Source organism: Homo sapiens, chromosome 9, assembly GCF_000001405.40.
Source record: "Homo sapiens chromosome 9, GRCh38.p14 Primary Assembly".
Classification (NCBI taxonomy): Eukaryota; Metazoa; Chordata; class Mammalia; order Primates; family Hominidae; genus Homo; species Homo sapiens.
The window spans coordinates 109373830-110364086 of NC_000009.12; the positions used below are offsets into that span (position 1 = coordinate 109373830).

A 990257-nucleotide genomic window follows, 5' to 3' on the forward strand; every position below is an offset into this window, starting at 1 on the left:
TCATAAAGGTAAATCCCTCATGAATAATGTCCTCCCTGAGGATGGGGTGAGTTCTCACTCTCTTCATTTCGGTAAGAGCAGGTTGTTAAAAAAAGCCTGGTCCTTCTCCCCGCTCTCTCTTGCTTCCTGTCTCATCATGTGATCTGCACACACTCACTCCCCTTTGCCTTTCACCATGAGTGGAAGAGGCCTGAGGCCCTCACCAGAAGCAGATGTGGGTGCCATGCTTTTTGTACAGTCTGCAGAACTGAGGCAAATAAACCTCTTTTCTTTATAAATTGCCCAGCCTCAGGTATTCCTGCATAGCAACAGTAAGCAGGCTAAGACAGGAGGGACTCTTGCTTTGCTCAGAGAGGTGCTGTCAATAGCTGCACTCAAAGTTGATTAAAGTCTTGAAGCACTGAAAATGACAACTGCTTTTGTCCTTCAAACTGCAGCTATTAAGCGCAGTGGCCTTGAAGTGGCAGTCTTAGTGCAGATAAGGCTTCTCTGCCAGAAAATGCAAACCAGGTTGCTTCAAAGACCAGACTAAGGGTGTTGCTCCCACCCATGCTTCTCTTTTAGGCAGCCTCAAGGCAACCACGTTTATGTCGAAGAGGCAGAAGCAGAGCAGATCTTCCGCTGTGAGTAGCTGATGGATTCTATTGTCTAAGAAATGCATGCCTGGTCTTCCTGAACCATGAAAGTAACCCTGGGGACTCCCCCAAAACTGCCCAAGGAGTAAGCAGCCTATAGAAGCTGTGGTGGACCAGGTGCGGTGCCTCATGCCTGTAATCCCAGCACTTTGGGAATGCCAACATGGGAGGATCACTTGAGCCCAGGATTTTGGGACCAACCTGGTCAACTCAGCAAGATCCTACACTCCAGCCTGGGCAACAGAGCAGATTCTATGTCACAGAAGAAGGGCAGCCAAAGGGTTGAGCGATGGCAGAGAGCACTAATTGTCCCTCAAACCTATTATTTTGTTTCTCAGATAGAAGCCCTGAATTTGTTAGGCACATGGTTTCCTGGAATAAAAATGACCTTCCCTCTACTCTCTTCCTTGCAGTAGGTATGGCCCTGTGACAAAGTTCTGATCAACAGGATGTACAATACCCAGGTGGCACCTCCTCCAGGGAGGGATCATGCTTTTCTCCTCCCCTTGCCTCCCTCCTACTAGCTGGAATGTGATGGAGCTGTAGACTGAGGATGGCCGAGCAACAAGTGGGGAGGAATGTGGGACCCTGGTGACCATGAAGCCACCCTGGCAGCCCTGCAGGACAAAAGGTGAACTTGTACTATGTGAAAGCTACTCGTCAGGATGGTGGAACCTAATTTGGGTATAGAATTTGCCACACCAGGTGATATAATTTTGCTGTGTCCCCCACCCAAATCTCACCTTGGATTGTAATAATCCCCACGTCAAGAGTGGAGCCAGGGGGAGACAACTGAATCATGGGGGAGGTTTCCCCCATACTGTTCTCGTGGTGGTGAAAAAGTCTCATGAGATCGGATGGCTTTATAAATGGGAGTTCCCCTGCACAAGCTCTCCTGCCCGCCACCATGTAAGACGTGACTTTGCTTCTCATTCGCCTTCCACCATGATTGTGAGGCCTCCCCCAGCCCCGTGGAATTGAGTCCATTGAACCTCTTTCTTTCATAAATTACCCAGTCTCAGGTATGTCTTTATTAGCAGCATGAGAATGGACTAATACCCCAGGACAAGGCCAAGATGGGAGTTCATGCTCCTGACCAGAGGGAAGGTGGAGATGAGCAGAGAGCACTCTCCTCCAAAAGAGTTGATTTCTAAATGAAAGGAAAAAGCAAACACAAATAAGAAAAGATTTGCAGAAATCAATTAGAATAAAAATGTCAACAGACAATAACAGTGTTGCATAGCTTGAACATTTTTATATTGATTAAATTGTTTTTCAGTAGAATCACTGACAGAACAGGTCAGAATGAAAAACATTCCAAATATACAGAAAAAAGATTACTGCTCAGTTAAGGTCCTTTTCCAAATAACTTCACACAAATCCTTTGGTTGCTCCAAACAGAATGAGAGCTATGAGAATGGTGGCCCAGCCCGGCCATCAGACTCCCAAGCATTTGGTCCCCGGTCTGAGGTCACAGAATCTTTGCCACCTTTACCGAGACTGCTCTCAGCTGAGGACAACAGGCAAGAACCAGAAGGTGGCCATCCTTGTCTTTGCATTCAACAGCGCCAAAGTCTGAGGGACAAACTCTTGGTGACAAGTCTCAGAAATGTGACATGTCTCTGTAGCAGCCATAAAGCTTTGGTTTAGGATTAATTTTGATTCTCTGGAATATCAGCCTCCCAGAATGGCAAATCTTGACCTCATCTAGTCCAGCCCAACCTTCCCTTTTTACATATAAGAAAACTCAGGGTTGAGGGCAACATATCTTGCCTAAGTCCAGGTCTAGACCCAAGCCCTGCCTCTCACAATCTTTCCCCATTTCTGCTGCCTCTTTGTTGCCTCTGGAGGATGAAGAGGGCTTTTTCGCTTGCCCTCAAATGCTCATTTCTGAGGTACCCCCCCCAGAAAAAGGTCAGGTAGCAACACAGCAGCAATAGTATCCACACTAATCTAAAAGCATATTTAAATATGAATTACTGTGGTAGGAAACGAAAGACAACTGTGTGATCCAACCACTGCCCCCTAACCAAAGTTGCATTTTTTTCTTCTGGAAAGTCAAAACACCAAGTGCAGGTTCTAGAGGGTGACACCAGCAGGGATCTCTCATCTTGATTAAATTGGCACATCAACATGTTTAATTAGATCTTTCAGAAAGTGCCAGAACATAGGATGTAAATGTCTTCTCCATTCATATGCAGCCAAATTTCCCAGGCAAAATACTTATCCTGATTCTGATGTAGTTCTTCACTTAGGACTAAAAAAAGGCTTAAGTATAATTGCTTAAGTGTATAAGGTGGTGAAACAGGAATCTTGAGCTACGGATTTTAAGTGGTAATAGCTACAGGATTTACTTGAATTGTTTGCTCTTTTAGGTAATTCTCTTGTCTTGTTCTTCCCAGTATTTCCTGGATTTGTTCCTGGCAACCTCGCTGGGTCTGAACTGCTGGCCTGCCCAGTGGCAGAAGACTGCTTGCAACCTTTGGTAGGCTTTTTAGAAATTTATGTGACCGTAATGGCTGCATTTCTGCAACCATAATAAACAATTTGTTTTTGGAAAAAAGCAGTAAAACACCCATCTCCAAAGACATTTAGACTACTTTGCAAGCATTTTGCACACAGGGTGATGATGCATTTTTACCAAACAGTAATAACTTGCTAAATATCCTAATGGCATTTAAATTTTTGCCAGCGTTCCCTCCATCCCCCTTTCTTGGAGCTTGCTGAATTTTTGTGAGTCCAGATTATTTTGTGCTCTTGTTCTCTCTCTTCTAGAAGAGCATTTTCTATTTTCCTCTCATAAAAACCCAGTTAGGCTGGGCACAGTGGCTCACGCCTATAATCCCAACAGTTTTGGAGGCTGAGGTGGGAAGATCACTTGAGGCCAGGAGTTTGAGACCAGCCTAGGCAACACATCAAGATCCTGTCTCTACACACACACACACACACACACACACACACACACACACACACACACACACACACACACACACAAGCCAGGTGAGGTGGCATGTGCCTATAGTCCCGGCTACTCAGGAGGCTGAGGTGCGAGGATTGCTTGAGCCCAGGAATTTGAGGCTGCAGTGAACAATGATCATGCCACTGTACTCCAGCCTGGGCGACAGTGAGACCCTGTCTCTAAAAAGAGAGACAAAAATCCAGTGGATTCTATTTTTGACTGATGTGTTTTTGGGCTAATCACTGATAACTAAACTTTTCTAAGTAACTCACCCACAGCAGTGTCTGTTGCTGTTCTAGCCGATAAAAAGTCACATGAATAGCGTGATCTTATTCAATCCTCATGTTCCAACTAAAGTCCTAAGTATTGTTTCTATTTTACAGATAATGAAAGAGAGGTAGAGCTTCTAAGCAACCAGGCCCGCAAGTAGTTAGTGCTGAGTGGGCGTAGGAACTGAATCCCCTGCCCCTTAGCTGCAAACTTTCTGGTGGTTTCTTGTTTTCAATATGGGGTTATGGTACTGTGTGACATCTCCCTCCCACCTCTGCCATTTAGCAGTAAAATATCCATGTGGAAAAGAAACAAAGTATGCAAGTAAATATGCTAGCTCTAGAGATAAAGAATCTCCCATATAGGTCTTCATCCGTCTTGCTACCAGCAAACTATTCAATTGGCACCGAATTTGCTGAATATCAAAATGGCTTCATTTATGTGCATTATAATATGAAAACATCTTTTCTATAAATACCATTAAGAACCTGGCTTTACTTCCTCTTCTGAGTACATAAAAACCGCTGTTCAAAAATACCACATTAAATGTTTACACAATTTATTTTCCTTAAATAATAATTTGCTACAATCCTGTCACAAATTTAAAAAAATTTAACACGGTATTCACAAAGGCAGAATTCTTTAGGACAATCAAAATGATGGTGTTCTTAGAATAAATTAACATCAGATTGTGTTTATATTCAGATAGTCTGATCCTCTCCTTTGAAATGCAATGGAGACCATTGTGACTGGGGGTGAATGCACACATTTGTTCTTCCATACAGAGACTCATTCTTTATATATACTCAACGGTAATTTGAATCGTTAGGAATCCTGAGAAACACTCACCCCTGGGCACACACATGTACACAGCCCCACGGCCAACCCTCCAGAAGCTGGGTTTCCCATGGTTCAATTACTAGAAGCTCTTTTCTCAGAAGGCCAAACATTCGGAATATTTAGATGACACTGTCCCATCTCCCCTTGGGAAAATCATAAGGTTTCAAGTGGAGGAGCTTGAAGTAGCAGCAATACATGTAGGAGATTCAGTAGTCGGTGATTCCAGTCCTGGGTGCTGAGTGTGCAGTAGGAGGCAAGCAGAGGCAAGAGACACACCTGCTTCTACAACTAAGCCACAAGATGACCAGAACACACTGAGAGTACCAGTTCTCAGAGCCTCAGCTGAAAATTCACCTGAATGCACATTACTAATCCAGGTTAGGCACCAAGAGGGAACCTGAAGAGGGACACAATTCTCAGAAACATGAATATTGGAAGTCGCTGGGAGATGGGACAAAGGGAGGGAGGGCAGAGAGGTGTTGCTCAGCCTTCAGCCTGACCCCCAGTGCCCTGCCATCTAGTACATACGTCAGGGTTTCCTTAGCATCAGGGCGGGTGAATCTGAATTGTTCCAGCTCCACCTAGAAGCACAGAAAGCTCAGCCCTTACAGTCTGACACACAGAAACAAACAAAACATCCAAATGACCCAAGATAACCACACCATCTTGTTGCTGGGAGGACAACAGCTCTGTGGGTGTCCGGTCTCAATTGCTCCAGGATGCCGACAGGGGTGTGTGTGGTGATGTTAGGGAAGAAGGCATTAGGACAGGCCCCAAACTGAGATCCTTTTTGTATCTTTCCATAGAAATACAGGCCTAAATGATGCCATAATTGCATGCTTATCTACACCAGTTCCTATGTACACGATATCTTTTCTATAGAAGTTTAAAGTGCCTGGGTTCAGAGGTGCCCATTCCTTTCCCACAGCTACTGGTTCCTCTTGCTGCTTCCAGAGAGGTCTGTCCTCCTCTTTCAAGGAGGATGCCCTTGGGAAAGAGGAATGAACTTTTTCACAGTTGTCTTAACTAGGATCCAGCATTTGGACTAAACCTTCTTCATACACACGAAGAATCGCTTCACACACAAACTTGTACTGGCTCTGGAAAAGAAAAAAATGCTGTCAAGTCCTGTAGCTCCAGGAAATGCTGCCTACCACACCCTGTACCGGTGGGTCTTTTGCAGCATTTGTAAATATTCCCTGAGCGCCAACTCTGGGCCACAGGCCAGGTACACCTGTGAAGCCCTAGTTCCTATATGATGCGGGGAGGGGGCACTCCCAGAGAGGGGTGGGCAAAGTGTCATGGAGACATGACAGAGGGAGAAACTGGCGGTCTGGGGGAGGTGGGAAGGAGCAAAAGTCCCTGCGGGACAGCCCTTCTTGTAAGTGGAAGTGTGGAAGCCTCAGTAAGAGCCCATTTTGAGAAACGGGGTCAGGGAGCCTGCTCCTGGACTCAACACCTAGGCATGTGGAGGAGGAGGGGCTGCACAGGTGGGCTGGGACCTGGTTGTGGGCACCTTGTGTTGGGGTAAGGAGTCTGGATTGTGTTTTACAAAGCAGAGCCACTGAAAGATGCTCTGCAGGATACAGTTATTTATCTTAGCAAATACCTAAGAAACATATTGTAGCAAAGTATACAGGGGGGATAAAAGCATTTAGACTGAGCTTCTCCAGCTAGGAAAATCTATCTATCTATCTATCTATCTATCTATCTATCTATCTATCTATCTATCTAGTTTTCAAGACAGAGTCCTGTTCTGTCACTCAGGCTGGAGTGCAGTGGCGTAATCTTGGCTCACTGCAACCTCCACCTCCTGGGTTCAAGCGATTCTCCTGCCTCAGCCTCCCAAGTAGCTGGGACTATAGGCACATGCCACCATGCCTGGCTAATTTTTGTATTTTCATTAGAGACGGGGTTTCACTATGTTAGCCAGGCTGGTCTTGAACTACTGATCTCAAGTGATCCACCTTCCTTAGCCTGCTGAAGTGCTGGGATTATAGGCGTGAGCCACCGTGCCCAGCTTCCAGCTGGGAAAATCTACCAGGATGATGGACTTTTTTCTTTTTAACCAGCCACGAGGTCTTCCATACCAAAAAACAGGGCAGAGAATGGCCCTAATAACATAAGCTGATTTTTTTTCTCTTAACAAGATTTTCTGGGTACAAACTAATATAAAACTACCAAAGCTTAAAAATTTATTAGGGAAATCTTATAAACTTTGTCCACAGCCTGTGAAGAGACAGAGCTGGTTGGAACATATAGTTCCTGCTCCTTTCTTTGCTAACTCCTCATGTACCCTGGGGGTTTTTACCAGAGAAGACACTTCTCCAGGAAGCCTTCCTAGACTTTCCAAATCCTGCTTTAGATACTCTTCCACCATGTTCTCAGACAGCCCTGAACTTCCCTCACCGCTGCTGACACTTAGCATAGACTAATCCAGTTCTCCTACTAGATACAAGCCTGTCTCTGCACCCTTCTTTGTCAAATGAATGAATGAATGAATGTGGGATGGTCCCCATTTTGCACAGGGAAGCTGAAGCTTGGAGAGAGGTTCAGGACTTATGCAAAGGTTGTTCCATTTGTGGTGGGACCTTAATCATGCTCTTTCCACACCGCTTCACTGCCCCGCTTGCAGTTCCAGGGGAAATCCCCAAGAGTTATCCCCTAGAGTTCCTCTTGAGGACAAGAGGATGTTGCACATGACCCTACTTTGAGCTCTGGCCTGCCCGTGGAGGACACAGCAGGTACTCAGGCACCACACGGGTGGAACAGAGCTCAAAGTAGGGTCATATGCAACATCCACTGAGCCAAAAGGAGTACCCAGGTCTAGGTGGGTCGGTGCGGGGGAGGATAATGGACAAATGATTGTTCAACGATACAGAATGCAACCAGGGCTGCTCCCTGACAGACGGGCTGGCAGGAAATAAACCACAGAGGCAGCAGAGCTCAGAGGTGAGATGGGTGTGGGCTGTAGCCACTGACAAGCTCTGTGACCTTGGGCAAGTGATTCAGTCCCCCTGAGCTGCAGTCTGTTGACTCACAAAGCCCTTCTCTCAGGCCTGCCTGGTGTAAGTGCTCAGAAAGTGCCAGCCACCGTAATTACTGGATTTCTACTCACTGATGTCTGCACCATCATGGCGCGCTGGTCTCGCATTTTTCGGACAATATCCAGTGGGTAAATGGGCAGGTTCCTCTCAGTTAGGCACATGGCTGTTTCCATAGTGACCAACACACCGGTTCGACCTATTCCAGCACTGGAGAGGGGAGAGAAGACAGACTTGGGATTTGTCTGAGTAGCCTTTCTGCATGGCCCAGCGAGCAGTTCCCCGCTGACTCCAAAGGGGCTTTCCTCCCTTGGCCTTCGAGAAGACAAAACGCACACTCACGGCGTGCTCTCAAACAGGCTGAGACAGCCTGTCCTCACACATCTGAGACTGGGGGCTAGCAGGCAGTGGAAAGAGGGCCACTGTGAAGTGCCAAACCTATTCCCTTTCTCACTCACACCTATGACGAAGGTCAGCTGACAGAAGGACAGGAGAAAGGGTGTGTGAGGGGATTTTCTTCTTCAGTTCTGTGCTACATTCACAAAGTTAGGATTTCATAAAATTCCAAAAAACTTTTGAAATGGTGAAGAACCACAGTCAACAGAGGTTTGTAAGGGCACACGACTTTGTGGGATGTAGGGTGGGTCTGGCGCCTGCCAATTGTCTCCAGGCCTTTTCCGACAGGGAAAGGATTCCAAACCTAACAAAACAGCAAGCGCCATACCTGCAGTGAACTAGGACGGGCTCGCTGTCCACTCTCAGAGACCTCACATAGTTTACAAATTCCAGAAAGTCGGAGGAGTCATCGGGCACACCGTGGTCAGGCCATGCGACGTACTGGAGATGTGTCACTGTGTGTTCTTCCCCGGTCTGTGGGAGATGCAGTGGCCTTGGTGAGCCCATCCAGGTGGTGAGCATGAGGACCCAGCCCCAACCCAGACACAGGGTGGCCCTGTCTCCTGATGCTTTCTCCCTCTGCGCACAGCCCTGCTGTGGCCCCTAGCAATTCCTCCCCTCCTTCCCCAAAGATCCCCATCCCCTCTCAGGCTCAGCTGTGGGCCTGTCCTGCAGGGCTGCCTTCCTTGATCACTTCTGCCCAGTGATCTCCTCTGCCCAGTGATCTCCTCCATTTGCTGCTATGGTACTTGCCATTAGAGGCCACACATGCTGACTGTTTTTTTTTTTTTTTTTCAACTGTGGCAAAATATACTAACATGAGGCTTACCACTGTAACCACATTTAAATGTACAGTTCAGCGGCATTGAGAATACTCGCAATGTTGTAGAGCCATCAGCACTACCTATTTCCAGAACTTTAAAATATCCCGCAAACATAAACCCTGCACCCATTATGCCATATGGCAAAATGTCCATAGATGTCCTTTCTCCTCCTTCCCCAAGCCCTTGGCAACCACCGTTCTACTTTCTGTCTCTATGAATTGGACGACTCTAGGCACTTCACAGAAGTTGAATCCTACAGTATGTGTCTTTCTATGTCTGGCTTATTTCACTTAGGATAATATGCTCAAGGTTCCCCAGTGTTGTAGCAGGGGTCAGAATCTCCTTCCTTTTAAAGGCTGAATCATATTCCATTGTATGGACAGACCACGTGCTGTTTATCCATTCCTCCATCGATGGACACTGGGCTGTTTGCACCTCGTGCCTGTTGTGACTAGGGCCACTGTGAACTCTGGGCCCTGGCTCTTTGATGGGCAGTCTTGCGCACTTACTGACACGCTTGCCAGGTGCAAACAGAGTGCACACCTAGAAGCGTGACCACCTGGGATGACAGTGGCCGCTGATTCAGCACCTGCCCCTCCACCGTGCCCCTCAGGCTGCGGCTCACCTGGGTGTTTGTGACCAGCATTTCTCGGGACACATAGGCGATGGTGCAGTCCTCTGACTGACACTGGATGTGAAAGCCGCCGTGGTTCATGACGTCGGGGGGATCTGGCCAGTACTGGTGACATTTGGTCTGTAAGAAACCACCGAGAGTGAGTGAGCCCCGTCTGTGGGGTGTTCCTGCAAGCAGTTAACCCTGGACAGGTGGACGGGTTAGGCATCCTCTCATGCACACCCGAGAGCACTGATGGGAGAAAACAAACTCAGCCAAGTCCATCAGCTGTTTCTCAGGGCGGGGTGGGGGCAGCCTGCCAGGGACTAGGCCACAGGTCTCCGCTCAGCCCCAGGCTGCAGCCTGGAGGAGGAGGACGCAGCGTCTTCATCACCAGGGGCCACTCGCTGGAAGAGCACCAGTGGCCTCAGATGCAGGACCTTAGCCTGTGAGCAACCTCTCTACCCTCCCAGACCCCAGCCCCTCAGGCCCCTCCCCACCTCCAACGGCCCCTCCTCCTGCACCCCTCCTCCACCATTCTCCCCACCCTTTTGAGGGGGAGGCCTCCAGGCACAGCAGTTAAGGGCACACATCTGGTGTCATACACAACTCCGCTGGGATCCTTTCCTCCTCCATTTGTCAGCCAGATGATGTCGAAACAGTTGCTTAACCTCTCTGATTTTCATGTTTTCCACCGGGAAGATGGAGGTGGCTCCTGCCTCAACGCTGGTGAGGCGGCCGGCGTGGGTGTGCAGTACTTAGCCACTGTAGGGGGCAGGCGGGGGTGGCCATGACTTCTGTTGCTGTCATGGGTTACATACCAGCTTGAGTAACAGTGATGAGTTTCCACAAAAACCCAGATTAAGGGACTCACAAATCGAGATGAATACCTTTCTCACTGGAGCAGCGTCTCTGAAGCCCTTGAAGGCTTTCTTAGGTGACGCCCTAAAGAGGTGATATCCCACACAGCAGACAAGGAATCCAGGGCTACTCGGGATTAAGTGACTTGCCCAAGGCCATGAGGTCACAGTGATGCAGTCCAGCACTCTTCCTATGGCACCCCAGTGTCTCTCAATATGGCTGTGCTGTCCGCACAGACGGGCTGATCCCACCACCCTCCCCAGTTTCTATCCCTGCTTCTAAAACCTGCAACTTGTCCTGTAAGCCATCTTAGCACCTGCCTCTGGCTTCTAAGCAAACTTCAGGGCTAGGCTGTCCATCCCATCATAGATCCTTCTGTCAGTTAAATCCTAAGTCATTAAACAAGCATTTTCCCCTGAGCCTATATGTGGTTATAGCAACTTAAGTAAAAAATACATTTGTTCATGGTGGAAAAGTGGTATAACCATAAGACATATGTAATTTGTTGGGAAACAGCCTCTCTATTCTTACTTTCAAATGTCACAGTGAATACTTGAAACTAAACTATGCCGCTGGAAAGCTGGAGTTAAGAATTTACTTGGAAACCTTAAACATGGGTAATTTTGGTTAGTAGCCATTCTGTGACTTTGCTTAGACATGACAGGTTAAGGGCTGTAGGGCCCAAGGCAGAGTTGACAGACACAAGCCCTCTCTCACCTCCTCATCTGCATAGGAAGGATAAATCCCTGTCCTGTAGGCTCCCAATGGTCCTGCCCACAGGGTAATTGCAGAGAAGATATTCTCTGATGAGATCAACCCATGCAAGGCAGAACTACCAATATCTGTACTGCCAGAGAGACTCCCCTTATTCCACAGTGAATCTGAGCAGTACTAGACTCTCTCTTTACCTCTGACCAAATACAGATTGCAGTTCAATTTGGATCTGGAAAAACTGGTGGTGTAGTGGAAAGAACAAGTCTGTGGAGATCCTGAGTTTCAACCCTGGTTAATAAATTCTACTAAACATATTTGGTTAGTGATCTCGGGCAAATTACTTAACTTCTTTGGGTCTCAGTCTCCACATTAATGCTGCTGCAGCGAGGGGCGATGATTCTGAAGCTTCATATCTTCAGAACGGTAGATGCTAAGCACTGAATGGTGCCTTTCATGAACATGGCTTTACCTTGGCTTCAAAACAACCCTATGAGGTAGGTACTATGATTGTCTCTGTTTTGCATATGAGTAAACTGAGGCTCAGAGAATGAATCAGTGTGTGTCAGATCACAGAGAGAGGAACTGGGGCAGAGCTGGAATGTCTCAACAGGCCTGTGAACCCTTAGCCAGGCTGGTAATACTCTGGAATGACAAGAAAATGCACCTTCTTAGGGCTGTGGTTAAATTAAACAGTAACATATGCAAAGCTGAGCATATAAGAGAAGAAGCACTTCTGGAGAAGTTGTCAATGGACAACGAAGATCACTGAAGCTAGGAGGCTGGCAACATGCTGCTGGGGACGAGACCCTGGGCAGATGCTGCCAGAACTCAGAATGCTCTGTCCTCAGAGATTCACAAGCCTGAGTGGGGCCTGTTTCTCATTTCCAGTCCCCAGGTGTGGTTTCGAGAAGAGGCTTCAGGAAGGGAAAGCTGACCAGGGAGATGGTTTCTGAAAGGATGTGTCTTTCTGGACCAGAGGAAACAAGCCACAAGCTGGGTGGAAGACAAGCCATACGCCTGCTGTGAGTCCTGCTCTACTAAATGCATGATATGGGTGAACACAAATGGGACATACTGAAAATTTCAGCTCTCAGAGAAAGGGATAAATCTGCTCACTTGGAGTGACCGACTCCTAATCCAGAAGAACTGGTGGGCAGTGATGAAGATGAGATAGGAACTTAGGGATAAAGGGCTCGGGTCATCTGGTCATCCAAGGGTTTGTAACAGGAGAGGGAGGAAAAGGGAGGAAATATGCACCCTGGATTTCAGAAGAACAGGATTCTAACGATGGATAACATGCCAAAGAAGGAGAGAGAGCACTATCTCAGGAAGATGGACCAGATAGGGTTTAGTGGGAGTCATGGGCCAAATTTAGAAGGCTTCATGGTGAAAAGCTTGCTTTCTTGTTCACTTAGTTAATAAACATCCCTGAGGATGCAGAGATGAATGAGACACGATGTGGCACTGTCCTCAAGGTGCTCTCGAATCGGTGTTGGGGGAATGTGGTGAAAAGAAAAGAAAGAGGGAAGTCAGAGACACAGGCGGCTCACACAGGAGGAGGAGGTAATGTCCTGGAGAGAGGGGATGGAGATCTCAGTATTGAAGGACGAGGGTCTTCATCAGGTTGGCAAGGCAAGGATGGATCATTCAGGCAGAGGGAATGGGACACACATGGTCAAGAGGTAAAGAGGCACATGATGTACCCAGGGAACGACAGACAGTACAATACACCTGCACAGAAGGTACCAGTCTCAAGGTGAGACTTTACGTGGTGCACCTGAGAAGCCACCAGAGGGTTTGAGCAGGGAAATGACAGGACCAGGCAACCCTCTGGAAAGGTATCGCTGAAAGCTGTGCCAAGGGATGGACAAGACGGGGGCTGGGGGAGCCTCTAGGCCAGGAAGCCACTAAGGAGGCTGCTGCTGCTGCTCCTGGAAGAGAAATGCAAAAGCTCTGAGAGAAGGTGAGGGTTTGGGGGACAGAGAGGGGAGACTGGCAGCGGCAGACCGTGGTGAGTGGATGTGGGAAGTGAAGAGAAGGGAGGGGTAAGACCGATTCCAGGTTCCTGGCTCGGGTGACTGGGCAGATGGGTGCCACTGGCCAGACTGGTGAGCTCAGGGCGTGTACCACCTGGGTGCAGGTGCATGGCTGACAGCTTCAGCTTCAGGCACCTTGTATGTGAGGACACTCAGGTAGATGTGTCCTATCAACAAATGAGCAGATGGGTCTGGGTTCAGGAGGTGGAAGGAATCAGTGCCTAGATCCATTTGCTGAACCAACCAGAGGGCCTGATGAAGCCTGACTCAGAGATCAGTTCTCTGCCGAAGAGCCTCGTTGCCTAAGTGTGCATTTCACCAAACAGTGTGTTTAACAGATAACAAGAGCAAGGGGGATTATAGAGCTTTGTGCTGCCTCAAACCTCTTCCTGTCACCTCACATGATCCTCATGGCAACCCAGGGGCCCCTAATGTTGCCCAGAGCAGCAAACCTATCTGCCTCTGGCCCTGTGAGACAAGGAGGCCAGGATCCTGACTCACTATGCCACGTGGAGCACCCACTACTGGATGAGGCAGCCAGTCCAGGGTAGCTCATTCTTAATTCTCAAAACAATCCCAAAAGACAGGCATTACCACCTCCTTTCTAGTGATGAGGCAACTGAGGCTTAGAGCCCTGTGCAAGGTTAAACAGTGGAAAGCGGTGGTGCCAGAACTCAAACGCCTCCTCTGACCCCAAAGCCCCTGCCTCTGACCGCCAGTGGGCCAGGAAGAGTACCTGCATTATTCACGTGTAGTAGCAAAAAATGATATTTCTCTCCAAAAGAAACATCTCTGATGGAAAGTGAGGGAGAATAACTTATTCAATTGCAATGTTTCTAAGAAGAAACCCATGAGCCTCAAGGGAGAGCACAAAGAAAAACATTTTGGGTGGGAATTTAAAAAGGGAGAAATCAAGTATCTCGTGGGGAAGTGTCCTACTGACCGCTGGGGATATGAGGCTTCAAAGAAGGCTCTCTCTGCACTTGCAGACCTGAGAGTAGCACAGCGAGGCTGGGGAGCGGGGGTGGACTCCAGCCAGCTGCACACCTGCTGGGAGTCCCACTCTACTAAATGCATGGTATAGGAGAAAACAAATGGGAGATGCTGAAAATTTCATCTCTCAGAGAAAGGCGCAAAGCTGCTGCCTGGAGTGATGGACTCCTAATCTGGAAGAACTGGTGGGTGGTGATGTGGACGGGTTAGGGCCTTCAGGATAAAGGGCTGAGGTCATCCTGTCATCCAAGAGTTTGCAACAGAAGAGGGAGGAAACATGCACCCTGGATTTCAGAAGAACAGGTTTCTACCAATGGATAAACAGGGGAGGTTAAGTTCCAGGGCCAGAGATAGTGAAGGGAATGCTAGACCTCAGAGGAGATGGGAATCTCTAATGCAGGAAACTGACAAAGCAGCTGGAATAGCTTCAGTGAGAAAGAAAGGGCTGGGAAACAAACCCTCCAGGTCACAATGGAGACCTCAAATGAGCTCAGGTGCAGAGTGGACATCAACAAAAAAGAGGGGCTGTCAGCAGCACGGAGCTGGCGGACAGCAGCCATAGGAGTGGCTGGAGGAAGCTGAGGTCTCCTGGATCACAGAAAGGGCCTTTTCTCCCAAGCTGGAAAAAGCAGAATGAGGGAAAGAAGGGGGCTGCTATCCAGGGCAACCAACCCTTAGGGTTATCAGCCCTAAGACAAGAGACCATTGCTGGGCGGTGGGGGCTCCCTTTTCTCTGAGGAGAAGAATGACCTTCCTGCTGAAAAGGCAGAGTCAACTTTACAGGGAAGAGAAGGGCAGACAGACAAGACAGGGACAGCGCTGAGCTGCCCAAATGGATTCTATGGAAAATGGCACAGTGATGTAATTTCTCCTTTTTACAAAGGCCACTGTTAACCTGGCACACACACTGCTCTTTCAGGACCAGCACTTGTCCTGAATGGGCAAGGCCACGTCACTGCAGGGGTGTTGGGGCACATGAAGTAAGGCTAGGGGAAGTGCCTTCTGGCTTGTTGTAATGGATCCAAGCTGGGACTGGGGAGGAGGAGGGCTGAGCCTCCCGTCACTAGGGGTGTCTATTGGTTGCTCTGTAGAGGAGACTTAGGGTCACATACGGGCTGGACCAGGAGACGCTGAAGACCCTTCTCAGCGCTGAGATTCATGTTACACAGAGTAGGGTGTGACACTGCACACATCTGAATTAGAAATCAAGCTACTTACCCGCCCTCGTTCTGTGAGAGTCGTCAACATGACAATGAGTGACAACTTCTGATCCCAGACAACCTGCCAAAACTGTGCACAGGTATGCGGCAGGGGCCCCTGAGTGGCGATGTACTTGTTCACAAGGTTAGCAGCAGGAATTTCCATCTGGTAAGAAATTGGTAAAGTATTAGAATCTGTTGCTGCCCCAGGGTGCACAGGGAACTGGATTTTAAACTATTCTACTTGCTAATTGATATTGCACCAGAAAAATTATCTCTTTATCAATTCACAGCCAATAAGGAAAATCAAACAAGTTATTTCTAAAACTTCTTGAAAAATATCTGACAACCACCAGTATTAGATCTTTAAGATAAAAGTGTGTGGTACTCAGTAGGCAAAAATCAGAAATCTATCTGTGAGATGGCAGAAGAGTTTAAATGACTTTCATTGCTCTATCCTAAATATAATCAATATTGGCTATCTGCATTTTCAGCCGTATGTACCAATCCTACCCCTAAGTCTTTCCCTATGCAGGGTTTTCTATCAAAATCTATTTACGTTTATTTAAAGCATAAACCTTACAGGTTTACACCACCAATTCTTGTTGCACTTTGCCTTCTGCATGGCTTCCAATGCTTGTATCATGAAGTTGGTCAATCTTGACATTAAATGTTGAAATGTTTTGAAATGAATGTTTCAGGTAGAAATATTCCTGCTCCATGTTTCCTTTTTGCCCTCTGGACTGAGTCCTTTTGACGAAAGAACACTCAGAACCTGCTGAGCTTTGGGCTGGCACTGGGATTCACTCACTCTCAGGTGAGCAAGGTAAAGGAAGGCTTCTAATTCATGGTTCGGCTGGTGCTTGGATAAATGGCTTCCTCAGTCCTGGGATTATATGAAAAGACTGGTCTTTATGGTATTGCTGCCCCTAATGTTTCTGATGCTCTGCTTTTAAGACACCGGGAATGTTGAAGTGAGGGTCAATGAATCCCATAGATGCTTTGGAACAGGTGGAATCACTGATGAGACCAGTTTTTATTAGGGCATTTCTTGACACTTTGCTATAACTTGAGAACTTAATCTGAGAAATCATCTGTCTATTTAGGAGTTGGCAGACCACGTATCGCCTGAAGGCCAAATCTGTGTGCCACCTTGCAAACTAAGAGCGGCTTTTAATCTTTTTAAGTGGTTACATTTCAAATGCAAAGATCACATATTACTATCTGGTTGGCTACAGAAAGTCTGACCCCAGGTTCAGATAGCATTAGGAGATATACCTAATGCTAAATGACGAGTTAATGGGTGCAGCATACCAGCATGGCACATGTATACATATGTAACTAACCTGCACATTGTGCACATGTACCCTAAAACTTAAAGTATAATAATAATAAAATAAAATAAAAAAGAAGGAATGGAAGTCTAGAGAGGCCAAGTAAGTTGCCCAAGATGCGTTTTTAGAGAGAAAATAAGTGCTTTTCCCATAACATGTGAAACATTCCACTTTTTCTTTTTGGCTTATATGTACAGAGGAGGTTTTATTTTTCTCATTTTTTTTTTAAGGCAGGATGACACTCATTACATGGAGAGAAATAGACAGTTTCATCACTGGCAAAAACAAACACCTGAATGGAAGCCACTCAGTACAGGGGCATGTGGACGATTGAATTAGAAACACAGAACAAGTCTGGTCCCATCTTCTGTTAGCTTTGTGACTTTTCAAATTATTTTAACTCTCCGAACCTTAGTTTTCTCCTCTGTAAAATGAGACTATTCTGCCTGCCCTCCCATGGCTGTTGTGGTGCTGAAATGCGGTGGTGAACGGGAAAGCACTGTGTCAACTGCAAAGCCCCACACAGGCCCTCATCATCGTTGCGACAGTGGTGAATGTGCTCTTAAGCATCATCCAGATTCCTAACTTACGTTCACGTAACTTGCATTAATATAATCTTCATTTCCCTGCAATAATACCCGGGTGGTGTCATCTGCGGGGAAGAGAAAAATTTACCGATTATTCCGAGCATTATTTTTATCATACCAAGTAAACCAGAGTTCAGTTCCCAGCCCCATCTGCAGCTCTGCCTCATTAGCATAAACACTATTCCCCAACTGTTCCGAGTCTGAAATGGCTGCAATAAAGACGGTGGTGTTTACAGACACACTGAAAATCGTTCCAGAATACCAGACAATCTGTTTTAAAAAGGGAAACATTATCTCAGTGTAGGGGGGAAGGAGGCATTCATGCCGGATACTCACAAGGCAGCACATCTTTATATCGGTTTTTGTCCAAATTTTGAGGCAGCTTTGCAAACGTGATGGCCAAACCTGGCTTTTTTCTGTAGAGTTGCTATGTGAGAAATAGAGAAAAAAGCAAGCATTGCAAAAATCAGATGAAGAAAGTGTGAAAACATACTTTATCATTCACAGTACCAAAATCTTAACATTTTAAAGTGATTATGTGTTATATACTAAAAGAAAATCTTCCCAATAAGAAATTCTACAGTTCCATGAGAAACTGACTAAACTCTTTAATAATTTTTTTTTTTAATTTGAAAAAATGCCATAGGAAGGGTCTGGGTCTCAGGTAATGGAGCATGGTAAGTGAAACCTTGTCTTTATGACAACTATTTGACAAGAGCTAAAAGCAACTAGATGTGGGGGGGGGGGGGAAGAATTCTGGCTCAAAATTAAATGGAAATCATCTAAATTAGTCTAGAATCATTTCCCTTCAGTTCAATGTAGTGAACCACACCCTTCCTTTAAGAACGAGAGCATTTCATTCATCATTTCAGGAGTCTATTTCCACAGGAAAAACATTTATCCCAATATATAGTACATTTCATTTACAGAGGTACTTCCCTACACATGTAATCACTACGAAAAATCTCAAACAACACAATCTTTGCATATCTAAAGTCATGTATTAGACATATTTGTATGGTATCTGATGTGATTTTCACAACAGCCCTGTAAGAGATATTAATTGTATTCTTATTTTGCAAGTTCAATGCTTTGTTCGAGATCACAAACAAGAACTCAGATCTGACTCCAAGGCTTATGTTTTCTTTTCTATATGACTGCTTTTTCCCTTTAATCCTTTCTCACCAGTGGTTTTTATTAACTCTATGGGAATTTAAAAACACAGTTTTTTCAGTGTTGGAAGTGATTTTTTTTTTTTGCGGAAAATTTGGGAAATTCAGACTAATATAAAGAAAAAAATTATCAGCAATTTCACAACTCTGAGATGTGCTTTTTGTATATTTTCTCCAGCTTATTTTTTCTGTGCCTACATGAACACAAATGAACAGAAGCACATATATGTAAACGCATAATACATTTATATACTATGTTTTTAAAAGCAAAAAATGAGATTGAACAACATACTGGCACTTTTTTTTTCTCTTCCTGAGACAGGGTCTCTCTTTGTTGCCCAGGCTGGAGTGCAGTGACGTGATCTCGGCTCACTGTAACGTCCACCTCCCAGGTTCAAGCGATTCTCGTGCCTCAGCCTTCCGAGTAGCTGGGACTACAGGTGTGCATCACCATGCCTGGCTAATTTTTGTATTTTTAGTAGAGACAGGGTTTTCTCATGCTGGCCAGGCTGGTCTCAAACTCCTGACCTCAACTGATCTGCCCGCCTGGACCTCCCAAAGTGCTGGGATTACAGGCGTGAGTCACTGCACCCGGCTATATTGGCACTTCTTATGCTATGTTCTACTCAACCTAAGTGTCCTAAAAGAAGATAGTAAGTATTCCTTAGAAAAAGTTTCAAAGTCAAGACATTTGGAAAACATTTATTTTATGTTCTATGAATCTCTAACAGGACAAGTCCTGCAATGCATAATGCATACATTTGTTAAATTCTGATCAGCTAAACATATCTCAAGCTAATTTGGCCGTGGAAAATCTCAGCATCTAATGGAGTATTCTGGGAAATAACTACCCTAATTTTCAAGCTGCTTTCTCCTACTTATTATATAGTATCTATTTCCCCATGTCATTAACTATTATTTACACATATGATCTTTAATGGTTCAATAATCTAGTTTACTATAATTTGTATTAACTTTTATCTTACTTTTTCATTAGGCTGTTTTGAAATTTTTTTTACTCAAACTTCTAAGAAGAGAATTACTATACCAAATAATATTTTTAATGGTTTTTTTTGTCTTTTTTTTTTTTTTTTTTTGAGATGGAGCTTCACTCTTTCACCCAGGCTGGAGTGAAGTGGTGCGATCTCGGCTCACTGTAACCTCCATCCCCTGGGGTTCAAGCGATTCTCCTGCCTCAGCCTCCTGAGTAGCTGGGATTATAGGTATCCATCACCACACCTGCTTAATTTTTGTATTTTTAGTAGAGACAGGGTTTCATCATGTTGGCCAGGCTGGTCTTGAACTCCTGACCTCAGGTGATCCACACACCTCGGCCTCTGAAAGTGCTAGGATTTTTGAGTTTCGATACATATAACCAAGTTGCCCTACAGGGATGTATGATAAATTCACCAAATTGTGGCCAACATCCTTAATAAAGATGTGTTTGCAGTTTGAATAGGGAGGGTAAAAAGGATTTTTCCCTCTATGTTTTTGCAAATTGTATTGTTTTGTAAACTGGCTTCTGTTAGTCTGTTTTTTCTCTTACTAAATAAATAAATTACACAGAACTCCCCAGAAGATAATTAACATAGAGAGTTTGGGTCATAATAATGGTGCTGTATCTTATACATTTGCCAAATGTCTAGAATTTCCAAACACTCCAAGAGCTCAGCTACTCACCACCTTTACAGTTTCAGTTCATAACCATCAGGCAGCTGAACAACTTCTTAAATAACTGCAGTCTCTAATAAACTCTGTGAGTTCATTTTAGGAATAAACTAATGATTTATTAGAGGTTTTGGGTTGACTCTGGCAGAAGGCGGGCACCTAAGTTAAATTTACCTAAACGGCATTTTAGTTCTAACTGATTAAGTGAATATAATCAACAATTAAGTGAATATACAATTAAGTGAACATAGTAAAGCTAACCTGGTGGGAAAAAGAGATTTTTTTTCAAACAATGAAAGTGTAAATAAAATCAACTTGAGGTGGTCTAGCAGAAAAGCACAGCTACAGAAAAAGGCTTTAATTACCATAAGACTTTAAATGTATCTCAGCAGTAATGATCTGTTGATAAATTTGTAAAGTACTAAGATTAATCCTACTAAGATAAATCATATATTAAAAAGTGTTATGGCAGTGTTTACATTTTTTTTTTTTTTTTTGAGACACGTTGCCCAGGCTGGGCTGCAGTGGTGCGATCTCAGCTCACTGCAACCTCTGCCTCCAAGGCTCAAGTGGTTCTCATGCCTCAGCCTCCTGAGTAGTTGGGACTACAGGCATGTGCCACCACATCCGGCTAATTTTTGTATTTTTATTTATACAATTTTATACAAATTTATAACTTGTAAATTTATACAAATTATACAATGAATAATTTATACAATGATGATCATATAGTAGCAACACACACAGTGTATATAATGTGTAAAGACACAATCTTGTGTGTGTATACATGTGTATATGATATATCTGCAATGAGCACTGGAACAAGTATGGAAGGATACATAAAAAATTGTTGTTTGTAAATTATAACAAAGAGGAAGAAACTGGCCGGGTGTGGCAGCTCACGCCTGTAATCCCAGCACTTTGGGAGGCTGAGGCGGGCAGATCACGAGGTCAGGAGATTGAGACCATCCAGGCTAACATGGTGAAACCCCGTCTCTACTAAAAATACAAAAAAATTAGCTGGGCGTGGCAGCAGGCGCCTGTAGTCCCAGCTACTCGGGAGGCTGAGGCAGGAGAATGGCGTGAACCAGGGAGGCAGAGCTTGCAGTGAGCCGAGATCGCGCCACTGCACTCCAGGCTGGGCAACAGAGCGAGACTCCATCTCAATTTAAAAAAAAAAAAAAAAGTGGAGGGAAGAAACTGAAGGGGATAGGAGTCAGGAGACTATTTTACTTTGGTTATTTCTGAATTATCTGAATTATGTCAATGAGAATTGTTATTTTTAAATTCAAATGACTAAAGTGAGAAAAAGAAATACAACAAAAGAAATCTATTTATAAAATTAAAAAGCACAAAATTTTTACAAAAAGCTAGGTGGACAAATCAAAGTTAAGGTTGTTTTGGCCTTTGGAAAGTTTGACAACACACTCATATTTATGTCTGCAAAGGCTAACACTGAATAGGACTGAAGCAACTTAGTAGAAACAGAATTTAAACATTTAGTTTCCTAAGTGTTGAGAGTTGGTTTTCGGCTGGGCACAGTGGCTCATGCCTGTAATCCCAGCACTTTGGGAGGCTGAGGTGGGCGGATAGCTTAAGCTCAGGAGTTTGAGACCAGGCTGTGTAACATGGTGAAACCCCATCTCTACTAAAAATATAAAAATTAGCCAAGTGTGGTGGCACATGTCTGTAGTCACAGCTACTTGGGAGGCTGAGGTGGGAGGATTGCTTGAGCCTGGGAGGTGGAGGTTGCAGTGAGCCAATATTGTGCCACTGCACTCCATCCTGGGAGACAGAGGAAGACCCTGTCTGTGTGTGTCTGTCTGTGTGTGTGTCTCTCTCTCTCTATATATATGTATATATTTTTTTTCAAGTTCCTATTTTTTTTTTTTTTTTTTTTGAGACAGAATCTTACTCTGTTACCTAGGCTGGAATGCAATGGTGTGATCTCGGCTCACTGCAACCTCCACCTCCTGGGTTAAAGTGATTCTCCTGCCTCAGCCTCCCGTGTAGCTGGAATCTGTATACAGGCGTGCGCCACCATGCCCAGCTAATTTTAGTATTTTTAGTACAGACTGGTTTTCACCATGTTGCCTAAGCTGGTCTTGAACTTCTGCACTCAAGCAAGCCACCCGTCTTGGCCTCCCAAGGTGCTGGGATTACAGCCGTGAGCCACTGCGCCTGGCCTCAAGTTCCTAAAATTTATCGACTCTTCTCCAGGCCCTGTGGGCTGCTTGGCAGTCTGGTTATGAAACACTGCTCTGAGAAGGCGGAGGGACAGAGTGGAAAGTGAGTGTAGGAATCACAGGTATGTCTTTCTGGAAGGGTCAGGGATGGAACGGAATGAGTTAAGGCTTTGTGATATTGGCCAGAGTATGAGACATGGCTTTTAAGAGAACCTTCACTTTTTTTTCATTTTCCAATTCATCGGAAAAACAACAATTTGCTTTGGTTATTCCTGGGCTGAAGGAGTGTGAGGGAGACAACAGCTCCTGGCTGCAGGTCCCTTAGATTCTGTCCTAGAATGGGAGTCACCAGGAGGCTGAGAGGCAGGGTCACAGGGATACAAAATGACAAAACCACTGAATTTTATGAAAAATTATTAATTTTTATGTCCTAAAATGCTTTGTTCTCATTCTATCAGAGTATAGTTATAAGAAGCTCTGAAGCTAACGGTAAATTATAAAAAGTTCGGCTAAGAGGGGTTGCTAAGGAACAACTGTATTGAAATTACAGTATCAGTATCACCAGCTCTGGCCTCCAAAGACAAAAAATTTGAATGGTGGGAGCAGATGCTCTCCAATGTGGTAGGGGTGCAATGGATGGTTTTTTGGCTTAAATATTTCTTCTTAGAACAAGTCACCTACTATAATATTAGAGAAGGCATCAGGTGACTCTAATCTCCTCACTCAACCAAAGGTGTGCAGCCTACTCACATCCCTCAGGTGAGAGCTTCACACCCCCAACTGGCTCTAACCAGCGGATGCTGGCAAGGCCCAGCAAGTGGAAGCAAGCACTCCGTCAACTCTATGAACAGAAAAAGGGGAATTCCTGAAGGCTGAGAACCCAAGAAGGGGGAAGAAAAAGGGAAAAGGACAGGAAAAAAAAGGGGGACCGGGAATCAAGGAAACCATGGGTAAGGAGACAGCAAAGGCCAGAAGCAGATTGCCTTTCATGCCCTCCACAAAAACCCAGAGTCGACTCCAAGGAACCAAGTTTCAAAATGGCTGTTTGCTGTATCAGCCACTACGGCATTATCTTTATGGGGACAGGAATCTCATTTGTTCACTACCACAAACCCCAGACCAGCATTGTGCCTGGCACATAGTAGGTGCTCAATAAAAATTTGTAGAGTCAAGGAATAATGGGATCTGCTGCTTTCAAAAATGAGTGCCAACCATGTGAATAAAGCATGCCCAAGAGAATTTCAAAGCAATTTCAGCTTTCTTAGACATAGTGCCCTATAACTAAGCTGAGGGTAACCCATTTTTCCCAAAGAGCCCACCCCAAGAGGTTGTTTTAGTACCACTTGGTAGACAAATTAACAGTTCACTACTCACGGGTAGCTCACCCACACTAGGACATCGCTTTTCCTTTGTATCTGACCCAGCCAGAGGGCAAGAGAAACCATCTAGCGGGGTCTTGGAGCCTCTACCTACCTTCCCAGAAAGGTTTGCTGAATTGAAATCGTTGCTAGTAATTTTGGGACCTTCCATAGTGCCCCTTTCCAGGCACAGTCCCAGATGCAGATTCTACTGCTGGCAAACCTAACAAGTATTCTTGCAGGGGCCCTTTCAGACAGACACACAACAATAAGTTATGGCAGCACTTCCTTTAGGTGGGTCGCTGGCACTTGAAATGTAAAGGCTGCACACACGGTCATTCCAAAGCCCCCAGTTTGCTCCGTGTATCCCAGATACACATTATACTGATGATGTTTTCTTTCCTTAAAAAACAAACAAACAAACAAAAACAACAAACTATTTGGAAAACCGTTTTTAAAAATGCAATCTTTTGGGCCGGGCATGGTGGCTGATGCCTGTAATCCCAGCACTTTGTGGGGCCAAGGTGGGCAGATCCCTTGAGGCCAGGACTTCTAGACTAACTTGGCCAACATGGTGAAACCCCATCTCTACTTAAAATACAAAAATTAGCTGGGCATGGTGGCGCATGCCTGTAATCCTAGCTACTGAGGAAGCCAAGGCACGAGAATCACTTGAATCACTTGAACGTGGGAGGCAGAGGCTGCAGTGAGCCAAGATCACACACTGCTGCACTCCTGCCTGGGCCACAGAATGAGACTCGGTCTAAAGGGTTCTAATCTTGAAGATACAATTGCTCTCATTAATTTCTACAGGTGTCAATTTAAACCTCTTATAAAGTTTTCAGCTACCTCTGCCCTTCCAAATGCACCTTTTATAATTATCACAGGAGCCAGTGAGTCACTTGTTTTGACATTAATGGCTATCTTCTATAATGGGCAATGTAGGAGTAAGTAAAGTAAAAACAGGGGCCAGAAGAACAAAGATGGTTTCTGGTTTTGGTGAAGATGGTGGATGCTGAAGTGGAGGGGCCGGGTATCTGAGTTTGACATGACCTTTGGTGGTCTTTTGTAGCCACTGCTGTAATCCATCAACTGGGGGATGCAGGCATTCTCTTGTGGTGTTCCTCATTTTCGAGCTCTTAACTAACAGTGGGCAAGGAGGTAGGGAAGCTGTGAGTCACCTGGTCACTGGATGAAAATGGACACTGGGATCCTTTGTTGCTGGGAAGCTGGTTCTCAAATAAAGGACAGGTTAGCATCATCACTTAGCTTTTATCCAGGAAAGTCTATACCAAATGCAGATCCTGTCCTTTGCTTAAATGGACACTTCAACTCAGGGAACATGTAGATTAATCTCCAAGTTTTTCTTAGGAACAAACAAAAACAAGAGCTTCCTGGAAGTGGTAATTTTGGGGTCAGTGTGAACCCCAATTCTGCTCCTTTACATAAGAGAAAGAGGAACACCCTACCTTGGCTACACAAAGAGTATTTAGGCAGTTTGGGGCCAATCAAAAATACCACCAAACTGCTCCCATTGATGTAGGTCATACAGTGTGGCTACCAAAGGGAATGGCTAATGTTGGAGGATAGAGTGAGGGCTGGGTACACTCAGCAATGGCGAGTTGCCGACAATAAGTTAAAATTTTATTTATTTTTTTGAGACAAGGTCTTGCTCTGTTGCAGCCCAGGCTGGAGTACGGTGGTATGACCATGGCTCACTGAAGCCTCAACCTCCGAGGCTAGAGCAATCGTCCCGCCTCAGCCTCCCAAAGTGTTGGTATTACAAGCATGAGCAACTATGCCTAGCCTAGATATTTAACATATATTCTAATTGTGGCTCTATCTCTGACTAGTTGTGTGCCACTGGGCAAGTCCCTCAGCCTCTCTGATTTTCGTTTTCTCCATCTGTAAAAGGGTGATCCTCATCATGCTGGCCATATCGATTTCACAGTACTGTTGTGAGAGTTAACAGAGACAACATATGTGCACCACACTTGCTAGGTTCCAAAGTGCTCTAGAAATGCTAATTATTAAGTGTGATTTTATGACAGCTGGGACCAAATGCTTTCTGGAACACACTTGTGATTGTTTACTGAAAGCCACAGGAGGGACTTTTTTTTCATAAAGGGAATTCCCTTTATGAAAAAAAAAAAAATGCTCCAAAGCAAGCACTGATAGAAACCAGCTCTCGCAGAAGGGAATTAAGGCTACCCCAGGGCAGGTCTTTCGTGCCATGGAGTGGGTGGTGTGGACACCTGCAGTGGGCCCTGCTGGGGAATAGCCCCTTCCTCTTCCTACTCCTGTCCAGTGTACACCCCCATCAGCCAGGACGCCCACCTGCCAACCACACTGGAGAAGGTAGAGAACTGGAACACCAGGACTAGACGACCCAGAGCTCCAAACCCAGCACAACACAGTTACCTTTTTTTTTTTTTTTTTTTAGCTGTTATCCTGGCTGGAATGCATTGGAGCCAACACGGCTCACTGCAGCCTCAACTTCCCAGGCTCAAGTGATCCTCTCACCTCAATCTCCCGAGTAGCTGGGACCACAGGTGTGTGCCACCATGGCTGGCTAATTTTTTTATGTTTAGTAGAGATGAGGTCTTGTTATGTTGCCCAGGTTGGTCTCAAACTCCTGGCCTCAAGTGATCCCCCTGTTTTGGCCTCCCAAAGTACTGGGATTAGAGGCATGAGCCCTCATGTCCGGCCTGTGACCACCTCTTAGGCAGACATTGGGCATGTTCTACAGACTCTTGGAGCCTCCCTTTATTTATAAATAATAACAGCTATTACTTTTTATGGCACTTTGACCACATACCAGACAACACATTAAGTATTTATCTCATCTAACTCTTAAATGAACTCACAAGATACCCAATTTATATATGGGCAAACAGAGGCCACAGAGGTTAGGGGACGTGCCTAAGGCCACACAGGAAGTGAGGGTAGAGCCAGGATTTAAAATCTGTCTGGCTCCGTGTAGGGAGACAGCCTCTCAGATATTTTCTAGCTCAGATGTTCTATTATTCTAATAACAACTCTCATACATCAACAGCATTTTGTAGTTTTCAAAGGTTATTTCAGAGTGGCTAAGAACCACCCCTTGAGTTGGCCAGCCTGGGTTCCAATCAGCCTTTGACATTTACTGTGAGACCTGGAAGAGGTCACTTAACCTGTCCAAGACTGTGTTCCCTCATGCCTACAACTGGGATAATGACAGCATCTATATAGGGCTCTTGTGAGAATTACCTAAGGTGATATCCTTTAAAGCCTGTGGCACATAGTAAGTGCTCATGAAAGCTTTCCTTTCCTACTAGTTTCTCATTTTATCTGGTTTCCTTTTCTATGCCTCTCCTCTGGCTGCTCTGTAAAACACCATTCTCGCACCTGTAACAGTGGTTTTCACATGATGGTCTGTTTAGCCTAGGGCTCCCTGGGGGCCAGTGAAGGAAGACTGAAGAGGCTGGGCTTTGAGGACCCTACTGGTTCCATCACAGGTCACAGAGCAGACCTGCTTTCATCTGTTCTGTATTTTGGAATTCTGCAAATGATTTTATTAAAAAGAAGGGTTTCCTACTTAAATATCCTACTTGAGGAACTGTATAGACAAAAATGAAGGAAACGTGTACATGCTAAAACGCAACCCTAAAATGTATACGTTCTCCTTTTCTTATGCTATCATCCCACCATACCCTCCAAAGACAAAGCCTCGGATGCACAGCAGTGGTTCCGGTTGGGTCTTCACCTCCTCTCCTCTGGAACAGCGTGTGCATCAAAACAGGTGCTGATCTTGTTAAAAGTATCAGTATCTAGGTCCCATCCTGGTGCTGCCAATCCAGTAGCTGTGGGCGGGGCCTTGATTTAATAAACTCCCCAGGTGATCTCCATACAAGTGGTCGGAGGGTCACCCTCTGAGAAACACAGGTAGGGGACAGGGTGGGTATTTATCTCTAATGTCTTTGAAAACTTTTTAAAAAGTTGAACACTTTTCAAGGGAAATCACCTGTGGGATTCCCATATGTAAAACACACCTCAAATTGGAGCCACCTGCGTGAAGGAGGTTTCATGAACACCGAAAACACCAGCCTTTGGCTTTTCCTCAGTGAGAGCCCACAGCGCCTCCTTGTGGACTATCTGATAAACTGGAACCAGTTCTCGCAGGGCTGAAGGACGGTGGTCACCTAGAGGCATTGCCCAGGATCTGCACTGCGCTGTCCACCCAGGTAGGCCTGTCTCTTTATGCTACGTGATACCCCATGAGCTTTGTCTGCATTTGGGCTGAGATTTTCCTGGAATATGCTCCCCCCACACACTTAATCCTAATCACCCCTTTATTAATCCCACACATCTCACTCCAGGGATCTCCTGGAGTCCCCTCACCTCCAGTTGCTGCAGAACATATATTCTGTATAATAACATCTTACCCTGTCTTGGTCTTCAGCTGTTTCTGGGACACATGATGTACCTCCTAAAATACACTAAAATTAGACTGTAAACTCCTTGGGGCCAGAAACTCCCCTCTCCTTCCCTCATCAGGTTCCTGATCCAGGGGAAATACCCAAGACACACTCGCTAAATCAACAAACAAACGACTTCTCACTGCCTTTCCTGTCCTCTCTAATACCAAAAAACCGGTATGCACTGTGACTGGCTCTTAAGTTCTTCCTTGTTTCGATTTTGGAGTGTGTGAAAATATGAATGAGTTTTACTGCTCAAAATGTGAACTTTTTTGAAAGGCAAGGCCAGAGAAGATAACCTCTACATTTCCTTTTTTTTTTATTTTTATTTTTTGTGAGATGGAGTCTTGCTCTGTCACCTAGGCTGATCTTGTCTCACCGCAACCTCCGCCTCCTGGGTTCAAGTGATTCCCCTGCCTCAGCCTCCCAAGTAGCTAGGATTACAGGTGCCTGCCACCCCGCCTGGCTGATTTTTGTATTTTTAATAGAGACAGGGTTTCACCATGTTGGCCAGGCTGGTCTTGAACTCCTGACCTCAGGTGATCCACTCGCCTCAGCCTCCTTAAGTGCTGGGATTATAGGTGTGAGCCACTGCACCCAGCCTACATTTTCTTCTTTTTAACCAAAAGTGTGAACAGCCTCCTGTAGGCCACTGAAAAAAAGGGCTATTTCCCTTTGTAGAATACTCAGTAATATATCTATTAGTTCTATTCAAGTAATTATAGTTACTACCCTTTTATCCAGACTTCATTTGCATAAGTACATAATTTTTGTTTTATATTGTGTCAAGATGATTAATTAAAAATTTTAAATGGCTGGGTGCAGTGGCTCATGCCTGTAATCCTAGCACTTTGGGGGGCTGAGGCAGGTGGCTTGCTTCAGCCCAGGAGTTTGAGACCAGCCTGGGCAACATGGCAAAACTGCATCTCTACAAAAGAATAATAAAAAACAAATTAGCCAGGAGTGGTGGTGCATGCCTGTAGTCCCAGCTACTCAGGAGGCTGAGGTGGGAGGATCACTTGAGCTTGAGAGGTAGAGGCTGAAGTGAGCCAAGATGGCACCACTGCACTCCAACCTGGGTGACAGACGCCCTGTCTCTAAATAAATAAATATATTAATTAATTAATTCCCTGTTGATTGTTTTGGCGGGGAAGTCAGTCACCTTTACTTTTTGGCTTGTGGATTTTTGCTTTCTACTGCTGTTCAATGCACATTGCTTTAATGTGTTTTCACATGCATCATAAAATCAATCTTTCACTCAAAGCTCTCTGCTTTGCATTCCTTCATTTTAAACATTCCTATTACTCATGCCTTCCTCAATTACTCTGCAGTCACACACATTTCACAAATGTCCGAGTTTTGCTTCTTTTTCCTTTATGTGGTTTTCTAATAAATAATGCATTGTTGATTTCTGTTCTTGAGTCCCATGTGACTCTCTTCCTGAATTTATGAACCCAGACTGTTGTTATTTCTAATGATGATCTATTTTCTTTTGTTGACCTATTTTATGCTTTTTGGTGTTATTTCTTTTATTACAGGAATTACTCTGTTTTCTTCTACTTTTAAATAAATTTGGGAGATGGGCTGGGTGTGGTGGCTCACACCTGTAATTTCAGCGTTTTGGAAGACCGAGGCGGGAGGACGGCGTGGGACCAGGAGTTCATGACTGGCCTGGGCAACACAGTGAGACCCTGTCTCTATTTTAAACAACGACAACAACATATTTAAAAAATAAAAATAAGAAAATAAATTTGGAAGATGAACACATTCTATTTTAATTCTGTTAGTGATCAGTAAAACTGGCTTAAAAGCTGAGTTTCCTTTGGTTCCCTTTTGTTTTATAAAAAATGTCTGTGTGTACCTTTGTCAACAGCCTGAATCCTATGAATCACAGGTTCCCCTGGGGAAGATGGGGGTTTGAGTTTGGTTTCTTACTTGTGTTTATAGGGTTCTGGGCAACTTGGGAGGGCGAGACACTATGCCCTCATGGGATAACACTAATTGCTCCAAATTCCAGCACATGGCTGGGGGTGGTCAGAGAGCTGGTTCCTTCACCCACAGCCACCTCTCCACTGCCTTCCACTGCTGGGAGTTTTGAGCTTTTGTGTTGGCAGTTAAATACACTCAGAGTCCCTCCTCCTCAGTTTCTGGCATGTTTCTCCATGACTACCAAATGTTACTAGAATAAGAGGGTGAGACAGAGTTCAGCGAGGGTGGCCACCCTGATCCCTGCTTGCTGCTCCGAGCCTGAGAAGGGGGCTGCCTGCTGTGCCCTGTTATCCACGACAAGCACAGGCCTCGCCCTGTCAGTCCTCAGAGACTCAGTTGACTGCTTTTGGTTTGTGAAACACACAATCATCTCGACCAAGGAAACAAGGGCTTGTGTCTCTGCCTCATTTCCTCCACTGCTCAGAGGCAGGGGCAGCCCAATAGGCGACATGGCAGTGGGATTCAGCCTCCAGAGGGTCTTACCTCAAACTGGATCAGCACCGTCCCGCTTTCGAGGCCCTTCTTTAGCTGTGCCATGGATCCCTCCAAAGTGTCCCCACCCTCCGGACACATGGGGAAAATGGCTTCGGGGAAAAGCTGGTTCAGTTCATCTTCAGACTTGAAGTCAGCAAATGAGCGGACAGCTGTAACGTACAAGACAGTGCATCTGACTTGTGTAGCAATACTCAGGTTTATCCGTCTCCCTCAAACAAATCACACCTATGACACCTGAATGCAGATGGTTCAAAACATCTTATTAAATGATTAAGCTACATGGTAATCATTTTCACCAAAGATACTACTTCTAGGTGAATGATTCAATATGTGTTAATTACATAAAATGACATACTAATCTTCCTGGTTAGTTTTAAATAATGGTGTTTAACACTCAGAGGCTTTTGTCAAAGGTAAAGAAAAGAGAAAGAATGTTATTTAAAAAAGCATATTGTTTCTGCTTGCTCTTTCTGACCGGGTTATTCTTCTACCCATCCCGACTCCCCTTTCTTTCTCAGGTTTTTTCATTTACTTCCCTAAAATGGGCATTTCCTCAGGCATGAGGGTGAGGTCCCAAGCTTTTCCTGTGACACCATCATTCCTGAGAGCTCAATCCCTAACTCAGGGCCGTTTCTATGTGGGAGGCTCCCACGTAAATATCGTAGTCCTAGCATCTCTTCTGTGCTTCAGCCTTACCTCTTTAGTGCACGTTTTCCCTTCATGTTAAATTCAATACAGGTGAAAGCAAAGCTAGGACCACCCCCCCACAACTCCCAACCTTGCACAGGTGGGGAACCGGAGAGATCTGGTAAGGCCTCACGGAGGAGGTGGGGTCAGAGCTGGTCCTGGTGGCTCTGGACTGAGAGTTGCAGTGGGAGCAGAGCCGAGGCAGGAGCACAGCAGTATGGAGTGTCAGCCAAACGTGTGAGGCAGGCAGAGACGCAGGGCTTTGCAGACACAACCTTCATTTACTTTCAGTATTTTACAGCTGTGCACGGTGTTCAAGGAACTTGACGTATTATTTTATAACAACAACTATAAAGACAACAGTGTGATGCTCAGTAGAGGCTGTCCTTCAAACCTCTGCTCCCATCAGGCAGCAATGCAGGTACTTTCCAGTCTAAGTGCCATTGATTGATTGAATGATTGAGATGGAGTCTCACTCTGTCACCCAGGCTGGAGTGTAGTGGCACAGTCTTAGCTCACTGCAACATCCACTTCCTGGGTTCAAGCGATTCTCCTGCCTCAGCCTCCTGAGTAGCTGGGACTATACCCACATGGCACCATGCCTGGCTATTGTATTTTTAGCAGAGATGAGGTTTTACCATGTTGGTCAAGCTGGTCTTGAACTCCTGACCTCAAGTGATACACCCACCTTGGCCTTCCAAAGTGCTGGGATTACAGGTGTGAGCCACTGTGCCTGGCCCCAAGTGCCATTTAATCTTCACAGCAACCCTGTGAAGTCGGGACCACTGCTGTCCTCCTCCACACCTGAGCCAGCTGAACCACAGACTGGTTATGTAACCCCTGCAAGGTCCCCCAGCCCGCAGAGGCAGAGTGAGGAATCACCCGAGACAGTCAGACCCTGCTCTCCTCACTGCCTCCCCGACAAAATCAAACACGCACGAATAAAATATCACCAGATCCTTTAAGAAGGGGCTGAAAATGCAAATGTCTGCAGAGTCATGCCACTTAGAGAGTGCGTGATGTGGGCTGCGCTGGGCCTGGGAGGAACTGGGAGCTGGGGGCTCATGTCCTGTATAAAGGGGCTGCAGGGGCGCTGTCTCCCCCCAGAAGACTGGCCACATGGGGACAGGCCTCCTGGGGGCAGATCTTCACATTTTTCAAGTGAGAAGCCAAACATTCGGTTATTACCTGAAGATTCTTGATTTTCAAATGTTGGCTACAAACTCAACATTTTCAAGAGCAGATAAAGGGCTGGAGCAGGCGCAGCTTGGCTAGGACAGCTTCCCTATGGCTCCTCCCCCCAGGTGGCCATTACCTCTCCTCCTGATCACCAGGGCCAGCTCCCGTGAGTGGGACTCCCGGCTGGCTTTGATGAACATCACCACTTGGTCATGCGTGTGTTCTGAGATGTCCCGGCCATTGATTAACACGATTTGATCCCCTTCGTTCAGCTTAGGAATGCAGGTGTCCGCCTGGGTGGTGGGGAAAAGCGAGTTTCTCCTGTTACCATAACACAGTCCTTGGGGGAAGAACGCTGACTCGCTCTGCTCCCAGACACCTGGGACCATGATCAAGTTTGCCTTCTCTCCCTCGGGTAGTACTGTCATTATTTGTATAATGCATCCACTGCTATGTGGACATGGTAGATGGTTGTAAGATATAAAGAAGTACTGCTCAGAATATAAGTTATGAAACATTTCAGAATAAGGATATAAAAATTGCTGAAGCCATTTCTCCGTGGTAGTCAACCTTCACTTATTATAATATAACTATACCATTTCCAGCCTTTTGTTTCCTAGATGTACTGTTAGGAAATGATTTGCCAGCTAGAGGTGAGTATTTATCTGTCTTGCAAAGGTGAAAGCTTTTGTAAGCTTCACAACAGAGGCAAAAACCATTATGGAGAGAAGCAATGAATTGAACAGCACAGGAAAGAAAGCCTTCTGAATTTACAGAAACTGTAAACAGTAACAAAAGTTAAATGACAAGAGCTTAAGGACTACCTCAGAGTAAAATCCCAACGTGGTTCACTGTAAGGAGGCACAGTGACTCCTACTGCTTTAAAAAAGCAGATGATTAAAAGGTAACTATGGAGCCAGGTGAGGTGGGACACACCTGTGGTCTCAGCGACTTGGGAGGCAGAGGCAGGAGGATCGCTTGAGCCTAGTTTGAGGCTGCAGTGATCATACCACTGCATTCCAGCCTGGGTGACAGAGCAAGAGCGAGACCCTGTCTCTTAAAAAAGAAAAATAGGTTAACTATGGAAAGTGATGAACATGTTAATTTGTTTGACTGCAGTACTATATGTATAACAAGACATCATGTTGTACACCTTGAGTATGCACAATAAAAAAATTAAACGAAAAAATTACTTGATATTATTTTAAAAACAATAAAATAAATTTATTTTATTTTTGAGACAGAGTCTCACTCTGTCGCTCAGGCTGGAGTACAGCGGCGTGATCTCAGCTCACTGCAACCTCTGCCTCCTGGGTTCAAGGAATTCTCCTGCCTCAGCCTCCTGAGTAGCTGGGATCACACCTGTGTGCCACCACACCCAGATAATTTTTGTATTTTTTGTAGAGATGGGTTTCACCCTGTTGGCCAGGCAGGTTGGTCTCAAACTCCTGGCCTCAAGTGATTCACCCTCCTCGGCCTCCCAAAGTGCTGGGATTACAGGTGTGAGCCACTATGCCTGGCCTAAAAACAATAAAATAAATTTGAAAGAAAAACAAAGCAAATGCTCTTCTTAGGAGGCCTACACAGATGACAAAAGGGGCACTGGTGGAAAGATGGTGAGAAGAGGCACAGGGCCCACGTGCCCACTTAGAGTGAGCAGAACAGCAGACTGCCTAAGTTTCCTTCTCTTGAAAAGGACTTCTCAAAATTGAATGCACACTAACCACTCAAGGCTCTTGTTAAAAATGCAGATTCCGGTTCAGCAGGCCTAAGCTGAGGCCAGAGATGCTGCATTTCTAATGAGGTCCCAGGTAACATGGGTGCTATGGCTTCAAAGACCACACTGAGCCGCAAGGTTATAGAAAACATGGTGATGTATATCTAAGCACATTCTTTGCTCTGGCAAAAAAAGAAACAGGACTCAGAAACAGAAACCTGTTAGAATTAGGGGGAAACAAACAAACACGAGGAATAACATGGAATGTATTTACTTACAGGTGACTCTGGGTTTATCCTTGATACCACAAGAGGCATCTTTTGATCCACTCCTCCCTGTAAACATTTTAAAATAAAAACAAAACAAAGTTTTTTAAGTTAAACAAACAAACAAACAAAAAAACGAGTAGCTCACAGCATCAACAACATGGAGGTACCAATAAATGTGAGTCTTTGGTACAGGGAGGCTTCAAACTTCACTATGACTGATTCGAATCACACGTCATTTCAGAAATATGGAACAAATTCCTGACCCCTCTGGATCCAGCGGGCTGACCAGGACTCTGTTCAGAAGCCTCCCTCTGCCATCCCCACAGTCCATGAACTAACAGATACACTCAGAGAGAAGCTCCTCCTTAAAAACGCAGATGCCCCCAGAGAGGGACTCCACAGCATGTCTTCGAGTGCTGCTAGAACAAACCTGCACGTTGTGCACATGTACCCTAGAACTTATAATAATTAAAAAAAAAAAAAAAATATATATATATATATATATATGGGCTTTATATATATATATGGGCTTTAATATATATATATATGGGCTTTATATATATATATATAGGGGCTTTCAGCAGAGGCGAGCGAGGCCTGGGAAGGGGGCACACCCTGTGAGCGCATCTGGCCTGTGAGCGCTGGTCCTCAACACAGCTGCTGGGGCAGATGAGGCTGTGCATGATGGCAGCTGGGGGGTAGGCGACCACCTGCCCTCACTTTGTCCTAGAGTAGGGATGAGTAAACGTTTTCTGTAAAGGGCCAGAGAGGCTTTGTGGGAGTGAGGGCTCTGATTCAACTGCTCAACTCTGCAGTCATTAACCCACCAGTAAACAAATGGCTGTGGCTGTTACCAAAAAAACTAGTTACAGAAACAGATGGGATTTGGCCTGTGGGTTTAGTTTGCAGATCCTGCTTAAAGGTGCCTGGAGGAGAGTGGTGGCCCTGCAGGTTGAACTTGAATTGTTTTTCTCTTATCAGCTTTAGCAATGCTGAGGGGTTCTCTTAATAGCATTCCTGAAGTGGGTAGATCTGTTTGCCAACTGTGTGCCCTCATTTCTGGGAACCTCAGTATTCATTTGCAAAATGGGTTTAAAAATACTGACCTTACCACTTGTTATCAGAACTTAAGAAGGTGCTATGAATCTAGTGGATAGCCAATGCCAGGCACAGAGCAGGCACTTGGCCTTCGGCAGCTGTTAAGGCCACATTAAAAAAAACCTCTCAATTCTAGGCTGGGTGCGGTGGTTCACGCCTGTAATCCCGGCACTTTGGGAGGCCAAAGTGAGTAGATTGCCAGGTGTTTGAGACCAGCTTGGACAACATGGTGAAACCCCATCTCTACAAAAAATATGAAAAAAATTAGCTGGGTATGGTGGTGCATCCCTATAGTCCCAGCTGAGGTGGGAGGATCACCTGAGCCTGGGGAGGTCAGCGCTGCAGTGAGCTGCGATCGTGCCACTGCACTCTAGGTTTGGGCGATAAAGTGAGTTTTTAAAAAAAAACAAAAAAAACCCCAAATATCTCAAACCAAACAAAAACAAAAAAAACCCCCAACTCTCAATTCTGAGGGTTGAACCAACTTCCTTATGTAGCTCAGGAATGCAGCACATTTGTAATGCAAATTAAAAACTCATTGAAAGATTGCTTCCCAGCACAAAACTTCCTTTATAAATACACAACATACCTTAAGATTAAATCCAAATTTTCCATCTTCATCTGGTGTGATACGGATCAAGACTAAGTAGCTGTCACCATTATCATTCTGGAAAACGGTTTGAAAGTGGTCATTTGCATCACATCTCTCTCCAGCAGTTGGTGATAAGATATTTTCATTTAGTTAGAGCTACTCAGCTGCCCACAAGAGGCCGGGAAGCCCTGGGTGTGTGGATCACCCGGCTGCCTGCGCTCGCTCACCTTGTCACAGTAGTACTGGCTGGCGTCCTCGGTGGAGCCCCCTTTGGTCACCCTGTGGAAGTCATCTAAGAGCTGCTGATCAACGCCGTCAGGTGAGCAGGAGCCTGGAGCATTTGAAGATGGAGACACAGAACTGGATGACTTCTGGGTCAGGTAGCTTTGTGCCGGATTGTTCTCGGATAAACTCCTTCATCATGGGGAAGGAGGAGATATTAATAACTGGGTTAATATTTTATTAGAGCAAACACTACTGACTGTAGGGGCCTGGCAGCTGGGGGCTGTATGTTTCCCTGGAACCTCAGCTGCATAGGTTGTCAGCGGGATTTGAGTACACCCAGGGCCCACTGACCACCCCTGACCGCATCTGGCCTAGACACTGTCACATGGTTTTGGGGAAAAGGGATAGGAGGCAGGGTGGATCTGGAAACTGCTGAAAACTTTGCTCCCTTCCCCGCTGCTTTAGAAGGGTGACAGGGAAATGTGTCCAGCTCCTCTGGTGGTTTCATTACTGAACCAGGCTCTGCCAGGCAAGCTCATGCAGATGCACAGCCCATCCCTTCTGAAAGCTTTTTTCCTTCTGTCTCACTTCTGCGGATGGTTCTGCTTCATAGGACTCTTGCCTCCTCAAAGGAAACAGGACTGTTGTTGTTGTGCGTTCAGGAGAATTTATATTATTCCTAGTTGGCATGATTTGCCTGTGACATCCATGAACTGCCACGCTGAGATCTTGTTACATTTTCCTCTATCGAATATAGTTTCTTCTGTATCGTGGAGCTGCACTGTCTAGTATGGTAGCCACTAGTTATATGTGGCTACTTAAATTTAAATAAATTAAGACAAGAAACCAGCCATACTTCACATGCTCACTAGCCATATGCGGCCAGTGGCTCCCGTATGAGACAGTGCAGTCAGAGAACATTTCACCACGGCAGGAAGTCCTGCTGGACAGCGCTGTCTTAGAGAGTTACAGATGATGAAAACGGAACAGAACTTTGTGGTCATTTGTTCTAACTCCCAGTTCACAGATGAAGAAGCTGAGGTCAGGAGAGGCTGAGTAACTTGCCCAGGGTCACATGGCTTTCCCCCGGCTTAGCAGACAGAAACCTGACCGATGTGCGTCCTAAGCCTTTCTTCCCTCTCCAGACCATGCAGAGCCCACTTCCAAGACCCCTATTTCTAACCCCTCAGAGTCACAGGGATTAACCATCCCTGCTGTCACTGTACAGGACAGGACCCTTGAGTCTCTGCATCACCCACACCAGCCCCTTCCGGAGCCACAGGCCCAGCACAGACACCTTACAGAGCTGATGACTATGGGGCTCTCCTACATTCTAAGACTCTGCCCCACCCTAACCTCATCCAAAGTGAAGTGAGGGGAGAAGCGCAGAGACCAAGTCATTCAGTGAAACCCAGACAAAAGACAGCTGCTACTGCCTCTTTCTTGACCTTCATTTCAAGCCCTTATCCATGGATTTTTTATGAAATTGGTGCTTCTCTTTCTCCTAGTGAGTTTAAATGAGCCTAATTTAAATATAAAATCTGTATCATAGTCACACAGAATGATTCATAATCACAATCTATTTGAATAAAATATTCAGTGACAGACCAATGGAGAAACACAGCGATACAGTAGGACAAGAGTCTGGCCTTATGGTGTCCAAGTGGCTGGTTGGGGGTAGGGTGTTATGGATGGGAAGGCATTTCAGAGACAGAGTATTTTGGAATTGAAGTTGTATACAAGTTTTCAGATTGAAAAAGCATGACTTTCACTTACGTAAAAGGAAGCTTTACAAAATTCCCCCCAAATACGGCATCTTTGCTGGGTTTCACTGTTTACAAGAGCATCACCCAGTGGCAGAAAGGGCAACTGCTTGGCAGTTACAAAACAAGTTAAAATGGTATTTCCAGTTCTCGTTCTGTCTGTCTCTGTCTCTGTCTCTACCTCTGTCTCCCTCTCTCTCCCTCCCTGCACCCCCCCAATCCATTTTTTTTTCTTTTGAGGTAGGGTAAAGCTCTGTTGCCCAGGCTGGAGTGCCATTACATGACCACAGCTCACTGCAGCCTCGATTTCCTGACTCAAGAGATCTTCCTATCTTGGTCTCTTGAGTAGCTGGGACCACAGGCATTCGCCATGTCCAACTAATTTTAATTTTTTTTTTTTTTTGAGTCAAAGTCTCGCTCTGTTGCTAGGCTGGAATGCAGTGGTGCAATCTCGGCTCACTGCAACCTCCGCCTCCCGGGTTCAAATGATTCTCCAACCTCAGCCTCCTGAGTAACTGGGACTACAGGTGCCCGCCACCACACCCGGCTAATTTTTTATATTTTTAGTAGAGACAGGGTTTCACCATGTTGGCCAAGATAGTCTCGATCTCTTGACCTCGTGATCCACCTGCCTCGGCCTCCCAAAGTGCTGGGATTACAGGTGTGAGCCACCATGCCCAGCCTTTTAAAAATTTTTTGTAGACACAGGGTCTCACTATGCTGCCTAGGCTGGTCTAGAACTCATGGTCTCAAGCAATCCTCCTGCACTGGCCTCCCTAAGCGCTGGGATTACAGGTGTGAGCCACCATCCCCAGCCCTATTTTTCTTTTTTGATTTAAAACTCAATGGTCTGTCTAAACTAGCCCATGGTACTAAATGACAACAGTACTACTACTATTACTATTGCTGCTAGTACTAATACTATATTCCAAGTCATTTTATGCCCTAACCTATTTTTTTTTTTTTTTGAGACAGAGTCTTGCCCTGTCGCCCAGGCTGGAGTGCAGTGGCACAGTCTCAGCTCATTGCAAGCTCAAGCTCCACCTGCCAGGTTCACACCATTCTCCTGCCTCAGTCTCCCATGTAGCTGGGACTACAAGCACCTGCCACCAATGCCTGGCTAATTTTTTTTTTTTTTGTATTTTTAGTAGAGATGGGGTTTCACCATGTTAGTCAGGATGGTCTCGATCTCTTGACCTTGTGATCTGCCCGCCTCGGCCTCCCAAAGTGCTGGGATTACAGGCATGAGCCACCGTGCCCGGCCTGCCCTAACCTATTTTCTAAGCAGGGTTGGAGGGGTTACTCTTAGTCATTTATTTCAACAAATGGCTGATTTTTGGCCTGCTCAACTGTGTACACAGGTGCTCTGTAGGGCGCGGTGATATTCTGTTCAGTGTGCAAGATGGACAGACAGACGAGGAAGAGGACATCAAATGAGGAGATGCAATGAGTAAGTGGCAGCTGGCCACAGCACAGGGTGGCCAGGGGTGAAGGCACCAAAGCCCTAGTGCCTCCTCTGTCGCTGGGCAGAATGCAGTGCGGCTGAGGAGCGCAGGGGAGTTGCCCCATGAATTCCACAAGTGGAGTGAAGAAAGGGGCAGGATGAGGGATGCAAGAAGATGGTGAGGATGGGATGGAGCCAATGACAAGGGGGAGGAAGGAGCAGAAGAGGTTTGTCCCTGAGGCAGGACGGGGAAGACACCATGGAAGAGCCAGTGTGGGACTGACCACATCCTGGTTCTTAGGGAGAAAGGGGCAGAGACAGAGAAATGTGAGACACAGACTGACCATCAGGCAGACAAACAAGTATTCACCCTCCAGAAAACACATGCTTCTGAACTGTAAAGGCAGCAGGCATCAGAAAGAAACACTCCCATGAAAGAGACACTCCCGCACGAAGCTCTCCCTAAACCCTAGAAAATTAAAGACCTCCCCGCCCCGCCGCCTGTGAAAGGAGGCAAAGTCCTGCTCTCAAATTGTGGTGTGATGGAACAGGGGCCCTGTTTTGGGAGCTTCTCAAGGTCAGGAGACCCTAGTGCTCTTTCTGTTCCTCTCCTAGTACTCGGAACACAGGACCAGGCACACAGGGAGTACTCAACTGAAATGCTGAGTGAATGAAGAATAAAGCCTCTTGGCAAGGTACCAAGAGGATCACCCGAGGTGATTGGGTGAGTTACTCTAAAAGAGCAAGGAATTTACTCAGGAATCTGGAAGCTCAGGTGCAAAGTGAAGGCGAGTTAAATGGTTCTCATCTGCAAGATCAGAGCTTCTGAGAATGTGCTGTGCACAGGAACCAGCTGGGGTCCTGCTGAATGCAGAGTATGATTCGGCAGGCCTGTGTGGGTCTGAGATTCTGCATTCCGACCAGCTCTCAGGTGCTGCAGCTGCTGGCCTGTGGCCACAGCTGGAATAGCACGGCGCTAGAGGAACTCATACCAGTTCACCCAGAGGGCACAGTTTCTTCTGAATAAAATTCCTGGAGAAATTTCCCACATGGCTCCTCACATAAGGGTCCTTGAGTAACAGAAAGAAGACTGTCTTCCAATACACATTTTTATGATGTGGAGACAGTCACCACAGGAAACAGCTCATCTGGGGCTGTAATAAATGCCAAGGGCACAAGATCAAAGTGGCAGAGGGGATATGGTTCAGGTATGGTGCTTTATGAGCTCACAGTCTTTCCTGCTGGAACAACAGATCATGAATCTGTCTAGGCTTCCCCTATAGATATCAGACACCTCACTGGCAAGAAAGCACTTGCTAAACCTCGGTCAATTCATCCCTGAATTCTCTGAGGAGAATTTCTCATTGACAGATGCCCTGCAGGGGCACCTACCACATAGTCCTGCTCACAGGTGACAGTTACCAAACTTGTCAAAGTAAATATGTTTGAGTTCTTGGGGTACAGATAAATATGGTGTGATGTTGCTCATGTGATATGGACACATGATGTGGAAGTGGCAGAGGGGGCATCCCATTGTGAAAACTTAGGAGTTTGTATCTCGGGGCCCCATCTAGTTTCATCTAACCATTTGTCCGTCTGTCCGTCCGTCCGTCCGTCCATCCGTCCATCCGTCCGTCCATCCAACCATCCATCCATCCATCCATCCATCCATCCATCCATCCATCCATCCATCCAAATAGTCACTGAATGTCTATTAAATGCCAAATAACCATGTCAGGTTTTAAGGAAGGAGAGGTGAATAGGGCACTATCCCTGCCCTCAAAGAATTCACTGTCCAAAGGAGAAGAAATACAATTAACCAAGTAATAATATTATCATGTTACAGTGGAGATGCTCAGATGTCTAGGGTACTGTGTAAGGCCAGGAGAGGCTTCCTGGAGCAGGTGCACTTGAGCTTGAGTTTGAAAGATGAATTAATAGGAGTTTGAACAGGTAGTCAAGTGGGAAAAAAGGCATTCTGGCAAAACACTGATAATAACAAACACACAAACAAAAGCAGTAGCACAGGTAAAGGCAGGAAATGCTGAAAAAGCAGAGAAAAGGTATTTAAGCAGGAAGTGACATTCTTGGATGTGTATTTCAGAATGATAAATTTGCTATTCTTGTGAAGCATGGTGTGGAAGGAGGTGACACCAAAGACAGGGGAACGATTTGGATATGACTGAGCTAGACTGTGCAAGAGACGATGGTGGCTGCATGGGGGCAGTGCAGTGGGGATGGTGGAGGAGTCAAATGTAAGAGATGTCTGGGAGGTAGAATCAACACGATGAGAAATGGCATAGGGACAGTGAAAGAAAAGGAGGAGTGAGGGACGACTGATGTTTCAAATAGGTGCAAACTGGGAAGTACTGAAACAATGGCCCCCCTTACCAAGACACAGGAACAGCCATGGGCTGGACACCAACATGAGGAGCTGAGATTGGATCATATTGGGTTTCAGGTATCTGAGAGACATCTACACGCAAGTGGACTCAAACAAGAAGGCAAGGTTCAAGGAAAAGGGACACAAACACTCTGAACAAAACCCTGTCCCTGCCTGGTGTCCTCCGAGGGGGACATGTAGAATGGTATGCAGATCCTTCCTCCACATTCAGATCTAGTGCCACCCTCTAGAAGGCTCATTTGCACTTGGAGAATGGTGGTTACGAGGGTGATGGGTGGAAAGTGACTACATTGGAATTGTCTATCTTAAGGAACAGTAACCAAGGCTGGCAGGTGGAACTGGGAACAGACACCATCTGTGTTGTCCTGAGAGTTCAAGGCAGGAACCTTGATGCTGGGTCAGCGTCAAGGAGGCTTCCAGCACAGCTTGGGAAGAACAGTGGGCACCTGGGCTGTCTAACGACAGAGCACACAGCTGCACTGTAGGGGACTCTCCATTGCTCGCAGGGCTCTCAGGGCTGGGGGAATTCCTACACTGCCGCCAAAGCTGAAGAAGGGGATCCCCCAGGTTCCTTCCAATGAACAGAAGTTTTTTGTTTTTTGTTTTTTTGTTTCTTTTTTTTTTTTTTGACAGGGTCTCACTCCAATGCCCAGCCTGGAGTGCAGGGGTGCGACCACAGCTCACTGCAGCCTCGACCTCCTGGGCTCAAGTGATTCTCTCATCTCAACCTCCCGAGCAGCCAGGACAACACGCAGACAACATCGTGCCCGCCTAATTTTTGCATTTTTTTGTAGAAATGGGGTTTTGCCATGTTGCCCAGGCTGGTTTTGAACTCCTGGGATCAAGCAATCTGACCAGCATGGCCTCCCAAAGTACTGGGATTATAGGTATGAGCCACTATGGCTGGCCAGCACAGAATTTTTGAAATAAAAAACAATGGCTGCCCCAAATCCCATGGAAGAAGGCAGGCTCTAAGGAAAGAGGCAAACAGCGAAGAAGTTATGCAGGCATGAAGCCCCATCCACTCGGAGGGTGTCATGCTGGTGACCCATCAAGACAACTGTGATAAAATAGCAACCAGAAAGTTTTTCTAATACAACTCTAAACTGCTCTACAATGTGTTTCCCCCAGTTTCTGTTCTGCATGTCTCTTTCTTTAGGGAACATTCTCTCCCTTTTATCTGGGTGGAGAGTGGTAGCTTTTTCATTTCTGCCATGAAAGAAACTTACTTCTCTGCAGAATTTGGTCTTCATTCGGAAGCAGGGAAAGGAACACACAATGGCTGATAGAACCTTGGGAGCAACAAAAGAGTGCAGCCTACTTGGGCACAAAGCAAACTGCCAAGGATTCATAACTATAATCATAAACTTTGCTGTGCTGCTATAAATACGGAACAAACCAGCAAGTGACTCATCCGCTAAGATGGCACTCAGGCAGCCTGAGCTGCGCCACTCTGGGTTTACAGCCAAATCTAACCGCTCTTTTTCTTTCTCTCTTTCTTCTTTTTTAAACGAGTACAGAACATCGCACTTAATTCTTCTTCTTAAAAGGAACCCTCCTCACTGTCTGTGATATTATTCATCCGATTTCTCTGACAGAATGCTTCTTTTTGCCTCTTAACACAAATCTGCTGTATAAAACATGTCAAATATTTTGTAAACATTTTGCAAATACTCACAGAAACTAACCAACAGGTTTTTTTTTTTTTCTTTTTTTCTCTCACCAGGTACAGACCAGTCTGTACTTCTTACCTGGAGCAATGGGGGTTCCCAGACCCTCAGGAGGGCCAGCCTCCTCTGAAGACCCAGCACAAAGTGGCTTCCCACCGGCAGGAAGAGGTCTCCCACCTAACAGAGGTGGTGGGGGCTGCTTTTCTGGCTGTTCATCCCACTTGCAGAGCACAGTCACTAACTTGACCCCCTGACATGTCTATTGTCAGTGCACCTGGTAAAACCCCACAAGGAAGCCTGCCTTTGAACCACTGTTATTTGCTATTCTTAACATTTAGCTGCAAGATAAAAAGAGCCCCAAGATGACACACTTTACAAGGTCTCAAGGAGGGGTTTCAAGAAGACTCATTGTGCAATGTATAGGAACAAGCAGGGCCAGAAATCACTTACATCAAACAGTGCTTGAAGGAGTGAATTTTAAATCTTATTTAATTTTAATGAACTGGAATGTAAATAGTCCTATGGAGCTGGTGGCTGCTGTATTGGACTATGAAGGTCTAGATGCTCTGTGATGGGACTGCAGACCACAGGAGGAAAATCTGATGTAGGGCACGTACTGTTCCCTAAGCCCCCCTTTTCCTTTCACCAAAGTGACAGAGCCCTGGAGTGTGGCAGCGTAGGCTGATAATGTGCTATTTGCCCAGCTGGCCTGGAGGCTCCTGAAACAACTTCTCTGATTTGCTCCGGTGTTCCCCTCAATGACCAGCCAAGGATGTATAAAGTGTGCCGCTGGACTTGGGAATGAATGCAAGCCCTCTAAAGTGCCTGCATGTCATTGGACAGAATGCATCCCTCCCCACCTGGCACTGATTGCATAAAGAGACAGAGGGTGCTGGGCTGTGAGGGCACTCAGAGGCTATCCACCTGCCCCATGCCACAGATGAGCAGCTGGGTGAGTGGTGTGGAGCGCCCAGACTGCAAGCAAGGTGATGATTCCAAACCTACTCCCACATGAATTCTGTGTGAAAAATGCACTTTTCGCTTGTAGATATTCTAGGGGTTCACCCTTTAAATGAACGATGGAATAAACGTGTTAGTCTAGATGAGTGCTGCTGACAACACTTTCTGCAGTGATGGGAATGGGCTGTATCTGTGCTGTCCAAGATGGAGGCCAACACTCCTGTGTGGCTGTCAAGCAATTCAAATGAGGCTCATGTGACTGAGGAACTGAATGCCTACATTTTTATTATTTTAATTAATTTAAATCTGAATAGACAACTGGGGCTGGTGGCTGCTGTACTGGACAGGGAAGGTTTAGATGCTGTACAATTCTGTGATGGGACTGCAAACCACCACAGGAAGCTCTGACGCAGCAGGTGTGAGTGGGCTTCCCAGAGCCCTCCAACGCTTCCCTAAACCGTTTTCTCCTTTTGCCAAAGCCGCAGAGCCCCCACTGCAGACTCAAAACGGCTCTAGTCACGCATGCCTGCACTCCTGCTTTGTATTTCTAGATGTGCTTGTGGTTTGAAAAGCTACAAAGTCACACAAAGGAACTCACAATCATCCACTGTAGCCCTGACAAAGGGGCAGCAGGCTGCAAGTTGGAACAAGAGATAGCAATCATTTAGCAAAAGCATCATCCAAGCTCAGGTCACAAGGAAAGAATGACCACAGGGATTATTTAACCAGAGGTGTTAAGAACACAGATAAACTGGAAACCATGTTTGCTGTGGGCAAGGACAGAGGAGAGGTAGCAGCCTCACATACAAATGGGAAGGAGATTTGCAATTCACCTGCAAATGCCTGGAGTCCAATCAGGGTGCATTTGATGCTTTCAGCCTAATAGCTACAGTGGTAAAAAATTTACAGATTAACTAACGTGCCTGCTTGCTAATCCTCAGCTGTTAGGGGGGCCATTATCTTACTATATTTTAGAAATAGTATGGGGCTTAACAGAATAGATACCCAATGACTATGGTTGATTTCCTAACAGTTGATCCTTTACTATCATGCTTTAACCTAATTTATAATCTATGTCTTACCTACTTAAAAAAATGATTTGCGAGTTTACCCCAAAACGTACAGATATGTAACTATGAATCCATTAAAATAAGAAAAAAAAGACCCATATAACAAAGGCAAATGAGGAAGAGAAGGTCCTATACAAGAAATCTGGGCTGAGGGAAGTGAATACAATTGAGCCTAATGTGCAGTTCTGAACTCCCTGGTAACCAAGGCAAAAAGGGAAACAAATGGGTTAAATATATCCTATTGAATAACAAAAGCACTCAACCATCTTTCAGGACAGACATTTTTTCTGTCCTTGAGCTATGAGGGAACTCTGTCACGTTAAAAAAGCGGGGTGGGGGAGGTAGGACATAAAAATTTAACAAAAAATTTCTCAAAGAAAATTAGAGATGTTCTAACGTTTGTTTCTTTATACTAACTATTAATTGAAAACAAAACCCCTCAGAACCCTGTTGTTCGGAGAAGGCTTTTAGAAGCAAGCATATTTCCAATGATTTGAAATCATGTGATGGTAAAACTTTAATAATCTAGAGAAATCAGAGTTAGCATGGCCCTAGAGTCTGTACCTCCAGAACAGGGAATGATTAAACTGGGCTTTGCTTGTGAGCTGGAGAGGAGACTAATTCAAGAGACTAACAAGTACTTAGTGACTAGGAAGTCTTTGTCGTGGACAAAAAGAAGTACAAGCTCTAGACCCCAGGCACATAGACCGTCTTCCGGGTGAAAAGGTAGAGTCTGATTTATGTTCTTATCCTGGCAGAAGGCACCTGTGGGAGCTGGCTGCAGGCACCAGCTCTTGGTTCCTCTCAAATGGCAACCTGGACCTGAGCAAATTCCGCAACAGCCAAAAAGCAAATACCCAGAAATAAAACAACACGAGTTTCTTACTCTTGGTGCGGGCTTCGGTTCTGAGAAACTTCAGAATCGCTGTCTTGAGGGGCCAGAGAGCCCTTGTACGTGTAAAATACATCTTCCGTTTCCGTGATGTAGGTCATTTCATTTGCAAGGTTATCTGCAGAAGAGTGGCGTGGCTTTCGGATTTCGTGCCGGAGCCGAGGACTTCGCCTGGGTGGGAAAAACGTTGAGTGCAAAGTGTTCAAAGCAAATTCCACTTAAAAATTTTATTAGACACCAGTGAACCTCGTGTCCTGACCTTTCTAAGGATGCCTTCCTTGGCGGAGGCTGACATTCAGAGCCGGTTAACTCATTACTACCCCAGCAGAAGGCACCAAGGGTGACACAAATCCCTAACACTCTCAGTCAAGTGGTGGCTCCCAAAACAGTAGCCTCAGCTGTATAAACAGGCAGAATTAGATGGGTTTATGCCCTTTGGGAAGTGACGGGTATTGACTTAAGGGTAAGTTATTCTTCCAGGAGGACTCAAGCTCTCAAAACATAAATAGGCCATATGGACTGCTATTCAGATAATTTTTCTGATTAATTTGAACAATGCAAACAAAAGGGTTAGAAGCCAAACTACATTTCTCAGCAAAACTCCAACCTTATTTCAACGACATCCCTTCATGTGAATTTCACTTGATCCAAGAGAAAATGTTTGCTTTTTAAGATATATCCCTTATTAAACACGTTTATATGCATTAGATGGGCATATAAACACTGGACTGTCCTCCAACAGTGGCAGTAGGCATGTGACCTTGGGCAAGGCACGTCACCTCTCTGGGCCTCGGCTGTACTTACCTGCTCCTGAGAATGAATCCAATGAGGCCGTGTTCTCAGGGCATCCAGTGTGGCACCTGGGCGTCAGCTCCTGCAGCGGGGGATCCCAAGCTGCCAAGCTTTCTAAGTTCTATTTTCCCTCACAGTTTTTCCATCTTCCCTTTCTTTGTTAGCCATTTCTCCTCAGGACTGTCAGGGCCTCCATGATTTGCAATCCCCCTGGGCCTGGATAATCAATAATGCTGTGTCCAAAGCAGAAGTAAAAAGGCTCTTGTGACTCCTCAGGAGAGGACCTATAAATAGCCACAGGAGCTCCGGGCCACGAGTGTGGCAACATCCAACCCCGCTGTTCCCCTGGATCCAGTCCTGGGCTCTCTGGGCCCCTGGCATTGCTGCCGATGAGATTTTCAGATAAATTAAGCTGCTGTGTTATAGCATAAATTTACCTCTTTAGAATGAGGTATCTAAATGTTGGAAACCAAGAAGCAAATCTATTCAGTTACGTCATGATTTCTAACACTAAATACTATCACTGTCCCTTCCCAGAGCATTAGGCCCCCAGTGAAGGGGTCCTTCCCTAGCAGGCCCAGCACAGCATCTCCTCTGTCTGCCTGTCTCCCAGTTTCTCTTAGGCTTAGCAGATCCTGGATCAGGTATTTACAGCCACGCACTCTTACTCCAGTGTGGAGCTGGGGGCAATGATTCCCTGCTAGGTTTCCCCTCTGGCCCCTAGCCTTTTTGGAGGTATTCACAAAAATGGTGTGATGTCTTTGAGGACCATTATAATAAGATAATGATAATTCCACCTGACTCTTTTAAAAGCTTACTACGTACTTGTACATTATTATTTCATTTGCGGTAGTTTTTATCATCTTTTTAGATATGGGGAAACTGAGGCTACAGAGGTAAAGAAACTTGTTAATTAACAGAAGGGCCAAAACCTGAGTTTAGGTCTTTCTGCTACAAACCCAGTGCCCTTCTCACTTTACCAAACGACCACCTATTTCTTTTTAAGCTGAGTCCATCCTCTTAAGTTGGCCTGCTACTTACTGATGTGCATTTGCTTCTGCTGCTGAAGGTCATACATCCTTACATCATTTACATCACGTACCTGCGTTAGTTTTCCCTAAAGTTTATTTTGTGGGATATTAATGGAAAACATGAATTAAGTAAAGCTAACCGTACTTTTTTATTATTGGACGTCTCAGAGTGTTTAATATGCTAATGTGTGCTGTGATTCCAAAGGAGGCCTTTCAGCAGGCTCGAGTTTCCCAAACTATTTAGATTGAATAAGTTTTTTTAAAAAGAGCATCTCAGCATTATACACGATGGAAAACATTTAGCTAGACTTGTGTACTTCATGAAAACAGTTACTTCTGCCAAGAGCCTAAAATGCAAATTGTAGGTCATCTATCTTTAGGAGTTTATAAGTTGAGTTTTTATTTTTAAAAGAGATAAAGTGTCTACTGTTGGGTAGTACAAAAAAAAAAAAAAGGAGGACATACCAGTTGGGAGTAATGGGAGGGGAACGAGAAGGCAGACTCTTGGTTTCTAAGTGCTCCACTGATAAGGATCTCCGCATGGCTGGGTTCCACACCATCCCGCCAATCACCTTTTTGCAATATTGGTTATTTACCGACCTGAAAAACCAGATGCAGGTTCACTTTCTACACTGACGTTCAACAGGAAAGAAATTACTGCATGTGTGAAACAGTCTACACATGCTTCTTGTCTGAAGGACGGCAGGTTAATGCCAAGGTTATGGGGAGTAGAGGGAGACAGCTCAAAAGCGATTCCTGTCTGTCCTGGAATTTCCTTATGTGATTTCTTCTCTTCGGGTGAAAATCCTTTCTTGTCCTCACTACTCAAGCAACAAAGCTGTTTCCAGAATATAACCAAACCTAACCAGATTAGAAGGAATTCCAGGATCACACAGAAATACAGCTCCAGTGATTTCAAGGAATTCTTATTTTATTCACACTGGCCTAAGTAAAAATATTAACCATTTTTTCAGGTGCTCTTCATCATCCTAGCTGGCAGGAGCTGTCACTATAAATCACTGGTAAATCTTTGAGAGAGAATCTGAAAATGCGCTTAGAAAGTAGTTTCAAACTGGGCACAGTGGCTCATGCCTGCAATCCCAGCATTTTGGGAGGCTGAGGCGGGTGGATCACTTGAGGTCAGGAGTTCAAGACCAGCCTGGCCAACATGGCAAAACCCTACCTCTACTAAAAATACAAAAAATTAGCCAGGTATAGTGGCGCATGCCTATAATTCCAGCTACTTGGGAGGCTGAGGCATGAGAACCCCCTGAATCCCCGAGACAGAGGTTGCAGCGAGCCAAGATCGCACCACTGCACTCCAGTCTGGGGAACACAGTAAGACTCTGTCTCCAAAAACAAAAAATTATACAGAGTTTCAGGCTACGTTCTTTGAAATGTGCTACCCTGAAGGTTACTTTTGAATTTTATTTATACCTAGAGAATTTAAATCTTAGCTATCTAGACCCCTCAGAGAATGAATTATTTGAGAGAATAGAGCATGAAGCCTGTCACCCTGTTAAAGGGTGACAACTTTGGTTCTGGCATCTCTAAATTTTAAACTAGGATTTAATGTCTTATGAAAACATTCTACACATTTCCTTGTGACATGACATCAACCAACCAACAAAAACAAAACAGAACAAAGAACAAACAAAAGAACATAAACAATATGAATCGCCCTGTAGCACATCATGTACTAATTCACATTAAGAAATGCTGTTGTCACCCTGATCAAAATGCTCACAACAGCATCACTGGGAGACTCTTTCCTCTGAGGCAGGCCTACATCAGAAACCACACTGCCAGTGATGAAGAGCACAGGATCAAAACAAGGGGAGCAAACTGCCCAACTCCAAGGTTTAATGTGTCATGGGTTATTAATAGGGACTCTCTGAAAAAAAAGTGTTCCATTGTCCCATAAGCTTGGAAAATAACCCAACAAATTTCTTTTTATGTGGAACCTTTCAGAAGGCCCAATAAGCAGATGTGTATCTGTATCTCTAGGGGCTGGGCAAGTCATGTGACCCTTCTAAGCCTCAGTGTCCTCATCTGTAAAATGGAGGTAATGAGACTTGAAATTCACCAGTATGCTGAAGCTGGCACAGGTAGTAAAAGAACTGCTGACTTGTCCTCCCAAGCCATCCTCCCAACCCAAATGATCCCCTGTGGCAGATTAAAGATGACTGCAAGTTCTTTGAGTCTTGCATCTGGGTTGGCTTGTGACTGCTTTCAGCAACAGAGTCGCTGTGCCAGTGCCAGGTCTCACCCTTAAGAAGGCTGAACGGTTCTGCCTTTCGCTCCTGGAACCCTGAGTGTCCATGTAAGAAATTCAACCACCCTCCTGGAGTATCCAGATGGGGATGCTAAGGAGTCCAGGTGAGTCCAGCCTTCCAACCATTCCATCAAGACACCAGGTATGCAAGAGAAGTTATCTTGGATCCTCTGGCCACATTCACTGAGAAATCCCTATCTACACCACACAGAGCAGAAGAGGCCTCTGGCCAAGCCCTTCTAGGATTCCTGACTCACAAAGTCATGAGATATAACAGAATGGGTGTTGCTTTCAGTCACCAAAATAGGGGTATTTTCTTGTGCCACAATACAAGACCAGAACCCAGCCCTGCTGGCATTGGATGCATGCAGATGACAAAGCTTTGCAGATGAAGAAATAGAAGCAACAAATTAAAGCTCAAGTGACAGAGGCAGGATTTGAACCCAGGCAGCTCAGCAACAGAGGGCATGGTTTCAGTTGCCTCCCCATTCCTTCTCTCATCTGGCCTGAGGATCAGGCCCAACCTAAGTCAATGATATAATCCAGTAAGTTATTTTCATGGCTTGCTCAACAGTAGATCTACTGAATGTATACAAATACTAAACAGTATTATAAGAGCTAAAAACTTAATATATTCACTCTTGGTTCATCAGAAGCTGAGAGATAGCATTTAGCACCACAAATAGTATCACTGATACTAACAGAAATTAGCTACTTATTCAGTTTACAAGTTCCCTAATGATTATCAATGTATTAGGAAAGTAACTGGAACAGTCTGATGCAGTTCCACCTATCAGAAAGATAATGGCTCAGACACGGGTCTCATTTAGTTAGTAATAGCCACATCAACAACAAATCACGAAAACAATTTTGAAAAACCAACAAATGATTTAGAAAATATGGCCTGGCACGGTGGCTCATGCCTGTAACCCCAACACTTTGGGAGGCCGAGGCAGGCAGATCACCTGAGGTCAGGAGTTCGAGAGCAGCCTGCCCAATGTGGTGAAACCCTGTCTCTACTAAAAATGCAAAAATCAGCTGGGCGTGGTGGTGGGCACCTGTAATCCCAGCTACTTGGGAGGCTGAGGTAGGAGAATTACTTGAACCCAGGAGACAGAGGTTGCAGTGAGCCGAGATCACTCTAGCCTGGGCGACAGAGTGAGACTTCGTCTCAAAACAAAACAAAACAAAAAAGAGAGAATAGGCTGGGCACGGTGGCTCATGCCTGTAATCCCAGAACTTTGGGAGGCCAAGGTGGGTGGATCACCTGAGGTCAGGAATTCGAGACCAGGCTGGCCAACCATGGTGAAACCCTGTCTCTACTAAAAATACAAAAATTAGCCAGGCGTGGTGGTGTGCTCCTGTAATCCTAGCTACTCGGGAGGCTGAGGCAAGAGAATCGATTGAACCTGGGAGGCGGAGGTTGCAGTGAGCCAAGATGGCACCACTACACTCCAGGCTGGGTGACAGAGTAAGACTCCATCTCAAAAAAAAAAAAAAAAGAAAAGAAAGAAAGAAAAAAGAAATTATAAGAATAAATTGACAATTTATGCTACCTCTTATACTTAGAGGGTAGTCTTAGAACAAAGAAAACAAAAATACAAACTGCATGGTTATTTCATTTAGAGAATAAATTTATCTTAATTAGAATTTTAAAATGTATATACGAATTATATATATCAATGTACATCCATTTCTTTTACTGTACATCATTTTATTTAGAGAATAAATTTTAATCTAAATTAGAATTTAAAAATTTATATATTATATATATTTATACATAAATATATATAAATTTACATCCATTTCTTTTCCTGTACTAGTCATTAAATATTTTGAATATCATTCCTGTGGCTAATAGTACCTATCTCATAGGAGAGTTGTAAGAGTCAAATATAATTATGTGCCCAGCACAAAGTAAATGCTCAGTAATTATCAACTGTGATTACTACTGTTATTTTGTAATTATTATAGGCAATATATCCCAAAGTCACTTGACTCTGGAAATGTTTTTCTATTCCTTCATTCATTTTTATAGAGCATCTTATGGAATTAAAGTTCTGTGGGAGAGGCTGGCATAGTGGCATCAGACTGGGATAGCCCAGTATGCTGGCACCAGGAGACACACAGAACCATGGCTCCATTTCCTTTATTATGTCATGGTGCAGGGTACAGCTGCCATTCTGACTGCTTGGAAGTGCTGAGTTCAGCAGAGTTGAGGGGAGAGAAATGCTGGGAACATGAGATATCCCTTAGACACTGCTGACCCCGGGAGACTTTTAGTTATGGTTCAGAGATCCAATGCCTGGAGCCCCTGGGCTATGGGTTTCCTCCTCTGCCTAACAATGTCCTCTATTCACTGATGACCAGGATGCATTTACATCTCAGCCTAGTGTGGACACAGTCTTTACAGCACACTCACTTTTTGGTGTTCCGAGAGCCCATAGTCCAGTACTGAGACAGAACATTCTTTTCCTGAGGTAGTAGCTTCTTTGCCTGAAAGAACGTATGGTGCTCAACACAGGATTTCCACAAGTTTTTGCAAGATCGGTAATTCAGCATGTTGAAGGCCACAATATGTTCCCTGGATTCAGCCTGGGAGGAAAAACAGTCAAGATTTCACCCACACAGACATAGGAGCAGGGACTTGTAAGCATTTAACCCACATTGGTGAAATGAGGTAAGATGCAACAGACAGCAGAAAACTGGTTTCAAAATGCCGTGGCCACAAACCAGTGTACCGGAATATTCAAGAGCACGATTTGTTAACCGTCTTTATGAACATGGTAATAGAGATGACCAGAATCTATTCTTTATCATCATCTGCGCTTCTTCATGAATGCTTTTATTTCAAATCTATTTACATTTCTAGGCTGGATACATTTGGAGCAATCAGATAAAAACCGTCTGATACACTCCTTTTAAATTTTAACTCTGGGAACATCTCTCTCCTGAAGGAATACTCTTTCATCTATCAGACAACAGCAAGTTTATAACCCTTTGGGTTTTTCTCTATTTGCTTTCCACAAAGCACAGAGTTGAATCCAGTGCTCATATGTAATAATCATTTTAATCATTTGCTTTGCCTGCATTCTGCATGAGTTTAGGTTTTCTGTTTTCATGTTAAATTGCCGTCTTATACATTTTTGTGCCACCCTGAATCTTGCACTGAGGGGTCAGGAGATCCAGATTCCAGTCCTAGCTGCTCTGAGCTTTTGTGTCCTCATTCCTAAGAGTTCACGGCTCTGTGAGGCCATTTTAAGCATATATTACCTTTGAAAAATTGGGAAATTGACACAGTGACAGTAAGTGAAAATCATGCAGCATAAAAAGATAAGGGTGTAGTGCTGTGGAAAGAGCAGGTGTCTCGGATTCGTAATGATCTGGTTAAAATTCCAGCTCCCCTGACTCACTAGCTGTGGGAGCCTCAGTTTCCTCTCCTCTAAGTTCTACATCTCTGTATGGATGAGCAAATGGAGTTATCACAGTGCTATGGACTTTGCTTATGAGATATATACACCTACCAAGCCATCGTGCAGTTTCAACACATCATGGGAGGGAACTGACCTTGCTGACATTCACTGTTACTTTGTGGTGGGCTCTCTGCCAAGTGCTTTGACCAATCCTCTTTTATTTAATCTTCACAATTCCCTAAGAAGTGGGCATTATAGAATTTCTGGAAACAAGGTAACTTGGGCTAGGGAACGTTAAGTAACCTGGCTAGCTGGTAAGTGGAAGAGCCAGGATCTGAAACCACTGTCTCTGACTCCAAAGCAAGTTAATCCTCCAACCAGCTAAGCAGAATTATACAGACAATCACTGGATCCTCCAGACTCTGGCTCCACAATGGCATGCTCTTTCTTCCCTGATACATACATAGCAAACAGCCTTCAACCCTTAAAGAACTAAAAGCTGAAGTAACTTAAAAACACAAGAAATGGGGCAAAGTGGTGCATGTTTCTAGTCCCAGCTACTTGGGAGGCTGAGGCAGGAGGATCCCCTGAGCTCAGTTTGGGCAACATAGCGAGACCCTGTCTCTAACCACACACATACATATGCACGAAACAAAGCAAGCAAAGACATAACTACTCACCTGTTTCTGTCGCTGATGTATGAAGAACTTTTTCCTTTTGAAAGAAATTTTGAGAATGTTCACCCTTCAAAAAATAAAACAAAACACAAACAAAGCACATCAGGGATCGGCCAGGTTGAAGCTGATGCCTCTCAATGCATGTCCTTTACTCCATGATCCTGATGAGTGGGGGCTCTTGGCTGCCTAGAGTTTACTTCTCTGTAGAAATGATGGCAGCCCCACTGCCGCAGGCTAATACCAAGTAGCTGACTGAAGCTGAGCACTGCGTAAGGGCCACTGGATTATGATGTAGCTTTTAAATAACAAGAAACATAGGCCATGCGCTCTCTTTGCTATAAGCTGCTTTTGTGGCACTGCAGCTCTGCGTGAGCTGGTATATACATGGGGAAGACAGCTGAGAGCAGCATGGAGCAGCTGAAAGAGGACAGACCTGGTCCGAACCCCAGCTCCATTACTTAACAGCCACGTGTCAAGTAGCCTACTTAACATTTGCAAGATAACAGAATTTAGTCACCATTAACTGAACATTTTTTAGATACTAGGCTGCTACTAAGAGCTTTATAAACATCCCCTCAACGAAGCCCTGCAACAATCCTGAAAAGTACATATTGTTATACCCAGTTTTCAGATGAGGAAACTGAGGCTCAGAGACATCACCAAAGTGCTCAAGATCATTCAACTAGAAATTCCTGGAGCCAGGACCTGCACCCCGGTCTCAGCTGACTCTGAAGCCTGTGCTCCTAAGCTCTCCACTATGAAGTCTTCCCAACAGTGGTGAAAACACTGCCCTTCTCAGAGAGCGGCCTTGTGAGGATTCAAGCAGAGTAGGAATGTCAAGTCCCTACCTTGTCACACAGTAGGCCTGCAATGCTTGTTCCTTTAATTAAAAACATAACTTTTAAAATAAATTTACAGTTGACCCTTGATTAACAAAGGTTTGAACTATGTGGGGTCCACTATCTGGGGGATTCTTTTTAACCAAACATGGATGGAAAACAGTATTTGCAGGATGCGAAACCCACATATACAAAGGGCTGGCTTTTCAAATACACGAGTTTTGCGGAGCCAACTGTGTGACAAGTCTGTGTAGATTTCGGTAACTACAAGTGGTCTTGGAACCAATCCCCCAAGTACACCAAGGGCTGACTATCATTCATTTATGCAAAACTTCTGTAATCCATACAAAGGGTGCATATTTCTCTGCTGGAATCTTTACTTCTGAAATACTTTGGGGAAATGAAGGAATTTTACTATTCTCTAGGATCATACAAAGACCTTGGTAGAACATTCTAGAATGGAGAGGCTGTGTAGGTAAAACGAAACTTGAACTATTCATGGGACATCCCCCAGATGGATCAGCAATATACCTCTATTACATATTAGATATTACCTAATACACATCTATTTTCAACGATCTGTTGGTAGATGTAACTGTGAAGTAAATTTTTTGGGGTGACTACAGGTTAATAGTCTAAGGATGAGAAGAGTGTCTGGGCTCACCCCTTCTGGAGATACTCTTCCTAGTGTGTGTTACTGCTCTGCCATCTCCCTGAAGTCGGGGGAGTCTCCTCACGATTCTCCTGTGCCAACTGGCAGATGCAAAAATTCCTGTTCTGCAGAACGAGTCAGGAGAATCAACTCCCCTTTTGAGTTCTTACCTTGCCTTGTTTGGCCCATGGGTATCTGTGGACCTCTTACTCCCCCCACCCCTGGCTTCATATACAGGGGTAGGAGGGCCTGGCAGGCCTCCTGTGGTTCCTAGGGCTCCAGCTCAGCATCGCCTTCCCAGGCTGACCCCAATTTCCCCACCTGACAGCTCTCTCCCTGAGCTGTCAAATCTGATTATGCACAGACATGAACTCTTGTCGTTTCCAGGCTTGGGGCCTCAGCGGGGCTCCCTACTGCCCTTCACTCATTTATAAGAAAAAAAAAATGCACTGAGAGCCTAGGATGTACAAAGTTCTATGCCAGGCCCTGGGGACAGAGGGAAGAGGACATGGAGCCACTGCCATCCAGAGGCTTATAATCCAGTGAGGGAGACAGGAACCACATAAAGAATGATGCATGGAAGTAAATCACTGTAACTGTGAGCACTGCATGCAGGAATGCCTAGAGTCTCACAAGAGCACTAAGAACTGAGCCTATAGGCTCCTATGGCCCGTGAAGCCCTCCATGACCTGGCCCCTCTCCTGCTGCTCCTCATGCCCATGGCCAGCTCCAGCCTGGCCTGTCCCACTCCTCCTGACTCACTAGCTGGGTTCTCTCTTGTCTCTGGACCTATACACCCTGCCACTTCTCTAGAATTTTCCTTGGGCCAAAGCTCAGCTGGTGTTCAGATCCTGGTGAGTGCCTTACCCTGCATGCTTAGGGCCCTTCTTATGTCCTGCCCCTCCTGGGCACTTGCCCATGCACCTCCCTTGTCACCCTGGGGTCACCATCTGGTGCTGGTCTCCCCGCTGGTCTCTGAGGTTTACACTGGAGGCAGGGGCCAGGCCTCGACAGGAGCCATCTTGATGTTGAAGGGTGAGGGAGGCTTCAGCAGGACTGTGGGTGAGCCTGGGGGTTGGAGAGTCCCTGCAGGCTCTGCCAAAAAGGCTTCTGTTCACAAACCTGCTTCTCCTGACCAAGTCTCCCACTTCTCTCTCCTGCAGTGACCTTGTGGGACCCACATCTTCTCCACAATGTGAGGGTCCAGCCCTTGTCTGTGGGCCCTTAGGAGGTTTGGTCACAGTTAGGCTGGACCCAAGGGGCTTTAGGCCTGTGGCACCTGGAGGAAGCCCCCGGCATCTGGAGGGGCTGGGTGCAGAAAAATGAGCCGTATGCCCATTGTGCCCTCTGCTTAGCCTGATCTTAGTCCTGAGTGGGCCAGAGAGCTGCCTGGGCACGCCCCAGCCCACCAAGCAGGCTGGAGTTTCTTGCTTCCTCTGAGGGGCTTCTAAAAGAGATGAGGTGAATGAAAGATGGAGAGAAGATCCTGCTATCTGTTACACTGATTTCAGTGTCAAATTGAACAGGGCTGTCGTCACATTTTTTGGTTTTGGAAAATAGATATATTGAAACTTAACTGAACAGCGTCTATTAAGTATGTATGCTACTTAAGCGTTTTCCTACAAATACCACTTTTAGTGTTGAAACAAAAGTCCAGGCTCTGGAGCTAGACTCTGATGTGAGTTTCAACTACTCTGATTATTAGCTGTGTCACTCTGGACAGGTTCTTACTTAACTTCTTTGTACCTCTGTTTCCTCCTCCGTGAAACTGGGGATAATAACCTATATAGTGCCTATTTGGAGTTTAAAGGAGATAAATCAAAGAAAATACACAGTAATAGGACTTGGACACAGTAAGCATGCAATAAGAATTACTGCTATTAATAACGATAATTTTGTTATATATAATTATATATTTATGTGTAATATATATTATTCTATTATATAATATAGGGTATATTATATAACAATAGAGTATTATATTACTAACTCATTAATATTATATATATTATTATATAATACTCCATAGTTTTACTTAAGTTACTTGCAGGTTTTTTCCTGTTATAAATAATGCTGTGATGAACATCTTTGTGTTTCAGGTAATGAAATTCTATGCTCCCAAGTTGGGGAGCAGATTTAGATGTCAAAGGTCAAACTCTGTGTGGCACATACCTGGCACCAAATCTTCTCTTATCCCCATTCCCTAACTTCCTTCCTTGCTGCCACTGTTTTGCCAAAACTCCGTGTTTTTTCCCCGTTTGTCCTTTTCCATCTGCATCTCCTGCCGTCTATGGCACTCACTCTCCTGTACCTTCCTGGCAATGCGTGCTACCCCCATTCCTTGCACCATCACGTTACCATTATGTAGATGGTATTATTTTGGTGGTGTTTCCCCTAAGAAAGCTCCCTGTTGCCTGGCACATTAAACTCAAACTTCTCTCCAAAATTCAGTTCCACTCACGAGTAATGCGGGACAGGCTGGCCTACAGGTCTCTTCCCACCAGGCCTGTGAGCTCAGAGGGCAAGCACTCAGTTGTACACGTCTTTGGGTCCCTTTAGAGTTTAGAACAGAGCTGGACACTTGGTAAAGGTTCAGTTAATAACCGAGGAACAGAAATGAAACGATGGTTCCTGCCCAGAGAAAGCTCTTCTCTGAATTCTGACCAATGTACTGCCCAGGAAAAATTCCTTAATGCCAAGGCCTGCCTGTGCCATTTTATCCACCAGGTTTCCAGAGTATCCCAAACCACAGGGTGAGTTGGGGGAAGGGAATGCTAATGAAAACTAAACTCAAATTTTCCTAAGTACCAAATCTGGACCAAATTTAGAGGTCAGAGTAAAACTCGGGAGGCACTCTCTATCTTTTCTTTAGAAATAAACATTTAGAATGGGAGGTAACATTACTTTTGTTAGGCATATTTTTAAAGCATGATTCAGAAAATAATGAGAACTGTTTGCACTTACCAAGGATAGAAACTTGTGCAAATGTATTTTCGGTACACAGCAACACCCGCGGAAGCAATTCCAATCATTAGGTCTAAATTGTGCAGATCCTGTAAAAAGGAAGATCTCAGATCCACAGCATGTTACAGTCATGCTTATGCCCTCTGGTGACTTTAAAGCACCCACGCTGTTATAAATAGTCATATGTATAGGCTCCAAATGGGAAAATGCTACTGAAAACAGGCAAAAAGCCCCACTTAACGGATACTTAAGATCGAAGTACTGAGTACCAAATTCTTCTAAAGTGAACACAGCCTGTCAAGCAACATGTGGGTGCCACTGGTCTAGAAAGTTACCAAATAAGCCCACTCATTCCACGGAATCATTTACATGAACACTCAAGCTTTAAATTTTCAACAATCAGCACTAAATCAGAAAGGCCTCACCCCTTTGCAAAGCTTTTTGCAAATCTCAATTTCCATTACTGTAAAGGCTTTAGCTATTTTGAAATGATGATGAAAATGTATACATGTAGAACTGCTGACTCTAAATCTACTTAAGAAATAAATGTTGGCTGGGTGAGGTGGCTCACGCCTATAATCCCAGCACTTTACGAGGCCAAGGAGGGTGGATCCCTTGAGCCCAGGAGTTTGAGGCCAACCTGGGCAACATGGCGAAACTCTGTCTCTACAAAACAATACAAAAAATTAGGTGGGTGTGGTAGCATACGCCTGTAGTCCCAGCCACTCAGGAGGCTGAGGTGGGAGGACTGCTTAAGCCTGGGAAGTTGAGGCTGTTTGAGGCTGCAGTGAGCCGTGATTGTGCCACCATGCTCCAGCCTAGGCAGCAGAGGGAGACTCTGTTTAAAAAAAAAAAAAAAAAAAAAAAAAAAGCGTTGCTTCTAAATCCAGTGTATCCAACATTTATGCATGCCTAAGTGCTGGGCATTGCTGTGGACAGTGAGGATACAGAAGACACAGCCGCTACAAGTTTGAGAACAAGGTGAGTACAAATAAAATTTAAAAATAAAATAGTTCCTCCTCTTGAGTCATTTACCTTCTTGTTTTCCCAATCAGATACTTGGTTTTTGTGTGTTTGGTTTTTCTCTGAGAGACAGGGTCTTGCTTTGATGCCCAGGCTGGAGTGCAGTGGTGCACACGTGGCTCACTGCAGCCTCAACCTCCTGGGCTCAAGTGATCCTACAGCCTCAGTTCCCAAGTAGCTGGGACTACAGGCATGTGCCACCACGCCCAGCTAATTTTTCATATTTTTGTAGAGATGGGGTCACACTATGTTGCCTAGGCTGGAGTGCAGTGGTGCACACGTGGCTCACTGCAGCCTCAACCTCCTGGGCTCAAGTGATCCTACAGCCTCAGTTCCCAAGTAGCTGGGACTACAGGCATGTGCCACCACGCCCAGCTAATTTTTCATATTTTTGTAGAGATGGGGTCACACTATGTTGCCTAGGCTGGTCTTGAACTCCTGGGCTTAAGGGATCCTCCTGCCTCGGCCTCCCAAAGTGCTGGGGTTAAAGGCGTGAGCCACTATGCTTGACCCAGATACTAGTAATTATAAAGAGGGGGCATGGTTTGAGTCAGTCACAACTGAGTGTGAACCTTCAGTCTGGCACCTACTAGCTATATAATGTTGGGCTCCTGAGGCTCAATTTTTCTTCTTGTACAATAAAGATGACAGAACCCACCTCGAAGCGTTTTTATCTGGCTGAAATGAGAGATGAAAACCTAGAAGGGGGCTTGGCATATGGAGCTTCTAGAAGAGAGTTTGGCACGTGGAAGACATAAGAAACGTCCATTCCCCTTTGCCGTGGGACAAACCCTTTGTGAACCACAATGTGAACATGGAGTTAGAGAAACGGGACAAACAAAACAGTGCTGATACTGTGGAAAGTCCAGGCAGTATTCACTATCAGTACCCAACAGAAATCACATGCTTATAACAAAACCAAATTTGCTTGATGAAGGGTAGAATTGCATTTAAATATGATACTTGAGATCACAACAGAGGGAGTATGAAGCAGGTGTGACAGAGCAAATTAGCAAAGGAAATCAAAATTGAGTGAACAAGGAAACAAATGAATGGTTTGGGTGGGCCAAAGACCAGGTCTCAAATCTCCTAATCCTGTGGTCTTTCAGTATGCACCTCAACCCCTGCAGCATAGGAAGTTACTGTCTATTCAATTCCCAGGCCCAACCCCACATTTCCCAGCTCCCCTTGCAGAGGGCAGAACTCGGTGACTAGTTCTGGCCACTGTGCTCTGAGCAGGAGGAATGTATGTCTCTTTTGGGCTGAAGCATTTAAGAGCTGGTGTGTAACCCTGCAGCTTCCTGTTCCCTTGTGACAAACATGGAGGTCACATGGAAAGATGGCCATGACATGGAAGCAGCCTCGACTGCTGAGTTATTGCGATGGATGGGGTGGAGGGCTGCCCTGGAAGACTCCTAGACTCAATGCAAGCTTTGAATTACTGAAAGATAAACCTTATGATATGAAGCTATGGAGATTTAGGGGTTTTTAGTTCACGTAGAACAGCCTAGTATGACCAACCCCCTCTGATACTGTGGGGGTCTTTGCCACGCAGATATCATCTGGCCTCACAGCCCTTGAGGGTCATTTCACTGACAGTTCTTGGGGTGGGACAGCACAGCTCAACTCAGGCAGATATAAAGCCCTACTTCACCGACAATTAAAGTTCTCTGAAACATTCTATCTAAGATAAAATATTATTTGCAAATGGAATAAAAATGAATGGTCAAGTCCCAAAGCTGATATTTTGTAAGATCTAACACCATTTTCCTTCCTTATTTCCTATATCACAACTTGCCTACCTCACAGGACTGTCAAGGGACCGAAGTGAAACAAAAATAAATGAAAGTGTTTCTATAAACTATGAAAATACATAGATTTAAAATCTGATCATTTACTCAATCTCTATGAGCCTCGGTTTTCTCATCTATAAAACGGGAATAACTAGAATGTCGATTTCACAAGGTTTCTATGATCACAAGGTGAGACCTTATGGTCTCATATGAAAGCATCTGGATAAAGGCTAGTATATAGTAGGTGCTCAATTAATTTTTGCTTCCTTTTGGATATGATGTGGACCAATCACAGGTAGAAAACGTATGCCACTGATCAAAGGTCAGATGCTAATTAGACAGTGAGGGGTCATGTGCTGAAGCTACAACTTGTGTGCTGTGTGACCTCGGTTATGTCCCTGAGTATCAGTTTCTCCATCTGTAAAATGGGGTTAATGATAACATATGGAACTCATGGTATTACCGCAGGAAATAATCCACTGGTGCATAGAAATTGCTTGACAGATGACAGATGTTAGTAAATCCTACTAAAGTAGCCACAACTAATTTCAAATATTTATTGATTTTAACAATTATATCACCATAATCTTTTTAAAAAAACTATCATATATGAGTAACTATCTCCAATTTGAGCAACACTTGAGATTAAGTAGTAGAAATCTTGGCTCCTTAAACCGTCACCTGAAAAATGAATTTATACCTATTTTTTGCCTTTTAAAACCATAATATAAAATGGTCTTACAAAAATTACTAGTTTCTAGTCCCCTAACCCTTCAAAAGGGAAAAGTCTTCAAGTACAAAAGCAAACATTAAAAAAAAGCAATTGGACAAATGACCAACAAAAAATTCAGCATTACTTAATAAACCTTCCAAATATCTTTTAAAAAGTCCTGTTATAATGAAAAAGAAATAGTTTCATCAAAGAATTTTTCAAACTCTCAGAGATTAAAATAAAAACATAATGTTTGAGCCAAGACATAACAAGAATACATACCCTACCACTGTGCAGTTCTACTCCATAGAAGTCGAGGGTCCGCGCTATGTTGATATAGCAGGATTCTGCTTCTGATTGTTTTAGCCCACTACGGAAGAAAAGACAAAAAGCAGAGTTCATCCAATAAAGAGAGGGCATTAACTCCAATTTTAAAAAATCTAGAACATTTGATACCATTTCTGTAAGGTTATTAAATGCCTTATGTTATCAATCTTCAGCAATCTAATGCTAAATTCTACTAAAGCAAGTTTTTATTCTTATCCATTGAATGTGACTCCCTCTAGACCCTCTTGTTTTTAAATTAAATAATACTTCCCCTTTAGTGGGCTCACAATATTCAGACGGAGAAGACTGTTACCTTTCAGAATCCCTGCCCTAATTATTCCAAGTTGCTAATTAGTAGGGAATCTTTAGGTCTCTCTGCCTTTATCTCTTCTTTTGGCAGTGGCCTCAAACTTTCAAACGCCACTGGCCCCGTACTATTTTAGGAGATTGACTTCTGCCCTGGGAGTAATTCTGGGAGAGAGGTTTGGCAATGCCTTCTTAGAAAGGACACTTGGTTGCCTGGCCTTTGTTTTTATGGCTTTCCCAAGAAGAGAGCAGCCCCTTGAGAGCTGGCCTTCTTGGTCAGGGTGGCCTTTATTTGACCTGGACTGCACAGCTGCTGCTGTAGCTTTAAGTAAAACAAGGAAGGGGAAGAGCAGCCAGAATTGGGCATATGTGTTGGAGCTGAGGCTCGCAACAAATACGCAGGGGCAACTGCAGAAGACTCATGCTCCCCACTTGGACATAGGGCACTTTTCATGAACTGAACACAGGAGACTGGTCAGCACTGTACGTCCATCTGTCTGTCTGTTTAACAAGACCTGAAGGAACAGCTTGTTTTATTAAATGTGGTAAACTGCTAAGAGGTTTACCTTGGTACAGTCCATTGGTGGGGCAATCAGATTTCAAAATGGGCATTTCCTTCAGGAATTTACTGATTTCAATGACATCCTGAAAAGGACGCAGCAGCTATCACCCTAAACTCTTACTGGATTTTACACTTTACAGAAATGCTAGTTATGCCAAATATATCTGCCACCATACCAGCTCAAAGGTTCAAAAACCCCCGACATCTTGAAAGAGGATTCATGCACAAAAGAAAGAGGCTGCATCAAACACAAAGGGATATGATGTCTGAAAATACCCAACCCAAGTCCCCAAAGTAGGCCACCCCAGCCCCCCTCACCTGTGCTGCTCATGCAGAGATTCGACTTTTGTTAAAAAGTCCTCATTTTGATCGGGTATAAAGTGACTATCGGAAAGATAGCCTGGATGATGTATGGAAGAATTATAGTCTCCAAAATGAGCTATCAAGACAGAAGAAGGGGAAAATCATAATTAGTTTTGCCTTTTTAATATGGTTTGCATTTATAAGCATCTACAGCATCATCAGAATAACATTAATTAGAAATACTCTTCTGGTAAGTTCTACACCACATGAACTGAAGCTTCTCACTAGCTCCAGATTCCACACTTATCTGAGCCTTCACTATAGGCTAAGATACTATCACACATGATCCAATCAAATTCTCATTCTCCCCAAGGACACAGAGGGAGAAAATTAGGAGACGGTGTTTGAACCTAGGCCCTGTTCTAATCCCACACCTCTTCCATACACTGTGGTCAGCACAGCAGTTTGCACTCATGCCACTGGATAAAGAGAACCCACTGGGGGAAATGCCACAATCCATATGCCACACACGGTGCAGGCTTTCTCTGCCATACCCCAAGGTTACCATAACACTGGACCAATCTGCTCTAAAAACTGGGTGTAGGCAGAAGGGAGGCCATGCCGACCTGACCACTCTCCACATCCTGACCCATCCCCTGGGATTCAGGGAGGTGTGGAAGAAAGGGGACCAGGATGTGCTCAGAGGCCACAGGGACAAAAGGTGGGTGGGAGTGGGGCTGAATGGTCAGGGCTCAGGCAACAGCAAAGTTCCTAGGGAGAAAGACACATTCTAAGGGGAGTCAGAAGATATGAAGAGAGATTCTGGGGCTATCAGGGGAATCACATTAGGGACCTGCAGGTGCAGAGGGAAAAGGAAGGGTGACTTCCAGACTAGCCCCTGGGCAAAATGGTACTGCTCCCTTGAGACCCTTGACTGTTGTCTGCCAATGTGAATTGAATTGTTGATGCCTATGATGTGATGGGCATTCTTGAGAGTTGTGCAGTGCTCAACCTGTACAAGTGTCCATGGCTGCCTCAAGGACTCAAACCATTTGGGTGTCTGGACCATTGAGGAAACTGGGAAAAAGGATGGCACCAGGTGAAGAGCAAAGGACCAGGCTTATGGGACCTGAGGACATCCATTTCCCTTCTCCACAAGTTTTCCCATTTGTCTAAAAACAGAATTGAGGAGATAATCTCTACCTCTAATGGGGCAACCGATCTCGTATTCCATTTTCTTGACAAACAAAACAAAAAAAAGCTTCTACTTCATCTTTAAAAAAAAAATTAGTCCTGATCTTTCCAAATATTTTAATGAATTTCTTCCTGTAGCTCGCTGCAATGCCAGGAGCCTCCTGAGGACTCTCAATTCAACACCAAAGATTTCCAAATCAAATAACTCCTTCTCTGTTACAAGGGCAGAGTATGGGAAAGATATGGTGATACTTTGTGGCCAATCTCAGAAGGGAAGTGGGTGAGACAGGTAGCTGCTTGGGTGAATTTCACCATGAAGTTGAAAGGGCAATGCAGCCGGGCATGGTAGCTCACGCCTGTAATCCCAGCACTTTGGGAGGCCAAGGCGGGTGGATCACCTGCGGTCAGAGGTTTGAGACCAGCCTAGCCAACATGGTGAAACCCCATCTCTAGTATAAATACAAAAATTAGCCAGGTATGATGGTGCATGCCTGTAATCCCAGCTACTTGGGAGGCTGAGGCATGAGAATCGCTTGAACCTGGAAGGCAGAGGTTGCAGTGAACCGAGACTGAGCCACTGTACTCCAGCCTGGGTGACACAGCCAGACTCTGTCTCAAAAAAGAAAAAAAAAAAAAGGGAAGATGCAAAGGTTATGTTTCATTCAGCCTTGTTCACCTAACTGCCCTCACAACACAGGGCTGCTCTTTTGAGATCCACACCATAACGAAGGGATCTGTTTCCTTCCTACACTGTGCCTCAAGTGCTGGGAGTGGGTCAGACTCACCTTTAGGGCCCCCAGCACCAGGCATGACACACAGTAGGTGCTCAGAAATTTGGGTGCTCAGAACTGATCTGTACAGAGGCTGATGCAAATTTCAGTTCTGGAAGGGGAAAAGGGCAGAGAGCCAAGTGACCAATGCATGCAGACTTGGTCAAGGTTAGACCAGAGGCTGTTAAGGCCAGCCAAATGTGGCCAAGCTGTGGAAAGAAATGTCAAGGCTATGTGGCTGGTGAGTTTGTGCAGGGTTAAGCGCACATGGTGCGTTCACAGGAAATCATTTAAATGCCCTGACACAGCATGCCCAATGAGGAAATTGCTAGAAAGCATTAGAATCACTTCCTTCAAAGCTCTCATGTTAAGAGTGAAGAAATTGCGGTCTGGAAAGGAAAAGACACCTTTGGGACAGGGTCAAGATCAGAACCCAGGTGATCTGAACCCCAGTTAGTGCTCCTACCACCCCACCAGCCTGCCTGCCAGGCCTGTGAGCCGCTGCTGGCCATTTGATGGCAGCAATCATGTCCCCAAAGGCCAACCAAATGCTGTAAATGACTTTTCCTGATCCTCAAGGTGGAGTCCTATGAACCTTTACTCTGTTGGTTTCATTAGCTCATGGAGATCCTCCTGGATCCCAATAAGGTTATCCATCATACCAGTTAACAGTCCCATCCCTGGTATCATTCTGCAAACATGAACAGCAAGGTTCTCTCTTTAGGCAAGTTGCTGACAAATGTTCTGAGCTTCGAACACAACCAATGAGCCTCCCTGTGGGGTGGTTTTCCCTTTAAATCCTAAGCGGCCACTCTGTGCAAAGCTCTGTGCTAACCACTAGGGGGAAACAAAGTTAAACAGTGATAAACATTTGCAAAACACTGGGCGGTTTCACATCGATTTCAATGATGTCATCCCACTTGTTACTCATGGTAACCCTGTGATATAGGCAATGCTTTTTATCCCCACTAAACACATAAGGAAACAGACCCAAAGGGGTCTGCCACTGTTGCTCAGCTGCTAATTTGGAGGCTAGACTCTGACCATAGTCCCTGCTCTTACCTACTTACTATACTATATGCTCCAAACTCCTAAGTAATCCATTTTCCTATCTGTGAGAAAGCAACACATGCAAAAGCTAATTATAGCAAACAAAAAAGGAAGTGCTTATGTGGGAAATACCTTGTCATTTTAAGTTCCATGCTTTCTTCTGGTTGATAATATTTTATGTTTTGCAGCAAAGAGAGGGTATATCCCAGGTTCCAAAGTACAGCATTTCAAGCTGCCCGGCTGTTGTACTTGGAAAGACTTTTACCTGCTATTCATTCAACTCCAACCTGATCTTAGAGGCGGTTCTCAGGGGTCATTCCTAGGACGTTTTCCCAGATGCTCTCCCCTCTCCCTAAGCAGGATGAAGTGCACCCCTGGTGGCCATCTCCACTGCTAGTATCATCCACATCTGCCTCCCTACAGGCTGTAGACTCCTTGGGGAGAGCAGTGTGTTTTATCCATCTGTGCACCCTGAGGCTGGTACAGACCTCTATGTGGCACAGGTGCAGGGAACATTCTGGAATAAACATATATTCCAAAAAATATACTTTATTCTTTGAGCCTCATAAAGCCTTGGCAGGCCATTAACAATTTTCCATCATTGTATATTTTTGGGTACTTTACCTGAAGATCACTTTTTTTTTTTTAAGAGATGGGGTTGCTCTGTTGCTCAGGCTGGTGTGCAGTGGCATGATCATGGCTCACTGCAGTCTCTAATTCCTGGGGTCAAGCAATCCTTCCACCTCAGCATCTCAAGTAGCTGGGATTACAGGTGCAAACCACTATGCCGGACTTTATTTTTTATGTAATAAGAAAATGTGCTTTTGGTTAGCTGGTCACAGTGAGGACTTATATCAGATGCCCCTCTTGGAAGAATTTAGCAAAATATATCATAAAATGTAGGTGTACCTTTTGATCCAGTAATTTCATATACAATAATTAATTTTTTTTTTGAGACAGAGTCTCACTCTGTTGCCCAGGCTGGAGCACAGTGGTGCAATTATGGCTCACTGCAGCCTTGACCTCCAGGGCTCAAATAATCCTCTCACCTCAGCCTCCCCAGTAACTTGAACTACAGGGGTGTACCACCACACCTGGCTAATTTTTGTATATTTTGTAGAGACAGGGTTTCACCATGTTGCCCAGGCTGGTCTCAAACTCCTGGGCTCACGCAATCCGCCTGCCTCAGCCTCCCAAAGCGCTGAGAATACAGGCGTGAACCACCGTGCCTGGCACAAGTATTAATCTTAAAGAAATGTATGCTCTGCAATATATATATTTATTGAGGGTGGAGGGATAAAAGCTTATACTTAAAACTGCTTGCCTGATAAGCCATGATTCTATTAGCATGACAGTAATGTGACTATTTCTACTGAAGCCAGTTTGTACTTTTTAGGTGCCCACAACTTCTTTAGCCCCCATTCTATCAGTTCTTTGCAGAAGGGAACCTGACTACTGAAGCCTGCGATAGAATTCTTTATTTGCTTTTTAAATTTTACTCTAAATAGAATTTACTGTTTACAACAGGCAATTCCCTGACAGCTTTCTTCTGGGCAGACATGAAAATACAGTAAGAGCTAACACTTGACACGTGCCATGCACTATTCTAATAGTTTTACATACAGTCACTCATTTCATCTTCACTACAACCCTTGAAGGAGACACTTATTATCCTCATGGGTCAGGTAATGAAACTGAGGTCTGGAGAAGCTCAAAGTCGGGCAGGTACAAGTGGAAAAGGCAAGACCTAGGTATATGGCTCCAGTCCAGTTCTCAATGACTCAGCCAGGGATGGTCCAACAATAAAGAATTTTTAGTTACAGATCACCTTCACATTATTGCTTAATTTGAACCAAGGTAGCCATATTGAGAGCTGTCTTAAATCACTCACCTCAGTTTTACAGGTGAGAAAACCAAGATTAGGAGAGGCAATCCCACATAACTGGCCACCGGAGACATCAGATTTTTTTTTTTTTTTTTTGAGACAGGGTATCACTCTGTCACAAAGGCTGGAGTGCAATGGCATGATTATGGCTCACTGCAGCCTCAACCTCTGGGGCTCAACAGATACTACCCCCTCAGTCTCCCTAGTAGCTGGGACTACAGGCACCGCACCACCACACCCAGCTAATTTTTCTATTTTTTGTAGAGATGGGGCTTCATAGTGTTGCCCATGCCAGTCTCGACCTCCTGGGATCAAGTGATCCTCCTGCCTCAGCCTTAGAAAGTACTAGGACTACAGATGCACACCACCATGCCCAGATAATTCTTCAGTTTTTGTAGAGACAGGGTCCTACTATAATACCCAGGCTGGTCTCAGACTCTGGGGTTCAAGGGATCCTCCCGTCTCAGCCTCCCAAAATACTGGGATTACATGCGTGAGCCACCACACCTGGCCAGGGATGCCAGGATTTAAATTGAATATGCCTATATTCTAGTTAGTGTTCCTGCCTCATAAACCTGAAGCTCAGGCTGTGAACACCAAACTTGCTCTGAGACATGGGGAGGCTCAGTCTCCTCAGCTGATTGGCCTGGCAGACACAGAGTTCACAAGGTCTACAGATCATAAGAATACAAACTGGTGACCATGCCACTTCCCATATGGATGTGAAATGGCCGGGCCTGTCCCAGGTATATTGTAGGGAGAAGGGAAGGTTCAAATCCACCCAGGCCCATTCGCCTGTTTTGAGTTTCCCACTAAGGAGGAGGCGATGCAGGTATCGATGGAGAGACTAACTCTGGTACTCGTCTTACTCGTGAATAGGGTCATCTTTGATGTCCCCTGCCCTCCACCTCCTGGTTCCATGCAGGTGGGTGGGTAAGCTGCAGGCCCAGCCACCTTGCTCTTCACCTCCTTCATTTCTGTTCTTTCCTGGTAGGGAAATAGGCAGACCTAGGGCCACCTCAGGAGTCCGTCAGCCTTCTCTTGCTATTTTGCCTGTTCTGAGACCAGAGCAGGGTGTGTAGTTCAGCCAGTGCCTGCTCTCAGACCTGATCATCTTGCTGCCTTATCTATCTATCACACAGTAGGTCAACAGGGTAATAGGCCAAGATGGTTTGGGCTTCTGGTAGAGGAGATTTCTTAGGTCTGGAGCTGCAAATGGCTCTACCTGAGTACTATGCTGATGAACTGTACTGCCACCACAAAGCTAGCTACTATAAAGTGACATTTTGCTCTCATCTGGCTATACGTTCTTTTCATTGTGCCTACCCAGCATCTACCCACAGGACTTGGAAGGGAATATACCCTCGATAAAGTTTTGCTGATTGAATGAGCGGATTCCTACTCCAGTTTAAACCAGCCTTCAAGAAAATTCCATCTGGACTTTCTATCCAATATGGTAGCCACTAGCGACGTGCGGTTAGTCCAAATTGAGATGTACCGTCAGTGTAAAATCCAGACTGATTTTCAAAGACTTAGTATAAAAAAAATGTAAAATATCTTGCTAATAACTTTGTACATTAAGTTAAAATGCTAATATTTTCAATATATTGCATTAAATAAAACATAAAAAACCTCCTGTTTCGTTTTACCTTTTTTAATGAGTGTACTAGAAAACTTAAGTTACATATATGATTCACATTATATTTCTATTGAATAGCACTGGTATAGATCAATATACAATCCATTAGCTATACTGCAACTCTGAAAAGAAATTCCTAAGATCCCAGTAGTGTTTTAGAGTAGCACCAACCAAGCAGCAGGGGTGACTCCTAGCAAATTTCTTAACCTAGCTGGGTCTAGGTTTCCATGTGTATAAGGGATGACTGATACAAATATTTGTCCCACTGGGATTTGTATGAAGATCAGATCAAATGCCTGAGCAAAGTTTCTGGAAAATGCAATGTGCAACAGCTGTCTGCTGTCTGATGGGCTCCCTTGGAGAAAATTTCACACCACAGTTCATTCATTCCTTTCCCCTTAACCACCTTCCTTAATCTAACATCCCCATGCTACAGGAGAGTGCCAGTCTGAGTAGAAACACATATCTGGACAGCCAGAGATATGCTGCCCAGCAGGATTCCTGGGGAAGAGGGACTTGGTCAAGCAGGAGGAACCAGTGACTTTCTCCACACACTGATCAGAACAACCTGTCCATCCGTGAAATGCTCCCTTTGTGACTTACATTGTACGGCATAGGACGCTAGAACCACTGCTGAGTTAAGAGGGCAGGTTAACCTGTCAGGAGAAAAACATATTAGCAAAGTCACAAGAACCAACAACAGCCTTAAACATTGACAGATCATGCGTAGTAACACATGTCTTTCTTTGCTTTGATCAACCATTACAAAACAACATGAATTGTAACAAAAGCAACTTTATGCTGCACATAAACAGTAAAGGCAAATGTAATACACTAAAATTTTTTAAAAATAAAACCTTTTCATGTTTAAAATAATATCCATCACAAATACCATGAAACTAAAGGACTAATGCTGGCCAGTGTTTTGGCTGCTCAAGAAGGGTCAGGCTCTTATCTCTAAGAGGGGAAAAAAAAGTAAAAAAATTGTACTCTGAGATCAATGGGCAGCCTTTAAATCTTTCTAGTAAAGACCTGAGACTCATCATAGGGCTCTCTAACTAAATTCCTGAGTTCTAATGACCCTTTGGTTCTAGATTACCCTCTTTCTAAAATAGTAACATCCTCTTAGGAGGGACAAGTAGAAAGGTATTTTCAATTTTAAAACCTGCAATTCCTTAATTAAATTAACTAATTACGATGACTTAGGATTCCTTTATCTATTTGCCCTCCTGAAGATCTACAGAGTTCAGTGATCTGTCTCTCAGTCTTCGTGCCATTCACTAGTAATCATGGACTTGGGTTGGCCTTGTTCTCCTTTCCTCTTAAACTCACTGCTTTCCCAGGTGCCCTGTTTCTGCCAATGACTCCACCTCTGTCTTAGGCACATTTTGAATCCTCTGATTGCTCCCTTTTCTTTTCTGCATTCAACTGCAGACTCCACGGCCTGCCCAGGAGCTCACCAGCAGACCTGGAGCAGGGGTCACTGCTGGGCAGAACAGGTTAGGGGAGGGCAGGAAGAAGGGCTTGAAGGGTGGGGAGGTCTCTGATAAACGGAGGAATCCTTAACAGCAACACTGGGAGCCACTGGGACTTTAAAAATTCTTCCCAGCACCCCAGTGGGAAGTGGGGAACACAGTTTCTATGGCAGCCCGTGAAGTACCCAAGATGTGAACCACTCCGCCTTTCTGACAATGCGGCCCTCCAGGGGTTCCGCTTCCTGTCCACTGCACTGTGTGCTGGTTCTGCAGCTGCATATGAAGTCGACTTTCCCTATCTGAGGGGCCCCCATTGTTCCTCAAGTGATGCTGTGTTCCTGCTGGGACTTGCAAATAATCTCCCCAAGGTTACAGATGAGGTCCAGGGATCTCACCTCTGTTTGTTCATCTGGAAATCTAGAGAGCTCGTGGGGAGGATAGGCAGAAACAGGATGAGTATCAGCTATTTGCTCTCCTAACAAGATGGGGTTTGATTAAATCTACGCCAGTGTCCTTGCTGGAGAAAGAGGAGGTGAATGGGATTTGGGGAACAACTTAGAAAAGAGGCTGAGGAGGTTCCCTCTAGATGGAAGAAACAATCCTATGAAGAAACCAGAAAGAAAAACATTCCAAAAACTGTTCCAAATACATACTAGGGAACACCAGAAGCCTCTGTTCTGCTCTCAACTTGGCCGCATGTTCCTAAACACATCCCTTTCTTTCACCTTGGGCTTCAGGGTCTTCACCTGCTGAGTGAAGGGCTTGGATGAGATCAACCATCTTGGAAAGAAGGAGATGACACCTTGAGTGCCGGCTACCATGGACGGCTCAAACAAGTCGGGACAATTTGACACCTAGGAAAAGTGCTCCATATGTTCCACTGGGCCTGTCAAAAGACCCACAGTTACAAATACACAAATCCACATCTGAGAAGCGTTTGGTAGCAGAGACCCTCTCCTCAGAGAGGTGGTGAGGACTTGACAAGGGCCACAGATCTAAGCCAGGATGTGGCCTTAACAGATTTGCCCTGATTCACATGGAAATAACAAGGGGCATTTTGTTTGGAGAAGAAAAACTGAAGACAACCCATTATTTGGAGAATTAGACTAGAAGTTCCTGAGGAGGCAAGGCCCTGGCCTTATTTGACCAGCGTAGTTCGGTGCCTGTCTCATAAAAAGGTGACTGCAAACTATCTGTGGAAAAGACTAAGTGTGCAGAAGAGAAGGAAAGAATGGGTTTCTGCAGCTGCTAAGGACAGCCTGGACCCAGGAGAGGGGTCGGTAATTTCAACCTTGAGTTACCCTAAAATGTAAAAATGCTGCCTCATGAAAGGGTGAGCTCCCCCTCACTGGGGGTGATCAAGCAGAAGCCTGAAGACCTGTAGATTGTGCTGGGGAAGTGACTCATTCCTACCTTGAATGGCAGGATGAGCTAAGTGATGAGAATTCTATAATTCTATGAGTGCTCAATAGTCAACAGCTCTGGAAATCCTTTCCTCAAGGTGTCTCTTGCTTCTAACTATCCACCTCCTCTCTCCACAAACTTCACTGCCATGCCCCCAGGTCTCTGGCCTGGATGCTACAATAGCTTCCTTGAAGGCTGTCCATTCCCTTCCATCCAGACTGAACCGCCCCTGGCCTCTGCCAGTCTTCCCTTGTGCACAATGATACTATCTTTGTGGATATGGCTCTTGCCACATCCTTCCTGCTTAAAAACCTTCAACAGTTCTCTTCTGCCTGCTAGATGTAAGATGCCCGCCTACGTAGGACACGAACAGCCCTCTCTATTCTCCTGTAAGCTCTCAGCATGTGGTTTCCAAGTGGGACTGTCGGGGGTGGGGTGTCTTCTCACTGCCCAGGGAAATCCACCTCCTCACTTCTCTACCCAACCCAATTCTGGCTCATCCTAGCAATCTATAAAGACTTTTCTAGCTCACACCAGCAGGAGCTCCTCAAGTCTTATGACAACTGTTGTCTCTACTGCCCATATTGGTTCTAATTGTTTCCTAATTGCTTCATGGGATACTGTCTCATTTCCCCAGTGAGACTCCAGCTCCCTCATGGTACAGCACGCTGGTAACCTCTGAAGACCCTCCTCTCCAGGGCTAAACTCACAGGGGTTGGGGGTGCGGTGAAGAGACTGGGAATAAGCTGTGCTCTTCCCACCAGTTTACCTGCTGCAGTTTCTTCCCTAAGTCAAGAAAAGGAGGTAGCTCAGGGACCATCGGCTTGGAATTTCCTCTCCCTTCTAGCTACTGAGATGGTCTTGGTAACACAAGAAGCACTGAATCACAGGCAAATGAGCAAAAAGCCTCCCAGAGAGAAAATGAGTCATCCGTGGGTACTAAGGGGCTCAAAAGTGGACCCAAATTAGGCCTGATCTGCCTTCCTGAATGAAGCCCATTGTACATTCTGGGTCCCCTCCTCCCTTTAAAATTTCTCAGGTCTTTACCAGAAAGATAGCTGCATCCTTTGTAATAAAACTGAAATAACATGAAACAAAGTTATCAATCCTTAGCCTCTCTCAGCCAAGACTGAGGTATAATAAAAACAGATGTCCAAAGCCTAATGCTGTACAGGATGCTTTGCACATCCACTCTGTTTAGATTTGATATTGTTACCAGAAATAAACACTCATTAGATTAAAACCAGGAATTTTGCTAGTCTAACAGGAAAAGAAAAATGTAAAATTCTCATTACCTTCCTTCGCAAATATCCATCTTCAGTTGTAAGAAATACAAGTGCCTATGAAACAATTGTTTTCATTAATTCATACTCAAACTGAAATAAGCAAAAAAAAAAAAAAAAGAAAGTTTGATGAGTCAAAGACAAGAGCTGTACATGTGAAAGATACATAAAAATACGGTTTTGGTCCAAGGTATCAGGTGCTACCTTACGCTCTGCAAAGCTGCCCTGTCATTACTGATGGCTCATGTTGATGCCCTACGTCTTGACTGGTGGGGGCAATTTTCTGCCAGCACAGGCTGTCCTATGAAGAGCTGAGCAGGGATGAATGGGGTGGAAACAGCCCACCAAAGATGGGCTGGTACTATGGGTTCCGCTGTCAGTGAGCGCCCCTGCCCTTGAGGACCAGAACCCACAGGGGCTCTGCACAAGCGGCGCCCACACACTGGCAGGGCCACTGTTCTGAACACTGTGCCAGGATCCATCCACCCAAGCTCCATCTGCATGAAGTTGCTAAAAGGAGGGGAGTCTGTGAAGACACCTTCTTGGCTGGGGTACAAACCCCCAGGTGAGCATTCTGTGTCCCAGGAACTGTGGGTGCATGAGCAAAAGCATAAACATCAGTAAACTAGAAGTTTCCAGGACCTCCAAGCTGAATTCTGCACTCATCTCTGGGCAACCAGCAAATGTAACTTCCAAACTCCAGACCTGTTTTGTGGGCAAGTCGTGGCAGGCCCCTCAGCCTGTGACTTTGCTCCTCTGCCTGGGGAGCGGGGAAAGGAGGCCTTCGGCAGCATTGCGCAGGTCAGGAAGCGCCCTGGGGAGACTTCTATTTAGGGATGCGGCATACATGTGACACTTGGCCACTAGCTCCCATGCTTTTTTAAACCCAGATTCAAACGGGATAGACATTCCATTGTCTGGCCAAGATGACAAAAGGGAAACCTCTTGAAATCTAATATAGACAGGGCAGAAGTGCACAGGGGCAGGAGAGAAATAATTTTCACAATTGAAACAAATCAGTTTCATTATTCCTTCAAATTTATAAAGGCCAAGGAACTGGCTTTTTGAGATGGGAATGCTTCAAACAGTATTACAACCTCCTATTTGCACAGTTCCGGGCTTTGTACATGGTACTACTTTGTAACTTTCCCTCTTATCTCAGCCTCATAACTCTGTAAGGTAGGTACCACTATCTCCATTTTTACAGATGACAAAATCGGAGCTCAGATAGGATATGTGAGGTCAATTGTGTCTTATTTTAACCTGGATGATCATGTTATAAAAAAACTCACTATGCTACAAATTTCTTATATGTTTAATGGCTAAAAAGCTTAGGATCCATGTCGTAACTCTAATATTATTACTTTGATTATAATTAACTACCCACAATGTATTGAACACCTGGCCTTGAGAGACAGTATAACATACATTTGCTGATTCACACCTATTTGGTATTGGAATCTCCATCTTTTCCACCTAGGAGAACATCATCAGTTCTTTCTAGTTTGTTTCTATGTTTATCCAAGCTGACATTCAACCAGAATTAAGTGTTCTCTCCTCCTACAATGCTACTGAGAGAAAAAAAGAGAAAGGAGAGTTATAGATAATCCAATGGTGAACCCGGGCTTTCATTGACAAGCTCAGCTAATCAGTATGTCTTCCTAGGGATATAAATGAGAAGATAAACGTGGAGATCACCACTCACCAAATGCTGCCTTGTCATATATTGAGCAAAGTTTCTGAGTCAACCCCATGGCATCATACACAAAGAAACTAGAATAGTGGAACCCAACCCGAGCTTGGGAGACTTCCTAGGAATCTTGAAGGAGCCTAGTTTTGAGATTGCCAGTATATAAAATTCTGCAAAGAATGATCTAAATTTATCAGAAACAGCAGTTGTGGAGGCTCACAATGAAGAAGATATTTATTTAACAATTAGAATACAGGATAGTTCTTTAGAAGAGATGCCTGGGATGCCTAACTTCAGAAATGTAATGACCTCTCTTGTGGGTACCCCACCTGTGACCTCAACTTCAGAAAAATGTAATGACCTCTCTGCCTAGATCCTTAACAAACAAACAAAAACTAACAGATACCACCTCTATACATCTTCTTTGACTCTTGAGAGCTAAAATTTCCTTCAGAGGGAATTTCCTTAAACAGGAACTACAAAGCTGGGGTAAGATAACTATGTTCCAGGAATATAGGTAAAATCTTTTAAGTTTTTTTATTTTTCATTTTTTTAATTTTTAATTTTTTTAAAGCATGTGAATTAATGGTAGAAGCCTGGTCCAAGATAAGATGATCTGGCAGCTAGTCGTGGTGGTATGTGCCTATAATCCCAGCTACTCAGGAGGCTGAGGGAGGATCCTTTGAGTCCAGGAGTTTGAGGCCAGTCTGGGCAACATAGCAAGACCCTGTTTCAAAAAATATATATATATATCTGGCAGTCCTGGTGGCCCACCAGCTCTATAAGAGTTATGGGGGTGGCTCCCACCATGGCTCCTGTTGCAGTAAGATAAATCTGGTGCCCAAATCCCAGAAGGTCATAGTTACATTCTACTCCACAACGGGATACCACCCTTCTTAAGATGGAAGGTGGGGGTGGGGTGTCAGTTGTCAACCAGTGAATTTTAGAAGAGACAGACACACACTGTTTATTACTCATTCTGTGCTAAAATCTGCCTCCCTGTAGCCTCCACCCACTGGCCACAATTCTACGACCCTGCACATCTAGTTCCCCTTTTCCCATGACTACTCTTCGGACACCTGAAGGCAGCCTTCATTTGTGCCCGAGGCTTCTCTCCATCATGAATGCCCTACATTTCCACAGATGTCCCTCAAATGACAGGAAGGCTCAGCAGGAAGATTTTGTCAGCTCCCAGAGAAGTGGGCTTCTCTTCCACAGCGTATGGAAGTGGATGGCCAATGGCCAGGATGGGCCCTGGAGACAAACTCCTAGGTTGCACTGGCCGTAGGAAACCTCTCCCTCAAGTTTGGCCACTGGAGGGCTCTAATGTGCCCAGTGGATGCCACAAACCTGGGGCTCTAGTGTTATGGGAAGGCAGGAGGCAGGTGACAATCACTAGTTTAGGCAGTGCCGTCCAGACTTGGGGTTGGAACCTCCCAGTTGGTTGTACAATCAATTTAATGCGTCACAGTTGGCAAGTTTTTAAAAAAAGGAAGTAAGGCCGGGCACAGAGGCTCATGCCTGTAATCCCAGCACTTTGGGAGGCCGAGGCGGGCAGATCACAAGGTCAAGAGATCGAGACCATCCTGGCCAACATGGTGAAACCCCACCTCTCCTAAAGATACAAAAATTAGCTGGGCTTGATGGCACACGCCTGTAGTCCTAGCTACTCAGGAGGCTGAGGCAGGAGAATCGCTTGAACCCGGGAGGCCGAGGTTACAGTGAGCTGAGAGCGCGCCACTGCACTCCAGCCTGGGTGACAGAGCGAGCTCCGTCTCAAAAAAAAAAAAAAAAAAAAAGGAAATAAAACAGAATAGAAAACTTCAGAGTACCTGGTACTTACTATAGTTTTATAAAACGTTTGCTTCAGTAATTTATATATGTGTACTGTATTCTGAAACAAAATATATTTTTACTTTGGAGTTGTGATTTTTAAAAAACCCACTGGTTAGAACCACACACACGTACACATGTACATACATACATAATCACACACATTATATATAATATATATAAAAGACACATATACATGTAAACACACACATATTATGTTGTTTTTAAGACATCCCTTCAACAGAGCCTTTTTTTTTTTTCTGCAACAGGGTCTCAGTCGATCACTTAGGCTGGAGTACATGGCTTGATCATGGCTCACTGCAGCCTTGAACTTCTGGGCTCAAGTGATCCTCCTAGTTAGCCTCCTGAGATGCTGACACATGCACCACCACACCTGACTACTTTTTTATTTTTATTTTTGTAGAGGCAGGGTCTTGCTATGTGGCCCAGGCTGGTTTCAAACTCCTGGCCTCAAGTGACCCTCCCGCCTTGGGTTCCTGAAGTGCTGGGAAGCTCACAAGTATGAGCCACCATGCCTGGCCCAGAGTGTGTTATTTAGTACTGGCCTGAGGAAACCTTGGTAGGGTCATTTCAAACACATTCTTATAGATTTCATCACCAGCTCTGTGTCCGTCAGCTTATGAAGTAACCTGCTGGGCTGAGTGTTTCTATCCTATCCCCAGTTTACCAGCATAAAGAGCTGGTATGGGGAAAACTCAGAGGACAGGGCATGCTTCTGTGTGGTCACCGGATGTGTCATACCAGACACCTTGGACATTGGCTTAAAAAGTAATAAAAAATACAGTCAAATTCCCAGTGTCTGCTATAGTAGAGGGAGGAGGTGCACAAAGAAGGCAAAATACAGTAACAGATTAATATTTGGCCTTTCAACATATTACAAGTTAAAATGTGATGTAATTACTGCTAAAAAAAATTAACAAGGCAACACTCTGTGTCTGAGTTAATGCTGCCTCCTTGATTATGTCTTTTGGCCACGATGAATGTAAAACAGGATTCAATACTAAGCATCTATTGCTTTTTTTCTATAGCTTCCCTCCCTAAGAAAAATAAATGGATCAATAATAAAAGGGCTTAACGTTGCCACAGGGGAGGGAAAGTTTGTTTGTGCAGTCTGTGTTAAAACAGCAACAACTTTCTTGTGCTACACTCTCCTACTCCATTCCAATTACTCTGTCCCTCACACCTAGAAAAACCCCAGTACCAGCCCAGGGTTGGGAGAGACTCCAAGCCCTGAGGGGTAAACAACTCCTATCACAGCCCTCTTTCCCTTATCTGGTTCACATATTTCCTGTACTTGCTGATTCACTGAGAAGACAAGCTGAATCCAGCCTGCTCTCCTTTCTAACTCTTGCAAACTGGGGATCTGATAGAAAATTCTTATAACAAAGCTGGCCTGGTGACTCATGCCTATAATCCCAGCACCTTGGGAGGCTGAGGCAGGCAGATCACTTGAGGTCAGGAGTTTGAGACCAGCCTGGACGACATGGAAACCCCATCTCCGTTAAAAAAAAAAAAAAAAAAAATTAGCCAGGCATGGTGGTACCTGCCTGTAATCCTAGCTACTCGGGAGGCTGAGGTGGGAGGATCGCTTGAACCTGGGAGGCGGAGGTTGCAGTGAGCCAAGCTCGCACCTCTGCGCTCCAGCCAGGGTGAAGAGAGAGACTCCGTCTCAAAACAAAAAAAAAGAAAGAAAATTCTTATAACAAGAGATGTCTTGTTATCTTCAAGAGCCTTGATTTTAGCTCTTCAGAGACATCATGCTATTTGACCTGTGGATGACTATTTTACAAATTTGTCTTCTACATCCTGCCTACATTGGTAGAAAATGACTTTTTGTCCTTTGAGCACAGTGTGTTCAGCAGGCAGGAGAGGCCAGGGAGGTGGAAGGAGGTGGGAGAGGTAGGAGGTGGCAGATGGGAGTATGCTGGGAATGGCAGCAAATCAGGAGATAAGAGAAGCAGGCCCAAGACTGAAAACTCATTAGGTGATTAAAATGTCAGTATGTGCACCCCAGATTTTTACTTGGATCATCATTGTTGGTGTAGTTACACCCAAATGAAGTTATTTGGCCATAGTAATAAAATGAAGAGTACATTTTTAGTGGTTACTCATTTTTATACACTAAACAGAAAACTTTAAAAAAATGTTGTTACCTGGTTTGTTCTTGCTGCAGTGTGTTGGGATCAGGTATAAAAAATCTTACTCGAAAATGCAGGGTACAGGGGAAACCTCCTACAACATTTTTCAAAAACAAATTAAATTTTCCCTTTGACAAAGTCAATGTATGTAAGTTGCTTCTCTTCCATAAGTGATGCATTTTTTCACTCAACCATAGCTTTTTCCATTATAAAAGGGCTAATTTCAAACATGGAGTACATAAGTTAGTTGTTTCAGAAATCTCCAAGTCTTCAAAAAGTAAAACATTTATGCAACATCAGCACAGACTGAGTTATCATCTACTTCCTAGCACACGTTTATCTTAGGGCTGTGTTTAAACATTGCACTCCGTCATCTGTATTAGGAATTTAAAAAATCCTTAAATCGGCATTATTATGCAAAATATACAAAGAAATAATAGCCTGCGTTTGTGTAGCCATTTATAAGTTTCAAGCATTTTCATGTACATTCCTGCATTTCAACACCACCATGACTATGAGTGGGCTACGCTGCTACTGGTAGCCCCATTTTACAGATAAGCCAATTAGAGGTGACTTGCCTTAGGTCACACAGCTGGTGACAAAACCAGAATTAGAGTAATGAGATCTTTGATTCTGCTATACCACATTTCAAAATCATTTTTAAACTAGAAAATATCTCATGCTTTTAATGTAAAGTATATTAAGTTAGTATACTAGTAAATCACACAATGAACATATTCAAATACGGCTTTATGCATCAACATCTAGAGTCAATTTGCTTGTGTGGATAAAATTAGTCCATTTCTTCTCACAGAGACGGCAACAGGAGAAGATCAGATTGTGCTGCTAAGATCCCAAGATCTTCATGTCAATTTCACCATCATCCCTCAGTAAATATTCGCCAGCCCTATCTAGGCACTGAGCACTTTCTTGCTCTCTGCAACTCAAGTCCTTCTCACTAGCCTGCTAGATCTCCTCCTCTACCTGAGATCATCCTGAGCTCTACCCTCCCTGCTCTTTAGTGCTTTCTTTCTTCATCTGCAGCGTGTGTTCAAAGAATCCCTAACGGGGGTGTGCCCCTGAGTACACCTGTCCACATGTCTAGGTACCAGCGGATGGCGCTATGACAATCTGCACATCAGGGGAGAACAATGTCCTCCTGCTGCCTTGGGATGCTTGTTCACCTCCCCTCCCCCTCTTCTAAAACTTTTCATCTCTGCGCTGCAGGCATAGCCTCTTTTTCTTTCTGGCTGTCCCCTATCGTGTGCTTACTATTATCATAGAATGTCGAACCCTCTGGGCTGTCTGCACACTTGGCTGTGGGCTCCTTGAGGGGAGAGTCCAAATTTGATCTGGACTGGATTCCCAGGGCTTAGCCCAGCACCTTGCCACAGTCTGAGCTCAGGATACGTTCACCGAAAGCAGGAGTTAATGAGAGAATGAATGACAACACCTATTCATGCCTTGTGTGGACTCATTCCTGGGGACTTGGATGAGGCAGGTATTTGTCTGCAAGTGGCCCTGAGGCTCCCACAGGTACTTCTGAACGCAGAGGATGCAGCTCATGGGAGGGAAGAACTTTGAGAATCGGGCTCCCTGTGGGGGCAGCAGTGAGACGGGAGCGAAGGCCACTGTGTCTACTTCTTCCTGCCTGGGTGCTGAGGCAGGTGTGCGTGTGTGTGTTGGGGGGCATCCTGTGTATGCGCACCTGCGTGCGCAAATCCACTTGCCCTTCTCCACTCCGCCATGCACTGGCCACTTTTTGTGTGTGTTGGGCACCTTGGGGATGCAGAGAGAAATATAACAAGGGTCCTAACCTCAAGGAACTTGCAGTTCTGAGAGGGAACTAAAGGCAACTAACACAGATGAGGACAAGAGCATTCAGAACCCCAACACGGGTGATGGTAAATCTAAGAGAATGTCGAGGGAGCCACCCACAGTTTCTAGGAGAGGAAATGAGATCTGAGCAGCCTTGAAAAAAGGCAGGATTTCGACAGAGGGAAGTGGGAGGGAAAAGCATTCCCAGCAGATGGAACAGACTGAGGGGAGGCACTGGGAGGCCCTGCAGATCAGCCAGGTTGGTCTGGGGCATGAGTGGCATAAAGGGGAACAATGCTGGCAATGTTGGAACATCAGGCCGAGAGCAGATCAGGGCAGAGGGTGGACTATGGTGTGGCCTGACTGGCCACCGAACTGGGAGTTAGCTGCAGCACTGGGATTCACTCCTGAGAGATAAGCGGTAGTTTGGAAGACTTAATCTTTTATATTGGTGACATTACCTACTTATGGTTCGGTTTTCCGTGAACGCGACTATGCTGTTGGAAAGTATGAGGTGTTTGTGTTTGTCTATCTCCCTGTCTCTCTTGTCCACCCTGGCTCTCACATCGGGCTAAGTAAGGCCATCCTCCTTCCTTTTCCTTCCTTGAATACAGAAATGTGGGTTCCCTCGCTCTGAGCTGCCTACTCTCACCCTTCCCCTTCTTTCCCACAGCTGGGGCGGATCCTAGAGGGCTGATCTGGAAGCATCTCTGCTGACTCAGAAGTCAGACAGGGAGAAGTCGGCTCACTCATGACTCCTGGACACCCGGAACTACAGGTACCAGATGTCACAGGCACTGACGATTGGAGGGGAGAAACAGGCTGTGATACACTAACACCTAATGTTCGACTGAAATGAAAAGATCACACCAACCTTTTAACTGCTTCCTGATGGCTTTGCTTGCTTCCAGCCATCTCTGTTGGACAAGAAAACATAAAATATAAAAGCAAACCGTGAAGGAGTTCAGCACATTTTTTAAAAATGGCACTTACAGGAGAGTCCACGGAGTCGTCATCATGCTGTAAACCAAAATATTCCTTTTCAGTCACACCCAGGTGGTTGTGCACCATATCCAGAAGAACCTGGCCAGTGTCTTGTTTCTAGAACAAAGGAAATTATCAAGTGGGAAAAGTCTTAAATTAATTGGTGGTAAAAACATCTTTACTGTAGGCAAAAAAGAGTTAAAATATTCAGAAATGCTATGCACACACACTTCCCACCACAAGAAAAGCTTTAATAAATTTTAAGAAGCCACACAGCACATATGGGAAGTAGGGCTAAGAAAAATGACATCAACACAAGACAATACGAGTTTAATTTAATTGTCTAAGATTTCTTCCTTCCCCCTTAGCTGCAATTCCCAAGTGATAATGTCTAAATCGGAAAACTCAGCTCTCATAATCACAGTGAACTCCCTGTGGCCTCCAGTGGATTATCCACAATGAAATGCTAACCCCAGGGTGGTTTCTGTTGGCTCCTCAGGACACACCTGTGGCTCCTACTCCTGGAGAAGCCACCGAAGTGCATGTCCAGGAAAGGAAAGCTCTCACCTAACAGCCTAAAGGAAGACAGCTAAAAATACTCAACTGCCATTCAAAATACCCTCAGAGTGATGTGGCCTGTGCCACCCTGTGGGATTATCTGCCTCCCTGCTTCCCCTTCCCATCATCTGAAGTGAGAAGCTGAGGGGCACGTTCAACCACACGCCTCTTCAGATCAGGACTCCATTGCCTTCCCCGCTCCATGTTTATGGGGCAGGCACGGTGTGGGAATGGGGACACGGCCATAAGAAGCTCCCTTTTCCTGCCCCAGCCATGGAGGCAGTGGCTGTAACAGAGTGTCAAAGGCCGTCGAGGGCTGTGAAACAGTCGAGGCACAGTGGACACCCAACGGGACCACACAAATGGTCATCTCGACTGGGGCCGTAGAGGAAGCAACCCCCTGATCTGGGTTTGGGAGGAGGACAGGGCCAAGCATCACCCCTCCCCTCCAGGCACACGAGCTAAAAACAGGCCTTTGGATCAGATGGCCCGGCACAAAGGCCCAGGGATGGCAAACAGCATGGAGTGTTTGGAAAACTGCAAATTCTACTTTAACAGGCAGACTTTGCAGGAATCCTTTGAACCAAACCATTTAACTAAAGGACAATATGAGTCAGAAATAGACCGTGTATAGAACAGGCAAAGGTAGCTCCTTTTTTTGAGTGCCTGAGAGCAAATAATGTACTTGAAAATAGGTCACAGTGACCAGCATTGGGAGAATTAGATAACTGTCAGGCCCCACCTGCAGAGACTTCTTTGGGGCAGCCTCAGATTATTCGGTCTGAAGTGTGGGAACATGAAACACGCCCATTTCCTGAACATGCCCCCTTTCCTGCCCAACAGCGCTTGTACCTCCTGCTCCTTCTACCCAGGGCACCATCCATCAGAAAAGAATCACAATAGGTGGGGAAAGAATGACCCAGACCACACATTGCACATTACCAGATGTCAAAAAGCTAGCTGCTCCCCTTGTCGGAATTATTTATGTATGATTTTATATTACATTTAATATATATTATTAACTACAATTTACTGAACATCTACAAGGAGCCAGACATTATGCCAATGTGCTTTTTATATATGATCTCTAATCTTTGCAGCAACTTTGCAAAGTGTAGTAGTCATCACCATCTCCCTTGCCAACGAGCAGAGGCACCGAGAGGCTCCGTGCCTTGCACCATCAGCAGAAGGACAGTCTGACTGCCTGACTCAGGTCTGTTTGTTCCTACTACATCTCCTCCTCTGAAGTGCATAATTCACATATACAGGTATCTATTCTGCATAATTCATCCAGTTCTCAAGAGAAATTAAAATGTAATAACAAAAAACACATTTATAATAAGAAAAGGCCTCCTGGCCTGGCCCCTGCCCTCAAGAGGTCATCTTCACGGCACCAGGTCACCACCAGGGCTCGCTCCCTGGGCTGAGAGAAGAACGACTGATATCCAAGTCAGCTTCCCTGACATCTGCTCCTGGTCACAAGGTGGGCTGGGCTAAAGAGTCTGAATGAGACTGTGCAAACAATTCCTACACATAGAAAGACACAAAGTGAGGGATACTCCAAGTTGCAACCAGGCCCTCCAACTTCTCAAGTTCCATGGGACTCAGCTTTGAACCAGGCTGCTGGAAGCTTGGGGTGGCAGCCACGTGATAAGAACAATGACGTTCATAACTAAGAATTTCTGGGTGCTCACTGTTTGCCAGGCTCTAAGACTTTTTTATTTTTTTAGAGACAGGGTCTTGCTCCACTGCCCCTGCTGGAGTGCAGTGGTACAATTAGCTCACTGTAACCTCAAACTCCTGGGCTCAAGGGATCCTCCTGCTTTGGCCTCTCAAAGTGCTGAGAATACAGGCATTAACCACTGCACCCAGCCTGTTGTAAGGCTTGATATGATGCTCACTCGGGGTAGGTGCTTGCTTTCTCCCCTTTTCACAGAGCTGATCACTCTTCCTCCTGCTGGGATTCTCAGACATTCGCTCTTGGCCTCCTCCCGCCTCCCTGGCTGGTCCTTCTCAGACTCCTTTAGTGCCTGCTCCTCACCTCTCCTACCCTTAAGCACCGTTCGCAGCTTCCATCCACTTGCTTCTCAGGGGATCTCCTCCAGTTTCAAGCTTGAAATCCCATCTCTATCCTGGTGACATCCACATCTGTATCCCCAGCCTGGACCCATCCCCTAACCTCCTGACTCTTCTATCTCGTACCATTCCTATACTGCTACACAGATGAATAACAGGCCTCTCCCCCACAATATGCCCACAGCAGAACTGATTACTTCTACCCTGAGACCTGTTCTTCCCACAGTCTTCCCCATCTCAATAAACTGCAACTCTATTTTGCTGCATTGCTCAGGCCAAAAATCTGGGATTCACCTTGAGGCCTCCTGTTCTTTCGCATTCCAAATCCCATCTATCAGCAAACCCTATTGACTCCACCTTCAAAGTACTTCTGGGCTCAGTTTCCTCTTAGCCAGCCCCACACAGCCACCATGTCCAATGGTCATCATCTCCGCCCTGGACTGCCACACCAGTCTTTCAGCCCCTTCCCTCCTATTGTCAACTGTGGACAGAGCCCCAGTGCTTTCCACCTCATGTAGGAAAAAAAGCCAGTGCCCTCAGAATGATCTACAAGGCTCCATGCGATCCCCCACCCCTTACCCCTGTTATCTCTCTGAGCTTATCTTCTGCTACCCTCCCCCCTTGCTCATTCCACTCCAGACTCCACTGTGTTCTGCAACCAAAGGAAGTGGGCTCCAGCCTCAGGGCCTTTGCACTGCTGTTCCTTCTCCCTGGGATGTGCTCCCTCCAGATGAACGCCTGGTTCTTTCATCTCATCAGTGGGGACGTCTCTGGTTACGTCTATACAATGGTAACCTCACCTTGCCCTGGCACTCTCTCCCTCTTGCTCTACTTTATTTTTCTGCAAAGCCCGACTCAGCACATATTTTTTTATGGCCCATCTCCCCTGCTGGGATGTTAGCTTCAAAAACGCAGGGATTTTGTTCTGTTTTGTGCACTGTTGCCATTTTTTGTACCCAGAACAAAGCTTAGCCCATAGTAAGTGCTCAGTAAACATATGCTGAATGAATACATGAGTTATATACTAACAAACATTCATGTTTTCGTCAGGAAGAGGATAAACGGTTAAAGAACAGCTCCAAGACAGACAAACACACATTTTAACAAAGAAGCCAGACACATACTAAACTATTAGTGTACAGCATCTGGAAGAGACATCTGTGACCTTCATGGAGCTTGTGTAATCACAAAATTCTATGAAAGATTATGTTAAAAGGAAATCAGATACAAGACAAGGTTCTGTAGAACCAAACTAGTTGCCTTTTAAGGGAAATATTTACAACCTTGCCAACAGACCCCTAAATCAGTGGTTCTCTAACTGCACGGCACATTGAGACAACTCGGGGAGCCATTACAATACAGATTCTCAGGCCCCACCCCACAGAGAGCAAGTTTCAAAACACCCAGGCAGGACAAGGGATTGACATCTTTAACACACATCGTAGGAGCTTCTGACACACTTTAAGAAATGTTTACCAAAGCTGAGCAATCTAAAGTGGGGACTATGAACTACTAAAGACTGCTTCCATTTTAATTAAGATAAAATACAAAATTTAAGCCAGGCATGGTAGCTCATGCTTTACAATTCCAGCACTTCAGGAAGCTAAAGTGGGAGGGTCGCCTGAGCTCAGGAATTTGAGACCAGCCTGGACAAGTTAGTGAGACCTCGTTTCTACAAAAAAATAAAAAAATTAGATGGGTGTAGTGGTGTGTGCCTGTAGTCCCAGCTGCTTGGGAGGCTGAAGTGGGAGGATTGCTTAAGCCCAGGAGGTTGAGGCTGCAGTGAGCTGGGATTACACCACTGCACTCCAGCCTGGGTGACAGAGAAAGACCTTGTTTCAGGAAAAAAAAAAAAAAATTAGTTATTCAGGTATATTTCAAATGTCCAATTGCCACATGCGGCTGGGGGGCTCCCCTATGGGTTAGTGCAGACACAGAATATTTCCAGAATTGCAGAATATTCTTTTGGACAGTCCTCCTGAGAGGATGTTTTCCTCCAAAGTGGCTTCTGAAGAAACAGGTCACAGGTATACGTTGTAGCCCCTCTAATTAGACTTTGGAGACACCTAACTAGACAACTGAATTTCCTTGCTGGAGTTTTCACTTGTTACAACAATGTTTCCCACCTACAAAAAAATGATGCCCTGACACTGGGGAATAGCTGGAGGCCTGGGTGCTCGTGGAAGAGTGGGGCAGAAGGCTGGGAAACATCCATCTCTACTGCCCATTCCCACTCTCTGCCAGGCGAAGGGCCCAAACTTCCATGACTTTGGTTGTCCACCTGAGTCTTCTGCACTGACAGGGAGACGTCTGCAGCCAAGGCACTGGGCCACCGCCCCATGCCTGCTGAAAAGGAGATACAGCACCCACCGTGCTAAAACTCCACGCAAACTGCCTTCTCCTCCTGCCTACATCAAGGTCCATGATCACCTGGGATTGGCAGTGGGCAAACTTGTATGGGGTGTGCGGAAGACCCAGGGATCAGTTTTTGTCACCCTTTGCATTCTTGTGGCCTTTTATTGTTCCCTCAATTGTTCTCTCATCCCATCTTCTCTTCTGATGTCTTTCCTTGCACACTGAACTTTACAGGTTGGGGCAGATCCTAGCAGCCAGTTCAGGGTTGGGACTGATCCTGTTAGGACTGGCCAGAGGATGGAAGAGGTCATGGGCAAAGGTCACGGGCTCGGTGGTGACTGGGGTGGGTGGGCACCATAGGCAGCCATGGTCCCAGTATCTTCCTGCAGCTGGCCTGGGAGACTGGAGACCTCGTTTCTAGTGCTGGCTCTGCCACGGGCTTTAAGTGGGATGAGCCAGAACCTCCCCAAGCCCTGCCATCTGTGAGGCTGATTGTTTCACAACCCACTCACTCACACATTTAACGAGCACATGCTGTGTGCCCAGCTTTGTGCCAGGCACGGGGGAAACAACACCCTTTCTATTCTTTCCTGTTTTCAAGGAGCTCAGTTTCATGGGCAACATATACCCTAATCACTACTTGAAAAAATGCAACCTGACGTGGGCTCTAATGAAGCATATATAGGGTGCCATGATGCCTCCAGATGTTGGTGCTTCCGTGGAGTCCTCATCCACTTCCCAAACCAGTCTCCTTCAGAAAGTGGATGAGGACTTCCCAGAAGCACCAACATCTGAGCGTCAAACAGTTCACACCACACAGAAGGGCGGGGGGAAGACCCTCAGGGCAGAGGTGAAATTGGGGCAACATTTTTAAGTATTTCCAGTGCAATCTCAACATACAAGATCTGAGATCTCAAGCTTTCATTTTAAAATATTTTTTTCTTCATTTTGTGAGCCAAGAGATGAAAACTATTTGTTAGGAGCATTAATTCAGGAAAAGTAAAAAAAAAAAGTAGAGAACTTACAGTAACTTTAAAGGTCTGTACCACGCCATCTAAAAAGTGGATGCTGCAAATGACTTCTGATCGAGTTTTCTCTTTGGGTAACTCCGAGGTGCGTATATTATTAATTCTTCCACCCAACGCACGTAACCGGGAGGTCATAACTATCGCTGAATAACCTGTAACATAAAATATACCTGTTAGTGCTTTAATATGCGAATTGTCAGTTACTTGTGAGTGCAGATACCTGTCAGATCCCATCCTCTCGATACTGTCTGACGGACTCACAGATAATGAGAACTACATAGCAGATCATGTTTCCAATTGAGTTTTGACTTCTAAGATGCTCTAAGCAATATGTATTGCTAAATTGTACGTTCACAGAATTACGTGGCTTATTTGCATGTCTTATTAACTCCCTGGTCTGAGTCTTCTAATTTATATTTCCCAGGCTTTTAAATTTTTATTTATGTTTCACAATTTTATGTATTTGTGTTCTACCTCTAAGGTTTTACAGAACTAAACATGGTATAAATATGATTTCAAATGTGAAAAGACTCATTGATAAACTGATATTAAAATTAAGGACCTCTATTCATTGAGAGACACCATTTAGGGCAGCAAAAAGGCAACCGATAGAGTGGGAGGAGATAGTCGCAATATATACATCTGCCAAGAATATATGGAGTGCTCCTGCTAACCTAGTGAGAGGAAGTAACAGAAAACTCCTTAGAAAACAGGAAGAAAACAAAAACAGGTACTCAACCATATTAGCTGTCAAAGAAATGCAAATTAAACCCACAAAGCAATAGTACCACACACCCACCAGAGAACCCCTATGATTCAAGACTGGCAAAACCACGGAGGGTGTGGAGCAACCAGAACTCTCACATGCTGCTGGTGAAAGCATAACTCAGTGCAACCACTGTACGATGGAAAACTGCTGAATAGTATCTACTAAAGCTCAACATATGCATTTATTGTGATAGAACAATTTCAGTCATGGGCACATTCCCAGCAGAAAAATGTATATTCACTCACTAAAAGACATGTACCAGCATCTTGTGGGAGCTAAACTTTGAGAACATATGGACACAAAGAAGGGAGCAATAGCTACCAGGGCCTACGTGAGGGTGAAGTGTGGGAGGAGGGTGAGGATTGCAAAACTACCTTTCGGGTACTATGCTTATGACGCATTTGACAAAATAATCTGTACACCAAATCTCCAAGACACTCAATTTACCTATATAACAAACCTGCACATGTACTCAGAACTTGTAAGCTAAAAAAAATTTTTTTTAAAGTCACGACAATTCAAAGATTTGGACCAAAATATGTATCTAATAAAATCATAATTTATAACAACAACAAAAAAGAATATTCATAATAATCCTAAGCTGGAAAAGACCCCATTTATCAAATGTGGAACGGATAAACTGTGGTACAGTCATACCATATACTACTATACAGCAAAAGAAAGAAATGAACTACCATTACATGCAAAACGTGAATCAATTGCTTTAACATTGAGCAAAAGATATGAGACACAACAGATTATCTGCTGCATGATTCCATTTATGTAAAGTTTACAAACAGGCAAAACTAATCAATGCTGATAGAAGAAAGGATAATGGTTACCTTTGTGTGTAGTGAGGGGAAGGGGGAGATGCATTTTCTGAGATGCTTTTAACATTCTATTTCGTGATGTGGGTGCTAATGACACTGGTGTACTCACTTTGTGACAATTTACCAAGCTCTACATTTATGATTTGTGTACTTTTCCATATGTATGTTTTAATAACAAGTTTACTTTTTTGAAAAAGAGAGTATAATATTTATGAAGAGAGAATTAGAGGGCATTCAAAATCTGACCATGATATTAGGGAACAGTAAGGAAACTGGTTTAACCGGTGATTTCAATGGTGGAGAGGTAGGCAAAAAGACTGGAAAGGTGTGCAACTGAGGACATGACTATATCACGTAGGTGGGAGGATCTAGGCTTCTACAAAGAATACATGAAGCAGCCGGGCACGGTGGTTCACGCCTGTAATCCCAGCACTTTGGGAGGCCGAAGCGGGCGGGTCACCTGAGGTCAGGAGTTCGAGATCAGCTGGCCAACATGATGAAACCTCATCTGTACCAAACATACAAAACTAGCCAGGCATGGTGGCATGCACCTCTAATCCCAGCACTTTGGGAGGCTGAAGCAGACGGATCACCTGAGATCAGGAGTTCGAGACCAGCCTGGCCAACATGGTGAAATTTCATCTCTACTAAACATACAAAATTAGCTGGGCACGGTGGCATGCGCCAGTAATCCCAGCTACTCCAGAGGCTGAGGCAGGAGAATCACTTGAACCCAGGAGGCGGAGGCTGCAGTGAGCTGAGATCTCGCCATTGCACTCCCTGGGCAAAAAGAACAAAACTCTGTCTCAAAAAAAAAAAAAAAAAAAAAAAGAATATGTGAAGTAATTCTACAAATCAAATTGGCTCAGGGAACGGTGAAGATATAACTCTGACAGTGTTGGGTGGAAGAGCAAATAAAGATGAAGGGCCTGAGAGTAAGTTAACTTTTTTTTATTAATTCTCCACAAACTTTCTCTGATGAGCTGGGCCTCTGCATAGGCTATTCCTTCTGCTTGCAAAGCTCTTTCTGCTCCTCTTCATCTGATTAACTCCAGTTCATCGTCAGTGCTCAGCACAAGCATCACTTCCTCTGGGAAGCCTTCCCTGGTCTCCCTAACCAGTCACAGATTTGTGTGACAGAGTTCACTCACTAGTGCTTACCCTCATTTCACACTTAGAACTCATGATGTGTATTTAATATCTGCTTCTCCCACTAGATGCGAAGCCCCACAAGGCTAGGTCTGCTTTTGCTCATTGTACCTCCAAACCTAGGTCTGGTAGAGTTAGTAAATGTCCGAATGAATGGAAGGAAGAATGAAATAGAAAATGAAGCTAAATTTTATAGTCTATATAACATAGACTATATAGCAGTACTGCAGTACAACAATACCGTATAGCAATACAACAGGATAGACAAATTTGACAGAGAAAAATGGGGGAGGGTCTAAGTAGAATGTAGCTAGCTACGGTAGTGTGCACCTGTAGTCCCAGCTACTCTGGAGGCCAAGGTGGGAGGACTGTTTGAGCCCAGGCATTAGAGCCCAGCCTGGGCAACACAGCAAGACTCTATCTCTTAAAAAATGAAAGCAAGCAAGAAAAGAAAGAAGGAATGCAGAGGGGAGGGGAGACAGATGTCCCATAGACCAGTGCTTCTCACACTGCAGTGTGCATACAGAGTGCTTGGGGATCTTGTTAAAATGCAGACTCTGATTCAAGTAGGTCTTGATAGGACCCAAGAGTCTGCATCTTGTCTCCCAGGTGATGACCAAGCTGCTGCTGCCAGGGTCCATTCTGGCAGACGCAAGTCACGGGTAATTGGAAAAGTAGCGCCTAATGTCAGGGCATGGCTAGAGAAAAGATTTGGGAGTCAGTACCAAGGAGTAGTAGGTGACTCAGCTCTTAGACGGATGTGGCCAAAGCAGATTGGAGGACTAAGAAACAAGCTTCAGGGAATGACAGGGGGCACCGGTTAGGTGTAGAAAGAGAAACCGCAATGATGAAAGCTGTGCAGAAAGTACATCCAGGAAGAGAAGCACTTGGTCTCATATCATTATATTTAAGGAGCTCCAAGCAAACCTCCCTTCTTCCTTAGATAAGGATAGAGAGTCTGAAATACTAATAAAAAAAAAACTTCCTGGGACCAGCAGTGCAAAGGAACTTATTCAGTCGCTTATAAAATTCCACCCACCCCACCACCTCCGCCTTGCCCTTTCCAATGAAAATGTCATCAGAAGCAGGGATGCATTTTCTGAGTAATACAAAAAGTTATCAAAAGACAACAAATGTGTTCCATAATGCTTTAACCACATTGACTTTAAAATGTCAATTTTATTTTTTAGTTCTTGTCTAAGAATCTCAGGTGGGTTACATTTTTTTTTTTCAAAAGACACAATAGAACCATTTCAAGTTGGTTTTAGTGGGAGGTGCACATCAGAATCACCTGAGGAGCTTTTAAAACCTGCCTGTCCCCGCACCCCCAGTGGTGATTCAGCATCCTCAGGTGTGGCGCAGGATCACATTCCCTTTGGGAGCCCTCAAAGTAACAGCCAGGAAGACGAGGACTAAAGGAGTGGGTTTCCAGGGAACCTCAGGGTGTGTTTTGGATGGATGGCCTTAGAATACAGGCTCTGCGGAATCTAAGCCATGCACTATGTGGATGAATTCACTGTGTGTGATAAGAGGTGGGCAGTTGTTCTGTGGAACAGCTAAAGCAGAGATAGTCACACAATGACCCCAGGCAGAAAAAAACTAAGATTTGAAACAGGTGCCTCCAAATGAAAGTCACATGGGCTGATGCTCCAATGGTGGACACTGATTTCCAGACTTCACCTGAGCAGCTCCTGCTCGTGCTGGCGTGGGTGCCGCTGGGACTTATTCATTTCACCGTGGTTAGCAATGATGCTGTCCAGCACAGTCACACAGCTAGCTGACAAAATAAAGCCCACCAGCAACCCAGGAGAGACAGACTTCCCTTTCTCACACCCATCTCTGATTGTTACATAAAGGGCTTGAAACCTAATGACAATGTCATAAATAGGTATTTTATGAAAGCTGCAGAAATCTTCCTACAATGGTTCCTAAAGCAAACCTTGGTAAGAATGAGCCTGATGTTGAATAACCCAATAATTGAGCCATGTGGTATTTTCAGATTGTCTTGAAATTACATCTTAAACAATCTGGTCGGGACAATGGATGCTGACTAACTGCCCTGTTTCCTGTACTACAGCAATTGGGGAACTCAGGGTTTCTATGGCTTCCTTTATAAGCCTCTTAATTCTAAACAAAGCCACAACCCAACCAGGAACATGCTGGCCTCTCTGACACAAATGATTACAGCTGCTGCTGATGCATTTTATAATATGGAAGCCAAGCTTGTTCTTTGCATGAGTTTAAAAATCCATTATAGCTTTAGAATGTTTTAAACAATAGCAAACGAAGCTCTATTGTGGATACAGTTTTTTTTTTTGTTTGTTTGTTTGTTTTTTTGAGACAGAGTCTTGCTCTGTCCCCCAGGCTGGAGTACAGTGGCGTGATCTCGGCTCACTGCAAGCTCCTCCTCCCGGGTTCACGCCATTCTCCTGCCTCAGCCTCCTGAGCAGGTGGGACTACAGGCGCCCGCCACCACGCCCGGCTAATTTTTTGTATTTTTAGTAGAGACAGGGTTTCACCATGTTAGCCAGGATGGTCTCGATCTCCTGACCTCGTGATCCGCCCACCTCGGCCTCCCAAAGTGCTGGGATTACAGGCGTGAGCCACCGCGCCCGGCTGTGAATACAGTTTTTAATCAAAGATTATACTTGGAAAATACAGCAAGAGGCAACACCTCACTTTGTAAACAGTAGGGGCACAATAAAGACCATGAGAGTTAGAGTTGCACATGGAAAGTGCCTAGCACATGTGGGACACATACCAGGCACTCAATGAAAGGCATTTTATTAACGTTAAACTTCTAATGCCATTGGGTGCTGTCTACAGATTCCAGATTTTGTAGGGCAATCCTGATTTCAAACGACTTACAGATATATGAATGTTCCATTTCTTAAAGTTTTATGTATCCACTTTAATAAAGACAGCTTGCTAGAGTTAAAAGATAGTTGTGATAGATATGTGATACATCTTTGAGCTGCTCTACAAACTCAGGGGAACCAGAAGCAGTAGCATGCTGGCACAAATTGCCACACCCTGGGCCCATGAGACACCAGAGCCCTGGGAGTCAGGGTTGGGTAACAGGGCTGCTACTAGGGCTCCTCCCTGGCTGCCCTGAAGCCTGAGACAACGAAAGGGTAATGCCGCCGCTTTATTTCCAAAGGGTCTGTCTACATTCGGATCTGGGAAACTGTTCTTTCGCAAGCCAATGAACCATAGACACAAAGAAGGGAGAGGAACACATGCAAATGACAGAGCAAACCCAACTCCACTATTATAATTTTAAATAAAGAGGCCGGCGCAGTGGCTCACGCCTGTATTCCCAGCACTTTGGGAGGCCCAGGTGGGCAGATCACCTGAGGTCAGGAGTGTGATACCAGCCTGGCCAACATGGTGAAACCCCGTCTCTACTAAAAATACAAAAATTAGCTGGGTGTGGTGGGGCACGCCTGTTATCTCAGCTACTTGGGAGGCTGAGTCAGGAAAATCGCTCGAACCCGGGAAGCAGAGATTGCAATGAGCCAAGATCGCGCCATTGCACTCCAGCCTGAGCGACAGAGTGAGACTCTTATCTCAAATAAATAAATGGCAAAGTATTCCATATTCTTATTTTTTAAAGTAAGGGACTTAGGCCTCTAATTGAAGAATATGAGTTCCGTTGAAAAAAAGGAGGAGAATAAGAAAACAGTCTTGATTTATAAATACCCAATTTGTAAGTAACCTGTATAAATGAATCATGGGTGGCTCACTACAGTAATCAACCTACATCAAGCTGGCCTAGCCCAATGCCACCACCTAGTGGCGATCAGAGGAAGACATGCCACCTCCTACGCTGGCATTCAAGGGAAACAGGGACAGCTCTGCTCTTTCTTGCTTATCACTTCCAGTTCAGCTTATTTCAAAAATCCTTTTTGCAGTATAGAAGCCCTTCTCCGTGGCGCAGTCCCCTTTTCCCAATTCTTCCCTATGAACTCAGGAAAGCGCCTTCTTCCCTCTACTTTTTTTTTTTCCTTTTAGCTATTTCTGAGCTCCAACAGATGACCGATCTAGAGAAGGGCATTTCTAGCATGGAAAAGTACATGTACTATCAGCCACCCTAGACAATGATTCATCAAATTAAGTGCACTTCTCGTCAAATGCCAATATTTAACGTATTGCAGACACATGCTTCATTCATTTAGCAGCTAATATAGTACCAGCGTTGTTCTCTCTCGTCACTGTAGACACACAGATGCTGGGTTGCATTATGTGGTATCGAGTTCTTTGTGGGGCCAACCATGGCCCCAACAAGCAACAATCACTCGCATTGCTCACGCCTTTAGGAAGACAGAAACCATGCTTTCCTACTGCTGTTGGTACCTCAAAGAGGACAGCTTCTCATTCCAGTCTGTTTTAAAGCCAGGCCTAACTGTTCCTTAAACTCCTCTGAAGTAAGTGGGGTATTCCCTTCTAAAGATAAAATTTACTAGTGAGACCATCATATCTACAAAAAAAAAAAAAAATTAGCTGCATGTGGTGGCACCTGTCTGTAGTCCTAGGTATTTGGGAGGCTGAGGTGGGAGAATCGCTTGAGCCCAGGAGGTCAAGGCTGCAGGGAGCTATGACCGCACCACTGCTCTGCAGCCTGGGCAACAGAGCGAGACCTCATCCAAAAAAAAAAAAAAATTTACAAACACTTGGGTGGGGATTTATTTATCATTTATTAAGCACTAAGATGAGCTCAAACTAAGAATGTCTGCTCACTGATCAAGATATTAAAAAAATAGTGACTGAAATGAGACTTTCTTTTTAACCAGTGACTTAAAACTAGCGTACACAAGAATCATCTGGGGACTTGTTAAAAATGCAGATTCTTGGTTACCATCCACAGAGATTTTGGTTCAGTAAGGGCCCAGGAAACTGCATTGTAAAACAAAAAATAATTTTCTGGACTTATAGAAAAGTTGCAAGAAAAACAAACTCCTGTGTAACCCTTTTGCCCTGGATTCAATTGTTAACATTTTGGTACATACGCATCTTTTTTTTTTTTTTTGAGATGGAGTCTCACTCTTGCCCAGGCTGGAGTGCAGTGGCGCAATCTCAGCTCACTGCAACCTCCGTCTCCTGGGCTGAAGCAATTCTTGTGCCTCAGCCTCCCGAGTAGCTGGGGCTACAGGCCTGTGCCACCACGCCCAACTAATTTTTGTATTTTTAGTAGAGACAGTGTTTCACCATGTTGGCCTAGGCTGGTCTTGAACTCCTGACCTCAGGTGATTTGCCTGCCTTGGCCTCCCAAAGTGCTGGGATTACAGGCGTGAGCCATCGTGCCCGGCCCACATACACTTTATTTCCCATGTCTCTCATCTGTATACACACACAGACACACCAGGCTTTTCTCTGAACCACTTGCTGCAGAGATCATGCCCCTTTATCTCGAAATATTTTAGCATGTATCTCCCCCTAATAAGGGCATTTCATAACCACAGTACAATTATCACACTGAAGAAATTTAACTGATAAGCACTTATCTAATATCCAGTCCATACTAAAATTTTGCAAATTGTTCCAAAGATGTCCTTTATTTATCTTCCCCGATCCACAATCCAAATCAGGATCATGCCTGGTTTTACTTGTCATATGGAAGGCACTTTTTTTTTTTTTAAAGAGACAGGGTACTCATTATGTTGCCCAGGCTGGCCTCAAACTCCTGGGCTCAAGCAATCCTCCTGCCTCAGGCATCCTAAGAAGCTGGGACTACAAATGTATACCAACGCACCCAGCTTGAAGTTGCATTTTAAATAAATACCCCCTGACCCTCATGGCAATGGTGCAGCTGGTCTGAGAGCCACACGGTGGAAAATCTTCCACCAGACAATCTTCAGAGTTCCTTTTGGTTCTGCCTGTCTATGCTTACAGCCAGGGTCTTTGTTAGGTGGGCATCCTTATGTCAGTTTTACTGTCTACATTACAAGTCACCTCCCAGAGCTAAATAGAGTTTCTGTAGCTTGGCAGCTGTCCCATCACTCGGTCTGGGAGAAGTGCTTCCTAAATCATTGTTGATGAAGTAACAGATTTTCCAGTCTATATGTCAGTGCTGGGATTAGTACTGTTGTCTAAATAGAGAAGAAAGCAACAGGAAAACTGCCATCATTCAAAAAGGACTGTATCACTTGATATTGCATAACCAGATGTCTTGGCTTGTTCACTCAAATGAGTTCACATCATTCACCAACACCAATGCTTAACAATTTGTCCAAATTATAAAAGGCCACACAATGCACACACCCTTCCTCAGAAACCCGTTGAGTCAACCAGCACTTTCTTAAAGCAGCAGCAATGAAACAAGATGCATACATTTTGTGCTATTTATCAGGCTTTGAAAATGTTCTTTTTAAAAATGTTATTTAATATTTTCTGTTTTCACCATCATTTTTATTTTTTTGCGAACGTTCTTAATGAAATTCAGCCCAACTAATTAAAAATTAGTCATTTCAGTTTTCATTTGTGAAATGCCCAAATATCTTAGAAAACACTTTCCTATACATTTCCCTTTATTAGTTTTAAAATAAGTACAGTTGATAACAAAATTACTGTACAACTGGTACCTGGAATTTAATCTTTTTCCTCATAACTCTATAATTTCATAAATTGATCAACACTACCTTCTGCCATTTTTAGCCTGCTTTCTTGGCTTTTAAATTTTCCAAAGTACAATACTACATAACAATACAAAGATAAATACACTAAATACACTAACTTATTTTTAAAATTAGGTTTTAATGTAAACATAATCGTGACTGAATACTTGCTAAACTAGAAAAACAAACGTCCTTATTCAGGGAGGAATACCTCATATGGCTAATTCAACGTTAAAGCCAAGAAACAAATTTATCCTGAACCTATATACTAAAACATTAATTTTTAAATAACATTTTTAAAGCATAAAGTCTGCTAATGAATAACACAGTTGACAATGCCAGTGCTGGTGAACAAAACTTTTTAAAAATTTGGGTATTTATGAATGTGTTAATACCTTTTATGAAAAAATGATTTATGAACATATTTAATACTCGAGTCTTCAGATTTTTCTCTAGCACAAGGGAGACACACTCACACAGGTCACTTTAATAATACAGCACAATACTCCGTCGAATCATCTTGCAGTTGTCAATCCTGATACTCCAAAAGTACAATTTTGGGATCAAATCATTTGTTCTACAGACCCTGTAATTTGTTCGGGGAGTGGCTCTCTGACTGAAGCCCCTGGGAAGCCCGGGTGGAGTCATTTGTAGGACCCGTTGTATTCAAACTGAGATCTGTAATTACTGGCCTTCTTTTCATACGACTTCAAAATGTCAAATAGTTTTCTTATTATGGAGTTGGGGTTTATTTATAGGTTTTATTTATAGGTTCGACACCATGACACTTGCAAAACTAACAAAATAAAAGTTATACTTGATCCTGGCAGGGTAAGAAGTAGTAGTTTTAAGCTCCCTGAAGGGCAAGATAAAGAATGCTGCGGGAGCCGCGGGCAGTTTCGGGAAAGAGGTAATGTTGCTATAAAGAGAAACCAATCTCTTAAGTGCCATGAGCTGGGTTTTCAGTGTTGTGATGAGAAGCTAGTAACTAAAACACAAAGTTTGCCTTGAAGCCGGCAGAAAACTCATGCTAAGTATATTAAATGAAGCCATTCAATTTAAAGAAAAACCTTTTTCTTGAAGTATCACAGAGAGAAAAAGTACAAATGCTAAATATAGTGCTCCCCAGGAGCCCAGCAGGAGCCCCTCATGTCCTCTTCCAGACACTCCCTTCCACAGGTGACCACTCTCTCCTGACTTACAACGCCATCCTCCTGAGTTTTTTAAAAATTAGATTGTGTTAGAAGTTCTTTTTTTTTTTTTTAAAGAGTTTTAGGAAATCTGATTATGATGCAGTGTCAAACAGCACACCCCCAAATTCCACAGGTCTCAACTTTCCCTGGGTTGCTTCTCGGTACCCATGTGGATGTCTTGGGTGGGTTGCAAAGAAATAAGATTTGGTTTTGCCCAGGTAGTCACTGAACAGTGACTGGTAACCTTTCCCCACTGCGCGCCACCTTGGTGAACCCAGACACTTAAGAGCCAGCAAACCTGCCTCCTGGGAGAAAAATAGGGCAAATGCCAGCCCATGGGGGGGTTTTAACCAAGTCATACTGAGGAAAATGACATCAGGACTTACCCCAGACAAGCTGTCCCCACGACAGCCTCCAAGCAACCTGCATCTGACTACGATTTCATGGGCTTGTCAATCTTGTTTACAATTACTTTTAGCCTCCTTGGTTGCTACTTTGGCAAAGGAGTTCCGCATCATTTACTCTCTCGATGTTCATTTACTCTGTGCCGTCTCTGCGCCAGGCCAGGGAGTGGGCAGTATCAAGTTCTAGGGGAGAGGAAGCCCCAGGGTGCTGGAGGAACACAAGGAGGGCTCTGGATCCACCAGGGTGGGGTGGGTGTCAGGACCGGTTCACAGAAATTTCATGGGGAGTCTTGCAGGATAAGGGGTATTGGCCAGGGAGAAGCTGCAGCATTCCAGACACTGCAAAACCCATGTGCAAAGGTTGGGGGGGAAAATGCACGCATGGTATGGGAACTCCACAGAAACTGATTTAGCAGGCGTTCCTGAGGAATAACTGAAATCTTAGCGAAATCTCAGGGCGGATAAGATTAGGTACTTCAAAAATCCAAGGGGCTGTCACACAGAAGAGGAATTAGGATACAATGTAAGGCTGTGGGAAAGTTACCAGCATCAGAATCAGACAGCTGTGGGGGGACCTCAGCTTCATCACTTACTGAGATTAACTTCGGAGAGACTGCTTACCCTCTCTGAGACTCAGTTTCCCTACCTATAAAAGAGGAAGGATTTCCCTAAGGTTGTTTTAATCACTGGAGATAATGTGTATGCAAATTAACTTGCACCTAGCTACTATAATTAGACTGATTTTTTTAGGTCCCAAAGGTTCAATGGGTAGAAGATGAAAGAAACACATTTCTCTTCAACAGACGAAGGAGCTTTTAAACAGTTAAACCTGCACAAATATGGAAGGAAGTGCCCTGTAAGAGAGTGAGCTCCTCATCACTAGAGGTAATCAAGCAGAGAAGCTGGATGAGACCCTTGGTGAGAAGGCCTCAGAGGGCAGACTGACAGTGAAGAGTGGGATAGATGAACTCTGGGCTTTCAGGACTTCTGTTTCAACAATTCCAAGGTTAAGTTTCTGTACATGTAAGCCTCAATGTGGTATTGTTCAAAACTGAATTTCCTTTCATGTATACTTTCTCATCGGAAATAATTCTAAATGAATACCTCATTCTTGGAAAAAACTGAAATGGCCCATCAAACCGTGAAATAGGAGATGAGGGACTATAACAAGCAAAAATATGTAAAGCTCACAAAATAGACAATGGAATATGTTTTACATTTAGCTGTTTCTACCTAAAATTAAGCTACTGATCTCATTTCATTTTCCCTCCGAGTAGTTCCACTAGGCCCCAGACAGACTGGAAATCAGGATGGAATACATTTACTCCACAGGGACATGAATCAAGTTGCATAAACCTTACAAAAATACTCTGCTAATATTTGCTCTCAGGCACAGACACGCCCATTTGGGTGTCAGTCCACGATATTTCTATCTTAGGCTCTGGCCCCCACCCCTTTACAGCCAAAAGCAGCAGAAGCCTTCAGAAAAGAAAACAGCTAAAGTCACTTTGAAAGGTTTGAGATGTGCTAATCACAGTGCATACCAGCCAAGAAGCTGGAATCTCACAACCGGACCATCCTGCCAGCCTCTGTTCCCGCCAAGGAGTCTGAAGCCAGTGGTAGTCCGGCCAGAGAAACCCAATCCTCACCACCAGTGTCCCTCGCCATAATTTTATCTCAAGGAAACAGAGAAAAATACTCTCCACTTACCCCCACGAAGCATCATCTTATTTGTCTCTGATCAGCCAGGTGACTCGCGAAGTCACTAACTCACTTTTCTCTGGCTCGGTTTCCCAGGTTAGAGCCCTCTAAAGCTTTTTCCAGCTTTAAAATCCTCTGCCTGTAAGGTTTTAATCCAGGGGGCCATCTCAGGTTATATTAGGTTCGGTAACCCTGCTGGTTGCCAGTGTGCCCCTAGAAACCATAAAATATTTTTATGCAGCCTATTCAGATTTCCAGGGCTTTGTACCCTGATAAAATGGGGTCAGCAAATTAATGAAACTCTTTAAAAAGACTTCTAAAAGGCATGCCAAAATGCAAATCAGGAGAACAACATTTAGGAACAAATGAATGAAATGTATATGTTTATCAAAATAACAAGTTGTAAACCTTAAAAAAAAAAACAGTAAAAAGTAAACAAAAGGAATGTATAATTGCTACTAAAAAATAAAAGGTAAAGAAAAAAAGGAAATAATATATGTCATTGCTGCTGTTGATGCATTTATCTGTACTGAGGCCTTCCACATGCTGGGAGCTGAGAATACAGAGATAAAGACAACCCTCTCACTGATTTCAAGAGTGGTCCGTGACTGGACCAAGAAGATCTTTGCTTGGGAGTACTCTGGGACAGGAGGGGTCTTGCCAGGCCAGAGTCCACTGGAGGTTTGAAGGAATAGCCAGACCTGGGTTCTAGTCTCTGCTCTGCCACTCCCAAGTGGACATGAACCTGAACAAATTAATGTTTTGTCTTAGTTTCCTCCCCTGTGAATAACTATAGGGAGCAGAGATTTCATTCTTAACGCAGCACAGGGCCTGGCCCGCCACAGCCACTCAACACCAGCTCTGTGAATGCTGCCTATGCATTCTTGCCCTTCCCACCTGCCTTCTTTCTCAGTCCCTGGGCCATTCCCTTTCCTGTTTCTGGGCTTCCTGTGCTACAGGGCTTCAGCGATTTCCAAGTATTTTTACACCCCTCACTCCTGACTGATTGATTTTGACTGGGCCTGGAAGGTAGCACTGCTGTTAACCATTTTACAAGATTGGGAGACTCGACTCAGAACCACGCACAGGTCACACAGGCAGACTTCAAACAAGGTGATGATCCCAAGCTCAGGTGGGGGCATCACACACCACCCACTCTGAGTCCACTGATCCACGTGACTGGGAGGCAGACGAATTACAGGTGATTCACTGGAGGTGGTAAACGGAGCCCCACACTTAGTCACTATTGTCTCTGTAACTTACTAAATAAGGTATGTTCTTACCCTTTTGAGATAATCTTTTATAAACACTCCCCGAGGCTCTCATGTTGGTAAATTTCCTCTTACAAGGGAAATGGCCCAGAAAACCTTCTTGCCCCCTAATTAACTCTGCAACATTAGAAACTTGAGTAATGATCTGGGTATTTATCACCATATTACCTCTGCTCTAAGATGACACACCTGATGTAACAGGTGTTTCAGCAAAGTTATTTTAAAGAAACAGTACATCCAAGGTACCCTGTGACTGTGAAGGTCACGGTGATTTCAGAAGCATTAAAGTGTGGCCAACGCACCTTTCAGAATTGAGGAAATGTAGTAAATGACTTCCTCCCACTTTTGCAAAAGGCCTGGACTGGAGTGTGTCACATGATGTCTAAAGGCCCTTCCAGCCTCACAGGCAGCCGTCCCTGGGTTAATTATTAGCAGCAGCGGGAGGGCAGAAACAGGCCATCTCATTTCCTGAGGCCAGGCTCTGGGTTTGGCCTGGGGCCGCTCCTACCTGATGACCAGCTCTCCTTCCGGACCTCAGTGAGGTGGCCAGCCCTGGCCCCAGTCAGTCTCTCCTCCCACTGCACCTGCCTCCAGGGATCTCGGAACTGCCAGGACTCCTTCCGGCCCATGGGAAGCTGAGCTTCTCAGCAAACTAGAGCTCCATAAGACTCTTGCTCACTCACCTTTCGGGGCACATGCACTGGCTCTGAGCCAAGGATCTCATGAGGACAGTCATGGGGCAGGAGTAACTGATAAACAAGGGGGCGGCAACCTGGGTGTAGCAGGGGCCTGGATCTCTGGAGGATCCAGGACAGCCTCACGGTGTCTGAACCCTGAGCTTCTTTCAACCTGCCAGGAGAGAGGCTCAGGTAGCAAGAAATAACCCTGGGTGGCTGTGAAAAAGGGGGATCTGACCACAGATGGTAGTGAACCTTGGAGGGGAAGGAGAGGGCGGCTCAGACCAGTGGCTACAAAGGGCGTGGACTCTGATGTGCTCAGGTTGAACAAAACAAGCCAACCAACAATTTTGTTTGTGTTTTTTAAAAAGTTGAACTTGTAATGTCTATGCAATCATATATTCCACTCTTTCTCATGATCACTATCCAACATTCGTCCAGGTATTTCAAACACTTCCCTGACCCCTTCTGTTATGACTCTACGATATTCCACCACGTGGGTGTACATAACTGTGGCTGGGTGTTCAGATGACTTCTCACTAGCAGAGCTCAGATGTCAGAAAGAATCCACAGTAAACCCAGAAAAGGAAGAGGAAGCATGTGACCAAGGACAGGCACCAATGCCAAGGAAGTGGGGGTCCCGAAGAGCCCTGAGTTAGGGCAAAAACACCAAAGAAAGGAGGAACGAGATGACAGACAGGGGCTGGGCCACCACCTAGAGGAGGATGGCTAAACATGAGCAAGGTAACTGATGATGATTTGCGCAAAATCGCCAAGTTAACTGTGTTCTGTCTTTTCTACCAGGTAGAACAATCTTTTACAATGGAAAAGATGAAATTAAAGGGGATGGGAAGCCATTCCCTGAGCAACTCCCATGACCCAGGAGAGAGCCCACACTCACCATCTTACTGGACTCTCACATCAAAAGAGGGGACCAGGCTTCGCCCATGAGGTTACCACATGTGTTTCTGAGGTGACCCAGCGGCAGGGCAGAATCCAAACCGGTGGCTCCTGCCAAAGACGTGCTCCTCCCACTACCTCTTCTGGTCTTTTCTTTTTCTTTTCTTTTTTTCTGTTCTTTTAAATCTCCGGTAAACAAGCGTTTTTTTTTTTTTTAATTGTAAAATATATAGGACCTAACGCTTGCCATTTTAGCCATTTTTAAGTGTACAATTCAGTGGCTTTAATTATATTCACAATGTTGTGCAAACATTACCACTATTTCCAGAAATTTTTCATCATCCCAAACAGAAACTCTGTACCCATTAGGCAATAACTCCCCATTCACCCCTCCTCCAACTCCTGGCCACCTCTAATCTACTTTCTGCCTCTACGAATTTGCCTAGTCTAGATACATCAGTGGAACCACATAGTATTTGTCTATTTGAGTCTGGCTTATTTCACTTAGCATGTTTTTAAGGTTCCTCCATATTTTAGCATGTATCAGAACTTTATTTCTTTTTATGACTGAATGATATTCCATTTTGTTTATCAATTCATCTGTCATTGGACATTTGGGTTGTTTCTGCCTTCTGGCTATTGTGAATGGTGTTGCAATGCTTAAATTTTATCATTTCAGCATACAAGTATCTGTCCGAGTCCACTTTCAATTCTTTCAGGTATATACGTAGGAGTAGGATTGCTGGGTCACATGGTAGTTCTATCTATAGCTTTTTAAAATTTTTTTGAGACACAGTCTTCCTCTGTTGCCCAGGCTGGAGTGCAAAGGCACCATCTCAGCTTACTGCAGCCTCCTCCGCCTCCCAGGCTCAATGGATCTTCCCATCTCAGCTTCCCTAGTAGCTGGGACTACAAGTGTGTGCCACCACGCCCAGCTAAGCTTTTGTACTTTTGGTAGACTGGGTTTCGCCCTGTTGCCCAGGCTGGTCTCAAACTCCTGAGCTCAAGCGATACACCCTCCCAAAGTGCTGGGATTACAGGCCTGAGCCTCTGTGCCTGGCCCTATTATGTACAGCTTTTTGGGGAATAATCAGATTGTTTTCTACAGAGGCTGCACCATTTTACATTCCCACCACAATATAAGAGGGTTACTATTCCTCCACATCCTTGCTAATACTTGTTAGTTTCCTGTTTTTGATCATAACCATTCTAGTAGGTGTGCAGTGGTGTCTCATTGTGGCTTTACTTTACATTTTCCGTAATGACTAATGATGCTGAGCATCTTTTCATGTGTTTACTGGCAATTTGTGCATCTTTAGAGAAATGTCTATTCAAGTCTTCTGCCCATTTTTAAAATTTGTTTTGTGTTAGTGTGAGCTGTTGACTTTCAGGGTCTCGCTCTGTCACCCAGGCTGGAGGGCAGTAGCACCATCTTGGCTCAGTGTAACCTGTGTCTCCCAAGTGATCCTCCAGCCTCAGTCTCCTTAGTAGCTGGGACTACAGGCACACACCACACCTGGCTAATTTTTGTATTTTTTGTAGAGACGGGGTTTCACCATGTTGCCCAGGCTCATCTTGAACTCCTAGACTCAATGATCTGCCTGCCTCAGTCTCCCAAGGTGCTGGGATCACAAGTGGGAGCCACTGCGCCTGGCCTATTCTCTCATTCCATAGGTTGCCTTTTCACTTTCTTGATGATGTCTTTGGATGCAAAAAAGCTTTAATTTTCATGAAGTCCCAATTTATTTTTCTTTTGTTACTTGCATTTTTAGTGTCATATCCAAGAATTCATTGCCAAATTCAAGGTTGTGAAGGTTTACCCCTATGTTTTCTTCTAGGAGTTTTATGGCTTTAGGGTCTTTTATTAAGGTCATTGATCCATTTTGAGTGAATTTTTGTATATGGTATGATGTGTTAGCTGCTCTGGTCTTGCTGAGTGGAGTCCTTCACCAGCACGATCTTCTGGCAGAGCTAACATCCCTACACAAAAAGGCTGGGTCTGAGTCTTTAAAATCTCACCACTGCCGCACAGGCAGCCTGCCCAGTGGCTGGTACCCAACAGGTGCTCAATAATTCACTGTGGGATGAATGGATGGATGGATGGATGGATGGATGGATGCATGGATGCATGGTTGGATGGTTGATGGATAAACCACTAGGTTTATCCCTCCACTCACTTCTTATGACTGCTGCCCACAGCTGGCTGGGAGACTCTTTCATAACAAAGGAAATCTAATAGGCTAAACATATTAAGAATTAAATATCAACAACGGCATTTACACACTCCTAATATTAACCTAAAAATTACCCAAGATCTAACTCACAGACCTAACTGGACAAGACAGAGGAAAGCCCAATGTACCCTTGCCAGTCTCCTGGTTCAAGTCCCTCAGTGCACAGATAAGGAAACCCAAGGGCAGGGCAGGGCATGGCAGGGACTTCCAAAGCCAGAGCCCACCGAACACAGGTCTCAGTGATGGCCAACTATAGATAAGCAAGAGAAATACATGAGGTTAGTTTGAACTGCTTCACAGAGGAGGGGTGGCCCTCTGGTTCTAAAATCTCCAAAGGGGATGGGGAAATGAACCCTGAGTCCTAGATCTCATTCTGCTCCACCAGGGTCTCATGCTTCTCTGGCTGTTCCCAGGTGGTGCCAAGCTTGTTCCAACCTTGGGTGTTTGCACGTGCTGTTCCCTCTCCTTGAACACCCTTCCCTTAGATATGCACCTGGCTCTCTCACTCAGTTTCTTCATGTGCCTGCTTAAATTTTACCTCATCAGTGAGGCCTTCCCTGATCACTCCTTCTCCCTCTCACCCTACTTTAGATTTCTCCTTAAATGTAAGTTCCTTAAAGGCAGGGATTTTAGTAGTGAACTGCCATCTCCATGGCATCTAGAACAGTGTCCAGTGCACATGAGGCACTAAGTATCTATGGAATGCATGAATAAATTGATAAAATTGGGAACCCCATACTCAGTGTGTAGCATGTCACTAAGTGTCACAAGAGGGGAAGGCAGATGGGTGGGCACTGCCTGGACCCTGTAGCCACAGAGGCACCCAAGTTTACTTCTGGACCCATAGGCTGTCCAGCGCTCCTGGGCCTGTGACAAAGACAGGGAGGGCTGGGACATTGTGTACAGTCAGAAACTCCCCCGCCTTTCGGTCAGGTCCAAGATGCTGGCAGCTGCTCCCCTGCTGATCAGGCCATAGAAAATGGAGCCTCTGCCCATAGGCGCTTAAGAAATGTGTGTGAAATGCACAAATGAATGAATGAACAACTAATGCGCGCAGGGATTACACCTGCACTTTTAGAAGGCTTGTGTCAGCGCTAACACAGCATACCATTCCAATGGGGCTGGAAGGCAGTCTGACTAAGTAATTCCATTTCTAGGAACCTGCTGTCAGGATATATTCAGACATGAAAAAAAGTTTTAGTTGCAGAGATTTTCCTCCCAGCAACATTTATAACACTGAAAATTACAAACAAAAAAGCTACTTGCCAATTTCGGACGGCCAGTTAAGTAAGCCACAAAACAGCCACAGGATGTCTGTGTGATTAGAATATTAAGAGGCTTGTTATAAAGTTGTATCTACGGGATAACCGCAACTAATTAAAACAAAGGAATCTGAAAGACAAAAAAACCCCACATGTGTTAGTTTTTCTATTCTTTCAACTTTTCTGTTATTTTCTATGATGAGCAATCATGAGTCAGAAGAAAGTCAAACTGATCTAATTTTTTTTGTTTTAAATGCTGTCACCTAATGCTTTATTGGTGCTAGGGTGTTAAACTGCTTAAATCTCCGTCCTCTGACTCTCTGCTGCCTCCTGTCCCATTTCTGCATCCCCAACCCTGCTTCCTCTTCCTGGGTTCCCTCCCACTATCCACTGTCTGCCCTGCCCTACCACCTCTGCAATGCTCTGGCCTTTTAATCCATACCTGGACCCACTCCTCCCCCAGAAACCAGCTCCAGTGCTGGGCTGCCTCCTCCACTTCCCAGATCTGTGGCTTTGGACAAGTTACTGAACCTCACTGAGATTCCATTTCCTCCTCAGGAAAATGAAACTGACATTAACCCACAGGGTCCTCGTCAGCACTCGCAGGTGCTAAGGCTGTGGGCTGCTCTAGACACTGCCCGGTGTTGGAGCCCTATCTGCTGCTTCTACTCAGCCTCAGGAAGAGCTGCTATCCATGCCCTGATGCACAGGGAGAAAAGTCTTGATCCCCAGTCTGCATAAATCTGGGCACCTGTCCTTTCCTGAAGGCAGCAGAAGAAAAGTAGGTTTGCTCTTGGCTCCCAGATCAACATGATAGCTTCTTGGCTGAAACTGCCATTCCCCCATGGAGCCCTCCACACCTTCAGAGAACTCACAGCCCAGCCCTCGCTCCTCAGAGCTGACGCCCAATATGCGAGTACCCTTTAGACCATGTTCCTGGCAATTTCACCAAAGGCCTGGCTAATGCCATAGCTGGGCCTCCTGTCCACAGCGACAGGCTCCAGTGCCCCAGCTCGGTGCTGGGCTCTCCTACTCCCTTTTGATCACAGGCTTTACTCATTCTTCCTTCAAAACCTGTATCCACCCCTCTCACTAACACCAGCTGTGAGGCAGGTGCTGGGGTACAAGGTTAAGAGGCTGTCTCAGTTCCTAGCTCTCCGGGAACTCACAAATCAATCAGAGAGAGAGGGATGCAGAAATCACAGCTTTCCATGTGGGGAGTGCTAAGACAGAGGACCTTCCAGGGTGTGACCATGGCTCAGCCTCCGGCAGAAAGCGATGCCTTCTAAGGAGGATATAACTGTGAAGCCAGACTGTGAGGGATGAGATATCAAGCAACAAAATCAAATCACTCCATACGTCTCCCAAAGCTCTCACCGGGCTCTTACGATCAGTCTCCATCATCACCCACAATCTGATTCCAACAGAACCCGACAGACCCCAGACGCCTGGAAACACCTGCCCCTTTGAGGTGTCTCCAAGCAGCCAGGCAGAAAGCTGGGTATACGTTAAGCTGTGCGTGTTTTTTCCCTACCTTCTCCTCCACAAGGCTCCCCATCATTAATCATGTTCTGGATGAATGCCGCTCAAAGTGCAGTCTCTGGACCAGTGACTTCAGCATCACTGAGTGCCTGTTAGAAATGCAGTCTCAGGCCTCACCCCTGACCTACAGAATCTGAATCATTTTGTATAAAGTGTGACAGGCTGCGTTCTCCACTCCAATTCCAACTTCCTCCTCTTCACTCTGTCGCGAGCTGCCATCTTTTGGTGCCTTTGACATCTACGCAGTGAACTAAAGCCAACCTCTGCAGTGTCCACCTCAGGCAGAATTGCCTGAGCCCCACCCTGCCCTGGGTGGCGCACACCAACCACAGCTCTCTCCACCTCAAGCTGTGGACACATGTCCCACAGCAGTCCCTCTGTCCAGACAGCTGAGCCAGTACTGCCTGAGTACTCAGCATGCTGCTGTGTCACCACGGGATCATCACACGACCTTGTGAGGTGGAGACACCACTGGCATTCCAGTGTGGAGAGGTGGAGACCGAAACTCAGGAGGCTCGAGCAGGGCCCTGGAGTGAGGGAGTGGGGGCCCGGTGATGGTCCCAGGCTCACCACCTGTGCTGAGAGCTAACACTGAGCACAGCAGCCTGGCCGAGCCACCTCTGTGGAAACTTGGAGCTGAGGATGGACATCTGAATCTGAAGTGAGGAACAGCCACTTGGCTAGGAGCTAGAATTGAGGGGCAAAAGTTGTGGAGAACAAACACATGGGAGAGGAGGCAGAGGCCAGATCCTGAAAAACTCTTCAGTGGTGGACTGAGGTGCCTGGACTTCAGAGGCGACAGGAGGGTAGTGAGGTTTCTGGAGCAGGCTGGTCAAAGTCAGCAGCACCCTTGTTTGATATCCATCCCATTCCCTCACCCCACATCTACCTGGGACTTGCTTCTCTGACCCTCCTGCTGTGGCAAGATCCTGATTGTCCCAGGTGCACATGGCTCTACTTCCTGACTGCTCATCCTCACGCAGTCCTCAGCCCTCTATGACCCCCCATCCTGCGCTAGGACAAAGCCTGGCTCCCAGGCATGCCTACCAGTGGTTTCCCCAGCTGGCTCCTCAAGAGCAAAGCCTTATCAAGAGTCATATAAGGCCAGGTGCAGTGGCTCACACCTGTAATCCCAGCACCTTGGAGGCCAAGGTGGGTGGATTACTTGAGTCCAGGAGTGCAAGACTAGTCTGGGCAACATGGTGAGACCCCATCTCTACTAAAAATACAAAAAGTAGCCAGACGTGGTGGTGTGCATCTGTAATCCCAGCTACTTGGGAGGCTGAGGTGGGCAGATCGCTTGAACCTGGGAGATGGAGGTTGCAGTGAGCTAGCTTGGGTGATAGAGTGAGACTCTGTCTTAAAAAAAAATAAAAAGTCGGCCGGGCGCGGTGGCTCACGCCTGTAATCCCAGCACTTTGGGAGGCCGAGGCGGGTGGATCACGAGGTCAGGAGATCGAGACCATCCTGGCTAACAGGTGAAACCCCGTCTCTACTAAAAATACAAAAAAAATTAGCTGGGCGTGGTGGTGGGCGCCTGCAGTCCCAGCTACGCGGGAGGCTGAGGCAGGAGAACGGCGTGAACCTGGGAGGCGGAGCTTGCAGTGAGCCGAGATTGCGCCACTGCACTCCAGCCTGGGCAACAGAGAGAGACTACGTCTCAAGAAAAAAATAAATAAATAAATAAAAATAAAAAGTAAAAATAAAAAGAGTCATATATGATCCAGCCCCCAGATCCTCGCCCTCTTCTCCTGTGACTGGCAGCACCTTCCCCAGGAGAGCTCCCCTTCCCCGCCCAGTCTTTCCTGACGGAATCATCAGTTTCCACACTCATCTCCTCCTACGGAAACCAGACTCTTCTCCTTCCCCTTCCACCACCATCCTGAGAAGACTGAGTACGGGAGAGCCTCTGTCCTGGAGCAGCTCACGAGAGGGAACCCCTTTGCAGTGTGTACCTCTTTAAAGGAAAAACATTCTCAAGATCCACCCCCGACTCCCATACACCTATTCACCTGGACCTATTTAGTAACTCTGAAGAAAACTGAAGCCTTTCCTGGTCTTTGAAAATTCTTTCAATAGCAAATAACCACTGCAACAGCAAATCTAAGTTTACGATTGAAAACATTTAAGGTTAACTTTACATACAACAGAAAACATTACAATGACAACACAGAACTTGGAAATTCTTGCAGTATGAACAGACTGAAGACAGGTCTGCAGGACTCTGTGAAACACAGATCTCCCCTAGAGTCCAGCCACTCAACATGTGGTGGCTTACGGACCCCATCCTGGCATCACCTGGGACGGTGCTGGAAAGGCAGAGTACAGGACCCAGCCCAAACCTGCTGAGTATGTATTTGCATTTTAACATGAAAACTTGGGAAGCCCTGGCTTATAGCATACATTTTGCAGGGTTGGAGAAAAGATGGGGAAAAGCAAGGCCAGATGGAGCCTGCACAGAATGAGGTGATCTTCTGTGCTTTTTAAGGGAACGTTTTTCTGGTAGCTATGTGAAGGAGGTACAGGCGCAAGGGGCCTATTTGTGACAGTAAGCAAAAGAGGCAAATGGGAGAAGCGAGAGAACTCAGTTTGGGTGGAGTGGAAAAGGGGAGTGGGCTGGAGAAGGGATTTCTGAGGTGTGGTGGACAGGCTTGTCCAGGGCAGGTTATGGGGGACAAGTGAAGAGTGACCTTGGGTTTCTAAGCAGGAAGACTATGTGGAGAGGACTAGTGGAGAGGGCATTTTTAAGAAAGAAGGTGATGAGCTCTGTTTCAGAAATGCAGAGGAGGGGCCTGGGGGCACTCATGAGGAGTTGTGCAGATGTGATATACACAGGATTGGAAATGCCCAGTGATATGGTTTGGTTGTGTCCCCACACAAATCTCACTGAGTTGTAGTTCCCATAATCCTCACATGTCATGGGAGGGAACAGGTGGGAGGTAACTGAATCATGGGGGCAGTTACCCCCATGCTGCTGTTCTTGTGATAGTGAGTTCTCACGAGATCTGATGGTTTTATAAGGGGCTTTTCCCCCTTTTGCTCTGCACTTCTCCTTGCTGCTGCTGTGTGAAGGAGGTTGTGTTTGCTTCCCCTTCCGCCATGATTGTAAGTTTCCCAAGGCCTCCCCAGCCTTGCGGAACTGTGAGTCAATTAAACTCCTTTTCTTTATAAATAACGCAGTCTTGGGTATGTCTTTATTAGCAGCGTGAGAATGGACTAATATACCCAGAGATGATCAGGCCGGAGACACAGACCTGTGAGCCCCTGCTGATAGAACCAGCTGAGTTTACCTGAAAAGGCCTGCAGGACAGTAAGATCAGAGGATAAAGGGCAGCAGAGGAAGAGCCAAGGTGTGGAAGGTAGGAGGGGAGAGGAGCATCACAGAAGCCCTGGAACAGAGAGGAATTTCTCTGACCAAATGGGCTGAGATATGAGAACCTGCCTCTGGTCTTAACAAGTGAGCAGTCCCTGGCCACTGTGGCAAGAGCAGGGAGGGCCCCCCTGGCCGCAAAGCGCAGAGCATATTATCTAAAAGTGTCATGAAACCCTGGGCAGCGGACCTCAAAGGACAGTCCCTGGCGTCCGAATGAGTGGCATCACCAGAGAGCTTGTTAGAAATGCAAACCTTCCGGCCTCACCAGAGGCTCTGATTCAGACCAAGAGAATCACACGCTCTGGGGGTGGGGCCTAACAGCCTCTTTTAAACAGCCTTCCAGCCTTCCAGGTGATTCTGATGTGCTATAGTTTGAGAAACACTGCTACAGGATATGGAAATTCAATGGAAGGTATATATCATCTTTTCTACATGAAAACGAAAAGAAGAAAAAGACAGCCTAGCAACTTCTACATAGAGAAACTCAGCAAGAAATGCCTAACTGCTTCAATGCCAATACAACTTATTTCTATAGTCAGAGAAATGCCAAAAGGTATTAACAAAATAATAAAAATACATGGCCCATCTGATAAACTTCCTTGGATGAGATGTAGAAAACACACCCAAGATCTGGGGGCTGGAAATTCTGAGACATGGGTACCAGTTCCTACTCTGCCATTGACTATGTGCCCTTGAGTATGTTACATCCCTTGCAGAGCCTCGGTTTCTCCATCCAGAAAAGAGGGAGCCGGAAAAGGTTTTTCTGAGGTCACTTTCAGTTCTGACACTGTGTGACATGCTCTGTCCTGTAAAAAGTGACCCCAAACGAAATGCTTTTAAGCAGCTGTGTGGGGTCGGGGGGAGGAGGGAAGTACTTTTTTTTTTTTTTTTTTTTTGAGATGGAATCTCGCTCTTTTGCCCAGGCTGGAGTGAAGTGGCATGATCTGGCTCACTGCAACCTCTGCCCCCACACCCCAGGTTCAAGTGATTCTCCTGCCTCAGCCTCCGGAGTAGCTGCGACTACAGGCACCCACCAGCACTGTGTAATTTTTTGTATTTTTAGTAGAGGCGGGGTTTTGCCACGTTGGCCAGTCTGGTCTCGAACTCCTGACCTCAGGTGATCCACCCGCCTCTGCCTCCCAAAGTGCTAGGATTACAGGCATGAGCCACCGCACCAGGCTGAAAGTACATTTTTAAGCAGTAAAATCTAATAACACAGTTAACCAGAAAATCTTTCCAACATTCAGCAGTACTAGTATCTTGCATTCTAGGAACCGGAACATTCCTTTACTAACTGGCTTTTCCATTAAAGCTGCTGATGCCTAGAGTAATAAAAACACGACTGCACTGGACAGTGTTCTTAAAGTTCACATGACTGGGATGCTTCCCAGAAAATAGCTCCATTATCTTCACATTTTCATCCTATAATAATTTGTAATCCAGGAAGGCAAGGTTTGTATTTTCTTCTAGGCAGAAAATAAGTTAAAGAACCAGACTGTATGGATCCCAGAGCCTGACCCCTTGACCGAGTGTCTGGTCACTTGATATTACAAATCTAGACTTCCTGATAAATGGCCCTGTAGTGACCTTGTTACTGGGATCCCTAGATGCTGGTTTCCTGCCTGGTTTCTCTGCATCCAAGTCCCTGTCTGCATCTACTGTCCATCCAATGCCCATCCTCTTCTGCCTGGGTCCCCAATGCCACCTGCTTCCCTGCCTTTGCCAAAGGTCAGTGACTTAGTCATCATCTCAGAACTAGGGCTGGAACAGGGATGTGGGCGTTGGTGCAGGAAGAAGAGGTGGAAGTGTGAGCACTAGAGGAAAGAAGATAAGGTCTAGGGTGACTCCCGCCTCCTGCCCTTCTTTGCTTACACACCCTGGCTCTTAAATTCTATTAGAAATTGGTCAGTGGGAAGCACAGCTGGCTTGTTCATCTCCCTGTCCATCTATCATAAACTCTGTCCCTGCTCCTCCATCCAGCCAGGGTATGTGAGTGACGTTCCAGACTCTGCCAGTCCTTGTGGCAGACAGGTACCATAGTGAGGTGAGAGCTGACAAAAGGCCGGTGTGGCAGGCACAAAGCTGGGAGTGGCATCCTACTGGAGGTGGGACCACAGAGGTGTGGGGACCAAAGCCACAAACATCAGGCCTGCAGGCCATGCAGAGGTTAGTTTTGTCTTTATCCAGGTAGAAGATTCCTAGTGCTAGAGGGTTTTCCATGCTGGCTCACCCTGCACTGATCTCAACCTCGAAGTCACTCTTAAATCCGGACGTGACCACACGTCCGGATTTACCTAGGGCAGTCCCGGCTTAGACCCGTCAGTCATGTGCAATTATTAATAGGACCCCTTTTTATTCTCAAATTGTTCTGGTTGGGATGATAAATTCTAGTTGCACTGTTCTTGGGGGCCTAGGCCTGTGAAGTCAGTGCTGCAGTTAGAGAAGTCTACCCATGATTAGCAGGGACGCCCAGCCTGATGAGTCTCACCCCTCATCAAACATTCCATTTGCCTCTCCAGTATCCCTGCCAAACCATCATCTGGCTTCTGCTTGTATATCTGCAAGGACAGCAGGCTCACTATCTTCTCAGGAAGCCTCTCTTTTTTGGGGAAAGCTTTGTTATAAAAATAGCAGGATTCAAACCTGTATACAGTATGACTGCAACTAAATAACAACATCCAGGCCGGGTGGGGTGGCTCATGCCTATAATCCCAGCACTTTGGGAGGCCGAGGTAGGTGGATCACTTGAGGTCAGGAGTTCTAGACCAGCCTGGCCAACATGGCAAAACCTCATCTCTATTAAAAATACAAAAAATTAGCTGGGCGTGGTCGTGGACACCTGTAATCTCAGTTACTTGGGAGGTTGAGGCAGGAGAATCACTTGAACCCAGGAGGCAGAGGTTGCAGTGAGCCGAGATCGCGCCACTGCACTCTAGCCTGGGTGACAGAGCAAGACTCCATCTCAAAAAAAACAAAACAAAAACAAAACAAAAAAAACCCCACATCACTCAGCAGGGAAAGGCGTGGGGCTGGAAGAAAGCAGAAAACCTGCTGACTTTTCCCCTTGCACCTCCTTCCATCTCTCCCTCTCCTCATTCAACAAATATTTACTGAGTGCATTTGATGGTCCAGGGACTGTGCTTGGCACTGGGGACAAAATGGTGAGTTAAAACAGACTCAATGTGAGGGGCATTCTACAAAATAATTGGCTTGTACTTTCCAAAAACGTCAAGGTCTGGCTGGGCATGGTGGCTCACGCCTGTAATCCCAGCACTTTGGGAGGCCGAGGTGGGCGGATCACCTGAGGTCGGGAGTTGGAGACCAGCCTGACCAACACGGAGAAATCCCGTCTCTACTAAAAATACAAAAAATTAGCCGGGCGTGGTGGCACATGCCTGTAATCCCAGCTACTCAGGAGGCTGAGGCAGGAGAATTGCTTGAACCCAGGAGTCGGATGCTGCAGTGAGCTGAGACTGAGCCACTGCACTCCAGCCTGGGCGACAGAGCGAGACTCCATCTTGGAACAACAACAACAAAAAAAGTCAAGGTCCTGAAGGACCAAGAACAATTGGGGAACTGTCTTAGTTTAAAGGAAACTAACGAGACATGACAACCGTACGCAACCCATTTATAAGAGTTTTTTTTTTTTTGCTATAAAAAAGGACATCACTAAGACAACTGGCAAAACCTAACATCTAGGCCGGGCGCAGTGGCTCGGGCCTGTATCCCAGTACTTTGGGAGGCTGAGACAGGCAGATCACTTGAGGTCAGGAGTTCGAGACCAGCATCCAACATGGTGAAACCCTGTCACCACAAAAAATACAAACATTAGCCGGGCATGGTGGCACACGCCTGGAATCCCAGCTACTTGGGAGGCTGAGACAGGATAATTGCTTGAATCCAGGAGGCGGAGGTTGCAGTGAACTGAGATCACACCACTGCACTCCAGCCTGGGTGGCAGAGTGAGGGACACTCTCTCTCAAAAAAAAAAAAAAAAGTATATAAAACTTGAGGTTTATAGATTAAACAATGTTGTATCACTATTAATTTATTGATTCTAAAATTTGTATTGTAGTTACGGAATATCATCGCTTTTAGGAAATATATGTAGGGGGAAAGGAGGCATTGATAAATAATCCTCAAATGGTTCAGGATAGATATATATGTACACAGGGATAAAATAAAAAGAATAAAATGGTAATGTTTGGGGAATCTGGGTGAAGAATTTATGGGACTTCTTTGATTTATTCTTACAACCTTCCTATGGGTCTGAATTGTATCAAAATAAAACATTAAAAGAAAAAAAAATAAAACTTAGAAAAAGTTTTTTTAAAAAAGAGACCCTGCCTTCACACAGCTTACAGTGTAGCCGGGAGACAGGTACTAATACAAATAATTACATTAATTAACTGCAAAATTGCCACTAGGAAAAGTGCTATAATGGAGAGAGATCTGGTGGCATGAACATTTATAGCAACAATTTAACTCAAGTCAGGAAGGTGAGCAAAGGCTCTGCAATCATGGAGCTGAGACCCACAGGATGAAGTAATCAGTGGGGAGGGGGAGAAGGTCCCAGGCTCTTGCAGTCCCTGCAGCAGGAAGGAGCACGGTGAGGTGAGGGCTCAAAGAGCATGAACATAGGGCCTGCAGGAGATGCTGAGAGATCAGCTTTGTCTTCATTTTGAGAAAAATAGGAGTGTATGGAAGACTCCCCCGTCTGTGGAGTAGAGAATCCACTGGAAGCAGGAGAGGGCATGTGCAGATCATGGCAGTGCTGACAGTGGACCAGCTGCTTTCAGAGAAGCATCATGCATAATTTTTCTTGTGTTCCCTGACACTTTATTTTCTACAAGAACCATGAATGCATTTGATAACCAGAGCAGGGGAGGGGACTCGGGGGAGCCAGTGGGGAAGACTGAGCTCAGAGGCCAACCTCCCCTCCCCAGGCCCAATGGTGGCTGGCGGTCAAAAAACAGCTGATGGAGCTGGTTGCTGCCTCCCTCACCGAGAACCTCTGGGCTAGCCCTTGAGCTGATGTGGCTGAGGGAGGTGACATGCATGGGCCAGGTCTCCAACCCCACTCCTACGCCAGGGGACCCTCATCAGCACAGCATTCAGGCAGCCATGGCCCCTGCACAGTCCTGGATGCTCCCTCTTGGAATATCCCTTCAGTCCTGAGAACCGGGACCTGTGGTCCTGGCTGAGGAGGGACCTTCACTCACCCACAGCGACTCTCAGCACTGAACACAGATCAAAGCACTTGTCTGGAGGGTCAGGGGTCTGACCACAAAGTGAGGGACCCCTTTTCTATGCCAAGTTTTGCCTTAGTTTTCCACATTAGCTCATTGACAACAGTCAACTTAAAGGGAATAGGTGCAATTATGATCCTCATTTTACAGGGTGGAAGTTGATTATACAATTTGGGTCATTATTGTAATGCCCAACTAAATCAGAGTTGAGAGGCCAGGGGAAAAATACTCAGGGCACATAACATTGCTCCAAAAATGTAATTCTCTGCAAGCGTGGCTGCTAAAACTGCCTGTTATAACCTAAAACCAGTTTTATTTAATAACTACTGAAACAAATTGCTGTGACCCTAAGACTAGTTTTATCTGCTACCATCATGCAACAATCAGAGCTTGCCAGCTCCCGAAGAGCTTCTCTAGTGCCGATGGACTTTTTTCAAAACAATACATAATATTTCTCATTCTAATAAAACTCCCAACATTCTCTTTGTTTTCCAAACCAAAGACCACCTAGTCTGTATAGATTTCCCAAATTATTATTCTTACTTCCCAAGCAAAATGTTTTAAATTTAGAGAAACATCTGTTTTTATATTTTATTTGACTTTGACAACAGATGATTTGTCTAGGCACAGACTTGGGTTCAAATGTTGGCTGCAGCCAGGCACAGTGGTTCACGCCTGTGATTCCAGCACTTTGAGAGGCTGAGGCAGGAAGATCAGTTGAGCCGAGGAATTCAAGACCAGCCTGGCAACATGGCGAGACCCTTTCTCTATATTTAAAAAACAAACAAACAAACAAAAACCAAAAAGACAAATCTCGGCTGCACTGCTTACAAACACTGTGCTCTTTGGTGGTTACTTCATCTCTCTGAGCCTCAGTTTTCTCACCCCCTCTGTAAAATGGGGCTGGAAGGAATCAGTCAGATTTTGAGGCTAAAATGCACTGTTTGTTCCCTATGGGGGCTCAGTAAAAAAAATTCACTTCACTCTACACTGCTTAAACATTTACTAAAAGCTTGTGTATCCTAACAGTAAATCATGGGACCTCAATTTTCCAGGACTATTCCAATTTCAAATCCTCTGTCCTAACTTTCCATATAAACCATCAAAATGTTTCAAAAATTCCACTCTCTCAGTATCCAAACACTTCTCAGGCCTCCTCTTGCACAAAGCAGTGGCACACACATTCTTTTTTCACACTACAGATCCCGTTCTTTGGTTCAGAAAACGCAGTCAGCACAGTCCTGCCGGTCCCCTAAAGGAAATGGGGTCAGTGCTCCACTGCAATTCAGACTGGGCTGTTTCCCGGCACATCTATGTAAAGGCAGCCAGGGGGAGGCCGGGCCACAATCAGAGCATCACCCACAGAGGGACATACACTGGGCAGAGGAGTTCAGCCCCCACCTACTTGTACCTGGGAGGCAGCCTGGCGACAGGGTTGCTGTGAAGATTAAATGAATTAAGTTACTATTTGGAGAGCACTCACAACAGTGTGTGGCAACCAATAAGTACAGATTAGTGCTGATAACTAAAACCAGAGGCATCCCTGCAGAAGTTACTCCTGCCTCAAAGACAACACAGTGGCATTGCTCCCATCCAGGTGAAAACAAGGAGAATAGGCACTTAGCCCTGGGCTAGGTGAGGCCTGGCCCATGTACAGAGATAAAGCAGACCCGAACCAGAGCAGGTGGGTTCTGCATTAGTGAACACCAAGAGGCTGGATTTGGCTGGGTGCGGTGGCTCACGCCTATATCTCCACACTTTGGGAGGCCAAGGCAGGAGGACTGTTTGAGCCCAGGAGTTCGAGACCAGCTTGGGCAACATAGTAAGACTTTGTCTCCACAAAAAATAAAAAATTAGCTGGGTGTGGTGGCACATGCCTGTAGTCCCAGGTGCGAGGTACAAGGAGGACTGCTTGAGCCATGATCGGGCCACTGCACTCCAGCCTGATGACAGAGTGAGACCTTGTCTCAAAAAACAAAAAAGACCAGGTTGGACTTGGAGAAGAATCACCACGCCTATGATCCACAAAGTCTCTTCATGCCTTTGCCCCTGCTGTTTTGCCTGCCCTAAATGCCATCTTGTTCCTAAGTTTGAGGCTTAATTCAAATTATGCCTTGAAGTTAGAACTAACTTCTCCCCATGGTTAGAACTACGCTCCACAGTGTCTCCTGATGCCCATCGGAATGAATGGCTGCATCCTCTGGTGTCTCTTGCACCTAGCTTATCCTTTTAAAGTACTTACAGGACCATGGACAGATGGATGGGGACGCACATACACATATACAAACTGTCTTTCCAAATCCACCATGAATCCTTCCAAGGCAGGGGTTCAGCGTTCACCTCTGTAGCCCTATGGCCTAATACATGGTAGAGACTCAATAAATGTCTCAATTTGCTGTTAAATCTGTGCTCACACCTGGTCTTGGAATAACAAGTTAACCTGGGGGCAGTGGGAAGCTTCAGGTGCACACACAAGCAGAAGCTCTGGAGATGCAACATTTCTGGGTCTTAGAACCCATTACCAAATCAGTTTTCAGCCAGGGGCTTACCAAGCACTTCTCAGGTCCTTCTCGGCCAGAGGAAAGAAGACATCTATAAGATCAGGCTCTGAGGTCACCTGGACCCAGCCAAGAGCAGTGTGGACACTGACCTGGTCTCCTCCTGTCTCTATTAGAGTTGGAATGAAGAGCTGATGCTGGGTAGGCTACTGCACCCCCACCAGCCCTTCCAGACCAGGGTATGTGCTGGGTGCCTTCAGCATTCCAGCTTCTACAACAGATCTTGGGAAAAGATAAAGAGGCATTGTCCCTGCTTTCCAGGACCGCAATGCTGGAAGGTGAGCTCTCCTGGGAAAAGATGTAGGGACCACAAATTGCTGGTCTTTTCTCAACCACCACAAACCCGGAGGGTTGGGGAAAGGCAGGGTGCCATGTCTTCTCACTCCCTCCCATCCCCAAAGCTGAGCCCTTCTGGTAGGTTATGCCTGTCCTAGAAAATGTCTCTTGTGTGCCTGGACCTGTAGTTCAGAAGGTCAAAATTGGTCCCTCTTGCTCCTGGCCCCACTCTACCTTTGCCAGCTCAGTTTCCTTATCTGCAAGGTGGGGAATGGGGTGGGGTTTGGCAGCAACAAACCCCACTGTGTGTGAAACCTTCCAGTTCACAGCCAACAAAGCGTTGCTCTCAATTCTCTGAAGCCAATTACCACCTCGGAACCCCAGCTTTTTCCAGGGATAAGATTTGTCTCTGACCTTGCCTCCCTAACCAGGTCTCTGAGACTTGAATGAGAATGCTTAAAACTACCAGAGTATCTTCTGTATGATAAAAGATGAATCGAGGGGTCAGAGACATGACTGATGATATGGTAAGGGATCCTGAATCTGCTTCCATGGTAACTTGGGCTTTTTCTCCTGCTCCAAGCTGTCTGAGGGCCCACCACCTGTCTGGCCTGACCAGGGCCTGCCCTTTCCTGCACGGAAGTGGATGCAGGCAACCTGGATTCTCTGGGGTGCACCCCACATCCCCACTCAGCACTACATCTGCCATACAGAAGTTCAATAAATGCCTCAGCTACTCTGAAATGCCTTCAGTAACTTGACCTTTTATATTCCCCAGCTAATGTCTAATTTGCATATATGAGTCCTTTTTAGGAGATGGCAAATCACCAGAGAAAACGCAGGATCAATACAGAGTATTAGGCACGTTCTATTCTACTCTAATTCTCTGCAAATTGGTATTCCATTAACTGCATGTGGGATTTATGGGAGCTCGCTATAAACTAGAATATTTAACTAGAATGGCCTACTCTGTCAGATAATAGCTTACTGTTGTTAATTTTCAACTAGTCAATCTCAGAAAAGTTTCCAACTTCCAATATACTTCACATCTTGATTTAATCATCCGGAAAGTCATCCATATCAAAGCCTCCATACAACAAAGGGACAGGCAGCTTGATGCAGAAGAAAAAGACCTGCCCTTGGAACCAGGAGACTTGGGTTACACCCCAGCTCTACCACATACTGTGTAATTGGCTGCTCAGAGCCTCCATGTCCTCATCTGTAAAATGGGAGTGACACCAGTCTCACAAGGGAGTTGTAAAGATTAAATAAGACGATACAGGTGAATGTACTCTGTAAGTTCTATAAGGCTATGCAAAGGTTAGTTATTACAAAAGCACAAGATGAAATTCTCAAACAACTCGGGCTAATGACAGAAAGCAAGAATTAAATTGGTGGTTCTAAAGGGGTGCTGGGGTGGCATTTTGCTCCCTAGGGGACATCTGACAATACTGGAGGCATTTTTGATTGGAACAACTGGGGAACAGGAATTGCTACTGGAATCTACAGACCAGGGATGCTTCTAAACCCTACAATGCCCAGGACACAAAGAATTATCAAACCCTAAATGTCAATAGTGCAAGGCTGAGAAACCCTGATCTAAATAATCGCTTAAAGTTGGATTTGGGAGCTTTTTAAAACAGAAATCTTCCTAAGCAGGCTTTACTTTCTCCCATCATCTGCTTAAACATTTGCAAGATGGATCATCTTGCAAAACAGCTCTTTTGTAAGTGAAGCCAACTGCCAACTTCTGGAGTTTCTGAATGTATAAAACTGCTTTTAAAGGAGATGCTCTCTGATTACAATTCGGCTAAATTGTTTTTCCGAAGGCCTTGACTTCGGCAGAAGTTCTCCTGGGCACAGAGACAGGGTCTGTCACTCCACCACTAGGCCCTGAAGATGGTTTCCTAATTCTAATTTCCTCCTGAAATGAGAGCCACGAGGGTCTCTAAACGAATTAAATTCACATCACGCCAACTGCTTGCTAGCTTTGTGCCGGGCACGGTGCCAAACACCTCCACATAATTTATCCCACTTAATCCACTCAACAACCCAGCGAGGTGGGCATTATTACCAGCTGATTGCAAGGGAGGAAACTGAGGACCAGAGAGGTTAAACAACTTGCCAAGGTCACCAGCTGGCCAAGGGGGAGCCCAACTTGAACGGAGGTCTCCAGTTTCCAAGTCACAAGCTCTTTCCACCAGCTTGGAAAACCCAGGTGTCAAGTTGTCTCAACTTCCCATGAATTTTTAAGGCAACCGCAACTTCTCAGTAAGTTTAGGTAGCTGAAAATGGGAATTTCGGGGGGGCTGGGCACTCTCACATACACTCCCCCATCTGCAGCTGTCTCACCGCAGGTACCTGATAAATCATTCCATATCGTCCGCGGAACGGGGAGGATTTATTGGCTCTGGAGTTTCGTGCCAGGCCCAGGAAATGCCATCTTTGAAAGCCGAGAGGCGGATTCGCCCTGGGAGCCGAGCGCTGGCAGCCGCTCTCGGCTAGCTCCCCGCGGGCTGTGTGCCCCCTCGGAGCCCCGAGCCGGGGTCGCGGCGGCACGGGGTCCTCCGGAGGTGCCGGACGCACGGGCTCCGCGGGTTGCGCCCGCCCCTGCCCGGCTGGAGCGCACGCCCACGCTCCGGCGCCGCGTCCCGGCCGCCAGCCCGCCCCGGCCGAGCCCCACCCGGCGCCCCGCCCGCGCCCTCCCGCCCCGGCCCCGCCAGGTGAGCGCAGCGGGGCGCCCCCTCCCCGCCCCGACGTGGTGCGGGGATCCCGGTGCAGCCGCACCCGCCAGCCCGCCCGCGCGTCCGCCGCGCGCCCCAGGGACGGGTGGGGGCGGGGTGGCGCCGAGCGCGACCCCGGCCCCCGGCAGCCCCGCACCCTGCCCCCGGCCCGCTGGGGTCGCACGGGCCCGTACCTGCAGCATCCGGGGGCGCGGAGCGCCCAGGTAGGTCGCGCGTGCGGGCGGCGCGGAAGCTCGCTCGCGGCGCGACCTGGCCGCCGTCTGAGCATGCCCAGTGCCGCCCGCGGGCGGTTCCCGCCGGCCGGGCTGGCCGCGACGGGCCCGCGCGCCGGGCGGGGGGCGGGCGTCCGGGCTGGCCTGCGGTGTTCTCCCGCCCCCGCCCCGGGCTGGCGCGCCCCGACGCATCTCCTAGGGGCACCGGGGCTCTCCGCCGAGCTCCGGGCAGGTCCTGAGTTCCCTCGCGCATGCATGCAGCCATTCGTTCCACAGCCATGACTGGGCACCTACTGTGTGCCAGGCCCTCAGTGATTTCATGCCTAGGGAAGGCAAGAAGTCGGCGCCCAAAGAAACTTTGAAATGAGGAGTCTTGCACGACGGGTGCGCGGTTGAGCTGAGGTCCCGCTGACTTCCAGTCCAGTGCTCGTCCCTTGGCACTAGTAAGCTTCCCTGGTTAAACCTCCCCAAGGCTCGTGGGACCCCTACCTGATCTGTGCTCCTGCTTCCCACCTCCGTCTCATCTCACACCTGCCTTCCTGCGGATCCTAGAGCGCCTTTCTGTCCATCAAACACTCGAACTTCACTAACCTCAGGACATTGGCGCCCGCCTTTCCCTCTGTGGGACGTTCTTGCCCAGCTTTTCACGTGGCCGGCGCCTTCTCATTGTACATAGGTCCCCTCCTCAGAGAGGCCTTTCCTGACCACCTTCCTCGATTAGCCCTCTGCTCCTGACCACTCCGTGTACTCTGTTTTCTTCATAGCATTTAACAGTGATTTATCCATTTTCAGCAAATATTTATTGAGCACCTATTCTGGTTTTTCTCGCGTGGGGAACAAATAGACAAAAATTCTGTCCCCCAGTGGAGTTTGGGGAAAGAGGGACAGGTAACAGATAAACAGCAAATTAGCAAACTATGCATTATATTAGAAAGTGATAAGTTCTAAGAGGAAAAAGAGCAGGGTCAGGAGATTTGGGGCTGGAGGTAAGCAGTGAATTTTCAGTGAAGCGGTCGGATAGGGCCCTTGAGCTGATGGACGGTCTGATTGGGTGACACTGAGAAGGTGATAGTGGTATTTCAGCCACGCAGATAAGCAGGGAAGAGCATTCCTGGCCGAGGGAACAGCCAGTGCCAAGACCCAAAAGAGCGCCGGACCGCTTAGGGAACGGCAAGGAGGCAGAGGAGCAGATGAGGTTGGTCACTTTGGCTTTTCCTCCGATTTGTTTAATTCTCATGTTGTATTTCCCTCCTAAATGTCAGCTTTGGGGCTGTAGCTCTGCTTGTCTTTACTGCAGTGACCCCCCTGCAACACTGTCTGGCACACACTAGGCGCTCAAACATTATTTGTTGAATATGTGAACGAAGGGATGCAGAGATGGTTGGAACCCTCCAGTCGGGCCTGGGTGCCAGGTCCTGGGGGCAGTCGTTCCAGGGATAGACTGAGGCCTCGGCAGCCCCTGGAACCTCATTTCGGTCCTTGTCCCGGAGTCGCACGTCCCGGGATAGCGCCGCTGCAGCGGGTGCCGCCCGTGCATCGCGTCGGGGGGATTTCCGACGGAGCCCGGAGTCCAGGGGCAGGACCGCCCGCGCCCCGCCCGGCCCGGCCCGGCCTCGAGTCGCCAGCAAAACCTGGAGCCGCGGCGCCCGCTCAGCACCACTCGGACGGGCGGGGAGCGCACTGGGCATGCTCGGAGCCGGGCGGGGCCGGAGCCCCCGGAAGGAGGAGCCCCCTGGAGGGGCAGGCGACGCCCCCCGCAGAGCTCCACCCAGCGCCCCCGGGCTCAGCAGGAGGCATTCTCTGTCCTTTCCCCACTGCCTTATCCTCTCTGTGCTTCAACCATTGTGAATACCTACGCTTCGATCTGGGCACCCGAGTGGAAGTTGAGTGAAATAAGGAACGTGAACGTGTTTAGACCACCTTAAAGATCCATTTCTTGAGTGCCTACCAAAATCAGCCGTCATCCTCATGCCAGTTTGCCAACTGCTGAGATGAGGAAACCGAGGTCAACGGAGGATGTGTGAATTTTCGAAGTTGTCTTAATCTGCTGACCCCTAGACTGAAATTACCTTTTCTTTTCCCACAGCTAACAGCTGTTAGCTTAAACGATGCCCTCAACTTTGAGCTAGGAACATGCTTACACCTAAAGGAAAGACCTAAATATTTTAAAAATCATGCGTTTTAAATCACCATAACAGAAGCAGGAACAAAATGAAAGAATACTCCCCAAATTGGAAACAAACTAAGTACTCAATAACAGAGGGATGATTAATTAGGTTATGGTATATTAGTTGAAATAATAACTATCTTACACTAAGTTAAAAAGACCATGTTGCAACAGGGAAAACACGGTACAATGTTAAATGAAAAAAAAAAAAACCGCAGAAAACAGGTCGGGTGAGGTGGCTCATGCCTGTAATCCCAGCACTTTGGGAGATCCAGGTGAGAAGGTAGCTTAAGCCCAAGAGTTCAGGACCAGCCTGGGCAACATAGCAAGACCCCATCTTTACAAAAAAAAACTTATCCAGGTGTGGTGGCATGCACCTGTGGCCTCAGCTACATGGGAGGCTGAGGTGGGAGGATCTCTTGAGCCAGGAAGGTCAAGGCTGCAGTGAGTTGTGATGGCACCATTTGTACTTCAGCCTGTATGACAGAGCGAGATTCTGTCTCAAATAAAAAAAAAAAAAAAAGCTAAAAACACAAATAGATTGTATAAACATGGTGTTGACACATTCACCAAGACTGGAAGGAAATATGGGAAAATTAACTAGTCATTTTTTTGGAGTAGTAAGTTTGGGTGTTTTTTAAAAGTTTATTAATGTCACAATGACATGTTTGCAATAATAAGCATTTAAAAGATCAAATTAAAAATTCTTGTTTTGTGTATATCCAGTTACAGTAACTGCTATTATCAAGCTCAAGTACGATGAATATTTTATATATATTCTCTCTTTAATCCTTACCATCACTCTACAGAGTGGGTGTTTTAGCTCAGTTTTACAGAAGAGAAAACAATCTAGGGGCTGTTCACAGCTGTTAAGGGGGTGAGGATTTGAACACAAGTCAATCTGATCTCAAAGTCAGGGTGTTAGGTTTTAGGACACACTGCCTCTCTGTGTAGTAGATTACCATGTATTGATGATAAGAGAAGCTATATGTCATCTAATTTTGTAGGGTTTTTTGCCTTATTTTCTCTACCCTTTGATGTGTTTGTAGGCTACAGATTACCTTTAAATGTTCTAGTCTCCTGTTACTGTTTTATTCTTGGGGCCAAAATGTTAAAGTCTATCCTTTTAAGCTGTTGCATCTGGAGTGACATAAGGTTATTATTACCAATGACAGTTGATCTTATATCATAAGCTCCCAAACCTTACGTAAATGGGGCTTTTGAATGGGCACATAATCTTCTTAGGCTATTGTTGAACTCAGCCAAGTGTAGAGCAAATTAAAGCCCAATTGGGAATAGAGCTGTACTCAGTCCCAGATCGACTGGTCCAGAGAGGACCCACATAGATTATCGTCTCTGGGCATTCACTTTGGAGGCAGGATCACAACATGATGGAACCACCTGGTCCATGGACTCCTCAGGGACTTTTCTGTGATGAAATGACAGAGAGCTGATAGTCCTGATGATGTTTGCTGAGAGAAAGCCAGGACCGTAAGAGCAGCCCTCCTCCTGCGAAGCTCAAAAATATAGTCACCTCTCTCTCTTAGTGCCAGTAGACTGTACCTGGCTGAAAGATCCAGAAACCGTGAAAAACAATAACAACAAAGAAAACAAAAGAGCATCATTTTATTGGAGAGTAAGATACGCTACAAACTGAATATACATCACAGGTAATGGACCAGATTCGTAAAAGAGGAACAAGAGATGAACATCTAAACATAGTTATTAGCAGCATTCCCAGAAGCTGCCATTGGGGCAGAAAATCAGGTGCCAGGCACTGTATGCAGGCAATTGGTTAAGGGAATTTATAGGAAGAGTTTCCTGGAAGAATCACTGAGGATTGTCATTCGCATCAAGACTTGGGAAGTCTGCCCTACTTGTACTGCTCCAGTGATTTACAAAGCAGTGCTCTGAGCTGAGATGCTAATGCTCATCAATTATTTGTGCTGTTAATGCAAGCTTATGAAGAGCCCGAGAATCCATAAATACATGGGCAAGTGGTGCTGTTAGAATGACATGAAAAGAATATGATGTAAAATACACATGGTATGGTATGTGGGAATTCAGTAGGTTGAACTATAAATTGCCAGGCAGGGTGCAGTGGCTCCCACCTGTAATCCCTGCACTGTGCGAGGCTGAGGTGGGAGGATTGCTTGAGGACAGGAGTTTGAGACCAGTCTGGGCAATGTAGTGAGACCCTGTCTCTACAAATAAGAAAAAAATTAGCTGGATGTGGTGGCACCCATGTGTGGTCCCAGCTACTTGGGAGACTGAGGTGGGAGGATCACTTGAGTCAGGGCGGTTGAGGCTGCAGTGAGTCCTAGTTGTGCCACTGCACTCCAACCTGGACAACAGCAAGACTCTGTCTCAAATAAATAAATATGAAATTGCCATTTTATGGGTCAAAATGGTTGAACATCGGTAACTTCCTGTATTTCAATTTAATGCATACACATAGAACAAAAACTAGAAAAACTGCACCAAAATATTATTGGTGGTGTGTCTGACTATTGCATTTATGTGCAGAGAGGCAGGCTACAGAAGTTATCTTTTACAAATTAGGAGAATTTCAAGTCTTTGGGTGTCTATTTTTTGTATGTCTTTATAGTTCTCTAAATCTTATGTATGTTTCTTTCATAATCTGGAAAAATGAAACAAATTCAAAAGTTGGCAAGCTAAAGAAAATGATGTAAAGAGAGGGAAAATGACTACTCCAGAATTGCTCAAAAAAAAGTGAGAGGCTCCTTTCATGGAGGGTGAAGCCCACCCTGCCTACCGACAAAGAGTCACCAGGCATGGTGAATGACAGCAAGATGTTTATTTCTGGCTCAGGAGCGAGAAGGTGGTCAGCCAGGAGCATGCTAGAGAAGCGTTAGTCAAATTCAGGACACTTCATCCCCTGAGCCTGTGTTCTAAGGCTCCTGGACTCGATGAATCTCACTTTGAGAAACACAAACATTTCAGCCTAATGTTTTATCCATTGAAAAATGTCTTTCTCGGCTGGGCAAGGTGGCTCATGCTTGTAATCCCAGCACTTTGGGAGTCCGAAGCAGGCAGATCACCTGAGGTCAGGAGTTTGAGAACAGCCTGGACAGCATAGTGAAACCCTGTCTCTACTTAAAAAAAATACAAAAATTAGCCAGGTGTGGTGGCACATGCCTGTAATCCCAGCCACTTGGGAGGCTGAGGCAGGAGAATCGCTGGAACCCTGGAGGCAGAGGTTGCAGTGAGCCAAGATTGCACCACTAACTGCGCTCCAGCCTGGGCAACAGAGTGAGACTCCATCTCAAAAAAAAAAAAAAGTCTTTCCTCTGCAAATTATCACTGTAAAAGAGGGATTTTGTCTGTAAAACTGATAAATTTGAGTACAAGAGCAGTGATGAAGGGATTGTTGTCAATTAGACATTGGTAGATTCATTCATTAAATATTTATTATATACCCTACTATGTATCAGGCACTACTCTAAGTGCTTGGGAGACATCTGTGAACAAAACAAAAATATCCCTGCTCTCATGGAGCATACGGTCTAATAGAGCAAGGTACAAGGAACAATAAACATCATAAATAAATGAATTGTAAAAAGAGCAGGGTAAGTATAGTAGGGAGAGGGATGGGGGCAGAGAGTTGTAATTTTAAATAGGATTGAGAAACGTAATCTCTTAAGCAAACACTTAAGCAAAGACCTGAAGGAGATGAGAGTGTTATTCTTGCGGGTATCTGGGGGAAGAATCTTCTGGTCAGAGAGAATAGGATGGGTGATACCAAGGCCCTTGAGGGAGCCTCTCTAGATTAAAGAAGCTGGTGAGCAAGGGAGAAAGCTGCAGGAGATGGAGTCAGAGAGGTATCAGGCACCAGACCCGTAGGGCCCTCCCTTCATCCTCTAGTCCCAAGAAGGACAGCCTTTCAGTCTCAGCTGGACAGGGAGCCAAGCCAACCTCATGGCTGCCAGATGTGCTTGTCAGCTCATCAAAAAGTAAATTCTTTCCCTTGGGGTGGTCAGTTGATGCCAGTTTGGTGGTAAACACAGATTCAAATAAGGGAACCAAAATTATATAGCAGCCCTCCGCTATAAGGGGGTCAGCCAGACAGTCCAGATTATGCATATATTTTTAATATTATCATAGAGATGGAAAGATGACATTAAACAATAAACTCAGATGATTCCCAGACCTTCAAGGACACTTGTGGGAACCCTCAAGGATGGAGGGAGTTTGAAAAACACTCTTTGGGTGTCCACACTGTAAAACTGACAGAGGACCATACTGTAATGGACCTGTGAACCACCATGTGGATTTGCTACCACATGGGAAAACAGAAACGTAAGTGTAGGGACTTTAAGATCCTTCTCTGGAAACTCAGATCATTGAGGATGCTTCCATCAACAGAAGCTGAGACGATGAGACATGCAGAGAGTGGAAGATGGCGTCCTGAACTGCAGCTGACCGAAACAATCGCCTTCCCTGAAAGGGGTGGTGTCATCTTACAAAACCCAGGGAAAATGGGTTTGTCAGAAGTCTCTCAACCACAGCCTCAAAGTTCATATACTGAAAACAAAGAGAGAGGAAAACACCTAGGTAATGTAGAATAGTCATACAGTGGTCATGGCTTTGAAAAACCAGCAGTGATGAAGGAAATACTCAGTAATCCCTAATAGAGGATTCTAGGGAGGAGAGTCAGTAATAATAGTGAAGGCAGTGTTTCTGGAAGTGTGATCCAGGAGCCATGTAGATCACAGCCACCAGGTCACCATGGGGGAAGAAGTCTGTGTGGAAAACCAGACTCCTGACCTGAGCCATGAACCTTCTGAATCTCTGGGTGTGGCACCCAAGAACCTGCATTTTATAATTTACTATAGTAATTATTTTGGTATAGAGTCTTGCTCTGTCACCCAGACTGGAGTATAGTGATGTGTCCATGGTTCACTGCAGCTTCCACTTCCTGGGCTCAAGTGATCTTCCTGCCTCAGCCTCTGGAGTAGCTGGGACTAGAGGCGCATGCCACCACACCTGGCTAATTTTTTTTGTTTGTGTCTTTGTTTAGATGAGGTCTTGCTATTTTGGCCAGGCTGGTCTCAAACTCCTGGGCTCAAACAATCCTACTGCCTTGGCCTCCCAAAGTGTTGGGATTACAGGCGTGAGCCACTGCACCCAGCCTATAAGAATCTTTTGTACACCAAAGTTTTATTAACTTCTGTCCTATGACCTCCAATATACGTACACCAAGAACATAGTCTGAGTAATAAACTAAAGGATGGGAAATTTTACTAATGGTCTTCTAGGTATTACTGATGCTTGGATGGATGGAACTGAGGATCAGAACATCAACTTCTTTTTTTTTTTTTTGAGACAGAATCTCGCTCTGTGGCCCAGGCTTGAGTGCAGTGGCGTGATCTCGGCTCACTGCAAGCTCTGCCTCCCGGGTTCATGCCATTCTTCTGCCTCAGCCTCCCGAGTAGCTGGGACTACAGGAGCCTGCCGCTATGCCCGGCTAATTTTTTGTATTTTTTTAGTAGAGACAGGGTTTCACCGTGTTAGCCAGGATGGTCTCGATCTCCTGACCTCGTGATCCGCCTGCCTCAGCCTCCCAAAGTGCTGGGATTACAGGCATGAGCCACTGCGCCCGGCCCAGAACATCAGCTTCTTAAAGGAGGTGCCCATAGAAAGGGGTAGAAGGAGAGGGGAAGAAGAGATGAAGAAAGGGCATGCCCCAACCACATATACGGACCCTCAGCTCTCAGGCTCTCTGCTCTTGACCTTGGGTCTCTGATGTCATCCACCATGCTCTCCTGGGACCAGAAGCAAGCTAACCATGTGACTGGAAAGGCAGCAGTAATAGGGATAGTAGTGGTGATGTTTGCTAAGAGCAGTGGACCTTAAAATAAACACATCAAAGTATGCAGGATACACACAAAACTGAAACTGGAAAGGTCATCCCCTCCCGAAGAGGAACTGTATGAGTGGGGCAGAGGAGGGATGGAAGTTTACATAAACCTTTTTGTACCTTCTGAATTTTCTTCCTTTATTTTTCTTTCTTTCATTTCTCTCCCCTTCCTTCCTTCTTTCCTACCTACCTTCTTTCCTTCCTTCCTTCTTTCCTTCCTTCCTCCCTCCCTCCTTTCCTCCCTTCCTCCCTCCTTTCCTTCCTTCCTTCCTCTCTCTCTCTTTCTTTTCTTTCTTTCTTTCTTTTTTTTTTTTTGCGACAGGGTCTATCTCTGTCACCCAGGCAGGAGTGCAGAGGTACATTCTCAGCTCACTGTGGCTTCAACCTCCCAGGCTTAAGCAATCCTCCCACCCCAGCCTTCCAAGTAGCTGGGACTACAGGTGCATGCCACAAGACTTGGCTGATTTTTGTATTTTTGGTAGAGATGGGGTTTTGCCTTTTTGCCCAGGCTGGTGTCAAACTCCTGAGCTCAGGCATTCCTCCCGTCTTGGCTTCCCAAAGTGCTGGGATTATAGGCATGAGCCACAGTGCCCAGTCTGAATTTTCTACCATGTGATGTATAACCTATTTTAAATAAAAACATTCTCATTTGGAAAAAAGTAATGAAGCATGCCTAATATTTTTTCAGAATTGTTTTGTTTTCCATCTTGGCTGCCTCCAAATTTTGCTGACCAAGTGCAAAGCCCAGGTTTCTTAACAAGCCAAGGCTCTACGACCAGGGCACAACAATCCATACCTTGCTTGAAGGAAACAGCTGGAGGTCAAGAACTCTCACTACTACTGGAAATTCATGTGGCTGAGGGATGGAACAGAAGAGAGCTTTTGGATAAGGATAAAAGAAAAGGAAAAATGGTTTTGGTGACCCAGGGATCAGGAATGATGCCTCCCTGATACAGGTGGTAACAGAATGGCCAGAGAAGTGAGATGGAGAATTCCAACTGGTCAGCCCTCTGCTGGAAGTCACATCCATGAAAAGACAGTTATCTGAAAACCTATTCTTGCTTGGCTTACCATTTCATTGCCGAGAAACTGGAAACCTGTCCTGGGCCCAGGAGAACACTGTGCTCCGAATTCCTGGTGACATTTTAAGAACGGGGGATGCTATTCAGCCTGCCCAGTGATCTGGTGCTTCTAGTGTTGCACGGATGACACACCACAGGATTTCCTCAACTGCGCCCTGGCGTCCTGCTAGGATGTCTTTCTCATTTTTTCCATGGTACACACAGTCATTGCATCACAGTCCAAACGGACTGTCCAGCGATGCCTTTGTAAACATGAGTCACATGTGAAGTTAAAGGAATCTGTGTTCAGCCAGGGACAGCAGAGTTCCTAAGGCACATCGTCTTCACATAAGGGGTGCAGATTGATAAGGGTCATAGGACTTCCTGCTGAGATGCCCAAGCAGTGCTCCGGGACTCACTTTATGCAGCAGCCACTGAGGCCTCCATCCATAACACTCTTCTTCATCCCTATGAAGTTCTCCAGCTATCATATCAGAAAACATTACTATTTCCCCATTTTTCACCTTCTTGGGTGTCTCTCAGTTGGGTCCTGAATGTCACCCCCTGTCCAGCCTTGGTCATCCCAGCCCAAGCACAGGCACAAACCTCTTTCTTGCTTCCCCTTGAAAAATGAAGGTCACCTATATCAACCTCCCGAAACAACACATTCGACTGTCTCTGCCTGTTGAAATCCTGGTTAAGGTCCATCTCAGAAACTGCCTCTTCCCCGATTATCTCCACTGGCTATGAGCTCTCTAATCCCTGCACCAGAGAGTATTTGATCTGTTTCTCTCTCTCTTTTTTTTTTTTTTGAGATGGCGTTTCGCTCTGTCACCCAGGCTGGAGTGCAGCGGCGCGATCTTGGCTCACTGCAAGCTCTGCCTCCCGGGTTCATGCCATTCTCCTGCCTCAGCGTCCCAAGTAGCTGGGACTACAGGCGCCTGCCACTATGCCTGGCTAATTTTTTGTATTTTTAGTAGAGATGGGGTTTCACCGTGTTAGCCAGGATGGTCTCAATCTCCTGACCTTGTGATCTGCCTGCCTCGGCCTCCCAAAGTGCTGGGATTACAGGCTTGAGCCACCGCGCCTGGCCTGTTCTGTTTTCTTTTATGCTTCTCATCACATTTTGACTTGCATTGAGTTATCAATGTGTGTGCCCCTTTCAGAAAGATCTTCCTGAAGCCATTTAGGCTGTGACTATTATGTCTAAGCAAGATATGTGAAGGGCTATGTGCCCCTTACAAAAAAATTGCTTGCTTTTCTGCAGTGAGCAAGAAGGGTGATGTTGTATCTAAAGGTTCTTTGTCAAAGTCCTTCCAGAATTTTTCTTGCTAGCTTAATAATCAATCAGTAGATAGAAAAGAGATATAGATAGATGTAGAAAGATGTGTCCAGCAGTGTCCCAAATAAGGTATAACTAATCTGTGATTGGATATCACTGTGCACTCTAAATTTCTTGCCTATGTGTAACAAGTAAGTCAGGATGTCCCCCCCCCACCCACCAACCTCCACACCCAAGAGTCATCTAGTTGTGTTAGAAGGTCTGCAGGTGGGCAGTGGCTCATGCCTGTAATCCCAGTGCTTTGGGAGGTCGAGGTGGGAGGATTGCTTGAGGCCAGGAGTTTGAGACTAGCCTGGGTAACATAGTGAGACCCCATCTCTATTTATTTTTAAAGGAAGATCTACAGGTGAAGGGCACATTCTTTTGTTGTCCACCTGTATTGCTGAGTGAGCTAATTCCAAACCAGCTCTGGGGCCTATGACCTCCATATTTGAGCAGAAGAATTAAAAAGTCTGTAAAATCCCTCATTGAAATTATCAGGAAATAAAGGGAAGCTAAAACCCTCTTAGTGTCTCATGGTTTTGATTTCATTGCAATCTAGAATTGTATATAGTGCAGTATCAATCATGGGAAGCTGCCCCAGTGTTGTCAGCCTCTGTGACAGTATTTTATTCTCACACTGTAGGGTAAATGCATTGAGGCAACCTTCATATTTCTCTCAATCCTGCGCAATCTGCAGTAACCAGCTTTCTTTGATTACCTAGATAGGCTCAGGGGCCTCTCCCTCTGCATTATCTACTAGATTCTCACTTTAACACATTATATACAGTTGTTTAAGTCTGCTACTCCAACTGTTAACTGTCTAACATCTTTTCTTATGCTGGGCTCCTGGATAGAATCTAGCACTTACTGAGAGTGTGATGAGTGAGTGAATTAGTTGACATTGGGTTGCCTTATTGATATGCCCGTCAGGCCAAGTTCCTTGACTTACTAAGGCCAGTGTATTATTTTCCATTACATTTAGTTCAGTGATATTTTAAAAATGTGCATAATACTAGCACATATTCAAATGCCAATTCACATGAGGGAATAATTTCCCAACAGTGTTATCTAGCTTCTTCTCAAGTTCCCTGGGTGGAGGTCAGTCTTTGTAGTTGATGTTGGGTTCCTGACCCAAACACAGCTTGTGCCAGTTATGGAAAGGAAAAAAAAAAAGGGCAGTTTTCCATGGTTTGGATAAAGAGGTGACCGTGGGAACATGTACAGCTCTGTCTGTAGTTCTGGTAAAGTCACTGAAAACGTAACCCAGCCCGGCTCTCTTTTGTACCCACAAGGAAATGGGGATAGACAAGGCCTGTCAAACAAGAGGAAATGGAGCAAAAGGAAATAGACCCATTCTGCAAAGCCATATGGCATATGCAGCAGAGGGAAGTGTTGGTCCCATTCAGGAGGGAAAATATCTCTTTAGCTATTTATTAGGAAACATTGAAGTAATCTTAAAAACTGTGCTATATAAAGAAAAGATATGAACCCCATCTATTCAATGGAAAAATCCAAATGCAGATAAAGGCTTATGAACAGAAATGAGTCATTATAGCACTGCTGATAATTGCCAAAAAATATGTAACAGCTGGGCGTGGTGGCTCACACTTGTAATCCTAGCACTTTGGGAGGCCAAGGCGGGCAGATCACCTGAGGTCGGGAATTCGAGACCAGCCTGACCAACATGGAGAAACCCTGTCTCTACTAAAACTACAAAATTAGCCAGGTGTGGTGGTGCATGCCTGTAATTCCAGCTACTCAGGAGGCTGAGGCAGGAGAATCCCTTGAACCCCGGAGGCAGAGGTTGCATTGAGCCGAGATTGCGCCATTGCACTCCAGCCTGGGCAACAAGAGCGAAACTTTGTCTTAAAAAAAAAAAAAAAAAAATATATATATATATATATATATATATATATATGAAACAAGCAACTGTATGATTATGAAATAGTATGTCTCACTGATTGTTATATAACTCAAAATTATTTTACGAGGAGATTGTAATCACGTGGGAAAATGCTAGCACTAGTGATAATGCTAGTGATTCAACTCCTGTTGAATCACTGCATTATTTTAAGATAGTGGTTCTCAAACTCCAGCATTCAAAGAGTGTAAGACAGAAAGCTGTATTGCTGGCCTAATTCTGTAAAGAAGAACACATTTATGAGCAAAAATGTGAAAGCAAATGTGCTAAAAGGTTTTTCTAGATAATGCTATGACTAGTGATTTTAATTTTCGTTTTTGTATTTTTAAAACTTCTACAACATATATGTGTTATTCCAAAAATCAAAAAGAAACATTAAAAAAATCCATGTAATCAATATCAAACACAAAACTTTAACTTTGCTCCCAGCAACAAATACATAAAATATTTAGGGGCATATTTTTATATCAAGGTGATTAAAGCACTGACCATGGGAATTTTATGACTATCCTATGGGAGGTTCAGCCATGGTGCTTAAGATACCCCTAGTGTCCTTCTCATCTCCTTTACACCAGCTCTGCTTGCAATCCTGCTGAGTCCTAAAATCCCCATGAGTAGGGGTGACTGTGAGCCATGGACGTGCTTAGCAAGACCAATTGGATTCCTTCACCTAGGAGTTTAAACTAGAGAACAGTGGGGAAGTGAGAAGATACACAAAGAGATGCCAGGTTCAAGGGGCAGCCACAGTAACTTTGACAGAATGCAGTGATCCCCAAAGAAGTGACTCTCTGGTGTCTACACTCCTGTGAATTCCCCTTTCATGCTGAGGCTGAGCATGGCCATAGGACTTCGTTTTGCCAGTGTGCCAATGCCTATCAAATATCTACCTGCCATGTTTGTCATAGGACAGGCAGATATGTGATAGGCATTGGCATATTGGGGTTGGCCCTCTTGGAAACCTGAAACCACCATGCCCTAAGAAGCCTGAGATGAACAACTTCATGGAGAGGGGCCCAGCCAGGCCAGGTTTATCTCAGTCGAACCCAGAGCAGACCTGTAGGAGAATCAACCAGCCAACACATTGCATCATGAGGACGGGAAAAATCATTGTCATTTTCAGCCACTAAGTTTTAGCAGTGTTTTGTTACCAGCAATGGATAACTGAGGCAGTCCCAATAGGAACTTTGGTTGAATCCCTGTATTATTTTAAGATAGTGGTTCTCAAACTCCAGCATTCAAAGAGCTGGGTCAAAATTCAAGTGTCTTTAGGGGAGAGACATTGTTGGCCTCATTTGCCTTTATATCCCAGTTCCTGGAATGGTGTTTATCACATACCTAGACCTGAAGAAATATTTGTAAATAAATGAACAAATGGATCTTGGGAGTTTGTTTAAAATATGCCCACCTCTGGAGATTTCTAATTTGGTAGGTCTAATTTGGTAGGGCGAGGTCCAGGAAACTGCATCTGAGTGATGCTGAGACAGGTGGCTTGCAGACCACATTTTTATCATCAGGGCCTCAAATTATCCTTGCAACCAAAAGAGGCAATTGACCAATCTTCCACCTGGCCGTGCATCAGAATTACCTGAGGAGCTTTTTAACGATATTCCTTCCAGATTCTCACCCCTGACCTACCAAATCTGAAAACCTCTGGAGGGGGAGACTCACACTCTACATTATTAAGAAGCTCCTGGGTGCAGCTGGTGCAGCTGGTCCACAGATTGGAGGGCATTTTTGCTGGCCTAACCAACACAAGTCTCCAAAAGCCATCTGGCAGCCAAACACACTTTTCTCACTCCTGAGAAGAACACACACCTACTCAGTTAAACATTATCACACTAATCTTTAAAGCTTTTTAAAAGACAGCTTTCATTTTTACGTCAAGAAATGTTTGTTAGGGACTCCTAAATCTCAGTGTCTCATCTGTCAAACAAAATTTGGTAACACCTGCTTCCTGAATGCCATGAAGACTACATGAGGTAAGGTGTGTGACCACACATTGAAACCGGAAACACCAAGCACAGGATTTTTAAGACTTTAATCATAAGTATGACATAAAGGAGATTAAAATTGTTTATCTATTTTTAGGTAATTATTCAGGGTTCTTTAGGAGGTACCTTGTTCCTCCTTAATCAGGGAGAGACAGGCCTTTGGGACCTCCTACACAAAATGTTTCAGAGAAGGGAAACCGTGGACACATTTCTTATTCCTGCACATGGTGTTTAAAGCACTGTGTGCTCTGAACCCTGCATTACCTTGTTCTTTCCTTCCCCTGGTCCTTTTCCCTCCCTCCTCCTGCCCCTAAGTGTCAGCCCTTCCAAAACACTAATGCAGTAGGCTGGTTCACATCTTTGACTAGCCCTGGCTCAAGCTGTGTATTATATCTGAAATGTTCTTAATTCATTAATTATTATTGAAACAGGGTCTCACTCTGTTGCCCAGACTGGGGTGCAGTGGCACAAACACGGCTCACTGCAGCCTCAACCTCCTGGGTCTAAGCAATTCTCCCACCTCAGACTCCTGAGTAGCTGGGACTACAGGTATGTGTACCACATCTGGCTAATTTATCTTAAATTTCTTTTTTTTTTAGTAGAGACAAAGTCCTGCTGTGTTTCCCAGGCTGGTCTCAAACTCCTGGCCTCAAATGATCCTCCTGCCTTGGCCTCCCAAAGTGCTGGGATTACTGGCATGAGCCACCACATCCGGCGTGGAATGTTCTTTCTTGTCCATCCCATCCACTTAGAACTCTCCAGAGTCTTTGATGTCTGTTGCTATCTCCCACCCTCTGGTCAGATGAAATTGACTAGCCCCTGTTACGAGCTCCCCTAGACATTTATCCTGTTCCCCCCCAGAACACCTGGTTGCACTTACCTAAGTACATAACCTTTCCTTCCTCACTGAGTCCAAGCTCTTTGAGGGCAGGGGCTTTTCCTTACTCATCCCCAGGTCTCTAATCCTTAGTGTGCCTAACCCAGAGAATGGACTAGTAAATACTTGTTAACTGAGTGTATGAAAGTTAGGGGTTGTCTTTGGTGGGTTTAAACTTCTGAAAAAAGAAAGCTGTTTACTCCTGGACATAGTCATGTGTTTGTCTCTGATCCTGATTTCCTGATGTTGGCCTTTGTCTTTTTCTGCTTTCTGTGCAGAGACTTATGAAAATCAAACAACATGCAACAAGCTGCTTACTTGATCTTTAGCTAGTGGGGGTGTCTAGCAGGTTTGGAAGAGTTTGAATATTATATGTAAATATAATATTTGATGTAAATGGCTAATTAAGATATTAATGAGAAATCTCTTTTGAGGGCCAGTTCTGAATTTTTGTTGCTCCAGCTGGGTGTTCCACATGTACTTCAAGCTTAACAAGCCCCAAGCTAACAGATCAACTCCATCCTACAAGCCTGCTCCTTATCCATGACTATCCACCCAGTTGTCTGGACTCCAAGCCGCATGTCCCAAGATCTCCCTCTCTCTTGCCAAACAAAGAAATGACGTGTTCTCTCCATTCGGCACCCCCCAGTATTTCTCACATCCTTCCCAAGCCCCACTTTCTATTTCAGGACCTTCTTGTCTCTCACTGGGGCTCTTGCAAATAGCCTCCCAATTGATCTGCAGACTCCTCTCATTTTTCCCCCCAAATACTGATAACATTTTAATGTTATTAAGGCATGGATTTGAATAAGCTATTCCTCTGCTTGAAAACTTGCAATGTAGGCTCTCCCCATGGCCTACATACTGGTTGAAGTCCAAACTCCTTAGTCTGTGCCATATTTGAGGGTAACAAATGTATCTAATCAGAGGCCTTCTCTTGGGAAGTGAGAATGTGAAGAAGAAGTGGCGAGGGGGTTTTCATTCATTCAGGAAATATTGATTAACACTAACTCTATGCCATGTACTACTGTTCTAGGTTCTGGGAATACAGTGAAGACCTTGACTTTGTGGAGCTTATTGTATGGAGGAGAAGCAAAATAGCGTCATTGATATCTGCTTCTAAGATGACCAGGTAACTAGAGCTCCATCCTGAAAAATGAGGAGTGTGGTAGGTGCGTAGACTGTTTTAATGGCTCAAGTTCTTTGCTCCTCTCTGTAGCCATGTTCTTTGCTATGTGACTTTGCAGTTCCTTCCACTGGAGGTAGATGGACTTCCCCCTGCTTGACTTTGGGCTTGGCCTTGTGACTTGCTTTGGCCAATGGGATGTTAGATGTGAGGCAATTAGAGGCTTGAAATATGCTTGTGGGGTTAAGCTTATATTTCTGCTTCTGACATAAAAGACTGCCCAGTAAACCATTGGTCCCAGAAGAATGAGAAAAAATGTGAAGTAGAACCAAACTGCAAATAACGTTGTTGTTTTAAGACACTAAATTTTTCGGGTGGTTTGTAATGCAGCATTATTGGGGCCAGAGCTGGCAGATACAAGAGGTTTTTTTTTTTGACAGAGTCTCACTCTATATTGTCTGGGCTGAAGTGCAATGGTGCCGTCACTGCTCACTGCAGCCTCAACCTTCCGGGGCCAAGCTGTCTTCCTACTTCAGCCTACTGAGTAGCTGGGACTACAGGCACATGCCACTATGCCTAGCTAATTTTTGAAATTTTTTTGTAGAGATGGGGTTTCACCATGTTGCCCAGGCTGGTCTTGAACTCCCAGGCTCAAGCAATCTGCCCACCTCAGCCTCACAAAGTGCTGGGATTATAGATATGAGCCACCATGCCTAGCACAAGAAACTTTAATTCCATCCTCCATGAGATCTACCTGCTGTGCCTGCATTGGAGTTGCTGCTCCAGAGGTACTGGGCTACTGCTGAGCGCAGGGGGGGTCTTATACTTCTCCATACAAGAAACACTATCTTAATATAGCCATTTACATCATCACCTGAGAAGCCTGAGTTTGTCTTTTCCTTGCAGCCCGAAAGAGCCCAACTGTGTTAATCCATTTTGTGTTGCTATAAAGGAATACCTGAGACTGGGTAATTTATAAAGAAAAAAGGTTTTTTGGCTCATGGTTCTGCAGGCTGTACAAGAAACATGATGCCAGCATCTGTTCAGCTTCTGGTGAGGGTCTCAGGAAGGCTTCACTTATGGCAGAAGGGAAGAGGAGACCATGTGTCACACGGCAAGAGAGGGAGTAAGCAAGAGAAGAGGGGTACCATGCCCTTTTTAGCAACCAGCTCTTAGGTGAACCAATAGAGTGAAAACCCACTCGTTACCTTGGAGAAGGCACCAAGCCATTCATGAGGTATCCACTCCCATGACCCAGACATCTCCCACTGGGCCCAACCTCCAACAATCAGGATCAAATTTCAACATGAGATTTCAGGGGACACGTATCCAAACTGTATCACTAATGAAGACAATGTCTGCCCTGTCTATCACAAAGTCCTAGAGGGATGGGTTTGCTCTTGATTACTATACCGGCACAGAACCTGCTGGGGTGTCCAGTGCACTCCACTAGCTGTGAAACCAGATGTCACTCCTGTCAAAATTAGTAAATTTAATGAAGCCATCTGTCCTAGGTCCACTCTTGGAAGATCCCTTTCCATGCAAGAGGCTATTACTAATTCAACTGATAAACCAACCCACTCATTCACTCGTGATGATAGGAAGATGGTCTGCCAGACACCGGGATACAAAGGCCAATTAGACATGGCTGATCCATTCCTTATAAAGATCATAGGCTAATAGAAGGGACAGATAAACTATTATAAGGTGGTGAGATAAAAATTAAAGAAGTACGAGTACGATACTGAGGGAGTGGAGACTAATCCTGTCTGGTGGGTTAGAGAAGCTTTCAAGGACAAGATGATACTTGAAATGGGTTTGACAGGCAGGGAGGAGTTGACCAGCTACAGAAAGGGGAGAACATTCTTGGAAGAAGGTGAACAAGCATATACATTTAAGATCCATGGTGAGGGTGTAAGGGTGTGTGTAGGGGGATGGTGGGAAGTGGTAGAAAATGAGGTGGAAACTCAGGCATAGCCAGGTGTACACAGCTTGTATACTACAACCAGGAGTCTGGACTTGGTTCCAAGGGCACTGGGGAGCATTGAAGATTGTAAGAAGGGGAGTAACACATTTGTATTTTGCTTATTTAAAAGACCATCGGGCAACAATGATTGTGGAGAAGGCAAAGACTCTTGCTAGGTCATTGCACTAATAAAAGGGAACAATGAAGACCACCTGGCAGGCTGGTGGAAAACAAGAGAAGTGAAGGGATGGGAGAGGTAGACCTGGTTACTGAAGAATGGGAGAGCTCCCAGGTTTCTACTTAAACTACTGGGCAGATGGTGACACCATTCATTTAGGTTAGGGGACTTGCGAGGTGAGCAGGGATGGAATAGGGGTCCTCTTAGGCACATGTGGATAGGAGGGAACTGTGGGGCCTCCAAGCATATATTCCGTAGGCAGCTGAATACTCAGAACTCAGGAGACATAGGTATTCGGGTGTCATAGTGTGTAGATAGTGGTTGAAGCCATGGGTTTGATTTGTTACTTTGCCTGGCCATAGCTGGTGCTTGCAGAGGCACTGAAAAGTCATCCTCACATGTTGAGGATGATCTTTGGAGCCCCAGAAGAATCCCTAGATGGACCTAAGAGTTATCCTAGGAAATCCCAAGCAAGGACCATTTTTATTCACCTTTGTGTGGCCAGAACTCTCCACAGGGCTTGGAAGTTAATACATGCTCAGTTACATTGGATGAATGTGTTGAGGTTCTCTGATCCTTTGAGGTCCCCCAGGCCTGGGGAACCAACATCATCAGGTCCCAATACCTGGAGGTGATGCTATAAGTTCAAATTATGAATTAACCAAGTTAAGAATTATTGTAATTCTATACTTCCAGAGATCCTCTAACGGTACCCACTGCTATACCGTCCAAAGCGCCTGTTCAAGGTAGTGGTTATCAAAAATGAATGTGAATTAAAATCAGCTGGGGAAATGTCCTACAACTATGGATTCCCAAGCCTCATAGGTATTTGATTTAGGTCTAGTTTGGAGATAGGTATTTTGATTTAGTAGGTCTGGGTTGGAGCCCAGGAAGTCTGCTTTTGAAACAAGCTCCTGAAATAGTTCTGATGACCATGTGATGGAAACCATAATTTGGGGAAAGCCTCTGGTGCTGGCTGTTCTCCCTTGCCCATCCAGATGTGCTCTCTACTTCTAGTCACTCTGGCCTGTGCCTGCACAGCTGCCTTCTGTGGCCTGGACCATCTGGGCTTCTTTGGCCTCTGGCTGCCATTGGGTTCCATCAGTGGGAGACCCTAGCAGAAGCTGGGTAGGATGAGAGAGAGGGTGGACATTGAGTCTCCTGGCCACTCCCTGCAGGCTGTGGTTTGGCAATGACTGCATCCATGATGCCTGTCAAGCAGGTCCTCTCTCCTGGCTGCAGCTCTTGCCAAATCCTTCACCAGCTCCCTTTCTTTTCCCCTGCAGGCCTAGGGGTGGTTACGGCTTCCTGCAGTGGCTGGTCTCTGGGTGCTTCACTATGGTTTCCTTTAACCCTGCTCAGGTCTCTCTAAGTAATCCCTTCATTACATACTCTCCAGTTACCTCTTTGTTCCCTCTGCTCCTGCCAAGACAGGAAAACAAAAACATTGACTGGAAAGAGTCAAGAATTCTGGGCTCAGTTCAATTCAATTCAGCAAACATTTACTGAGTGAGGTCCTCTCAGCCAGGCTCTATGCCAGGAGCTGAGGTTACAGAAAAGAACTCAGACATGGCACCCACCTCCTGCAGAGTTCACAGCTTCATGGGATGCTAGAGGGCCCCTGGTGTGGCTGCACTGGAGGTGGAGTAGAGGCTGAGATTGTCATGCCTAGTCCAATTGGAGGCAGAGAGATGCAGAGAACCTTTGGCCATAGGATGCTCCCATTGGACAGGTGCTGATCAGGGTGACCCAGCCTCTAGGTGATCTGTGTGGTCTGGGTGCCTCCTGCCATCTCCCAATCACCGTAATTAAGGCTTCCTTCCTTCTAAAGCAGGTTTAATTCACCAGCCTGCCAAGACTCCCCTGCCTCCATCCAGAGGGGTGTTTGGGAGAAAAGAGGAACACTTGTTGGAGTAATGGGCTTGAGGGCCCTGAGGTTACAACTGAAGTAAAGCTCTGGCTGGTATGTGTCACAAACCTCCCATTCAGGGCTCATAATTCCACAAACCATCTCCATTGACTTTAAAGAAGGACATGATCTTGAGCAAGTTCCTTCTCTGCCCTGGGCCACAGTTTCCTCATTCCTCAAACAGGGCTGATAAGGTCAGTGCAGGGAGGCTGACCAGTGCTGTTCATCCAGAAGACTGAGAATAAGAAAAAGCATACTTTAAAGGAGTCTGGCAAACTCCTATTCATCCTTCAAAAGCCAACTGAACATTTTACTTCCTCCAGGAAGACTTCCTGGAGCCCCCTAACTTCTCCTTCTCTTGTATTCATCATAGTCTCCGGTAACATGACCACCAGCCTGCCTAGTCCACTTGACCTCTAGATTCCTCAAACATCTGTCTCTTTCTCTCCAGAACCCAGCACTGGGCCTAAGGCATATCAGGGCATCAGAAAATGTGTTATGAACTGAGTCAAAAGGAATTCTTCCTGCAACAGAAGAAGTAGTGCAGAGGGTTCACGTTACAACTTTCGACTTTACAGTGGTGTGAAAGCAATACACATTCAGCTGAACATCAATAAGAGATACCAATACTTCATTATAAAACAAGCTTTGTGTTAGATGATTTTGCCCAACCGTAGGCTAATGTAAGTGTTTCAAGCATGTTTAAGGGAGACAGGGCTAAGCTATGATGTTCAGTAGGTTAGGTGTATTAAATGTATTTTTGACTTAGTACGTTTTCAACTTATGATGGGTTCGCTGGGATGTAACTGCATCATAGGTCGAGGAGCATCAGTAGTAATACCAGTGACCTTATCAGCCTTGTTTGAAGAATGAGGAAACTGTGGCCCAGGGCAGAGAAGGAACTTCCTCAAGGTCACATAGCCTGTAAATGACATGGTAGCGTTGGGACTTGAAGCCAAACAAACTTGCTGACTGCAAGGGCTGGACTCCTCATGGTGCAGGGAGGCTGACCCGTGCAGGGAGGCTGACCAGTGCTGTTCAGCCAGGAGATTGAGAATAAGAGGACACTTTGATGGAGCAAGTGCTCCTTGCCAGGAACTGTTAAGAGCACATTTGCATCAACGCACTTAACCCTGACAGCCTTGTGAGGTATATGTGTGAACAATGCCCAGTTTGACAGATTAAGATCCAGAGCCTTGAGATGATTAAGAAATGCATCCAAGGGCACGCTGGCTCACGCCTGTAATCCCAGCACTTTGGGAGGCCGAGTTGGTAAGGTTCATGAGGTCAGGAGATCGAGACCATCCTGGCTAACACAGTGAAACCCTGTCTCTACTAAAAATACAAAAAATTAGCCAGGCGTGGTGGTGGGTGCCTGTAGTCGCAGCTACTCAGGAGGCTGAGGCAGGAGAAAGGCATGAACCCAGGAGGTGGAGCTTGCAGTGAGCCGAGATGGCGCCACTGCACTCCAGCCTGGGTGATACAGCGAGAGTCTGTCTCAAAAAAAAAAAAAAAGAAATGCCTCCAAGATCATACCAAGAAGAGGCAAAACTTACCTAGATTTATCTAGAGCCCATGCTCTGCGCCATTGCATTTTCCCCAGGGAACTTGACTCCAATTTCAGATTAGGAAGAAAGACAGCACACAGCTCAGTGTTGTACTGTACTGTATTTGTAAGAGATTTATAAACAGAAATGTGCCTCTACATCATGGCTCCCCTACCTCCCCAAATAAAAATAAAGAAAGAAAGAAATGGAAAGGAAAAAAGAATAGTGCTTCTAGGAGCATCCCGAAGTATATGAATTGAGAGTTTGGAAAATTGACAGCATGACAGAGTAAACTGCAGGCGCCTAGCGGAACATGCTTGCTGTGCTGGGGATCAGCTGTGTGATCCTTTCCTTCTCTGGGCTTCAACTGTTCCCTCATCTTTCTTTCAGAGCCTTCTTGACAGTGTTTCCTTTTGGATTGGCAAGTATGTGGGACAGTTTGTGTCAAGCACACAGTCTCTTTGCGCCCTCTACTGTTCAGTTATAGCACTGTCCGTGGCCTGGTTTGTTAAATTCACGTACGTTAAGGTAAGGGGATGGTGAGCCACAAAGTGCGTCCACAGAAGGCCACAATGTCACTAAGCAAAAGCCAGTCCTCTTCCATCCTAGCAAAGACTCGAAAGTCCTGTTGATCCTGCCCACACAATTTCAATTATTTTCTTAAGTGCTTTTTCCTGAGTGCACTTGCACACACGCCCTCTACACCCACACCCAGTACCACCTGTTATTAGAGTTATCACATTGTATGGGAATTGCCGGCTGACATGTCTTTTTAAGCACGAGGCCTGGCATTACTCACCTTGATAGTCTCTCTCTGCCCTGTAGGAGAGTGTGTGACATGTATACCCTCCACTCAAGTGTATGGAATGTAGAGAACAATGAATCAACAAAAAAAGAGATGGCAATCTGGAGAAAGGTTGGGGTAAAGAGTTGCAGCCAGAGGGGGATGTTCTGAATTCAAAACTTTTTTTAAGGCAGGGTTTCCCTCTGTCGCCCAGGCTGGAGTGCAGTGGTGGAATCATGGCTCACTGCAACCTCCACCTCCCAGGCTCAAGCAATCCTCCCACCTCAGCCTCCCAAGTAACTGGGACCACAGGTGCGCACCCCCACACCCAGCTAAGGTTTTGTATTTTTTGTAGAGATGAGGTATCACCATGTTGCCCAGGCTGGTTTCGAACTCCCGAACTTAGGTGATCCGCCCGCCTCAGCCTCCCAAAGTGCTAGGATTACAGGCATGAGCCACCACGCCTGGCCTTGAGTTTGGAACTATTGCATCCCAGTTTCAGTAAGGTTCCCTCTGCCTGCAACATGTCCCACTTCCTTTGCCCAACTTCACCTGCATCACACCTCTCATCCTTGGGGTGTCAGCTTAGGAATGATCCCTTTGGGAAGCCTTCTCTGATTCCCACTTGTCTGAGTGAGATCTGTTTTCTATTTGCTTCCTCACATCCTGAGGTTTTTCTACCAAAATACTTATCAAACTATATTCCAACTCTGATTTAGTTGTCTTTCCCACTAGACTTGAATTTCCACAAAAGCAAAGACGAGGTCTAGCTTGCTCATCCTGGTACTCCCAGTGCTTTCAAGGGTGCTTGTGTTCATCCTTTTATTTGTAGAATGACTATTATGTTAGAACTAATATGAATGGGCTAACAAATTCCAAGATGGAAATGAAAATCATAGAAGGGACTCAGGGAGCATCTAGTCTTATCCCTTCATTTTACAGATGAGGAAACTGAGGCTTAGAGAGGGTACCTCTCCTTAGAGAGGAAACCGAGGCTTAGAGAGGCTAGAGCCTGTCAGTGGCAGAGCTGGAATTAGCGAGTTATAATGGGGACTTTCTGGGCTTTATTTGCTGTCTGATTTGTCTAAGGAATAAAGGTGTCTTAGGTTCTTGTGACTCAAAGTGTGGACGGCAGACCATCAGCATTAACCGCACCTGGGAATATGTTAAACTCTCAGGACTTACCCTAGACCAGGAGGGCAGCTATCTAGGCTTCTAAATCATTACAGTTCCTTGCAGGAAAGCCATCTGGTCAAGTGGAAAAGAAATCCTAGCCAATGTCTTGTGGCATTAAGTGCAGGCTATAGACCAAAGGCCAAAAGTGTGGGCCCCTCACCTCTCAAAGTTCAGACAGTTTCGAAGTCCAGGGCCTGGCCTGATGGAGGATGATGGCCAAGATTCAGGTGAGCTGACTCAGTGAATAAAGAGGCCTCGAATAAAGAGGACCTCCTGGAAGCACGGCAAAAGCTGACTAGCACGCCTGATGCTGCACATTGTAGCATCCAACCTTGCAGCTATTACACTAAACAAATATTTTTATAAATGTATATTTATTTATACAAAGAATTCCACCCACACTGCTCAAGGTGGTGGTGAAAGTAATATACGCGTACCTGCTAGTGGCATTGTAAACTGCAGCCTGTTTGGAAAACACTACAACATGTAATAACAACTATAAAGTGATTTATCTCCTCAGACCAAGGAATGCCACTCATAGGAAACCATCCTAAGGAGATAATTCAACACAAGTGAAAAGCCACATGCATGAGATGTTTATTAAAGTTAAAAGTGGAAAATACTAAATCAAAAGGGAATGGTTGAGCAAATTATGACATGGTATCTTCATGAAGACCATTCAACTTTAATTATAATATAATTAATATGTCCCACTTCACCTGCTTGGGGTACAATAGTGATGAAGAACATGATCTGTGGGTTTTCAGTTCTGACTCTACCATTTACTGTGTTACCTTGGACAAGTTTACTTAGCTGTTCTATGCCTCAGTTTCCTTATCTGTAAAATGGGGATAATAGCAATACCTATTTTATAGGATTGTTGTGAGGATTAAATTATTTAATTACGTTCATTAAAGTGCCTGGAATAGTGCTTCTCTATAAATTTATATCTTTTTTTTTTTTTTTAATGAGATGGAGTCTCGCTTTGTCGCCCAGGCTGGTGTGCAGTGGTGCGATCTTGGCTCACAGCAACCTCCGCCTCAGGTTCAAGCGATTCTCCTGCCTCAGCCTCCCGAGTAGCTGGGACTACAGGCACGTGCCACCATGCCCGGCTTATTTTTTGTATTTTTAGCAGAGATGGGGTTTCACCATGTTAGCCAGGATGGTCTCCATCTCTTGACCTTGTGGTCCGCCTGCCTTGGCCTCCCAAAGTGCTGGGATTACAGGCATGAGCCACTGTGCCCAGCCTATATCATTTTTTTAAACAGTCAGATTAAATGGCTTGATAGTCGCATACCACCTGGTACAAGAATGCTTTTCTTTCGTCTTCAGAGTCTGACCTCCTAATAAGTTTCAGCCCTCCAGGCATATTTCCCAAGGACTCCTTTGAAGACTCAAGGAGAGAAAACAAGAGAATGTCTTCAACTGGGCTCTGCATTTCATTCTTTATGGCTCTTGTTGCTATGTTGTGTGGCCATTGAAACAGGTGACCTGGGGACCCTCTGGAATTCTCCTTTTCCAGAATTATGCTCAAATGTGGTAACTTCACCCCATACATGCCTAGACTCCCGGATCTTTAGAGCTTATATAAATGTGTACACACATGCACAGACAAACACACACATAGTGTATGCGGCCTTCTGCAAGTCTCTTCCTGAGGGTCCCTGAGTCCCAGTTGCTGAGCATGAATGAGATTCTTTCCTTCCTCTTTCAACCCCTTGGTCTGTTTGCAATGACCTCCCTGGGATGTCATTCCTTTCAGTGGATAACTACTTGGTCCAATGACAATAACAACTGCTGCTGGTCATGGTGGCTCACACCTGTAATCTCAGCACTTTGGGAGGCTGAGGTGGGAGGATTGCTAGAGCCCAGGAGTTCAAGACCAGCTTGGGTAACATAAAGAAACTCTTGTTTCTACAAAAAATAAAAATGTTAGCTGGGCCTGATGTGCACCTGTGGTCCCAGCTACTCAGGAGATGGAAATGGGAGGATCACTTGAGCCCAGGAGGTCAAGGCTACAGTGAGCTATGATCGTATCACTGCACACCAGCCTGGGAAACAGAGTGGGACCTTGTCTCAAAAAAAAACCAGCAGACAAACAAACCAACCCAGCTGCCATTCATTGAAAGCCTGAAGAGTGCCAGTTGTTTTGCTGCTGTGCCTTTACAAACATCCATCCTCAGAATGAACCTATGAAGGAGGTACTATTATTCCCATCTCACAGCTGGAGCCTCTGAAGTTCAGATACATTAAGGAGCTGGCTCAAGACTCACTACTCATGTGAAATGCCTGAGATTTTAACCCAGGTTTGTCTAACTCCAAAGCCCACACTCAGAATCATGAGCCTAAACTGCCTCCCTGTGTAGGGATATAAACAAGAAGTTTATAATAAATGGTAACTGCAAAAGTAAAAGCTAAGTCACATTGCCACAATGAATATAATTGTGTAAAAATATGTCTGCATGTGGACAAAGCCTTGAGAATATTTGCTGTGCAAGACTGATAGGATCGTTATGGATTCTTTTCCTTTTAAGTAATTTCCTTTTGTGATAGCTATATAGTTTTTTGATTTGGATTTTGTTTTGTTTTTGAGATGGAGTCTCGCTCTGTCGCCCAGTCTGGAGTGGAGTGGCATGATCTTGGCTCACTGCAACCTTTGCCTCCCTGATTCAAGTGATCCTCCTACCTCTGCCTCCCGAGTAGCTGGAACTACAGGCATGCACTACCACAGCTGGCTAATTTTTGTATTTTTAGTAGAGACGGGGTTTTGCCGTGTTGTCCAGGCTGGTTTCAAACTCCTGGCCTCGTGGCCTTAAGTGATCCGCCCACCTTGGCCTCCCAAAGTGCTGGGATTACAGGTGTGAGCCACCTTGCCTGGCCAGTTTATTTTTATTATTTTTTACAGGGTATTACTTTGTCACCTGGGCTGAGGTGCAGTGGCATGATCATGATCATGGCTCACTGCAACCTTGACCCCTCTGGCTCAAGTGATCCTTCTGCTTCAGCCTCCTGAGTAGCTGGGACTACAGGCATGTGTACCACCACACCCAGATAATTAAAAAAAAATGTTTTTGTAGAAATGGGGTTTCACAATGTTGCCCAGGCTGGTCTTGAATCCCTGAGCTCAAGCGATCCTCCCACCTCAGTCTCCCAAAGTGCTAGGATTACAGGCGTGAGCCACTGCACCTAGCTGTTATAGACTTTTTGCCATTTTAAAAAGCTAACTCCACCTGCAAAAATTAACTTCCTCTAAAGTCCAATAGTTCTCAGCCTTGGGTGCACATGAGGATCATCTTGAGGAGCTTTTAAAAGATACCCAATGCCAGGGCTCCATCACAGATGAAGTAAATCAGATTCTCTAAGAGCTGGGCCCAGGGAGTGGTATTTTAAAAGAGTCCTCCCATTGGTTTTATGTGCAACCAGGATTGGGAAACAACTTCATGGAGAATCTTGGCCTGCCACTCTCCCTCTTCAGGAGAACCTAGCTGACCTATATTCTGCAGCCTCCTGCTAATTAACTCAAGCGTTTCCCTCTGTGTTCAGGAAGGGTCTAGCAAGATGACTTTTTCTCTAGTCGTTTTTGCAGAAGGGCACTAGGAGAACTTTTTGGGAGATAGAAATTTTCTATAGCTTGATTGTGGTAGTTACATGACTGTATACCTTTGACAAAACTCCTTAAGCTGTATACTTAAAATTGGTGAATTTTGTTATTTGTTCATTATACTTCATTGGGCTTTAAAAAGTTATGACTCTTGAAAATGAAGAAATAAAACTTATTTACAGATTATATGTTTTAATATGAAGAAAATGTGAAGTTTATAAAGTATTTGATAAGTAAATTTAGCAAAGGAACTGAATGCAAGGTCAATATACAAAATTCATTTGTATGTGTATTATATATACTAGCAATAAACAACTAGAAAATAAAATATTTTAAATACCATTTACAATAACAACAAAAGCCACAAAATATTTAGGAATAAATCTAATGAAAGATTTCAAAGACCAGTACACTGACAACCATAAAGCATTGCTGAGAGAAAGTAAAGAAGACTAAAATAAATTGAGGGATAAATCATGTTCATGGATTAGAAGACACAATATTGATAAGATATTAATTTACTTTAAATTCATCTGCAGTTTTAATGCAAACTCAATAAAAATTTCAGCAAGTTTTTTTTTTTTTTAAAGTGGAAATGATTAGTTTATTTTAAAATATATGTGAAGCTGGGTGCAGTGGCTCATTCCTATAATCCCAACACTTTGTGGGGCTGAGGTGGGAGGATTGCTTGAGCCCCGGAGTTTGAGATCAGCCTGGGCAACAAAGTAGGACCTGATTTCTACAAAAAAAGTCAAAAAATTAGCCGACCATAGTGGCACACACCTGTGGTCCCAGCTATGTGGGAGGCTGAGGCAGGAGGATCCCTTGAGCCCAGTAGGTTGAGGCTGCAGTGGGCTGCGTTCATGCCACTGCACTCCAGCGTAGGTGACAGAGTGAGCCCTTGTCTAAATAAATAAATAAACAAAATTTATGTGAGAGCAAAGGACCTAGAAGAGCCAAGGCAATAGAAGAAGATGAACAGAGGACTTCTAATATCTGATAACAACTTATAAAGCTATAGCAATTAAGATAGTTTGGTACATGGATAAATAAGTAGACAAAGGAAATAGAATAGAGATTCCAGCAACAATCCCAGCCATAAATGGTCATTGGATTTATGACAAATATTCTACAGCAAGTCAGTGGAGAAAGTATCAACTTTTCAGTAAGTGGTGCTGGGTCAATTGGATATCCATAAAAAAAAAGAAAGCTAGATCTTTCATACCATACACAAAAAGTCATAATGAATCATAGACGTAAAAGGGCTAAAATAATGAAGATTCTAAAGGGCAACATAACAGGATATCCTCATGGTCTTGAGATAAGCAAAGATTTAAAAATAGGATACAAAAAAGTATAAGTCATGAGAGAAAAACTTGATAAGTTGGACTTCATTAAAATGAATAACTTCTGGCTGGGTGTGGTGGCTCACACCTATAATCCTAGCACTTTGGGAGGCCAAGGTGGGCGGATAATTTGAGGCCAGGAGTTCAAGACCAGCCTGGCCAACATGGCAAAACCCTGTCTCTACTAAAAACACAAAAATGAGCCGGGCATAGTGGTGCACGCCTGTAATCCCGGCTACTTGGGAGGCTGAAGAATGAGAATTGCTTGAGCCAGGGGCGGGGAGGTTGCAGGGAGCAGAGATTGTGCCACTGCACTCCAGCTTGGATAACGGAGCGAGACACTGTCTAAATAAATAAGTAAATAAATAAAAATTTAAAAATAAAATAAAATGAATAACTTCTTATAGTTAAATAGAAGGAATAAGTTCTAGCATTTTGATAGTAAGTAGGGAAGTTATAGTTAACAGTAGTTTATTGTGTATTTTTCAGAATAGCTAGAAGAATTGTAATGTTCCCAACTGGAATAAAAGATAAATGTTTGAGGTGATGGATATTCTGATTACACTGGTTTGATCATAACACATTGTGTGCAGGTATGAAAGTATCATATGTACCCTTAAAACATGTACAACTATTGCATATCAATAAAAATAGATAAGTAAAATGAATAACTTCCATTCATCAAAAGGCACAATTAACAGAGTGAAAAGCCAAGCCACAGACTGATAAGGGATATTAGCAATACACATATATCCGACAGAGGACTCATAATCAGAATATATAAAGAACTCTTACAAATCATTAGGAATACCATCTAATTCAAAAAAATAGGCAAAAAACTGTAAAGATTACTTCACAGAGGAGGACATCCAAATAATTAATAAGCAAATGAAAAAGTGTTCAACATCATTATGCATTAGGCTAATGCAATTTAAAAGCACATGATATCTCCCCCATCACTTGTCATTAAAAGCATTATAATATCTAGTGTTGGCAATGATATAGAACAAACTGGGATCCTCATACTTTAATGGTGGATACAGTCATTTTGGTCAATTATTGGACAGTATTTACTCAAGTTTAGCAAAAGAAATCTTATGTCCAAACAATGTCACGTGGCAAATACCCAAGACAAATGAGTTCTAATGTTCAGCAAAAGACATGTATTTGAACATTCTTAGCTGCATCATTTATAAGAGCCAAACTGGAAACAATGCAAATGTCCATTAACAGTAGAGAGAAAATATAAACTGTGTTATGTTCATCAATGGAATACTACATATCAATGAAAAAGGTCAAACTACTGCTATGCGCAATGAAGAGTACCGATCTCATAGATGAGCCAAAGAAGCTAGACATGAAAGTGTACACGATCTCTGATTTCACTTATATGAGGTTCAAAAACAGGCAAAACAGATCAATGGTGAGGAAAGGCAAAATAGTGTTTATCTTTGGCAGTTTTTAATTGGGAAAGAAGCCTTTGGGAGGGCTGGATATATTCTTTATCTTGATCAGGATGGTCATGTCAAGGGTATATATAGTGTAAACAAACATTCACTGAGCTGCGCTGTTCATGTTGGTGCACTTTTCTATATATATGTATATATATATGTTATGTCTAAAAAAATTCAAATCTCTGTGTGTGTGTAACAGCCTTTCCTTTTCCTTCTCCTCCTCCTCCTTCTTCCTTGTGTGTGTGTGTATGTGCACCTCTAGAGTCTGAAAGTATTAGTTGTACATATCTAATCATCTTAATTCTACTTCCTTGTGTGTTAATTTTCTTTCTTGATACTGGTGCTCTTCTCTGATGTTGGCTTTCCTTAAATATTTGGCTACTCTTGGCTGCCTACTCTTCTTTGACTTTAGAAATCTCTGTTAAGCTTATCATTGTTGTAGATATGGTCCAAGTAAGTGCCTCCCATCATCGTGGGGGAAGGACAGGCTGTATGTTGGTAGTTGTTCTCTGGTGTGAGGATTCCTTGTCTTCCACCCCTTGAATTTGCTAGGAACCTGGGACTTCAGTATCTATACTCAGCACTTCCACCTGGGAGAGATGCTGCTCTCTGTCTCTCATGACACATGAAGGAGGGAGAAGGGCTGCAGGTCCAGCAGCTTCTCAAAGTGGTTCTGAAATCTTGGTCTCTCAATCAGCTGCATCAGCACCATCAGGGAACTTATTAGAAATGCAAATTCTCAGGCTCCACCACAGACCAGCTAGATCAGAAACTCTGGGCTGGGGCACAGCAATCTGTGCTTTAACCATCCCTTCAGGTGATACTGATGCCCACTCAAGTCTGAGAACCACTGTCCGAGAGAGTGCCCCAGTTAATTTCCTGGAAAATCACTCCTCCTCCTTAATCCTTTTTCACAGCAGGAATTCTTGTGAGTATTTCCAGCAAAGGCTCCTTTATTCCTGTTTCTCCTTCAGTCCATTCCTATCTGTTCTCTATCACTCAGAAACTCCTCATCATTTCTGGTGGGTTGCTAGCAATTGCTCTTGCTTTCTAGGCTTCTAATGAATTAAAACTTTTTTTAATTGGCAAAATACACGTAATATAAAGTTTACCACCTTAAGCATTTATGTGTACAGTTTAATAGTGTCAAGCGCATTCACATTGTTGTGCAACCATCACCAATAACCATCCACAGAACCTTCATCTTGCAAAACTGAAACTGTATACCTATTAAACAACAACACATCATCTAACAGATTTTTAAAAAACATATGAAATGGAATGCGTTGGGGGTGGGGATTTAAAGTTACTAGATGCATATGCTCTGCATACCATCTTTTCTTATTTATTTATTTATTTATTGTAGAGACGGGCATCTCACTATGTTGCTCAGGCTGGTCTTGAACTCCTGGCCTCAAGCATTCCTCCTGCCTCAGCCTCCCAAAGCACTGGGATTACAGGTGCGAGCCACCATGTCTAGCACATCTTTCCTTATTTTATTGTGGCAAAATATTAATAACATAACATTACTAGTATAACTATTTGTAAGTTATAGTCCAATGGCATTGAGTTCATTCATTTTGTGGTGCCACCATCACCACTAACCACTACCCATCTCCAGAACTTTATCATCCCAAACTAAAATTCTGTACCCATTAAACAACATTTCCTCATTCCCCCACTTCCATCAACCCTTGGCAACCACCATTCTATCTTCTGTCTCCCTGAACTTGACCACTCACATAAGTGGAATCATATTTGTCCTTTTGTGATTGCCTTATTTAACTTAGCATGTTTTCAAGGTTCATCCATGTTGAAGCATGTGTCAGAATTTCCTTCCTTTTTAAGGCTGAATACTATTCCATTTATGAATATACCATATTGTGTTATTTATTCATCTGTTGGTAGGCACTCGGGTTGCTTCTATTTTTGGGGTATTGTGAATGGTGCTGCTATGAACATGTTGTATCCATATATCTTTCTGCTTTCAATTCTTTTGGGAGTATAACCAAAAGTGGAATTGTTGGATCATATGGCAATTCTGTTTTTAATTCCTTGAGGGAGTGCTATACTATGTTCCATTGCAGCTGCATCATTTTACATTCCCACCAGCAGTGCACAGGGGTTCTCATTTCTCCACATCCTTTTCCTAACATATGTCATTTTCTGGGTTTAAAACAAATAATATCCATTCTAATGGGTGTGAAGTGATATCTCATTGTGGTTTTGATTTGCATTTTCCCAGTAATTAGTAATGTTTAGCAACTTTTCATGTCCTTATTGGCTATTGATATATCTTCTTTAGAGAAGTGTCTATTCTAGTACTTTGCCTATTTTTGAATTGGGTTGTTTTGTTGTTGTTGTTGAGTTTTATGGGTTCTCTATAAATTCTGGATATTAATGCCTTATCAGATATGTGATTTGCAGATATTTTATCCCATTCTCTGAGTTGCCTTTTTACTCTGTTGAAAGTGTCTTTTAATGCACCAAAGTTTTTCATTTTGACAAAGCCCAATTTGTCTATTTTGGCTTTTGTTGCCTGTGCCTTTTATGTCTTATCCAAGAAACCATTGCCAAATCCAATGTCATGAAGCTTTTCTCCAAAGTTTTCTTCTGTAGATGTCATCTCGATCTAACCCCTAACAGCAGTTTTCAATTGTCCACTAGTTATATCTCAATAATATCTAGCTTTTCCCACCCCCATTCTGCCCCTACCATAACATGAATGTTGAAAACCTGGCAATTTTGCTGTCAGCTCAGAGTATAGATAGGGTGCTCTCTGATGAAGGGCTAAGACAAGCTGGACTAAGGTCAGAAATCTGGATGGCCTTGATCTTATTAACCCTGATCATGCCAAAAGCGTCCTGGGAATAGCAGAATAGGCAAAACTGTTGGAATCAGTTGGTTCTTGCTCAAAATCTTGGTTTACACCCACTCGCTGCCACTATTAGCTGGGGGGTCTTGGGCAAGTTCTGTAACCTCTTTGGGCTTCAGTTTTGGTTTTATTTTTAATCTTTAAAATGAGAATAATAACACCTACCTTCAGGTGTAGTTTTGAGAATGAGATAATGTATGGTCAGGCTCCTAGAAGCTGGGAGCTCTACTTATATTAATTACATCATGTGAGATATGGTTGTTACCCAGTACATCCCCTCTGCTTGGCCTCTAGCCTGTGAGCATCTCCCCAGGCTAGGCTGGTACATCTTCATCTCTGGATCCCAACACTTGATTCTCAGTCTGGCACATGGTAGGACCTCACTAGACATTTGCCAAGTGATTGACTTGGAGGTTAAAAAAAAAAATCCCTTGCATTCTGCCTGAAAGCCACATCACTGTAATGGGACACAGGTTTGGAGTTGTGAGTATGAGAACTCAATTGAAATGTGTTCTACCTCTTTGAATGTATTTCGTTCCACATTATGGATACCAAAGAATGCCTGAGTTTTCCTCTTTCCTCTTCATTTCTGCTGTTAATTTTCACTTTCCAAATGAATGAGTCTTATGTGTAAGAATTTTAGAAGGGATTTTGGTGGGAGTGAAACTGGGTGACCAAATGTTCCGATCTTAGCACTGAAAGTCCAGAAAACCCCTCAGTCCTGGGCTTTCTGTCAGTACAGCTGGCCACTCTCAAAAGACAAATGGAAGCTGGCTGGCAGATACACTAACTACAAGATGGAGATATTTTGAATCCCCTTTAAAGTTTGATTTGATAGATTCTTAATGGTTCTGGTCAGTTCCATTGAATTTGCTACTTCAGGAAGTATGGAACAGATTAGATTTTCATTCTGGTTTCATTCAGATTTTTATTCTCTGTACAAAGTAATCCCATTGGCTCTTTTTATTACTATTATTATTTAAGACCTTATTAACAGGTGCTTGCAGTTTGTTGACTTTTTGAAAAAATCAAGTTGTAAACTTTCATTACAAATTAAAAATGAAGTTCTTACACATCTCCACTTGACCAGATAGGAAACAATTTAAAAATCTTTAAAGGCGTATTGTGAAAAAAACAGGCTTTAAAAAAAAAAAGAACTAAACTAAACTCATTTGTTATTACCAAAAAGAGGCGTCTTTAGGTGAAAATAATAAAAACCCCATGCTGCTTAGATAATACAGATAGTTCTATTTATCTGGTCAATGGGCAAAAAGCAAGCACTTAAGGTCTTCAGCTCCAATCTTTTGTTCATTTCTTATTGCTGGAATTTCATATTTCTTCTTGTTGGATGACTACACCGGTTGATGATAGAGATGATAAGTCGGAATTTACTCAGCCCCGCCCTGCTTAGCCTCGGGAGCGGACTAATTCTCAATTATCAGCTGGTGGATCGGCTGCTTTTGTCTCTTTGCCACCTTGTGGTTTAGGGTTTTCTTTTCTGGGTTTTTTTTTTTTTTTTTTTTTTTTTTTTGAGACGGGGCCTCGCTCTTGTCCCCCAGGCTGGAGTGCAATGGCGCGATCTCGGCTCACTGCAACCTCCGCTTCCCGGGTTCAGGCAATTCTCCTGCCTCAGCCTTCTGAGTAGCTGGAACTACATACAGGCGCCCACCACCATACCTGGCTAATTTTTTTTTTTTTTTTTTTTTTTTTTTTTGAGACGGAGTCTCGCTCTGTCGCCCAGGCCGGACTGCGGACTGCAGTGGCGCAATCTCGGCTCACTGCAAGCTCCGCTTCCCGGGTTCACGCCATTCTCCTGCCTCAGCCTCCCGAGTAGCTGGGACTACAGGCGCCCGCCACCGCGCCCGGCTAATTTTTTGTATTTTTAGTAGAGACGGGGTTTCACCTTGTTAGCCAGGATGGTCTCGAATTCCTGACCCCAGGTGATCCGCCCGCCTCGGCCTCTCAAAGTGCTGGGATTACAGGCATGAGCCACCGCACCTGGCCGGTTTAGGGTTTTCTGTGTGTCTGCGTCGGTAAGTTGCGGCGGTACCGACGTTGAGGTGGCTGCTGACCTTGGGTCTCACCTCGTTGATTTTCTTTATCCTCTTCATTGCCGTCCTCTCTAGGCTGTCTTTGGCGAGGAGGGCCCCTGCGGAATCGTGGTCTATATCCCTGATATATACTCTGCCACACTGATCTACCTTGTTTTCCTGCACCCTGGTTGTCAGCACCCTCCATCACTTCTCCCTGCACAGGAGGGTTGGAATACTGTGGTCCACGCCCATAGGGTCTCCGCATGTAGGAAGGTGGGAACCTTCACCTGCTGTAGGGCCGGCGTGGTTGAGCCTGGCCTTGGGGAGCACGCTCCCATCCCTCGTTCTTTCCCCCACTCTCGCTATTCTGGTAGTTTTGCTGGTAATTGGGTGGAGGACCCCTACGACGTGGATAGCATCTATAAGGGTTACGGTCTGCTGCATGTTTACTGCCTTGAACTGGAACACCACCAGGACCTATAACATGTGCTGCCTCTGCACCCTTTTCTCCTTCAACCACATCAAACTCCACAGTCTCTCCATTTCTACACTGCGAAGGTACCTCCTGGGGTTATTCTTCGTTTTGGCAGTCTGGGGTACAAATGTATCTTCCTTGATGTCATTCCTGTTGATGAAAGCATATCCGTTCCTTAAGTTGAACCATTTTACTGTTCCCAAAACCTTCGTTGCGATGACCTTCTTGTCCCCGCCGGCAGGTGCTGCTGATGTGAAGCCTCCCGGGCCACCGTTTCCTGTGCCGCTGCCCGTAGTGCCGGGCGTGGTGTCACCGGCGCTGAGGGCGGGGGGCGGCGAGCGGCAAGCGGCGGGCGGCTGCTGGGTCTCGGCCTCGCTGCTCAAGGTTGTGGTGATGGTGACTGGGGCCGGCTGCGGCAGCTGCGGCTCCTCCCGGGGTGTGATGGTAGCTAGGCCAGCGGTGGTGGTGGGGCTGCTCAGGGCTCTCTGGGGTCCGCTCTCCGCTCCCGCTACCGATCGAACTCTTGGCTCTTAAAAAGTTAGTGTGGCCGGGCGTGGTGGCTCACGCCTGTAATCCTAGCACTTTGGGAGGCCGAGGCGGGCGAATCGCCTGAGGTCAGGAGTTCGAGACCAGCCTGACTAACATGGTGAAACCCCGTCTCTACTAAAAATACAAAAAAATACAAAAAAAAAAAAAAAAAAAAATACCTGGGCGTGGTAGCTTGCGCCTGTAATCCCAGCTACTCGGGAGGCTGAGGCAGGAGAATCGCTTGAACCCGGGAGGCCGAGGTTGCAGTGAGCCAAGATGACGCCATTGCACTCCAGCCCGGAAGACAAGAGCGAGACTCCGTCTCAAAACAAACAAACAAACAAACAAACAAACAAACAAAGTTAGTGTGCAGTAGTTTTGGACATGCTAAAGTGACTAAAATTGAGACTAAGAAAAATAATTGTATTAATCGTGGGTCATAGCTCTTTTTCTAAACCTATTTCTGGATTGCATTTTGCTCTAATAAAAAGCAGGCTTACTTCCTTGGTAAAGTATTTGTTCAAAGACAGGTCTTTATGAGCAATCTTTGGAGGAAGATGAAGTGGGTTAATTTTACTTTAAAAGCTCTGTGGGATGCCAGAGCTGGTAGGATGTGCGAAAAGATGGGCTTATGGTATTTAAAAAATCAGTTTGAAAAGAATTGTGGTTCGTATTTCTCATCTCAGTTAATATTCCTGAGTTTGAATTTTGTGAAAGATCATTACAACGACTTAACTGAAACATGATCAGGCAGGTATTTCATATTCTGGTACGTTCTTTATGATCATTCACTGGCCGGCAGACTCCACATATCGTTTCCATGGGTCCAGGAACCTCCCTGCTGTTGTCAGCCTCCACTCAAAAATTTCAGTGTAAAATATAGACCTGATCCAGTTATGTTCCTGCTTAAAAATCCTTACTAGCTCTCCCACTTCTCCCAGGATAAGTAAAGTCCAAAGACATTCCAGGCTTGCAAGAGCTGATCTTCAGTTGATCTGATAAGCTTATTTTCTGGCTTTTACACATCCTCTTTTTTTTTTCTTTTTTTGAGACAGAGTTTCTCTCTGTCGCCCAGGCTGGAGTGTAATCACGTGATCTCAGCTCATTGCAGTCTCCGCCTCCAGGTTCAAGTGATTCTGGTGCCTTAGCCTTCTGAGTAGCTGGGACTATAGGTGCGTGCCACCATGCCCAGCTAATTTTTGGATTTTTACTAGAGATAGGGTTTCACCACGTTGGCCAGGCTGGTCTTGAACTCCTGGCCTCAAGTGATCTGCTTGCTTCGGCCTCTCAGAGTGCTGAGACTACAGGTGTGAGCCACTGCACCTGGACATACATTCTCTTTAGAGCCTTCTGCTTCCTCTTTTTCTTTCTTTCTCTTTTTAAAATTAAGGTGAAATTCAATAACATAGAATTAACCACTTAAACAGAACAATTTGTGACATTTAGTACATTTACAATGTTGTGCAACCGTCACTACTGTCTAGTTGCAGAGCATTTTCACCACCCCAAAAGGAAGCCCTGTACCATGAAGCAGTCACTCCCCATTCTCTACTCCCTTAGCCCCTGGCAACCACCAATCTGCTTTCTGTCTCTATGGATTTGCCTATTCTGGATATTTCATATAAATGGAATAATAATAATATTTGACCTTTTGTCTGGCTTCTTTCACTTAACATAATATTTTCAAGGTTCATCCACATGGTCACATTTATCAGAACTTCATTCCTTTTTATGGCTGAGTAATAGTCTGCTGTATTGATATATCACACAACTTGTTTATCCATTCATCCATTCATGGACATTGGGTTGTTTCTACCTTTTAGCCGTTGTGAATGGTGTATGCATATCCATGTATACCGATCTTCAATCCTTTTGGGTATATACCTACAAATGGAGTTGCTGGGTCACACAGTAATTCCGTTTCACATTTTGAAGAACCATCAAACCATTTCCCCTCCTTTCTCTTGTGTTACAATAATAGAGTACATTCAAGACAATTTTTGTCAAAGCGCAATGATACGATGCCTTTAATTATAACAGGCTGTATATGTATCCAAGGGCAAGGACTGTGCCATCTGTGAATCTCCAGTACGTGGCACAGGGCTGCAAAAAGGTGCTCAATAAATGTTTGTGGGATTGGATGGGTTACACACAGCTTTATCCTTAGGGAAGATATGGTGTATGTAAGGCTTTGAATATGAGAAGAGCTAAGTGGGGGTAGGGGTAGGTAAGGCAGAAGAGACCCTGCCAACTCCTTTGAACAAAGGGAAAGGAAGAAGATATGGTAGAACTAGTTCCCCTTAGACCTGGCTTCTCTTGCTGCCTTGCCTTTGATGAACTTATTGTAAGTCTCTGGGAAGTTAAATTCCCCTCTGTCAATGAGAAGATTGAATATTTTAGTGATATTCAATTTTTTTGTTTGCTTTAAGTTGTGGAAATATTCCCTGCCCCTCCCTTCCCCCCACCCCCCAATATGAAGTCGCAAATGAAAGCCCAGTGTGGTTGGAGTGTGCGTTTGAGGGAAGGGAAGGGTGCAGGGCAGGGCATGGACCTGGCTCCCTCTCCGTAGCCCCAAGGACCTTGGCAGGACTCCAAGACTCCAAGGTCCTGGCATTTTCTGAGCCTCCATCAATAGCCTACAAAGCCTCTGTTCTAAAAAGATTAAGAAAGCATTAACAAACACAAGTACACATTATTGTGCAAAAAGTATTTTTCCAAGTAATAGAGGGGTCCTTAAGGATTTACATAGCAACTTAAACAAGAAAAAAACCAAAGTCTTTCTAAAAAATTATAGTGACTAGTACCCTTGGCTAAAAAGGGAGTTTCCAACCCCCTCCTCAACTTCTTACGCTTAAAAAGAAAAGATGTAGGGCATATTACTTGAATAGAATTGTCAAACATTTTTATTTTCCTAGCTGAACGGATTCCTGCACCATCAGAGCATTTCCTCTGAAAATGTCCTGCTCTAAACCAAAGCTGAACATGTGAGTGGGCAGGTCGAGTCTTGTCCATCCATTCCGGGTTTCCTTTTCTTTCTCTCTGTCTGCCTGACTCTCTCCTGGTGAAATGGCTTGAAATTATGACATCTACACTCTACTGTCACGTTGTCTTTTCTTTCTAGTTCTTTACTTCTGAATTAATCTGAAAGATTGGGGCTTAGCTGAGTCCTCCAGATCACTTCCTGACACGCCAATTGTGTTGGCAAGCCTTACTGGTCCCTCAACAATGATCATTGCTGACACTTGACTTCCTTTGGTCCAGTTCAATTCCTTATGTCCACTGAAGCTCATTTGTAGGCAGCACTTCTGAAAATATACTGCCCAAACTTCAAAATCTTCTATTTGTTCAGGTTGAGAGAAGTTATTCAGGCAATGAGACTGAGAGATGGTTTACACAGATATCTGAATGAGCCAAAACCATGTTGTTCTTATCATTAACGTTCCCACTTGCTGTCATAGAAGTGTAGTTTAAGCCATGATAACCACAAACTTTATTCATATTCTACCATTAGCCCTCTCATTCACTTTTTGTGAGACTTCCTAAAATTCCGGAATTTCTCCTAAAAGGGAGTTCCTATGCAATGGCTGCCTCTTTTTGTATTAGAGCCCTGTTATAACATAGAAAGGAATTACAGTTTTAGTATGCTTCTGATTTTCCTCCCTTAATGTTGGCTTTCACTTCAAAATGGGCATAAATGTAAGCACTGCAATATTTTCATCATTTCTTTAAATGCAGTTTTTGAAAGGAACTTACAGTTTTCCGGAGGATGCCCACAGGATAATCCCTCTTGCTCCACCATGATGCTGTTGGACTACTGGAGAATTGAATGCTGTAATCCTTTACATAGCACTTAAAAAATGATTTAGAAAAGCTAAAGTCTGTCTTGGAAACCTCAGAACTTGTCTCAGAAATCTTGCCTCAATCGGCTTCCAAAGTATAATGTAACATGATTATTTTCCTTTCTGGAAACCTGTGAAACAGGTCTTGGAGCTCCATTTAATGTGTCAGAGTTTTAATTGATTCTTTGCTGTGTCTGTTCACCCCATAATAGCAGCGCTAAGCACAGGACGTGTCTTACAGGAATAGTCACCCAGAGCTTAGCTTGTTGTCACATAGCAGGCAGACAATTTCACAATGAAAATAAATCTCTTTCATGCCCCGAGAATTTCTTCCTGATGAAATGTTCTTTGCTGATGTTGAGAATGCGATCATTGATATCCACCAGTTAGCACTGATGTGGTTCCAGGGAAAACTTAGTTGCTATTCCTTGCCAGTTCTAGAAAAACAGTTTGATTGACAAGAGGGGTACCATGGAACTCTGATCCTTGAGTTCATTCACTTTTCTCTTGCTTCTTGGACCACAAGATAGGAGTGATTCCCATGCCCTTATTATAATCTCATATAAAGTATCTTCATATATGTTATCTCACTTGATCCTCATGATAACATTGTAAGGAGGGCAGGACAGGTATCATTATCCCCACTTTACAAGCCAGAAAACTGAAGTTCAAAGAAATTTGTAACCTACTCAAGGAACCACAGATAATAAGTGGCCAAGAAAGGACTAAAAAGCAGATGCTCTTTTTGGTAATTACCACTTTCCTTGGAGAGCAGCCAAGACTGCTCCACCAAGATCTTGCTGCTGCAGAACCTCCCTACCCCCCACATTCATTCATTCATTCATTCAATAAACACTTGTAGTGAGTATGAATTTTGGGGCTCAAAATTCAGATCTGTAAAACAAAATTAGTTTTTTTTCTTTCTTTCTTCCTTTCTTTCTTTCTTTCTTTCTTTCTTTCTTTCTTTCTTTCTTTCTTTCTTTCTTTCTCTCTTTCTCTCTCTCTCTCTGTCTCTCTCTCTCTTTCTAGATGGAGTCTCGCTCTGTCACCTAGGCTGGAGTGCAGCGGCACTGTCTCAGCTCACTGCAATCTCTGCCTTCCGGGTTCAAGCGATTCTCCTGCCTCATCCTCCCGAGTAGCTGGGACTACAGGCGCATGCCACCACGCCTGGCTAATTTTTGTATTTTTAATAGAGATGGGGTTTCACCATATTGGCCAGGCTGGTCTCGAACTCCTAACCTTGTGATCCACCTGCCTTAGCCTCCCAAAGTGCTGGGATTACAGGCGTGAGCCACTGCACCTGGCCATCTTTTTCTATAACTTTAATTAAACCCTTTCTTGGGCACTTAATCCTCCTGATGGCAGAAACTTAATCAACTCCAGGTTTTCTCATGCAGCTTAGGGAGCTGCCCGTCTTCCCTTTCCCCCCAGGTTTGTATATAAGTTCAAGCCATTGGGTATATGTGTGTTTGTGTGAGAGAGAGAGTAAGAGTGAGACAGAGACAGAGACAGAGACAGACACAGAGAACATCTGTTAATGACTCATAATATCCCAAATTTATTTGCCTAACATGTTTTAGATTCCTGCTAGGTGGGGGTGCACAGAGATGAGCAGCAGCATCCTTTTCTTAAAATGTTCAGTCTAGTGGGAGAGGAAGAGAAAGGGCAGAGAAAGGGCAGTGGGACGCAGGCTGAGAGAGATCCCATGATCAAAACCAACGCATTAGGGCTTGGCTGATTGAAAGATGTGTAAAGTGACACTTGTACCTTCCTCAAAGACCTAAGCAAAGACTATGATTCTACAGTTTCCCTGTTACCCAAGCTATTTGGTGTTCACAACATTGGGTAACTGATCTGAGCTCAGATTCAACTGGAAAGCCAAAAGAAACTTAATAATAAAACAATTATAATTTTGTATCTGTGATCTCATTGGACCTTCTCTATCTCTGTGAGAGCTAAAAGGATTATTCCTCTGTGGCCTATACAAAACTAGCATTACTCAGTGGCCTCTTCTAGGCACCATTGTGTGCTGATAAATGGCAATCTGGCACTGCAAAATAATTTGAACTTTTACTTCTGTCTCTTAAAAAAGGACTGAAAGACAGTATATCATTACATAAACTCCTCTTTCTTATTTTATCTTCTCTTTCCTTTCTCCTCCTCTTCTCTTCCTATTTGTTCTATCTGTCTCTCATCTATCTATCAACCATCCATTCATCCAGTCACCTGTCTCACATGCAGCTTCTCTTTCCCCAGTCCAAACTCATAGCCCAAATCTGTCAAGCTAGCTTGGTTTTAAAAAATGCACATTCCTCTTTCAGTTTCCTCTAACTTTTTTTTTTTTTTTTTTGAGATGGAATCTCGCTCTGTCACCCAGCCTGGAGTGCAGTGGCACTATCTCGGCTTACTGCAACCTCTGCCTCTCAGGTTCAAGTCATTCTCCTGCCTCAGCCTCCCGAGTAGCTGAGATTACAGGTGACTGCCATCACGCCCAGCTAATTTTTGTATTTTTAGTAAAGATGGGATTTCACCATGTTGGCCAGGTTGGTCTCAAACTCCTGACCTCAGGTGATCTGCCTGCCTCAGCCTCCCAAAGTGCTGGGATTACAGGCATAAGCCACTGCTCCCAGCTCTTCTTTTTCTTCTTCTTCTCCTTTTCCTTGTCCTTCCTCTTCCCCTTCCCCTTCCTCTTCCTCTTCCCCTTCTCCTTCCTCCTCCTCCTCCTTCTCCTTCTCCTCCTTCTTCATTCTTTCTTCTTTTCCCTGCAACCTAGTAGCTCTATGTCTTTCCCATATAAGTTGAAATATTAAAAAAATTACTTTGAGTTACGTAACAGACCTGGGGGAAAAATCTAGTGAAGACAGAACCATCCTTTACATGCTGGGATGAGGGGTGGGGTGGTGGGGTAGAAGAAGGAGAGCCCAAGGAAAACAAGACAGAACTTTCCTTGGTGGATGGAGAAGGAGAAGAGGTATGATTACAGTGGACTACAGTGTCTGCACGTGCATCGTTTTAGTCTCTCTCCAATTATTTTATAGATGGGAAAACTGAGGCCCAGAGAATAAAATAAGCTGCCCAAAGTCACACAGCTGGTAAGTGACAGGACTGTGATTTAAATCTGGATCTCTGACACAAAGTACTGTGTTCTTTCTACTCACAAGTGGAGTAAATTCCTGGTTTCTACATAATTCAAACAAGAGGAAAATTCACATAACTGATTTCTCCCCACCCCAAAGCAGTAAAGGAGAAGTCGCTTAATGAAAAAAACACATAAAGCCTAACATGAGAACCATGATTTTGGTTCTTGATTTGGAGAAGGTGATGGCCACCTGCTGCCAGAAATGAGGCATGAACCAAGAGAGGCAGTGAGGTGAAGGGAGCTGAGGGCATTGGGTTTCTTTTTTGTTTTGTGTTTTTTTCTTCTTATTTTACTTTTTGAGACAGGGTCTCGCTCTGTTGCCCAGGCTGGAGTGCAGTGGTGCGATCTCAGCTCACCGCAACCTCTGCCTCCCAGTTTCAAGCGATTCTCGTGCCTTGGCCTCCCAAGTAGCTGGGATTACAGGCATATGCTACCACACCTGGTTAATTTTTATATTTTTAGTACACCATGTTGGCCAGGCTGGTCTTGAACTCCTGACCTCAGGTGATCTTCTCGCTTTGGCCTCCCAAAGTGCTGGGATTACAGGTGTGAACTACTGCACCCAGCTTGTTTTTTTTCTTTTAGATTCAGGGGGTACATGTGTAGGTTTGTTACCTGGGTATATTGTGTGATGCTGAGGTTTGGACTTCTAATGATCCACTTAGTGAACATAGTACCCAATAGGTAGGTTTTCAACCCTTCCTCCCCTCCCCTTCCCTTTTATGGAATCCCCATGTTTATCGTTTCCATCTTTGTGCTTGCGTGTACCCAAAGGGCATTGGGTTTTAACGTTACTGGAATCATATGGGTTCCAATAGTCTAGAGAGTTAAGTGTTTCAAGCCATGCGGAAACTTGAGAGATCTGGGTTACTGATGAGGAAAAACATCTCTATACCTGACAAGCAGTGAGAATAGAAAGCCCCCAGGACTATTTTCTGATTACAAAATAATACATAGACCTTATTAACTATTGAAATACAAAAGTGTACAGCAGAAAGTAAACAGCTCCTGTAATACCCCAACCCACATACCAATGAAAGTCATAAGAAATCTTCCATATTTTTTTCCTGTACAAATACAGATGCTTCTGGATTTACAATGGGGTTATGTCCCAATAAGCCCATAGTAAGTTGAAAATGCAGTTAAGTTGAAAATGTGTTTAATATACCTAATCTGCTGAGCATCATAGCTTAGCCTAGCCTACCTTAAACATGCTCAGGACACTTACCTAGCCTATAGTTGGGCAAAATCATCTATGATATGGTTTGAATCTGCTTCCCTGCCCAAATTTCATGTCGCATTGTAATCCTGAATGTTGGAATTGGGGCCTGATAGGAAGTGATTGGATCACGGAGCGAAGTTCTCATGAACGGTTTAGCACCATCCCCCCTTGGCGTTGTATATTGAGAGAGTTCTTGTGAGATCTGGTTGTTTGAAAGTGAGTGGCACTTCCCCTTCTCTCTCTTCCTGCTGCTCTGGCCACGTGACATGCAGGCTCCACCTTTGCCTTCCACCATGATTGTAAGTTTCCTGATGCTTCCCCTGAAACAGCAGATGCCAGCATCATGCTTCCTGTACAGCCTGTGGAACCATGAGCCAATTAAAACTCTTTTCTTTATATATTACCCAATCTCAGTTATTTCTTCATTGCAATGCAAGAATGGCCTAATACAGGCTGGTAGCACAGTTCGTGGTTGAGAATCTGTTGTTTACCCTGGTGATTGCATGGCTGACTGGGAGCTGTGGCTTGCTACCGCTGCCTAGCCTTGTGAGAAAATATTATACTGCATATTGCTAGCCTGAAAAAAAATCAAAATTGAAAATTTAAAGGACCGTTTCCCCTAAATGCATATTGCTTTCATACTATTGTAAAGTTGAAAATCTTAAGTCAATCATTGGAGGTCAGTAAACATCTGTACTAATATGGTGGTAGAATAGTAGAGTATTATTCACAATTTGTCTGATTTCAACTCTTTTAAATTTGTTAAAGTTTATTCCATGGCCTAGAATATCAACTATCTTGTTGAATATTCCATGTGAACTGAAAAACAATGTATATTCTTCTGTTGTTGGGTGGCATGTTCTTGGCATGTTCTAAAAATGTCATTCAGATTAAGTTGGTTGAGGCCAGGCTTGATGGCTCACGCTTGTAATCCCAGCATTTTGGGAGGCTGAGGTGGGTGGATCACTTGAGCCCAGGAGTTTGAGACCAGCCCCGCCAACATGGTGAAACCCCGTCTCTACAAAAAATACAAAAATTAGCTGGACATGGTGGTGGGCACCTGTAATCCCAGCTACTCAGGAGGCTGAGGCAGGAGAATTGCTCGAACCTGGGAGACAGAGGTTGCAGTGGGCCGAGATCTCACCACTGTACTCCAGCCTGGGTGACAGAGTGAGGCTGTCTCAAAAAAAAAAAAAAAAAAATTAAGTTGTTTGAGAGTGTTCAGGCTTACTACATCCTTACCAATTTTCTGTGCTTGTCCTATCAATTTCTGAGAGGGAAATGTTGAACCCTCCAAGTGGGATTGTAGATTTATCTATTTCTCCTTTCCATTCTATTATTTTTTTTTGCTTCATGTATTTTCAGGATCTGTTTTAAGTGCATTTGCTTTTAGGATTGTGATGTCTTCCTCTTCCTGGTTAAAGTGACCAATTGACCTTTTATTATGATGTAATTTCCCTCCTTTATACCTGGTAATATTCTTTGTTCTGATGTCTACTCTATCTGATGTTAGCATAGACATATTAGCTGTTTTTTTTTTTTCTTTTTGAGACAGGGTCTTGTTCTCTTGCTCAGGCTAGAGTGCAGTGGTGCGATCACAGCTCACTATAGCTTTGGCCTCCTGGGCTCAAGTGATTTGTGTAACAGACCTGGGGAAAAATCTAGTGAAGACAGAACCATCCTTTGCATGCTGGGGATGAGGGGTAGGGTGATAGGGAGGAAGAGGTGTGCGCCACTATGCCTGGCTCATTTTTAAATCTTTTGTAGAGACAGGGTCTCACTACATTGCCCAGGCTGGTCTCAAACTCCTGGCCTCAAGAGATTCTCCCACCTCAGCCTCCCAAAGTGCTAGGATTACAGGTGTGAGCCACTGTGCCCAGCCAGCTTTGTTTTGATTACTGTACTGGTATATGTTTTCCTATTTTTTTACTTTTAACCTATGTCTCTATGTTTAATTTTTTTTTTTCTTTTCTGGGTGCTGTGGTGTGTGCCTGTAGTCCCACCTACTTGGAAGGCAGAGGCAGGAGGATCCTTTGAGCCCTGGAGCTCAAGGCTAGCCTGAGCAACATAGCAAGATTTGGTCTCTAAAAAATAAATAATTTAAGTTGGTTTCTTGTAGACAGTAGATAGTTGGTTCTTTTTTAAAAATCCAGTCAGATGACTTTTTTTTTTTTTTTTTTTTTTTAGAGGGAGTCTTGCTCTTGTCGCCCAGGCTGGAGTGCAATGGTACAATCTCGGTTCACTGCAAGCTCCTGAGTTCAAGTGATTCTCCTGCTTCAGCCTCCCTAGTAGCTGGGATTACAGGCTTATGCCACCATGCCTGGCTAATTTTTGTATTTTTAGTAGAGACAGGCTTTCACCATGTTGGCCAGGCTGATCTTGAACTCCTGACCTCAGGTGATCTGCCTGCCTCAGCCTCCCAAAGTGCTGGGATTACAGCTGTAAGCCACCATGCCCTGTAGTCTCTATTTTTTAATTGCTGTGTTTAGACCATTTACATTTAGTATAATTATTGATATATTTGGATTTAGGTCTGCTGTTTTATTACTTATTTTCTGTTCGCTCTTCTAGTTTTTTGCTCTGGGGTTCCCCCTTTCCTGCCCTTTTTTTTTTTTTGGATTATTTAAGTATACTTAGTATTTTATTCAATTTATCAATTGGCTTTCTGGCTATATATATTTTTTGTATCTTATTTGTTTATTTACTTACTTATTTTTTAGCATTTGCTCTAGGGAGCATAGTGTACATACCTAAACTTTTACAGTATATTTAGAATTAGTATTTTACTACTTTAGGTAAAATGTAGAAATCTTACAGTCATATAGTTCTCTTTACCCTTTTATTTTATAGGTATCATATTTGTTACATCTACATATGTCAAAAACCCCAACAGACAATCCTATAATTTTTGCTTTCAATAGTCATGCATACTTTAAAAGATTAAGAGGAAAAAATAGTATTTTACATATCTATATTTTTACCTCGTTTGTTGCTTTTCTTTAATTCCTGAAGTTCCAAGTTTCCCTCTAGTATTATTTCCCTTTAGCCTGAAGAATTTCCTATAGCAAATATTTTAGAGCCTACATACTGATGACAACTTCTTTTAGATTTCTCTCATCTGAGAATGTCTTCATTTCACTTAAATTCCTTTGAGATATTTTCACTGGAGGCCAGGCACATTGGCTCATACCTGTAATCTCAGCACTTTGGGAGGCCAAGGTAGGAGGATCTCCTGAGCTCAGGAATTCAAGACAAGCCTGGGCAACACAGTGAGACCCCAATTCCACACAAAAGTAAAAAAAATTAGCCAGGTGTGGTAGTGCACACATGTAATTCAAGCTACTTGGGAGACTGAGGCAGGAGGATAGGTTGAGCCCAGGAGTTTGAGGCTACCGTGAGCTATGATTGCCGCTGCACTCCAGCCTGGGTGACAGAGTGAGACTCTATCTCAAAAAAAAAGAAAAAAAGAGATTTTTCACTGGATATGCAATTTTTGGTTGAAAGTTATTTTCTTTTAGCACTTTAAAGTGTTAATGTAGCCACTGTGGTTTATAATGAGAAATCAATAGTCATTTGAATCATTGTTCTTCTAGAAGTAATTTATTCTTTTCTCTAGATTCTTAAGACTTTACAATATATGTATTTTTGTTGGTACAGTAAATTTTCACAATGTTTTCTTGGAAGTAGTTACTTATAGTGACTTTAAGCAAAATGACATATGACAACATTAATTTGACCATAGGCTAATTGAAATAAATGAGTTAAGTTCCTATGGTATATTTCTGGTCACAAAAACATCATCCAACTTCCAAATAAAGGTCAAAACATTTCTAACATTAAACACTGAAGTAAGTGTGAGCTATACAGACATTTAAGAAAGATTAAGTAAAGGGACTGGGCATGGTGACTCATGCCTGTAACCCCAGCACTTTGGGAGGCCAAAGTGAGAGGATTGCTTGAGTCCAGAAGTTCGATACCAGCCTGGGCAATATAGTGAGACATCTCTATAAAAAACTAAAAAAAAAAAAAAAAAAAAAATTGCTGAGTGTGGTGTCACACGCCTGTAGTCCCAGGTACTCAGGAGGCTGAGGTGAGAGGATTGCTTGAACCCAGGAGGTCGAGGCTGCAGTGAGCTGTGATTGTGCCACTGCACTCCAGCCTGGGTGACAGACCAAGACCCTGCCTCAAAACAAACAAAACAAACAAGCAAACACACACAAGTAAGATACTTATTTACCCAATTATTTCAGCTCAGGGTTGCATGTGGTTGGAACTTAACCTGGCAGCTCAGAGTGCAAGATGGGAGCTGACCCCAGATGGGGTGCCATTCCACTGGAGGGTACACTCGTACACACCCACACTCACTCATACTGAGACTATTTAGATATGCCATTTAATCTAATATGGTCAGCTTTGGGATGTGGGAGGAAACTGGAGTACTGGACCAAAAAACCCTGCAGATATGGTGAAAATGTATAGATTCCACACAGACAGTGGTCCCACCTGGAAATTCATTTTTTTTCTTTTCAACTTTATGACAAAATGACATTAAATGAAACATTATTTGAGGATGAGCTGTATTTAGAAGTTTTATTATGATGTGTCTGGGCATGGTTTTCTTTGAATTTCTTTTGTTTGGAATTTACTGAGTTTCTTAAATCTGTAAATTTAAGTTTTTCAAGAAATTTGGGAAATTCTGGACATTATTTCTTTAAATTTTTTTTTCCAATCTCTTTTCTTCTTTTGGGAGTCCAATGACATGAACATTAAATCTTCTGATACTGGCTTTTTTGTTTGTTTGTTTTTTTGAGACAGGGTCTTGCTCTATTGCCCAGGCTAGTGTGCAGTGATGTCATCATGGCTTACTGTAGCCTTGAACTCCTGGGCTCAGGTGATCCTCCCATCTCAGTCTCCTGGGTAGCTGGGACTACAGGTGCATGCCACTAAGCCCAGCTAATTTTTTGTAATTTTTTTGTAGAGATTGGGATCTGCCATGTTGCCCAAGCTGGTCTTGAACTCATGGGCTCAAGGGACCCACCTGTCTTGGCTTCCTAAAGTGCTGGGATTACAAGGCGTGAGGCACTGTCTGGCCACCTTTCGATATTGTTTCACAAGTCTCTATGGCTCTGTCCATTATTTTTCAATCTTTATTTCCTCTGTTATTCAGATTAGATAATTTCTATGCATCCATCTTCACGTTCACTGACTTATTTCTGTCATCTCCATTCTGCTGTTGAATCCATCTAGTGAATCATCTATTTCAGATTACATATTTTTAAATTTCAGCATTTCCATTTGGTTCTTTTTATAGGATTTATTTCCCTGCTGATAATTTTTACCTTGCTATTAATTTCAAGAGTGTTCATCTTTATCTCATGGACTATGGTTATGATAGTTGCTTTAACATCTTTGTTTGATAATGCAACATCTGGGTCATCTAAGGGTTGGCATCTTTTGTCTTTCCATTGAGAATTAGACATGTTTTTCTTCTTTTTTCTATATTGAGTAATTTTGGATTGTATTCTGGGACATTTAAAAATATTATTTTATGACTCTGGGTCTCATTAAAATCTATAGAAAATGTTGATTTTTATGTTCCAGCAGATCCCATTAGATCCAAATTGCAAGTTCTTCATCCCCTTCCGTGGGTGGTTGTTCCAATGTAAATTTATTTTTCAAACCTTTGCTATGGTGTTTTGGGTCTGTCTAATTAATCACCCAAGCCTCATATTAACCCCTAATTGTTTGTGCCACTTAGGGGTTAATATTAAACTGGGGCGATTAAATAATAATTCAGTTCCCAAAACCTTTTCTGTGTTGCTCTGGGTCTTTCCTGTGTATGCACAGCTCAAGATTAAGCCTGAGACTTGTGCAGTCTCATACACAGAATTAGGGAATTCCTTTCCCCTTTGACCCAGCTCACAGAGGACCTTTTTTTTTCTGATGCTCTGGCCAGGAAAATAGGGTTTTACTTAGAGTTTTAAATCTGTTATACCATTGCTGCTGTAACACGGTTCCATGACTGGACCCACAGTTTAAAGGCAAAGAAGCAAAAGGAGAAAGAGAGAAAAACAACAACAGGGTTTCTTCTCACATGTTTCGACTACAGGGGCCTCTTTCCCCAATTATCCTGGCCAGAGAAACAGTTTGGGCTGCCTGCACTGCCACCACAACAGTTCTATGACTGGGCATAAGAGAAAAGAGAAAAGGGAGGAAAACTTGGGAAATGTATTTTTGTTTGGTTTGCTGCTCCAAATTTGACCCCCATTCCCTATCTGTATGCTTTTGTTTAGTTTTTAGGTAACTGCTTTTCATATTTTGTTCATAGTTTTCAGTTGTAACTAGAGATTAGGGAGAGATAGGGTGTAGTGGGCTTTCTTCATTTTGCCTGGTACCTGAAGTCCTTCTAATACTTTTCATGTTTCATCTTTTTACCTTTAAAACTTTGATCCTTCTGGAATTTATTTTGGTGCAAGTAGTAATGTAGTGTTACTATTATTAATGTGGTAGTTATTATTGTTATAGGAAATATTTGGCAGAATAGTAAATTAGGAGCCTTAGTGGAAGGGCAGTTAGAGCTGCCTGGGTTCAAGTGGCTCTACCACTTGTAAGTTTATGACCTTGACCATAACCTCTCCTAATCTGTTTTTTCATTGGGATAGTGGGGCTAATGATAATATCTGCCTTATGGAATTGCTGTATTAAGTGAGTATTAAGTGAGACAATGCTAGTAAAATATTTTTTACTGAATCTGGCACCCAGTAGGGGCTTAATAAGTGGCAGTTGTTGTGGTCATAACATGGTGATAATTATTGTTATGATGTGTAATAAGACCAAGTCACCACACTGTGAGTCAGGCCACCACACTGAAGCCTTGGGAAGATGTTTCTTAGCCGCAGTACATACTTGAAACAAGCCAGAAGCTGCTCTGTATCTCAAAATGTATGTGAAGTCTGAATCAATGAGATAAGTTTGAGTTTGTAGGATCAGGAAATATCACTGGGAAATGGAGGATGTTGTAGATAACACCATTCACACCTCACTCAGTTGATGTTAGTAGATAAGGAAAATGAAGACTTCTACATTTTCTAAGATAGTGTTTTGCAAAGTGGGATCAGAATCAACTGGTATACTTGTTAAGATGCAGATTCTTGGGCCCTACTCCTGACCTAAGAAAATGTAACTGTGGTTAGAGCCTGGAGATCTGCATTTAATAGGCTTCCCAGGTAATTCTTTCATGAATCAAAATGCGAGAAATACTTTTCTAGAAAGAAAAGGGAAAAAGGTGGATGTAGGGTAGGAAGAGGAAAAAGAAAGGAAAGAAGGAGACAAAGCAGGAGGAGAAAAAGAGGAGAGGAGGGCTACTACTGAATTGGAGTAGATTAGCAACCTACCTTTCTAAATCTTCATGGGCCCACTGTTAACTATCATAATCAAATATAACCTGGATCCCAGTTCTCCTGATTCACAGATCACTCACAGATCCATTTAGTTAACCAAAAGTTTTTGAGTCTGGCTGTGTATCAGAACACTGGAGAGAGACAGAGGAAAAAGGCACGTCATCTACTATTGGAGAAGGACTCACACTCACACTCCACAGCCAACCAGAATTCAATATGTTGGTGCTGTGATAGAGTTATGCACTGGGCACAAATGGAAGTCTGAACTAGTGGCACCAAACTCAGACTGGGGGAGATCAAGAAATGGCTTCTAGGAGGAGAGGTGCCTGGGCTGAGTCTTGTGGAGAGTAATCATTCCTTAGGAAGAAGGGAAAATATTAGCAGCAAAAGAGGGGAGTGGGAGGTACTCACAAGGAGAAACAGCAGGATATGTCTAGGGAGATGTTGGCTCCTTGTGAAGGGGGAGGCTATATAGTGAGAATAGTGGTCAGTAGCCAACATTCCCATATTAGGAGCCACATCACAAATACCCTGTGGACTGTGTCAAGAAACTTGATCAATGAGGAACCATGGAAGAGTGGAAGCAAAGGGTGACTTGGTAAACTTTTCATTGGGATTAAAAATTATTTTTTCAAAATGGAAAAATAGCTTTATTGATTTTTTTTTCTGAAAATAGGGGTAACACACTCCAATTGTGGAAATAAAAGGATAATACAGAAAGATATAAAGAAGAAAGTAAAAGGCACCTGGAATTCCAACAGCCAGAGAAAATCTGCAAACCTAAATAAATTTGTTTATCCTTCCAGATATTTCTCTAGGTATGTGTATATCCAACCACTTGCACATACACATAACACATTAATTTTTTTTTTTTTGAGACAGGCTAACTCTGCTGCCCATGCTGGGTTGCAGTGGCACAATCTCAGCTCACTGCAACCTCTGTCTCCTGGGTTCAAGTGATTCTCTGCCTCAGCATCCCAAGTAGCTGGGACTACAGGTACATGCCACCACACCTGGCTAATTTTTGTATTTTTTGTAGAGACGGGGTTTCACTGTGTTGGCCAGGCTGGTCTTGAACTCCTAGCCTCAAGTGATCCACCTGCCTTGGCCTCTCAAAGCGCTGGGATTACAGGCATGAGCCACTGTGCCTGGCCATATAACACATTTTTAAATGAAGTCGTTTCACACGTGTTGTGAAATACTGCCTTTCAATCCTTTTTCACTTGACAATATTTAGTGGACATCTTTCTCTGTCAATAAATGTAGATTTAAACCTTAATCATAATTTCTACTATCTCTTTTGCTCACTTTTGACTTGCTTCTCATTCCTTCTCCAGGTGTGGCCTTTCCATTTGACCTCACTCCAAGCGTTAGCCTCCTACTTTGTTCCTTTGTGTCTTCTTGCCCACCACCTCTTCGGTGCCCAAGTCCCTTGCTTTGTCTCCACAGTCATAGCAATTTGGTTCTGAGTAATGCACTTCCTGTCCTATCACTCATCTGCTTAATGCTTCCTTGTCTTCCTATGTGTTCAGGATGAAGTCCCAGCTTTCCTAGGCTGGCTCTGGTAGCTCTCTTGTCAACCCCTCTAGCCTCCTCTCCCATCACCTGCAACCACCTCTCCCTGACCATTGTCCCTGATTTATGGCACAGCAATATTGAACTGCTTCTTTTTCCTACTTCTTGCCTCCCTGCCATTCCTCATGCTATTCCTGCTGCCTGCCATTCCTTCATTCCCCAAAGTGTCTGGTTGTCCTGGCTAACTCTGATTCATCCTCTAAGACTCTACCAGAGGTATCCCTGACACAATGTAGCCTGGATGAGCTGCACCTCCTGTGTCCTCCAAAGATACTCTGTTTCTCTTTGTTGTTAGCAGGTTGTATTAGAATTATCTCATGTGTGTCTATCTTCCTTATTGGCTTGTAAGCTCCTTGACTCATTCAACTTTGTCTTCCTAGAGTCTCAAATGCAATTGGTACGTGTTTGTTGAATGAACAAACTTGAGTCTTTGCAGAAGGAGTTCTTTGGTACCAGCAGTCAAACTCTTCTCATACTACCGGCCCTGGTGGTTCAGATCTCTGCCCTGTGGTTTCTACTTAGACTTCTGCTGCTTGCCTCTGTCTCCTGCCTACATGGGCACCTGGATCTTGTACTTAGTTTGGACATTGGCTTGTGATGCTCAGTTCCTGCCTCTTCCTTCGTTCTTGTACTAATCTAGTAATTTAGGTTCATATGTCTAACCCCTCCCTGTAAACCGATGATCCCCTGTCATCTGGATCTGCCTGAATTCCAAAGCCCAGGCATCTCCATCCAGTCTATCTTGTCACCTCAAAAAAAAACCCTGTCACCTCCAAATTCCCTGGTTCTAATCTATAGACATTAAACATTATTGTAAATTTTATATGATTATGATAACATCTTGACAAAAATGTCCTTCAAAACAAAACAACAAATCTGTGCATTTGTGTGGTTATGTGATATTTACAAGATGCTTTCACGTAATTTATTTAATTTATTTCATCAATTCTCATAAGACCTTTGATAATAACTTTGTGATTTATTATCCCCATTTTAGAGATGAGGAAACTGAGGCTCACTGCAGTTAAATGACTTGCTTGAGGCCTCCTGGTCAGCGAATGACAGAGCATGGACCTTAGTAGAGATCTTTGACTCTAGGGCTTTGAACTCTTTGGAGTTCACCATGACAGTAAAGCATTAGGCATATTTGATGAAAAACAGATATATCTGATTGTGAAGCTTAAAACATGCCCTCTTTAAATTGATTCTCTGTATTACTGTGAGCACAGCTTTTGTTTGTTTGTTTTGTTTTGTTTTGAGATGGAGTCTCGCATTGTTGCCTGGGCTGGAGTGCAATGACGTGATCTCGGCTCACTGAAACCTCTGCTTCCTGGGTTCAAGAGATTCTCCTGCCTCAGCCTCCCAAGTAGCTGGGATTACAGGTGCCTGCCACCACACCCAGATAATTTTTGTATTTTTAGTAGAGATGGGGTTTCACTATGTTGGCCAGGCTGGTCTTGAACTCCTGACCTACTGATCCACCTGCCTCGGCCTCCCAAAGTGCTGGGATTACAGGCGTGAGCCACCGCACCTGGCTGAGCACAGCTTTTTAAAAGCTTAAATTCAGGTCAGATTTCTTCCCTGATTACAACCTTTCAGTGGACCCTAGTCTCTCATCCAGTTACATGAGGTTCTGTTGAACCCAAGACCTGTTTTACCACAAATTTTAGCAATGACTACCACTTACCTTTCTTTAAAGGCCAAAAATGATTCGTGCCTTTGTGCCCCTTTGACCTTATCCCCCGCCCCCCAGCCACCAACCTGAGTTTTGCCTGACCAGTGTTTCTTTTCTATCTCGCTCAGGTATCATCTCTATTCTGGAGCCATTTTTAACACACCTTTATCCTCACTCTTCCTAGTAGCTCTTTCATGGTGTAATTGAGTGAGTTGTACACTTTTGTCCCAGCACCTCTAACCCTTTGTGGTATTGTTTTGATGATCTGTCTGCCTCCTTCTGAAGATCTCTGTATCTCTTAAGGTTAAAAATGAGGCCCAAGCCTTCTGTGTTTATAGACACAGTATTTAGCACAAGTCCAGCATAGAGTGAGAGATAGTAGATATTTATTGGATGGACAGACAGGTGGATCATTGGATGGCTAGATAGATAGATGAACGGATGGATGGCTTGGTGAATGGATGATGGGTGGATGGATGAATAGATGGATGTGATAGTGAACTTCAAGTTGTCATTTCAAATCTAGGTATTTGTTCAGTTAGAATGCATTTCCTCTTCTTCCTCTATTTTCTCCAATGACAAAATAATAAAATTTCTTCAAAAGAATGTAGGAAATGGGGTTACCTTCTTCTCCGCATAGAATAATACACTCATTGAGCTGTAGAGGAAACATAATTTCACCTGTTTCAGTCCCCAGCCTCTGACCTGTCAATCTTATTCCTAGCTCATATTAATAATATTCCAGTTGCTAGAAGGAACTCCTTATACTGAACCCAAGCCTATTGCCCTGACGTTTCTGCCTTTGAGTCCAGTTTTTGGCTTTTTGAACCAATACTGATGACTAATCCCTGTTTCACAGAGTAGATTTTAACATATGGGATCATGGCTTGCATTGCTCAAGGCTCTACTGCAAGTGACAGAAAACCCAGTTCAAACCAGGTAAATAAAAACAGACACTTATTACCTCCTGTAAGCCAATGGCTGAATGGTGACAGTGCCATCTCCACAGTTGACTGGACCCAAGCACTCCATCTCAGCTTGCCTTCTGGATGGATGTTTGCTCCATTAGTTCTAGCTCTTCTGAATGGCTGGGATTATGAGTACCCATTTTCTCTGCAAACAGCTTTTTTTTTTTTGATGTGGAGTCTCAACTCTGTCGCCTAGATTGGAGTGCAGTGGCACAATCTCAGCTCACTGCAATCTCTGCCTACTGGGTTCAAGTGATTCTCCTGCCTCAGCCTCTCAAGTAGCTGGAATTACAGGTGTGCACCATCATGCCCAGCTCATTTTTTTTTTCTTAAATTTTTACTAGAGATGGGGTTTCACTCTATTGGCCAGGCTGGTCTCGAACTCCTGGCCTCAAGTGATCCACCCACCTCAGCCTCCCAAAATGCTGGGATTATAGGCATGAGCCACCATGGCCTGCCTTGCAAACATATCTTTTAACTCACAATCCGAAAGGATATAGACAAAAATATCAGGGAAGGGCTTTGATTGGTCTCATTCAGGTCATGTGTCTGTGCCTGTAGCTGGAGGTCAGAGTACTGCAGTTGAGAGCCCCATCAGAATCCCAAGGAATGGGAAGGTGCATGTCCTCTACAAAGCAGGAGAGTCAGTTACCAAAATAAGGACACAAAAGATTCTGGTTAGACCCAAATAGGACATCTTCCATAGCCAGAATTTCCCTTATCTTCATGCTTCAAGTTTATTAAAACATGGGATTAGAGTGGGGCACAGACATTTACTATCCTAGTTTCTCCTTGGATGTGCTCAAATTTGTCAATATCCCTCTCCAAATGTGACCCTCTACTCTGAACATAATCTGCTGTTCCTCAAGTGGTCTGATATGTGCAGCGCATAACAGACCCATTGCTGTCCTTGTTCTCAACGTGGCTGTCACAGTGTTAGGCCCAGAGTAGGTGTCCAATAAATAGTGAATGAATAAAAGGATAAACGTGATTCTCAGGCCAATCCTGCCTAAACACTTCTCCCAAAGGCAGATAAGGAGGCCCTTGTGAGATCAATAATATACAGCAGAGGAGATGCGACCAGCTGCACTGAGAATGTGGGAGTACTGTGGGAGGCTGCAGCTGGCATATCTCACCGGGTGTGCCTGGTATGACTGCTTCCAGGGAGTACTCTGCCCTCCTTAAACTTTTGGTTCATTGGAATAAACTGTTCCTCCCTAAAGGCAGCAACATTGGAAGATGAAGATATTTGTGAAACAAAATTAAAAAAATACATATCCTTTTCTTGTCTAGGACTTTGGTTGCAAGTGACAGAAAACCCCAAATGACACTAAACTAAATATGATAGATTATTTATCATTTAAACAAAGTTCAGAGGTAAGAAATCAAGGCTGGAATGGCAGCTCCACAATCACTGGGGAGCCAGGTTTGCTCTTTCTTGTTTCTCCCATCTTGTTGGCCCATCCAAGGTGATGGCATAAGTTCTGACCATCATGCTAACATCCTTTTTAATAGAAAACTCAGTTCACACCAGATAAATAAAAGGGATAAAAGAAGGAAGGGGGTGAAGACATGTTCCAGTGGTCTTTTAATATTTCCAGACAGCTTCACAATGCTCTCATTTACATTTCACAGCTGAAACTTAGCTTTAGGTAAGAGGGAGGCTGAGGAGTGTGGTTGTTATTCCAAGCAGTTTAGTGCTCTGCTAAAGCTGGAATCTCTATTACTATGCAAGAGACAGGAAATGGATATTGGCCTAGGCAACTAAGATCTCTGTCAATGATGCCAGAAAGAAAAAGGCAATTTAAAAGTGTAAAGGCAAAGGTGGGAAAACAGACATATCCTGTTGTGGTCTGTGTTACATTCCTGGTAGGGGTTTTGTGAAAGAAGGCTTCAGTTCATCAGTCACGCTCCTGCCCAAGGCATCGTCTACAAAGTTAACCTGATCAGATCCAGGATATGATCTTGGTTTCCTATAAGCGAGACTCCCCAGCATGGTATGCAAGGCATTCTGTGCCTGTCCCAGTTCTACCTCCCTAGCTTTAGCAATCGCCACTCTCCTGTACTACAGCCACACCCAGCTCCTTGTCATTTCAAAACATGCTCAGGCCAGTTGTTTCTCTGTATATATACAGGCAGTTCCTGGTGCCTGGAATGCACTTTCCTCCCCTATTTGAACCCAAATTCCCCAGCATCGAGTTTGCAAATTGAAATTTTTCTTATCAACTTGTAGGGGTTCTTTTTATAGTTAATAGAATAGTTATGATTATAGGCTATCAATATGTGGCTCTTCAGCAAACGTTTACAAATACCTTTTCTTTCAGTCTGCCTTTCTTCCAAAATATTTTCCTCATCCTGCTGCTCTTTCTACAGACTCTTGGTCTGCTTTTCAGGCAGGAAAAGGGTCCCTAATGCCTACTCCTTTTGGTTCCAATGGCTTAAAGCATGTGCCAACTTCCTAGTTAGTGAGAAAAGGACTAGAGTCACATGGAAAGAAATCCTTCCTTCAGAGGATGTGTCCACTGAAAACCTGTCTGAGTCTGATACGGAAGAGGCAAACCTAGAGGAAAGGAAAAGAGAAGATAACTATCAGGATCCCTTGACTGGCTGGTCATTGCAGCCTGCAGCCTGGAATTGCCTGCTCAACGCTGGGTTAGGAAGAACTTTGGCATCTTGACTTCCACTTTATCATGGGCCATCTGGCTAGAAAGCAGCCAAAAGCAGAGACAGCATCCTTTCTCCATACCTGGACAGCATTGGGGATTGTGGCTGTGAAGGCAGAGGCGACCCAGCCTAAATGCCTTCTACATGGAAGACCAGCAGGCCATGTGCTGGGCAAATCCTTTCAGCAGTTTATTTGTAGAAAGGAACCACATGATAGCTGATCAGAGAATGAGGGTGCTTTTCCAGACATAAGATTTGAGTGTAGAGAGGCCAAAAGGAATGCAAGGCCTTAGGAAAACTTGACCTTTGTCAGCCTCTGCAACCCCAGAAGCTAGTAGAGGTCTTGTTTCCAGGGACAATTAGCCACAGCACAGCATGGGGCCCAAGAGGGCACTGATTCCTGAGAAACATCAGCCATGTCCAGGCTGAGACTGAGAAGACCTGCCCCTCGTCTGGGGACCTCACTCATGGCAGTTCTCCTGCTGGATAGCCAGTATGTGCGCAGGGAGGCCCAAGCCCACACAATCACGTTCTTAGCATGCAAATCTCATTCTTTACTTGTGTGTAGTGGCGAGGGTTGCAGTCACACTCTTGGAAACTGGAGAGAGCTGGAAGCAAGGAAAGAAAGACAAGTCAGAGTAAGCAGCCCTGAAATGCATGTGGCGCTATTTTAGTGAATGGATTGGGTAAGGAGAGGGCAGTGAGTCGAGGCAGTGGCCCAGTTCCTTGCCCAAGTGTATGAACAACAAGCTTCAGACTACAAGGCTGTTCCAGAAAATTTGCCCTAAGGGTGGAAATGTTTTAAGTCTGCATGTTCTGACGTGGTGGCCACTAGCTACTTATGGCTCTTGAGCACCTGGAACGTGATTATGACAATAAGGAAGTGTATTTTAAATTTTACTTAATGTTAATTAATTTAGACTTAAATATAAATAGCTACTGTAGTGGCTAGGGGCTGCCATACTGGACAGCAAAGTACCAGAGAACAGGGGGCAGGAATTTGGGCTTTAGAGTAAGACAGAGAGTCTTGCCTTCCTCCCTGGCTACCCCTGTGAGCTCAGATAAGCCATTAGACCTCTTTGTGCTTTAGTTTTCTCTTATTTAAAACAGGGCTGATGGTACCAGCCTCCTTGCCCTAGTGCCTGCAGGTAGAAATGCCCAACAGAAGATTGGCTTCTATTTGCAGACACCTATTCAAATTCCTATGCACTCAACAACCATCATTTAGACAACTCTGTTCCAGTCCTGAGAATCCCCAGCTGTAAGTCAAGGTATAGCTGCCGGGAACTTTCCAGGTTCTATAGGAAGCCCTTGGAGCTGGAGGCAGGAATAAGGAAATGGTTTCTGAGAAACCAGTCTCCTGTGTTTGGAAGGATCCAGGTTCATGGGCTCCTGTATCTCTGATGATGGAAAAGAGGGTCCCAAGGAGCTTTCCCAGGAAGCAACCATCCTAGGATGCTCAGTTCTGGGCAGACTCCTTTCATGAGATTTGTCTCCAAGACCAAGTTGAGTGCTGCGCCAGAGACTTTGAGAAACTCTAATGAGACCTCAGGGGGCAATTGCCCTGGGGGAGGTTGCAGAGGGAGGTGTTGGGATCCATGTCCCATGAGTCTTACTTGAAGGAAAGGGGCCATGATACCATAGGTTGGAGACAGGTTCCTGCTTCCCAGGCCCATGGCCTTGTCCATGAGGCAGGAAGGAAATACTGGCCACAGGCACCCAAGACTTCAGTGATAGTACTAGTCCCTGGCTTGTAAAGTGAGTTTCCAGGGCAAAAGGCCTGTGCCCACTGGCTGCCAGGGAGGGGGTGGGTACAGAGGAGCCAAAAGCCTGGGAAGACTGCAAGATTGAGTCCAATTTCCTGCCTCTTACTGTGAACTGGAAAGCAAACGCCTAGCCTGGCTTATTAAGGAAAGATACAGAGAGAGGACAAGATTTCACAACTCAGTGTTTTCTCAAATTTCTGAATTCCAGCCTCATTGCCCGTAGGTGACCTTCAGTGTGTCCCCAGGGTCTGGGAGCTGGGTCCCATGTTAGGCCCCCATGACTGTGGGAGGCAGTGATGTCACTGGCCTCCTGTTTCCATGTCTTCTGTATTCAGCACGCCCTGTGAGTTTGGTGTTCCTGGGAAGCCACTCCTCTCATGGCACTGCCTGGCAGCCCGCCGTCTCCTCTTGCTCTCATTCCAGGGCCACTGATGCTTATATTCCCATGGGGTCCCCAGCCACATATCATACCTCTCATCTCTCTCCTTTGGTCCTCATTCAGGATAATCTTTCATCTGCCTATGTTCTCTGCTAAGAATGTCCTTCTTACCTGAATGCTGTCCCTTTGCTTAAATACATCTCTCTGCTTTTCTGAAAACTTTTCCTACGCTGTGGCCTGAATTCCTCTTCCCTTCCTTGGACTTCTTCAACACTGTGTTTTGACCGTATGTCACTCAGTAGGACATTTGATTCTACACAAGGAAGCACCTCATTAGTCCTGCTGTCATAAAATCCTCCCCGTCCCACTGCTTGTCCACATCCCCCACCAAATCCAGCCTCACTGAGGGGTGCTGGGAGCCTGCAGATTAGGTGCAGTCTCTTCTCAGGAAAGAGCTTAAAATGTTTCTTCTATACGCTCATGCAGTGAAGCCTCCAGGGTTGATACCAGGGAGCAAGAAAATCAGAGCACCCTCAGGGGGTTGAGGCAGGAGACTGAGAACCCCCTGTGTCCTACTAGATCCTCAATGTGGCCCTCCAGGGCATTGAATCCAGCCGATGCCATCAGGATAAAAGCCCAGACAATGGCAACACCTGGCAAAATCGGAGTCATTGCCTGCGTTAGTATACCAAAGACATGCATCAAAAATGGCAATTTCAGCTGCAACCAAATGACCAGTTTCTTCTTTTCTCTGGCAGCAGTGTACTACCAGGTTCAGCTGTTTCTTGATCCCAATCCTGGGCCTGAAGGGTAAAGCTACATTGTCAACACAGAGAAGGGTATCTCTCTGTTTTCATTAATAGGAGAGCATGTGTCTCATTCATTAAAAAGTTGTTCACATATAAGACGTAGTATAGCTTAGATCAGAGAAAAGTTCCCCTCAGCTTTATAATTGATTATGATGGGGTGAGGGTGGGAATAATAATTAGAATAACATTCAGCCTTGGGTTCAAATTTCTCCCCTATTATTTCCTAGTTGGGCGAGTGATTCCGTGTCTCTGAGCCTCAGTGTCCTCATCTGTAAAATGGGAATAATAATGGTAACTACCTCACAGAGTGTTGTGAGGGTTAAGTGAAATCGTGCATTTCAGACATTGAGTACAGTTCTTGGGACAGGGTTAAATGCTCAGTAAGTATTAGCTATTATTGATATTATCAGGAGAGCAGTATCAATCATCAGATAAATCTATAGTATTAGAATATAGACACTTACTAGGTTTCAGCAGTAGGTACATGAAATGTACTTGGTTACAAGACTGTGCAGTTTTGGCTTTCTTGTGACCACAGAAGTGAAATGAACCAAGGACACCAGTGGAATCTGACCCAAGGGTCTTGGCTAAGGACAGATGGCCTGAGTGCCCCTTCTGGTTGCCCATTTTTGAGTTGCTTCCTTGTGCTAATGACATCATGCAGAGCAAAGCCATGCACAGAGAAGTGAACAACGGTCCGAGCACCAGGCGGCTCACAGGCCCCACCTGGAGGAAGGGATTGGGTAGAGTTGGAAGTGGATGGAAGGGGCCAGTGACTGAGATCGCCTGGGGAAGAATGTGAGTTCCAGATAAAGGGAAGCCTTGGGCCTGGAGTTTGAAAGCCTCTTGAACACCTACATGTCTGTACTTTCTCCTCCAGGCATGGCTGGGACCTGGGAAAATCAGCCTCATTCCCCAGTCCCTCCTGCTTGCCTGTGCTCTGGCGGAAAGAACACTCTGGGTTGGGAGAACGTAGCAATTACTGCTCTAGTGGCTCCTGTGAGAGGGCTTAGGTTGCCAGTGACCAGGGCAGTCTGCTGCCTTGTCATGTTCCCTGCCCTTTGCCAGTTCTAAAGAGGGAGGGATAGGAAGCCAACAGGATTATTAATGTGGCCGTTGTTGTTACTGGCACCGTCACCACTCTCAGTTGTAAAGCCGGACAAGGGAATTGGCTAGATCAGAAAACTACCTTCAAGTATTCAGATTCCTCTAATTAGATCAAAGAAGAAAAGAGAAGAAAAAAGACACTAATGAGCAATGAGAGACCAGAATGAACACTGAAGTCCATTTATTCAGAAGCAAAAGTCAGAGAAGGCAATGAGATGTGGTCAAGACAGGAAACTGCCCGGCAGGATACAACACTCCTTATCTTCCCTATCTCCTGCCTCCTGGCCTAAGACCATTGTCGATAGGCTACTGTGTGGTAGAATTGTCTTATGTAATCCTAGGGACAACCTTATGACCTAGGGGTCATTGTACCTATTTTACAGGTAAGGCAAAGGAGGTTCAAAGAGCGTAGGGGATTTGTCCACATTTATTTAGCGAGTAAGTGAGAGAGTGGAAGTTGAACTCAGGTCTGTTTGCATCTGAAGTTCTCTAATTGGTAATTTGGATTTCACCTCCCATGGCTCCACTTTCCTTCTCGGTAAAATGGGAGAGTGAAACTGATTTTAACATCATGCTTCTAACCCCCAATGACTACAAGTGGCCATCAAGTGCTGGAAAATGGGAAAGTGTGTGAAAGAACCATTGTCATGAAGCAGCAGCTCTGTGACTGGGTAGAGTTATCCATGCGAGAGGTCTGTGCCAGAGGCTGGCACTTGGCACCAGCAGCATTAGGAGGGAGGAGGGAAGTTCTTAGGATGTAGGGATTGGGACATGTAAGACCATCTGGGTCCTGAAGGAAGGACAAGTCTCTGTGCCTGTCTACCTGTTTCTCCAGCCATGAATCTTGGGTTCTCACTCCTACTTCCTCCCTAGGAGAGACTCAGTCCTGTCTAGCTAGCTCTGTGCTACCATACCAGACCCTCAGTTGTTAAAGCTATGTCCTCCTTACCCAGGTATTTCTCTTTCCATCCCTCTTTATCACAGCATCAGCACCAGCACCAGGAGGTTCCTGGAAAAGTGGCTGGAGACATGGTCCCCTTGTCCATGTAGCCAGGCAGGTCTGGCTTCTCTGAGAATTGTTGGAAATGACCCAAGTACAAAAGTGTAAATCAAAGCTCCTCACATGCTTTGAGACCTTCACATTTTCACTGAACTGGCAATATCAGCAGCACTGCTCCATGCCCACTACACTGGTATGACTGTTAGGATTTCAAACAACCATCAAAGCCCCAGCAGGAAGTCTTCTCTGACTTCACTGGTGATGCCAGAATATTCTGTAGTCCAGCTCACACTCTATCCAGCTACTATAAGACCCTCCAAGGACAATTTTTCTTCTTCTTCTTCTTCTTCTTCTTCTTCTTCTTCTTTTTCTTCTTCCTCTTCCTCTTCTTCTTCTTTTTCTTCTTCTTCTTCTTCTTCCTTCTTTTTTAATAAAAACCCCCATGGTGCACTTTTGGAAAAAAAATTTTTATTGAGGTATAATTTGCATATTAAAATGCACCCATTTTATGTGCACATTTGATGACTTTTGACATATTTATATACCTTAAATTTTCATGCAATATAATTGTGAAATAATCAGTATATGGAACATTTCTATCATCCTAAAAAGTTTCTTGTGCCCTTATTTAATTTTCCATGCACTTTTGGTCCTAAGCATCCACTGATGTGCTTTCTTGTCATAATAGATTTTTCTTTTTTATACTTTCATATCAATGAAGTCATACATTATGTACTTTTTTTGTGTCTGGTTCCTTTCAGAGCAGCATAAGAATGTTGAGATTCATTCACGTTGTTGCATGTAACATAGGTTGTTTTTATTATTGTCGCATACCTTATCTTATGGATAAGCTACAATTTGTTTGGCCATTCGCTATTAATGGTCATTTGGATTATTTCCAGTATTGGTTTAGGATGAATAAAGCCACAATACTATGAATATTTGCATACAAGTCTTTGTGTAGATAAGTTAGCATTTTCTTGGTAAATACTTAGGAGTGGAAATTGCTGTCTTGCTGTACATTTATGTTTAACTTTATAAGACATTTGGGTTGTGTCAAATGATTCTTCTCCATCTGTTGAAAAAGGCATATGAGTTATCTTGTTAAGTCTGTTAATATGGTGAAATACAGTAGTTGAATGTCAAATGTTAAATATTCAACCACTTGGTCTGTGATGTATTATCCTTTTTATACATTGCTGGATTTGATTTGTCGAGATTTTACAGATTTTTGCATTTATATCATGAAGGATATTGATCTCTGCTTTTTATTTCTTGTCATGTATTTTGGTTAGGTATCAGGGTAATGTTGGTCTCATAAAATGATTCGAAAGTGTTTCCTCCTCCTCTATATTCTATAAGACTTTGGGTAGAATAGGTATTATTTCTTCTTTAAATGTTTTATAGAATTTGTCAGTAAAGGTAACTGGGCATGGAGATTTCTTTGTCAGAAGGTTTTAAATTATAAACTTACATTTTTAAAGAGATATTGGGATACTCAGATTTGCTATCTTCTTCCTGAGTCATTTTTGGTAATTTGTTTCTTTTAAGGCATTTGTCTATTTCATCTAAGTTATTACATTTATAGGCTAAAAATTGTTAATAATATTCTCTTATTATCTTTTTAATCGCTGTAAGCTCGATAGTAGCATCCCTCTTTCATTTCTAATATTGGAAATTTGTGTTTCCTCTTTTGTTTCTGATATTGGTTGTATTTTCTCCTTTTAACTTAATCAGTCTAGCGGTGTATCAATTTTATTGATTTTTTTGTGTGGGAAATTAGTTTTTGGTTTAATAGATTTTTTTGTTTAACTATATTCCATTTTATTAATTTCTGCTTTTGTTTTTATTTTCTTCATTCTACTTACATTGCATTTAATTTGTTTTTTTTCCCCTAGGTTAAGATGAAAGTGTAGATAATTAATTTAGACCTTTCTTATTTTATAATATAAGGAGATAATGCTTTAAATTTCCCTGTAATCATGGCTTTATTTGTATGTACAAATTTTTATATGTTGTGTTTTAATTTTCATTCAGTTCAAAATATTTTACAATTTTCCAAGTAATTTATCCTTTGACCCATGATTTCATTAGAAATGTATTATTTAATTTCCAACTATTTGAAGTTTTTTCAGATTTTTTTGTTATTGATTTCTAATTTACTTCCATTGTAATCAGAGAAGGGGCTCTGTAGTATTTAAATCTTCTGACATCTATTGAGACTTGCTTTATGATTGAACATGATATATTTTGGTGAATGTACCATGTACACTTGAAAAGAATGTATGTTCTGTTGTTGGGTTGAGTATTCTATAAATATAGTAAGTCCAATTGATTGATAGTATTATTTAGTCTCCTATGTTCTACCTAATTTTGTGGCTGCTTGTTTTAACAATTACTGAGAGAGGAATTTTGACATCTCCAGTTATAGTTGCCAATTTAGCTTTTCTTTTTTGTCAGTTTTTGCTTCATGCAACTTAAAGTGCTGTTATTGGGTGTAGGCACAATTAGTATTGTTATGTCTTTGTTATAATAAAATGTCCCTCTGTATCTCTTTATCCTGAATGTCACCCTTTCTTATGCTCAATCTTAACATGATATTTTCTTTCTTATGCTCAATGTTAACATGGCATTTTCTCCATAATTTAAATTTTAACCTACCTGTATCTTTATATTTAAAGTTGCTATTGTCTAGACAATATATAGTTAGGTCTAACATTTTTATCTCATCTGACAATCTCTGTTTTTTTAGACCAAGAATCTTTTAACAGGAATTTTTTCTTTCTTCCTTTCATCCTTTTCACTACTGGCATTATACATTTTACTTCTACACATGTAATAAATCCCACAATATATTATATTTGCTTTAAATAGTCAATCGTTTTAATTAAAAATGGAGAAAAATCTAATTTTACTCATATCATTACTATTTCAAGTGTACTTAATTTTATTATGTAGATCTAAGTTTTCATCTGATATTATTTTCCTTCCCCTGGAAGATGTTCCTTTAAAAATATGTCTTGGGCCGGGCACGGTGGCTCACGCCTGTAATCCCAGCACTTTGGGAGGCTTAGGCGGGCAGATCACCTGATGTCAGGGGTTCAAGATCAGCCTGGCCAATGTGGCGAAACCCCATCCCTACTAAAAATGCAAAAATTAGCCAGGTGTGGTAGTGTGTGCCTGTAGTCCCAGCTACTTGGGAGGCTGAGGCAGGAGAATCGCTTGAACCCAGGAGGCAGAGGTTGCAGTGAACCGAGATGGCACCACTGCACTCCAGCCTAGGCAACAGAGTGAGATTCTGTCTCAAACAAACAAACAAACAAAAAGACATGTCTTGTAGAACAATTTAGCTGGTGATGAATTTCTTATGTTCTGGTTTTTTTTCTAAGGAGGTTTTAATTTGGCCACACTTTTGAAAGGTATTTTTACTGGACATAGAATTCTAGGATTATAGTTGACTTTTGTTTCAGCATTTTAAAGATGGATTCCATTGTTTTCTGGCTGCTTTTATTTCTCATAAAAAGTTAGTGTCATATCTTTGTTCCTGTCTGTGAAGTGTGCTTTTTTCTCCTCTGGCTGGTTTAAAGAGGGTTTTGTTGTTGTTGTTGTCGTTTCTTCTTTATTGCTAGTTTTCAACAATTTGATTATCTGTGCCTTGATGTGATTTTCTTTAAGTTTTCTCGGTTTGGTGTTTGTTGAGCTTCTTGGGTCTGTGTGTTTACAGTTTTTATCAAATCTAGAAGCTATTTGACCATTATTTTCTCAAATATTTTTTCTGCTTATCTCTTGCCCTCCTGCCCCCTCCCCCCCACCCCATGTGTGCTGTTTTCCACCTTTGTAGTTATAACTGGGTAATGCTACGCTTAGTACTCTTAATTTGTTTCTCTTTTTATTGACAAGGGAAGCTGGTCAATTACAAAAGGACCGAAAGCTGGTCCTTCTAGTGACAAAGGAAACTTCCTAGGTTTTGGACCTAGGAAGGGTAATATTAAAAATACTTAACAATCATTACAGTATGGCAAGGAGCAAAAAGAATGGTCACTAGCCTAAAATAATAGGCAAGACATGGGGCATCATTGCAAAAAACAGTCCTGGACCAGGTTCTAGGAGGAGAGAGGGGTGGGATACAACACCTGTGATCATTCCTCCTTCAACAGCCAGCCAAGAGCTGTCTTCATTTCCATCCTCAGGAGTGGAAGTGGTGGGTGATAGGGCAACAAGTTCACTTGGTAAAGAAGAGCTGGCTGTCATTCTTGATTGGCTGGTGAGCTGGGATTTTTTTTCTTTGGTATGAGATATTGGAGTATGACTTCTATGGTTGCACAGTTATACTTTTTAATATCATTATCAGTTAATAAATTCCAACACATGTATGCTGCATGGATATCCAGAGTTGCTCAGGGGTGTCACAGCTCAGTCACCCATTAATTACTCCCTGCCACCTGCCTATAGTCACTTTTCCTTCTCCTGCCTTCCTCCCCTTCACCTCCATGTCATCCCCACTCCCAGATTTGATGACAATGTATCCAGTGATTTTGTGGGATATGGCAGCATACAGACAGAAATCTTATTTTAATTTATATAAATTAACTTTTAAAATAATTTTAAAAATTAGAAGTAACTCTTATTATTTGCAGCTATGTATAATTTGTGAATATCCTTCCTTCCAGAAACAACTTCATTAAAAATTTGTCTTCTGTGTCCTTTAGTTCGAAAAAAAATGTTATCTACATAACTCCAGATTGTTGTAAAAGAAAACATTAAACTTTACAAGAATATATAACTCAAAACTGCAAATTCCTCTAATCATCAGAGATAATTATTCTTACAGTTAGCTTATAATCTTTAATTTTTAAATGCTAATCTTTTTTCTATTGGTTTTTATGAGAAGTAATATATGGTTAGTATAACAAAATTTATTTATAGTTTTCAGGGTGAAAGTCTTCCAAATTTTCCAGAGCTTTCAATGCCTTCTTTAGAAAAGCCTTTTAATTAACATTTTGCTTTTTTTTTTTTCAGAAATAAAACATCATTGTTAACCTTTCAAACTTACAGAAATGTATACCTTAGGAAGTGAGAATTTCTCACAATCACATTCCCCAAAGCAACTGCCTTTTAACCTATACCTTACCCACCAAAGACACACTAAAGAGCTTGACATTCTTCTAACACATCACATGCCTTTGAACCGGGCGTTATGCTCATGGCATTCCTCCAGTCTGGAATACTCTGCTCAGTGTTGCTCACCTGGTAATTTCCTGCTCATTAAGTTGCTCCTGCTCCTGCTCAATCTCAAATGCTATCTCCCCCTTAAACCCTCCTTCAGTTCTTCCAATCACAGTTGGTTGTTTTATTCTTGGTGTACCATTGAACTGTGTACATAACTCTCCTCTGGAGTTCATTGACTCGAAAGGGTAGAATTTGAATATGATCCTTCTGTCCCAAAGTGTACACTTTTTTGTGTGTACTCTGCTGCTTCCATGGAGCTTTTCTATTAGGATTTAGAATGGTTGTCTGTGATTCTTGATTTGCCATACTCTTCTTTTTAAAAATTGGGAGATAATTTACTTGCCATAAAATTATCCTTTTAAAAAGTACACAGTTAATTCTAATTATTATAGGTTTTAAATCCCAATTATCTTTATGGAAAGAATTATATTTATCTTCTTTATTTAAAAGAAGTGCTTCTAAAGCACTCAATAAATGTTTCCTGAATAAAAGTCTAAGTGTTTTACTATACACTATTAGCTAGTACTTTGCAAACTTAAAGTGCATAGAAATCACCTGGAGAGTGTGATAAAAATGCAGATTCTGACTAGAAGATGGGAACTGAGATCTAAATTTCTCACAGAGAGGAACTAAAGTGGCTGACTAGATAGAGCCAGGAAAAGCATCTCTCACTGAGAGACCGAACCATTAATAAAACTGGCATACTCCAAGCAGATCTTCAGAAGGAAGGCAGTAAGAGTGGACAGAGGGAGGAGGCAGATTTTGGGCTGGATGGGGAGGAAGCTTGGAACCCTGCACAGGGCTGCCGAGCAGCAGGACTCGTGCGTGGCCCTTAGCAGCTCCTGGGAAGGGGTGAGTTATATAGGTGAGGAGTGGCTCACTCTTGCCATAAAATCCTAGAATCCAGAATCCTAGAATCTTAGCTGCAGGAGACCCCACGGCCCTCATGGACATTTGGGCTGACAGGGAGAGCTACTTGGAGAGGTGGCAGGGACAGGACTCTAGCCTGTGCAGAGCCCAGTGGGGTGGTGTGGGTATAGCTGCAGCAAAGCACAGCCAGGGATGCCTATTCCCCAAGGCTTACCATGCTCCTTTAGGTGGTGTTGGCCTTTGTTGACTATCTGCTGGAAGTGCAGCCTTGGATGCCCAACCAGGGCACTTCCTGTGGGCTGCTGCCATAGCTCCTTCACCAGCAGACCCTGCCTAACCACTGGAGAACTTCGACAGACAGGCCCACTGATGTGCATCCACCTGCAGCCTCCCCCCAACTGCTTTGCCAGTGCACACACTTGCCTGCAGCCTCCCACCTAGTGCATTGCCCATGTGCATCTGTGCACTCATGGACCTTACTACCCTTTTGCCACTGGTGCATGTGCATGAAACCTGCTTCTGCCACCCTACCCCCACCGGTGTGCACACATCCTGCTGTGCCACTGTTGCCAGGCAGCATGTGTGTGTTTTCCACCAGCCCAGTGAAGTGCTTTTGCCAGCACCTCCTGCATTGGAGGGCTGTTGCCAGTGGACTGGGAACACCTCTGCGTGAGGAGCCAGAGGACAAAGTCATAGGCCTGGTACCAGACCTCCAGGTTTAGAACATGCAACCCTGGAGTGCTGAGCTGAGACTTGCCCTGCTGATATTATACAGAAACAAAGCCAGCAACTGAACCCAAAATCTAGCACAGTCAAACTTTCAAGGGCATCAAGGAATGTAAAAGCAAAAAACCCCATCCAAAGGACAGCAGCTGCAAAGGTTAAAGAAACATTAGCCCACACAGATGAGAAAGAACAACTGCAAAAACTCTGGCAAGTCAAAAAGCCAAGTGTCTCCACTCCAAACAATTATACTAGCTCCCCAGCAATGGTTCTTAACCAGGGTGACATGGCTGAAATGACAGATATATCAATAGAATTCAGGGCCTGGATAGCAATGAAGATCATCAAGATTCAGAAGAAAGTCAAAATCCAATCCAAGGACTCTAATGAATCCAAGAAAACAATACAAGAGCTGAAAGATAAAATAGACATTTTAAGAAAGACCCAAACTGATCTGACAGAGCTGAAAAACTCACTACAAGAATTTCATAATGCAATCAGAAGTATTAATAGCAGAATAGACCAATTTGAGAAAAGAATCTCAGAGCCTGAAGACCAGTTCTTTGAATCAACTCAGTCAGATAAAAATAAAGAAAAAAGAATAAAAAAGAATGAGCAAAACCTCTGAGAAATGTGAGATTATATAAAGAGACCAAATCTATGACTCAATGACATAACTGGAAGAGAGGGAGAGAGAGAGAGCAAGCAACTTGGAAAACATATTTTAGGATATTGTCCACAAAAATATCCACAATTTCACTAGACAGGTCAACATTCAAATTCAGAAAATTCAGAGAACTCCTGTGAGATACTATATAAGACGTCCGTCCCCAAGACACATAGTCATCAGATTCGCCAAAGTCAACACGAAAGAAAAAATATAAAAGCAGCTAGAGACGAGGGAAGGTCATCTACAAAGAGAACTCCATCAGGCAAACACCAGACCTTGCAACAGAAACCCTACAAGCCAGAAGAGATTGGGGGCCTATATTCAGCATTCTTAAAGAAAAGAAATTCCAACTGAGAATTTCATATTCAGCCAAACTCAGCTTCATAAGTGAAGGAGAAATAAAATCCTTTTCAGACAAGCAAATGCTAAGGGCTTCTGTTACCACCAGGCCTACCTTACAAGAGGTCCTTAAGGGAGCACTAAACATGCAAACAAAAGATTACCAACCACCACAAAAACACATGTAAGTTCATAGACCACTGACACTGTAAAGCAACTACACAATCAAGTCTGCAGAACAACTGGCTAACAACATGATGACAGGACCATATCTACAAATACCAATATTAACCTTGAACATAAGTGGGCTAAACATCCCACTTAAAAGGCACAGAATGGCAAGTTGGATAAAGAAGGAAGACCCAACTGCATGCTGTCTAAAAGAGACCCATCTCACATGCCATGACACCCACATACTCAAAGTAAGGGGAATGAGAAAAATCTACCAAGCAAATGGAAAACGAAAGAGCAGGGGTTGCTATTCTAATTTCAGACAAAACGTACTTTAAACCAGTAATGATCAAAAAAGATAATGAAGGGTATTACATAATAATAAATAGTCCAATTCAACAAGAAGGCTTAACTATCCTAAATATGTATACACTCAACACTGGAGCACCCAGATACATAAAACAAGTTTGTAGAGACCTATGAAGAGATTTGGATAACCACACAATAATGGAGGAAAACTTCAACTCCCCAGTGACAGTATTAGACAGATCATCCGAGCAGAAAACTAACAAAGATATTTAGAACCCTAACTCAACATTTGACTAAATGGACCTAACGGACATCTACAGAACACTCCACCCAAAGACAACAAAATATACATTCTTCTCATCTGCATATGGCTTATACTCTAAAATTGACCACATGTTAGTTTGGCCATAAAATAAATCTCAACAAATTAAAAAACACCAAAATCATACCAACTACACTCTCAGACCACAGCACAATAAAAATAGAAAATACTAAGCAGATCTCTCAAAACCATAGAATTACATGGAAATTAAACAACATACTCCTGAATGACTTTTGGGTAAACAATGAAGTTAAGGCAGAAATCAAGAAGTTATTTCAAATGAATGAAAACAAAGATACAACATATCAGAATCCCTGGGACACAGCTAAAGCAGTGTTAAGAGAAAAGGTTATAGTGCTAAACACCCACATCAAAAAGTTAGAAAGATTCAAATTAACAACTTAACATCACACCTAGAGCAACTAGAAAAACAAAAGCAAACCAACCCCAAAGCTAACAGAACAAAAGAAATAATCACAATCAGAGCTGAACTAAAAAAATTGAGACATGAAAAACCACACAAAAGATTAATGAAACTAAAAAGTTGGTCCTTTGAAAGGATAAATAAGATTGATAGACCATTAGCTAGACAAATAAAGAAAAAAACGAAGAAGATTCTAATAAACACAATAGGAATAACAAGGAGGACATTACCACTGACCCCACAGAAATACAAAAAAGCCTCAGAGACTATATCATCATCTCTATGCACACAAACTAGAAAACAGAAGAAATGGATAAATTCCTTGAAACATAAAGCTCCCAAGATGGAAGCAGGTAGGAATGGAAACCCTCAACAGATTGATAATGATTTTCAAAATTCAATCAGTAATAGAAAGCTTACCTACCAGAGAAGGCCCTGGACCAGATGGTTTCACAGTCGAATTCTACCAGATGTATAAAGAAGGGCTGGTACCAATCCTACTGAAACTATTCCAAAAACGTGAGGAGAAGGGACTCTTCCCTACCTCATTCTATGAAGTCAGCGTCATTCCAGTATGAAAACCTGGCAGAAACGCAACAAAAAAAGAATTCAGGCTAGTATCTCTGATAAATGTAGATGCAAAATATCCTCAGCAAAATAACAGCAAACCAAATCCAGCAGCACATCAAAAAGCTAATCCACCATGATCAAGTAGGCTTTATTCCTGGGATGCAAGGTTGGTTCATCATATGCAAATCAATAAACGTGATTCATTACATAAACAGAACTATAAACAGAAACTGCATAATCATCTCAATAGATGCCGAAAAGGCTTTTGATAGAATTCAGCATCCCTTCATGTTAAAAACCCTCAACAAACTAGTCATTGAAGGGACATACCTCAAAATAGTGAGCCATCTATGAGAAACCCACAGCCAACATCATACTGAACAGGCAAAAGCTGGGAGCATTCCTCTTGAGAGCCAGAGAAAGACAAGGATGCCCATTCTAACCACTCCTATTTAATATGGTACTGAAAGTCCTAGCCAGAGCAATCAGATCTAAGAGACAGAAATAAAGGGCATCTTAGGCCAGGAACGGTGGCTCATGTCTGTAATCCCAGCACTTTGGAAGGCTGAGGTGCAAGGGTGGCTTGAGCCCTGGATGCAGAGGTTGCAGTGAGGTAAGATCATGCCACTGCACTCCAGCCTGGGTGACAGAGTCAGACCCTGTCCCAAAAACAGACAAACAAAAACAAAAAGAAGGCATCCAAATAGGAAGAGAGGAAGTAAAACTATCTTTGTTTGAAGACTATATGATTTTATACCTAGAAAACCCCATAGTCTCTTCTCAAAAGCTCCTAGAGCTGATAAACAACCTCAACAAAGTTTCAGGATACAAAATCAATGTATAAAAATCAGTAGCATTTCTATATGCCTACAATGTCCAAACTGAGAGCCAAATCAAGAATGCAATTCATGACTATTGCATTCACAATAGTCATACACAAAAACAAAGTACCTAGGAATATACCTAATGAGGGAGGTGAAAGGTCTCTACAATGAGAATTACAAAATGCTGCTGAAAGAAATCAGAGATGACACAAATAGAAAAACATTCCATGCTCATGGATAGGAAGAATCAATATTGTTAAAATAGCCATACTGCCCAAAGCAAGTTATAGATTCAATGCTATTCCTATTAAACTACCATTGAGATTCTTCCCAAAACTAGAAAAAACTATTTTGAAATTCATAGGGAACCAAAAAAGAGCCCAAATAGCCAAGGCAATAATAAGCAAAAAGAACAAAGCTGGAGGCATCACACTACCCAACTTTGAACTCTACTACAGGGTTACAGTAACCAAAACAGCATGGTATTGGTACAAAAACAGACACATAGACCAATGGAACAGAATACAGAACCCAGAAATAAGACTGTACACCTACAACTATCTGATATTCAACAAACTTGACAAAACAAGCAACAAGGAAAGGAATCCTTATTCATAAATGGTGCTGGGATAACTGGCCAACCATATGCAGAAGGTTGAAACTTGACCTCTTCCTTACAACATATACAAAAATTAATTCAAGATGGATTAAAGACAAATGTAAAACCCAAAACCATAAAAACCCTAGAAGAAAACCTAAGAAATATCATTTTGGACGTAGGCCCTGGCAAAGATTTCATGACGGAGATGCCAAAAGCAATCGCAACAAAACCAGAAATTGACAAATGGGATCTAACTGAACTAAAGAGCTCCTGCACCACAAACACAAACAAAAGTCTATCAACAGGGTAAACAGACAACCTACAGAATGGGAGAAAATATTTGCAAATTATGCATCCAACAAAGGTCTAATGTCCAAAATCTGTGAGGAACTTAAACAAATTAACAAGCAAAAGCAAACAACTCTATTAAAAAATGGGCAAAGGATGTGAACAGACACTTCTCAAAAGAAGACATACACATGGCCAACAAGCATATGATAAAATGCTCAACATCACTAACCATCAGAGAAATGCAAGTCAAAACCACCATGAGATACCATCTCACAGCAGTCAGAATGGCTATTTATTAAAAAGTCAAAAAGTAACAGATGCTGGAGAGGTTGTGGAGAAAAGGGAATGCTTACACACTGCTGGTGGGAGTGTAAATTAGTTCAGTCACTGTGGAAAGCAGTTTGGATATTTCTGAAAGTACTTAAAACAGAACTACTATTTGACCCAGCAATCTCATTACTGGGTATATACCCAAAGGAATAAAAATCATTCTATCATAAAGACACATACATGCGTATGTATGTGCATTGCAGCAATATTCACAATAGCAAAGACATGGAATCAACCTAAACGCCCATCAATGGTGAACTGAATAAAGAAAATGTTGTACATATACACCATGGAATATGATGCAGCCATAAAAGAGAATGAGATCATGTCCTTTGCAGCAACATGGATGGAGCTGGAGGCCATTACCCTAAGTGAATTAACACAGGAACAGAAAACCAAATGCCACATGTTCTCATTATAAATGGGAGCTAACCATTGAGTACACGTAGACACAAGGAAGGGAACAATAGACACTGGGACCTATTTGAGAATGGAAGGTGGGAGGGGGGTAAGGAATGAAAAACTGCCTATCAGATACCATGCTTATTAGCTGGGTGATGCAATAATCTGTACACCAAATCCCTGCAACACACAATTTGCCAATGTAACAAACCTGCACATGTACCCCCTGACCCTAAAATAACCTAAAATTAAAGAGAGAAAAATAAGTAAATAAGTTTCTAACAATCATTTATGTGATGCCCATACTGCTGAACTAAGGACCAAACTTTGAATTGCAAGGCTCAAAACCACCTACTCTCTTGAATAAAGGTAGTTACCTTGAGCTCTCACAAGGGGGTGCAATGGGCAAACAATTCTATTGCTATTCATAATGCATTGAATAAATTCATGGGATGTGCTTTTTTCCCCGCAGCTGCTTTGTTAATTATTATTTATTCCATGGAGGGGGCACAGTAGATGTCTCAGTGTGCTAAAAATAGATTTTCCTTTAAGCCATATTTTCTAAGAATTCATCAAGATTATGTTCACAGAAAAGAAAATTTGATACCTCTGTGATTAGAAGTGTCAAATAAAAATATTACTAAAGTTATTAGATATGAAAGATCAGAAATATGTGAAAATAATTATAGTAATAATAAAAGCATAATGATAAGAGCAGTCATTTATTCATACCTATTAAATGTGTGGTAGAGGACTAGCTGTTTTACTTAGATGGTTTCATTTAATCCTCACAACAACTTTATAAGATAGGTAATCTTGCCTTCATTTTACAGGTAAGAAAGCTGATGCTTAGAGAAGTTAAATAAAATGCTCAGGTTCTGGAGGTCATAGTGGAAGGGAAGAATTTAAAAATGCTCCATCTTTTCCCAAAGTCTACACTCTTTTGTGTTGCTTCCAGGGAATTTTCTGTTGGGATATAGAGGAGTGATACAGAATTATTGATTTGCCATACCATTAAAAAATTGAGATATGATTCACAAACAATAATGTGCAATTTCGACATTTTCAGAATAACTACGAGGCTGTGCAACCACCACCGCTATCTAATTGCGGAATATTTTATCATCCCTCTTTTTGAGCTGGGATATCCATCTTCTGGTCTTAGATGTTTGAGTTCCTGGTTCTCAGGCCTTCAGAATTAGGATAATTACACCACTGGCTTTCTCAGTTCTCCAGCTTGCAGACAGCATATTATGGGATTTCTCAGCCTCCATAATTGCATGAGCCAGTTCACATAATAAATTGCTCTATCTATCTATCTACCTATCTATCTCTATCAATCAATCAATCATCTGTCTTCTGTTAGTTCTGTTTCTCTAGATAGACCTGACTAATACAGTCCCCAGAAGAAATCCCATACTCATTAGCAGCAACTCTCCATTCTCCCTCCTGAAGCCTTTAACAATTATTGATCTACTTTCTATTTTTAAAGATTTCCGCATTCCAGACATTTCATATAAATGCAATAATACAATATGTGACCTTTTTGTGTTTGGCTTCTTTCACTGAGTTCAGTGTTTTCAAAGTTTATCCATGTTGTAGCATGTATCAGTGCTGCACCCCTTTTTGTGTCTGAATAATATTCCATTGTATAGATATACCACATTTTGTTTGTCTCTCCGTCAGTTGATGGACACTTGGGTTGTTTCCATTTTTAGCTGCTACGAATGTTCATATGCAAGTTATTGTAAGCATATGTTTTTAGTTCTCTTCAGTATATATTTAATAGTGGAATTGCTGGGTCCTATGTTTAGCTTTTTGAGGAACTGCCAGACTGTCTTCCACAAAGGCTGCACCATTCTACATTCCTACCAGTGATGTCTGAGGGTTCCAATTACTCCATATCCTTGCCAACACTTGTTATTGATTAACCATACTCTTTTTGTTTGTTTGAGACAGGGTCTTCCTCTGTCACCCAGACTGGTATTCAGTGGCATGATCATAGCTCACTGCAGCCTGAAACTCCTAGGCTCAAGTATCCTCCTGCCTCAGCTTCCCGAGTACCTGGGACTACAGGCGTGTGCCACTATGCCCAGTTAATTTTTTTATTTGTGTAGAGATGGGGTCTTGCTGTGTTGTCCAGGGTGGTCTCAAACTCTTGGGCTCAAGCAATCCTCCTGCCTCAACCTTCCAAAGGGCTGGGATTACAGATGTGAGCCACTGTGCCCAGCCTGTCATACCCCGTTGATAATAAATTAAAGAGAAAATCACCAAATTCTTAAAGTAAGATGCCCTTTAATTTTTTTTTTTTGAGACAGAGTTTTACTCTGCAGCCCAGGCTGGAGTGCAGTGGTGCAATCTCGGGTCACTGCAACCTTCATCTTCTGGGTTCAAGCGAGTCTCTGGCCTCAGCCTCCCTAGTAGCTGGGATTACAGGCATGCACAACCACGCCCAGCTATTTTTTTGTATTTTTAGTAGAGATAGGGTTTCACCATGTTGGCCAGGCTGATCTTGAACTCCTGACCTCAACTGATCCACCCTCCTCGGCCTCCCAAAGTGCTGAAATTAGAGGCATGAGCCACCATGCCCAGCCTAATTTTTTAAGAACAGTGAAGGGACTTCTGCTTGCTTCTCTGTCATTGACTGTGTGACCCTGTAGCATGATGTGGCCCTTTAGATTTTCAACTGTGTATTTGGGATAATAAAATACGATTTGCCTCCCTGGTAGTCCTGCCATGAAGCTAACACAAAACAGCTAAGGCATGAGAAAGCACTTTCACAAATGAAAGAACTGTGAGTGCCCCTCGTTGCATGGGCCCTTTCCAAGGCCCTGGCCTGGATCTGCTCTGTAACCTTTCTCCCTTTGCAGAGTGGCATGGGCGTGGCCAAGGGCATGTTGAATCAAAGCTAAGCTGAGTTGGCTTCTAAATGACTTGTTTCTAATAAGGTGAGTCCTAGATATCAAATACATCAGGGCAGTATTTCCATTTATTCAATAACAAACTGTAATGCACTTAGTACCTGTACTAAGTGCTGGGAATACAATATTGAATAAGATAATTGGAAATTTTAACAGTTTTCTTGGATACCAATGGACAGAGCAGACATAAAATAAGCAAAGAAAGACACAGAAGAATTAAATAACATTACTAATAAGCCTGAGAGAATAGATATATGTCATACTTTATATTCAACAAATTGAATATATACATTTTGGGCACACATTGTATGTTTATTAAAATTGGCCATGTTCTAGGTCACAGAAAAGGCACCAATTTATTCCAAAGATTCAGTATCATCAGGCAAACTATATTCCATGGTCATAATGCAATAAAATTAAAAATCAATAACAATAAAAACTGGTGACAGGGAATATTCCAAAAGAGCTAAAATGTTTTCCATTTTCTGGAAAACCAACCAACTAACCAACAAGAACCAAATCAAAACCAAAATTTGTAAAAAGTCCCTTAACTCCTTGGGTTAAAGAGGTTATCACATGTCAAAATGCATGAGGCACAACCAAAGCAGTTTTTACAGGGGAAACTAGAGTTTTTAATACACTGATCAGAAGACAGGAAACTTTGAAGGAAAATAAGCAACATATTCAACTACAATAGTTGGAAGAAGGCAACAAAAGAAACCTTATCAGAAGAGGATATAGAATAATACAGCATAATTAATGCTCTGAATTATACACACACAAGATGCTGAAGGAGCCCACTGCAGGGGCAGTTAACCTGGGAGTGGTGACCCATGAGCTGAGTTTGATGAGTTTGATGAATTAGATTAGGATATGGTGGGAAATTTCTGGGAGAAACAAAAACCAAGTGCATGGAGGAGAGAAGCAGCTAGTTGTGCCCAGCTTCAGGGAAGGGTCCCTGTAGATGAGTGGTCAGGGAGAAGGCTGTGGCCATGTCAGAAAGCTTTGTTGTGAAATGGATGGTGAGGAATAACACATTTTTTAAAAGAATTAAGAAGGTCAGCATAAGAAGTAGTTAAGGTGATGAACTCTAGAATTAGATGGTGGTAGTTTCAAATCCCATTCTTCCACATATTAGTTGTATGCCCATGGGCAAGCCATTTAATCTCTCTAAGCTTCAGTTTCCTCATCTGCAGTTAGATAATAATAATAGCTACTGGATAAGTTTATTGGGTATGTAAAGCACTTAGCACAGTGCCTGGTATAAAGTGAGGGTTTGTCTGTTGTTCCAGTGTAATTACTCATAGCGCACACCCTTTCACTATCAGAGGTGTCTCAGTTTGGCTGATAAATGATATGACCACATCTGGTTCGCACTGTATGTGATTTTTTTTTTTTTTTTTAGAAAAGTCATTCTGAATGCATGTTGGAGAAAGGAGTTAATAAAGGGACACTAGACTGGAGACAGAGAGGTCAGTAGGAAGGGCCTGAACCTGGCTAGTGGAAACTGACTGGAGAGTTTCTGAACAGAATTTTTGTAAAAAAGGCCGGGTGCAGTGGCTCATGCCTGTAAACCCAGCACTTTGGGTGGCCGAGGTGGGTGGATGACCTGAAGTCAAGAGTTCGAGACCAGCCTTGCCAACATGACAAAACCCTGTCTCTACTAAAAATACAAAAATTAGCCAGGAATGGTGGTGCATGCCTGTAATCCCAGCTACTTGGGAGGCTGAAGCAGGAGAATTGCCTGAACCTGGGAGGTGGAGGTTGCAGTGAGCTGAGACCATTGCACTCTAGCCTGGGCAATAAGAGCAAAACTCTGTCTCAAAAAAAAATTTTTTTTTTTTAAAGAAGCAGCATTAATGCAAGTGGTATCAGCACAATGCTTCTAAATGTATCCCAGTGCTTCCAACTTAGGTGACTGAAGGGGTGGTGACCGGGAATTTGCCGAAGTGAAGCCCACAGCACAGATTTGGGATGAAGTTATGTGGGATGGTGAATTTTGGACATGTTGACTCTGATGTCCATGTTTTGCAATGTGAGGAGTTCACTTGAGAATTGGAAAACAGATTCTGACGTTCAGGGAGAGGCTGGGCCTGGAGATGGAGATATGGATCTTCCTATGTGTGGGAGTGAATGAGATCACTCAGGGAGAGAATTGAAAAGTGAGAAGAGATAAGGACTCAAGACCAAGCCCTGAGGAAACTTGGGGCCAGGTAAGAATCCATGAAGGATGTTGGTACCTGGGAGCTTGTGTAAACCAGGGGAAATGAGGGTCACAGAAGCCAAGGAGGGAAGTGTCTTAAGAGGCAGTACATTGTTAATGGTGTCATCGCTACCAAGAGGGCATGATGTTGGACTCGGCCATGTGCATGTCATGGCCTCTTCAGAAAGCAAGCTTGTGTGACTTGGCAGGGCTGGAAGCAGATGGCAGAGTTTAGTTTGAAGGGCAGCTAAGGAGAAATGAAGAGTTGTATAAAGTTTCTCAGAATAGCGTAGGTTCAAGGCAAATCTGTAAGTCTGATAATTAAAATAATCCATTAAAAAGTTTTGATATGATTCACCTGGCTGACATATAAGCATCCCTAAGGTGTTATTTATTGTGCCCTGATATTGTGCCTGGCACTTTGCACATATTGTCTTATATGATGCTCACAGCGACTGCCTGAGGAATGTGTTCCCTTGACAAACACAGAAACTGATAAAGACTGTAAGTGATCTGCTTAATATCATACCACTGCTGAGGGTTAGAGCTGCAAGTTGCATTTATCGCTGACTCACTGCAAAGTCCATGTTCATTCCTCTGAACCTCAACTCCAACTTGAAAATGCCCCTCCTTTTTCAAGTATCTAAAAAAAAATTCAAAAGCACATGCTACATGGTGATGATTTAAAAAATAAAAAAATGCTGAAACTTCACGTAAGTATCAAAGAAGGCAATCACTTGTTTGTCACAGCACAACTTGGGGACCTCAGAAATATGAAAGGCATTTAAAAAAAAGTCATTGTGCTTTCTTGTGCTGAGAGTGGACAGTGGAAAAAGACCTGCCATTTCCACCTGAGCCCCACTTTAGGGAAACAAGGAAACTTTGTGTATCTTTCAGTTCCAGAAAAGGGGAGCCTTGTTCCTGAGTTAAAGAGCAAGTTTCATCTTAGCCTTCAAGAATGATGCCTTTTCATGTCTTCATGGGGTACTGGAAGCCCTGCCAAAACTCATGAGTGGAAAACCAGACCCAAATTACCCTGGGCAGTCTGCACTACTAGTCTCTGCCAAATATGAGGCTCCCTCAGGGGTGTTAGTACACCTTTGTCCTTGGGCCTTCATACCTGTGTTATTCTTCACGTTACGTGCATGTTATATAGAGCCTTTTAGGTGTATGGAACATTTCATAATACATTTCAAAATGCATACTTAAAAATATAAACAAGAAAGTAGGACCAATATTTTCAAAAGAAAAAGAGATAAATTCCCGTGGTACAAGAACCGTTAAAAAAAAATGGAGTTAATACATTTCATGCAATACTGCAGAGTTAAAAGAATGGACAAGATCTGTTTGAACCTAATGGAGTAGATTTTTTTTTTTTTTTTTTTTTTTTTGAGACGGAGTCTCGCTCTGTCACCCAGGCTGGAGTGCAGTGGTGCGATATCGGCTCACTGCAAGCTCCGCCTCCCGGGTTCACGCCGTTCTCCTGCCTCAGCCTCCCGAGTAGCTGGGACTACAGGGGCCCGCCACCTCGCCTGGCTAATTTTTTGTATATTTAGTACAGATGGTTTTTCACGGTGTTAGCCAGAATGATCTCGATCTCCTGACCTTGTGATCCACCTGCCTCAGCCTCCCAAAGTGCTGGGATTACAGGCGTGAGCCACTGCGCTCGGAACTAATTGAGTAGATCTTAAAAAATACATTGTTATGTGAAAATGGCACATTGCAAAATAACATGTACACTGTGATATTTACCTAAATGGAGAAAAAAAAAAACCTATGTATTTTCTATGGATATAGTCGTATGTATTAAGTCATATGTATTAAGTCGTATTTATGAAGGCTCTATGCCAATCTTGCATTTGTGGTTACTTGACGGCTGTGAGGAAGTATTGGTGCTGGAAGAACTGGGGTTACTGGAGACTTAAGAGAAATTCAGCTTGATCTATGACAGCATTTTTTTTTTTTTTGAGGTGGAGTTTTCCTCTTGTTGCTCAGGCTGGAGTGCACTAGTGCGATCTCGGCCCGCTGCAACCTCCGCCTCATGGGTTCAAGCAATTCTGCCTCAGCCTCCCGAGTAGCTGGGATTACAGGCACCCGCCACCAAGCCCGGCTAGTTTTTTGTATTTTTAGTAGAGACGGGGTTTCGCCATGTTGGGCAGGCTGGTTTCGAACTCCTAACCTCAGGTGATCTGCCCACCTCGGCCTCCCAAAGTGCTGGGATTACAGGCGTGAGCCACCATGCCCGGCCAACAGCTATTTTTAAAGTGTGGTCCCTGGACTTTTAGGAGTTCCTATGACTCTTTCAGGGGATCTTCAAAGTAAAAACTGTCTTAGTCCAGTTGGGCTGCTATAATAAAAGACCATTGATTGAGTAGCTTTGAAACAACAGAAATTTATGTCTCATAGTTCTAGAGGTTGGGAGTCCAAGATCAAGATGCTGGCACATTCAGTATGTGGTGAGGGCTCAGTTTCTGTCCCATAGACGGCATCTCACTGTGTCTTCCCATGGTGGAAGTAGGAAGGCAACTCTTTGGGACTTCTTTATTAAGGGCACTTATCTCATTCAGGAGGGCTCCACACTCATGATATAATCACCCCTCAAAGCCCCACCTCCTAATATCATTACATGGCCTATTAGATTTTCGATGTTTGAATTTGGGGGGAACACAACATTCAGTCTATAGCAAACACTAAGATGCCATTTGCCTTGTTCACTGGGTTGACATTTGCACTGAGGGTGTGAAACCAGTGGTATGTAGCACTGCTGGCGGCCTTAGCAGAAATCAGGCAATGGGGTCCGACTGTGCTGGTCATCACTGCCACAGCACTGCCACACAGTTGAAGTGAAAAAATAAGCCTGCCAATTTCACTTAAAAAGTGGTAAAAAATTGCCGGGCATGGTGGCTCACACCTGTAATCCCAGCACTTTGGGAGGCTGAGGTGGGCAGATCACTCAATGTCAGGAGTTCGAAACTAGCCTGGCTAACATGGCAAACCCCTGTCTCTACTAAAAATATAAAAATTACTTGGGAGTGGTGGTGGGTGCCTGTAGTCCCAGCTACTTGGGAGGCTGAGGCGGGAGAAGCGTTTGAACTCTGGAGGCGGAGGTTGCAGTGAGTTGAGATTGCATCATTGCACTCCAGCCTGGGCAACAGAGTGAGACCCCGTCTCAAAAAAAAAAAAAAAAAAAAGACAGTAAGAAAATTATTACTTTTATTAAATTTGGCCCTTGTGTATACATTTTAAAAGGATATTCTGGGTGATGAAGTATGCACAAAGTACTTTTGCTGCATTCCAAAGTACAATAATTGCCTTAAGAAAAAAGCACTTGTGTGTTGGAGTTGAGAGCTTTTTTCCATGAAACACCATTTTTATCTAAAAGAATGACTGTCAGGCAAACTGTGGTTACTCAGACTAGGGTATTTGGCAGATATTTTCCTGAAAATGAACAAAAGGAGCCTGTCATTTCAAGAAAAACAACTGACAGTATTTGTTACCAATGATAAAATACAAGTTTTTAAGCAAAAACTAGAATTTTGGAAAACTTGTTTCTGCCATCATGATCTTGACAACTCAAATACTTAAAGACTTTTCTGGTAAGATCAGTGGTAATATTGACAAATGGGATTCTTTTAATATTGTCTAATCAAATGAGCCAACATTTGGAAGATTTGAATGGCTGGTGAACCATTATTTTCCAAATGATCTATATGTTTTGTTACAAAACCATTTTTTTCTTTGTTTTACTGCATTTTCAACTTGAAGAAATTTTTTGCTGCAAGCTTGCTGTTATGGACTGAATTATATTCCCCCCCAGTTCATATGTTGAAGCCCTAACCCCTGGAACCTCAAAATATGACTGCAGTGTTTGGAGACAGGGCCTTTAAAGAAGTGATTCAGTTAAAATAAAGCCATTAGAGTGGGCCCTAACCAGGTATTGCTGGTGTCCCTATAATAAGAGGAAGAGACACCATAGGCATTGCACACAGAGAAAAGGCCGTGTGGGGACACAGTGAGAAAGCAGCCATCTGTAAGCCAAGGAGAGAGGCCTCAAAGGAAACCAACCCTGCTGGCACCTTCGTCTTTGACTTCCAGCTTCTGGCACTGTGAGAAATTAAACTTCTGTTGCTAGAGTAATCCAGTGTGTGATATTTTGTTAGGGCAGCCCTAGCAAACTAACACAGTAGCTTATCTTATAAGGAACCTAGATTAATAGAACTAAGGTTATTGAGGAGTGGGGCAACAATTTGCAGCACATAAAGATCCAAAGAAGTTTCTCTAACATTTCCCCCCAATTATTTTATACTTCATGTTCTTTTCTGTCATTTCCCTCTTTTCCTATTTCCCCCCTTTTTTTATGCCCCAAAGCCAAAACGTCAAATCTAGCCAAGGGTTGCTGCTGTTGCTGGTGTGTATGTGTGTTGTGTGCACATGCACATGTGTGCAGGGAATGTAGAATTGGAGGGTGACAAATAATTGCTGTTTTTGTTTTCTTTTTCATGTCTTGGCATTAATACAAACCTTTTTCTCTGACCTACTATTAAGAGAGCAACTTGGAGATGAGAGAGAAGAAATTTGATCATAAAGCTTTTGCCCCAAATGTCTTAGGCAGAGGTATTTGGGATTAACATAGAGACCCTTCAAAAAAAACAAAGTAAAGAGAAAAATATGCCTCTAGAAAAATAAGGCCAGGGCTATTATTTCTCAAGGAGTGAGGCCAACATCAAATTAGTGAGAAGAACATATATCCTTCTTGTAGCCTGATTGGGTATCTTTGGAAGGATAATTAATTTTTCTGTTTGCAAGTCTTGTTAGCCTTCCAGTATTTTCAGAAGAATAATTGCCACAGCATGGTAGGTGGAGATATATTTTTTTTTTTTGAGACAGAGTCTCACTCTGTCACTCTGTCACCCAGGCTGGAGTGCAGAGGCGTGGTCTTGGCTCACTGCAACCTCCACCTCCTGGCTTCAAGCAATTCTCCAGCCTCAGCTTCCCGAATAGCAGGGACTACAGGCATGTGCCACCATGCCTGGCTCATTTTTCTATTTATAGTAGAGATGAGGTTTCACCATGTTGGCCAGGCTGGTCTGGAACTCTTGGCCTCAAGCGATCCATCCACCTAGGCCTCCCAAAGTGTTGGGATTACATACATGGGCCGCCATGCCTGGCTGGTGGAAAGAATTTGAACTGCAGTCAAAGCACTTACTATTTCCCTGCCTCTTCCTAACTTGGAACTGAAACCACTCCCTCCTTGCCCAAGGGGAGTCAGCAGGCGTGTGAGATTGAGTTGGCCACCCAGAATCTTTTATGAGTGTTGTGTGGGTCCAAGTAAGACAGAGCTGCCCTCCCAAGCTTGAGACCCATGTCTGTTCTGGGACCCATATTCGCTCATGGCATCCCCAGCCAGTTCCCAGGGTCCTGTTGAGTTGCCCTTGTAATAATATCAGCAGCAATTAGTATCTATTAAATATTCGCTGTACACTTGAACTACTTATTGCCTTTGTTAAGTCAACAACAATCCTATAAGGTTATCATCCCTTGGAAGGGACTGGGTAGCTTCTCCCAAACCTGTTTCCCATTGTGGGCTCACAGCTAAACTCTATTTCCCAGACTCTTTCACCACTAAGCATGGCAACACGATTAAGTTTTAGCTATAGGTGTGTGCATGAAAGTATTGTGTGTTACTTCCAGGCCTGGGCTAAACAGTGCTCCCATATCTGACTCTCTACGTTCTTTTCTTCTCCTCCATCTTGTGCAGACAGGCGCCAGAATATTGGAAGCTGCAAGCTGCTTTTATAATCACATGTTGGAAGACAGCTGCCACCCATTTCGTACCCTATGAGAGAGACAAATAAACTCCTATTGTGTTAAGCCACTGAGATTTTTAGGGTTTATTCTAATAGGTTATTAGAGCAGCTCATAGTAATACTTAGTAAAATACATAGTAATACTTAGCAATACATAGTAAAACTTACACTGTAGTACATTCCCATTTTACAGGTTACAAAGCTGAGCCAGGCCAGGCATGACTCATGCCTATAATTCCAGCACTTTGGGAGGCTGAGGCAGGAGGATTATTTGAGGACAGGAGTTCGAGACCCCCGTCTCAAAAAAACATTAAAAAAATTAGCTGATGTGATGGTGTGTACCTGTAGTCCCAGCTGCTTGGGAGGCTTAGGCGGGAGGATTTTGTTTGAGCCTAGGAGTTCGAGGTTGCAGTGAACTATGATCATACCATTGCACTCTTGCTTGGGGCACAGGGCGTGACCCTGTCTCAAAAAGGTAAAAAAAAAAAAAACAAGAATAAGCTGAGCCTTGGAACATTTGTGTTATCCAGATTCTTACAACTAATCAGCAGCTGTATGTAACCTTAAATTTTTTGTATTTCCTTGAGTGTGTGAGTGTGAGAGTGTGTGTGTGTGTGTGTGTGTGTGTGTGTGTATAGCACTGATCTATTAGTGTTTATGGGCACTGTAAGTTTCCTGAAGTCCCTCTTAATCTTAAACAGGGAATGAGAAATGTCAGTTTTGGGTACCATACTGTACCTTTGTTAGGGGATGGAGAACCATGTGCTTCTGCTTCTGGGCACTGCTGAGCAAGAAGCAGTGACCCCAAAGCAACTAAAACTCCCTCCCCAGTGTGTCTGCAGCCGTGGTGCTGATCGACAAGATCCCAATTCTTATCTGCAATGTGGAGGGCCTGGCTAAGGATGACGCTGGCTTATGGGAGAATGTAACTCTATAAGATGCCAGCCTTTCCCAGGGATATCAGTTTCAGGAGCCTGGCAGCATGTGGAAGGAAAACAATCTCAGGTTTTCTTACCGTGCTCAGGGAAGGTCCCCCTCCCACCTTGCCATGTGGAATCTCTATTGGAGCATAGCAGAAAACAAACCACCCCCACGCCCTACCATTCCACTTTTTTCTGAGAACTGTATCAGCATAGAATCACGTATTGCGGAAGCCTGGGCAGTGATGTGGCTGGTGTCTGTCTTCCAAGCCTATGCCCAGCTCTCTACTATGTAGATTTAGAAACTGTTAGAATGTTGGTGCTCAAAAGGATATTAGTGACTATTTTGGGCTGATAACCTCACTATAGAGTTCAGAAAACTGAGGCCAGAGAGAAGTGACTCAATGAAGTTCACAGAACTTGTTAGTGGCATATTTGAGCCCTTATTACATGCTTACCTCTTTGTTTCAGGATCATGTTTCCAAGAAAAGAGACTCAGACTCTAAGGCTTGTGTGTAAGAAATGCATTTATTGGATAGAGCCCTTGGGAACACACCTGAGAAGGAGTGAAAGAGGCAGGACTGGACAGAAGGAGAAGTTGAACTGTGTGTAGTAGCAACAGACACCTCAGCTGATGCCATGGGGACCTCTGAAGCTGGAGTGGCCATTCAGAGATGTCCCAAGTTGAGGCAAGAGGGCTGGACTTTCTACACTACCTGGACCAGTCACTGCATGTGTGCTGCTCCCAGAGAGGGGTGGTAACCTTGGATGAGTAGCCCCCTTTGGCAGAGGGCAGTTTCCAGGGCTAGTGGAGTGAGTGCCCCAGTCCTAGGTCCTCAGTCCTAGGTCCTGGAAAGGATCTGGATGGAAGACTGCAGCATTGGCTGTGCTCACATTTACACTCAGAGCTTAGGATGATAGAAACTGAAGCTTTGGTCACACAGCCACTAAGAGAAAAATTCAGGTCTCTGGGTCTCAGCTTTCAGCTTGAAGGCTAAAAGTCGTAAGGAGGCACAACAGAGAGGACAAAAAAAAAAAAAAGAAAAGAAAAGAAAGGTTGCTCTTGAGGCTGATGGACTTCCAGTTAGGGAGGTGGCCTCAGGGGGATGCCTGTTCAGGACTGGACTGATCGCTGAAGTGTATACTGGAGGAGAGAAGGTGTGTAAGGGAAGGAGCTTGGCAGCAGGGGCAAAGGGTGGGAGAGAAAAGATTGGTGCTGAATTCCAGAAATCCTGGTCTCCCAGGAGGAGCCGAGGAATCCGTGTAACCACAGAGGAATTTCTGTTTCCCTGATGTTAGGGTCTTGGGAGCAACATAGGTTGGGTGGGGTAGAGGTGTCATCCTAATAGTTCTTGAAACTTGAAAGAGGTTGACCCTTCCCCAGCCAGCAGACCACCACATACCCTAGGGACATAAAGGCCTTAAGTAGTTGATGGTATCTGCGGTAGTCTTAGCACCTGGGAGGCATATATTCTGCTAGGAAAAATTGTGAAAGACTTTGAAGTGGGCAAAAAAGACTACTGGGTGTCTTATCTAGGGCACCCTTCCTGGTTATCTGCATTACCTTGGAGTTTTATTTTGTAACTCTGCAATTTGTAGAACACTGAGAGTAATACACATGATTCTTACTCATAGAAATGCAAATGAATTTTGTCCAGTGGAGATGCAGTTGGTTGTTGCACTGTGGATATTGACTAGTTTTACACTTATTTGTAGACTCATTTCAGCATTCCAGGTTACTTAGATAGGTGTGTTCTTGGAATGATCCTTTGACCTGGTTATAACCTCTTACTGGCTCTCTTAATGAGTTAAATAAATCTTTGACCCATGCTTATTTAAAAAAAGGAGGATAAATAAATCCAGGTTCTCTGTCTCTGTTTAGTTGCTCTAAAACCAGGGAAAGTTGAACCACACTCTGCAGAGACCTCAGAGACTGCAGGAGGAAGGTGGTACCTAAAGGATGGACGGGGAGAGGCTTGAGAACATCCACTCCATACCCTCATGTCAACCAGAGAAGCTCTACCCTTGTCTATACTGTTCTCTTTTTTCCAGCAGGGAGCATCTATGTAACATTTCATTAGAACCAAGGTGTCATGGGTTGAATTATGTCCCCACAAAAGATGTTGAAGCCCTACTTCTCAGTACCTGTGAATGTGGACCATATTTGGAAGTAAGGTCTTTGCAGATGGTCAAGTTAAAATGAAATCATTAGGGTGAGCCTTAATCCAACATAACTGTGTCCTTATAAAAAGGGGATATTTGGACATAGAGATAGGCATGCCCACAGGGAGAGCCATGTGAAGATAAAGGCAGAGTTTGCAATGATACATCTGCAAACCAAGGAACGCCACATTGCCGGAAAGAAACCAGGAGCTAGGAGATAGGCACAGAACAGATTCTCCCTCACGGCCTTCAGAAGGAATCAACCACACTGACACCTTGATCTCAGACTTCTAGCCTCTATTACTGTAAGACAATAAGTTTCTGTGTTTTACTCACCGTGTTTGTGACAGTTTTCTACAGCAGCCCTAGAAAGCTAATACACAAGGTTTCTGCATACACATACAGTATAAACCGCCAGGTTTTGGCTTCTATCCTCTCTTTACCATGAGAAGTGGAGTTAGGCCTGTAGAGTGTTACAGTGCTTCAAGTACCTTAAATATAGCCTCCATTCAAGTGGGGAGGCACTTTATCTTTTTGGTTGTAAAACTTGCCAGGAAAATATGAGATCCAAAATAGCACACCCAGCTGCAGTTTGACATGGCATAATTACAGCTCTCCTGTTTGTTGTAGGCAAAAGAAGAGACCCTTGCTGTGTCTTAACAAAAGGAACAGATCGTTGCCTAAAAGGCACCCAGTTACTGTGTCCTCAATTTCCCAATCAGAACTGTCAGAGATTACACTTAATTAAGCCATCTTCTCCCAGGCTTGTGGGATCCGGTGGGTTCCAGTGGTAATTACTAAGGCTTCCCAGTAGGACTGATTTTCCTGTGCCTCTATGCACACTCTCATGGCAGGCAGGGGTAGTTTGGGCTGAGACGAGATCTTGGCTTTTTTTCTCAGCATATTCTGGACCAAGCACTGACTGTTTTTAAACACTATTTTAGTTGAATCTAGGTTGACCTGGCTCTTCTACAAGCATGTAAATGCTGAAGAGAACACACCAGGGCTTGAGGGGGGGAGTGATCTATGGGTAGGGCAGGGCCACTTTCTTTTTGCCTTGCAAGGAGTTCTCTCACTGTTCTTTAAGGTGCTTTGGGCAATGAACCTGGAGAATCAGCTTCATGCTTATCTTGGACTGAAGAGTTGCCAGCTGTTCATTTATCCTCTCTGCTTATTGATCCATTTGATGCCTGTCAGGTGCCTATGCATTGCTTGCATTCCCTGGGTTGATTATGCGTTTGACTCTGATGGAGATCCCATTATTTGTTTTTCTGCAGGAGATTAAGTAAATGTCTAGAGCTGGAATAATGGAGAGGGCAAAGAAGGTGAGGCAGGAATAGAGAGTTGAGATTCTGTTTTGCATCTTCCTTGCTTGCTACAGTGCACTTGGCATAAGGGGATTTATTTCTGTCTTCTGTATTCTGTCCCATTGGTTTATGTGTCTTTTTATGCCACTACCGTTCTGTTTTGATTATTATAGCTTTGTAGTATATTTTGAAGTCAGATAGCATGATACCTCTAGCTTTATTTTTGTTCAGGATTGCTTTGGCTTTTTGGGGTCTTTTGTAGTTTCATACAAATTTTAGGACAGTTTTTCCTATATCTGTGAAGAATGTCATTGGTATTTTAATAGGGATCACATTGAATCTGTAGATCGCTTTGGGTAATGTGGTCATTTTGACAACATTAATTCTTCTGATCCATCAATATGGAATGTCTTTCCATTTTTTGTGTGTGTCTTCAATTTTTTCATCAGCGTTTTACAGTTAAGTAGAGATCTTTCACCTGCTTGGTTAAGTTTATTCTTAGATATTTGTTTTGTAGCTATTGTAAATGGGATTGCTTTCTTGATTTCTTTTTTAGCTAGTTTGTTACTGGTATACAGAATTGCTACTGATTTATGCATGCTGATTTTGTATCCTGCAACTTTACTGAATTCATTTATCAGTTCTTTTTTTTTTTTTTTTTTTGAAACAGAGTCTTGCTCTATTACCTAGGCTGGAGTTGGAGTGCAGTGGCTCAATCTTGGCTCACTGCAACCTCCACCTTCCAGGTTCAAGTGATTCTCGTGCCTCAGCCTTCTGAGTAGCTGGGACTACAGGCTCACGCCACCATGCCTGGCTAATTTTTTGTATTTTTAGTAGAGACAGGGTTTTGCCATGTTGGCCAGGCTGGTCTCCAACTCCTGACCTCAAGTGATCTACCCACTTCAGCCTCCCAAAGTGTTGGATTACAGGCGTGAGCCACCACTCCCGGCCTCAGTTATCAGTTCTAAGAGTTCTGGAGTCTTTAGGTTTTTCTATATAAATGTTGTCTGCACACTGGGACAATTTGACTTTCTCTTTTCCAGTTTGGATGCTCTTTATTCTTTCTCTTGTTTAATTGCTCTGGTTAGGACTTCTAGTACTATATTGATTAAGAGTGGTGAACTACAGTCTTCTCTTTAAGCTTAGAGTTCCCACTCCATCTTTGGGATTTAGCACATGTTCACCAAAGAAAAAAAACCCAGTCACGTTTTGTGTCCTGTAAAATCTGACACCTTGGCCTTCAGCTAGTGTTTAATTGAACCTCTCCTGAGTCCACTAGCCTCCAGGGCACATCTCATGTGAGTTCCTCCATTGAACTGTCAGCACTTTTGGCCACCTCTAATCCTCTGCTGTGAGTTTCTCTCCTGCCTTCAGAGGAGTCTCTTGATCCCTTTGCCTATGAGACTTCATAAAGTAGTGCCTCAACTCTGCCGCTGCTGTGAGCACTCATGGTGGGATGCTGATGTTCATGGCAAGGGGTCTGTCTCCTAGGGCTGCTGAAGCTGCCAACTCTTGAAGTGCTCCTGTGTTGTCCCTGCACTGCCTGGCAGTGTTCTGGCCAGGAGTGGGGAAGAGGTTTCCTTCCCACTCTGGGCCATACTTTGCCTGTGGTCTGATTTTTAGTTCAGGTTTAATCTACAAAGAAAATATGTGCTGGGCTGGCTCAGGCCCAAGCCAACACCAAAGTCTCGAGCCAATGCCAGCGCACAGTCACCAGGCTAGTGGCATGTTCATGTAGGGGCCTGGATCCCTGGCGGTGGAGTCCTATGACCACACGGATAAAATGGGCTGAGATGACAGTGAGTGATGGCTCCACTAAGAGCTGTCTCCATCAGGATGTCTGCTCTTCTCATCACAAAAGAGATAATACACAAGGTATTTGCTTTTCCTGGCGCAAAGCAGAAACTATTACTTGAAAGTTTCTGACATGCAGACTTAATGGTGCCAGTCACTTTGTGGCTGCTTAGTAAATATTTATCCAAAAAATTGCAAGGCCAAAAAATATGTCTAGTAGCCTGTGTTCTCATAGCAGAAACTTCTATTGCATTTCTGCTTTTGACTGGGAAGAAGGTTCCAGAACAGACAGTCCCATCTCTAAGTAAATCTAGCAGGAGAAGCAGTAACTTAGACAGGGAAAGCTGAAATCACAATAAAAGAATCCATCCAACAGCAACTCATGAATTTTTGAGAGGAGCTAGAGGAGCTACTCTGAGGGAGATTTTCTCTTGTGTTTCAAACCATTTCTGACCCCTGACTTAGCGAATCATTATGTTTCAGTTACAAAAAAAAAAAAAAGGTTATCCAAGACTGTGGAGGTTGTCCAGATCTGTTACTTCTCGGTCTAAGAGGAAATCCATCCTGCACGAAACATGGGACAGCCTTCATTCACCTTACTTGGCCCTTTGAACTGCCAATAGAATTTCACCCAAAAAGGAAGTTTACAGCTCCTTATTATGGTAAGTGCCAACATATATCAATCAGGGTCCAGTCAGAGACAGAAACCACACCTGGTATTTAAACAGAAGGAATTATGCTAACAATTCATATTTGCATAGCACTTACAGTTTAGAGAGCACTTTTCTTATATTCTGCCCCATTTAAAATCATCACAAAATTGGAGTGACATAGACAAAACATTTTTTTCTTTATGTAACTAAGTAGATATCTAATTATTCTAAAACTTTTTTGCATGTGTGTGAAAAGCTATACATATGCATGAAAAATATCAAATGGCACAAAGGGGTAAACAATAAAAAGAAACTCTCCCTGTTACCTGTGATCCCTAGTTCTATTCTCCAAAATTTTGTTTTCTTCCAGCAATTTTCTTTGCATGTATGAGTTTGCACACACAAACACATCCACACATAAACATATATAATATATACATAGTTATATATATCTCCACTAAATAGTTAAAATTAATATAATTCCTTATAATATACACACATATAATTTTGTGTAAATACATCAAAGATTATGTCACATTAGTCTTTTTTCCTTTTTATTTTCTTATATGGCTTTCTCCATTCCTCGTTCATTCATTTATTTGGAAACTATTTACTGATAAGCTACTATGTTCCAGGCATTGTATTAGGATGTGGAGATACACCAGAGAGCAAAACAACTCAACACCACGGTGCTTATGTCTCCTTTCCTTTTTCCAGGTCAGCATGTGGCATTTTCATGCCCCAATGGGGTATCTCAGGCAACACTTCACAGCTCATGGCATGGTGTGGGGGCTCCATTCTATCTTCCTTTTTTGCAAGAATGTGAGGCTTTGCCATGTGTCCCTGAGCCTCCCAACCACTAGGGTCCAGGTCTAGTTACTATTCTTCTATGAGCCATTTGGCTTTCATTTTTGCCCCTCCAGTTGAGCTGGGCATCCTTCTTTCATTGTTGGTATCTGTGAATTTCTTTTCTTGCTTTCTAGTTCATCTGTGTATTTAAAAACTTTATTTTGATGAGTTTGTGCATTTTTATTTAGGATTTCTGCATGCTGATGGCTGAGGTGGGAGTGAGGAGGTCCTTCCATGACAGGTCACTTTGTCATGGTGACCCAAAGTGCCCAGGAGTGTTTTGACAGATGCTGGGAGAGACTGATAGTGAGAGAGTTATGCAAAGGGAATGGAAAGGTGTTTTGCTGGGCACTAAAAATGTGATCCTCTACCTTCCACAAAGAATGGTTTAAATTGCTTTGTAATTTATTTTATTTTTATCAAGCTATATTTTAATATAGTTCCATGCACAAAATGGAGTCACACAGTGCTCCAGTTATATTTGAAATCTGCCTTTAGGTTTCCGGTGATGGAGATGGTGAGCTTATTCATCTCAGAGTTTGCCATAGAGTAGATCCTCAATACATATTGTGTAACAAATGTATGAATTCATGGATGAGTGAATAAGAGTTAATTTGTTAGGATAAAAATCCTGCTGTTGAGGTCTTCCATCCTTAATAATTTGGCAACTCTAATGGTTGGAGGAGGTGCTATAACATTGACCATCAGCCCCAAATTAAGTTAGTGATAAACAATGACATTCCTGATAGAGGGAGCACAAGGGAAATATGAACGGCAAAACTAGAAAGAGGGAGCTTGAAGAGAAAACATTTCTCCAAGTGTCTTAGTCCTTTTGTTTTCCTACAAAAGGATACCTGGGGCTGGATAATTTATAAAGGAAAAAGAGGTTTATTTGGCCCATGGTTCTACAGGTTCTACAAGAAGCATGGCACCGGCATCTACATCTGGTGTGGGCCTCAAGCTGCTTCCACTCATGGAGGAAGGCGAAGGGAAGTCTGCCACATGGTGAGACCAGGAAGCCGAACGAAAGGAGAGAGGTGCCAGGCCCTTTTTAACAATCAGTTCCTCCAGGAACAAATAGAGCAGGAGTTCACTCATTACCACAAGGACAGCAATAAGCCATTTATGAGGGATCTGTCCCCATGACAGAAACACCTCCCGCCAGGCCCCACCTCCAACAATGGGGATCACATTTCAGTGTGAGATTGGGCAAGTCAAACAAACTTTGGAAGTGACAAGCTGTAACATCAAGGAAGTGACAAATGGAAGGCAAGTTAAAAAAAGAGAAAGAAATGACATTGATCACCTTATAGCAGAAATGCTTTATTGTCTCTGTGGAGAAAAATCAAGTAGAATTTTAAAACTGTGAAGAAAGGAACTGTGGGTTTCTCATCCCACATTGCCTACCAGGTGTAGTGACAGATTTGCCTCAGGGATGTTTTCATGATGACAGGGAAAGGCATCATTACCAGGGAAGTTGCAGGCCAGCTGGGCAGCAGTTCTCATATAGACTGAATGGCAGGTTCTTCAGAACATGAAACCAACTCAGAAGAAATTTAAACTTAGGTGTTGTGGGGAAATTAAAATAGAGGCTTTTGATTCCAAAGAGGAGAGAGAGCTTGATAATCACATGAAGTTGGTGAGGATGAATGTCAATGAAGCAGGTGTGAGATTAGAAGCTAAATCAGTGGCAGTTTTCACTGCACTGGGATCAGAGAGGAAGCCCTGGACAATGGGCAGAAATTAGTGGACCACACTTACGAGGAGGGTGGGTGATATGGTTTGGCTGTGTCCCCACCGAAATCTCATCTTGAATTGTAGCTCCAATTATTTCCACGTGTCATGGGAGGGACCCGGAGGGAGGTAACTGAATCTTGGGGGTGGGTCTTTCCCGTGCTGTTCTCGTGATAGTGAATAAGTCTCACGCGATCTGATGGTTTCATAAATGAGAGTTCTGCACTCTTGTCTGCTGCCATGTAAGATGTGTCCCGCTTCCCCTTCACCTTCTGCCATGATTGTGAGGCCTCCCCAGCCATGTGGAACTGTGAGTCCGTTAAAACTCTTTTGTTTATAAATTACCCAGTCTCGAGTATGCCATTATTAGCACTGTGAGAACAGACTAAAACAGTGGGAAGAGGAAAGTTGGGAAGAAGGTACCCCAAAGTGTGTAAAAGAAGAAGAGAATGATAAGTCCACAGCTGGACCCAGAGGCTACTGACAAAGGAGACAGAATGATTCCAATCTGTTCTCCTGTCCTCTCTCTCAAGGATATGGTCTTCAAACTGAAAAGCACAGAACAAAGAGTATGTGAAAAGGAAACTGCAGCCAAATAAAGTTCAGAAAATAGTGAGAACCAGGCCCAGATGAATTATCTTCCAGAGATTACAGGAGCTAGAACTATATGAAGCTGTTGTCAATAATCTATGAGAAATTGTAGAAAATTGGTGCTGGCCAGCAGATTGGAGCTGAGTCAACATGATTTTCAGCAGAGTGAAGTCTTCATGTGAATTAGAAAAAGGCACCCCTTCATCAAGATGCTTTTCTTCCATCTGTTGGGAAATTACCATAATATACAGATTTTAAAGAATAGGATACTTCATGGCCACCTGCCGGAAGAGTCTTATAATATTCAATCCTCCAGTCTATGATATCTGCTATGCATGTGGTCCCTCCTAATATGTGGGCACTCTTAAGTATATAGCATCTGCACACCCTGCCTCTAAGTTTCAGGACAGGAAAAGGGTGGGTTACAGAAATTATAGAATAAGGCCAGGCGTGGTGGAGGCCGAGGCAGGTGGATCTCCTGAAGTCAGGAGTTCGAGACCAGCCTGGCCAACATCATGGTGAAAACCTGTCTCTACTAAAAATACAAAAGTTAGCCAGGCATAGTGGTGTGTGCCTGTAATCCCAGCTACTCAGCAGGCTGAGGCAGGAGAATTACTTGAACCTGGGAGGCAGAGGTTGCAGTGAGCCGAGATTGCGCCATTGAATTCCAGCCTGGGCAACAGAGCAAGACTCCGTCTCAAAAAAAAAAAAAAAATTTATGGAATAAGAACATGATGTTGATCCTTAGAAAAATTGAACACTCCACGATCCTACTTGGGAACATTTAGAAAGTAATGTGCCGACGTGAGAATTCATCAAGAATGTTGATTAACGGAGAAGAGTTAACTTGGAGAGAGATTTCTAGGGCAGATTATAGTGCTCTTTGCTTAGTTCTGCCATCTTTAGCAATTTCTAGACAGCATGGGCCTTAAATTTTCAGATGCGATGCTAGGAGTGGGTAGAGGCTGGGTAATAGAACTGGGTACATAGAACGTTGACAGACTGAAATGATGGATTAATTTGTTAAAATTATATTTAATAGAGAAAACTTGTAGATCTCAGCCATTATACAATGTCATAAGTATAGAACGGGGGAAGATATGAGTTAGAAACATGAATAAGAGAATTCTGTTGCCAGGAGCCTCAATATAAATAACTAGTGAAAAGTGATCCCTATAAAAGTTTTTGGGGTCCTAGACCACAACAATGAAAATAAAATTATTAGAATGATAGAGGTGAGGGCCCTATTCTGCTTTTTTCAGTTCAGACCATGATTTTACATTTGATTCTGGGCCCCACACCTGAAGATAAATATAACTACCGGGAGTAAATTGAAATATTTGTCTAAGAAAGTAAGAGAAATGGAAATTATGTTTATATAGCAGTCTAAGGAATTGGAGATACTAGCTTTTGTGACAGAGAAAATTATAAAAGAAAAAGTTACTTGTAATTGGTAACTTTCCCATTGAGTCATCATGGTTGAACACTCTTTTGTTTATGGAAAGCAAAGTCATTCTTGGAATAATGGTCTCTGGCTTTCTGGGATTTGGGGAGAAGTCTAGACACCAAATAGAGAACAGCCAAAGGGAAAGATGTGGAGGAGAAGGGATGGACTGGGTGGGGATTCGTGGGCTGTGAATCTTCCTTCCACCACATCAGTAAAATCTTTGGCCAATTTACATCCTTTCTTTTGCTTGGTGGAAGGTATTTGTTGCTGAAGGCCGGGATGAAGTGTTGAGTTCTGCTTCAAGATGGATGAGCTTGGCCAGGTGTGGTGGTTCATGCCTATAATCCCAGCACTCTGGGAGGTGAGGGTGGGAGAACTGCTTGAGCACAGGAGCTTGGGACCAGCTTAAGCAACACGGCAAGAACTATCTCTACAAGAATTTTTAAAAATTAGCTAGGTGTGGTGGCGTGCACCTGTAGTCCCAGCTACATGGGAGGCTGAGGAAGGAGGATTGTTTGAGTCTAGGAGGTTGAGGCTGCAGTGGAGCCTGACGGTGCCACTGCCCTCCAGCCTGTGTGACAGAACAAGACCCTCTCTCAATGAAAAAAAAAAAAGATGGTGACCTCGGAAAGGAGAATTTTCATATGGCAATAGCTTCAAAATGCTTTAAGTTGAAAGATTAGTAAACAATCAATGTAAGCCAGTAGAGCCGAATTAAGACCAGTGAGCAAAAGTTCTAGAGAGGCAGGGTTGTTCTGTGGTGAAAAGGGTGCTTTCTGAGAGGTAATGAGCTCCCCCTCCCTGAGGGGTACAAACAGGCTGGATGATTTTTTTAGGAGATAATTTTTGGGAAGTATTAAGCCTGAGAAAGGAATTAAATTCTCATTTAAACCCTTAATATCTCTTCCCAACTTAAAATCATTGGAGTTAGTGGTTCTAATTTGCAGCAGAGATAGCCTGTGGTTCTAATTTGCCACACTCTACAGCCATTCTTTTTTCCTTCTTCCATTTAGGCAGGCCAAACAAACTCCACCCATTATGTTTGACTGATATATCTTCTCCTTTATATTGAGATGAAATTCATATAACATAATACCAATCAGTTGAAAGTGAGCGATTCAGTGGCATTTGATATATTCACAATGTTGTGCACCTCCCACCTCTATCTAGTTCCAAAACCCTTGCATCACCCCAAAAGGAAACCCCACACCCGCTAAGCAGTTCCTCTTGTAAGTCAGTGAATCTACAAGTTTTCCTTTCATCTCCCTTGTCATGCCATTTATTTGTGAAAGAAATGTGGTCATTTCTACTGCAGAATTTTCTACGTTCTGAATATGGCTACTTGCTTCCTATGGTGTTTAACTTGTTTTTCTATTCCTCTCTCTCCTATATTTTCTATAGACTGGTAGTTGTGTCTGGAGGCCTGGTTGGATCCAGAGTCAGCAGTTACTTTGGCAAGGATAATTCACAGATTTTGCTGCATAGCTCCTAGGCCTCACATCAACATACACAGTGTCCTGATTTTCCAATTCTTCTTTTTTTTTTTTTTTTTTTTTGAGATGGAGTCTCGCTGTGTCACCCAGGCTGGAGTGTAGTGACGCAGTCTCGGCTCACTGCAACCTCTGCCTCCCGGGTTCAAGCAATTATCCTGCCTCAGCCTCCTCAGTAGCTAGGATTACAGGCATGCGCCATCATGCCCGGCTAATTTTTGTATTTTTAGTAGAGACAGGGTTTCACCATGTTGGTCAGGCTGGTCTCGAACTCCTGACCTCATGATCCACCCGCCTTGGCCTCCCAAAGTGCTGGGATTACAGGCATGAGCCACCGTGCCCGGCCCCAATTTTTGCGTCATACCGAGATGAGCAGTGGGTTCAATAGCTGTCAGCCTGATTCATTCTACATAAGTTTAACCACCTGCCACCCGTTATTCAATGATTTTAGTGTTCACCAATGATTGCTTAATGTTCTAGAGGGGAAGAAGGGGCCCCAAAATGTGTAAAAGAAGAAGAGGATTAGTCCTAATGATTATTCCATTAGGGATTGCTAAGTGTCATTTCTATCATTTCTTCTGCCCATATTATCTGGAATTCTATAAAAAAGTATACCTTTGGCGGGGCGCGGTGGCTCATGCCTGTAGTCCCAGCACTTTGGGAGGCCGAGGTGGGCGGATCACGAGGTCAGGAGATCGAGACCATCCCGGCTAACAGGGTGAACCCCCGTCTCTACTAAAAATACAAAAAATTAGCCGGGCGTGGTGGCGGGCGCCTGTAGTCCCAGCTACTCGGGAGGCTGAGGCAGGAGAATGGCGTGAACCCGGGAGGCGGAGCTTGCAGTGAGCCGAGATCGCACCACTGTACTCCAGCCTGGGCGACAGAGTGAGACTCTGTCCCCAAAACAAAAACAAAAACAACTACAACAAAAGTATACTTTTATTGGCCCGGCACGGTGGCTCATTCCTGTAATCCTAGCACTTTGGGAGGCTGAGGCAGGTGGGTTGCCTGAGCTCAGGAGTTTGAGACCAGCCTGGGCAACATGGCGAAACCCCATCTCTACTAAAAATACAAAAAATTAGCTGGGCTCGGTGGTGCGCGTCTGTAATCCCAGCTACTTGGGAGGCTAAGGTACGAGAATTGCTTGAACCTGGAAGGCGGAGGTTGCAGTGAGCTGAGATCGCTCCACTGCACTTCAGCCAGGGTGACAGAGCAAGACTTTGTCTCAAAACAAACAAACAACCAAACAGTATACCTTTATCAACTGTTTGGTTTCCCTGAAATACAATTCATACAGGAAAAGCAGGATAAATGCTTGATCCTAGCATGTCATCAGTTTTCTGAATAGTGAGTCAATGGCCTAGAAGGCTCCAAGAAATGACCAGTGCATGCTACTATTGTTATTACTAATTTAAAAAATACTGTAGTGTAACCTGGGTAGCACTCTCAGGGAGTTTTACTATTTCTTTAATTATTGACCACACACCCTGTAGTGGTTTAATCTGAATTCACCAGGCTTCCACTGTTTATTCCTTCATAAAGCAGTTTGGAGTGGGACAGCTGATGGTGGAAGCATCTATTGGGGGTGGTTAAGTGGCCTGGCTTTGAGTTCTGGTCTATCTACATCCAAATTCTGGCTCCAGCACTTAGCAGGTGTGTGGTCTTGACTACATTGCCAAACTTCTCCAAGCTTTAGTTTCTCCCCTGTGAAAAATAGGATAATAGTATTCATATTGAGTGTTTTGGTGTTAAATAAGATAGTGGTGTATGGTGCTTAACACCCAGAGCCTGGCAGGTAGCAAGGTTAGAAAAACGGGAACTATTATCATGAGAAGCCTCTTGAAACAGTCTTGCACCCCATAGATCCATCCAGAAACACAAGAATTCCCGCCAAATGTTAATACTTCCTCACCACCAGTCACACGGGGACTTGGCTTGCTCCGTCTTGGATCTGAATTCAGCTGTAGCTTTATTCACCAGATCAGGCAGCTGAGCCCTCTAAACATGTCCCGAAAAGAACTCACTTTCCACCACCCACTGTGCTCACCAATATTATTGAAGTTATTTACCATCTACTTATCTTTCTTTAAACGTAAGTTTTGATGAACTCTGTGCATAAAGATGAGAAATATATCTGATGGTTGTGGCATATTTCCCCCTCCTGCCTCGCTCTCCATCCTTTACCCTGCTCCATGCTGGAAGGCTGACCATATGGGCCACATCAGTGGGCTTCCGTGTTCTCAGGCTTCTGGCTGGGTTTGGCTGATGGGAGGCACAGGCAGGGGGCCTGGAGTAAGGCTGTGGTTTGATTCCTGCAGCTCCTTCCCTGCCAGGTCATTGTGGCTTGGCTGCATTCCCCTACTGCAGGCTGCAGCTCCTGTCTGGCAGCCCTCTCTCATGCTCTCTGTAGTTTCCAGACATTTTGGCCTGTGGGAGGTAACAGCTCCCCAGCATTTCCAGCCACAGGATGGTGCATCATCTGAGGTTGCTTTTCCTAACTCCTCCCCTTGACTTTGTAAACAGTACTTTCACTAAACTCTGCTTAGAAGTCCCAATGTAAGTGTGCCACTGTGTCCTCCTGAGTGTTACAAAGTGTTTGTGATAGTAGAAGATCAAAACAACCTAAAATAATAAAAAATCATGGGGCACTAGTTTACCAAATTATAGGGAACTAGTTTACCAAATTATGATGTAGTTATCAGATACAATAATACATAGATATCTGAATTCAAGTTTTGTTTGTTTGTTTTTTAGTGACAAGATCTTGCTTTGTTGCCCAGGCTGGAGTGCAGTGGTGAGATCATAGTTTACTGTAGCCTTGTACATTCAAATTTTTGAAAAAATATTTAATGACAAATGCGTATAGCATAATATTCAGGGTTCTCCAATTTTGTAAAATGTAGTGTGTGTCTATGTGTATGAGCACATAGAAAAAGGTTAGAAGTTGACATTAGTTCTATATAGGATGTAGTTGAATTTAACTTAATTTGTGCTTTTTTGTTTCTTGAATTAAAAAATGAAAAGGTAGTTGAGTTTTGTAAGAATAAAATCAATACATTTTATGATTTTTACAGTATTTAAATCAGTTTTCTCGTTAATGTTGTGAATGTCAATTATAGCAACACAGAATAGTTACTTCGGGCAGATGTTTGTTCCTATCTGTATATTGTTGTGATATTATTATGATGTCTGTAATTTACTTTAAATTACTTTAGTGTAGAGATGTGTGTGTGTGTGTGTGTGTGTGTGTGTGAATGTGAAGGTATGTGTGTGTGAATGTGTATGTGTGTGTGTGTGAATGTGTCTGTGTGTGTGTGTGTGTGTGAGCGTGTGTGGTTTAGTCTGAGCTATTCTCTAGAGGCTGTCAGTTTGCCTTAATCAACAGTTCACACTCCATGGGTGATCAGCATGGCCATACTCCAAAGGCATCTGCTACCTCATTTCAGTTGTCTACATCTCAATCACCATCAGAAACTTCATTAATTAACATATCAACTGTCAGAAAAGCATTTTCATGGATAAAATTTATGTCTTGTTAATCTGGATAACAGATGTTAGATATAGGCTCATTTTATTGAAATTAAAGATTTTCCAGAGGTGTGGATTGGCCAGAATATTTTAGAGACAGTCACCACCCCAGCAAGTCCTATAGCCTGTCCTTTTAGGGGTAGCACTTGAGGCTTAGTCCCTAAGTGGTTTTGAGTTGAGCCACGGCGTGGGATGATTCTGGTGCTTTCTTTGGACAATAAGGGTGACAGAATCCTGCCTCTGGAATATTGTGGTATTTGCTTCAGGCATGAAAGGTGGGGTCAGAGCACCTAAAAAACAAAAGAGGTTGTATGATTGGTTTTATGCCTACTCACTAATAAAAATTTGTTTTATTGATATCTGTGGCAGATAGATACATGTGGCATGAGACTTACTTTATTTTTTAATTAGAAAAATTTTTTTTGAGATAGGGTCTCGTGCTGTTGCCCAGGCTGGAGTGCAGTGGAGCAATCAGCTCACTGCAGCCTCTACCTCCTGGGCTCAATTTATCCTCCCACCTCAGCCTCCTGAGTAGCTGAGACTACAGGCACGTGCCACCACACCTGGCTAATTTTTGCTTTTTTTTTTTTGTAGCAGTGAGGTTTTGCCATGTTGCCTAGGCTGGTCTTGAACTCCTGGGCTTAAGTGACTCGCCTGCCTTGGCCTCTCAAAGTGCCGGGATTACAGGCATGAGCCACCGAGCCCTGGCTGAGACTTGCTTTCATAACAACCAGATAGCAAGGTTATGGGGGTAGCTTACCATCTCCTGGACACCTAAACTTTTTGGCCAAGACAATGATCCTGAAAGTCTTAGATGAACAAAAAAGCTTAAGTCCATTTGCAACATAGAATATTTGGACTCCAAAACACAGACACTTTCTAGAGAGGTGTTTGGAAGACTGTGAGTTGCAAAAGAGCTATTTGAGGATCAAAATAGGATGGAAAGCCTGTCAAAAATGAAATAATTAAAGAGTATGGAGCAGAAATGAGATGTTCATCATAAGTAAAAAAGTTAACTTATTGTCCATTGTGTCCTGTGACTTTGTAGAGTTCTTGGTACTTACCTGCTCCTAAGACCAGTATGTTGCAGGTAGAGAGCAAAACAGAACAGAGCTTCAATAGGGTAGGATCTGAAGCTTGAAAATGACTGGAAGAAGATGGCAGACCCTTCCAGGTCAGAGGAGGAGCAGAATGCTTAGGAAAATAATTTCTGGGTGGAAAGGAAAAATGTGGCTTCTGAGGATCCTTGAGTATCTTCAGGAGACAGCAGATAGAAGTTAAGTCCTCTAAGACATCAGTGCCTCCTGAAATTAAGAAATAAAACATCAGTAATGATGGGCTTGTCAAGTCTGTTTACAGGCTGAACTTGCTTAGGATTTCTCAGCATTGTCTAAAGTCTCTCAATCCTTGTAATAACAATGGAATATGAAGTCACATATAAGCAATATTTTTATTTGCTCAAACTCTGCCTTTGTTCTAAGATATTGAGGCAGCTGAATAATATTGCCTATATTTGAGGATACGTTTTGTGGGCTATCCTGATACACCTTTCGGATGCATTTCTATTCCAAAGGGTGTCATATGATCAGCTTATTAAACAAGCTCAACTTTTTCTCACTATTGTCCCTTTGAACTTCTCTGTTGACTCATCCTTTCCTGACCCTGGATGAAACTTTGGAAAGCTCCCTGAGCTTTTTCTGTCATGCTCAGGTTAATACATTGTCTAAATTTCCAGGCATTAAGCCCAGACTGGTTGAATAGCAAACTTCAATCTTTCATCCCCTCCTGCAGCTTGGACCCATATCAGGCGGGAGACTAGCAGTGGGGAAGGGGGTCGGGGTTGGATCACTCACTATTTTCTCAGTCTTCCACTCTTTCTCTTCTGCTTTGTTGCGCTGGCTTCTCCAGTATTAGGGCTCGAAAGGCAAAGAGGGTGAGGGGCAGAAAATGGCTCCTTTGACTGCTATAGTTGTTATTTACATTGGTGCCCTCTGGGGATGGGGCAGTGGACCAAAGCCAGTCCCTCCTCTCCAGGGCTTGTTCTTGGGTTCCTCTGAGGTGTCTTTCCTGGGGTCCTCCTACTGTAGTTCCCTAATGTAGCATGTTCCTAGGACATCCTCTGGCCCTCAGTGACACCCTGTCATCCCCTCTGGTGGCATCACTTTATCCCTCCAGGTAACCTGAGACCTCCTCCCTTCTGATGGATCCATATCTAACACATGGGAAGAAGATATGCATTTTTGCCCTTCCACACTTTTCAAGTGGAAGCCTTTCAAGGCAGCCTTCTTCAATCTGCCACCAATTGCTCCTCTGGCCAGCCAGCCAGCATCTCACATTTTGACAGTATCAGGTTTGGGGCAGTTCTAGATTCTGTTTTTCAAACTCCAAAGTATACCTATGAAGCTCTCTGAGACCTGAAACCCATGCTCATGTGGCTTAATATGAGAGTGACTTCCTACATTGGCAGCTGAAATAGCTCAGTTGGGGGAGCATTACACTGGAGAATGACTTCCTACTTCTTTCCCACTTCCCAGTGGGAAGGGAGGGAGAAATGCCACAGCACATCAAGTCTTTTTCTAAAAAGCTCCCACTTCCCAATCTCTAACAAATCCTCAGGCTTGTCCCACTGTGATGAGTAAAGGACTGCAGCACCTGTCTCACGATGCTTAGCCCATCCTACGTAGGTGGTCTCGTCCTATTGTTCTCAGCTGAAACTCTGTAATGAAAAGAAAGATCACATTTAATATCCTGTAACTCTAACCACACACACCCATTTGGAGGCAGTTGTGTTCCAACTGAAACATTGCAGAGGAGTCATGATGATTAAGAGTCTACTACAATGGAAGTGGTGGGTAATGCCTGTCAAGATCTACCCAGCTAACATCATTGCACTCATTGTAATTCACTGTAAAGAATTTGGAGACGTAAATCAAGCACATTAAAGACTCAGGGTTACTCGTCTTTGGGAGCTCCCTAGTGACTTCCATTTTGCATCGACTGCCAAGTAGTTTCTGTCAATATCCCTAACAAAGTTAGAGCTGTGCCAACCATCTCTCTGTTTGAGACTCGAAGCAGGCCAGAACAGGCAGCTCACTGCATGGTCTTTATAGAATATGACCTAACTCCATGGCTTTCCTGGAGGGCAGTATGATGAACAACCATAAACAATTTCCTTATAGCTATATGTAAAATGTCAGAAGTAAAAAGCGGGCTAATGGAGAAATAGCCAGCTACCTTTAGTCTTCCTATAGACATCAAAGTTGTGAGACAAAACTGGCAATTCCAGAGACCAAAAGTAAAATCCATTGCCTTACAACAATAACTGTGGCAAGAAGAGAACATGTAACAAAGAGACCCAAAACTGAAAATTGGCACATTGCCAGTGATTGTTCTGCCTCATTTTAAGACAAATCCTATTACAAGTAGATAGTCAGATTTTTTTTTCTGGAATTTGTGATAATTGTATCTGAGCCAGAATGGAAGAAGAAACAATCAGAAATCTTTATTTTAAATGCCAAGAACAAGAACAGCAATTTAACAGCAGTAGAAAGTAGCCTTTGACTAAATTAGTCTTCCGGTCCCCCAGGCTTCCTCAAATTCTTCACAGCCTAGAGCAGGATTTCTCAACCTTTTATCTATTATAGCTGAATAAAGAGCTTGTTTAGACATTTTTTTCTAATCTCTTCCTGCCTATGAAATCTTAGTAACATGGATATAGCTATATATAGATGTATGAGATTGATGTTTATGTACTGTAGGTATATTTGTTCTTTAGACATAAAAAGAGTAAGATTTTTTTCACCCCCTAGTAAAATTTCCTAGGGCTGTCATAAGAATGTACAGGCACACCTTATTTTATTGCATTTTATTACACTTTGTATATAGTGTGTTTTTTACAAATTAAAGGTTTCTGTCAACCCTCCATTGAGCAAGACGATCAGTGCCATTTTCCCAACAGTGTGTGCATACTTTGTGTCTCTGTCTCACATTTTGGTAGTTCTTGCAATATTTCAAACTTTATTATTATTATATCTGGTATAGTTATCTGCGATCAATGATCTTTGATGTTACTATTATAATTGTTTTGGGGTGCCACAAGCCACATGCATATAAGACAATGAACTTAATAGACAAATGTTGGTGTGTTCTGACTGCTCCACCAATTGGTCATTCTTCTGTCTTTCTTCCTTTTGTTAGTCCTCCCTATCCCTGAGACACAATATTGAAATCAAGCCAATTAATAACACTGCAATGTTCAAGTGTAAAAAAGTGTTTCACATCTCTCACTTTCAATCAAAAGCTAGAAATGATTAAGCTTAGTAAGCAAGACATGTCAAAAGCTGAGATAGGCCAAGAGCTAGGCCTCTTGCACCAAAAAGTTAGCCAAGTTCTGAGTGCAAAGAAAAGTTCTCAAAGGAAATTAAAAGTGCTACTCCATTGAACACACAAATGATAAGAAGGCGAAACAGCCTTATTGCAGATATGGAGAAAGCTTTAGTGGACTGGACAGAAGATCAAAGCAGCCACAACATTCCCTTAAGCCAAAGCCTAATCCTTAGCAAGGCATTAACTCTCCTCAATTCTATGAAGGCTGAGAGAGGTGAAGAAGCTGCGGAAGAAAAATTTGAAGCTAACAGAGGTTGATTAATGAGGTTTAAGGAAAGCAGCTGTCTCTATAACAGAAAAGTATAAGGGGAAGCAGCAAGTGCTGATGTAGAAACTGCAACATTGTCCAGAAGATCTATCTAAGATCACTGATGGAACTGGCTACACTAAACTACAGATTTTCAGTGGAGACAAAACAGCCTTCTGTTGGAAGAAGATGCCATGTAAGACTTTCATAGCTATAGAAGAGAAGTCAATGTCTGGCTTCAAATCTTCAAAGGACATGCTGACTCTTGTTAGGGGCTAATGCAACTGGCGTCTTTAAGTAGAAGCCAATGATTATTTACCATTCCGAAAATCTCAGAGCCCTTAAGAATTATGCTAAATCTGCTCCGCCTGGGCTCTCTATAAATGGAACAATAAAACATGATAATAGCACATCTGTTTACGTCATGGTTTACTGAATATTTTAAGCCCACCGTTGAAACTTACTGTTCAAAAAAAGATTCATTTCAAAATATTACTGCCCACTGACAATGTACTTAGTCACCTAAGAGCTCTGATGGAGATGTATGAGATTGATGTTGTTTTCATGCCTGATAACACAACATACATTCTGCAGCCCATAGATCCAAGAGTAAGTTTTACTTTCAAGTCTTCTTATTTAAGAAATACACTTTATAAGGCTAGAGCTCCCACAGACAGTGATTCCTCTGATGGATCTGGGCAAAGTAAATTGAGAACCTTCTGGAAAGAACTCACCATCCTAGATGCCATTAAGAGCATTCGTAATCCAGCCAGGCGTGGTGGCTCATGCCTGTAATCCCAGCACTTTGGGAGGCCAAGGTGGGCAGATCACAAGGTCAAGAGATAGAGACCATCCTGGCCAACATGGTGAAACCCCGTCTCTACTAAAAATACAAAAATTAGCTGGGCATGGTGGCATGTGCCTGTAATCCCAGCTACTTGGGGGGCTGAGGCAGGAGAATCGCTTGAACCTGGGAGGTGGAGGTTGCAGTGAGCTGAGATCGCACCACTGCATTCCAGCCTGGCCACAGAGCGAGGCTCCGTCTAAAAACAAAAAAAAAAAAACAAAACAAAACAACAACAAAAAAAGAACATTTGTAATCCATGGGGGGTCAAAATATCAACATCAACAGGAGTTTGGAAGAAGTTGATTATTCAACTCTCATGGATGACTTTGAGCAGTTCAAGACTTCAGGGGAGGAAGTCACTGTAGATGTGGTGGAAATGATGAGAACTAAGAATTAGGAGTGGAGCCTAAAGGTGTGACTGAATTGCTGCAATCTCATGATTAAAACCTGAATGGACAAGAAGTTGCTTCTTATGGCTGAGCAAAGAAAGTGGTTTCTTGAGATAAAATATACTCCTGATGAAGATGCTGTGAACATTGTTGCAATGACAACAAAGGATTTAGAATATTACATAAACTTAGTTGATAAAGCAGCATCCGGATTTGAGCGGATTGACTCCAATTTTGAAAAAATTTCTACTGTGGGTAAAATGCTATCAAGGAGCATTGCATGCTACAGAGAAATCTTTCATGAAGGAAGAATCAATCAGTGTGGCAAACTTTATTGTTGTCTCATTTTAAGAAATTGCCACAATCACTTTAACCTTCAGCAGCCACGACCTGATCAGTCAGAAGCCATTAACAAGACCCTCCACCAGCGAAGATACTGTGAAGATATTGTATGACTTGTTGAAGGCTCACATGATGACTAGCTTTTTTTTTCTTTTTTTCTTTTTTTAGCAATAAGGCATTTTAAAATTAAGCTCTGTACTTTTAGCAAAGACAATTATATTGCAAACTTAATAGACTACAGTATAGTATAAACATAACTTTTATATACACTGGAAAACCAAAAAATTAGTGTGACTTGCTTATTATGATAATCATTTTATTGTGGTGGTCTAGAACTGAACCCACAATATCTGCAAGGTTTGCCTGTACCACAAACTTCATGACTTAAAGCAACACAGATGAATTCTCTTATGAATCTAGAGATTAGAAGTCTGAAATCAAGATGTCAGCAGGGCCATGCTCCCTTCCTTTCTTCCTTCTTTCCTTCCTTCTTTCCTTCCTTCCTTCCTTCCTTCCTTCCTTCCTTCCTTCCTTCCTTCCCTCCTTCTTTCCTTCCTTCCTTCCCTCCTCCCTTTTTTCCTATTATTCAACAAATATTTGTCATATGCCAACTATGTGGCAGAGACTGAATTCGGAGAATTAGGGAGATATAGGAGGCAGCTTTTAGCTGATTAAGAAAGGACTTTATAATGCTCAGACCTTCCCAGAGACAACAATTACCATTTGTACCAAAACTTTGCAATTTACAAATTGCCTGTTTGCACATATGACCTTATTTTCCCTTCACAGCAATGCGCAATGGTAGGCACTATTATTATCTTCATCAATCAAGAACCTGAGCTTTAACAAGAATTTTAGCCAGGGTAACTTAGTCAATTTTGTGCTGCTGTAACAGAATACCTGAGACTGGGTAATTTATAAACAACAGAAATTTATTCTCTCATAATTCTAGGGGCTAAGAAATCCAAGATTAAGGCACCAGAAAGTTAGAGCCCGGTTTCTCTGTTTCCAAGATGGTACCTTGAATGCTGTGTCCTCCAGAGGGGAGGAATGCCATGGCCTTAAATGGCAGAAAAGCAAAGAGAAAGAGAGGATGTCTACTCCCATGAGCTGTTTTTATAGCAGCATTAAACCATTAATGAGAGCTCTGCCTAAACACTGCCCATTAGGCCATACCTCCCAATACTGTTGTTCTGGGGATTAAGTTTTCAACACATAACTTTTTGGGGACATATTTAAATCATAGCAATAATTCAGCTGCTAAATGAGGATAGGTGTTGTCTCATGTTTTTCTGGTATTAAACCTTTTGTATGACCTTTCCATTACCTAATATGCCACATCACCTATCCCTTCCCTGCTCCCTGTGTGATGGGCATACCCTATCAATCTGTGTGTGTTTCCATTTCACTCAGACAAACTTTTTATTCAGAATGTGAATAACATTTCACATAGTGTCATTTCTATTTTTATTCTCTGTGACTTCAAAGCCAACAGCAATATGCCAAATATATTCTTGCTTTCATGCTTCAAAGGTTTGTTTCAGGAGACAGCATCTTCCACACAGGGACCATATGAATACTGGTTGGAAAACAGGTGGCTCAGTATGGCGGTCCCTCAACACTGCATTAGCTGCAACAGAAAGTTTTTCAGTCACCACACACCACCACCTCTACCTGGGAGGTGAAGTCTAGTTTGCTTTTCATATATGAGCATATTGTGTGTTGTCTTAGGGAAGGTAAAGCCACGTGTTCTGGAACAAAGCTAGTGCTTGTTACAGTGTGCCCAAGTAGCAACTATTAAGGCACTTCTTTCTCCAAAGCCAATATAAACTGGGAGAGCATTAATATTTATTTATTTATTTATTTTTTGATACAAAGTTCCAGTCTTGTTGCCCAGGCTGGAGTGCAATGGCATGATCTCGGCTCACCGCAACCTCCACTTCTTGGGTTCAAGTGATTCTCCTGCCTCAGCCTCCTGAGTAGCTGGGATTATAGGCAGGTGCCACCATGCCTGGCTAATTTTGTATTTTTAGTAGAGACGGGGTTTCTCCATGTTGGTCAGGCTGGTCTCAAACTCCCAACCTCAGGTGATCCACCCGCAGCCTCCCAAAGTGCTGGGATTACAGGTGTGAGCCACCGTGCCTGGCCATTATTATTTTTTGATAGTGGGGTTGGGGAGCTTCCTCACTATGTTCATATTTAGCATGGAGAAATAAAAACGTCTAGGCATTATTTATTTGAAGGTAACTTAAATCATCCCTTTTTTCCTTTCCTTAATCTCATCTTATCTTACTGAAATTCCTCAAAACTATGACTTGTGGATGACATTCTTCCTTAGCTTTCAGAGAGATGCAATTTCCCTCTATTTTAATGGTCCTTTTGTCATTACAAAATGTAAGACCCTGCATGTGGTGTATCAGTCATGGAAAATTAGGTTATACTTGTGGTAATAATCTACCTCAATAAACAAAAGTTTACTTCTTGCCTGTGTCCACTGTGGGTCAACTGGGGGATTTGGTCCTCACTGTCTTTGCCATGGAACCCAAATGGATAGAGTAACCATCTAATAGGTGCAGGTTGCTGTGGCAGAGTGAAAAGGAGTGTCACAACCCATGCATTGACTCTTAAAACTTAAATTCACTGAAGCAAATCACATTACCACATCTAACTTCAGAGAGCAGGAAAGTGTAAGTCCACTGTATGCCCATGTGGAAAACTTGTGCTGTCTGCTGAAGTGAATTAGATACCTGTGCTACACTCGAATCGTATCTGGAAATTTCAGCATATATAATTTTGGCAAAAATCATGGAAAGTTCTACTAGGATTTTGTAATCTGGAGACTTACAACACAGGGAGATCCCATCTCTACAAAAATAAAAAAAATTAGCCAGTCGTGGTGGCATGCACCTCTGGTCTCAGCTACTTGGGAGACTGAGGTGGGAAGATCACTTGGGTCAATATCTCCAAGTGGGTAGCATATTTGCCTCTCAAAAGCTAGCCCTTTGTTATTATCATCTTTCATTCACTAAACACTAATTAAAAGCATCAAGCACTGTGCTAGTGACCAAGCTAGTATGGATGCAAGATTAATAAGACCAACTTGCCCATGAGCAGTTAACATCAAATGGAGGAGACTGTGATGCAAGTAACGATTCCATGCACATGTTAGAGATGTCTGAGAAGTGTGTCTGAGTGTCCTGGCACTGTAGACAAGGGGAGCCTACCAGTCTTTGGAGGTCAGGAAGAGCTTCTAGTGTGAAATAAAATGCACATTGAATCTTGAGAATGACCAAATGGCTGTCAATACAGAGAAAGAGAATTAGGGGCAAAGAAGTAGAACATATAAAGACCTAGAGCCTGGGAAGACTTTATGTTATGAAATTTGTATAACTGGGGTCATGATGCCCTGCAGAGCTAGAAGGGCAGGCAGGATTAGCTGTCTGCCAGGGAGGCCCGAGTCTCACTCAGAACCAATTATCACAATCCTGACAGGGAAGGTTAAACAAAAATGTAGTATATATGCATGACAGCTTGCGTTGCGGCACAGAGAACGTTTCCAAAGTTTCCCTCCCTTTTTTCTCTTCTGCTCTTCTGCCTCCTGCCCAGCCTCTAATTCCACTCCCTGGGCTCTGGTTCCATTGAGCTGCTACTCCTTACAGTGAAGCTCAGGACCTCTCCATTCCTTTGGTCTGAGGTTGGAGAATCTTGGGAAGATTAACAGTGGCTCCTTGCATCCTTCAGAACAGGGCACCAACCAGAAAAATTCATCTCTCTCTTGCTAATGCTCATTACCTTGAAAATTTAATTTTGATTCATTATTATGCTAAAGGAATTTCTTCCCATAAGGGAAGAAGACAGGAAGAGACAAACATGCGAACAATACAGAGAAGCACATCTGTTTACTTTCTGAGGAGGAGATGACGATCTCAGACATCTTTGCAGCTACATCTTTGCATTTGCTCTGCTCACAGCTGTCTCTGCCAACTTCATCTTATCATGGTAAGACAGATGAGCCCTGCTCTTGGGACAGGGATGATACAAGTTCAAGAGCTTACTTAGCCAGCTCATTCCCAAGGACAAGATTTCTGTTAGACTCTTCCATGTTGTATAAGCCAATGGTGTGGAACTCTGACTTGGGGTAGGCAGAATAAACAAAAGAAAAAGTTAGTTTTAATGTCTTGGCAAGGCATTTGGTCTTAGACCATTGGCAGTTGTTCTTTGGAATGTTGAGAAAGGCTGCAGGTCTAGTTATCCCCTGGGCAAAGGTTCTGTTCTTTTGCTTAGCTCCTGTCCTAACTAACAAGTGTTAAAGGCTGAAATGATCCTAAATGATTCTCTGTATTTTCAGCCAGGTCCCAGCTGGTCATTTTTTGTCAGTTGTGCCTGCTGAAAATGAAAAAAAAAAAAAAAAAATAGTGCAGCTGACCCATATTACAAAGGCTGCTGTATTCTTAGAGATTTGTTGATCTGATTTTAAAGTCCCGGAAGCTAGCACTGCATTTTGAAACGGCACATTGCTTGACATTAGATTTAAATTCATTCTGGAGTGAACTCTTCACTTCCTGCCCAGGTTCTTACCGACATGTCCTTGAAGCAGCTATCAGAGCGAGTGCCACTCACCTCTTTCCCCCATGATATGGTTTGGCTTTGTGTCCCCACCCAAATCTCATCTTGAAAATTGTGATCCCATAATCCCCACATGTTGTGGGAGGGACCTAGTGGGAGGTAATTGAATTATGAAGGCAGTTTCCCCTCATGCTGCTCTTGTGATAGTGAGTGAATTCTCATGAGATCTGATGCTTTTATAAGGGAGCTTCCCCCTTTGCTTGGCATTCACTGATTCTCTCTTCTGCTGCCCTGTGAAGAGGTACCTTCTGCCATGTTTGTAAGTTTCCTGAGGCCTTCCAAGCCATGTGGAACTGTGAGTCAATTAAACCTCTTTCCTTTATAAGTTACCCAGTCTTGGGTATTTCTTCATAGCAGTGCAAGGATGGACTAATACCCCCCACATACCATTACATTGTCTTTCAGCTTGCCACTTTGCACTGTGATCAAATTATGCAGTGATTATAACTCAGTAATATCTGTTTTCAAATTTCTCCCCTCTGTGCCAGCATTTAGAGCAGCAACTATGACTCCTTTGCTTACCAGTAGGTTTCTAATTCCACCACCATGCCTGGTACATAGTAGGTGCTCAGTAAACATTTGTTCAATAAATTTTATAACGTCTCTGCTTACAAATTTTCAATGGCTTCCCGTAGACTTCCTGCTGACTTAGGCATAATTAAGAATCATGTTGTGTAGGGTGGGGCAGAGGGATTCAAAGGATTTCCTTGGGTCTATGACCCAAGGCTTCTTTTATTACTCCTAAATACTTATAGAATCTAATAAAACTAGGAAGGCTACTCCACCTCAGATCCTCCCTAGTTCTCACCTGAATTATTATTAAGCCTCCTTGCCTCCTGACTCTCCCTCATTTTACTCACTCAGCCTCCATCTCCTGAGTTAAGGAGCAGTCACATAATTTGCAGGGCCCAGTGCAAAATGAAGGGCCCCTTATTCAAAAGTATTGAAACTTTCAACACAATAGCAGTGCATTAACCAAGTGCAAGGCCCTTCTGTGCATGGGGCTCTTTGTGTCTATGTGACTGCACTGGTTGTATATCCATGAAGCCAGTCCTTTCAGAGTTCAATTCTTTTAAAGCACAGTTTTGGTCATGGTAAGCCCTTGCTCAAAAACTTTCAATAGCTCTACATTGTCTAGGGTGCTAATTTTAGGGTCCTGTGAATTCTGATCCCAGTCAACCTTCCCTGCTTCCTCTCCTAGAAGTCCCTTTATATGCCTTAGGTGCCTTCCAAACAGAACTACTCAACCTTCCCCAGAGGTATCCTTTCCTGTATCTGTGCCTTTATTTGTACTATTCCATTGCTTAGAATGTAGAACCTCCCACTTCCCATCAACACAAATCCTTTACGAAGTCTTCCCTGATCCTTTCATTTTTCAGAAATCTTTTCTCCATTTGAATTTCGAATAGAATTTTAGCAGAGTTCTTTTTGTGTTCATTCATTCCCTAGTGAGCTCTCAAGATTGTGCTAGACACTGTGGAAGGTACTGAAACGAGTGCTGCCTATTCTGTTCTGTGACTTTGCTGCTAGACTCCTTTAAGCTCCCGAGGGCAGGTTTTGCCTAGATTCGCCTATGTCTGGCCTTCCAGTCAGTGGGTACGTACTCACTAAATATTTGTCAATTCAATAAAAGAATGAATAAACCAATGGCTGCCAGACAACTTTCAAGAAAGGAGCATACCAAATCAAACCTACAGTGAGATGTCACCTCACACCTGTTAGAATGGCTATTATCAAAAAGTCAAGAGATAACAAGTATTGATGAGGGTGTTGAAAAAAGGGAGCCCTAGTACACTGTTGGTGGGAATGTAAATTAGTACAGCCATTATGGAAAAGAGTATGGAGGTTCCTCAAACAATTAAAAATAGAACTACCACATGAACCAGCAATCCCTTCACTGAGTATATGCCTAAAAGAAATGATATCAGTATCTCAAAGAGATATCTGCACCCTCATGAACATTGTAGCATTATTCACAATAATTAAGATATGGAAACAACCAAAACATTCATTGATGGATAATGAGAGAAGAAAATGTGATACATGTATATATCATAGTACATATACAATGGAATACTGTTCAGCCTTAAAAAAGGAAAATGCTGCAATTTGTGACAACGTGCGTGAACCTGAAGAACATTGTGCTAAGTGAAATAAGCCAGACATAGAAAGACAAATACTGCATGACCTCACTTATATGTGGAATCTTAAAAAGAAGGACACATAGAAACAGAGTAGAACGGTGCTTTCCAGGGATGGGGAGGGGAAGGAAATGGGAAGCTATAGGTCAAAGGGTACAAACTTGCAGTTATGTAGGGTAAGTCTAGAGATCTAATGTACAATACGAGGACTACAGTTAATAATATTGTATTATATATTGAAAGCTTGCTAAGAGAGATTTTATGTGCTTTTACCACACAAACACACGCACAACCATACACACACATACGCACACACAGTTAATTATGGAAGATGACGGATATGTTAAATTGCTTAGTTGTAGTAGTCATTTAAGTATGGACACATATCAAGACATCATATTGTACATCTTAAATTTATACAATAAAAATAAATTTAAAAAGAAAAGGGCATACATTCATTTGTTAAGTAAATATTTTTTGAGCATCTACTATGTGTTAGACTCTAAGTGTTGGGAATATAGAAATGCAAAAGGCAGATTGGTCCATGTTTGCATGAAGCTTACAGTTTTTATGGGGGAGGCATAGAATAAACGACAAACAATCAAAGAAACAAACCAGAAAAATAATAACTGCTCCTAAGTGTGTTGGATGTCATTATGAATGGATGGTGTGTTTGAGGGTGTCTGAGAGATTCTTTTGGATTGAATTATCAGGGAGGTTGATACCACCAGGTGACATTTAAGCTGAGCTCTGAGTGTCAAGAAGGAGAAGCTTTGGGAAAGTAAAGAGCAGAGGGTTTAATGCAGAGAATCTGGGCAGTGAAAAGTCCTCAAGGTGAAGATTAGCTTAGGGTATCAAGGAAGAGAAAGGTCAGAGTGGCCAGAGCAAAGTGGACATAGCGAGAGAACTGAGATGAGCTGAGAGGCAGTCAGAGTGGGCACTTAGGACTCTATAAGCCGGAAAAAGAGTTTTGATTTTTATTCTAAGTGTGAAGGAATGCCTTTGTGGACTGAGAAGGTTGGGCCTAAGCACAGGAAGAATGATTTGAATTCCATACTGTGGCTTGTGAAGTGGCAAGAATGGAAAGAAGGAGAGTTTAGGCTGAAATAGTCCAGGTGAGAATCACTAGTGGCTTGGACTAGGGTAGTAGCGACTTAATTACCCAGGTGTTTGTGCTGTTCTGGGAGATAGAGGAGATTAGGAGGGATACTACAGAGAAGTTCCACCAAGCAGATAAGGAAAGTCTGGATGGGTGTGGCATGCAATAAAGGATTAACCTTGCCCAAAAGCAGGTCTGGCATGTGTCCTTGGCCACTGGGAGGTAACCTCTAATGCCTTGGAATGTCCCGCCTGATTTGTTTACCTGGGAGCCTTGGGCCATGCTAGATAGTCCATGCTAACCATATGATTTATAATGGGGGGCCTTGGGCCATGAAGTATCAGCTCATCATCTGGAAGGGCTGGAGACTAAGGTCAGTTAAGGGGACAGCCAAACATGTCCATGTTACTGAGTCCCAGTAGAAACTTTTGGACACCAAGATTCAGATGAGATTGCCTGATTGGCAATACTCTGTGTGCATTGTTATACATCACAGCTGTGAAAGTAAGCACTAGCTGCACAACTCCCCTGGGAGAGGACAACTGGAAGCTCCATGCTTGGAACTCTCCTGAACCCTGCCCTATGTTCCTCTCCTCACGGCTGCTTTTAATCTGTAGCCCTCTGCTGTGATTAACTGTAATCTTGAGTGTAATGGCTTTCAGTGGGTTTTGTGCATCTTTCTAGCAAATTATCAAATCTGAGGATGGTCTTGGAGCCCCCTGAACTTGCAGTTGGTATCATAAGTGAGGGTGGTCATGGGGATCCCCAAACTTTGCGATGGGGGTAAAAAAACCTGACAAAGGGAAGCCCTGAGTGACCAATATCAGCTTATATGCCATTGGTCAGCTGAGTCTTAGGAGGATTGAGGAGTGAGAAGAGAGTAACGAACCCTGCTGTCCCTTGGCAATTGTCTCAGGGAATTTTTTTCTCCTCTACACCCATGTTACATTGAGAATAATCTAAACTCTTCTGGCCAGAGAGCTATCTATAATGTAACCTGGAGAGACAGCAATGAAGGATAATGTCTTTAGTCATTGCATGTGTGGATATCTGTGGGCAGAAATAGCATTTTTGATAAGCCAGTCACCAATATGGTCTTCATCTAATTGAATTCATTCACTGCTACATTAAAAAAGAAGCTGACACAATTGAAGAATGAGTTCAATAAACCTATCTTGCCACAGAGACAGTTGTGTGTGTGTGTGTGTGTGTGTGTGTGTGTGCTGACATGGATCTCATCCTAAAGAAAAAATAAATCTTGGCTTCAATCAAATGAAGACTCATTTCACATGGCAGCCTCCTCGCATACAGCTGATGGTTGAAGCATGTGGAATTATTTAAAATTGAAGCCTTTGAAAATGAGGACATGACACTCAATATATCATCCTCTTCTCTGAGGTTTAAAGGGTTCTTCAAAACATAAGCCAGACCAGTTGCTATTTTAATAAAGCTGTAAGTATCATTTCATGGGCTTAATGAGGGCTTCCCCATTTGGCATCTCTCAGCATCCCCACAAACTTGGCTGTAGATGTTGCCATAGATGTGTTGGATAGAGGCTGCTTGGGAAAGTGTGTCTTGTTTCACAGGCTCTACCATGGACAAGGGCAGCCATAACAATTGTTCAGAACTTCAAAAACCAGATATTCCCTCCTGGATACCTCAGCTTGGATCAGGATTGTATTAGTTTTCTACTGCTCCATAGTAAATCACCACAAGATTAGTGGCTTAAAGCTTCTCTGGGTCAGGAGTCTGGGCTCGGTGAGCTGAGTCCTCTGCTTTAGGGTTTCTCACAAGGCTGCAATCAAGTTGTCAGCCAGGGCTGTGGTCTCATCTGAAAGTTCAACTGCAGAAGAATCCATGCTCTGCTTCTCAGCCCATTCAGGTTGGCAGAATTCAGTTCCTGGAGGACTGTTTGATTGAGAGCCTTAGGTCATTGCTGGCTATTTGCTATAAGCCACCCTCAGATCTTTTCCATGTGGGCCTCTCCAACATGGCCATCTCCTTTATCAAAATACGCAAGTGAGGAAGCAAGAAAGAAAGTTTGCTAGCCAATGTGGAGATTATAACCTCATCACATCCCATCACCTCTGCTGTATCCTATTGGCCAACTCACACTCAAGGGGAGAGGATTGCACAAGGGAGTGATACCAGGACATGGAGATCACTGGGGACTATTTTAGCATCAGCCTGCCATGAGGAGGCTATCCCTGATTGGAGAAGTCACAGCAGTATCCTTTTATAAAAAATATGCTGCATATTCCTGAGTTTCAAAAATATTCATGCAGCAGGCAAATTATATCTTTGAAGAAACTGTGATGTCCTGGTGGCAAACTTATGTCTCTATATTTTCATTTATCTTCTCATCTTTCTCATGAAATGCTATTTTCTATTCTCTCCAGAATCTATTTCCTTTTATTCCTCCCCTTATCACTAACCTAGTTGGGGAAATAGCTGGTCAAATTATAATCTGGGAAGAGCTCTGATTCCTAGAGGTTGGACAGAGTAGACTAGAACTTAGCTGGTGGGTGGTATTGTGTCTGCTTAGGGAAGCTTCCTGACCTTGGATTTCACAGTTTCACCATTTCTCTTTTATGCTTATGAGGCTCTGAATCAGACACCCACACAGTTCCAGAGCTGTTTCCTAGAGCTGTCTTCATGACAAAGGATTTCCAGGGAATTCCATGCTCTATCTTCTGTAGTTTTAAAACATATTGAATCTGTTCCTGCCAGTTTTCCTGAGATGTGAGTTAAAGTTACAGATGGCATTCAAATAGAAAAACCTACACGTCTTTTTCAAATGGTCAGTTATATCAGGGATTAGAAAATTGTTGTTATTGTTTTGTTTGCCGTAACAATCAAACACTAGACTAATTCATTCAATCTCTCATTCACACAGTCACCTTCTACTCATTCAAGAATAGTCATTGGCTGCCCACTGCAGCTGCTGAGAGTGACAAGATATCAAAGGCAAAGTTACTGCTCTTACTGGTCCTTGCTCTCCCCATCCTCATGGTATTTCTTCTTAGTGCGAACAAAGGTACCTGCACACTGCTCTGCCCTTTCCTAGAAATAGTATTTTATCTCTAGTGCCTGGTATGGAATTAACATTTCCTTTGTCTGAACAGAGGGAGTCAAGGGCAATTCTTAGGCCCAATCAAATCAGCAGCCCCTTCTGCAGGTTCTTCTGGGGACCCAGGTGCTATCAGGAGCCCGCCTGCACTGGGTTTGGGTCTGACCCAAGAGTTTGCAAGGTTCCTCCTTTCATAACCTGGTTGGGGGTAGAGGATGGAGAAGAGAGGGAAATGGGAGGGATGTTAGGATCTTGCAGGCTAGAGAGGGTATTAGAGCCTTTAAAAGACAAGACAAGATGGTGGATCCCTGAGCCTGTAGGGGTCTAGAGGTAGTTCTCAAACACATTAGTGCACATTAGAATCCTTTGGGGGAAGGTTTTTTGAAATGAAAATTATCTGTCTCCATTCACAGGTATTTTGACTCAGGGGCCCAAATATGGCCTAGGAGTCTGCATTTGCATTTTGCATTTCTCATAATTCGGATGCTGGAGGTCCACGTTTAGAAACAGTGGGACTTTAGCAAAATAGATAGATTACATGTAAACCGTAAGAAGAAAGAATCCAAGGAATACATTTACTGCTTGTTTTTCCCTTCATTGATTTCAGATATATAATCCCAAACTCAATACAGTCTACTTGTTTTTGACCAGAGGTAGAGTGACTGCAGGGCTTATTAGATGAGTGAGATCTGAAAGCTGAAATGAAACCAACTGGCTACTTAATTCAGTTATTCATCTACTCCAGGCAAGGAGCATTCATTCACTTCCTTTCTTTTCTTTCATTCAAGAACGTAGTCACCTATACTTTATGAATGAAAGCCAGCAGCCTTTCACAGCTAGACAAATAATGCCAGCTTTGGACAACCAGACAATGTCTCCTCTGTATTGATGTCTCTAAATCACGCCCTGAGTACCCACTGCTGTTATTCTCTCTGAAAGAAACCAAACCAAAGTTTTGGAATTGCAAAGACTGAGAGTGGGAATTCTATGGGCTACTAAAGAGAAAAAGAACAAGTCTAAGATGACGAATATAATACAATGTAATACAACACAATATAATAAAATATCCATCCATATATGTGTATACATGTTTTAATATTTCATGATGTAAACTTGTGACTTTTAAGAAATATTATGGTATAATATTTTTATGAGAGAAACAGGTGGAAGAAAAACTCCATGCTATTAATATTGTTTTTTTTAATCCTAATTGGGGGATTGGGGATGTAGGAAATTATTACTGCTTTTCCTATCTTTGTAACATTTTTCCTAAGGTAGAATTCATATTTTTGTATTAAAATTTTTAATAATAGAATATTATATAATAATTACAAGGAAGAGGTCTCAGGCATGTCAAAGTTAAAGGAAGAGCCCAAGTTCAAAGTAGATACACTTCCTAGAGAAGATGTGTTTTTGTTTTGTTTTGTTTGCAATTTCACTTGAAATCTGGGTTGCCTTGGCTTCCTTTAATTTAAGATTTTATTACCAATGATTGTGTAGGACCTGGATTTTATTAAAGAAAAGATTTTACTATGAATGAATAATTCAAATAAGGAAATGGTGCAGACCAGGCTTAAGGACATAATGCAGAGGCTGACTGTTTTGAATGTGTCAGAGCTAACCCCTGAAGTCTTCTGGAGAATACATAGACAACTGAAATTGCTTCCTTTGACAACCCATTCGGCTGCCCTAGGGTAGAGGCCCCAGACTGGCCTTTTTGCTAGCTTCCAGCTAAGTAATGTTTTACCCAGAGCATGAAAATCTAAGTTTGTGTTCCAAAGTGACTTAGTTTTTCTGTTTTCCTTCTTCCTTTTCTTATATGTAAATCCTGTGAGGTTTTGTTTTTTGCCTTGATTAGAGGAAATCAACCTATTATTATTTTTCACTATATACAAATAAACAGTATGCTAATAATTTTACTGTATGTTCTTGAATTATTTTTTGTTATCCTGGAGATTCTGCTGTGATATAGCCCTTCAGAAAAATGTGCAGATTCAAGGGCACCTGGTCTGAATCTGGTCTGTACCTGGTCCTCTTGGATCCTTGGCTCATCTCTTGGCTCCTGTGGTAAGTCTTGGGTGGCAACTGAGCTCTTTGGCTCTCACACGCTAAATCTGATTCTTGGTTACATCTGTTTCTGATTCTGATTCTTGGTCTGCTTGAACAGAGCTGATTTAATCCATCATGGTGGGAACTATGGTGGAACCTGGGTTTTCATCTTATGGCCAGACCGTTGAATGACTTCTGTTAATTGGCAGCTGACAGGAAATATGAAATCTAGTGTCTGTTAACTTTTTGTTATTTGGCTGAGAATTCTGATGGTTCTTGGTCCTTGATAATATAGAGTCATAAAGTTTTTGGAGTTTTTCTTACTATTGGTAGAATTCTCTGTGTTTACATGTTTTGGTTTGTATGAATTTGATGTCCTCTATCTGATTCTAAAGCTCAGAGACTTTTTCCTTATTCCAAAATTAAGTTTTCATGTACATTTATTCTAAACCCAATAGTGCCAATATCTGTAAAGCTAAAATTCTTGCACCAAAATTGAAAGGAAGTAGAACCCCTAGTATTCAATGATTTACTTTTATTTCTCTACACAACTGAATAATTCCAAAATTCCTCTCTTCAGGACTTATAAAATAAGGTTAATGAAAGGATATTATCACTATTGCAAAAATATAGGCACTGGAAAAACAGAAAAAAATACTATTTTGGTAAATTTAGAGGGAAATTGCAAAAGCATATAGATTTATCAGCAATGATGCTTCCCCAAAGGAAATAGTGTTGATTAATTGCATATCTTATAGTATTTGAAATTGAGAATATTGTTTACTTGACCAATATCCTTAATACTGGTGCTCTATATTTCTGCCTTAAATTCTGCTGCTTCTAATGTATAGATTCAATGCTATTTCCAAATTAAATTAAACTACCATTGGGATACTTCAGAGAACTAGAAAAAACCATCTTAAAATTCACATGGAACCAAAAAAGAGCTTGAATAGCCAAGGCAGTCCTAGATAAAAAAAACAAGACAGAAACTCGACCCCTTTCTTATGCCATATATAAAAATCAACTCAAGATGGATTAAAGACTTAAATGTAAAACCCAAAACTATAAAAACCCTGGAAGACAATCCAGACAATACCATTCTGGACATAGGAACAGGCAAAGATTTCATGATGAAGATGTCAAAAGCAATTGCAACAAAAGCAAAAATTGACAAATGAGATCTGGTTAAACCTAAAGAGCTTCTGCGTGGCAAAGGAAACTATCAACAGAATAAGCAGACAACCTACAAAATGGGAGAAAATTTTTGCAAACTATGCATCCAACAAAGATCTAATATGCAGCATCTATAAGGAACTTAAACAAATATGCCAGTAAAAAACAAACAACCCCATTAAGAAGTGGGCAAAGGACATGAACAGATACTTTTCAAAAGAAGACATACATGCAGCCAACAATCATAAAAAAAAAAGCTCAACATCACCAATTATTCAAGAAATGCAAATCAAAACCACAATAAGGCACCATCTCACATCAGTCAGAATGGCTATTATTAAAAAGTCAAAAAATAACATGCTGGCAATGTTGTGGAGAAAAAAGAATGCTTATACACTGTTGGTGGGAGTGTAAATTAGTTCAACCATTGTGGAAGACAGTGTAGCGATTCCTCAAAGACCTAAAAACAGAAATACCACTAGACCCAGCAATCCCATTACTGGGTATATACCCAGAGGAATGTAAATTTTTCTAAAGATACATGGACACATGTGTTTATTGCAGCACTATTCACAATAGCAAAGGCATAGAATCAACCTATATGCCCGTCAATGATAGACTGGGTAAAGAAAATGTGGTACATATACACCATGGAATACTATGCAGCCATAAAAAAGAATGAGATCATGTCCTTAGCAGGAACATGGATGGAGCTGGAGGCCATTATCCTCAGTAAACTAAAGCAGGAACAGAAAACCAAATACCACATGTTCTCACTTACGAGTGGGAGCTAAACAATGAGAACACATGGACACATAGAGGGGAACAACACACAGTGGGGCCTATCAGAAGGCGGAGGATGGGAGGAAAAAGATGATCAGGAAAAATAACTAATGGGTGTTGGGCTTAATACCTGAGTGATGAAATAATCCATACAACAAACCCCTGTGACATGAGTTTATATAACAAACCTGCACATGTACCCCTAAACTTAATATAAACGTTTAAAAAAATTCTGCTGCTTCTCATAATTAGCTTCTCTGACTCGTATAAGAGTTGATAAAAATTCCCTGTTTATAAATATAAAATAGTTTTTGAGCAAATAAACAGATATACTTTCTGCCTCTAGAGACAGTTATTAGTAACAGATTGTAAGAGCTTCTAATATCTAATGGAGCAAGTACCTTTTCCAGTTAGTTTTTATTAAAAATATCAAAATATTAAGTGGTTATAAAAATGTAAGGTAAGATAAATTTAAAATTCTAAATAGATTTACGTATGTTGACTATAAAATCTTTTTCTTGCTAAAACTGTAACTCTGGGGGGAAAAAGTTACACTGTAAGTTTCATTAATGACCTGGTTACTAAGTTAGAATATAAAATACAAATATTTCTTTTTAAACATGTCAGGTGATTTAATATATGACAATTTAAAGGTATAGAAAAGAGCTTTTAAAATATTCATAATCAAGATGACTGTGATAATTGGACTGATTTAATTAATTTGTTTAAGGACAACTTTACCTCTTCCCTCCATGACAGCCTTGAATATATTTTTTCATGAAAAGCCTAATAAATTTTATTTTCCTAAGTTCTTTCTATTCATAGATAAACTAGCATCACTCTGTTAGATGCCAGGTAAACTAACATCACTTTGTTTAAAATCATAAAATTACAAAATTATGTGTTCAACTAAATTCAATTATAAAAGGTAATTGCTTTATAAAAAGAAATAATGTTACTGTGAACAAAAATAGCTATATAGTCCTTGGTTTTCTGCTTTCAGGCTTTCTGTGGAGAAAATGTTGGTTTCTTTGGTTAAAAATAGCAATTAATAAAAATGCTGAGATTATACAGTGTAACAATTTAAAAAATAAATATATGTATACAAAGATAATATGTTTTGTCTTTATCAAGGAAATTGTTACAGTTTATTAATATGACAAATATACACGGTCTGATATATTATACAGATTAGACAATTACAAACTTATAGAAAAGTTGGAAATACTACAAAGACCTTTACCTTTTATTTTATGAGCCATTTGAGAATAATGGCTATCCCATTACCCAATACCCTATCACTCTGATTATTATGTACACTATTTTCTACAAACAAAGCTATTCTTGCATAAAACCACAATACAACTGTTAAAATTGGGAAATTAAACTTGATATATTATTACCATAAAACTATTACCATACAATCACTGAATGGCATTCAAATTTCCTAATAATATCCTTGATAGCAAAAGGATCCAGTTCAGAATTACAAGTCACATTTAGTTGTCATTTCTCTCTTATCTCCTTCAGTCTGGAACAGTTCTTCACTCTTTGCTTGATTTTCATGACCTTGACAATTATAGGTCAGTTATTTTATAGAATGTCCTTCAGTTTGACTTCGTCCAATGTTCCCTAGTGACTAACACAGGTTCTGAGCCTTTGGCAGGAATATCATAGAAGTGATGATGTGTTCTTCTCACTGCACTCCCTCGGATGGTACATAATGTCAATTTGTCCTATCACTGGTGATGTTCACTTTGGTCACGAGGTAAAGGTGGCATCTGCCTGCCTTCTCCACTGGAAAGGTACCTGTATTAGTCTATTCCTAGGCTGCTAATAAAGACATACCTGAGACTGGGTAATTTATAAAGAAAAAGAGGTTAATGGACTCACAGTTCCACATGGCAAGGGAGGCCTCACCAGTCATGGTGGAAAGCAAAGGAGGAGCAAAGGCACATCTTACATGGTGACATGCAAGAGGGCATGTGCAGGGGAACTGCCCTTTATAAAACCATCAGATCTCATGAGACTTATTCACTATCAAGAGAACAGTATGGGGAAAAACCTGCCCCCATGATTCAGTTACCTCCCACTGGGTCCCTCCCATGACATGAGAGGATTATTACAATTCAAGGTGAGATTTGGGTGGGGACACAGAGCCAAATCATATCAGTACCCTTCTCCATAACCCATTTGTCATACAACTAAGCCTTTTTCCCTCCCTCCTTCCCTTCCCTTCCTTCCCTCCCTCCCTCCTTCCATTCTATTGACTCATGGATTTGTATTTTATTCAATGGTTCATAATCTGCTTCTGTCATTTTTTTTCTATTGCCCCTAATTTGACCCTTGAGAGAAGATCAATTCAAGTGGGTCCCTATGTTCTTTTGAAATGTTCCATCATCCTTTGAGTACTTCTTTGCTTTCTGGCACAAGCCGTTTTAGGCTCATCTTGCACTTTTCCAGTCCTAGCTCTGGAATGAGTCATTTCTCCAAGGAGCTTTGGTTCCTTTTTGTGGAGAATCATATCTGGAAACCCAGATTTGTGGGCCAAGTATCCTCATTTTTATTGGGATATTACTGCTCCCAGACCCTCTCTTAGTGGACAGAACTAGGGAATATATGTTTGTATGTACATATTACATGTACATACAGATATGCATACATTTGTTTCTATCTATCTATCTGTCTATCTATCTATCTGTCATCTATCTATCACCGTGTATTAACACCAATACCACTAATTCCAATCCAACCCCACAGGTTTCATTCTAGTTTTTCCCTTTCTGTCTATATAACTCCCTTCTCTGACACTGAGAAACCCAGCTCCCTTATCCATAATGTATTCACTTATTTGCTCAATCTTCCTGCCAGTAACAAATCTCCCATCTGTGCCACTATCTTCATTTTGACTAGATGGATGTTCAACCTTGATGATAATCCTAATATGATATTGTTGGATAATGCTTAACATATGAAAAATAAGGTATACTTTGTTCTGAGATACTATAAATTTAAAATACTTTATTATACATACATATATACATAAACATATTTTACTTACAGCTTATTCCATTCAGATAGCCACATTACTAGAGGTTCAAGAGTTAACATTTATACCAATAGTGAATATGTCTTCAGGATTGGTTGTGACTTTGACATGGTGTAAAATTTTTTTTAAAAAGGGTAATAACCTATTAAAGATACTTCAACATCTAAAGAAAATCTCAGTTATTAAGATAAAAGCTTCAATGAGAGAAAATGCTCCAAATGAGTGATACATGAACATCTAATCATGGTTCATATGGACTCCAGGATTCTGTCAAGGCAGAATGAGCTACAGGTATGTTAAAATCAAAACTATCTGGATTTCTAGAAAAGCTTATTCATTACATTTAGCTGTAATTATAACAATACAACTGATCCATGAAAACTCCTGTGTTCTCACCCTATAAATGCTTACAGGAGGACCTATTGGACTTCCTTGACTCTTCCCTTCACAAACTCTACCTCATTGGACTTCAATTATGCAACTAGTGAGATTCATCATATTTTTTGGGTTTCTTGGGATTCTCACCTTGTACCGGCTCAAGTTTGCTGGCTGTGACCTCAGGCTCTTGCTAATTCTTGTGTCCTCCCTCACCTCTGCTTAGACGTGGCAGACTGCTTTTGTTTCAGTCCCTGACTTGGCTCTGGAAGTGCTGACTGGGGCAGGGACCACTCTCTTTTTCACAAGGGAATGAAAGGCACAGAGCAGAACATATTCTAGAATGTTTTTGCCTTGTAGCACAGAGAGTCAAAGCCCAGAACTATTCTAAAAAGGCTAGCTAGCATTTAATTTAGATGGGAGAGTCCTGTGATTTGTACAGTGTTAAATTTGATCTGGTCAACCTTGCTCCTTTATACTGTAATTTAATATTCATTTTAAAAAGTGATATTATTTGAGAGCCTTTCCTGGACCAAATTATTTTTCTTGAGACCAGTCACAGTGTTTGACATCAGAACATCAGAGATTCATCTGATGAAAAAGGAGAGCTTTAAAATATTCTTGGTCCTTAATTGCCCTCCATGGAAATATTAATTTCCAAGGAAGTACTGTGAGGCTGAGAAAGGTTCTGGAGTTCTTGAGATAAATTTCATGTTTCAGAGCCAGACTGTCTCCTGCCCACTATTTTTGTTTTAACTTCTCAAATACTTTTTAATGTTTTGGTTTAGGAGTGCAGTGGAAATGATGCTTATGAATATGAAAAATTAAAAGGGAAGCAGGACAAACACATTTAGTTCAAGTTCATCTTTTTAAGTTGTTGGCAGAGAAGGGTTTTATCTTAAGTTAAGGAATGCCTAGGAAAAAAAAATCTGTAATGTTAAATAGAACCACATGTCAAGGCAGGGGGCCCAGAGAATAGGGGAATAGTTTGGAGAGGCCTCAAGGATGGCTCAGGAAGCAGAATTGCCACACTGGGCAGAGGGTCTAACCATTGGGACAAAGGGGCTTCTGAGCACCATCTCACACATCACGCCTACAATCGACAGAGCAGCCTTCAGGGCAGTCATCTCATGGCCAAGGACTGCTGCCACCCTGAGTCTGTGAGAGGCACCTCATTCCCCTCCTCTCCACTGATCGGCTCAGAGCCCAGAAAGTGGCATGTCCTGAAACCCTTGACTCCGACAAGCAACCTTGTGTGTGCCCTGAATGCTTTTACTTCCTAACAACTGACACCTTTTAAAGAAGCCCAGCACCTACCTCTTCTAATCCATCACTAAGTAGCCATGGAGTGTATGTAAACTGTGTGATTCTGCAGGAAAGCTATGAAAATTGATGTGGTCTGTGAAATTCAAACCCATCGCAGCTGATCCCTTAAACCAGAGCTGACCCCTTAAACCAAAATGGCCACAGGATCCACCAGATTACTTTAAAACTTTTACTTGTCATTTTCTAGGGGGAGATTTTGTACAAAGATAAAGATTTTTCTTGTTTTCCTAGAGAAAATTCAGGAGATCTGGACACAGCAGATCTGTCTATACTCCTGCATGGTGATGGTTGACTGGCCTGAGTAGAGGTTAACCCTGTATATGGTGTATAGTCTCCTTGTCACCACCCCCATCATTTCCTATGGTCCCTCTACCTGGCCCACTTTACTTTTTAAAATGCCTGACTTCTGTTTGCTGAACTCTCAAAACTCACCCCAAATTATCCTGGCCGGGTTGGGGTAAGGTAAGAGAAAATAACTCAGAGGATGAAAAAGGGATGGGGAAGACTCCAGAACAAAATTACCCTATTTCAAAATGTTTAAGCAGGACATTCCCCTGCCTGCAGGCTACAGAACCTTAGCCTGATCCTGACTTGGACGTTCTCACTGACTCAGGTTCACTGCCCAGATCTGTGTCAGTGTCATTGGGCAAATATTGGAGGTGGGGGGTGTCAGCATCCTCTCTCACTCATTGGAAAGAGGCCAGGGTGTAGTTCCATTTTCACAAAACAGTCTTACAGTTCAGGGACCAAGAATATGGGGTCAGGGAAGCAAGGAGAGAAGCTGCCCTTGTTCCATACCTTCCATCCACTTCTGCTCCACAAACCTGTGTCCCCAGGGATAGCTAACACATCAGGCGTGGCTGTGAGGGAGACAGCAAGTAGAGTGTGGGAGTGGTACTGCACTGTCCCTTTCCCAGGATTTGATCCTCAACCCAGGAGTACCCCTGCTATTTTCATGTTGCAGTAAGTTTGTAGGTCATGTTTGCATTTGGCATGCGAACATGAAACCTGTTGGGAGTAGTTGGCTGGAGTAAAATGGAGGTAAAGTTTTTGACGTTGAAGAGGTCAAGGAACTTTGAAGGAAGGTTTGCATAAGGCATTCACACCGCCATTTAAGTCAGTGATATGAGGATGATATAGGCAGAAAGAAGAGTTCTTGGGGTGTTAATGAAGGTGGGCAACTGGAAAAGGAAGTGGGAGGGAAAAGTTGGTATAATTCACTTGGTTAAAAGGAAGACATTTAAAAGTTTTATCTGAGAATGGAGGTATAACAGGAAGAAGTGGCAACCAGTAGCTAAAAAATGCCTAGCCCAATTTGCTGATCTTTCTAATGATAGAAAGTTTACTACCTGAAAGCCAAGTTATTTCTTATTGGGAGTGACTTACTTAGTTCTCTAGATTAACATATAACAGAAAATGCTACTTGTGAATAACCAGTTGCATTACTTATTTTCCCCCAAGCCCTCTGATACTATAATTTCACAGCTCTCCAGGAGAGTGTATTGCAGAAAATCAAGTTCAATCAATACCTCAAACATTCCAGACTTCTTTGCACAGCTCTAATGCAAAAAGCGTGAGATATGTCATAGGTCACACACAGAATACAAGGTGGTCCTAGTCCAGAGGAAAGTGATGATAAGCTGCTGTTCATTTGCTGAGGTCAGGATCCTCTAATGGCACCTGTGGGCCTCTCTTGATGCTCTGCGGAGCTCAGTTGGTGCTATCGACTTTCAAACTGAGTCATTCAAGCCGTGAGAATCAGGCTCAATGCCTTTCTCTTACCCACACATTCTGAGTCCTGGCATATTTCTTGATTCTCTTTCCTTTCCATGCCAACTTTCACTGCCCTAATTTAGGATCTCATCATTGCTTGTCTAAACTATTGCAGCAGCCTTCTCACTAGCTTTCCTGCCTCCAGTCTTGTGTAAACTAAAATCCACCATCTACACTGCATGCCAGTACCTTGTGGACATGACACAGAAGCCATAGCATAAGACTGAGTGGGAGATACGAGGTGCAACCTCCAGATGATACTTTCCTCCACGTCACAATATACTGTCCCAGTTTCCCAGTGGGGAGAAAATCTAAACTACTTGAAATGAGATAGAATATAAATTATGATTATAGATAAAACCAGCTATGTCAATCATGAAACATGGTTCTATTTGTTCTGAATGTGTCTCAAAAATTTCAAGGAAATAAAAATTATAAACTAAGGAAGACTATGACTGTCTCCAGTTATGATGGTCTGCTTGTCATTTGGAGGTGAGCTCAGTTAAGCTTCTGCATTCAAATCCACTTAGTCTCATTTCCAGCCTTAGCTTCAGCCTCATCTTTAACCACTTCCTTCAGGACCACTGCATTGCACAACCCCAGGGGGCACCATCACCCTGTATTTTAAGTTAATGGTACCACTGGAATTGAGCAATAGTGTGGTCCTTCTCTGTGCCTCACATTCAAGCAATTGCCAGAAATATGTAGACTTCATCCTACTGATTCTTGTTCCTTGGTCTTTGATTTTGCTGGTCTCTCTACCTGGAAAACGTTCTCATGACATTTTTCTAAATTCTTGGACACACAGGCACACAGATGCACACACACACACACACACACACACACTCTCTCTCTCTCTCTCTCTGTCTTTCCTGATCAAGTATTAAAGACATAGTCTAAGTATCAGCCACTCCAGTAAGTTTTACCTATTTATCTACTCATCGTCATCTCTGTCATCACTAACAACCTTGAACTGCAATTTTAATCATATATGTAATCAGATGATTTTGATTAGATTTATTTAAAATATACATTTATATTTATAGATATATAAAAATATACTTATATTTATAGATATATAAATATATGTATTTCCCCCACTCAACCCTGAGTTCCTTAGGGGCATGTCTTATGCACCATTGCAGTCCCATATTCTACTATAGGACCTGACACCATTTTTCCTTTAACTCGGTGCTAAAAACCCTCTTGGCAGTTTTCCTATCCTGAAACTGACCCTTTCCCAGAATGAGAGCGATACTATCTATTCCCTTCACTGGAAACCCTGCCCTATCTATAGGGATATGATCTGATCCTATGGATTATACATTATACATAATACTTGTTCCCAAACATATTCCCAAAGTCTAGGTTAATTGAGTCTTAATACTATGGGTGGAACATTAACAATCTAGACCATGTTGTACTGCCTCAAATGTAGTTAAGTTCCTTTTCATAATTTTCTCCAACATCAAATGAAGAGAAGACAGATTTGCATGTTTTCCTGCATATCGTGCATGTGTGTGTGTGTGTGAGTGTGTGTGTGTTCACATGGGTCATGTTCTTGATCCCTTAGCTAGCAACATACACACACAAAACAGATAACACTATACAGGCATAAGGCAGTCAGTGCATGCTTAGAGAAAAAAACATTTCTATGGGAGCCATCAACTGTAATGACTTCGATTTGATTAAAGGTGCATCTAAGAAAGTACAACTTCTTGGGGTCTTGCTCAGGAGGAATTTTTTCATTATTTTATTCAACAAATATTTATTGAGATCCTACTATGTGATAGGTACTATTGCAGGGAACATATGAATAAATAAAATTGAAAAATAAATCCTCAACCCCTCAGGGCTTACATTCAAATGAGTCCTTGACTATATTTGTAGAAGATGTTCCACTCACATTTTTCCAAGGGCTAGATAACATTCTGCCTCAGGAATAAACCCCAATTTTCCACTCTCAGAAGGGAGAAATGAGTTTTAAGTTTCATATGATCCTCCTCAAAAGAGTTTCCAAAAAAAATTTGAGGTCCATCTCTGTTGTGGGAAGTCAGGGACCCCGAATGGAGGGACCAGCTGAAGCCATGGCAGAAGAACGTGGATTGTGAAGATTTCATGGATATTTATTAGTTCCCCAAATTAATATTTTTATAATTTCTGATGCCTGTCTTTACTGCAATCTCTAAACATAAGTTGTGAAGATTTCAGGGACACTTATCACTTCCCCAGTCAATACCCTTGTGATTTCCTATGCCTGTCTTTACTTTAATCTCTTAATCCTGTCATCTTGTAAGCTGAGGAGGATGTATGTCACCTCAGGACCCTGTGATGATTGCGTTAACTGCACAAATTGTAGAGCATGTGTGTTTGAACAATATGAAATCTGGGCACCTTGAAAAAAGAACAGGATAACAGCAATGTTCAGGGAACAAAAGAGATAACCTTAAATTCTGACCGCCAGTGAGCTGGGCGGAACAGAGCCATATTTCTCTTCTTTCAAAAGCAAATGGGAGAAATATCGCTGAATTCTTTTTCTCTGCAAGGAACATCCCTGAGAAAGAGAATGCACCTCTAAGGGTGGGCCTCTAAAATGGCCCCCTTGGGTGTGACCATCTTCTACGGTTGAGACTGTAGGGATGAAATAAGCCCCAGCCTCCCATAGTGCTCCCAGGCTTATTAGGATGAGGAAATTCCCACCTAATAAATTTTGGTCAGACCAGTTGCTCTCAAACCCTGTCTCCTGATAAGATGTTATCAATGACAATGGTGCCCGAAACTTCATTAGCAATTTTAATTTCACCCTGGTCCTGTGGTCCTGTGATCTCGCCCTGCCTCCATTTGCCTTGTGAAGGCACGTGAAGTACATGATCTCTGTGACCCACACCCTATTCGTACACTCCCTCCCCTTTTGAAAATCCCTAATAAAAACTTGCTGGTTTTGCGGCTCATGGGGCATCATGGAACCTACTGACATATGATGTCTCCCCGGGATGCCCAGCTTTAAAATTTCTCTCTTTTGTACTCTGTCCCTTTATTCCTCAAACTGGCTGATGCTTAGGGAAAATAGAAAAGAACCTACGTGAAATATCGGGGGTAAATTTTCCCCAATATCTGGCTGAATTTCCCCCGATAATCTCTGCCACAGTTGCTTTTAATATTGACATTTATCCTGTGCACAGTGGCTCATGCCTGTAATCCCAGCACTTTGGGAGGCGGAGGTGGGCGGATCACAAGGTCTGGAGTTCAAGACCAGCCTGACCAACATGGCAAAACCCTGTCTCTACTAAAAATACAAAAATCAGCCAGGCGTGGTGGCAGCGCCTGTAATCCCAGCTACTCAGGAGGCTGAGGCAGGAGAATCACTTGTACCCAGGAGGTGGAGGTTGCAGTGAGCCGAGATCGTGTCACTGCAATTCAGCCTGGGCAACAGAGCAAGACTACATCTCAAAAAAAATTGACATTTAATATTGTATTAGATGAAAGTATTTAATGATGATATACATAAGCCTCCCTTCAAAGATACCACAAAGTAACCAAATAGCTTCTCCATCTTCATGCAGGATGGTGGAGCTGATAGGATTATACTGAGTTAAGTATTAATGGCCTTATATCAATTAAACATCACTGATGTCTTCTGGCTCTCAGCTTAACCAATGTGCAGCATATCCAGATGACATTGCCCTTGCCTCTCTCTAATGTGTGGTTAAGGGGCAGCTATTTTCCTCGGCAAAGTCCCCTTGATGAGTCCATGGTGTCACTGGGTTATCTCTGAGAGGTCATTGTTCTTCTTCCATCATAGGTCAGACTTGGCAGTGGTGAAATAAATGTTCTTGCTACATCTGTACACACATAATCATGAGCTGTTCTGAACACATACGTCATTTTGTGGATATGTGAGTGGATTCTCAAAACAAAAAACAAATAGGTCTTTTCAGCTTTCTGAGCTAGAAAAAACAATAAGTATGCTGCAACAAAGAGGATGATCCCAGGTCAAGTGCAGAAGTTTGTGTTGGCTGTGGGACTAAGTCACCCCCAGGATCCCTCCATCCTCAATAGACTATGATTCCAAGAATTATCCAGAGTCAGAAGCCAATGCTTTCAGTGTCTGAAGTGAGCATACCCATAAATATATATAGAAATCAATAGAAAGACTGTGAAGGGGAGAGATCAATTTTGCCCATGTTTAACCAAAGAAAAGACTGATTTGCATTTTCCCAACATCCTGTCACAATCTATAGCCCACTTTTACCCAACGTATGCAGAATTGCAAGAGACCATTTGAGTGATGTATTTCAGAGAGAACTTATTAGTGGTAGAAGACTAAGACATGAAGGCTAACAGTGACTCCATGATATTAACTCCAGCCCTATAACCAAGTGGGAAGTCTACAGATGAACGAAACTCCATCCATTATTTATTTACTTATTGAGACAGGGTCTTGCTCTGTTGTCCAGGCTGGACCACAGTCATGTCAAGTACTCTAGTAATGTCAGGTAGATGAGAAGACTGCCTGTTTTTATATTTTAATTATCAATCTGATGGTTTGCTTTTGGTATGTTAATATGTTTATATTATAAAGTATTATAAATTTGTTTATTTATTGTAACAGGGTCTTGCTCTGTCGTCCAGGCTGGAGTGTAATGGCTCTATCATAGCTCATTTCAGTCTCAAACTCCTGGACTCAAACAGTCCTCCTGATTCAGCCTCCCAAAGTACTGGGATTATAGGCATGAGCCACTGTGCCCAGAACCATAAATTATTGAATTACACCCTCTGACCCCCCCTCCACCATACAGCGCTAGATGAACAAATACCTAACTTCAGTTAGAGATGTTTCTTTTCTACACGTCTCTAACAGTAGCATTATGTACATGGTAATATAAAAAGGCAAAACAGTGCATGGTATAAAAAGTAAAAAAGTACAGGAAGCTCCATAGGATATAATACTTCCTACTGTAGGAATACAACTGAAATCCACTAATACCAAGTAGATGAGAAGACTACTTGTTTTTACATTTTGATTATCAATCTAGTGGTTTGCTTTTGGTTTGTTAATACATTGGAAAGCTGCATTGAGCTTGACAGTGATTGTGCTCGTTCTTATTCCCATCATACTCAGATAGACATTTTAAATTATGGTGATATGTCCATCCATCCAACACTGACAAGGAACAACAATGCCACCTGAATATGGAAATGAATACATTTTCCAAACAACTAAATTTTAGCCTAGCCAAATTGGAAACATGAAGAGCCTACTCTGAATGGAAAATTGTGACAGCCTGTTTAGTTAAACACGGGTGCTGAACATTGTTACTGCTTAATGTTCTCGGGAACTACTGAGATATGTAAGCCTGTGTATTCCCCTTTTAAACAACCTTCACACATGTTGAAGTGTGGTCCCGAACTGATGTTTTGGTGGCTGTTGTTGCCTTGTGTGCATTTTCACAGTTTTCTTCCTTGTAGTGGTTACTGCCTAAAGTACCACTTTTCCTGTTTTTCTCCAACCCCTTCTCATGTGTGTTTCTATTTTTAGTAAACCAGAAAACCATTTAACCAAACATACTAAGTGTTATATCTAGTCATATATAGAGTTGTGTTTGTTTGTTTTGAATCAGGGAACACTGAGATCCTGGTGAGAAGTGTGGACCCCTCTTCTCTATCCCCTACCTCCTCCCAAGCCATAATTCTATCTATAGTCTCAGCCAAATCCCTGACACCCATACATGGCCCCCAGTTTAGGAATTTCTGTTCTAGTATGGATGTTCTTTAAAGAACTAAAAATAGAACTTCCATTCCATCCAGCAATGCCACTACTTGATAATTATTTGAAGGAAAATAAATCATTATATGAAAAAGACACATGCACACACATGTTTATAGCAGCACAATTCACAATTGCAAAGATAAAGAACTAACCTAAGTGCCCATCAACCAAAGAAAATACGGTGTATATATACACCATGAAATACTACTCAACCACAAAAACTGACAAAATAATGTCTTTTGCAGCAACTTGGATGGAGCTGGAGGCCATTATTCTAAGTGAAGTAACTCAGGAATGGAAAACCAAATATTGTATGTTCTTGCTTGTAAGTGGAAGCTCAGCTATCAGGATGCAAAGGCATAAGAATGATATAATGGACTCTGGGAACTTGAGGGGGAAGGTTGGGAGGGAGGTGAGGGATAGAAGACTACATATTGGGTGTAGTGTACACTGCTTGGGTGACAGGTGCACTAAAATCTCAGAAATCACCACTAAAGAATTGATCCACGTAACCAAAAACCACCTGTACCCTCAAAACTATTAAAAAAATTTTAAGAAAGTATTTCTGTTGTAAAGCTCATGCATTTTGCCTATGTGAAATCCCATTAGGTTTTGCTGTCCAAGGTGAATCATTCTTTGATAGATCAGGAGGTTGAAGACTTCGGTTCTGTTGATAAATTTGACTCTTACTGCTATGACTTGGATAAGTTTTTAACTACTCTAAACTTAAGTTTTTTCATCTATAAAATGATGATAATAAATAACTGTCCTATAGGATAATTGCAGGATGAATATAAAACAACATATAAGCAAGGAAATTGCAAATTTCAGACTAGAAGAACTTAGCCCAAGGTCCATGGACAAGGGATGAGCTTCAGAGCATCAGCAAATGCCCTGATATTTTCAGCAAAATGTGGGTTTGTGCCACCTGTGTGTTTTTCATCAGAAGTTTATGACCTCAAGAAAGTAAGAATAAGTGCTTCTAGCATGGACTTTATGATATCATTGTTTTGCTTATTTCCCAATTCTAAACTACATTTCAGATAGGAAGAGCTGTTAATTTACTGACTTCCAGGTTAGAGAGGCATTAATATGTACTTGGTGTGCAAAGGATCCTCAGTGAACTCAGCTTAATGAATTAACTATGATTTCACTAATTAACTAGCTAATGAATTAACTATTAGAGAATGTGTACCCATGTATCTGCATAGTCATACTCTGCTACTTTGTAGCTGATATGGTCTGAGTGTGTGTCTCCTCCAAATCTCATGTTAACATGTGATCCCTAGTGTTGGAGGTGGGGCCTAGTGGGAGGTATTGGATCATGGAGGTGGATCCCTCACGAATGGCTTAGAGCCATTTCCTTGGTGATGAGTGAGTTCTTGCTCTGTTAGTTCATGCGATATCTGGTGGTTTAAGAGTCTGGGACCGCTACTCTCTCTTGTTCCCTCTCTCTTGCTCCCACTCTTGCCATGTGATATACTGGCTCCCCGTTTGCTTTCTACCACAAGTGTAAGCTTCCTAAGACCTCACTAGGAGCAGAGGCCAGCATCATGCTTCCTGTACAGTCTGTAGAACTGTGACCCAAAATAAGCCTCTTTTATTGATAAATTACCCAGTCTCAGGTATTCCTTTATAGCAATGTAAATGGACTAACACCGTTAGTGATAACATATAGTTCACAAATAGACTAATGGATGTAGATAGCTATGCTATATTTACCAGTAGAATCTATATTATTTTAAGTAAATAAATAGATTACCTGGGCTAACATTCTTACTTCATTAACGAAAATAAACAAATTGGTCTTCTCAGTGTCTGTTATCTGTACTGGTTTCCTTTCTTCAAAGGGATATCATGAAGATAAATAAAGATATAGCTATTAAAATGTTTGAAATTTCAGGGAAAATTGCAATGTAATGAGGATGATGATGAGGATTAGCTAATTAGATTATTGTTTATTGAGTATCTACTAAGTACCAGACTCTGTTCTAGGCATTTAATACACTTTGTGTTTAATTTTCAAAACAACATTTAAAGATAGGTATTATTGCCCTCATTTTATAGGTAAAGAAACCTGAGACTTAGGTTAAGTAATAGATCCAAGTTCACAAAGCTAGTAAATGTAAAGCTGGAATTTTAATAAAAGTCTGTTTGACTCTACAGTCTGTTATTTTTTTTCTACAGTTAATATAGCAGAAAATATATTTGTGACTCTTAATAAGGCATAACCCAGCCCTATAAAATGAATTTTTCTTATTTTCCTATTGCATTTGAAAATTGTAATAGTCAGTCTACTAACTTTAAAAAACTTAGGATGTACCTAAAACTCAATTTAACCTTTATATTAAAGTTAAGAAATGCCCTTGAAAGGTTTCAGGCAGGGGGATGATATGATCAGATTAGTGTCTTTGGAAGTTTGCTCTGGCTGTAGGGTTGAGTGGGTTGCTTTGGATGTGACTGGGGGCAAGGAGGCCGAGAGAGGCTTTTTTAACAATAGCAATGGGGTTGGAGAGAAGTGAATGGCCTTGATGACTATTTAGAGGATAGCCTGGATAAATCTTGTTCATTGACTGGATATGGGAGGTCAGGATGGTTAGAAATCAAGACAGACACCCAGATTTTTGGGTGAGGCCTTACATCCTTTCTGGTATTAGGATAGGGGGCAGGTTATTAGGGAGAGATTTATAGGTGAAAATGACAAGTGCTTCTGGGACATACTGGGTTTGAGGTGTTTGTGAAGATGTTACAATGACCTTTGGGAATCGGTTTTGAAGTTTAAGAGCATGATCTGGACGACAAACTTAGTTTTGGAAGTCAGCATCATATTGGTGGTTAAGTTAAGCCATAAAAGTAGATGAAATTGCTCGAGGAGGGTATGTAGAGTGAGAAGTGAAGAGAATTTAGGCAAGAATCCTCCAGAACACCAAGATTTAAGAGACAAATAGAAGGGGTAGCTAGAGAGGTGTGGTACTGTGTTGTCACAGAAGACTGTTTCAAGATGGAAGGGATGACTCTAAATATTTACCCCAAAAAGAATACATTTATTCACATAAAGACCTGTACATGAATGTTTATAGCAGTTTTATTTCATAATTGCCATAAACTGAAAACAACAAATATTCCTCAAGTGGTGAATGGATAGACACATTGTGGTGCATCTGTACAATTGAAAGCTGTACTTATCAATGAAAAGGACCTACCTACCTATATACACAACATGGATGGATCTCAAAAGCATTTGCAATGTGAAAGAAATTGAACATGAAAGGCTACATACTGTCTGATTCCATTTATATGATATTCTAGAAGAAGCAAAATCATGAGAACAGAGATGAGACCAGTGGTTGCCAGAGGCTGGAGTTAGGAGGAGTGGATTGACTATGAAGGGACTTAAAAGAACTGTTTGGGGGTGATGGTCATGTAATATATTGACTATGGTGGTAGTTACATGATTGCATAATGTATCTAAACTCATAGGCCTGTACACCTACAAAGGGTGAATTCCACTGCCTATAAATTATACCTGAATAAACCTGACTTCAAGTAAAAAAATCAAAAACAAAAGGGAGCTGTTAAAATGTTCAACACAGCTTTAAAATGACATAAGAAGAGGACTGAGACATATCCATTTGGCATTGGGGACTTTACAGGGAGCAGTGGCAGCGGCATGGGGGAGGCAGAAGCCAGAACGCTAAGCATTGAGGAGAATGGCAAAGATTACTGGTTGTCTGTCCCCCATACCAATTTTCCCCTTCTTACATGGGAATGGAGGTCTCAACTTTTGGATAGGCTCATGACTATGCAGAGTAAAGACTTCTTTGTCTACTCTCCCTGGAAACTGAATGTAGCCATGTGACTGAATTCTGGCCAAGGAGATCTAAGTGTCCTGAGGCAGCTTCTGGGAGCCTTTCTTAAGAGGCATCAGGCGTGCTTCCTTTACCTACTTTTCTTTCCTCTTTCCACATTTATGTTGGCTGGAATGCAGACATAAGGGCTAGAGCCAGAGCAGCCAACTTGGACCATGAAACAATTTTAGGAAGGGAGACCACATATGATAGAGCAATGTTTTGTAGGAGCCTGGATCTCTTTGCTCTTTCAGGAGTTGAGCTGATAAACTGGCCCAGGACAGCTTATCTCTGAACTTTTAAGACACAAAAGCACATCTTTTTCCTGTTTAAGCCTCTTAATTATTCACACATGAACTTAATCCTATATGCAACTGGAAAGGGACATGGACTGGGGGAGGGTTTTATGATCTCCGAATTCACATAGAATTTCTCTGTGAAGGGAAACCTGGAGTTGATACAGAATTTCCTTCCACAAAACAGCTCTTTGAATCTTCACTGGGTTTGACTTTGCATCTCACTCTCCTGAGGAAAACGAGGAGCAGTGAATCCACTGAGAACATTTTGCACGGTTCTCTTCCCAGCCCCTTGACATATGGAGCAGTCTCCCATCTAGAGCCACCATACAGAGTTGACTGGCAGGAAAGCCCTAGCCCTGTGGCTTGCATATCTGAGCCCTCTCCCCTTTCAACCCCAGTCCCTCAGGAAGGCTTTCCCTGAACACCTACCTAGGCACATCCACTTCCCTTTTATTCTCCATCAAAGCATTTTTTTAAAAAAACACGTCTTTATTAAGACATAATTCATAGACCACAAAATTCACCCAGAGTGTATAATTCAATAGCTTTCAGTATGTTCAGTTGCACAATCATCACCAAAAATTAATTCTAGAACATTCATCACAGCATCTAATTACTTAATTTTTATAGCAATATTTTCAGCCTGTGACGATATGTTTATTTTTGTCTTTATCTGTGCTTTGCCTTTCTACTTTAACCCGTGAGCTCCTGCAGGGCAGGGACTGTGATGGCTATGCTTATGCTTGGTGCTGCGTTTTCAGCACCTGGCAGACACCGACTCACAGAGGGACCCGGCTGCAAGATAGAAGAAAAGCCTGAAGCTGTCCCATCTACTCTGTATTGTAGCAGGTGCAGGACACCTGGATGACAACCAGGTCCCTGCTCTGGAAACCGTTAGGAGTAGAGGATTCTCAGAGGGGGTGGAGGCAGGGTGTGCGTACTCCAGGTGGCTTATTACCGCGGGGCCGGGGCCGTGGTAATTTGGGAAACCATAGTCAATATAGCTATTGTTTTCAAATAGCAGACTAGGGAAACTGACCCTGGACAATGTCTTCCTGGCAGGCGGGAACACGCAGAATTTGGAGTGAAACGGAAAGGGGCATGGGGTCGCCAAGGTGGTGAAACGCCGCATTAAGGCGCTTCAAGATAGCTGGAGTTTTGCTTGGGAAACTCAGAGGGATCTCGCCCGGCCGGCACAATGGCGTTTCTGAACCCATGCCCAGCCCACTGGGGGCAGTCCTTGCTGCTTGCAGAGGCCAGACGCTTCTTGCAACTTCTAAGCGGCGAGAGCTGCCACCTTGCCAATGACTCAACCGTTTGCCTATGCCCTCTGGGCTGTGCCACCAGCCGCAGCCGCCCTGCTCCCCCACCCACCCTTCTCCCCAGGCTCCGCGCCGCGCCGCCAGTCCCAGGGGAGCCGCCGGCGCACCTGGCGCCTAGGGCGCACGGCACTGCGCGCTGGTGGGCACCTCACCCGACGCCAGCTGCCAGCGCGCTCCCTCCCCGAAACCCTGAAGTGGGGTGTCTTGTCTAGCGCCCAGCGAACAACATTATCCAATTGCTTCCCGTTTTATTCGCAGGCTGGGAGCTGAGAGAGCCTGAGCATTCACTTTCAACCCTCCAGGGGAGGAGGGGGTGCGGGTGGGGAGGGGAGACGGCTCCCAGCTCCACCTCGCGCGCGGCGCGGCCAGTGCACTCGGCTCCGGGAGAGGCGAGCAGCGCCGGTGAGCCCCGCAGCAGCGCACCCGGCCGCGGAGCCCCGCGATGGAGTGAGTATCCCCGAGCCGCGCCGCCAGCTGCTCTCCTCTCGGCATGTTGCCATGGTGACCGCGGCGGCAGGCAGATCCCGCTCGGGTCCGCGTCCAGGATGGGTGTTTAATTTCAGCCCCGTGTGTACGCCTGGTGTTTCTATAGCAGCCGCCGCGGCGGCAGGAGGCAAGGGGTGGGAGCCCCGGGTGGCGTGGTTTTTGCGGCTGCCCCTTGGCTAGCAGGGCCTGGGGGGCGAGTGAGGGGAGTAGATGATGTTGCTAAGGACGGAGGCATATTCTAGGCTTTCCTATCTCTGCCCCAAGCTTCCGCTTATCGGGGAGTTGGCCGCAATAGCCATGACTTCCGATTCCTAACCATGTCAGCATTATTGGACTGCAGTTAAAAAAAGAGGGAGGGGGTCACTGCGGATCGGAAGCAAACGCGGTTCAGTGTGAAGCGTGTAATGGAAGGATGAGTTAGTGGGTAATATGAGCCAGGGCTGCAATGTCCTGGCTACTAGAAACCATCAGAAGACCCAAAAGAATTGATTTGTTCCTGGGGTATTGGAGAAATAAGACAAACATATTGGCGGCAGCCCGGAGTGGAATTACAACGTTTGGCACCGTGAATACGGCATGGATGGGTGGGGAAGACAAGAGAGGCATTAACCAGAAAAGACATTAAATAAAGGGCTCCGGTTGTGGGTCTGGTCTAGGATTCCTCTCTTCTCTGTGTTTGCATCCCTACATTGCTTTTTGGACACTCTCTCGAGCTGCTGCCACAGCAGGACCACTCTGACAGGCGACAGCCAGCCACTCCAAGGAAGGGTCATTTTTGGAGCCAGCTATTAGATCCCGCTCACTTGGTCAGCTTCTCCTCTTCCGTTCTCTTCCCACACTACTCCTTGACATTGAGGCCGTCTGAAATCATATTTCAAGTTAGAGATAAAGTCATGTTTTCAGACATCAGGACCTTCGTACCAAACCCAAGAAACCTTAGATGCAGCCTTTATCCCTCTGCGTATCTGATTGTGTAGATGCAATTTAATCCTCAGAAAGGCTGCTAAAGCAGAAGTGAGAGATGGTGTAGCATTGTAGGAGTCACAGTCATGGATTTCAGGCCCCACCTAGCCTGATACTGCTGTTATTGATTTCCTACTCCAGCAATTGAATGTCTCTGAGCCTCAGTTTCCCTATCTCTGCAATGGAAACAAAGATGTTCCTTACTCACTTTGAAGCATTATTGAGAGGATCATGTAATATCTGTATCTCTTCCAAAGGGCTTTGTAAATTGTAAGATATGTACAAATTTAAGGAACTAGTGTCATGTTTAAGAGCTGGGCTCTAGAGTCAGATTGGCTGGTTTGAGGCTTCTGACACTTTGCTGAATGATGTTAATCTCCCTGGGCCTCATTTTCCCCATCTGGAAAATGGGAATAATAATAGTAACTATTTCATGTACTTTTTGTGAACATTAAGGAAGTTAATGATGTAAATTGATACATACACATATAAGGTTCTTAGAACAGAGCCTGGCATAAAATAAGCTCAATAAATATCATCTATTATCTATGAATATTATCTATTATTATTAGGTTGGTGCAACAGTAATTGCAGTTTTTGCCATTACTTTCAACGGCAAAAACCGCAAATTACTGTTGCACCAACCTAATACTACAGTCTACAGCATTTATTGGGGTTTCGGATTGGCACCAAGCTATTCTTCATTTTAGACAGGGTCTCACTCTGTCACCCAGGCTGGAGTGCAATGGCGCTATCATGGCTCACTGCAGTATTGACCTCCTGGGCTCAAACAATCCTCCCACCTCAGCCTTCTGATGGGACTACAGGCATGCACAACCATGCCCAGCTAATTTTTAATTTTTCATACAGACGGGATTGTCCTATGTTGCTCAGGCTAGTCTTGAACTCCTGGGCTCAAGCAATCCTCCTGCCCCGGTCTTGCTGGGATTATAGGTGTGAGCCACCATGCCCAGTCTTTTTTTTTTTTTTTTAATTTATAAAGAAATACATGGTGTGGTGGTTCATGACTGCAATCTCAGTGCTTTGAGGACAGAGGTGGTAGGAAGTCTTGATGAGCCCAGGAGTTTGAGAATGCGCTGAGCTATAATTGCACCACTGCACTGGGTGACAGAGCAAAACCTCATCTCAAAAAAAGAAAGAAAGGAAGGAAGGAAGGAAGAAGAAAAAGAGAAAGAAAGAAAGAGAAAGAAAGAAAGAAAGAGGGGGAGGGAGGGAGTGAGGGAGGGAAGGAAGGAAAGAAAGGGAAAGACAATGCCTGAAGGGCAATTGAGAGTAACATAATTCCCAAGATACCACTGTTGATGTGAGAACTAGCAAGAAGCCACAGCAGGCTTGGATATACGGAACAGACTCGGCCTGATGCACACTTCATTCTTGTTCCTCACTGTCATTTTCTTAGACATGGAGACTGTCCTTTACAAGAGACTGAACATAGATCTAGTCCTCTCACTGGGTAGCGCTAAAGGAGAGCCTGGTCATTTGCCAGGGCAGCAACTTTCATCTTTATGCTCTCACATGGATAATCTAATATTTGATATGTTTCTCCCAGACTTAGCACTTGGGTGCTCAATAACTGGAACAGCACACAGGATTGGTAAGTTTACAAAGGTCCTCAGCTTTTTCCCACATTCCCTCTGAGTCTCCTGGCTAAGGTTTCCTCCAGGTGTGCTAAGCTCACACCTGGAACTCCTTGTGAACAAAGACCTTCCTCATCACATTCTTCTTGCTCCACAGGATCCAAATTACTGCCTCAATTAGCCTCCTTCTCCCTAATCAACTTGGCCTCAGCTTTCCCATTCCCAAGCAACATTCCAAAGTTCTCACTTCCTGGTTAACCTTCCCAATTTCCAACTCTGTTTTCTGCCCTACTTCGTTTGCTTCCTTAATGTATTAGGCTGTTCCTGCATTGTTATAAAGAAATACCTGAGACAGGGTAATTTATGAAGAAAAGAGCTTTAATTGGCTGATGATTCTGCAGGCTGTATAGAAGTGTGGTACAGGAGTCAGCTCAGCTTCCGGTGAGGCCTCAGGAAGCTTTCAGTCATGGAGAAAGGTGAAGCAGAAGGCTGGCAAGTTGTATGGTGGGAGCAGGAGCAAGAGCAAGGGGTGGCGGGGGTGTCACAGACTTTAAACAACCAGATCTCAGGGGAACTCACTCACTATTGCGAGTGAACACCAAGGCCCCATCCCCAGGATTCACCCCCAGGACCAAAACACTTCCCACCAGGCCCCATGTACAACACTGGGGATTACATCTCAACATGATACCTGGAGGGGGACATCCAATCTACATCACTTAATATAGTGAGCTTTTTCTTTCTTTTTTCCCTTTTAGAATATCATCTTTTCCTGTCCCTCCTTGGGTCTCACAACATTTCCCTTGTGCCAAATACTGCCCCTACCCTTCAATCTAAACACTCCCCAGATTTCATCTCCGGTAGAAAAGCCCACTTTGAATATGAGTGAAATAGGGACTCCATTCCCCTTACTTACTGTAACCAACTTATATTTATAAACATTTATTAAAAGAGGGAATTAAATTCACTTCTTTTATGTTTTAATTTAACCAACAAACGTTTGTTGAGATTAGCACTGGTCAACAAAACAGTCATGATTCTCTTTGTCTGATGAGAGATAGATGTTAAATCAGTAAATATGTGTGTATACTGATTGAATTTCTCCTCAGAAAAGGGGTTTTTCTTTTCTATCACATTGTCAGGCTGCAAATTTTCTCAACTTTTATGCTCTGCTTCCCTTATAAAACCGAATGCCTTTAACAGCACCCAAGTCACCTCTTGAATGCTTTGCTGCTTAGGAATTTCTTCCACCAGATGCCCTAAATCATCTCTCTCAAGTTCAAAGTTCCACAAATCTCTAGGGCAAGGGAAAAATGCTGCCAGTTTCTTTGCTAAAACATAACAAGAGTCACCTTTGCTCCAGTTCCCAACAAAATTTTCATTTCCATCTGAGACCTCCTCAGCCTGGATTTCATTGTCCATATCGTTATCAGCATTTTGGTCAAGGCCATTCAGCAAGTCTCTAGGGAGTTCCGAACTTTCCCACATTTTCCTGTCTTCTTCTGAGCCCTCCAAACTGTTTCAACCTCTGCCTGTTACCCAATTCCAAAGTTGGCTTCACAGTTTTGACTATTTTTTCAGCAACACCCAACTCTACTGGTACCAATGTACTGTATTAGTCTGTTTTCATGCTGCTGATTAAGACATACCTGAGACTGGGCAATTTACAAAGGAAAGAGGTTTAATGGTGAACTCACAGTTCCATGTGGCTGGGGAAGCCTCACAATCATGGCAGAAGGCAAGGAGGAGCAAGTCACATCTTATGTGGAGGGCAGCAGGCAAAAAGAAAGCTTGTGCAGAGAAACTTCAATTTTAAAAACCACCAGATCTCATGAGACCCATTCACTATCATGAGACCAGCAAGGGAAAGGCCTGCCCCCATGATTCAATCATCTCCCACCAGGTGCTTTCCAACACATGGGAATTGTGGGAGCTACAAGACGAGATTTGGGTGGGGACACAGAGAGAAACCATATCACCAAGGTTTCCAATTTAAAATGAAACCTAGTGAAAATGAGGATACATAGTCATTTTTTTCACAAGTATTGTTGGTTTTAGTAAAATAAGAGCTTCTTAGTTTAAGAAAAAAAAAAAAACCCCAGCCATAAAAGAGAATAAAATCATGTCCTTTACAGCAATGTGGATGGAGCTGGATGCCATTATCCTAAATGAGCTAACTCAGAAACAGAAAACCAAATATTGCATGTTCTCATTTATAAGTGAGAGCTAAATGATGTGTACACATGGACATAAAGATGAAAATAATAGATACTGGGAACCTCAAAACAGGGAAGGGTGGGAAGGCACAAGGGTTGAAAAATTACCTATTGAGTACAGTGTTCACTATTTGGGTAATGGGTACATTAGAAGCCCAGTCCCCACCAGTATACAATATACCCATGTAACAAACTTGCGCATGTACTCACCTGAATCTAAAATAAAATAAAATTTACAAAAGGTCTATCTTGGAAAAGAAGAAAAGTCTAATTTCCACCTTAAGAGGCTAGAAGAGCAAACTAAATCCAAAGCAAGCAGAAAAAGAAATAAAAGAAAGAAAGAAAAATCTAGGTAATAAACAAGAAAAGAGGGTACTAACTGATTGAAGTTAAAATTTTTCTTAGTGACATGCTCTGTACTGGATGTGTAGAACAGAGAAGACCTACTGGAAAACCAGAAGGTAGGGTTGGTGTCATGTTCTGTACCATGTCAGTGTTCTTGTGTGGTACATGAAACATCAGGCAATGGCAGGTACTTGCTGCCCTCCTGGGTGGGTTGGGTATGAGATCCATGTGTTTGTAGGAATGCACTTTAACACCTGCAGTTATTAATTTGATGCCACACCTATAGATTTTGCCTCACACTTCTCTGGAATGGTCTTCAAAACAGTATGGGATCCAAAAGGCACAAAGAACATAACACGAGAACTCTAAGTTGTTGCGATCCCTGTAAGCCCTGGGGCTCTGACAATGTGGGTGGCAGCCTTGGACCAGAAGTGGCATTCCCCATCACCAGTCAGATGCCTGTTATCACATGGACTTAGGCTTATAGCATCCAGTGGTGATCATGAAACATCTGAAGTTTGATTCTGCAAATGAATAAATCTAGGTTCATGAAAGAATAAGTGCAGTAGGGACATTAAGTTACAGATAACTTAAGGTTCTTAACATATGCCTTCATTCATTCATCCAGTAACTCATTTAGTTAGCAAATATTTATTGAATACTTTCTATGTATGAAGCACTGTGATAGGTACTTGCGATAAATGGTGATTAAAAACATCCCTTACCCTGTCTTCAAGGAGCTTACGGCTTAGTCTATGTGTGACTATGGATACTTTGTGAGTTTGAACTATTTTTCTTGCTGAATCAGTCTTCTGATGACACAAAATGTGGCATTTCGTGTGCTCAGCATATGGTGGGCATTAAACAAATGTGTTTAGAAATGTGTAAGACTTTTAGAAGTTAATTTCTATGATGAAAGTAATGTATGCTTTTTAAAACAATTCAAATATTACGGAAGTTTATGAAGTAAATATCCCCATTTTCCATTCTCTCACTCATATCTCAGTTCCTAGAGGTGATTACCATGAACGCTTGGGAAACCTCTTTCCAGATATTTTCCATGCAAACATCATAGAGTTGGAAACACTTATATATATATATAGGTTTAAATATTTCTTTTACATAAATGAAATCATACCACATATGTTGTTCTGCAGCTTGCTTTTTCCACTTCATATTATATTCTACATACTTTTTCTTATCAATGTATGTCAGCCTGTGTAGCTCAGTGGTAAAGCACATGCTTTGAATATCAATATATACACATCTACTTCATTCACTTTTATAAAACTGCTTAGTATTTACTTTTGGAATATCATTAACCAGTTCTTCATGATGAAGAGTTAGACTTGTTTCCACTTTTTGCTACTATTTTCAATGCTACAATGAACATCCTTGTCCACACTGCAAATAAGTCTGCATACAATTTTCTAGAAATGAAATTGCTGGGTGAGTGAATATGCACATTGTGAATTTTGTTAGATATTGCCCAGGTGCCTCCGGAAGTATTGTATCCCTTTACATTGCCATTCATCATGTTTGAGAGCCCCTGTTTCCCCAAATCCTTGACAACCCTAGCCACATTATATATTCATATTTGAATATTTATGTTTGACTAGTCTAACTTGATGTACATCATCACTGTCAGTGGTCGTGGTCTGTGCTCTTGCTCTGTCTACTTGTCACTTTCTCAGAGAGCCCTAGTAAGCCACAAGGTGCAAATGTTCAGAAGACAGTGAAAATCACTTACAAAGACAAAGCTTAAAATATCTCATTGACTTTTAAAAGTGATCAAGTGATTGTTTTACAGTTCATCAAATTTAGACTTTATTGATAGATTTCTTACCTTAAAGTTGAGGAAATGAGCACATGTCACTTAGCCCCCCTTTTACCATTTGTTGCAGTTATAGTGTGATATAGTTTGGCTCTGTGTCCCCACCCAAATATCATCTCAAACTGTAGTCCCCATGTGTTCAGGAAGGGACCTGGTAGGAGGTGACTGGATTATGGGGATGGTTTCCCCCATGCTGTTCTCATGATAGTGAGTGAATTCTCACAAGATCTGATAGTTTAAAAGTGGCAGTTTCCCCTGCTCTTTCTCTCTGTCCTGCTGCCATGTAAGACGTGCCTGCTTCCCCTTCCACCATGATTGTAAGTTTCCTGAGGCCTCTCCAGCCATGCAGAACTGTGAGTCAATAAAACCTCTTTGTTTACAAATTATCTAGTCTCAGGTAGTATCTTTATAATAGTGTGAAAATGGACTAATACTTAGTGTTAGTTTTATGTTTTCAAAGTTTTTAGCATTTGCAAATTTGAACATAATTCTCTTAATTCATTCAATCGACGGATTCTTTTTGAGTGCCCTTTTCATCCTAGGCACTGCTCCAAGCACTGAGAATACAGCAGTAAATTGTCAAAGAGGCAAAGGAGCTTATATTGTGTTAGAGGAGACAGACAATACATATATTACATATATACTTTGTCAGGAAGCAATAAATGTTAAAAAAATTAAGCACATTAGGAGACTGGAGAGTGATGGGAGGGTTATTTTTGATAGTGTCATCAGGGAACAGGTTTCTGACTTGGTAAGTTTGGATAGAGACTTGAACAAGGTGAGGGGATGAGACATACAGAAGAAGGAAGAGCAGTTGCAAAGGTCCTGAGGCAGGGCCATGCTTTGTGGGCTCAGTGTTAGTCTTGGATCTAAATGCAGTCAGAACACCACCAGCCCTTTCATCAATGACATCCTCTTTTTTGAGCATCTTATAGGTTGATTTAGTGTTTAGTTAAAAGGGTTTGTTTTCAAACAGGGCCAAAGTGTATTAAATTCTAAATGCCTGTTGGTTGTTTCTATGAACAAACAAGTTGAATGTGTATAAAATTATAGAATCATGTTTTTAGCCCCTCATAATTCTCCAAGATGTCATTCCATTGTGTTCTGGCATTGACCCTTGCTCTGGGAAGGTCTGAGGCTAGACTATTTCTTCTTTGTAGATGGCTTGCCTACTCCCATCCCTCCCACTCCTGCAATTTTTTTTTTTGGCTTTGATGCTGATCAAGTTATTTTTAAACACTGAAAGTTTGGTAACTTCTCTTTGATATTTCTTACTGTAAGTCATTGTGTTGTTGTTTTTTTTTTCTGGAAAATGGTAGTTCCTTTGTTCTGAAGAGTCATATTTTCCTTTATTTTTTTGTAAAGATATTTTCCCTGTGGCTTTCAATTGAAGAATCTATTTGTTCTGTTATCTACCACAGGGACATCTATTACCCATTGCTCTCCATAACTATTAATTCTGAATTTTTCTCATTTTTTTCCTGATGTTCCTATGAGTTTCCTTACATTTAAAAGTCTGTCATGTAGATAGTTGACTCTCTTTTTAAGCAGCAGTTTCTAAGTAGGGCTCACTTCTGAAATGGTTTTATGGTTATCTTCAATTTATTTTCTGGCTTGGCTAGCACATTTTGCACTTTTTAAAATAAAGAGTTCATGTATCCAATTTTTTTGAATGTATGGAGAGTAGTTTATCAGAAAATTATCTGTATTTTTTGGGCTATTTTTCTGAAATGTATTTATCTGCCATTTGCTGGTAACTCATTTTTATAAAAATAATAACTCTGCATATAGAATCTATGCATGTTAATGGCTTTGCATTTATTATCCATTTCCAAATAGAGGTAATTCTATCCAAACCTACTATTTGCCCAAGAATAGGTAGAGGGGATGGAGACAGTGATTTGGGGGAGACATTAGCTTTGGATTGGATATTTTGTCTCATAAAAAATTCTTACAACTCTGCAATATCTTCTGTTCAAAAAAGTTGTGTAGAGAGTGAGCAGATCATTCAGACAGATCACATATCCCAGCTTACTGAGTGTGTGTGAGTTGCGGGAGGGTAGACAGATTTTTGGTGCTTTACCACTACTTGATGACTTGGTTTAGCATTTATGAAGAGAGTGGCAGGGCAAATCGACTACAAAGGTAATTGCTCTTTTCCTTCTATTTTCCTACATCTCTTGCCTTGAGATGATTCCTCCATGTTAAGGTTTTCAGTTTTCGGGTTTTGCAGATAATAAACATTAAGGATTCACACAGTAGTGCCATCGGTGTCACTTTCTCCATCAGTTCACTCTGGTAGGGAACCAGCCCCTTCACACAGATGTCCCCCACGTTTTGCCAGTTCTCACCACCAAACATTGGGCCTTTGTGTACTCTCTCCTTACTTAGAGAGAAATTTGAAAGCCAGTTAAGATCTGTAGAGGACTATATCACCTTTTAGGGTTGTCCACTGATTTAATAAAAATTATACTCTGTTTGGCAGATAATTCTTATAGCTTGTGATTTGAGAATTGTAGCTCTTTGCTAGTTTCATAGTAGATCAATTTATTCATTTATTTATTTGTTTTTTAGAGATGAAGACTTGCTCTGTCACCTAGGCTGGAGCATAGTAGCACAATCAGAGCTCACTGCAGCCTTGAATTCCTGGGCTCAAGAGATCTTCTTGCCGCAGGGCCCAAAGTAGATGGGACTATAGGCATACACCATCATGCCTGGCTAATTTTTAAATTATTTTCATTTTTATTAGAGATAGGCTCTCACTAAGTTGTCCAAGTTGGTCTCAAATTCCTGGCCTTAAGCAATCCTCCCACTTCAGCATCCCAAAGTGCTGGGATTATAGAGGTGAGCCACCATACCTAGCCTCACAGTAGACACAATTTTCCTTCCAATTTTTCCTTCTTTTAGTTCATTTCAGCGGCTTTGAGGGAAGCACAGAGAAGACTTTACCATATCTTTGAGTTAATGAATCAATGAATCTTGTGTTTCTACGAAAATAATATTAGTAACTACCAAATGTCATTGTTATTAACAAATCTGTTGTTATTATATATCTTTATTCTCTCTCAATTCTTAGGAATGTGTATGGCAAAAAAAGAGTTCATGAATGAGATTATAAATACTTTGCAGTAGAAGTATTTTGGAAAGGGTGTATCTGGTGATGTTCTCCATCTCATCCTTCAAATCCATTTTCTACCCTTCCCTGCCTATGTGCCTCATGAGGCTGTGCTTTGTGCCCTGTGAGGCTGACCTCTATGGACTCCCTCAGCTTGCCTCTCTTACTCTTTGACTTCCTGTTGAGTTGGCTCAATGGAAGGCACCAGCAGGAGAACCATGGATGAGAGAAAATTGAGGTCAGTGTACGGTTTAATCTATGGTTTCTCTTCCTACAGGGCAGTGGGTTGGCCAGGGCATCTTTCCTCTTCTGAAGGCCACAGCAGCCCTTCCTACTGCTACAGCTACAGCTCTCTCCCACTGCTGGTAGCCACTTCCTTCCTTTGCTCCTCTGGGACTTGATGTGGCGATGGCTCCCTTATCACTTTGTTAGCCCCTGGGTGCTTCACCATTGCTGTGGGTTACTGTCAGCTCTGCCTTTGCCTTTGTAAAGCAGTCTCTTTATTAAGATTATTTCAATTATCCAGTTGGAGTATGCCATCTGCTTCCAGCTGGGATCCTAGCTCACACAGCATGTGAGGATAGAAGCACTGAAAGTCTTATGAGAACCCTTCTTATTGCCGGGATGGAATCTGGTGATTTCTGTTTGTTCATACATTCTGGTCATTGGACCTCAAGGTTCCAATATAGGGAAGAGATATTGAGTGTTGTTATGTGCACACTCAAATATTTAAGAAGGAGACACTCCTATTCCACAGATATCAAAGTGCTCATTTACTTCCCACTGAAAGATGTCATTTTCTTATATATAACTTATAATAAAAATTCCCCAAATTTGATGCCTTAGAGGGAAGACCAATCTCAGTTATGAGTAGGCTTAATCAAAATTTTATTTTATTTAAAGAAATGAAATCTCATTTCTCTTCATTATAGGAAGGAACATTCCTGGTCGAAATTCTGTTTTTGTAAATAGGTCTTTATAGTATTTGATGTGCTATTTAAAAATGTGATAATTTAACCTATTAATAGTACATAAATGGATGCTACCTAAATTACTGCCAAGTCAATTAAGTCTATACCATCATGTGTAATCTTTTTCACAGATAGTACAAAAGCATAAAATATAGTGTAATGAAAATGTGTGTTTCACAAGTTCTGAATAAATGGGTTATAAATTAAATATATCACAATCCACTGACTTTTATATAGTATTTTGATATAGTTTGGATATTTGTCCTCCCACCCAGATCTCATGTTGAAATGTGATCCCCAGTGTTGGCAGTGGGGCCTAGTGAGAAGTGTTTGAGTCATGAGGGTGGATCCCTCATGAATGGCTTGGTACCTTCCCTGAAGTAATAAATTAGCTCATGCAAGAGCTGACTGTTTAACAGAGCCTGGCACCTCCTCCCCTCTCTCTTGCCATGTGACACTCCTGCTCCCCTTCACCTTCTGCCGTGAGTGGAAGCTTCCTGAGGCCTCACCAGAAGCAGATGCTGGTGTTATGCTTCTTGAACAGTCTGCAGAACTGTGAGCCAAATAAATCTGTTTTCCTTATAAATTACCTAGTCTCCAGTATTTCTTTATAGCAATGCAAAAACAGACTAATACATATCTCATACTTGAAAAGTCAGTTGTTGTTTAGACTGCTTGCCCTACTTTTAATACTTCAATTTCTCTGTCAATCATGTTTATTTATTAATTCATTCAACTCATAATTATTAAGTACCTGGTATGTGCCAGACACTTTTATGGGTATCTGTGGTACAAATAGGAGTAAGACATTGTCTTTGCCTTCATAGGGGTCACAATCTAATGAGAAACATAGTTGGTCAGGTAATTATAATAAAACATGGCAAGTGTTTATTCAAAGGAAAGGTTTGATGGAATACTATCTGTCAGAGGCACATAGCCTTGGGGCAGGAGCCTAAATGAATTTTAGGAGTCCAGGGATTCTAAGATGAGGTCAAAATCCAAGCCTATTTCATAGCCCTTGAAATTAATTTAGCATAAAAAAATCTTTAATGTTTGGACTAGTCATCTTACAACTGGTTAAGTCATTTACTTAAAAAATTAGCAACCCAAATCCTGTATTAAAACTAGTTTGAATAACCGACTTAACCTTCAACTCTTTTAGTTTGCACTATGACTAATGCTGCCTCCGTGATCATGGGTGAGGCAGCATTGTGGAGAATGCCTGCCCCCTTGAGGAATCAGAAACTCAGCTTTCAGATGATGGTGCAAAGTGGGATCACAAACAAAATGAAACAAAAAACAAAGAACAAAAAGGAAACAACACAAAAACCAAAACAGAACAAACAAAACGATATGAAGATTTGGTGGGCACTGCTAAACCCTTTGTAGATACTTGGTTTTAGTCACGTTTGCTGAGATCACATCGAAAGCCTCTGAACCTCTGAAAGGCATTAAAAGTTGTCCCACTGCACCTATGAGCCATCCAGAGAAACGTTAAATAAGTTGGTCCAGAAACACTTTTGAAGTCCTCCATCCTTTCAATACTTTTCTTACTTCTTTGCTTCTGAGCGGGAGGTGCAGCATTTAAAATCAAAGACATTAATAATAAGGTCTCATTTCCTAAGACAGCATCTTTCCCACTGCAATGTGCATATGAATCATTTGGGGTCATGTTGAAAAGCAGATCCTGATTCTGTAGATAGGGGGTGTAGTTGGGGGGTTCCTGTGTTCCCAACAAGCTTCCCAGGAGGTGATGCTGATGCTGCTGGTCTGCAGACCACACTCTGAGTAGCAACATTCTCAGTGCAAATATAGAGCACAGGGCTTTATATAACACAAGATGTGGGTGTGGGGTTCCTCATCCTTTTACATTTCCCATCCTAAGACAATCTCATAGTAGGCGAGTCTGATGATGAATTGGAGTTCAACAATCTGTGTGTGGAACAAGTAAACACACAGAGCAAAACCTGGCTCTTCATTTTAATTGGCACAACTTAGCAGTTACATGTGGATAGGCAAAGTCTCTATTTTTTGGGAAATCAGAATGGGGTAGGGGTTAGCCAATAAGTGTATATGAGATAGATAAATGCAATCTTATCTTTTAAAATATGATTTGAAAATTTTGTGGTCATAAATAATTTATATCCTAAAAATATTCTTCTTTGGTCAGTCCTTTAATATTTTAAAAGTAGTGAATCTAATTGTTTATGGCCTCATGTGGCTGTAAGCCATAATATCTTGGTATAAATCTCTAGTTATGATTATATGGATATAATATGAATATGATGTGTTAGGCCCAAGAAGCTCGTGGTATTCCATTTTCTGAACAAGATCAATAAACTCTGGGATCCTTACTATTAAAAGCAAGGGAAAAGCAACTTGTTTTGTAAAAGATAATTCAAACATGTTAGTAAGTTGTGTTTTCATTTATGTGAGATGAGAATTATCTCCAAAACTCTTTCATTGTAATGGGAGCTAAGCTTTATAAAGACAATGCATATTTGTTAATTAGACTGCACAGAACAAGGTTCAGTTATGGATTCTTGATTGCTTGGTAAAATGATGGCTCTTCAAACCTAATTACATTTGGGTGAGCTAAAGCACAGTTCTGAAGGACTCAATATGTTCACTCCCAGCCTTCATCAGCTGTACAATTTGCTTTCCTGTTAGTTTTACTTTAGATCTTGAAATTAAAAGCATTTTGTTATATCAGGATGGTGTGTCTATGACTTCAGTGCAAGTAGAGGAGGAGTGTTCTACCCTGGAATAACACAAATTAGAGGTGCCTGTATGTATGTGTATGGTGTGTGTGTGTGTGTGTGTGTGTGTGTATATGTATTAAACTTCATGCTTTTTAAAGCCTCCTTCTAAAATGCCATCTTTCAGATGTGCCTATCTGTGTCTTATTTTGGTAGTTTTTCTTTTCTTTCCCCATTCAACCGTCTCTTGGGAATTAGAAAAGGATTCCTAAGATCAAAATCCCCAATTTTCTGGAAAAGCTTTGGCACTTGTTACTCTCTCCCCACATTTTCCTGCTTCCTAAGATTGGTCAAGGGCAGGGGCCGGGCGCGGTGGCTCACGCCTGTAATCCCAGCACTTTGGGAGGCCGAGGCAGGTGGATCACGAGGTCAGGAGATTGAGACCATCCTGGCTGATGGTCTCAGGGTTTCACCATGTCTCTACTAAAAGTACAAAAAAATTAGCCGGGTGTGGTGGCGGGCGCCTGTAGTCCCAGCTACTCGGGAGGCTGAGGCAGGAGAATGGCATGAACCTGGGAGGTGGAGCTTGCACCGCGTGAGCCGAGATCGGCCACTGCACTCCAGGCTGGGCGACAGAGCGAGACTCGGTCTCAAAAAAAAAAAAAAAAAAAAGATTGCTCAAGGGCAGCCATAGGCCCTCTGGGTGACAAGGAACAGAGATTTATATAGTCCATCTTACAAAATATGGATAAAGGGTCTCTTTCTCTCTATATATATGTATTTTGTGTGTGTGGTAAAATATACATAGCATAAAATTTACCATTGTAACCATTTATAAGTGCATAATTCAGTGGCATTAAGTACATTAACCATGTTGTGCAATCATCACCATTTCCAGAACTTTTTCATCATCCCAGACTGAAACTCTCTACCCATAAAACATCATCTCCCTATTCTCCCCACCCCCTACCCCCCATTCTACTTTTGGTTTCTGTGAAACTGCCTACTCTAGGTGCCCCATATATGTAGAATCAAACACTATTTATTCTTTTGTGTCTGGATAATTTCACTTTGTGTAATGCTTTGAAGGTTTATCCCTGTTGTAGCCTGTGTCAAAATTTTATTCCTTTTTAAGGCTGAATAATATTCCATTGTATGGCTATACCACGTTTTATTATTCATTCATCTATTGATGGACATTTGGGTTGTTTCCCCCTTTTGGGTATCATGAATAGTGCTGCCATGAACACTGGTGTACAAGTATGTGTTTGAGCTTTATATTCTTTTGGGCATAAGGGTTAATAGATATTTATTGAAAGCCTATTATGAGCCAGTACAGTATTTTCTAGAAGTTGAGGCTATTGAGGAAATGGACAGCATCCCAGCCCTTGTATAAACACAAGAATGATAAATAAGCAATTCTAGATACCAATAAAATCCTACCAGAAAAAGAAAATTTAAAAATGGGTTAGAGTATCTGACGTTGGGGCAAAAAGTGGGTATGGGCAACCTCATGTAACATAGGAGGAAGGAGAGCTCCAGGCAAAAGGAATGGCCAGTGCGAAGCCTGAGCTAGAAAGGGCGCCATGGTGGTGGAAGGGGCTCGAGGGTGGTGACTGGGGGAGATGCTGGGGGAGAAGAGGTCAGAGGCTAGGTCAGCCAGACCTTCTAGGCCACTTAGGTCCAGGTGTCACAAGGCTCAAAGTTTATGCAACTTTGAAGGCCCTTGCAGAGGAAGAATAAAAACATATCTTCCTTTTGCAAACTTTACAAAAACATGCCCATCCCTTGAAAACACATTACTAGGTCCCTTCCAGAGTTTTCAGGGGCTCCAAGTGAGGGGCCGTGGCTCTTAAGCTTCAGTGGGTCCACAGTGATCTGTCTCTGAGTGCTGTAGCAAGAGTCTGGCTTTTGTTTAGATGATGAAAGGAAACTATTGGGGGATTTTAAGCAGAGGAGTTACACAATCTGATATGTAGTTTAACAAGATGGTTATGGTTGTTGTGTGAAGAACGGGCTGTAGAGGGCAAAGAGGAATTAGGGGATGAGAGGAGGCTGGAGACCTGTTGCAGGTGAGAACTGAAGGGTGTGATTGATGGCTGTGCCAGTCCGGATGGTGAGAAGTGGTCGGATTTCACAACAGTCTCTGAGGAGAGAATTCAAAATTGGTACTGCTAATGATGGCATAATAGACAAACACACTGTGATATTGATGAGGAGGATTCTTCCTTTCCTTTCATCTTAGCCTCCTCAAGCCTCTGGTCTCACCATTATATTGTAGCAATATTGTCAATCATTTGAGTTTAGGAGCTAAGAGGTCCCTCCCAACTATATTGAAGCTGTATGATGTTCACCTTGGCTACAGTCAACACTTATTTCTCAAATGAAGTTACATTGCCTTGTGGCTAAAAGCTTTGACACTGAAAAATGTATTCTCTGTAAAAGAGATGTCAGTGTATCATATTAAAGGTCAGAGATGCCCCAGGGTCAGAATCTCTGTGGTCCTAGCCAAACATTTTGTAAGAAAAAAATTCTCAACCACTGTGAGATTGTTTCAGATTCAGGAGCAAAGCAACCATTTGTCATTTGCAATTTATGATATTTTGCTTCTTCAGGCACCAGCCTGATGGCCTTTCATCTGGACCATGAAATATCATGACTGATTGGTTTTTTGAGGAGGGAGAATGTTCACACTTTTCAAACCAGCACATCTGGGGGCTAAGAAGGAAGCTTTGCTTGGGAGGAATCAGCCAGTTGTTTAGTGTGGTGGCTTTATGTTTTCTGAGAACAAAAGCAATATGGTATTTGTGTGTGTGTGTGTGTGTGTGTGTGTAAAATCAATGGAGGGTCTTGGGAGCAGGGGAGACAGAGGGAGAGAAATACAGCGGAAGAGAGGATGACAGAGAGAGAGAGACAGACAGACAGAGACAGAAAGAACATACCCATACTGTGTAAACACATTTCTAGGAAACAGAAACGGAAAGACAGGTTGATTGCCTTGAGGGAGCGAGTTGGTATAGTTAAATGATAGGGTTTGGGGGTTTGAATCCTCAGAGAAGCTCAGGTAGAGGCAATGATAGTTGGGTGTTTGCTGATGAGCAGAAGGCTAGGTAACTGAGTGCTAGAACCTAAGCTCTCCCTGCTCATAGCAGTTTTTCTTTGGGTCTCAGGATGTCAGGCAAGAAGTGAGGATGGCTGGGAGCTAGGGAGTGGCATGTCATCCCTGGGGAGATGAGAAAGGGTCAGACTTGGTGTAAGTTTTGGAGATTGAGCTCACAGATTTGTGTGTGTTTGTGTGTGTGTGTGTGTGTGTGTGTGTGTGTGTGTGTCAGGTTGTATGTATATTGTGGCAAAAAGAGAGGACTCACAGAGGAGGCCAAAGTATTTTGGCTTGAGCAGTAGGTAAATGATGTGCAATTTGCTCAAATAGGGAACCCTTGTTTGGGGGTGGGAAAGTAAGATTTGGTTTGGGAGCGTGTTAAGTTTGAAATGCTTATTAGACATTCAGATGGAAATGCTGAGAGGGTGGTTGGCTGTATGAGTCTTGTGTTCAGGGAGGTTCAGGAGTTCAACTGGGGAATCGTTAGTCCATGGATGGTGTTTAAGGCCATGGGATGAATGATATCACTTTGGTATTGAGTGTAGGTAGTATAGACAGAGACAAGATTCAAGTTGATAGGCAGAAGTTTCTAGTATTCTGTAATCAGGTTTTCATTCCCTGTATCAATATAGCCAATTTTATAAATATCCCTTCTGACCTCTCCAAAAATCTTATAAAGATATAAAGATAAATAAATAATATGTTCATGTCTCAAGGGAATTTAGGAATAATGAGTTTAGCACATGAGTGTCCGTACATAATAAAAAACTCTTAGCAAACTAGAAATAGAAGAAAGTTATTTTATTAGTTCACTTACATACTGCTGATAAAGACATACCTGAGACTGGGTAATTTATAAAGTAAAAGAGGTTTAATGGACTCACAATTGCACACGGCTGAGGAGGCCTCACAATCATGGTGGAGGGCAAAAGGCACATCTTACATGGCAGCAAGCAAGAGGGAGAATTAGAGCCAAGTGAAAGGGATTTCCCCTTGAAAAACCATCAGTTCGTGTGAGACTTTAATATGGTTGCTAGATACATGATGAATATAAAAAATCAATTTCATTTCAACAGTCCCATAATAAGTAGAAAATCTAATTTTTAAGAAAAAATACAATTTCAGTAATAACAAAATCCGAAAAGTACTTATAAATAAATATAGCACAAACTTGCAGGACCTTTATGTGAAAAAATAAAGTTTAGTACATTTACAGATTGTTTAACTCCATGTATCTCTACAGAAGGTTGCCTTTGAGAGTAAATAAAGCAAATATCTTCCAAGCAAACATGAACTATGAATGGAAAAGATATTAATGCTCAATCTTTCATCATTATGTCCACCTCCAAATACATATTTCATATCCTAAAAATGGTAAAAATGCTATGTAATGGGATTTTTTTGTGTGTGAAGGAGGGATTGCTTCAGAGAATAGGTTAAACCAAACTAAGCAGAATTTTTAAACAGCTTTTTTGAGAGATGATTTAAATACCACACAATGAATCCATTTATAAAGTGTACTGTTCAATGGCTTTTAGTGGTGTATCCACAAAGTTGCCCATAAAGTCCATCCACAAAGCCATGTTGCCCAGGCATCCTTCATCAAAATCAATTTTAGAACACTTTTTTAAGCCCAAGAATCCCCCCTACTCCCTTACCCACCCCCTCCCAATACCCTATCTTTCCAGCCTTAGGCAGTCACTAATCTACTTTCTATCTATATAGATTTTTAAATTCTGGACATTTCGTATAAATGGAATAACACAATACGTGGTCCTTTGTGACTGGCTTCTTCCACTTAGCATAATGTTTTCAAGGTCCTTCTACACCATAGTATATTATCAGTATTCCAGGTCTTTTATTGCTGAGTAATATTTCAATGTATAGTAGAATTTTATAAACATTTAACACTTTGCAAAGATGTGAGTCAGCTCTAAGTAAAATGATGTATCCATAATTATAAATTAGATTGTTTTCTAACTAAAATTCATATTGCTCCACTAAAAAACTTTTTATAGAAAATTCAGATAAAATGCTTACACAAAGCATACAACTGTGCATTAATACAAATACAATAAGTGCACTTCGAAAAAACTTTTTATTTATTTTTTTGAGACAGAGTCTTGCTCAGTTGCCCAGGCTGGAGTGCAGTGGTGTGATCATGGTTTACTTCACCCTTTACCTCTCAGGCTCAAGTGATTCCCCTCCCTCAGTATCCCAAGTAGCTGGAACTACAGGCATGCACTACTGCACTCAGCTAATTTTTTGTAGAGATGGTGGTCTCGCCATGTTGCCCAGGCTGGTCTCAAACTCCTGGGCTCAAGGAGTCCTCCCATGTTGGCCTTCCAAAATGCTGGGATTATAGGTATAAGCTACTGCACCTGACCCAAAAACAACTCTTTCAGAAAAATGTGTGGCTTCTTGAGATACAAACCCTAGCAAAGTATCTTTTTTAAAATTATTATTATACTTTAAGTTCTAGGGTACATGTGCACAACGTGCAGGTTTGATACATAGGTATACATGTGCCATGTTGGTTTGCTGCACCCATCAACTCATCATTTACATTAGGTATTTCTCCTAATGCTATCCCTCCCCAACCCCCCCAACTCCCGACAGGCCCTGGTGTGTGATATTCCCCACCCAGTGTCCAAGTAATCTCATTGTTCAGTTCCCACCTGTGAGTGAGAACATGCTGTGTTTGGTTTTCTGTCCTTGTGATAGTTTGCTGAGAATGATGCTTTCCAGCTTCATCCATTTTCCTGCAAAGGACATGAACTCATCCTTTTTTATGGCTGCATAGTATTCCATGGTGTATATGTGCCACATTTTCTTAATCCAGTCTATCATTGATGGACATTTGGGTTGTTTCCAAGTCTTTTCTATTGTGAATAGTGCCGCAATAAATATACGTGTGCATGTGTCTTTATAGTAGCATGATTTATGATCCTTGTCAAATGGTAATTCTAGTTCTAGATCCTTGAGGAAACCCCACACTGTCTTCCACAATGGTTGAAATAATTTACACTGCCATCAACAGTGTAAAAGCATTCCTATTTCTCCATATCCTCTCCAGCATCTGTTGTTTCCTGACTTTTTAATGATTGCCATTCTAACTGGCATGAGATGGTATCTCATTGTGGTTTTGATTTGCATTTCTCTGATGACCAGTGATGATGAGCATTTTTTCATGGGTCTGTTGGCTGCATAGATGTCTTCCTTTGAGAAGTGTCTATTCATATACCTTGCCCACTTTTTGATAGGGTTGTTTTTTTCTTGTAAACTTGTTTGAGTTCTTTGTAGATTCTGGATATTAGCCCTTTGTCAGATGGGTAGATTGCAAAAATTTTCTCCCATTCTGTAGGTTGCCTGTTCATTCTGATGGTTGTTTCTTTTGCCATGCAGAAGCTCTTTAGTTTAATTAGATCCCATTTGTCTGTTTTGGCTTTTGTTGCCATTGTTTTTGGTGCTTTAGACATGAAGTCCTTGCCCATGCCTATGTCCTGAATGGTATTGCCTAGGTTTTCTTCTAGGGTTTTCATGGTTTTAGGTCTACCATTTAAGTCTTTAATCCATCTTGAATTAATTTTTGTGTAAGGTGTAAGGAAGGGATCCAGTTTCAGCTTTATACATTTGACTAGCCAGTTTTCCCAGCACCATTTATTTAATAGGGAATCCTTTCCCCATTGCTTGTTTTTGTCAGGTTTGTCAAAGATCAGATGGTTGTAGATGTGTGGTGTTATTTCTGAGGCCTCTGTTCTTTTACATTGGTCTTTATATCTGTTTTGGTACCAGTACCATGCTGTTTTGGTTACTGCAGCCTTGTAGTATAGTTTGAAGTCAGGTAGCGTGATGCCTCCAGCTTTGTGCTTTTTGCTTAGGATTGTCTTGGCAATGTGGGCTCTTTTTTGGTTCCATATGAACTTTAAAGTAGTTTTTCCCAATTCTGTGAAGAAAGTCATTGGTAGCTTGATGGGGATGGCATTTTGAATCTATAAATTACTTTGGGCAGCAAGGCGATTTTCAAGATATTGATTTTTCCTGTCCATGAGCATGGAATATTCTTCCATTTGTTTGTGTCCTGTTTTATTTTGTTGAGCAGTGGTTTGTAATTCTCCTTGAAGAGGTCCTTCACATCCCTTGTAAGTTGGATTCCTAGGTATTTTATTCTCTTTGAAGCAATTGTGAATGGGAGTTCACTCATGATTTGGCTCTCTGTTTGTCTGTTAATGGTGTATAAGAATGCTTGTGATTTTTGCACATTGATTTTGTATCCTGAGACTTTGCTGAAGTTGCTTATCAGCTTAAGGAGATTTTGGGCTGAGATGATGGGGTTTTCTAAATATACAATCATGTCATCTGCAAACAGGGACAATTTGACTTCCTCTTTTCCTAATTGAATACCCTTTATTTCTTTCTCCTGCCTGATTGCCCTGGCCAGAACTTCCAACACTATGTTGAATAGGAGTGGTGAGAGAGGGCATCCCTGTCTTGTGCCAGTTTTCAAAGGGAATGCTTCCAGTTTTTGCCCATTCAATATGATATTGGCTGTGGATTTGTCACAAATAGCTCTTATTATTTTGAAATATGTTCCATCAGTACCTTGTTTTTTGAGAGTTTTTAGCCTGAAGCGCTGTTGAATTTTGTCAAAGGCCTTTTCTGCATCTATTGAGATAATCATGTGGTTTTTGTCTTTGGTTCTGTTTATGTGATGGATTACGTTTATTGATTTGTGTATATTGAACCAGCTTTGCATCCCAGGGATGAAGCCAACTTGATCATGGTGGATAAGCTTTTTGATGTGCTGCTGGATTTGGTTTGCCAGTATTTTATTGAGGATTTTTGCATCGATGTTCATCAGGGATATTGGTCTAAAATTCTCTTTTTTTTGTTGTGTCTCTGCCAGGTTTTGATATCAGGATGATGTTGGCCTCATAAAATGAGTTAGGGAGGAGTCCCTCTTTTTCTATTGATTGGAATAGTTTCAGAAGGAATGGTACCAGCTCCTCTTTGTATCTCTGGTAGAATTCAGCTGTGAATCTGTCTGGTCCTGGACTTTTTTTGGTTGGTAGGCTATTAATTATTGCCTCAATTTCAGAGCCTGTTATTGGTCTATTCAAAGATTCAGCTTCTTCCTGGTTTAGTCTTGGGAGGGTGTATTGTCCAGGAATTTATCCATTTCTTCTAGATTTTCAAGTTTATTTGCGTAGAGGTGTTTATAGTATTCTCTGATGATAGCTTGTATTTTTGTGGGATTGGTGCTGATATCCCCTTTATCATTTTTTTATTGCATCTATTTGATTCTTCTCTCCTTGTATTTGATTCTTCTCTCCTTTCTTCTTTATTAGTTTGGCTAGCGGTCTACCAATTTTGTTGATCTTTTCAAAAACAAGCTTCCGGATTCATTGATTTTTTGAAAGGTTTTTTGTGTCTCTATCTCTTTCAGTTCTGCTCTGATCTTAGTTATTTCTTGCCTTCTGCTAGCTTTTGAATGTGTTTGCTTGCTTCTCTAGTTCTTTTAATTGTGATGTTAGGGTGTTGATTTTAGATCTTTCCTGCTTTCTCTTGTGGGCATTTAGTGCTATAAATTTCCCTCTACACACTGCTTTAAATGTGTCCCAGAGATTCTGGTACACTGTGTCTTTGTTCTCATTGGTTTCAAAGAACTTCTTTATTTCTGCCTTCACTTTCTTATTTACCCAGTAGTCATTCAGGAGCAAGTTGTTCAGTTTCCATGTAGTTGTGTGGTTTTGAGTGAGTTTCTTAATCCTGAGTTCTAATTTGATTGCACTGTGGTCTGACAGACAGTTTGTTGTGATTTCTGTTCTTTTACATTTGCTGAGGAGGGCTTTACTTCTAATTATGTGGTCAATTTTATAATAAGTGTGATGTGGTGCTAAGAAGAATGTATATTCTGTTGATTTGGGGTGGAGAGTTCTGTAGATGTCTATTAGGTCTGCTTGTTGCAGAGCTGAGTTCAGGTCCTGGATATCCTTGTTAACCTTCCATCTCATTGATCTGTCTGATATTGACAGTGGGGTGTTATAGTCTCCCATTATTATTGTGTGGGAGTCTAAGTCTCTTTGTAGGTCTCTAAGGACTTGCTTTATGACTCTGGGTGCTGCTGTATTGGGTGCATATCTATTTAGGATAGTTAGGTCTTCTTGTTGAATTGATCCCTTTACCATTATGTAATGGCCTTCTTTGTCTCTTTTGATCTTTGTTGGTTTAAAGTCTGTTTTATCAGAGACTAGGATTGCAACCCCTGCCTTTTTTTTGTTTTTCATTTGCTTGGTAGATCTTCCTCCATCCGTTTATTTTGAGCCTGTGTGTGTCTTTGCACGTGAGATGGGTGTCCTGAATACAACACACTGATGGGTCTTGACTCTTTCTCCAATTTGCCAGTCTGTGTCTTTTAATTGGGGCATTTAGCCCATTTACATTTAATGTTAATATTGTTATGTGTGTATTTGATTCTGTCATTATGATATTTGCTGGTTATTTTGCCCATTAATTGATGCAGTTTCTTCATAGCATTGATGGTCTTTACAGTTTTGCCTGTTTTTGCGGTGGCTGGTACCGGTTGTTTCTTTCCATGTTTAGTGCCTCCTTCAGGAGCTCTTGTAAGGCAGGCCTGGTGGTGACAAAATCTCTCAGCATTTGCTTCTCTGTAAAGGATTTTATTTCTCATTCACTTTTGAAGCTTGGTTTGACTGGATATGAAATTCTGGGTTGAAAATTCTTTTCTTTAAGAATGTTGAATATTGGTCCCCACTCTCTTCTGGCTTGTAGAGTTTCTGCTAAGAGATCTGCTGTTAGTCTGATGGGCTTCCCTTTGTGGGTAACTCAACCTTTCTCTCTGGCTGCCCTTAACACTTTTTCCTTCATTTCAACCTTGGTGAATCTGACAATTATGTGTGTTGGGGTTGCTCTTCTTGAGGAGTATCTTTGTGGTGTTCTCTGTATTTCCTGAATTTGAGTGTTGGCCTGCCTTGCTATGTTGGGGAAGTTCTCCTGGATAATACCCTGAAGAGTGTTTTACAACTTGGTTCCATTCTCCCCATCACTTTCTGGTACACCAATCAAATGTAGTTTGGTCTTTTCACATAGTCCCATATTTCTTGGAAGCTTTGTTTGTTCCTTTTTGCTCTTTTTTCTCTAACTTTATCACTTCATTTCATTAATTTGATCTTCAGTCACTGATACCCTTTCTTCCACTTGATTGAATCGGCTATTGAAGCTTGTGCATGTGTCACAAAGTTCTCGTGCCAAGGTTTTCAGCTCCATCAGGTCATTTAAGTTCTTCTCTACAGTGTTTGTTCTAGTTAGTCGTTCATCTAATCTTTTTTCAAAGTTTTTGGCTTCCTTGCGATGGGTTCGAACCTCCTCCTTTAGCTCTGAGAAGTTTGTTATTACCGACCTTCTGAAGCCTCCTTCTGTCAACTCGTCAAAGTCATTCTCCGTCCATCTTTGTTCCATTGCTGGCAAGTACCCGCGCTCCTTTGGAGGAGAAGAGGCGTTCTGATTTTTAGAATTTTCAGCTTTTCTCCTCTGGTTTCTACCCATCTTGTTGGTTTTATCTACCTTTGGTCTTTGATATTGGTGACCTACAGATGGGGTTTTGGTGTAGATGACCTTTTTGTTGATGTTGATGCTATTCCTTTCTGTTTGTTAGTTTTCCTTCTAACAGTCAGGTCCTTTAGATGCAGGTCTGTTGGAGTTTGCTAGAGTTGCACTCCGGACACTGTTTGCCTGGGTATCGCCAGCGGAGGCTGCAGAACAGCAAATATTGCTGCCTGATCCTTCCTCTGGAAGCTTTGTCCCAGAGGGGCAGCCGCCTATATGAGGTGTCTGTTTACCCCTACTGGGAGGTGTCTCCCAGTTAGGCTACGTGGCGGTCAGGGACCCACTTGAGGAGGCAGTCTGTCCGTTGTTGGAGCTCAAATGCTGTGCTGGGAGAACCACTGCTCTCTTCAGAGCTGTCAGACTGGGACGTTTAAATCTGCAGAAGTTGTCTGCTGCCTTTTGTTCAGCTATGCCCTGCCCACAGAGGTGGAGTCTAGAGACAGTAGGCCTTGTTGAGCTGCAGTGGGCTCCACCCAGTTCGAGCTTCCCTGCTGCTTTGTTTACCTACTCAAGCCTCAGCAATGGCGGATGCCCCTCCCCCAGCCAGGCTGCTGTCTCACAGATCATCTCAGACTGCTGCGCTAGCAGTGAGCAAGGCTCCATGGGTGTGGGAGGTGCACAGCCAGGTACGGGAGAGAATCACCTTGTCTGCCGGTTGCTAAGACCTTGGGAACAGCACAGTATTTGGGCGGGAGTGTCCTGTTTTTCCAGGTAGTCTGTCATGGCTTCCCTTGGCTAGGAAAGGGAAATCCCCTGACTCCTTGAGCTTCCCTGGTGAGGTGATGCCCTGCCCTGCTTCGGCTCACCCTCTGTGGGCTGCATCCACTCTCCAACCAGCCCCAGTGAGATGAACCAGGTACCTCAGTTGGAAATGCAGAAATCACCCATCTTCTGCATTGATCATGCTAGGAGCTGCAGATCGGAGCTGTTCCTATTCGGCCATCTTGGAAAGCCCTCACAAAGTATCTTTTTAAATGCAGTTGGAGGTCTTTTGTGCCTCTTTTTGATGAATCTCAATTTGGAAAAACAACTCTTAAATGCTTTCTGTATTTTTCATTAAATGGAAGGGTATAGGAAGGGTATAGGCCCAGGTGAATGAATGAAAATGCTCTTATACTGTTATTTTACACAGAAACCAGAGATGATATCACAACCAGTTAAGCTTATTTCACATTTGTTGATTGTAGAAAATTTCACTTCTCTCCCACTCTCAGTTCTGGTGGGCTGACTCCATGCTTTATGCCGTTGCTCTTGGTTCTAAATGTCCAGGCTCCCACTTGCAATTTGGATTTGCCATTACAGGTGTCTGCTCCTTATGGGTCTGGCACCCTTGTTAGCAGAAGCCTTGGGAGTCAGCAGAAGGCTCCCAATGAATAACCAAGCTGGATTACCAGAGGAAAAAAACATAGCAAAAGCTGGACAAAGGTGGTGACCCAGAGAAGAATCAGGCATAAGAGCCAGCCCACCAAAGAAGCACAACAGGAACAAAGCAGTTAGATGTGTTCTGTGTGTGCAGGCGACAGAAGCAAGCAACAGAAACCAGCTCTGCATAACTTGTGCAGAAAATAAATGTTTAGAAAGGATGTTGGGGACCTAACAGCCCCCTTCCTAACAGAAGGAAGTGGTGAACATCAGTCTTTGGAAAAGACAGAAGCGAAGGCAACTGCAGGCATCTAAGTACCAGGATTCAGTGGACAGTTCTTCAAGGACCCACAGCTGGAATGAACAACCTCCAACCATGCTCGTATTCTGAGCCACTCAATTGAAGATTCATAGGCCCTCCTCTGGAATCAGAGGGAGAGTGGAGGAGAGAGAGAAATAGGAGAACAAGGAAAATGTAAGCTATGTTGCTGGAAGAAAAGAGAATGATGACAGATAGATAAAAAGAACAGCTATCCCCTAAAGGAAGACACAGACACCACCCTACTGACACCCAGAGATGACCTGAACGAGTACCTAGCTGTAGGCTAGGCCAAGATGTTTTTCAAAAATTACTTTTGGATTTTTTTCTAATACAGAAAGACAGGACAGACCTAGGCCCGAAGATCTACACCAGAGGTCATGGTTCAATAATTTTATTCTAAAAGCAAAACGAAGGAAACAAACAAGCAAGACCTTTTAAACGAATGTAACCCAGCTGGGCGTGGTGGCTCACGCCTGTAATCCCAGCACTTTGGGAGGTCAAGGCAGGTGTATCACTTGAGGTCAGGAGTTCGAGACCAGCCTGGCCAACATGGTGAAACCCCATCTCTACTAAAAAAAATACAAAAATAAGCTGGGCATGGTGGCACACACCTGTAATCCCAGTTACTCAGGAGGCTGAGGTGAGAGAATCACTTGACACTGGGAGGCAGAGGTTGCAGTGAGCCAAGATGTTGCCACTGCACTCCAGCCTGGGCATTGGAGTGAGACCCTGTCTCACACAAATAGCAACAACAACAATAAGGTAAATATAACCAGAAGCCTATAGCTCAGGATAGGTTAGTTGTAAAATATAAACAAATGAGGTAATATGCATGGAATTATTGGGAATACCTTTGAAAATGATGGCTTTGGTTTTTTTTTTTTTTTTTTTTTTTTTTGAGACGGAGTCTCGCTCTGTCGCCCAGGCTGGAGTGCAGTGGCGGGATCTCGGCTCACTGCAAGCTCTGCCTCCCGGATTCACGCCATTCTCCTGCCTCAGCCTCCCAAGTAGCTGGGACTACAGGCGCCCGCCACTACGCCCGGCTAATTTTTTGTATTTTTAGTAGAGACGGGGTTTCACCGTTTTAGCCGGGATGGTCTCGATCTCCTGACCTCGTGATCCGCCCGCCTCGGCCTCCCAAAGTGCTGGGATTACAGGCGTGAGCCACCGCGCCCGGCCGGCTTTGGTTTTAAAGTAATTGAGCTACATATCCCTCTGCCAACAACTAGAGAGAAAAGATGGAAACTCACTACTAATCTGTTTATAAAACTGTCATTTGCATATAGAGGAAAACTTAATTTGCTGTTTCTTTCTAGCAGGAGGGCTTACAATTAGCTCATCCCAAAGAGAAAGGAACAAAACACATTCTTGTTTTATCCCACTGGAAAATATCATGCTCTCTGTTAGAAGCCTGTCAAAGCATAACTCAGACTTTTAGTCAGAGCACAGCTGAAGCTTAATCATATGTATTGGGAGATTAATTATGTATAGATTGTGTGTCTGGGCAAAGGCAAAGCAGAGTGCAGGATACATAAAAGGAAAATCCATTGTCTGGGGCACATAGAGTCTGTCTGTCTCTGTCTTTTTTTTATTTGGTCTGTGGGCAAACTGATTAGCCAACCAACACTATCAAGAAGGTATATGATTAGGGAAGGCAGTTTTAGTTATATGAGGGCTTCCAGAGAGTGTTGTGATTTCAGGTTGGAGGGTATACGATGTTATTTGTCTGCTCTCTTTCCATTGGTGCCTCCACCTTGGTTAGACAAGGTCTGCACCATTTTCTGATTGTGTCTTAAGACCTGTCCCTAGACCTTGACTTTCCAGGTAGCACTAAGGTGCAGATTCCATGTGATCATCAACAGCTGGGACCTATCTTGATACTCTCAAAGCTTAGGTCATCACTGATTTTCATTCCTAAAATTCTATGGGGTGGAAAAGTATAAACCAGAGATCATGGGTAATATCATTGCCTCAAGTCTGCTTAGCACTGGAATGGAAGATTTGGCTTGCAATCGATGAAGAAAACTCACCTATACTTTAGGGACGTAGAGGTAAGCTTAAACACAGGTCTACATTTGTGGAGGGTAAAAGAACTGCCCTTTTCACTATTAAGTAGGATTTTAGTTGTAGGTTTTTCATAGGTACTCTGTATCATCTTCAGAATGTTCTCATTTATTCCTAGTTTCCTGAAAGTGTTTTTTTTGTTTTTCCTTTTTTTTTCAATGAATACATGTTACATTTGTCATATACTTTTTTCTAGATCTAATGAGACAATCACATGGATTCCCTTTGCTAATATTCTGTCAGGCTTCTTTATCTATGTTCGTGAACAAATATTGTTGTAATTTTTTTTCTTATAATGCCTCTATCAAATTTTGGTTCAGAGTTATGTTGGCATCATAAAACTAGCTGGAATGGGGTGTCTTCCTCTTTTATTTTCTGAAAGAGTTTAGGTTGAAGTGCTATTGTTTCTTCCTTAAATGTTTGATAGAAATCACTAGTGAAATGATCTGGATTGAATTTTTCTTGGTTGAAAGGTTTCTAATTACAAATTCAATTTATTTAATAGATATAGAACTACTCAGATATTTATATTTCTTTTTGTATTCTTTCAATAAGTCGCATTTTTCAGGAAATTTTTGGTAATATCATCTACTTTTTAAAATTTATTGACATAAAGTTTTTCATAATGTCCTCTTAATCTTTTTAATGTGCATAGGAATCTATACTGATGCCCCCTTTCATTCCTGATATTTGTTTTGTTTCTTTTCTATTAATTTTAAGAGATTTATTAACTATTCCAAAGTACCAACTTTTGTTTTTATTGACTTTTTTATTGTTTATCTTTCATTTTCATTCTTTTTTTTATTTTTCTTCTATGTATTTTGGGTTTAATTTTTTCTTTAGCTAGCATCTTAAAAACTTAGGCCATTCAAACATCTTTTTCCTTTTCTAATATTAATATTTCAAGTTATACATTTCCTTTTAAGTACATTAGATGCATGCCACAAATTTTGATTTGTTTTATTTTAGCTGTCATTTAGCTTGAAATATTTTATTTTTTTAAAAAAACTTTTGATTTCAGGGGTACATATGCCAGTTTGTTACATAGGTAGACTTGTGTCATGGGAGTTTGTTGTACAGATTATTTCATCACCCAGGTATTATGTCTAGTACCCATTAGTTGTTTTTCCTGATCCTCTCCCTCCTCTTACCCTCTACTATCCAATAGGCCCCAGTGCGTGTTGTTCCCCTCTATGTGTCCATGTGTTCTCATCATTTAGCTCCCACTTATAAATGAGAACATGAGGTATTTGGTTGTCTGTTCCTGTGTTAATTTGCTATGGATAATGGCCTTCAGCTCCATCCATGTCCCTGCAAATGACATGATCTTGTTCTTTTGTGTGGCTACATAATATCCCATGGTGTATCTGTAACACATTTTCTTTATCCAGTCTACCATTGATGGATATTTAGGTTGATTCCATTTCTTTGCTATTGTGAATAGTGCTGAAATGAACATATGCATGCTTATGTTTTTATAATAGAATGATTTCTATTCCTTTGGGCATATATTCAGTAATGGGACTGCTGGGTCAAATGGTGTTTCTGTCTTTAGGTCTTTGAGGAATTGCCACACTGTCTTCCACGATGGTTGAACTAATTTACACTTCCACCAACAATGTATAAGGATTCCTTTTTCTCCACAACCTCACCAGCATCTTTTATTTTTTGACTATTTAATAATAGCCATTCTGAATGGTGTGAGATGGTATCTCATTATGTTTTTGATTTGCACTTCTCTAATAATCAGTGATGTTGAGCCTTTTTCATATAATTGTTGGCCACATGTATGTCTTCTTTTGAAAAATGTCTGTTCATGTCCTTTGCCCACTTCTTAATGGGGTTGTTTGGTTTCTTTTCTTGCAAATTTGTTTAAGTTCCTTATTTATGCTGGATATTAGACCTTTGTCAGATGCATAGTATGCAGAAATTTCTCTGATTCTTTAGGTTGTCTGTTTACTTTGTTGATAGTTTCCTTTGCTATGCAGAAGCTCTTTAGGTTTAATTAGATCCCACATGTCATTTTTTTGCTTTTGTTGTCTTCATCATAAAATCTTTGCCTGTGCCTATGTCCTGAACATATTGCCAGGTTGTCTTCTAGAGTTTTTATAGCTTTGGGTTTTACATTTGTCTTTAATCCATCTTGAGTTAATTTCTGTATATAGTATAAGAAAGGGATCAAGTTTTAATCTTCTGCATATGGCTGGCCAGTTATCCTAGCACCATTTATTGAATAGAGATTTCTTTCCTTATTGCTTGTTTTGTCAGGTTTGTTGAAGAACGGATAGTTGTAGGTGTACAGTCTTATTCTTGGGTTCTGTATTCTATTCCATTGGTCTATGTGTCTGTTTTTGTACCAGTACCATGTTGTTTTGGTTACTGTAGCCCTGTAGCATAGTTCGAAGTCAGGTAGTGTGATGCCTACAGCTTTGTTCTTTTTGCTTATGATTGCCTTGGCATTTTTGGTTCCATATGAATTTTAAAATAGTTTTTTTTCTAGTTCTGTGGAGAATATCAATGATAGTTTAATAGGAATAACATTGAATCGGTAAATTGTTTTGGACAGTGTGGCTATTTTAATGATATTGATTCTTCTTATCCATGAGCATGGAATATTTTTCCACATGTTTGCATCATCTCTGATTTCTTTGAGCAGTGTTTTGTAGTTCTCCTTGTAGAGATTTTTCACCTTTAACACAGTTAGCTGTATTCCTAGGAATTTTATTATTTTTGTGGCAATTGTGAATGGGAGTGCATTTCTGATTTGGCTCTCAGCTTGACTGTTGTTGGTGTATAAAACTGCTAGTGATTTTTGCACATTGATTTTGTATCTTGAGATTTTGCTGAAGTTGTTTATCAGCATCAGCTTCAGAAGCTTTTTGGCTGAGACTATGTGGTTTTCTAGCTATAGGATCATGTTGTCTGCAAACAGGGATAGTTCAACTTCCTGTCTTCCTATATGGATGCTCTTTATTTCTTTCTCTTGCCTGATTACCCTGCAGGGACTTCCACTACTACATTAAACAGGAACGGTGAAAGAGGGCATCCTTGTCTTGTGCCGGTTTTCAAGGGGAATGCTTCCAGCTTTTGCCCATTCAGTATGATATTGGCTGTGGGTTTGTCATAGATGGCTCTTATGATTTTGAGTTGTGTTCCTTCAATACCTATTTTACTGAGAGTTTTTAACGTGGATCAATGTTGAATTTTATCAAAAGCCTTTCTGTATCTATTGAGATAATAATGCGGTTTTTGTCTTTAATTCTGTTTCTGTGATGAATCACATTTATTAATTTGCATATGTTGAACCAACCTTGCATCCTAGGGATAAATCCTACTTGATTATGATGGATAAGCTTTTTGATGTGCTGCTGGATTTGGATTGCCAGTATCGTGTTGAGGATTTTTGCATTGATTTTCATCAAGAATATTGGCTTAAAGTTTTCTTTTTTTGTTGTTGTATCTCTGTCAAATTTTGGTATCAGGATGATGCTGGCCTCATAGAAAGAGTTAGGGAGAAGTCTCTCCTGCTCATTTTTTGGGAATAGTTTTAGTAGAAGTGGTACCAGCTATTCTTTGTACATCTGGTAGAATTTGGCTATGAATCCTTCTGGTCCTGGGCTTTTTTGGTTGGTAGGCTGTTTATTACTGCCTCAATTTCAGAGCTCATTATTAGTCTGTTCAGGGATTCCATTTCTTCCCGGATCAGTCTTAGGAGGGTATATGTGTCCAGGAATTTATCCATTTCTTCTACATTTTCTAGTATAGGTGCATAGAGGTGTTCATAATATTCTCTTGGTGGTTTGTATTTCTGTGAGGTCAGTGATGATATCCTCCTTGGTGTTTCTGATTGTGTTTATTAAATCTTTTCTCTCTTCTTTATTAGTCTAGCTAGCAGTCTATCTATTAAGTTTTTCAAAAAACCAACTCCTGGATTTGTTGATCTTTTGAATGCTTTTTGTGTACGTGTGTGTGTGTCTCAATCTCTTTCAGTTCAGCTCTGATTTTTGTTATTTCTTGTCTTCTGCTAGATTTGGGATTCGTTTGCTCTTACTTCTCTAGTTCTTTTAGTTGTGATATTAGGTTGTTAACTTGGGATCTCTCTAAATTTTTGATGTGGGCATTTAATGCTATAAATTTCCTCTTAACAATGACTTAGCTGTGTCCCAGAGATTCTGGCATGTTGTATCTTTGTTCCCGTTAGTTTCAGAGATCTTGACTACTGCCTTAATTTCATTATTTACCCAAAAGTCATTCAGGAGGAGGTGATTCAATTTCCATGTAATTGTATGGTTTTGAGTAAATTTCTTGGTTTTGATTTCAAATTTGATTGCTCTGTAGTCTGAGAGACTGTTACGATTTCAGTTGTATTGCATTTGCTGAGGAGTGTTTTACTTTTTATGTGACTGATTTTAGAGTATGTGCCACGTGGCAATGAGAGGAATATATATTCTGTTGTTTTTGGTTGAAGAGTTCTGTAGATGTCTGTCATTTCCATTTAATCGAGTGCTGAGTTTGGATCCTGAGTATTTTTGTTAATTTTCTGTCTTGATGATCAGTCTAATATTGTCAGTGGGGTGTTAATAGTCTCCTACTATTATTGTGTGGGGACCTAAGTCTCTTTGTAGGGCTCTAAGAACTTGCTTCATAAATCTGAGTGCTCTTGTGTTGGGTGAATATATATTTAAAATAGTTACATTATCTTGTTGAATTGAACCCTTTACCATTATGTAATGCCCTTCTTTGTCTTTTTTGACCTTTGTTGGTTTAAAGTCTGTTTTGTCAGGAACTAGGATTGCAACCCCTGCTTTTTTCTGTTTTTCATTCACTTGGTAGATTTTTCTCCATACCTTTATTTTGAGTCTATGTTTGTCATTTCATGTGAGGTGAGTCTCTTGAAGACAGAATACCAATGGGTCTTTCATTTTGATAATTTCTTTTGACCTGTGTTTGAGTTCAGTGGTGTTTTTCTTCTGTACTGTCCAGTCTGCTGTTAATTTCATTCAATGAATTTTTGGTTCCAGATACTTTAGCTTTCTGTTCTAGGATTTCTTTTTTGTTTTTTTGTTAGATTTCATATCTTTCCTAAGTTTTCTTATCTTTTTATTCATCATATCCATATATGCCTATAGATTCCTTGACATACTTAATATAGGTATTCTAAAGTCCTTATTTGCTAATTTCAATATCTGAGTCATCTGTAAGTCTGTTTCAGTTTACTATTTTTTTCTTTGTGGCTACAGGTCACATTTTCCTTCTTTATATGTTTAGTGATTTTTAATTATATGCCGTACATTAAAAATAATATATTGAGGAGACCTGGGATTTATCTTCCTCTGAAGACTGTTGAACTTTCAGGCAGTTAAGTTACTGGTGGCCTCCCTTAACTTTGTGGAGGGTTGATTTTGGGCTTTGTTAGACTGTCCTAAACTGATGTTGCTCTTAGGCTTAGGGTATACTTTCTTCTAATGTGTGGACCTTTTGGGGGTTTAATGGGAAGTCCAAGGTGTTCAACAAGTCCCTTTATATAGGTAATTGGCAAGAACATATGTAATTATATTATGGGGGAGTCTTGCCACATAGGCTACTTTCTATTCCATTTAGGCCCTAGGCTTGGCTTGTTTATTTGTTTTAATCACATATGTTTTTAAGAAACATTTATAAGAATATGAATAAAATAAATATTACCTGAATAGAGGAGATCCCGCATCTTAAAAATCAAATATAGATAGTCCCTGACTGATGATGGTTTGACTTATAATTTTTTTTACTTTATGATGGTTCAAAAGCAATACTCTTTCAGTAGATATCATACTACAAGTACACATATAACCACTCTGTTTTTCACTTTCAGTATAATACTCAATAAATTACATGAGATACTCAACATTTTGTTATAAAATATTCTTTGTGTTAGATGATTTTGCCCAAATGTAGGCTAATGTAAGTATTCTGAGCATATTTGAAGTAAGCTAGCCTAAGCTATGATGCTTGAGAGGTTAGGTGTATTAAGTGCATTTTTGACTTACAATATTTTCACTTATGATGGGTTTATTGGGATGGAACTCTGATGTAAGTAAAGGAGCGTCTGTATTTTCTGACCCAAATAGAAAACTTATCATGTTCAAATTTGGTGGGTGAATGCAAGCCCACTGCTCTTTCAATTGCTTTATGTTTTATTTGTAATATTTTCAAACATCTTAAGCCCATTATCTATTAAAAGACACTAAGATACTTAAATTTTCTTCTGAAAATATGTGTATATCTTTCTGGCTGTTAATTACCAATTTTGGTGATTATTGATAAGCTATATATTGGTAGGCTAAATGCCAATCTAATATAATAATTGGAAAAGTTCTGAGTAGGCAAAAGTTGCCTCCATACTTGTTTGGCCATGGTTGGCATACGTATTTAGTTTTTTAATCATCTCTTTTTCTTTTTACTACATATTAACAAAATGTCTCCTCATTATGTTAGCAGAATCCTGCCTATTATTTAGGCACAGAGTTATTCAGCTGTAACATTGCAGTCAACTAGGTGTATTTCTACTTTAGCATCCCTATCATCATTGTTTTAATTATAACATTTGTTCTTACAAAGATGTTCATACATTTTTGACAGGAACATTTTCCCATCAGACTTTTCTTAGTCCATACTGTCTCCAATTATGCCTGGACACAAGTGGGCATTTTGCGTACCTCTTCTCCAGTTGTGCTAGTCAACACTTACCTATGCCTTGTCCCCCTTTGATGACTGTTTACCTTTACCACATTTATAGAAATTTTTCAAATGATGATGGAAAACTGCCACATTAAATGGTATCCTAAGAGCTCTTAAAGAATGCTAAATTTCTTAATAAAATATCGAAAGATACCAAAAACAAAAATTTTCAACATCCCAAATTGAGACAAATGACCTATTGTTACCTTCTAGAAGGAATTTTCACTAATTATAGTCAATGGAGTTGGGTAGAGAAAAGTAGTCAGGGTCTTAACCATGCTCTGCTTCAGGAAAAGAGAACAGCTTCACATTCCTTAAAGAGGTAGAGCAAGAGTTCCTCACTTCCTCACGCTCTGCTCCTTCATCTGTATTATTCAAAAAATTGGGCAGCTTTATCTCTATTCATTTCAAGGCATGTATTCTATGATCTTGTATTATACTAGAAGAAAATAGGGAGGAATTATTGTTTGTCCACTGTAATCTTGGAGTGTAGCTAATGAGAAAAGTAGTCCAGGACGAGGAAAAGAGAGTAGCGTAGATGGAGGCACCTTAATGAAGATAGGGAACATGGGATGGAAGAGCAAATTTGGATGAAATATGATTACTTCAGTTTTGTATATACTGTGTTTTACTGCAATCATTGAGACTTGAGGCACTTCACATTTTATCATCGTTGAGACTTTTCATATAGAATCAGGTGAAATTATTGGTAGGAACTTGGCCAGTTGAATAGACTTTAAGGTGGAAGTGATATGGATTTGGAAAACATGTCATAGTTGAAACCATGGATATAGATGAGAAAAGAGAAAAGGGCTTGCATAAATCCCCAAGATGCACCAACTTTAAATTTAGGCAAAGGAAAAGGAGCAGGCTGAGTTAAGGAGGGACAGAAAGAGAGATGGAAACAAGTCAAAGAGAGAGTGATCTCTCAGAATCCAAGGGAGAAAAGTGTTTCAAGAAAGAAGGAATAGATCACAGTGTGAAATGCTTCAGATTAAGTAGGTATGTAAGTTGTGTGTATGCATTAAGCAAGTATTAAATAAGAGTAAGTAAGATGAATGCTGGGAAGTGCTTACTGTAATTGAGTGTTATTTAGTCATTGATTATCTTTGGCAAAAACATTTCAGAGGAATGGTGGAGGTAGGAGAGATTCCCATGAGTTGAGTGCATGAGAGGGCCGAAATAAGGGTCACAAAAGTCTTTCTAGAAATTTCACTTTTAAAGTAAAATAAGGGGCAGTAGCTAGAAGGTTATGCAGGATCAAGGGAGGTTTTTATTGTTTGTGAGAAAGACTTGAATACATTTATATTTTTGAGGGAAGGAAGCAAAGAGATTGACAGGAGAGAGAATAAACAGCATGTTCATTCTCTGAACCTAGAGAGGAACAGGTACATTTATTGACAAAGAGACAACTTACTCTGTGATTCACAGGACCCAACTTAGAGATTTTTGGATCCTTGAGTTCTCAAGTGAAATTAGGTTGGTGCTAGGGCTCATAGAGGGCTTTAACGTAAAGTTTGACTTGGCTATAGAATTTTTGCCATACCAGGTTGGGCGCGGTGGCTCATGCCTGTAATCCCAGCACTTTGGGAGGCCGAGGCTGGTGGATCACCTGAGCTCAGGAGTTGAAGACCAGCCTGGCCAACATGGTGAAACCCCGTCTCTACTAAAAATACAAAACTCAGCTAGGCGCAGTGGCGGGCACCTGTAATCCAAGCTACTCTGGAAGCTGAGGCAGGAGAATCACTTGAACCCAGGAGGCAGAGGTTGCAGTGAGCAGAGATCGTGCCACTGCACTCCAGCCTGGGTAACAGAGTGGGACTCTGTCTCAAAAAAAAAAAAAAAAAGAATTTTTGCCATACCAAGAATGGGGTTGACTTGGTCCTGCATTTTAAGACAGAGGTTTCTTCTGCCTCAAGCCCCTAACTTCAGCCTGAAATCATCAACATCCATCACAGTAGCGGAACAACCTAGAAGGAATTGTTTCATTCTGAAAAGACTTTGAGATGATTAAAATATGCAATACAAATGGGTGAAAAGAAATAGGTGATAAAATCAAGACAAATGGGAAATTAAGTTTGGGAATATTAATTAAAGCTGGGCAAAATTAGTACCCGATAAACTCATAGTACACTGTTCTGTTCAGCTGTTACAGGGAGCCTGCAAATTGCCTCTAAGCTTGTTAGTGGCCTGAGCAAGGAGGGGGGAAAACAATTGGTTACAAGATTCAGAATGTCTAAATGACGAAAACAAACTAGTCATTAAGGAGGCCACACAGCTTTTCTTAGTAGTGAGGCTTGAGAGAAGGGTTCTTTCATGGATGTTCTGCATTTCCACAATAAATACACAAGCAGGTTTTATAGGGATTTTCTTACAATACCCCTCACTGAAAGTGGACGGCAACATGACTGTCCACATCACTTTTTGTAGAATGAAGTGTCAGCAAGGGCCATGTAATAGGTACTAAATACTTAAAAGATTTTGATCATTTTAATGGGTCTTATTACTTACACTGAATTGTTCCTCAAACAACATCTGTCCAGTGTTCCACTCTTAATTTTCATTTTCTTTAAAACTCCTGAGATGAAGATGATTCCCATTTCACTTTAGAATGGATTTAAAAATTGTCTCAATTTCAATTGCCTTTCTCATTGTTTACCATGCTTTATATTCAAGGTGAGCGAAGCAAAGCACTTGTTACTAGGAGATAACAGCGTTGGGTTTCATTTATAATCGTTAAGATTTTCAGATAGATGCTGTTTTGGGGGGTGCATCCTTATCTAGGAGAGGTGATCAATGAGCCTTTGCTAGTGCCCAGCAGAGACAAGGTACAGACAGAGGAAATTAAAATTCTGGGAAGAGGAAATCATTGTTAGTCCCAATGTTATAGTGTTGTTTTCTTTTCTTTTTTTCTGGCCGGAGGTAAGCCAAAATTTAATTACACTCCTGATGGTTTGGGCTTGATAAGTGTAATGGATGATAAGTCATAGGTGGCTGAAAATCAATATGTTTTTTCAGCAGATAATAACATGTTTGCTTTGGAATATTTTATCTAAGTGTGAGATACAACGTGCAAAGGCTTTCATATTCCTTTGAGGTGAGAGCTCTGGAAAATGCAATAGGGCAAAGGCAAACTCACGTTTAGGGCTTAGATATGCCCTGGTAGACCCTTGTCTTTGAATAATTATTTTAGAAATCTTCATGCACCAAAAGCTTTGCCTCTGGTTACTGGGAACAAGGTCTTTATGTGTCTGAAACTACATTAGCTTTCTGCTTATGCTGCTTCTCATGAGTTTTCCAGATTATGTATTGCCAGGCTGTGGCTGTGCTTCCTGCCGAGAACACCAACTTAAATGAAAGTGTTTTTATTTTGGAGCTGTACCAGATTAGAGGGAAGGTATTCTCAGAAATAGCTGTTGCAGAAGTGAGAAGAGCAAAGATTTACAAAGAGACAAGTGGTATGAGAACAAGAGCAGTCAATGTGTAGAGCAAGAAGCCATCAGAAGAACTTGGATCTGGTTCCTTCCCTAGCCAGATGACTTTGTTCTCTTCTGTTCCATGGATATAGACCTTGTCTTTCACCAGGTGGGAGTAAATTGCCACTTCCCTTTTAAGAAGAGAACCCATGTATACCTTAGATCCCAATCACTGAGTTTTGCCATCGAAAACTCTGACTTATAATATGATGTTTAGAAAGTAATTGAACTTCTGGGCTTCAGATGCCTCTTGAGTATGATCTAGACTAATAATATTGGGTTTTTCTTACCCCAATGGGAGATGCAGAGCTACTCAAAGCATGGAATTCTAAAGCTCAAAAGTCATCTGGCTTAGTCTAGCCCCAGGTATGTGAGCTCAGGGGTATGAGCTCTCCATCACAATTGGACCTGCGCTAAAAAACAAAAACAAAAAAACCAAAACTCTCCTCTTCTCCCCTAGGGTAAAGAAACTTCTCTGGTTGATTATTAGACTATCTTATTGGTCTTATGCAAGTATATGCTCTTTGTTATAAGAAATATGGTTACTGGAGCTGGAAGTAAGATAATATAGATAGTATCCTTTAGTTTGACAAGATGCTTCATTTATTAGCTGTGTGACTTGGTAAATTACCTTGATCATTCTGAATTGTTCATCTGTAAAATGGAATAATAATCCTACCTCTCTAGTTTCATGCAAAAGGAGAGAGTTTTTCAACTCATATGTGCTAATGTTACTTTATATTTGGTTCACATTTATTCTGGGAACTAACCACTTTTGATCAATGACTCACATTTGCTTTGTGGTGCACCAAGATATCCAGGTGCCTCTGGCTACATCTGGGGCTGTCCAGTTAATTTCTTCCCACCTAGGATATATATGGTTTGGTTTTGATTCAAATGATGCAGATTATGTTTAAACTCCTTTCTCTGAACGAAGCCCGGGCACACAGGCAGGCAGGCCCAGAGATACGTACAGATGGGTCCATTTTATCTCATGGGTGGTCAGAGCAGAACAGTCACACGAGGTGTATAGATGAGTGATGTCTCACCTGCTCCCAACACATGGCTGTTCCACAGCAGGTAACCCAAAGCTCAGCTCTGTCTTTGGACATTAACTCAAAGAAAGGTCTCAAATGTGTGTTAAGAATTGAGAATACTACCCTCAGGGCATAAGAGGTCATAAACTTTTTCTGTGCCATGGATCTCTTTGGCAGTTTGGTGGAGCCTATGGACTCCTTGAATCCTATAAAATGTCTAGGATTACAATTTTTTTAAAGAAGGAATTATATTGAAAATCATTAAAATATTTTAAAAACAAATCTGTGCTATTGTAAGGCATGTATTTTTTATTCATTAACTAAATACTAAGCCAAACAGCAAATAGAATAACTAATTTAAAAGCTGTGGTGTGCATAATAGTTATTTTAACATATCTACAAAAAGCATAATATAATATGAAAGTGTCTGTGGTTTCCGTTGGTGACAAGGTCACAGGTACTGCTAATCCTCCTGAGGTTTGTTATCTACAATTGCAACTGAGAGAAATGCTAAAATTCCATTCGAGATTAATGAAAGTAAATATATAATTTTTTACTATCCAAGTTCATAGATTCCCCTGGATTCCATCCCAGGTAAAGATCCCAGAGTTAGACAATAAGGAAAACAGAAGAAAAAGTAAGTATAAGGAAAATGGAAAGTCTTATTTTTCAATGTAAAGTTATCTGACAGTTAATTATATTTCAAACAAATAACATTAAATGTGTTCCAGTTTAGTGATTAGCACAGCTTTTTACATAGTTTTCTCTCAATAAATATCTTTTGAAGAAATTAACAAAAACATTGTTTTGCATTGTAATTCTCCATCTACTTGTCTTTTTCTTCCACTGGTCTATGAGCTCATTGAGGACACATTAACTGCCCACACATCATTTGTACAGCTTTTTAACATCCTGTTAGATAGGAAAGAGAGAGCTCTCATGAATTTCTGGTAGAATTCTGTTCAATAGCTGTAATTGGTTATTTATTATAAGTCAGAGATATAATGTCATTTAATACTCACAATAAGCTTAGAGGTATACATTATTCCAACTCAACGATGCAATTCAAATGTTGTTGAGGGTTTATGTGTGGTAAGCCAGGGCAGGCATTGCACTAAGCACAATGTCACAGTGGGGTTGTAGAGATGAAAAGGATTCCTGCCTGCAGATAACATACAATCCAGTAGGGTGGAAAGACATGGATATGCCTAATTATGAGACAAGGTAAACAAGGGCAGGCTGGGGGATCAGCATGACAAAAGACACTAGGGCAGGATGGAGTTTTCATTTTTACAATGGGTTTTTCAGAGAAAGCTGAATGGATAGGCTGAAATTTGAACTGCAGAGCGAAGTATTTTAGACTTATTATATGGGTAGTTCAAAAATATCACTGTTTCCTTCAAACCACATACCAATTGTATATCTCATTCCAAATCACTGTACACTAGATGATAATGATTTTGTAGGAGCCTCTGAGAAGACCATTATGAATTTTGATGTTTTCAGATTAAGTTTAATCAGCACCCCTCTCCCCATCCCTAATGTAAGTGTTGCTCAAGGCATTCAGGTGACTGGGTTTCTCACAAGAACAGAAGCATTTAAATGCCTTCTGTTACCAACCCAATAATGCTAACCTGAAGCCCTGCTTTGCTGTTGGATTCAGTGGTTAAGCATCATAGTAGTGGTTCCTGGTAATTTTTCCAAATCAAAAGTTTAAGAGAATTAATAACATGTAGTAATTTGATCCAACTTTATTCTCTTGGACCAGTCAAGACCAATTAAGGAGCCACCATCCATGCCATGCCTCTGTTTATCCTAATGAGAAGTGCATGGATTGATAATGAAGGCTGGCAGCTTAATGTAGCTCAAAACATAATTTGTAAACTCTAATGACCAGAATGTTAGCCATAAGAATGGTATAAATGGAACTGCTTCTCAGAATATATTCTGTTTTGGTGTTTCTGGATCACTTTGCTTCATTCACTCAAGGAAAAATATTGCCTTGTACATAATGCACTAGGTAATCATACAGTTGCATCTTCTACTGAAAATGTTTCTCTCAGAATCATCTGTTTATGTACATATTTGGGTTTTGCATATGTAAAGTCATGGGATATTTGAGTAGAAAGGGCTTACAGGCTCTCTCATCAAATTGTCTTATTTTACAGTTAAGATTCTGAGGCCCAGAGAGAAAGGACTTAACCAAGGCCATTTGACGACTTACTACTAGACCTGGGATGGGACTCAGGCCCACACATTTGTTCCACACTGAGTAGTTTTTAGGGCACTTGACCTTTTATTTTTTTGGAGTACCTTATGTTGCACAATAACATTTTTCTCTGTCAGGTTTCCAGAATCTTCTGGCCTAGTGCCATTTTGTATTTTGCACCAAGTGGAGAGATAACGTCGTTGGCGAAGCATCCTTTCCTCTCCTTTGACTTCTTGCCTTTATTTCTGAATATCCTTCTTGCAGTGGGTTGAATAGTGGCCCTCCAAAAAACATACTTATGTCCTAATCCCTGAAACCTGTGAACATGACATTATTTGGAAAAAGAGTCTTCGCAGAGGTAATTATTGTAATCCCCAATGTTGGAGGTAGGACCTGGTAGGAGGTGATTGGACCACGAGGGTGGATTTCTCATGAATAGTTTAGCACCATGTCCTTGGTGCTGTTCTTATGTTAGTGAGTGAGTTCTTTCGAGATCTGGTTGTTTAAAAGTGTGGCACCTCCCCTCCCCGCTTGCTCCTGCTTTCACCATGTGAAGTGCCTGCTCTTTCTTTGCCTTCCACCATGATTGTAAGTTTCCTGAGGCCTCCCCAGAAGCCGAGCAGATGCCACTATGCTTTCTGTACAGCCTGCAGAATGGTGAGCCAATTAAACCTCTTTTCTTTATAAATTACCCAATTTCAGGTATTTCTGTATAACATAGCAAGAATGGATTAATACAGATCTTGAGATGAGATCATTCTTGATTTAATCCAATGTCAGATATCCTTATAAGAGAAGTGCAGAGGGAGATTTGAGACACATGAGAGAAGGTCATGTGGAAATGGAGGCAGAGATTGGAGTTCTCCTGCTACAAGCCAAGGGACAGAAAGGATTGCTAACCTCCACCAGAAGCAGGGAGAGAAGGCAGGAATAGATTCTTCCTCATAACCTCCAAAAGGACCAAACCTGCTGACACCCAGATTTCAGACTTCGGCTTTCAGCACTGTAGAGAATACATCTTTGCTGTTTTAAGTCATCCAGTGTGTGGTGATTAGTTACAGCAGCCCTAGGAATCAAATATGCTTCATAAGCCATTTTCCTTGGGCCACACTGAGGACTGGGCACTGTAGAGGCCACGTGTGTGAGCATTGAGGGGAGCTGACTCATGTTCGTGTTCTTGCTCCCACAATGACTAGAGCTATGATGCTGGTAGGTTAGATTACTGCTCTGTGACTCAGGTTTTTCAACTATAAAATGGGGATCATTATTGGTTATGATAATGTGCATTAATTATACATGATAATGTATAATATACATTATATAGTGTATATTGGTTATATTATAACTGATAATGATCCCCATTTTACAGTTGAAAAAAATGAGATAATGAGATAATGTATATCTCATAATAAGACAGTGTATATTAATGCTTAGCATGGGTCCTGGAACACACCAAATGTTTAACAATGTGAGCTGATATTATTATAATGTCGCCAGCCTCTTTTGCTTGCTTCTTTGCTTGTAGAAAGGGGATTCATAAGCATTTCCTAGCCTGATGAATGGCATATGTGCTGTTGCTTGTGGTGTGGCAAACTCTGTGTAGGAAGGTAGTCCTTTCTGATACATGGGCTCTGCCCTCCTTTCTATCAGTGGGTTCTCATGGCCCCAACACACCCTTGGCCCTGATGAACCCTCCTTGAGAAACTCTCTTCCTGCAGCATCTAGGGCAGTGGTGCTCATCTCTGGCTATGCGTTGGAACCACCTGTGGAGTTTCTAATGCGCTAATGCCCGGGCCCCACTCTAGACCCCTCTGAATCAGAGTGTTTTCAATAGAACAGGCTCAGTGACCACAGGGAGAAGGGCTCAGCTATGGTTCAGGTAACACACCTCATTGGAGTTTCTAATCTGAGAAACTGCAGGGGGCAGGCAAGGAAATAGGAGCTGTCACCTAGAGCAGAATTTTTCTATCCAAGGTGAATTACCAACTTCAAGAAAATTTCTAATCCATCACAGCCAATATGTTAGTAAAATACAATAAAAAGTTGACTACACAAATTCTACCAAGTACCCGACAAGTACTCCTCATAAATGAATTACTTAAAAAACAAAATTTAAAACACACACAAAATAAAACCTCTTTTTGATTATTACATTAAACAGATATAAATCATTTTGTCAAATTGCTGAAAAGAGGTTAAACATATACTTACTATATGAACTAGCAATTCCATTCTAGGTATTTACCTAAGAGAAGTGAAAACATATAAGCATACAAAGAGTTGCACATGAATGTCCATGGCAGCTTCATTCTTAAGAATCCTAAACTGGAAATGATCGAAATGTCCATCAGCAGGTGAGTAGATAAGAAAACTGTGGCACATCCGTACAATAAAATGTTACTGAACCATAAAAATAAATAAATTACTGATACACACAAAACATGAATGAATCTTAAAGGATTATACTAAGTAGAGAAACCAGATCTCAAAGATTACAGTCTATATGATCCATTTATGTGCAATTCTAGAAGATACAAAATTATAGTGATAAAAAGCAGATTAGTGATTACCTGAGTCTAAGGGGTGGTCATAGGAATGGAGTGCAAAGGGACAGAAGGGAGTATTTTGTGGTGATAGAAATGTTCTGTATCTTGACCATAGTGGAAATCCCATGACTGTGTATGTTTATACACATACCGTGTATGTCATTGAACTGGACACTTAAAATATATGAATTTCATTTTATGCAAATTATACCTTGAAAAAGCCGATTTTTTACTTGCTGTAAAACTTTCTAAATATACACAGTTATATGTCAGAGATATTGTGAGTTCAGTTCCAGACCACCACGATAAAGTGACTATTGCAATAAAGCAAGTCACACAAGTTTTTTTTGGTTTCCCAGTGCATGTAAAATTTATGTTTACACTATACTATACTAAAGTAGTTATAGTATACTATACTGTAACTACACTATACTCTAAAGACTATAGTCTTTTAAGTGTGCAATAGAATTCTGTCATATATATATTTACACACATATATATACCTTAATTTAAAAAATACTTTATTGCTAAAAAATGTGGACAATTACTTGAACCCTCAGTGAATTATATTTTTTTTTTGGTGGTAGGGTCTTGCCTTGATGCTGATGGCTACTGACTGATCAGGATGGTGGTTGCCAAAGGTTGGGGTGGCTGTAGCAATTTCTTAAAATAAGACAACAATGATGTTTGCTGCATTGATGGACTTTTCCTTTCATGAAAGATTTCTCTGTAGCATGCAATGCTGTTCGATAGTATTTTACACATAGTAATTTTTTTTTCAAAATTGGTGTCCATCTTCTCAAACCCTGCCTTGTAAACTAAGTTTATGTAATATTCTAAATCCTTTCTGTGATTTCAACAATGCTCACAGCATCTTCACCAGGAGTAGATTCCAAGGAACCATTTTCTTTGCTTATTTGTAAGAAGCAACTCTCTGTCCATTCAAGTTTGATAATGAGATTGCAGCAATTTAGTTACATCTTCAGACTTCACTTCTAATTTGAGTTCTCTTGCTATTTCAACCACATCTGCAGTTACTTCCTCCACTAAAGTCTTGAACTTCTCAAAGTCATTTACGAGGGTTGGAATCAACCTCTTCCAAACTCCCATTAACGTTGATATCATGAATGTTCTTAATGGCATCTAGAATGGGTAATCCTTTCCAGAAGGTTTTCAATTTACTTTGACCAGATTAATCAAAGGAATCATTATCTGTGACAGTTATAGCCTTATAAAACGTATTTCTTAAACAATAAGACTTGAAAGTTGAAATTACTCCTTGATCCATGGGCTGCAGAATGCACATTGTGTTAGCAGGCATGAAAACAACATCAATCTCCTTGTACATCTCCATCAAAGTCTTGGGTGACCAGGTGCATTGTCAAGGAACAGTAATATTTTGACAGGTGTCTTCATTCTGAGCAGTAGATCTTAAAAATGGGCTTAAAATATTCAGTAAACCATGCTGTAAACAGCAGATGTGCTGCCATCCAGGCTTTGTTGTTCCATTTATTTATTTATTTATTTATTTTATTTTTTTACTTTTATTTTTTAGAGCATTAACCTTTGCAATTTATTTTTTTTATTATACTTTAAGTTTTAGGGTACATGTACACAACATGCAGGTTTGTTACATATGTATACATGTGCCATGTTGGTGTGCTGCACCCACTAACTCCTCATTTAACATTAGGTATATCTCCTAGTGCTATCCCTCCCCCCTCCCTCCACCCCACAACAGGCCCCGGTGTGTGATGTTCCCCTTCCTGTGTCCATGTGTTCTCATTGTTCAATTCCCACCTATGAGTGAGAATATGCAGTGTTTGGTTTTTTGTCCTTGTGATAGTTTGCTGAGAATGATAGTTTCCAGCTTCATCCATGTCCCTACAAAGGACATGAACTCATCATTTTTTATGGCTGCATAGTATTCCATGGTGTATATGTGCCACATTTTCTTAATCCAGTATATCATTGTTGGTCATTTAGGCTGGTTCCAAGTCTTTGCTATTGTGAATAGTGCCGATAGAACACAGGCAGAGTAGATTCGCATAATTCTTAAGAGCTCTAGGATTTGGGGGATAGTCAATGAGCATTAGCCTCAATTTAAAGTCACCAGCTATATTAGCCCCCAAAAAGAGAGTCAGCCTGTCCTTTGAAATGTTGAAGTCATGCATTGACTTCTCCTCTCTAGCTGTGAAAGTGCTAGATAACCTCTTCTTCTAATAGAAGGCTGTTTTGTCCTTATAGTGAAAATCTGTTGTTTAGTGAAGCCACCTTCATTCCTTATCTTAGTTAGATCTTCTGGATTATTTGCTGAAGCTTCTACAAGAGCACTTGCTACTTTGTCTTGCACTTTTATGTTATGCAGAGAGCTTCTTTCCTCAAACCTCATGAACGAACCTCTGCTGGCTTCCAACCTTTTTCCTGCAGCTTCCTCACCTTTCTCGGCCTTCATAGAATTGAAGACAGTTAGAGCCTTGATCTGGATTAGGCTTTGGCTAAAGGGAATGTTGTGGCTGGTTTGACCACTAAATCTTTCTTGATATCAGCAATAAGACTGCTTCACTTTCTTATTCATGCATTCACTGGAGTAGCACTTTTAATTTCCTTCAAGAGCGTTTCCTTTGCATTCACAACTTGGCTAACTGTTTGGCACAAGAGGCCTAGTTTTCAGCCTGTCTTGGCTTTCAACATGCCTTTCTCACTAAGCTTAGTTATTTCTAGCTTTTGATTCAAAATGAGGGATGTTGTGACTCTTCCTTTCACTTGAACACCTAGAGACCATTGTAGGGTTATTAGTTGGCCTGTTTTCAAAACTGCTGTGTCTCAGGAAATAGAGAGGCTTAAGGAGAGGGAGAGAGACAAAGGAATGGTTGATCAGTGGAGCAATCAGACAACACACAGCATTCATTAAGTTCACCATCTTACATGTGAGTGGTTTGTAGCACCCCGAAACAATTACGATGGTAACATCAAAGATCACGGATCACAGATCACCATAACAGATATGATAATGATGAAAAAGTTGAAATATTGCAAGAATGACCAAAATGCGACATAGAGACACGAAGTGTGCACAAGCTCTTGGAAGAATGGTGCTGATAGATTTATTCATCACAGGGTTGCTGCAAACTTTCAATTTGTAAAAAATGTAATATTTGGGAAGCACAATACAATAAGGTATGCCTGTGTTCTTGATTTCTGTATGTATCTTGTTGCAAATGAACAATAAATCATTTGTAAACCCATACTGGTCTGTGAACCAAACTTTGAGAAGCATTGAACTAGATGATGGAGCGCCCATAGGGTGGCATTCAGAGCCTTGCTCTATCTTGAGTGTCTTAGGAGGTTATTGTCAAGGACTTTAGTGCAAGGGCCAGCACTGCAGCCTGATCCCTCAGAATAGCCCTGCAAAGGGTTTGAAATTGCTGCTCAGGCCCATATTTGGAAACACCAGGTTGGATGTCTGCTTGGCTGCAAATACAATCCAAGAACAGACATTTAAGCCCCACTTGAGTTACGATGAGGCCATCAGACCTCCAGTTTTAAGAAGATATTTAATTTTGACCTCCCTGAAAAGGGGCAGAGAGATTAAGCTTGCAGTATGAGTAGGGATATACTTTATGGAAAGTAGATGCTAACAAATAATTATAGGTTGAATGAAAGGCAAATAAATGCTTGCTTCTAAAAAGTACATAATGGTCCAATTCATCAGCCTGCCAAGAAATTAGGCCCTGTAGAGAAGATAATAGAAGGTTGAAACTCTCAAAGGAGAGGCAAATTCCGTTGTAATCTTTTTGATGCCAAATGTATTTTTCTGCAATAATCGATTATGTGAGTTTGAGACTCCAGTTGTTATCGTCATCTGGGAAAGATCCTGCAGTTCTTCCATACTTCGCCACCATCAGTCAGTAGGAGGATTACTGTTTTTTCTTCAGGGTGGAGGTAGGCTCTGAAGGATCACATTCCCATAAGAGGGCTAGTGGTAATAAGAAGAACTAAGCGAGTTCAGTGGTTGACTCTGGGTCTTTTAATAACTTCTGATCTTCAATTTTTTCATCTGTAAAATGGAACAATACCTTCTTTTTTCTTTTCTTTTTTTTTTTTTTTTTTTTTAGATGGAGTCTGGCTCTGTCACCCAGGCTGGAGTGCAATGGTGCCATCTCAGCTCACTGCAACCTCCGCCTGCTGGGTTCAAGCGATTCTCCTGCCTCAGCCTCCTGAGTAGATGGGATTACAGGCGCCCACCATGCCCAGCTAATTTTTGTATTTCTGGTAGAGACTGGGTTTCACCAAGTTGATCAGGCTGGTCTCAAACTCCTGACCTCAGGTGATCCACCCGCCTCGGCCACCCAAAGTGCTGGGATTACAGGCGTGAGCCACTGCTCCTGGCCAAAAACAATACCTTCTTTAAAGCCTTGTAGAGATCCCAACGTGAGATGGGTGTGATATATATTTTTAGGAGAACACAATAAATAGCACTCCATTACTTGCCTGAGTTCTGAACACATTGAGAAATAGGACAAAAGAATCAATAGATGGAAAATGAAAGTATCATCTTCATGGTTAATAAAGGCTAAGATGAGCTCAGTGTGAGACTCACATGAGGCTGTAAATCCCAGCCTGGGGAGGACCTACCTTTCCAGTCTCAGGCCACATTGGACCCTGCTGTGGGGACAGAGCCTGTCTCTGGAGGAGCTGGGTAAACTTCACGTTCTCTATGATCTGGCCAACTTCCGAGAGGAAGAGGCAGGATTATGCATGTTAAATTTATGTCACCAAGTTCACCACCCAACTGAATGACTCCCAGGGGAGGAGTAAGCTAGAAGTGGAATGAGGCCAGGAATGTCATGGAGATAGAGAGTCTTCCATACAGAAAGAGACATCAAGAATGGGGAAGAGTTTTTTTTTTTTTTCCTCTTAAACAATCAGGACTAACCCCTAAACCTGTGCTTATCCATGGAGTGGTTTTCCCCCTGCCGGAGGGGATCAGTGGGTCAGCAGGGCTGTCCCATTCCCATCCTCAGGAGGCTGTTCCCCATACCAGCCACTGCTCACCAGCACAGCATCTTGCCTTGGTTTATATACAAGATAATGCTTGTAGTTTAGTTCACAATCTAGAAATATGTACTTTTAAAATTTCTAATAGTTGGTATAGATCTTGAAAGAAATCAGCTGTAGGTAAATATATCTTGATAATTATGAAGTTAGAGGAATAAATCTTTTTCTTTTTAGGATATTGGCTAAAAAGGGAGGTTGAGAATTCTCTCTTTTTCTGTCTCTCTCCGTCTCTTTCTTGCCTTCCTCCAAAGGCCCATCTGTTCTCTGCTCCAAATTTATGTCTCTCAATCCCAAAAAATATAGTTGGCTTTAAAACTCTTTATAATTTTGAAATGGTCTTCTATTTTCCTATAGTTGTTATAGCTTAATACTATGCAATCAGGAAGATTGCCTAATGCTCATAATTTGTAATAGATATGCAATTGTAATTGATCTTGGATACACATTTATGATTTTTCCCTCTTCAAACTGAATTCAAAGATAACATTAACCTAGGGTACATGGAGACCTGGGATTAAATGTTTTGAAGAACTAAGTATAGCTGAATTAGTATAGCTTACAAGTATGTAAATTATAAAGACTCTCTCCCTTTATGTGCACCCAGTACCCTTGGGAACTGGTTATTAAGTTCGGATCACATCCTATACCTTTAAAGATGAAACAAGATCTCAATTTTACATGTTTTTTGTTCTGTGACAGCAATTCTGCTTGTCTGTGATATGTCTCCTAACTTCAGCATATGCACACTGGCCACTTCTCAGCATGAGGAATGGATGTATATGTTTCAGAACAAAAGCTGTAAAAATGGATTTTTAGTGCCCTGTAAAGAAGCCTGGAAAATCTTGAAAGAAACAGAAGGGGGGAAGTTGAAGGGGCAGTGGAAGAATTTGCTATTGGCACTAAATCAGAGGAGGCTAAAACATAATCGCAGTATAAGATTTGCAAATGTTCTCTTTCAAAAGTGCTTCGATCTCTGAGAGGTACCAATGTTGCATTACTTTGAATTTTACACACACACACACACACACACACACACACATGCACACACAGCTTCATATATCCTGCAGTGAACTGTAATCTGTCAGCACAATAGCTGGGATGGAGTGAGAATCAGTATCTGATTTAACAGTAAAGTAGAAAATTTCCTTCCTGTCTTTTTCTTTCCTCTTTGAATATTCTACCTATGTTTATTTACAACATAGCCTCTTGGATCTTTGAGAGATAGAGGGGACCTTACTTAGAAAGACAGTCTAATTTCCCAGCAAATTTAAGAATGCTCTTTCTAGCATTTCAAATTGTGATCTTCCTACCTGTATTTGAACAGGTAGGAAAGGGATGCTCCCAAATGCTAAGGACAATGGTGTTCTTTGTAGATGCTGCTAACAATTAGAAAACTCTTATATCAAATTTGACCTTTCTCTCCCCATAATTTCTAGTCTATGGTCTTCATTCAGTCTTTTGGAAGTTAGGAACCAAAAAGACTAAATTTAGTTTCCCCCAACCCCTCCTTCTCACAAGACTCTTCGATGTTGGAAGTAACCTCTCATATTATGGTAAGCCTGCCCCCACACCACCCATGCTTATATTCAAATACTGCCCATAGCGGGAAGTGGCATTTCTAGGGGAGAATTAACATCTTAATATCAATTTTCCAATCCAGAAAGACGATATATATATATATATATATATATATATATATATACACACACACACACATATATATATATATATATATACACACACACATATATATATATACACATATATATATATACACATATATATATATACATATATATCTCCATCTCAGTATTCATTAGTTTGCTTCAGTAATGCTTTTAATCATTTTAATGTGCAGGTTTGATATAATTTAGTTAAATTTATCTCTAAGTATTTAAATTTTTTTAAATTTTTAAAAAATTTTTAAATTGAGATATAATTCACACATGATAAAATTTATCCCTGTAAAGTATGTAAGTCAATGGTTTTTACTATATTCATAAAGTTGTGCAAAAATCACCATTTCATAGTTTTAAAATTTTATTGTAAATTTCAATTTCCAATTATTTACATATAGTATCATAGTTGGTACTACCTAGATATACAATTGAGTTTTGCATTTTGACTTTGTATCTTGAGACCTTGCTAAACTCATTAATTAGTTCTAATAAGGTTTGGGTTTTTTTTACATTCCATAGGATTTTCTATACAATCATGTCATCATTGAAAAATATAGTCTTAATTATTCTTTTCTTATATCTATCTTTTACTTCTTTACTTTGTATTATTATTAAACTTCCATTAAAATGGTGAATGGCAGTGGTGAGAGCAAGCATATTTGCCTCATTCCTGATCTTAGGAGAAAGCATTTAGTTTTTCACCATTAGGTATCATGTAGCTATAGGTTTTTTATACATGCCCTTTATGAAATTGTAGTTTCCTTCAACTCTTAGTTTGCTGAGAGTTATTTTAATAAATGGATATTTAATTTTGTCAAATGGTTTTTCTGCACCTGTTGGTATTACTATATGGTTTTCCTTTTAAAATATGTTAATATGGTGAATTACATTAGTAAATTAATTTGAAAATGTTAAATGAACCTTGCCTTTGGGGATGAACCTCCCTTGGTCATGATGTATTATACTTTTTCTATATTGGTTTATTTGATTTTTAAAAAAATTTAAAAGTTTTGCATCTATGTGCACAAGGAATATTGATCTGTGATTTCTTTCCCTTCCCCCCACCTCCATCTCTCTTTTCTCTCCTTCCTTTCCTTCCTTTCTTTTTCTTCTTTCTTTTGCTAACCATTTAATGGTGGCCTTATAAAATAAACTTGAAAGTGTTCCCTTTCTTTCTGTTTTCTGGAAGATTTGTGTAGAATTGGCATTGCACTCCTGTAAATGCTTAGTAGAAATTACCTAGAGAAACATTTGGGGCTTGATATTTCTTTGTGAGAATGTTTCCAATGCTGAACTCAATTTATTTAATAGATATAGGCCTATAGGTTATTTATTTATTTATTTCTTGAGTGAGTTTTGGTGGTTTATATCTTTAAAAAATTGCCAATTTAATCTTTGTCAAATTTGTTGTCACAAAGTTTTCTTGCAATTCTCTCATTATTCTGTCTGTAGGATCTCTGAGCAGTTTTCTTTCTTTCACTGCTAATATTGGTAATTTGTCTGCTCTTTTCTGATCAGTCTACCTAGTGTTTTATCAATTTTGCTGACTTTTTCAAAGAACTGTAATTGATTTGCTTTATTTTTTCTTGGTTTTTTATTTTTCCAATTTCTGATCTTATCTTTATTACTTCCTTTCTTCCACTTACATTAGATTTAACTTACTTTTTAATTCTGGTCCCGTAAGGTGGAAGATTAGATAATTGATTTTAAACTTATCTTCTCTAATATTGATATTCTACACTATAAATTCTCTCTAGTCGTTAGTTTAGCTGCCTCTCATAATTGTAACACACTGTGTTATCATTTTCATTCAGTTTTAAATATTTTCCAAATTCCTTTGTGATTATTTTTTGATTCATGCATTATTTAGAAATATGTTGTTTAATTTTTAAATATTTGGGACTTTTTCAGATATTCTTCTAACATTGATTTCTAGTTCAATTCCATTGTGGTAAAATTTCAGTCCTTAAACTTATTGATACTTGTTTTATGGTCTAGACTATAGTGTCTTCGTAAATGTTTCATGTATACTTGAAATGAATATACATTCTACATTCTGCCAGTTCTGAGTAGTGTGTTCTTTACCACAACAGGTTTCCTTTATTCATTCCACATCACTTATACCACCATATGATATGATATTATAGATTTATTTCTTTACTTGGCTTGTTTTCTGCTCCCCCAATCTCCCCCTTCCCCACCGTACAATTGGAATGTATACTCTGTGAGGGCAGGAGCTTGACTGTTTTGTTTACTCCAGTATTCTCAGTTCCTGAATGATTAAATAAATGAGTGGATGAATTCATGAACTTTTCTCAAAACATCAAGAAAGTGTATATACTAGAAGTTATGTACAGGCTAGACCATAGGGCTCAGATGAGTACTTTAAAACTTTCCCTCTTTGGTTAGAATAAAAAATGTGAAAACTTACATCATGTACATATTTACCTAAAAAATCAGCCATTAAGAAAAATAATTTGTATGTGTCACACACAATTACTTCTTAAATTCAGAATTCAAGAAAATACTAACCCACTTCATTTGTCAAAATTTATTTATAGAATTAAGAGGGGAAATATAAACAACAACCACTATAAAATGTAATGTAAAATGATCTCATTTACATTAGCAACATTAAAGAAAATCTAGTGATACACTTAACAAAAATGTTTAAGATCTACATGAAGAAATCTTCAAAACACTATTAAGAGATAGAAAAGTTTAAATAAATGCTTATTTCTTGGAAAGGAATACTCAATATTATCAGCTGTCTATTCATATTATATTAATCTACAAAGTTAAAATAATGCCAAAATAAATACTAAAGGTTTCTCTGGTGTATCAGGAAAAAGAAATCTGCCAGAGTAGAAAGGAAGATTCTGAAAAAGAAGACCAAGAGTCAGTGGTAACTGGCCCTCCATGTGTTCAAGTTTATAACTGCTGTAATTCAAACTCTGTAGTACAGAATCAGACTTAGACAATGAAAAAGTCAATGAAAAAGAAAGGGAGTCCAGAAATACACCCAAATACTTATAGGAACTTATGCTATCCCAAAGACACCATTTCATTTTAGTGAAGAAATGATGACTTAATTAATGCATGGTATTAGGACAAGTGAGATGTCACCTGGAAAAAAAAGTATTTTAAAAAGTTGGATTCCTACTTTACTCCTTATACCACAATAAATTCCAGCCAGATCAAATATTTAAATGTAAAAAATAAAGCCATAAATTTCAAGACAAAAATAACTGAATAATTTTTTATAATCTTGGAGACTTTGGAAACATGACACAAAATTGAAATGCTATTAAAAAGAATAACACTTGACTATTAAAATGTTTTAAATTGTCTTATAAAATGCCATAAGCAAAGTCAAAAGCGACTTAGGCTATAGTGAATAGTAGCTGCAAAAAACATGGGAATGAAGATGTCCCTTCTATAACTGATTTCGTTTCTTTTGGATGTATTCCCAGCGGTGGGATTGCTGGGTCATGTGGCAGTTCTATTTTTAGTTTTTTGAGAAACCTCCATACTGTTTTCTATGGTGGCTGTACTACTTTACATTCCCACCACCATATAAGCATGCTCCTTTCTCTGCATCCTCATCAGCATTGTCATTTTTTGTCTTTTTGATAATAGTCATTTTAACTGTGGTGAGAGGGTATCTTACTACGGTTTTGATTTGCGTTTCCCTGATGATTAGTGTTGTTGAACATTTTTCATACACCTGTTGGCCATTTGTATGTCTTCTTTTGAGTAATGTCTATTCAGGTTTTCCCACATGTCCGTCAATGAATGAATGAGTAAAGAAAATGTGTTATATGGACGCAATGGAATGTTATTCCATATAAAAAAGAATGAAATACTGTAATTTTCAACAACATGCATAGAACTGGAGGTCATTATTTAAAGTGAAATAAGCCAGGCACAGAAAGACAAATATTGCAAGTTCTCACTCATATGTGGGAGCTAAAACCGTAGATCTCATGGAGGTAGAGAGTAGAACAGTGGTTACCAGAGGTTGACAAGGGTGGGGGTGATGAAGAGAGGTTGGTTAAGGGGTACAAACATACAGTTAGAAGGAATAAGTTCTAGTGTTTGATAAAACACTAGGGAGACTATAGTTCACCATAATTTATTGTATATTTCCAAATAACTGGAAGAGAAGAATTGGAATGTTTCCAATACAAAGATCGGATAAATATTTGAAGTAGTAGACTCCCAGTTATCCTGATTTGATCATTACACATTGCATAAATGTATCAAAATATCAAATGTACCCCCAAAATATGTACAACTATCACATATACATAGAAAAGTCACTTTGAAAAAAACTGTGAATATTTTTGACAAAGAAAGGCTAACATCATTGATGTCATCAAGAGCACTCATGTTTCAGCAAGAAAAAAAAGCCCAGTAGCCAAATTTTAAAAGTGGGCAAAGGACACAATCAGTTCATTGAAATGGAAATAAAAATAGCTTTAAAACATATTGAAAAATATTCAGAACTTCTCATAGTAAGAGAAATGTGAATTAAAGTTGCAACAAGATGCCATCTTCTGTCTATCAGATTGACAAAGATTAAAAAATTTAGTAGCATATGTTTTCAGCAAGGGTGCGAGGAGACAGAAACTCATATGTTTTGGGTCAGAATGTAAATTGGAGAGCAATTTGGCAATATCTATCAGAATTTTAAAGTTTATAGCTTTTGACCTGGTTATTTCGCTTCTAGTCATTGATCACTCAGTGGTGTTGGTACACATATACAAAGACATGTATCTACAAGGATATCAGCATTGCCTGTCCTTACAAAATTGGAAAGGACCTAATATCCAATGTGGTGTTCCACCTGCATCCCCTTCCCTGGGCCAGTGCATCTGTCTCCCGCCACTGTGAGTGTTGGCTGCTGACGGCTCACAGCTCACCCTTCCCCAGAGAATTACCCTCAACTGACCAGGAACTTCCTCACCTGGAAGTAGCTGGGAGGTTATCCAGACGACCATTTCTTTGTATATTGGCAATATACAAAGCCAATATCTATTGTATATTGTGGTACAAAAACTCAAAATGTTTTCCTGCTGCCATGCATGCTCCAGTGCTCCCCATGGGATCAGGTTTGACTTGACTAAAACCTCATCTTTCCTTAGCTTCTTCCCCAGCCTAACTTTTCTCTCTGGTTTCTATATAAGATTCTCTTGAAAGCACTTCTCGATAAATCGCTGGCATGAGAGTCTCCCCCTTAGGTTGTGCTTCTAGAGAATCTCACCTAAGACATTCATCAACAGGGTACTGGTTAAATAAATGACAGTATTCCATATAATGGAGTACCACCTAGACATTAAGAAGAGAGAAGCAACTATTCTCTATATACTGACATGGAAGTCTCAAAATAGAGTGAAAAAAGCAAGTTATAGATTAATATGAATAATATATTACCATTTATGTTAAAATGGCAATTTACAAATATAGTTGAATATTCATAGAATATCTCTTTGTATAGAATATCTCTGCATAACAGTGTTTGCTTGTTGCAGAGGGGAGGCCAATTGGGGTCTATGAAATTAGAAGGAAGAAGATAGAGTGAATTTTGCACTATATACTTTTTCTACCTTTTAAATATTCTACTATGTAAATAAATTATCTGTTATATTATTTCAACAGTGGTAAAAAAGCATTAGTATTTTCAAATAGCTTCAGTGTTTTGAAACAAAGCATTAGTAGTATCAAATATCTTCAGTTTAGGATAATATCATTTATCAGAAATATTTCTTCTGCCCTTAGGAATAAATTACATTTAAAAAAATTAGCATGTCAGTACTCTAAATGAAAAAGTATGTTTTTGAAGTCCCTAGAGGGTGCAAAAAAACTATCTCATTATCTATATCTTAAGAATTATCTCTGCAATTCTGTTAATTTTCTTAGTAAACACTTCCCTTATAGATAATGGCATTGCAACTTCCAGCTGGCCCTTTTTAAATGATCACAAATTGCCATGTATCTCCATTTAAATGAATTGTGCTTTTTGTTAACCTGAGTTTAATTACCATTCATTTTACCGCATTAATTATGATAGATTTCCTGCCTCCTTCATACCTGTGGCCACATAGACATTGCACCATTATTAGTGCTTTTGGCATCTGGTTACAAATTATACACACACATCTGCTGTGAATTGTGGATTACATTAAGAATCAAACATACTGGATTTAGGGCTTCAACACAGAAAGTGATGTCAATGCACAGTCCTGAAACATGAGACCACACATTGTCTCTGCCTCATAGAACAGAGGTCATGACTATACAAAAAACCTTTTTGCAGCTGAGACATGGTTGAATATATTTCATACATCTCTCACTGTCCATTTCATGAGACCAGGGTATATAACAGCCCCCAGTGGCCTTACCCTTCACCTGCATGTGTGCTACATTTTTTTTTTTTTTTTTTTTTTGAGACGGAGTTTCGCTTTTGTCACCCAGCCTGGAGTGCAATGGCGTGATCTCAGCTTGCAGCAACCTCCGCCTCTCGGGTTCAAGCGATTCTTGTGCCTCAGCCTCCTGAGTAGCTGGGATTATAGGCGCATGCCACCACGCCTGGCTAATATTTTGTATTTTTAGTAGAGACAGAGTTTCGGCATATTGGCCAGGCTGGTCTTGAACCCCTGACCTCAAGTGATCTGCCAGCCTCGGTCTCTCAAAGTATTGGGATTATAGGCGTGAGCCACCACACCCAGCCGGGTTGCTAATCTTTGAGGCAGGCAACACACATCCAAAATGCTTTACCCTACCATCTCCCCTCCCTGCCTCTCACTCCCGCCACATTGGTATATCCATTCAGAGACGGCACAGGAAATGCAGAGTGGGAAGGCTGGTACGAATGCTATTGTGGCAGTGGTGGTCATTTATTTGTTCACGTGTTCTTTCATTCAATAAGCATTTAATGATTCCTGTGATGTGCCGGGCACTGTGCTAAAGGAAAGGACAAGCCATAGTGAATATAGTATCTAGCCTTGAGGGGTAGAGACTTACTTTTGAGAGTCAGAGAGTAAGTAAATGTCTTTTCAATGTACAAAAAGGAGAGGGGGAAAAACTGTGAAATTTAATGCTATATGCATGTATAATTATATAAGTAATTTGACTACATAACATTTCAAAATTCTGTGCACAAGAAATAGAAGAAATAAAGTTGAAAGGCTAAAGATGACAACTTGATTGCAGCACATAGGACATTTTTATGGGCAAGTCGTGCTTAAAAATAACAGAACGACAAATGGGCAAAAAGAAAAATGGGCAAAGACACAAACAGATGATTCACAAAGAATGATCACATTAAATCAAACACAAGATACCATTTTCACCCACTGAACTGGCAAAATGTTGTAACTGTATTACCTTATGAAGCAAGAATGTAGTTGAAAAGATTCAACACAGCTGTTAGTAGAATTGGTACCTCTTTTCTGATGCCTGTCTGGTGGACAATCAGGCAGTATAAATCAAAAGCTTGAAACTAGTTCTTGCCATTGGAGTCATAATTCCACTTTTCAGAATTTTATATTGAGGGAATAATCAGAGATGTAAATAAAGATTTTTGTACAAGGATGTTTATTGTAGCATTATTTATAATTAGGAAAAATTGCAAGCAATCTATTCCAAAATTAGATGATTAAATTTGCTGACAAAATTATAGGCCAGAACATTATTCCACCATTAAAATCCATATTTTCAGAGTAAAAATATGAGAAAGCACTTAAAGTATATTATTAAGTGAAGAAAGCATGACAACACAGTAAGAACCCAAATGGACAGACAGAGAAGAGGAAGCCAAAATATTAAGATTGATTATTCAGAGGTGATTGAATAAGAAGTGATTTTTATTTCCATTTTTTTTCCCCTGTATTTTCCAATATCAACTGTCAGCAGCCATTACCTTTATTTATTTTTTTTTTTTTTGAGATGGAGTCTCACTCTGTCGCCCAGGCTGGAGTGCAGTGGGCATGATCTCGGCTCACTGCAACCTCCGCCTCCCGGGTTCAAGCAATTCTTCTGCCTCAGCCTACTGAGTAGCTGGGACTACAGGCATGTGCCGCCACACCCGGCTAATTTTTGTATTTTTAGTAGAGACAGAGTTTCACCATGTTGGCCAGGATGATCTTGATCTCCTGACCTCGTAATCTGCCCACCTCAGCCTCCCAGATTGCTGAGATTACAGGCTTGAGCCACTGTGCCTGGCCTACTCTTATAATACATTAAAATATTGTACCAAATGGGAAGGAAGAGATATAAATACCACCAAATTCATTCTGCACTTGATGTGGTTTGGCTGTGTCCCCACCCAAATCTCATCTTGAATTGTAGCTCCCATAATCCCCACGTGTCATGGGAGGGACGTGGTGGAAGGTAATTGAATCATGGGGGTGGGTTTTTCCTGTGCTGCTCTCCTGATACTGAACAAGTTTCACAAGATCTGATGGTTTTATAAAGGGTAGTTCCCCTCCACATACTCTCTTGCCTGCTATCATGTAAGACGTGACTTTGCTCCTCCTTCGCCTTCCGCCATGATTTTGAGGCCTCCCCAGTCATGTGGAACTGTGAGTCCGTTAAACATCTTTCCTTTATAAATTACCCAGTCTTGAGTATGTCTTTGTTAGCTGCATGAGAACAGACTAATACAGCACTCAATCCAATATTTTAAATGATTTTTTGCTCAAACTCTTTAATGATTTCTTATGTCCTTCTGAATACAACTGCCCCATGACATCTCAAAATTCCTCTCGGATAGATTGCTTGTTCACAATTACACTTTGTTGTCTCACTGGAAAGCTTGGGCTCTTTCTAAAAACTTACTCTAAAAAGCTCTTGGCATCCTCCCCAAATATTTATTTGAAAATTTTTGCTGGGCTGTGTCTGTCTCACCTGGAGCTCTTTGGATGCTTCATATCCTTTTAATCCAGGAAAGCAGATGTATTATTTCTCTGTTTTCTTTTTCACCACTCTCTTATGTTTTCAAAGTGTTCATTTTAACACCAAATAAAATTAGCCTTTCACTGGAAGGTCAAACATGAGTGTAGCTGGCAAAAATGTACTATGTCAATAATATGACTGGAATCGTAACAATAACAAAGTATGGGATATTGCATATGATAGGCATGGAAATAAAAGCTGAAATGCAACATTTTGTAGTTGGAAAAGGGAATATTTTAAAGAATATTTTGTATTAAGTATTAAATTTTAAGAGATAATGTAAGGTTGGGGTATATATATTATGGATACAGACAACAAAACAATCTACAAGATACCACGGTTAGAAAATAAATCCTTGGGCATGCCAAGGTAATTTATAGATTCAATGCCATCCCCATCAAACTACCAATGACTTTCTTCACAGAATTGGAAAAAACTACTTTAAAGTTCATATGGAACCAAAAAAGAGCCCACATTGCCAAGTCAATCCTAAGCCAAAAGAACAAAGCTGGAGGCATCACACTACCTGACTTCAAACTATACTACAAGGCTATAGTAACCAAAACAGCATGGTACTGATACCAAAACAGAGATATAGACCAATGGAACAGAACAGAGCCCTCAGAAATAATACCACACATCTGCAACCATTTGATCTTTGACAAACCTGACAAAAACAAGAAATGGGGAAAGGATTACCTATTTAATAAATGATGCTGGGAAAACTGGCTAGCCATATGTAGAAAGCTGAAACTGGATCCCTTCCTTACACCTTATACAAAAATTAATTCAAGATGGATTGAAGACTTAAATGGTAGACCTAAAACCATAAAAATCCTAGAAGAAAACCTAGGCAATACCATTCAGCACATAGGCATGGGCAAGGACTTCATGTCTAAAACACCAAAAGCAATGGCAACAAAAGCCAAAATTGACAAATGGGATCTAATTAAACTAAAGAGCTTCTGCACGGCAAAAGAAACTACCATCAGAGTGAACAGTCAACCTACAGAATGGGAGAAAATTTTTGCAATCTACTCATCTGACAAAGGGCTAATATCCAGAATCTACAATGAACTCAAACAAATTTACAAGAAAAAAACAACCCCATCAAAAAGTGGGCAAAGGATATGAACAGACACTTCTCAAAAGAAGACATTTATGCAGCCAAAAGACACACGAAAAAATGCTCATCATCACTGGCCATCAGAGAAATGCAAATCAAAACCACAATGAGCTACCATCTCACACCAGTTAGAATGGCAATCATTAAAAAGTCAGGAAACAACAGGTGCTGGAGAGGATGTGGAGAAATAGGAACATTTTTACAGTGTTGGTGGGACTGTAAACTAGTTCAACCATTGTGAAAGTCAGTGTGGCGATTCCTCAGGGATCTAGAACTAGAAATACCATTTGACCCAGCCATCCCATTACTGGGTATATACCCAAAGGATTATAAATCATGCTGCTATAAAGACATATGCACACGTATGTTTTATTGTGGCACTATTCACAATAGCAAAGACTTGGAACCAACCCAAATGTCCAACAATGATATACTGGATTAAGAAAATGTGGCACATATACACCATGGAATACTATGCTGCCATAAAAAAGGATGAGTTCGTGTCCTTTGTAGGGACATGGATGAAGCTGGAAGCCATCATTCTCAGCAAACTATTGCAAGGACAAAAAACCAAACACCACATGTTCTCACTCATAGGTGGGAATTGAACAATGAGAACACATGGACACAGGAAGGGGAACATCACACACCGGGGCCTGTTGTGGGGGTGGGGGTAGGGGGGAGGGATAGCATTAGGAGATATACCTAATGTTAAATGAGGAGTTAATGGGTGCAGCACACCAACATAGCACATGTATACATATGTAACTAACATGTACCTGCATGTTGTGCACATGTGCCCTAAAACTTAAGGTATAATAATAAAAAAAAAAAAAGAAAATAAATCCTTGGGCATGATGATGTAACTTTTGTTTTTTACTTTTTCTTTTCTTTCTTTTTTTTTTTTGAGACAGAGTCTCACTTGGTCGCCTAGGCTGGAGTGCAGTGCTGTGATCTTGGTTCACGGCAACCTCCGCTTCCCAGGTTCAAGCGATTTTCCTGCCTTAGCCTCCCATGTAGCTGGGAGTACAGGCACATGCCAACAGGCCCAGATAATTTTTGTATTTTTAGTAGAGATGGGGTTTCACCAAGTTGGCCAGGTTGATCTTGAACTCCTGACCTCAAGTGATCTGCCCGCCTCGGCCTCTCAAAGTGCTGGAATTATAGGCGTGAGCCACTGTGCCTGGCCTATTTTTTACCATTTCTAAAAGACATTTCCCATTTGGTTGAATTCAGAAATTCAAATATACATATATATAACTTGGAGTTGTCTTTTGCAATATTGCTGATATTCAGGTCAGTATTCCCAGTAAAATGTATTCAGCATGATATAACTTAACATAAAAATATTTTCCAGGCTTTATCTGAAGTGTGTAGTTTCAGTTTGGTATGTATTTCTGTTGTGACTAAAGAGAAGGATTTTTCTTACTATCTAAGTTTTCTATATATAAGATCCTAGAGTGGTTCTCATTCATTCAAAATATATTTATTGCATACCCAGTATGTTTCTGGCAATATGTTTTTATGATAATTCTATTATGTCCTGAAAATGTCTTACAGTGGTATTTTATAATGGCAAAATTTTTGGCAAGTTTCACAAGTATGTACTTTTTTCAAAATAGCTTCTTTATTCAATGCCAAAAAAATAGAAATTGGACAAATCATCTTGTCAACTTTAATGACTAATTTGGAATCACCGAGAATAACTGCTTATTTATGAAAATCAGAAATAAACCCATTCTCTAAAAGACAGGGGGATGGTGTTAGTGTGAAAGATCCTGCAGTGTGATTGTGTTTCATGAACATATATAAACTTTAGATATATCAGTTTAATATTTGTTAATGATGGGCAGGTACTGAGGTAAAAAAATTAACCTACTTGAGAATATGTTAACTAATCTACAGAGGACATTAGTTTATGCAGTCCTTGGATATAAGAAAATTTGTATTATTTTATTTCCTGAAACTATGTTAGACTGAAGGTCATACAAAAATTAAGAGGTCTTTCATAGTCCAGACCCCTGGAGAAGGATCCACTTGCCTTCAGTCCACACTGGTCACTTTTGAAAGGCTCCTTGGCCAGGTTCTTGTATCTTGGACCTCACTCTGTGAGCCTTGCAGTTTTAGGACAGTGGTGAGGGGACATCTCTGAGAGAATAGATAGATGAGTTCCTGGCACTGGGAGCTTGAGATGGAGTATAGAGCAGAAAAAGCAGGTACTCAGGGGCTGAAAGAAAGAACAGAAGATGCCCTTCTTCAGGCCGGATATTTACCAGCTGGGCAGGTGGGTTGGTGCTCAGAGAAGTTCTCAACTATGACCATGAAGTCAGCAGATTCATACTTCTTCCAAATTTCCCCCCTTTTTAGCCTGTAAAGCCACAGCTAAGCCAGTGCTGGTTCTGAATTACTTCCCTATGCACGATGTGTAAATGATTGAAATCAGATGAGCCATAGACTGTAAATTCACTTGTATAAATGTGTGAATTATTGACATGGATCCAATTAAATGGGGAATGGTAGCAAGAAGTAGTCCTTGGTCCTTCATTGTAGGGAGAAAAAGTTTTAGAGGGAGGATACTGCAGAATGGAGTTTCTGATGGAAAATGTTTCCACCCTCACAGATTTTAAATAACTCTTCTTTAGGGAGGTCAGTGAGGCTACAGGGAGCCAGAGGGTGGCCCCTGCTGACTGTTTCAAGGCTGTCCTTCCCCTCTTCTCAGGCCTTTCACCTGTTGGTGTCATTTCACATGCGTGATAATCTTCAAACCCAGCTCTGCCACCATCTACCTTCCCCATTGCTGCCCTTCTGCCCCAAAGGATTTGAGAACAACATAAAACAATAAATACTCAGCTCCCCATGAGCTGCCATTCACTTCAACTTGGCTCTCACCAGTGCTTGACACATCTTCTCTCCATTTCTCCCTGGCAGGTCTCCAAAAGGGCTGCTTTAAACCATTCCTCTCTCCTTAGCCCCCAGTCCCACATGCTGAGAGTCAAGAGAACATGTGTGAGAACGTAGGTGTGGGCATCAGATGGAACTCAGCACTCACCAGCTGCAGGACCTTGGTTGCATTTCCTAACTACATCTGGAAAAGAAAGATGATCATAACTAGAACTTAACCTTTGAAGGTTTTATGAGCATGAAAAGATGTCTGGAAAGAACTTAGCCCACCAGGACAGGGCTCCGTGAATGTCATCTGTGACTGTGGGTACCCTTCCTTCAAATGAGTGAACAATACCCTCCTCATTGACTTGGAAAACAAGTGCCCCTAGCATGCTCCTTCAACTACTTGATATTAATTTCCACATATAACTCACTCTTTCCACTTAATCGCCTTTTCCAAAATGTACCTCCACCCCTGTGTTACTGGATGCCATTGTTTGTGCCTCAGGCTCCTTGTTGTTGTCATTATCCCACCTTCTCTGGGACTTTCCTTGGCCTTTAGGAAAACTTTATACTTTGAAACAAGTGGGCTGAAATTCTGTCTTCTCTTGGATGACCTGGCACCATCGCTACTATGTGTCACTTGTGTCCCCCACTTCTTCCTGTGTCATCTCCTGTGGTTCAGTTCTTAGTGTTTCAGTCTTTGCTTTTGACCCATTCACTCCAAGGGCTTCCAGAGGATGTTGAATGGGACAAAATATTGCTATGTGACCCACATTTGAGAAGATCCAATGACAGTTGGATCCAGGCACCTCCCTATGACTTACCACTGGGAGGCAGAACTACCCAGTTAAGGAAGGTGGTATTTGTCCTTTTCCAAAGATAGCATAGTGGTTAAGTGCACAGATATTTGGAGTCAGACTACTTGGGTTTGAATCCAGCCTCTGCCACTTACTAACTGTATGCTTTTAGTTGAGTCACTTAACCTAGTTGAATTATTTAACTTCTCTGTGCCTCTGGTTTCTCATTTGTTAAATAGAGATAATAAAAGTTTCTTACTCCATAGGTCAATTGAATTAACTGAATCCACTATTAAGAACAGCAATTATGTCACTATAATTCCCCAATCCTTCTGCCCTGCCCCAAGTCCCACTAAGGGAGGAGAGAAGAAAAGAAGGAATGAACCATGCTTGCCTCTAACTTCAAGTCTCCCCAGCAAGGGATCAAAATCGTGTAGAAGGGAAGGGGAGGGGAAGAGGTGAGATTTCAATCACATTTGAGATAGAAACATTTAACTGGTTTGAAATTTTAATACCTTTTCAAAAAACATGCCTGGAAAGCTATGAGATATGTTCAAGATGTAATTATGAACTAAAAAGGCTGTATTGCAGTTTTTTAGAAAAATAAAAATGATTTCATTTAAATTCACCAACTTGATTCCTCAGTAATACTCATAATAATGATGATGATGGTAGCTAGCTGAATTCAGGATTATTTTTTTGATATTCACTACCATGGCAAACTGTCAAACTTAAAAAATCATTTATAACTCATATCCACTACAATGGATATTATGAAAGATACAAATAATAACAAGTATTGGTAAGGATGTAGAGAAACCCAAATACTCATACATTACTGGTGGGGATATAAAGTGGTGCAGCCACTTTGGAAAAAAGTTTGACTCTTTCACAAAATGCTAAACATAGAGTTACAATATGAGCTGGGAATTCTACTACCTAGATATATTTCCAGGAGAAATGCAAACATACGTTCACACAAAAACTTGTCCACAAATGTTCATAGCAGCATTATCCATAATTGCCAAAAAAGTAGAAACAACACAAATGTCTGTCAATGGAAAAATAGATAAAGAAAATTTGGTATGTCCATAAATAAAATATTGTTTTGCCATGAAAAGAATGACATATTTATACATGCTACAACCTGGATGCACCTTAACAAACACGCTAAATGAAAGAAGCAAGTCACAAAACCTATATACTGTGTGATCCCATTTATTTTAAATGTCCAGAATAAGTAAATCTAGAGAGGCAGAAGTTAGATTAGTGGTTTCCTAGAGCTGAGTGTGGGCTGGGGTGGGAAGTGACTACTAAGGGTATTTTGGGTGATAAAAATATTCTAAATTTAGATTATGGTGGTGGTTGCACAATTATTTTAATATGCTAAAAACCATTGACTAGTACACTAAGTGAGTGAGCTTTATAGAGTATGTAAAATTTATATCTCAGTAAGTTATTAAGAATCAGCTTATTATTCTCCAAGTTTTGAAAACAGAGTCACAGTTTCCCTGACCTTGGGCTTTAATCTTTACAATAAATAACCTTAGCCTCCTCTCTCTGCATGGCCTCTCTTTCCACTTGGTGATGGCAGTGGACATGTGTCATTTTTCTGGCTGCCAGCATTTGAATCCATTTCCAAGTTTAGAGAACTGCCCCCCTACCACCACCATTTATGAGTCTTGGTGGAGTGCATCAGCCGCCTCCCATTATAAAATGGAAAACGCTGGTACCTGCTTGCTAAAGTTTAGAGGCCCCCACCCTGCCCCAGCTTTGAAGTCAGGCACTTCAAATACAAAGATACACTTCAGATACAAAGAAGTGAGGACAGTGGGAAATCCATTCTGATGGCAGGTGAGCAGTGACAACAGCCAACTTGGTTTCCAGGGACAGCGTCCGTGTCCAGTGCCAGGTAGTGCAAGGCATGGCCACACTGTGCTCAGCAGGAGTGATCTCACCACATTGACTTTTGGCTTGATTTTGCCTGTGACTAAATGCTACTTAGTCTTCTGGTCCTGCCTGTTTCCAAGCCTGTTTCTTTAACTTTCCCACTAATTGTGTGAGTTTATTAATAGCCTTCCGATCAGTTCCTTTCCTTCCATGCTCAGTTTCTCTGCTTGCTCCTAAGAATCCTGTTTGATACAGTCAGCAAGGAAGGATAATTTTCACCCCAGTCTCCAGGATCTTTCTTTAGATTCTGTAAGCATTTACTTATTTAGTGACTACTTTGTGCCATCCAATAAATGATCTCATAATCGCATAGTGGCACCGATACCAATAGCTCCCATTTCACAGATGAGGAAACAGGCTCATTGAAATGAATAGCTTGTAGATTCAAACCCAGGCCAAGCCCAGTGCCTTTCCCATAAGATCTTCATGGCCCCTTCTCCATTTTCACTGACACCACATCTCGCTCATTATTTACAGAACAAAAGGTCCCACTCCTCTCCCTCCCTCCACTATCTTTCTTCTTTAAATCGCTGTGGGCATCATTGTCATATTTCATCATAAGAGTATTGTTGATTCCTTTGTACAACAGCTGATGATGACTCCCTACTGTTTAGGTGATCAGACCTCAGGAAGGTATTTCCTGATCACATCCAATGCCTCCTTTGTCTCTGGCCACATCTTTTACTAATTCTAAACAAGCCCATCACATGCTACAAGAGTAAGTCCTGTTTTCTCTTAGTCTGGCTCAACTTACTATAGACAGCAGGACCTCAATCAATACCCTTAATCTGGAGGCTGACTAAAGACAAAATATTGAATTCACTCTTCATATTTTCATCATAAACCCCAAATTCTATGACAATGATGATTTTGGAAACAATAAATTAAGCATCAAGCATCATATGGCAAAATCTATTGGAATGTAATATTTTTGGCAGGAAATCATTTCAGAGTGGAAAATGTTTGCTAAATATAAACACTGCAAAGCCATGTGCACCGCCAAGACTTTATTATTAGATTCTCAGGGATTTTTATTTAGAAGCTGAGGAACTTGCGAGGCTGTACAATTCCTGGAATGGAATTTAGGTTTGCTTTCTGAAATCAATCCAGGCAAGCCTTTTTGCACATGAGCATTCTTAGAAAGTCTTTGAATGTCTATTCTTACTCACTTCTATGGGTGGCACAAAATCCAAAAATAAAATTACCATGAGGTTCTGCTTGCTTCCTGCTTTAGCGACACTGGAAATCCTCCAGGGATAGCTCATGTACTTTGTAAGTTCTCCTTTGCCTCTCTCATTGCCAGCATTGGGTAGTTGAAACCTAGACTCAGGACAAGATCTGGGATGGTGTGAACGTCAGGAAGGCTGTGCAGGAGAATTCAGAGGACTGGGCCACAACTGCTAAGGGTAGACCTGGAATGCAAGGGCAATTCACAGAGGGTTGGTCAGCAGGGATGGGGCCAGCTATAGTGGTACTTGAGCCTGTCAAGGGGCTGAGCAGAGAGGCCTGGCCTGACTCCTACCTTGCACTACTCTTCTCTCAAATGGGAATACTGGGGGAATCCAAACAGATCCTGGCCATTAGCAGGAGAGATTGAAGAGACCACAGCCCACATCCTGGGGCACTGTAGCATGTTCCTTTTATTGCTGGATCTGGCTGTAACTTTGGGACCTGACTGTGACACCCTGTGTAGTTATCTTGTCAAATCCCCTTGTAAGGCCCAGCCTAGTGCTTGGATGCCTGACACTTGCATCTTCTTTCTGTATGCTTCTTCCTGCCTCCCATGTGACTTTGTCAAGATGGCTGTCACTCCATCTTTGTTGCTATGAGCTTTGAGCCCCTTTGGACAACTCCCCTGGATGCTGCTTGCTCACCTGGGCCACTGCCTGTTGTTCAGGCCATGGCTTTCCATCAACACTATCTTTTACCGTCTCTTGCCAAGTCAAGCCTGTGCCCTCAGGGCCAGTCTTCCTTCATACAACTCTGTGAACAGACCTAATTTCAGACCCTGACCATGTGTTGACTTCACCAGGCTCTACTCCTCAGAGGGGTAGCAGGAGCTGAGGAGGCTGTCAGGGGCCCAGGCATGGGTTAAAGGCTTTGGTAGCATGAATAGAAAGAATGGGTCAGAAGCCCAGACTGATGGACACAGGCATCAGGGAATGCACCAAGGAGACCAGGGCTTCATTGGCTCACAGGTCCCTGTGCTAAAGAGGAAAGCACATCCACAGTTAAAAAAAGCTGCTCTTCCTTCAGGTGTATACAACCTGTAGCGATTTGAATGTTGGCCCCAAAAGGATATGTGCAAGTCCTAACCCCTACTACCTGTGAATATGATCTTATTTGGAAAAAGGATCTTTGCAGATGTAATTAAGGATCTTGAGATTGAGATCATCGTGGATTACCCAGATGGGCCCTAAATCCAATGACAGGTGTCCTTATAAGAAGAAAAGAAACAGTGAGAAGAAGGCCATTTGATGATGGAAGCAGAGATTGGAGTGGCGTAACTACAAGCCAAGGAATGCCAAGTATTGCTGGCAGCTGGCAGAAGCTAGGAGAAAGGCAGGGAACAAATGCTTCCTCAGAGCCTATAGAAGGACCCAATCGTGCCAACACCTTAGGACTTCTGGCCTCCAGAACTGTGAGAGGATAAATTTCTGTTGTTTTTGGTCAGTTTGTGGTAATTTGTTAAAGCAGACTTTGGAAAGTAATGCACAGCCCCAGAAGGAGACATGGCTTTTTGGGTAGAGCACAGGCTAACTTTCAGCCCTTCCTGCCCAGCAGTCTGGTTTCTTTGTGCAAGGCACAAACTACACCACAATTTATCAAGGCTCTGATGGAGACTGAGAAACCAGAGCCCAAATCCACAGAAAGAATTAAAGGAGTCAGCATTTGGTAACAGGAAAAGAATGAACTCTATAGGCAGATGGAAGCCTGGGATTCTGACACTGTCGCAAGTTAGTATGATGTTGAGCATCAGTTTTTTTCACCTGCAAGACGGGGTGGGAAGGGAAGTAGCACTTGTTGATCACCTTTTGGGAATGATGATTCCCTTGAATTCACTGGATGGCTCTCAGGATTGGATGACAGAGTACAGTGCTTGGTTTCCCGTCTGTCCTCAACAGATATTTATTTCCTGTCCCCTCCTCTCCTCACCTTGGGTAACTGGTATTAGTGTTGCAGGAGCAATAAGGATACTTGAACTCTGCTACAACTTTGCTTAAGCTCAGAAATGTTTGGAGCCTCTTGAAATTGCAGCCAATGGTGTCTGCCATTGGCTCCATGGGCCTTGCAGGGAGAATGAAGTTGATATACCTTCTGGAAAAGAAAGAGCAGGGAAAAAGCAGGAGCTACAGTTTATAAATTCTGTTTCTCCAACGTGGCCACAATTTGAAATCTACACTGCATGTTTATTCTGTTTGTAGCACTACATGCATGCAAAACTGGTTGAAGACAGTTTCCATGATGAACACAAGCATTATAATTGCCATGTTGATCTCCATAGGAATTCAAGTGGAAAAAAGGTTCTTTATTCCAGGATGCCCATATTTGGACATTGTTGCCCTTGCCAGACAAGAGGGAATGACCTTGTTCTTAATTTAAAAAAAAAATGGAAAGGTGGTGGTAGTAGCCTGGTAGTAGCCTTGGTTAAAAGATTATGGGTTCACACTTTTCTACCAAGTGGAATCTGTCTGGCTATTCTGAAGCATAGAGACATTCTATGTCTTCTGAACATAAACAGGAGAGTTTGTTGAAATACAATATTAATATGCACTACTGAGAAGATTTTGATGGTTCATAAAACCCTCATGAATCATGGATGAGAGAGTTACTGGAGTCTCACAGATCAATTAATTAGATGTACAAAGTGTATACATTTTTCATTTGATTATATTTTGGTGTTGTGTTATAGATATTTGGTAGATAAAGTGAATCCAAGTATTTATTTAAAAAACTACTTCAAGACGACATTGGAGGGTGGTTAGTGAGTCTGAGTTGAAGGATTATGAGGGCCCCAAGGCTGGTCCTGAGTGTGCTGGTTAAAGGGGTGCACAGGCACCTGACATAACAGAGCTGGGAGTCCAGCAACTAACAGGAGAGAGAAAAGGTGGCATCCTTCTCCCTGTGAAAGTCGCCTTAAGAAAGCTTAGGCTCCACTTATGGCACAGAGAGCTAAACATACATCAGCTTTTCCCTCCAGGGAAATCCTTCGGGGTACTCTGAACACATTTCTGTTGGATTAACAGGGCCCTTAGTGAGATGGTGTTAGGCTGTCCAGCGACTGGGATCTTCCATTTCTTTCAGAGCAGGAGACAGCAAAATCATGGCTTTTGTTATCTATCTATATATACTTATTAATGAAGACATTCCAAATGAATGATGACTTCCTGAGCTATCCTTGTGGCATGTGCCTGTCCTTGTGTGAGTGCTTGTGTGTGTGTGTGTGTGTGTGTGTGTGAGCAACTCACCTAAAAAGTAGGCTCTAGAGTAGGCTCTAAAGAGCTTGGCTGTGCCTTTTGAACTGACAGATACATATACTTTATAGAACTGTGAACTTTTTCACCCAATAAAACAGGGGTAATACAAGAGTCTTCTAAATCTTTATGTTTCATGTCAGTATTACCAGGAATTCTGAGGCCGAAGTTCATTGCTTACAGGGTAGTTAAATAAAGATGTTAAAGGATTAGCTAAAACATTATCCATGTATTATCCTAGAGTCAGTGGTAATATCTACTGACAAAAGAGAAGATTAACCTCAGAGCTTTTTGCTAAACAGCAAGCTGATGCTCAAGTCACGTTTCAACATATTTCTTTTGCAAGGAGGCTCTTTTATCTCTATCCAAGGTGATACTAATAGACTTATGGAATACGTTTTCCCGGTCTCCAGAAGTGTGTCAGCTTTCCAATGACGTGTTTTTTCCAATAATTCAACTCATCAGATTCATCTGGAAACAGTTGTTTTGATGCCTTCTGTCTTTCATGTGGTGCCCTAATAAAGGCTGCAGAAGGAATATGGTTTGCAGAAAGATTAAGGTGACCCAAAGATGTATTAATGCCCTGCTGATGTTCAAACAAGCCAATGGCTTTTTCTTTGGAAGTTTAGGTGTTAGTAGAAGGAGGCACAGAGGCTTGGAGTTACAGAATGTTTGGCCCAGAAGAGCTTAGAGATCCCATACCCATCTCACATTTGGGAGCCCTCTGTGGCTCCCCATTTAGGTGGTCTCCAGCCATAGTTTCTGCACATTCAGGGCAGAGAAAGCTCACTACTTCCCCAAGGCAGTCTATTTCCACTGTTAGACCATGATAACACAAGAAAAGTACTTCTGAGCTGAGCTGAAGTGAAATATGCTTATGCAACATTTGGTCCTAGTCCTGCTTTCTAAAGCACAAAGAATAAATCTCTTTCACCCTGATGGGCCACACAGTCCAGATGAATGGATGGAGATATTGGGTTTGACTCTGCTCCATCACTTAAGTAGCAGAGCATGTTAGAATCTCTCAGAATCTTGGCTTTCTGGTCTCTTAGACGAAGATCAGGATCCCCATCACCTGGGCCATTGTGGAGTTTGGGCCAAATAATATATTTTAACCATCTATCATGGTACTTGGCACATGGCAGGCATTTATTGAATGCTCCCTTCTTCCTTCTTCTTGGGAGCTCTTCAAACACTTGGAGGCAGCAAGTCTATTTTCCTTTGGTTTTCTCTTTTCCCAGCCTTCATGCTGCAGATCAAAGGAATGGAACTGAAAGTGGGGGCTGGGAAATATCTAAGTCAGTGTCTCCTAAAGTGTGGGCATCAACAGGTGGTAAGAAAGGTTATTTTTAGATAGCACATGCATGATCATTTTATAATTTAAATATAAATCTATCTATCTATTTAAATGATATATTTCATAGCTGTCCTGTATTATGTCAGGGAATACTATTTTTCTATATATGCTAGTGATATAAAGTCTCCTTTAAAATAAGGTTATTTAAGAATAAAGGCAAATCAAGTACAACAAAAGCTGTTATTATTACCTTGTTGAAAATCAAATGAGTTTCCAAGCAAATCAAAGTCTATTTCAAAAATCTCATTAGCAAGCAGATCTGAAGAAACGACATGGTGTATGACTCCAACTATGTGATATTCTGGAAAAGGCAAAACTAGAAAGACAGTAAAAAGATCAATGGTTGCCAGGAACCTGGAAGGAGGAAGGGATGAATAGGCAGAGCACAGGGGATTTTTAGGGCAGTGAAACTACTCTGTATGATACTGTAATGGTGGATATTTTTACATATTACATTTTTCAAAGCCCATAGAATGTACAACACAAAGAATAGGTCTAGTAAACTATAAGATATTAATATTAGCTCATCAACTGTAGCACATGTATCATACTAATGCAAGATATTAATAATAGGAGAAACTTGAGGGTATATGGACACTCTTTGTACTTTCTGTTCAGTTTTTTTGTAAGCCTAATACTGCAGAAAGAGTCTATTAATTAAAAAAAATTAATTAGCTAGACAACTTTCCAGCCTGATTGTTTATTCACTGCCATTTCTCCATCTGTCTCAGGGACATTTCATGTCAAAAACCAAATTAGTCACCTTTCTCTACAGAAGAGTACTGCTATCTAGTTACTTCCAATTGTTAACCTCTGAGATCCTCCCAACCTTAGAGAATATTGTGCTCCTATTCCTCCTTAATTTACCACCTTAGGTTCATTACGAAATCTCTCTGTCCCTCTACTCCCTCCCTTTACTGTCTCTGGAATCCCAAACCTTCACAATTTCCACAACTATTGCCATGGACTGGGAGCTCTCATCACTCCAAGCCTGGGCTACTCTGATTGCCTCTTGGATGGTCTTCTTATCTTTAATTTCTCCTCCATTCCAAGATCATCCATGAACAGCTGTTAAAATCAGGTTTGAATACCAATTTCACCCCATTCCTTCTTTGCTTGAGAATTTGCAAACCTCTGTTTCCAACCATCCAAGTGGGTGGAATGGTCAAAGACCTGGATATTACCTGTGCCCACCAAGTCAAGACAAGGACTTGGATGAGCAGCTACTAGCTGATCCAACAAAGATAATTAACACCGATAATTATGACCATGTATTGAACACCAGTAGAGGATGCTGTGGTTCGTGCCCAGGATGAGGTTCTCATTCCCTCACCCAGTGGCTGGCACTCTCAGGTGAGCCCCTCTCTAGGAATTGCCCTCACCTGAAGGCAGCCACCTCCCAGGGCCAGCACAGACTTGATGACTGGTGGATGAGGAGGAATAACGGCCCCATCTCCTAGCCATGAAGCAAGATACTTCAGAAGGGTCAGCTGAGCATGAGAGTTCCCATGGGATGGGCTGCCCCTGTTGTGACTGCATCAAAGTTTAGCTTCTCCCCAACTTCCTCACAGCACTTGCATCCTACTGTGCCAGCCAATAATCTCCCTGTGCACAAATCCCATCTGGGCATCTGCTTTGTGGAGAATAAGCCCTGCAACAGCATCCAAAGTCAGTTGGACTCTGAGTTTGTGCTATGTCCACTGATCTACACTATCTTTTGAAAACAGGCATAATAATAGCTGTCTGCTGTCAAATACTTTCTCGGTTCCAGGTGCTCTCCTAGGATATTTTATTTATACAAATTCTAATCTTCACATCAACCCTGTGAGATAGGCCCGCTTTCCAGATGAGAATACCTAAGAATTAGAGAATTTGGAAATGTACAAAAGTGGTCCAGTCAAAAAGGTTTTGGGGACTTAGGGAAGGCCAGTCCGTGGCACCTGGGAGGCATGAAATACAAGTGACTTGACATTGAATTATTCACTTCAGACTCATTTACTTCTCCCTGCCCAGGGACAGATCCTAAGAGGGGTTAGGAGGGCTGGGCAGTCGTTCAACGTTCCCTGCTTATCTCCGTTCTTCTTCCCAGGGATGCATCCTTATTAGCTCTTCTTCTGACTACATGTGAGCATTCCATTCCAATCCAGCCGCTCAGCCTGCTGTCCACTCCCTGCAGTGCAACCCAGCCCAGCCCCTGCCTTATGTGCGTGTCGTGTTTTGTCTTCTGAAATGCTCATTCCTCTGCCCATGCCCATCATGTTCCTTTCAGTTTGGTTAAAAAAGGATCTCCTTCTGAAAGGACTTTCTGGTGCTATTTCCAGAGAGACAATTCACCTCCCCAAGTACTTAAACACTCATTGTAGCCCCAGTTGTTCTAGCCTATTTCATATCCATTAGAGGTCATGCTTAGAATTCAGACCATTTCTTCTTCTTCTTTCTTTTCTTCTTCCTTCTTCCTTCTTTCTTCTTCTTTGTTAAGCAAATATACTCTTCTCTATGTGTTACCACTTCTGTGGTGCCCGTGTGATTTTGAAGTGTTTTTCGTATGCCATTAGACCTGGTCTTTTCTGCCAGATTGACTGGAACTGGTAGAACATTTAGCATCTGCAGCTGGGAAATCATAGAAGAAATGCCTGAATGTTTTCCTATGTGAGTGATTCTTATCTCAGCCAAAGAAGAAGTAAGATTTTAAATGAGCCAAAACTGTTCCAGAAGGCAATTCTAGGAGTGAGCATTGTGTAAAAATCTGGAAAAATAAAAAGTTTAATTGTGACAACTGGGGTTTTATGTGGTAACTCTCTCCTCTTTATGTCGTGTTATACCCAAGAAAATCTTAATATCTCTTCCTATATTTATAATATTATTGAGGGTCAAAATTACATGATGAAGGCGTAACTGTGCATGGTTCCTGTGGCCACTGAATCCAGATAAATAGATAGATAAACTCTATGTCCAGAACCAAGGAGTCTATTTTGGTTGTCTATTGTCTGGATCCACTCATTAGGCTGGAGAAGGGTTACCAGATAAAATACAGGATTCCCAGTTACAAGTGAATTTCCAATAAACAGCAGTATAAATGTCAAGTATCACATGGGCTATACTTATACTGCTGTTTATCTGAATTTCAAACGTAAATGGGCATTCTGTATTTCACTTGCTAAATCTGGCATCTGTAAGCTGGCAGGTACCTGGAAAGACTCCTCCTTCCAAGGAGGAAACCAGGTCATGGGTGAAGGCTTTAGTCAGGGATAGGGGGAAGGAATATTTCTTAGTGGCAGCCAAGTAGGTCAAAGTAATGCATGTTGTCCCATCAAATGCCTTTCTCCCTTTGAAAAACAGAAGCAATTACAGGAAGGTGAGCCTAACCAATGATCTGTGAAAGTCGGAGGTTGAGACAGAGGTCCCACATGTGTACATCTAGAAAACCAGTTGGGTGATGTGGTTAGGTTTGGCTTTTGGTTATGTGGATATCCTAGCAATATTATGAGTAAGTGAAGAAAAATGAGGTTTTGGGGAATCAGAAGGGCAGGGCTGGCTTGCCAGAAGGACTAACTCCTGATGGGATGTCTGGTTTTCTTAACATCTAGTATTGAAAGTTACAGGGCAAATTTGGCCTTGGTATGGGCAAGCTATGCAATTCAATGAGATCCAATGTGGCAGGCTGGTTGTGGGAGAAAGGCTTGGCTCCCACAGACAGCGCTGGCAAGTTAGGGTTAAGTGTCATAACTCTTGACCCAGTAGGGGCCTGGAGAACATAAAAGGTCATGATGAAAGAAGATGAAGGCTGGAGAAGGGAGTTAATGAGGACACCAGCTTAAAGCTCTTGGACTCCTAGGCTTCTCCCAACACTCTAAGGATCCTTCTAGGGAAGCCTGTTTAATTCTGGGTCTAGCCTAGGGGTGGAGTTGAGGCAGTTCATGGCCTATCTGCTTTGGTCAGGCTGGCTCAGAGTTTAGGAGGTGGGAGGCCCATGAGATAGACCAAACAGTCAAGATCTGAGTAGCTCACAGGAAGCTAGAGGAACAGCTCCCAAATCATCTTCATTTGTGCCAGGAAGGTGTGTGGGGTAGAGAGTAGGCAATGTACCAGACACCACATGAAGGAGTAGCAGAAACAGTTGGAGAGGCAAGACTGATTGAAACAGGAAAGTACAGGCCAAAGAGGCAGATGAGTCATCATATAAAGATAGCACTAGACGCCATAGAAGGTCTTCTTCTTTTGAAAAGCAGAAACAATTATGAAAAGGTGCGGATAGGCTTTTGAAGGTTGTGTCTGATCTCTGGCTAGGCTCACAAGCCCAGCAGGAGCCTGTCCTACAAAGCCTTTCCCTGAGGAGAGCTTGCAGGTTGGGCAGCCTAAGCCCTCGACAGAAAAGCACATGTTTCCATGAAGTCTGAAGTCTCAAATGATTGCATTTCATGGAGTTTGCCTTGTGCAAAGTCATAGAAACAAATGCAGGTGCACTGTGGGCACCAGAGCTAATAAAGAAGAGAATCTTGTAGACATGAAAGAGAGAAAGTAAGAGAGATAAAAGGAGATATGTGGAAAGAGAGAGAGAGAAAGGGAGGCCATAAACTTTGGTGGTTTTTGCCTTTAGTTTCACTTATGTAGGCCTTTTTGACTAAAAATTCTGAAGATTAGTGTTTGCTATACCTTCAGTTACCTTATTTTTCGTTTCTTTCTTTCTTTTTTTTAAATTTTGCTGAGACAGGGTCTCATTCTGTCGCCCAGGCTGGAGGGCAGTGGCACGATCTTGGCTCACTGCAGCCTCAACTTCTCAGGCTCAAGTGATCCTCCCACCTCTGCTTCCCGAGTAGCTGAGACTGCAGGTGCATGCCACCATGCCTGCCTAATTTTTTTGTATTTGTAGAGATGGGGTTTTGCCATGTTTTCCAGGCTGGTCTCCAACTCCTGAGCTCAAGAGATCCACCTGCCTCGGTCTCCCAAAGTGCTGGGATTACCATGCCCGGCCCCAGTTACCTTCTTTTTCAATATTTAAGTTAGGTATTACACAAAAATGTTTGCAATGTAATTATCAACTTCTATAAGGCATTCCTTACTTGTTTACTTTGCACTAAGTTGATTTATATTACAGTGTTGAGAAGCTCACTGTCTGGATGTGGACTGTGCTGGGCCCTGAACACTTGCTTGTCTAACTTCTTTTTTTTTAACATTTAAAAAATAAGCTTTATTTTGGAGTAATACTAGATTTGCAGAAGAGTTGCAAAGGTAGTACAGAGAAGTCTCATATGCCCCTTGCCTAGTTTCCCCATTGTTAACATCTTAACAATACCAAGTATATTTGTCACAACTGAGAAACTGGCTTGTCTAACTTCTAAATGTGCTTCTAAATGCCCAGGCTTTCAGGAGTGGAGAAATGCCCTACTCAGGTTGATGTTTTTTCTTGCTCCGGGAGCCTGAACTTTCCACCCTTGGCTTTGGTATCCATGTGTGGTCCCTTTTCCAATGGTGTTTTCCTTTCTTATTTGATTTTTGTATTTATCATATCTCGATTTACATTCCCAAATGTAAAATAAACTATTTCAAAATGATTTTTTCGTACTTCTAGAGTTGAAACAGAGGAAAAAAATGCATTGTTCTGGCAAGGAAAAATATACTAACAGGAGTAAAATAAAAACAGTCACTTCATATTCAAGGCCAAACTCTGGAATTTAATCATCTCTTATAAAAAAATAAACAATTTTTGAAAATTACTTAATTCATCACTGATTGAGCCTGGAAATTAGATATCGAGGAACAAAAACAATAAAACTCTGTTAGTTAGCATGAAAAGGCCAAAGCATGTTTAGTCTAAGTGTTTAGGTTAATAGACAATCACTGTGTGTTCACTCTAAAATAAGAGATCAGTTGTGAAAGAGGGCTCTAGTGAGTGGGTTAGGAAGGTACAATACATGAGAGCACTGGGCTGAGAGTCTACTTCCAGTTTCTCAGGCTAATTCTGCTACAAATGCTTTGTATCCTCCAAGGCAAGCAACTTTATCTCAAGCCCTGATGTCTTCACTTGTAAATAAGAGATAGTTAGAGATAAAGAAGTGGCTCAAGATTTCCCCAAATTCTAGATTCTGATTCCATAACAAAATCCAATTCCCTAAACACTCAGGAGTTTAATTGAGTATTATTGGATGATTCACTTGGCAGTTAGGATCTTGCTGTGGAAGAGGGTCACCAGTATGAATATTCACTATTGTGATGATGAAATGTATAGGTGAGAATTCATGGATAGTTGGAGGATCAAACACAAGATCAATGCTTTCAAATCTGCTTTATGATGTGGCATACATAGAAATCAGGGGTAAACAGATGAGGATGCCTAGACCTGGGGCATACTTAGATTCTCTAAACTATTCCCAGTTCCTCCATGGGCTCATACTTAGATTCCCTAAGCTCTTCCTAGATCCTCCAAGGGCTGAGAGGATTGATTTCTTAGGTAACAACTTATAACCCAGTAATGGCATAGCCTAGCCCAACAGTCAGGAAGCTCTTGACTATGGACCAGAATTTGCTCTAGAATGGAGAGTGACATGTAACACAATAAACATGATAGCTACTAAAGATAACATGCCTTTATATTTTTATTCCTTTTTTTTTTTTGAGATGGAGTCTCACTCTGTCACCCAGGCTAGAGTGCAGTGGCGTGATCTCCGCTCACCACAACCTCTGCCTCCTGGGTTCAAGTGATTCTCCTGCCTCAGCCTCCTGAGTAGCTGAGCTTACGGGCACATGCTACTGCGCCCAGCTAATTTTTGTATTTTTAGTAGAGATGGGGTTTCACCATGTTGGCCAGGCTGGTCTTCAACTCCAGACCTCAGGTCATCTGCCTGCCTTGGCTTCCCAAAGTGCTGGGATTACAGGCATGAGCTGCTGTGCCTGGCCTATATTTTCATTCTTTAGTTCTTGTAAAAAAAAAATTCAGAATAAATGAGAGGGAACAGATGATGTGAAGGGGGTGGATAGTAAATACAGTTGGTGACACACTGATTCTGAGATACCTCTGAAGCATCTGAATGTAGATATTGAGACTATTGGTAGATCCTCAGAGCTGGAAGTCATGAGGGAATTGTGGGCTGCAGAGAGTTTTGGAAGTCATTAGCCTATATAGATGAGAGTTGAAGCCATGGATGAGGTTTCTCTGAAAGAGAGAAAATGAGAAGAAGCCAAGGATAAAGCTCAGGGGAACACTAATATTTAAGGAGCTGGCAAAGAGAAGGAGCTAGCAAAATCTATAGGGTTCATTTACAGCTACTTACACAGTGATTTAAAGTCATTTCATATGTGAAAAACATAAGACCAATGGATATCCACATATAGATTTGATTTGTGTTGTGTAAGGATATACACAAATGCAGGCAAAGGAACCCACATGCTGTGGATTTGTTCACTCATTCACTCATTCACAGTGGATGCATTGATTCTTTCAATGAATGTTTACTGAGCACTTACTGTGTTCCTGGCATTATTCTAACCACTAGGGATAGAGCAGTAAGCCAAACAGGTTACGTCCCTTCCCTAGCGGAGTTTTACTATGGCACATACCACCACACACACCACTAAATACTTTAGAGCTTGCTCTCCAAGAGGGAGAGCAGAATGTAGACAGGCTCTGTATTTTTACCTCTCAAGAATCCTGTGTCTTCCTAAAGGATTGCTTGTCATCACACCAACTCATAGCTTTGGCCCTGGTGCTGTATTTGACTTTTATTCACTTAAAAGGTTAACTGGATGGCTGAATTACAGGATTCTAGCCAAAGTGTGCTCCCTAGAGGATTCCCAGCTAATCAGTCAGCTGAGCTGAGCTGACGACTGTCTTCCATTCCTAAGGAGCTGGGCATTTGCAGGCTGAGCTCACACTGTGAAGGCTCAGCAAGACCTTGATCTCCCTTCCCAAGTCATGGCTGAGTGACAGGGAGCAGCAAAGGTCATGGTTCAAATCTGAGGTGGCAGATTCTGAGGACAAAGCCTGCAGAGATCGCTTTCTATTGGGAACTTTCTCATTTTAATTCCTTGTCAGAATATTCCAACTCCAGGCCTTCCAACTCCAAGGAAACTGAGGCAAAAATCTACCTTCTATCTTGTTATTTCCCCCAGATTAATATTTTTCTTAAAATTTTCTCAGATAATTAGTAGATCAGAGATTTTCTTTATTTTGGGGCTGGTATGTTTTGGGTTTTCATTGGCTAATTAGCCAACTTCATCTCTAGAACTTTCTGTTTCTATCAATATCTATCCAAGGATGTCTCTAATCTCCCTGGTTCTTTAACGTAATTCCCATGCATGAAGCCCCCCACACCCGCTTCTTTCTCCATTGTCTGGTTGAGATCTAGTGGAAAGCCTACATGGCAGTGGAGATTGGAAAGTAGTCTTTGGGTGAAAATATGCTCCATTATGGCTAAAGTGTTGGCTATGCCAGTCCTTTTAATTAATGAACTTAAAGTAACCTTAGACTCCTTCCTCTTCCATCATCTGTCATACCTAAATAATTATATATGAATTAGATTTCTTAAAATGCTATATGTACATGCATGCTTTAGCAAGTAACTTTTAATGCATCCCTATTACAGACTGGAACCCAAATTTATTAGCCTATTCTTTGACCTAGTGATGAGTGCTTTCAGGATTTATCTTACCAATAGAGTCATACATGCAAAATAACCTATTTGAAAAATTATTTATTGTAGCATTATATGTAATAGCAAAATACAGGAAGTGATTTAACTGTCCATTTATTGGGGACTGTTAATAAATTATGATTCATCTCTACAGTGGAGTACTATGCAGCTGTTAAAAAGGAAATTATTTATATACTGATGATAATGACCTCTAAACTATACTGTAAAATGAAAACAGCTAAAATTTGTGAAAAAAGAATACACACGCATACACACATGCATATCCAATTTCTTGTAATATGCACTTAATATCCCTGGAAGCATACATAAGAAACATCAGTTTCCTCAGGAGTGGAGAGTTGGGTAACTGAGGAATAGGAGTGGGAGGGGAACTTTTCACTATAATATGCTATGGGGACTTTTGATTTTTGAGCCATGTAAATTGTTACAGATAAATATACAAATAGGAGCTAGGCGAGATGCCTCACACCTGTAATCTCAACACTTTGGTAGGCTGAGATAGGCGGGTTGCCTGAATCCAGGAGCTCAATACTAGCCTGGGCAACATGGAAAATCCCCATCTCTACAAAAAATATGAAAATTAGCCAGGCGTGGTGGCATGCACCCGTAGACCCAGCTTTTCGTGAGGCTGAGGTGGGGGGATCACTTGAACCCAGGAGGTTGAAGCCGTAGTGAGCCTTGGTTGCATCACTGCACTCCAGCCTGGTAGACAGAGTGAGACCCTGTCTCATAAATAAATAAACAAACAAAAACACTTTAAATTTTAAAATTCTTCACCTGGCATTTGAAAGCCCCTCACAATCTGCCCTTGATTATATTATCAGGCATATTTCTAGAATATCACATTTTCCCTTGCACAAGCCGTCTGCTCTGCCCACCAAGCACCTCCTGCCTCATGTGTGATTCCATTTAGGTCCTTTCAAAGCCAAGTTGCCAGGTTCTAGTTCCAATTCTACCCAACTCGCGTTTTCTGGAAACTCCGCAAAAAGCACTGTGCCTGCAGCTGCAGGCTATACTCTCAACTTAGCCTTTTCTCACTTTGTATTCCCTGGGCATGTAAAATTTGTTAGGGCAACATCCTTGATCTTAGACCCTTTTGTGGAGGGAAGGAAAATAAATGGGGTAGAAAGAGCTGACAAAAGCTTCAAACTTCTTCAGTATCTGCTTAAAGGCCCATCTCCGCTAGGAAACCAGGCCTATCCATTCAGCCATGGAGATCTCCTCCCCTGGCTCCTATAAGTCTAATTATGATGACCCATACCACCGCCCAGCACCGACCTTATGTAGCCATACATTGACATGTGTGATCATGCTGTGTCCCCCCACCAACTCAATCTATGTCTTTACCAAATATTTAATGAACACCACCATGCTACCATGTTACCAGGTAGCAAAAGATGACCGAGACCCCATTCCTGCTGACAATGGAACTCATAGGAGAATCAAATAACAATTGTACTTGAAGAAATTGTCTCTAAGATAGTGCGACATGGAATTGAGACCTCTGTGCTCTGCATGGAAGACCCGAGAGGGCTGCTAAGGGGATACTGTCCTTGACATGAGTCATGAGGATATATATGTATCACTTTTCAAGTGGAAACAAGCGGAAAAAGAAAAAGGCATTTAACAAGAAGGTGTTTCAGGAGAATTCCAACTAATTCAGTATGGCTGAAGTACACAGCACCTGCAAAAAAGCAAAGGTGGTGAGGGTGGATCCATAGGCATGAGCTAAAACAAATTCCTCCTGTGTGTAGGCTCCTTAGCAGCAGAGATTTTTGTGTGTTTATTGATGGATCCTGGGTGCTCCATAGTGCCTGGCACAGAACAGGTACTAAATATATATTTGTTGTATAGGAAAACAAATCAATGTTGGAAATGGATTAATAAATGTATGTCAGGACCAGAAGTTTGGACTTTGACCTAAAGGGTTATTGAAGGACTTTAGTCAGCTCAATGGCTAGGTCATACGTTCATTTCAGATAAGCACGTAATCAACTGGAAAACAAATGAAAGTATATAAAGGGGCTCAATGTGAAGGCTTACAGAGAACACACAGACATCATCTCTTTATACATATATGTAATGTCCAATAATAAAATAAATAGCAATAAAAATTTAAAACACCAAGTAAAATTAAAATGTGCAAGATGTACATCTTTAAAAACAATAAAACTTAATAAAAGAATAAAAAGAAGAAGACTTGACTAAATAAAGGGAAACATCATGTTCTTGGGCAGGAAGTCTCATATTGTAAAGATGTCACGCTTCCCTAAAGTAATATATAAATGTAATACAGTTTCAATTAAAATCCCAGTGAGGTTTTGTGGTACTTGACGAATAGCTTTTAAAATTCATTTATATGTACAGGTGAATGAAAACGGCCAAGAAAAACTTGAAAAACCAATAAAAATGAGAAAGGAGCTTGCTTAACCAGATCAAAAGACACCAAATAAATTTATGGTAACTAAAACAGTAAGGTACTAGAGCAGGAACACAGAAATTGAACAGAGTCAAGTATCTAAAAACAAATCTTGTGTATAGTTAGCAGTGGTGATAGCTCACATTTATTGAGAGCTTACTATGTGCCTGGCATTTTTCTAAGCATTTTGTGTTACTCATTTTATTCTCATAAAACCCTCTGAAGGGTGTCTTGTTATTATCCCCATTTTATATATGACAAAGCACACATAGATTATGCTACATGCCTATGGTTTCAGAGCTGGTGAGTGACATCCAGGCTGTCTGACTCAAAAGCCTTCATTTTCAATCACAATAAAATGGTCTTTCTGCAGGTAAAAAGCAGAGGCATTCAAAACATAAGAGACAAATTTGACTATATAAATATTTAAGGCATTGATCCTGAAAAAAACAGTGTTAAATGAAAAGCGAAAAGCTAGGAAAATATTTGCAAAGTACGGGAATTCTTACACATCAATAAAATATGAACACCTAAATAGACAAAGTAAACAATCATTATGAACAAGACAATTTATACAAGAAGAAATGCAAATGGCCAATAAACATATAAGATGCTCAATCTCAATGGCAATCAAAAAAAAGAAAATTAAAATGAGATGTCATTTTTCTCCCATCAGAATGATAAGAATTAAAGGTAGGAGCCTAGGGTTGGCAAGAACATGGTGGGAACAGTATCAAGCCAACAATATTGGAGCTTGAGGTAAAAGGAAAAATCAATAATATTGATTCTACCTTTATTTCAAATGTTGATATTTTGTTCATCATGGACTTTTCTTGCATGAATTTTGATTTAAAAATATTGTATCAAAATATTTGTTTTGATTACTGAGGTTTGTTTATAGCACGTTAAATTTTGTGTCCAAGGAAAAGTGCCTCACTCGTGTCATATTAGTCCCAACTCTGCATGGACAGTCTGCAAATATAAATCAAAATGTTTAGGTATGCTTAGCCACTACTAGCACAGCAATTCTTTTTCTAGGAATTTAACCTAAAGGAATAACTCATCAAGCACACAGAGATAAAAGTACAGAGATGCTCGTTATGGTATGACTCGTAAGAAAAAGTTGTAAACTATCATTAAGAGATTGGTTAAAGTATGATATATTTGTACGCTAGAATACTATACAGGCATTAAAAATGATGTCATAGAGGTGTGCATATTTAAAGGAAAAGATATCCGTGTTGCATTAAAGAGTACATAAAAAAGCAAGAATATGTACAATGTGTACAATAATTCCAATTATGCAACACACACATGTAACTCCAAAAAAAGTCTTAAAAAGTAATAAGTTTTTATTGGAGTGACATGAAAAAGTAGCAAAATGGAATGTCACACTTCACACAGTCTCTCATCGTGGCAGCTATTTTATTTTCTCTCACAAAACTCCCTTTTGCTAACATACCCTCTTACAATTTTTTGACATATTTCAATTTCCCCATGGTAGCACGTAGTGCCTCATATGCCTGCATTTAATCTGCCCCCATGTTTTCAATTCTATAGCTCTGCCCATCACCCAGGAGGACTAGTACCTTTAACACATTAGCCTTCTTTCCTACAAGGCAGGTGTAACAGACATTTATTTTTCTTAGGGGAACTCCTTGGCTTATGAGTCTGCCTCCCTCTATAGAAGCCAGACTCTTTTTATTCCAGCCTCCCTTTCCACTTGAGCATAGACATATGACCTGGGCTCAGTCAATCAGCTGCCCCTGCCCAAGACTTGCAATCAGAAGCTAGTGACTGAAAGCAGCAGGTGCCATGTAGAATCCAGTCTGGTTGTGGTGGTGGCAGCTGATGCCTTCAGTTTTCAGAAGCAGCAATTGCAGGGCTCCCGGTGGAGGCAACCAGTGCCCAGCATCTGCCGGGTCAGCAGAGCAGGCTCCTGTACTGCGTTCAGTGGTGGGGCTGTTGTGTTTCCTCCAGACCAGCTCTGCAGTATGACTGGGACTTCTCTGGCCATGCAGCCTCCACGCCTGGGTTGCTGACCATTCCAGAGATTCTGTGAGTGACTTCACATTCTTTAACAAATCTCTTTCCTGCTTAAATTAAATGTTTGCTTTCCATTGTTTTCAACTAAGAATCCTCACTAATACATAGTTATTTTTGGTACTGCCATATATATGTGTGTATGTGTGTAGAAATCTGATTTCAACACCCATTATAGCTTACTCTCCCAAAGAAAAACAAGTGTATAGGTTAAATCAAGTTGATATGCTTAGGGAAGCTTCATTCATCTAGAACTGTATAGTCAAATACAATAGCTACTAGGCATGCATGGCTATTCAAATTTAAATTAATTAAAAGTAAATAAAATTTAAATTCAGTTTCTCAGCAACTCTAGCCATATTTCAAGTGTTGAAAACCCACATGTGGCTATGGGTACCAAACCGGACAGTGAGATTTAGAACATTTTCATTATTGCAGAAAGTTCCATTGGACAGGACAATCTAGAGGGATCTTGAGATTTCACCAGCCCACCTCACTGAACCATCACAGAGAGTGAAAAACCACTTTGGGTTACATGCATTGCACTATCTAACCATATCGCAGAAATTTTGTGTCAACAGAGAAGTAACCTTGCTAACTAGATTAGAGTGTGTTTTACTTCTCTATTTAAATTATTCTTGTTTTCTTGCTCTCTGCCTCCCAGCCTCCCATTCTCTTTCTTTCCTTGCCAGGACTTTGAATTTTTTCAGGTTACTTGGCCATATGCTTTAAGTCTTCTTGTGATAGTATCTGCCCCACCAACTTTACAGGATTGCTGTGAGCCAATAATATAATTTGGGAGGGAATTTTATATTCATGATTGGTCTGAAATGAGCCCTGATATTAGATGATTCTATGATTCAAGCCATCTGACTTTGAGCAAATCACTCAACTTTCCTGGATTCCTGTTTCCTCACCAGTCAATTGAAGAAGTTGAATAAGATAATTTCTAAGTTCCATTAACAACATTAAAAAATTATTTTATATAGAGCCCCAAATACTTTATTTATGATCTCTTCAGCAGAGCTGAGGAGTTCTGATGCAGGTGGCCAATGATGAGGCAGGTAGAGATGACAATAATCAAGAATGAGTCTTTTTTCAGGATTTGATGGGCACTAGCCCATTTTACTAGAGGCAAAATGAATATAAAAGGCAGAACAGCAAAGTGAAAGCTTATACTACAACCTCTTTCTCTCAAATCACTCAATGGTCATATTTTTCATGCACCGTAGTTAATGTTTAAATGTTCAGAAGAAATTGCAAATACGTGAAGTTTTTAATCTCTTTCTTTTTGAGATGCCCAGCTTCATGCTTGGCAATGCATTCCTTGCTACGGGAACACAGTCTACCTGAAAATGATTCCATTGTTGTTCTAACTAACTATATGTTCTTCTAAAAAATGTAAACACATATTTCAGAGGTAACCCCTTTAGATCAGTGCCAGGTCCATCCCAGAGAAAACCTCTTGGGCCTCCGCAAAGGGCTTTCTATTCAGGAATTCAAATACACACGAGAGTGTCAACCTGTCTCTCTTGAGTCTCCTCCACTACAGTTTCTATTACCAGATTAAAATGTTAAGCTGAAGCTTCTTGAGAAGCAAGGGTATTCTAGGTGAGAATGTGTTCAAGTCTTGCAGATTGGATAGCTTAGAATATCTTTTTAGAACTTTCTATCAGGAAAATGGACAGTCCTTATTGTTATTAGGGAATTGTGTTATGATAACAACATTCATTAAGCATTTCTACGTGTTAAGCACTTTATATGCATTATAGCATTCCCATTTTACAGATGTAGAAACAGGGATGCAGAGTGGTTTGGCAACTGCCTTGCCTTACATCTCATAGTTAATCAATGGTGTGAAGTTGAGAGGATTTGAAGCTTGGAGCTGCTGCAACCATCTTGCTCCTACTTCCAGGTGGAAAGTGATCACAACACACAGAAGGAAGAAGTAAAAGAAGCGAGCTGAGAAAAATCTCATCCTGATGCAGCAAGTGAGCCCTAAAATCAGTTGTGCCTGAAGCCAGCTCTATCCCTGCACACTGAAGCTTTGACGAATCAGTCCCAACCCTTTTCACTTAAGCTTTGGGTGTTAGTTCTTCTTTAATATGTACTCTCGAGAATTTTACTTGATCTAAACTTGTTTTATTTAATGTTACCAGTGAAAATATACATAACCTTATCCAAGGGATAAGTTTTAATTCAGGAGTGTGCAGAAAAATAGTTCAAATTTTTTTTATTGTGGTTGAATTTAAAACCACACCACCCCCATTGTGGCTCCCATAAGCTGGCTGGACATGGAGGTTTGTATGTCACACTCACCCCCTATTTCCTCATTCAGGAACCTAAGCCCTGAATTGCACTGGAGAAATAATTTACTGTGGCATTTTACTGAAACATCCTGTGGATATTTTAGGTATTTGCACAGAGAACTTTTTGACCTTTGAATAATATATGTGCTGAGAAAGGTCTTGGGATATTTTAACAACATGTTAAACTGAGATAGTCCTGATGAGATTTATTTTGGTCTCTGTTGGCTGCTACGTTTTTTCAAATCCTGTTGGAATTTTTAGTTTCTATGAGGACATTTCCAAGATTTTTTTACTGCAGCATATTTCATGCTATTTAATGGTCCCTTTATCAAAGATGACAGGCAGGCAGTTGATAAGCTCTCCAGAGAGTGACTCCTCATAAAGCCTTTCCTCCGTTAATGTGCTAGGTACATTGCCACCGACTCCCATGGCCACCTGAGCCTCCAGTAGTCCCCTCCAACTTGATGTGTCCTAAAGTGGGTGCTGGGTACTTAAAATGAATACACAATTTTCTAACATTTAAAACCGCTGATTAATTCTCTGAAAACATAAGTGCAGGTGATCACAGGCATAAACTGGCCAGTATAGCCAAAGGCATCATGAGGATTGGATCGCTTCCACAGGCAGTGGACATTAGATGATTCTATGATTCTAGCCATCTGACTTTGAGCAAATCACTCAACTTTCCTCGATTCCTGTTTCCTCACCAGTTGATTGAGGAAGCAAATATTAATTAGATTAATTAATTGAAGAAATAAATATGATCAGACTTTCCCCAACAGCCCCTTGGTAGAGGAGGCCAGAAGTAATTCTGTCAGTGCGGTATGACAGACTGCAGCTTAAACAGAGGATTAATTGAAGGTGCATGCATTTAAACCACAAGGTGCATATTCTCCCAGAATGCAGGATGGTTCCTAGGCTAGGGTTTGGTATCTTTGAAGGACCTGTTTAAATTTCTGTGCAAGTAGGCTGCCAGGAAATACATTCCTGCCCCGGAGGACACTTTGTCTCCTACAGAAAGGAACTAGCATTGTGGAAATTTGTGGGTGAGAATGCAATAGGTTGATTCTAAATTATGTTAACTGGATTTTCTTCCAAATTAATAAAAGAGCATGGACTGGACCTGATTGCTCATTGCTGAGTTCCTAGAAATGATCACTTGTTTGCATACAACAAGCGTGTACTAATTATTTCTTGAGTGAACAAATGTGCTAAAGTGGTGAGCAAATGTCTTGAGGAGACAGAAGTTACCTTGCAAAGGAGACTTTTGGAACTGGGTGTTCAAGAATGAGTAGGGGCTCTCTTGATGAAAGGAAAGAGGAGTAATAGGAGAAAAAGAATTGTAGTCAAGGAAACAGAATGCACAAGGGAATGGAGACATGGATTTCAAGCTTCTAGTAATTCATAGCAGGAATCTATAAGGAAAATCTTGCACAAAGTTATGAATGACAAACCTTCACAATAAAAGTGCAAACAAAATCCCAATTCATAAATGTCTTGCTGTGAATATTGGTCAGAAGCTGGACTTTCGCCAAAACATAAGCATTATACTAGGTCAATTACCTTTGTGAGGTGATGAAACATTTCTAGAAGTTGGCAGGGTCCTCCGTGCTGGTTTTATAGGCTATTGCATAATGTCAACTTATTCTAGAATGTTGCCTGAGGCTGCATCACTGGGATTCAAGGATTGGTCAGGAACATACATTAACCGTCTGTGTTTGATAAAGTGGGAAATTCTTCTACAATTGGTCTTTGGCTGATTGCTGTGTTTTTGCCAGTAGTGTACTTCTGACAGTTTGGATTTGGCTTAAGAAATCTAAGACAATTTTTAGAAATCAATGTGTCTTAGAAACCATTAAACACATTTATCTCCTTTTATAAGTTTAGGATATGAATAAGAAGAGTCCTTAAGGAATGATAATCACCCTTTTCTCAGGCCAATGGGATGTGTTGCAAAAGAGAATGGGGATAATCTCCAAAGATGTTAGGCTGCTGGGCACACCAGAGCATATTCCCTACTCAAGCAAGGGTGGAGATGTCTGCAATCTTTCTAACCAACAACATATCTTGAATAGCGCTCATTTGCCAGTGGAAAAAAAAAAAGGATAACATAACATCCCTTATACTAATTAACAAACCATCTGGTGCATATTTAGATAACTATTCCTGAAGTGCTTTCCTTTGCTTTCCAACCGGGGACTGTCAAATGCTAACCAACCATCCTGAAGCATGAATTGTGTGAATTTCTTATTAGGAAATGCAGATGTTAAACTAATTACACCTGGAGTGTATATTGACGTTAACTTATATACATGTATACATACAGACACCCACTGTCTATGCTGAACTACTCTGAAGTAATTACAGAGGAGATTGTGTCTTAATTCCTGATTTTTTCCTAATGGTTCCATCTCTACCTCTACTGCCAGCAAATAATGGAATCAATAAGGCTGCATGAATTAACCAACTTATACTGGACATGATTTTGCTCTTTTCTGTGTCAAATGATGCAGTTGTCAAACTTCTTATAGTAGTTTAGTTCTCAACAAATTCATTCGTTATCCTGTTGATCTCATCTTCCTACTCTTCTGAAAATGAAGAAAAGTAAACTGAAGAAAAAAACTAGTCATGGCTCCAATACCCTAACACAATCACCTTTTGAATCCAGTAAAAAGAATGGTGAACTAGAATGTTTAAACTGGAGTGAAATTGTAAATTAAAATATGCTTTTCTTTGTATAGTCTGATTGCCTGATTATCTTTTACCTCAGTGGACATTAGGGGTGAGTTATGTTACATCTAATTTATTACCAATGCTATTATTATTAATAGTAGTATTTCTTGACTATAAACAATAATTTATAATTTATAAGTAAATAGTATTATTTATGAAATGCTGAACATTGTGAAAAATTTTGTAATATAAACTGGAATAGAATAAGCATGTTATACTCCTACACATGTTCTCAGGTGAGGAAATGTTGAAGTTAGCCATGGTGCAGGTTAATATTCATATGTGTGGCATGTGCATCAGGGGAGAAGAGAGGGTAAGATCTGTGTCTTGTTTTGGCCTGAGATGCTTATGTATGAGATGACATTGGCTTTGATTCTGCTCCAGCCACAGAGCTGGATGGGGACTGTGGATGGTGCCACAAATAACGTCCTGGCCAGATTTCAGCCAGGTCTGCGATTTGAGAAGCTGGGTACTTTCGTGCCTTCAGCAGGAGCCACTTTGGCAGGAAGGACAATGAGACAGGAAGACCCCAACGAGACCTGTCTTCCTCAAAGCAAATTCAAATTACCTGCGTCATTATGTGCAGGGCTGGAAATTGTGCAAAGACCAATGTACAGATCAATGGAAGTGAAAGACATTGCACGTAAGAATAGCATTCCTTCCACGTGTACCTAGCTCTGTGGTTTCCCCAAAGCTCTCAGGTATATTGCCTCAGAAGGCTGGGAAGGTAGTGTGCTGTGATGGGAATAGCACCAGCTTTGGAGTCAAACAGTCTGAAAGCTCAGCTGTGTCTTCACTGTGTCCCTGCATGTTCATTATTTATAATAACATATCCATGACAAGGTTCCTGTGATGATTAATGAGGTATCTTTGGGGGAAAATAGCTTTTATTTATAATTGATTGCTGTCACCTAAGAATGGGTGGATGACAGTAGTTGGAAGACTTTTTGTTTGTTTATTAGATTGATGGGTGGTGGGCACGCAAGGTTAGACTAGTTAGGAAAGAGCTAAATTGTTTCCACTCATTCATTCAACACATGGATATTTGGGATATAGATGAACAAGGCAGACAAAGACCCTGATGATACGGTGATTACCTTCTAGTTGGGGAAAGACAGATAATAAAGAAATAGTCAAATAGAAAAACCATATAATGCGGGTAATGATGAGTGCTATGGAGAAAAAGAAAGTCAGGGGAGGGGTTAGAGAATGGCTGAAATGGAAAGGGTAGCAGGGAGAAGGTCTCCCTTTCAAGATGCTCAGAGAAGTCCTCTTTCTGAGGTGGTGGAGCAAGTTGTGCAAAATTCAGTGTTGAAGAGTGTTCCTGGCAGAGGTTGCTGAGGTATAAAGACCCTGCAGTGGGCATGGGGTGGGTATGTGTGACAAATTCCCCAGGGAGATCAAGGGATCAGGAGTAGAATGAGGCATGCATGGTAAGAAGTGAGTTCTGAGAGGTAGACAGGACCCAGATAATATTGAGAGGCTCAAGTTAGGGGTTCAGATTATATTCTATAGGGGCTGGGAAGCCATTGAAATGATTTGAAAAGAATGATTCCATTAATGTATATAAGAAAAGGGCAGGGATTTAGAGGCCTAGAAGGAAGAATGAGGAAACTAGAATGGGAAATAGAGTAATTTAGATGCATCCTGGAAAGGGGTTGAGGGAAAAATATATCCCTTACCTTATCTTCCCACTGGCTTGGTCAAAGAGGGTCGTTGGGGAGAAGAGAAGTGACAAAAGAACATTTGTTAGATTGTTCAAAGTATGGTGTATAATGAGAGCTCTTGCCTCTATCTCTGCTACAGAATCTTCAAGAAATCTCACACTGGTTAACAATACTTTAGGGTGAGTAGATCCTGAATGGTGAGTGGGAGGAAGTGTTGTGTCTGGCTTAATGGCTAGGCAGAGTGAGAACAGAGGCTGGAACACACGTGGAAATACCCTGGTGTGGTACAAAGCAGAGACTCAAGAAGTGTGCCTTTCCCCTTCCGTAGTCCTTACTTCGTTTTCAATCTGTGTGTAGGGCCATCTCCTTGTTTATGGAATGACATTCAACCAGCCTGAGTTCCTTTCAAGGCTGTCAGTTTATAACCCTATGGCCTATGGCTTTTATCTCCCAGACAAGGGAACTCTCTCTAAATGTAATTTTTCCCTCAATTTTAATCACAGCATTTAATGTAATCATTTGGGGGAATCAATCTGAAAATCATCAGGGATTCTTTTTTCTTTTTACTGCTACCACGAATAGTGATTGTGCAACAGAGTTGGGGAAAGACTTTTGTTTTTGATGTTGCAATAGCAGGAAATAGAAAGTTGCTGCTGTCAGCCACTTGGTCAGAGTTACATTTCTTTTGCACCACAAAAGAAGACTTGTAGGAGACTGGAATATGGTTCCAGGTAACCCAACTATACATTCAATGATGAATGCACCACTGCAAAGGAGAGGTGTGGCCATTGTTGAGTAATTTGATGAAAGAACAACTAAAACAGATTCTAGATGATTTAACCTTGACTTAAAGTAAGCCCGAGGGGGAGACCATAATTATAACTAACTTCCATTTTTCTTGGCAGAGTCTACAGTCCATTTTGTTTTCATTTCATTTAAAGTATTCCCACTACTGGATTATCTCCATTTTAGATCAATAATCCTCTTCCTCCCTTTGCAGTGGCTTTAAATGTTTTAAGAATTTGTAGTCATTTTTTTTTTAAGCTATCCTGAGGAATCAATCTAGACTATCACTTAGGAACAAGAAATGCATCATAACTGGCATCTTGCAGCTAGTATAAAGAGAGTAAATTACAAATTAAATATTGAAACTAACATTGAACTGTGCTGATAGATAGCCAATAGGCACATTTGTCAATTTAAATTTAAATGAATTACAATTAAATAATATTAAAATTCAGTCCTTTATTTGTCACATTTCAGGTGCTCAAAACAGCCACATGTGTCTAGTGTCTACCACATTGATGTAATAGATATGGAATATTTTCCTCTTTGCAGACAATTCAATTGGACAGCCTGATTTAGGAATTTTAATAGTTGGAGTCAAGAGAAGAGTCCTTTAGAGTGTATAAAGAGGCAGGAGAGTCTCATCAAACAGATTCCATGACATTTTAATTTCATTAAACATGACTTCTTCAGCAACGGATCCATGTGTTAGAACCAATTAGCTATCCCAAAGGAAGAAAAGTGAAGATAACTTTCCCACAATTTCCAATGTGTTAGTATTGCCCAGATTGTAGGTTACTTTGCAAAATGGCCAAAAGCATTTGCAGCACACGGAAAGAGGGTCCCTCTGCCAAATAATCACGAGGACCTTCCCCTCCCTGGAGAAATAGATTGAAACCTCTTCCCCTCCCTGGAGAAATAGATCCAAGCCTCTCCACTGCCATCTTGTCAAACATATTTACATTGCTCAACTGACTTGGGAAGAAAACAAATTTCCAGTATGAGACTCTCTGGTGGGCCAAGCTGTTTCTCAAGGAGCATTGAGAAATAATAGCAACTCCAAATATTACCTTGGGCAAGACAAGGCAAATGATATCCTTAACTTTGTTATCCAAGCATAGTTGAAAGAGTGTCTTCTTCCAGTTCTCTGTGTCTTTGACTCTGGCTAGACCCTCAGGGCCTGGCTACTGCCTTGCATACTAGATTCATGGGTATTTTCCTGAAGCTCCTTTGTAGCTCAAGCTGGGCCTGCTCTCCAGCAACTCAAACTCAAGTAGAGCTTTTGGCCCACCATCTTTTATGATCTCCTAGCACTGTAGGGAAGGACACACTGTGTATATATGCACATTCGCACACTTGGGATACATGCTCTCTGAGGGGCTCTGGGAGGTCATGTTTCAAAGGCTTCCTGCATCTGGGGAGTCTGGGTTAAAGGCAGTTTCATGGGACAAACTCTCAGCTCAAATCTTGTCCTGCAGGGAGCTATGAGCCCTGAGTCCAGTAACTTTAATCTTCAATGCTATGGAATTGGGTAGAAAAAGACTAAATGAAATGCCTGTAATCACACAGCAAGTTAATTATGGAATCAAAAAATGATTTTTTGGCTGAAATGTCTGTTGCATGATTAAGAAGTTTCCTCTTTTCATTTTGCACTGCTCTTTATAAAGGAGCTTTATGTGCCCAGAGGAAAAGGGAAGATGGTGTAGATACTGATTTTCACTTAATAGAGTTCCCTTGGGATGTTTGTTAGTTTTGTCCCAGGCATTAATGGTAGGTCTGCCTTCATGCACCTTTTCATCATGCTGATAGGAGGAAGAGAAACAAAAAAGAATCCTTCTTTCCCTGCTGCTTAAGACTGTAACTTGGGTTTGCCTTCTGTTTGTGTGCAACAGGCTTGGGAAGACAGGCCATCTCTCTCGTTCTCAGATGTTAAGGACTGGGACCAAATGAGAAGAAGAAAGCCAAGTAGGCGTTTCTCCCATGGTAGTTATCTTTAGTCTATGCTGAGGTCATGTCCCAGCATAAGAAAGTTGCCTGCTTATGGGCTTGGGGCCAAATTCACACTGATTCTTGAAGTCTGGAAAATCACCAACCATTCCAGCATCTAGGATCAGACTTCTTCACAGGCACAACGACGGTTAAAATCCCCTGTGTTTTTGTCTTGCGTTTGTATATTTATATGTGGAAAATAGGTCCCGGGGAACTAGTCTTGTACAAAAAAGTGAATTACTATAAATACATATAATTTGTGAATATATGCATGTACGTATAAACACACACTATAAAAGTTTTCTGTAGCGACAATGAACATGAGAGAAATTGATCATTTACATTTAAATTGAATAAATTGATGATTTATTGGAAGACATGTTCCAAGAATGGTCTAGGTGTTATGAAAGGGCTTAATCTTCCAAACCGAAAGTGAATTCAGACCACCACTCAGTCACTATTGGCCAAACAATAGTCTAAGCAAGATTAGTTATTCTTTCTTTAGTTTTAGTAGAAGGCCTTGACGTAGAGCCATTTTTGCTTCATGACTGAAAATATTTGACTGCCATTTTCTTTTTTTACTTTTATTTTTATATATTTTAAAATTTAATTTATTTTTAAGTTTTTATGTATTTAGGGGGTACAAGTGCAGATTTCTTAAATGTATCTATCGCGTAGTGGTGACATCTGGGCTTTTAGTGTACCCATCACGTGAATAGTGAACACTGTACCTAATAACAGGTGATTGTCAACCCTCACCCCAACCTTCCACTCTCCCGCCATCCCACCTTTTGTAGTCTCCAGTGTTTATTATTCTGGTCTGTATTTGACTGCCATTTTCTGAAGCCTGGAGAAAAGCATCTCTTCCCATGATTACAGCTAACATGTGGTGTGAATATGCAACCCAAGAGCAATTGACAGGAAATAGATAGCCTTAAGGAACTGAATCACTACCACTGTCGCCGTCTCTTTTGTATATTAGCCTTGGCCATGCTAATCTTTAACATCATTGGGAACTAGAAAGCATTTGAAAATTGATTATAAGGACAGCATAGTGTAAGATGATTTTATCGCTAGGGAGGCATCATCTAGGAAAGTCTTTGCCAGGAAGCGTTCTTTCTCATTCTAAATCCTAGGAGGCACAGGAGGAAAGCTAGGGATGAGTGCTCTGGATCATAAGGCACCAAAGGGATCCTGGAAACGCTATGATTACAGTGGCTTCCAGAGATGTGGTAGGAAAAATGTGAGCACCAGTGGTCAGCATGACCAACTTACAGGTCCAGCAAACTGGGTGGCCTGAGTGGTCATCACGATGGGAAAGACATGACCCATGGATCTATTTGTTCTGTGACAGCACAGTTAGGACTGTGCAGTCATGGGAGGTGACTAACAAACTCACTGACTCCATGGCCATGTGGCCAAGGGTGAGGTTCAGCTTGATTGTACAAAGTGTCACTCACTCTGCTGAGTGTGTATTTGGAAGAAGAGGCAAGTGAAATGTTAGAGACAGCAGCAGCCACTGTAAATGGAAATGAAGCATGCCAGGAGACCTGCCACAGATGAAAAGAAGCAAGCCAGGCACACAAGAAAGAAAGGTTGAAGGAAAACAGGACAAGGGCTGGAACTAGGGCTTTGCTAATTTTAGCTAGGTGCATCTACTGACCTCATAGTAACAGTAATTGACAGTCCAACAAGAACAATAACTAGTTAGCACACAGTCAATTAGTTATTTTTCATCCTACATTGTTTAGCAAATATGTAAGTAGTTCACTCATAGGGTTCCAAGGCTTGTGCTTTCAAAGAACCAAATTAAAGAACTCTGTTCAAACATTATTACTAATCTTAAAATGGGCAGTTGCCATCCAGTTTGAAGGTTTTATTCCAACTGTGTTTTCTCAAAACCATCATAACATTTGGGTGTTGGAAACAAAAGACATTAGGTGGATGGACACCAACCTGACTAGCATGGCTTTGATGCCTTGGCATGGAAAATCTTTATTGAGTCTTCCAGATGGCAAGAGGCACAGACAATCATTATATATTTGGCCTCTAAACTGAAAGTGTTCCTGGTACCAATATTGGAAAAAAAAGAAGTGGTACTCATTTACTGAGCACCAACTATATATAATCTATTGCACTTGCTATGAATTTCTTTATATACTCTTATGTTTCCCTCACAGTATATCTGGGAGGTAGAATTACTATTCCTCTATTAAAGATAAGGAAACAGTGGTGTAAAGTTTCAAGTGAGATCTTCAACCCACTTTCTCACAGTTGCCCCCAGAGCCTGCCGCTGAGAACTTACAATTTGGAGAAACGACAGCTGCCACCAGGGGCTTACTGATTGGTGTGCTCTTTTTGAAGAATGAACAGAAGTAAAAGTCATACAGTTAGGAAAAGAGAATAAAACTGTCTTTATTCATAGAATAATGATTGTTTAGGTAGGAAATTAAGAAATCTACAAAAAGTTACTAGAACCAATAAGTGAATTTAGCAAGGTCTCAGGATAAAAGATCAATATAAAAACGTCTATTTCTATACACTAGCAATGGATGATTGAAAAATGACATTTAAAAACATTTCACTTACAGAATTCCTGGAAAGCATTAGGATCTGAATCATTTATCATTACGGTAGTCTTCTATCCAGAAGAAAAAGGGAGTCAACAGAGAAGAGTTGCTAGGAAAGTCAAATGTCTACATTTTACTTCCAAAGAGTTGAGAATCCTCAGACTCTTTACACCATGCCCAGAGATACTAAATAATTTGCCCAAATCCACACAACTAGTAAGCCCAAAAACTGGGATTTGAATTTTGGCATCTTTGATTAAAAAAATGTCTAGTTTTTTCCACAGCGCCCCTGCAATTAATTAAAGTGTTTCCCTGTGTACTGCAAATGGTGGAACACCTTATCTGCTCTTTATTCCAAGAGCCCAAAGGTTCAAAAATTGTTTCCGAACTCTCAGAATTTCCATTTGGCTCTTGGTTGGCATTCAAAGTCCAATAGTATAATAATGCTGTCTCATATTTGAACAATATAGTTTATTAAACTTTCCCATGTATTACCTCATTTGGTTCTCACAATAACTTGTGGATAAGAAATGGTTAAAATTATCTCAATTTTATAGCTGATGCATAGCTAGACCCAGATGAAAATCTACTTTGAAAACATCAACTCAGAAAGAGCACCAGACTTTGCTGACATAGACAGGGTTTTGTTAATTCAAGTAGTTCATTGACTTAGACAACATCTAAGCATTGAAATTTATTTAAGAAAGTACAGGTTGTTATATTCATTTACTTAAACCAGTACTCTAAGGAAGATGGGGAAACGGAAGTGTGGCCTCATGTTTTAGAGAATGCCATCAATTGTAAAAAGAAATAGGAAACTCATTTTTAATATGCCTATTTAAAAAAAATAGATGTCATGACTGAAGGCTTTACTCATCCAAAGCTGAACTATTCCTTGGTATATAGGTGTATAGATCACTGATTCAAAACATTCAAGAGTTAGAAAGGGATCTTAGAGGTCTCCTAGTTGAACCTGCTCTTTCCTAGTTGAGGGAACAGAAGCTCCAGGATTTTCAATGATTATTTCTGGTCACACCACTAATTAGTGGCAGAATTGGTCTTGGAATCCAATTAGAGCCAGACTCCAGGCCAGTTCTATGATACACCCCAAGCTCAGGAATTTCTTCCTCCTCTTTTTAATTTCTATGAGACACTTTCAATAATAACTTTGAGGTCTCTAGTTCTGAGTGGCCATGATTTTGTAATGCAAGTGATGCTAGCTCAGAAACTCCATGCCTGGCCCTCTCTAGACACCCAAGGGAAGGGCTGCAGAACGTGGGCAACTCCCAGGGCTTTTGAGGCCCTGGAGCTTCCCACCCGGAACACAAAATACACTGTCATGTGTCATCTTGCTTTGTGACTTCTCATCTTAAGGTCTTGTCAAAGCTGGCCACGTAGGCCTTTGAAAATATCATAGAGTTCTTTGAAGTAGGTTGTTTACTTTTCTTGAAACACATCTGTGATTCATCTTATTTGCATTTTAAAATGTAAGTGTTTTGGCCAGCAATTTGAGGGAGAAGTCCAATAGAAAATCAGTATACCAGTCCAATTTGACAGCTTTCATCTAATCTATCATCACTTTCTATTCATTTGTTCACTCATTCATTCAGCAACTACCTAATGGGTATTTACTACATGCCAGGTACTGTTCTAGCTGCTTGGGAAACAGCAGTGAGCAAAGCAAGGTCAGGAAGGTTTCATTCCAGGGAAAAGGGACAGATAATAAACAAAGGTATAAATTTTTTATGTGTCAGATGTTGATGAGTACTATAGCAAATAAGTAGGGTGAGTGAGGATAGGGAGTGTGGTGTGGATGGTGCTGATTGGGATGGTTAAAAAGGCTTCTTTGCTAAGGTGACATTTTGTGTAGAGACCTGATGGAAGGGAAGAAACAAGCCATGTAGCCATTTGGGGTAACAATTTCCAGACAGAGGCAACAACAAGGACTGGCTCCTGAGGCTAGGAGACTGCTCGGTATGTCCAAGAAACAGCTAAAAAATACCAAGTGGAGTGAGTGAGGTCTGGAATGGTAGAAGACGAGGTCTGGGGAGGTTGCAGGGACCAGGTTTTATAGGGCTTTATAGAATAATATAAGGACTTTTGCCTTTTCTTTTTAGACGGAGTCTCACTGTGTTGTCAGGCTGGAGTGCAGTGGTGCGATCTTGGCTCACTGCAACCTCCGCCTGCCGGGTTCAAGCGATTCTCCTGCCTCAGCCTCCTGAGTAGCTGGGACTACAGGCGTGTGCCACCACACCCAGCTAATTTTGGTATTTTTGGTAGAGACGGGGTTTCACTGTGTTGGCCAGGATGGTCTCAATCTCTTGACCTCGTGATCTGCCCACCTCGGCCTCCCAAAGCGCTGGGATTACAGGTGTGAGCCACTGCACCCGGTCAGACTTTTGCTTTTTTAAAAAACTAGATTTTTTAAATTGAGGTATGATTTACATCCAAGGAAATGCACAGATCTCAAATTTGTTTTGAAGGTATCTGGCAATTTTATACTCTGCAACTATCATGCAAACCTAGACATAGAGGATTTTCATCACCTCAGAAAGTTTATTTGTGATGCTTTCTAGTCAATTCTCCACCTGCTCCCAGCCCAGAGGTAACCAGTGTTCTGATTTCTATCACTATTCTGGAACTTTGTAAAAATGAAATTATGCATGCTTTTGAGTCTGGGTTTCTTTCACTCAATGGAATGTTTTAGAGATTCACCTGTGTTGTTGCAAATATCCATCGTTCATTGCTGGGTAGTACTCCATTGTGTAATTATATCACCACAAGTTTATTCATTTTCCTGTTGATGGGTAATTAGATTGTTTCTTGGTTTTGGCTATTTTCAATAAAGCTGCCGTGAATATTCTTGAACAGGTCTTATTGTGCATATACGTTTGCATTTCTCTTGGGTACATACCTAGGATTGAAACTGCTGGGTCATAGGGCGACAGATGTTTTAACTTTATATGAAACTGCTGAACAGTTTTCCCAAGCGATGGAACAATTTTATGCTCCCACCAGCAAAGTGTAAGAGCTTCCATTGTTCCACATGTTCACTGACATTTGGTTATGTCTGGTGGGTTTGTTTGTTTTTGTTCTAATCATTCTGGACAGTGTTCTGTGTAAGAAATATCTGTCTACTCCAAGATCGTGAAAGGATTTTCTCGTAGAAACATTATAGGTCTTAGCATTTAGGTTTTAGCTCTAAGATCCATCTTAAATTAATTTTTGTGAATGCTGTAAGGTGGAGGAAAGAAGCAGATATCCAATTCCACATTATTTGTGAAAAACACTGTATTTTCCCATTGAATTGTCTCAGCAGAAGGAGTTTGCTTTTATTCCAAGTGAGAAGAAAGTTGCTGGGGTGTCTTAAATTTTCCTCAAGGCAATAATAGTTGTCTTGCATAATAGTGGTCTACTTTGCATATTAGATGTTTATTGCACTTTTAATACACATGTGCATGCACATTGCACACACTTTGAGAACAGGAACTACATCTTGCTTTTATTTTTATCCTCAACTTCAGTACCTAGAGCAGTGCTTGGCAAACCATAATCAATGAAAGAATGAATGAATGAATTCCAGCAAATGACATAACTTTTTATTTTCCTGTGTAGCCTGTGGATGTACTCATTTGTCTGTGATGTACTCACATGTATGTACTCACATGTACAAATGAGTACATGTGATGTATTCACACACACACACACACACACACACACACACACACACACACACACACACACTCTCACAGCCACTTGAGTCGACTGAAGAGATCAGAGAAGAAAAGAAGTGAGGCAGCATTTACTACAACCTAAAAGCCAAGCCTCAGAAGAAGTGAGAGCCTGGAACTATGAGCCTTATGTATGAGCAGCTCTTGTACAAAAGAGAAGTGAGATAAAATGGGTCAGGAGTCTAAAAGATGGCAATCCCAGTTTACCTTTGCTTTTATCCTACTTTGATCAAATAATGAGTACATGTGATGTTCTCTTTGTCAAATGTACTCATTTGTCTGTGTTCTATATGGCTCCCACACATACTATGACCATTTCCACTTGAGGTTGTTAGTCTCAGATTTATGGGTCATTGATAATGTACATGCAGGATTATATATTTCTTATATATACCACATAAACCTATGCTGGCCCCTTACATGGTTAACTTAGCTGCTATTTTTGTTTTCACTTCTACATGCCATATTTGGGGTAGAGAAGATTAAAAAGCATATGTGGACAACACAGAAATGGCATCTGGAAAGCAGCCGTGTTGCAGCACTCTCAACTTCCCTTGAAAATTTCCAGAAAGGCTCAGAAACAAGAAAAAAATCTCACCACAGCCACAAAAAGCATGCTTGTCAGACAGCCTGTTGCCAAGACCCAGGAGCCACCTCCCTGAGGGAAGCAGAGATAGAAGGAGTGGAGAAAGGCTTTTATGCCTCCCCTGGAGTTTTCCATTTACAGAGCCCCTTGGTCTATTCCAGCCAGAAAGCTGAGTCCCCCTCCCATTTTTCAAGGAGCTGATTCCTTTTAAGGCAGGCAAAAAGCTGCTTCCCATTCACCCTTCCTTCTTTCTCTATTCACCCAACCTCCACAACTCCCCAAATCCAGTAGGATAAAAAAAGGGAGGGATCTTTTTCCCTCCCTTGAAGCATGTGTAAAGCTTAACTGCATCCTGGGAAGTGTAGTTCCAGCACTTAGGTGGATCCAAGAAGTAAGATTTATGGCAGAAGTATTCTACATGCTGGGATTGTAGCTTTTCATGCACAGGGTGTTGAGTCAGCGTCTCAAAGAATCAGACAATGACGGTTAGGAGCAATACCCCACCCGTGCAGAGCTGCATTAGAATTTAGAGTTAGGTTAGAAGCTGCGCAAACACCTGTTCTGCAGCTGCAGGTGTGAGATCATCATACAAATGGAGGGCCGGCATTGATGAAGCCAACCCCATACCATGTATGACTGCTGCCTCAAAGTCTCAAGAAAGCTCACCTTATTTAAATATTTATATTGAAGAAGTAAGTTATAGGAAAGACTACTTGGAATCAGTGAAAAAATTGTTGAAGACCCCAGGATGTCTATTTCAGGAACCAGGAGAAAGTTTCAAAAATTTTCAAAATATCTTTTGAAATGTAAGCCTTCCTTAGGCAGGCAACACTTTCTACCTTGCATTATGGTTGTTTGTGTGCAACGTCTTAATACACATAGGCATATACATACATCTGCCTGCACACTTTGATAACAGGAGACATGTCTTTCTTTTATTTACATTCCTAACATCAGAGCCCAGCACACTGCTTGGAATGTCATAGGAACTCAGTGAATGAATAAAGAATGAATTCCAGCAAATGACAAAATTTGCTCTTTTTTTCTTATTGAGTATGTGGATGTTCTCATTTATCTATGTTCTATTTGGCCTTTAAGAAAACAGAAATGGAAAACCACAAGGTCATAGGCATGGGAGTGGGAGTGAGGTGAAAATGAAAATGTGAAATGGATAAAATCTGACTGAAAGTTAACAACTCAAGAGCAGAATTAAAATTCGTATTAGAGTCAACAAATAACTGAACTAAACCAGAGAAGAACTGAATAATGATTGGAGAGGATAAACTGGAAATCTCTCTCAGAATGCAGAGAAAAGGGAAAAAGCTATCCATGTGATAGGAGAGATATTGTTAGATGTGGAGGGCAGAGAATGGAGTTCCAACCTCAAAATTATAGGTATTTTGAGTTAGTAAGAATAACTGAAACAGAAATAATTATAAAGACTTTGAAGAAACAATTTTCTGTACTAAAACAAAGAATATGGTTGTCATACTCCAGGCAAAATGAATAACAATTTTTTTATGACAAAGAGAAAGAAAAATATCTTGCAGATCTCAGCTGATATCATCTAGCTGCATGGCGTGGGCAATTTTCGGAGCCTAATTTTCTTCATCTTTAAATGGGAAAGTTTCCAGAGAGTCACTAGATCCCTGCTAGACGTGACTATTTTATGATTTCATAAATGTTTGGAGGACTAGAGGGTCTAAGACAGCAATTGACTATTTTAACATCTCATTTGAGATAGAACAAGCAAAGAACAATTGCAAGTCCTCCCAAACAAGGCTTTATTGCCCCTTAATATAATTTGCTCCAGTGCATTAACTGGGATTCCAGGAATGTTCTAAGCACCCCAGATGTTCTCATAGTAACATCAGGACCTCACAGCCTCTGGCAACACTACCTGTTTTTGACTTCATGTGGAGCAGAAACCTCCTGATCACAATGATGTCTGTCAAATCCAGCATTAAGATTTTGAACACTAGGACCCTCCAACCTCCCAGCAGATTTTGGCACACTTCTTGCTCTCTCCTCTCTTCCGGAAGACTCTAGGACTAAGGCATCTTCTCCATGAGCTCCCTCTAAGTCCATGCATGCCCTCAGTCCCAATAATTTTTGGCTTCCAGAGCTCCTTCTTCTCAGCCCAGGCACCAAGCAACTTTTCAGCATTTATTCAGCATTTAAATCAACCTCAACAGTGAACACAGCCTTCCTTTTTGCTCATTTTCAGAGCCCAGCGATTTCATAGAATGGCAGGGCATCAGGTCCAGATCATTTAGACCACTGCCATGACCAGCGATAGGTATGGACTCCACTTAAAAATAAGGCTCGTAGCCGGGCATGGTGGCACAAGTCTGTCATCCTAGCTACTCAGGAGGCTGAGGCAGGAGAATTGCTTGAACCTAGGAGGCAGAGGTTGTAGTCAGCTGAGGTCGTGCCACTGCACTCCAGCCTGGGCATCAAAGTGAGACTCTGTCTCAAAAATAAAAAAAAATAAAAATAAGGCTCATAGTTCCAGGCTCTCATTTCTTCTGAGGCTTGGCTTCTAGGTTGGAGTGAATGCTGCCTCACTTCTTTTCTTCTCTGATCTCTTAAGTCGACTCTAGTGGCTGTCAGTGTGTGTGTGTGTGTGTGTGTGTGTGTAGGAATAGGCATGAATTTACCAGCCAGAATATACACACACACCCTTTCCTGTCTTGTCGTGTCCTGTTTTAGGTTATTCAAAATGTTATTCAGTGGCCACATTTACAGCAATAATAAAAATAGGCAGAAGTCATCAACACTATGAATAGTAAACACATTTAGAAAAAGGTGGCAGACAATAACGACGTCTGGGAAGTGTTTCAGTGGAGTCTTTCCTCACATGAGCACGCAGTGGTGTGGCTGCCAGAACTCCCTGGCTTCTGTACTTGATTTACGCAATGGTCTGGGTTGCCCTAGTTGTAACCATGCAGCTTGGCTCTGGGCTTCATAAATTCAGACCCCAGAATACAGTTTATTTATGTTATGACTCCATCCAAAACGTTGCAAAGAAGCCAACTCCCTTCATCCCATTAAAAAGGTATAATATGTATTTTTACTAGCCTGCAGAGCTTGGCATTCAGAGGTAACAATATGTGCTTTGTTACTCTGCAGGTTTGCCGTGAAGTGTGCTGTAATCTTTGCCAGGGGTGTGCTGCTCTCTCCCAGGAGGGTTCACAGCCCGGGAGGAACACTTCAGACTGCTTAACGACTTGCTCGGGCCTTGCCTTATATGGAATTTTTCCTTCTGCACAAGAGAATGACAACCACTTAGAGTGACAGCCAGCAGGGAACAGATGACAGCCAAAAATCCACTGTGCTCTTGGTCCCAGGATGTCCTATCTGACTTGAACTTTTGCTGTTTAGGCTTGCTCTCTGATAATGAATTTGGGAATGCCAACAGGTTTGGAGGAATAGGAGTCACTTAGAAAAGCTAGCCAGATAACTCCATTTTAGAAAGCATGGGGGAATGTCTTTCCCATTAATCCTGGTAAGTTAGTTAACAAGCACAGGGCACAATAGGTCCCCAAATAAATGGAAGAAATGGTGCAAAATGCAAGCTACAAAGTAGGTGTTTGATCATACACATTCATATTTTATTATTTAATTTGATTCAATCTTAGGGTCAGAGCTAACAGAAATAAATATATTTATTATTATTATTGATCAATAATTATTAGAACCATAAAGAAGTGTCCTCACACTCAGAGTCTAGTGTGCTAGCCCAGTAGAGAGACACCAATGATATCCCCAGGAGGTGGAAGGGAGGTTGGTGTGGATCTGGTTCAGGCACTGCTGTAAATGCTTTAGATCTACTGTCTCAGTGAATCATCACCACAACCCTATGAGATAGTCCTATTTTATCTTCATTTTGCAGATGAGGAAACTAAGGCACAGGGAGACTAAGAAACTTGCCCAAAGTCACACAGCTAGGTGTGGCTAGATGTGGCTTCTAGTTGGCAGCAGCCTAGAGTTCAAATACAGGCAGTCTTGCTCTATGAAGATTTTAACAGGCACAGGTGGAAGAGGGCAGTGCGTGTGGCAGAGATGTCAGCAAGAACATGAGAAAGGCATGGAGTAGAGAACAGGGACATGTCCAGTTGGATTGGAGTATGGGTAAGAGGGTTGGAGGAAAATTACACCATAAACACAAGCTACTGCCATATTGTGGAGGGCCATGAATGCTGATGTGAATATACTGTAATAAATATTGCTAATAATAAAAGCCAATATTTCTATGGTTTTATATTGTGTATAATATCTGTAATAGCCTAGCTTTGTTTTTACAGGTGCCCAAAAAGGCCACCAGCAGATGGATTCACTAGGCTCATTTCTCTTTGCCCTTGTCTTTCAAGTGGTTTATGTCAGGCTAGCCCCCAGGCCACCACGCTGATTTTCAGTTAAAAAGTCACTGGTATTGAGGTTTTTTAAAATTATAAATGCCTTCTTAAACAGATGTTTTACTCTAGAAATGTTTGTTAAAATATATTCTATTCAATTTCTAGTAATGGTTAGCAAATTTGCCTTGACGTTCTTGGGGTTCCTGTCTTGGCATTCATGCAGAATTTGATATAAAATTATATATACTCATAAGAAGAACCAAAGAACCAAATAGTTCTTCTTGCCAGTCACTTGGAGATTACAAAACAGCATTTCTGAGTAGAAGGCATAATCAAATATGATTTCATGAACTGATGCATATATGAGTTAGAGGCCAAGAAATATTGAATCATGAAGTAAAGTTCTTCTCATTTCTAAAATACTGTAACTCCATAATTTTTTTCTTTTTTTTTTGAGACAGAGTCTCACTCTGTCACCCAGGTTGGAGTACAGTGGCATGATCTCGGCTCACTGCAACCTCCACATCCCAGACTCAATGGATTCTCCCACCTCAGCCTCCCAAGTAGCTGGGAATACAGGTGCTCACCACCAGGCCTGGCTAATTTTTTGTATTTTTGGTAGAGACAGGGTTTTGGCATGTTGCCCAGGCTGGTCTTGAACTCCTGAGCTGAAGCGATCTGCCTGCCTCAGCCTCCCAAAGTGCTGGGATTACAGGCATGAGCCACTGAGCCCAGCTGGCTATATGTCCATAATTTTAAAGATTACAAATGACTCTATCAAAAGTTATTCTGTTGACAGTTTCAACACAATATTTACCAGTTGAAACTGATTTTTATGCTCTTGGAAGCTGGTGGCCACCTTCTTATATGTATGTTTGGTTTATTCTAGGATACTTAGTTGATTAACCACTTGGAATGAAGTAGAGTTGTGTTTTCTTTTTTTTCTTTTTTTAACTGTAGCAGAGTGACCAAGCATGCAAAGGAGGGAGAGAGAATATGATCCATGGCAAATGCAAATACCCCCTATACTCTTTCCATCTGGACTTGGTGAATTGGGCTGCCCTTCTGCAGTTGAGGGTACATGAACAGCCCAGTTTCTCATTCCCAAAAGGACACTAGGGTTTGCAGGGAATGACGCACTACAGGGGTTCCCAAGACAGCTGGGGCATCGGCCTTAAACATGAGGCGATAGGAGCAGCTCTTGTACAGAAGAGGAGTGAGATAACATGGGTCAGGAGTCTAAAAGATGGCGATCCCAGTTTACCTTTGCTTTTATTCTACTTTGATCAAATAATGTGTGATGCTAACATCATTGTATTGGAAATAGAATCATGATGCTTCCTAAGTTAAATGGCAGATTGCATGTACTGTCATGTGTCCTATCTGTCATGATGCTGACAGTTACACAATTTTGCTCTGGAAACTGGGAATTACACTTTGATTTTGGGGTAGAGGGTGTTATATTGGCTTGCTAGGCTGCCATAACAAAGTACCAGAGACTGGGTGGCTTAAACAACAGAAACTTTTTTGCTCACAATTCTGGAGTCTGGAAGGCCAAAATCAAAGTGTTGGCAGGATTAGTTTCTTCTGAGGCCTCTCTCTTTGGCTTATGGATGGCCATCTTCTCCCTGTGTCTTCACCTGGTCCTCCCTCTGTGCAAGGTTATGTCTTAATTTCCTATTCTTATAAAGACTCCAGCCATATTGGATTAAGGCCCACTCTGATGATCTCATTGTGACTTAATTGCCTCTTTAAAGACCTTATCTCCAAATACAGTCACATTCTGAGATACTGGGGATAAGGACATCAACAGATGAATTTTGGGAGGACACAATTCAGCCCATATCAGATGTGCTCTCCCTTAGGGGGTTCTAAGACAACTGGGGCATCAGCCTTAAACATGAGGCGATAGAAGCGGCTCTTGTATTTCTGTCTTTAGTCCCTTGGTCTGCCCGTTAGTCCTTCTAGAAGGAGTCCACTTGACAGATCATGATGCCCTTCAGAAGTACCCAGGTCTCTCACAGTATCTAGCAGGGCCTCCCCAGGCTACTCCAACAGACTATTGAAATTAGTCACGCGCCCCACCATATTAGAACCACTTTCCTGGGCCTAGGCAAGTCCCTAGTGCTGGGGAATAATCACTGGACTAGTGATCAAGAGATCTCGTTCTTGTCTAGATTGCTGCTGGCTTGCTCTTGGGCAAGTCTTTTTCTCATCTGGGGCTGATTTTCTTACCTAAGAAATGTTGAGCTTTATGATTTCTGAGGTTGGCTATATGTGAATTGCCCTAGTAAGTGCAAATGTGTTTTCATAGGTTAGAAAAAAAAAAAAAGCCCAAAAAGTATTTTCTGGGAATTGAGAGTTGTAAGCACCTACAATTCTAGAATATACTTTATTATAAAAGTTAAAATGTTATGCAATCCTATAGAAAAATTCAGGACCATTTTGCTGTTGTCTAAAATCAGATGTGTGATCTCCATCTTCTTAATTTGACAGACATTTGCCACAAGTCACTTCCACACCAGGCAGAGTGCTGAGCACTGTGAGAAGGATGTGGGAATTCAGAGGCTAATAAGTTCTAGTCCCCTGCTCCCAAGGAGTTCGTTGTCAACCTGTTTTCATCACTGGATGTTTAGAAGCCTTGGATAATATCAAAGGTATCTATGTTGGAGACCATGGGCTTCAATTTCTGGCTGTCTTTTGGCATTTAGAACCTAAACAGCTCTGGGCTGGTAGACATCACTGACATGACTTTATTGTTCCCATGAGTGAACATCTGCATGAGATCAAAAGTAGTGATTTCAGTGTCACCAATATTGAAAAATACAGAAATTGAAATTGTAGGTAAACCCCTGGATGGTTATAGTTAAGGACAGAAAGACAAGGAGTGAAAGAAACTCCGTGAAACAGGAAATGCCAAGAAAAGCCTATAGCTTCCCTGACTTGAGACAAAGGCTGTTGACTAGAATCTCTTGATTCTTAGTCCAGTGATTATTTTCTAGCAATAGGGACTTGCTCAAGCACAGGAAATTAGTTCCAATATGGTGGGGGCACATGGCCAATTTCAATAGCCTGTTGGAATAGCCTGGAGATGCCCTGTTGCATACTGGCATGTTTGATTCCTTATTGAAAACAGATAAAATATATACAATTGCAAAATTCATATAATTCTGCAAAAGTAATATAATGTAAAGGAAAAAGAGGAAAAAAAGTTCTGCTACCATGTTAAAAAAATCATGCAATGCTAAGTATGATACCTGAATTAGAATGGTCAAGGGTGGCCAACCAGTGGAGACAAAACTCATTTCCTTCTCATCCTCAGAGCTCTGCCCTAGGACGTGTGTGTGTGTGTGTGTGTGTGTGTGTGTATGTGTGTGTGTCTGTGTGTATACCAGGATGTTAGCCTGTATGAAATTTCTGGGCTAGATGAAAGAGAGGGGTTGGGATTGAGGCAAGTTCTGGAAAATAATTTGTTTTTTTCTAAAGGTCATGATAGCTACTTGGATCTAGCCAATTGTTACCATGAAGAAATTTTTAAAATGTTGGCAATCAACTTAAGACATTCTTTTGTAAGATATAGTATGGTCCAAACAAAACCATGCCTTGGTCACTAATTTGCAATTTCTGTTCTACAGCATCTTCCAGATCTTTATGGTTACATTAATGATCTGAGGCAAAAAGTGCAATTCAAGACAGGTTTCTTTCCCAATGAAGAAATACAAGATAGGACCCAATACAGGCAGAGACCCTTGCATTCCACCCTCACCCCTGCTTCTGGCTTCCTAAGCAAACTGTACAATCTACTTAAGTGCGATGTCCATGTGAGTCTTTCAAAATATACCTGAATCCAGCCAGGCAACCCTAGATTTTCAGTTCTGTTTTGTTTGCTTTCAAATGATTTTCATTCAGTATTCCACTCAGAAAATGTCTAAACTGAGTGGGGAACTGCGGTTGAGTTGGGCATATACAAGGATATCCTCAGTTTGAATCTTCCCTAAATATCCATAAGGGAAAAAACCCCACTTTAATAATAAATTATTCAAATGTGCATTCGTTCTTGAAACATTTTAAGGATGTTTACATTGAAACCAGATGCCTGCTCCACAGACAGCCCCCGTTTCTGTTGATTTTACAGCTCTCCTGCTCACTTCAGTTTTCTCAGTAGGGTCTTTGTTTTACTCACTAGTAAAAAGAATGTTTCTTTTGTTTGCTTTTCTTTGCCATCCGCGCTGACCAGACTCTAGAGGGAACTCCAGCCATGCTGTGATTTGGCTAGCATCCCCTTCATTTCACTCCTAAAAGTCATATGTACACATAATAGTAAATCGTTTCTGAGACCTCATGCGCTTGGGCTTTTCCTAGCTCGTTCTTCTTCCATGTGGTTGGAGTTTTGCAGCAGTTTGAGTAACAGTTCAATCATGCTCTCAATTAAAGAAGTTGAGTCAGTTCATGATACCCATCTCATAGAGCAAGATGAAGCTAGGATTTCTAGGGAATTTCTGGCCGTTCAAAAATGTCATCTGAACCCAAAGCTTTTATTTCTAAGCTGAGCTGAATCCATCACCGAGTAAAGAGCAGGAGGGAGAACTCATTTGTTCAAATGCCTGCAGGTATTGGCCTGAGGGAATATGGGGAGAATAGCTATTCCCAAGGATACCCTTTTTCTTTCTTAGTGGTTGGCCATTCAAAGTGTAGCAAGAACCAGAAAGGTGAGCTATCTAAGTCTAAGAAAAAGTAAAAGTCATAAAGATAACTAAGCAAAGCTTTTCTACTCACACTCTATTTGGCCTGATTGGTCCTTTCATGTATTCATTTGTTTATTCAAAAAACATTTATTGAGCACCTACTATGTATTGCTAGGTCTGTGCTAGGTGCTGTAGTGCATATCTCTTGGTGGAGGTGGCAGAAGAGTCCAGAAAATTTTAGTGCGGTAACTTATATGGCGAGAAACACATAGGATAATGGGACACTGGAGAAAGGCATTCAATGAAGACCAGTTAGAGTGAAGGTAGAATGCAAGAAGACTTCTGGGAGGACGTGGAGCCTGAAGTGACCATGAGTAGGAATTAGCAAGCCACAGCTTTTCAAACTTTCACATGCACAGGAATCTCCTGGGAATCTTGCTATACTGGTGATTTTGACTCAGGTCTGGGATGGGTCCTGAGAGTCTGCATTTCTAAGGAGCTCCCATGTGAGGCCAATGCTACTTTGGGTAGGAAGGAGATAAATGATGACTTGACATGGGAAAAGAGAAAGAGGGATTGAAGAAAACATTTCAGGTAGAGGGAATGGTGTGTCAAAAAGCCTAGAGGTGTAGGAGCATGTGGAATGTTTGGTAAGTTGCAAATAACTCAGAATGGGAGAAGCCCAAGGGGATGAGGGGGAATGATGACCTTGAATCTGGAAGCAGCCATCATATTATGAAGGACCTTGAAGGTGGTGCTAAGGATTTGGGGCTATTTCCTAAGAACAAGAGGAAAACACTGAAGAGTTTTATATAAAGGAATGATAAGAACCACTTCATTTTGAAAGGATTACTCTGATTGCGATGCAACAGATGGACTGGGGAAAATGCCACCTAGAGGCAAGAGACCAGTAGCCGGGCAATCTTGTTCATCCAGTTGAGAAAAGATGAGGTCCTGAACATAAAGAGTAGCAGTGAGTAGAGAGAAAAAGCAACTGGCTTTGGAATATTACAGAGGTTAAATGATGAGGAGTACTAGCTGGTCAAGAAGAGGAGAGGCAAGTTCAAGAACTGCCTGTTTTCTGGCTTTAGATGAAGTTCACTCCATTTCAATCCTGGTCATAGTGTCCCGCTTCCTCAAGATAATGATTGGTGAACCAAGATGCCACTTGGAGTTTCCAAGAGAAAATACCAGAGCCAGGATTTGTACCCATGACTTCTTGATTCAAAGCCCATGTTCATTTTACCATACTCCATTGCTTCTCAGTGGCTTTCTTAAAGCCAGAGAGGAGAAATTCGGAAGTTCCCACCCAAGTTGAGTCTTAGAGATTTTACTACTGAGCGCTGAAGCACAGGGGAGGGATCAAGGCTTTAGGGAATCAGAGTGGCTGGGGTACTTAGTGGTTGTTTCCAAAACCGTTCCAGTTCTGCTCTAATAATGGGGGACGGGGAAAAAGAGGGTGCCTCCTTCCTCAGTTTGCCATCTTCTTTTTCCAGCTTCCAAAAGCATACTCGAGGAAAGCCATTGGAAACCTGTCAAGCTGTTCCCTAGTACTGAAAGACAGTTTGTGACAAAACAGGCTTTTCTGCGCCCTTGGGCTTTCTGTGACTTTCTCAAGATGTTTGCAGTTGATGATCTGCATGCAAGCAAGCCACGTTGACAGTTTCTGACCTGTTTCCAGCACCTTTGCAAGTGTGTGTGGAAGAACTGTTCAGATTCATTTTGGATGCTTTTCCATATATCATGGGGAATTTGATCTATATATCTCAGAGTCACTTAAAGTTAACTCATCGAGGCAGTTAGAGATTGTGCCTATCGTTTACTAAATTATAAAAAGGATTAACTAAGACTAAAAGCCATCCAAGCATTGGAGTTCTTCACTTCTTTAAAGTAATTGAATTCAGCTCTTAACTTTTTAAAAATCAAGGATACTACATTTTTCGGATTTCAAAAATGATACAAGTTTATTGTAGAAAGTTTGAAAAAAATACAGAAAAGACTAAAGAAGAGAAAAGAGTAATTATAATTTCACTGCCCCGGTATAACTACTGTCAACACCTTGGCATATGACCTTTCCATCTTTTAAATAAATCTGCATATACACAACTTTTCAGTGATTGTTACTGTACTCTGCACATTGCTTCCTCGCTTACTGTACATTAAAAGTTTTCCCTTGATTTTTCCTTTATTAGATTTTATTGGAGTGCCAAATACAAAACATGTGGCATGAAAGATAAAACAGAAAAAGTACCCTCTAAGGTATCCAAGGTAGCTTGGACTCTTATTTGTAAAATCAAGACCAGTTAAGCTACTTCTCTAAGATCACATTAGTTAGGAAATGAGCAGGACTACAAAGTAGAACTTATATTAAGTCCATTGTTTTGGTTACTGTGAATCCTATAACAGAATCCAAAAGCTGAGAACTAGAAGTAATTTTAGAAATTATCAAATTCAACTTCTTCATTCTCTCTTTTTTGTCTTGTTATGGTAAGAACACTTAATGGGAGATCTGCCCTCTTCACAGATTAAGCGTAGTATACAGTGTTGTTAATTATAGTCACAGTGTTCTATGGCAGATCTCTAGAACTTATTTATCTTGCATTTTGTCATTGACTTCCTCCTTCCCATCTGTCTTAGTCAGTTTGGGCTGCTACAACAAATTGCTATAGACTGAGATTTCTGAGACAACAGAAATTCATTTCTCACAGTTGTGGAGGCTGGGAAGTCCTAGATCAGGGTGCCAGCTTGGTGAGGGTTCTCTTCCTAGTTGGCAGATGGCCTTCTGGCTGCATTCTCACATAACTGAGAGGAGAAGCAAGCTCTCTTGTGTCTCTTCTTATATGGGCACTAATCTCATCATGAGGGCTCCACCCTCACAACCCAATTACTCCCCGAAGGCCTCAACTCCAAATACCATTACATTAGGGATTAGGGTTTCCACATACGAATGTTGGGGAACACAACATTCAGGCCATAGCACCATCCTAATAAATGGCACCACTATCCAACCAGTTGCACAGACTCCAAACCTAGTCATCATTGCTGCCTCTAGTTCCTCTTGCCCTATAGCCTGTGTATAAGCAAGTTCTGCTGACTCTCCTGCCAACACCAAGGGCTCCTTAGAACCTCCACCTCTGCCACCCGAGTCTAAGCCACCATCACCTCTTAGCTGCACAAATTCATTGGCCTTCTACCTGGTTTCCCTGCTTCCTCTCTCACTCACCCATCCCCACTCCCACATACGTAGCAGCCACAAGTATTTTTAAAATGTAAACCAGAAAATGCCACTTCCCTGCTCACACTCCTCCAACAGCTTCTCATTCAACTGAAATCCAAATTCCTTATCCTGACCAACAAGGCTCTTTATAACTGGTCCTGCCAGTTCCTCTTTCCTCACCTCCCACCACTCCCCCTCCATTCATGTTGTTCCAGCCACAGTGGCCTTCAGACTCTTTCTGTAATGTGTCCAGCTGGTTACCATCCTAGACTATTGGTCTCATTGTTCCCTCTGCCTGAAACCTCTTCTCCCTCATCTTTGCATGGCGCACACCTTGTCATTTGAGTATAGGAACATATTTCCTGACAACTCTATTGAAAACAGCCCACAGCCAGGTGTGGTCGCTGGTACTTGTAAGGTGGGAAGATCATTTGAACCCAGAAATTTCAGGCTGCAGTGAGCTATGATCATGCCACTGCACTCCAGCCTGAGCAACAGAGTGAAACCTTGTCTCTCAAAACAAAAAATAGAAAAGCAAAATAAAATAGTCCCCAGCCCCCACCTCCACCCCCTTAGTATCCCTTTACACTGCTTAACTTTTCCATAATGCCCTCATGACTATGTAACATTAAATATTTATTTATTTATTTATTATATGTGAGGAGAGCCTTGCTAGAATGTAAACCTGATGAAGACTTCAAAACCCCTGGAACAGTGCTTTTGCACAGAGTAATCATCATCAATACATACTTGGTGAAAAACTGTAAAAATGGCAGCACAATCTTTTATCACAGAGATGTACCATGATAAGCATGCAGATTCATTTTGATTTTTCATCACTGCACATGATGGTTTGATGAGCTTCCTTATACATAAACCCTTGTTCCCATCTCTAGTTATGTTCATTACTGATATTCCAAGGGGCAGAATCACCTAAATCAATGGGTATATATAGTTATAACACTTTTGATTCACATCACCAAATGGTTCACCAGAAGACTTGCACCATTTATATACATACAGATACCAACAGTATGTAAGTCTGTTCCTCAAACCTTCACTAATGCTGAGTGTGATTGCTTTTGAAATCCTGCCCACTTTGATAGTCAAAATAACAGCGTCACATTTTGTGTTTCTTTGGATATCTGTGAAATGAACATTTCTCTCGTGTCTGTTTGCCATAGGTATTTATTTGTATGTGAATGTGTGATTGGACCCATGTTCTACTATTAATCTTCATCTTTTTTCTTATTGATTCATAAGGGCTGAACTGTTGATCTGTTACATACAGATGTTGTGGATATGTTTTCCTATTTTGTTGTTTGCCTTTTGATTTTGATTGTGGTGCTATCTTTTATAGACATGTTCATTGGCTTTTGGCCAATTTTATCAGTTTGTTCTTTTAGGATATGTCCTGTTCCTTTTACACCCAAAAGTCACTTTTCACCCTGAAATTAGGTGTTTACTTTTTATGCTTAGCTCTCTAATCCATGTGGAGTTTATCTGAGTGCCAGTTGTGGGATATGGATTCAAACTGTAGTTAATTTCTCCCCAGAAGTTAACCAGATACTCTATGCACTTTACTGGATATCCCATTATTTCACCACCAGTTGGAATTTCAAGATTTATCATATACTGATTGCTTTGAATCACTTGAGATTGTTTTATGCATGGTTAGCTTTTAGTAATTCTGACCATCTTTAATTTTTTTTGATGAGTACATATTTATAGGGCACATGTGATATTTTGAGTACATGTATAGAAAACCTAATGATCAAATCTGGGTATTTAAGAAGTCTATCACCTCAAGCATTTATAGTTTCTATGTTTTGGGAACATTTCAAGTCCTCTTTCTAGCTATTTTGAAATATACAATACATTGCTGTTAACCATAAGTGACCTATTCTGCTATTGAACATAACGTGTTCTATCTATCTGTATGTTTGCGCCTATTCGCCAACCACTCTTTATCCCCACCTACCCTCATACACACCCTTCCCAGCTTCTAGTAACCATCATTCTAATCTCTACCTCCATGAGATTAACTTTTTTAGCTCCCACGTATGAGTGAGAAAATGCAAGATATGCCTTTCTGTGCCTGGATAATTTTACTTAACATAATAACCTCCAGTTCCATCACATTGCTTCAAGAGAACATTTAGTGGCAAAGAATACTTTGTAAGAATCCCATACTGTATCTCCTTCTTTCATACCAATGCGTGGTTTAATATATAATAACCTTGTTTGAAATAAAAGCCTTTGATGCCTGGTGCCCTTACCACTTATGAAGTAACCATCGGTTTCCACCACTAAAAGTCTCCTATGGTCACAAAGTCCTTTGTGAAAAAATCCAAAGGCAAAGAGAGAGGCAGGTCTGCCCCATACAGAAGTTCAAGCTGTGCATTGCACAACTCCAAGGAGTGTCTATCACATAGCAAGTTATATAAATGGTGCCCCAGAGTTTGATAGTCCGCAATATGTACAGTTGTGTGCATTGATCATGAAGAGAGAATCCATGTTCACTTCCCAATTCAGCCCTCAAGAAAACCAACACGAGGTCTTCGACAGCTTACTAGATCTTAGAGATCAACTTCATCATTTACAGCAAAACATGCCAAGGTTCACCAAAAATGTATAGGCTTGTCTATGGTCATAAGACTTAGTGATAGAAAAGGGATAGATCCCAGATTTCTCTTTTTTTCATTGATTTATCTATGTAACTTTTTATGTATTTCATTGATTTATCTATTTCATTTTTTCTTTACTTTCAAGAAGGTAATATATTCTCATGGCCCAAAATTCAAAATTTATATCCACAAAAACTGCTTTACCCATCCTAACCCCCTCCCAACCCCACTGAGAGTTCCCATAAACAAACCCTAATACCAGTTGGTGGCATATCTTTCCAGGGATAGTCCAAGTATATACAAGCAAATACAGCCATACATTCTCCAATCACTCCCCTTTTTAACCTAAATACTAACATACTGCACACTATTCTGCATTTTGACTTTTTGATTTATAATATATCTTCATGCTTGCTCCCCATCAGTGCATGAAGAGTTTTTCCATCCTGTCTTAAAGAGAAGTTGTGTACTATTGTATGATATACAACAACTCTTTTAACCCTATGGATGGACATTCATTTGCTATTAGAAATAGTACGACAGTGAATAATGTTGTTCTCATATCATTTTGAGCATGGGTCATCTGTAGGATAAAATTTGTGGAAGTGGGATTGCTGGGTCAAAGTACATTTGTAATTTTAATAGACATTGCCAAATGGTTCTCTATAAAGGTTGTTCCGTTATTAGCTGATTTTCTTATATCATCATTAACACTGCTAGCAAACTTGGTACATTTTGCCAGCCCAATGCATACAAGAGAGTGCAGTTTGTGTGTGTGTGTGTGTGTGTGTCAATGTAAAGACAAATATTTCTTTAAATAATAATGTATTTGTATTATTTTTTGCAGTGGAATTGGAAATTTTCTCACAGTCCTATCCAGATGTGCAAAGAAGTGGTAGTTTATTTCTATAAGTGACCTAATCATCCACTGTGTACATTTGCTGTTTAATGAAATCTCAGCTTCTCCCAGCTTTAACATGTATTCTCATTTAAAGATTTAGAAAGATAAAGTAAAAGGGTGGGGATCAGATTCTGCCCTTCCTCTATTCTTTCCTACAATTTGAGTCTCATGTTGGCTCTTTTGTTCATTTGTTTTTAATTGACTCATGATAGTTGTACCTATTTGTGGGGTATAATGTGAGATAGTGCAGCTTTCATTTGCCTTTCTCTTATTATGAGTATGTTTAAGCATCTTTTCTTGTGTTTCAAGCTATTTGTATTTTCTATTCTGTGAGCTATTTCGTTCCTTTGCTCATTTTCTTAAAAAACTGAGCTATTGGTCTTTTTGCTTACTAATTAATAGAAAGAGAAGTAACTTTTTCACTAGTTATATTGAAATAGAACATCTTTTCATAGTTTGAGAGCCAGTGTATTTTCTCTCCTGACCTGTCTGTTGGTATAGTTTTCCCTTCTCTTCTTTTGGGGTGTGAATCTTTTTGTTCTTGATGTATGGAGTCATTTATGCATTATAGAACCCAGATTTTTGGAACCCTATTCCCAGCCTCTTACACTTAGATGTGATGTATCCTCATTTCTTCATTGCACATTTCTTCATTTCATAGAATGGTAGAATGTTTTGTAAGTGTACATGTAAAAATTAATCAATTCCAGAATCACCACAAACTCAGAAAACATGGCATCAAAACGGTGATTCTTTAAGGTGCAAGATAGTGTGAATCATTTAGTCTCCAGCAAATGCATCCATCATAATATAAGACCTTTTAGAATTAGAAAAATAATCAAACCTGTAACAAATTTTGCAAGCAATTTATAAACAGGTGCTAGAATCTAAGATATTGGTGACAGTAGAGAAGCAAACAAACAACAACAACAACAGCAACAACAACAAAAACCAACCAGTGATTAATTGTAATCTTTTAGGCCCATTTTAAATGCGTCCTCCTCCATGAAATATTTCTTGGTTTCTCTGGACGGATGTTGTTTCTCTTGCCTCTGAATTCCCAGAGAACTTTGTACCTCTCTTAGGGAAATTATCAATCTCTGTCTTTTATTATAGTTAGTTATGTACATGAGTATTTCCAGGAGCACTGCCAATTTCCTATACTGATCATAGATTTTTCCTAATGAAAGGCTCAAAGGTCCCAAGGCAAAGTATTCTTTTTTGAAGTAAGGTTATTGTGGTGTAATTTATATATGGCAAAATTCACTCTTTTCAAATGTACAGTTCAACGTGTTTTGACAAATGTATACATGCATATAATTACCTCCAAAATGAAGATACAGAACATTTCCGTCACCACAGTGTTCTCTTGGTACTTCTGTTGTCAAGCCACCCTCTTCACCCTCAGCCCCTATTGATCACTGATTCGATTTTTGCCCCTATAGTTTTGCCTATTCCAGAATGTTGTATGAAAAGAATCATGCATCCTGTAGCATTTTGTGTCTATTTTTACTCTAAACCGCAGTACTTTAAAATTAAACACGGGAAATAATTTACTCATTGCTTTGTGGAATTTAGGTTAAGCAGACTTGCTCACCAAAATCATGCCAGTAGTTAGGCAGTGGTCAAAAGGAAGGAACAAAGAGGAAAAGGGAGGGAGAACAGAAATTGAGAAAAACACAGAAGGAAAGTTTAATGTTTATTATAATATTCTTTATTGTTTAGAAATTATTTTCTATAGAGCACGTCCAACGTCTCCAGCATTTTGTGTCATCTTCACGATAACTTTACAAACTGTTATTATTCCCATTCTGCAGATGAGGACGCTGAGGTTCAAGTTATTTGACTGACTTGTCCCCAAACAGAACCATAGAAAAATGAAAAATCAGCATTGAATAAACTCTGATTTGAAGGACATTGTTTTGTGGACTCCTTCAGGCTTCCTCTTCCCCAAATTCTAGTAAGAGAGAGTTAACGAGAAGAGCTGTCAGCTCTGGAAGGAAGAGCTTCTCGCTTTCACTCACCATTGTAAACCCAGAAACTAGCACTGTGTTAGCCCACTGTATAAGAGGTGTTCATTAAATATTGTTAAATGAACTCACGAAACAAGTATCTGTCCTTCAGATCCTTAGAGTACAAATGCACTCAATTTTCCTCCCCAAGAGCTCCCTGGGAGTTTTTTTCAACTGTTGCATTTTTTTTCTCATTTTTTAAAGTTTCCTTTTTTACTCAAAGTAAAACACAAATGATTTCTCAATTCCTGTAACTTTGTGTCAGGGCACATTATCCCAACACATGCATTGAAGGCGTGTGACTGAGTACCACCTTTTGGATTGTCTGTCATTTGAATAAAGAATATGGTTTATGTTCATTAAGGACCACTCCAGAGGTAACCTTCAGCTAATCATTTCTTATGTTCTTCATCTAGACCAGTGGAGTAATGATCAAACATAAAGTGATCTATTTGAATGAAAAACAGGCTATACATAAAATGGTTTTAAAATGAAAAGAAAATCTAATCTTATGGCATTTTAAGATGCTGACAAACCAACAGGGTATGTGGAAAATTCCATCCAAAATAATATTATTGCTTTCCTAAAACCAACCTGAATGTTTGAAGGCAGATGAATAGGTCAGGAATTATAACAGTATCTATTACTTTGTGGATTGTTGTAATGTCTGAAACAAGGATAGAATTTTTTTTTCAATTTTACTTTAAGTTTCGGGATACATGTGCAGAATGTGCAGGTTTGTTACACAGGTGTACATGTGCCATGGTGGTTTGCTGCACCAATCAACCTATCATCTAGGTTTTAAGCCCTGCATACATTAGGTATTTGTCCTAATACTCTCCCTCCCCTTGTCCCCCACCCCCAACAGGCCCTGGTGTGTGATGTTCACCTCCGTGTGTCCACGTGTTCTCATTGTTCACCTCCCACTTATGAGTGGAACATGCCGTGTTTGGTTTTCTGTTCCTGTATTAGTTTGCTGAGAATGATGGTTTCCAGTTTCATCCATATCCCTGCAAAGGACATGAACTCATTCTTTTTTATGGCTGCATAGTATTCCATGGTGTATATGTGCCACATTTTCTTTATCCAGTCTATCATTGATGGGCATTTTTGTTGGTTCCAAGTCTTTGCTATTGTAAATAGTGCTGCAATAAACATACATGTGCATGTATCTTTATAGGAGAATGATTTATAATCCTTTGGGTATATACCCAGTAATGAGATAGAAGACATTTATGCTGTCAACAAACATATGAAAAAAAGCTCATCATCACTGGTCATTAGAGAAATGCGAGTCAAAACCACAATGAGATACCATCTCATGCCAGTTAGAATGGCAATCATTAAAAAGTCAGGAAACAACAGATGCTGGAGAGGCTGTGGAAAAATAGGAATGCTTTTACACTGTTGGTGGGAGTGTAAATTAATTCAACCATTGTGGAAGACAGTGTGGCGATTCCTCAAGGATCTAGAAGGACAGAATTTTTTTTTTTTTAATGGTATTGTTTCATATAAACCTATGTAGTTCCCAAAGAGGTCTTCAAAGTGTTTTAGGTCCCTGGGAAGTTTTTGATCTTTTGAATTTCTCATTTTCTTTTTACATAATTATGTCTCCAAAATGGCTCCTCTTTTGGCAATAAACTTTGATCAGTGGAAGACTAGTGACACCTGGATTCTAGGTCTAAGTTTCCACTTTTAATTTAAATATTTGTCTATTTAACACCCTGGAACTTTCCAATGAAATTCCATCCTAGAGTATAAGAAAAGTCTTTATTAATCTAGATGTGTAGGGCAGTATAGATATTCACCTTTAAATTAATTGATCGATTATCCTCACTGAATTGCCACCCCAGACCCACAGAAGGGATTATTGGAGCTGGCAATGTCTTGAAATGGCAATGTCCACATGGAAGTGGCATTAATACAGCAGCCTTTGTGCTTTGTCATTGCAACCCAGGCCAATGTAAGTCACTCACTGTGAGGCAGGAAAAAAACCCTAAGTTATTATAAAGGGGCAAAAGCTACTTTTATATACTTTTCAGAAGTCTCTTGCCTTGGAGCTGAGATAATGGGAAATTTTAAAAAGGAAAATAGGAGAATGACATAGACAAGTGACTTTTTGCCTTGGCAGACATGGCTTTCCTACCCTCCTTTTATCTCAATGCCCCTCCTTCCCATTCCCCAGGGGGTGGAGGGGAGGAAAGAGATGGGAATGCTGAGAACAGAAACCAGAGTAAACATTAGGATTTTAGGGTCAGGAAAGAGCTCAAAGATGTTAAGACCATGTGGCCAGAGCTGGCCACATGATCAGAGCCAGGCACATGCCTATGTGGACAGAGAAGCCAAGAGAGACCAGAGGGCAGCACTTTCAGGGAGTCAATAAGGGTAGAGCCTTTTCAAGGATATAAGTGGAGAGAGCAAAGGACTCCTTGAGAAGCAGGTCCCAAAAGCAGGGCTAGAGAGTTGGACAGGTTAACATATCCCGGGGGTCACTGTGGCATGAAAAACAGAAGCTGAGGGAAACTCAGAGGGCGGAGGGACCACAAAAGCCTGAAACCCAGAAGGCTGGCCTCCTCCTGCCCACCATCCATTGCCAGGCCCTATTCATCCTCCCCGCCTCCTCAAATCTGCCCTTTTCTCTCCATCTCCATAGAGCTGAGACCACGGGCTATACTACCAGACTGTCGGTAGGTAAGACCCTGCCCTGCCTCCTACTTGCTTTGCAACCCTAGGTCAAATACCTAACTTCTCTGTGCCTCAGTTTCTTCATCTGAAAGATGGGAATGATACTACCATATCCAGTTTAGGAACTGTTTGGGGTGCCAAATGAATTGACACCTGTGAAGCATTCACAGGGTACTTAATATTAGTTTCTTAGCTATGTTAGTTTCCTAGGGATGCTGTAAGACATGACCACTCACTGGGTGGCTTAAAACAAGAGAAATTCACTCTCTCATAGTTCTGGGAGTGGGAAGTCTGAAATCAAGGTGTCAGCAGGGTTGGTTCCTTCTGGAGGCTCTAAGGAAGAATCTGTCCTTGCTTCTCTCCTAGCTTCTGGCAGCTGCTGGAATTTCAGAGATGCATAGGCCCTCAATGTGGGGTGGGAGGGAAGTAGGTGGAGGTCCTTGGCTCATGGACACATTGCTCCAATCTCTGCCTCTGTCTCCATGTGGCCTTCCCCTCTGGGTGTGTGTGTGTGTCTTAAATCTCTTTCTCTTATGAAGACATTGGTTATTGGGTTTAGGTCCCACCTTAAATTCAGGATGATTTATCTCAATATCCTTAACTAAATTACTTCTGCAAAGACTCTAAGTGAAGTCACATTCACAAGTACAAGGGGTAGGACTTGGACAGATCTTTTGGACAGCCACTATTCACCCAGGTACAGTCATCATAGTTATTACTTTCAATTCAGGCTCCTATTGTCTCTTGACTATACTCTTATAATAGTCTCCTTGCCTGCAGTCTTCACACAGCAACCCATTCTCAGTAAAGTATCCCCAGTGAGCTTTCCAAAACATCTTCCTCTTTTACACCCTCAAGTGGCTCCCTGTCACCTGCAGGGGAACATCTGACATGCTGAACTAGACCCAACCTGGAGCTTATCTCATCTCCCCAGGGCCATCTCCCACCCCCCTCCATCTTGTACATCCTTCTCCAAAACAGGGTGTCTCCCAGAACTCTAAACACACTGCGCTCTTTTACACCTCCTGGCCTTTGCACAGCTTGTTCTCTCTGCCTATATACTACCTCCCCCCTAGCCCCCATTGAGAGCCTATGCATCCTTGAAGTTCAGTTCTTATTTCATCTCCTCTGAGATGCCTTCCTGGACCCTTCTCTGGCAGTTCCCCTAGATCCCAAGAACTGCCTCCTTATCCTTACTGATTCTTGAGCTCACCCCTGTCATCAAACTGTATCAACTGATTCCCAAAGATCTATTAATGTTTCTGTTGCCCCTTGAGAGTTGCACCTTATTCAACTCTGCCTCACCGATGCCAGTGCAGTAGTGGAAGGTGTTGAATGATGAATGACTGGTGGATGGATGGATGAATGGATGGATGGACGGATGGATGGATGGGATGGGATGGATGGATAGATGGATGCATGGGTAGATGAATGAACGGATAAAGGGATGAATATTTTTTAAAAAAAAGAAAAGAAAACTCTGAGTCAGGAATCATTTGGAACTACAAGGTGAAACCTGGACTAAAGCTAGGACCATCTGTGATGAGAAGACCTGAGCAGTTATTAGTGAGGAAGGAATGTGGATACTCAGGATTCATATCTTTGTCATATAAATAATGAACAGCCATGTATCTGAACTGCCCCATAGATGATGCCAAAAGTAACTGCTGAGCAAACTCATTATAGCTCTGATTCTTTTTAATGTCTAAAGCCTTAAAATAAAGAAACCCCTTTGGGAGTGGATAAAACGTGGTTCTCACATCTTACACTTTAGTATGAATTAGATTTACCTGGTCCATAAGTTTAAAATGTGGACACCTAAGCTCCACCCCCAGAGATTCTGATGAAGTCAGTCTGAGGCAGGCTCAGTGATTTGTGAAGAGGTTAAAATTGCAAATTCTGGCTCTGCCACATCTGTGCTATATGACCTTAGGCAGTTCCTTAATTTTTCATGTCTTAAGTGGAGACAATGCTAGTACTTCTTCACAGAATTGTGATGAGTTAAATACTAGTAAGAAGAGTTCAGCACATGTAAGTGCTCAGTAATGTTACCTGCAGTCATTGCCGTCTTCATCACCATCATCATGATCACCATCATCATGATCATGATCATGATCATCATCATCATCATCATCATCATCATCATCATCATCATCAATGACATCTGTGGTTTTTAATAGTGGCTGCATAGTAAAATCACCTGAGAAATTTACAAATAGATCCTGATATAGTTAGTCTGGAGTGGGCATTGGGTAAGGGTATAATTTTAGAGCAACCCGCCTTTAAAAGTCTGATGTGCAGTCACAGTTGAGACCCAGCCTTGATCTGTGCTTCTCAAACTTGAATTGTGCACAGATCACTAGGGCAGTTTGTAAAAAATGCAGATTCTGATTCAGAAGGTCTCAGGGTGTTGATAATCTGCATTTCAAACAAGCTCCAGGTAATGCTGCTGCTGCTGTCACAGACCACAGTATGAGGCATCAGGTTTTAGGGGATGAGTAAAACCTCCTGAGCCTGAGATGCAATGCACAACATGGTCGGGGACTTGGTATCAACCCAGTGACCAATTGTGATGGAGGCCACATGGTTCCTGGTTATACCCAGGCCTGTCATATGCAGAGTGTCACATGCCTGCCTTCTGGAATTCCCCCAGCTCCTCACTAATGTCCCAGGGAGGAGAGGCAGGCAGGCTGTCTTGGGCTTCTCTGATAAGATATGTCAAGTGTACATGCATTACCTTCCCTACTGTCTGGGGAGTCCTTTCGGAAAGCACTTAAGGACATGCTATGCACTGAGCACTTAGCTCTTTATATTGTGGAGCTCAGGGTCAACGTTTTGCCCATAAAAGGGCCACTTGTGTAGGTCAAACTGCCGAGTCAATGACCCTGCCCAGTGGGAATAGTATTGTCACCCCTGTTTTTGGCACAAATGATTTGAGTGTTTTCCAAACATCATTAAATGCCAAGGTCCCTGACCCTAAATGTGGTTCAGGTGTAGGGACTCAGAGGCCCACAGCTAGACTGGGCAAGGGAGGGGTAGAAGATTAAAATGGGAATGACTGACAGGCATAGGCTATTAATTCTCAAAGGTTGGCTCTGCATCTTCTTGCAGACTCATTGCGATTTCCTCAAAGCAAGGCCTTCACTGCCTGGTTGTGCATCATAGAGTTCACAGCATTGTGAAATCACCCTTAAGGCAAAGCTGACAGCATCTTTATTTATTGTGCATGGATTTCATGTTAACCTCATCATCCTTTTGCTGCATGTTGATAAGGCAGAAATAGTGAGTCATTTAAATAGCGGATTACAAAGACTCTGATGTAGTAAATCTACCCTCTAGGTTTTCATTTCATAAAGAATCTGTGCATTATTTATCATCCTCATCAGCAGAATAATAAAAGCCAACACAGACCTTCTCATGAACCCCATAATGTAGATATTATTGTCCTCAGTTTACCCAGGATAAAATTGAGGCACAGAGAGGTTAAGTACCTTGCCCAGGGCTCCCCCATGCCAATAAATATGGAGCTGACGTTGGAACCCAGAGCCTTGCAGTGCCAGTGCTGTTAGCCACTGTCCCCGACTCCATTTGTGAGAATGCTGCTGACTGGCATTTATGAGAGTGCTTAGTACCTGCCAGACACTGTGCCTGGGGATTTACATGGATTATCTACTTTTACCCTCAAAACACCGATATGAGTTAGGCACTATTAATTTCATTTTCTGATTGAGAGAGCTGATGTGAGAGAAATGCAGTGATTTTCTCAAGTTTAAACTCACCTTGTAAGCTTCAAAGCTGTGATTGGAACCCTAGGGGTCCATGTTCCCCTTGCTCATGTGTTCTGGCCCCTCCTCAGCTGACTTTGGATTTTTGTCCCCTCCTACTGCTCCCTCCAACCCCAGAGTGAAGGTCTCCTGGCTTTGTCCAAACATTAGTTCCATCAGGGCCGCCCCACCGGCCTGTGCCCACCCTAATACCACTTCCTTGGAGTCCCTTTTGCCATTGGAGATGATGCATTCACAGGTTCCAGGGATTAGGGCGTGGGCATCTTTGGAGGCTGTTGCCCCATCTACCCCTACCACACCATTTTGCAGGTCTCTCACATGAATCCTGCAGGATCTTGCTGGTTTCCCTGCTTACATCTTCTTCCCTGCCTCATCCCTGGCAGCTGGAGTGACCTTTTAAAATGTAAATACATTACTTTGCAGTTTGCTTAACCCCTCCCAAGGCCGAGATCTGGTGGGGCCACCCTCTGGCCTCCTCTCCCTGAACCCCTCCCCTCGCTCCCTCTGCCCTGACATGACTCCATCGCTGGCTTCATTCGGGGCTGTCTGATTGTCACTTCCTCCTCCCATACCTAAACCATCACCCCCATGCCACTCTCTCCCCTTAGTGTTGGCTTGCTTCAGAGCATTCCTAAGTTACAGTGTGCACTTCTCTACTCTTAATGTCTCTCTCCCTTCCCTGGATTCTAGGTGGAAAAAAGGCAGCTGATCTCTAGCACATGGGACAATGCCTGGTTCAAAGCGTGGGCTAATACATTTAGCAGGATGGAAGGAGGGAAGGTGGGATGGAAGGAAAAGAGGGAGAGAGGGAGAAAAGAAGGAAGGAGAAAGGAAGGAAGGAAGGAGGGAGCAAAGGCAGGTAGGTAGGAAGAAAGGAAGGAAGGAAAGAAAAAGAGGGAAGGAAGGAAAGAAAAACAGTGAAGGAAGGAGGAAGGGAGGGAAGACAGGCAGGAAGAAAGGTAAGAAGAAAGGAAGGAAAGAAAGAAAGAAATGGAAGGAAAGAAGGAAGGAGGAAGGAAAGTAGGAGGGCAGGAGGGAGTAAAGCAGGCAGGCAGGGAGAAAAAAGGAAGGAAGGAAAGAAGGAAGGAAGGATGGGGGAGTCAGCTCAGTTGATTGTCCTTTTAATGTTTGTTATCTGAGGCCTTATTCCTTAGGATGACAGTCCAAGTACTTAAAAAAAAAGTATCCCTTTTGCCTCTTTCAAATGCATATTTTTTATTCTTAAATTTTTTATTGATACATAATGTTTGTACATATGTATGGGATTTATGTGATATTTTGTTACATGCATAAAATATGTAATGATTAAGTTAGGGTATGTGAGGTATCCAGCACCTCAAGCTTTTATGATTTTTATGTGTTGGGAACATTTCAAGTTCTCTCTTTTAGCTATTTTGAAATATGCAATTTTTTAAATAATACTGCTAAATGTTCCTGATACTTAAGTAGTTCCACACAGTCACATACTACAAACAGTAAGCTCATCACCTGATATTATTACATCTGCCACTTAGAAGCTGTGTGACTGGAAGCACTCTGTGCCTCAGTTACCTCATCTGTAAAATTCAGATAATAATAGTGCTACTCTCATAGGCTGATATGAGGTTTACATTAGTTAATATATGTAAAGCACTTTGAATGAATTCAGTAATATAGTCAGCACCATGTAAGTGTGTATTAAATTTAAAAATAGACCAGGCAAGGTGGCTCATGCCTATAATCCTAGCACTTCAGGAGGCCAAGGTGGGAGGATTGCTTGCACCTAAGAGTTTGAGACCAGCCTGGGCAACATAGTGAGACCCTATCTCTATTTATAATAAATAAATATAAAAACAACTTAAGTTCAAGACTATCCTCTCCAGTCTTCTATTCATACTTTTATTTAATTTAAAAAGACTGTTGGAAACTTTCAAGTTTTTACTTGCATTAGTTTGTTTCTGCCTTATCAGAACCCATAAAAATAGTAGTTTTTACTGACATTAGTTTGTTTCTGCCTTATAAGAACCCATAAAAATACTAGTTTTTTACTCCTACGAAAGTGAAATGGCAAAAGTGTACCTATGCACATTATTTTTCCCACCAATGGTCATATTCTTAGCAAATAAACGTTTCCTCTGTGGGCTGGGGGTGTTACAATGTTTTTAAATAGTGGGATTATCAAGTTTAGGGTTTTATTGGCTCAGAGGGCAAGTGTGAAATCTTGAGTCTGTCTGGTGCTGGGGTTTGAAACCTGATGCCCATGTGTCACTTGCTTTATTAAGTCACCACCTTGGAAGGGCTGCTTCCTCCTTATTAATGAAAAGCCTGCTCCATTTGTTTTGGCTTGCACCAACCTAACAGTGTCTTTAAATCAGCGACAGACTGTTTTCCTTGGAAGCCACAGAGTCCAATAGTTTTGGACTAAGCTCAGATTCTGGCTAGAACTTCCAAACTGGAAGTAAAATGACTTCACCCAACAGTGGTTGGGGGGAAAAGCCAGGCAGGCTTTTGGAAAGTGGATTTTTAATATTGGAGGATATTTGTGAAGGTGCCTGATGAGATGGACCTAACAGTGTTTGAGGGTGATGTGGACAAACCGTTTTATTATTCTGTTTCAACATAGTGCTATGTTTTATTTAAATGAATTTGCAACTTGGGGTCCTGAAATCTATTTTTGTTTTTGTTTCCACCTAGAATAGAAAGCACTTTCAAGCTTATCCTGGGAGGCAAGAATAGATTGAAAGGATAACTACTGTATGTAGATGCAAAGGAGGTACCTTCTCGGGGAGATCGGGTGAAGGCTGTTCTCCCTAGAAGAACTAAAGGCTGGGTAGACATGGAGTCAGAGGAAGCTTTGGTTGGGAGAAAGACAGTGGCAGTAACCCAAGCCCAGAGAGGGGATTCCTTGGCATTTGTGCCTTTTCTGTGCCATCAACAGTGAAAAGAACTAGAGAAGGGCAGCTCTCAGAGCTCAGACAGCCAATGGTTGGCTAGGTCAGAGGAGCTCTTGGGCTGGGTCGGAGTTGGCCAGACTTCTTGTGCTCTTCCATTCATACCCAAAAGGAGCTTCTGGGTCTTGAAGATAAACCACTTTCTCTTGTTCCTCTCAGTTGCTCTGATATTCTAAGACCCAGAGCAGATTTTTTTTTTTAACCAGGAGTCCATGAGTCTTCTAAGAATGTCCTTGGAAGAATTCAAGGAATTCCTGATACCCCAGAAACTATACATAAAATGCTGTATGCATGTGCACTGCTCTGAGAAGGAGTCTATAGTTCTTACCAGATTCTTGAAAGGATTCTGTGAACTCTTCTCCCCTAAAGCTTAGAATCACTGTTCTGGATGGTACCAAAAACCACACAGTAGAACACTTTATACTTTTGTCTCCCACCTCTGATAATAAATGCAGAATTTGGCATAGTCAAAATGTTACAAAAGGTTTGTACAGCATCAAAAGACCTTGGATTGCAAATTTTACAGGTAAGAGGCAATGACCAGGTTAGCAACCAGTCAAGAACATTCATGAGCAAATGCTGGTCTAGTCTGAAGGGCCATCTTGGGTACACTTGGGCACAACTGGTGCTGGGCTGAACATGCCACTCAGGAGTTTTTACTGGAACACAGGCATGTAGAAACACATCTAGAAGGATATAGGTGTCAACATCCAGAAGGATACAGGTGTCAACAGATAAGATTATGCTCATAATTAGAAAATAGAATTCATTGAGCATCTGCAATATGCCAGGAGCTTTGTATACATTATCTCATTTGTTTGTCACAATAATCTTATGAAATGAATACTATTGTATTTCCCATTTTACAGACAGCATAGCTTAAACTCAGAGAAGTCAAGTACAATTCTCAAGGTCATTAAGTGGTAAGAACTGGAAGATAAGGTCAGGTTTGTCCAATCTATGCTTCCTCCCAACTTAAGTAGCTTCATCACATGCAAACAATGATCATGGTGGCTTATGGGACACCAATTAATCTGACAAGAGCTCCTTCGAGGCTGTGACTTTATAATTTTTAGAATTAACTGAAAGAGTGGCAAGTTGAGCATTCAATTTGCAAGTCATGCTATGTTTGGAATTAGGAGGGATAACCCCTTTTCCTTCCCAAAGGGACTGACAAGCATACCAAGAGGGGGTGGGATTTCTGGAACTCTGTGAAGTTAACAAGAAGGGACTTGGAAAGTTAGAAGAAGGAGGGGGAGCTGCATTCCAAGCATAGCTCATGGTATGAGAAAGCACCAAATTTGGAATGGGACGAACAGATGAAGAAGGTGTCAAGTTCTCTGGGGAGGAGTGGAGGGTACTAGACACCAAATACAGGGTAAAACTCTGGCAAGATGCTGTGGTGACTTATCTGAGCCTAAAACAAAGGAGAACCATCCCAGAATCCTAGAAATCTCCCTTCCCCCAAATCAATGAAGGGAAGTTTCATAATGATGGACAGAGTCCCAGATGGAAATTGACTACCTGTTCTACAGAAAGGTCTTCAATTCTAACAGAGAACTCTCTGATCGCAGGAAAAGCTATCTCAATTTCAATGACTTGTCCACTGACAGAAAATAGTGTAAGAAGGGCTCACTCTGGGGGAGTGAGAAGTAAGGCATTAGAGGAGGAAAGATGATAACTGAGTGGGAAGAAAGAAAATCATGAAGGACCAACAGGAGGCACCTGGGTCGCAGCCCAGGGAGCATTAATGATCCTACCTCCAGTTTTAGGGGCACAATACTTAATCCGACCCAGAAGGTGGAATGCAACAACCTCCCTCTCCTCCCCTCCCACCCCAGAGGCATTACCGCAGCAGATAAACAACTGGCATGACCCTCCAATAGAAAGCAAGATCACCTTTGCAGCAGAAGTGGCCCTGCCAGCTGCCCTTCTTCTTTCCGTGGGGACAGACACTGTTTTCCCTGGGGAGGCCAGAGAGCTGCTGAGTCTTCATTTCCTGAAGGGTTGGGCCAGATTTGGGAGCTCATGGGAGTTATAGAACTGCTTTTTCTAATTTACAAGTTCTAAAGTCTTGTTCCTGGTCACTTCCTTCTCAAAAGCGAAGGGCGCAGAGGCTCCTGTGGAAACACCTTCCCTTGTGAAGTCTGCACAGAGTCCTCACAGAGCCTCTGGAGTGGCTACCTTCCATGTGCTGGCTACCACCGTCTTCTTCCAGGGAACTCCACAAGGCTCCTGGCTCCCAGTCAAGCAGCCGCCTTTGTGTCTGTTCTTTTTCCACCCCCACCTCCCCAAGTATGCCTTCTCTAGTGGGATAAATTTAGCTCTGAATGAATGCAGAAAGAAGAACACATTAAAGTAAACACAGACCAAACAGCATTCAAATATAGGTTTGGCACACACACACAACTGACAAAAGATCCAAGTTTTTCTGTTTCCTTCTCTTCTGCTTATCTCTGTTTCTCCCATCTCATCCTCTGACTGCTACACTCTTTTCTGCGTGTATTTAAGCTAATTAGATATGTAGATCAGAATGTGGGGCTGTTGGTCTTCAAACCCCATGAAGGGGAAATCACTGGAGTGACTGAGAAACATCAAGGAGTGAATGAGAGCCCCAGGTGGTGCTGGCATTTTCATTTACTGGCTTGATCATCTTAGAAACCCTTCCAAAAACTTGAAAGCATATTTTATCTTATGTGTTAGCACAACCTTTTCTCCCGGTGCACTGAGTCTACAGTGGCTATAGAATGTTGCAAGGTCGGGCCGGGTGTAGTGGTTCATGCCTGTAATCCCAGCACTTTGGGAGGCCGAAGCGGGCGGATCACGAGGTCAGGAGATGGAGACCATCCTGGCTAACACGGTGAAACCCCATCTCTACTAAAAAGACAAAAAATTAGCCGGGTGTGGTGGCGGGCGCCTGTAGTCCTAGCTACTTGGGAGGCTAAGGCCGGAGAATGGCGTGAACCTGGAAGGCAGAGCTTGCAGTGAGCCAAGATCGTGCCACTGCACTCCAGTCTGGGTGACAGAGCAAGACTCCATCTCAAAAAAAAAAGAATGTTGCAAAGTCTTTTTTTTTTGATATGGGGTTCTCATTCTCTCATCCAGGTTGGAGTGCAGTGGCACGATCATGATTCACTGCAGCCTCGACCTCCTGGGTTTAAATGATCCTCCTGCCTCAGCCTCCTGAGTAGGTGGGACTACAACCATATGCTGCCACACCTGGCTAATTTAAATTTTTTTTTGTAGAGGTAGGGTCTCACTATGTTGCCCAGGCTGGTCTTGAACTCCTGGCCTCAAGCTATCCTCCCACTTCAGCCTCCCAAAGTGCTGGGATTGTGGGCATGAGTCACTGCACCTGGCCTGCAACACCTTCTAAACATCTTCCCACCAACCAGTCAGCATGTCCCTAAGCCCTACTTTTGAAGTATTTTATTTCACTGTAGTTCTTCACTCTCACAGCATTTGTAGTTCTCAGAGCACTTTCTCATTCACGAACTTTAAACTTATAAGAATCTAATGGGACTAGTTAGCTATCCCTGTTCCCAGTTTACAGATGGAAAACCTATTCCCATTTTACAAATAGAGAACCTCAGTTCAGAGCAGGCAAGTGACTTGTACAAAGTCACACAGCAAGTGGCAGAGTTAGGATTAGGACCTAGGATTGATACTTTGTCTTATGTTCATTCCACTCTACCATGAGCTGCTTTGGGGAAAGGCAGTTTGTCCGGGAGGCCCTGGCTGGGAGGGTCACACATTAGTAATGAGCAATTTTTGAGACTGGCTAGGATCCATTTAGTCAATATATGGAGGGTGTGCAAGGGGCAGTTGAGACCTCTGTCATTCCCAAAGGTGTCAGGCAGGCACAGCATCCATAGGTGGTAGGAGCTGAAGCTAGGCTTTCCCAATTTCATTATTCATTCCCCAGCCAGCAGGGTGGACAGGATTTAGTAGGCAGGCCACCATCCCTCCACTGCCAACCCCGCAGGAAATTTCTCTCTTGTCAGCAGTGCTGACTTGCAGAATGTACACGGCATTATTGAAACATGGTTAACAATGAAAGTGTTGATGGCCACGCTACCAAAAGGGATTCCAAGCTGACGGAGCACATCGTGGTCATTGTGCTAAGGTAAACCAGACTGGCCCCTAAGCTCTCTGAGAAACCAATGACCTGACTGTGTCTACTGGCATCAGATAACCAGGCTGGAGTAGAACCTGGCCTTCCCAAAGACTTTCTAGTTTGTAGCTAATTCATAGCCAAACCTAGAATTGTTTCTACCACAGAGCACCTTCAATATGTAGGCATGTAGCTCTCTTCCTAATACTCAAAAATTAAGCTGTTCTTCCCATATTTTCCTAGGATTTAATCTATCTCCTCTTAAATTTTTAAATTCCTTCTTATTTATAATTGTTAGATTGACCCACACTAAAAGATAAGACTGTAGATGTCTAAGAATCATTAAAAGCAGAGTCTAGTAAAGGTGTTTCTAGATAATAAATGACATAGGGCAGAATCCTCTTGTTTAAAAGATGGAAAATGAGAAGTACTGACTAATGGGAGGAATGTTAAGAATACCGATAGCTCAACCCTTAAAAAAAAAAAAGCCTACATAAAAGGGTGGATAAAATGAAGTCATTCACTTAAGTTGGTCCATGGCATTTTTCATGAAGCAATGATTGGGTTGAGTGATCAAGATTACCATTTCCAGAGCACCTACCATGGCCAATCACAAGCCTTTTACATCTGTTAACCTTATTTATTACAACATCCCTGTGAGAGGGCTGAGATTCCAACTTGTCTTCAGAGTTCCTGTCTTTTCTGTGTCATATCTACCTCCTACTTCCTAATCCTACTTTTCAAAACTTTTGTCATTAACAGGACTACCACTCTGGACCAACATCTGAATAACACAGTATTTAAACTTATCAGATATGACAACCCAATGAGACTGGACATCACATATTTTCATTTCCATCTTAATGTAAGGAAACTGTCATTCTAATCTATTATGTGATTTGTCCATACTACCACAACAAAATAAATGTAGAATGATCTCTAACCATTTGGCTCTAATTGATTCCCGTACACTCTCCTTATCTACCCAGTTTCCTCTAGGGACTCATGTTGATCAACTGACATTGCCAAAGCTAACCAAGAGAAAAGGAAGTCATCACAGTGAAATATTGATATTCATTTCTAGCCAGATTTCCAATTGCTCATTTTCAATCTGCTATGTAAAGACCTTAGCCACTATATACCTTAAGCAACATTCAGCCTAGTTTATTTTTCACAATGGTGCTGTTTTCTGACTTCTTTCTATCTTCTTGCTCCATGGGGACTCCCTAAATGAATCTATCATTTGGATCCCATGGAGAAAAATAGCATATACTTGAAATCCCATCAACTTTCCCAAAGAGCTAACAACCACAGGAGCCAAGAGGACCACAGGCAATGTTCTCCTTCTTTTGATTCTGTGCAGCTATCACATATGTTTTAAATGACCATTTATTTTCAAAAGATCCCAGGCAAAAAAGAACTAACACAAATATAAACATTTGAGGGGATCCTGGCATTCCTTTCAAAATTACTTTTGTCCAAGGGAAGCTTCAGGTTGCTGGGAAATGTCACACTCATAGCTCTTGCTCAACAAGACTGACTTTTACTCACACAACGGGCCTTGGCAAGTCATTTCCCTTTTGGTATACAGAGCTCTTGTTTTCCCCACAAAGGAATTGGCTATGATCGTTTGTGATTCTCAAAGGACTCATGTTCTAAAATAGATTCTGAAATTTTTATTAACAAAACATCTATTTTGCATATCTAGCATTCTGTATCCTTTTCGTATAATGCTTTGCAATGAAGCATCTATCATAAAAACCACTAAACCGTACAGATGGTGTTTATGCAACACAATTTAATGTCCCAGCAAGAACTAGTGATTTGTTACATACATTATGCATCATTGTGATGTATATATCCAGATTTTAAATGTTTGGAGGGCAAATAGTCACCAATATCATTGTGGCACTAGACTACGATTTTTTTTCTTAATACCAGGCCATGGCCAAACATCTAATATAAAATAATTATACAATATGTTTATTAAATAAATAGCATAGTTTGGGTTTTAAATGCCTGTGTTTGTAATGGGTTCAAAGATTTTAAAATACTAAAATTTAGAAAGTTGAAAGAAGTGCTGGAAGAGGAAAAAAGATTTTCCCTCTGCTCCTTGGCCAACCATCAGGCAGTCATTTCATGTGCCTTCCTGTTTCACCTAGGGTTCTTGGTCCCAAGCAACAGAAATAGATTCTGGCTGATAGGAGCAGAAAAAGAATGAAATGAAATTGTATTAGATAGCTCACAGGAGAGATGGAACGTCCAAAGAAGGAAGCTTGGGCAATGGGTACAACCAAAGGTGAACTAATAGCCTGAAGGAATTCTCTAACATGCTCAGTCTCCAAAATTCTTGGCAGGCACACATGCCTGACTGAGCCGAGATTGCCTGCCATACCATGGCTTCAGGGGGATCTGGGGAACAAGTGTCTGATACCTCCCAGCTTCTACCACAGGATGTGGCTCTGCCTCTCACTATGGCTTTTAATATGGGAAATCCCCAAAGATGGGAAGGAGTTCACAAATTGGCCAGCCAGAGGAAAAAAAAATGTGTATATGAACAAGTCTGTTACACTTCCTACCTGGCCAGAAGCATTTTGAATTTCCTCTCTTCTTTGGCTTTTTGTCTTACCTGCTTTGATAATCCGCAACACTGAATAAACACAAGCTTTTTTTATTGTGGGTCTCAGGGCAGTTAAAAATCACTTAGGAAGTACACACTATTGGTCATGAGTCTTTAGTCTATTCCTAGTAAATTCAATTAGTACAAAGGTTCTAAACCCATCCCTAACTCCCACATCACCCTGTAGAAATTTAATTCTGTACAGGTCTTCAGGAGATTCTGATGCAGATTTCTGATTAGGAACCATGTTTTAGTCTTTCTCATCTTTCACAGTTTCTTTACAAACGATTTCTATTTTTCTGAAGCCCCAACCCTACGCCATCAGTCTTAATCAATGACTCTTTGTTCAATTGGGAAAACCAGTCCATCTGATGCAAATTCACTTAACCTCTCTCCTGAGAGTTGAACTCAAACTTTCTTCTTGTCTTTATCCATTTCTTCCTCCTTCCCTACTTCGTTATTCCTTCTTCCCAAGGCTAACTGGCTAATGTGATGCTCATCTGAATGTCCTCTTGACTAATTAGAGACTTTGACTAATATTCACCTTCCTTTTTGACTGTATCTTTGGCCTAATTTCCCTGTTGTCTAATTTGCTTTGACCCCCAAACATCCAAGTCTTGCCTGACCTAAAAACCCTTTCCACTAGACCCTGCTTCCCATGGGCTATGTTCCTGTTCTCCACCTTCATCTTTCACATCTGAAGAGCTGAAAGAAGCAGTTTGTACTCATGGTTGCTTCTCTGATCTCTCGCTCATCCCCATTTTTGTTTGTTTTATTTTCAACATTCACTTGGTAGCAGTCATTCCTCACCTCTTGTAAGTGCTTCCAAGCTCATCTTCTGGACACAAGTCACTCATGGCTTACTGACAGCCCTCCAATGGTCTCTTCTTCATCTGCATCCCCCATGACCTTTCAGAAGCATATGACCCTGTTGAAAACCTCTTTCCTTCTTTGTGGCTTTTGGTGCAAATCCCTTTGAATTTTTCCTTCTACTTCTCGGATGATACTTTATCAGTCTTCTTTGCTGGGCTCTCTCCTCTTCTTGCTCTGTTTTCTCATCCTGGCTGTTCTCATTTCTTTAGCTGTAACCGCAAAGTAGATGACACTTGGATGTGTGTCCCCAACCCCGATTCTTCTATTCAGAGTTCAGATATTTCCAACTGATCACTTCCAAAGGGTGCCCAGGCCCTTTTCCTTCTCCATCTCCCCATTCCATCACTCCTTTTAAAAATTTATTGCGGTTAAAAATACAAAACTTAAAATTTACCATTTCAACCACTTTTAAGCATATGGTTTGATGACAGTAAGTACATTCACACTGTTGTGCTCAATCATACCTTTTAAATATCTGTATAGCTGGGAGTAGAAGGACCATTTCTGGTTCAATTGTTTATTCCTGGGGCCTGCTTCTATCTCCATATCATTGGCCAAGCCTGGTGCTTAATGGTTAAGAGCATGGGCTCTGGTGAGTGTGATCTGAGTTTAAATCCCAGCTCTATAACTGTAGCTGAGTCTTTCAACCTCTCTGGTCTCATTTTCCTCATCTTAGTATTCTCTACAATCACTCTGCTGAAGCAATAACAGCTTTGTTTATTTGTGAGCAAACCCCTTTAAATAACTTGTCCTGCTGGGGCTTGTGCTGGAAATGAAGAAAAAAGGATGCATTTGAAGAAAAGGATGGGCTTAGCCAGAAAGTAGAAGTTTCTGATATATTGGAGTGGGATGTAGAATCTGGCACTGGCTTGGATTTATTAAACAATCAGCTCCACCTACACTTGTTATGAAAAAGATGGGAAAACAATCCATCAGTAAACGATTTTGGTGAGTGCTTCCATCTTTGGTCAGAGGAGTAATTGTTCATCAGTGACAGGTGAACCTCTGTGAAAATTGAAAGGGCAATTTAGTTGAAATGGAAGCATTTATTCAGGAAACAGGTGATCTGGGAAAATTTGATGTGCATTTTTTTTTTTTTTTTTGAGACAGAGTTTCACTCTTGTTGCCCAGGCTGGAGTGCAATGATGTGATCTCGGCTCACTGCAACCTCTGCCTCCCAGGTTCCAGTGATTCTCCTGCCTCGGCTTCCCAAGTAGCTGGGATTACAGGTGCCTGCCACCACGCCCGGCTAATTTTTTGTATTTTTAGTAGAGAAGGGGTTTCACCATGTTGGCCAGGCTGGTCTCGAACTCCTGACCTTAGGTGATCCACCCGCCTTGGCCTCCCAAAGTGCTGGGATTACAGGTGTGAGCCACCGCATCTGGCCTGATGTGTATATCTTTTAACATGCCTTTAAATCCTATGGCTCTAAAGAGGCCATATTAGTTATTTCAGTGTTTATTTCATTTGATGAAGAAACGTTTGCATATGAATGTTGGGAATTCTAGCAGGTCCTGCCTCAATGTGAAGAGGCATTTTTTTTTGCTTTTGGCATTGATCTCCTTTTGGACTGGGCCTGATCCACTTCTTACATCCAGTCCAGGACCTGTCACAAAAGACTCACATTAGTACCACATGGTATCCTGTTTTAGTAAAGAATAGGTGAAATATTTTAGTGAGTAGATCCTACTTTTCCTTTCAGATGCAATGAACAGAAGACCCTGAAAGGATTTCAATCCAGAATGTCACAGGATAATAAGAGCAGATGTCTGTGATGCCCTTTACAAAGCACCTTTACATACTGTCTCTCATTCGTCTCTAATGACACCTATGTGATCCTCCATTTTTTCAGATGAGGAAACTGAGGTTCAGAGTGATTAAGCGAGTTGCCTGAGATTTCACAGCTAACACATTGTGAAATCTAGTCTAGCACCCAGGACTAAAAACTCTCGGCTTCTTTTAAGGCCACATATCGCCTCACCAGAAGGGTGGCCTCTCTGGAGATATACCCTACCCTCGGCCGACTTGATATTGAGAACTTGGTCATCTTAAGCATGTGGGCCACTTGGGCAAGGCAGCCCTTCCCAAATTGTAAATGTCCCCACGTGGAGCTCAAGCGTCTGGCTTGAGCCAGAAGGTGCCCTGAACACTCGGTGGCCCCAGCCCCCACGTAACAGCACGTGCTCGGGTCCCACATTCGGTCAGACGCCCCTCTCCACTGGCATCTGCCCGGTGGAGGCGCCACTGCGCTCTGCCTCCGCCCCAGCAAGCGCGTGTCCACGCGGGCGCGCCACGCCAGCCGTGCGCCCCAGCGGCTCGCCGTGCGCCCGCGCCCCAGGTGCCCACTGGCTCGCGCGCCCTCCGTCTGCGCCTTGGAGACCCGCGGCGGCGATCGCTCGGAGCCGCCTTGGACCGCGGCCTCGGGTCCATCACACTCCAGGGGCGGAGCGAGGCACCGAGACGTCAGGGCGGAGAACTAGCGCCGGGCTAGCGCGCCCTCCCGGCGGCTGCCGGCGTCCCACGTCCTCGGCTGGCGCGGCCGGCGGCGGCGGCGACCGGGAGATGCAGTGAGCGGCGGCGCTGGGGCGCAGCCAGGCGGCCGGGAGGGCGGGGGCCAGAGGCTGAGCCCGGGCGAGCCCGCCGTGCGCACAGCTCTGCCCGCCGCCCCTGGAGCGGATCCCCAGCCGTCCCTGGGCGTTCTCCCGGGTTCTAGCAAAGCCCCCCGGGGTGCCCATCAGTTTCCTTGGGTGACTACAGCGTGTGTTTTTTCTTTCCTCTTTCCCCTGCCTGTGTGCCCTTCTCCAGGATGGCAGAGGCGGAATTGCACAAGGAAAGGCTGCAAGCCATAGCAGTAAGTCCACTTTCATTTTATTTTCTTGCTCTATTGTCTGGGGTGGAAGGGGGCCCCCGAGGGTTTCGGGGCAAGCGGCATGCCAGCACAGTAGCCGCAGGTCATATGTTCCAGGGGCTAAAACTCTGTCAGGGCTCAGCTAGGCTGCCTTTTCTTTTCTATGTCTATAGATGGAGACCCCCAAGGGCGCGCTTTGGACTGAGGATTTGAATGTGGAAGATTGGCTTAAAAAAAGATGCTTGCTGCTGGGCTTTGGGGAAGGACTAAACAGAGGCTTGGGGTGGGGGGACGACTCCAGGAATATTATGACCGAATGCTCAGGCATACGTTGGCTTCATAGCCTGGAGAACCAAGAGAAGGGTGACCTGAACGGTGGCTGCCATCCTCTCTGCGGAAGCTGTCCTCCTGTTAAGTGGAAAACCAGGAGTCAGCGACTCAGCCAGCCACGCGGTAGAACCTCCTCCCAGAAACCGGGAATGTTAGTTTTCCCTTCTCTGTTTGATATTGACAAGGGCACTGGCACAAGCCACCACCCTGGAGGTCTGGGGACTTCATACAACTGGGTCCTGGTTATAATATTCCATGAGAGCCTCCTTCTTATGGTGTGGAGTATCTGAAAACCTATTTTCAGCCTACAAAGGAGTAGTCAGTTTTGGCAAAGTTCGTAGGCACTTTCAGAAAAGTGTACCCATGTGCATCTTGGGTTTAAAAAAGAACTCTCTGAGACTGCCTAGATTTGAGCAATCTTAACACAGTGTTGCCAATGATCCACAGATGTGGTATTTTTACTGGAGCCACCACAGCTGGATTATATATTTCCTTCGAGGATGAGGGAATGATTACTGCTGCCGTATGAAATAGTAACAATTAAAAAAGAAGGTCCGTTAACATATTGGCATAAAAGAATCTCCAGACATTCTTCCACCTAAATACATTTGTGTTTTTCAGTTCGGAAGTTCTCTGGAAACACATATAAATTTGTTGGAGAAATAGTGTGTAATGTTTTGGAACCAAAGTATATTAAAGCGTTTTCCAAAACCTTTTTGGACAGATTCTTCATTGGGAAAATGCACACAGACCCTTCCTTTTTTAGAAGCATTTGACATGGTCTCCAAGGCTCTGAGACCCTCTTTCTCAAACGCCTCAAATCTGAAATGTCTTGGAGACTTCACCACTGAAGTGAGAGAGATGTTTGCTGGCAATATTGAAATGCCATGGTTTGCCTATTAGGTAATCTTTGAACGTGGTGCTCTGAACTCAGAAAGGTTGTTTTTTTCTTCTTTCTCTTTCCCCCTGTGCATGTGTATTTTGATGGTTTGTGAAGTTATTTGTGGTTTCTAAAGTTGGTGGCAAGGCAGCATGGCCAGTGTGTCATGAACTTGATAAGAATGGTGATATTGAGTTAATGGTGCCATGTAGCTGGTGGGTGTTTTGTGTGAACTGGATAATAGGCTGCTTTAACTGTTGATGCAGTGGCTGTTCCCATTGGCTGCTGCTGAAGGCTTCCAACAGTTGTCACATTTTCTGCCTTTGCACAACCAGCTTTACTGGATGCCTGAGGAACAGCTGAACTCCATGAAAGGACTTGCTTTCCAAACATGGAGCCAGTAGCTGCTAACACTGGGGTACCCTTTTCCAAGTGCGGTTGAGTAATCCCAGCAGAGGCCAAGTCGATTTTCCAAGAAAGATCTAGGCAAATCTTTGGGAATTCTCTTGAGCATATAAGAATACACACAAATACTCACTTGTGCCTCTTCAGTTATTGAAGAATTGAGTTTGTCCTGTGTATCTGGGGAGCTGTTGATTATTCTCATGAATGTGCACCTAATACAGTCTGCCCTCCCTATTCATGGGTTCCATATCCACGCCTTCAGTCAATCTTGGATTGAAACTATTGGAAAAAATAATAGATAGCTGAGTCTGTACTGAACATGTACAGACTTTTTCTTGTCACCATTCCCTAAATAATACAGTATAATCAACTGTTTACGTCGCATTTACAGTGTATTAGGTATTATAAATAATCTGAAAATGATTAATGTATGTGGGAGGATGTGAGTAGGTTATATGCAAATACCATGCTATTTTATAGGGACTTGAGCATCCTTTGATTTTGGTATCCAAGGGGGTCCTGAAACCAATTCTCTGAGGATACTGAGGGATGACTGTATGATGTTGTCAGGACAGATTTGCTAACAGCGTGTGTTTGTTTGTGTGTGTGTGTGTGTGTGTGTGTGTGTGTGTATGTGTGTGTGAGAGAGAGAGCCAATTAAGAGACAGAGGGAGTTGGGTGGGGGGACTTATGGCCACATCGGTAAATGGTTTTATGCTATGCTTTGGTCTAGTGCCTACTCTTCTGAATTCTGCAAACCCTGACTCTCTCATCACTTTCCTGGAGTTCTCAGGGGACCCTGAGGAGATCACAAGCCTGCCCCCAGAACCTAGCACTCCTGAAGTCTCTCTGGAGATGTGAGGGAAGAAGACAATAGGTCCTCACATCTTCACTTACTTGGGCTTCTCTCTCAGAGGCAGAGAATCGACTGGGATTCCAGTCTGCAGGGCCTTGGGCAGTCTTTAGTCTGGGTCTCAGCTCCTTCATCTGTAGAATGGGTTCATGAGTTCTACCTCCTGGGCTGGTTGTAAGGTTTAGTTAGGATGGAGGTGAAGCACCTGGCAGGTAGCTGTCATTGGATGGTGTTGAGCAGAGCCCTTAGCTTTTGTCTGTATTGCTGTCTTGTCCTGTGGGGGGTCAGAAGCAACATCTCTGAAGTGGAATGTGTATTAATGACTTTTTTTTTTTTTTAGACAGAGTCTCACTCTGTCACCCAGGCTGGAGTGCTGCCATGACAGCTCGCTGCATCCTGAAACCATCCTCCCACCTCAGCCTCCCCAGTAGCTGGGATTACAGGCATGTGCCACCATGCCCAGCTAATTTTTAAATTTTTTGTAGAGATGGGGTTTCGCCATGTTGCCCAGGCTGGTCTGGAACTCCTGACCTCATGTGATCCTCCCACCTCTGCCTCCCAAAGCACTGAGTTTAGAGACATGAGCCACTATACTTGGTCTGAACAGCTCTTTTTTAATCCCTTCCTTCAACTGACTGAAAGTCAGGGCCCTGCCCAGCATCACTTTCTCTAACTGCTTTAGACAGAGGCAGAGATATGACTTGAGGATTCATTCATCCATTTGTTCAGTAGGTATTTACAGATTGCCTCCTCTGGGAAGGTATTGGCAACACTGAAAAGTTGGTGTCCCCAGGTTTCAGCTGCCTGAGGCTGAAACCTTTATTTCACCTTTTGCACATAATTTCTTGAAGGACAGATGTCCTGATACCTAAGATGCTTGTCACATGAACATCTGTGGAATATCCGCCCCCACCAACAAAACTGAATTAAATACTTAGAAACTACAGTGCTTTAATGGAATCTTCCATTTGGATCCAGGAACTAATCAATGAGAAAAGATGACTCTTATCCTAATTTCTGCCAAAAGAAGAGCAAGTCCATCTTTGACAATGATCTCTACACTCACATGCTCCTTTCTTCTGTAGGGATACTCCCCAAACTTTACATTTAGAACATGGTAAAAAGCCTCTGAAACAGCATGAGTGAGAATGGTAATCCCAGGGACTAATAACAACAATTGCCATTTATTGAATATTGTTCATTCAGAAAGGCACGGTGTGAAATACTTTTTGTTTTTCACCTAACGTTATTTATAGTCTAATGGAAGAAATAGAAAAGCACATAAGCAGTTACTATCCAGGAGTACTATGAAAATGAGCATCCAGGAGGAACATGTAAACCAATCTCAGAGTTGTGAAACAATTCCCCAAAAAGAAGACATTAGAGTAAGTCCTGAAAATTGGGTAAAATAAAATATAAAATAACATCATAACCTTCCCAATTACCAGGAGGCATTTGTTTATTCGTTATTTGATTATTATTTATTCAGGACATTTAGTGTGAGAAAGGGAAAGGCAAAAGCATGAAGAAGTTAAGTCAGTAGCTAAAGACACAAACTCAGAGTGAACACTGAAATGCTTTTCAGCATGTATTATCTCATTGAATCCTAATAAGAAGCTTATGAGGTAGGCACTACAGTATTACTCATATTTTATAGGTGAGGAGGTTCTAGAACTGGTCTAACATTAAACTGATAGTATCAAAGCCAGGATTTGAATGCTGCCCGCAGCAGGCCATTGGAGCCTTTGCTTTGACTGCTGCCCTGAGCTGCCACCCAAGATGGCGGCAGCGTCTCGCACTTTTCCCATGAGCACACTGTGCAGGTGGTCTCAGCAGCCTGAGTGTGAGCCACAGACTGATTCCATTGCAATGGGAAAGCTTGAGACAAGCCAGGAGGCCTACCTCCTTTTGAGAGTCTTTCAAGCCTGGATTCAGTGCATAGAAATACCCAACATAAAATTTAATGGAACGAGTAACATTCCCATGGGGAAGAAGCTGTTGTGTCTCAGTGGAAACTAACCTTGTGGGAGGGTGCTGTTATGTCTGCACATTGGAGAGGAAGATAGTTTTCTTTGGGCATGAGTGAAAATAAGTAAATGTTATATAAATTGTCTTGGGTGAAACTCCTAAGAGCCACGTGGACAAGGCTCAGGCTACACCAGGGACCAGCATGAGTATGTTTATATATGTGCGGAAATAGGAAATGCTAATCTAACCTATGCTGTTCTTTAGGGAATTTTGTCATTTAATTAGAACCCACTCTGTGAAGTAATAAAAATGATCTTTGCATTTGTGCAGTACTTTATAATTTATGAAAACCTTGTATATGCTACCTTCTTCCTGAGGTGTGTAGAGCAAATCTTATACGCTTTACAGGTGAGTATTCAGAGCTATCCAAGCTTACACAGATAGAGGTGGAAGAGTTGTAGTAAATCCCAGCCTCTCCTGACTCCCAATTCTTGTATTAGTCCGTTTTCACCGTGCTGATAAAGACATACCCGAGACTGGGTAATTTATAAGGAAAAAGAGGTTTAATGGACTTATAGTTCCACGTGGCTGGGGAGGCCTCACAATCATGGCAGAAGGTGAAAGGCACATCTCACATGGCAACAGACTGGAAATGAGAGCTTGTGCAGGGAAACTCCCCTTTATAAAACCATCAGATCTCGTGAGACTGATTCACTATCACAAGAACAGCATGGGAAAGACATGTCCCCGTGATTCAATTACCTCCTACCATGTCCCTCCCACAACACGTGGGAATTCAAGATGAGATTTGGGTGGGGACACAGCAAAACCGTATCACTTGTGTTAGTGGTACATCCAGCCTTGGAAGGGTGCTTTGATACGGGCTGAAACTGCAACTAAGATCCTGCTGGACTAAAATCTTCTGGCTGGGAGGAGAGGAGTGAGCTTGGATGTGTCTCTATGGAATATGCCCTTGTTAGGATTTCACTTTCGGCCTCTTTCATTCTTGAAATTCTCACCAAGGGGTCAGCTAGTGAGTTTATGGCTTTCATCTGATTCTATTCTCAGTCCTGCATAGACCTGGGTATACGCTGTTGGCCTAGGCTGGCTGTGCCGTGGGCTTACAGAGAAGTGCTCATTGGCTTTTCGTTGGATTCGCCTCTCCATGCCTTTTCTTGCCTGGGAGCATTACAGCCTTGAGTACCAGGCTTGGAGTGTGGGGCCAGTGGCCAAGGAGGCCACCACCCTGCTTTTGGTCCAGGCCTTTTAGGCCGACCTGCACAGCATGGGCAAAAAGTCCTTGCAATGATTTACATACTATCCAGTCCAGCTTCCCAAGGATCCCTCAGAGGGGTTAGAGACTCAAACCCAAGCCCTGTAGAAACAGGCACTGTGATTCATGTGGGGACCATCCCCATCCATGTTCCTTGTGGACTTGTGTTATTGGTATGCAGCTGTCAGAGAACTGGAGAATTTAAGATCCTGGTCATTCATCTGTTATCTTATATCTCAGAGATGCAGATGACACCCTGCTTCTAAAATTCCATGTTAAGGCCTAAAAAATCATTTGCGTGGTATATTGGTGCTGAGGAAGGGTTCAACTTGGCTGAGTCTGTGAAGCTGCCCACTGGATAGGTGACACTTTGGGCCCATGCAGGGTCATTGCTGTGTCTGGGAGTGCCAAGGCAGGCCTTACCCAGCATGCATAAGGGTCACACACCTCCCTGCTACTTATTTGTACCTCTGAGTATTTCAGTCTTCAGCTTATTGGGACAAAGAGCAGCTACTCTGACAAACTTTAAAATGCTCTGAGAAATAGAGCAGTTATCATGGAAAAAAAAAGTCATCATAGAAAAAGCTAAGTGAGGGGGGTTGTGGGTTATAGTTTGTCAATATTTAAAGGAAAACCAGGGCCCAGTAGAATTGTTTCTATATTTCTTTGGGGGCTACTCAATGCTTTGGGGTCACTGCTGGCCCCTTTGAACTCTCCACATTTCACCACTGATCCCATTTGGGAATGTTGATGAACTTGCTTGGCAGTAAGAGTTGGTCATTCTGTGGCATGAAATTGACTGAGACAGCAGATGGACATTGATGCACAGAGACGGTGGTCCCAAGGGCTGTCATTGTGGTGGGGTAGTTACCAGCATGGATTTTGGTGTCAGGAAGACCTGGCGCAAGTCCTGGCCTTTCCGTTGGTATCTGTATGATGTCACTGTACCTTGGTTTCCTCACCTGTAAGATGGGGCTAATGATCATACCCACTTCAGTGTCTTGTTGTGATGGTTCTTTTAGAGGTTTCTTGGGAAATGCTCAGAGACAGCATGCATTAAGCACTCACAAACTTTCCTATTTATAATAAGCAAACCAACAAATCATAACTTATGCATCTTTAAACAGAAAGTGAACACAAAGAGTGAAAGGAGAATTTTGTTAGCCACAGCATTTTTGTCAAACTAGGAAATTAGATAAATACTAGGAAATCAGATAAATGTTGTAACTCCTGAGTTTTCAATGCATGAAGATAGTATTAATAATAAAAAATGGATTATTTGTAGTAAGCAGGAGTAGTAAACTCAACAGGTCAGGGGGCCAGCATGCAATGTAAATGAGGGACACAGATTGAGTCGAAAGTATTGGTCCCTAGAGAGCAGATGCCACCTCTCAGTTAAGATGCAGTTAATTTATGCCTTGTGAGAACGTGGGTCTTATGTTGTTACATCAACTCATTTTCAAGAGAAGCCAGAAATCTGATTTTTAACATGTGAGATCTCCCACTTAAAAAAGAACAGTATTAACTAGTTTAAAAACTTTAAAAAGATTGGCAGTCACAACACAATTCCTTTTGATCAAGAGGCCGACATTTTGTGACCTTTAGATATAGACAGAGCTTTGAACTTTACAGGATGCTTTCCTTATGCATTGATTTATTTGGATTTCATAAGGATACTGTGAAGTAAGCCTATCAGCACCCCTGAGATATTTCATAATGTTGTAATATCGGGTTGCATTTTCACCAGAGCTTTGTGAGTTTGGTGTCCAGATGTTTGGATCATTGGATAAATGGTGCTTATTTGCGATATCTTTTGACATTAAATGAGCCCTTGCAAATCACTGACATTATTGAAACTCAGAATACTCACATCTAGATAGGTAATTGCTCTCTAACTCAACCAAAACAAATCTAAACCACATCAAGTCAGCACCTTAATTTGGGAAATTCCTCTTATTAGAAAAGAATCTTTAAGAACCTATACTCAAGGTATGCAAATCTGAAATGCAAACCTGATATGAAGCCCAAGCCTAACTCATGTCAGTCAGGATGTTTGAGTTGATCCTGATTTATTATTAGCCTCAAGTAATGGACATTGTAGGGAGATTCTGCTGGGCTCAGGACTCATAGTAGCAGCAACTGCCATTTGACCGATGTTTTTGTCATATATGGTATAGAACAGTAATTCTCAAACGTTAGTGCATTAGGATCACCTGGAGGGTTCCTTAAAACACAGATTGCAAGAGCACACTCCCAGAGTGTCTAATTCTGTAGGTCTAGGGTGATGTGGCCTGAGAATTTGTATTTCTAAGAAGTTCCCAGCTGCAACTGCTATTCTGGGGAACACACTTTGAAAACGACTGGTGAAGTGTAGGAGATCAATAGTAAAGGAAGATTATGACCTGGGTCCTGATGTGCATCACATGCCCATTGTGATATGCCCAGGAGTTTGTGTGGTGTGTATATTCTGAAGAGGTGAAATAGAATAAAAGGCCAAATTTAGTCTTGATTAATGAGAGCCTTAAACATAGCCCAGTTTGGAAGTCATGCAAGCCGGGTGCGGTGGCGCACTCCCATAGTCCCAGCTACTTGGGAGGCTGAGGTGGGAAGATCGCTTAAGCCCAGGAGTTCAAGGCTGCAGTGAGCTATGATCACTGCCACTGCACTCCAGACTGGGCAAGAGTGACACCCTGTGTAACTGTGTCCTTCTCACATTACACTGGCTAATCAAGAAGAGGTCTTTGCTTATCTCGGGAACTTGCTTTAATCTATTTAAATAAAGTGAGATATCTGTTGGTTACTTGACAACACCGGTTTGGAAGGTTTGCCCAGGATTGGCTGGGCAGGTTGAGAGAGTTTGCCTGGGATTGACTGACTGAAACTATGGGCTACAAAATTCCCTTGGGGAGGCCTTAGAGGACACCTCAGTGAGATAAGAAGTCATGCAGTAGAGAAGATATCCAGCAACACCATGACAGCCCCATTGAGAGAGGCTTGCCATACATATGATGGTGTATAGATGAAGACATCAAATAGCAGATCAGCCCATCAAGCCTGGTGGCCCCTTCTCCAGCCTGCAGGTGCTAATTCGCGATGTGATTGCTTCTCACGTGGGCAACTCCAATAGGATGCCAGGAGAAGCAGCAACTGATGTTCATTTACTTAATGATGGTTAATATTTTATGAAGCCAGTCTGTGTATATGCAAGTATGACTTGTTATTGGCATATCAAGGACAAGTTTATTCTTCCAAGGATGTCATGCAGGCTTCCCTCACTTGTCTTTGTACCATGCATTTTTTGAGCTAACCCTTCATTTTTGGAAGGATTCTGCCTCACCGGATCTCTTGTATATCTTAAAACACAAAGCACAGAGGCTGCACTGTACAGGATGAGGCCTAAGAGAACGTGGAGACTGTAGGGGATGGGCCACACAGCATGGCGGAGTTTGTAGAGGAAAGGTTGCTCATAAGTGCTCTGGGTTTGGGAGAAGACCACACAGCTGAGATCTATTTCTGACAGGAAATGCCGGCAGGAGCAGAGGGTGGTGTGGGGCAGTGCGTGTTGGAGCTACAGTGCCCTTGGTTAATTATTATCTCAGTATTTCTCATTAGTCTCTTGTTGAATTAAAATGCTCAAAAGGAGATTATTAAATACACACAGAAAGGGAGACAGACTGACAGACACAGAGACAAGACTACACCCTATTTACATAATGCTTGAACATATATTAAAAATACTTTGGATTACTCTTTGACCCTAGTATCACTGTTTCTATAGGATCATATAAGTTTAGCTAGAAGAAAAGAATAGAGAATCTGTACCTTTCTTTTGCATAAGATCGAAGGGGAAAGAAAAGCCATGTGAGGCCCAAGATAAAAGCCCCAGCTGTAGATGAAAAAGCTGTGGGCCAGACGTCGGAACACATCTTCCTGTCCATCATTTCCCTTGTGGAAGCCTATTTCATTACCCTGCAGGCTTTTAGGCTCTAGACAGCTTTGCAATACCAAATATCTTGAAGGCATTTGTAAAACCTACTCTTACTTTTTTCCTGGAAAAAAAAAATTATACTGGTTTACTTACTATTCTAGGTGGGTGGGATTTTTCCCCCCTCTGCTAAATTATAACCAGTCATCTAAGTATTCACTTTATTTTTAAATTCAGGGCTGAAACTTAAAACCTTGAGGGTTACCAAAAAATGTTATTCTTAAGAGAAAAACATGCTTGAAAACTTAACCCCTTTGGTGGCAGGCAGGGGATTTTCTTTGTCTGTGTTTGAGTGCTAATGTCGACAACTTTGAGGCCAATAAATACCAAATGGGGCTCTAGGATTTGGGCAACTGTGATAGTGTGTGTGTCCTGCATGTCACATGAGAAAGAGAGAGGCCGGGATTTAAGAAAGGTGCCTCTTGGCTGGGTGGCATGAACTCAGTCAGCTGGCTTTCCCCAGGCACCTGATTGGCCTTAAACACTGAGTTTTTGTGGTGTGACTTGACATACATCTTGGGCTGATATCACGTGCTGTTTCTACTGGGGTGGGAAGTGCTTTGAAAATGTCCTTGCTCCAGTGGAACTGTGAGACATATCTAAAAAGCTTAAGGCTAATATGAGTGATGCTAAAAGGAAGTCCTGCTTATCCAGGTAAGCAAAAGCATACTCTAGGATAGCAGTGCTCCTGTAACCTGCATGGCCTATTTTTCTTTTCCAGGTGGTATGCAGGCAGTCTTGTTCATGAACATTGATGTCTGAGCATGTGTGTTCAAAATTCAGTGTTGTTAATCAAATAAAACTCACCACAAAACCCGAAGGATATTTAACAATAGATGAGATAGGTTTGGCGGAGATGGGTCAGAAGACAGAGGAGGTCCTGGAGGCAGCAGTAGAATGTACTTTCCAATCTTACTGGTGACTAGAGATAAGACACTAGTAGCCTGTTTACTCCCCATCCTTATTTACACTGGAGTGAGAATGATATATGTCAGATCAGTATTGGATGCGATGAGGGAGAATGAAGAGAAAATATTGACTCTGAAAAATACAGACAAGAGGAGGCAAAGTTGAAAGTAATGTAAACTGCTTAATCACCTGCCTTTCTCTCTTTCCACCGTCATCTCTTTCTACTTGACATGTTCCTGCTTTTGCCTCTGGATGGTTCTATCTCTCATCCCCTCTCAGCCTGGGTCCACAGAGAAAAGCAGGAAGCAGCCTGGCATGGCAGTGGAGGGAGCCTTTTCCAGCCTTCCTCCAGCAGAAGTGCGCCCTCTCCCCTATAGGGAGATAGGGCACCCCAGGCTTCAGAAAGCAAGGGAAAGATGGTACTTCATCATGTAGCTTTTCTTAAGGGGTTGGAGGGAAGGGCTCCCAGTTCCGGAGAGGGTCCATGTGCCAGCCACCCTGCTGAATGCCTTATGTTAGGGGGGTGAGATCTCAGATGTGCACAGGTACCAGGTTGACTTGGCTGAGCTTTTGGGACTGTGGTAGCCAAGAGAGGGCAGACTCCTGAGGGGACAGAGAGTGCTCAACTCCAACTGATGGGCACTGTGTGGGAATTTGAGCCCAGGGTCTCCTGCTTTTCCAAGAGAACCTGGAAATCCAATTTTGAAGGAAGTCTGTTGATGTTTAAATGCTCACAACAGTTTAAATACTGTATGGGCCAAACCAAACATAACACAGATTTTAACACAGTGTAGGCTGGATTTGTTCCCTGTCTCAATGACCCTCCCCCTCTACCCCCAGCCTGGGCCACCAGTTTTCCACGTCTGCATGTCACAACCTATTTTATTTAATTACAAAACCAATAGTATGTGGGAATGGGGGCTGGGGGGTTGGTACAGTATAAAGCTATGTGAGTTGTAGATACACTTATGTATGTTGGGCACCTTGGTGGGATCCATACCCTATAAGAAAACCATAGTCTTGGGTCAGAGTCAGGGCTGCTACTTAAATCAGTTCCTTATCCAGCATGCTGGATGAACTCATCAGTTCTCTGTAAGAAGTAAAAACTACAAGCACTCTTTAAAAAAAATGAAAATGAATGAAGAGAAAAATAGACTTATTAAATTCTTTAATTTGGAAGACTGGGTCTCGCTATGTTGCTCAGGTTGGTCCTGAACTCTTGGGCTCAAGCGATCCTTCCACCTCAGCTTCCTAAGTAGCTGGGATTATAGGCATGTGCCATTGCTCCCAGCACTAAAATTGACTTTCTTGATGTACAGCTCTCTCAATTTGAACACATGCGTAGATTTGTGCAATCACTGGTATACTCAGGCAACAGAACAGTTCCATCACCCCCAAAAGTCTCCCAGGAAGGCTGATTTTAAAACTCTAACTGGAATCTAAGTCATTCTGCTTGGGGCTACCTTATACCCTGACTTTGAAGACCCTAAAAATCAGTTGAGGGTGGGAGGGTTGACCAGAACATGAAACTTGGGTTCCCAGCCATTGGTGGGGAACTGTTTCATAATGAGCACCCTACCATACCTATATAACAAGTTTTTGCTTCTTCCTAATACATACCTTCTGCTCCAGCCTGGGTCGTCTTTTCACTATCCCCTACTAGGGTTGTTCCATTTAGCAACTAAATGTATAGGATGCCCAGTGATTCCATGGGGACATATTTATATTAAAATATTATTTGTTGTTGATCTGAAATTCACATTTAACAGGACATTCCATATTTTATCTGGCAAGCCCATCCTCTTCACATTCATGCCACATTCTCATGTAAGTTCAAAACCTACTTTCTCTGTGTTTCACCAAAGGGTGAAAATACTCTTTGAAAATACTCTTTGATTTTATTACACTTAATCTTAGCCAAAGGCCAAGAAGCGATTGTATGCTTTGATTTTAAATAGTAGCATGTTTATAGGGAGATAGGGCAAGTGTTGGAAGGATAAGAGTGCTTTCTATACACATAAATGGATTTTCAAGAAATGTTTTGTGACCAACTGGTTTTATCCTTTCCAGAGAACAAGAAATGATCTAATATGTGCTCAAGGAAGGAGGACAACTGGATTTCAGAAATTGGTTCATGTTACAGCCCCTCCTCTACCCTTTTTCTCTGGCCTGACCTTTGAATAATATAAGTCTGAAAAGACTAAACAAAGAGATTGCTCAAACTGGATGAGTTTAAAAATAACATTGGAATGCTAGCCTTCAGCAAGCCATATATCTTATACTGCACTGAGCAGGACAGTGCCCTGTGGTGGGTAGAAGATGAGTCACACAGTGATCACAACCAGATCCTTCCCAGCCTGGATACTTTGGTGGAGAGTGGTGTGATGGCTGATTTATTTGTCTTGTTTGTTTGTTGTTTCATTTTTCCATTTTACTAGTGTGATTTCAGAATCACAAGGAGGCAAGGAGGAAAATTGATTTTAGATAGCAGCTTCAGAATGAAAAATGAGTGGAAATTCCACTTTTCGGTCTAGACCAGGGACCAGCAAACAATAGCCCGTGGGCCAAATTCAGCCTGCAGCCTCTTTTCATAAGGCCTATGAGCAGTGCCTGGTTTTTATATTTTTACAAATTTGAAAAAATTCAAAAAAGGATCTTTTATGACTCATGAGATTTGTATGAAATTCAAATGTCAGCATCCATAAATAAACTTTTACCAGAGCATAACCATGCCCATTCATGTATGTGTTGTCTATGGCTAAGTTTGTGCTATAATGGCAGAGGTGAATAATTAAAACAGAGACTCTATGGCCTGTAAAGCCAAAAATATTTACTATCTGACCATTTGGAGAAAAACTTTGCCAACCCCTGCTTTCTACATGGCGTATTTCAATGGCTGTATTTGCGATGAAGGCTCCAGGAGCCTTTTATCTAAAGAAATCACTATTGCCTCATTGCTTACAGTCCAGAACAATAAAGCATCTCAGACATCCTTTTCACTGTTTTCTGGGCTTACCATGATGAGAGGTTTTGTTTACCGAAGCTGGCATGTGAGTTTTGCCGCTGTGGAATTTTCTCATTATATCCTTTGCTATCTAAGCCAACTGCATGTTGTTGTTGTTGTTGTTGTTGTTTTTTGAAAACCAGAAAATCTGATCTCTTAGGGTTAACAGTTTGGCCCATCTGAAATAAGTCCATACAATTAAAAACATTTCTTTCTATTGACAGGGACTGAGGGTTGAGGGAAAGCACTGCAGATTTTCCAGGTGTATTTTTTTTTTTTTTTGCTCCCTGGATTTTGCCTGAACCCTCACTTTTCTCTTTCAGGGAACTTTAAGCACACTTAGTGAAAGACTAAAGGTCAGAGAGCACACCAGCCACATTCCCTGAGTCCAAGCAGGGAGCCAGAGAGGAGTGGTTTCTGGCCAGCCTTCCCTGTTCAGTTACCTCATGGAACCCTTGGGACCAGGGCCTTGATTTACAAATAGAGTGGCCACTAGGTAAAAGTTGCCCATGGCCAGTGGTAGCAGGATCGACCCTAGTGTCTCTGAATCATTAAGTACTTCCTTTCTGCCCTCTTCCATTTCTTACTCAAAAACACCAGCTACAATTTTGAGTCTGGTCTGCCTGGAAATTTCCAAAGGGACTTTGGTGCCTTAATAAATATTTTCAAATTGCTCAAGGTTTTGGAAGATAGCAGAGCCATAATTGTGAAATCGGGTTAAAGAATGATTGCTGCAGTACTTGCGTCGGCCCTGTGGCCATGCTGAAGTGGACAGGGTTGTGGACACTCACAATTGCTCACTGCAGATGGACAGCCTTTGCTTTTCTGGTCATACATATGCTTGATCCTGAAATTCTCTAGATGGGCTACTTCTGAGCAGCTGCTTGGAGAATGGGAAGCCAACCCTATAGTGTAAGGTTTCTTAACTGAAGTACCATTAACACTTTGGGATAGATAATTTTCTGCTGTCTGTGGGGCCGATCTTTTGCATTATAGGATGTTAGTGGCATCCTTGGTCTCTATCCATTAAATGCTAGTAGCACACCCCACTCTTCATTGTGACAATCAAGAAGGTCTCCAGACATTGCCAAATATCCTTTGGGGAAAAAAATAACCCCTTTGAAAATCACTGATGTAGTATAACATAAAGGTTACCTGACCAAATGTACTTCCCATTCTTTTACCATTAGGGATTTATCCCTTTAAGTCTTCACTCTCATCATTAGGGATTAATTTCTTTAAATGTCAAAGTCTTTTTTATTTTCTAGAATCCCTCACGACAATATTGATTTAACTAACCTGCACGTTGTGCACGTGTACCCTAAAACTTAAAGTATAATAAAAAATAAAATTAAAAAAATGGTAAATCCTTAAGCTTGGGATGGCAGATGGTTTTCAGCTCCTATGTGAACTCTAACTGATAGAAAGTGTCCATCTATAGTGCCGCCGTGGGAAGATCTTTGAAGCTGCATTTTAGGTGTTGGAGAAAGGACATTAAGACAGATTAGAGCTGTCTTCCATGGGCAAGAGATGAGGGAGTTGGCATACACGTGTAAGGAACCTTCTTACCTAACATTTCTGCGGAGATTCACTATAGTCAGGCCTTAGGCTGGTGCTGTAGTTCAGCCTTACTGCTGAGCCCTGTGCCAGGGCACTGTTCACACAAGGTCCCTGTAGCCTTGTGTATTTGTTAGGGCAATTTTCCAGCAGGTTTTGAGGAAAGGGCACCTTTTCTAGATCACAGAGTGCCATATGGGCGAGCAGAGGTGCTGTACTCTGTTGATGGGAATAGAAGTCAGGGAACAAAAAGAGAGGGGCAAAGAATATAACTTCCTGTCTGTCTCTCCTGCCTGACTGTAAACTTCTTGAGGCCAATGACTATGTCATATTCACCATTATCTACTCTCCGCCTGTCACAACACATTTTGCATAGTGTCAAAGCAAGTTTAGTGACTTTTAGCAGAGTTCTTGTTCTGTATCTTGGACTCCTTAGCAGTCTTGTGGAACCTATGGGTCGCTTTTCAGAATAGTGCTTAAATGCACAAAATAAAATATTTAGGATTAAAAATATAACCAATGAAATTTATATATAGTCAGCAAAATATTAGAAAACTGTGATAGATAATGTGCTTTGATTGATTGATGTACAGTCAGCAAAATATTAGAAAACTGTGATAGATAACATGGGATTTGATTGATGTACAGTCAGCAAAATATTAGAAAAGTTAAAGATAACATGCTTTTTTATTAAGTAAAATCTAGTGGCAGTTCTAATACTTACTCTAATTGCAAATTATTGGTGAATGTAAGTGATATTTTGAGCTGTCTCCAACAACTGTAATGTTATATAAAAAGTCTGTGATTCCTACTCCTAATAAAGTCATGGTATATTAGTCCAATCTCACACTGCTATAAATAACTTCCCCTGAGACTGGGTAATTTGTAAAGGGAAGAGGTTTAATTGATTCACAGTTCTGCATGTCTGGGGAGGCCTCAGGAAACTTACAATCATGGTGGAAGGGGAAGCAGGCACATCTTACGTGGCAACAGGTGAGAGAGATCATGTGTGTAGGAGTAACTGTCAAACACTTATAAAACCATCAGATTTCATGGGAACACACTCACTATCATGAGAACAGCATGGGAGAAACTGCCCCCATGATCCAATCACCTCCCACCAGGTTCTGCCCCTGACACATGGGGATTATGAGGATTACAATTCAAGATGAGATGTGGGTGGGGACACAGAGCCAAACCATATCATATAGGTACTAATGATCTACCTGGGGCTTGTGCTTACATTCATAACTGAAGGCGGTGCTAAATGTTAGCTAGGGGGTGGTAAAAATAACCTTTAGCTGGGTACCCTAAATTCTGTCTTATCCCCAAACGCCCTGAATTCTCACTTCTTTCTTTTGTAACTGGGCCCCTGCTCTGATGGTTTCCTCCTTTCCTTTGCCTGATGCTACCTCTTTTACCTTCTTGGGGTTCTTCCCCAGCAAATTTTTCTAGGTTCTTTCTTCTGCATTCACTTTCCATCTCTCTCAGCTGGGTTGTGTCCTTTGGCCGCTATCTAAGTTCTCACTCCGCTTAGCATGGGAAGGGAAGCTTCTAGGCCCAGCTTGGGGTTACCCTGAGCTTCAGAGGAGAGAGGGAGGTTGGCACATCACAGATACTCACTGAATGCTTTTTGAATGGAAACAGTTGCTTTGCCAACTTCACCTTTTTTATCAGGGGCTCTTCTTGGATTCTTGGACTGTGTTTGAGATCAGTTCACTCTTGATATCTCCCCTCCGCATGGAAAGCATCCACAAATTTCCAGCTAGAGCATGAACTTGCAATTTGGTTTGCCTAGATCCTGGAAGTCTACAGAGTTAGAATCTTTCCTGGTTCTGAACTCAGAAGCAGCAGTGAGCAGTGGGACTGCTGGGACCTTTACCAGCAATCACCCACCACATGCACCAGCTTCAAGCAGCTCTGCAGAAGCCGTCCGTCACCCTCCCCGTTGCACACCTTGGCTGTGAACCGCCAGGGCAGGGGCATGTGTGGGAAGCAGGCGGCCTGCAGATTCATTATTGCTACAAGTGAATTTCATAATAAACAAACAAAAATGAGCCATCTCTAGTTTAGTTCCCTTTGAGCATATAGGCCATCAGGTCCCAAAATGTTCAGAGTTGGGTTAGTATCTGTGGCTTTCACCAGGTAAACACATCAGTGTTCTTCCTAATTTGGACTGTTGTGGCTTCCCTAGTTCTTTTTTCCCCTAGATTGTTATAAAGGTTCTGTATTAGTTTTCCAGGGCTGTTATAATAAAGTGCCACAAATTGGGTGGCTTAAACAACAACAATTTTATCATCTCATAGTTCTGGAGGCTAGAAGTCTGAAATCAAGATGTCCAGCTAGATTGGTTTCTTCTGAGGGTTGTGAGGAAGGATCTGTTCCAGGCCTCTCTCCTGGACTTGGGGATGGCCAGCTTCTCCCTATGTCTCTTCACATCATCTTCTTTCTACATATGTCTGCCGGTGTGTCCAAATTTCCCCTTTTCATAAGGACACCAATCATGTTGGAATAGGGCCTACCCTAATGACATAAGTTGATGACTTCTGAAAGGACCCTGACTCAGAAATATCCTGAGGTACTGGGGGTTAGGACTTCAATATATCTTTCTGGGGACAGGGTCCTTGCATGCTGTCAGATGATACCTGCATCTCGCAGTGATGGTCAAGCGTACCCTACTCTGCTTCTGGCTATGGCAGTAGAAATTGTGTCCCAGGGGAATGGCTAAGGGGCCTGTAAACAATGGGTGCCATATGCCATTAATGGCTCAAACCTCTGCCTTGTCTACACACTCATGTATCCCATAACCCTCTGTCTCCTGTCAAAGCCTTTTATCAGGAAAGGCATAGAACCACATTTCACGCTAAGGCATGAGTGTTAAACATACCCTCACCTAGCCAGTTAAAAACATTGGGCAAAGCTGTAAACTACATCACAGGAGTTCAAAATGTCAACAGAGCTGCCCCCAGTCCTGTCTGTGTTTTTGCTTAGGACCCAGTGTTGTGTCACTACTCCCCATTGATAATAAACAAAACATGCCTCATATGTTCACAGTTATTTAGAGTTTACAGAATTCTCTCCTTCTATCAATTTGTTTGTGCCTGAAGGAGCAGGAAAGGTATTATTTTCTGCATTTTATTTCAGAGAAAACAGAAGCTCAGCTGAGTAATTTGTTCAAGATCATCCAGGCTGTGGCCGGAGCCCACATCATCCATGTCTCTATGTCAGCTGTCTTTCCACTGCTCCAAGCCACCTGCCCTGCTGCCCTCCGTTTCCCCTCCAGGTCACTGTTGTGCGGACCATGCAACCCGAGTCTCAAAGACTCACGGATCCCCTTGCTGTGCTCTAGGACCCAGTCCTAGCACCTCCTAACCTCCCCAAGAGGGCAAAAAGCAGCCTAGGTCTGGTGAGGGTGGCCAAGGCCAGAGGATTCTGTTAGTATGCAGATCAAAGGAGGAGCATGGGCAAAGTGACAAGGTTTGTGATGGAGCAGAACAGTGTCAGGAAGTGATGTGAAGCTCAGCGTGGCTCGTGGATGTTGAGAAGTGAGGTTGATGGGCAGGGGGTGCTGGACCACAGAAGACCAGGTGTTCCAAGTGGGGCAAAGATGTGGTCTGTGAGAGGCTGAGAGCCACTGAAGACCTGTGGTTTATCAGAGACTGCTGTGGTGGCAGAGTGGAGGCAGGATGAGGCAGGGAGCTGCTCCAGGTTCCTGACTGCCGGTCCCTGCCAGTGCTGGTACATTCCTCAAGGCTTCTCAGTGGCTTTCCATTATTTCCATAGAGGGGTCACCTTTAGTTTTGGGGAGTTTATTTTTGAGATGGGGTCTCACTCTGTTGCCCAGGCTGGAGTGCAGTGGCACGACCATTACTCACTGCAGTCTTGACCACCTGCGCTCAAGTGATCCTCTCACTTCATCCTCTCATGTAGCTGAGACTGTAGGCATGCAACACGATGCCTGGTTAATTTTTTTGTATTTTTTGTAGAGATGGGGTTTCACCATGTTCCCAGGCTTGTCTCGAACTCCTGGGCTCAAACAGTCCACCTGCCTCAGATTCCCAAAGTGTTGGGATTACAGGCATGAACCACCGCGTCGGCCACCATTAGGTTTTTAACTGTTTAAGGCATTCTTTTTATACTGAAACCCAGAAGAAGCATCCTCCCCAGCTTCAGTGGAAAGCCTTAGAGCTGATGGAAAACCAGTTTCGAGTTGGAATGTGGAGGCTATTTCTGGCCTTTGTGACATCCTGTTCAACTTTCAGAGGAGCCTGGGAAGAAAGGGGTGACTCAGACTATAAGCTTATTTTTAGGGAAAGCTAAGAATTCAGTCAGAGCCACTCGGATTCCCTATTGCCTGCCATACAGAATGTGCTGTTGGTGGAGAGATTGATGGGCAGAAATCCTATGTTTATCACCTGATTGTTACCCAGCACCTCCCATGTGCCAGTATAAGGTTTACTGATTTGAAAAGAGGATGGAGATCAACACAAACACACTTTTAAATCAGAGGAGCATATTTCAAGGCATTTATATTTAAGAACTAATTTTAGGGCCAAAGAACTAATATTGTAAGAGCTTCTGTGATTAGGTACTTAATATATACTACTGTTATGGTAAGTGTTTAGCAAATACTACCGCATTTAATGGAAACAATAATACTCTGTTAGAGGAATTCTTATCACTGTTTTAACAGAAGAGGAACTGTTAACTTGAGGAGGTTTAACGTTAGCCCAAGACCGGGTAGCTGAGTCCAGATTCAAACTCAGATCTGTCTGGCTCCAAACCCATGCAAATGACCCCTCCGGGTTTGGCAATTAAACGACTCACATGTTGCCACCCTTTGTTCCTATGTATCACTAATTGATCATGGAATTATTTCTTGCTCAGCTCAGATTTGACCTCAGGATCCTTTCAACACAATGCTACAGGTAGCCACTGCTCCCAACTGAGCAATGGTAGTACTTGAAGTAGCGTCTACCTGTCATCTTAGCTTTATCTTTCTCTGTATTTACTCAAAATAGAATCTTTAAATCTACAGGGGTTTGTTGTTGTTTATTTCTACAGATGTATTTGTAACCTTTTATTGATTAAACAATTGTAAGAAATGGAGTATTCAATACAATTTCCTTTTATAGTCACTGGAAACTCTGCGTGCTTTAATAGAGGATCCTAACTGCCTTGGAGGGAAGAATGACGTCTTAGGACTCAAAGCCTTGATACAGGCAACTGGCTTATGTGTCAGTGTGGTAGTGATGAGTGGGAGATGGGGAATCAGCCTGAAGAACTCAAGCTGTATAGCAGTAAAACTTTCAATTAGCCCAGTCTGGTTAATTACAACTGGATGGTGAGTTGGGGTTGGGGGATGTGGTGGGAAGGCTAAAGAAGCAAGATAACAGGGTAGATTTGGGGGTTGCATACATACACACCTTCAGTTGCCGTGAAACATTTCAGCTCAGCAGACAGACCTGTTGTCCTAAAAGTATAGCACCATGTGGGGCTGTGGGTCCCTCCAGGGAGAAAGGAGTTCCTTAAAAGCAAACTCAGACAAGAGAATGGGGAAGATACCCCCAGGGATAGTGGTGAAGGGAGAACCTAGAACCCAGCCTTGCAGGAGGATGAGGTAGAAATTGGTCCAGGAGGAAGTCTATGGACAATATCTAAAACTGGAGCATCAAGAAATAGTAATAGAAATATGTTGCTTAGAAAGGTGGATTCCAGATGATTGAGCTGAAATGGAGTTGGACAGTCACAATGTATGGAAGGTAGTGCAGGTGCATCACCAACACAGATTCATTCGATAAAATTAAAATGTTTTTGTTTTACTTTCAAAAAAATAAATAGCAAAAAAGCAAGCTCAGGCCAGTGGTGGCTGGTGGCCTGTCAGCATGGAGCATGGACCTTAGCCACAGGCCAGGGCTTTAAAGCCAGGACTCCAGGACCTGGGATGGGTCATTCTGAAAGCTGATTATCAGAATGCTCAGGCCAGAGCTGGGCCAGCTGCCCAGGTGTTGATATGTGTGTGTGTGTGTGTGTGTTTGTGTGTGTGTGTGAAGGGCTGAGAACTGCATCTACTAACATACTCCTTGTGTGATGTTAGGGTTAGTGAATTGACCTACAGTGGTACTTGGCCTGCAGGAAGGGGATAAAAATGGGCATCATGGTAAGAAGTTGGGCCAGCAAGCAGCTCTAGTCTCACAAAGCCTTTTCCTGGACTAATGAGAGGGACCATGGGGAGGGGTGATCCCCCCAAAATCAACCAGATCAAGTTCCTGATGAATGGGCAATTTATGACTGACCAGCTGGACACAAAATGCCATTGAACAACCCAAATGAACAACACTTCTCAGTCAAAATGCTGCTTTGGAGAGTCTGTGTATGCAAATATACCTCATATATTCTTCTCACTGTGGGATGGAGCAAGAAGGCCCTGAGCGTGTTTCTCTAAAAATGCATAGCAATAATCCTAGTCTTAATTTTAGCCTCTTCTGGGCATCTGAAATGGGGTTGCTACAGTTAAAATAATGCTGTATAACTAACATGATATTGGGTATTGAGGTCAGAGCAGGGCTGGCTTCATCAGCACGTGATTTCTGTAGTCACATAGGTTCCCCACTTTGTTAAATGCTCCATAGCCATATTGAAATTCTTAATAACTTTTGGACCAGGAGCCCTGCATTTTCATTTTGCCCTGGGCCCTACAAATTATGTAGCCAGCAGTGGGTTGTCATACCCCAGAGTCCCAGACACCAGCCAGACATTTGCTGTGTTGAAATTATATAGGGGAAAAATATAATTTAGAGCATAAATAAACCCCCATACTTTCAGCAATTTAACAGTCTAATGCAGGTATTCCTTGCCAGTGGACAGCTTTCCTCCATGTGGTTTCTACTATTTCTGACTCTGCTATCTCCCAGGGCCTCAGAATCCTTTGCCTCCAGCCTGTCAAATGAGAGAGGATGAAGAGGCACACTCACTTCTTAACTGCCTTTGTCTGGAAGTGACCCACATCATTCTTCTCATAGTCTGGAGAACTAGTCATATGACCACACCTAGGTGCAAAGAAAGCTAGAAAACATGGTACCTGGCTGGGTGGTTACTTTCCAGGGCTGCCTCCATCCTATGGGAGGAAGAGCGTAAATTTAGATGGATCATTAGCCTTCTCTGCCACATAGATTGTTCATGAAGGAATGCTGATGCAAAAGCAGGTATCTCAGTGCAGACTACTGTGATGGATCAGGAAAGGTAGGAATCCGGGTCTTTTTAACACAGATGCCAGTCTCTTAGCCTCATCAGTTCATTATTATTAAGATGCTTGCTAGTTCCAGAATAGGAAGAAACTAGAATCAGAATAGTCTGTGTTTGTTTGCTTGCTTGCTTATTTATTTATTTCCAAGAACAGGTTTTTGGGGAAAAAAAAAGAAACACTAACACATTAAAATGTACACATTAACTGTAAGATGCATTGCTATTTCAGTAACATTATAATGCGAGAGGAAACACAATAGCATATCTTAGAATTGACGAAATCTAGTAATTGTCACTGTGAATTATTGGTTTAGTAATTTTTCACAAATCCTTTTGCTAGCTTCATAAAGTCCTTTAATAGTGCTCATAGGGGATAGCCATGTGTTGGCACTTGGATCTGGTAGGTTCTGCCTGACCATTTTAATCAAAATGCTGTTAACCAGGGTAGGCACCGCCTGTTGAATAGCACACCTTCTTGGTGAATTTGTCTCATGGAGCCTCATTTCTGGATGTGTCTTAGGCAAACTAGGAGCCCTCAAGATCATCTAGACCCACGCTGGAAAGAGGTCTACCTTGGAGATGCATTTATATTCCCCCCTGAGATGCTGGTGATTTTGCAAGTAGTAATAATCAGAGACCTGGAAAACTTCAAGAGTTCTGTAGGAAATATGTCCTGGTCAGTTCTCATCAGCTCAACAAACTGATGTGGCTCTTGAGGGAACCAGCTGCAGGAGGCAGGAAAGCAAGTTAGCATCAACACAAGTGGGCCAGCACCATAGTCCCAATTCTCCTCTTTCATCTGCTTCTCCTCCACCCTAGTAGACACCTTGGGAAGACAAGGTAGAGACAGTGGCTTGAAATTCCTAGTGTCTTCCTTTGATGGGTATGTGCTCCTGCAGAGTTAAGGGAGTAGATGAGGTTAACTGTCATCTAAACAAAGGCAGTGGCTGTAAATATATTCCTTGGAGCTTGGGAGCCCCATGGCTATGTTCCAGGCCAGAGAGTCCAAAGAAAATCAAAGACTGCCACCTAACAGCTTTTTTGGCCATCCTGAAAGTCCCCACCTTCTCCCAGGTAGCTCCAGAGAAAGACAACTCCCAGCCAGGCTCTGACAGCTGAATCGAATGGCCCAGTGGTGGCACATTCCCCAGAGGGCTTCAGGTTCAGGATGCAGCCAAGTTTCCTGCTTTATCCTGAGTTAAGCAGAGATCATCACCTGCCTGGATGTTGTTTTGTCTGTGTCACCTCATCACTGGAGAAAACAGATTACCATCTCCTGCAGTTTTTTTCACAAAACAGAGCATGGCATGGAGGAAATAAGATAGTCAGCATGGCATCTTGGTGGGTCAAAAATAATATCATCTGTATACTTTGATTACATTTTAAATTCAGTTTGCACACAATTGGGGTTCATTTAATTAACTCTAAGCTGTAATCTCAGTCTGGGTTTGAATGGATCTGAATTTTAATAGCTTTTTCCTCCAAAATATTATTTCTATGGCAAATAAGCAGCCCTTCCTTATAATGCTGAAATCATAGAAGTTAGTTGTTTTCCCCTCATTTTTTGACAATCATTCTTTTTGCGGTAGTAACGAAATCAAGCAGTTTTCATTTGGCTTTTTGGTAGTTGAAGTTAATTTGTCAATTTCCTGCTAGTCTTCTATTACGTACACATTTTTCTGGTTAGCTGACAAATCAGAATGCTAATGATGGTGGGGAAAAGAAGACTGGCAAATTTTACTTCTGTGGGTTTTACCAAAATCATAATTGGTTGATTTTTCCTTTAGACCTTCCAGGATAAAGGATTTTTTATTTTTAATAATATTTTCTTCATTCTAAATAAGAAAGTGAAATGTACAAAACAGTGGAAAGAATAAAATAACTTAAATGTGCCTGTCATGGGGCCTTACACTCAATCAGTATGTTAACATTTTTAAAGAAAAATAAATGCCCATAATCTCATCACCAAACACATGTAGGGAATTTTTTTGGCAAAGATTTTATATATTTGTAGTTATGCTCTCTATAAATTTTGCATCAAGCTTTTTTCATTTCACATTTTCATAAATAATTTCTCATGCCGTTATAAACTCTTCATAAACATAATTTTAATTGGCTACGTAATTGTTTTTTAGGAGTACATTTGGCTGCAAGTGCCTGAAAACCTGGGAAGAAACAGCTTAAGGGTTTTTGTTTGTTTTTTTCATGGAAGAAGACATTGAGACAAGGGGATAAGGGGTCATTGAGACCATCAGAGAACCTCCTCCTGCAGCTCTGTTTTTCTTAGTGATGGTGGCTGCAAGCCAAGCACAGGGCTCTCCCAGAGAAAACAGGGAATCACTCCCATCTGCAGACTAAGCCATGTGATCACCCTAGCTCAAAAATATCTGGGAAGGTGGGCTGATAACTTTCCAGCCTTTGTAGTGGAGGAATATGGGTTTCTTAAAATAAAATGACCTGAATTAGAATTACTGTGTCAAAGAGCAGTTGATTTTTTTCCCCGAAATTCCAGTCTGATTGCTTATTTGGTGAAAAGCAGGATTTAAAAACCTGTGCTCCATTTACTACCATCTCATTTGGCACTGGAAACACAAATGTACAACTAGTTATAAAAGTAGGATCAAGTCCAAAACCTGTGGCTATCAGTTTCGGGGAGGCAGCTGTCAATGCAAGATAAGGAAAAAATTCCTCAATATTTAGAGCTGCCCCAGTTTGGAATTAACTACTTCATGGGATGGTGAGCAACCTTTCCCAAGATGCAGCGACTGAATAGATACTTGGTATATAGGCAGAAGAGGTAATTTACGCATTTGGTAAAGTAGACCGGGTGACCTGTACCACCTAGGCATCTCCATGATTTTAAAATTAGGATACATTTGCTAAAATATTTCCCCAAGCACCCAGGATATCCTTTGCATGGTGGAACCTTGTTCTGATGTTGCTTCAGATCAAACATAGTAGCCTGAAATGTGGCTGTAGTAGAGTAGTTGCCTGAGATGGGAAGAATTCACCTCCCAGGCTCCTGACTCCAGGGCCATGGAAAAGCTCTATCTTGGGTTTGAGACCAGCCATTACCTGGGTCAGGCCCACATACCAGCCCCATCCAAGGTTACATATCTGATTTCCTCACTGCCTGTTAACATGACTTTATTATTTTTCCTGATGCCATGGATTTCTTCTTTTGTATCAACAAAATGTGCATGTTCCTTATGTAAAAGGTGGTATAAGTTCTATCTTTGACATTACCCAATTATAAAATGCAGTAAACATAAAAACAATTTTCTTTTTGATTTATTTACAAAAGTGGTCTTTCCAAAACAGTTTTACTAGTTTAACTCATTTTATCTGAACTCCAGCTTAAAGCTATGAAGTCATGTGTGATAAATAAACATGCATCTGAGTTTATGTAATTCAGCCAAGAAATATTTTTTGAACATTTTCTATGTTATAGATATATTTGTGGATGCTGAGAATGTTCATGGTAAATACAAGACAGTCTCTGCCCTCACGGAGCTTGCATTCTGGTGGGAGACTAGGGAAGAATAATTTATGAATAAACTATTGAATATATACTATGTTTGTATAGTTTGTAGTACAGAGACTTGGTTGTGCTGGGGAGGGGGATACCTTCATAGAATGTTCAAGAAAAACCTTACTAATAAGCTAGTGTTGGAGCTGTGATAAAAAACAAAGAGTGAGCCATGTGGATATCTGGGGGAAACACACTTCTGGTGGAAGGAACAGCAAGTGCTGGCCTGAGCTGAGATCATACTTAGTGTGTTCAAAAAGCAAAAGGAAAGCCTAGTGTGGCAGGTGGGGAGTGGGTGAAGGAGAGTGGTAGGTGATGTGACCAAAGAGGTGGTGGCTGGGGCTGGATTATGAAGGCATCTATATACCGTGGTAAGGATGTTGGCCTTTACTTGACATGAGATCAGAATCCAGTGGAAGATTTGGAGCACAAGAATTGCACAATCTGACCTATTTTTTAAAAAGATTACTCTGGCTGATGTGGTGAGCTGAGTTAGTAAGGAAGTGGGCAAGCGTGGAAGCAGGGAGACTAGTTGGGAGGATATTGTGGTAATTCAGAGGGAAAAGAGATACATGTGGGCCAAGCTAGCAGCAGAGGAGATGGGGAATCCTGGATTGATGTTGATAGTATAGTTCAGGGGATTTTTCTCATCCAGTAGATCTAAGTGGAATGTGAGAGAGAGAAAAAAAAGTCCAGAATGTGCCAAAGGTTTTGAGGTAAGCAACTAGAAGGATGGAGTTTCACTGGAATGAAATGGGGATCACCATGGGAAGGCCTGCTGTGAAGGGAAAATAGGAATTCAATTCTGGACATGTTAAGTTCAATTTTTGGAGATGTTGGTCTGATACCTAGGTGGAAGTGTTGAGTGGTCAGTGTCTTAGCCTGTTAGTGCTGCTGTAACAAAATGCCATAGACTGGGTGGCTTATATACAACAGAAACTTATTTCTCATAGTTTTGGAGGCTTGGAAGTCCAAGACCAAGGCATTAGTAGGTTTGGTGTCTGGCAAGGGCCTGTTTCCTGGTTCATAGATGGAACCTTCTATATATATATGTTCACATGGTGGAAGGGGCAAGGCAGCTCTCTGGGACCTTTTTTTTTTTTTTGTCTGAAAGAATTCCAATATTATGAGCATGTAATATAAACAAAGGTAGTGCTTTAATCTATTGGGAAAAGGATGAATTATTTAATCACTAGCAATGACATGGAGGGAGAAAATCAATATGAACCAATGGAGCCTCTTTTATAAAGGCACTAATTCACCCCCTGATATGGTTTAGCTATGTCCCGACCCAAATCTCATCTTGAATTGTAGTTCCCATAATCCCCACATATTGTGGGAAGGACTATGTGGGAGATGACTGAATCATGGGGGTGGTTACCCCTGTGCTGCTGTTCTCATTATAGTGAGTGAGTTCTCACAAGATCTGATGATTTTATAAGGGGCTTTTTCCTGTTTTGCTGGGCACTCCTCCTTCCTGCCACCATATGAAGAAGGACATGTTTGCTTGCCCTTCTGCCATGATTGTGAGGCCTCCGCAGCCATATGGAACTGTGATTCAATTAAATGTCTTTCCTTTATAAATTACCCAGTCTCAGGTACGTCTTTATTAGCAGTGTGTGAACAAACTAATACAGTAAATTGGTACTGGTAGAGTGAGGTGCTACTGTAAAGATACCTGAAAATGTGGAAGCAACTTTGGAACTGGTGAACAGGGAGAGGCTGGAACAGTTTGGAGTGCTCAGAAGAAGTCAGGAAGATGTGGGAAAGTTTGGAACTTCCTAGAGACTTGTTGAATGGCTTTGACCAAAATGCTGATAGTGATATGGACAATAAAGTCCAGGCTGACGTGGTCTCAGAGGGAGATGAGGAGCAAAGGAGACTCTTGTTATGTTTTAGCAAAGAGACTGGTGGCATTTTGCTCCTGCCCTAGAGATTTGTGGAACTTTGAACTTGAGAGAGACGATTTTGGGGCATCTGGCAGAAGAACTTTCTAAGCAGCAAAGTGTTAAAGAGGTGACTTGGGTGCTGTTAAATGCATTCAGTTTTATATATTCACAAATATATGGTTTGGAATTATAACTTATCTTTAAAAGGGAAGCAGAGCATAAAAGTTCAAAAAATTTAAAGCCTGATGTTGCGATAGAAAAGAAAATCTCATTTTCTGAAGAGAAATTCAAGCCAGCTGCAGAAATTTGCATAAGTAACAAGAAAGCCAAATGTTAATCACCAAAACAATGGGGAAAATATCTCCACGGCATGTCAGAGGTCTTCATGGCAGCCCCTCCAATCACAGGCCCAGAGGGCCTATGAGGAAAAGGTGTTTTTTTGGGCTGGGCCCAGGGCCTTGCTGCTTTGTGCAGTCTTGAGACTTGGTGCCCTGTGTCCCAGCCATGGCTAAAAGAGGCCAATGTAGAGTTCAGGCCATTGCTTCAGAGGGTGCAAGCCCCAAGCCTTGGAGGCTTCCACATGGTGTTGAGCCTGCAGGTGCACAGAAGTCAAGAATTGAGGTTTGGGAACCTCCCCCTGGATTTCAGAGTATGTATGGAAATGCCTGGATGTGCAGGTAGAGGTGTGCTGCAGGGGTGGGGCCCTCATGGAGAACCTCTGCTAGGGCAGTGTGGAAAGGAAATGTGGGATTGTAGCCTCCACACAGTGTCCCCACTAGGGCACTGCCTAGTGGAGCTGTGAGAAGAAGGCCATTGCTCTCCAGACTCCAGAATGGTAGATCTACTGACAGCTTTCATCGTGCAACTAGAAATGCCACAGACTTTCAATGCTAGTCCATGAAAGCAACTGGGAGGGGAGCTTTACCCTGCAAAGCCAAAGGAGCAGAGCTGCCCAAGGCCATGGGAACCCACCTCTTGCATCAGCGTGACCTGGATGTGAGACATGGAGATCAAGGAGATAATTTTGGAACTTTAAGGTTTAATGACTGTCCACTAGATTTTGGACTTGCATGGAGCCTGTAGCCCCTTGGTTTTGGCCAATTTCTCCCATTTGGAATGGGTATATTTACCTAATGCCTGTACCCCCATTGTATCTAGGAAATAACTAACTTGCTTTTGATTTTACAGGTTCATAGGTGGAAGGGACTTGCCTTGTCTCAGATGAGACTTTGGACTGTGGACTTTTGAGTTAATGCTGAAATGAGTTAAGACTTTGGGGGACTATTGGGAAGGCATGTTTGTGCTTTGACATGTGAGGACCTGAGATTTGGGAGAGGCCAGGAGTGGACTGATATGGTTTGGCTGTGTCCCCACCTAAATCTCATCTTGAATTGTAGTTCCCATAATCCCTGTGTGGGATCATGTGGGAGATGACTGAATCACAGGGGTGGTTACCCCATGTTGCTGTTCTCATTATAGTGAGTGAGTTGGTTTTATAAGGGGCTTGTCCTCTTTTTGCTGGGCACTTCTTCCTGCCGCCATATGAAGAAGGACATGTTTGCTTCCCCTTCTGCCAGGATTGTGAGGCCTCCCCAGCCATGTGGAACTGTGAGTCAATTAAACCTCTTTCCTTTTTAAATTACCCAGTCAGCTATGTCTTTATCAGCAGTGGGAGAATGAACTAATACACCCCCGAAGGCCCTACCTAATATAATCACATTGATAATTAGGTTTTCAACATATAAATTTGGCTGGTGGTGGTGGGGAGGTCATAAACATTCAGTCCATAGCATGCAGATAAATTTAGGAGTCTAGAATTCAAAAGAGACGTCTGGGCTGGCTGTATAAAGATGGGAATCATCAATGTTTAGATGGTACTTCAAGCTAGGAGGTTGGATGAAATCACCATGGGAGTTAAGGTAGGTAGAGAAGAGGTCTGAGAATAGAGCTCTGGACTGTTACAGGAGATGGTGAGGCACTAGGAAATGAAAATAAGAAGGGCTGGCCAGTGAATTAGGAGAGGACTAAGAGAACTAGGGACCTAGAATTTAAGAAAGTATTTCTAGAAAGGGGCAGTGACCATCCTTATGAAAAGCTGCTGATATGCCACGAAATCTGAGGCCAGAGGATTGTCCACTGGATTTAGTAGCAAGGAGGTTACTGGTGCCCTGAACTGGAGCTGTTTAGATGGAGAGGTGGAGGTGAACACTGGGAGGTCTGGATTTAAGTGAGAATGAGATGAGGCAGCAGGAGTGTTGACTCCTTCAAGGAGTTTTGCTGTAAAGAGGAATAGAAAATGGAGTAGTAGATGAGGGAGATTGTGGGCTTGGAAGGGGATACTTTTAGAGATATGACAGTATGTTTGAGGGCTGCAGAGAATGATCTAGAGCCTGAGAAACATTGATGAGGGAGGAGAGAGATGAGACAACTGCTAGAAGGAAGCACTTGAGTTGGGAAATGAGGAAGGCATCGAGTGCACAAATAGAGAGGCTGTTCTTGTGCAGGAGTGATAGCAGAGCCCACAGAATGAGTGCAGGTGTGCGGGAGCCTGTGGTGGCTTGGTCTGTGGATGAACCTTCTGACTGCTTCCGTTTTCTCAGTGAAATGGGAAGCAAGGTCATCAGCTGGCAGGGAGGAAGGGGGAAGAGGTGTTGGAAATTTGAGGAGAGAAGAGAAGGTGTGAAATAATCCTCTCAGACAGTTCAGGAGTAATTGATCTAAGGCAATGCAGTCAGATTTCTGGATACCTCCAACGGCTCCCCTGTGATTAGGGATCTTGAATTTAAATAAGAGCAGACAGTAGAAATCAGGTCTTGGGTGTGTCTCCAGTGTTTTCAACTCAATAGGTGCAAGTACAGGTAGGCAAAGTATTGGATTTAATCTGAGTTGGGCTTTTGCCAGCTGAGTATGACAGAGAGAGAGGGGTGCAAGGGAATTGAGGGTGTGGACTGTGGGTATGATGATGGTTATTGATCATAGAATCTGAAAGCTGGTCAGAGAGGGACATGAGGTGGGTGCGGGGCAGTGAAGGGGTGGTAGAAAGAGTGCTATGCTTTATTTGACTTAACAAACTGGACTCCTTATTATAAATTCAATCACATTTCTAATGCATGGTGGAAAGTTAGTATGTTAAAAAAAATAGTACATTTTTATATGTTAAATATCCTATATAATAGTAATAATTATCTGCTGTGTTGCTGTTTTTATTATATTCTTTTTCTTTATGTTTTTAGAGATGGAGTCTTGCTCTGTTGTCCAGGCTGGAATGCAGTACCATGATCATAGCTCACTGCAGCCTTGAAGTCCTGGGCTCAAGCAATCCTCCTGCCTCAGCCAACTAAGTAGCTGTGACTACAGGTGTGTGCCACCATGCCTGGCTAATTAAAAAAAATTATTTTAGAGACGGTGGCTTGCTATGTTGCTGAAGCTGGTCTCAAACTCCTGGCCTCAAGCCATCCTCCTACCTCAGCCTCCCAAATAGCTGAGATTATAGGCATGAGCCACTGTACCCAGGTATATTGTATTTTCTTAAAGCAAGTCATGGTATACCTGAAAGAAACCAAATATAAGGCACTGTAGATGAATCCCAGTGCTGTTGGCAGAAGGGACAGGGAGGCCACATGTGAACCAGGGGTCACTGGCCCTGCCCCAAAGGCTGGACTTGAATATGCAGCTGGTGCCACTGGCTAACAGAGCCACAGTCTCGGTCACAATAATAGAACTGTTGACCCATGAGGTTTCTGGTCATAGGGGCAGAAACTGCCAACAGGGAGAGGGCAGCTGGCCATCTGAAGCCAGGATCTGTCCCATCCAGGAAAGGAGAATTGGCAGGAGTTGGGGACATCTTGCCATGGGTGAATACTCCTCTGAGAAGGGAGAAGGGAGGAGGCAGCTTACAGACAGAACCATGAGGGAGGGACAACATGGAGCCCAAAGCCCTGCTCCTGAGTTGCTGGGTCTGGATCTCGGGGTCAGGGTTGTTTGTGAGATTGGAGAGGCAGCAGAAGTAGCCCAGATGAAAGGGAAGAACCTGGGTTGGTCTCTTTGCTGGGCAAACTCTTTGCACCACAGTCTGGGCTGGCTCAGGCATTGGATAGGAGTGAGCCTGAGGGTGGGGGTACTGACCCATCCAGCGGCACAATTTGGGAAAGGAAGGGGCAGAAGAAGCAAGGCGCGGCTGATGAGGAACATCTGCTCTCTTCCCACAGTGCAGATGGAAGGCCTAAATGCCAGCACACCGTTTATTTCACTTTGGCAAAATCCATGTTTATTTCATCCCTCACCTCATTGTCTAGACTTAACATAAATCAGGACAGTGCAAATGGAAACCACAGGTCCTTCTCTTGGCCTTGCCAGCTTTATTCTTCCCTAGGGCAGGTGCGCATGTTGCATTAGTGTCATAAGGTGGCATGAGACTGTACCAGGCCATTAGTCCTGATTCTGATCCAGCAGCATCACTGCCTTGCTCCGTGATCTTCCCATGTTTGAGTCACCTCATCCTTGATATGGAAGGGGCAGTACCTGTTCTCTCAGTAGCATAAGATAAGAGGTAGGGAAGTGCTTGGGAAAATGCAATAAAAGACACTGCTGGAAGCCTTCAGCAGTAGGTTGGGTTACAGAGGTCTTGGCCTTGCAAAATGAAGTGAGGTCAGCACAGATTAAGCAGACCAAATCAAATCTTTGATGGTTGAGTGATTTTTAAAAATGATTGCAGGTCTGCACAATTTAACAAGACTGCCCATAGCAGCTGAAAACATTTCCAGAGCAGATCAGATAAAGCCAAGTTAGAAATTGGTCATTGCTGTAAATCAAGTGGCAGACTATCAATGACCTAGATTACCCCAGTTTTCCCACAGGAAGTGAAAGGAAAACCACTGTGTGGCTGCTGAGGCTTGATTTGTCAAGAGCTGAGAGAGCTACACAACATTAAAAGATTGCCCATTTCTCAGCTTGCCCTAATGAATTGGGACTCATTTAATTCAGAAGCTGATGAGATGTCTAAATCACATCTATAGAATAAGTGGTCAGATTTAAACTCCAGTTGCCAACAATCTGTAACGGCCTCTGGTTGCGTTGTTCATCTCTTAGTTAATAAATGCTTGGCTTTTTGCTGAAGCTGCCGCTTTTTAATGTCTAACACCATGACGTCAGCATTTTTCCCATTTTCTGCCCTCCCTTTAAGGAGGTAGGGATGAGAAATGGTAAGAAGATAGGGCTTGTTATGGGTCTTGACTTGGAAGACCCAGAGCATGGGTCTTGAAGTAGAACCTTGATGGCTCTTTTCTGTCTGTGCTGCAGGTTTAGGGGCCTGCATTTAGACTGGCCCATAACTATGGGAGCTGCTCCCAGCCATCCTAGACTTCTCAAGAAGCCCATAACTCTTAGGAAGAACTAAGAGCCTAACTCGTGTTGTCCTGGACTTTTCAAGAAGCCGATAACTCCTAGGTAGAACCAGGAACCCAACTCTACTCGTCTGTCCTACGTAGGGTCTACAAGGCAGTGTAACACACCACGCCCTGCACCCTAACTGATCATAGTCAGCCGTGGTGACCACAGGATGGTTCATCCTTCTTGCTGGTTCCCAGCATCCTTCTTGCTGGTTCGCATGTGCTCTTTTGGCACTTATCACTCCCACATTCTGGACTCCTGGCCCTGCAGTTGACTTTGACCCTACCTTTGGCCCTTTGAATTTGTGCAAATACCACTGCTGAGCTGACTTGACTCATTCTCCAGCTCCCACTACCGTTTGCAGTGAAGGTTTGTAATGCCCTTGATGAGAATGAAGCTCCCAGTTTCACATTGGGACACAGTGGGTAAGCAAATGCCACACAAAAGAAGGCACATAGTGCACACTTGTACCATCATCTAACGTCTGCATGGTTCTATTGCAGGGCTATACTTTCTTATCGGTAGATACATGGAAATGGAAATGCACCTGCTTTTAAATATATACTTAATGCACAAGTGTCAATGATATAGTTTTCACCTGAAGAAAATCTAGAGCCATCAAAGTACAGGGCGAGACATACTATATGAGCCTGAACGATTGTGGCAGGATTCTAAGAATCTGGATGATGAATCTGAAGAACTCTGTAACAAACAGATGCAAAGATGCCATATTTAGACCTCAGAGGAAGTGAGCCTCCTGTCACTGGGAGAATCCATTCATTCTCCTGATTCACTCATATGCAGAATAAGTGTTGATGGCCTTCTGTGTGCTAGGGATTCAAGGACAGTGCAGTGGAAAAGATGGGCTAGTACGGAGGATTTAGAAGGTGGTGTGGGACAATAAGTACTCTGATAGAGAAGCATGTGGTGCTCTCAGAAGTAACTTGTCCATGATCACAAACCAGTAAGTGGCAATTTAATTTTGAACACATGTATATCTGACACCAAGACTCATCTATCAACCATTAAGCTATATCATTGCATAAGCAGTTCCCTGTAACTGGATTGGAAGGTTTGAGATAATGGTGAGAATGGTGAGAAAGAATGATGGAGAGATGGACTGTCTTGTATGCCATTTTAGGTAGAGTTTGGATTTTATCCTGTGGGTCATGGGAATCTCTCAGGAAGTGATCTAGTTGGATATGCATTTTTGAGAGAGTACTCCACTGTAGTATATGAAGTAATTTGAATTGGGAGGGATGGGGAGTGGGCAGTAAGACCACTCAGAGGTGGCTATCTTGATACTGATCCAAGAATGAAATAGGGATAGACTGACATGAGAGAGTGGCTGTGGAGATGGTGAAGAAGGCATGGATTTGATAGTTATGTGGTTGAATTGCTGGAACTTGGTACTGATTGAGTAAAGGGTGAGAGGTATGGAGAAATAAAGTTGATAGCCATGTTTCCAGCATAGACAAGGGGATGGTTGATGTTGAACATGGAAAGAGGGACATATTTTGGGGAAAAGTGATGAGTTTATTTTGGACATGTTGAGATCATAATACCTTCGGAATATACATGTGAGATGCCTGATAGGAAATAACATGTAGGTATGGAATTCAGGAAGGAGATCTGGTTTTGGGGACTTCAGTAAATCTGCATCAAATAGTAACTTTAGCCATGGATGTGAATGAGGCTATCCAGGGAAAGAATGCAAAATATAAGGTCAACCTGGTGACTCACTGTGCTGAGGGAAGCCAGGGAAGCAGAAGGGGAGTCAGGGTAGACAGAAACAGGGGGGTAGGTGAAGATGAAAGAACTTTCCAGGAAGGAGGGAGTGATGCATGGTGCCAAATGCCACTGACAGGCAATGGTACACATTCTAAAAAGTGTCCATTGAACATACCAACTAGAAGGTAACTGGTGGCCCTCACAAGAATGGAAAAGCAGGTTCAGTGAGGTTGTGGAGTGTGGAGTTCAGCTGAGAGGAAGTTGGGGATTAAATGAAGTCTTTGTCTCCCTAAGTGGTGTGGCTGTGAAGGAAAGAAGAGAAGTAAGTCTTAGCTAGAGAGGGCATAGGATTTGCATGGATTGTTTTAAGAAGAGGAAGTCTAAATTCTTAGGTGAAGGAGTTAGGAGAAAATAGTGAAAGAGGTGAAATGCAGGTGAGTGGAGGATAAATGATGGTATGGGGTCCCTGAGAGGTCAGGGCATGATGGAATTCAAGGTACTGGTTATTAGCCTTTTTATGTACAAACAAAAAAGATATTGATGTTCTATTTATGCTAAGTATGGGCTTGTCCTGGGGAGAAAGTATCTTTAACTGAAGCTAGAGAGTTGACAAGGAACATGTACAAAGATCCCTGGACAGTGTTGAGAGCTCAGATAAGGTTGGAGACCACAGATTTGTAGTGTCGTTCTCCTACACTCCAGGGCACCTTATGTAGGTGTTTGATCTTGGGAAATGAGACTGTGCTTAGCTCTCATTTGGGATTTTTGCCAGATACCTGGATGTAGCCAAAGGACGAGGAGGCAAGATTGTTGAGGATATAGGAAGACAGTGCAGTGATTGGAATGGATTGTTCACATGATCTTAGGCGAAAAGACATAAAAATGAAGACAGGAGGGCTATGATGGACTGGGATAAGATAGAGGAAGCTGGAGATTAGAAGATTTGAAAAGACCCAAGAGCAGAGGTGTGAGGACAAGCCAGTGAGAGACAGGGAAAGAGGCGAGGCTGTGGTTGGAGTCTGGGCCGCTGCACCTAAACAGTTCCACATTTAGTGATGAGGCCAGATTTCAGCCCTGAGTGCAGATCGTTGAGGAGAGTGAAGATCAAGGTCATCAGAGTTGAGGTTTTCAGGAAACTGTGGGAATAGGGTTGAATGAGTCATGAACACAAACACTGAAGTCACCCCGGATGATGGTGGGATTTCATATAGCTCCTGTGAGCCAAGGAATGAAGTCATCAGTGGATGTACGGAAGTGACCAGAAGATCAGCTGGGGACAGAGTTAAGGAGAGAGGGAACAAGGGAACAGATGAGACTTTTTCCATGAGGGCAGAGGAGTCATGGTCTGGAAATGACATGAAGGAGAAAGAAAAGTGCCAAACCCACTTCCTGATCCTAATGCCATCTGGCTTAAGAGCCCATATTCATTGAGTCTGAAATGCAACGGACAACTACCAGTTTGTCTGGAGGCGGTACAAATACTCTTCTAATATTTTTTTAAAAACTATAGGATGTAGTCTATTTTCAACTTTATTCAACCAGATTTATTTACCCCTACCGAGTTTTCTAAATCAGTGAATCAGTATTTTAAGGAATAAATCTTAGGCACATAAAATGATAGGAATAAAATATGTATTATAAAGCTTCTTTAATCAATACAAGCTATTCTTATAAGTCTATTGGTTAATGTCTAGATTGCCGTGCCCACTTAAAATGGGAAAACATTCCAGTTGGCACTTTGTGGATGTTGAGTTGCTACTTGGACACAGTTACTGGCCTTTTGGTCTGATCAGAGGCCAATTTTGAGCTAGGAGTTTCCCATGCATATGCATGATGTCCTACTATCTGTGATACATGCTGGGCATCTGAGCCTGCCTGGTATGCTAATGATCAGACCAGGGAAATGCACATCACTGTGAGTCACAAGGGTAGCACGTCTAATCTAAAAAATTCAAACCCCTATAATTAGAGTTCAGATGTCTTCATAGCTCTATTCCTCAGATTTTTTTGATCTGAAAAACAAAAGCAAACAACAAACAATTGTGTAAAAATAGACAGTCTAGGCTTGTGTAAATTTGCAGTGGAAATCTGCCTCTCTGATGAGCCATACAGTGTCTATGGGTTGAAAAACGAAATTCAGAAAGCAAATAGTTGGTCACCTTAGAGCCCAGAGGGATGCTCAGAATTCCCTAACCTCACAGCGGTGACTACTGAAAGTTTCATTCTGTTTTATGACTTGACTTGCAGCGAGGAAGGTAGCACAGCTGTAAACCAGCTGTATTTTATTTACGCTTGGAAACAGGGCCCCTTTGTTCCAAATGTTCCTGGCCCCCTCCCTCAATTTCATGGATTTAGGTTGTTAGTGGAAAAGTAGTTGTTGAAATATCAGTTCACTCTTGGAACCTGCCACTCACCAGGACTTCTGGCAACCAGTGAGCCTTTTTGTGATATGCAGCAAGGTAAAGAAGTCGTTAAGTGGATCTCCCACATGTTCCTCTGTGACTTCATTCATAGAAATGCGCTGATAACTGAGTTACATTAAGCGCAGTCTTCCCAGCTGTCTGAGGACATAAGGGATGTAGCGCCTCCTAGTGGAGGGAATTTCTTAGCATGTGTTCAACCCCGCACATATTTTTGGAATGAGGCAAGGTATTTAAAAATAGTGTACGCTAATGAATGTATTTATTATATCTGGGTAGCAGCGAAACAGAAAAGGTATAAATAAGCCTTTCGAAAAATGTACTTGCTACACAATCTCTTTTTTTTTGACAAGTCAGCCCTTGAATACAAATAATCTTTTAATGGTGAAAAAAATGACTGAATCATAGCATCTTATAAACATAGGAGCTATGGGTATCAATAACATGGAAACTGAAGCTGTGGTTATTTTTGAGTGGAAGAAGAGGGATTAAAATTGGCGTGGGGCACATGGAGAGGCTTCTGGAAGTGGCTAGCAATTTCTATTTATTTTTAACTGGGTGGTGATTACAAAGGTGTTTGCCTTATAAAAATTCATTTAGCTAAACATTGGTTTTATGATGCTTCTGTATCTGTATTGATAAGAAGGTAAAAAACATAAAAACTTTTCATTAAACATACTACCTGCTAAATTTGCTTTTTAAGGAAAAACCTCAAAAATGCTAAGCCATGTATACTTTTTATTTTTAGAGATGGAGTCTCACTGTGTTGCCCAGGCTGAACTCAAACTCCTGGGATTAAGGGTTTCTCTTGAGTAGTTGGGACTACGGGCGTGCCTGGCATGGTTTTGACACTTTATTTCACTGTACTTTCGAAATAAGACTTAGGTACCAGTGAACACCTACATTGACAGGCCTGGTAATATCATTAAAACTTGAGCTTTTATGTTGTCTGTGGCACAGACTCTCTTCTTTCTAGTTCTTCAGAGAACTCCAAATTCAGTATTTCACTTGGAACATCCAGTTGCCATAGAAATGACCATGTAGGTTACAAGTTCATTTTTGTAACCAGTCAAAAGGAGAAACTAAGAATGACACGAAGGCATCTTTCCATTGGAAAAAAATCCTTTGCAGAGTCCCAATTTGAGAAAAAATACATTTTGCTTTAGAAGTGAGAGGCGAACAGATGAATTAGTAATGCTGAAATATTTGACTCCTTCCCCCACAGGTGAAAACTCCTGCAGAGCATCTTATAAGAAAAATTATTTTAGAGCAATATAGGTGATGGCAAATTGACATTGGGTTGTAATATTCTATCCAACATAGTTTAATTCTGAGTTATTCAATCATAACTAAATTTATTCAAGACATAGAATACATTTAAAAATTCATCTTAAAGGAAATTTCACAAAGGCTTTTACATTCGTGTAATCCAGATGAGAAATGAAGATAGGGGGCGAGCAACAAAGTTGAAAGACCCAAATTGATTCCGGAAGGACTTGCCAAGTTTCTATAATGCCTCATTAGCTGCTTATGTGGCAGGGAGACCTGGGAAGAGCAATAACTCTTTTCTAGGTTCTCAGGTTAGGGAATGAGATTTTGACGTGGCCAATATGATCTTATATGTCCATTTATGTCTTTTACCTTATCATTTTCTTTTACCTTATCATGGACAGAGTGGCCCCCCAGAAGCACAGGATGCAAGACAACACACATTTCAGTGGCTGCTCCTTCTGCATACATCATTGAGCTCTGCCAAGGGTTTGAACACACACACACGTAAATAAAGGCCTAATTATGTGTGTGTGTGTATGTGTGTGTGTGTGTGTGTGTGTGTGTGTATTATATGTATTAAGCTCTTTTTCCTTTCTCCATAGCACTGCATATACAAAGATCAGCCACCCTGAGTTGAAATAAACTGTCATGATCTGTTTGGCATTGTGAGATCACCACTCATCATAAAATAAGCTTTTTAAAATGTTAAAATTGAAGTGAGAGCATGAGCACAAAGAAACAAGGACCAGAAGGTGTTTATAATCATGAAAAATTGGGAACAATTCAATAGGAAAACAGGAAAATGGTTAAATATGATATGTTCGGAGTATGGAATATGATGCAGCAGTTACAAGTAGTAAAATAGATCAGTATGTACTGACATGAAGAAAATAGACTTACACATACCTTATGTAAAGGAGGTGAGGAAAAGGAACAATGGTCTTTTCTGTATTATTAGAATTTGAATATCAAAATTGGATTCATATATTACTTATATAATTAAAAAATTAAGTTAGTCAGACTTAGAACTCTTTGAAATCTAATTTTTGAAAGTTAATTTATGCCATCTGGAGGCAAACATGCCAATGTGATTGAAGTTTCAGTGGTAACCTGAATCCTCAGTCTCGTTGCACATTTACTCTGAAGACATTCTCAAAAGAGAATTGGAGAGGAAATCCACCCAGTGTGTCCCCTCATGTATGTCTGTCTGGGATGCTCCAGTGGTGAGATGCCGTCACCTCAGTCCATTGTGTTAGTTTATTGCAATGTTCTAGGGTTCAGTCTCAGCCCCATTCCTGCCAACTGTTAGCTTAAGGCCCTTGGGCAAAGGAGATAAAATTGTTCAGGGCCAACAGATCTCAGAGTTTCTTGGAACCTTAAAAGGAGATGACCCAAACATTTCTTATTCAAGATGCCACCAGCTCCAGTCACTCACAGTGACTTGCCACAGGGGCTGGTGATGTTAGCTGCTTCCTTGGCGTCTGAGTTCTGGCTTGTGAGCAGATCTTATGCCCAATACATCAGAAACTCCATGTCTCCTTCAGTTGTAGTCGTTGGGAGAATCCATGGGTTGACTGGAGCCTAAGGAAAGCACCAAAAAGTCACTAGAGGCACTGGAGTGGATATGACCTTTTCCTTTGAACAGCAGTTTGCACAACATATACCGGTGGCTTTGTAGATCTGGTTTTCATTACCATTTCTGTCCTGGGGCAGCCATGGAAGCCACCTGGATATTTCAATTAGTGCAGCAAGCTGGAATTCATTTACTTTAGAGTCTACTGCCTGAAGCTTCTCCCAGCTGGGCACCCAACTACGCCCAGGAACTTCTAGATATAACACAGCATCCTGATTTCAGTCTAATAAGTAGATCTATTTTAGTCTTCTCAATTTCCAGTCATTTTGAAAGTGCTCCCCTGTCCCCATACCAGGCATGGGTTCCATTCCCAACTTCTATCACTGTCAGTGGAGGTGGCAGCCTTGTGAGCTGCCAGGTGGGACCAGGTGCAACCCACAGCAAGGCCACTTGATGTCTCAGTCTGTAGAGTAGGTGCTTAATAATTGTCTTTGACGAGTTAATGGGTGCAGCACACCAACATGGCGCATGTATACATATGTAACAAACCTGCACATTGTACACATGTACCCTAGAACTGAAATTATAATGAAACAACAACAACAACAACAACAAAATAATAATAATAATTGTCTTTGAATGGCTGACTGAAAGCACATTCATATTATCTAGTCAAATGAATGTCCACCCTCCACTATAGAGCCTTTGTAACTGAGCTACTGGGGTCTACCTCATTTCAGAATCCCTCAGAGTCCATGGTGTATCCATTCATGCATTCATTGAGCAAATATTATGTACCTGTTCTGTGTTAGAGAATATTTGAAGTGGTGGGAATATAGTGGTGAGAAAGGCATGTTTCTGCCTTCAAGACATCACCATATGAAAGATACTCTGGGATGGATGGAGGGTGTTAATAGAACCCCAGCAAATTGACAAGGTGGCTCCCCCTGTGTCCTCTGGCTAGTAAGGGACTGGTGGCTCCATGAAACAGGGAGCTGCCCTGTGCTGCCCAAGGCTCCAGCCCTGCTTCCTCCTCATCTCCCCCCTGGACGTGACTCTGCCTCATGGGGAGCCCATTCTCTTAGGGATCTTTGTAAACTGATCTTCTTGTGTCAAAAACATCAAATGCCTCAGATTCCATTGCTTATAATAAGCACTTTGGGACCAAAGGAATTTTTTGTAATGAAAAAAACAGTTTTTCATAAGTTAATGTTTTTCCTTTGAGACCTGGATGCCCTTCTCTTATTCATCCACTGCCCATGCAGCTAATCAGATTTGAAGGGTAAAATAATACCAGACTTATCATTGCATGTTACATGAGAAATGTATTAGTTAGGAGTCTGGGGTTCTAAGGCATAGAGACAGCATGAGCTAGCTCAAGGAAAAAGGGGAGGGAATTGTTATAAGGGCACAGGGGTGCCCCACAGAATCGAAAACAGAAATGTGACTAGGCCTAAGGAAAGCGTCAAAAAGTCACTAGATTTTTTTTCTCTCTTTCATCTCTCTTCCCATCTTCCCCATCCATCTATCCATCCATCCATCCATCCATCCATCCATCCATCCATCTATCCATCCATCTCTCTTTCCTTCTCTCCTTCCCAGCTCCTGCCTCTGTATTTCTTCCTCCTTTTTTCTTCCAACTTTCATTTCAGGTTCAAGGGGTATATGTGTGCATTTCTTATATGGGTAAATTGCATGTCACGGGGGGTTGGTGTACAGATTACTTTGTCACCCAGGTAATAAGCATAGTACCTGAAGGTACTTTTTGGACCTCACCCTTTTCCCACCTTCTACCCTCAAGTAAGCCCTGGTGTCTGTTGTTCCCTTCTTTTTGTCCATGGTATACTCAGTGTTTAGCTCCCACTTATAAATGAGAACATGTTGTGTTGGTTTTTGGTTCCTGTGTTAGTTCACTTAGGACAACAGCCTCCAGCTCTATCTATGTTGCTGCAAAGGACATGATCTCATTATTTTTTATGGCTGTGTTGTATTCCACGGTGTATATGTACCACATTGATGTCCACCATTGATGGGCATTTGGGTTGATTCCATGTCTTTGCTGTTGTGAACAGTGCTGTGATGAACATATGTGTGCATGTGTCTTTATGGTAGAATGATGTATATTCCTTTGGGTAGATACCCAGAAATGGGATTGCTGGGTCGAATGGTAGCTCTGTTTTAAGTTCTTTGAGAAATCTCCAAACTGCTTGCCATAGTCCGCCTCTGTATTTCTTCCTCCACCTAGCTTCCTCTGCTTTCTGGTCCATGAGGTCAATCAAATAGGGTTGCCCCATAGTGTCTAAGTTTTCATGTCACCAGCCCAGCCACATCAGAGAGACTCTCGTCAGATCAGCTATGGCCAGAGGTCATATTGTTCCATAGTGGTTCCTGGATGCAGATTAACTTCCAGCGAAAAGGGACACATTTTGAGCAGGACAGACATGGCCAAAGCTATCTAATATGCCCAAGTCTACACACACAGACACATGCCCAAATCCCTCTCATGGCTACACATCCAACCAGAGATGGTCAAATGGACCCTGCCCTGAACCCACATGGGAGGATATGGTTCTGACTTGAGCTGCAGGATCCCAGGGCTTGTGTTGAGGTGGGAACAGCCCTGGACCTGAGCCAGAATACTGGGGCTCCAGTCATGGCTTCACCATTAAACAACTCTAGAGTCTTAAACAAGTTCTTAGCCTGTCTGAGTCTTTATTTTCTGTATAAACTGGGAGTCACAGAGGCAGCTTTCAATTATTTAAAGGACCACTTTATGGGAGGGGGATAGGTGTGTTACCTGTCTAGTGTTGGAAGGTGAAACCACAGTGGAGACCACAGAGTGGCAATTTGTGGCTGGAGATACAGAAGAACCTTCTCCCAATCAGGCTGCCCCACCATGTTCAACCTGCCTGCCTTGCAGAGAGTTGGCTCTCCCTGTTACTGTGGGAAATCCAAGGGGTCTCAGAAAACATCTACAGAATGGAGATACTGGCCCATTTCCTAGCAGGATTATCTGTGTTTGTCTGGGGGTGAGGGGAGTAAATAGAAGTTTGAGTGCTACATACAAATGTGTATTTTTTGCATTGTAATCTTAACAAACAGAAAGAAGTATTTTGCTCCAGTTTGTATATTCTTTCAAAGCCTTTGAACCACACTTTATTTTTTTAGACAGGATCTCACTCTGGCGCCCAGGCTGGGGTGCGGTGTTGTGATCATGGCTCACTACAGCCTCAACCTCCCCCAGCTCAGGTGATCCTCCTGCCTCAGACTCCCAAGTATCTGGGACTACAGGCACATACCACTATGCCTGGCTGATTTTTGTATTTTTGTAGAGACAGGGTCTCACTGTGTTGCCCAGGCTGGTCTCAAACTCCTAGGCTCAAGTGATCCTCCCATCTCTGCCTCCCAAAGCCCTAGGATTACAGGTGTGAGCCACTGTGCCCAGCTGAAGCACACTTTTTAGTGTGTCTGCCACAAGGGTTTCCAAGGCCACTAGCTGGCAGAAGGATAAGGTGGAAATGTAAATGACATGCCCCTCTCTTCATGAAAACAATGTCAGTTGTTCCTCTCAGTCCCCACCATAACAGTTTCTGAAATTCTTTCTCACCTCCTTCACTTATTTATCCTTTCTGCTCCCTGCTAGACTGCTAGGGGTGGGGACAGGAGTGATGTCTGATCACCACTGCCTCTGTGACCATAACCTCTGATACTGTCATTTCTTCTTTCCAAAGTCTTGGCTATCATTTGAGGAGCTGAGACAATAGGATAGTTCTGCTTTCACAGAGCATATTAGCAAATACCCTGTGTGAGGCCCTAATGACATATTTGGCCCTTTCCATCTTTGGGGCTGTAATATTCCCTACAGATGGACCCTTTGGTTAAGTCTCCTTATGTTGCTTTTAGTTTTCATCAATCTCTGGTTGGTTTTTAGAACTACTAAATGGAGCCATTAGGTCATTCAAAAACAGGCAGATGTATGTATGTTTGTGAGCCATGATAGGGATCCAGAAATATTTACATAATTTTCATCTATTAAGAGATTTAACAGCTGTGTCTGCCATGTAGTTACTTTAAAATATAAAATGCAAGGTCAGATCTCTTGGGGATACTGTTTTGTTTTTCTTTTCTTATGATTGCTGTTAACGATGTCATGTTTAAGTAAGGAAAGAAGGTTTTGATATTCCTCTAAGAGTTACCAGCCTGTGGAGGAGTTGTGCTCCAAGAGGATCGAAGGCTTAGAATTCAAATGTAAAAGTGTTTACCTTCTTAGGCCAGTCATCTGATCAACACGTAATGTAGCTGAATTAGTACACATTTCCAAAGAATTTACGAAACAAGACACCTTGCAAAACTAGCAGTCAAATAAAACAGAACTCTAAAATTGAATTTAAAGTACAGTTTTGTCTGGCTAGCCATATGTAGAAAGCTGAAACTGGATCCCCTCCTTACACCTTATACAAAAATTAATTCAAGATGGATTAAAGACTTAAATGTTAGACCTAAAACCATAAAAACCCTAGAAGAAAACCTAGGCAATATCTCATTCAGGACATAGGCATGGGCAAGGACTTCATGTCTAAAACACCAAAAGCAATGGCAACAAAAGCCAAAATTGACAAATGGGATCTAATTAAACTAAAGAGCTTCTGCACAGCAAAAGAAACTACTATCAGAGTGAACAGGCAGCTTACAGAATGGGAGAAAATTTTTGCAGCCTACTCATCTGACGAAGGGCTAATATCCAGAATCTACAAAGAACTCAAACAAATTTACAAGAAAATAACAAACAACCCAATCAACAAGTGGGCGAAGGATATGAACAGACACTTCTCAAAAGAAGACATTTATGCTGCCAAAAGACACATGAAAAAATGCTCATCATCACTGGCCATCAGAGAAATGCAAATCAAAACCACAATGAGATACCATCTCACACCAGTTAGAATGGCAGTCATTAAAAAGTCAGGGAACAACAGGTGCTGGAGAGGATGTGAAGAAATAGGAACACTTTTACACTGTTGGTGGGACTGTAAATTAGTTCAACCATTGTGGAAGACAGTGTGGCGATTCCTCAGGGATCTAGAACTAGAAATACCATTTGACCCAGCCATCCCATTACTGGGTATATACACAAAGGTTTATAAATCATGCTGCTATAAAGACACATGCACACGTATGTTTATTGTGACACTATTCACAATAGGAAAGACTTGGAACCAACCCAAATGTCCAACAATGATAGACTGGATTAAGAAAATGTGGCACATATGCACAATGGAATACTATGCAGCCATAAAAAAGGATGGGTTCATGTCCTTTGTAGGGACATGGATGAAGCTGGAAGCCATCATTCTCAGCAAACTATCGCAAGGACAAAAAACCAAACACCACATGTTCTCACTCATAGGTGGGAATTGAACAATGAGAACACAGGGACACAGGAAGGGGAACATCACACACCGGGGCCTGTTGTGGGGGTGGGGGTAGGGGGGAGGGATAGCATTAGGAGATATACCTAATGTAAATGATGAGTTACTGGGTGCAGCACACCAACATGGCACATGTATACATATGTAACAAACCTGCACGTTGTGCACATGTACCCTAAAACTTAAAGTATAATAAAAATAAATAAATAAATAAATAAAATACAGTTTTGTTTTGTATCATGAATATTGTTGCTACTTGGGAAAAACATGTTTAATCAGGCACTAAAGGGGCAGCTGAAGTGTTTGATGGTGATTCTCAAAGGGATTCTTGGACCCCTCAAGAGTTTTAGAAGATAGTGATGCTAGTATTTTATTATGTATAATTATACTGTAAAATACATTTTTGATACATTATAATTACTTCTGTTTATGACTTAGGTAGTTTTTGCCTTGCAAAAGGGAGATAGGGAAAGAAAGTTTACTTAAATAATTGGAAGCAAAGGGGGAATGAGGAGAAAGCTAATGAAGATGTGAATATTTGTGAGGAAAATTGCCTGTAAGTGTGAATAGGGTGTGAATGGAGAGTGGATGTGTCTGGCAGCACCTCTTCTTATTCTTATCATCTTACTGGGGTGATTGAAGTTGCAAACACATGGCCCTTCACTTCTTTTGTAAACGGACATAATTGATCCAACACAGCATGATTGCTTTCTAGTGCAGCAATTTTCAGAATACTGCCTTCTCAAAGATATGGTTCTCCTGATTGATTATGAAATGAGATAAAAATATAAGTCCTTGGTTTAATAAGTGATGAACAAGCCCATAAAATACTAGGTTTTTACTTTTGCTAGAGTAATCTACTAAGTGAGTTATTAAGGGCCTTTCTGAACTCAAGTTAGTGTGTCACCATAGACTCTAATTAGTCTGAGGACTCTAATTAGTTCTGCTAAAAAGTCTCACTGCTATTCGGTGACAAAGCTCCTATAATGTGGCATGCATGTAGGCAGTTGTAGTTTCCAAAAAAGAAAGAAGTAGGTGGAGCATAGGATGCTCAAAGTAGACAATGATCAAAGACTTTTGAGAGTCATCAGTCTAGGAAAGTTATTCTCAACCCTGGCTGGGTATCAGAATTGTCTGTAGTGCTTCTAAGAATTATGAGTTATGGCCAGACGCGGTGGCTCATGACTGTAATCCCAGCACTTTGGGAGGCCAAGGCGGGTGGATTACAAGGAGTTTGAGAGCAGCCTCCCCAATATGGTGAAACCCCTTCCCTACTCAAAATACAAAAATTAGCCAGGCATGGTGGGGTATGCCTGTAGTCCCAGCTACTCAGGAGGCTGAGGCAGAAAAATCGCTTGAACCTGGGAGGCAGAGGTTGCAGTGAGCCGGGATCGCACCACTGCACTCCAGCCTGGGCGACAGAGTGAGACTCCGTCTAAAAAAAGAAAAAAAATTATGAGTTGCTGGACTGCATGATGATCTACTGAATGAGAATCCATTCTCCCCCCAGTAAACTTTTCCTTTATCTCCTTTATCTCATTGGCAGGCACTCATTCACAGGTCCACTCAAGACAGTCACGGACAAAAGGAAACAGGATTGTGAGGATTTAGCCCCATGGGGCTAGAGCACTGCTACTGAAAAAAAACCACCCTAACTATATTTGCAGCTTTACGGTGTGTAAAACTTCAGTTTAAAAACAAAAGGGAAAAAAGGTCTCTGCCTTCAAAGATTATAAGCTATTCATTCAAAAAGACCAAACATTGTAAGAAATAACTGGATAATTAATCCATAAAGGGCAAGAGAAGTAGAGCCAGCTTTTATTGAGTACCTGCCTACCTGTGTGCTGTGTGCTGTGTGCTGGGTGAGTACTTTATATATGTCACTTCCTTTAATCCTCATTTTAATCTTCAGAGGTCAGTAGTGTCACTGGCATTCTACAGATTAAAATACTGTAGTTGAGGGAATTTAGGGGATTTGAATTGCATTTCCTCTCTAGAATGGGGTGAGACAGAAGTGGTGTCCTTCTTTCAGGCATCTAGGTTTGTTTCTTTGGGGTGTGTATGTGTGTATGTTTCCATGTGTGTGGCAGCTTACCAGGCTATGTCCCAATTAATAAGGAGATGTATCATCCTCATTCCAGTTTTTCAAATGTGACTTGACCAAAATGCATTCTATTCCTATTCTTTGAGTTTATATGCCAGAAATGGAGTGGGCATGTGTGTCTTCTCAGGACTAATCCATGCATGAAGCTCTTTGAATCAGCACAATATTGTACAGCCTAGTTGCGTTCTGTTCATCAAGCATCGGTCGATGATTTATTGACAATGCAAACAAGTGGTCTGTTCATGTGAGTTCATGATGATTTGTGAGTGCTTCCTGCCCATCTGCTCTCTCATTTTAAGTGTGCTCTGTAATATAAAAATGATAGTCATACAATAATTCTATTGGGGTAGATCTGTACCACTACCCAGAGATATTTGTTTGACTTTTACTATTATTTTACAAAATGGGAATTTCTTTCACAAAGAAGATGAGTTCATTGTACTTTGGCTTTTTGTAAGAGAAAGTGAATGTTGTGACACTGACATGAATAAATGAATTCATGTTTTCTGATCCCGTGGAAAGGAAAGAATAGAATAATATCAGCACGTGGATCTCATAATGAAAGGGGAGTAAAGTGAGTCTTCAGAAACAGACTTAAAATAAGCTCAATTCATTGTAATTAGAAAATGGATCTTGAAAGGGCCTTGCCAAAAGGCGATGATGTGATGTTGGGGTGTAGAAGTTTTTTGACAGTGGACTCTTTTATCACAGAATGTGAGGTGAGGCAGAGGAAATATGATTCATGTTATAGTGCTTTAGTTATTGATTACATAGGAGTTTGCTTTCTCCAGCTCTTGTTCATAGCTGCTAACTGGCATACAGAGGAAATATTGTTTACTTATTTAAATAATTTTTAAGATAGTGAAAATTCTGTATGTTTGGTTAAATTATACTTGGTTGTTTGCATAGGCTGTCTCTCCCTGAGACGCTCACCTCACTTCTCTATGGGTCAGCGAAACACATACCCTGTGTAATCACCTCCCCTATAAAACCCCATGGCAACCTCTTCCAACAATTCATCCTTTGCATTCCATCCAAGTATGTCTTGTTATATCCATAGCATTTAGTGCATTTATTATTTCCTCTCCTGCTTTCCTCTACTAGATTTTGAGAGCCTTAAGGACTAGAGAGTGACTGATTCATCCTTGTTTCCCCAGCACCCTGGAGCAAAGAGCCCAGCACATAGTAGTTGCTTGTGGTGAATGTAATTCAGGGTGTCTTAGGACTATCCTGCTCATTATGAATAGAGGATAAAAACAGATTTCTAAGTTCTCCATCTGCCATAAAATTCTGGGAAGAAAAAATATGAAGTATTCCTTTCTGCACACACAGAAGTCTTCCATTTTGCAATTTTCTATCTAGTCTGCTGTCCTTTCTCTCTCTTCTTTATCAGGGCTACACATCCTCTCTCCTGGCCAGAGCGTCATTTGAGGCGTGCTTATGCAGTTCTCATTGTCTTCAATTAAGGTTTGGGACTGAGATTACCAGCTTGGCTTGGTAACCCTGTTCACTTATTAAAAAATCAGTCGATCCTTCATTTTTATGAAAAGATGCAATGCAAAATAACCTTGATTTAGAATTTAATGAGGCTGACATTTAACCTGAGTTCAGTTAGGAAGACAAACAAAAAACACAGACAAAGTTGAGAGAAGGAAAATAATTACCTACTTGAATAGTGTGGGCAATTCTCCATCCATATGCCCCAGGAGAATATGAGGTGGGAGATGCATGAATTACCTGAAATTTCTTTTAGCCTCTGTTTATGATTTTAGTCTTTCAAGATGCAGGTATGTTTTTCAGGCCTTGTGGTCCCCAAACACAAGGAAACTTTCTTTATCTGATGGTCAAAAGAAGTGACGACCTAGTCCTTAGTAGGAGAAAAATGTGCCTGCATGGACTCTTTGTGAGACAGTGTTGTTGGATACTTTATGAACATTTTAAGGGATTCTCATGAGTAATTTTGATTATAGACGATTTTTACTTTATGCATTGACTAGGAACCAAATGCAACTTTCTTAGAGAGACACAAAATTCATTGTCCAAATAGACCATAGGGTCAGCAGGCTTTGTAAACATGTTTTGTATGTGCCTAGGGGTTGAGAGCAGGGGCGGGAGAGGTTCTGGTCCGTTCATCAAACCAGGGGCTGGTGTTAATGTTTGATCAACAAAACACATGTAGGCCTAGGCTCTGATCTAGGTCCAACTGCCAACATAGCCTTTTCATGCCTGCCTTTCCTACTTCAGGTAGAGAGAGGAGAAAAAACCTATTGAGGAAAAAAGAAAGAATAATATTAGCCCAAGCAGTGGTTCTACTCACTTAAGGAGAATGGAGTATGTTTATTTAATTTTAACTGAAAAGTCCTGGCCAATATTTCTAAGCCTGGCTTGGGATAACAGAATGAATGGCCTTGGGGGAGAGGGAGGAGAAAGAAGATGACTGATTTTAGTGTCTGCTTTATGGTGTGTGCTGTTTAATCCTCATGACAATCCTAAGTGGAAGGAAGAACTCCCCATGTTACCAGTGACGCAGCGGAAGCCCAGGTGCTACTGAAGGTCACGCAGTCAGCATTGACGAAGTCTACACTAGAATCCAGGCCTGACACAACCCAAAGTCTGTATTTTTTCCCTCTGCAGTCTCTTAAAATTGGCAAAAGGTAAACCTTCATGCGACCCTAGATTTGATTGGAACAGCAGATTTAGGGGTCATGCAACAGGAGAATGAGTGGATTATAAGTTTTTGAGTCCCCAGATCTTTGGGGAGAAAACCCAATTCTGTTGAAGTAGGAGCTGTTCAATTGGAGGTGAGATTTTTAGTAGGGATTTCTAATGCATTCTTTTTTCCCATTGATGGTTGTTAATACTTCCCCTACACACACACACACACACACACACACACACACACACACACAAGCATAAATAGGGCACACGTATTCTCCCATGTAAGGGCTGCTGTCCCTTCTCCCTCCCACTTATAGCGATGTGTGCCTCTCTGTAGCTGAAGGTTGCCTTGTATTAGGACACTGACTGATGAGTACTCCCCACCAGGGTCCGGAGAGTGTGCTTCATTCACCTTTCAGCCTCTCACAGTTCTGGCACAGGGGAGATAAAGATGTTGATGGTTTGAGGTGCTTTTTGGTAAATAACATAGGCAAACACTTGACACCCCTAGGCTACCACCTGTCCTGTTGTGTGGATACCTATTCAGTGAAGCCAGATAACTTTTACAAATCACAATGAATACATCCTCAGCAGAGCCAGTTGCCTGAGGGAGGTTACTGAATCTTCTGGGAGTCGTTTGCAGGCCTTTAGACACTGGGCTCCTTTCTGGACCATGCCCAAACTAGTGACAGATGCAGTCAGAGTAGCAGAATAAGGAAGTCTAAAGTCACCCAAGCCTCTTAGTTCTTGATAATTGACATGTCCAGCATTTCTTGACCATCAGTAGAAAATACTAAACTTTACAGTACATAAAATAATCAATTCATTCCTCTGATGGGGCAACTATTTAAGTCAGTATGGAACTCTATCTTTCTGATTGCTGCATTAGTCCCTTTTTTTTTGTTTATTTTGCTTCTTAGTAGAAAAGAAAAATCTAAAAGATTCTCATTTTAAGTGACTTGAGCTATCAGTTAAATTTTAAAAGCCAATTATTTTGAAGCAGTAGAGCCTTACGAATTCTAAAGTCACACACTGGAAGCCAAACTATCTAGAGTATAAATATTTCCTTTTGAGGGGGATACTGACAGATTCTTCTATTTTATCCCAATTCCAGTTCCTGACCTCCACTCACAGACAGGGAGGCAAGGGGAAGGCTCACTAATTGGCAAGGCTGGACAAGCATAAAGGATTCAGTGCATAAAGAATCAAGCTTCTGATCCTCTCAAGAGGTCACACGCAGAGTGTCTATGTGCTGGACAGCTTTGGCTGTACACACCAGAAGTGTTCCAGGCGTAAGGTTTTTGGCAAGTCTCGTTGCCTACGTTCAAGTCCTCTCTGAGTCGCTTACTAGTGTGTAAACATAGCTGAGATATATAATGTTTCTAAGCCTCAGTTTCACTGTCTGTAAAATGGCAATGACAATAACTGTACCCACCTCACAAGGATGCTGTGTTGTGAGGTGTGAACGAGCCATTTGTGTCAGAACATAGCACAGTGCTGGGCTCACACTAAGCATTCCATTCATGTCAGCTACTAGCTCTTTGGAACTTTTCAACTTTGGTCCCTAGGGCTACATTAACCCTCTTTCCTGCCAGACAATAATCTGAGGTTGGTTGCTGCTTTCAGAAGAAACAGTGTTTGAAAGCTAAGAAAAATGTACCTAGAAATCTAATTTCTAATTTCATTGTCATGCCTTAACAGAACACCCAGATGCCTTAAAAGACTTTTACAAAATGCAAATTTCTGATCCAGAAAACTTCTCAGCCATAGTGCCAAAGAACATTATCAGACCCAATTCCCTATATCCCAACAAAACCACTCCCCAGTCACAGATTATCCGACACAATTTCATTGGGGTTCTCAAATGGCAAGAGTTTGTTTAAAATGCAAATCTCTGAGCCCCACCCTCAGAGAGGCCAGCGGGGCAGTGGAATATGCACTGAACACTTCGGGCACTAACTCGTGTGCCAATGGTTGCACTTGGACATATACTACTCTAGGCCTTTGGGCTCCTTTCGTCCCTGCAGCACCTTCTGTCCTCAAGACAGGGGCTCTCTTGTTTTCCTCATGCGAGAGCTGTTGCCCAGCTAGTCCATCCCACTGAGGACAAACTCTGACTCACCTTTTAAGATGTAGTTCTCTGGCTAGGCACAGTGGCTCACACCTGTAATCCCAGCACTTTGGGAGGCCGAGGCAGGTGGATCACGAGGTCAGGAGTTTGAGACCAGCCTGACCAACATGGTGAAACCCTGTCTCTACTAAAAATACAAAAATTATCTGGGTGTGGTGGCACACACCTGTAATCTCAGCTACTCAGGAGGCTGAGGCAGGAGAATTGCTTGAACCTGGGAGGCGGAAGTTGCAGTAAGCCGGGATCACGCCACTGCACTCCAGCCTGGGCGACAGAGTGAGCCTCTTTCTCAAAAACAAAAAAGAAAAAATAAAACATGAAGTTCCCAACCATGTGCTGTGTAGTGAGCACCATGGTGGCCCTGCAGTGTACAAAGGTGAATTGGCCATGGTGTGTGTTGGCATGGAGCTCCCAGTCCAGCTAAGAATACCCTTCAGGGCCAAGCTGACTCCACCCTGTTTCCTGAGGCCCAGTCAGCGGTCCCAGCTTCTGGTCTGTGGGCTCACCTAGTTTAAAGACCCCCTTGAGCCTCAAAGGATGTTCGAAGCATGATTCAGTTGGGGAGTTATTGGTCAACATGGTGGGACAATTCTTCACTGTGTGGGACTGCCCTAAACAGTACAGGGTACTTAGCATGTCTGCCCTCCCAATGCTGAGTACCAGTGGTGCTCCACAGTCACTGTGACAATCAAGAAAAGTAATGATTGCCACATGTTTCTGAATACCCCTGACCTCTGGGGAATAATACTGCCCCAAGTTGAGAGCCTCTGTCCGGTTTAGGTCTTTCTCCTCAGTCCATACCTCTGCTACCTCCTTAAGGGACCAGTTCCCTCCAAGGGGCATGCTTTCTTAGAAAAGTCATTTGATGGCCGGGCACAGTGGCTCACGCCTATAAACCCAGGACTTCGGGAGGCCAAGGCGGGCAGATCACCTGAGGTCAGAAGTTCGAGACCAGTCTGACCAACATGGTGAAACCCCGTCTCTACTAAAAAAATAAAAATTAGCAGGACATAGTGGCATGCACCTGTAATCTCAGCTACTTGGCAGGCTGAAACACAGGAATCGCTTGAACCTGGGAGGTGGATGTTGCAGTGAGCCAAGATCACACCACTGCATTCCAGCCTGGGTGACAGAGCGAGACTCCATTTCAAACAAAACAAAACAAAACAGAAAAGAATGTCATTTGACAGTGTACAAAGTTTATATATTTTAACATACAAATGAAGTTGACATGGTATCAACCAAAGGGAAAGAAGGGCCATTTTGTAACAGGCAGAAACCAGTTGGGATTTAAGAAGCATTTTAATTACCCTTACTTTTTTTCTATAAAGGAAAATACTTTTATTTCTTTCACTGATGTGCCGGTGAGAGTCTTAGCAGGCTTGCCTTTGTAGGTAAATATGATGGCACTTCCCAATCATCATGTATTGGGATGTGAAGTTGTGTGGAGTCTGAGGCTGACCCCTGGTAGTGTGAGGACCTTGGGGGATTGCCTTGGAAAATACAGGGTCCAGCCCAAGGCTCTGGCTTTCAGGGTCGGGGGTTGAGATGAATTTGTCACAGCTCCGCCTGAGCTCACCACACTGGGAAGTCAAACAGAGGCAACAGCTTCTGTTTGCTAAGTGTTACCACATGCTAGGCACTGTGTTGAGTATGGTGAAGGACCTCTTAAATCTTCAGAACAACCGACGTTTCAGCATTTTACAGCTGCAAAAACTGAGTCTTAGCAAACATGGTCTTAGAGCCACGAGAATGGACCTGGGACTTAAATCCCAAGTCTAGAGCCTGGACTTGACCACAGCAGCATCCAGCTTCTCACCCATCTTTCGCTCAATTCATCCCTTTAATCATTTATTTTAGGATTCAGTTTGATTCCCCCAATCTCAAAACTTTCAAGGATGAACAATACTTCTCACACAAACACACCTTCTACCGAATGCCAGGAGGGGTCTGCACTTAGATTCCTCAGCTGTCACAGTGCCATTGAGTCTGAGGCTGCCTGACTGCTTGGTTGTGGTTTTTTGACACCTGGCATTTGTGTTTAACAGCCCCAGTGGTTGAGAAGCAGAGGGGACCCACACTGGCAGAGGTGGAGGGAAAGAGGAGAGGGTGTAGGGAAAGAGGAGAGGGTGTAGGGAAAGAGGGGAGGGTGTAGGGAAAGAGGAGAGGGTTTAGGGAAAGAGGAGAGGGTGTAAGGGAAGAGGAGAGGGTGGAGAGGTAGAGGGGAGGGTGGGGGAAAGAGGGGAGGGTGGAGAGATGGAGAGGAGGGTGGAGGGATAGAGGAAAGGGTGGAGGGATAGAGGGGAAGGTGGAGGGAAAGAAGAGAGGGTGGGGGCGGTTCCAAGATGGCCGAATAGGAACAGCTCCAGTCTACAGCTCCCAGCGTGAGCAACACAGAAGATGGGTGATTTCTGCATTTCCAACTGAGGTACTGGGTTCATCTCATTGGGGCTTGTCGGACAGTGGGTGCAGGACAGGGGGTGCAGCACATTGAGCATTAGCCAAAGCAGGGCGAGGCATCGCCTCACCCAGGAAGCGCAAGGGGTCAGGGAATTCCCTTTCCTAGCCAAGGGAATCTGTGACAGACAGCACCTGGAAAATCGGGTCACTCCCACCCTAATACTACGCTTTTCCAATGGTCTTAGCAAAAGGCACACCAGGAGATTATATCCTGCGCCTGGCTCAGAGGGTACCACGCCCATGGAGCCTTGCTCATTGCTAGCACAGCAGTCTGAGATCAAACTGCAAGGCAGCAGCAAGGCTTGGTGAGGGGTGCCTGCCATTGCTGAGGCTTGAGTAGGTAAACAAAGTGGCCGGGAAGCTCGAACTGGGTGGAGCCCACCGCAGCTCAAGGAGGCCTGCCTGCCTCAGTAGACTCCATCTCTGGGGGCAGGGCATAGCTGAACAAAAGGCAGCAGAAACCTCTGCAGACTTAAATGTCCCTGTCTGACAGCTTTGAAGAGAGTAGTGGTTCTCCCAGCATGGAGTTTGAGATCTGAGAACGGTCAGTCTGCCTCCTCAAGTGGGTCCCTGATCCCCGAGTAGCCTAACTGGGAGGCATCCCCCAGTAGGGGCAGACTGACACCTCACATGGCCGGATACCCCTCTGAGATGAAGCTTCCAGAGGAATGATCAGGCAGCAACATTTGCTGTTCAGCAGTATTCACTGTTCTGCAGCCTCGGCTGCTGATACCCAGGCAAACAGGGTCTGGAATGGACCTCCAGCAAACTCCAACAGACCTGCAGCTGAGGGTCCTGACTGTTAAAAGGAAAACTAACAAACAGAAAGGACATCGACACCAAAACCACATCTGTACGTCACCATCATCAAAGACCAGAGGTAGATAAAACCACAAAGATGGGGAAAAAACAGAGCAGAAAACCTGAAAATTCTAAAAATCAGAGTGCCCCTCCTCCACCAAAGGAATGCAGCTCCTTGCCAGCAATGGAACAAAGCTGGACAGAGAATGACTTTGATGAGTTGAGAGAAGAAGGCTTCAGATGATCAAACTTCTCCGAGCTAAAGGAGGAAGTTCAAACCCATCGCAAAGAAGCTAAAACCCTTGAAAAAAGATTAGACAAATGGCTAACTAGAATAACCAGTGTAGAGAAGTCCTTAAATGACCTGATGGAGCTGAAAACCATGGCATGAGAACTACGTGGCGAATGCCCAAGCCTCAGTAGCTGATTCGATCAACTGGAAGAAAGGGTATCAGTGATGGAAGATCGAATGAATGAAATGAAGTGAGAAGAGAAGTTTAGAGAAAAAAGAGTAAAAAGAAATGAACAAAGCCTCCAAGGAATGTGCGACTATGTGAAAAAAACAAATCTACATCTGATTGGTGTACCTGAAAGTGACGGGGAGAATGGAACCAAATTGGAAAACACTCTGCAGGATATTATCCAGGAGAACTTCCCCAACATAGCAATGCAGGCCAACATTCAAATTCAGGAAATACAGAGAACGCCACAAAGATACTCCTCGAGAAGAGCAACTCCAAGACACATAATTGTCAGATTCACCAAAGTTGAAATGAAGGAAAAAATGTTAAGGGCAGCCAGAGAAAAGGTCAGGTTACCCACAAAGGGAAGCCCATCAGACTAACAGTGGATCTCTCTGCAGAAACTCTACAAGCCAGAAGAGAGTGGGGGCCAATATTCAACATTCTTAAAGAAAAGAATTTTCAATGCAGAATTTCATATCCAGCCAAACTAAGCTTCATTAGTGAAGGAGAAATAAAATCCTTTACAGAGAAGCAAATGATGAGAGATTTTGTCACCACCAGGCCTGCCCTAAAAGAGCTCCTGAAGGAAGCACTAAACATGGAAAGGAAGAACCAGTACCAGCCACTGCAAAAACATGCCAAATTGTAAAGACCATCGAGGCTAGAAAGAAACTGCATCAACTAACGAGCAAAATAACCAGCTAACATCATAATGACAGGATCAAATTCACACATCATAATATTAACCTTAAATGTAAATGGGCTAAATGCTCCAAGTAAAAGACACAGACTGGCAAATTAGATAAAGAGTCAAGACCTATCAGTGTGCTGTATTCAGGAGACCCATCTCATATGCAGAGACACACATAGGCTCAAAATAAAGGGATGGGGGAAGATCTACCAAGGAAATGGAAAACAAAAAAAGGCAGGGGTTGCAATCCTAGCCTCTGATAAAACAGACTTTAAACCAACAAAAATCAAAAGAGACAAAGAAGGCCATTACATAATGGTAAAGGGATCAATTCAACAAGAAGAGCTAACTATCCTAAATATATATGCACCCAATACAGGAGCACCCAGATTCATAAAACAAGTCCTTAGAGACCTACGAAGAGACTTAGACTCCCACACAATAATAATGGGAGACTTTAACACCCCACTATCAACATTAGACAGATAACGAGACAGAAAGTTAGCAAGGATATCCAGGACTTGAACTCAGCTCTGCACCAAGCGGACCTAATAGACATCTACAGAACTCTCCACCCCAAATCAACAGAATATAATTATTCTCAGCACCACATCACACTTATTTCAAACTTGACCACTTGGTTGGAAGTAAAGCACTCCTCAGCAAATGTAAAAGAATAGAAATTATAACAAACTGTCTCTCAGACCACAGTGCAATCAAACTAGAACTCAAGATTAAGAAACTCACTCAAAACTGCACAACTACATGGAAACTGAACAACCTGCTCCTGAATGACTACTGGGTACATAATGAAATGAAGGCAGAAGTAAAGATGTTCTTTGAAACCAATGAGAACAAAGACACAACATACCAGAATCTCCGGGACATATTTAAAGCAGTGTGTAGAGGGAAATTTATAGCACTAAATGCCCACAAGAGAAAGCAGGAAAGATCTCAAATTGACACCCTAACATCACAATTAAAAGAACTAGAGAAGCAAGAGCAAACACATTCAAAAGCTAGCAGAAGGCAAGAAATAACTAAGATCAGAGCAGAACTGAAGGAAATGGAGACATAAAAAACCCTTCAAAAAATCAATGAATCCAGGAGCTGGTTTTTTGAAAAGATCAACAAAATTGATAGACCACTAGCAAGACTAATAAAGAAGAAAAGAGAGAAGAATCAAATAGACGCAACAAAATTGATAAAGGGGATGTCACCACCAATCCCACAGAAATACAAACTACCATCAGAGAATACTATAAACACCTCTACACAAATAAACTAGAAAATCTAGAAGAAATGGATAAATTCCTAGGCACATACACCCTTGCAAGACACATACACCCTTCCAGGAAGAAGTTGAATCCCTGAATAGACCAATAACAGGCTCTGAAATTAAGGCAATAATTAATAGCCTACCAACCAAAAAAAGTCCAGGACCAGACGGATTCACAGCCAAATTCTACCAGTGGTACAAGGAGGAGCTGGTACCATTCCTTCTGAAACGATTCCAATGAATAGGAAAAGAGGGAATCCTTCCTAACTCATTTTATGAGGCCAGCATCATCCTGATACCAAAGCTTGGCAGAGACACAACAAAAAAAGAGAATTTTAGACCAATATCCCTGATGAACATCGATGCAAAAATCCTCAATAAAATACCGGCAAACTGAATCCAGCAGCATATCAAAAAGCTTATCCACCATGATCAAGTGGGCTTCATCCCTGGGATTCAAGGCTGGTTCAACATATGTAAATCAATAAACGTAATCCAGCATATAAACAGAACCAAAGACAAAAACCACATGATTATCTCAATAGATGCAGAAAAGGCCTTTGACAAAATTCAACAGCCCTTCATGCGAAAAACACTAAATAAATTAGATATTGATGGGACGTATCTCAAAATAATAAGGGCTATTTATGACAAACCCACAGCCAATATCATACTGAATGGGCAAAAACTGGAAGCATTCCCTTTGAAAACTGGCACAAGACAGGGATGCCCTCTCTCACCACTCCTATTCAACATAGTGTTGGAAGTTCTGGCCAGGGCAGTCAGGCAGGAGAAAGAAATAAAGGGTATTCAATTAGGAAAAGAGGAAGTCAAATTGTCCCTGTTTGCAGATGACATGATTGTACATTTAGAAAACCCCAAATCTCCTTAAGCTGATAAGCAACTTCAGCAAAGTCTCAGGATACAAAATCAGTGTGCAAAATTCACAAGCATTCTTATACACCAATAACAGAGAGCCAAATCATGAGTGAACTCCCATTCACAATTGCTTCAAAGAGAATAAAATACCTAAGAATCCAACTTACAAGGGATGTGAAGGACCTCTTCAAGGAGAGCTACAAACCACTGCTCAACGAAATAGAAGAGGACACAAACAAATGGAAGAATATTCCATGCTCATGGATAGGAAAAATCAATATCGTGAAAATGGTCATACTACCCAAAGTAATTTATAGATTCAATGCCATCCCCATCAAGCTACCAATGACTTTCTTCATAGAATTGGAAAAAACTATTTTAAAGTTCATATGGAACCAAAAAAGAGCCCGCATTGCCAAGTCAATCTTAAGCCAAAAGAACAAAGGTGGAGGCATCACGCTACCTGACTTCAAACTATACTACAAGGCTATAGTAACCAAAACAGCAATGGTACTGGTACCAAAACAGAGATATAGACCAATGGAACAGAACAGAGCCCTCAGAAATAATACCACACATATGCAACCATCTGATCTTTGACAAACCTGACAAAAACAAGAAATGGGGAAAGGATTCCCTATTTAATAAATGATGCTGGGAAAACTGGCTAGCCATATGTAGAAAGCTGAAACTGGATCCCTTCCTTACACCTTATACAAAAATTAATTCAAGATGGATTAAAGACGTAAATGGTAGACCTAAAACCATAAAAAACCCTAGAAGAAAACCTAGGCAGTACCATTCAGCACATAGGCATGGGCAAGGACTTCATGTCTAAAACACCAAAAGCAATGGCAACAGAAGCCAAAATTGACAAATGGGATCTAATTAAACTCAAGAGCTTCTGCACAGCAAAAGAAACTACCATCAGAGTGAACAGGCAACCTACAGAATGGGAGAACATTTTTGCAATCTGCTCATCTGACAAAGGGCTAATATCCAGAATCTACAAAGAACTCAAATAAATTTACAAGAAAAAAACAAACAACCCAATCAACACGTGGGCAAAGGATATGAACAGACACTTCTCAAAAGAAGACATTTATGCAGCCAAAAGACACATGAAAAAATGCTCATCATCACTGGCCATCAGAGAAATGCAGATCAAAACCACAATGAGATACCATCTCATACCAGTTAGAATGGCGATCATTAAAAAGTCAGGAGACAACAGGTGCTGGAGAGGATGTGGAGAAATAGGAACACTTTTACACTGTTGGTGGGATGTAAACTAGTTCAACCATTGTGGAAGACAGTGTGGCGATAGCTCAGGGATCTAGAACTAGAAATACCATTTGACCCAGCCATCCCATTACTGGGTATATACCCAAAGGATTATAAATTATGCTGCTACAAAGACACATGCACAGGTATGTTTGTTGTGACACTATTCACAATAGCAAAGACTTGGAACCAACCCAAAGTCCATCAATGATAGACTGGATTAAGAAAATGTGGCAGATATACACCATGGAATACTATGCTGCCATAAAAAAGGATGAGTTCATGTCCTTTTTAGGGACATGGATGAAGCTGGAAACCATCATTCTCAGCAAACTATCGCAGGGACAAAAAACCAAACACCGCATGTTCTCACTCATAGGTGGGAATTGAACAATGAGAACACTTGGACACAGGAAGGGGAACATCATACACTGGGGCCTGTTGTGGGGTGGGGGTAGGGGGGAGGGATAGCATTAGGAGATATACCTAATGTAAATGATGAGTTAATGGGTGCAGCACACCAACATGGCACATGTATACCTATGTAGCAAACCTGCACGTTGTGCACATGTACCCTAGAACTTAAAGTATAATAAAAAAAAAAAAGAAAAAGGGTGGAGAGATGGAGGGGAGGGTGGGGGGATGGAGAGGAGGGTGGAGGGAAAGAAGAGAGGGTAGGGGGAAAGAGGGTAGGGTGGGGGGGTGGAGGGAAAGAGGAGAGGGTTGGGGGAGAGAGGGGAGGGTGGGGGGATGGAAGGGAGGGTGGAGGGAAGAGGAGAGGATGGAGGGGTAGAGGGGAGGGTGAAGGGAAAGAGGGGAGGGTGGGGGATGGAGGAGAGGGTGGAGAGAAAGGAGAGGGTGGGGGGGTGGAAGGGAGGGTGGAGGGAAAGGGGAGGGTGGAAAGATAGAGGTTAGGGTGGAGGGAAAGAGGGGAGGGTGGGGGGATGGAGGGGAGGGTAGAGAGATAGAGGAGAAGTTGGAAGGATAGAGGGGAGGGTGGAAGGGTAGAGGGGAGGGTGGAAGGAAAGAGGGGAGGGTGAGGGGGATGGAGGGGAAGTTGGAGGGATAGAGGGGAGGTGGGAAAAAAAGAGGCCTGGAGCTGGTGTTAGGAGGCCAGGGTCTAAACCCCACTTGAAAACCTACCTGGTGGATGACATGCACAGACTCTCTGGGCCTCAGTTTCCCATTCACATATAAGATGGGGAGGCCTTTATCCACTTCCCTAAGAGGGTTGTTGTGACAATTCAGAGCAGTGTTAGAGTCCAAAGTCGGGTGAATGCCCCTGGGGAGTGTACAGGACCATCCTTTATAGTGTGAGTAGAAAGTCTTAGCATTTTTATTTTTTACTCAACAAGAAATTAGGCTTTACAAATATTTGATGTATGGATGGACCATGACATCCACAATCAGCTGCGTGTTCTGGGCATGTCCTCAAAGAAAGAAGGGACTTTGCAAACGGGAAGGGGTTGGGAGCTCTATCCTCATTCATTCCCTTGCAGCCTTTGTGATGTTTGATTGCAATTTGCCACTTCTGGTGAGGCGGGTACGCAGAATACATTATCCAGCTTAAACTCAACAAACCCTGTTTCAACAAACTGAAGAAGTGGCTTAAAAAGTTTTCATGAATTAAAAGCTAATTAAAATCTATAATGAACAATATCCACATAAACCAAAAAATGGCAGAGTTAACACTTCACTGGGAAGAAGTTTTTGTTGTCGTCGTTGTTGAATCAGCCCCAGTAAGATGTGAAAAAAAAAACAGACTAATGATATCTGACAAGAAGTCGGCCCAAGAAGTTCAAAATTATCAAGGTCAGGTGCAGTGGCTCATGCTTGTAATCCCAGCTCTTTGGGAGGCCAAGGTGGGAGGATCACTTGAGGCCAGGAATTTGCAACCAGCCTGGGCAATATAGTGAGATTCCATCTCTACTAAAAATCAAACAGTTCGGTGGCTCACGCCTGTAATCCCAGCACTTTGGGAGGCCAATGAGGGCGGATCACCTGAGGTCGGGAGTTCGAGACCAGACCGACCAACGTGGAGAAACCCCATCTCTACTAAAAATACAAAATTTGCCGGGCGTGGTGGCGCATGCTTGTAATCCCAGCTACTCAGGAGGCTGAGGCAGGAGACTCGCTTGAACCCGGGAGGTGGAGGTTGCGGTGAGCCGAGATCGCGCCATTGCACTCCAGCCTGGGCAACAGGAATGAAACTCGGTCTCAAAAAAAAAAAAAAAAAAAATCGAACAATTAGCTGGATGCTTGTAGTCTCAGCTACTCAGGAGGCTAAAGAGGATCACCTGAGCCCAGGACTTTGGTGCTGCAGTGAGCTATGATGGCACTACCGCACTCTAACCTGGGCCACAGAGTGAGCCCCTGTCTCAAAAAAAAAAAAAAAAAAAAAAAGAAGAAGACTTTTTGAATTAAAGAAAGATTTACATCTCCTCTCATTAATAGCACTATTGATTTTTATTTGATTTAACACATTATTTCATTGTTATTACAAATTATGTGTTTTAAATGCCTATTTTGATGTATAATTCTATAATGTACACTTAGTTCAGTAGTACATGTGTATTACTTGTATTTATCATGTGTGAATATATATATATACACACATGGTATGTGCTCAAAATATTTTACAGATTAGAGTATGTGAAAAAAATTTGAAGACCACTCTGCATAATAAATGTGCAGGGGCTGGCCCATGAGACATGTTCAGTAAATGCTTGTTTCCATCCTCTTTCTCCCTGGAAATAAAGTCGATAGTGTGTGTGTGGACCTTGCTTATTAAAGGAAAGTGGCTGATTTGATTTCTGGAACAAGGTGCATCTCAAACTAGCTGGCAGCACTACCTCGGCCTGGCCCCATCCCAGCTGTTCACACCGAGTTCCAGACATTTGTAGGAGCCCGGACGAGGCCAGCTGGCTGCCTATCAGTGGCCTTCTTCTGTCAGCACTACACAGTTGTCACGGCTCACATCCAACCGCCAGACAGCCAAGAAGGAGACGCCAAGATTTAAATCTGCAGTTCCTGACCTCCGCAACCACACCCGATTCTTTGGTTGGTCCTAGACAAAAACAACGGTTTTGCAGATTTGGGTTCTCTTTCTCAAACTGCCTTTTGATGATTTATTTGTGAGATATGATTGCTCCTCTTGCAAATCAGAGCTGGTTGCAGTAGCTAACTAACATTTATTGAGCGAGTAGTATACCCAGGCTTCAGCTAAGTGCTTTCTGGAATTATTTAATTTTCACAGCAACCATGTAGAGTAAGTTCTGCCACTGGCACCACTTTACAGATAAGCGAATGGAGACTTAGAAAGGTTAAGTAATTTTACTAGAGGAACATAAACTAACAGTGAAAGTGAGAAATCTCAGAGTCTCATTGGTCTGACAGCTATGTAAGGAACTGAGGGGATGTACCATTGCAAATCGTCAAAATGGAAATACCCCAAATGCAATGCAGGACTCTGGATGCGATTCTGGAACAAAGAAAGAACACTTGTGGGGGAAAAAAAATAGTGCAACCCAGAGTCTTTATTTAACAGTATTGTATCAATGTTAATTTCTTAGTTTTGACAAATGCATCCTGGTTATGTAAGATGTTAGGATTATGGGAAGCTGGGTAATGAATAGATGGAGAGTTTCTGCACTATGTCTGTACTGTTTTTGTAAATGTACAATGATTCCAAAATAAAAGGTGTATTTAAGAAACAGAAATGCCAAGTGTATATGTGTGAGTACACACGTGCTCTCACATGTGCATGTGTACAGTTGTGCATATGTAAGTCTTTGTGCATATGTAAGTGCCCCTTGCTGCACACCCCCTGCTGTTCTGTGTGTGCTGCTCCACTCAAGCCCCTGGGACTTACATGGATGTCAGCGAGAAGGAAGCCTACACAACTCACATGTGACATGCCCGCCATGCTCTCGTCATACCTCACCTGTGCTGTAGAACCCCTGGGTCACAGGTGGCAGTCTTGTTCCCCCATAACAAATGCCAGAAAATGATGTGTGTGTGTGTGTGTGTGTGTGTGTGCATGTGCACACACGCATGCACGCACACACGCTCTGGTAGGGGGGTTTCAGGAAGTCATTCGTGAAGATGCAGTGTAGCATCCAGAATAAAATAACCAATTTACACCTTAAACACTCTTCTCCAGTAAGGCCACTACAGCTGCCTCTGCTTACTAAGTGCATTTGAAGAGTCCTCTGCTTTATCCGTACTCTATCCTCCTGAAAAGAGGCACTGACCTGAAAGGGAAGCCCAGGAGCTTCTAGGCCCAGACTTTTGCTTTGTTTCTCACCATGTGCTGTGTCAAAACTGAGAGAATATTTTGATCACCTTTTAGCTAAGAGCTATCTCCTGGGCAGCAGCTTAAGGCTAGAGTAAGGACATTTCACAGTTTAAGAGAGAGCAGTCACTCCGCCAAATGGCTCTGAGGTGGCCACAAAGTGCTTGACTTGCAAAAAATTGCTCCATTAACTAGATTCAGGGATTTTCAGGATTTATGGGCTAGGCTGTGCTAATATTACTGTGGTGCTTCTCAGTATAATTGCTAGAGGCCTCCAGTGAGCAGAGGAATTGTGTGTTCAGTCTGTCCTGGGTGACCCTTACTGCGTAGTCCTAGGGAGACAAAGAAAACCCACTCAATCCAGGAGGCTACAGAAATGATGTTTGTGGAGATCTCAGTGGGTATCTAATCTGTAACCTCAGGGGGAGAACTCTAGCTGGTCTCAGTCTTTGCTGGAAACAGAACTTACTGGATGTGTGTGTTTACTCACTCATTCATTTATTTGTTTATTTATTTACTGTGACAGGGTCTTGCTATGTTATCCAGGCTATTCTTGAACTCCTGAGCTCAAGTGATCCTCCCACCTCATCTTCCAAAGTAGCTGAGATTACAGGTGCATGCTACCACACCCAGCCATCATTCATTTACTTATTGAGTGTCTACCATGCACCAGATGCCCAGGTTAAGCATAAAGGATATAGAGCAGGACAATCAAAAAGTCTCAGATTCAGAAGGAGGAGATGGATAAAAACCAGCAAGATCTAAAGTAGATAATTTGATTATGATAAGCACAAATAAGCAGAGAATACATTGATGTGATACAGAGGGCCATGTGGGGGGCAGTGTGATTCCTTTAGATTGGGTGAATCAGGGTGATGGCTTTTCAGTTGACATTGGAAGAATGAGGAGGAAGGAGGAAGAAGTGGCAGCCGGGTAGGACAGCAGGTCTTCTCTGTCCCCCGAGTTCTTCTGATGTCCTGCACAGAAACCTGAGGGGTAGAGTAGCAAAGGAGAAATCCAAGCTCAGGCTGGGAAAGAAGCTCATGGCACCAAGGTTAGGGCTTGTGATAACAGGGACCTGCTTCAAGAGAAAGGGAGGTGGGTGGCAGATTGGTCTCATGGCTGCCACCCACATAATTCTAAAGGTCTCCCAATGGGAGAACAGCCACCCTGGTAAGTGTCCAGCATCATACAAGGAGTCTCTGCCCATTGTGACTCTTGCTTGAGCCCCCACACTTAGCCCTCACCAAGCTGTGTGATTTAGGATTCAGGTGTTAGAACGGAGAAGGCACCAGGCCTACTGCACCATATCAATGAAGCCTTTGCTTTGGGGAAAACAGAGCTGGGTACAAATACCAGTGCCACCCATTCTTCCCTCCATGCTCTGGACATTCAACCCATCTGAGCCTTAATCCCTTCATCTGCAAAGTAAGGACCATGCAGTCTTCCTGGTAGTGTTGTAAGGCTCAGATAGAATAACCAGACAGTTCCAGGTGCATATGGCACTCAGTGAGAATCCACTTGCTTTATCCTCCCTCACTCCCTTCCTTCCTCCAGGAATAAAGAGTACACTAGTTGAAGAATATTTCTTTGCCTTCCTTCTTTAGCAGCTCCAATCCCAGCCTAACAGCACAATGAGCATCAGATGTGCTTTTTTGATGTTTGAAATTTATAGTCTCTGTTGAATGTTGGCCAGGACAGCACTTCGTCATTTGAACAATTTCCATTTTCCACAAGCTCTCTGTGATTGATGACCTAACCAGGCACATGGCATTCCGTTCCACCAGCAATGTGGCCAGTGGGGAGATGGCTATGTCAGTAACACCTGTTTGTGGTAGACCAACAATGGCGCCCTAAAAGATATATCCGCATCAAATCCCTGGGACCTATGTGTGTGACCTTATTTGGAAGAGGGGTTTTTTTTTGCAGATGCAATTAGGAATCTTGAGATGCAGAGAACATCCTGTGCTATCCAGGTGGGCCTTAAATGCAATGACAACTGTCTTCATAAGAGACGTATAGGGAGATCTGACAGATAGAAGGGGAGAAGGCAATGCGATCACCACTAGGTAGAGGTTAGAGGGATGCACCCCTAAGTCAGGGAATGCCAGCAGCTGCCAGAAGCTTAAAGAGGCAAAGGATGAATTGTCCCCTAGAGCCTCCAAAGGGAGTGTGGCACTGCTTATGCCTTGGCTTTGGACTTCTGGCCTCCAGAACTGTGAGAGAATAAATATCTGTTGTTTTCGATGGGCGTGATGGCTCACGCCTGTAATCCCAGCACCTTGGGAGGCCAAGGTGGGCAGATCACAATGTCAGGAGATCGAGACCATCCTGGCGAACACAGTGAAACCCCGTCTCTACTAAAAATACAAAAAAGTAGCTGGCCGTGGTGGCGGGCGCCTGTAGTCCCAGCCACTCGGGAGGCTGAGGCAGGAGAATGGCGTGAACCCAGGAGGCAGAGCTTGCAGTGAGCCGAGATCGCACCACTGCCCTCCAGCCTGGGCAAGAGTGCAAGACTCCATCTCAAAAAAAAAAAAAAATCTATTGTTTTAAGCCAACCAGTTCGTGGTTATTTGTGTAGCAGCCCTAGAAATGAAGACAGCCTGCGAGCACCTTGCCCCACCTGGCTGTAGGTGACTTTTGGTGCCACCATTTTTGACTCTTGTGGATAAAGAGCAGACTATATTCTTTTTATAAGTAAGTCCACCTTTTACAGAAAAATTAATAGCCAGGATCATGGTTTTAGAACTCATAGAATACACTCCTCTCATCCTCTCATTCTTTCCCCCACCCATTGGCTTATAAACTTGTTCCTATGAAATAAGTCAGCTGAGTTGAGTTTGTAAATGCATCTTGAATAAATGTGTTGGGTGGGGTCACAAACATGCAGACACCTGCTGGTGAGTGTTACTGACCTGCACTCTGAAAGGCCCCTATATTGATGATACTTCTTAATCTCCTATGGCTCTTCTTCAGCCCTGGGAGCAGGGGAGTGCAGACTTTTGTTCAACCCCTTTCACAGATGTGCACACTGAAGTCCCAGTGTGTCCAGTGACTTGCTCAAGGTCATCAGCACTGTCTGGTGGAGCTGGGACTCGAACCCAGTCCTCCTGCTCTCAGCTGTGGGAAATGGAGACAGCAGTTGCCCTGGAAGATGTTTCCTGTGCTGCGTGTTTGTGGTTGTCTCAGGATTTGTGAGACTTACTGTTTTCTTGTGTCCCCTGTCCCTGTGACTTATCTTTGTGCCCACTCAGCCATCACCACTTCCAACACACACCCACACCTGTGGAGAGAATGCAGCCTCCTAGAGCTCATGTCATGGCAGGACTGAGGGAAGTAGTCAGTTCTTGGTGCTCTCTAATAGGGCTCTGAATTGCAGCCTGGGCCGTGCCCATTCATTTATGTATTGTCTATAGCTGCTTCTGTGTTACAAGAATTGACAGAGACTGGGTGTGGTCGCTCACACCTGTAATCCCAGCACTTTGGGAGGCTAAGACAGAAGGATCGCTTGAGCCCAGGAGTTTGAGATGAACCTGGGCAACATGATGATACCCCATCTCTACAAAAAAAAAAAAAAAATTAGTTGGGTGTTGTGATGGAGGCTGAGATGGGATGACTGCCTGAGCCCATGGGGTCGAGGCTGCAATGAGCTATGATTGTGCCACTGTCTCAAAAAAAAAAAAAAATGTTGACAGAACAAGTTGATTCAATTATAGACTTGAGTAGTTGTAACGGAGACTATAAAGCCTAAAATATTTATAGTGTTAACTTTGATAGGACAAGTTTGCCAGCTCCTGCACTAGAGGATAAAGATTAACAGGATTGACTCCACATAGAGGAGAGGAGAGGAAGGGGCAAGGATGGAAGCAAGGAGGGAGAAGGGTTAGAGAGAAAGAAAGAGGGAGGGGGGTCACTCAGAGACTTCACAAAGTATGTTATTTCCTAAAAACTGTAATGCCCAGTATCTAGTGATTACCTGTGGCACTGTCAGCCTTCTGCCTGGGAACAGGAATCTTGCAAAGATCAAATGCAGGGCCCAGAGCCCCAGGACTCTGCATTGGCATTCGTCAGTAAGTTTTGAAGGAGGCAGACATCTCAAAACCATCCTAAGCATAAGGCACCCAGCTGGTGATTTGAAGATAGCCATCTTCCCCATTACTAGTTGGCCTCACTTTAAAAAATGTTGTTTCTTGGATAGCATTTTTCTTTCACAAGTTGGTTTGCTTTCACATGTCAAAAAACAAAACCAGGGCTGGGCGCGGTAGCTCACACCTGTAATCCCAGCACTTTGGGAGGCGAAGGTGGGTGGATCATCTGGGGTCAGGGGTTTGACACCAGCCTGGCCAACATGGTGAAACTCCGTCTCTACTAAAAAAAAGAAAATACAAAAATTAGCCAGGCATGGTGGCGTGCACCTGTAATCCCAGCTACTCAGGAGGCTGAGGCAGGAGAATCACTTGAACCCGGGAGGCGAAGGTTGCAGTGAACCAAGATTGTGCCATTGCACTCCAGCCTGGGCAACAAGTGTGAAACTCTGTCTCAAAAAACAAAAAACAAAAAGCAAAAACAAATAAACGGAAAGAGAGAGAGAGGAGAGAGAGAGAGAAACACATACCATTTGCCATATTTGTGGTTTCTCATTCTTGCGCTATTTTTTTAAACCTTTCATTACATTAGGCCTTTATCAGATATTAGCACTGGTTCTTCAGTTTTCCCCCTGATCAGGAACTTCCCTGAAATAAATGCTGGTAAGATCGTGGAAAGTTCCCAGGAGAAGGATAGAACAGGTGTACCCCAGGGAGGCTGAGCCAGTACAGAGAGACCTATGGGTTTCACGGGCCCTCAGTAGAACTGATTTCCTCTCCTTGTCTCAGGTTGTCATCAGCCACTGAGCAAGACCGAATAAGGGATCTCGTGAGGCTTTGGAGATGGATGCAGGATCTGTTGCCTGCGATTCAAAGCTGGTGGAGGACTTGCTTAGGTCATGTTAATTAGTTTTTCTCAGCTCTCACCAGGTGTCATTCATGGAGGTTGCATAAAAGAAACTCATACCCAGGGATGAGCTTTTTCTTAAATATTACCTTTCTGAATTTTGAAATTTAGTGTAGCATTGAGACATTTAAACACATTTTTGAAGCACAAAACTTATTTATCCTAGTTCAAAGCCAGATTTGGTTTGACCTGTCTTGGTGGTGTTTTCTGTGGTTCTGAGATCCAACCCCCAACTTCGTCCCTTTTGACCTAGTTTATCACCCATGTCCTTGGGTTGAAAATAGTAGTGTAATCCTAAGAGAAGGGGCCTGAAAGGAAGGGAAGAGAAATCAGATGTCAGCTGGTGAGGATGAGAAATACTGCAACAAGGGAGCAGCATTGACCCTTGAGAGCTACATGCTAGGTAGAGTCAAGCTCTACTTGCCCTAAGTCAAAAATATCATTGACTTGTGGCTAAAGCCCAGACTTTGAAGAGCAAAGAAAGCAAGGATTTAACTGCAAAAATAGAAAAGTGGCTGACCCAATGCTGAGGCTTTTAACAAAATTTACCAAATAGTTTATTTCAGACTGAGAAAGAAAGAGCTCAAACAAGCTTAAGCAGCAGCAAATGCTATCAGCCTGGACCATGAGATTGCATGTGCCCTGCAGTGATCTTCCACCTTGACTGACATTAAAACTACCTGGTAGTGGCCGGGCGTGGTGGCTCACACCTGTAATCCCAGCACTTTAGGAGGCCGAGGCGGGCGGATCACGAGGTCAGGAGATCAAGACCATCCTGGCTAACACGGTGAAACCCCATCTCTACTGAAAATACAAAAAATTAGCCAGGCATGGTGGCGGGCACCTGTAGTCCCAGCTGCTTGGGAGGATGAGGCAGGAGAATGGCATGAACCCGGGAGGCAGAGCTTGCAGTGAGCCGAGATAGCGCCACTGCACTCCAGCCTGGGCAACAGAGGGAGACTCCGTCTCAACAACAACAACAACAACAACAACAACAACAACAAAAAAAAAAAAACACTACCTGGTAGTGTTTACAGCCTTGAGTGCCCAGACCAATAAGATCAAAATCTCTGAAGGTGAGGCCTGGGCTTGGTGCTTTTTGATGATCCTCAGGTGATCTTAATGGTCTTCCAGGGTTGAGCACTGTGGGGAAAATTGAGGCCAAGATGTGGAGGCATCTAACTGGCTCGTGCATGTTAAGAACTGGATGAGATGGGAAGCCAGACATTAGAAATAATGGGGTCAGGGCACCACTTACATGGTATTAATAGCCAGAGGTCTTGAATCTTCCTCCAGACTACAGTGAAGAGAGATACACATGTTATCTACCTGGTGATAGATACCAAAGGGAAGCAAAGTACCACACTGAAGCAAAGTACCATGGAAGGACTGCTCCCCACTTTTGATGCATGATAAAGACCAACCTGCCTGCATGAAGATGATGGTGCACTTCTCCTGAACTTCACCATCATGATCACAGTCAAAGCCAGTGATGATGGAGTATAATCACACCAGTAAATGAAGTTCCCCTGCTGTCTTCTGACTCACTTCTAAGTGGCCTGGACCCTGGTGGTTAAGAAAAGTAAACCCCCAAAGCAGTCAGTCATTGTCGGTTTGCTAACTTGAGCATCCTGAAATTAAAGGACTAAGTACTTTAACTGGGTCACCTCTATTAGTGGGTAAAAAGCTGTGTGGTCTTTGTTCACTTCCTTAAAATGCTGCTATACGTGATGGCAAGCAACAGAACTAGCCACGAGAAAGCAACATGGAAACCACTGAAGTCAAGACTTAATCCTACCTGGTTCCCCATCAATAGGTAAAACAAAGTGGTTCTGAGCACAAACTCTGAAGCCAGATGATCAGCTTTTAAAAAAAAAATAATTAAAGAATATTTATTTATTTATATTTTATTTTAGATTCAGGTGGTACATGTGCAGATTTGTTACATGAGTATATTGTGTGATGCTGAGGTTTAGGCATCTAATAATCCTGTCACCCAAGCCATGAACATAGTACCTGATAGGTAGTTTTTCAACCCTTGATCCCATCCCTTCCTCCCTCCTTTTGGAATGCCCAGTGTCTGTTGTTCCCACCTTTGTGTCTGTGTGTACCCAATGTTTAGCTCCCACTTACAAGTCCATGTTGCTGCAAAGAACATGATTTCATTCTTTTTTATGGCTGTGTAGTATTCCATGGTGTATATGTACCACATTTTCTTTATCCAATACACTGTTGATGGGCACCCGGTTGATTTCATGTCTTTGTTCCTGTGAATAGTGCTGTGATGAACATACGAGTACATGCCCTTTTGATAGTATGACTTATCCTTTGGGTATATATCAGTAATAGGATTGCAGAGTCCAGTGGCAATTCTGTTTTCAGTTCTTTGAGAAATCTCCAAACTACTTTCCACAGGGCCTGAACTAATTTGCACTCCCAAAAACAGAGTATAAATGTTCCCTTTTCTCTGCAACCTCACCGACATCTGTTGTTTTTTGACGTTTTAATAGTAGCCATTCTGACTGGAGTGAGTTGGTATCTCATTGTGGTTTTGGTTTGCATCTCTCTGATGAATAGTGGTGTAGAGCATTTTTTCATATGTTTGTTGGCTGCTTGTATGTCTTTTGAAAAGTGTCTGTTCATGTCCCTTGCTCACTTTTTAATGGGGTTGTTTTTTACTTGTCAATTTGTTTCAGTTCCTATAGGTTCTGGATATTAGTCTTTTGTCAGATGCATGGTTTGCAGATATTTTCTCCCATTCTGTAGGTTGTCTGTTTACTCTGTTGGTAGTTTCCTTTTGCTGTGCAAAAGCCCTTTGGTTTAATTAGGTCCCAGTTGCCAGACGGACAGCTTTGAATTCTGGTCTTAACACTTCATAACTGGGGGATCTAGGGGCAAGTTACCTAACCTCTCTCAGCCTCAGTGTCCTCATCTGTAATGGAGGGATAATAGAAGCTTCCCCCCAGGGTTATAGTGAGGGTTGATGAGGTAGTTCATTTAAAGCACTCAGAACTGCGCGTGGCACCTGTAAACACTCCCACCCCCAGTACCTTTTCACAAGTACTATTAGGATGATGCTGTTAGCAGCAATTATCAGCACCTCTCATCTCAAGTTATATTGCTAGTGACAAAACCTTTGGCATTTCAGTGTATAGCTTTCCAATCTTTTCCATAACTGTATTTTTTCTTATAAAAGTGAGATTATACTGAGCATACTCTTTGCTTTTTAAACTGACTATATTGAGAATATCTTTCTATTTCATGTAATCTACAGCTTCATTTGCAATGACTGCATAATGGTGCAGATATATCATAGATTATTTAACCAAACACCTGTGGTTTAATACTTAAGTCTCTCTCTTTTTTAAAAGCAATGCTGCAGTAAATATCATTAAGTAAAAGCACTGCTCATTGGCATAATTTCCCCTTTAGAATAAATTCCTAGAAGTGAAATGTGTTGTTCAAATCGCATATAAACTTGAAAGTGTTTGCTATTCTATATGACTGCCAAATTATCCTCTAGAAAGATTCTACCACCACCAGCAGGGAATAAAAAGTCAGTTTCCCCTCACTATACTTGACACTGGGTATTACAGTTTTTAAACTGTAATCTTTTGTATTTGTTCTTGACCTAAAGCTGAGCTCTGCTGTTTGGGGCTTGGCTTCTCTGAACTTGGTGCTGATTCTTGCTTTAACTGGAGCTTCCTACTGGAGCATCCTAGGTGGGCTCTCACTGGCTCAAACAACCCTATGAGGCTCTTCTTAGTCTTCTAGGACTAGAGCAGGGCTCAGCCAAGCACATGGTGCTGGCAGGACACTTGGAGCTGTCCCTATACCAGCAGCAATCTTTTGTCTTGCTTATTTAATTACCTTATCCTAAAGTACGTCTTTACTAGAAATTTGCTGTCCTCAGTGAGAAGCAGTACCTTTCCCTTGTTCCCTGCTGAACCACCAGGGTCACTACCAGCAGATCAGAGCCACTTCCCTGTCCCTGGGGGCATCGTCTTAGACTTTGGTCACCACCAAAGAGGAGACATAAGAAGAAGGGCAGGAAGAGGTAGCATTGAGCAAGAGCTCTGGATTTGCCATCATCAGCTGAGGATTCTGAATTAGGAAACATATCTATTTAGGTTTAAACTACAAAATATGCAAGGGTTCCTATTCCGAGCCTCTCAGAAACATCCCTCTGGCCACAGGCAACTGTCACTGGTGATGGTTATTCTCTCAGAAGATGCTGAGGATCAGGGTGTCTAAGGAGTAGCTTTGCTTTAATCTGAGCTTGGTATATTACATTTTCCATGTTAGCCTACCTAATAGGGTGGGTTCACATAGAAATACTAGAAAACACAGAAGGATATAAAGAGCAAAGATGAAAGCATTCCAAATCCTACCATCTAGATACAACCTATGTTGATATTTAGCATGTATGCAGAGGATAGATGCTATCCTGTAGCATGATCATTTATATGCATGTGCGTACACATGCATTTACTTTTTATAAAAATGATATAATACTGAACATGCTATTCTGTAGTCAGTTTTTAAAAGAATGTATCTTTTTTTTTTTTTTTTTTTTTTTTTTTAGATGGAGTCTTGCTCTATCATCAGGCTGGAGTGCAGTGGCACAATCTCGGCTCACTGCAACTTCTGCCTCCCAGGTTCAAGTGATTCCCCTACCTCAGCCTCCTGAGTAGCTGGGACTACAGGTGTGTGCCACCACGCCTGGCTAATTTTTTGCATTTTAGTAGGGACAGGGTTTCACAGGTTGGTAAGGATGGTCTTCATCTCCAGACCTTGTGATCTGCCCGCCTCGGCCCCCCAAAGTACTGGGATTACAGGCGTGAGCCACCATGCCTGGTGCCCCCCCCTTTTTTTGGGGTGGGGGAAACAGGGTCTCACTGTGTCCCCAGGCTGGAGTGCAGTGGCACAATCTCAGCTCACTGCAACCTCCGCTTCCCAGGCTTAAGCAATCCTTCCATTTCAGCCTCCTGAGTAGTTGGGATTACAGGCATGTGCTACCATGACTGGCTAATTTTTGCATTTTTTGTAGAGATGGGGTTTCACCATGTTGCCCAGGCTGGTCTCGAACTCCTGAGCTCAAGCAATCTGCCCGTCTTGGCCTCCCAAAGTACTGGGATTACAGGCATGAGCCACTGCTCCCAGCCTTAAAAGAATTTATCTTTAATGGCTGTGTTTTATTTATACATTTTCAGTCATTCATTATCAATAAATACTGATTCAGGCCCAGTATGTGTTAGGCATGATTCTAGGCAAGAGAGAGAAACCATGAATGAGAGACATGGTCTCTGCCCTTGGGGAGGGTGTAATGAAGTTCGTCAGTTTTGTGCTTTGTGGTTTCTTTCTATGCGTTATGTTTTTAAAGTCCTCTTCCATCCTAAAGTCAGACAATCACTATATTTTCTCATGTTTTCACTTTTTACATTGCCTGAGTCCATCTAGAAATTGTTTTGGTGGATGAAAAATTTTCTACTTTTAAACCATTGGAGGACAGCAATGACCACAAAAGGATTAAATCCTCTTTCCTTATAGACAAGTGGGCACAACTTGGCTATGCAGTAATTCTAACATCAGCAGTGCAAAGAAGGGAAGTACAGTGTTGATTCTTCATGGGAGACTGATGGAATTATAATAGACTTCTGTTCTTAAGGTAGAAAATTATCATTTTTTTAACCTGAAAAGATAGAGTAATAGTCTATGATAAGGACAAATTACCCCAATATGTTTTTAAAACATTGCAATTATTAACAAAGTGGTAGTTTCTTTCATTTAAAACCCCCTTGGGCCCTAAAGATATAGCTAACAAGAGGAAAAACTGTCAAAACTCTTATTAGGTGGTTGAGTTTATTTTCTGCTCACAATTGTATCATTTAAAACCCTGAGAAACTGTTTTTTGGAGAGCAATTTGTCCCTATTAGAGTTTTATGTGTTCAAATCCTTGACTTAGCAGTTCTGCTGGTAGAAATCCACCCTATGTATGGAATCACAAAAGTACGTCTAAGATGAACATAGAGGAAGATTCATTGCAGTCCCGTCTATAATTGCAAACAAAGCACTGAGAACCACCTAAATTATCTATTAGCAGCAGACTGCTAAAGTAAGTTAAGCTACATCTGTGAATCGCCATGCCGTAGTTGCAAAGAATGTGGTGGGATTCCATGTGCTGAATGAAATAGTAAAATCTCTAAGATACATCACGAAGTGAAGAAAGTAAGCTGAAGGGCAGGTCTTTTGTGTTAAGAATAAAAGACCCCAACTTATGTTGGTGTATCCATTTTTTCCTGTAGGATGCATAAAGGACTAATAGGAATTGTTGCCTGAAGGAACAAAGCTGGTAGGGATGAGGTGAAGAGAAAGTCAAATGTTCATTTTATTCCTGTGTGGATGGTGTGAATTTTTCTACCCTGCATGTTTATTACTTTTATTTATGTTTTGTAATGCTTACTCCATTTATCTAGGCAGGGAGATTATAGACAATTGGTGTTTCCTTCTTTATACTTTTCTATATTAAAAAATGAATATAGATCAGAAATGTTCACCAGATACTGGCATCTAAGAAACAAACAAAAACATGATTTGTCAAAGTCAGAAAAGGAGTGTATGTCTCTGTTTGGAATTATGCTAATTTCTTGGAGTTTGCGTTCCTTTGTTGTCATCAGAATGCTGCACATTGTGTTCTCTTTCTATTTTTGTGCACACTATCTTGTTTTGTATTTCCAACCACGACAGCTATGTTCAGTTGTGCCCCATCCCCTCCCCTGTTCTGTGGCCTGCGGTGCTGAGAACTGCGAGCAGCCAATGGGACTGCTGCTTACTGTGAGGTCCATGCAGTGTCCACCCCCGCTTCCTGCCCTGAGACTGCCTCCAGGCCTGGCACGTCTTCCTAAGACAGGCCTATCAACCCAGTGGATCCTTCTGCCCCTTCCTCCTCCTGTCCTCCAACTTTAGGGAGCCATATTCTGATATCCAGAGATCCTGGATTTAGAGCATCTCCTCCATTCTTGGTAAATTGAGAACCTTCCCAACTGCTGCCTCATCTGCAGTAGTTCCTTTCAGATGAAAAGTTAAAATGGGAGAGAAATATTTTGCATTTGCTCTTTTCATTAGACTATTCGATTTCTATGTAAATGTCTTCTACAGGGATTGAAAGAAATGAATATATTGGTTCACCAGACATTGCTGAAGGTTCCAACACAGCCTTGACCTATTTTTGTTTGAAATTGAGAAATGCTCACAAATGTAAGAGGCCTCCTTTTTTGGAGATTGGAGGGATTTGACATCAAGATGTTTTGCATTTTCAACAGCTCATTTGCCCTGGATGGCTTTTGGCAGATAAATGTGGAGGTGGCAGTGTAATAGGTTTCATGTGTCCAGAGTGGAATTCACCCAGAGCCAAACAAAAGCTAGTAGCTCTGAACATGTCTCTTTTCATGGTAAAGTACTCTGGAGTGAGACTGTTTAAGTTTCAACCCCTGTTTGGCCACTTCTTAGCTCAAGGGCACTTCCCTTACAGTAGCTAAGTTTAGGTTGTTTCATCCATAAAATGGAAGATTTTAAAGTATCTACCTCAAAGTGTGATGAGGATTAAGTGAAAAACTGCGGGGCAATTCTTACTATAATGCCTGACATAGCAAGGCATCAATAAACTCAGTTGCCATTATTATTCTTACCATTATGGTTTATACCACTACCATCATTGGGATTATTAGGTTCAACCACTACACAACTGAATTGTTGTTGCATGAGTAAATTGCAGTTGTTTAGACAAAATCCTAAGCCAAAAACTTCGTGCTAGGTAGAAAGGAAGCACCTTCATTTATTAAGTCCCTGCACTCTACCAGGTGATGTGTTAGTTCCATCTTTGCTGTATCTCATTTCAATCCTGCAGTAGCATTTTGCAGGTAGTTCTATTTCAGTATTTCAGACGGAGTTCCAATTGTTTGATGCTTACTAGCCATGTGACCCTGTCTCTTTATCTTCCTGTGCCTCAGTTTTCTCCTCTGTAAAATGGGGATAATGATAGTACCTAACTCATTAGGTTGTTGTGAAGATTAAACATGTTAAATCACACAAAACAGTGCCTGGCACACAGTGACCACTATGTAAATGTTTGCTAGCATTACTTTATAACTCAGGAAGGGCACATGTGACAGTCTGGAACGTGTGAAGTCGTTGTTCTCCTTAGCACTGTGGAATGTTAGTGATGCTGGAGGAAACTTAGAGCTAAGCTGGCCCAACCTACTCATTTCACAGGCTGGGGATCCAAGGCCCAGAAACAATAAGGGACTTGTCTAAGTCACTCAGGGAGTTCGTGGCAGAGCCCCTACCTGATACGAGATCTCCTGACTCTGCTCACGAGACTTCATGGTGGGAATAAGGCAACACACGGAGAGGGATGAGATGGAGATCACATTCTTCGGGAGAGTTTGATTCTGTTATTCCTGCCATTTGGGACTTTTTCAGAGTCCTCTACCATTCTGCCTACCTGTACAGAAAGTGCTGGATTTTTCCACCACAAGGGGCTTATCAATGTGGTGTCATAAAGCGGGTCTTACTTTCTCATCAGAGCCCATATCAGACCACTTCCCTTCTTGGTCTTTAGAGGAAACCAAAGTGAAGCACTCCTAGCAAAGAATTTGATGTTATGACCATCAAAGCAAAAGTATAGCTCTATGGTTAAATAATTACTTAAAGGGTCACACCGTGGGCAGACCTTAAAAAACAGACTTAAGATATAACCCATATGGGCTATAAAGTATCTATAAAGGACCCTAAATGGAAACTCTGCTGTGTTGTGCATTTGACTTGGCACTAATAGGCCAGATATATTAACTGTTGGGTGAAATTAATGATAATATTGCATCTAAATTCTATGGGATGTTTCTTAAGGTTTTGGGTGTTAAATTACCCCTTCTAAAATCCAGTATTGAGGCTCGAACTAATCAATGTCTTCTTTTTCTTTTAAAAATTCTCTTGACCATATTGTTTCTATTACAAATGAAACATGAAGGTAGAAAGTAGAATAATAAGTTACAAGAAGTGGAGAAGGGAGTGTGTGTAGTGGAGGATGAGAGAGGTTGGTTAATGGGTACAATTATACAGTTAGGTAGAAGGAATAAGATCTAAGGTTGGATAGCACAGTAAGGTGACTTTAGTTAACAACAATATATTTTAGATTTTAACATAGCTGGAAGAGAGGACTAAAAATGTTCCCAACACAAAGAAATGATAAATACACGAGATGGTGGATGTCCTGAACACCCTGGTTATTATACATCCTATGCATGTAACAAAATATTACAGGTACCCAACAAATGTGTACAAATATCATATGTCAATAAAACAATTAAAAGTAAATAACTACAGAAAACAATACAAAGCTGGCAGTTCCTTCTTTTACAGATAGATGGCAAGCTCAAGTCCAAATAATCAGTTGAAGAAAAGAGAAGTTATGTAGATGGAAATGCTGGTCCAAACTAAGGGATGAGGAATAAATAGAGTTGTGGAATTATCCACTTCACCTGGTGATGTTGCGGGTTAAATGGGTACATGGCTAGGCAGAACAATGTAGAAAACCTACCTTACTTGTTCTTCTGACCAAGCCTTTTAAGGCTGTCATTTAAAATGGCTCTGAGTTCTGTTTCTTAGTTTTGTAGGATCAGAAAATCACATGCCAACTTAGCTTTCAGCTACTTATCTACAAACCCAAGTGTCTATTTATTTTTCAGTGGATGGACACTGCAGGGGTCTTAGCAAGTACCATCTCTCCATTTAGCTAACTACATAGGAAGCCTGAATAGAAATCAGGATTATGATTGGTGATCTTGAAGACAGAGCCAGGAGAGTGAGTTTTAATATCTGATGGTGTTGAGATGAGATAACTGATCTCGAACAGGGATGTGTCTGCTGAGCAAACTCAGCATTACTTGTTAGCTGGACAGGCGATTGGACAAAGCTGAGTGAGCACCTCTTCAATTTTTTTTATGCTTGATTACTCAGGTTTTCAGTTTTTAGACAGACTATTTTTCTTTTTTTTCCCCTCAGATGTATAAATAGCATTGAATCTGCAGTAGTGTTAGAAAGGTAATTATAACCCAACCATGTCTGAGATGACATTGTGATTTCTTAATAGAAAAAGCTTGTTGGGTCCCCACTTGCAAGTTGATTTTTCATAATTTAATTCTCAAAATGTCACCTTATTTCTTGGTGTAACCCAGATAAAACCTAGGTATCCTGGCAATCCAGTTTCAGCATGAAGTTATATTCAAAGGAACACAGGCTAGTTGGCCAAAGTAATTTCAGTATCCTTACTGGAATCTTCTGGAGAACATCAGAGGGGATTCATTTTATAAGCCACAGTAAAATATCTCAAGATTCTCTTTTCCTGATTTCCTGGCCTTAATATCTCAGCCTTTTCATTTTAAACTCTTGAACTTTAAACTGTCTCTGACCCCTTTCAGTGCTTTACTTCTTCATCTCTTCTTTCCTTTTCTCGATCATTTTTCCCCCTAAATAGCATCCCCACCCATTCCCTTTCCAAGTGCAACTATATAAAACAGTCTGTTTCTCGCAGTTTTTCAGTACTTTACCTCTTTCTCTGATTCTTCATTTCAAAAGCCTAGGAATCCTCTGGCAAAAAGTCACTTAAAAGGTTTGGGGCAAGGAAACAAGATTCCCTTTAGCTCACATGGAAGGAAGTCAAAGCTGAATTATCTTCATCTAGCAATAGAAAGAATAAAGATTGCAACGTTTACAATTTAATATATTTTCTTTACCCTCCTCTTGTCTAAATTCTGTGATCTCATGATGGCAAGAGGGCCTTGAGTAGGTCTTCTGGTCCCTTCCCACTGCTGTGCCCTGGGGCGCGAGGTATCAGCGCAAGCTAGAATGGGGGTTCAGTGGAGGAAAGGAAACACCCTATTTCTGCTTCTGACTACCTTCCCTGCTTAGCCTCTTTCCCTGTCTCCCTGTTTCTCACACACTCAGTTGGGACACCCACCTTGTCCACAGCCACAGCCTGGCATCTCCTAGTGCTCCAGTTGCAGCACAGTCAGCAGGAGAGAAGAGGGAGTCTCAAGGAGCAAAAAGGTGGAAATAGGCTTTCCTAACAACAGGTGCTTGCCATGTCTGTCTTCTCATCATATTTATTGAACAGAATGTGCTTCATTCTCTACGGGTGCTCTTTAACAATAGTTTACGTGTTATGTTACGAACATGTTATGATTATAACATGTTCTATCATGTTATAATCCTTCCAGAAAATACTTGCCAGGAAAATATATAATTTATAGAAAGTGAATGAAAGTGGCTTGTTAGCCTTCCCAGATAGTGGAGGAATCTGGAAGTCTTTCTAATGGATTGAGATCACGTCATTCCAGATGTCTCTTGAGGCACACTGCCCCGAATGGTTGCTACTGTCAGCTCATTATGCTTTTCCCTGGAATTTCCACTTCCCCCGCCTTTCTCCCCAGAATAAGCTTTCCATGATTCTTTCCCAGAATTAGCCTTTTCAACTCTTTCCTCATATGCATAGCAACAGTAATTTATTTCATGTGGGTTAATGTCTTTAGCATTAGGACACTTCTGGTTTTATGGACTGATGGCCAATGTGTTTTTAATAATGTATTTTGCTTCTATTGAAGTCATGAGTACAAATTCGTAATTCATTTGAATGAGGGATATGGACAAACAGGAACACAAGTGGAAGAGAGAAAAAAGAGGATAGTACACTCAGAGATACTCAGTAAGCATAAATTACATGTATTCATCATACAATATTCTAGGCTTTAGAGATGTGTCAGCCAAGATCCTTGTCCTCAAGGAGCCCATAGTTTGTTAGAGAGAGAAGATGTGTAAATAGTTAAGTGTATAAAGTGCTACAGTGCTTGAGGTCTAATGTAGAAAAATCCACAGCCTGTGGGGAGGGAAGAGAAAGGAGGGAGTGATGCAATCTATTTGGAGGGAACAGAAAAATCTTCTGTATTTGTCAGTACTCTTTGAGTTGTAAGTGGTAGAAACATCACTCAAACTAGCTTAAGAAAATGGGAGATTTATTAGTGTATATAATTTAGGAAGCCTGGGGATGGTTCTGGCTTCATGCATGACTAGATCTGGGACTCAAACAATGTAGTAGGACCCTTTTTTCTCTTTCAACTCTGCCTCCCTCTGCATGTTGACTTTATTTTCTTCAATGTAGATGCATTTCTTTTATGTGACTTGGAAAAATTGCTACTCAGAAGTACATCATCTCAGCTTAATCCTAGTGGTATGTTTTTTCACTTCTCTCCTGGTATCCGTGTGTCTGTCCCTAGAAATGTCTCTAACTGGTGTTTCTCAGTTCACTTAGCTATCCCTTGGATCAATAGCTATTGCAAAGAAACGAGGTAGCATGATTGGCCTAACCTGGCTCACAAACAAGTCCTAGTGGCAGGAATGAGCTAACCATGACTGGCATTTCCACCAGAGCCATTTACAGTGAGGGTAGATGTGTTTCCCCAAAGGAAAGAAGACTAGGCAGATCAAAATTGACAGATGTTCATTAAAGCTTCATGGATATTTAAACTGTGCCATCATAGATGAATTGTTTTTTGTCAAATGAAGCAGCAGTGCACATCGATTATTGTTAGAGGAAGCAATAAGAACAAAACTAAGAGGACATGAACCAGCCGGGAAGATCAGGAGACTGCAAGTAGTCTTTGAGGTTGGATCATGGTAGGGGGCCATGGCTTGAGATGAAGCTGTGAAATAGACAGGAGCCTCACTGGCTATGCTAGGGAACCTGCTCTTTGCACTGTAGGCAATGGGGAGACATCCTTGGTTTTAGGCAAGGGTCGGAGGTGGTCAGATTTCCATTTTAGAATATCACTCTGGCAGCAGTGTGGAGATTGAGTTGGAGAAGCCAAGAATGGATGCAGGGAGACTAATAAGGAAACCACTACAGTAATCCAGCTGGAGATAAGTTCTGTAATGTGCTAAAGATGCTAATATGGAATAGTCTCCATGTCCAGGTAGGAGATGAAGGAAGGAGGGTTAAGGCAATACTCAAGGTTATAGTGGGGAAGCAAAAGATGTGGAAACTGGCCAGCAGAATCAACATGACTTGGTCTTTCAAGAAAGTAAGTGTCTAGGATGACTTAGATTTCTGACTTAAGTAGTGTCATTTGCTGAGATGAAACATAGAAGAAGGAACAGGTGTGAAGGTAGAGGGTGGGGGATTGCTTGAGATGGTGACTGCATGTGTTTGAGTTTGGGGGAGTGACTATGAATAGTTGGCAGTTCAGTATAGGGATCTGCAGCTCAAAGGAGAGGTAGAGTTGTAGAGTGGATGAGAATGAAGGCCCGAAGAGTTACTGGTTTTGTCCTGGTTAAGGGAAGGAGAAATCTGGAAACCAGTGGGCTATCCCGGTGAGGAGCACAGCTCAGACCTCAGCCATCAAACAAGTATCAGAAACTGCAAGTGAGTTCCTTAATGGTGTCCTATGCAAACTTGTTGTCGTTTGACTCATATCTAATTCTGAGCGTAGGCTGGTTGCCTCTTGTCCACCTAGAAGTGACTTTAAGACCATCACTATGGGCTGGGTTCGGAGGCTAACACCTATAATTCCAGCACTTTGGGAGACTGAGGTGGGTGGATCACCTGAGGTCAGGAATTTGAGACCAGCCTGGCCAACATGGCAAAACCCCATCTCTAGTAAAAATACAAATATTAGCCAAGCGTGGTGACACACACCTGTAATCCCAGCTACTCGGGAGGCTGACACAGGGAAATTGCTTGAACTCAGGAAGCAGAGGTTGCAGTGAGCTGAGACTGTGACAACAGACTGAGACTCTGTCTCAAAAAAAAAAAAAATTCACTGTGAAAGGGAGCTCAGCTAGTCAAAGAATCCTGAAATAGCTGTGGATGCACAGTGGGTCCTTGTCATGGGGCCAGGCCCAGGGTCATCAGTTAGAATGCAGTTGTAAACATGCTAATGCTGCTGCCTGGTTGTATGTGCTAACAACTGCTTAGTTCCAAATTCTAACCCAATAAGGAGTTTCCTCAGGGGAAATGTATGACTACAGCACAAATGGGCTCAGCCTTACTGCTTTCCCACTGTTACCCCTTCCTGCACCAGCGCTCTTCTGGTCCGTGTGACTAAAAGCCAAAACACCACTTTGCCTAACCCCCCAGATCCTATTAGTTTTGAGTCTCATCAATTCTGTTTCTTCCATTTGTCCTTCTCTTTCCATTCTGATTGGTACAGCTCTAAGCTAGGAGGCTTGTTAGTTCATCCATCCTTACTGCACAACCAGGTGAATGGAACATCCTCCTAAGGCACTTAAATGATATTTGAATCCACAGGTCAGCAAACTAGGACCCGTGGGCCAAATCTGGCCCACTACCTGTGTTTGCAAATAAAGTTTTATTAGAACACAGCCACACTCATTCATTTAAATATTGTCCAGGACTGTTTTTGAACTACAATGGTAGCATTCAGTAGTTGCGACAGAGACTGTATGTCCCACAAAATCTAAAATATTTACTTTTGTTTTATAGGAAAAGTGTATCAGCCCCTATTAATCCACCTTATGTATGAATGCCAGATTAATGTTCCTAAAATGCCATTTCACCATATCATTCTGTAGCTTAGAACCCTGCAATGACATTGCATTGTCCATGCAATAAAATCTAAACTTCATGGCCCTCCATGGTATAGTCCTAGCCAATCTGTTGAGTCATTGATCTCTGTTCCTAAAGGCAAGCCCTACAACCAGTTAGATTTTCCTCCTCATTGTCCCTGGAATATGCAGTGCATTTCTACCCTTGTTCACCTAGTTCCTTTTGCTTGGAATGTATTGCCCATTTGTATCTACCTAAATCCTACTCATTCCTTTTTTTTTTTTTTTTTTTTGAGACAGAGTCTCACTCTGTCGCCCAGGCTGGAGTGCAGTGGTGTGATCTTGGCTCATGGCAACCTCTACCCACTGGGTTCAAGTGATTCTCCTGCCTTAGCCTCCCAAGTATCTGGGATTACAGGCATGTACCACCACACCTGGCCAATTTTTATATTTTTAGTATAGATGGGGTTTCGCCATGTTGGCTAGGCTAGTCTCAAACTCGTGACCTCGGGTGATCCACCCACCTCAGCCTCCCAAAGTGCTGGGATTACAGGTATGAGCCACTGTGTGCCCGGCCCTAAATCCTACCCATTCTTAAAGGACTAACATGAACTCTACATCCTTCATGACCATGTCAGTTACAGTGATCACCAATGAGCCTGCTGCTTGAGCATGTAAAGGTCCACTGCCCATACTGCCTGGTAAGTTTTCTTCTGCTCAGAGAATGGTTCACCAATATGATGATGGGCAACTCTGGAGTGAGGACTTTCTGATGGAACAAAGTCACAGCTGTGGGAAAGCCTGGGAATGGTTTGGAAATGACAAGACATGTAATGAGAACACATGACACTCAATTAATATTTGTGGAAATCTTGAGTCATCAGCCTCTCATATCTATGACATACATCTTGGTTCTGTATTTAAATGTAGGACAACTACATATCTTGATAGCCAGTGGGAATGACTGACAAAGTCCAGTAAGTCTACTCTTGAGAGATTCTAGAATGTAGAGATAGCAGCTGGACCAGGAAGCCCTAGCTTTATCATGTGCCATCTCTGAGATGGTGGATGTGGGCTGTTCCCACTGTGCCTCACTTTTCCCATCCACTGTCATATATTTTATGGTCTTGCACACACTCTGGGATTAAGTAACATCAATTATGCACCATTGATTGGAGTTCTTTGGTAAATGGTACTACATTCCTAAAATATTCATGTGTCTTACTTTGTCAGGGAGATTATATCCGTGACTTAGATATCATATTCTAGTGGCTTAAGATTATGAGCTAATATTTTGTAAGGTCTGGGCATTGCACAGAAAACCTTGGTTGTAATACACATTATTATTACATTGATTTGAATAGCAATGGTACAATCATAGCCCCGGAAACATAGCGACTACATAAAATAAAAGCTTCCGTTAACACTGAGCACAGCAGCCAGGCTTCCGCATTGTTGTTGTCCCTAGGATTTGGCTGTTGTATTGTCAAATGCCATTATGTCTTATCTAATAAGTTTCTCCCTGCATATGTGAGTAAACGAAAATGCTCCAGTATAGTAAATGTCTCAGCAAACCACTCCTGTACGCTTTGGAAACAGAACATTAACAAGGAAACTATCATGAGAGCAGACCTTTCTGTTCTCATGAATCACATTCATATGATGTTTATTGTCCACATTGGAGAAGTATAGAGAAGAAAAATATGAAGGGTACACTCTAATGGAAAGGTTATAGTGGAAATGCAAGGAAAATATATCCCTTTACAACCAGCTTCTAGGCATTACCTAGAAGTAAAATTATGACAATAAGACTAACAGCAAATAACATTGAGCACTTACTCTGTGCCAGGTATTGTTCTAGGCCTTTTACGTTACATCATCTTATTTAATCCACTCCACAACTAAGTGGTTTGGATGCAGTTATTATCTCCACTTTATGTACGAGAAGACCAAGACCCAGGGAGGTAGAAGAACTTGTCAGAAGTCAGACAGGTAGTGAGTGGTAGGGCTGGGAGTTGGACCCGGACAGACAGATTCCAGATTTCATATTTATCGTAACCTCAGCTGCCCCACCCACATGAAATGCTACCCCAAGGCTAGTGGCAGCAAATATAACCCATTTCATTTGCATTGTTTGGTATGTCCAACTGGGTGATTTGTCCTACAAAATTTGAAACAACGTCTGCTTATTTATGTCTGTGATTTTGATCAAATAAATCTCACCCAGAATTTCCCACTGTCTTATTCTATGGTATTTGCAGTTTGTAAGAACCTCTGTCTTTTGGATTGAGACGTTTTTATTCTTTGTGTCCAAATTAACACTGCACAGAACATGGTTCTCTGTGTGTGTGTGTGTGTGTGTGTGTGTGTGTGTGTGTGTGTCTGTGTGTGTGTGTAGAAACCGTCTTTTCTTTTGGATTAAATTCTTGCAGCCTGGCTGAGTGAGGAGAATTTCTCCCACTCTTCGAGCCTACAGCAGACATGTTAGGAGAATGCTGCTGCTTGCAACACACCCAGAGACGGTGGGGCAGGTGACACTGCGTGTGTGCCCGGTGTCTCTGGAAGTGTCTATACAGATGTGTGCTGCTGCTGCTGCTGCTTTCTGCCTTAAAATTTCTGGAGCCAACACCCACCCACTCTTACAGCCTCTGTCTCTTTATTTTCAAGGAAAAAAGAAAGAGGCAGACTGAAATAGAAGGCAAGCGACAACAGCTTGACGAGCAGATACTTCTGCTGCAGCATTCCAAGGTAAGCAGCTGATCCCAGGAACCTATTCCATTATTAGACATGCAGATCACACTCCGGAGAGCTGGGCAGTGCCTGCCCTGCCGTGAAGGCGCTGCCGCCAACCAAACCAGCCTTTTTCATTCAATCAGGAAACCATCTCTTGGCTTTTCTTGTGAATTTCTCAAATTCAGGGCATTATTACAGCATTCCAATTTCTGCAAGCATAAGATTACAGTGTGCATGTGGACAGGGTGGAGGGTTTGTGCGTGTGAAGTGTGGTGGCTATATATAGAAATTGGATGAGAATACTTCACAGGGTGGGTGAGGCAGCATTTCAGGATTGTTTCTCCCATGCATAGGTGCTGGGTGTGTTTGCTCAGAGACCCCAAAAGATATATTTCACGGAACGTTCTTTTTATTCACTTAAAAATATTAGTATTTCCTTTCTTGATATGGAGAAAAGGGAGATTAAACGATGTGATCTGATAAAAGAACAACACTGTGTATTTCAGATTATTCATTTATTTTATTTGTACTTTAACAATTTTGAAAGTGTTCTGTGAGAGCAAGCAGTTGGTCAAAGATGGCTTTGAAATGATTTGACTCAGACGGGTCTCCATGGTACCATCTAAAAAGAGAGAGAGAGAGAGACAGCACACAAGAGCTGTTTATTTTTTCTTTAAAACATGATGCACTTAAGCATCGTAATTGATTACAGCTCAGGAGAAAGCTCTGTCACTGTCACAAGGACCCCACTGGTTGCAGAATGTTGCTTTTCACATGTTCAGAGAATAATGTGACCACATTCCAATGGCCAGCCGGGAGTTGTTGCTTGCCTTTGACTGCTCCTGGGCTTTTTGGCAGGAAAACCTTCTCCTGCTTACCTCATGTTGCTGTGACATTGCCTGCACAGAGCTGCATTGCTCAGAGGACTGGGTGGGAAGGTGGTGCTGACTTTCGGGGTGATGCTCGGTATGAATTATCTAGATTTTTTTCAACAAGATAAACCTTTATGGCTACTTTTCCTGTCCTTTTCTAGAAAACAGGATTGTGCTAAATGAATACCCAAAATGAGAACCATCAGCAAGCGAGTTACTGATTGAAAATAGCAGCATGACCTATATCTGCTTAGCATGTTTATCAGTTTTTGCCATTTACCTTAACCAGAGAAATGTGCTTAAAAGGAAGAAAAGCAGCATGATACTAAGGATATTGCCTGTTTCTCTCTGTTCATCATATAAATTCATTGACAGATCTTTCTTTGTAGGAGCTTGCTCTGTATCCCCGGTGCTGTTGCTCTTTCCCCACAACATTCCTGAGGGAGGATGGAGGGCTAAAATTAGTATCCTCTTCTCACAGAGAGGGGGCCTTAAAAACACCTAATAGAACTGAGTGAATTGTTCAAGGTCAATCTGCACAGAGCTAGGTCTCTGGCTCAGAGTACAGTCCATTCAGTACGGTGCTTGTAAGAGACCAACATGTACTAAAACCTCAGTGAATTTCTGGTTAAAGGTGAACTTTTAAATAAGAGGACCGAATGAAAAAAGAGAGGCTGCTTTGGGCTAGACAGCCTCACTTTAAGCTCAACGTAGTTCTTTGCTTTTGTATTCCCTGAATCCAGTCAGGGAATAAACATATGTCAAAACATCAAGGGATTTTTTTTCTTTGGTCTCCCTTCTCATGATCCTGGGTGCCAAATAAGATACCAAGGGCTCATTTATTGCTGATGTCCAGTGCAGTATTAGTATATTCTGTTCATATTACATCTATTCATTTTTTTATTTGTTTGTTTGTTTGAGATGGAGTCTCGCTCTGTCGCTCAGGCTGGAGTTCAGTGGCATGATTTCAGCTCACTGCAAGCTCCGCCTCCCAGGTTCACGCCATTCTCCTGCCTCAGCCTCCTGAGTAGCTGGGACTACAAATGCCCGCCACCACGCCCAGCTAATTTTTTTTTTTTTTTGGTATTTTTAGTAGAGATGGGGTTTCACCATGTTAGCCAGGATAGTCTCGATCTCCTGACATTGTGATCCACCCGCCTTGGCCTCCCAAAGTGCTGGGATTGCATATTCATTTTTCGTCTATGCATCCATTCATCCATCTTTCCATCCATCCATCCATCCATCCAATCAACAGAAACAACAGTAGAAATTAACTTGGTCTTGTATGCGGAAGCAGTGAGGTTTTTCTCAAGGACTTGGAAACAAGGGAATCAGCTAGTTCTTTATGGCTATCTTGGTAAAATTCTCACACAGTTGATGAGATTGGCTATCTGAAGGAACACCCAACACTCGCACCATGGCAACCTTGCTATTGCAGGGCAGGAGGTGGGTGAGGTGGGGAGGACTGGAGGTGATGGTAACTTACTAAGTGGAGGTGAGTGCATTGTATGTCTCTGGGAAAGGCTTGTGTGGACAGAATGAGGGTGAGTTATTTGCCTTGAATACTGAAAAAGGAAAGCTCAGAGGTTCCAAAGGTGGCAGTGGTTGTCTAGTACTATCTGCAGAGAGACCCCCAGCTTTGGGAGGTCCTGAATTTCTGTATGCTGGTGAGGTGGGGTCAGTGGTAAGGTGAGGAGGGTCCTCAGGCCACAGTGAGGCCCAAGTGAAACTTCCCTCAGGACCTTGCCTCTCTTTGTTCTGAATTCATCCTCCCTATAATTATTCAGTTATTTTGATATGAGGAAAGGGTTGCCTGATTGAAGGATATGATCACTTTAGGCACTAGGAAGGAATATGTTTCACTTTAAATCAATAAACTGGTGACTGAACTTGAATAGCATGGGACTTTTTCCCTGTAATCATCCAGTTTGCAGCCTAGTGGCCTCGCCCCTGGATGGAAGTACATTCGTGGAGGTTATATTTTCTTCTCTGTGAGCCTCTCCAAGGAGTCAGCCAGTTTTCTCCTGGTAGCCTGTTAGCCACCGTCAGTAACAGTCACCATTTTTTTGAGTGCCTAACACGTGCCTGGTACTTTAAACACATACCCTCAATAATGACCACAAGACAGTTATTACTCTGTCTTACAGCTATGGGAACAAACTCATGAGGTCAAGTGATTTGCCCAAGACCATAGAGACTATAAATGAGGGAGCCTGAGAGAAACTCCTGGGCTGTCTGCTTTCAAAGACCGAGCTCTTTCCAGGCCACCGTTCTCTTTGAAAGAAATGTTTCCTTTGGAATAATTCATTTAGTGAGATGCCAGTTACCATCATTGCTGTCTCTCTTACTCTAAATATATTGTGATGGACTCCAGAAAATTTAGATCATGTGGAGACATGTCACAGTGATTATTGAAGTTCCTTGAAGTAGAGAATATTAGGAAATATGTCAGTAATCAATATTTGTTTCACTAATTTGCAAAATCCTAGATATTCTCTAAGAAAAAAATATTCTCCTTGCATTAGAGTTAGTTGTCATGTTTATAAGATATAATTTTCATATTCTTTATATAATTCTCATATTCTATGTCTTAAGATAAAATTCTCACATGTGGCAATTATCAGATAGCCTGTGGACACTTATTCTCATGCAATGAGATGAATTATTTAGACAGATTCACCTGTCTGTGGTCAAAGCAAATAAATAGAATGCAAGATAGTAGTTTTGGCATTCATATATATTTTTAGAAGACTTACTTATTGCAATATTTAGGAACATATAGTGAGCAACTCTACAAAATGGAATATCATCACTTTGTATATGGACTTCGAGCAAATTCCACAATACAGTAAAAGACTAAAGTATAAAATGGTAAAATACTAACTGCTACATCCCAGTGATTAGGAAACCTCAAGATACTTTGAACTCCAGGCCAAATTAAACTCAGATGTATTTTTAAAGCATCCTTAGCTATACGTAGTGTGGTGTAATAATTTCTAAGCATTACAAGTAGAACTAGTAAGCAATTTTTATAGCTATATTATTTTTGATGATTACAAAAGGAAAGAATGTATAATCATTGCAAAAACTAAATTAAAAAGTACAGCAAAATATAAAGAAAAAACATATGTACTCTATACTTACCATTCAGATAGAACCCATGCAGAGGTAAATCCTTCTATACTTTTTTCCCCGATATATTTCTGTAGATTAAGATATGTAACCATCATTCACAGGGCTCACCAACCTGTGGGTAAAATGAAATTATATTAACATTAGCATTGGAATAACATTAACCTTTACCTCTTTTTTATGTGGGTTCTTTTTAATACCCATACAAAAACTTATAATTTTTATAAAATCCCATGGAGCATTCTTTTACTTTAGGATAACTGACTTTGATGTCTTCCTTGAAAAGAATGTCTCCATCTCAAACTCTTAGCTATTATGTTTCTTATACTTCAATAGCATTAATTCATCTAGAATTTATTTACAGACGAGGTATGCAGTAGGAATATAACTTTACTTTTTACTGATGCTGAGCTGCTTGTCTCAATGTGATTTATTGATTAATTCATCCTTTCCTTCACTGATTTAAATGTCTTCTTTATCACCTACATATTTCTGACTTACATTTGAGTCTACCATTTATGGATTATTTTTATTCCATTAATCTGCCCATTCCTGTGCCAGTATTGTTCTCATTTAATCCCTATAGCTTTTTAATATATTGTAATATTTCATAAGACAAGAACTATCATTATTCTTTTGAAAAATTGTCTTGGCTTTTTATTTCATAGGAACAATTATTTATTTTTATTGTTTTTATAATGAGACTTGTGATGATATGGATTTTTTTAAAATAAATCAGCTACTATATCATACTAGAGCAGAAGGAATTTAATATTTCCTTCTGTCCCTTGGTTGAATTGCCAGAGATTTGTCTATTTTATTGGTCTGTTCAAAGTCCCAGCACAGAGTAGGCACTGAGTACCTACTGCAACATGAATTCCTTGGAGACTGTCATATTTACAAAGGTTTGCCTGACAGAGTTGGCCCTGTCAGAATCAAATTGCTAATACCACGTCTTCAATACATAAACTGCCTTTGAATTACTTATTCATGAGCGGGGAACCCTCACTAGAGTTTTCTTCTAATCCAAGCTATAAAAATTGTCATTATATTTGGAAGACCACAGCCTTTTCTTCCAAGAAAGCTGAATGAAAAAAGATGAAAGGCTGAATTGTGACCCTGTGAAATATTTGTTGTCAACCCACTAAGGTCATTTGCTGAAGAGCCTGAAGGTATCAGAAGACTTGCTACAAAGATATTACAGTGTCTTTCCCGGTTTTGAACATTTAGCACTAATTTTAGACTTTTTCTTGTTACTGGGATGTGTGAAAGACTTATTTCAAATTTTAAAATATTGAACAGATAGGCACAGTACACAGTGTAAAGTAACCTTAGATCTCCTCCCTTGTTTCCATACCCAGAGCTTGAATGGAAGTTAAAACCTGATTTCTTCTATCAGAAGTCTTGGGTCGGCTTCTCCCTGGGTGGACTGAAGCATATAACAAAATCTCAAAACCAAACCAAGATCTTATTTATTGAGAGTCAAGAAAGAGGAAGGAAAGAGTGGGAAGGATAGGGGAAGAGAAAGAGGGACAGGACACAGATAAATGACTGAAAACACAAACACAGCTATTGCCTCATGCTGAGTTTAACCCACTTTCTGTTAGAAAACTGAATTTAGGCCAGGCGCAGTGGCTCATGCCTGTAATCCCAACACTTTGGGAGGCCAAGGCGGGCAGATAACCTGAGGTCAGGAGTTCGAGACCAGCCTAGCCAACATGGCAAAACCCTGTCTCTACTAAAAATACAAAAATTAGCTGGGCTACTTGGGAGGCTGAGGCAGGAGAATCACTTGAACCTGGGAGGTGGAGGTCGCAGTGAGCCAAGATCACACCACTACACTCCAGCCTGAGTGACACAGTGAGACTCCATCTCAAATTAAAAAATAAAATAAAATAAAATAAAATAAAATAAAATAAAATAAAATAAAATAAAATTGAATTTAGCCATATTCCAACCATCATCCACTAGAATAGCCAATATCAGCTTCAGCCAGATTACAAATGAATGAAAGATCCAGAGTAAAAAGTAAAATCATGAAAGTACACAAAGGAATCACAGGTGAATATTTTTATAGTGAGGGTAAGGAAGTCTTATCTATGTATGACATCAAAGCCAGAATGTGCAAGTAAAAAAGATTGCCAGTTATGACTTTATAAAAATAACAAACATCTGACCAGGAAACAACAGGAGACTTATTACAAGTTCTCATTCACCTCCTACTTCCCCAATCTGCCCCACCCAGCCTCTCCAGACATGCCTCACTCTTCACCGGGGTCACCTCAAAAAGTGGTATCTAGGCTGGGCACAGTGGTTCATGCCTGTGATCCCAGTACTTGGGAGGCTGAGGTGGGAGGATCATTTGAACCTAGGAATTCGAGACCAGCCTGGGCAACATAGATTCCATCTCTACAAAAATAAAATAAAAAATAAAGGAAAGTAAGAAAAGTGACTTCATTGCAGTTACCTTAGCTGTAGATGAAAAAGATTGGGTTAGATGATCTCTGTGATCTTTTTTTAGCTTTAGTGATCCAAGATTTTATATTTGCTAAAGTACAGTGTATGTGCATGATTTTCCAAGAATTCCTCACATGTCAGCCTCCGTGGATGAATAAAAGATACAGTCCTGACTGTGAGAACTCAGGGGCAAGTGGGGGAGAGAGAGCATCAATATGGAACCCACCATTAGAGGAGCTGAAAAATAGTTTTCCATGTTATGAAGTGGATCAGTGGCACCTGATGATTTTGTAAATCCTATTTGAGCAAAAAAGAAAAAAGGATTCTTGGGTGATCTTACACAGAGGCAAGATAGTAGAGTGTACCTCTTGGCTTCAAATCCCAGATCTACAGCTCACTCGGTGTGATACCATGGATAAGTCAGTTAATGTTAGCACCTACCTCATGGGATGCTTGTGAAAGTTAAGTGGATTTACATGTAAAGCACATAAAGCAGTAAGAGTTCTATAAGAATTATCATTATTGTCACCATCATCACCCAGTACTATGGCTGCAAATACCATTTATGTATATATGACTGCCAAATTGAGAATCCCAGTCTTCCATGTTCAACTGCTTTTCTGACATGTCCGCTTAGATGGATGTCACTTTCATTTAGAAGCCTCTGAAACTTAACATGCCCAAAATGAAAGATTTTATTTTCTGCTTTTCTATCATTTGTTCTACTCTTCCCTGTCTCCAGTTGATGATACCACTATTCACCCTTTCACTCAAACCAAATATCTATGCATTGCCCTAATCCTTCCCTTTTTCTCAGCCCACATCTAATCTGTTACAAGTCACACTGATTCTACCTCCAGAATGTACCACCATGCCTTTTGATTCTTCTGTCTCTCTTCTGTTTCAAGCTAATATTCTCTGTCACTTGAACCATGCAATAAACTCCCATCACTTGTACTTTGTAATCCTGCCCCTTGCAATGTGTTCTTCCTATTGGGCTTAGAAGACACAGCAAACTCCTTAACAAGGCTACAGAATCCTACCTAATCTGGCCCCTGCCTTCTTCTCCATCTTCAGTTTGTTCTGCCCTCCCACCCCAACCTCACTTATTATGGTCCAGCCACTCGGGCATTTGTTCCGGTCCACAAACACACCAAACTCTGTCCTACCACCAGGCTGGTACATTTGCCAGTCCCTCCACCTGGAACACCCCTCCGGATCTCAGATCTCAGCTTGAATGTTCAAGTCATCAGAGAGACCTTTCCCACTTTAAATGTCCTCCCCTGGTCCCTCTTTGTCACATTGTCCTGTCTACCTCTTCCTAGGCAGCATCATAGTCTGAGATTATCTTGCATCCTTGTTTATTGGGATGAAGGCTTGAGTGAGAGTAGGGACTTGCCTGTCTTCCTGAGCTGTGACTTCAGGGACTGGCAGAGTTCTTGGCACCTAGGAAAGGGATAAGAGAGCCACTGCTCCTGAGTTGGGGACACAGAAGGAGAGGATGGGGAGTTCTTTTAGATTATGGTGTTTGACCAGCCATTGAGAAAGCTTGTGTATTCTTCAAGCATTTGGATAGTCATAGGTCCTCATGCTGTGCTACTCAAATCGTGGTCCTCAGTCTGGCATTGCCAGTGACAGCATCACCTGGGAGGTCGTTAAAATTCAAATTCCCAGGCCTTATGCGAGACTTAGAGAATCTGCATCTCCATGGGTGGGTCCTGGAATCTGTGTCTTAGGAAGTTCTCCTGGTGGTCCTTATGCATACTGAAGTTTGGGAAACTCAGTTCTTGCTTTTTGTTTTCCAAAGCTGGCCAGGCCAGTAGAGCCAGAAACAGATTTACTTTGGGAGTTCCTTCTGTCCTCCTTTCAGAAGCCCCTGTCAAGTTTCCCTTTGTCCAGCTGCCAGCTCCCCACCTGCTCCTTCCTTGTATTGACTTGCCATGATGACATTCGTTTGACAAATGTGAAGTTTGACAGTCCTTAGCACCTTGGGAGGAGTTTGAGACCAGCCTGGCCAACATGGTGAAACCTTATCTCTACTAAAGCTATGATACTATGTTAGCTATGATACTTTTTTTTGATGTATGTTATTTAGACAATAAAGGCCACAAACAGAGAAAAGTTTTTTTTAATTTTAATTTTTTTATTTCTATTGAGCTCTGCTTCCGCTAAATTCTGAAACACTGAGGCAGCCAATACAAGCTAGCACAGTATAGGGGACCCTGTGCTTTGGATGGTGCACTCAGTATACACCATTCCATTTGGAGACATGTTGGAGACAACATAAGGGGGATCTGGAGTCAGTTAAGGAAGCCTTTTGAATTGGTGATTTCCCCTGAAAGCATGACTTTGGAGCCAAGTAGAAAATCAACTATGCTTTTTCGGCTTCTTAAAAATGTCTAAACACCTTTGTGAAACAGGATTCTCTGAGACCAGGCCCACTGCCTTTTCCAGTTTTTTTTCTTTCTTTCTTTTTTTTGAGACAGAGTCATGCTCTGTTGCCCAGGTTGGAGTGCAGTGGCGTGATCTTCGGCTCACTGCAACATCTGCTTCCTGGGTTCAAGCAATTCTCCTGCCTCAGCCTCCTGAGTAGCTGGGATTACAGGTGCTCGCCACCACACCCAGCTAATTTTTGTATTTTTAGTAGAAATGGTGTTTCACCATTTTGGCCAGGCTGGTCTCGAACTCTTGACCTCAGGTGATCCACCTGCCTTGGCCTCCCAAAGTGCTGGGATTACAGGCATGAGCCACCACACCCAGCCCCACTACTGCCTTTGTCTGTTGGAGCCTCTCTTCCTGGCTCCTCCTGTTGGGATGTTCTTAATGATGTCATGCCTATATCAAGAAAAGAGATGGAAGTAGAGGGACATGCACCTCTGGGTGACCAGAGTCACCAGGCTGCTCTGGCCAGAGCTACCTGCTGATGGTGGCAGCTAAGTTGGTGAGAAGTGAGGGGCTAGACCCTTCATGTGATGGCAGGAGGCACTGTGTGAAGAACAGCAGAGAGAACATTCCAAGAGCAGCCATTTACGTTGCAAGAAGTTGTGGCTGCAGAACATCCCTGCTGGTGTGGAGACAGCCAGGACTGTCCATGGCTGCTTTTCCAGAAGGGTCCACACCAACGCCAAGGCTTCCAGGATGTCTATCCCCCAGAATCCTAAGGTTTTTACTATCTGTGGTTTGGACATCTTTAGCACAGGAAGCACCCTGAAAGTGTGGTCCCTACCCCTCCCAAATAATTAGAGAGAAGGAAAGTTGAGAATTTCCCAGTTCATCCATTTACTCATTCATTATAGGGAATTGGGCTACAATTCCATTGACTGAATGAATAAATGGATGAATTGGGAAATTCTAGGTGACACAGTGAATGTGAAGGTGGATAAAGGACAGTCCTAGCCTTCCAGGAACCAGCAGGCTACAGGGGGAACAGATGTAAAAAGAAAGAATTTGAGGATAGTATGAAAGGGCCATAGAGTGTGTCTCAGAGCCAGTAGAGGTGGAAGGCTTCTCTGGTGGTATTTTACTTGTTCTTTCTTAGGTAAATAAAGCAGAGGCCAAGGGAACAGGATGGACAACAACAATAGTAAACATTTCTATAGTACTAAGTATGTGTGTGGCCCTTTTAGCCTATAAACTCCTTTAATCCTCATAACAACCCTCTGAGCTGGGCACTGCTATTTTCTCCATTTTACAGATGAGAAAACTGAGGCTCAGTGAGGCGAAGGAGCCTGTCCAAGCTCACTCAGCTGGTAAATGGCAGACTGGTTCCAGAGCTCAGGCTGTTAGCCACTGTTCAGCATGGCCTCTTGCAGTCTCTACCCTCTTCCTGAGAGTAAATTTCAGAGCCAAGTTATAGTTCAAGAAAAGCAAAGCAATAATCATTCTTCTACTTCAGAATTGCTACCAATGAACAATTTATTTTGTGCCTACAACAGATTAAGTATCTGAATAAAAATATAAAAACATGAATTGATTAAAAAATGGCCTCTCATAATGTGCAAAACAGGGTCTGTCGGGGAAATTTTGAGAGGTTTTTGTGGAGAACAATGGTTCTGAATGTTTTGTAGAAAGAGCAACCGATTTGCCCCACCCTTTCCCACTTTCCAATGGAAAAGAATCTCTGATAAAGCTTTGATAAGCAACCAACGTAAGCAAATTGTACTGCCCTCTTTTACACATGATTTTATACTATCATACGATGCCCTATAATGTAAAAACTGTACATTTTAATACCTACCCTGGTGGTAGATGCACACTATTTATACAGAGCACATTCAACAGGCAGCATGTCACCAGTGATGCATAGCTGTTTACGCATATTGAGGTGTGGGGGTGGATCCTGTCTATAATCACTGTAAGAGTATAGTTAGGAATAATTCTATGTGAACAAACTCAAGTCTTTAAGCCTAATTATTAAAAAATTACAGGTCAAGTACCATAAATTTGCCTATGTGCTGCAAGAGTAATCAAAGAGATCTCTACAAACAATGATTTGTAATGAAAAGGCAAGAATAACATCAATAAAAACCATGGTCACCTGAACCCACACTGATGATGTATTGTCAACACAGAGTCTCTCCTGGAAGTGCAGGAATTCCAGGTTGATTGAACTTGCTCCTGGGCATGGAGCAGGGTGTCTACAGCACCAGATGACCCCTGGACTTCTCAATAGAATGGTGAATCAGGACCATTAGTGAAGTCTAACTTACTAATACTAAGTGTTGGTAATTTTTTTTTGAGACGGAGTTTCGCTCTTGTTGCGCAGGCTGGAGTGCAGTGGCATGATCTCAGCCCACTGCAACCTCTGCCCCCCAGGTTCTAGTGATTCTTCTGTCTCAGCCTCCCAAGTAGCTGGGATTACAGGCGCATGCCATCACACCTGGTTAATTTTGTATTTTTAGTTGACATGGGGTTTCTCTATGTTGGTCAGGCTAGTCGCGAACTCCTGACCTCAGGTGATACGCCTGCCTTGGCCTCCCAAAGTGTTGGGATTACAGGCGCGAGCCACCGTGCCCAGCCCAGTGTTGGTTATTTTTAAAGACTCATCAGTTCATAATAAAATGCCCTTAATGCCGCATACAAATGAGAGTCTATGGAATTGTGCATCCTTCGCTCATAAGAGCTTCAGGGAGTGCTCCAAGCCTCCATTCCCTGGCTCTCAGTCTTTAGAAGAGTTCTTTCCTTTCACCTCGCTCACCCTGCCTGATGAGATCAAACGAAATTCTGGACAGAGGTGATGCCAGTGAGCCAGGGAGCCAAAGAGCCAGGTCTTTATTCTGTGTTAGGTGGCTTAATAGTCATTGCTCCTGCTGTTCCTTTCGTTGCTTACTATTTCTGGGAAGAATTGTTCATGTGCCCTGCATCCTCACTGTGGTCCCCTCTGGTGACCACTGACCTGCCCATGGGCATGGTCACTGGTCCTTAGCCATGATGTACAGGGTCAGTAGCTGCTGCCGTCTGCCATCTAGGGACCATATAAGTGGAACCTGAATCAAAATTATCCTCTCACATCTACCTCTCCTTGCTCTTCCTTTTAGGGAATTTCAACATGCTTTTTTCTGGAACTGTTTTCATTTCCCTTCTCAAAGCAGTAATTGCTGCCTCCGAACCATTGACCTGAAACAAAAGCTTTTTATTCCACTGTACTGTATCGTAGTACACTTGCAAACATGGGATGTATGGTTTTTTTTTTTTTTTTTGACAGGGTCTCGTTCTATCACCCAGGCTGGAGTGCAGTGGCACGGTCACAGCTCGCTGCAGCCTTGACCTACCTGGCTCAAGCGATCCTCCCACCTCAGCCTTCCCAAGTAGCTGGGACTACAGGCGTGCACCACCACACCCAGCTAATTGTTTAATTTTTTGTAGAGACAAGGTCTCACTATGTTGCCCAAGCTGGTCTACAACTCCTGGAATCAAGCAATCCTCCTGCCTCAGCCTCCCAAAGTGTTGGGATTACAGACATCAGCCACGGTGCCCATCTAGGGGCATATGATTTTTATAACATTTGGAGATTATTACTGAAGATGATTGGGAGTCATTAAAGAAGGGAGTCATTGAAGAAGAGTCTTGACAATCTTTTTAAAACACTTTAATATGGACCAGATATTAGGTGGTCTTAGGAAGTTTTTTAATTAAATTACAGTTGCATAGAAAAATGTTCTTAATTTTTAGAGACTCATACTGACATATTGTTGGGTAAAATATGGTTGTTATTTAGTTTAAAATCATTTGATGAGAAACATATGGGAAAATATGGCAAAATGTTCATAATTGTTAAATCTAGATGAGGTTACATGGTCATTCATTATACAGTTCTATTTTTAAATTTTTTTAATAATAGAAAATGATATAGAGATAAATCTCCTTGGGTGTTGATCTAGAGGGAAGTAGGGAGCCATGTTAGTGAGGAGGTGAAGGCAGCGATTCAGGCAGCGCTGGTGAGGGGTGGAGCTAAAACAGCACCACTGCAGAGGGAGAGGACAGTGTGGACTGAAAAGTATCATCTTGTCTGTTGTCTTCCCTCACTTCCACAGTCCAAAGTGCTTCGGGAGAAATGGCTGCTGCAGGGCATACCCGCTGGAACTGCCGAAGAGGAGGAAGCCAGGAGGCGGCAGTCTGAAGAGGATGAGTTCAGAGTCAAGCAACTTGAAGATAACATTCAGAGGTAGGTGGCTTCCAGCCCAGGGAACCCATGCTACAGTTTTTCAGTGCAGTAACCACTGCTCTCCTCTAGGTGGCCTTTCTCAATACTGTTACCTTCTCCTGTACTTGAGAATTTTCTTCCTAAACAAAGCACATTGATGTTGTTTAAACTTTTCCAGATGACCCAGAGTTATGACACAGAGTACTAATAATTTTTTATTTTTATTTTTAACTTTTATTTTAAGTTTAGGGGTACAAATACAGGTTTGTTACATAGGTAAACTTGTATCGTGGGGATTTGTTGAACAGATTATTTCACCACCCAGGTATTAAGCCTAGTACCCGTTAGTTATTTTTCCTGATTCTCTCCCTCCTCCCTCCCTTCACCCTCCAAAAGGCCCCAGTGTGTGTTGTTCCCTTCTACGTGTCCGTGTGTTCCATCATTAGTTCTCACTTATAAATGAGAACATGCAGTATTTGGTTTTCTGTTCCTGTGTTAGTTTGGTAAGGATAATGGCCTCCACCTCTATCCATGTCCCTACAAAGGACATGATCTCATCCTTTTTTGTGGCTGCAAAGAGTACTAATTATTGCACTGGGCTGTAATACAGCACAGTGATGGCTTCATGGGCCCACAAGGTGTTGTGAGCAGCTTGCCCCTTCACTAGGTGCTCCCTTTGAGTTCTTATATTAGCTTTCATCTTTTTCCTCCTTCGGGTCAGGTTGTTAGCTGTTATTGCTGCTGTAGTGAGTCTGTTTTCAAATTTGCTGTATTTGGTCAATTCGAAATGTGAAAACTGTAGTCAACAGTCTTGGGATTGAAATGAAGAGTGTGGAAGTGCTGAGTGAGAGCACCTCTGTAGGTTATGTGCCCGTGCTCTAAAAATTAACTTTGTATTGTCTGCTTTCACTGCTCAGAGAGTGGTTTCTTTATGGTTCTCAACCAGGATCTGATCACTTCAATCTGGGAGATAAGCGACCTGTCTGTGGGCAATAACTGGCCAGGCTCACACAAGAGCAATAATGTAGGTTTTTACTTGGGAGCTATAGCCACTCCAGGTCCCAGGACACCTAGCCAGAGAGATATGAGATAGGGATGGAAGGTGGTAAGCATAGATGCCTTAGAACCAAATCTGTCCCTCCAACCCATCCCACCAAATTCTACCTGAAATCTCACCACCTGGAGCTTCATCTCTGTCTTCTGAGCTTATGAGCTCTTTTTTTTTTTTTTTTTTTTTTTTTTTAGATGGAGTCTCGCTCTGTCACTAGGCTGGAGTACAGTGGCACAATCTTGGCTCACTGCAACCTCCGCCTCCCGGGTTCAAGCGATTCTCCTGCCTCAGCCTCCCGAGTAGCTGGGACTACAGGCGTGCACCAACCACGCCCAGCTAATTTTTGTATTTTTAGTAGAGATGGGGTTTCACCATGTTGGCCAGGATAGTCTTGATCTCTTGACCTTGTGATCCACCCGCCTTGGCCTCCCAAAGTGCTGGAATTACAGACATGAACCACCGCACCTGGCATGAGCTCTTTTAAAATAAAGGGTAATAGCTAAGCTGCTACCAGCCATTTATAACCAACAGCAAATTAAGACTCTGAGGGCACCTGTAATAGTGTCACTAAAGGGAAAAGCAAGCCAAGTAAATCCCAAAGGCATACGTCAGCCTATGTCCCTACTTTGCTTAGGTCCTCACATGTCTTAAAGAGCTTTCAGAGCAGCTTGGCTAAACATTGTGAAGGAAACTGGCCAAGAAAAAGTTTGGAGGGTTTGTGTGTACATATACATATGTATACTCACACACACCCGTGTACATGCACATGCTTTTTCTTAGAATACAAAGGATAAAGGCTAAACTGTTACCAACCATTTATATCATATACATATATATATAGAGAGAGAGTAGGTGTTATTATAGACAGAAGGCAGAAAGGATTTGGAAAATAGGATAAAATTAGTTACATGACCTTTTCTATTTTTCTTTTTGTTTCTTTTTTTTTTAAGAGATGAGATCTCACTCTGCTGTCCAGGCTGGACTGCAGTGGTGCGATCATAGCTCACTGCAGCGTCAAACTTCTGGACTTAAGCTATCCTCCGACCTCAGCCTCTCAAATAGCTGGGAATAAAAGTTCATGCCACTGTGCCTAGCATTATTATTATTTTTTTTTTTTGGTAGAGAAAGAGTCTCACTATGTTGCTTAGGCTGGTCTTGAACTGCTGGCTTCATGTGATTCTTCCCACTCAGTCTCCCAAAGTGTTGGGATTACAGGTGTGAACCACCGTGTCCGTCCTATTCTGTTTTTCTTAAGTGTCACTGGGAAACATGGTCTTCCAATCAAATTGGCAGTTTAACCTTGGCTTGAATGCAAATATGTTGTTATTATGGTCCAATAGGTGGTAACTCGCACTTGTAGAATGAGCCATTGCGTGTGGAGGCTAGAGTCTTAAACTGAGACTCAGTTTCTGGGTAAATTGACCATTGGAAGGAGGTGTTGTGGGTTAGGGGCTGGTTTATTATTCAGGTGGTCATGATTATACTCAAAGAAAAGTTGTTAAAGTTCTTTTTATCCTTTACGTCCTTTACGTCAATGGAATAAAGAGCACACTCAATGTATGCAGGCAGTCTCACCCATTTAGAGCTAGAATCCCAAGCCAGAGGAAGGAAATCACAATAGCCTACAGGGGTGGATGGTGAGGCCTGGATTCAGGGGCCATTTCTTGTGTCTTAGTCATGACTTTGGGCCAAATGGGCACTGGATGTGTGCTGAGATGAGCTGTGCTCCCTGGAGCTGCTTTCTGTAGGAGCAGGACTGTGGTGAGCATCGTTTCCTCTGCAGGGCCTTCTGAGGGAGGAGTTTCTTCTACCCTGGAAGTCAGCTTCTGCTTCTCTTCATCTTGCTGGCATCTTCTCTACCACAATGGTTATTAGTGTCTTTAATCTTCAATCCCATGGGAAGAAAGAGCTGTTATCTCTCTTCCCATAAAGGACACTCAGTCACCTAAGACATTTCTCTGTAGTTGAACATAGCTTAGTTCTCACTCACAGAATGACATTTGAATAGTTCTAAAGGCTCATTGCAAACATGAGCACCCTACGGTGTTACAAAGTCCCTGTGGATTGGCTGGCATGGCTCTGCTGATAGGGCTGAGCTCACCTACGTGACTCTAATCTGCGTGTTGCCTGAGTCCACTCTTGTTTACCCTGCACTAACAGGCTAACCATGATGCTGTCTCTTTCTGGCAATGGGAGAGGTACAAGAGGGCTGAGCAGAAACAAGGCCTAGGCTCAGACTGCCCACAAGCCATCTGCCAAACCAAGTCAATGAGCAAGCCCAAAACCAAGGGAAGAGACAGCCAGCCAACTTTTAGTGGAAGGAACACAGATCAGGGAAGGGTGAAGAATGGGGATGAATAATTCAGTTTTCCAGGAGCATGATTGTTGAATTGAAAACTGCAAGCATTCAGGAAAATGGACCGGCATTAGGGAAACTACAGAAAAGACATTTAAAAAGAAAGAGGACTGGCTGGGCACAGTGGCTCATGCCTGTAATCCCAGCACTTAGGGAGACCGAGGCAGGTGGATCACCCGAGGTCAGGAGTTCAAGACCAGCCTGCTCAACATGGCAAAACCCCATCTCTACTAAAAATACAAAAATTAGATGAGTGTGGTGATGGTCGCCTGCAATCCCAGCTACTTGGGAGGTTGAGGCACGAGAATCGCTTGAACCCGGGAAGCGGAGGTTGCAGTGAGCTGAGATCATGCCACTGCACTCCAGCCTGGCAACAGAGTGAGACTACATTTCAAAGAATAAAAATAAAAATAAAGAGGACTAACTAAAACAATGCAAGAATGCAGAGAGAAAGGAAGAAGAGAGTAAGAGAGAATATGAGTGACTTCAAGATCAAATTTGCGATCTGATCTTTATATAATAGGAATCTTGAAAACTATAAGATCAGATGCAGAACCATTAAATAAAGGCATTTTAAGGGAAATCTTCATTACTCAAGGCAAAACATTAATCTGTAGATCTTTAGATTTGGGCCCCCTAGTCTAAGTCACCCCCAGCAATCAATTAGATTCTCCTAAAGAGATACATAAACTGGTTGCAAACTATAAAGTATATTAGTACAGTTGTGCCCTGAAGGTATTTTCGTCCTTGTTGTTGAACTAAGAATAGCTTGAAGACACTGAAGGAGGAATAGAGAATAGTAACCAAAGAACAAGGAACATTTCTACAAAGAAAGACTAAGGGAAATTGGGCCATTTAGTTTAGATAACAAAAGGATAATGGTATCATAACTCAGAACTTCAAGTGTATGTAGGATCTAGGCCATGTCTTAATTCTTTATGTGCAGGCCATTTTGAATATGGCAAAGACTTCAAATAAAGCATGCAAATTTCTACTTAGATGTCTATTTCCCTAGATACCTCCTAGAAGAAAGAACATAATCACCTTTTAATTCTTATTCTGTGATTCTTTACAGTGCCAGTAACTGTACAAGAAGTTCCAGGTTTACAGACATGTTTTTTTCCAAAATGTTATTTATAAATTGGTGGTGGTTTGGAAGGGCGAATGTTGTTCCTCTGCCAGAATTATTATATGTGGTGCTTAGCTTTTGAGGGCAGCCCACGAAGAAGGAAGGAATGGAGGAAGGAAGGATGGAAAAATGTAACTAGAATATTAAACCCTGGGCATTAGAATCACTTGGGAAGGTTTTTAAAAATAAGAATTACCAGGCCTCATTCTAGGAAATTTGGATTTAGTGATCCAAGTAAGGAGTCCTGTAATCTGTTTTTTAAAAGGGTGTTCCAGATAATTCTGTTGTATGGTCAGGTTCAAGAATGATTGCAGTAAATGGAAAAAAGGATAGACCATAAATGAAATCCCATTTTAATACCTAGAAACCCCCCAAGGAGAGTGGGAAGTAAATCATGTTTATAAGAAAACTGGCTTCACACACAAGGATAAAGGACAACCCAACCCTTGATTCAGACTGTTTCTGAGCCTTCCTACTTTGACCCAAGGATATGTGAAACCTGCTTTGGGGATTCCTGTAGGTGAGAGTAGCTCTGGCTTAGAGCTGAAGTCTCTCCTCCATAGGCCCCACAGTAGAGCTAAGCTTTCATTTGAAGTGGATTAGAAACAGCCTTGGTTTACCAGGCTAAAGATGATCCAGGTCAGGAAAACTGTGTGCTTTACCAAAGGCCAGAAAATTCTACCATTCTTCCAAGATTTCTTGCTAAAATTCAAAGTAATGTGGTCTTGAAGGGGTGACACCAAAGCAGCTGCAAAGGAAGAGGAAAACCCGGCTGCCACAGTGGAGAAATAGATTGTCATTCTTTTGCACAGCTTTTCCCTGGGTAATGTCAGGATTATATTTTTGGCTCCCTGGAAACCAGAATTAAAATAGGCTAAATAAGATTGGAATTGTTGAAAGCAAAATCTGTAGACGTTTCCTTTTTTGAATTTTTTGAATGTCCACATCTTCTGTATGCTTTGCTTCTTTTTGGAGTGACGTATTGAGAAAGCCCAAGAGATTGTTTCTGGCTTGGGCCCATTGCCAGCCATTGTCCGTGCCATTATTGTGTGTGGTGGGTCCCTGGAGGCCACATGTGGACCTCGGGTTGATACTTTCGGAGATTGTAGGTAGTTCGAGCCACACTAGCCCTGTTTACTTCATGTCTGCCCCAAGCATCAAGTCTTGTTGTTTACCTTGTCACTTTCCCACTTAAGATTCTCTTTCATTTCACTGGGTTTTACTAAAGTGTTTGAAATACAGGGTTTTTAACTTCCTTTGATTAGTGAGAAATATGGGGAAAATTTATCTCCCAACCTTATCAGTTGGGGGCAGACCAACCCCAGTGAAGATGAGAAACTTCATGGAGTATTAAATGAAAATGGGATGAGCTGTCACAAAGCCAGGATGTTAATTCTAGCTCTGCTGATCATTTGCTGTGTGACCTTGGGCAAGTCTTTTGCTCTCTTCAGTCTCAGTTTCCTCATATCTTCAGTGAGCCATCTCTCGGGATCTTCCAGCTCTGGTATTCTGAGTTTCTCTAATTTGAGGAGTTGGTTAGAGATCTCTTTTCTCAACAGTGTACCTGTTCCGAGAAATGTTACTGTTATAGAAGGAAGTGGTTTTGGAAACGGGTCAGAGTGGAGGAAAGAGGTTGAGTTCTCAAAAAACTAAAGGCTAGGTATAAGTAACTGATTCATCACAGAGATGACTAATTCATCAGAACAGCTGTCTGTTCTAAAATATGTCACATCAAATATTCATTGAATAAAATATTGAAGTCTCAACTGCTAACCTAGAGAGAGCCAAGCAGCTTTTAAAAAATCAGGATAGAAGTGTACTTTTCATTTCCACATTGGACCTGTGATTCTCTGAGTACCTGTGTGGGTCTCTGGTAAATACCAGAATTCACTTAATTTTCCATATTGTTAGGAGGCTCAAAGCCAAAGGCGTAGAGACATTAGGCATAAGCATATGTATCTTATTAAGCATCTGTATGTTATGTTGTGGGGTTTGGCAACCAAGAAGATGACAGTTACTTACAACTGTTCTAGAAAAGGCAACCACTGAAACATTCATTGAAATCACAAAGGACACTTGCTTGAGATTCATTGTGTTCTTCACATTTGCTATTTTTAACTCCATGATTCACTGTTCTTTTGAGCAGGGAGGGGAACACTCCACAGTGGCATTCCACATCTGTGCACTTCCAGCCGGGGTCCCCACCCCACGTTCAGCCACATTTGCAGCCCAATTATTGTTTCCATTCTTTTGTTTCCTTCCAAAATAAAACTATATATGCTATGTATACAGTAAACTATATAGTAGTGTCTCTATATTGTGTAATATTTCCTGTTTTGTCACTCCCTTCTGGGTAGCGGCCTAGCTTTTCTGCCTCCATTTAATTCATTAATTTTCTAATTTAAGCCTTGTAATACTCCCATGAGGTAGTGATGATGATGATGATGATGAAGAGAGAAGAGAAGCACAGGAGGTGAAGTAACTTGCTGCCCCCCCCTAAAAAAATTCAATGGAAGGACATACAAGATGAATGAAAAATAATTTTAAAAAAGTGAAAGAGCAAGTATTTGAACTCAACTCTGCCTAATTCTAAAGCATGTTCTCAAAAATCCCAACAGAAGTTGTTATTTTAAGCTAAATTTTTTTGAGACCTCTGATATTGAGTGAAATTACACTAACGTGCACCTCGTGATGTAGGAGGAGGGACAGGTAATGTGATTCTCCCTCCTCAACCTCCACACATGCTTCTTCAGAAGGCGGTGCATCAGACGCACCATGACTCTGGAGGTGCCGGTCTTCAGCCTATTGTGGGTGGTCATCATGATGGTGAGACTGCCCCCTTCAGGTTCTTTCATGAAGTGCAGGTTTCATTTTGGGCTTGGCTCCTTTCTGTCTCTTTTGGAAGCCCTTTGTTCCTGATTGCACTTTCTAGCCTGTGTACAGTCTAAACCTCTGCGGGAAACAGTGTGTGCTTCTGAAAAGGGCTCCAGCATAGCAAACTCACTAGAAAGCCGGACCTCAGAGCTTGACCAAACTTGGCTGGAGTCCTAGTTCTGTATTTACAAGTTGTTTGATCTTGGACAAGCCATGTAAACTCTCTGGACTTAAGTGTCCTCGCCTGTACATTGGGGAAAACTATACCCACCTTGCAGTGCTGTTGTAATGTGTAGAGGTCAGGTGTGTTTGTGAAGTGCCAAGAACAGCAGGTTGTCAGTAAGAATAGTGCTGTTGGCTGGGCACTGTGGCTCATGCCTGTAATCCCAGCACTTTGGGAGGCTGAGACAGATGGATCACCTGAGGTCAGGAGTCCGAGACCAGCCTGGCCAACATGGTGAAACCTCTTCTCTACTAAAAATACAAAAAATTAGCCAGGCGTGGTTGCAGGCGCTTGTAATCCCAGCTACTCAGGAGGCTGAGGCAGGAAAATCACTTGAACCCAGGAGGCGGAGGTTGCAGTGAGCCGAGATCGCACCATTGCACTCCAGCCTGGGCATCAAGAGCAAAATTTTGCCTCCAAAAAAAAAAAAAAAAAAAAAGAATAGTGCTGTTCTTATTGTTGTTTCTTCCATCCCCCTACAGCAGAGTTTCTTAACAGCTGTGCTATTGACATTTAGGGCTGGATAGTTATTTGTTGTGAGTGGCTGTCTTGAGTATTGCAAGATGTTTAGTAGCATCCCTGGCCTCTACCTAGTGGCTTCCAGGGGCACCATTGCCCTTTCCCAGTCATGATAATAAAACATGTCTCCAGACATTGCTGAATGTTGCCTTGGGGGACAAAATCTCTCCAAGTTGAGAACTACTGCTCAAAAGCCTGGCATTATGTGTATTGATACTAAGATGAGAATCTCACCACCGAGTAGTTCCAGAATACAGAACCCTAAAAAGATTTATGAAGATAACATTAGTGATTCTCAGTGCAAAATGACAAAGTGTTTCAGTTACTTGAAAATAAAAGGCTTCTCTTATGCACTGAGCCATGAAAGTCTGTTCAGAGTTAAAAAGAAATAGTTGCTTTTTTGGTTTTTGCATTCAGTATTGTGCTGCTTTTGCAAAGGCAATAATTTTATGACAGTTCATAAAACCATGGAATCTTAGAGTATGCATAACTGACATGTTATGCGGATCAACTCCTATCTGATTCTTGAATTTGCAATGAACGTAATGAGTGGGAGTGAAAAAACAGTCTCTCCCCAAAGCCTGAAAGTGACAGGAAACTCATTTACTTGCAAAATAAAACCCAAGTATATACTGGAACAACTCTAATTATTACAGAGGATCCTCCTTTGGGATGAAAGTTTTGTTCCCTGCAGCTCCTACCCTCTCTCTGGTCCCTGCCCTATCCTCCAAGGACCACACAGAAAAAGCCCTCTTCACTGACTGAAAAAATCTAGATGCTTAGGGTTTGTGGTCAGCTTTGCAAGCTGGCACAGGTAAGGGAGGAAACACTCTGAAATTGCAGTGCAGCATTTCAACATTTCATGTGTGTTACTTAGCAACAATAGCAGGAGGCCTGCCAGATGTACCAGAGTCATCGTGCCTCGCTCAGGTTTTGTAGGATCCATTATAATCATCTCATTATTGGTCTGGCAAATTGGGTTTATAGTGCCCAGAACTATGAAAATAGTAGTTGAATTTCTTCCATACACTGAGGCCATGTAAGAGCCATATTTGGGAAATACATGCATTTCCCAGCCCTCAGAACAATTGCTGCAATGGAAGGAATTCTGCAAAGTCAACTTTTTTGGTAGCCAGTTCCAGGCTTTTTGGCCTATGATTGCCACACCCCAAGTTTTCTCTCTACAAAAAGCTTTGATAATAGTCTTTTTCCAATTTTAGGTCACCTTGCATAGCCCCTCTGGCTTGTAACGTGGTCATTTCCAACCGTTCTACATTCTTGATGAAATGAAAACAGCAAGCTTCCTGTTGACATACTCTTCCACAGTTTTCATGAATTATGCATTTTGAAGGCAGCAGACAAGATGGTGTCTCAGTCCTTTCCAGCGATTCTCCAGCATGGAGGTCTTATTTGGTACATCCATCACAAGGGCCCGGAGCCAAGATGATCTCTTGAGCACAATCCCCACTTCGTGTTTCCCCTTTTCACTGTGTAGGCCACAGGGAAGAGTACTGTGGGACCCGAGGCTGCTTGATACTCATCAAGGCCCGCTTCCTCCAGCCTTCCTAGCTTCTCTTTCCCTCAGGTCTAGGCGTGGAGCCCTCCAGGACAGCGAACGGGTGATAAAATATACAAACTGTCTCTGATTATGGGATTTTGGCTCCTTAGCCAATGCATGCAAGGATGGTAGAAAAAACACTCATCTTCCTTCTACTATCCTAAAAGCAACTTCCGACATCAAGAATTTTTTTGGATCTCTCATCCAAAGGTATAAACCTTAACAGTGGGAAATTCAGACCAGGTGAGAGGAAAGGGTTACACACTAAGAGATGACTTAGGTTTGGGTAGTTTCATCAGGAGAGGTCTGCCTGCATCCTGGTTCCTGTCCTTGTTTTGGGAAACTCTTTTTAGCATACTTGGAGTACATATTCAGTTAAACTTGCAAAGTGAAGAATCAGAGAATGGAGGCCTAAATGTGATTCACCTGAGGCCACACGCAGAGTGAGGAGATACCAGTGTGCTTCCTGCAGAAGCATCTCCCACATCTCTGCCAAGCCTTTTTATCTCCTTTGAAACAGAATCTCTAATGGAATAAACCACTCCAGGGATCCTAGAGTCTTGTGTTTGTTCCTCCTATGCAGAAAGGCAAAGGAAAAAATTAAATAATATCTGAATACCGCCCAGTGCACAGAGAGTACCTGTGAAATTACAGGGACATTCAGCCAGCAAAGAATGTCCCCCTGGCCAGGGTGCCTGGAGGAAGGCTTTTAAGCATTACCATGCTGTACAGCATGGGGCTGCCAGCTTGACCAGATTCTAGCTGGAAGGATCAGGCATCTTTAAAGACCGGTAGCATTCAGGGCCATTGCTGGGCCACATGGCTCCTTTGTGCAATTAGAAAATGCAGTTCCACAGGGTAGGCAGCACTTAGAAAGCCACTGGCTGGACTTCACCTCCCTTTGTTCCCTTGGCTAGCATCTTGGGCAACAACATTCTGTACAAGCATGCACCATGGCCCTGCTGGCTTCTTGGTCTCCACGTGCCTCCTTCTTGTTGGTCATTAAGGTTATGCCATTTTCCCCCATTATTAAGTAATGTCAGGTAAGGTCTGAGGAGATGGAGATGAAGACTTTTACAGGTCGCAGGGGAACACTGACATGTCACTCATCATTTTGTGTGTGTGTGTGTGTGAGACAGAGTCTCACTCACTCTGTAGCCAGGCTGGAGTGCATTGGCAGAATCTCAGCTCACTGCAACCTCCCATCTCCTGGATTCAAGCGATTCTCTCCTGTCTCAGCCTCCTGAATAATTGGGATTACAGGCACCCGCCACCATGCCAGGCTGATGTTTGTATTTTTCGTAATGATGGGGTTCCACCATGTTAGCCAGGCTGGCTTTGAACTCCTGACCTCAAGCGATCTGCTCACCTTGGCCTCCCAAAGTGCTGGGATTACAGGTGTGAATCCCCGTGCCTGGCCATCACCCATCAATTTTTAAATGGTGGAGTAGCTCCCATGATGGATGTTATGAAAGGGTCTATGGGTGCATATGAAAGGGAGTGGTCATTACTACTCAGTCCAGGTAAAACTCCCTGGATGGAGGGTGAAGACAATGTGGTTTGAGTTGTTAGGTAAATGTTTCCTTATCATTTTTCATTATATGTTACATTTACATTCTGTTCATCCCTAAGATATAACTCCTTAAGATTACATCTCTCAGATGTAAACTCCACCAGAGTAAGGACTGTCTTGGTTACCTACTGTGTTCATTTCCTGAGACTGATGTAACAAATTTCTACACGTTCGTGGCTTAAAACAGCTCCAGAGGCCAGAAGTCCAAAATCAAGATACTGGCAGGGCTGTGCTTTCCCCAGAGCATCTAGAGGCAAATCCTTCCTTGCCTCTCTCAGCTTAGTGGGTCCAGACATTCCTTGGCTTGTGGCTGTGTCGCTCTAATCTCTGCCTTTGTCTTCACATGGGCTTCTCCTCTTGTCTCTGTGTCTTCTCCTTTGTCTCTCATAAAGACCCCTATCATTGGATTTAGGGCCCTCCTAAATAATTCAGGATAATCTCTTCTCAAGATCCTTAAATTAATTACATCTACACAGACCCTTTTATCCACATAAGGTCATATTCATAGGTTCTGGGGGTTAGGGTGTGGACATATCTTTCTAGGGCCATCATTCAGTGTACTATATCTGAGTGCCTAGATTACTGTTTTACACCTAGGAGGTTGCTCAATAAATAGTTTTCAATTTAATTTATATGTTTCAGCCTTAGTTTATCCATAAGCTTGCCATGAGGTTCAGAAACCATCATTTATATCCAGAGATGGTATAAGGCAGTGGTTAGGGGCATGAACATCCGCGTAATACTTGCTGGGTTCAAGTTCAGAATCTCTGCTTGCTGCCTGTATAATTTGAGGCAAGTTCTTTAGCTTCTCTCTACTTCAGTTTCTTCTTCTATAAAAAGAAATAATAATAATAATAAAGATCAACTTTATTGGGGAGGGGTGACTATTAAGTCAAGATATGCAAAGAGTACCCAGAACTGTCTTGGACTTTGTGCCCAATAGGTTTTGGCTTTTATTATAAAAATAAAAGAATGATATGACAATGTACAATATATAAACAATCTCAAATTGTTTGATTTTATCAGACTCCCTCTCCACTTTCAGAAACAGCTGAGAGGGCTGTCACTGCACTGAGATTAGCATGGCATTCCAGAACTCGGGCCCGGTAAGCATCCAGGTCCAAGGGTGCCTTGGAGGGGTACACCTCACCTTTGCAGTCCAGGGCAGAGGAAGGCAGGGAGGCTAGGAGTGCAGCACTGAGAGAGCAGTGGCCACTGCCTTACAAGGCCAAGAAGCGTCCCATCTCCCCAACAACTGTCAGGTTCCTTCCTGCCCTGGGAACAGCTCTAATCTGTCTGTTTACCACCTACCTGCCAGCCTTCAGCAGGAATTCCAGGACTGCTGGGCCTATCAGCTGAAGTAGAGGATGAAAAAGAACAAATCCAAAGGCAGAAGAAATAGGACAATATGATAGATGGATTTGACAAGAATCCAGACCAATTGTGGGCAGACCAAGTTGAAAAGCGTGAGAGGCTAGAGTTATCTCAGCAGGGGTTTCGTTTTGTTTTGTTTTGTTTTTGAGACAGTCTCACTCTGTCGCCCAGGCTGAAATGCATTGGTGTGATCTTAGCTCACTGCAACCTCTGCCTCCTGGGTTCAAGTGATTCTCTCGTGCCTTAGCCTCCAGAGTAGCTGGGATTACAGTTGTGTGCCACCACACCCAGCTAATTTTTGTATTAACACCGTAGAGATGGGGTTTCACCGTGTTGGCCAGGGTAGTTTTGAACTCCTGAGCTCAAGTGATCCATCTACCTCAGCCTCCCAAAGTGCTGGGATTACAGGCATGAGGACTGTACCCAACCATCTCAGCAGTTATTTTAAAAAATGTTTAGCCTTCTGATGAGAACACGTGGACACGTGGTGCGGACAACAAACACTGGGGCCAGTCGAGGGGGCTGCGGGGAGAGAGATCATCAGGAAGAGTAGCTAACACTTAGGTGGTGGGTTGATCTGTGCAGCAAGCCACCATGGTACATGTTCATCTCTGTAACAAACCTGCACATCCTGCACGTGTACCCCAGACTTTAAAATAAAAGTTGAAGGAAAAAAGTTCACTTTTCTGCTTTCCAGTTGCTTATTTAAAAAAAAAAAAAAAAAAAAAGAAGCATCTGGCTGGGTGTGGTGGCTCATGCCTGTAATCCCAGCACTTCGGGAGGCCGAGGCAGGTGGATCACCTGAGGTCAGGAGTTTGAGCCCAGCCTGGTCAACATGATGAAACCCCGTCTCTACTAAAAATACAAAAAATTAGCTGGGCATGGTGGCGGGCACCTATAATCCCAGCTATTCGGAAGGCTGAGGCAGGGAGAACTGCTTGAACCCAGGAGGCAGAGGTTGCAGTCAGCCAAGATCGCACCATTGCACTCCAGCCTGGGCAACAGAGCGAGACTCCATCTCAAAAAACAAACAAACAAACAAAAATGCATCTAAGTTGTCTGAGTGATGTCCTGCTCAAGTCCATAAGGGACTTGCTTTATTACAGAAAAGTGGCCAAACCCAGTAATATTGAAAGTATGGTCCAGGGACTGCTTCTGGTCAGGCAACTGTTTATTACCAGTCTGTGACAAAGACAGAAATTGCCAGTAAGGTGTTTAGAAACTTTAATAGCAATATGATATCCCAATGGGTGATCAATGGACCCATCTTACTGAATAGGGTAGAGACAAGTTTGAGTGTCGTTGCACTCACGTGGTGAGCTGCATGTGTCGTGGGCTGAGTGCTAGTATTGGTCTGTGATGGATTGGGATCAGACCCTTGTCCATGACCATAAAATCTTGAGCAATATTGCAGCAAGCCAAATGGCAAAGATGACTATGTGCCCCAAGACCACACTTTTTTTTCCTATAGTTTTTTTAAGAGAGACACGGCCTCGCTCTGTTGCCCAGGCTGGTCTTGAACTCCTAGGCTCAAGCAATCCTCCCATCTCGGCTTCCCAGAGTGCTGGGATTACAAGCATAAGCCACTGTGCCAAGCCTCCCTAAATGTTTAAATCTTGTCATTGCCACCATTCTGCAAGATTTACCTTTGAATCTAGAAAAGAACTTGGAGTCTTTCTACTAGGCCTATCCCCACACCACTTCCCATCATAGAGGTGAAGAACCTGAGGCCGGGACACACCACAGGACTCTCAGAATGACACAGCCAGTCAGATTTTCCTGGCACAAAACCCAGTGTTCTTTCAAAGCCACCATTCTTTTCCTGTAACTAATGCAAAAGCAAATCTTAGCCCATGACAGGGAATCACAGATTCCAAATGAGTGCCCTCAGAATGACTGGTTTCCTTGAAAGCAGCTGTTTCATAAACATGACTTTGCGGGGGCAGCTCAGGCCTTCCATGCAGTGGAGTCTGCTGGTCTTGGGGCTGCTCTGTTAAGCAAAGGATGGGAACCAAAGGTACTGACATTTTAATATTAGCCACACAGATGTCTTGGCTTGTAATCTGGAGAAAATCAGTCAGTGTCCCAGCTGAATCTGTAAATAGGAACGACAATAAGATTTGCTCTCTCTCGGGACATCCTAAGAATTTTTGTCAGGCTAGAAGAGGCAGCCTGGAGAGATTTGTTTGATCTGGGAAAGCAGAAGTCAAACTTGGTTTTTCATTCGGTAAGATCCACTGTGGTTAAAATGTGGTCAGAGGGCTCATTCAGCCTCCTACTTCAGGTCGAACTATACTTACCTTCTCTTACTTTTAAAGAAGGAAGGGAGATTCTGTAAATGAGTGGCTTTTCTTTTAGTCAGTGCTGTCATATGCCATGACAATATTGTATTTAAGTCTGTTCTCACAGTGCTAATAAAGACATACCTGAGACTGGGTAATTTATAATGGAAGGAGGTTTAATTGACTCACAGTTTAGCATGGCTGGGGAGGTTTCAGGAAACTTACAATCATGGCAGAAGGGGAAGCAAACACATCCTTCTTTACATGGCAGCAGCAAGGAGAAGCGCTGAGCATAAGGGGGGAAAATCTCCTTGTGATTCATGCCTGTAATCCCAGCACTTTAGGAGGTTGAGTTGGGTGGATCGCTTGAGGTCAGGAGTTTGAGACCAGCTTGGCCAACATGGTGAAACCCCGTCTCTACTAAAAATACAAAAAATTAGCTGGGCATGGTGGCAGGCACCTGTAATCCCAGCTACTTGGGAGGCTGAGGCAGGAGAACTGCTCGAACCTGGGAGGCGGAAGTTGCAGTGAGCCGAGATCACACCATTGCACTCCAGCCTGGGCAACAAGAGTGAAACTCCGTCTCAAAAAGAAAAAGAAAAAGAAAAAGAAACCATTAGATCTCATGAGAACTCACTATCACGAGAACAGTATGAGGGTAACCACTCCCATGATTCAATTACCTCCCCACCAGGTCCCTCCCATGACACATGGGGATTATGGGAACTATAATTCAAGATGAGATTTGGATGGGGACACAACGAAACCATATCAAATATTAATAGAGTCTGGCAGGGAGGAAGCATGACTTCATACTGGTGGTGAGTCAGAAGGGGCATCTTCATATTTTAAGGAAGGTGGCACTTAGATTCCAAGTGCGTCCTGTGTGCAGTGGAGTCATATGCAGCTCTAATAAAGAACATTATTCAGGCCAGGCATAGTGGCTCATGCCTGTAGTCCCAGTTTGTTGGCAGCCTGAGGCGTGAAGATTGCTTGAGCCCAGGAGTTCAAGACCAGCCTGGGCAACATAGTGAGACCTCATCTCTACAAAAAATACAAAAATTAGCCAAGCATGGTGGTACATGCCTGTCGTCCCAGCTACTCGGGAGGCTGAGGCGGGAGGATCACTTAAGTCCAGGAGTTTGAGTCTGCAGTGAGCTATGATCATGCCAGTGCACTCCAGCCTGGACAACAGAGCGAGGCCCTGTCTCCAAAAAATAATTAATTATTTAATTTAAATGTTCGAAAGAACATTATGCAGATGCTTCTCAGGCTTCTCTTCAGATGGCAAAATCTCACTGGTTTTCAAATATCCTAACTGAAATGTTCAGTTCCAGCTATCTTTTGCTTCATCCAGTAATTAGTTTCAAGTTTTTTTTTGCCTCTTTTTAGATATGAATCCCATGCTAGGTAACAAATTATAGTGACAGGAAAATGTGGATTTTTCCATAAAGTTTAAATATTCACCACTCAACCTTTTAGCAGAAAGCTCTGGGACCAACCTAGCATAAGTATAGAGTTGAGGGTTAAGAGTAAGCATTCTTCCCTTCGTCACTTATGTGGCCTTGAACCAATTAGTTAAGATTTTGTGCCTCATTTTCCTCATCTGCAAAATGGAAATAATCATAAGGTATACTTTGGGGATTAGTGTGAGGGGCAAATGAGTTAACATGTATAAATTGCTTAAAATAGTATTTGGCAGCCAGGCTTGGTGGCTCATGCCTGTAATACCAGCACTTTGGGAGGCTGAGGCAGGTGGATCACGAGTTCTGGAGTTCAAGACCAGCCTGGCTAAGATGGTGAAACCCCATCTCTACTAAAAATACAAAAATTAGCCGGGCATGGTGGCGGGTGCCTGTAATCCCAGCTACTCGGGAGGCTGAGACAGAGAATTGCGTGAACCCCGGAGGCAGAGGTTGCAGTGAGCCAAGATTGCATCACTGCACTCCAGCCTGGGCAACAGAGGGAGACTCCATCTCAAAAAGAAAAAAAAAATAGTATTTGACAATGACGATAGCTGCTGTTATTATCATGACCCAAATGCTATATTTGCTTCAAGCAAATGGAATGATTCTCAGACCAAATTTTTTCACCAGGCATTTATTAGAAGGAGGTTTCATGTAATTCTGAATTATGCTCCGAATCATATTCACTTCATTCAATATGAAAAGCAAGTATAGATTTACAGTTTAATTGTTTTGAGACAGGGCAGGATTCCTAATCACATTTTTAGAAATGACTTTTGTGTCTCATATTGTTCATCTCCTCTATCCTCTCACCAAGATTCCACTGTGTTTCATACCAGCTTGTTCAGTTGAACAAGGTGGAGAAGCCCATTTACTGTTTGGATTAAATTTTTTTATCACCAGTGTATGAGGATTTGCATTAAATAAATTATAGGTAATTACATTAACAAACCAAGAAGACTTACAGTTAAAGAGGGCAAAAATATAATTTACTTAACTGCTCTATGAAATCTATTTGTGGATTTCTCTCTTCTCAAAGGAGAATTAATCAGAGAACAACTTTGTTGTTATTGTTGTTGTTGTCGTTTAAGAAAAAAAAGAAAGAATGAATGAAAGATCACATAGTAGCAGTGGTACCCTATTCACCTTGCAACAGTTGTACTCTGCGCACCTGCCCCAGGTTATAGCAACATCAAGGTCAAGCTCCCAATATTTCAAGTACAAATAAGACTTCACCTGTGCACAAACATGTGCTTACACACTTCCATCCTCCTGAATTTTCTTTCCAGACTGTTTTACAGATAAGGAAGCAGCTCTCAAAAGACCTCTCTCAGACATTTGAAAACACATTTTTTTTCAGAGTGCTAAATTCATGCTTCTTATTTTATATATGTTAGAAATAAACACATAAATAATAAACAGTCTTGCCTGGACTGGTTCATGTTCAATTCATAGGCACTGAGTATTCTTTATTAGGACATACTCACTATTGTTTGTTGAATTATTGCACTTTTAAGAAATCAATCTGAAGATTAAACATTAGGAGTCTCGATAAAAAACAAGTCTCTATACTTTATGAAGATCTTAGGAATTTCTAACTGACTTTGGAACAGCCATTTGTTAAAAAACACTTTCCCATCCCAAACTCCACTGACTCCATTTTTCTTCTGCACTAACTCTCCCTTCCTCCTCCCCCATATTTGGAGCAGCGTCTCTATGTCCCATTCACTCTCCTACACCTGCCAAATCACCAGTGACTATTTAGGGGCTAAGTGCAAAGGAGACTTCTAAATCCTCACTTTCATCAACTGTTGAGCAGCAACGGAAGCTGCTGAATGCTCCCTATTTCTTCTTGAAACACACTCTCTCCTTGTTTACTTGAGATGACACTATCCTTCCTCTGTCCATCTGGGAAATATTGGTGCTTTGAGGTTCTTGACTTGGGGCTCCTTTCTTCACTTCTCCCATTCTCTGAGTGACATTGTCTGTTCCCATGGCTTCTGAAATATAGGCATTCTTTGATCTAATTTTTTCTCCAGACCTACCCATATAGCCAACTGCCCCCTAACCATATCCATTTGGATCCCCCCAGACACCTATAACTCAGCATGCTAAAAATTCATTAGTCATTACTTTCTCTGATTGATTCCTTTTCATTGATTCTTAATCTCATTGAAAAACATCACCATGCACCCAGTTGCCCAAGTCTGAAATCAGGACATTGTCCTTGCTTCTTTTCACCCTTTCAAATCCTCTATCTAATCAGTAATTTTATATAATAAAAGGATTCTTGATTCCTTCTACACTTTTTCTTTCCCACTTCCATGACAGTAGTCCAGGCCACCATTATCTTTCATGGGGATTGATGCAAGAGCTTCTCACCTAGTCTCCCTTCCCCTAGTGTTGTGTCCTTCTGACCTAACCTCTGCCACCCAGCAGAAGTATCTTTCAAAGTTCATATTTGATGATGCTACTCTCCAGCTTCAAACCCTTTACCTGTTTTCCTTGGACTATAAGATAAAGTTCAACTTCCTTAATTTAGCTTAGAGAGTCTTTTATGATGTGACCTCCTCTTACTTCTCTGGCCTTGTCTCTCATAATTGTGTCATTCCATTGCTGACCACTCCAGCAACTACCTGCCATTCCTTGGATGTACCAAGCTCTGTCTGTGTCCCGTTCTTTGGATCTACTGTCCCTTCTCCAAGGAACGTTCTTCAGCTGCTCTTTATGTGGTTAACTCCTACTGAACCATCAAGTCTCAGCTGAGATACCACTTTCCCTGAGCCCTAAACCCTGGTTTAATGTTTCCTGTGGGCATATTTACCTTAGAGCTTACTGTGTCATAGTACATTGGAAGCTGATTTTTTTCTCTATCCTCCTCTAGCCTCAGCTGCCTAGGGGTAAACACACTACAGTGTTCACCCTTGTATTCTCAGATCTTAGTACACTGCCAGGCTCAATGGGTTTTCAAACATATTTACATAAAGAAAGAAAACAATGACAAAAGTGCAGATGACATGCCCATGGATACTCTGGACATAAATGCTTGTAATATTTCTCTCTGTAAGCGTTTCCAGTGGGAAGTTCAGCTTTTGTCTCAATTACTCTGATTGGCATGCAATCATGACAAGAAACTAAAGGAAGGAGATTGTTTTCTTGACATTTACTGAGAAGTATAGACAAGTACTGCCATGAACAAACATTCTTGCTAACAATTCTTGCTCTAAATTGGTTGATATAACATCCACTTGAGTCAAAATGATTAAGTAGGTATCCATTGAGTGTCATGCATCGCAATGGCAAAGCATTGGAGTTACAGAAAATAAGTAAAATCATCTCCCTTGCTCTTACAGATCTGACAGTCTAGGCACCCAATAGATGGGTAAACAAGTACTGAGAGATGTCATACTTGTCCTCAAGATAGTAGAAATTCAAGAAAGTAGTGACCATGGAGGACCTTAGGATTTGGGCTTTTACCCCAGTGGTGTTTGGCTGAGTTAATCTTTCTAAAATGTATTCATCATTCAATCAAGTGCTTCTTCTGGAGGCCAAGCATAATTAGAGATACAGAGATGAAAATGACAGTCATTACCCTCACAAGACCTATAATCTACCCAATAATAATGGGAGGCAAGCCTTTAGAGTTTTTTAATTTGGAGTTTTCAGAGATTTCCTGAAGCTTCTGGACTGACGTTTCTATTGTACTTGAGTCCCATCATTTGACATTAGAAGATCTCCTTCCAAGAAATATTTCTTACCACCAAAAGACAGTTAACTTTGACTTCAGACAGAACATTCTGGTCTGCACCCAGAACCTTTAATACCTGAATCTTTTAAATCAGTGATGGTCTCTTCTTCTAAAAAGTAAAAGGTAAATCAAATTCAGTATGTCTCAATTAATTGGAAGGGAGTTTCAAGCTCATAGGAAATGAACTACGAAGCCATGTTGGGATATGAACTGAATGGTTGCTATTGAGATGGAGCAAATGTACCTGGATATCATTAGGTGGAACCAGACTGGAAAATGGGGGTCCTTCCTTGACCTCAGTGAAGATTTGGCCCTTTCAGCCTCAAGTAGTATCCCAGCTCCAGAACTGGACCTGAGTTACTGGATAATGCTGTCATTAGGAAACTGTGACCACCTAGGAGTTGGACTGCTAAATGGGCAATGTCAGCAGGTTGTTACAGATACTCTATGCAGACCAAGCTTATTTGGCTCTTCTCAGCTCAGCCACCTGTTGTAAACAGCTGAGAGGGGCTTAGCTCCACGTGGAGGTTGTCACTATCTCTGGTATGTTGTCTCTCCCTGGGAACGGACATGAGTGTGGAAACAGGGAGGACACAGTTGATTCCTGCTTTCACTGAGTCACTCTGTCCATTAGGAGAAACAGTCCAGGCATGGCCAGCCAAAGGGAGGTTCTTCGCAGGATCTTCTGTCTCTTTGAAGATGGGATAATCTCAGGCCTAACCACAGAAGCAGTTCTGGAGAAGAGTCAGAATAGCAGATTGGAAACAGCTCACAGGGGCCTCTGAATGCTAAGTGGAGGGACTTAGAATTTATCCCAGAGGCCACAGAACACTATTAGAAGTTTCAGAGGTATAATAAAGGCCGTTGTGAGGTTAGGATGCTGGTTCAATGTCACAATTAGAGCAAGGCAGGAGGTAGAGAAGTCAAGGGCAGACTGGGAACCAGCTGGGCAGGCCACTCATTTTGGTTGAATTTGGCAAGACTGAGGAAGACAATCTACCAATAGAGGATGGATGAGAACACCAGAAAGCAAATAAAACAAGTCATTCAAAAATCCCAAGATCATCGTGGCTGGGCCAGAGAAAGAATCAGACAGAAGCAGCGCACGGCTCTGGAGAGTTGCAGGGAGAAGCATTGCTGCATCCGCTGTCTCCTTTTCTTTTTCTTTTTTTAAATATCAGCAATATCTTGGATCTGAATAGAGTTCTATCACAGATTAGGGTTTCTCTTTCCCCAGGGTTCCCAAAGACTGAGCAGGATCTTATTACAGATGCAGCGAAAAGGGTACGTTTTTCAGTATCAGACTGACCTCATCTGAATCTCAGCCTCACATCTCATTAACTACATGGGACCTTGGGCAAGCTACTTCACCCATCTGCAAAGTGGGAATCAATGATATGTATCTCATTTGGCTGTTGTAAATCTTAATCAAGTTAATATATGTAAAGTGTCTCATCAGTGCCTAGCGCATAGTGAGTTCCCAGCTTCTATAGCACCCTTTCATCTTTCTCTCCTTACAGCATCAGAGAGCTTGTCCTCTGTGGCTCCCGTTTCTCTCTGGCCAGAGGCAGAGCCTCCATGGGAGCATGGGAGGGATATAATCAGAACAGCAGCATTCTTTCATTATGACGTCAATTCAGCCATCCCTCAATTTACTGAGCCCCTGAAAGGCCATACAGTGAGCCATCATTGTAATGAAGTAAAAGTAGCTGGATACTCCAGGAAGCCCTTCTAGTGGCACTTTGTTAGGTGAGATGTGTCAGCATTGACTTCTTTTGTAAGTGCTACTTCTGTTGAATTCAATGCGTTGAAAGGTGGAATGCATTGATGAATGTATTCAGTGCCTTGGCCACTTCTCAGTTAGCTTTTAGAGTAGAGGACCTCATGGCCACATGACAGAGTCTAACTGTCAGTTTCCAGACATTTACTGTGCCCTTGGCCCTGCTTGGACTTTGGAAATCCAAAGATACATATGACCGACGCCTGCTCTGGGAGGAATTCCCTGTCCATGTGGAACACATCTATGCCCTTCTGGTCCAAGTGAGAAGAGAACATGAAGGAGCAAGTGTGCATGCCCATAAGTGCCGGTCCCTACTCAGTTCTCACTCAGTCCCACAGATACCCAGGTCTACTTTATGTAGGTCCTTGTGTTGGTTTCTGGCATTGCTGAGATGACAGAGGCCCCAGTCTCTGGAGCCTCAGAGATTTCATGGACACCTTTTTCTGCTTGAGCTCATGAGCCAGATATCACTCCTGGCCCAGGTCACTGGGTTACCAGATGCACGGGTGAAAGAGCTGCTCTTGAGCAAAGGGCCTGGGACACACATGCCGGAGAAGCATGGTGAGCCAGCCGCAGGGAGGAAGAGCACTTTGCAGGAGCATGCTGTGCGGGGTCTTGCTGCTGCTTTTCAGAAGCAGGAGAGCCATGAGCCTTGGGGTTCACATCAGCACCGAGACTGGCCTTTGGTGGCAGGGAGGATATGCGTACCGGGAGGGGTTGGCCATACTGGACCACAGGGCCACTGGTTGGGTTGTTCATAATTGATCTTTGGGGACACTTACTGCAACCCATTTATTAGGTGCCCCCTCTAAAGTGATGATCTCAATGAAGATGGTTCACATAGGCCCACTACTTCTAGAAGGCCCGAATCCCTGGACCTTCCCAACCACTTTTTCTCCCTGTTCCTGGGTTACATGGCTTAGCTGGATATTTTTGCACACAGCATTAAGGGCAAGTGCACTGTTCCTTTGAAAACAACAAGGGAACAAGGAGTTCAGTGTTGTGGACATTTAATGAACTTTCTCCTCCTAAGTACACAATACCAAATCAGCAGAATCACAGCTGTCTCCTCCCAGCTTTACCTAAATTCCCACATGTGCTACCTCAGTTAGGGAACTATGACTTCACCTGCCACTAGATGGCCCTCCATGTGCACATAAGCCGCTCCCACATAGCGAACTTGCATCAGATTTTCTGGATTTTTTTTTTTTTTTTTACATGTAGACACACATGTGCATACACAATCTTAACTTTTACCATCCTTGAAGCCAATAATCAACACTTTAGTTTTCCTTCTGGCATTCAAATGATAGAATGTATTCTCATTCTCTGGAAAATCAGTTTAACATCAGAATCTACAGATATTCCTGAATATTGTGGGCCACAAAGCACATATTAAGATGAATTTGAATTTATTCTATTAAATAGTATGCTTTGGTTTATCTTATAAATGCTGTATTTAACAGACTTGTTTCTAAATTAAATTTTTTTAAAGCACTGGAAGAGAAAGGAAGCACAAACATTTGAATAGTACTTGCTCCATGGAGGCGGGCAGTGTTCTGAGGTATTTTAAACATTAGCTCATTTAAGCTTCATAACTTTGATGTAGGTATTCCATATGCATCATTATAACCATTTTATAGATTGAGGAGAAAATCAGATTGCAGCATGAAAGGTGTTTAGATTCCCTTTTGCCTTCCTGTCAATTTTCTTACCTATAACATGGGAATAAAATAATCCCTAATTGCTGTGAAAGGATGTTGTAAACTCTAAAGCATTACACAAATGTTGTTATTATTATTATGACTTGGGTTTCATGGGAATATAATTTTCTTATGTGCTCAGGAGGCTTGTGATCATTCATTCATTCACATGAAAACATTTATGCAGGTCCCAGGTCATTGCCTCTGCATGAGACGTCTCATACCGAGATGCCTGTACTATTTCTAAAACAAATCTAGTCTGTCTTGAACTCTCTTATAGCTGAGGGTTCCAGGGAAGTTGCTGTGTGCTTTCAGCAGGTAATTCTCCCTTAGTCTCAGGATTTAGAAATGATGGATGTGGTAGGACAACTTCAGGGGTGGGACCTCTGCTGAACACAGAGGTGGCCGGTGCTGATTTCACATAAGCCAAGCCAGCGGGAAGAGGCAGGCTGTTTTTTAAAATTATTATTCTGGAGCACGATGTACTATCTCTGTATCCAAGAGTTCACATTTCAAGTGGACTATCAGATCATCTCTGTGACAGAGGGCTTTAATTAAAAGCATAAGTCTCTGGGTGGATTTTAAGTGGCATTGTTTTTCTTTGGACGTTATGCAAGCCACTTCTGTGCTGTAAAAGGGCTTTTAAAATTTGGCTTAAGGAAATTTGCTTTACCCCTCAGGCTTTGATCCCTGCGTGTGAATCATTTTGTATCTGGAGGTTCCAATTTGCAGTCTCCTGGGTGTAAGGAAAATTCTACCCTCACAGAACATTTTGGATTTGAAAACTGAGAAATCTGCATCATTCTCGACATAATAGCTGTTGTAAAATAGAATTAGGGCTGTTAAGTCTATAGGGATAAAGTTCACCAAAGAATATTTTAAACTTTAGTTTTAGTTCCTAAAGTTTTTGTCTCCAACTCCCATAATAAATGTACTGGGACAGTGACCTACCCACTCAACACCTGAAGCTCAGTGTTCTCTGCACTCAGGCCAGGTGGACTCAGCCATCGAGGCCATTGTCCCTGTCCAGCCTCCCAGGGGGCACGCATGAGCCAGGGCCAGGATACAGATACTTCTGCCTCAACACCATCTGTACCACCAGAAAAGGGCCCCAAAGGCCCTTCTCACTGCCATTTGTAAGGCAAAATGTCTCTATTTTATCTAAGACAGGAAAAAGGCAGAGAGATGCCAGAGAGAATGCAACGACTGTGCCCGTGAGAAACCAACAGTGCAGGGTGGCGATCTACCCGCAGCACATGCAGGATGCAGCGTTAGATGCTGACTCAGTTTCTCAGCCATACAGGAGAAAAGTTTCAGCATTTCTCAAACTCCATGACCATCCTTCAGTCGGCTACCCCAAGCCCCGTTTTGCTGCAGCCGGGTGAGGGCAGTAATGCAGCTCAGTAGGTTAAGGGGCCAGGCTGTCCTTGGACTTCAGATGATATCAGTTCAGTCCCTGGGACATCTTAAATTAGGGCCTCAAGCTTCAAATTCATGCCTTGGCCAACACGTTACCATAAATGATCACAGGGAGAAGAAACAGTCAGGCCAGGGATGGTGGCAGGTTCCTGTAATCCCAGCATTTTGGGAGGCTGAGGTGGGAGGATCACTTGAGGCCAGGAGTTCAAGACCAGCCTGGGAAACATAGCGAAACCCTGTCTCTACTAAAAATAAATAAACAAATAAACTTTTTTACAAAAAAGAGAAGAAATGGTCAGTTTACGTTGCATTTCCTTCTTTTCCTCAAGAAGAGGTGCCCCGTGGTGCCTGGGACAGCTGGGCCATCACATGGAAGTGGCTGAGAGGTGGGCTGGAAAGAAGAGGAAAATCCAGGGCTCCCACCAACCCCAGCCAATCTCTAGTCACTGGGCAACCTCAATCTACTTCTGGTCATAGTTTTACAATTTTGCGGGGGTAGGGGGGATGGAATCTTGCTCTGTCACCCAGGCTGGAGTGCAGTGGTGCAATCTCGGCTCACTGCAACCTCCAACTCCTGGGTTCAAGCAATTCTCCTGCCTCAGCCTCCCCAGTAGCTGGGATTATAGGCCTGTGCCACCATGCCTGGCTAATTTTTGTATTTTCCGTAGAGACGGGGTTTCATCATGTTGGCCAGGCTGGTCTTGAACTCCTGACTTCAAGCGATCCACCTGCCTCAGCCTCCCAAAGTGCTGAGATTACAGGCATGAGCCACTGTGCCCAGCAATAGTTTTACACTTTAATATTGCCAACTTTTTTTCAGCCCAGCCTGTGCAGCCACACAAATGCAAAAAGGTTAGCTTAGGAAGTTGTCAACATCATTATACTATAAAAATCAATAAATGGAACCTTCTTGCTTCCCACAGTAGTCCATGCTAAGCTTGGCTTCACCATCCCTTGCTTGGACAACTCCTAATTGTTCTTTATGGTTTCACTCTGTAACCCTTTCATACATCCAAATCCGTTCTTTTCACATCTGTCCACATGGTCTTTCTAGAACATAGCCAATCCTATCACTGACTTAAAGCAAACACATAAACAGGCAGACAGACAAACAAGAAACTCAAATGGCTTTCTGTTACTTTCCGAATCAGACTCATTAGTGTGGCATTCAAGAGCCATCATATCCTGAGCCTGATCCTCCCTGTCACTTTCTTTCCCTCATGAGTGCACTCAGATAGGCCAGTCCTACAGAGGTCCTCATTCACTCACTTGAGCCTGCCTTGCACATTTCTGCATCAAAGCCCCTTTGTCCATGTTATCATCCTAGCTTGAAATGCTGTCTGAACACCTCTATGCCTTGATCATTTTTCTCTTCAAGATCCTACTGACATGTTCCAACCTCCTGAAATCCTGCCCTGCCTCCCCACAAGCAGAGTTACTCAGACTCTCTTCTTTGCATTCCTGCAGCATTTTGGTCTTGCAATTTGAGCTCTACTGTGCACTGCATTGTAACTATTCATATAGCTTCCTCCCTCATGAGATGATGAATTTCTCAAAAGTAGAGACTGGGCAGCTGTTACTGAATATAGCCCAACACTTGCTTGATAATGCTCGATAAACATGAATGAGTGACCCAGAACATTTCAAACTTCCCTTCCAAGACCTGAAAGACTCATATTTCTGGGTGTTTTAAGCTCTGTGATTTCTGCTCTGGTCACCTGGGCCAGGAACTGCCTGCCTCTATTTTCATTTCAGGCCTTTCTCTCTCTGCCAGATGCCTTGATCTCTGAGCCGAGTATACCTTGACCCAAAGCCATGATGCAGCCCTCAGCTTCTGAGAGGAAGGGGTAGGGTTCAGTAGTTGCGCCTCTGAGAACATGACAGAGAACAATAGCAGGAAGCAGCCAAGCGGGAAACAATCAGCCCGGCACAACCCATGTGGAGGAGCTTCCTGATTGGCTTGATCTGGTGGGAGCAGGAACTCTTACAATAACTCTGGAATTATCCCAGTGGGATGACAAATTTCTCCACTGAGGAGAAGCTGTCACCTGGTAATGTCAAGCACGGAAAACACAGTTAGCAAAAAACAAAACAAAACCCAAGACAAAGTTCTCTTGAGGAAGAGCAGTTTGGATCAGTTGGAAGCCTCCCAGCCACTGCCATAGCACCCCATGCCGACCTCCTTCCTAGTCTCTGTTTCAGGTACAATTAAGTCGTCATCTCTACCTTCCGGATAGATATCATTCTGCCGTCCATGGCTCAAAGGTCAGAGGTGCTGTTTATTCTTTGGTGTCCTTTTGGGTAGTTTAGGGAAATCCATGCTGTAGGTGACCACAAGAGAGAATGTTCCCTTTTAGAACTATATTGATTGAGCACAGGCTGTGTGCAAATACTCTTCTAGGCACTGTGGATGCCATAGCAATACATGCTGTTTCTGCTTTCATAGAGCAGTGATTTCCAAATCCTGTGTATCCTATGGAAAGACCAAGCCAGGCAAGGGGTGGAGTGACAGGAGCTCCCAGTCAGCTTTCTCCTTAAACCACAGCAGCTCCCTTTGATCAAGATGTTGGAAAAGAAAAATCTACCCCAAAAAGAGGAAATGCTGAAAACATTTGGATTGGGAGTGGTTTCATTTGCTCTTAGGCAGGACACACTGCAGGGTAGCAGTTAATATTCTAGGCTCTAGCTACAAGCAGACCTGGGTTTGAATCCCAGCTCTGCCACTTACTGGTGGAAGGTCATAAGTTGCTTGAACTCTCTCAACCTCAAGTTCTTCATCTGTCAAGTGCGAATAACAGTAGTAGATATTTTACCAAGTGCAAAGAATTGAATAATGCTTACAAACCATTTAGCATATCATCTGGCATTGTCTATTACAGTAAATGCTCAGTAAATGTGAACTATTTTACCCCTGTTGTTTGACGTTAATTTTTTTTCAATGAATGACTCATTGAGATACTAACTCATGCGTCTTGAAAACACTACCAGTCTCTCCAGAGTAACCTCCAATATGGACAACAGGCAAAAATATGGTGATTATTCCCAGTTTGGGCATTTGTGAAAGATGTGGCTGAGGCTGTATGGATGCGTGTGCACACACACACACACACACACACACACACAGAGGCCGATGGGAAAATCTAACTCAGCAGGAAAGCTATCACAGAGCGCTGGATTTAGGCACAATGAGTAAACAGGGATTTGGAAGAGAGGAATGCACCACATAAACAATTTTCACAATCTGGTATGAAAGCCCAGATGCTTCCTGCATGAAGGGGTGAACTCAGAGAGCGTCACAGGGCAAAATGAAGTAAATGCTGAGACTGTCCATCATTCTGGCCCAATTCCTACATATCTGTGCATCTTCTACTTATGGTTTTATTTAGGTGAGAATAAATAAGAGTACCTCATAGTAGATAAGAATAGTACATTACACACGCGCGCACGCACACACACACACACACACCTGGGGTTAGATGAAATTGTATATTTGGGGAACTTGGGGTAAAGAGTACAGAGCCACACAGCAGTTACCTTCTGCATCCTCCTGCTTCAGAGAAAGCAAATAAGACCAGTTTCTTTTTAATCTGTTGTTTTTACTAAGTCCAGGATTGATGTTAATTTGAATTTGTTCTTTTAAGATTCATTTTTGACTGAAAGAACTGAGCCGGAAGGTCTGCTTGAGGCTACTTCCAGTTGAGAAACAATTTATGTGTTCATTGAGACAGTCATTTACTCAACCAACACTTACTGAGAACTTTCAATGAGGCAGGTTCCTTGCTAGATACAGGCCAGCTAGATGCTAGAAGCCATCATCAAAGGAAGATGAAAAAGTGATGGTAATTATCCTCTAGAGGTTTGTAAACTGGAGTTAGGGAAGGGAGCCCAAAATCCATGAATGAGTGATTAAAATACAGTGGGATAAAGTTGGTGGTAGAAATATGTCCATGAGATATGGCAGCAAAGAAGAAGAGCACCTTCATGGGAAAAGTCCAAAGAAGACTTCCATAAAGAGATGATACCTGAGCAGATGCTTTAAAAATGAGTAGTAATTACCCATGGGAAGGGGAAGAGAGAGAACAAGGGCAATCCAGGCAGAGGGGTGGTATGAGCAAAGTCATTGAGCCAAACAAGGAAATCTTCATTTCTGCAGGTAAATGAGAGGCTGGGAGTGTGTCATATCCATGAGCTTTAGCAGAGAGCCCATGAGGGGTTTTCAGCAGGGGAGTGCTATTGTGGTGTGTCTAGGCACATTCTGGATTTTAGGGTGATGGGGCTGCATAGAAGCAGAGAGATTGGTTAGAAGGTTGTTGCAGGCATTTAGGAGAGAGCCTATACTAGGGCTGAAGAGAAGCAGCTATGAAAAGAGATTTGTGGGGCAAATTGGCTTGGTGGCTAATAAGACACTTAGTTGACCTGGTGACTAATAAGATACATGTACGTGATGATAGTAAGCGAGGGTCAAGCCAGAGGTGAAGACAACATCTAGGTTTCCCTCCTAAGTAGAATGGATTAACGGTGGTACCAGCATCTGAGCTAGAGAATAGGGAGGAGCAGCTCTATGGAGAAAGATGAGTTTGGTCCTGTATATGTTGTGTATGTGGACCATCCGGGTGGAGACATTCAAAATACAATTGTACATAAAGGCTGGAGTTCAGGAGAGATGCTGAAGATATAGTTTGGATAGATTTAAGCATGTTCGGTAGGAATTAAAGCATGAGGCTGGACATGAGTAGCCAAGAATTAAATGTTAATCAATAAGAACAATAAAACAAATAAACCTTTAGTGGTAGAGTAGGAGAAGAGGTGCCCATATGGAGAACATGGCGTCATGGTCTCTTCATCATGGAGGAAGAGTGATCAAATATGTTTTTAAAAACGAAGAAGTCAAACAGATCCACACCAAAGAGGGTCCGCTGGACGTGGCAGTCATGGACTTGACTAGGAGCAGACGCAGCAGGGCATGAGGGCAGAGGGACTGAGGCTGAGGCATGGACTTGACTAAAAGCAGATGCAGCAGGGCGGTGAGGGCAGAGGGACTGAGGCTGAGGCATGGACTTGACTAGGAGCAGACGCAGCAGGGCGGTGAGTGCAGAGGGACTGAGGCTGAGGAGGGGTCAGGATGTGAGGATGTTGAGGCAGTAAGAGATGACTGGCCTTGGGGAAGTCTGGAAGAGGGATTCAGCAGCAACTAGAACAGGATGCAGGGTCAAGAGAAGTTCACTTATTTTTAGTATGGAAAGAGATAATTCTTGTTTATTGACTAGCAGGAAGGAGGCATCTTGGAGAGAGGTGAAGACACAGGGGAGAGGGGATAGTTAATGGGGTATCCTCCCAGATCAGTCTGCACAAGCTCAGGTGCAGGGGTGGAGGCGCTGGCCTTCAACAGACAGTCTGAGTCAGAGGCTGGAGGTCAGAAGGTGTGGCTGGATGGGACTTTTTCTCTTCCTAGAAAAAAGGGACATTTTTAGGGGGAAAAGGAGGGGGTTTAAGCTATTGAGAAAAGTACTGCTTTGAAATGAAATAATCTCACTTTCCTGTAATCAAAACTCTTTATTTCTGATGAAACAGACTCAAATAAGAATCACAACAAAGAAATCAGTGCTCAGCTCAAGCCTGGAAATGATTTCCTACACGGAAATCCACTTGCACAGATTCTGATAGTGTGAGTCATGTGATTCCAGATGGAGTAAATACACATGAAAAGGAGAGAAAAGCTGGTGTCTCCATGGGCTGAAGCACACTTATGGAGAGAGAAATTTTCATTTATTTGTATTTGGGCTTCAATATGATTACATCACCATCAATAATGAAAAGTGCTGCCATGTCCCAGCTGTATACTTAGATCAAGATATAAATCAGTCCAATATTGTTCTTTTTTCTCACTGAATATCTAAATTTGTATATTTGAGGGGAAAGTAGAAAAACCAAGCCAAGATTTTAAAAATTACATTTACTATCACCATCTCCAAGTTACATTCACTATAGAATCCTTTAGAAGCATGTTCTTGGGTAGCTTTGCTTTTTATGCACTCAACAAATATTTATTGAGCATCTGTATGTACAGGGAAGAATGTGAGGTACAGTAACACAAAATATATAGTCCTATCTCTTAATAAGCCTGCACTTGGGAGAAGGTATAGATAGGGTTGGGAAGGATAAATATATTTTTAACACTCTAATACAAGGCAGAGTGTACCAAAAGTTAGAAATGCTGTGGAGAATCAGAATGAATGAACATACCAGGCTGGGTTGGGGGGCTGGGGGAATTATGGAAAACATTCCTAAAGAGATGTAATTTGATTTGGGCTTTTATTATGATATCTGTTTTCAGACAATGGAGTTGAGAGTGGGGAGTCCTTCCTGGCTTTGTCAGGAGCAGTTTGAGGTCTTGGCTGAAGACAGGAAGGCATAAGGCTGGAAAGGGGTGGGAGCAGAACATGGAGGGTGTGAACTTCCAGCCGAAGAAGTTTGATGGGGTTTGGGAAGGAGGTGAGAGGGAGCCACCAGGAAAGGATGTGAGCTGGACCTTTGGAATTCTTAAAGGGACCCTTGTCTTCTCTGCCATATTTCTGTCTCAGGGATGACGTGAGGAAAAAAAAAAAAGAGGAGGAAATGGGCTTGAGTTTCCACTGACACCTTACAGTCAAGGAAGGCCCTGTTCTTTCATAAGGAAAAGTGGAAATCCTCTGTTTACTTAAGGGCCATTAACATGTTTTCATATTAAAATACCAAATGATCTGCCGTGACTCCAGATAGACTCATCTAAATAAAAGGAAGCTGTTTCCTTACAAATTGAGTCACAAAGGATAAATATTTGTGGAGTGCCATAGAAACAAATGCGCTGTCTTCCTGAAATGTGGAAAATGAATTTTGTAGCATTGATTTGCATGAAAACAATATTCTTCCCAGTGTTCTACCTAGAATATTGAAATGGAGGTATTAAGATAGATGATAGATAGGACAGATAGATTGCTAGAGAGCTAGATTAGATAGATAGATAGATAGACAGACAGACAGACAGATAAGATAGATAGATCGATGAGGTTAAATATTCTTAGGATGGAAGAAGGGGTCAGATAATCACATCTCAGACAGATCTGGAATTCCAGGCAGCAGGAACTAATGAAGTGGTCTCTTCAGAGTTTTACCATGGGACGAATTCACCCCCGATTAGTTTTTATTCTTTGAGTCACTTCTCTCAAGACAAAGATCTTTGGGCAAGAGTTCAGTTGGCCTAGCTTAGATATGTTTCTACTCCTTGGCCAGGGATGTGAGCCTTCTGACCAATAGTTTCACCAAATCTACAAGGAACCCTAGAGAGACTTTTTTCCCAGTGGAGGAGCTGGATGTTGTTCCTAAAAGAAAAGGGCAGAGGGACCCTGGGCAGGCAAAATTTTCAGCTGCCTGCCACCTTAGCCCCTGTCCCCACACTCACTTCTGAACCACATGTGATCAGTCTTCTCTTCCCACCACATAACTGAAACTTCAAGGTCATGGGTGAGCTCTATGTTGTTAAGTCTTATTTATAGGAGCGATCAGCTCGCTGCACTGCAAGGCTGGAAAGGTGTTTAAAATGTATACTTAGGCATGTCTTGGCTCTTTCTGATATAATTCAGCTGGCAAAGGCTCTGGCAGGAAGCCAGACGGACACAAATAGCGCACCAAAGAGATGCTAAGACATGGGTGATTATAATTGTGCAAGGAGTAGAAACTTCTCTGCTGAGACTTTGGATGTGGCAGAGATTTGGGGAGTAGAAGGGGGGCAAAGCACAGTTCCAGCCAACCCCATTTACAGGCGTTGATTAGCAGTAATGAATTCACAACCTTGCAATTGCTCATTTTTTTTTCTTCTGCTGCTGAGTCATGGATAAGACTCTAAGCTCTGATTAGCTGTGATCCCTAATTCTCAGCACAATTCTAAGAGCATTCCTTCAAATTCAACAATATGTGGTAAGTGTCTTGTATTAATTAGGATTCCATGTGGATGCAAGGAACAGAGACCCACAATAACAGTGGCTTAAACAAGATGCTTATTTCTTTTTTTTTTTTTTTTTTTGAGACGGAGTCTGGCTCTGTTGCCCAGGCTGGAGTGCAGTGGCGCAATCTCGGCTCACTGCAAGCTCCGCCTCCTGGGTTCATGCCATTCTCCTGCCTCAGCCTCCCGAGTTGCTGGGACTACAGGCGCCCGCCACTACGCCCAGCTAATTTTTTGTATTTTTAGTAGAGATGGGGTTTCACCATGTTAGCCAGGATGGTCTTGATCTCCTGACCTCGTGATCCACCCACCTCGGCCTCCCAAAATGCTGGGATTACAGGCGTGAACCACCGCGCCCGGCCAAGATGCTTATTTCTCCCTTCAATAAAAATCCACAGGTCTGCAGTTATGTAAACATCCACAGGCATGCAGTTAAGAGCTGTTTGGTGGCTGTGCCCTGTGAATTCCTTAGGGACCCAGACCTGTTCCACTTTAACCCTAAAGACTGATCCTTGTCAACAGTGACCAAGATGGCAGTTTGTGCCTCAGCTGCATACATGTGCATTTCAGGCAAAGGATGAAGAAAGAACTGGAGAAGAAAGGGCTAAAGAAGATTCTAGGAGCTGACATATAGCACTTTCACTTACATGCCTTTGGCCAGAGCATGTGGCTACAAAGGATGCTGAGAGATGTGGCCTTTACTCTGTGTGGCCATATGCCCAGCTCAGCCACAGGAATGACATTGCTTTGAGAGAAGGGGAGGATGGAAATTGAGCAACTTAGCAGTCCCCTTTCCACTTTTACTTGTGCTGAATTCATAAACATGTGGGCAGCTTTCCTCTCCTCTGAGCAGCAAACACTTCTTCTGAGGTTCTTGTTTTGGCAGGTTGGCCAGACAGGCACCCCACTTGACTGCTCAACTATGAAACTGCAGTTCCAGAGAAGAGAACAGGTCTGAATTAAGCACCTTAAGCCAGTTGGTCAGCATCTCCTTTTATTCGGAGAGTAGTTACTGAGATTCAAACCCATGTCAACTGAGTAGCAATGTGTTTGGCTATAGGGTAGGGCGTAACCCTAGTCTATGTCTCTCAATAGTGAGTTATTTCATAAAGGCTCAGCCCATCGTCAGGAATATGCTGGTCTTGCGTAAGCCTTTTTCAGAAGTGTTCATAGGGTCCTGAGAATTTTGTGAGCACTTCTTTACTGCTTCTCTTGCCTCCTCTTTTAGTTGGTGCTGAGTTCACTGCATGAAGGGTCCCAGGAGTCCTCTTTCCCCTTGGTTTTTCTACTCCTTTCCTTTTCTGCTCTTTCTACCACCTCCTACTGCTGGACCTCTTTGTATCTGTACTCCACCATGGAAAATAAGTTTTGTTTGCCCCAGATCTTCCCATTTCCCAGAGTGGAGCCTTTATAATTCATGATGTTTACTAAACTTGATCTCTGCCCTTTCAAGGGATGGAACTCAGATAATGAAAGATATAGGGAGGGATACATTGCTTAAATCTGTGAGTGGGCATTACGATGGGCCTAAGTGTCCCAAGAGGGATTGGCTTGCCATGGGAGGTGGTGAGCTCCCCATGTGTGGAGAAGTTCAAGAAGGTGTGAAATAATCGTTGGGTGGAGGACAGTTCAAGGACTTCATGTTTCTGGAGAGCAATTAAGTTCAATGGCTTCTACTCCCAGTCTGACCTGTGCTTCTGTGAGCTTGAAAAATATATATTGTGTTGCAATGTGCATTCTTTAGGGAATGAAGGTAAAAGGGCAAGTGGTCATGGGAGGATGTCAAGGATAGGGGCAAAGGGTACTGGTTCCCCAGCCAGACCACCAGGGTCCAAATTCTGGCTGCACATCATCTCTGCAACCCTGGACAAGTCAGTGCTCTTTCTGTGTATCCATCCATCTGTGTCATGGGAGTTGCAGATTTTTTTACTTCATGGGATATTGTGAAGATTAAGTATTATAATGTACGTAAAACACTCATAACAGTTCCAAGCACACAGTAAGCACTCAATAATCCTAATCCTTATGATTATTATTGTTACATATATTACTGTATCTAGCAAAAACAATATTAGAATTGTTAGTATTATAATAATTATTATCATCATTGATGGGGAAGGAAAAATGAAGCCCACCTGAGTTCACAGACAAGACCCTCTCCAAACAGTAAAACAATTAAAAACCAAGTTGTATTTGTCTGTGCTCCTTTGGATTCAACTGACCAACACCCAGGCAAAGGGAAAATATATTGGCTTGCTTTTTTTTTTTGAGATGGAATCTTGCACTGTCGCCCAGGCTAGAGTGAAATGGCATGATCTCGGCTCACTGCAACCTCTGCCTCCCAGGTTCAAGCGATTCTCCTGCCTCAGCCTCCCATGTAGCTGGGATTATAGGCACCTGCCACCATGCCCAGCTAATTTTTGTATTTTTAGTAGAGACGGAGTTTCACCACATTGGACAGGCTGGTCTGAAACTCCTGACCTCAAGTGATCCACCCACCTTGGCCTCCCAATGTATTGGCTTTTGTAAGTAAGAAGGGCAAAGGAGTAGCTGAGGATCTGGGAAGCAGGAACTGGAGATTGAATGGCACGGGTCCCCAGCAGCCAGCATGCTCTGTCTTCCCTTCTCTTTGTTTGGGCCTTGCAGGAAGGTAGGCTCTCAGCAGAGCCTTGAAGGCCAGGTATTTGAGAGCCAGGCAAGTGAAGCAGAAGGAGAGCATGAGTGAGCCATTGGGAGTGGGGACGGAAACGGCGAGAACCTATCCAAGGCACCGTGCTGAGCTATGAAGCTGGAGGGCAGCGCAGGCTGTGACCCAAAAAGGCCACACAAGGCCACATGCTCCTGAGTGACAGGAGGGACATGTGATATGCTGGGCCTTGGCCCATGCTGTCTCCTCTGCCTGGCTCATTTTCTCCTCTTTTCTACCTGGTGAATGCATCCTTCAAGGCCCAGTTAATTCATCATCTACTTTGTCGAGTTTTTCTCACCACCTGTATCAGTTGAGAATTGCATTCAGCTATGATCACAACAGAGGCTTAAGCCCATAACAAGCAATCTGGAGCCAGGCATTCCAGAAGTGGTGTACTCTTTCCATCGTGCCCTCTGGGACCCAGGCAATGTCTCTCTTTCTGCACACTCAGACATACTATTGCCCCTGTGGACATAGGATTACTGCTCTGCCTATAGCATCATATCCCTTGCAGTAGGTAGAATAATGGACCCCCAGAGATGTCCACAGGCTAAGCCTCAGAACCTGTGAATATGGTAGGTTCCATGGCAAAGAGGAATTAAAATTACAGATGGAATTAGAGTTTCCAAACAGCTGACTTTAAAATAGGGAGATCAGTATCCTGGATTATCTGGGTACACTTTGTATAACCACAAGATCCTTAAATGTGGAAGAGGGAGGCAGAAATCAGAAGGAGGGGTGGCTGCAGGGAAGGTCAGAGAGATGCAACAGTGCTGGTTTTGAAGATGGAGGAAGGGACCCACAAGGCACGGAACGTGGGTGACCTCAGGGAGCTGAAAAGGGCAAGGAAATGGATTCTCCCCTAGAGCCTGCAGAAGGGAACACAACGCTGCCAGCACCTTGATTCTAGCCTGGCAAACCCCGTGTCAGACTTCTGACATACAGAAATATAAGATAATAAATGTAGATTGTTGTAAGCCACTAAGTTTGTTGTAGTTGTTATAGCAGGAATTGGAAACGAATGCGTCTCTTTAGCACCAGGTCCCTGTACCTGGCAGGAAGGAAGGAAAGGCAAATGTCACTTAAGCCAACGCTCCTTTCCTTTTTTTTTTTTTTTTTTTTTTGAGACAGGGTCTCACTCTGTCACCCAGACTGGAGTACAGTGTTGTGATCATCACTCACTGCAGTCTTGAACTCCTGGGCTCAAGTGATCTTCCCACCTTAGCCTCCAGAGTAGCTAGAACTAAGGGTATATGTCACCATGCCCAGCTAACTTTTTATTATTTGTAGAGGTGGGGGTCTTGTCTTGCCACGTTGCTCAGGCTGGTCTCATCCTCCTGGGCTCAAGCAATCCTCCAGCCTCAGTCTCCCAAAGTGCTGGGATTACAGGCATGAGCCACCGCACCCAGCCCTCCTTTCCCTTTTAGGGAGTTGTGTGGAAGTCCCTTCGGATCATTTTTACTTACATCTCATTGGCCAGAGCTGTCCCATGGCCAGCTTTATCTTCAGTGGAAGCTAGGATACATAATTTTTTTCAGGTGGGCATGTTGCCATCCCCAACCAAATAAGGATTCTGTTAGTTTGGAAGAGGGGGAGAATAGATATTGAGAAGACCACTCAGCGTCCCCACCACACACTCCCAGGCAGAACCAACTATTCTACAGCATGTTGTTCTTTCCTCTATTATTGCTATTTTTGGTTTGTATTGTAATTTATGTGTTCACATGGCTGTTTGCATTACTTGACCAAGAAGTCTCATGAGCAGACACTGTGTCTGATTTATTTCTCCATCCCCAGTGCTCAGCATAGTGCCTGATACAGAGAAGGTGTTTGCATGAAGTTAGATGGATGAATGTCTAAATAAACTTTGAAATAAGAGCATGATCGATGCACTTCCCAGAGCGAGAGTTCCTTTCTGTTTTCTTGTGAGGATGATCTATTGGGGTTAGGTACATTTTATAAGACCATTTGGCCATGATTGCAACCTCATCTCCAGTAAATTAAACCTACACAGCTGCAGTGTGTCACCTTTCCTTATGGCTTATTACAGTTTGCTTTTTGCTCAGAAGGAACTGAGCAAGCAGGTTAGAGGCTGTTATGTGCACCTGCCACAGCCTACGGATCCTCAATTAACCTTGCGTGTAAATTACACTTCCTGCCCATTCTTTATTTTTAGCACAGCAACATCTACTTGGCTCTTCCAGAGAAGACTGCATTAGATTTCAGTCATGAAACTACAAAACAGTGGCGTCTGCAGCCTGGCTGGGATGACTGTTGTTAACCCCATGACACTCTGTTCCTTGCGAAGCTGCTTTGCCCCAGGACTCAGGTTTTCCTGAGAAAGAGAGCAGCCTGGACTGACCACACCCTCAGAGCCTGGCCCAAGGCCACATGTGAACTTATAGAAAAATCTGCTATTGGATCTGACATAAACTCTCCATTTCCTTCATTCATTGCATTTGGGTTGAAACTCAGTTGTTGTTATCACAAAGGTTTCATTTCGTTCCTTTTTTTTCTCTCCCTCTCTCTTCGTTCCTTCTCAGTTACACAGTATCATGACCCAAATCTTTAGCACCTGAACCATATAGCGCAGAGCCTTGAAACCCATAGGGCCAGGGCACCCCGTGGAGACAGGCCAGCCAGTGGGCATCAGGTCGCAGAGAATTCTTAACCACTTAAGGTTGCTTCACTGGAAGAAGTGAGTTACTGAGAGACAGCCATTTTCGGTTTTAGTCAGCCATTTTTATCACGATCTTGTTTGTTTTAGAATCCCCTGTAGTGCCTAGCTCGGAGTCCAACCAAACAAGCTCCATAAATGTTGATTTTGAATTTAAATAGATGTTGGGGTGCTCCCATTTCCCCTTCACTAGACACATGGGAAGCTGAGGCCCTGGCCCCTCTTTCATGCCACAGCCTGGGAGATGCTGCCTTCTCAGCAGAAAGCCTCAGGAGGTATTTTGAAAAGGGAATTTGTTGTTTTCATTCTGGTTAGATAAGTTACAAACTAATTTTTTAAACTGGGAAAATATTGAAAATTGTTTTTTAAAAATGAAATCACCTTTAATTCCATTACTCAGAGACAACTATCACTGACATTTTTCTGTTTTTTCAGTCTTAATTCTCATGAAGGTGTGCCCTGTTTCCCTCCAGATTTCTCAGAGGATTCAGGATTAGGGAAGGGAGGAGAGGGTGCCTTATGTTCTTTCTAATCGTTTAGCTTTGGGTATTATTGGGATATATATAAATACATTAACACACATATAAATATATGTGTATATATATTATATAACTGGCATATACATTATTGGGATATATATTAGTAGGATGTATATATATATATGTGTGTATACATATGTGTGTGTGTGTGTGTGTGTGTGTGTGTGTATATATGTAAAATGTATACACACTTCTATTTGACCTGTACCAGTTCATTATTACCACAATAATGCTAACTAACACGCCCTCAAATTCAGTGGCTTAAACCCAAAGTCATTTATTCTTGCCCACACTTCTGTGAGTAGGCTGGGTATTTGCTGATCTAGGCTGGGCTTAGCTGAGTGGCTCTAATTTCAGGTGCTTCTGAACTATATAGCTGAGAGCCCTGAAACCCATAGGGCCAGGGCACACTGTGCCTATCTATGGGTTTGCCTCAGGTCTATTCCATGTGTGTTCTTTCTGTGGTCCAGGCTGAAGGGGCAGCAGCTGCCCAGATAAGTTATTGTCTTGGCATTGGAAGGGGTGCAAGAGGACAAGCTCAACTGGGCAAGCACTTTTCAAGCCTCTGCTTGTGTCTTATCTGCTCACATCCTATTGGCTAAAGCAGGTCACATGGCTGCGGCCAGTGCCAAGGGACTGGGAAGTGTAACCCATCTACCATAAGCCTAGAGCAAATCACATGGTCAAGATTGACATCAGTGGCTTGGGGAAGCATGTACTCTTCCCATGGAAGTAAGGGAGGAAGGAAGGGAATATTTTTGAGAATAATGTAATCTTTTTTTTTTTTTTTTGAGATGGAGTCACACTCTGTTGCCCAGGCTGAAGTGCAGTGGTGCAATCTGGGCTCGCTGCAGCCTTGCAGCCTCTGTCTCCTGGGTTCAAGCGGTTCTCCTGCCTCAGCCTCTAGAGTAGTTGGGATTACAGGTGTGCACCACCATGCCCAGCTAATTTTTGTATTTTTAGTAGAGACGGGCTTTCACCATGTTGATCAGGCCAGTCCCAAACTCCTAACCTCAGGTATACGCCTGCCTCGGCCTCCCAAAGTGCTGAGATTACAGGCATGAGTCATCGCAACCGGCCCAAGAATAATATAATCTACTGCACACCCTAAATATCTGCTAAAGTACTCTGTACTTTGAGATTTAAATCAAATCTGCTCAGGCCAGGTGTGGTGGCTCATGCCTGTAATCACACCTCAAATAAATAAATAAATAAATAAATAAAACCTGCTCAGAGCCCACCTGGTTGGTAGTATCATCCAGTCTACACAGGGAACCTCTAGTCCAGAGCTCCTCTACTCATTGAATTAATTCAGTTTCTGGATAATGTGACTGTCTCGTGTGTTGTTCCTATTTCACACTCATGTCTCTTTACTTACTCCCCCCAAAATAATTTACACAGATGTGTGTAGAAGATTTTGCTGAACATCTGGACCAGCAAAGAAGTTTTACATCTTTATGTTCGTATCTCTAGATTGGCCAGCCCCCTCTCCATAAATTCTCTTTGCGTCTCGCCCACACACAGCCTCTCAAGTTAAAGCTTGCTGAAGAATTCACTCTTGTCTCCAAAATTCTGAAAGTCTTATCTTGGCTGGGCCACACCTTTGCGCAACTTAGCTCAGCTTTTTAAATTCATTCAATGTAGGTGTATTGAGCATTTGTGCCCTCTGTCTGAGGAATTTATAATCTAGTAGGGGAAATTAATAATGTATGTTACTATTTGGGGCCAGAAAATTCTTTGCTGTAGGGTGCCATCCGGTGCACTGTGGGATGTTTACCAGCATCCCTGGCCTCTACCCACTATGTGCCAGTAACACCAGTCCCACCCCCTTGAGCTTTGGACAACCAAAATATCTCTAGACATTGCTGAATATCCCCTGAGGGACAAGATCACCTCAGTTGAGAGCCACTGCTCTAATATATGGTAGACTTGATAAGACTTCTGATAAAACAAAATAATGTGCTAAGAAATGTTCAGAGGGAAGCGATGTTATTTCCTGGCAGTGAAATCTGTGAACACCTCATGACAGGTGGCATCTGAGCTGAGACTTCAAGAATGGTTGGGAGTTTGAGTTGAGTTTCCTAGAGGAGGAAAAGACATGGGGTACATGTGGGCAAATAAGAGTGGCTCTATTTGACTAATGCATGAAGTGAAATAGGCATGTTGTTAGAGTGGAGCTGATAGGTACTGGGAGGCTAGATACCATGGGGACTTATAAGCTGTAGGACTTCTACTTTTACCCTGAGTGAAATGACAAATATTTCAGAGCTGTGTTCATTTGGAGGAGGTTAATTTGGATATAGGGCTTGCCTTCATAACCCAAAGTAATTGCTGCAAAGATTATCCCTCCAGAGGTCACTTTTCTGACACCCAGGAAGGAAACAGAAAGGCCATCTGAGGGGCACAGTATGTCGCTAAATAAATTCATGCCTGGATCTTGGTGTTCCTTACCTTTCAGAAAACCCCACTCTGAACTCCTTATTTTAGGTCTAAGTCTAATGGCCAGTTCCCGAGAGCAGATTAAAAGATGGAAAAAGAGGGCCAGGCACGGTGGCTCACGCCTGTAGTCTCAGCACTTTGGGAGCCTGAGGCAGGAGGATTGCTTAAGCCCAGGAGTTCAAGACCCACGCAGGCAACATAGTAAGACCTCACCTCTACAAAAAAAAATTAAAAATTAGCTGGGCATGGTGGTGTGTGCCTTTAGTCCCAGCTCCTTGGGAAGCTGAGGTGGGAGGATTGCTTGAGCCCAAGAGGTAGAGGCTGCAGTGAGCTATGATCGTACCACTACACTCCAGCCTGGGTGACAGAGTGAGACTCTATCTCAAAAAAAAAAAAAAAAAAAAAAAAAAAAAAAAAAAAGATGGAAAAGGAGGAAGGCAAGGGAGGGGACTTATATAGGCAGACACAGACTCAGCAGCAAAGCTTCCAGCACAACAGAGGGGAAAGAGACCAAAAGAAAAAATGAATGAATGAGTGATTGAATGAATGAACCAATGAATAAATTCAGATCAAATAATTCAAGAGGCACAGCAATCTAGAGTTTTAGCAAGAGAACATTTATCCCTTCATTCTTCCTGAAGACATTGCTGCATATCAGTGCCATCCTACTCTGCCAATATATGTAATGTTTAACAAGGTGGGGGATGTGGAGAACACTTTAGATCCCATGTGGTAAGAGTTGCTCAATGGTTAGGAACAGGGTCTAGAGTCAGAGCACCTGGCTTGAATCCTTGCTTCAAGGCTCTGTGGCACTAAAGCCTGCTTTACTAGGTTACTTCACCTTGCCAAGCCCTACTGATCTCATCGGTAAAATGGGGATTCCCTACTCACAGGGTCATTGGGAAGTTTGGATAAAATAATCCACATGAATTCTTAGCTCAGTTCCTGGCACAGAATAAGTGCTCAGTAAATACTGGTGGTAATTATTATCATTTCACTGAAAGAATATGGCTGTTGAGACTTTCCCCAAATCATAGCTGCAGCTGCTATTCTGGAATATTTCCAGAGTCTCCTGGCAGTGCTGAAATTTCCCTTTTATAAAATACATAGGATGGCTGTGAAAATTGAGGAAAGTTCCAAAAGGCAGGGGCAGTTGCATCTGTCTTCTTCATTTCCCTTCTTTTTGGCAGTAGAATCCAGACCACAGAGGGAGAGGACACCAGGCTCCCAAGGGTACTGGCCACCAGCTATTTCTTGGCAACATACTTCCTTTGAGCAAGAATGGCCCTTTACTTTTTGACCAACCTGAGAGAGCACTTACTCTGAGCCGGTCAGGAGAATATGAAGCTATTTTCCTTCTGATGTTATGTCCTATGCTATGTAAATATAATCTCCCTCCAAATAAGAAAGGTGCACATGCATGGTGTTGGCAGGGAAACATCGAAACATATTGCATAGTGGTGGCTGTGAACCAGTGGAGGCAGTGCTGTGTTGATTTCCCTTGACCAATGTCTGCCCAGTGGCAGAGCTGGAAACACAAGATGCTGTGTAATGTAAAACCTTGGCCTGGCTCCTCAGCGTAATGTAAAACAAAGGCTGCCAGGAAGGTACAAATCGCCCAACAGGAAGGAGCTGCTCTCTTGCCCGTGGATGGCAGGACAATAAAGTAACTTGTCCTTTGTTTGTGTGTTTTCCAGGCTGGAGCAAGAAATACAAACGCTAGAAAGTGAAGAGTCCCAGATATCTGCCAAAGAGCAAATCATCCTAGAGAAACTGAAGGAAACAGAAAAATCCTTCAAGGACTTTCAGAAGGTGAAGAAAACCAAAACGATTTCTCAAAGTTATTTCCATGGGGAAGTAGGGCCTAGCAAAATGGTGCTAACTGGGAAACAGGCCAGTGGGCATTGATGAGAAATCTGAGCCACGAACTCTATGAAATGAGGGGCAGATGTGTGAGGACCAGGGGCCATCCTGAAGCTAAGCATGACATATCTTTGGGTGTGGGACCATCTGGCCTGCTGCAAGGCATAGGGAAGAGTCATTAGATTACCCCATCTGCCTGCTCTCCGGATCCCTGATATGCCTTGTGCCTGAAAAGCCTTCTCTTATTGGACTCTAGAATTCTAAAACCAATTCTGATGAAGCAGAATAAACATGCTCTTTGTGGCTTTAATTATAGTTTGCTTTTTGAGTCTTTCATTATAAAAAGGCCAGAAGCAACACCTTATGAAGTGGACAAGAATTCCAAATACAAAGAGTGTAAATACATGACATTTTACTGTATATAGAAACAGATGGTGCCTGTAATCCCAGCACTTTGGGAGGCCGGGGCGGGTGGATCACGAGGTCAGGAGATCGAGACCATCCTGGCTAACGTGGTGAAACCCTGTCTGTACTAAAAAATACAAAAAAATTAGCCAGGTGCGGTGGCAGGCGCCTGTAATCCCAGCTACTGAGGAGGCTGAGGCAGAAGAATGGCATAAACCTGGGAGGCGGAGCTTGCAGTGAGCTGAGATTACGCCACTGCACTCCAGCCTGGGCGACACAGCAAGACTGCGTCTCAAAAAAACAAAAACAAAAAACAAAGACAAACAAACAAAAAAACAGGTGGTGCCGTGTATCAAAGAGTAGAGTCCGTAAAACCAGTAGGCTCTGAACAAACATCTCAGGACCTCCCTCCATTTTATAACTGTTTCTGCTGTACCTATGAGTGACAGAAAAGCAATCTAATGAAATCAATTTAGGATGGGATTTTCTGATATCATTCTCCAGCATGACCAAGGATATTTGCTAGATCATTGAAATAAATCTCTATTGGGAGAAATTTAGTATAAATTGGGAATTATAATTTTGGAATTCTAAATAAATTGTCCAGAAGAAAAGAGATCGTTGCGTTTCCCCAGCACAGTCAAATTCTGGGCTGGGGCATGGGAGAAAGATGGGTTAAGTCTTTAAAGATGGGAAAAGATGGGATTGTACCCCCACATGTAGAGTAACGCTCTGCCTTGTTTTTGTTCCTACAGGGTTTCTCCAGTACGGATGGAGGTAAGTGCTCTCTGCCCCGACTGTAGATGAATGTTTTAATCCTGGTCAGCTTAGGGGGTTTCATTAACAGGGGCTTAAGGAAGAGGTACTGTGTTGATTTGTAAAGGCATCAGAAGAAGTAGCAGCGCTGGTTGCAGGCCACTGAGGAGGTCCACATTCCAAGCCTTCCCTGCCTCTCTTCTTCAGGAACTATCTCTTGGCTCACTGTTTCTCCTCTTACAAAATTGGCCTGGCTCTTCTCCTTCCCATTAGTCCCAACACTCACTGCTTGGGCCTCTCTTGAAAGGTACCCAGCAAAGAAGAGTACTAACATCAGGACCTGGTCCCTTGTAGGGATGAGCCCATTTGTCTTGGTGGTTAGGTCCTCAGGTTGAAACATACGTGAGAAGTTTAAGAAATTTGGGGAAAATATTTGGTGTTTGGGAAACCTTTCTACAGCCTCTGGATTTTCTTTGCTTTCTCTCTCTCTCTCTCTGATCAGACAACTGTCGTTTCTTTCATAGAAACAGGGCTGGGCAAAAACTTCCCTCCCTGTGTGGGATAGTTGGTTCAGAGCATAGGAAGGTAGGAGTGGGGTCCTGGCTTCCTGGTGGCAAGAGCAGGTCTTTCACCTTCTCTACCTTCCCTACCTTTCCTCTGTCCTCTCCTCTCCTTACCTGGACTGTGGGGATGAACTTGAGATTGTGTACTTCTCACCCTTCACCTTGCTCCCTATCCTCAGCTGCAAACCCATGATTCCTACTTTCATTTGGCCCTCAGCTAGACCTGCTTTACAATGCAGGGACTTGTTGGAAAGACCAGATATTGTCTGCTCCCCTGGCTCTTAGAAAGTCACATTCTAGGGCTGGGTGTGGTGGCTCAGGTCTGTACTGCCAGCACTTTGGAAGACTGATGTGGGAGGATCCCTTGAGCCCAGAAGTTCAAGGCTGCAGTGAGCTATGGTCACACCAGTGCACTCCAGTCTGGGTGATAGCAAGGTCTTGTATTAAAAACAAACAAAAAAGGTCAACCTCTAGACTAGGAAGATGATCAGGAGCCAGGATAAGAATTGGCATCAGTGTTTTCCCAGCGTCATTTGGAAATATACGGGGAAAGGTTTAAAAATGTGTTTCTCTGGATTAGTCAAAGGTATTTGCATGAAGGATAGTTCTGACTTTGGCAAAACAAACAAACAAACAAACAAACCTGTGATTTTTAATTTTTTTTTCCCCTAGCAAGAGACCTGGATTTTGTCTCCCCAGGTGATCTTTAGGAAGGTACTAAATTAAACTTCATGCTCTGAGTACATGTAGGCAGGGCCAAGTCATGTCCAAGCTAGCAAGGACTCTAGGAAAAGCGGACCTACAATACTTCTAGGAAGTCTCTATGGTGTGACCAAGTCAGGGCACTTGTTCTGTGCTTTGGGGGTGGGGCACGGATTGAGGAAGTGGCCTTGGGGAATTGTGGGTACAGCATGGGGAGGATGGCAGGCTTCCCTGAGTCTGGGAAGACCTGAGGCATGCCACACAATTAGCAATAATACAGTGCATGTCAGGCTGGGATGAAGTGTGGGACACTGACCCATGAACACCTACCCAAAGAGTGCATGTCGGCCTTTTATGCTTTCACTTTTTTTTTCCCTTCCCTTCTCAAATCAGGAATTTCCCTAGACATCTCTCTGATACTTAGGGAAGGGAAAGACCCTGTATGTCATGTTCCTGAGGAGTCTGTGTGGGGCATGGAGACCTGTCATACTCTGTGACTTGTTAACAAGCAAAAATGCAGCCGCATCATAAACTCTCACCACCTCTTTCATTTTTACCTCAAACTTCTTTCATTTTCTTCTGCATTGCTTCCCATTGTTTTCACTTATCCACCTAAGCCATTTGTAGAGGTGGTAAGAAGCCTAGTCATAACTGAAAAGAGCCTGCAGGGAAAGTTGCCCACAGACTCCATCCTCCAGGATGGGGGAGCTCAGGCTTAAGAGGATGCAAAAGTCTTAGGGATCTCATTTCTTGGGAAGTGGCCCAGGGAAGAGTTTCCGTGGTCTTACCTGTCACCCTGCATTATAATTCCTGCCATCTGTGGTTATCACCAAGCCTGGGTGACCTCTTTATCTGTCATACCACATCTATTAGCAAAGAAAGAAGTTTGAAGGCGGGAACACATACATCCCAGAATGTGATTGATGTATATAGAGTCACAATGTGGTGAAGCACATCCCAGTTGAGGGACTTTGGGATGTCTCTTTATCTTCTCATTCTTCAATTTCAAAGGCCCCGAGTTGCCAAGACCCTCTTAGAATCATCCAACTTGCTACAAAAAACTAACCAGATATTATTATAGAACAATGGTGACTTAAGAAACACAGTTAATTTCTGATGCGTGCAGATTACAGAATCCAGGTCCAGTTAGGATTATGTAACTATACAGACACTGCAGATAAGCAGCAAAAGCATCCCAACTCGTGAGGTGCTATGAGATAGCTGCTGGTGTCTGTGTGTGTAATGACCCCATCTCAGGTAACCTAAGTGTGTCCCTCTATGCATGGCAGAGGAAATAGAGGTACCGTACTGCTGGATCACCAGTGGCTTTTGATTGCATGATAGCCTGGGCAATCAAGAACAATTTATTCTATTCTTGAGTAGAATCTCCTGGTCATATACATTCTGACACCCACTCTCCTCCCCCGCCAACACACACTGTTGTTATATAGCAGAACGCTCATCTATTGGGTGGGTTGGTTTTCACTGTCTTAGGCATAATGTCTTGTACACCTATAAATTGCATATAGTATATATCTGGTGCTAATTCTGTTCTTTACCCACTGAGGAGGGAGCTGATGCAAAACTCTTGCCAGAACAGGCAAAGGAAAATGTCTGTCCTGGGCCTATCTCAGTCCTTGGTGTATGATATGGATCTTCTTAGGTTCCCATCCCATACCAGTCTGTGGTGGCTTAGAGCGTTTCCCACATCAAAACCTTCATACCAGTTATTCGCAAACCTCAATCTTCAGTTGCCTGTAAGTTATGTGTTTGTTTGTTTGTTTATTTATTTTGAGATGGAGTTTCACTCTTGTCGCCCAGGCTGGAGTGCAGTGGTGCCATCTTGGCTCACTGCAACCTCCACCTCCCAGGTTCAAGCCATTCTCCTGCCTCAGCCCCCCGAATAGCTGGGATTACAGGTATCAGCCACCGCATCCAGCCTAAGTTATGTTTTAAGAAGAGTTTTCATCAATTTGTTTCTCTGGCTTTAGCTGTTTAGATTCTTCATAGCTACTGTAAATATTTCAGCGGGATTAGAACTAAGAAGCAGCACTCATCTTTAATTTCTACTCTATAAGTTACTGCTTTCCACCTTCTCTGTCAGTGGGGAGAATAGTGTTAGACTATTCTGACTTTGGCAGGAAGAGGGCAGCTTATTAATTGAGGCCACCTGAAGAAGTTTTTCCCATTGAAGTTTTGGCAAGCCTGTTTGTTACTCTTTGTGCTGGCCTATCAGACACTTCCTGTCTATATAACCTTAGGGTTTAGTACTTAATCATATATTGAGGGGGCTGCTCTGTCCTCTTTCTGATGCCCCATTCTCCACTCCCTTATCTTTCTCTCGCTCTCTTTTTTTTTTTTTTGAGTCAGCATCTCACTCTGTCACCCGGGCTGGAGTGCAGTGGCGTGGTCTCAGCTCACTGCAACGTCCGCCTCCAGGGTTCAAGCGATTCTCCTGTCTCAGCCTCCCAAGTGGCTGGGACTACAGACACACACCACCAGTCCAAATTTTTGCATTTTAGTAGAGACAGGGTTTCACCATGTTGGCCATGCTGGTCTCAAACTCCTGACCTCAAGTGATCTGCCTGCCTCAGCCTCCCAAAGTGTTGGGTTTACAGGTGTGAGCTACTGCGCCCAGCCCATTCCCTTATCTCTTAACAGAAGCCATGTAGCCCAACCCTCTAAGTGCTGTAGACTTCAAGCTTGTAGCCAGTAAACATCTGGCAAAGGTAACTCCATCATCCATTCCCATCTGGCAGGGAGCTATCTCCTGGAGGAGGCTGAGACATAAGCCCTGGGAATCACATGTTCTTTCAGATGGAAAATTCCCTGTCTGTAAGTAGTTTTTTTTTTTTTGTTTCTTTTTTAAACTGCTAAAACATTGAGTATGCAGACACACATGTGACCAGTCCATGAGATCTCACATGGGCTCCAGCCTCCATCTTATTTGAATGCAGAAAGTCAAATTCACCAAGATCCCATTCCACAGATTTCTGGAAATTATCAGTGAATCTTGGAAGTTCTACAAATCTGCTCTGGTCATCCCTTCTTTCCTAAACTGACCCTCTAGTCCTAGATTACTGCTTCACTCTTCCCACGGACAATTGTCACCCACCTGCCCCTACCCCCTCAGGACTACTGACCTCAAGGTGCTGCTCTTTCTAGTTCTGCCTTGTGCTGCTTTGGGGCACAGACCCTTCCTACAGCCTTCCACAGTGGGAATTAAAGGAAAGAGAAGTCTGTGACCTAAGTTTAAGAATCATGGAGGTGGCTCACGCCTGTAATCCCAGCACTTTGGGAGGCCGAGGCGGGCGGATCATGAGGTCAGGAGATCGAGACCATCCTGGCTAACACAGTGAAACCCCATCTCTACTAAAAATACAAAAAATTAGCCGGGTGTGGTGGTGGGCGCCTGTAGTCCCAGCTACTCGGGAGGCTGAGGCAGGAGAATGGCGTGAACCTGGGAGGCAGAGCTTGCAGTGAGCTGAGATTGCGCCACTGCACTCCAGCCTGGGTGACAGAGTGAGACTCCATTTCAAAAAAAAAAAAAAAAAAAAAAAAGAGAGAGAATCATGGAGGTGCAGTTCAACATGGAGAATAATGCACAACTTCAGACATGTGGCTTCACTCACAGCCCCTGACTCAAATCCAAAACCATCTTCAGGGGGTCCCTGCAGGCTGCTTTCCAGCCATCTCCCAGCCCACCATCATCTCAAAGGCTCAATTTCCTTCCTTGCAGTGAGGGGTGCCTTCAACCATGTCTGCCTTATCCAGGATCCAAGCTCCAACACATATAAGGCACCTGAGAGGGAAAGCAACTTGAGCCTCACTCCACCCTAAGTCCTGCTGTTCTAATCTTCCTTTCTCATTCCTTCTCCCCAAATGGTTAATATGGAAAAATCTATTTTTTTTTTTTTGAGACAGAGTCTCACTCTGTCACCCAGGCTGGAGTGCAGTGGCACAATCTTGGCTCACTGCAACCTCCGCCTCCTGGGTTCAAGCGATCCTCCTGCCTCAGCCCCTCTAGTAGCTGGGACTACAGGTGCATGCCACCATGCCCAGCTAATTTTTGTATTTTTAGTAGAGACGGGGTTTTGCCATGTTGGCCAGGCTGGTCTCGAGCTCCTGACCTCAGGTGATCCACCCGCCTTGGTCTCCCAAAGTGCTGGGATTACAGGCATGAGCCACCGCGCCCGGCGAAAAATCTGTTTTCTTAGCGATACTCTACCTTTGCCTATGAACATAATGGTCTAATGTCAATACATTCTGGATTGTTCAGACTCATTTGCAAGTCAGAAAAGGGTCTGGTTGGTCTAGAACTGAACTAAGCCTAGTCCAGTGTGTGTTTGCAATCCTCTTCAGCAAGAAATGAAAAAGAAAGCTGCTAGAATGGAAGCAGTACGAGTGGGGATGCAGAGGAGGGGTCAGTGATGAGAAATGCGGAGGATTTTGAACAGAGGCAGAGGCTATTGAACAGATTGGATACCAGCAGGGGGAAGAGTGAAGGGTGCTGCTGAGGATCCCAGGTGAACTGCAGTGCTCGTGAGCCAAGATAGAGGACAGGAGAAGCAGCAGGTGAGCAGAGATACAAGGTCCATTTTGCACATGTTGAGTTTGAGGTGATTGTGGGATATTCAGTATAGACCTACAGTGAGCAGTTAGATGTAACCATTGATGACTGATGGACGTTCCAGGATTTTGTGATATGGTCGTGATGCAAGGAAGGGATCACATCTCATGGTGCCCAGCTTTCCGGAATCTTCCTGCTTTCACTTTCCCACTTCTTTCTGGGGTGTACCCAGATTTGTCTTGTCTTACCTCAGGGGTTTCCTCCTTTCCTCTGATACCTTGGCATGCTTGCTAATGTTCATGCTCCCCATGTCTCACCTCCCTAAAGAGGCTTGTCGAGGTATTTGCCCAAGCAAATCTAATGGGCTCCTTCTTTTACATAGCAACATTCCCTGCAACTGGGCTAATGGTGGGCTCAAGGGGTATTGTCATTTAGAATCTCAGGACTTTCTAGCTGAAACACCAGCCTGCAGTATTGAAAACATGAGATCAATTCTGAAGTCTGTTTATTTGTTGTAATGCATATAAAATTGGTCTTTTGAATGAATCAGGCTCATAAAGCTATATTGCCAGTTCAGGGAATGAACCCCATAATAATCAGACACAGAAAGCTTTATTTCCGGTTCAGAGAATGGATCTGTTTTTCAGTACTGTTTAATGTACATTTCTAGTTCCATGTTTTCTATTTGTCAATCCCACCAAGTTGATAATGGCTCCCACAAGCCCATCTCTGAATCTTCCCCCCGTCCCTGAACTCATTGTCCTCCTAGAATCTAGAGATTTCTGATGACTCTTCTAATACATAGAGCCATCCTGGGGCTTGAGCTCTCTGGCCAGGATCCCTCCTGCCTCAGCTACTCTGCTGAATACCAGTCACTGGGCAAATGCTTGTCTTTGTTTACCCTGATCCTCCTGTTCAGTGGCCGCCTCAGCGGTCCATTATGTAGGGCAGACAAGCTGCTGTCTCGGCAGTGAACCCATTGGGCCTCCCAACACTGTGACTAATTGTATTCCCTGTTCTCTGCTACCAGATGCAGTAAATTACATTTCCTCCCAGCTTCCCGACCTGCCAATCCTCTGTTCACGAACAGCAGAACCATCACCTGGGCAGGACGGGACCAGCAGAGCGGCTGGTAAGTCCTGGGGACCTTTGGACGCTAGGATGGTCCAAGGGGCTTGCATTTCACTGAGCTTTATTAATGAGATGAGTGCCCTGCTATCCTTACATAGGGGGAGCTCACCTTCAGCCCAGCCTCAGATGCAGCCTTCACAGTGGCCACACAAGGCAGGCACCGGCCCCAGATGGGTAACTGAGGACCAAATGGGAAGGAGTTCTGAGGAAATCATACGGCATTTCACCTCCGACTTCGGGGGAGTCTTTCTTTGGTGTTTGTGGTCCTTATATCTGTGTTTATTCTCAAAGTTAATCTGTATTCTGCCTCCAGGGATTTTCATTTTCCTCATTGGAAATATACAAATTGAGAGAGCCATCCATGATGGAAGCTGGATGGGAAATATTTTCAAAGCCTGTGGTATCTTTACAGAATCCTTTGGGAATTGTGCTATTTGTATATTATGAATACATATATTCCTAAGTCTTCCCATTTCTGGAATTATTTCTTAGCCACTGTGGTATATTTGGGAGGAAAAGAAGCAATTTAAAGCACACATGTTACTTGCTAATGTGTCTCACAATTGGAAATTTTACAAATAATATATTTATGAGTGTTGAGTGTAGGGAGAACCATGCTTTGCTCTGCTTAATGCAGACATGCCTCAGAAATCAGAACTGGAAGGATGCAAGCAATAAATCTGTACACGAACCCTTATGATCTACACAGAAATGTGCTGAGGGCTGGGGGTTAAATGGAAAAATGAATTGCCCAAGGTTGCATGGTTAGTTACAACATAGGTGACTTCAAATATGAGTATCAGATTCTGCTTTGCATATTCTAGGTAAGTGTATGTTTAAAATAAATCACATAATGGCAGATTTTTTAAAGTAAAACAATCATGGATGTTTAAGCCAGAGGATATCTTTTATATAGGCCAACCTGAATATTTCATGAAGCAAAGAATCCCTACTTATTTTAATACAAAAGTAAAATAAAAGGCAAGTAAGAATTAACATAGTTGTCACGTCCACTGGCTAATTTAAATATCTGTTGGGCATCTCTGTAAACATCTTAGCAGATTACTTTTATGTACAGACTCACAGAGTCCTAGAGATGGTTGGGACTGTAAGTGGTATCTGGTCAATCCAGAGCCAGTTCCACATCTTCCTGGACAGTGACAGGATGGATAAACAGGAACCTGCAACCTGCAGTTATGCTTCAAAGGACTCACTGGCAGTCACTTTAACATTGGACTCTTTAAGTACTCCAGGGTACACTTCTGAGGTACACTTCTGAGGTCAACTTAGGTAAAATGTGTTTAAGAGTGACACCCCTTCCCTCTGGTTATTAGAGACATGGGTGTTGATGGCTCCTGATAGTTGTGGGTAAACAACTTCTCAGGTCCTCTGCACAAGTTCCTGCACTTCAAAGGACACAGGATATGATCCAACATATGGATCAGCTTATGGGAGGGTAGGGACAATGTATGAGAAATAATTTTAAGAGACAGAAAAAGAATTTGAGCAGTGTGGGTAGTCAAAGAGTTTAAAGTTCAAGAGTAACACATGAATGTGATTGTAGTGCTGTGTAAGCAGCAATACACATTATTACCACAACCCAGCTCCCTTTATCTTTGAAGATCCTGCAAAACATGATTTTAAAAGCCAATGCATTTTCAAAAGTATAATGTGATCAGAATCTTTTTCAAAGTAATTTTACATATGTTTCTGCTGATTAGTTAAGAGTTAATTTGCGTAAATGCATCTACTGTGGGATTACATATAAGCAGAGCTATGGAAGGAATTGTATTTGTTACGATGAACTCCTTTGTCCAGGCTGTTTAGGGAATGGGATGTTCAGATTCATGATCAATTATGGTTAATGGTGACTACACAGAGCATGTGTGGCTTACCAACCAAGGGTACTCACTAGAATTCTCCTAGATACAGTCCATCTTGCTTTAGGAATGTCCTTTTGGAAATTTATATAACCTCAGGGACATTTTGACAAATGTCACTTGTCATTACTGAGTAGTATAACAAATATCCTGGTTGTTTGGCGTTTGGAAGGTTTGGGACTCTGTATAAATGGGAATTTATTTAGAATCATTGCTTTTCAGAATTAGGAGACATCTATTCCAATCCTTTATCCAAACATTGAATCCTTAACATAGCAGCCCTGTGAAGAGGTCCTCAAACCCTGGTCACACACCTCTGTGATTCATGTTTAATCTTCCTCCAAGTTTCCCATTCCATCTCTGGTTGGTTCTGACTATTGGGAAATTCTTCCTCTGATGGAGCCATCATTTGTCTGCCTTCATCATCCACCCACTTATCCTTATCCTGCACCCTGGAGCTACTCAGAGCACATCTAAGTTCTAATTTCCCTTCAAGTGTAGAAAGTCACTGTTATTTCCTGTTTTTCCCAGATCCTCACTCTAAATCCCCTTTGTGCTCACAGTCCCAGTCTCTCCAGCTGGTATTGAGATGATGAGATTGCCTTTAGACACCCTCCGCCATCCCTGTCCCTCCCCTCTGCACGCTCTTCACTTGGTTGCTAGTCTTCTTGATGTATCATGCTCAGAGCTACCCAATGCCTTCAGAGCTAGGCTGCTCACCCCCAAAATAGAGCACGACGCTGCAGACCACATGGCTGACTTTGCTGGCAATGTGGCCTTTCAGCTTCAGTTTTGAAAGGCCTCAAAGTCATTTCATGTGTGCCACTGCTCAGCCTCACTCCGTTTATCCATAGAATTGTTGTTTCTGAGTCATTTCAGTTGAAATGTTCAGTCTGTTTCCCCTAGCTATACATATACTACTTCACCTGTTCATACATAGAAGGACCTACAGAATTCTTTTGTTTTTTAATCTCGAAAGACAAAAATAAGCATGAGCTATGCACTTTTCTGTCCTTTGTAGATTTGCTATGACTATTAAATTTCTTCTTGTTAGATTGTCTCTCAAGAATGTTGCGGGTTTCATGGAGGCACTGAGGAACCACAGCAGGAAGTGGGGGAAGGGAATGATGTCATGGGATTTGACAGGGCTCTGACATTCCCTCCCATTTCAAACACGCGCAGTTCCTCCATCCTCATGTTTACATATTGTGTTTCCACATCAGATTTCACTTGAATCTAGGCCTCAACAAGTTTTGAATGTAGAAAACCCTCTTCTCTATTGTTAGGGTCTTTGTAGCTCATGATTATGGTATCCTCATAGCCTCACTTTGCTTCTCAGTTTAGTACCCCCTCAAATCTGAAAAAGCAATCTTTTATTATTTTTTATCATCTCATTGCTAAAAATGTTGCATGTTGGAACCAAAGTCAGAGCCCTGTGGCACACCATTAGAGATCTCTTGGCCCTCAATAACCCTAAATTGACATCTTTGGGGTATGATCATGCAACCACTAACAAGTTAATTGTCTTAACACCCAAGGCACATGTTTCTGTGTAGTCCACAGGAATATAAGGGATTTTGTGATAATCCAAATACTCTGGATCTTTTCAAATGCAATTTGCCTATTCTTTCCAGAGACCTTGAACAGAAAAGAAAATGAGATTAATCTGCATAGTTTCTGCTTGATTAACCCATGCTGGCTCTTAGTCATCTCTGGTCTTTGAAGATTAACTTTAGAATTTAGCTAGCCATGATGTCAAGCTCCTTCGATGTAGTTTAGAATCCCCTCATTCTCATTTTTGAAAATCAGACCTTTGAGTGTCAGCTTCCAGCACCTTTCCTGATGTTCAAGATTCTTGAGACAAATTCAACAAGGGAACTGGGACCCTGATCCCAAAGCACTGAGAGCCTTTATATCCCTGCAGTGCTATGTTATTTTCCAATCTTCTCTGCTCATCTGGGCTTCACTTCCCTTTCTGCCACTTTCTTTCTGGCACTTTACAGGCTGAAAACTCTCCTTCTTGACCAAAAATAGAAGCAAAATCAGACACAAGAAATTGGCTTGCCTTTATTATCCATCAACATCACACCCTTGCTGACTTATTTTTGTTACTACTGAGGTGTCTTGGAAAAACAATTGATTCACAGAAATTTTTGATCACTGTTTTTTTTGGGGGGAGTTACAATTTTTTATTGATACATAATAATTGTACATATTTATGGGGTACATGTGGTATTTTGATACATTCACACAATGTATAATGATCAAAAAAGGGTAATGAGGATATCCATCATCTCAAACATTTATCATTTCTTTGTGTTGGGAACATTCAAAAATCTTCTAGCTATTTTGAAGTAGACAATAAATTATTGTTGGCTTTAGTCACCCTACTCTGTATTGAACATTAGAACTTATTCCTTCTATCTAACTATATTTTTGAAGTTGGAGATTGTGCTTTCGGATGAGAGGGAGAACCCATTCTGAATTAATTTCCTCATTTTTATTGTCATTGGCATCACAATAGCCATTTTTACATTTCCAGCCCAAAGATAATATGTGAACACATATTTATATGTATAACCATTTGCTCGAAGGGATAAGACTACCCATATGTGTGTTCATTCAATAAGTCAACCATGTGCATTGCTTGTCTATCACATGCCAGGTGCAATGCCAACTCCTGGATGTTTCTGTTACTGAGATGACCCTGACCCCCCATGGATGACACTTATGATCTGCTTCTCTCCTACTGTACTTTACGCATCACTGACTCGTGAACCACGCAGGGTGTTCACAGCACCATAAAATATCAAATCTGGATAACTTTCATTGTACAAATGAGAAAATGAAGCCCCAAAATGGGGTGTGATCTGGATAGGAATTCAGATCCTATCTTTCTCCCTCCTCCCATCTCCCTGACTAATGACAGCGGAACATGTGGTGCTTATATTTTAGATGTGGGCTCTCAGCCTGTTCCTCCTCCCGTAATCACAGTGAGTGAAAGAAAGTGAGCTGGGAAAAGCCTGAATCAATGATTGAACTTTCCATCCTCCTGGAATAGTCTTGTTTTGTATGCTCTTGGACTGATGCTCAAATGTATTCATGTCCATTGCTCTTCCCGCCTTGCTTGTGTCGGTTACTCTTGTTCCCTCTTCTCTAGGCTCCCTACAGCCCTTGCAGTTGCTTTCACTCTGCCAAAGGTGAAGGCAACAGGCAACACAGGCATGTGTAGAGCCAGGGGGATAAGTCTGAATCAGAACCAAACATTCTCTGCTCCTCAGACCCATCTCTCTGGGCCCTGCAGAGCAATCGCTTCTCTGCTCAAAACTACCACCTTGGTTTTTAGGTGGGCACCTTCCCCAGAGGCCTCACACTCCGCTCCACACCTGGGTGTTTTCAGAACCTAGAGACTGGAATTCTCAACCTCAACTTAATGTCTCTACTCCTTCAGGGCGTTTCCCTATTGATGAAAGAATTATTAGGGAGCAAGAACCAAGAAAACCAAATGCGGAGGCCCAAAATCAAAGTATCCATGCAGTCATTCATCTGTATCCCTTTGAATAAGCTAGCAACATTCGTTCTTACTCTCTTTAATAAAAAGAGCATATTAAAATAAAATAAAATAAAATAATTCTTAAAAACAGCATATTACTCAGCTGTCTCGCTGGCTTCTTGGAAGGAGTAGCAAATATGCTTTATATACTCCAATCTCATTGTCATCAGTATATAGGGTTTGGAAATCAATAATTAAATACATAATTTAATAAAAACATACTTCCAGATTTCAGCCAGCCTATCAGTGAAACTTCCATTGAATTGTCTTCTATTTCTTTTCCTTCTTCCCCAGGTCCTTCATCCAGGAAAATTTCCAGAGCTTTCCTTCAAATACTTTTCTGTATGTCCATGTATGTTTCAAGATTTCTTTCAGGGCTCCCCAGAAAGCCCTCACCCCTCAACAGCACTCCCTCCTCATTTTTTAAATAAGATGAACAAAGGCAGCAAGCCCTTTGACCCTCATCATTATACAAATTGTAGTGTACCTCTGACATGGAGAAGCTGGAGAGAAGACAGGGCAGGTTAGAGAGTATGCTCTGTGCTTTGTGGTTAGAGACAAAGGGATGAAAAGTGTGAGAGGCCATTGGTATAAACTTTTGGCAGCAACAGGAAGTAGAAGAGTTTTTAAAATCTTGTGCATCAAAAATAAGACATTGCACTGAAAACGTAAGTCTTATGTTCCTATTGGTTCATATGCACTCTAGTTCATGCTTTTGTATATTATTGGCTGAGAACTGAAGCAAAATATAAATGCTTACTCATAAAGATGACATTTAAACATTCACACCTCTTGCATGGCTTTCTAAAAGGCCTAGATAACATTCTCATATATGTATCCATGAAAACGAAATATTGCCTTTGGGTTAAGTCAGAGCTTCTCAAAGTGTTCGCCTTTGTTCTCTTTACTGGAGGAAAGAGTGAATGCAGAAAGGAATGTAGAATCACACTCTTAAGTGTGATTTGTGGTTCCTCTGAAGCCTTATGTTTTATCTAGGAAAAAAATACATATGCATTTTGTGACATAACATATCTAAGTTTATTTTATTATAAAATTATATTAAAATTCTTAAAATATTCTATGCTCATATTCTAGGAATATTGGAAGAATAGTGTACAACATGTAAATATAAATAGGTAACCCTAGTAAAACCATGTCACATGTGGTTCAGTCCCAGAGCCATATCACATTTAAAGAACTACAGCTTAAAATTGCACACCAAAAAACCATTAAGAAGGTGTTCTGTTCTTTAACTATTTCTCCTGAAGGATATTAAAAGGGACCTTGGCCGGGTGCGGTAGCTCACGCCTGTAATCTCAGCACTTTGGGAGGCTGAGGAGGGTGGATCGCTTGAGGTCAGGAGTTTGAGACTAGCCTGGTAAACATGGTGAAACCCCATCTCTACTGAAAATACAAAAATTAGCCAGGCTTGGTAGCATATGCCTGTAACCCCAGCTACTTGGGAGGCTGAGGCAGGAGAATCGCTTGAACCCGGGAGGCAGAGGTTGCAGTGAGACAAAGTCGCACCGCTGCACTTCGGCCTGGGTGACAGAGTAAGACTCTGTCTCAAAATAATAATAATAATAAAAAATAAATAAAAGGGACCTAATTTATATCTCCACTAAGTAATAATTCTCATATTCACTTTTCTTTCCTCCACATATCACCTGCTCTAAAGCATCATTTACCACCACAAAATACTCCTTCTCTATGCATATTTCATACAGTTTTTACTCTCTTTCCCACTAAACTCCTTCTTTCTCATTTGTGTATTATGTGGATATACTTAACCTTTCCAGCAAAGAACTTTTCATCATCATCTCTCCTTTCTTCCAGGCTCTGATTCTAGAACAGGCAAAGATTAAAATGACAGAAAATTGGACCAACAATGATCAGCATTCTCATTGGTGGGAAGAGGGAGAGGGATATCTGTAAACATCCCCATGTTAATAATTTGTATTTTTATCCTATCACATATGGATATAAAAATAGAAATATTTTGTTCCATATTCTGTATTGATCGCAGGCCAGTGTGTGGATTTGTTCACAGATAACTGAATGTTTGCAGAATAATAAGATATTGTACCTACAAACTAACAATTATTACTTTCCTTATTTATAACTGTGTCCCATGAGTGTGTTAATAGTGATAAGATATATTCTAATCCCAAACTGCTTTTTAAAATAAGTGTTATATTTCAAGAACAGGCTTTTGGAGTCCATGCAAATTTTAAATGCCTATTCTATTCTTCTGATGGCACATTTTGTGAGAAATCAGGAACTAACTGAGATAAATGTTTATTTGGATACACAGTCATTGTGTGTGTCCATGCACCTCTATGACAAATGCTGGTTGGCCTCCCATTGTGTCACTTGAAGAAACTTGAGATCTTTATGCTGAACAAGTGAAACTTTCAAAATGGATCTGATGAAAACCAAACATGGGATTTTGTTTCATAATCTTTTTAGTTAAGTGTTAACCAGGAACAGAGTGTATCTTATTATGCAAGCAGATGGAACAATATCATCACTGTTATTTTTTCAAACAAGTTCAAACATTAATTACTGTGTGTACCATTTCATTGGTGTCATATTATACAAAGTATTTGTTACTAGATTACAACAACCATATTAGACTCTTGAATTATTAGCCTTTGTTTGAGAGATGTGTATATTGGGTACCTGCTATACAAATGGCTCTAAGGTAGGTGCTGACAGGGAGGGGGCATCATGGATAGGTGTTGGGCAAGAAACTAACCCTCAAAAGATCCTAAAAATCTATGAAGCTGATGAAACATTCCCACAGATAATTATACAACTGAGTGGTAATTGTTAAGAGCCTTCAGAGAAGTTTAGAAAAAGTATTGAGAAAATTTTAAGAGAGGGATGACTTAGAGATGGAAGGATCAAAGAAAGCTTATGGAAGAGGAGGCAGTTGACCTTGGCGTTAATCAATGGGCCATATTTGGATATGTAGAAACTCAAAACAAAGACATTTCAGGAGAAGGGAATCTTAACAAAAGCAGAAGATATTTACGTCTGGGATGGTGTTATTTGGTTGTGCTAAATGGAAAAGGAGCACTAGAACATATGGTTGAAAAGATAGTTTGGATCTTCTTAACACAGGGAACTTATTCAGAAAGAGGTAGGGACTCAAGACAATGACAAGCAGATGGGCTAGATCTCTAGAAGTTTGGAGGAGCAACAGAAGGCTATCTAGGCAGAGGGACAGCAGGCACACAGATGAGCAGCCGTGGGAGGAAGTTGAGTGTCCTGGGAATAGTGAGAAGTCGTTATGGCCACAATGTGTAAAGAATGAGAGAGCCCACAAGACAAGGCTAGAAAGGAAGTTTGCAGACACATCCTGAAGGGAACTATATGCCATGCTGGGGAGTTTGGTGTTTATTTTCTAAAGACACAAGGAACCAACAGAGGGTTTATGACTCAAGTAACTGTGGGCAGGATGGAGCACAGGCTGGCAGGGGTCGGCAAAATTTTTGTATAAATGGCCAGATTTTAACTATTTTAGACTTTGTGGACCATATAGTCTTTGTCACACATTAATTGTTTTCTTTCTCTTTTCTCTTTCCTTCCCCCATCTTTTCCTCCCTCTCTTTCTTCTTCTCCTTCCTCTTCTTTTTTCTTCCTTCTCCTTCCCCTTCTCTTCTTCTTCTTCTTCCTCTTCTTTTTTTTTTTTTTTTTTTTTTTTAAAGAAACAACCCTTTACAAGTGTAAAACCACTCTTAGCTCCTCTGGCCATACAGAAACAGGCTCAGGCTGTCTTTGGCCCTCTGGCCACAGTTTGCAGTCTTCTAGACTAGAGCAAGAAGACAGAAGTGTTAGGTAAAATAAAAAGCAAGGCTGTTGTGCAGAGAGCAGAGGAGGGCCTGGACTAAGGCCTTGGTGACAGAAATGGTGGTGAGGAGATGGATGAGATATATCTGAAGTAGAATGATTTACTGTCAGTGAGTGTTTGGCTGTAAGAAAGTAGGAAGAAAAGAACAAGTCAGGTGTGATTCTCAGGCCTGTGGCTTGAGAGACTAGGTAGCAGTGCTGCTGTTATTTGGCATGGAGACTGTGGAATAGTTTTGATAGAAGAAGCTGGAGTCAGTTTGGAAGCTGCTGAGTTTGATGGGTTCGTGGCACATCCAGATAAAGGGCACCTGGAGCCTGGTGGCTCTATGGGCCTGATGCACAGTTTCTTCCCATCCAGGAAGACTGTGAAGAAACCAGTTTGGAAGTATGAGGTGTCACAAGAGTCTATAGGACAGGAAAGAGCTGTCCTTAGCAACCCCAGACTGGCAGCAAGAGTTGGGATGAATTAGAAAGGATACAAGACTGAGAGACAGGGGCAAGGGGAGGGGGAGACCAGGTAGGAAGCTCTTCCAACAATCTAGGGAAGAGGAAGTGAATGTCTTACATTGACCAGTAGCAATGGAACAAAAAGAAGACAACAGATGGGAAAGGTATTAATGGAACAAAAAGAAGACAACAGATGGGAAAGGTATTGTGGGCAGCAGGACTTGGCACTCTGTGCATGGAAGATGAAAGAGGCCTTCTGCGATCATTGTCTTCAAATTCCAGTGTCCTATGTGATGTTACTTCTGTCTTGTTCTTTTCTTAGTTCTTATTTTAGGTACCTAGTTTAGTGACTGAAGTACTCACAGGGCACATAATATGAATGCTCCCATGCTTTTTCAATTGTTGAAAATATTCTGTTGTATAGTACAGTGGAGGATAGCCATGACCCACCTATGAAAACCTTTGTGGAAATGTAGAGAAAACGAAAACACTTGATGAAAGAGGTTTTTTCATTTATTTAAAATTTTGGACCTGGAACACATTTTAACCAAGGGTTTGTAAATTGTCTGTCAGCCTGGGAAGCCCTCAGTCAAGGTAGTTTGCATGTTGCCAGCCTCCATGAAATTCTTCACACTAAGATCTAAAGTCTCTTGTGCCCTTATTTTAGCAGATCTTCCTTAAATGTGTGAGTGCCATTGAGATATAGCAACCGTGCATCTGTCTTCCAAGTGCATTAAACTGCTGTGTTACAATACAGATATAACCATCTTTATTCACAGTGCGCACCTCACTCTAACACTCAAGATGCTTGGCAGTTAGAATAGAAAGGGCACAAAACCTTTTTTTTTGTCTGTTTGGCAATTAACCATTCACTGGCTTTTTTTGTTGTAACATGCACTTCCTTTCTCTTGTTTTCATTCAAGCTGTGTACGCCATGGAAATTAATGTGGAGAAAGACAAACAAACAGGAGAGACCAAGATTCTCTCTACATCTACCATTGGCCCAGAGGGGGTCCATCAGAAAGGAGTCAAAGTCTATGATGATGGTACCAAAGTAGTGTATGAGGTGCGCTCAGGAGGCACCGTAGTAGAAAATGGAGTGCACAAATTAAGCACAAAGGATGTAGAAGAGCTTATTCAGAAGGCTGGACAATCAAGCTTAGGAGGAGGGCACGTGTCTGAAAGGACTGTGATTGCAGATGGGAGCCTCAGCCATCCCAAGGAACACATGCTCTGCAAAGAAGCTAAGTTAGAAATGGTACATAAGTCTAGGAAAGACCATTCTTCCGGGAACCCAGGGCAGCAGGCCCAAGCCCCCAGCGCTGCAGGGCCGGAGGCAAACTTGGATCAGCCCGTCACCATGATTTTTATGGGCTACCAAAATATCGAGGATGAAGAGGAGACGAAAAAGGTGCTAGGCTATGATGAAACCATCAAGGCTGAATTGGTCCTCATTGATGAAGATGATGAGAAGTCATTGAGGGAGAAGACAGTGACGGACGTGTCCACTATTGACGGGAACGCGGCTGAGCTTGTGTCCGGGAGGCCGGTCTCAGACACCACAGAGCCCTCATCCCCAGAAGGGAAGGAAGAGAGCCTAGCTACAGAGCCAGCCCCAGGTACCCAAAAGAAAAAGCGCTGTCAATGCTGTGTTGTCATGTGACCACTTCTTTCTTCTCCTTTCTTCTGGGCAGCCTGTACTCTCCACCACTCACGTAGACCTCACTGTACCACTAACTGCAATACTGTGAACTGGAAGCAAACACCTGCCTTGCCTTGCAGTTGAATTGCTTTGATCTCTCTCATTTTTTTTCCTTTTCCTCACCTGAGAGACAACGTGCATGTGTGTGCTTCATTCTCTCCAAGAACTTGCTTTTCCTCTAAACCTTTCCTTGTGTCTTCAAGAGTGAATCACTTCCTTCCTGCTCGATTGGAATGGACTCTTCGTATCAGCCAGTGATATGGTAGCCTTAACTCACTTGACTGGAATTGAACCCATTGGCACTGGGGGTTTCATTTTGTAGTGTGTTCCTGTAACGTAGTCACACACTGCCATGTCTCTGGTTTCTCACTTGCCTCCTTTGCTGTGGATCTTTGTTTTTATATCTTGTGTGGCAAAATGCTGTTGGCTCTAGCCGGTTGCTAGTGTAGCCAAAAGTGGACCTTACTTAGTCTGTCCGATCTAGGGTGATGCTTTTTGCTGCCTTACATAAGCTTCCAGATTACAGTATTGTGCATTCATGGCTTTCTTTCTGTTAAAACTGAAATGAAGTCAATGTAGAAGAACCCAGAGCTTGTCACAGCTGAAATGTAGGGACTGATTCCATAACCTGCCCATCAGCGGTTGTCTCTCTTTCTATGGTTTAACCGATGAACCCTTTATATAAGAAGCACCATTTTAAAATTTCTAAGGACATGAAACAAACATTGTTTGAAGCATCAGTAGCAATTGATCTCCAAACTTAGGCAAATTCACAAGCCTTGTTTCTATTCTCTTAAAAAAATGTAAATTTTTATATTGTTTCTTTTTTCTGGATATTTTCTGGTCATGTTAATCTATTTTCAATGAGGAGATCATCTTGAGAAGTATCTTTGCAGTGACCATATTTCTAAAACAGTCTGTCCAACCTACAATGGTTGCCATGATGCTCCCACTTCATCATGGATGGTGCTGTAATGCATTAACTGTTCATCTCCTCCCCAGTTGATTACAAAGCCTTGCATCCATACTCTTTTCTTTCTGGCCCCATGAGAAAGAGAATGTTTTAGGTAACTTCAACTTGTAGGTTTATCTGCCCTTCAAAAAAAAAAACTTTAAAAAACTTTTAAAAATTAAGAAAGACCTATCTTCTCAATGTTAAGCACTTAATTTCATAACAAATATTAAGTGGCACATAGCTGAGCTTCTTAGGGCATTGTTTTGTTTTTAGCTTCTGGAGATTCCAGAAGAGCAAAGAATATTTTTTATCTAGAACACAATGAACAGTTTTTGAAATACCTTCTCAGCACTCCCCCAAAGCAAAAAGCCACATATGTAGTAAAACCAAAGGGAAACAATTTAATAAAATAACAATAGTATAGTAATGAAATAAAGATATAACATGATTACTGGTTTTAATAAGAGTTATCTTAACTTTAAGTTATTTGCCCATTTATAGCATTGTTATGAATTATTCATAAAATTATGTCCCACAGTATATAGTTTTGAAAAAACATATGATATACTACATCCAGTCTAACTTCTGTGGAAAGTAGATCAGAAAAAATAAGATAGTCTTGAGAGAATTTTATTATAGAAGCTGTCTAATTTGACCTATTTTGCTTGCTCAGTGCTAAATCTATTGCTTTTTTTTAATCTCCTGGCTTGAAATTATATTTACTTCAATAGGAAAGGTAAAAACATCAGTTTTTACTTTTCAAAGTTAATTTTCTGAAATAATTGCATTTTAATGAGCACAAAATGGGTCATTTTATTTTTATTATACTCATCTTGTTTACACCTATACATAAACAGAAAACGTTAAAGAAGAGAAAAATAAAGGAGCTAAGTTCTGCTGTTGAAGATTATTTCATCCAAGGCTTGGTTTTGAATAACTGAGGGAAATATCTCTAAATCTCAAGTTCATCAAAGCAGCTGCAATGGAATAAAATTGCTATTTTATCGAGAAACCTGGTTTGGATGCTTATAAATTCCACTACTCTCAGCTTCATTTTCCTGAGTACGTGGTCACTGAAGCATCATTTAGACATTACATAAACTGGCATGCAGATAAACCTATTTACATAGAGGGAGAAAACAGTTTCAATGTCTTGGACAATCTGTTATTTTAATGATTTACTTAAGAAAGAAACAATCTGAAAGCTTACCATAGCTTATCTTTTCTACTCACTTGGAGATTCAAGCTATTCAATGTGAGTTTTAAAAAGTTAAGCACAGTTAGTGAGTGAAATGGTAGAATGTAGAACCTTTAAGCTTGCTGGTTGATAAACAGAATCAATCTTCCAGGACAGATAATTCCCTGAAGGGACCTATCCTTGCATAAGTGAACTAGTTACTCATACAGAAAATGATCTGCACATCTTACTACAACACTACACACAAGAACTAAAAGATTAATGATTATCTGTATTCTCTTCACTAATTACTATTATGGGGGAATAATGATTAGCAAATTATATGAATTCGAGTTCTCTCTATACTTTTATTAGTAAAGCTTATCATTTAATGGACTGAAGTAAGATGTGTTACCTTTATTCGAGCTATTTGTAGCCACACTAAATGAAGGTGTGTTTGAATATGGCGCATATATTTGCATATGTCCCATCATTTTCTTGTCATAATGGGGAATTCAGGCTTAGCCAGTACTTCTATGGGATGAGACCTATAATCCCACCTATAGCAGCAAGTAACTACCCTTCATGATGATAGTGTACATGGAGCTGTGATTATGAACATGCTGCCTTTCCTGCTGCCATTGGCATTCTCTCTGTAAATTTTATTATGTGTGGTATCACACTCTCCAAAAATGCAGGGTATTTGGTTACATAACCAAACTAATTAAAGAATCAGTAATGAAATTGCAAAACCATGATCTTTTTTGAGCTAATGATTAGTTGGGCTTTCCTTTAAAATAATATAATCAGGCCGAGTGCAGCGGCTCACACCTGTAATCTCGGCACTTTGGAAGTCCGCGGCGGGTGGTTCACCTGAGGTCGGGAGTTCAAGACCAGCCTGACCAACATGGAGAAACCCCCATCTCTACTAAAAAAAAAATACAAAATTAGCCAGGCGTGATGGCGCATGCCTGTAATCCCAGCTACTCGGGAGACTGAGGCAGGAGAATCGCTTGAACCTGGGAGGCAGGGGTTGCAATGAGCCGAGATGTGCACTCCAGCCTGGGCAACAAAGAGCGAAACTCCATCTCAAAAAAAAAAAAAAAAAAAAAAAAATCATATAATCAGTTCCCTTTTAAATAGAAAGAGGAGGAAAAAAAAAAGGAAAAGGGGGGGTATCTCATTTGTATACAAATAGATTTTCAATGGCATTTAATAAAAGATTCTTTAATGGTTAAAATGATAAAGATTAATTCTACATATCTTGAAAAATCTTAATGACTTCTGTATTCTTGACTTCTTAAAAATATTTTCTTTCTTTTAGTGTGCAATAAGACAAACTAAGGGGAATTTTTTCAGCTTGTATCTCTTTTACCCATATTATTTTCCTTGCATAAGCAAAAAAATAATAATTGCCTCTAAAACTGATTTGACAGTGTTCAGTGACATCATTTAATATTGGTGATGGGGTGGAAGAGAAGGTAGGGAATGCCCTTATGGCCAAACCTAAAACACAGTTTCCTTGAGCCTTCTGAGCAATCTTAGAATTATTCAGAAGCTTTCAGGAAACTCAAATTCTATTAATTTGATTTGGTTCCTTTCCAAAATGTTAATAGACATGTATTTGCTTAAAACGTCTACCTATTCCATTTAATTTCCTGCTGATAAATGTATTTTATCTACAAGCAAGTAGAATATTTTGTTTTGGTTAAAGTCAAGTTTTTATAAAAGGAGGGGAAGTATAAGAGAGAGTTTCCTAGAGATACAATATCATCTCTGGAGCAAAATGTTGAGGCCAAGTGTAAAAACAGACTATTTCTCTTTACTTCCTGCAGAATTTCATTTCAAGGGACCACAGCACACCCTTGAAAATTACCATTTATTTAATGCCAGTTGAACCAATGGGTAGCAAAAGAGGAGGGAGGGAACATGGTCATAGAGACAAAATCTAACTACTATACCAGGTCTTCCTTTGTAAGAAATATTAGCCCTGCCAATATAAAACGCAGATGGACATAGACAGAATAAGCATCGAGGACTTTTTCTTATTTACTTGAAATCTAGAAGCTCAGTCATCTCTGCTCATCCCTGGACCCACTGGAGAGTTTTACTCACTAACAGGTCCTTTCCTGGAAGAAATAACCTCATCTCCTGCCATATTAGTTTACAATAAAAATCATTCCAAAGTGAGCCATTTCACATTGCATTTTTGCCACATGCACATTTGCTATTGAAACCACAGATTCTCAGCATAAGTAAGACATAGGTGTTTCAGAAACTTCATAAATACACGATCTTTCAGGTGCTCCTCAATTTCTTAATCAAGGTATATTGAACTCCAGTGATTAGGATAGAACCTGAAAACATCCTTTGTTCTATTGGATAGTACAACACAGCAAGAGCACACAGTTATTTGTATAATAAAACAACTTAATTAATGAGGAAGATGGGATGTTTGATTCCTGCTACCACCAGTTCACTTCACAAAGGCCTTCTTCTGGTATTACCAGGAAAACTTTCCTGCATTTTCTAGGGAAAAAGAAAAGTCGTTTATTAGGAGCACAATGCAGATATGTATCTGTGTTTTCATAGCTTCAGCAAACTTCTTAGTAAAATTCCCATTTCAACAAAAACCAAAATACTGATTGTTTGAATGTAGAAAGGTATAGAATAAAGACTACAAAGGGGAATTTTACCAGGGCTCCTTAGACCAGCTTCCCCAGCATAATTTTTATATAACTCAAGTAAGCCTCTGCTTCCCCTCTCCTTTCCAGTATAATATAAGAAGGTCGGAACTGTCGCACAAAAGAACTTGATTTCAATATGAAAATATAATATGTAATTTTGGGGACTGCAGACTTTCTGCATCAAAGATCTGGACAGCCTTAACTTTTATAAAAATAATTTTTCAATGTTCTCTTTTACTAACCAGGAAAACAAGATGTTTTCTGAAATTAATGACTTTTTCTATTTTGGGTCTGTTTTCTAAGTTTTTACAGGTTGAGGTATAAAGGGTCGTCTTCTCCTCATATTGCCTCTTCATAATCACCTGGGGCTATTTTTTGCAAGTCACTGCATTTTTACAAAAAATAAAAATAAAAAGTACATCTCACAAATCATAAAATTCTCCCTAGACTTCAGACAGTCCTTCTGGAGTGAAAGAATAGAAATACAGAAAGAAAAGAATTACAGGGTGGCTTTCTTTTTATTTTCCTATGGTTAATGTACTGTATGGTATATATGTTTACAGAATGTATCTGCCTTGTGATGTTAACAAAATGAATGACAAAAAATAGTACTGATGTGCCATTTGACAGTTTGCCTTAGCATCACTGTTTATGTTCTTCTTTTCTGTCCTTTTTGGTAAAAAAAAACGCAGGTTGTATTCCAAAGCTGTATTAACACAACATTCTCTTCCCCACTCCTACCCAGCCTTCTTCAGAGCTGTGAATTTCATTACAGGAGCATTGAGGCAGAACCTTGCAGGTGTGGCCCAAAGGGGCTAAAGTGGGCATAGGTTGGGATTTACTTCTGCCCGTCTACCAACCAAACACGTATCTGTGTTCTCATATAAGCCTGCAAAATTTTACACCCTGCCTTTCAGGGAGACAGGCCACATGGAGCGCATGACCTCTTGTAGTCGTCTCCTCACAGTCCTTCCCACTGTGAGAGAAGGAAACTTGCAGACCCCCAACTGGATCTGGGAGCATATTTTTAAGCACAGTTGGCATTGCTTGAAAAAGCAAGAGAGATGGACTCAAATTCTATGATTGAGCCATGACTGAGGAATGTGCCCATTCGTTATAGTCGAAGATGAGTAGGATGATATGGGTGAGAATAGGAGTGGCTGTAGAAATGGAATATTTTACAGTTATGTATTTTTTTAAGGAATAGTATTTTTATAATGAAATCTATATACATTATGGAGCTTGAGTTGGAAAACACCCTTGACTGAGCTATTTCTTCATTCCATTAAAGGTAACTTTCTGGGGAGTCCTATAGCACTAGGCCAAGCCTTGGGGGCATGAACAAAGGGCCTGTCACTTGGCCTTGCACTGCCATTACATGAGATCCAGTGTTTCCAAATAGGCCTTGGTTGGAAGATTGAGCTTTCTATACCTGCCATTAGGTAGATTAGATAGATGGCTTGATAGCTCTCTGGGCTATACTTTTAATAATATATAATAATCTTTGGGAAGGAGATAGCTATTTTAAATGCAAGCAAAGCCCAGAAACTATCAAAGTCCAAATCTTTCACATATTTAAGGAGTAATTGCCACATTTGAGGTTAAGGGACCACTTACTATGGTGCATTTGAGAAATATATATGAAACGGTGAGTCAGAGCCCTCTGACCATCTTCAGTCTACACATAAGCAGATAAACCACCAATATAAATCTTATAGGGGCCAGACGAGGTGGCTTATGCCTGTAATCCCAGCACTTTGGGGGGCCAAGGCAGGAGGATAGTGTGAGCCCAGAAGTTCAAGACCAGGCTAGGCAACATGTTGAGACCATGTTGTTTAGTCTCTACTAAAAAATATAAAAATTAGCCAGCATGGTGGCACACACCTGTAGTCCCAGCTACTTGGGAGACTGAGGCAGGAGGATCACTTGAGCCCAGGAGGTGGAGGCTGCAGGGGGCTGAGATCTCACCACTCCATTCCAGCCTGGGCAACAGAGCAAGACTCTGTCTCAAAAAAAAAAACAAAAAAACAATTATCAGTTGGCCTTCTACATAACACAGGGCTACACTGTATTTTTAGAGTTAAGTAGATACAGGAAAAGATTGTCTTTATCCATAAAGGAGATTCTGAATTTTTAGAGTTCCTGAATATTTTCCCCCAAGTTTCTGTCAAATTCCTGAAGTCCCTTCCCTATCACACTCAGTTTCCTGAAGCTCTTCCCCTACACCTGCTCCTCTGTCTGGCTAACAGAGTTGTCATGTCTCAGAAACTACTCACCACTCTTGTGAGACTCTCTTCCCAAGCATCATCCTTCCTCAGGATGAGGCCTTTTTCTACTACCCAAGAGATCAAGACCCTTTTTCTAACAAGACAAGGTTATATCTACTCCATTTTCAAGAGAAATAACCCCTCTGGTTCCCATGCAAATCGCTTAAATTCCTTCATCACCAGAATCTCTCCAACAGGCCCAACTCCAGCCCAGCTGTGAACACTGCTGTCATGGAGACAACTCCAAAATGAAAGAACTATGCAATTGCCTGAAGGTGCTAATGGAGAGCCAGTTTACTCTAATCTCTTATTACTAAGGAACCTCTCGGTTTCGAGATTAAGTGGGCAGGGAGACATCCAGTCACTTAGTTTTGCAATGACAGGTCTTGATATACACAGAGGCCACCAGGCAATGCCTGATCCAAACTATTCTGTATGTAGCTCCAACTCCAATTCTGTGATATCCTATTCTGGCAGGTGGGAAGAGTTCTATTCTTTGCAGGGTTCTGGAACATTCTTTCCTGCTCTCAAGCTCCTGACTTAGGAGAGTCAAAATCATACAGGGGTTCCAGAAAATGTTGTGTCTGATGCAGCTTCTCAGTGAATGTAGGTTGTTGGTGAAATTTTCAGCTTTAGCATCTCACTCGGGGTGAGTGATGTCTCTGTAAATACTTTCATTTGTGGTTGGTTGGTGGGGGTGGGGGTGGGAGCCTGTCGTGCTTACTCTGAATTAGCTTACTGGGCTAGCTGCTGTACTTTGTAACCTGAAGTGTACTTTGACTGTTCTGTTTCCTTCAGATGAAAAACAAAATAAAAACCGACTTCAGAAAAGACACTACCAGCGACAGCTGATGCTGTACTTGTAGCTTCTCTCTGTTCCTCTGTACAGTATTAATAGACAATAAACTGCCTTTTCACTGCATCTACCTCTGTGTGTCTGTGCCCTGATTCTTTCCCCTTCTCACCTGCCACTAGCGGACTTCAGGCCAGACCGTGTTGGGAGCACCTTCCGCTGTTCACTAAAACTAAACACTAACCCAGTGCCTCTCAAACTCCAGTGTGCTTCAGAATCACCCGGGGGTACCTGTTAACAGTGTGGAAGCTTAGTCACACCTCTGGAACTCAGATTCCGATTCCCAGGTGGGGCCCAGTAGCATGCATTTGTAATAATGTCTCCAGGTGATTCTGATACATGTGGTACCTGGACCGCCGGTTTGGGTGCCCCTTGGTGGGAATCCTCATGGCCCACCTGTTGTAGTTGGTTTCTACACTAATCCAATCTCCCAACATGTCCTCCCTCTAACCCCCTTTGCATGTCTCTCTCCACAACTGTCATCCTTTTCTTGTTCCTTGCAAGCTCCCAGCAGCAGCCCAGACTGTGATCAAACTTGGGCTGCCCCTTAGGCTAAGTGACAGGGTTCATCTGGTGCAGTCTGCTGTTTAAGAGCATCTGAAGACACGTGGGGACTTTGTTTCTCTTGTTCACCTCTCTTTACCTGGAACAGGGTCAGCATAGTTTTTCAATAAATGGCCAGATAGTTTTGGCTTTGTGGGCCAAATGATCTCTGTTACAACTACTCAGCTCTGCTGCAAAGCAGCCATGTATGACATTTAAATGAATGAGTATGGCCATGTTCTAATAAACTTTATTTACAAAAACAAATGCTGGGTCCGATTTGGCCTATGGGCTTATAATTTGCCAACCCCTGGCCTCAAACAGGGCCTGGTCCATAGTAAGTGCTCCAAAAAAAAAGTTTCAAAAAATTATTGCATGAAAGAATGAATGAAGAGTAGATATGATGCCTACCACCTGCAGAGCAGTCACAGAAAATGGTTTTCTTTGAGGAGATTAAGTAAATGAATCAGTTGGGAGTTCTCATCTGGTTGGGTTCCATGGTAGATTTTTTAAATGTCTTTATGCATGGAAGGTAACTTTAAAGATGGAAATATGAGTGGTGTTTTATAGATTGCTCAAACCGCCAGGTTAAGATTGACAAGAGTTTCAACCAATAGAACGTGGAGGAAATGCAAGAACATCTTGTCCTCATCAAAAGTGCTGGGGATACCAGAACTGGGTGCTCCCTATGTACCTAAGCATTTAGTGCAGTTGTTTGTGGAGCTATGTTTTGTCAGATTCATCTTACACAGTGAATGGCAGGGCTTTCTTTACATTATTCTCTTTGTTAATTGAAATACTTTTTAATGTGTAGTTAGGTAGGCTGGAACCATGATAGCACATTACACATCCCACAGTTCTAGAGCATACCAACGGGTTCAAATGTAGGAGCATATGGAAAGTCGTGTGCTTACATTCATCCCTAGTGTTGTTGTGAAGTTAAAGGAAATTATATTTATTAAAAGCACTGTGTAAGCTGGAAGTAGATGACAAATGTTAGTTTAGTTATAATGAGAAAGTGTCTGTTGCCCAACCAGAGGCCTCATGCTGTCCAAATATAGAGATTATAAGCTGTTCAGGTGTGTTTCAGAACTAGTATAGAAAGGGAAGCTGCTTTGGCCTCCTTTAGATTTGTGACTAGTTTTGTAGTACATTGAACCTTATGAAATTGCCATTTTGTAGATCCATAATATTGACTATTGACAGTTCCATATAGTTCAACCTCATAATTCGATTCTGGGGATTATATCTCATCATGGAGGGCAAATGATTACCAGATGAACTCTAAATATAGCAGGAGGAATTAGATGAGAAAATTAGAACTTTGGAAGGGAATGTAGTTCAGTACTACCAAGTAGACCTAGACATTTCACCTGATAGGGTAGGATTTCCTTTAATCTCACATCAACTTTGTAATGTAGCCATTGAGGTTACTGTCCTTTTATACATGAGGAAACTGAGTTATAGAGATAGTAAGTACTTTGGCTAATGTGGCAGGGCTAAAAATCCGTGTGGGGTGGAGGAGGGCCAAGTTCCAACCTCAGTTGTCTTTACTTCCTCCCACACAGAGAGCTATGTTATGAAAGTGGTGTGGAGGCCGGGCGCTGGAGGCCAGGTGCGGTGGCTCATGCTTGTAATCCCAGCACTTTGGGAGGCTGAGGCAGGTGGATCATGAGGTCGGAAGATAGAGACCATCCTGGCCAACATGGTGAAACCCCATCTCTACTAAAAATAAAAAATTAGCTGGGCTTGGTGGCACGTGCCTGTAATCCCCGCTACTCAGGAGGCTGAGGCCGGAGAATTGCTTGAACCTGGGAGGTGGAGGCTGCAGTGAGCTGAGATCGCACCACTGCACTCTAGCCTGGGTGATATAGCAAGACTCCATCTCAAAAAAAAAAAAAAAAAAAAAGAAAAGAAAGTAGTGTGGAGATGCCCCTGAGACTGGAGACAAAAAGATTTAGATAATGAGGTTATTTATGCAAGAAAGACCCAATGGCACCAGTTCTTATTTTGCACCTTTACCTACTCAAGCAAATGCTCTGTTAATTATACCACCCCCTGGAGGCTGGGAGGCATCTCTGCAGCGCTTCCTTACCAAAGGAGAAGCGGAGGGTAAAATCACTTTGTTTTCTTATCTGTTCATCAGGAGTCCTGTTGTTCTATTTGACAGTTTTTCCTTCACCATTCATAAAAAGGATTAACAAAATTGCCCAAAACAACTCTATAAAGTCTAGGAGTGGCACGTCAGTCTCTGAAAAAGCAAAGGGGGTTTTGTTATTGTTGCTGATGATGGTATTGTTACTATTTCACCACTGTCATAACAGCAAAGAGGAACAGCTGCCCTATGGTGTTATGCAAATGCCTTTTGATCTAGGCTATATCATCCTTGTGCAGCTATTAATAGACCACATCATCTCCCCAGCAGCCCCCAAGCCCTAGCTTCTGTCCTGCTTTTCTCAAACAGTATTAAATCTTGCATTTTATCAACAGCACAAAAAAGCAAAGATTTGCTATTTAGAAGTGGACACAGGAAGGGGAATATCACACTCTGGGGACTGTAGTGGGGTGGGGGGAGGGGGGAGGGATAGCATTGGGAGATATACCTAATGCTAGATGACGCGTTAGTGGGTGCAGCGCACCAGCATGGCACATGTATACATATGTAACTAACCTGCACAATGTGCACATGTACCCTAAAACTTAAAGTATAATAAAAAAAAAAAAAAAAAAAAAAAGAAGTTAAGGTTGCAAGATCTTAAGTGATCATGTAGGGCAGAAGTCAGAAAATGGTTATGCAGATTCTGGGCTGAATCTGGCCTACAGTAAGGTTAGTTTACCTGCACAGCAATTAAAAATCATTTTGAATTCATTGCCAATAATAATAAATTAAGAGAGTTCTTATTTTAAAAGTATATTTCCGACTTCTCTTGAGAATTCAGTCTCTGGCAATAATAGCCTGTTCTCCCCACTGGCAATTGTCTGGAGCTGATGGTGGTTGCTAACTTTAGAGGAGCCATATTCCGTTGTTCATCACCACCAACACCAACACCACCACCATCTCCTATTATTTTTACCACCTTCTATTATTCTTACTCTTGGCCCACTTCCTTTGTCTGTATCACCTGCCTGGCCCCTATTGGCATTTGAGCATGTGACCCCTAATCTACCATCATTCACTCATTTTATGGCTGGGTCAAATAAGTCCTAGGTGGAAATGGGACTTACCTTAGCAAGATAACAGCAGACTCAGAACTAAAGTCCCCTGAACTCTTTGGATGAATGAGGCTTTGTACTGTGTTGGGATTCAAATCTTCTAAGGGCATTTTTAGTTTTGAACAGGCTACAAGCAGAAAGCTAATGCCAGAATCTAGTGCTTTTGCTACAGAGGAACCCATGTGACTTATATAATGATGAATTAACCTTAGGTTAAATGAACAGTGTAAGTTTGTAAGGAACTTTAGGGTATCCTGTGTTTCATGGTAAAAAGTTTCATTCCCAGGAAAATAAATAGATACTTTGTAGTCAACACCTCAATAGTTCTGGAGGCTTCATGTTCCTTCTTAGCAAAAATAACAAGAGGCACAGCCCATACTTATTTAAATTGAAATGTGATCTTCCATGCCTTCCTAATCCTTAGTCTTTGATTGTGTTCCTGAGGTCATGTGGTTGTAGAATACTACTATTCTGTATTGTCCACTTTTTTTATCTTCCTAAGAGCAATAATCCTCACAGAAGCTTGATAATTCAAAGGACTAATGAAACAGAGATCTTTACTCCCAGGGCTTGTCATAAATCCTGGCCAATATGGTGAAATCCCAACTCTACTAAAAATACAACAAAATTAGCTGGGTGTAGTGGTGCGTATCTGTGGTCCCAGCTATTCAGGAGGCTGAGGCAGGAGAATCGCTTGAATCTGGGAGGCGGAGGTTGCAGTGAGCCGAGATCGTGCCACTGCACTCCAACTTGGCAACACAGCAAGACTCCTCTGTCTTAAAAAAAACAAAACAAAACAAAACAAAAAAACTGATATGATTTAGTGTTTGTTTGTTTTAAGGAAAGACTAATTTTTTTTTTTTTTGAGACAGTCTCACTCTGTCACCCAGGCTAGAGTGCAGTGGCATGATCTCAGCCCACTGCAACCTCCGCCTCCCAGGTTCAAGCGATTCTCTTGCCTTGGCCTCTCTAGTAGCTGGGATTACAGGCGCATGCCACCATGCCAGGCTAATTTTTGTATTTTTAGTAGAGATGGGGTTTCGCTATGTTGGCCAGGCTGGTCTCAAACTTCTGACCTCAGGTGATCTGACTGCCTCAGTCTCCCAAAGCGCTGGGATTACAAGTGTGTGCCACCGCATCTGGCCAAGGCTAATTACATTTAAGATGATAATTGTATTTCCCAAATTAAAAAAAATATTTCCAAGTCACTGAATATTAAAAACACGAGCTGTGGGCCTATTCTCTTCAGGCCAGGGTTCTTAGGTCAACCTCAGACAACCTGAAAGTGAGATAAATTCTGCAGTTAGTGTGAATTATTCAGACTATCAGAATCTGCCAAATCAAATTCCATTTCTTCAAGAACTTATTTCCAGTCAGAGTACAAAGATAGAGTCAGCTTTTCTACTTTTCCTGAAAGACTGCCTAAATTCTAACTATAGCTCAGAGACTCAGTGTGAGGTGCTGTCACATACCTTAACTCAGTTTTTCCTCAAACTTCAGACTTTTGGGCATCATATTTGTTATTTTTGTCCTGTGTGTACCAGCTCGCTCCTGTTAAAAGAAGGAAATAGCCAGGTTAGAGAGGTGTCAAAAACATAGCTCCATCTCTTTAATATAATCAGATGGGAGTGAAAGAGAATCAAGATAGCAGTAACTTTCTTGCTATGTGAGTCAGTGTTACATAATGCCATGCCCACTTACCCCCAAAATTTAGGAAACACTGTCTTGCCTCCTTGCATCCTCTTAAAAAAAATAAAAATCCCAATTCCTCGTTTCAAAGAGACTAGGGTTAGAAATAGAAAGTGACTTGCTCAAAGCCACAAGAAGAGCAGAGACACAGAGCTGGGATTCAGACCCAGGCAGGGTGACTTCAAATTCTTTCCATTGCACCAGGTGCCTGTCATGCTGTTCCTTTTATAAGGATTGAATCGAGTACATCAGTAGCAAACTTAAACTCTCCAGTAAGATCACGATCGTTTAAACAAACAAAAGTAACATCTGTTCCAGCTAAAGAGCTGTCTCTGGCATAAGCAATTTTTCACCGATGGAGGCTAGATCTGATTGGGCTCTTGCTGAGTTAATTGAGCAAAGTTACGTGGCCAGATGTGAGTTTTCAGATAGAAGGGGAAGGGAATGCAATATACAAGCACATGGGGAGACTGATGGACCAAATGGCTGGCTCCACTATAAAACACTCCAGCGTTTAGCCTTTGTTCTGCCTCCTGGGCGTTAGCAAGCTGACTCCCGCACAGAAGACTTCTTGGTTGACTCTTGAAGAGTCAGGGATTTAGTCAATGCAAGCTGTAAACTGGCTCAGCACTAGAGAAGCAGCAGACATGAGTAGAAAAAGGTTCTCCCAAAGACAGCTCAGCTTCACTTTTCTCTTCTCTCTTCACTCCTTTCTTCTCTCCTCTTTTCTACTGAATGAACTTAAACATTTTTCAGCTGAGATGCATTCCCACCTGCAGGGTGAACTGAACTTTTAAGAAGCCTATTAATTCTCCCAGGAAGCACCAGGCTGCAGCTCTCTGGTTCTCATTTCTTGCTTGCTATGTATTAGAACCTGGGACATTTTCTCCAAAATATAATGCTATGAGGGCCCCCACTCCAGAGATCATTATTTAATTGGTAGGGTGAAGCCTGGCACATTTATTAAATGGTTCCAGGTGATTCTAATGGAGATTCAGCCAGTGTTGGAAACAGCAGCACACGGGTGCCCAGGGCTGGCCGCAGTGAGTCCGGGCTATGATTCTTGCCTCAATTCTGCAAGCCAAGAAAAACGGGCTTTGGATTCAGGAACAAAGCAAAGCCCAAGTCTGTCATTGGCCAGCTGAGTAATCTTAGGCAATTAATTTCAATTCACCAAGCCTCAGTTTCTTCTTCTGTAGAATGGGAATAATACCTACCTTGCAAGGCTTCTGTTAGGAATGTTTCCCTTCTCCTTTCCTTCCCATTACAAAAGAAATATATTTGAGGCAGTTGATTGAAAAAAAAAAACAGCAGAAAAAGAAACAGATGGAGAAATTAGGCCAAGAGAAAAATAAGATGAAATTAGAAAACTCCATCTAGCTTATATTACTGAACGTTTACTTCTCTCACTTGTTTGAGCAATTCAGTTTGTAAAATGTACCACATAATACTACTTTATCAACCAAACCACTTAATTCTAAGATCTTGGGTCTATTTTGAAAACAACAAAAACATGATGTGACAGAAGCAGCATTCTTGAGTGTAAAGGGACCCATGGACTGAGCTTTGTCTCATTTATGCCTTTATCGTATGACTTAGAGGAAGTCATTTTTCCTCTCTTGGTCCCAACTTGCTCATCTATAAAATGAGACAACGTGATTGTGGGTGACATTCTGAGTGGACGCCAACCTCAGGAGTATTTTTCTATAATTTAAAAAGAAAGGAGAGAAGAAAAAGAGAAGGAGAAAAGGAAGAGGAGCGAGAGAAAAGGAAGGAAGAAAGAAGGAAGGAGGGACAGAGAGAAAGAAAAGGAAGAAAGGAAGGATGAAAGAAGGGAAGGAGAGGAAGGAGAGGAAGGAAGGAAGGAAAAGAAAGAGAAAGACATTAAGAGGAGGGGAGTTGTTCCTTGAAGGTGCTGAAGTCCCTGGCCTTTAGAAGCCATCACATCAGCCATCTGCTGTGCCTGGCCCTGTGAAGTTACTAGTAAGCCACCCGTCACTGCCTTGTTCCAGGGTCTTGAAACCCTGTGGCTATTTTCCTGTGTATGAAATTCAGTGGGGGGAATACCTGCCTGACCAAAATTTGTAGTTCCCCATGGTTGAAAATAAGAGTCTGAATCTTCCTTTTAAATATATGAACAGAATCGTCTTTGCCTGCCATCTTTGTGCCCTCACTTTCTCCTTGGAGACTTGGCAAACCCCCCCACCTTGAGGGAGAATACTGCAGACACGTGCCACTGCTCCCCTATTCTAGATGTTTTCTCCAAAGGAACGTTGAGTTTGTGAGCAACAGGCTGACAGTGCTTCTCTCCACAGACAATGTTTAACTCTGGACAAAATACAGGCTCCTTCTCTTGTTCTCACTTGTGACTCCCTGCTCCATGAATGTCCAGTGTACTGGGTCTGAAAGCAGTAAGCCAGTTCTGCTCTTTAATAGCTCTGTGTCTTTGGGTCAGACACTTAGCCTCTTTGCTCTGTAATACACCATAGAGAGTTGTCTTAAGTATAAAGATCCAGGCCAGGGGTGGTGGCTCAAGCCTGTAATCCCAGCACTTTGGAGGCCGAGGCGGGCAGATCACAAGCTCAGGAGATCGAGACCATCCTAGCCTATACAGTGAAACCCCGTCTCTACTAAAAATACAAAAAAACTAGCCAGGCATGGTGGCGGGCGCCTGTAGTCCCAGCTACTCGGGAGGTTGAGGCTAGAGAATGGCATGAACCCGGGAGGCGGAACTTGCAGTGAGCTGAGATCACGCCACTGCACTCCAGCCTGGGTGACAGAGCAAGACTCCGTCTCAAAAAAAAAAAAAAAAAAATCCTAATATTTCCATTGATCCAAAGAATTTTAGAAGTGGTAGATAGAAAGTTAGGCATAGAAACTCCAAGTTGAATGGGGTTAGTTAGCTGAAGTTTGGCTGAAGAGAGTTTGTTTTCATGTCTTTTCACCTACCAGGAGAAAATTTCCCTCATTGAATGTTGGAAGGAGACGTGGGAATTTTTGGATAATTTCCTGAGGCAGTGGCTGGGTAATGGAAACTCTCATTGTGAGCGTACAAGCATCCATCCTCATCACTAAGGCACTCTCCTACTCAGTAAGAACAGAGAATCACTGCTTTGTTCTCTTTCTCCAGAATTAAGATCAAACCCTTCTCTCTGGAATTCAACATTTGCTAAAATGCAACAACTTCTTCTCCATCACCCCCCTCCGCGAAACCTTAGTTCCCACTGATTCCCAACATAAATTTTTCTTTTTAATTAAGGATCCCACCCTGGCCCTCACTGGCCATTTTCACCCCTTCCCCACACTTGGCCCATGCTGTTCTGTGCACACTTGGAATCATGTCCCTCTTCCCCTGGAGAAGCCTTCATCCTGCTCAGCCCAGCTGCAGTGCTTTCATCTCATACTGCCCCCTGCACCCACCCACCTTTCGCTATCAGCCCTCCTCTGCACACTGCACTCCTGCTGTCTTTACCATACGGCTGACCCTTCAGTGGGGCTCCTCTGTATTCATTGGATAAAATACTAATTTTTTAGTTCCAAAATGGATCAGTAGCAGCACCTTTGATCTCTGAAGTAGTTGACTTTCACCCTGAGACACAGACTTATAGACCATAGATGAAAAATGACAATCAAGATATAATGCATAAGTTGAGCACGGTGGTATGTGCCTGTAAATCCCAGCTACACAGGAGGCTGAGGCAGGAGGATTGCTTGAGCACAGGAATTTAAGTCTAGTCTGCACAACATAGCAGGACCCTATTTCTTTAAAAAGAAAAAAAAGATGTAATGCTATCTTTTGGCTCCCAAGAGTCAGTAGGAAGGATGGGAGAGGAGGGGACAGGAGCCCTTGCCAGAAAAGGAAATTGTAGTTTTATTTTCTCCCGTATGTCAGAAGAGAACAGATTGGTATGGTGTGCAGGTAGCCATGGGTCTTCTCTTACCAGGCCAGAGGAGAGGCTGAACTTCCCTCAGCAGTTCCCAAGCAAGTTTAGCAGCAGAATCATAGACAAATTGTCTTCCTATGCCTTGCAGTGTGGGTGCTTGTTTACTATTTGAGGGAAAAGTGTTTAGGCAAACAGGTATCCTGAGGGTGACCAGCTGTGCAAGGATTAGGCTACTGAAGCACACCAGTTCTGGCTGGTGGGAATGGAACTGGAGCTCCCCAGCAGGGCTGCCAAGTATGATTGTTCAGGTTGCATACTGCACAATCCTGGAAGGCTCCATTCACATCAAGTACAATGTGAATGGTGCTCTTGGAGTTGTTCAGTGCATAACATGCATACTACACCTGCTCAGGCAAAAGCAACCTATCCGTTCTTTGGAACATATAGCTAAAATTCAACCAGAAACTTACTTTATAATCATAGCATTGCACATATATTAAACTTGCTGTAGCCTGTCAAGTTGCAGGAATCAGTTTATACCCTGAAGACTATGGACTTGACTTCTAGGAACCGGTAATGAAGACATACTTCCAGGGACCAGGCATATTCTTCCTTGATTTTCTCCAGTGAAGTTTAGCATGGTATAAACACATGGTATGGGGTAGATATTTCATGATGTTGTAGCTGGGATCATGGAGCAGAATGAAAGGGCAGAACCAGTTGCTCTTTTCTCAGGGGCGGCATTGCCCAAGCATGAATTGTTATTGAGTGGCCACTTAGAAGAAAGATTTCTCTGACTGGGGTGACCATATGTCCCAGTTTGCACATGTTTTACCAGCCTAATTTTCAGTAATGTTCAGTTGGGATGATGAACCATATGGTCGTGTGACCTCTGGCATGGAGATGGGCATCTCTGCTTTGTCAACTACTCCACATCTGCAACCAGCCTTTCCTTTTATTGATGCCTTGGCAATTCTCCATGATACAGACACAATGCTGAGGGCACGGCAAGACTCCTGTACGCAAACTGTTCTGAAGGATCAGAGTGTTGTAGGGTGACAGTCAGCCTCATCCACATCAAAGCATTTCCTTTTTTTCTTCACCATTTTTGATCAGTTTCATATTCCTGTGGGTACTAATGAAAAGGAACAGCAGAACCACTATCAAGTCCAGTACTTACTAGGCAGATAGAGACCCACTGGCTTCTGGCCTGTGCCACTTGCTGCTGCCCACACTCATCAGTGGAGGAGAATTCCCTACTAAGTTTTCAGTAGTTATAATTGCCACCAACATTGCATGGGAGAGAGGAGCATGACTTGAAGTCGTTTGCAAATGTATGTTCATCCAACAACAGCCAAGAAGCATACCCGAGACTGTGCAGGTGCTGCCCAAGTCCTGAACACATTACTGCACAGTTGCTCAGAGTTCTGGTTCGACTGCTACCTCTTGTACCCCAGTTTCTTCATGTGTAGAATGGCAAAGAGGGTTAAATCTCTTACAAAGTGTTTTGGACACTGCCTGGTAAATACTGGCAGAACTAAAATATAGCTATTAGTAAGAATAGTATCAGCAGCTTTGAGAGCCAGGGAACAACCCCTAAGAATGGTATGAAGTAGGGATCAGCAACTATGGCCTTTGGAGCAAATGTGGTCCTCTGCCTGTTTTGTAAATAAAGTTTTATTGGAACAGAATTATGTCCACTTATTTAAGTATTGTTTATGGATGCCTTATTGAGTAGTTGGGAAAAAAATCATATGGCCCATAAACCTAAAATATTTATTGTCTGGTACTTTACCAAAAAAGTTTACTGGCCCCCAATTAAAGCATAAGTAAGATACTCAAAATCTCATTCCTATTCCTATTCCACTAGCAGTTACTGAGCACTGATTAAATGCCCTGAACTGTGCCAATTTTTTTTTTTTTTTTGTAAGACAGAGTCTTACTCTGTCACCCAGGCTGGAGTGCAGTGGCACGATCTCGGCTCACTGCAACCTCCGCCTCCCGGGTTCAAGCGATTCTCCTGCCTCAGCCTCCTGAGTAGTTGGGATTACAGGTGCATGCGACCAAGCCTGGCCAACTTTTGTATTTTTAGTAGAGATGAGATTTTTGCCATGTTGGCCAGGCTGGTCTCAAACTCCTGACCTCAGGTGATGCACCCACCTCGGCCTCCCAACAAATGTTTTAACATAGATTATCTTATTTAACTTTCATGAGAAGTAGCTCTTCAAGGTTAATGGAAATATCCCATTTTATATGTGAGGTTCAGAGCACTTGTGCTTGTGTACAATTGCAGAGCTAGGATTCATACTCTGGTCTGGAACTTTAGGAGTTATGAGGACAGACATCCTGGAGGAGTTCGGTTTGCACTTGTTCTTGAAGAATGAGTATGGTTTTCAGTAAGCAAGGAGAAGACCCAGGGGAGGGTATTGCAGAAAGAAGGAATTGACTGAGCAAAGGGCCTGAAATAGGAAGCTTGGGCTGGTTGTCTGATTTGTTTAGCCTGAAGGGACTGAAGGAGACAAGGTGAAAGAAGTGGCTGTATGCCAGGATGTAGAGAGACAGGTACTTCCTCGAGGAAGCAGCTATAAACTGAAAGTTCAAGGTCAAGCCCATAGACATATTGTGTTTGGCCTTTACTGTATTGATTCACACAAGGATGTTTGCTTTGGTTTTCACTTGAATTTATAACCAGCCCATCCTACATTTCATCTTCTCTTAAAAGACTGCAAGATCTAGCCAGACTCAGCCACATTTCCAGGAGGTGGGAACTAGCTAGAGTTGAGTTTAGCTGCCCTCTTTAGATGCAGCATCTGCTTTCCTATGGGCCTTTACTCATCTTAGACTCAAGCAAGCACAGCCCCCATACTGGGCCCTGGGCTTTATAGGGCCTTGCTCTAGTCACACTCTTTTCTAAGGGGTGAGGAGTCTTTGGGCCAAGGTGACTTGCCTGCTCCCTACCCCTGTCCCCTGACTGTGCTTCACCTCCCAAGACTCTGAATTGTCTCCTGAACGGTCCCAGCTCACATCCAGAACTCACATGGGCCTCTTCTCTGCATCTGTCTTCCCAAGGATGGGCCACTCTGAAGGGTGTACCAAAGGGAAGCAGTTTGCCTTGAAGGTAGCGTATGTGTGGATGGACCTTTGAGGTGCAGGCTAGGGTGTCCACCATGGGTGTGCAAGGCCTCTAGAGGTGCAGGACAGAGCAGAGGGTACAAAGAGTAGGGAAGAAGGTAACAGGCCACAGAATCTCGCTCTGCACCACCAAATCTCAATATGGGACACGCAGGAATCCAAGAACTCACAATTTGAACTTGGCCTTCTCAGTCAGTATGAAGTATATTTGCCAACTTAGTAAGAGAGAACATAAAATATTTAATAATTTTGAATTTGATTTCAGATATTGAGATATACTGTATGTCAGCATCTATTTGTGCACTTGCTCCAAGCCCCAGAAATGTTCGGCATAGGCCTGGCTGCAGCCCTACCAGTTCCCATTGTCTTACACCAGAGCTGTGTCTCTCATGGACATGACCTGTCTGGTGCTTACAGGAATGAGAGGTTTTGGCCCTAGCTAAATTGGTTTAGTGGTGAAGAAGATTGAAGGTTTTTGATCAGGGCAGATTGTGCCAAATGGGCTACTGCAGGCAGAGGCAGAGGCAGGAAGGCCAGTGAGGGAGCTATTGCAGGAGACCAGCTGGGAGGTCAGAGATTTGAACCAGTAGGAGCGAGAGAAGAAGGGACAGATGCAAGATTAATTATGTCTTTTCCTTCCACAATGATCTTTAGGTTAAGGTCGCCAACTTAACCCAATTTAGCCTGTGACTTTCTTGGTTTTTGCTCTGCAAGCTTCTGTCCCAGGAAACCCCACAGTACTGGTCACACTGGGGAGGCTGGCTTGCCTGCCTACCACCTAAATATCAGCCACCATCATATTGAGCTCTTACTATACCTCAGCTGGGAACTTGAGCTCAAGGCTTTGGACTTGAGTATAACTTTGCTCCTGGAAGCAAACTGTCTGGCTATTTCTATTCCTTGACCCTAAATCAAAAAATGGCAAATAACTCTCAGGCCATGGAGCTTCCCTTGGGTGTTACAGTTACAGATTTTCAAGTCAAGGATATGTTCAGGACCTAATTAGCTCATCCAGACACTTAGAATCTAGATTCATGCTGGAAGGGAAGAAAATGTCTCCCTCCTCACCTTTGCTGGACACAAGGATGTGTCATCTTTCATCTGTTTCTTGCCATTGTCATTACCATCAACATTGACAGAGATAACACATAGAACCTTGAATTATGGAATCCTTATTAAGTTAGATACTCATCTCTTCTAGAAAATAAAATGTTTATTAGTAAAAGCAGAATCCTCAGGAAAACAGTATTTATAAGCCCTAGACACATGGCCCTGGAAAAGTCACTTAACTTCTCTGAACCTCTTTTTCCTATGAAGTGGGACTAATAATCCCTACGATAGATTTGTATGGAGAATAAAGTTTAAAATGCCTCATGCACAAAAGAATTGAGAGCAAGGACTCGAACAGATATTTGTATACCAATGCTCACAGCAGCATTATTTCCAATAGCCAAAAGACGGAAAAAACCCCAAGTGTCCATCCACAGATGAATGGATAAACAAAATGTGATATATCCCTACAATGGAATATTATTCAGCCATAAAAGGAATGAAATTTTGATATATGTCACAACATGGATGGACCATGAAACATAGTGCTAAGTTAAACAAGCCAGAGAGAAAAGGACAAATATTGTATTATTCCACTTACATGAGATATCTAGACTAGTCAAATTCGTAGTGACAGAAAGGTTACCAGAGGACCTGGGGGAGAGAAGAAAGGAGAGTTATTGTTTAATGGGTACAGAATTTCAGTTTGGGATGATGAAAAAGTTCTGGAAATGGCTGGCGGTGATGGTTGCACAACAGTGTGAATGTACTTAATGCTATCGAACTGTAAACTTAAAGTGGTAAATGGTATTATGTATGTTTTACCACAATAAAAAAATAAATGCCTCGTGCAGTACCTGGCCATTGAAGATACTCAGGGGGAAAAAAAAGAGCTAAAAAGAGATATTAAGATGTTTCTAAGTGTTACTGAGTTCAGAAGTGGGAGTTCATACTTTAAACTAAAAGTAGTCAACGAAGGATTTGCCAAGGAGGTGGGATTTGAGATGGAGTTTGTAGGACCAGGCAAGGGAAAAGGCAACCCAGCCAGGAGGAAATGTGTAAGCAAACCATGAAGCTCCTGTGTGTGGTGATGGGGACCCGGTGATGATGTTGTGATCTGTTTTGTTTTTTGTTGGAGACTAGATTTGGGATGGGGTTTCAAGGGACTTGGAGTCCAAGTTGACCTGTTTAGGTGCCAGGCAGAGCAGAGGCACTAAAACTATCTGGGCAGGGAGGATGAAAAGATCAGTGTCGGCAGAAAGATCAATCTGGGGCATCGTAGAAAATGGATTGAATGGTGCCATACCAGAGGTTCAAGGCAGCCAGGGCAGTGTTGCACAAGTCCTAGACTAAACTAGGATGGTGGCTGTGCAAAAGAAAAGGGAGAGATGGAGACTAATTTCAGAAGAGCCTTGATAGACTTAAGATATCAAGGAAGAGGTGGCAAAGTGTTAAATGTTTAGCAGAATAGCTCAACCCTGGAGCCAGGTACCCTGCATTTAGTACTGCTAATGTTCTAATACCAGTACTGCTGCTTATGAGCTTGTGTGACCTTGAGTGAATGACTTAATCTTTCTGTCCTGTTTCTTCCTCTATCACATAACAATGAATGACAAAGTAGTGCCTCTCTCACAAGGCTGTCATGAAGGTTAAAGGAGTCAATATTTGTAAAGATCTTACAATAGTATTCAGCACAGAATATATGCTTGCTATTTTTTATCTTTTAAATCTGGATGGTTGGTACGTTGGTGTCTGTTACGTTATTTTTTGGTGTTTGAATATTTTAAAGCATGACCTTAAAATAATGTACTTTCAAAACAGTCTTGCTAAGCAGTGCTTCTTAAAGCTTAACATGCATGTGAAATGTTTGGCAGTCTTGTGAAAATGCAGGTTCTGGTTCAGTAGGTCTCAGGCGGTACTCAATGGTCTGTGTTTGTAGCAAGCTCCCAGGTGGTCTGGTGCCGCGGGTCTGCCGGCCACTCCTTGAGTAGCAAAGTTGTTAAGGAACGGAGTTCCATCACGGTGTTTCTAGGATTGTTCTGGTTGTCTTTTGCCACATAACAAATCATCCAAACCTAGAAGCTAAAACGAAAATGATTTATGTTCTATGCTGTTGTTGTTATTATTATCTCTTGCAGTTCAGCTATGTAGTTCTTGGGATCTGTCACAAGCTGGTGGTTAGATGTAGCTGGGGCAAGAGTCAAGAGTCATCCTGAAGGCTTCCTCCCCCTCGTGTCCGGTGGTAGATGCTGGCTGGCTGTTGGGACCTCAGCTGGGGCTGTCAGCGAGAACATCTCCCCAGGGCATCTCCATGTGGCAAGGGGCTCTTCACAGCTCAGCAGCTGTATCTCAAGACAGAGAACCAGGCAGAAGATGTATTACCTTTTCTTGCCCAGCCTCCAAGTCTCACAGCATCGCTTCTGCCACCTTCTATGTATTAGAAGCAAGGCACTAAGGCCAGCCCATATGCAAGGGTAGCGCAGTGAGACTCCGTGTCTTTTTTTTTTTTTTTTGAGACAGAGTTTCATTCTGTTGCCCAGGCTAGAGTGCAGTGGCACGATCTTGGCTCACTGCAACCTCCACTTGCTGGGTTCAAGTGATTCTTGTGCCTCAGACTCCCGAGTAGCTGTGACTACAGGCAGGCGCCACCACACCCAGCTAATTTTTGTATTTTTAGTGGAGATGGGATTTCACCATATTGGCCACGCTGGTCTCAAACTCCTGAATTCAGGTGATCTGCCCGCCTTGGCCTCCCAAAGTGTTGGGGTTACAGGCGTGAGCCACCGCACTTGGCTGAGACTCCATGTCTTGAAGGGAGAAGTGTCAAAGAATTTTTAGACATGTCTCAAAACCACCACAATGGCCTGCTTAAGGAAGCTCTGGGAGGAACAGAAAGTGGTGGATGAGTCAACCAGGGAAAGTTGACTTTGTTGTGTTTAAATTTGTGGGTTTGGGGTACCATGAAGACCACTTGAAGTTATTCTCCAACAGGCAGGATGGTGTGTGAGTATCTGAGTATCTATCTCTCACACCAGATCATAAGCTTCTTGAAAGCAAGGACTTGGTCTTTTTCTCTGCAATAGTTCTGGTGTCTACCACAGTGCTTGGCACACAAAAGTGACCCAAACAATGTTTGTTTGATGAGGGAATGAATAAATGAATGAATGAATGAATGGTAAAGGATTTAGGACTGAGGCTGTGTGGTCTGAAGAAGAAAGGATACTGGAATTCTGGAAATCTCTCCCAGAACAGTCCTCTCTGGCACTTCTCCCAGGGAGAGGGACTCCTGCATTTGCTCAGAGGCCACCATGGCCCTGGGGGTCTGGCCTGCCTGCTTTGCAACTTGAGGCCCTCGCGTACCCCATAGGCTGTGGAAGGCCTGGATCTGCTGGGAAACCTCCTTCTTCCACTAAATGGAAACTGGAATTCCAGGAGAAAGCAAAAATCAACAAGAGCTATTTTGATTATAATGATATCTCATTTCTAAGCAGCTCTCTCTATTTCCTGTTTATAGCCCAAACTGAGAGCAGAAGCGACTAGATCTCTCAGTGAAAGGTTTTCTCCGAAGACGTCTAGCTATATCATCAACAGGAAACAGTACTCTCCCAAGACAAAAGTCCCTGTCTCTGGCCACTCTGTTGGGTTTCATTGCACCCTACAAAGGGAGGTGGGAAACCTGGGTTTCTGAAAGAGGCCCTGATTTTGTGTTAGCCTTCAGCATCTACCACTTGTACCCAGCTCCCAGTCCCCCAAATTTCTGGGGACTCCATGTGAAATCAATGCACAGGAATTGTGGGGGGAAGCCCTAAGGAGTCCAGCCGCGATTTTCAGCGCGATTTTCAGGGCAGCTACATTTCACTTCAAAACTCCCAGTAAGTCTGCCACTAAGACCCCTGGAAAGGCTGGCTATGTCAGCCCTCTGTCTTCATTAGAAGAATCTCAGGATTTCTTCCAGTGACAGAACATGATCCTCAGATTCCAGGGAGTGACCCCAGACCCAGTTCCTCTCCGGGCTATAAAACTGTGGAGTGTGACACAGACAGAGAGACTGTGGTAATTTAGAGACTAAGAAAAAAACTGACTAGAAAGCAACTGAACAGAACAGCTGCAGGAATGTAAAATGCAAGACCCTCTGATCTGACAGTCTTTTCCTGCACCTCTACAAATGTGCGTGCACACACACACACACACACACACACGACTCCCAGAAAGGACCCTCTGAAGACAGGACATTTCAGCTGACATCTGAAAGATGAGGAAGGCAGCCATGCCAAGAGTATTCCAGAAAGAAGGAACAGGGTTTGCAAAAGCTCAGCAGCTCCACAGCTGCTGGTCTGGGCCAAATAGGACAGACAGCCTGTGGCTCTCCCCACACCTTGTGCTTCCTCACTCAGCCACTGTGAGTCTCCTCTCGCCTGAAACAGTCTCCCGCTCTGTCCTAACCTTCCAGCATCTTTCTCATTCACTCTGTCTCCTGAATATCACCCACAAAGGGTAGCAGTATCAGTCTTGGTCCACACACTTATGCAAGAAGTGCCACTTTGTTTTCTTTAAATCAAGTGATATCAGACTCTGTACCCCAAGGCTGCTGGTCTGGCAGGCAGTTCAAACTCAGTCGTTCACGGGGCTCTCTCCCACCCAAGGTCATGCAAAGGTGACATGCTCATCTTGGGGAAGGCCCATCATCACTGGTTCTCACTGGATTTATCCTTGGGTGTGCATTGTCCTGGTTTTCAGAGCCCCTTCAGGGCTGAAGTCTGTGTGGCTTCTGAGCCAAGCTTGGAGACAGGAGCCTTGGCAGAGGCTGGGAGCCTGGAATCAGCATCCAGCTTCCCTGCTTACACCACAGTGTAGCACTCCCACATCCTCACCCCACCCCACCCCAAGTGCAGCCTACAGCCCCTCCCCTCTACTGCTTCTGGGAGAAAGTGCACCCCTCCCCGAACCCCACCAGGATGCCTAGCTTCATCTCTTTAGTGAACTTTTGGCTTTTGCAAAAGACCTGAAGGCCCATTGACCAAAAGTAGCCTCTGCCCAGGCAAGGGAGCACAAAACCCACTCATCTTCTAGAAATGGACTGGAGAGTGCAACACAGGAAGTGCCCACACAGATGTTTCCTAGACCTTGCCTTTAGGGTCCCTCTGTTCTCAGGGATGCAGTCTATCCAGCCCTGGGAACTTGAACTCCCTGAGAACAATGTCCCTCTCTATCTATGGTAAAGGATTAGGTTTTGTTTTTTTTCTTTTAAGCTTCCAGTTCATCTCAGAACAGTACTTTTGTAAAGTACAATGAAAGTGAATGATGAGAAAAGTAAAATTTTTGAAAGACACACAGAATACAGGTACTGATTTTTTATTATTAGATTCAATAAATTGTTATTAAGGGTTCTAAACATATTCTTTCCATTTCTGCACTCACTTGGTCACCGATCAGTAACCAACTGTGGAGGGACACGGATTGGTGGGCCACTCACTTTGAGGAGCGCTGCCTTAGAGCACTCAGGAGGGAGCAGTGAGTCCTTCTTCACCTCTAGAAATGTGGAGCTTAGTGAACTGTAGAATCTTCAAGGGGTTAGGGTAGAAGCTGGAAACAAGGACAGCCTTTACCTAGTGAGCCAAGAAACTAAAATCCAGCCTCCTCTTACAACTACTTACAATGCAAAAAGAATTACAGTGTAGGACTATGGAGCCTGCCTCTGGGGCAGGCTGCCTGGTGATACATTCAGCACTGCCACTTACTGCCTTGACCCAGGATGAGTTAATAGCTCACAGCCTCAGTTTACTCATCTGTCCAATTAGGATAGTAGTACTATCTCATAGGGTTTTTGTAAAGACTGAAGTTAATAAGTGCATAATCACATAGAGTTGCTCTTGGAAAATAGTAAGTGCCTGTGAATATTAAAAATTTCCTGGCCAGGTGCCGGGGCTCATGCCTGTAATCCCAGCACTTTGGGAGGCCAAGGCAGAAGAATTACTTGAGCCTAGGAGTTTTGAGACCAGCCTGGGCAACATAGGGAGACCCTGTGTCTACAAAAAAAATTTAAAAAATTATCTGGGCATGGTGGCATACACCTGTAGTCCCAGCTACTCAGGTGGATGAGGTGGGAGGATTGCTCAAGCCCAGGAGGCCGATCACACCACTACACTGCAGCCTGGGCAACAGAGCAAGACCCTGTCTCAAATAAAATAAAATAAAAGTTTCCTTAGAAAGAAAGCTTCAGGAGGTTAGGGATCTTTATTTCCTGATGTTTCCCAAATGCCTAGAACCATGCCTGGCACATAGCAGTGCTCAGTAAATATCAGTGAATGAATCCATCTCCTTATCCAATGCTGAACTTCAGGCTTCCATGTTTATCCCACTCTTAGTCCCTTTTTTTTTTTTTTTTTTTTTTTTTTTTTTTACAGAGAAAAGGGGTCTGTTTGCTCTTTGTGTTCTTTGTGTTCATAGTGTTTCCAAGCCCCAGGCCATTCAGAGCTTTTGTCTCCAGTGCCCCACACATTCAAGAAAGACTTGAATTGCCTCTCAGGTCTGAACCTGTTTTGTGCAGGGTGTCCAAGCTGGAGTGCAATGGACCGGTCTTGACTCACTGCAACCTCCCACTCCCGGCTTCAAGCGATTCTCCTGTCTCAGCCTCCCAAGTAGCTGAGATTACAGACGTTCGCCACCAAGCCTGGCTAATTTTTGTATTTTCAGTAGAGATAGGGTTTCACCATGTTGGTCAGGCTGATCTCGAACTCCTTACCTCAGGCAATCCGACTGCCTCAGCCTCCCAGAGTGCTGGGATTACAGGCGTGAGCCACCGCGCCCAGCCAAGATACATTGTTGCAGAGTGTAAAACCAGATCTTGTTGACCTGGCATTTAGACCTTCCAAAATCTGATTTCCACCTGTGTTTCTAGGCATGTGACCCACTGCACACTACACAGCCCCCACAGGGACCATTTCTCCTACCCTGAGCAAGCCATTCCTCCAAGACACACTTCTTTGCAACTCCTGCCCGTTGAAAGATTACTCATTCTACCAAGCCAGGCTTAAATGCTGCCTACTCTCTGAAGCTGTCTCTGATATTCCACCAGAGTTCGTCTCTCATCTGCACATCTACTAATTCTCTGTTCTCAACTCCTGTTCAGAAGACCTTGTAATCAAGTTCATTGTTTGCACATCTGTCCCTTTACTAAGGTGGAACTCCTTAAGGACAAGGGACCATATCTTCAGCAGCTCTGAATAGCATTGGTGCTTCATGCAGGGCCTTGCCTATAAATACAACTTCAACAGGTGGGAGTTGTTGGTGGGTTCCCACCTGCAAGCATAAGTCAGCAGGCTTCACAGTGAGTGGCCTAACATAGGTGTGGATCAGAAGGAAATGAAAGCTTCATTCTAGCTTCCCCAATACTACTTGTCTCTTACCATTCCGTTGTCTTGAGTATTCTTTGGGGAACCTGCTGATATAGGAGGAACAGTGGCTTCAATCTGAAGGACTGTGCCAGCTTAGGGTGAGTATGACTCAGTCTGGAAGCAGAAGCAGAAGGGAATATGGTTTTGTGGATGAACGTGGGAGACAGCATGGCATGAGGTTAGTGCTCTGAGGTCTGGTGCATCTGGCTTCCTGTCTAGGCTCTGCTGCTGACTGGCTGGATGACCTTTAGCGTATTCTTCATGCTTTGATGCCTGTTTCCCCATCAGTATACTATAGACAATGTTGGGACCTCCCCTAACCCCTGCCACTAGGGGCATAATGAAGAGGAAGCCAAGGGGTGTGCATATGACCCCACCACCAGTCTGCAGGGAATGCCACAAAGATGCTAGCCTTTGCAAATTCTGGTGCAGTGTTACGAGGAGACAAAGTTCACAAACATTACCTTGCCCCTGGGTACCACGTGACTTTTGTCTCCCTATATCTCCTGCACAATTGCAAGGATTAAACATGCTAATATGTATAACGGACTTAGCACCCTGCTCTCCAATAATGGCTTAATAATGCTCTGGTTTCTCTTCAGATCATATAAATCTTTCACCTTTTACCAATAATGGCTTAATACACCTTTTACCAATAATGGCTTAATACACATAAGCAAAAAGACTCAGTTAATATAGGCTATAAGTTGGAATCAATAATCCATGAAAGAAACCCTGGATAGGGTTTTTAGGACACAGGCACTGCTATACCCTAATAGAATGGATCAACTTTCATTCAGTTAAAAAAAAATCTACTTCTTTTTTATGCCACAAAGTGCCACCTTAAATTTATCTTAGTGATTGAATGTCATACCCAAAAGAATCAAAAGCACTGGAGCAGTTGATCTGGTAGAAACTTCAGCATGTGTTTGTTCATTCCACAAAGGTTTACTAAACCCTTGCTTTGTGACAGGCACTGTATACCAGTTGGCCTTCTCTCTACATTATGCTGTTGCAACAGGCAACCCCAGTAATGGTTTCTTTCTTGCTACTGGAGCTCTGTTCTAGGTGTCTTCATTCCTGGACCCAGGCTGCAGGATCAGCCCCTATATGGAACATGCCATTCTTATGACAGAGAGAAAGGGGTACTAGGAGAACCATATAGTGGCTCTTAAAGTCATGCTTGGATGTGGCACGTGTAGCTTATATTCCATTGGCCAAGGCAAGTCACATGGCCAAGCCTGGCACCAATGGGGTAGGGGAGTATCCTCCTCCCATAGAGCAGCACTGCAGATCTCTTGACAATGAGTGAGGATATATAATCCTCCCACAGGGAAGGCAGAAAGGATTTGGGGGCAATAATACTGTCTGCCACATGCTGTCATGAATGCTATCTAGTTTTAGTCTCTTGATAACTCTGTGAGGTAGGTATTATTATCCTCATTTTACAGAGTGGAAAATTGAGGTTTGGTGTGGCTAACCAACTTGCCCAAGATGTAGCCAGTAATAAGCACAGCTGCCTGAATCGAAGCCAGTACCAATGGTATATAGCCAGCCTTGGGCTTCTTGAGGACTCATTTTCATATAGATGTTGTCATTCAGTAAACATTGATAAAGCATCTACTATGTGCCTGGCGCTGTGCTGGGCATTGGAAACACAGTGATGTGCAAGACAGACACTCTTCCTACTCTCATGGAGTTTAGAGTCCAAAGGAAGAGAGAGGCAGACAGGACACATGTAAAGTATGACTGGTATGTGCTTCTATGAGGGAGATGCAGACTAAAGCAAGAGTCCATGGAGAGAGCATGCAACCAGACTCAGAGCATAAGAAATGGACATGTCTCTGATGACTGCACAGAATGTAAGAGCTGGAGGACTGGGTCACATGGCTGTTGTCAAGGCCCTGCCTGGCAGGGTGAGTGCCAAGGGCAGTTTCTGATTCAGAATTCTAAAGGGCACTCACAAGAGTTCAATGCCGATGGGCATATGCCCAGCCTGTTGCTAACGGGACTGGACAAACCAGTGGCTGTGTGGCAGGAACCTACCATGTGCTTCCGACTAGTGAGTCTGACCCAAAGCCCTTTTCAGGCTTCTTCTGGGAGTGTTGCCTCTGCCTTACCTACACTCAGAGCCATGCATGCTGAAAAAAAAAACCCAAAGACCCAGAGATGTCAACAACAACCTGAGAGAGAAAGAGAAACCCAGATTTGATCTGATTTTGAATCGGCAGAGTGACACATGTTGCTTAGACTGCCAACGCACGCCACTCTCACTTCCCTGAATGGTTTCCATTTTAGTGGCATTGTAATAAAAAGAAGAAGGAAAAAAATCCCCTGCAATGGTTTACAAAGTGTACCGCAATAGTAAGAAATACCATTTTCTCATCACTGCTGCTGCAGCACCAGAGTATGGGGCCCAGCACTAGGCCTGTCTTTGCAAGCAGGACTAATTACATAGTAAGTGATTGCCCCTCAAACAGAGATGGCATGTGTGCTGGGAAATAGGTCACTTCTTAATGAGGTGAAGCTCCAGCAAGAAGCAAGCACAGATGCAGACTATTCCTCTTGGGATGCAAAAGGCATCTGAAAGGTGAGCACATATGTCCCATAGGGGAGCCTCTGGCCAAATGTCACATCTCCAGGGAAATGTCTTTGAAACAGATGACTCTACTTTCAGCTTGGTTATGGACACACACAACCTTGAAAGTTTCAGAAAATATCACAAAGCCAAATATATATGTATCTGCACGTGCACACACACACACACACACACACGTTTGTGTATATTAGGATTCTTAAGAAAAGCAGAACCAATAAGATGTATGTAGACATATGGAAAAATATTATGAGGGATTGGCTCACTCAATTATGGCGGTTGAGAAGCCCCACGATCTACTATCTACAAGCTGGAGGCCCAGGAAAGCCAATGATGTAATTCCAGTCCAACCCAGAAGGCCAGAAACCAGGGGAGTCAGTGGCACAAGTCCCAATCCAGGTCCAATGGTCCAAGAACCAGGGGCACCAGAAGACGGACATCCCAGGTTAAGCGGAGAGAGAAAGTTCACCCTTCCTCCACTTTTGTGTTCTATTCTGGCCTTCAACAAATTGGATGATTGCCCACCCACACTGGTGAAGGCCATCTTTTTACTCAGTCTACCAATTCAATGCTAATCTCTTTTGGAAACACCTTCACAGACATACCAAGAAATAATGTTTTACCATCTATCTAGCCATTCCTTGGCTCAGTCAAATTGATACATAAAATTAACCATCACAGTAGGTATATGTATCTTCTTACCCTTGATTGTATTTGAAAACTACACATGGACACTACTGGGCTTTGAGTGTCGACTTGCTTTAAAAATAGTCTTGGAGCTTGGAAAGGAGCCCTTCTTGGAGAGACAAGCAAACTGACTCAGCCCGAGGGTTATGGGCAGAGAACCTGCAAAAATTGTGGTTCACAGCCACCATCATACATTCCTTGCTAACTCTGACACAAATGGTAAAATGATGAAGAGCTACACATTGCTGGGGAACCACGGGGCCTGTGCATTCAGGGTCAGCCGGTGGGGAGGAGGAAGAGCAGATTAAGCAAGTATGTCCCATGCCCCATGCCTCAATAATCAGGATAAATCATATTTTAATAATGCAGTATTTTAGAAAATCAAATTAGCAAACTATGGCCATGGGCCATCTGCCTGTGTTTATAAATAAAGATTTATTGGAAGCATTTTTTCTGAAACTATTCCAAGTTTTACTGGAACGGAGTGTAGTGTGCCTGTTTAAATTTTACACCCAAGCCAAGTCCTTACCACCTCATCTTAGTCCTGGCCCTGCCTCATATCCATTTACTCATCATTTCCTTCTCATCCAGCACTACAGAGTGCCAGGCACTAGGAGACAGAGCTAACAGTTACTGAGCACTTAATATATGCCAAGTACTATCATTAGCAGTTTACACATATTACCTCACTTAATCCCCACAACAATTTCATAGGTAAGAACAGTTATTCATGCCATTTTACAAAGGAGGAAACTGAGGCATAGAAAGGTGAAGAAGCTTTCCCAAGATCAAACAAGTAGGAAGAGGTAGAGTCAGGGTTCATATGAAGAAGTTTGAGGGCTTTGATGGAGATGGATGCCTGGAGAAAGGAAGGATTACTCAGCTCTGAGAGGTCATCACAGAGGAGGTGACTTTAAGCAGGGTGTTGAAGGGTGAGTAGAAGATTGCTAGGCAGAAATAATAAATCTAGGTTGCTGTAGTGTTTCAGAAGAGAAAATATATCTGGAGAGGTTTTCTCTGGCTTCCCTAGGCCCATGTGTTGCCCTAAAATCAGAACAGCAGCAAAATAATACAAATAACCAACATTTATTGAGTGCTTACCCTATGTGCTAGGTACTGAACTAAGTACTTTATATGTGTTATCTCATTAAATCCTCAAATAAACCTGAGAAATGGGCACTACTCTTATTTCTGTCTGACATATGAAGAGTCTGAGGCTCAAAGGAGTTAAGTAACTTGCCAAAGCTATACAGATAGTAAGTGGCTGAGCCAGGATGCAAAACCAGGGGATGCCACAGTGTGAACCGCAGTGGGCACTGCTCATCTTGTAGTCTGTGCAAAACCCAAAAACTTGGTGCCAGAGCTTCAGGCTTAGCAAAAGCAATATGCCAGTGGTGCTCAAACTTCACAGTGCATCCAGTTCACCTGAAGGGCTTGTTTAAAAAAAAAAAAGCAAGCAGATTTCTAGGCCACCTTAGAATCAGAGATTCTCATTTAGGAGGTCTGAGGTGAGGCCAAGAATTTTTATTTCTAATGCTGCTGGTCCTGGGACCAGACACGGAGAACCACTGTATCACATTGACTCTCAGCAACAGCAATAGTACTGTCCTCCTAAGCTGCACCAGGGAATACAAGTACAGGAGGTAGTTGAAAGAACATGCTTCTTCCTTCTTAGTATATAGATCAGGATCCACTTAGTGAGAAACATTCAACCTCCCTTCTTTTTATTCCAGTTGTCCTTTTCTCTGACACTTGCATCAATTTTCTGATTGCCTAGGCTCTTAATATTGCTTTCTGTTCATGTGGGCTTTAATGACTTGCTCGACATGCTAGTGCTTTTGCAGAATTAGGCAGCCCATGTCCCACCACTTCTGCTCTGAGCCTGATGTGCCTCTTAAATTGACACAAACTCCAGCTATCAATGTGAGAAGGATCATGTGTTTCCTGATGGTTCTCTAGGCTCCACAGGGGCCAAATTACACCAAAAAGTAATTGGTTTCATGTATTAGTCAGGAGTCTTTGGGTTGCAAGTGACAAAACACAATTTGAACTGATCTGGAAAAACTGACATTTACTGACATACATATCCTGATCACAGGAAGAGCAAGGGTGCCGCTGGTCTGCAAGCGTGACACATCAGGGCTTTAAATGCTACTGGGACTCTGCCCTTCACCCCCTGCCTCTCTCTGGGTATCAGCAACATCCTTTCAGGCAGGCTCCAAACAGCTTCCTTTGACTCCCAAGCTCTGTTTTCAGTCCCACCTTGAAATAGGGATAAACAGACCTGGTTTCTGGATTCTGGGAAAGGGCTCTTGGTGGCCTAGCTTAGATAGTTGTCCATCCCTGGACCAGGACCTTGGCCATTTTGGATGTCTACCCATACCCAATCTGAGATGGAGTGGGACAGGGCTTGTAGAAGATGTTAGCTTTCCCTCAAACCATAATGTCAGAGTGAGTGAAGGAGCATTTCTAGAAAAGAGAGGAAGAGATATTTGGTAGGAAAATAAAGCCCCAGAGGTGAGTGGGTGAGTGGAAGGAGGGATGCATGCCTCCTCAGGACCAGGTGCTGAGGTGGCAGAGGGGAGATGGAGAGAGGGGAGAAGGAAAGTCTCAGCCTTCCTGGAACTCACAGTCTAGAAAGGCCAAGTCATGCCAGAGATGTCAGTGGAGGTTGGCAGACATTTCTGTGGATCACAGCAGGAGGCATAGCAAATATTTCATCTCAAATATTTTGAGAAAACCTGGGTTCTTCTGGATGGGCTCATCTATTCACCCCCACCCCCAACCAACTTTTGAGCATCTACTGTGTGTTAAACAACATGTCTGCACTCAAGAAGCTGAGCATTAATGGAATGCCCTAAGGTGGCATCAGACCTTGTCTCTAGTGGATCAATCACTCCCAAAGATGCATTTAAAGCTCCCTGAAAAGGAGCATCTGCGTCTTCACTGGCTACTGTCCCCATCCTCCTTATGTTGCCTGTAAGGACTCTCTTTCTATATCCACTCAGGCTTTCACAGGCCAAGGCTCTACCTCACTTTTGCAGGGTAATCTCACTGAGAATGAAGAGTCCCCTCACTGTGGCTTTCTATTTTCTCACTCTGGGTCTGTAAGTGGAGACAGTCTTCTATCTCTTTATGTCATTGCCTTTGATTTCCTTGGGATTCTCCCTGAGATTCGTTGGCCATCTTAAGCTGTGGCTTCCAGAGCTTTTTATTAAAAATGGAACAATCATTGCAAAGCCCCCTCAGCCATTCAATAGTGTCACTAGAGACACGCTTGACTCCATTTCTCTGACTGAGCTGGCAGATGTTGACCCTGGGAGAGGACAGGAGGCAGGTACCACTGGGCCCCTGTTTCCCTTTCTGTCTTCTCCACAAGCCTCTCTGCTCCAGGCCTTCTTTTTTTTTTTTCTTTTGAGGCAGAGTGTTGCTCTGTCACCTGGGCTGGAGTGCAGTGGTGCAATCTTGGCTCACTGCAACCTCCTCCGCCTCCCTGTTTCAAGCAATCTTCCCACCTCAACCTCCAGAGTAGCTAGGACTACAGGCACGCACCACCATGCCCAGCTAATTTTTGTATTTTTAGTAGAGATGGGATTTCACCATGTTGGCCAGGCTGGTCTCAAACTCCTGACTTCAAGTGATCCGTCCACCTCGGCCTCCCAAAGTGCTGGGATTACAAGTGTTAGCCATTGCGCCTGGTCTCAGGTCTCCTCTTTCTAAGAGTCTAGCCATGAGGGTGGAGGAAGAACGCAAGCCTTGCTCTCAAGCCCCGCCTGTCTTAAGAGTCTGAGGGGCAGCATAGCCTGAGGAACTTATGTGTGGCAACGTGGGGATATCAGTCACCTGTCTCTTACCCCACTGGGAATGTCAGTAGCCCCTGTCTCTACCTCTGCAGCAATGTAGTAAACCAAGTTTAAAGGTGTCTTGCTTCATCTTTGTACTTTCCATATTGAGGATACCTTTCTCTCTGCCTGTCTGCCTGGGAGCTTCTATTTGGTGGCTGTCTTTACTGTCTTTATTTCCTCAATGCCTAGCATAGTGCTTGGAGCACAATAGGTATTCAACAAATGACTGATCCCATTAATGGAACTAATCAAGGAACCATCTCAACCATTCCCTTAAAAGTAAGGGATGAGTAGGGACAATATTGTGGGGGCTTCTGATGTTATTGTTGGATTTGGTGAATGATAATTAAGAGCACCCTTAAATTCCCTTTAAATTCAAAATAGATTGAAAAATGAGACAACATGAGCTTTTTATTTGTATGGCTGATTAGTGAATATGATTTAGATCTGTGTGCTGAATACATCCTCTGCTGAATTAAACTCTCCCCCAGACGCAGACAGGCCTGGATGACACCGGCATCCTCTGGGAATAGGCTGCTTTTCAAAGGACACAGGAAAGAAGTGTGTCCTCAGGATATTCCCAAAAGGGTAGAAAGGCCACCCCACACATGCCCATCCCTGTCATAGCTGGGCCTGCTCTGAGCTCCCTAAACCCTCACTGTGCCCTGTGCCCATAGTAGGCCACTCCACCATCACTCTTCTTGGTTCTCAAGTTCCAGGAGCTTTGCAAACAACAGATGCTTCCCTAGTATAAAGGAAAGAACAAGTCTTTGGGCCATGGGTCCTCCTCTTCTCAGTGTCCCTGGATAAAGTCATCTAATCACCCTGAGCCTTGCTTTCCTCAGTGAAAGAATGGGGCTGATCTCAACCTTGCCTGCCATCGAGGCTCAGATGACCTCCAAATGCATCCTAAACTGCTCACATTCTTTTGCAAGGAGGGTTTTTCTTCCTCAAAGCAAATGGGAGGGCCAAGTAAGAGAATTTATACAAGGGCTTTGAAAAGAGCTCTGCATGCTCCTTTTGGAAACTGAGGCAAGTGAGCGCTAAGTAACTTTCTGGAGGCCTCATCGTACACCAGCTGGGATTCAGCCTCAAGTTGTGCATGTTGGCCTCCAAAAGCCCTGACTTCTCGCTAGAAGGAGCCTTCTCAAATGAATCCTATGACGACCTAATGCAGGCTCATAGGTCTCACTCCAGAATACTGAATCAGAGCATCTGAGATCAGGGCCTGGAAACCTACAGGTTAACAGGTTCCTTGGGTGCTTCTTACTGCAGTAGCTCAAGCTGTCCCATGGTGATGGGCTGGAGCTGCCACATACAGGCCAATTGTTCTACTCAGTTATTCTCATCTCTGCCATTTCCATAATGACTTAGCATCTATACCCATCTCTAAAATGTTAAGGCACTTTGCCAAACATTATTTTGTTTAATTGACAGACAGAACCATATAGTGGTTAAGAACCTAGTTTCTGGAGCTAAGCTCCTTGGTACCCAGTTGCAGCTGGGGTGCCTCCCAGCTTCGTGGTTTGTGCCTCCATTTCCTTCTCTGTACCATGGGAATGCGCTTTGCATCCTACCTCATAAGAGTTGTTAGCAGTGAAGACTTCAGTGCACTAAAGTACATAGAATAGTGCCTGTTGTGGAGTAGGTGCTTAATAAATCTTCATTTATTATTCCTAATGAGGAAATGGAGGATAGATTTGTGTAGGATACAGTAAAAAGTGGACTGACCACAGCCAACACCCAGGTTTTCTGGTTCTACTTCTACACTTCCATGAACTTAATCTTTGTTTGCCTTTCAAAGTCACTTAGAATTTAAAGCAGTAGTAAAAATACCTCAAATGCAGTCAACCAACAAATATTTATTAGGTTTTACTGATGTGTGCAGGATGCTGTAGGAAGATATGAATGGATGTTATTAGCACACCTAAGCTGCTTAGATGGGCTTGAAGGGTTGAGAGAACAGAGAAGTAGCGGAATGAAAGCAGCTTTGAATGGCAGGAGCTTGTCTAGGGAGCAGAGGCCTAGGTCTAGCTGAGCTGCTCACCTGGTCCCCATCGCCCACAAAGCTTTAATCAAGATATTCTGATCAGGCCAATGCTTCTGAACAGGCTAATAAGGAATTAACACATAAATGTTGCTTAGCAAACTTCTCCCTAGCATGGAACTGAAACAGGGACAGTGCTGAGAGGGAGGTTTTGTTTTGTTGTTGTTGTTTTGTTTTTGTTTTTGAGATAGGGACTCAAATGGCAAACAGGTATTTGACAAGGTGCTCAACATCATTGATGATCCAAAAAATGCAAATCAAACTACAGTGAGAATCATCTCACCCCAGTTAAAATGGCTGTTACCTAAAAAACACGCAATAACAAATGCCGGCAAGGATGTAGAGAAAAGGGAACACTCTTGGTGGGAGTGTAAATTAGTACAACCACTATGGAGAACAGTTTAGAAGTTTCTCAAAAAACTAAAATTAGAGCTACCATACGATCCAGCAATCCCACTGATGGGTATATACCCAAAAGAAAGGAAATCAGGATATTGAAGAGATGCCTGCACTCCCATGTTTGTTGCAGCATTATTCACAATAGCCGAGATTTGGAAGCAACCTAAATGTCCATCAACAGATGAATGGATAAAGAAAATGTGGTACGTGTACACAATGGAGTACTATTCAGCCATAAAAAAGAATGAGATTCTGTCATTTGCAACAATATGGATGGAACTGGAGGTCATTGTGTTAAGTGAAATAAGCTAGTCATAGAAAGACAAACTTTGTTTATTTTCACTTGTTGGTGAGGACTAAAAATTAAAACAATTGAACTCATGGACATAGAGAGTAGAAGGATGGTTACCAGAGGCTCGGAAGGGTAGTGGGGAGGGGGAAGTGGGTATGGTTAATAAGTACAAAAATATGATTAGATATATAACTAGAATGAATAAGATCTAATATTTGATAGCACGAAGGGTAACTACAGTCAATAATAATTTATTGTACGTTTTAAAATAACTAAGAGTATAATTGGATTGTTTGTAACACAAAGAAAGGACAAATGGATAAATGCTTGAGGTGATGGATACCCCATCTACCCTGATGTGATTATTTCGCATCGTATGCCAGTATCAAAATATATAATGTACTTCATATATTATACCTACAGTGTACCCACAAAAATTAAAACAGTAAAATTTTTTTAAAGAGAGAGAGAGACAGGGTCTCATTCTGTCACCCAGGCAGGAGTGCAGTGCATGTTCATAGTCCACTGCAGCCTAGAGCTCCAGGGCTCAAGAGATTCACCAGCTTCAGCCTCCCAAGTAGCTAGGGCTGTTGGTGTGTGCCACCACGTCCAGTTATTTTAAACTTTTTGTAGAGATGGGGTCTCACTATGGTTGCGTAGGTTGGTCTTGAACTCCTGATCTCAAGTGATCCTCTTGCTTTGGCCTCCCAAAGTGTTAAAAATATAGGTGTGAGCCACTGCACCTGGTCTTTAGTCTGGTTTTTGACAAGAAAGAGCCAGCCAGCTGTCTGCCCATGTCTTTGAGCTACATGAAGATTAGATCCCATTAGTCTTGGAGAGGGAGCAACAAGAAATAGAAGAGGGCACAGAACTGCACGTAGCCTCACCTACTTCAAAAGTTTCCCCTAAAACCCCTTAGGCATTCAGGAATGGGTGAGAAAAGGGTTTTCTTTCTATGAGAGTGGGGATTCCTCTATAAAATTTCCGGCTTTCAGGATAGCGGACTCACATTAAAGTGTTAGGGGCTAGCCTGAAAACCTAAATTGTTTTCCTTGACAAAATGTGCCATAGATGCGAATACCTGATTCTGGTTAAAGAGTTGGTTTTTGCTGATTATGTAGTATAAAATGGAATCTGTTTTCCACTTTCCTTCTCTTCTACCATCCCTTTGCTTTTTCTATGCTCTCTCCTCTCTCACCATTTGTTCCATTCATGCTCTCTCTCTTCTTTTTCGTCTCCTTCTTTTTCCTTCTCACCCCACTCCTCCTTTTTTTCCTCTCTCTCTCCCTCTTCTTTTCCTCTCTGTCTATCTGTTCTTGTTTTCTTAACCCCATATTCTACAAAGCATTTAGGGTGGCTTGCAGAAATGGAAACTAATATAGTAAAATGTAAGTAAAACATGTAAGATCTGGCTGGGTGCGGTCTCATGCCTTCAATCCCAGCACTTTGGGAGGCTGAAGTGGATGGATCACTTGAGGCTAGGAGTTCGAGACCAGCCTGACCAACATGGCAAAACCCCATCTCTACTAAAAATACCAAAATTAGCCAGGCATGATGGCACATGCCTGTAATCCGAGCTACTTGGGAGGCTGAGGCATGAGAATCGCTGGAACATGGGAGGCAGAGGTTGCAGTGAGCCGAGATCATGCCACTGCACTGCAGCCTGGGCAATAGAGCCAGACCCTGACTTAAAAAAAAAAAGAAAAGAAAAGAAAAAAAAATTGTGAGTCAGATGCTCAATGGCATCAAGGAGATAATTCATATAGAAAACAAGTATTCAGGAATGAATTTATTGAATAAATCATCATAATTAATGTGTTTTTCAGGATCAAGAGGAGCAAAATAATTTAGGAACAAATAGTTCTGATGAGATGCTAAAAACTTACCTAATGTGTATACGACTTCATCTTTTTTCTTCAGTCTTGACCACTTTTTGGTGCGAACTTCTCCATTGACTTTGAGACCCTTAACCCTATATATTTTTAATAATACTATTGGGGTAGCTAAAATAAATTAGTACAGTGAAGTATATCTCTAGTCTCTTAAATACATCTCTAAATAATGAATATATTCCTGAAGATTTCTTTGTATTTGTAATTATTGCAGATCAAATATTTTATTTCCATAGAAAACTGACCTTCTAAAGATGATACAAGGTGTCTCTCTTTAGTATTAAAGAATTTATGCTTTAAAACTTTAGATACTGGGTATGGTGACTCTTGCCTATAATCCCAGTATTGTGTGAAGCTGAGGTGGGAGGATCACTTGAGGCTGGGAGTTCGAGACCAATTTGAGTAACAAAGCGAGACTAGATTGAGCAACAAAATGAGGCCCTACAAAAGAATTAAAAAAAAAAAGTTAAATTAAAATAGATAAATAAACAAAATTTTAGAAACTTTGGGCCAGGTATGGTAGCTCATGTCTGTAATCCCAGCACTTTGGGAGGCCAAGGCAGGAGGATTGCTTGAGGCTAGGAGTTTGAGACCAGCCTGGGCAGCATAGGAAGAATCTAGCTCTATAACTTTTTTTTTTTTTTTTTTAAAGAAAAATCAGCTGGGTGTGGTGGAGTGCCTTTAATCCCAGCTACTCAGGAGACTGAGGTGGGAGGATCACTTGACCCCAGGAGTTCGAGGTTTACAAAGCACTATGATCGTGCCACTGCCACTCCAGCCAGGGCAACAGAGCCACACCCTGTCTCTTAGAAAAAAATTTTAAAAAGGCCGGGCGTGGTGGCTCACGCCTGTAATCCCAGAACTTTGGGAGGCCAAAGCAGGTGGATCACCTGAGGTCAGGAGGTCAAGGCCAGCCTGGCCAACATGGTGAAACCCCGTCTCTACTAAAAAATACAAAAATTAGCCAGGCATGGTGGTGCACGCCTGCAGTCCCAGCTACTCGGGAGGCTGAGGCAGGAGAATCACTTGAATCAAGGAGGCAGAGGTTGCAGTGAGCCAAGATCACGCCATTGCACTCCAGCCTGGGTGACAGAGCAAGACTCCGTCTCAAAAAAACAAAACAAAACAAAAACAAAAACAAAAAACTAGATATTTTGCACGTTACCTTTTTAAAAGCCTGACATATCTGTATGATATCCCTGCACTAAACATTTGCTATCCATAATGAGGTAAAATGTGCTTGGGCTTTTTCCCCAATGTGAAATATGCTTAATTGTCTTGTAAAACTGTCTTGAGTAATCCCAGCACTTTGGGAGGCCGAGGTGGGCCGATCGCGAGGTCAGGAGATGGAGACCATCCTGGCTAACACAGTGAAACCCCGTCTCTACTAAAAATACAAAAAAATTAGCCAGGCGTGGTGGCGGGCACCTGTAGTCCCAGCTACTCGGGAGGCTGAGGCAGGAGAATGGCGTGAACCTGGGGGGTGGAGCTTGCAATGAGCCGAGATGGCACCACTGCACTCCAGCCTGGGCGACAGAACGAGACTCCGTCTCAAAAAAAAAAAAAACTGTCTTGAGTTTTCTTTCTTTCTTTTTTTTTTTTTTTAACAGTCTTGCTTTCTTGCCCAGGCTGGAGTGCAGTGGTGTGATCTCTGCTCACTGCAACCTTCGCCTCCTAGGTTTAAGCAATTCTCCTGCCTCAGCCACCTAAGTAGCTGGGATTACAGGCATGCACCACCATGCCCGGCTAATTTTTGTATTGTTAGTGAAGATGGGGTTTCACCATGTTGGCCAGGCTGGTCTTGAACTCCTGCCCTCAAATGATCCCCCCACCTTGGCCTCCCAAAGTGCTGGGATTACAAACATGAGCCACTGCACCCGGCCTTTGAGTTTTCTTTTATTCCGGCTGCATACCTCCCAGTTAATCTGACATCTTTCTCACCTCATTAAACTGGCTCCAACTGCTAATACGTCATCAAATTCAAAAGAAATGCGACCCGCTACCAAAATCCAGATCTGAAAACATTTAACCTTAGGCTGTGGTTCAAGGTGCAAAGAAAGCTAATATCTAATAAAGCCTTGGTATAGTGTGTTCCTTGAGTCAACGTTTGAGAAACTGAATGACATAGAGCTGCGTGAAAGTTTAGGGGGTAAAAGTGTATTTGATTGAATGTAATTAATGTGTTTTTCTGAATGATTTTCTTACAGTTCACAATGAACCTTCCAATTTTACAGTAATTTTCTTGGCCTTGATTTTCTGATCTGTCTTAATTTAGCTGTCAATACTATGAGTAACAAAATTCAGTTTCATTGGTGATCCTTGAAAGAGAAATTCCAAAAATAAAGGGCTATAAGCACCTCCTATGAAAAGATTCATGCAGCTGTTTCATCTAATATGGATCTGATAGGTTTCCTTTATGTCCAGTTCTTCCTTTCTCAACATTTTCTCTGATTTTCAGGCAGATGCAAATAGAATTTTCAGTGCTACGGCTTCTCTGACTTAAATTTTCTGTTTCCCTTGTGTTTGTGCCAATTAAAACAAGACTCAGTCTGTGCTTGTGACATATTTTTGGAAATTCATTGTGTAAGAAATATTGACATTCTCTTGTATTATTTTCTCTGAGTCTTTACCCACTTCATCACAATTCTTGCCTTTCTTTTCCTTGAAGTCTGTGTGTTTCATATGTTTTGAAAACTTCTGTCACATATTTTAGTTATTATAATGGATAACTGCATTGAGGAGAAAGCTCTAAATCATAGGCTTGGAATGACTAGTTCTAGAAGCATTTCCTAAAGCACATGCCCCTCCTCAATAGACATTTCTCTGCCATTTATTTTGTGCAGCAGTTCATATTTGTGGCCTGATGCTATCTCTTTTCTCAGAAATTTCAGTAAGTGTTTCAACTTGAGTAATCATTTACAGAAACATAATGTAGTGGACATTCAATAATAAACTATTGCCATGACATTGAATTGTCTTATGATCTTTGGTGGAAGCTGTGTGAATATTTACATTGTCAGGATCATGCACCTACCCGTTATGTTCTGCCTTCCTTTCTCTATTCTTTTCTTTTCTTTTTTTTGAGACAGAGTCTTGCTCTGTTGCCCAGGCTGGAGTACATTGGCATGGTCTCAGCTCACTACAACCTCCACCTCCTGGATTCAAGTGACTCTTCTGCCTCAGCCTCCTGAGTAGCTGGGACTACAGGTGTGCGCCACCACACCTGGCTTATTTTTGTATTTTTAGTAGAGAGGGGGTTTCACCATATTGGCCAGGCTGGTCTCGAAATCCTGACCTTGTGATTCGCCCACCTCAGCCTCCCAAAGTGCTGGGATTACAGGCATGAGCCACCATGACCAGCCTGCTTTCCTTTTTCATAATGTGATTTTCATGTACACGTCTCTGTGTTTTTCAGCTTCAGATAAAAACTTGCTATCTTTTGGGCATTTCTTTGATATATCATCTCCAAAGTGACTTATTAAGTCAAAAATATAAATTATTTTATCATTTCCTGGAATGCTTTTTCTACAAGTAACAGAAAATTATATCTCAGTTGGCTTGAACAACAAGAAAACAATATAATTGCCCATAACAAGAATTCCTGTGGTAGGGCTGCTATGGAGTTGTTTAATTTTACAACACAGTGACATCCTCAAGGGCCCAGTTTGCTTCCATGTTTTTGTTCTGCCATCTTTGGGGGAACATCTCTGTTGTGAAGGATGTCCTCATGGTCACAAAATGGCTGCCACAGCATAAACATCACCGTACCTCACAGATATGACAATGTTCAGTGGAAGAAGAAAAGGAAGTTTCTTCATCTGTGTCTCTTTTAACGAGCAAGAAAATATTAGAGATTCCTCATCAGTCTCTGTTTCATTGTTCATTCAACATTTCTTTGGCCAGTCCCTTTCCTAAACCAGTCCCTGGCAAGGGACATAGGATTTCTACCATGAATTTAGTATGGGTTCTGTTCTACAGAGTAAGGGTGCTTTCTGCTACATGTCCTTTGACATGTGGCCTAGGTTATTATTATCTCAAGAGGCAAAACTGCTTTATAGTACCAATCTGCAGTCTAATAAGTGTGTTTGTTCCCTAACAAAGCTAAGTTTCTATATGTTTTTGCTTATTGTTATAAATTTGAAGGGTCCTTGTATAATGAAAATATTATTGTAATTTATGTTTCTTCAGTGATAACAAAGTCATATGCAGTCTTTTTAGAATGAGTTAGTTTGTTTTCATTTCCTCTAGTGTTTTACCTACACTGAATTTGAAAACTCCATTCTAACCAATTTTATATAGTCATTGTGCCAGAATATTTGCCACCACTCATTATTCTGTAACATTTTTGAGTCACAGACCATATCTACTAAATAAGCCAACATTCCAAAAGTCTTCCTTATAAGATGTTAACATTTAAAAGTAGGGGAAAATAAAAGAAAGAAAAGGAAGGAAGGGAGGGAAGAAGGAAGGCAAGAAGGAAGAAAGGGAGGGAGGGAGGAAGGAGGAAGGAAGGAAAAAAGGAAGAAAGGAAGGAAGGAAGGAACGAAGGAAGGATCGAAGGGAGGGAGGGAAGGAGGAAGGAAGGAAAAGAAGGGAAGGAAGGGAAGGGAAGGGAAAGGAAGGGCGGGAGGAGGAAGGGAGGAAGGAAGGAAGAAAGGAAAAGAAAAAGCAAGCAAACAAAGAAGTGAAGGGATAGTAATGTGGTTTGGTTGTATCCCTACCCAAATCGTATCTTTGAATTGTAGCTCCCATAATTCCCACTTGTTTCGGGAGGGACCTGGTGGGAGATAATTGAACCATGGGGGTGGTTTCCCCCACTGTTCTCGTGTTAGTGAATAAGTCTCACAAGATCTGGTGGTTTTATAAGGGGAAACCCCTTTTGCTTGGCTCTCATTCTCTCTTGTCTGCCTCCATGTAAGATGTGCCTTTGCCTTCTGCCATGATTGTGGGGCCTCCCCAGCCAAGTGGAACTATGAGTCCATTAAACCTCTTTTCCTTTATAAATTACCCAGTCTCAGTTATATCTTTATCAGCAGCATGAAAACAGACTAATACAGATGTGTTGAGAGGTCAAAAATTCTAGATACTTTGGGATTGAAAGACATATTGAATCTGGAGCGAAAAGGACACCCCATTTAACAAACTGCCAAATGCCCCTCTCCCAAGGGCCCCTCCCTTCCCACCTTTATCTGAACATCGAAGTGTGCCATCCTGTTGTCTTGCCCAACAATGAATGGCAAGGCAAGCAGCTGGGACTATCTACTCGTAGCTTGTCACAAATGTGCTCCAACTCCAGAGGATGGTGCAGTAATTTCCTCCCTTTTTCTTTCGGGTTGTGCTTTCTGCTACTCAAAAGTTCTGCTCTCCTGTGATCAAGATGGTAAGTCCTGTTTCATGCTGTTGCCCCTTTGGAATTGTGCCTTCAAATTCCATTTGCCTGGAACAGTCACATTCTTCAGAGTGATGGGCCTCAACCACAAAACAGCAACAGCAAAAAACATTTTTCTCTAATATTTGTTACTCCAAATAGGTTATCTTCAATACGTTATTGTGGTAAGAGATTCTTCTCAGGAGTGTTTGCTGCTGTCAGGGGTAACATGGTGAAGGATAGAGCAAGCCCTGCCATGCTCCAGTCTCAGCTGGCTGTGTGGATTCCACCCAGGAAAACCCTGCCAGCTTCTCCTACTGTGGGTCCATCACAGTCTGTCCATTCTTGTCCCATCTAAGATATAAGTTGTCATAGATGGCTGCCCCCTCCACCATTCGCCACGTGGGCATGTAGGTCACATCTCAATATGTCCCTAAAGATCCCTCTCCTAATCTAAATGCTGAACTTCCACGTCAGTTAAGGATTGTTTCTCTAAACACACACCAAAAGGGGAAAACATAGTTACTTCCTAAATTCTTATATCCAGAATGGAAATAATTTCGGGAATAACAAACTCCTTATGTTTACCACTGTTCCACTGTTTAAGTCACTGTTTTCTTTTTTCTTTCTTTCTTTTTTTTTTTTTTTTTCTTTTGTGGCAGGGTCTCACTCTGTCACCCAGGCTGGAGTGCAGTGGTATGATTTTGGCTCACTGCAACCTCTGCTTCCTGGGTTCAAGTGATTCTCGTGCCTCAGCCTCCCACGTAACTGGGGTTATAGAGCCCAGCTAATTTTTCCATTTTTGGTAGAGACGGGGTTCCAGCCATGTTGGCAAGGCTGGTCTCGAACTTCTGATCTCCAGTGATCCGCCTGTCTCAGCCTCCCAAAGCGCTGGGACTACAGGCGTGAGCCACCGTGCCTTGCCTGAACGCATTGTTTTCTTAGGGGTTGGCTAGATGTCTTCATGAAGATGCAACAGGCTGCACTTCAGTGTGTCAGAACAGGTGTGGCACAGTGAGCCCACATATTTCTGTATAGTGTCGTCAAAGCTCTTTCCATTAGTGACCCTATGTAAGCGTACCCCAAGTTGATCCTAGTCTAAAAAGCAGGGTCTCAGGGCAGAGTTCAGAGCCAGCTCCTCAGATTCTTAGTCCTTGCTTCAAGAGCTACCTTTAAAATGGCTCAAAAATTCAACTCTCTGTCAAAGTAAAAGTGAAGCCATCTGGCTAGGTTGAACAAAGGCAGCTTCGCTTTACTGCAATAGGCATCAGACCAAAGCCACAGATCATTTGGGTGTGGGAATGTAAAGCTGAATCAGTGACATTGCCAGAAAATGGCACATTTGCCAGAATACTTTGCCTTTTGTTCCTTGTGAGATAAACATGAGCCCAGAATCCTGTAAATCTGTGGTAATATTTTTACTCTTGGAGAAAAAAATTAGAAGACAACGTTGAGAGGCTTTTTCCGCATTTTCCAAATTTCCTTTTGGTGCCGAGTAATTTGTTTTCAACTAGTGTAAGAGGGCCATCTTGGGCTAGTAGGGAAGTCCTCTAAGTTAGGGCTCAGGGATATGGGCTTCCTAGGGCAATTACCCCTTACCTCTGTTTCTGACTGTTGGGGGTTCTTGAAGCAGCTCACCCAGGGTGAGACTGGTGCAGAGAGCAACATTTCTGCCTCCCTGGTTGGGAAGGGAGCCAGGTTATTTTTTTAAGTGCTACCTATTGACAGCATTTTCTCTATGTCTCAGTTTTTCTTCTTCCTCTAAGAGCTTTTTATAATAGCCTTAACCATCATCACATTTTTTTTTTTCTTTTTTTTTTAAGACAGAGTCTCCCTCTGTCACTCAGGCTGGAGTGTGGTGGCGTGATCACGGCTCACTGCAGCCTCAACTTCTTGGGCTCAAGGCATCCTCTCACCTCAGCCTCCCGAGTAGCTGGGACTACAGGCAAGCACCACCACACCCAGCTAATTTAAATTTTTTTTTTTCAGAGATGGGGCCTCCCTGTGTTGCCTAGGCTGGTCTAGAACTCCTGGACTCAAGCAATCCTCCTATCTTGGCCTCCCAAGGTGTAAGGATTACAGGCGTGAGCCACCACACTTAGCCACCACACTTGGCCACCACGTCTTTAAGATTATGAATAAAAAGGTGTCACTTTCGAAGATTCTCAAAGGGAGTAACTCCTCCCCCTAATACTGAGCTGCAGTCCATCTTAAGCCTTGCTGGTATACATCTCAAAGAAGAAGATATTGAGGATAGCTTGTGCAACGTAGCTCTGGTGGCCGCTAAGGAAAGAGCAAACAGCTCTATGGCTGCAGACATCAGGCTTTAAATGACACCAGGATGGTGAATGACCTAGGAACATAAACAAAGGGATGTCTCAGCTGGGACATAATCGCATCCTGGAAGCTTGAAGGCTGTTTTGTAGAGGAAGAATAGACGTGTGTTTGACTCCAGAAGACCATGCTAGGACCAGTAGTTACATAAAATTAAATTCTAGCTCAGTGTCGAGAAGAACATTCTGACCTGAAAGTTGCTAAAAATGGAATGGGCTGTGTATTGGTTTCCTAGGACTGCCATAGCAAAGTACCACATATTGGGTGGCTTGAAACAACCTTGTTTTTTTTCTGGGTTGAAATTAATTTCTTCTCTCACAGTTCTGGAGCCTAGAAGTCCAAAATCAAGGTGTTGGTAGGGCTATACTCTCTCTGAAGGTCTAGGGGTGCTTCCGGGCCTCTCTCAGCTTCTGCTCCCCGAAGCATTGCTTGGCTTGTGGTAGCATAACTGTCATCTCTGCCTCTGTCTTCATGTAACCATCTTCTTGGCTGTCAGTCTCTCTTCTTATTAAGGACTCCCAGTTATATTGGATTAAGGCCCACCTTGATGACCTCATCTTAACTTGGCTACATCTGCAAAGATCCTATTTCCACATAAGGTCATATTTTGAGGTACTAGGGGTTAAGATTTCAAAATATCTTTTTAATTTTATTTACTTTGTTTATTTATTTTGAGACAGGGTCTACTTCTGTCGCCCAGGCTGGAGTGCAGTGGTGTGATCATGACTCACTGCAGCCTTCCTGGGCTCAAGTGATTCTCCTATCTCAGCCTCCTGAGTAGTTGGGACTGCAGGCATGCACCAACACAACCAGCTAATTTTTGTATTCAAAGTATCTTTTTGAGGAACACAATTCAATCCATAACAGGCTGCCTTTATGAAAGTGAGTTCCTTATCCCTGGAAGTGTGCAAATGTAATCAGAGTTTTTCAAAATACTTGAAGAGGTGTAAGCGCTAAAGAGAGAATGCAACTAGATGACTTCTAGCATCTCTTCTGACCATAGCATTTCCTAATGCTATGAGTCCTGTAGTAAATGACTCTACTAAATCCTGGGACCACACTTGGGAAGACCACACAGTCTTGGTGAAATGTCACATGCACGGAAGCATAGTCTAGCTTCCAAAAACCATTGAAAGGAGTTTCAATCTTTTCTTTTAAATTCATATATATGTATATATATATATATAGAGAGAGAGAGAGAGAGAGAGAGCAGAGAGAGTTTATTTGGGCCAAGCCTGGGGACTGCAACCCAGGAGCATAGATTCAAGTTGCCCTAAATATACACTCCCTCCTTTTAATTCTTAAAGAACATCAATGAAGATCCCTTTTTCTGTCCCCTGCAGCTGCTCCTCTTGGAGTCTCTCTGTTCAGTACTCTTTTGGTCACACATGACAGAATCCTAATTCAAAGTGCCTTAAAAAAAAAAAAAAAGATAATATCTTCTTGCAAATTTGAAAAGTCCAGGAGTTGTTGTTTTGGGTTGGACTCCATTTCCCAGCTTTGCCTTCCTCTCTGTGGGCTTTCTCTTCTGCATAGTGTTTCCACTAAGAGGTGGCCACCAGGGTTCCCAGGTGTTATTTAGCAATTGAGCAATTTAGCAAACTCATTGAGAAGAGTTTCCTTCTTCCAGCATTCTAAGGGAAGTCCCAGGGCTGGCTCTCATTGGGCCAACTCTGTCACGTGCATTTATCACATGCCCATCCCTAAACTTGTCAGTAGGACACTGACCACCTCCTGAGGAAGAAAACTTAGGAATGGAGGCACCTCTATGTGAGTTGCATAAACTAGGAATAGAAGAGGGTAGCAGCCCAAAGGGAAATTGGAGTGCTATTAACATAATAAGGGGGAGTCCGTGTTGGGAGGGCCAAAGGCCAAAACCATCACTGTCTACTCTGATTCCTCCCCTCACACCACTATTCTCTCTTCCTTCCTCTCCTCATTCTCCCTCCCCTTCCTCTCTCCCTTTCTTCTCTCCCTCTGTTTTTCTCTCTCTCCTTTCCTCTCTCTCTCCCTCTTCTTTTTCACTCTCTTTCTCTCTGTCTCCCTTTCTTCTCCTCCTCTCTCTTTTACTCTCTCCCCCTCTTTTTCTCCCCTCACATCTCTCTTCATCTCTCCCTGTCTCTCACCCTCTTCCTCCTCTCCCTCAAGTCTAGGCAGCTCAGCCTCTCTCTTTTTTCTCCTTTCTTTTTCCTCCTGCCTCTCCAGCTTATCTCTTCCTACTTATTTTCCCAATTCAGTATTATAAATACCTAGCTACTGGGCTGGCAAATACTGAACTCTCCCTTAAGGGTAAGGACGGGAAAGAAATGGAGCCTGCCAGTGCCAGGTTCCTTTAGCAGCTAAGGGGAGGGAGGACGGGAGGAACTCCCATTGGTAACTTTTATTCACATCGTATATCAAATCATCAGAGTGATCCTGTGTCATTTTGAGTTGTGAGTGCTTTAAAAATTTGCATGTGTGTCCAGGACAGAGATAGATGAATTTGCACATGACGGCAGAGGAAGACTTTGGGATGTATCCACTTTGATGCTAAGTTATGGATACATCCCAAAAGACTAGACAAACAGTATCTGTGTTTTAGCTTCCAGACTTCTGTAGTGGGTCCAGCCAAACTCCCGAATGGGTTTTTAAACTTGAGAAACCTCAGGCTTTTTTGTTTCCAATCATACAAGCACTCTTGAATTGAAAGCAACACTGGGTCATAAAGCAATATGAAAACTACATAACTAATATCTTGATCCTTCTGCTTTCAGCACATTTAGCCCCACAGCAGTTTAGACTCAAACCCTCTAAACAAACCAACCCCCTCACCCCACTCACAAACAGCCTGCCAAGAGCATTGAGCGTCCAGTCCCTGGACTCCATCCTGACCACCTCCTACTCCCCCGTCCTGCATCACTGGTCTTGCTTTGGTCATCTCTGTGTTCTCCATTGCTCTGTCTCCCCTCCGCCACCCCACACCCACAGGCTTGGTGAGTTGTCCCCCAACACTCATATTTAGACTCTCCCTTCCTCAAGCCCCCTTGCTCTCTGACTCTGCTGGGAGGCTCTGATCCTGAGCCCTGCCATGGACCTGGTTCTGGGAGTTGACCTTTGCCCCACACCCATCAGCTGCGAGTCAGGGGCTCTCTTGTTCTATGCCTTGACCTGGTGGTACCCAAGTGCATTCATTTGCTAGAATTCATTTGCCATAACAAAATACCACAGCATGTCTACAAGCCACCAGGGCTGCCATGTATAACACTGGGTGGATGATTACCCTAAAACCCTTCTGGAACTTTCCAGATAATTCTTTTAAAAATATTCTCTTTTATAGGCTTCTACATGATTCAAGTGAGTTTCCTAAATGGCTGGGTGAGCTCCCATAGGTGACCTGACACTGCCACAGCCCTCTCCCACCCAGGGACTGGAGAGGAAGCTCTGGCAGGACACCCAGAACTCAGGGTGGAAATGGAACATCCTGGCCACCTACCCAGGAGAGGCCTCATGTAGTAAGAAAAGGGAGAGGAAGGAGCAGTGCTAGAAATCAGATTATACAGACAGAAAACCACCTCCCAGACTGCCTGATGGCAGGGGGTGGGTCTTTCCATCTTAATCTTTCCAGCCCAAGCACCATGCCTGCAACACAACAGAAATGCAAGGAATGCAGTTGAGGTGGTGCATTAGTCTATCCTCACGCTGCTAAAAAAGACATACCCAAGACTGGGTAATTTATAAACAAAAGAGATTTAATTGGCTCACAGTTCCACATGGCTAGGGAGGCCTCACAATCATGACAGAAGGTGAAGGAGGAGCAAAGTCACATCTTACATGGCGGCAGGCAAAGAGAGCATGTGCAGGGGAACTCCTCTTTATAAAACCATCAGATCTCACAAGACTTATTCACTGTCATGCAAACAGCATGAGGAAGACCCGTCTTCATGACTCAGTTACCTCCCACCAGGTCCCTCCCATGGCGTGGGCATTATGGGAGCTACAATTTGAGATTTGGGTGGGGACACTGCCAAACCATATCAGGTGGGGAGTGATGTGAGCACAGCTACATTTCTGAAAAATAATGATGGTCATGGAATGGAAGACAGATCTGAGCTGAGGACCTTGGAGGCCTGAACTGGTGCACTTGCCATGAGGATGGAGAGGAAGGATGAGGCAGGAAAGATACTGCAGGTCCCAGCTTCTCCATGAATCCAAGGGCTTTGCTCTCCACTCTGCCTTCAGCCTAGTGACACAATTTATACAGCAAGAGAAGGAATGTCACAGACCACCAGATGGGTAGCTGACCCTTCCAAGAGCACAAAGACTCTAAATATGTCCCTGTCACCACCTGCTGTTTTAACAACTAGTTGTTTAATACATCTCCTCTGGATGGAAACTAGATCCAAGACAGTGACTCTGGGTTTTGTTTAATTTTATGTCACATTTTTAGGGAGCAAATGTTAAATATGTTTCCAGCCTAGTAAAATAAGGGTGGCAAACTTAATCATTAGAGTATGTGGAGAATATAACAGGATCTTTTATTGGACCTGGAAAGGGGCCCCACTGAATGGTAATATTTGTGAAATAATTGGAGAGGAAACCAAGTTTTAAGCTATTAGTTCTCTAACCTTTGAGTAGGGAAAAGGAACAGTCCCTTGAACTTGCTGCAAGTCTCATGGTTGCTTAAAAAGGCTTTAATTTCTGAGGACTGGCACAGGCTAGCCAAAACAAACCATTTCCAAAATTAGTTTGGGCCTCAAGGGTCCTGTAAAACTCATTTTAAACAATGTACCATGATCCTTTTTTGCTCTCATTTTGTGCAATTGGAGTCTGCTTCCTTCTTCATATACAGAAGGATGTTTAAAACGCACCTTTGAGGGTAGGGTGTTGAAACACCCAGTTTTCTGACCCACTCTCAGATGCTATGACAGAGAAAAGCTCTTTTCTCCTTCAAGAGAGGTCCAAGCTTCTGAGTGTACTGTGGTAGCTGGAAAGCTATTGCAGCTTCATGCCCAGATATGCATCTGTGTGTGCACATGCACATGGGTGTGTGCATGGGCTGTGCACATGTATGTGTGTGGGTTGGCATGCGTACACACAAGCCTGCACATAAATGTCTAAGAGTGCATGTGTGTGTGCATGTGTGTACATAAGAACATATGGGCCAGGTGTGGTAGTTCACGCCTGTAATCCCAGCACTTTGGGAGGCTGAAGCAGGTGGACCACTTGAATCCAGGAGTTCAAGACCAGCCTGGCGAACGTGGTGAGACCCCATCTCTACTAAAAATACAAAATTTAACTGGGCGTGGTGGCATGTACTTATAGTCCCAGCTACCCAGGAGGCTGAGGTGAAAGGATCACTTGAGCCCAGGAGGTTGAGGCTGCAAGTGAGTCATGATCACGCCACTGCATGCCAGCCTGGGTGACAGAGCAAGAGCCTCTCTTGAAAAAATAAATAAATATATAATAAAGTAATAAAAAGTAAATAAATAAATATTGATTCCATCACTTGTTAGCTCAGTCATTTTAACTTTTGCAAGCCTGTTTTCTCATCTGCAGAGCGGGGATAATATTGTGTCTACCTCATCATGTTGTATGAGGATTAAGTAAGGTAATACACATAAAGGCTATATATAGTACATCCTCTGGATAGTCTCGCTGTCATTACTGCTACTATTGCAGCCCCGCTGGCAAACAGAGCAAGGGGGTTGAGAAGACATGGGGCCACACTGGCAAGACATTGAGGGTTTTATATACACATATATATATTTGAGATCCTTTAACATCCACTCAGAGGCACTCAGAGAGGACTCCCCTACTCAAGGAGAAATAGTTGGGGTTGCAGGAGAGGTTTCCAATAACCTATGGTGAGTTCGAGAAAAATAACTTATCCAAAAGATGGACCTTCCTGTTTCTCAATGAGCTCTCCTAAGAGAGAGCAGAAGAGGGAGAGGGAATTGCCCTCTATTTGGAGGCCGCAGGGCCTGGTCCTCATAGCTATCCTAAGGAAGAGAAAGCTCAGGACCAAGGAAGAGCCACCACCTGGAGTGGGGAGGGTGGGACGGGGTTGCATCCTGCCCTCCTCCTTCAAACCCGGGGCAGAGCTTCCCATCCAGAGGAAGCAGGCCCCATCAGCTTATCCTGGGGTGGGGCTTCCTAAAGCCAAGTGTTTAAAGGCAGATCATTGTTCTGAAGTTCCGCTAAGTTCTAATGCCCACCCTGCTGAGAAATCCTCCAAGAACAAAGTGAGATTTTAAAAATCCACAGGGTTACTTGGAGCCAAAGGCAATTAAGAGGAAGAGAAATAACTGGCCAAGTCTCAATGTGATGGCTGTCTGTGCAGAGACTCTAGTGAGGAAGAGAGCTAACCCCATTCTTTTTGTTGTGATCAAGCAAGATGATTCCCCAGTGGGCCAATCTTTTGCCTATAAAATGGGGTTGATATGATTTTGTCCAGGAAGAAGTCTGGTTTAGGAAAAGCAGAGGCATTCTTGTCTCCTTCAGTCCCAGCTTAGTGGCTACTGACTGTGAGACTTTGACAACTTATTTTCCAACTCAGAGCCTTGTATCTCTCCTTGAAACCCAAAAGGCCGGGCTCCAGACTTCCTCAAAGTTCCTTTGCTGTGTCTATGACAGTGGGCTGATGAAGGTAGAAGCAGGGGTGTGATGAGGACGAGAATAATCAGGATGGATAGGAAGGCTGGAAGGCTGAGAAGGGTATACCAAAGTCCCAGCAAACAAAAGCGAACACTCAATAGCCGTGGAGGGCGCCTCACCATGTCCTCTCCATAAGCCAGGCTACATAGGTCATCATCTGGGATCTTATTTTTCTGAATTGTTTGTGGCTCAGCTCTTCTTAATATGGTACTTTCTGACCAGGGCGGGGGAGTGGGGAGCCTGTAGTCTCAGCTACTCAGGAGACTAAGGTGGGAGGATTGCTTGAGCTCAGGCATTCAAGGCTGCAGTAAGCTATGATTGCACCGCTGCCGTCCAGCCTGGGTGACAGCGAGACCCTGTCGCAAAAAAAAAAAAAAAAAAGGGGGGATAGTCCATTCTAGCTGCCCAATGTGCATGACCTTGTGAGGTAGTAAGAACCATGACCAGGAAAAGGCCATGTCATCCATCAGGTGACTTTGTAGAGGAGGCTTCTGCCCTGATGGGAGAGTAGCTTAGGCAGCCTCGAGGCCCCTTCCACTTCAATTTGGGAAATATTTAATGAGCTCCCACTGTGTGCCAGCCCAGACTGTGCTGACTGAGGCCTGGGGTGGGACAGCAGGGAGGACAGTCCCTATCTTCAAAGTGCTCAGGGTCTGGCTGGGCACGGTGGCTCACGCCTGTAATCTCAGCATTTTGGGAGGCTGAGGTGGGTGCATCACCTGAGATCAGGAGTTTGAGACCAGCCTGGCCAACAAGGCGAAATCCCGTCTCTACTAAAAATACAAAAATTGGCTGGGCTTGGTGGCGTGCACTTGTAATCCCAGCTACATGGGAGGCTGGGTCAGCAGGATCACTTCAACCTTGGAGGTGGAGATTACAGTGAGCCAAGATCACACCAAGATCACACCACTGCACCACTCCAGCCTGGGTGACAGAGCAAGACTGCCTCAAAATAAATAAATAAATAAATAAAATAAAAACAAATAAAAATAAAAAAAATGTGCTCAGGGTCTCACCACCCAGACATGGTCTAGTCTAGTCCACCCATGTGGTTCCTGCCTCTCCAGTTTAGGGGGATGGACTGAGGCCTGGGACCATCTGTTCCCAGTGCCCTCTGCCTTCTCTCTTGTAGCATTCTTCTTTTCTCCTTCGGCACTCTCTGAAGCTCCTGTCGCCCAAAACTTCCTGCCCAGAACTAACACTTCTCATTTAACAAACACTTGGATGAGACTAACTGTGTATAAGCCCAGTTCCTGCCCACAGGTGCTTTGCGTGGAGAACGGCCCGCTGAAGCAGCATCGACCAGGAAGCACCATGAGACACATGTCAGGGCTCTCCCTGCCTAGGCCCTAATTTGTGTCCCACTAAATGGGGCCATGATCAGAACTGTGAGTTCCCAGCAGAGGGTGGAGGTGGAGATGCCACACTGGGGCTGAGCTAAGACACCACCAAGGAGGAGCTGGCAGCAGAAGGCTGAGTCCCAGGATCCCCTGTGTACTTAGCTTACACAAATTTGAGTGTAGATTCTTCCTTTTCTTTCCTTTTTTTTTTTTTTAAAGACTGAAATTTTTGTATTTATTGAATGGACCATTCCATTTTTCTCTATTTTTTTTCTTTTTTTAATTATACTTTAAGTTTTAGGGTACATGTGCACAACATGCAGGTTTGTTACATATATATACATGTGCCATGTTGGTGTGCTGCACACATTAACTCGTCATTTAACATCAGGGATATCTCCTAATGCTATCCCTCCCCCCTCCCCCCACCACACAACAGGCCCCCGGTGTGTGATGTTCCCCTTCCTGTGTCCATGTGTTTTCATTGTTCAATTCCCATCTACAAGTGAGAACATGTGGTGTTGGGTTTTTTGTCCTTGCCATAGTTTGCTGAGAATGATGGTTTCCAGCTTCATCCATGTCCATAAAAAGGACATCAACTCATCATTTTTTATGGCTGTATAGTATTCCATGGTGTATGTGTGCCACATTTTCTTAATCCAGTCTATCATTGTTCGACATTTGGGTTGGTTCCAAGTCTTTGCTATTGTGAATACTGCCGCAATAAACATATGTGTGCATGTGTCTTTATAGCAGCATGATTTCTAATCCTTTGGGTACATACCCAATAATGGGATGGCTGGGTCAAATGGTATTTCTAGTTCTAGATCTCTGAGGAATCGCCACACTGACTTCCACAATGGTTGAACTAGTTTACAGTCCCACCAACAGTGTAAAAGTATTCCTATTTCTCTACATCCTCTCCAGCACCTGTTGTTTCCTGACTTTTTAATGATCCCCATTCTAACTGGTGTGAGATGGTATCTCATTGTAGTTTTGATTTGCATTTCTCTGATAACCAGTGATGATGAGCATTTTTTCATGTGTCTTTTGGCTGCATAAATGTCTCCTTTTGAGAAGTGTCTGTTCATATCCTTCGCCCACTTGTTGATGGGGTTGTTTGTTTCTTTCTTGAAAATTTGTTTGAGTTCATTGTAGATTCTGGATATTAGCCCTTCATCAGATGAGTAGATTGCAAAAATTTTCTCCCATTCTATAGGCTGCCTGTTCACTCTGATGGTAGTTTCTTTTGCTGTGCAGAAGCTCTTTAGTTTAATTAGATCCCATTTGTCAATTTTGGCTTCTGTTGCCATTGCTTTTTGTGTTTTAGACATGAAATCCTTACCCATGCCTATGTCCTGAATGGTATTGCCTAGGTTTTCTTCTAGAGTTTTTATGGTTTTAGGTCTAACATTTAAGTCTTTAATCCATCTTGAATAAATTTTTGTATAAGGTGTAAGGAAGGGATCCAGTTTCAGCTTTCTACATATGGCTAGCCAGTTTTCCCAGCACCATTTATTAAATAGGGAATTGTTTCCCCATTTCTTGTTTTTGTCAGGTTTGTCAAAGATCAGTTAGTTGTAGAAATGTGGCATTATTTCTGAGGGCTCTGTTCTGTTCCATTGGTCTATATCTCTGTTTTGGTACCAGTACCATGCTGTTTTGGTTACTGTAACCTTGTAGTATAGTTTGAAGTCAGGTAGCGTGACGCCTCCAGCTTTGTTCTTTTGGCTTAGGATTGACTTGGCAATGCAGGCTCTTTTTTGGTTCCATATGAACTTTAAAGTAGTTTTCTCCAATTCCGTGAATAAAGTCATTGGTAGCTTGAGGGGGATGGCATTGAATCTATAAATTACCTTGGACAGTATGGCCATTTTCATGATATTGATTCTTCCTACCCATGAGCATGGAATGTTCATGCTTTTGTTTGTATCCTCTTTGATTTCATTGAGCAGTGGTTTGTAGTTCTCCTTGAAGAGGTCCTTCATGTCCCTTGTAAATTGGATTCCTAAGCATTTTATTCTCTTCGAAGCAATTGTGAATAGGAGTTCACTCATGATTTGGCTCTCTGTTTGTCTGTTATTGGTGTATAAGAATGCTTGTGAATTTTGCACATTGATTTTGTATCCTGAGACTTTGCTGAAATTGCTTATCAGCTTAAGGAGATTTTGGGCTGAGATGATGGGGTTTTCTAGATATACAATCATGTCATCTGCAAACAGGGACAATTTGACTTCCTCTTTTCCTAATTGAATACCCTTTATTTCCTTCTCCTTCCTGATTGCCCTGGCCAGAACTTCCAACACTATGTTGAATGGGAGTGATGAGAGAGGGCATCCCTGTCTTGTGCCAGTTTTCAAAGAGAATGCTTCCAGTTTTTGCCCATTCAGTATGATATTGGCTGTGGGTTTGTCATAGATAGCTCTTATTATTTTGAGATACGTCCCATCAATACCCAATTTATTGAGAGTTTTTAGCATGAAGGTTGTTGAATTTTGTCAAAGGCCTTTTCTGCATCTATTGAGATAATCATGTGGTTTTTGTCATTGGTTCTGTTTATATGCTGGATTATGTTTATTGACTTGCATATGTTGAACCAGCCTTGCATCCCAGGGATGAAGCCCACTTGATCATGGTGGATAAGCTTTTTGATATGCTGCTAGATTCACATCAAATAAAATACTGATGTGCCAGTATTCTATTGAGGATTTTTGCATCGATGTTCATCAGGGATATTGGTCTAAAATTCTCTTTTTTTGTTGTGTCTCTGCCAGGCTTTGGTATCAGGATGATGCTGGCCTCATAAAATGAGTTAGGGATGATTCCCTTTTTTTCTATTGATTGGAATAGTTTCAGAAGGAATGGTACTAGCTCCTCTTTGTACCTCTGGTAGAATTCAGCTGTGAATCTATCTGGTCCTGGACTTTTTTTGGTTGGTGAGCTATTAATTATTGCCTCAATTTCAGAGCCTGTTATTGGTCTATTCAGAGATTCAACTTCTTCCTGGTTTAGTCTTGGGAGGGTGTATGTGTCGAGGAATTTATCCATTTCTTCTAGATTTTCTAGTTTATTTGTGTAGAGGTGTTTATAGTATTCTCTGATGGTAGTTTGTATTTCTGTAGGATTGGTGGTGATATCCCCTTTATAATTTTTTATTGCGTCTATTTGATTCTTCTCTCTTTTCTTCTTTATTAGTCTTGCTAGCGGTCTATCAATTTTGTTGATCTTTTCAAAAAACCACCTCCCGGATTCATTGATTTTTTGAAGGGTTTTTTGTGTCTCTATATCCTTCAGTTCTGCTCTGATCTTAGTTATTTCTTGCCTTCGGCTAGCTTTTGAACGTGTTTGCTCTTACTTCTCTAGTTCTTTTAATTGTGATGTTAGGGTGTCAATTTTAGATCTTTCCTGCTTTCTCTTGTGGGCATTTAGTGCTATAAATTTCCCTCTACACACTGCTTTGAATGTGTCCCAGAGATTCTGGTATGTTGTGTCTTTGTTCTCGTTGGTTTCAAAGAACATCTTTATTTCTGCCTTCATTTTGTTATGTACCCAGTAGTCATTCAGGAGCAGGTTGTTCAGTTTCCATGTTGTTATGCGGTTTTGAGTGAGTTTCTTCATCCTGAGTTCTAGTTTGATTGCACTGTGGTCTGAGAGAGTTTGTTATAATTTCTATTCTTTTACATTTGCTGAGGAGGGCTTCACTTCCAACTATGTGGTCAATTTTGGAATAGGTGTGGTGTGGTGCTGAAAAGAATGTACATTCTCTTGATTTAGGGTGGAGAGTTCTGTAGATGTCTATTAGGTCCACTTGGTGCAGAGCTGAGTTCAATTCCTGGATATCCTTGTTAACTTTCTGTCTCGTTGATCTGTCTAATGTTGACAGTGGGGTGTTAAATCTCCCATTATTATTGTGTGGGAGTCTAAGTCTCTTTATAGGTCTCTAAGGACTTGCTTTATGAATCTGGGTGCTCCTGTATTGGATGCATATATATTTAGGATAGTTAGCTCTTCTTGCTGAATTGATCCCTTTACCATTATATAATGGCCTTCTTTGTCTCTTTTGATCTTTGTTGGTTTAAAGTCTGTTTTATCAGAGACTAGGATTGCAACCCCTGCCTTTTTTTGTTTTCCATTTCCTTGGTAGATCTTCCCCCATCCCTTTATTTTGAGCCTATGTGTGTCTCTGCACATGAGGTAGGTTTCCTGAATATAGCACACTGATGGGTCTTGACTCTTTGTCTAATTTGCCAGTCTGTGTCTTTTAATTGGAGCATTTAGCCCATTTACATTTAAGGTTAATATTGTTATGTATGAATTTGATCCTGTCATTATGATGTTAGCTGGTGATTTTGCCCGTTAGTTGATGCAATTTCTTTCTAGCATCGATGGTCTTTACAATTTGACATGTTTTCGCAGTGGCTGGTACCAGTTTTTCCTTTCCACGTTTAGTGCTTCCTTCAGGAGCTCTTTTAGGGCAGGCCTGGTGGTGACAAAATCTCTCAGCATTTGCTTGTCTGTGAAGTATTTTATTTCTCCTTCACTTATGAAGCTTAGTTTGGCTGGATATGAAATTCTGGGTTGAAAATTCTTTCCTTTAAGAATGTTGAATATTGGCCCCCACTCTCTCCTGGCTTGTAGAGTTTCTGCTGAGAGATCAACTGTTAGTCTGCTGGGCTTCCCTTTGTGGGTAACCTGACCTTTCTCTCTGGCTGCCCTTAACATTTTTTCCTTCATTTCAACTTTGGTGAATCTGACAATTATGTGTCTTGGAGTTGCTCTTCTCGAGGAGTATCTTTTTGGCATTCTCTGTATTTCCTGAACCTGAATGTTGGCCTGCCTTGCTAGATTGGGGAAGTTCTCCAGGATAATATCCTGCAGAGTGTTTTCAAACTTGGTTCCATTCTCCCTGTCACTTTCAGGTACACCAATCAGATGTAGATTTGGTCTTTTCACAAGTCCCATTTTTCTTGGAGGCTTTGTTTGTTACTTTTTATTCTTTTTTCTCTAAACTTCTCTTGTCACTTCATTTCATTCATTTGCTCTTCCATCACTGATACCCTTTCTTCCAGTTGATCGAATTGGCTACTGGGGCTTGTGCATTCATCACGTAGTTCTCGTGCCGTGGTTTTCAGCTCCATCAGGTCCTTTAAGGACTTCTTTGCATTGGTTATTCTAGTTAGCCATTCATCTAATATTTTTTCAAGGTTTTTAACTTCTTTGCCATGGGTTCGAATTTCCTCCTTTAGCTCGGAGTAGTTTGATCGTCTGAAGCCTTCTTCTCTCAACTCGTCAAAGTCATTCTCTGTCCAGCTTTGTTCCATTGCTGGTGAGCTGCATTCCTTTGGGGGAGGAGAGGTGCTCTGATTTTTAGAGTTTCCAGTTCTTCTGCTCTGTTTTTTCCCCATCTTTGTGGTTTTATCTACCTTTGGTCTTTGATGATGGTGATGTACAGATGGGGTTTTGGTGTGGATGTCCTTGCTGTTTGTTAGTTTTCCTTCTAACAGTCAGGACCCTCAGCTGCAGGTCTGTTGGAGTTTGGTGAAAGTCCACTCCAGATCCTGTTTGCCTGGGTATCTGCAGCGGAGGCTGCAGAACAGCAGATATTGGTGAACAGCAAATATTGCTCCCTGATCATTCCTCTGGAAGTTTTGTCTCAGAGCAGTACCCGGCTATGTGAGATGTCAGTCTGCCCCTCCTGGGGGGTGCCTCCCAGTTAGGCTACTCGGGGGTCAGGGACCCACTTGAGGAGGCAGTCTGTCCATTCTCAGATCTCCAGCTGTGTGCTGGGAGAACCACTACTCTCTTCAAAGCTGTCAGACAGGGACATTTAAGTCTGCAGAGGTTTCTGCTGCCTTTTGTTTGGCTGTGCCCTGCCCCCAGAGGTGGAGTTTACAGAGGCAGGCAGGCCTCCTTGAGGTGCGGTGGGCTCCACCCAGTTCAAGCTTCCTGGCTGCTTTGTTTACCTACTCAAGCTTCAGCAATGGCAGGCACCCCTCCCCCAGCCTCGCTGCCGCCTTGCAGTTTGATCTCAGACTGCTGTGCTAGCAATGAGCGAGGCTCTGTGGGTGTGGGACCCTCTGAGCCAGGCGTGGGATACAATCTCCTGGTGTGCCGTTTGCTAAGACCATTGGAAAAGTGCAGTATTAGGGTGGGAGTGACCCGATTTTCCAGGTACCGTCTGTCACCCCTTTCCTTGGCTAGGAAAGGGAATTCCCTGACCCCTTGCACTTCCCAGGTGAGGCAATGCCTCACCCTGCTTCGGCTCATGCTTGGTGTGCTGCATCCACTGTCCTGCACCCACTGTCCAACAATCCCCAGTGAGATTAACCCAGTACCTCAGTTGGAAATGCAGAAATCGTTTGTCTTCTGCGTCACTCATGCTGGGAGCTATAGACTGGAGCTGTTCCTATTCGGCCATCTTGGCTCCACCTCTTTTCTTTTTTTTTCTTTCATTCTTTCTCTCTATATCTCTTCTCTTTCCTCTTTCTCTCTTTTCCTCTCGCCTGCCTGCCTTCCTTCCTTCCATTTTCTCTCTCTCTCTTCCTTTCTTTCTTTCCTTTCCCTCCCTTTCCTTCCTTCCTTCTCTTTCTTTCTTTCTTTCTTTCTTTCTTTCTTTCTTTCTTTCTTTCTTCTCTCTTTCTTTACAAGATCTTACTCTGTCATGCAGTGTTGCAAACACAGCTCACTGCAGCTTCTACCTCCTGGGCTCAAGTGATGATCCACCTGCCTCAGCCTCCCAAGTAGCTGGGAATACAGGCTTAGACCTATGCCACCATGCTCAGCTAATTTTGTTTGTTTGTTTTTAGAGATGGGGTCTCGCCATGTTGCCCAGGCTGGTCTTGAATTCCTGGGCTCAAGTAATCCTCCCACCTCAGCCTCCCAAAGTGCTGGGATTACAGGCATGAGCTACCATTCCTGGCCCTGAGTGTGTATTTCTAACTAAATTAATGAGAACGAGAGAGAAAAAAATATAAATTTATATAACATAAGTGATTCTGCCTGCCATTCCAATCTACATGTGCATCCTCTTGTGACAGACTGACTCTACTAAGTGCTTAGCTGATGGCCCCCTACCTATTCCTGTCGTTGCTAGTCAAGATCCTGTTTCATTCCTTTTTTCATCCTCCAGGTGGCCACATCCTCAGGGAAGGCTGAGACCTTCCTCAACCCAGGGTTTATTCTTGGTTCATTAACTCCAAGCCAGTTTTGATGATTCTATTCCCTTTCCCTTATTGGTTTAGGAGTAGGTTTATGCTGTATTTTTGATCAGTGAGACTTTGGGGGTTCAGCTTTGGTGAGGGGTAGGGGGTGCTTTGGGGAAAGCTTCTTTTTTCTTAAAAAGGGAGGAGAGGAGAATCCTCCCTTTTCCTGTCTCTGAACATTTTAATGACACATGGAACTTCTGTGTCCATCTTGGGACATCAGAGAAAAGCCAGGAGAATTGCAGAGAGGTCAAACTGAGGCCATCAGGGCATTGAGCCACTGAATTAGCCACCTCTGGTGCCATACTACCTTGGGACTTGTTATATGAGCCAATCAATCCTCTGTTGTTTAATGCCCCATTAAATAATCTTTCTACCACCTGCAGGTAAAAGCATTCTAAATGATACAGTATGAGGATGACTGTTCCCACAGTTGGTCTCAGCATCTTGTATCTCTCAAAATCTGAGCATCAACAAATCCCAAGAAATTCTAGAGTTTCAAGATACATATTTTTGTACAACATGATTCTTAGTACAAGCCAGCAACATCATCTGGTATTTAACATGAGAAAAGGAGGTCTGTTCCTAAGCTGGAACTTTTGGGTTTTAGTGAGGTATGACACTATATTGTACTTATTGGGAGATTTAAGGAATTTTCAAGGGGAGTTTTGACTATGCAAACTTCTGCCTTTTCTCTTTAGAACCTAATCCTTTTCTGAGATGCCACTGTAGGGAACTGAAAGGAACTTTCCCTTTCACCCTGTGAAGGTTCACTGAAAAATCAACTCACGAAAGGCTAATAATTGGTGGAAAGACGTATAAATTTATTTAACATGTGCATGGGAGCCTTCAGAAGGAATACCCAAAGATAGAGGTGAAATTGCCCATTTTTGTACTTAGTTTCAACAAAGTTTGGACAGCCATGTAGATCTAAAAAGGATATAATCTAATGTTAATAGACAGTGAGGAAACCCAGCAAGGCCTGTCTGTCTAGATTCTTCTTCAGCATGCATCCTCTAAGCATGCATTCCTTCCTTCTGAGTGTGAGGCAGGACCCCTTCTGGAATGGGGGCCTTATGACTATAGTCAAATTAGGTAGGTCAGATAATTTTTCATGGCCAGTTGTTACACAGAAAGGTGGTGGGAAAGTTTGAGTTATACCTGTAGGTTTTGTGGCTGGCTCTGGGGGAATAAAGTGTTCTGGTTTCTGTGACTACCCTTTGGGGAACAGGGGTTCTAGTTTCTACGGCTAGCCCTGGGGAAGAATGAGAATGAGAGACAGGAGGACAGAAGAATGTCAGAGAAAAACTGTTGTTTCTGAGGTTTTCATTTTAGGGTATGTTTTCTGAGTCCCAACACAACTAAACCGTGCAACTGGGCACAGTGGAAACAGAGAGTGGCCCAAAAGAAGTATAAAGTATGAGCCATTCAAGACCAGCCTGGGCAACATGGTGAAACCTCATCTCTACAAAATTAATAATAATTATTATAATAATAATTAAATTTATTTAATAAAAAAGAAAGTATGGGCCATTATAACCTGGTTGAGGAGAAAAAACTTAAATGGCAGGATTGATTTTGAGGCTAGAACACAGCAAATTTATCCAAAGGAGTCTCTATCATGGGACTTGGAGGTTGATGGGGAAGGCGAGTCTAGAAGGACTCCTTCTTCCCATGAGGCTGGGCTAGGCTATGCTGGTGTAATAAACAATCCCCAATCCTGTGGCTTCAAACAATAGCAGTTTAGTTCTCACTCATATTACATGGCCAAGGTGGGTTGCTTGTGTCTCTGTGCTGCATTGCCCTTACACTGGGGCTTAGGCTAACAGAATTGCCACTATCTAGGATTGCCAGTTGCTGTGGTAGAGGGGCAGGGTCATGTGACCAGTTCTGGCCAATGGGTGTGGGCAGCAGAGACATCTATTACTTCTGGGCTGGAGCATTTAACTGCTGATGTAGGACACCTTGCTGCCCACATCCAATGGCCAGAACTGGTCACATGACCTCAGCAACTCTAAGGAGGCCAGGAAGTGAAATCCTGTTACATGTCTGCAAGGAGAAAGAACTGGGAATATTTGCATGAGCGGCATTAATGGCCACCAGTCACCCTCTTTGTCCAGTGATCCATCTAAAATCTGTGTAGACAATGAGCGAGAGCAAATTTCCACTCTCTTGCACATTCGGGTCCATTCAGACTTGTCTTTCTCTCTTACTCTGTTTTCACGTGGTGGTGCCTGGTGATTACAGGGAGTGTGGGTACAGTCAGTGTCCTTCCATGCGTGCCACTCTCTCCCTCTGAGGCTTTGACCCTTTAATTTTACTTTTACTTTTATTTTATTTTTAGTACTAACCAAGGTCAGAGCTAAGGAAGTCACCCAGTGATTTTTTCTGGAATGCCATCCATTGCTGCTTCACCAGGTCTCTTTAGCCGCCTGACGCCTTCATTGTTTACTGTTACATTGTCTCCCTTTGTTCAAAGATGCAAAGTTGGCCGGGCGCGGTGGCTCACACCTGTAATCCCAGCACTTTGGGAGGCCGAGGCGGGTGGATCACGAGGTCAGGAGACCGAGACCATCCTGGTTAACATGGTGAAACCCTGTCTCAACTAAAAATACAAAAAATTAGCTGGGCGTGGTAGCGGGCGCCTGTAGTCCCAACTACCCCAGAGGCTGAGGCAGGAGAATGGTGTGAACCCGGGAGGTGGAGCTTGCAGTGAGCTGAGATCACGCCACTGCACTCCAGCCTGGGCAACAAAGTGAGACTCTGTCTCAAAAAAAAAAAAAAAAAAAGATGCAAAGTTATTTTGTCTACAGGGTACTCTACTCAAACCCTCATGGCTTCCTGCTACCAGCCCAAATCCCTCTCCCTGCAGATCCTCATGTGTGTCCCTGGCTTCTCCAGCTGGGGCCTGAACTCAGCTCCTTTGTTCTGGTGGCACACCTCTGTCTGCCCTCACATGCACTCTTCCCAACAGAAGTTAGTAGCAGAGAGGGCAGCCATGTAAGTCAACAGAGCACGCCCTGTGAATGGAGACACAGATGTTGGCGCTAAGGAATTGGAGCCTGGGCTAATGGACTTATTCCTCTGACTGTGCAGCTAGGTGAGAGGGTGTATAAAAAGCAATACAAAAAATGTTATGGTGGTTGATTTCATTTATTTCTGAGAGGTCTTTATAAAACTGTCCCTGATGGATATTTATAAACATAACCTCAGCTACAAGTAGACAGGTCTCAATTTCTCCTATCGCAGGGAAATGCAAACTTATTCTCTTCTTTCCTCAAGGTTTGGTCTTGTATTTTAAAAATGGAATAAAGATTGTAGTAATGTTGCTAGGGATTATAGGAATAATATAAATGTAATTTCTCTTCTCAAAGACATTATAAGTAAGAATTTCAGCAAAGGGAGAAGAGGAATGTAAGAGGAAAATGGTTGTTTGAAAGTGCAGTATATAGAAGTATAATATCTATTTCTATATATAGAGATAGAATATACAATTAATATACATACTATATATATAATATGTATTATACATACTATATATGTATAGAATAGTTAATATAGCAATATATAATATAATTATATAAATTCTCTACATATATAAATTCTATATATAGAATATATAAATTCTCTATATTTCTATATGTTCTATACATTCTATTCCATATATTCTATTCTATTTATATATTCTATAAATATATAGAATACTTAAATTTATAGAATACTTAAATATATTTTAAAATACTAAAGTATATTTATAGAATGTATATACTTTTGGGCTGGGTACGGTGGCTCACGCTTGTAATCCCAGCACTTTGGGAGGCCGAGGCAGGTGGATCACCTGAGGTCAAGAGTTCGAGACCAGCCTCAACATGGAGAAATCCTGTCTCTACTAAAAATACAAAATTAGCCGGGCATGGTGGTACATGCCTGTAATCTCAGCTACTCAGGAGGCTGAGGCAGGAGAATTGCTTGAACCTGGGAGGCGGAGGTTGCCATGAGCCAAGATGGTGCCATTGCACTCCAGCCTGGGCAACAAGAGCGAAACTCTGTCTCAAAAAAAAAAAAAAAAAAATATATATATATATATATATATACTTTTGTATATAAGTATACAAAAGTATATTTATAGAATATATAAATTATATATTTCTCTATATATTCCATATATATTCTCTGTCTAGAATATATAAATGTATATATGTGGAGAATATGTGTAATTTTTTATATGTATGGAATATATATATTAATTTATATATGGAGATAATATATATAGGATTTATGTATATTTCTATTATATATATATATACTTTTTTCCCCAAGTTCTTAGGTCAGATTCTTTATATAGGTTCTTCCCCTACAACCAGAGGAAACTGTGTTTTTATAACTAATAATAGAAATACATCAGCCTAGAATATGTGTCTTTTACAATTGAACATCTAAGCTTTGCAAATGTTGGTGCTATAGTTATAAACCATGGATGTTAGTCGAGGGGAAACTCTTCTCCGGAACTCAAACATGAAAGCTGATGTTAAAAGTCATTGCTAAAATTCTAGAGCTGAGGGGATTACAAATCAGCATTCTAAGCTATCCTCCTACCCACTGGTCCAATGCATTACATGTTGGCAGAATGGAAATCATTTTGGAAAAGGGAAGTGGCATTTTCAGATGTATAAACATCTTCCTATAAAGAAGTGTCTGTCATTTTCTATCTCCAAGTTCTCAAGAAGACAGGGTCTCCTGCCCCTTGGTATCCAAATAAAATTGGCCTGTAGTCTACTGTGCGCAGTGTGTGGGTTAAGTGCTTTCTCCAAGATTCTTAGCATTGTGTCCTCCTTCGACTCCACATTCTCCGGGAGCTCCCATGGGCACACAGCTGCTCTCTTGTTTCCATCCCCAAGTCCAAGTGGGATGTCATTCAGCTTCCAACAGACAACTCTAGCACAAGATACTGGTGTAGAACAGATCTCCACCATAGGTACGAGAGTGAGGGAAGAATTACATCATGACACAGCATAATAAATACTTTAAAATGAATTTGTAAACATTGCTGTTCTGAAAAGCCCTTTTTAGGCTGGGCACGGTGGCTTATGCCTGTAATCCCAACACTTTGGGAGACTGAGGTGGTTGGATCACTTGAGGTCAGGAGTTAGACCGGTCTGACCAACGTGGCAAAACCCTGTTTCTACTAAAATTACAAAAAGTATCCGGGCATGGTGGCGGGTGCCTGTAATCCCAGCTACTTGGGAGGCTGAGACATGAGAATTGCTTGTGCCTGAGAGGCGGAGGTTTCAGTGAGCCGAGATAGTGCCACTGCACTCCAGCCTGAGTGACAGAGCGAGACTCTGTCTCAAAAAAAAGAAAAAGAAAAAGAAAAAGAAAAGTATTTTTTTATTACCCCCTGGTAATTTCTTACTGCCAATTTTTGCCCTAATTTCTTTCAATTTCTTTCCCTCTTCTGACTGCACCTCTTCCTTCTTATCTTCCTTCTGTGATGTGGGACCCACATTTTCACACCCAAATGGTCCATAGAGTTGCTTTGTTCTCCAAAATACAGTTTTCTCCTTGGAAGGAATTTTACCTCTAGCTTTTAAAATAACATTTCTGTTCTTACAAACTTATCATCAGGATTAATCACATTTTTAAATTAAAATGTTATTACTAAAACACTTAAAACTAAAATAGCATTTTTAAACTAAAATGCTATGTCTGTTTTCTCTCACTCTTGTTATGAAATGTTTCCTAATGTGAAGTGTTTTCTTGATGGAAGACTAAAATATTGAGACAACATATATATTTATGTCTCACATCTCCTTCTTATGGCCATATAGCCTTTAATAAAGGTAGTGTTGCTTACAAAAGGAATGATTGTATAATAGCAGAGAAAAAATTCTTTCCAAAGTGAAATAATAGAGATGATAGAGATGAAAACCAACACTTGTGAATGAAACTTTTATATGCAGAATTATATTAGCATAGTTAAAGGTAAAAATACTTGATCCATAATGATTTTCATTTATAATTTTGGTTATAGATTGTATCTATTAGCTATTGTTACAATAATGCTGCTTGACAAACCATCCCAAAACTCATTGGCTTTCGTTGTCATGCATATGCAGTTGGCTGGGGCTTGGCTGATCTAGACCTGGCTTGGCTTCCAGGTGCAGATTGGATCCAGATCTGCTCCCCAGGACTCTCATCCACTTGCAGGCTGACTGGGGCTTGTCCTTCTCATGCTGTAGCAGAGTGCAAGCCTCACCTCTTAAGCCCATTTCAAACCTTTGCTTGCATTATGCCCTCTAACATCCCTTTGGCCAAAGCAAACATCAGTGAGACAGGGAAGATCATTTCTCCCACAGCAGGAGAGGAGGAGAATGAATATTTGCTGAACAGTAATTCAGACTCTTACATAAGTGAAGTATCATCTGATTGTCCATCATGCCCAACATCTGTGTCTCTCTGCCAGCCAAATCCAACAGGTATCAAAAGTGGCTTAAAGCAGGAGGGGTTATTAGTCGGTTAAAAGCAAAGCATGTCAAGGAAATAATCTATTCATGTAGGAGCAAAGATTTTTCTTCTATAAACTTGCATTTAAGATAAAGCTGACAATCTCCTTGCAGCAATTCCTTGAGAAGAAAGTGTAGAACAAGGCACAACACTCCTCTGACCCAATTCCTGCAACCTAGTCAGAGAGGACAACTATTTGCACCATGAATTGAATTATAGCCAAACAGGTCTTGAGTAATTCATTGTGCATATATCCTATGAAATGAAGCTCTCAAGGACCCAGAATGTAAACTTTAAAAAGTAACCAGTGTTAATACATTAAAATTTCATTAATTTCGTATTAATTTACTTAAAGCATCATGTAATTTCAAGTAATTATTAGTCATTCATCACCTTTTGTTCAGTTGATTCTTACTAGAAATGCTGGAGTATGGCAATCTTACACATCTCTGGGTTCTTGATTTAGCACAGAGGCTGGTAGAGTACATCTCATGGGACAAACTAGCTGTTTTTGTAAATAAAGTTTTATTGGAACATACTCATGCTCATTTGTTTCTATGTTGTCTGTAGCTGCTTTCACTCTACAAGGGCAGATTGAGAAGTTGCAACAGAAATGCTATGAACTCAAAGCCTAAAATATTTACTATGTGACGAGCAGAAGAAAGATGGCCAATCCTGATTTAACATAATGCTAGACAGTTGAAATTTTGGAATTTGGGTTATTCACACAGTTCTGGGATGAATATTGTTCTTGAGCTATCCTTAGATAACTATCTAAATACTTAGAGAAAAGTATTTTTTTAGGAAAATCAATAATGTAAACAAATATTACACAGATAATTTTAACCTCCTTAAGAAAATAATCTTTTTAATACATTAGGTTATGAGCACTTATTTCTAAACAGTTATTATACCAATCATAAAATTTGTATTTGCTTGTTAAAGGAGACTCTGAAAAACTCTATCAAATATTGCTTTATTAACCTTTAAGGAGATGATTATTCTTGCAATAAACCTACGGTTTTTAAAAATATACACTTGCCAGTTGGGCACAGTGGCTCACTCCTGTAATCCCAGCACTTTGGGAGGCTGAAGTGGGCACATCACGTGAGGTCAGGAGTTCGAGACCAGCCTGGACAACATGGTGAAACCCTGTCTCTACTAAAAATACAAAAATTAGCTGGGTGTGGTGGCACATACCTGTAATCTGAGCTACTTGGGAGGCTGAGGCCAGAGAATCACTTGAACCTGGGAGGTGGAGGTTGCACTGAGCCAAGATTGCACCACTGCATTCCAGCCTGGGCGACAGAGCGAGACTCTGTCCTCTGTCTCAAAAAAAAAAAAAAAAAAAAAAAAATGTATATATATATATATATATATATATATATATATATATATATATATACACACACACACATATATCTTGCCATTTCTTCAAACTTTTCACCAATGTAGATCATTTTAACTCTATTCACGTACATAACTGCATCTGAATTAGTACAATTTTACTATATTGTGTTTAAAGATATTTCAAAACACCACACTGGCCCCTGATCTTTTCTTTGATATTAGAAAAAACAAAATCTTGTGTCTTGCCGGATGTCCACTCTTGGAGACAATCGGGTAGCTTTAGAAGAAAGAAACATTAGCATTTCTAAAGACTTGGAGAGAGAACATGGGCAGATTTTAAAAGTGACGACACATTCTTAGTTATTTCCAGTAGATATATTGAGAACACAGAAAAATCTGGAGTCATATCTATTGGGTATTGAATTAGATGTGTGTATTTCTGTGTTCTGGGATTCACTTTAAAGCCCCAAATGAGTCTCAATATGAGGCCTGAACTGGAGAAGAAGAAGAGTTCGTGGAGAAGAACAGAAGGGTGGCTTACACCTGTAATCCCAACACTGGGAGGCCAAGGTGGGTGGATCACCGGAGGTCAGGAGTTCGAGACCAGCCTGGGCAACATGGTGAAATCCCCATCTCTACTAAAAATACAAAAATTAGTCAGGTGTGGTGGCGGGTGCCTGTAATCCCATAATCCCAGTTACTTGGGAGGCTGAGGCAGGAGAATTGCTGAGGCAGGAGGCGGAGGTTGCAGTGAGCCGAGATCATGCCATTGCACCCCAGCCTAGGCAACAAGAGTGCAACTTGGTCTCAATAAATAAATAAATAAACAAACAAATAAATAAAAATGAAAAGAAGAAGACGAAGAGTTCATCCCAGCCTCTTCTCCACCCTGGGCTAGGAATAGCTCTCTATAAGATATAGGATTTAGACAATGGATCCTAAATTGGAGATTAGGTAAAAACAAAAGAAGTGCTCCAGGACTACACTTCTGAAAGGAAGTTTTCCTAGCCCAGTAACTGCAAGATAGGTATAGAGCTATAGGTCATCATCAGCTCCCTTTACAAGTCACATGGGATTGTAATCTGAGCAATAACAACTGTGTATCCATGTCAGCTGAATGACTTGGCTCAAATGGCACTTCTTTTTTTTCTTTCAGGAGTCGGGTGGGAGAATGTGCTGCTAAAGGAAGGTGAGTCAGCCTCGAACGCCACAGAAACATCCGGCCCAGACATGACTATCAAGGTAAGGGATTCTCTTCAGGTTGATTCTCAAAGTGTATCTCTAGAGTAAAGGCAGCCGATGGCAGGTTTTTCTGGGGGCAAAATGAACACTACCAATCCACCTTGCTAGAGTTCTCTCTCTACTCACTGAGGTCTTAGGGAGGCAACCGTACATAAGATTTTCTGAAATTTGGGATCTGGTCTACAGCCGTACCACCCTGAATATGCCCGACCTCGTCTGAAACTTGGGATCTGGATTAGGAAACTGCTTGAAAACCAGAATCTAAGATGTGATTTCCAATGGGCCTGTCGTAGGGTCTTCAGTGAATATCTACACGTAAGCTATTTGTAAATGGTAACCCCAGTGGGCACAGTGGAGCAAATCTGAAAATTCTGATCTGAGAATTCAGGCCCCACTGTGCATTGTGAGGAAAGGTCAGAGAGGCATAAAGTAGCTTTGATCTTGGCTCAAGATTTCCACTGATGTCAGCAGGAAGGCAGCACATGGCCCACTCCAGCTGAAACACTAATGGCCAAAGGTTTACAAAATGAGTCATCTAGAAATCCACTTAACTATCACTGTTCAAATTAAATGCATCAATTTGTAAGCACTGGCCAGAATAAAGAATCTGTAGCAAAAGTTATCAGAGGTGCCACCATTTCCCCTCTGTTACGGGATTAAACACAAAGGAATGATCTTCCTCTCTTAGAACTCTGCTAACATATTAGTTAACAAAGGATGGGGGTGGGAGGGCTTTCTAACATTCTTGCTTGAATGATTATAATTTGAATATATGCTACTTATGAATTTTTCTTTGAAAAATAAGAAGTAATGTCTTATTTTATATAGAGCTGTAACTGGAGATATTTCTTTTTTTTTGAGACGGAGTCTCTCTCTTTTGCCCAGGCCGGAGTGCAGTGGTGCGATCTCGGCTCACTGCAAGCTCCGCCTCCCGGGTTCATGCCATTCTCCTGCCTCAGCCTCCTGAGTAGCTGGGACTACAGGCGCCAGCCACCGTGCCTGGCTAATTTTTTGTATTTTTAGTAGAGACGGGGTTTCACCGTGTTAGCCAGGATGGTCTCGATCTCCTGACCTCGAGATCCGCCTGCCTTGGCCTCCCAAAGTGCTGGGATTACAGGCATGAGCCAAACTGGAGATATTTCTCTCCTGGATCTATTAGTAGAAGTTGTACAAAAGAATATACAGCATGGATTTATTCAAGTTTTCTTTTGTAATGTGAAGGCTAAACTTGTGTTGTCTATGTTACAAATGGTAGAGAAAGCAAGCAAATGTTACCATAGTAAAGCTAAATGAAAGATAGGATAGTAGCCTGATTAGTCAAAAAGTCAACTAATCTAAGTGGTAACTATCCAGTGCTGAAAGAACTATCACTACGTTTAGCAGAATTTGTAAGACAATAATATAAATTGCAATGACATGTTGGTGTTTTATTGGCTATTATTGCAATGATTGACAAGTTTCAGTCTATGACCACATTGGACGAAGGGGAATGGGTGCCAATAGTAAAACCTGTTGGATTTAGATTTGTTATCTCAAAATCTGTTATCATCTGGAGAATTAGTTTTTGAGAAGAGTTGCTAGTGGGAGAGAAGACAGCATGTTGCCAGTGTAGCTGCAGATGTGGTACAGACAGACATTCAAGTAGTCAGAAAGACTGGAGTTTGCTTTTATAAAGCAAACGGCATATTCCTTTTTTTTTTTTTTTTTAAGACGGAGTCTTGCTGTGTCGCCAGGCTGGAGTGCAGTAGCGCAGACTTGGCTCACTGCAACATCCGCCTCCTGGGTTCAAGCAATTATCCTGCCTCAGCCTCCCGAGTAGCTGGGACTACAGGTGCTGGACACAATGCCCGGCTAGTTTTTGTATTTTCAGTAGAGACGGGGTTTCACCATGTTGGCCAGGTTGGTCTCCATCTCTTGACCTCATGGTCCGCCTGCCTCAGCCTCCCAAAGTGCTGGGATTACAGGCGTGAGTCACCGCTCCAGGCCACAAATGGCATATTCTAATAGAAGCAAGTCTTGTCCAAATCCCATTTGATAAGATTGCTACTTAACCAGGCTACTCATCCATGGTACCAGGATCTTGACTGAAGTTGTATTTGGGTCCCTCTAGTTTAGACATCATTCTCGATCTCCGTTTCTTTTTCTTTTAATGAATACCTGAAAATTTCTCACAAGAAAAGATTTCTTTTACCCCTGCCCTACCCCAGGAAGATTTTTCATCCATAAGAACTGAACTCATTCTGAGGAATAAATACCATACACTTTAAATAGTTGAGCAAAATAGAAATTTATTTCTTTATTCATTTTGAGGCAGAGTCTTGCTCTGTCACCCAGGCTGGAGTGCAGTGTGGCATGATCGTGGCTCACTGCAACCTCCACCTCCCAGGTTGAAGGGATTCTCCCACCTCAGCCTCCCAAGTAGCTGGAATTATAGGCATGTGCCACCATGCCTGGCTAATTTTCGTATTTTTAGTAAAGATGGGGTTTCACCATGTTGGCCAGTCTGGTCTGAAACTCCTGGCCTCAGGTGATCTGCCCGCCTCAGCCTCCCAAAGTGCTGGGATTACAGGTGTAAGCCTCTCCACCCAGCCAGCAAAATAGAAATATATTTAAACACATCAATAAACCCCTACAAATATTCTAGAGTTCTTCTCTTAATGCCAGTTCCTTCTCACTAAGGAATTTGTGAATTTTCTAGGTGGATATAACTACAGAAAATGCTTGTTTCTATCTTCTCCTTTAGGATTCCCAATTACGGAGCAGTCATTGACTTTTTTCCTTTGGGTATAAGTTGTTTCCCACCCCACATTGCCTTACATAACCATGATGTCTTTGTATCTAAATGAAAGTATTATTTTTTCTGCTCCACTTCGTTAATCAGAGAAATGCAAATTAAAACCGCGATGAGATACCATCTCACGACTGGGCATGGTGGCTCACACCTGTAATCCTAGCACTTTGGGAGGCCAAGGTGGGTGGATCACAAGGTCAGGAGATCGAGACCATCCTGGCCAACATGTGAAATGCCGACTCTACTAAAAATACAAAAATTAGCCGGGTGTGATGGCGCGTGCCTGTAATCCAAAGCTACTAGGGAGGCTGAGGCAGGAGAATCACTTGAACCAGGGAGGCAGAGATTGCCGTGAGCCGAGTCTGCGCCACTGCACTCCAGCCTGGCAAAACAGCAAGACTCTGTCTCAAAAAAAAAAAAAAAAAAAAAAGAGAGATACCATCTCACACCAGTCAGAATGGCCATTATTAAAAAGGCAAAATAACAGATGTTGGTGAGGATGCAGAGAAAAGGGAACAGTTATACACTGTTGGTAGCAATGTAAATTAGTTCAACCCCTATGGAAAACAGTAAGGAGATTTCTCAAAGAACAAAACTACTGTTTGACCCAGCAATGGATATCTACCCAAAGGAAAATAAATCGTCTTATCAAAAAGACACTCACACTCATGTTTTCTGTAGCACTATTCACAGTAGGAAAATCATGAAATTAACCTAAGTGTTCATCAGCGGTAGACTGGATAAAGAAAATGTGGCATATATACACCATGGAATACTACATAGTCATATAAATAATGAAATCATGTCCTTTGTAGCAACATGGATGCAGAAGGAGGCCATTATCCTGCAAGAATTAATGCAGAAACAGAAAATCAAATACTGCATGTTCTCCCTTATAGGTGGGAACTACTACACATGGGCATAAAGATGGAAACAGTAGAGACTGGGGACTCTAAAAGAAGGGGCAATAGAGAAAGGAGAAAGGGTTGTAAAACTACCTATTGGATACTATGTTCACTGTTTGGGTGATGGGTTCAGTAGAAGTCCAAATCCCAGCATTACGTAATATACCTTGTATCAAGCCTGTTCATGAACCCCCTGAATCTATAATAAAAAAATTAAAATTAAATAAAAAGAATTATTTTTTTTCTCTCTGTATATAACTGCCTGGAGCTCATTAAGCACAGACTCCCCCTCTTACATTTAGCTATAGCTATTCCTACTTCTAATAGCTACTTTATATATCCTTGCAATATCAGCTATTCCTGCCTTTTGCCTGAGAAAACAAAATATTCTGTTAATAAAACCTGATACACTGACACTTTTCAAGGGAAATATCAGCAGAAATTACAAAGATAGTTGGGTTTCTTCCATATTGCTCTTCTTGTGATAAAGGTGTCTATTTTAGTATTTATAAATTTTCTTTCTGAAAAAGGAATACAATGTTTTGAAGGTGCTTGCTTTCTCTTTGCCTTCCATTTCCCTTGCCATGATTGTAAGTTTCCCGAGGCCTCCCAGTCATGCTTCCTGTTAAGCTTGTGGAACTGTGAGTCAATTAAACCTCTCTTCTGGCTGAGCATGGTGGCTAATGCCTGTAATCCTAGCACTGTGGGAGGCCGAGGTGGGTGGATCACCTGAGGTCAGGAGTTCAAGACCAGCCTGGCCAACATGATGAAACCCCATCTCTACTAAAAATATAAAAATTACCCGGGCGTGGTGATGCATGCCTGTAATCCCAGTTACTTGGGAGGCTGAGGAAAGAGAATTGCTTAAACCCAGGAGGTGGAGGTTGCAGTAAGCTGAGATCACGCCACTGCACTCCAGCCTGCATGACCAGAGTGAGACTCCATCTCAAAACAAAAAACAAAAAAACCCTCTCTTCTTCATAAATTACCCAGTCTCAGGTAACTCTTTACAGCAGTGTGAAAATGGACTAATAAACCTGTGAATGTGACTTATTTGGAAAAAAAGTCTTTGCAGATACAATTAACAATCTTGGCTGGGCACGTTGGCTCATGCCTGTAATCCAAGCACTGGGAGGCTGAGGTGGGTAGATCACTTGAGGCCTGGAGTTCAAGACCAACCTGGCCAACATGGTGAAACCCTGTCTCTACTAAAAATACAAAAAAATTAGGCATGGTGGCACACGCCTGTAATCCCAGCTACTCCGGAGGCTGAAGCACGAGAATCATTTGAATTCAGGAGGCAGATGTTGCAGTGAGCTGAGATCACACCACTGCACTCCAGCCTGGGTGACAGAGTGAGACTCTGTCTCAGAAAATAATACTAATAATCTTGAGATGAGAGCATCCTGGATTTACCAGATGGGCCCTAAATCCAATGACACATGTCCTTATAAGAGACAAAAGAGGATACTCATATACACAGAAGGCCATGTAAGGGGACTGAGGCAGAGGTTGAAGTTATGCAGCCCAAGTCAAGAAACACGTGGATCCACCAGTAGCTAGAAGAGGCAAGGAAGGAGTCTTCTCTAGAGCCTTTGGAGGGAGAGGAGTGCAGCCCTCCTGACACCTTGAATTGGAACTTTTGGCCTCCAGAATTGTGAGAAAATAAATTTCCGTTGTTTTAAGCCACCAAGTGTGTGGTAGTTTGTTATGGCAACCCTGGGAAATGAATGCACTCAGATTCTGCCAAGAATCACACCTATGCTTCTTGAGTGCAAATGCCATAGAGGCTGATAAACCAATATTACGAAGATCCACATAATTTTCTTATTTTACTCTACTTACCCTTATAAATTGTTTTTTACCTGTTCTTGTTTTGGGAGAACCACTAACTTTTTTCAGCCTATATTTATCATCCTTCACTGGAAGAAAAGGGTAGCTGTATCTCAGAATAGCTTCTATTTTATATCCTATTCTGTTTTGTTGCTTGTCCAGACATTGAATTTAAAAAAAAAAAAAAACAGGTATGGATCAGTATTTCTTGAAATGCCTGACCCTGAGAATCACCTGCAGCAATGTAGAAAACAACAATAACACAGCTTGCCAGACATCTTTCAGAATTCAGATTCAGAAGACCTGGGCTTGAGAATTAGCATTTTTAATAAGTGCTCCAAGTAACTTTCATGATTAGTTTCAGAAAATCTTGTCTTAGCACACCACTAATGCAGTCTGGGGGTGGCAATGTGAGCCCTACTATTGCTCTTGGCTCTCCAGTTGTCCAACCAATCTGAGGCAGGATTTGGATACTTCCCTATTCAGTGCCCTTTGATTACTTCCCATTTCAACACTGAATAAGCCTCAGGCTTCCCCTGCCTTCTAGACTTTCTTACTCTTAACTTCAGTTTCATTTTTAGCATTGTCTTTCACTGTGTCTCTCTCTGTACCCATTCTTGCCCTCTTTATCCGGTCTACTTGTAGCCTGGATACTGTAGCTTTCTTTTTAAAAAGCTGAGTTGAGCTTTGCACGGTGGTGGGAAGATTGCTTGAGCCCAGGATTTCAACCCTAGCCTGGGCAACATACTGAGACTCCATCTCTAAAAAAATAAATGAAAAGATCAAGCTGATAATATCCCTCTGCTAAGGCCCTGCTGGCCTTCCCATGGCTCCTGGAACAAAGACCAACTCTTGCAGGCACTGTGTTTTTTAAAAGCCCCTGGCTTTCATTCACTTCTCCCTTGATCTTCCTGCTCTCCCTCTCTCTTTATATTCACATCTTTGGCTCAAATATTCCCTCCTCCAGTGGCACATTCTTTTCTTTTTTTTTCTTTATTTTTATTTTATTTTATTTTATTATTATTATACTTTAAGTTTTAGGGTACATGTGCACAATGTGCAGGTTTGTTACTTATGTATACATGTGCCATGTTTGTGTGCTGCACACATTAACTTGTCATTTAGCATTAGGTGTATCTCCTAATGCTATCCCTCCCCTCTCCCCCCACCCCACAACAGTCCCCGGAGTGTGATGTTCCCCTTCCTGTGTCCATGTGTTCTCATTGTTCAGTTCCCACCTATGAGTGAGAACATGTGGTGTTTGGTTTTTTGTCCTTGCAATAGTTTGCTGAGAATGATGGTTTCCAGTTTCATCCATGTCCCTACAAAGGACATGAACTCTTCATTTTTTATGGCTGCATAGTATTCCATGGTGTATATGTGCCACATTTTCTTAATCCAGCCTATCGTTGTTGGACATTTGGGTTGGTTCCAAGTCTTTGCTATTGTGAATAGTGCCACAATAAACATACGTGTGCATGTGTCTTTATAGCAGCATGATTTATAATCCTTTGGGTATATACCCAGTAATGGGATGGCTGGGTCAAATGGTATTTCTAGTTCTAGATCCCTGAGGAATCGCCACACTGACTTCCACAATGGTTGAACTAGTTTACAGTCCCACCAACAGTGTAAAAGTGTTCCTATTTCTCCACATCCTCTCCAGCACCTGTTTTTTCCTGACTTTTTAATGATCCCCATTCTAACTGGTGTGAGATGGTATCTCATTGTGGTTTCTTTTTTTTTTTTTTTTTTTTTTTTTTGAGATGGAGTTTCGCTCTTGTCACCCAGGCTGGAGTGCAATGACGCCATCTCAGCTCACCACAACCTCTACCTCCTGGGTTCAAGCAATTCTCCTGCTAAGCCTCCTGAGTAGATGGGATTAACAGGCCTGTGCCACCACGCCCGGATAATTTTGTATTTTTAGTAGAGACGGGGTTTCTCCATGTTGGTCAGGCTTGTCTTGAACTCACCACCTCAAATGATCCACCCGCCTCGGCCTCACAAAGTGCTGGGATTACAGGCGTGAGCCACAGCACCCAGCTCCAGTGGCACTTTCTAACAAGCATTGCTTGTTTCACATTCTCATAGGACCTAACAGCTCTCCTTCATAGCCACTCACATCAATAACCATAGATGTCGGGCAGGTGTGGTGGCTCACACCTGTAATCCCAGCACTTTGGGAGGCCAAGGTGGGTGGATCGCTTGAGACCAGGAGTTCGAGACCAGCCTGAGCAACATGACAAAACCCAGTCTCTACGAAATACAAAAAAATTAGCTGAGTGTGGTAGCATGTGCCTGTAGTTCTGGCTACTTGGGAGGCAAGAGATGGGAAGATCGCTTGAGCCCAGGGAGATTGAGGCTGCAGTGAGCTGTGATAAAACAAAAAATAAAATAAAAATAAAAATAACCATAATTTTCATTGCATAATATCCAGTTGCCCTTGCTACAATATCATTTCCGTAAGGGTCATTTTTCTGTTTCATTTTTTACTTGTTAGAGGCTCTAAATTGTAGTTCTTTTTTTAAATAACACAACTTTATTAAGGATAAAATTTGCATGCCATATGGTTCCCCCAGGTAGGTATATGATTCAATAATGTTTCATAAATTTACTAACCATCACACAATCCAGTTTTAGAACACACACAGTTTTAAATAATTTCCATCATTCCAATAAGATCCCTCATGCCCTCCTATAGTTAATCTCCATTCTACCCCATCCCCAAACAACCACTCATTCCTTTCTGTTTCTATAAATTTGCCTGTTCTGGACATTTCATATAAATGGAGTCATACAACATGCAGTGTTTTGTATCTGGCTTAGGATGATGATGATTTTTTTTTTTTGAGGTTTATCCACATTGTAGCCTCAATCACTATCCCTTTCACTCTTTTTAATGCTGAATAATATTTCATTTAATTGATATGCCAGGCTGGGCATGGTGGCTTACGCCTGTGATCCCAGCACTTTGGAAGGCCAAAGTGGGTAGATCACTAGAGCCCAGGAGTTGGAGACCAGCCTGGACAACATGGTGAAACTGTGTATCTACAAAAAATACAAAAATTAGCTGGATGTGGTGGCATGCATCTGTAGTCCCAGCTACATGGGAGGCTGAGGTGGGAGGCTCACCTGAGTCTAGGAGGTAGAGAGTGCAGTGAGCTGTGATTGTGTCACTGCACTCTATCCTGGGTGATGACAGAGTATGACCCTGTCTTAAAAAAAAAAAAAGATATGCCAGTGTCTTGGGTTTTTTGTTTTTTTTTTTTAACAGCCCAGAGGTCTTTTATTTATTTATTTTTTAAACACCTATTATGCCATGAATTCATAGGGAATAGGTTCCAGCAGTTCAGGCTCCTTCCCATTGGTTCTCACAAAGTGTGCTTCTCTGGGTGGAGCAGGCTGGCACTTCAGTTGAACCCAGGTACCTTTCTCTTTGGCTTCTTTCTTTTTCTGATCATTTTCCTTCACACATTTCAGGAAGCTATCTCGGCTCAGAGTGCTTAATGTGCTCAATATGCACATTAATTCTCTTGGCAAGAATCTTGCCCTTAACTTGTTTGTTTACAATACCAACAGCATGCTGGGTAACATTGTAGACTCTTCCAGTTTTGCCATGGTAACACTTGTGGGGCATTCCTTTTTGAACAGTACCCATTCCCTTGATGTCTACAATATCACCTTTCTTATAGATTCGCATATACGTGGCCAAAGGAACAACTCCATGTTTTCTAAAAGGCCTAGAGAACATATGTCGGGAGCCTCTCCTCTTTCCCTTTGTGTTCGTCATTTTGGCGAATTACTGGAAGATGGAGGTTCCGCCCGAAAGGCTTTTTTTTTTTTTGTTCCTTCACAAGTTGATGGATTTTGAGGTTGTTTCTACCTTCTGGCAGTAAGTATTCTTGCTATGAATAGTTGCTGCTTTGGATAGTCACATGTAAGCCTTTGTGTGGACGTAGGTCTTCCTTTGTCTTGGGATTGTACCTAGGAGTAGAATTGCTGGGTCATATGGTAAATCTGGGTTTAACTTTTTAAAAAGCTGTCAGACTCTTTTCCAAAGCATCTACACCACTTTACACCTCACCAACAATGAATGAGGCTTCCAAGTTTTCTACATCCTAGCCAACACTTACTACTGTCCATCTTTTGATTATAACCATCCTAGTGGGTGTGGAGTCGTATGTCATTGTGGTTTTGGTTTGCATTCTCCTGGTGGCTAACGACACTGAGTTATTTTCATGTGCTTATTGGCTATTTGTATGCAGTTAATTTTTAATGGCTTGATTTCCTTTTTTGCCATAGTTTGTTCAATTATTAAATTGAAGCACTCTCTCATTGCAGCTGCCCAGTCAGTGTTTTCTGAGTGAGGGACCCTCTTCTTGACTGTGGCAGGAGGGTGCACTCAACTCACACTTCCCCTTTAAGATCACTGCCCTCTCCACCACTACGTCCCTCTGCAGGGGTTGCATCAATCTCTCTTCTTTCTATTTCTTTTCTTTCTCTCACTCTTTTATTTATTTCTTTCTTTCTTTTAGACAGGGTCTCGCTATGTCACCCAGGCTGGAGCACAGTGTGATCATGGCTTACTGCAGCCTCAACCTCCCAGGCCCAAGCAATCCTCCTACCTTAGCCTCCTGTGTAGCTGGGACTATAGGCGTGCAGCACCACACTTGGCTAAATTTTTATTTTTTGTAGAGAAGGAGGACTCCCTATGTTGCCCAGGCCAATCTTAAACTCCTGTGCTCAAGTGATCCTCGTTCCTCAGCCTCCCAAAGTGTGAGATTACAGGTGTAAGCCATCACACCCAGCGATTATCTCTCTTTTCTATTTTCCCTTCACATCTTAGCCTTTTTTCTTTAATTTTTTTATTAGCCTAATCAATGCTATTTTTTATTGTGGTAAAACAGATATAACATTTACCATTTTAAGCACTTTTAAAGGGTACCCGTCTGTGGCGTTAGGTACATTCAAAGTGTTCTGTAACCATCATCGTCATCCATCCTTCTCCAGAACTTTTTCAACATCTTCTTCAACCAAAACTCTCTACCCATTAAATACCAGCCCCCCATTCTCTCCTACTCCAGCTCCTGTCAACCACCTAAATGTTGCATTTTACACCTAAAATGTATTACTATTTAATTGCCTTCTCAAAGGGATTTTTAATACATTATGTTAATAGTAAAAAGCCAGTAAGGCCAGGCGTGGTGGCTCACTACTGTAATCCCAGCACTTTGGGAGGCCAAGGCAGGTGGATCACTTGAGGTCAGGAATTCAAGACCAGCCTTGCCAAATGGTGAAACCCCGTCTCTACTAAAAATACAAAAATTAGCTGGGTGTGGTGGCACACACCTGTAATCTCAGCCACTCTGGAGGCTGAGGCACGAGAATCGCTTGAACCCAGGAGGTAGAGGTTGCAGTGAGCCGAGATCGCGCCACTGCACTCCAGCCTGGGTAATAGAGCGAGATGCAGTCTCAAAAACAAAAACAAAAACAGAAAAGCCAGTAAGATGGCTACCCCTCAGAAATAAAGTAGGAAGCTGCTACAAGCTAGATTTTTAAAGATATTGCTGGTTACAAAAGTTCCTTTCTTCTGTGGCGTGAACTGTCCAGGACCCTCATACTGGAAATGTCTTGGCCTTATCCAGCTGGTGCCTTGCTGCAAGTCCCAAATCACACCTGCTTGGCTGTGCATCATTTTCTTGAATTTTGTTTATCCAACGACTGGATAAAATGACATCAAGTAATCCATGTTAAAGAAGTATCTCTAGGATAAAAATTTTGTGATTTGGCTGTCATTTCCATCAAATACACCAACTAAATCGTAGATGCTCTCTTTATCTTGCCCTCTTGTCCATATATACTAAGACTAAAAACTAAGTGTTTGCAAAAAAGAATACAAAAAATTTTAGCACAGCAGAATTTTCCTCAGAATGAAGTCTGGTATTCTTATTTACATGTTCAATATTTCTCATTTATGCTTGAACAAGAAACAAGGTTGGTAGCCCTTAGGCAAACTAGAGATTCTGGCTGTAAAACCGTTTGAAAAGGGTACATTTCTATTCAAGGACATGGGAAAGCCACATTTAAAAAAGGATGTTGCTTCTCTACACGTAAAACTTGTTGGAAGACAGATTATCCTCCTAGAAGAGCAGATGTTCTCTATTACAAAAGAGGAAAAGCATTTAGACTCTTCCGGTGGTGAATAGAGGCCACAGGTTACAGCTTTCTTTGGCCTTTGCTTTTAAAAAAACATTCTGCTGAAGGCCTTTTGTTGCCAGTGGTGTCCAGCCGGTTGCCCTTTGTATTTGATGATGACGACATTGAAAGGATTGTTTTGTGCAGGGACTCTGGACAAAAAAGAGACATTTGGGACAGAAAACCTTTCTACATTGTGTATATACATAAAGATCGCTCTAAATTTGGTTCCTTGCCAAAGGAAATATTTTCGAAGATTTTTTAAAAATCCTTGAAACTATTCAGGGTAGTGGATCTCAGAGGGGGTTTGGCATTGGTGAGTAGGAGGCATATCGGTACTATATGGGTCAGTTTTTATAATACATGTCTTTGAGAATCATTGTCTTGAATTTTCTTTAAAATGAATATGAAGAGCTCTGTTGTAAACTGTAATAAACTATATTATTAATGGTTATTTATTGTTCCTGTGTGCTACTCCCTATTTGTCAAATAAAATAAATGTGAAAGAAATGAAGTCACAACCATTGACAGCTTTCAATAATCTATGTGTAGATAAGGAATATTCGTGGCAAGTGAATAATCTCAGGTACCTTCTTCTTTGCCGTTTTATTTCTTCGCTGTGTTCTCTTGCCAACAATAATAGCTAACATGGGTTGAACGTTTGCTTTGAGCTGAGTACTGTGCTACACATACACCATCTCGTGTAATCCTCCAGATGACTCTGCTAAGGAGAAACTGTTATTAATCCCATTCTACAGATGTGGTGGCTGTGGCACAGTAAAGTAACTTACCCAAGATCTCAAAGTGAGTGTGTGGTGGAGCCAAGCTTTGAACCCAGATGGAAGGACACTTTGTAGCCTCTCTGTTTGGGTTTTAATAAGTGCAGGTTTATTTTTTTTTAATTAGCTAAAGCAGGGGAGCTCCAATGACAGGGCAAGGGTAGCTTAGCCAGATAAAATATTAGATGTCCAGTTCGATTTGAATTAAATTGCATGGGACATACTTATATTAAAAAATTATTTGTTGTTTACCTAAAATTCAGATTTTACTGGGTGTTCTGTATTTTTATTTGCCAAGTCCAGTGGCCCTAGGCAAGAGGAGTGTTGCAAAGGAAATGAAGGGAACCGCGTAATGTGTTTTGATTATTGTCCTTTGGGATTATTTGTGGTTTTGGGTTCTTTTTGAAAAAAAAAAAAAAAGACTTTTTTCATTTTAAACATGACAATGTATTTTATTAAGCTTTAAACCAGACAGATGTATATTTTAAGGACTTGTAATATGCTGATAACCTATCAAGGGACATCCCTTGATATGCTTCTTTGCTAGGAATCCAAATCTGATCCATGCCAAGATTTGTACCTCATTGGTTTCTCTATGAAGTGAAACTATGAGAAACACTACCCTCTATTTGTTTGTTTGATTGTTTTTTCTTTTGAACAACAGCAACAACAAAAACCCTTTACCTCAATCTGGGTATATCATGACTTTTTGGAAGCCTTATTCTAGGATCTTCTTTTTAGTTGGGATATCAGTGTTAGCCTAATTTCATTTTCTGCAGATAGCTTCATCATCCCAATTTTTAAAATGTTGATGAAATACTCTTGTGCTTTTATCAACTCCTACTTGGTAAAATCCCCTATCTCTGAGTGGTCACCCTAAAATACATGACATGGGCATGGATATTCCCAGCAAAAGTTCTGACACATTCACAAATGCTTCCTGAGGACATCTGTCTGTTTCCTTCTATGCACATTTTGAACATTCCAGCAGTGAGAATGACTAATGATGCTAAAGCTCTAGAAACTGTCACGTGTTGCTGTTCAGTATGTCAGAGCCTGTCTGCAGATAAGCCTCATTTCTTAAGAATAATCTGTCCCAATCAAGCTAGTTTTGCAACAAGGCTCATTTGCAAGTACCAAAGTCTATGACTTGTGAAAGAACCAAGCCACGCAAACCAAACACAGAACCCAGTGACAGAAACTATTGGTCTTTAGTGCGACTGGAAGGTAGCCAACCTGGTTCCCATTTAGGCAGGGAACCAGTTTGTCTCTCCAGTTAATGTCTGAATAAATTACCATTCATGTCCCTGAGGGTTTGGAATGATTGCAAATTATTTCTGAAATCCTGGGTAGAACTCATGTGGCCACTTACGATAAGCCTTGTCCTTCTGCAACTGGTCAGGTATCAGAGAGGTCTCATAAATCAAGATTGTAGTTATCAGGAAAAGTTGTTGGATTCATAGAGTAGGGGCCAAGGGAAAACTTTCCCTTTGCCCTCTGAAATTTCGTTGAAAAATCAATTGACACTAGACAGATTAACGGGAGAAATGGCATAGAAGTTTACTAATGTGCAAAGAGAGAAAATTACACACAATGGGGTACAGATGGTTATATACCCTTCTTCTTAGAGGAAACGGAGATAGGAAGTGTGGAGATAGGAAGTGGGGGGAAGGGCAGTAAATGATTTTTACTTGAAGAACCAACAGTGACCTGGGACAAAGTCTGTTGGGCCCACAGAACAGACAACAATTTGTGACAGAAGTCTGTTCAGATGTGTTGACAGACTTCATTCAGTCTTTCTTCCTGCTATATGAGTTGCTAATGGCAACTCAAGGAAGAGACCAGAAGTAATTGTTTTCTTCTCTGGAGGGTAAGATTTTAGGTAGATAAGGGAACTTCACAGAACCATTTCATCCTGTGCGTAGGGGAGAGACAGAAGATTGAGAGACAGGAGTGAGGGGAGGTCAGAGAGACCTTGAGCCTTCTTCAGGTTCAGAATATCAAAGCATCATATTTGGGGATATAGGTTTCTGAGCCCTAACAATGGGAAGAATGATCTTTCTGTATCATATGAATACTGAAGATTGTTGAAGTGAGCATCTAGTGCTCCTATCTCGATAAATTATCCAATGCCTTTCCCATCTCTTTCTCCTACCCATTCTCTAGTGGCCTGCCCCCTTGCCCTTTTTATTGTAGTGAAAACTTAGTAGTAAAAAATACACTTGGTAAAAATCATGACATCATGTAAATTGTATGTAAAAAGATGACATGCTCATACAAGATGCTTGATTCATTGCCTAGCAGAGCAGGCCACTGGTAGGTCTGCATACCACGAGCTGGTCTGTTTCGAGGTCACTTATGCTTACTATCATTGCAACAACTACTTCTTCCTCAGAAATTAGTCAGTGGAGATGTGACATTTATTTTATCTCAGAATTTTTATGTCTGTTTCTGAAAAGAAAAAGGTACCAGCAGCTGCAGTTCCCACTCCGTCTCCCAAAGGGATCTGGGCTAGAGGGTAGGGTATTGGATTTGTCATCATATTTTCCATCTGCTCACAGATTGTGAGGTTTATTATTGTTTCTGTTATTGTTTTTTGAGACAGGGTCTCACCTTGTTGCCCAGGCTGGAGTGCAGTGGCGCCATCTTGGCTCACTGCAACCTCCACCTCCCAGGTTCAAGTATTTCTTGTGCCTTAGCCTCTAGCCTCCCTGGTAGCTGGGATTACAGGTGTGCGCCACCAGGCCTGGCTAATTTTTGTATTTTTAGTAGAGACAGGGTTTCACCATGTTGGCCAGGCTGGTCTCGAACTCCTGACCTCAACTGATCCGCCCACCTCAGCTTCCCAATGTGCTGGGATTACAGGTGTGAGCCACTGCACCCCACCAGAGTGTGAGTTTTGATCTCCAACAGTATGCATTTTCTAGTGAAATTCGGTTTAATAAAATGAATAATGAGATAATAGCTAACATATATTGAGAACTTCCCATGTGTCAGGTAGTGCTCTGGGTGTTTAGGGTATTCTATTATTTAATTCTTACCACAACCCTATGAGGTGGGTACTAGGATATCTCCAGTTTACAGAGAAAACAAGGTGCAGAGAGATTAAGTAACTTGTCTAAGGTCACACAGACAAGGAGTGCTGGAGCCTAGGTCTAAGCCAGACAGCACTAGATCTTCATGACTTTGTCACAGTGCTTCACCTTGGAGAATAATGAGATGATGCTGGTATGTAGACATGCTAAGGAGGTCTTCCTTGCCTCACAGTCCTGATCAATATGGAGGCTTTTATGTAGTTCTGTTTGCGTTCATTCTTCCAATGCAAAGCTGGAGTTTACCTAGTGGGATAAGATTTGATTTTCATCCTTGAGAATGAGTTGTTCTTCAGGCTGGCCCATGAGTCTTCATCCTGTCAGCATTCTGATTACATTTCTCATTATCATTCTCCTGCAGTGATTCATGAGTATGATAAAACCGAACAGCCTTCTCAGTAAATAAGCAAAGCTTAGCTTACGGGGAAAAAAAAAAAAAAAAAAAAGTAGAGCTTTCCTTGAATCTGGAGAAATTAAGCACACAGGTGTCCTGCAATATTAGTTAAGAGACTACTGCACCCATCATACTGTAGCTTAAGACAGTTTCTTCTTTTAGTTTTTTCTAAAATGTCTCCATGTCTGTGTTATGCCACAAATAACACAGCCTTGGTTAACTTTTGGACTAAAAAAAATCAACTTATTGGCCAAGCATGGTGGCTTACACCTATGATTGTAGCACTTTGGGAGGCTGAGGCAGGAGGATTGCTTGAACTCAGGAGTTTGAGACCAGCCTGGGCAACTTGGCCAGACATCATCTCTACTTAAAGAAAAAAAACCGCCGGGTGCGGTGGCTTACGCCTGTAATCCCAGCACTTTGGGAGGCTGAGGCGGGCAGATCACGAGGTCAGGAGTTTGAGACTATCCTGGCCAATATGGTGAAACCCCATCTCTACTAAAAATACAAAAATTAGCTGGGCATGGTGGCGCGTGCCTGTAGTCCCAGCCACTCGGGAGGCTGAGGCAGAAGAATCGCTTGACCCCAGGAGGAGGCGGCTGCAGTGAGCTGAGATTGTGCCACTGCACTCCAGCCTGGGTGACAGAGTGAGATTCTGTCTCAAAATAAATAAATAAATAAATAAATAAATAAATAAATAAATAAATAAATAAAATAAAAAATAAAAAAACAAAAAAAATAAAAAAATAAAAAAACAAACAAACTAGCCAGGTGTGGTGTGCGCATGTCGTCTCAGCTACTCAGGAGACAGGTGGGAGAATCACTTGAGCCTGGGAGGATGAGGCTGCAGTAAGCCACAATCCTACCACTGCACTGTAGCCTGGGTGACAGAAGGAGACCCTATTTCTATTATAAATAAATAAATTTATTGAATGTCGTATTATATGTAGCATACCATATTTAAGCAGGGTCAAATTTTTGGTCTGACTTTTCAAATTAATGTGAATAAGTCACTTTGAAATTTTGGAGACAAAACCTTATTTAAGTTGAGAAATAGACAAACATTCATCCACTAAGAATTATTCTTTTTATTATTTTTAGTGTGTTTGAGTTGGTTCTTGCAAAGAAAATATAAACAAATCCCAAATATGAAAAAGTTTCTAAGTTTATATTAAGTGTATCCCATGAGTGACACAGGAAAATCCCTTTTAAGAGAAATGGTATTGCAAAAGACACAGCAAATCTTTTTCTCTTTTAAATAAAAATATGCATTCTGTGTCTAAGCATTTTCCAAACCTTTCTCCTTTGTGTGGCTTTTACTAAACCTTCAATCCTATAACAGTCATTGACTTCTTCCTACTTTCTTTTCCTCTCTTTCCTTCTCTCCCTTCACTCCCTTTCTTTTTCCCAGTGTTTACTGTGGGCTAGGCACTGTGTTAAACACTTTACCTGCATTTCTCTCTTTAACACTCAAAATGACACCATGAGATAGGTACCATTTTTTGTCCCATTGTGCAGATGAAGAAATCAACACTTTGAGAAGGTAAAGACTTTATAAGGTCACAAATTCTGGAAGAGCAGAGTCAGAATTCAATTCCAGGTTTGTCATATTTCAGAGCCCACAGTTTATTGCTTTCTGTGTAATGAGTAAATATTTCTTTTAGAATCAAAAAATATTTTAATTAAAATGTAATGACAGGAAAATAGTTTTGATCCTGGGAGCAAGAATTAGTCAAGAATGGACCTGATCTAAGACCACTGTAGTTTTTTGGACAGGCTATGAGCCAGTGGACTGGCACAGATGAATACAAATAACACATAGCTAATACTAATTGAGAATCTAAAAGGTGTATTCTGTGGCCTTTATAAGCATGAACTTATCCAATGAGTTCCATGAACTCATGATATAGATACTATACACTTGTTCTTATTTTAAAGACTAGGAATCTGAGGCACAGGGAGATAAAGTAACCTATGGAAGGTCCTGCTCAGAATCAGTGGAAGAATGAGGATTCTGCCTTCATTCCTAGCATTCTTCATGTGGTTAGCATAGTCCCCTAACCACAGTGCCAGGGCACCTCTTGCCTGTGATCCCTAAGTGCTCTTCTGCAGGTTTCTTTCTTTCCTTTTTTTCTATTGTTTTTTTGAGATGGAGTTTCACTCCTGTTGCCCAGGCTGGAGTGCAACGGCGTGATCTTGGCTCACCACAACCTCTGCCTCCTGGGCTCAAGCAATTCTCCTGCCTCAGTCTCCTAAGTAGCTGGGATTTACAGGCATGTGCCACCACGCCCGGCTAATTTTGTATTTTTAGTAGAGACAGGGTTTCTCCATGTTGTTCAGGCTGGCCTCAAACTCCCGACCTCAGGTGACCTGCTCGCCTCGGCCTCCCAAAGTTCTGGGATTACAGGCGTGAACCACCACACCCAGCCTCTTTTGCATGTTTCTTGGGGAATGCAGAGCCAGTTAACTTTACAACTAGCCATTCACTTGGAATTCACATCCACAGCATAGAAAAGACCATAGCGTATGCTTTCCCTATGGAGAGAATCCAATAACTATCAAGCCATATATTCCCCTTTTTTTTTTTTTTTTTTTTTTTGAGACACAGTTTCGTTGCCCAGGCTGGAGTGCAGTGGTGCAATCTCAGCTCACTGCAACCTCTGCTTCCCAGGCTCAAGCGATTCTCCTGCCTCAGCCTCCTGAATAGCTGGGATTACAGGTGCCCACCACCATGCCTGGCTAATTTTTGTATTTTTAGTAGAGACGGGGTTTCACCATGTTGGCCAGTCTGGTCTCAAACTCCTGACCTCGTGAACTGCCCTCCTCCGCCTCCCAAAGTGCTGGGATTACAGGTGTGAGCCACCACGCCCGGCTGCCATATATTCTTTGTATAAGTGACAGGTCTGAAAATAGCTGTGTTTATGATTACGGAGTTAAAGGGAAAAGAATGCCATAGCTAATGGGAGAGAAAAATGAAAGGTCAATTGAATTCGCCCATGGTAAATGTTAGAAATTTAAGGGTCAATGTGATCCTTTCATATGAAATACTAAGTTCTTGGAATCAACTTACGGGAAAATCTAGTATGTTTAGTGTTTTACAAGTGCTTTTTTTTCTGCCTAAAATTTAAGAAATACTTTACCCAATGTACTAAATATATATGTGTGCATGTGTGTGTGTGTGTATATATATAAAAAATATATATAATATAATATATAATTATATTATATACACACATATATAATATATAATATACATATTGTACATATGTATAATACATATTACATACATATGTATTATATGTATAATACATATTATATATATTATATGTATAATACATATTATATACATATATTATATGTATAATACATATACGTATATAATATGTATAATACATATTATATACGTATATTATGCGTATAATACAGATATATGTATATATATGATATGTTGTGTGTTATATATAACATATATATGATATGTTGTGTGTTATATATAACATATATAGGATATGTTGTGTGTTATATATAACATATATAGGATATGTTGTGTTATATATAACATATATAGGATATGTTGTGTGTTATATATAACATATATAGGATATGTTGTGTGTTATATATAACATATATAGGATATGTTGTGTGTTATATATAACATATATAGGATATGTTGTGTGTTATATATAACATATATAGGATATGTTGTGTGTTATATATAACATATATAGGATATGTTGTATGTTATATGTAACATATATAGGATATGTTGTGTGTTATATGTAACATATATATGATATGTTGTGTGTTATATATAATATATATGATATGTTGTGTGTTATATATAACATATATGATATGTTGTGTGTTATATATAACATATATATGATATATATATTGTTTTGGTGAGTTGGTACTTTTTTTTGTTATTGTTGAGATGGAGTCTTGCTCTGTCGCCCAGGCTCAAGTGCAGTGGCGTGATCTCAGCTCACTGCAAGCTCCACCTCCCGGGTTCATGCCATTCTCCTGCCTGAGCCTCCCGAGAGTACAGGCACCCACCACCACGCCCGGCTAGTTTTTTTGGTATTTTTAGTAGATACTGGGTTTCACCGTGTTAGCTAGGATGGTCTCAATCTCCTGACCTCGTGATCCACCCGCCTTGGCCTCCCAAAGTGCTGGGATTACAGGCGTGAGCCACTGCACCAGGCCCTGTGCTTTGTTTTTTTAAAAGAAACTTCCTAGAAACCCTGATCAAGTGGGAGTTTTTTTGAACCCGTTAATAAGAACACTTTATTGTAATGAAAATAAGAAGTATTTGGGCATGCATCTGATAATTATGTGTTGAATGCCTTCTGAGGGCAATGCTTTGTGCCATGTGTCATGTGCCTGGTGCAGCTTCCACTTCCAATTATGTCTGGAATCTGATTTCACCATTGATGTCACCACTCCACCATTACCATTCTGCTTTCAGCCATTATCATCTCTTGCCCAGATTATTACAATAGCTTCTAAGTGCTCTCCCGGCCACTCCTTTCCCTTTCTGTAACACAGACTCCACCCAGAAACAGCCACAGTGATGTTATAAAAATCTAAACCAAATCAAGTCATTTTTCTGCTTGAAATAATGCAGTGGCTTCTCATCTTATTCAGGAAAATAGGTAATCCAAAGTGCTTATCAAGGTTTGCAAGGACCTTAGGATCTGGCTCACTGCCAGTCTTCTCTCACCCCTCCTTTCTCAGCTCTGAAGTCCTCCTGGCTGCTCCAAACATGATTGCTCAGTGTCCCCACACCTGCTGTTCCCTATGCTCGAATGCTTTTCCCCTTGATGTCTCCCTGGCTCACTTCCTTCCATTCTCCAGGTCTCTGCTCAAATATCACCTCAGTAAAGAGTCTGTTCTTGACCATTACATAAAATAGTACTCACCTCCTACTGCCATCAATATCTATCCCTTTACCCTGTTTTATTTTTCTTTATAACAATTACCGCCTCCTGACACAAAATACATTTCATGTATCTGCATGAGTGAATTCAATTGGCCTTTTATTTTCTTTCCTGTTATCTATGACATTCTTCTCTTGCTTATTGTTTTTCTTACCTCATTGTCCATGCCATATTAGGTTGTAAGCTACATGAACATGGGGACTTTCCTTTTTTTTTTTCCAACAAATATTTTTTGTTGTTTGTTTTTTTGAAACAGAGTTTCACTCTTGTTGCCCAGGCTGGAGTGCAATGGCACGATCTCAGCTCACCGCAACCACAACCTCTGCCTCCTGGGTTCAAGCAATTCTCCTGCCTCAGCCTCCCGAGTAGCTGGGATTACAGACATGCGCCACCACGCCCAGCTAATTTTGTATTTTTAGTAGGGACGGGGTTACTCCACGTTGGTTAGGCTGGTCTCGAACTCCCGACCTCAGGTAATCCACCCACCTTGGCCTACCAAAGTGCTGGGATTACAGGCGTGAGCCACCGCACCCGGCTTCAACAACAAATATTTAATGAGCACCTACTCTATGCCAAGCTCTAGGCATCTAGAAATTAACAAAAGAGACCAGGTCTTGTACTTATGTAGATTACACTTCAGTAGGGTGAGATAGACAAGAAACAAGCAAGTAAATACTATCATATGAAAGATGGTGATTAATGCTCTGGAGAAAAATCAGAATGCTGTAGAATATGGGATGATTTGGTTAGGGCTAAAAGGATGACCTGTCTTTAACAAGGTAGGCAAGACTATAGGAGGAGCAGGTTTTGAGAGGAAATTAAGAATTTGCAATATACTTGTTAATTTAAAAATGCCTTCTAGGCATCCCGTGGAGAGGTTAAGTATGAGTCTGGAGTTCCATGGAGAAAATAAGCTGACATATAAATTTGGGATTCACCTGTGCACAGCCATTGACTGGATGAGATCACAGAGAGAATGGCCTGAGGGATAGAAGGGATCAAGCCCAAGTCATTGCTCATCCCAAATTAAAGATTTGTAAAATGAGAACGAACCTTAAAAGAGGACTAAGAAAGAATGGTCAGTGAGACTGGGCACAGTCGCTCATGCCTATAATCCTAGCACTTTGGAAGGCCCTCAAGGTGGCAGGATCGCTTGAGCCCAGGTGTTTGAGACTGGCCTGGGCAGCATAGCAAGACCTCCCTCTCTACAAAGAACAAAAAAATTAGCCAGGTGAGGCAGCACACACCTGTCATCCAAGGCTGAGGTGGGAGGATTGCTTGAGCCCGGCAGGTCAAGGCTGCAGTAAGCTGTCATTATACCATTGCACTCCAGCCTGGGTGACAGAGTGACCCTGTCTCAAAAACAAACAAACAAACAAACAAACAAACAAAAAACAAAAAGGTCAGAGAGCACTGAGGAGAATCAAGAAACAGTTGTGAAAGCCAAATGAAGAAAGCAGTTTAAATGTGACTGACTGACTGATGGCCTGTGTTAAATCCTGGTGAAAGATCAGGTCGGGTGAGTTTGGAGAAATGACCACTGGGTTTGGCAACCTCAAGGTCACTGATGACTTTGACAAGTGCTGTCTTGGTGAAAAAAACATCTCTTTTAAGAACTTTTGCTTTGAGGGGAAACAGGGAATTGAGGTGGTAGGATCAAGAGAATTTCTCTTAAAAAAATTATTGTAGGCTGGGCATGGCGGCTCATACCTGTAATCCTAGGACTTTGGGAGGCTGAGGTGGGCAGATCACCTGAGGTCAGGAGTTCGAGACTGGCCTGTCCAACATGGTGAAACCCCGTCTCTACTAAAAATACAAAAAAATTACCTGGGCCTGGTGGAGGGCGCTTGTAATCCCAGCTACTTGGGAGGCTGAGGCAGGAGAATTGCTTGAACGTGGGAGGCAGAGGTTGCAGTGAGCCGCGATTGTGCCACTCCAGCCTGGCAACAAGAGCAAAACTCGGTCTCAAAAAAAAAAAAAAAAATTATTGTCCTAGAAAACACTAATAACGTTGGCCTGGTGTGGTAAACCAGCAATTTGAGAAGCCAAGGCGGGGAATTGCTTGAGCCCAGGAGTTCAAGACCAGCCTGTGCAACATGGGGAAAGCTTGTCTCTACAAAAGATACAAAAATTAGCCAGGCATGCTGGCACATGCCTATAGACCCAGCTACGCAGGAGGCTGAGGTGGGAGGATCACTCGAGCCCAGGAAGTTGAGGCTGCAGTGAGCCATGATCATGCTACTGCACTCCAGCCATAGTGACAGAGTGAGACCCTCTCTCAATAAATAAATAATTTTAAAAAGAAAATTCATAATATACAATCTATCCTCTTAAAGTGTTCATTTAGTACAGTATTATTAACTGTGAGCACAAGAAAAATTTTTTTTGATAGAAGAAATCACAGCATATTTGATAAAGTGAAAGAAAATTCATGTTTTGGGAAGGATAAAATTGCTGGAACAATGTCCTAGAGGAGATAAGAAGGGAGGGATGGCGAGGCTGAGCGATTTTCCTAAGGTCACATAGCCAGTAAGTGACAGGTCAGGATTCCAATCCAGGTCTTCTGGCTCTCTGTTTTTTACTGACATTTTGCTATACCGTAAAATGAGAAAAATGGCTTGGGCAACATGTAACTTTCCTCCTAGTTCTAACTTTCATGTCTCTAACATTTTGATATGCCTTCACCCATCCCAAGCATGTAAAGAAAATTCCGAAGTCAAACATAGTAGCAGCAGCAGCAGCAGCAGCACCTATCTGAACCCACAGTTCTCGTCTAGGTGCTCACCTATCTCATCTCAACCACTCTATGAATTGCTTAGCAGTCAGCACTTGGACTCATCAACGCCTGAGCCCTCTGTGGGAATCACAAACTGTTTCTGATACCTGGCAGCTTTACTCATTTATGTTATCTGTCTGGCTTCCTAAGGTATTTGAGTTTGCAATGCTTGCTCCTAAAATTAACTAGGCAGTGGTCTAACAAGAAAAGGAAGGAAGGGAGGGAGGGAAGGAAGGAATGAAGGAAGGAGAGAAGGAAGGAAGACAGGAGAATACAAAGAAAGGAAGTACAAATGAAGGAAGGAAGGAGAGGAGAAGAGAGGAGAGGGAGAGGGAGCTATAAAGAAGGTATTTACTTAATGAGTTGGAAAATCTTCAAAAACAATATGGGTATAGGTACTTTAGTTGATTGTATTATAAGCTATTGTGGTTTCTAAAGTGATTTTATGTTGGCCATGGTCCCAATCCAACAGAGGCTTTTAATATGCTATAGAAGCTATTATTATTCTCCGTATTTAAATGATCTTAACACCTTATAATCGTAATAGTTACTTAGAGAAGTAATTAATTTATTCTGTGTATATAAACATAATATGCCTTCATAATATTGTCCCATCATCTTCAGTGAAGTTTACGTTAATGCTAGGAAAGCCATTTAATATGTTCAGTATACTAGAAGGAAAAAGCCCATTTCTCAGTGGATAGTTCTCAATACTAAAACATTTGACAAGCAAATCAAGACTACCGCAAAGACTATCTCTGAGAGAATCAGAATTCTTAAAACTTAAAATCTCAAGATTTGGTCTTTTTCCCCCTAATATGACTGGAAAATCTTATGGTTCTTCCCTTAAATTAACAGCCTGTGCTTAAAAGTTCTGAGGGAAACACTTGCAAATTACTAGGAAAATGTTACAGTCGTATTTTTTTTAACAAAAACTAAGAAATAATTTCCTGTTTTATCCAAAATTGAAAAGAAGTTAAGCACCACTGGAAAAGAAAAATACATTTGCATCTAAAACACAGGTCCCTAATGAGAAGAAATTCGCTTGGTTGACTCAGTAAGAGCTGTCTTCTGGGACTCCACACTATTGGCACTGTTTTCCAGCATTCTATCTGTGAACAAGCTGTGTACATTCCAAGTATATTAGGCATATTTTATGTTTTCAGTGCCATGCTTAAAGAGTACCTTGTTGTATGCTGTCTCTCTATTACAGCATGAACTCTGGAGTGTTTACTAGATTTTTTAAATGCTTCAGTTGCTAAATGAGATAAAAGTCTCAGCCAAGAACCAAAGAACTTGGACCTCATAGGACTTTGCTCCTGTTTATTATCAAAGTGATACATGGCTACATTCATGTCATTATTCCACAAGATTTGAGGCCTCTGGAATCAAGGTGCCATCTTGCTTTCTTCACCAGGGGACTCTGTCCTCTGGGCTCTTTCTCATTTCCCAACTCTGTGTTTCTCCTACATAGATACCCACTTTTCACTCTTTCCAACACAGGTCTTCCCATGCTGCTTTTTTGTTGTTGAAGATTTTAGTTTTGAATAGTGTTTTTTTTTTTTATTAGTATACTGGTGCCATTTACATGTATATTACAATGGGCAATTTGGGTGGTACAATGTTATGTCAATGTCGAGAAGGCACAGCCCAGCTACAGTCTGGAACACAGTGTAAACAATTCCATGGGGAAATGTTGCTTGGGTTTTGGAATGTTTCTTATGGGTGTTTTAAAATGTCTTTTAAAGAGGCTCAAGCAGCTGCGGTGAATATAATCAGGTCACCATTTCCTTATGTTTAAGGGTTTGGCGGAGGAGAGGCCAAGTGCGAGGATGCAGGGAAAGGAAATAAATGTGGAACAGGCAGGAAAGAAACTTACTTGGGCACAGGAAGCCAGAGACCCTGGAGAGGAAATAAAGGAAAAGCAGGAACCACAAACTAGGCTAAGAACCACAGTAAACACAGTCTGAGAGCCAAGTGTTCTCTTATGACACCATCCCTGTTTCTGTGTTTGGTTCTCTGTCCTTTCTTCAAGTAAGGGCGACTGTGTCCACCTCCGGTGGTTCCCAAATCAGGCTGTCACAGAATCAGATGGAAAGCTTAAGCAAACACAGATTCCTGTGCTCTGGATCACCTAGAGAAAGGAACCTGGAAATTTTCTTTTCTTGTTTTCCAGCTACTCCCAATGTAAGCCAACTTGGAAACAACTAATTTATAACATCTTAAAAGCTGACCACCTTATCTTAGGGAGAGGTCAACCCCTTGGAGAAGAGATGGTTTAGAAGGGTGTTTTTAATTGTATAAAACACAACTATAAGTCAATGCAAACAAGACCATAGACTAACATATGCCAGTCTTGGATGTGCATTCCGAAAGTTGATGGTTAAAATAGTCTATGGGGGCCGGATGCGGTGGCTCAGGCCTGTAATCTCAGCACTTTGGGAGGCCGAAGCTTGCAGATCACCTGAGGTTGGGAGTTTGAGACCAGCCTGATCAACATGGAGAAACCCGGTCTCTACTAAGAATGCAAAATTAGCTGGGCATGGTGGTGTGTGCCTATAATCCCAGCTACTTGGGAGGCTGAGGGAGGAGAATTGCTTGAATCCAGGAGGTGGAGGTTTTGGTGAGCCGAGATTGTGCCATTGCACTCCAGCCTGGCAGTAAGTCTATGGATGGATCATGCCTGCTACAGAAAAGCCAATGATGCTTAATCCAGAGATGACCTTTTTGCCATTAAGTAAGAACCAGAGATCAGTGAGAAATGTCTTACTTTGGAAATCCGTAAACATACAAATCATCCATATGGATGGTGTAAAACCACTAGTTGAGCTAGAGTAAGCAAATGATCTTTGTGGATTCTAGGAATTAATTGACTAAATATCCCATGTCCTCCTGCTTACACTCCTACCAACATAGTATTGGAGGTTGTCTGATGCTCACCCCACTATTTTTATGGATTTTTATCTTGAGGCACAATGGGTTGGGGTTAGTTCTCCTAGACTCTTGTTGTTCTGATTTCCTATTTCTTCTGAATTATTTTTTTAAAATTCTTTTTTAATTTTTGTGGGTACATAGTAGGTGGCATGTAATGTATAAATAATTACATCAGAGTAAATTGGGCATCCATCACCTCCCCAGTATTTTTCTTTTGTGTTACAAACAACCCAATTATAGATTTAGTTATTTTTAAATGTACAATTAAATTATTTTTGACTGTGGTCACCCTGTTGTCCTAGCAAATACTAGGTCTTATTCATTCTTTCTATTTTTTGGTATCCATTAATCATCCCTACTCCTCTGCCTCCCTGCTACCTTTCCCAGCCTCTGATAACCACCCTTCTACCCTCTATCTTCGTGAGTTCATCCTCTGAATTCTTACTTGTTACATCCATTTTGCCTCCTATGCCTGGTCTTCACCCCACACCAACTCACACATAAACCCCTTCCTTCCCTTTGGTGTCCCAGTTTTCAAATGCTGTTATCAGAAGTATAGGGGGTTACAAGAAGTGTTTACATCACAACATAACACTCAAACAACTTTAAAAGTGTATATTAAATATTTTCTTTTGGCCCTCTCTGTGATCTGGAATTTCTTGTTTACTGACTCCTCCCCACCACTCTGGTCTTTCATCCAATTTGAGAGATTTTGTAAACTTCTGAATTCCAAAAATGAATTGCAGGTGCAAGTGTATAAACATTTTCTATCTCTAGAGTTATCACCAAATTATCTTTCAGATTTACCAATTTATTATCAATCTGTATGCCCATCAATAAAGTATAATCACTTGATTTTCATCATTCCCTTGCCAAAAATACATATTTGTATTTTATATATTTACTCATATTGTAGGCAAAAAAAAATTAGTCCAATATTTTACTTGCACTTTTTTAATTATGAAGAGTTTGAGTATCTCTTCACAAGTTCAAGGGTCATTTTTACTTATTTATCTGTAAACTACGTTTTTTTTGGTGTTTTTTTTTTTTTTTTTTTTTTGGAGACAGTCTCTCACTCTGTCACCCTGCTGGAGTGCAGTGGCACGATCATGGCTAACTGTAGCCTTGACCTCCTGGGTCCAAGCAATCCTCCCATCTCAGCCTCCCAAGCAGCTGGGATCACAAGCATGTCACCACACCCCGCTCATTTTTTAATTTTTTGTAGAGATGGGGTCTCACCATGTTGCCCAGGCTGGTCTCAAATTTCTGGGCTCAAGTCATCCTCCCACCTTGGCTTCCCAAAGTGTTGGGATTACAGGTGTGAGCCACCACATCCAGCCCAGGTTTGTTTTTTCTATTAAGGAGTTGGTAGTTTTCTTCAATTTTCTTATTGATTTGCAAAAACTCTTCACATATGAGGAGTAGTAACTCATTGTCATATATGTTGCAAATATTTCCCCCAGTTTGTTTCTTCTCTGAAATTTTCAGTGGTGCATCTGATCCCATGAGGATCCCCCTGGGCTTGGGATTACTGCTAGCTTTTCAGTGAGGTCACCCACTGTTTGGTGGGAAAGCCCCAGGGACATAGAGCTATTTGTTTAGTGTGAGCGAGTCTTTTTGTTTCTGTTGTTGTTTGCTTTTCCTGCTTTTTCTTTTTCTTTCTTTCTTTTTTTTTTTTTTTTTTTTTTTTTGAGATGAAGTCTCCCTCTGTCGCCCAGGCTGAAGTGTAGTGGCCTGATCTCAGCTCACTACAACTTCTGCCTCCAGGGTTCAAGTGATTCTCCTGCCTCAGCCTCCCAAGTAGCTGGGATTACAGGCACCTGTCACCACACCCAGCTAATTTTTGTATTTTTAGTAGAGACGGGGTTGCACCATGTTGGCCAGGCTGGTCTCAAACTACTGACCTCAGGTGATCCACCCGCTTCGGCCTCCCAAAGTGTTGGGATTACAGGCGTGCCACCACACCCGGCCTTCCCTCTTTTTCTTACTTTTTTTTTTTTTTAAATTTTCAGCCAACTTTTATTTTCTGTAGGACATATTTAGCACTTGTGAATTACTCCCAGCTGATACTTTTTGGTCTTTCGCCTTGCTAGGAGGAGGAAATAGTAAATTCCCTTTTATGATGCACTGTCTTGCCCCCACCTTCTGGTTTTCAGATCAGTTCTCTGAGACACTTCTAAGTCTATTTTTCAGCTTCTACTGTTCTCTAAGTTTGGGGGCATGTGTCTACTGCTAGACCATTATTATTTGCTGGATTTAGTTCATTTTGCTCAGTTTGGGGAGAGAGGGAGAAGAGCTTCTCTCAACCTGTATCTAGGCTAACTTCCTCCCCAGAAAGCTGTTCTTTACTTTGTGTGTTTTTCTAGAAAGAACATTCTACTTCTTGGGTCCCCTGGCTCAGGGGTGTAGTTTAAAGTGGGCCAGCAGCATGGGAGAGGCAAAGTGAGTAAAAATGTACACTTAGGCCACAGTGAAAGAAATCTTCATCTCCTCTCCCCCTAAAAAAATTTCCATGGAAGATTTTGTGCCCTTGATGGTATAGGGCCTGTGGGAACATGTAACATTTACACGTTCGAGTTATATTTCTCTCACATAATTAATAGCCATTTATTTTATTCAAATATGCTCCTAAAATACATCTAGGAGAGTAAATATGCTTCTTTTATTATAAAATATTCTCAGCTCTAATAATCATTATTATGTTAACACACGTATGATGTGATGAACCACAAGCAGGCAGTGGGTGATAAAGCTAACCTTGCCCATTGCCAGTGTTTCCCAAACTTTCATGTTTTTAAGAATCATCTGGGAGCTGTTAACGCAGTTTCCTTGGCCCTGCCCCACACATTCTGATTCAATAAAGGTGGAGCCCAGGAATCTGCCTTTCTTTTTTCTTTCTCTTTTTTTTTGATGCAGTCTCTCTCTGTCGCCCAGGCTGGAGTGCAGTGGTGCAATCTCGGCTCACTGCAATCTCTGCCGCCCGTGTTCAAGCGATTCTCCTGCCTCAGCCTCCTGAGTAGCTGGGATTACAGGCTTCTGCCACCACGTCTGGCTAATTTTTGTAGGTTTTTAGTTGAGATGGGGTTTCACCATCTTGGCCAGGCTGGTCTTGAACTCCTGACCTCGTGATCCACCCACCTCGGACTCCCAAAGTGCTGGGATTACAGGCATGAGCTACCACACCCTGCCGGAATCTGCCTTTTTAACAAGCACTATCTGTGGTCTTTAGTACTGGCTTCGAAAAATTCTGGGGCAAGATATCTCAACCTCAGCATTACTGACATTTAGGGCTCAATAATTCTTTGTTGGTGGGGCGCTGTCCTGTAGATGCCAGTAGCAACCCCCCTAATCGTGACAATAAGAAATGTCTCTAGACATTGCCAAAATGTCCCCTGGGGAGTTCAATCACCCTCAATTGGGAACCACTGGCCTAGGAGAAAATAAATGAGAAAATGTTAATTAAAAACAGTGTTTACTTTTGCATGCAGCCATTCATACTCTTGCATGGATTTCATTGAACAAATTAAACAACTATTTCTGAGCATCTGGTATGTACCAAGCCTTTTATATTAAAAATGTTTAATCATGGCTACCTCTTTAATAATTTGGAAGGTGGAAGAAAATGTTCTTATAAATTAATATCTATTAAGCATATATTTTTCCTAAATTAATATTCCTAATAGTTTTCTGAAGAATATTCTAGAACTTTAAAATTAATATTAACAAAGCATTGACGTTGTTTTAGTAAAGAAGCAATTCAGAATAAAGTTGGTATGATTGCTTTACTTTTTTTTTTTTTTTTTTTTTGAGACGGAGTTTCGCTCTTGTTGCCCAGGCTGGAGTGCAATGGCACGATCTCGGCTCACTGCAACCTCTGCCTCCCACGTTCAAACAATTCTCCTGTCTCACCCTCCTGAGTAGCTGGGATTGAAGGCATGCGCCACCACGCTTGGCTAATTTTGTATTTTTAGTAGAGACGAGGTTTCTCTATGTTGGTCAGGCTGGTCTCAAACTCCCGACCTCAGATGATCCGCCCACCTCGGCCTCCCAAAGTGCTGGGATTACAGGCGTGAGCCACTTCACCCGGCCTTGCTTTACTGTTTCTAATAATGAAACTAATTTTGTTTGTAAATTTTACACTTATTCTAATTTAGGAAAATATGAGAAGGGAGTGATGAAGTACCTGCCATGATATTGTTTATAACATCTCACATCTGATGTAATTCTAAAATTCTTCCTTAGAGAGTCTATGGTCCATATAAATAAATAAGTGATATCCAAGCACACTCATTTTAATGTGAGTTTTTCACATGATATTAAAATGTTAAAAATAGATCAGTATGTAGGGCATCCAAGCATTTAATTCCTTAAATCGGAGACATGAGGAGAAAAAAATGAAAAGGAAGAAAGAAAAGAAGGAAAAGGAAGGAAGGAAGAAAAAGTTGAGTCAAGGCTGAAGCTCTGGCATCTCTAACCACTGGTCAGTAAATTCTATTGAAATTCAATAGTATAAGAGACAAACAGGCAAAAAGGATCGTGAAACCATTTCCAAATACCAAGATAAAGGAGGCTATTGACATTCAGGAACCCTGAGAACAGCTGATGTCCCATTGTAGACTTCATCCTCTTCCTTGGGTGAAAGTGTGAATAGCGCTCAAGGCAGGGAAGAAGTCTTTTCTCTGAAGGTGCTATTTATGGTGCCCTTGGCCTGGATGGGCTTTCTGGGTAGTTCCCAAGGGTATCATTTCTTTGTATTGGAAATCAGGGACCTTTGTGGGTTAGGAAAGTAGAATCAGGCCATGGCTATTGTCTTTCCCTGCTGTGTTTCACATGTAAAATTGACTCCCAGAAGAGCATCCCAGGGCCTTGTCAAGGAGTGGGGAAAATAGCAGACTGCCCTAGGGTGGAAACCTAACTGAGAGTGCAAGGGCGACTTGCAAAGCTGGGGAGAGAGAATTACTGGGAAAATCGTGCCTAGGGCAAAGCTGAATTCAAGAAATCTGACTTTTGTGATCTTCCTCTGCTGAGAATGAATGCGGCCACCTACAGCAGAGTAAGACCACAGCTTGCTTTTGAAAGTGTTGCTCTCTAGGTGGGGTGTTTGTTTGTGTGTGCCTGTCCTCTCTCAGGATTTCTAGACGGTTCATTTTCAAAGGGTCATTAACATTATTTAAATATTCATGGTGGAGGAGGGGATGAGAGACTGAAATTTCAGACATCTCAAGAGTGAGGGATGGCTGGCCACCCGCCTAATACAGCCCCAGTCTGCGGATCAGCTGCCTCCTTCCCCTCCGCTGGCTTTGTTAGCACACGCGCTCTGACACCGGGCCACCGGCTGCCACTACACGGAGGGCAGCAGGAAGGCTCTGGCGAGCCAGTGAGCTGGAAGCATCTCTGTCCACACCTCAGCCTCTGAACCCCATCGGGGGAGTCCTCAAACACGCGGAGACACCATTACTGCCACAAAGACGCACTTCGCAACCAGTTCCGGGAGTCGCTCTGACCCTGAGGACAGTCGTGGTGCTAGGTAAGGGACGAGGGGCTGTTTCCCCGCCTGAGTGGGAACTCAGCGGCTCCTGGCATTTGAGCGCACACAGGCACTCACACACTTCCACATACGCTCATGCGCACATATGTGTACACCAACACACACGTCCACATGCACACACAGCGACACGCCACCCCGCTCCAAAGCCCCGTGCGCTAACAAGTATCCATATACCCAGACACAGCGCTCCCCTGAGTTAGGAAACACTCAGCTTTGCCCGCCCCATCCATCCCTCCGTCTTTCCCTCTCTCCAGTCTCTGCATTCATTCATTTCTTCGTTTGTGCATCGATTCCGCCGAAGCCACTGAGAGGAGAAGGTGTGGGTAGATGGGGAGGGGAGGGGAGGGAGGGGCGGTCCGTGGGCGCTGGGCTACTGGAGGGGAAGCGAGGAGGCGGGGAAGGGGCGGGCCCCAGGAGCAGGCGGGCGGGGCTCCCCGCCCTCCAGCGCGCCCGGAGGCTACCACTCCCTGCAGATGCGCTGGCCCCAGCCCGGGGCTGCCGCTCGCCTTCCCCCGGAGTCTCCTGGACCCCCGGAGTCTCCTGGACCCCCGGAGCGGGAGGCAGCGGCCGCGCGGCGCTGGACTGGAGCAGAACCCCAGGACTGCGCCCCCGGGAGCGGGCGCCCAGAGGTGGGTGTCCAAGCTGGGGAGGGGAGGGGCTGGAGTGTCCTCGAGTGTGAGGAAGGGGTGGCCGAGGAAGGGGTTGCCGAGGAAGGGCTGGAAATCTGGGAGTCCTCGGAAGCACCGCGGGCTTTTAAAGGGCTTTTTGTGGTCCTTGTCGAGCGGAGCGTGTGCTGGGAGAGGGCCCGGGTGGAGGGGCTGTGGCCATGTGGATTTGAATTCCTAGGTTTGTGGGAGGGCCAAGCCTTTGGCTGCTTTGTTCAATGCTTATCATTTATATATGCTTTAAAAACTAAACGCAGGACTCCGCTTCTCCCTGTATACACACAGAGCTGGGCTGTGTGTCCTTTTCAGGAAAAGCAGTGAAATCAAATGTGGTCGTGGCCGCATCTCCTGCCCCGGGAGCACCGGGAGGTGCAGCCGTTCCTTCTAGCTCGCGAGGAAGGCGCGGGTCCTGCCTTTTGGGTGGCAGAGCCGGGGGCATTTTCGCAAGTCCTGAACTTTTCAGAGAGACTGAAGTCAGGGAGGGCCGGGCCCCGGCCCCGGTCCCGGCCCCAGCCAGAGTCTTTCGGGATAGGGTCCAGGGAGCTGAACTCAGGAGATGATGCAGGAGGAGCCAGCAGCCTCTTCTGCCCTGGGAGGGAGAACGCGGTCCGGGTCCGAGCTGAGCCAGAAGTTTGGCCTGAGGCTGGGACCTCAGCAGTTAGAATGTGGTATCTTATCCGAGATAAAGCCGGAGTTTGCGTCTCTGTGGGCCCTTCTTGGGGACACTCTGGGGTATGGGAAGAGCAGACCGTGGGGGAGAGCACTGGGCAAGCCGTACCTGTAATGTCCGTGGAGGCGACGCGCCTGCAAGAACCAGAGCAAGGAGACACTGGTGGCCCCAAGAAATCCCAGAGAAACGGAGTGGATAGGAGGGGAGTAAAACGGAGCCCGGGAGAGCCGGAAGCCCGCAGCAGGGAGCTGTGGCGCTGGTGGCCGGGTGAGGACTGAAGGCAAAGGGCGAGGCGGCGTGCAGCCGGGCTGCCGAGCTCTCCAACGCGGATGCCAGGCGCTCGCCAGCCTGAGGGATCCCTCCTGACCCACAAAGAGGGCGTCTGGGAGGTGACTCGTTTAGAGAGATGGTGGATTCCCTTTCCAGACCCAGGAAAGCCCGTTTCCCGTGTGGGGTAGCATGGGTTTGGCTCTGATAGGCTGCGTGGTCAGATCAGACTTTGACATATCACTACCCTTCCCCGTAGCAGTTTTAAATGCAGCACAGGTGATTTGGGAAGACTTCCTAAATGTATAATATTTCTTTTTGAAAAGAAACTTCACCTACTCATACGTCTATACACCTCTCTCTGTATTGCATCTTGGAATCTGTGAACAAGCCCATGTCTCCCGGGAAGCGCTCTTCTATCCCAACTCCCGTTTCACAGGCTCCTGGAGACTGCATGAATACAAACTCCTCTCACCATTGGGATCCCAGGGAATTTGCTTCCTTGTCTTTTGTTCTGATTAGAGTTCATTTAAGCATCACACTTTTCTTTCTGGAAATGTTCTTAATTTAAATTTAACTAAGCTTCCCTTTCTTCCAGTCTGGCAGCTTCCCCAACATTCATGAATACAATTTCATAATAATATGTCTAGAAATGAGGAGTATCCAGCAAGGAGTTTTACTCTGTTTCTTTAAACATAAAGACTTGGCCTAAAGAGTGTTTTAAGCAATGCTCCGCTGCCGGTTGTCTCCTCCCCAGTTTTGACCCTTGGCCCTTTCTCTGTTTTTCTTTTCTTTTCTTTTTTTTTCTTTTCTTTTCTTTCGAAGTTTTGCTCTTGTTGCCCAGGCTGGAGTGCAATGGCATGATCTTGGCTCACTACAACCTCTACCTCATGGGTTCAAGCAATTCTCCTGCATCAGCCTCCCGAATACCTGGGATTACAGGCACCCACCACCACACCCGGCTAATTTTTATATTTTTAGTAGAGATGGGGTTTTGCCATGTTGGCCAGGCTGGTCTTGAACTCCTGACCTTAGGTGATTCACCTGCCTCGGCCTCCCAAAGTGCTGGGATTACAGGCATGAGCCACCACACCCGGCCTGGCCCTTTCCTTAAAGGGCATCTTCTCCTTTGAGTGGAGGCACACCAAGTTTCCTGCAATTATCTTGGACAGCACCAACAAAATTAGTCCTGAGCCAGGGACAACAAAAGTAAGGCTGCCTGTCTCCCAGTCTTTACTTAACCAACTCTGCTGGAGAGTTCATTTCACTTTCTTTCTGGGATGCTGAGATGCTAGGATGAGAGGAATAGCTGGGCTTTGAGATGGGACAAACATTTTGAAATACTCATTATCTCATAGTTCTGGCATGACAGTTGGCACCACTTCCTGCCTGCAGAGTCTGAAGTTATTTCACTTTCATAAGTGGCTTATTCTGACTCAGTAGCCTCAGGACCTCTGGCTAATAAAGTGAAGTAGGTTGTCTTAACTTCGTTGTCAAATGAAGGGAGAATGAATCCACTGGCTTTATTTCTGAAAGTTTGAATATTTTCTTATAGAACTAACATTAAATATTACTTCCAAAAATGCAAACACTTTGGTCTTTCTAGTCATTGTAATTATTGTCTAGATAATTACAATAATCCAAACAATAACCATTACGGATTTGGTGAGCTCTTAAAATACCCATGTCCCAGATTTCTGTCACGGTTATTACCAGTCTCTGCTTATTAAGGTAATGAGAAATGTTTCAAATGAAGATGAAATTGAATTTGGATGGAGGTTGTGTTGAGGGATTTTAACAGTTGAAACAGGAGCATGCTAAAAAGTTACTTCTGAAGACCAAGGATAGACTGTTTAGTTCCAGTCTTTAGCTTTATACATGACTCAACGCCAGTAGAATTGATGCTGTATCTTGAATCAGCTTTTGGAATGATTGTTTTTTGATCTTAAGAAACATAGTACTCACTGCTTAGATTGTTGATCAGGGATTCTGTGTCAGCTATTGGAAGTTTGAAGTAATTGATTAGTATCTTGATGAGCTTCAACAATTTCAGTAAGTTTGGGTAGCAAATTGCACCCTTTTTTTTTTTTTTGAAATGGAGTCTTTCTCTGTTGCTTGGGCTGGAATGCAGTGGCGCGATCTCGGCTCACTGCAAGCTCCGCTTCCCCGGTTCACATCATTCTCCTGCCTCAGCCTCCCAAATAGCTGAGACTACAGGTGCCCACCACCACGCCCAGCTAATTTTTTGTATTTTTAGTAGAGACAGGGTTTCACCATGTTAGCTAGGATGATCTCGATCTCCTGACCTCGTGATCTGCCCGCCTCGGCCTCCCAAAATGCTGGGATTACAGGCATGAGCCATCATGCCCGGCCCACCATTTTCTTTATACTGTGCAAACTCAACACCCAGAGGCAGAATTTCTGTAAAGCTAAAAATAAAGGAACAACTTCAACTTCAGTTTCTCTCATTGGCATGAGCCTCACCCAGCAGCACTTCGGGTAGCTTGGGCCTCAGGGAAGAATGTTACCATGGACCATGATGGGAGTTAAGGTAATCCATATACATGTATATCTTACTTTGTAAAATAATCCCCTCTATGAACATGTAAGACTACTGTTCACAATTTGGACATTTTCCTTTCAAACACATTTTTCATGAATATATTATAGGAAAGTTAAAACCATCTCTATTCTAAAAGGAAAATCTACCATTTGGCTCAGAGAGAAAGTTACTGAGTTTGTCTATGTGATTTTAAGTAGTATTTGATTAGAGTATTAAAGAAATGGGGTACTTCAAGTAACATAACACCTGATATTTAAATCTAAGTTTTAAAAATGTATTTCACCCATTGTTAATGAAAGTGTTTCTAAGATGTAACCCCTGGTTAGCTATTCCGTCTTCTTGCCTTGATGGGTTGACTGGTGGTGAATGTGCTGTTGTCATTCCATTGACAGTTCGGGATTTTGTGGTGGTCTCAGCATATTAGCATAGATGTGAGTTGTAATTTTATAGGATTATGGAACTGTAATTGTGGAACTCCTGCAGGGCAGACTCTGGAGGCTAGCTTTTTAGAAAACTGAAACCTCCAGTATAAACTTAATTTCTGTCATTTGCCCCATTTTCTTGAAAGTTAAGTGCCAGAAAAGAAAAGGATCGAGTCTCTCTTTTCTTTCTACAATAAAACAGAATATACTTTCTCCAGGGTTTGGTGGTGGGTTCCTTTTTCCTGTTGAGGTGGATTCTGAGATTGAGGAGGGGCTGGAGAAGACAGAGCATGAGGGAAAGAGACTGAGAACATACTCAGGCTGCCCTCGCCTCCTTTTCCCTTTCGTGCTCCTGTCTCCCATCTAGGAGGACCAGGGCTACCAGTCCTTGTGGGGACAAGTTTGAGTAGGATCAAGAGACATGTAACTGCGCCAGGCGCGGTGGCTTACACCTGTAATCCTGGCACTTTGGGAGGCTGAGGCAGGTGAATCACTTGAGGTCAGGATTTGGAGACCAGCCTGGCCAACATGGTGAAACCCTGCCTCTACTAAAAGAATACAAAAATTAGCCAGGTGTGGTGGCAGGTGCCTGTAATCCCAGCTACTCGAGAGGCTGAGGTAGGAGAATTGATTGAGCCTGGGAGGCAGAGGTTGCAGTGAGCCGAGATGGAGCCACTGCACTCCAGCCTGGTGACAGAGCAAGAACTCTGTCTCAAAAAAAAAAAAAAAAAAAAAGAAAAAAAGAAAGAAAGAAAGAAAAAGAAAAAAAGAGACATGTAACGGGAATTTGTTCCCATCTTGGTGACAGTTTCAGAGTGCCCCGCATAGGCCGTGCAACTGGAGAAGGTGCCCTGTGGAGGCAGAATGCTGCTGCTGGGGTCCTTAACCAGGCAGAGGTTGGATATGAAGATGAGATGATGTAGCTTCTTTTGAGTAGGTTTGAGGGGTTGGGTTTTTTGTTTGTTTTTTCTTCTAAGCCTTGGAAGGATGCATGAACTCGTTGAAGGGGGTGTGACATGAATGCCAGGGAAGGAGAGAGACCTGTGGAACTTACTGGGGAAGGCCACTATGCTTTGAACCCTTCTTTTTTCTTAGATATGGGCAGGGGCTTTGTGGTTGTTTTTGATGCCTGATTGGAGCAGATGGGGTGGCAAGGCCAAATACGCAGATATTGTGGTGCGCCCTTTATCCAGAACCAGGGCATGGCCAAAGCACCCTAGTGCCTCAGCCAAGTTCTCTGTGAGATCTTGGTCTGTCACATAAACAAAATCTTAGTTCATTCATCTATAAAAATGGAGATACCAGGCTGGGCATGGTGGCTCACGCCTATAATCCCAGCACTTTGGGAGGCCGAGGTGGGTGAATCACCTGAGGTCGGGAGTTCGAGACCAACCTGACCAACATGGAGAAACCCGGTCTCTACTAAAAATATAAAATTAGCCGGGTGTGGTGGCGCATGCCTGTAATCTCAGCTACTCAGGAGGCTGAGGCAGGAGGATCGCTTGAACCCAGGAGGCAGAGGTTGCGGTGGGCCGACATGGTGCCATTGCACTCCAGCCTGGGCAACAAGAGTGAAACTCTGTTTCAAAAAAAAAAAATACCAAAACCTACCTGTTCAAAACTTGTGTAAAATCAGATGGTTATGGAAGCACCTTGTACATGTATTCCTCCTAAAGTTGGTTGTTCTTAAATTAACCAAAGCCTTCTTTCATCTTCATTACAGATGCAAATGATAAGTAAATAGTTTTTAAATTAATTATTTTTATTATTATTTTTTGAAACAGGGTCTCACTCTGTCACCCAGGCTGGAGTGCAGTTGTGTGATCATAGCTCACTGCAGTCTCGAACTTCTGGGCTCAAGTGATCCTCTTGTCTCAGCCTCTTGAGTAGCTGGGACTACAGGTGCATGCCACCATGCCTGGCTGTTTTTCTATTGTTTGTAGAGACAGGGTCTCACTACATCGACCAAGCTGGTCTTGAACTTCGGGGCTCAAGCAGTCCTCCCACCTCGGCCTCCCAAGCAGTTCCACAATTACATTCCCAAAGTGCTGGGATAACAGGCATGAGCCGCCATGTGCTGGCCTAAAGTTAACACTTAAAATGCTAGCAATTGTGCAGCAGATCAATTGTTCATCCTTCACACTGATTAAGTAGCTTTGAACATGGAAATTCTCTAAGCCTGACTGCCCCCCGCCCCTACCCGCCAGCTGCCATTCTCACCCCTGAAGCACTTGCACTATTGAGAATTCTTCTATTTTTCATTAGTTGATCCTTCTTTAAGCTTTGAGTAATTCAGGAATTGGTCTTCATTGGGACAATGGACCGCAATTTTCAGAACCATAATCCTAGTTTTTTAGTTTTTTTTTTTAAATTTTTATTTATTTATTTATTTATTTTTTGAGACAGAGTTTTGCTCTTGTTGCCCAGGCTGGAGTGCAGTGGCGCAATCTCAGCTCACAGCAACCTCCACCTCCTGGGTTTAAGCCATTCTCCTGCCTCAGCCTCCTGAGTAGCTGGGATTACAGGCGTGTGCCACTGTGCCCGGCTAATTTTTGTATTTTTAGTAGAGGTGAGGTTTCACATGTTGTCCAGGCTGGTCTCAAATTCCTGACCTCAGGTGATCTGCCCACCTTGGGCAATCCCAAAATGTTGGGATTACAGGCATGAGCCACCACGCCTGGGGAAGGGGCCTCTTTTGGTGAAAAGGCAAGGGCACTACTCCTATTCATTAGTGTTCTACGCTTACGACCTAATCACCTCCCAGAGGACCCACCTCCTCATTCCATTGTATTGGGAATTAGTCTTCAAAATATGAATTTTAGGGAGACACAAACATTCAGACCCTAGCAGGGACCCTGGAAAGGATTCTCATTGTGCAGAGTATGGATAAACAGTGATGCTAGGGCAGTTTTTCCAGGGTTGTCAGAAAGGGCTGAACTAGAAGTTTCCCCACTGTGCCTGGAGTGCCCTGGGTTGGTTGAGTGTAGGGTTTCGAAGATAATTTTGTCAGGACTCTTTAGTTTTTAGTCTTTTATGAGTTAGAAGAGTGTGCATATGTAACTGCCACCATACCACAGCAAGTTCCAGCAAGAGAGAGGATTCCTCAGGTGGCCATCCTATCCAAACTCCATGGCTCTTTCCAGGGCGTTTGTGGGAAACCTGTGGGGCTAGGACTGAGCTAGACTTTTTCAGTAGCTGAGACTGGTCCTGCAGACCCATGAAAGGTGCCATGCCGTCACCCAGTAGGGGGCAGGGAGGGACCCTCATTTGCCCCTCTTCCCGCCCAACAGTTGCCTGACTTCAGCCTTAATGCATAGCTCATCCAGAGTCCTCCTGAGCTCCCACCTGGTGAGGTGTGTGTAGAAGGTGTGAGGAAGGCCAAACCACATTTTCCTGGCAGTGGTTAACTGACCGTTTTCAGCCCGCCTCCCAGTGCAGCTGACTGCGTCAGCTTACATTACCGTGATGTCATTCCCATGGTGGGATAATATAGCATCTTACTTTGTCTGGAGTGGTGCCTCCCATAAGTTTTTTGATACCGCCTACAAATGGAGAAAGACATCATTGTTTAGCCATTTTTATTTGGGTGGGTTGGAGGAATGACTTTCCCAAAGGAATAAATCTTAGTTAATATTCCAGAAAATTCAAGTACTTTTCAACCCTAATTGAAAGGCACTCTGTGTGCGTGAATTAAAATCAAGGTGGAGTCCATGTGCCATGTGCTGTGTGATTCTAAAGCCATATTTTAGCTTGGCCTATTAGTATTTTGCATCAGAACATTTTATACTTGCAAAGGTTAGCAAGAATTTTCCTCAGACACATTACAGATGAGCAGAATTTATTCATTTTGGGGGAAAAAATGAACAGACTGTATTTGGAAACTTAGATCATATCCAAAGCACTTGATGATTCCTGTTTGGAATCATTTTTCCTTCAAAGAATAGTTCAGATCAGTGTTAAATGCAGGGCAGAGATGGACTCAAGAGTGGGAGGCATTGCTTTTGAATGGAATCACAATGTGTATATCATTTTAAGTATTATTTTTATGGTATGTTTCATTATCAAAACCATCTATAGCCTCCAAAGGATGACAGGTGTTATAGTGTGAGTGGCGTAGAGGGTGTTGAGATAGAGGAATGAAAAGAGAAGAGATCGTTCCCTTTCCACTCACCATTCATAGAGGAACTAAGTTTTACCTTCTAGGGAATTCCCTGTAATTCCCAGGGACGCCTTGTCCTTGCGGTTCCCAGGCAGGATGGTAGGAGGAGCTAAGTGGGAGGGAATTAATATTTCTTGAGTGTCGGCTGGTAAGTTGGTTGCTTTACCTCCACTTTTTTAGAGACAGGGTCTCTCCGTGTCACCCAGATGGAGTGCAGTGGTGTGATCATAGCTTACTGCAACCTTGAACTCCTACCTACACTATTTTACTTAATCTTTATAGTCACCAGCATTTTTCAAATGGAGATACTGAGACATTTGGAAGTCACATAACCATCCAGGGGTCCCACAGCTACATAATGTCAGGTCAGTTTTCCTACCCAGCTCCTTCTCTGTTTTTTTTTTTTTTGTTTTTTTGTTTTTTTTTTTGCAACAGAGACTCGCTCTGCCATGCTGGAGTGCAGTGGCGCCATCTCAGCTCACTGCAACCTCTGCCTCCCCGGTTCAAGCGATTTTCCTGCCTCAACTTCCTGAGTAGCTGTGTCTACAGGCGCGTGCCACCACGCCCGGCTAATTTCTTGTATTTTTAGTAGAGACGGGGTTTCACTGTGTTAGCCAGGGTGGTCTCCATCTCCTGACCTCATGATCCGCCTGCCTCGGCCTCCCAAAGTGCTGGGATTACAGGTGTGAGCCACCACGCCCAGCCCTCTCCTTTTCTTACTAAACCAGTGCTGTAGGGGCTTGCTACTCCAAGTGTGGTCTGGGGACCTGCAGCATTCCTGTCATCCAGGAGCGTGTTAAAACTAGAGTATCCTGAGCCCCATCCCAGACCTACTTAATCAGAATCTGCATTTTAGCAAAATCCCTAATGAGTCCTGAGCATGTTACTGTGTGAGGAAGCTCTGCTTAGAGGAGGAAAGTCTGACAATTACAACTATGCATCCTGGCCAAGACTCAGGACTTGAATCCATGGACTGGACCCGAAACATTGGTCTATCTCAGTGAGGGAGGAAGGGTGCTACTAGAATCTGATGGGTAGAGACCAGGGATGCAGCTAAACGCTCTATAACACACAGGACACCCCCTTCCACCAACAAAGAATTATCCTGCACAAAATATCAATGGTGCCAATGTTGAAAAACCCTGGTCTAATTGTCTAGATGTAGAATTCACATCCTGTAGATATGTTTCGTAGCCTCAGATGTATGCAAATCTCTAGGAAGTAGATCTTAAAGGAGTTGATACAAATTGCAGTGTGCTATGCAAATGGGAATATTTTTATTGGGACTTGAAAAGAGAAAAAGAGCTTAAACTGAAGCATGAAAGATTTCCATTAGAGTTTTGAGAGTGTCAGACTCTCAAACAATAATATCAGGGATGCAGTGGAAAAGTTTCTAAGCATGTACTGAGTACCCACCATTGAGGGTGCTACAAGGCAACATTCCCTCCCATTCCCAATCCTGCCTGGCAACAGTGCCTTCTGTTTCTTCATTTTATTCCTAAGACTTGCCCTGGCCTTTGTCCTACCTTTCCGTTCTCAAGCAGGATATGCTGGGTCAGTTGTGCCACCTGGAGGCTGGGGGAGGAACGCAAATAATGAATAATTGGTAAAGGGAACCAAAGCGCTGTTTCTACCATCTTTTCCTCCCTGCCTGCGTGGATCCACACCTCACTGTTTCTTACTCAACTCCTTCAATGCCACGACACTGTAGCCACTTCCACTGGTGGACACATATCCTCTCTCCCTCCTTCCTTCCCATTCTCTTTAGATCCTGGCCCAGAACATCTGAAAAGATCTGTCCTCCCTCCCCTGTCTCTCTCCCTTTTTTTCTTCTCTTTCTTCCTTTTCTGAGCTGAACAGCAACCTGTATCAATACTGGGAAGTAAAATGAGTATGCTTATTGTATACTGATGGAAAGTTTTTTGGTTTTTTTTTTTTTTTTTTTTGAGATGGAGTCTTACTCTGTTGCCCTGCTGGAGTGCAGTGGTGCAATCTCGGCTCACTGCAACCTCCGCCCCCTGGGTTCAAGCGATTCTGCTGCCTCAGCCTCCCTAGTAGCAGGGATTACAGGCATGTGCCACCACGCCCACGTAATTTTTGTATTTTGGGTAGAGACAGGGTTTCACCATGTTTGCCAGGCTGGTCTCAAACTCCTGACCTCAAGTGATCCGTCTGCCTCGGCCTCCCAAAGTGCTGGGATTACAGGTGTGAGCCACCGCGCCCAGCCGATGGAAAATGTTTTGAAGTGAAATTATATCCAATAAAGAGCTCCTGTCATTCATCCAGTTGTGAGAGTCCCTTTGAGAGTTGCCAGAAATGTCTGCTGTCTTGTTTTTACTCTTAAATTAACTTGCTCTTTCTCGAAGTACAGAATTCTAAAACAGAGTTGGTGTTTTTGTTGTTGTTCTATTATGTCCTCCTGCTTTCTTTAGTTGTTGGTACTAGAATAGTCATTTTCTACTACTTTTTCATGGACATTATCCTTGAAATAGGTTATTCTAGACAAGTTTTGGAACCCAAACTGGATTTAAGACCAAGGCATTCCAAGAAAAATAAAATCTTTTTGCAATTTCTATGCATCATCTTTTTATAACTTTCATTCTCCTTTGCAAAGGAAATGTGGGGCTGTGGATGTGAAAGGAGGTGGGGGCAGTGACCGGCCAGCTGCAGAACATTCAAGCCTGGCCTTTGGACTCAGAGACTAGGGCAGAAGAAGCCAGAGTGCTAGGCTTCTGGCCAGAGTGGAATGTGTCTTCCCAGGAGTGGGAAGCCTGTGTTTTTCCACCTTACCATCTGATCTGCTCCAGAGGGCTCTGCATTAGAAAAATAGGGAGCTATGGGGAATGACTAGGGGGTGGAGATCATGAGAGCAGTGTCTATGGAGGATTATCAGTTATGCTCAGAAAGGGAAGATTTGGCACCTGGTCATCGATTTTTAGTACAGTAATTGTCTTGAGAAAAGTATTTGAGAATCAATATTAGAAACAATTTTTAAAATATATCAGTCTTAAAGGTACATAAATGAGAGGAAGAAAATCAGAGATCAGGGTGTCTGCAAGATGGTCTACTAGGCTTTTTATTATTGTAATTTGTGATTGAATGCCCTCTGTGGGGCCAGGTATTTTGTTTTTGTTTTTGTTTTTGTTTTTGTTTTTGTTTTAGATGAGTCTTGCTGTGTTGCCCAGGCTGGAATGCAATGGTGCGATTTCGGCTCACTGCAACCTCCGCCTCCTGTGTTTAAGCGATTCTGTTGGCTTGGCCTCCCAAGTAGCTGAGACAACAGGTGCGCACCACAACATCCGGCAAATTTTTGTATTTCTAATATTCACCATGTTGGCCAGGCTGGTCTCGAACTCCTGACCTCAAGTGATCTGCCCACCTTGGCCTCCCAAAGTGCTGGGATGGGCCAGGTAATTTTATTTTAGCCTGACAACTACTCTTTGGGGTCCTTGGATAGTTTTTAATTCCATTTTGAAGATGGAAAAGTGAGATGAATTGGTCAAGGTCAGGCCCACAGGCCCTATTTTTTTCCCCTTGCATTGTTACTGTGCTGGGTGACAACTGGTGCTGAGACAGCTGCTGTCTCCATCACTCTCATGAGGAAAGAGGGTCAACAGGTCCAGGAGTTTTTGTTTGTTTGTTTGTTTTAGATGGAATCTCACTCTGTTGCCCAGGCTGGAGTGCAGTGGCGCGATCTCGGCTCACTGCAACCTCCGCCTCCTGGGTTCAAGCCATTCTCCTGCCTCAGCCTCCCGAGTAGCTGAGACTACAGGTACATGCCACCAGGGCTAGCTAATTTTTGTATTTTTGGTAGAGACGGGATTTCGCCATGTTGGCCAGGATGGTCTCCATCTACTGACCTTGTGATCCACCCGCCTCAGCCTCCCAAAGTGCTGGGATTACAGCAGGAGTTTTTACTCTAAATATTAAGTTAAGCTTACAAGTTAAGCTACTTGTAAGCTGTCTGAAGGTCTATTTCCCTGACTTTGCAGTTCCTTAATTTTGAAGGCAATCTCTGCCTGTATGTCTTCTTCCTTAGAGACCTTTGTCCCGTTAAGGTAACCTCCTCTCCCAGCCCACACCTTCTAAAGTACCTTGTCACGTCTCATGAACTCCACAAGGGTCCTCTTGGGCATGATAATGTGTGTCACCTCTTGCAAGATCCACTAAACCCTCTTTGCCACAAGTTATGCTTTTCAAAGTCCGCCTGAAAATATGCTAACAAGAATCATTGTACAACTGACTTGCAAATACTTGAACAAATACAAATTAACAATTACTGCAGCTTTATGAAGAATGCATCCAAACCAAGGACAGAGTGGAGGAAGACATAATACAATGTATGGGTACAATTTAATAAAACCTTGAACCTTTAACATGGGCCCATTTTCATGCATGCATTGTGATCAAGTTTTGTTCAGAAGGGTGTAACTTAACTTTGAAAAAAACTATACATTTTTATGTGTTTTCAGTGAGTTTAACCTTCCATAAGCACAGATACTCTGTTATAAAAGTGAGTTTAAGCTGCTTCTTGATAATGAATGTTGACTGAAAGTCAGGCCCTATTTCCAGTGTCATATGTGGATTGTCATATTTAACCCCCGTAACAACCTTTGATAGAGATACCATTATTTTATATATATATATAAAATATATATATTTATTTATATATATATGTGTGTGTGTACATATATATATGTGTACAACAGGTACACACCACCACGCCTGGCTAATTTTTGTATTTTTAGTATAGATGGGGTTTCACCATGTTGGCCAGGCTGGTCTCGAACTCTTGAGCTCCAGTAATCTGCCTGCCTCGGCCTCCCAAAGTGCTGGGATTATAGGCATAAGCCAACATGCCAGACAAATATTATTATAATTTTTTGTTACAGATGAAGAAACAGACACAAGGGTTTAGGGCAAGGGTACACAGCTAGTGGCAAAGCCAAGCTTGGAATCCCTATAGGCTAGTGGTTAGAGACAGTCTCTTAATCATTCCTGTTTTTACTATGCTGCCTTCTTAGTGCTTAATACAAACTAAGCTTGTTGTCTCCTTTTACTATGGTTGGGGGTATAAATCTCAGTCCATAAACAAAGGCTTACAAAAAAATAGCATTAAAAAAATTTTATTTTAAGTTCCAGGATACATGTGCAGGACCTACAGGTTTGTTACATAGGTAAACGTGTGCCATGGTGCTTTGCTGCACCTATCAACCCATCACCTACATATTAAGCCCTACATGCATTAGCTAGTTATCCTGATGCTCTCCCTCCCCACCCCCTCCAAGAGGCCCCAGTGTGTGTTGTTCCCTTCCCTGTGTCCATGTATACTCATTGTTCAGCTCTCACTTGTAAGTGAGAACATGTGGTGTTTGGTTTTCTGTTGCTGCATTAGTTTGCTGAGGATAATGGCTTTGAGCTCCATTCATGTCTCTGCAAAGTACATGATCTCATTCCTTTTTATGGCTGCATAGTATTCCATGGTGTATATGTACCACATAAAAAATAGCATTTTAAAACTTATGTAAATTAATTTTATCTCCAAGCCTTCAATCTGTCCAACTATAAGAAAATGTACCCCATTATTTTTAGACACACCCACCCTAGGATTACCTGCAGGACCTAAGGTTTTAGAATGTGCTAGGTTGTGGGAAGTGGTCCATCCAACACCTATCTACAATGGTTTCAACAGTGATTTCTAGCACATGTGTTATATTAGTTTGCTAAGGCTGCCATAGCAAAGTACCACAGCCTGGGTAGTTTAAACAACAGAAATCTATTTTCTCATATAGTTGTAAAAGGAAGTTAAATTTTGGGACCCCAAACTCATTTAGCCAAAGGGAAAAGTCAAGCTGAGAACTGGGTCACGCAAACCTGCCTCCCCTCTTTGGTTCCTAAATAAGATGGCTACAAGATGAAAAAATACCTGCCTTCCCTATATTTTGCCCACAGGGAAATTCCTGGTGAGCTGTTAAAACTTCACCATGGCAATGCAAATTGATAGTTTATCTTATACAGGCGCAGTCACCCAGGCCCTGCCAGACTCAAAAGCATATCTGATTGTTCCCCTACCCCATTTTGTCTGTGCTATCTTATGTAAAATGCAGATTCTCCACATTTTTTCCTCTGCCCCTTTTGTTTATGTGAAAACTGTGTGCTTCTCAATATCCCACCTTTTCTCCTTTAAATTTGGAATCCTCAAAATCATCTCTGGAGAAAGGCATACATCTGTCTCCCAGGCATGTTCTTAACTTTGGCAAATAAATCTAAAATGATTGAGATTTGTCTTGTCATTTTCTTCCATTGACAGAGGCTAGAAGACCAAGATCCAGGTGTTTGCAGGGTTGGTTGCTTCTGAGGGCTGTGAGGAGAGGTTCTGTTCTAGGTCTTGGCTTGTAGATGGGTGTCTTCTCCCAGTGTCTTCACATGGTCTCTCCTCTGTGTATGTATCTGTGTCCAAATTTCTATTTTTTTTTTTTTTTTTGAGACAGAGTTTCACTCTTGTCACCCAGGCTGGAGTGCAATGGCACGATCTCAGCTCACTGCAAACTCTGCCTCCCAGGTTCAAGTGATTCTCCTGCCTCAGCCTCCCAAGTAGCTGGGATTACAGGTGCCCACCACCACGCCCAGCTAATTTTTTTTTGTATTTTTAGTAGAGACAAAATTTCACCACGTTGGCCAGGCTGGTCTTAAACTCCTGACCTCAAGTGATCCACCCACGTTAGCCTCCCAAACTGCTGGGATTACAGGCGTGAGCCACCACGCTTGGCTCAAATTTCCTCTTCTGTAAGAACACCAGTCATATTAGACTCATCCACTCTAAAGACTTCATTTTAATTTAATTACCTCTTTAAAGACCCTGTATCCAAATACCATCACACTCAGAAGTATTGGGGGTTAGGGCTTCAACATAGGAAGTGGAGCAAGGGTTGGGGTAGGGGTGCACACAGTTCATCCCATTTGAGGCTCTTTACCAGTTCATGCAGGCATGGGACAGGTCAGGGAAATCCTTGGTAAGTCTGGGAACCTGGAGCCCCTCTTCTCTGAAGCCTTGCCAGTTCCCTTAGGAGCTTCCACGGACCAAAGTGAAACACCCAGGGGTGGAGGGGGTAAGGAGCTTTTCTAGAACACCTTGCAAATCTTGTTGATGGCTTAGATGTTTACAAAACTCTAGAAAAATCTTATCTCCTTGATATGAGATCCTGGAAGCAAGGAGTTAAAAGCCTGGCTGCCTACCTAAGGAGGAGGAGGAAGGAGTGGAAGTAAACGAAGACATTGATTATGATAGAAAAAATGTTAATAGAAGGCGATTTTTGGAAGCCAAAGAGAAAATTCAGCTTGAATCCCCTAGTAGTGTGTATGCTCATCTTCCCAAGACGGAAGTGCCTCTCCTGTCCGACCTCCTAGCCCAGCCTCGGTCTGGAACACATTGGGTCCTAGGCACCCAGCAGTGAATTGGCTCAGAAAGTGTTTGAGGGCTCAAGTGAGTCCAGGAACGATGGCTCACGCCTGTAATCCCAGAACATTGGAAGGCTGAGATGCGAAGATTGCTTGAAGCCAGGAGTTCAAGCCTGTGTAGTTAGTGGTATGTCCTCAGCAGAAGCCACAGGACTGTGATTTGAAGAGAAGGATATGGGGTTGAACTGCTTCTTACTGCCACGGCAGCTCTCTGGCCCCGGAACTGGGGCAGTTCCTTCATTGTCCCACCTCTGTCATCGCAGGAATCCCAAGCTGTCACACTTCTCAGTATTGTTTCCTTTGCAATTTGATGTGGACTTGGCACATTTCCAAGGTGGAAACGACCCCTCATTCATTATTTTTGGGACCTCGGTGGCCCCGTGATAAGGGAAATGATGGATGCCTGGACTTGTCTTCTGGCATTGCGCACCAGATATCAGGGCCCTCCACAGGACCAGCCTATGAGACAGGAAGAGGCTGAGGTCTTAAAGACATACTTTCTTGGGAGTTTGATGTTTCCTCTTGCTTCCACAGCTGTCAGAAAGGGCTTGTTCTGAGGGTGACCTGCAGGTTGCAAGGCTGTGGAAACATAGCAGTGACAGCGTTGAATGGCTTGTCCCCATCAGTAAGCTTTGGTGTCACACCAGCCGGATGACTTTCTGGTGGAGGGCCAGCTTCCTGCACTTCCGTGACAGCAGCCTGACAGCCCCATGGAGGCATGGCTGTAGACATTAAGACATTTCTGTAGACATTTGTTCTAGTTGTTGTCCTTTTTTGTCTGTTATTTATTATTTATTTATTTATCATTATTTATTTAGAGACAAGGTCTCACTCTGTCACCAGGCTAGAGTGCAGTGGTGCAATCATGGCTTATTACAACCTTGATCTCCTGGGCCCAAGCGATACTCCCACCTCAGCCTCCTGAGAGGCTGGGACCACAGGTGTGCACCACAATGCCTGGCTAATTTTTAAATTTTCTGTAGACAGGGTCACACCATGTTGTCCAGGCTGGTCTCAAACTCCTGAGCTCCAGCGATCCTCCCACCTTGGTGTCCCAGAGTGTGGGGTCTTAGGTGTGAGCCATCGTGCCTGCCCTGTTTTTCATTTTAATTGTGTGACATAAAATGTAAAATGTACCCTCTAAACCATTTTTTAGTGTCCAGTTTTGTGGTATTAAGTACATTCACATTATTGTGCAACCGTCCCCACCATCCATTCACAGAACTCTTTCAACTTGCAAAACTGAAACTGTATGCATTAAGCAATAACTATCCCTTCCTTCTTTCCTCTTCCCCAGCTCTTGGCAACCACCATTCTACTTTCTGTCTCTATGAAGTTGTCTACTCTAGTAACCTCATATAAGTGAAATCACGTATTTGTCTTTCTGTGACTGGCTTATTTCACTTAGCATAATGTCCTCAATGTTTATCCATGTTATAGCATGTGTCACAATTTCCTTCCTTTAAAAAAATTGAATAATGTCCCATTGTGTTTATATGCCACATTTTGTATATCCATTCATTCATTCGATACTTGGGTTGCTTCCACCTTTTGTCTTGCCCTTGTTTTTGAGAGGTTAATCCATCTATGAGGTCCTCCAGGCATCAAAAGAGTTCCCCAGTTCCCTACTTTGGAGAAGTTCACTATCCCTAGCAAAGATGCAAAGAACAGATACATGAAAAAGTAAATCATGGTGCAAAAGTTGTATGAGACAACACTTTAAGATGTATCCTATGAGCGTAGGTGTAGATTTGCAAAATGGCTGGTGTGGAGTTTCTGGAAGAGGATGGCTTAGAGAGAGTATGGACTTAAAGCAGAGTTAAGGAGCCCAAGCTGAAATCCTGGCTTTGTGACTTCCTGTCCTTGTCACTTTGGGTGAATTATTGAACCTTTGTAAGCTTTAGTTTCCTCATCTGTAAAACGCAGATAATAGTACTTACCTCATAGAGTTGTTGAGAGGATTAAGTGAGTAAATGTAAGTAAAAGATGGGCGTGGTGATTCATGCCTGTAATCCCAGCACTTTGGGAGGCTAAGGCAGGAGGATTACTTGAACCCAGAAGTTCTAGACCAGCCTGGGCAGCATAGTGAGACCTTGTCTCTAAAAACAATTTAAAAACTTAGCTGGTCATGGTGGTGCACACCTGTAGTCCTGGCTGCTTGGGAGGCTGAAGTGGGAAGATCCCTTGAGCCCAGGAGTTCTAAGGTGGCAGTGAGCTATGATCACAACACTGCACTCTAGCCTGGGGAACAGACCAAGACATTGTCTCTTAAAAAAAAAAAAAAGTAGGTAAAGATTGAAACAGGCTGGCACACGGTTAGAACTCAGTACTAAAATATAAAGGAGATAACATATTGCCCACTAACATTTTGGCTATTTTTAATATATTGTTCTTGTCTTTTTAATGACCACAGATACTCTTTAGTATCTGTTTGCTGCAGTTTTTGCAGGTATTCATGATGCCTGTTATGCCTTTCCTATTTTACCTCCTTTTCAGATTATGATAGTTTTAGCAAAGAAGTATTCAGTTCTAGAGACTCATTATCAAGGAAAGAGAGAGCTCTTCATTTGGTTTTATCAGATAATAGATAATAATAAATATGGCCTGGCTTTCTTTGCACTGGGAAGATAGAGAATGAGGAAGGAGAATGACTATTAGTCATTCTAACGTTAGTCTGTTTTATCGAACTGAGGAGGGAGTTAGCTTTCTCCAACTCTGGGCAGATTACCGAGAGTAGGATGCCAGGTTACATTCTCTTGGGAGAACAGTGCTATCATGGCTGATCTCTCAATTAAGGACTTCATATTTAGATTATTTAAATCTCAAATATTGAAATACTCTCATTTTTCTAACAATGATAATTAAGAAAACTTTGTAAAGTTACAAATAAAGTGAAATTGAAAAGGTTTGCTGAATGAAGTATTTTACTATTGAAAGGTCTTCTAGAATGTAAGTTTCAAACACATCGTCTGGTTGGTGCATTACTTAATCTATTCCTGTTTGGCTGCTGCTTGGTATTTCCCACGCAGGAGTTCATTGACTTCAAGGCAATTGAATGCATTATTAGCCAGAAGAAGAAAACATGTGAGTCTCCTTCACCCAACAATAGATTTTTTAAAATACATTGTGCACAGTCCTCTTAAAAAAGGCATCAATGGCAGGTGGGTGTGAACAGAGGAATTTCCTCCTCCACCCTGGCTGTTGCTGAGCTGTAAGCTGTAAACATTGTGAGAGACAAAAAGTATCAAGGTCTCAACTTTCTTTCGGATATTGCTTTGTATTTCTGTTTACTAGTATGAATGAAAATTTTCCTGAAAATGCTGGCTAAAACTGAATTTTGGTGTTGTCTTTCTAATGGAATTTCTGATCAACAATTTCCTTTATGTTGGCAATTGCTTAATCTGCTGAAGTAGGTAAGGTAGTTGTGCTGCCTTAAAATTTATTTTTATATTTGTCATTAAAAACAAACATGAAACTTGGAGGTTAATTTTGTCTGTTTAAATTTTGATGCTTTCATTTTGACAAAATCTTTTAAGAATAATGACGAGGCTGCAGTGATTGAAATACAATTTGTGTGGCTTTTAGGCAAGTGAGCATTTAGCAAGTAAGAATTTCCCAGATTGGGTTTAGAGTTGTATTTGCTTATGTTCCAAACTCTTTTTTTTTTTTTTTTTGGTAAGATAATTTTGAATATCAGTAGAACTTGGGGCAGATAGAATGACAGAACATGGAATGTGTAATCCTTTTGGGATTTGTATCTTAGTTAAGTAAACTTTCATGATGGATTAAGGAGGACAAAGTCTCCAGCAGATTTCACTTGGCTGATTTTGTTTTTCTGTTCTTTTTCTGTTTTCCTGATGAGGCTTCTGTACTTCTCCCTTTAAGGAGGCAACTGAATAGCATGAAAATAAGGGGTATGGGTGGTGGTAGTTGCTGAGGGGAATGACAATGGATTTGGTAACACAGCATGCTAATATCATGCAAATAATGAGATGATATAGGAATCTCTGCTCTAGTGGTGGGTCTGAGGTTTGCTCTAGTGGTGGGTCTGAGGTTTTCTCTACTGAGGGCAAAATTGGAGCTTTTTTAAAAAAAAAAAAAAATTTAATTTTTTTTTGAGACAGGGTCTCCTTCTGTTGCCCAGGCTGGAGTGTAGTGGTGCCATCACAGCTCACTGCAGCCTCCATCTCCCCCAGGCTCAAGCGATCCTCCCACCTCAGCCTCCCGAGTAGCTGAGACCACAGGTGTGCGCCACCATGCCTGGCTAATTTTTAAATTATTTTGTAGAGAGAGAGTCTTGCCTTGTTGCCCAGACTGGTCTCGAACTCCTGGCCTCAAGTGATCCTCCTGCCTTGGCCTCCCAAAGTGTTGGGATTATAGGCATGAGCTGCCACACCCAGCCTGGAACTTTCTTAAAAGAGAACTTCTTTCTTGGTTTGCCACACCTCTGGGTTAACAAGGTGCCAGAGATAATTAGCCCTTGATTGGGAGAATGTGGGACTGTTCACTATGGAAGGATCTTACAGTATAGAAATGAAACCCTAGTGTAGGAAGGGAGCTGACATTTTTCAGTGTTACCTTGACTTAATTTGCAAAATGTTTTATTTTCTGAAGCCACAGTGTAATTCACAGATGCACCAAGATCAAAGGTCTCTAAGAAGAAGAGGTTGTGGGGAAAGAGCCCAGTAGAGGTAGGGAGGCCACAATGAACCCATTGAGTTATTCCACCTGTCAAAACCTTGGTTTTGTAAACTGCAAAATAGGACCAGTAATACCTATGATTAGCTGCTGCTGTTACGAATTAAGTTCAGTAACAAGTCCGACATGGCTGGCGCATGCTGTTTTCAATAAATATAAATTCTGCTCCCAACCATTCAACATCAAATGAGTTGATCTGCAAAAAGTGTTTTGAAAACTACAGATACTAATTTTCATTTGTGTATGCCTGTTAGTTGACTTCAAAACATTTGTTTGTCCCAGGAACAGAAGAGAAATATCCTTTGATCATGAGACAGGTTCATTTTTAGTATGTTAAGGCCACTCCATGTCATTCTTGTGGCTTGTTAATGTGGTTAATTGAAACCCTTCCATATTCTTGATGGGGCAGAACCTTCAGCTGTTTTCATGTTCATGTTCAGGGGTGTAAATTTCTAGACGATCTTGTGGGCCTCTGTCAGCTCTGAGATTAAATGACGTGTGCATTTGCTTATCGGATTCTTAACTCTAAAACCCTGGGATGAGGACTAGGAAGGAGAACCAGGAGGCGCTGAGGGAACAACAGCTTCCACATGGCCCATCTGCTTTGCAGAACCTGTGTCTTTGGGGTACAAGTGAGCTGGAGGTGGAGCTGCAACAGAGTGAGTCCCCGTGGTCAGTCACATGCACCGGCTTCCGCCTGGTATGATTTATCAGCAGTGATGCAAACATGATTCAGAGATAGTTTTATAAGAATTTTTACTTCGGTTAAATCATAATCAGGCGGCTATTTCCGTTTTTCTAATGTCACTTGATTAGCTCAAGATGCCCAACCCTTATTGTCCTGACTCATGGAGGGAGGCTGCTTGCTAAGTAATCGTGAGACCCAGGAGAGGAAGAGGGTTGGCGGCCATCCCCACTGGAGGGGCATCCTGGAAAACTCCAGAGAGGGAAGCTTGTGACCATGACTCCTAGCAGAGCGGTACTGACAACCTAGTACAAAACCCATAGTGGAAACACTTTCACCTACTCTCATACATTCATCTTCCCCTGAGAGGAAGCAGAGCTGACATTGTCCAGTCCCATTCTGCACTCAAAGAAATGCAGTCTCAGAGAAGCTACGGGAATGGTTCAAGGTCACATGCTTGCATATGGCAAAATTCCAAATGCAGACAGACCACTGAAATTAGGGGAGAGGGGAGATCTTCTCTTTCTACTTTAAACTATTTTATATTGTTTGGGTAGTTTCCAAAGAACAATGACTATTTTAAAAAGAATTTTAAAAAGTAAATTTAAAAACTAAAAAGTTTTAGAAACTAAATTTTAAAATCTCTGTTTATTTGTGATTATTCAAATTTTAGAAAATGAAAAAAGAGCCTCACCAATTCTTTCAGTCGATCCTCTCATTTTTACAGACCAGAGGACTGAGAAAAGTATAAGTTGGTCAATTGTGATAAGCTGGGTATTGGCAGAAAATCTGTTTTAAAACTTAGTAGGCTCACTGGGATGATTGAAGCTCTGTGTTCTGCTTAATACATGTTTAGCTGCCTGAACTAACTCAGATGACTCCATGCTGTACCATAGAGAGAGGAGCCTGACCTTTGGCTTTGGGATCTATGCGACCCCAGTCAGAACATGGCACTTTTGATGTCTTCATGACCTTTGGCGTGCTACTCTTCCTCTTTGCATTTCTGTTTTTTTCGTCTGTAACTGGGAATAATACCCATCCGGCAAGTTTCGAATTAGAAATTAGAGGCCAGGTGTGGTAGCTCATGCCTGTAATCCCAGCACTTTGGGAGGCTGACGTGGGTGGATCACTTGAAGTCAGGAGTTCAAGACCAGCCTGGCCAACGTGGTGAAACCCCGCCTCTACTAAAAACATACAAAAATTAGCCAGACATGGTGGTACGTGCCTGTAGTCTCAGCTATGTGGGAGGCTGAGGCAGGAGAATTGCTTGAACTCGAGAGGCGGAGGCTGCAGGGAGCCCAGATCATGCCACTGCACTCCAGCCTGGGCAACAGAGCGAGACTCTGTTTCAAAAAAAAAAAAAAGAATTGGTAGAACCCATCTGAAATTGCCACTTTTATAGGTCAAATGGTCGAATATTAGAAATTTCATGTAGTTGAACTCAACATTTAGAGAGTCTGATAGGTACTCAGTAAATAGTTACTATTAGAGATGTAATAGAGGATACAAATAAAATTCTTATGGTTGCTTTAGCGAGGTCCCAAATGTTATTTTCTTCTCCCAAGGAAATGACTAACAGGAATATAGCTTTTCACTTTTTTACATTGGTAAAGATCTTCTCTGACTTTGGAAAGCCTGCCACTTACTGAGGGCCACCTCTACTCATGGCTCCCAGGATGTAGTCTATCTTATTGACGTCTTTGACAGTTCATAACTCAGTTCACTTTCTCCCTGTCTATGCTTGGTCACTTGGATGGATACATGTCCTCTGTAACTCCTCCTTCTTTCAGTTCTCTTTCAATGAAGATCAATTATTTTTCATTTAAGAATCTTCCTGTGCAATGATTGCTCTATGCCCTGATACATAGAAAATGGGCATATTTTCCAATTAGCACTACCATTGTTTCTTGTGGGTAAATTTCGGCTAAAATTATGTCTATAAAATTCCCTTAGACTTAAGTAGTATTATTGAGTGATAGGAGCCTGAGGGTGATTTGGGAGATACTTGTGTTCTGCCCATCACTGTGTTATTAACTAACCTTATATAGTCTTCGTAGGACTTGTTCATATATGTACAAGGTCAGTAAGATCATTCTAAGTCAAACACTTGGCTATCTGTGATTTTCTCACCATTTTGTGTTTATAGATAGTTCAGACAGTGAGTGTTAGGGAAACAGTGAAAGGTGAGTTAGTAGTAGTTCATATTATTAACTCATTTTATTGGAATTTCCAATTTTTCCTTCCCAAAATTTTTCTCTGAACCAGTATAACCCTAAACCTATTGGTAAAATATAGAATCTTAAGCCTATTGGTAAAATATAGAATCTTAACTACATTCCAATATAAAGCAAACTGTTGATGTGGGCAAAAATGAGGGGGAGGAGAGGGAGAAAGAAGTGGAAGAGAAAATGAGAAATTCTAAGTCTTCATCACTTTCCACAGGACTCGGCCATAACCCAAACTCAAGCTGCCCACTGTTGCTTGGGATGGCGGGCTCTCTCTGGACCAGCTCTGTGGCTAAGGGTGGCAAGGGGCCCATCAGAATGGAGCAGTCCCTGATCTATCAGAGGTCTCAAAAAACTGCCTGCTACTAAGCTTGGATCTTTCCAGAATCATGTGGATGATAGAATTTGCCTATAGTGTCATGCATGGAAAAGGAAGAGAAACTAAAGGCAGACTTTAAAGGAATTACTTATCTGTGCCCTCTAGCATCTCTGAGAATTGTGCTAAGGATTTGTTGCAAGGATGGCGGTAGATGAAGAAGCCATTGGTTTGAGTGAGATTTGGAGTTAGGCGTAGTAATCCTTGGGTGCTGGAGTAGTGTCTTGTTTGAGGGAGCAGTGTTCATAGGGCATAAATGCTATAGAGGTGTCTGAACCACCTGGAGCCACAATCTGTCCTCATGATCTTGCCCTTCAAATGCAGCCGCATGCCCACATAACCCACCTTGGGGAGTAGCCAATACTCAGGCTACTCTGTGGGCTGGCATTCTTGGTCTCCTGACTTCTGCCCCAGCTCTACCTTGGTTGATACCCCAAATGCCCCTTTTCCTCTGGCCTACCTAGCCTGCTTTCTCCCCTTCTTCCTTGGTTAACTTTGCACGTGACCATTTTGATTCTCTAAAGAGAATCATTCAATTAGGAAATGGAAATCTGAGGCAATGAGAGAGAGGAGACATGCATCACTATTTATTTTTAGAAACTTCACACAACACCAAGCCCAAACTGTTAAGCATTGCCTTAGGAGAGGTTTCTACCATTGTGCTTGCCAGGTATAAGAAAAGAAAATTACAATTGATTCTGTAATTTCTTTTGTAATAATCATCATAGATTCCAAAACACAGAATGAGTCTTTAGTGCGAAGCCCTGAAGCCTCTGTCTGCAAGTCCATTTTAATGACAGTTTTTGTTCTGAGCAAGAATGCGTCATTGCTGGTCTTGTGTTTTCAGACAAACACAAAGCTTTTAGGAAATAAGAAGCTTAAGTAAAAAGACTACAGGTTGTTCTCTCCTGGGAGTTCCTGGACACCCTCTCAACTGGGACACTTGAAGTGAGCCTCATGACCTGAGCTGAGAATTGCCATGGCTGAAACAGCTTTTATAGGGTGTTTTACATGGACACTTGACACTCTTTGGATCACATTGTGTGTGATCCAGACTCAAGCCAGGGTTAGCCTAGCTTGTTGTTTTATCTCAGTTAAAAGCCTTTTGTTAAGAGAACAAACAAGAAAGTTCAGATAGGTCAAGAAAGCCAGCTCTGAGGATATATCTAGAGGGCAAGTCATATTTATTTTTCAAAGTTTCCCCAGGAATTAAAGGTTGCACATCTAAATGTCACCACTTCTGTGACTTTTGCAGATAAACATTAGATTTACCTTTGGCAAACTGCAGTGTCTACATTATGGGATTTCCCTCCCCAGAGTCTTTTCTCTGGGGAAGTTCTGAAAAATTGTTTCAGGGATACTATAGTTCTTAAATATAACTAACAAACATATTATGAAATGCTGTTAGTTTTTTTCTGGAGGCTGAATATTGATTGCTACTTAGTATACCTTTTTTAATGATTATATTGTCCCACCAGGATATTTACACAGCTTCATGTGTCTTCCCACAAAATACACATGAATTGCAAAGGGAATATAGTAACTTGGCAGTAGAGAAACTTGGCAGATACCACCCTAATCAAATAATCAAATCTAACACCATTAGTAATTGGACAAATTGGCAGTGTGCACCATTTGATGAGATGCACAGAGGAAAACACAGCATCGCTTCTGTGATATTCCTGCACAAATGCATGAGTTAGATCTAATCATGAGGAAATATCAGGTAACCTCAAATTGCGGGATGTTCAACAAAATAACTTGTCTATAATCTTTAGAAGTCCCAAATTAGCTGGGCATGATAGCTCACACCTATAATCCTAGCTACTTGGGAAGCTGAAGCGGGAGGATCCCTTGAGGCCAGGAGTTTGAGGCCAGTCTAGGCAATATGGTGAGAGCCCATCTCAAATAAATAAGTAAGTAAAAGTCATGAAAGACAAGGAAAGACTAAGAAAGTACCCCAAATTGAAGGAGACTAGAGACATGAGACATGGGAGCCTAGATTGGATCATTTTATTAGTAAGAACATCATTGGGACCAAGATTGAAATTTGCATGAGGTCTATGGTTTACATGTAGAATTCCATCAATGTTAATTACAAGATTTTGAGGCTGGACTGTGGTTAGGTGGAAAAAGTCCTTGTTTTTCAAAAATGTACCTTGAAGTATTAGGAATAACGAGGCATTATGTCTGCAAAAAGACTCCAATAGTTCACAAAAAAATTATAAACACACACACGCACATACACATACCATGTAGCATTCTAATTTTTAGAACCAGAAATGAGCTTTTAAAAAGTCACCATAGGCTGGGTGTGGTGGTTCACGCCCGTAATCCCAGCACATTGGGAGGCTGAGGCAGGTGGATCACCTGAGGTCAAGAGTTCGAGACCAGCCTGGCCAACATGGTGAAACCCCGTCTCTACTAGAAATACAAAAACTAGCTGGGTGTGGTGGCGTGTGCCTGTAATCCCAGCTACTTGGGAGGCTGAGACAGGAGAATCTCTTGAACCCAGGAGGCAGATGTTGCAGTGAGCCAAGATTGTGCCACTGCACTCCAGCCTGAGCGACAGAGTGAGACTCCATCTCAAGAAAAAAAAGAAAAAGAAAAAGAAAAAAAAAAGTCACTGTAAGAGATGAATTAGAAGAATGTGTCTTGAATGCGGGCACAATTTATTTTTGTTGTCAATTGACAATCTTGAAAAAATTCTGGCCGAATGTCGGTGTGCCAGCTGTTTCATGCACCAGACCTGTAGTTCACCCCTACTCTTTTACCTGTAGTTCATCCCTACTCTTCTAAGGCTTGAATGGAAAATAATTTCTAATTTGTTGTAAAATTTACCAATTTGGTATTGCTGCTGTAAACAGGATTTTATCTAGGGTTTAGATGCCTTATCTTCAAATTCCACTATCAAGCTAGTACATAAAATTGTTTGAAAACTGAATCAGATGTTTATGTAATTCATAAAAACATATAATTTCCCTCTAATATTTCATTTTTCCTAATTATAAAAATAATGCATGCTTATTATAGAAATGTAGACATAAAAAACTATAAAAAGAAGAAAAGAAAACTCAATCCAAATCTTACCACTCAGAAATGACGTGCCACTGGTAACATTTAGACTTATTTCCTCCTAATATGTATATTTTAAACTGCCCTCATTCTCTTTTTTTCTTTCTTTCTTTTTTTTTAACCTCTATAGTCGCTCCTGTAAAAGCTGCCCCTATGCTTGTAACATTATTCTACAATGGACTTTTGGATCCTAATGTTTTTACTCACTTTAGCATAAGCATTTTCCCATGTAGCAAAATTTCAGATATTTTACCTTTTTATTTTAAAATAATTTTAAACTTAGAAAAGAGTTGCAAGAGTAGTACAAAGAATTTTTGTTTTCTCTTCACTAATTGTTAACATTTCTCATATTTGACATGTTATATAATTTATATATGTCTATATTATATACAGATGCATAATTTTTAATATTTTTTTCTGAACCTTCTAAAAATAAGTTGCAGATATCATGCCCCTTTATATTACTTTATATAGTCTCAAAAGTGTTAAAAAAATTCAGGAAATTTGACATTGATACAATACTATTACCTAATATAAACTTGGTTTTTCAAAATTTGCCAGTTTTTGCAAAGTGACCTCTAGCATTTTTTTACCCCAACACCAGGATCCAATCCTGGATCACACTTTGTATTTTGATATTGTCTCTTTATCACCCTCTAATCTGATAAAGCTCATCAGTCCTTTTTCTTTGTCTTTCATGACATTGACATTTGTAAAGAATATTTTTCCTTCCATGTGAATTAGTCTGGTTTCTACACGTGGTCCTTAATAGCTATAAAATATTCCACCGAATTTTACCTAGATAAATGCTTTATGTTGGTGATTTGATGGTTTCTAGTGTTTATCTTCATAAATAAGGCTGCAGTGAACATCCTTGTATTTATGTTTTATAAACATCCCTGGTTATTTTCTCTCTGATAGAATCCTGGAAATAAAATACTGGGTAAACTAGCATAGGTATATAGGCTCCTGAGGATATATAGGTATATCATATATATTCTACATATATATATATATATATAGGTATATATACCTCCAAAAGGATGCTTTTCAAAAGGATGAAACTGGCAAGAATAAAATCTCACTAGTTGCCAAATGAAACTTCATTTTTGAAACACAGGAGTATAAAATAAAAACTTACAGAATATATCCTATGTTATTATTTTTCAGTTATCTGTAATATTTTGGTCAGATGTGCTTTATTAAGTAAAAATATAGGGTCCCAAATCATGCACACATGATGTTTAGATGCATATGGAAGACCAGCTAGACAAGGCCACCTCCGAGTTTTGTGTGTTGAGCCACTTTTTATGGGTTACTTATTCATTTGAAATTGATCCTGGCATCTGTCAAGGTAACATTACAGTATCACTGCTTGGGGCTCCCTTTCACTTGCCTGTATGGATAGAGCTTTAATGTTTATTTCGTGGGCAATTCATAACCTGTAGCACATGAAGGAGGCTGTCACGCAATGTATACCACCCCTGTGGTAGGCCCAGGACCGGCGTTTGTCTCAAACAATTCCAGTAGGCCTTTTATTCAGTGAAGTGGATAGATTTGGTGGATACCACTCAGTGAGTCAGAGTTTTGGAATCAATGTTCTCCATAGCTCATAGCATAAGCTCTGGAGCCTGACAATCCTGGGTGTGATTCTCAGCTTAACTACTTGCTGTGTGACAACAAGCAAATCCCTTAACCTCTCTGAGCCTTGGTTCCTTTATCTGTAAAAGGAAGACTGTAGTCGTACTCCTCTAATAGGGCGATACCCTATTAGATGTGGATGAAATACAATAACAAATAGGAAGCCTTTAGCATGTTACTTGGCACATTGCAAGTACACATTCAGTGATAGCTTTCATAATTACTATAATAGTACATTCATTTCGAGGTTGTACATTGACAGTGAGCAAAACACTTTAACATCTTGTGACGTGGGCAAGTTCTCCCATTTGACAGATGAGAAACCTTAGACAGAAAGCGGGTTATATGAACTAACAAAGCCATGTGTCAGGTAAACGGTGAGGCTGGGCATTAATCTCACGTCTCTGACTCATGGGTCAGCGGGTCAGGGCTCTCTCTTCAGGATATCCAGTGACTGTTCCATAACTCGTTACCTGGAAGTCCAATGCTGTTTGGGCAAATTTTGAATAAACCCAGTGGTTCTCCTACAGATACATCTTGATTTAGAATAGGCATTAGCAAATGTTTTCTGCAAAGGGCCAGACAGAAAATATTGTAGGTCTTAGCCGAGTGCAGTGGCTCACGCCTGTAATCCCAGCACTTTGGGAGGCCGAGGTGGTCGGATCACGAGGTCAGGAGTTCGAGACCAGCCTGACCAACATGGTGAAACGCTGTCTCTACTAAAAATACAAAAATTAGCTGGGCGTGGTGGTGTACGCCTGTAATCCTAGCTACTCAGGAGGCTGAGACAGGAGAATCGCTTGAACCCAGGAGGCAGAGGTTTCAGTGAGCCGAGATCGCGCTACTGCACTCCAGCCTGGGTGACAGAGTGAGACTCAGTCTCAAAAAAAAAAAAAAAGAAAGAAAGAAAATACTGTAGGCCTTGCAGGCCATATGGTCTCTGTTATAACTACATTTCTCAACTTTGCTGCTCAAACTTGAAAACAGCCTTAGACAATATGTAAATGAATAGGCGTGGCTGTGTTATAATAAAACTATTTACTAGAACCAGCGGCGACCAGATTTGGCACATGGGCTGTCTTTATCAACCCCTGATTTAGACAGGGTGTATTCTGGCAGGGGGCACATGCATTTCATTATATTAGTTACATGACAACCTTCTTTTGAGTTCTTAGACATAGTGAAGAACACTCCAGAACCTTGAGTCTGGCATGTAGTAGGTATTTGGTCACTGTTTGCTGAATACAGGAAAGCTTCTCTGTCTATATTTTCCTATGGTGAATTTTTCTGAATTTATGTATTCTTATCTATTTTTAAATAACTGTTTTATTTTAGCACTTATGAATTTTTAAGTTTTGTTTTTGTTTCACATTGTTCTGAAAGGACATTAAAAGCAGATCGGGAAAAGAGCATTTAGCCCCAAATGTAGGTTTAAACATATTTTCAGATATTCTTAGTGTTTGTCGTGTATCAGTTTGTTATTTTATTTTCATTCTCTTGCACTGAGGGTAATTTCCAATAAAAACTCTGGAGAATTTAGACAGCTTTTGTTTTAATTAGGAAGCTATTTCACTTGCACTCTTGTACTACTGTTGACTCAAATAATTAACAGTAATGGCTGAATAATTTGTTCTTTAAAAGTAAACAACCTCCCTTTGTAATCTAGAAAAGAATCAGCTGGTGATACACATGGAGTGTTTGCTCCAAGAACATTTCTCATGGTGTGGAAAATGGCAGTGGTGGCCTCCTGGCTTTCAGGCTGAAATACATTTAGCTGATCTTTGTCGGCAAAGGTGTCCAACAATAGCAACTGCTTATGACAACTAATTTTAGGAAACGTGTGTAGTTAATTTGAAATATCGCCCTGGGCCGTTCAACCTTGGCTGAATAAGGATGTTTTCTTTTAAAATCAGTACTTTGCTTCCCTCAGTGATTATTCCCTATTAGCCTGCCAAGAAATATTATTTCCCTTTTGTATGATTTGATGAAGTACCTCAAAAATCTCCTGGTTATGGTCAACATTTCATCTGATAGGAAGCGAGTGTATCTTTCTGGTATACAGTGAGGCATGAGGACACACAGCTTATTTTAATCTTCAAGCTCGCCTGTAATCCTAGCACTTTGGGAGGCCGAGGTGGGTAGATCACCTGAGGTCAGGGGATTGAGACCAGCCTGGCCAACGTGGCGAAACCTCCACTCTACTAAAAATAAAAAAATTAGCCAAGCATGGCGGTGCATGCCTGTAATCCCAGCTACTCGGGAGGCTGAGGCAGGAGAATCGCTTGAACTCAGGAGGCGGATGTTGCAGTGAGCCGAGATCGTGCCACTGGACTCCAGCCTGGGCGACAGAGTGAGACTCCATCTCCAAAAAGAAAAAAAAATCTTCAAGTTGAGATGTTAGGTTAATCTTCAGTCTCCCTGTGTTTTCCCACAAGGAATAGTGTGGAAAAGACTTGGGGAAAAAAAAATCATCATGATTCAGCCAATGACCAGGGCAGAGGTATAAATGGAGCATGATTCTATGTATCTGTCTAGAAGGCATATATGGAGCATGATTCTATGTATCTGTCTAGAAGGTATATATGGAGCATGATTCTATGTATCTGTCTTTCTGTACTTGTTGCCTACTGAGAAAATACAGATTTTTATTAGAAGGTTGCTGGGCACGGTGGCTCACGCCTGTAATCTCACCACTTTGGGAGGCCAAGGCGTGCAGAAAACCTGAGGTCAGGAGTTCGAGACCAGCCTGGCCAAGCTGGTGAAACCTCGTCTCTACTGAAAATACAAAAATTTGCTGGGCGTGGTGGCAGGATCCTGTAATCCAAGCTACTTGGGAGACTGAGGCAGGAGAATCACTTGAACCGGGGAGGTGGAGGTTGCAGTGAGCTGAGATTGCGCCATTGCACTTCAGCTTGGGTGACAGAGCGAGACTCTGTCTCAAAAAAAAAAAAAAAAAAAAAAAAAATAGAAGATTAAGGATCCCTATCTGAAAAATCAACTTTGTTCTTTCTCTTCATCAGTTTTGTCAGTGTACATTCAGCAGCTACTACACGCTAGGCATAGTGCCAGGCAGCCCTGGGGATATAAACATGTAATCTATCACCGCTGTTAACCTACTGGTGATTTGAAGACTGCATCCCAGGAGACCAATGATAGTGATGGAAATTGGTAGGGAAGGTTGCTTTAAGGTCTTTAGTATCTTCTATTTGCCTAAGAGAAAGAGAACTTTTGGGAGAAGAAACCATACATTTTATCTCTTTTCATCTTTATGCCTTATGTTATCAGGAAAATATTTAATAGGAGTTGCCAATAAGGTTGATAATTCTAGACCATCAAAACCATAGAGGTGTGATGTCAGGTGTAGGAAGAGATGGGAAACACGATGTAAAATGTCTGCGTGGCTCACATAGGAAATCTGTGCTTAGAGTGCTGTGGCAGAAGTAGAAATTGCTGTCAGCCAACTGATTTTCTGATTCTTCTGTCTATAAAAGCTGTGCCCATTGTTAACTTAGGTGATAAGTTGAATTTTTAGTTTTTTTAGGTTTTTTGTTTGTTTGTTTGTTTTTGAGGTGGAGTCTCACTCCGTTGCCCACGCTGGAGTGCAGTGGTGCGATCTTGGCTCACCACAACCTCCGCCTCCCGGGTTCAAGCGATTCTCCTGCCTCAGCCTCCCAAGTAGCTGGGATTACAGGCACCCGCCACCATGACCAGCTAATATTTTGTATTTTTAGTAGAGATGAGGTTTCATCATGTTGGCAAGGCTGGTCTCAAACTCCCAACCTCAGGTGATCCACCCGCCTTGGGCCTCCCAAAGTGCTGGGATTACAGACGTGAGGCACTGCGCCCAGCCAAATGTTAAAAGTATTTTTGAGCTTCTCAGAGGAAACCAATGAACTGAAGTTCAATAATCTGTGGTTTGTGTTACAATATTTTGAATCCTTCCGGAGACTGAATGAAAGATACATATTTAAAGTGAATGCAGTAAGTAGGAAGAGGCACTGCTTCAGCCTGGTAACATGCAGTTATTGCTTTGAGGGTCTTGCAGAAAGAATATGCACATTGAGTAAGTAGGAGAAGGTGTGTATTTTGGAAAAATCAATCAACTTAGTTCAACTTGAAGGTTTTCCTATCTGAAAAGGGATGTATCAAAAGATATTTTTTCTTAGGAGGAAAAAATCCACAACTCGCACCAGAGCATTTCATTGAGAATTACTGTTATTTACGTTTTGGAATTTACATTGTTAAAAAGAGAGATTTTGGAAAGGCAGGGGTGGGACTAGAATTGTGGCTTGCATGTTGCCTATAAACATAGATTCCTTTTTTTAGATGTCTGTGTTTCTTAGTGGATTATGTTCTTAAAATAGAACATACCACATTACTCTCTGGTTTGGCAGGGTGTGGTGTTTTGTTTACTGCTTGGGTCAATGTTCTATGAACATGAATCTTTTCACAGAGAATCCCAGGGCTAAAAGAATTCTTAGAGGTGAGCCAGTCGAGGCCCCAGCACCCGCTTCCCAAAGGCTCTTCCTGCCAGCCACCAGGCCTCATGCTCCAGTGGCAGTCCAGCCCAAGCGACAGGAAACTCTCCCTTCTTTTAACTGGAATCTCACATCCAGTGGCTTCTCTGCTTGTGCTGGGTCCCTGCTGGGGCTTCCCAGAATTCTGTGCAACTCCTCTTTCCTGTGAGAGCCCTCACGATGTTAGAGATTTGGGGTGGGGTTCTCATGCTCACTCCAAAGCCCCTACCTCTCCAAACCTTCCTCACCATGCTAAATAGCCCCAGTTCCCCCATATGTGTTCTTATTTGATAGTTAAAGCCCTTTGCCACTGATTTCAACCTTTTAATGTGTGCAGTCAAGAGAGAAACCTGTGTTCTGGTCTAGAACATCACCTATCTGGTTCTTTGGTTCATACTTTTCTGAATATATCCCAAGGTAGTGCAAGCAGTGGCTTTTTGTTTTGTTTTGTTTTTTTGAGACAGAGTCTCGCTCTTGTTGCCCAGGCTGGAGTGCAGTGGTGTGATCTTGGCTCACTGCAACCTCTGCCTCCTGGATTTAAGCAGATTACAGTAGTGTGCCACCACACCCGACTAATTTTGTATTTTTAGTAGACACAGGGTTTCACCATGTTGGCCAGGCTGGTCTCAAACTCCTGACCTCAGGTGATCCACCCACCTCAGCCTCCCAAAGTGCTGGGATTTACAGGCTTGAGCCACTGCACCCAGCCAAGCAGTGGCGTCTTAACATAAGAGGGTCAGGCTCTAAAACACCGTAGGAAGTGAAATCTGATATGGTATAAAAATCACCCTTGAGATCACCTATAAAATAAAGTATATAAAAACAACCAGTAGTTTTGTGTCAGAACCCTTTGTAATAATTCTTACGTACAATAAAGTTTAGAACTGCTGATCTGGCCTAAAGAGTAGAAATAAGGGGAAAAATCTCATCTACAAAAGACTTCTGCATAAAGATAGTGGATTGAACACAGGCATCTACTTGCGCCCACCACCAAACAAAACATCATTTAAATGATACAAAGAGAATTTTTGGTTTTGGTTTTGTGGTAAAATGTATGCAACATAAAACTTTACCATTTTAACCATGTTAAGGTATACAGTTCAGTAGTGTTAAGTACTGAACATATTGTGCAACTGTTGCCAACATTTTTGTCCAGAACTTTTTCATTTTCCCAAACTGAAACTCTGTACCCATTAAACAATGACTCTGTAGGGCTGGGCGTGGTGACTCACGCCTGTAATCCCAGCACGTTGGGAGGCTGAGGTGGGCGGATCACCTGAGGTCGGGAGTTCGAGATCACCCTGACCAACATGGAGAAACCCCGTCTCTACTAAAAATACAAAATTAGCCAGGTGTGGTGGCGCGTGCCTGTAATCCCAGCTACTTGGGAGGCTGAGGCAGGAGAATCACTTGAACCTGGGAGGCGGAGGTTGTGGTGAGTCAAGATCACGCCATTGCACTCCAGCCTGGGCAACAAGAGTGAAACTTGGTCTCAAAAAAAGCAAAAAAACAAAAAACAAAAACAATGACTTTATATTCCTCACTTCCCCCAGCCCCTAGCAGCCACCCTTCTACTTTCTGTCTCTACGGTTTGGCTACTCTAGGTACCTTGTATCAGTGGAATCATATAGTATTTGTCCTTCTGTACTAACTTATTTCACTTAGGGGAGTTTTTTTTAAAAAGGCATAAGTCTATAAACACAAGCATAACAGAAAACGAGGCAACAACAGCGTGGTTTTTGGCATTAGGATACAGGGGTGTGTGTGGCTAAAATAAGGAGGCCTAGTCTGTTTTAATAATGTTGAAACATTTCTGAGCCTTTGCACTTCTTTAGATGAATCAGTTGGTTCTCAGCCTTCCCCATTGACAGCCTAGGATACTGTTTTGTTTTTGTTTTTAAGTCTGCAAAGTTTTTTGTTTTTTGGTTTGGTTTGTTTTTTTTCCTACTTATCTGTCTGCTTTCTATCTTGCCAAGTTTTGTTGAAAAATTCCATTGGTAGCAAAGAGAAGATCCTACCTATAAGCTTCCAGGGGGATAAAATAGATCACATACAAAGAGTCAAGAATAAAAATGGGCTTGACTTCTTAACACCAACACTGGCAGCTAGAAGACAATGGGAACAAGGCCTTTGATAGCATGGAAGAGCATGATTTTAAAACTAGAATTGTATATTCCATCACACTCTTGTGAGGGTAGAATAATGCATTTCACACATAACAAGTTTTCAGAAAGTAACTGGAGAAGATGGTCCACTGAGATGAGGGAGTAAACCAGGAAAGAAAACTACCAGCGGTAGAGCAAATGGGATATCCAACCTGAGAGAGGCAGAGGAAATTTCTAGATGCCTAGGGCGGGAACTCCCAGCTGACCGCTGTGCTCCTGAAGCATGCCAGAGGCTCAGGAAGTGACTTCCTTTGTAAGGTGGAGTTGATAGAATATGTGAGGCATCTTGGTGTCATGAGAAGAGATTTAGAGATATGATGGAAAAGTTTAGGCTTGAATTAGCAAGAGCTATATAAAACACTAAGCAAAGGTGGGGAAATACTGTTACTAATGCTGAAAACAGTAAGATGTTCAGGAAAGGAAAACTGACCATCATTCACCATGTGGCTTAGCTGAAAGTAATGTTATGTTATTATAATACTGATCTTCAAAAGTTTCCATATAATTATATTGGGAAGAGTACCCTCATATGGTGAGGGCATAGATAGGAAAAACCATTAAATTATCATTCTCCATATTGAGAAGTTAATAAATAATGCCAACAATGGAAAAATCACAAAGAAGCAATGTAAATTGTTACCAAAAATTACCTAAAAGAGGTTAAAGTACCAAGGATATCCTTGGTAACTATGGGGGGGTTGGTTCCAGGAGCTTCCTCAGATACCCAAATCTACAGATGGTCCTTAATATAGAATGGTGTAGTATTTGTGTATAACCTCTGAAGATCTCTAGATTACTTATGATAGCTAATGCCATGTAAATGCTGTGTAAATAGTTTTTATACTGTATTATTTAGGGAATCATGATAAAAAAAAGTCTGTGGGTGTTCACTACACGTGCTACCATACTTTGTTTGTTTGTTTGTTTTTCTTTTTTTTTTTGAGACGGAGTCTCGCTCTGTTGCCCAGGCTGGAGTACAGTGGCACGATCTCGGCTCACTGCAACCTCCACCTCCCGGGTTCAAGCGATTCTCCTGCCTCAACCTCCCGAGTAGCTGGGACTACAGGCATGTGCCACCACGCCCAGCTGATTTTTTTTTTTGTATTTTTAGTAGAGATGGGATTTCACTGTGTTAGTCAGGATGGTCTTGATCTCCTGACCTTATGATCTGCCTGCCTCGGCCTCTCAAAGTGCTGGGATTACAGGCGTGAGCCACCGCGCCCGGCCTAGATGCAACCATACTTTAAAAAATATATTTTCCATCGTGGTTGGTTGAGTCTACAGTGTGTAACCACAGACGCAGAGGGCCAATTGTACTTACTCTTGGGAGGAAAAATCGGAGGGAAGCAGGCCGAAGTGGTGACCCGTAGGAATTGTTGTTTTCTGTACTATTAGGCGCTTTAAACTATGTAACTGTATGTCTTTAATAAAAAATAGTAATTAAAGTTAAAGAGAATGTGTACAAAGGAAAGGGAAAGGTACTGGAGGATATGGTCCAGCAAGGTGAAGGGGTAAGTTGAAAAAGTATAAGAGGTGGGATACAGGAAACCAGGGATATAGAAACTCAAGAAAATATAAAGTCTAGCAGTCAACTAAGCAAGACTGGAGCAGGAAGACCCATGGCTGTGGGACACAATGGAACAGGTGGATTTCTTGATGTATGGATGTAGAAAATACTACTGTGATGTTTCACCGATCTGGAACTTTGGGCCGAGTTAGCAATATGTAAGTAGAAAACTAAGTAATTGAGGAATATAGTTAACTTCAGAGGAAAAAACCTCAGAAAATTAGACAAGAAAACATAGTATACTCTGTAAGTCTTCAGTGCACAAAATTTATATGAACCTAATAATAAACACTGAATAATAAATTTGTGAAGTAAATAAAAATATTGGGAGGACAAGTTGAGGGGGATGCCAATGGATAATGCCTAAAACTGATAAATAGAAAGCAAGATAGCCTAAACATCATATTTAGAAAAGTGTGGCAAGTACCAAAAAGAAATAACTACAGCCCATGCGAAGTGGCTCACACCTGTAATCCTAGCACTTTGGGAGGCCGAGGCGGGCGGATCACCTGAGGTCAGGAGTTTGAGGCCAGACTGGCCAAAATGTTGAAACCCCATCTCTACTAAAAATACAAAAATTACCTGGGCATGGTGGTGTGTGCCTGTAATCCTGGCTACTCGGGAGGTTGAGGCAGGAGAATCGCTTGAACCCGGGAGGCAGTGGTTGCAGTGAGCTGAGATTGCACTACTGCACTCCACCTGGGCAATAAGAGTGAGACTCCATCTCAAAAAAAAAAAAAAAAAGAAATAACTACAAAGAGTTGCAAGTGGTATAAGACTGAGAAGTGGGAGGGTGTGGGGCACTTGTTTGACAATTTAACTCTTAAACTCTGTTTGATTTTTAAAAACTATGTGCTTGCTATTTGCATTTTAATCTAATGAAGGTAAAAATGGATTAAAATATAAAAAAGAAAAGCCATCTATATGCAGATGTCTGGGCAGTATAAAAGGTCTGAGAGATGTGCTTAATACTATGATTATTAAAGAAGTTAATGTCTATGAGAGCACCCAGCACATAGTAGGCACTAAATAAATGTTTGCTGGATTTGAATCTAAAGCATGCTTGATCAGACCTACATAGAGGCAATTCCTTGAAAAGCTGCAGAGAATGACTTGTACCATTTGCTGACTTTCCAAGATGGCATTTCTTGCTGGGGCTCCACTGATTATTACTGTTGTACCTGTGGGCATTGGGCTCATGACCCCATAGGTGCGTGTGTGTACATGCACATGCATTAAGTTGCAAAGTCAGTCTAAATGACTTGACTATCAACCTGTCTTTGGCAGCCATATCACTTTTGGCCCAGTTGGCACCATCAGGTTTCTGGACACAGAGGCAGTATTTTCCATCCCTGTCCTACAGAGTGTATTTGTCTCAAGTGTTATGTACTTTTCCAGTTTCTTTGCCCCCAGTAAATCTCTAGGGTCATGAAGATCATTACAAAACAGATAGTCATTTCATCTCTCTTCTTAAAGCCTCTCACCCATTGCCCTAGGAAGAAGACCCCAAATCCTTGGCATTCAAAGCCTAGGTGGTCAATGATTTGACCCCCTACCCATTGCTCTGGCTTTATTTCTTGCCACTCCAGACTTCACTGTTTACACTCAAGTAAAACCAAAGTAATTGCAATTCTCTGTAAACACTACGCCATTCCATACCTCAGGTGACTTTGCTCTTGCTATCCTTCCTGCCTGGACTAACTATCTCACATCTCCCTGTCACACCCAACTCCCAATTCTCTCCACCATGCTGGTCCTTCTCTCTAACATGGCTAACTCTACCCCACTTTAAGACTCAGCTTTATCAGCCCTTGCTATGAGAAGCCTTTGTTGATCACCCCAGGAGGAGAAAGGTGTCCCCTTTTGTGCTCTCCATCAAGAGCATCACAGAACTAATGCATCATCTTAATACTATTAATGTGTCTGATGTGTCGGAGAGGCCCCAAAGGTTTGAGGACCATGTTTGTCTTGATCACTGCACAGTACCTGACCCAGCTCATTCCCAGTAGGGCTGGGACTAATCTTGCAGGTCTTCACAGTTGCAATCATTTGTTCAGAGGTGGCTCTTCCCCAGTCTATTACAGAAGCCTCATGTCTATTCTTGGAGAGTCCCAAGACCATGGCCTCTAAGGTTCCAGCCTTATCGTGGTTTGGAGGCTCCTTCAGTTCCTTGTCATTTGAATGCAGAACTGGATGCTGTGAATGAGTTCTAGAACATGGTTCCATGGGGCAGAGTTCTGACTTTAAAAAAGCCATTTACTAACCAAGCTGCATGGATTTCTCTTTTCCCATTTCATCAAGGAAGCACCCCGGCTAGGTGAGCTGGTTCATTTCATTCATTGACTCAACAAATATTTACTAAGTGTCTGCCATAGGCCAGTTACTGTTCTAGGCATGTAGGAGACAGTAGTGAGGAAGATGGATGAGGTTTCTGTCCTCAGGGACCTGAGATCGTAGAGGAGGGAAGCAAACACAGAGCCATTTGGAGTGGTAATAAGTGCTGAGAAGGGAAGAAAGGGAATGTGGGATGAGGGGGCTGCTTAGATGTGCTGATCAAGGGAGGAGGTCTCTGAGACAACAGCATTTGTATTGTATGGTTCTGAATTGCAAAAAAGAGCTGTTCAAATTGTTATCAGTGGAGGGTGTCCAGGTTCTTGGCATCTTGAACAAAGAATTGGACAAAATGCACAAACAAAGGAAGGAAAGAATGAAGCAACAAAAGCAGAGATTTATTGAAAATGAAAGCACACACCACAAGGTGTGCCTTCACAAGCAGCAAGCAGCTCAAGGGACTGGTTACAGAATTGTCTGGGGTTTAAATACCCTTTAGAGATTTCCCATTGGTTACTTGGTGTATGCCCTATGTAATGAAGTAGTGGCTCATGATTAGTCTGATTGGTTGCAGGAGGGGACCAATCAGAGGCTGAAGTTACAAAGCTACACCCTATGCAAACATCTGATTGTGGAAAGCAACCAATCAGAGGCTGCAGTGAAGTTACAAAGTTATACTTCTATGCAAATGAAGATTTGGCCCAAGGCCAACCTGATTGGTTGTGGGAAGGGAGCAATCAGACATAATTTCAATTTTTCATCTGCCACACAAGAAAAGGGTGGGGGATTTGCAAAGGGAGTAGTTCTGGTCCTTTTGTTACTTTGGTGTGGAAAGTTGAGGTTTTCCTTTTGATTCAGTTCTAGGTAGTCAGCGTGAATTGGCTTTAGGTTCCCTGCCTCTAGACCCTATTCTCCTGCCTCAAAATAAAGAGCTATATAGCTGCACTCTCCAGCCACTGGCCACAAGTAGCTATTAAAGTTTGCATTTACGTGTTTTTTTTTTTTTTTTTTTTTTTTTTTTTTTTCTGAGACAGAGTGTCACTCTGTCGCCCAGGCTGGAGTGCAGTGATGCGATCTCAGTTCACTGCAACCTCCGCCTCCCGGGTTCAAGAAATTCTCCTGTCTCAGCCTCCCAAGTAGCTGGGAATACAGCTTCAAGCCACCACGCCCAGCTAATTTTTGTATTTTTAGTAGAGCTAGGGTTTCACCTTATTGATCAGGCTGGTCTGGAACTCCTGACCTCAGGTGATCCACCTGCGTTGGCCTCCCAAAGTGCTGGCATTTCAGGCATGAGCCACCGCGCCGGCCTACAGTTTGCATTTAAGTTAACTAAATACAATTTAAAAAATCAGATCCTCAGTCACACTGGCCACATTTCAAGTAGTCAGTAACCAGCCTATGGCTAGGAGCACCATAATGGGCAGTGCAGAGCAATAGGGAGAAAGGGCACTGGGGAGGCGGATGGGAGAAGCAGTAAGAAAGGGAAACTAGATCACTTGTTGGAGAGCACATGTATGCATTTCAAAGAACTGCCTCCTTTAATTTCACTTGTTGAAAATGGGGCTGAAGCCAAGACTAGTTATGTCTGATAGAATGTTTTAAAGTGGAATTAAAATGATCTCTAGAGATAATATAAAGCAGGTAAAAACCAGCCATGAAAAGATCTTTATTAAGGAATATGGCATGGCTACAGCAAGTCCTGAGATGGAGATAAGTACTAGTTGATTCCAGGGGCCAGTGGATGAGGTCACAGTTACCCCTTGGCCTTAGAAGGAGGAAGCCAGACATCCTAACTCTGACACCAGGAGCATACTTTACCTAAAATCTTAAAGACAGGACAATGTTTAAAAAAATCCCTTCTTAACACAATTCTTAACAAAAATAGGATTTTGACTTTTGTGTCTTAGGAGGCTAGAATTGTATTCTCATGCCATTACCAGGAACGGCTGTGCCTTGACTTCATTTTGTATCGTGTTTCACAAGATGCTCATCCCTTTTTGCACCTGCCTCTTTGCTAAACAGGTTTTCTTCCTCTCTGTAAAGGTGCCTTTGTTTGAACCAATAGTGTTACTTCTCTTTACTGTAAACAGTGTCCAGTGACTCTTCCTTATCGTGGAGAGCCAGCAGCCTTTTACAGGAGGAGAAAAGTCTTGAAGGTCACTTTCTGATGTTTACATTATAAGTCATCATGACTTTAAAAGATGAAAACTAAAACAACAACAACAAAAAACCACAACTGCCTACTGCTTACCCAGGGCATGTTATCCTATTACATTTGAATTCAAGTAACAGCTAGTATTTGTCAAATCATAATTGATCTGATAAAATGTAATCTGATCATTAGTAGCTGTGTAAACGTAAATACACTCGACTCCTGTTTCATTTGCCCTTGAAGGCTGTAACATGGTTCCAAAGTGTACCTTTGAACCGGAGAAGTCGGGCCGGTTCACATTGCAGCCTGTGTGCTTCCTGGGGCAGCGTCCACCAGGTGTGTGCGGGCAGGTACAGGATGCGAGCTCAGTCCTGCTTCCCCTGAAATCCTGTGACCTGGCAGAGGGCTGTGTTCCTGTGTCCTTACATCGGATGTCCTACTGAAGAAAGGGAAACTGGGACGAAGCTGTAGGCACAGTGGGTTCTGAAGATCAGATATAACTGAGGGAAAGTTAGGTCATGATTGCCACCTGGATGCTGTTCTCTCTCTTCACGGTAGGTCTCAGTTACTTTTACTGTGGACTTTTGCTTGCTGCAGAGGGAACTTACACCTTTCATGCCTCAAGCTCATTAAGGCACATTTCTCTTTTATTCTTCAGGGACATTGCATTTATGAACTCAAGGCATTGAGTCACCCAGAGAGAAAAAGCATATCCCAAACATTTCAGTTTCTGGGAGTTCTAAAAAGCTAATGTTGTGTTCCCATGGCCAACATTTCTTTAAGAGAGGTAAAGCAGAATAACTCTAGGTCTATAAAAATGCTGATCTGCTTCAAGTTCTAAATTTATTGTGAATTATTTATTTTTCCCTAGTAATTACTGTAATACCTTAGTACCTTCAACTTATATAGCATTTTTCAAGGAGGCAAAGCATCAGTAGAAATGTTCTCTGGGATTTTTTTACCTGATGTTTTAATGCTGTGATGATTTCTCAGCCCCTTAGTAATAATGTTAGATGCACTGTGGAAAAACTAGGCACGTAGCTGTTAAGCTGGGAATGTATGAACGGTATACATGCTATGCTTTAAAATCTAGCTCAATTTTTTTTTTTTTGCATTGACCTTGAACATGCTGACAACATAGGTCGGCATGGGTAAAGCTAAAGAATGGCCTTAGGGTTTGAAAACAACTACATGAGCTCTGTTTCAGACCTGCTGCTAGTCGGGCACTTGGCACTTTGCAGGGATTTGGGGCAGGTTTTATGTTTGTGTGCTTCTCTTAGAAGTCAAAGAGTTGGTGAGGTAACTGCAATCCTGTCTATATCAGTGTAGTGATAATGCAGTAGTGTAATGAAGAATGGAGCTGCACGTGTGAGGTTTTTCAAGTCCACAAAGATCAGGTATTGTCTACGGTCAATAAAGATTTTTTTAAAAAACCCTCTTAACTAAAGAGAGGTAACTTCCTTTTCAAAACTCTGAAATTTACATGTGCTGACTTATAATGTGTGTGATCCTCGTTGCTTTTCTGATCCTTGGTGGTTGGGGTGTGTGTGTGTGTGTGTGTCTGTGTGATGGGCTTTTTAATCTTTGAGATTTATTCTTTTTTTTTTTTTTTTTTTTTGAGACAGAGTCTTGCTCTGTCGCCCAGGCTGGGGTGCAGTAGCACGATCTCCGCTCACTGCAATCTCTACCTCCCGGGTTCATGCCATTCTCCTGCCTCAGCCTCCCGAGTAGCTGGGACTATAGGCGCCTGCCTCCACACCCGGCTAATTTTTTGTATTTTTAGTAGAGATGGGGTTTCACCGTGTTAGCCAGGATGGTCTTGATCTCCTGACCTCATGATCTGCCCGCCTTGGCCTCCCAAAGTGCCGGGATTACAGGTGTGAGCCACCGCGCCCAGCCAAGATTTATTTATTTTTTACTTACACATAGTGAAATTCATTCTTTTTGCTGTACATCTCTATGAGTTTAGATAAATGCTTACAGTTGAGGAAACATCACCACAATCAAGATAAAGAACAGTTCCATGATCCCCTAAATATATTTTGCTTCAAATTTCTATTGGCATGTTTGAGTATCAAGTTTACTACCACTTCTGAAGATGGAGCCAAGCCCTTTTGTAACAAATAGCACAGCTGTGTCTGACACTTTTCATGTGAAAGGTTGCCTGAGATGTCAGAAGTAAGATCTGGCCAGTTGCAGTGGCTCATACCTGTAATCTCAGCACTTTGTGAAGCCGAGGCGGGAGGACCACCTGAGGTCAGGAGTTCAAGATCAGCCTGGCCAACATAGTGAAACTCCGTATCTACTAAAAATACAAAAATTAGCCAGGTGTGGTGGTGCATTCCTGTAGTCCCAGCTACTTGGGAGGCTGAGGCAGGAGAATTACATGAACCCGGGAGGTGGAGGCTGTAGTGAGCTGAGATTGTGCCACCGCATTCCAGTCTGAGTGACAGAGTGAGACTCCGCCTCAAAAAAAAAGAAGTAAGATCTGATTGACTTATCCTTTTCTCAAAGTTATAAATGGGAAAATTGTACAATCTGAATATTGTTTCCTTGTATTTTAATTAATGAATGTAGAACTGTGTAATGTATTATATGCTTTTTTAAACCCAAAGAAATTTGTAATAAATACTTTAGTTAGTAAAAAGAATATACTGAAAGTGAAAAAAGTCAATTTTTTGCACTTTAGATTTTTTTTTAAGTGAGCTTAGTTCTGTGTGGTTTTAAGGGCAGTGAAATGCTGTAGAAGGACTGTAATCTGCATAACTCAAACTGGCTTAATAAGTGGAATTTATTGGCTAATATCACTGAAAGGTAAAGGTACAGGGATAGACTTGAGGCATTGTGGGATCTAGAAATTCAAACGATGTTATCCGCCTCTCTTTCCCCACTCAGCTGTGTTTCCCTCTGTGTTGGTTCTATTCTCTAGTAGACTCTTGCTTGCTGTATCAAGGTGACTGACAGCAGCTTCCGGCTTTTATTCTACTTTCTCAATTCCGTACAGTTCCAACAAGTCTCAGAATGGGGTCTCATGGGCTCTGATTGCTTCTCCTGCTCCTTATGACCCCCAGGGATGGGGTGGGGGTGAGCGGCAGTGCTCTGATTGGTCAGACTTAGGTCACCTGCTCACTCCTAGAGCTGAAGGAGTGAGAGCTCCCCCTAGACCACGGTGCAGAATGAAGGTAGAGAGTGGCAGAAGAGGTGGTTCTTTAAGGGAAATTGAGGGACATGTATGTCAGATCAAGAAAACACATGTCCTCTGCAGGGACGTTCAGGCCATGTAGCCAGTTGTTGTCTTTGTTTTTAAATAATTTTTATAAACACCTACCCTAGGCTAACCTTCCAAATAAGCAAAAGTTTCAGAATTGATAGTTGATTGATTGATTGTTTTATGGCTTATGAGATGACAACTGTTTACTGGATGTGAGATGTAATATTTTGGGAGGAAAATAGTGGAAATTGAGTGACTGCGGGACTCGGCTAAGATGGGTAGATGGGGCATGAGGAGAACTGGTCCTGTGTCTGTCAAGGGATCAATGAGTAAGGAAAAATGGGCTTCAAGGACAAAAAGCCAGGAGAAAAGAAAAAGAAGATACCAGAGATTGGCAATTGACCAAAAATTTAGCAAGATTACCATTGCTGAAATAGCAGAAATATTGTCTTGGATAGAAATGCTATCAGGGACATTTAATGAGAATTTATGAAGATTCAAGGCTGGCATAGCTACTCTAATCATGTGAAGAGTGATTGCATCTAGAATAAAGCCCAGATTCCCAAACCTGACATTTGTGATCTGGGGCCCATCTCCCTCTCCAGGCTCATCTCCCCTGCTGCTGCCTTGCACCTTACAACGAGCTGTTTGTAGTCTGGAAGGCATCACACTACCCTGTTTCCTTCACTATTCATGCTCTCTCCTCTGCCTGGAATCCCTCTCCCGTTGACCAGACTCATCTTTTAAGACTCAGTTCAGATGACAGTTTCTCTGAGAAGCATTCTTTGATTATGCCTCTCTGGCTTAAGAATTCCTCTTCTATACTCTCGTGATACCTTGTGCGTCTTTCCCAGTGGTCTCAACTGAGGGCTGTTTTGTCTCCAAGGGGACATTTGGCAATGTTGGGATACATTTTTGATTGTCATGACAGGTGAGCGCTACTAGTTGGTGGAAGCCAGGGATGCTGCTTAATATCCTTCATACAGCACACAGGACAGCCCCAACAAAGAGGCACCTGGCCCCAAATGTCAATAGCACCGCTGTTGAGAACCCTGCTTACCATTGCACTGGCAACATTGTTGGATACATCTGTTTTTAGTCTTATCTTCACCACTAGGCTGAGGCCCATGTGTGTGATCTGCATCTTTGTATGTCTAATACCACAATGCACCACTGTAGGGTAGTTCCTCAGGAGAGAATAGTTTAAAGATGATTGTATACATTTTCTTAGGATAGTGACCAATGAACAAGGCAACTGGAGGCCGTACTCGTCTTTGCGCTAGGTAGCCTTAAACTTGAGGCTCTCTGTATTAGTTAGTTCTCACATTGCTATGAAGAAATACCTGAAACTGGGTAATTTATAAAGACAAGAGGTTTAACTGGCTCATGATTCCACAGGCTGTATAGGAGGCATGGTTCTGGTATCCGCTCAGCTTCTGGGGAGGTCTCAGGAAACTTACAAACATGATGGAAGGCAAAGGGGGAGTGAGCACTTCATATAGCCAGGGCAGGAAGAAAGGGAGTGGGGAGGTGCTACATACTTTTAAACAACAAGATCTTGTGAGAACTCTATTATCGGAATAGCACCACGGGGCGGGGGGGCGGGTAATCTGCCCCCATGATCCAATCACTTCTCACCAGGCCCCACCTCCAACATTGGGGATTACAATTCGACATGAGATTTGGGTGGAGACACAGATCCAAACCATATCACTCCTTTATCTTGCCATGCCTTTGTCTTCTCACTCTTCTGCAAAAAGAGCTTTGGGGTTTACTGTAGCAAATAATGGAAAACATTAAAGAAGTATTGTTAGCATAGTTCTTTTGCTTTCAATTTTTACCTAAGTTATTGTCCAATTTTACATTCTGAATGGTGAACTGGGTGGCCTGGCCACACTATTTGGCTGCCTCTGGCAAAAACTTCTGCCCTCACTTCTGACCATTACATTTTCCCCCTACCGTATGTGTAGTACTCTGGATTGGTAACGTTTGATGGGAAAGAAAACAAAATCAGAAAGCAACGATTCTGAGAGCAGGAATAAGGAATGTTAAGTCCCCTTTTTGACGGCTGGGCTTTTTTTCTTATGCCAAGTTTAAGTGCAAAGCAGCAGTTCCCTTGTGCCCTGGGACTTTTGCCTAGGAACAAGGGACTGCCAGAAAACCTCAGAAAATCCCCATGGAGATGTCTCTGAAAACCATGTAAACAGGGACATTGTCTAAGTGGGTCATCCTGAATATATGATGCAGGATGGAAACCTATTTAGTTATTGAATATTTCAGATTAAGAGGACACCGCAGCCTTGCTTTGCACAATCTTGCTAGCTTTGTGAGTTTCACTGGGGATTGGAGGGGAGGCCCGCCTTCAACTTGAGCTGCTTGTGTTTTGGTTGGTGGTAATGCCTTAGAAACAGAAAGGAGCCAGCTCCCCTTCAGCCACTCAGGCTTCTGCCTGGGTTTCCTTTTAACCCTGGAATTTCATGTGGACCCTCAGCTATGAAAACAGATCACATATGGCCTGCTGTCAAGCATAAGAATTGCCTTTTTGTTCTTGGGGAATTGCACAAAGCAAGTAGGAGACGGGGAAGAAGACCGTTCTAAGCAGGAAAATATATTGCATTAATTCTTCCCTTCCATTGCCTCCTCCCCATCTTGTGCTATATTCTGGTACTAGGACTTTTGCTTTTTTCTAGGCTGAATCACATTTGGCCATAGCAGAGGAAAAGTGATAGCTGTTAGGGGTCTTGGAAGGAGTATTGAGTTCCTAGAGTGGGACCATCTTGGCCAGGCCGCTTCTTGTCCTCTTTTGGGGCTGGGACTGGTATGATGTTGAAGTAGCCCATCTCTAAGTCTTCCCCTCCTCCCTGCCAGCTTAATTGTGCAACATTGTTCAATCAAGTCACTGAATCATCAGCCCTGTGATATCTACAAGCGCATGCATGTGTCTGAGTGAAGTGAGCTGGGCAGTTCCATGATACCCTTTTCTATGTATGGAGGGTGAGGTGTTTCTCCTTGGTTTACCCTGACCAATTTATTATTACTGTTCCAAAAAGGAAACTGCATGATTAATGTCAGAATCAGGTCCAAAGGCCTCTGGCTCTGGTGATGGCTAATGTGATTTGGATCTAGATTCTGTTTAATAACCTGCCAAAGGCACCTAGCTCTTTCTCTTTTTTTGCTGTTTTTTGTTTGTTTTGATTTTTGTCTTTATAAGACAGGGTCTTGCTCTGTTGCCCAGGTTGGAGTACAGTAGCAGGTTCATATGTCACTGTAGCTTCAACCTCCTGGGCTCAAGCGATCCTTCCATCTCAGCCTCCCAAGTAGCTGGGACTACAGGAATGCACCATTATGCCTGAATTTATTTATTTATTTATTTATTAAGATGGGGGTCTTCCCATGTTTCCCAGGCTGGTCTTAAACTCCTAGGCTCAAGTGATCTTCCCACCTCAGCCTCCCAAAATGTTGGGATGACAGGCATGAGCCATCACGCCTGGCCTTGGCTCTTTCTTCTGTCCCCTTGGTGGGGACGTTGGGGTGACCCATATGTGGTACATGGCAGGTAATGTTCTTTTCATACTAGCCAGTCTTCTGTTGTGATTCCACTGTGTGTAAGATGTGTCCAAAATGAGGAGATGCATCCCCGCACCTAGAGGTGTACAGTCTAGTGGTCTTTCTGCTCTTCCTGCTTTTTTCTGGGAAAGAGACTTTTTGTGGGGGGTTGGGGGGGGGTGAGTCCAGGACAGCAAGTTCATCATAAATGCAAATGGGAAGGCTATTGATATTTTTATTCATAGCATGAATGATGTAATAAATGAGTCACGATGTCAGCCTCTTTTAACAGAATCACAGAATTTTCTTTTTATTTATTTATTTATTTATTTATTTATTTATTATTTTTTTTATTGATCATTCTTGGGTGTTTCTCGCAGAGGGGGATTTGGCAGGGTCACAGGACAATAGTGGAGGGAAGGTCAGCAGATAAACAAGTGAACAAAGGTCTCTGGTTTTCCTAGGCAGAGGACCCTGCGGCCTTCCGCAGTGTTTGTGTCCCTGGGTACTTGAGATTAGGGAGTGGTGATGACTCTTAACCAGCATGCTGCCTTCAAGCGTCTGTTTAACAAAGCACATCTTGCACCGCCCTTAATCCATTTAACCCTGAGTGGACACAGCACATGTTTCAGAGAGCACAGGGTTGGGGGTAAGGTCACAGATCAACAGGATCCCAAGGCAGAAGAATTTTTCTTAGTACAGAACAAAATGAAAAGTCTCCCATGTCTACCTCTTTCTACACAGACATGGCAACCATCCGATTTCTCAATCTTTTCCCCACCTTTCCCCCCTTTCTATTCCACAAAACTGCCATTGTCATCATGGCCCGTTCTCAATGAGCTGTTGGGTACACCTCCCAGACGGGGTGGTGGCCGGGCAGAGACGCTCCTCACATCCCGGACGGGGCGACAGGGCAGAGGCGCTCCCCACATCTCAGGCGATGGGTGGCCGGGCAGAGACGCTCCTCACTTCCTAGATGGGATGGCGGCCGGGAAGAGGCGCTCCTCACTTCCTAGATGGGATGGCGGCTGGGCAGAGATGCTCCTCACTTTCCAGACTGGGCAGCCAGGCAGAGGGGCTCCTCACATCCCAGACGATGGGCGGCCAGGCAGAGACGCTCCTCACTTCCCAGACGGGGTGGCGGCCGGGCAGAGGCTGCAATCTCGGCACTTTGGGAGGCCAAGGCAGGCTGCTGGGAGGTGGATGTTGTAGCGAGCTGAGATCATGCCACTGCACTCCAGCCTGGGCACCATTGAGCACTGAGTGAAGGAGACTCCGTCTGCAATCCCGGCACCTCGGGAGGCCAAGGCTGGCGGATCACTCGTGGTAAGGAGCTGGAGACCAGCCCGGCCAACACAGCGAAACCCCGTCTCCACCCAAAAAATACGAAAACCAGTCAGGCGTGGCGGCGCGTGCCTGCAATCGCAGGCACTCGGCAGGCTGAGGCAGGAGAATCAGGCAGGGAGGTTGCAGTGAGCCGAGATGGCAGCAGTACAGTCCAGCTTCGGCTCGGCATCAGAGGGAGACAGTGGAAAGAGGGGAGAGGGGAGAGGGGAGAGGGAATCACAGAATTTTCAAACTGGTTTAGCATGCTGGCTCTGCAGCCAGACTGCCTGAGCTCAAATGTCAGTTGACTTTTCTGTAAAATGGGATAATAATAGTACCAGTTTCATAGATTTGCAGGAGATGTGAGATTACATGAATTCACTTATAAAAAGTGCGTGATACTTAAAGCCATGTTACCTTTAAACTTCCAATCCATTCATTCATTTATTCAACAAAAACTACATACTGTGATGGTTGCACAAGCCTGTGAAAATACTGAAAACTAATGTATTGTATACTTTAAAAGGGTGAATTCAATGGTATGTAAATTAAGTATATCTCAATGAAGCTGTTTTAAAAAAATTAATTGATTACCTATTATGTGCTGGACACAGCTCTTTTAAACTGAGGCCTAGAGCAGGTGACTTGCTCAAGGTGAGTGAATGGCAGAGATAGTTCTAGAACTCAAGTCCTCTGACACATCAGCCAAGCTCTTTGCAAACTGTCAGGGATCCAAATGAAGATCGCAATCCAGATTGGAAACTAAAGTCACTTTCTGTCCTGGTATAGAACCAAAGTTTAACTTAAGAAAGAATCGTGACGTGACCTAAGGACCTTGGCATTCTACTTCACCACCTCTCTCTGCAGGTATTCTCATTTCCACGCACCTCCACATTTTCGAAGACTTCAGACAAATATATCACAAATAACCTATATAAATTCACTATATGAAAAGCAGGCCAACATTTCCACCCCATCCTTCCTCTTTCCCCCAGCTCTGGATATAAAACACATATTTTTCAGTTAGATTTTTTCAGTTAAGTGATTACTTTCAATTCCCCTGTTTTTGGCATTTAAAAATGTTCACTTCTTATTGCAAGACAGGGACAGTCTTTAAAGATTTTTCTGCTCACCACCACTACCAAAAACTAATAACAAATTTTGTCTTCATGGGGAAGAAAATCTTACTCATTCTTGAGATTTCACAGCCATGTCTAAAGATCTAGGCTATATAAGAAGAGAGGAATGCCTTAGAAATGTAATGCTGTTTTTCCTACGGAATCAATTTCTGTAGAAATAGAAACCATGGTGCATCCAGAGTTACCCTGCAGCCTTCTGCTCCTGGCAGCTTGCTGTGTGTTCTCTGCCACATGCTTTCTTCTGGGATTTCTTCCTTCTACTGACATCTGGTACTTAGGATAAGGGAAAAGGCTTTCCCTGAACCAGTGAAATTGCTATCAGGAAAAAATGACTCAAGTTTCCAGGCAGCTATGAATGAGGTGTTTTTCTGGGCGGTCTGAGCAACTATCTTTTGGAAGGATACATAAGAAGGTACAAGCTGCCAGCCCATCCATTTCCCTAAGATGAACTTGAAGCACGTTTTCTTTCAGCAGCCCAGACAGCACAGGCTTTTCCTAGCAGATGGGTGGCATTACCTCACTGACATTTAATGAATAGGTTGCCCCCAGGGGGTGGAATTGTAGCAAAGTCTATTATGAAATCTCATTTGCTTTGCATGAATCAGTTTAGGAGTCCCGAGAAAACAAAATTTGAAAAATGAAAAGTGGCCACATAGCTTGCCCTGTAACTGCTTGGACATGGCAGGTAATAATCATAGTCAGTTTGCGCTTTTATGATGGAGAGGGCTTTCAATTGATTTGTATTTCTTGTGAGTAGGAACAAAGCCAGTTGTAAGTACCTTTTAGCTTTGTTCCCTCCTTTCTCATTTTCTAGGACTGTAGCATCTGGGGCATATAATTGAGCTCTGAGAGCCGAGAGCTGGAGGGGGAGGGGGTGGTCAGAGGAAAATTATTCAATTCACACATATAACATGCATATATATATGTGTGTGTGTGTCTTAAACATATATGCATATGTATGTGTGTCTATATATATATATATATATATATATATATAGAAACATAAATATTTTATCAAGTTGAGAATGGGAGAATAGATTTCTTTCAGCAAACAACCTCAAGCCTATTATACATCTGATTTATGAAGGGTAAGAAATTCAACCTTAACCCAAGCAAAGGTTTAAAAAGGCAGCATGGGTATTATTGGGCTTAGGAAAAGGTGAAGGCTGCCTTGCTGCCGTCCTGGAAGATTGAGACAGTGGTAACAACACGTGCAGCAACCCCCTGCACTTCTAGAAGGAAGCTGATATCTGTCTACATGTTTCAGCGTTTGTCTCTGAACCTAGTCTTTTCTTGGTCACATAGGGGAAGCAACAGAGGTGGCTTATCATAGCAATGCAAAAGCCTTTAATGAAAAATGGGCTCAGGTTTTGGTTCCTATAAGATGGTGATTCCCTTCCCCCACAAAGGCCTTTGTGTACATGGGGTGAGGTAGGGGTCTGAGAAAGGCCACTGGAAATGGAAGGCTTAACGGCCAGTCCTCTGCTATGTCCCAGATGGAAAGCTCCTTGTATCTAAGAAAGGCAGGAAACCATGTCACCTGGCTTCTGATATGTAACAACCCCAAATTATTCTCCGACCCCTTGAAGGCCAGCTGGGCTCTTTTGCATCAGGGGGATTGTGTTTAGAATTTGTGTCAACTGTCTTTGTAGAGATCCTTCTGGATAACTACTACAATTCCTGGGATATTCTTACAGTGGGCACATGACAAAGACATGTGACATTGGCCCAAACCCCCCTCAACTTGGAAAAGGGGTGGATTCCCCCAGCTGACTTGAAGATTCTGGTCTGTGGATTCAGCAAGAGTCTGAGGCCTCTGCTGAGTGAGCCAAGGGTGGCTTCCGGGGAGGTGAGTGCCTGGAGGAGAATGTTCCCAGAGCCAAGATGGGATGCCTCCTGGTATCAAAGTGATGTTCAGATTTTTTCTGGAAATCTAGAATAGGATAAATGTGAATAGAGATTAGAGTGAACATCTTCTAGGATTTGAAGCCCTTGAGAGCTTCTAGGATTTGAAGCTCTTGGTCTTGAGACCAAGCCTCTGCAATGCATCTGGGGTCCGTTGCACAAGTGTGTGTCTTTTTACCAGGTCTTATCCCCGCTTCAGCCTTTTCTCTCCTGTTAGGGATCAAAACTTGCCAAAACAGAAATTTTAAAAAGACACGCAGGATGTGGGGCTGCTCCTGGGAGGTTTGCTGTGTGTGTTTGGGGTCCTGCACCCTCCACTCCACTCCTGAGTGTCCAAGGGTGGATGTCCAGAAATTTAGCCACCTACTCCCATCAGTGTAGCCAGAACCTTTGCTGGGAGTTAATCTCTCTCCCTCATTACTTTCTGATCTGCTTGAAAGACAAATAGAGGTTAGGGAAATATATTAATATCAGTAAGTCTCCATGGATGGCCCAGGTCAAGGCAGACAAAGGTAGTCACACGCTTTCAGGGGCTGAAAGACAAGTAGAGGTTAGGGAAATGTATCAGCGCATCTCCATGGATAACCCAGGCCAAGGCAGACAAAGAAAGCCACGTGCTTTCAGGTGCAAACAGCGGCCGCCTTTTTTCACTGGACATCATTGGGCAGCTGTTGCTGTCATTTCCCACGGCCTCTCTGGAGGGGAAACACAGCTGGCTTCTGTGGGCCAGCCTGAAACCATCTGCAGCTGCTTGCATGCTTTCAAATGTAAGTAAGGGAATTTCAGCTGAGGTTAATCTGGGAAATCCTCTGTATGAAACATTTTCCTTTTCACTGTTCCCTTTCCTTTTGGATATAACATATGACCCACTTACGAGGCAGCCTGTTGGATCACTGGTCCCCAAGGAGCTGTGGATGTCTTCCCAGATTACTCCTGCCACCACCAATGCGTCTACCACCATGAGAGCTGCTGCTGATGGGCACTGCACTGTGCATGTTGCATATGTGATCTCATTTAGCACTGTGACACTCCAAGGACCACACTCTTGTCTCATTTTCGGATAAGGAAGCTGAGGCTCCAAGAGGTCCAGCAGCTTGTCTTAACAGTGAACAGGTGCAAAACCAAGATTTGAAACCAGTTTTTGATCTTGGTTTGATCTTGATGCCACATCCCAGCCTCTTTCTACCTCTGTAGGACGGCTTTGTGTCTCCTCTGCATTTTCAGCCTCCATTGCTAATCTGACACCATCTAAAGCAGGAATATCCTTATTAATGGAATAGTGCTTAATGGGATTAGGCTTACTTCTGTATTCTAGACAATATTTACTGAGCTGTTAGATGTAATGTGTTCAGAAATAATACAGGGATTTATGAATATGTATTAAATATTAGAGTATAAACTTTATCAAGCAGAGAATATATTTGTCCTCCAGTGTTGTTGACCTTGTATGTTTTTTGTTTGTGTTACCTCCAGAGCTGGATTTTGAAAGATTAAGCCAAGAAAAAAAGATGAGACATTCAAAAGTAAATAAATTAGTTTAGGCCTGGCTTTTCTGGGGCCATGGAGTTGTTATCCCAAAGTCCTTGCTTGGACCTCTCCTCCTCTCCACTCCTCCCCTCCCCTCCCCTCCCCATTGGGCACTGCCAGGGCCCAGTACAAGTGAAACAGATGCTCAACTCCTAGACTTGTGGAGGCTTAGGTAGACCAGCAAGTCACTATTAGGACAGAAAAACAAGACCACGTCATTCCCCAGCCCAATCCCTTATGCTTTCTTTCAATGACACTTAAAATTTAAGACCCAAACCTACATGATCTGGCCCCATCTGCCTTTTCAGACTCTTCTTCCTCCTCGAGCCCCTTACCCCATCCTAGCCACCGAAGCCAGTGATGCCACATCCCAGCCTCTTTCTGCCTCTGCAGGACAGTTTTGTGTGTGCTCTGCATTTTCAGCTTCAATTGCTAATTGTCCTCTCTTGTCCTCACTTCTTTCACTCCCATCTCAGGGTTTCTGCATGCTGGTTCTCCTGCCTGGAACAGCCTTCTACCCACCCTTTGTGACTTAGTTCACTTCCCAGATTTCAGAGGGCAGCTCAGCTTTCCCTTCCTCATGGAAACCTCCCCTGACCTCCCTGAGTAGCCCAAACTCTCCTATTGTAGGCACTCTCAGAGCGCTTCTCATAGATGCAATTTTACGTTTGTTCGTAATTCTGTTTTGTTTTTTCACAACAATAAATTTTGAGAGGGCAGCTCTATGCCTAGTCTCCACCCTGTGTCCCCGATGCCCAGCACAGTGCCTGAAGCACAGTAGGTATTCAGTTGCCTTGGTGAATGAATGAATAAAGCCAAGCCAAGCACAGTACTCAGATCTCAAGCTCATAGTCACTGCATAGCTTGTGCTAACCTTGCAGCAAGTGAGACACTAAGCAAGTGAACAGCTTACATTTCTTAGTGGTGGTGTTAAATTTACAAGGAGAGCATGTCACCTCTCACTTCAAGTTTCCACACTTTTAGGCCATTCTTAGTGTTAATAGCCTGTGGAGGACTCTTTGAGGAGAGAAGAGGGGAATTCCAAAGATTCAGCTTGATAAATCCTTCATCTTTGACCTCATGTGTATTCTACTTAGGAATTAAAACGTAGAGTATGGCTGCTGCTACAAATCTTCTTTGCAGTTTTTCCTCTGGCTGATTTTTCTACTTTACCTGGAATTTTTATCCTGAATTTTTGTCCTTTTTTGAATCCATGTGGCACACATACATTGCCCTACCAGGTTTATTTGTGTTTGAGATTTGAGATGCTATCTGAGGCCAAGACCTCCAGAATTAGATGGGCCTTTGTTCCCAGAGCCTCTTTGAACAGAGAGAAATTCTTTGCTATGTTGGCAAAAGATCCTTCATATCTATCTGTCTTTCTTTCTTGTTCAGACTTCTCTTTTGGCCACGTGAACGTGGATCCACCTGCCCCGTCTTCTGGCCTATGCTGTGATCCCTGGAACATTTCAGGTTTGAGTGTCAGCCACATCTTCTTTAGGACCAGTCAAGGGTTTGCCTCCAGGAACAGTGGAATCTATTGAGTGCCCCCCAGGGAGTTCCCCATATGCTGGTTTGTTTGTCACTTGGCCACACAGTTCTACTTTTTCCTCTTTGTCTGCAACTGAACAGCCTAGGAAACTTACAAGATTTCTGCTTTTTTTTGGGGGGGCGGGGGGGTAAGGTATCGTATTTTGAGTTCAATCTGGTCGCAAACTGGATTCTGTCCAGATTTTTGTTGGGATTTCAGATGTTTAGCCCCAAACAAATTGAAAGTTAAATTGAAACTGGTCCAGATGAGGTCATGCTTAAGATTTCTCCCACAGCACAAATCGTACCTTACTGGAAGCTACTGTAAGGGCAGTTCTTGAATCTCTGCATTCCCAATACATACTCATGGTAAAAACAGTTAACAGTTAATTCGCTTGTGTTCCAGTGACTTGAAAAATAAGCATTAGCACCCTGGAGACCTCGTCTTATCAAGTTCTGAAGGATGGTTTTTATAGCTAGTATAAACCCTTAGTTTATCAGCTTCACTGGCCTAGAAACCCCTCAGACCTGAATATTTGGGATCAGCAGAATGGGCCAAGCTTAGGAATTCCAAGAAGGCAGACTCAAGATAGAGGGCTGCCAAAGCTCACAGATGTGGAATGAAACCAGTTTCAAAACCTGATTCTTCGCTCAGTTGGAATGTGTTTTAAAACCTGGACTCACTTGAGATGTTTGCACCTGGTAAGAATGTTTCAAACCTTGAATTCTACTTTGTGTAATTATCTGTGAAACGTAATGATGATAGCTCCAAGCTATCTCATAAAGCTGCTGAAGTCTTCAAAGCATTCATTCTATCTTCCTGGAGTTACAGAAACACAAAATGGTAACAGGTGTGTCATATGCATCCAGAGACTACCTCGAACTTTTCTCTCTAGAACTCAAGCTCCAGACTTGAGATATTAGTTAATAGATTGATAAATTGACTCAGGTTAAGTGGTATTATTTCTTAGATTATATAGTGTCATCCTACAGAGTAACCCCATTTTACAGGAGAAACAAAGTTGGCCAGAGGACGAGGCTAGAACCCCTTTCTAGACTGTTAATTCAGGCAGAGCTCTGTATATGTTTTAATGGTTAGTTTTCTAAAGAGTTTTACCTAGAGGCCAAATAAATCAGAAGCTCAAACGCATATGTTCTCTGTCTTCTTTTTAGACTGGCTTGCAAGAAAGCCCTTGGGTTACTTTTTGCCAGAAAAGAGCATGCAGAGTGAACTTGTGACATAATACATTCCTTGAAGCTCCCACGTTATAGTTTCCTGGTAACATAGAGTTGTTTATATTATTGCTACTTAAAACTTGGTTGCTTTGTAGATCCTACTTGGGAATTGAATTAACTTCAGTGAACTTGATAGAAGCTGCATCTTTCTGTAAAGTTTTGGGCAGGTTTTGTCACTGACATTAGGTGGTGATGATTTTAAAGGACTCCCATTACTTATCCAACATGTGCACGCATACTGTATATATGTCATTAGAAATAATTAGGAGTTAATTTTCAATAAGGTCCATTTGGTGGCTACAAATTAATCCATTTAAAACCCCTGATATTTGACCCTATTAATTATATCCTGCTGTTCATTGGTGCTTAACCCACAGAGCTAATGAGATGCCTAAGTACCACTATTTTTCATTGCTCTTTACTGTAGGGAAGTAGGTCTCTCTTTTTCTTTTTAATGTGAGTGGACATAAAATTTATCAGCAGGCATATCCACAGAAAACTGACTTTATTACAAGTATCCTTTTAGACTTGCAAGCTCCCTCAGCTAGTTAATTTTGCGTTTAAGTCTATGTGATTTTCATTCTAATGTCTTTTGGAATTAAATGTAATGTTGTAAGAAAAGAAGCGTCTGACCAATAAAGCAAGGCAGTCTAGGCTGTTTTATATATATATACGCACTTTATCCTGTCTAATGTAGTGCTCCTATTTTCTTTTTCATATTCTTTCTGTTAGAGCCAAATTCACTACTCTGACTTTGCATAATATAAATACAGATATCCTTACTCATTAAGAGGCTGTGTTGTTTTAGAAATTAGTAAGTGGCTACATCTGCATAATTTTGCATTGGTAAGAGTTGGCTTCTTTAGCGAACATGATTTTGTATTTTTGGAGAGGAAAACCTTGGGCCCATCAGGTTAGCCTTTTCTGAGATGGAGACTCAAGTGGGACCACCCAGGATGGTCACAGCTTCAACTCCCACACAATGAGAACTTGTGACTATAGCCTGGGAGAGCTGACTATGCAGGAGACAAGAAATCAGAGAGTTGGGTCCAGAGGTAGCTGGCAGAAAGAAGATTCTATTAATATTTTAACCTCAGAAGAGCAGCGTCTAAATATGTGAAATGAGTGCTGGCCTAGAGGGGAAGGGCCATACTCTTAACCACCTCAAGCTGGTCTTATCATTGTTGCTGGGGGGGATGTGTAAGGCTACAACCTTCCCTTTTAGGTAGAGGGAAGAGAGGACTCCCTTGTGGGTGTGCACAAAGGAGTATGATGAGAAGAGGGTGGTGATGGGTGCTTAGCTTGATGCTTACATTGTCCCAGTGCAGCTCCATGATTGCAGGTACCTTGAGAGGACCCATGTGCAGTAAGGTGGGAGGTTAGGAAAAGCAGAGAATGCCAGCCAGCCATGAGTGGATTTGAGAGGTCTGAAGGACAAAGGCAATGTTGCTTTGTATGGGTGCACAAGGGGATATGTGCATTTAAATCCGTCAACAGTCCAGAAATTGGATTGCCATTTCAGTTCCCAAACAAATGGCTTGTTTATTAAACTAAAAGCCCCTATCTCCATTAGGAAATATTCAATTCCAGCAATTAGCCCCAGGGTGAAAGAGGTCTCCCTCTCTCCAGTCTGTTTTTGCTCTGTTCCCAAACAATGCTTTGATGTGCAAGGCACTCCTAATGGAAGATAAGTCATCAATTAGCCCGATGGAAGGTTAAGCTGAAAACAGACTTTTCAGGGAAGGGATTATCACTGAGCTGTTAATCACTGATTGACATTATCTATTGGGGATATATTCTTATGGGAGACTTACTCTCCACCCAGGCAGAAGGTAACAAAGATGCAAAAATATTCTAGTTGTTTGGTTTTTTTAAAAAATGAGTTTTAGTGTCCTATAGCACCATAGAATAACTGTAGTTAACAATAATATACAGTTTCAAATAGCTGGAAGATGGGCACTGAATGTTCCCCACACAAAGAAATGGCAAATGTTCAAGATGATGAATATGTTAATTGCCCTGATCTGATCAGTATGCATTGTATGTACGGAAACATCACTATGTACCCCATAAATATGTACAAGTAATATATAATAAGTAAATTTTAGAAATAAGAGAAAAGAAAAAATGTGAGTTTAGAAATAGGATCTTAGATCAATTGAGTCGGGGTGGAGATGATAATAGTTTTCTTTCTAAACAAGTATCTTTTACTTTCTTTAAGAATTGTTGGTCATAATATGATTACATTGCTAATTTATGAAATAAAAAGTAAGGAGAACCTCTAATTTTTTTTTAGAGTGGGGAGACAGTGTCTCACTCTGTTGCCCAGGCAGGAGTGCAGTTGTGCCATCTCAGCTCACTGCAACTTCCTCCTCCCGGGTTCAAGCGATTCTCCTGCCTCAGCCTCCCGAGTAGCTGGGACTGCAGGTGTCTGCCACCATGCCCAGCTAATTTTTGTATTTTTAGTAGAGACGAGGTTTCACCATGTTAGCCAGGCTGGTCTTGAACTCCTGGCCTCAGGCAATCTGCTTGCCTCGGCCTCCCAAAGTGCTAAGGATTACAAGCATGAGCCACCATGCCCTACCAGAACCTCTATTTTTATAAGAGTAAGTTGATATGAACAATATTGTGAATGTAAGCACAGTGCACATGAGGCAAATTTGTAATTCTGTGCTTGAGTTTTACAAGTGAAATAAGTTTATTTTTTAAACTCCAAGTAGTGGCAGATGAGTGTTAATTTACCTACAACTTTTCAGGAAAATATCAATTGCATACATTAAGCTATTTTGCTGTTATTTTTTTTTTTTGCTTTGTGCCTTTTGTTTTTCTTTTTTTCTTTTTTTTTTTTTTGAGATGGAGTTTTGCTCTTGTCTCCCAGGCTGGAGTGCAATGGCGCAATCTTGGCTCACTGCAACCTCTGCCTCCCGGGTTCAAGTGATTCTGTCTCATCCTCCTGAGTAGCTGGGATTAAGGTGCCTGCCACCACGCCCAGCTAATTTTTGTATTTTTTAGTAGAGACAGGTTTTCACCATGTTGGCCAGGCTGGTCCTGAACTCCTGACCTCAGGTGATCCACCTGCCTCGGTCTCCCAAAGTGCTGGGATTACAGGCGTGAGCCACCCCGCCTGGCTGCCTTTTGTTTTTCTAGTACGCTGATGAGACCAAAAAGAAGATATAATAAAATTAATTGCCAAAAATTTAGAAAATGGAATAGGGTAGTTATTCTACTACCCTAATATAATCAATAACTATTGTACTGCCTACCACTCTTTTTTCTCCTGTTTGCTACAGGGGTGCAATCCATTTACCTAGATTCTGTTTCCTAATTAGCCTCATAGAATGTTTCAAAAATCGTGACCCATATAGCTTAATGAGTACAGAGTTTCTGTCTAAGGGGTGATGAAAAAATCTTCAAAATAGTGGTAATGGTTACACAACATTGTGAATATAATTAATGCCACTGCATTGTACACTTAAAATGGTTAAAATGGCAAAATTTAAGTTATATATTGCACGACAATAAAAGAAAGTGTATCAAAATTATGCCCCTGCATTTAAAAAAAAATTTTTTTTTGGTAGGGGGAAGTAAAGGATTGACAGATTTCAGAGTCTGTGGTGCTAGGAGAAAATTTTAGGGTGGAGTTATTCTCCATGGGGCTCAAAACCCAAAACTTTTCAATACTATTGAATATTAGCAATAATAAGCTTGTAATTCAAAGCAGCAGGGTGGTACGTTGTTAAAACTTCAGAAACCGGTCCGGCGCGGTGGCTCATGCCTGTAATCCCAGCACTTTGGGAGGCCGAGGCAGGTGGATCACCTGAGGTCAGGAGTTCGAGACCAACCTTACCGACATGGAGAAACCCTGTCTCTACTGAAAATAGAAAATTAGCTGGGCATGGTGGCACATACCTGTAATCCCAGCTAGTCAGAAGGCTGAGGCAGGAGAATTGCTTGAACCCGGGAAGTGGAGGTTGCGGTGAGCCGAGATCTCGCCATTGTACTCCAGCCTGGGCAACAAGAGGGAATCTTTGTCTCCAAAAAAAAAAAAAAAAAACCAGAAAGAAAGAAACATTTAAAAAAAAAAAAAAGAAAAACTTCAGAAGCCTTCTGAGGTTCAGAGGTCATGTTTCGGAGGTCATGTTTCAGGGTGCGGTATTTGGAGCCCTCCCGGAAACACAAAAGCCTCCCTGGTGACATTCTTAGCCCCTAGGAAGGGCAGTAATGACAGCCCACAACTGACAAGTACTGATGAATAGTTCTTGAAGGCAAACCCTGCCCTCAGGGAGCTCTGCCATAGCTTGACATGTCTTCTAGAACTACGTGCAAGGGGTCGCAGAGCAGCTAATTCTGCCGCGGTATGGGCAGTCACCAGGAAACTTCAAGGGGGAGCAGGTTTAACCTGAATCCTTGCTGAAAATAGATGAATTTGCCTGGGAGTGAGAGAGGAAAGGGCATGCCTATGTGGAGGTACCAGCAAGGGGACAGATACAGGAAAAGGGTGCCAGGCCCCTTAATTCCAGGTTTAGGAGTTTCTTTTAAAAAAAAAGTTCAGTCTCAAAAAACTAAAAATAGAAGTACCATATGACCTAGCAATCCCACTTCTGGGTATAGATCCAAAGGAAATGAGATCAGTATGTTGGAGAGAGGGACTGGCTGGAGGGGAGGGGGATTGGGGAGATATTGGTCAATGGATATAAAATTTCAATTATGCAGCAGGACTAAATTCAAGAGCTCTATTGTACAACATGGTGACTATAGTTAATAATGATGTATTATATATTGTACTTGAAAGTTGCTAAGAGGGTAGATTTTAAGTGTTCTCCTCACACATATGTGAGGTAACATATAGTAATTAGCTTGATTTAGTCATTCCACAAAGCATATGTATTTCAAAATATCAAGTTGCATACCATAAATGTATACACTTCTTTTTTCTTAATCAGAATAAATAAATAGTCCGAGGGACATTTATTGAGGGCCTAGTTGTTGGGCAGCATCTTAGGCTTCTTTTGGTTTCTAAATGGTGCCCTAGTCAGGGCTTGGTGAGTTTCAGATCCCCAGAAAAAGTCTGTTCTTAGCTTTGATGGGGGAAGGAAGACCCAGAGCAAACCACAGTGGCACTGCTGATCTAGAGCACCCTTTAGGGTGGCTGGGGGTCAGATTACAGACTGGACCACACTCCTAACTTTCTTTACCCCTGAGACCTCTGGAGTCCTAGATGTGGACGTGGTGTTTATGGTGCATTCATGTTTCTGAACTCTTTTTTTTTTTTTTTTTTTTTTTTGAGATGGAGTCTCACTATCATCCAACCTGGAGTGCAGTGGTACGATCTTGGCTCACTGCAACCTCTGCCTCCCGGGTTCAAGCGATTCTCCTGCCTCAGCCTCCTGAGTAGCTGGGATTACAGGCACCTGCCACCATCCCTGGCTAATTTTTGTATTTTTAGTAGAGTCAGGGTTTCACAATGTTGGCAAGGCTAGTCTCAAACTCCCGCCCTCAAATGATCCACCTGCCCCAGCCTCCCAAAGTGCTGGGATTACAGGCGTGAGCCACCATGCCTGGCCTATGCTCCTGAATTCTTAAATACTCCAAATGATGCGATCCAGGCTTACAAGAGAGGAAGGAGAGTTAGATCTATGAATCTAATTAGGCTAAATGTTTTAAACAGCTCTTCTCTCAGGATATTGTTTTTGTTCATATCCCAATTCTGAAATTCATTAGCCTTATAGAAATTTATTAAGCCTGAATTACAGAGTGAAATCAAGAAGCATTTTTTTTTCCTTTTTTCTTTTCTTTCTTTCTTCTTTTTTTTTTTTTTTTTTTTTTTGAGACGGAGTCTTGCTCTGTCACCCAGGCTGGAGTACAGTGGCAAGATTACGGCTCACTGCAGTCTCAATGGCTCAGGCTCCAGTGATCCTCTGACCTCAGCCTCGTGAATAGCTGGGGTCACAGGCATGCACCACCAAACCCGGGTATTTCTTTTAATTATTTGTAGAGATGGGGTCTCATTACGTTGCCTAGGCTGGTCTTGAGCTCCTGGCCTCAAGTAATCCTCCTGCTTTGGCCTCCCAAAGTGCTGGAAATATAGGCATAAGCCACTACACCTGGCCTCAAGAAGTAATTTTTAAATAATATTTTTCATAAGAAGTTGAGCCATGTTACTGAAATGATGACATGCTGAATGGTGCATTGCAGCATTGCATAGTGAAATTGAGGGGACTTGACTAAGTTGGGAGCTGGCAAACCCCTTGCCACCACCACAGCCTTTGCAGATAAAGTCTTTGCCTTGCTTTCCCATCCCCTAACGGCAAAATGAATTGCTAAGATGAGAAAAAGGAATTTTGCACCATCTGCACCAATTCTGAGGTTTTGCAAGTGATCACCAATGTGGAGAGTATGGTTCAGGGCTACATGTTTATTTTTATTTTTATTTTTATTTTTATTTTGCATCCAGCGTGCTCAGAAAAACTAAAGGAAAAAAAATGGAAGGATGAACATTTTAAAATACAACAAAGCTGCATCATCCTCCAGTCAACGTTTTGGTTCCAGCTGCCTTCTAGCATTGCACAGCTTGAGATGTTTGTTGCTTGTGTTCCTGCAGCATTGAAGCCCCCACTCCCACACCCAGCCCCTGTCATTTCCTGTTTTCAGATCCCCACCTTCTGCCCTGCATGTTGGGGAGGGGTCCATGGCCAGAACGGAATGGCAGCTCTCTGCTATTGTAGGATCCCTGCTGTTGTGCTCGAACCTGTATATAAGACAAACAGTCATTCTTGGGAGTGGCCAGACATTATCTAGAGAATTCCAACCACTCAGCTGAAGAGAAAGTCACTCACCTGGAGTATTTAGAGAACTCCAGGCATCTTTAAGCAGGTACAGGTGGGAGACACAGCCCTTGAAGATTACCATCCGAGATACAGCTAAGAGCTCAAAGTGAATTCTTAGATTCAGTGAGCCATGACACATCATGTGTTTTGGAAGAGCAAAAAGGATGTCAAGATGTGCTTCTTTATAGTGGGCTTTGGAGAGCTGGACAGGCCAGGGCTTGGCTCTCAACTGTGCCCCTCCTTGTTTTGTGTCTTTGGGCAAATTACTTAAGCTCTGAGCTTCAATGTGTTCATCCACAAAATACGGATTAGCCCTATTTCACAGAGTTGCCATGAGGATTTATTGAGATAATGTATGTAAATGTCTACACATTGTAGGTATTCAATTAATAATTGTTACCATCATCATCCATATCATCTATATTTCCTGTCAAGGAAACTGGCATACCAGCTAAGCCAGCAAGCACATGCAAATAGTTCTAGGACCCATTTAGAGTATATGATAAAGTAGAAAAAGAATCTTGAAGCCGGTCTTCCTTGTTAAGTTTCTAGTCGAGATTGTCCCAGTTTCCACCTTTGTATCTACAAGAGGCAAGATAGTGGTTAAAGGCCCTGAGACAGATTTTCCTCCAGTTCAATCCCAGCTTTAGCACTTATGGCTGGAGCCCTTGGGCAAGTCACTTAAAACTCTCTGAACCTTGGTTTCCTGATATGTAAACTACAGCTATCAAGAGTACTGACCTCCTACGCTTGTTTTGAGGAATAAATGTAATTATGCATAAAAATCGCATGGTCTAATGCCCAGCATATCATAAATGCTCAACAAAGGTTATGAGCACCTCATCATCAACTAAAGTTGCTAATGCCTTTGAGGACTCTCGGGCTCTTTGTTCCTTCTCCAGTTTGACAGGGTACATTACCATTGCCAGCTCTGTGACAGGCTTTGTAACCTGGCTTCTGTGTACAACAGCATACATGTATGCTTCTGCTCCAGCTGGGCAGTCGATAAGCCTGCAGCCTTTGCTGGTTGATATGCCCTTATTCCACAGGTATTCTTTGCTGTTTCTGTTTTATCTACAGGTTTTTATTTTTGTTGTTGTTGTTTGTCTTTTTGTTTTTGTTTTTGTTTTTTTCTTTTTTTTTTTTTTGAGATGGAATCTCACTCTGTCACCAGGCTGGAGTGCAGTGGTGCGATCTCAGCTCACTGCAACCTCCACCTCCCAGGTTCAAGAGATTCTCCTGATTCAGCCTCCCGGGTAGCTGGAACTACAGGCGTGCACCACCATGCCCAGCTAATTTTTGTAATTTTAGTAGAGATGGGGTTTCACCATGTTGACCAGGATGGTCTCGATTTCTTGACCTTGTGGACCTTGTGATCTGCCCAACTTGGCCTCCCAAAGTGAGCCACTGCACCTGGACTTTTTTTTTTTTTAGACAGAGTTTTGCTCTTGTTGCCCAGGCTGGAGTGTAGTGGCACAATCTCGGCTCACTGCAACTTCTGCCTCCCGGATTCAAGCAATTCTCCTGCCTCAGCCTCCCAAGTAGCTGGGAGTATGGGATTACAGGCGCCTGCCACCACAACAGGCTAATTTTTTGTATTTTTAGTAGAGATGGGTTTTCATCATGTTGGCCAGGCTGGTCTCGAACTTCTGACCTCAGGTGATCCACCTGCCTCGGCCTCCCAAAGTGCTGGGATTACAGACGTGAGCCACCATACCCGGCCCTGTCTACAAGTTTTAAAAAGCATGAATATGTTGGGGCAACCCACCTCTGAGAAGGCTCGAAAAATGCTATAATTAGCCTGTGGCCAGAGTAGAGGGCAACAGTGAACTACCTGGCATTGAAGTCCTACCATGTTCCCATTGTGGGGCCAGCTGCCTTCACATTCTGTCCTCTTGGAAATCCTCATAACAGCCTCAGAAGGTAGGTGTATTGATTTCCTAGGGCAGCTATAACAAATTCTCACAAATTACGTGGTTGAAAACAATAGCAATTTGTTCTCTCACAGTTCAGGAGTCCTGAAGTCTGAAATTACAGATGGCAGGGTTGGTTCCTTCTGGAGGCTTTGAGGGAGAATCCGTTCCATGCCTTTCTCCTAGCTTCTCGTGGTTGCTAGCAATGTGTAACATTTCTTGACTTGTAAATGAATCATTCCAAATTCTGCCTCCAGATTCACATGGAGTTTCCTCTGTGTGTATATCTGCATGCCCTCTCTTTCCCTTATAAAGACACCAGTCACTGGATTTGGGGCCCACTCTCACCCAGTATGATCTCATCTTAACAAATTATATCCGCAAAGATCCTATTTCCAAGTGTTACATTCTGAGGTTCCGGGTGGACATGAATTTTGGGGCGGGGCACTATTTGACTCACTTCAGTACTTATTATACCCATTTAACAGATGATGACCCAGAGTCTCAGGGAGGAGAAAATCCCTTGCATAAGCATCACACAATCAGTTTATGATACCCAAGGATTCACAAACCCTGACCTGCTTTTCTCTAGATTTGTGTACTTCCCACCGTATCACTTTACCACATATAAACAAACGTAGAACAAAGAGTCTAAAACCTATGGCAGCAAAACGGTCAACAGCAGGCAGCCCTGGGATCAAAGAGGGTCTCTGGAGGGTAAACAGGATGAAGCAGAGGCTTTGCAAGCAAATGGCGATCCCTTCCTTGTTTCTGGTTCTCAGACTTCATCCTGTTTCCATAATCAGTATTACTTATTGGCTCTCAACCATCCGGCTGTGCTCCTGGGATTCCACAGTCGGGCAGAGAGATTCTTCATAAATGAGAGAAGGTAGTAGTCGGTTTCGTTTGCATTAAGAGAAGGAGCACATTTCTTTGCACAAAGTAAAATACCCTCCCACGACTCCCCACTGCTCCCCGTATCCCTGCTGGCTTATGCTTATCATGCATCCCAGTGGTGAATGGAGAAATTCCATGCTTTCCTTCTCCTGCAGAGGTTCCTTCCTGGCATTCAGAGCCGTAAAAGCAGTGGACGGAAACAGCTGACCAGCCCTCAGCTGCTCCCAGAGTCTGGCTGCCTAAACTTTTCCCAGAGGATGGTCCAGCAGTGCTGGTCCAGGGTGGGCTTGGGAGAGCAGAGCTATAGGCAAGAGAGGTGTGAATCCATGTGGTCCCCCTGGTTCTGGGTAAAGGCCAGGGCTGGGGCAGAATCACAGTCAGAACCAGGGTCAGGTCGTCAGTGTCAAGGGCAAATATCTTTTTCTTTAAACCACAAGTGCACCTCTGGTACCATGCTCAGAATCCCTTGTAGAGAGTGGCATCCGTTTGCTGCATGAGATGGGAGAAAAATTAGCGGCCCTGGCTCGAGTCTTCATTGCCCCTTGGCTGCCTGCCGTGTCCTATTTCTCATCAGGCCAGTGTCCCCAGTGCCTGTCCTGATCCAGAATTACCACTTAACCCTAGTGGAGCAGGACTCTCAGACTGACCATCTGGACTTTCCTCGAGTTCTCTTTTCCTGCCAGAGTGTGTCAGAGTGAATTGGATTAGAGTTCTGTTTGCTGCACAGCCTGGCTTCACATGAGGCTTTGTGCTTTTGAAGAAACTTGAGACAAGACTATTCATGAGTTCCCAGAGTGGGTGGCAATTCACAGTGATGCTGATATCCACGATCGTGGGGGTGGTTCTGTGCAGGGATCTCTAAACCTTTTAGAACCTTCCACCAGTTTCCCTGCAATCAATAGGTAGCTGATTCCATCAGATCAAACCATTTTCCTGTTGGAAAGTGGTAGGTCCTTTTGTTAAGTGTTCTTAGAACTCACCAATGATTTCATCGAAAAAGCATCTCTGATGGTTTTTCTTTCTCCTCTGGCATTGTGAACATTGTCTTGGAGAAGTGAAGGTTTGCCATGTAACACCTGCCTTTGAGCAGGGAAGAACATGGTGGGTAAATCTACGAGAGAGACCTGTTCTGTTCCCTGGACTCAGCTCCCATAGAGTCCACCACTGACCTTAGACCCTCAGGCTCCACCGGATGGATAGGAATTGAGTAACAGAAGGGTAGGAATCCCATACATAATCAGTATGGAATTTGGGATTGCCTAAGTGCAGAGTTACATTCTGTTCCAAGCCCCAGCATTCACTTTAAACATTAATAAGAGATATGGTGCTTTTTGCCTATGGAAGACTAGATTGAACAAACCCAAAATATTATTTTTAAAACTACTCAAAATTTTAAAATACTAAAAGAAAAAATGGGACTCAAATTTAATGAGCCCGTGTGTGCGTGTGTGTGTGCGTGTGTGTGTGTGCGCATGTGTGTGCGTGTGCGTGTGCGCGTGCACGCGCACCTTGTAGGTAGGTGAGGAGATTACTAGATTGACTCTCCTGTACATTTAAGTTAAATGGAACAAAAAAAAATGACTATTGCTTAGAATAATGGATAAGCCGGCCTCCTATTTTTTGTTCTCTACTTGACTGATCAGTCCTTGGGAAATTCTTCAATGGGATTTTCCTATGACATATTCTGTCTGTGACATAGTTCATGAAATTCTACGACATTTGATTCCCAAGGGGGAATCTGGTTACTCACAGCGTGTTTCACAACTTTTCTGGGAACAGGCAGCTCTTGGAAGGAAAATGTCTATGTATAGCAGTGAGCCAATAACTCATCTTCAGTGAAAACGGAAGGTGATATTGTCATACAGCTGTGTAGAGTGAGAGTACTCCTAAACAGATAATAAATTACAGCCAGAAAGCAAAACCTCCTCAAGAGATGGCCAAGTTTTGGTACACATTTGTTCACTGTGGCTCTATGAAAGACCTCACTTTTTAATATGTGGATGGAAAATGGAGATCAGAGGTGCTGTAAAACCTAACAAGTAGATGAGCCCTGGCCGTTTAAAAGTCTAAATGTATTTAAAGCTTGAATTTGTAACTTTTTAATTTATGTATGATACTCTCAATCCTTGCTTTTCCAATTACAATACTAATACATGCTCAGTCATATGCATCTTTGTTTGTTTTTGTTTTGTTTTTGTTTCTTGTTTGTTTGCCTTTTGAGACAGGGTCTCATTCTGTTGCCCAGACTGGAGTGCAGTGATGTGATCACAGCTCACTGCAGCCTCAACCTCCCAGGCTCATGTGTTCCTCCGGCCTCAGCCTCCCAAGTAGCTGGGACTATAGGTTCATGCCACCATGCCCGGTTCATTTTTTAAAATTATTTTTTGTAGAGATGGGGTCCCACTATGTTGCCCAGGCTGGTCTCGAACTCCTGGGCTCAAGTTATCTTCCCACCTCAGCCTCCCCAAGTGCTGGGATTACAGACACGAGCCACTGTACCCTGCCAATAATCCACATCTCTATGAAATAAAAACCATGGACTCCACTTCAGCTTTTCATCACCCCTTTAGCACTGAGTTTCCCCATTCCTATTCTCCAGGGTTAACCACTGTCTTTGTCTAATTTCTGCTGCTGAAAGAGTATACCTGAGTCTGAGTAATTTATAAAGAATAGAGATTTGGTTCTTACATTTCTGGAGGCTGTCTCATCCCATAGAAGAAGGTCAGAGGGCAAAAGAGCATACAGCCTGTGAGAGACAAGAGAGAGCCAGTCTTACTTTGATAATGAATCCATTCCTGGGTTGACCATTCGTGAGGTCAGAGCCCTCATGACCTTATCGCCTCTTCAAGGTCCCATCTCTCAACACTGTTGTATTTGGGATTAAGTTTCCAACACATGAATTTTTGGGAGACACATTGAAACCACAGCAGCCACAGATAAGCTATATATATATAGAGAGAGAGAGAGAGAGAACTATAGAGAGAGGGCAAACTATGTATATAGAATAAAGTGTATATATATAGTGTAAGATACATATATATATATATGTCGTTTTGTGTGTGTGTGTGTGTGTGTGTGTGTGTGTGTGTGTATGTAGTTCTACTTCCAAGAATTTCTACTACAGCCATGGAGGCACATGTAGAAAATGATCTATATTCAAGGATCTCCAATGCCACAATGTTTGCAACAATAAAAGACTAGAAATAACCTAAATTAATAGGGAACTGATCTTTTTATAAAATGGAATATATATTATATATATATATTCCATGTATATATACAGAAATATACACACACACACACAAATTATATCCTTATTTTATTATTTAATTTAATTTTGGTTTTTGAGATGGAGTCTTGCCTATCACCCAGGCTGGAGTGCAGTAGCACAATCTCGGCTCACTGCAACCTCTACCTCCCAGGTTCAAGTGATTCTCCTGCCTCTGCCTCCTAAGTAGCTGGGACTACAGGAGCCCACCACCACGCCCGGCTAATTTTTTGTATTTTTAGTAGAGACAGGATTTCGCAACGTTGGCCAGGCTGGTCTCAAGCTCCTGTCCTTAAGTGATCTGCTCGCCTCGGCCTCCCAAAGTGCTGGGATTACAGGTATCAGCCACTGCTCCCAGCCTTCTTGACTTGTAGAGAGTGAATTTATCTCCTCCAGGTGCCTAATCACCCATCAGGAGTGCCATATTTCCTTTTAGTGCTTTCCCACCTGTCTCTCTGTATTTTTTAAATGCTTACTTCCTTTTTTCAGAAGTTAATATATGCACATATTCTAACATTGGAAAGGTGTAGAAAAGAACACAGTGAATAGAAGCTTACCTACACCTGATGTCCAGTGACTCCCTTCCCCATTCCAGAGAAAATCTCTGTGATCGGTTTCTTATGTGTCCTTCCAGGGATAGCTTATGAATATGCAAATATAGATACACACATACCTACATATATACAAATAAAAATATGTACATATAAGATTATTCATATTCATGTTTGTTAACATCAAAGGTAACGTGCTCTTTATAAAATGTTCCATAGCATTTATTAGTAGATTTTGAAGATTGCTACATATAAATTATCATAGAGCTGGGAGTTCTTCTGTTCTTTTAAAGTTGTATGATATTCCATTTAATGAAAACATCAGGCCAGGCACAGTGGTTCACGCCTGTAATCCCAGCACTTTGGGAGGCCGAAGTGGGCAAATCATGAGGTCAAGAGATCGAGACCATCCTGGCCAACATGGTAAAAATCCGTCTCTACTAAAAATACAAAAATTAGCTGGGTGTGGTGGTGGGCGCCTGTAGGCCCAGCTGCTCGGGAGGCTGAAGCAGGAGATTTGCTTGAACCCGGGAGGCAGAGGTTGCAGTGAGTCAAGATCATGCCACTGCACTCCAGCCTGGTGACAGAGCGAGACTCCATCTCAAAAAAAAAAAAAAAAAAAGAAAAGAAAAAGAAGATAACAGTTCCCTATTAATTTAGGTTATTTCTAGTCTTTTATTATTGCAAAGATTGCGGCATTGGAGATCCTTGTGTATAGATCATTTTCTACGTGTGCTTCTATGGTTGTAGTATAAATTCTTGGAAGTATAACCACTGGGTCAAAAGCATTGTGTATTTTAAAGTGGGGTCCACGTTGCCAAATTGCCATCCAACTTTATGGAGTTGGATGAGGGTACCTCTCTCATTACATGCTGATAACTAATATATAGGTGGAAAACTTGTAGTTTTTGTGTTTCTTTTTTATAAATGGGATTGAGAGTCATTCTGTATGTCTAAGAATAGTTTATATTTCTTTTTGTGAACCGTCTATCCATATCTTTTGTCTAGTTTTATGTTTGGGTTGTTGACCTTTTTTATCGATTGCAAGGGTCCTTTATATTTTAACACCATCAAGCCATTATAATAACGTGAGTTGTGAATATTTTCCTAGTTTATTTCTATTTGAGCCACCATTGGTTGAATCATTTTACCGTATGGCAAGCCCTGTGGTGAGCATGTCATGTTTTACAACTGCTCCCTAAGTTAGCAGTGGTATTATGCCATTTTACAGAGAAGGGCCCCAGGTCTGTCGGATGCCAAAGTTGATTCTTAACTTGAACTCTACACCCCTTTTGCACATACCTATTTATATAGCATCATTTCAGGTTGTCATGCAATTATGATAAATATCCTTTTCACAGGTTGCATAGCATTCTATTAGTTATACAAATCAAAATTTTCAGATGCTGATACTTAGACTACACATTTTCATCACCTATAGGTTTTCACTGTTATAAATAAGATTGTGATACATTTCTTCTAAAACTCTGTCCTCCCCAATGCAACAAGATGGTGCCATTGCTCCTGCAGGAGATGAGATACCATGCCTGAGGCAGACAGCAGAGTCATCTTTTGAGTCTAAGATCCTTGACAAGGGAACTCAACAGATTCGGGGTAGAAATGGGGTGCATGTCAGGGGATGGGGACATTTTATTGGCCTGCTAGACTTCTCAGTGCCTTTCCCTTAAATGTCACCAGTAGCTTCACCTGGTTCTGGAATGAAATACAACACACATTAGGGCTTCAGACCCTCTTCTCTCTGAAAGCCTGCCCTTTGTTTTTGAGACAGAGTCTTGCTCTGTTGCCCAGGCTGGAGTGCAGTGGTGCGATCTCGGCTCACTGCAACCTCTGCCTCCTGGATTCAAGTGATTCTCCTGCCCTCAGCCTCCCGAGTAGCTGGGATTACAGGCATGTGCCACTACACCCGGCTAATTTTTGTATTTTTGAGTAGAGACAAGGTTTCACCATGTTGGCCAGGCTGGTCTTGAACTCCTGACCTCAGGTGATTTGCCTGGCTTGGCCTCCCAAAGTGCCGGGATTACAGGCATAAGCCACTGCGCCCGGGCCAAAAGCCTGCTTTTTGATCAGCAATATTGGAGACAGTTGTAGGAAACACTGAAAGACTGCAGGATGCAGTGGGGAGGGCGAAGGCCGGGAGTTGACAACTATTTTTTTTTTTATAAAATAGTATTTCAAATAATATTTCTAACAGGAATAAATGAGATCATAGTGCATGACATAGCTGAGGGGTCCATATGTTTGTATGTTCTTGTGGATTCTTCTCAACCCTCTGCTCTGTAGCTTTCTATGCCCTGAGCACCAGAGAAGCATTACCAGGTCTGGGTGTTCTTTAAGCCTTTCTAAAGAGAGTTGCTGTTTCTGTTTGCCTTTTCTCATCATTTTCCCCTTAATAAATTAAGGGCTAAGTGTGTCTTAGTTTCCCACACTTTACTCCAATCAGGGATTCCTTTGGGTAAACAAACTCCTGTCTTAAATTGTAAGTATTCCCATCTGATTCACATGTAAGGGCAAATTGTTTTAAAGACCTGGCTCCATGCTGAGATGTAGGGTCTTTTGGTGACGGGGCTTGGAGGAGGAACCTACCTGAAAGGTAAGGAGGGAGAGGACAAGACTGGGCATGTGAGGAGGAAGGGCGGTTGTGAGGCCCAGGCTTCCTTCTCTGTGTGCCTTGAATTGGGCCTTGGAGCAGCTTGAAAAGCTGCCCCAGCTTCGCTAAGCACCAGGAAGCAGGGAGGGGAACCTTCCTAGTGCCACCCTTTCCCCTGCACCTGCTACTTTGCAATTCCAGGCAATGGGCTGGCTCTTAACTGTGTTTGAAGCCAGCCTCTCTACCCTGAGGACCTCATTCCTTCCTGACCCCTTCAAACCTGTTTTTGGAACTTTCTGTCACACTAAGGTGACTGGTGACTGTCACAAATGGGAAAGTTACATTTAGCAGAATAAAATCCTTCCGTTAAAGAGATAAAGTTCTGACAAGGGGATTGTCTACAAGCTGCGCCTCCTTCTAGGAACTCTTAAAATCCCTCTCAGCAAAAGTATCACCTGGTTTCCAAGGCAGCTGCTGCTCCTATCCTCTCACAGGCTTTCTTGAGACTCTGCCCACTCAAAATGAGTTCACCTTTGCCCAAAGTTCATGCTAAAAGCACAGAACTTACAGAGATTAGGAGAAGTGAATTGTGAGGGTTTATGTACCTGGGATCTCATTTTACCGACCAGAAAACTAAGACCTAGAAGAGAAATGAGGCCTTCCCAAAGCTCCTAGCAGCTGGCCTACGCTTTCAAAGTCGTCTCTTGCTGCCTTACATTACAGACACTTCTTAAGGTTTTTTCTTTTTTGATCATGGCTCACTGTAGCCTTGACCTCCCAGGCTCAAGTTCCTCCTGCCTCAGCCTCCCAAGTAGCTGTACTATAGGTGCATGCCACCGAACCTGGCTACTTTTCAAATTTTGTAGAGACAAGGTCTCACTACGTTGCCCAGGCTGGTCTCAAACTCCTGGACCCAAGTGATCGATTCTCCCGCTTCAGCCTCCCAGCACTGGGATTTTACAGGTGTGAGCCACTGGTCCTGGCCTTCAGATTTTTTTCTTTTATTTGCATTAGCCCAAACGCTTCTTGGGTCTGCTCCTTCCTGAGCTGCCTGGTGCGGCTTCTATGAGCACTGCTGCATTTTGGGGATTCATGGCTTCTAGCCAGAGCTCTGTTCCTAACCAGCGGGATGACCCTAGGGGGTAGGTGGCTGCCATTGGCTGGGGTCTGCCCCTCTGCAGAGTGCATGATAATCCCCACTTTGCCATTAATGGGAGGATTAAATAGAAGGTATAGAAGGGTATGTGGCACAGACAAGGCACACAGTAGGAGCACCATAGATATTGGCTGCGTGATGATCATAATGGTATCAATTGTCTTTAAACCCCAGTGGCTAGACTTTCATAAATTGAAGTTTACTTCCCAGTCAACCAGGACCAAGTTTCAAAATGGCTTCTTTTCCCCCAGGGCAAGGCACCCTCAGAAACTAACGAAATCAGGTTACGGCAAAACAGTGCAAATTTATTTTCAGAAAACCCACCCCAAGCTCAGAGTCTACACTTAAAGGGTGTAGAGGTGTGAGCTGCAGCTAGACGTTACCTGCTGGATTCTACTCTGGTCATTTCTCTCCAGAGACTCCACTGTCATCAAGTGTGGGATGGCTCTGTTTATGCTTTTGCAGCCTCAGCCTAGCTTGCTGGTTTTTCATGTCTCCCTCTGCCTCTGAGTATAATCCACTTTTCTGGAGTACCTAACTGTGACTTTGCCATAGAGTATTTATCTAACCTCAACCCTATTTTTGCAGCTTGGGTTGAGGGGAGACTCAGGCAACTGTGTGAATGTGTGTGTTTTTGTGTGCATGCACAAATACAAATGCATGGGTGTGTATGTGTGAGTATATAGATTAGTTTGTTAGGGTTGCCATGACAAGGTATCACACATTGGTGGGGGGAGGCTTAAACAACAGAAATTTATAGTCTTACAGTTGGGAGGCTAGAAGCACAAAATCCTCAGCAGAGTTGGTTCCTTTGGAGGGCTGTGAGGGAAGGATCTGTTCCAGGCCCCTCTCCTTGGCTTATAAGTAGTTGTGTTCCCTCTATGCACATCTCTGTGTCTACATTTCCTCTTATTCTAAAGACCCTAGTCATACTGGATTAGGGCCCACCCTGGTGACCTCACTTAAATGTGATTACCTCTGTAAAGACTGATCTCCAAATAAGGTCACATTCTGAGGTCCTTGGTGTTAGGAGTTCAACATAAGAACTTGTGGAGATGACTCAAGTCAACACACAACAGTGTGCCTGTGTGTGGGTGGAGCATATGTGTGTTTGTGTGTGTAGTGGACTCTGGCGTCTCTGAGACACCAGGTCATTTGCAAACCTACTCCTTGGAAAATAGTACTTTAAGAGCACATACAGTTGTCTCTTGTGAATAGGGCAGATTTAAAACCTTTTTCTAAAACAAATCTTCCCATGGGTGTGGAGGGGCAGGTGTGGTAATGGAGTGGGTCCCGGGTGCCCCTCTTGCATCGCTGGTCGAGGGCACTTCATAATGGAAAGTCCTTCCCTGGTTCTTCATTCTCAAGCAGAGCAATGCCATTGGCATGTGATTTCTGCCTCATTTTACTTCAGATGACTAAGTAGCATCTTGAAGTGCCTTTGGCTACACAACAGAACATTCCAATTATTCCACAGGGCAGCATAAATTCGGAGTTCCCTTGGAGCTCCCTGGTGACTTGATACCACCAAGTCAGTCATTGAGGAACTCCCCAATATTTCTAAATAAATTTGGAAAATGTTTTTAGCATATGGAAAATGTTGTTTAGATGCTGTAAATAGTTGTAAAGTCTACTTTTAGCCTCCTTTTCAAAAGAGCCTTCCTGGGCTCCATCTACTCTGATTATCCCTTCCTTGACTCGTGTGCTTGGGAGGGTCCCAGGAGGACTGCTATGCTGGCTGGTGTGCAGACCACAGGTGAACCCTGTTGCATCTTTCAGCTGCTCACCAGGACAAACTGCTCTAAAACTGACCCCAAATGAGCTGGCCCCACAGAACCATGTGTAGCGTTTGTCATCTTTCCCCCAGTTTACTGTAAATCTCAGTTCTCTTTGACCTCTAAAATCTTACTGAAAAAGTGAGTACTTCATGGTACTGAACTGACCTGGAATTCTGACTGACTTTCTAGTTCTGCCCGTAAGTTATGCCCTAAATTTTCCAGGTCAATGTAGAGTTCCAGGGAACGAGGTGGACGGAATCTGGAGGCAGAGTTGAGCCAGTGGGTGTTATCAGGCAGGGGGCACTGATAAACACGCCAACTCCCTGTTAGACTTAGTGTAGTGCTGGGGGCCCTATTCTGAGGTGACACTGATGTCTCTACTCAAGGCAAATGCACATCTGTTTTCTTGATGGCAGAGGACTGTTGTTAGCCATGGGATGGTGCAGCCACTTCCTCCAGATATTCCTTGAAATTAGAGCACTCATCTCAGACTTCAGATGCATCTGTCCACTTTGGCATGGACTATAATGTAGCCACTTAAAACATATCTTACAAGGGCCATTAAATAACATAAAAAGTGCTTGTGAAATGATATGAGTAAAAAAAAAGTTGGCACAGAATTGCATTTACTGTCTGGTCTCAATGATATTAAATATGTATTTCTGAGAAGATGACAATGGAATGAAATAAAATATTAACTTTTTTTCTGATTGGAGGGGTAATGAATATTTTTTATTTTCTAAATGTTCTGTGGTGAGCATTTGTTATCACACACAGACACACGCACACATGCACATACCACATGCATGTACACACGCACAAGCACACACCACAGGCTGTCCTGAAAAGTCTGTCTAACTGGAGATTTCTCCAGGGTCTTTCAGATTTTTTGCTGCCTCAATACCCCTGGGATATCAATTCCCTGCTTGTCCCAGGGCCCACCTCTGAATTGCCGAGAAGACAGTGGTAGCTGATTCACATCAATGCTAACTGATTCACCTCAACGCCGCCAGCTCCTGCCTCCCTGCTCAGCCTTGAGCGTGACAGGAGCAGGCCGGGCCTGCTCTGGCTGGGAATGCCGCTGCCCTCCAGCTCCGGCCAGCCAGGGAGGGGCCAGGCCTCTCCGAAGGAGGTTAAAGTCCTTCTTTGTGTGAATGGCCTTTTAGGGAGCAGAGGGAGGGCCCACGGTGACATCACAGTCTTCCGTCAGGAGGCTCAGGAGGAATTTGTCCAGCTTGAGCCAGGGTGCACGCAGGAATCTGTCTGGAAAAAGGCAGTTCTCACTGAGGAGGTTTGAGGCGCGCGCTCTGGGCAGGGTAAGCCAAGTCTGCTGACTTATCTTCGTGTCCTTTTCTTTCTAATTTGAAAGGACAGGGGTCTTTTTTTGAGGCCAGTGTCTTTATGGAGGAGGTTTTCTGAGTGTGTCATGTGCTGTGGAGTCCTTTCTTGCTGGAGAGTAGGCAGCCGAGCTCAGACTGGTGTCTTGCTTCTCTCTCTCTTTTTTTTTTTTTTGCAAATCTTGTAAAACTCTCAGCTTTTGTGCTAAGAGGCAAAGAGGACGCTCAGTCCTGCACATATAGTGCAAAGCTATATGAGTCGTCTGTGGCAGATCACGCTTTGAAGATGGTGCAAGTGTGTCTGTGAGAATCTGTGTGCCCTTTTCCAGAACAAAACCAAGTGACTCGGTGATTCTGTCGCCTCGTTTCTTAGCCATCTAGCATTTGTTCAAGAGACTCAGTCTTGTGGTCTACAGCTAGCCTTCTGTTTCCATGCTGTGGAACTCACCACATTCACAGGGTGGCCTGGGGGAATATGGTTTTGGGGGGAATGTGTGGTGCTTGTCTCTTGGAGGTCCCATGGGTATGGAAGGAGACCCTCGCCAGCTTTGTTCATAGGCACAGAATCATCTGTAGACAGAGGGTTAACCACAAATGCATCTGGCACTGTTTTCTCTTTTCTTGGGGCTCTGCCTCAATATAGTGGATTCTGCTGGTCCACAGTGGTGTTTGGCTTTTGATCTCTGCCATGACCTGCTCACCAGGCGTGAACCCAAGATCTGGAACTATTTTTAAACCAAGAGGGACACAGCAAATTTATAAAGAACTGAAAAACTAGGCTTGCTTTTGTCTTTAGCAGAATCGGTTACCCTAGAAATCTCACCTTGCAGGAGCCAGAGTTCCCTCTGTGGCCTTGAGCTTGGTTTATTCTGGGGTAGGGACTACCTTGCAAAATAATCTCCAGTGAAAAGGGCCTTTGGTGAGAAGAGCCTCCGAGGGCTCCTTGATAGGGCGCTCAGTATCCCTCATTGAGGAAAACATGAAACTCACATCTCTCCTTATTCACGGGAAACCCGGAAGCCTCTCAGTCACTCCTGTAAGAAGTGGGTCTCCAAGTAACGGAAAGAAACAACCCTTTCATCAGCTGCTGCAGAAAAGGCAACAGCAGCTTCCTTCCTTTCCTCCCCTCCCCGCTGCTGACCCCCACCACACACACTGTCTTCAGTTTCTTTCACAGAAAGCCCAAGCTGTAAATATATTCATCAAATAACACCTTAACATTTTCCAGATGTGATTGGAGCCACTGACTTTTCAGCAGGGCTAAGAGGAGGATTGTTCATAGGCTAAGCTATGGTGCTGGGGGAGACTCCGTTCTATGAGAAATTGACCAGTCTCCTTCACTAGGAATGTGGGTCAAGACACAGGGAAGCCTTGTTTCCAGTGAAGGGGTGGGGAGTTCCAGAAGTATTTTCATCCCGTCTTCAGACCTGTACCTGAGGCATAAGACAGAGAGAATAGCAGAACAGTGATTACTCTTTTGACCAATACCGTAGAAGCTCTCAGAAAAAAAGGCTGGACCTGCAGGAGCAGGAACAGGACTCCTGGCCTCCAAAGGGTTGAGTTTTCTTTTTAGAACTGCCCTAGTCACATTGAGCTGTAATGGCTTCATGGCAGGAGATCCATGGAGGCAAACCAAGAAGTGTTTTTAGTATCTGCCCCTTTTAAGGCCCACAGCATTGACCCGAGCCTGCCGGGTCCAAATTTAGCCTGCGTTTGCCCCAGGAGTGCTTGAGGTCTGGAGTCTGGCCGGCTGTCTTCCATCAGCCAGGAGGGGAGGCTCTAGCCTCTTTAGGGAGTGGCTTAGTTCCCAGTTTCCCACAATCAACACGGGCCCCTAGTTCCACAGGCCGGAAGAAGCTCTGCTCGGGGGATGGAAGAGGAAAGCCTGCACAGGACTGGAATGTGGCCCAGGTTATCACCCGGGGCCTCTCCTCTCCTCCACTTCCCGCTTATAGGCTCGGCTTAGAGGCCCAAGTCTAACCCTCGCAGCAAGCAGTTCCCAGACTTTCCTGCTGTCAGTGCCTTCAGGGGAGGGTGGAACGGCCCACTCGGAGTCCCAGCTCCTTCTCCTTCCTGTCGTCGTTAGCAGGGAGGGCCAGAGGAGGTGCAGCCAGCCTGCTTAGAAACTTTGGTGCACCGCGCTTTCTTCAATTCTTTTTGCCCGGCACAGTTTGCGCCGTTGAAGAGGGCTGGAAGTTTATTTCCAGCTATTGCTGCAGCACTTCCTTCTCCTAGTGCTGTTCGTTCTTCTTATGGGAACTGGTACTCACTCCCTCCAAGTCTGTGAGCGTCTTGCTGGGGATGGCGGATCACCTTGGAGCTCTGAGGACCTCGCACGGCCCAGGCTGAGAGCATATAGCTCTGCAGGGTCCCAGGATATGCTTATGGATCCAAGGTAGTGTTGACCTGTTCAACTTCTGTTCCCTTCCTTATGCTTCGGGTTCCCTCGGTTTGGGGAGTTAGCCTCCCCCAGACCTCCTGACTGCAGCTTTGCCTGGTTTGTCCAAAGCTGATGAGGTTCAGCTGATGTGGGCATCTTTTAGGTTTCTGGGCATCATCCACCAGCCAGGTGCACTTCCTTCCATCCCACCCTCACCCCTTCTGCATTTGCCTTCATGCTGGAGACATCCTGACTTAGCCAGAAAGTTAAAAATTTAGGAAGAACCTCTCTAAAGATAGCCACACATAGCTCGTGGAACCAGTTCTTCATCATGATTGTCATTGCGTCCTGCGCACTGAAAACGTGACTTACAAAAGAGAGGCAGGATGAGAAGGGAAAACGGAGATACTCTCTGATTTCACAGCTATGAGGAAGTTTTGTTTTATAGCCATGCCTCTGTTCCTAGGCCAAGAGTGAGTTTATATTTTTGGTGGAACTTATAAATAACTGGATTAAAGGATCGGGTCACCTATTATCTGGAGAAAAGCATTTCTAATTTAAATGTCATGGCTTTAGTAGGAAGTAATCTGGGTTATTCAAAGCAGAGAAACCTGGTTGTACAGCCTGATGTTTGAGTAATTTGGTTCACACTGTGCATTTAGGCTAGGAGCCTAGGAGGTCGAGATGGGTTAGGCACACTGTCGAGCTTTAACAGCCTGAGGATGGTGGGGCAGAGGGGAGGCTGTGAACACAGTGAACATTGTCCTTGTGGTGAAGGACACCTTTCTGCTCTCCGCCTGGGCTCAGGCAGACCTGCTAAGGAAAATGCACTTCCTTAAAGTTATTTCTGTCCATGACATGCCTAGCTGTAGGCCTAGGTACCCTGGGCAGAAAGAACACATGGGTGTCTATGCCCAGTGGGGCAGGGATCAGGGCCCTGCTGTTGTGTTTTCTGTGCAAATGTAAACAGGCTTCTAGAATCTCACTTGTGGTGTTGGTGAAGAGTTGCAGCCTTTTCCCACAGTGTCCATCATAATGACATGGACATGGGATCTTAATATTTTACCTCTGGCAAGTGGCCAGAGGAAACAGAACCCCTTCAGAGACCAGCCCAGAGGGTGAAATCCCCAGACCGTGCAAGAAGTCACATTTCTAGCTGACACGTAGAGCAACAGATACGTCTCCAGAGAGTTAACTCTCCAGGGAGTTCATCTATTTCTGACCAAGACTGAATAAAGAAGGTAAAGGGATCATCGACTTTTAAAGCTAAATTGTGAGTCTCACATCATCTGTAGAGATTCAAGCAAGCAAAAGATCAACCAAAAAGCCAAGCTAACTCTGTTTTGATCCATCCACTCTTCTTACCATTTCCCATGTCATTTTAAAAGCCTCCTAATATTGAGACTCCATTTTGATGTATCAGGATAGAATGAGAAGAACCCACCTTCAAATCCTGGCTAGGGCACTTACTAGGCAGGTGATCTTGGGAAACGTCCCTCTATTTCTCTATACCTCTTATTCTGAAGTTTTAAGACTGAAATAAAATTCATGCCTTTCCCACTTAACAGAGGGCCATTTTTCAAGCATCAGCTGACATATGTATGTGCATGTACTGTGAAATGATAAGCTATTAGACATGTGTCAACCAGAAAATGGGGATGCCACACTTACAGCATGCCCACAGGACAGGCTTGTCAGGGCTGTCTCATTCACTTGTACATTTACTTGGCTAGTTGAGTTGTGGAGATGGACCAGGTTCTGTTTTAACCAATGTGTGACCCCTCCTCTGCTTCCCATGTGACTGGAGCCCCAGGTCTGGGTGGTTCTTGACTGCTCATTCTACTTACTGCATTTCAGGACTTAACTTTTAAGGACATTTTGTGAAATTACTCCCTCTGTTGCAGCACAACTGTATCTTCCTAGTCGTGTTCAGCTTCAACTAAAATTCACATGTAAGGATCTGGGGTTGGGGAAAGATTAGGGAGATTAGAGCTGCCATAGATTCTGACTTTGAGTCTTTCCCGGGCCTTTTTTCTTTCATCTTTTCTTCTTGATTTCTTTTCTTCTAAAAATCTCCTGCTCTTTTCCCAAAAGAAAATCAGTCTGCTGCCAGAAAGAATATAATACCTGTCATTTAAACCTCAGTGTAAAATGGCTTAATAATAGTGAACATTTGCATTAACCGTTTTACAGTTTACATAGTACTTTTAAGTACATTTTCTAACTTAATTCTCAAAACAGATTTGGGAGATATTATTAGTCCTGCTTATGAAGGAGTTCTGTTCTCAGCAGAATTCCATAATTACAAAAAGTCTGGTAGGACTTTTATAGGTAGAGCCAAGAAATGACCCCAGACTCTGGTCTTTGGACGCTAAACTCTGAATTACCACATTTCCTGCATTCTTTAGGTGGAGACATAGGCACCTGTGTTGTAAATTAAGCCACGCTAATTTGCTTTGCAAAACTATTAAACACTTTTTGGTAAATAAAGGCGACTTTAGTTGCAGCCTGGCTACCAGGTTATGTTAAACACAGGTCTCTGGGACCAAATTCTGGCACTCATACAGACTTGAGTTGAATAAACATTTATAAAAAATGCTATGAGGAAATCTCAGCTCCCTAAATTTCTAGATGCTCCAACCCCACCTTGCCTGAAGACAGATGTGGCAACTTTATGAAGACAGGATTCTGTTACCATTTTAGTGGGTGGTAAGCAACCGAAGTCCCCTGAGCCAAAGGCTAGAAACAAGATCGTTTAGTTTTCAAACCTCAAACACCATCCCTAAGGGTGTATAAACCAAAGGGTTCGCTCTATTGGCATATCCCCTTTATGAAAGGGTGAGGAAGATCTCTAATCCACAAATTTGAACACCACCAATTTCACGGATTTCTAACATTCATTATGCTAATTGACAGGCCACTAATTTCACTAATGAAAACCTATTTCTCACCTTAATTATGCCAATTAGCAAAGCTTCAGGGGTTCTTGGGAGTTAAAGGGAGCTAAGTACTGGAGGAAGCCACCTGTGGGGCGTGGGATCTCTCATTGGATCCTAGATGACCATCCCTTGAGTTTATATTCCCATTTAGGATGGTTGTCAGACCCTGGAATGTAATTTAAACTAATTCCAGAAGCACACAGCTGTATTAAATTGCCCCGATCAAGTATGTGAAAGTAAATGGTAGGCATCCTAACCAGCTGTTAACTATTCTAGAATTTAGTGGGAAGGGCAGGTTTCTGTGTCGTGGTATTAGGGCTCTACCTGGAGGGTGAACTGGGCCGATCTAAAAAGCTCCCACAGCCCCTTTGCACCTTAGTTTTTCTCTGACCTTAGAAAACCCAGTTTGATGATTCTTTCATATCCTCCTGTTTTTGCATTGGGGCATAGTTCATTTCAAAAAGGACTTTCCTGGTGATTGAATGAATGTGCATCTTATCTGAATCTGGAATCACGTTCGCCTAATTTGAAGCATGGAGAAAATTCTGGACCTTCTTATCTTCAAAGAGAGCAATAAGCATTTGTTGGTTTAAACAAGACATCATCTGATGATACCAAGCCCAGATTCCTGCCTAATCCGGATAGGTTAGATTTCCAGCCCATTTCCATTTACCTGGTGTAGTTGCCAGTGGCTTTGATTCTATCAGGCCATCATGCATGAAGGCAAATTCTTACTGCTGACAGTGGAACTCAGGAATTCGCTCTTTTGTTATCATTGTTGTCTAACTTTACAAAACCTCAGGACCTCTGGTGCATGATTGTGAATCAGTAATTCAGAGTTGTTTATCTCTTTAAATACTTCCATGCCAATTAGAGGTTAAACCTGCTGCTTCCTGAGTAGATGGAATTGAGTGTCATGAAGAATTTTCTGAATTTATGGGGAAAGGGGGACTGGATGCCATATAGCTCACAAGAAGGAGGGCCTCTTTCCTGTTTACACCCTCCAGTGTCTAGAGGTTTAAAAAAATGTATCGGAAAGGAATCATCCCAAATTACACTGGAACCCCCAAACTTTGACTTTTAACAAGTAACTAGCGTGTGTGTGTGTGTGTGTGTGTGTGTGTGTGTGTGTGTGATGGAGTTTCACTCTTATTGACCAGGCTGGAGTGCCGTGGCATGATCTCGGCTCACTGCAACTTCCTCCTCCCAGGTTCAAGCAATTCTCCTGCCTCGGCCTCTCAAGCAGCTGGGATTACAGAGGCACCTGCCACCACGCCTGGCTAATTTTTTGTATTTTCAGTAGAGATGGGGTTTCACCATGTTGGCCAGGCTGGTGTCGAACTCCTGACCTCACCTCAGGTGATCTGCCTGCCTTAGCCTCCCAAAGTGCTGGGATTACAGGGGTGAGCCACCGTGCGGGCTTCTTTTTTTTTTTTCTTTTTGATACCAAGCCTCACTTCCTCACCCAGGCTGGAATGCTCCAACTTCTGCTCTCCGGGTTCAAGAGATTCTCTTGCCAAATAGCTAGGATTACAGGTGTACACCACCATGCCTGGCCAACTTTTGTATTTTTAGTGGAGACAGGGTTTCACCATGTTGGTCAGGCTGGTCTCAAACTCCTGACCTCAAGTGATCCACCCACATTGGCCTCCCAAAATGTTGGGATTACAGGCGTGAGCCACCACACCCAGCCTTTTTTGAGACAGTCTCACTTCCTCACCCAGACTGGAATGCAGTGGCACTATCTTGGCTCACAGCAACCTCCGCTCTCCAGGTTGAAGCGATTCTCATGCCAAGTAGCTGGGATTACAGGTGTACACCAACCACCATGCCTGGCTAACTTTTGTATGTTTAGTGGAGAGGAGGTTTCACCATGTTGATCAGGCTGTTCTCAAACTCCTGACCTCAAGTGATCCACCCACCTTGGCCTCTCAAAGTGCTGGGATTACAGGCATGAGCTATTATTGCACCCTGCCAACTAACTAGCATATTTTAAAATCTCAGTTTGACCGATCACAGAAGACATAACTACTTGTAAAATAATTTCTGATTCAAAGATAATGGCAGTTTTGTATTTTTTTTCAAACAATTGCAAAAGTATATTGTCAAATTGTTGTCTTAGATTTTAAATATTTGGTACCAAAACAACTATTTCTAGTTCAAAAAGGGTGCCTTGGAAAGAGCTGATACAATTTTTGAATCCTAAAAAGAAAACGTGGAAAGTCATCTGCTCATTCATCATCGAGCACTTGAAGTGTGAAACATTCAACAGAAAGGGATAATGCTGATGTGAGGAGCGGAAAAGTGTTCTTGGGAAATGGCTTTGGAGATAAGCCCCATCACTCCTTCCTCTGTGATTAGCAACAAGAGACAAAGAGAAGCAATTTCTTCACTTGCCTGATTCAGACTAAGAAAACTCTAATATAGACTTAGGGCTTTCTTGGAAGTACAGAGAACTCATTTTTTTTTTAAAGGGTGTTGTCTTCTGGAGCTTATTGTTGCTGCTAATTTCATTATGACCCTGCAGAATAACCTCCCCTCATGTTTAATGAACGGATTAATTAATTAAACTATAGAACTAATTATTTGCCTTTTAGTTTCCTTTACTATTACGTTGCCCTTCTTCCTCTCCTCAGGTATTCTAAAGCATCTTGTGTTTCAGGAGAGCAGTGTTTTCTAACCATATTTCAGTCCTACCAGCTTCCTACTGATTTCCCACTACCCTCCGCCCACCCCGGCCCCCAAGCCAAAAAGGATAGAAGGAGAGCTCTGTTGTTCCCATGCAGAATATTAGCAGTGAGTCATTGGCCAAAAGAAGCCAGGGGTGAGGGTGCCATAGGTAATCTGACTCATCTTAGCAGTACCGTGAATCTCTCTTTGTTTGTCTTCTTATTTCAATAATAATTTTCCATGGAGTGGGCTAATTTTGGCCTAGGTTTACTTGAAATTGAATGGCAGCCAGTAAGTTTCAGCATTCAAATTTTGTGTAATGCTTAATGATATATGAGTAGAAGTTACTGACAATGTCTCATCCAACAAAAAGTTTAGTTAATAGTTTTAAAAGGGCTGGCCATGCAGGGTGGCTCATGCCTGTAATCCCAGCACTCTGGGAGGCCAAGGCTGGACTGCTTGAGTCCAGGAGTTTGAGACCAGCCTGGGCAACATAGCGAGACTCTATCTCTACAAAAAATTTTAAAAATTAGCCAGGCATGGTAATGCCCACCTGTAGTCCTAAGGGAGACTGAGGCAGGAGGATCCCATGAGCTCAGGAGTTCAAGGTTGCAGTGAGCTATGATCACATCACTGTGCTCCAGCCTGGGCAACAGAGCAAGAGCCTGTCTCTTAAAAAAAAAAAGGAAGGTGGTGGCAAAAACTACTATTTAATGATGGTCAAAAATAAAAAATAAAGATATTAGCAATTATAAATATTAATTGTGTTAAGTATCACTCCTTAACAAAGACCAGACCTAGACTGGAAGAAAATCAGAGAATGGAAGATGTTGACAAAAGAGGAACACTCATTATTTGTGCCTGTTAATGGAGAAGACATATACATTACTTGAATAATTTAAGTCTGAAAGGAAATGTGGAAAGTGAAGAGTGAAGGAAACCCCCCAGTTCATGGATAACTCAGAGAGTTTTTCAACATTCTGACAGCAGTGTAGAGCACTTACGATGAACTCCAGTGTTTTCTTAGGTCTCAAGAACAAATCCATAATTATCCACTTTTTTGGGAAGGATTTTGAAATTAATTTCCTGAGAATCGTCCTAAGGTGGTGTTTTAATATTCTAAGCATTTAAAATTGTTGAAACCTTAGATAAATGAAAATTACACTCTCTTGCAATTTTGCATTGTCCTATGTCAATAATACCAGGCACATTATAAACTTGAGACAGGGAAACAAAGCCAACCTAGGTGTTGTAAGGTCCTTGATGGTAACTCAAATTAAGTTTATACTTTACTGGAATTCTTTGAGATAAGCCAGAGTCCTTTGATATGAAAAAGAAAATCATCTTATAATTTGAAAATTAATGTTTCTAATGCCAAATAACAAAATTACATAGGCTAGATAACTGGTAGAAAAATAAGATGGATGGGTTGGGTGTGGTGGCTCATGTCTGTAATCCCAGCACTTCGGGAGGCTGAGGCGGGCAGATTACTTGAGTACAGGAGTTCAAGACCAGCCTGGGAGACATGGAGGAACTCTGTCTCTACAAAAAAAAAAAAATATATAAATATATATATATATATAAATCAGCCAGGGGTGATGGCACACACCGGTAGTCCCAGGAGGTAGAGGTTGCAATGAGCCGAGATGGCACACTGCACTCCAGCCTGGGCCACAGAGCAAAATCCCATCTCAAAAAAAAAAAAAAAAAAAAAAAAAGCCCTCAAGACAAAAAACCTCCTTCCTTAAAAAAAAAAAAAAAAGAAAAATATGATGGGTTTTAAAACATTAAGAAGATAGGGTTTTCTTATTGAATCACAAACTGAAGATATCACATATAAAGCAGTTAAAAAACTGGAGGAGAGGTACCATTGGCCATTAGTTTTTCAAAGCAGTGCTGACTTCTTAACTAAAGAGTATTATTTTGATGCAATCCCAGAAAACAGAGCTGTGCAGTCAGTGGCTTTGGTGATGGTGTTCATAAGGCACATGGTCAATTACAGCCATGGCAGTGAGGCACTGTAGCCTGTGTGCTGCCATTAAAGGGATCTACTGTTTTCCAGTATTTTATTCTGCAAAGATTTTCCAAAAAGTTTCTTGTCTCCAGAATAACTGCATTACATCTGGCAGAGAGTCATATGTTTTAAAGATCTGTTCATACAAAAGGACCTTCTTTTTGCAATCCTATTAATAGTCGTATTGCACAGCCTGCAATCATTTGCCGCAAAATACTTGGGAAGACTCTGGTACAATAATGATGTAATCTCTTCCACCTTAGTAGATAAAATTTAAAAATGGCACTAGCATGTAAACAAAATGGAATCCATAAATTAGAGAGGATTGGGCACCTGTTACTACAAGAAAATGAACATTTAAGGGATTATTAGAAAATATCTATTCAAAAGAATTTGTCACTGTGGTTTCCATTTTCCTTCCTCTTAATTATGAGTCAGTTTGTCAGCATTCACATCCATAAGAGATGCAGTATTTAACCCTGACTTTTGTTTACTCTTTATTCCAGAAGCCTCCCCAGCTTTCTGAGGATGATATCTGGCTAAAAAGCGAGGGAGACAACTATAGTGCCACCCTCCTGGAGCCTGCTGCCAGCTCTCTTTCCCCAGATCACAAAAACATGGAAATTGAGGTGTCTGTTGCAGAATGTAAAAGTGTTCCTGGAATCACCTCTACCCCACATCCCATGGACCATCCCTCCGCTTTCTATTCACCCCCGCATAATGGCCTCCTTACTGATCACCACGAATCCCTGGATAATGATGTTGCCAGAGAGATCCGCTATCTAGATGAGGTGCTAGAGGCCAACTGCTGTGATTCTGCTGTGGATGGAACGTACAATGGAACATCCTCCCCAGAGCCTGGTGCAGTGGTTCTGGTGGGCGGCCTAAGCCCCCCTGTCCACGAGGCGACCCAGCCAGAACCCACTGAAAGAACAGCTAGCCGGCAGGCACCTCCTCACATCGAGCTCAGTAATAGCAGCCCTGACCCCATGGCAGAGGCAGAAAGAACAAATGGCCATTCCCCCAGCCAGCCTAGAGATGCGCTGGGGGACAGCCTGCAGGTGCCTGTCAGCCCCAGCTCCACAACCAGCTCACGGTGTTCTTCCCGAGATGGAGAGTTCACTCTCACCACACTGAAAAAGGAGGCCAAGTTTGAGCTGCGTGCCTTCCATGAGGACAAGAAGCCCTCCAAGCTCTTTGAGGATGACGAGCATGAGAAAGAACAATACTGCATTAGAAAAGTGAGGCCTTCAGAGGAGATGCTGGAGCTGGAAAAGGAGAGGAGAGAGCTCATCCGCAGCCAGGCCGTCAAGAAGAATCCTGGCATTGCAGCAAAATGGTGGAATCCCCCGCAGGAAAAAACCATCGAGGAGCAGCTGGACGAGGAACATCTGGAGTCGCACAAAAAGTACAAGGAGCGCAAAGAGAGAAGGGCACAGCAGGAACAGTTGCTGCTGCAGAAGCAGTTACAGCAGCAGCAGCAGCAGCCCCCATCGCAGCTCTGCACAGCCCCTGCCTCTTCTCATGAACGCGCAAGCATGATTGACAAAGCAAAGGAGGACATTGTCACAGAGCAGATAGATTTCTCTGCTGCTCGCAAACAATTTCAGCTGATGGAGAATTCCAGGCAAGCGGTGGCCAAGGGCCAGAGTACACCCAGGCTGTTCTCCATCAAGCCTTTCTACAGGCCTCTGGGGTCAGTCAACTCAGACAAGCCACTGACTAATCCGAGACCACCTTCTGTCGGGGGACCTCCAGAAGACAGTGGTGCCTCAGCCGCCAAGGGACAGAAATCCCCCGGTGCCCTGGAGACCCCATCGGCAGCAGGAAGCCAGGGCAACACAGCCTCTCAGGGGAAGGAAGGGCCCTACAGCGAGCCTTCTAAACGTGGGCCCTTATCTAAACTGTGGGCTGAGGATGGAGAATTTACGAGCGCCCGGGCTGTCCTCACTGTGGTCAAGGATGATGACCATGGGATTTTGGATCAGTTCTCAAGATCTGTCAATGTCTCCTTGACCCAAGAGGAGCTTGACTCTGGTCTGGACGAATTGTCGGTGAGGTCTCAGGATACCACAGTCCTGGAGACCCTATCCAATGATTTCAGCATGGACAACATCAGTGACAGCGGGGCATCCAATGAGACAACCAATGCCCTCCAGGAAAATTCACTGGCTGATTTTTCTCTGCCCCAGACACCACAAACTGACAACCCCTCAGAGGGCCGAGGAGAAGGCGTCTCCAAGTCATTTAGTGATCATGGTTTCTATTCCCCTTCCTCCACGCTGGGGGACTCTCCGTTGGTTGATGACCCCTTGGAGTATCAGGCTGGCCTCCTGGTGCAGAATGCCATTCAACAAGCCATAGCCGAGCAGGTGGATAAAGCTGTGTCCAAAACCAGCAGGGATGGAGCAGAGCAACAGGGACCTGAAGCGACTGTAGAGGAAGCTGAAGCTGCGGCTTTCGGCTCAGAAAAGCCTCAGAGCATGTTTGAGCCACCTCAGGTGTCTTCTCCTGTTCAAGAGAAAAGGGATGTATTACCAAAGATTCTGCCTGCTGAAGACAGGGCGCTCAGGGAAAGGGGGCCCCCCCAGCCACTGCCAGCTGTGCAGCCCAGTGGCCCGATTAACATGGAGGAGACCAGGCCCGAAGGAAGCTATTTCAGCAAGTACTCGGAGGCAGCTGAGCTGAGAAGCACAGCCTCCCTCCTGGCCACTCAAGAATCTGACGTGATGGTTGGGCCTTTCAAGCTGAGGTCCAGGAAACAGCGGACTTTGTCCATGATTGAGGAAGAGATCCGAGCAGCTCAGGAAAGGGAAGAGGAGCTGAAGAGGCAGAGACAAGTCTTGCAGAGTACGCAGAGCCCCAGGACAAAGAATGCCCCATCACTGCCCTCCAGAACATGCTACAAAACTGCTCCAGGTAAGTGAGGTGCCTCACATGAGAGACAGATGCCACAGCAGTCTGTTGTTGTTGATTCCAGCTCATGGGTTTCTATGTGGAGCCTCCTCTGTGTGTGTCTGGAATAAGTGTTGGGGGGACACTGGCATGAGAATTCCAGCATACAGGGACATGCAACAAAAGTGTCAAGAGTGTCCTCTAGAAGAACCCTGAGCTTGCATGGAGTTTGCCACTTTCCAGAGGATGCAATAGCTCCTTCTTTGTTGTTCTGCTTTGGCCTTGGTTTATTATAAAGAATTGTTCTCTTTTACTTGAAAGCCTGCCTCTTGTCTGAAGGAGAGGCTGTTTGTGGCATAGAACCAGAGTGGACCCATGTGTGGACTATGTTGGAATCAGTAGCTTGACCCTCAGTATCTAGTTAAACCCATCTGATTTGGGAGTTGTCCTCTACTAACTAACCCCTTCTGAATGCTGGTTTCCTTCCCAGCAATGATAGTCATGGCATGGCATTGCAGACTGGTCCATGCAAAATGCTTTTGTTCATCTTCCGTGTAACTGGGTTTTTCTTCTTAAGTCACCACAAAGCAACTACTTTGGAATCAGGAGTGGACGCATCTGTTCTTGTCATGTGACCCATTTGGAAAAGTTGAATTACTCTTCACAAAGGCAGGTCTTTAATCCCTTCATATTGCCTGGGTGGTCCCTTTTTTGAATACTTTGTATAGATGGTTGATGTTAATTAGAGTGCTAATTATTATTGCTACCATATGGATAACAGTGTGACCAGTTGTTTTTATTTTCCATGTGAATGTGATAGCAATCAGGGATCCACAGATCTTCAGCTATGGAAAACGCTGCTCAAAGCGTGGTCCAAGCTAGTCCAGGAATCATTTGCTACTGGTTCATTCTAAGTTCAGACATCGAGAGTAAGCATTTGAAAACTCCTATTGCAATGTGATATTGTCCTGAAATCCAAGCGTGGGATTTTTGTATTTTACAAAACTATTGCTTCATAATGGACTGGTGGGGAAAAACTGATGCTTCACCAGAGAAAATTTAAGAATCGTTACCCTAAAGGATAATTGTTGACACTTATCTTGGTCCATCCATATCTTAATCTTATCTTGACACTTGGCTTCCATCAAACCTACAATGACTCAAGGTCACTCTTCTCATTAACTTTTTAAAATTGGAAAGAATCTCCAACCTAAAGAAAAGTTCCCAAGTACAGTACAAATGTCTTTCTGTTTTGAATCATTTGAGAGTAAATTGCCAACATGATGCCCCATCACCCCCAATTTTGTAGACTGCTCCCTAATGTGGGTCTCTGATGTTTTCATATGATGATTTTCAGGTTGTGCATCTTTGGTAGGAATACCACCAAATTGATGCTGTGTTCTCACTGTATCCAAACAGGTAGCACGTGGTATTAGTTTGTCCCATTATGGTGACAGGTGTCAACTCTGATCACTTAATATTGATTATGATCACTCCATTGAGGGAGTGTCTGCCAGCCTTCTGCACAGTAGTTACTTTTTTCTTTTGTAATTAATATACATTTTGTAGGGCAATACTGTGGTATTCTGCAATTTTCACCCCATTTCTTATCAAACTTCATTTATTTATGTCGGTATGATCTCATGGATTCCTGTGATATTCAATGGATTCCTGTGATATTCAATGGATTATAATCCATTTCTTTTATTATTTTTATCCGCAACTTGTTCAGTTACAGCTCACGGGAGCCCTTTCTGGCTAACTTGTATGTCCTTTGGAGATGTCCCCGTTTTCCTTTGAATGCTTCCTCAATTTCTGGCATCGCAAGATATTCCAGTTTCATCTTATACTTTCCCAACCCTGAAATCGGTCGTCTCTCTGAAGAGCACTAGTTTCTGATGATGGAGAATGGTATTTAGAAACAAAGATCTGAGTGCTAGCTGTGCTCATTGTTATTGCATTGTCACTAGCCCCAGGCACTCTCAGTGGACAGAATTAGAAATTACACACATCTCTCTTGAAAACCATGAGTTTGCCCTGATGCTTTTTAATTCTTATTTAATAAAAAGTTCATTCATACTTTCTCCCTTTCCATATTTGTGACCACCTTCTTGACAAAAGATACTTAGTTTTTATTATCTGTAATATGTTTATTATTTAACTAGCCCTCCTTCCCCCACACTCCAGTATAACCAGTCTCCTGTTTTCCTCACCAAACTTGGGCTCCGACATCATTTTCCAGGTGGCCACTGCCACGACCCTTCACCAACACCCTCCTTACCCTCCCTGGGCTCCAACACTACAGCAGGTACCATCTTATTCAGCCTGGCCTAGTGACTTTTGGACTGAGTTGTTTGGGAAGGAAAGGAAAGGGAGGAAGAAGAGGAAGAGTGCAGTGACTTTCTTAATATATGCCATCAAATTGGTGATAAAGTTTCAACAAATGAATAATGGGGGGGCGGGCACAAACATTCAGACCGTAGCATGAGTATTTTCAGGCTTCTCTGTCTCTATCTCTTAATCGAACCCCTCACCATATTACCTCCAACTTTATTTCTAGCACATAAACAACTGTCTAATATAAAGACATTTCAATGCTTTCTCCTGATTCCCCCACCGGCTGTTGTCCATCAGGCTTCCCCACCAGGACCGAGGTTGCCTTAAACAAGTCAGCATCCTAAGGCTTGCCACTGGCATCCCAGCAACCCAGTATCAATCTCCCCAGTACTTCCCTCTATGCTAATGCTGATCTCTTCTCCCATATCCCACCCCCATAGGATTGATTTCTGGTCCCTACAAGGGGATGGTAATTCATCCGTGCAAGTCTGTTCCAATCTTGATGTCGTATTGAGTACAATCATGATAATGATATGCATACATGTCATTCCTTCATGTTTATCTCTAGAACATTTAAAGCAGGCACCCGGGCTTCCCAGAATTACAACATGAGTTGAAAGAAACGGAATGTAAAATACAATTTTCTTCCTGTTCATGCCTGGAAATCTTTGGAGTATTGCTTGGCTGGCCAACCTCCAAGTTCATGATCGGGGAGAAGGCTGACACGTGACTCTGAGCAGCCAAACTAGACAATTCATGGCTAGGGTCAGAACTCCTGGCTTCAGTGGTTTTGTGAATGGAGGTGTTACCAAGTTCCTGCGGCACATTTCATATTTCATGCCAGAAGAAGTGACTCCACTAGTTTGTTGTGTGACTCAGATTGATGATTGGATACTAGGTGATGAAAAATATAATTTTTAACTTCTCTGGTAGAAATCATGCTGGTGGCATGCTGGAATCCTAAAACCTTAAAGCAAATAAAATCCACTGAGAGCCAAGATGTGGTAAGGAAGGAGAAATCTTCTAATTCTTTCCATACAAAAGTTATCTAGACAGAAACCCCATCCCCCTGGTGTGGAAATGCTATTTGTTTTTGCTTTTAGTGCTTTTGCTTTTAAAAGATGGACAATGAATGATAGAAGTTCTGTTTTGAAAAGGATATAGTCATTGTTAATGACCGGGTATCTAGAAATTATCTTGTTGGTTCTTATTTTACTTTTTTTTTTTTTTTTTTTTTGAGGCAGAGTCTTGCTCTGTCTCCCAGGCTGGAGTGCAATGGGGCAAACTCGGCTCACTGCAACCTCCACCTCCCAGGTTCAAGTGATTCTCCTGCCTCAGCCTCCTGAATAGCTGGGATTACAGGTGTCCATCACCATGCCCAGCTAAATTTTTTGTTTGTTTGTTTTTTGTATTTTTAGTAGAGACAGAGTTTCATCATGTTGGCCAGGCTGGTCTCCAACTCCTGATCCGCCTCAGGTGATCCGCCCGCCTTGGCCTCCCAAAGTGCTAGGATTACAGGCATGAGCCACTGCACCTGGCCCTTATTTGACTTTTAAAGGAAGAAGCTCCACTTAAATAGAATTTGAGTGACATTTGTTTATACAGAGGTGAATAAAAATGTATAGTCCCTGCTCTCAGGGAACTTAATGGTTCAGTAAGAGAAACAACATTAAACAAATGAGGCAATTTTATGACAGAGAAGCACAGAGACCTGTAGGAGCACAAACAAGGAAGACCATATCATTTGGAGGATAAAGAAAGTCTTCCTTCCTTAGGAAATTACTGTCTAAGCTGAGAACTGAAGGGGTAAAGTTGGGCTCAGGGTGTAGGGGAGAAGGAAGGGCACCTAAGAGAGGCTCAAAAGGAATAGAGAACTTGGCACATTTGAGATATTTAAGAGTAAGTTAATGGAAGAGATTTAAAACAAAACAGAAATAGATTTGGAGCCAGACAACCAAGAGCTCTATCAATCATGTTAAGGGTTGTAGACTTTAGAGTTTACCCTATGGTCAGTGAGAAGCCAGTGAGAGTTTTTAAAGGAGTAATTATCTGAACACAACCCCAAGCTGTCCTGCCTTCACTGTGAGTTGATGGACTAAATGTCTTCCTATTGTAATGCATCCATTTCATAGGCTTGGATTGAGCTCTTCCTGCTTATGAGCACTTCCGAAGGCAGGCGCCATCTTGGTGAACACCCTGTATGTTATGTGAGGGGCCATGCTCCCAATAGTGTGTGCATGTGTGCCCTCTGCTGATGGCACTTAGAATTAGAGACTAAAAGGAAGAAGGCCAGGGGTGGTGGTGCATGCCTGTAATCCCAGCACTTTTGGAGGTGGAGGCAAGAGGATTGCTTAAGTTTGAGACAAGCCTGGGCAACATAGCAAGTCCCCATCTCTTAAAAAAAAAAAAAAAAAGAAAAATTACCTGAGTGTGGTGACACATGCCTGTTGTCCCAGCTACTTGGGAAGCTGAGGCAAGAAGTTTGCTTGAGCCCAGGTGTTCAAGGCTGCAGTGAGCTGTGATCGAACCATTGTACTCCAGGCTGGGCAGCAAAGTGCCAAAAAAAAAAAAAAAAAAAAAGGAGAGAGAGAGAATAAAGGAAGCACCTTTGCAGGTACATGAGCCTGATTTGAAGGGGTAACTCACACAGTGCTGTAAAACACCCTTGAGGAAAGAATTAGGGGGTGGGATATCCAAACATTGTATTGAAGTTGCAGTTCAAGACCTTTTCAAATGTCTTTTCATATTGGGGTTGCCAACAGTTCTCACTTTAGTATCTGTGTCTATTATTAGATATCCTGGTTTCACTTCCAAGTTCTAAGTATGCCAGAGAAACCCAGTTAGGTGATGATTTGTTTGGTTTTTTGAGAGTTTCTGTTTTCATGCCAGATGTTGAATTTATTTACCAAGTCAGATCATTCACCCCGTGAGACCTACATTATGGAGAGTGGCAAAAGAGAAGGTGTAGTTTGCTATTAAGTTCCATAACTTGGGGTATCTGTTCATGTCTTCTAATTTGTGGAAAGATGTGATAGTTATAAATGTTACTTTTGTAAGCTGTACAGGAAGTGTTGACTTCTGCTGCTGTCTGTTTAGATAAGATTAGACATGAGGTGATCATTACATTATTATAAAGATTCTTAACTGGGTCTCTGTTCTTTCCCCTTCATTATCTGCAAATATCACAAAGGAAAGTCTTAGGAAAAATATGTTTGCGACTGTCCACACATTCTTCATGAAGCAGAGCTTGGTGGAGTGTGCCATGCTAAATTAGAGCCACATGAGGCACAGTTTCATTTGAGGTGCCCTCATTGCTCCATGGGGGAAGTCCCTGTGTCAGCATCTGACAGAAGGATTGATGATGAGAGAGCTCTCCATCAGTAGTACACAGTGCCTCTCTTTCCTGCAAGGCAGGCACCAACTGTGCAGCTTGTAGGAGCCCTTCTGGCTGTGTGAAGCTAGCTAAAGCTTATTGTGGAGTGTCCACAGATGGTTATTGTCCACCACCATATTTCTAGAACATTCTCTGGTTACAAAAGTCTAATCATGGTAGTTACAATTTATCAAGGCCTTAAAGCTGCATATAATACTAGTTATTTCACACTTGTCATTTCTTATTTTCTCACTGAATCCTCCCAACAGCCCTCTAAGATACAAATTACCTCAACTCTTGAGGCCGGATATATTTCTAGATTCAGACTTTTTCTGATTTTAGAGAATTTATAAAGTATATACTATTATTTAGAAAAGTAATACAATGAACATACTATTATTTAACACAACTGGCAGGTTCTGGGTCAACACCCTGTGATCAAATTAAATTTCTACTCTAAAACTTGAGAAGAAGAATTAGTTACATTAAGTGGGTAAAGACTAGGAGACCTTCATGTCAGCTCATGTCAGGTTTTGCTGCCAAATAAGTTATGAAAAATCTTTCTTTTCAGAGTTTTTTGGATTTGGGAATTATATATGAAGAGTTGTGGACCTGTAATAATATTCTTTTTCAAAGAATTACTACTAGAGCCCAGAGAGATTAAGTTGCCCAAGGTCACTCAGCTTGAAAATGGGAGAGCCTGGTTTCAAACTCAGGCTCTCATTTGTCTCCAAAATCCATCTTCTTTCCCCTACCTTCTCCTTCCCATTTGTTGAGCCTGCTCTATGAGGTATACAGTAATAGCTTCTCTCTCCAACCTGTAGCTCAGGTTCCCTCTACCCTTTCCCAATCTTATGCCCAACCCCTGCATTTTCCTGGGTCCTTCTTGATCCTCCTTTTAGGAGCCACTGTGGCTCTGCAATCCTTCTTTTGCGGTGGCCTGGGTGTATAAATTTGACTCTCAGGGGCCATGAAACAGTGCTTCCCTAGTGACCCAGGATGATTCCTTTCTGCTTTCAGAACTCAATTCCAATGCCCCAAATTACAGTAGGCAAAAGCACTCGGGCTGTCCAAAGATCTGAGCGGATAGCCAAGGGACTAACTTAGTCCACATCAGCCATCTAGCCTAGCTGCTCTTGTGAGTTCTTTTTGAAAGTTATTTCCCAGGAAGAAGCTCTGCCATTTACTCCAGAAACAGGTTCATTCCTTGAAAACTTCGAAAGAACTGGGTACTCAAGCAAGGAAGAAATTTTTAAATTTGAGGATGAGCAGGGATAAGTGTTCATTATTCTGTTAACTAAACATGAACATTTTTGGTGTACTAGGGTCAAAGTCAACTAAGTTAGTTGACTGGTGATCATTGAGCACCATGACTACGTACTGTTCTCCTTGCCTTTTAAAAATTGATCTTTCTGCCTTGGCCCAGACTTCCCTGTGTTCTCTTTATCTAAATCCAGCAAGTATGTTTTCTTGAAAAATGCATGCCATTTGGAAAGGAATTGGTAAGAAAAGACTATGTTGAAGCTATGTTTGGCAAGGGGTGAAGGTGTGCAATGAAATCAGGACTTTTCAAAGTATAGAATTCCACATTCTCTTTAGATATTACCCTTAAAGGCTTGGAAAAGACAACTGCCATGGTTAAACCTGCCTGTCAGCCTCACTCTTCTTTTTTTTTTTTTTTTTTTTTTTTTGAGATGGAGTCTCGTTCTGTCGCCCAGTCTGGAGTGCAGTGGCGCTATCTCGGCTCACTGCAAGCTCTGCCTCCCAGGTTCACGCCATTCTCCTGCCTCAGCCTCCCGAGTAGCTGGGACTACAGGTGCCCACCACCGCGTCCAGCTAATTTTTTGTATTTTTAGTAGAGATGGGGTTTCACCGTGTTAGCCAGGATGGTCTCAATCTCCTGACCTTGTTATCCACCTGCCTCGGCCTCCCAAAGTGCTGGGATTTGGGATTACAGGCGTGAGCCACCGCGTGCAGCCCAGCCTCACTCTTGAGATCCTATGGGCCCAGAAGTCTTTATTCTGTGACAAGCCTGCAGTTACAGCTTCTGGGCAGCAGAACTTTGGAAAAAGCAGAACGTTCCCCACCAGCTGAATTCCCTGGTACAAGCAGGTTCTGCTGTTCCTGCTGATTGTGCTGGGTCTTCAGATAGATCCGTGTGTCTGGGTTGGCTCCTGCTGGTGCTGGGCCACCATGTGATGTCCTCATTGCCTACTTCTGCATGGCCTCTCCATGCTGCAAGTTAGTTAGGGGAGCATCTTATGAGGAATCAGACTCAGCCATGCACAAAAACAGATGCATAGTTTTCAGGTGACAGAGAGGAGGTGAATCAAAGAACCTAATTCTTGCAAGTTCCTTGGTAAGAAATAGGAACTAATCAAAACCAGGCTTGGGAGCAGGATGTCCTCTGTGACTGCTGGGGTTCAGGGCAGAATATGACTGTGTCTTTTACCAGCCATAGTTACTTGCTGTGTACTTCCCTAAGGAGACTGGCATTTCAGATCTATTTGATCTTTGTGTGCTACATACTTATGGGGTGGAAGGCTAGGAGGTGAGGTGGGGCAGGGAGAGAGTGTATGGGGCAGACAATTAGAGCACCAAAGAATATATGTGTAGTTCTTGTAACGAGATTTTCTTTCTCATGGCCTTGAAGGTAAACTTAAAAGGGTTCCCAAAATGTGTGTGTATCTAACTCACAAGTATTACCAGTCTCTCTTTTATTTCCCATTACTCAAGTATAAATCTATGTGCGAGGTGGCTCATGCCTGTAATCCCAGCACTTTGGGAGGCTGAGGTCAGCAGATCACTTGAGGTCAGGAGTTCGAGACCAGCCTGGTCAACACAGTGAAACCCCATGTCTACCAAAAATATAAAAATGAGCCAGGCGTGGTGTCACATGCCTGTAATCCCAGCTACTCGGGAGGCTGAGGCAGGAGAATCGCCTGAACCTGGGAGGCGGAGGTTGTAGTGAGCTACAATCCCTACTGCACTCCAACCTGGGCAACAAAGCAAGACTCTGTCTCAAAAAAAAAAAAAAAAAAATTATGTGTGATGGTCAGGGAGAATATATGCTAAAATATGACAGTCACTTCTCTGGATTCATATCTCAAGCTTCATTCCTGACTACCACTTGCTAGCTTTGTGACCAACTTACTTCACCTCTGTAAACCTCAGTAAAATAGGAATAAAGTTATACCAACCTCATAAAAATGTTGAGACAGGGCCTGGTACATAAAAAGCTCCCAGTAAGAGTTATTATTGTTGTTGTCATTACAACATTACAACATTACAGTTGCTCTTTTGTTTTAAGAAAAAGCTTAGAGGCTGATCGCTTGAGACCAGAAGTTCAAGACCAACCTGGGCAATATAGTGAGACCCTGTTTCTACGGGGGGAAAAAATAGCTGAATTTAGTGGTGTGTACCTTTAGTCCTAGCTACTCAGGAGGCGAGGTGGGAGGATTGCTTGAGCTTGAGTTCAACGCTGCTGTGAGCTATGGTCATGCCGCTGAACTCCAGTCTGAGTGACAAAGCAAGACCCTGTCTCTAAAAAGAAAGAAAAGGCCAGAAAGCCTTAGTAGAATTATTTGTGAGTTGCTCTTTTGCAGCAGTTGTGAGCCTGAAATAAATAACCGAACACACATGATAAAATTGCTTTCTATTCCTAGCTGGGATTTTTTTCAGTTACTTCCTTAGAATTAACATTTCTCTTAGAAACTTGAGGTCAGGAATAATGAGTTTTCAGTAGTCCACTATGATTCGAAAAACTAAAGAGTAAAAAGTCCATCATTAAATGTACTGAGTGAATAAAATTACATGTATTACCATAAAAATGTTTTCCTTCTGGGGGGAGGTAATCTTCACACAGCCAAGCCCACCATGCTAGTAGAAATGTATTTGAAGAGAGGATCTTGGTGGAGAATTACTATTCACCATAATTTTCATTCTTACTGTTTTAATTAACTTTTTTCCTTTTTGGCCTTAAACTCTGCTTGCCCTGTAAGAGCAGAGTTCTTTCTTTCCTTCTAGAGTTTTCATCATCTTCCAGTTGTGTTCATAGGTATAAACCCAATATCAGCAACTCATCCAACAACTTGACTTACCTTTAAGCAATAATATTTGACAGTTTCTCAGACTTGTTTGCCAAGCAGTGGTATTTCTCATTTCTGAGCTAAGTTTATAATCTGAAGATTCATATCATCACATTCTCCCACCCCTGGGGCCTTCAAAGGAGGAGATGAAAGAAGAAGGGACCAGCTCTTGGTGTGCGGGTCACAGCTGGAACCGCACAAGTCCGTGCACTCTGGGGCTGACAAGCAGGATGTTCCCTTGTACTGAGAGGAAACGAAATTGAAAATGCAAGTCTGAGCTCATTTCTTTCTGGTGACTTGTGGGTCGCTTCAGATGTTTGCAACCTTATCCCAATGCTGTGTGAAGAAAGGAGGTCATTGAAGGAGGCCCTGGCTTAGGCATGTCCTCTGGTGAGTGATTTTGTTCGGTTCAGTTTGGTTTTTAAATACGAGTGGGTGAAGGCTTTTTCTTTTATTTTGAGAAATGTGGAAACAAAGGCTCTTTGATTTAAGACCTCAGACTTCATGCATAGAGAGAGTAATAATCACCCAAATCATAATATCTGACCAAAATTTTCAGGACTTTTGGAATCCCCATTCCTGGCTTTTTAAAAGTTAGACCTGAAATCCAGAAGGAAGATTTGGACAGTCAGGGATGACAATAGCTGTATTCTGAGTGCATGCAGCCTTTTCTCGGGTTCTTTGGGTGGGAGGAATTGCAGATTCTTTTCTCTGCCTCCTGTCAGCACGGCTCGCCACAGATGCCCAAGGGAAATCCATCCGGCCTGGAAAATCCAGAAGCACAGCCAAGGCATGGCTTGCTTTCTCTGGACCACAGAGTGGTATAACTATTTATGATAAATAAACAGGAAACACCAATTTATGCTTTCCCACTCATGATGGGACTAAACTAGCTAGTTTGGAGTGAAACTCTTTGGGCTTCCTTGCTGCTTAGTCTACCTTGCAATGCTACAGTCTTGTGAGCACCACCATTGCAGAGATGAACAGTTTTTTTCCTTCTGAGCTCCTCTGGGTATGCACCGCCTGGGATGATGGAAGGGCTTGTGGATCTGCCTAGTCCATAAAAGTTAAAGCAAGCAGGTTTACCTGCTTTTCTCAGCGTGGGCTAATAATATTTACAAGAAAACTTTTCTGGTTTGTTTTATATTTTAAAATTAATTTGTGCTGATTGTAGAAAAAAATGTAAAAAGAATCAAAAGTGATTCATAATCCTACTCCCCCAGGAATAACCACCTTTCTAGATTTTCTCCATGCCCATAGGTTCATGGAAGCCAATATTGGGTTGATACTTGCATTCGTTTCTATTGCTGCTATGACAAATTACCACAAATATAGTAGCTTAAAAAATATGCATTTAGCCAGGCACAGTGGCTCATGCCTGTAATGCCAGCACTTTGGGAAGCTGAGGCTAGAGAATCTCTTGAGCCCAGGAGTTCAAGCCCTGGGCAACATAGTGAGACCTTGTCTCTAATAATAATAATTTTTAAAAATACACATGCATTATCTTACAGCTTTAGAAGGCAGAAGTCTGAAATTCATCTGCTATGGATGACTATCTGACCAAAATAATTTTCAGAACTTTTGGAATCCCCATTCTTGGCTTTTTAAAAGTTAGACCTGAAATCCAAAAGGAGGATTGAGACCAGCCTGGTCTCAATTGAGACCCCTGTCCCGCAAATTCGTATACTGAAGTCTTAACCCTCAGTGTGGTGGTGTTTGGAGGTGGGCCCTTTGGGATATAATTAGGTTTACATGAAGTCACAGAGTGGAGCCCTCATGACAGGATCAATGCCCTTGTAAGAAGAGATATCAGACAGCTTCTCTCCCCACCATGTGTGGACACAGCAAGAGGGCAGCTGTCTGCAATCCAGGGAGAGAGCCTTCAGCAGAAACCGACCATTCTGGCACCTCGATCTTGGACTTCCAGACTCTAAAGTTGTGAGAAAATAAGTGCGTGTTGTTCAAACCATCCAGTCTATGGTATTTTATGGCAGCTCAAACAAACCTAAGACTGGGCTAAAATCAAGGTGTCAGTGGGTAGTGTTCCTTCTAGTGGCTCTGGGGAAGAGTTCACTTTCTTCCCTCTTTCGTTCTGTATGCTGCCTACATTCCTTGGCTCATGGCCCCTTCCTCCATCTTCAAGGCCAGCAGTGCAGCATCTTCAGATCTCTCTCTCTCTCTCGCTGACCCTCCTAGTTCCCTCCTACAATTACATCAGACCCAACTGGATATTTCAGGATAGCTTTCCCATCTCAAGTACCTAAACTTAATCACAACTGCAAAGTTCTTTTTACCTCTAAAGCAACGTATTACAGGTTTTGGGGATTAGGACTTGGACATTGTTGGTGAGGCCATTGTTCTGCCCACCACAGGAGGCAACATATAGTGTTCATCTTATGCTGATTGAGTGTCTGCCATGTGCTATGCACTTTTGCTTTCTTTCACACAGTTAAGAAGTGGTGAACTAGGATTTGAACCCAGGCAGTCTGGCTCTCCCGCCTGCACTCTTGAACTCCTGCAATATATCTACTTCTGCAGTCTGCTTTTTCTCTTAATATAGTTTGAATATTTTCTCATGACCTTAACCATTCCTCTAAGTTTGAGAGTCTAAAACATCATTTATAATGGCTAACTAATACTTCATTGCCTAAATGAGCCATAGCTAACTTAACCATTCTTCAATAGGAAGATATCTTGGTGTAGTTAAAAAAAACACAGTGCTGAACGTTCTTGTACATGAGCTGTGTGCCCATACTTACTTATTAAATGAACTTGGGCCAGAAAAGTTCCCTGGAAGCTGGTTAACTACTGTACATTAGACAACAGTATTTCCTAAACTGTTTTTCTTCTTTTTTCCCCTTCTGTATTCATTTACTTACTTTAAAATTTTTTTCCCCTTCTGTATTCATTTACTTACTTTTAAAATGAGGTCTCACTATGTTAACCAGGCTGGTCTCAAACTCCTGAGCTCAAGTGATCCTCTGACCTCAGCCTCCTGAAGTGCTGGGATTACAGGCATGAGCCTCTGCACCTGGCTTTTTTTCTTGAGGCACTTAATAGATTCTATGAAGTGAGGTTTTCTGGTTAACTAAACTTAAGAAATGCTGCACTCCCATTCCTGAATTAGAGCTTCACAATCATATTAGCACTAAAACCAGAAGTCCTCTGGTAAACAAATCCCTCTCTCCCTCCTTGTTTTCTTTAACCCAGAGTTTCCCAAGCTTAATTTGACCAAAGATTTTTTTCTTTGAGGCATCAAGTAACTATCCTACAAAGCTAAGGTCACAGGACACAATGTTAGAAACACATCTTTGGAGTCAACCAAGTGAAGCCACTTACCCTCAAACTCCTTCAAAGGCTTAAGTCTAAAATTACTCCAGATGGAATAGTTTGAATATGATCACGTTTATGAAATAAACTTAAACGTTTCCTATCCTCCACTCGGAATTTCAGTCTAACATTGTTGTAGTGGTTCCTTACGTTCCTTATAGAGGTCACATTATACCTGTTCCCTGCTCTGTAAATGTCAGGGCTGGCCATCAGCCAAGACCAATACGGACCTGCCCTGAGGTCTACATGGCACTGTGTGTTCATGTTGTTGTTTAAGGATAGTGACCGATGTCCTTCAAGAGAGCCGTTCTGGCCGGGCACAGTGGCTCATGCCTGTAATCCCAGCACTTTGGGTGGCTGAGACAGACTGATCACTTGAGGTCAGGAGTTCGAGACCAGCCTGGCCAACATGGTAAAACCCTGTCTCTAGTAAAAATACAAAAATTAGCCAGGCATAGTGGTGGGTGCCTGTAATCCCAGCTACTCAGGAGGCTGAGGCAGGAGAATCGCTTGAACCTGGGAGGCAGAGGTTGCAATGAACCCAGATCACTGCACTCCAGCCTGGGCAACAGAGCAAGACTCCATTTCAAAAAAATGAAAGAAAAAAAAGTGTTCTATAGAGTGTTCAGTGCAGGTGAGGAACTGGATGGCAGGATGTTCTCATTGAAAATGGGGCAGATTTCAGGCATCACAAGCTATTGAATCATTACAGGTGAATAAACCAATAGCAGAGCAAAGTTTGAGGGAGTAAGCAAAGCTGGACCTGGGGTTACTGGGGAAGTTCTGGGTGAGATGCACACTGGATCAGTGAAAAAGAAGCACCAAAGATAACCATCATGGTTTGGGGAGTCTAATGGGGCATGTCCTCTTGGCCAAGGGACTTCAAGGGGCCTTATGGGGTCATGAAAAAGAATGTGATTGAGCTCCCAGGCCTGTGGCACAGACTATTTGCATCACATTCATTTAATGATCTTCAAGACCCAAACAGTGGTGCTGTCTGCAGTGTCCACTATTGGGGGAAGAGCATCCGGAGTGCTGTCACCGTCCTAATGGAGAGGACCTCTGGCTGCAAACTCTGGACCTCTGAGGAAGTTGTCAGGTGTGGAACAGGTTTCTCTCCAGCCTTTTGGCAGCCTGTGTGATTCCTAAGATGGCACCCAGAATTCTGGTGCCTGGTTTGAACCATACTTGGGGAGGATCATCAGAGATCACAGGGCCCAGCAGAGGAGCCTGGCTGAGCTAGCTTCCCTTGATACTGACCAGAATGATGGCCGGAAGTCTGGGGATGAGGCATAGTGTCTTCTCTCTCTGGGGACCTGTGATAGCCTCTCCTAAGGGGGTAGATAGAACCAGAACATGGGCTCAGTTATCCAAAGCGACCATTCTCAGCCCCCTTGTTCCTGGAAGCCCCTGCTCCAGAACTGCTAAGCCAGCCTTTCTTTCCTGCTACTTCTCTGACCTCTAGTGGCTAGAACTGGAAAAACTTGCTCAAGGGATGAAATCATCAATAAGCAGGAAATGTCTTTGATGTTAAATGGCTGTCCACTTCTCTATAGTAATCCTTCACCCTCTTTACAACATTCTTTCTGCATACATCCCATCATTTAATTCAGCCATCATCAACACTGGGTTTGGGCTCCAGACTGTGACTGTCACTGTCTTATGTAACTTGGGCTGGAGTTGGCATCTGAGCCTCTGTGGTCATGACATCCAGGTGTCACGACATCCACCCTAACTACATTCCAGGGTTGTTGCAAGGCTCAAATGACATGAAGCCTACAAAAGAAGTGGTATATAAATCCGCTTGTTACTCCAAAGCCATTGAGTCTGTGATTCTGTAAGCCTAAAATGTTTTAATTCATATATTTTGGTGAAGGCATTTAAGCCCTTTCCTCTGATTCTCTATGGGAGATTCTGTCCCAATCCATAAGCATTTACTTGTGGTTGTTATATATATTTCATAATGGACTTACTGATTACTCAACAAACATGAATTGCCTACCTCGTGCCATGTACCACAGCTACTGCTGGGATCTGGCAATGATCAGACAGGCAAGGCTCTACCCTAATGGAGTTTGCATTCAAATGAATTAAGGGGATTCATAGACAGGTGAAACATACCCCCCTGTCCTCAGGATGACATTATAGCTTAATTGAGAAGACAAAAGCTTCAATAGCCAGATAAGATTTAAGTCAGTATGTGAAAATGGCCTTCACAGAAATATAAACAGGAGTTCCACTGTGCTGTGTGTGAAAGGGAGAAGCTAGAAGCAATGAATATAGGCTGTGCTTTCTAGGTGTTTAACTCTGGAAGAGTGGCTGGTGGGAAGTGATCTGGACACTTGAGAGGTCAACTGGAAAATGATGAAAATTAACCTGGTAATTGGTGTCTATTTCTGGTCCCAGAAGAGATGCAAAAATTTTATGCAGAATATGCATGAAATTGTTCATCTCACCCTATAGTCACATTATTCTTTGAGATTCCAATTAAGTGGTAGCTAGAATCATTAGATGCTTTCTGTTCTGAATATTAACCTTATAAATATTAACTTTGTCCTCATAATAACTATCTGAGGGTAGGTACCCTTATCATCATACCCATTTTACTGATGAGGAAACTAAGATATCAAAAGAGTAAGTAACTTGCCCAAAGTGATTTGGCTGCCAAGTCATGGATTCAAGCCCAAACCGGCTGGCTCCAGAGCTTACACGCTCACCACTGTGCTATATTGTTTCTTAAGCCTTCAATTAAAAAGTCAATCGGAATTTTCAGAGATACATACTAAGTGTGCAGGAGTGAGGTGACCTGAGGTCTGGGATTGGTTTAAAATAATTCAGCAAGTCTAAGGAAGGAAGGAAGAGCCAATTATGCTAAAATCTTGATAAATGTTTACTCTGGGTGATGTTTATAATGTTTATAGGGGTCATTATAGCATTCCCTAATTTCCGTAATAAAAAATAGGAACTGTTTCTAGTGAACTTGGAGATTTTGAAATACTTATTATTGTACTGTTAATATCAAAAGACTTTTCAGTTATCTGGGTAATTTAGATCAAAGCAACAAATTTCACTGTTATTAATGTAATGTGGCCATGAAATGCAGTGCCCTTTTCTGTATATTAAAACCTATTTTCCACCTAATCCCCAAGTGTAACAGCTAAATACCTTAAAAAAAATCAAGAAGGGTGTATCCTGCCAAACATATTTGATAGAATAGCAAAACGTTTGAGTTAGAAGAGACCACAAAGATAACTTCTTCCAAAATTCCCATTTAACCGCTATGGCAGTTAAAGCTAGGAGAATTTAAGTGATCAGCCCACGATTGAAATGGGAATATGAAACGATGATCTATAGTCAGTCACGTAGCCAAGTACTGGAAGAGCAGGAGTTAAAAACCTGGGTTTCCTGGACTCCAGGCCTTTGTATCTCTCATCAGAAGGAGGTTGTGCCAGTAAAGGGCTAAGCAGCCCATATGGAAATGTGGACACCAGGCTTCACTTGTGATTCCTGCTACATCAGGCAGTTGCCAAGTTAGAAGCCTGGGATGTAAGATGAAGAAAGGTGAGTCCCCTTCGGCTTGGAACTGGAAGAGGTCAAATGGCCCTTTCCCCTCCCAAACGGAGCCATGCAAGCCCCATTTATCTTGTGTGTTTTATCCACATTCCTTGTTCACAGGTTTTAGCCGCATCAACCACAAAGGGCATAATTGGAAAAATCATAATTGTTATACTTGAAGATACTTCTCAGAAGTGCATTTGGGGCTCTGTGTCAATAAACCCACCCCATGAAGGGCCAGAAGCCAGGGCCAGGCATTTCTTGGGAGGGAGGGATGGAAATGGTCTTGGTGAGGGTGCGTAGAGTCACCACACCACTGTTGAATTAATCACTGACCTCATCTCTCCATCCTGAGGATTCTTGGAGGACATTGCGAGAGCTAAAATCTCCTCATTCCCAAGGCTGGTGTGCACCTTTTCCATTGCCTTTGTTGGTGTACACTTCTTAAGGTCTGGGAGGCCTCAAACCCCAATGTTTCAGGACCCCAGCAGGTGAGGTAAATGAATAAAGCTGGCCAGTGTAAGACCGGGGCAAACTGAGAAGAACAAACTTCATCCTTATTCAAAGGTTTTATAACACTGGGCTGTCTGCACAAAAAGCCTGGGCAGGTCAGCAGACAATTGACTTCCTCTGCTATAGAGGATAGACCCTGGTGAGGAAAGCAGGAGGCCTGGGTACCATCACTGGCTCCCTATGACTTGAGTACAGCCTTCCCTTGGCAGAGCCTCAAGCGCTTTCATCTGTTAAGAAGTGGGTCTGTGAGTCTCCAAGGTGCCACCACCTCTGACAGTCTAATTCTGTGATCTGTGATAGAATACATATCTCAAAACAACTGGAGCCACTGTCGGTCTGTCCAACATATATTTGCAAAATGCGTGCTGTGCCTGTTTGATCTAACTGACTTTTTGGAACTTGGTGTCCTTGAGATCTTTGGATGGGTTTGTGCATTAACCTTAAGTGCTTTGATCCCTGTAATATAATAAAATGGCCTACACTTAACCATCATTCTGGTACCACTCTCTGTGTCAGAGGTTGTTGCTCTTTTATTTGCCAGTTTTCTTTCTAAAAGCAGTCATGAGCAGACAAGCTTAGAAAGGGTATTTTCTTCGTGTTGTTTCAGGGAAAATAGAGAAAGTCAAACCTCCTCCATCCCCCACCACTGAAGGCCCCAGCTTGCAGCCTGACTTAGCCCCTGAAGAGGCTGCCGGAACCCAGCGGCCCAAGAATCTGATGCAGACCCTCATGGAAGACTATGAGACACACAAATCTAAAAGGCGCGAGAGAATGGATGATAGTAGTGTAAGTTTTTCCTCCTTTCCTCTTTCACTTCTCTGAGCGCGGCCATCGGTGTGGCGTGTGGCATTCCAGTTCAGGCACAAATGTGTATGTCGTTGTCTGGTCAGCATTAGGGTTCCAGTATCAGTTTTCATATATGTGGTTTCACATGCCTGGAACTGGGTTTGGGTTTTTGCCTGTTTCAAAAAAAAATTGTTGATCTTGCAGGGAGCTGGTCCTTTGCTGCCAAGTATAGCTGGAGTCGACCAGCAAGGCTAGTGTGTAAGATGTTTGGTGCATAGAAAGACAGCATGCAAGGGCCACGCAGGGAGAAGGTTGCAAGTGCCCTGAAATCATCCCTATGCACCTGGGAGCTGATTTCTACCATTGCCCAGTAGAGATTTTATTTCTCTAGAAAAGGATGAAGATGCTGTTCCTTCAAAGCCGACACTCTAGGCAATCCCTAACAATGTTACAGTGCTTAAAAGACTGAGTGTGTTTGGGGCTGTTAACAAGCCCATGTGCATAGCTTGAAAGCAAAGAGCCAGTGAAAATGACAGTTGAAAACCACATGGCTACTCTGCTACACCCAAGCCCTCGGAACTTTGCACATAACGTTCAAATTAACTGTGAAGGAAGTCACATGCTCTGTGGTTTCTTTCTCCGGTTAGAGACATAGGAACTGTTGCTCTACACAGTCCCAGGAGCCTGGAGATCAGCCTCAGGGTTCATGCCAACCTCCTGTGGGTCTTCTGGCACCAGTCTCTTAGCACATATTGAAGTCATCACCTCCTCCCCTGACTGCACTTAAGTCACAGATAGCTTGGGTTGGTTGAGGATCCTACTGAGTTTACCTGAGACAGTCCTGGCTTATGCCTGTTGTGGTGTTGTGGTTATTAATATCCCCTTCAACTCTTTTGTTGTTGTTGTTGTTGTTGTTGTTGAGACAGGGTCTGTCTCTGTCACCCAGGCTGGAATGCATTGATGTAATCATGGCTCATTGCAGCCTCGACCTCCTGGGTTCAGGCAATCCTCCCGCCTCAGCCTCCTGAATAGCTGGGACCACACGCGTATGCCACCATACCTGGCTTATTTTTTAACTTTTTTGTAGAAAGGAGGTCTCATTATGTTGCTCAGACTGTTCTTCAACTCCTGAGCTCAAGGGATACTCCCACCCCAGCCTCCTAAAGTGCTGGGATTACAGACATGAGCCACTGCACCCAGCCTGCCTTTCACTCTTGAAAGTGTCCCAGTTTGGGTGATAAACCATCTGGTCACCTTAAACTTGAATGCTATGAAGTTCACAGTAAGAATTCCCTGCTGTTTTATTGCCTTTTATATCCTAGCTGGCTAAGTTAAAGGATTTCTGGAGTTGAAGCCCAGATGCTGAAAGTTGCTTTCAAAATATATGGCGGTAAAGAAAGGAAGAAAGCAAATGGATATCTGGCAGCCTGGCTTCTCACTTGGCATCTCCCAGGCTTTCCCTTTTGTTTACACCTGAACTGCGTGGAGCACTGGCTCAGCTGCTGTATTAGGCTGCAGCTATTCTACTGGGCTCTTCACTGTATTAGACAGTGGGATGATGCCCGGCCCTGGGTAGCTGCTGCAGACATTTCCACTGCTGAACCTCACTGTAGGGGAGCCAGCAGCTCCTTTCGTGAGCCTGCAGGATTTTTCCCTGGCTACTCAGTCACTTTCACCAGCCCTTCTTTGAAGCCCCACTTCAAAGGATAAAGTTTGCCTTAAGAATTTTCTGAAAGTTAAATCATTTTGAAACTTGGTGCTCTAGGTGTCTGGTTTCTTTTCTCCCAGTGACTCTGCTCTATACATCAGCAGTTTTGGTAGAATTTAGCCAAGTGGGTGCCCCACACTCTGATGTGGATGGGGAAGAACAAGTAGAACCACTTAGCATGTGACCCACGCGAGTGTTTGCTGAACACACTCTACTTGTCACTTGTGTATGTCTTTTGTGTTGGAGTGCAGATGATAGGGAAAAATACTCCATACAGAAGGGTAGAGGCAGTTCTCACTCATTTCGTAAAGGCAGAGGGCTGGAAGCTCTTTTGTGCACACGCTGACACTCTGGCAGCCACCTAACAAATGCCAACCAGGTTGAGTTTTTCCTCTGCATGAATGAAGCTGCTTGGAATCAGCGTTTTAATATGCTGATTGCCCTTCACTTACAAATCAAAGAGGCAGCCTCCTGTCTCTATATTTTCCAGTAAATAAACATTTTGAAAAAGAAAGAGACCTAACTAATTAAGCTGTTAATATCCCTGGATCTTGGATTCAAAGCCAAATGTTTTGCACTGTTATTGCTATTACAACAGAACCAAGTTTGCTGTTGTTGAAAATTCTTAGGATCAGGACAAAATCTACCAATCCACTATATGCTCATTTAAGAGACCCAAATCTAAAACAACAAATTCAGATTGCTTCTAAAGCAAAGATATGATCATCAGTCAGGCTTCAAATGAGAGCCTTCTCCTAGCCCTTCCAATTTAGGGGACCTTTTCTCCTGTATCTGTGTCAATCACTGGTGAATGTGTTGAAGTTTACCTGTAGGGATGAACAAACATTCATTTTTTTCCTAACCAATCTGTGGCCCCTTTTCCATTTTTTCTTTTTCTTTAATACCAGAAGGATAGTAATAGAGAGCAGATGGATTGCTGGGGGGATGAGTTGTGTAACTGGCTTACCTATCCGTAGAAGCATAAAGTTAATTCTCTTAAAGGTAAAGTAATTCTGGTCTCTAGCCTCCATTTACATACACTATTCTCACAGAGAAACATGGCTTCTTAGACTCTCCACCCTCTAAGCACCTCAGTGGCTCACACCTACACACCCAGCATCTCCCCATGTTATGCAGCATCACCCCTGGCACCTCCATTTGCCAATATTTTTTCCAGTAAGCCACTTGGCAGCATTTTGGCATGCCGTTTTGGAGATGATAAACCACACCTGAGAATCAATGCCTGTCGCGTGATTAGAACACAACCATGTGTTTGCCCATCGAAAGTAACAGTTATTTGTGAATTGAGCAAAAATAATTCTTATTTTTTATTCTTTTTAAGGAGAAGGCAGAGTTAAAAACAAGACAGGCGCTGATCATTGGAATGTGTATAAAGTGTGATATGTTAGACACAATGGTATCGAGGAGAGTGAAAGACAGAAGGAGAAAGATAGAATGTAGCTACGGCTGAAGTTTTGCTGAGTGAGAAAAACTGATCTTTGCCATCAAAACAAGTTCAGTGTCCCCCGAGCCCCCATCAGGGGTGTGGTGGCCTCTGGGGTCCTGTCCACAGGGACTCAGCTCAGGGCCCTGCTCTCTCCAGTTTTCCACTTTATAAAAAGTCATATGCAGAGAGGCCCCTGGCTTATGGGAGTCAGGGAGTGGTGTTATCCAAAGGTTGTCCCCAACCAGCCATATTTGTTACTAGCTCAGAACTTGAGCAAAGTACTCCCTTTAGTTGCCACAGTCTTCACCCACCTGGGCTGATTTCTTTGTCCTGTATATTGGAGTCACCAATGAGTATCTCCAGCCTCACTTATTAATGGACCTCTTGGCTAATTCTGAGGGCAGGAGGATTACCATCCCCACCCCTACCCACTTACCCAAGGCTGTTTACCAACCTATGCAAGGCCTTTGTGTGAATTAGGAAAAAAAACCACCCTTGTTCCTCTATGAAGATATGAAGATGCAGCCCTGCACCAGCCACACATTTGGGGGGTAGAGTAGGGGACTGGGCTTTAGTACCATTCATCCCTTTAGTCTGATGCTTTTGTGCAGTGCACACAACACACACCCAGATGCAGCAATCCTATTCATATTGTGGGTTTCTCTTATCTGGAAATGTTCTCTTATGTGGAAATGTCCACTTATCTGGGTCTCATACCATTTCTGCTCAGTCATGCAATTCATAATGGACTAGTGAATCCTAGTTTCCTAAAGGGCTTCTTGATGCCTTGCAAAGCGACTGCCTCCAAGGTGGGGTTGCCCACTCATGGACCTGGAAGACATTTGGATCAGTGGGCACAAATGATGGGCTATTTGGATGTTTTTCCTTCAGGCATGAAGAACCCCTCTAGGAAACTCTGATTCATTAGTCCATCCTGAGTGACATGACTGTATTTAGGCAAACAGTATTTTTCCAGCCAATTGTTTCCCTAACCTGACCTGAGCCTCAGAAAGTGAAGATGATGGGTCATTGAGTCAATGATGCTCATGAACATCTCGAGGGTTTGCTTTGCCTTTCTCAGTTGAAGGGATGCTGACCAGAGTCCAAATCACAGCCTCCTGGATGTTCAGCCCCATCTTTACTTTTAGCGCAGGATCTGCCCTCAGTGGGGTTTTCCAGTGTGCTCTCTCTCTCTTTCTCATCCCATGACTTCATTACTGAGAGGTCATCCAACCACTCTGTCTCATCTTAGAACAAGAGAAGACCTCGTCGGTTTTCCTGGGCTACGTCAAAGCTGAGAGTTCCTGGCACACATTACCCTTCCAGACCAGGACATGCATTGAGAGTTGTGGCCATACTCTCGCTCAGTGTGTGAAGGAAGCCTATCTGCCTCCTGTTTCCCCAGACGCTACAGGAAGCTCAGTGATGCCTTGTGCTTCCCTAACTCTCTCTTACGTTCTCACTCGTACCCTAGTGAAGATGCAAAGGAGAGAGAAGAGCTCCTGACTTGTCAGCTCCCAGCCATTAGCCCAATCATGACAGAACTATAATTCCTAAGTGCTACATATAAGAAGCAGTCAGCAATCACAGATGTGTGATCCCACCTAACTAGTCTATGGCTATCAATGCCCCAAACCAATAAATGCTTTAAATGCCCCAAGCAGTGTAAATGTACGCTCATTACCATAATTCTGGAGAGGGATGTCCCAAATTGGTCCTGCCATCTCATTTTCCATAGTCAGGCCATTTTTTTCTGTACTTTGAGTAAGACTTTTAGTCCCCTATAGGAACTAAAGGATCATTTCAGTTCCTAAGTGCTCATACTAATAATCCTATATAATCACCAGAAATTGCTATCAAAGGATGATCCCACTCTCAGGAACTTACCCAGGCCCCCAGGGTTCTGACGAGGGAGGCTGTGTGGTCTCCCTAGGCAAGACTACCCTTAGGCCGGTTTCAGAGAATCTGCCTCCACAAACCAACTGCTGTGATTAGGATCTTCTTTTAATGGAACAACAGGTTACAAGACGGCTTTGGGGTTCAGAGAAGCCTACGGGAAGAGAAAAGGCTATTTGGCTACAGACTCTAGCAAATCCAAAATGGCCCCCAACGACCTTGCTGGTGGGCAGCTGATTGTGTACAGAGGGGAAGGAATCTTGTTAATTCAAAGTACAGAAACTGAAAGCAACGTTTTGAATTAACAAAGTACGGCTTATCTGATATTTTTATTAGTGAACAATAGGGTATCTAGTTGCTGCAAAGAATAGACTTATAAATAAACTAATATCAGATGGAGAAAGTTTTGGCATGGGTGTAGAATGGCCTCCTGGTATTACTTCCCCTCCCATCCTCTTCTGGTGTGGTGCCTGTTCCCGGCTAGGGGGTGTTCTGTAAGTGTGTCACTGCCATGTACTAACCCTGGTCTTTTCCCTCTCTGCCAGTACACTTCTAAGTTACTGTCTTGCAAGGTGACTTCCGAGGTACTTTTCAATTTGTTTGTCTTGGTCTTACTGAATGCATGATCCAGGTGCATGCTGTTGTGGTTTGCCATTTCCTGATGAGTTAAACGAAAATGGCAAGAAAAATGACTTGTCTCCATATGTATTTTTTTGTGCCTGTTCTGAAATATGGGACTGCCTCGAAATGTTGGAGTCCATGCAACAGTGATATACAATGGTGTGGTTTGCTGTGCTGTGCTGTGGGGGCGAGTGGGAGGGTACTGGGGAAGACCTTGCCTGCTCACGAATCTTGAAGACGTTTGGACCAGAGGACACAAGTGATGGGCTATTTTGGTTTTTAAAGTTTCTTTAGGCATTAATAGCAAGTATACTTGGCCTGGTTGGAAAACAGTGCAGCTCATGCAGATTGAGCTATGGATTTTCACCCATTCTTTGTTTACCTTAACATAAAGCTAGAAAGCTCCATTCTATAGATTTAAGATGAACCATCCTAATCTACAGATTTATCAAATGTAAACCATCCTAGACCTCCCTCCCTCCAATCTTTAAACGTGTATTTTTATTTTAGAAACTCTAAGCCTTGATTTCTCCAAAAGCCTCCTTGTTTAAGAGACAAGGTCTTACTCTGTTGCCCAGGGTGGAGTACAGTGGTGCAATCATAGCTCACTGTAGCCTTAACCTCCTGGGCTCAAGCGATCCTCCTATCTCAGCCTCCCAAAGAGCTGGAACTACTGGTGTGTGCCACTATGCCCAGCTAATTTATTTTTTTATATTTTTTTTGTAGGGACGGGGGTCTCGCTATGTTGCCCAGGCTGGTCTCAAACTCCTGGCCTCAAGTGATCCTCCTGCCTCAGCCTCCCAAAGCATTGAGGTTACAGGTGTGAGCCACTGTTCTCGGTCCCCAAAAGTCTTCTTTCCTTTTACACAGATTTCACAAATATATGTGCTATAAATATGTGTGCTATGAGAAGGCATAATATTTTTCTCTTTTAATTTTTTTCTATTTTGTCCATTTTTTCTTTTTGCTGAGAAAGCACAATATTTTTCATATTTTTATTTCTGTATTTTATTTTGATTTTAAAAGAATTATTTCAAATATACAGAATTCTAGAGAGAATCATTCGTTCATTCATTTAACAATTTTCAAGGCTCTACTATGTGTCAGGCATTGTTCTAGGTTCCAAGAATACAGCAGTCAACAAAACAAGTTCCTGATATCATGGAACTGGCATTCAGAATAATATAAGATAATAAAATAATAAAACCCACCTACCCAGCTTTGTCCATTCTTATCATTTCATGATATTTAATATTTTTAAAAGAAATTAGTATTGCAAATACAATTTAAGCCCTCTCGTACTTCTCCCAGTTCCCTCCTCCCTTACAATCTCGCAGAGGTAACTATTTTTGAGCTTGTTGTTCATCATTTCCATGCATGGTTTTATACTTATACTACAAATGTGTATATACATAAACAACACCTTATTTTTGCATGTTTGAAGACATTCTATAAGCGGTAAATCATGTTGCAGTATCTTCTGCTCCTGACTTTGTTCTGTCTGCATTGTTTTGAGATGTGTCCTTGTTGATCACTGTGGCTCTGGTTCATTCTTTATAACTGCTGTATGGTATTCCATTGAATGAATATATCACTATTTATTCAATCTTCTGTTATGGAAATGTAGACTATTTCCAGTTTTTCTTACCGTTAGAAATAATGCTTTTATGAATGTTATTATACATGTCTCTTTATGTACCTATGGAAGAACCTGTCTCTATATTTAGGAGTAGAAGCACTGGCTAGTAGCCTGATACATCCTAACATTTACTAGATATTGTAAATTATTTTTCAAGTTGGTTGCATTAACCTGTAGCATAATAAGTTTTTTGGTCTCTCTATTTAGCCAAAGAATTATATTTAAATATAGAGCTGACCTGCTGATTATCAGTAATTTTCTTTCATAAGATATCAAATGAATACTGAGAATATCATTCTGTACCTTCTTTAACGTCTAATTGTGGTTCTCATCTGGAGGATGGCAGTTTGAGAATTAGGACTAAGCCCGTCTCCCCTTTGAGTCCATTTAAAACAATGAAAATCTGGTCAAATATATCCAAGGAAGATAGAGTTGGGCCCACTCTGTCTTCAATTTAAAAGCAGGTTGGAAGATGAAATATAAATATTAATATGAATAGGGTGATATTATTTAACATATCTGTCTTTTGTTTCATATGTCCAAATTAAAATTTTCTATATTGATTGCTTTCAAAGTTAAGCAATTCACTTGAATTCCCTAAGCATTAGAGAGAAAAATTAATATTAAAGGGTTGTTGAGAGATAATTGTTTTTTATTCCCTACCAGACCTGAATGTGAATTTGTGAAAACAATAAAACTTTGTTTATTTATTTAGTTTACTTTTTTTTTTTTTTTTTTTTGAGACACCGTCTCACTCTGTCACCCAGGCTGAAGTACAGTGGTGCGATCTCAGCTCACTGCAGCCTCTGCCTCCCATGCTCAGGCGAGTCTCATGCCTCAACCTCCTAAGTAGCTGGGACTACAGGTGGCAGCCACCATGCCCAGCTAATTTTTGTATTTTTAGTAGAGACAGGTTTTCACTATGTTGGCCAGGCTGGTCTCGAACACCTAGTCTCAAGCAATCTGCCTGCCTTGGCCTCCCAAACTGCTGGGATTACAGGCTTGAGCCACTGCACCCAGCCACAATAAAACTTTAAATCAGATCGTTTTTTGTTTTCCCTTTTCCATTTCCATGGGGAGTGTTGATTGCTCTTCTCTGGTGTGTCTCCTTCTGGACTCCTTACAGCCATTGGGCAGCCAGATAGTCTGGTGGCCTCAAGCATCAACTCTGCACCCAGAGTGCAGAGTTCAAATCTTGGTTTTGCCTTCTGCTAACTGGGTAATTCTGGGCAAGTTACTTAACCTCCCTGTGCTTCAGGTTCTTCATATAAAAAATGGGAGTAATAACAGCATAAATGTCATAGACTAGTAGTGAGGATTCAAACAGTAACATCGTACTTAGGACATGAGTATGACATTATTAGAGCCCCAGAGACATATGCCTTTTTGCCCAGAAAATAAAGGAATGAACTTTAGAAAGTGAAGTTAATATGCAGTAATAAACAAGTAATAAAAGCTCTAAATTTGCTAGAGATTCACACACACACACACACACACACACACACACACACACACACACACGTCTGAATTAATTACAGAACAGATACTCATTCAAATACCTTGATTTTTGAATCTTCTGAAGACCAGTTGTGGTGCAGCTTTACTCCCAGACACCCCTGGGTCATAAGCCTTATGAACCCAAAGACAGCTTTATATCAAGATTGCCAGGTATTTCAGTAAGGATGTTTATTTTCTTGTCTGTGCCATTACTAGAGGCTTTAGATTTCACTAGAAATTTATTGTATGGCCATGGTAAGTGATTGTATGACCATGGTAAATGGGCATACATACTAGGGGAATGAATTAAGAAAAGAGAGCTCATTGTTGGTATAAGTGAATTACTGGGGCTCTTGACAAGTAGATGTCCAAACCCAAGCTATACTAAACGTTTCCATAATTATGAGTATTATTTTTCTGCCCATTATACTTTTCGTCACTAAACTCCATGAGGGAAGGGACTATTCTATCCTCAACACGAAGCACTGTGCCTTATACTTGGTAGGAAACTAATAAATATGTGTAAATTGGATTGATAGATGGCTTGTAACAAGAGTTCCTAAAGAGCAGAGCAAACTCAATTTGCTCAAGTTGTTTGAGAATTAAAATAGGGTTTAAATAACAAGACAAAGAACATTCCAAGAGGATGGGGACCATAGTTTTTAGAACTTTAGATTTATTTTTAGCTTTGATGTAAACCTTTCTGTTTGTATCTGCAATCTGAAAGGCAAAGAGATGATCCTTTTATACAATGTAGAGTTCTTTATAAAACGCCCTATTTGTATGCCACTTCATAATTTATATATCCCTTTCACATGATGATAGAAATAATTATTCCATCATAGTTTGAGAGCTTACTATGTGCTGGGAACTATACTTTACATACATTGCCTCATTGATTTATCCGTCCAACTTTATGCTGTAGTTTTTATGATCCCCATTTTACATGGGGATACTGAAGCACAGGGGTAAGTGACTTTTCCAAGGTCATGAGGATTTGAAGTAGACCTGCCTGGACTTCTGAGTCCACAGTGCCTTCTGAGAAAGCCTGTGAAGTGGGGTAGCTGTGTTCTCCATGTTATAGATAAGAAATGTGAGATAAAAGATGAACAACAAAGGACAAAACTGGAAATAGAGCCCAAGACTTCCACGTGCAGTCCAGTGCTGTTTTTCAGTTCCATGCTACCACACATTAGACTATTAGAAAATTTCTCTATTTAACTATACAGATTTGGAAGCATGCTTTCCTCCTACTAATTTGTTATTCGTAGATATCTGTGGATATTGAGTGAGTGACCGTGATATGCTTACATACAAAACACATTATGCAAAACACACATGGCTTGTGTGCTTAACAATGCATCATTCATTCAGCAAACGTGACTGAGGAGGAAAAGGGGAGGCTTCACAGAGGAAGATATGTTGAAGCTCTGGGTGGTCCATTCCTTTGACAAAGGTGCAGAGAAGCAGGTTGAGATGGACCCCCGATCTCCCATCTACCCACAATCTGCTTATGTCTGGGCTCCCACCTCTGCCTGTAACTGCATCTCCTTGCTTCTCTGGAGTTGCCAACTGTATTAGTCCATTTTCATACTGCTATGAAGAAATAACCAAGACTGGGTAATTTATAAAGAAAAAGAGGTTTAATGGACTCACAGTTCCACATGGCTGGGGAGGCCTCACAATCATGGCAGAAGGTGAAGGAAGATCAAAGGCACGTCTTACATGGCAGCAGGCAAGACAGTGTGTGCAGGGGAACTGCCCTTTATAAAACCATCAGGTCTGGTGAGACTTATTCACTATCACGAGAACAGCATGGGAAAACTCGCTCCCACATTGAATTACCTCCTATGAGTCCCTCCTGCTACACAAGGGGATTATGGGAGCTACAATTCAAGATGAGATTTGGGTGGAGACACAGCCAATCCATATCACCAACATCACTGTCCCTTGCCTAACTGATTATATTTAGAATGAGCAGTGCCTTCATTGCAGTTTGCATAATCAACCAATGTTGGCTCTACTGGACTTTTCTTCAAAATCAGAAACTGTACATCCTAAGCAAATGCCAGAACAATTGGCAAGAATGCCTGGACTTGTTTTCTGCATGGTCATGAAATAGAACCATTTTTCATATGTTGGCAACCTAAATGCCATTAATCTGGAATCTCTTCTTGATCAAACTGAAACTGGACCAGATAGGCTGAAGTCTCCTCTCGGGATTCCACAGACTGCCCTAGTGAATGGGAGGAAGGGAGGCTCTCCCTCAGTGGTGGTGAGCCTACTTGTCCTTAGTGTTGTCACCTTTCATTTCATTGATTAGCATGTGGGGTCTGAAGTTGCATCAGAATGCTGAGATTGCTTCTATTGATCCAAGAACTTTTTTTTTTCATGTAATGGCTTTTTTAGTTTAATTTTGCCAAAGTAGGTTTTTATACTATAAATATCATCATGGCTTATATAGGTTTGCAAAGCTTGATGGACTGAATCCACACTGGTCCCATTGTTTGGAATTATTTTCTGGTTTGCTTGTTTATGAAGAGACTAAGACCATCTATAGTGTGCTGTCTAATATGGTAATCACTAGTCACATGGAGCTATTCAAATTAAAATTAATTAAAATGAAATAAAATTAAATATTTAGCTTCTCAGCCACACTAGCCCTATTTCAAGTGCTCAATAGCCACGTATGGCTAGTGGCTACCATACTGGATAGCAGAGATACGTTTTCATCATTGCATAAAGTTCAATTGGACAGCACTGATCTGCTGCGTGTAGGGATCTGCTTTATCTGAAAACTTGATGCAGAATCACGGCTAGTTCAAAGAAACTTGCAGAACATTTCATGAAAATTAAATTTCTCTATGGTGAAAACTAGGGGTCAAGTAGCAGATGAATACTGGCTGTGAGATGAATGCATAACCAGAACCTCCCATTCCCCTTTTTCCAGCGTCTCTCCTATCTCCCAGCAGTGCTTTATCACTTTCTCCTCTCAAGTTGATAAAGAGAAAGGAAGAAAGAAACAGAGAAGTCGGTTTATGTTCATAATTAACATCCATGAACTCTGCATAATTTTTTCCCCTCTCTTTACAGGTCCTCGAGGCCACACGGGTTAATCGAAGAAAGAGCGCACTGGCTTTGCGCTGGGAAGCAGGGATCTATGCCAACCAGGAGGAAGAAGACAACGAATAAACTTCCTTCAACCCAGGAAGCGTCTTTGGTGCTTGGGAGACCAAGAAACCAAGAAATTAACAACTGAAAGCATTTTAATGGACTATTTATTAAAGTGCAAACAAACTCAGCAATCCTTATGTAGACCAGAAGCTGCAATATACAATGATGAAAATGAAACGAAAAGGAAGTCCCCCCATCAGACTCTGGACACCCAGGAATCAAAAGAGAAAGGACTTTTTTGGTGACTCAATCCCAGTGTCTGGTTTGGGGCCAATCTACAATGGATCCAAAAGGACAAAACATGTTACAAGCAAATCAACATAGTTGCTGCAGGCGGAACTGAGACCAGCCTCTCTGGGCGATGAAGGACAATGGTGGTAGGGCCACTTAGAGAGCAGTAGGGCCCAGGCTGGTGCAGCCTACATGGCACAGGATATTTCCCTGCACCAGTTTCCCACCTGTCACTTGCAGCATCAGAGGGTGTTGCATTAACTCCATTTTCTCCAGCAGCCATAAAATGAATGGCGTTTCTCTCCATATTTGCCCAGAAGAGGCAGTTATGATTCCACTTCTCCTACATTTAATTATTTTTAATTGAGAACAACTCATGATCACAATTCATAAAATCCATATTTTAAGACAATAGTTCTTCATGTCACAAACACAATCTATTCTACATGAGGAGGCTGAGAAAGGGGAAGAGAAAAACAAACCAAATGGATGATGTTAGCTTTAGGATCGTGTCTGCTTATAATATTCACTGATCTGCAGTTTATGAGAACACATTTTCACAGTTATGTTTCTTCATAGGAAAACTATATTTAGTGGGCAACAACTATTTTTATGATGGGATGGGGGAGTATATACACGTATAGAATCTGTACGCGTTGAACAACTTGGTTCAAGATGGTGGGGGCATTTTTAGAGCGGCAATAATTGAAAAAAAAGGCGAACTCTGCCTTGGAGAGGTAGATGATAAGAAATAAAAAGGTGTTTATAACTATTTTGTATTATAAAGTGGGCCTTAGAGATAGGAAGAAGAATGATGGATTCCTTTTGGATCAATCAGAAAGGAAACACGAAAGAAAAGTCAGGAAGGTAGAGAGAGAAAAAGGGAGGGAAGGAGAAAGAATGGGAATAAAATAAGGAGGTAAGAGATACTATTTTTGCTGAGCAACCAGTGTGTTTCAGGATGATACAAAGAAAAATATAGAATAGAAATAAGTGCAGGCTTGGAATCAGCTACAAATCCTAAAGATGGGGTGTGTGTGGATGTGTGTGTGTGTGTGTGTACACCATTGTGTGTTTGTAAAATGTGTATGTTCATGAGTAAGGGTGTGTGTGTGTGTGTATTAAAATTCCAGAGTGACCGTGGCACTTGGGTGTACAGGTAATTCCTCCAGAGCTGTTTGCTGGCTTCAGGAGTGGAGTGAGAATTTCTTTTTTATGAAAAGGGATATAAAGGCACCGAGCTGATGCAGTATTTGTAATATTAAGTTGACCTAACAAGGTATTTGCATGAGTCACAATTACAAAGTTTTGAGCGGTTTTGTAATTTGACATTTAGGAGAGTCTCCTATTTATTCTCATACTTTACATTCATGCTTAGTATACTATAGAGGATGCCAGCTTTAATCTTTCTGTCATTTAAAGCAATATGATAAGGGTATTCAATAATTGGGTGCCCTAAATTTCTGGATGAGAAAATTTTCAATTCTGGCCATGAGAAAGAAAAAAAAATAAACAGCCTTCTTTTTTTTTCCTTTGTTTTAAAACTGTGGTTTTTTAAAAAAGCAATAATTAACTCAGACCTCACTAAAAATCATTTTTGTTTTTATATTGTTATGTCATAAGCTCTATTATGTTATTCTAACAAGTAGCAATTTCACAAAATTTGTATGTAGATGTTAACGCACATTTCCTTTGCTTCTTTTATTAGACTAGTGTTGACTTTGGGGGGGGACATTTATTCACAAATGAGAAGTAGGCACAAAGTAAAAAATGGAACCATCTACTAACAAGGATCCTTTAAAACTGCCAAGGGAGCTCTAACTTGAAGCCACATCCTACAGATGGCAGCCCAAATAGCACATGGGCAATTGGCACCATCTTTATATGGTTGAGTCTCCTGAATATTTTGAATGAATTCTCAACAAAATGTGCTAGCCACTGGGGACGCAAAACAAGTAAGATCCCTGTTGCAAGAAATTCATTTTATAGTGAGGGAGGTTGGCATGGAGACTAAAATTCTCAGGAAAATGAGATCCGTGTTAGATTAGAAGTCCTGATGTGAAATGGGAGGACTCAGGAAGGAGGATCGTCTTTACCTGAGGATTTCTAGCCAGAGGTCCCAGATGCCTGGGCTGAGAACCCAGCGATAAGGGGGCGTTCCCAAAGCAGACACAGGGATAAGAACAGAGGAGGCAGCAGCATTGCACAGCCCCAGGCACAGTGGCAGTTAGGATGGCTGGAGAGTAGGATAGTTCTATGGGTTGCCCAAAAAATGTGATGCGCTTCATGTTTTCTCTGACTCATGGATCTGGTAGAGACCATAGACATGATATAGACTAACTTCCCCATTTTTCACAAGAGGAAACCATCCTTATGACTTACCTTAAAGTTTTTTGTTCTGTTTTGAAGGAAACCATGTGCTTCATGAAACCTACAGTTGACAAGAGAATGTACAGCTAAGAGAAAAGCTTAAGAGGCCACACTATTCGCGGAATGGCTTTAGAGGCAGATGAAGTGGTCTTTGACCACAGTTGATTGAACCAGAGCACTTATTGCTTAAAGAATAACAGAGTTCTAGAGCTGGGGGTTCTTGGGCCATGCTCCGTGTGTGGATAAGGAAAGAAATACTGTTTCTGGGACTCTCCCACAGTCACAAAGCTGTTTTCACTGTGGCCCCTACATCTCTTAACTTTTGCTATTACTCCTATGCTGCCTTCCGGATTACTGCTGTCTATCTTCTTGCTCCACTCACTGAAGATCCTATTATAATCCCATGAAAATGTAAATTACAGTTTACTTGGGAGAGCCAGATTTTCTCTGTGCTCTTGAGTTTTTTATTCATTCAAGAAACCTTGGGCCACCGCTTTGTACATAGCACCGTGCTAGGCTCTGGGATCCCAAATGGACCCTTTTAACTTTCTGAAGATGGGACCGTCCCCTGGAGGAAAGTCATTCCTGCCTAATCCATCGAGAGAAAGAGGCTTACGAAAAACTTTGCCTCTGATGCTCAGCCCCACCCCCAAATAGCACACAAGCTTGTTAACCCCACCTCTTACAAAATGTTTAGATTCTGTAGGTGTTAAAAGCCTTTCTGGAAGTATTGCATTCTGCCGTGTTTATAGGTGTTCACTTTCCTCCAGAGCTGATTAACTACTGACATGACTTGGCTTTCTCATCCAGAAATTATGGAAACAGGGTCTGTCAGTGGCAGGAGGCCGTGCTGTGTTTTACTTGGATGACACAATGCAGTTTACTTGCCTCTTCATACCCATGCATGCTGCTCACCCTAGACAATGACATATAAGCCGTATATAGATCAATGTCCACATATATATACACACACACATATATATATATAAAGTGTAACAAGGAACACTAAAACAGTGTTGATTCTTGTCTCTGAAGACAAATAATTAAACCTTTTTTTTCCCAACTAAAGAATGGATTTAATTAAACTATGTATTGAAAAAAAAGTAGCCTAAGTGTTAGAGATGGTGAATATATTCCATTTTAGTTAAAGAACAAATTTCCTGAATTTTAAGCATTCAGTGAGCTGCCAATTTTGATTTTGTGTTGCTCTTTACCCAAATTATTTTTTCTTTGTTTTTCTTTTTTTGGGGGAGGAGGGGAAAAAAGCAGCAATACTGTGTTTGGAAATTATACTCTGTATCTGGTTTTCCTGTGTATGTTAACCACTTAAATGTTATTATCCTGCTTTGGTTTTAGAGTGATTGTGAGGCATTCAATGCAAGTATACAGTTATTTTCTCATTAAAATCCAATGTGTGTTGAGTTTTTATAAATAATGGCTGCTTGTTTGACCGTGAGGGAGGTTGGAAGACTGGGCCAAACAGTGGCACGCCAGCGTCCTACTTGGCCGCTACTGTGTGACAGCTTCTGGTTCCTCATGTTTGCAACAAAGGAATCAATCCGAGCTGAGGGGGCACTGCTGCACCAGGCTGTTCCCACAGCCCCCTTTTCAATGCTGTCCCCAGCCACCCTGGCTAGATGCCAGAAGCTGCAAGTGCCTCTTAAGGACATAGACTCGAAGCCACAGCAAGAGCTGGACAAACAGCAGGACGAACGGTAAACTCCAGCCTTGCCTGTAGCTTTTGGCTCTAACCTTTAGAATACATTATGAGCACCGGCCGGGCGCGGTCGCTCACGCCTGTAATCCCAGCACTTTGGGAGGCCGAGACGGGCGGATCACGAGGTCAGGAGATCGAGACCATCTTGGCTAACACGGTGAAACCCCGTCTCTACTAAAAATACAAAAAATTAGCCGGGTGCGGTGGCGGGCTCCTGTAGTCCCAGCTGCTCGAGAGGCTGAGGCAGGAGAATGGCGTGAACCCGGGAGGCGGAGCTTGCAGTGAGCCGAGATCGCACCACTGCACTCCAGCCTGGGGGACAGAGCCAGACTCCGTCTCAAAAAAAAAAAAAAAAAAAAAAAAAACCACATTCTAAGCACCTGTATTTGGCTCTCCTCTGCAAGGAATAGCTGATGGCTACATGTTGACATGAAGGACTCCTTTTGTTGTATTCAACATAAAGCCCCTTTCCCCAAACTCTTACTCTGGTTTCTTTATTTTCCTACTCTTCGACTACCCCCAACTCTTTTTCTTTTTCTTTTTCTTTTCTTTCTTTTTTTCTTTTTTCTTTTTTTTTCTTTTTTTTTTTTTTTTGCTAGAGCTTTATTGTGGTATAATTTACTTAACAAAATTTATTCATTTCAAGAGCATGCGAAGACCACAAGTTTCTCAGGAAGCGTCCTCCCTTCTACTTCCTCCCTCCCGCTTCAGTCTCCGGCTGCTCCATCCCATCACCGAGCCCTGGGCCCCTGACCCCTGACCATCAGTTTTCCTAGTCTTTCCCTCGGCCCCTCCTCTTCCTGGTACTTCCTTTCCAGCTGCCTTTTTCTCTCTCTCCGCATTTGTAACTCTTCCAGCCTTTTTCTCCCCAGGATTTCCAACCATATCTTCCTGTTCTGAGCATCTGGGGGTGTTCTGTGGCACCTGTCAGGGGTGATATCTTTCAACCTCTAAGTGGTGAGAGTTCTGAATTTGGAAGTGGGGGCACCCCTTTAAAAATTTGATCAAAGTCTAGTAACAGTGGATAACACTTGTGAATGTCACTGAGAATGTGACAGGCACTCCAGGCTCTCCATGACTATGATACATTTATATTTATATTTATATTGATTTCCATTTTACATAGTAGGAAACTGCAGCCCCGGGAGGTTAGTTTTTCAATGCATAGCTTGTAAATGGTAGTGCTTGCATTTGAACCCCGGCTCTTAACTGCTCTTCCCACAGAAGCACACATTGGCAGCTTCACATGCGTGTGAAGTCGAAATGGGCTTGCACCATCTCCCCGCACTGTACTGTCCAGGAAAGAGGCTCTCAGGGATCAAAGCCAAGGCTGTGATAGGAGCCCAAGTCTAGGGGAAGAGTGAGGTTTTGGTGGGAGCAACAAAGAACTTTCTTCCTTTGGATGAACTTTCTCTGGGCTCTTCTCTTCGAGATCATCTCTCCCAGGAGATGGTGACAGCAGATGGCCCAGGCATCGCAGCTGCCAAAAGAAAGGACCCAAAATTGACTGCAAATAGGGTGATAAAAATGTGATAAAATTAAACTGTGGTGATGGTTGCACAATTTTATTTTTATTTTATTTATTTATTTATTTATTATACTTTAAGTTTTAGGGTACATGTGCACAATGTGCAGGTTAGTTACATATGTTTACATGTGCCATGCTGGGGTGCTGCACCCATTAACTCGTCATTTAGCATTAGGTATATCTCCTAATGCTATCCCTCTCCCCTCCCCCCACCCCACAACAGTCCCCAGAGTGTGATGTTCCCCTTCCTGTGTCCATGTGTTCTCACTGTTCAATTCCCACCTATGAGTGAGAACATGCGGTGTTTGGTTTTTTGTCCTTGTGATAGTTTACTGAGAATGATGATTTCCAATTTCATCCATGTCCCTACAAAGGACATGAACTCATCATTTTTTCTGGCTGCATAGTATTCCATGGTGTATATGGGTTGCTCAATTTTAAATGTACTGAGAATCATACACTTGAAATGAGTAAACTTTGTTAAGTAAATTATACCACAATAAAGTTCCAGCAAAAAAAAAAAAAAAAAGAAAGAAAGAAAGAAAGAAAAGAAAAAGAGTTGGAGGTAGTAGAGGGAGTAGGAAAATAAAGAAACCAGAGTAAGAGTTTGGGGAAAGGGGCTTTATGTTGAATACAACAAAAGGAGTCCTTCATGTCAACATGTAGCCATCAGCTCTCTCACTAATGAGGAATAAAGCTTCCTCTCCAGGCTGCCTCCAGGAACCAGGGGCAGTGGTGCTGTGACCACGTATGGATTCAGTCCTGGTCCTGTTTCCATCCATCACTACTAACATCTGGAGGCCTCAGGCAGAGGTAGGGATGAGATTTGGCAGGCAGGCGTGCTGGGAAGGAAGGAACTCAGGCCATGTGTGAAAAAGCAAGTCTCCTGCAATGGTAGAGGAGGGTACAACACTCACAATGGAAGTTATTTTTTGGGATGCTCTAACCACAAAACTACCAATGTTAAAAGGCATTAACCCTTTACCCAGTAGAGGGCAGTTATGCAGGGTCTTTGCTCTGTGATGTGTATCTGTGGGAAGGGATGGGGGCCTGTGTCCATTACCCAGGCTCATCTCCCCTGTTTTGTATTTGTGACAGAGGCTGTCATTGTGAGACACACAAGGCCATGAGGTTACTTTGGAGCACTGCTCATTTTAGTTAGGGGATTCCTGGGCCATGAGAGGGCAGTGACTATACTCCTCCCTACACGGAACTCACACCAAATTCAGAATTGAGCTGCTAGGGACATAGAGAACAAATGGGAAATTGAAAAGGAGAATGCAAAAGATTTTAAATGTACAAGATGACACCAAGTGAAAAAATGGGGACTCAGGAAATACCTGGAGATGCCACATCGGCAATTTCTAAATGTTGCCCAAGCATTCACATGCTTTCTCTGGGAGAAAGAAGAGTATTTGCATGGTGCGCATTGTTTCATGTTGCGAAGACATGGTGATCTCAATGTCAGTTAACCTTGATGGGAGAGTTATCCAAACTCTGGATGGAGAGTTCTCTTTGTTCTAAGTTCAAAGTGGGTGGACTCTGGACAACTGGAATGAGTCTACTGCTACCTGAGACAAGTAAAAACACAAATCAGTTTGGTTTTTCTCTGTCTGCTCATGTATGGAACATTCAGTCTCTGCAGCGGTCTTCAGCTGGTTATATCAAAGAGCCTCTGGTGAGCCCTGGCTCTCAAATTGGAGTGAGTTCTGCATCACCTGGAGGGCTTGTTACAAATCTGGGCCCCATTTCTGATCTACTGAATCAGATCTACTGATTCTGGGTCCCATCCCAGAATTTCTGATCAGTAGATCTGGAGCGAAGCCCCAGAATTTTCTACCTAGCTCCCTGGAGATGCTGCTGCTGCTGGTCCAGGGACCTCCTTTGAGAACCATCGGTCTAGAGTATGAGAAATGAATATGTCTGGGCCTGCCACTTATGTTTGAAAATGGGGGAACTGATACATGACTGATAAGCTGCAAACACAGCCACGTGTGGTTCTGGGGTGTTGTGAATATTTGTTGGGGGCTTTTGTGTGTTTGTGCAGCCTACCGACTCACCATTTTGTGGGCCTTGGTGAAGCAGAACTTTGACTCCACTTAGATTCTCGAACGAGGCCCCTCCAACTGTGGCTAAACAGATTAAGAAGAAAGTGGGGGAAAGAGGAAAATATCTCTGTATGTTCAGACTTTAATTTCAGGGTAAGATCAAGGAATTCATTTGACCACTGGAAGAAGTTTTTATTATGTGGGCTGATGCACAATAACATAAGTTTGGACTTTTTTTTTTTTTTTTTTTTTTTTTTTTGAGACGGAGTCTCGCTCTGTCGCCCAGGCTGGAGTGCAGTGGCGGGATCTCGGCTCACTGCAAGCTCCGCCTCCCGGGTTCACGCCATTCTCCTGCCTCAGCCTCCCAAGTAGCTGGGACTACAGGCGCCCGCCACTACGCCCGGCTAATTTTTTGTATTTTTAGTAGAGACGGGGTTTCACCGTTTTAACCAGGATGGTCTCGATCTCCTGACCTCGTGATCCGCCCGCCTCGGCCTCCCAAAGTGCTGGGATTACAGGCGTGAGCCACCGCGCCCGGCCAAGTTTGGACTTAATAACATAAGGACCAATAACATAAGTTTGTTTGAGTGACATGGTTACATAATTTGAGATGAGAAGCAAAGTAAGAAGTTATTCTTATTTGGTCGAGGGCAGCACATCTCAATTCTGACTCCACATTAGAATCACCCAGAGAGTTTTAAAATTTGGATTCAGTTGACATGGGTTGGGGTCCAGGTATTAATATGCTCTAAGAGCATCCCAGGTGACCCATATGCAGCAAGCCTTGAGCAATACCACCCTGTGCAGTGGCTCTAACCTGTGCTTACATTAGGATCAGCTCAAGTGATTTTAAAAATACTAGTGCTGGCTGGGTGTGGTGGCTCATGCCTGTAATCCCAGTACTTTAGGAGACCAAGGCAGGCGGATAACTTGAGGCCAGGAGTTCAATAACAGCCTGGTCAACATGGTGAAACCCCATCTCTACTAAAAATACAAAAATTAGCCAGGTGTGGTGGCACATGCCTGTAATCCCACCTACTTGGGAGGCTGAGGCATGAGACTTGCCTGAACCCAGGAGGCGGAGGTTGCAGTGAGCCAAGATCATGCCACTGCCCTCCAGCCTGGGCAACAAAATGAGACTGTCTCAAAAATCAATAAACAGACAAACCAGTGCTTGGGCCTCAGCCCCAGATATTCTAATTTATTTAATCTAAATTGGTCTCAGACATGAGTGTGAACATGGGTATGGCGGCACACGCTTGTAATCCCAGCTACTCGTGAAGCTAAGGCAGGAGAATGGCTTGAACCCCGGAGGTGGAGTTTGCAGTGAGCCAAGCTCATGCCACTGCACTCCAGCCTGGGCGAGAGAGCGAGACTCTTGTCTCAAAAAAAAAAGAAGGAATATAACATGTGGTGAAATAATTGATCAGCATACATCAAATACATATAAAATACATTAAATGAATGTTAATAGGTGGTGCCATAAAACAAAATATTTAAATAGATAATACAGGTAAATATAAACAAACAAATGTATGCTTGTATTGCTCTGTCACCAGGCTGGAGTGCAATGGCACCGTCTCGGCTCATTGCAATCTCTGCTTCCCAGGTTCAAGTGATTCTCCTGCCTCAGCTTCCTGAGTAGCTGAGACTACAGACGTGTGCCACCACGCCCAGCTAATTTTTTAGTATTTTTAGTAGAGACGGGGTTTCACCATGTTGGCCAGGCTGGTCTTGAACTCCTGACCTTGTGATCCGCCCACCTCATCCTCCCAAAGTGCTGGGATTACAGGCATAAGCCACTGCGCCTGGCCGTTTCTTTCTTTCTTTTTTTTTTTTTTTAAGTCTCACCTGGAAGCAGGCAGCTAGTTCCTGCACAGAGGTCTCTGGACAGGACCCTCAAATAGACTTTACTTTTGCAAATGTCTGCCCATCCTCACCCGACCCTCCAAATTCAAAGGAAGGATATGAGCTTTCCCTGAGGTTCTGCAGGCCACAGGATGCATCCTTTGTTGCCCTATGATTGTTTGACTCATCTGTCACCTCCACACCTAAGAATGCTGGGCACTGGGAGGAATACAGCCAAGATTGGGTTTTTTTTTTCTGTGCCCTGCAGCCTCTGGTGTTTGCCAGTGGCTGACACACCACAGGTGGACCCACCTTATTCAGAGGCAACTCTTGGGATGGATGCTGGTTGGCATGGTAACACTGAAGGATTCTTTTTGGAATCCTGGGCACCACAGTCATATTGCTTGTTGCTACACCCTTTCTGACAGTTTGAGTTAAAGCAGAATCATAAAAGGGACAATGCTAGGAGAAGCAATAAAAGAAGAGCATCACATGCCACCGTTTCTAAGGGTCTCACTTCTGAACATTTTATTATCTCTGCAATTAGAATGTGTCTTACAATCCCTGCTGCGTGGGCACAGACATGAGTACCTGGCCTGACCTAAGCAAGGGAAAACTTGGGTGTGGCTATTTCTATTGGGGTCACCGTAATTGAGTTTTCAGCCTTGCTGGCCATGCATGTGTTGTTTACATACTAACCCATGCAATGGAAGGCAAGAGGAATGGACAAGCCTTAGAATAGATTTTAAACATTTCAAAGAATGAGAAGCTATTGTAAATAATTTGTTCATCATTTGGATCACTTTTAGGATGGCAAGCATGAGTTTGATGGAAGCTGCCTGCTTATTTAACTATGAGCTTAGTCCAGTGGGAAAGTGCCAGTCACCAAATTTACAGAATGGGTATGGCTGACTTGGAAGGAAATACCAGATTCAATAGTGGAGTACCCCCTTAAGAAATACTGTGCTGGCAAGGCACAGTGGCTCATGCCTGTAATCCTAACAACTTTGGCAAGCTGAGGCGGGAGGATTGCTTGAGGCTAGGAGTTTGAAACTAGCCTGGGCAACAGAGTGAGACTGCATCTCTACAAAAGCAAAAAATTAGCCGGGCATGGTGGCACACACCTGTAGTCCCACTTGGAGGCTGAGGCAGGAGGATCACTTGAACCCAGGAGGTTAAGGGTGCAATGAGCTACGATCATGCCACTGCACTCCACCCTGGACAACAGAGCGAAATCCTGTCTCAAAAAAAGAAAAGAAATACTGCACTGACACACATGGCCACAGAGGATGATCATGTGTATAAAAATGTGGAAAAAGAACTCAGGAGAGCTAGACTTTAACATAAAGATGTCTTAGGAATACCTTTAGACTTTAACACAAAGATGTCTTAGGAATACCTTGGCCAATTTATTTTGTTTGTTCTTCCCTTTTTTATGCATGCACAAGAGTGATGTATCATAAATATCTATATTTAAATAAGCCCAAAGGAGCTATTCAATGGGCACAAAATAAACATTCTCAGTGATCAGAGGGTATTGGGTTGTGGTCTAAATGGCAGTGCTTTTTCTTAATGGTTATATTTAGAAATTCAAATTCCAATTGATGGCGTATGAGATTTGATGAAATGTGGTAATAGGGCAGCTACAACCTATTACAACTATATGCTAAGTCATGTTATTCCTCCCTTTTCACTTTTAAGAAACTGAAGCACAAATAGTTGAAGTGATGACTCGCATAAAGTCATCCGTATCTAGGCAGTCTTACCAAAGTCAGAGTTCTTAACCACAGAACTGAAAAGAATTATCAGTGAGGCAAAGACATTTTAACTTTGTGTTGAAGCTCGAACAAGAGACTATAGTCACCTCTCCTCTGTATTGTGTTGAGAACAACACAATTTCTCTTTATACTGAGAATGTGGTTTGGGGAAGAGCTTGAGCTTATTACACCTGGAGCCTATCATCTCTCTAAAGGTAGTAAGGGGCCAGGTGCCATGGGTCACACCTGTAATCCAAACACTTTGGGAGGCCGAAGTGGGTGGATCACTTGAGGACAGGAGTTCAAGACCAGCCTAGCTGGGTATAGTAGTGGGGGCCTATAATCCCAGCTACTCAGGAGGCTGAGGCAGGAGAATCACTTGAAACAAGGAGGTGGAGTTTGCTGTGAGCTGAGATCATGCCATTGCACTCCAGCCTGGGTGACAGAATGAGACTGTCTCAAAAAAAAAAAAAAAAAGTAAGGGAGCTAGGATGCATAAGAAAACCCCTAGTGACAATTCTAAGTGTCTTTGTAGCATCTGCAATTGCTTAACACATTCTTCCTGCCCACTGCAGAGAAAAAACCATCTTGCTGAGACCATGGTATTGCAGTAAAGAGTGTAATTAATGCAAGGCTGGCCATGCAGCAGACAGAGTTATTACTCAAATCAGTCTCCCCAAAGGCTTGGGTTTTTCAAGGATAGTTTGGTGGGCAGGGGGCTAGGAAATGGGGAATGTTGACTGGTTGGGGATGAAATCATAGGGATGTGGAAAATGGTCCTTGTGCACTGAGTTCACCTCTGGCCAGGGGCCACAGTAACTGTTGAGTCACAAGTCACATGGATCCAGACAGAGTCAGTTGGTTGCCAGAAATGCAAAACTCTGAAAAACATCTCAAAGACCAATCTTAGGTTCTACAATAGTGATGTTACTTATGGGAGTGATCGGAGAAGTTACAGATCCTGTAGCCTCCAGAACAATGGCTGGTGTAAGTTAATGAATGTGCTTTGGTCAAGGATAGGCCAAGGTAGGATGTTTATATCCTGTATGACTCAGCGAGTTTGTAGTGCAGGTGTGTAACTCTGCTTGTTATAATGTAAACACAGCTATGTAGCCATAATATGGGAAGGCCATCACTTGGCTCTATGCCACTATTGTCTGTAAAAGGTATAACTGCCCTGCTGACACTGTACAGATGCTCACACCCTAAGAAAGAGAAAGAGTCAAAGCTGACTTTGCAGATAGACAGAGGGGAGCCAGGACACCGCTCAGCTTGCTCGTGCCCAGAGAGAGAAAGAGTTAAGCTGCTGACCCTGAAGGGCGAGCTGGCCATGCAGCCGTGCATGGGAGCTGCCAGAGCAAGCAGCCAAGACAGAGCAGACAGTGTAAGAGAGCTGCTGATGAGACAGTGTAAGAGAGCTGCTGTATTTCACCTACCTACGGCCCCCCAAATGTTCTTTCAGCTATCTGCCATTTATCCACCCACTCCCTTCGGACCTCAGCATGGGCTGGAACCGGACCCTGGACCTAGCCGCTGGTTACCATTTAACTACACCTATATCTTAGCAGAATTCAGGCCCCTCTTGTAATCCTAATCTTGTGGCCTTTCATTAGTTTTACAAAGGTGGTTTAGTTTAGGGAAGGGCTATTATCATCCTTGTTTTAAACTATAAAATAAATTCTTCCCATGGTTAGGTTGGCCTACACCCAGGAATGAGTGATAACAGCTAGCCTGTGAGGTTAGGGGCAAGATGGAGCCAGCCATGCTAGATTTCTCTCACTGTCATAATCTTTGCAAAGGTGTTTTCAAATCTCTATATCTTTTGACCCAAAACTGGTTAGGAACAACACAGAGCAGGTGTGTATGTGACCAGCTGGGTTCATTCTAATTTTTTTTTTTTTTTGCAAAGCTTTTTAGTAAAGGGTCAGATAGTGAATATTTTAGCCTTTGTGGGTCATAGAGCCACCCAGTTCTGCCACTGTCACCTGTAAGTGGCCATAAACAACATGGAAATGAACTAGTGTGGCTGCGTTCCAGTAAAACTGTATTTATGAACATAAAAATTTTCATTTTATATAATTTTCACATGTCACAAAATATTTTTCTTTGATCTCTGTCAACCATTAAAAAATGTAAAATCGGGCTGGGTGCGGTGGCTCACACCTGTAATCCCAGCACTTTGGGAGGCCGAGGCAGGCAGATCACCTGAGGTCAGGAATTCGAGACCAGCCTCACAACAAGGTGAAACCCCATTTATACTGAAAATACAAAAATTAGCCAGGCGTGTTGGAGGGCACCTGTAATCCCAGCTACTCAGGAGACTGAGGCAGGAGAATTGCTTGAACCTGGGAGGTGGAGGTTGCAGTGAGCCGAGATCAAACCACTGCACTCCAGCCTGGGCAACAGAATGAGACTCTGTCTCAGAAAAAAAAAAACAAAAACAAAACAACAACTACAACAAAAAGTAAAATCCCTTCAGGATGTACAAAAGCAAGTGGCAGGCCAGATTTGGATCCCAGACTTTAATTTGTCTGCCCCTGCTAGAGGGTTGATGTCTTTTCTCACAAGGGTTCAACCTTTGGGATCAGGCAGGGAACACAAATTAGGGGCCTGATGCGTTTTCTGTGGAATTGTTGACAGTTTGCTTATTTTAGATCAGATTTCTGACTTACAAAGTTGCCGTGAGAATTAAGCCATATGTCATATGCAAAGTGTTTGGTGAGAGGTTGATACAGATGTGCTTAGAGTTCATTCCTTCTAAATTCCTACATTTAGGAATACTTATTTGAGTGCCTACTATGTCAAGTTCTATGAATATAAAGAACAAATTAAAAAGGGGGGTTCTTAGGATGGTTTCAACTGGAATTGGGGAAGTACGTTAAGTTCTCTCTTAGCACTGGGAGTTTGGGAACATAGCTGCTCTGAGGTCAGGCAATGTTTTCACACCTGCGTTTCCTTAACTATTCAATAGACCATCCAGTGAGAACCTGTACTGTCTTAGCATGCTTTTAATTTTTCCACTCACTATTGGATTCATCTAATTGTGTATTCTTCTGGACATGAGAGAGACTGCTAGGTGATAAGATGTTTAGTAAAAACGAGAATTATTTCAGAACTCATTAGTAGAGGATCACAAGGTTCCAGGCGCTCTAAAGGAGAAATTTAGGAAGGAACTTCCCAAGATAAGCATGAAGGTGGCAGAAGTTCCTTCGTTGATAATGGAAAGGGTTAAAGATCAAATCAAAATTATTGACAGGCTCAGGGAAAAATGCTGGCTTGAACCCCAGGTGGCTACAATCCCTCTTTAATGAATTAAAATCTACAGGTACTTAAAGATAATGGAAAGGGTTCCTCACACTACTTTCAGTGTTTTCAGTTGACTCAAGATGTTCACCTTTACCTGCAAGTATAGAATGTGACCAGGAGGTGGCAGTGGTCCCTAAAGGAAAAGCAGCTTGTATAGCTAGGAGCCTTCCTCGGAGGCCAGGAGGACTTTTCTTACCCTTCACACTAACCAGGAATCCATGAGATGTACATATAGCTATTCCCAAAACACTACAATGAACACCCACATGTGTGCCGTCCTATCTGTAGATCAAATGTGGCACTTACACACATTTAAATAGAAAACTGACCTTGTCGCCAGATGGCAGAGGATACCTGCATGCTTCTGTCAGTCATGGCTCATCCTTCTCAAGGGCTAGCTCTGAACTAGGCACTGTGCTGAGCATCTGCTATGGATTATTCCATTAAATTTTTACCATGCTCCTTTGAGATACATACAGCTAGTTTCACCTCCATTTTACAAAGGAAGGAACTCACTCAGAGAGTTTGATTAACTTGCATGAAAGGAGAGATCCAAACCCAGGCAGTCGGAGCCAAAGCCTGTGTTCTTACCTCCCAAACTTTCCTTCTCATCAGCTTCATTCAATAGCAAACAAACTCCTAGTCTTGGTCCTGCGCCAGGTCTGCTTTTTCTCAGACCAGTGGCGCCTACCTTCAGCACAGACCAGTGCCAAGAAGGGAGATGGTACAACTGAGTTGGAAATTAGGCTGTGTACAATGAAGTGGCTCAGACATGGGGATAAGGGTGGGGTGCTGACAGTGTCTGATAAAAGCACCCATTGGGCCAGGCGCAGTGGCTCAGCCCTGTAATCCTATACTTTGGGAGGCCAAGGCGGGTGGATTGCCTGAGCTCAGGAGTTCGAGACGAGCCTGGGCAACAGTGACACACCCATCTCTACTAAAATACAAAAAAAAAAAAAAATTAGCTGGGCATGGTGGTGTGCACCTGTAGTCCCAGCTACTCGGGAGGCTGAGGCAGGAGAATGGCATGAACCCAGGAGGCGGAGCTTGCAATGAGCTGAGATTGCACCACTGCACTGCAGCCTGGGCGACAGAGCGAGACTCCATCTCAAAAAAAAAAAAAAAAAAAAAGCACCCACTGTCCCTAAGAGCCAACACATGCTAAAATTCTGGCTCTTGCCAGCTGCTGCCTGGAGAGCACATAAGCATGCGGCCTGCCTTCTAAGTTATCACAAATGTCTACTGAGTTATGCAAATATTCTGGCCTGCCATAAGAACAATCTCCAGCTCCCCATCCTGCAGTTGCAGTGTCTGTTTCCCGACCTCCTGCTGTTCACAAGTACACACACACACACACACACACACACACACACACACACATTTTACAGAATCACCCCAGTACTAAGGTGCCCATTTCTATATTGAGTAGAATACAGCCAATAAAGAGACCCAGTAAATAATTCAGTGGCTGAAAGAAGATAGAAGTTTCTCTCTCACGTTACAGCCCAAGGGGAGCATGTGAGGTCTGAAGGCAGATTTGTTCTAAGCAGTCATTTAGAGGCTCAAGCTCTTTCCACCCTGTTGCTCTGTTACCTCCACAACCTTGTTGTCATGGGCATGGTCCAGCCTTAGGAAACTGTAAGGTGCGGTAAAGCATTTACTGAAAATACAGGTGGTTCCATTCCCTGAACCAGTAGCTGTAGCTTCCTTGCCTTGATTGGGACAGACAGCTGACCAACTTCTGAAGATTAGGAAACAGCCATGCCAGGGTTCCTGCTGCTACTGTAGATGCTGGCAAAAGAACAACTCAAACTAAGCCCAAAGCATAAGCTGTTAGAAACTGATTAAGGGTGCACATCCTCCCTCATTATTCAGTCCGCACCTAGTTTATTCCTTCCCGTAGTTAAAACAGCAAAAGCTATGAGGAGAATAGCTCCAAGGACAGATGGGAGAAACACAGGGGAACTTTCCATTAATCCTGGAAAGGCCTCTGGGTTGCTCAGGAGATCCTCTATATGCACACGAGACAGCATTATCATCTGAATGCTCACAATCCACAAATCCTGCATCTCATGGGAGCAGTGTTCTTGCGCTTAAGAAGGCTCCATCACAGACACACAGAAATACTGTAAAAATAAAGTGACTATGTTCAGATGTCCCTTAGCCACGTTACCTATGTCTCACTCCAGGGCAGCTAAGGAGGGCTTTTCAGAGCCTCTCAGGGTCATGCGGGTGTTTGTACTTGTGGCAGTTTCTCTAATTCTGAGTTTGCAAGCCTTGCAGACTGACCTGAAGAAAATGGCTGTGGCTGTCGAACACGTTTGCCATGTGGTTTAGTCTGGGTTCATTTCAGCTGGTCTGGATTGATTGCGTGCTTATCTCCAGAGCTACCTGCTGCATGGTAGTGACCTTAGCTAAAACTATGGAATGCATTCACTAAAGAGAAATAATGTGTTTTAACCATGAGTTCCTGAGTAGTTTCCCGAAAGGATGTACCAGTCTACCTGCAATGTTTAGTAATCATAATAATTATTATATGCATCTGATGTTGGTGGAGCCTGGGTTGACCTTTAAGGCTGGCCATGTAGCTGGAATGGCCTAGGGGACCAGCTCACTAGAAGAGACCCTCCCTGCAAGTAGACCTGGGTTTCCAGTTCTCATATTCTCTGTGTGAACGCTGATGGTGTCTGAGACCTAGAAACCAAGCATGTCTTGTGTGACTCAGCAATGGGAAGACAAAGAAGCCTGTGCCTGAGAGCTGCAGATCCCTTTTGATACTCTTCTCTCTCCTGCGGTTGCAGTATTGTACCCTTTACCTGTAATAAAGCTGTCTGAGTATAAACTCAGCACCTTAAGTATAACACTTAAGGTAATTAATGTGTAATTAATGCACATATTCTTCTAGATACACCTGCATACTCATATAATGTCACCCAAACCATTAAGTGATTTACTTGGTCCTTGGCCATCAGTCTGGTACACTGGAAAGGTACAGGCTCATTATAAGGGTATGATGAGGGTTTTCTACCGTAACTCTCTGGACTCCATAAACATCCCCAAAGAGAATTCAGATTATCTTTTCTACCTGTGTTTGAGGTGCCACAGCACAAAGCTCACTCCAGGCAGACAGAGGAAAGTGAGCACTGGGCAGGTTGAGGCAAGTATGAATCATCCTCTGACATCAGACCCCTCCTTGGAAGCTTTATCATTGGTATGCTTAATCCAGTTCCATCTGAGCCTACATCAAAAGTGGAGAAGAATAAGTTTGGGGAGCAAAAATGTGGGAGTGAATTTGGTGCAAGGGGTTCACATTAAAGCATAGCATTCCAGAAGCCCATTTAAAATGGGTCCCGGGTTTCAAGAGAGTGAGCAGGGCAGGATATTCCCCAGGGAATCACCTGCATAGATGTGAGAGGTGATGCCATGGACCACCTCGCCAAGGAGGAATGCAGACAAAAAATGGGATGAGCACCTGGGACAGAGCCATGTGGATGAGACAGAAAGATTCAGGCAGAAAGGTCAGAGGGGAGCCAGAGGGCAATCATACATAACTTTACAAAAAGTAATAACTTGGCCAGGGGCGGTGGCTCACACCTGTAATCCCAGCACTTTAGGAGGCCGAGGTGGGTGGATCACCTGAGGTCAGGAGTTTGAGACCAGCCTGTCCAACATGGTGAAACATCTCTACTAAAAATACAAAAATTAGCTGGATGCATTGGTGGGCACCTGTAATCCCAGCTACTTGAGAGGCTGAGGCAGGAGAATTGCTTGAACTGAGGAGGCTGAGGTTGCAGTCAATGGAGATGATGCCATTGTACTCCAGCCTGGGCAACAGAGCAAGACTCTGTCTCAAAAAAAAACAAACAAAAGTAATAAATTATTAAGAGGAAATTCACATAACATTAACCATTGTAAAGCAGATAATTCAGTACATTCACAATGTTATACAACCACCACCTCTAGTTCCAAAACCTTTTTATTATCCCAAACGGAAATCCTGTGCTGTGTCCTGTAAATGGTCACTCCCCATTCCCCTCACTTCCAGCTTCTGGCAACCACTAAGCTGCTTTCTGTCTATGAATTTGCCTATTGTGCACATTGCACATAAATAGAATCATACAATATGTGCCCTTTTGTGAATGAGCTTCTTTCTCCTAGTATAATGCTTTCAAGGTTCAGCCGTGTTGTAACATGAATCAGTACTTCATTCCTTTTGATGGCTGAATAATAATCTATCATATGGATAGACCACATTTTGTTTCTCCATACTCTGTTGGTGGGCACTTGGGTTGTTTCCACTGTTTGGCTATTGTGAGCAGTGCTGAAAACATGGGTGTACATGTACTTATTTTAGTCCCTTTTTTCCATTCTTTTGGGTGTATACCTAGGAATGGAATTGTGAGGTCATATGGTAATTTTCTGTTTAACTTCATACATAACTTTCAAGCTCAGCCGCATCAGCGGTTGGCAATTAGAAGAAGGTTGTTGGAGAGAACTGTCAGTCAGCTGAGAGTCCTATCCCCATAAAGAGGGGGTAGTAGGGGATGCCTGCCTCATTTCAAGCTGTGGGAAAGAGGTTTTCAAAAGGGCCCCTCAAGCAGCTTTTATTTGTTCCTTGTAAACTGGAGAACATGACACACCTGAGAACTCCAAAGGGCTCCAGGTCATAGCTGACGGTGTCCCTAATGGCTGCATGAGGTTGGCCTCCTCTCCTGAGTTTGTGAGCACAAAGTATGTGTGTGACCCATGAAGCAGAGAGGGGCTTCGCATTTAAGACAGATGGTGTTAAGATTTTCTTAGATCCTGATTACAACCACTGCCTTGGAGGGGTGAGGTGTGGAGCAAGAGCAAAACCAAGCTGGTGGTTGACTCCTGCATGCCGAGGAGCTGCAGATGGATTCTAAGCAACCAGGAAAAGCAGAGATGCCTCCTCCCATGTCCAGGGAGGATCCCATCCATTAGAGGGTGAATTTCCAAAATGAGGAAAGAAAAAGTGTCAGCATTTAATTCCTTCCCCGTGCATCTCATGACAGTATTACTCAAGTAAGGTCTTACCCACCTCCCTCCCAGTTATTGTACACTCCCAACCCTGGAGAGGATGAAACTTCCCTAAGTAACTTGGGATGAGAGCTAGAAGCTCAAGTTTGGAGAGCAGTTAACCAAGCTTCCCGTCCTTCCTCACTGCAGACGTCCAGCCCAGAGCTCCTGAGAAAGAAGTTGGAGGGCTTTTTTGTTTTTAAACTTGTGCTGGGCAGGACTTACTAAGTTCTGAACTGAAACGAGTGGTTTTCATTCCTATGAGTGACACACCCAGCCATGAATTTCATCCAAGGCCTTGGAAGGTAAAAATGAAGTTGTTTATAATTAATTATCTCCTGTTATGGAGTAAATGTTTGCATACTCCAAAATTCATATGTTGAAATCCTGAACCCCAATCTGGTGATATTAGGAGATGGGGTATTTGGGAGGTGATTGGGTCATGAGGATGGAGACCTCATGAATGGTACTGGTGTTCTTATAAAAGAGACCTCAGGGAAAAAAAAGAAAATAAAAAAGCGACCCCAGAGAGATCTCTTGATCCTTCCACCATGTGAGGACACAGCCAGAAGATGGCCGTCTATGAACAGGAAGCAGGCCCCCATTAGATGCTGAGTTTACCAGTGCATTGATCTTACACTTCCCAGCCTCTAGAACTTTCAGAAACAGATTTCTGCTGTTTATAAGCCACCCAGTCTACGGTATTCAATTATGGCAGCCTGAACTGACTCAGACATATCCCAGAAGTTGCACCTGTTCCAAGTGGTTAAATTTTTGTTACTTAGCCTCCTTAAGAACAAAGCTCGTGACTTCCTCTGTATCTGTTGCTTCTGTACCAGAGTCTGGCATGTGGAGACACTGAGTACATGTTCTCTCTTTGTGCATAAACTCTGTTTACTTCCTCATCAAGCACTCCAGCTGGAACTCAGCAAGCAAACACAAGGCGTGCTTCACAGCCCTGGGCCTGGAGGCTAGTGCAGCAAAGGGTGAGACGTTCTGTGCCCTTCCTATGGGGATAGGTAGGGAGTGAAACTTTTACCCTGCCACCTCCTTTCCCCCATCAGCAGAGATTAACAGAATGGACATTCTGTAGACTGGATAGGAAAATGGAGCTAAAAGTTACTTATCTTGCAAAAATGTCATAATCTCCCCAAAGCTAGTAAGCAATTCTCTGTGTCTCTGTCCAAACGCTTGGGACACTAAGGCGGATTGTTTTTTTTTTTTTTTTTTTTTTAAACTCAAAAAAGAAGAAATGTTTACAAGGGAAAATCTACCAAATGTGACTTCTCCATACTGATCACCCATTAAGGCAGGGGGTAGACTCTACCACAAATGGTGGTTTTCAAAGTTGAGTGTGCATCAGAATCCTATGGAAGCCTCGCTAAAACGGACTGCTGGCCCTCACCTCTTGAGTTTCTGAGTCAACAGGTCTGGGTGGGGCCAAATAATTTTCATTTTGGACATGTTTCCAGGTGACGCCGATGCTGCTGGCCTGCAGAACACACTTTAGAGCCCCTGAGTGAGACATAGGAGATTTGCTGGGATTCAAAATCACTCTTAAATTAACCACCCTAAAATTTTTAAAGTGTCTGAAAAATACCCTGAAAATAACTCTTTGCCCACCCTCCTCACCTCTGGCTAAATACCTGAGAGAGGTTTTCCAGGAGTTTCTTGCCCAAATCATTCCAGGCCCTTGCCCTGAAGCCTGCCTCGTTGTAATCACTGCATTCTCTCTGGTCTTCATATGACTTCCAGTCCATCTCAAGAATAATGCTGAAATTAGAGAAACTCCAAGACATGAAGTCATCAGCACACTTCTGGTTCTATGTAATGATGAAAGGCAGACAGGTCAGCCCTAGTGGGGAAGCTCAGGGTTTTCCAAAGCTTTGGGATGAGGAAGCTGCATCCCAAAAGAGGGTCCTCTGAGATGGTTCTCAAGGATACGGCAGGGCCTACCTGTTGGTAGGAGGAACAAAAAGGGTCTTCTGGCCTACAGTCTTTTTCAAAGACTCATCTGGGTGACTTCCTTGCCTTCTACTCACAGAGCTGGTGTGATAAAATACGCATGGGGCTGCCTCCCCCATAGGACCCTCCCCAACCCCTTCTCCCCACCATGGGAACTCAAGTGGAATATAAGAGTGGCACCCAAAGGAGGAGAGACATGAAGATTCCCACAAGTTCTGTACTCAGCCTCACAGAGAAGCCTCTATCCATTGAGCACATTTGTGCCTCAGTTTATAATCAGTGTGGTCCTAAGGCAGTGGGTCTCAATGCTGAATCTTAGAATTCTAGAATCACCAGAGGGAGCTTTCAAAAAATACCCATGCTTGAAACCAGCTCACCCAGACAGGCATCTGTAAAAAAAGAGGGGTGGGGAGGTTTAAAGAGAAATGGAAGCAAATGTCCACGAAAGGATGTGTAAAATGAACAATGCTTACTGTATGCATATAGCAAAAAAGTAGAAACAGGAGAATGGAAAAATAAATTGTAGTTAATTATTGGGAAGAGACTGAAGGCGACTTTCTAGAATGCTCAAAATGTATATCTTGATCTGTGTGTGTATGTATCTGTATCTGTGAAAATAAGCAGATATAGATGTAGATATAGATACAGATATGGTTTGACTGTGTCCTCACCCAAATGTCAACTTTTTTTTTTTTTTTAGATGGAGTCTTACTGTATCACTCTGTTGCCCAGGCTGGAGTGCAGTGGCGTGATCTCGGTTCACTGCAACCTCCGCCTCCTGGGTTCAAGCGATTATCCTGCCTCAGCCTCCCGAGTAGCTAGGACTACAGGTACAGGCCACCACGCCTGGCTAATTTTTGTATTTTTAGTAGAGAGAGGGTTTCACCATGTTGGCCAGGCTGGTCTTGAACTCCTGACCTCAAGTGATCTGCCTGCCTTGGCCTCCCAAAGTGCTGGGATTACACCTGTGAGCCACCATGCCCAGCCCCAAATCTCATCTTGAATTGTAGCTCCCATAATCCCCACGTGTCATGGAAGTGAGCCAGTGGGAGGTAATTGAATCATGGGGGTGGGTTTTTCTTGTGCTGTTCTCATGATAGTGAGTAAGTCTCACGACATCTGATGGTTTTATAAAGGGCAGTTCCCCTCCACTTGCTGTCTTGCCTGCTGCCATGTAAGACGTGCCTTTGTTCTTCCTTTACCTTCTGCCATGATTGTGAGACTTTCCCAGCCATATGGTACTATAAGTCTATTAAACCTCTTTCTCTTTATAAATTACCCACTCTTGGGTATTTCTTCATAGCAGTATGAAAATGGACTAATACATATATAATACATAATAATTAACACATAAGCTATACTCAAGATTAACACACTTCCCACACTTTACATGGTTTATGCCTTGATCAACAGAAACAATGCCAGTGCTCAAGCCCTACTTCAGAGATTGTCATTTAATTGAATATTTTCCAAGCTTCCTGATGATTCTCTTATGCAATCAATGTTGAGAAACACCGTCTCAGAAGATAGGGCCACCTTGGTCTGGGCCTGAGGCTAGAGAAACAAAAAGAGGCCTTGTAGGCCATCTAAGACTGGCTGGACTCATCAGGGTTTTGCCATAGTACACACTTGTTTGGAATTTCCTCTGCACACGCACCCTTTGGGGACTGGTAGTGGTACCTGACTGGTCAGGGGTCTTCTCATTGATCTTGTTAATTTGTGGCAATGCTCAGCAGAGAGGATACTGGGATTTGTGGGGGGCATCCCCACAGCCCTCAGGTTGTGAATGCAGCCACTGGTATCATGAACAGTGCTTTAAAAGGAGAGCAAGGCTCCAGTCTTGGGGGAGAATCCAGCAAGTGCAATCTGAAGCTGGCAGAGAAAGGGACCCATGGCAAGAGAGAGACAGGTCTCGCTCTTAGAACCCTCCCACCACGAGAGCACCTGCATTTCCCTTTTTTTTTTTTTTTTTTTTGGTGGTGGAGTCCTGCTCTGTTGCCCAGACTGGAGTGCAGTGGCAAGATCTTGGCCCACTGCAACCTCCACCTCTCAGGTTCAAGCTATTTTCTTGCCTTAGCCTCCTGAGTAGCTGGGATTACAGGCACACACCACCATACCCGGCTAATTTCATATTTTTAGTAGAGACGGGGTTTCACCATGTTTGCTAGGCTGCTCTTGAACTCCTGACTTCAGGTGATCCACCCGCCTCTGCCTCCCAAAGTGCTGGGATTACAGGTGTGAGCCACCATGCCCATCACACCTGCACTTCTTGTAAAGAGAAGCAGTTCCTGCATTGGGAGAAAATGTGCTAATCTGGATCTGGGGCTGATACTGATTTTGAGAGCCAGCTCGCCCCCCCTTAAAAACATTTGGGGTTTGGGTTGGCAGAAGACAGCATTTGCTATGACCAGCTTTTTCCTCCTTCTCCTATTTCTCAGCCAGGGCTCGGGGGCTTGTGTGCTTCCAAGTCTTAATTATGATCCTGGATTTGAGGAATTCAGGGGGTGGATTCACACAGGATGGGGGAGTTATCAGTGAGCAGACAGAGGAGAAATACAAGGATTAATAACACGGAATAAATCATGGTTAATTACTGGGAAGAGACTGAAGGCAACTTCAGCGGGTGTATCATCTTATTGGATGGAATTGGAGGGGGAAATTTAATGTAATTGTCACAAACACAAGGCCAAGAAAAAATATTACAAGTTCAGTTCCTTGAACTTTCTGTTTCTAGGAAGTGTGTTGTTCATTAGCTGTGGGAGAAACACAGTCACAGCTGGCGAAAGCTTTCAGAATTTATGTGCAGACAGAAAATGCTGGAAGTCATGACTGAGTCTTTCTCAATAAGGAAGTGGTCTGAAGTTTGTGAAGAATGTGGAGGGTCAACCAGTGCCTGAGAGGCTGGGGAAAGGTGAGGTTTTATGAAGAATTTAGGAAAAGTCTTAGGATTCTCTCTGGCCTCCAGTTAGAAGCAGCAATTTCACCATTGGCAGTTTCAGTTGAAAAATATTTGGAGGGTGGATTTCCCAGCTATGATGTTATAAAAATAAGTGAAGGGAGGGAGTCAGGAGGAGACAGTTTAACGTTGTTAAGAGTTTAGACTCAAAAAAAAAAAAAAAAAAAAAAAAAAAGGCCAGGTGCAGTGGTTCACACCTATAATCCCAGCACTTTGGGAAGCTGAGGCGGACAGATCACCTGAGGTCAGGAGTTTGAGACCAGCTGGCCAATATGGTGAAACCCCATCTCTACTAAAAATACAAAAATTAGCCGGGCGTGGTAGTTCGTGCCTGTAATCTCAGCTACTCAGGAGGCTGAGGCAGGAGAATTGCTTGAACCTGGGAGGCGGAAGTTGTAGTGAGCCAAGATCTCGCCACTGCACTCCAGCCTGGACCACAGACCACAGCAAGACTCCGTTTCAATAATAATAATAGTAATAAAAAAGAGTTCAGACTCTGGTATATGGCTTGTGGCTGTCTGAGTTTGCTGTTCCCTTGTGCAATTTGCTAGCTGTGCCACCTTAAGCAAGTGATATCACCTTGTTAGACTTTTTACCTTCAATATGGGGCACCCTACTCACAAGCTGGGGCGCAGGGATTTTTAAACAAATAAGATGAACAGAAGAAGCATCCTCTCAGGAAGAACCTGAGGCTGGAGGTGCCACTGGAGAAGATTTATAGTTTTTCCAGACTAAAAGAATTGTTCAAGTTATTTGTTGTTTGTTTGCTTGTTTTTGTTTCTGCAGCCTAAAATAAAACTTTCAAATACAATAAAAAAAAAAAAAAAAAGAATTGCAGATGCTTCTCTCAAAACCCAAGAAAGCCAAGTAAAAATTAATGTTTTTCAAATATGAAAGATCAAAACAGGGACCAGACATCAAGTATTGCTCTGAGACGGGCCTGAATCAATTTATGAGTTAATTTTTCCAAGGTTAAGGATATGCCCAGAAGGAAAAATACGGAATCACAGACACAGTCCGTGTGGTCTGTGCCTTTCTCCAAAGATGACTTCCAGGACTTCACTATTTAAAGGGGAAAAGCTGCTGGAGGGGAAAAAGGGAGGGTCTGGAAATCCACAAGTTGCAAGGGAAAAGGAGAAGGTAGGGGAATAGTCAATTATGGATTTGTTTTGCAATCAGTAACTCAGTGTTTACATAAGATAAGGCGAAAGTGGAGTAGCTGCCTGTGGAGATATTTAACCTTTTATCTGTGCTATCTGTTTAGGAACAAAAGGAAAGGCAGTTTCATTGTATGACTCAGCTTTTAGCCGTTTTTTTGTTTGTTTGTTTTTTTTTTTTTTTTGAGAAGAGTCTGGCTCTGTCGCCCAGGCTGGAGTGCAGTGGCGCAATCTCAGCTCACTGCAGGCCATTCTCCTGCCTCAGCCTCCCTAGTAGCTGGGACTACAGGCGCCCGCCACCACGCCCGGCTAATTTTTTGTATTTTTATTAGAGACGGGGTTTCACCGTGTTAGCCAGGATGGTCTCGATCTCCTTACCTCGTGATCCGCCCATCTCGGCCTCCCAAAGTGCTGGGATTACAGGTGTGAGCCACGGCGCCCGGCCGAGGTCCTGAGTTTTCATTTCCTTTCACAGCATTAAGTAGTGGCCATGACCCAACCCCTCTCTGAGGCAGTTTCTCCCACCACCATGGGGACATGTCCTGGATGGGTGTGACACTCCGAGGGAATTTGACTCTAGCTCCCCAAAGAGGTAAGGAGCTGGACTTCTTAGTTCCCTTCTCTCTACTCATCCCCTCCAACCTCCCCCTTGGCCGCTGTGGTTAATCTCCCTCCACACACACATGCACACACAGGTACTAATGAAGTCCTAGTTTGTGAGTGAGCAGGGACCTTGGAATAAGTCCTTTCCTAAGGTAGGGTCTTAAGTTGCTATCCCCCTAGGAGCCTGAGTGCCTAGAGGGAGGGCGAGGAGACAGCCACAGGCAAGTTGCAATATTTTCTCTACATATTCTGCCTGGAATCAAGATGCTCAGGAAACGGCCGGGCGCGGTGGCTCACGCCTGTAATCCTGGCACTTTGGGAGGCCAAGGTGGGCGGATCAGGAGGCCAGGAATTCAAGACCAGCCTGGCCAACATGGTGAAACCCCATCTCTACTAATAACACAAAAATTAGCCAGGCGTGGTGGCACATGCATATAGTCCCAGCTACTCAGGAGGCTGAGGCAGGAGAATTGCTTAAACCAGGGAGGTGGAGGTTGCAGTGGGCCAGGATGGCGCCACTGAGGGAAAAAAAAAAAGACTCAGGAAAGAAGTTCTGGACTTAGAAAGTGGCTGGAGTTTTGTCTTGTATTTTTTTGTATTTTTAGTTGGGATGGAGTTATAACCATGTTGGCCAGGCTGCTCAAACTCCTGACCTCAGGTGATCCACCCAGCTCGGCCTCCCAGAGTGCTGGGATTACAGGCGTGAGCCACCGCACCAGGCCAGGATTCTGGTTTCTATGACCCACCTTAGAAAAGAGGCATTCTAGTTTCTATGGCTAGCCCTGGGGGAGAATGGCACTGAGAGACAGGAGGGCAGGAGAAGGTCAGAGAAAAGTTTTTGCTTCTGAGGCCTTCTCTTGGGGGCACTGTTTTCTGAGCCACAATAGGGACATTCAGTGTTTGTATGGAGCTCATTCCCTCTTCTCCTCTCCATGGAATTAAACACCTGACTAAGGCCGGATGCTATGGCTCTCGTCTGTAATCCCAGCTCTTTAAGAGGCTGAGACAGGTGGATCACTTGAGCTAAGGAATTCGAGACCAGCCTGGGCAACATATTAAGACCCTGTCTCTACAAAAAATACAAACGTGGCTGGGCGCGGTGGCTCACGCCTGTAATCTCAACACTTTGGGAGGCCGAGGCGAGCAGATCACGAGGTCAGGAGATCAACACCATCCTGGCTAACATGATGAAACCTCGTATTTACTAAAAATACAAAAAATTAGCCGGGCGTGGTGGTGGGCGCCTGTAGTCCCAGCAACTTCAGAGGCTGAGGCAGGAGAATGGCATGAACCTGGGAGGTGGAGCTTGCAGTGAGCCGAGATTGCGCCACTGAACTCCAGCCTGGGCAACAGAACGAGACTCTGTCTCAAAAAAAAAAAAAAATACAAACATTAGCTGGCTGTGGTGGTATGCATGGATAGTTCCAGCTACTCAGGAGGCTGAGGTGGGAGGATCGCTTGAGCCTGGGAGGTTGAGGCTGCAGTGAGTTGTGATCGCACCACTGCACTCCAGCCTGGGTAACAGAATGAAACCCTGTCTCAAAAAAAAAAAAAAAAAAAAAAGAAAAAGAAAAAGAAAAGAAAGAAAACACCACATACACACATGCCCTACTTGACTAGTTCTTCTCAAAGCCAAAGGGGAAAGAGGGAGGGCAAAGAACCTTTCTTCTTTTTTTTTTTTTTTTTTGAGACAGAGTCTTGCTCTGTCGCCCAGGCTGGAGTGCAGTGGCAGGATCTTGACTCACCACAACCTCCGCCTCCCGGGTTCAACTGATTCTCCTCGACTCAGCCTCCTAAGTAGCTGGGATTACAGGCGTGAGCCACCAAGCCCGGCTAATTTTTGTATTTTCGGTAGGGATGGGGTTTCATCATGTTGGTCAGGCTGGTCTGGAACTCCTAACCTCGGGTGATCCACCTGCCTTGGCCCCCCAAAGTGCTGGGATTACAGGCGTGAGCCACTGCACCCAGCAGAACCTTTCTTTTAAAGATGGTAGTGTCGGCCAGGAGAGGTGGCTTATGCCTGTAATCCCAGCACTTTGGGAGGCCAAGGCAGGTGGATCACCTGAGGTCAGGAGTTCGAGACCAGCCTGACCAACATGGCGAAACCCCGTCTCCACTGAAAATATAAAAATTAGCTGGGCATGGTGGCATGCACCTGTAATCCCAGTCACTCGGGTGGCTGAGGCAGGAGAATCGCTTGAACCCAGGAGTCGGAGGTTGTAGTGAGCCGCGATAGTTCCATTGCACTCCAGCCTGGGGAACAAGAGCAAAACTCCGCCTCAAAAATAAACAAACAAATAAATAAATAAATAAAGTAGTGTCTGCAAGAAGGAGGACTGACACATTATCCCCCCACTAGATGATTGCTCAGCAGAAAGGGGAGACTTCAGTGGAAACAAGACAGTATAGAATGGCCAGAAAGAGAAGGTGCAGGGATGATCACCTCACATAGGTGCAGAAAATGCCTCCTGCCTATGTGTCTACAGGCCGAGCTGGGCTAGCAGAGGTAGATGAACTTGGGGCAAAGGGTAAAAAGAATGGGCTCCTGATGCAATGGGGTGGAGGCAGCTTGACCAGGCATAGCCATCTTCCCAAGAGACCCTCAAACACGCTAGCGGGATGCTTGGGATGAGTCCCTCCTCAGCAGGAGCCCACTGGGGCCACCACCTGTCCATACCAAGCCTATAGATGACAAGCCAGGCCAGCGTAAATGGCCAAGGCGAGAGACCAAAACTACACCATAGCCAGTCACATAAAGAGCTATCTGTGCTTCCTCTCCATCCTTCCTACCCCGTTGTCAAAAATCTGTGTAAACACAGACAGAAGGGTGCGGGAATGAGCCTCTCCCTCCAGCCTTAAAGGCATCAATCAAGGCTGTGCTGGGAGGAGGTGGAGCCTGGTAGACTCTGACTTGACTATGAGATGAACTTTAACATTTGAACAGTTCCAAGCTTTAACAACTGAAATGAATGGCTTTAATGTCAGGAAGTGACTGAAAAGTTAGGGAATCTGACTGAGATAGTGTGAGGGCAGCCTGTCCCCTAGTGGGGAAGAGGCTGTTCGATCCAGCTGAATTGGTTCTTGGAAAAGAACTTTTCTGTTCCTAGCTTAGGGAAAACGTCTCTCCTCTGCGTCCCTCACCACCCCAGGGAAGATTATCGCCTTCAGTTAAACTGGGAAATCTGTGGCTCTGAGATTTGGCTCTGAAATCTCTGGCTTTAATTCACCCAACAAAGGTCACACCTCTACCAATGGCAGTGCCCAGACTAGAGCCTGATCCGTCCTCCTCTGCCAGGGGAGACTGAGGCATGGTGTGTGCCAGGCAGCCACATGGGGAGTCCACACTGGGAAGTGGAAGCCTGGGGAACCCTAGGTAAAGGTGGCCTGCCTGATGCAGGATTTACAATGTGAGCTGGTTTTTCTCTATCTTAGGAAGAGAAGAGGAAAACTTTCTGCTAATGTTATCGGTGGAGGCCATCCAGGCTCTTGGCATTTTGAACAAAGACTTGGCCAACCAGCTGGCCGTGTGGCCTAATGGATAAGGCGTCTGACTTCGGATCAAAAGATTGCAGGTTTGAGTTCTGCCACGGTCGTGGAGGGGTTATATTTTGTTGGGTGCGGTGGCTTATGCCTGTAATCCCAGCATCTTGGGAGGCCGAGGAAAGCGGATCACCTGAGGTCGGGAGTTTGAGGCCAGCCTGGCCAACATGGAGAAACCCCATCTCTACTAAAAATACAAAATTAGCCGGGCGTGGTGGCGCATGCCTGTAATCCCAGCTACTCGGTAGGCTCAGGCAGGAGAATCACTTGAACCTGGGAGGCAGAGGTTGCGGTGAGCTGAGATCACACTGTTACACTCCAGCCTGGGCAACAAGAGCAAAACTCTGTCTCAAAAAAAAAAAAAAAAAAAAAAAAAGGGCCGGGTGTGGTGGCTCACACCTGTAATCCCAGCACTTTGGGAGGCCAAGGCAGGCAACATGGTGAAACCCTGTCTCTACAAAAAAACCACAAAAATTAGCCAGGCATGATGGTGCACACCTGTAACCCCAGCTACCGGGGAGGCTGAGGTGGGAGAATCGCTTAAAGCTGGGTGGTGGAGGTTGCAGTGAGCTGAGATTGTGCCACTGTACTCCAGCCTGAGAGGCAGAGCAAGACTCCATCTCAAAAAAAAAAAAAAAAAAAGATGTAATTATTGGCTGGGTGTGGTGGCTCACACCTGTAATCCCAGCACTTTGGGAGGCCAAGGCAGGCAGATCACCCGAGGTCAGGAGTCCGAGACCAGCCTGGCCAACATGGTGAAACCCCGTTTCTACTAAAAATACAAAAAATTAACTGGGGTAGTGGTACACGCCCATAATCCCAGCTACTTGGGAGGCTGAGGCAAGAGAATGGCTTGAACCTGGGAGGCAGAGGTTGCAGTGAGCCGGGATTGCACCACTGCACTCCAGCCTGGGTAACAGAGCAAGACTCCATCTCCAAAAACAGGAAACAAAAGCAAACCTATAGAAAGATACGTTACTTGTGGGACACTTCTTTAAAAACAAAAGCAAAGGACAAATTTTTTTGAGAAAATTTCCTTTTTTATTAGAATATTTAAAAAACAACTGAATTGTATTAATTATTCACAAAAGGAATGACAATCCCCAAATTTGAGTGGATTTCTGGGTGGTTCAAGGAAGCTTCTACATGTTTTTCACAGGTAATGACACTACTAGTTAACAGCTCTGGATGTAGATGGGCAAGACTGGACGGCCATGCAGAGAAAAGAAAGGTGGGAGTGAAACTTTACAGAGAAAGCACCTGAGATGAGGGAAAGGCACCTTAGGTGTGTTTAAATAGCATTACAAAAGCTAAACATTAACCAGGAAATACAAGCTTTTTTCCCTATCACCCAAGTGACACCTGCTTCGCTTTGTCTTAGGTTTAAAAATATATTTGATCCCAGGAAGGATCTGAGTGATCTAAGTTGGACTAAACAGGAGGCAGTCTATAGGGAATGTGTATTTTTCAAGTAGGAGCATTTCTTTGCCTCTTTTGTTCAGGATCTCATCATTATATATCGTCAATGATTGGCAGTTTTTAATAAGAACTTAATTTGCAGAGAGAGAGAGAGAGAAAAGATAGGCAGGAAGGCAGGAAAGAAGGCAAGAAGGAAGAGAGGAAAGAAAGAAGGAAAGAAGGGAGGAAGGGAGGGAGGGAGGGAGAGACAGAAGGAAGGAAGGAAGGAAGGAAGGAAGGAAGGAAGGAGATAACTCTGTGATGATGCTGGAATGTACATGTCTCAGTGAGCAGTGACAGATGATTAGCCCTTTCTAAAGACCCCTTAAAGACACAAAATGGTAGGTAGCATTGATCTCACCTTCATACCCTGGGTGACCATACTTTGGGAAGCCCAAATTGAAATGATGTGATCACTGCCAATGAGTGTTGTGACTTCTAAGTGAGATGGCCCCCCAGACATAGCCACCAGAAAAAGCATCTGAATTCTCAGAGCTTGTCTTCTCCAGAATATATGAGAAATCATCAGAAGACATTGAAAACAAGAATGCCACGCCCATTGACCCCTGGGCATTGCTAAGGCATTCTGTTGGCTAGGTCCCTGGTTTATGTTCCAAAATTATCCAGTTCCAGGGATGGAGCAGATGTCTTACTGGTCCTCCCCAAGGAATGGATATCCAGGACCTCATAGTAATGTCAGAATGGGGCTGCACTGACCAGACAGTCCTCTTCATCCTAAACTGTGGGCAATTTGGCCTGGGAAGTCTCTTCTTATTGGAAGGGTAAAACCATGTTACCATTGTGAAGTTCGTCTCCCACAATTCCTATAATTAGGTTAGTCCAGTTCTTGCTCATAGCTAGAGACCTCGTTGTGGCTCTGCCTCCTTGGTTCTTCTATAAGGCCATAGGTGGCCTCAAGGTCAAGACATCTGGCAGAATAGAAAGCTTCACGCTGAGCCATATAAGCCCAGGTTCCGGGCAGCTTGGGAGATCCTGGGTGTTTTCCTCTGGGGAAATGGATAGTAAGCTGGTTTGCCAGACCTGTGTGGGTTCTTTATGGAAAGAGGACATTGAGTGCTGAATTTTAAGCCAGATTCCACTGCCTTTGTTTGGGTATTGCCCACCTGGCATGGAAGCTGGGCAGCCTCTGGGATTCCGGTTCCTTGCTGAGTCATCTGATTGGTTTCAAACAAGTGTGTGTCTCCTTCAGGAGGGAGCCTTTGATCAGATCCCACAAGCTTGCCCCTATGATGTACTTGATGACTGGTGTCCTGGGGGGAGGTTTGGACCAAACAATGCATCTCCAGGTGCGTGTGCCATGGAGACTTGGGGGCCTGAAGGCAGCCCTGGGCAGCCTCCTCCAGCCTCCCCTCCACCTCAGAATCTGCCTCTTCCAGGGACAGTGAGCTTCTTCTCTCCTTGTTAATCCAAACAGCATTGACCATCGATTCTGCAGGAGCAGGTGTGTTTCCTCCTGAAAAGAGAATGCACCAGCAGGGTCATCACTGGAAGGGACAGGGGCGGCTCTCACTTAGGGGGTCTCATTGCTTTCAAGCTGAAGGAAGGCCATCCCCAGAAGGTTCCTGGTACATTTCATGTGTGTACATGTGTACACACACAAGATCTCACTTGCATGCTCACACACATGCCCTTTTACACCTCACCCATATATACTCACACACACACAATTATTCATTCATTCAACACATATTTATTGAGCACTTAATATGTGCCAGGCATTATTTATTCTAGGTCCTGGGAATACAGCAATGAACATTGAGACAAAACCCACACCTTCCGGGGTGTGTCCTGGTTGAGTAGAGACAAAATTGCATATTTATAATAAAATTTCGGGTGGCAATCAATGCAATGGAAAATCTCAAGCATAATAGAGGGTCAAACACTGAAGTGGAGGAGTAAACTCTGGGAGGAGATAGGGAACTAGCGTTTGGGGCTAAAAGAAAGGCAAGGAACAAGAGCACACACAGACTCACACACATGTGGGTTCACATATTCTCACCAGTGGAAAAGATTATTCTTAACTTACGGGGTTTTGTGTTCTGGGATTCTTTTTGTTTGTTTGTTTGTTTGTTTTTTTGAGACAGAGTCTCACTCTGTTGCCCAGGCTGGAGTACAGTGGTGCAATCTTGGCTCACTGCAACCTCCACCTCCTGGGTTCAAGCGATTCTCCTGCCTCAGCCTCCTGAGTAGCTGGGATTACAAGGCACCTGCCACCATGCCTGACTACTTTTTGTATTTTTAGTAGAGACATGATTTTCACCATGTTGGCCAGGCTGGTCTTGAACTCCTGACCTCAAGTGATCCGCCCGCCTCAGACTCCCAAAGTGTTGGGATTACAGGCGTGAGCCACTGCGCTCGGCTGTGTCCTGGGATTCTGATAGTGAGTTTACCACCCAAGGCAGAAGAGGGAGGAGTTGTGTTTTGAAGCAGCTCCCTTTAGAGAACCAATCATTATCCTTCTCCTAGTCCACAGGCACTGCTCTGGGAGGACATCTGCAGCATTTACGGCTCCTCAGAACTGGCTTTAGGGTGAAAGAGGCAGACCAATGTCTCTTTTCTTTCTTGGGGACTTTTTTTTAAACCACCTAGTGGAATATGACAGTTCATTGTTAACTCTTGGTGGCAGTGAGAGGTATTGGAATGACTGAAAGGCATTTTCCTTATAGAAAGCAGGTGTGTGACCAGCTTGGAGCTCCTCAGAGGTGTCACTTAGGTTCACTTATCTGTTCCGGCACCTGTTATCACAGGAGGCCCTGGAGGTGACAATGTGCAGAGCAAGAGTGGGGAGATGATGTTGGAAGAATAAAGTCAGAAAGAAGCCCCTGAGCTCCAATTCAGGGATCCCAAAGAAACAGAAGACCAGCTGCAGCCATCTCAGCCAACAATTACTCTCCTGTCAACACTAACTCTAGTGTGACTCAAGATTTGTTCCGGCTTTGTAACTGGTTAATTCCTTAGTATTATTTTCCAGCATGAAATGAAGAAAACACTTTTTTTTTTTTTTTTTTTTTGAGATGGAGTCTTGCTCTGTCACCCAGGCTGGAGTGCAATGGCGCGATCTTGGCTCACTGCAACCTCCGCCCTCTGCATCCCGGGTTCAAGCGATTCTCCTGCCTCAGCCTCCCGAGTAGCTGGGTCTATAGGTGCCAGCCACCACGCCCAGCTACTTTTTTTTGTATTTTTAGTAGAGACGGGGTTTCACTGTGTTAGCCAGGATGGTCTCGATTTCCTGACCTTGTGATCCGCCCGCCTCGGCCTCCCAAAGTGCTTGGATTACAGGCGTGAGCCACCGCGGCCAGCCAAAGGAAACTTTTATAAATATCCAACATGTTATGTACTTATTTGAGAACAAGGAAGGAGGGAGACACAATGGGAGAACCTAGAAACTGGTATCCTAGCATTAGTTTAGAAGGAAAGGACTGAAGGTGGACAGGCCTGTTCAGCTGTCAGTCCCAGCCTGTGGTTCAGAGGAAAGGAAAAAGAGTTAGGCTGGGAGATACACAGGGACCCCACCCCAGAGCAGCCTCTGCTGAGAATCACCATGAGCCTTCTGTGGCAGTACCCTGCACATCTTGGGATGGTGCCTGCCCTTCACTGTACAAGAGAAAGAGAATTAGGGTAATTGACTGAAGAGTACAGGGAAATTTCGTATCATGTTTTTTATCTGTTTTGTTTTGGTTTTGGTAAGTCAGGGACTGGAAGGAAATGTACTCGTTATCTATAATACCTTCTTCATTCTCCACCCTTGATTCACTTTGCCAGAAGATACAAGTTGGAGAAGGGGTATTTTGAGCCCCTCCTTGATTTCTCTCTTCAGTGGGGATGAAGGAAGCGGGTGGAGAGAAGAGCGAAGAGAGTGGTAGAGAGACTCAGGGAGGAAAGAAGAATCGAAATTCACCCTAACTGCCTGAGACCTTTGGTGGAACCTCTCTCATCAAGCCAGAGTCAGGAAGACATGAGGTCTGGTCCTGAGTTCACCACTGACTCACTAGGAGACCCTAGGCCTCCATTTCCTCATCTATAAATGGAGATCTTAAAAAGGGAGCTACCTTACAAGGCTGCCAGGAATGTTCAATGAAATGTAATATAAAACATCCAGCCCAGATATAAGTCCCGACCCTAATCCCTTTTTCTACATGAGGCGAGTCACACAGTGTCTGACTGTGACAAAAGCATATTCCTTTTGGACACCAATCACTGGGAGTAATTGGGGCTCCACAGACTTCTGAAAGTAGCTCAAGGTCCCCTGGGTACTTACGTTGCATCAGGGAAGGCACGCTGCTACTTGTAACTGCATTTCCAGAAGCTGGATCCATCGCATAATGCTAAGACAGGGTGAAGAAAGCTAATTTCGGAGCCCTTCCTTTCATTGATCAGCTCCTAGAATTTCTGAGCTTCTAAACGCAACCCAATGTCTTGAGACATTGACTTCTAGCTTTAGTAGGAGCCCAGTCTCAATGCTCACTCTCTCTTCCTGGGTCTTTTTGCTGCACTGGGCACTGAGGATCACGGTCCTCTAAAATCCCTCTACCAGCTTGGCTTCATGACATTAATTGCTCTTGATTTTCTTATACCACTTAAAATATGTTTAATTGTGGTAAAATACATAGAACATAAAATGTACCATCTTAACCATTTTTAAGTGCACAGTTTAGTAGTGTTCAGTACATTCACATTGTGGAACCAATCTCCAGAATTCTTCAGTTTCTCTGACACTCTATAAGCATTAAACAATAACGCCCCACTTCCCCATGCCCCAGCCTCTGGCAACCACCATTCTGCTTTCCTTCTGTCTCTTTAAATATGACTACTCTACATACCTCATGTAAATGGGATTATACAGTATTTGTCTTTTTGGGACTGACTGACTTCACTCAGCATAATGTCCTCAAGTTTTATCCATGTTGTAGTGTATGGCAGAATTTCTTTCCTTTTTATGGCTGAATGATATGCCTGTCCTCAAATTTTGACTGCTCTCTCCATCTTCCCTGGCTTCATTTCCTCCTCTTGTTCCTTAAATATTTGAGTATTCCAGAACTCTAATTTTCATCCCAGTTTCTTATCAATTTACACATGGATTTGCCACAGTTTTATCCATGCCCATGGCTTCAGCTACCATCTATAGATGAATAACCCCAAATCTAGCTCTCCAGCCCAAATGAGATCCAGGCTGGATGGAAGGTCTACAGGCAACTATCTCCAATGCAGTATATTCAAAAACAAGTTCATCTCTCTCTACAAAAAGCCTTTTTCTCCACAAAAAGCCTTTTTCTCCTGTATTCTCAAGGAAAGATACCACCATCTATCCTGTTGCTAAAGTATAGGGGACAATTAATTGCTCTTTTGCCTCCTTAGTGCCATTTTCACCTTATTTTTGTCACCTTACTCTGATTTCTCCCTGGATAATTACCTACTCCTTCACATTCAGTGCTAGTGTTTCAAGTGGCCTTCCTACTTAGATACATGTGACATACGTGATCTTGTCCTCAGCCAGTCAGTGCATAAGGCCTTGATGAGCTTTATACATATTAGTTCATTTTATTCCTACAATAACCCTATGATTTGGGTACTACAGTTATTCCCAATTGACAGGTGAGGAAACTGAGCCCCAGAAAATTTATGTAACTTGTTTAAAGCTGCATATTAAGTAAATGGCAGAGCTGGGACTCAAACTCAGGCTGTGCTCCAAGACCCAGTACATGACCACTCCATTACACAGTATGCTGCCTCTCACAGTTAGATAAAGAATGTGGAACTCAGCCAAGTATGGTGGTTCACGCCCAGCACTTTTGAAGGTCGAGGTGGGTGGATCACCTGAGGTCAGGAGTTCAAGAGCAGCCTGGCCAACATGGTGAAACCCCATCTCTACTAAAAAAAATACAAAAATTAACCGAGCATGGTGGCAGGTGCCTGTAATCCAGCTACTCAGGAGGCTGAGGCAGGGAGAATTGCCTGAACCCGGGAGGCAGAGGTTTCAGTGAGCCGAGATTGCACCCCACTGCACTCCAGCCTGGGCAACAGAGTGAGAATCTGTCTCAAAAAAAAAAAAATGTGGAACTGCAAACTGCTGAAAGTGCCCTGAATGACCCTGACCTAGCTGGGAGGTCAGAAGTCTTCTCGGAGAAAGCCACACCTGGGCACTCCTTGCATGAACCATAATTTAGCACCTAGTAATGATGGGAAAGGGGGTACCGAGTTACCAAGAGCAGGAGAAAGGACGAGCACAGGGTATAGTGAATTCTCTGGGGGCATGTTGAATTTGAGATGTCTTTGGATCATCCCCACTAAGCAATTAGATTTGTGAGTCTGAATTGCAGGTGTATTAAGCATTGTGTTTCCATTTGATAGGGATTTAAATTGATAAATGTTTGTTGAATAACTGAATGAATAAATACCCTCAAGGGTGGGATAGAGCTTTAGGAACCTTTCAGTTTATGCCCTGCAGAGATGGTGACTGTTTGGCTGTGCCAGTTCACTCCTGCCAGGAACGAGGATTCCATTGGTTGGCAACAGCCCAGGTAATGGGAGATGGGCTCCTTCAGCTCAGAGGTGCCACTTTTGTTCCCAAAAGGCAGCACACTTCCTGCCCTAGACAGAGAGGTCCCTCTGGCCCCTGATTCCTGCCCAGTCTGGCCTGGCAAAGGGCAGCCCAAAGAGTCTACTGAACTCTACAAATAACCACAGAATCCCACAGAGCCCAGCTTTGACCTTTCAGGGTATCTTCCCTTCTCCCTCAACCTGTTCCTCTGTTAGAGGAGGAAGGGCTGGGATTTGACATGCCCTTGCTTTCTGAGCCCTGTGCCTCTAACTCCCTCCTGGAATGAAATCTGAGTTCCTAAAGGGAGGAGGTTTCTCCCCATGAGGGGGTTTCTGTGTCCAATCACACCTCCCTGCCTGATGTTTGAGGCTGGATGAGCCTGGGATGCCTCATGGGTCTCTGAGCCCTAGGCGTCCTCTGGCCCAGACAGTTCCCAGGCTGTTGGGAACGCCATGTCTTCTACCTCCAGAGTGAATTTCTCTGGTTTGTAGGAGGTGCCTTAGTTAGACCCAGCCAGGAAGCAGAGCTCCTATCGCCATACCTGGGCTAGCAGGGGGGCCAAGCCTGGCTCACCAGGCTGACCAGTCTAGCAAGATTAGAACATCAGAGCAGAGGCCAGGAACAGTGCTGGCAGCCAGGTGCTTGGCTGAGGCCCCTGGCTCCCTTAGCAGGTGGGACAGCTGAGCAGAGCTGCCCTGAGCCCGCCTCCCCTGCTCTTCCCCACTGGGAGGGAGGGCTGGCAAAGCCCTGGCTCTGCCTCCCTGCAGCTCTGCCACTCAGGTCTCCCATGGTAAGTCTCTCCTTCCCCAGCACCTGTCCATTCCTACCTTTTGGAAGCACCAGGAGGTGGGCCTGGGTCCTCTGCTGCCTCTTCAAGCCTTCATACTGGGCTCGCAGGAACTGGATGCTGAGTGGGGGCCCTTTCCCAGGGGCCTGAGTCCTGGAGCCCTCAGCCATTAAGTGAGACCTAAGCTGCCAGAAGTGGGGCAGGGCTGGGCACGGGCAGGGCAACCCCTCCATCCGGATCCGGGAGAAAAGCAAACACAGCTGGGTGGGGCAGGACCTGGGGAGGGGAGAGAGAGGGAGGGGGCAGTGAGGGAGAAGGAGAAGTGACGGGCAAAAGGAGGGTGGAAAGAGGAGTGGGACTGAGGAAGGAGATAGAAAAATAAGGGGGAAGGAGAAAGATGAAGGGGAAGAGGAGGTAGGGATAGGGAGAAATGTGGGGGAGGAGAAAGGTGGGAGACAGTGGCAGTAAGAGGAGAAGGAAATGTCAGAGGAAAGAAGGGGCAGCGAAGGGGGAAAGACTGGAGGAAGGAGGTGATAGTGACAAGCGGGGATTAATGGGGCGAGAGAAGAAAGAGAGGGAGGAAGATGGAGACAGGCAGGAGGAGGCAGGGAAAGGAGTGATGGGGAGTGGGAGACCGAGAAGTAAGGGGAGGACTGGGGGAGCAAAGAGAAAGGCAAGCCCAGCTGCTCAGAGCCCTTCAGGGGGGTCAAGAAGGTGTCTTATTCCAGGTCCTTCCATTGCTTGATCCTAAAGTTTAGAATCCAATTCCCAGTGCCACGGTGAAGTCTCCCCTTTCCTGGCAGAGCTGGGACTGGGGCTGGGGAGTGCTAAGCTCGCGCTCTGCTCACACATTTTGGACTGGAACGTGGCCACTTTTCAGCAAACCTGCCGGTTGGGTTTGCAGTAGTTCAAAGAACACCCTCGGGAGCTTCACAAGGTCGGTGCCTCTGGATGTGTGCCCCGCGGCCACACCCTAAAGAAACCCAGTAGCAAAGATCTCCCCAAGATCTCCACTCAGACCCCAACACACACCCCAGGTGAAAATTCAGCCCTAAAGTCAGCCATGGGACAGAGCCCAGGGGAATCTTGGCCTCGGGCCAGCCCTACCCCTTGGACATTTGGTGCAGCCTCTGCCGTCTCAGCATTCTCCAACCAAGTGGTAAGTTAGGCATCCCCTCACTCTCTGCTTGCCAGCCTCAACATTTCCACATTGCTTTTGAATCCCAGACCCTCTCCCTCTTACACCAGCTTTGACCTAGCCTTGCTGCATTTGGTCAACTAAGTCCCTTTCTATCTTCTCCTATCACGGTGCTTACTGATTACCCAATTACCCAATATGTCTACAGAGGCAATGGAAACAGAGTAGAGCCTGAACCTACAAGACATTTTGGACATTAACCAGACAAGATCTAGTCATTTGATGTGGGGGAGCCGTGGAAGATGGAGAGCAAATCTTCACTGGGTAGTATATGTTAGTTTTGCTAGGGCTGCCATAACGAAATCCCACAAACTGGATGTCTTAAACAACAAACATTATTGTCTCAGAGTTCTGGAGGTTAGAAGTCCAAAGTCAAGGTGTGAGCAGGGTTGGTTTCTTCTTGGAGCTGTGTGAGAGTATCTGTTCCATGCCTCTCACCTTGCTTCTGATGGTTTGCTAGCAATCTCTGGTATTCTTTGGCTTGCAAAAACATTGCCTAATCTCTGCCTTTATCTTGACATGATGTTCTTCCTTTTTATTTTTTTATTTTATTTTTTTTTTGAGAGGGAGTCTCACTCTGTCGCCCAGGCTGGAGTGCAGTGGCGTAATCTCAGCTCACTGCAAGCTCTGCCTCCCGGGTTCGCATCATTCTCCTGCCTCAGCCTCCCGAGTAGCTGGGACTACAGGCACCCGCCACCGCGCCCAGCTAATTTTTTGTATTTTTCGTAGAGACAGGGTTTCACCGTGGTCTCGATCTCCTGACCTTGTGATCCGCCCGCCTTGGCCTCCCAAAGTGCTGGGATTACAGGCGTGAGCCACCACACCCGGCCTAATATGATGTTCTTCCTATGTGGGTGTCTCTGTGCCCAATTTTCCCCTTTTTATAAGTACAGCAATCACATTGGATTAGAGCTCAATCTGTCTCAAAAAAATACCGAGAGAGATAGCCAAAGCTTCCTCATACCTTTTTATCGGTAGATCACTCTATCATGAAGGCAAGAGCAACCCATCCATGCTGGACCAGCTGCACCTGCCATGAAATCATGGCAGTAGACATCATGGCAGTAGGCTGGCCACAATGGCTCACAACTGTAATCCCAGCACTTTGGGAGGCTGAGGTGGGTGTATTGATTGTGCCCTGGAGTTCAGGACCAGCCTGGGCAACATAGTGAAACTCTGTATCTACAAAAATTAGCCAGGCATGGTGGCACATGCCTGTAGTCCGAGCTACTCGGGTGGCTGAGGTGGGATGATCACTTGAACCCAGAAGCTCGAGGCTGAAATGAGCCATGATTGCACCACTGTACTTCAGCCTGGGTAACAGAGTGAGCTCCTGTCTCAGAAAGAAAAGAGAAGAGAAGAGAAGAGAAGAGAAGAGAAGAGAAGAGAAGAGAAGAGGAGGAGAGAAATAATGGCAGTAGAAATTTCTACTATATTTTCGCATTTACTTGTCAGCCTTCATCTTTTAGTATTAACAGTTTTTGTCTTTTTCTATATGGGTGCGTTTGTGGATATTTTGATGAGAAGTAAATTGAGGCTGTCTACTGCTGATTGAATGCCTTTTAGGAGCTTAAATTCCTTCTTTTAGTTCATATAGTTCCTCTTTCTTTTAAAACTCAAATCTTTAATCCATTTGAAATTTATTTTGGTGTTGTGTTAGGTATAAGGCAAGGATCTAGGGGTTTTTTCCTCCAAATAATTGACCAGTTGTTTCAATAGCACTTACTGAATAAACTTTCCTTTCCTTGGTCTGTGATAACAATAACAATAGTATAAGAAAAAACTGGCAACTCTATCTCATCCCAGGGAGTCTTCAGAAATAAATGAAAAAAGATGATCAAGCCTGGAGTTTGTTCTGGGTGGCTGCCACTAAATGGGTGACTTTCATTATCCAGGTATATCCTTCAGAGGAACTGGAAATAAGCTTCAAAGTTGTTCAGGGCTGGAGACGCTGGAGTAGGAATAAGATGTCTTGTGATTCTAGGGAATATTTTGTTTTTCTGTATATATGTAAACTGTATGGAACATGAAATGTCCCATTCTGGTTGAGAGATAAGACTGTGCTTAATGTAGCAGGTTAGTTCATTACCGGAACCAGCATCCCTACAGCCCTCCCTGGAGCTTCCAGTAAAATAACTTAGACCAGAGGCTCCAGGTCCACTCCTGTCCAGGGGATCCAGCTATTCTGTGAGACTTGAGTGGCAACAGGTATCACTCACAACTGGGGTACCACTCCAGAGAGAATGACTCAGACAATAACCCTGTCCATACAAAGACCAGTCATTGGTGGGTAGAGACTCAGAGACTTGAAGAAGGAATCCCTTAGGGAGCTGGCTTGAGAGCAGCAGGCTGGGTCAGCCCAGTATACAGTGGGGGCAGGACAGGAGTGGTGGATCCTGTTCTTGTGAAGAACTTCAGTTTGGAGTTCTTTCCACTGGAGACTCCAGGAAAACTTGAGTTACCCTGTTCTTTCACTTTTCCTCTCCCCTATAATAAGTTCGCTCTGAGATTATCCCATCCCTGAAGCCTAGTGATCTAGCCTTAGAGAATCAAGAGGGCAAGATTGCAAGGGATGGAGGCTTCCCTGTGCTCTCTTCTCTCTGGTTCCAATGAGGAGGGGACCTTGTCCTATGGAGTGGACTGTGATTTGCAGGTGTATGAATGACAGTGTCCACAGGAGAGCCAAGTATGACGAAGAAGGACTCAGGATGTCAAGAAGTGCTTCAGGGCAGACAGACTAAAAAATTCAAAGCTCTCAGCCTTAAGAGTAAGGGAGATTCCTCTCTGAAAAAAGAGAGGCTAGGCTAGACATATGAAAACAATAGTTATAACCATTGATCTAAAACTGCAGTGGGTCAGATATGTGCTAATCACTCTATGTAAATGATCAATTTTTTCATTATGGTAATATTTGTGTAAATGAAATTGACTATTTTAACAATTTTTCAGTGTACAGTTCAGTGGCATTGCATCCATTCACAGTGCCCTGCAACAATCACCATTATTTCCAGCGTATCCATCATCGCAAACAGAAACTCTGTACCCATTAAATAATGCTCCCCACTTCCCTACATCCCTGGCAACCTCTACTATACTTCCTGTCCCTATGACTTTAGTACCCAACCTAAGTGGAATCATACAATATTTGTAATATATTGGACTGGCTTATTTCACTTAACATGTTGTCAAGGCCCATTCATGTTGTAAACATTCATCAGAACTTCGTTCCTTTTTATGGCTGAATAATATTCCATTGTATGGACAGGCCACAGTTTGTTTACCCATTCATCTGTTGATGGAGATTTGGGTTGTTTCCACCTTTTGGCTATTGGGAATAGTGCTGCTATGAACATTGATATACAAGTGTGTGTTTGCATTCCTGCTGTGAATTCTTTTGGAAAAGCTGGACTATATAATAATTCTATGTTTAGCTTTTTTGAGGAACCTGGACAAAATTAAATTTAATTTCTCATGAGAACACTGTGAGAGAAGAAACATTACTATCCTTTCTCCTTCACCTTTTACACCCAAACCATCTCTAGGCCTGGGAGATACAAGCTCTAAAAGATACCTGAAATCCGGCCAGGTGCGGTGGCTCACACCAGTTATCCCAGCACTTTGGAAGGCCAAGGTGAGTGGATCATCTGAGTCAGGAGTTCAAGACCAGTCTGACCAACATGGTGAAACCCAGTCTCTACTAAAAATACAAAAAATTAGCCAGACGTGGTGGCAGGCACCTGTAATCCCAGCCACTGGGAGGCTGAGGCTGGAGAATCACTTGAACTAGGAGGAAGAAATTGCAAAAAAAAAAAAAAGATACCTGAAATCCATGTATTTCTTTCCACCTCCACTGTCATCCACCTAGCCTATGCTGTCCTCATTTCTTTTTCCAAGACTACTGCAACAGCCTCTTACCTGTCCCCTCCCTCCCACTTCCACACCTGTCCTCTCATCCATTGATCCTTTGACCTCACAGCAGTTAGTGTTCTCCAAAAGACACAAAGCAAATTGGATCTCATGGCTTCTCTCCCAGTTAAATCCTCCAGTGGCCTCCCAATACACTCAAACTCGCATTCAAATCCTTCTTATGGCCCAGGGGGTTGTGCCTGTCTTGGGTCTGTCTCACCTTTCCAGTCTCTGTGTCAACTTTCCCCTTGCTCTCTACTTTCTAGACAAGATTTCCTATAAGTGGGTTCCAGATATGCCTATGACTGAGACCCACAACTCCTGGGCCGGGTGTCTCCAGCCACAAACAGCTTCTGCATTTATTCCAGTGATCTATACAAATAGTGTCATTTTCTAGGTGTGCCATGATGTGAAAGAGGGGAGAAAAGCATTCTCACCGCTTTAGCCTTCTCTGAAGGAATTTCTTGAATTCCACCAATGTCTTTTCCTCCTTGGAGCTTTGGTATGTGCTGTTCTTTGTCTTCTAGAACACTCCTTTACTTACTTTCACCTCAACCGTATCTTCATTATATTTCCATCCTTGGCAGCAACCACATGTCCCCTAGCTAACTTGTAAACACCTTCAGTTCTCAGCTTTAAAAAGTGGTACAGTGTAAGGATTGAGAGCATGAACTATGAAGCTAGACTATGCGGGTTTGCGTCTTATCTTCCCTATTCTTAGCTACTCTCCCCTTGCTCTCTAGAGTCAAGTGTGCCTTTGGGTTAGTTAAGTGACTGGAGTCTTGCTCTGTCACCCAGCCTGGAGTGAAGTGGCGTGATCTCAGCTCACTGCAAGCTCAGCCTTCTGGGTTCAAACGATTCTCCTGCCTCAGCCTCCTCAATAGCTGGGACTACAGTTGCGTGGCACCACACCCGGCTAATTTTTGTATTTTTAGTAGAGATGGGGTTTCACTATGTTGGCCAGGCTGGTCTTGAACTCCTGACCTCAGGTGATCCACCTGCCTCGGCCTAAGTGCTGGGATTACAGGCGTGAGCCACCACACCCGGCCTAAGATGTCCTCTCTTAGCAGTATGCCTTTGGGCCAGTTACTTAACTTCACTGTGCCTGCAGATAGAGCGATTACCAAAGAGAGGGAGCCGGCTTGAGCTGAGCAAACAAGCAAAACGGACTTCATCAAGCATTGCCTTCCAGGTGCTAGGCACGTGACAATATTGCGCATGTGTTGACTCATTTAATCTGTTTAACTCTATAAAGTAGATGCCAAATTATTATTATTATCATCCCCATTTTCCAGATGGGAAACTTGAAACTCAGCAAGGGACTTTCCAACTCCAAATGCTTTTCCTCTCCGGAGCGTCACTGCTCTATGCCAGTTACATACAGAGTAATATATTGGAATGCTATTTGCCTGGGGACAGTAAAGTCCCACCTCCAGCCTTGATCAGGATCCAGGTGTAGTCAACAGATCCCAGTCTGGCTAATTTAAGCAGAAAGAGATTTCACATGGGGAATTGGTGCTGGTAAAATTATTAGCAGAGCAGGAAGAGCAACATTAGGCCTCCAGACCACTCTTCCTCTACCCTTGTAGTTTTTCCAAAGATGGATAAACACTATCTTTCATCTCATATACCCTTTGGCAACTGAGCTTGCCATTCCCTCATCAAGAGGTGGAGCCTGTATCACTTTCTTAAGTGTGAGTTGGTTGAGTGGTATCATTTGGCTAACAGAATGTGGTAGAAATGACTCTGTGTCTGTTCCTGGTGTAGCCCTAACTGCGGCTTCTGGCAGCTTCTGATTCCTGCTGTTTGGAATGCTGACTGTTGGGATGTGCCTCCTCTGAGCCTGGACACCACGTCATGGGCAGCCTGAACAACACAGTGAGGTGTGTCACGGTAGGTGCGTCAGCCACCAAATTCTGGTGAATTCCCAGCCAATAGCTGGCTTCAACTGCCAGAGAGTGAGACCCCAGGACATCCAGCCCAGTTGAGCCATCAAATAACTGTAGCCCGGTGCACATCTGAATGTAACGTCATAAGAGAGCCCAAGGGAAGCTTACCTACTTGAGCCCAGTTTATGCTTAGACCATGAGAAGTAATAATAAATTTTGTTTTAAGTCACTAAGTTTGGGGATGGTTCATTACACAGCAACAGATAACTGGAATATTTCTGATTATGTATGAGTATACTACCACTGCTGCTGAAGCTGCTGAACAGGAAAACCACCTGCCAAATTAGGAAACTTCTAGGACAGCTCTTTGCCCCCAAACCACACCACCTGGGCCATGAACCACACCTACAAAATGGGCGCCTGCATCCTGCCTCTTTGCCCATAGAATCTTAGGAAAGCACAGCTGATTGCTCAACCCAAAGCATGTCCAGAATCCTAACTGCAAGGAAATCTGGGAAATGTAGCTTTTAAAAGCTCCCCAGCCTTTGTAAGATAAAAGATTTAAATGGATATCGAAATAAGCAATCCACAGTACAGCCACCCATCCTAATTCCTAAATCACCAAGCAATAGCAAGACTCAAGAAAATAGAGGGAATGTTTAAAAAAGTTATGCTGCATAATTCAGACTCTTTTCACCCAAGATATCTTTTGCATTTATTATTCTATAGACCTTTGGGACACAGCTCAGCACACTCAATTATTATCATGTTCAAAGAGATCTTAGCTGTATCTGGCTGTATTTCTATATCTCTTCTGAAAGTTCTTTGATCTTTGCTATCCACTTAGCAAATACACAAGGCAAAAGAAACAAATGATAGCACTTGGTGATTGGTTACATTTTAACCAAAAGGATGCAGAAATCTTTGTAGGTTGTCATTGTACATAAAAATGGAATATTTTATAGTCTTAAAACATAGGTAAGTTTTATTTTAAAATTGGTTGTAGGTTGAGCTTTTTATTTATGTGGGGTAAAACTCACACTATAGAAAACTCACCATTTTAACCATTTAACATAAACAGTTCAGCAGCATTTAGTACATTCACAATGTTGTACAATCACCACCTCTATCTACTTCTAAAACATTTTCATCACCCCAAAGAGAAACCTCATATCCATTAAGAAGTCATTCTCAGCGGTGGCTCATGCCTGTAATCCCAGCATTTTGGGAGGCTGAGGCAGGTGGACCACCTGAGGTCAGGAGTTCGAGACCAGCCTGAGTAACATGGAGACACCCCGTCTCTACTGAAAACACAAAAATTAGCAGAGTATGGTGGTGCACGCCTGTAATACCAGCTACTGGGATTACTGAGGCACAAGAATCTCTTGAACCTGGGAGGCGGAGGTTGCAGTGAGCCGAGATGGAGACACTGCACTCCAGACTGGGTGAAAGAGTGAGACTCAAAAAAAAAGAAGTCATTCTCCCTTCCCTCTGTTCCCAGCCACTGGCAATCACTCTGCTTTCTTCCTTTAAACATTTGACTACTCTGGATATTTCAAATAAGTGGAATCATACAGTGTGTGACTTTTTGTTCTGTTTTCTTTCACTCATCATGTTTTCAAGGTTCATTCTATGTTGTAGCATATATCAACACTTCACTCTTTCTTATGATTGAACAATACTCCATTGTGTGGATATATCTTTTATTGTTTATCTATTCATTCACTGATAGACATTTGAGTTGTTTCCACCTTTTGGCTATTGTGAATTGTGCTGATATGAATACTCATGCTAAGTTTTTGTTTAAATACCTATTTTCTATTCTTTGGAGTATATACTCAGGAATGGAATTACTGGGTCATATGATTGTTGTATGTTATTTTTATTGCAAAACTTACTTGGCTGAAATTGTGTTGCATTTTGATGATACTGAAAGATTTTTGCATTGTATGTTTTGGCTTTTCTGTTGATATTCCAAGAGCTCTGCCCTATAGCAGGCTGGCTTTTGTGTGTTAGTTGGTTAGTGTGTTTGGTCTTTTAGAAAGGGGATTACAGTTTATAATTTTTCATCATGTGCTGGCAAAATAACTCCCTGGCTAGAAACAAGATTTGGACAGGAAACAACAGCTTCTGACCTATTTGTAATTCTTTTCCCATCCCTATTATTTCAAATGGATTGAAAGTCAATTAGAAAAAATGCACAGAAGTTCTCCCAGATTTATTTTTCTGTGTCCTATCAGAATCATTACCAATGAAGCTGTTGCTTTTTGTAATAATTGTATAAAATCATTAAGTGAAATTTAGAGGCAGCATAGCAATTATGTATTTGGAGTTCGCAGCCAGAATACCTGAGTTTGAATTCCAGCTGTTCAATTTACTACTTGTGATATATTGGGCAAGTTCCTTACTATCTCTGTGCCTCAGTTTCCTCATCCGTAAAATGGACCTAATAATAGAAACTTTGTAAGGATGCAGTCTTTAGAACAGTGTCTGGCATGAGGTCAGCGTTTGTTGAATATAAATCCACAAATTCCTCCGGATAATTACAATACCCATTACCAAGATAATAAATTAGCTCTTAATCTATAAGGAGGTCCTTATTTATTTTAGTTTGACAATGCCTGTCAATTTTCTACAAAAGAACAGAGATTTCCCCAATAGATATCCTATAAAAGATATTGAAGGAACACTATGGGACAATCAAATTTAATAATTCATCTAAAATACCTAAGAACAGATATTACAAAATTTAAAAACAGTTTTACCAATGACAAAACACAATGTACTATAACAGCCACCTGGGCGTGGTGGCTCATGCCTATAATCCCAGCACTTTGAGAGACCGAGGTAGGTGGATCACTTGAGCCCAGGAGTTTAAGAGCAACCTATGCAACATGGCAAAACCCCTCTCTACAAAAAATACAAAAATTAGTCGGACATGGTGGTGTGCACCTATAGTCTCAGCTGCTTGGGAGGATCGCTTGAGCTCAGGAGGCTGAGGCTGCAGTGAGCCATGACTGTGCCACTGCCCTTCAGCCTGGGAGACAGAGTTAGACCCTGTCCCAGAAACTAAAAAATAAACAAATAAAAAAAAACAGCCCCCATCTTTTGGTTTTGAAGTCAGGATTCTTTTATTCATTCAACAAGTACTTATTCAGCCACTACAATATTCCAGACACAGTACTAAGTATAGAATAGTGAATAAAACAGACACTATCCTCATGGAACTTCCAGTCCAGTGGTGGGGACAGAAGTGAAGAGCAAGTTAACTGATAATTGCATGGCTACAATTTATGGTAAGAAGTAGGTAAAGAGAATACAGTAAATAACTTAAATACTATAATGCATATAAAGTGCTTAGAGGAGTGCCTGGATCTTAGAAAGTGTGCGACAATTGTTACCTATGACTATGATTTCAATAATCATTATCATTTATCCAGTTTATTAACCTTTAGAACATAAAATCCATCTTAAATGTAAGTTTCCTGCCCTCTAGTGGGGACTTTGAGTCATAGCCAGACAAAAAAAGGGTTTTTGACATTTCAGCTGCTTTTTTGTTGTCCTTGTTTGAGACGGACAGAGTTTCGTTCTGTTGCCCTGGCTGGAGCGCAGTGGTGCGACCTTGGCTCACTGCAGCCTCCACCTCCCGGGTTCAAGCGATTATTGTGTCTCAGCCTCCCGAGTAGCTGGGATTACAGGTGTGTGTCACCACGCCGGGCCAATTTTTGTATTTCTAGTAGAGACCAGGTTTCACCATGTTGGCCAGGCTCGTCTCGAACTCCTGGCCTCAAATGATCCGCCCACCTTGGCCTTCCAAAGTGCTGGGATTACAGGCATGAGCCACCACAACTGGTCTTTTTTTTTTCTTTTTAATTTAAATTAAATTTAATTTAATTTTTTTGAGACGGAGTCTCGCTCTGTCACCCAGGCTAGAGTGTAGTGGCAAGATCTCGGCTCACTGCAACCTCCACTTCCTGGGTTCAAGTGATTCTTCTGCCTCAGCCTCCTGAGTAGCTGGGACTACAGGCGCCCACCACTGCACCCTGCTAATTTATGTATTTTTAGTAGAGACGGGGTTTCACCATGTTGACCAGACTGGTCTTGAACTCCTGACCTCGTGATCCACCTGCCTTGGCCTCCCAAAGTGCTGGGATTACAGGCGTGAGCCAACATGCCAGGCCTAATTTTATTTTTTAATAGAGATGAGGCTTCTCTATTCCCCAATAGATATCATATAAAAGATATTGAAGGAATGCTATGGAACAACCAAACTTAATATTTCATCTAAAATACCTAAGAAAAGATATTACAAAATTTAAAAACAGTTTTACCAATGATAAAACACAATGTACTATAACAGCCACCTGGGCATGGTGGCTCATGCCTATAATCCCAGCACTTTGAGAGACCTAGGTAGGTGGATCACTTGAGCTGTTTCCCATGCTGGTCTCAAATTCCTGGCCCTAAGCAATCCTCTGGCCTCAGCCTCCAAAAGTGCTGGGACTACAGATGTGAGCCACTGCGCCTGGCCCAGCTGCTATTTAGTGAGCTCCTAAGGGCTGGAACACGCAGAACAGAACCACAGGCCAGACCAGACATTTGCCTGCCATCGACTCCCCTTCTGGGAAGCACAAAGGCTCCCCATGCAAGCTCGGTGCCATGTGACCTCACCACTCTCCCTGAGCAGCCATCTAGGGTCAGCCAGAAGCCTGTGAAGTGGCCTGGGGTGGAAGCTGTAGTAAGCAGGGCTCCTATACAGGAGGGTAGCAGGTCCAGCTAATTGGACTTCCAAAATAAAACAGGGAAGAGACCCTTCATCCACAGTCAAAGAAAAGACATGGAAAGTATATGAACCATGATTATGATAGAACACCAGAATGAATGATGCCTGATGTGGGGGTGGCCAGGACTGCCTCCCATCCCAAAGACAGTACAGTAGCCCCAAGGAATTCCAGCTAGGGCTCATGACTGTTACCTTCCCTGAGCATCTTCACCATAAACCCAAATTAACCCAGGTGGCTCTGACATCAAAGAGTCTAACCAACAAACATGCTTTAAATACGCCATCCCATTTCATCCTCACAAGCTTCCTAAAAAACAGGTATTATCATCCCCATCTTACAGATGAAGTACTCCAGGCTCAGAAAGCTTCAGTGAGCCACCTCAGGTCCTGCAGCTAAAAACTGGCAGCACAGGTTTTATACCTACTTTGTTCTGTTCTCAAAGCTCATGTTTATTCCACTACCCCATACCTCATATCCCATGGTATTGAAGCCTGAGTTTATTGGAGTCATGAGATGTTCTCCCCACATTTTATTATAACAAAACCCTCTTTAAAAAAATTACTAGGTTAAACAACTTTAGTCAAGTTGTCAGATAATGTTTTGTACAAGCTTTAAAATAAGTGAACACCTAGGTACAACTTGATCTTTTGCTGCATAATCTTCGAGTATTCCTTTAATCAACTCACCCTGAATCTAATCATTGAAAAGTCTTTCCCAGCAGTTTGGCCCCACACTCTTGGGGACTGTTCTCTGTTTAAGCTGTGGTCGGATGACTGCTGTCCAAAGTCGCTTAAATTAAATTCGGGTGCTCTCAACCCAGACCGCACGTTAAGAATCACTTGGATAACTTAAAAAAATTACTTACACTGGGGCTTCATCCCACACCAATTGAATCCAAATCACAGGAGCAGGTGGAGCCCAGGCATCAGTACTTTTAAAACTTGCCAGAGGTGCAGGGTACAGTGGTTCATGCCTGTAATCCCAGGACTTTGAGAGGCTGAGGCAGGAGGATCACTTGAACTCAGGAGTTTGAGACCAACCTGGGCAACATGGTGAATGAAACCCTGCTTCTATAAAAACCACAAAAAATTAGCTGGGTGTGGTGGCGCACATCTGAGATCCCAGACACTTGAGAGGCTGAGGTGGGAGAATCACTTGAGCCTGGGAGGCAGAGGTTGCAGTAAGCCGAGATCGCATCACTGCACTTCAGCCTGGGCAACAGAGTGAGACCCTGTTTCAAAACTTGCCAGGGTGCAGCCAAGGTCAAGAACCACTGAGCTATTTAAACGGTTGCTTGTCAAGCTACCTACTTTCAGAGAAACTTTTTTTTCCTTTTTTTTTTTCTTTTTTCCTTTCTTCTTTTTTTTTGAGACAGAGTCTTGCTTTGTCACCCAGGCTGGAGTGCAGTGGCACGATCTCGGCCACTGCAACCTCTGCCTCCCGGATTCAAGCGATTCTCCTGCCTCAACCTCCCGAGTAGCTGGGATTACAGGTGCGCACCACTATGCGCAGCTAATTTTTGTATTTTTAGTAGAGGCAGGGTTTCAGCATGCTGGCCAGGCTTGTCTCGAACTCCTGACCTCGTGATCCACCCACCTCGGCCTCCCAAAGTGCTGGGATCACAGGCGTGAGCCACTGCTCCCGGCCCAGAGAAACTTTTTTTTCTGTTCATGGTCCTGGCTGGTCTGTTTGCAGAAATGCATTTATACTGGAGAAGTAGTGGGAGGGGGGAAGGGCTCTGCTTTCAGTCTCCATCTTCCTAGATTCCCGGCTCTGAGTTCTCTGCCCTGTCGTCACATAGGTAGATGTGTACCCTCTGCACTGCTCCTTGAACTTTGAACTTGTCACACAGATTCAGAAAAGAGTAGTGAATCCAGTTTCACAGATTTTCAACCTGGACTTTACCCATAGCTATCTGAACTGTAAATTTGCCCTGCCTTGTTACTCAGGCTGTGAGCTTCTGCCTAGGCTATTATCCCAGTGTGGGCCTCTGCTCTGTTGCTCACCTACACTGGACGCATCTGAAGAGCATGTTAATTTGTGCACAAATCTACATGTGTGCACTACACTTCAGAGAAATTAAAAAGTCCTACTAGTTTCCGTTTTGGTTTTTATCAACGATTTCAGCTGCATCTGTGTCTTTTGGAGAATAAATTTTGGGTCCCAAGAGGTTTCGTTAATGACTCCTGGACTTCTAGAAATTACCCAACTTGAACTAGACAGGTAAAAGTTGTTCAGTTTGGCATACTTTCCCTCTTGGGTTTCGGCATTTAATTTGGCCCTTTCTGATATTCTAATTGGCTATGTTTGTCTTTTGGTGGATTTGGAGATGTGGTAAGCCCAAGAACTAAAGGAACTTTGAGAAGTGGAATTAAGTTAGATGTTTGCTGGACGTTGAGCCTCATGGAAGTTTTAATTTGTCCTCAACTGCTGGGTTCTCTGGATAGAGACAGACCTGGATGGCCTCCCCACTTCCTCACTGGAAAATCACTAAGGAATGTCTTTATTTATTAATTTTTTTAATGGGGTCTGGCTCCATTGCCCAGGCTAGAGTGCATTGGCACTATCACAGTTTATTATAACTTTGTACTCCTGGGCTCAAGCGATCCTCCCACCTCAGCCTACAGAGTTTCTGGGACTATAGGGATGCACCACCATGTCTGGCTATTTTTTTAAAAACTTTTTTTTTTGTAGAGATAGGGGGTGTCACCATTTAACCCAGGCTGGTCTTGGACTCCTGGCCTTAAGCAATCCTTCCATCTGGGACTCCCAAAGTGCTGAGATTATTACAGGCATGAGCCACCATGCCTAGCCTTAGGAATAAGTCTTTTATGTGTCTTTATTTAGCTCCGGTGTCCCCAGCTTTAGCTCAGCCCTCCTGAGGGAGTGGGTATTCTTTTGAATGGTCAAAGGAAAAAGAAGATATCAATAAAACTGTGACAAAAAGATAAGCAATTTGGGCCTGTAGGAAGTTTGTGAACATGGAAGACAGATAACCAACTAGAACACTCCCGACATCTTTATAACTGCAGTCTGCAGAAGGAAAAAGGCGTGAGGTAAGAGTTGGAAGAAAGTTCTGATCCATCCAGAAATTAGAATTTGTACTTTACCTTGAAAGCTAATTGATATACTACGTGAATACACTCTCTGATGATCTAGTGACAATAATTAAACCCCCAAACAACTCCTGTATTGAATTCACATGGAGGCCCAAGGAGAGGGGAATCTAAATCAAAGAGAAGTCAATTTCATGCCATGTACCCATTTATATCAAATCAGAAAACTCCCTTGAAATAAACCAGCATAATATGTTTATGACAAAGGTGGCACTTCAGAGCAATGAGGAAGGAAGAGATGACCTTTTCTTTTTCTTTTTTTGAGATGGGGTCTCACTACATTGCCCAGGCTGGTCTTGAACTCCTGGACTCAAGTGATCCAACTGCCTGGGATTACAGACATGACTCACCATGCCTAGCTGAGATGACCTTTTCAATAAACAGATAGCCTAATGGATATCCACATCTTGACCCCTACCTCACATCATACACAAAACTCAATTCTAAATAAATTGTAAGTCCCCATCTAAAAAGACAATACATCTTCTAGAAGAAATCATAGAATATTTTTGTTTATTCAGGGAAGGAAAAGATGGTTTAAATGGGACAGAAAAGCTACCAATGATAAAGGATATGATTGATTAAAATGGACTACATTAACAGTTTAAAATTCTGAATTTCTCATCACAGATACTAAGACTAAAAATGCAAGGCACTGAGTAGATATAAAAAGTCAGTCAATGGATTTGTACCTAGAATATATAAAGAACTAATTAATAAAAAATAGGCATCTAGGCTGGGCATGGTGGCTTACACCTGTAATCTCAGCACTTTGGGAGGCTGAGCAGGAGGACTGCTTGAGCCCAGGAGTGTGGGACCAGCCTGGGCCACACAGTGAGACCCCATCTCTAAAAAAAAAAAAAAAAACAAAAAAGAAAGAAATAGACATCGAATACAGAAATTGTCAGAAAACAAGCAAGTACTTCAAAAAAGAGGCCAATAAGCATATGGAAAGGTGCTCAACTCCCCATATCACTAAAGACAATAGCTATGCTTTTTACAAAAGGTATAAAATGAATAAAATATTCACATCAAATTTCTTGTTTTCTTTTTCTGGTAGTTCAACAATACATATAATAACTGTTAGTTGAAATAACATTTGTCTCTGATGATCAAATTGAACCAAATATAAATTTCTTTTTTGAAAATATTACAATCATTTTTCTACCTATAAATTTTACTTTGAATTTTTTACCTATAAATTCTATTTTGAATTTATAGGTAAAGAATGATAGTAATATTTTCATATTACAATCATTATTATCAATATTATCCATCTGAGATAATAATCATTTGCCTCCCTGTTTTTATCTATTTGGCCATTCTAGCACCAAATTTCAAAAGCATTTATAGTACTTTCCATTGTTTTCTTTAGACATTGTGCAGTCAGTTAAGCAAAGATTGCTTAAAGAGGACACAAAAATTCTTGGCTTAATACTGTTGTTTTTCAAGCAATTTAAGCCAATATTCCTAGCCAGTATTGACTTACTATTTTTCAATATCATCAATTGTTAACTGTTGACTAACCTACTCACCTTTTCCCGCCAGTTTTAGTAATTGCATATGTGCTTCCTTTTTATGCACATGTGATGTTTCATATTCCTTTAATGAAGAATCTAGATTACTAAATTCTAGTGCAGAATCTAGTTTAGTTAGTCATCAATACACACCTTGGCCAAAGATAATCCTGAAAACTAGGTTTGTCAGACACATAATGGGAATACAAAAATGCTTTTCCTTGGACTTAGAATATAAAAGCCAGTTTCTACAGGGTCTTTCTCTGCGCTTTAAAATGTAGGTTTTATTCTTCAGGTATGCTAAGGCCAACAGATCAGGAGATGACTGCCATTGAAAAGACAGTTTGTTATTCACAGTTCCAAGAAGAGAGGTGATATGGTTTGGCTGTGTCCCTACCCAAATCTCATCTTGAATTGTAGCTCCCATAATTCCCATGTGTCGTGGGATGGACCCAGTAGGAGGTAATTGAATCATGGGGGTGAGTCTTTCCCATGCTGTTCTCATAGTGGTGAATAAGTCTCACGAGATCTGATGGTTTTATAAATGGGAGTTCTCCTGCACAAGCCCTCTTTGCCTGCCACCATGTAAGCCTTCCCTTTGCTCTTCCTTCATCTTCCGCCATGATTGTGAGGTTTCCCCAGACATGTGGAACTGTGAGTCCATTAAACTTCTTTCCTTATAAATGACCCAGTCTCAGGTATGTCTTTATTAGCAGCTTGAGAACAGACTAATACAAGAGGACATGCCACACAGGTAAGCACCAGGGTTGGTCAAGAAGCAAAAGGAGTGAGGAGAAAACATATGCAAGAGCCTGTACTGTGGTTTCTACAGGAAGGAACAGATGAGGCAGGGTAAGCAGGTTTAGAATTGGCTAGTTTGAATAATTTCAGTGGTCTCTAGGGGTATAGGGGCTGTCCCTAGTTGCCTGGTACCTGGCTCTGGGGTGACCAGGGTAGGTGGATAGTGGCCTTGAGTGTAAGAGCAGGATGTGGGATACGGGCTCTGGATCAGTAGGTTAGCATATGAAAGACAGCTCACAGACGAGTCCTTTACTCTCCCTAGGAATTGGCTGGCTAGCCTGTGGAGGGCCAGTCTCCCAACAGTCAGTAAGACCCTAGATGTCAAAATAACAGAATAAAAAGTAATGCTTAATACCCTCTTTTTAGAAGAACTAGTGTTAGATAATGATGTGGTTTGGCTCTGTGCCCCCACCCAAATCGCATCTCAAATTGTCATCCCCCCGTGTCAGGGGAGGGACTTGTAATCCCCACGTGTACAGGGAGGGACGTGATTGGATCATGGAGGTGGATCCCCCCCACCATGCTGTTCTCGTGATAGTGAGTGAGTTCTCATCAGATCTGATGGTTTTATAAGCATCAGCCATTTCCCCTGCTTGCTCTCACTCCCTCCTGCTGCCTTGTGAGGAAGGTGCCTGCTTCTTGCCTTCCACCATGATTGTAAGTTTCCTGAGGCCTTCCCAGCCATGCAAAACTGTGAGTCAATTCAACCTCTTTCCTTTAAAAATTACCCAGTCTCAGGTATTTCTTTATAGCAGTGTGAAAAGGGACTAATACAGATGAAATAGCAAATTTTCTGTTATGATTATCTGAGGAAAAATCATAATGATTAATTTGAAGCACATTTTGTTTTGCCGCAAAGAATCTCATGCTGTCAAAAGGAGTAGGATCAGTTTCCAGAATCATTATCCAACAAACCTAGTGACACTCCAGAAGTTCTAACTTTTTGACCAGTTTGCTGATTTCATGGATATAATTTTCTCTATCTTGCAAGGTGCAGCCCAGAGTTACATTTGTTCCTTCTGAATTATGTATTTGATATGAATAATTCTCTTTTCTATCTCACTTTTACTTTGGCTCTGTGTCCCCACCCAAATCTCCTGTTGAATTATAATTCCCAGTGTTGAGGGAGGGACCTGGTAAGAGGTGATTGGATCTTGGGGGTGGATTTCCCCCATGCTGTTCTCATGATAGTGAGTGAGTTTTCACAATATCTGATGGCTTAAAAGTGTGTGGCACTTCCCCTCCTCACTCTCCTTCTCTCTCTTTCCTGCCACCATGTAAAGAAGGTGCTTGCTTCCCCTTCACCTTCCACCAGGATTGTAAGTTTCCTGGGGCCTCCAAGCCTTGCTTCCTGTTAAACCTGCAGAACTGTGAGTCAATTAAACTTCTTTTCTTCATAAATTACCCAGTCTCAGGTAGTTCTTTATAGCAGTATGAGAATGGACTAATACAGTAGCTAAAGAATCATTTACCAGATAATTTGAAGTTGCTAAGATTGAATCTGACTTGAAGTTCAAGTTGTGAATTTGATAAGAATAAATACCTGTTTTATTTTCATGAGTAGTGTTCATTCATAATTTACAATACCTTATTTCTGAACTTTACATGCTCAATAAAGTCTGAACTTTACATGCTCAATAAAGTCTGCTAGTTTTTATTGTTGCCAGTTTTAAAATTTTAAATAGTCTCTTATTTGAAAATTTTCTATTTTTCCCTTGCAGTTTGTTTCTCTTCTGATTCTATTTACTTATCTATTTATTTTCAAGATAGGGTCTCACTCTGTCACTCAGGCTGTAGTGCAGTGGCACAATTACAGCTCACCACAGACTCAATCTCCCAGGCTCAAGCAATTCTCCCGCCTCAGCCTCCTGAGTAGCTGGGACTATGTGCCACCACACCTGGCTAGTTTTTAACATTTTTTTTTAAGAAATAAGGTCTCCTTATGTTGCCCAGGCTGGTCTTGAACTCCTGGGCTCAAGGGATCCTCCCTTGTCAGCCTCCCAAAATGCTGGAATTACAAGCATGAACCACTATGCCTGGCCATGAACTTTACTTTTATATTACCTATTTCTGTTATGGTCTTGATCTGTACTCATTTCAATGATCTAAAGGCTTAAATAATGATGTGTAGTTGTTTTCAAATATTCAAACTTTGAATATATTTTTATCTAAAAATGTAAATGTTAGAAAATAAAAAAATTATAATGGTCTCATATTTTCAAAAGTTACTTTTCTCTTTAAATATCCAAAACTGTCTTAAAACTAAAAAGTGAAAATGTGAAGAAATTATTCAATAAAGCCAAAGATTGTAATTATTAAAAAACTAATCTTATGAAATATTTTAATAGAAAATAAAACTACTCAATTCTAGTATTCAATGTCTACCTACTTTCCAATGGAAAGAATTATGATTAGTAACACCATTCACATTACCTCTAGGTCTATATATTTATACACAAATTCAAGAGTATTATGAATTTTGTGATTTTTGCAAAATGTTCCTCAGCTGCTATGTGCAACTGTTGCAACACTATACTAATTTGTGAGTATCTCAGAACTGAGGACTGAAACACAAAGAAAAGCGAGTAAGTGGATTCTCTGGCATTATCAGGAAATGACATTTTGTAATATGAGTATAAACTGCTGGTAGGCTAAGAAGAGTCAACAAGTTAATTATTCTCTGCTCTTACCTATTTGATATGGTTTGGCTGTGTCCCCACCCAAGTCTCATCTTGAATTCAACTCCCACATGTCATGGGAGGGACCCAGTGGGAGATAATTGAATCATGGGGGCAGTCTTTCCTGTGCTGTTCTCGTGATAGTCAATAAGTCTCACAAGATCTGATGATTTCATTGAGGAGGAGATCCCCTGCACAGGTTCTCTCTCTCTTTGCCTGCTGCCATCCATGTAAGATGCAACTTGCTCGTTTTTGTCTTCTGCCATGATTGTGAGGCCTCCCCAGCCATGTGGAACTGTGAGTCCATTAAACCTCTTTTCTGTTTAAATTACCCAGTCTTGGGTATGTCTTTATTAGCAGTGTGAAAACAGACTAATGCACTATTGCTTCTTCCACTCAATTTCCTTCTGTACACTGAAGTAATGCTCATCTCCCGCATGGGCAGCAAATTGAATACCATTCACAGCTATGTTCGTTATATATTGCTATGTAACAAACAAGTTCAAAACCATGGCTTATAATAGCAATGATTTATTAATTTTCTGAAAGTTGGCCGGATATGTTCTTTTGCTGGTTTCACTGAGGCTTATTCTAAGACATGCCTTTTGGTGAATTATTCATGTATTTCATTTGGGTATATGACACTCCAGTGAATTCTTGAAGTCAGTTTTAAAAATCTTTATATTATTACCTGTAGGTAATGATAGAATGGTGTAGGTTCTGTCTACAAATTATTTATCATGTTTCAAATATCAGTGTTCTAAGAATCACCTGGGGAGCTTATTTAAAATGCAGATCACTGGGTCCCACCCAAGACATTCTAATTATATAGATGAGGTCCAGGAACCTATATGTGTTAGAAGTTCGGATGACTACACTCTAAAAAATACTGGTCTACACCAGCACTCCCGCTTCAACTTCGCAGACACAGTCCAGGTCCTCCAGTTTCTTCCTTACTGCATATGCTCCCCAATGATATCCCTGCCCTGGAGCACATAATCTAGCAATTTTCATGACCAATTGCTTATTTAAATCATCTGGAGAACTCTTAAAAAATTACTGATGCCTGGCCAGGTAGGGTGGCACACACTTGTAATCCTAGCTACACAGGAGGCTGAGGTTAGAGCACCACTTAAGCCCAGGAATTTGAGACTAGCCTGGACAACAAAGCTAGACCCTATCTCAAAAAAATTTACTGATGTCTGTGCCTTATCCGTAGCAATTACATCAGACTCCCTGGAAGTGAGGCCCCAGCTACCAGGATAATTTTAAAGCAACTTGGTAGATTTGACTATGCAGCCAGAATTGAGAACAGCTGTTCTCATTCATCCGCTGCCTCCAGTGGTCTTTCTTACTACACCCTAAAGTATTCTAAGGTTTCTTCTTTACTAGAGCATAGCTTCCCAGCCTGTATCCCAGGGAAGGGAAAGAGGCTACAGGTGTGGTACAAAATATCAATTGGCCAGTGATCCAGGCTGCTCCTGGGCCTATCAGCTTCAGGTAAAAGCAGCTTCTCCTGAGGCTTCTTGGATGGTAGCCTGAGTTGGGCCAGGTTTGCCCATGTCCTCCACTGCCCACTGCAGACATGTTACCCACAGAGACGCAGAAGGAGAATGTTGCCCGGGTGTCCAGGAAGCTCAACCCAAGGTATGGCTGGTTGGGGAAGGGGGAATGCTGCAAGCTGGCGTACTGGTTCAAATTTCTGTCTTCACATGTATTTGATTCTTTTGCTCAATAATCACTGATGTGCCCTCTGTGTGGCTACAGGGTGATTGCTCTAACAGTGCATGTGCTTTTTTAGAATTAGTTGCATTATCATTTTGAACAATTTGATGCCGGGAGTGGCAGCTCATGCCTGTAATCCCAGCACTTTGGGAGGGCTGAGGTGCACACCTGTAGTTCCAGCTACTGAGGGTTAGAGGGCCTGGCAGGGCAGTTTGAGGCAGGAGGATGGCTTGAGCCTGGAAGTTAGAGGCTGCAGTGAACCATGATCACGCCCTTGCATTCCAGCCAGGATGACAGAGCAAAACTGTGTCTCAAAATACAATTTTAAAAAAGAAATAAAAATTTGATTGGAAGACATAAAATTGGATTTGAAATCTATCAGCATTATAACAGTAAATTTTAATACTACATTGGACAAAGAAAAAAACTCATGTTTCTTTTAAATAAAATTTTAGATGTTGTTTTTTTTTTATTATACTTTAAGTTTTAGGGTACATGTGCACAACGTGCAGGTTTGTTACATATGTATACACATGCCGTGTTGGTGTGCTGCACCCATTAACTCGTCAGTTAGGGTTAGGTATATCTCCTTATGCTATCCCTACCCCCTCCCCCAAACCCACAACAGGCCCCGGTGTGTGGTGTTCCCCTTCCTGTGTCCACGTGTTCTCATTGTTCAATTCCCACTTATGAGTGAGAACATGTGGTGTTTGGTTTTTTGTCCTCGTGATAGTTTGCTGAGAATGATGGTTTCCAGCTTCAACCATGTCCCTACAAAGGACATGAACTCATCATTTTTTATGGCTGCATAGTATTCCATGGTGTATATGTGCCACATTTTCTTAATCCAGTCTATCATTGTTGGACATTTGGCTTGGTTCCAAGTCTTTGCTATTGTGAATAGTGCTGCAATAAACATACGTGTGCATGTGTCTTTATAGCAGCATGATTTATAATCCTTTGGGTATATACCCAGTAATGGGATGGCTGGGTCGAATGGTATTTCTAGTTCTAGATCCCTGAGGAATCGCCACACCAACTTCCACAATGGTTGAACTAGTTTACAGTCCCACCAACAGTGTAAAAGTGTTCCTATTTCTCCACATCCTCTCCAGCACCTGTTGTTTCCTGACTTTTTAATGATCGCCATTCTAACTGGTGGGAGATGGTAGCTCATTGTGGTTTTGATTTGCATTTCTCTGATGGCCAGTGATGATGAGCATTTTTTTACGTGTCTTTCGGCTGCATGAATGTCTTCTTTTGAGAAGTATCTGTTCATATCCTTCTCCCACTTGTTGATGGGGTTGTTTTTTTCTTGTAAATTTGTTTGAGTTCATTGTAGATTCTGGATATTAGCCCTCCATCAGATGAGTACATTGCAAAAATTTTCTCCCATTCTGTAGGTTGCCTGTTCACTCTGATGATAGTTTCTTTTGCTGTGCAGAAGCTCTTTAGTTTAATTAGATCCCATGTGTCAATTTTGGCTTTTGTTGCCATTGCTTTTGGTGTTTTAGACATGAAGTCCTTGCCCATGCCTATGTCCTGAATGGTATTGCCTAGGTTTTCTTCTAGGGTTTTTATGGTTTTAGTTCTAACGTTTAAGTCTTTAATCCACCTTGAATTAATTTTTGTATAAGGTGTAAGGAAGGGATCCAGTTTCAGCTTTCTACATATGGCTAGCCAGTTTTCCCAGCACCATTTATTAAATAGGGAATCATTTCCCCATTTCTTGTTTTAGTCAGGTTTGTCAAAGATCAGACGCTTGTAGATATGCAGCATGATTTCTGAGGGCTCTGTTCTGTTCCATTGGTCTATATCTCTGTTTTGGTACCAGTACCATGCTGTTTTGGTTACTGTAGCCTTGCAGTAGAGTTTGAAGTCAGGTAGCATGATGCCTTCAGCTTTGTTCTTTTGGCTTAGGATTGACTTGGCAATGTGGGCTCTTTTTTGGTTCCATATGAACTTTAAAGCAGTTTTTTCCAATTCTGTGAAGAAAGTCATTGGTAGCTTGATGGGGATGGCATTGAATCTCTAAATTACCTTGGGCAGTATGGCCATTTTCACGATATTGATTCTTCCTACCCATGAGCATGGAATGTTCTTCCATTTGTTTGTGTCCTCTTTTATTTCACTGAGCAGTGGTTTGTAGTTCTCCTTGAAGAGGTCCTTCACATCCCTTGTAAGTTGGATTCCTAGGTATTTTATTCTCTTTGAAGCAATTGTGAATGGGAGTTCACTCATGATTTGGCTCTCTGTTTGTCTGTTATTGGTATATAAGAATGCTTGTGATTTTTGCACATTGATTTTGTATCCTGAGACTTTGCTGAAGTTGCCTATCAGCTTAAGGAGATTTTGGGCTGAGACAATGGGGTTTTCTAGATATACAATCATGTCATCCGCAAACAGGGAGAATTTGACTTCCTCTTTTCCTAATTGAATACCCTTTATTTTCTTCTCCTGCCTGATTGCCCTGGCCAGAAGTTCCAACATTATGTTGAGTAGGAGCGGTGAGAGAGGGCATCTCTGTCTTGTGACAGTTTTCAAAGGGAATGCTTCCAGTTTTTGCCCATTCAGTATGATATTGGCTGTGGGTTTGTCACAGATAGCTCTTATTATTTTGAGATACGTCCCATCAATACCCAATTTATTGAGAGTTTTTAGCATGAAGGTTGTTGAATTTTGTCAAAGGCCTTTTCTGCATCTATTGAGATAATCATGTGGTTTTTGTTGCTGGTTCTGTTTATATGCTGGATTACATTTATTGATTTGCATATGTTGAACCAGCCTTGCATCCCAGGGATGAAGCCCACTTGATCATGGTGGATAAGCTTTTTGTTGTGCTGCTGGATTCGGTTTGCTAGTATTTTATTGAGGATTTTTGCATCGATGTTCATCAGGGATATTGGTCTAAAATTCTCTCTTTTTGTTGTGTCTCTGCCAGGCTTTGGTATCAGGATGATGCTGGCCTCATAAAATGAGTTAGAGAGGATTCCCTTTTTTTCTATTGATTGGAATAGTTTCAGAAGGAATGGTACCAGCTCCAACTTGTACCTCTGGTAGAATTCGGCTGTGAATCCATCTGGTCCTGGACTTTTTTTGGTTGGTGAGCTATTAATTATTGCCTCAATTTCAGAGCCTGTTATTGGTCTATTCAGAGATTCAACTTCTTCCTGGTTTAGTCTTGGGAGGGTGTATGTGTCGAGGAATTTATCCATTTCTTCTAGATTTTCTAGTTTATTTGCATAGAGGTGTTTATAGTATTCTCTGATGGTAGTTTGTATTTCTGTGGGATCGGTGGTGATATCCCCTCTATCATGTTTTATTGCATCTATCTGATTCTTCTCTCTTTTCTTCTTTATTAGTCTTGCTAGCGGTCTATCAATTTTGTTGATCTTTTCAAAAAACCAGCTCCTGGATTCATTGATTTTTTGAAGGGTTTTTTGTGTTTCTGATTTCTTCAGTTCTGCTCTGATCTTAGTTATTTCTTGCCTTCTGCTAGCTTTTGAGTGTGTTTGCTCTTGCTTCTCTAGTTCTTTTAATTGTGATGTTAGGGTGTCAATTTTAGATCTTTTCTGCTTTCTCTTGTGGGCATTTAGTGCTATAAATTTCCCTTTACACACTGCTTTGAATGTGTCCCAGAGATTCTGGTATGTTGTGTCTTTGTTCTCGTTGGTTTCAAAGAACATCTATACATTTTTTCACAGAGGAAAACAACCTAAGTTTTCAATTCTGTTTTCATCATTTGCCTTTCTAAAGTCAAAGACAGAAAAACACTGAAAGATAAAATGAGCAGTTACCTTGAAGACTGGGTTGGTTCAGAGGGCGCCTGAGAAAAGTTTAGCACATACGACATCCAAATGAGTTTTTGGAAGGCATTCAGTAATGACAAATGACGTTGATCAAAGAAAAAGCATGAATCAGAATTCAAGAGTTACTTGCTCAGCCCTCCTGAGCAAAATGACCATCTTACCCCTCAATTTGTGAATTTTTACCGTGCACTTCCTCAACAGGACTCACCTGGGCACATGCTGGGTCAGCTCTATCATTGCCAGGTGTATTTCATTATGTACCCAGTAGTCATTCAGGAGCAGGTTGTTCAGTTTCCATGTAGTTGAGCGGTTTTGAGTGAGTTTCTTAATCCTGAGTTCTAGTTTGATTGCACTGTGGTCTGAGAGACAGTTTGTTATAATTTCTGTTCTTTTACATTTGCTGAGGAGTGCTTTATTTCCAACTGTGTGGTCAGTTTTGGAATAGGTGTGGTGTGGTGCTGAAAAGAATGTATATTCTGTTGATTTGGGGTGGAGAGTTCTGTAGATGTCTATTAGGTCCGCTTGGTGCAGAGCTGAGTTCAATTCCTGGGTATCCTTGTTAACTTTCTGTCTCGTTGATCTGTCTAATGTTGACAGTGGGGTGTTAAAGTCTCCCACTATTATTGTGTGGGAGTCTAAGTCTCTTTGTAGGTCACTAAGGACTTGCTTTATGAATCTGGGTGCTCCTGTATTGGGTGCATATATATTTAAGATAGTTAGCTCTCCTTGTTGAATTGATCCCTTTACCATTATGTAATGGCCTTGTCCCTTTTGATCTTTGTTGGTTTAAAGTCTGTTTTATCAGAGACTAGGATTGCAACCCCTGCCTTTTTTGTTTTCCATTTGCTTGGTAGATCTTCCTCCATCCCTTTATTTTGAGCCTATGTGTGTCTCTGCACGTGAGATGGGTTTCCTGAATACAGCACACTGGTGGGTCTTGACTCTTTATCCAATTTGCCAGTCTGTGTCTTTTAATTGGAGCATTTAACCCATTTACATTTAAGGTTAATATCGTTATGTGTGAATTTGATCCTGTCATTATGATGTTAGCTGGTTATTTTGCTTGTTAGTTGATGCAGTTTCTTTCTAGCCTTGATGGTCTTTACAATTTGGCATGTTTTTGCAGTAGCTGGTACTGGTTGTTCCTTTCCATGTTTAGTGCTTCCTTCAGGAGCTCTTTTAGGGCAGGCCTGGTGGTGACAAAATCTCTCAGCATTTGCTTGTCTGTAAAGGATTTTATTTCTCCTTCACTTATGAAGCTTAGTTTGGCTGGATATGAAATTCTGGATTGAAAATTCTTTTCTTTAAGAATGTCGAATATTGGCCCCCACTCTCTTCTGGCTTGTAGAGTTTCTGCTGAGAGATCAGCTGTTAGTGTGCTGGGCTTCCCTTTGTGGGTAACCCGACTTTTCTCTCTGGCTGCCCTTAACATTTTTTCCTTCATTTCAACTTTGGTGAATCTGACAATTATGTGTCCTGGAGTTGCTCTGCTCGAAGAGTATCTTTTTGGCATTCTCTGTATTTCCTGAATTTGAATGTTGGCCTGCCTTGCTAGATTGGGGAAGTTCTCCAGGATAATATCCTGCAGAGTGTTTTCCAACTTGGTTCCATTCTCCCCGTCACTTTCAGGTACATCAATCAGATATAGATTTGGTCTTTTCACATAGTCCGATATTTCTTGGAGGCTTTGTTCATTTCTTTTTATTCTTTTTTCTCTAAACTTCTCTTGCTTCATTTCATTCATTTGATCTTCCATCACTGATACCCTTTCTTCCAGTTGATCGCATGGGCTACTGAGGCTTGTGCATTCATCACGTAGTTCTCGTGCCTTGGTTTTCAGCTCCATCTTGTCCTTTAAGGACTTCTCTGCATCGGTTATTCTCGTTAGCCACTCATCTAATTTTTTTTCAAGGTTTTTAACTTCTTTGCCATGGGTTCGAACTTCCTCCTTTAGCTCGGAGTAGTTTCATGGTCTGAAGCCTTCTTCTCTCAACTCGTCAAAGTCATTCCCCGTCCAGCTTTGTTCCGTTGCTGGTGAGGAGCTGCGTTCCTTTGGAGAAGGAGAGGTGCTCTGATTTTTAGAGTTTCCAGTTTTTCTGCTCTGTTTTTTCCACATCTTTGTGGTTTTATCTACCTTTGGTCTTTGATGATGGTGACGTACAGTTGGGGTTTTGGTGTGCATGTCCTATCTGTTTGTTAGTTTTCCTTCTAACAGTCAGAACCCTCAGCTGCAGGTCTGTTGGAGTTTGCTGGAAGTCCACTCCAGACCCTGTTTGCCTGGGTATCAGCAGCAGAGGGTGCAGAACAGTGGATATTGGTGAACAGCAAATGTTGCTGCCTGATCATTCCTCTGGAAGTTTTGTCTCAGAGGAATACCCGGCCATGTGAGGTGTCAGTCTGCCCCTACTGGGGGGTGCCTCCCAGTTAGGCTACTCGGGGGTCAGGGATCCACTTGAGGAGGCAGTCTGTCCGTTCTCAGATCTCAAGTTGCGTGCTGGGAGAACCACTACTGTCTTCAAAGCTGTCAGACAGGGACATTTAAGTCTGCAGAGGTTTCTGCTGCCTTTTGTTTGGCTATGCCCTGCCCCCAGAGGTGGAGTCTGCAGAGGCAGGCAGGCCTCCTTGAGCTGCAGTGGGCTCCAGCCAGTTCGAGCTTCCTGGCCGCTTTGTTTACCTACTCAAGCCTCGGCAATGGCAGGCGCGCCTCCTCCAGCCTCGCTGCTGCCTTGCAGTTTGACCTCAGATTGCTGTGCTAGCAATGAGTGAGGCTCCGTGGGCGTAGGACCCTCTGAGCCACGCACGGGATATAATCTCCTGGTGTGCCGTTTGCTAAGACCATTGGAAAAGCACGGTATTAGGGTGGGAGTGACCCGATTTTCCAGGTGCCCTCTGTCACCCCTTTCTTTGACTAGGAAAGGGAATTCCCTGACCCCTTGCGCTTCCCGGGTGAGGCAATGCCTTGCCCTGCTTCAGGTCACACTCGGTATGCTGCACCCACTGTCCTGCACCCACTGTCCGACACTCCCCAGTGAGATGAACCTAGTACCTCAGATGGAAATGCAGAAATCACCCGTCTTCTGTGTCGCTCATGCTGGGAGCTGTAGACTGGAGCTGTTCCTATTCAGCCATCTTGGCTTTTTCCTAGATGTTGGTTTAACAATCAGATGCTGGCTGTCAAAGTGTTTTAAATTTTTGTCACCTATTTGTGTGATTAAACTTTTCTTTTTTAAAAAATTATTATTAGGCTAGGTGCAGTGGCTCACGCCTGTAATCCCAGCACTTTGGGAGGCCGATCACGAGTTCAGGAGTTTGAGAGCAGCCTGGCCAACACAGTGAAACCCCGTCTCTACTAAAAATACAAAAAAATCTTGCCGGGCATGGTGGCATATGCCTGTAGCCCCAGCTACTTGGGAGGCTGAGGCAGGAGAATTGTTTGAACCCGGGAGGCAGAGGTTGCAGGGAGCTGAGATCGCGCCATTGCACTTCAGCTTGGGCAACAGAGTGAGACTCTCTCAAAAACAAACAAACAAAAATTAAATTATTATTTATTTATTTTAACTTTTTTTGAGACAGGGTCTCACTCTCTTGCCTAGGCTGGAGTGCAATGGTATGATCTCAGCTCACTACAACCTCAGCCTCCCAGGTTCAAGTGATTCTCCTGCCTCAGCCTTGCGAGTAGCTGGATTAAAGTTTTCTTTTATTGGTTATTAGTGAAAATACAAAGATAAAATTTTAAAGCTTGATTAGGAATTGTGTCTGGCATAAGCTATCATAAAAAATGATTATCATAAAAAGTGTTTTCAATGTTAAAAGCAATTATCTCCCTGACCTCAAAGTTTCAACAATATCAAAATTCAGAACTTCTGTTTACTTAACTCCACAAAGTGGGTGAAAAGACAAGTGCCACACTGAGAATATATTTGCAACCAAAAAGTCCATGAAGAACTGGTATCTACAATGGATAAAGAATGCCTACAAATCACTTAGTAAAGAATGGACAATTCAATAGGAAAGTGGGGACAAAGACTTAAACAGATCACAAAAGAGAAAATCTACATAATAGCATATTGAAAATGTTCAGCATCACTAGTAGTTACAGAAATGCAAAATTAGGCTGGACACAGTGGCTCGTGTCTGTAATCCCAGCACTTTGGGAGGCCAAGGCAGGAGGATCACTTGAGGCCAGGAGTTTTAGACAAGCCTGGCCAACACATGAAACTCTGTCTCTACTAAGAATACCAAAAAAAAAAAAAAAAAAAAAAAAAGCCACAATGGTGGTGCATGCCTGTAATCTGAGCTACTCGGGAGGCTGAGGCATGAGAATCACTTGAACCTGGGAGGTGGAGATTGCAGTGAACCAAGATTGCACCACTGCACTCCAGCCTAGGTGACACAGTGAGACTGTCTCAAAAAAATAAAAATAAAAAAAGAAAGAAATGCAAGATAAAACCAGGAAACATAATTACACATCTGCTAAATTTGATTTTATTTCATTTAAATTTAAGTCTAATGATACTATGGAGTATGTAGAATAGCAGGGACTCATTCCTATAAGTACTTGGGAAAAGTGGCATTATCTAGTAACATTGGTCAAATTTGTACTCTACTCACCGTATGTGGTTCCTGGACCAGCAGCATTGGAATTGTGGGCCTGTAGTCCCAGCTACTCGGGAAGCTGAGGCAGCTGAACCTGGGAGGTGGAGGTTGCAGTGAGCTGAGATCGCGTCACTGCACTCCAGCCTGGGCAACAGAGAGACTGTCTCAAAAATAAAATAAAATAAATAAATAAGTAAGTAAGTAAATAAAAAATGTGGAATCTCAGGCCCTGCCTCAGACCTGCTAAATCAGAATGTCATGCACATGTTAATGTTTGAGAAGCACCGCCCCATGACCCAGAGATTTTACTCCAAACACATACCTTAAAGAAGCTCTTTCACACGTATTCCAGTGATGTGATCAAGTATGTTTGTGGCAGCATTTTTTTTTTTGTAAATAAAAACTGAGGCTAACTCCAGTCTATTAGCAGCAGAATGGACAAACAAATTGTGGTGTAGCTATATAATGGAATACTCTGGATCGGGAAAACAAATGAACTACAATTATGCACATTAACACAGTGACACTCACAAGCATGGTGTTGAGTGCAAGAAGCAGATCACAGGACGATACCACTTACATAGCATTCAAAACCAGGTGAATTGTCTTGTTTAGGATACACAAATATGGGCCAGGTGTGGTGGCTCACGCCTGTAATTCCAGCACTTTGGGAGGCCAAGGCAGGTGGATCACCTGAGGTCAGGAGTTCGAGACCAGCCTGACCAACATGATGAAACCCTGTCTGTACTAAAAATACAAAATTAGCTGGGCATGGTGGCACATGCCTGTAATCCCAGCTATTCAGGAGGCTGAGGCAGGAGAATCGCTTGAATTCAGGAGGCAGAGGTTGTGGTGAGCCGAGATCGTGCCATTGCATTTCAGCCTGGGCGACAGGAGTGCAACTCCGTCTCCAGGAAAAAAATAAAAGAAAGAAAGAAAAAAGCAAGAAGCAAGGGTATAATTATCACAAGAGCCATATGGGGTTATCTCTGGGCAGGTGGAGGAAGAAGGTATGATAGGTATACACTGGGGACTTTTAAGATATTGGCAATGTTCTGTTTCATAACCTGGGCGATCACTACACAGCTAGCCATTTTGTTGATATTTCTAAAATTGTGCATGTGTTTTATATATTCTTCTGTATTTCACAATTAAACATTTTTAGAGAAGTTACATTCATGAAAATGACCTTGAAGTTTCACACTAAAAAATTAGGTAAGATATTTTTGTGGAAGTTTTATACAAATTCAGGAGTTAACAGTCTCTGTAATAGTTTCCATTTGGTTTTTGTGTTAAAATGGTTTAAAGTAAAAATGTCATTTTTTCACTAAGCCACATACAGATGTTCCCAAATCCTTTCCACTGTAACCCAGTGGGGGGTTCAAATATTGTTTTCTTTGTGTGCCATGACATAAAACACATTGCGATGCAGGGAACAAGAGACCACATTATTTCCAAGGCGTTCAAGGCTCCAACCTTCCGTTGCAGCTTCATCTGGTGCTCTGCTTCAAATTCTAGCTGTTGGATTCCTGGCCTTCCTCCAAAGTAACTGCCATGCCATTAAGCTCATGCTTCTTCTGGATGACCACGAACAACTCTAGGGTAGTGTGCTATACCATACATTTTGCAGTATTCATGTAACAGAATACTCTTTTTGCCCCTCCTCTCCCCTCCCCTCCATTGCTGTGCCCTGCCCTCCCCTCCCCTCCCCTCCCCTTGCCTCCCCTTCCTTCCTTGTCTCTTCTCTTCTCTTCTTTTTGAGACAGAGTCTCACTCTGTCGCCTAGGCTGAAGTGCAGTGGTGCAATCTCGGTCTCGGCTCACTGCAACCTCCGCCTCCTGGGTTCAAGCAGTTCTTTTGCCTCAGCCTCCTGAGTAGCTGGGATTACAGGTGCCCACCACCAAGCCCGGCTAATTTTTGTATTTTTAGTAGAGACAGGGTTTCACCATGTTGGTCAGGCTGGTCTCGAACTCCTGACCTCAGGTGATCTCCCCGCCTTGGCCCCCTAAAGTGCTGGGATTACAGGTGTGAGCCACCACACCCAGCCAATATTTGCCTTATTTTAATGACTAGTTAGTCTATATTCTACGGAACTATAAATCCTATATTTACCTTCATTACTTTATGCATTGACAAGTAAAAAGTGCTCACTAATATTTCTAGATTTATTAATATAAGTAATCCACTTTGGGGACAATAGAATTTATGACATTGAATTGTGCTGTGCAGTTACTGAGATTTTTTTTATAAAGTATGATCTTTAGTTAACTCTAATATCTTTACTATTTTAAATAGGTAATAATATATTCAAGTTATAAAGCATCTACTCTAAACACTTGTTCCATAACAAAGCAACAAAGTTTAGCATCTGTGAATTTTTTGGAGGTTGGCAGTAAACAGCTATGAAACGATATGAATGAGAAGAAACACCATGATATTTATGTTCGTCTCTTAAACTGCTTTCGAATCAAGAAATAAAAAGCATCTGTTAACTACCTTCTGCAACAATTAGGATGTTTGCCATCTCATGCTAAGAGACTATCAATGAATTTCATTGTGTTGACCACAATCACTGCCAGAGATGGGTGATCAGCTGGTCACCCATCATCTCCTGGCTATATTGTATATCCCTTAAACTGCTGGTTCTCAACTTTGAATGCACATCAGATAGTGTCCAGGCAACACCCAAGCCCATTTACAGCAAAATCTCTGGGACTGGAATCCCAACATCACTTTTGTTTTTGGAAAGCTCCCTAGTTGATTCTAAGTGCTGCCAAAATTTAGACCCATGCCCTTAACCTGAACAAACCCTCCCTCCCCATCCCTTTCACAGTAACTGCTGGAAGTTTGCTTTGGATCAGGAACCGTTTCTGTATCTTTAATGTGTTCTTGGAACATCAACTCCTTCCTTAACAGAAATATCCTAAGGGCTCCCCCTCCCCTACACTTTACACTCCACATACCCAAGTCAGGAGGTGACTGGATTTTTTGCTTGCCTCCCCACCTAAGGCCCCTTCCAAACCACTTCTCCTTCTTGCAAAATCTCCTACTACTCTGAAACTCATTCATGAAGTTGTACCAACTTCCTACCTTCCTTACTGCTGCCATCTGCTATCAACCTCCTCACTCACTAAAGATGGTTCACCTCACAGACTTCTCTTTCCATCCCTATTCCCATTTTCTTTCCCTGAAACCCATGTATGTTCCTGGCCTCAAATCCTTGACCTGCTGAGTTCCAATCTTCCTCTACCCCACTTCACCTCCTTCTCATGGTCACCCTAGTCTTTGTCTTCTCTGGAAATTTGTTTCTCAAATCTGTTTTTTAAATCTCACTCTGCTTACCACCTCTCATCTTCTTAAAGTTTGCTTGCTCAGTCACTCCCACTGCCAGCCTTCTTTGACCTTGTCAAGACCTCTAATCCTTAGACACTCCTTTTTCTGTGGCTCACCAGCCTCTTCTTGGCTTCTCCTCTCTACTTCTCCAGCCTTGATTCTATACTGCATCAGTATAATCAATCCCTCAAAAGTACTGTCAGCTTCTCTGCATCCCCACTCACTACTGGACTCAACTACAAAGACCCAATCCTGCTCCGGCTTCAACTCTCCACCTTCAGTTGCCTGCACACACAGCAGGGCTCTGAGGTCCTAACAAACCTCATGCAGACACTCAACTACGCCCAGAAACCATGCTTTGCTTTGCCACTGTGAAGATAACAATTTCATACCTTCTCCTCAAAACTGCCTGCTTGGAAAACAGAAACTATCAGATGGAAATGCCATCTTCCCATCCCTAAATCGACAATGCTCTCTAACCTTGCGCTCACTTTCATCCCACTGGTTATGGTGGAGGAAAGACATAACCAACACCAATCTCTCCTATTGTGGTCTGAATCTATTCTTTTTTTTTTTTTTCTAACTTCTAGCTTTATTGAGGCATAATTGACAATAATTGCTTATATTTAAGGTGTACAATGTAATTATTTGATATATGAATGCACTGTGTAGTAATCACATTACTTAACATATCTATCACCACAGTTACCATTTGTGTGTGTGTGTGTGGAGGGTGGGGTGAGCACACTTAAGACCTACTCTTAGCAAATTTCAAGTGAACAATACGGTATTATTAACTATAGTAACCATGGCGCACATTAGCTCCCCAGAACTTATTCATTTTATAACTACAAGTTTGGGCCAGGCACAGTGGCTCATGCCTATAATCCCAGCACTTTGGGAGGCAGAGGTGGCCGGATTGCTTGACAGATATGAGAAGTGTGATTTCTGTTCCCTCCAATCTGGCTTCCTTCCCCATCACTCCATAGGAATTTTGTGTTGCAATCACCAACCTCCATTTTGTTTTCTCAACCTTACCTTTCTTAGCTCCAAGGGAATTTGGTAAATGATACTCCTTCCTTTTTGAAATGTTCTCCTCTGTTCTTCCAGGATAAAACCCTCTTCTGGTTTTTGTCTTTCCCCTCTGGCCACCCTTCAGTCTCCTTTGTTGGTTCCTATTCTACTTGATCTCCAAATATTGAGTCCTTCAGGCTATCTTGAGCCCTCTTCACTCTGGACTCTTCCTGGGTGATGTCATGTTTGTTTATAAGTGCCATCTACATGACAATGTCTTGCAAATTTCTATCCCAGTCCAGACCTGTCCTTGGAGCTCTCAACTAGGTACCCAACAGCCTGCACAGCACCTTCAGTGGGATGTGCACCTCAGAAGCACCCAACTCAGAAGGGCCAGAGACTGACTCCCTCACCACCACCCCTTTCTCCCTCCCATCCTCACCTCACTCATGACATCACATCATACCCCGACACCCAGGGCTTCTGCCAGAAACCTGAGATTCACTCCTGGGTCTTCCTCTCACAGGCCCTTAGGCTTTGTTCCATCTCTGTCACTTCCCCACTGTCCTCCTAGTCACAGCTATCATTATCTCTGATCTAGGTAATTGCAAAAGCCTAACTGGGGCCGGGCACAGTGGCTCACGCCTGTAATCCCAGCACTTTGGGAGGCTGAGGTGGGTGGATCACCTGAGGTCAGGAGTTCGAGACCATCTTGGTCAACATGGTGAAACCTCATCTCTACTAAAAATACAAAAATTAGCTGGGCATGGTGGCGGGTGCCTGTAATCCCAGCTACTCAGGAGGCTGAGGCAGGAGAATGGCTTGACCCTGGGAGGCGGAGGTTGCAGTGAGCTGAGATTGCGCCATTGCACTCCAGCCTGGCTGACAAGAGCGAAACTCCATCTCAAAAAACAAACAAAAAAGCCTAACTGGTTTTCCACTTTTTAGTTTCCGTTTTCTATACAGGTGCCAAAATAACTTGTTAACAAAGCATGTACCCTGACTTACCCTTCGATGGTTTCTCATCCGTTCTAGAACAAATAACGCCCTGGCTGACCTGGCCCTGCCACTCTATCGAGCTTTATTTCATGCTCCTCTGATGATTCTACAAGGTACCAAGCTCTTTCTTGACTCAAGCCTTTGTGTCTGTCATTCTCTCTGCTTGAAAGCTGATTCCCTGGCTCTCAGCAGGTTGGAGTACTTTTTATCCAACAGCTCTGTTTACAGTCACCTCAAAGAACCCAGGTCCAACCACCTGATGCACAGCTGGTTCCCCTATTCTTCTCATTACTGCGCCCAGTTTTTGGTTTTGCCTTGTAGAATATACCAGTCTATTATTCACCTGTTTGTCTCTGCTTCTAGAATGTAAGCTGTATGAGGATGAGGGTGTCTTAGTCACAGCTTTATCCCAAGCCTAGCATGATGCCTGGCACATAACAGGCATTCCATTAGTATTTTGAGAGATCATCTAAGTTTGGCATCCTAATTTCACATGAGGAAAGAAACTCAACTAAGGGCCCATCATTTTCCTGCTTACTCAGATTGTTGCACTGAGGGCAATGTAGTAGTTAAAGGCACATATTCTGGTACCAGACTTCTTTGGTTCAAATCCCAGCTCCTCCAATGACTAGTTGTGATGCTGGGGAAATTACCACCCTTTGTCTGTTTCCTCACAGGTAAATGGGGATTATAGTGTCTATATCTAATAGGATTGTTACAAAGATTAAGTGAATTAATAGAAAGATGATACCTGGCATATGATAATTCTGCTCTTCATTATTATGTAAACTCAAAAAGTTTCTTCAAACCCCCAACCCCTTACTGTGCTTAGAACACAAGAAACAATGTTCTTTGAATGATATAAGTAATAATTTCCCACAACTTTTACCACTCAAGACAGAACCTATGTCTGGCCTATACAACTAGACTTTCTCAGATACTTCGAGGAGAATCAAGATCCGATCCTCGTGGCAAAACAAACAAACAAAACGAACAAGTCCTTCATGAGTGGACATCAATTTTGGTCATGCTGATCTTTTGGAGAGCATAGAGGATTCACCTGCTAAAACAGAGAATGCTATTTTCTCTGTCAAAAGATAACAAATAACAACATACTACTTTATTACCTGCATTGCCCCCAACAAGAGATTTTTGTAGCAATACATTAAGGTAGCAATAATAATTTTTAAAATCTTAAAATAATCAGTGGCCTACAAGGTTACTAAAAAGTGATTGAGAATATAGGAAAATACATTAAATGACCATTTCACATTTATTTTGAAAGCTATTCAGACATGAGACGGTTTTAAAAAGTGTTAGCATTAATGTTTTATTGTCACGCAGATGGCAACTGGGTTTATGTCTTCATATTTTATATTTTTGTAAATTAAAAAAATTACAAGTTTTAAATAGCCAATGGCTGGTTATATTTTCAGAAAACATGATTAGACTAATTCATTAATGGTGGCTTCAAGCTTTTCCTTATTGGCTCCAGAAAATTCACCCACCTGTTAAGAGAATATTGAATTGACATTAGACGTAGCACTGTAGCACTGTTTTATACATAAAATATGTATAAATATGTATTTATATATATACATATACATATGTATATATATACATATGTATAAATATGTATTCAGCATAGAATGAAGGAAGAATAGGGGTGGAGGGAAAAAGAAGTATAATCTTATTTAAAGTAAACTTCCCTGAATAACATACAGTTCATTTAAGTTATAAACAAAGAAAAAATATCAAGAGAAAAGTCAAAAGGCTCAAGTACAAATTTTCTTTTACACAATACTTAACAACAAATGAACTGCCCAAGTCTAAGAAATTCTATGTGCTTTATGATATAAATAGGACTAGTTCTAGGAAAGATTGATTTTCAGTTAGCTGTCACATTATGTACTTAAGCCAATGAATTTTGGCATATTTAAAAATTCTTAAAAGCAGAACTTGGTGATATGCCTCAATCTTTAAAGGGAACATCACTCCAGTGATTTATTCACTTATACTGGGTTTCCTATTGCCCAGTTAGAGTTTTAAAGGTCAGATGTACGTACCTTTTGTCCCTTCTTAAAAAACTGGAATGTTGGCATGCATTTGACTTCACACTCTGAAGCAACATCCTGGTAGGGAAAGTAGCAAAGGGAGAGGATTAAATACAAGACTGCGAGTACTGAGCTTTGACAGAAGTAATCCAAAACCAGAAACTTTTCCCTGTCATGTACCCCACATTTCCGCATGAGGACATTTTTCAGCATATGAAAATTAATATAATGAATATAATGGCATTACAAAAGCCAAACCGGTTATATTCTCAATGAAGAAGTTTTATTAATATTTACTTCCTTTGACGGGCACATTAACAGGCAGAATGTTCAGAATGTTACTAGCATCAGATACTCCAGCGATCCAATATGCTCTTTAATCCAATCAAATTTTCAACTATTTTAAGTATCATACAAAGAAGCAACAAAAAATTCTGCTACAATTGGACTCAGTATGATAATCTTAACTATTCCTCAGAACTAGTACCTCTTATTTCTTGCTCATAATTTTTCCAGTTTTATTATGAAGGCAGAGTACACAGAATGATTATATAAAGGCTAAAAAGTCTAAAAAAATAAAAATCAATTGTTCAAGAACAAAATAATAGTAATCTAAAGGAATAACCCCACACTGGGTTTACTGATTATTATTATTTTTGAGACAGGGTCTGGCTGTGTCACCCAGGCTGGATGGAATGCAGGGGCATAGTCTCAGCTCACTGCAATCTCCACTTCCCAGACTCAAGCCATCCTCCCTCCTCAGCCTCCCCAGTAGCTGGGACTACAGGCACACGCCACCACACCTGGCTAATTTTGTGTGTGTGTGTGTATATATATACACACACACACACACTATATATATATATATATATATATATATATATATATATTTTTTTTTTTTTTTTTTTATAGGGACAAGGTCTCTCCATGTTGCCCAGGCTGGTCTCAAACTCATGAGCTCAAGTGATCCACCTTCCTCGGGCTCCCAAAGTGCTAGGATTACAGGTGTGAGCCACCACACTCAGCCTCCTGCTTATTTTTAATTAAAAACTGATTTGTGAGGCCAAGGCCGGTGGGTCACCTGAGGTCAGGAGTTCGAGACTAGCCTGGCTAACACGGAGAAACCCCATCTCTACTAAAAATACAAAAATTAGCCAGGTGTGGTGGCACACATCTGTCATCCCAGCTACTCAGGAGGTTGAGACAGGACAATTGCTTGAACCTGGGAGGCGGAGGTTGCAGTGAGCTGAGATCATGCCACTGTATTCCAGCCTGGGCGACAGAATGAGACTATCTCGGGAGGAAAAATAAAAAGACTTTGTGAATTCTCAAACCTTGCTGCAGTATCAGAATTACCTGAGGGGTACTACAAGTTTCCCCATCAACCCCATCTTAAACCATTACAGTTAAAGTCGGGCTTCAGGTGACTCTGATGCTCTAACCTTTGAAAGCCATCCTACTAAGAAAATCGACAAATTCCTAACATCGCAAATTGGGCTAGTTGATCCGTATTTTCTCCTCTCCTAGAAGTGGCTGTTACCACAGCTAAAGATTTTTCTACAGCTCAAAGGTAATTGAAGTAACACACATTCCTCAACTGTGGAATGCTAAATGAGAACTCTTATAATACCCCATGCTCAACACATTGTTCATGCTATAAGAGGGCAAGGTTTGGAGGACAATACCACGAAACTGGTTTGGTTTGGAGCCCAATAGAGATTGAAAATGTCAGCCAGGCACTCAAAAGAGGACTGGGAAAGAAATATAGAACCACTCAGCACCTAAGCAGCAAAAGCTACACAGGACAGCAAGCGAGCAGGCAGGACTGTTGATAACCAAATCACGGAAACCAACGGAGAATTCTCAAGGGGAAGAAAGGCCAGCTACAAACACTATGACGACCTCTAGGATGGTGGGTGGCACTACTGTTGAGGAGTTCTTTCTAGGTAATCTTTACTTTTTCTTTTAATGCTGGACACCTGCTGAGCATGAAAGTACAGGTTCCAGTAAGAGGCACAAGGACAGTAATGGCTGGAATAAAAATGGTGAATGTTTATTGAATGCATACTATTGAAAACTCACTCCAAGTAAGGGTCAGAGGGAGGTTACCATTTATAAAATAAGTATCATAACCCTGTTGGCTGTCAGAGAAATAAGGTTGGTCTATCATTTTCAAAAGGGCTACTACTCATACTTTTCTATCAATCTATGGAGGCAAAGTTAAAGTTCCTCAGTTTGTCAGAGGGTCACTTCAAGGTTTTAAAAGACACTTTCAGGCCAGGCACGGTAGCTCATGCCTCTAATCCCAGCACTTTGGGAGGCCAAGACGGGTGGATCACTTGAGGTGAGGAGTTCGAGACCAGCCTGGCCAACATGGCAAAATGCTGTCTCTACTAAAAAGTTGAAATTTAGCCTGGTGTGGTAGCGGCTGCCTGTAGTCCCAGCTACTCAGGAGGCTGAGGCAGAAGAATCGCTTGAACCCGGGAGGTGGAGGTTGCAGTGAGCAGAGATGGTACCACTGCACTCCAGCCTGGGTGACAGAGTGAGACTCTGTCTCAAAAAAAAAAAAAAAAAAGATACATTCAGGGTGATCAGGGTGCACCAAGCAGACATGAAGGAGGAGCTCTGTCATACGGAAGTCCTCGAGTGCTTTGCACACCTATAGTAATGCACCATATAACATTTAGATCGACAACAGATTGCATATATGTGGTGGTCCCATAAGATTATAATGAAGTTGAAAAATTCCTCTCACCTAGTGATGGGTTAATGTCATAGCCCATCGCATTAGCTGGTGCAAACAAATCTGCGCTGCAATTACATACAAAGTATACCACTACAGACTGCTTTACCTGCGGAATAGCCATTCTTTTGTTCCTTTACTTTCTTAATAAACTTGCTTTCACTTAAAAAAGCATATCACTACAATTATGGACAGTATATACTACTTGATAATAAACACCCACGTTACTGGTTTTTGTATTTACTTTAATTTCATTATTAATTTAGAGTGTACTCCTACTTATTTTTTTAAAAAGACAGTTACTATACAACAGGCTCAGGCAGGCCCTTCAGGAAGCATTCCAGGAGAAGGCACTGTTATCATAGGAGATGAAAGGTCCATGCATGTTACTGTCCCTGAAGACCTTTCTGTGAGACAAGATGTGGGGATGGGAGACAGTGATACTGATGATCCTGACCCTGTGTTGGTCTAGGCTAATGTATGTGTTTGAATCTTAGTTTGTAACAAAAAGTTTAAAAAGTCTTTTTAAAAAAAGCTTATAGACTAAGGATATAAAGAAAATATTTTTGTAGAGCTGTACAATGCATTCGTGTTTTAAGCTAAGTGTTATTACAAGAGTTAAAGAGTTAAAAAAATAAAAAAACTATAAAGTAAAAAAGTTACAATAAATTTATTGCTGAAAAAAGAAATTTTAAAAATAAAATTTGTAAGCATACAGTGTTTATAACGTCTACAGGTTCTAGGCCTTCACATTCACTCACCACCCACTCACTGACTCGCCCAGAGCACCTCTCAGTCCTGCAAGTCCCGTTTATGGCAAGTACCTTATAAAGGCATACCATTTTTTAATCTTTCATATCATGTTTTCACCATACCTTTTCTATGTTTAGATACACAAATACTTACTGTTGTGTTATAACTGCCTACAGTATTCAGTACAGTAACATGCCTTACCTGTTTGTGGCCTAGGAGCAACAGGCTTTACCACATAGCCTAGGTGTACAGGAGGCTATGCCATCTAGGTTGTGTAAGTACACTCTATGTGTGCACAACAAAATTGCCTAACATTTCTCAGAAAGTATCCTCATCATTAAGTGATGCATGACTGTACTTCCTAAAGGCAGTAAGAAGACCTGTCCTCAGTACAGTATGGTGCATTGGTCTGCCTCAAGAGACTGACTTTACCTTCTGTGCTGCAGTGCCATTACCTGTTCAATGAGGGTGCTAATAAAAAATACTCGTATAGTTATCGTGAGGATTAAATGACATAGTGCATGCAAAGGGCTTATCATGGCATCTGGCACCTATTATTGCTTTCAAATAAAAATCAAGGCCGGGCGTGGTGGATAATCCCAGCACTTTGGGAGGCCGAGGTGGGTGGATCACCTGAAGTCAGGAGTTCGAGACCAGCCTGACCAACATGGTGAAACCCCGTCTCTACTGGGGTTTTAATTTTGTAAAAATACAAAATTAGCCAGGCATGGTGGTGCATGCCTGTAATCCCAGCTACCCAGGAGGCTGAGACAGAGGATTGCTTAAACCCGGGAGGCAGAGGTTGCAGTGAGCCGAGATCATGCCACTGCACTCCACCCCAGGTGACAGAGTGAACTCCATCTCAAAAAAAAAAAAAAAAAAAAAAAAAAAAAAAAAATCAAGTTGCTATCTGATAGGATCAGTGGCAGTTAGAATTTCTCTATTCCAGGTGCAATTTTCCCCTAGCTAAATTGACCTTAATAAGACTAAGTTTGATTAAAACAAGGGATAAGGATTTTTCACAAAAATGCAATTACACTCTTTTTAAAAAAAAAAAAACAACTCTGGGACACATCTAGAATAGTAACTTAACAACCATATCACATTCATCATTCATTCATTCCACACCTATACTACATGCAAGGCAGGTGTGCTAGGTGAAGGGGCAACCAACGTGAATTAAGACAGGGTCTCTGATCCTAGGAATCTACTGAGACTAATGGTAAAGGACAGACATAAAGATCATTATAATAATTGCCAAGATTCACTGGGTACTTAGGGCACACAAGGCGGTAAGTGGAGAAGGGGTGAAGCTCATGACAAGGAGTTAGTCAGGTAGGAAAGGAAAGGACAGGCCAGATGGAGAAGACAGCACAAGCCAAGGCAGGGGTTGCCCAAGGCACAGAGTCAAAAACTGGCTAAGAATACACAATCTGGGGTTGTTGCGCCCTCCCATGTTTAGAGAGCACTGCCATATGCCTGTTTTAAGTGACCCTTCACCCTTTATTGGATATTCCATGTTTGCTCAATGAATAAGCAACCTTGGGAGGTTGATGGGGCAGGTCTTAAGGCTCAAGGAAGAGGAGTGACTGGCCTAAGCAGATGCTAGTGAGCCAGGACTGGAAGCCAGGTCCAGCGCCTCTGTTGCCACACTGCACCCTTCCCCCATCGCCTTTCCTTCTCCACTAGGGCTAAGTGAAAATGCTCACATATCTGTAAAGGGCCCCGAAGTGATACCTCCTCAACCCGCTCTCCTAGGTCTGTGGTCATGTGCTAAGCACCCGATCTACACCCACAAGACAGAGCATCCTCCGATGGGTAGTGCTTAAGGTCAAGGGCTGGGAAGCCAGACCACTTCATTTTAAATCCTAGTTCAGCCACATACTCACTGAAACTTCATGAACAACCTCTGTGTTTCAGTTTTCTCATCTATAAAATGGGGATGATAACAGCACTCAGGATTAAATGAACTGATACTTAAAAACCACCCAGAACAGTGCCTGGTATATACCTAGTGCAAAACAAGTATTTGTTAAATACAACCAACCCTGGAATTTCTTCCAAATTATTCTCTCAGGTACCTTGGTGTTTATTTGTTAAAACATTTGTGGTTTCTAATTGACTAAAATCAACCAAGACTAGAATAGGCTTGCAAATGCAGGTTCTCATGCTACTGCAAGTTCACAAAGAGCCCTACAAGCGGTCTCATAATTTGGTGACTCCATCAAGCCTATGGATGTAATGATCATAGCTAAATTCAATCTCCATTTATTGCACATCTCAGAGTGTAAAGTAGAATGTAGGGTTTTAGAAAGGTGGGTGGCCGATAAGATTCAGAAGTCTCACTCATTTATTTTTGTTTACTTTAGGATGTGATATACAGCTCCCGATAGCTAGGATTAAGCTCCTAACTTGCCTGCTCTTCTGAGATAGAACTTTTTAGATAGGATTACAGTTCTAGAATTATTTGACATATTTATGGAAAAAAGCACTGTGCAATTCAGAGAAAAAGGCCAATGTGAAAAGCTCAGCAGTATCTCATATTTCCAGCTACATACCTGACAGTCATCCACATCTACTTCAAGGAATATCACGTTGGAATACTTTTCAGAGAGGGACTGGAAAATTTAAAATGAAAAATCCAAAAAGATTTAGAACTAGGTAATGGCAATCAACATACCCAAGCTTCTTAAATGGAAACTTAATAAAAGTAGAGACTAATTAAAGATCCAAAAATTTAGATCTTTGGAGACATAGATCTAAGAGACATAAATTTTCTCTAAATCAAATTTTTCTTAGTATAAAACAGCTTGGCATATCAAATTCTGAGGCTGGGATTTCAAATAAGGCCCATGTTTCAATGTGGGGAAAAAAAGAACTATTTAAGACAAAATTAACTTCTAAAATTTGTTTTCAATGGGCTACATGTATCAAACCTAAATTATTTGTTATACTACTACTTTTAGACCAAAGATCCAGCCAAAGAAATCCCCCCACCGAAACCAAAATCCTTTAACTGTCTTTCTTTCCTACCACTGTGACCACCAACTCAAAAAACACAAATCTCTTACAAAGCAGACATTGTTTAATACTCACATGAAAGAAAGGCTTGATCATTTTGCAAGGCCCACACCACGTGGCTGAGAAGTCAACTACTACAAGTTTATCACCTGCAGCGTCCAAGGCTTCCTGAAAAGCAGTCTAACAGCAAAAGAAAAGCTTATATTAAATAAATAGTTAAATATTAAACCTTCAAAAGAAAGACTCGACACAATGACACAAAGCACATTCTGGAGGTCCTCCTTTCAGGACCTACTTTTTAGCCAAAAAAAAAAAAAAAAAAAAAAAAAAATCCCCAAACAAGCCAAATAAAACTCAGTTTGAAGAAATTCTATACATTGTTGGTAGTGTTACTTGATAAGATGAAACAAGATATGTGTAGAGTATACTGACATTCTCTTCATAACTATTTTATAAAATATTGTGAACTGGCTATTTTTTCTCTACACCAAACAAAAGGAAAATAAAAATAGACATTTGTATTAAAAATGTTTCCATGTCAAGGCTAGGTATATGGTAGACATTCATTAAACACTTATGGATTATGAAAGGGGTCACTTGAAGTCACAAAGGCATAGGATTTTGCAATTGAAACATCACAAGTTACTTAAAGATAAAAGTTGGCTGGGCATGGTGGCTCACACCTGTAATCTCAGCACTTTGGGAGGCCGAGGTGGGCGGATCACTAGGTCAGGAGTTCGAGACCAGCCTGGCCAATATGGTGAAATGCTGTCTCTACTAAAAATACAGAAACTAGCTGGGCGTGGTGGCATATGCCTGTAGTCCCAGCCACTCAGGAGGCTGAGGCAGGAGAATAGCTTGAACTCAGGAGGCGGAGGTTGCAGTGAGCCAAAATTGTGCCACTGCACTCCATCCTGGGCAATAGACGGAGACTCTGTCGCAAAAAAAAAAAAAAAAAAAAAAGCTATGACTTTTGATTAAACTCATTTGTCTATGGTGGACCATACGAAAATCTAAAATTTTTTGAAAAGTCAAGGAAACTCACCTTTCCCAAACCTCAACACTCAGACATCACCGTTGACATAAGCATAATGGGGTTTCCAGAGCTGAGATCACACGTTTACCAACCTTTGATTTTTGCCCTTTATTTTAAAACTATACCCTTGTCATTCATTAAATGAAAGTTTTCGTTCCTCATGAAGGAAATTTTTCATAGATATTATTTTTCATAAGGAATGCTTGTTAAATAAAATTCTCAGTAGAAATGATCAAGAAATCTCTTACCACTAACTTCCCTGAATTATTTACTATCTAGATACTGTAACCCTGGGAACCGAATATTCTAGTTACCAAGGACTCATTTTTGTTTTGTTTTGTTTTTGAGACGGAGTTTCACTTGTTGCCCAGGCTGGAGTGCAAAGGCCTGATCTCGGCTCACAGTAACCTTTGCCTCCGGGGTTCAAGTGATTCTCTTGCCTCAGCCTCCTGAGTAGCTGGGATTACAAGCCTCTGCCACCAGTCCCAGCTAATTTTTGTATTTTTAGTAGAGACAGAGTTTCGCCATGTTGACCAGGCTGGTCTTGAACTCCTGACCTGAAGTGATCCACCCGCCTTGGCCTCCCAAAACAAAGGACTCATTTTAACCACATTAGTACGTTAGTGCTGACCAAACCCAAAAACCAAACCAGAGCAATTAAGATAAATCAAAACATAAACATCTGTATCTGAAATCTAGGTTTTCTTCAAGGAAACAATGCTGGTCAAATAGGTTTAAAAAAAAATGAACATTCCCCGCCCCCCACCGCCACAAGAGGTCTCGTAAAGAAAGAAATCAAATAAATAAAAAACCATAAGATAAAAAACCAAATAAACAAAAAAAAACCCAACAAGAAAACACTAATATGACCTCATGTACTAATAGTTACTTCTCTAGATTTCTAATTTCTACCTCGTTTTTGGGAAAATAATTCACAAATGGTGTTCCTGAGAAAGGTAGGACAACACTTTCATAAATTTTTTAGTTATGCAAATCCCTGAACCCCACCTCTAGAGGTGGAGACATGGGGAGAGCTGCAGCAGGGTACATAGAAGTATAGCAATTGTTTTTCCAAATCATCACTTATTGTTCCAGATCAATTTCATTCAAAGCCTTCCCTAATGTGATTTTCAAGAAAGTTAAACCAGGCATCCTTTATTGCAAGATCCAGGTAAGACAGGAAAAAAGGTCAAGAAATGCCAATGTCTGGTTGAATAGACATTTTTGTTTTTTTAACATGATTAACCCTTATTAAAAACTTGAGATTACTTTCAAGAGGGAAGGTATTTCAAACATACTCAAGGCTTTTCCAAAACAGTTCTGAATCAAATTTAAGCACAAGTACCTAAAATTCTGAAAAGAGGCACGCAACAATAACTTTTAGCCTAACTGAACATGAGTTACACCCCACGTATGTGCAGGCTTCATGTACAAATTCTCTTCTGATACTTCTAAACGGGTATCAGCTTGAAAATTATTCAAGATTGTATTACTAAGAAGAAATCACAATTTCTAGCTCCCAGAAACTAACAGGATTAATAAATGTCTCCATCACTGACACCAATAATCTGGGGGAAGCAGAACAGTGTAGTTGGGGTAAATAGGAGCAAGAGTCTAAGATCTCGTTGCCTCAACATACCTACTCTGAGGGTAATAAGTGTGAGTGGTTTCTGAAGTACTTAGCCAAGTGCCTTGTAGATGGGAGTTCAATAAATGGTAGGTGTCATTTTTTTTAAAAGTGTTTATTTCTTCCTCATCACATTTACAGTCAATTATTCCATTCCTCTCTGAAATAGATCCCAGTTGGCCCTAAAGCACCAACAGAGTACCTCAGAAACAGAATTGTTCTGAATGGCAAATGGTGCAAATTTAGCCCATTAGGATGAAAATGTAACATGTATTCAACATTTACAAATAACAGGCTGGGCGTGGTGGTTCACGCCTGTAATCCTAGCACTTTGGGAGCCTGAGGTTGGTGGATCACCTGAAGTCAGGAGTTCGAGACAAACCTGACCAACATGGTGAAACCCCATCTCTACTAAAAATACAAAATTACTGGGCATTTTGGCAGCGCATGCCTGTAATCCCAGCTGTGCAGGAGGCTGAGGCAAGAGAATCGCTTGAACTCAGGAGGTGGAGGTTGCAGTGGGCCGAGATCGCGCCACTGTACTCCAGCCAGGGCAACAAGGGCAAAACTCCATCTCGAAAAACAAACTAACAGACAAATAACAATCAAATTAGTGTAACTTTCGATCAATGACTTTGGATTGTTATTTTGAGGATTAATTGATTATCAGGGCCTTTGGGCCCCAGGCTGTAGTGCTTTTTTTAAAGTTCCTGTCACCCTTGTACACCTTTGTCACTGGTAGAGGAGGAAGGTGCTCTGACATGCTCTGACAACTGGGAGGACTAAACTGTGTGCTCCAGAAATCCTAATCAACTTTGTTTGTAGTGTCTGGATTTTGGGACAACTAACATAGACCACTCAAAGGTCTTCTGGCTCAGTGGAGGGGGTTCTTAGCAGTTGGGTTATACTGAGGTTGCCAGACCCTGGAGAACAGAATCCCAGCCCCACTCCCTTCCCCAGGAATGGATTAATAATTTGTCACACAATAGGTGCTTGGAAAAAAAGTATATGAAAGACAATTCACTACTAAGGATCTTTTCAACACATGAGGGCTGCTAAAATGAGAATCCCACTAAGAAAAAACTGATTGAGAGGAAGATAAAAGATGACAGTGGCAATCAACATATGAGGAAAAAACACTGAGAGTCAATAATAATCAAAGGAACAAAAGGATCGGGGACACATTGCAGACACACTTCTGTTTCCGAAGCCCACCCGGCACCAAACAGGTCAGGGCACCCGAGGCGGGCGAGGACCCGCCCTCCTCTGCTTCCCGCAGGTAGGGAGGGGTAATCGCAGGGTAGGCGCTGGCGAGGGGTCTTCTACCGTTCGAGCAGTATCAATTTCCTCCACTCACTTTTCTGACGCTGCATTTAACAAATATTTCTGGAGTGGCTACATTGGACTAGACACTGCGCGTTAGGCTCTGGGTTTCCCAGTCTACAAGGTTTTAGGCTTGCAATAACTTTCAAACATGGGAAGGCTGTTTCGCCTTGGGCATTTTTAAGAGGACAAAACAACGATCGGGATACCGATAGGTCGGCGAGCAGGCAGCAGGGCGCGGCTGCTCCCAGGAGGAACCCTGGCTCCAGCAAAACCCACCGACTGAGGGTGAATCATGGACGGGCAGGGCAGCCGAGGCCCCCGGGCCCAACCTTGGGGACTCAGTCATTCCAAAGCCACTGCTGCCGGAAACGCGCCCTGCGCCACAGGAGTCCCGTGGGCGCGGCCCGGACCTCACTTCCTCGCGGTCACCTGGGGCCCTCGGGCCTCCTGGACAGACCTGCACGTGCCAGGGGGTCTCCAGCCGCAATCCGCCCCCTTAGTGCGGATACAGCACGCGTCACCTTTGGGGTCGGGCATGGGTGGAGGCAGGCGGGGGTCTCCGGCCTAGACCCGCTCCCAAAGGGAGATCACTACCCCCGCTGCGGGTGGATCACTTCACATACGGAAAGGCAGCGGCGGCCACCGACCCGTGCCTTCTGCAAGGGCCCTCCCTATCCTTGCCTGGGGCCTGAATCTGGATACAGATGGGGGGCCAAGGGCGGACCCCTTCCATTCCCTCATCTTCCTCCAGTCGGGGCTGCCCGGACGGGAGGGTGCAGGAGGCGCAGCGTGGGGACTCCTCACGCTGTCTGCGCTCTCACATCCCCCGGACGCTCCCCGCGTGCGTGCAATCCCCCGAGGAACAGGGTGCGAGAAACGCTGGGCACCGCCACTCCGCCCTCCAGGGGACCCTCGTCCTTCTCCTCCCTTCCTCCAGGGCAGGCTCCACCGCCTCGGGCGCGCCCAGGCCGCTGCTTCCCGCAGTCCCAGGCCGAGACGCCGCGTCCCTTTCCCCTGGCGATGCGGAGGGGCGGCCTCCGCACCTCCCGCCACCGCCTTCCCCACCTCCCGCCACCGCCTTCCCCAGTTACAGAGGCCGCGCGCGGCGCCGGCACCCTGGCCTTCCCCGGTAGCGCGTACCTTGCTCTCGATCTGCTTCACCATCTTGGCTGCTGGAGTCTGACGAGCGGCTGTAAGGACCGATGGAAATGGATCCAAAGCACCAAACAGAGCTTCAAGACTCGCTGCTTGCTCTCTCCCTTTATAAACTGGCACGCCCGGCGTGCGTGTGGCGGGGGCGCGCGCGCCCGGCCGGACCTCCGCGCCCGTCGCTGCGCCCCGGCCACGCCCCGCCCCTGGAGCCTGCGAGCCGGGATCGGGGCGGGGCTGGCGCAAGCGTGGGGCGGAGCTCCAGGGCTTCGGCTCCTGTAACCCCAAGCCCAGCTCGCACTCCAGCTGGAAGTGGGGATCAGCACTGCGCGTGACGGTGGGAGGCGGGGAGACGGACAGTCACCCCCAGAGACACAAGGTCCCTCCCGGGTCACCTGGGGATGCGTCCGCCGGGCCTGAATCGAACACGCCCACGCTCGAGATGGGGACCGCCCAGGCAGGGCTGGATTCCTCGAAAAGGGCCGCCACGCCCCGGCCCCCCCAGCCACGTGAACCCCACAAAGTGCTGAGTAACGGTGACCGGGAAGTATCTCGGTGTGTACGTCCTTGCCTCCTCTCCGGAATTTACCGTGACCGTTCTCTTCTCTGTAACCTCCTTCTGTTCTTTCATTTTCACTGCTGAGCCCGCTGCTCCAGCTTGACACAGCGGTTTAGTGCGGTAGAAACGACCGGGGGACTGGTTGGGCTCTTGACCATCAGACAGCTGCGTGTGAGATGGAAGTGCCACTGGGTTGAGCTCTGCAACTTAGTTACGCAGTTGTGACCCTGGAAAGGTCCTGACCTCCTGAAGTCTCAGTGTTTCCTTCTGTAGAACGGGAATCATGATGGTCTCAATCTCACGGTGGTGGTATTTTGAGGGTTAATAGTGCTTGCAAAGGACGGTGCTTGGCACATAGTAAACACTCCATAGATAGTTCTTACTGTTCGGTGTCTTGCAGGGACTGATTGGGCCTGGCCACCTTATACAGCATTTACAATGGCACAGCACGCACACTTGTGTGAGATTCTTCTAACAGAGGCAGACTCCTGGAACAGAAGTCGGAGTTTGCATTGATCCAGGAATGCCTGTTGCAGGTTATGTCTGGCAGGGCTGGGGATTGTGGAAGGTGGGTATGTTAGCTGGCCTTGTGGAGCCAGGAGGGCCTGTCAGCGGCTGGAAGTGGAGGTTGAAAAGCTGCTCACAGGAACGAGAGCTAGAAGGCTGGGAGGGAGAGTCCCAGGTCTGTGTTTTCAGAGCTGAGCTGTTCCCGATGAAGCTGCAACTAGGTGTGATTGCCTAGGGGTGGTGATACTGCTGCCTGGCTGCCCCCTGAAATCCCTGGCTTCCTTCTTTCACTCTTTCAGACAGAGGAAGGGAGGAAACCAGAGGTTTTGAATCTATTGTGCAAAGTTTCTAGGGGGCTGAGGAGCACGGAGCATGAATATGGATATAGGCAAGGGACACATTCTAAAGACAGCCCATAGGGAGGGAAGACAGACTGCCCTGAATGCAGCAATGTTCCCAAAGAGAGGGAGGTTATTGGGGCAGAGAGGAAGGAGCTGTATGGAGCACCCAGAGCAGAATCTATAACCTGCTTTTCTGCTGCTGGGTTTTCAGTTCAGCTGCATCCCAGCTTCCTGACTTTTATCTGTTTGTTGGTGAATTTGCATGGGTGATAACAACAAATCATTGAGTTCCAGGAAGGGGCAATGCAGGCCATCCTCAGCTGACTTCTCTCCAAAGACCTTCCAAATGTCCAGTGACTCAGTGAAGGAGGTACTCCCTCTCTCCCACCTCCACAGCACCAATGCAGAGTAGATGTGGAGGATGGTACAGTTATAAGGAACTGGGAGGCCAGTCTGGACTCTGCAATTTGACTCCGTTGTCCTCATCCCTACTCTACCACTTCATGACTGGGTAACTCTAGGCAAGTCTAAATAGCCTTTTTGTGCCTCAGTTTCCTTATGTGAGAAGTGGGCGTAATAATAGCTTGTGCTATTATAAGGGTTGAGTGAACTAAAATATATGTAAAATGCTTAGAACCGTGCCTGGTGTGTAGTGAATGCTACATGAACTATGATTATAGGCTATTAAATGAATGATGAGATCCATCTGGAATGATGGCAGAGCTAGGGTGGAAGGAGAGATTATAAAACAGGTGTCAGTCTTAAATGAATTAAGTAATGAAGACAGTAGTAATGAACAGTGAGCTCCGTAACATAAGCCTCAAAGGAAAAGGCCTTTTTTTTCCCTGCAAGGAAGAAAGAAAAGTGGGCTGCACCTGGTCCCAAGGAGCAGGTTCCCTGCATTTGTGGCAAGGAGGTGACGTTCTTTGAGGAGAGTGAGGTACAGGGGAATTATTTGGGACTGCCCAGAGAGGAAGCGTTCATTTGTGCAGAGAAATGTAGAGGCTCTGTGTGTTAGTCAGAATTTTCAGTTGCAAGGAGAAATTCTAGCTCAAACTGACGTAAAGCAAAAAGAGAATTAGTAACTCAGATTAGCAAGAACCCCAGGGGCCTAATGATGTCAAAGGGCACCATCTCTCTTAGTTTCATTCTCAAGTAGGCACTCTATGTAAGAGTGGAGTAGGCAGCTCCAGACTTAGGTTCTTACTAGTTTAGTATCTCTACAGGAAGAGTGTTCCTCTTCCTTGTTCTTATAAATGTCTGAGAGGCTGACCTTCACTTTCATGGTGGGGAAAGGGATTAGCCTTGCTTGAAGCTTTGCACTAAGAGTAGGGAAAATCCAGGGGGTTACCAGAAAAGGGGAGATTGCTGCCGGACCAGCAAAAATGATATTTTTATGTCACCCAGAAGGGCGGAAACATGTAACAAGGGTGATGGGCCTGCTTCAGGCCTGGGTCAGCTGAGTCCAGCCTCCACATGGGACTGGAGAACTGGGTCAGCTGTCTTTGTTTGGGTCTCAACTCGAATTTGAAGAAAATGTAATTGTAGGATTTCTGAAACAAGTTTTTCTCACATCCCACGTGTCTCTGAGTGGTTCTTGACCACCTAATTCATCATAGCCAAAGGTGCTCGATGATACTGCACATTCCTGGACCACACCCAGACAGACATACAGAATCAGTCTTTTGAGGTAAGGCTTTGTAATCTGCATTTTTAAAAAGCATCTCAGGTGATTGGGTACACTAAGATTTGATGAGCTTTGCCATGGGACCTTCAGAGGGAGGCCAGCATTAGTTAAGCTTCAAGACTGTGTCTAGCAAGAGAGTTGAGATGGGAACTCAAAAGAGAATGTGGTAAGTGACATAAAATCAGGAGCTCGAAGTACTACAGTAAAAAAAGTGGTAGAAGGAAAAGGAACAAATTAACCTGGGTGGGACAGTCATTAAATGCCAAGCCTAGAGTTGGGCGTGTCTTATCATTCCTCTCAATATCCCTTAGAAGATAGACATTATTTTTCCTATTTTACAGAGAAAGAAATTGAGATTCAAAGAGGTCACCTAGTCATATCCAATGTTCACTAATTCTTATACTCTGTCCATGAAGGGTGGGAAGTATCAGCACAGTTCTCAAGCCCATCTGCATATATTAAGTACTCCTCATTTCACCAGTGAAAAATATCTGACATCCCTTATGCTAATGTGCCGTATATTACAACACATCAAATCTTAACTATTTAGATTGTAAAAACTAATTTACGCATAACTATATCACACTTTAATTGCCAAGTATTTTAATGTAAATTTCAGATAATATAATAACCCCTGTGAGTAACCTACCCTGCACATCACTGCTCCTTATAGCCCTTAATTTGGTCCAGTGGTCACCCTTGCTGCCCGCTTGAGCCCTTTCACCATGTAGCATGGAATCATCTGGATTCAGCAAGCACCACTGTATTCCCAGATGTTTCTTTTTGCTTTAACCGAAAGTTTTGCCCATCTCAGTGTATATCATTGCATGACATACAATGCTCCATGTATGTCACAGCCAGGCGGTAAGGCAAGTGCTTCCCTTTGCTGCATCCAGATTCTTTCTCCTTCCAAAATCCCAGATTTTTAGAAAGAAAAAAAAAATTTTTTTTTGAAAGAAAAAGGAACTTGACCTTTACAGCATGCCATAAAATTACTTAGAATTTACCAAGGAACTCCTGGAAGAAGACATTAGAGATAATCTTTGCAACCTTGAGGTAGGCAAATATTTCTTAGGCAGAACACAGAAATCACTAGCTATAAATGAAAAAGTTAATAAATTTGGCTTCTCACAACACACATACACAAATATGTGAGGTGATGCATATGTTAATTAGCTTGATTTAGCCATTCTACATTGTATACCTATATCAAAATATGTTGTACACCATCAATGTATACAAGTTTCACTTGTCAATTAAAAAATAATTTTTTAAAAATGGGGGAAGCTAGCAGTCTTGCATCCCCTGTGAAGGGATGTATGTTCTAGTGGGTGGATTTTACTTGATATTAAGTATTGTTATAAGTAGTTAGATAGGCATGAGTGAGGCAGGAGAGGGCTCTCTACCCACCCACTAGGAATGTCAGGTGATGGTTGGACAATTATCACACCACCACTCTAAAAACGATAATGTGGCAGCCTAACCAGGGTGCCAGGGAGAGGCCATTTCCTGGTGATCCACAGCTGTTAACATTAAAGCGTTAAATGAATCCAGATGCCCGGGAGAAGAAACTGCCTGGGCATGTGCACTAAGAGACAAAATGGCAAAATAAGACATTCCAGGCAGGCTCTTCCAGAAAAAGGGAAGAAAGTCTCAGATAGGCATGCATATGACTTCCTAAACACGCTGTGTGTGCTCAATTCCCAAGGGTAAGGGGGCAGGCACTAGGCAGGCAGCCCACCCTGAGGGAAGAATCATGGGAAAGAGGTAAGCCTATAAAATCCTGAGATGAAGTCGAATTCTTCTGAGGAGGCAAGGACGAAGTTGCTGCAGATGTGTACAGATCGCCGCTAATAATTCAGGGTAACTTGGATCTCTTCCACTGGTAACAGAATCATCTCAAGAAAATAAAAATAAATAGAATAAATTATAAAAACTAAAAATCTCTGCTCTTTGAAAACCATTGCTTAAAAATAAATGAAAATGAATAAATAAATTTCTCCCAGTCTGTGACTGGAAGAAAGTATGCTCAATACATACTTCTAACAAAGGACCTACATTCAGAATATATAGGGATCTGTTACAGCTCAATAATGGGAAGACAAATAAGCAGTAAAAACATGGCAATAGATTTGAACACATACTTCTTAAAAGAAGATATATATCAAGAGGCTGAGGCAGGAGAATCGCTTGAATGCAGGAGGCGGAGGTTGCAGTGAGCCGAGATGGTGCCACTGCACTCCAGCCTGGGACGTTTTCTCAAAAGAAAGAGAAGATATATAAATGACCAGTAAGCACATAAACAGATGGATTGCTCAACATCATTCGTCACCAGTGCAATTCAAATTAAAACCATAATAAGATACCACTATGTGACCTCTAGGCTGGTAAAATTAAAACAAAACAAAACACACATACACAGACACTACCACATGCTGGCAAGATTGTGGACTAATTGGAAATAATTCATACTTCACTGGTAGGATTATAAAATTGTACACCCACTTTGAAAAACAGTTTGGCAAGTTTTGTTTTTTGTTTTTGTTTTTAATGAAGTTACACACACATTTACCATATGACCTAGTAATTCCACTTCTAGGCATTTACCCTCCAAAAATTAAAACACATGTATATAAGGACTTGCATATGAATGTTGGGAGCAGCTTTATTCATGATAGCTCTAAACTAAAAACAACCCAAATGTTCACCAACAGGTGAAATAATAATAAATGTGATATGTCCATACAATAGAATACTTCTCAGCAACAAAAAGGAACAAAATGCTTATATACACAAAAACATGAGTAAATATAAAAAGCACCACTGAGTGGAAGAAGCCAGACACTAAAGATTGTATTAACTCATTCCTATGAAGTTCTAGAATAGGTAAGTCTATAGTGACAGAAAGTAAATCAATGGTTTCTTGGTGTTGGGGTGGGAGGATTGCAGTAAGGCACGGGAAACTTTTTGGTGATTACATAGGTCCGTACATTTTCTACACCTCATGGAAAAATGCACTAAAAAGAGGTACATTTTATTATGGATACAAATAATACCCTCAATAAAGTTTATTTAAACTGTAAAACATGTGGTCTTTGAATAATCCTGTCTAGGCACAAAAACCATCTGTAAAGACATTAAAATACATAAAAACATAAAAATATGTAAGGGAACAAAGATAAGTTGAAACATTTCAGCAGAGCTCTAACTTGGGCCACAAAAATTCTAAGCATGGCTAAGTGAAAGTGCATGCAAAAGTTGATAAGCCTTTTATAGCAATGGTAGCCTTCAAATAAGATACAGATATTAAGCATAGACAAGTTAATTGGGTAATCTACCAAACTTACCTTAAATGCTGAGACGTGGAGAACCACTGAGGGAAGCATACAAGTAAAAAGAGCTTGTTGTCCTCTTTACAAAGGAGATGGAGCCATCCACATTAATGCTTCAAGAGCTGCACATAACTAAGAAAGGTAGGGTAAGAATCCTCCTTATATGCTAGGATCAGGTAAAATACAGGGATGTCTGCTCTCATTACTTCCACTCAATGTTGTGCTACCAGTTCTCAACAGAGCAACTGGGCAAGAAAAATAAAGGGATCCTAGCGGGGCGCATTGGCTCCTGCCTGTAATCCTAGCACTTTGGGAGGCCGAGGTGGGTGGATCACTTGAAGCCAGGAGTTTGAGACTAGCCTGGCCAACATGGTGAAACCCCGTCTCTACTAGAAATACAAAAATTAGCCACGCTTGGTGGCTCATGCCTGTAGTCCCAGCTACTTGGGAGGCTAAGGCACAAGAATCGCTTGAACCAGGGAGGCGGGAGGTGGAGGTTGTAGTGAGCCAAGATTGCTTTACTGCACTCCAGCCTGGGCGTGTCTAAAAACAAGAAAATAAAATCCAATTAAAAAAAGAAATAAAAGGAATCCAGATTGGAAAAGTAGAAGCAAAACTGTCTCCGGTTGCAGATGACATGAGTGAAAGAAGCCAGACACTAAGGATTAAATGAATTCATTCATATGAAGTTCTAGAACAGGCAAGTCTATAGTGACAGAAAGTAAAATCAATGGTTTCTTGGTGTATATAGAAGATCTTAAGGAACTTGAAAACTATTATAACTAATAAACAAGTTCAGCAAGGATGCAGGATATAAACTAAATATATAAAATTAAAAAATAATGATTTTGGTATAAATTTAATAAAGGAAGTACAAGGCTTATACAGCAAAAACTATAAAACGTTGTTGAAAGAAATAAAGAGTTCCTGGGCATGGTGGCTCATCCCTGTAATCCTAGCTTTTTGGGAGGCTGAGGAGAGTGGATTGCTTGAACTCAGGAGTTCGAGACCAGCCTGAGCAACATGGTGAAACTCCGTCTCTACAAAAGCATACAAAAATTAGCCAAGGCCGGGCGCGGTGGCTCATGCCTATAATCCTAGCACTTTGGGAGGCCAAGGTGGGTGGATTGCCTGAGCTTAGGAGCTCGAGACCAGCCTGGGCAACATGGTGAAACCCTGTCTCTACTAAAATACAAAAAATTAGCCGGCGTGGTGGCGTGCGCCTGTAGTCCCAGCTACTCAGGAGGCTGAGGTAGGAGAATTGCTTGAACCTGGGAGGTGGAGGTTGCAGTGAGCCGAGATCGCACCACTGCACTCCAGCCTGGGTGACAGAGTGAGACTCTGAGACTCCGTCTCAAAAAAAAAAAAAAATGCTGAGCATGGTAGTGGGTGCCTGAAGTCCCAGCTACTCGGGAGGCGGAGGTTGCACTGAGCCAAGATTGCACCACTGCACTCCAGCCTGAGACCCTGTGAGAGTAAGACCTTGACTCAAAAAAAAAAAAAAAAAAAAAGGAAAAAGAAATTAAAGAGTTAAATAAATGGAAATACATCTCATGTTTATGGACTGGAAGACAATATTGTTAAGATGGCAGTACGCTCCAAGTTGACCTACAGATTCAACATAATTCTTATCAAAAATCTCAGGTGCTTTTTTTTTTTTTTTTTTTTGCTGAAGTTGACAAGCTGATTGTAAAATTTATATGGAAATGTAAGGGGCACAGAATAGCCAAAAACAATCTTGAAGAAGAACAAAGTTGAAGAACTTACACTTCTTGATTTCAACACTTACTACAAAGCTACAGTAATCAAAACAGTATGGTATTAATGCACAACTATTATGTATCCATAAAAATAAAAACAAACCAAACAAACAAAAAACGGCAGTATGGTACTAGCATAAGACAGACATAATAGAATTGAGAGTCCAGAAATAAACCCATAAATCTATAGTCAATTGACCTTAACAAAGGTACAAGATCATTCAGTGGGGAAAGCAGAGTCTTTTCAACAGATGATGCTAGGACAGCTGTACATAGACATGCAAGAGAATGAAATTGGGTCCTGTCTCACACCAGTAACAGAAATGAACTCAAAATGGATCAAATACATAAAATTAAAACTCTTTAAAAGGAAATACAGGTGTAAATTTTTATGACCTTGGATTAGGCAATGATTTCTTAGATATGAACCCAAAAGAACAACCACATAAAAAATAGATAAAATTAGACTTATTCAAAATTTTAAAAAAATTGTGTTTCAAAAGACACCATCAAGAAAATAAAAAGATTGATTCTACTGTAGAAAAGTAAAAAAAAAAAGGGCTGGGCAAGGTGGTTCACGCCTGTAATCCCAGCACTTTGGGAGGCTGAGACAGGCAGATCACGAGGTCATGAGTTCAAGACCAGCCTGGCCAACATAGTGAAACCCATCTCTACTAAAAATACCAAAATTAGCTGGGTATGGTGGTGTGTACCTGTAGTCCCAGCTACTCGGGAGCCTGAGGCAGGAGAATCGCTTGAACCCGGTAGGTGGCGGTTGTGGTGAACCAAGATTGTATGTACCACTGCACTCCAGCCTGGGCAACAGAGTGAGACTCGGTCTCAAAAAAAAAAAAGAAGAAGAAAGTGAAAAAACCCACAGTGTGGGAGAACATATTTATAAGTCATATCCGATAAGGGACTTGCATCTAGAATACATAGAGAACTCTTAGGATTTAAAAATAAAAAGATAACCCATCTTAAAAATAGGCAAAGGATTTGAATAGGCATTTATCCAAAGAAGATATACAAATGGACAATAAGCACATGAAAATAAGGTCAACATTAGGAAAGTGCAAATAAAAACTACAATGAGATCCTGTACATGTACCCTGGAACTTAAAAGTTGAAGGAAAGAAAAAAAAATACAATGAGATATTTTGCACCCACTAAGATGGCTATAATAAAAAATACAGACAATAACAAGTATTGGTAAGGATCTGGAGAAATTAGAGCTCTCATATATCGCTAGTGGGACTGAAGAATGGTGCAGCTCTGTGGAAGAGTTTGATAGTTCCTCAATAAGTTAAACACAGTTACCATATGATCTAACAATTCTGTTCTGTATATATCCAACAAAGTTGAACACACGTATACACAAACACTTGCATGTGAGTGTTCATAGGAGCATTATTCTTAACAGCCTTGATAGAAACAACCCAAATGTTTATTAACTAATGAATGGATAACAAAAGGTCATATATTCATATGATGGAATATTATTCAGCCATAAAGTGGAATAAAGTTCCGACATGTGCCACAACATGATGAACCACACAGAAAAGGCCACATTTGTATGAAATGTCCAGAATAGGCAAATCCAGAGAGTCAGTAAATACATTAGTGGTCCAGAAACCAGGGGACGTGAGAATGGGTAGTGACTAGTAATGGTATGGTAGCAGATTCTTTTTGAGGCCTTGAAAATATTCTAGAATTGGGCCAGGTGTGCCTGTAATCCCAGCACTTCGGGAGGCTGAGGCGGGCAGATCATGAGGTCAGGAGTTTGAGACCAGCTCAAACTGGTGAAACCCCATCTTTACTAAAAATACAAAAATACAAAAATTAGCCGGGCTAAAAATACAAAAATTATTAAAATACAAAAACACTAAAAATACAAAAATTAGCTGGGCGGGGTGGCATGCGCCTGTAATCCCAGTTACTTGGGAGGCTGGGCAGGAGAATTGCTTGAACCTGGGAGGCGGAGGTTGCAGTGAGCCGAGATGGCGCCACTGCATTCCAGCCTGGGCGACAGGGCGAGACTCAGTCTCAAAAAAAAAAAAAAAAAAAAAAAATCCTAGAATTGGATAATGGTGATAGTTGCATAACTTTGGGAATATGCTAAAAACTACTGAACTGTTAAAAATAAGGATAAGGATATCTATTCTGCCTTTACCAAATAATCTAATGTAAATAAATATGCTTTGCAAATTGTAATAAAAAAGAGAGAGAGAAAGAAGAGAGAAGAAAAAGGAAAAAGAAAGAGAAACCTTTCCCATAGAAGCCAGGTGAGACCAGTTCCTTGTAATCATACTTTGGAAACCTTATCACTCCTAAAGGAGTGAATACCAGAAGAATATCTTTGCCCAGTACCATTAACAACTGGTCTAAAGCCAAGAGACAGCCTGGCTGTGGTGGGAGGACAACTTGCTTATCTATGTCTACTAACCAGTAAGTGTATATTTCTAATCTGCTCCTTACCCATATGGGTGTTGGTGTTCTGAATCTTTCTGTAGCACTCTATGAACAATGCAATCATGCACGATTATTTTTATGAACAGATAAACTTTTTTTTATTTTATTTTTTTTGAGACAGAGCCTCGCTCTTTCGCCCAGGCAGGACTCCAGTGGCACTATCTCGGCTCACTGCAAGCTCTGCCTCCCAGGTTCACGCCATTCTCCTGCCTCAGCCTCCCTAGCAGCTGGGACTACAGGCGCCCGCCACCGCACCCAGCTAATTTTTTGTATTTTTAGTAGAGACGGGGTTTCACCATGTTAGCCAGGATGGTCTCGATTTCCTGACCTCGTGATCCGCCCGCCTCAGCCTCCCAAAGTGCTGGGATTACAGGCGTGAGCCACCGCGCCCGGCCATGAACAGATAAACTTTAAGGAAAAGAGACTGATCCCAAAAAAGACTTTTTACATGATTGGATCTTTTAGACATAAACAAATGTAAAAGTGCCATTAAAATGCATGGTTGTCAAGGATGTCTAACCTTAGAACCATTCAAAAATCACTTGACTGCAAAAGTCATTAAATGCTCCAAGTACATTCACACATTTTCTTTTTAAAAATTTATTATTATTATTATTTGAGACAGGGTTTTGCTGTGCCGCTCAGGCTGGAGTGCAGTGGTGCAATCTCGGCTCACTGCAACCTCTGCCTCCCGGGCTCAAGCAATCCTCTTACCTTAGCCTCTGGAGTAGCTGGGACCACAGGCACACATCACCACGCCCGGATAATTTTTGTATTTTTTGTAGAGATGGGATTTCACTATTTGCCCGGGCTGGTCTCAAACTCCTGGGCTTAAGTGATCCTCCTGCCTTGGCCTCTTAAAGTGCTGGGAATATAGGTGTGTGCCACCAAAACTGTGCCTGGCTGACTCAAAATTGTTCTTGATGTTGGCAACTTTGAGGGTACAGTCAAGGTGGCATATGCCAAGATGTAACATGTTATCACTGGATTTTTATGTTGTATTGGCCTTGAGCTTTTATCATTGTAAATTGGTGTGTTTATAAAGCATATGTTCTATCATAACCCTCCTCCTAAGGAAACAGGGTCAGTGCTTGAATAAGAACCTTTATCAGCAAAGGGAAATAGAAGAGACAACATGATTAAAAAATGTAAGTAACTTTTGCCAGATATGAGGTCCTCTTTGCTTTGCTAATAAATGATGCCTTTACTCCAATAAAGCGCTTGGAAAGCCTAATTCATAAAAAGATGCTATAAATTTATTGAGCTAACAGAAATGTTTCTGAGAGTTCACAATTGGTGGTTTGCAAAAACACTCTCCAGACCAAAAAATTAGGAAATATTTAATAGGAAATGTAAAGCTTTAATGGCAAAAAGGAAGAACTTTTGATCAATTGAAAGCATTCTGGCTAAAATGACTGTACGAAATCTGATATTATTTGAATTGTGTTTAAACCACCAATTTTGTTCTCCATCATGGCTTAACTTCTATAGTGATCAAACTTGACTGTAGTCAAATAGATAAGAAGCATGAATGCCCTAAAGATAAGGTATTTAAAGTAAGGAGAGGTCCGGTTCAATGGCTCACATCTATAAGTAATCCCAGCACTTTGGGAGGCTGAGGTGGGAGGATCATTTGAGCCTAGGAGGGGGAGCTTGCAGTGAGCTGCAATTGGGCCACTATGCTCCAACCTTGGCAACAGAGCAAGATGCTGTATAAACTAACAAACAAATAAATAAAGTAAGGAGAAAGGGAAAAAATCACTTTGGCAATTTTCAATCTTGATTTAGTTCTGGTTTGCTCGTCTTTTGATTTTTGGAAAAAAAAGTTCAAATGTAAGAGCTTTTATATTGATTCATTGTAAACTTCCAAGTCTGGTAACTTTTAAATAATAAAACCAGAAAATTGGCCGGGCACAGTGGCTTATGCCTGTAATCCCCACACTTTGGGAGGCTGAGGTAGGTGGATCGCCTGAGGTCAGGAGTTCGAGACCAGCCTGGCCAACATGGTGAAACCCCATCTCTACTAAAAATACAAAAATTAGCCGGGTGTGGTGGCGGGCTCCTGTAATCCCTGTAATCTCAGAAGGCTGAGACAGGAGAATCGCTTAAACCCGGGAGGTGGAGGTTGCAGTGAGCTGAGATCATGCCATTGTACTCCAGCCTGGAGAACAAGAGCAAAACTCCTTCTCAAAAATAAATAAATAAATAAAATCAGAAAATTAAATTTTTAAAGAATCTAGTTTTGTATGGAGTAGTTCCTGGTGGCTCACGGCTGGGCACTTGGGTCCCCTCCACATGGCCTTTCATCCTCCAGTAGGTTAGACTGAGCTTCTTTTCAGGGCAGTGTTTGAAGAGGGTGAGAATGGAAGCTACAAGCTTTCTTGGGGTCTAGATTTGTAAGTCCTACAATATTACTTCTGCTGTACCTACTGGTCAGAAAAAGTCACAAGGCCTATCCAGTTTCAAGGGATGGGGAAATAGACTACATCTCTTTATTCAAGAAGTATCACAGTTATATTGCAAAGGTGCTGACCTGTAAATATTAGATGAATCACTGGGACCATCTTTGTAAGCAATCTACTCTAGTCCTTATTTTCATGGCTCAGGAGACAGCTCTAGCCATAAAGCCCATGTTCTAAGCATCAGGATGGGGGAAGAGAAAAGGAGGGCATTCCCTCTATCTTTAGGAATATGTCCCAGTGGTTGCACATATTATATCCCTATCATTGATTAAAACTTAAGGGCCAGGTGCAGTGGCTCACACCTGTAATCCCAACACTTTGGGAGGCCAAGGCGGGCGGATCATGAGGTCAGGAGTTCAAGACCAGCCTGGCCAATACGGTGAAACCCCGTCTCTACTAAAAATACAAAAATTACCCGGGTGTGGTGGCATGCACCTGTAGTCCCAGCTACTCGGGAGGCTGAGGTCGAAGAGTCGCTTGAACCCGGGAGACGGAGTTTGCAGTGAGCCGAGACCACACCATTGCACTCCAGCCTGGGCGACAGAGTGAGACTCCATCTCAAACAAACAAACACTTAATTACATGGCCCCATCAAGCTACAAGAGGCTGGGAAATAGAATCTTTGTTCTAGATAGCCAAGTGCCCAGGTAAAAAGCATGAGTTCTGTGTACTGTAGAAAAAGAAGACTGGATTTTGGTGGGGCAAAAACCAATAGTATCTGCTAGACATAACACAGGAATATATTGTACTAATTCAACTCCAAAAAATATTTTCACCTAATCCACATTTCTTAATTTCAAATTCCACTACTACTGCCCTGAGTCAGACTGGAACTGCCTTTGCAAAAATTATGACATTGAGAGAAATCTAACATAACTGACTTAATCTTGCTTCTAACCTCAGAAGATAACTGCCCTTGCTCATTCCCGGGCATAGGCCAAGCTAACTATGGGAGGAATTTAGTTTATAGTTTAACCTTAAAGCAAGGATGATAATAGCTGCTTCCCAAAACTATTCCCCTCCTTGTTTGGGGACCAAAACCACCTTTGTAAAACTAATAGAGTCCACAAAATTAGAATTTTGGGAGGGGCCTGAATTCTGTAACACCTATGCATAGTTAAATGATAACTAGTCATGGTTTCCTAATGTGCTTACTGCTCAGGAGTCATGTAGCTGGTGTTCAAAAGATTTAAAACTTCCCTACTTGCTCCTATAGATAACGTCACTCTTGTAAAACCCAAGACTGGTGTTGGAGATATTTTTCAGACTTTGCATTCTGATGGAACAAATGATACCACCTGTCTGGTCACCCCCACCTAGGAATGAACTCAGTGCCTATGATTTCATTCCTGCCCCAGCCAAACAACATTTCCCATTTCCTAACCCTCTACCCACCAATCTATCCTTAAAAACCCTAGCCTCTGAGCCCTCAGGAAGGCGGATTTGGGAAACCTCTCCTGTCCTCCTGCTCAGCTGCCTTGCGATAATTAAATTATTTCTCTGCTATCTCAGTGTATTGGCTTTATCTGTGCAGTGGGCAAGAAGAACCTATTGGGCTTTAACAACATTACCTCATCTCTTACCTGGACCACAGCCATACTCTCGTAACTCATCTCCCTTCTACTATGTTTGATCCCCTATAAGCCTTTCTTTACACAACTATATGAAAATCTTCATATGTCACTCCTCTACTTGAAACCTTTCAATGTTTTTTTCATTGGCTCTGAATGAAACTAATACTTACCATGGCCACAAGACCATGTATGATCTGGTCTCCATCTATCCCATGAACTCATCTCATTCTGCTTTCCACCTGCACTCACTGTATCTCCAGGCACACCAGGCTTCCCTCAGGTCATCTCTCCAAGCACTTTCCCCCTTTGGGGGCTTTATAAGAGGTATGTGATCACACCCCAGCCTCCTTTCATGAGTTTGGAATCAACTAGGAAGAAAACACAAGGGTCAGACTGGACAGAGATAAAAATATCAGCTTTATTCTTAAAAGCACTGGGTTGGAGAACAAGTTTAGATGTGCAGCTATAATCAGACCTTCTTGGGAGCCAACATTTTCTTGTAGAAATACAAGGACTGAGGCATAGAGTTTCATCTCTATTTACTTCAGGCCTTTTTCTGTTTGTTTGTTTGTTTTTTGATTTCACAAACTACTACTTTGTATAATAGTAAAAAGGGTTGTTTTATGGTACCAGGCACGTTGTTAACACAATTTTTTTTTTAATTCTTTTTAAGACAGAGTCTCGCTCTGTCACCCAAGCTGGAGTGCAGTGGCATGATCACAGCTCACTGCAACCTCCACTTCCCAGGTTCAAGTGATCCTCCCACCTCAGCCTCCCAAGTAGCTGGGATTATAGGCGTGCACCACCACGCCTAGCTAATTTTTGTATTTTTGGTAGAGATGGGGTTTTGCCATGCTGGCCAGGCTGGTCTTGAACTCCTGACCTCAAGTGATCCACCTGCCTCAGCCTCCCAAAGTGCTGGGATTACAGGCATGAGCCACCGTGCCTCGCCTTGTTAACACAATTCTTAAACAATTGTGAAGACATCGAGATTTTTCTCTCCTTCAGTATCACCTTTGCAAATTATAGGATATTTATCACTTTTGTAATTTACAAAAAAATGTAGTGTTATTCACATTTAGTCATTTTTTCAAGACACACATTTTGAAATTGTCAGCTTCTCTGGAGAAATATGATTAACCAAAACATAATCTAGCACTGCCCCTCCCTCCCAAGAAAAATAAACAAACCAGCGGGTCAATTTAATCCTACATTGAGGGTGTAGTTTTGTGAAATAACACTTGTTGAACATTAGTATCTAAATTATTCATAGAACTCAAACAGATATATTTAGCTTTTAACCATTCCTCCTTCAAAACAAACCATGAGCTCTTAGTGGAAAATATGATTTGACCACAAAAAACTTAAATATGAAGCAAAAAATGAACTTCAAGGTGAATGAATTCAAAGGTAATTTGTCTTGTAAACACTCTGATTTTGGAACAAATCATGCCCTTTAGGAAAAACAAAAACAATGAAGCTACTCCTTTTGGTAAAGCTTCCCAGGCTGCTTGGGAAGCAAATACAAGAATACTACCTTAGAACAGAATCCTGTTGTACCGAGTGCTCTTCCCTACCTGCTCCTTGCACATTGCTATCCCCACTATGACCATGCGGGTCTCTAGGGCAAGTAGGAGTATTTCCTTTCGCAGGGAAGGAGACAGAGACACTCATGTGAAGTGATTGCCTGAAATTATATGCTACCTTAGCAGGAGATCCTAAATAAGATGGCCTAATCGTCATCCAGAAGTCTAAGGCCTTGGCCCGAGCCTGGCTGTGACCATTCATTCTGGACAGCCTCATCCTTACACGTGGGGGAAAGCCAATGGTATCAGTTAGAACTCTCTTTTCCAAGACCAGAAACCAAACTGACCTAGAAAGGGGATTTCAAAAAGGGGATTACTGTCTGGCTGCAGTGATGGCTTGATGAAGTAGGTCATGTTACCAAGACCTAGTCTTTCTTTTGTCTTTTTGTTCCACATTCTCTGATTTGTCCTGTTTTCAGCCAAGCTTCTTCATTGTGGTAGCAGTTTGGTTGCTGTAGTTCCAAACCTAACTTTCTATCACTTCAAATCCAGTGAAAAAAAGAGCAAAAATTTTTTTTGTTTTTTTTCCCAGAAGTCCCAGCCCAAGTTTTATTTGTGTCCCATTGACTCTAATTGAGTGGATCAGTCACTATGTTACTGGTGACATATGTCACTATGGCCACATGTTGTACCATGCCTTGGTCACTTGCTCCTCCACTTTGACTAGGCTGGAGGCAATTCTGCAGATTCAAAGATTCTGTAGCATCCTGCATAAAGAGGCTTCAGAGAAACCTGCAAAGGCAGGCTTTGGTTTTACTGTTTCTTTAAACTTTCCCATAGTTTGGGAGCAATATTTTGTGTAAGGAAATCAAGCTGTGTGAGAAAAGAAGGATGGATGCTGGGTGGAAAAACAACCCTCCACCTATATATACTTTAGCAGCCTGTTCATATTTGAAGTTCTCAATGGGAGAATCTTTGCCTCAGATTTGGTTTCTAGAGCCATGTCAGCAGCTCCAGCTGTGAGGCGATGAAGCTGGAAGAGTCTAGAGAGGCTGTGTCCACCTTAGAAGCACCACTCAATCTCAGCAAACAACCTTTATTTTCACTTAATAAGCCACTAGCTCAAGAGACCTACCAATCCCTGGCATGCGTGCTAGGTGGCTAATTTCATGATCAAGAACCAACATGCTTCCTTCATGATCTAGAGAAGACAGAAGGACGGTATTTCCAGTCTGCCAGCCATTAGTTAATTAAATTGCTTAATCACACCATTCCATGACAACTGGTAAATTAGCATCATCCCTCCATCCAAAGGGAATTAAAAACCACGAAGATACATTATTCTGGGACAGTAAGACAGTTAACAGGAAGGCAATATGATTTAGGAGCCAAAAATATAAACAATGCTTTTCACACTACAGGTTTTCAATGTATTCATAGTCTTAAACTTAATAATAATGAGATTATTATTTATTGGAAGAATTTAGTTGTATTAGTTGAGAGAGCTAAAGGAAAAGGAACACTCCTAGTAAGGGAAAGGTTTCGTCTATTCCCGAATTTTACAATCCTTGATTTTTAAGTCATCTAGTGTTCCAGAATTGTTTTCATTTTACATTTAGCTTAGTTGAAGCAGGAAGCATTGCATGAGTTTCCTTCAACCACTGACAAAGCAGAAACTTGCAAACAACCTGGTTCTCCTGAGGCCCAGACTTTAGAAGGCTCCACCATGCTACTTATGCTTTAAAACAAAAATTTCCCCCACTTTGTGTTTTATACAGATCTCAGTGCTAGAAGACAGGTTCACGTTTTTGTAGAGGATGTTGAGTTTCGTATGACCAGGGTTTATAGTTGCAGACAACTGAAGCTTACGTTGTATGATTTATTCTCACAGAATTTCTGGTAATGATGCAGAAGTAGGCTTGGAAACCAAGCAGAAGACAGGAAGGTATTTAGCAGCCTGGAAGATGCCTGATAAACCCAGTCTGATGAGGGCTCTCCTACCTTCACCACTCAACACTCTGCTGCTACCAGAAACTGGATGCCATTGGATAAGGGTTGTCAGACAAAATACAAGGTACCTAGTTATATTGGAATTTTAAATAAATGATATATTTCTGAACATAAATAGGTTCCACACAATATATCAGGCATACTCATACTAAAATTATACTAAAAATATTTGTTCTTAGGCTGGACATGGTGGCTCACGCCTGTAATCCTAGTACTTTGGGAGGCCCAGGTGGGTGGATTTCTTGGCACTTTGGGAGGCCAAGGTGGGTGAATTGCTTGAGCTTGGGAGTTTGACAACAGCCTAGCCAACATGGTGAAACCCTGTCTCTATAGCTGGGCGTGGTGGTGGGTCCCTATAATCTCAGCTACTTGGGAGGCTGAGGCAGGAGAATCGCTTGAACCTGGGAGGTGGAGATTGCAGTGAGCTGGTATGGTACTACTGCATTCCAGCCTGGGGGACAGAGCGAGACTCCATCTCAAAAAAAAAAAAAAAAAGAAAAAGTTGTTTATCTGAAATTCAGATTTAACTGGACCTCTTGTATTTTCATGTTAAATCTGGTAACCCCGTACTGGATGTCCCATTGCTACTGCCACGGCTGTCCGTGTAAACTAGCCACCACCTGCCACTCAAATGGATTTTCCAGGTGGTTCCTGGCTCTTTGCATCATGGGTTCTGAAAAGAACCTGAGTCAGGTATGTGTGATCGGTGTAGCCTCTGCTACAAGCCCCTGATTCGAGGGAGCAGAAAGCTCATGGTGTCTTCAGCATTGTTGGTGGGAAGTGGCCCCTGTCTTCTACTGAATCTTAAATTTCTCAAACATGGGGGTGGGCAGCAGTGAGGTCCAGATATTGGAGCACTGGTGGGGAAGACAAATGCCTATCCTATTTTCTCTTTAACATATATCCCTCCTCTTTTTTACTGTCTAGTGGCCTGTGAGTGGGGGCCAGGCATGATTTGTGTGTGTGTGTGTGTGTGTGTGGGTGTGTGTGTGTGTTTGTCAGTGACTGGTTCAAGAACCCACATCTAAGCCAGTTAGCAAGGCCGGGAGCAGTGGCTCATGCCTGTAATCCCAGCACTTTGGGAGGCCAAGAACGGCAGATCGCCTGAAGTCAGGGGTTCGAGACCAGCCTGGGCAACATGGTGAAACCCCGTCTCTACTAAACATACAAAAATTAGCCAGGTGTGGTGGTGGTAATAAACGCCTGTAGTCCCAGCTACTTGGGAGGGTGAGGCAGGAGAATCACTTGAACCTGGGAGGCAGAGGTTGCAATGAGCCCGGATTGCGCCACTGCACTCCAGCCTAGGCAACAGAGCGAGACTCTGTCTCAAAAGTAAAAGAAAAGGAAAAGAAAAAATAAAATAAAATTTCATCAAGCCAGTTAGCAGATGACACTGCCGTGGCCACTGGGTTATTTTAAGACTGAGCACATGACCCAATCTGGGCCAATGAGATGAGAGGAAGGTTTGCTGGAGGATTCCAGGGAAAGTTACCTTATTCCTGATACCCGAATAAAGAAACGATCTTGACCAGGTGTGGTGGCTCACGCCTGTAATTTCAAAACTTTGGGAAGCCGAGGCGGGCAGATGGCTTGAGCCCAGGACTTAAGAGACCAGCCTGGACAACAAGGTGAGACCCCCATCTCTATTTATAATAGTAATAAGAAAAGAAATGATCTTATCTTCATCCAGATATTTTTGTGTGTAGTGGCGAGGTCTAGAAATTTTGTAGCCATCCTGCTTCCAGCCAGAGATGAACACAGAGAGAAAACAAGGGCAGAAAGCATCCTGGTAGTTGCTCAGGTGTGGAGCTGGGACTACTGGATTAAGTTCCCTGAAGGCTGTTCTCCATCTGGATATCCAGTTATGTGCACAGGTTCATTTTTATTTGGCTTAAGCAACTTCAAGTTGTGTGTTCTGGTACTTACAGCCAAAACCAACCCAACTAAAAAGAAGATTCATGAATATGTGAAGTGCTTTTGTAACCTTATCATTTGCTGAAATCTGAAAGTATAGCATAATGTTGTTTTGGTTGAACTAGAAATTATTGATATTATGAAACTGTATTTCAAAGATTAGTATTTAAATTAATGCAACACAAACAACTGGAGATCTGCTTCATTAGGCCAGAGAAAGCAATTTATGATGATTGCCAGATTCTTGCTCTTTTTGCATGAAGGCTTGGAGGATGAAGAGCATGAGACAGCCTCTCAGGGAGTACCCTCTGAGGAGAGAAACATATTTAAATTTTTGGAAAGGCCTACAGTGCAAACATAAACAGGATTTTAGAGAACACTGCCCTCCCTCCGTTTTTCTTCATATGGTGGACAGCTGCTACTTTGGCCTGCCTAGCAACTTTCCCCACTTCTTTGAGAATAGCATTCTGCTTTTCCTTTGTATAACTCTCTCCTTCATGCCCTGCAATCCTGTTGGGACCAGCCACCCAGGTCACACATCTGCTCTCAACCATTAGCCCCGAAGGTGGGCGTGTGATTTCTCACAGATTTTAGATCTCCAAGGGAGTGATGCAAGAGGGAAAATCTTCTTGGGATTATTCCCAAACGAACTCGCCATGGATCCCTGTTCTTGAAATCCCCAGAAATGGAAATACCTGATTCCTGTTCTTTCTGTGTAGCTTGATTCTAGCCAGCCCCTCTAATGGCTTTGCTTAAGGTAGCCAGTGTGAGTTTCTGTCGTATGCCACCAAAGACCTTAGACCATACTCCACCAGAACAGTCTGTGAAAAAAAATCAAGCCTTCATGTAGGAGCTACATTTATGTTTTCACTAGACGTGCAAATACAAGTCTGATATAAACCTGTTTATAGTAACTTCTATCACATGCCTAAACTATCATATAATCAATTGTTAAGAAAAGCTTTTTGGGAACCGAAGTGTATTTTATTTATTTATTCATTTACCAGTTATGTGACACTTAGTGTGTTGAAGGCATTGCTTATTTGTTTAATCCTCATTACAATCTAGTAATGTAAGTACTATATTTATTCCTATTTTACAGATTCTGAAACTAAAGCACAGAAAGGTTAAGTAATGTGCTCAGTGTCACACAGCTAGTAAATTATGGAGCTGCGATCCAAGCTGTGAGAGGCTGACTTCAGTCTGTGTTTTTTATCCATTGTGTAAAACTGCATCATTAGAAGACTGAAACTTAAAATATAAAATCAACTTCTAATAAATAGGATTAGATATATGGAAAAGCAGCTTAACAATAAAATATCTTCCAGGCCAGAAGCCAGAAAGAGAAACAGAGGTGTCTGAAGCCCTTGGATTGCAGCTTTCAATTTCTGAGCCAAATAAAACTGCTTAGGATTTCCAGGTGGGCGGTGGGGGTGGGGGGTGGGAATCCTCATCTAATGAATGAGCAAGCACGAACTAAGTCCAAACACCTGCTACTTTTTTTTGTTGTTGTTGTTCACTGTTGCCAGGTGATCCATGATGAGCCTTGGATCAATAAGTAATTATAATTGACATAGTATATAATTAATTATGTAATTTCAACTTACTAAGTTTATTTCCACTAAGATTGTCCCATAAAACTGGGATATTTTAAAGGCTTCCATGGAAAAGGAGAGACTAAAGATCAAAGACTTTTTTACATTTGACTCAGCTATGAATCATATCCTCTACAGTGTGAATTATCTCAGCCCACCATTATTAACTCTAGCAAATATAATGAAATTATTCTATCATTCATTCAACTTTATGCAGTTGGTGCCAAGTGCCAGCCACACTTCTGGGCACTGAGGATATGACAGTGAATAAGCAGGTGAAAATTCCTTCCTTGATGGCACCGATATTCTAGTGGGCAGTTGTAATCCCACCACTGCACAACTGAACAAGCCTGAATGTCTCCAGTCTCCAAATTGTTTCCATTACTACACAGAATGAAAGAATAGATTCATCTAGCCAGGCGTGGTGGCTCATGCTTGTAATCTCAGCACTTTGGGAGGCCGAGGTGGGTGGATCACCTAAGGTCAGGAGTTTGAGACCAGCTTGGCCAACATGGTGAAACCTCTTCTCCACTAAAAACACAAGAATTAGCTGGTTGCGGTGGCACATACCTGTAGTCCCAGCTACTCGGGAGGCTGAGGCAGGAGAATTGCTTGAACCCCGGAGGCAGAGGTTGCAGTGAGTTGAGATGGCACCACTGCACTCCAGCCTGGGTGACAGAGAGAGACTTTGTCTGAAAAAAGAAACTAAAAAAAAAAAGAGAATAGATTTCTCCGATAGCTGTGCTGAGTGTTTAGGGGAGACATCAGTTGGCTTGATCCTTCTAGAGGTGCCAAGAGAGAGGACACTTGGTGGAAGACTGCCTGGCAGAGGCAGTAATATCTGCTTGGAGATAATGATGATTTGTTATTGTATGTTTAAGGTTTCACAGGAACAGATTGTGCCCAAAGGAACTCTCCATGGATCCCAAATTTTGAATATATAAAATTTATATACTTTAATGTACTTAATTCTCACAACAACCTAAGATCTACCGTAGTTCATAAATTTACTATTTTCATATCTTAACTTTTCTGAAATTGAGATGCATCTTACAAGCCATGGTCTCTTATTATTACTGTCAGTAGAGTGGAAGTGCCGATGGAGATACTGGGGGTGTTGCACTTGGCCAGAGCTGTTCATATTTTCAGCAGTTCAGGTGAATTATGAACATTGCTGATACGGCATGTGTTGGGTTACTTGTTGTTTATATGTTCCTGGTTCTTGTCTGAAACCTTCTGTTGACACCTGCTGTTCAGATCATCTTGCAGAATGGGTGCCAACAGCATGGAAGAAAGTCTCCAAGATGGAGCTGGGAGTTAGATGAGGCATGCACAGTGGAGCATTTCTCTAGGAAATGCGGCTTCACCAGTCCTATTGCTGGAACAGATGGTAGTTTTGTATGGAAAAAGTCTGAGTAAGCATTGGATTCTAATGTAACAGGATTGTTTTTCATTGTAGTACATGGTGTGTATTGTAATCAAAGGCATCCTAGATTCAATGAAATACAGAACTATTACCTCATTTTACAGAGGAGGAAGCTGAGCCACAATAATGTGAATTAACTTGCCCCAAACTTCACAGTTTGAGATGGCAGATCCAGGACCTAATCCTGAACTGCATGGTTTCAGAGTTCACGTACTCAGTTAACTATTGTACTATGCTGCCTGTCAGTATAAATGCAGCTGGCTGAGGGAGGTTACCACAGCCTGATTTACTTACTTAGTGAATCAGTATTCATTGCGTGCCCACCATGTGCCCGATATTGGCATATATTTGGGGACAGGCACAGTGGCGTGAAAGAAATTAAAGCCTTGTGGAGTACATAGCTTAATAAAAAGGAATAGGTCTTAATCAAATAACAACAGGAGAGCCAGGCACGGTGACTCACACCTGTAATCCTAGCACTTTGGAATGCTGAGGTGGGCAGATTGCCTGAGCTCAGGCGTTCTAGACCACCATGGGCAACATGGTGAAACCCCATCTGTACTAAAATACAAAAAAATTAGCTGGGCGTGGTGGTGCGCACCTGTAATCCCAGCTACTCGGGAGGCTGAGGCACAAGAATAGCTTGAACCCGGGAGGTGGAGGTTGCAGTGAGCCAAGATCACAGCACTGCACTCAAGCCTGGGTGACAGAATGAGACTCTGTCTCAGAAAAAAAACAAAACAAACAAACAAAAAACCCAGGAGTAAATGTCAAGTTGCAAATGTGCAGTAAGTGGCAGGAGAGCTACATCATGCTGTTAAAATGTAAAAGCGAGGGGCCCTTTTATAACCTGAGGAATCATGGAAGGCTTCCTGGAGGGAGAGTCCTTTGGGCTAAAGGTAAATAGGCAAATAGGGTACAGGGAGAAGCATAGCAGAAGGAGGAAACAGCATGTAAAAAAGACCCTGTGGTAGGAAAGAACTTATTGCCTTTCTTTTATTTATTCAATTTAAAAAAATAGAGACAGGGTCTCACTATGTTGGCCAGGTTGGTCTTGAATTCCTGGCCTCAAGCAATCCTCCCACCTCTGCCTCCCAAAGTGCTAGGATTACAGGCATGAGCCACCATGCCCAACCAAACTTATCAACTTTCCATATTGGAAGGAAGCCAGCGTGGCATGTCTCTGTGTGTGCATGTGCATGCGGGTGTGTGTGTGTGTGTGTGTGTGTGTGTGTGTGTGTGTGTGTGTGTAGGTGGGGGTCAGAGGGTTATGAGATGAAGGTAGAGAAGTAGATGGAGATGAGATCACATATGGCCCTGTAGCCATGTTAAAGATTGTAGTCTCCATCCTGAAAGGAATGGGGGCCTTTTGTACCCCAAAATGAGTCATTGACTATGGATGCCTTTGGAAGCGTCATAACCTTTTAGACAAAGCACTCCCATCAGACAAGGGTCATTCTTGGGAGAAGTGGGGCAGCTAAGAGCCATTAGCAGCCAATAGCCACAGTAAGCAGTGGTTGAGACTTTCTACTTGGTACTGGGGATTTAGGGAACATTTCAGCATCCACTATGAGAATTGTGCTCAGCTTCATGGTTCATAGTGTCCACGAAGTAAAAACCAGCTACTCTGAAGAAGAAGAATTCCTCTTGCTGAAACCAGGATAAATTTGTTCTGATGTGGTGTGATTTGCAATGTTCTCAGTAATATCCCTAGAGTAGACTCAGGGCTGTTTCTTCCAGTTCTCCTGAGAACAGGGCAATCAGATGCTGTGAGAAGCCAGAGTTGCCACAGGTACAGAGCTTTTTTGATCTGTATGTGGCAGATTTGGCTCCCAATGGAATCCACTGACTTCTCACTTCCAGGGGGTAGCTCAGAGGTGAAACTATAAAGTCGGTGGAGAGTATCTTCTCTGTCCCTGCCTCACTACCACCCTCTCAGCATCCTTTTCTGTCCCCACTTCACTACTACCTTTCTTCCATTTGATCTCCAACTTTAAATTGTTTTCCAGATATTTCTTTCTTTCTTTTTTTCTAAAGGAACTTAACTTTAAAAAGTGTTAGAGATTTATGGTACACGTAGGATGTTTGCATTTTAAAGACCACTGGGAACCAACAGTGTTTATCATAGGGAAATGAGTAACTATTCATATAATTTAAGGCATGTGGACCCCTTTAAATTATGTAAGATGACTAAGCTCCTCATACAAACTACATACACAGGGTGATCGAATAAGCAAACAGTAGAGAAAAGTTGGGAAGCTCTTATTCTGCACTCTCACTTTGCATATAGAACAATCCAGGCCATTACTCTTAGCTAATCTTCTTTTCCTCTCCCTTCCTGTGTCTTAGTTTTCTCTTCACCAAATAGAGAGAGTGGCAGGGTAGATGGCATTGCTAGGCCCAATCAAAGACAGAGACAAGGATGGAATAATTCTGATACATTCATTTTCCCCATGGCAGTGATAACCAGCACAACAGCAATGGCACAACCAACAATTACTGAATGTCTTCCAGCTGTCAAGTTCCTTTCAGTTTCCAAGTCTTGTGAAAAGGAAGATGTCAGTGGATTTTCTGGCTAATGAGAGCCAAACCTCAACCTTTGGATCCTTCTTAGTTTCATCAGCTTGAGTACACATAGAAGCTGACCTAGAATGGGTGCTAAAATGGCTAGAAAAAAATAGACCACTGTAGTCTTTCCTAGACTTACACTTAGCACTGGGGAGAAGCTGGCTCAGTTAAAAATTTACCTTACAGACAAAGTAAACTGTCCAAAGCCACAGAGTTCCAAGAAGAGGCTTTGGGGCAGGGGTGACATTGGCAGGTGCCAATGAGGACTTTGCTAGGGTTAAGTTATTTTATTATGGAAAAACAAATGAAATGATAGCTGCAGTTAAATTAAGCTAGGAACGAATAAGGACTAAAACTGGAGACTAGCTTCTCCATGGTGAGTGTTCGTTTGTCCAGAGTAGACTGTCAATCACTTTGAACTCTTTTCTTGAATGGCTGGGCAACCACCATCTATTTTGAGATGTGTTAGCAATAGTTGGTGCCTGTGGTTAGGGCGTGTATCCAATAGAATGTCTTGGTGGGAAATGTGGGAAGAGGAGTTTTTATGCCAAAATCGTCCTTCTCTATTTTAAGAAATGCCTACTTCTTTATTTCTTTCATGTCTCTTATCTGCCCAAACTCAGTCTATCAGTGATTTAGGGAAGACAATTTGCAGTCCACTCGTCACCTACAAAGGTTAATTTTTGTTCATACCTTACTCTACGGTGGTTAAATATTGTCAGCTTTATGAAAGGCACTAAAACACTGAGAATTTTTTGTTTGTTTGTTTTTGAGACGGAGTTTTGCTTTGTTGTCTAGGCTGGAGTGCAGTGGCACCATCTCGGCTCATTGCAACCTTTGCCTCCTGGGTTTGAGCAATTCTCCTTCCTCAGCATTCCAAGTAGCTGGGATTACAGGCGCGTGCCACCATGCCTGGCTAATTTTTGTATTTTTAGAAGAGACAAGGTTTCACCATGTTGGTCAGGCTGATCTCGAACTCCTGACCTCAAGTGGTCCGGTGGCTCACGCCTATAATCCCAGCACTTTGGGAGGCTGAGGCAGGCGGAACGCTGAGAATTTTCTAAACTTTGGTCTTTTTGGATGTATACAGGATAACTACTCTTCGTTGTGTTTTACGCTAGAGGTTTCTGGGGAATATAAAAGAAGTAAAGGGCTGGGCACAGTGGCTCATGCCTGTAATCCCAGCACTTTGGGAGGCCAAGGCAGGAGGAGCAGTTGGGCCCAGGAATTCAAGACCAGCCTGGTCAACATGGTCAGACCCCATCTTTAGAAAAGATAAAAAAATTAGCCAGGCATGGTGGCATGTCCCAGCCACCCAGGAGGCTGAGGTGAAATGATTGTTTGAACCCAGGAAGTGGAGGCTGCAGTGAGCTATGATCACACCGAGGCACTCCAACCTGGGAAACAGAGGGAGATCCTTTCTCAAAAAACAAAAGGAAGTAAAAAACAAATAAAGCAGTTAATATGTTAAAGGAGATTGTAAATCTAGCTGGAAAAGTAGAAATGAAAATACAATCATCCTCATCACCATCATCATTACCACTCTTGAACACCTGCTATGGGCAGGGACCCTACAAAACACTTCATGCACCTTACCTCATTTAATACTCAAAGTGACCTCTTGGAGGTAGCCATTATAACCTGGTTTACAGGTAAGAAAGCTGAGCCCCAGAGAGGTCTTTAGCTTGGCAGTAGCTGAGTCATAACTGCAAACCTAGGTCTGTCCAACTTCAGAGCCTGTGATTGACTCTTCTGTTACTGCACTCTGCCCTCACAGGAAAACTTTAAACCCAAACACAGTGATTAATTATCAGCCTGATTAATAGAGACAGAACAAGTCTCAACATGGAGTAGATTCGCTCTTGGCTGCTGTTGCTATTTATTCTGCCTGGCTTTGGACTGAGTGTAAGTTCTCACCTTCATAATGCAATCTGTGTGGGAGCAGATTGCAGACTCATAAATTATAGGGAAACCATGCAGTATGTGAGTTGTTATTCTATGTGTTAAAGACAAGATAGAGAATAATACAGATGCCTTTGCTCCTTCCTTCAGGACCAGTCTATAGATTATGAGTGTATTATATTTGAACACATGATCTTTCCCCCTTCCAAACCTGCATTTCTAGGTAGAAATAGAACTGTACTCATGATCTTAGTTGAAATGCTATGTTATCTCGTAGGTGAGTTCGGTGCAGTCATTCATGCAATGATTCATAACCAAACCTTCACTAAGTCCCTGGTAATGTCCTAGGTACCGCACACACAAAGCTGGAACGCCACAGTCTTTGTCTTTAGGAAGCTGAATCTCACTGAAGAAAGGCATAGCACTGCCAGATTTAGCAAGTAAAAAAATACAGGACACTCAGGTAATTATTACACAAGACGTAGTAAAAAATTATCTCTTGTTTAACTGAAATTCAAATGTAACTAGGCACCATGTATTTTATCTGGCAACTCTGGGCAGTCATAAAAATCCACCACACCTGACAAAAAGATGGCTGCTGTCAAGGGTGTGTACATGTCTCTGTAGCTACTGAAGGGAAGGAACACTTTTCCCTGCCTGGAAGTGCCAGCTTAGGCTTCATAGCACTGCGTGGGCTGGCTAGTAGGAATTATCAACTTGCTGGGTGATCTTGAAGGATGATTAACAGGTATGTTTATAGCAGCACTATTCACAATAGCAAAGACTTGGAACCAACCTAAATGTCCAACAACGATAGACTGGATTAAGAAAATGTGGCACATATACACCATGGAATACTATGCAGCCATAAAAAATGATGAGTTCATGTCCTTTGTAGGGACATGGATGAAACTGGAAACCATCATTCTCAGCAAACTATTGCAAAGACAAAAAACCAAACACTGCATGTTCTCACTCATAGGTGGGAATTGAACAATGAGAACACATGGACACAGGAAGGGGAACATCACACACCAGGGACTGTTGTGGGGTGGGGGGAGGTGGGAGGGATAGCATTAGGAGATATACCTAATGTTAAATGACGAGTTACTGGGTGCAGCACACCAACATGGCACACGTATACATATGTAACAAACCTGCACGTTGTGCACATGTACCCTAAAACTTTAAGTATAATAATAATAAAATTAAAAAAACAAAAGTAAACTGTAAAAAAAAAAAAAGATCTGACAGGCAGAGATGGGGGAAGAAAGTTTCAGACACAGGGAAGACCGTAGAGTTTGGAAATAATGCCTGGGGTGTGTGGGCAATGGGAGGAGGGAAAAAATGAATGTGAGTGCCAGGTCATGAAGGGATTTGGCAGGAAGGTGAACCATTCAAAATTTCTTTCTGCCATCAATAGGAAACCATCCAAACAACACCTTTTCTTTTCTTTTTTCTCTTCTCTTTTCTCTTCTCTTCTCTTCTCTTTTCTTTTTTCTTTTCTTTTCTTTCTTTCAATTTTGCTCTTGCTGCCCAGGCTGGAGTGCAATGGCACAATCTCAGCTCACTGCAACCTCCGCCTCCCAGGTTCAAGCAATTCTCCTGCCTCAGCCTCCCAAGGAGCTGGGATTACAGGCATTTGCCACCACGCCCAGCTAATTTTTGTATTTTTAGCAGAGACGGGGTTTCACTATGTTGGCCAGGCTGGTCTTGAACTCCTGACATTAGGTGATCCGCCTGCCTCGGCCTCCCAAAGTGCTGAGATTACAGGCATGAGCCACTGCGCTTGGCCTCTTATTTTTATTTTTATTTTATTTCTTCAAACTTCAGCTTAGCAGAGTTCACAAAATGTGGGCCATGGACTGTTGTTACTGTTGGAGGTAATTTCAGGTAAATTCTGGTGATTTAGGGTAGTCTGGGGAATGCAGAATTAAATAACCTTGATTTACCCAGGGAGAAGATTAATTTATTAAAAAAAATTAAAAGTCTTAATTTTATTTCTATGTGTACACTTTTTAAAAATTAAGACTTTAATTTTTAGAAAAGTCTTAGGTTTGCAGAAAAATTGAGGAGAAAGTAAAGAGAGTTCTCATATAGACCCCTCTTGAATCCTTTTCATTCTCTTCCAAGGCCGGACTTGGTGGCGCGTGCCTGTAATGCCAGCTACATGGGTAGCTGAGGCACTAGAATCGCTGGGACCCCAGAGGCAGAAGAAAGTTCAGTGAGCTGAGATCATGCCACTGCACTCCAGCCGGGGTGACAGAGCAAGACTGTCTCCAAAAAAAAAAAAAAAAAAAAAAGCCAGGCACAGTGGTTCGTGCCTGTAATCCTAGCAGTTCGGGAGGCTGAGGCGGGAGGATCACCTGAAGTCAGGAGTTCGAGACCACCCTGGCCAACATGGTGAACCTGTCTCTGCTAAAAATACAAAAAATTATCTGGGCGTGGTGGTGCGTACCTGTAATCCCAAGCTACTCAGGAGGCTGAGGCAGGAGAATTGCTTGAGCCAGGGAGGCTGAGGTTGCAGTGAGCGGAGATCATGCCACCACACTCCAGCCTGGGTGACAGAGTGAGACTCCGTCTCAAAAAAAAAAAAAAAGAAAAAAATCAATCATTTTTCAATACTGATTGATTACTCAAGAAGAAAGTCTTAGTTGGTGCTGTTGTATCTTTAACATCTCTCTGATAATTGCTCATCCTGCTGAAGAGGGTGGGGGAGGGAAAGAAAGAGACAGGGAAGAAGAGAGGGAAGAAAAGAGAGAGAATGAACACTCACGTTTTGAGTCTTTGACAAGCCACATATCAAGTTAGAATTGAAAAAAAAGTCATTTTGTTTTCAGTGCACTCATGTTTGAAGTTTTCTTCCACTTCTGAGAGCAACACTCATTTTCTCTTTAAGGCGTGGTGATAAAAGCTTTCATTGTAAAATCTATTCATATACAAAAAGTGAATAGGTGAAGTAAATGATGATAAAGGTGACTTGCTGATGACTAAAGCTTGAAAAGTTAAGGGCTAAGGAATTCTGGCAGAGGTTGCATTCTTACCTCATGGTAAATTGCCATCTGATCTTTCCAGGGTTGATGGAATTTTCTGGAGAAAAGCCCCACCTTCTTTAGTAAGAAGGAATAAGGATCGCCCCAGGGGAGCAGTGGCTTTATAATACTGTACCGTATATTGCTTAAATGCAGCCTTCTTTCCTTGGCTGCTCTTCTCTGCCCTCTCATCCCCATCCAGTCTTTTCTTTTTTAAAAGTTTTTATTATTATTATTATTATTATTATTATTATTATTATTTTGAGACAGGATTTCACAACTGTCACCCAGGCTGGAGTGCAGTGGCACAATCACGGCTCACTGCAACCTCTACCTCCTGGCTCAAGCGATCCTTCCGCCTCAGCCTCCCAAGTAGTTGGAATTACAGGCACATGCCACGACACCCAGCTCATCTTTGTATTTTTTGTAGAGATGAGGTCTCACTATGTTGCCGAAACTGGTCTTGAACTCCTGGGCTCAAGTGATCCATCCACCTTGGCCTCCCACAGTACTGGGATGACAGGCATGAGCCACCGTGCCTGGCCAGTCTCTTCTGTAAAGCCCCAATGAGGAATAATAAAATTAATGCTTCCTTTTAAGAGGACGCCTAATGTGAACAACAACAATGGCAAGAAGACAGGCTCAGGATTTTTTTTTTTTAAGAGTGAGCACACATAGTATATTAAAAAGCTATCAGTGGCACACACAGATTTTCGGGAACACTCCTGGGAGAGGGGAATATGCTAGCCAAGGCAATTTCTCTGAAATCCATTTCCTGTATCCTAGGGCACATGGGCCCAAGGGTGACACCAATAAAAGGATCGACTGAGGCAGTAAATTTTCTTTGCTTTGAGGGAATCTTTGTCATATTAGTGTACCATGCTTTTAATTTTCTCTAGCATACCTGGGTTCACATCTACACTCAACCATTTGCTGGTTGTGTGACCTTGGACAAGCTACCTCAACCTTTAAACTTCGTGTCTGTACAATAAGAAAGGTATTACTGATCTCTGGAGTTCAAGACCAGCCTGGACAACATGGCAAAGCCCCATCTCTACTAAAAAGATAAAAATATTACCCAGACATGGCGTTGCATGCCTGTAGTCCCAGCTACTCGGGAGGCTGAGGTGGGAGGATTGCTTCAGCCAGGGCCTGGTCAACATGCTGAAACCCCATCTCTACTAAAAATACAAAAAATTAACTAGATGTGGTGGCTAATACAGGTACATGCCTGTAGTCCCAGCCACCCAGGAGGCTGAGGTGGGAGGATTGCTTCAGCACCAGAGGCAAAGGTTGCAGCGAGCACCACTGTACTCCAGCCTGGGCAACGGAGTGAGACTCTGTCTCAAAAAAGCCCCCCCCAAAAACCAAAAAAGTATTACTGATCTTACAGCGTTGTGCAAAGAGTAAATGAAATTGTGTGTGTGTGTGTGTGTGTGTGTGCGCATCCCTTTTGGGGAAGGAAAAGTTACTAAGTAAATGGTGGATAACTGGAATTGCATCTGCTGCAAAGGTAACTTGTGGTGACTTCAACTATACGAAGAGAGAGAAAATAATATAAACACCTCCTACTCCCAGCCACACACACATACTGGGAAATTAGTTTGTTTGCCCAGGTGGGTACCATCTCACTGCACAGAACGGATTCTAGTATTTTCAATTAATATTTGTGGAACAATACGGCCCTAGACACAAGCCAACTACTCCATCTGGCCCTCCATCAAGGAAATGATGATGGGTTTCAGTGCAGAAGAGCAAAAATGACCTTACTGGGACAAAGGACTGACTGTACTTTATGGAGGATCTTGACTGATGTTACTTTTTTCTTACCCTCTATCTTTAGATCCTAGCCTTGTGTAAGATGCAACTCTATTAAAGAAAACTTACTTACCCCTGTAAGAGTTTTTGTAGTTGTTCTTCTGGCTATTTATTTGGGATTCTTGAGCCTCATTGTTTATCAAAGGGTTGCAACTTGTTTTTGTCTTTACTCTTTTGTTTTAATGCCTCATTGATATTTTTAATAAGTCCTTTGGTGTACTTCACCAGGGTTGCTCAAAAGCGAGTGTGTATCAGAATCATCTCCATTTTCCTTGCATGTGTCCTCTGCCTCCACCTCTAACAGCTTCTGATTAGGGGCATCTGGAGTGGGGTCTGAAGTGTGCATTTCTAACATATTCCCAAGTGATGCTAACACTCCCAGTCCCAGACCTTCACTTTGAGAATCCCTGAACTAGGTCATCCCAATGAAGATGAGGCCCCTACCACAATGACTTTCAAACTTGACTACCAGAACCCACATTATTATAGTAGATGCACTCTGATTTTTTTGTTTGTTTTTTTTTTAGACAAGGTATCACTCTGTCACCCAGGCTGGAGTGCAGTGACACAACCTCTGCTCACTTCAACCTCTGCCTCCTAGGCTGAAGCAATTCTTTCACCTCAGCTTCCTGAGTATCTGGAACTACAGGCTTGCGCCACCATGCCTGGCTAATTTTTTTTTTTTTTTTTTTGTATTTTTAGTAGAGACAGGGTTTTGCCATGTTTCTCAGGCTGGTCTTGACCTCGGCTCAAATGATCCGCCTGCCTCAGCCTCCCAAAGTGCTGGGATTACAGGTGTGAGCCACCGCACATGGCCTCAGATTTTGTTTGTTTGTTTGTTTGTTTGAGTTTAAGAAAATGCTGACCCACTGATTGCATTTGATCAGCCATTACTGGGTCATGTTTCAGCTGGAAACACTGTTAGTGTTTGATAAACAAAAATTGCACTGGTAAAAATGCATGGCTCTTCATTAGACAACAGGCAAAAATTAAGTCACCTCTCTCTTTTCCTATAACAATAGAAAGGCCATTATAAAAGCATGGATCCTTCTACTTGTAAGCAAGTGAAGTCACATCGAGACTTTGGCTGCTGAAAGTGAGATGGAGAAGCCTTTGGTTTCCAGAGAATTCTCTTGGATTCTGACATATGGCTTGTTTTATTGTTCCAATGTAAGGCAGAACTGAAAGAATAGTGAAGAAAACTGAACATCTGCCTGCTCCAACATGTAGAGAGATGCTACAGAACATAAAATGCCTGAGCTGCCAGAGTGATTCCATGTGACATCTGCCACATGTGGGCATGAAATTCATTCTCCATCCTGTTCTTCTCTAAAGACATTTTCACAGCTGCTCTTTCCAGAGGGCCTGTGACTTGTGAGTGTTGGCTTGGGTTTACAGGTGGTCTTTGACTTTCATTTGTCTAACTTGCACATACTACACGTTGACATTAAACCTTCATGCACATAATTTGGCCTTTCTATTGTCACTGGCTATATAATGATTTTCCAGCCATCCTCATTACAGTGGCCTGTGCTCTGGAATGGTGGGGCCTGAGCCAAGGTGCCAGGCATATTCAGTCGCTTTTACTAATACGAGTGCTGCTCTAGGTCCAGGGACCTTGTTTTAGTCCACACCTCCTTGGTCATATTCTTTGCCCTTCAGCAGCCAGACTATCTAGAGCAAGCTAGCTCCAGGCTTCCATCCTTGGCGTGGAAATCTTGTCTGCCCCACTTCTGTCTGCTTCTCACTCCCATATCACCTGGGCTTGGAAGAATGGCATGCATGGGGATAGGCTGCTTTGGTGGAGTGAAGAACACACTTCATTTGTCCTACTTAATGAACGCATCACATCTGGGCCCAAATATTTAAAAATTACAGGCTGTAGAGTTTTCCAGTCCTGTCTCTGGCAACATCAGGTTTGTGGGAAAGAGAAATGGCCTCAAAAGCAGTGCACAGTCTCCTCACCCACTGAAGATTTCCATCTGCCTCACTAGGCAGAGGTCTGGGCTGAAAATGTGCAATGCATCAGCAATAATACTTATGATCTTTACTTGAAAAACTTTCTCGGAAGCAAAATGCTTGTTTGTGTGTGTGTGTGTTTGAAGAGATGGGTCTTGCTATGTCACCCAGGCTTGAGTGTAGTGGCTATTCACAGACGCAATTGTAGTGCCTTGAACTCCTGGCCTCAAGCAATCCTCCCTCCTTAGCCTCCTGAGTAGCTGGGACTACAGACTCAAACCACTGTGTATGGCCAAAATACTCTTGTAATGTCTAAGTATGAGTTTGTTTGACTTTGAGAACTGCGGTTTTCAAAAATGCCCCCTCATTCTTAAGGTCTCAGGTCTACAGTTATTTCATCAGGAAGCCATCTCTGACTCCTGGCAAGTTCAAATTTCCTTTCCTTAGGACATGCTCACAAAGCACGAGCGCTTCTCCTTCATAGCACATCTCCTTACAAATGCATTTTTTTAAAAAATGGACTTTATTTTGGATTTTTAAAAAATTTATGTATTTATTTATTTTTGAGACAGAGTCCTGCTCTATTGCCTATGCTGGAGTGCAGTGGTGTGACCTCAGCTCACTGCAGCCTCTGCCTCCCAGGTTCAAGTGATTCTCCTACTTCAGCCTCCTGAGTAGCTGGGACTAAAGGCACTTGCCACCACGCCCAAAATTTTTTTTTTTTTTTGTATTTTTTTTTTTAGTAGACATGGGGTTTCACCATGTTGGCCAGGCTGCTCTTGAACTCCTGACCTCAGGTGATACACCCACCTCAGCCTCCCAAAGTGTTGGGATTACAGGCGTGAGCCACTGCGCTGGCCTGGATTTATTTTTAAAAAGTTGCAGAGATGGTAGAGAGTACCTGTGTATTCCTCACTCAGTCTCTTGATATTAACATTTTTTGTTTCTTGAGGCAGGGTCTTGCTCTGTTGCCCAGGCTGGAGTGCAGTGGCATGATCTCAGCTCATTGCAGCCTCGACCTCCTAGTCTCAAGCAATCCTCCCGCCTCAGCCTCCTGAGTAGCTGGGACTACATGTGCATGCCGCCACACTTCGCTAGTTTTTGTACATTTTTGTAGAGATGGGGTTTTGCCATGTTGCCCAGGCTGGTGCTGAACTCCTTAGCTCAGGCGATCCACCTACTTTGGCCTCCCAAAGTGCTGGGATTATAGGCGTGAGTCACCGTGCCCGGCCCTGATGTTAGCATCTTAAGTTACCATGCTGTGTTTGTCAAAACTAAGAAACCAACATTGTTACATTACCTTAGACTAAACTCCAGCCCTGCCCACAGCCCCCGGCTGCCCACGCACTGTCCGGGAAACCAGCAGCAAATAGGCGGAAGAACCATCCACTGCCTGCTCCCCAGGGCTGCAGCAAGCAAGGTGGAGCCAGAGACCACCACCAGGCAAGTGAGACCCAGCCCCACTTCCACGTGGGCAAAGCTGCCGCCACCCCGGCCAGTCCAGGACGGCCGCAGAGGCCCCACCTCGTCCTGCAAAGGAGGGAGCCTGCCGCGCTCCCGGCTCTGCCAGACGCTCCTGCCCGAGGGCCTGCGTCCTGCAGTTCCCCAGTGCGGGCTCCCGGTCCCTCCCACCAGGTGCCCGGTCGGTCGGTCGTAGGGGACAAATTTCTAACCAGCAGGTACCTACAGGAAATAACTCTTTTAGGAATTATTCGGAATGTAATTCTTTTAGGAAATACATCTCTCCTAATTGGCCACCAGTACCTTTTCATTTGTCCTCTTGAATAGTAAAACCCAAGTTCCAGAGGCAACTAATCAGTTTCCCACCCCACTGTTGCCAGTGGCCTCTATGTTGCTCAAGCTAATGGTCAATTCTTACTCTGCATTGTACTTGATCCATTGTTTGGTATAGTTGATCACTCCCTCTTCCTCTATACGCTTTCTTTACTTGGCTTCTGGGACACTATACTCTGTTTTCTTCCTACCTCACTTGTCATGAATTCTCAGTCTTCTTTGTAAGTTATTCTCTTCTTCTCACCCTCATAATGTGGAAGTGTCTAGGATCCTTCATCCTCATCTCAATCTATATGCACTCCCTTGAAGGTCATATTCAGGCTTGTGATTTTAAAAGGTTTATGTGCTGACTACTTCGAAATTTATATCCCAGGCCGGGCACGGTGACTTACGCCTGTAATCCCAGCACTTTGGGATGCCGAGGCAGGTGGATCACTTGAGGTCAGGGTTTTGAGACCAGCTTAGCCAAGGTGGTGAAACTCCATCTCTACTAAAAATACAAAAATTATCCGAGTGTGGTGGCGTGTGTCTGGAATCCCAGCTACTCGGGAGGCTGAAGCAGGAGAATCGCTAGAACCTGGGAGGTGGAGGTTGCAGTGAGCTGAGATTGTGCCATTGTACTTCAGCCTGGGTGATGGAGAAAGACTCCGTCTCAAAAAAACATAAAATAAAAATTTATATCCCCAACCCAGGCTTCTCTCCTGCACTGCAGATGTATATATTCTACAGCCTATTCACTGACAGCACTTGGATGCCTAGTAGATGCCTCAAACTTAACATGTCCAAACCTGAACCCTGATCTTTCCCTAGAAACCAGCTCCACCCTCAGCCATCTCTGTCAGAGTGGTTGGCAACTCCACCCTTCAAAGTGCTCAGGAAAATCTTTGGTATTATTCTTCTTTCTCTCAGGCCCCTCATACAAGCCATCAGGAAATTTAATCCCAATTTATTTATACATATAAAAAATCCATTTCTCACCCCCTCTGCTGTTACTACCTTGGTCTCAGGTCCATTCTTTTTTTTTTTTTTTTTTCTGTTGAGACAGATCTTGCTCTGTTGCCCAGACTGGAGTGCAGTGGCACCATTTTGGCTCACTGAAACCTCTGTCGCCCAAGTTCAAGCAATTCTAGCGTCTCAGCCTCCCAGGTAGCTGGGATTACAGGTGTGTGTCACCACGCCTGGCTAATTTTGTATTTTTAGTAGAGACGGGGGTTTCACTATGTTGGCCATGCTGGTCTCGAACTCCTGACCTCAAGTGATCCACCCGCCTCGGCCTCCCAAAGTGCTGGGATTACAGGCATGAGCCTCTGTGCCTGGCCAGCTCCATTAATTCTTGCCTGAGTTACTGAAACAGGCTCCTCCTGGTTTTCCCTTTGTCCCTCCTCTGCTCAAAACTTCACCAGCCCCATTCTGACATAGAATAAAAGCAAAGTCCTGACGATGTCCTGCAAAACTCTATATGATCTAGTCTTCTGAGATACTTCTGTGACCACCTCTCCCAGCACTCTTTTCCTCATTCCTACTTCAGCCAGCCCTCCTTGCCGTTTGTCACCTGCCGCCTTGTCACCTTTTATTATAATCTACTCTTTACTTATTATTTTCTGTCTTTTTTCATTAGACTGAGAGCTCTTTAAGGTAGAGGATCTTTGTTTGTTTATTTTTTTTTTCACTGTTATATGCTTTCTCACACACACCAGGCATGCTCTGTCTTGGGGTTTTTGTTCCAGCTGCTCCTTTTGCTTCAATTCCTATTCTCTCCACAGAGTTTGGCTAATTTCCTTACCTCCTCAAAACCTTTGCTTAAGTCTTACCTTCGCACTTGGAACCGCCCAACAGGTTCTCCTTGCCCGCTGCCTAGACAGAGCTGATTTATCAAGACAGGACAATTGCAATAAAGAGTGTAATTCACACAGAGCCAGCTGTACAGGGGACGGGAGTTTTATTATTACTCAAATCAGTCTCACCAACAATTGGGGCATGGGGTTTTTAAGGACATATTGGTGGGTAGGGGTCAGTGAGTTGAGAGTTCTGAATGGTTGGGTCGGAAATGAAATCAGAGAGAATCGAAACTGTCCTCTTGCATTTAGTCAGTTCCTGGGTGGGGGCCACAAGACTAGATGAGCCACTTTATCAATCTGGGTGGTGCCAGCTGATCCATCAAGTGCAGGGACTGCAAAACATCTCAAGCACTGACGTTAGGCTTTACAATAGTGATGTTATCCCCAGGAGCAATTTGAGGAGGATCAGAATCTTGTGGCCTCTAGCTTCATGACTCCTAAACCATAATTTCTAATCTTCTGGCTAACTGTTAGTCCCGCAAAGGCAGACTAGTCCCCAGGCAGGAAAAGCGTTTGTTTTGGGAAAGGGATATTATGTCTTTGTTTCAAAGTTAAACTATAAATTAAGTTTCTTCCAAAGTTAGTTTGGCCTACGCCCAGGAATGAACAAGGACAGCTCGGAGGTTAGAAGCAAGATGGAGTGAGTTAGGTCAGCTCTCTTTCACTATATCACTGTAATAATCTTCACAGTTACAATTTTGCAACGGTGGTTTCACACTGAGGCCAACTGCCATCTTATTTACCTGCCTCTTTCACCCCCCCATTCCTGATCCTCTTTATCCCATCTTATGTTTTCATTTGTTTTGCAAGATTTGTCACCTTTTATTATAATCTGCTCTTATTTATTATTTTCTGTCTTTTTTCGCTAGACTATAAGCTCCTTAAGGTAGAGGATCTTCGTTTATTTTTTTCACTGTTAGATCCTAAGAACTTTGATCCATGCCTGGTACATAATAGATGTTAAATAAATGTTTACTGACTAAATGAATTAATCAAAACTGACCTGTTACATATACTGTGTCTTCAAAAACTTGCTCTATATTCTTTAAGCAAAACTACTAAACTGTTAAAACTCATTCCTCCTCTACAAGAGACAGGAATCAGGAGAGGCTAGAGAGACTGAAGAGGTCTTTTGGAGAAAAGAGAAATTTTTGAGTCTTCTTGAATCACCCCGTGTAGATGGCTACATATACGAGTAACATTATGGTGCTATCGTAGCAGTATCTCAAACGACTACTCCATCACTTACTAGCTGCGGAGAACTTAGACAAATTCTAAATCTTAGTTTCCTCATCTATAAAGTGGCAATCATGATAATATCAATTTCAGTCATTGTGAGACTTAGATGAGCAATGTAAATTGAGTCTGAGGTATATTGCTTGGTACAGTGCTTGACATATAGCATGCATACAAGAAGAATGAACACTATTCTGCACGGAACCTTAATAGACATTGAATCTATAGCCCAGAGATGGGAAATGAAGGTCCAGAGACATGGGAAATGCATGTCTGTTTGTTTCAGTTTCCCAGGGTTGCTTGGGAGCCTTGAGAACACTACTGCCTAAGAGTGCTCAGGTGTCTTCAGGAGGACCTTCTGCCCTTGCTGAAGACACCGAGAATCAAGACTTCCCAGGTGGCAACAGTTCTGAGCTGGGCTAGCTTCAGGAAGGCCTTCAACTCTGGACCAAAGTGCTATTCAGAATATTAACCCATGGAGAAGGCCAACTGCCTTAGTCCACTGTTTTTTCTGGAGATGAGTAGTTCTATCCAAGCATGTTGTCTGAAACAGTTCTTCCCCTTTCTCATTGGAGGAAAGGATGCCTGATACTAGGACTCAGTCATAAAAGTGTAATGTGAAAAGTGACTCTGCTCCTCAGATGGGCTTTTACAAACTCTGTTGTAGTTTCTTCTTTCTTTTCTCTCTCTCTCTCTCTCTCTCTCTCTCTCTCTCAGAGCCTTACTCGCTCTATTGTCCAGGCTGGAGTGCAGTGGTGCGATCTTGGCTCACTGCAACCTCCACCTCCAGGGCTCAAACAATTCTCCTTCCTCAGCCTCCTGAGTAGCTGGGATTACACCACCACGCCTGGCTAATTTTTGTATTTTTAGTAGAGATAGGGTTTTGCCATGTTGGCAAGGTGGGTCTCGAACTCCTGACCTTAGGTGATCCACCCGCTTCAGCCTCCCAAAGTGTTGGGATTACAGGTGTGAGCCACTGCGCCAGACAGAGTAGTTTCTCTTATTGAGCACAATTCTTTTTTCTTTCTTTTTTTGTTTTTGAGACAGCCTCTTACTCTGTCACCCAGAGTGCAGTGGCACGGTCATGGCTTACTGCAGCCTTGACCTCCCAGGCTTAGGTGATCCTCCTGCATTAGCCTCCTGAGTAGCTGGGACTACAGGTGTGCACCACCACACCTGGCTAATTTTTGTAATTTTTGTAGAGACAGGGTCTCACTATGTTGCCCAGGCTGGTCTCATTCTCCTGGACTCAAGTAGTCTTCCCACCTCAGCCTCCTCAAGTGCTGGGATTATAGGCATGAGTCACCGCATCTGGGTGACAACTTCTAAATGAGCTTAGCCTACCACTGTATGTTCGCTAGTGCCCTATGCAATTTTTTTTTTTTCCTTTGACAGTGTCAGGCAGGACCTACTTCAGATTTAGGTGGGCTAACTCTGATTTTGGACAACAGCTAGACAACTGGACCACACAATAGTGCTTACTCAGGAGTGGGGTTTGAATCTCATGCTGAGCTTTCTCACAATCCACATGTGGGGTCTCATAATAGACCCTGGAGGGTGCTCTGCTCCTGTGAAGTGTGGGGCTGAATAGGAGCACCACAAGCTGTGGAAAGCAGCACAGAGAACATTCTTTCTGAGCTCAAGCATTACTCCTCTGAAATAGTACCAGAAGTTGGTCCACAGTGAAAATGTATTTTTATTATTTATTTATTTATTTTGAGACAGAGTTACATTCTTGGTGTTCATGCTGGAGTGCAGTGGCATGATCTCGGCTCACTACAACTTCCGCCTCCCGGGTTCAAGCAATTCTCCTGCCTCAGCCTTCTGAGTAGCTGGGATTACAGGGATTACAGAGATTACAGGCACATGCCGCCACACCTGGCTAATTTTTTTGTATTTTTAGTAGAGACGGGGGTTTCACCATGTTGGTCAGGCTGGTCTTGAACTCCTGACCTCGTGATCCACCCGCCTCTGCCTCCCAAAGTGCTGAGATTACAGGCATGAGCCACAGGGCCCCGCCTTTTATTTTTTAATTTCATCTTTGGAGACAGCGTCTCACTCTGTCACCCAGGCTGGAGTGCAGTGGCATGATCTCAGCTCACTGTAGCCTCCACCTCCTGGGTTCAAGCGATTCTCCCACTTCAACCTCCAGAGTAGCCGGGATTACAGGCGTGTGCCACCATACCTAGCTAAATTTTGTAATTTTAGCAGAGTCGGGGTTTCACCATGTTGACCAGGCTGGTCTCAAACTCCTGACCTCAAGTCATCCACCAGCCTTTGCCTCCCAAAGTGCTGGGACTACGGGCATGAGCCACTGTGCCTGCCCTGTAGATATATTTATGAGTGGGCCTTTTAGAGACCTTACTCCAGCTTCTCTTCCTAAGTGTTGAAAAATCAAGCTCAGAGAGATTGACATACCTCAAACAACAAAGCTGCTGATAGACTATGATGAGAACTCGTCTTCTGATGGCCAATCAAGCATGCTTTCTAACACTGAATGTTACTGTGCTGAACTTTGCTCCTATGCAAACAAATGCCTCTAAGGAGGAGACACTCTAAGCCTTTTAGGGGGCCTACTGAGATTAGCTGCTTTTTTCTATTTTCCCCAAATTCCAGCACTGCAGACTCTGCCACTGTCCCTCCGCCCTCCATTTTCAAATCACTGTTTTGTCTGTGTTATCAGCCTTTTCTTCCCTTGGGTATCTAACAGACTCCTCCCAGCCTTCAAGCCCAGCCTAACTGTCAGCTCTTCCCAGAAGCCACTGAAATGCAATCCCATTCCCTGCCCAACCTCCAGGCAAATCAATCACTCTTACCTGTTTTTCTACATCACTTTGCCTTTGCATAAATATTGATTAGAGCATCTCTTACTGTAATTCCTTTAGCTTTGTTTGCGCATGCCTGTCTCTCTTGCTGAAGTGTGAGCATCTCAAGGAGAGTATTCATGCTCTATGCATCCCTAGGATGGGCCTACTGCTAGCATCAAACCACCCCATTAATGACTGTTGGATGAATGAGTGAATGAATGGTGGGAGAAATGGATTTTGGTAAGAACAAGAAAGGCTTTGGGGAGATAAGACATAAAATGTGTGCTGGGTGGTGATAGCAGATTAGGATGAGGAAAAAAACTTGGGTGAGAAGGTAGTGAAAGTGAGGAAGGTCCCAACTTGGGTTTTGACCCACCTCACACTTTTCCAGGACTAGTGGTGAGTGTGCCCAATATAAATGTTTGGGGAGGAAGATTTTAAATTTAGACTGGAATTTGTAAATCCTAGGTGAATAAATGTTAACGATAAGTGAGAACTTTCTTAGCATGTTAAAAGTGTGTTCATCGGAGATACAAGAGCTAGGTAAATTTTTTCTTTCTTTCTTTCTTTTTTTTTTTTTTTTTTTTGGTGATGGAGTTTTGCTCTTATTGCCCAGGCTGGAGTGCAGTGGCACAATCTCGGCTCACTGCAACCTCTGCCTTCCGGTTTCAAGCGATTCTCCTGCCTCACCCTCCCAAGTAGCTGGGATTACAGGCACCTGCTACCACGCCCAGCTAATTTTTTTTTTTTGTATTTTTGGTAGAGACGGGGTTTCACCATGTTGGTCAGGCTGGTTGTTGTTTTTTTTTTGAGAGGAGGTTCTCACTCTGTTTCCCAGGCTGGAGTGCAGTGGCATGATCATGGCTCATTGCAGCCTCAAGCTCCTTGATTCAAGCCATCCACCCACCCCAGCCTCCTGAGTAGCTGGGACTACAGGCGTGTGCTACCATGCCTGGCTAATTTTTAGGTTTTGTAGAGACGGGGTCTTGTTGCATTGCCCAGGCTGGTCTCAAACTCCTGGCCTCAAGTAGTCTTCCTGCCTCAGCCTCCCAAAGTGCTGGGATTACAGGCATGAGCCCCGATCCCTGGTCCTAGATGAAATACTTTGTTGTGGTTAAGTAATGTTCTTAACTTCACTGGGAGGAAGTGATGCAGTAAATCTGGATACATATTTTTCTTTGCATTTTGTCATTAATGCAGACTTTGAGAAGTGAGAGAACTGTGCTTGGGAGCCAGGAGGTTGGGGCAGATATTGTTGAGTTGTTCGGTGCACATGGAAGAAATCAGGAGGCTGTCAGGAAAGATGGCGGGCTTGCTTCAGTGAATACTGCAGGGTACTACACTTTACTAGGAGTAAAGCCCACTGCTGGCTTAAAGGGCCCATGGGCTCTGATGGAAGAACTGCAATATATATATATATATATATATATATATATATATATATTTTTTTTTTTTTTTTTTTTTTTTTTTTTCCCGAGACAGAGTCTTGCTCTGTCGCCCAGGCTGGAGTGCAGTGGCTAGATCTCAGCTCACTGCAACCTCCGCCTCCCAGGTTCAAGCAATTCTGCTGCCTCAGCCTCCCAAGTAGCTGGGATTACAGGCACCTGCCACCACGCCTGGCTAATTTGTGTATTTTTAGTAGAGACGGGGTTTCACAATGTTGGCCAGGCTGGTCTTGAACTCCTGACCTCGTGATCCACCCGCCTTGGCCTCCCAAAGTGCTGGGATTACAGGCATGAGCCATTGTGCCCGGCGGAACTGCAGTATTCTTTGTGGAGGTTAAAAAGAGGCCCCAGGCCAGGCGTGGTGGCTCATGCCTGTAACATCAGCACGTTGGGAGGCCGAGGCGGGCAGATCATTTGAGCCCAGGAGATCTAGACCAGCCTGGGCGACATCGTGAAACCCCATTTCTACAAAAAATGCAAAAATTACCTGGGCGTGGTGGCACATACCTGTGGATTCAGGTACTTGGGAGGCTGAAGTGGGAGGATCATTTGAGCCTGGGAGATGGAGACTGCAGCAGTGAGCTGTGATCGCATCACTGCACTCCAGCCAGGGCAACAGAGTGAGAACCTGTCTCAAAAAAAAAAAAAAAAAAAGAGAGAGACAGAGAGATGATCTAAAGAAAGAAAGAGAGAAAGAGAGAGATGATCTAGATACAGTATGGTGCAAATAATTGGGTAGATCGCAGTTATGGTTCAGAAACTTAGGCATTAGCCTTGAAAGTTCAAATTGATATATGTTACTCTAAACCCCTCTAAATGAGGTCTTATTAAAATGAGGTCACCAGATAAGATGATCTGAAGTTTTTTGATGCTTAATTTTGTTAAGCAGTGACTGTGACTGGTAGAATTTAAGATAAGCATGGCATCATTATATGCCATGCTTATAAGCTTGACTATGCAACTTTTCTTTAACCTTTAGTCTTAACTTTGGCATCATAGAGCTGGGGTCCAATGCGGATTTTTCTGGGGAAATTTGGGCAAGTCATTTAACTTCTTTGTGTCGGTTTTCTCCTGTGCAAGAAAATAGGGATAAAAGTAGTACCTCCACTGTAGGTACTGGTGTGCTACAGTGAAATCTTACCAGCTCATGAGGGCCTATTGTGTACATCTCTTCCCAGCTGCATGCTCAGTGATGCCATTGGGTAGCTTGAAATCTACCAAGTATTTACACCACAGAAATTGGCAACCACTTCAGACCAGGCAGTATTTTTCTCCCAGAGAACCAGTTGTTAAACATTTCTCAAAACAATTCCACTTACAGGATTGCTGCAAAAGTTAAATGAGGTAATGAATGCAAAGGGTTTAGGATATTGTCTAGCAAGTACACTAAATATATATGTGAGCATGGCATATACAGATTTTTATCAGACAACTTTTGCTTTAAATTGTTATTTTATTTTAAAAGTTTATTTTTTGCAGTGAGCACAACATTTTAAGTCTTTTCAGCCTCTTGCTTTTCTGGGGTGCCCACCATCTCCACCCCCACCCTTATAATAGGAGCAAAATTGCCTTTATTGTTGTGATCCTGCCCCCTGGCTAGAGTTGTTCAGGAAGGAATAGTCTGGCTGGTGTCTTGAATGGAGGAGATAATACATGCTTAGGAGTTATTGGCAGGGACTACTTTCCAGCACGAAGACTGGAAAATAAAGAACATCTATCTGTAGCAACATAAAGGATGATTCAGATGAAAAGCAGAGGACAGGAATACTTGGAAATACCCCGAGTCCCCCATAGCTTTCCTCTCCCTGCTTCTAATCTCATGTGAAGGCTGACTGTATCTCTGCATTTGGATTCCGTGAATCAAGTTTTATTTTAAGTGCCTATTCCAGTGTTTGGCAGAGTAAGTGCTCAATGCATATTTGTTCTCCTTTTCACTTAAACTAGTATGTGCTGGTTTCCTCTATAGCCCAAAGAATATTTTTTATTTTTATTTATCTATTTATTTATTTATTTTATTTTTATTTTTGAGACTGAGTCTCGCTCTATTATCCAGGCTGGAGTGCAGTGGCATGATCTCAGCTCACTGCAACCTCCACCTTCCAGGCGCAAGTAATCCTCCCACCTCAGCCTCCCAAGCAGCTGGGACTACAGGCATGAACTACCATGTCTGGCTAATTTTTGTATTTTTTTTTTCTTTTTTATAGAGACAGAGTCTAGCTATGTTGCCCATGCTGGTCTCAAACTCCTGGGCTCAAGTGATCCTCCCACCTCAGCCTCTCAAGCAGCTGGGACTACAGATGCAAGCCACCATGCCTGGCTAATTTGTCTATTTTTTGTAGAGACAGGGTTTCACCATGTTGCCCAGGCTGGTCTCAAACTCCTGGGCTCAAGCAATCCACCTGCCTTGACCTCCCAAAGTTTTAAGATTACAGGCGTGAGCCACTATGCTCTGCCTACTCCAAAGAATTCTAAAAAAGCATATGGAGCCTATGCTTTGTCAAAATCTCAGTTATTAATGCCTAGGAAAGCCAGCTCCACTCTGTCTATGACTTAAGACTCCAGTGTTTATCTGGTGCAGCCTCAGCATAGACACAATTAGTACGGTACAGAAGAAGCCATCTCCTCTGGGCTCTAAATGTCTGAGTTAGCTCAGTTTTTTTTTTTTTTTCAATAGGCAGTAAAAGGACTTTCTGGTTTGTATGTGTGTGGGTCTGTGTGTGTACACGTCTGTGTTTATAGGAGGACTTTAGAAAGGGAGTGAGAGAGAGAGAAAAATGACACAGTTCAAACATAAAATGATGGCTGGGCATGGTGGCTCATGCCTGTAATCCCAGAACTTTGGGAGGCCGAGGCAGGAGGATCACTTGAGGGCAGGAGTTTGAGACCAGCCTGGACAACATAGTGAACCCCTGTTTCTACTAAAAACACAAAAATTAGCCAGTTGTGATGACGCCTGCCTATAATCCTAGCTACGCAGGTGGCTGAGGTGGGAGAATAGCTTGAACCTGGTAGGCAGAGGTTTCAGTGAGCCGAGATCATGCCACTGCACTCCAGGCTGGGCAACAGAGCAAGACTGTCTCAAAAAAAAAAAATGATGCATTGGAGAAGAATTTTGTACCATAAGAAATGGCTTAATCGGGGGAGGCTTTCATATGTTCAAAGTGCACGAGGGCACTAAGACATTTATTTGTTCCTTGACCACTGGGAAGAATTGGATCTTTGCTAATCTCTGGAAAATCTTGATGACCTGGTAATACTTAGCTGTGCAGGACCTCTCTTGTGAAGGTCATAAAAACACTGCCCAAGGAGTGTGCTCAGAGCAAGTGGGAAGCCCAAGTTGGAGAATGGAAATGATGCAATCTCTCATATTGCAACAGTTTTTAGCAATTGTGCAGTGAGATTGCATTATGGTATTCAACCAGCAAAGCATTAGGAGAGAGACCAGTGGAACACTACAGTATTTGCTGGAAATGAAAGCACAAACACATTTGCTCTTGCCTTTTCAAATGTCACAAGTGTATTTTGCCTTGGAGATCAGCTTACATTAATTCTTGAGTCTTGGCTTCCAATTTTTTAGCATCGGCTCCACAAAACTCAAAAATCTGTTCACAAATGCACAAAGGTGAAACATTTATTGATTCAAGTGCTGCGAAAATGTTGAGGCTTTAAGGAATTTTATTCCTGATTGAAAAGTTAAATCCTACTCATTTCCATCATCTGCAAGACACTTTAAATATAAATATACATTAAACACATTAAATTCATAATATTTTCATATTTGGCATCCTTTCAAAATTACTTTTGCTAAAAACTTTGCCAGATCTCTATAATTCTCCATAATATACCTTTAATCTAAGATCTAAAACGTATAATAATCTCGGAAATAAACAAACTCCATCATTGGAACTTCTCAGAGCTCTTATACATTGGTATCGAGGATTTGTCAATTAATATACACAATCTTCTGAAATCAAATGGCTTGGGATTTGTCATTCCCTGACTTCTCCCCAGGTAAGAGTATTATAATTCATTGATTCTAAGAAGCACATGTTCCTTTCAAATGTTTACATCTCTGAATCAGAATGCATTTCATAGTGGATGGTATGTTATATTTCACTTGGAACACTTCTTAGTGGTATATAAAATAATGCATCTTTTTTGAAGAAAGATGGAATTCAAAGATGGAATTCAAAATATATTACATGGTTGAAGACAAGGAAGAGTGTGAGGTTGGGATTGGGTGAAAACTTGAGTTCCCAGTAAAGGGGCGGTTGAGCCACCAGGAATGGTGTTAGGACTTTGGGGCAGGGGCTAGAAAAGTCTAGAACTAACTTTACTGCCCGGTGTGCTGCAGGGAGAAACCATCCCCACACCAAAGGCTTCTGCTTCTCCAGGCAGCAGCATTCTGCCTGAGTGTGTCATTATATTTATTCCTTCAAAGTAAACCCCAGATTTCTAACTCTAACTTGATCCCATTTCACTTACCAGGTTGCTCATGAATCCACTTCTATAACAGCAAATTATTCTTTTGATTCTTGAGAATAGGGTTACCTAAGTGTGGGTGCAGAATTTCATAATTTATCTGAGTTGCCTGGTTTGTAACCATCTCCCCTATAACTGGTTCTTTTGGCCTTGGCCAGGGAAGGAAGGTGTCAGAAAGGATCTGCAAAAGTTTCTCTTTGCTAAGAGTTAGGTGGCAGCTGGGTGGTGGCTCTTTGGCATGAAGGGAGGTTCATGATCCTCTGCAAAATCTGAGGTCAGAACTCGTGCAAAGATAAGAACGTCTGGTGGAAACATAGGCAAGGCTTGGCTACCTGAATGACCAGACTTGGCAGGAAACATAATAAATTCATTTTGCCTGTTTTTGGACTTTTAAAGATGGATGGCCGGGTGCAGTGGCTCATGCCTGTAATCTGAGCACCTCGGGAGGCTGAGGTGGGTGGGTCACTTGAGATCAGGAGTTTGAAACCAGTCTGGCCAACATGGCAAAACCCCATCTCTACCAAAAATACAAAAATTAGCCAGGCGTGGTGGTGTGCACCTGTAATTCCAGCTACATGGGAGGCGGAGGCACGAGAATCACTTGAACCCAGGAGGTGGAGGTTGCAGTGAGCCACGATCAAGCCACTGCATTCCAGCCTGGGTGACAGAGAGAGATTCTGTCTCAAAAAAAAAAAAAAAAAAAAAAAGGAATATGGTGCACTGATTCAAATGTAATTGTTTTTAAAAAATAGAAAAAAAGAAAGATGGAATTCTACGATATGTATTCTTCTGTGTCTGGCATCTTCCACTCAACATGATGTTTATGAGACTTACCTGGAGAGTGTCACTACAGTCATTTTTCAGTGTTTCTTTGGTATTCCATTGCATGAATGTAACACAGTTTATCCATTTTTGCTGTGACAAATAGTGCTACTGTGGATGTTCTTGTCCATATCTTTGTAGGGATATCTTTGTGAGCACATAAGCACTGATTTCTGTTGTATAGCTAGAAGTGGGATTGTGGGTTCTGCTTCAGTAGAAGCTACCCCACAGTTTTTGAAATTATACTGCATGTATTTTCTTTTTCTTTCTTTCTTTCTTTCTTTCTTTCTTTCTTTCTTTCTTTCTTTCTTTCTTTCTTTCTTTCTTTTTCTTCCTTCCTTCCTTTCTTTTTCTTTCTTTCTATTTTCTTCTTTCTTTCTTTCTCTTTCTTACTCTCTTTCTTTCTCCTCTTTATATCTTTCCTTCTTTTTCTTTCTTTCTTTCCTGTTTCTTTCTTCCCTTCCTTCCCTTCCCTTCCCTTTCTTTTCTTTTCTTTTCTTTTCTTTCTTTTCTTTTCTTTTCTTTCCTTTCCTTTCCTTTCCTTTCTTTTCCTTTCTTTTCTTTTCTTTCTTTTTCTTTTCTTTTCTTTTCTTTTTTTGACAGAGTCTTTCTCTGTCACCGACTTTGGAGTGCCGCAATCTCAGCTCACTGGAACCTCAGCTCACTGCAACCTCAGCTCACTGCAATCTCTGCCTCCCGGCTTCAAGCGATTCTCCCACCTCTGCCTCCCACCACCACTCCTGGTTAATTTTTAAAATTTTAGCAGAAACGGGCTTTCACCATGTTGGCTAGGCTGGTCTCAAACTTCTGACCTCCAGTGATCTGCTCATCTCAGCCTCCCAAGGTGCTGGGATTACAGGTGTGAGCCACCATGCCTGGCCTGCATATATTTTCAATTTATACTCTACCAGCAGAGGATGAGTGTTCTAGCTCTAGCTCTGCATCCTTGACAACACTTGATATTGCCAGTCTTTTTCATGTTAACAATTCTGGTGGCTTTAGGGGACAAGTTTGCTACCAAATTCCATATGTTTTACCTTGGTCAGCTTTCACCTGACTTTAGCAATGGCTATATAACTTGTCTCTTTCGGTCTCCAGTCTTGTGCCACTTAGGTCCTTTCTCATCCCTGAAGCTCAAAACCACAAATCCAGGCATGCCATCCTTGTTTGTAAACATCTTCAGTTTTTCCCCATCACCATACAATCCAAGCTTCTTCCAAGGTCTCCGTAATTTTGTCCTGTCTCCCTCCCTGTTGCTCCTTGCCATAAAGCTTGAACTCAGTCAGATCCATTTGTTCATTTAACAAATACTTAATAAGTGCCTACTATGAGCCACACTTACTGTGAACAAAACTGACAAAATCCTCTCATGAGCTCATCTGCTAGTGATAACTTTTTACTATTGTTGTGTTATTATCCAAAGAATTCCTGACATATACCCATGTTATTTTATAACACTGCTTCCTGTCATCTTTTCTCACTTGCTATTCTTAACTATCCCTCAAGATGGTTTGAGTAACTCATAGAGCCTTCCTTGAACCTTTTCTCTGTGATCCCATAGTACTCTGGGCATCGCAGTATTAACTAATTTTTGTCATCTATCTTTCCCACTACACCAAGGATGAAGACTATACCCGAAATTTTTTTCCATATATTATTTATTTATTTATTTTAGAGATGAGGTCTCGCTCTGTCACCCAGGCTGGAGTGCAGTGATGCGATCATAGTTCACTGCAGTCTTGAACCCCAGGGCTCAAGTGATCCTCCCACCTCAGCTTCCTGAATAGCTAGGACTACAAGCATGCACCAATACACTGGCTTTTTTTTTTTTTTAATTTTTAAATTTTTTGTAAAGGCGAGATCTTGCTGTGTTACCTAGGCTGGTCTCAAACTCCTGGCCTCAAAAGATCCTCCTGCCTCCCCTCCCAAAGTGCTGGGTTTACAGGCATAAATCACTGTGCCTGGCTTTATAGTTTTAGTATCTAATCTAGTACCTTACACAGAGTAAGTGTACCATTGATGACCATAGGCCTGTGTTGAGCTAAGTTTCAGCAACTAGGTATTACCTGTCTTATTCTATCTTTATCTTGTTTGCCAAAGAGAAATGTTACATTCGTGTCTTCCTATCCAGCACTGGGCTTTGCATACAGGAACTTAATAGGTGGAGTTCATGGATAAGGAGCAATTTACTGATAAGAGCTTATTGCACAGATAGCTTTCTTTTGAAGAGAGATGTATGCAAGGCAAATAGTTTAATTTCTGCCCAAAGTGTTGTGAGAGGAAAATAAATAAATCTTGGGGTCCCCAAATCACTAAGCTAAAGGGAAAAGTCAAGCTGGAACTACTTAGGGAAAACCTGCCTCCCATTCTTTTCAAAGTCACCTCTCCACTCACTGAGATAAATGCATATCTGATTGCCTCCTTTGGAAATGCTAATCAGAAACTCAAAAGAATGTAACCATTTGTCTTTTATCTACCTATGACCTGGAAGCCCCCTCCCCGCTTCAAGTTGTCCTGCCTTTCCGGACCAAACCAGTGTTCATCATATATGTTGATTGATGTCTCATATCTCCCTAACATGTATAAAACCAAGCTGTCCTCTAACCGTCTTGGGCACATAGCATCAGGACCTCCTGAGGCTGTGTCACAGGCACATGTTCTCAACCTTGGCAAAATAAACTTTCTAAATTAACTGAAACCTATCTCAGGTGTTTGGGGTTCACATTTGGCAACCACAAAGGGATTCTGAGTGGAGTTACCCCTGACCTTTGGCAAATCTCCTGTTGGTGCTTGATACCAGCATGAGCTAACTTTATGGCTCAAACCAATAGGACAATTTGCTGAGGCCTGGGAGCACCCCACTCCAGAGAATCCCCAATCTCCCAAGATTTGGTCAAGATCTAGTTTATTTTGCTGTACAACTCCCTTTTTTTAGAGTTTTACTTGCTTCCAACAAGGAAGGCAAGATTTCCTGCTTTCATGATGATGGAAGGCAGGTAATTCCTTTATAGAGTCTGAGGTTGCTCCCAACAAGGGAGACAAGTTTGATTTTTTTGCTGGTTCTTCAGCCCAAGACCCAACCCTAGGTAAGTATCTGAATTTGGGTTTTGTCTTGGCTAAAGTTAATAACCAGCTGTTTTTAATTTCTCCTTACCATTAGCATGCTCAGAGATCACATTGTTTTTTTTTTTGTTGTTGTTGTTTGTTCTTTTCTTTCTCCCATCAGATTTGACCTACTCTACCTGACTTGCTCAAATCTGAGTGAGAATTCCAAATTATGGGTAACAAGGCCTCTCTAATTTGGCTAAAATTCCTTGCAGCTGCAAAAGAGGGAAAACAAAACAGAAAACCATGCACTTGGTTTCTGTGTTTGCTTCCTGTCTTTAAAAAAAAAAAGGTTCTCTCATTTACTTTCCTTCTACCACGTACCTCCTTCCCCTTTGCCACCTGCAGTACCAAAAAAATCTAGAGAAGGCTTCTAACGATTTGAACCCCTTTAAAGAATTCAGAGCAAAGGTGCCACTCACCCCTTTTGATGTGTTCTGTTTTCTTTGTGGAGTTTCAAGAGTCATGGGCAGATTCTTCTTAGGTCTAAAGCTCTATTTTCCTGTATTGCATGACCTGACCTCTTTGGCTTTGTAGATACCAGAGATGACCTTGTACTGTGAGAGGTTTTGACCTTAGCGTGTGTAATGGCGAATGAGAACTACAAAGTTAGGGATGGCTGAGAACAGTTTACAGGAAGTGGTCTTGGCTGTTATTTTATTTTTTCTCGTAGGAAGTTGTTAAGGATCCTAATTCTAGTTCAGATATGCATTCTAAAGGATCTTCTCCATTGCTTTTTCTCTGAAAATTAATCTTGATTTGGCTTGTCTGTGTATATTTGCATAAGAGACTGAATTTTCTTAGCTCGGAAGAGAAACAACATTTGCTCCTTCCAGCTGAAAGTTGCCCCTGGGTGACTCGGGCCTCAAGGGAGTATCTGGGGGATTGACCCCCCCACAATATGCAGCAGCCCTACAGGAAAATCCCCCCAAAAATTAATTTTATTTATTTATTTATTTTTTTGAGATAGAGTCTTGCTGTGTCATCCAGGCTGGAGTGCAGTGGCACCATCTCAGCTCACTGCAACCTCTGCCTCCCATGTTCAAGTGATTCTCCTGCCTCTGCCTCCCTAGTAGCTGGAATTACAGGCATGCACCACCATGCCTGGCTATTTTTTGTATTTTTAGTAGAGACAGGGTTTCACCATGTTGACCAGGCTGGGCTTGAACGCCTGACTTCAGGTGATCTGCGCATCTTGACCTCCCAAGGTGCTGGGATTACAGGCGTGAGCCACTGCTCCTGGCCTAAAAAGTAATTTAAAAAAAGGCTTATCCAGGAAACACATATAAGGGCTGATTACCTAGTGTTTTGAGCCCTCTCAGAGATAATAGACCTCTGGAGAGAGAAACTGAGGCATGTAAGAGGGTAGAAACAACTCAGTGGTGTGGAGTGCTGCTTACAAGCAGCACACATCAATTCATCACACAAAAACTCTAGGCCACGGCTCAGTTCCTTTTATTAAGGAAAAAAAAGTGGGAAACCAATAATCTAAGTTCCTTATTAATAATCTCAGTTCCTTTTATTAAGAAAAAAAAAGTGGGAAACCAATAATCTAAGTTCCTTATTAATAATCTCAGTTCCTTTTATTAAGAAAAAGAAAGTGGGAAACCAATAATCTAAGAATGAGAAGAAAACAAGGAGACTGACTCCCCTTTCAAGCACTCCATAGGTTTTATGGCACCTCTACTTGCCAGAGTTTATGTAAAATGGAAGTAATATGGTCTTTGTGCACATTCACATTAAAGAAAAAAGAGTCCTAGGATCCATCTGCAAACTATAGAGTTCCTAAGTTATAGGATCTTTGTGTGTGGTGTGTGTGTGTGTGTGTGTGTGTGCATGTGTATATTGGAAAGGCCTTTATAATTTCTATAATTTTTTGTTTAGTTGGCAATTAAATCCATTTTAATTTCCCTCTAGCACACCAGACATTTTCTCTCCATACTTGATTATGTAAATTTTGCTGCTTTTCACCTGAGTTGTTTAAATTTAATATGCAAATTTAAGGCGATTTAGCTGACAACTGTCTAGGGTAGTGAAACAGGTTATCAAGAATTTGAAAGTATAAGATAGGAAAAAATAGAGTCTATGAATCTACAAGATGTACTTCTACCGGCATGCCTAATACATTTATGTATTTATGTGTTATGTTACACAATGTTTCATTCCTGAAAATATATAAAAGAGCTCTAATTAATTGGCTTAAGAAAATAAAAGCACTTGAATCAAATACTTTATCAGGAAAAAATAAAAGACTAGCCAAATGCTTTTTCAAGTTTATGTAACTTAAGTAAAATCTTTAATAAACAAGCTAGCTTTAAAATTATTGGAAGCGTAATATTAGAAATGTCTTAAGAATTGCCAGCATACATTTTTGTTTGCATTTATTAATCAAGCAATTTCATACTTATCCCTGCTAAACACTATAAGGTGTCAAAATTTGGCATAGGGGTTACAAAACTATAAACCCAGCCCAAAACAGAATGAACTTTGCTTGTGTAATTTTTAATAAATAAGACATTGATATTGGTTTAATGAAAATAGTTACATCTTGAATTTAGTAACTTCTAATCTTTTGGCTTCAAGCAGTCTAGTCCACAGGCAGTAAAGTTTGTTTTAGGAAAGGACTGTTACCATCTTTGTTTCAAAGCTAAGCTATAAACTAAGTTCCTCCCAAAGTTAGTTTGGCCTATGCCCAGGAATGAACAAAGACAGCTTGGAGGTTAGAAGCATGATAGATTCAGTTAGGTCAGATCTGTTTCACTGTCTCAGTAATAATTTTGCAATGGTCATTCCATAACTTTAAATGATTATTATCACAGTTTACATAAATCATCTAGGTAAATGATTAAAATAATTAGGTAAATACAACGGGGAAAATACTTGTAGACAAACTCATCATAATTGAGAATCTAAAGTTATATTAAATTAATAGATATTTCATTATTTGGGTATTTTTCAATAAAAATATATTGTAGGAAAACATTCTTTTTTAAAGAAAAGAAGTGTGTCCTTTTTAAAAAGGTGAACAATTTTTGTCTAATTCAAAAGCTTATTTAAAGGTTATGTATAAAACAAGGTAAAAGAAACCAGGAAATAAGAGCGATGTAAAGAAAGTTACAAAAATAAAGAGGTATATATATATATATATATATATATATATATATATATCTCCATACTATATATATATGGATTACTATATTACTATATCCATATATATATGGATATAGTAATAGATATATATATCTCCATACTATATATATATATGGATATAGTAATATAGTATATCCTTATATATATATATATATACATGGATATACTATATTACTATATCCATATATATACTATATATACACTATATATGGATATACTATGTACTATATATATACTATATATGGATATACTATATACTATATATACTATATATGGATATACTATATACTATATATATACTATATATGGATATACTATATACTATATATATATGGATATAGTAAACTAATTTAACTTTTTTTTTTAAGATGAAGTTTCACTCTTGTTGCTCAGGCTAGAGGGCAGTGGCACTATCTCTGCTTGCCGCAACCTCCACCTCCCAGGTTCAAGCAGTTCTCCAGGGAGAGCTGAAATGTTTATGAATATCAAGCAGAGCAGGAGTTATCTGCATGGACTGAACTAAAAAAAAACCGAAGTAATATTTTTGACTTTTTCTTAAAATGTTGCTGATCCTTTGTATTGTTTTTCAGAGTCAAGGAAACTTTTGCTTTATTGACAGCTTTTAATAATTTAGTATACTCCTATGAACAAAATTTGGAGCATATTTGTTTCTCTCTACCTGATTTCTCCAGAATTTGGAAACTATTTGTGAGTATTCTTAACTTATGGCAATACAGTTATGGCATAAGTGCAATAAGAACCTGTTTTCATTTGTAACAGGACACAATTGGAGAAACCGGTTATTTTACCAAAGCTTTGGAATGGTGTACTTTCCCTTAAGGAATCAAATATGACTTATGGAAACAATAAAAGTCCCTTGGGAAAACTGGCCTCATACCTTGTCTACACAGTTTCTGTACAGGATTCCTGACCTGTGGTAAGTAAAGAATGTCACTTTCTGACAGGCCCAGGAGCCCCAAGTTTATCATGGAACCTCAAGAGGAGAGGAATTCCCATAGGCATTTGATGGTACAAATCCATCTATGGCTGGGCTCAGCTTCAAAAAAGTCTTATCTGAGATTCTTTCTATGGAACGAAGTTCCATCAAAGTCAATTTAAAAGCCTATGTAAAAAAAATTATTCTTGCTGCACTGTATACAAATACTCAGTCCAAGTATAATAAAGCAAATCTGTCCTATCATGATTTGTCTTTAGTAGAAATGGGAACCTGGAGAGAGAAAATTGTTTCAAAAATTATAGTACATCTGTTGTTAGATTCTAGTCTTGCCTAATGTTTTTCCATTTATATTATTTTCTGCAGTTTGGACTAAATTCTAATTTCTCTTGGCTACAAGTCTTCTTTTTTTAGTTGTTTTTGAGACAGAGTCTCGCTGTTGCCCAAGCTGGAGTTCAGTGGCATGATCTTGCAATCTCAGTTCACTGCAACCTCCGCCACCCGGATTCAAGTGATTCTCCTGCCTCAGCCTCCCAAGTAGCTGGGATTACAGATGCCCGCCACCTTACCCAGCTAATTTTTGTATTTTTAGTAGAGACAGGGTTTCAACATGTTGGCCAGGCTGGTCTTGAACTCCTGACCTCAGGTGATGTGCTCACCTTGGCCTCCCAAAGTGCTGGGATTACAGGTGTGAGCCACCATGCCTGCCCCTACGAGTCTTCAAAATAATGTTTCAATTTTTTTCTTATCTTTTCCCCCAATTTTTCCTAATTTGGAGTCACTGAAAACTAAGCTGTGCTTTTTTAAAGCCCTGCAAACTGAAGCTAGACAATTTAAACTTCCGAAGAAAATAACAGCAATCTATTTACATATATAAGCCACTTTCTGAAGTCCATGTGTAGACTTCAGAGTAATATGACTTAGGCTGGACACAGTGGCTCACACCTGTAATCTCAGCACTTTGGGAGGCTGACGTGGGCAGATCACCTGAGATTAGGAGTTTGAGACCAGCCTGGCCAACGTGGCAAAATCCTGTCTCTACTAAAAATACAAAAATTAGCCAGGCGTGGTGGCACATGCCTGTAATCCCAGCTACTTGGGAGGCTGAGGCAGGAGAATCACTTGTACCCAGGAGGTGGAGGTTGCAGTGAGCCGAGACCGTGCCCCTGACTCCAGCCTGGTTGATAAGAGCAAAACTCTGTCTCAAAACAAACAAATAACAAACAAACAACCAAAATGGAGTAATGTGGCCTATACAGATTTTCCAGGATTGTTCTTTTGTTTGTTGTTGTTCTTCTCCCTTCTTCCCCCTATTTTCTTTTCATAGGATGTGAGGCTTCACAAGCTGCTAAAAATAAGCTTTCCTAATAACTTGGCACCTACCTGTCTAGGAATAAACCACCCTAGCCATGAGAGATCAGATGAAACCTGAGACCAGAAACTCATTTTCTTCTAAAATGATTTCTCCAAAAGATTTTTAAATAGAAAAGGGGGTAAATGTGAAAGGAAAATAAATCTTGGGACCCCAAAATCACTAAGCTAAAGGGAAAAGTCAAGCTGGGAACTGCTTAGGGCCAAACTGCCTCCCATTCTATTCAAACTCACCCCTCTGCTCACTGAGATAAATCCAAATCTGATTGCCTCCTTTGGAGAGGCTAATCAGAAACTCAAAGAAGGCAACCATTTGTCTTTTATCTACCTATGACCTGGAAGCCCCCTCCCCACTTTGAGTTGTCCTGCCTTTCTTGACTGAACCAATGTTCATCTTACATATGTTGATTGATGTCTCATGCCTCCCTACAATGTATAAAACCAAGCTGTGCTCTCACCACCTGGGCACATGTCATCAGGGACTCTTGAGGCTGTGTCACAGGTGGATGTCCTCAAAATCGGCAAATTAAACTTTCTTTTTTTTCTTTTTTTCTTTTTCTTTTTCTTTTTTCTTTTTTTTTTTTGAGATGGAGTCTCGCTCTGTCACCCAGGCTGGAGTGCAGTGGCGCGATCTCGGCTCACTGCAAGCTCCGCCTCCTGGGTTCTCGCCATTCTCCTGCCTCAGCCTCCGGAGTAGCTGGGACTACAGGCGCCCGCCACCCCGTCCGGCTAATTTTTTGTATTTTTAGTAGAGACGGGGTTTCACTGTGTTAGCCAGGATGGTCTCTATCTCCTGACCTCGTGATCCGCCCACCTCGGCCTCCCAAAGTGCTGGGATTACAGGCTTGAGCCACCGCGCCCGGCCAGCAAATTAAACTTTCTAAATTAACTGAGACATGTCTCAGATATTCAGGGTTCACATTGTTTTCTCGTTTTATTCCGATGTCGGGTTATGCCTCTCAAAGGCATGCTCCACTCTGAAATATTAAGGGAGCGAGTTTACTTCTCTCTCCTCAAGGCACTGCTGCAACCCTAGTAATAACTGCTAATGAAAATTATAAGCTCTGGTTTGCTGAGACCAAGAGAATGGGGTGTGGCTGTCCATGCATAATAGAACCAACTAAGCTCAATGATCAGTTTTGAAGTCTTTTATTATGAACATTTTCAAACATCCACAAAAATAAAATAATGAAGTGAACCCTCCTATCCCCTGCATTTGCCCATCATCCAGAGGCAGGTTTTTTTTTGTTTTGTTTTTTTGGCTCTTGTTGCCCAGGCTGGAGTGCAATGGCATGCTCTTGGCTCACTGCAACCTCCGCCTGCTGGGTTCAAGTGATTCTCTTGCCTCAGCCTCCCGAGTAGCTGGGATTACAAGCACCCGCCACCACACCCAGCTAATTTTTGTATTTTTAGTACAGACGGGGTTTTGCCATGTTGGCCAGGCTGGTCTCGAACTCCTGACCTCAGGTAATCCACCCGCCTCAGCCTCCCAAAGTGCTGGGATTACAAGTGTGAGCCACTGCACCCAGCCCGGGGCAATTTTTTTTAATGCCAAAGACATTGAATCACCTGCAAAAATTCTAGTACTGCTGCTGCAAAATGCAAAGGGGCTGGAGACAGCGGTCCCCTCCTCACAAATGGACTTCCAAGAGTACCAATTAGACTTTAGAGTCTGACTAATGACACACTCAAAAGATAATTATAGCAAAATATCTTGGCCAGTTGATATGCAATTTTGGTTTTGATCTTCTTGCCTCAGCCTGCCAAGTAGCTGGGACTACAGAATCCTGCTACTATGCCTGGCTAATTTTTGTATTTTTTTTTTTTGTAGAGATAGGGTTTCACTATGTTGTTCAGGCTGGTCTTGATCTCCTGGGCTCAAGGAACCCACCTGGCTTGGCTTCCCAAAGTGCTGGAATTACAGGTGTGAGCCACTGTGCCCAGCCACAAGACACTTTTTTTTTTGGCGGCAGGGGAGGGGGTTGAGGGGGCGGGGGGCGCAGGCTGTAGAAATGTATGTACAATATAATTTCTTTTTTCTTTTTTTTTGAGACAGGGTCTTGCTCTGTCACTGAGGCTGGAGTGCGGTGGTATGATCTTGGCTCACTGCAACCTCCGCCTCCCGGGTCCAGGTGGTTCTCCTGCCTCACACTCCTGAGTAGCTGGGATTATAGACATGTGCCACCACACTCGGCTAATTTTTTTTTTTTGTATTTTTAGAAGAGATGGGGTTTCACCATCTAGGCTACTACCTGCTAGGCTGGTCTCGAACACCTGGCCTCAAAGTGATCTGCCTGCCTCGGCCTCCCAAAGTGCTGAGATTACAGGTGTGAGCCACTGTGCCTGGCCTGTACAATATAATTTTATAATTTATAATGATATTATATTCTCTTTTTTAAAAAGAGGAGTTTACTAAAGCATTGAATAGTATGAATAAGATGAAAAGAATATGTCTAATAAAAATTTTTAAAATTTCTCTACCTTCTGTGGAGAGGTGAGCAACATTAATTACTGTTTGATCCTATCTGGGCCCCTTTCTCTGACTCCTCCCCACCCATCTGTTCCCCAGAGCCATCTGCATCACGTTGCAGGTATTTGAACACTTCCCCTTTGACTTTCACAAGACTCAAGACAGGCTTTGCAACTGCAAGGGGCTTGATTAAAGTTTTTGGAGGAGCTAAATAAAAATCAAGCAAGCAGCTTGAATTTATATGCACTCGAATTCAAGAACAAGAGCCTATAAAAACAATGTTAATTTTTTTCCTTATCTATACTGGCCTTCTTCTCAACTTGTTCTAATAGTGCGATACCAGCAAAATACAAATTTACTTTCATTTTCTTGTAGCTGATTTAGAAACTCTACTTACAGATCTGATTCTTTGAGCGTTGGTGGCATAAATAATGCAAGAGTGCTTTTCTTCTGTGTAGGGGTTGACAAGCTTTTTTTGTAAAGGATCAGATAATACCAGCTTTAGGCTTTGCAGGCCATTTGGTCTCTGTTGCAACTACTCAAATTTGCTGTTGTAATGCTAAAGCAGCTAGTGACAATTCATAAACAAATGGGCATGGCTGTGTTCCAGTGAAAGTTTATTTACAAAAACAAGTGGAGGGTCGGATATGGCCCTGGGACTGTTCACCGACTCTTATTCTGTGCCATCAACTGAAGTTGTTGAGGCTTCATGCAACTGCCTAAGAGCTAGGTAGTCAGTACAATGTGGCTTTCTGTGGAAGGGCAAAAGCGTGTGCATCTAATGTCGTGGGAATTCACCTCAAGCCACACCTTGAACAGGAAAACTGATTTTGGACTCTGGCTAGAGGAGATGTCATTTTTCCCGTTTACTGGAAGTGTAGGGTGAAACTTTATTCTCAGGGATAAACATGGTTTGGGGGCCATTCCCTTCAATGGCTCATATACTTGTTCTCATGTTTCCACTGGAAAATCTGCTCAAATGCCCAGTTTTGAGAAAATATGCCTGTTTCCTATATCCCTTCACTTCTCCCCATGTTTAGAGGTGAGCTTATCTGTTAAGCTGACACAAAGGAATGAACTTGTGCCTATCCTCTCTCCTTTTGGGGATGCTCTGCTCAAGGGACAGGTATGCTCTCTTCCCACTGTCTTTCTGCACAACACATGGGAAGTGGGCCCTAAACCTGCCCAGATAGATCTGGAAGGCCATCATACTATAGCCTCACTTTTGGGGCTTGATAGTTGTGCAAAGCAACAATACCTCTTTTACCTGCACAGGTAAGTTTCTTCTTTGCAGCCCCAGATTCTCCCACAGGTGGGTCACCCCAATGTCTAGGCTTTAAGGGAATAGTAGGAAGTCTGTTGACATAGATCCCAGCCACATTGTTCAATGAGCACAGTGTAGCATTATGACTACTTATAATAAAGGTGATATTGTGATTAGCCACGTGACTCCTTGGGAGAAAAGAGTTAATGCAGCAGGTCTGGTTGCTTTCTTCTTGTGTGTCTCCAAGAGAACTATGTTTGACCCTTCACCACCCCCTAGAAATGTGGCCCTCCAAGTGTTCCTTGTGTTGGTGATTGACGGACTTTGTTATATATTCCTGGAGGGATGGACCATGCCATGCTGGCGTGTCAAGTTGCTTTGCATACACATCAATATTGATGATATGCCCCTGGTTTTATTGTTGGGGTTCTGAGTTTCTATTGCCATGGCCTGTTGTGTAGCAATGGTTGCACAAGATAAGTGTATGTCACAACTACTCCCCTACTTCCACAAAGACCTCAGTCTCTGAGCTCCAAGTGGTGTTCCTAAGTAGGGCCATACCACATAGCTACCGGAAGTTCATTGCTAGAGAGAGAGCATTCCTATGTGTCTGACAAGGAAAGACCTCAGAAGTCTCTGCTGGACCTTTCTGGACTCCATCAATGCATATCTTTTTTTTCTGCGCTTTTTCTCTGTATTCTTTGCTGTACTAAATCTTAGTTATGAATATAACTTGTGATTGGGTCTTGTAAGTCCTTCTGGTGAATCACCAAACATATCACTCCTATATTTCAACAACTTAAAATTCAGAGGAGAAGAGCAGGGTAGGTACTGGGGTAAAAAATTTAAGGGGTGGCCAGGCGCGGTTGCTCACGCCTGTAATCCCAGCCCTTTGGGAGGCCGAGGCAGGTGGATCACGAGGTCAGGAGATCGAGACCATCCTGCCTAACACGATGAAACCCTGTCTCTACTACAAAAATACAAAAAATTAGCCAGGCATCATGGCTGGCACCTGTAGTCCCAGCTACTTGGGAGGCTGAGGCAGGAGAATGGCGTGAAGCCGGGAGGCGGAGCTTGCAGTGAGCTGAGATAGTGCCACTGCCCTCCAGCCTGGGCGACAGAGCAAGACTCCGTCTAAAAAAAAAAAAAATTTTAAGGGGTAGCTGCCAAAACTCAGTAATCAACATAAATATTATGTTAATAAGTATTATATAAAAGTATTAAAACTCAGTGCAAAAAATACATGATGAACAAAATATCAAAAATTTAAATAAAGGTAAGATTTAATCCTGCACTTGTCATATCCTGACTTGCTTGCTGCACCCTAATCCCTGCCTGGGAGAAGAGACACATGTGAGCCTTTGAACTGTCAAAGCAGAGAGCAGCATCTTTAGCAAAGGTGCTGAAGGTTGCTAGATGTTTCTAAATAGTTACTACACTTTGCCCACTTTTGTTCCATCTCACTTAGTTCTTGCCCCCCGACCCCCAGTCAATCTCTGCCAGTGCATCAACTGTTTATGGAGTTGATAGGAACCCCTTTTAGGGATCTGCACCCTTTAGAGTCCTGCACGTAAGAGGTTTCTTTTTTTCCTCATGCAGAACATCTCTGTGTGTAACACAATCCTTGACAGGTTAAATATTATTGGGTAGGCAACCCCTGAATGCTAAGATGACTTAGCTTAAATGGATGTTGTAGTTATTGAAAGAGCCTTAGAGGTCTTCATAAACTTTATTTCTAAATTACTATTTATTTATACATTTTCAGAGAGATGGCCGTGCACAGCTAGATCCTGGGACTCTAATGATAGCTACATCTTCTAGTATTTACCAAGTCCAGTGCTAGGCACTTTAGATACAATATCACAAATTTGTCTGACAGTTGTTTAAACATAGGTGGTGTCCTCATTTTACAGAGAAGGAAACTAAGCCTCAAGGTGGTTATGGTACATTGCCACTAATAAGAGGCAGACCTGGGGCTCAACCTGCAGTTGTCTGACTCTATAGATGGCAAAAACTTACTGAAGATGCTCTTTTGGGAGATGGATCAAGCACTGTGTTTTATGAAGTTGAACAGAGAGAAGTTGGGAACGTGATTCTCCAGGCACCAACATCTTCCTCAAAAGTATTGTTTACCTTATTGTCCCTACTTGGTCCTTGAAGAAACAGAGTGTGTGACCCTTGCTTCCAATCTTGTCCTCTTTCTAGCATACCACGGTATCACCTCTTTGATATTATTTTAATTCCTGTACCTACTTGAAGGAGCATGCTGTTGAAATGACTTTTATAATCTCAGCAAGAGCCCTACAGTTCATAAACATAAGGGCACAAGCTTCCTCCCACTTTATGTGATAGCTCAGTCTAGCAGATGGGTTTTCCTGAATTATTCATTTGTGACTAATTTGTTTAGTAGCATCTATGTACTCATATCCCATCTCTCTTATGAGTGAACCTAAGTGCTTTGGCAAACTATTTTATTCTATAATCAAAGAATGAAAGATGGAGTCAACTTTTGATGGTTGGCTTATATTTAAGCAGTTGCCCCAAACTTGCTAATTCTTGGTTTCTCTTTCCCTACTCCATAGACATACACCAACCATGAGTTGTGTATCCAAATCTCATCTTGAGTTGTAGCTCCGATAATTCCCATGTGTCATGGGAGGGACCTAGCAGGAGGTAATTGAATCATGGGGGCGGGTCTTTCCTGTGCTATTCTCGTGATAGTGAATAAGTCTTATGAGAACCTGATGGTTTTATGAAGGGGAGTTCCCCTGCATGCACCCTCTTGCCTGCCATCATATAAGACATCCCTTTGGTTCTCCTTTGCCTTCCACCATGATTTTGAGGCCTCCCTGGTCATGTGGAGCTGTGAATCAATTAAACCTCTTTCCTGTGTAAATTACCCAGTCTCAGGTGTGTCTTTATTAGCAGCATGAGAACGGATTAATACAATGGGTCTACAACCAAAGTTATTCACTTTGGGGATCCACTGATAGGCTTCAGACGGTCACTGAATATCCTAGTATTATCTCACATTTTAGTTTATGTGCCTATGTTCTTTTGTCCGGATGGAGACGGTTCATAGCCTTTATTAGATTTTAAGAGGGTCTATAAATCCAATTTATGAACAACTTACAAGAGAATGCAGTTTAATATTCTGGTTACAAAGACCAGACAAAGTTTTGGGTCCCCCATCTGGAAGAAACCACAGGAATGATCTTATTCACCACAATTAATCTTCCTGAAACATGGTGTGATGTCCTAGATGAAAACACTAAGGAGTACAGCAGGAAGGAACAAGCTCCCCTTATTTATTACCTGGAATTTGCTTAGGCTCTTCTTTGCCCTAGAACTAGGACATAACTTCAGCCACTGCTTATATTGCATCCCTGCCAGATGTTCATTCAATCTCTGCATGAAAACTTCAGCAACCAGGGATGGCCCATAATCTGCCATGGTCCTAGGTCAGTGTATATAGCTTTGTTTGTTTTAGTTTTTTCAAGTTCTATTTTATTGATGTTTTATATACTTTGAAAATAATTGAAATGAGCTAGAATCAAGGGGAAGAAAAAATAATGAAACCATTCAAGGATGTTGCAGTGTGGGGGTGGCTGATAGGGAGTGCCAGGAAACTGCTGGTAAGGGAGATTACTGTGTTTGAGCAGAGGAGGCAATCCTGAGATTCTTGGCGGCCATGGCAAAAAGAGAAGCCCAAGGGATTCCCTAACTTTTCTGATCCAATGCAGAGAAGAGAGCCATGCTTTCAAGGGAGGTGAGTATTCTCCTAACTCTTGTGTTCTGGGAGAAATTATCATAAAGCTTTTTATACAATGTACATTTAAAAGGGTATAATGGACAAGTGGCTCTTTGCCAGATGTTTTATCAGAAATGTAAGACATTTCTTGTAAGAAGCCTTAATAGGAACTGAACTCTAGGTTTTATTTTTTAAAATAATAAAGGACACACAGTACTTAACTGCTTCAATAAGTCAGTTTTCAGTTGCGCTGTCCCAGATAAAAGAGAGGAGCACATTTATGGAGGTAGTCCTCAAAAAAGTGCATTTGATTTTTCTTGACCCACCAGGAAAACAGTGGATGTTCACGGACACCTTCCTAGTCAGTTCTATGAAAAAAAAAAAAAAAGGAAATTTATAGGAACATGTCTTTTTGGCTGGCCATCCAAACCTGCCTCCTCTGGTTCTAGTGACTTTCCTTGCAGGTCACTGTGAGGTAAGACCAGGGGAGAGTTTCAGAGGTGTCATGGCTTAACTGCAGCTCTGGAGGCAATGTAGAAGTGGGGACCTCACTGACCCTGACAGTGCTGCTCAGATACCAAATCCTGCAGTCTGAGTCACAAGAGGTAAACGATTTGTAATACTCTCTCTTTAGGATCTCCTCCTCCTTTTTGTATCTTTTGCATAGAAAATTGATATTCTTTGTCAAATGAAGTCAGTATTACAAATTTTTCTGGAGGTTTTCAAATTATATCTAAATTGATCCAGGTATGAATCTGTCAAAGATATGATTACGATGTACAAAACGTTTAGAAGTAGAGTCATTTGTATAATGTGACATAAATGGTCTCAAGTTTTTTTTTTTTTAAATTCATAACCAGGATGCTAAGTTACTAATATTCAATGATAAATTGAATCCTCAATAAAACTTCTTGAGATATGAGTATCCACATTATAATCAGAGGCTTGTTGGGTGACCCTGGAATTAGAATATGGAAGTGTAATCATCTTAATGGTTTAATTTGTTTTCTAATAGCTGCCTGGCAGAAAATTCAGATTTGAGATCTTTAGTGATCTCTGGAATGCAGGATCTATCAATTCAAAAGAGATACATATCCATTAGAGACCAGTTAGATATAATTGTTTATAAATGTCCTCTCTCCCCAGCTTATTGAGGGCACTTCCATCCCCATACAGAATTGAGACCAAGCAGGGCCATGCCTTTCCTCAAAAGCATAGCTTGAATTGGTTCAAGAGCATAGACACAAAATCAGTTGAGAACTCAGAGTCTTGTGTCATCATAAAATGGAGTAAAAACTGTTGAGTGGCAGCAGCTACCAAACAATATCAGCAGCAGCAGGAATAAAACCAGAAAATTATACTGAACTGGAGAGAAACTTGCCCTGAATCAGGTTGGTACCAGGACAGAATCAGGAGGAGAGGCTGAGCTGGCAGTGGGATGCAGGGAAAAAACAGAAGCATTCATTCATTCATTCATGCACTCACTCATTCATCACACACATCATGAGTATTTTCTATCCACTTGGGATTCTTCTAGTCACTGAGCTTTCAAATCAGACATGACCTCCTTCAGGTGCTTGGACTAGTATGAGAAAAATACATGAAGATCTGAGTTAAACAGAGAAAGGCTTGGAGCAGTAGATTGGGTCAAAATTATGGAGAAACTTGAATGCCAGCCTTAAATACAATGGTTTAGCCTTGATTCTATAGGCAATGGAGGGGGAGGACATCACATGTTAAAAAAGGATGCCATACAGGGAGCTGTGCACAAATCTGGAGAACAGAGATATGGTGCTAAGTTGAGGGTGAGGAGGGGGCATTGCAATTGTCTAAGTAAAAAAGTATTTATAGATGGAACTAGAAGTAGGAATGACATTGCTAAAGGAGAGAGGTAGAATGGGAAATGGATTGAACCAAAAAGATAGATATCCAAAACGGATATATTTGACTATAACAGGAGACAAGCCAGAGGAGAGCATAGGGAGGGATGAGAGATAAAGTCAAAAGAGAAGAAAATTTCCAGAATATAGAAGCTCATTAGTTAATGGTGCTTCTGTGTAGCTAAGGAATCAAGAATTGAGAAATGGCTATTTAAATTAGGTGCAGGGAGATCCTTGGTGACTTTAGAGAGGACAGAAAGATAAATAGATAAATAGATGAGGGAATGAGTGGAAAATGAGAATTGGAAACTGCAAATATATTCTACTCTTTTAACAATTACACCATGAAATGAAGGAGAGTAGCCTGGGAGAACACCAGATATGTTCATCAGAATTTTTTGGGTTGCAAGTGACAGAGAAACCAACCCAGAGTTTACATAGCTGAAGAATCTATGGGGATAGTGTAGGCTTCAGGCATGGATAGATTCAGGGTGCAGTCAATGCCATTAGTACTCTTGGCTTGACTCTGTTTTCTTCTGTGTGGTAGATTCGTTTTCAGGTTTTACATGGTGACAAGCTGTAGTAGCTTCAGACTCATATCTTCCCAAATTCAAATCCAGTGATATCAAAGGAGAAGGTTATTTACCTAGCTGCTTAAGCAAAGTCCTGAAATTAGCTCTGGTTTGACTTGGATTGGCTTGACTGGAGTCAAGGGTCCATTTCTGATGGGGATGGAGTTCACTGGTTGGTGTAGGCCTGGAGATGGAGCCCTAAGGAAGTACATGGGATAAGAATGCAAAAGGGAGTGGTTCCTTGGAGGAAAATCAGAGTACTATTAATAGAGAATGGATGCTGGGTGCCAAAAAGAAGTGTCTAAACTCCAAGTTTTAAAGAGAGTAACTGATGGATAGAGGCCTGAAGCAGAAGGTAGGGAATGCAATCAAGCTGCATGGATGAAACTGATTTTGAAAGGAGGAAGCATTCTCACTTCCGAAATGGGAGTGAAGGAGAAGATAATAAAAGATGATATGTAGACAATTGGACATCTAAGTCAGGTAAGTTGAGGGAGCATATGTTAAATAACTTTAATTTTCAAGTAAAAATCCAAATGAGGGAATATGTAGTGTTATTTTAAAAAATAATTTAAATATATTGCACCAGCTATATTACAGAAAATACTTAGAAATTGAAAATAAAATTCTGCAGCTAGCATATCCAATGTTTTCATTCTTTACACTGCAGACATAATCTTTACAAAGCTTAAGCATGCATTTTGCTTTAAATTATTCTTTATAACTTTTTTTTTGCTTGCATCCTATTTCATGGAGTAGATGTATCAGAATTTACTTAGCCTTTTTACTTAAAGACATTGAGATTGCTTTCATTTTTTAAAACTAGATATAGTGCTACAAATATTATTATATATGAAACTGTTTTTTTTTCCTTGAGGTATTTCTGTACCGAAAGTTCCCAGGAATGGGGTAATTGTGTAAAACGGAATAAGCATTTTGTGTCTCCTACATATGTTTGCAAAATCGCCTTTCATAAGGTATGGAAAATTGCCAATGCCCCCGGCCATGTAAGAAAGTGCTAGTTTCCACCAAGTGCGGTGGCACATGCCTGTAATCCCATTACTTTGGGAGGCCAAGGTGGATGGATCACTTGAGGCCAGGAGTTTGAGACCAGTCTGGCCAACATGGTGAAACCCCATCTCTACTAGAAATACAAAAATTAGCTGGGCATGTTGGTTCTTGCCTGTAATCCCAGCTACTCGGGAGGCTGAAGTAGGAAAATAGCTTGAACCCAGGAGGCGGAGGTTGCAGTGAGCTGAGATGGGGAGATCATGCCACTGCTGTCCAGCCTGGGTGACCTTGCAAGACTCCATCCCCCCACCCCCGAAAAAAAAAGAACAAAGTACTAGTTTCATAACTTGCTGAATATTTTAGACATTTTATTCCATTAATATTTTTAAGATAACTAACATAACACAGTAAGCACTTAATGCCAGGATGGGTCTAAACACCTGAGTCATGTTAATTCATTTAATTATCACACCAACCCTATGAGGGGAAAATTTATTATGATTCATGTATAAATAGGAAAACTAAGATATAAACAGATTAAATACACTACTCAAGGCGCTACAGCTAGGAAGTGCTAGAAGCAGTATGTGAATCATGGGAACCTGAATCCCGAGCCTGCGTGCTCAACCACTAGGCAATATTGCTTTGTGATAGCTTTTGGTTAGCATTTCCTCAAGTATTGTTTAAACTTGTATACACTTTTTTTTTTTTTTTTTTTTTGAGACGGAGTCTCACTCTGTCGCCCAGGCTGGATGGAGTGCAGTGGCGCGATCTTGGCTCACTGCAAGCTCCGCGTCCTGGGTTCATGCCATTCTCCTGCCTCAGCCTCTCGAGTACCTGGGACTACAGGCGCCCGCCACCACGCCTGGCTAATTTTTGTATTTTTAATAGAGACGGGGTTTCACTGTGTTAGCCAGGATGGTCTCTATCTCGTGACCTTGTGATCTGCCCGCCTTGGCCTCCCAAAGTGCTGGGATTACAGGCGTGAGCCACCGCGCCCGGCCTGCAACTTGTATACATTTTTGTAAGAATTTCAGAATGTCTTTCTCTGAAAAGAGTCTTTCTTGATGGTTTTGCCCCAGTGTAGAGATAATAGTGGGAAAATACTTATGGACTTGGATACCTCAGATGGTCTGAATGGGGAGATTTATTAATAAGTCATACATTTTTTAACCCTTTGTAAAGTTGTATGTAAAGTTGTTGTATGTAAAGTACAACATACTTGTATGTAGAGAATTATATTGGTAAGCATTAAAAATAAATGTAGTTATTTCATCCACCCAGGACAGCCAGGCTTTTTTGAGGGACTCTGATGGTTCTATAATCTAATTCAACCCTGCTGGTTACCCTGGAAACATACCTTCTGGCTTTTCTTGAACATCTGAAATGTGGGTATTGTTTTGATGTGACAAGTTTCAGCCAGCTCCTGGGAAAGCAAAGAAATGGCATGAAGTTACAGTATTGGTGTCCTCTCTCTGTACCAAGCATGTTATTTGGTAACTTTTTAGGAGGCGTGTCTGAAATTCCAAGGACACCTGACACTTTACAGACTCTCCTGCTATGAACTTTTCTAACATTCCTTCAGGAATGTCACAATGATTGACATAAAATGATTGATAGAAAATGATCGTTACAGCGTTCCTGGGCTTTTTCATCCCATAGAACCAGGAGGTGGGTAAGAGATGGAGGCCACAACAGAATAGATGCTCAATAACAATATGAGCTGCATTTAAAGGACCTTGTGAAAGAGTACAGAGGGGCCCCAGTGGAACTCAGTATAAGAAGAGCTTATTGCAAAAATAGAAAAGAGTAAACAAATCTTTATAACTCTACTTGAGACGTGGAACGCATCCTGATCTAGCATTTTAAGTAAGGCTTATACATGTCTTTCTTTTAAGTCCTTCACTGCCAATCTTTGTGAAAGATTTGGAGCCAAAATATGAGAAAATATGCCAGAATCCCAATTGTTTTAATCTATTTCAAACTACTTTCAAAGGTTAGTTTTTGTTTTTCTTGTTTAGGAGTCAAAAGAAAATTAGTCACCCACAGGATCAACAGAACAGGACATCTCTCTCTAATATACCAATCATTTTGTTGGCATTAAATCTCTTGCCCTGCTACTCATGCACACACACACACACACACACACACACACACACACGTGAAGACATACTGTATTATAATTTTTCATGACCACACAGTGATAACAACTGATACATAAATTACTATTAGACAATTACGCATTTTGTTTTACCTTCAAAGACAATGAGCTCTAATCAAAAAGCCAGACAATAACACAGGTTGGCAAGGATGTGGAGAAATCAGAGCTCTCATCCATTGCTGGTGAGAATGTAAAATGGTGCAGCTGCTTTAGAAAACAGTTTGCCACTTCCTCAGAAAGTTAAACACAGAGTTACCATATTACCCCAAAATTCCAATCCTGGATATATACCCAAGGGAAATGGAAATTTTGTTTACACAAAAATTTGTACACTAATGTTTATACTATATATTTTTTTTTTTTTGAGATGGAATTTCGCTCTTGTCGCCCTGGCTGGAGTGCAATGGTGCGATCTGGGCTCACTGCAACCTCTGCCTCCCAGGTTCAAGCGATTCTCCTGCCTCAGCCTCTCAAGTAGCTGGGATTACAGGTGTGCATCATCACGCCTGGCCAATTTTTGTATTTTTAGTAGAGATGGGGGTTCGCCACGTTGGCCAGGCTGGTCTTGAACTCCTGACCTCAAGCGATCCACCCATCTGGGCCTCCCAAAGTGCTGATATTACAGGTGTGAGCCACTGTGCCTGGCCAAAGTACTGATACATTCTATAATATGAATGCACCTTGAAAATGTATGCAGTGAAAGCAGCCAGAGATTAAAGACCACATATTCTATGATTCCCTTTATAGGAAATGTTCAGAATAAGCAAATCTATTTTGCTTACTGTGGATTTGTGGTTGCCTAGGATTGGGGGGTGGAGGATGGAGGGAATTGGGTGTAACTACTAAAGGGTACAGTGTTTCTTCTTAGAGTGATGAAAGTGTTCTAAAATTGATTGTAGTGATGATTGCACAACTCTGTGAATATAGAAAAGGTAAAGAGATAGTCATACTAGCTGTGTATTCTGAATTTATAGGTTATGATTCATCCTAAAGGGCAATTAAACACTCACACTTTAATGAAGCTTGAAGGAAATGGAGAAAGGGAACTTCTATTATGCTCTGGGCACCATGTCATTTATTTAATGTATTTTATCTCATTTTATCTTCGGTTAAGTGTTATTATCCTGTTTTACAAATGAAGAAACTGAAGTTTATGGAGGTTGAACTATAATGGGTCATAAAATCATTAAAGGGCAGAATGGTAGATATCACTTTTTTCATTCTAAAGCTCAAATGCATTCTAACATGTGGATAGACCACCTGTTGGTACCTCTCATCATTACAAATTAACAGATGTTTAAAATAATAATTTTGTAGAAACATTGTGTGTATTAATAAGACACACTTTGTTTGAGGTTATGGGGTTGATTATTTTTTGGGGGGATGGGATGAGGAAGGATGGCTCCAGAGACAGGAAGAAGGGATTTCTGGGAATTTCTTATGATGCTTCAAAAAAACACACAAAAAGCGTAAGATATTGCAAGAGAAAAGCAAAATATATTAAGATGTCTGTAATGCACTGAGGTAGGTTTTAGAAGTTGATTAACAAGGCTGGATGCAGTGGCTCACGCCTGTAATCCCAACACTTTGGGAGGCTGAGGCAGGTGGATCACCTGAGGTTGGGAGTTCAAGACCAGCCTGACCAACACGGAGAAACCCTGTCTCTAATAAAAATACAAAATTAGCCGGGCGTGGTGGCACATGCCTGTAATCCCAGCGACTCGGGAGGCTGAGGCAGGAGAATCACTTGAACCCAGTAGGCGGAGGTTATGGTGAGCCAAGATCACGCCATTGCACTCCAGCCTGGGTAACAAGAGTGAAACTCTGTCCCCCACCCCCCAAATAAAGAAATTGATTAACAATCCATCACAGGGATGAAAACCATCTTTCACCTTGAGCTCAACTTTAACAGATTTCTATTGTCTCCCTAGAGCAACTCTGCTGAGGAGGATTCTGAGGCAGAACGCAGAGCAAGTGGTGAAGAAAACTGGGATTGATTAGTGAGGCCTGCCACAGCATAAGAGGGGAGAGGGGTATCAGGAGAGCTAATCTTTTTCTTGCTAATCTTTTTTTTTGTTTTTAAGTAATACAAAACATATAAGAGCATAATGAGGAAGTTTACTGTAGTTATTAGAAAAAATGTAAAATTCTAGTTGATTTTAAATTGGTCATGTATTAATAATTACTGAGACAGTGCTATTCAATTACAATGCCTTTGGATTTTGAGTATGTGCACAGAAGATTTAAGATTCTTACCGGAGAATTGTTCACATCCACATTAGCAAAAAATACATTTTGGTATTTCACAGACATAGCCTTCAAAATAAAAAATAAATATTTCCCATTAGTTTGGTGTTAATATTAAAATACACACTGGAAGTGTCTTTTCAGTAGAAAAGAAAATTGAACAGAAAGGCTGTTAAAGAGGACTAAGCATCATTCTGACATTTCACTACAGCCTAGAGCCTGAAGCATCAAGTCAAATACCAGATGATGCCAAGGTCAGATGATGTAAGGACCAGTGGCAGAAGCAGAGTCAAAGAACCAAACTGAAGATTAGAGTTTCAAGGTTGGCAAAGACATAACAGAATGTGCGTGGTGGATCCAGACTTACTTTGTGGGGTGGAGGAAGGGATAGTAGAGTAGCTTTCTCCTGGGAGAGCAGTTGGGGGAGTCTGTCTTCAGTGATCTTTGAGATACAGTTCTCCGAGCCAAACTCTACCTTCTCTTGCCTGGCATTTTGGGAGGTGCTGGTGCTACTGGTGCTAGAAGGCTGTTCTGCTTGAAGCGATGTCAACATTTTAATGCTGACCATTAGCCTAATTTATTTGCACTCCTGTTGCCGTCTCTCTGTGCTCTACTATGTGTGGAAACTAGATTTTCCAGGTTCCATTGCTGGCTGACTTCCAATTAGCTTCTTCCAATGGGAAGTATTTGCAGGAAATGGAAGGGGAGGAGGGAAGAAGTAACTCCCTCCTACTTCTGTTTTGTTCTGGAATCATCTTTGGCAGTGACGGTGACCATGGTGCTGGTAGTGGGTCTAGGGGAAGAGGAAGTGGCAGCAGCCACAGCAGCAGCAGTGACAACAGTGGCCTGTAAATGTCAGCTCCTGGGTATCTTTTCAGACAGCTGTGTTCATACCTTAAGGACACTTGATGGCATTTTGAATTGTTTGCTTAAAATCATATCTCATGTATTTCTAGTCGCTTATTTCTGTTGATCTAACTCTAAAATGTTTCCTGAATTTTGATCTTTCCTTTTTCTCTGAAAGTCACTGCTCTAGTTTTGGAAAAACCTATCATTACTGACATTCACTCTGGGTTTCCTGCTTTTAGACTTTCCAATCTATTCTTGTGCAACCTCCAAAAATATTTTCTATATGCCACATTTGATTGTGGCAAAATCCTTCCTAAAATTGTCCTATTGGACTCTCCACAGCAGTTTGTTAAGTTATAACACAAGATCCTACTTGATCTGGCCTCAGCTTCCTTTTTGAGGCTCATTTTTTGCCACTTCCATTGCACACTATATGTAAGCCTCACAGACTACATATTGCCTTCCCCCGATCACATCATACAATTTCTCAACAAAATTTTAGCCTCTCCTTTTCCAGAAATGTTCTTTTCAGGGATCTATGCCTAGTGATCCTCTTAGCCCAGGATCAGCAAACTATGCCCTGTGGACCAAATCCATCCCTCTACCTGTTCTTTTAAATAAAGTTTTATTGGAACTAGTTGCCCATCTGTTTTTGTGTTGTCACTGGATTTTGCACTACAGCAGCAAAGTTGAGTAACTGTGACAGAGATCATATGGCCTGCAAAGCTGAAAATGTTTTCTATCTTGTCTTTTACAGGAAAAGTTTGTTGACCCCTGCTCTTGCATAATTTCAATCACTTCTTAAAACCCACATTTTCTTATGATTCACTGTTTTTTTTTTCTTGTTGTAATACATCCATTAGCAATTTCTTCAGAGAGATTCTGTGGTTAGTAAACTTTTAGTTTTTGTGTGTCTGAAAATGTCTTGAATTCTTTCCCTCTCTTGAATAATGGTTTTGCTAACTAACTTCCATTTCACCATCCTGGAGAGCCTGGAAAGGAAAAGTGGTGAAGATTTCTTTGCCTCCCTTGCAGCTAGAGTTCTGGATGCAAATTTCATTTTACTAGTCAGATGCATGCCAGTGTAAATGAGACAGAAGCTATTTTCTTCTTCTTTTTTGGTGGAAAGTGAGGTCATGGGTACTGGTTGTGCTAGAGGCAAGCAGTGGTGGCAGCCAGACTCAGGGTCCAGAAATTAACTTCTTAGATGTCCAGAGGCCATGGTGGCTGTAGTAGCTGCCTAATTCTGCTTCTGACTCTGACCGCTGCTCTGTTGGTGGTTCTTTAACTCCCAATCATGGCCTCCCGTTTCCCATGACTTCTGGTTATGGCAATGTTAGAATCTCCACAGGTGGGTCTGTGGTGCTCTGAAGAGTGGTTCGTGGAGTTTCTGTCCCAAGCCCATTCACCCAGTCTTCTGATGATTTTATGAGCATTTAATTCCTTGTATTAAAATCCTTTTCTAATTTGGTTCTAATGTGGTTTATGTTTCTTGCTTTGATCTCTGACTGATACAGTCATCTAACCTTTTTGATACCAGGGACCAGTTTCATGGAAGACATTTTTTTCCCCAGACTGGGGGTGGGGGGATGGTTTCAGGATGAAACTGTTCCACCTCAGATCATCAGGTATTCGATTCTCATAAGGAGGGTGCAACCTAGATCCCTCGCATGTGCAATTCACAATAGGGTTTGCACTCCTATGAAAACCTAATGCTGCCGCTAATATAACAGGAGGCAGAGCTCAGGAGGTAATGCTTACTCGCTGGCCGCTCACCTCCTGCTGTGTGGCCAGTTCCGAATAGGCCATGCACCTGTGGAGTGGTACTGATCCATGGCTTGGGGGTTGGGGACCCCTGATCTAGGGTAAGTAAAGTCTTCCTCCAACCCCCTCATATACTATGAGTTAAAAAAAATTACACACATAATACAGGAATGTCTTCTTTTGCAAAAGTTCAAACATTACAAGAAAAAACTGGTTATGGCGAAGTTAGAATCTCCACAGGTGGGTCTGTGCTGTTCTGAAGAGTGGTTAAAAAACTGAACACTAGATATTCTGTGGCAAAGTCAAGGAGATCCTCTTTCCTAAGTCTTGAGTGTCAGCATGGTAGGACCTGTCAGAAACTAAAATGTTCCCTCAGAATATTCTTCATTTTTTATTTTTAAATACAGACAGGGTTTCACTATGTTGGCCAGGGTGGTCTGGAACTCCTGGCCCCAAGCAATCCTCCCTCTTTGTCCTCCCAAAGTGCTGAGATTACAGGCATCAGCCACCATGGCTGGCCTCCCTTCTAGATATTCTAAGAATTTTAGGCGGATAAGGGATGTTGTGATGTTATGTAGCCAGTTTCTCTATTGGAATATAAGTTCATTTTGAATTAAATATCAAAGATTGTGACTGTGGTTAAAATTAACTCAGGCTGTGACTGAGGCTCAGGTGGATTAAAAAAAGTAGAAATGTTAGAAACCTTGCTAAAAATAAACCAGAGTATTTTTAGCTGTATAGTCTTTACATTTGAAGGAATAAACTTTACAAAAGTGACCATAAAAACATGTAAAGTTTTATACAATAAGGAAAAATGAGAAAAAGTGCCCTGAGATTCTTTCTGCTGTATGTTATACCAAAAATAAATATATAAAATGTTAAAAACTGTTATGTAGGATATTACAGAAATTAACCAGATAAAATATTGTATAGATATTAAAAGATTCATTTGGAGACTATGAAAACATGAACCAATGTGTATGTGGGAAAAAGATTTGAATATAAATATATGATTACAACTCACTAGAATATTTTACAAAGTAAATCAAGGACAAGAAAGGAACATGCAAGGCGTATTATTCGCCTCATTGCAATAACATGTATGGACCTGGAGGACATCATGCTAAGTGAAACGAGTGAGTCACCATAGAATAAATACTGCATGATTCAATTTTTATGAAGTATGTAAAATATAGTCAACTTAGAGAAGCAGAAAATATAATGGAGGTTGCCAGGGAACAGGGAAGGAGTAAATGAGTTGTTTAATGGGTGTAAAGATACAGTTGTACAGGATGATAAGTTCTAGAGATCTGATATACCAGGCATCCTCAATCCCAGGGCCAGTCTACAGCCTGTTAGGAACCAGGCTGCACAACGGGAGGTGAGCGGTGGGTGAGCTGTCATTACTGCCTGAGCTCTGCCTCCTGTCAGATCAGCGTGGAATTAGATCCTCATAGGAGCAAGAACCGTATTCTGAACTGTGCATGTGAGGGAGCTAAGTTGCGCTACTTATGAGAATCTTAATACCTGATGATCTGAGGCGGAACAGTTTCTTCCTGAAACCATCCCGGCACCCCCTACCCTAAGCCCTAGTCCATGGAAAAATTGTCTTCCACAAAACTGGTCCTGGTGTCAAAAAGGTTGGGGACCACTGTGATATACAACATAGTGCTTAGAGTTAACATTAGGGTGTTGCACACTTAAAAATTTAGTGTAGATTCCATGTTAAGTGTTCTTATCACACATACACACACACACAAAAGCAGATGTACACAAGGTTTCATTTGGAGGTGATGGATTTTGATTGTGGTGATAATATCATGGGTGTATACATATGTCCCAACATCAATTGTATACATTAAATAAACAGATTTTGTTTATTTAACAATTATACCTCAATAAAGATATTTAACAATTATATATCAATAAAGCTGTAGGAAAAATAACAAAGACATATGGTTTGTTCTGATAATAAGGTTGAAGAATTGGGAGAAATTTATTCTTTTATGTTATATTTAAAAACAAATATCATATTTATCTGTATTCTAATCCAGTGTTTGAAAGTTCTGAACTCTTGAAACTTTGGTAAAATGTCATTGCTATAATATGAAGAATCCATTAATTTGTACAATTGGACTCCTTTGCACATCTTGGGATGTTCTTGCAGAATTACCTGTGGACAAGTAGTATTAATCTTCTGGTGTGTACACTTATTATCTAATTAGATCTCGGTATATTATCTTCAGTTAATCAGGGTGCTTCAAAAATCTATGGCTCCAGAATGGCTCATAATTGCCAAACTTTTAAGAATTACTGGGAAAAATATTCTGGAACTTTAAATTTCTTCTGAAACTATGAGATATATACTGGTTGTACTCACATGGAAAACAGGAAACATCCTTTTGCAGGGACCACACCGTTTCGAAGAAAATTGAACCACTGCGAGTTTGTGTCCGGCAGCTGTCAAAAATGTTTTAAATTCATTCTGAAAACAGAAAATAAATGAGGAAATGTGCATAATCACTGAATCTCATGACATTTTGTAGAGAAGAAGATGACAGATTAGTTTTGGTTTTGTTTTTGGTTTTTTTAAAGCCAGGTTATCACTATGCTGCCCAGGCTGGTCTCAAACTCCTGGGCTCAAGTGATCCTCCTGCCTCAGCTTCCCAAAGTGCTGGGATTACAGGTGTGAGCCACCTTATCTGGCCATGTTAGTTCTTAAAAACCTTAACCAGGTGTACCATGCCATTGTTCTCTAGCTGACCCCACCTTAAATGTCCCTCATGTCAAATATATTTCTCTTTGTAAGTACATAAAAATCATGGAAGTCTATGCACCAAAAAGGTTGGTAATGGAAGTTGATAACGGTGGTTACCTCTGAGGAGAAACAGGTTGGCCAGGGAGGGATGGGGGCTGGAGGGTGGAGGTGAACTGCTGTTCAGGGTGGATATCTATAATACTGGATTTTTATTAAACAAGGGCCTAAACATGCATGACTAGTGAACTTTAAAAGGAGAAGAATTAATCTCACACCTTGAGTAATTTCTTGTTTTTTGGGGGGGAAGTGATCATTATTACAGCTACAGTTAAAACTATACATTTAAGGATTTGACATGCTTATTGCTGAATGTCAAGTGAATTTCCCATCAACTGTTTGTATCATCTAAGTAAATAAAGGTTTCCCTTCCTGGGACTCAGATGACTGCATCTATATTTGCTTGCTTTATGACAAGTGACTGGTCCTACACTAGTTATTTCATGCATGATTGATCTCCCCAAGTCCTTACAGGATTTAATCTTGATTCATTCCTGTACCTCCCATGATCCCTAACTGACACATAAGTGCTCATAGTGTACTCATAGAGTAAGTGCTCATAGAGTGTTTTCTTTATTTTTATTTTAATTTAATTTTATTTTTTGGTGACAGGGTCTGGCTGTTCATCCAGGCTGGGGTGTAGCGGTGCGATCTCAGCTCACTGCAGACTCTGCCTCCCGGACTCAAGCCATCCTCCCACCTCAGTCTCCCAAAGTGCTGGGATTACAGGTGTGAGCCACCCCGCCCAGCCTGCGTGTCTTCTTGATGAATGAATGATTTGCTAATACATAGTACTCTGTTCAAGACTTTTCCTTTTCTCACTGGAATTGCAACAATTGTAGCTAATTTACTCTGTGCCCTATATTCTCTCCCATAATCTTTACAACAACACTACAACGTGTGTACTATTATTATCTCCATTTTACAAATGAGAAAAGTGAAGTTCACTAACTTTATCATGATCAGTTAGCTGGTGAGTGGTGTAGCTGGCATTGGTATCCTAGGCAGCCTGACTCCAGTTCCTATTTCCTTAACCACTACAGAAAATCCACTCCTGAGTTCATTATAGAATTAGGACTTATTCTCCCTTTCATTGGCCCTAATTGCATTGTGTGCTTATTCCTGGACCGAACATTAAGAGGAGGGGGATGGGATTGTTAATTGTATTAAGTCAAGCAAGGCCTATTCCCACTATGGATGGGTTTAATCCATACAAATGACATGTGATACAGTTTGGCTGAGTCCCCACCCAAATCTCATCTTGAATTGTAGCTCCCATAATCCCCACATGTCATGGGAGAGACCTAGTGGGAGGTAAATGAATTATGGGGGTGGGTTTTTCCCATGCTGTTCTCATGACAGTGAGTCAGTCTAAAAATATCTGACGGTTTTATAAAGGGCAGTTCCCCTGCACACGCTGTCTTGCCTGCCGCCATGTCAGACATGCCTTTGCCCCTCCTTCGCCTTCACCATGATTGTGAGGTCTTCCCAGCCATGTGGAACCGTGAGTTCATTAGATCTTTTTTTCTTTATAAATTACCAAGTATTGGGCATTTCTTCATAGCAGTATGCAAATAGACTAATACAACATGCCTGCTCTATAATAGCCTTGACAATTATGTGGCTACTTTGTTTAGTTTCAATCAGGTGAAAGTGATGACTCAAAGAAGATGCACTCTCTTTCTTTATCAATATTCCTCTGGGAGGGAGTAACTAACTTTTCAGAGAACCTTGCCAAGCCTTTATTTCTCACTTGCTTCTGAAGTTGTAAGGTAGATGCTATCCTCACAAACTCCCAACACTCTTCACTTTCCAGTAGTTGTTGTTTGGGTGTGAGCTGGCCTAATTGGACCCATGAACTTGACTTGACTAAACTATCTGAAGGGAATACTCTCATAGTATAGGTATTTATTTAACATATGCGTATTGAGGCCTATACTATGCCAGCTACTGCACAAACTGCTAGGATACCACTGTGGACAAAAACAAAACAAAACAAAACAAAAACTAGGCATTCTGTCTCCATGGAGTTTACATTTTAGAATGGGAAGCTTACTATAAGGTCAATAGGTAATATTTGTAGTATATTAGTGCTAATTGCTAATAAAGAAAATAAAAAGAAAATGAAGTAGGAAGGAAGAATGGGGGTTGGATTACAACTGTAGTCTGGATGGCCAAGGTCAACCTCAAAGAGAAGGTGGCATCTGAATAAAGATGGGATGGAGATCAGGGCCTCTGGAAAGGTCCCTGGGGAGGAGATGAAAGGTCTTCTGAGGGAATAAGGCTCCAGGCTATTCTGTGACATCCCCAGAATATTAAAACAATAAGTGTCAAAAGCATTAGCAAATGTGTGATGTTTCAAAACATGTTCTTATGTCGAAGTTACAGGGCAGTACTCTCTTTCAATCTGGTCAGTGTCATTTTTGTGATCTGTATAGCCACCTTTGGGGAAAATGTCACAAGTCTAAATCTGAGGCTGCTGGTGGACATGAGGCTCAGGCCCCAAACCCCCTCCCCTCCTCCAGCTCTTGACTTCTTGTAATGAGGGCAGGCATCAGAAGGTCTGGGTTCTAATGCCCACACCACCTCTTAAACGAACTAGCCCTGAACCTCTCTTTTAGAGGCAATTTTCTCCTTTATAAATCAAGAATTATCTCTGTCCTATACATGAATTTAGATTTGTTGTGACAGCAACATTGGGCTGTTCCCAATTTTCCCACCCCATTCCACATCTGGGGTTTCTATTATTTTTCCTTGGATAAGAGAAAAGATGTGGACTTCCTTACTTCCATGGAATTTTCCAAGCACAACTGAGGTACGATCCATGGGATCAGATACAGGATGGGATGTACTAGGAGCTGGTCTGGGATTCACCTGAAGTCAGGCAGGAAATAAAAGTCCAGGAGGAAGAAAGCCCTTCTTTATCAATTTGACCCTTGGCTGCTTTTCTTGATAGTACCATCCCTCAAGGAACAAGATAAAGAACAAGAATTTAGAACTCTCCCCTTGCTACAATGCAATGATAGAATACTGGATAGAGAGAACACATTCTTAAAGTTTTTCAAATCTGTTCCCAAGATGTCCACATTTGAAATACTCAGTGAAGCCAAATAAATACTTGCCGTGTCTTTAATAATCTGTACCATGATTACACCAGGGAAGTGCTGATGAAAATCCCCTGTTGGTTTAGTTGGATCACTGTAGCTGTCTCCTATTTATTACAGTATCCTGCCTGGAATACATGGATAACTTCTCTATGACATCATTAAACATGTCATCTCAGAACCTGGAACTTTGGCAGACTTTGGATCCTATTTCACTTTTATGCCATGACTAGTTCATTTGTGGACAGCCAAGAATCAGAAAACTGAGGGCTTTATATGCAGAATCAGTAATGTGTTTGCTTTATTTTCATCTTTTATAACCTATTTCTAAATATCCTTCTCCCTTCTCTAATCCCTCCATCCCATCACCAAATGAGAAGTAAGCAGAGTAATATTAAATAGATGAGATTTTCACTTAAGAATTTGAAGATTTTGCTGTTGAGAAAAATACTAAAGTCTTAACCCTATAATAATGAGTTTCCTGTAAGTTTGATTTCATGAGTCATAAATTCCCTGAACTTTGTTATTTTGCTCTAATTATTTAGAGAGTAAAGAAATGTCACTTTTATGCTCTAGATCAAGGGTTGGCAAATGTTTTCTCTAAGGGAACAGATACTATTTTAGTTTTATGGGCCTCATACAGTCTTTGTTGCATGTTCCTTATGTTTTTGCAACCTTTAAAAAATGTAAAAACCATTCGCAGCTAGTAGGATGTACAAAGAACAGCAGCAGTTTGCTGACCCCTGCACTTGATGATTTGCCATTTTCAGAACTGATGTCAGAAAAATTCTGAACATGACCATGGCCAATGTTCTTCAAATCTACAGAGCAACAAGAACAACCAAAATGAGAAATAGTAGATTCTATAATAAAACAAAAATAGCAAAATCCTTCTTTCTGTTTTTCTATATATGCAGCTCTGGGCCTTCAATCATGTGTTGCATGAAAACTGTCAGATGGAGACAGTGGCTGCCTCTGTAGAGGTATTTGAAGTATGCATGTAACAAAATATCACATGTACCCCATAAATACGTAGAAGTATTATGTATTGATATGGTTTGGCTGTGTCCCCACTCAAATCTCATCTTGAATTGTAGCTCCCATAATTCCCAAGGGTTGTGGGAGGGACCGGTGGGAGATAATTGAATAATGGGGGCAGTTCTTCCATACTGTTCTCATGGTAGTGAATACATCTCATGAGATCTGATGGTTTTATAAGACGTTTCCCCATTTGCTTGGCTCTCATTCTCTCTTGCCTGCTGCCATGTAAGACGTGACTTTCACCTTCTGCCAGAATTGTGAGGCCTCCCCAGCCACATGGAACTGTGAATCTATTAAACCTCTTTTTCTTTATAAATTACCTAGACTTGGGTATGTCTTTATCAGCAACGTGAAAAGAGACTAATACACGTATTAACAAAAAAATTTTTTTTATTATAGTTTAAGTTTTAGGGTACATGTGCACAATGTGCAGGTTAGTTACAAATGTATACATGTGCCATGTTGGTGTGCTGCACCCAGTAACTCGTCATTTAACATTAGGTATATCTCCAAATGCTATCCCTCCTCCCTCCCCCCACCCCACAACAGGCCCCGGTGTGTGATGTTCCCCTTCCTGTGTCCATGTGTTCTCATTGTTCAATTCCCACCTATGAGTGAGAACATGCGGTGTTTGGTTTTTTGTCCTCGTGATAGTTTGCTGAGAATGATGCTTTCCAGCTTCATCCATGTCCCTACAAAGGACATGAACTCATCCTTTTTTATGGCTGCATAGTATTTCATGGTGTATATGTGCCACATTTTCTTAATCCAGTCTATCATTGTTGGACATTTGGGTTGGTTCCAAGTCTTTGCTATTGTGAATAGTGCCGCAATAAACATACATGTGCATGTGTCTTTATAGCAGCATGATTTATAATCCTTTGGGTATATACCCAGTAATGGGATTGCTGGGTCAAATGGTATTTCTAGTTCTAGATCCCTGAGGAATCGCCACACTGACTTCCACAATGGTTGAACTAGTTTACAGTCCCACCAACAGCCCAAAAGTGTTCCTATTTCTCCACATCCTCTCCAGCACCTGTTGTCTCCTGACTTTTTAATGATCGCCGTTCTAACTGGTGTGAGATGGTATCTCATTGTGGTTTTGATTTGCATTTTTCTGATGGCCAGTGATGATGAGCATTTTTTCATGTGTCTTTTGGCTGCATAAATGTCTTCTTTTGAGAAGTATCTGTTCATATCCTTCGCCCACTTGTTGATAGGGTTGTTTTTTTCTTGTAAATTTGTTTGAGTTCATTGTAGATTCTGGATATTAGCCCTTTGTCAGATGAGTAGATTGCAAAAATTTTCTCCCATTCTGTAGGTTGCCTGTTCACTCTGATGATAGTTTCTTTTGCTGTGCAGAAGCTCTTTAGTTTAATTAGATCCCATTTGTCAATTTTGGCTTAAAAAATTAAAAAAGGTACTTGAAGTATTTTCAATGTCTTTGTTCATTGCTTGTTCTCTCTCGTTTTCACTGGGATGCATCCTCCATCACAGCCAGAAATTTTATTCATGCTTATATATTGTAGAGCTTATCCTCATCTATTTCTCCTCCATCTTTTCTCTCATTTTCATTCAAGAAGGAAAAATGGATGTTGACACAAACTGAACATCTTCCAAGCAGGGTTTCTTAACCACAGCATTTCTGACGCTTTGGGCCAATAATGCTTTGTTATAGGGGGCTGTCCTGTGCATTGTAGGCTGTTTAGCAGCATTCCTGACTTCTACCCACTAGATGTCAGTAGCACCTCCAAGTGGTAATAACCACAAGTGTCTCCAGGGGGGCAAAATTGTCCCCACTGGAAAACCGCTACTTCAAAGTGTGAGCTCCATTGTAAGCATTATTTTCATACATCTTATAAGTGCCCAGTTAGCTAAGGTAACTGTGTCCATCTACAGGTAAGATGGTCCAGGTACAGCAAGTTTCGATAACTTACGATTGGTAGAATTAATTTGGAATCCAAGCCTGGGTTGCTTCTCATGTAGGAAGGAACACAGGGTCGGCTAAAATATATAGGTCTCTAAGAAAGCCATTTAGCACTGGATGATCTGAATTCAGAGTGAATTCCTTTTTTCTCTGCACCAGGAAGACACCTACCATTTCCATTCTCCTTTTTCTTGTGGAATTAGCTCTTCTTGAACTTCTCTCCACAGCATTTGAAAAGAAGATGGTTCATAACGAACGCTCAGACACAGCTGCTACACCAACAAACCCTGGTCATGTCCCTGGGGTTTCTGGAAGTCAAGCAAGGCTGGGCCAGTACGTCTACCTTTCAGTGCTAGGGCTTGTAGACTTTTTCATGGAATTTGCTGCTAAGAAGCTTGCCTAGCCCAAGGACAGGGAGAGTACAAGCTGATGGCTCACAGAGGTTTATTTATTCTCAACTAGAATAAACACTACTACAATCCAGAAAATGGCCAAATTCACTAAAATTGATATTTTTTTATGTTTTGCAGACAGAGAGAGCTAGTCAGTAAGCATGGCAAATTTCTAGTCCTGGAAAAAGGCTCCTGGCCTAGTATTTTCTAGAAAAGAGCCATCTGGGCTTTCCCTTTGCACTTGACTGCCTTCTTTGTTTCCCTAGACTAATTTCTTACTTCGTTGGACTCACAAAGCTCCAGAACAGTCTGGGTGGAGTCTCTTTTTGAGTAGTGAGGGTTGCATTTTTTGTTTTTGTTTTTATTTTGTTTTTTAAAAAATTTAACCAGGAAGAGAATCCTGAGAGTGGGTTGGGAATTTTAAATCTTGAAAAATCTACAAGAAAAACAGACTGGAAAGAAAAGAAGTAAAAAGAGAAAGGAAAGGAGGAGAAGAAAACTGGTAAGAGGAAAAGGGAGAAAGGAAGAGCAAAAGAAGGCAAAGCAAAGTTTAAAAATTAAATGAAAGAAGGGTGAAAAAGTAATTATAGAGAGAGGATAAAGAACTTATAATTAGGGGTTGGGCGTGATGGCTCACACCTGTAATACCAACACTTTGGGAGGCCGAGGTGGGTGGATCACTTGAGGTCAGGAGTTCGAGACCAGCCCGGCCAGCATGGTGAAACCCCGTCTCAGTATACCAAAAATACAAAAATTAGCCAGGCCTGGTGGCATGTGCCTGTAATCCCAGCTACTCAGGAGGCTGAGGCAGGAGAAATGTTTGAACCCAGGAGGTGGAGGCTGCAGTGAGTTGATATTGAACCACTGCATTCCAGCCTGGGTGAAAGAGTGACACTCTGTCTCAAAAAAAAAAAAAAAAAAAAAAAGAAACAAAAACAAAAGAAAACCAGAAAACATATAAGTAAGACTTTCATTACGTGGTCATATATAGACATTAGCGTCACCTGGGAGCTTGATAGAACTATAGAACTTCTAGTTCCACCCCAGATCCATTGAATTATAATCTGTGTGATTCTTGTGAACATTGATGTTTGAGAAGCACTGTTCTGGAGACAGAATTTCTAACAGAGAACTGTTCTGTGGACCTGTGGACCTGTGAACCAGCAGCATCAGCACCACTTGAGAACTGTGAGAAATGCCAATTCCCAGGCCCCACCCTGGACCCGCTGACTCAGAATCTCTGAGGGTAGGGCTGACAGTGTATGTTTTAACAAGCTCCCCAGATGATGCTGCTGCCTGTTCAAGTTTGAGAACCGCTGGGCTAGTTTTTTTTTTTAAACCACTGGATGGGTTTATGTTGCTCAGGTGTATCATGTCTTCGACACCGTGATGGCTCAGGATTATTATTCAAAATATTTAACAATTTGAGTGGCTTGGATGATGATCAGTCAGAATGAGCAACAGCTATGCATCTACTCAGCTAATTGCTTTGCCAGGCATAAACCCTTTTAGTTTCTGGATTTGGGGGAGATCCAGTGTGTCCTAGGGAACAGATTAGGTCAGCCTCAGTGAGGTAGGACGTGGGAATAGGGTGGGGGGGGCAGAGCCTATTTATCAACCATTATGTATTTCAATAATTTAACAACTGCTATGAGCATTCCTGTGTGTGTCAGCTAAACATTAGCCTTGTAATGTTGATGATAAATTCAACAACCGCTCTTCCTAAATGCCAAGTAGTCAACTGCAACAAATTGATTTATTTGTCAGAAAAAAAAAGTTTATTTGAAATTAGTGGCTGGGCACAGTGGCTCATGACTGTAATCCCAGCATTTTGGGAAGCTGAGGTAGGCAGATTGCTCGAGCCCAGGAGTTTGAGACCAGCCTGGGCAACATGGCGAGATACCATCTCCACAAAAAATTAAAAAAATTAGCTGGGACTACTGCATGCCTGTAGTCCCAGCTACTCAGGAGGCTGAGGAGGGAGGATTGTTTGATCTTGGGAGGTCGAGGCTACAGAGAGCCATGGTCATGCTACTGCACTCCAGCTTGGGTAAAAGAGCAAGATTCTGTCTCAAAACAACAACAAAACCCCGAAAAACAAAATTAGTCAGTTTACTTGGAATCTCAACATGAACATGGGGCTCCTTGATACATTTATAACCTTCAGTGACCCTCCTTATTGTTAGGAAGCAAAACTCTGCTAGGTCCCTGGGCCAGTAGCTGATCTCAAGGACAGGACCAGAAAAAGCTCTATTAATTGAAGGGCACTCAGTGCTGGCCCCAGGTTATTGAGCAGGAGTTGAGGGGTTGGATACCATGGATAGTGCACATCTTGAAAAGTGTGGAGAAAAAGAAATCCACGAGGCCAAGAACTGAACAAAATACCAAGACAGAAAAGACCATTCTCACTCTTCATTCATCCCCTGCAATGTGCATTAAGGGCCATGAATGAATTTACATGTGCAAAACCTATGCCAAGGACAAAATGTTCCACAAAATTGAGTTATGTAGTATTAACGGCAATTATCGCCAGCATGGGGCAAACTCATGCCTCTGGCTTTTGTAGGCTGTATCTTTGTGTGCTGTTGTGAGATATGCAGAAATTGATCATAGTGAGGACAAACATGTACATCATTATCTAAAACTTTGTAGATTCTGATCGTAAAAGTCCTTGGATTTTCCTTCAGGCATGAAAAATGCTGGGACAGAGACTGAGGTCAGGGAAATGCCTGCCTCTCTGCAGTAAACAAGCACTTAGAGTAAGGGAGCTGTTACATGTGGGTCAGTTTAGAAAAATGATTCAGCAGGCCAGGCACGGTGGCTCACGCCTGTAATCCCAGCACTTTGGGAAGCCGAGGCAGGTGGATCATGAGGTCAGGAGTTTGAGACCAGCCTGACCAACATGGTGAAACCCCGTCTCTACTAAAAATAAAAAAATTAGCTGGGTGTAGTGGCGTGCACCTGTAATCCCAGCTACTCAGGAGGCTGAGGCAGGAGAATCTCTTGAACCCGGGAGGCGGAGATTGCAGTGAGCTGAGGTTGCGCCATTGCACTCCAGCCTGGGCAACAAAGTGAGACTCCATCTAAAAAAAAATGATTCAATAAACATATTTCGTGAAAACGGAAATGAACCTCAGTGTGCCCTTGCATAAACCAAGGAATAGAGACAAGAACGTTAAGAAAGAATATCAAGTTTTAATGTTTTAGCAAGAAAAAAAGTCACTGTAATAAATTCAGGAAAACTGCCTCATTGGAGCAGCCTACTATTGGGAAAGGATAGAAAAACGTGTGATGGTATTATTTTATTTTTTATTTTATGTATTTTATTTGATGGGGTCTTGCTTTGTCACTCAGGCTGGTGTGCAGTGGCGCCGTCATTGTGCAGTGGTGCTGATGTGCAGGTTGCCCCATCACTGCAGCCTCAATCTCCCAGGCTCAAGCCATCCTCCCACCTCACCCTCCTGAGTAGCTGGAACTACAGGCATGCACCACCATGCCGGGCTAAGAGATGGCATTATTAAAGAGGGTCCCCAAATGCATATTGCTTGTAGACAGAACTTATAATGTATTATCAGTGTAAGAGTCTATTCCTGCGCAATTCTGTATCTTGTATCTGTCTTGTGCACGATAATGTGGCTTAGTAATATTATACCATCGTATAGAAAAAAACTTAGCAGTAGCAGAAAAAGCTCTGGAGGGAAATAATTTTAAAGTGTTTATTTTTTTGTTTAAGCATTTCACAAAATAGTTTTTAAAATAACATGTATTTGATTAAAAGATGAATATACGTTTTTGAAGAAAATTTGGTTCATCAGGGATAAACCGAATATATGATAATGGTCTCATAGGATTAGAATTCCTGTCATCTGCTAACACTTTACTTGCGTGTTTGTGGCAAGGCTGTTGTAAACATGTCGTGCTGCCAGATCTGCAAAATGTAGCTCATACAATTATGTATAGCACAGAATACTCGATAATGGCGACAAACAACTATGCTACTGATGAATGTATTTACTATACAGTTGACCCTTTAACAAAATGGGTTTGAAATGTATGGGTCTACTTCTATGTGGATTTTTTTCAATAAATATTTTAGAAAAATTTTTGGAAATTTGCGACAATTTGAAAAAACTTGAAGCCCAACTGCGCAGCCTGGGAATATAAAAAAAATTAAGAAAAAGGTATGTCATGAATCCAAGAAACACACATAAATACCAATTTTATAATTTACTACCATAAAATAGACACGTCTTTTTTTTTTTTTTTTTTTTTTTTTTTTAAGACAGATCCTTGCTCTTGTCACCCAGGCTGGAGTGCAGTGGCATGATCTTGGCTCACTGCAACCTCTGCCTCCTGGGTTCAAGCGATTCTCCTGCCTCAGCCTCCTGTGTAGCGGGGATTACAGGTGCCTGTCAACACGCCCGGCTGATTTTTGTATTTTCAGTATAGACAGGGTTTTGCCATGTTCGCTAGGCTGGTCTCGAACTCCTGACCTCAGGTGATCCACCCACCTCGGCCTCCCGAAGTGCTGGGATTACAAGCATGAGCCACCGCACCCGGCTGACACAAATCTATTATAAAAACTTAAAATTTATCAAAACTTACATACACAAACAGATCGCACATGGTACGTTTCATAGTCCAGAGAAATATGAACAAATGCAAAGATGCAGTATTAGATCATTTAGTACAATTTAGTACAAATTAGATCAATTTAGTACAACTGTACTACTGTAATAATTTTGTAACCATCTCCTGTTGCCATTGTGGTGAGCTTAAGTATTAACAAGTATTCTCTTAAAACACTGTGAGATGCTCATCATCTCTGAGTGTTGTCACTCCAGTAAAGTGTGTCTCACCGTAAGATGTGATCTCTGGCAGTTCTTGCATATTTTTCATAGTGTTTAGTGCAATACTATAAAGCTTGAATAACACCATGGGACGCATATGAAGTGCCGTTAGTGATGCTGGAAGTGCTCCCAAGAAGCAGAGAAAAGTCATGACATTACAAGAAAAAGCTGAATCGCTTGATATGTACCATAGATTGAGGTCTGCAGCTGCGGTTGCCTGCCATTTCACGATAAATGAATCCAGCATAAGGACAATTATAAAAAAAGAAAACAAAATTTCTGAAGTCATCACTGCAGCTATGCCAGCAAGCATGAATACTTTACACTTTTTGCAAACTCCCTTTTTATCTCATATTAAAAATGCAGCGTTTATATGTAAGTAGGATTGCTGTAAGAAAGGCATACCTATAGACTCTAATATGATTAGAGAAAAAGTAAAGTAATTGTATGACAACTCTGTCAGCACACTTTTTCTGTGAAGGGCCAGATAGTCACACAAAAGTGGCCATAGATAATAGATAAATAAACAGGCATGGCTGTGTTCCCATAAAACTTTATTTACAAAACAGGCACTGGGCTGAATTTAGCCCACAGGCCTTTGTTTCATGGTCCACGTCCTAGATTAAAATGTAGTTTAATCACGCTGGGCATGGTGGCTCATGCCTATAAACCCAGCACTTTGGGATGCTGAGGCTGTGGAGGATTGCTTGAGGCCAGGAGTTTGAGACCAGCCTGGATAACATAGCTAGACCCTGTCTCTATTTAATATATATATAGTTAATCAAAGAGAACACAAATACCTAGAGACATAAATAAGTATGTGAATCACTACATATCAAGTTGGACACAGTGGTTTATCATAAGGTGACACAATCCTATCTGAGCACCTTCCAGTCATTCCAGATTGGGAAGAATTGCATGTGATTCTATAGATAAGAGGGGGATGGGTTAGATGGCTTCGCTATTGAAGTTCTAGAGCCATTTGAACTTCAATCACTTTTCTTTTATATCTCCTAGATTATTAATCAATCTTTAAGATTTTCATGCTAGCCAGGTGCAGTGGCTCATGCCTGTAATCCCAGAACTTTGGAAAGCTGAGGCGAGCCGATCACTTGAGATCAGGAGTTCAAGATCAGCCTGGCCTACATGGTGAAACCTCATCTCTACTAAAAATACAAAAATTAGCCAGACATGGTGGCAGGCGCCTGTAGTCCCAGCTACTCAGGAGCCTGAGGCATGAGAATTGCTTGAACCCAGGAGATGGAGGTTGCGGTAAGCTGAGATCGCACCACTGAACTGCAGCCTGGGTGAGAGTGAGACTCTGTCTCAAAAAAAAAAAAAAAATGATTTTCATGCTAACTAAATTTCAAGAGGCTACTTGGTCTCATGGAAAAAGGATTGAACTCTGACTATGTTACTGATTACTTGTGTGACCGTGAGAAAGCCACTTAATCCCTTATGAATCAGTATTTTCACTTACAGGCGTTGGTCTGAAACCATGCTTCTCCAGAGCACAGGTGTTTCTTTAATTGAATTGAGGTGTTCTGCTGCTAACATGCCCAGATTAAATATCATTTCTAGGCGTGTCTGTGAAGGTGTTTCTGGATGAGATGAACATTTCACTCTGTGGACTCAGTCAAGTAGATCGCCTTTCCCATTTGATTGGGCACCATCTAATCCATTGAGTGCCTGAATAGAAAAAAAAGCAGAAGGAGGAGTTCACCCCTTTTTTTTCCTGTCTCACTGTGGCAACTGAATATCTCATCTAATCTGTATTCTGGGACAGGGATTTATACCATCAGCTCCTTTGGTTTTTAGCCTTTGGACTTGGACTGAATTATACCACCGGCTTTTCTGAGCCTATAGCTTGAGATGGTAGATTGTGGAACTTAACCTCCATAATCCTATGAGCCAATTCCTCATAATAAACACACACACACACACACACACACACACACACACACACACACACACACACACACACAATCAGTTCTGTTTGTCCAGAGAACTTTGACTAATATACCCACCAATAGTCCGCATGGTTTCTGCCTGACCTGTAGTCAGACATTGCCTGCCCCAGAATCTACAATTTAAGTTGCTATCTAATTTAAAGTGCCAGTAGATCATGTTGTTCCTCAGAGGATACCATGACCTCTTATTGCTTTAAACCTAAACACTGTGATTTATAAAAATAAGGATAGGGCCGGGCACAGTGGCTCATGCCTGTAATCCCAGCACTTTTGGAGGCCGAGGAGGGTGGATTACGAGGTCAGGAGACCATCCTGGCCAACATGGTGAAACCCCATCTCTACTAAAATACAAAAAAATTAGCTGGGTGTGGTGGCGGGTGCCTGTAGTCCCAGCTACTCAGGAGGCTGAGGCAGGGGAATTGCTTGAACCCGGGAGGTGAAGGTTGCAGTGAGCTGAGATCGCACCACTGCACTTCAGCCTGGCAACAGAGCAAGACTCTGTCTCAAAAAAAAAAAAAGTGGGGATTAGATGACTTGGCCTACCTAACTTACTGAGTTGTTGTGAGGTAAAAATAAAAAGAGAAACTGGCTTTGAAAGCAATGAAGTGCTCCACAAATGCATGAGATTGTGATTCTCATTCATTTAATACTAAGCCAACTGTCACTGTGCACCTATACTAGGGCCTAAAGATGAATGACAGAGTTAAGACATTTAGAAGTTAGGTAGAACCCAGGTCTGAAGTTTACTGAAACAGAGTTTCCCTTTGGCCTGTCTAGGAAAAATCCTCTTCTGGATTTTGATAATGCTATTTCATGATAAAAGCAAAACAACTCAAATAGAAGATTTAGAGCACATAGCTCCTTAGCTAAGCTACCTTCTCTCTTTTTTTTGGTGTGTGTGTGGGGGGGTCTCAATCCACACTTTTTCACATGTGATGTGAAACAAGTAAAAGAAGTGTTTGGGTCATAGAAGAGGTAGATTTTAGTGTATGTGAGTCCAATTTTCTAGAAGCTCTTTGATGATCAGGTATGTAGCTCAATCGCTTGTGACTTTCTAGACTTTTACCACTGTTACTTTTTGAATGATGCTCCTTGGGACATTTGCTGTAATCGAGAATTCTACCAGAGTGTACGGCATGTGCTGCAGGATGTGGGAAAGGCACAGGGCCTGTGATTCCTGGCTTGCCTAATATGAATTCTGGAAACACAAACACCTTGTGGGAGCAGTTCTTGGTCCTGTAGTTGGTGCTTAATCACCCAGCCCTGTCACTTGGAAACAGTTTGGTGCTTGATCAAAATCTTTTGCACTCCTTTCCCTCTATCACTTCCCTAGCTGCTTTCCTTTCTTTCTGCCCTCAATTCCCCTCTCCCCAAGAAAAAAAGACAAAACAAGAAGCAAAGCCAATGTAGACATGCGGAGGAGATTATATTACCACTTTTTGGTTTTTTGAGATGGGGTCTCGCTCTGTTGCCCAGGCTGGAGTGCAGTGGCATGATCATGGCTTACTGCAGCCTTGACTGCCTGGGCTTGAGCAATCCCAAGTCAGCCTCCTGAGTCGCTATGACAACAGGTGCATGCCACCATTCCCGGCTAGTTTTTTAAAAAAATTATTTATTACTTGCAGAGATGGGGGGCTCATTATGTTGCCTAGGCTGGTCTTGAACTCCTGGGCTCAAATGATCCTCCCATCTCAGCCTCCAAAAGTGCTGGGATTCCAGGTGTAAGCCACCACACCCTCCCCACACACACTCCTCATAAGATGTTGGGAATGTGAGCCGTGATCCTTGGTGATCATCGTGCTACACTGCTGCAACAATGAGTGGGTGGGAAAAGGGCTTCTTTTTCCTTAGTAGCATGTCATAAGCCAGTATGTTGAGCACAGGACAACTGCAGGGACATGGATTCCTGGCAGGGAAGGACAGTGACAACAAATGTCAAAAGTCACTTCACAACACAGATTGCAGAGATGTCTCATGTTAAGGATCCAGAGCTGGAGAGAGGTGGAGACTTCTGGAGGAAAAGAAATGTTGAAAGGAAAATGGGAAGAGGAGAGAAGGGGGGACTTGGACTGGGCCTCTCTCCTTGATTTTAGGGAACATCTATGAGGGAACATCACGATCGTCTGGGCAGGGAGGCCTCCTACTTTTCTGGAGAGCAAGAGGACTAAGTTGGAATAAGAGGGGCAAATGCCAGATTCTTTTTACTCCCAACTATTACTAAGCCTGTTAAGTTTTGGTTTCTTGCCTTTATTTGAGACAAAATTATTGAAACTTTTTGGGATTGTGTGTGTGTGTGTTCCCATGTGTTTTTGTTCAAAAGGGAATGCAGCCAAGATGTTTGCTAGCATGGGAAAGGAGAGTTCATCCCCAAGTCAATGTCATATAATTTTACCATAAAGAATGGATGATAAAGGGACCTAGTCAGGGAAGATCTCCAAATGGGGAAGGCATCCAAAGGGTCAAAGATGAGGAACCTATTGCCTGGTTGAGTGAGGATGCCAAGGACATAGGTTGGGTCATGCTGTTACCCTTTCCACATACCCTCCATGCTTCAATGCAGACAACTGATTCTTTCTTAATCTTAAATAAAGTCATATGCACATGTACCTTCAAGCTCTACTTCCAAGCATGCTGCTACACTTATAGAGTCACCACCTTTTGTATTATGACAGTGATGTCCAGTGCATTCTCATACCCTTTTATTATAATCCGGAAAGATTACAAAGAGCATGATAGCTGTCCAGGATTGCAATTTATCTGCTGTTTTTGAGACTGTGATTGGGGAGAATCTAAACTGAGGGAAGAAGCACATCCTCCTGAAGGAAGGGCTGGAGGTGATGGCCAAGGTTCTGTTCTTCACTCTCTTAGAAGTGATGGTGTCACTCTGGGTAAGTCCCTCACCCTCTGAGCCTCATTTGTAAAATGTGAAAATCAAGAGAGGCCCTGGTCCTTAAGGATCTTAAGGACTTTACTAATGCCTTTTCCTCCTCTGGTCACAACATTGCAGAGACTTGTGCTGTCAAGGATACTGACTAGTTAAGATTCTTACTGCTGAAGCTGCTTTGGGGAAGGACACATTTCCTGGGAGAGCATGTCAAGCTGAAGGTCATCATACCAGGAAAAACAGGAGAAATTATCATATCAGCAATAGGAAGGCAAAGTAAGGGTGTAGGGTGTAGCCTAGATATTGCTGCCAAAAAAGACAGGCCTCCAGTGCCTGTGGATGTGAATCACCAGGGAGCTTGATGACAAGGCTGATATTGGGTGGAGAAGGAAGTTTAAATGTATGAAAGGGAAAGACTCTATTATAAGAGGCATCTTAGCAGGGAAGAAGCTGGATCTAGCCAACTCCTCCTTTTTATATTCTCCACTCAGCTATTAGGGAAACCAATGGGGTGGGGGTTGGAGAGGACTTGTTAAGATCTAGAGTGGCATTCTACAATGACTCATACAAACCAAAACGATGACACTTAGGAAAGAGCCTTTCTCAAATCAAGGCTCAGGTTTTCAAAGAGCTCATATGTTGTTTTTTTATCTTGATGATCATTTTTTGTTAGAAACAGCAGGGCTTTGAGAACATAGCCCTAGAGAAAAACACCATAAGGCTTTTCACAGACCTGGAAAATACTCTATTTCTGGGTAGAGAAAAAAACCGCTGAGTCTTTGGCCAGTAATTTGCCTAAGCCTGTAGGTTTCCATATGCCAAATATTATATTGATACAATGCCAGGTTCTGAAGATTTAATCTTTTTTTCTTTCTTTTTTTTTTAAATTTTTTATTTTGAGACAGCGTCTCACTCTGTTGCCCAGTCTGAAGTGCAATGGCACGATCTCAGCTCACTGCAACCTCTGCTTCCTGGGTTCAAGTGATTCTCCTGCCTCAGCCCCCTGAGTAGCTGGGATTACAGGCACCCGCCACCATGCCCAGCTAATTTTTTGTATTTTTAGTAGACAGGGTTTCACTATGTTGGCCAGACTTGTCTTGAACTCCTGACCTCAGGTGATCCACCCACCTTGGCCTTCCAAAGTGCTGGGCCACCAGGCATGAGCCACTGCGCCCAGCAAAGATTTAATCTTATCAGTTCTTGCTGAACCTAAGATATCATGTTTGTAAGATAAATCATTAAATTGCCAATCATACTACGCCATGCTATTGTAAGATGCATTCCAATTTCAGAGATGTTAAGATATGCAAAATGCATATTATATTTATATTGGATGAATAAAACAGTAAGTTAAATAGCTTAACTCTGTTGAATTTTGTGATTTATGTTTAAGTCTAACTGCTACCTAGACACTGCTCTGAGAATATGGTGAGCTGACTCTGTCAAGAGTTTATTAATCCCCAAGGCTTTATTTTAATACCTGAGTAAGAATCCTCAACACCAAGCCTGTAAAATTCCACTGGGAGAGTCACTGGTATTGTGTTGACAGCAGGGACACCAGGTGGGTAAGTTATAGGAAAATAGATTGTCTTGGCAAATTGATAGCACAGCACAGCAGGGCAAGGACAAGAGTATTCTTCAAGTTCAGTTCCAAGGGCTTGACAGAGTACATCTCTCAATATTGGCCTTTCTTTTAAGGACACTAAAGCATAAAATTCATAAGTTTGTGTGCGTACTTATTGTTTGTGAGACCCCTTAATCCTTACAGCAACATCAGTAAGAGTGGGCCCTATTATTGCTTCCATTACACAAATGAGGAAAGAGGCATCCAAATCACGTGGCTAGTAAAGGGAAGGACCAGGGTTTGGATATGGGCAGTCAAATTCCAGAGCTTGTGCTTTTAATCACTGCACCCATCCATGAGAAATAAACCTTGCTATCAAAGCAATTCAGACACGTAAACTAGCCATGATATAAAGAAAAAAGTGCTTTGATAGAGATGTGTGTAAAGTGATGCAGAGCCTGAAGGATAAAGCAACTAAGTTCAGGGATCTTACATATTAATAAAAGCCCTGAGGCCGGGCACCTGTAATCCCAGCACTTTGGTAGGCCAAGGCGGGTGGATCACTTGAGGTCAGGAGTTTGAGACCAGCCTGGTCAACATGGCGAAAACCCATCTCTACTAAAAATACAAAAATTGGCCAGACGTGATGGCACATGCCTGTAATCCCAGCTACTCAGGAGGCTGAGGCAGGAGAATCATTTGAACCTGGAAGGCAGAGGTTGCAGTGAGCTGAGATCACGCCATTGCGCTTCAGACTAGGCAACAGAGTGAGACTCTGTCTCAAAAAAAAAAAAAAAAGAAGAGCAAGCCAGATACATTGTCTTTTTAAGAAAGGATTCATCTTAATATTCTATAATTGCAGACCATGGGTTTCCTAGATACCATGCATTTGCATATTTGTGGACTGAATAGTCAATGTATTTACTCCAAGATTCATGAATATCGACACAAGGCTCATTACCTCATAGTCAGTAAATGTGGTTTAAACAAATTTTTTGGTTGTAGAAAATTTCCAGCATACACAAAAGTAGAGAGGAGCATATGCTGAACTCCCATCTACTCCTTACTCAGCTATTATCAATATTTTGCTGCGCTTGCTTTGGCTATATTCACCTTCCCCATCTCCTTATACACTTTTTTCTTTTGGGGGGATTTGAAAGCAAATCCAAGCATTTACATAATCTCACTAGTAAATACTTCAGTATAGTTATCTAATATACAAGATCTTAAAAATAATCAAAATTATTCCAACCAAAGGCATTAACAATAATTCCAAATATTCATCTAATACCCAGTCTTTGTTCAGTTTTTCCTGATTAATAAATGTGATTTAATGGAAAAACTTTTACTTCTTTTGTGTTGACTAGAAGTAGATAGTACTTCCTCTCAGACCTATTTAGGCCATATTTGCAAAAACACAAAACCTTTCTTATGAGCAATTTAGGCTGTTAGGAAATATAAATAAAATGAATAGTTTTTATAAACAGCACATGCAGTATAACTTTATTTTTAAGATTAAAGACCCAAAGTAGATTTTAAAACAAACACCTGGCAATGATAGAGCTGACCCAGCATGTGCCCAGGTGAGTCCTGTTGAGGAAGTGCACGGTAAAAATTCACAAATTGAGGGGTAAGATGGTCATTTTGCTCAGGAGGGCTGAGCAAGTAACTCTTGAATTCTGATTCATGCTTTTTCTTTGATCAACGTCATTTGTCATTACTGAATGCCTTCCAAAAACTCATTTGGATGTCGTATGTGCTAAACTTTTCTCAGGCGCCCTCTGAACCAACCCAGTCTTCAAGGTAACTGCTCATTTTATCTTTCAGTGTTTTTCTGTCTTTGACTTTAGAAAGGCAAATGATGAAAACAGAATTGAAAACTTAGGTTGTTTTCCTCTGTGAAAAAATGTATATATATGTGTATATGTACATGTACAGAAACATGTAAAATATTGTATTGTTTTTTATGACACTGTATTCCTGGGACCTTCCCTAAATATATATGTATATATTTTTTTAGACAGAGTTTTGCTCTTGTTGCCCAGGCTGGAGTTTAATGGAGCGGTCTCGGCTCACTGCAACCTCCGCTTGCAGGGTTCAAACCATTCTCCTGCCTTAGCCTCCCAAGTAGCTGGGATTACAGGTGCCTGCCACCATGCTGGGATAATTTTGTATTTTTAGTAGAGATGGGGTTTCACCATGTTGGACAGGCTGTTCTGAAACTCCTGACCTCAGGTGATCTGCCTGCCTTGGCCTCCCAAAGTGCTGGGATTATAGGCGTGAGCCACCGCACCTAGCCTCCTAAATGCTTTTTGAAATTGTTTAAAAGCTTTTCTTCTCTCATCAGTCTCTATTATTTCATTCTTTCCTCAGCATTTATTGAGCGTTTACTACATGTCAAGTATTACCAAGTATACATTGGTGAAAAAATATAATGCTTGTCTTCAAGGAGGAAGAGAGACAGGCAAATGATAAATGTCTGCCATGGGCTAACCCTGGAACCATTGTGGAAGGGCACCTATTGGTCAGGGGGAGATCAGAAAAAAGGTTTACTATACAGGAGGAGGGAAAGGCAGCAGGGAGGAAAGGAAACAAGTTGGGAGTTCAGGTGTGCCATATATCAGAAGGTGAAATGAGGCGAGAAACCAGATGGAACTATTCAGAATGATTTGCAATTTTTTTAGTACAAGAGGATGGGAACAAGAAATAACAATAGGTTTCTGTAGAGTTCAATGTCTCATTCTTATTCCTCCATTGGGCACTTTTATACCCTGGTTGTCTTATAGGAACTGTAAATTAGAACTGTATTCAACTGTCTCAAAGTATAAAGCATAAAGTAAATATAGTCTGAAGAACAACTACCTGTGGTCTAGTTAGCTTCACCTTGGAGGTGGGTATGGTTTGTGATGCTAGACTACTTCAGCTGGACCAGACCACAAAGATTGGTGCTGCTTCTTAAACTAGGGAGAAGGAAGACTCTGACTTGTATAAATTGGCTTTTCCTTTAGTTTACTACCAAACTAGCAAAATATTAGAATGGTGATTTCCATGATATCAAGAATACAAATGAGTGGGTGTGTCTTCCTGTTGCCTCCCTAGTTCTACCACGTGGGGTTATCAAAGTTTGATGATCTCAGCAGCCTGTGTAGAGTGAAGAATCAACCACAGCTGTTGTACCTTTCACTCCTCCTGGAGACACCTTAGCACCCAATAATCTATTCTATTAACATGAGCATCATCTTGCACCATAATGAGAGGTTTCTGGGTTTTATTTCTGTATTTTTGGACCTACTCAAGGTTCAAGTATAGCAAGCTGGGTAGTGGCTTAACATCAAAGTCAAACTATTCTGATAAGGACAAAATGTTTGTGGCAAGTGTGTGTGTGTGTTTGGGTTTAAGAGTGCTTCTGGATATATCTGATCTGTCACACTTCTTTTGGATCTCAATGTCACACACACACAGTATATTCATTCTATAGTTGATGTCCACATTGGCTTCTGATATGGTTTGGATTTCTGTCTCCACCCAAATCTCATGTCAAATTGTAATCCCCAGTGTTGGAGAAGGGGCCTGGTGGGAGGTAACTAGATTATGGAGGCAAGCTTCCCACTTGCTTTTCTTGTGCTAGTGAGTGAGTTCTCATGAGATTTGGTTGTTTAAGTGTGTAGCCCCTGCCCCTTCTCTCTCTTCCTCCTTCTCCAGTTATGTAAGATGGGCCTGCTTCCCCTTTGCCTTCTGCCATGATTGTAAATTTCCCCAGGCCTCCTCAGCCATACTTCCTGTACAGCCTACAGAACCGAAAGCCAATTAAACCTCTTTTCTTTATAAATTACCCAGTCTCAGGTAGTTGTTTTATTTTCTTTTATTTTTTGGAGATGGAGTCTCACTCTGTTGTCCAGGCTGGAGTGCAGTGACGCAATCTCAGCTCACTGCAACCTCCGTCTCCCAGGTTCAAGCGATTCTCCTGCCTCAGCATCCCGAGTAGCTGAGATTACAGGCACATGCCACCATGCCTGGCTAATTTTGTATTTTTAGTAAAGATGGGGTTTCATCATCTTGGTTAGGCTGGTCTCGAACTCCTGACCTCGTGATCCTCCTGTGTTGGGCTGCCAAAGTGCTAGGATTACAGGCATGAGCCACCTTTCCCAGCCTCAGGTAGTTCTTTGTAGCAATGTGAGAACAGACTAATACTTCTTGGTTCTACTCATGGGCATTGTTGGCTCAAAGGAACCCTGGAATGGGAAAGAGCAGAGTGCATTCTCCCAGCACCCTATAAAAGCTGGACTTGGAGTGGGGATGGAGGTTTAGGGCAAAGTCAACAGCATCTGAGAACTCAAGAACAAATGGTAGAAAAAATAGGGTGGGGGATGGTGAGTATGATGGTAGGGTTAGGTGAGAACTGGGAGTAAAGGGAAGTGGCAGTGGTAAAGGAGATAACTTGTGCAAAGGCCTCAAGAAGAGAACGTGGTGTATTCAGAGAACTGAAAGCTGTTCATCATGAGGTCTTCTCAATGTTGCAATTATGACTTATGGAACATTTTGCGCTGTCTTTTAAACATAGCCTAAAGTTATTTGGTGGAATTCTCACATAAACCAACACTACTTTGTGATTAGGAACACTTTTTTTTTTTTTTTTTTGCAAACACCAGAAACATAGACTGTAATAATAAACCACCATAGTTATAAAGCTTACGTGGTGTTGAAAATGCCAGGGACATGGCCTAGCTAAGGTTCATTCTCTGGAAAGGGTGTTGTGACTGACTGCTCTGAGCCCCAGCCTTGGGTCTCAGGTGTTAGGCTGTAATTTCCAGGTCATTGCTTTTCTGTGCCTCAGGTTTCTTAAATGGAAAGAAGAGGAAGCTTTGCAGAATTCGCTGAGACAGATTGAAGAAAGGTTGAGCAGAGAAAGGGACACTGACATTTATTCAGCCATTGTTACATATTAGGCATCCACATAGTTTTTAGTTCCCACAATTTATGAGATAGTGTAAGAGAAAATATATTTTAAATTACAAAGCAGAATGCAAACTATAAGGTATGTAATAAAGATTTTGGAAGTATTTCCCCATTTGAACGTATGATCTATAGATTCTCAGTCATCGCTCTTGTGAAGAATGTGGTATGATTGAGAAATGCACGTGGGTAGCTTTTGCTACTTTTTTGTGGTCTTTACCTTAATCCATTCTTGCAGGTTTTTCTGGTTTGTCAGTTTTCTCTTTATTGCCCTTGCTGATAGGATACACTTTAACTTACAGAAACATAAACTAGCTTGACCACTGCTGGGAAGGTAAAAAGATCCAGGGGGACATAATGAAAGGTGGAATGTGCATGATTCAGAAGGCTGAGGATTCGGCATTGTAATTAGACAGGTCAGGACTTAGGAGGGTGGAGAGAACTCACTTGAAAATGATGTCTGCAAGGAGTGGGTGTGATCAGCAGTTCCTCCAGAGAGACAGCAGTTTGTACTGTAACTCTTAGAAACACCCAGACAGCCTATATCTTTGTGTGTCTTTTTTTTTTTTTTGAGACGGAGTCTCGCTCTGTCGCCCAGGCTGGAGTGCAGTGGCACGATCTCGGCTCACTGCAAGCTCCGCCTCCCAGGTTCACACCATTCTCCTGCCTCAGCCTCCTGAGTAGCTGGGATTACAGGCGCCCGCCACCGCACCCGGCTAATTTTTTGTATTTTTCTTTAGTCGAGACGGGGTTTCTCTGTGGTCTCGATCTCCTGATCTCGTGATCTGCCCACCTCGGCCTCCCAAAGTGCTGGGATTACAGGCGTGAGCCACTGCTCCCGGCCTTGTGTATCTTTTTAAAGTCGGTTGTCTTGCTTCACAAAACTTAAGAGCCCAGAAATGTTGCACCCAGGAGCATGTATTTTAAGTGGCTTTGCCTGCTGATTCTTACAGCTGGGAACATGTAGCTGCAGTGCAATGTGTCTGCTCTTCTTTTTTTATTTGTATAAATTTATAGAGTACAACTATAATTTTGTAATATGGATAGATTATATGTAGTGGTGGAGCTCAGGGCTTTTAGGGTATGCATTACCTGAATAACATACACTATACCCATTAAGTGATTTATCCTCATCCAGCCCCCTCCCACTGCCCTCCCGAATCTCCCTTGTCTGTCAGTCCACATTCTATGTCCATGGGTGCACATTATTTAGCTCCCACTTGTAAGTGAGAAAATGTGGTATTTGACTTCCTGTGTCTCAACTGTTTCAACTAAGATAATGCCCCCTAGTTTCATCCATGTTGCTGCAAAAGACATAATTTCATTCTTTTATATGGCTGAATAGTGTTCCATTTTACATTTTCTTTATCCAATCGTTTGCTGATGAACACTTAGGTTGATTCCATATCTTTGCTAATGTGAATAGTGCTACAATAAATATATGAGTGCAGTTGTCTTTTTATTTTTATTTTTATTTTTTATTTTTTTATTATACTTTAAGTTTTAGGGTACATGTGCACAACGTGCAGGGTAGTTACATATGTATACATGTGCCATGTTGGTGTGCAGCACCCATTAACTAGTGATTTAACATTAGTTGTATCTCCTAATGCTATTCCTCCCCCCTCCCCCCACCCCACAACAGGCCCCAGTGTGTGATGTTCCCCTTCTTGTGTCCATGTGTTCTCATTGTTCAATTCCCACCTATGAGTGAGAACATGCGGTGTTTGGTTTTTTGTCCTTGTGATAGTTTGCTGAGAATGATGGTTTCCAGCTTCATCCATGTCCCTACAAAGGACATGAACTCATCATTTTTTATGGCTGCATAGTATTCCATGGTGTATATGTGCCACATTTGCTTAATCCAGTCTATCATTGTTGAACATTTGGCTTGGTTCCAAGTCTTTGCTATTGTGAATAGTGCCACAATAAACATACATGTGCATGTGTCTTTATAGCAGCATGATTTATAATCCTTTGGGTATATACCCAGTAATGGGATTGCTGGGTCAAATGGTATTTCTAGTTCTAGATCCCTGAGGAATCGCCACACTGACTTCCACAATGGTTGAACTAGTTTACAGTCCCATCAACAGTGTAATAGTGTTCCTATTTCTCCACATCCTTTCCAGCACCTGTTGTTTCCTGACTTTTTAATGATCGCCATTCTAACTGGTGTGAGATGGTATCTCATTGTGGTTTTGATTTGCATTTTTCTGATGGCCAGTGATGATGAGCATTTTTTCATGTGTCTTTTGGCTGCATAAATGTCTTCTTTTGAGAAGTATCTGTTCATATCCTTCTCCCACTTGTTGATGGGGTTGTTTGTTTTTTTCTTGTAAATTTGTTTGAGTTCATTGTAGATTCTGGATATTAGCCCTTTGTCAGATGAGTACATTGCAAACATTTTCTCCCATTCTGTAGGTTGCCTGTTCACTCTGATGATAGTTTCTTTTGCTGTGCAGAAGCTCTTTAGTTTAATTAGATCCCATTTGTCAATTTTGTCTTTTGTTGCCATTGCTTTTGGTGTTTTAGACATGAAGTCCTTGCCTATGCCTATGTCCTGAATGGTATTGCCTAGGTTTTCTTCTAGGGTTTTTATGGTTTTAGTTCTAACGTTTAAGTCTTTAATCCATCTCGAATTAATTTTTGTATAAGGTGTAAGGAAGGGATCCAGTTTCAGCTTTCTACATATGGCTAGCCAGTTTTCCCAGCATCATTTATTAAATAGGGAATCGTTTCCCCATTTCTTGTTTTTGTCAGGTTTGTCAAAGATCAGATGGTTGTAGATATGTGGCTTGATTTCTGAGGGCTCTGTTCTGTTCCATTGGTCTATATCTCTGTTTTGGTACCAGTACCATGCTGTTTTGGTTACTGTAGCCTTGTAGTATAGTTTGAAGTCAGGTAGCGTGATGCCTCCAGCTTTGTTCTTTTGGCTTAGGATTGACATGGCAATGCGGGCTCTTTTTGGTTCCATATGAACTTTATTTTTTTCCAATTCTGTGAAGAAAGTCATTGGTGGCTTGATGGGGATGGCATTGAATCTCTAAATTACCTTGGGCAGTATGGCCATTTTCATGATATTGATTCTTCCTACCCATGAGCATGGAATGTTCTTCCATTTGTTTGTGTCCTCTTTATTACATTGAGCAGTGGTTTGTAGTTCTCCTTGAAGAGGTCCTTCACATCCCTTGTAAGTTGGATTCCTAGGTATTTTATTCTCTTTGAAGCAGTTGTGAATGGGAGTTCACTCAGGTGTCTTTTTAAAAATAATGATTTGTTTCCCTTTGGGTAGATACCTAGTAGAGGGATTGCTGGATTGAATGGTAGTTCTATTTTTAATTCTTTGAGAAATCTCCATACTGTTTTCTGTGGAGGTTGTATTTATTTACATTCTCACTATTGGTATATAAGCGTCCCCTTTTCTGTGAATCCTTGCCATCTGTTATTTCTTGTCTTTTTAATAATAACCATCCTGACTGGCTGCTTCTCATTATTTTCAAATTACTCAATTTCTTTCTAGTTCCATCCAAACCTACACTTTCGGCCCAGGCCGCCTTGAATGGTGGCTTATAAGATAATTAGGGAAAAAAATGAACGGTCCTGGCTTAAGGTCAGAGTTAGGAGAAAATCATGAGTAATTAAATATGATCTTTTCAAAGAAATGAGTGTTGCTGCTGCTATGTTGGTTGTTGAGGAAGCATAAAAAAGTGATTCTGATGTAACTTGGCTGGAAAACTTGAGATATTATAAATGTGTCCACCTCTTTGGATGTCCCTTACCTGGAGAACCCATGAAGTACAAGGATATGCTGTAAAAATGTACTGACAATTTTAATAATTGATTTTTAAAATTCCTTGACAAGCAAATATTTTCCTCCTGTGTATGCAAATGGCTCAAAATTTATCAATATTTTCTCTTCGTAATAGCTTCTGTTTCTATATTAAACTAATCATATTGATCTGAACTCTTCAGTACAGATTCCTAAAGTTGTGTTTAAACAAAACTAAATAGAGACAAGATCTTTACATTTATAGAATAGATGCCAATGTGCTTGTCAGGTTGATTAGGGTAAATAGAAAAATTATATATGCATACACATTAATGTGGGACTTTTACTTCAATTAATTTTTATGAAGATTATTACTTTTATGAATATGAAAACATTTACAAATATAAAAAATGGAAAAGGAAAAGGTGGTACACACACAAATAGACACATATAGTAGAATACTATTAAGCCATAAAAGGAAGGAAATCCTGCCATTTGCAATAACATGAATGAATCTGAAGGACATTATGCTACACGAAATAAACCAGACACAGAGAAACACATACTGTATGATTTCACTTATATGTGGAATCTAAAGTAGTCAAACTCACAGAAGTGGAGAATGTAATGGTGGTTGCCAGGGGCTAGAAAGGGGAGGAGTGGGGGAAATGGGTAGATGTTGGTCAAAGGGTACCAACCTTCAGTTATAAGATGAGCAAGTTCTGGGAATCCAATCTACAGCATGATGACTATAGTTAACAACACTGTATTGTATACTTAAAATTTGCTAAGAGAATAGATCTTAAGTGTCCTCACCACCACCTAACTCCTCCAACAATGGTAACTATGTATGGTGATGAATTATGTTCATGAATTTGATTATGCCAATCATTTCACAATGTATACATGTATCAAATTATCACATTGTACATTCTTGAATATATACAATTTTTGTCAATTATACCTCAAAGCTGGAAAAAATAAAATAGGCAGAAAATTATGCCAACTTACACTCTCACTGACAATGCATAAAATTTTCTATTTCATCCCACATTTGCTAGCATTAGTTATTAACATTAAAAATAAGTCTCTGCTAATCCGAAAAGCAAAAGAGTTTCCACTGTTACTTGAATTTGTGTGCTGTGTTTGTGAGGTGGAATAGTTTCTCACATACATACGAAAATGAGTTTATTGCATTTCTCTGGTGGGTTGTCTGTGTTCTTGAGCTTTATTAAGTTTTTTTTTCCCATTTATATGATATAGGTAGTATAACATGATTCCTTGGTCTGTCGTAAGAAATTTGACAACATTTTGATTACGATTTTTTGAATGACATCCAGAACTCTCAATTTGCTTATGCTGTCAAATCTGCTCACCATTCCCACTGTGATTTTACTGTAACTTCTAGGTTTTTTAATCTTTCAAATGTTTGAGAAAATTAACTCTAAAGACAGTTTTTATGGTTTTCATATCAATATTTACTTCACAATCCACCTTGAATTTATTTTTATGTGGTAAGAATTCAAACAAAAAGATTTTCAAATTTTTACTAATTGTCTAATACCAGTCACTCAGTATTTTTCTCTCTTGCTTTCTAATATTTTATGATAAACATTTCACTGACTATTGAGGCTTCATTTTTTTTTGGAAGGCTTTCTTGATCACTTATGAGTTTTTTTGTTTGTTTTTGAGACAAAGTCTCACTCTGTCACCCTGGCTGGAGTGCAATGGCATGATTGTGGCTCACTGCAACCTCCGCCTCCTGGGTTCAAGCAATTTTCCTGTCTGAGCCTCCCAAGTAGCTGGGATTACAGGCATGTGCCACCATGCCCAGCTAATTTTTTGTGTTTTTAGTAGAGAAGGGGTTTCACCATATTGGCCAGGCTGGTCTTGAACTCCTGACCTCAAGTGATTCACCCGTCTTAGCCTCCCAAAGTGCTATAATTACAGGCATGAGCAACTGTGCCTGGCCACTTATGAGTTTTTAAATAAAATATTTGAATTCATATATAGAGACTATCACATTGATGCTTTTGTGATTCTTGTTCCAGCATATACTATTTTAATTACTGTAGCTTTTTATTATGCTAATTTTTAAAAAGATCTTTTTCATTGTTTTTCCCTAAAATATTTTAATTTTCCATTTTGCTTTTGTTTGTAATAAATATTAGAATAAATAATTTGGTCATGATCCCCCCAAAAACCCAATATGGCAAATATAATTAGAACTATATGAAGCTTGAAACTTTATTTGGAAAAAAAATCACATCTTTAGAACATACAGTTCTCTCATCCAAGAAATGGCATGTTTCTCCATGAGCTGAGCATTGATGAATGTTTATATTTTTCTAATTTTCTTCCTCGAGACTACATATATTTCTTATTTGTATAATCCATATGTATATATTTACTGATACTGTGAATAGAAGATTTTTACTATATTCTCTACTTATAATTAATATTCAGGGAAGCTCTCTTTTTTGGTATGTATATCTGGTTCTCATCCAGTTTACTGGACTCAGTGCTTCTAATGGATTTTCATGCCTTTGAGTTTTCATCTTACAAGACACATTATTATATCTCCTGCCAAAATGAAACTGTGACAATTTTCTCATTTCTATACTCTTTATTTATTTCATATGTTATTGCTCTGGCTAGAAATGAAGAATAATACTCAAGGTGAATGGGAATATTTTGCTTTGTTTCTGATTTTAAAGTGAGGCATGTAGTGGTTCATAATAGGATTGATTATAATTGAAACAGATAAACTTCAGTATGCTGGACACTTACTACTTTTGTAGAAATTTAAGAATGTGCTGAATTTTATCAAATGCCTTTTCCATATTTATTGCTCTTATCATGCATTTCATATTGTGTCATTGTAAAATACCATCTGCCTGTCAAGTATTGTTTTAAAACATTAAATTTGCTAAATATTACCTAGTGTTAGATGTAGGCCAAAAAGGCAGCAACAGT

General features: G+C 42.5%; 5 protein-coding genes, 6 long non-coding RNA genes, 1 other non-coding gene and 2 pseudogenes across 57 annotated transcripts, besides 66 other annotated features; 4 read left to right on the top strand and 10 right to left on the bottom strand.

The window, feature by feature from the left end:
* PTPN3 (protein tyrosine phosphatase non-receptor type 3) lies at positions 1865-164591 on the bottom strand. Of its 18 annotated transcripts, XM_047423636.1 has the most exons (28): positions 123834-124107; positions 104980-108526; positions 102140-102343; positions 89468-89622; positions 83463-83570; positions 83344-83386; positions 80667-80745; positions 74982-75026; positions 71411-71463; positions 64285-64405; positions 63054-63141; positions 59244-59332; positions 54792-54855; positions 53121-53293; positions 48889-49023; positions 46595-46771; positions 36400-36586; positions 36170-36247; positions 34492-34548; positions 32633-32789; positions 30619-30779; positions 17642-17732; positions 17309-17370; positions 15404-15550; positions 9594-9722; positions 8473-8618; positions 7823-7958; positions 1871-5804 (listed from the first exon to the last, which is right to left on the bottom strand). In XM_047423636.1, exons 3-28 carry the CDS (start codon positions 102153-102155, stop codon positions 5727-5729), a joined length of 2775 nt encoding a protein of 924 aa, XP_047279592.1. In that variant the 5' UTR covers positions 102156-102343; positions 104980-108526; positions 123834-124107; the 3' UTR covers positions 1871-5726. The 18 variants fall into 18 exon arrangements, 17 of the variants coding, with proteins under 17 accessions (XP_047279592.1, XP_011517190.1, NP_002820.3 ...); XM_011518888.3 differs by lacking the exons at positions 102140-102343; positions 104980-108526; positions 123834-124107 and adding an exon at positions 164402-164591; NM_002829.4 differs by lacking the exons at positions 102140-102343; positions 104980-108526; positions 123834-124107 and adding an exon at positions 124390-124478.
* Positions 37386-37505: an enhancer, noted in NCBI's record as "active region_28759". NCBI's record gives its function as "activates an Ori minimal core promoter by ATAC-STARR-seq in GM12878 lymphoblastoid cells {active_cell/tissue: GM12878}" and the evidence as "EXISTENCE:reporter gene assay evidence [ECO:0000049][PMID:35858748]".
* Positions 38026-38125: an enhancer, noted in NCBI's record as "active region_28760". NCBI's record gives its function as "activates an Ori minimal core promoter by ATAC-STARR-seq in GM12878 lymphoblastoid cells {active_cell/tissue: GM12878}" and the evidence as "EXISTENCE:reporter gene assay evidence [ECO:0000049][PMID:35858748]".
* Positions 42185-42344: an enhancer, noted in NCBI's record as "active region_28761". NCBI's record gives its function as "activates an Ori minimal core promoter by ATAC-STARR-seq in GM12878 lymphoblastoid cells {active_cell/tissue: GM12878}" and the evidence as "EXISTENCE:reporter gene assay evidence [ECO:0000049][PMID:35858748]".
* Positions 42355-42404: an enhancer, noted in NCBI's record as "active region_28762". NCBI's record gives its function as "activates an Ori minimal core promoter by ATAC-STARR-seq in GM12878 lymphoblastoid cells {active_cell/tissue: GM12878}" and the evidence as "EXISTENCE:reporter gene assay evidence [ECO:0000049][PMID:35858748]".
* Positions 42445-42674: an enhancer, noted in NCBI's record as "active region_28763". NCBI's record gives its function as "activates an Ori minimal core promoter by ATAC-STARR-seq in GM12878 lymphoblastoid cells {active_cell/tissue: GM12878}" and the evidence as "EXISTENCE:reporter gene assay evidence [ECO:0000049][PMID:35858748]".
* Positions 43335-43394: an enhancer, noted in NCBI's record as "active region_28764". NCBI's record gives its function as "activates an Ori minimal core promoter by ATAC-STARR-seq in GM12878 lymphoblastoid cells {active_cell/tissue: GM12878}" and the evidence as "EXISTENCE:reporter gene assay evidence [ECO:0000049][PMID:35858748]".
* Positions 44916-44975: an enhancer, noted in NCBI's record as "active region_28765". NCBI's record gives its function as "activates an Ori minimal core promoter by ATAC-STARR-seq in GM12878 lymphoblastoid cells {active_cell/tissue: GM12878}" and the evidence as "EXISTENCE:reporter gene assay evidence [ECO:0000049][PMID:35858748]".
* Positions 56908-57409: an enhancer, noted in NCBI's record as "H3K27ac hESC enhancer chr9:112193017-112193518 (GRCh37/hg19 assembly coordinates)". NCBI's record gives its function as "activates a minimal SCP1, AML or CMV promoter by ChIP-STARR-seq in primed H9 embryonic stem cells {active_cell/tissue: H9 hESC(primed)}" and the evidence as "EXISTENCE:reporter gene assay evidence [ECO:0000049][PMID:30033119]".
* Positions 101740-102034: a silencer, noted in NCBI's record as "tiled region #2753; HepG2 Repressive DNase matched - State 5:Enh". NCBI's record gives its function as "represses a minimal TATA promoter and a strong SV40 promoter by Sharpr-MPRA in HepG2 cells {active_cell/tissue: HepG2}" and the evidence as "EXISTENCE:reporter gene assay evidence [ECO:0000049][PMID:27701403]".
* Positions 103756-103900: an enhancer, noted in NCBI's record as "145 bp enhancer 98 fragment used in the MPRA reporter construct; PK_construct_99". NCBI's record gives its function as "activates an SV40 promoter by MPRA in HepG2 cells {active_cell/tissue: HepG2}" and the evidence as "EXISTENCE:reporter gene assay evidence [ECO:0000049][PMID:23512712]".
* Positions 103821-103834: a transcriptional cis regulatory region, noted in NCBI's record as "HNF1 motif; enhancer activity is reduced when this motif is scrambled". NCBI's record gives its function as "necessary for full MPRA enhancer 98 activity {active_cell/tissue: HepG2}" and the evidence as "EXISTENCE:site-directed mutagenesis evidence [ECO:0005528][PMID:23512712]".
* On the bottom strand, positions 137646-137716 carry MIR3927 (microRNA 3927). Its single transcript, NR_037493.1, has one exon. It is a non-coding gene; the product is annotated as a microRNA 3927 (primary transcript).
* Positions 158587-160642, bottom strand: YBX1P6 (Y-box binding protein 1 pseudogene 6; annotated as a pseudogene).
* PALM2AKAP2 (PALM2 and AKAP2 fusion) lies at positions 266958-798683 on the top strand. Of its 19 annotated transcripts, XM_047423410.1 has the most exons (12): positions 406369-406704; positions 493662-493742; positions 506722-506852; positions 549906-550020; positions 551232-551253; positions 558098-558199; positions 568857-569552; positions 642125-642210; positions 762298-764710; positions 782490-782668; positions 788265-788303; positions 794570-798683. In XM_047423410.1, exons 1-12 carry the CDS (start codon positions 406660-406662, stop codon positions 794666-794668), a joined length of 4008 nt encoding a protein of 1335 aa, XP_047279366.1. In that variant the 5' UTR covers positions 406369-406659; the 3' UTR covers positions 794669-798683. The 19 variants fall into 19 exon arrangements, with proteins under 19 accessions (NP_001032370.1, XP_047279366.1, XP_047279367.1 ...); XM_047423411.1 differs by lacking the exon at positions 788265-788303; NM_007203.5 differs by lacking the exon at positions 568857-569552.
* Positions 331720-332014: a silencer, noted in NCBI's record as "tiled region #9563; K562 Repressive non-DNase unmatched - State 13:Ctcf". NCBI's record gives its function as "represses a minimal TATA promoter and a strong SV40 promoter by Sharpr-MPRA in K562 cells {active_cell/tissue: K562}" and the evidence as "EXISTENCE:reporter gene assay evidence [ECO:0000049][PMID:27701403]".
* Positions 347130-347633: an enhancer, noted in NCBI's record as "NANOG hESC enhancer chr9:112483239-112483742 (GRCh37/hg19 assembly coordinates)". NCBI's record gives its function as "activates a minimal SCP1, AML or CMV promoter by ChIP-STARR-seq in primed H9 embryonic stem cells {active_cell/tissue: H9 hESC(primed)}" and the evidence as "EXISTENCE:reporter gene assay evidence [ECO:0000049][PMID:30033119]".
* Positions 377075-377244: an enhancer, noted in NCBI's record as "experimental_104485 CRE fragment used in MPRA reporter constructs". NCBI's record gives its function as "activates a minimal promoter by MPRAs in K562 erythroleukemia cells, with activity observed for the non-introgressed 9:112513269 variant allele {active_cell/tissue: K562}" and the evidence as "EXISTENCE:reporter gene assay evidence [ECO:0000049][PMID:34662402]".
* PALM2AKAP2-AS1 (PALM2AKAP2 antisense RNA 1) lies at positions 386526-398442 on the bottom strand. The gene is made up of 3 exons (NR_171891.1): positions 398146-398442; positions 391584-391731; positions 386526-386791 (listed from the first exon to the last, which is right to left on the bottom strand). It is a non-coding gene; the product is annotated as a PALM2AKAP2 antisense RNA 1 (long non-coding RNA).
* Positions 425676-425845: an enhancer, noted in NCBI's record as "experimental_104519 CRE fragment used in MPRA reporter constructs". NCBI's record gives its function as "activates a minimal promoter by MPRAs in K562 erythroleukemia cells, with activity observed for both the introgressed and non-introgressed 9:112561870 variant alleles {active_cell/tissue: K562}" and the evidence as "EXISTENCE:reporter gene assay evidence [ECO:0000049][PMID:34662402]".
* Positions 440080-440374: an enhancer, noted in NCBI's record as "tiled region #11524; HepG2 Activating DNase matched - State 13:Ctcf". NCBI's record gives its function as "activates a minimal TATA promoter and a strong SV40 promoter by Sharpr-MPRA in HepG2 cells {active_cell/tissue: HepG2}" and the evidence as "EXISTENCE:reporter gene assay evidence [ECO:0000049][PMID:27701403]".
* Positions 442369-443568: an enhancer, noted in NCBI's record as "CDK7 strongly-dependent group 2 enhancer chr9:112578478-112579677 (GRCh37/hg19 assembly coordinates)". NCBI's record gives its function as "activates an origin of replication core promoter dependent on BRD2, BRD4, P300/CBP, MED14 and CDK7 cofactors, with strong dependence on CDK7, by STARR-seq in HCT116 cells {active_cell/tissue: HCT116}" and the evidence as "EXISTENCE:reporter gene assay evidence [ECO:0000049][PMID:35650434]".
* Positions 456550-456719: an enhancer, noted in NCBI's record as "experimental_104554 CRE fragment used in MPRA reporter constructs". NCBI's record gives its function as "activates a minimal promoter by MPRAs in K562 erythroleukemia cells, with activity observed for both the introgressed and non-introgressed 9:112592744 variant alleles {active_cell/tissue: K562}" and the evidence as "EXISTENCE:reporter gene assay evidence [ECO:0000049][PMID:34662402]".
* Positions 519710-519869: an enhancer, noted in NCBI's record as "active region_28766". NCBI's record gives its function as "activates an Ori minimal core promoter by ATAC-STARR-seq in GM12878 lymphoblastoid cells {active_cell/tissue: GM12878}" and the evidence as "EXISTENCE:reporter gene assay evidence [ECO:0000049][PMID:35858748]".
* Positions 533215-533294: an enhancer, noted in NCBI's record as "active region_28767". NCBI's record gives its function as "activates an Ori minimal core promoter by ATAC-STARR-seq in GM12878 lymphoblastoid cells {active_cell/tissue: GM12878}" and the evidence as "EXISTENCE:reporter gene assay evidence [ECO:0000049][PMID:35858748]".
* Positions 533375-533444: an enhancer, noted in NCBI's record as "active region_28768". NCBI's record gives its function as "activates an Ori minimal core promoter by ATAC-STARR-seq in GM12878 lymphoblastoid cells {active_cell/tissue: GM12878}" and the evidence as "EXISTENCE:reporter gene assay evidence [ECO:0000049][PMID:35858748]".
* Positions 544690-544739: an enhancer, noted in NCBI's record as "active region_28769". NCBI's record gives its function as "activates an Ori minimal core promoter by ATAC-STARR-seq in GM12878 lymphoblastoid cells {active_cell/tissue: GM12878}" and the evidence as "EXISTENCE:reporter gene assay evidence [ECO:0000049][PMID:35858748]".
* Positions 544980-545149: an enhancer, noted in NCBI's record as "active region_28770". NCBI's record gives its function as "activates an Ori minimal core promoter by ATAC-STARR-seq in GM12878 lymphoblastoid cells {active_cell/tissue: GM12878}" and the evidence as "EXISTENCE:reporter gene assay evidence [ECO:0000049][PMID:35858748]".
* Positions 545260-545329: an enhancer, noted in NCBI's record as "active region_28771". NCBI's record gives its function as "activates an Ori minimal core promoter by ATAC-STARR-seq in GM12878 lymphoblastoid cells {active_cell/tissue: GM12878}" and the evidence as "EXISTENCE:reporter gene assay evidence [ECO:0000049][PMID:35858748]".
* Positions 552566-552615: an enhancer, noted in NCBI's record as "active region_28772". NCBI's record gives its function as "activates an Ori minimal core promoter by ATAC-STARR-seq in GM12878 lymphoblastoid cells {active_cell/tissue: GM12878}" and the evidence as "EXISTENCE:reporter gene assay evidence [ECO:0000049][PMID:35858748]".
* Positions 552806-553025: an enhancer, noted in NCBI's record as "active region_28773". NCBI's record gives its function as "activates an Ori minimal core promoter by ATAC-STARR-seq in GM12878 lymphoblastoid cells {active_cell/tissue: GM12878}" and the evidence as "EXISTENCE:reporter gene assay evidence [ECO:0000049][PMID:35858748]".
* Positions 577563-577632: an enhancer, noted in NCBI's record as "active region_28774". NCBI's record gives its function as "activates an Ori minimal core promoter by ATAC-STARR-seq in GM12878 lymphoblastoid cells {active_cell/tissue: GM12878}" and the evidence as "EXISTENCE:reporter gene assay evidence [ECO:0000049][PMID:35858748]".
* Positions 577653-577862: an enhancer, noted in NCBI's record as "active region_28775". NCBI's record gives its function as "activates an Ori minimal core promoter by ATAC-STARR-seq in GM12878 lymphoblastoid cells {active_cell/tissue: GM12878}" and the evidence as "EXISTENCE:reporter gene assay evidence [ECO:0000049][PMID:35858748]".
* Positions 579247-579316: a silencer, noted in NCBI's record as "silent region_20168". NCBI's record gives its function as "represses an Ori minimal core promoter by ATAC-STARR-seq in GM12878 lymphoblastoid cells {active_cell/tissue: GM12878}" and the evidence as "EXISTENCE:reporter gene assay evidence [ECO:0000049][PMID:35858748]".
* Positions 592969-593068: an enhancer, noted in NCBI's record as "active region_28776". NCBI's record gives its function as "activates an Ori minimal core promoter by ATAC-STARR-seq in GM12878 lymphoblastoid cells {active_cell/tissue: GM12878}" and the evidence as "EXISTENCE:reporter gene assay evidence [ECO:0000049][PMID:35858748]".
* Positions 593749-593798: an enhancer, noted in NCBI's record as "active region_28777". NCBI's record gives its function as "activates an Ori minimal core promoter by ATAC-STARR-seq in GM12878 lymphoblastoid cells {active_cell/tissue: GM12878}" and the evidence as "EXISTENCE:reporter gene assay evidence [ECO:0000049][PMID:35858748]".
* Positions 593809-593928: an enhancer, noted in NCBI's record as "active region_28778". NCBI's record gives its function as "activates an Ori minimal core promoter by ATAC-STARR-seq in GM12878 lymphoblastoid cells {active_cell/tissue: GM12878}" and the evidence as "EXISTENCE:reporter gene assay evidence [ECO:0000049][PMID:35858748]".
* Positions 594319-594388: an enhancer, noted in NCBI's record as "active region_28779". NCBI's record gives its function as "activates an Ori minimal core promoter by ATAC-STARR-seq in GM12878 lymphoblastoid cells {active_cell/tissue: GM12878}" and the evidence as "EXISTENCE:reporter gene assay evidence [ECO:0000049][PMID:35858748]".
* Positions 598443-598652: an enhancer, noted in NCBI's record as "active region_28780". NCBI's record gives its function as "activates an Ori minimal core promoter by ATAC-STARR-seq in GM12878 lymphoblastoid cells {active_cell/tissue: GM12878}" and the evidence as "EXISTENCE:reporter gene assay evidence [ECO:0000049][PMID:35858748]".
* Positions 600554-600933: an enhancer, noted in NCBI's record as "active region_28781". NCBI's record gives its function as "activates an Ori minimal core promoter by ATAC-STARR-seq in GM12878 lymphoblastoid cells {active_cell/tissue: GM12878}" and the evidence as "EXISTENCE:reporter gene assay evidence [ECO:0000049][PMID:35858748]".
* Positions 602104-602273: an enhancer, noted in NCBI's record as "experimental_104594 CRE fragment used in MPRA reporter constructs". NCBI's record gives its function as "activates a minimal promoter by MPRAs in K562 erythroleukemia cells, with activity observed for the non-introgressed 9:112738298 or rs12683699 variant allele {active_cell/tissue: K562}" and the evidence as "EXISTENCE:reporter gene assay evidence [ECO:0000049][PMID:34662402]".
* Position 602189: a transcriptional cis regulatory region, noted in NCBI's record as "Neanderthal adaptively introgressed variant 9:112738298 (GRCh37/hg19 assembly coordinates) or rs12683699 in the experimental_104594 CRE". NCBI's record gives its function as "modulates activity of the experimental_104594 enhancer by MPRAs in K562 erythroleukemia cells {active_cell/tissue: K562}" and the evidence as "EXISTENCE:reporter gene assay evidence [ECO:0000049][PMID:34662402]".
* Positions 631464-631965: an enhancer, noted in NCBI's record as "NANOG-H3K4me1 hESC enhancer chr9:112767573-112768074 (GRCh37/hg19 assembly coordinates)". NCBI's record gives its function as "activates a minimal SCP1, AML or CMV promoter by ChIP-STARR-seq in naive and primed H9 embryonic stem cells {active_cell/tissue: H9 hESC(naive and primed)}" and the evidence as "EXISTENCE:reporter gene assay evidence [ECO:0000049][PMID:30033119]".
* Positions 651012-651569, bottom strand: RPL21P87 (ribosomal protein L21 pseudogene 87; annotated as a pseudogene).
* Positions 653842-654011: an enhancer, noted in NCBI's record as "experimental_104606 CRE fragment used in MPRA reporter constructs". NCBI's record gives its function as "activates a minimal promoter by MPRAs in K562 erythroleukemia cells, with activity observed for both the introgressed and non-introgressed 9:112790036 or rs7024673 variant alleles {active_cell/tissue: K562}" and the evidence as "EXISTENCE:reporter gene assay evidence [ECO:0000049][PMID:34662402]".
* Position 653927: a transcriptional cis regulatory region, noted in NCBI's record as "Neanderthal adaptively introgressed variant 9:112790036 (GRCh37/hg19 assembly coordinates) or rs7024673 in the experimental_104606 CRE". NCBI's record gives its function as "modulates activity of the experimental_104606 enhancer by MPRAs in K562 erythroleukemia cells {active_cell/tissue: K562}" and the evidence as "EXISTENCE:reporter gene assay evidence [ECO:0000049][PMID:34662402]".
* Positions 673239-673813: an enhancer, noted in NCBI's record as "NANOG-H3K27ac-H3K4me1 hESC enhancer chr9:112809348-112809922 (GRCh37/hg19 assembly coordinates)". NCBI's record gives its function as "activates a minimal SCP1, AML or CMV promoter by ChIP-STARR-seq in naive H9 embryonic stem cells {active_cell/tissue: H9 hESC(naive)}" and the evidence as "EXISTENCE:reporter gene assay evidence [ECO:0000049][PMID:30033119]".
* Positions 674387-674960: an enhancer, noted in NCBI's record as "H3K27ac-H3K4me1 hESC enhancer chr9:112810496-112811069 (GRCh37/hg19 assembly coordinates)". NCBI's record gives its function as "activates a minimal SCP1, AML or CMV promoter by ChIP-STARR-seq in primed H9 embryonic stem cells {active_cell/tissue: H9 hESC(primed)}" and the evidence as "EXISTENCE:reporter gene assay evidence [ECO:0000049][PMID:30033119]".
* Positions 674387-675105: a biological region, named in NCBI's record as "H3K27ac-H3K4me1 hESC enhancer GRCh37_chr9:112810496-112811069".
* Positions 674666-675105: a silencer, noted in NCBI's record as "silent region_20169". NCBI's record gives its function as "represses an Ori minimal core promoter by ATAC-STARR-seq in GM12878 lymphoblastoid cells {active_cell/tissue: GM12878}" and the evidence as "EXISTENCE:reporter gene assay evidence [ECO:0000049][PMID:35858748]".
* Positions 675236-675295: a silencer, noted in NCBI's record as "silent region_20170". NCBI's record gives its function as "represses an Ori minimal core promoter by ATAC-STARR-seq in GM12878 lymphoblastoid cells {active_cell/tissue: GM12878}" and the evidence as "EXISTENCE:reporter gene assay evidence [ECO:0000049][PMID:35858748]".
* Positions 675386-675525: a silencer, noted in NCBI's record as "silent region_20171". NCBI's record gives its function as "represses an Ori minimal core promoter by ATAC-STARR-seq in GM12878 lymphoblastoid cells {active_cell/tissue: GM12878}" and the evidence as "EXISTENCE:reporter gene assay evidence [ECO:0000049][PMID:35858748]".
* Positions 695311-696510: an enhancer, noted in NCBI's record as "CDK7 strongly-dependent group 2 enhancer chr9:112831420-112832619 (GRCh37/hg19 assembly coordinates)". NCBI's record gives its function as "activates an origin of replication core promoter dependent on BRD2, BRD4, P300/CBP, MED14 and CDK7 cofactors, with strong dependence on CDK7, by STARR-seq in HCT116 cells {active_cell/tissue: HCT116}" and the evidence as "EXISTENCE:reporter gene assay evidence [ECO:0000049][PMID:35650434]".
* Positions 718978-719147: an enhancer, noted in NCBI's record as "experimental_104629 CRE fragment used in MPRA reporter constructs". NCBI's record gives its function as "activates a minimal promoter by MPRAs in K562 erythroleukemia cells, with activity observed for both the introgressed and non-introgressed 9:112855172 variant alleles {active_cell/tissue: K562}" and the evidence as "EXISTENCE:reporter gene assay evidence [ECO:0000049][PMID:34662402]".
* Positions 732187-732794: an enhancer, noted in NCBI's record as "NANOG-H3K27ac hESC enhancer chr9:112868296-112868903 (GRCh37/hg19 assembly coordinates)". NCBI's record gives its function as "activates a minimal SCP1, AML or CMV promoter by ChIP-STARR-seq in naive H9 embryonic stem cells {active_cell/tissue: H9 hESC(naive)}" and the evidence as "EXISTENCE:reporter gene assay evidence [ECO:0000049][PMID:30033119]".
* Positions 751115-751677: an enhancer, noted in NCBI's record as "H3K27ac-H3K4me1 hESC enhancer chr9:112887224-112887786 (GRCh37/hg19 assembly coordinates)". NCBI's record gives its function as "activates a minimal SCP1, AML or CMV promoter by ChIP-STARR-seq in naive H9 embryonic stem cells {active_cell/tissue: H9 hESC(naive)}" and the evidence as "EXISTENCE:reporter gene assay evidence [ECO:0000049][PMID:30033119]".
* Positions 757598-758441: an enhancer, noted in NCBI's record as "NANOG-H3K27ac-H3K4me1 hESC enhancer chr9:112893707-112894550 (GRCh37/hg19 assembly coordinates)". NCBI's record gives its function as "activates a minimal SCP1, AML or CMV promoter by ChIP-STARR-seq in primed H9 embryonic stem cells {active_cell/tissue: H9 hESC(primed)}" and the evidence as "EXISTENCE:reporter gene assay evidence [ECO:0000049][PMID:30033119]".
* Positions 774603-774852: an enhancer, noted in NCBI's record as "active region_28782". NCBI's record gives its function as "activates an Ori minimal core promoter by ATAC-STARR-seq in GM12878 lymphoblastoid cells {active_cell/tissue: GM12878}" and the evidence as "EXISTENCE:reporter gene assay evidence [ECO:0000049][PMID:35858748]".
* LOC124902244 (uncharacterized) lies at positions 775904-782374 on the top strand. The gene is made up of 2 exons (XR_007061727.1): positions 775904-779924; positions 781251-782374. It is a non-coding gene; the product is annotated as an uncharacterized LOC124902244 (long non-coding RNA).
* Positions 783164-783213: a silencer, noted in NCBI's record as "silent region_20172". NCBI's record gives its function as "represses an Ori minimal core promoter by ATAC-STARR-seq in GM12878 lymphoblastoid cells {active_cell/tissue: GM12878}" and the evidence as "EXISTENCE:reporter gene assay evidence [ECO:0000049][PMID:35858748]".
* Positions 788273-788412: an enhancer, noted in NCBI's record as "active region_28783". NCBI's record gives its function as "activates an Ori minimal core promoter by ATAC-STARR-seq in GM12878 lymphoblastoid cells {active_cell/tissue: GM12878}" and the evidence as "EXISTENCE:reporter gene assay evidence [ECO:0000049][PMID:35858748]".
* Positions 798684-800052: 1369 nt separating the features above from the next.
* On the bottom strand, positions 800053-804868 carry LOC105376217 (uncharacterized). Its single transcript, XR_007061726.1, has 4 exons — positions 804705-804868; positions 802557-802628; positions 801837-802067; positions 800053-801382 (listed from the first exon to the last, which is right to left on the bottom strand). It is a non-coding gene; the product is annotated as an uncharacterized LOC105376217 (long non-coding RNA).
* A 20863-nt stretch (positions 804869-825731) lies between these two features.
* Positions 825732-834330, bottom strand: C9orf152 (chromosome 9 open reading frame 152). The gene is made up of 2 exons (NM_001012993.3): positions 833558-834330; positions 825732-827645 (listed from the first exon to the last, which is right to left on the bottom strand). Exons 1-2 carry the CDS (start codon positions 833748-833750, stop codon positions 827119-827121), a joined length of 720 nt encoding a protein of 239 aa, NP_001013011.2. The 5' UTR covers positions 833751-834330; the 3' UTR covers positions 825732-827118.
* Positions 832999-833499: an enhancer, noted in NCBI's record as "H3K4me1 hESC enhancer chr9:112969108-112969608 (GRCh37/hg19 assembly coordinates)". NCBI's record gives its function as "activates a minimal SCP1, AML or CMV promoter by ChIP-STARR-seq in naive H9 embryonic stem cells {active_cell/tissue: H9 hESC(naive)}" and the evidence as "EXISTENCE:reporter gene assay evidence [ECO:0000049][PMID:30033119]".
* Positions 833500-834000: an enhancer, noted in NCBI's record as "H3K4me1 hESC enhancer chr9:112969609-112970109 (GRCh37/hg19 assembly coordinates)". NCBI's record gives its function as "activates a minimal SCP1, AML or CMV promoter by ChIP-STARR-seq in naive H9 embryonic stem cells {active_cell/tissue: H9 hESC(naive)}" and the evidence as "EXISTENCE:reporter gene assay evidence [ECO:0000049][PMID:30033119]".
* Positions 834331-869980: 35650 nt separating the features above from the next.
* TXN (thioredoxin) lies at positions 869981-882678 on the bottom strand. Of its 2 annotated transcripts, NM_003329.4 has the most exons (5): positions 882583-882678; positions 877529-877633; positions 876991-877050; positions 870949-871014; positions 869981-870390 (listed from the first exon to the last, which is right to left on the bottom strand). In NM_003329.4, the coding sequence occupies exons 1-5, from the start codon at positions 882604-882606 to the stop codon at positions 870328-870330; spliced, it is 318 nt and encodes a 105-aa protein (NP_003320.2). In that variant the 5' UTR covers positions 882607-882678; the 3' UTR covers positions 869981-870327. The 2 variants fall into 2 exon arrangements, with proteins under 2 accessions (NP_003320.2, NP_001231867.1); NM_001244938.2 differs by lacking the exon at positions 876991-877050.
* Positions 881870-882199: an enhancer, noted in NCBI's record as "active region_28784". NCBI's record gives its function as "activates an Ori minimal core promoter by ATAC-STARR-seq in GM12878 lymphoblastoid cells {active_cell/tissue: GM12878}" and the evidence as "EXISTENCE:reporter gene assay evidence [ECO:0000049][PMID:35858748]".
* Positions 882270-882519: a silencer, noted in NCBI's record as "silent region_20173". NCBI's record gives its function as "represses an Ori minimal core promoter by ATAC-STARR-seq in GM12878 lymphoblastoid cells {active_cell/tissue: GM12878}" and the evidence as "EXISTENCE:reporter gene assay evidence [ECO:0000049][PMID:35858748]".
* Positions 882690-882929: a silencer, noted in NCBI's record as "silent region_20174". NCBI's record gives its function as "represses an Ori minimal core promoter by ATAC-STARR-seq in GM12878 lymphoblastoid cells {active_cell/tissue: GM12878}" and the evidence as "EXISTENCE:reporter gene assay evidence [ECO:0000049][PMID:35858748]".
* Positions 882942-884141: an enhancer, noted in NCBI's record as "MED14-independent group 3 enhancer chr9:113019051-113020250 (GRCh37/hg19 assembly coordinates)". NCBI's record gives its function as "activates an origin of replication core promoter dependent on BRD2, BRD4, P300/CBP and CDK7 cofactors, and independent of MED14, by STARR-seq in HCT116 cells {active_cell/tissue: HCT116}" and the evidence as "EXISTENCE:reporter gene assay evidence [ECO:0000049][PMID:35650434]".
* Positions 883070-883269: an enhancer, noted in NCBI's record as "active region_28785". NCBI's record gives its function as "activates an Ori minimal core promoter by ATAC-STARR-seq in GM12878 lymphoblastoid cells {active_cell/tissue: GM12878}" and the evidence as "EXISTENCE:reporter gene assay evidence [ECO:0000049][PMID:35858748]".
* Positions 883310-883359: an enhancer, noted in NCBI's record as "active region_28786". NCBI's record gives its function as "activates an Ori minimal core promoter by ATAC-STARR-seq in GM12878 lymphoblastoid cells {active_cell/tissue: GM12878}" and the evidence as "EXISTENCE:reporter gene assay evidence [ECO:0000049][PMID:35858748]".
* On the bottom strand, positions 889077-903547 carry LOC107987114 (uncharacterized). Its single transcript, XR_001746890.1, has 3 exons — positions 903428-903547; positions 897453-897650; positions 889077-889149 (listed from the first exon to the last, which is right to left on the bottom strand). It is a non-coding gene; the product is annotated as an uncharacterized LOC107987114 (long non-coding RNA).
* Positions 899931-900100: an enhancer, noted in NCBI's record as "experimental_104724 CRE fragment used in MPRA reporter constructs". NCBI's record gives its function as "activates a minimal promoter by MPRAs in K562 erythroleukemia cells, with activity observed for both the introgressed and non-introgressed 9:113036125 variant alleles {active_cell/tissue: K562}" and the evidence as "EXISTENCE:reporter gene assay evidence [ECO:0000049][PMID:34662402]".
* Positions 900078-938606, top strand: LOC124902246 (uncharacterized). Its single transcript, XR_007061729.1, has 2 exons — positions 900078-900882; positions 938492-938606. It is a non-coding gene; the product is annotated as an uncharacterized LOC124902246 (long non-coding RNA).
* Positions 903969-905168: an enhancer, noted in NCBI's record as "P300/CBP strongly-dependent group 1 enhancer chr9:113040078-113041277 (GRCh37/hg19 assembly coordinates)". NCBI's record gives its function as "activates an origin of replication core promoter dependent on BRD2, BRD4, P300/CBP, MED14 and CDK7 cofactors, with strong dependence on P300/CBP, by STARR-seq in HCT116 cells {active_cell/tissue: HCT116}" and the evidence as "EXISTENCE:reporter gene assay evidence [ECO:0000049][PMID:35650434]".
* Positions 927402-964034, bottom strand: TXNDC8 (thioredoxin domain containing 8). Of its 10 annotated transcripts, none has more exons than XM_017014579.2 (7): positions 963944-964034; positions 960387-960491; positions 955403-955462; positions 952346-952411; positions 930638-930703; positions 929696-929754; positions 927402-927478 (listed from the first exon to the last, which is right to left on the bottom strand). In XM_017014579.2, the coding sequence occupies exons 1-7, from the start codon at positions 963965-963967 to the stop codon at positions 927442-927444; spliced, it is 417 nt and encodes a 138-aa protein (XP_016870068.1). In that variant the 5' UTR covers positions 963968-964034; the 3' UTR covers positions 927402-927441. The 10 variants fall into 10 exon arrangements, with proteins under 10 accessions (XP_016870068.1, XP_016870073.1, XP_016870071.1 ...); XM_017014584.2 differs by lacking the exon at positions 963944-964034 and adding an exon at positions 963696-963776; XM_017014582.2 differs by lacking the exon at positions 955403-955462.
* Positions 962375-964813, top strand: LOC124902245 (uncharacterized). The gene is made up of 2 exons (XR_007061728.1): positions 962375-964408; positions 964696-964813. It is a non-coding gene; the product is annotated as an uncharacterized LOC124902245 (long non-coding RNA).
* Positions 982413-982582: an enhancer, noted in NCBI's record as "experimental_104913 CRE fragment used in MPRA reporter constructs". NCBI's record gives its function as "activates a minimal promoter by MPRAs in K562 erythroleukemia cells, with activity observed for both the introgressed and non-introgressed 9:113118607 variant alleles {active_cell/tissue: K562}" and the evidence as "EXISTENCE:reporter gene assay evidence [ECO:0000049][PMID:34662402]".
* Positions 983364-983533: an enhancer, noted in NCBI's record as "experimental_104925 CRE fragment used in MPRA reporter constructs". NCBI's record gives its function as "activates a minimal promoter by MPRAs in K562 erythroleukemia cells, with activity observed for both the introgressed and non-introgressed 9:113119558 variant alleles {active_cell/tissue: K562}" and the evidence as "EXISTENCE:reporter gene assay evidence [ECO:0000049][PMID:34662402]".

Coding starts and splice junctions, on each gene's coding strand:
- TXN (NM_003329.4), bottom strand. CDS start 882,606: ATGGTGAAGCAGATCGAGAGCAAG. Junction 877,634..882,582: donor TGAAGCAGATCGAGAGCAAG/GTACGCGCTACC, acceptor TTTTGCTGTTAG/ACTGCTTTTCAGGAAGCCTT. Junction 871,015..876,990: donor TAGATGTGGATGACTGTCAG/GTATGTAGCTGG, acceptor TTTCCCTACCAG/GATGTTGCTTCAGAGTGTGA.
- PTPN3 (XM_011518888.3), bottom strand. CDS start 164,447: ATGGTGGAGCAAGAGGGATTATCCTGTGGGCATCCTCCGGAAAACT. Junction 83,571..89,467: donor TACAGACCTTTAAAGTTACT/GTAAGTTCTCTA, acceptor CCTTTGTTCTAG/AAACAAGACACTGGCCAGGT. Junction 49,024..53,120: donor GGCTCTCGGAACACCAAAAA/GTGAGTGTGCTG, acceptor CTGGTTTTTCAG/GTCGGTAAATAACCAATATT.
- TXNDC8 (XM_017014579.2), bottom strand. CDS start 963,967: ATGGTACAGATTATTAAAGACACG. Junction 960,492..963,943: donor TACAGATTATTAAAGACACG/GCAAGTATTTAT, acceptor TTCTGTTTTCAG/AATGAATTTAAAACATTTTT. Junction 930,704..952,345: donor TGTTCAAGAAAAGCCAGAAG/GTATGTTTCCAG, acceptor ACCCACACTTAG/GTAACCCTATTCTCAAGAAT.
- PALM2AKAP2 (XM_047423410.1), top strand. CDS start 406,660: ATGGCAGAGGCGGAATTGCACAAGGAAAGGCTGCAAGCCATAGCA. Junction 406,705..493,661: donor AAAGGCTGCAAGCCATAGCA/GTAAGTCCACTT, acceptor TTTATTTTCAAG/GAAAAAAGAAAGAGGCAGAC. Junction 551,254..558,097: donor TTTCTCCAGTACGGATGGAG/GTAAGTGCTCTC, acceptor CTCTGCTACCAG/ATGCAGTAAATTACATTTCC.
- C9orf152 (NM_001012993.3), bottom strand. CDS start 833,750: ATGGAGGGGTTGCCCTGCCCGTGCCCAGCCCTGCCCCACTTCTGGCAG. Junction 827,646..833,557: donor CCTCCTGGTGCTTCCAAAAG/GTAGGAATGGAC, acceptor TTCTCTTTTCAG/GAGGAAACACACCTGCTCCT.